The sequence below is a fragment of the Bufo gargarizans genome, chromosome 2, assembly GCF_014858855.1.
Source record: "Bufo gargarizans isolate SCDJY-AF-19 chromosome 2, ASM1485885v1, whole genome shotgun sequence".
NCBI lineage: Eukaryota > Metazoa > Chordata > Amphibia > Anura > Bufonidae > Bufo > Bufo gargarizans.
Window position 1 is genome coordinate 212,481,342 of NC_058081.1, and position 1,095,291 is coordinate 213,576,632.

A 1,095,291-nucleotide genomic window follows, 5' to 3' on the forward strand; every position below is an offset into this window, starting at 1 on the left:
ACTATCGTGAAGGGGGCACATCTGGCATAACTATTGTGAAGGGGGCACATCTGGGCATGACTAATTTTTTTTAATTTTTTTTGTTAAACCATGAGATAATCCAGAAATTCGGAGCCTGGTGCTCTTGTCCAACACAGCACTGCCTTACAATATGGAATACCGAGGCAGAGGGTGTTCAGCGCAGCAGATTGTGCAGCCATTATATTTGTCCCCTAAGTACAAGAACTACCACTAGAAGCAGACAGGAGTGAATGCATGACTGGACTGCGGGAACTGGTTACCCCAGTATCGCCCTCAGCCCCCTACAGCCAGGCGGGAACGCGAGAACCAACAGCGGGGTGACCACAGCGTCCCTGTCGCCTAGCAACCACTGCGAACTGTCACTGGCCGCGGAGGACACGCCCCTCTGCACAGTAACTTCTCCTCTAATTAGTTCGCTTTCATCTTTTCGCCAATCACTGGAGCGGTTGTTGGAGGGCGGCCCGGCTGAGCGGCAGACAGGCGGCCGAGTCTCGGGTAGCTGTGCGCTTCTGTTTGAATAAAGAGCATCATGTCTGCGAGGAGGAATATCGGAGACCCGGAGGTGAGAGCGGAGAGGCGGCGTGCATGTCTGAGGGGGACACCCGCCGCTCCTCCGGGCACTTTGTGCTGGCATATGCAGGTTTCAGGGCAGATCCTTTACACCCATGGACGGCTTTTGTGTGATTTCACTGTAAAACTACAACTCCCACTATGTCCTTTGTGGGTATGGTAGTGGTCGTAGTTTGCACCATCTGGAAGCCAGAGGCTGGAGACCATGTAGGTTGTAATGATGGAGTGACTGTAATTAGGGTATGGGCACCTAGTTAGCAGATTTACAGGTATGTTGATGGTCATTGCGGGTACTTTTACTATTAGTGAAAAGGGCATGACAGATTCCCTTTAGGGGCTGTTTCACACGAGCGAGTCCATTGCGGGAATCCCGCTCCGGGAGTGAGCGCAATCCTCCATTCTGGACTTGCAGGAGCGGATGGCGTTATACTGATTTATAATGCTGTGTGCCTCTGGATGGCCTTACTTCTACAGAATCAGGCTACATTCACACGAACATTGTGCTTTGCGGGTCTGCAAAACATGGATACTGGCCCATGTGCGTTCCGTAGTTTGCGAACCGCACATGCCGCGGCTATCCTAGAAAATGCCTACTCTTGTCCGCAATTGCCGTGGGACCGCGGCACGGAGCAACGTGTGCTGTCCACATGTTTTGCGGCCTAATAGAAATGAACGGGTCCGCACCTGCTCCGCGAAATTGCGGAACGGATGCGGACTCATTCATACGGTAGTGTGAATGTAGCCTCATAGTGACATAAATCTGTCAGTATGATCCTGTAAAAATAAGGTCAAGCAGAGGCGCACAGCATTATAAATCGGTATAATGCCGTGAATTCCTGCAAGTCCAGAACAAAGGATCACGCTCACACACGGAGCACGATTCCCGCAATGGACTCACTTGTGTGAAACAGCCCTTAACGGGTCACTAAGATTTCAGAAAACTTTTGATATGTCTGTCTTATTGGGGTTGTCCAACTTCATATAGTTTTTTTTTTAAATAGCCTCCCACCCAGTAGGACCTGTCGATGGAGGCATACTTTCTTGCTTCCTGACACTCGGGTCCGCTGTCTTCACTGTGCCTCAGTCCTTGTATGGGAACTTCTGGCATGGGCAGGGTCATGTGCACCTCTGCAGGCAATGACTAACCAGAGCAGTGATCTGTCCCCAAGTGGCACCTCAATGCTGGGTCACATTCTGCTTGGGGACACGCACTTCTCCCACCAGGGATTGGCTACAGTGGCACATGGGACCCCATGCTGGAAGTGTACATACAGGGACTGAAGTGCTGTGAAGACAGTGGTGTAGACCCACAGATCCAGTACTGAGCGTTGTGAAGCTGGTAAGTATGCTTTCTTTGACAGGTCCCGCTGGGTGGGAGAAGGAAGGGTATGAAAAAATAATAATAATAATATTATTATTATTATTTATTAAACTGGACTACCACTTTAGGGCTCATGCACATGAACATATTTTTTGTCCGTGTCTGTTCAGTTTTATTTTTTGCTGCCCATATGCGGAATCATTCATTTCAGTGGGGCTGCATAAAAAACGGAAATTACTCCTTGTGCGTTCCGTATCTGTATGTCTGCAAGTCCGTTCCACCAGAAAAATGTCTCCCGGTTGAGGGCGGAGGTTTATCCCTCCCTCCAGGTTTAGGGTACGTTCACACTAGCGTTATTCTTTTCCGGTATTGAGTTCCGTCCTAGGGGCTCAATACCGGAAAAAAACTGATCAGTTTTATCCTAATGCATTCTGAATAGCGAGCAATCCGTTCAGGATTCATCAGTTCAGTCCCTCTTACGTTTTTTTGGACGGAGAAAATACCGCAGCATGCTACAGTTTTCTCTCCGGCCAAAAATACTGATCACTTGCCGGAATGCAAATGTATTAGTGCAGGATTCTGCATTAATTGTTCCGGCAAAACGGATCCGGCTTTTCGGTCTGCGCATGCCTTTAACGGATCCGTCTGACAAATGCCATCAGTTTGCGTCCGGATTGCCGGCGTTCTGCTGACGGAACTGCCTGCCGGAATCCTCTGCCGCAAGTGTGAAGGTACCCTTGGCTGCCCAGCTCCAGTGGTCTTAGTAGCATCTACGGCCATCTTACCCGGGAATACCCAGGTCCTAAACAGGATATATTTTATATCTTAGAAACTGGATTTATGGGGACGAGAGGAAAACATTGCCTTATCAGCAAGACAATGCAATTGGTGTGGAATAAGATCAAATCGATATTGGGTATATCCTATACCTTAAACTTCACTCCACTATGGCACAATATAAATCTTAGAGAATTCCAAGTAATGGAGGAAAGTAGTTTTTGGGAAAAGATTGGTATCGTGTTGGTTGATCATTGTTTCCTTGGGGCACATAAAAAGATGGAAGCAATAGGGAATAATATAGGGGACTCCCTTGGCAGGTTTAGACATTGTCAGCTTAAACATGCTTTTTTATGCACTAAGAACAAAAATGTATTTTGGGTTAAAGCGCATGATTTCACAGAATTTTGTTTATTAAGAATAAGTTTTCTATTGCACAGATATACAGAATAATTAGGGAAAATTTAAGAGTGAAGCAAAATGGAAACAAGAGCTAGGGATGAATAATACTATTATTTGGGAAATTATATATAAAAATGTTAAGGAATCCTCACTGTCCTGTAATCGTAGGTTAATTCAGTTTAATATACTTCATCTTTGCATCTGATCTGGTCCTGTCATTCAGTCTTTCTGGAGTAAGATATTTGAAGAACTTGGGAGAGGAACATCATACAATCCCACCTTGAATATTGTCTCTGCGGTGTTGGGTCTCCTTCCCCCATCTTTAGATTCTCAAACTCAAGGGGACCTACTATGGATGAAGGCCCTAATGTTAGCCAGAGTTATAATAGCTAGGAATTGGGGGGCGAATAGGCCCCCTGAGATAATAGAATGGGGTCATTTAACCAACAAGGTCAAAGAATATGAGAGACTTGCTATTCAAGGACTACGGCAGAAAAGTTTATGGGCAAAAACTTGGATGGATTGGGCATCATGGTGAGGTGTGTGTTTTATTGGCCTCTCCTCAGCATCCGAGACAGGTTGGGATTATTTTTTTCTCTTAGGTAGGGTAACCTGATTAGAGTTTTCCCTGGCTGAGATGTATTCTATTGTTTGTTTTTGTAATTGGAAAAATAAACTTTTAATAAAAATAAACTGGATTATCACTTTAGGGCTCATGCACACGAACGTATTTTTTGTACGTGTCTGTTCTGTTTTATTTTTTTTTGTTTGCTGCTCATATGTGGAACCTTTCACTTCAATAGGGCGGCATAAAAACGGAAATGACTGCAAGTCCGTTCCGCCAAAAAGTAGAACATGTCCTATTTTTGTCTATTTTGCTGCGGACGACCCCAAAAAAACGGATGTAACACGGACGTCACACAGATGTCATCTATATTTATTTATTTATTTATTTATTTATTCTTTCTTTCTTTCCCCCGGATCCGTATTTTGTGTGAATGTCCTGCCAGCCGACATATGCCTGAGACTGTGTAGCCTCTGGAGGGGCAGAGTGGGGGACATTATATACTTTACTGTATCTGCATGGTAAGATAGTCTCACCTCTTTATGGGGACAGGCATTGTCTAGGGAGGGCATTAGTCTTGCTAGGGAATTGCACATTACACTAAAGACAGCCATGCAGCTCTTATAGGTCACTGGAGATTAGGGGTTATTTTTAGATACTGTTTATGAAAAACCATTAATGGGGTTGTCCTGGATTTTGATATTAACGGCCTGTCCTCAGAATAGGGCCATCAATATCAGATTGGTTAGCATCCAGCACCTGAAATCCGCTGTTACCCTGTGAAGCTGGAAGGCTGGGCTCAGACCTGAGCGTTTTACAGCCCGTTCCTACGCGCTGTAAAACGCTCAACAGGCAAGAACCAATGATTCCCTATGGAAATGGTTCTCACCTGAGCGTTTTACAGCGCGTACGATCGCGCTGTAAAACGCCCGACGCCCCAAGAAGTACATGAGCTTCTTTGGGGCGTCTTGTCGCGCGTTCCCGCCCATAGATTTCAGCGGGAACGCGCGACAATGGGCATTCGCTTGTCTCTGTATGCGCGATTGCAAACGCCCGTACAATCGCGCATACAGAGCGCTCCATCGCGAGCGCTCAGGTCTGAACCCAGCGGAACTGCAGAGCTGTGTGCGTTGTGCAGTGGACTAGGGCTCAAACGATTACTCGATTGAATCGAGTAATTAGACACAAAAAAAAAATCATTGATGCAAATTATTTGCATCAAGGATTCGTTTGTGTCATGTGACCACGGAGCATGAGTGAAGTGCTCCTTGGTCACCCCCATCTGTAGGGGCTTATTCAGGGATATAAAAGGACCACACGTGGATATACAGTCAGTTTTTCTCGTGGTCCCATTTATTTGAATAATTAGATCTGGAGGGAAAATTGGAGCTGGATGGCGCTTGTTGAGATTTTGTCTTCATGGATCATTGGTCTGTGCAAGATATTGTACATGTGCACTGGTCCATTGACTTTAAGGCTGGGTTCACACCTGAGCGTTTTACAGCGCGTTCCTACGCTCAACAAGGAGAAACCATGAGCTTCTTTGGGGCGTCTTGTCGCGCGTTCCCGTACATAGACTTTTGGGAACGCGCGACAATGGGCGTTCGCTTGTCTCTGTATGCGCGATTGTAAACGCCGGTACAATCGCGCATACAGAGCGCTCCATCGCGAACGCTCAGGTGTGAACCCAGCCTTAGGGTGCCTGCACAACGATTTTGTGTGGGGAAAAAACACAGATTTAGTCCTCATGCACAGGAACGTATCTTATTTCCGTTCCGTTTTTTTTTTTGTTTTTTTTGCGGATAGGATATGTGCTGTCCGCATCCGTATGTCCATTCCGTAGCCCTGCAAAAAAAGATACAAAATGGACAAGGACATGTTCTGACATTGTTGCAATGAATCCGCAAAAAAAAACCAGATGTAATAGGATGCCAAACGGACGTCATCCATATTTTTTGCGGACCGCAAAACACATACGATTGCGTGAATGTATCCTAAGGCTTTATGCACACGACCGTATTTTGTTTCTGTGTCCGATACGTTTTTTTTTTTGCGGATAGGATGCGGACCCATTCATTTCAATGGATAGTGTGCTGTCCGCATCACTATGTCCGTTCCGTTGCGCCGCAAAAAAAATTGTGCATGTCCTATTTTTTTTCTAGTTTGCGGACAAGGATAGGTATTATTACAATGGATCCGCAAAAAAAACTAATACGCCCAAAAAAAAGGATGCCATACGGAACGTCATCCTTTTTTTTTGCGGATCTGCAATTTGCAGAACGCAAAACACATACAGTCGTGTGCATGTAGCCTAATACAGTACCAGCAGATAAATCTCATGTACACTTTGCTTTTTTTCTTCAGTGTGGCAATTGACCTATTGTGGGGGTTTTAAAATCTGCAGCATATTGTTTCTCTTTTGCGGATTTCACCCTTTTCAATGACATCTGCAGAAATCCCGCACCAAAATCCACATAAAGGCCTCATGCACACGACTGTTGTGTGCATCCGCATCCATTCCGTCATTTTTCACAGTTTAGCGGAGGTCCCATTCATTTCTATGGAGCTGTGAAACAAAACTGATAGTCCTCAGTTTTTTTGTCCGTGTCCGTGATCCATGATTCCAGTCCGTCAAAAAAAATATAACCTGTCCTATTCTTGTCAGTGGAAAACTGAGGACAGACCCATTCAAGTCAATGGGTCCGTCAAAAAAAACGGATGCACAATTGGTATGTCATCCGTGTCCGTTTATTTTTTTCTACAAGACCTTGGTGCAATAAAATTGACCTGTTATCTTCAGTACAGTTACAACGATACCACACTTGTATAATTTTTCTTGCATTTTAATACTGAAAAAAAAATGAAAACCTTTTGAGGGAAAAAAAAAATTTATAACCATATTCTGACCCCTATAACTTTTTTGTAGTTATGTGTACAGGGCTGTCTGAGGACTCATTTTTTGCACAACGATCTGCTCTTTTCAGTAATACCAATTTGAAGTGTGTGCGACTTTTTGATCACTTTTTCTAAAAAAAATTATTGGGTAGTTGAAGTCACAAAAAATGGCAAATTGGCTGTTTTTATATTTTTTTCCCGTTATGCCGTATGCCAATAATATTGTTATATTTTAATTGTATGGGCATTTTCGCACTCGGCGATACCCATGATGTTTTTAAAAAATTTTATTGGTTAAGTATTTTTAAATCGCCCCGATTTAAACTTTTAGGTTTAATTTTTTTTTTTTTTATATATGTAAAAACTTTTTTTTTTAAGTCACCTTGGGTGACAATAACTGGCAATCATTAGATTGCCCATTGTGTTCATTGATGGCTATATATAGTCATCATTGAACACTTCATTTGCACTATACCAATACAATGCTGCCACCTAGTGGCCTGTATTGGTATGTTCTTAAAATAAGCTCTGAAGCCTGCTTAACCCCTTAAGGACCGAGGACGTACCGGTACGCCCTATTTCCCGAGTCCTTAAGGACCGAGGACGTACCGGTACGTCCTGACTTAAAATCTGAATTCCGGCGCCGCGGGGGTTAATCGAAACGGGATTTCGGCTGAAATCATTCAGCCGGCATCCCGTAACAACGCAGGGGGGGGTCATTGGACCCCCCCGTATCGGCGATCGCAGAAAACCGCAGGTCAATTCAGACCTGCGGTTTTCTGCGTTTCCGGTCCATTCGGGTGTCCTGTGACCCGATGAACCGGAAAAAGACTGCGATCGGTGGCGTAATTTTACACCACCAATCGCAGTCCGAGGATTTGCAGAGGCGGAGCTGGCCCTGGTGCTGAACGCCGCTGTCCAGGGTGCTGATTGGTGCAGGGGAGAGAGGCGCGAGATTCAAACTTCCTGCGCTCCTCTCTCCCCTCCTCTTCCTGTCCAGCACCCTGACAGTGCAGCATCGTCCAGCACCAGCTCCTGTGTCCCCCTAAATCGGCATCCATCACCCTCCTGCACCCATCGCCACCCAGGTAGGTTAGGGTCAGTGAGGGAGAGGCACCTTTAGGCAGGGATAGAAGGGAAAAGTTAGAAAAAAAAAAAAAAAAAAAAGCACATTTATTCCAAACTTTTTTTTTTTCAACTTTCAGACCCCAGACCCCCCCTGCCACTTGCCCCCAGCCCCCCCCCCCCCCCACCCACCAACCCCCTTCCCCCACCACCAGACCCTTCCCCCACCACCACTTTTTTTTTTTTTCTGCGTGCGCTGACTGGCCGGCACTTTTTAGCGTCCGTCCACTGTTAGCGCATCGCCCGCCCCACCACCCCACCGACCGCTGATCAGCGTTGAACCGCTGATCAGCAAGTTTGAACTTTTTTTTTTTTTTCCTAACACTTGCCCATTTTTTTTGCCTGGACTTTTTAGTACGTGAACACCCGTGCCCCCACACACACGCACATAGAATAAAGGTTTACACGCACATACACACGCACACACACACACACACCCATGGCTCGCCGGGTGTTCTCGGCCGAGGAGGCATATGCCCAGATTGCCTCCGACTCTGAGAGCCCCAGTGAGGATGAGGATGACCCCACGTTCCTTTTGTCATCCGCATCCTCCTCATCATCATCGGATGACGATGAGCCACCAAGGCAGCGGAGACGCCGCCAGGCGGAGCCAGGGGCCACACATGCTAGGGATCCTGTGGCCCACCCTAGTACGAGCCGCCCTGGGGTTCGTACTGGTTTCCCGGCCCACCAAATAAGTTCACCGGAGCCCCCTGCCGATGAACTTAGCTGGTGTCCCCCAGTGGACTTTGAGCCTGAGATTCCGGATTTCGCTGGCAATCCTGGAATCCAGATTCCCACAGTGGGGTTTACTGAAATAGACTTTTTTAGTTTTTTTTTCAGTAACCCACTGGTGAATTTGATGGTGGAGCAGACGAATCTGTACGCCCAACAGTTCGTCGCTCAAAACCCAGGCTCAGTTTTGGCTAGACCCGGTGGCTGGACGCCGGTCAGTGCAGCCGAGATGAGGACATTTTGGGGCCTCGTGCTGCATATGGGTCTAGTCCAAAAACCCAGTGTCAGGCAATACTGGAGTGGGGACGTCCTGTACCAGACCCCACTGTACAGTATGGTCATGACACGTCACCGGTTTGAGGCCATCCGGAAATGTCTGCATTATTCCGATAATGCAGCATGTCCACCCCGAGGTGATCCTGCCTATGACCGGCTGTACAAGATACGGCCGGTCATCGATCACTTTGGGGCCACATTTCAGCAGGCCTACGTACCTGGAAGGGAGGTCGCGGTTGATGAGTCTCTCGTTGCGTTCAAGGGGAGACTCAGTTTCCGCCAATACATTCCCACAAAGCGGGCGAGGTATGGCGTGAAGCTATACAAAATTTGTGAGAGTACCTCAGGGTACACTTACAAATTTCGTGTGTACGAGGGGCAAGATTCCCGGATTCAACCACCAGAATGTCCCCCCACTCTGGGTGTTACCGGGAAACTCGTGTGGGACCTTATGTACCCACTGCTGGATAAGGGTTACCACTTGTACGTGGACAACTTTTATACCAGCATTCCCTTGTTCAGGTCCCTTGCCGCCAGATCCACGTTCGCTTGTGGGACCGTGCGGAAAAATCAACGCGGCCTCCCTGCCTACCCCCTCCAGGTACCTATCCCCAGGGGTGAGACCCGTGCACTTACCAGTGGAAACCTGTTGCTGGTCAGGTATAAGGACAAGAGGGATGTCCTTATGCTGTCCACAATCCACGGTAACGGCACCACCCCAGTCCCTGTGCGAGGTACCGCGGCAACGGTCCTCAAGCCCGATTGTATCGTCGACTACAATCGGTATATGGGAGGAGTTGATCTCTCTGATCAAGTCCTCACGCCATATAACGCCATGCGCAAAACCCGGGCATGGTACAAAAAAGTTGCGGTCTACATGGTGCAGGTTGCCATGTACAACTCTTTTGTACTATCCCGAAGCGCTGGCAGCACAGGGACATTCCTCCAATTCTATGAGGCAGTCCTCAAAGACCTGATCTTTTCGGACCGGGAAAGAGCAGGCCGGAGTACCTCGGGAACTGGAGGCGCCCGGATCGTCCCTGGCCAACACTTTCCAGGTGTGGTCCCCCATACTGGAAAGAAGGGACGAACCCAAAAAAAGTGCAGAGTGTGTCACAAGAGGGGGATACGGAAGGACACCACAACTCAATGTGACACGTGCCCCGATCATCCGGGCCTCTGCATTATCGATTGCTTCAGGGAGTATCACACTTCCATGGAGTACTAAATTTTTATAATCCCCAACAGTTCACTAGAGAACATAAAACACTATGGCTCTCAGACTTTGGAGACACGAAAACAATTTTTCTTTCCCCAAAAAATATTAGTTTTAGTGCAGGCATCCTCAAACTGCGGCCCTCCAGATGTTGTAAAACTATAACTCCCAGCATGCCCAGACAACCTACAGCCATCATCAGGGCATGGTGGGAATTGTAGTTTTACAACATCTGGAGGGCCGCAGTTTTAGGATGCCTGCTTAGTGTCTCCAAAGTCTGAGAGCCATACATATTGGGCATCGTCGCGTGCGTAAAAGTCGTCGCTATAAAAATAACTTTTTACCAAACGCCTCGGATGAACGGTGTTAAAAATATAAAATAAAAACGGTGCCAAAACACCTATTTTTGGGCAAAATTTAAATTTAAATCCATTTTGCCGATAATAAAGCAAGGGTTAACAGCCAAACAAAACTAAACATTTATTGCCCCAATTCTGTAGTTTGCAGAAACACCCCATATGTGGTCGTAAATGGCTATATAGCCGCACGGCAGGGCATGGAACGAAGGGAACTCCATACGGTTTCTGGAAGGCAGATTTTGATGGACAGTTTTTTTTTTTTACACCATGTCCCATTAGAAGCCCCCCCTGATGTAGCCTAGACTAGAAACTCCAAAAAAGTGACCCCATCTAAGAAACTACACCCCTCAAGGTATTCAAAAATTACTTTACAAACTATGTTAACCCTTTAGGTGTTCCACAAAACTAAATAGCGAATGTAGAAACAATTTTAGAATTAAATTTTTTTGTTACATTGCCTCAAAAAAGAGTAATATAGAGCAACCAAAAATCTAATTTACCCCAAAAATTGTCCCAAAACAACAACCACCTTATCCCGTAGTTTCCTAGATGGGGTCACTTTTATGGAGTTTCTACTCTAGGGGTGCATCAGGGGGCTTGAAAGGGTACATGGTGTAAATAAACCAGTCCAGCAAAATCTGCCTTCCAAAAACCGTATGGCGTTCCCCTTCTTCTATGTCCTTCCGTTTAGCCAAACAGTAGTTTACGACCACATTTGGGGTGTTTTTGCAAACTACAGAATCAGGGCAACCCATTTTGAGTTTTGTTTGGCAGTTAACCCTTGTTTTACTCCTGGAAAAAACTGATTATATTGGAAAATTTTCCAAAAAATAGAAATTTCTAAATTGTTTCTCCATCTGCCATTAACTCTTGTGGAACAGCTAAAGGGTTAACAAAGTTTGTAAACCCAGTTTTGAATACCTTGAGGGGTGTACTTTCTTAGATGGAGTCACTTTTTTGAAATTTCTATTCTAGGGGTGCAACAGGGGGCTTCAAATGGGACATGGTATAAACAAAACCAGTCCTGCAAAATCTGCCTTCCAAAACTCATATGGTGTTCCCCTCCTTCTATGTGCTACCGTTCGGCCAAACAGTAGTTTACGACCACATATGGGGTGTTTTTGCAAACTACAGAATCAGGGCAACCCATTTTGAGTGTTGTTTGGCAGTTAACCCTTGTTTTACTCCTGGAAAAAATTGATTATATTGGAAAATTTTCCAAAAAATTGAAATTTCTAAATTGTTTCTCCATCTGCCATTAACTCTTGTGGAACACCTAAAGGGTTAACAAAGTTTGTAAACCCAGTTTTGAATACCTTGAGGGGTGTACTTTCTTAGATGGAGTCACTTTTTTGAAATTTCTATTCTAGGGGTGCAACAGGGGGCTTCAAATGGGACATGGTATAAACAAAACCAGTCCTGCAAAATCTGCCTTCCAAAACCCATATGGTGTTCCCCTCCTTCTATGTGCTACCATTCGGCCAAACAGTAGTTTACGACCACATATGGGGTGTTTCTGCAAACTACAGAATCAGGGCAACCCATTTTGAGTGTTGTTTGGCAGTTAACCCTTGTTTTACTCCTGGAAAAAATTGATTATATTGGAAAATTTTCAAAAAAATAGAAATTTCAAAATTGTTTCTCCATCTGCCATCAACTCTTGTGGAAGACCTAAAGGGTTAATAAAGTTTGAAAAAACAGTTTTGAATACCTTGAGGGGTGTAGTTTCTAGAATGGGGTCATTTTTGGGAGGTTTCTATTATCTAAGCCTCACAATATGACTGCAAACCTGAACTGGTCCATAAAAAGTGGGATTTTGAAGATTTCTCAAAAATTTCAAAATTTGCTTCTAAACTTCTAAGCCTTGTAACATCCCCAAAAAATAAAATATCATTCCCAAAATGCTACAAACATGAAGTAGACATATGGGGAATGTAAAGTCATCACAATTTTTGGGGGTATTACTATGTATTACAGAAGTAGAGAAACTGAAACTTTGAAATTTGCTAATTTTTCAAAATTTTTGGTAAAAAATGTATTTTTTTATGCAAAAAAATTAACTTTTTTGACCCAATTTTAGCAGTGTCATGAAGTACAATATGTGACGAAAAAACAATCTCAGAACGGCCTGGGTAAGTCGAAGCGTTTTAAAGTTATGAGCACTTAAAGTGACACTGGTCAGGTTTGCAAAAAATGGCCTGGTCCTGAAGGTGAAAATGAGCCTGGTCCTTAAGGGGTTAAAGGGAACCTGTCACCTGGATTTTGGGAATAGAGCTGAGGACATGGGTTGCTAGATGGCCGCTAGCACATCTGCAATACCCAGTCCCCATAGCTCTGTGTGCTTTTATTGTGTAAAAAAAACAATTTGATACATATGCAAATTAACTTTAGATGAGTCCTGTCCCTGACTCATCTCACATACAGGACTCATCTCAAGTTAATTTGCATATGTATCAAATCGTTTTTTTTACACAATAAAAGCACACAGAGCTATGGGGACTGGGTATTGCAGATGTGCTAGCGGCCATCTAGCAACCCATGTCCTCAGCTCTATTTCCAAAATCCAGGTGACAGGTTCCCTTTAAGGGCTTCGGGCTATTTCATAGAAGTAACAGGTTCCCTGATCTCAGCCGGGGAACGCTGTTGCGTAAGCGTGCGACTTCCGCTTCCAGACTGATCAGATGCCGTGGTCACATTTAAAGGGATTAGAGAATGGTAGGGTATTGGTTGAGGCGAGTATCACTTCTTTAATGTTTTTAACCAACTCTGACCCCACTGCCACCAATTTGTATTCTGCTGGAAAACCTCTTTAAAGGCTATGTACACCTTTGGAGGAAATTTTTGTTTATGATTGTATTTTACTCATTTTTGGCTAAAAATCACTTTTTCAATTGGCCTTTATTAAAAATATTGAGCCGTTTTGTCACAACTGTTATTCTAGCTGTGTAACTGGTACTTTCACTTTGACAAGAGGTCATGAACACTTTTTTAAGCCACATGCTTATCAGTAAGATGAGAACTGAGCTATGAGTGTTTATAATGTCAGAGATGAGAGATAAGGAGCCTGTCATCTCCCCAACTGACGGAAAAGAGAGAAAATCCAAAAGGCTGCTAATGGAGCATCTCAGCTCTGTACAGAAAAAAGGGCTCAATAATTCTAATACAGACCAATTGAAAAAAAAATTTTAAGCTCAAAATGAGTACAATGCAATAATTAAAAGAAATGCCCCCAAAGGTGTACATAGTCTTTTAAATCTCCTTTACCCATATTACTCGGCAGTAACTGGTATTGACTTTTAAATAGTATAAAATGTACTTTCTGCATTGTAAGTTCATTGTAAATACTTTTATTTCAGATTCTGAAGAAAAGAATCCCTCAGAATCCAAAGTACCAGCATGTGAAGACAAGGCTTAATACAGGTCAGTATACTCTACTAATATGGGGTTTGGAATTTAGGGTTTTATGTAAGATGACACCTTTTGGTTATAAAGTCTAGATCGGTGGCTTTTTGCCTTTAAATAAAACATCAATCCCTTTAATTCCGCAGTATGTGGCTGCCCAGTAAGGCTCCATTCAGACGTCCGCAAATGGGTCCGCATCCGTTCCGCAATATCGGGAACGTGTGCGGACCCATTTATTCTCAATGGGGCAGAACAGGATACGGAGAGCACACTATGTGCTCTCCGCATCCGCGTTTCCGGAGCGCTGCCCCAAACTTCCGGGACGCGGCTCCACAAAAAATAGAACATGTTCTATGGGGGGGTGCCGGCCGGGTGTATTGCGGATCCGCGATTTGTGGATCCGCAATACACCACGGATGTGTGAATGGACCCTAAATGACTTGAAGCAGTAAAGCTGGCGATACGCTCGGCTAGCTACCACCCTACATCTTTACATAGACATGCACGTGAGACTGGGCAGTGTTCATGTGCCGAGAATGGAGTAAAGCTGGCCATACACCGGAGATGGCCAATCATCTAATGTGTATGAAGGTCTCCCGATTCTTTCCTGGCAGCATGTCCAGGGAAACAAGGATCAGGTATGTGGGATTTCAATGCCAGATCCTTTTGTTAGTGGGGAGAGTAGCTCCATTAATTTCTATGGAGTGACGGAGATATAGGACAGCACTCTGCTATCATATTGCAAGACTGACTGTCAAAAAGCAATGAACAGTCTTGGAGAGTAATTCTCAACACCAAGAGATGAGCCAGACAGGGCTGATGTGGGCAAAAATGTTAATGTCATGATTAAATGTAAAAAATAAATGAAAATTAAAATCAGACATCATATAGTACATGATAATCTATTGCTAACAAAGCTGGAACCTCACATGGGTCCAGAGATACAGTATCTCCCTTCATTGCTCCAGTTGCTGTGCCATTTCAAGCTGGCAGTTAAGGGGGTGTCCTTTCTGCTGCAGCTCTCTCCCTGTCACAGCTCTGGGGGTGTCCTTTTTCTGGTTAAGCTTACTCCCTCTAACTGTCGCACTGTCTGGCCAAAAGGCCTGACAGTGACTGAACGGAAGGCATACTGATGCAAACTGAACGGATTTCTATCCATCCAGAATGCAGGGGGATATGCCTGATCAGTTCTTTTCCGGCATAGAGCCCCTTTGACGGAACAGAATAACGCAAGTGTGAAAGTACATGCAGTGATTGGAGTTGCCTGCATTAGACGTCTTCTGCGTTGGACAACAAACAAGCGTTACTTAGGCATCGAGCAGGGGAAGAATTTTGGCTTTGTCTGAATTGACTGCTGATGACGTTCGGTTACTAGAGTGTTTCCCCAAACAGACCATTGAAGAGGATACGCCTGAGTGAAGAAGAAAGGCGCTCTTCTCTCCTTATCTCAGCTCGTCTTACAGTCCAGAGCCTTCACAGATCCCAAAACCCTTCAGCTCCATTTATGAAACACTTGTTCTCGTCTTCAATCTCTAGTCGTGACGTCACTGGGCCTGCGGTAAACAGTGAGAGGGCCGCGTGGCTGCCTTCTCAAACAGCTGATCGGCAGGGGTCCCGGGTGTCGGACCCCCTCCGATCAGATGCTGATGATTTATCCAGAGGATAGATCATCAGTTTAAACAAACTGCAGAACCCCTTTTAAGATGTGTTTAGGCAAGTGGCATTTATCATGTAGACAAAGTTAATACAAGGCACTTACTAATGTATTGTGATTGTCCATATTGGTTCCTTTGCTGACTAGATTCATTTTACCATCACATTATACACTGCTTGTTTCCATGGTTACGACCACCCTGTAATCCATCAGCGGTGGCTATGTTTACACACCATAGGAAAAAGAATCTGCCTCTCTGGTGACCAGGCCCATTGGAGTGCACTTAGGCTGGTGCATTAAATTTATTTTTTTATATATATTGTGCAAGCATGACCACCACTAATGGATTGCAGGGTGGTCGTAACCATGGAAACGAGCAGTGTATAATGTGATGTGTAAATGAATCCAGCCAGCAAAGGAAGCAATATGGATAATAACAATACATTAGTCAGTGTCTTGTATTAACTTTCTCTACATGATAAAAGCCACGTGCTGAGGTGACAAAACCCTTTAAGGATTTACATTGATCGGTAGGAGTTAGACCCACCTCATCAGCATATGCTGTAACTTTAGATGAGGGTTAAGAAAAATAGTGCATATTAAACTATACCTGCAGAATAAAGTTTTCTCCAACATGTAAATTGCCTGTATCATTAAAAAGGATATTATCATCTTGAAGAGCCTCGATCAGCATAAACAAGACATATCACCTGCTAGGGTTGATCATGAAGATTACAACGATCTATTTCTTTTCTCTGTAGCTGTCAGGTTTGCTGAGTTATGTGGACTTTTATCTTTATTCAGATTAGGCAGTTGGAGCACCAATGGGCGGACTGTAGTGCTTTGAGCACCGCTACAGCTGCGCCTCTAGTGCTCACTACACTCCCCTTTGATTGACAGTGCTAGACATCATGTCTAACACAGTCTTCTGGCGCCTGCGCTGTCGTGCACAAACTGTCATGCCCAAAGGTGTTGATGATGTAATTTCACCCGCAAGCATTCCTCCTCTGCCACTAAAGCCACGGGCGCCTCTATTTCCAGATGGAATTATGTCATGAGTGCCTGCGCACAGAATTTGTGTTGCTCAGCAAGCGGAAGCAGATGGAGAGCACAGGACTCAAGTTTGTGCACAACATCACAGGTGCCAGAAGACATCGCTAGATGTGATGTCTAGCACCGTCAATCGAAGGGGAAGGAGAGTTTAGTAAGCACTAGCGGCTTAGCTGTAGCAGTGCTTGAAGTGCTACAGCCCGCCCATTGGTGCTCCAACTTCCTACTTTGAATAAAGATAAAGAGAAAATAATTATATTGTTTTAATCAGCATGATCAACTCTACCAGGTGATATGCCTGGTTTAATAGGGGTGATCATGCTGACAGAGGCTCCTTTAAAGTATACCTGTACTTTGAAAAAAAGCGTTTGATATCTCATAGTAACATATCAAAGCTGTTGATCAGTGGGGGTCTGAAAGACCCCACGTCACTAGAACATGAAGGAAGGAACACTCATATCACTCTCCCTCACTGCAGGAGATGGGCTCAATAGAAAGTCTATGGGCCTGTCGCAATTCTGTTTCCTGCATGGAGGAGGGAGAGCACTCGGGGAGATCCCCTCTCTCCTCGTTCTAGCAATTGGTGGGGGACTCAGCACTTGGATACTCACCGATCAAGACCTTTGCTGTGCCGCTATGACATAATAAGTTACAAGGACACTTTAATCATTTATGGAACAGGATAGGTTATAAAAACCTACCTTAGACCATGGGTCAATAGCCTCCAGCACTCCAGCTTTTGTAAAACTACAACTCCCAGCATGCTCTATTGACTTCTGTGGGAGTTAAGAGAACAGCTAAGCAAGTGTGCATGCTGAGAGTTGTAGTTTTACAACAGCTGGAGTGCCGAAGGCTGCTGACCCCTGTCTTAGACCCTCATTAGCTGATTTGTTGCCTGCACATTTTCCATAGAGTGTAATGGAGCGATGACAGGTTACGTGCCTTTTCTCCCAATAGGTGAGGCTCTTCCTAGACCATTGATATGACGTCCATCCACATGGTCTATGTGCAGCTCAGTCCCATATAAATGAATGAACCTGGGCTGCAATACCAAGCACAGCTGCCATTCAATGTAATATTAATCTCCTAATTGCCTTTTATGGGGCAACTAAACTGTCTAAAACGGGCATGCTCAACCTGCGGCCCTCCAGCTGTTGTAAAACTACAACTCCCGCAATGCCCTGCTGTTGGCTGTTCAGGCATGCTGGGAGTTGTAGTTTTGCAACAGCTGGAGGGCCGCAGGTTGAGCAGGCCTGGTCTAGAAGATATGCTGCTCATAGCGACAAATCACAGTGCAGCTTTCATTTTACCAGAGCAGTGTATGAAATCAAAGCTGATCTCTGATTGGTTGCCATGTGCAACATGGACAGTTTTTCTTCTGTACAGTTTTAATAAATGAGGCCCATTAAGTGTTATATAGTGCGGTTTCTGCCTTCTATGTTTTAGGCTGGCATGTTTTAAGAAGGCAGAATTTTTCCATTAAGCTGAGAATGTGTCACAATGAGAAAATAGAAGTGACCTCATGGTGCTGTGACCTCATCGCTTGTGATAATCAGCTGCTTTACCAGGACAGCTTATTTTGAGGTGAAATTTAAAAGTGCCATGTCTCTCCTTCCAGGTAGCAGCATGACCAAGTATTTGGAACGGATTGAAGAGATTAAGAGAAGTAAGTAACAAGGAAAACAGTCATTTGTGTTACTAGTTGGAAGGAAGTGTCATTGCTTCCTAACAACGAGGTAGGTTGGCGTGCGGAGCGCAATATGCATTCTGGATATCCACTTGTTATAATGGAGACATTTTTAAGGCCTCATTTACACAAAACTGTCAAAAACGTCCTTGCTGCCCATAGCAACCAGAGCTATGCATCCATTTTGTATGCTGCTCAGGTAAAATGAAATGTGCTGTGATTGGTTGCCATAGAGAACAGGGACAGTTTTGACAAATGAGACCTATAATATGTATGTTTAGCTTGCTCCTTAGAGGGGTTGACCACTTTCTGGCTACTTTTGACCAATGTGCATGTAAGATGACTATATGACACTATGAATACAACCTTTTGTTTGCTAAGTGCTGTTTTAAAAATTTTTTTTTTTTTTTGATATTTCATAATTTCATAAGTCATGTCCCCTTTTTTGAGCAAATACTCTGTGCTGTCCACACAGGAGACCTGTCCATAAGATGGCTGCTGATGGAGGGTCATGTGACCAGGCAAAAATAACTTCAGACACATTACTCTGCCTTCTCCACTCTAATACACAGCATCTGCACATGCAATGTTGAGAGTTTAGTGCAGGTGTTACTGTATTACTGTATTTTAATGGAGGAGGATGACTAATGTGTCTGGTCACATGACCCTCCATCAGCGGCCATTTTATGGACAGGACCTCTGTGTGGACGTCACAAAAGACTTGGCCAACAAGGGGGCATACCTTATGAAATAGTGCAAAATGTCAACAAAGACTATGGAGGTCATTTATCAAACTGGTGTAAACTAGAACTGGCTTAGTTGCCGATGGCAACCAATCAGATTCCACCTTTTAATTTTGGACCGCTCCTTTTGGAAAATGAAAGGTGGAATCTGATTGGCTGCTATGGGCTACTAAGCCAGTTCTACTTCCCTGTATTAGTAAATTCCCTATTGTCCTCTTACATACACATTGGTCAACAGTACCCAGAAAGTGGCCAACCCCTTTAATATCTGATTAGTAGACCGTGAAACATAAGTGGGTGAGGTTCTGATTCGGGCATGGCACCTGATATCACCTCATTCACCATTATTTGATGAAATAAGTTTATAAAATTTGAGTTATGAAGCCATGACGTTTCATTAGCCCAATAAACCAGTACAATACTTGTGGAAGCCATCTCCACTTACCTGGCTGTATTCTTCTCACTGGAGCAGCCACACAAATGCGGTTTTGTTGGCGTCCAGAATTGAATTCCCTGCTGCTCATCAGATTTCTTTGGATTTTTATCCTGTGGTTGAGAAGAGTCTGGAGCACACACAGATCTTCTCTGTTCCATGTGCTGTATAATATACACCTTCTGGGGTGACTAGAATAGGCACTTTTGTACCCCCTGGTAAGGCTGCCTCCTATCTCTGTGAAATCGGAGCCATTGTACAGTAATCCTGTCTAATGAGAACAATTGAGAGAATATGATGGCTAAAAGTATACAAATCTGATAAAAGCCAGCACAATGGCGAGGACTGTCTCTGGGCATGGCATAATGAGGGAATGTGGGGCGAGATGGACCATTCCTGACAGCTTCACAGACCTGCAGAGTCAGCTTAGCATCCGGACCAGATCCTACACACCTGGATATTAAAAGCGGTCATCTATAATGTCACAAAGCTCTGATGAAGCTTCTGGTGCGACAGAACCAGGTAATAGTTCTCTCATCCAGTCTCTAACAAGCCTCTATACCATTACTATGCGGGTTACCTAGTATGTTATGTCTGTGTGTAGATTTGTCTCAAGGCTGGCCATAGAGAAGCTAGCATCTCACAAAATGGAAGAGCTATGTAGCTGGTATGTGTCTTTGTATATGTCCAGTTTATTGGATCAGTGTGCTGTTTAATGGTGAAACAGACTAAACATTTTGGTTGTAGATGTTGAATTCTACATCAAAATCCCATTCTTCACATTCTTATGACCACTTCCTACTTTTGACGTCGGCAGCACATCGCTAATGAAGAAAGTCACGTGTGGTGAGCTGGGTTGGTGGGTATATAAAGTGTAGCAAGCTGGCTTGGTGGGTATAGAAGGTGCGGTGAGCTGGCTTGGTGGGTATAGAAGGTGCGGTGAGCTGGCTTGGTGGGTATAGAAGGTGTTGATAGGTTGTCTGCACACATATCGCTTGTTGCTGTCATGGGTAAAAGGGGCGAGTTATCAGAGGTGCGAATAGGATGATTATTGTCTTCCGGTCCAAGAGTGGCAGTATTTCTGAAACTGTGCAGTTTGTGAACTGTTCACGTGCTGAAAGTGTATTGTGAGTGGACAAATGGCAGCATTGTGAATAAGCGTTGTGGAAACCACGGAGCACCATGTGCCATTGATGTGAGAGATGAACATTGGCTATGAAGGTGTATGAGGGCGGACTGACACACTACAGAGGAGCAGCTTACCACCAGAATGAACCAGAGAGAGGGCTACCAGTCTAAAACAGATCAGTGAACCCTACTACATATGGGGCTCCGAAGCAGACTATGGTCACTGCACCTCTGCTAACAAAGTTGCATCAGCAAAAAAAAGCTTTAATTTTCGTGGCAGTATCGGAATTGGATCTTCACTGACAAAGGGTTTTTTTTTTTTTTTTTTTGTTTTTTCTGCTTCATCAAACTAATGCATAAAATAAACTCCAGCTCCAAAAGTAATGCAATTGTAGTTTATTTGATAATTGCTGCGGCTGCAATAGTGGCGTTTTGGCCGTGTGGCCTACTTCAGTCTAATGCCTCTTACAGAAGAAAGGAAAAGGATGTGGTGAGTACAAGCGCTGTGGGAGAACAGCAGATCACACTGCATGGTAGGTAAAGTGCTCTTGTTCTCTGACAGCGCTTGTAGTTTTCTTTATTTTCATGACTATGAAAATTGTAGATTCACACTGAAGGCATCAAAACTATGAATTAACACATGTGGAATTATATACATAACAAAAAAGTGTGAAACAACTGAAAATATGTCATATTCTAGGTTCTTCAAAGTAGCCACCTTTTGCTTTGATTACTGCTTTGCACACTCTTGTCATTCTCTTGATGAGCTTCCAGAGGTAGTCATCTGAAATGGCTTTCACTTCACAGGTGTGCCCTGTCAGGTTTAATAAGTGGGATTTCTTGCCTTATAAATGGGGTTGGGACCATCAGTTGCATTGTGGAGAAGTCGGGTGGATACACAGCTGATAGTCCTACTGAATAGTTAGACTGTTAGCTGCTTTTTTCTTGCCATAATACAAAGTCTAAGTAAAGAAAAACGAGTGGCCATCATTACTTTAAGAAATGAAGGTCAGTCAGTCCGAAAAATTGGGAAAACTTTGAAAGTGTCCCTAAGTGCAGTCACAAAAACCATCAAGCGCTACAAAGAAACTGGCTCACATGCGGACCGCCCCAGGAAAGGAAGACCAAGAGTCACCTCTGCTGCGGAGGATAAGTTCATCCGAGTCACCAGCCTCAGAAATCGCAGGTTAACAGCAGCTCAGATTAGAGACCAGGTCAATGCCACACAGAGTTCTAGCAGCAGACACATCTCTAGAACAACTGTTAAGAGGAGACTGTGAATCAGGCCTTCATGGTAGAATATCTGCTAGGAAACCACTGCTAAGGACAGGCAACAAGCAGAAGAGACTTTTGTTTGGGCTAAAGAACACAAGGAATGGACATTAGACCAGTGGAAATCTGTGCTTTGGTCTGATGAGTCCAAATTTGAGATCTTTGGTTCTAACCACCGTGTCTTTGTGCGACGCAGAAAAGGTGAACGGATGGACTCTACATGCCTGGTTCCCACCGTGAAGCATGGAGGAGGAGGTGTGATGGTGTGGGGGTGCTTTGCTGGTGACACTGTTGGGGATTTATTCAAAATTGAAGGCATACTGAACCAGCATGGCTACCACAGCATCTTGCAGCAGCATGCTATTCCATCCGGTTTGCCTTTAGTTGGACCATCATTTATTTTTCAACAGGACAATGACCCCAAACACACCTCCAGGCTGTGTAAGGGCTATTTGACCATGAAGGAGAGTGATGGGGTGCTGCGCCAGATGACCTGGCCTCCACAGTCACCGGACCTGAACCCAATCGAGATGGTTTGGGGTGAGCTGCACCGCAGAGTGAAGGCAAAAGGGCCAACAAGTGCTAAGCATCTCTGGGAACTTCTTCAAGACTGTTGGAAGACCATTTCAGGTGACTACCTCTTGAAGCTCATCAAGAGAATGCCAAGAGTGTGCAAAGCAGTAATCAAAGCTAAAGGTGGCTACTTTGAAGAACCTAGAATATGACATATTTTCAGTTGTTTCACACTTTTTTGTTATGTATATAATTCCACATGTGTTAATTCATAGTTTTGATGCCTTCAGTGTGAATCAAAAATTTTCATAGTCCTAAAAATAAAGAAAACTCTTTGAATGATAAGGTGTGTCCACACTTTTGTTCTGTACTGTGTGTGTCTGCTTATCAGCTGTTCTGTGTAGCTCCATCTTTGGAAGTCAGTGCCAAAACTACAGAGCACCGTCAGAATTGTAGTTGACAGCGCTGGTCACTGCAGTGCTGCACCCACACACAGAACACCTGGACTGCGGAGGCACGGGGTGTCGAACCCCTGCCGATCAGCTAGTGATGGCCTATCCTTAGGACAACCCCTTTAATTTACAATACATCATCTTAACGAGGACCTTTCACGGGTTCTCACATTACAATATCAATACCTAGCACCGTAGGGCATTTTTACTAGATGTAATATCGTTATTTTTCTTTTCTGATCCCCCTCCTCCTTTGCGGCACTGTGTCCCCGTTCTGTTTTGACCACCTGTATGCCAGGGATGGCCAACCTGAGGCCCTCCAGCTGTTGTAAAACTACATCTCCAAACATGCCTTGCTGTAGACTGATAGGCTGTAGGCAGTGTGGGCATGCAGGGAGTTGTAGTTTTGCAACAGCTGGAGAGCCTTAGGTTGGCCATCCCTGCTGAATGCTAATCAATGGCATCAGTACAGGGAGGCAGCTTTTCTCAGGGGATGTCTCCTTTTCCCTGGCTGTGAGCTGTCTAATCGCAGCAGACCACGTCCCAGCCAGCGAGAAATGCTAAGCAGAAATATGTATGTATATATAGGGAAACATTCAGGATATCTTATATACTTGTTTACTTTATTTGCTGTTATTATTTATTCATATTTAAATCCCTGCTTTCTGTGCTTAGGAGTCCAGTGGGCAGTCCTATTCAGTTATTGTCCGCCTTCCCGGTATGACAGTACATACAGTGAGGAACAGGAGTATTTGAACACCCTGCGATTTTGCAAGTTCTCCCACTTAGAAATCATGGAGGGGTCTGACATTCACATTGTAGGTACATTCCCACTCTGAAAGACAGAATAAAAAAATTAAGGAAATCACATTGAATGATTTTTTAAAGAATTGTTTGGTCTTGCACTGCTGAACATAAGTATTTGAACACCTGAGAAACAGCAAAAAAAATTCTGTCTCTCAAAGGCCTGTTAGGCCCCTTTTCACACGGGCGAGTTTTCCGTGCGGGTGCAATGCGCGAGTTGAACGCATTGCACCCGCACTGAATCCGTACCCATTCACTTCTATGGGGCTGTGCACATGAGCAGTGATTTTTCACGCATCACTTGTGCGTTGCGTAAATATCGCAGCAAGCTCTATTTTGTGCGTTTTTTCACGCAACGCAGGCCCCATAGAAGTTAATGGGGCTGCGTGAAAATCGCAAGCAAGTGCGGATGCTAGGAGACAATCAGGATGGGGACCCGATCATTATTATTTTCCCTTATAACCATGTTATATGGTGATGGATCATGTGACGGACCATGTGATGAACATAGTGACGTCATCAAAAGGTCCTATTCCTCACAGATGAAGACAGAAGAGATGCCGGCTGCGGGAACAAGTGGATTAAGGAGAGTTAAAAAAAAAATTATATATTTTCTTTTTTATATATATATTTTTTTTAACCCCTCTAGCCCCATTTTACTTGGCATTCTGTATTCAGAATGCTATTATTTTCCCTTATAACCATGTTATAAGGGGAAATAATACAATCTACACAACCTTGAATCCAAACCTGAACTTCAGTGAAGAAGTTCGGTTCTGGGTACCACATTCAGTTTTTTTATCACGCAAGTGCAAAACGCATTGCACCTGCACGATAAAAACGGAACGCAATCACAGTCAAATTTACCTACTCGCGCAGGTTTGCCGCAACGCATCCGGACACGCTCGTGTGAAAGAGGCCTTACTGTGCCTTTTAAAAAGTCCACCTCTACTCCACTCATTAATCTAACTTAGTAGCACTTGTCTGAGCTCTTTAAAGGGCTTCTGTCACCCCCAAAAAGTCATTTTTCATTTTTGGGCTAATTAAAATCCTTCTAGTGCGATTTTTCAATATATAGTGCTCTTACCCTTTTCTGTTGTCTAGTTTGTTTAAAAACCGCACTTTTATAATATGTTAATTATCTGGCTACCAGCAAGTAGGGCGGTTACTTGCTGGTAGCCGCCGCATCCTCCTTTAAAAAAAAAACGCGCTCTCCTCCTCTGGCTGGCCCTGTCTGCGTTCTAAATCTCGCGCCTGTGCCGTACCGGTCTTCAGTGGGCGCAGGTGCACTGAGAGGAGGACCTCGCTCGGCCGCTCCTTCCTCAGTGTGCCTGCGCCGATGACGTCACATCTACACCCGGCGCAGGCGCACTGAGGAAGGAGCGGCCGAGCGAGCGCCCTCCTCTCAGTGCGCCTGCGCCGACTGAAGATCGGTACGGCGCAGGCGGGAGATTTAGAACGCAGACTGGACCAGCAGAGGAGGAGAGCGCTCGCTGGCCCTGTCAGTCAGACTCCAGCTACTACCATGGGCAAGACTAGAGAGCTGTCAAAAGACACCAGAGACAAAATTGTGGACCTCCACAAGGCTAGAAAGGGCTATGGGATTGGGGTTCCATGCAAGATCTCGCCTCGTGGGGTATCACTGATAAGAAAGGTGAGGAATCAGCCCAGAACTACAAGCAAGGAGCTGGTCAATGACATGAAGAGAGCTGGGACCACAGTTTCAAAGGTCACTGTCAGTAGAACACTACGCCGTCATGGTTTCAAATCATGCATTGCACAGAAGGTTCCTCTGCCCAAGTCATCACATGTCCAGGCTGTCTGAAGTTTGCCAATGACCATCTCAATGATCCAGAGGAGGCATGGGAGAAAGGCATGTGGTCAGATGAGACCAAAGTAGAACTTTTTGGTCTAAACTTCACTTGTCGTGTTTGGAGGAAAAAGGATGAGTTGCATCCTAAGAACACCATCCCTACTGTGAAGCATGGGGGTGGTAACATCATGCTTTGGGAGTGCTTTTCTGCGAAGGGGACAGGACGATTGCACTGTATTAAGGAGAGGATGAATGGGGCCATTTATTGTGAGATTTTGAGCACCAACCTCCTTCCCTCAGTCAGAGCATTGAAGATGGGTCGTGGCTGGGTCTTCCAACATGGCAACGACCCGAAGCACTCAGCCAGGATAACCAAGGAGTGGCTCCGTAAGAAGCGTATCAAGGTTCTGGAGTGGCCTAGCCAGTCTCCAGACCTAAATCCAATAGAACATCTTTGGAGGGAGCTGAAACTCCTTGTTGCTCAGCGACAGCCCCGAAACCTGACAGATCTAGAGGAGATCTGTGTGGAGGAGTGGGGCCAAAATCCCTGTTGCAGTGTGTGCAAACCTGGTCAAGAACTACAGGAAACATTTGACCTCTGTAACTGTAAACAAAGGCTTCTGTACCAAATATTAACACTGATTTTCTCAGGTGTTCAAATACTTATGTTCAGCAAGACAAATTCTTTAAAAATCATTCAATGTGATTTCCTGAATTATTTTAAAAAAATGCACCTACAATGTGAATTTCAGGCTCCTTCATGATTTCTAAGAGGGGTGTTCAAATACTTCTGTTCCTCACTGTACATAGATAAATGTATTGTGTCAATGTGTTATACAATACATTCCCCGCAGTGCTAGAAGTTCAGGACGGGAGCTGTCTTATACTCACTCTGCGAGTCCGGAGCGTGACACTCACTCGTGTGAAACCAGCTTAGGAGCTGACCAAACCAATCCTTCGGAACTTGTGCCCAAATGAAAAAAACTCACCTCTGTCCTCAGAATCGCCATTTTTGTGCCGCAGCCCTGATCCCGGCCTCTGAGCCACCGCTGTACAAGAAGTGGCTTGATCTTGTGACTGCTGTGGCCAGTCACTGGCCTCAGCAGTCACACTAGCTGGAACAGCATGTCACTGGAATTAATGTACCGTTCTACCATGTCACTGGCCTCAATGATCATATTACCAAGCCACTTCCACTCTGGCTGGGAACAGGGCCATGGTGTGGGACCTACAGAACTGCGGACAAGTGAAAGGTTTAATTTTTTATTTGGGCATAGGTTCCCGGTACTGAGTTGGTCTGCTCCTAGGCCATACAACGCCCTTTAAGTGACAGCTGCAGCCCACATGCCATTGACTGGCCCACATTTACTAATGTGAGTGCACCTAGACATTATCATAAATTGTGCCACAGTTCTGTGGAAAAGTAAACCAACCAATAAATAGTCAGAGAAAAGTGTCTCTCTGCACTAGATTTATCATCCAGCCATCTCATAAATCTGGTGTAGGTATAGTCTAGCCCAGGGATGGCCAACCTGCGGCTCTCCAGCTGTGGCAAAACTACAACTCCCAGCATGCCCAGACAACCTAGAGCTAACAGCCCACAGCAGGCCATGGTGGGAACTGTAGTTCTGTCTAGAACTGTCTAAGCTTACGCCATCTATAGGATTAGTAGATCTGCCCTATAGTGTTCCTTTGGACAACAGCTGTAGCTCAATAGGTAAAACTGGAAAAATTACGGTAAAAAAAAAAGCCTGTGTAGCCTTAGGGTACTTTCACACTAGCGTTAGTGTAATCCGGCAGGCAGTTCCATCGTCGGAGCTGCCTGCCGGATCCGCTAATCGGTGTCACAACTGACAGCATTTGTAGACGGATCCGGATCCGTCTCTCCGCTTGTCATGCGGATGGACGGATCCACCTTGCAGTCTTTTTCAGTTTTCCCGGTCTGCATGTGCAGACTGGAAGGACTGATCCGTCCTTCAGTTGTTTTGCAATGCCGGTACTAATGCAAGTCAATGGGAATTAATGCCGACGTTCAGGCGACTGATCAGGGATTTTGGACGGACCTAATACCGCCGCATGCTGCAGTATTATGTCCGGCCAAAATGCCTGACAGTGACTGAACGGAAGGCATACTGATGCAAACTGAACGGATTTCTATCCATTCAGAATGCAGGGGGATATGCCTGATCAGTTATTTTCTGGCATAGAGCCCTTTTGATGGAACAGAATAACGCTAGTGTGAAAGTACCCTTAGTCTAAATGTAGTGAGGCGTTATTTTTTATTTTTATTACTCATGCTGTTTTTGTTGCGGTCTTCAATCCACAGTCATTTATTTTAGTTCAGGCAGCCACAGATGCTCAGTACCAGTTCATTTTTAGAGTTGTTCATTTTAACTACAAAATTTTAATAAATAAGTATTTTTTGATCCTCAGATTACAGGTATAAAAAAGATGAACTTTTCAAACGGATTAAAGTTACTACCTTTGCACAACTGGTGAGTGCACAGTTTGTAGTGTTCAGGTTCTACATGTTTTGCTATGACTTTTGGGTAACATTAGGACAGGAATATATTATGTGGTTTGTTTTGTATGGTGAGACTTAGTTTTAGTTTGTGATGTATCAACAAGGACATAGCATGCATAAATCTATGCTATACAACAATAAGGCAAGGGCATCTGGGAGAAGATAACTTTATTGACATGTTTTTTTTTTATGTTTCGAAATAACTACATGCAAGGAATCATGATATGCCTCTCAAAATGAGGGCTGTAGTTGATACATTGTGGAAAATTATCATGAGGGAGATAGTTGAAGTTAGTTTTAGTAGAAATTTCGACTCCTGTTTTCCTACTCTACCCTTCTACTGGAGTGAGAGTGCCACTTTAAAAAATAAAAAATATCAGTGATAAATCTGGAGTGAAACTCATGAACATATCTAACCACAACCACTTTCACATCCATATTTCAAAACTGGAGTGAGTGGTGTGAAAAATGCAAAGTCACAAATTTTTTGCACAAGTGAGTCCAATAGTCACAAAAGCCCACTTTTGTTATTTTTTTTTTTTTTTTTTTTTGAAGCTAGAATTCTGGAGTTCAGACATGATAAATCAGGGCCGTTGTTTATGTGATGATTTTGGTATGTTGCTTTTAGATGTATTTTCAGATTGTTAGGCGGGGTTGGTTGGTTTACAATAAATGTTTAGTAGACCTCAATATATTGAAAGGCTAAAAGAACAAAGTAAAACGGGGTGTCTAGTCCATATTGTTTTTTAGAATTCTTATGTTGTATGAGGATGAGAGAATGACTCTATTCTATCATGGTCAGGTACTTCAAGTGGCATCTGTATCGGATGAGAGTGAGGCGGCTGACATTACCAGCGAGGAGCTGCTGAGACTGGAAGGTAATGAATATTTCAGCGGTTTAAGTATTAAATATCAGTCACCTGATTCTCTTAATAACATGCTGACAGATGTCAAGAATAGACTCGCAAACCATTGTCCCCTCCCTTTGTATTCTCTGCTTCCTAGGTGTTTTTTTGTTTTGTTTTTTTTTTACTAATTTCTTGCAGGAAATATTTATAAATGTCTGTTTCCCCTGATCTCTATATAGACCTATCCACAGTATAGGTTATCAGTATCAAAAAGGTGGAAAAGCCCTTTAAGGCTAGTTTCACATTAGCACTAGAGGAATACCTGACAGAGTGCATCATATCCAGCAAAGCTGCATACTGCCTGCAATGCCTGGAGTCCATTGACTATAATGGGGTGCGGTGTAGTTTTAGCATGGAGTCTGACAGTGCTCCGGCCCTTTCTGGCTAGGCTGGATACAATGAACTCCAGCAGGCTGTTCCTTTGCTGGAACGCTAGTGTGAAGCTAGCTTATAGAGGACCTTTCACCACTCCTGACATGCCTGTTTTTAATAGCTACTTGCATTCCCCATGTAATATTAATTCTGGAGCATCTATTCTTAAGGCTCTATGTTGTGCCATTCCTTTATTATTTGTACTAGAAGTTATGAATACATTTCCAGCAGTCTGCAGTAAGGGTACAGAGGGGTGGTAACCAGTTGGGGGTGTGTATCAGCACAGTCTGACTGGCAGCACTGATTGGATAGAGTCAGACTGTGCAGGTGCACACCCCCAACTGGTTACCACCCCTCTGTACCCTTACTGCAGACTGCTAGCAATTCATTCATAACTTCTAGTAGAAATAATAAAGGAATGGCACAACATAGAGCCATAAGAATAGATGCTCCAGAATTGTTATTACATGGGGGATGCATGAAGCTATTAAAACAGACATGTCAGGAGTGGTGACAGGTCCTCTTTAAGTTGTACAATTTATTTGGGAAGTGAAGCAAAAGTCATTTTTAGAAGGAATACTTGCAGGATGAATCTAAGTGTAGCCAATCGCAGCCAAAGGGGAACAGTATTTAGTTGAATGCTTCTAGGCTTCATTAAGTGACTGGCGTGTGTCTCTGGATCCAAACCTCACCTATCAAAACTTCTGAAATGTCAGAAATATAAAAATTTTTTATTTTTTTTGTAAATCATGCCATTAGAGCATTCAAACCTGCTATGTGGGACTGGCTTTAAGTATGCTTTAACGTGGGACCTGTGGCAGCTTGTCTTAAAAAATTAAGAATGAGATCCAATTCGGTGATCTGGTGGACTTTGTTGAGATAATTTTTTTTATTTAAGCGTTACAAGTTTTTATTTTTACTTTTTATATAGAGAGCAATTCTGTCATGTCAGAAGTGGATGCCGAGCTTATGACTGACCGGACTAATGGAAAAGGAAGTCCATACAATGTCCCTTTAAGTCCAATTCTATTAATTGACACTATAGGAGGAGGAGAATGTGTCAATTCTGCACGATCAACCCTTCAGAGGTAAGGAATGATTGTAGAGTTGTACATGTGCTCCATTTTCACGTTGCACTAATACATTAGGGAATTGCTTAAACAGGAATCGCTCATTAAGAAATAAACTTGAATTCATACACATTTTATACGACCTACTCTATCCATAGTCTCTTGTTCAGATTTTCTTGCTGAAGTCCAGCCATTTTTCCCTCTTAAAGCAAGTGTGTCACCAGGATATTCACTCTTCCCTTGTAGGTCTAGCTCAGCTGAATGCAATGATAACTTTCACTTAGCAATTCATTGCTTCATTGTGGGGAAAAAAAGTGCTTTTAATCCATATGAAATTGAGCGGTTAAGCGCACCAAGGGAGGGCCCAAGCCACTCGGTGCACCATTGCTCTTCCTGCTTTCTCTGCCATCCCTCCCTGTCCTTGATTGCAAGTGCTAGATGAGATGACCATACAGAAATCTGCCCCGTCAAACAAGGGAGGACCAAAGGTGCACAGAGTGGCTTTGGCCTGCCTGCCCACAACACATTGGGGGATTTATTAAAACCGGTGTAAAGGAAAACTGCCGTAGTTGCTTATATCAACCAATCTGATTGGTCCTTTCATTTTCAGAGCTCCTTTGGAAATTGAAAGGTGGAATCTGGTTGCTATGGGCAACTAAGCCAGTTTTCCTTTACACCAGCTTGATAAAGCTCCCCCGCTGTGTGTAGTTCACTAGTGAATTTCCTGGTGACATGCAGGTTTAAAAGCAATAACTGTATTTTGTTTGGTTATGTGTGAATTTTATTTTTTAGTGATATAGGGATCTATTTTGGTTATCCTTTAGCATTTGTGTGTATGTGTGTATGTATGTGTGTGTGTGTATATATATATATATATATATATATATATATATATATATATATATATATATATATATATATAATTTTTTTTTTTATCGCACAGTGCAGCTATAAAAAATAGTTATTTACATTGTGACCTCTTTCAGTTGCAGCTGCTTTTTTATAAGAGATATTTGGAGTGCAAGTGCCAGAGCAGCAATATGTGGCATGGGCTAGCATTGGTGTGTTTTTTCATATTTTCTTTTATTTTTTATTTTACAAATTTTGCCCCTTCATAATGTCATACAAGACCTTTTGGCTTTTTAATGATTTATTTATTTTTTATTGATGATTTTCCCTGTAATTGAGGCTAACATATGAGTCCCTGGAGAAACATCCTCTGGGGCCTTGCAGCATATCTGATCTGAATCTGCTAAGAAGTTCCGGTCCTGTAGTTACGGATCACCAAACAATCTTGTGATTTCTGGATCCAGGAGAGTAAGGCCACAGTCTGAACTATATATGTGGTACTTATTGAGTTCCATGTCTACAGCCGGTAGGAAGGCATGGACGATAATACACCATCTCTGCTTTCTCTCCGGGGAATCCAGCTGTCGCTGACAACTGGCTTTCCACCTATGCAGAGCCGCTTAATGTTTTAAGTTGGCTGGTAAACCACAAGTAGTTAATATTTGTTTAGGCTCACTTCATCTTTTTCATATTGGTTGTACATGCTTCTGAATAAGATAAGTTGCCAAATTTTAGGTACATTTTTTACAATTCTAGAAATACTTAAAGGGGTTTTCCGAGACTTTAATATTGATGACCTATAGGTCATCAGTATATGATTGATGGTGGTCCCACAACCCACAGCTCTACGGAGAGCGGTGCTGTCTTCTCTCAGCTTTTTTCTAGGCCAAGTGATGACCTGTTCATTGATCACATGGCCTAGGCACAGTTCAGGCCCATTGAAGTTAATGGGGCTGAGCTGTAATACCAAGCTCAGCTGCTATACAATGTAAGGCGCTAGGGTTGGTGAGCTGAGAGAAGGCTGCAGCGCTCACAGGAGTGCTGCAGCCTTCTCAAATAGCTGATCGGTTGGGTCCCAGCGGTGTCAGACTCCCACCGATCAGATACTGATGACCTATCCTGTGGATATGTTATCAGTATTAAAGTCTTGGAAAACCATTTTAAAGATTTATAGTGCTGGTAAAATGTAATTTTCAGCTTTATAATGTATTATGTGGCAGCTTAGTACTAATATGTAATCAATATCTTGTCCCTTTGGGTGTGTTCACATCACATTTTTGTCCCAGGTTTAACATATACATTGTAAAAAAGGGATGCAAAAACTTAGTACACTATGCTTTTTCTATCCTGCATCTTCAAGCAAAAGATTTTTTTATTTCTTTTATTTTTTATATATACAACGGAACCCTATGGTAACAGATGCCACTGTATGTTATAGGTCAGAAGTATCCATTTAACAAATCCTTTTACTAATTGGCCAGAATCTCCCTATATTGAGGCTCGTTAGAGTGTGTGTGATGTTTATAATGGTGTGGGAATAGCATGATTCTGAACTATATAACTACCAGCTATCTATCTGCCTTTTATTCTTTTTATGATGCTGTTTTACAGTGTTATTAGTGGAGTTGGAGAATTAGACTTGGATAATGATCCCAAGAAGACAAGTAAAGATCTTCTGCCTAGCCCAAGATCCCTGGATAAGCCTTACCAAGATTGCCCATTTCTTCTCCTCGATGTACGTGACAGAGATTGTTATGATCAGTGCCATATTATTGGAGGTCAGTATACAATTAAAAGGTCATTTAAAGGCTAGAGACTCCTTTGGAGCATACAGTGACGGGAACGAGCCTCCTTAGTATAAACCATGATGCTAGGGAGGCATTTCCCTAGTTCTCTTCTGGCCTCTGTTTATTTGCAATAAAAACAATCTGTGAGGTTTTCCTCATGAATATTTCTGGGTGTCCCAAAAAATAAATGCCCCTACTCTGCAAAGGGAGTGAATTAGAGTGCTGACTTGAGTGCAATGTCTGACTGCTAGGATACTCAGCAGCATGTTGTATGTGTAGGACTACAAGTCCCAGCTGTACAATGGCACTGCTGATACACACAGGATCCTCCCCCTACCTGTTCTTGTTCAATGCTCTGCAGAACTCCTCCAGTCTGTCAGCTCTGTCTACAGGATGAGGAGAGAAGATCCTGTGTCTCTTCACTGCCTGCAGCTCCTTAGCAAAGCCTCCAGCTGTGCTGCAGAAAGGGTTAAAGAGGACCTTTCATCGGTCCAAACATTGTGAAGTAAGTATCATGATCTGTACAGCGGCACCCAGGGATCTCACTGCACTTATTATTTTCCCTGGGTGCCGCTCCATTCTCCTGCTATGCCCTCCGGTATGTTCGTGCACTTGGTTATAGTAGACGGAGACTTAGCGGACTTGGTTATAGAAGGCGGAGACTGCCCTTGTTCTCCTGGGCATCTCCTTCTCCCAGGCTGTAGCGCTGGCCAGTCGCAGTGCAGAGCTCACAGCCTGGGAGTTTTTTTTTTGTCCCAGGCTGTGAGCTCTGCGCTGCAATTGGTCAGCGCTACAGCATAGGAGAAGGAGATGCCCAGAAGAACAAGGGCAGTCTCCTCCTACTATAACCAAGTGACCAAAGATACCGGAGGGCATAGCGGGCGAACGGAGCGGCGCCCAGGGATAATAGTAAGTGCAGTGAGATCCCTGGGCGCCGCTATATATATGTCATGATACTTAGTTCACAATGTTTGGACCGATGAAAGGTCCTCTTTAAAGTATCCCAAAGAATCCAGTGAGAGGGAGACACAGGGCAGACAGCTGGGCCAGTGCAGGGAGGCGTGGCCAGCACAGTGACGTCTCGTGCACAGACACAGACCTGCACTTCAGGATTGTGCACGAAATAGAAGCTGATATCACAGGTCATGGGACCCTCAGTGAGATCTTAAAAAGGAGCCACTGCAGATGAAGTAAGTGAATTGTAAATCCCTTACATCTGATTAGTTAGAAACATACAAATAACAAAAAATAACTTGGACAACTTTTTTAACCTACCTGGACAGTTTTGAAAGGGATCTAGCAGAAGGGGGTGATGTGTTGTAAAATGTGACAAATTTATTAATGATGTAGTCTAAAATATTACTCTCAAATCTCAAAGTAGAGGTAGTCTCCTATATTTGTACTCAAATAGTCCTTATATCTTGATGCTGCTTGTTCCACCATAAAGAATACAATATGCTGTGAATTATCTCCTGAAACTGTGATCTGCATTAATGTGTGCACTGTATAATGTGATCATTTTCTTTGCCCTTACAGCTAAAAGCTATCCCACTGCAATGCTTGCCAGGACAATGAATCCATTCACAACCGAAATCCTAAATTATGTATCCTTTTATATCACTGCATATTCTCAGAATTGTGTTTTAAAGTGATTGGCTCATCTCAGACATTGCATATCGCTAGGATATACCATCAATATTGGATAGGTGTGGGTCCCAACTCGATACCAGTCGATCCCACGCAAAAAAAATAAAAACACCAAAAAAAGCTGCGTTCCAGCCCATAATCGAACAGTCCTGTCCTATTTTTGGGCGGGACAAGGTGACAAAAAAAAAAAAGGCGAATCATGCAGTTTTTATTTTGTAGGAGATTATATATATATATATATATATATATATATATATAATTTTATTTTTTATATGTATTTTAAGTTTGGACTTTTCGGACGTGGCAATATGTAATATGTTTTATTTATTATTTATATATATATTATATGTAAAATTGGTAAAAGGGGATATTTATACTTAATATTTTGGTGGGAGGTTTTTTTTACATTTTTTATTTTACTTTTTTTTATTTAATAACTATTCCCCCCTTAGGGGCTAGAACCTGGGATCTTTTGTCCTATTCACCCTAATAGAGCTCTATTAGGGTGAATATGATCTCACACTATCCCTGCTGCCCTGTGCATAGTACACACAACAGCAGGGAGATTACCATGGCAGCCAGGGCTTCAGTAGCGTCCTAGCTGCCATGGTAAACGATCGGAGCCCCAGGATTACACTGCTGGGGCTCTGATCAGAAGCTGCCACTGCACCACCAATGAGGAGGAGGGGAGGGGACCCTGTGGCCACTGGCACCAATGATTTTAATACTGGGGAGGTTGGAAGGGGGGGAGGGCTCACTGCGCCACCAATGATAATTATCATTTAATACAAAATACAGGAAGCTGGGTGCAGAATCACATAGCCGTCGCCCAGCCTCTGACAGGAAGCTGCAATCGGCGGCAGTTGACCCCCTTTCCTCATTGGTGGCAGCGGAGGCACAGGGGGAGGGAGAGAGTGGCTCCTTCTCCCCTGTGCTGCTGAGGAAACATGGCACGCGCTGATAGCAGCACGCTCCATGCTCTGTGATACTAGACTGCACAGTAGCGCATCGTAGTATCGAAAAATGTCAAATTGAGGTCGATACCGGACAAAGCTATTGAATGGGTATCGAAAATTAGATACCCGAAACAACCCTAACATTAACTAGACTTTATGTTTTTTACTTAACAATTGCATTCAGAAAAATGCTCATGGCAAAATTATTATCCTTTATGATGAAGATGAGAGGATAACCAGCCAAGCTGCAACAACAATGTGTGAGAGAGGATTTGAAAATTTATTCATGCTTTCTGGAGGTAAATTCTGTTATTTAATTTTTTTTTTTTAAAACACCCCTGTAATTAGGTGCCAGTGTTCATAGATGCAACCAATTTTCTGATTCATATTCAGTATTAGAGTTCATGCAAATGGCCATGTCCTTATTTTGGTCTGCAAACAATGGATCCGACAAATACTTGTTACCTTCATTTTGCGCATTGCACTCCTAACAATAGAAAGAGCTATTCTTTTCCTGCAGTATGGACAATGTTCTGTAATTTATTGAACGGTTACACGAATCCTCAAGAAATACCAATGCATGGCCGCATAGAAATGATTGGGTCAGTGTGCTATCTGCAAAGATGCGGATAGCACATGGCTAAAAAATGGCCTAACTAAAACATGGCAGTCATGTGACACTTTTCACATCATATAATCCTTGGCATTCAGTAAGCAACAGTGTCTTGATTAGCACACTGGACACAATAGGAATAGAGGTGATAGTAATAGTGGTGGAATCATGATTTTTATTGTGGTTATTACAGTAACTACAACATTTTGTACTTACATGGCTGCCTGTCTCTAGGTGATGTTATCATGTTAGCTTACCAAGCACAGCTCTGTACATTGGATTGTGGCTGTGCTTGGTATCGCAGCTCAGCACATTGTATAGCGGCTGTGCTTGGTATCACAGCTCAGCCTCATTCACTTGCATGGGACTGAGCTGCACCTAGCCATGTGAACAATAAACATGGCATAGGCTATGCTGCGAGAAGGCTGTGGCACTTGCAGGAGCTACGCGGCCTTCTCAAACAGCTGATTGACGCGGGTCCCAGCTGTCAGCCAGCCACCGATCATATACTGAGGACCTATCCAGAGGATGGGTCATCAGTATAAAAAAAAAAAAAAACTGTTTATTGTGGGGCTACTGTATAAATATAATAAAGGTCTGCAGACCTAATTTTTTATTTATATGTATATTAGAAAATTATTCAACATCCTATTTTCTAAATAAATGTAATCATTGAAACTGGAATACCTCTTTAAGGTTGGTAGTGTTTTTTTTTTAATGCAGCACTTTAAAAATAACAGGAAAAACCTGTTACTAATGCAAAAAAAAAATTTTTTTTTCAAATGCTTGTTAAAAAAAAAAAAGAACACAACAAGACAATATTCTTGAAATTCATGGTATTATTTAACAAGACAAAATGCTGAAGAAGGGTGTGTGATGGAATCTTTAAAGGGATGCTCAACCTGCAGCTGCAATGGGAGTTGTAGTTTTACAGCAGCTGAAGGGCCGCAGGTTGAGCATCCCTGCTGTATGTCATAGATTCAAAGATGGCTTGACACAACTGGTTCTTGCACAGGTTTGAAAGTCATAGCTCAGAAATTTCCGGACGGCCTCACAACTGGCTCCTTCCCAGTCACCTGCCTGCCCCAACCAACCCAATCCAAATCTGCTCGGAAGCGAACCACCCCAAGAGAACCTTCCACGACTGCAGAGAACAAGTGTAGATTTTCTAGTGAAGACCTGGAAAAAATAGAGCAACACCTGGAGAAATTGCTCATGCCAACAGACACTGCCAGTGAGTAGTCCAGCTTACACTCTTCTAACAATGTGCTTTATTATACACCTTATAGAACACTAGTATAGCTATTATTCCAATAGAAAGTGCTGTATGTTCATGTCTTCTATAAAAATGATCTGTTAACTTGAGTTATCCAGATCAACTTGTTTTATGGCTGACAATACTGCTCTGTCTGTTTCTAATATCCACTTTTTCACTGAACATACAAGAAGTTGTGCTCCTTACTTGTTTTCTTCATTCTTCCTTACTGCCAACATGGGACTCTGGTCCTAAAATAACTGCTGCCGGGACCAGACTTGTCCATCAGTTGTTTGTTATGTTATGCGCAATGTTGGTCTCTGGAAGCCGCTGATGAATGGGTCTTCTCACATGCCCCTCCGTGAGCGTCCATTTTGGGACCAGAGTGCCATTCTGGCAGTAAGGATTATTAAAGTAAAAAAGGAAACAGGATATCGCTGTCAATTATCTAATAACAGTATTACTAAGTGACTTTATGTCAGGCATGGCCAACCTGCGGCTCTCCAGCTGTTGAAAAACTACAACTCCTACCATGCCCTGCTGTAGGCTGATAGCTGTAGACTGTCCGGGCATGATGGGAGTTGTAGTTTTGCAACAGCTGGAGAGCCTCAGGTTGGCCATCCCTGCTTTATGTGCTCTTTACTGTCATGTGGGGATGTAAAGATAAAGTAGATAATCCCTTTAAGGTGCCACGTAATCATTTCTGCAGGTGTCTTATGGAAATAGGTATGATTCAAGCAGCTGGTTAGTTCAGTGCTGTGCTAATGTGTGTTAAGATTTTTTTTTTTTGCCATTTGGCACATTCCAAAATATATATTGAAACCTCTCTGAAAGACCACTTCTTTGAGAAGACCACACCCTTATTTAACCCAGATTTCCAGTGACAGGTCTTCAGCTCCACCATATAATATGCATATTGGTTATCGTGATTGAGGAGGCCACCCCCATAAAAAGCCACTTCAATGGAGTTTTTGTCTTCTCAGATGTTTCACTCTGCTGACAGGTCTTCACTTTAGTGACCTGCTGTAAAAGGCCTAGAATTTAGTAAATACTGGTATTCCCCATGAAGTTAACAATTCTGGAGCATCTTTTGTTTCACTTCTGTGTGTTCTCATGAAATATTTAAATAATTTGATAACTGGGTGTTACCAGTTTGGGAGGTGCACATTTCAGAGATCCCAGAAAATATGATCCGGAAGTGTTTGCTTAGGGGGAATACTAGGATTCACTAAAACGGGCCTGACAGGTCGTCTTTAAATATGAATTTGTGATGTTAAATACTTTTGCGTTAAAAAGGACAAAGTATTATAGCAGTCCTACTTTTATTGGCTGCCTGCCTGCCTATCCGCCAGACAAAGAAGCCTCTGTTTTCTGACCGTTCGCAAACAGATAAAAATGTTTTGGGTTAGCCAACAAAGGTATCACTGCTATAATAATTTGTTTTTGAAGATTTTGCTATGTACCACGCTATTTTGGCTATATACATCATTAAATATGACATTTAATGGACTGCTCTGTTTGTTGCCTTTAGGCCGTCTCAGCAGATTATCCACTGGAAGATCGGATTCAAAAACAGCCAACTCAAGAAATAGCCAAGTCCCATCGTCTGCCAGTTCCATCAGTTCCCGATCGATCCGCAGCATCAGCCCGCACTCCAAACCATGGAAATAATTAGTATTCAGCCTCGCAATAAACAACTGTTTTCACTCTCCTCCACGTGTCTTCCCCAGTAGAGCAGTTCTTATTCATGCTCCAGCAGTATTGCTAGCTTGACAATGGTTGAAGGGGATACAAGACACCTAGAATGCTGTTTACAGGATATTCTAAATCAATGTATAGAAAGAACAATTTATTTATATATACCGTTAAAATATTATATATGTGTGTATAGTTGGTTGCTGTTTCTTTGTCGGTCATAGAACAGGTCCCTAAGGGCTCCTGAACTTCAGGTTTAGAGATTGCTTTTACCTGGTTCTTGTACATAACACTACACCATGTTCTCTTTTACTGTCTGACTTCACGTCTGTCCTTATAATCTGATCCAAAATGACAGGACACACTGCAAATATAATGAGCCCATTACACATATATTATGTTTTGAAGACTTTGTTTATTCGTGCAGTTTTGTTAACTGCTTGATCTGTAAAAAATATTTTTTTAAGAAGGTACATAGTATATGTGTGGGCATTGTTTCTTTTAGGCTTCTTTTCTAATCTTTCGTCTAATCCTTTTGAAATTGAGAGTTTTTGTGTTTTAAATTGTGTTATAATATGGTATTTGGGAGATCTCTCCAGGAATGTGTATAGGGTTGCATAGGAGAACTAATTTATACTTTGATAACATCTGCATTGCTGTCATAGACCTGGTACATTAATACACCATACCTGTGTGATCTTGGAATGTGAATGTGTTGTGCAGTTTGGAGAAAAAGATATCTGGCATTGTTCTGGAATCTAATAAAGAATTATGGGGGTCATTTATGAAGCTGAAATACACCTATATTAGGCGTATTTCAGGCGCAGGTTGTGGTTCGGTGAGTCGCAATCTGCAACTTCTCCCCGCTTATGTCAGGTCTAAAATAGGGGGTGGCATGGACAGGGAAGGGGGGGGGGCCGGCAGGAACATTTAGAAGAGGCGGTGGATCCGCCGAAGTTATGAGGAGGCCTGCGCCAGGTATAGGGCTTATTAAGACTGGTGTCTAAAACACTGCTCTTAATAAATGACCCCCTATATCTACCTACCTAGATAGGATGGATCGAGCTATAGATGGATACAACTCTTTATCAGACTCCTGTACAATGCCTGGTATTAAAAGAGCTGTCCGAGATAATCTAAAAATCTTGGACAACACTTACAATGTCTTTAAAATACAAAAAAACATATGCTGTTTGTTTACAAATGGCAGCAGTGACATGCCTATATACAGCATGTGATGACTGCTGCAAATCAGTGCCCTCTACGTTCTACAGCTGAGTACAGTTGACTGACTGGATTGGGCAGGTAACCGATGCAAAGATAGGCGCAGAAGTGGTGAGTATGTTATAGTTCTTGATTTCAAGACATTGTAGGAGTTATCCAAGAATTTTAATCTGCTCGGACAACCTTTTTTAAGGTTACTCTTTAAAAATGCAAATAACAAAACAAATTTTGTACAGATGCTGATGGTTTCTTGGTGGTAGTTTGGAAGTCAGCAGAACTGTGAATGTAGCTCTGAAAAACTAAGGATCAGCATACCACCATGTAAGGTAGATGTTCCAATTGTCAACATAACATTACCTTTCTTGTGAAAAGCTGGTCCTCTAATCCTGAAAAGCGCATATGTTTATGCTAATAATGTTTTCGGTTCCTCATGGGTGGAGCCACTGCATTTGGTGCATCATCGTTTTGTCAGTAACTCCGTCCAGGCCTCCCTCTCTTGTTTGACAGCCTCTGAGATTTCATCGCCGATGCCAATCATGCGGGCAGCCAGATCTGCTGAACAGATCACTGTGCACTGAAAACTTTTTCTGCACAATAAAAAAAAAAAAGCCTTTTTCTCTGGATTAAGAGCTGGATTTTCCCAAGAAACATATGGGTATGTTTCAGGGTACCTGCCCTGTATAGGGGGATGCTTACTTCAATATTGACTATGAAAGTGAGAGACCCTCTCTAATGTCTTCAAAGATGCTGGCATGGAACTAAAGTCTAATTTACACCAGTTTCCTAGCATAAATTGGAATAAATGTGCCAGCTTCTACCATCTGCTTTACCTCCATACATTTTTTGAAAAATGGTGAAGAGACCACAAAACGCCAAAAAAATTACTTTATCTTGCTCAAGCAGTGCATGCACCTACATCTTTTAACTTTTTGTCTCCAGTTTTCTGGCCTATAGGGGTTTGAACAAACCATTATCTGCACAAGATGATTACATTCCAACTATCCAGCTCTAGCCTTTTTCGCTCAACTGTATGATCCGTGAAGTGAGAGCCGCTGTCCAGAAGATTCTTCTGGTCTTTGTGCCTATGCTTGGGATATTCCCCTGACTTCTATTGCCATAAACCTCCTGAACCTTCTTCTTTGGCGGTATATAGAATGACAAGGACTTTGCCTGGAATTATGCATTAAATTGCTAACATTCATAAAACTATTATTCCAATTTATTTTTTTACCGTAAAGGATATGGCTGCAACTGGTGCTTTATAAACCAGATGAGTGTTATTGTGGGTTTCAGTGTAGGTGTATATATTGCTATAACAACTACTATTACACTTGCCAATTTAGCTCTGACTCCTGCATTTTATTACACTCCAACTCCTTCATAAATGGCAAATATAGTAATGACAGATTTACCGTAGTAAAATGGTGACATCTGACTGTTTCGCACCACCATGGAAGTAATCTGGCTACTTGGATAGAACTTAAACCATATTTATTGGGCTATACATTTCTAAATTCCTGTAAGTAAATATGCAATGGACTGTGCATTTAATAACTGGGAAACACTGTTATACACTGATTAATTGTAAGAAATCTATGAATTTGGTCTCAGAAAAAGTTATAAAAGCTACACTATATATGTATGTCCTGGAAATGCAGAGAATCCTGTGCAAATCTAAATGTGAATAAAGGAAACATGTAAAAAGTGTAGCTGTGGGTTTATTCAGTGCTTGTCATGAAAGGGTTTTCTGGGAAGAAAAAACTTTTCACAGGTTCCTGCAGTCTGCCTCCGCTATGCAAAGATTCATACTAACCTGCTCCCTGCAGCTCTGGTCCTGCGCACTGGATCCATTGCGTCTATATTCTGGTTCGTGGCTTGTTTACTTCCTCTCCAGCATGGGTAGCATCATCTACTCCTCTGCAGCCAATGACTGATGTCTACAGACACCTCGCCACTGAAACCAGTCATCGGCTGCAGCAGAGCAGATGGTCATGCCCAAGGCAGGGGAAGAATTAAACAAGCTGCAGACCAGAAGATGGAGACACGGGAGCCAGCACGCAGTACCAGAGCGGCAGCAGGCAGGTAAGTATGACTCTTTCTGTGGCGGAGACAAGCTGCAGGCTCCTGTGAAAAGTTACTTATTCCTAGACAACCCTATTGATGCTGTCTTCCTGGCCTGTTCTGAGATGACTGCAGCCATACCTAGTAGTAAACTTCCTCCTCTGGTCTTTAGAGGAGCAACTTACTCTGAGCATGTGCAGTACAGTTTCAGGCATTGTAACTAAGGGCTTTGGAGCAGCTTGAAGATCCCTAGTATAAGGGACAGGGCAGAACACAGGAGAGGTGAGAAGATCCCTAGTATAAGGGACAGGGCAGAACACAGGAGAGGTGAGAAGATCCCTAGTATAAGGGACAGGGTAGAACACAGGAGAGGTGGGAAGCTCCCTAGTATAAGGGACAGGGCAGAACACAGGAGAGGTGAGAAGATACCTAGTATAAGGGACAGGGCAGAACACAGAAAAGGTGAGAAGATACCTAGTATAAGGGACAGGGCAGAACACAGGAGAGGTAGGAAGATCCCTAGTATAAGGGACAGGGCAGAACACAGGAGAGGTGGGAAGATACCTAGTATAAGGGACAGGGCAGAACACAGGAGAGGTAGGAAGATCCCTAGTATAAGGGACAGGGCAGAACACAGAAGAGGTGAGAAGATACCTAGTATAAGGGTCGGGAGAACACAGGAGAGGTGAGAAGATGCCTAGTATAAGGCTGGGTTCAGACCTGAGCGTTTTACAGCGCGTACGATCGCACTGTAAAACACCCGACGCCCCAAGAAGTACATGAGCTTCTTTGGGCGTCTTGTCGCGCGTTCCCGTGCATAGACTTCCGGGAACGCGTGACAATGGGCGTTCGCTTGTCTCTGTGTATGCGAGGTTGCAAACGCCGGTACAATCGCGCATACAGAGCGCTCCATCCCGAATGCTCAGGTCTGAACCCAGCCTAAGGGACAAGAGGGGTGAGAAGATACCTAGTATAAGGGACGGGAGAACACAGGAGAGACGAGAAGATACTTAGTATAAGGGACAGGGCAGAACACAGGAGAGACGAGAAGATACTTAGTATAAGGGACAGGAGAGAACACAGAAGAGGTGAGAAGATACCTAGTATATGGAAGGGATCAGAGAGAACACAGGTGAGAAGATACCTAGTATAAGGGACGGGGGACAACACAGGAGAGGTGAGAGTATCCCTAGTATAAGGGACAGGAGGGGTGAAAATATACCCAGTATGAGTCCGGAGAGAACACAGAGGGGTGAGAAGATACCTAGTATAAGGGGAAAACACAGGAGAGGTGTGAACTGATGATCACTGATTCAGACATTCTAAGGCTACTTTCACACTTGCGTTCGGAGCGGATCCGTCTGGTGTCTGCACAGACGGATCCGCTCCTATAATGCAGACGATGGGATCCGTTCAGAAAGGATCCGTTTGCATTATATTTCAGAAAAAATTCTTAGTCAGATGGATCCGTCCAGACTTTGCATTGAAAGTCAATGGGGGACGGATCCGTTTGAAATTGAGCCATATTGTGTCAACTTCAAACGGATCCGTCCCCATTGACTTACATTGTAAGTCTGGACGGATCCGTTTGGCTCCGCACGGCCAGGTGGATACTCGAACACTGCAAGCAGCGTTTGGGTGTCCGCCTGCTGAGCGGAGCGGAGGCCAAACGGTGCCAGACTGAGGCATTCTGAGCGGATCCGCATCCACTCAGAATGCATTAGGGCAGTACGGATGCGTTCGGGGCCGCTTGTGAGAGCCTTTAAATGGAACTTACAAGCGGAGCCCCGAACGCTAGTGTGAAAGTAGCCTAAACCAGGGATGAACAACCTCCATCACTACAATCACCAGAATGCTTCAATTACTTCTATGGGAGTTACAAGAACAGCCAAGCAAGTGTGCAAGCTGGGAGTTGTAGTTTCACACCAGGTGGAGTGATGAAGGTTACTGACACCTGTTCTAAAGTTTTCTAAATTTATATGAAAGGTAATATATTAATATTTTTTAAGCTAGAGAAAGTATACTTTTACATACCCCACCCATAAGGTCACTCTTATGGTGGTCTTTAAATAAGATTTATGCCAATGTAGGTTAATCCTTTTTGGAATTTCTTTTTAGTACCTCATCAGTCATATGTGCGCCATGCTGCCTGGTGCCACAGGGATTGAGGCCAATTTAGGCTTTTATCACATTTGTGTTGGGCATTCTGTTCTTCTGTTTCATTATAAAAAAAATGCAAGCCTCAGATGGATCCCTCATATGGTGAACACTGCCTGACAGACCCCACTGACTTTAATCTGGTTCCCTGGGATTCCATCATTGTGTCTATCATTTTCATAGGTCAAAATAGAGCTGCATGCTACCCTAGAGTGTCCGGCAATTTTAACAGAATCTGCAACACCTCACAGGTGACACCTTACCAATGCCTTATGTATACAACTTCATTTTTCATCTGTGTGTATAACGTAAAGTCAATTTGAAAGATTTGAGAATGAATAAGCTTAGGCTACTTTCACATTAGCATTTTTTTATGGATCCATCATGGATCTGCAAAAAAGCTGCCGTTACAATTATACAACCGTATGCATCCGTCATGAACGGATCCGGTTGTATTATGTCTTCTATAGCCATGACGGATCAGTCATGAACTCCATTGAAATTCAAAAGAGAACGGATCCGTCATGAACACCATTGAAAGTCAATGGGGGATGGTTACGTTTTCTATTGTGTCAGAGAAAACTGATCCGTCCCCATTGACTTACATTGTGTGCCAGGACGGATCAGTCTTGCTCCACACCACATGGCGGACAGAAAAAAAAAATGCAGGCAGCGTTTTGGTGTCCGCCTCCAGAGCGGAATGGTGACTGAACGGAAGCAAACTGATGCATTCTGAGCGGATCCTTATCCATTCATAATGCATTAGGGCAAAACTGATCCGTTTTGGACCGCTTGTGAGAGCCCATGACGGATCTCAGAAACAATAAGCCAAAACGCTAGTGTGAAAGTAGCCTTACGCAAGCTACTTGAATAAATATATTTACTAAGTGATTAAATATATGATAACAAAGAAATCACATACAGAATAATAAAAAGTAAATAAACCTCACTAGCCTAAATGGGGTGGCGACGCTGTCAATCATGCTATAACCCATGGCTGTCTACCCTGTTAAAACACAACCTACATTCCAGGGTGTACATTCCTTCTGGGATTCGCGTCCCCACCTATCCCTTGGTTAAACTTGATGGAGTTATGTTTTTTTTCAACCGTATCAACTATGTAAGATAGGGTAAGTCATACTCTCATCCTACTTAGAATGGAGGGCATGGTGGAGTGTGCCAAGTGAATATGTGTCATAATGTTTTAACCTGTCATCCTCTCCTCCAGTGTGCAGCACGCATGTCTCTGAGATTACTCAGGAATGTGGTCTTATCAGCACAATGGGGGATGGGTACTATTGTTATGGAATATAATGGACACTTGCTTGTCACTTACAAAATGGTGTCTGTCCGAGAGACAACCCCCAGTATGCATTCTATGGCCTCGTTCACATCAGCGTTCAGCCTTTCCATTCTCCTGCTCCGTTATAGGAGCAGGAGAACGGAAAGGACGGATTGGGCACATAACTGAGGCGAGCGGAGCCTACGGACCCCATAGACTATAATGGGGTCCGTTAGGTTTACGCTCAGAAAATGATTTTGGAGCGGAGACATAAGTCCTGCATGCTTGACTTTTGTCTCCGCTCCAAAATAATTTTCTGAGCGTAAACCTAACGGACCCCGTTATAGTCTATGGGGTCCGTAGGCTCCGCTCGCCTTAGTTATGTGCCCAATCCGTCCTTTCTGTTCTCCTGCTCCTATAATGGAGCAGGAGAACGGAAAGGCTGAACGCTGATGTGAACTCAGCCTATGATTGAAACTATTTGCAGCAAAAACTTGAAACTGTCAGGAATGCCTCTGAGTCTATCATACATATGCCTTAACCACTTAAGGACCACAGGTTTATACCCCCCTAGTGACCAGGCCCTTTTTTACAAATCGGCACTCCACAACTTTAGCGGTTTATTGCTCGGTCATGCAACTTACCACCCAAATGAATTTTACCTCCTTTTCTTCTCACTAATAGAGCTTTCATTTGGTGGTATTTCATTGCTGCTGACATTTTTACTTTTTTTGTTATTAATCGAAATTTAACGATTTTTTTGCAAAAAAATGACATTTTTCACTTTCAGTTGTAAAATTTTGCAAAAAAAACAACATCCATATATCCATTTTTCACTAAATTTATTGTTCTACATGTCTTTGATAAAAAAAAATGTTTGGGTAAAAAAAAAAATGGTTTGGGTCAAAGTTATAGCGTTTACAAACTATGGTACAAAAATGTGAATTTCCGCTTTTTGAAGCAGCTCTGACTTTCTGAGCACCTGTCATGTTTCCTGAGGTTCTACAATGCCCAAACAGTAGAAAAACCCCACAAATGACCCCATTTCGGAAAGTAGACACCCTAAGGTACTCGCTGATGGGCATAGTGAGTTCATAGAACTTTTTATTTTTTGTCACAAGTTAGCAGAAAATGATGAATTTTTTTTAAAAAATTTTTTTTCTTACTATGTCTCATATTCCACTAACTTGCGAGAAAAAATAAAAAATTCTAGGAACTCGCCATGCCCCTCACGGAATACCTTGGGGTGTCTTATTTCCAAAATGGGGTCACTTGTGGGGTAGTTATACTGCCCTGGCAATTTAGGGGCCCAAATGTGTGAGAAGAACTTTGCAATCAAAAGCTGTAAAAAATGACCGGTGAAATCCGAAAGGTGCACTTTGGAATGTGGGTCCCTTTGCCCACCTAGGCTGCAAAAAAGTGTCACACATCTGGTATCGCCGTACTCAGGAGAAGTTGGGGAATGTGTTTTGGGGTGTCATTTTACATATACCCATGCTGGGTGAGAGAAATATCTTGGCAAAAGACAACTTTTCCCATTTTTCTATACAAAGTTGGCATTTGACCAAGATATTTCTCTCACCCAGCATGGGTATATGTAAAATGACACCCCAAAACACATTCCCCAACTTCTCCTGAGTACGGCGATACCAGATGTGTGACACTTTTTTGCAGCCAAGGTGGCCAAAGGGGCACATATTCCAAAGTGCATCTTTCGGATTTCACAGGCCATTTTTTACACATTTTGATTGCAAAGTTCTTCTCACACATTTGGGCCCCTAAATTGCCAGGGCAGTATAACTACGCCACAAGTGACCCCATTTTGGAAAGAAGACACCCCAAGGTATTCCGTGAGGGGCATGGCGAGTTCCTAGAATTTTTTATTTTTTGTCACAAGTTAGCGGAAAATGATGATTTTTTTTCTTTTTTTTTTTTCTTTCAAAGTCTCATATTCCACTAACTTGCGACAAAAAATAAAACATTCTAGGAACTCACCATGCCCCTCACGGAATACCTTGGGGTGTCTTCTTTCCAAAATGGGGTCACTTGTGGCGTAGTTATACTGCCCTGGCAATTTAGGGGCCCAAATGTGTGAGAAGTACTTTGCAATCAAAATGTGTAAAAAATGGCCTGCGAAATCCGAAAGGTGCACTTTGGAATATGTGCCCCTTTGCCCACCTTGGCTGCAAAAAAGTGTCACACATCTGGTATCACCGTACTCAGGAGAAGTTGGGGAATGTGTTTTGGGGTGTCATTTTACATATAACCATGCTGGGTGAGAGAAATATCTTGGCAAAATACAACTTTTCAATTTTTTTTATACAAAGTTGGCATTTGACCAAGATATTTCTCTCACCCAGCATGGGTATATGTAAAATGACACCCCAAAACACATTCCCCAACTTCCCCTGAGTACGGCGATACCACATGTGTGACACTTTTTTGCAGCCTAGATGCGCAAAGCGGCCCAAATTCCTTTTAGGAGGGCATTTTTAGACATTTGGATCCCAGACTTCTTCTGGCTCTTTAGGGCCCCTAAAAAGCCAGGGCAGTATAAATACCCCACATGTGACCCCACTTTGGAAAGAAGACACCCCAAGGTATTCAATGAGGGGCCTGGCGAGTTCATAGAAATTTTTTTTTGGGCATAATTTAGCAAACATTTTTTTTGTTTTGTTTTTTTCTCACAAAGTGTCACTTTCCGCTAACTTAGGACAAAAATTTAAATCTTTCATGGACTCAATATGCCCCTCAGCAAATACCTTGGGGTGTCTTCTTTCCAAAATGGGGTCAGTTGTGGGGTGTTTGTACTGCCCTGGCATTTGAGGGTCTCAGCAATCATTACATGTATGGCCAGCATTAGGAGTTTCTGCTACTCTCCTTATATTGAGCATACAGGTAATGAGATTTTTTTTTCCGTTCAGCCTCTGGGCTGAAAGAAAAAAATGAACGGCACAGATTTCTTCATTCGCATCGATCAATGTGGATGAAAAAATCTCTGCCCAAAAAAAAAAAGGAGGGGAAAGGCGTCTGCCAGGACATAGGAGCTCCGCCCTACATCCATACCCACTTAGCTCGTATGCCCTGGCAAACCAGATTTCTCCATTCGCATCAATCGATGTGGATGAATAAATCATTGCCGGGATTATTTTTTTTTTACATACAAAGTGTTTGCCAAAGCATAGGAACGCCGCCTCCTCCTCAGCTCGTATGCTTCGGCAAACGTATCTGTTACTGCAGAGTAGAAATCTCGTCTTGCAGCGCCGCATACACCGACTTGCGTGTAATCTGACAGCAGCGCAATGCTTCTGTCAGAATGCACATCAGTGCTGCAGCTGCTTGATCGCTTGGTCCACCTGGAAGGTAAAAAAACAAAAAAACAAAAAAGAAAAAACCAGGCCGCAACGCAATAATTTTATTAACATTAACTTTAGAGAACATTAACTTTTCTAAACTTTTGAAACAGAACAATAACTTTTTTGCTTACCGGTGATTTTTTTTTTTTTTTATTTTTTTTTTACCTTTATTGGACAAACCTCTCCTTCCCCATGGGACAATGTGCAAAGCGCAAATCGCCCAAACATGTGGCGAAGTGCATTATGCACTTTGTCCCAGGTGAAAGGAGAGGTTTGTGGCAGCTCTGTGTGAAAGGGCCCTAAGACCCCTGTGTGCCTGTCCTGTGTACGCAATCCCTATGCTAATAGTGTACCTGAGTGTGGAACTTGCGGAAACACTCCCCTATGCATAGGGCAGGCTGGTCAGGACAGTCAGGACAAAAAAAGGTGGTGTCACGCCTTATTCCACCCCTGCTACAGACACGACATCTTTTTCTTGTGGAACATTGAGTTGGGGTACCAGGATAGACAAACGGGAAGTGTCTGCCATGTAGCCGGCTCACTACATCAGGGCCTTGGGGCACGGACCCTCCTGGATACAGGATTTCCGAAATGATCTCTTCCTGGAATTTTAGGAAGGATCCTGTTCTCCCAGCCTTACTGTAGAGAACAAAACTATTGTACATCGCCAATTGGATCAAATAAACAGACACCTTCTTATACCAGCGTCTGGTTCTGCGGGAAACTAAATAGGGAGCCAACATCTGGTCATTGAAGTCCACCCCTCCTATGTGAAGGTTATAGTCGTGGACAGAGAGGGGTTTCACAATGACTCCAGTTGCCCGTTCAATTTGGACAGTCGTGTCTGCGTGAATGGTGGACAGAAGGTAAACGTCCCTCTTGTCCCTCCACTTCACCGCAAGCAGTTCTTGGTCACACAAGGCAGCCCTCTCCCCCCGTGCAAGTCGGGTACTAACGAGCCGTTGGGGGAAGCCCCGGCGACTAGGTCGCGTGGTACCACAGCATTGAATTCCGACTATATGTAAGTGCCGAAAGAGGGCCACGCTTGAGTAAAAATTGTCCACGTATAAGTGGTACCCCTTGTGGAATAAGGGTGACACCAAGTCCCAGACAATCTTGCCACTGCTCCCCAGGTAGTCAGGACATCCGACCGGCTCCAGTTTTAAGTCTTTTCCCTCATAGACCCTAAAACGATATGTATAGCCTGTGGCCCTTTCACAGAGCTTATACAGTTTGACCCCATACCGGGCGCGCTTGCTGGGGATGTACTGTTTTATGCCAAGGCGCCCGGTAAAATGTACTAGGGACTCGTCTATGCAGATGTTTTGATTAGGGGTATACGCATCTGCAAATCTGGATGACAAATGGTCTATGAGGGGCCGAATTTTGTGGAGCCGGTCATAAGCAGGGTGGCCTCTTGGATGACAGGTGCTATTGTCCGCGAAATGCATAAAGCACATGATGACCTCAAAACGTGCCCTAGACATTGCAGCAGAGAACATGGGCATGAAATGTATTGGGTCTTTAGACCAATATGACCGCAATACATTTTTTTTTGTTAGACCCATGCTGAGGATAAGGCCCGAAAAAATTTTAAACTCGGAAACAGTGACTGGTTTCCACCGGAAAGGCTGGGCATAGTAGCTTTCCGGATTGGCGGTAATAAACTGTGTGGCGTAGCGGTTGGTTTCAGCCACAACTAGGTCATAGAGATCCGCGGTGAAGAACAGCTCAAAAAACTGAAGGGCCGATCCTAAATGAGCCGTCTCCACGCGAACTCCAGACTGGGCGGTGAAAGGGGGCAATACGGGTGCGGCGGAATCAGGGGATTGCCAATTAGGATTTGCCAGCACCTCTGGGAGACTAAGGGTTCTACGGACCTGTGAACGCGGTGGCTGTGACGGGGGAGTTATTGCACGTGCCACCGTACCAGCTGGAACTGCCCTTCTGGTGCTCGCCACTTCACCAGGGACTACGGCAGTGCTGGTAGAAGGTCCACGCTGTGCTGCGCTGCTGGTGTATGCCGCACCATAAACAAGATCAGCGCTAGCACCACTCTGCTGCAAATGAGGATCATCATGCAGGGTAGGCAGAACTCTTACATGGGATCGGGTACGTCTGGCCGTAGCAGGGACCTCTACCTCGTCATCCTCACTAGCCGTTAGAGTGCCACTGCTGTCTACAGGTTCATATTCTGAACCACTGGATTCAGCGGATAAGGCGTCCCCATCGCTTTCATCCATCACGGTCAGAATCCTGTAGGCCTCTTCAGCGGAATACCCCTTGTTTGACATTTTGGGTTCACTAAATTTAGGGGGTATTCCTCTGAGACTACCCAGGAAAAAGAGCAAACCTGCTTAGTAAAAAGGAGTGCTTGCGAAGTAAAGCTGCGATCGCTAATAAAGATCCAAAAAGCTCAAAAGTGATCTTTTATAGCGGCGCAGCGATTTTACGGTTTTTGCAGTGATCAGAAAAAAAAAAATTCTGTCACTGCGGTGGGCGGACTGAACGCAAGTGTGCGCACAAGATCAGGCCTGATCGGGCGAACACTGCGTTTTTTGTAGAACCTAAGGTGACCCTAATGTACTGATATAGATCTGATTGCGATCAGTATTGATCACTTACAGATACTATATAGTACTAGTGCTGATTAGCGACAGCGATGACGCTAATCAGCGACTAATCGGTGACTGCGGTGCGGTGCGGAGGGCGCTAACTACCTAACAAGTAGCTAACTACCTGGCGGTGATAAGGGACCCTAACAGGGGGGGTGATCAATGACAGGGGGGTGGATAAGGGGGTGATCAGGGTGTCTAATATGGGTGATCAGGAGCTAAATAAGGGGTTAAATAAATGACAGGGTAATATCTAATGTGTAGTGTGGTGTTTGGTGCTACTTACTGAGCTGCCTGTATCCTCTGGTGGTCGATCCAAGCAAAAGGGACCACCAGAGGACCAGGCAGGAGTTATATCAGACGCTATTTTCAAAATAGCGTCTGACATAACCATTTCATTGGACGATTCAAAAATCTACAGCCTGCCAGCCAATGATCGCGGCCGGCAGGCTGCAGATGAACTTGTGAACTGCGCAATCCTGTGAACGCGCGCTCCTGTGAGCGCGCGTTCACAGGAAATCTCGGCTCACGCGAGATGACGCCAATCGGCGTTAGTGTGACCTGGGAGCGCCGCAGCATTGACGCCTTTCGGCGTTAGTGTGACGGGAGGAGGTTAAACTTATTTCCTGTTTACATTCCTTCTTGCTAAACGACCAATCATGTGATCCCACTCCTCCCACTAATATGGAGGGTATGTAATGTGAAGCCCCCACCTAATAAGTTAGAGTTATGCTTTGACCTTATCTAGTGTCAGTGTTATTTCTCTCGCCGTGCATGCACGTATCTATCTATCTAATTTGGAGCAGTGTATCAACCTACAGGTCCTTCTAAAAAAATTAACATATTGTGATAAAGTTCATTATTTTCTGTAATGTACTGGTAAACATTAGACTTTCATATATTTTAGATTCATTACACACAACTGAAGTAGTTCAAGCCTTTTATTGTTTTAATATTGATGATTTTGGCATACAGCTCATGAAAACCCAAATTTCCTATCTGACCAATAAAAGAAAAGTGTTTTTAATACAAAAAAAGTCAACCTTCAAATAATTATGTTCAGTTATGCACTCAATACTTGGTGGGGAATCCTTTTGCAGAAATGACTGCTTCAATGCGGCGTGGCATGGAGGCAATCAGCCTGTGGCACTGCTGAGGTGTTATGGAGGCCCAGGATGCTTCGATAGCGGCCTTAAGCTCATCCAGAGTGTTGGGTCTTGTGTCTCTCAACTTTCTGTTCCCAATATCCCACAGATTCTCTATGGGGTTCAGGTCAGGAGAGTTGGCAGGCCAATTGAGCACAGTAATACCATGGTCAGTAAACCATTTACCAGTGGTTTTGGCACTGTGAGCAGGTGCCAGGTCGTGCTGAAAAATGAAATCTTCATCTCCATAAAGCTTTTCAGCAGATGGAAGCATGAAGTGCTCCAAAATCTCCTGATAGCTAGCTGCATTCACCCTGCCCTTGATAAAACACAGTGGACCAACACCAACAGCTGACATGGCACCCCAGACCATCACTGACTGTGGGTACTTGACACTGGACTTCAGGCCTTTTGGCATTTCCCTCTCCCCAGTCTTCCTCCAGACTCTGGCACCTTGATTTCCGAATGACATGCAACAGTCCAGTGCTGCTTCTCTGTAGCCCAGGTCAGGCGCTTCTGCCGCTGTTTCTGGTTCAAAAGTGGCTTGACCTGGGGAATGCGGCACCTGTAGCCCATTTCCTGCACACGCCTGTACACGGTGGCTCTGGATGTTTCTACTCCAGACTCAGTCCACTGCTTCCGCAGGTCCCCCAAGGTCTGGAATCGGTCCTTCTCCACAATCTTCCTCAGGGTCCGGTCACCTCTTCTCGTTGTGCAGCGTTTTCTGCCACACTTTTTCCTTCCCACAGACTTCCCACTGAGGTGCCTTGATACAGCACTCTGGGAACAGCCTATTCGTTCAGAAATTTCTTTCTGTGTCTTACCCTCTTGCTTGAGGGTCTCAATGATGGCCTTCTGGACAGCAGTCAGGTCGGCAGTCTTACCCATGATTGCGGTTTTGAGTAATAAACCAGGATGGGAGTTTTTAAAAGCCTCAGGAATCTTTTGCAGGTGTTTAGAGTTAATTAGTTGATTCAGATGATTAGGTTAATAGCTCGTTTAGAGAACCTTTTCTTGATATGCTAATTTTTTTAGATAGGAATTTTGGGTTTTCATGAGCTGTATGCCAAAATCATCAATATTAAAACAATAAAAGGCTTGAACTACTTCAGTTGGTGTGTAATGAATCTAAAATATATGAAAGTCTAATGTTTATCAGTACATTACAGAAAATAATGAACTTTATCACAATATGCTAATTTTTTTAGAAGGACCTGTACCTGATTTTACACAACCGTATGAGGCCCATTCATTTCTATGGGTCTGCATCCATGCGGCCATGCTGCAAATGATAGAACATGATTTGTTCTTGTCGTTTTGAGGGCAAGAATAGACATTTTCACAATAGGCCTGCGAAAAGTGTAGGATGCACACGGATGGTATCCACACTTTGTGGACCGCAAAACGTATACAGCCGTGTGAACGTAGCCTGATACTAATAATTTAACTGGTTTTATCTGATGTATTTTGCAGACATGTTTTCCTTAGAGTGCAGTGGTTTCTTTATTGCTGGTACATATCCTTTTCTTTCAGTTTAACTGCTGTTCATTGTGTCCACATTTGTGTTTGTCAGTTAATAAAAATTGCTTTAATTTTACAGAATTCTGTATGTGACAAAATGTAGTTTATTCTGTAGATAGTTTGCTTGGTTGATTTTAGTTGTAGTTGATCCAAACTAAAGTTTTTTTCCACAAAGACTAAGTATCTCCTATCCATAATCTAGGTAATAAATATTAGATTGCTGGAGGCTTCACAACTGGGATCCCACTAATAACTAGTTCAGGGCTACAGCATGCCCCATTCCTCCTCCACTGGGGAAACACTGGACTTGTATGGCCTGCTCTCCCTTGCTAACCATACTCAAGTATCTCCTTATTGCTTATATTTGAATGGAGTATTGCAAATGGCAGTTGTATTATGCTGATGCCTTCATATAGCTGCAGGGTAGTTGATCTTCCTGTAATCTTATATGCTAGTTACATGCCATACTGACATGAGCGCTGAGACCCCCACATGACTGCTGAAATGAAGGAGCAAAAGTGCTCAGCTAAGCACTGTGCCCCTTCAGCTGTGTTCGGGTTCTTAGAAGTCATACACGGTGAACCCTACCTATCTGAATCTGGATAGTGCTGTGTTTATTTGCTTTGTAGGCATCAGGTCAGGGTCCGTTGGCAGGAGGAATGTAAATATGGGCAATTTGGGGCATCAAGAGGTTGTTGGCACATGGTAACACCTCTCCTTCCCTCACTTAAGCCCCTTTCACACAAGCAAGTTTTCCTGCACGGAGTCCAATGCGTGACGTGAACGCATAGCACCCGCACAGAATCCTGACCCATTCATTTCAATAGGTCTGTGTACATGAGCGTTTTTTTTTCACACATCAGTTCTGCGTTGTGCGAGAATCGCAGCATGTTCTATATTCTGCGGTTTTCACGCAGCCCTGGCCCCATAGAAGTGAATGGGGCTTCAGTGAAAAACGCATTGCATCCAGAAGCAAGTGCGGACGCAATGCATTTTTCACTGATGGTTGCTAAGAGATGTTGTTTATAAACATTCAGTTTTTTATCACACTCGTGAAAAACGCATCAAAATGCATTGCACTCGCACTAAAGAGAACTGAACAACTGAACGCAATCGCAGACAAAACTGACTGAACTTGCTTGCAAAATGGTGTGAGTTTCACTGAACGCATCCGGAGCCAATCCGTCAGACTCGTGTGAAAGAGGCCTTAGTATTGCAAAGGCTGAAATCCACTGTGGAAATCTGCAGCATAAATTGACATACAGTAGATTTAAAATCTGTACCGCATGTGAATTTAGGCCTCATGCACGCAACTGTATGTATTTTGTGGTCTGCAAAATACAGATACTGGCTGAGTGCTTTCCGAATTTTTTGCGGGCTCGTAGAAATGACTGGGTCCACGTCCAAACTGCAAAAAAGGCAGACAGAAAATATGGTTGGATGAATGAAAACTTAGACGAGCGAGTATTCTGCGAGGGTGCAATGCGTGATACGAACGCATTGTGCCAACACGGAATCCGGACCCATTCATTTCAATGGGGCTGTGTACATGTGCTTTGGTCTTCACGCATCACTCTTGCGTTGCGTGAAAATCGCAGCATGTTCTATATTCTGCTATTTTCGCGCAACGCTGGCCCCATAGGAGTGAATGGAGCTGTGTGAAAATCGCATTGCATCACATTCGCGCTTGTTTGTTTTTCATGCATGGTTGCTAAGAGATGATGTTTGTATACATTCAGTTTTTTTTATCACGCGCGTGCAAAATGCATTAAATCGAATTGCACACGCGCAATAAAAACTGAACATGATCGCAGGCAAAACTGAATGACTTTGCCTGCGAAATCGCGCACTTTTCTCTGAATGCATCCGCAATGCATCTGGACCTAATCCAGACACGCTCATCTGCAAGGGGCCTTACTCTACAGATTTTTTTATTTTATTTATTGTTTGCATTGTGTGAGATTCCTTAAAATCTCATTCACTTTCTTGCTACTGTATTGTATTTCCTGCACACAAATCTGCGGTGTATATACTATGTGTGAACATACCCTCAGTGCTGTGGTCTGAGCTGAGTAAAGCCTCATTCACATGTCAGTATCCATGCTCAAATCCGTAAGAAGGTGTTCATTGATGGATCCGTAAAGCTGTCCATGAAGGATCCGTGTGTCCGTTTTTTGCTGTCCGTTTGCCATCCGTGTTTCACTGACACTGAACAGCTGAAACATACATTTCATAGCATCTCTTCTTAATGATCCGTGAAACACGTGTGGCATCCGTGTTGTGTCTATACTTTTCACAGACCCATGGACTACAATGGGCGTGATGGATCCGTGAACAAGGACAAAATAGAGCATGCATCCGTGCTAAGAAAAACACTGATGTGTGAATACACACACTAAAATGAATGAGGACGTGTACTGTCCGCGGAGAACGCGTTCAGCACACGCCCGTGGATCACGTACTTGTGAATGAGGCTTAACTCATACGTGTCTCACTGTACACTGACCTGGAGACCATTGGATGTGATTGCTCCAGCAGTCACTAGGTCTGTAACCTACACAGACTTCACTGCGTACTAAAAGTCAGTGACTCGCGTCCGTTTGCTGTCCATATTCTAGGGGACAGCACATGGATCAGTTGAATACTTTATACTGCATGTTTTCAGATGTCCATTTTTTTCCACAGACCACTGGTCTGCAGGAAAGAGACGGCAGCATGCGTTACTTTGGTCCGGTATGCAGACAGAGTGTGCCCATTCTATTCAGCGGAAACCATGGATAGCGCACTGAGTGTGTAATATTTCACGGATCCATTGTATAAAAAAATAATGAAAATTTCGTATAAAAAAACATTTAGGGAGACACAAAAAAACACTGAAAATGCATGTCTGAGTTTGTGGACGGGGATGTGTGAATGGGGCCATACATGTCGTTCTTACGAGTGGTAGGGTCCTGTGGTTGAGGGGTTTTTCCATAAAATGTCACAATGCACTTTAGCAAGAAATGTGATTGTATTTTTGAAAGGAGAAGGAACGTAGAATGTATACAGGATTGCAGTGTTTGTAATTGGAGTAGTAGTGTGTACATCTGCTGACAATCACTTGTGGCTGTACTCAAACTATAGAGCAAATGAATAAAGGGCCATGTAAGGCTGCTTTCACATTAGCGTTTTATGCGGATCCGTCATGGATCTGCAAAAACGCTTCCGTTACAATAATACAACCGCATGCATCCGTCATGAACGGATCCGGTTGTATTATGTCTTCTATAGTCATGACAGATCTGTCGAGCCTGAAGAGGATGAGGCCGCCGGTCAGGATGGATTTGAAGCTGGAAAGCTGGGGGCTGCGGGTGGTCAGGAGCAGGAGTACGAAGACGCTGCTAAAGGACAGTAGCAAACCCTCGCCCCACATCATGGTGGCCACGCCGGGACTGAGCTGCTCTCACTCCCAGATCAGGCTGGATTAGACGAGCCGCGGGCCTGCGCTCCTCCCGTCCCAGGCTCTTCTGCTGCGCTCCTTTCCTATCACAACACCTCCCCTCTCCCCCGGTCTCCATTACCGGGCCCAGGAAAGCTGCCGGACTCTCACACAACACTCTACAGTCAGTGTGCCGGTTCCCGGGGGATAAGGGCCACATTACTCTAACTGGGGGTCGCTAATGGGGGCAATATTCTTAATGGGAGGCACTAATGGGGGCATTACTCTTACTGGGGGCATTACTCTTACTGGGGGCATTATTCTTACTGGGGGGCACTAATAGGGGGCCTTATTATTAATTCTGGGACACACTAATAGGGCCATTACTCATACTGGGGCACACTAATGGGGGCATTACTATTACTGGGGGCTTTAATATTCCTGGGGAGCCACAGTATGACAGCGACTTCACACCCCGTGTTAAGCTACGCCCGACAACCACACCCCCCTTTGGTGTGGCTTAACTTGCCCGGTATTTTTTGTTGGGAACAGTGGCAACCCTATTTACTGGTGCTGTACTATATACGGCAATCTGCGTTGAAAAAAACGCACGTATTCCACAACATGTGCAGGTGACCTTTGGCAAGGTGCATGCGTTTTTCCTAACTAGTTCAGATACAGCTTGTGTGAATATACGTGCAGCTTCGGTGTGCAATCCCATTAGGGACAATATATTTCGGCACGCATTGAGGTCATTTTTTTCATACTAGGCCACACCTCTAACTCTGCCCATAGAATAATTACTGACCCCCGTCACAACTTCGGTAGCCGGGGATCGGATAGGTGAGTATAAGTTCCTTTATTTTTTTACAGCATGTGGAGCCCTGGGACAATTTTTTCTTGCGTTTCAATATCCATTTAAATATTAGCACATAAATCATCAAATTATAGATATTTTAAGGTAGAAATTGCACAAAATAACGAAGTTCTGGTCTAATATACAGGTAGAAATCATACAGACACTTTAGTAAGGAGCAATTTAGTAATTTAATGCACATTTATGCATTAATTCCCCAGGTCAAAAAGAGGGACATTTAAAGGGGTTCTGCACTTTGTTTAAACTGATGATCTATCCTCTGGATAGACAGATCATCGGCGGGGGTCTGACACCCGGTAGTAGCGCCGAGGCCTTCTCACTGTTTAGCGCAGGCCCAGTGACGTCACGACTAGTATCACTGACCTGGGCGCATCCAGAGGATAGATCATCAGTTTAAACAAAGTGCAGAACCCCTTTAAAGGACAGAGGGACTTGGGTCAAAAAGAGGAACACTTGGGAGGTATGCATTATGCTAAGTTTTAATGCAGCATGCGCTTTAGTAACCTGCACCGGCAATAAAGAGAAAGATTGAGAGAGACTTATAATGTATATTTATTCCTGAGCCCCTGCTACAACTGACAGCTCCGTCCTCGCACATGCGGTGACAGCTGTGTCTCAGAAACCTGCCAGCACAAAACATGGCGCCTTCTTCCCTCTCGCTCACTTCCGCCCTTTGCTGTCACAGGCACGCGCACGAGACCTGTTTCCCCGGGGACGCGCCTGATTAGGTGCAGGCGACAGGATGGGAAGTTGAGCCCAGGTAAGGAGGGCAGTTGCCGGGCTGAAGTCACTGTTCCCTGACACAGGGCAGCTGTAGCTGAGCGGAGGGTGAAGGTGGCACGTAGAAGCGGGTGGATGGTGACCGGGCACTGCCAGTATGACAGTCACTGGGTCCATGACTGAGGGCAGAAGCGCTGCCACTGCTCCTCCTGGCACATGCTGAGGACGGGGCGCTTATTGGTTGGGGGATGTAGCTTCCATTGCCATGTGTCAGTATGAGGTGTGTGTTATAGTGTGCACTGTGCACATTGTGTCAGTACCTGCAGAGTGCAACGTCTTCATACAGGAGAGAAGACCACCCTGATACCCCCTTACCAGAGACATTGTGCCTCCAGAAAAATGACTGCCTCCATAAGAGAAGACCTCCCTCTTACCCCCCTTACCGCAGACAAAATGCCCCCAGAACAGTGGCTGCCCCCATAATAGAAGACAACTCCGATACCCCTTACCAGAGACAGACATAGTGCCTCCAGAACAGTGACTGCCTCCATAATAGAAGACAACTCCGATACCCCTTACCATAGACAGACATTGTTCGTCCAGAACAGTGACTGCCTCCATAAGAGAAGACAACCCTAATACCCCTTACCAGAGGCATAGTGCCTCCACAACAGTGACTGCCCCCATAAGAGAAGACAACCTGGATACCCCCTTACAAGAGACATAGTGCCTCCACAACAGTGACTGCCCCCACAAGAGAAGACAATCCTGATATCCCCTTACCAGAGACAGACATAGTGCCTCCACAACAGTGACTGCCCCCATAAGAGAAGACAATCCTGATATCCCCTTACCAGAGACAGACATAGTGCCTCCAGAACAGTGACTGCCCCCATAAGAGAAGACAATCCTGATATCCCCTTACCAGAGACAGACATAGTGCCTCCAGAACAGTGACTGCCCCCATAAGAGAAGACAACCCTGATACCCCCTGATATAATGGGAGGCTCAGCAGTCTCACCTTTTATTGAGAGTCTATGTTATGTTATAGTTGATGTTGGGTGTATAGAAGATCACTAGATTGATGTTTCCATTATATTTAATACTATGCAGTGTATGTAATAGTACAGAGCTTAAATGTCTGCATTGTGTTGGAGGTTATAGTGAGTGGAACTTACCTTTTACATGTGTGATTTGCTGACATGTAAGTAGTGAGCTCATAAATGTGAATGTCTTATCTGTGGTGTACAACTACTCTGACCAGCGTAAACTCTGCCCTGGATTATTGCAGATACCAAGCCTCTATATGGAGATCACACAACGTTCAGTAAGGACCTATGTACTCTCCTGACATGCCCCATTTAAAAGAAAAAATCTAGAGCATATTCTGTTAGGGCAGGTTCACACAGAGTTTTGGAGGAAGTTTTGAGGCAGATTTCAAAGTAATATAGTATGTAAGGCTAAAAAAGGACATCTGCTCATCCATTTCAGCCTGTTATCCTGCAAGTTGATCCAGAGGAAGGCCAAATAAAAACCTGTGAGGTAGAAGCCAATTTTCTTCATTTTAGAGGGAAAAAATTCCTTCCCGACACCAATCGGAATAACTCCCTGGATCAATGACCCAACTCTAGTAACTATAACCGGTAATATTATTACCCTCCAGGCCCCTCATTACTGTACAGCACTTTGATTTGGTACTGAGTGTGAGTGGTGAGTGGTGGTGCGGCATTCTTCTCCCTCAATCCCTACCTACCACGGCTGGTTAGTGCAATCACAGTGTCCTCTACAGTATAAATAATTAGGTGTCAAGTCCCTCTCTACTGACACGCATAACATATTTTTGGGACTAAAAGGGCTCATTCACACAACCGTGTTTGGCCGTGCCCGTGCTGTGGACTGCAAATTGCAATCCGCAATGCAGGGGCACTGGCCATGTGAATCCTGCATTGCTGTGCGGACCCATTGACTTGAATTGGTACACAATCCGCAATATACGCCAAAAGATAGGACATGTTCCACACTGTGCGGCATCTTGCAGATTGTGGAACCATTGAAGTGAGAGGATACTGTAGGTCGTCAGTATATAATCCTTGGAGAACACCTTTTAATCGACAAGAGCATTGCAATCATAGGCAGTACAAGTGGTCTAATACAAAATATACATTTGGTTGTACATCTTATTAGTAGAGGTTCAGTTGACAGATATTTTTGTATCTATTGGCGTGTATGAAATAAAATGAGAACTTATTTAAAAAGTAACTTGTCACCTGTTTTTTGCAGCTTGAAATACCGACAGGATCCCTGATTACAAAGAACCATGACCCACATTTAGGCTAGGTCTACACGACGACATGTGTCGCGCGACAGATAGGGCACAACTACACTGCAACATGTGTCATGCGACATTTTGTTGCACAAATGTCGCGTGACAATTTTTAGTCTGGGGTGTCGCACCATCATTATAAAAATTGTCGCGTGACATTCGTGCAACAAAATGTCGTCGTGTAGACCTAGCCTTAGTAATGTGAGTGCACCTAAATTTTGTCGGAAAGTGCACCAAAATGTGGTGCAGTTTGGCTTATCTAGGTTTACAGACAAGTTCTACAGTTTCTTTTTGCCTACTATGTGACGTTTGGAGCCCCTACATCGAGATCCCAGGGCTCTGATTTGATTTTTGATTCTGTGGCAGCCTGGAGCTTTGTTAAGGCTGCCAGGCCTGCCATAGCAGACTGCTTGTTAAGCTGTGTCTGCACCATAACTTAAAAGGAAACCTGTCAAAATCCCATAAGCTACAATAGTAATCGATTGAAGTCTATTACACTAGTTAGGGCCGTGCGAAAATCTTGATTATTTTCTATTTAAAGGCCATCTGTCAGGAGATTTGTACCTATGACACTGGCTGACCTGTTACATGTGCACTTGGCAGCTGAAGGCATCTATGTTGATCCCATGTTCATATGTGCCCGCATTGCTGAGAAAAATGTTTTACTATATGCAGATGAGCCTTTAGAAGCAATGGGGGCGTTGTCATTGCATCTAGAGGCTCTGGTGTCTCTGCAACTGCCACGACCTCTGCATGTTCATTGCCAGGGCCAGGCTTGACGTTTTCACTGCATGGACCTGTCAAAGTGGCGGGATAGGGTTAAAGGAACAAGAAATATAGTAATACAGGGGAGGGGGGGGGGGGCATTTATTAAACTGGTGTAAATTAGAACTGGCTTAGTTGCCCATAGCTACCAATCAGATTCCACCTTTCTTTTTTCACAGCTCCTTTAGAAAATTTAAGATGGAATCTAATTGGTTGCTATGGGCAACTAAGCCAGTTCTACTTTACTCCAGGTGGATAGACATCTGTCCATCCAGTTCAGTTTAGTCCCCTTTCACATGAGGGAGTTTTCCGCACGGGTGCGATGCATGACGTGAACGCATAGCACCCACACTGAATCCTTACCCATTCATTTCAATGGGTCTGTGTACTGTCGAATATCTTCTATATAAAAGAGAGGATCAAAAAAAATAAAAAAAATTATAAAAATCGCCTCTAAGTTCTTTTATCGAGTATCTTAATTTGATTTGTGCAAGCAGTGAAACAAAAGGACAATTGTCTATGCAAAACTATATTAGTAATTTATTATACACAATACAAACCAAGAATATCAAATCAATACAATTGTAAAGACAAACAATGACGTTGTAATATAATACCCAAAATATGCCACACGGTGGTGCTAACACACCACTATCTCACCAGCACAGTTCAACTTAAAGTTACTTATGACAAAATGCCAATGCTATACTTTTAACAAACAGACCAATGATTTATATACCAGGAGAAACGTAGGATCTTCTGTTTACCAAACAGGCTATAACAAAGCGCGGATTAATACAGGAAAAATAAATGTTATCCCTTGACTCTGTTTCCCTATGACAAATCATGATAAAATATCCAGCTCGGCAATCAGACTACGGAATATAACTTCCCAAGGGTTTAGTCCTCTTTTCAAATAATGCCAGATCCTCCATTAGCAATATGCATCTTTGCTAAGAGAATAATCAGCATTATGGAGGTGCCTAACACTATATATTCACACAGTATTGGGACTTTTGGCTATATATACCGAGATACATATCTTTTTAATATCACCAGCAATAAGCACAGTATCAGGGGCGTAACTAGAAGTGACTGGGCCCCACAGCAAATAAGGGCCCCCCTCAGCGCCCTTCGCACCTCCCTCCTCCTGTGTAAACCCCACTCCTTTGGCACAGTGTAGCGGTATACTGTACATTGTGGGGCACAGTGTAGCGGTATACTGTACATTGTGGGGCACAGTATAGAGGTATACTGTACATTGTGGGGCACAGTATAGAGGTATACTGTACATTGTGGGGCACAGTATAGCGGTATACTGTACATTGTGGGGCACAGTGTAGGCTATATGTGTATAACATAAACATATTTCACATGAAAACTTACAATTACTTGGCTTGACCCTTGGGGGTCTCGGACACCTCTTCCACACTTTGGCCGGGGGCTCGGTGGAGCTGATGTGTTTTATCCTAATGAGAAAGATTTCATAATAAGGATTTGGAGAAGGGGCAGAGGGATAGCAGAGCAGGGAGAGGCTGGTGCTGCTACTAGGGGGTCATACCATGGGGGAGTAATAAAGCCCACCATAATGCCCTCCCAGTATAAATAATTCTCCTTATAATGTGACAGTGCAAAAATACTCCCTTGTAATGCCCCCAGTTAAGCTAATGTCCCCATAGTGCCCCCATAATGTGCCAGTATAAAATACCCCTATATAGTGCCACCAGTAAATTCCCCCATAGTGCTCCTCTCCCCCCTTCCTGCTAGTGCCCCCCATAATGTACCAGTATAAAATGCCCCATATATAGTGCCCCAGTAGATGCCCCTCAGTGTCCGGCCTCTGATAGGCTGCCGGCCTAGTGTCCCCCATAATGCCCCCCAATAATGTGCCAGTAAGTGTCCCCATAGATGCCCCCCCATCATGTGCCAGTATAAGTGCCTCCCCCCCCCCACATGTCCCAGTATCATAGTGCCTTCTCCCCCCCCATGTGCTAGTATCAAGTGCCTCTCTCCTTCCCACCCCCCATGTGCCAGTATCATAGTGCCAAACCCCCCATGTGCCAGTATCAAGTGCCTCTCTCTTCCCCCCCCCCATGTCCCATTATCATAGTGCCATCTCCCCCCCAAAAAAGTGCCAGTATTAAGTGCCTCTCCCCCCCCCATGTGCCAGTATCATAGTGCCACCCCCCCCAAAAAAAGTGCCAGTATTAAGTGCCTCCCCCCCCCCACATGCCAGTATCAAGTGCCTCTCTCCTCCCCCCCATGTCCCAGTATCATAGTGCCATCTCCCCCCCCCCCACAAAAAAGTGCCAGTATCAAGTGCCTCTCCCCCTCCCCATGTGCCAGTATCAGGTGCCTCTCCCCCCCCATGTGCCAGTATCAGGTGCCAACCCCCCCTCCCCCCCCCCCCGGTGCCAGTATCAGGTGCCCCCCCATGTCCCAGTATCATAGTGCCATCTCCCCCCCCCACAAAAAAGTGCCAGTATCAAGTGCCTCTCTCCCCCCCCCCCCCCATGTGTCAGTATCAGGTGCCAACCCCTCTCCCCCCCATGTGCCAGTATCAGGTGCCTCCCCCCCCCATGTGCCAGTATCAGGTGCCAACCCCCCCCTCCCCCCCAGGAGCCAGTTTCAAGTGCCTCCCGCTCCCCCTTCCCCCCAGGTGCCAGTATCAGGTGCCAACCCCCCCTCCCCCCCAGGTGCCAGTATCAGGTGCCTTCCCCCCCCCACATGTCCCAGTATCATAGTGCCTTCTCCCCCCCCATGTGCTAGTATCAAGTGCCTCTCTCCTTCCCACCCCCCATGTGCCAGTATTATAGTGCCAAACCCCCCATGTGCCAGTATCAAGTGCCTCTCTCCTCCCCCCCATGTCCCAGTATCATAGTGCCATCTCCCCCCCCCCACAAAAAAGTGCCAGTATCAAGTGCCTCTCCCCCTCCCCATGTGCCAGTATCAGGTGCCTCTCCCCCCCCCATGTGCCAGTATCAGGTGCCAACCCCCCCTCCCCCCCCCGGTGCCAGTATCAGGTGCCCCCCCATGTCCCAGTATCATAGTGCCATCTCCCCCCCCCCACAAAAAAGTGCCAGTATCAAGTGCCTCTCTCCCCCCCCCCCCATGTGTCAGTATCAGGTGCCAACCCCTCTCCCCCCCATGTGCCAGTATCAGGTGCCTCCCCCCCCATGTGCCAGTATCAGGTGCCAACCCCCCCTCCCCCCCAGGAGCCAGTTTCAAGTGCCTCCCGCTCCCCCTTCCCCCAGGTGCCAGTATCAGGTGCCAACCCCCCCTCCCCCCCAGGTGCCAGTATCAGGTGCCAGTATCAGGTGCCTTCCCCCCCCCCCATGTCCCAGTATCATAGTGCCATCTCCCCCCCCCCACAAAAAAAGTGCCAGTATCAGTGCCAGTAAAAAATAAACACTTCTACTTACCTCCATGTCAGCGATGCGATGCAGCCTCTTCCTGTGTCCCGCCCTGTATGTCCTTATATGGAGTCAGTGCTTGTATTTCAGAAAAGTTTCTGCTGGGATTCGAACCCACGACATCCTGCTTCAGAGGCAAAGCAGCTAACCACAAGACCATACCAGCTGCCTTGCTGCTGACTGAGAAAATATGAGACTTCTACTGTTATAGCTGGCTAAGTGTACATCTATACACATGACAGCTGCTCATATATAGAGATATAGCAGAGCTGAGTGTGCTGGGACAGCTGTCATATACAGATATAGCAGTATCTCAGATATAGCAGATATATCTCTATATGACAGATGTCCCAGCACACTCAGCTCTGCTATATCTCTATATATGATAGCCGCCCCAGCAAACCCAGCTCTGCTACATCTATGCATATGACATCTATACACATGACAGCTGCCCAAACACACCCAGCACTGCTATATCTCTATATGACAGCTGTCCCAGCACACTCAGCTCTGCTATATCTCTATATATGATAGCTGCTCCAGCACACCCAGCTCTGCTACATCTATATATCTCTAAGTATTGCTATACAGTAGATAGATATATAGAGATATAGCAGAGCTGAGTGTGCTGGGGCAGCTGTCATGTGTATAGATGTAGCAGAGCTGGCTGTGTTTCGGCAGCTGTCATGTGTATAGATGTAGTAGAGCTGGGTTTGCTGGGGCAGCTGTCATATATAGATATAGTAGAGCTGAGTTTGCTGGTGCAGCTGTCATGTGTATAGATGTAGCAGAGCTGGGTGTGTTTGGGCAGCTGTCATGTGTATAGATGTAGTAGAGCTGGGTTTGCTGGGGCAGCTGTCATATATAGAGATATAGCAGAGCTGGGTTTGCTGGGGCAGCTGTCATATAGAGATATAGCAGTGCTGGGTGTGTTGGGGGCAGCTGTCATGTGTATAGATGTACACTTAGCCAGCTATAACAGTAGAAGTCTCATATTTTTTCAACCAGTTGTAATGCAGCCTTTATGGCTGTGTGGGTTAATGCTTTGCCTCTGATACAGGTTGTGGGTTCGAATCCCAGACACACCAGGAGACTTTAGCAGACAGTAAGATTAGATCACACTAGCGGCAGCTGCTGTGAAGGGGCCCTGAACACGATATTTAACTAACTTGAAAATAAACTGTCACACACGGCCCCCTTGGCAGCCCGGGCCCCGAAGCAGCTGCTTCCCCGGTAGTTATGCCACTGCACAGTATACGTTACCGGGTCAAAGATAGACAGCGTTTCAGATGGGACCAGTTCTCAAGAACTTTCCTAGTAGTCAAGTTTCTTTTGGTATATCTTTCTTGTGGTCAGTTTCCTTTGTGAGTTTTTCTTTTTGGTGTGAGACCCCCTGATGCTCTGCACTTGAGTAATTATTCCCCACCTTATCTAAGAATCATCTCCTTCTGGATTAGGGATTTCAATCAGGTTAACTGGGTGTATTCGTATGCTAATAACACAATGATGTCATATTAATCCTTGACATGGTATAAACAAATGGTAAAATTATATAATGTTGTCCATCTGCCTCCAGATGGCACTGTTGTAACATCAGAACTTAGATAACGTGGCTTTATTTTATATGACTACCTTTTAACCTTTCTCAATGTATATCAAAGAGGAGGGATACTTCTCTGACACTCTGGAGTAATCTTTCCAGACTTAGTGGTACCATTATGATTTCTCCAGACTCTTGAATTTATGGGTTTGATAAGAAATACAATGGGCCTTACATTTGCACCGTGGGTTTGTATATCTAACTGTCCAAGCTTATTGAGTAACGATGCCTGGAATAACATTAGCTTTTCTGAGAAACTTCCATTAGTAGAAAACCTTAGTGCTTTCTATACCTTCTAAGACTATATCCACCTAATGAGATACACACGGCATAAAGTATACCTTAATATTTGGTTATACTATATATCAATATTGTATATTATACATGAATTATTGATATGTTCATACTAAAAAGCTGAATAAATGCACACATGAATATATATAATACTTACAGTATGAATATATGAATAGACATCAAACATCAGATGTTTAAGGATATAAATTCTTATCTTGTCATGGCTTAGCCATGAAACAAACATTGTTCCCTTCAGACAGACATGTCTGGAGAAACCAGTATACTCCCTATAGATAAACCCATATCTTTTAGCAATAACTTTTAAAATACAATGTCCTTTACATTCACTATAACTCTTATATAAACTGAACCTGCCATGAACTCATCTTGGCCTCTTCAGCCACATAACAGAACTTTGGTTCAAGCTGATTTCACTCTTAAAGGCAATGAGCATTCATTTTGGCTATAATATCATCAGATAATACTGTACACTTATGAACATGCACTACAGTACATAAGCGTTTTTTTTCCACACATCAGTTCTATGTTCTTTGTTTTTCACACAGCCTTGGCCCCATAGAAGTGAATGGGGTTTCGGTGAAAAACGCATTGCATCCGGATGTAACCTGGATGCAGACCGGGGGCAATGCGATTTTCACTGAAGGTTGCTAGATGTTGTTTGTAAGTCTTCAGTTTTTTTTCATGCTCATAAAAAACGCATCAAAACTGATTGCACCCGGACAGAAAAAACTGAACAACTGAACGCAATCACAGTCAAAACTGACTGAATTTCTTGTGAAATGGTGCGAGTTTCCTGAATGCATCCTGAGCCTATCGGTATAGTTTGTGTGAAAGAGGCCTTATCCTGCAAATTAATCCAGAGGAAGGCAAAAAACAAAACAAAAAAAAAAACTATGAGTTAGGAGCAAATCCTTCCGGACTCCAATTGGGCAATCAGAATAACTCCCTGGATCAACGATCCCTCTCTAGTAGCTATAGCCTGTAATATTATTACGCTCCAGAAATACATCCAGGCCACTCTTGAATTCCTTTATTGTACTCACCATCACCACCTCCTCAGGCAGAGAGTTCCATAGTCTCACTGCTCTTACCGTAAAGAAACCTCTTCTATGTTTGTGTACAAACCTTCTTTCCTCCCGACGCAGAGGATGTCCCCTCGTCACAGTCACAGTCCTGGGGATAAATAGATGATGGGAGAGATCTCTGTACTGACCCCTGATATATTTATACATAGTTATTACATATCCCCTTAGTTGTCTTTTTTCTAAAGTTAATAACCCTAATGTTGATAATCTTTCAGGGTACTGTAGTTGCCCCATTCCAGTTATTACTTTAGTTGCCCTCCTCTGAACCCTCTCCAGCTCTGCTATGTCTGTCTTGTTCACAAGAGCCCAGAACTGTACACAGTGCTCCATGTGTGGTCTGACTAGCGATTTGTAATATAGCTGCCCTTACTACTTCTGCAGCATTTTCTGCATGGTCCTGACATAAACAGTTTTGGAGAAGTCTTGCAGAGAACAGAAGTGTTAATTTCTTAATGATCTGTTCCATTTTTTGCTGGTAAATGACTCTTCTTTTTTCTCATCTCTGTGTGCCCTCTCTGGCATGCTGTTCCGACATAGAATAGCGGTAATCGACAGGACAAAACTGATATGTACAGAGTTTTTTGTCCAGTGGATTCCCGGCATATTTGCCAGTCTACGCCAGGATCTCTGCTGGACCCTATTATAATCAATAGGGTTCGGTAGGCAGGCGGAAATAGCCGGAGTATGCCGGAGATGGTGAACTCTGGCAGGCTGTTCTGTGCCGGAACAGACTGCCAGAGAGGACAGATGGAGATGTGAAATAAGCCTTAGGATACTTTCACACCTGCACCATGTATTCTAGCTGTGCCGGATGCAGCCGCAATGCCCACCCACCCCAAAATGGGGTCCGGCAGAGATCTAGCTACATTTCCAGAAACATTTCTGAGAATCGGCTGGAGACAAACTGCATGCTGCAGTTTGTGTCCGGTTGACTCCCAGCAATCTCTGCTGGATCGAGCATCCGGATCTCTGTGCCACAGGGGTGAAAGTAGCCTTGAAGGGGTATTCTCATCTTAATGATCTCTGTTAATGATTTGACAGTGATAATTTTTCTAAATACATTTTATTACCTAATTCCCACCCTTTTTTTTTGAAAATAAGTCCCCTCTTACCTGATGTTGTCTTTGGTCTCCCCTGGTTACGGCCACCTCGCCTGTCTGATCCCGCCGGGCCGCGCATGCGCCATGATGACTGGCCAGTATAGTACAGAGCCGCGGCTGCGTGCGCGTTCAGGACATTGCACGGCCTGGCCAGGAGAAAATCTTCAGTCTCCTGTAGGGGTGCACCGAAATTTCGGCGGCCGGAAATTTCGGCCGAGAATGCACCTAATCTGTTTCTGCCGATATTTTTACATATCGGCCGGAAATAACGGGGAGGGACTGGGAGGAGGAGCTGGGGGCCGGTACGTTCACTGTGCTCCGGCCCCCAGCTCCAGTAGTTATAAAATGTTGTACAATTAATAAGCATTCTATTCATGAGGCCCCCTCTGCAGTATTACATTCAATACAGCCACATCCTACTCACAGGGCTGTGCTGGCCGGCCGGGCAGACGAGCGGCAGCGTCACGACTGACATCACATGCCTGCGCCGCCTCCTTCATTCAGAAAGTAGGCCGGGCACATGACGTCAGTTGTGACGCTGCCGCTCCTCTGCCCGGCCGGCCAGCATTAAGATGACAGCCCTGTGAGTATGATGTGGCTGTATTGAATGTAATACTGCAGAGGGGGCCTCATGAATAGAATCCTTATTAATTGTACAACATTTTATAACTACTGGAGCTGGGGGCCGGAGAACAGTGAATGCACCGGCCCCCAGCTCCTCCTCCCAGTCCCTCCCCGCTATTTTCTATTAATTGTACAATGGGGGGGGGGGGGGGGGGCTGTGGATGGCACTGTTATGGGGTGGAGGTCTGTGGATGGCACTGTTATGGGGTGGGTGGGGGTCTGTGGATGGCACTGTTATGGGGTGGGTGGGGGTCTGTGGATGGCACTGTTATGAGGTGGGGGGGTCTGTGGATAGCACTGTTATGGGGTGGGTGGGGGTCTGTGGATGGCACTGTTATGAGGTGGGGGGGTCTGTGGATGGCACTGTTATGGGGTGGGTGGGGGTCTGTGGATGGCACTGTTATGGGGTGGGTGGGGGTCTGTGGATGGCACTGTTATGGGGTGGGTGGGGGTCTGTGGATGGCACTGTTATGGGGTGGGTGGGGGTCTGTGGATGGCACTGTTATGGGGTGGGTGGGGGTCTGTGGATGGCACTTATGGGGTGGGTGGGGGTCTGTGGATGGCACTGTTATGGGGTGGGTGGGGGTCTGTGGATGGCACTGTTATGAGGTGGGGGGGTCTGTGGATGGCACTGTTATGGGGTGGGGGGTCTTTTAAAAGTATTTGGGCAAAAAGGCAGTTTCGGTTTCAGTTTCGGTCAAGGGGTATCCTGAATTTTCGGTTTCGGACCAGAATTTTCATTTCGGTGCACCCCTAGTCTCCTGCGCAAGCGTGGCCCGGCCGGGAGAAGAATCCAGGAAGTGAACGTCGCGCTCAAGGAAGGCAAGTATGAAAAGGGAAGATGAGAATACCCCTTTAATGGGCTGGGGCTTAACTAAGGCTTCTTTCACAGTGACAGTGTAGTTCTGGCAGGGAACAGCCTGCTGGAACTCTCTGGATCAGGTATTGCCAGATATTACCCCATTAACTATAATGGGATCTGAAAGAGATCCGGCCGCTACCCAGCAAATACACCAGGAATCGGCCAGACAAAAAATAAGTAGTCCTGTGAAAAAAATGTTTCATACATACAGCTACATAAAAACTTGTGACCACAAGAAAGCAAAGAAAAAAGAAAAGGAAAAAACGGTCCTCAAGGGGCTAAGGTGGTCAAGATTTAGCAGTTTTTTTCTGCCTATAATTTTTTTATTCTTTAGAAGACTCTTGTATGGATAAACAATGTCACTTCCAATCTCCAGGTTCTTCTTTTCCATATGGTAGAAATTTCTGAAAGATACAGTGATATGGATGGTCATTCATGTGCATATCCAGATGTGTATTTGTGTTTCAATATCTATCAATCTATCTATCTATATCTATCTCAACCTTAGAGCCTTTCAAGCAGTAGTAAATGTGAACAGATCAGATATATATATATATATATATATATATACACAAAGTGCATGTGCAGTTAATCATAAATCAATATACATGTTTAAATATTAAAAAACAAACATATATCTATCTATTGTATCTATTTATCGTATCTATCGGTATGTATATATAAGATCAGATACATATATATATATATATATACACACACACACACAAAGTGCATGTGCAGTTAATCATAAATCAATATAATTAAATATTAAAAAACAAACATCTATCTATCTATCTATCTATCTATCTATCTATCTATCTATCTATCGGTATGTGTATATATATTTGTGGTGTTGTGTGGCAGATTTCTGCACTTATGTCCTGAGCCAGCAGAAGCATTAAGAAGATTACATGTCTGTGGCAATAAAGCTTCTTAGGTGCAGTCTGCTTTCCCATATTTTCAGTAGTAAAGAAATTCTTTGTGTTTTAGATATCTTTTAGTAAGACAGTAATCCATTATATCACCGGCATATACACAGCTGGATATGCCTGCTCAATGACTTTCATTATGAGAAAAATGCTTTTTGTTGCTGTACTGTGTGCAGCTTTTGGATACTTCTGACCACTGATTTTAATAGTAGAATAATATGTCATTTAATGTATTCATGCCGGCATTTTTAGTATAGAAACCCTCCCCCAATTCAGTGTAAATACAGCCAAACCCCTAAAAAAACATTCTGGAATCCCCACATTTAGAGGGTGCACACAGATTTATTTTTTACTTTGCAGCAAATACACAAATCTCTGCAAACATACCTCAAACAATTGAAAGTCAATTAAAAGGGTTTGGGAAGCTTTTGGAGTAAGAAGATAGATACGTATGACACAACCGGAGATACATTTTTCGAAGAGACAAGTCACATGACTAGTTTTGAAAGTGGCAGATCCACAGTGCTTTAAAATGATGACTACTTTAGAAATGTTGTCTTTGAAAGGTTCACACGGATGAGAGGGCATTAGGAAGTCTGGGAAACCCTTCAATTAATAGCATAAGACCTTACAGGCTGTCCAGGCATGCTGGGAGTTGTAGTTTTGCAACAGCTGGAGGGCTGCAAGTTGGGTATCCCAGTTCTAGAACTCCAGAACTCTGGTGTTAATGGCATATTATTTAAAGGGGTTGTGGCAAGACAAGTGATGAGTATCTGATCGTTAGCGGTCCGACTACTGGGACGAGAATGGGGGTCCCATATCCCTGTATGAATGCATACATAGCCGGAGTGTAGCGCTTTGCTGTCTCTGGGAGTCCCATAGAGAATGAGTGAAGTGACAGCATAACAGCTCTACCTGCTGCTCCATTCATGTGTGATGGCCGTTCTTGTGATCGGTGGGTGTGCCAGCAGTTAGACCTTCACCTTTGAATAGGGGATACGTTTCTATCTTGGTACAAGCCCTTTAATTCATGAAGAATCAGAGCCTCAGTGGCACGTACATAAGATAAGTAGCCATCTTTTTGTCAATCTGCCAATAAAAGGCTCATGATAACTTGTTCTTCATTGAGATCAGGGGAAAGAATATTTAGGATGTGCAAATAAATTTTTCTTATCTATGTGTTGCAGGATGAAGGAATGGTGGATTCAGGTGGGGCTGATTACTGTGCCTCTGCTTGCTGTGTACCTGCACATTCCTCCACCTAACCTTTCCCCAGCATTGTTCACATGGAGGTCATTTGGCGCATTTTTCACATTCCAAGAACAGCATATCTTTTATAGAGGTTATTATTTTGATTCATTTTATTTCTGCTGAGCAAAATAAGTTAGATTATTAGGCAACAAAATAAGATAACTATATTATTATCATCATCATCACTTCAAGGACTCCTTGTTCTTTATGCTGAAGATATTTCTCAATTACATTGTATACAGAATACATGTGGAGTCAATCAGATGCCTCACTGATGGTATAGCATGATGGAGAAGTATCTGCCTGTATTTCTCAGCATTGAGGACACCATTTATCCTGACCAAAGTCCCGATTCCATGGGCTGAAATGTAGCCCCACACTTGCAAGGAACCTCCACCATGCTTCACTGTTGCCTACAGACTGAACTTGGTGGTGTGTGTGTGTGGTCCTTCTAAAAAAATTAGCATATTGTGATAAAGTTCATTATATTCTGTAATGTACTGATAAACATTAGACTTTCATATATTTTAGATTCATTACACACCAACTGAAGTAGTTCAAGCTTTTTATTGTTTTAATATTGATGATTTTGGCATACAGCTCATGAAAACCCAAAATTCCTATCTCAGAAAATTAGCATATCATGAAAAGGTTCTCTAAACGAGCTATTAACCTAATCATCTGAATCAACTAATTAACTCTAAACACCTGCAAAAGATTCCTGAGGCTTTTAAAAACTCCCAGCCTGGTTCATTACTCAAAACCGCAATCATGGGTAAGACTGCCGACCTGACTGCTGTCCAGAAGGCCATCATTGACACCCTCAAGCATAAGGGTAAGACACAGAAAGGAATTTCTGAACGAATAGGTTGTTCCCAGAGTGCTGTATCAAGGCACCTCAGTGGGAAGTCTGTGGGAAGGAAAAAGTGTGGCAGAAAACGCTGCACAACGAGAAGAGGTGACCGGACCCTGAGGAAGATTGTGGAGAAGGACCGATTCCAGACCCTTGGGGGACCTGCGGAAGCAGTGGACTGAGTCTGGAGTAGAAACATCCAGAGCCACCGTGTACAGGCGTGTGCAGGAAATGGGCTACAGGTGCCGCATTCCCCAGGTCAAGCCACTTTTGAACCAGAAACAGCGGCAGAAGCGCCTGACCTGGGCTACAGAGAAGCAGCACTGGACTGTTGCTCAGTGGTCCAAAGTACTTTTTTCGGATGAAAGCAAATTTTGCATGTCATTTGGAAATCAAGGTGCCAGAGTCTGGAGGAAGACTGGGGAGAGGGAAATGCCAAAATGCCTGAAGTCCAGTGTCAAGTACCCACAGTCAGTGATGGTCTGGGGTGCCATGTCAGCTGCTGGTGTTGGTCCACTGTGTTTTATCAAGGGCAGGGTCAATGCAGCTAGCTATCAGGAGATTTTGGAGCACTTCATGCTTCCATCTGCTGAAAAGCTTTATGGAGATGAAGATTTCATTTTTCAGCACGGCCTGGCACCTGCTCACAGTGCCAAAACCACTGGTAAATGGTTTACTGACCACTGTATTACTGTGCTATAATTGGCCTGCCAACTCTCCTGACCTGAACCCCATAGAGAATCTGTGGGATATTGGGAAGAGAAAGTTGAGAGACGCAAGACCCAACACTCTGGATGAGCTTAAGGCCACTATCGAAGCATCCTGGGCCTCCATAACACCTCAGCAGTGCCACAGGCTGATTGCCTCCATGCCACGCCGCATTGAAGCAGTCATTTCTGCAAAAGGATTCCCGACCAAGTATTGAGTGCATAACTGAACATAATTATTTGAAGGTTGACTTTTTTGTATTAAAAACACTTTTCTTTTATTGGTCGGATGAAATGTGCAAATTTTTTTTAGATAGGAAATTTGGGTTTTCATGAGCTGTATGCCAAAATCATCAATATTAAAACAATAAAAGGCTTGAACTACTTCAGTTGGTGTGTAATGAATCTAAAATATATGAAAGTCTAATGTTTATCAGTACATTACAGAAAATAATGAACTTTATCACAATATGCTATTTTTTTTTGAAGGACCTGTGTGTGTGTGTGTGTGTGTGTGTGTATGTGTATATATATATATATATATATATATATATATATATATATATCTCTATCTATATATATTAAAAATTATTCCTCAATATTGAAATTGCATTGGTTAGATCTACAGGTGATCAAATTTTCAAACACCTAGCTCCAATCTGTGGCATGTGGGAGGGGCATAAAAGCCAGATTGAAACCTCAACTTTGTAGTTATTGCCACTTGTTGCAAACTGAAATGGACAGAACCCTTGAACTGAGAGACCTTGGTTTATCACTCCGGCAGATCACTACCTGCCCAGGCCAGCACTATTCAACATTGTGTGTCCGAATGGTTGGGAAAACACATTGAACTTGAATGACAGCAAGAGGAGCACAGAGGTGAATCTCTGCATGGACAGATCGTCTAAATAGAAGAATGACGCATAATGATTCATTCTGTGCTGCAAGCGCAATTGGACGTCACATCCCAAGCCCACGGTGGCAAACAATGTCTACATAGACCATAGACCAACAATGTCTACATAGACCATCAGAAGGCATTTGTACGGTATAGGTCTACGAGCTAGATGACCAGCTACATGCGTTTCATTGACCTCATGACACCACTCTTAAAGGGTATTATGGTGCACAGCAAGACGGCAATGGAGGTCTATCCCACTTTTGTCTCAGACGCAATGATAGCTGGAGAATGGTCTGGGGACCACATAGGCATAATCATAAAGTGACCTGTCATAAGTCACAGGATTATGGTGTGTGGCGGCATAATGTACAGTAGCCGGTTCCCTCTAGTCTTCATTTCAGGTACACATTACATCGATTTGGTTGTGGAACCAGTGGTACGGCCCTTTTATAGTGTCCCAGGAGCTGTTTTTCAACAGGATGACGCCAGGCCTCATGTTGCTTGTGTTACTGTGAGCAGTCTGTGTGGCCTTAACATGCTGCCATGGCCTGCTGCGTCTCCAGATTTATCTCATTGAGCACATAAAGGTCATCATTGGTCGGCAATTACATAGAGAGCTTCCAGCAATGTATGTTAATCATTTCCATGCCCAAGTGCATTCAGCATGGCAGGACATTCCTCAGACAACCATTAATAACCTCATTGATAGCATGCCAAGGCAGGTAAGTGTGTATTTCTGAGCGTTGCATTCCTACTCGATACTACATAAGTCGAGATGTTTTGAATATATTGTTTCCATTTTTTGTTAATTTATTATTTGAAGATCATTAACATGTCTATCGATCCTGTGACTTCAACTTTTCCTTTTTAGTGTTGCAATTTCAGTGTTAAGGAGTAGATATAAATATATATAATCTTTTTTTTTTTTACATTTTAAGAATCTTGGGGAGCTGTGGGAAGCTCAGATGTGGTTATTATTTTACATGGATTCCCGACATCAAGCTACGACTGGTACAAGGTAAATCTAATGTCACATAAGTGTTTTATATAAAAGTGTACTGCACCAGATACAATGCAGTTTATACATAAATCACAGTTGTGAAATGTCTCACTAATATTGCCTAGTGGTGTACAAACGTGGGCCATATTCTTCTCTGAAAGTTGGCAGTTTACCATTGAATCCCGTTTGAGCAGCTCACAAGGAACTTGTGATTCTTCCTGATTCTTCCAATGTTCAGCTGTATCTGCCATTGAATCACCCTAAAAGTGTCCATACACATTAGAAAGAAGTTGATGGTTAATAGCAAATGAACAACCATCTGCTGAAATGATCAGTTCGCTCAAATGGCTATACACATTTTAGTCCATATTGGTTGTTACAGTTGTTCAAGCTGTGGTGATGCATTTGGGTGATGGACTAAAGATCTTTCAGAGAACGCTCCTTCAAAGAAAGATCTTTCAGAGAACGCTCCTTCAAAGAAAGATCTTTCAGAGAACGCTCCTTCAAAGAAAGATCTTTCAGAGAACGCTCCTTCAAAGAAAGATCTTTCTTTCATTTTTCTGTTCAGAAAATGGTGGTCTGTCATTGGTTAGCTAAAATGATTGTTACTTAGTTTATCGAGACTTTCAAGAAATATTTTTAAAACTGTTAGAAATACCCTAATAATATTTTTAGTAATTTACCATATTTATTGATTTTGTAGAACATCACTGCAGGATTCCCTGCTCCGATGTGCTATTGTCACGGCCATGGTCATGGTCGTGACTCTTGAACCGCATGCGGTTGTCAGCGGTTTGGTCTGTTGTCAATCACAGGTGAGGGCTTTGGTATTTGCCTCACCTGTGGTTGCCGCTGGCAACAGTATTTATGTGGCAGCATAGCAGCCTGAGCTGTTGCTAGGCAGCTTGCTGTAAGTGCATGCGGTTGCACTTGGCTTGTGTGTTTATGTATGCACTTTGTATGTCTGGTGTGCACAAGGTTTTATGTTGGGTGTGCACTGTGACATTTCCCTCACTGTAGCTGCCCGTGGCAACGTTTGGTTTATGTAGATGTGGTGGCAGTGTCTCGGCCTTCTGGCTGACTCCCAGGACATGGTTGCCACCCATGTCGTTGCCTGCGGTAACAGCTGCAGTGTGTTGTGCTTTTGGACACTTCCCCTTTAAGTGGTTTCACTTCCCAGGTTTATCTGTGAAGTTTATGTCTTGATGTTCAGTTGATGTTTTCCTTTGTCTCTGTTTTTTTGCAACTACGGATGTCCTGGTTACCTGTGTATTATGTGTGCTGTGTCCTCTAGTTGTTCTGTGGACATTAGTAGTGCATGCATGGGTTCCAGTCAGCGTGGCTGTGACAGGTACGTGTGGAACTAGTAGTTCGCCTGTCATATCTGTATGTTGTATGTGTTTCCCCATTCCTTGTAGCTTGGCCAGTGAGACCCCTGTTCCTCCGTGTTCAGAAGGAACAGGCCGTCTTATCTTGACTCCTAGTTCAGGGACCGGTCGGAGGGTGAGTTAGGGATCAGAGGTTCCTGAGCATGGGCCCTCCTACCTTCAAGCTTGGCCTATGCAGCTAGGAGTTAGGGTCAGGTTAGGGACGCTTTAGGAGGTGACCTGCTCCCTAATCCTGTCGTCCTGGCCGAGCAGCCTAACATCTTCTGGCATCGCACGGCTGAGGGTTTTCCCCATCCTCAGCCGTGACAGCTATACCAGGTTTAGCAGAGTCAGGTGAGGACAGGCAGGAGTTCACATCGCTGTTTCTGCCTGTTGTTGCTTTGCTTCGGTGTTGCCTGGCATGGCACATATCCTGCACAGATGTTCTAGGGCAGAGCTTCCAGAAAATTGTATAGGCAGAAGTAGCGATGTGTGTACCTGCAATTACAGTACTCAGTGCAGTGCATAATCTACACAGAATCCATAGACTACATACATGGTCAAACTTTGAGGTCCTCTTTTGCTTGTAAAACAGTAAAAATCAATAAATAAAGTATATAAAAAAAATTATCAAGGTGCGTCTAACAGTTTGAAATATTTATTGAAAGGAAATCTATCCTCACACATCTGGAAATATAACCCTTTGTGCAGATGAAAGAAACACACTTGATCCCATGTTGATATGTGGCCCCATTTGCACAATTTCTATAACAGCCCCCCTACTCAATTTGACTGACAGAGCCAGGCAGTGTAGAGATAATCATACCTGGCCTTGAAATCTCGTGGCTATGCAGTATAGGGCTGGAGATCACTGGGCAGGTGCGCAGTACAGATTCCATCTGCCTGGCCATGTACTGCATAGCCATGAGATTTCTGGGCCAGGCATGATTACATCTACACTGCCTGGTCCTGTCAGTCGGGGGGGACTGACTGGTACAGAAACTGACTGGAGCTTCAGGTGCAGTGGCCACACCCTAGGTATTCATCTGCATAACCTACAAAGGCACATATCAACATGCGCTCATCTGCACAGTCAAAGGGTTGATATGAACTATAGACTAATGGGTATTGCCAGCTTAAAAAGGTGTTATCCAATAGTACAGATACCCCCCACAATGCCGGTGCCCCTCCTATAGATAATAATTACATGCGTCCTTCCGGATCCCTGCATGGCCACCGCTACATCTCCCCGTCGCACGAATCAAAACATCCGGCGACGGGGGTGAGCAGCCAATAGCAGGCTGTGACAGTGATCAGCCCCCCATCGCCAGATGTTTTATCCATACAATGGGGAGATGCAGCGGTGGCCATGCAGGAGTCCGGAGGGATGCGGGTGCTGGGGGACTGGGTAAGTATCGTCTATAGGAGGGCCCTGGGCATTGTGGGGGATATTTTTACTATTGGATAACCTATTGGCACTGCCCCTTATATTTTCATAAATTACTTTTATTGTGTCATGGTCTTCATAGTTTTGTATTGTATCCAATTGCAGATCTGGGAAGGGCTAACACAAAGATTTCAAAGAGTGATTGCCCTGGACTTTATAGGCTTTGGTTTTAGTGACAAGCCAGTAAGTACAGCAGGTCATGTGTTGTATAGTATTCAGAGTCTATCTTTATCATTGTTTCCCGAAAATAACTATAAATTATTTTCTTCATGTTTTATCATCCCTTTAATTTTGCATTATAAGTATTTGTCGTTTGTGCATGCCTAGTTGACCATAGTTTTATCTTAATTTCTCTTTTTTACTCTTTCGCTGGACCTACATAGGGAAGCATACTTACATGCTCCCTGCAGCAGGGTTCAGCCCCTTTGGTCCACCGCTGCTCTGCTGTGTTCCCGCTCAGCAACTTCTAGTTTGACGAGGATCACGAGTGCCACTAGAGCCAATTATTGGCCAGTCATCGGCCGCAGTGGTACCTGTGATTTCCACCAAACCGGATGTTGACGAGCAAGACCAGAGTGGGGCTTCTGAAGGTAGATTCTCCAAATTATTATTATTTTTTTTGTTTATCTTAAACTCTATCAGTTGCATATAAAATATGGTATACATCAGGATTTTTTAATTAATTTTTTACAAATTTGAGGTTTGACTTGTTATAATAATATTAATTTTGCAGAGATTCCACCGCTATTCCATTTTTGAGCAGGCCAGTATCGTGGAAGCACTGATCAGTCACCTTGGCTTAACAGATCAAAAAGTGAACTTACTTTCTCATGATTATGGAGATACTGTCGCCCAGGAATTGCTTTATAGGTCAGTACTATACCCGCCATACCTGCATGTAGGTTTTATTTGTGTTTGTTATGGTGTTTTCAGATGCAGCGTTTTTCAGAAAAACACCCCAGTGTTTGTGGCAGTTTTCGAGCCAAAGCCAGCAGTGTATTCAAAAGGAATAGGGAAATAACAAGGAAGGACTTATATTTATCCTTCCTGCTGGATTTATTTCTGAATATGGGTCAAAAAACAGCTTCAAAAGCTACCACAAATAGCTTTGTGTGGTACCACCCTAAAAGTACAGCCACACATGGTGTAAATGCTGTGGATCTGCATGTGGCAAATCCGAAGCTTTTTACGGTATCAGCAATGTGAATAGGATTTTATGAAATATCCACATGGTGTAAAAAAAACAAAAAACACAGCATAAATTGAAATTTTAAATCCACAGCATGTCAATTTATGCTGCGGATTTCCACTGCTGATTTCAACCTTTGTAATTTATAGGGTGATATCCACACAAAATCCGTAACAAATCTGCAGCATAAATACTGCCCTGTATGGCTGTATCCTAAAGGTGGAAATAAAACCTAGCTTTTAGGGTATGCTTCATGCATGCCCCCAATGTTTTACCAAATACCACTCTCACACCAGTGGCTGTGGCTTAGTAGAAGATAGAAGGGGGTTGACCTCTGGAACAGTGCTGAACATAACTATTCCAGAGCTCCCCATCTTTCTTCTGCTAGGCTGCATCTTGTGTTGGTCACAACAGTTGTATCTTAGGAGGCATGTATGGCTCCAAAACTATTGCCAAAAACTGCATTTTCACCTTTAGAACTTGCCTATGTTGTTTTTCCTTAGGTATGAACACCAAAGACAAGGACATATTAACATCGGTAGTTTGTGTCTCTCCAATGGAGGTAAGACGATGTGTCCAGAAATTAGATTTGATGCACCTAGGCCAACTCTGGCAGGGAGATTTATTTTTGAGAAGCTGCTGTGTTATACTGCATTGTCTGTAGCTCTGTATATTAGGATGTTAGGGACTAGATGTATTTAGTAATAACTAGCAGTGCAGTATCAATTCATATTTCTAATTTCTCTTATGGGGAAATGATGGCTGCTTATCATTGTAAACTCTACTATATGTTTAAAACATTTTTCTTTTTTACATCTTTTTAAAATAATTTCTTATTATATTCCATAAAGTGCTAGGTGTATCCATTTATCCTTACAAGCGGAGTTCCTTAACATACAGGTTGACTATGTGGTTTACACTGAACAGTTAGGGTATATGATTCATGTGCACAGCCAACTTTACTTATATGACTGAGAATTACTATGTGGAATTTTAGTTCTGGTGGAACTGCAGTGACTTCTGTAAAACTTATATATACTTTATAAAGACATATCTCTTTCTGTGTGCACATTGTAGGTATTCCATGGCTTGCAAGAGGGCAGATTCTTTGCTAATATTTTCTTTTTAATTTGCAGGAATCTTCCCAGAGACACATCACCCCAGATTAATTCAGAAGGTTGGTTCTTGAATGGTTTCTAGCAAAATCATTGTTAGATATTCCACATGTGATGATCCTGAAGAAGAAAAGCATTTTTTTCATTAACACTACTGACGGACCTTAGAGTATACCCCAGTTTAAAAGGGTTTTCATCTGGATAAGTCATCAGTATGTGATCAGTGGGGTCAGACACCTGGGACACCTGGGCAGCGGCCTTCTCTCAGCTTGAACGTGCCATCACATGACCTTGGCAATCGGTCACAGTGCCATAGAAGTGAATGAGGCTGAGCTGCAACACCAAGCACAGCTGCTATCAAATGGACAGTGCTGCGTTTGGTTTGCTGAAAGAAGGCTGCGGAGCTACTGCGATCCCCAGTTCCTTCTTGCACAGCTGATCGGCGGGGGTCCCAGGTGTCACACCCCCACGATCGAAAACTGATGACCTATGCAGAGGATAGGTCATCAGTATAAGGGCTTGTTCACACGAAGCGGGCGCAGTGGAAAAGGAGAGAGGAGGAGAGTAAACGGGCGGGCAGAGGCACACGGAGGGCGGGGTTATGAGCCGTTGAGGAGGTGCTGCCTGGGGCTCGGACGATTGAGACGCCGCCCTGGGCACTTGAGAGGGCGCATTTACAGAATCTTAAAAGTTCATTTTTGGCTGAAAGAAAACTCCATTAGATACAACAAAGGTACAGTTTTTAAGTTCTTGGTGGCACATACAGGTCCTTCTAAAAAAAATTAGCATATTGTGATAAAGTTCATTATTTTCTGTAATGTACTGATAAACATTAGACTTTCATATATTTTAGATTCATTACACACCAACTGAAGTAGTTCAAGCCTTTTATTGTTTTAATATTGATGATTTTGGCATACAGCTCATGAAAACCCAAAATTCCTATCTCAAAAAATTAGCGTATCATGAAAAGGTTCTCTAAACAAGCTATTAACCTAATCATCTGAATCAACTAATTAACTCTAAACACCTGCAAAAGATTCCTGAGGCTTTTAAAAACTCCCAGCCTGGTTCATTACTCAAAACCGCAATCATGGGTAAGACTGCCAACCTGACTGCTGTCCAGAAGGCCATCATTGACGCCCTCAAGCAAGAGGGTAAGACACAGAAAGAAATTTCTGAACGAATAGGCTGTTCCCAGAGTGCTGTATCAAGGCACCTCAGTGGGAAGTCTGTGGGAAGGAAAAAGTGTGGCAGAAAACGCTGCACAATGAGAAGAGGTGACTGGACCCTGAGGAAGATTGTGGAGAAGGACCGATTCCAGACCTTGGGGGATCTGCGGAAGCAGTGGACTGAGTCTGGAGTAGAAACATCCAGAGCCACCGTGTACAGGCGTGTGCAGAAAATGGGCTACAGGTGCCGCATTCCCCAGGTCAAGCCACTTTTGAACCAGAAACAGCGGCAGAAGCGCCTGACCTGGGCTACAGAGAAGCAGTACTGGACTGTTGCATGTCATTTGGAAATCAAGGTGCCAGAGTCTGGAGGAAGACTGGGGAGAGGGAAATGCCAAAATGCCTGAAGTCCAGTGTCAAGTACCCACAGTCAGTGATGGTCTGGGGTGCCATGTCAGCTGCTGGTGTTGGTCCACTGTGTTTTATCAAGGGCAGGGTCAATGCAGCTAGCTATCAGGAGATTTTGGAGCACTTCATGCTTCCATCTGCTGAAAAGCTTTATGGAGATGAAGATTTCATTTTTCAGCACTTCCTGGCACCTGCTCACAGTGCCAAAACCACTGGTAAATGGTTTACTGACCATGGTATTACTGGGCTCAATTGGCCTGCCAACTCTCCTGACCTGAACCCCATAGAGAATCTGTGGGATATTGGGAAGAGAAAGTTGAGACACAAGACCCAACACTCTGGATGAGCTTAAGGCCGCTATCGAAGCATCCTGGGCCTCCATAACACCTCAGCAGTGCCACAGGCTGATTGCCTCCATGCCACGCCGCATTGAAGCAGTCATTTCTGCAAAAGGATTCCCGACCAAGTATTGAGTGCATAACTGAACATAATTATTTGAAGGTTGACTTTTTTGGTATTAAAAACACTTTTCTTTTATTGGTCAGATGAAATATGCTAATTTTTTTAGATAGGAAATTTGGGTTTTCATGAGCTGTATGCCCAAATCATCAATATTAAAACAATAAAAGGCTTGAACTACTTCAGTTGGTGTGTAATGAATCTAAAATATATGAAAGTCTAATGTTTATCAGTACATTACAGAAAATAATGAACTTTATCACAATATGCTAATTTTTTGAGAAGGACCTGTATAACGCTATTTGATCAGTCTAATATGCTCAAATGTGGTGACAGACTCCCTTTAAATAATGGCTGAAATCTACGGCATCTCGGAGCTGCAGTACATTTCAGTCTACCGCACAGACTGCCAGAAGAGGCATTTAATTTATCATGAGGCCTTCTCATAAATTAGAAGCCTGCCTTGGCAACGCAGGCCTTATCAAGGCTGGAGCAGCATACATCTGTCTTGATAAATCAGGGGCTATATGTTCTATAAGTAGAGGTACTGTACACTTTGTCATCCACAGCCAACCCCTCTCAGAACCTGTCACCACCAAGTGCACTGCACTCTGCAGGCAGCATTTGATAGAGCAGGTGGAGATTGATATATACATTTGTGGAAAAAGATTCAGCAAAACTTATATATATTGAAATGTCTGCTCTTTCAGAGTTCATTTGTACACTGGGGCCATCTTATTAATGACTGACAGCTATGTGTACACACTTAAGGGTATATTAGACACCCCGATCACGCAGGTGATTGTCAGGACGGAAATGTTCCCTCCCTACACAAAATGGGGAAGAGCGATAGCTATGCCATCGCTCGTCCCCATGCTGTACAGTGGTTTGCCGGCGGCAGATTGGAATTAGACAGCACGATCTGCCACCAGCAAATCCAGATCTTTCAACATGCTGAAAGATCTGGATTGCCTGATGAACAAGCATTTGCTTGTTCATTGTGCAATCGGTGGTAGTATTACACTGCAAGATGATCGCCAATGAGTGTTCACGGGCAGAAAATCTGCCCATCTAAGGCTACTTTCACACTAGCGTTTCTATTTTCCAGTATTGAGATCCGTCATAGGGTCTCAATACCGGAAAAGAAACGCTTCAGTTTTGTCCCAATTCATTGTCAATGGAGACAGAACGTAACTAAACAGAACGGAGTGCATCAGAATGCATTTCGTTACGTTTGGTTGCGTTCTCATACCGGAGAGCATGCTGCGGTTTTCTTTCCATCATGGGATGCGGAGAAAGACGGATTAATTTTCTCTGACACAATAGAAAACTGATCCGTCCCCCATTGACTTTCAATAGAGTTCATGACGGATCCGTCTTGGCTATGTTAAAGATAATACAACCGGATCCGTTCATAACGGATGCAGATGGTTGTATTACCAGTAACGGGAGCTTTTTGGCTGAATCCTGCCGGATCAAACGCTAGTGTGAAAGTAGCCTATTACACCCTTTGCACAGAGAATACCAACTGTCACTGATGACAGTCAAATGCACTGTCTTCACCTCAGAAAGAGCAGATTAAATTGTATAAAATTAAAAATTTTATTGACTCTTTTCCGACAAGACTACCATATACAGTTGCAAGAAAAAGTATGTGAACCCTTTAGAATTATATGGATTTCTGCACAAATTGGTCATACAATGTGATCTGATCTTAATCTAAGTCACAACAGTAGAGAATCACAGTCTGCTTAAACTAATAACACACAAATAATTAAATGTTACCATGTTTTTATAGAACAAACCATGCAAACATTCACAGTGCAGGTTAAAAAAGTATGTGAACCCTTGGATTTAATAACTGGTTGAACCTCCTTTGGCAACAATAACTTCAACCAAACGTTTCCTGTAGTTGCAGATCAGACGTGCACAACGGTCAGGAGTAATTCTTGACCATTCCTCTTTACAGAACTGTTTCAGTTCAGCAATAGTCTTGGGATGTCTGGTGTGAATCGCTTTCTTGAGGTCATGCAATAGGTTGAGGTCAGGTCGAGTTGAGGTCAGGACTCTGACTGGGCCACTCCAGAAGGCATATTTTCTTCTGTTTAAGCCATTCTGTTGTTGATTTACTTCTATGCTTTGGGTCGTTGTCCTGTTGCAACACTCATCTTCTGTTGAGCTTCAGCTGGTAGACAGATAGCCTTAAGTTGTCCTGCAAAATGTCTTGATAAACTTGGGAATTCATTTTTCATTCGATGATGGCAAGCTGTCCAGACCCTGATGCAGCAAAACAGCCCCAAACCATGATGCCCCCACCACCATACTTCACAGTTGGGATGAGATTTTGATGTTGGTGTGCTGTGCCTCTTTTTCTCCACACATAGTGTTGTGTGTTTCTTCCAAACAACTGAACTTTGGTTTCATCTGTCCACAGAATATTTTGGCAGTACTGATGTGAAACATCCAGGTGCTCTTGTGCAAACTGTAAACGTGCAGCAATGTTTTTTTTGGACAGCAGTGGCTTCCTCTGTGGTATCCTCCCATGAAATCCATTCTTGTTTAGTGTTTTACGTATCGTAGATTCGCTAACAGAGATGTTAGCATATGCCAGAAACTTTTGTAAGTCTTTAGCTGACACTCTAGGATTCTCCTTCACCTCATTGAGCAGTCTGCGCTGTGCTCTTGCAGTCATCTTTACAGGATGGCCACTCCTAAGGAGAGTAGCAGCAGTGCTGAACTTTCTCCATCTATAGACAATTTGTCTTACCGTGGATTGATGAACAGCAAGGCTTTTGGAGATACTTTTATAACCTATTCCAGCTTTATGCAAGTCAACAATTCTTAATCGTAGGTCTTCTGAGAGCTCTTTTGTGCGAGGCATCATTCACATCAGGCAATGCTTCTTGTGAAAAGCAAACCCAGAACTGGTGTGTGTTTTTTATAGGGCAGGGCAGCTGTAACCAACACCTCCAATCTCATCTCATTGATTGGACTCTAGTTGGCTGACACCTCAATCCAATTAGCTCTTAGAGATGTCATTAGTCTAGGGGTTCACATACTTTTTCCACCTGCACTGTGAATGTTTACATGGTGTGTCCAATAAAAACATGGTAACCTTTAATTCTTTGTGTGTTATTAGTTTAAGCAGACTGTGATTGTCTATTGTTGTGACTTAGATGAAGATCAGATCACATTTTATGACCAATTTATGCAGAAATCCATATCATTACAAAGGGTTCACATACTTTTTCTTGCAACTGTATATCAAGTGGCTCGTCTCCTTCTCCATAACATGCTGCCTGCAGATTCAACTGCATTTTGTGCTGACAGGTTATCTTTAGTAGGAGCCATGCAAATCAAAAACATCTATCTGAATTTAGGCCAACACTGTGATTATGCTTCTTGCTAAAGTCTGTATTTCAGTAGTAGAAGGGTTTGGAAACTTACAATGATTTAGGCGGGATCTAAAGATTTTTGAAGTAACATTCAGGTCACTCGGGCTGTTCAGTCTTAAATTATAGCAAATATTTCTTTCCCTACCAACAGCTGCTGAAAGATGGTGGGATTTTTTCACCAATACTAACTAGACTGATGAACTTTTACTTCTTTAGCAAAGGGTAAGTAAATTAAAGATTTATATAATAAAAAAATATATATATTCCAGCCTGGCCAAGCTGAATGGGTGTTGTGTTCACAGAAGTATAGTAATGAAGCATAAGATATGGAAATGAAATATCATCATATTGGTTTTATATTTACTCTGCATCTCCCTTTGGCTACATGCACACGACCGTATGTGTTTTGTGGCCCGCAGATTGCGGATCCAAAAAAAAATAAAAAATGGATGACATCCGTATGCCATTAGTTTTTTTTTCTTTTTTGCGGATCAATTGTAACAATGCCTAAAATGGACAAGAACAGGACATGTTATATATTTTTTTGCGGGGCTACAAAACGGACATATGGATGCGGATAGCACACGGTGTGCTGTCTGCATTTTTTGCAGACCCATTGAAATGAATGGGTCCACATCCTATCCGCAAAAAAAACCTGAACGGACACGGAAACAAAATACGTTCGTGTGCATGAGGCCTTTCTGGTTACTTCAGTGGTGCTGGTCATGGCTGCATTCTCTTCCTTCTCCCACACTTTGAAGGTCAAATTTTGTTATTGGGCAATACAGGGTGAAAAATGACATAGCCGTCCTCTGAGGAAACAAATATTAGAAGTGTGGTAAATTGCACATTTTTAATGTAATATATTTGTAGGGGCTCGTGCACACAAACTTATTTTTGGTCCGCATCCAATACGTGTTTTTTTGCCGGTCGGATGTGGATGCATTTACTTCAGTGGACCCGCAAAAGATGCAGACAACACACCTGTGTGCTATCTGTTTGTCCGTTCCTCAGCCACACAAAAAATAGAGGATGTCCCATTCTTGTCTGTTTTATGGACTAGGATAGGACAGTTTTATAGAGGGCAGGACGTTCCGTTCCACAAAATGCGGAATGCACACGTCTGGTATCTGTGTTTTGCAAAAACAGCAACAGCTATGTGCATGAGCCCTAAAACAAATCTATGACATAGAAATTTTAATCATCAGATTTATTGTGTTGCCTGACCACGATTTCCTGCTTTTGTATCGGCAGTATCGGTGAGGTATTTGGACCTTATACTCAGCCTTCAGACACTGAATACTGGGATATGTGGACTGCCCTCAGGATCAACGATGGCAATCTAGTAGTAGACAGGTAAAGCATAGTAAACTTACTTGACATTGCATTTGTTTTCTATTAGCCCTACACCAAAGCTGTGCATTTCACACACTTACACCAGTGCTGCTGGTTCTCCTGGAAAGTTCAGTAGGCCTCCCAGAAGAACAGGCTGTTCTGCAAAGCCAAGTGACTGCTTCTCAAAGCCAAGTCAAAGGTTGTGCATGTGAAAATTTAACAATTTAGCTTGTGAAGTTTAGTGTATTTAGGGGGGCATTTAACAATTTTCCGCTTAGTGTGCCACCCACAAGTTGTGCTTGAAAGAGATTTCTCAAAATAGGCAAGTATGGATTACATGTACCAGATCAAATGAAGTCATAGTTTCATTTAACATGTACTACATGGTCTTATTAGTTGTTTGATTTAAAGGGATATCCAAAGTATATATTTTTTTATAACCTCAATTTGGCGCTTAGTATTTTACAGTATATAAACCAGCGCAGAAAGTACAGAGAACGCTGGGTGGGAGCTTTGACCAATTCATCGGTTCCATGTGAGTATTCCTTCTTTGTTCTACGAACAGGGCAACTTTCTCTTGACAAAACAAACAAACCTAGATGCCATAATAACAGTAGAAGATAAGACGGTGAAGTATATTTAGAAATCTGTCAGAAAGCCTGATAATACAGCACTTGTTTCCTGTACCAAACTGGAATATCACAAGCTGCCGCAAGCCGGTCTGAAAACAAATGCGGTCACCGGGAGGAGGCAGTTCCGAGAACAGCCCAATTAAGGCTGCCGGTGGCTGTTCTCGGAACTGCCTGCTCTTGCTGACCACACTTGTTTTCAGACCGGCTCGCGCACAGGTAGGGGCTTACCTGTGCCTCGCCGGACTTGTGAAAAAAGATGGCAGCCCGCATATGTTCGCGGGTGAACAATGCGAACTGGCCATCACTGATCACGAGACCAGCATTATCAGAAAAGTGCAAAATTTACTCCACTTTTCTTCTTAGAAGTACCAGTTATATTATTGCTCTCCATGCACAGGGTCATCTTTATTGTAGCCTTTCATTTCTATATCGGCCATTTTTTTGCAGTCATAATATGGGCTTATTACAGCCACCATTTACAGCCCCCCCATGGTGCTACTGAACTACAAATGCATCTTATGGAAATCTGCAGCTGCCAAAATCAAATTTACCTGAATAGGGCTGTTCTGGATGAGGGTGGAGTTGGCCACGGCCATAGAGTAGCATTGTCTTGAGCTACTTGGGAGTCAGAAAAAAAACTACAGATTTCAATTTATCACACAATAATAATTTGTGGACCTGTTTCTCAAATGTAACATCATCAATCATTTACAAAATTGTTTACTTTACAATTTGCTTTCTGTATCCATAGTGCATTTAATTTATGGACCACTGGATCCAGTCAATCCCCATCCTGAATTCTTGGATCAATACAAGTGAGTCCAACTACTTTTTAATTATAAACCACATCATATACAGCTCCATTCTATAACATAGGTGAGCATCAGGGGTTCAGGGGTTAAGGGGTTGTGTCACTTCAGCAAATGGCATTAATCATGTAGACAAAGGTAATACAAGGCACTTACTAATGTACTGTGATTGTCCATATTGCTTCCTTTGCTGGCTGGATTAATTTTTCCATCACATTGTTGACTTTTCGTATCCAGGGGTTACGACCACCCTGCAATCCGGCAGCGGTGGCTGTGCTTGCACAATATAGGAAAAAGAGCCGGCCTATGCACACTGCCATTGTCCAGGCCACCAGAGAGGCCAGTGCTTTTTCCTATAGTGTGCAAGCACGACCACCGCTCTTGAATTGCAGGGTGGCCGAAACCATGGAAACTAGCAGTGCATAATGTGATGGAATAATTAATCCAGCCAGCAAAGGGAACAATATGGACAATCACAATACATTAGTTAGGCTACTTTCACACTACAGTTTTTTGCGGATCAGTCATGGATCTGCAAAAACGCTTCCGTTACAATACAACAATACAACCGCATGCATCAGTCATGAACGGATCCGGTTGTATTATGTCTTCTATAGCCATGACGGATCCGTCTTGAACACCATTGAAATTCAATGGGGGACGGATCCATTTTCTATTGTGTCAGAGAAAACTGATCCGTCCACATTGACTTACATTGTGTGCCAGGATGGATCTGTTTGGCTCCGCTTCGTCAGGCAGACAGAAAAACGCTGCAGGCAGGGTTTTGGTGTCCGCCTCCAAAGCAGAATGGAGACTGAACGGAGGCAAACTGATGCATTCTGAGCGGATCCTTTTTCTTTCAGAATGCATTAGGGCAAAACTGATCTGTTTTGGACCGCTTGACAGAGCCCATGACGGATCTCACAAACGGAAAGCCAAAACACGAGTGTGAAAGTAGCCTAAATGCCTTGTATTACCTTTCTCTACATGATAAATGCCATTTGCTGAAGTGACACAACTCCTTTAACACTACAGTACACACGGAAATTCTAGATTTGGAATTTACATCAGTATTACAAAGCCCCCAACTCGATAGCAAAATTCATAGGCTAAATAGTCTGACATGTTTTGTGTGGAAGCGTTAACTGGCTTGCATAGAAGCCTGATCTCAACACCCTCAAACTTCATTGGAGTGAACTGAAACGGTGAAAGACAGAGAACCCGACATTTTGTCAGGGTTTCCAACATCCTCTTCAGATATTTTTTTCTTTAAACTAAACGAAAAATCATTGATGATTTTACAGGCATACACCACATCCAAATGCCCCAGGTGATTTTTAATTTTTTTTTTTTAACTCCTCGACAACCCCTTTAATACAGTTCCCTTCATGAGACTTCTTAAAGAAGGTATATGATGTAAATTGTAGTGAAGGTAATATTCTTACTGGTATCTGTATTTGTGAGTTATAACCTCCCTTCTGATACTCAGCTGTGTCATGTGACTAAGGCCCCATGCACACGGCTGTGTTTCACAGCCGTGTGCGGGCCGTGGAACCGCGGCCTGGATCTCTCCTGAGAGCAGGAGCGCACGCAGATCATACCAGTGTATTACTGTATTGCGGCGGCGGCAGCAGGGAGCGCACGGCGTCATAGCAACCAGTGACGCCGTGCGCTCCTGCTCTCAGGAGGGATCCAGGCCGCGGTTCCACAGCCCGCACACGGCTGTGAAACACGGCCGTGTGCATGGGGCCTAACACTCTGCCTCTCCAACTGACAAAGGACAGGAAGTCAGTTACTTCTCTATTCATTCATATGAGATAGAGGCCTCATGCACACGACCGTATGTATTTAGCAGTCCGTAAAAAAATACGGACATCAGTGTGCATTCTGTATTTTGCGGAACGGAACAGCTGGCCCCTAATAGAACAGTCCTATCCTTGTCCGTAATGCAGACAATAATAGGAAATGTTCTATTTTTTGGGGGGGGAACGGAAGTATGGACATACGGAGTAGCACACGGAGTAGCTTCCGTTTTTTCTTTGCGGACCTATTGAAATTAAATGGTTCTGCATACGGTCCTTAAAAAAAAAAGGTACAGACAGGGAAAGAAAATAAGTCCATGTGCATGAGCCCTGAGAGTAAGGATCCCATAGGAATACACAGAGAAACTGGCTTCCTGTCTACACGTTAGATGTAGAGAGTCAGAATGTTGGTCACATTAAACAGTACAAATTAATTTATGAAGTTATTACCCGAACAAAGCAATAACTTCGGCTCATCTGAGCCAATACATTCTAATACTGTACGGAGTGCTCAACATTGCACAGAAGCCGGATCTCAACACCCTCAAACTCCATTGGAGTGAACTCGAAGGAGTTCTGCAGTTTTTTTAAACTGATGATCTATCCAGAGGATAGATAGTCAACATCTGATCGTCGGGGGTCCGACACCCGGGACCCCTGCTGATCAGCTGTTTGAGAAGGCAGCGGCGCTGGCAGTAGTGCAGCGGCCTTCTTGCTGTTGACCGCAGGCCCAGTGACTAGTATCAATGGCCTGGGCGGGGCTAATCTCCATTCAAGTGAACAGAGCTTAGCCCCGCCCAGGCCATTGATACTATTCGTGACGTCACTGGGCCTGTGGTAAAGGGCAAAACCAGCACCGCTGCCCTCTCAAACAGCTGATCGGCAGGGGTCCCGGGTGTCGGACCCCCACCATTCAGATGCTGATGATCTATCCAGAGGATAGATCATCAGTTTAAAAAAAACTGCAGAACCCCTTTAACTGAAAGTTTAGGATTATATAAGCTCTAAAAGCTTTTATTTTCCATGTAGGAAACTTATTCCCAAGTCAACCTTTACTGTACTGGATGATCACATCAGTCACTACCCTCAGCTGGAGGACCCCACTGGATTCCTGAATGCTTATCTAAACTTTATCAATTCATTTTGAGCCACAAAGAACAAGTTCATTTGGTGTCTATTTCATTCTGTGTGAATATGGAGCTCTGTTAAAGCAATAACAAGTTTAAGTAAAGTTTTCTACACAATGGGCTCCTGACTTGCTCTGGACTAAAACACCAGCAGTGACCCCAGCCAGACATGTCTCAGGGATAGTCTTTAACACTGTATGTACCTACAATATATTTTTAACTCACTAAGTGTTTTATGTTATCCCTGGCGTCAGTATTGGAGAAATTGCATGTTCCGAATCCAATCAGTATTTTAAAAGCCACTGTCATTTGTGATGATTACAGACAGTATAGCTGTTGGGAATGCCAGCACAGGGATTTATTTTAAGCACATTAAGCCATATAGTGATTGCACCAAAAGCACTACAGTGTTTTCACCATTGTGAAAACACTGTAGCGATTCTGATCTTGTTTTAAAGATTAGACTGACAGCATTCAAACAAGATGTCTATAGCAGATTCCAATCCGGAGATATAAGCGGCTAAAGCAGCCCTCCCCTGATGCTGCTGCCCGAGCTCTGCAGACAGCCAACACTCTATGCTGCAAGCATCATGGTTACCTAGGCAACCCTGGCGCACTTCAGCTCCAGCAAGCCCTCAAGTGCTGAGGGGCCCTCTGGCCAGTGCATAAACAGTGATTGCGGACTATAAGGCCCCTTTTACACGGGCGTCGCGTGTGACGGCCTGACAAGATGCGGGTGTGTTGCGGGAAAATGCGCAATTTTTCCGCGTCCGTGCAAAGCGTTGTAATGCGTTTTGCACGCATGTGAGAAAAATCGGCATGTTTGGTACCCAGACCCGAACCTGGACTTCTTCACAAAAGTTCGGGTTTGGGTTAGGTGTTTTGTAGATTTGATTATTTTCCCTTATAACATGGTGATAAGGGAAAATAATAGCATTCTTAATACAGAATGCTTACTAAAATGTCCATTGAGGGGTTAAAAATAATAAACAAATTTAACTCACCCCATCCACTTAATCGCGTAGCGGATCTCCTCTTCTTTCTACTTTCTTCAGGACCTGGCTAAAGGACCTTTGATGACGTCACTGCGCTCATCACATGGTCCATCACCATGGTGATGGACCATGTGATGAGCGCAGTGACGTCACCACAGGTCCTTTTCATCAAAAAAGAAAGAAGACATGCCAGGCTGAGCGTTCAAGTGGAGTAAGGTGAGTTTATTAATTGTTTTTTATTTTTTAACCCCTCCATCACTATTTTACTAAGCATTCCGTATTAAGAATGCTATTATTTTCCCTTATAACCATGTTATAAGGGAAAATAATAAAGATCGGGTCCCCCATCCCGATAGTCTCCTAGCAGCCATGCGTGAAAATCACACCGCACCTGCACTTGGTTGCGGATGCTTGCGATTTTCACGCAGCCCCAATAACTTCTATGGGGCCTGCATTGCGTGAAAAGCGCACAGTATAGAGCATGCTGCGATTTTCACGCAACGCACCAGTGATGCGTGAAAATCACTGCTCATGTGCACAGCCCCATTGGAGTAAATAGGTCCGGATTCAGTGCGAGTGCAATGCGTTCACCTCACGCATTGCACCCGCACGGAATTTTTCTTGCTAAAAAGGGAGTCTTAGAAAAAAAGAGAAATAGCTACTGTATTTTTCGGACTGTGCGTGACAGGGTTTTCTTATCACTCTATATTGACACAGTTATCTTTACATTTTGTAGCGTCAAGATTAAATAAATTTTGTGTGTTTGGACTACCGCATTCTGTGCCATATCATTGCTAGAGCATGTTATACTCTTGTCATGCAAGATGTTTAAGACCAGAATACAGTGGCGATCAAAATTAGAGAACAACACACAATTTCCGAAATGTCAAGGTCATAGTGTAGGCCTATGTGCATATATCCTAACATGAGTAAAAAAAAAAAGCAGTATTTCAATATTATTTCATAAATTGTATTTATTCTAAAGCACAGAATTAAAATTTAAATAAGATAATTGAAAAAGAACACTGATCAAATTTTGAGAACACTTTCAGATACCTGCAAGTTATTGGTGTTAATCTGGGAACTGGTGGCAATTTCCTTAATGATCTGACAAACCCTATTTAACTGGCAGCCTAACTTTCCAGTTTTCACTGATTTGGCCAAAATGGTGTGCCTTTACAAAGGGACTGAAACCCTCCGGCAGCAGGTTGTCCAGGTGAAGGCCAAAGGGGTGACCCTATCAGCCATAACAAGAGCAGTTGGTCGTTCCAAGTCTGTGATTTCTAGAATATTGCATCTTTATAACATCACAAACGCATTCAAGTTCCCCAAGAAGGTTGGTCGCCCTTGAAAGACAAATGCAAGAGAAGACCGGATAATGCAGAGAATCTCCATGGGTAATAGTTTCAACACAGCAGCTGGAATTGCTCGCCAGTTCAGCACTGAACAGGGTAAGGATCTGTCTCATCATACAGTGTCTCCACGTTTAGAAGCATTTGGACCGAAAGCCCACTCTGCAGTGACCAATCCTCTCATTAGCAGAAAGAATCAAAAGCTTAGACTCATCTTTGCTGAGGAGCATGTTGTGTGGACAGAGGAGAAGTGGTCCAGAGTTTATTTTAGTGATGAAAGCAAGTTTAATTTATTTGGGTCTGATGGGAAACATTATGTTCATCGACAAACTGGGGAAAGACTGAACCCAAAGTGTGTAAAGAAGTCTGTGAAAGGTGGAGGAGGAAGTGTCATGGTTTGGGGAATGTTTTCTGCAGCAGAAGTTGGACCTCTCATACATACAGCTACATGGCAGAGTGAATGCACGTGTGTATCAGAACCACCTTCAACAACACATGGTGCCAGATTTATCATTAGCTCAAGTCAGAATAATGGAGTGAAAAAGTAGCAAATTTTTGCGCAATTGCTTAAACTGCGCAAACATTTGCGACTTTTATTGGCTCTGCACTATGCTTGCCAGTTTTCTGAAAGTGGGCATGTTTTCTTATGTAAATGAATCTCTAGACAGATTTACTATTGCGACCATTAAAAAAGTCGCAATAAAAAAATGCGCAATTTCACTCCAGTGAGGACTATGCTTATCTTATGCGACTTTTTAATAGAACATGCAACGTTTTTGTAAAAACGTGCGACTTTAGTAAAGCTGCTTACTGATGGATAATCTGCTACCGTCAAACCACATTTATTACAGTTTTAAAGGGCCGATCATAAATCTGACTTGGCTAAAACTGACTTTAGCCATATGTGAAAGTGGAGTGAGCTGTCAGAGTAATAATAAATCTGGCCCATGGTTCCTTCCTTGCGTTCATCACTCAATCAGCCAGCAATTTTCATGCAGGACAATGCCCCCTGTCACACAGCAAAACGGGTAAAGCAGTTCTTTGAAACTGAAAGCATTGAAACAATGAAATGGCCAGCCCAGAGTCCTGATCTAAACCCAATAGAAAACCTCTGGGAAATCCTTGGTGACAAAGTTATGGTCAAGTCCAATCAATGATAATGGAGGCAGCATGTCCGGTGAAAAAAATCCCTTTAATGGGAACTGCTTACATGAACAAACGTGTAAAAAAGGTTGTTACGTTTTGGCTAACACATAGCACTTGATGGTTTGATAAAGGCTATCTAAAAGATCCTGTTTAAAAAGTATAAGACACAGCCACATACACGGATGTGGCCAATTATTCATTAACTTAATTGCTCATAGTATCTCAAATGTGTGCATATACATACGCATTGTCTGTACAATAGTGTTCACCCATACAGAGCATAAGATCTAGTCGAGCACATACCTCTATGGTGCACGCTTCCAGCTCGTCCCTCGGCAGCCAGAGTGCATGTCTGGGGAGGAGGGGCCATTCACTCATGTGTCCAACGCTCGCCACTTGGTCGCCGGTTGACATGCCCAAGTGATCACCAGTGACGCCGGGTCTCCTCCCAATCCCCACATCGTTGCCAGGGACGCTCAGGGAGCCGTCCGCCCTCGTCCCTGCCGCCTGTACCGATGTCCTATTCAAAAGCGCCAGCAGTCATAACAGAGGGGGGCCAGTTCCTCAGTCAGGTGGACCATGAGGCAGTGTTTACTAAATAAAACAGTGCATATAAAATTAGTGACAAAAACATTTATCAATTAAAAAACACTATACAGGTTACAGATTCATATTAACGTCACTAGGGTCATCTATATGTTCCCCACATAGAACTCCAGATTTATCCCAAAAGGTTGGAGTGCCCTCAATTCGAAGATCCACTTCAGCTCCTTTTTACGTAGGATCCGATCCCTGTCACCCCCACGTCTCATTTTACCAACTGAATCGATGATTCGGAACCGAAGCTGGTTGACAGTGTCCACGTTCCCAAAAATGTTTTGCCACAGGCTTATCCAGTTGGGCCCTTCAAATTTTGCTCTTATGGGAATTGATCCGTTCTCGGGCTTCCATCGTGGTCTCGCCTATGTAGATGAGACCACATGGGCACGAGATCTACATGTGAAAAATTCCTTGATTTTGTAAGTTTTACCACTAGGGATGGGCAAAGGTATCTCCCTTTACCATGTTGCCACAGTTGCAACAACCAAGGCAGGGATAGCATCCAAGCTTCCTTGGCCCCAGATACCTTTGTCCATCACCCAGGGCATCCCCAACCTCTGTCTTTACCAACTTATCACGTAGGTTGGCACCTCTTTTATACGCCATCATGGGGAAACTCCCAAACGCAACAATCGCAGGTAACCCTTTCTGTAGAATATGCCACTCCTTGCGTATGATGCGTGCTATGTCTCCACTGAGGGCCCCATAAGTGGATACAAAGGGGTGACTGTTGTAACCTTCACAAAAATTTGGTTAGAATCTTTCTCTGTGCTACAGTCATTGCTGTTCTCTAATTATGATCATCAGTTTTAAAAAATAAATAAAGGTTTTATGTTGATATACTTTGTTTATTTTGGAAAACACTGTTCTAATGGCATGTACCCCTTACAAAAAAATCCTTCAAACGATGATCAATGTACATTATTTCTGAAAAAATCAAGTGTTCATAAATTGTTCTGTAATTTTGATCGCCACTGTATATAGGTTCAGACTTACCACTGTGCCTCATGTGGAATCAGCTAAGGCCCCTTTCACTTGAGCGAGTTTTCCCACGCAGTGCAATGCATTCATTTCAATGGGTCTGTGTACATGAGTGTTTTCTTTTTCACGCATCAGTTCTGTGTTGCGTGAAAATCGCAGCATGTTCTATATTCAGCGTTTTTTCACGCAGCCATGGCCCTATAGAAGTGAATGGGGCTTCAGTGAAAAACGCATTGCAGTCCGGGTCTAATGCATTTTTCACTGATGGTTTCTAGGAGATTTTCTTTGTAAATATTCAGTTTTTTTGCACGTGCGTGAAAACGCATCAAAATGCATTGCACCCTCGCGGGAAAAACAAAGCAATTGCAGACAAAACCGACTGATCTTGCAAAATGGTGCGAGTTTCACTGAACGCATCCGGACCTAATCCGTCACACTCGTGTGAAAGAGGCTTAAGGGCTGCATTTCCATGTAGAGTTTTTTAGTTTTTTTTAGAGGCATTTCTTGAAGCCTAAGCTAGGAATAGATCAGAAATGGAGGAGATCAAAAAAAAACGCCCAATTTTTTTTTTTGCCACAAGGAAAAGATTGTTTTAACCCCATATTGTGCTACTCCTGAGAAAATCAGTTTTCCACTCCAAAAAGTAAAAGACAAATGGGATATCTAGGTTCCCTTAGCTGCCACAGTTGAGAGTTTTTTGGAGGAGGATTTGAGGCAGATTTTCCTGCATGTTTTTTAGCCACAGCCAGAAGTGGACTCAGCAGGAAGTGTCCTTCCTTTATATTTCCAATTTTTTTCAAATCCACTTCTTACTTTGGTTCAAAAACCTGCATTCATGTGTGCGAACCAACCCTAAAACTGTATCAGCAAAAGCAATGAATTGAGACATCTCTGGTGAAGATTACATGTAATACTGGCCTCCAACTTTAACCATGCAGAGTGTACTTATACTGAGATTTTGCACTTTACCCTAGTACAACTCACCTAAAGGGTTGTTTCACCTCTAACATTGGTGGCATACTGCTAGGCCAACTCTGGAACCCATACCCATCTCTAGAACAAAGCACCCAAAGTTCAGAAGTCCCATAGATAAGAATGGAAATTCAAGGCAGCTAGGCTATTTTTGGCGCTCTTGTTGACTTTGGGAGCTCCGTTTTAGAGATGGACTCGCACATAGGGCCCATGCACACAAACTTATTTTCTTTCCATATCCATTCGTTTTTTTTTGCGGACTGTATGCGGAACCATTCATTTCAATGGTTCCGTGTGCATTCCGTTTCCGTATTTCCATTCCGCAAAAAAATAGAACATGTCCTATCATTGTCTGCATTACGGACAAGGATAGGACTGTTCTATTAGGGGCCAGCTGTTAAGTTCTGGACCGCAAAATACAAATGGTCGTGTGCATGAGCCCTTATCTGACATTGGCGGCATATCATAGCAATATGCCACCAATGTTGGAAGTGAGACAACCCCTTTAAAAAGTTTGACTACACAATGAAGGGTGGTGAAAGTAAACACTTACAGTTGTTACCTAAGGCTACCTGCACATGTGGTGGACTACATGCGGATTTTTGTGTGGAAAATATGTGATTACACTTACCGGTAATCTTTTTTCCTTGAGCCTGCCCCCTTGGATAGTGTCCGCCCCCTCCTCAGGACAGGAAACCACAACCACTTCAAAAGGAGGGATCAACCCCCTACACGCCAGTACTATTCCAAGAACTAAGGAAACACAAACGTCTCATAACAATAACAACTTTTCCATACCTATACATTATTTTTTTTTTTATAAATATATATTTATTTTATTTCTCTTTTTTTTTTTATATATAGGGAAGGGAATTAAGCGGGTGCTGTCATAGGCTCAAAGAAAGTGTAATCGCATATTTCCCCCCTCGCCTATGACAGCACCCTTGGATCTATAAGCGAGATCAGATTAGGGAGAGACAACTGCCTGAGGGACCTTATGTCCAAATACTAGACCCTCATTAGAGGGTAACTGAAGCCTGTAATGCTTAAAAAATGTGTGAGGAGAAATCCAGGTGGCAGCTCTACAAATTTGCTCTATGGAGGCAGAGGCCCTTTCTGCCCAGGACGTGGAGAAGGCTGAAATCTCACTCACTCTCCTAGCTGATGTAATAGCTAGTAAAAAAGGCCAATTGTAGTGTTAAAACCTTTCTGGAGATTTCCTGAATGGTTTCAAAGGGATCTGACGTAAGGGCAGAAAGTACCAGGCTTAGATCCCATGGAGGAATATTAAACTTATGGACTGGAGCTAACTTTGAGACTGCCGTTATAATTTTTTTTTATCCAAGGGTGCTCAGCCAGCTTGAACTCAAAGAGCACTTAAGGCTGAAATTTGTACCTAATTAAAGTACTAGGCCTAAGCTTCCTCCTCCAACCTTCCTGTAGAAAATCTAACACTAGAGGTAAATCGGGCGCTTTCAGTACATTTATTGGTTTATTAGCAAAAATACAAAAGGCCCTCCAAACACATAAGTAGATCTTGGACGTAACTCTCTTACGACTTGCCAATAGAGTGTTTACTATACCAAATGTGGTGCCAATATTCAAAAAGGGTCCAAAAACAGAGCCTGGAAACTATAGGCCGGTAAGTTTAACATCTGTTGTGGGTAAACTGTTTGAAGGTTTTCTGAGGGATGCTATGTTAGAGCATCTTAACGGAAATAAGCAAATAACGCCATATCAGCATGGCTTCGTGAGGGATCGGTCATGTCAAACTAATTTAATCAGTTTCTATGAGGAGGTAAGTTCTAGACTTGACGGCGGCGAATCAATGGATGTCGTGTATCTGGACTTCTCCAAAGCATTTGACACTGTACCACATAAAAGGTTAGTATATAAAATGAGAATGCTCGGACTGGGAGAAAACGTCTGTAAGTGGGTAAGTAACTGGCTCAATGATAGAAAACAGAGGGTGGTTATTAACGGTACACACTCAGATTGGGTCACTGTCACTAGTGGAGTACCTCAGGGGTCAGTATTGGGCCCTATTCTCTTCAATATATTTATTAATGATCTTGTAGAAGGCTTGCATAGTAAAATATCAATTTTCGCAGATGACACTAAACTGTGTAAAGTAATTAACACTGAAGAGGACAGTATACTACTACAGAGGAATCTGGATAGATTGGAGGCTTGGGCAGATAAGGTTTAACACTGACAAATGTAAGGTTATGCACATGGGAAGGAATAATGCCACCAGTACATACTAAATGGTAAAACACTCGGTAACACTGACATGGAAAAGGATCTAGGAATTTTAATAAACAGCAAACTAAGCTGCAAAAAAACAGTGTCAGGCAGCTGCTGCCAAGGCCAATAAGATAATGGGTTGCATCAAAAGGGGCATAGATGCCCGTGATGAGAACATAGTCCTACCACTTTACAAATCATTAGTCAGACCACACATGGAGTACTGTGTACAGTTCTGGGCTCCTGTGAACAAAGCAGACATAGCAGAGCTGGAGAAGGTCCAGAGGAGGGCAACTAAAGTAATAACTGGAATGGGGCAACTACAGTACCCTGAAAGATTATCAAAATTAGGGCTATTCACTTTAGAAAAAAGACGACTGAGAGGAGATCTAATTAATATGTATAAATTTATCAGGGGACAGTACAGAGATCTATTCATTCTCAGGACTGTGACGAGGGGACATCCTCTGCGTCTGGAGGAAAGAAGGTTTGTACACAAACATAGAAGAGGATTCTTTCCGGTAAGAGCAGTGAGACTATGGAACTCTCTGCCTGAGGAGGTGGTGATGGTGAGTACAATAAAGAAATTCAAGAGGAGCCTGGATGTATTTCTGGAGCGTAATAATATCACAGGCTATAGCTACTAGAGAGGGGTCGTTGATCCAGGGAGTTATTCTGATGCCTGATTGGAGTCGGGAAGGAATTTTTTATTCCCCTAAAATGAGGAAAATTGGCTTCTACCTCACAGTTTTTTTTTTGCCTTCCTCTGGATCAACCTGCAGGATGACGGGCCGAACTGGATGGACAAATGTCTTTTTTCGGCCTTATGTACTATGTTACTACCTCCTCTGACAACCCTTTCTTCCTTAAAACCCGCCTTTCAAAAGCCAGGCAGTCAAATGAAGATTCTCTACCGCTGAGTGAAGGATGGGACCCTGAGCTAGAAGTCCCGGGAAGACTAGAAGAACCCAAGGGGAGGCAACTGACATTCTGCAGAGCCAGGAAAGCCAAACCCTCCTGGGCCAGAAGGGTGATGACTAGAGCAGTCTCCTCCCTTATCTTTTTCAGGACTCTTGGCAACAATTTTAATGGGGGAAAAGCATAAAGAAGTTCCTCTCTCCATGACTGAGCTAGAGCATCCACCGCTGCTGGATGCTCTTCTGGAAAAAGAGAGAACCACCTCTTTACCTTCCTGTTGTTCTTGGTGGCAAAGAGGTCTGTCACTGGAAGACCCCATAAGGCAACTATCCTGTTTAATATCTGCTGGTCCAAAGACCATTCTTCTTGACGCAGACTATGGCAGCTTAAGAAGTCTGTCGTCACATTGTCCCTTCCTCTCAGATGTACTGCAGAAATTGACAAAAGAGAATCTTTTGACTGAGGGACATTAGACTAGGGGATATGGTACCTCCCTGTCTGTTGATGTATGCCAGGCATGTCCAAACTGCGGCCCTCCAGCTGTTCCAAAACTACAACTCCCAGCATGCCTGGATAGCTTACAGCTATTAGGGCATGCTGGGAGTTGTAGTTTTGCAACAGCTGGAGGGCTGCAGTTTGGACATGCCTGATGTATGCCACTGCAGTCATGCTGTATGAATAAATCTTTACATTCCTGCCTCTTATTACTTGGAGACTCCTTCAAGGCTATCCAGATGGCATATAGCTCCCTGAAATTGTGAGATTGGGACTGAATTTCTGGATCCCAAGATCCCTGAAGAAGAAGGGATTCTATATGGGCCCCCCCATCTGTAAGGACTTGCATGAAATCTGTTCTTCCAGCTGTGTGAATGTCTGAGAGAGAAGAAGAAAGTCGTTTAGATATGGGATAACAACCAAATCCTCCCTCAAATAGGCCATCATTTCTGCTATAATCTTTGTGAATACTCTGGGGGCCTGGGACAACCTCAAGGGGAGCGCCCAAAATTGCACATGCAGGACCCTGTCCTCTAACTAAACCGCTACCCTTAGGTACTTTTGGCGACTGGCATGTATAGGGACATGGTAGTAGGCATCCCTGAGATCCAGGGACGCCATAAAACAATTTGGAAACAGATTTAAAATCACTGACTTGATCATTTCCAACGAAATCTCTCGTATACTAGAAATTGGTTCAGAAGTTTCAAATGTATTATTGTACGATAGGAGTTGTTCGGCTTCTTTACAAAAAAGAAGGTTGAATAAAATCCTTTTGCTCTTTCTTGCACTGTGACTTCCAACAGAACATTCCTTTCTAATAAGGAAGATACCTCTGAGACTATGGCTGCCGGTTTCTGAGGACTTGAGCAATAATCTGTTATAACAAATCTTTCTGGCGGCAATCTCTGAAAATGTATCCTGTAACCTTCCCTTAGGATGGATATTATCCATGCGCTGTTTGTTATTTTTTGCCACTGTTCTGCGAAGTGAGAAAGCTGACCGCCTACCGGGGTCCTGGCGTCATTGTGGCTGCTTTTTTGAGGCCACTGCTCCAGAAAAAAAAAGATATCCCTTAGACCTTCTGGTAGTACCTGAAGTCTGCCTAGACACCTCCTTTCTCCTATAACCACCCCTATTTGTCTGAGAACGGGTCTCTTAGGTTAGGAGGTTGTTGACTTGTGGAAGGGAACTCCTTTCTGTCTGAGGCCTTCTCAACACGCCCGCAGAGGTCCGCGCGTCCGGGAGGCATGCGAACCTTCCGAACCGAGAAGGGACCTGAGCGGGAGGAAGAGTCAGAGGCTCAGTCTCTGCAGCGGCTTCCACAGAAGTCTTACGCCGCCGGGTAAGCCCTCAACTCAAATTTCTCGTGGCTGATATATCCAACCTTGTCCCTTACGACAGGAAACAGAACTGGCGTGTAGGGGGTTGATTCCTCCTTTTGAAGTGGTTGTGGTTTCCTGTCCTGAGGAGGGGGCAGACACTATCCAAGGGTGGTGTCATAGGCGAGGGGGGAAAACTGCAATGTAATACAATCCCCGCAAAGTGAATGATGAGAGTGAATTGTTTGGTACATGCGGAAATTGACTTGACGTGCAGATTTTAAAATGTCAAATTGTTTGTAAGTCTACAATGGGGTTGTTGGCATAAACAGAAAAATCACATAAAATAAAATAGGATAAAAACTATGCCAAAACTGTGATAAATAAGTGCAGATTTGTGTGCGGTTTTGGTGCGAATTTCAAGCATACAAATATACCCTAAGCCAGCATGGTTAGTGCTCCTGGCCATCTTACTCCTGTCGATACCAATCCTGCAGGATTTTCTTTAACATGTCAGGGTACATCCACATGGGATTAACATGTGGAAGATAGTAGCTGCAAAGTGGATGAGATTCAAACAAACCTTATCCAAATTCTGCTTAACAAATCTGCAGCTTAAACTGACCTGTGGTGCAGATTTAAAATCCTCAGTGTGTCAATTTATGCTGTGTATTTCCATCTAGGATTTCACAATTTGCAATGCACGTAACACAGAAATGCAGCAGAAATTCTTCCCCATTGTATGAGATTCATATACAGCCAATAGTATATTATCGGTAAGGCCTCATGCACACAAACGTATTTTGTTTCAGTGTTTGTACCATTCTTTTATTTTTTTTGCAGATAGGATGCGGACCCATTCATTTCAATGGGTCCGAAGAAAATGCGGACAGCACATCGTGTTCCATCTGCATCCGTATGTCCGTTCCGTAGCCCCGCAAAAATAATAGAACATGTCCTATTCTCGTCCGTTTTAGGCATTGTTACAATGAATCTGCAAAAAACAAACAAAAAAAACCCCAAGAAAACGGAGGGCATACGGATTTCATCCGTTTTTTTGTGTAGACCACAAAACACATACGGTCGTGTGCATGTAGCCTTAGGATGTATTCCAGGCAGATCCAATAGAGAACACACATGACTGGTAACATTCACATTTATTCTGACAATAAAGCTGTAGGGTATTTATACAAGGCAAACCAAGGTCTTACATGTATGAAATAATTATTAACAATTTGTTATAGAACCTAATTACATATTTTAACTTTTTAAAATAATACATTTTTAAAACTCAAATTTTGTCAGGTCTCCAGGTGATTTCAGTTTTAAACCATGTCTATTTTTTATTTTTTTCAAGTAAACAGTGAAAAAGAGGCAGAACAGTATAAATGGCAAATGTTACCTAATTGCCATTTGGATTCCAGTTTCTACCATTTCTGCATCAACTGAAATATAGAGTTAAAGGGGCTGTGCAAGAATGTTTTTGGTTTTTATTGGCAAACCCCGCTACTAGGCTGGACTTGTAATGGAAAGATTACTTAGCTGCCGGCGTCAGATCCTTGCTTCTTTTTCTCCCTCCAGGCCTGCGATGCTCCACTGGGCTTCCTCGCTGTAAGCATCCGGTTTGACATCTCCACAGCCAAACATTGGCCGCGGCAAAGACCGGATCTCCTTGCGTCATGTGACCATTTGTAATGACATAAGGGGAGCCCAGCGGAGCATCACAGGCCTGGAGGAGAACGACTGGGCAGCCTGCACCTGGAAGCAGGCAAGTAATCCTACCTTTACAGGTCCGGCCAAGTAATTGTGTGTTTAAGGGGGGCTGGGGGCAGTGGTTGCCAAAAAAAAACAAAAAAAAAACATTCTTGCACAACCCCTTCAAGTAAATGTATGGGTCATGGTTGCAGTCATAATATGGTCACACGTGTATGATGCTCTTTGGTGATGAAGTGTCTAGAAACCTACTACGTCTTATTTATGAAAAGTAGAACTTAAAAGGGTCACTGAGATTACAAAAGACCTTTGATATGTTATAGAGACGTATTAACGCTCTTGATAGGTGGAGGTCACCCTCCAAATCACTAGAACCAGAAGCGCTCTCCCTCCTTGCTATTGCAGAAGGAGGTAGAGCGCTTAATAGAAGTCTGTCTCGATTCCCTCTGCAGTGAGGAGAGAATGATATGTGGGTGCCTCTTTCTAGGTCCTCGTGGGTGTCTCAGCACTCTCTCTGACATTCAAGTTGTTTGAAACCTCAGTGACCCTTTAAGGAAAAACACAATATCCAGCAATTATGGATAATTTTATTAATAAATGGGTCAACGAAACAGTATAAAGTCCAGCTATAGAATTAACCCTTATATATAGTAATTACTTAAATATTTTATTTTATTTCATATCTCAATACACATACTGAATGTCCATAGTAGGTACCAATACACATATGGCTAGGTAAGTTTAGTTTTGAGTGGGGACGGTATCCCTATATTAAACCCTAATCTAGACCCTATGCCCAGGGACGGCCCCTGATGGTGGGGACTCCCTGTCCTCGAGCCTAATACTAACACCTCCTATGTAGCCCTCGTTGTTAGGGAGCGCCTATATAGTAAAGGACCTACCTGGACAGCTACACAAAACAAACATTTAAATAAGTGCGCCATGTATACAGCCCTAGTGATAAATGACTATCAGAAGGTACACGCCGCACCGGACTAACTAGTTAAAAAACAAAACAAAAAACACCCTATTATAAGGATGTTTATGGTCACTCAGGTATATGGACCAAAACGATACACTTAGAACCCCAACGCGTTTCCCCCACGGTGTGGGATCATCAGGGGGCAAATGGAACTCTCAATTTAATTAGATAGTATTGTATAACAAATAGCTGCAAAAGTTAGGCAGCATGTAGCCGATGTGTCACACTGAGAGAGTGGAGGCCCAGATCATGAGGCCACTCTATTAGTGAAAGTTTCACATCCTCATCAGTGTGATGGTGTCTGATACCACAGTAGTTTGAACTGGACCCTTACGGTTTACACAGTGGTGTTATTAGGAAGGTTTGGAGGGAGCTTTAGGTGTATTCTATCACTTAACCACGGTCACTAAGTACCCGGATGTAGGTTTTCATTTCAGGTATTAAGATATCGCTCCTCCAGTAATACGCTAAATGTCAGCCAGGCACAGACTGTTATATGGGACCAGCGTCCACGTATGACATAGAGCTTGGATAGGTCCTTAATTATGTAGGTCTGAGCCCGCAGATATGGCTATTGGGACATTTAGGTGGTCAAGATGTCAGGTCCCCCCATGTCTTTCCTCCTGTCTGGACCCCAGGAGGAAAGACATGGGGGGACCTGACATCTTGACCACCTAAATGTCCCAATAGCCATATCTGCGGGCTCAGACCTACATAATTAAGGACCTATCCAAGCTCTATGTCATACGTGGACGCTGGTCCCATATAACAGTCTGTGCCTGGCTGACATTTAGCGTATTACTGGAGGAGCGATATCTTAATACCTGAAATGAAAACCTACATCCGGGTACTTAGTGACCGTGGTTAAGTGATAGAATACACCTAAAGCTCCCTCCAAACCTTCCTAATAACACCACTGTGTAAACCGTAAGGGTCCAGTTCAAACTACTGTGGTATCAGACACCATCACACTGATGAGGATGTGAAACTTTCACTAATAGAGTGGCCTCATGATCTGGGCCTCCACTCTCTCAGTGTGACACATCGGCTACATGCTGCCTAACTTTTGCAGCTATTTGTTATACAATACTATCTAATTAAATTGAGAGTTCCATTTGCCCCCTGATGATCCCACACCGTGGGGGAAACGCGTTGGGGTTCTAAGTGTATCGTTTTGGTCCATATACCTGAGTGACCATAAACATCCTTATAATAGGGTGTTTTTTGTTTTGTTTTTTAACTAGTTAGTCCGGTGCGGCGTGTACCTTCTGATAGTCATTTATCACTAGGGCTGTATACATGGCGCACTTATTTAAATGTTTGTTTTGTGTAGCTGTCCAGGTAGGTCCTTTACTATATAGGCGCTCCCTAACAACGAGGGCTACATAGGAGGTGTTAGTATTAGGCTCGAGGACAGGGAGTCCCCACCATCAGGGGCCGTCCCTGGGCATAGGGTCTAGATTAGGGTTTAATATAGGGATACCGTCCCCACTCAAAACTAAACTTACCTAGCCATATGTGTATTGGTACCTACTATGGACATTCAGTATGTGTATTGAGATATGAAATAAAATAAAATATTTAAGTAATTACTATATATAAGGGTTAATTCTATAGCTGGCCTTTAAGGAAAAAGGCGCTGTTGGCAGACAAATGATTCTTAATGGCTGCGTTTATTTTACCAGAATAATTGTGGTCAGAAATATCAATGTGTCCAGTGTAGTTTTTAAATAAAAGGTAAATATTTGCTAAAATGATAAAAGGTGGAAACAAAGTTACAATTTTTACTGTACTTTTATTGGAAATAACAGTAAAGACGTGACCACTTATATTTTTGAATATAAGCATAAAGGTACTGAGTCCACTTAGGAGGATAACATAAACAAATTCAAGTATAAAAGAGATCTGGTTCTTCAAAACAGAAAACTGGAATGGGCAAGGTGACAGCAGGACCCTGGATTTTTTGGGCCATTCTGCTGTTAATATAAGACTTAGGTGTGTTCATAGAGGAGACGGAACTGTAGAAATGTCAATAACCAGTGGATGTGATGTATACTCTACTTTCAAGGTTCAGCCAACAGAGGCCAGGATGACATCAGCTGGTGTCTCATCGGTGCTCCGAACGGTTACCTGCATGGTGACTCCATCAGCTAGTGCAAGTCTGGACCTAACCAAAACATCATGGCAGCCTCTATACACCCCTAAAGGTGGATGTGAAAAAAAAAAGCATTATAGTATGGAATTCTGCATTCATTGTAATATAATCATGATTATTGGTTTAGTGTGCATTTTCTGGGGACAAGGAACATGACATCAGAGAATAGTCATTAGCTTTACAGGACAGTTATCATAGGAAAAAAATAGATTACAGTTACCAGGATGTGTAGGAAAAACAGTCTTTCACCTAAACTGACCATTATAGAACACTAACGCCATGATCTGCATTATAGTCCCCATATTGGAATGCTACTTACCGTATAGCTGTCCGTCGCTTATCTTCGCTAAAAAACAACTTTTATTAAAATATGTTAATTAGGTTCTGAAGGTGCCCAGGGGCGGCGTTCAAGAGGCCGGTGCCAAGGCCCCTCGTCGCTTTTCATATGAAACCCCTCCCCTTTCACCCCTCTGGCCCGCCCTAGGTTCATCAGAAATCCAGCGCCAGCGCCGTTCACAAGATTCACCACGCCTGCACACTTCATTATGGGCAGAGGCACAAGAACGTTTAATGCGTATGTGCAGGCCCGTACATACCGACCTTGTGCCTCTGCCCATAATGAGGAATGAAGTGCTCAGGTGTGGCAAAGCTTGTGAATGGCGGTGGATTTCTGAAGAAAGGTCTAAGCCCATTCCCCGTCTAAGACTGGCGGTATACAGAAGTAGCCAAGGATTAAGTGGCAGTTTTGAAAAAACTCCGCCTGGGGAGGAAGCCAGGCAAGGGGAGTCACACTGCATTGCCAGCGCCATACCCCAGCAGAGGAGGGGTACACCAAATTCAGTGCTAGAAGAGTCCACCGCCTGACGAAACAGCTGTGCAGTAAGAACCCAAGTATGTAGTGGAACGCAATACCGCTCCCACAGTAGTAGCCAGCGCTTGCCCCGTCAGCACAAAACTGAGGAGGAGACCAGAGACTATCCGTGGAAGCCACGTACCATACTGCTCCAGTTAAGTAGAGCTAACTTAACAACTCTACCTGGAAGGGCGCTGAACAGGAGCAACTGCCAAGCTAGCGCCTGGGTAGGACCCCTACCTGAGGGGGATGTCCCACTGCAGCGACCACAAACTCTAGCATTAGCGAAAAACTGCACCTGTGGAGAACACGCTGTAGTAGCTAAACCAGAGTGCCAGCATAACCACTTTCCCAGAGAAGGAGGAGTGGTGGATAGAGAATACAGAGTCAGTGAAACACTCGACTCGCTGGAACGTACTCACCATATAAGTGCAGTGGTGTACGCACTATGTATTGATGCAGACAATATCATGACCGACTGGAACAATGGAGGCCCATGGAGGTGTGTGTGGGGGGGTCTCTAGGACACAAGTGATGCTAGGAAACCCCCTGAGAAGACAGAGGACGTTATAACCATGGCCAAAACCAGCACCAAAAGAACAGAAGGATACAATAAGGAATAGTCACCGTATCCACTGGCGGCACCCATATAGCACTAGAGTAAGAGTACCGGGCACCACCGAGTACCGACTGTTGCCACGCTCCCTTATGAAATAAGCGAAGGCACCTAGAGCCGTGGCACAGTTGAATTGCAGCATCTGAAGCGGTCTAGTTAATCCCCCTCTAGTGGATCACTTGTTAAAGAAGGGGGAATGCAAACAGGAAACACTGTGATGTGCAACACTCCGCCTATGGAAGGATAGCGCGACAGTTGGGACCGTATCCAATAGTGGTGCAATTACCCTACCTACGGAAGGTGGAATGCGTACGGCAAGTACTTAAGCCGGTGGTAGGTAAAATACTCCACCTATGAAGGGGGGTTAATGCCCACGGCGAGAACTAGTGCATACGGTGAGTCCTGTACCCCGTGGGAGTGCAATTTATAGCACCTAAGTAAGGGGGTAATGCATACTGCACACATTGTAACCAGTGAGAATGTCATCGTGCCACCTATGGAAGGGGCTAATGCATACGGCAGGTACTGAACCCAGTGGATATGCAATTCCGCCACCAACAGAAGGGGGAATGTACACGTCCGGCACTGAAAACAGTGTACTTAGTCCACCTATTGCAGGGAACAATGTATAAGGCAAGTACTGTATCCCAAAAGTACTGCTGGCCACCATAGACACAATCTTGGGAGATTGCTTCGGATTCATGTCAGGGTCTGAATTCAGCTGTCCTCCACGGGATTTGCGAAGGTGGAGCATTATCAACCAATTGGCCCCAGAGGGCGGATTGTGAACTATGAGAGGTCCTCCTTATCAGAGATGGGACACGGGCCCAGTGTGGTACCACACTGACAGGGTGGTTCTGCGGTAATGAGGGCTGGGGAGGGTGACCCGTATGGACACACATCTCTCTTTTTTTTTTTTTTTTTTAACTAAGATGCCTGCCTCAAGTGCACAAGAGGCAGGAAAGGGTTAAATTCCTCCACATGAGGAACATTGCACTAGGAGTAGATCTCTACCCCTCCCAGGATATGCCGGCCTAAGAGGTGGCTGGACAGGAAGGGTTAAAAGGTCATCTTGAGGACCGGGGAGGAGCTCAGCAGGTTTCTGGGGGAGGGGGAAAATAGGGCAGGAAGAATTCATGCCAGAGTGCGCACCCCCCCCCCCCTTACCAGGGGACGAAGTTGCGGCCCAGCAAGCCGCAAAGCGGCAATCCAAGGCCCCTGCGCACAGCCAATTAGGTGCATCGGCCGGACCACAGAGGGACCAGAGCAGCACGCGAAATGAGCCCGCCCGGCTTGTGGGGGAGGAGGCAGCGTGGCGGATCAACGCTGGCGTGCTCCCCCAGGAGAGCAGGTGACCACTGTTTCCCACCTGAAAAAGAAGGAGAATAAAAAACTAAAATAAAAAAATTTCAGGAGCTACCCTGCAAAGGTGAGGGAGGTCTTGCCTCCTATTGACACTAGAAAAAACTGAAGCTCTCTCCCCAGGCTGGAAGGGGTATAGCTGCCAGGGGGAGGAGCTAACAGCTTTTACTAGTGTCAACGCCTCCTAGAGGACATAGCTATACCCACGGTTCCTGTGTCCCCCAATTAATATGGGCGAGAAACCCCTTTAAGTCTTCCTCCCAAATATTGACCTGGATATCACAATAAAACCAATACAATTATTGAAAAAGGGTTATTCTGATATTAGACATTTATGGCATACCATATTCACAGGATATGCTATAAATATCTGATAGATGTGGGTCCCCCCCATCCCAAGGACAGGCATCTGCAGATAGGAAATTATGAAACACAATGTAAACTAGTGTATTTTTGTGCCATTTTTCTTTCACTTGCGGCTTTTTTGGGTCCATGCCATTTTTTTTTTCAACATGCAGCTTGATTTGCAGATGGTGTTTTTTCAGAGAAAAAAAAAAGTGACCAAAAACAATACTAAACAAGCGTGTAAAAAAAAAACCATTCATTTCATTGTGTTTTTGTACAAGTCCGAACAACTGCCATTAAAAAAATATATATATATATAAAAACTAAGAAGGGAAGCCTTAAACACTTAAGAGAACACTGCATTACTCAGTAATTGAGATATTAAATAAAAGGTCCCGGTTTATTCCTCCTCTGACATTGTCCTTGCACGCTTTCATAGACACAATGCTATAAAAGGGTATAAATATTTGTGTCAGTTTCCCCTTACTCCTAATCTACCTTAACTAAGGCCACATTCACACGACCATATCCATGTCCGTAAACCCAGCGACCACCTCTGCTGTATTGCGGCAGTGGCCGTAACCACTGAAAAAGAACAGGAAAGGAAAACAAAAGAGGGAGCTAATTTCAGTATTTACAAGCATTTGTTAAAGTTGTCTCACTTCAGCACATGGCATTTTATCATGTGGAGAAAGTTAATACAAGGCACTTACTAATGTATTCTGATTGTCCATATTGCTTCCTTTGCTGGCTTCATTGATTTTTCCATCACATTATACACTGCTCGTTTCCAGGGGTTATGACCACCCTGCAATCCAGCAGCAGTGGTCATGATTACACACTATTGGAAAAAGCACCAGCCTCTCTGGTGGCCGTAGCTATGGGAGTGCACATAGACCAGAGTTTTTTTTCCTATAGTGTGTAAGCATGGCTGCCGCTGTTGGATTGCAGGGTGGTCTGTAACCATGGAAACGAGAAGTGTATAATGCAATGGAAAAATGAATCCAGCCAGCAAAGAAAGCAATATGGAGAATCACAATACATTAGTAAGTGCCTTGTATTAACTTTCTCTACTTGATGAATGCCATTTGCTGAAGTGCGACAACCCCTTTAAGTTGTCTATTTCACAGTGATGCACAAGTTGAAAGGCGCCTGCCCTGATGGGAATAACAATTTAGGTAAGGACTAACTGGAAATGTACACAGTTTCTGCTCACCTGAGAGATAAAGCACATGAGAGTTCTTGTTCTCCGGCACCTTGTCAGATCGCTCACATGGCTGCATTCCCAGAAACTTGATGATGTTTGTAACAGCATCTGTGGCAGGGGTAATGTAAGAGAAAAATACATACCAAGTTATCAAATTTCTCAGACACTAATTCATTTCTGAGGCAGAGACAATTTTTTAAGGCTCCAGCCAATATTCAGAACATTCATATTGTCGAGGCGTAATGGTAAATTTAGAGCTTTACACTACAAAAGCAGTGACATCAGGTTTACATGTCATTAAAGCTTTATACATTATGGGTATCACAATCTACAAGGCTCCATTACTGTATGACCTGTTAGAGAATGTATTTACCTTCCAAGGTTTTAGTAGTACTGAGTGCGAAGGTCTCCTCTTTCTCATAGGCATCTCCAACCTCATCCCATGCAGCACCAAAATTTGGCTTTAACACCTTTTGAATGTGGTCTTCTATAGTAACCTCCAAGTCTTCAAGCTAGATAAAACACAAATCACTGAGATATTAACTTTTATAGTTTGCTTTTACAAAATATTTTTTGCTTTTACAACATTTCAAACTGTGGATTTGATGCAGTTTTTGCCCTGCTTAATACAAAATAGCGGAAAAATGCACTAAAAAGGAGATTTTTGTATAACTTACCAGTTAAATCTCTTTCTCGCTCTTCCTTGGGGGACACAGACCCTGGGTATAGCTCAGCTCCCTAGGAGGCGTGACACTAAGTAAAACTGTTAAGCCCCTCCTCCATCAGCTATACCCTCAGCCTGGAGATAGAGGCTACCAGTTGCGTGTCCAAGTAGTGAAAGGATAACAACCAATAACGGAAACAACCAGCCAGCAACCCAACGGGGCGCCAGACCATAACCCTGTAACCAAACACAGAAGGGTGGGTGCTGTGTCCCCCAAGGAAGAGCGAGAAAGAGATTTAACTGGTAAGTTATACAAAAATCTCCTTTTCTCGCCCATTTTCCTTGGGGGACACAGACCCTGGGACGTTCAAGAGCAGTCCAAGAAGGGAGGGACCACAAACCCAAGGCGGACCACCACCAGAGCATCAGGAAACCGCTGCCTGCAAAACCAGGCGGCCCAACGCAGCATCCGCTGATGCATGCGTATGCACCCTATAGAACTTTGTGAAAGTGTGCAGAGAGGACCAAGTGGCTGCTTTGCACAACTGTTCAGCCGAGGCCCGATGCCTCTGCGCCCAGGAAGCTCCGACGGCTCTGGTGGAATGAGCAGTGACGCCAAAAGGCGGAGGTCTGCCCTTGGCTCGATAAGCCTCAGACACCGCCAGTTTAATGAAACGGGCAATAGCCACCTTGGAGACCGCCAACCCTTTGCGCGAACCCTCCGGAACCACAAACAGGGAGTCCGTGCGCCGAAAGGACCCGGTGACCTCCAAGTAAATCCTCAACGCCCTGACCACATCCAGACGGTGCAGTTCCCGTTCTCTGGGGTGGGAAGGAGAGGGACAGAGCGACGGAAGGACGATGTCCTCATTGATGTGAAAGGCGGAGACCACCTTTGGCAGGAAAGTCGGGACAGGCCGAAGCACAACCTTATCCTGGTGGAAGATCAGGAAAGGTTCGGAGCAAGAAAGAGCCGCTAACTCCGACACCCGTCGGAGAGACGTGACGGCCACAAGAAAGATGACCTTGCAGGACAGAAGGCGAAGGGAGACCTCCCGTAAAGGCTCGAAGGGGGCTGATTGGAGCGCCGAGAGCACCACATTCAGGTCCCAGGAAGGAACTGGAGGGCGGTACGGCGGAACAGAGTGAGCCACCCCTTGTAAAAAGGTCTTAATTGGCCCTAGAGGGGCCAGGGGACGCTGGAGAAGAATAGACAGCGCCGAAATCTGACCCTTCAGAGAACTGAGGCACAGCCCCAGGTCCAGACCCGACTGGAGGAAGGACAGGATTGTGGGAAGAGAAAACCGGAGAGGTGGGATGCTCCGGGACTCACAGAACCCCAGATAGGACCTCCAAAACCGATAGTAGATCCTAGAGGATACGGGCTTACGAGCCCGGATCATGGTGCGGACTACGTCCGCGGAGAAACCCCGTCGCGTTAAGACGGCGGTCTCAATATCCACGCCGTCAAACGTAGCGAGCCTAAATGCTCGTGGAAGATCGGTCCCTGAGAGAGAAGGTCTTCCCTGGAGGGCAGTGGCCACGGTGCGTCTGCCAACAGCAACATTAGGTCGGCGTACCAAGACCGGCGGGGCCAATCCGGGGCGATTAGAATCGCGGGGACGCCCTCTGCCGCGATCCTCCGAAGAACCCGTGGCAGGAGGGGAAAAGGAGGAAAGACGTACAGAAGGGAGAATTCGCGCCACGGAAGGACGAGCGCGTCGGCGCCGTATGCCTTCGGGTCCCGTGCCCTGGCCAGGTATAGGGGGACCTTGTGGTTGAATTTGGAGGCCATGAGGTCCACGTCGGGGCGACCCCAGCGAAGACAAAGGGCTTCGAACACCTCTGGGTGCAGGGACCATTCTCCCGGGTCGATGGTGGACCGGCTGAGGAAATCCGCCGCCCAGTTGTCCACCCCCGGGATGTAAATCGCAGATAAGGCCGGCACGTGCGTCTCCGCCCAGAGGAGAATGAGGGTCACCTCTTGCATCGCTGCGAGTGCCTCCCTGATGGTTTATGTATGCCACAGCCGTGGCATTGTCCGATTGGATCCGAACAGGGTGGCCCCTCAGCAGATGGGTCCAGTGTCTGAGGGACAGAAGAATCGCCCTCAGTTCCAGAATATTGATTGGAAGTCTGGACTCCGATAGAGACCAAACGCCCTGGACGGACCGGGGAGGGAAAACCCCCCCCCACCCCCGTAAGCTGGCATCTGTGGTAATCACCAGCCAGTTCAGTGGAAGGAAGGACTTCCCCCTTAGAGGGATATGCAACCACCAGCCGAGGGAAGCTCGAGCCAGGGGAGGCAGAAGAAAGGTCCTGTCCAGACTCCTCAGTGATTTGTCCCAGGCCGACAGAATTGCCCTCTGAAAGGTGCGGGATCGGAATTGTGCGAACGGCACCGCTTCGAAACAGGCAACCATCTTTCCCAACAACCGCATGCTGGATCTGAGGGAAGGGCGGTGATGACGGAGGAGACTGCGAACCGACCCGCGAAGGGCCAGACGCTTGTCCGACGGAAGGCGGACCTCCGCCAACTCTGTATCCAGGAGCATCCCCAGGAAGATCAGCCGTCTGGAGGGGGTAAGGGAAGATTTGGGGTGGTTGATAATCCAACCGAACCGCGTCAGGGTCTCCAGAGTGAGTTCCACACTGCGGGATGTCTGAGAGAAGGAGGGTGCCTTGACCAGGATGTCGTTCAAGTATGGGAGAAGAAAAACACTTCTTGAACGTAGAAGGGCCAAGACAGGGGCCAGGACCTTGGTGAACACTCGAGGAGCAGTCGCCAGACCAAAAGGGAACAGCGACGAATTGGAAGTGATCGTCCCCCACCGCAAAGCGCAGGAAGCGGTGATGACATGGAGCAACCGGAACGTGGAGGTATGCATCCTGAATGTCGATTGAGGCCATGAAATCCCCTCTTTCCAGGGAGGCCACTGCGGACCTGAGAGACTCCATCCGGAATCTCTGCAGTCGGAGAAAACGGTTCAGGCGTTTTAGGTCCAAGATCGGACGCACTGAGCCTTCCTTCTTGGGAACCACAAAGAGGTTCGAGTAGAACCCCCTGAACCTTTCCGTCGGAGGCACGGGGGCGACGACACCCTTGTCCATTAGAGAGTGAATGGCCGCGAAGAAGGCGGCCACTCGTACGGGATCTCGCGGAGGACGGGATCGGAAGAAACGGTCTGGCGGAATGGACGCAAATTCGATTTTGTATCCGCAAGATACAATCTCGAGCGCCCATGCGTCTGAGATGTGGGCCCGCCATACGTTCCTGAATAGGAGAAGGCGGCCCCCCACCCGGGTGGGTGGGGGCGCACCTTCAGGCAGAGGGCTGCTGGCCTGTGGGAGCCCGTGCAGGCTGGGACTTGCGCCAGGTAGGTTGCGTCCGAAAAAAACGGCTTCTTGCGTCTATCCTGGGCTGGGCCAGAGGAAGAAGAACTGGCCGCGGGTCTAGACCCGGTGGGCTTGCGAAAGGACCGAAAACGGGACGAACCAGCGCGACCACGGGGGGCGCCCATTGGCCTGGACTGGGGGAGGTGAGTACTCTTCCCACCCGTGGCCTCTGATATAAGTTCGTCCAGACGGGTTCCGAACAGGCGGGAACCCGTGAATGGTAGGCCGGCCAAAGAGCGTTTGGAAGCGGCGTCCGCCGCCCAAACCTTCAGCCAGAGTTCCCTCCTGACAGAAACTGCCAGGGCAGAGGAACGGGCAATGAGGGCACCCGCATCAAGGGAGGCCTCACAGACGAATTTTCCGGCCTGAACAATTAGTTGGGCTAAGGAACGGAGGTCCTGAACAGGGACGTCCGACCCTAACTCCCGTTCCAGTTGCAAACCCCATTCAGAGACCGCTTTGCCAACCCAGGCGGAGGCAAAGACCGGTCTAAGGGCCGAACCAGAGGCAGTAAATATGGCCTTGGAGAGGGATTCCGTACGACGGTCCTCAACAGACTGGAGGGAAGATCCGTCCTGTACAGGAATAGTAGTGCTTTTGGACAGGCGAGCCACGGGAGGATCAACCTTAGGCGGGGATGTCCACGTGGTCACAGAATCCGCTGGAAAGGGATAACAAATGTCCAGCTTTTTGGGTGTAATAAAGCGGACGTTAGGCCGAGTCCAAGCCTTGGATACCACAGAAGAAAAATCAGCGTGTATGGGAAAAACCTTGGAGGCCTGTTTGGGGCGGAGAAAGGACACGCCGGCCTGTTCAGAGCTGGGGGGGTCATCGTGTAGCTGAAAGGTATCACGGATGCTAGTGACAAGATGCCCCACCGCGGACGCCAATTTGGACGGAAGCTCTGAGTCCATGTCCACGTCCGAATCCGCCAGTTCTCCCTCAGAAAGCGTATCCCTTTCAGAGGATAGACTTGACTGAGCTCGCACGCATGGCGGAGAGAGCGAAGCATCTGGAGAAGATGTGCGCTCAACCCTTGAACGTTTCTGAGTATGCCGGGCCCTGGAAGATTCGCTGGGAGGCAGGGAACCAGTGGGGGCGGCAGAAACGGTAGTCCCAGCGGGTGCGACAGGGATTGTGGCAGCCTGCGGGAGAGGCGGTCTATCCACGAGACGGCCCACTACGTGTGTAAGGCTTTCCACCGCCTGAGACAGAGACCTAGCCCAGTCAGGGGGTTCAGAGGCACCGGGGGGCGCAGCCCTGCAAGGCAATGGCCCTGCACCGGGGCCTGACATGCAAGGCAATGCGGCTCAGATTGCCCACGCGGAAAAAGTTCCTTACAGGCGGTACAGGCATGGTACCAGGGTTTGGGGGCACCTGTGGGATCTGACATGCTGAAGTGTGGTTGTACTCTAATATAGAGACCACAAAGGGTTATAGCAGCTATGACCAGGAGGGTTAGGAGAGGGTTAACTGTCCTACCAGTGCCTCAGAAGAACGTCAGGAGATGGCCCAGATCAGCAGCAGCAGAGAAGCAGTGAACAGCAGTGAGCAGCAGAGAGCGCCTACAGAAGCCGAGCGATGTACACAGGAGGTTAGAGTCCCCCGCCGTGTCCCAGCTTCCTGTCAGGAGTGAGGAAGCGCGGGAAACCTCAGCAGAAAGCGCGGGGAACAAGCTCCGCCCCCTCCAGCGCTTGAAATGTCTCCTGTGAAGGAGAACGTAGCTCCGCCCCCAAAATGACGCGCGGAAGCCCCGCCCCCTGCCGGGACCGCTAAGCCCCGCCCCCCGTTCTCGGCGGGAAGGGGGAGAGAGAGAAGAGAAAAATTGAGTCAGCCCCGAATGAGGGGGAGGGGGGGGGGGGGAGAAAGATAGCAGCGTGGGGGGGAAAAGCGTGGGGGTGCTGAGGATGCTGCTGTGCTGCATTGTCCTGCAGATGAGCGCTCAGAATGAGCGACCACGGGTGCCCCCCTTACCCAGAGGGGTAGATGCTGCAGATAGGGACGGGGTATGGGCTGGAATAGCCATCTCACCGTGCGACGTCTTCACCCTCAGTCCTTTCCAGCAGGGTCGCCCCTTCAGCCACTGGCACCGCAGTGGCAGGAAGCTGGAAGAGGGGCTTGGCGTGCGGGCGACCCCCTAGCTGGCGGGATGTAGGGGAGCCATTGCTGCCCAGATCCTCCTATTGCTTCTGTGGGGGAGGCAGCAGTGCAGATAAGTTGGCACTGGCGCAGCTCAACCCCGGGAGAGCAGAGAGGTCTAATGCGTCTCTGGTATCCCTAGGAAAAAATAAAATAACAAAATTAGAAGAAAAAGTAAAAATAACAAGGAGAAAACAGCCCTGCAGTAGCAGGGAGTGTCTTGCCTCCTTGGACACTAAGCTAAAACTGGTAGCCTCTATCTCCAGGCTGAGGGTATAGCTGATGGAGGAGGGGCTTAACAGTTTTACTTAGTGTCACGCCTCCTAGGGAGCTGAGCTATACCCAAGGTCTGTGTCCCCCAAGGAAAATGGGCGAGAAATGTGGATTTTTATCCAGAAAATCTGCTGCACATTACAATACCAGCCAAGTAGATTAGATTTTTAAACTCTCACCTACATGGTGCAGAGATTTCCTGTATTTAAATTGATTTGCATGGCAGTTTTTGAAATCCGCAGAATGTTAATAGTTTCTGCGGTTTTTAGTCCAGATTTCATGCTTTGCAGAGAAAATCCATGTAAACATCAGCAACAAAACCCACACGTAACACAAGCAGATTTCAGTGTGGATTTGGTGCAGCAAATCCACATAAACTACAATAACACGTGCATGTACCCTTAGGCTGCCGACACAATACCGTTTTATGGAATTTTATGGGTCTTTACTGTACCCCCGATCTTAGATGGAGTTTTTTTTTTAAGATGCTGTGAAAAATATGCAAATTTGTTAACTTTTTTTTTTTAAACAAAAGTGATGTGAGGGGGGCTGTTTAAATAAAGAAGCACCCAACTGCGATGCAGCGCTACAGCTGTCATCTTCTCAGGATGCACCGGCATACAGAACGTCACTACTGCAGCTAAACAATATCACCTGCTGCAGCTCGGTGGTGCTGGATTGAAGCATGTGCAGGAAATTATGGCAATTTTTATTATTTTATTTGGCTCACCAACACAAAATTAAAAACCGCTTTAGGTCCCCGTGTGGCATACAGGGGCTAGTTCACATACCACATATTCATCGCTGTAACCGTCATCATCAGGAACTCCTGTATGAGGATCACAGTCTTTGACAACAAACTTCATTGTGCAGTTAAATGTGCAAGACACTGAGGAAGGGAAACAAATCCATCAGATAAAACTGAAACAAATCTATACATCTAGCTGTACCATCACAAGTATCACAGTGGACATTACTGTAGCTTGCAGCAACTCTAGTGCCCTTTGCAAACTTTTAGGCCAGAGGCACATAGTGTTTTTTGAGAAAAAAATAAATAAACTATGCTGCTTTTTAAAGGGATTTCAGTGAATATGTCCATATACAGTGCTGTGTGGATATGCATGTGGATGCAGTTCATGAGATCTAAGCCATGGTAAATTTGTGCAGAGCATGCTTTTTTGTGCATACGTACCTGCTGAGGACTCATCCTCAGGGAGTCTGACCAGAGTGTAGCATATGCCAGGCTGATTGTAAGGGAGACTTGGTGCTGGGACATAACAGACCACTTCATATCCTTCTGAAGGCTCCACTTGAACAATAACCTTTTCTAAGAATTGATCATTCAGGGTATTGGTACAGTCAAACTGCCCAAGGAGAAAGGAAGAAACAACAGTATTTGCTTGGGGAATTTTAAAATATTTAAAGCCTCAAAATAAACTAGAGGGAAGAGCATACACACCTGAAATACAATATGATCTGTAAAGACATGCTTAATACAGCGCACAAAGTATTCCGTTTCTGCTTCTGTGAGTTGTAGGGGCTCAGAGGACTTAAAAAGTGGCCCCAGATTTTTGAATTCTGGAATGGCTGCCAGTTGTTCTGTAAAGAGAAATGGACATGAGGTGAATCAAATCTACTGTGGCAATCTAAGAAGATAACCAGAGGGTAACATTCATATTACTCACAGTAAGGGCTCCTTCACACTTGCGGCAGGACGGATCCGGCAGGCTGGTCTCCCTGTCGGATCCGTCCTTCCGCTGTTTCGCCGAGCCGCCGCTCTGTCCCCATTGACTATAATGGGGACAAGGGCTTAGCTCCGGCGCAGCACAGCGAAAGCCACCGGACTAAAAAGTCCTGTATGCCCGACTTTTTAGTCCGGCGGCTTTCGCCGTGCACCGCCGGAGCTCAGCCCCTGTCCCCATTATAGTCAATGGGGACAGAGTGGCGGTCCGGCGAAACAGCGGCAGGACGGATCCGACAGGGAGACCAGCCTGATGGATCCGTCCTGCCGCAAGTGTGAAGGAGCCCTAAACCATATACAAATCTCACTGGTTACTATACACAGACCTATTCAACCACATCAAAATCTGCCACGATCAAAATTAAAAATATTTTCTTACTATTACAATTTATGGCACATTGCAAGATATAAAATCACTTTTTGAAGTTGGTGGTGGTGGGGTGTCTGACTGCGAGGACCCCACTGATTCTCAAAAAGAAAGGGTAACAATGCTAGTTTTTCATTTAAAGGAAGTGAAGTTTCAATTTCATTCACAACAAGTGTCTAGGAGCGATCTTGGGATCTGTGGTGCTCTCCGAGGTTGAACCCCCTCTGATCTTAAAGGGTTTGTCCAGGATTTTGATATCAAATCACCTATCTTTAGGATAGGCCATCAATATTAGATGGATAGGGGTCCGACACCCCACACCTCAACCGATCTGCTGGTACTACACAACTCCATCCACTGTGCTACAGTTAGCAGCTGATCGGCGGGGGTACAGGGAGTTGGACCCCAGCCGATCTGATACTGATGGCCATGTCACAATTCTACACAACCCCTTTAATGTTATGGCATCTCTGATATCAAATAATATTATACAATGGAAATACCCTTTAAATTTGCTGAAATGATGGTGAAAATTTAATTCACTGCATGAAATTCACAAATTTTCTCATAAAGCAATATACTGTAGTATGTGTAAAGGGTGACATTGTGAATTCTACCGGATGGAATTTGGCCTCCAAGAATGGATAAACTGAGCAAACTGTACCCAAACTTCAGGGCCCGGATTGGATTCGTAGTTCTCCCACCAATGTCTTTTTAACTCTTAATTAAACTAAAACGATTAACTACACAAAGATTTAGCATACCTATTCCAAATACATAAACCAGAACTCATGTTTACCTTGATATATGTCTTGGCGAGCAGGTATGGTTTTACCAAGCTGCTTACCAGCCACTGAAGTGAGATCTAACAGGAAAGAAGGTGAACAGAAAATGAATGCAATAATACGATGGAACAGAAATCAAACAATAACCATTATGGAACTAGTGTCTCAATTAGAGCATCACACATTACACTGATCAATGCAATCCTCTTCTGTGGGCAGATTTATCTAGGCCTATCAACATTATAACGGTCATGCTGTTATCCTAATTCTACACCTACTATTAGCACAAGGATTACCCGTCAGATAACATCTTCCCCCTCATAGCAGCAGTAGACTGACAATGGGTTACCTGTCTATTAGAAAGGTTTAATTATGTGTGCTGACAGCTACAAAAAGAACATTATTTTGTATTTATTTTTCCATGGTATAGAAATGAAAAATAAAAAACTGCCAAAATTCTAAAAAATATAGGTATTTTCTATGATTATTGAGTTTCGGATGGAAATGCTCCATTAAGGCCCCATTCACGCGTCCGCAAAAGGGTCCGCACCTGTTCCGCAATTTTCATTAATTCTCTATGGGCCTGGACTTGAAGCGGAGAGCACATTATGTGCTCCGCTTTCGCATTTGCGGAGCGCGGCCCCGAACTTCCAGTCTGCAGCTCCGCAAAAGATAGAACATGTCCTATTCTTGTCCGCAGCTGCGGTCAAGAATAAGCATTTCTATAGGGGGTGCCGGCCGGGTGTGTTGCGGGTCCGCAACACACCACGGACGTGTGAATGGACCCTAAGCTTGTGGTAGGACATTAGTAATATCTATGTACTGTGGTCTAGAGACCCTCACTGCCACATACCTGCTTTTTGTTCCACCAGAGGAACTGTGGATAAAGGAACAGATTTCAAATCAAATGGTTTTTCTGATGGTTCTAGAGTGTACTGGTGTAAAGCCTTCTCCATTCCCAGAACAGACACAGTCAGTCCTGTAGAAATCCCAACAGACAAAAATGAGAAGAATGCAAAAGCAAAAAAAAAAAAAAGTAAACCAAGGCCTCAGATAAAAATTCAAGATGCTGTAAACTACAGGCCTGCACAGGGTCACTACATGACTAAAGATTTAGGATCTTCTAGAAGAATGCTGATCAACATGAGGTAGTGAAACTGTAAATGAGAACCTCCCCATAAACAGGAGAGGAGATAAGTATTGTTCATGGGCGTCTAAACACTGGGACCCCCCAACAATCACAAGAACAGGCTCCTGTGCCCACATATGGAGTGTGCATCTACTCCATTCCTGCTCTATGGGGCTGACAGAAATAGCTGAGCACTGTACTTGGCTATCTCCATCAGTATCGCACTTGTATGACCTGCCTCTCCATTCATAGAGAGGCATAGGACCACCGTTCCCAAGATTGATGGGGTGTCGGCGGTCGGACTGTAAACAATCAGATACTTGTAAAAAGGGAAAAAGTTTATAAACTTGGCACAACCACTTTAAGAAACCTGCTGATGGCAGTAAAAATAAATATCCAAGAAAAATACAAACCATTCAAAATATAGGCGGCATTGAGGTTTAACTGTTTCTGCTTCAGAACATTGAAGTAAAATGTTGCTCTGTCCCGGACTTCATCGTCACTGTCCATCATACACCTGGTATATAGGAACAGGAAGTTATAAGCTTCAACATGTACAAAGTTAATAAAAAAAAACTCGTGCCCTACAGCAGGAAACATAGAATGTGTCGGCAGATAAGACCCATTTGGCCCATCTAGTCTGCCCGATATACTGAATACTATGAATAGCCCCTGGCCCTATCTTATATGAAGGATGGCCTTATGCCTATCCCATGCATGCTTAAACTCCTCCACTGTATTTGCAGCTACCACTTCTGCAGGAAGGCTATTCCATGCATCCACTACTCACTCGGTAAAGTAATACTTCCTTATATTAGTTTTAAATTAGAGGGGCAAAGGTTTAAAAGTATGTCCTCTTGTGGCAGATTTTCTTCTTTTAAATATTCTCTCCTCTTTTACCTTGTTGATTCCCTTTATGTATTTAAAAGTTTCTATCATATCCCCTCTGTCTCTTCTTTCTTCCAAGCTATACATGTTAAGGTCCTTTAATCTTTCCTGGTAAGTTTTATCCTGCAATCCATGTACCAGTTTAGTAGCTCTTCTCTGAACTCTCTCCAAAGTATCAATATCCTTCTGGAGATATGGTCTCCAGTACTGCGCACAATACTCCAAATGAGGTCTCACTAGTGCTCTGTAGAGCGGCATGAGCTGTGTTGATACCTCCTGTTATAATACACTCATATTTGGTTGCCCTTATGTTCTAACAGTTCTAAATGCTGCAAAAACAAAAGTGATAGTAGGCAAGAAACAAGTAAAAATGGCTTCTTACCCCAGGAAAATATCTTTGAATTAAAAACAAAAAACTGAGCTGTGTGAACAAGGCATAAAGAAGGGAGCATCCATTCACTGCATATCATGATTCAGCACTAGTGGGAATGTGTTAGAAAACCTTTAACAACAAATTAATGCCTAACAGATGACCTTTCCACTGGATAGGTCATTAGTATCTAATCGGTGGGGGTCTGACACCCGGGAACCCCGCCGATCAGCTGTTTGAAAAGGCACTGGCACCCAGTGTAGCGCAGCAGCTCTCTCTAAGCTCACCAGGCACAGCGGCTATGCTTGGTATTGTAGCTCAGAGCCAGAGCCATTCACTTCAATGTGACCGATGAACGTGGCGTCACATCGCCTAGGGAAAGCCAGAGATGGTCATGGTGCTACTGTGGCCACTGGTGCCTTCTCAGTTTGACCTCCTCCAATCAGATACTGATGACCTCTGCAGTAGATAATACTACAAGAAAATTTAGACTAGCACATTCATATTCATAGTCACAGGTGCATATCCATCAAGCAAACATGGTTGATAAAAAAAAAAAAAAAAAAAAAAAAAAAAAATGGCTGCACAACATTTCACATACAAACAGTAGAGCTGAGAAATGGGGATCATTCTAAAGTGGTATTATACCTACTATAAATGTAAAAATGGAAGCTCTTAGTGCACATTTTTGATCAAACGTGTGTCGGGCCCATCTACCAGGTGTCAAGGTGGCTTCCGCAGACGGGTACCTAACACTAATATACTGCCTTATATACACACGTTTAATCAAAAATGTGCGCTAAGAGCTTCCATTTTTCCATTTATACTAGGTATAATACCACTTTAATTTAGAATCATCCCCATTTCTCAGCTCTATTGTTTGTATGTGTAAAGTTGTGCAGCCATTTTTTTTTTTTTAGCAACTCTCTAGAGGATAAGTCATCAGTTAAAATATCCCAGAAACACCCTTTTAGGATGCTCCTTACCTCTGTAGGAGAACCAAAACACTAGGAAGAAGATTTTCATTCTGGGCACCAAACTTTGCTAATGCACTAACAGCAGCTGTGAGGAAGAAATAAGTATGATTTAATAATATTTCTACACATTTATTGATCTATATATTCCTTGTGTAAATGATCAAATAACAATCTTTCGCCCAAGTTTGCACTGATGACAAGAGCAGGGCAAAGTCAGGATCCAATCCTGTCCTTGGCACTAAATATATGGCTCAGGCAGTGGCGTACCTCTAATATAGGCAGACCACGCAGCTGCTATGGGGCCCATGGGAGGAAGGGGCCCAGAGTGGATGGAAGGCCCTCTGCTGCTGCTCGAGTCCCTACCTGGGGCTCCAATGGGCCCTGCTTCCCTTACAAACTTCTCCTGCTCCCATGTGTGTCACCGCGCTGGCCCTGCCTGGCTCAGTGAAGGCTGACCACTGGACTGGACGCACGGCACAGCCAAAGATTGAGCGAGTAACACGCTGCATTAAGTAAAAAAAAAGTTAATGACCTGGTTGTTGGAGGGGGCAATAGTTTATTTTTGGGGGGGGGCACTTCTCTATGTAAGAATCAGTAGCAAGCAGAGTTCAAGGGGGGGGGGGGGGGGGGGGGGAGCCTCCTTCATCTCTACTAGGGGCCCTATGGGGGAATTATTAATATGAGGGGTATTATTATTCAGCACAATATGGAGGGCATTACTAATAAGAGGGCTGCTTTTGGGGTACTGTAGGGGGCACTATTAATATTCAGGGCAGTATAAGAGCACTATTATTATGGGGGAACTATCTTTATGGCAGTATAATTTGTATAGTATTTGGGGGCCTTGGGAAGCACAGAGTCCACAGTATTGGGGGTGGCAGCAGGATGACAATGTTGGGACACAAGAAAGGGAAGGATTATAGAAAAGTGAGGAACCCAAGATGTCTGTGTGCCGAATTCTGTAGAGACAGCAAGAACCTATATCTATCTATATCTCACATAAATTGTACTTTATATTTGTGCGGGGAGGGAGAGGCCCAATACGGAGTTTTGCTATGGGGTCCCATGATTTCAATGTACGCCCCGGGGCTCAAGCACAGGGCTTTCATATAGCCATGACTCATTTTCTTAGAGCCCCCTGGGTTATATCCTTTCGTCTCTTCTCAAACACGAGGAAATCTGAGCAAAGCAAATTTCACACAATAAAACAGGCAACCGATGCATTAGCAGTCTATTGCACTCTGCCCTTACCTGCTCTTACAGCCTCATTTTCCAGGACCACCCTGTTAAAAACAAAGCGGATATATTTGGAAGGGCTAGGTGTTCGAGGACCTTCTCTGCCCAATAAGTGCAATATCTTTGTGGCAAGGACAGTATGTTCACAGTCCTCAATGAACTCGCACAGATGAGCTAGCCCAGATTCTTTGCTATCTGGGTTCTCCTCTATAATGCTGATAATGCAGTCCACTATTGCCCGCTTGTATTCAAAACCACCCTGCAAAGAGATCAAAGCTTAAGTGATCACGCAGTCCATCCGCATGTGATTAAATAAAGGGTTTCTGTTAGACAGCACACTCATCGGTAACTGGTTTGTATAAATCGAGAAGCCGATGAATGAGCAGACTTTCATCAGGATGCAATCAGGGATGTGCTGCCGATAATGAATACAAAAGAATGGCGAGATGGGAGTCGTTCCTCCTGCATTCAGTGTGCATCGGCCTGTGTAATCAGGATGGTGCAAACATGTGCCATTGGTGCCCATGCATCATGCAGTATAATGCTGCTTGAGCTAAGATTTAGGCTAGCACCATTGGATACTGGTACACATATTTTAGCTGCAAGGGTCCTAGTAAATCAGTTTCTGATGAGATCATCCCCAATAGTCATTCCTTGCACTGCTTCTTAATACAGATTGTATTATCTCCATATCTGCGTAATATTTGTTAGAATGATATTATTTTGAGTGAAAACATTGGAAAGTAGGAATTCATAAAAGGCCATGTGAGTAATGTCTATACAATGAATATACAGTTACACAATGGAGTAGCATGTCATAGGTTATCCTCTTCAATTGCTCATTACAGCAAGAATCCCGGGGATGAAGTTACCGGTAATCTAGGAATATGCGGGTACTCACATCATCTCTAAGCATGTTTGACAAAAACGTCATCATCACTGTATGTTTCCGTGGATATTTCTGGCATAAGGCACTAATTGCTTGTACAACCACAACCTGTAAAGAAAAAAAAAGAGAGAGTGTGTACATTGGACTATAGTAAATAGATTCAGTGCACATGCCAATGTAAAGCAAAAATATATCTTTTTAATCTTTGAAGAGATATTTGTACAGAATTTCTATTGTCTCAGCAAAAAAATTGAAAAGAAGAGAGAGAATTCGTAATTTCAGGAATTGTTTCTCAGAAAGATGACGATGACGTTTCGGTCGCGGTGACCGTTTAAGTCTCATCACTAAGTGTAATTGAGGGAAAAGCTGCCAAGACCAGGGTCATCATCATCATCATTCTGAGAAACAATTCCTGAAAATTATGAATTAGCTCTCTTCAATTTTTTTGCAGAGACAATGGAAATTATGTATAGATATCTCTTCAAATATTACAAATATATATTTTTGATATACATTGGTATGTGCACTGAATCTATTTAATACTTGAACAGGGTTGAAGAACCCTTTCTAGTTCCACCGCACCCTACATATGGTGTGCTTTTCCAATATATCTCCAGTACATTGGACTGTATTGTCAGAATCATTGGTATTCGTTTAAATCTCTGCTCGTTCTGGGCTTAGGGGTCCAGTGGATGATGCTACTCACTGACTGGCGGCCTTCCTTGTGTGAGTGTGCATAGAGAAACAGCTGTCACTTAGGGCTGTATTACACTGGCTGAGGGCTGGCCAGATCATTGCTAACCAACGTTGTGTGCCCGTGGGCTTTCGATCCGTGCTTCCGTTCCGCATCTCCGTGATTGCGGACCCATCTAAGTGAATGGGTCCGCATCTGTGATGCGGAGTGCATATGGGCCGGTGCCCGTGTATTGCGGACCCGCTGTAAGCGGGCAGCAATACGGCCACGGGCACACAACGTTCGTGTGCAAGAGGCCTTGTTCTATTGTTTTGCGGTGCGGACAATGAATCTGTATGGGGACAAGAGATGGCAATTCCTCCCCATACTGTAGAGGAGATCACTACATTTAAATGCAGAGGACTCCTCCACTGATGAGCAGGTGCTTCCTTCCTGACAATCGTAATTCTCATTTGCTAGTCGAATACACCCCTTAGGAGGACCGCCCACTGGACTCCTAAGCACAGGCAGATAGGAAGAGCAGGGAAAATTAATTTATACTGAATCTGTTAACACTAAAACTACATTTCAGCCTGTTTGGTTCCACCTGCTCTATACCATGCCTTCAGACTGGACTACATTTTCAAGGTTCCCTTTAAGTATACAGACATAAATAATGTTGCTTTTTAATATTGTAGCATTTTTTTTTATTCTAAAACCTTTTCTAGAGTTTTCTGTCCTGTACTATCTGTATAGTCAGCAAAGTGCTTTATGGCATCTGAAATTAATGGAAGTCAACTGATATAGAGATGGCATAGACCAAGCATGTTCAACCTGCGGCCCTCCAGCCATTGTAAAATGACAACTGCCACGATGCCCTTCTGTAGGATAATAGCTATAGGCTGTCAGGGAATGATGAGAGTTGTAGTTTTGCAACAGCTGGAGGGCCGCAGGTTGAGCACGCCTGGCAGACTATTAGGCCACCTGCACACGGGGTGGATATTTCAGCTGCAAATACACAGCAGATTTCACCACAAATCCATGTCAAATGTACAGCAAAATCAGCATTATGACATCTTACAGTCCCAGAAAATAAAGGTAACAGTCACGCATAGTTTGCTTACTTTAAATTCATCAGAAATCTCAGACACAAAGGTGGAGATCTGTTTCATTAGCCTGTCAACGCTGCTCTCGCTGCCAGTTTTCAGCAGTGTGGTGATAGCGAGGGTTGCAATGCTGCGGTTGGAATCCGTAATGAGGTTTTCCAGGTCCAGGTTACATGCCGTGACTGCAGAAGGATGTTTCATTGCCACCTAAAGGAGAAATACAACATTAAGCACAGATACAATTCATCTGTGCCTATCATGGACGTGCTTACATACAAAAGGATCTTAAGTTTAGGTTCCAGCTCTTACAATATCTTTTTCATACTTAACAGTCTGCAGTTTTGGCGGCTCGGATGCGGACCCATTCGCTTCAATGAGGCCGCAAAAGATGTGGACAGCACTCCATGTGCTGTCCGCATCCGTTGCTCCGTTCCGTGGTCCGCAAAAAAAAAAAATATAACCGCTCCTATTCTTGCCTGCATTTTGCGGACAAGAATAGGCAGTTATATTAAAGGCAGTCCGTACTGTTCCGCAAATTGCGGAACGCACAGGGACGCCATCGGTGTTTTGCGGATCTGCGGTTTGCGGACAGCAAAATAAAACGGCCGTGTGCATGAGGCCTAAGGATGCATTCCCACTATCCTTCCGTGTTTTGTGGTCCACAAATTGCAGATCTGCAAAACATGGATACCAGCTGCGTGTATTCCAAATATAGTAAATGCCCATTTTTGTCCGCGATTGTGGACAAGAATAGGACATGCTCTATATTTTTGCAGGGCCGCGGAACGGAATAACAGAAAGGATGTGGACCGATTCATATGGTCGTGTGAATGGGCCCTAATAGTTATAATAATGGTTCTTTCATATGACATCAGCCAATCATAAAGTGTAACTGTCACTTTATTTTATTTATGTGTAGAAGTGATTAGAAGTTTTGTGTAATATAGTTTTTTATCAGGCGATTTCTGTTGATTTGTATTAAAGACAGGCTCTAAAGTTTTCCATTAGCAATGCTCTAAATGAGTTGCTAAGGAAAATCCATCTTCAATGTGTACAGTATGCACTAAAGTCAAATTTAAGGAAGGCTCCCGAGTCAGCCTCTAGTCTCCCTGCAGCCTATTTATTGTATATATACACAACTGTTCCATGTAGAGTTGTTGCGATACCAAATTTTTGATTCGGTTTCAATACCATGAAAAAGTATTGCGATACTCGATACCACGCGAAAAAAAATAAACCAAAAAAGCAACGTGCATTCCGCATTTTTAAAAATGGAGAATCGCGCATTTTTTATAAATTTTTTTCTATTCTGGCGTTCACCACCTAGATTTTTTTTTTATATTTTAATAGTTTGGACTTTTCTGACGTGGCGATATGTAATATGTTTATTATTTATATATTTTATATGTGAAATTGGGAATAGGGGGTGATTTATACTTCATATTTTGGTGTTTTTTTTTTTTTACTTTTTTTATTTAATAACTATTTCCCCCCTTAGGGGCTAGAACCTGGGATCTTTCATCCCTTGTCCTATTCAGCCTGATAGAGCTCTATCAGGGTGAATAGGACTTCACACTGTCCCTGCTGCTCTGTGCTTTGTGCACACAGCATCAGGGATGTTACCATGGCAACCAGGGCTTCAGTAGCGTCCTGGCTGCCATGGTAACCGATCGGAGCCCCAGGCTTACACAGCTGGGGCTCTGATCAGAAGCTGCCACTGCACCACCAATGAGGGGGAGGGGAGAGGTCCCTGTGGCCACTGCCACCAATGATTTTAATACTGGGGGGTTGAGAGGGGCCGGCGCACTGTGCCACCAATGATTTTAATGGGATGGGGGGTTGAGGGGCACACTGCACCACCAATGATAATCATCCCTTTATACAGGAGGCGGGTACTGGCAGATCAGCGGCAGTTAACCCCTTAGGTGCCGCACCTGAGGGGTTAACTGCCTCTGATCGCAGCTCCCTGTCAGGGGCAGGGTGCCGGCAATGCAATTCTGCTGCCGGCACCCGCCTCCTGTATTGTGTTAAAAGACCGACTATATGGGACTCCAGACTTTCACTATTAGGCCACACAGAGCGGCGCCCAGCGATGTCCCAGCACTCACCATTAGTCCTGGGCGCCGCTCCGTTCGCCCGCAGTGCCCCATTACTGTCTCCTCTCCTGCTCCACATGCTGCTGATTACTATCGGAGCGATGGGAGGAGACATCAGATTCACTAGTGGGCGTTCCTTCTCCCTGGCTGTAGCGCTGTCCAATCGCAGCGCAGGGAGAAGGAACGCCCATTAGTGAAGCTGATGTCTCCTCCCATCGCTCCGATAGTAATCAGCAGAATGTGTAGCAGGAGAGGAGACTGTAATGGGGCACTGCGGGCGAACGGAGCGGCGCCCAGGAATAATGGTGAGTGCTGAGAAATCGCTGGGCGCCGCTCTGTGTGTGAAATGGGAATAGTCCTATCATTGGTGGCGCAGTGCGCCCGCCCCTCCTCCGCCCCTCTCTTCTCACTGGTGGCAGCGGCAGCAGCACAGGGGGGGAGGGAGGAGGACAGCTTCCTTCTCCCCGTGCTGCTGAGAGAACATGAGTGCACCGATAGCAGCGCGCTCATGTTCAAAGATACTAGGCTGCGCAGAAGCGCAGCCCAGTATCGAAAAAACTGAAATCCCGGTATCGTATCGATACCGGGACAAAAGTATCGATTGGGTATCGAAATTTCGATACCCGCAACAACCCTAGTTCCATGTATCACTGTCTCTCCCTAATGATTATACTGACAGACTCTCCGCTAGTTCCATTGAATGTAAACTAACTAACTAGCCTCCAGGATGTACCAACGAAATAAAGAAGAGGCAGACTTTCAACAATCAGCACTGGAAGTCTAGAAGCCAGGGAGAAAGTGTACATAGGGACAGTTATATAAATGTAGGTAACAGGGAGACTAGAGGAAGGCTGATAACCCTGCTTCTGCATCAACATTTTCTTTAGCAATGCTCATTTAGAGAATTGCTCATCTAAAACTATAGAGCCCGTATTTTTTATTTTTAAATAAAAGTCAACCGAACCAGCAACTCATCACCAGATTGTGTATCTACTTTTTATATACAATCAGATGTAACTGAAGTCATTAACACATACGTATCAGCTACTGTTTTTTCAGTTGTGGATTATTAAAAAAAAGTTTAGATCCCAATATAGTTAAAGGCCAAGTAACTTTCTGGCAGTACATACGTGTACGATTATCTAGGCGCCATTTCAATCTAGAAATACTACAGATTCCAATAGTCTCACTATGAATATACTGAAATGGAAAGCCTACCTTGTTCAGAGTCCTTACTGCGGCATACCTTAAAGCAGGTTTTGGAGAGCTGCAGAATAGCTGCAGAACTGAAAGTAAAGTATGAGATCTGAGAATGTCACACACAAAAAAGAAAAAAACACACCACATATAACATACTACTTATATATATTTTCTCAATGACAAGTAAGAATTAGGAATGGGGCCAGAATTCGCAGCTATAATTACTGGATAAAAATGCTGGAGTTTTTTGTTGTTGCCTGAAACATCTCTGATCATGCAATCTTTTTAATTGCAGCCTCTTCTGTTCCATTACTAATGACTATGGTGCATTAACTCTGGGAACATCACTTGGGTAACAAGTGTGTGTGTCATGTCTATTGAACGCTAGGCCTTATAACACAGGATGGATATATACTTGTCAATGTGTAGTTAGTAACACATATTGAGAAGAAAGGACTAAAATTGAGATAAATAGTACCATAGTAATATTGGATTGACAAGAGGCTGTTTACGCTATATCAATGTGTGACAGTTGTGTTTTAAAGGGGTATTCCAGCTTTTTGATACTGATGACCTATATTTCTGTGGGGGAGGGGGCTTCAACACTGAGAACCTATACCACTAGAAAATTGTAGTGGCCGTGCTAGCATACTGCAGCTCAGCGCCAATTCACTTGAGATACCGGAGGATAGGTCAATATCAGAAAGCTGAAATACGCCTTTAAGGATGGAAAGATGGCGGGTGAACCTGGACATATCCCCATTTTCACCCAGGCAGCCCCTCTGAACCCGGTCAACACCTTTAAGACATCAGACAGCAAAATAGTTTATTCAACAAGAATTAGGAGGAATTGAGCACATACCCGAGACTGCTGGGGCCAACTCCCTTGCCGTGCAGTTGGGCAGGTGAATAATCGCTGAAGCTGCCTCATATACTACCATTTCATGTTTGTTTCTAAGGCAGCTCTCAATGAAGTCAAACAAAGGACTGGTATGCCTACAGAAAAAGAAAGTGTCTTCATTAATAAAGAAGCTAAACCCTCATTACCAAATCGATTTTTAATTTGTAGCTATACAATTCCCAAGGTGAAACATCTATCTATAGGGTATCAATCATTCAATCCATCGCAGGCACATGCAATACTTCCACAATGTTCCCATGTGCTTGTGCAGGTTTCCTCCCATGTTCCAAAAAACAACAATGAGTTAACTGGTTTCCTCTGCACCTGGCACTAGCGTGTTCACATGTAATCGAGAAGTTACACCGTCTGCCCCTCTGAGGACAGGGACTACTGTAAGCAGATATAGTCTGTGCACACTGGACTACATAAAGGACAAACATTTCATTATTCTTCTCACCCTTCATCCGACTCTTCCAGCAAACGGCTAGCAATTCGGATTAACATGCAGTATGCAAAAGGAGACTTCAGGCCGGATTTAGTAAACTTGTTAATCATTTTTGCAACAGAAAGACGGTCGTTCTTTCTCAGATAGTAGAGCAGTCCCAGCGCATGGTACTGTCAGAAACAAAGAAGAGTTGTCAACGAACAGTCGTATTAAAATAGTGAAGTAATATACACTGGAGTAATAATGCTCCATTCATATAAATAGAAATCAGTGGTTCAACCTTAAAGAGGTTGTCTGGGTTCAGCATTCAGCGTCAGTGATACCCGCCTCTAAAACCGCCCAGAACAGCGCTATACACCGCCCATTTGTGCCAGTGACATCACCAGGCTCCCTGCTAGGTGGAAGTTTCCACCTAGCATACTGATGTGAAGCCCGGTACGTCACCGGCTCACTACAAACAGGCCCTGCGCGATGCTCCACTCCTACATGGCAAAAGGAGCAAAGGGGAGCTTCTATCCGGGTTCAGCCCTGACCCCAACAACCTCTTTAAAGGCTATGTACACCTTTGGGGGCATTATTTTTATGATTGCATATTACTCATTTTGAGCAAAAATAAATACATTTTTCACCTGGTCTTTAATAAAACAGTTCAGCTGTTCTTGAGATACAAGGGTTAAAAATCAGTCTGTTTGCAAGCAATCTTTTTAGTTGAATCTGATGGCTCGTGTATAGCTCATCTCTCTGGTCTCCTGACCTCATAAACACTTATTTAAGCAATATTCTTATCAGTTTGAGAAGAACTGAGCCATTATTTAGCCCAAAATTAGTAGAATGCAATCATTTAAAACAAATGCCCTGAAGGTGCCCAGAGCCTTTAAAAAGACTGGTAGGCAGAAAAAAAGTACACCAACTAGAATACACTATACTAAAATATAATCACAAGTCGTACATTGCAAAAAATACTCAAGAAGGAAGAATACTGACACCAATTGGTGGATGGCCTGTACGTCAATGTCCGACCCTTGGGGTACATCCACACCGGACATAAACTGCAGCAGAAAAATCTGCATAATTCCACATGCAGTAAAATCCATAGCATATTTTTTACATGCTGTGGATCTCGTGCAATTTTTTTTTTTGGGCAGCACGCGGATGAAATTTCAGAAAAATCGCATCCACTTTACTGCTACTGTAAACACTGAGGATTTTCCATCCACAATTCCATAGTGAAAAATCAGGGTGTTATAAGCACTGTGTGAACATGCCTTTAATGGAACACTAATCCTCTGAGACCATACAAACAAACATGGTCATCCTTCCTGTGACTGCAGCAGCCATTCTCTGGTGTCAGCGTCCGTATGTGTATCAACAGCATATGACAGATGTTAGTAATTGGCTGCAGCAGTCATAGGAACAATGAAGTGTTTTAAGTTGGTGCAACTGTGGCTATACATTTCTTTTCAGCATTTTTTAGGCAGAAAATGAAACAGAAAAAAAACTGGATGATGAAATGGGGTCATCCAACTAGCTGGATCATAGCATGGAGAAACCGTGCCTTTTTGTGAGGCACATCATAAGTTGGAAATCGGAGCAATAAGGCCTGCTTTGGGTATAGAATGCCCGGGAATCAGCTGCATGCAGTGGTATTTGTCCGACCGTTCCTCTGCATATTTCCTGGATCGCAGTCAGATCACCGCCAGACACCATTATAAATAATGGGGCCGGATGGCAGTCCAGCAGTGTCCGGCAGAAACAGGCTCCCAGATCGGCAGACACAAGTGTGGAACAAAGCCTCAGGCCACATAGCACCCGCACTGAATCCTGACCCATTTATTTCAATGGGTCTGTGTACATGAACGTTTTTTTTCCATGCTTCATTTCTGCATTGCACGAGAATCGCAGCATGTTCTATATTCTGTGTTTTTCATGCAGCTCTGGCCTCATAGAAGTGAAAGGGGCTTCAGTGAAAAACGCATTACATCCGGATGAAATGCGCTTTCACTGAAGGTTGCTAGGAGATGTTGTTTTGTAAGTCTTCAGTTTTTTTCACGAGCGTGAAAAACGCATCAAAACTGATTGCACCCGCGTGGGAAAAACTGAACAACTGAACGCAATTGCAAACAAAACTGACTGAACTTGCTTGCGAAATGGTGCGATTTTCTCTGAATGCACCCTGAATGCATTCTGACACAATCCGTATTGTTCGTGTGAAAGAGGTCTAACCCGTTCTCTTGTTCTGTTCTGAAAACAATTTTGACAAGAATACCTGGACCATGATGTTGTCACTAGAAGCAGCCTCCTGAGCCTCATTAATCCAGCGTTTCACCACATCATAACTTATTTTCATCATGTGCTGATAAAAAGAAAAGTTACAGGTCAGGAACATTTTTCTTACACCACTGTTAGGACTCAAGTACATACAAACAAACACTGCTATTGCTGAGCAGGATCACTAAAGTGAACTGGTCAGCAGTACCGACCATGCTAAACTGCTGACAGCACTCGGTAGGCGCTGGGGAGAGCAGTTCACACATCCCATTTCTGGAGCTATTATCATCAGTAGTGAAAATATGATGTTTTACCAGATTCTGTACCCACAAGTGCAATGGAGGCGGAGCTTCTCTGTAAAGTGTTCTCTAATTACCAGCTTCACAGCCCCTCCCCTCTGAGTGACAACTGTAGCAGCTCAATGGTAAGAAGTTAGAACACTTCACACTGAAACTCCGCCTCCTGGGCAATTGCATGAGCAGAACCTGGCAGAATCAAAGTTCACATTCACACTACTCCTGATAATAAAAACTCCACAAACAGTATGTTTGTTCTCCTCTCCCCAGCACCAACCTTGTAGTAATAAATGAACATTTATATAATAAAAAATCATCATAAGAACCTCCAAGACTAATTGTAGAGAATGTGCACTGAGACACAAAGTCCATCTTCCTTCCTTTCCCCACTACCTGTTCTCTATACATCATAAGAAGCAGAAACAGTCATTTCACATGTCACATAGTGTCCATGTAGAACTTATGGATTTCTGCAGCAGCTCTGGGGCCAGAGGTCGGCGCTGGAACTACAGCTCTGTCTGCAGCTTAGTGGATGGGAGCAGAGCTGCAGTAACCAGCTCTGTCCACTACACAATGAATGGAGCTGTTTAGTTCTGGCACCTACTTCCTACTCTGGAACAGCTGATTGACGGGGCAGGGAGTCTGACCGCCGCTGATCAAATACTGATGACCTACGCCGAGAATAAGACATCCATACTAAAAGGACCGGAAACCCATTTAAATGTCTCTTATGTTTTAGACAAAGTGAAAAATAAATTCATTAAAAATATAAGGGAAGGCATATTTACATACCAAGGAAGACACCAATGCAGAACTGGAAACGCTGGGAACTTTATCCACAATCGCCTGTTTCATGTACCTTTCAATTGCTTGCAACATGGTGGCCTGTGAAAAGAAACAAGCCTTATTAGAGGTAATCTTATCGAAAACGCTAAGTCAGCATTCAGACATATGACCGTGTTAGCTCCCAACATTAAAAGCATGGACTTGCCCGACATGGCGATGTTAGGAGAAAACCATTCAGACAATAGGATCGTTACACACAGGGGCTCACATTTACTAAGGTGGTTGCATCTGTTTTCTGGTGATATTTGCGGCAAAATTCTGCCACAGATTGGATTTTTTTTCCAGATTGATTTATTGATGGTCTATCCTCAAGGTAGGTCATCAATGTCAAAACAGCAGGGGTCCGGCTCCAGGGATCCTCGCCAATCAGCCGTTTGAAGAGGCCGGAGCACTCAGTTGGCATTTAAAGGGACACTGACAGGCCAAATCAGCATATTTAGTTATATATATAACATTACAGGTCTTATAAAGTCTATTAAAAGCATCTAAGTATCCCCCCTGTCCATCTTATAAAATACCGAAAACTAAAGTTTTATAACCTGCTTGTCTCGTCACCAATCTGCCCAAGGGGCGGCGTTTAATCTCAAATTGCGCCCAGCCAGCCGCTCCCAACTGCCGTTCTGAAGCCCCGCCCAGCTCATCAATATTCACTTCACTGGGTGGCGGCTACAACTCTCCCCAGTCACGATCCTGCGAGATGTAAGTGAGCAACTCTCTGAAGCGCTGCTCTGAACAGTGCCCGGCGCATGCGCATGAAGTAGAGGCTGCAGCGGCTTCGAAGACGCAGGCTGGGTCTGTACGCAGGCGCGATGTAACCCCGGCCGGGCGCAAGCGCAGAAGATTAGACGAGGACGATGCCCAGAGGATTCAATTGGCCATGCGCAGGATCTTGACTGGGGAGAGTTGTAGCCGCCGCCCAGCGAAGTGAATATTGATGAGCTGGGTGGGGCTTCAGAACGGCAGTTGGGAGCGGCTGGCTGGGCGCAATTTGAGATTAAATGCCGCCCCTTGGGCAGATTGGTGACGAGACAAGCAGGTTATAAAACTTTAGTTTTCGGTATTTATAAGGTGGACAGGGGGGATACTTAGACGCTTTTAATAGACTTTAAAAGACCTGTAATGTTATATATATAACTAAATATGCTGATTTGGCCTGTCAGTGTCCCTTTAAGCCTCTTGCTAGACCAGAGACGTCACCGTACATCGGTCACGTGGCCTAAACACAGCTCAGTCCTATTCAGAGGCTGAACTGCAATAGCAAGCACAGCCACTATAAAATGTACAGTGCTGTGCTTGGTAGGTTGTGAAAAGACTGCAAAGCTCGCCAGTGCATAAGTGATCACAGTAGCCTATTCATACAGCTGATTGGCGGGAGTCCCAGGAGTCGGACCACCACCGATCTGATATTGATGACCTATCCTAAGGATAGACCATTGATATTAAATTCCTGGATAACCCCTTCAAGATTTATAAGGACATGTTCTATTTTCAATGGGGCCGGAACGGATGAGGACAGCACACTATGTGCTGTTCGGATCGGCACTTCTGGATCCGCAATTCTGTTCCCGGAAAAAAAACCAGAACATGTCCTATTCTTGTCCGCAATTGTCGGACCAGAAAAGGCATTTTCTGTGAGAGTGCCGGCGATGTGCGAACTGCGGAACGCACATTGCCGGGGTCCGTGTTTTGTGGATCCACAAAACACCTATGGATGTGTGAATGGAGCCTTAGAATGACTGTGTGCAACATACCCAATGCTTCTTTTTTTAAATAGCTGAAAATGGGCATAGTGGAGTCATAATTAGCTCTAAATTTATTGCCATGCACCAGTTTTTAGATGCAAGTTAATGGTCCAAAGTAACAGATATGACATATCTTGCAGACAGGCTACCTAGATCTGCACCAGATTTATCACAGGGGCTCAGCTGGATGATGGATGGGGTGCAGGGATAAGTTATTGTTTTCCCCTTTTTTCGGAAGCAGAATTATCATTATACTATAGTAAAACATAATATTATTTGTATATATGTTATGTATCTGAACAGCCATAACTTGGCAGTACTTACCCCTCTGTCTCCCCTGCAGTCTCTGCCTCTCAGGTCCTGACAGGATCCGCTCCTTGGTCTTCCTGTACAGCTGCATACTGTAAATGTAGACAGGAAGACTCTGGAACACATCCGATTGGGACCTGAACAGAAGAGCCTGCAGCCGAGACGGTGGCAACGGCAAATGGGTAAGTACTGAAGAAACGACCGCTCATTCACAGGTGAGAAGACTATGGGATTTTCTAAAAAAGATATAAAAAATAAAATAAAAAGCCTGGAGAACTCCCTTTAAAAATGTGTGTAGAAACAAAAGTCGTGAGTCAGCTGACTACTGAATGGACTAAATATGCTCCCCAATTTCTTCATTTCACCATGGAGTTCCTGGAGAACTAGGCCGACTTCTCTCTCGGCTACAGGCTCTATCGTAGGGACGGGCTGCACCTCAATGGGGAAGGGGCAGCTGTGCTGGGGAGAAAGATGGCTAGAAGGTTGGAGGAGTGTTGAAACTAGGGACTGGGGGAGATGGAAAATTACATTATAGGAGGGGAAGATAGTGCAGATAGAGACCGGGGGCAAGGTAGTGGGACTGGGGGAGGAATGGAAGGAGGGACTAGAACAGTTCAGAAGGAAAGGTGTAGGGTAAAAAATATACATAAACCTCTCAAATGTATGTATACTAATGCCAGAATCCTGACTAATAAAACTGGTGAACTGGAATTAGTGATGTGTGAGGAGAACTATGACATAGTGGGAATTACTGAGACATGGCTGGATGATAGCCATGACTGGGCAGTTAATGTACAGGGTTACAGCCTGTTTAGAAAGGATCGTCAAAACCGGAGAGGGGGAGGGGTCTGCCTTTATGTAAAGTCCGGTCTAAAGCCCACACTCCGTGAAGATATAAGTGAGGGACATGTACATGTGGAGTCACTGTGGGTAGAGATACATGGCGCTAAAAACAACAATAAGTTACTAATAGGAGTTTACTATAAACCACCTAATATACCAGAGTCCACAGAAAATCTACTACTAAATGAGATAGACAAGGCGGCAAATCATAATGAGGTGGTTATTATGGGGGACTTCAACTACCCAGATATAGACTGGGAAACTAAAACTTGTATATCTCATAAGGGAAACTTGGCAATAACCAAAGACAATTACCTCTCCCAACTGGTTCAGGACCCGACTAGAGGGATGGCCATACTGGACTTAGTATTAACCATTAGGCCCGACAGAACAACAGACAAGCAGGTTGGGGGACACCTGGGAAATAATGACCATAAAGTAATAACCTTCCAATTATCATTCAAAAGAGCGTTTCTACAGGGAGGAACAAAAATACCAAAACTTCAAAAAAGCTAAATTTAGCCAACTAAGAGAGGCCATAGGCCAAACTAACTGGGACAAAGTCCTCAAAAATAAAAATACAGCCACAAAATGGGATATCTTTAAAAACATCCTAAAATCTAATTGTGAGAGGTACATACCGTATGATAATAAAAGGTTAAGGAACAAAAAGAAACCAATGTGGATAAATAGAACTGTAAAGAAAGCAATAAATGACCAAAAGAAAGCATATAATTCACTGGAACAGGAGGGGAGCACGGAAGCACTGAAAAACTATAAAAGGAAAAAAATAGAACATGTAAAAAACAAATAAAAGCGGCCAAACTAGAGACCGAGAGATTAATTGCCAAAGAGAGTAAAACTAACCCTAAAATGTTCTTCAATTATATAAATGTTAAAAAGTATAAATCTGAAGGTGTCGGCCCTTTAAAGAGTAATGAGGGGGGAAGTCGCAGAGAGCGACGAGGAGAAAGCAAAGCTGTTAAATATTTTTTTCTCCAATGTATTCACTGAGGAAAATAAATTGTCAGATGACATGCAGAATGTAAAAATAAATTCCCCATTAAAAGTGTCCTGTCTGACCCAGGAAGAAGTACATCAGCGACTTAAAAAGATTAAAATAGACAAATCGCCAGGACCGGATGACATACACCCCCGTATCCTAAAGGAATTAAGTAATGTCATAGCCAGACCCTTATTTCTGATATTTGCAGATTCTATATTGACAGGGAGTGTCCCACAGGATTGGCGCATGGCAAATGTGGTGCCAATATTCAAAAAGGGGCCAAAAACAGAGCCTGGAAACTATAGGCCGGTAAGTTTAACATCTGTTGTGGGTAAACTGTTTGAAGGTTTTCTGAGAGATGCTATATTAGAGCATCTCAACGGAAATAAGCAAATAACGCCATATCAGCATGGCTTTGTGAGGGATCGGTCATGTCAGCCTAATTTAATCAGTTTCTATGAGGAGGTAAGTTCTAGACTTGACAGCGGCGAATCAATAGATGTCGTATATCTGGACTTCTCCAAAGCATTTGACACTGTACCACAAAAAAGGTTAGTATATAAAATGAGAATGCTCGGACTGGGAGAAAACATCTGTATGTGGGTAAGTAACTGTGTCAGTGATAGAAAACAGAGGGTGGTTATTAACGGTACACACTCAGATTGGGTCACTGTCACTAGTGGGGTACCTCAGGGGTCAGTATTGGGCCCTATTCTCTTCAATATATTTATTAATGATCTTGTAGAAGGCTTGCATAGTAAAGTATCAATTTTCGCAGATGACACTAAACTGTGTAAAGTAATTTACACTGATGAGTACAGTATACTACTACAGAGCGATCTGGATAGATTGGAGGCTTGGGCAGATAAGTGGCAGATGAGATTTAACACTGATAAATGTAGAGTTATGCACATGGGAAGGAAAAATGCAAGTCATCCGTACATACTAAATGGTAAAACACTCAGTAACACTGACATGGAAAAGGATCTAAGAATTTTAATAAACAGCAAACTAAGCTGCAAAAACCAGTGTCAGGCAGCTGCTGCCAAGGCCAACAAGATAATGGGTTGCATCAGAAGGGGCATAGATTCCCGTGATAAGAACAGTCCTACCACTTTACAAATCGCTAGTCAGACCACACATGGAGTACTGTGTACAGTTCTGGGCTCCTGTAAACAAGGCAGACATAGCAGAGCTGGAGAAGGTCCAGAGGAGGGCATCTAAAGTAATAACTGGAATGGGGAAACTACAGTACCCTGAAAGATTATCCAAATTAGGGTTATTCACTTTAGAAAAAAGACAACTGAGGGGAGATCTAATTAATATGTATAAATATATCAGGGGTCAGTACAGAGATCTATCCCATCAGCTATTTATCCCCAGGACTGTGACTGTGACGAGGGGACATCCTCTGCGTCTGGAGGAAAGAAGGTTTGTACACAAGCATAGAAGAGGATTCTTTACGGTAAGAGCAGTGAGACTATGGAACTCTCTGCCTGAGGAGGTGGTGATGGTGAGTACAATAAAGGAATTCAAGAGGGGCCTGGACGTATTTCTGGAGCTTAATAATATTACAGGCTATAGCTACTAGAGAGGGGTCGTTGATCCAGGGATTTATTCCGATTGCGTGATTGGAGTCGGGAAGGAATTTTTTATTCCCCTAAAGTGGAGAAAATTGGCTTCTACCTCACAGGGTTTTTTTTTTTTTTTTTTGCCTTCCTCTGGACCAACTTGCAGGATAACAGGCCGAACTGGATGGACAAATGTCTTTTTTCGGCCTTCTGTACTATGTTACTATGATTTCAGCTCACAGCGGTAGAGAAATGTGAACATACGTGAATGCTCCTCATTCTAAGAGTAAGAGTAAAATCCATCAGAAGGCCATAGGAGCAACCTTAGCCCTAAAGGCTACTTACGTCAGTAATCCGGCAGAGGGCTCGGATAGCAGGGCCTCGGTAGACATCTTCTTTCCCAGTCATATCCTTGGTCAGACTATTAAAATTGAATTATGTAAAGGTTAATCCAATAACTTCTACTATACATTTTATTGCGGTGTGTCTTATTCCTAGCTATGTCAAATACACATGACAAGTCTGATCTATTAGGAGAAAAATATAATAGTAGCTGAAATGTCAGTATGAAAAACCATTGCTGAACTGACCTAAGGAAATAAATCCATTCTGAAAGGGACAGTAACATCTGGTCTTAAAGGCTATGTACACCTTTGGAGTCAATTTTATTCTATGATTTCAGTTAACTTATTTTTGGCTAAAAATCGAATTTTCAATTGACCTTTATTAAAAATATTGAGCTGTTCAGTCACAAAGGGTTAACTGTTTTTCTAACTGTGTAAATAATGACCCTTATTTCTAAACTACTGAGAGGTCATAAGATCCTTAGTAAGATCAGTAAGATAAGGATTGAGCTATAATGAGTGTTTATAATGTCAGAGAGAAGAGATAAGGAGTCCGTCTGCTCCTCAGATGACGGAAAGGACAATAAAAAAAATCCACAGGCAGCTAGAATAGCATCTCAGCTCTGTATAGAAAAAATAATTCCATATTATTAATAAAGACAATTGAAAAAATTATTTTTAGCTCAAAAGAAGTATAATGCAATAACAATAAAAAAAATTGCCCCCAAAAGGTGTAGCCCTTGACAAATCTACAACTATCAGCTGATGGGCAAGGAGGCTTCTTAATTAATCCATCCCTATCATAATGATGGTAAGATTTTCATGTTTACCTGCTTGTGACAATAATGACATCTTCAGATATATTGGCCATTTCCTTAATAGTGAGGTAACACATTCTCCTCAGTGTTTGCTAAGAAAGGGGAGTGTTAAAGAAAAAAAAAAAAGAAACATAAAACAGCAGAAACAGAAAATATATGAACAAGTAAAATGCCCACCAAACTACACCAATGAGGACACCGTGAGGGAAATTTACTAAAGACAAGCATTTCAAATCCCAGTTTTCATAAAAAGCCAGCTGGCTTAAAATGCAACCAGTTTATTAATAGGCGCTGGCCTCCTCATAAAGGTGTCGAAACTGAATCCTATGCCCACAAGGTGCTGGTGTAGATTTCACTAGTAACCGATGCCAGCTTTCTGACATAACCTATAGTTAATGTGGCAAGCCGTGGTCTCTGCCCACTTCTGAAAGTCTTTTATATGTGCACAGCCTTCATACATGACGCCACATGTTCTGTAGGGGTCTGGGTGTTGCATCCACAATGTAGACAGTTAAACACATGTACAACGTAGCAGATTTACTAAAACTGGTGTTTCCTATGCCAGTCTTCGTAAAAAAATATAAATAAAATAAAAAGTGTGCTCCAGTAAGATGTGCCAAATGAATTAAAGGTTGGCGCATCTTCTGGTTTTCCAAACTGAAATATACACCAGATAAGAGCTTTTATAGATTTCAGTTATAGTTTCCGTAAATTATAGCAATTCCACCGGGCCGTGGGGACCTTCCCCCTCCCACTGAGCCCCATTCCTATTTGTTGCCACTTTTCAAAAGTTATCAGAAACTTTAATCAAACTAGGGATCGACCGATATTGATTTTTTTAGGGCAGATACCGATAATTTGTGAACTTTCAGGCCGATAGCCGATAATGTATACCGATATTCTGTGAATTTTTAGTTGAAAAAAATAAAATAAAAATTCCTACACAAATCTGCTGAAAATAAATATGTTTATTGTTAACGTGTAGTTTTCTTTTTCATTTATACTTAATATTTAGGCTTTTTTTTTTTACAAACTTTTAGCCCCCTTAGGGACTAGAACCTTTGTCCTATTCACCCTGATAGAGCTCTATCAGGGTGAATAGGACCTCACACTGTCCCTGCTGCTCTGTGCTTTGTGCACACAGCAGCATTGAGCTTACCATGGCAGCCAGGGCTTCAGTAACGTCATGGCTGCCATGGTGACCGATCGGAGCCCCAGGCTTACACTGCTGGCGCTCCGTTTGGAGGGAAGAAGGGACCCTGTGGCCACAGCCACCAATAATTAATACTGGGGAGGCTTGGGTGGGGGGGGCGCACCAATGTTTTTAATACGGGGGTGGGGGGGCGCACTGCACCACCAATGATTTATACTGGGAGGTTTGGGGGTGGGGGGCGCACTGCGCCACCAATGAAGATAAATCTCTCATTTATTCATATACAGGAGGCGGGAGCTGGCTGCAGAATCACATAGCCGGCTCCCGACCTCTAACTACCGCGGATCGCAGCTACCGCTCATAGAGGTCGGGAGCCGGCTATGTGATTCTGCAGCCAGCTCCCGCCTCCTGTATATAAATACAGTGGGATGCGAAAGTTTGGGCAACCTTGTTAATCGTCATGATTTTCCTGTATAAATCGTTGGTTGTTACGATAAAAAATGTCTTGTGAATATATCATATAGGAGACACACACAGTGATATTTGAGAAGTGAAATGAAGTTTATTGGATTTAGAGAAAGTGTGCTATAATTGTTTAAACAAAATTAGGCAGGTGCATAAATTTGGGCACCACAAAAAATAAATGAAATCAATATTTAGTAGATCCTCCTTTTGCAGAAATTACTGCCTCTAAACGCTTCCTGTAGGTTCCAATGAGAGTCTGGATTCTGGTTGAAGGTATTTTGGACCATTCCTCTTTACAAAACATCTTTAGTTCATTCAGGTTTGATGGCTTCCGAGCATGGACAGCTCTCTTTAAGTCACACCACAGATTTTCAATTATATTCAGGTCTGGGGACTGAGATGGCCATTCCAGAACGTTGTACTTGTTCCTCTGCATAAATGCCTTAGTGGATTTGGAGCAGTGTTTAGGGTCGTTGTCTTGTTGAAAGATCCAGCCCCGGCACAGCTTCAGCTTTGTCACTGATTCCTGGACATTGGTCTCCAGAATCTGCTGATACTGAGTGGAATCCATGCGTCCGTCAACTTTGACAAGATTCCCAGTCCCTGCACTGGCCACACAGCCCCACAGCATGATGGAACCACCACCATATTTTACTGTAGGTAGCAGGTGTTTTTCTTGGAATGCTGTGTTCTTTTTCCTCCATGCATAACACCCCTTGTTATGGCCAAATAACTAAATTTTAGTTCCATCAGTCCACAGCACCTTATTCCAAAATGAATCTGGCTTGTCCAAATGTGCTTTAGCCCACCTCAAGCGGCACTTTTTGTGCTGTGGGTGGAGAAAAGGCTTCCTCTACATCACTCTCGCATACAGCATCTCCTTGTGTAAAGTGCGCCGAATGGTTGAACGATGCACAGTGACTCCATCTGCAGCAAGATGATGTTGTAGGTCTTTGGTGCTGGTCTGTGGGTTGACCCTGACTGTTCTCACCATTCGTCGCTTCTGTCTATCCGAGATTTTTCTTGGTCTGCCACTTCGAGCCTTAACTTGAACTGAGCCTGTGGTCTTCCATTTCCTCAATATGTCCCTAACCGTGGAAACAGACTGCTGAAATCTCTGAGACAGCTTTCTGTATCCTTCCCCTAAACCATGATGGTGAACAATCTTTGTCTTCAGGTCATTTGAGAGTTGTTTTGAGACCCCCATGTTGCTACTCTTCAGAGAAAATTAAAAGAAAAGGGAAACTTACAATTGACCCCCTTAAATACTCTTTCTCATAATTGGATTCACCTGTGTATGTAGGTCAGGGGTCGCTGAGCTTACCAAGCCAATTTGAGTTCCAATAATTAGTTCTAAAGGTTGCCCAAATTTATGCACCTGCCTAATTTTGTTTAAACAATTATAGCACACTTTCTGTAAATCCAATAAACTTCATTTCACTTCTCAAATATCACTGTGTGTGTTTCCTATATGATATATTTAACTGACATTTTTTATCGTAACAACCAACGATTTATACAGGAAAATCATGACGATTAACAAGGTTGCCCAAACTTTCGCATCCCACTGTAAATGAGAGACTTATCTTCAATGGTGGCGCAGTGGCCATAGCCCCTCCCCTCCTCTTCCCATCTGTCTCTTTATTGGCGGCAGTGGCGGCAGTGGCAGCAGCCGCACAGGGGGGAGGGAGACACTGCTTCCTTCTCCCCTGTGCTGCTGAGGGAACACTGAGAGCGCTGACAGCAGCGCTATCTGTGTTCCCCATACGTTATCGGAATATTGGCAAAATAGATGCCGATACCGATGGCAAAATAGATGCCGATACCGATAAAGGTCAAAATCCTGAATATCGGTCGATAATATCGGTAAAACCGATAATCGGTCGATCCCTAAATCAAACACAGCATAAAACCACGTAAACAGCAGCAAATTACAGATAATGACACAAATGGACCCCCTGTTATATAACAATAATAATAATACAAAATATATTATAAATGACAGCTTAGCCCATACAGACTGCTGAAAAACAGTATCAATGAAAACTAAGCTGGTGTGTATAACTCGCAAGGAATAACAAAGAATAGCTATCCATCCATCCATACTACAAGTAATGTGGTATAGAGACCAAACAGATGGGCCCTCTCACCCAAACACGTGTTACGCCGTGGCTTCTTCCAAGAGGAATAACCAAAAGAGATTAAGGCCTCTTTCACATGGGCGTCATGTTTTTTGCCCGGATAAGATGCGGGTGCGTTGCGGGAAAACGCACGATTTTTCCACGCGAGTGAAAAACATTGTAATGCGTTTTGCACACGCGTAAGAAAAGAAAAAACATCGGCATGTTTGGTTCTAAGGGAAAATAATAGCATTCTTAATACAGAATGCATAGTAAAATAGGGCTGGAGGGGTTAAAAAAATAAATAAAATTTAACTCACCTTAATCCACTTGATCGCACAGCCGGCATCTCTTCTGTCTTCTTTGCTGTGCACAGGAATAGGACCTTTGATAACGTCACTGTGCTCATCACATGGTTCATCATTGGATCATGTGATGTGACATTACCACAGGTCCTTAGCCAGCAGCTCAACATTACAAAAGAAGACAGAGATCCGCAACTACGCGATCAAGTGGACTCGGTGAGTTAATTTTATTTTATTTTTAACCCCTCCATCACTATTTTACTTTGCATTCTGTATTCAAAATGCTATTATTTTCCCTTATAACCATGTTATAAGGGAAAATATTACAGATTGTGTCCCCAGCCCGATCGTCACCTAGCAACCATGCGTGAAAATCGCACCGCATCCGCACTTGCGTGCGATTTTCACGTGGCCCCATTCACTTCTATGGGGCCTGAAAAATGCAGAATATAGAGCTTGCTGCGATTTTTACGCAACGCACAAGTGATGCGTGAAAATCACAGCTCATGGGCACAGCCCCATAGAAATGAATGGGTCAGGATTCAGTGCAATGTGTTCATCTCACGCATTGCACCCGCGCTGAATACTTGCCCGTGTGAAAGGGGCCTAAATCAACAGAAACCGACTGCCTAGGTCTCCCAAAGAACGCTATTTCTATGCTCCAGGACAGGCAGGAAACTCCATGGCGATGACATCTCCCGGCGGTGTTGATATGATACAATTTTTTAGTAGTCTATATGTAATGTAATATGTGTATAGGTGTATGTATATGTCATTTATTATATATTTTGTTTTCTCCAAACATTTTTAAAAGTTTTCCATGTACAAACAAACAAAAAGAAAAGACACAGGGTGAGTGATTAGAAAGATACACCAGCAGCTCAACAGTTCCCCTATTGTCAGTAGGTACAGTACATGTGAACAGATCTAGGTCTCCAAACTGAGAGGCTTATAGGTCACTGAAATAAAACAGCAACGAATCAGAAAACAAAGTTAAGGAAAAATGCACAAAGATTCGTAGTCTCAGGATGTATAATAAGAGCTACCGGTCCATATGTTCCAATGTCTGCAAAAAAACATGGGTAAGCACGTCATTGGGCCACCAGTGTCTTTTCATAGGAGCATTGATTAAGTCAATCCTCTCAATAATATGGGGTTGATAGGGAGATTTCCAATGTCAAGCCAGCAGATGAAAAGCTATGATTGTTCTATAAGAAGAGGGTGTTTCTTTAATCTCTGGTAGGAGTAATGCCAGTTGGGGTGAAAGTGGAATCTGGGTTTTACTCATATTCTGGATAATTCCAGAAGTAGTCCACAGGGGTTGGATAGGAGGACATTCCCAGAGGATGTGAAGTAGAGTGCCCCCCTCCTTAACCACAAATCTTTCAACTGGCTTGAGAGCAAGAGGGAAATATATGGTGCAATTTAGTGGGGGTGCAATACCATCTAGAACAAGACTTAATGATGACCTCTTAGTTAGTACATCTAAGGGTCTTATACACAAACTGGAAGGTGGCTTTCTGCTGCTCCAAGGGTATAGGAGCATAGGTCCTCTTTCCATCTTGTCATAGAGAGGAGTATAACCTGGAATATTATAAAATGCTGAAATACCTCTGGTTCCGATTATTATCATATATTTTGCATTAACATTATTGTTGTAGTCTGTCACTTTTTAAGTGATTTTAGGGTATGTTTAATTCAATAATGTTTTTGATATCATACTGTTTGTACCATGGAGTACTTGTACAGGTGATCGATCTTTTGTATCATTGTTCTCTAGGTACTTCATCTGAATATTTATAGTCCAGCTTGCGGTTTGGTGATCACTTTTAAAACGCAGCAAGAAATTAGCAAATTACGGCATGGACCATAATCCGTCACTTTCTTTTTTCCGCCCTAACATGCTAATGTGAATGAGCCTTAGGCTCCATAGGCATATTCTATGAGTGCCGGCGATGTTTGCGGACGCACATTGCCGCTTTCCGTGTTTTGCGGATCCGCAAAACACGCACAGACGTGTGAATGGACCCTTACTTTGGACACAATGATAAAGATCTATATGGAAGTTACTAATAAACAGTTTCTGAAATCTACTAGATCAAACCTGGCAGTTCTGTGCAAACACATCCACAGAGGTTGGACACAATTTACTTCCACCCTTCATTGTATTATTTACCGCCGCTCAACCCAGAACTGATGTAGCTACTACAGAGCCGAGAATCACGCCATCACATCCCGGTGGACAACGAGTCCCAACGTTCACAGACTGTACTGGAGGGTAATAATAAACTTACATCATTGGACTGGAACAATCTGGTCATAGCAAAGAACGCTTCTGTGGCTTCCATTGTTCCAAAATGTTCACCCTAGGACAAAAAAAATACAAATAAAAAAATAAAATAAATTACACAGACCTTGAGTTATTTTATTTTTTTAAGAATTAGTATCCTCATAGAGAAGACTTAACTGGTTACACTAGGAAATGATGAATAGTCATGTACAGTCTGCGAGAGATCCAATAATTGATCAGAATAAGCAAGGAACCTTGCTAACCTTCTAACGGATCCACCCATGCTTAAAGAGGCTCTGTCACTCAGATCAAGTCTACCCTACCAGGCATATAGCCTGGTAGGGCCAACAATGGAGACAAAAAATATATATATCTTTAGTTCTCTTGTCAGCGGACCATTTAGGCAGAAAAAGCAACTTTAAAAAATGTGCTAATGAGGAATTCGAGCACTCGGAGGCAGAGGTAATGGACCATGTGATGTCACCACAGGTCCTGAAGAAAGAACAGGAGACCGGCAGCTACCCGATCAACTGGAGGAGGCGAGTACATTTTTTTTTTAAATTATTTTTTAACCCTCATTGGCACTTGCCACTGAGCCACCAATGTTTCTTATACTGGGGTGTTGGGGGGCGCACTGTGCCAATGTTTCTTATACAAATACAGGAGGCGGGTGCCGGAATCAAATAGCCGGCACCCGACCTTTGTGACAGGGAACTGCGATCAGCGGCAGTTAACCCCTCAGGTACCGCACCTGAAGGGTTAACTCAACTGCAGCGGATCGCAGCTCCCTGTCACAAAGGTCGGGTGCCGGCTATTTGATTCCGGCACCCGCCTCCTGTATTTGTATTACAGGTCAGTTATCTTCATTGGTGGCGCAGTGGCCACCGCTTCTCCCCTCCTCCCGTCTCTTCTTACTGGTGGAGGCGGCGGCAGCAGCACAGGGGGGAGGGAGAGACTCCTTCTCCATTGCACTGCTGAGAAGAACATCGGCGGTGGGGCAGAGAACTATCATCTCCTGTGCCCGCCGCTGTATTCAACGGCAGAGCGGCGGCGGGTCTAGTCGCAAATGGCGACAAGACTAAAAAGTCTTGTCGCCATTTGTAAATTCTAAGTCGCATTGGCGACCATTTTGGTCGCCATCTGGAGCCCTGCCTTAGTGACCAGCCTGTTTTGGGCCTTACTGACCAAGCATTTTTCTTTCTTTTATCATCGTCGCCTTCCAAGAGCCCTTCCAAGAGCTATAACTTGATTGATTTTTGCGGGCCGACTAGTATTTTTCATTGGTATCACTTTGGAGTAAATAGCGCTTTTTGATTGCTTGTTATTATGTTTTTTCGTGGCAACTAAGAATAAATGAGCAATTCTGTATTATTATTTTTTTAGAGCAATCACCCTAGGAAATAATTTATGTGATATTTATGTAGTCCAGGTCATTACGGATGAGGCAATACCAAACATATGGGGGATATTTATATTTTTTCACTGAAAAGCGTATTTTTAATGGGGGAAAAAAAAAAGCGTATTTATAACAGACAGTATTTTGATTGCCTTTAAAATGCAATGCATTATCCCTATAGTGCATTTCATTTTAATGGCAATGCCATTCTAACATTGACCAGCAGGCTGCGCCAGAGAGGCACAGCCTTCTGGAAATTACTGAAGGCTGGTCTGGGGCCTACATCAGACTCCTTGCCAGCCTATCAGCACCCCACGATCGCATCTGCGTGGTGCCGATGGGAGACAGAGGGAGGCCGTGCCCTCTGTCAGCACTTTACATGCTGCAGGCAATGGTGCCCGCCGCATTTAAAGTGATAAACAGCCCAGATCAGCACTTCTGCCGGTCCAGGCTGTTAGAGCAGGGCCGTGGCTCTCATGTGAGAGACGGGTCCCCGTGGGACCTGTGCAGCGCTTAGACTGGGCCGCCGTAACGTGTTTCTCTGTAGATTGTTTCTATGGATACAACATACTCTGATAGTGCTGCTTGCCCACTGAACCCCATGGACTATAAGGGGATGCCATGGGGATCCAAGGCATTTATGCTGGGTTTTGGCCAGACAAAAATAGCTACGAGCGGCAATTTTCGTCTGGCCGAATCCCATCCGATATGCCAGGGAGCAGCCGGATCACCGCTGTATCCCATTACAGTCAATGGGGTGTGGCAGGCAAGTGGCACTATCCAGCTATAATGGATCCGGAGAACTCCGGCAGGGTGTTCTGTGCCAGAATGTGAAAGTAACATATGTGAAAGTAGCCTCAGTCAGAACATTCACTACGACCAGAGAGAAAAGGGGGTGGATGAATCAATTAGAGCCTCACACATTACACTAAGTGTAATGCTATGTGGGCATCCTTATCTAACTTATCAAGATAACAATACTGTCATCCAAATTCCACTAATCTACTATTTTACAGATAATATCTTTCCCTCACAGCAACAGCAAACTAACAAGGGGTTCCCTATTTTATCTCTCTGTGCTGACTGCTACAGAAGGACATTATTTAGTATTACATTTTAAATGGAATAGGATTGCTGAAATGAAAATGAAAACAGCTAGAAATTATTTAAAAAAAAAAATATTCTATGAATGTTGAGTTAAAAACATACTGCCTTTCTGACTGAAGTGTCTCTTTTTACGACTCTTTAGCATACCTGGTTCAACAAGTACAAAATCTTGGTTAGAATGTGGAGGCATCGTCTTGGATTTATCGGTGTCTCATTGAATAATCGAGCCTGCAGACACAAATATGTTAATCCAACAGTTAGGAATTGAAAGTGAAAATACTAATTTTACTAGTGTCAACGCCTCCTAGAGGACATAGCTATACCCACGCTAAAGGACCCATCTGTGGGTGCACCTTAATGTCCATGCACTGCCTACAACCAGATCACTGTACGGAGCACCTCTATATATACATGCATGTGGTCTACAAGATTGAGGGATCACATTTGACCTATTTCCTCTCGAGTTGTTAACACTAGGGAGCGCTGCACGCATCTACGTACATGTTACTCCACGGAAAATGTTGCATTACAAGATGCCCACTGTGGGCAGGCATGAAAATTCTGTACACAGCAGCCATTTGCCGAGGCTTTCTGGTCTTGGTAAGGATGAAGAATCCTCAGTGAGGATGGGACAGGGATGGCCATGGGTGGACAAATGCTATTACACAGCAGTACAACTTTTATAAAAAAAAAAAAAGAAAAAAAAAAAAGAAAAAAAAAAAAGTTGATTCTTCTCTACCAGTGTGAAAGACACATGGCAGCGGTGGCACTACAATTCCAATACTTCATAAATTGGAAGAATATGAAAGGACTCACCTCCTGAAGAACAGCGCTCTTCTCTAAATGCTGGAAGGGATTGGAGCCACTTCCTGAAGACAAAAAACAAAACAGTAATAAATCTACACCCTGGAATAGTTGTGCCGATCTCCTGCATCTCGCTGTGGCTAGCTAGTCAGTGCACCAGGGATACAGAGCCCACATACAGTGTCGGAGCTCACCGCTGACAGTCTATAGATCTCAGCCAGACATAACAGAATATAATTATATAATATATACACACACATACAGTGGATATTAAAAGTCTACACACCCCTGTTAAAATGTCAGGTTTCTATGATGTAAAAATAAAATAAAAAATAAGACAAAGATAAATAATTTCAGAACTTCTTCCACCTTTAATGTGACCTATAAACTGTATCACTCAATTGAAAAACAAACTGAAATCTTTTAGGTAGAGGGAAGAAAAAAAAAATATAAAAATAAAATAATATGGTTGCATAAGTGTGCACACCCTTAAACTAATACTTTGTTGAAGCACCTTTTGATTTTATAACAGCACTCAGTATTTTTGGGTATGAGTCTATCAGCATGGCACATTTTGACTTGGCAAGATTTGCCCACTCTTCTTCACAAAAACGCTCCATCACCCCACAGATTTTCAATCGGATTCAGGTCTGGGCTCTGGCTGGGCCATTCCAAAACTTTAATCTTCTTCTGGTGAAGCCATTCCTTTGTTGATTTGGATGTATGCTTTGGGTCGTTGTCATGCTGAAAGATGAAGTTCCTCTTCATGTTCAGCTTTCTAGTAGAAGCCTGAAGGTTTTGTGCCAATATTGACTGGTATTTGGAACTATTCATAATTCCCTCATGCTTAACTAAGGCCCCAGTTCCAGCTGAAGAAAAACGGCCCCAAAGCATGATGCTGCCACCACCATGCTTCACTGTGGGTATGGTGTTCTTTTGGGTATGTGCAGTGTTGTTTTTGGGCCAAACATATCTTTTGGAATTATGGCCAAAAAGTTCAACCTTGGTTTCATTAGACCATAACACCTTTTCCCACATACTTTTGGGAGACTTAAGATGTGTTTTTGCAAAATGTAGCCTGGCTTGGATGTTTTTCTTTGTAAGAAAGGGCTTTCGTCTTGCCACTCTACCCCATAGCCCAGACATATGAAGAATACGGGAGATTGTTGTCACATGTACCACACAGCCAGTACTTGCAGATATTCCTGCAGCTCCTTTAATGTGGCTGTAGGCCTCTTGGTAGCCTCCCAGACCAGTTTTCTTCTCATCTTTTCATCAATTTTGGAGGGACGTCCAGTTCTTGGTAATATCACTGTGGTGACATATTTTCTCCACTTGATGATGACTGTCTTCACTGTGTTCCATGGTATATATAATGCCTTGGAAATTATTTTGTACTCTTCTCCTGACTGATACCTTTTAAGGCCGAATGCACACGGCCGTGAGCGGTCCGTGGAACCAAGGGCGGGATTCCTGCTGAGAGCAGGAGCGCACGGCGTCATTGGTTGCTATGACGCCGTGCGCTTCCTGCTGCCGTAGTACGGTAATACACTGGTATGATCTACACCAGTGCATTACTGTACTGCGGCGGCAGCAGGAGGCGCACGGCGTCATAGCAACCAATGACGCCGTGCGCTCCTGCTCTCAGCAGGAATCCCGCCCGTGGTTCCACGGACCGCTCACGGCCGTGTGTATTCGGCCTTACAATGAGATCCCTCTGATGCTTTGGAAGCTCTCTGTGGACCTTGGCTTTTGCTGTTGGATGCGACTAAGAACATTTCAGGAAAGACCAACTAGAGCAGCTGAACTTTATTTTGGGTTAATCAGAGGCACTTTAAATGATGGCAGGTGTATGCTGACTCCTATTTAACATGATTTTTAATGTGATTGCTTAATTCTGAACACAGCAACAGCCCCAGTTATAAGAGGGTGTGCACACTTATGCAACCACTTTATTTTAGTTTTTTAGTTTTCTTCCCTCCACCTAAAAGATTTCAGTTTGTTTTTCAATGGAGAGGTACAGTTTATAGGTCACATTAACCCCTTAAGGACACTGCCATATTTCACCTTAAAGGGCTTCTGTCACTCCACTAAACTGTTTTTTGTTTTTGTTTACTTATAATCCCTACACTGCGATTTATGCCTACATAATCTAATTAATCATTTTGGTCCAATAGATTTTGTTTAAAACGTGCTTTTAAAATATGCAAATTACCTTGCTACCAGCAAGTAGGGCGCAGGCACGAGATCTTGATAGCAGACAGGGCCAGCAGAGGACGATCCCGTTCCCTGGCCCTGTCAATCAGCATGCGGAGGGGGCGTCATTAGGATCGGAGGATGCGGCTGCTACCAGCAAGTAGCCGCCCTACTTGCTGGTAGCAAGGTAATTTGCATATTTTAAAAGCACGTTTTAAACAAAATCTACTGGACCAAAATGATTAATTAGATTATGTAGGCATAAATTGTACTTCATGACACTGGTAAAATAGAGTCCAAAAAATGCATTTTTATTTATAAAAAAAATTCCAAATTTACCAAATAATTTGCAAATTTGTAAGTTTCAATTTCTCCACTTCTATAATACATAGTAATACCTACAAAAATAGTTATTACTTTACATTCCCCATATGTCTACTTCATGTTTGGATCATTTTGGGAATGAAATTTTATTTTTTGGGGATGTTACAAGACTTAGGTTACTTTCACACTTGCGTTTGGAGTTCCGCTTGTGAGATCCGTTTGAAGGCTCTCACAAGCGGCCCCGAACTAATCCGTACATCTCCAATGCATTCTGAATGGATGCGGATCCCTTCAGAATGCATCAGTTTGCCTCCGTTCCGTCTCCATTCCGCTCTGGGGGCGGACACCAAAACGCTGCTTGCAGCGTTTTGGTGTCCGCCTGGCCGTGCGGAGCCAAACGGATCCGTCCTGACAATGCAAGTCAATGGGGACGGAACTCTTTGATGTTGACACAATATGGTGCAATTGTAAACGGATCCGTCCCCCATTGACTTTCAATGTAAAGTCAGGAGTCCCTATTAATATACCATCGGATCAAAGTTTTCTCCAATCCGATGGTATATTTTAACTTGAAGCGTCCCCACCACGCACTGGCCATTAATACTGGGGAGGGAGGGGGGTCTGGCCCCTGCTGCCTGGCAGCACCCGATCGGGGGACTTTGATCTGCACAATTAACCCCTCAGGGGTGGTGCCAGCCAGCAAGGGGCAGTTATGTACACAGTTCTTAGTATATTCTAACTTGAAGAGTCCCCATCACCATGGGAACGCCTCTGGGTTAGAATATACTGTCACGATCTTGAAAACTCAGATCTGAAAAAGCTGTTATGCAGATGGATACCATTGTTTGCATTATAGGTGCAGATCCGTCTGTGCAGATACCAGACGGATCCGCACCAAACGCAAGTGTGAAAGTAGCCTTAAAAGTTTAGAAGCAAATCTTGAAATTTTTCTGAAATTTTCAAAAACCCACTGTTTAAAAAGGACCAGTTCAGGTCTGAAGTCACTTTGTAAGACTTACAGAACAGAAACCACCGAAAAATGACCCCATTCTAGAAACTACACCCCTCAAGGTATTCAAAACTAATCTTACTAACTTTGTTAACCCTTTAGGAGCGCCACAAGAATTCATGGAAAATAGAGATACAATTTCAAAATGTCACTTTTTTTGCAGATTTTCCATTAAAAATTTCATTCCATTACAAAGCAAGGGTTACCGGCCAAACAAAACTTAAAGAGGACCTTTCACCTTGAAAAACATTGCAAACTAAGTATCATTACATATACAGCGGCGCCCAGGGATCTCACTGCACTTACTATTATCCCTGGGCGCCGCTCCGTTCGGCCGCTGTGCCCTCCGGTATCTTTGCTCACTTGGTTATAGTAGGAGGAGACTGCTCTTGTTCTCCTGGGTGTCTCCTTCTCTTAGGCTGTAGCGATGGCCAATCGCAGCGCAGAGCTCACAGCCTGGGAGAAAAAAAAACTCCCAGGCTGTGAGCTCTGTGCTGCGATTGGCCAGCACTACAGCATGGGAGAAGGAGACACCCAGGAGAACAAGAGCAGTCTCCTCCTACTATAACCAAGTCCCCTAAGTCTCCGCCTACTATAACAAAGTGAGCGAAGATACCGGAGGACATAACGGGAGAACGGAGCGGCGCCCGGGGATAATAGTAAGTGCAGTGAGATCCCTGGGCGCTGCTGTATATGTAATGATACTTAGTTTGCAATATTTTTCCAGGTTAAAGGTCCTCTTTAATATTCATGGCTCTGATTCTGTAGTTTACAAAAACACCCTATATGTGGTCGTAAACTGCTGTACGGGCACATGGCAGGGCGCAGAAGGAAAGGATTGCCATACGGTTTTTGGAAGGCAGATTTTGCTGGAAAAAGTGCCCCGCTCTACATCTGCTCCTGTGCCCCCGCTCCAGATGTACTCCTGTGCCCCGCTCTACATCTGCTCCTGTGCCCCGCTCCAGATGTTCTCTCGTGCCCCGCTCCAGATGTTCTCTCGTGCCCCGCTCTACATCTGCTCCTGTGCCCCGCTCTACATCTGCTCCTGTGCCCCGCTCTACATCTGCTCCTGTGCCCCGCTCCAGATGTTCTCTCCTGCCCCGCTCCAGATGTTCTCTCCTGCCCCGCTCTACATCTGCTCCTGTGCCCCGCTCTACATCTGCTCCTGTGCCCCGCTCTACATCTGCTCCTGTGCCCCGCTCTACATCTGCTCCTGTGCCCCGCTCTACATCTGCTCCTGTGCCCCGCTCTACATCTGCTTCTGTGCCCCGCTCTACATCTGCTCCTGTGCCCCGCTCTACATCTACTCCTGTGCCCTGCAGGTAATGTGAGAGGTACCATAGGGATCATCTATGTTAATACTACACTGTACAGAGAACCAGACACTTCCTGCAGGTTCCGGCTTCAGGAAAGTCCGCGGCTCTGAGGCCTGCACGGAGCGGCCGAGCACGTCTCCTTGTAGTAACCCGCAGACAAGCCTTACCCGACTCCTCGTCCTTCTTGTCAAATTTTTTAATCATTTCAGGGGCAGCGATCCTAGGTCCCGGTACCTGTGATCAGTTTCCCGCAAGGAACACTGTACTGAGCATGCGCCTGCCACTCACACGGAAACCACGCCCAGGATATGTGACCCCTGGAAGAACGTCTCCGAATTGGTGTAAACGGAGGAGTCATGTGTGCGCAAGCAGGTCCTGTGACGTTTCGCTGGCAATGCGGCTGCGCGATGGAAGTAGGCTCCTCCAGTAGTGTGAACTGGCAGGGACGGGAATTGGTGCCCGGGTTGTGGGACGTAGGCTTAACCCTTTATGGGAGGACTTGTTTGCACCTGTGATTTATTGAGTGTTTTTGTGTGATAAAAACACACGTCCAAATGTTAGCTGAAAGTCTGTGGAAAATATGAAAGTCAGGACTCAAAAGGTTTTTTTTAAATGATATTTTTGTTAATTACCTGGGTTTATGGGGTCTCTGGCTTTTTTCTTTTTTTTTTTGCCATTTTCGTTTTTTATGTGTGAAATTAAGCATTTTAGGCTAAATGCACCCGGCGGTGAGCGGTCCGTGGTATCCCGGCCTCGCCGCTGACAGCAGGAGCGCACGGCATCATTGGTTGCTATGACGTTGCTATAGATCATTACTGTATAGCAACCAATGACGCCGTGCACTCCTGCTGTGAGCAGGATGCGAGGCCGGGATACCACGGACCGCTCACCGCCGTGTGCATTCGGCCTTACACTGATGAGGGTGTGTGGCTTTGCGTGAAAGGGTGTGGTCAAGCCCTTATGTAGCAAAAACTGACGGAGCCTAACCCCTTTCCCTCCAACCCTACTGTTAAAGGGAACCTGTCATCAACTTTCTGCTGACCTCACTCAGGTCAGTATAAAATAGTGACAGAAATGTCACTGATGAGCTAAAAGTAAGTGGTTGCCGAGAACCAGCATCTTAATCATTGCAGCCCAGGCCTAGAAAAGAGTCAAATCTACCTGAGAAGAGTCCTGGTTATTCATAATCTCCTGCTCTCCTGCCCACCTGCTGATGACTGTCAGTTCTTTTCTAGAGAGAAAGGGAGAAAACTAGGTAGAAGACTGTCAGTCATCAGCAGGTGGACGGAAGATCAGGGATTCATGAATAACCAGGACTCTTCTCCGGTGGCCGTGACTCTTTTCCAGACCCAGTCTGCAATGATTGTGATGTTGGTTCTCGGCAACCACTTACTTTTAACTTATAAATGACAGACCGCAGAAATCAACTCACCTGTCTCTACTTTATTCTGCCGTTAGTATGGGCAGCATAAAGTTGATGACAGGTTCCCTTTAACCCGTAGAGGACCCGAGCCGTACATGTACGGCGCAGATGTCCGTGACATAAGGAACAGCGCAGTACTTGTACGGCGCGCTGATCGGGCAGGTGCAGGAGCTGCGCCCGCCCGATCAGCGGCAGGGGTCCGGCAGTCACTGATAGCCGGACCCCTGCTGCATGCGCTGGCATCGGTGAAATCACTGATGCCGGCGCATTAAACCTTGATGTGCCGCGGTCAGCACTGATCGCGGCACATGCAATGTCCGCACGGGAATCGACGCTGCCTGAATCTCACAGGCAGGAAGCTGTATGAGTAATACACACTGTATTACACATACAGCCAATGCATTCTAATACAGATTGGAATGCATTGTAAAGGGGATCAGACCCCCAAAAGTTGAAGTCCCAAAGTGGGCCCAAAAATTAAATGGAAAAAAAAAAGTTGAAAAAATAAAGTTTCCCGCCTAAACAATTAAAAGTTTCAAGTAAAAAATAAATAATTCACAGTGGTATTAATACATATTTGTGTAGGTATTATAAACTGTAATTCACAGGAAAATTAACCTACTTAAAACGTAACTTTTATATTAGATATTTACTAAAATAGGTCCTGGACTGCACATTACCAGCTTGAACACCAGCAAGAGCTATCTAGCTAACAGCCATTGAGCTGTATCTTTACCATCTTCATCCCCTGATGAATCTGCCAATATCACACTGACAGAGGAAACGCGGCGGGACTCTGAAATATCTGGAAATATGGAATATATGAACTGGGAGCTATAGGGCATGTTGTTTTTAGGGTCAGCCACCGATAAGTAGGGTCGCTCTCTAGGGGGTGATTCTTCCGCATTTAGGCGGTAGACCTCTCTGCTTTCAGGCAGGGCCTGATAGAATCTCTAGGGACATATCTCCCACTCCTATTCCCCTATTTTCATCGGAAAAGGGGAAAAAGATAACACCGCTAAAACATTTTTGGATACTTTTTACAGTGGACGATTCTACAATAAAGATCGTTTGGCTTCATCTATCAGAACCTAGAGCCACCACACCAGCCTGGAGTATTTGTGCATCAAGCCGTTAGTGGTTATAACAAAATTCAGTGCTTGAGTTACACCTACAGTACAGACCAAAAGTTTGGACACACCTTCTCATTCAAAGAGTTATCTTTATTTTCATGACTATGAAAATTGTAGATTCACACTGAAGGCATCAAAACTATGAATTAACACATGTGGAATTATATACATAACAAAAAAGTGTAAAACAACAGAAAATATGTCATATTCTAGGTTCTTCAAAGTAGCCACCTTTTGCTTTGATTACTGCTTTGCACACTCTTGGCATTCTCTTGATGAGCTTCAAGAGGTAGTCACCTGAAATGGTTTTCACTTCACAGGTGTGCCCTGTCAGGTTTAATAAGTGGGATTTCTTGCCTTATAAATGGGGTTGGGACTATCAGTTGCGTTGTGGAGAAGTCAGGTGGATACACAGCTGATAGTCCTACTGAATAGACTGTTAGAATTTGTATTATGGCAAGAAAAAAGCAGCTAAGTAAAGAAAAACGAGTGGCCATCATTACTTTAAGAAATGAAGGTCAGTCAGTCCGAAAAATTGGGAAAACTTTGAAAGTGTCCCCAAGTGCAGTCACAAAAACCATCAAGCGCTACAAAGAAACTGGCTCACATGCGGGCCGCCCCAGGAAAGGAAGACCAAGAGTCACCTCTGCTGCGGAGGATAAGTTCATCCGAGTCACCAGCCTGAGAAATTGCAGGTTAACAGCAGCTCAGATTAGAGACCAAGTCAATTCCACACAGAGTTCTAGCAGCAGACACATCTCTAGAACAACTGTTAAGAGGAGACTGTGTGAATCAGGCCTTCATGGTAGAATATCTGTTAGGAAGGAAACCACTGCTAAGGACAGGCAACAAGCAGAAGAGACTTGTTTGGGCTAAAGAATACAAAGAATGGACATTAGTCCAGTGGAAATCTGTGCTTTGGTCTGATGAGTCCAAATTTGAGATCTTTGGTTCCAACCACCGTGTCTTTGTGCAACGCAGAAAAGGTGAACGGATGGACTCTACATGCCTGGTTCCCACCGTGAAGCATGGAGGAGGAGGTGTGGGGGTGCTTTGCTGGTGACACTGTTGGGGATTTATTCCAAATTGAAGGCATACTGAACCAGCATGGCTACCACAGCATCTTGCAACGGCATGCTATTCCATCCGGTTTGCGTTTAGTTGGACCATCATTTATTTTTCAACAGGACAATGACCCCAAACACACCTCCAGGCTGTGTAAGGGCTATTTGACCATGAAGGAGAGTGATGGGGTGCTGCGCCAGATGACCTGGCCTCCAAAATCACCGGACCTGAACCCAATCGAGATAGTTTGGGGTGAGCTGGACCGCAGAGTGAAGGCAAAAGGGCCAACAAGTGTTAAGCATCTCTGGGAACTCCTTCAAGACTGTTGGAAGACCATTTCGGGTGACTACCTCTTGAAGCTCATCAAGAGAATGCCAAGAGTGTGCAAAGCAGTAATCAAAGCAAAAGGTGGCTACTTTGAAGAACCTAGAATATGACATATTTTCAGTTGTTTAACACTTTTTTGTTATGTATATGATTCCACATGTGTTAATTCATAGTTTTGATGCCTTCGGTGTGAATCTACAATTTTCATAGTCATGAAAAAAAAAGAAAACTCTTTGAATGAGAAGGTGTGTCCAAACTTCTGGTCTGTACTGTATATCAAACCCCTTATTCAGTATATTGTGGAAGCAGGTATATCGCACCCCTCAAAAAGTATTTTGTGGAAGTAGGTATATCAAACCCCTTAATCAGTATTTTGTGCAAGCAGTTATATCAATCCCCATAATCATTATTTTGTAGAAGCAGGTATAAAGAACCCCTTAATCAATATTTGGTGGAAGCAGGTATATCGCACCCCTTAATCTATATTTTGTGGAAGCAGGTATATCAAACCCCTTAATCAGTATTTTGTGGAAGCAGGTATATCACACCCCTCAATCTGTATTTTGTATAAGCAGGCATATAGAACCCCTTAATCAATATTTGTTGGAAGCAGGTATATCGCAACCCTCAATCAATATTTTGTGCAAGCAGGTGTATCACAGGCCTCAATCAATATTTGGTGGAAGCAGGTATATCGCACCCCTCAATCAGTATTTTGTGTAAGCAAGTATATCGCACCACTCAGTCAGTATTTTGTGGAAGCAGGTATGTAGAACCCCTTAATATTTGGTGGAAGCAGGTATATCGCACCCCTTAATCTGTATTTTGTGGAAGCAGGTATATTGCACCCCTCAATCAGTGTTTTTTGGAAGCAGATATATCACAGGCCTCAATCAGTATTTGGTGGAAGCAGGTATATAGAACTCCTTTATTAATATTTAGTGGAAGCAGGTATGTTGTGGAAGCAGGCATATCAAACGCCTTAATCAGTATTTTGCAGAAGCAGGTATATCGCAGGCCTCAATCAATATTTGGTGGAAGCAGGTATATCCGGGGCCTCAATCAATATTTGGTGGATGCAGGTATATCGCACCCCTCAATCAGTATTTTGTGGAAGCATTTATATAGAACCCCTTAATCAATATTTAGTGGAAGCAGGTTTATCGCATCCCTTAATCTGAATTTTGTGGAAGCAGGTTTATCGCAGGCCTCAATCAATATTTGGTGGAAGCAGGCATATCGCACCCCTCAATCAGTATTTTGTGGAAGCAGGTGTGTCGCAGGCCTCAATTAGTATTTGGTGGAAGCAGGTATATTGCAGCCCTCAATCATTATTTTGTGGAAGCAGGTATATCAAACCCGTTAATCAGTATTTTGTGGAGGCAGATTTATCGCAGGCCTCAATTAATATTTGGTGGAAGCAGGTATATCGCACCCCTCAATCTGTTTTTTGTGGAAGCAGGTATATCGCACCCCTCAATCAGTATTTGGTGGAAGCAGGTATATCGCACCCCTCAATCTGTATTTTGTGGAAACAGGTATTTCAAACCCCTTGATCATTATTTTGCGGAAGAAGGTATATCGCAGGCCTCAATCTGTATTTTGTAGAAGCAGCTATATCGCACCCCTCAATCAGTATTTTGTGGAAGCAGGTATCTCAAACCCCTTAATCAGTATTTTGTGGAATTGGGTATTTCAAACCCCTTAATCAGTATTTTGTGGAAGCAGGTATATCACACCCCTTAATGAGTAATTTGTGGAAGCAGGTATATAGGACCCCTTAATCAATATTTATGGAAGCAGGTATATCGCTCCCCTCAATCAGTATTTTGTGGAAGCAGGTATATCAAACGCCTTAATCAGTATTTTGCAGAAGCAGGTATATCGCAGGTCTCAATTAATATTTGGTGGATGCAGGTATATAGCACCCCTCAGTATTTTGTGGAAGCATTTATATAGAATCCCTTAATCAATATTTAGTGGAAGCAGGTTTATCGTATCCCTTAATCTGTATTTTGTGGAAGCAAGTTTATCGCAGGCCTCAATCAATATTTGGTGGAAGCAGGCATATCGCACCCCTCAATCAGTATTTTGTGGAAGCAGGTGTATCGCAGGCCTCAATCAGTATTTGGTGGAAGCAGGTATATCGCAGCCCTCAATCATTATATTGTGGAGGCAGATTTATCGCAGGCCTCAATCAATATTTGGTGGAAGCAGGTATATCGCACCCCTCAATCTGTATTTTGTGGAAGCAGGTATATCGCACCCCATAATAAGTATTTGGTGGAAGCAGGTATATCGCACCCCTCAATCTGTATTTTGTGGAAGCAGGTATTTCAAACTCCTTAATCAGTATTTTACGGAAGCAGGTATATCGCAGGCCTCAATCAGTATTTTGTGGAAGCAGGTATATTGCACCCCTCAATCTGTATTTTGTGGAAGCAGGTATATCACACCCCTCAATCAGTATTTTGTGGAAGCAGGTATTTCAAACCCCTTAATCAGAATTTTGTGGAATCAGGTATTTCAAACCCCTTAATCAGTATTTTGTGGAAGCAGGTATATCACACCCCTTAATGAGTATTTTGTGGAAACAGGTATATAGAACCCCTAATCAATATTTATGGAAGCAGGTATATTGTTCCCCTCAATCAGTATTTTGTGAAAGCAGGTATATCATACCCCTTAATCAGAATTTTGTGGAAGCAGGTATATTTCACCCCTCAATAATTTTTTGGGGGCAACAGGTATATCACACTCATTGCAAATAGTTGTTTCAATAGCACTTGTCCCTCTATATATCTGCGGTATCGCAGCAGAACCGCATACAACTGCTGCATAATACAAATGCACTATATACTTACTATGTTAGAAAGTATATTATAGGTATATCACACCCCTCAGTATTTTACACCTATTGACAGCACACCTATACCAGTCCTTAAAAGGAGTTTTGTGGCCCTATTAGCTAGCGTTTGGTGTCCCTAACAGTCTGTCCCTGCTCCACAAAGCAACTTCTCCCTACATTGGCAAAACACAGAAGGTAAAATGGCTTGTTATAGGGTGGGGGGGTGTCCATGTGCTGAAACATCTCAATTGGCTGTCCTGTCCCTTCTGATGGATGTGTCAAGTTTCAAAGTTCTGCGCAATGCAAAAGAATATGACGCATATGAACATCGCCATATGTTTGCATTTTCGGCGAACGCGTAGCAATTGCCGGGCGAACCGTTAGGCCATCCCTAACCTCAGGTACTTAGGCCCCTTTCACACGGGCGAGTATTCCGTGCGGGTGCAATGCGTGAGTTGAAAGCATTGCACCAGCACTGAATCCGGACCCATTCATTTCTATGGGTCTGTGCACATGAGCGGTGATTAAAGCATTGCACCAGCACTGAATCCGGACCCATTCATTTCTATGGGGCTGTGCACACGAGCAGTGATTTTCACGCATCACTTGTGCGTTGCGTGAAAATCGCAGCATGCTCCTCTTTGTGCGTTTTTCACGTGACGCAGGCCCCATAGAAATGAATGGGGTTGCGTGAAAATCGCAAGCATCCGCAAGCAAGTGCGGATGCGGTGCAATTTTCACGCACGGTTGCTAGGTGACGATCGAGATGGGGACCCGATCATTATTATTTTCCCTTATAACATGGTTATAAGGGAAAATAATAGCATTCTGAATACAGAATGCATAGTACAATAGCGCTGGAGGGGTTAAATTTTTTTTTTTTAACTCACCTTAATACACTTGCTCGCGCAGCCCGGCTACTCTTCTGTCTTCTTCTTTGCTGTGTGCAGGAAAAGGACCTGTGGTGATGTCACTCCGGTCATCACATGAACCATCACCATGGTAAAAGATCATGTGACGGACCATGTGATGACCGGAGTGACGTCACCACAGGGCCTTTTCCTGCACACAGCAAAGAAGAAGACAGAAGAGATGCCGGGCTGCGCGATCAAGTGGATTAAGGTGAGTTAAATTTTTTTTTATTTTTTTTTTACCCCTCCAGCGCTATTGTACTATGCATTCTGTATTCAGAATGCTATTATTTTCCCTTATAACCATGTTATAAGGGAAAATAATACAATCTACAGAACACCAATTCCAAGCTTTGCCGATTTTTCTCACGCGTGTGCAAAGCGCATTACAATGTTTTGCACTCTCGCGGAAAAATCGTGCATGTTCCCGCAACGCACCCGCACCTTTTCCCGCAACGCCCGTGTGAAAGAGGCCTAAGTCTCCTCTAACCCTATCGCGCATTTTTTTGGGGGCTAGCGGTCAGTCCAGCCTTCCTAAGGGAGTCCACTACAGCCTGCACTTTGGGTAGATGACTTTCTCAGTCGTTACTGTGGATGACAATATCGTCCAGGTAAGCCGACGCGTACCGACGATGTGGACGCAGCACAAAGTCCATGAGCCGTTGAAAAGTGGCTTAGGCGCCATGCAGACCAAAGAGTAACACCTTATATTGGTACAGCCCCTCTGGTGTGATGAAGGAAGTTTTCTCTTTGGCAGCCTTTGGCAGCCTCCGTCAAGGGTACCGCCAATACCGGGCTTGGCCTAACCTCTTAATAAGCTCATCCACCCGAGGCATGGGATATGCATCAAACCTAGAGATCTCATGTAGTTTTCGGAAATCGTTACAAAACCGGAGTGTCCCGTCCGGCTAGGGTATTAGCACTATAGGACTAGCCCACTCATTTTTAGACTCCTCAATGACGTCTAGCCTCAGCATCTTCTGCACTTCTTCTGAGATGGCTTGTCGCTGAGCCTCGGGTACCAGGTATTGTTTTAGCCGGACTTTCGCCTGAGGCTCAGTGATAATGTCCTGCCGAATTGTGGAAGTGCGTCCAGGGAGATCCGAAAACACATCCGTGTTACGGCTAATAAACTCTCTGGCCTCCTGAGCCTGCTTAGAGTAGAGGCTGTCAGCAATTCTTACTGTGGCAGCCGCTTCCTTTGCTTCAGACAAAGAGGCCGAAACTGCTTCCCCTAGAAAACCTGGACGTGGACTGTCTTCAGAACAGGTTTCCCTATCTTTCCATGGTTTGAGTAGATTCACATGGCACACCTGCTCCGGCTTTCGCCTCCCTGGCTGGTGTACATATAATTTACCTTTCCAATTTTTAAAAGTACCTCATAGGGCCCCTGCCACCTGGCCAGGAACTTACTGTCTACGATCGGCACCAGAATCAGAACCCGATCACCCGTGTTAAAGATCCGTACCTGAGCCTGTCGATTATAGATCTGACTCTGGGCTCGCTGAGCGGCCTCCATATGCTCCCTGACAAGAGGAAAAACGGTCCCTATCCGGTGTTGCATCTTGGTAACAAACACTTTTATGCGGAGTGGGTTACTGTTCCCACGCCTCTTTGGCCATGTCCAACAAACCACGAGGATGTCTGCCATATAGCAATTTGATGGGCGAGAAGTCCAGTAGAGGCCTGGGGTACCTCTCGAACAGTGAACATGAGATAGGGCAGAAGAAGGTCCCAGTCCTTCCTATCTTTAGACACCACCCTTTTTACCATGGTTTTTAGTGTTTTGTTAAACCTTTGAACCAGACCGTCCGTTTGCGGATGCGACACAGACATCCGTAACTGTTTGATATGCAGCTACTTACAGAGTTCCCTCATGACCTTGGACATAAAAGAGGTCCCCTGGTCAGTCAGGACCTCTTTAGGTAGCCCCACTTGGGAGAACATCTCCATTAGCTCCTTAGCTATAACTTTAGCCAATGTATATCGCAGTGGCACCGCCTCCGGGTGCCAAGTGGCTTAGTCTAGGATGACCAAGATGTGTTGGTGTCCTATAGCGGACTGCGGTACTGGGCCTACGAGGTCCATAGTGGTTCGCTCAAATGGTACCTTGATGATCGGGAGAGTTACCAAGGGACTGGAGGCTAGTTGCCTGGCAGGTCGGGCAAGACTTACAGAATTCGTACACCTCCCTAAACACACTGGGCCAGTAAAACCGTTGTAGTATCCGGTCCTGTGTTTTCTGCAGTCCAAGATTACCCCCGAGAACATGTTGGTGGGCTAACGCTAACACGAGTTTCAATAAGCCTTGGGCACCACAAACTGTTCAATGGGTTCACCTGATACAACATATCCTGATGAACCATAAAACGTGGAAATACCAACTTGTTGTGGTTCACCATCTACTATTAATACATTTTCCCAGGCTCGGGATAGGGTTGGGTCCCCGGAGACATTGAGGTCTGCCAGCTCAGGCATCGGCAGCAAGTCCTCCACGTCTCCTACCATTACACTCAGTGGGGTTGTCTCCCCCTCTTCCACTGACGTGGCGGTCACCCCTAGCGCTGGCCCTTCGGCCTCAGGTTCCCAGGTTCTGGCCTCCCCACGGAGCGAGGCCACTCTGCTGAAGTTATCCCTTTCTCATGGGTATCAGTCACCTTTGTAGCAGGCCACAGTGCCAGGAATCCCCCGATTATAAGTTCGTAGTGTAAATTTGTGGCAACTGCCACTTCGTGAGTCCACCTGCCAGCCCTCGTGGTTAGAGACACCCGGGCGGTGGGATAGTCTTTTAGCCCACTAGTCTCGGGGTAGCTTCTCCCTTGTGGCCACTTTCTTGTACATTGCCAGGCAGGTTTCGATGTCGTCTGTGGGTGTCATCTTAGGAATTGCCACACAGACTACCTTCTGGGCATCGTGGACACTCGGGGTTGCTCCTCTCTGCAAAGCCATCACGTGTTGTAGCAGCAACTGGTTGGTTGTCACCGCCAGTTCTTTGAGAAGATCTGGCAGACATTTTTCTCTACCTCTTGTATGATGTTCTTTGTTTTGGTTTCACTTTCTCATCTCCTTTCCTTCTGCCAGGTGTCACTTATTTTGACAAATCGTCTTTCTTTATAATCCCTCCCATACTGCCTCACTTTGCGGTTTATACTACTTCCTGGATGAGGTATTCACTGCTGGAGGCTGCTTCTACGGATAAGTATTTTACTTTATTGTGTTTCCTTGCTGTCTTGATGCTAGGTGACCCTGACTCCGTCTGTATTAAGTGCAGGGAGCTGGTGGTCGTATCCCCTCACTATTATAGGGTTTTCAGGTGTCACACAGTATTAGGTATGCGGGCATGCAATTGTCTACCATACAGACCCTTGCATGTGCATAGCAGTCAGGGAGAGCTCTTAGGGTTTTATAGAGCTCACCTATAAGCTCTTTAGTTTGGGATCAATCCAGTCGCTTGTTTATTTATATGTTCCAACTATCTGCTAACTTCATTCGTGACATTATAAACCGCCATACCCGTCTTAAGCATGGATCCGGTTTCAGCCTTGATTGACCGCATGCAAGGTCTTTCGCCGGAGATAGCAGATCTCTGTAAAACTGTGTCTCAGTTTCAGGTGACCGGTTCTGCAGGCGTTCCTGGAGTTTGTTCCGAGCCTAAGATCTCGCTCCCGGATACGTTCTCTGGGGGTAGTGAGAATTTTGTTCGCTTTAGAGAGGCTTGCAAACTCTATTTTCGCCTACTTCCCCATTCCTCTGGTGATGAGGAGCAGAGGGTGGGGATCATCATCTCGCTGCTCAGGGATAACGCTCAGTCTTGGGCCTTGTCGCTGCTGGTGGGGGCACGGCCCCTCCAATCGGTGGATGAATTTTTTGTAGCCCTGGGGCAGATATATGGTGACCCGGATCGTATTGCTCTGGCTGAATCTAAACTGCGTCTTTTATGCCAGGGTTAACAGTGCGCAGAGATATATTGTTCTGAATTTCAGAGATGGGCAGCTGATACTGATTGGAATGATAAAATCAAAAGGTAGTTAGACGCACAAGTTTGAGTGACCACCACACGGGGTTCCCACAGTCGAGTAGTATCACCCCACTACTCAAAATGGTATAAAAAGAATTATATAAAGAGACTGGGCACACCTCCAGATATTGGGCCACTGACTTTAATGATTTTCAAATAAAGATAACAATCATAAAATAAAACCTACAAATAGTATATCAATATTATAATAAATAAATACTGTGACGGTACAATCATAAATTAAAAAGCGCTAAAAGTAGAAATTAGCAGCAATCGTGTTGGTATAGAAAAGCGCAACAACTTGAGTAGTATCTAATATAGCAGAAACTGACAATCACTGACAATTGAACAGTTACTTTGAAACCAACAGTATCTTTCAAAAGTAACAGCACATTTTCGGAGCAGCCGACAACAGGATCTTATTTAAATATCAGTGTCTTTCAAAGGTAACAGCACATTTGCGGAACAGCCGACAGCAGGATAGCAGCTAGATGAACACGCTTATCACTGTTGTACAAGGTAGTGGCACTCCGTATCTAAAACAGGCAGCTTGTACTACCTGAATAGCGCACACAGTGAGACTTGTTCAGTGCGGAGTAGAGCTGAACATACAGCGGCGTCCCGCTGCATGTATGACTCAGCGATGTCTCGCTAAAAGTTACTGGGTAGCAAACTTGATTACACCGACCTCAAAGTCGGAACGGTCTTACCAACTTGGTGCGGCCCCAGCCGTCCTGCGGTATTCAAATGGACTTTGGCTCTCTATCCACCAGAGTTTCGTTCGCTGTCGTAGGTCTGCACACGTGGGTCCGCCGGTTTAGCTTCAGATCCGATGTAATAGTGCCCTCTACGCGAACCTTTAGTGGATGATAAGCAGCAGTCTTTGTCCTTTAAGTAGTGCACTACTTCTTTAAACGATGGGGGGTCTGACCAGACGCGTTTCGGGGCTGGAGTGTCCCCTTCTTCAGTGGTTATCAGATCTCCCCCCCCAGACGGCTCTTTTATATGGTGGAGAATTTGGAATTAAGACCCGGCATGGGTCATCAACCGAAACTACTCCCAATTTTGTATTTAACCCTTGTATGTGTCATCTTGCCTCTTGAGTTATATATACAACTTAGGCATAGTATTTCATTCTTTATTAAGTCCTCCTGTTCCTTCACTGTTCATGCATTTGTTCATTTATCTGGAACTTTATGCATATTTTTAAAAACCGCAGTTTAAGTTGCTGCGATACGTGTGTATGTTTTCTGCTCCTAATTGTCAGTTTTATTTTTGCAAGACAGTTTTAACACAGTGGCACAATTGCGCATTTTATGTAAGTAGCATAAACATACATTCAATTAAAAATTTAAAAATCTATATATCTATAAAAAACCTTATTTATTTATTTTGATAAAATAGAAGTTTACATCAGTGATCTAAACAACCAATAAAAATATCAATAAAAAACAATCAATGAAAAAAGGGAGGAATCAAGACACAGTGTGTAATAGTATCTAAAATTCCATAACTAATCGGAACAGGCACGTCCAGTTGTGGACATAAATGTTTTAAATATAGAGATATATGTGTATTGAATATTAGCATCACAAAATGACCCCCCATAATAAGTCTATACCATATGGGTCTTGTGCTAATTTAGCTATTGTTATAGTTCTTTAGCATGACTCGAAATCTGTACACTTATGGAAATAAAATAAGGACATAAAGGCATGGACCACGGATATTTCAAAATTTAATTTATAAAATAAGATAAATACCGTAATTTAAAAAAAATATCTTATAAAAAATGTTTTAATTTTTTTTTATAAAAAATGTTTTTATATAATGAAATCCAGTATTGTGTTGCAGGGCCCTCCATCGGGATTACGTGAGTGTCTTGAAGGCCCACTGCCGAGGGGGAAACCCGCCCACTGACCTCACAAGAAGCCAAATAGCTCGTACTCCGCATTAAGGCCTCCCGGAATCATAGTTTCCATTTTGAAAATTCTCCGTGTCTCCATCCTAGACATCTTACTGATGTGATTCCCTCCTTTCCAACTTCTAGGTACTTTATCTATAGCAGCAAATTTTAAAGCAGTTGGGTTGCTGTTGTGGGCAATTTTAAAATGTCTAGACAAAGAATGGGTTTCTACCCCTTTTTTAATATTTCCTACGTGTTCTGCAATCCGTTTTTTCAGGGTTCTTTTAGTCCGGCCTATGTACTGCAGTTTACACGGACACTCTATGATGTAAATCACATTGTCTGAATGACAAGTCAGAAACTCCTTTATATTATGTCTGAACCCGTTAGTTGTTGAGATTACCTCCTTAGTGTGTTTGCCAAAGGAGGTAATTTTGCAGTTGCAGCATTGTCCGCATCTGATAAAACCAATCAGATTAATCCATTTTTGTAAGGTTGGTTCTTTTGGTCTATCTTCCCTAACCGTTGGTGCTATTTTGTTACCCAGGTTTGGTGCCTTTGTAAAGACTATTAAAGGTTTTGGAGGAATAATTGTCCCCACCACCTTATCCTTTTTGATTATGTCCCAATGTTTGTATATTATATTTTTAACTTTCTTGTGTTCGCTGCTATATGGTAAGATTATTTTTAACTGATTCTCCTTTTTAGTTTTTTCTTTATCAAATTTTTCCTTCTCTACGAAAAATTCAACCCTTTCCATATCCCTCACCTTAATCAGTGCTGATTCTAAAATTTCTTCTGGATAATCCTTATTTAAAAATTGTTGTTTCATTTTTACTGCTTCAAGTTCAAACTGCTCCATTGTTGTGCAGTTGCGCTTTAGCCTACAGAATTGGCCCTGGGGGGTATTTAAAAGCCAACTTGGTAGATGGCAGCTATTAAATAAAATATAACTATTACGTGATGTTGGCTTTATGTATGTGCAGGTCTTTATTGTCCAGTTTTCGACGTAAATTTTCAAATCTAAAAATTCTAGGCTTTCTCTACTGTTGGTACCTGAGAATTTGAGATTAAAACTATTATCATTGATGGAATTTAAAAATGCGTCGAGTTTTTCGGGTCCTGATCTCCAAATAAAAAACACATCATCAATATATCTCTGCCAGAGCACCAGGTCCGTCCCCAGTTTGGGGGCCACTGTTTGGTCCTCCCACTCGGCCATAAATAGATTGGCATAATTGGGGGCGAACCTGGTGCCCATGGCAGTACCCCGAGTCTGTAAATAAAAAGTACGGTTAAAATAGAAATAATTATGCATTAAAATGAATTCAATTCCTTCAGTTAAAAATTCTATTTGTTCAAGTGTCAGTCTCTTTTCCTGTATTAATTGTTTTTTTAGCGGCTTCTTTTCCCTGTCCATGATCCATAATCGTGTACAGGGATTGGACATCTAATGTGCCCATTATCCAATGTTCCTCGAATTGTATATTTTCTATTCTTTTTATAATTTGTGTTGTATCTTTTACGAAGGTATTTTTTTAACTTTAACTTGAAGTAAGGAATCAATGTACTGGGAAAGGTTCACGGTTAGTGAGTCTATGCCCGAAACTATGGGGCGACCTGGTGGATTATTTTTATCTTTATGTATTTTGGGGATACAATAAAAAACTGGTATCCTTGGATATTTATTTAGGATGAAATTATATTCTTCATTATTTAAAATTCCAATATCTCTCCCCTTTGTACAAAATTTTTCCAAATATCCATAAAATTGATCAGTCGGGTCTTTGGTCAGTTTTTGGTATGTATTACTATCTGATAACTGACGTAAATACTCTGTATTATATTTTTCAACGTCCTGAATCACAATAGACCCGCCTTTATCCGCCGGGCGGATGACAATATTTTTTTCTTTTTGTAACATTTTGAGTGCCGTGATGTCACTGTGTGATAAATTATTACGTTTATATTTAGTATCTGTTTTAATCTTTTTAATATCTTTCATCACACATTCTCTAAAACTCGTCATTTCTTGGCTTAACTCATTCCGTGGATATTTTTTGGACTTGTTTTTGAGGGTGGTGTGTATAAAAACATCATTATGACTTGTAGAATTAATAACTTGATTTAGTGGGTTTTAAAAAAAATATTTTTTCAAGCATAATTTCCTTATGAATTTTTCAACTCCGATAAAAGCTTCAAATTTATTCAGGGGTTTTGTGGGGGCAAACTTAAGGCCTTTATTTAATAATTGATTTTGAGTATCTAATAGTGTAACGGAACTTAAATTTATAATGGCATCATTCGCAACCGCGGGTGCTATTATCTGTGATAGTGGTGTCTTTTTTCTAAGACCTCTTCTTGTCTTCCTCTCTCTGACTCGTGATATCTTATCCTGTGTTGGTAGTTGTGATTGTGATTGGGATAGTCGTTCTGTGAGTTGTCGTTGTGTCTGTGATAATCGTCTTGTTGGTTGTGTGTCCTTTTTATTACAGGTGTTCTGTGTCCCTGTTGTGCATTCTGTGTTTTGTTTCTCAAATTGTATTGGTGATCTATGTGAGTGTTTTTTTGTGCATTTTGGGTTCTCAATGTTGGTGATTTTTGTCTTGTTCGTGTTCGGTGGTGTGGTGGAGTCCCATCTAAAAAATGGTCCCTTTCTTCTAAGATCTCAAACCTATTTTGGGTAGGTATATTGAATGCACCATTTTTCATTGGGTCCCTGGCATTAATTTGGCCCTCCTTTCCAGTAGTTGTGGATGTTTCCCCACCTAGTGTGTATTCTACTTCAACTTCCCTATTGGAGACCTCTCTTTCATATGTGCCTCTTCTCCTATAGTTTAATTTTTTCACTTTTTTATCTATTATTTCCCGTTCTATTTTGTCTAAATTACTACAGACCTTACTTTGGATATTTTTGTATTCTTCATTCTTTGGGATTTTATCTATCATTACTTTCATATCTGAAATCTGTTTAGTGGTTTCCTCTAATATTTCCATACGCCTTTTTATTATCAGTTGTGTAATAGCAACTGATTGTTCATGCAGGAGGTTCTCCCATTCTTTCATGAACACCGTATTACAAAGGTCTTGTGCCGGAATTTTATTAATCATTAAACCTTTAGGAATTTTGTTGATTTCTATACACCTACTTAGTGTCTTGACTTCCCACCTCTGTTTTAATTGGCGAATTAGTAGTGTTTCCAGTTCATTAAAAACACCACTAATGCATAGATCTTCACCTATGGGGTCGGAGTTTGCATTTTCAAAAAAGGAAATTTTCAACTTTTTGTTTTTTAGTTTCAATGTGGTCCCAAATATCCATGGTGGGACCGCAAACCAACTGGGGTGAGAAAAGACAATAAAATCAAAAGGTAGTTAGACGCACAAGTTTGAGTGACCACCACACGGGGTGCCCACAGTCGAGTAGTATCACCCCACTACTCAAAATGGTATAAAAAGAATTATATAAAGAGACTGGGCACACCTCCAGATATTGTGCCACTGACTTTAATGATTTTCAAATAAAGATAACAATCATAAAATAAAACCTATAAATAGTATATCAATATTATAATAAATAAATACTGTGACGGTACAATCATAAATTAAAAAGCGCTAAAAGTAGAAATTAGCAGCAATCGTGTTGGTATAGAAAAGCGCAACAACTTGAGTAGTATCTAATATAGCAGAAACTGACAATCACTGACAATGGAACAGTTACTTTGAAACCAACAGTATCTTTCAAAAGATTAAAACAGATACTAAATATAAACGTAATAATTTATCACACAGTGAAATCACGGCACTCAAAACGTTACAAAAAGAAAAAAATATTGTCATCCGCCCGGCGGATAAAGGCGGGTCTATTGTGATTCAGGACGTTGAAAAATATATTACAGAGTGTTTACGTCAGTTATCAGATAGTAATACATACCAAAAACTGACCAAAGACCCGACCGATCAATTTTATGGAGATTTGGAAATTTTTTGTACAAAGGGGAGAGATATTGGAATTTTAAATAATGAAGAATATGATTTCATCCTAAATAAATATCCAAGGATACCAGTTTTTTATTGTATCCCTAAAATACATAAAGATAAAAATAATCCACCAGGTCGCCCCATAGTTTCGGGCATAGACTCACTAACCGTGAACCTTTCCCAGTACATTGATTCCTTACTTCAAGTTAAAGTTAAAAAAATACCTTCGTAAAAGATACAACACATATTATAAAATATACAATTCGAGGAACATTGGATAATGGGCACATTAGATGTCCAATCCCTGTACACGATTATGGATCATGGACAGGGAAAGGAATCCGTTAAAAAACAATACAGGAAAAGAGACTGACACTTGAACAAATATAATTTTTAACTGAAGGAATTGAATTCATTTTAATGCATAATTATTTCTATTTTAACGGTACTTTTTATTTACAGACTCGGGGTACTGCCATGGGCACCAGTTCGCCCCCAGTTATGCCAATCTATTTATGGCAGAGTGGGAGGACCAAACAGTGGCCCCCAAACTGGGGACGGACCTGGTGCTCTGGCAGAGATATATTGATGATGTGCTTTTTATTTGGCGATCAGGACCCGAAAAACTCGACGCATTTTTAAATTCCATCAATGATAATAGTTTTAATCTCAAATTCTCAGGTACCAACAGTAGAGAAAGCCTAGAATTTGTAGATTTGAAAATTTACGTCGAAAACGGGACAATAAAGACCTGCACATACATAAAGCCAACATCACGTAATAGTTATATTTTATTTAATAGCTGCCATCTACCAAGTTGGCTTTTAAATACCCCCCAGGGCCAATTCTGTAGGCTAAAGCGCAACTGCACAACAATGGAGCAGTTTGAACTTGAAGCAGTAAAAATGAAACAACAATTTTTAAATAAGGATTATCCAGAAGAAATTTTAGAATCAGCACTGATTAAGGTGAGGAATATGGAAAGGGTTGAATTTTTCGTAGAGAAGGAAAAAGTTGATAAAGAAAAAACTAAAAAGGAGAATCAGTTAAAAATAATCTTACCATATAGCAGCGAACACAAGAAAGTTAAAAATATAATCTACAAACATTGGGACATAATCAAAAAGGATAAGGTGGTGGGGACAATTATTCCTCCTAAACCTTTAATAGTCTTTACAAAGGCACCAAACCTGGGTAACAAAATAGCACCAACGGTTAGGGAAGATAGACCAAAAGAACCAACCTTACAAAAATGGATTAATCTGATTGGTTTTATCAGATGCGGACAATGCTGCAACTGCAAAATTACCTTTGGCAAACACACTAAGGAGGTAATCTCAACAACTAACGGGTTCAGACATAATATAAAGGAGTTTCTGACTTGTCATTCAGACAATGTGATTTACATCATAGAGTGTCCGTGTAAACTGCAGTACATAGGCCGGACTAAAAGAACCCTGAAAAAACGGATTGCAGAACACGTAGGAAATATTAAAAAAGGGGTAGAAACCCATTCTTTGTCTAGACATTTTAAAATTGCCAACAACAGCAACCCAACTGCTTTAAAATTTGCTGCTATAGATAAAGTACCTAGAAGTTGGAGAGGAGGGAATCACATCAGTAAGATGTCTAGGATGGAGACACGGAGAATTTTCGAAATGGAAACTATGATTCCGGGAGGCCTTAATGCGGAGTACCAGCTATTTGGCTTCTTGTGAGGTCAGTGGGGGCCTCCTGCCGGGGTGATCTCCGCCTAACGGTTTATTCGGTTTGGCGGGTTTCCCCCTCGGCAGTGGGCCTTCAAGACACTCACGTAATCTGGATGGAGGGCCCCACAACACAATACTGGATTTCATTATATAAAAATATTTTTTATAAAAAAAAATATTAAATTTTTTTTTTTATAAGATATTTTTTTTAAATTATTTATCTTATTTTATAAATTAAATTTTGAAATATCCGTGGTCCATGCCTTTATGTCCTTATTTTATTTCCATAAGTGTACAGATTTCGAGTCATGCTAAAGAACTATAACAATAGCTAAATTAGCACAAGACCCATAGGGTATAGACTTATTATGGGGGGTCATTTTGTGATGCTAATATTCAATACACATATATCTCTATATTTAAAACATTTATGTCCACAACTGGACGTGCCTGTTCCGATTAGTTATGGAATTTTAGATACTATTACACACTGTGTCTTGACTCCCCCCTTTTTTCATTGATTGTTTTTTATTGATATCTTTATTGGTTGTTTAGATCACTGATGTAAACTTTTATTTTATCAAAATAAATAAATAAGGTTTTTTATAGATATATAGATTTTTAAATTTTTAATTGAATGTATGTTTATGCTACTTACATAAAATGCGCAATTGTGCCACTGTGCTAAAACTGTCTTGCAAAAATAAAACTGACAATTAGGAGCAGAAAACATACACACGTATCGCAGCAACTTAAACTGCGGTTTTTAAAAATATGCATAAAGTTCCAGATAAATGAACAAATGCATGAACAGTGAAGGAACAGGAGGACTTAATAAAGAATGAAATACTATGCCTAAGTTGTATATATAACTCAAGAGGCAAGATGACACATACAAGGGTTAAATACAAAATTGGGAGTAGTTCCGGTTGAGGACCCATGCCGGGTCTTAATTCCAAATTCTCCACCATATAAAAGAGCCGTCTGGGGGGGGGGAGGTCTGATAACCACTGAAGAAGGGGACACTCCAGCCCCAAAACGCGTCTGGTCAGACCCCCCATCGTTTAAAGAAGTAGTGCACTACTTAAAGGACAAAGACTGCTGCTTATCATCCACTAAGGGTTCGCGTAGAGGGCACTATTACATCGGATCTGAAGCTAAACCGGCGGACCCACGTGTGCAGACCTACGACAGCGAACGAAACTCTGGTGGATAGAGAGCCAAAGTCCATTTGAATACCGCAGGACGGCTGGGGCCGCACCAAGCTGGTAAGACCGTTCCGACTTTGAGGTCGGTGTAATCAAGTTTGCTACCCAGTAACTTTTAGCGAGACATCGCTGAGTCATACATGCAGCGGGATGCCGCTGTATGTTCAGCTTTCCTGGAGGAGACACAGTATGGGTAATTGTCCTATTGTCCTGTCTTTGATGAATTTCCATATATGCATTTCTGTGAATAATCATGTTGAAGGGATAGGGACTATGTACACTGTATGTCTCCTCCAGTGATGTTGCTTTTTTTTATCTCCTGCACTGTTTCTCTTTTAATCATGTATGTTATTAAATTATAATGTTTTTTGTAATAAAGAATTAATGAATACCAGCGGTCTGGCATTTGTCTATGTAGGTTTTGTCTCATTGATAATTGCATGATTTTCCTATCCTGTGATGTAAAGTCATGATTTTATTAAAGACACGGAGGCGAGTATTGTTATCTCTTTCTTTACTTAAATTAATAGCAGCAAAGAAAAAAGTACAACTCAAACACGTTGCCAAGGCAACAGAACCCTCCCCATATGTCCTAGTATAAAAGGTCTGGACCCCAAACACTCCTCCTCTTTCTTTGATGGAGAGTCCACACTTGACACATAACATTCCAACTTGAAAGAAAAAAGTTCCAGCTGAAAAACCAAACTCTAAGACGAGATCCTCAGGAAACCGGACTTGCCAAGCTGGAGAACGAGAACGTAGATACTGCCGACATAAGTAAATAGCGCACGAGGTAGGCTCATCCTATAAAAAATAAATCATATAGAAATCATAAAACAAAGGGTAATTGACCTTGTAAGGGTTTGGACAAAACAAAACTAGCAAGATCTTTAGCAAAAGACTAAATTCACTACAGTAAGAGATATCTAAATAGCAAAAAACACGTACTAATACTGGCATCAAGAACAAGATAAAAGGGAGGGAAGGGGAGGGGCAATACTCGCCTCTGTGTCTTTAATAAAATCATGACTTTACGTCACAGGATAGGAAAATCATGCAATTTTATTACATGACATGGAGGCTCCTATTGCGAGTTTAAAGCTGAGAAACTACAGAAGAAAAAACATGAGAAGAAGGATGAAAATAGATCTCACGAAATGTCGAAACTTGGGACCAGTCTGCAAGTCGCATAATGTCCTCCAATCGTGCTCCGGCGACTGCCATGGAAGTTGCTGCAGCACCTCTTGTGGAATGTGGGTTGAAAACCGCGGTATCAATTCCCGCTTGGGCCATAATCCATTTAACCCATCGAGCCAAGGTGACGCTGGTAACAGGGTGAAAAGGACGGCGATAAGAGAGGAAAAGCTGAGGGCAAGAGGAAACACGTTGAGAAGAAGTGCGAGATTCATACTCTCTAAGACAAGCGACCGGACAGAGAGATGGAGAATCCGGAAAACACGGGTAAGACACCGACCGAATATTCGTCTTAGTGCGGCGCGTGATATTAACCCCTTAGGGACACAGCCTTTTTACACCTTAGGACCAGGCCATTTATTGAAAATCTGACCAGTGTCACTTTAAGTGCTGATAACTTTAAAACGCTTTGACTTATCCAGGCCATTCTGAGATTGTTTTTTCGTCACATATTGTACTTCATGACACTGGTAAAATAAAGTTAAAAAAAATATTTTTTTTTGCATAAAAAAAAGTCAAATTTACCAAAAATTGGGAAAAATTAGCAAATTTCAAAGTTTCAGTTTCTCTACTTCTGTAATACATAGTAATACCCCCAAAAATTGTGATGACTTAACATTCCCCATATGTCTACTTCATGTTTGAATTTTTTTGGGAATGATATTTTATTTTTTGGGGATGTTACAAGGCTTAGAAGTTTAGAAGCAAATCTTGAAATTTTTCAGAAATTTACAAAAACCCAATTTTTAGGGACCACTACAGCTCTGAAGTCACTTTGCGAGGCTTACATAATAGAAACCACCCAAAAATGACCCCATTCTATAAACTACACCCCTCAAGGTATTCAAAACTGATTTTACAAACTTTGTTAACCCTTTAGGTGTTGCACAAGAGTTATTGGCAAATGGGGATGAAATTTGAGAATTTCATTTTATTGCCTAATTTTCCATTTTAACCCATTTTTTCCACTAACAAAGCAAGGGTTAACAGCCAAACAAGACTGTATCTTTATTGCCCTGACTCTGCCGTTTACAGAAACACCCCATATGTGGCCGTAAACTACTGTACGGCCACACAGCGGGGCGTAGAGTGAAAGGTGCGCCGTATGGTTTTTGGAAGCCAGATTTTGCTGGACTGGTTTTTTGACACCATGTCCCATTTGAAGCCCCCTGATGCACCCCTAGAGTAGAAACTCCATAAAAGTGACCCCATCTAAGAAACTACACCCCTCAAGGTATTCAAAACTGATTTTACAAACTTTTTTAACCCTTTAGGTGTTGCACAAGAGTTATTGGCAAATGGGGATGAAATTTGAGAATTTCATTTTTTTGCCTAATTTTCCATTTTTACCCATTTTTTCCACTAACAAAGCAAGGGTTAACAGCCAAACAAGACTGTATCTTTATTGCGCTGACTCTGCCGTTTACAGAAACACGCCATATGTGGCCGTAAACTACTGTACGGCCACACAGCGGGGCGTAGAGTGAAAGGTGCGCCGTATGGTTTTTGGAAGCCAGATTTTGCTGGACTGGTTTTTTGACACCATGTCCCATTTGAAGCCCCCTGATGCACCCCTAGAGTAGAAACTCCATAAAAGTGACCCCATCTAAGAAACTACACCCCTCAAGGTATTCAAAACTGATTTTACAAACTTTTTTAACCCTTTAGGTGTTGCACAAGAGTTATTGGCAAATGGGGATGAAATTTGAGAATTTCATTTTTTTGCCTAATTTTCCATTTTTACCCATTTTTTCCACTAACAAAGCAAGGGTTAACAGCCAAACAAGACTGTATCTTTATTGCGCTGACTCTGCCGTTTACAGAAACACGCCATATGTGGCCGTAAACTACTGTACGGCCACACAGCGGGGCGTAGAGTCAAAGGTGCGCCGTTTGGTTTTTGGAAGGCATGTTTTGCTGGACAGTTTTTTTGACACCATGTCCCATTTGAAGCCCCCTGATGCACCCCTAGAGTAGAAACTCCATAAAAGTGACCCCATCTAAGAAACTACACCCCTCAAGGTATTCAAAACTGATTTTACAAACTTTGTTAACCCTTTAGGTGTTGCACAAGATTTAATAGAAAATAGAGATACAATTTCAAAATTTCACTTTTTTGGCAGATTTTCCATTTTAATATTTTTTTTCCAGTTACAAAGCAAGGGTTAACAGCCAAACAAAACTCATTATTTCTGGCCCTGATTCTGTAGTTTACAGAAACACCTCATATGTGGTCGTAAACCGCTGTACGGTCACACGGCAGGGCGCAGAAGGAAAGGAATGCCATACGGTTTTTGGAAGGCAGATTTTGCTGGACTGGTTTTTTTGACACCATGTCCCATTTGAAGCCCCCCTGATGCACCCCTAGAGTAGAAACTCCAAAAAAGTGACCCCATTTTAGAAACTACGGGATAGGGTGGCAGTTTTGTTGGTACAAGTTTAGGGTACATATGATTTTTGGTTGCTCTATATTACACTTTTTGTGCGGCAAGGTAACAAGAAATTGCTTTTTTGGCACCGTTTTTTTTTTTTTTTATTTACACCATTCATCTGACAGGTTAGATCATGTGGTAATTTTATAGAGCAGGTTGTCACGGACGCGGTGATACCCAATATGTATACAATTTTTTTTTATTTATGTACGTTTTACACAATAATTTCATTTTTAAAACAAAAAAAATGTTTTAGTGTCTCCATAGTCTAAGAGCCATAGTTTTTTAAATTTTTGGGCGATTATCTTAAGTAGGGTCTCATTTTTTGTGGGATGAGATGACGGTTTGATTGGCACTATTTTGGGGTGCACATGACTTTTTGATTGCTTGCTATTACACTTTTTGTGACGGAAGATGACAAAAAATGGCTTTTTTTACACCGTTTTTATTTTTATTTTTTTACGGTGGTCATCTGAGGGGTTAGGTCATGTGATATTTTTATAGAGCCGGTGAATACGGACGCGGCGATACCTAATATGTATACTTTTTTTTATTTATGTAAGTTTTACACAATGATTTCATTTTTGAAACAAAAGAAATCATGTTTTAGTGTTTCCATAGTGTAAGAGCCATAACTTTTTCAGTTTTTGGGCGATTATCTTGGGTAGGGTATGATTTTTGCGGGATGAGATAACGGTTTTATTGTTACAATTTTGGCATAGATGCGACTTTTTTGATCACTTTTATTACCTTTTTTGGGAAGTAAGGTGGGCAAAATTCCAATTTCATCATAGTTTTAAATTTTTTATTTTTATGGCGTTCACCGTTCGGGTAAAGTAACATTACCGTTTTATAGATCAGGTCGTTACGGACGCAGCGATACCAAACATGTGTAGGGAATTTAATTTTTTTCATTTTTAATCAGTGATAAATGTGTTTTTTGATTTTTACTTTATTTTTCACTTTTTTCACTTTTTTTTTTGACCCAGACCCACTTGGTTCTTGAAGATCCAGTGGGTCTGATGTCTGCATAATACAGTACAGTACAATATATAGTACTATACTGTATTTTACACTTTGTCTGAACAGATCTATGCCTTTCAGCACAGATCTGTTCAGCACCATGGACAGCAGGACGCCTGAGAAGGCGTCCTGTTGCCATGGGAACCTTCCCCGTCTGCTCAGTAGTGGCCAGAACTGCGCAGACGGGGAAGGGTAAGGACGGGGCTTGGGGGGGCTGCCTGGAAGCTCTCTCCCTCTCCATTCGGGGGACTGCAAAGGCACAGCAGCCCCCCGATGGGAGAGGGAGGGAGCTCCCTCTTACTGTTAACCTTTTCCATACAGCGGTCCGTACGGACCGCTGTATGGAAAGGGTTAAACGGCTGACATCGCATCACGATGTCAGCCGTTTATACCAGGGTGCCAGCAATGTGCTGGCACCCTGGTATACCCACTAGACGCCAACGATTACGCAATTGGAGGCGGGCGGGGGATCGCGATCCCGCCTACCGCACCGCCCGCCTCCCGCACCGCCCGCAACCCTCCCCCTGCACCTCCCACCGGGCAAAAATCACTAAGGGGTGCAGGGGGGGGGATACAGATGCACTTTAGGAATACTAAAGTTTCTGATCCCCGCAGTCAGGGACCGCGGGGATCAGAAACTGCAGAAATCGCAGCAAACCGCAGGTCTGAATTGACCTGCGGTTTGCCGCGATCGCCGACATGGGGGGGTCACGGGACCCCCCCGCGCATTTAGCCTAGGTGCCTGCTCAATGATTTGAGCAGGCACCGGGTTCCGATCACTGCCAGCCGCACGGCAGTGATCGAAAATGCACAGGGCGTACATGTACGCCCTGTGTCCTTAAGTACCAGGGCACAAGGGCGTACCTGTACGCCCTGTGTCCTTAAGGGGTTAAATACCACACCCTCCGGAGTAAAAGAACGAGAGTCGTAGTCCAAAGCTCTAACATCCGAGACTCTCTTACAAGAGACCAAACAAAATAACTAAATCAACTTAGCGGAAAGTTGACGCAAGGATAGATCTGAGTTGGGCGGCCAGGACCGAAGATACGTCCCAGGTGGACGAAAAACGGGGCCTAGGAAGGCGCGAAAGGCGGGGGCCCTTAAGAAGACGACATACTAAAGGGTGTTGACCCGCAGGAACTCCATTAAACCCTAGATGAGAAGCGGAAATAGCCAAACGATAAAGATTGATCGTACGATAAGCCCTGCCTATATCAAAAAGAGACGGGAGAATTTTCCAGAATCTCCGTCACAGGTGCTGAAAAGGGATCCATGTTCCTAACCACGCACCAGTCAGCCCAAGACTTCCAGACCGCACGATAGGAATGTCTGGTTCCGGGAGCCCATGCGTCTTCCAAAAGGCGTCTAGCCGAGTCCGAAATTGCAGAGATGTGCCAGAGCATCCAGAGACCCTGCAGGCCAGGAGTTGCAGAGATCCCTCTAGTATGAGAGGATGTTGAAGGCCTGAAGGATCTAATAAGAGTTCCGGAAACGTAGGAAGAAGCAAGGGGCACTGAATCAGGACTTCCAATAGCTGAGGAAACCAGGACTGAGAGGTCCAGAACGGGACAATCAGAACTAATTCGGCCCTCTGTTGGCGAATCTGAGCCAGGACACGGGGAATCAGGGTAAAAGGTGGGAAGGCATACATCAGATGTCCCGACCAATCCTGCAAAAGGGCGTCTACTGCTACCGCGTCTGGATCCGGACGCCAACTGTAGAAACTGAGAAGTTGAGTGTTCAAGCGGGACGCGAAGAGGTCCAAATAGAAGGGACCCCAGAGGGAGGATATAGAAGCAGGGGTCGAGTGGAGGGGGAACGCGTGGGAACGGCGTTCCTGCACTTTTTTCATGGCAGGAACGCCGTTCCCTTTCAGCCTCAAGCCAGGAGAACGCGGCTGAATCAGAATCAGATTCACAGGGGGAGACGGAGCGCACTGTGCAGGGCAGGCTAAGGGAGGAGGAGCGGCTTCAGTTGAGAGGAAGCTGACTGTGCGGTGCTGCTGCCTGCGACTCCTCTCATCGCGCCCCGCCCCCTACTGACATCATCTCCTTCACTTCTTCTGTCGGCCAGATACGCTGTTCAGTCACTTCGGGCAGAGCGTTCGCAGCTGAGATCATTTAGAATGTCTTTCTAAAAGTTTGTCCTGGGATTCGAACTCACGACCTCTACACATCAGAGGAAGGCATTTACCCTCACAGCCATGAAAGCTGTCTAGCTAGACAGCATCTAGCTAGACAGCTTTTATGGCTGTGAGGGTAAATGCCTTGCCTCTGATGTGTAGAGGTCATGAGATCGAATCCCGGGACAAACTTTTCTAAAAGTGTTTTTTTTTTTTTTACAAAAATTACAGCATGCTAGATTTTCTGTGCTTTTTTATTTTTTGGAGGGGGGGGGGGGGGGTTGCGGTGGATCTTGGGTGAGTTCCCACACTTTTTTTCCCAGGACTTGACCCCTGTATAGAAGCAAATACCGTCGTGTCTAGCCTCCAATCACTGGAGTCGGAAAGAAAACGTGAACTCCAGTCCGCGTTGGTGTTGTGTAGACCGGGTAAGTATTCCGCGACTACAGTGATGTCCCTGGAGAGGCAGAAGGTCCAAAATTCCCGAGCCAGACGGGACAGAGTCGAAGAATGTGTGCCTTCCATGGCGTTGACATAGCGAACTGCTGACACGTTGTCCATCCGTAGTTTGATGCAGGTCCCGGTCAATCCATTCGCAAAACTTGCGAATCGCAAAGGTGCCCACGAGAAGCTCCAGAGCATTGATGTGTAAGGTAGATTCCTCCGCAGACCAGCGTCCCCCAGTGGGCACTCCGTTGCAGTAGGCTCCCCATCCCAGAAAACTGGCATCCGAATCGACCGTAAAATCCGGACGTGAAGCGAAAATTGCCTTGCCGTTCCAGACCTCTAAATTGGAAATACACCAAGTCAGTTCGGTCCTGGTTGCCTTGTCCAGGGTGATCAAGTCCGAATAAGAGAGGCCTGTCTGAAGATGAGAGTTCTTGAGGCGTTGCATGGCGCGGTATTGAAGCGGGGCTGAAAAAAAACGCCTGGATAGAGGCCGAGAGGAGGCCTATGATACGGGCCAGCTGACGTAGTGAGACCTGAGGGAGGGAAATAGTCTGGCGAAGTTCCTTGCGGATATCCTGGACCTTGGAAGACGGCAGGCTGAGAGTCTCTGCAACAGAATTTATCGTGAAGCCCAAAAATTCCATCTCCTGACCCGGAGTCAAACAGGATTTATCCAGGTTGAGCAGGAACCCCAGACGGGACAAAAGGTCCATGGCCCAATCTGAATGCGTCAGAAGGGTAGCTTGGTCTTGGGCCATAAGAAGGATATCGTCTAGATAGATAATTAGACGGATCCCTCGACTGCGGAGACAAGATACCACAGGACGTAGCAACTTTGTAAAGGCCCAAGGAGCTGAGGAAAGCCCGAATGGAAGACAAGTAAATCGCCATGTCTCAGCGCCCCAACGGAACTGAAGGAGATCCCTTGAAGCTTTGGACACAGGGACTGTTAGATAGGCGTCCTTTAAATCTAACTTGACCATCCAATCGCCGTGAAGGAGCATGTCCCTTAAGAGGTGGATGCCCTGTGTGGTAACAACTGGGTTTTTCAACAGGACAACGCTACAGTACACAATGCCCGCAGGACAAGGGACTTCTTCCAGGAGAATAACATCACTCTTTTGGCCCATCCTGCTTGTTCCCCTGATCTAAATCCAATTGAGAACCTTTGGGGATGGATGGCAAGGGAAGTTTACAAAAATGGACAACAGTTCCAGACAGTAGATGGCCTTCGTGCGGCCGTCTTCACCACTTGGAGAAATGTTACCACTCACCTCATGGAAACGCTTGCATCAAGCATGTCGCAACAAATTTTTGAAGTGATAAAAAATAACGGCGGAGCTACTCATTACTGAGTTCATGTTTGGAAGTTGGATTAATCTTTTGGGGGGTTTAGTTTTTTTCTGAAGGTGTGGTCCTAAACTTTTGATCAGCTGAAAAACAGCCTGTTTCAGTTTATTCGTTGTTTTCATTAAATTGAATGCTCAAAAAATGTTTTGTCTCACTCCCATTTCTTCTTGTTGCATGTTAAAGCTTTACTTGGAACCTTGTTAAGATCCAGCCATGCAAAATATGATTTTTTGCCATTTTTCAAGTAGTCTTAAACTTTTGATCAGGACTGTATATGGAGGAATTTCAGGGCTTAAACACCCATAGGCAATGTCTGTGATTCATTGCAGTCTGTGGGACAAGCAATAAGATTATTGTATATTTGCGTCCCCTAAGGAGGACTTAAGTAAAAAAAAAGTTGTTTTTAAAATAAGATAAAAATCACCCCTCTTTCTCCATATTAAAAATAAACAATAAAAAAGATCATCAACGCATCCCAAAATACCCAAACTATTAAAATATAAAAGTATTTATCCCATACAGTGAATGCATTATGGAAAAAATCTAAATGGCCGTCCGACATTTTTTAGTCTCTTCATCTCCCCAAAAAGTGATCAAAAATTCATACACACTCCCAAATAAAAACTACAGATCGCACTGCAAAAATTGAGCCCCCACACAGCTCCATAGACATACATTTTAAAAATATATGAGGGTCAGAATATAGCAATACAAATAAAAAAATAAAAAACATTCCAGTTTTTTTATTTTTATATATTAACACGCAAGAAAGGCTATATGTGTGGTATCACAGTAATCATGCTGGCCCATAGTATTAGGGTAAATGGAAATTTTTCTGACAGGGAATGCCTTAAAACTTGAGGGTTTTTTCAATTCCACCCCATTTGGAAGTTTTTCCAGCTTCCTACTGCATTGTATGCATTGTTAAATGGTGCCATTCTAAAGTACAAGTTGTCCTGCAAAAAACAAGTCCTTACACTGCAATGAGAACAGAGAAATAAAAATGTTATGGCTTTGGGGAAGCAAGGAGTAAAAAAACAAAAACACAAAAATGGAAAATAGATCAGTCCTTACAGGGTTATTCCAGTTATAGAAAGTAATCCCCTATCCACAAGTCCTATCTCTGGGACCCCCACCGATCATGAGAATGGGGGCCCCACATCCTATATAGCCCCCCTGAAAAGGATGGAGCGGCTGGTTGGAAAAGCATTTCCTCTATTCATTTCTATGGAAGCACCAGAGATTTTTAAATAGAAATAAAAAATACTGTTTTACTACTTTTGATCTTTAATTTTGTCCTTAGGTCCATGTCACAAGAAATGTCATCCTAGATTACAGACTACATAGAGACCTAGGGGACATTTTCCTCTACTGTCATCAAATGCACTGCAATTATTAAGAGGCGCAGGCGTGCAGGTCTGTGTGCCAGAATTGAAATCCACACCTGAAAGACAACCTCGCACTGCCTACTCCTGCCTTGCTCAGTCCACTTTTTGGAAAAATGGAGAGTAGGGTGTAAATCTCCAAAAAGTTGCAAAATTTTGTTCAAGTGGGGCATGCACTAAACTTTGCAACTTTTTAACACCAGTATTCTGGCGTAGAGGGGTCGATAAATGCCCTACTAATGCTTACACAATTGTAACCTGCATATTAATGTCCCACAACAGCAGATTAATAGTTAACATAGCTGATTGAAGTGGTGTTACCAGACCGTTACCTAACAGAAGTCCACTAGGTGGCGCTCTTATTCCTTATTATTGTAAGTTTCTCTTTCCACTAGAGTCTTTGAATATGTTTTAGGAGCACTTTTGAACAAAAATGCTTTTAATTAGGTCAAAGTGGAATGTAATAACCTAATTCAATTAGGCTAATGATTATTTTTAGAGATGAGCGAATTTCATATTTTGAAATTCGTTCACGCTTTGTGTACTGGTAAAAGATGAATTCCTTTATGGATTCCGAAGATGAATTGCTTTATGGATTCCGTTATCACGGACAATAGCGCAATTCTATTATGAAATGCATAACGGAATGCCTTTAGAGGCATTCCGTTATTCATTCTGTCATAATAGAAGTCTATGGCCTGCATAACAGATCCGTCCCATTTCCGTTATGCAGGGGAATCCTCTCCTACATAAAGCGAATGGGACGGATCTGCTATGCAGCCCATAGACTTCTATTATGACAGAATGAATAACTGAATGCCTCTGAAGGCATTCCGTTATGCATTCCATCATAGAATTGCGTTATGGTCCGTGGTAACGGAATCCATAACGCATTTCACCTTTTACCAGTAAATAAATCGCAAATTAATTTCAGAACCGGAAATTCTAGATAAAGCCAAAAGTCATATTTAGTATATATGTGGTGAACAACTAAATAGTATTACATTGTTGTGACCTTTTTAAATACAAAATTGTGATGGATGATTTTTAGATATCATTTGCAGTCATCTTTATTTGACCTTGCTACATATTTTGCCTTCTTGCCCTTAAATGTAATTTAATTTGTGGTGTTAGTATCCATTTAGGGTGCCTTCACATTCAACAGATTTTGTTGCAGAAAATGTCTGGTTGGTATGTTGATTTCTGCAAGCCCCAGTCAGATGAATGTGTACAGGTAGCCTGAGGTTATGTATTTACAGTTTTTCCGTGCAGATTTCTCGGCGTTTCCACACCAAAATCCGCATGTGTTACTTCTAGATTTTGATGCGGTTTTGCCCTGATCTCACACTTTGCATTTCAATGAGTGAAATCCGCACAAAAAATCAACAGAAACCATTTACAAGCTGAAGATTTCAAAATCTGCACTGCAGTTCAATTTCCCCACAGAAAAGAATATGCAAGTGTATGTGATATTTGTCATAATCCACAACATGTACTGCTTACTTGGTAAGGGGGAGTTCACAGAAAAATAAAGAAAATAAAACGATCCTGTGCATCAGTTATGCACATTTGGCATCCGTTTCAGATATTTCCATCAGCGATCTGTTATTTCAGACGGAAAAAAGTACTGCATGCAGGACTTTTTTTGTCAAAAAAATAAAAAATAACTGATCACTGACGGAAATGGCTCAAATGAATGCCAAATGTGCATAACTTATTTTGCAGGATCATTTTTTTTCCCATTTTTCTGATGGATCATAAGAACGAAAAAACAACGGTGATATGCTGCCTATCTTTGTTCTTTCAATTTAATATGAATATACAGTACTAGATGCTCACAATTATTTCATAATTGTCAATGTCACCAACCTGCAGGTGTGAACCCACTTTGCCATGTGACCAACCTCCTCTAAGGTCGTTGTCTGGAGGGCCGCAGGTGTCAGGAATCATTATGCTATGTCTGTTTAGTCCTGATTGTCTTGCCCTCAAGTTCTCCCTCAGTTAAGCTGGTGGATTGTGTCTCAGCTGGGTGCCATCTTACTTTCTGTTTCACATTTAAACCTCTCAAGCCTGTTACTAATTGCTTGAGTATTGTGTTTCAGCTCCTGCTTGTGCCGTCCTCTTGCTTGGAACTTGCTCTCCGGTTTGTTACTCCTCCTTGCGGTTTACCCTGCTACCTCCTGTTGCCGACCCGGATTGCCTGACTACGTTCCTGTGCCGCCTGCCCTGACCCATTGCTCATCTGACCTCGGCTCTGCTTCATCCTTCAATCCTGCATCATTGCTACTGGTAACAGCTCCGCCTGCCTGGCTCTGCTTCTTCCTTTAATCCTGCATCGTTGCAACTGGTAACTGCTCCGCCGGCCTGGCTTTGCTTCATCCTTCTATTCTGCTATCTCCTGTTCAAGACTCCGGTGCTTCCTGTGTTCAGGCCTTGTCCCTGCCATTGGATTCCAGCATTGTATTCCACTAGTATCGTGACAGCAGGTTGAGCATGCCTGGTCTAAGTGAACCCCTCATTCATCGCAGTACCCTTGATGATGGGGATAGACTTTTCTTAGGGAAACACCAGATTGCTAACTCTTGAGGAAGATTGGCATATAAAGCAGCTGGTCCAGGCGAACCAGAGGTTACCAGAGCAAGGTACAAGAGGTATGGATGTAGTCAACAGGCTGAGTTGTAACCAGGAGCGACAGTGCAGGTCTGAGGATGAGGCAGCAGCATAGTCGTACAAGCCATGGGTCTGGACAGATGGCACAGATATGGCTCAGCAACTGGAGAGTTGAGACGTATCAGGCAAGGATCAGAGAGGAAGCAGAATCCAGAAGACAAGCATGGGTCATGAACTCAAGCACAGACAAATTCACCTTTGTAGGACACAAGGACCTTTGACACTCGGGCAACCGGGAAGACAGTGCTTGTCTGAACATGGAGCCCGGGACCGTGGCAGTGAGTAGGGGAACATCGGCAGTCAGCAACTGCCATTACAGTCACACTGAATTATTTATCTTTATCAAAGTTTAATATTAGACAAATGGAGCATAACACAGTTTAGTATTATTACTGCACTAAATGCATTAATGTATCTTCCATGGAAAGAGAATCATCTCGCTAGCGCCACCTTGCGGAAATGGCTCCCTATGAGTCAAAATCTGACTTTTTACAAAGCCTTGGTGAATGACAAGGGGAAATAGCCAGGCCAGATATCTATCTGTAGACAGCTTTTTCGGGGTGCTTGCTCCTCGTCAGTACGGAATAGGGGTGGCAAATCTACAGCATTTTAGTCACGTGTGGACATGCTCTAAGGGTACAACCACACAGCGCGGTAATGATGCAGTTAGGGAACGCATGCGGTTATCACATGTATAATTGTGTTTTTTTTCTGTCCGCGACTGTTTATGGACTGTTGTTTTAAATGTTTAGAATTTTCATGGTTCTTTAGAATTCTGATTAATTTCTAATAGTGACACATAGTAAAATATTTTAAGCATACTCAGCAAGTGGCTTCTCAACTGTCAAAAGCCTCAAGCAGCAGGACATGTTTTACGGGCGGTCAACTGCACGTAAATCAGGTGTAGTCTTCAAAACTTTGAAAGTGCCAAGTGTATCTCAGAAACCTATTTTCTCATTGACTTCTATTGGAAGATGAGATGGTGCCATTCCTAACCACTGCCTGTCACCTTATAAAGAAAGCCATTCAAAGTAGTCTTTACCACTAGACTTTGTGAGGCATGAGTTGAAGTCATTTTTTCTGAACGCTTTGTTGCCTTATTTTTTGTCAAATTTATAAAAAGTGCATCTTACAAAATAACACTTTTGTGTGAGATGTTACTCCGGTTTGTATGCCCCATTTTAGTGTCTTTTTGAGAGTTTTTTTTAATCTGGTATATAACTACTCACCTAGCTAACAATGTCCCCCTCCCCAACCACTTTTCAAAACTGTGAGAGTTTTTGTAAAATCTGAAGTTTGCGACTTTTTCTTTTTTACATCAGAAAACTGGCATACCGTGTTTTTTTCTCACCATTTAACCCATTCAGTACACAAAACTTTAGTCTTTGTAGCACATGACAGTGTGATGAGAGGCAGCAGATAAAATAAATATGTATGAACAATCCTTGGAATATATTCAACCACTTTTATTAGAATGAATGAAATTACTCCAGGCACACAAGTGGTTGCGCTATTTCACAGCAGATATGACAGCTTTATTGCAGCTGTCAGAATTACTCATCTGCCATTTGCGATGCTAAAGCTCCTCATAAAAGACAACAGGTGTTTACACAATTAAGCACCGATTTCTTGCCTCCAGCTCAATTCGTTCATTAAAATTCAGGCCCTCTATTAAGTCCACTGCTAAAGTTTAATTCACAAATCTGTCACCTTTGACAAAGGGGGGGAAGAGCAAATGTGGGGTTATTTTTGCTAGACAGGTGGTTAGGATAATTACACTGTCTTCCCTTGTGGTATTTCAACCCAAGTGACGACATCAAGATGTTCAGCATTTAGTCATTTATCCTCTTTTATTTGTATCACTGACATTTTACTCTGTTTTTATTTCACATTCACAAATTCTCATTTTACTTTAAGTTACAATATGTCATTACATTTTTTAATTCATTTTAGTAGTCCATCACTAAAATACCCTTTTATGTGGGTCGATAGGCATACAAACATTCATTCCCAGTCATTGCCCAGTGTAAACATGCCCTGCAGTCACAGAAGAAACAAGTGCTTGTTTATCATTGATATTGTCTTTTAGATATGTTTATCATTTCCTCCAGAACATCTGGGAGGCTCCCAGAAGAAGGGGGATCTCCTAGACTCCATGAGGAGTTATCAAACCTCCTGTGCATCTCATAAAGGGCTGGTTTCTCCTATAGTAACACCACATACTACAGCACTAAATACCATAGTGCCTCACAAAAGACCTCCACAGCAGTGGCAAATAAATGCCACATGGCAGCACAAAATACCTCCTCTGCAAGTGCCAATAACCACAGTACAGCACAAAGAACTTTACCAGTGGTGTCAAATAAGTACCACAGTGCAACACAAAACTCCTCCCCAGCTGCGCCACATATATCCAAAGGATAGGGTATAACTAACTGACCAGTGGGGGTCCAAATGCTAGGACCCCCACGGATTGCAAGGACAGGGGTCCCAGTCCCCTACCCTGATAAAGTGGATGGTAGTGCATGCACCCTGCTGCTCTATTCTATATAGGACTGCCAGAGATAACAGAGTACAGTGCTGAGCTATTTCCAGAAGTCTCCAAGAGAATTAATGGAGCACCAGGGCGCATGCTCAACCAGCTACTCCATCAGGACTAGCAAACGGGACCATCATTGTTAGATTCAGTGGGAATCCCAGTGTCGGACTCCCACCGATCAGTTAGTTATGCCCTGTATATAGGGCATAACTTTCAAACTCGGCACAACCTCTTGAGGGTCTGGGATTAAAGGGGGTAAACATTTTTTATATTATAAATAAATACACCTCAGCACTTCCAATAGGTGAAAATAGTGGGATCCTTTATTCACCCATGCAACATTTCGATCCACTTGCTGGGACCATTTTCATATATTATAGCCAAATGTATGGCCGTAGATCCCCCTCAGATTATGAATGTGTCAGGAAATGGCTATTGTTTATTCTGTTTTAATTAGGTTTTAATTCTGATGGTTCTTGAGTTTCAGTAAGGAGACACTTGTAATTTATTTTCTGAAGCAGAGTCAATGTTATTAACCCAAAGGTCCAGTGGGTTTATGCAGCAGTAGATAACTGTATATATTAATTATGTAAAAAGACTTGGAAATGTATGTACAGCATATATGCTTCTCTGGTCAATAGAGGCTTTACCCAAGTCACCAAAAGTTAAAAAAATAGCCTGCTTACTTAAAGAATCGTCATAATAACATTTATTGTGAATGGTATTGATTTTTCAATAAGTGTTAATTACTAGGCTTCAATAAATTGTGATCAACCAGATACCCCCATAGGTTTGGTGACCAGCTCTGTCTTGAACCCTTACCAATCTCAATTTTATACGAGTAGCGTTGAGCATGAATATTCGAATTGCGAATTTTAATCGCAAATATCGCCACTTTGAGAATTGCGAATAGTGTTAATCGCGAATATTCTAATCGTCATTTTATTGCGTATTTATTGTGAATTTATTGCGAATATCGGCACTTAGCAACATCCCTAGCAACCAATAGGAAAGTTGCTTACCCCTTAGTGTTGATCACGAATATTCTAATCATCAATTTTTATCATAAATATATTACATTGGCAATTTTCACAATTAATAAAATAATAACTGGAGATCACGAATTCTCGAATTTGCAAATTTATGGTGAATTTTCGGCCAAAAATTTGCGAAATATTGCGAATTAGAATATTGCCTATGCTGCTCATCACTACATATGAGCTCATGCTGAGAACTTCCCTTCAATCCTCTAGAAATTATCAATATGACAATAAAAATATTTCACCAAAATGTTGTGTTATTTGTGATTTGCCAGTTGATTATTCAGTGGCAATAGAATCAGCTGTATGGATTTTATAAATCGCTGGTGAAATGTAAGCTGGGCAATAGGGGCCAACTTTCTGCCCCTTAAATGGCTCCTCTACTGTGTCATCCCAGTTATTCACAGTATGTAGTACCACACTGTAATATCTCATACCGTTAATGTATATCATCTTTCATGCTGCATGTTAATAATGTTACGAAATATTCCTGTGCATGTTGTAATAGCTCTGCCAAGCGCAATGACATAATAATGCATTTAGAATAAGTTTTCACTTCTTGTATGAGTACTTCTATCATTTTTTACTCATGTGACAGCTAATAGAAGAATACAATATCGATCAAGATTGACAGTTGCTAAAACTGCTTCCAATTGTGTAAATAAAATTGCTGTTTTTTAGACATGCAAATATTCTAAATGCAAATAAATTCCCTACAGTTTTCTTCAATATCTGTCCATAAGCCACAACATTTTACTTATAGTTTGTAATATATAAATAAATCAAATATACAAAATGCTGAACATTTAGCACGCCAGCTCACAGAGGGAAGGAAACCACTAGAATAAGAATTTCACCTGGGTCTATTTCTGTATTTTCAGATTTTTTTCTACAAATAAAAGAAAAAGTGACTCATAATCTAGCAAATAACTCAGAAATGGACATTTGGACATAAAAAAAAAAAAAAAAGAGACGTGTAGTACTCCAGGTCTGGGGGGTACGACAATTGTTTTTCTTTAATAGCTGCATATTTTTTGATCATCACATTCTTATATATATATTTCAATGCAATGCTACGTAATGTGAGATGTACCATATCATTTCATTCAGCAGGGGAGGTAATGGTTGGCAATAGCTGATTGTAACAGGGCTTTCACCCTGTTCCACCCCTGCTGGTAGAGTAGGCTGGTCCAACTTCCTGCTAGGAAGGGGAAATCTAGGGCTAGTTTAGTGCAGTCTAGAGAAGGATGCAAAGCAGAGAGGAGATGTGAGAGGTCCTGTACTGATTGTGGAGGGTAGTTGGGAGGCAGCTCATAGAGCACCAACTCTGAGGAACCACTTCTGAGAATCAGGATCCAGATACCCTTCTCTCACCAGAGAGTTGGGAAGTAGCTCGTAGAGCACCGACTCTCAATCAGTGAAGGAAAGACTCAATTAAAGCCATGATATTCCAGATAATACAGTTAACATTGACATTACTCTTACAGACACTGCTGTGAGGTGAGGGACTACATCCGTCACCAGAATACCACCTGACCAGCAACATCTAAGTGCAGAACTGTAGCCATCCAACCTGCCACCATAACTCCTCAGCTGGTTCCAGAGAAGAATTGCACTAAAACCTGCTGCTGTATGTGTTTCAAGGGCTTTGCTACAGGTATATTTAACTCTGACTTTGTTACATTTACTCATTCTTCAGTGCTATAAATTTCACTGCAATGGAACCTAGGGAGCAACGGCCTTAGTCGGGACATCACTTTCACTATGTTTAGTGAATTGAATTGAAGCAAAATTTATTTGATCCAAATTTCAGAAAAGAGTCGATTCGCCATGAATCTGAATTTCCTCTGGCTTCATGGTAATGAATAATTTTTTCCCCCCTAAAATGGTGACTACATGTGTTACAAAGTAAAATTAAGAACCCCGGGAACAAGATATGATCCATAATGCCATCCAATTAGCAGATAGCCATCCCCTGTGATGTCACAGCCATATAAAAGTCTTATTCCAAGTTGGCCCCGCCATTTTACTATGAACTGAGAATAGGGTGAGATGTAGCAAGTGCTAGGGGCAGTGTTTTAGGATTATGGGAAGAGTTTTCAGACACAGCAGGAAGAGCATAAGGAGACTGCAGGGACAGTGCAAGTTCAGTGTAATCACCCTGTGCATCTTGTTCATCTGCTGCACCATTCATTCTTAATCTGTTCCGTTATACATAGACCTACTGTGTATCAGACTCATTGTCAGCAGACGGTCTAATATATAGGCATCTTAATGTACCTATTTCATGTGCTGAGCCATTAATAATTAGTCTGTTCTGTTATACAAGGCGGGTTTTAGGCCCTGGGCAAAATTGAAAGTGGATGCCAGTGTCACCCACAGATCCCCAATGACAGTGTCATCCACAGATCTCCCATAACAGTGTCATCCACAGATCTCCCATAACAGTGTCAACCACAGATCCCCTATAACGGTGTCATCCACAGATCCCCCATAACAGTGTCACCCACAGATGCCCGATAACAGTGTCACCCACAGATCCCCTATAACAGTGTCATCCACAGATCCCCCATAACAGTGTGTCACCCAGAGATCTCCCATAACAGTGTCATCCACAGATCTCTAGAACAGTGTCATCCACAGATCCCCATAACAGTTTGTTATCCACAGATCCCCCATAACAGTTTGTCATCCACAGATCTCCCATAACAGTGTGTCATCCACAGATCTCCCATAACAGTGTGTCATCCACAGATCTCCCATAACAGTGTGTCATCCACAGATCCCCCATAACAGTGTCATCCACAGATCTCTATAACAGTGTCATCCACAGATCCCCATAACAGTGTGTCATCCACAGATCCCCCATAACAGTGTCATCCACAGATCTCTATAACAGTGTCATCCACAGATCCCCCATAACAGTGTGTCATCCACAGATCCCTCATAACAGTGTCATCCACAGATCTCTATAACAATGCCATCCACAGATCCCCATAACAGTGTGTCATCCACAGATCCCCCATAACAGTGTATCATCCACAGATCTCCCATAACAGTGTGTCAGTCAGATATCTCCCATAACAGTGTGTCACCCACAGATCTTCCATAACAGTGTGTCATCCACAGATCCCCCATAACAGTGTGTCATCCACATATCCCCCAAAACAGTGTGTCATCCACAGATCCCCGTAACAGTGTGTGACACAGGGAGCACATATGGGGGACACAGGAGGCACAGGGAGCACACACAACTCAGGGAGCACACACAGGTAGCACAGAGGGCACAGGGAGTACATATAGGGAGTACATATAGGGAGTGCGCACAGGAGGCATAGGGGTCACAGGGAACCCACACTAGGGTTGCAGGGAGCGCACACAGGGATCGCAGGGCGTGCACAGGGGGCCCAGGGAGCGCACACAAGAGTCCCAGAGAGCACACACAGGGGTCTCAGGGAGCGCACACAGGGGTAGCGCACAGGGGGGTGGCACAGAATGCTCACAGAGAGGCACAGGGAGCTCACAGAGGGGGCACAGGGAGCGCACACACAGGGAGCTCACAGAGGGAACTCACAGATCAGTCACCATCAGTACTTGAGGGCAGTACAGGGCTGCTACAATGAGAGTGTGACCCCCAGTAGCCCTGCACCCCCACCTCCACAGACACTGCTGCATGCTTTTTACTGGATGGACTTACTAGCTGGAGAGGGAACAGGCCAGGTGCTATGATAGGCTGAGGTCAAAGCCTGGGGGTCGGATGCCAGCTCAGTTATCCTAGTCTGTTTTGGGCCTTGCAGCCTGGAGCAAGTGCAGGCAAAGGATAAGGGCGGGGATATGTTAGCTCTGCCCACACAGAACGTTCATTGCCTGTGGCAGCAGGATTCTAATGCTGTGCATTCACTGAGGTCTGGTGAGACTGGGAGACTGTGCGTGGTGGACAGCAGCGGACCGCTGCAGCATTTTAGAGTGCCAGTCAGGGAGGAGGGGGAAGTAAAAGGGTCAGCAGGCAACCTCCCTTGACGGCCGAACATCAGATAGAAAGGTGTGTACCCGGTGGAGCAGTGAATTGTGTTGTTATAGGTATACATGAGTTGTGGCAACAGAGTAGGCCAATCACCCCTTGTTTCAGGGGGTACTGCTCTCAGCATTTCAATGAGAGTTTGATTCATCTTTTCACAGAGTCCGTTACATTGCAGATGATAGGCGGTGGTCCGGACTTTCTGGCAATTATGCAGCAGGCACATATCTTGGAACAGCTGTGACTCAAACGCAGACCCTTGGTCGGTGAGGATCCTCTCTGGGCAGCCGTAGGGCAGGAGGAAATGCTTCCAGAACGCCTCTGCTGTCGTCTTAGCTGTCAGGTCTTTCACAGGCACTGCTACGACAAACTTAGTGACGTGAACAATAATGGTCATGGCATAAGTATACCCTGAGCGACTTGGCTCCAACTTCACATGATCAATTGCAAAAGGTTCTAAAGGAGTTTTACTCACGATAGGATGGAGAGGCGCCCTCTGGTCATGGCGTTCACTTCGCCCCACGGCACAGGCAGTGCATTCTCTGCACCATTTCTCAATGTCTTCTCTCATCCCAATCCAATAGAATCTCCTGCGAATGATGGCCTCAGTCTTCTGCACGCCGAAGTGTCCGGACTGGTTGTGATACATTTTTAACACCAGACTGGCATCTCGACGTGGTATGAGGATCTGATATATCCTATCACAGGACACTGGATCCAGGCTCCTTCTAAGCAACAGGCCTTTTTGAAGGAAGAGTTGGTGGCGATGTCTCCACAGTCTCATTAGTTCTGGGTCTGCACTCTTCCTGCGGACTCTCTCAGGAGTTCTCCCACTAGTAAGGAAGTCGAGCAGTTCACCGAGAACTCTACTTTCGGACTGGAGCTTAATCCACCTTTCTTGGTCGCCCCTGGACTCAGGAATATCTGATGAGGAAGGATCAGCAGCGGAGTGGTTTTCAGTGCAGATATTATCCTGCTGGGCAAATTTATTGTAAAACGCCGGCATTTCCACTTCTTCCCAGGCATCCTTTGGTTCCTCTGGGGCTTCTGTAGTGGGGAGTCGAGACAGGGCATCAGCATTGTCATTGGAGCGGCCTGCCCGGTATTTCACAGTGAAGTCATAGTTGGCAAGGCGGGAGGCCCATCTTTGCTCCAGAGCCCCTAACTTGGCGGTATTCAGATGCGCCAGGGGGTTATTGTCGGTGAAGTCAACAAACGGTGTGGCAGCGAGATAGTCTTTAAATTTTTCAGTCACAGCCCACACTAAGGCAAGGAACTCCAGCTTGAAGGAACTATAGTTCTGATCGTTCTTCTCAGCTCCCCTCAGGGATCTGCTGGCATAAGCAATCACCCTCTCTTTGTTGTCTTGCACTTGGGCCAACACAGCTCCCAGGCCTCTTTTACTGGCATCCGTGTAGAGGTGGAACGACTTCTGATAATCCGGTTAACCCAGGACAGGGGGTTCTGTCAGCTTCTTCTTTAAGAGCTGGAAAGCAATCTCCCGTTCTTCATTCCATTCAACAGGGATAGGAGTCTTTGGACTCTTCTTGGGATGCCCCCTTAGGAGTTCCTGGATTGGATCCGCAATTTGTTCAAAATGCGGGATGAAGCGTCTATAATATCCTGCAAAGCTAAGGAAACTTCTCACCTCTTTCACGGTGGTGGGAGTAGGCCAATTACGAACAGTGGCAAGTTTATCAGAATCAGGCTGGACTCCTTCGGCACTGACAACGTGCCCTAGGTACTTTACTGCTGGTTTCAGCAGGTGGCACTTGGACGGCTTCATTTTTAGGCCATATTTAGTAAGGACTTGAAACACTTGCGCTAGGTGTTTTAAATGGTCCTCATACGTCTTGGAATATATAATGACGTCATCCAGGTATAGTAGTACAGTCTCAATATTTCTATGGCCTAGACAACGTTCCAACAGCCGCTGGAACGTCCCTGGAGCGTTACACAGCCCGAACTGCATGTAATTAAATTCAAACAGGCCCATAGGTGTAGTGTAAGCGGTCTTCTAACGATCTTCTGGGGCCATAGGTACCTGCCAGTACCCGCTAGTTAAGTCCAGAGTGGAGAAGTAGGCTGATGACCCCAGGGCAGTCAATGACTCCTCAATGCATGGTAACGGATAAGCATCTTTGTGGGTGATTTGATTGATTTTTCTGTAATCCACGCAGAACCTTATGCTGCCATCTTTTTTTTCGGACAAGAACTAGGGGCGCAGCCCAGGGACTATGACTGTCCCGGATTATATTAGAGTCTTTCATCTCTTGTATCATCTATTTCACAGTATGATAGGTAGTAGGTGGTATGGGTCTGTGTCTCTCCTTGATGGGAGGATGAGAGCCCGTGGGTATGGTGTGTTTGATTACCCTGACCTCTCCGTAGTACCTGGAGTGCTTGCTGGAGGCCTTGTGGTGTTCTTTCACCAGATTCAGAACTCCCTCTATTTGCTCCTTCGGGGTGGATTTGTTCCCCACATGAAGTTCCTCCCACCAGGATGTTGTAGGGGCGCTCTCAGTGACGCTGCTGCTCTGTGCGGTCTGGAACGTGGCAGGCAGACGGATCACATCCTGGAAAGACACCTGGAAAAGCTGAGCAACGGGGCAGTGCTTAAAAAGAGTAACGGGGTGATCACCAAAATTAATCAAACGGACAGGCACTTTACCTTGAGACACGGTCACCAGACTCTTGGCTGTTCGTACGAAGGGATGATTCTCAATTTGGATAGGTTCCACTGGAACTTGATAGTCCTGGCCCTGGATCCCTAACACCGCACGGCACCACAGGATGATCTGGGAATCTGGAGGCAGAATTACCATCCGGTTATCCCGGATCCGGACAGTACAGATTTCTCCTTTTCCGTTGGCGAACCTTTGCTGAGCACACAGCACACTGATAGTCTTTTGAATGACTCTTCTGGAAGCAGGCGAGGCCGAAGATATAGTTTGGTTCAAAGCTTCAAGCACTTCGGAGTAACAATTTTTAAAGACATTAGTCCTTAGGATCACAGGATGTCCTCCTTTATCTCCTGCTTGTACCACAATCACACCTTGCTGTGGTAAGGTGGCTTCTCCCACCTGAAGAGTAGGTTTCCAGTACCCATGGACTTTCACTGGCTTACCGTTGCTGGCAATGATATCTAGCCAGGACTCTGGTGGCTGAGTGAGGAGACTTGAATCCCAGAATTTGTCAAAGGCAGGTCGTTGGATGGTGGTAACCTGAGACCCAGTATCCAGCAGGGCTTCAAAAGGTATCCCGTTGATACATATGTTAATTTTTGGACGAGATCCTACGTATTTAGGTATCCAGCTTGGATCCTTTGGACCTACTGTTCTACCTCCCGAGGGGCGGTCCTCTGCCTCGGGGGTTGCCCGTTTAACTGCCAGCACATTGATTCGGTATGTCCATATTTTTTACAATAGTGACAGACAGGCTGCTTACGATTTCTAGACCGGTAACTTGGTCGTCCATCAGGTTCCTTTGGGTATGCATCTCTATAGGCAGACGGGAGCCTTGGAGGAAAAGGGCCTTCATCTTCCAGTAACACCGGTCTCTCCCACTCCTCTATTTTCTTGCATACTTTCTCTAAGCTCAGAGTGAGATAGTTTACTTGCTCCATCAGTGCTGCCACTACATCTGTTACTGGAGACTGAGTGGCTTGACTGACTCCAGCCGGCCCTACATTGACAGTCTTTGGCGGGCAAGCCGGTGGTTCAGGGGAGGCTGCTGGCCCTGCGGCCGGGTCCTGGCCTAGGATACTGATGGCCAGCTCTTTAAAGTCCAAAAATGCACAATTGGGGTGTTGAACTGACAGCATCCTCAGCTGGCCCTTTAAATGTTCAGTACTTATACCCGCAATGAACTGCTCTCTAAGAGTCCTGTCCTGGTCCTCGGCTTCCTTGGGGTCCACCTGGACCACAACCCACAGGGTCTCTTGCAAGGACAGAGCAAAATCGCGGAGCGACTCCCCAGGCTGTTGCTTCCTGCTGAAAAATCGCATTTTAACTTCGGACACCGTTCTGGCCTCAAATGTGGTGCCGAGGCGATCAAAAATCTGCTCTAGGCTACTCTTTTCAGAACAGGGCCATGACATGACTTCCCTGCGGGTGGCCCCTTCTAACTGGGCCAGGAGGATCTCCATTTGTTGTTCAGCAGAGATTGGGTAGAGCCAGAATAAGGACAGGATCTGGTCTCTAAAGTCCTTTAATTTATGGGCTTCCCCGGAATATCGTGGGAACCAGGGGCCCCAAAATAATTTGGCATGGTCAGTGGCATCAGGCTTGATGCTGCCGCAGCAGCAGGTGCCCTATTATCATCTGCGGGCGCTTCAGTAGGCACGTCAGGGGCCACCTGCCCTGCTTCTTCAGGTGCGGACATAGTGTTGATAAATGGGTAATGGAGTGAGTATGGCCCTTTAAGAAACTGCTGACCAGACCGGAGCTAAGGTAGACAGATTTTTTTTTCCCCAGGTCAAGTCTCTTATTACTAGTAGGGGACCTTCTCCGATCTCTTGGTAAGGATCGGGACCTCTCCGGTACAGAAATATGACGGGGCCGGTGAATACGAAAGTTTGTACTTACTCCGGCGGTGCTCAATCTAAATCCCGCGAGATGCATGGTGACGTCAGACGGGAGTCCCACGCGTGGCGTCAGAAGGTAGGCACGGCCTCTTGGAGCTCCGGGATTGAAGGTAGGCAGTATCTTCTTTACAGACAGGGTGGCGTTTTTCCTCCTCACAGGCTGGGCGGTACTTTCCCTTTGTCTTTTTTCGCACCAAATGGATACAACGAGGCGCACTATTAATCCAGTCAGTTTAAGCAGCCATCTTTGAGCAGAAAACGCTGTCTATTCACTGACAGCAAGTGGTGACTATGACTAAATAAGCAGCAAACAGTCCATGCAATATACAGTTTTCACACCGCTAATTATGACTGTTCTTTGGCCTAGCAATTTTTCAATAAACAAGTAGGGCTTAGTCACTTTAAAGGTATATAACGGCACACAGTTTATAGTCCGCAATGGCGCAGGAATGATCGGATCCTGTTCGTGACGCCAATTTATGCAGCACGCCAGACCTGCAGGGTCGATTGGGCGATTGTGAGGTCACGGTTTAATGGGCAAGCGAGGGTTACTCACAGTTTGGTAGAAGAACCCTGGGCAGGCATGCGACAGTGAAGGAGAGGCTGGCACAGGAGTCCTCTGGGGCACACTCTGTATATAGGGACCAGGCCTGATGGTGGATGAGGTGCCCTGGATGTTGCAGGTGTTTAATGTGCCCGGGGCAAGGTCCCTTTAAGAATCGTGACGCCAGTGCCTGTAACAGTGGCACACCGATTTATAGTTGCAGTAATTGAGGAACACGGTTGTATGGTAAACCAAACTTTGCTTTACTGGAACAACAGTTCAACTTTGTACAGTTGGGTTTTCAGTTCCACATTGAAGTCATAACAATCAGCAGGCACTTTATAGATGGCAGGCAAAAGTCCTTTGCAAGATACTCAGAGGGTGACAATCAACACTTCCCAGACCAAGCTGCTCTACTCCTTAGTTATTCTGGCTGGCTATATTCCAAGGCCTGTATGCCCAAATGCTGGCTTTTATCCTTGGCAAATAATCTTCCTCCCATATTTATCCTTGCTCTATATTTATGACTCCTCTGCCTTTCAGCTTACTTGTCTTAGCTGGATACTGGCTCTGCTTTGCTTGTGGAAACTGCAGGTTTCTCCAAGGAGGAAAACTCTTCTCATGGGGTGACTCTTCTGAGCTAGCATAGACTCAGGAACTTCAGGCTGGCTAGACTACACTACTAGCCACCTGGACTGAACTGCCCTTCCCTGTCTGGGCCTAGCTATATATACTAAGGGCTTACTAGCTCCATCTAGTGTATAGGAGGCTAAACTACACCCTAACAGGCCTGATACCCAGATAACACAGGGAAATGAACATAATACATCACATTATTGCAATAGACATATTAACCCTTGTGTAGTGCCCATCTTTACCTAGTCGGACACTACATAAGCGGTGCACGGGTTCATAAAAGCAGCGGCAGGCAGTCAGCACGGAGTAGTGGGGGTAAAATGCCATATTTGGTAATGTGAGAATTTGTTATCAAGTCGCTGGAGGACGTTTGCGTGGAAGTATGCAGAATATGTGGGCAGCAAGTGAAGCACGGTTATGGTGCTAATGTTGGCACCACAGCCCTGCGTCAACACACTGAGCGTTACCATAAAGTGACCTGGGGAAACCGTGACACTAATGTAGTGGTAGAGCCTGCGCAGCAACTGCTGTATCTCCCAGCTGCCCACACGTCTTCTCCATCAGGCAGGGCTTCTCAACCTTAGCAGAAGGAAGCTGTCATTCTTTCCCTTCATCTACAGCTCCTGATGCTTCTATTGCTCATCACATGTCTGGAGTCTCTAATGAGCACATTTCTTCACCCACATACTGAAGAAACCACCCAGCAGCAGGGCATGAAGCAGAACCTGAACCAGCAGGTGGTGAGATACTTGGACTGCACCCTGTCACCCCAGATCCAAGATACCCTGCAATTCTGGGCAGCCAAACTCGAATTGTGGCCAAAACTGGCTTCTATTGCTCATCACATGTTTTGCCAGCAATAAATCACCAAGGCGATGGCAAAGAGACAAGAGTATATGTGCACTCATCCAACAATGCAGAAGCTTAGCGTGCACCTGGTCAGGTTGCTGGTACTACAGTCCCTCCCATATCGTGGAGGAAGACGATACAGATGACCCCAACAGACCGTGGCAGTATGCAGTGGAGATTGAGGCAGAGAGTACCTCCAAGTCCCTAGCGCAAATGGCCAGATGCATGCTGAATTGTTTGGATAGTGACAGCCGCATTATCACTATTTGGCAGAGGGATGACTAAGGACTCTCCACAATGTTAGAGGGATAAAAAAAAAAAACATCCTTTGTAGTCGGTTGGTCTCTGCCCATGCGCCCCATCACCCATCCTCACTAAGGTCTACCTGGGGGGAGCCTCTGATCTCACGATCCACTGCCATGACTGATGGAGAACTTAAGTCTGGAGTCTCCAATGAGCACATTTCTTCACCCACGTACTGAAGAAACCACAGCAGCAGGGCATGGAGAAGAACCTGAACTAGTAGGTGGTAGCATACTTGGACTGCACCCTGTCCCCCCAGATCCAAGATACCCTGGACTGCTGGGCAGTCAAACTTGAATTGTAGCTGTAACTGGCTTTTCCCTGGGCAAGCTTTCCTGCCCAGCCAGTAGTGCGGCATCAGAGCGTGTGTTTAGTGTGGCGGGGGGCATAGTTACCCCTAAGATAACTCCTCTTTCAACACAAAATGTTGTGAGACTAACCTTTAGAAAGCTGAATCAGGCCTGGATCAACCAGGATTTCCAGATACCGGTGCCTGATACATCAGACTAGATCATTCTGGCAGTAATGATCCCAGAACATTGTGACAAATTGCCTGTTACTTCTGCCCACGTGCCGCTGCCACTACTCTGATGCTATCACCCGCCTGATGCCACCTGCTGTGATCTGCCACCATCTTGTGTGTTACTGCTACTGCTGTTGCCATTCCTCCCCCACTTTGTTCTGGGGCCACTATTGTGACTCTTCATGCTGTTGCCACCCTTACCAGTCTGTTACAGGGCCACTAGTGTATCAGGATTTAAAGGGTTTCTACCACTTCGGTGTCACATATTTAGCTGTCAGACACTAGCAATCCGCTAGTGTCTGCTCTGCCCAACCATCCTAATATAATTACTTTTGGGGCAGCCGTTTTGCTAAAAAAAGAACTTTTATTAATATGCTAATGAGCCTCTAGGTGCTATGGGGGCGTCATTAGCACCTAGAGGCTCCGTCTACCTTCAGAAACTGCCGCCGCCGAGCGCGTCCCTCCAGCCCGCCCATCTCCTCCTGAATGCGATCCTCCTTGTGAGCGTATGTATTCTGCGCATGCGCAGTGAATGTCTGACCGCTTCCTTGCTCAGACATCTCCACTGCGCCTGCGCGATGACGCCATAGTGCTCCGAGGAACAGGCGCAGTGGAGATGTCTGAGCAGGGAAGCTGTCAGACATTCACTGCGCATGCGCCGAATACAGGCGCTCACAAGGAGGATCGCATTCAGGAGGAGATGGGCGGGCTGGAGGGACGCGCTGGGCGGCGGCAGTTTCTGAAGGTAGACGGAGCCTCTAGGTGCTAATGACGCCCCCATAGCACCTAGAGACTCATTAGCATATTAATAAAAGTTCTTTTTTTAGCAAAACGGCTGCCCCAAAAGCAATTATATTAGGATGGTTGGGCAGAGCAGACACTAGCGGATCGCTAGTGTCTGACAGCTAAATATGTGACACCGAAGTGGTAGAAACCCTTTAATAATGATTTGGAAGCCAAAAGCAGGAGTGGGTCCCAAACACATGAAAATATTCCCATCACGTTATCTCTATTTTGGACCAACTCCTGTTTTTGCCTTACCAATACTGATCAAATACTGATGCAAATACTGACCATGTGATAGAGGCCATTAAAGTCCTGCATGCAGGACTTCTTTTTCATCTGAATAAAGACAATTTCAGAGGCAAATTGCCAAAACTCATGCAAAATGAACACTGGGCCTCGATCACACGGTCAGTATTTTGCATCAAGATGTGATCACGATTTGGAAGCCAAAAGCATGAGTGGGTCCAAAACACAGAAGACATGCAAATATTTCTATCACATGCCATGTCTGTTTTGGATCCACTCTTGTTTTGCCTTGCCAATACTGATCAAATGTTGACCAAATACTGACAGTGTGAGGCTGGATGCTCTCCTTTTTTGGGCTGTTCTTCTGATCAATGAACAGTGATGTGAACACAGGCTTGCTGTTGACACCCTCCCCACTCCTATGGGACCACTACTTGAATGTTGGTCCACTGTATGGCTAATTCCACGCAGATAAATTAGACCTGATTCTATCATTGACCTTTAAGGCTGAGTTCACACTTTTGTTATTTGGTCAGTTATTTTCATAATTTACCGTGAGGTAAATTCAGGAGCCAAGTCTACTCTCGAATTAGGTATCATGAATAGATCTGCACCTGTTCTGTGGGTTTGACCTGCACCTGCTTTGGGCTGACAATAACTGTTCAAAATAAAGAATCATTTTTATTTTATTTTTTTACATAATGTCACCATATCTCCCCCAGCATTAACCCCTTCACGACTGCCATGCGGCTAAATACATGCTATCTGCACATACTCCATGCAGCTAGCACGTATATAAAAGTTATGGCAGCTCTTTAATCCAAGCGCTGCAAAACGCTTGGATTAAAGCTTCTGCCCCTGCACTGCTGCTGTCACGGACAGCATACAGACCAGTAATGCCGGCAAGGAACCAATCAGAGTGGTCCCTTGCCGGAGATCGATCCAATTGGTTAGTCTGTGCAGACAAACCAATCGGATCGCGGCAGTGTAAAAGTGCCTGTTTCAGGCTCTGATCTGCATTCTGCTCTGTGCTCCCGATCTGTGGGCCCCATCTGTGCCCCCTGCATCAATCTGTGCGCACCCCAAACCACTGCCTCCCTCTCTTCCCTGTGCGCCCCGCCTCCAAACTTTTTGCCGCCATGCGCTCTTGTGCACTTCTGTCCCGGCAGTGCCCCATTCGTGCCCCCTCCATGCTGGCCATACCCCCTCCTCTGCCCCATTTGTGCCCCCTTCTGTATGTGATGGTGGCGTCTCTGTTCCTGAGCCGCCGCCATGAGCAGTGAGTGTCGTCAGGATCCGTGGGACTTGATAAAAAAAGTGTGGAAAAAAAAGGAAAAATAATTAAAAATAAAAATGTAAATAAAAAATAAAATAAATTGCCTTTTTCTATATCTGCTCATTTATAAGAGATAAAAAAAATAAAAAAAATAAAATAAACTACACGTATTAGATATCACCGCATCTGCAACGACTGGCTCTATAAATATATCACATGATCCACCCCGTCCGATAAACACCGTATAAAAAATAAAATAAAAACAGTGCCAAAAAAGCAATTTTTGTCACCTTACATCACAAAAATTGCAAGACCAAGCGAACAAAAAGGCATATGCCCCCCAATAGTACCAATCAAACCGTCACCTCATCCTGCAAAAATGAGACCCTAACAATTTTACAATTGGTCAAAAAATAAAAAGCTATGGCTCTCAGACTTTGGAGACACTAAAACATCATTTTTTTTGTTTCAAAAATGCTAATATTGTGTAAAACTTAAATAAATAAGAAAAAGTATACATATTAGTTATTGCCACGTCCATAATGATCTGCTCTATAAAAATGTCACATGACCTAACCCCTCAGATGAATGCTGTAAAAATAAATAAATAAAAACTGTGCTAAAACAATCAATTTTTGTGTGATAATGAAAATAAAAAAAATTATATGTACCCAAAAATTTACCAATAAAAACTCTCAACTCTTCCTGCAAAAAATGAGCCCCTGCACAAGATGATCGGCAGAAAAGAAAAAAAAATGGCTTTCAGAAAATGGTTTATTATGTAAAACTGAAACAAACAAAGAAAGTAGACATATTTGATATCATTGCGTCCGTAACAACCTGCTCTATAAAATTAGCACATGATCTACTCTGTCAGATGAATCTTGTAAAAAAATAAAAACTGTGGCAAAACAGACATTTTTGGGTTACCTTGCTTCACAAAAAATTTAATATATAGCAATTAAAAATTATATGTACACCAAAATAGTACCAATAAAACTGGCACCTCATCCCCTAGTTTCTAAAATAGGGTAACTTTTTGGGAGTTTCTACTGTAAGGGTGCATCAGGGGGGCTTCAAAAGGGACATGGCATCTAAAAACCAGTCCAGCAAAATCTGCCTTCCAAAAACTATATTGTGCTCCTTCTGTGTCCTGCCGTGTGCCCTTATATCAATTTACGACCACATGTGGGGTGTGTCTGTAAACCGCAGAATCAGGGTAATAAATATTGAGTTTTGTTTGGCTGGTAACCCTTGATGTGTTAAAGAGAAAATATTATTAAAATGGAAAAGTAGTTAGTAATAGTTTGTAAAATCAGTTTTGAGTAATTTTAGGGGTGTAGTTTCTACAATTGGGTCATTTATGGGGGGTTTCCACTATGTAAGCCCCACAAAGTGACTTCATACCTGAACTGGTCCTTAAAAGTGGATTTTGAAAGTTTTCTTAAAAATTTTAAGAATTGCTTCTAAAATTCTAAGCCTTCTAACGTCCTAAAAAAATTAAATGACATTTACAAAATGATGCCAACATAAAGTAGACATATGTGGAATGTTAAGTAACATATATTTTATGAGGTATCACTGTTTTAAAAGCAGAGAAATTGATATTTAGAAAATTACATAAATAAAGGTGAAATATATGGACTCAAATTTATGACTATCATGAAGTACAATGTGTCACAAGAAAACTGTCTCAGAATGGCTTGGATAAGTAAAAGTGCTCCAATGTTATTACCACATAAAGTGACACTTGTCAGATTTGCAAAATTAGAGATGGTCACAGGGGCATCAATGAACCTTGGTCGTGAAAGGGTTAATAATGCCCCCATCAATGGCCATCAGTTATATTAATTCCTTAATTAGTGCCCCCAGTATTCTGCATCTATTAGTAGCCCCCTGTATTAATAATGCCCCATTAGTGGCCCCCAATAATATTAATGCCCCATAACTGCCTACCTAGTATAATTGTGCCTCAGTAAGTGGCCCCTAGTATTAATAATGCCCCCATTTGTGGCCTCCAGTAAAATGAATGCTCCTATTAGTGCCCCCCCCTAGTACAAACCGGATTCCAAAAAAGTTGGGACACTATACAAATCGTGAATAAAAACTGAATGCAATGATGTGGAGGTGCCAACTTCTAATATTTTATTCAGAATAGAACATAAATCACGTAACAAAAGTTTAAACTGAGAAAATGTACCATTTTAAGGGAAAAATATGTTGAATCAGAATTTCATGGTGTCAACAAATCCCCAAAAAGTTGGGACAAGGCCATTTTCACGACTGTGTGGCATCTCCCCTTCTTCTTACAACACCCAACAGACGTCTGGGGACCGAGGAGACCAGTTTCTCAAGTTTAGAAATAGGAAGGCTCTCCCATTCTTGTCTAATACAGGCCTCTAACTGTTCCATCGTCTTGGGCCTTCTTTGTTGCACCTTCCTCTTTATGATGCGCCAAATGTTCTCTATAGGTGAAAGATCTGGACTGCATACTGGCCATTTCAGTACCCGGATCCTTCTCCTACGCAGCCATGATGTTGTGATTGATGCAGAATGTGGTCTGGCATTATCTTGTTGAAAAATGCAGGGTCTTCCCTGAAAGAGATGACGTCTGGATGGGAGCATATGTTGTTCTAGAACCTGAATATATTTTTCTGCATTGATGGTGCCTTTCCAGACATGCAAGCTGCCCATGCCACACGCACTCATGCAACCCCATACCATCAGAGATGCAGGCTTCTGAACTGAGCGTTGATAACAACTTGGGTTGTCCTTGTCCTCTTTGGTCCGGATGACATGGCGTCCCAGATTTCCAAAAAGAACTTCGAATCGTGACTCGTCTGACCACAGAACAGTCTTCCATTTTGCCACACTATATTTTAAATGACCCCTGGCCCAGTGAAAACGCCTGAGCTTGTGGATCTTGCTTAGAAATGGCTTCTTCTTTGCACTGTAGAGTTTCAGCTGGCAACGGCGGATGGCACGGTGGATTGTGTTCACTGACAATGGTTTCTGGAAGTATTCCTGAGCCCATTCTGTGATTTCCTTCATAGTAGCATTCCTGTTTGTGGTGCAGTGTCATTTAAGGGACCGGAGATCACAGGCATCCAGTATGGTTTTACGGCCTTGACCCTTACGCACAGAGATTGTTCCAGATTCTCTGAATCTTCGGATGATGTTATGCACAGTTGATGATGATAGATGCAAAGTCTTTGCAATTTTTCGCTGGATAACACCTTTCTGATATTGTTCCACTATCTTTCTGCGCAACATTGTGGGAATTGGTGATCCTTTACCCAGCTTGGCTTCTGAGAGACACTGCCACTCTGAGAAGATCTTTTTATACCCAATCATGTTGCCAATTGACCTAATTAGTGTTAATTGGTCTTCCAGCTCTTCGTTATGCCCAAATTTACTTTTTCCAGCCTCTTATTGCTACTTGTCCCGACTTTTTGGGGATTTGTTGACACGGTGAAAATTTGAATTAAATGTATTTTTACTTTAAAATGATACATTTACTTGGATTAAACATTTGATCTGTCATCTACGTTCTATTACAAATAAAATATTGACATTTGCCATCTCCACATGATTGCATTCAGTTTTTATTCACAATTTGTTTAGTGTCCCAACTTTTTGGGAATCCGGTTTGTATTATTTGTCCTCCATTAGTGCCCCCATTATTAATAATGCCATGATTAGTGGCCACCAGTTATACTGATTCCCCCATTAGTGCCCCTCAGTATTATTCTGCCTCTAGTATTAATAATATCCCCACTAATGGCCCCCAGTAAAATGAATGCCCCCAATAGGGCCCTCTTATTATTAATAATGCCCTATTAGTGGCCCCCAGTATTAATAATTCCCCATTGGTGGCCCACAGTATCAATAAGGCCCCCATTAGTGGTCCTCACTTAGTCATTTTTAAAGAATGACCCCATTAGTGTCCCCTTAGTATTATTTGTCCTCCATTAGTGGCCCCAGTATTAATAAAGCCCACATTAGTTGCCCCAGTATTATTAATGCCCCCTTAACACAATGCTTGTGCCCAAAAAAAAAAATCCATTTGAACGCACCACGGGGAAGACTTGTTCCTCACTTGATGCACAGGACAGGACCTGCACTCCAGCGTGATGATGTTTCGCATGTCCTCCTGCTTCCAGTCAATGGGGACACTTACTCCTCACATCACAGAATGTATTAATAAAGTAGATGGAGTGCTACTGACTGACTGACGTGATGCTGCTAGTCTGCCCGCTTTTCTGACAGTGAATATTGCTACAAGTTAGTGATCAGTTTAACAAAGCAGTGCCACTTCTAGGGCTCGAATTGAACTGATTTGACATGTGATGGCCACTTTGACCAAGGCCCAGTTTGATGGAGGCATTAATGACAGTCTGCAACACACAGGTACATGAGATGAGACTAATGACTGTGATACACAAGGAAATGACACTGATACCAGCATAAGGTACCATATGTGTGTCATCCACAGATCCCGTCCCATAACAGTGCGTTATCCATAGATCATCCTATAACAATGTGCCATCCACAGACCTCCCACCAAAAGCACACCATTTAGTTCAAAATATTTTTTTCCTATTTTCCTCCTCTAAAACAAGGTCCATCTTATCATCAGGTGTGTCTTATAAAGCGAAAAAAGTACCTAATCTGCTACTCTGGGTTTCAGGGCAATACAGTATATGCATTGCCTGGGAGGGTATTCTTTCTCATTACAGAAAGCTCCTAGTATGCATAGTAAATGTGTGGAGTATTGTAGGCCAGGCAGCACCCTCCTGGGTCACTAGGAAAGATATTCAAATTACCTTTGCTAAACCTATCTGATGTCAGCAGATGTCACATTTGCTAATATTTATATATTTTTCCCTGAAACCCAGAGGAGCGTTGACTGATTTATAATACTCCTCACGCATACTCTGTGGTCTTCATAAGGAGAAATAGTACCCCAACCAAGGCCTCTCAGACAGCCAAGCAAGTTTTCTATGCTTGGCTCTACTAAAAGGTAGTTACCGTATCTAGAAATAAGTTGCTTACTGGTATGAGACACTCAGTATTCCTACCTTTTTAGAAAGGAGACTAACTTGCATTTGGGGATGAAAGCACAGCAATAGACAAAACATCTTCTTATGATTAAACAGCTTGAGGCTACCATCAGGGAAAAATCTTATCATGAATGTACTACACATACTAGGCACTCTCTGTAATGAGAGAGTACCTCTCAGGCAATGCATATCTATTGCCCAGAAACCCAGAGTAGCATACTAGTCTCTCTTTTTCTCTAATCACAAAAAAATTGGGTTAGTTAGAATTCAAACTTTTGGGGAAATTCAAGATTAATTCTGAACCGGTAGAAGCGACTCACTTTAATCGCTTATCATTAATGTGTATATACAGTATACATATACCTATATAATATACCGCATATAGAGCTCTCAAACTGCCAAAAGGTTTAGGTATCCTGAATACAGAAAAGGAAACTATGCTGATATTCTCTGCACTAGTTACATTTTAGCAAATTCTATATTTTTTCTGTGCATCTAGCATCAATTATATCATGTTGCAGCCATTTTTCCTTGTTAACAACCCAGAGCCTTTCCTTAGTTGTTGTGTATTTAAATAAACCCTTTATTTCTTCCATTCTCTGTTTTGGACAGGAAATGTGATGTGTGGTTTAAGGGCTTTTCAAAGGTCATCTTTTCTTTATAACAGTATTGTATATTTCTGGCAATTAAACCATTTCTAAACAAGAACAGTTTTGTGTTTCTGTGATTTTCTTTTTGTTCAGTAGATGGTTCCTTGCAAGTAATAAAGTAAATGATAGCCATGGAGAGGTAGGCATATCTCTGCTGCTATTTTAAATAATGCAGCGCTAAGCATTTACAGAAAAATATATAGAAATAAATTGTTTTTTAACAAGGAAAATGAATGCTGTGTGTTTTACAAGACATATTAGTGATCACTGATCGTATGTAATGGGGTTGACGCTTTGTAAAAATAATACAGTTGAATCCTGCAATGGGGCATGAGAGCGATGTCTCCCTGGCCCACCTTTTCCTCTAGTAGGCTTTAGTCCTAGTTCCTGTAGCCTATCAGAGGCCAGTGTCATCATTATTGCGCTGCTTGAGCCAGGCTACATAATGCTCGGGGCACAGACTAGAAGAGATCTTTGTCTTGCACTTGCTGGAAGGAAGGGGTTGGGTTAAGAAATTGGCATGGCGGGGGCGCTCCATTTCAGTTTTTGCCCCAGGCAGCATAAAGGCTAGGTGCCCCCAGGCCTGACATCTCTCACCACAGCACCTGGTTCATGGTCCCTGGCTGCCCATGGATTTCATCTGTAAGCAGTGGATGCTGGCAGTTGTTGCGTCCTAGTGCTAAAAGTATTCTGCGCCTTTGTAGATACATGTAGCCGAATCTCCTGTATCTAGGCATGTGCTGAATGGTTCCATTGCTGACGCAGAAGAGGATGTGGGACAAAAAAAAAACAACCAGGCTAATCAGTTGCACAGAAGGATATCAGAAGGGCATAACCTAGGTGCATGCTTCCAAAAGGGTGTAATCCAGAGGAGAAAGATAATCCAAAAGTTACTTTATTTAAAGTCTCAAATGCAACATATTTCTGGACTCCAGGGCCCCCTGTTCAAGAAACAGAGGACAAAGAGAGATCTGTACTTTACTGTTGGGAGTTTAGTGCAGCTGCACTGTGTATTTGTGCATCTGGTCACATAACCCCCAATCAGCAGCTATCTTCTGGACAGGACCTCTATGAGGGCAGCACAGAAGATTTGACCAACAAGGGGATATGGCTTATGAAATATAACAAAATCAAACATATTAGTAAGCGCCATATAGTCATGTTACATACAGATTGCTTACAAATAGCCAGAAAGTAGTCAGAAATGTTTGAGCCTATGGTACCTTCAAGAACCACATTTCTTTGCATTAATGGGGTTGTCCAAAATTGTACAAGTGATGGCCTATCCTCAGGACAGGCAATCACGATCTGATTAGTGGGGATCTGACACCCCCCTCCCCTACAGTTCAGCTGTTCTGCAGTAGCTCTGGAACTACATAACACTGTCTACTGTGTCGTGGTTACTGCAGCACTGCTCCCGTTAAAGTGAATGGGGGCAGTGATGCAGTAACCAGCTCCATCCACTGCACAGAAAGCAGAGCTATATAGTTCCAGTGCCAGTTTCCGGTCCCAGAGCTACTGCAGAACAGCTAATTGACAGGTGTACAGGGTGGTGGACCCCCTCCAATCAGATAGTGATGGAAACTTCTCTTTTATGGCAGACCATGCCCCTTTCTTGCTAAACCAGGCTCCTGGCATAGCAGCCCCCTTCAAACAGCTGATCGGCCGGGATGCCATAGTTCAGGGACGGCCAACCTGCGGCTCTCCAGGTGTTGCAAAACTACAACTCCCAGTATGCCCAGTCTGCCTACAGCTATTAGCCTACAGCAGGGCATGGTGGGAGTTGTAGTTTTACAACAGCTGGAGAGCCACAGGTTGGACAGCCCTGCCATAGTTGAACCACCACCAATATGATGGGCCAGGAATATGTTGATCCTGGAAAACCTCTCATCTCCTGGCCTGGGTAGGTCACTGCTACCTGTTCCAAGTCTAGGAATATCTTCAGCCCATTCACCATCTTTCAGATCATGCAGTGTTTAACTGCAACCTTTTTGAATACAGTAAGAACTGGGCAGCTTTTGGACCACATTGGTCCAACACACTCAGGTTATTTGAAAGGGTTTGCCACCTTAGATATACCATTTCCAAATTCATGTTGAACATTAACACAGGCAACTTGCTAATGAATGATTTTTAAAAGTTCAGCACCATTTTCATACCCTGGTTCACTTCTTCATTTCTTCTTCCCACCCGACACCATGCCACTTTGTCCATAAACTAATGTCTAAACTTTATCCATAAACTAATGTTACAAATAAGGCTCCATTGACAGCATATTTATAAACTTTGTCTAAAGAGTACATTTGGGTAGCAAAAAATCCCCACATATCCTGTGAAATAGCAAGCATAGAAACAGAAAGACCACTGATGGCACCGGTCGGTACGCACTCCAGCCCGGCTTAGTTTCCTGACCCTTGTACAATGCAGTGTGCGTGGTGCTCTGCCTTTTAGAAGACAATGGCTCAAACAATTGATTGTAGAGGTAAAAAGAATAGGCAGCACTCACCACTGGAATCAACAATCTTTTTTCATTGACATAATCGTCATACACAATAGGGCTGGCACGGTCTCACATCTCCCAAAATGCTAAGTAGCAACGGCCGTTTCGCGGAAACTGCAGTTACTGTCATCATGGCGCTGAGTCAGCGCCCTTTTTAAGCGTGATCACATGCAATTAACACCACTATCTGTGATGTTAAAACTCGATTAAAATCAGATACAATACATAACTTAAACAACCCACCAGCACTATTCAGCTATTAGATAAAGACACTGAGATCGTTCCTCTCATTAAGGCCCAGTGCACCAACGGCATCTGAGCGGATGACCCACCTTGCTTCCTTCTGAAGCAAAAGGCAGTGTCTATCACCTCCCTGTGTTAAAGGAGGGACAACATCAATGCCCGCAAAACTCAAATTTCAAATGTTTCCTCCATGCGCTGTACGTACATGTTCAATGAGGCGGAGACATCCTTTTCCAGTTCAAATGCTCCCTGAATCTGTCAAACATTGGTCTTATTGTTTTGCCTATGTAGAAGGCTATGCATCAACACATAACGATGTAAACAACATAAGCCATCTTGCAGGTAATGAACTGTGTTACTCTGTGATTACCGCTCCAAATGTGAGAAATATTTGTTGGTAGTTGTGACTACAGAAAGAACAGTCCCCACATCTATAGTTCCCTACCGGTCTTCTGCTGGTTAACCAATTAACCCTGCTCTCGATCAAGCAACTACTAACTAATGTGTCCTTGAGTGTGTGGCATCTCTTGAAGGCTACCAAAGGTCTCTTTGCTGCAACATCTTTTAAACAGTTGTTGTAGATGACCTGGCTAATCAGATCAGATACCGGACTGAACTTAAATGTGAACGTGAATCCATCTTCGCTACTGCTACTAGATCCCTTCCTTCTACCTCTCTGAAGAATCTGTTTCTGCTTGTATATTTGTGCTCTATGCATAGCTTTGTCCAACTCACTCACCCGGTAGCCCCTTCTAATTAATCTCTCTTTTAGCTCTCATGCTTGTCTTACGAACCCCTCATCAGTGTTGTTGATTCTTCTGAGCCTAATAAATTGCCCATAGAGCACTGATCGCTTCACACTATGTGGATGAAAGCTGTCATGGTGTAGAATGGAATTAGTCGCAGTGGGTTTACGAAAACCTCTAATAATTATGGTCTGAGTTCCAGACCACACCACGAATATAGCATCCACGTAGCGTATAAATAGCTGTATATATTTAAGGAAAGGGTTAGTGACAGAGAAAACAAACTTGTCCTCAAACCTATTTAGGTAGAAGTTAGCATAGGTGCACGATACTGGGGTCGCCATCGCCGTGACGTGCGGCTGCCTGGACCACTGCTGGCCAAATTTAAATGTATTGTTGGAGAGTATGAAACATAAAGCTTTCTTCACAAATTGACAGCACATGTCACTTTTGTCAGTGTTACTCATAATGTCCATGACCGCCTCTATGCCCAATTTATGGGGTCTACGAGTATACAAACTCTCTACATCAAGCGAGACCAGACTCCAGCCTCCTGCCACCCGAAGTCCTTCAGCGCCAGGAGGAAGTCGTTGGTTTCGCCAAGATGAGTGGGTGATTTTTTGAGTAAGGGTCTCAACAACCAATCCTGGTATTTGGACAATGACCCAATCCCTGCCACAATGGGACGTTCAGGGGGTTGGGTCAGTGACTTATCCTGTGAAATAACCATGCAGTTCTATAGGTCAAACATAGGCTGTGTACTTTTGCCACGTGTTTGGCGACTTATCAACTGGATACTGTTCCCTGATGGTACTGAAAATCATAGTCTACAGCAAAAAAAGCATGTACGGTATTAAATTTTTAGTATTTTTTTAGTTTCTCTGGCTTCTTTTTTAAAGAACTTTAAAAGACCAGTCACATAAATCTTGAACGTTTCAGAAATTACTTGTTTTAATTTAAAAAAAACATCACAATAGAAGATGCAAACTTTTTTTTAATAATTTTCAATTTGTGCATTAAAATTTTTATGTAAAGGAACAGAAACTATAAAGGAAATAGTAAAAAGAAGAAAAAAACATAGTCAAATCCATAGGACATCAATAAAGCCATAATACAGAAATTTCAGAGAGTTGGGAAGAGATAAAGATAGAGAAAATGTAACAAAATAGAACAAAATAATTTTATAAACGAATTATAAAAGAGGGCAAGGAGGGTGACATATCACCCCTTGGGCATAGACATGTAGGAAGTAAATGCAGCTTTGAAGGACTCATAATATAGCAGTGTACTGTACAAAGTTCCAAGGTTCGGCCGTGTGTGGGACAGGAGATTTCTTGACACAAGTCCTGTGCTAATTTATCTATCTCTCTTTGTGAGCCATGCACAGCCTAGCCAGCCTTACTTTCGCCTACCAATCTGGGCCATCAGTTGGGCATTTGCTGCAGCCTTTGCTCTCATGTTTTTAGCCTTTGCAATGTCGAACAGGATGTTCATTAGATTAGTAGGTACATCCAATGAAAGAGTGAATTTGGTCCGGCGGTCACTTTTTGCCTTGTTTTGATACACCTTGCCCTTCACCTGGGCCTGTGACAGATATCTATACCGCGCAGCTGGGAATGTCCTTTTCTCTTTCTCATCCTCTTCTTCCTCCTCTTCTTGAGACAATAGATTATCACTTGGTCCAAAGTCATAGCCCCTCTTGCTAAGAACCGTATTGTCTTCTAAACTTCTCCTTTTGGCTTCCTCAAGGACTTCTTTAAGACAGCTGAAAATCGACTCTGTTTTGTAAAAGTTATAGTGGAGACTTGACTGGGCCATGCACAGTATGAGCAGTAGCAGGAGTAGCCTAGTGTGTGGCATACTTCCACCATCCACCTATGGAAATGAAAATACTTATTTTTAATTCAGCAGGAATGTATTCATATGCATAATATATAATTTGCTTTTTTTCTTCTCTGCTGCAATGTCGATGGCGAGCAGGTGTAATTATAACTCTGCTGTCCCACTCACTTCAATGGGATGGCTCCATCCTATTCAGGTAAATGAGACGTACGAGTGATGTGTTCTCTTCAAACAGCTGATCGGCAGGGGTGCTGGCAGTCTGACCCCCACTGATCTAATAGGTCACCAATGTAAAATAGCGGACAACCCCTTTAAAGAGAACCTGTCAGCTCCACTGACATGTCTGTTATACTAATGCTTGTATTCTTCATAAAATAACAATTCGGGAGAATTTTTTCTGGAACTCAGTGTTGTGCTGTTTCTCTTTTTTTCCTATAAGAAACTTATAAATTGTCAGACTGTGTAGGGACACACCTAATGGTAACATCCAGTTGTCACATTACTTATAAATTTCTAGATAGAATAGCAGAGGAATAACGTTGAGTTAATGGGAAAAGATGCAGTGTTATTTCATGAGGAATGCACACATTAACAGTACAAAGCCTGGAGAGCTGACAAGTTCTCTTTAAGGCTGCAGAAAAATATTGAAAATATTCTATATCAGTTATATTTAGCCATTTCTAATTTGGGAAATTACCTAGCACTCTGAAAAGAGTTCAGACAATCAAATCGTTAACAGATGTCGCTGTCTATAAATTAACAAGTGCTTCACTCGTAACAGGAAATGTAAATGAACATTTATGAGAATATATCATTTGGAGGGCACTCGGTTATCTGGTGTTGCATAGAGTAGTCAGTTGCGTATTTACAAAAATATAGAAATATTTTTATTACCAAGAAAACATAAAAATGGATACAAAAACAAGAAAAAATAAAAAATTTGGATAAAAGGAAAATAAAACTAAAAAGCCTTTTAAAAGGAAAAGTACTGTAGATCCCCATATATCATAGTGAGCTGTGCATCAGCCTTATACAGTGGTGATTCGCAGCCTCACAGTCAGTATTACTGTGAGGGTGTAAATCTACATATATTCAATAAAACCTTAATAATGGGCAAGAGGATATAAAGAAGACAGTCCTGATAATGACATATAAATGCCGTTAGTAGACAGAGAATCGACCACTCTATTTGATTTTCCTCCAGCTTCAATATGGAAACAATAATATAGTCACAGAAATATATGTAGATATCAGTTGTCCGCAATTTTCAGACCCCAACTAAAGTACTGTTGTATTTGCAAATGCTGTATCAATATAATCCTTCTTTTGTTATTTGTTCAGCTGGTATGTAGATGACAAATATCCAGTCTAGCATTTATAGTACCATGTCCTGAATTTGCGGTCCCACTGATAGAAATGTTGATACTAAGGCCTCATGCACACGACAGTTGTTTTTCTCGGCCTCCGTTCCGGTTTTTTTTGCGAATAGGATGTGGACCCCAAAAAATGCTGATAGTTCATCCGTTTGTGTTCCGCGTCTGTTGTCCGTGTTTCCCTTCAGCAAAACAAATAGTGCATGTCCTACTTTTTTCACATTTGCGGACAAGGATAGGTATTTATTACAAGTGATCTGTGGAAAAAAATGGATCCTGCAAAAAACAACTGTTGTGTGCATGAGGCCTTAGAGGTAGTTCATATGTCTTCTATAATAATGACATAGTATCAGTTGTATATAGTTTGTACAAATTTGTAGCAGCTATTGTTAATACTGCATAAATTGCTTTATAATGTTATAAACATGCTGTCTACATTACCACTCTTTGTGTCAGCTAGCCCTCTCTGCGTCTGGGTTTGAATCACCGCTGAGATGTGCTGGCTTGGCTTGTACAGCGTCCCACGTGGCGTCCCACGTGTTCGAGAAGTTGTTGCTTGATTCGGCCACAAGGTAATGGTATGTACATGGCTTGACTTAAACCCCCTGTGCACAAAGTGTTAGCGCAAACTCAGTCGGTCCCTTTTATTGTGCTGTAGCAATCCCTTTTATTGGAGCAAATGTTGAATTGCGATATTGGAAGAAGCCACAATTGATATATGGTGTTCATCAATCCACTGATTCAAAGGCACCAGACGCGTTTCGGAGTCACAAACTCCTTCTTCAGTGGTGAGCAGTGGCCATTTGCTTGCTGCGATTTAAAGGGTGATTTCTTAATTGGAGATGTGTTAATGTGTGTAATTCCCTTCCACCTAAAAACATGGACTGGATTATGTCTATCGATGGGTCTCATGCTGATCCACCCAGCTTTTAACCACAGATCTACGGTTTCCTATACATATACAGTACAGACCAAAAGTTTGGACACACCTTCTCCTTCAAAGAGTTTTCTTTATTTTCATGACTATGAAAATTGTAGATGCACACTGAAGGCATCAAAACTATGAATTAACACATGTGGAATTATATACATAACAAAAAAGTGTGAAGCAACTGAAAATATGTCATATTCTAGGTTCTTCAAAGTAGCCACCTTTTGCTTTGATTACTGCTTTGCACACTCTTGGCATTCTCTTGATAAGCTTCAAGAGGTAATCATCTGAAATGGTTTTCACTTCACAGGTGTGCCCTGTCAGGTTTAATAAGTGGGATTTCTTGCCTTATAAATGGGGTTGGGACCATCATTTGCTTTGTGGAGACGTCAGGTGGATACACAGCTGATAGTCCTACTGAATAGACTGTTAGAATTTGTATTATGGCAAGAAAAAAGCAGCTAAGTAAAGAAAAACGAGTGGCCATCATTACCTAAAGAAATGAAGATCAGTCAGTCTGAAAAATTGGGAAAACTTTGAAAGTGTCCCCAAGTGCAGTCACAAAAACCATTAAGTGCTACAAAGAAACTGGCTCACATGGCTACGGACCGCCCCAGGAAAGGAAGACCAAGAGTCACCTCTGCTGCGGAGGATAAGTTCATCCGAGTCACCAGCCTCAGAAATCGCAGGTTAACAGCAGATCAGATTAGAGACCAGGGCAATGCCACACAGAGTTCTAGCAGCAGACACATCTCTAGAACAACTGTTCAGAGGAGACTGTGTGAATCAGGCCTTCATGGTAGAATATCTGCTAGGAAACCACTTCTAAGGACAGGCAACAAGCAGAAGAGACTTGTTTGGGCTAAAGAACACAAGGAATGGACATTAGACCAGTGGAAATATCTGTGCTTTGGTCTGATGAGTACAAATTTGAGATCTTTGGTTCCAACCACCGTGTCTTTGTGCGACGCAGAAAAGGTGAACGGATGGACTCTACACACTTGGTTCCCACCGTGAAGCATGGAGGAGGAGGTGTGATGGTGTGGGGGGGGGGGGGGATGCTTTGCTGGTGACACTGTTGGGGATTTATTCAAAATTTAAGGCATACTGAACCAGCATGGCTACCACAGCATCTCGCAGCAGCATGCTATTCCACCCGGTTTTCATTTAGTTGGACCATCATTTATTTTTCAACAGGACAATGACCCCAAACACACCTCCAGGCTGTGTAAGGGCTATTTGACCATGAAGGAGAGTGATGGGGTGCTGCGCCAGATGACCTGGCCTCCACAGTCACATGACCTGAACCCAATCGAGATGGTTTGGGGTGAGCTGGACCGCAGAGTGAAGGCCAAAGGGCCAACAAGTGCTAAGCATCTCTGGGAACTCCTTCGAGACTGTTGGAAGACCATTTCAGGTGACTACCTCTTGAAGCTCATCAAGAGAATGCCAAGAGTGTGCAAAGCAGTAATCAAAGCAAAAGGTGGCTACTTTGAAGATCCTAGAATATGACATATTTTTAGTTGCTTCACACTTTTTTGTTATGTATATAATTCCACATGTTTTAATTCATAGTTTTGATGCCTTCAGTGTGAATCTACAATTTCAGTCATGAAAATAAAGAAAACTCTTTGAATGAGAAGGTGTGTCCAAACTTTTGGTCTGTACTGTATATATATATATATATATATATATATGTATATATATATATATATATATATATATAAAACATAAATGAACTACCCCATAACGACATTTGGGGAAATCTCTAGTAAAAATAACATAGAAATAAGAGCATGCGTGCGTGAGCATGATGCGTTTTTGATGCGTTTTCCTGTATTCTGTCCAAACTGAAGCTAATTTGATACATCTAATTAGTTTGCACCAATTAAGTGCATATATATTGTGCTAAGGTGAACAGAAAAGCGTATGGTAGAGTCCTGGAAGGGTAGTATATCCCACACAGCTTCCTCAACTGGGTGAGGTAAATAAAATCCAGAAGGTTAAAATGGTCTCAGCAATGTGAAGGTTGCTGAGACAGTTTTCTTAAGTTTATGGGCTGGATTTTATTGGACTGGGAGAAGGTAGGATTGGTAGAGGGACCTCCCCAGTCCACCCCATTCCGGGACAGGTTTTCCCCTAGCCTGAGGGATCCCAGCTGAAGCCAGCTGGGATCATCAAGGGGAAATAAAGCACAGTCCAGGCTGTCAGTTTAGCAGAGTGAGGCCTGGAGAAATTCTGGGAAGCTGGCTGCCCTGCTGGCTAGAGAAGCCAAGTTCTCTGTGTGAACTGTGTTCAATAGGAGAGTTAGGAACTTCACTGTATTAGCCAGAGCCCATATGGGCAGGTGTTTATTTTGGTTTATGTTTTGTGGTGCTGGACCTTCAGATTACCCAGTGAATTATAACTGAGGTGCCTGTATTGCTGGAGTGTGATAAATAAAGCAACATTTGGACTTTAACCTGTGGTCTGCAAGAGAATCTGTCATCGCCGCCTAACCTGAGAGTGTAACCCCTTACAATATATAACCCATAAAATAGTTCTGAACATGCATATATCACATGATAGCATACAGCCAGGTCCATAAATATTGGGACATCGCACAATTCTAAAAATTTTGGCTCTATACACCACCACAATGGATTTGAAATAAAACAAACAACATGTGCTTTAACTGCAGACTGTCAGCTTTAATTTGAGCTATTTACATCCAAATCAGGTGAACGGTGTAGGAATTACAACAGTTAGCATATGTGCCTCCCACTTGTTGAGGGACCAAAAGTAATGGGACAGAATAATAATCATAAATCAAACTTTCACTTTTTAATACATGGTTGCAAATCCTTTGCAGTCAATTACAGCCTGAAGTCTGGAACGCATAGACATCACCAGACGCTGGGTTTCATACCTGGTGATGCTCTGCCAGGCCTCTACTGCAACTGTCTTCAGTTCCTGTTTGTTCTTGGCTCATTTTCCCTTGAGTTTTGTCTTCAGCAAGTGAAATGCAAGCTCAATCGGATTCAGGTCAGGTGATTGACTTGGCCATGGCATAACATTCCACTTCTTTCCCTTAAAAGACTGTTTAGTTGCTTTTGCAGTATGCTTTGGGTCATTGTCCATCTGCACTGTGAAGCGCCGTCCAATGAGTTTTGAAGCATTTGGCTGAATATGCGCAGATAATATTGCCCAAACGCTTCAGAATTCATCCTGCTGCTTTTGTCAGCAGTCACATCATCAATAAATACAAGAGAACCAGTTCCATTGGCAGCCATACATGCCCACGCCATGACACTACCACCACCATGCTTCACTGATGAGGTGGTATGCTTAGGATCATGAGCAGTTCCTTTCCTTCTCTATAGTCTTCTCTTCCCATCACTCTGGTACAAGTTGATCTTGGTCTCATCTGTCCATAGGATGTTGTTCCAGAACTGTGAAGGCTTTTTTAGATGTCGTTTGGCAAATTCTAATCTGGCCTTCCTGTTTTTGAAGCTCACCAATGGTTTACATCTTGTGGTGAACCATCTGCATTCACTCTGGTGAAGTCTTCTCTTGATTGTCAACTTTGACACACATACAACTACCTTCTGGAGAGTGTTCTTGATCTGGCCAACTGTTGTGAAGGGTGTTTTCTTCACCAGGGAAATAATTCTTTGGTCATCCACCACAGTTGTTTTCCGTGGTCTTCCGGGTCTTTTGCTATTGCTTTTAAAAAATGTTCCAAACAGTTGTTTTGGCCATGCCTAATGTTTTTGCTATCTCTCTGATTGGTTTGTTTTGTTTTTTCAGCCTAATGATGGCTTGCTTCACTGATAGTGACAGCTGTTTGGATCTCATCTTGAGAGTTGACAGCAACAGATTCCAAATGCAAATAGCACACTTGAAATGAACTCTGGACCTTTTAGCTGCTCATTGTAATTGGGATAATGAGGGGATAACACACACATGGCCATGGAACAGCTTAGAAGTGGGAGGCACATAAACAAACTGTTGTAATTCTTACATTGTTCACCTGATTTGAATTTGAATACCCTCAAATTAAAGCTGACAGTCTGCATTTAAAGCACATCTTGTTTGTTTCATTTCAAATCTATTGTGGTGACGTATAGAGCCAAAAATGTTAGGATTGTGTTGATGTCCCAATATTTATGGACCTGACTGTATGTGCCTGTTGAGAATTTTCTATTGTCTACCTAATACTATATATTTCATAATATGCATTATTATATTTTTTTTTATCATTTGTATTTTCACATTTGTTTGTATCTTTTTTATGGTTTTCTTTTCTGTTTTTCCTTTTTTATCTTTCTACCCTTTTCTTTTTCACTTCCTTTCTTTTTTGCTTTGTATTGTGGTCTATGTTAATTTTATTTTTCAGGTGTTGGGATCCTAATTGAGACAGTAGGAGGTTTCCGGGATGGGGGACTACCCAGGAGAGGAGATCAAAGTGCTGGTAAAACAGACGGACTTCGAGGTCCTGTCCCAGATTAGCACGCACCCCAGATCACAGGAAACCAAACAGCTCTATTTCAGCATTCAAGCCTGCAGGTATAATAGTATCAAATAAAAAAAATATTTTTGACTCCATTCTAGACATGTTTGCTATGTGGTTGCCACCTCTCCACTTTTTATTTTTTCAAAAGCTGCAAAAATGAGTTTAGTGGGATCTTTATTGTGGTAGGCCCTAAAATGTTTGGAGACAGAATGTTGTTCAAAGCCATTTTTGATATTTGTGATATGTTCTGCTATCCTTTTCTTTAGTGTTCATTTGGTTCTGCCTATATACAGGTCCTTCTAAAAAAAATAACATATTGTGATAAAGTTCATTATTTTCTGTAATGTACTGATAAACATTAGACTTTCATATATTTTAGATTCATTACACACCAACTGAAGTAGTTCAAGCCTTTTATTGTTTTAATATTGATGATTTTGGCATACAGCTCATGAAAACCCAAATTTCCTATCTAAAAAAATTAGCATATTTCATCCGACCAATAAAAGAAAAGTGTTTTTAATACAAAAAAAGTCAACCTTCAAATAATTATGTTTAGTTATGCACTCAATACTTGGTTGGGAATCCTTTTGCAGAAATGACTGCTTCAATGCGGCGTGGCATGGAGGCAATCAGCCTGTGGCACTGCTGAGGTGTTATGAAGGCCCAGGATGCTTCAATAGCGGCCTTAAGCTCATCCAGAGTGTTGGGTCTTGCGTCTCTCAACTTTCTCTTCCCAATATCCCACAGATTCTCTATGGGGTTCAGGTCAGGAGAGTTGGCAGGCCAATTGAGCACAGTAATACCATAGTCAGTAAACCATTTACCAGTGGTTTTGGCACTGTGAGCAGGTGCCAGGTCGTGCTGAAAAATGAAATCTTCATCTCCATAAAGCTTTTCAGCAGATGGAAGCATGAAGTGCTCCAAAATCTCCTGATAGCTAGCTGCATTGACCCTGCCCTTGATAAAACACAGTGGACCAACACCAGCAGCTGACATGGCACCCCAGACCATCACTGACTGTGGGTACTTGACACTGGACTTCAGGCATTTTGGCATTTCCCTCTCCCCAGTCTTCCTCCAGACTCTGGCACCTTGATTTCCGAATGACATGCAAATCCGAAAAAAGTACTTTGGACCACTGAGCAACAGTCCAGTGCTGCTTCTCTGTAGCCCAGGTCAGGCGCTTCTGCCGCTGTTTCTAGTTCAAAAGTGGCTTGACCTGGGGAATGCGACACCTGTAGCCCATTTCCTGCACACGCCTGTAGGCTCTGTCCACTGCTTCCGCACGTCCCCCAAGGTCTGGAATCGGTCCTTCTCCACAATCTTCCTCAGGGTCCGGTCACCTCTTCTCGTTGTGCAGCATTTTCTGCCACACTTTTTCCTTCCCACAGACTTCCCACTGAGGTGCCTTGATACAGCACTCTGGGAACAGCCTATTCGTTCAGAAATTTCTTTCTGTGTCTTACCCTCTTGCTTGAGGGTGTCAATGATGGCCTTCTGGACAGCAGTCAGGTCGGCAGTCTTACCCATGATTGCGGTTTTGAGTAATGAACCAGGCTGGGAGTTTTTAAAAGCCTCAGGAATCTTTTGCAGGTGTTTAGAGTTAATTAGTTGATTCAGATGATTACGTTAATAGCTCGTTTAGAGAACCTTTTCATGATATGCAAATTTTTTTTGATAGGAATTTTGGGTTTTCATGAGCTGTATGCCAAAATCATCAATATTAAAACAATAAAAGGCTTGAACTACTTCAGTTGGTGTGTAATGAATCTAAAATATATGAAAGTCTAATGTTTATCAGTACATTACAGAAAATAATGAACTTTATCACAATATGCTAATTTTTTGAGAAGGACCTGTATATATATTATTATTTTTTTACGGTGTTTACCATATGGGATAATTTATGTAATATTTATGTAGTCCAGGTCGTTACGGACGCGGCAATACCAAATATATGGGGGATATTTTCTTTTTGCTATTTATTTCATTGAAAAGCGTATTTTCAATGGAAAAAAAGCATATTTTTTTATTTTATGGAATTTTTATTTATTTAATAAATGTGAATTTTTTTTCTATTTTTTTTTACTACTTAAAAGTCCCACAAGGGGACTATAATATACAGTATTTTGATAGATTTTTGAATGTAATGCATTATCTCTATAATGCATTACATTTCAGAAGCAATGCTATTCAAAGATTGACCAGCAGGCTGCGCCAGAGAGACACAGCCTGCTGGAGACAACTAAAGACAGGCTCGGGGCCCTGATCGGAAGCGAGGTAAGCTTACCAACACATCAGCACCCCGCGATCTTATTTTCGGGGTGCTGATGGGAGACAGAGGGAGTCTGCTCCCTCTGTCACCACTTTACATGCAGCGGGCGCCATTGCGCCCGGCATGTAAAGGGTTAAACAGCCCGGATCGGCACTTCTGCCGGTCCAGGCTGTTAGAGCAGGGCCCCGGCTCTCATGTGAGAGCCTGGTCCGCGCTCCCCGCTGCACGGGGGAGCCGTGTAGCAGTTAGACTGGGCCGCTGTAAAAACACGGTGGCCCAGCCTAAGGCCCCTTAGTGACCGACGTAAAAGCACGTATGTGTGGTCACTAAGGGGTTAAGCGGAAGGTCATTAGGACAAAATCTAATTGGTTATCCCTAAAAGGCAGATGGAATAATTGCAGAATTACCATTTTTTTCTAAAAAAAATATTGAAATATGTTCAACACATAACACTTACCATTTTGAGATTAAGGATAACCTTAGTTGTGACTCTACTGATGTAATATATCTACTACAATGCCGATGCTGAAAACAACATATAGGTAGTACCAAACAAACGCTAAAGAAAAGGATAGGGGAACATATCACAAATATCAAAAATGGCTTTGAACAACATTCTGTCTCCAAACATTTTAGGGCCTACCACAATAAAGATCCCACTCAACTCATTTTTGCAGCTTTTGAAAAATTTTAAAGACAATGGAGAGGTGGCAACCACATAGCAAACATGTCTAGAATGAAGTCAAAAATATTTTTTTTCATTTGATACTATAATACCTGCAGGCTTGGATGCTGAAATAGAGCTGTTTGGTTTCCTGTGATCTGGGATGGGTGCTAATCTATGACAGGACATCGAAGTTCATCTGTTTCACCAGCACTTTGATCTCCCCTCCTGGGTAGTCACCCCTCCCCGAAACCTCCTATTGTCTCGATTAGGATCCCCCACACTTGAAAAATAAAATTAACATAGACCACAATACAAATCAAAAAAGAAAGAAAGTGAGAAAGAAAAGGTTAGAAAGATAAAAATGAAAAGAAAAATGAAAAGAAAAATATGATATATCAATTGTGACTTCTACCAAAATCGCAATTGAACAAGCAAGGGATCGCTACAGCACAATAGAAGGGACCGACTGAGTTTGCGCTAACACTCTGTGCACAGGGGGTTCAAGTCGAGCCGTGTACAAACCATTACCTTTTGACCGAATCAAGCAACAACTTCCCGAACACGTGGGACACCACGTGGGACGCTGTACAAGCCAATCCAGCACATCTCAGCGGTGATTCGAAACCATCCGCATTCCGGACGCAGAGACGGCTAGCTGACACAAAGAGTAGTAATGTAGACAGCATGTTTATAACAATATAAAGCAATTTATGCGGTATTAACAATAGCTGCTACAATTATGTACAAACTATATACAACTGATACTATGTCATTATTATAGAAGACATATAAACTACTTCTAAATATCAACTTTTCTATCAGTGGGACTACAAATTCAGGACATAGTACTATAAATGCTAGACTGGATGTTTGTCATCTACATACCAGCTGTACAAATAAGAAAAGAAGGATTATATTTATACAGCATTTGCAAATACTAACAGTACTTCAGTTGGGGTTTGAAAATTGCGGACAACTGATATCTACATATATTTCTGTGACTATATTATTGTTTCCATATTGAAGCTGGAAAAAAAATCAAATAGAGTGATCTGTTCTCTGTCTACTAACGGCATTTATATGTCATTATCAGGACTGTCTTCTTTATATCCTCTTGCCCATTATTAAGGTTTTATTGAATATATGTAGATTTACACCCTCACAGTAATACTGACTGTGAGGCTGCGAATCACCACTGTATAAGGCTGATGCACAGCTCACTATGATATATGGGGATCTACTTTTCCTTTTAAAAGGTTTTTAAGTTTTATTTTATTTTAATGCAAATTTCTTTTTCTTATTTTTGCATCCATTTTTATGTTTTCTTGGTAATAAAAATATATCTATATTTTTTTACAAATACGCATCTGACTACTCTATGCAACACCAGATAACCGAGTGCCCTCCAACCTCTATGTTCTCATTTCTTTGTTAATTTGACAGTGGGTGTGTCGTTGAGAGTGCACCTATACCATAATTCTAGGTTGGTAGAGCCACTGTAACCTAGTTAGAATTGTCCTATAAATTAACATTTATGCATTAAATGAATTGTACAGATTTAGATCCATTGCATTAATGTAATAGCTTCCATTTTTAGAATGCTTTGATTTCCTTAGACAATGATATTATACTGTAAAGCCTATTATCAGAGGGCAATAGTGATATTTATCTGTATCTGTCCATATAAGTGAAGCCTTGTTATACCTTGTCTTTGCAGGTTTACAGTATTTTATTCAGATAGTTGCTACATGTGTAAACCAGCCTAGTAAAAGACCATACTAGCCATGCCTCAGTATCTGATCGGTGGGGTATGTCTGTTTGAGAAGGCATCGGTGCTTGCAGTAGTGTCATGGCCTTCTCTGAGCTTTCCCTAGGCCAGTGACAACATGTTCATCGGTCACATGGCCTCGGTGAATAGGGCTGAGCGCGATACCAAGCACAGCCACTATACAATGTACAGCGTGGTGCTCGGTGAGCACAGAGAAGGTTGCACCTCTTACAGCGCCAGTGCCTTCTCAAACAACTGAATGGTGTCCTTGGGTGTTGGACCCTCACTAGTCAGATACTGATGATCTATCCTGGTGTTCAAAATGAGTGCCATATATTTGAAGCACCTGTTCCACTTTTTCCAACATAAAAGTCAGATAAAGTGGGTGAGGCCAAAGGCAACTTTTTTAAATTAAAGTTTGTAATAATTTAAATTTCTTCCACTTGATAATTTTTTTTTAAACTTTGGCAGAAATCTGGGGTGTTGCACATGTTCTGCATTGCCTGGAAGTGATTGATGCATCTATACTGGGATACTAGGTGCAGGGAAGCCATGCTAAGTTTTGCTTTGGGGCCTTATGAGATCTGTGTACTCCCTTGCTTCAGCGTAAAGGAGAACAAGGAGTCTTGGAAGTGATATTTGAATTGGAAAAAACCCTGTAACTTTTTTTTTATTGTAGATTTTGAATTTATGTCTGAAGTAAGGTGATATGCATTTTAACCCCTTAGTAACATCAATTTTAGTCATTTTTCCTCCTATGTGTTCTAGTCGTCATAACTTTTTTTTTTTTCTTCAATTAAGCTGTATGAGACATTGAGCTTTGTGGGACGAGTTGTAGTTTATTTTAGGAACCTATTTGCGGTATATATAGTGTATTAAATAACTTTTATTATTGTATTTCTAGGAGGAAAGATAAAAATAGCAATTTTACCATTTTGTAGGATTTATTTTTACAGCGTTCAATTTGTGGTATAAGTAACATGATAATTATATATAATATCTTTATATATTTTTTCCTTTCCTCCAGCATGTCGTGAGCTCCCCCTCTGCTCCCCTTTCCTTCTCTAGGCTGAAGGAGAGGGATGCTTTAACGCATCATATCTTGGAAAGGGCCTGGTCTAGTTTGAAAGCTCAAAGTCTAAGTTGCCATGGCCGTACCCTTACAGATATTCAATTAGGGTCTCAGCGCTCCAAGTTAATAAAGTGAATATTGCCTAAAGCACATGTCATATGTTATAGTCACCTTTTCATTCATGAGGTGTTCATGTTTTTCAAAATAAAAACTTTAGTAAAATTAAAAAAATAAATAAATAGGACAACTCCTTTAATAATAATATAATGTTACTGCACCCTTTTTGTTATGTAAAGACATGGTGTAGAATTTCACATAAAAAAAAACATTCTCTAGTTCAAAGTGTTCCAGGCCCAGCGCTGCGTTCCAGTCTCCAGCTGTTTCCTGTTTCCAGTGGACAATGGAGGCTTAGCAGTTCCATTCCTGACACATAATCACTGAGGCCATAGGTTGTTCTCCAGCGGTGATGTGCATGTTGACAGGACATTACACTTCCAGTCGAGCAGGAGACAGGAGCTTGGCGATGGACCTGAAACACTTTGAACAGGTGTTTTTTTTATTTTTATTTTATGCCATGCCCTGCTTTATGGAAATTACTTTCTACTCTAAGACAATTCCTTTAAAGTATACTGCTTTAAAATACAGTAAAGTATGAAGTCTATTGCGGATAATAAATTGTTTCAATGAGCATGTTCCATTACAAGATTTATGTGTAAGTTAGAATTTGAAATAAAGCAGAACTGTGTAAATTCAGAATAGTCTTGCCATACGTGCCTTGGCATTGTATGTGATTGCAAGGTGACTTAGCATTTCAATTCTTAGTCTTCAGTATGATGTGGCAAAGATGCAGAGAACACTTCATTCATTCATTAAGCTCTAAACACAATACAAAACTACAGGAATTTTTATAAAGGCTAGCACACATTGTAGCTGAAAACAGAAAAATGAAAGATGAATATTTCAACTTGTGAATTATAGACTTCTGAAGCATGACTTCTTAACTTGCCCTCTCTCTTCTCAGTCCCTATAATGTCTTCCTCCAGTATCATCCATACCCCACAGGATTATCCTAACTAGTATATTGAAATTAGGAATAATCGACACCAAGGTGTCATTAGACTTGATTTGCTGAAATCATATTGGACACATACCCTAGCAAACACTCTATGAAACAACAATATTACGACTCAAGCATTTTACCAAGAGACTAGAGAATTATATTTTAAAATATTGCACGATGTGATAATCTCTCATTCAGTCCATATACCATATACCATATACCACAGCATCTAAGTCATTGTTTTCTGGGAGTGCTGTGCTCCTGGGTACTGAATGGCAACCCTGCACTGAGATTGCGAGGTCCAGTTGATTTGGCTATGCCAGATACAGCGAACTGTGCCAAAACAGCCTGCTGGATTTCATTAATACTGATGTGAATGTAGCCTTAGTCTTAAAATAGATACATATCCATCAAGTTGAAATTTCTTACAACTAACTAATCTAAATCAATACCCTAGGCCAGGAGTCTCAAACATATGGCTTGCAGGCTGCATGCAGCCCCTTAGGCCCCTTTCACACGGGCGAGTTTTCCACGCGGGTGCAATGTGTGAGGTGAACGCATTGCACCTGCACTGAATCCGGACCCATTCACTTCAATGGGGCTGTGTACATGATCAGTGAATTTCACGCATCACTTGTGCGTTGTGTGAAAATCCCAGCATGCTCTATATTGTTTTCCACGCAACGCAGGCCCCATAGAAGTGAAAGGGGCTGCGTGAAAATCGCAAGCATCCGCAAGCAAGTGCAGATGCGGTGCGATTTTCACGCATGGTTGCTAAGATGACAGTCTACTCACTGTATTATTTTCCCTTATAACAAAAGGAAAATAATAGCATTCTTTAATACAGAATGCTTAGTAGAAGGTCAATTGAGGGTTAAAAAATAAAAAAAATTAACTCACCTCCTCCTTTTGATTGCGTTGTTGCCGATCTCTTCTTACTTCTTTACTCATGAGCTGCCGGCTAAAGGACCTGTGGTGACATCACATCACATGATCCAATCACATGGTCCATCACAGTGATGATGGACCATGTGATGAGATCGGTGACGTCACCACAGGTCCTTTGACAGGACCTGAAGAAAGAACAGGAGACCGGAGGAGGAGGTGAGTTCAATTGGAGGAGATGAGTTAATTTTTATTTTATTTTTTAACCCTCAATTGACCTTGTACTAAGCATTCTGTATTAAAGAATGCTATTATTTTCCCTTATAACCATATTATAAGGGAAAATAATTACATCTACACAACACCGAACGCAAACCTGAACTTCAGTGAAGAAGTTCGGGTCTGGGTACCACATTTAGTTTTTTATCATGCGCGTGCAAAACGCATTGCACCCGCGTGATAAAAACTGAACAACGGAACGCAATCGCAGTCAAAACTGACTGCAATTGCATACCTACTCGCGCAGGTTTGCCGCAATGCACCCGGGACGCATCCGGACCTAATCCGGACACGCTCGTCTGCAAGGGGCCTTAAGGAAGCAGTTATCTTAGGTCCATGAGAGATCCCTGAATGCACAGCTTCTATTGGGTCCTGTTAACTAATGAGTGCTTCCATTGTGGGTAGTCACCACTAGCGATGCTCTGGCATTACTCACCTCTGTGCTTAAGAGCCAGAGTGAGGTGAGTATTAAATATTTTTTTTGTCTGCTCTGATGGTTTAGGGGTCATCAGCGGTGTGATTTGGGGTCTGATCTGGGGTCATTGTAAATTTGGCTTCTGATTTGTGGTCTGATATTGGGGTCTATATACATTTGGAGTCTGGTCTGGGGTCCATGTAAAATTGGCCTCTGTATAAATTTGGGGTCTGAAGTGAGGTCTGTATAACTTTGGGCTCTGATCTGGGGCCTGGGTGAATTTGGGGAAACAGATGATCCCATTGACAAAGCCTCTGGATGTCCCAAAGCGAATCCCATGTAACAACTGATGTTCTGACAATAAAAACATATTGAACTAAGTAAATGCCAGGATCATCTGTTTTCTAAAAAGACTGGGAACTCATCCCTTCCACGTGCACTGCCACAAGCCTGAGTGCCAGCCAGGTCTCATACCTGTGTAAATTTGGGGGCTGATTTGGGGTTTAATTTGGGGTCTGTATGAATTTGGGGGCTGATGTGCAGTACATTAATTTTGGGGTCTGGTTGTAGATCTGTATTAATTCGGGGTCTGTCTCGAGGTCTGTATGAATTTTAAGGTCAGTTCTGGAGGTCTGTATTAATTCTAGGTTCTGGCCTGGGAGTCTGTATTAATTTTGGGGTCTCATCTGGGGTCTGCATTAAGAAGGGGTTGTCCAACCATGTAAAATTTATTTTTGAAAACTGATTAGAGTGCTACAAAAAAGTTGTGATACCTCTCTTATCCCACTGTTCTCACCACTAGGGGAGCGCTTAGCCTCATTCCTGAGTGTTGCTGCCTGTGTGGGCTATAAGTACTGCACTTCACTGCTGTGTATACAGCTATATTATATCCTATTCTAAATTAATGTGGCCCTTCAATTTTTTTTCTATTTGTGGAAACTTTTTCTATATGCGGCACATATATCCGGCTGACTTTGAGACCCTGCCCTAGACAATAGTAGGCAGAATTTCCACATAGGGAAAATATTCCTTCTTGACCCCCCCAAAGACAACCGATATATAATTTATACACCTTATTAATTATAACTCTCAATATCATTAGTCATGAGACAAACAGCTAGAGCTTGTTTAACTGCTGTAATTGTATTTGCCATAACTACCTATTGGAATAGGACATCCTAAAAAGTGGGAACTTTCAGTGTAGAATCCTGGGGGGAACTTATTAAGGGCTCATGTACACGACCGTATGTATTTTGTGGTCTGCAAACCATGGGTCCGCCAAAAAAGTGTGACATCTGTGTTAAATCAGTTTTTTGGCTGATCCATTGTAACAATGACTGTCCTTGTCCGCAAAACGGACAAGAATAGGACATGTTCTATTTTTTTGCAGAACGGTCTTGCGGACAAGGAGTCATTTAGTTTTTTTTGCAGCTCCGTTGAAATTAATAGTTCCGCATGCGGACTGAAAAAAAGAAAAACCAGACAGACATGGACAAAAATAAGTTCGTGTGCATGAGCCCTAAGACTGATGTTTCCTACACTAGTCTTAGTAGTATGCTGGAGTAAGTTGTGGCAAATTTATGAAGAGGTGCAGGTCTCCTTATAAATTTGGTCCATCTTTGGACTGTCCGTGCACCAGAATTTCAAATCTATGCCTATAATTTATGGCAGCTTTCTGGCATAAAATAACTCCATGGGATGCACTAGCTGCACCCATTATTCTAAGCTCCACTGAATTAAAAAGTGGTGTCGACAATGGGAAAAAAGTGCGCACAAAAAGTGGCTTGTGCAAAAATTGGAACTGCCCCCCTCATCATTCTAGCAAGCCTTTTGCTGATGATTGAACCACTTTTCTTCCACATTTAAATAATGGCCCCTGGACACATTATGATGGAGTAAGCTTTCAAATTGGATTACAAGCTATTATAAGGGAGGTTGTTGTGTGCCAGTTCACATGCTTTATGTTTTTAATATAAAATTCTACCTTCAGACATGAATGTAAACGCCTCTCAGGCATATCCCCTACAAATCCCTGCAATGCCTCCTTTAATGACAAATTTAAAATGCACCATAATTAGACTCCAATGAAACAGGTATGCCCTATTGATAAATCCAATCCAGTATGGCACCTGAGTTGATTTACTGTGTAGATATATGTGAGCAGATCATGGTCAGGTTGCCTCTAAATATCACAGTCACATTTAACATAACGTCCGTTATTGTACAGAGTTCATATTCCTCAATCTCTCACTGTGTTGGTATCATCCTATTCACTATTTGACGGGAAGTCACATTGTATTTAATACAACATACAACTAAATATGTGCATTAATACGTGTCATAAAGAAATTCTACTATCAAATAACATCCATAGGCTTAGACTAAGTTTGCAGTTGTCAAAGGGAAATCAGCATATACTGTATGTTTTTTTACTATGTGGTGTCCATAGACAGGTCATCAATATCTCATTGTGGTGGGGGTTGGGGGGTTCCGATTCCCTGCTGATCAGCTGTTTGAAGAGGCCACACAGGCAAGTGCTGCAACGTCCTCACAGCATACTAGCACAGAGCGTGTATTATATAACAACTTTGCTTGGGATTAAGCAGCACATAAGACATATGATTGTTTAACGAGGCATCAGATCCCAACTCATGAGATATTGATGACCTATACCGATTGAGCAAATGCTCAAATTATTGCATTGTACTCATTTTCAGTTAATTTTTTTTTTCAATTGATCTTTATTAAAAATATGAAGCCTTTTTTCTGTACATAGTTGAGATGCTCTAGAAGCACCCTCTGGATTTTCTCTCCTTTCCGTCAGTTGGGGAGATGACAGACTCCTTATCTCTGCTTTCTGGCATTATAAACACTCATTATAGCTCAGTTATTATGTTATTATGTTACTATTGTGGCTTAAATAAGTGTTTATGACCTCTTAGTAGTTTAGAGATAAGGTTTATTAGATGACCACCACAGAGTGAAAGTATAATTCACACAGCTAGAAAAACCTTTGTGACACAATGGCTAAATATTTTTAATTTGTGACAGAATGGCTAAATATTTGTAATAAAGGCCAATTGAAAAAAATATTTTTTGCCAAAAATGAGCAAAATGCAATCATAAACAAAAATTAAGGCATAAAAGGTGTGCCTTAAACCCTAACAAACCTTCTAGTATGTTCAGGGTTCTCAAACAAGCCATATATTTATCACCTTGCTAACAACTAAATACCATTATGTACTAATGAGCAGTTCCATGATTTTCACCTTTTTCACCTCACCTTTCTTCATTAGTGTGTAATTCCTTTAGATAGAATCATACTAATATATAAATAGCAAGCCATGTTATCAAAGACTCACATCTTCTCTGCTGCAGCAGTCACATGGTGTAACTACTTCAACCAATCAGCGGCAGGCAGAAGCAGACAAAAATACTGCTAAGGGCTCATGCACATGACTATTTTGCAGTGCGCAAATTACAGATCTGCAATACATGGATACTGTCTGTGTTTATTCTGCATTTTGTGGAACGGAATGGCCGGTCCTATCCTTTTCCGTAATGTGGTCTTTTGAGACCCCAATGAAATTAAAATGTCCGCATCCGGCCTGACAATAATGCGGATCGGATGTGGACCAAAAAAATGTTGTGTGTATGAGCCCTATCTGTAACTGCCGTGTCACAGATTCTCAGTCTGCCTCTCATCTCCCTAATAAATGTGCTGTTTTACATGTGAAAATTGTTTAGTGGAGCGGATTTATCAAAGCTGTCTAAGCTAAAAAAAGCTGTTTACTTCCCATAGCAACCAACACAGCACAGTTCTATTTTACCAGAGCGGTTAAGTCTACTTTCACACTGGGGTTTTGGCTTTCTGTTTGTGAGATCAGTTTCAATGGATCAATGGATTCAGTCTCCATTCCGCTTTGGTGTCCAGCTGACGAGACTGAGCCAGACGTTCTGACACACAATGTAAGTCAATGGGGATGGATCCGTTTTCTCTGACTCAATCAGGCACAATAGAAAACGGTCCGTCCTCCGTTGACTTTTAATGGTGTTCAAGCCGGAACAGTCTTGGCTATGTTAAAGATAATACAAATGGATCCGTTCAGAATGGATGCATGCAGTTGTATTATCTGAACGGACCCATCCATGATGGATCTGCACAAAACACGAGTGTGAAAGTAGCCTTAGAAATGAAAGCCAAACTCTGATAAGTTGCTATGTTTTTTTAGACAGAAGTCCACTACGCAGTACTCCTCTTCCTCATCTAATCCTCCACTGCAGGAAGAGACATATTGAATAGTGTAGTCTGCCAGCATGGATGTGACGCGGGTTACTTTTCTCCAGTAAAAGGGTATTGAGTAGTGGATGCTTCCAGTAGATGTGAAGAGAAGGTTGCCTATCTCAGGGTCAGTGTGTGGATACAGTCAGTATAATAGAAATGTGGGGAGAAAAAAAATATAAAACCATAAAAAAATATATAAAAACTATGAAGCTACAGTTGAAAGTCCAACTTCTCGTGTCTTGGGATGTATATCATCCGGCAAATGCTTTCTAATACATGTTGCCTTTTATTGTTTCATGTGAAATAAAAAAAGAAATGACCAACATGAGTTTTCCAGAGCCCATTGTATTCTTTGCACAATGGGCATAGAGGGGGCAGATTAGTGACAAACAGGGGACAATTATGAAATACAGGAGACAGAATGGGAGCATACCCAGGGGACAATGATGGCATACTCAGGTGTGGTGATTTTTTTTTTAGTTTTCTGAAGCCCCTTGTTTTTTTTTCTCACAATAGACTTTATTGCTTGTTGTATATATTTATCACATTACGAAGTGTGATACGAAAACAGACTGGATTGTAAATTGTGCAGAATTAAAAAAAAATGCCATAAAGACAGACAGAAAATTCTCTAATAACATTGCTGATTATTTATACTATATGTAGTCTAAAAGAAGTGCTTGTGAGACAGTGTTTTTCTTTTTCTTTTACAGAATGACTTCTTGTGACTGACTTCTTGCCTTTTTCCAACATAGTCGCACATGTCAGCACAAATGTCATGGTTTTCAATTTAGAAAACTAGCATAGCTATTGTAACATTGTGTATGGGAAAGTACAGTACTGGAGGGGGTGTATATATGTAGGTTGTGCTTGGACTAGATTTCTTTAGAATGGTGGATAGGTTGGTAGGGAGACCTGCCATTCCACCTCACTCCAGTACTACATTTTTTTCCCCTCAAGTAATCCGAGGTGTAGATACTGGGTTCATTACTGGGAAACTGAATATGAGAACAAAATGCTCATCCTGTGCCAGAGAGCATGGGAACCTAGATGCCCTGCTGTCTAGTTGAACCTGATCTCCTGTTATACAGTGCTGGTGCTGAGCATAGGTGAGGAAAACCTTGTTTAGTTAGCGGCCAGTGGGGCAAGGTCTTTATTTTGCTATTTTTGTGTTCATTTTGATGTGGATCCATACAAGTGACAGTTTAACTTGTGTTGGAGGAAAAATAAGTTATTTTGGACTTTTTAACATATTATCTTCAGTCTGTCATTGCTGACCTAAACACATGTACAGACCACTACTCTATATTAATAAGTCTGCCACATTGGATCTACAGTATGGCTCTCTAAAGTTCTACTGGCAGAGTCATGAAGAAACCCACAAATCTCTGCTTCTTGCAAGCCCTATTACACTGCTGGTGAGCAGAGGGAGTGATATGAGACCAAATAAAATGACCTTGCCATGTTGAACGTGCTATGTTATCATTGGCCAACATATCATAAAACAGGAGGAGCTGAGCAGATGAATGGTTTTCTATTTTATTCCATTTGTATTTTATTCATTGAAACCCCTAACTCTAGATAAGAAATTCTGTTGCTGGTGTCATCCAGTGAATCACTGAGTAGGACCTAGATAGCAGGATTTTACATGAATAAAATACTGAGGGGGACATTTACTAATATATTTACGCCACTTTCCTGGTGGAAATAGGTCACCAATGTTTGCACGCCATTTGTGCAGTAAATTTTTTGACTTTTTGCCACTTTTCCAAATTGGTGATAGTAGGAGGCGTGGGCAGATAAGCAGGCGGGTCAGTTGGCCTGACTCACTTACCATTTTCCACACTTTTTTTGGTGTGGAAAATGACATAAATCGATGCCAGCAAGAGGTCTGGTGTAGAGTTAAGCCTGTCACACAGCCTACTGGACAAAGTGTCTAACTTATGTAGAGGCCTGCAGCTCTTCAACATGGAAAACGGCAGTCTTAATGAATGTCCCCCTGAATCTTGACCCCCAAAACTATATATCAGTTTGATTAGCTTCTCCAACATGCTGCTAGCAGATCAGACCCCATGTTCAACATGGCAGGGTTCCTCTTTTTTTTGTTTGTTTTTTGTTAAGGGAACCTGTCACCTGTACTAAGCTGTCCTTACTGAGGGCATGGTGTAGTGACAGACCTGTTGAATTCGGCAGTCGGTCACTTCTGAGCTGGCAGTGAGTTCTGCTATGCTGAACCCCTACGAGGGAGATGAGTCCAATGAGGCTCGCTGCTCCCACCCTGTCCCGCCTCTGGACTATGACTGACAGGGTTCTTTCTGTTCTGCATAGGAAGGAAACCTGTCTGTCATAGTCTGGAGGAGGGGGGGGGGGCAGCATAGTATAGGTGACAGGTTCACTTTAAGTACAATTAGCAGACTATAGACTTGTAAAGTGTAAATGTGTAACTACTATAGTAATCAGCAATTAGGCTTTAATGATACATGTCAGATAAATAGTGACTCTGTTTATGCAGTTACGGCACATTTCCACTCAGTAATTATAATGTTTTCTAAGAAAAACTTCTCTATATAGAAAACTAGACTTTAAAGACAACATGCCAGCCCCCTAAAGATGGTTGAGCGTCTCAGCTCTGCGTTATGTTCCTAACTATGGATAATCTAATTGCGAAATTCATCTCACCCAACTTTCGGGCAAGCTTTCTAAATCCTTTTCTAAATCACACTTTGATGGCAGTTTTTCTTGAATTCAACACTTTTCTTTGAAAAGACCGAAAACATTTCATGCATTGCTGTGATAATGATGCCATTCCCTCGGCAGACATGAAAGGGTTCACTGAAAGTGATGAAAACTGTAAGCAGCTATCTATTCTTATAATTTACAGAGATATTTGTCTAGGCTCTCTATAGTTGTTAATGGATATTTCAGTAGTAATTGAGGATGGGCAGAGACGATGCAATGAATCTGACACTAAGAGGGAGAATGCCTTCTAATAGCCAGGACTGCACATTACTACTACTAATACTACACACTTTAGTATGAAATGTTACTACATCTATCTATCTATCTATCTATCAATCATATATCTATCTATATCATATCTATCTATCAATCATATATCTATCTATCTATTGCCTATCTAATGCAAATTCAAATCAGCTATATTGGCAGAACTAAATACATATTACCATTACCAAAGCAAGTAGGAAAATTGGGTATAGATGGTATATCTATCTATTATCTATCTATCTATCTATCTATCTATCTTAGCTATCTCACATTTATCATCAAATCAAATCAAATAATCTTTATTGGCAGGATTAAATACATTTTAGCATTGCCAAAGCAAGTGGGAAATAATTGGGTAGGGTTCGGGAATGGGGTCACGTCCAGGGTGGGAGTATTGGGTAAGTTTGGGGGATGGGGACACATCCAGGGTGGTGTGTCCATGGTATATCAGGCTCCTCTCAGTCTATGGCAGGCAGTAATATATCGTGCTGCTATAGCCGCTGTGTTCGCCTCTTCCCCCAGCAGTATCGAGAGTCTCTCTTCCTCCTCCATGGAGGTGAAGTCTGGCAGAGATCAGACAGTCTCCTGAAGTAGATATCTACCTATCTATCTAATATCTATATCATATTTATATCTATCTATCTATCTATCTATCTATCTATCTATCTATCTATCTATCTATCTCCTAACTATCTATCTATCTCCTATCTATCTATCTCATATCTATCTATCTATCTATCTATCTATCTATCTATCTATCTATCTATCTCCTATCTATCTAATGCAAATTCAAATCAGCTATATTGGCAGAACTAAATACATATTACCATTGGCAAATCAAGTAGGAAAAATGGGTATAGATGGTATATCTATATATCTATTATCTATCTATCTATCTATCTATCTATCTATCTATCTATCTGTCTATCTATCTGTCTATAACATTCATCATATCTTCACATCCCTGTTTTGATCATTCTTTTATTTGCTAGTTTCATTCATAATTACATTTTTATCTTAGGGTACTTTCACACTTGCATTTTTCTTTTCCGACATAGAGTTCCGTCACAGGGGCTCTATACCGGAAAATAACTTATCAGTTTTATCCTAATGCATTCTGAATGGAGAGAAATCCGTTCAGGATGCATCAGGATGTCTTCAGTTTAGTCTTTTTGACTTTTCAGGATGGAGATAATACCGCTGCGGTTTTATCTCAGTCCAAAATTCCGGAACACTTGCCGGAAAGCCGGATCCAGCATTAATTCACATTGAAATGTATCAGTGCCGGATCCTGCATTATAAATACCGCAATGACATCTCCGTCCTTATGGTCTGCGCATGCGCAGACCTTTAAAAATGTGAAAAAAATAGAAACTGATCCATTTGTCCGTATGACAAGCGGACAGACGGATCCATTATTGCAATGCATTTGTGAGACGGATCAGCATCCGGATCCGTCTACAAATGCTGTCCGTTTGCATGCAGATTGCCCGATCTGGCAGGCAGTTCCGGCGACAGAACTGCTTGCCGGATTACTCTGCCGCAAGTGTGAAAGTACCCTTAGATATCTGGCATTAATATCACTGCAACATGCTTTTCAACATGGGGTATATATATCTATGATATATAATGTTAAATGTAAAGTTCTAATGCTCTGACAGGACTCCATCATGTCTGGATTATTAGCATATATAATTAGACAATCTCTGAAATTGCAGATGGTTAATACAGTGGGCCCTCAAGTTACAATATTAATTGGCTCCAGGATGACCACTGTATGTTGAAACCATTGCAACTTAAGTATTTGGTTCCAAAGCCCCAAAATGTCATTCAAGATAAGAGAAAATGAAGATTTAAGAAGAATAAGCAGATAACTAAGACTGATAAAACAAGTCCTTACATATAACAGTCAGGAACAGCTGATAACTAGCAACTAATACCGTTATTTTACCAGAGAAGTGACCTTGATTGGTTGGATCTGAGTCTGAGGCTTTGTATGTTGAGTCTAGTTTCACCTTACGATGGGTCAGAAAAGACCATTGTATGTTAAAAACATTGTATCCTGAGGGATCACTGTATTGTAGTTGTAGCAGAAGAAAGTGCCAGAAACTTAAGTTGCTCTAATTTCTTGTAACTCCTTGCTTCTGCAGAGAGGATTGTGGTGTTCCTTTTAGAGTATAACTCTCCTCAGTTTTTTTAAATGTAGCTGTCTGTATTCATTACTATGTATTATCTGCAGTAATTTACACTGTACACTGTATAAAACTAATTTCTCTTTAATATAGAGATACATGGATAGATCATAGACAGAGACAATTGATATTAGATATATAGGAGATAGATAGATATGAGATACAGTAGATAGATATGAGATAGATAGATAGATAGATAGATAGATAGATATATAAATATGAGATAGATAGATAAGAGATAGATATGAGATATATAGATAGATATGAGCTAGATATCTAGATAGCTATGAGATAGATATAGATATGAGATAGATAGATATATGATAGATAGATAGATATGAGATAGATATATGATAGATAAATATATGATAGATATGAGATAGATAGATATGAGATAGATAGATAGATAGATAGATAAGAGATAGATAGGATATAGATAGATAGGAGATAGATAGATAGATAGGAGATAGATAGATAGGATATAGATAGATATGAGATAGATAGGATATAGATCGATATGAGATAGATAGATATGTGATAGATAGATAGATATAAGATAGATAGATAGGATATAGATAGATAGATAGATAGATATGAGATAGATAGATATGATATAGATAGATATGTGATAGATAGATATGAGATAGATATGAGATAGATAGATATGATATAGATATGTGATAGATATGTGATAGATAGATATGAGATAGATATGAGATAGATAGATATGATATAGATATGTGATAGATATGTGATAGATAGATATGTGATAGATAGATAGGCTATAGATAGATATGAGATAGATAGAATATAACTGTGTAGTTAACTTTTGTCAAATGACTTAAGTATAACTTGCCTCTTTTTTTGTCCTCTGCACACTTTCTTAACTTGTTCATGCCCATTAAAAATCCTAAGCAAATACCTAAGGAGGTAGCTCCAGTCTTAGAGATGCTTGGCACTTTATCACCCCCTGCATCACTATGAGGTTATTAAAAACATGATCCCACTTTTAATGGAGGGAACAAGTCATGTGAAAAACCACAACAGGTCTCTGAGAGAGGAATGCAGTCTCTGGAGAGTAGCACGATCCCCCCATCCCTAGATAGGACTTATAGTTAAGTGTCAGTAACTGTGTACTTACCTGCATGTGGCAGTGCCGATGAGTGACGCTCCCTTCTCTCTGACTCTCAGGATAAAGAAATCATCAGGAAGCTTGCCTCTGACTTGAAAGTCTGCTCCCCCTCTCTCACATTCCCCCTCCTCACTCTTATGGAAGGGGCTCTGATATCTTCTCTATGGAAACGCTCCCCTCTTCCGTGTAGAAAGCAATAGAGTGATCACAGTGTCTCCTCAGAATTTGTAGACAAAGACAAGTTGTTAGAGTGGAAGATGTGATAGCCTCAGACATCCATTCAGGTACAGTAGCTGTAGCATGTGCCACAGAGGACATAGCACATGGGACATCTGTAGGAAGAGCCCTGATCTAAGCAAATCTGCACCTTCAAGGTTTCTCCTTAGTGTTTGGCTTAATGGAAATGTTATGTTCAATACCATACAAAAGTGCCAAAATAAATAGCATTTTACTAATTTGCAGTAATATTGTGGAGGAGGATATTGCAGTTAAACTAGAAACAGCGGCTTATAAGTGGCAGATATTTTATATATATATATAGAGAGAGAGAGATAGAGATATAGAACTCCATGAGTACTTTATTTGGAATTTCATTAGCTAATATATTAATAGCTCAATTTATAGATAAAAATTAAATGAGCAATAATAAAAAATATATTATGTTCATACGTTTCTTATAATAATCCAGCTTCTGCTCTTACATGTCACTGATAGCTTAGCCTTATTAACCCTTTACGTTTGAGCCACTTTACAGTACAATACAGTATTTTATTAGAGAAGAAGCAGAAGAAGCAACAATTTCTAAATAATTGCAACAGCTGGTAAATTGAAAATGTCTTCCTTAGCGCTTCAGTATTATTATAGAAATAACCCCCATAACACTAATAATAATCATACACAACTTTCAGTTTAAAGGGAATCTGTCACCCTGATTTTAGACTATTATTTCCAGTAATATATGAGTAGTACTGAAGATAAGGAGTGCAGATCTCTATTTTTTATTTTCCTACTGTCTCTCATTCCCCCGTGTCAGCGTTTAAAGCTGTGCTGACAGTGGGTTAGTAGAAAAATAAAAAATAGTAATCTGGACTCCTTATCTGTAGTACTACTCATGTATTACTGTAGGTAATGGTCCAAAATTGTGGTGGCAGATTCCTTTTAATGGTTTGTTACAGACAGGGTTAAAGTAGTTTTTCACCCTTGGGGACCATTTCTGTAGACCCCCCATCAAGGCTGGTCCCACAGTGGGAATCATCCTTATCTGGTCCCCTACTGTGCACCAGCTTCATAGCTTCGCCTTGGGTGCCACAGGTGTTGGGTCTTCCTGTGCCACCATCTGATTTGATGTTGGTTATATGACATGTCACCCATGTGTCAGGTCACTGGGTTGCCGTGGGCCTGACACACTGGATGTTCTGCACAAAAGGTCCACTGGGGTGAACAACCCCTTTAAGGTCCTTTTACACAGCACCTTATTGGGCCAGTTATTGGGAATGGGCAAGTTACTGGCTGCAGCAGTGACATGTCAGCCATGCGTCGGGTCCCCATGGGCCTGGACACGCTGGGGGTTCTGCAGAAAAGGTCCCCTGAGGTGAACTGCCCCTTTAAGGTCCCTTTACACAGGATATTATTGGACCAGTTATTGGAAATTAACACTCATTCCCAATAATCGTCTCATGTAAAGGTGCCCCTTATCACTCAATAAACAAGCATATGAGCTTGTTCATGGGTAAACACATTGTTGATGATGACGCCAAAATCATCATTTCTGGCCAGCAGATTGTCCTATGTAAACAAAGATCTGTTGCCCAGAGACAATGAATCTGTATGGCAAGGGATCTCTTGTCCCCATACAGTGAAGGTGATTGCTGCAGGTGAATGCCGCTCTCACCTCCTCTGATGAGAAAGTTCATTCTTGATAATTGCCTGCTCAGTAGACCCCTGTAAATGAGCCTTATCAGCCTAGGCCAATGTTTTTCAATCAGGGTTTCCAGAAATCTTGGGATTCCTTTAGTTTACTTCATGTCTCTGTTGTCACGGCTAAGGATAGGGAAAACCCTCAGCTGTGCCATGCCAGAAGATGTAATTGGCTGCTCAGCCAGGGTGACAGAATTAGGGAGCAGGTCACCTCCTATCGCGTCCCTAACCTGACCCTGACTCCTAACCATATGAGCCAACCCTGATGGGAGGGCTCATACACCAGAACCTAATAGTCCCTGCTAGCCCTCAGGGTGGCCCTGAACTAGGAGCAGGGTAAGACGACCTGTTCCTCCTAGGCACGGAGGAACAGGAGTCTCACTGGCCAAGCTGCAAGGAAAAGGGGTACAAAAACAGACCTATGGATATGGCAGGTGAACTGCACTAGTTCCACCTACCTGCTGAGGGTTTTCCCTATCCTCAGCCTTGCTGACTGGATCCCTATGCTGACACACTGATGTCCACACCATACTTAAATGGACACAGCCAACACACATACACACACAGGAACCCAGATCCATAGCAGCATTAACAAAAGGAATACATCAACTGAACATATAAACATCTATGACCACAAGGGTGGCCCTCACTGGCAGATGGTATAAAGTAGGAGGACGACTCCAGCAGACCATGGCTGAAGTACCTCTCTGAATAATGCTCTCAGCAGAGGCTATATAGGCCCAAGTAGCCACACTCACACAGACACACCCAGTGTTCACACACACAGAAGGGAATTAACCCTTCTCACACCAGGGAAGGGAAGACAGCCACTTAAAGGAGAAAGTGCACACATAACTAAAACCCTGTGCACACCAGACATACAATAGACACACCTAACAAAGATAGGTTGCCAGGTGCAACCGCATGCACATTGCAGCAAGCTGCCAACCACCAGCTCAGGCTGCTAAACGGCGAAATAACTACATGTTGCCAGCGGCAACCACAAGTGAGGCAACATACTAGCGGCCCTCACCTGTGGTTGAACAACCAAACCAGACCGCAGGCAACAGCATGCGGATACAGGAGTTACGACCATGACCATGGTCGTGACATCTGTATGGTAGTAGTATTTGTGTCAACGGTGTCTCCTACCTGGGTACGGCTGGACTCCTGGATACTGGCTCACTTGCAATAAATTGAGTGTAGTGCTAGTAGGAGTAATAGAGGGATTTTGCAGCAGAAATAGAGATCCAGACCTTTGGTAAAGTTCAAACTTGTCTTTACTGATTGTAACTTTCATCCAAGCAAGATGCAGCTTTAGTCTTAGGTCCCAGCAGGTATTGGCAATGGTTGGCAGGGATTTATCTACTGCTCTATCAACCTGGAGCTTGCAGGAAAGGACGTCTGCTTTGTAGCTCTATACTGTGGCAGGAATTTGGCTTCTGCACTTTCTATCTCCTGCTGTATAGGGACTGACTAGCTGAGGAGGAATATGGCTTCTCCTAGGTCTCTGAACTTTACTCACAGTTATCTTCTCAGGGTACGCTTTCTTCCTGGAACTGAAGTTGTTTGCTTGCTTGATCCAGCCCAGGCTGCAGGGCTCAGGCTAGGGATTTGATCAATGTCTCAGCCGAGACAAGATTCTGGTTTGGTTCCCTATATCTGGGAGCTCCTAACATGCACACCCTACCCCTAGCAGGGGGTGGGCTACACTACCTCTAACTTCCTTCTCTCCTCATGCTGCAGGATATTGGCACAGTCCACTCTGCTCACAGAGGGGGGAGCTAAGCTGGAATGAACTATTCCAGCTTAGATGTACTAAACTGAACCTAAGTCCTTACTAACACATTGCTGCCACCTGCTGGTGAACATGGAAATGACAGCAATATTTAGATTTAACAAGGTTTTATGCACATTTGTGAGGATATAATGTAAAATCATATTAGATGACCAAGTTAAAGCTCTTAGGAGATTGTAGCGAGGTAGAAGAGTTTAGTAATACAACTCTGGGGTGTTACACATGCACCATTCCGAGTTGTGTTAGCAGGCTGAGCTGTTGACGTATCAGATTTCTAGGCTTAGTCAAGGGAAGCAGAGACAGCAGAGACAATTGAAGGGAATATGACAGTTGGAAGCAGCCAGGGGCGGGCTGGGAACTTAAAGTGGCCCTGGAAAAAAATACTAAAAGTGGCCATATTTTGTTCAAGTTCAAATTGATGAAAGGCAGGGCCAGCAATACCATATTGTGGCACATTATACCACCCCAACACAGCCAAATACTACAGTCCATCACAAAATATTGCCAGCAGCACAAAATACATCCTCAAAAACTTCCACTGGCCGGTCATGAGGCGTGCCCAGGCGGCCATCTGGGCATTGGCCCACCAGGAAATTTCCCTGTAAGATCTATGGCCAATCCTCCCCTGGAAGCAGCAGAGAAGATAGAATGGCTGATACCCTGCAATATCCTACATATTGTGGCCCTGACCAGAAAGCACTGATCCACATGCTTCTCCACATCTTGTCAACATAAGTTGTTATCAGAGACTGTGGCCAGTGTGCTGAGTGCCCTCGAGAGATGTTTTTTTATGACAGGGCTATGTGCCCTCTCTCTGAAACCATTAAGCCGATTACCCTCATAGAAAAACTGTTCAGTTGCTCTTATTAACACCAAACTTATTTCAACATCTGTTACATAATTGTACCCAATTGTGAGTGTAACCACTGAGCACTGTGCCTCTTGCTGCAGTAAAGTCAAGTTGCAAGTTTAACTAAAATGTTTGTCTAATTGCTGCACTATACTCAGGTGAAGCTCTAGAATAGAGTGAAGGGGCACACATAGATCTGACCCTCCTACAATTGTCATAGTCATCAGGATGAGTCTCTGTGGGGCAACCCGTGAACATGAGTGCACCTTCTGTCCCCTTGATGGTGTTCTCAAAAATCATTAAAAAAAATATGCTCTGGGCTTTCTGTACTAAGTGGGCTTGTGAATAAGTGGCGTTTAAGACAAGGCGCAAGATACAGAACTATCAGGTCAGCATTTGGGTTAATGTAGGAAGAAGCGGTATAGGGAAAAGTGCCAGGGAGGCTAGTCTTGAGCTGGAATGCCCTAGTAAATATGCCTGTCTGGATGATATTAGGGATGAAAGCCCAGGGCCAGCAACACTGCAGCAGGAAGTGTCTCCTAGCAACCAGGAGAATGATGAATGACCACTGCAGGAAGGATGGGAAAAAGAGTGCAGCAAAGGTCAGACAGATGCTGGTGGTAGGGGACTCTATTATTAGACGGACAGACAGGGTCATCTGTCGCTGAGACCATGAATGCTAAACAATGTGTTGTCTTCCAGGTGCTCGGGTTCGGCATATTGCGCATCGGATTGACAGATAGCTGGGTGGGGCTGGGGAAGACCCGGCGGTCATTGTACACATTGGCACCAATGACAAAGTCCGGGGGAGATGGAAGGTCATGAAAAATGATTTTAGGGACTAGGAGAGAAACTCAAGTCCAGGACCTCCAAGGTAGTGTTTTCAAAAATACTACCAGTGCCACGGGCGTCACCAGATAGACAATGGGAGTTTAGGGAGTTAAATAAGTGGCAGGAAGGAAGGGATGGTGCAGGAAGGAAGGGTTTGGGTTTATGGAGAACTAGGCCGACTTCTCTGTCGGTTACAGGCTCTACAGTAGGGACAGGCTGCACCATAATGGGGAGGGTGCAACTGCCCTGGAAGAAAAAATGGTTAGACAGCTGGAGGAGCTTTTCACCTTGGATCTGGGGGAAGGGTGGGGGGTCATACTAATAAGGGGGTAGATAGTGTTGATAGAGAGTGGGATATAGGCGGGGACAGTGGTGATTTAGTGGGGGCCGGGGTTAGTGAGGTAAGTAGGGAGAAGACTGGGCAGAACTATACATCAATGAAAAATAGAGCTGCTGATAACAAGAACCTGTTACATACAAATATCAACCAAGGTAACACAAAAATCCCAGATATTCACTTTACAGGTAATAGTAATTTAAAATGTATTTTCACAAATGACAGAAGTCTAGCGAGAAAAATGGGGGAGCTGGAGCCTATGGTACTAGAAGAGCACATAGATGTAGTTGGTGTGGCTGAGACATGGTTGGACTCTTCGCATGACTGGGCTGTAAATATTGAGGGTTTTGCACTATTTAGAAAAGACAGCGTCAATAGAAAAGGTGGAAGCATGTGCCTGTATGTGATTAGTGATCTGAAGACAAGTGTGAAAGAGGCAATTGTGGGTGAGGATGGTGAGGATGTGAAAACCTTATGGGTGGAAGTTCAAAGAGATATAAACACTGATAAAATAATACTTGGTGTAATCTATAGACCCCCCCTAACATCACAGAGGAGATAGAAACGCAATGGTATAACCAAATAGAGCGCGCTGCACAGGCTGGAACAGTGGTCATAATGGGAGATTTTAACTTCCCAGACATTGACTGGTGTCATGATTCTGCCTCAACAGCAAAGGGGACTATCACTTTATGGGCCAGTTTGTAGAAGCTCCCACTAGGGGCAATGCTCTGTTGGATCTGGTAATTTCTAATGATGCAGAGCTTGTTGGAAATGTTACTTTTCGAGAAACACTAGGTAATAGTGACCACAATATAATTATATTCCCCTAAACTATAAGAAGCAAACTCTGTCAGGCAGAGCAAAGACACTGCATCTTAAAAAGGCTAATTTCCCTGGGTTAAGGGCAGCATTTTCAGGGCATAGACTGGGAGCAGCTACTGTAATAATACAGAGGATAAACAGGAGAGCTTCAAATCCACATTGAGTAATTGCACCAAATTTTTTATTCCTTTAGGTAACAAGTATAAATGGTTAAAATTAAACCCCCCATGGCTTACAGATACTGTAAAAAAAGCAGTAAATGACAAAAAAGGGCATTTAAAAAATACAAATCTGAGGGGTCAGCTGTAGCATTTGAAGATTACAAAGGGCTCAATAAAATCTGTAAAAAGGAGATAAATTAGCAAAAAAACAAAACGAACAACAGATGGCAAAAGAGAGCAAACCAAATCCCCCATAATTCTTTAAATATATAAATGCTAAAAGAAAGAAACAAGGTCCAAGCATGTAGGTGTCACCACCAGACATCTGACATGCTCTGACAGATGCCTTTTCAGAACCTCCTCCTTGAGCTTCCTTTTGTTTTGCTTTCATTTTCTCATCTCGTTAGCCTCTCTCAGCTGTCATGTAGTTGCACTGATTGCATCCCTTTAAATTTCTTCCCAGACTGCTGTTTATATTCCTTCCTGGAGTGTGTGCATACTGATCCTACTTCTGAGTCTTCTACAGATAAGTTTTGTTTATTCATTAGTGTTTTTCTGTTTGCTGGATCCCAGGTATCAAGTGTAGGGAGCCGGTGGCCGTGTCCCCTCACTATTATAGGGTGTTCAGGTGTTATACAGTCGAGGTACGAGGATATGCGATCATCTACCATTGGGATTTTTGCATAGGCTGAGCAGTCAGGGAGAGAGCCAGGTCTGATGCAGGGCTCTCCCTTTTGTTCCTTAGTTTTGGATCCAGTGAGTCGGATATTCATTTTGTGTCTTCTAGTTTCCTGTACACCTTCCGTGACATTATAAACCGCCAAAACCGTCTCAAGCATGGATCCGGTTTCACTTTTGACTGAACGCATGCAGGGTCTTTCATTGGAGGTAGCAGATCTCCGTAAGACTCTTTCTCAGTTTCAGGTGACCGGTTCAGCTTGCGTTCATGAAGTTTGTTCTGAGCCTAAGATCTCGCTCCCGGATCCGTTCTCCATGGGTAGTGAGAATTTTAATTGTTTTAGAGAGGCTTACAAACTCCATTTTCGACTACTTCCCTATTCCTCTGGTGATGAGGAACGGAGGGTGGGGATCATCATCTCGCTGCTCAGGGATAACGCTCAGTCCTGGGCCTTCTCGCTGCCGGTGGGGGCACGGCCCCTCCGTTCAGTGGATGAGTTCTTTTTAGCCCTGGGTCAGATATATGATGATCTGGATCGTATTGCTCTGGCTGAGTCTAGACTACGTCTTTTATGTCAGGGTAAACAATCCGCAGAGATATACTGCTCAGAATTTCGGAGATGGGCAGCTGATACTGGTTGGAATGATGCTGCACTCCGAAGTCAATTTTGCCATGGTCTTTCAGAGGGATTGAAAGATGCATTTGCCTTTCATGAGAGACCTACCTTCTTGGACTCTGCCATGTCTCGTGCCGTTCGTATTGACAGGCGTCTTAGAGAGAGAGGATAGATCACTCCTTCCTGTCATACTCAGTCCCAGGACAGTGCGGTGGTCTCATTCAGTGCACAGGGGTCTCAGTCGCTCTCAATCCCTTCTGAGCAGGAGCCCATGCAGCTCGGTTTGATTGCCTCTGACAGTGGAAGATTCAGTCCTCATAGGAAGGTCTGTTTCTGTTGTGGGGGTATAAATCATTTGGCAAATGTTTGTCCCTCTAGGAGATTCAGACAGTCTTTTGAGAGTAATAAAGAGACTAAAAGAAAAAAATCCTTTAAAAATGTTCCATCTGTTACCATTGGCAAGGTTGATGCGGAAATTAAAGGTTTTCTGTTTGCTTGTAATTCCCGTTTTGTCCTACCTGCCAGGGTGGCGCTAGAGAGCAAGAACATTTTTTGTAAGATTTTTGTAGATAGTGGAGCAGCTGTCAATCTTATTGATAATCAATTTGCTATAACTCATGGTTTCCAGGTATGCACTTTGGGAAAGGATATACCTGTTTTTGCTATTGATTCCGCTCCACTTTCTCAGAAATCGTTAAAGGGCATAGTTCACAATATCCGTTTGATTGTGAGTGATGCTCATGTTGAGGATGTGTCATGTTTCGTCCTTAGCGGGTTGCCTACTCCTCTTGTGTTGGGGCTACCCTGGCTCACTAAACATAACCCCACCATTGATTGGCAAGCGAGGCAAATAAATGGTTGGAGTGACTTTTGCAGAGAGAATTGTCTCACGACATCTGTTTCTGAGGTTTCTACTAAGACTGTACCATCTTTTCTCTCAGAATTTTCGGATGTTTTCTCTGAGAGTGGTGTTCAGGACTTGCCCCCGCACAGGGAGTACGATTGCCCTATTAATCTCACCCCAGGCGTCAAGCTGCCTAAATCTCATTTATACAATCCCTCTCAACCTGAAAGGGTCGCTATGCGTGCTTATATCTCTGAGAGTCTGAGAAAGGGACACATACGACCCTCAAAGTCACCTGTTGCCACTGGTTTTTTCTTTGTTAAGAAAAAAGATGGTTCTTTAAGACCATGTCTGGATTTCAGGGAGCTGAACAGTATCACAATTAGTGACCCTTATCCGCTTTCTCTGATCCCGGACCTGTTTAACCAGATTGTTGGGGCTAAAGTTTTTTCCAAGTTGGATTTAAGAGGGGCATACAACCTGGTCAGGGTCAGAGAAGGAGACGAATGGAAGACGGCCTTCAATACTCCTGAGGGCCATTTTGAGAATTTGGTTATGCCTTTTGGTTTGATGAATGCTCCAGCCGTCTTTCAGCATTTTGTGAACAGCATTTTTTATCATTTAATGGGGAAATTTGTATTAGTGTATCTAGATGACATTTTGATTTTTTCTCCTGATTTCAAAACTCATAAGGAACACTTACGTCAGGTCTTGCTCATCCTGCGGGAGAATAAATTGTATGCTAAACTGGAAAAATGTGTGTTTGCGGTTCCAGAAATTCAATTTCTGGGGTTTCTTCTCTCCGCTTCTGGTTTTCGCATGGACCCCGAGAAGGTCCGCGCTGTGCTTGAGTGGGAGCTTCCTGAGAATCAGAAGGCTCTGATGCGTTTTTTGGGCTTTGCCAATTATTACAGGAAGTTTATTTAGAATTATTCCTCTGTTGTTAAACCACTCACTGATATGACTAGAAAGGGGGTAGATTTTTCCTCCTGGTCGGTAGAGGCGCGTAAGGCCTTTTCTAATATCAAGGAGAGTTTTGCTTCTGCTCCCATCTTGGTACAACCTGATATTTCTCTACCCTTCATAGTTGAGGTTGATGCTTCTGAGGTGGGTGTGGGTGCGGTCTTGTCTCAGGGTTCCTCTCCTGCCAAATGGCGACCGTGTGTCTTTTTCTCGAAGAAACTCTCCTCCGCAGAGAGAAATGACGATGTGGGAGATAGGGAGTTGTTGGCCATCAAGTTGGCTTTTGAGGAATGGCGCCATTGGCTAGAGGGAGCCAGACACCCTATTACCATGTTTACTGACCATAAGAATCTGGCCTACTTGGAGTCAGCCAAGCGTCTAAACCCGAGACAGGCCCGATGGTCTTTGTTCTTTTCCAGGTTTAATTTTGTTGTCACGTTCCGCCCTGGGTTTAAGAATGTGAAGGCGGATGCCCTGTCACGTTGTTTTCCGGGAGGTGGGAATTTTGAAGACCCGGGTCCCATTTTGGCTGAAGGTGTGGTGGTCTCTGCTCTTTATCCTGAATTGGAGGCAGAGGTTCAGGTAGCCGAGTCAGAGGCTCCTGATCTTTGTCCTCCTGAGAGGTTGTTTGTGCCTATCGCTTTAAGACACAAGATTTTTAAGGAACACCACGATACTGTCCTTGCTGGGCACCCGGGGGCAAGAGCCACAGTGGATCTCATCGCTCAGAGATTCTGGTGGCCGGCGCTTCATAAGTCGGTTGAGGGTTTTGTGGCAGCCTGCGAGACCTGCGCTCGTGCCAAAGTTCCTCATTCACGGCCATCAGATCCTCTCCTTCCCTTACCCATTCCTTCCCGTCCTTGGACACATCTGTCCATGGACTTAATTACGGACCTGCCTCATTCCTCGGGGAAGACTGTGATTCTGGTGGTGGTGGACCGTTTTAGCAAAATGGTGCATTTCATCCCTTTTCTTGGCTTGCACAATGCTAAGACGCTGGCGCAGGCATTTATTGATCACATTGTCAAATTGCATGGTATTCCTTCAGACATAGACTCTGATAGGGGCACGCAGTTTGTTTCCAGATTCTGGAAGGCTTTCTGTTCTTGCTTGGGGGTTCGGTTGTCATTCTCTTCTGCTTTCCACCCGCAGTCGAATGGCCAGACAGAGCGCGTCAATCAGAAACTGGAGACATATCTGCGCTGTTTTGTGGCGGAGAATCAGGAGGATTGGTGTTCTTTTTTGTCCCTTGCTGAGTTTGCTTTAAATAACCTTCGTCAGGAGTCCTCTGATAAGTCACCATTTTTTGGTGCATATGGGTTTCATCCGCAGTTTGGGACATTCTCTGGAGAGGGGTCTTCTGGTTTACCTGATGAGGACAGATTCTCCTCGTCATTGTCATCTATTTGGCAAAAGATTCAGGATAATCTAAAGCGCATGAGTGAGAGATATAAGCGTGTGGCGGATAAGAGACGTGTGCCTGGTCCGGACCTGAATGTTGGTGATCTGGTGTGGTTGTCTACTAAGAATATCAAATTGAAGGTTCCCTCCTGGAAGTTGGGTCCTAAGTTTATTGGGCCTTACAAAATCTTGTCCGTCATCAATCCTGTTGCCTACCGTCTTGATCTTCCTCAGACTTGGAAGATCCATAATGTTTTTCATAAGTCCTTATTAAAACCTTATGTCCAACCCATTGTACCCTCGTCTTTGCCTCCTCCTCCGATTGTGGTTGATGGTAATCTTGAATTTCAGGTCTCTAGGATTGTGGATTCTTGTGTTGTCCGCGGTTCTCTCCAGTACCTCGTTCATTGGGAGGGTTATGGTCCTGAGGAGAGGATGTGGGTCCCAGTGACGGACATTAAGGCCACTCGTCTCATCAGGGCTTTCCAAAGGTCCCATCCTGAGAAGGTGGGCTCTGAGTGTCCGGAGTCCACTCGTAGAAGGAGGGGTACTGTCACCACCAGACATCTGAGAAGCTCTGACAGATGCCTTTCAGAACCTCCTCCTTGAGCTTCCTTTTGTTTTGCTTTCATTTTCTCATCTCGTTAGCCTCTCTCAGCTGTCATGTAGTTGCACTGATTGCATCCCTTTAAATTCCTTGCCAGACTGCTTCACTTTGTGGTTTATATTCCTTCCTGGAGTGTGTGCATGCTGATCCTACTTCTGAGTCTTCTACAGATAAGTTTTGTTCGTTCATTTGTGTTTTTCTGTTTGCTGGATCCCAGGTGACCCTGACTCCCTCCGTATCAAGTGTAGGGAGCCGGTGGCCATGTCCCCTCACTATTATAGGGTGTTCAGGTGTTATACAGTCGAGGTACGAGGATATGCGATCATCTACCATTGGGATTTTCGCATAGACTGAGCAGTCAGGGAGAGAGCCAGGTCTGATGCAGGGCTCTCCCTTTTGTTCCTTAGTTTTGGATCCAGTGAGTCGGATATTCATTTTGTGTCTTCTAGTTTCCTGTACACCTTCCGTGACAGTAGGTCCCCTAAATAATGATAAGGGGGGGGTCACCGAAGATAAGGAAAAGGCAGAGTTACAATTTTTTTTTTTTTAGCTCTGTATATACAAAAGAAGAGAAAAGAGCTGACAGAGGTGTTGCGGCTGTTAGTACATCCAGTAATATACTCACTTGGCTAACTGTAGATATGGTCCAAGATAAGTTAAATAAGGTGAATGTGAACAAGGCTCTGGGTCCAGATGGTTTATACCCAAGAGTGCTTAAAGAGCTCAGTTCAGTCATTGCTGTGCCCCTGTTTATAATTTTCAAAGATTCTCTAGGTACTGTTAACAGTGCCAAGTGATTGGCACAAGGCAAATGTGGTGCCCATATTCATAAAAGGATCTAGGTCCTCCACAGGAAATTATAGACTAGTTAGTTTAACTTCTGTTGTGGAAAAAATGTTTGAAAGACTCTTAAGGGACGATATACAGGAGTATTGTAAAAAATTATGTTACAGCAGCATCTCCAACAATCTCCTTTATTGTAGTATTTCAAAGCATATGTGCAAACAGATAATGCAATGTTTCGGCTGTCCTCAGCCTTTGTCAAGCATACAATGTACAACCATTGATTCCACATATAAATAGTAAAACACTTATACCGCCCCCCAACAATCCACTCCAATCAGCAGTGTTTGGGCAGATACCCATCCCCCAAACACAGACATCCCATTAGGTAGAAATCCCAATGCTTGTTTTGCATAGTAGATGATTGCACCTGAGTTCTTACCTCCAAGGCGTAATCATGTCACAACATTCCAGCTGCATGTTGGCATCCATCAAGCGCTAATGTGCATGTCTGACTGCAAAGCGTCCTGTGTGTACATGGCAACATCTTGTGCACGTCTAGCATCGTGGGAATCAGCGGGATCTCGTTCGCACTCACATGTTCATACCTCCGCATCACCAGACGTCCCTGTAGTCTCATATACGTGGGCGAGACCACGATGGAGATCAGGGAACGGATCAATAAACACAAGAGTACAATTAGGAAGAAGATGCTGGACAAACCAGTGGCGAGGCATTTCATTGAGCGTGGACACTCTATCAATCAACTTCAATTCCGAGTAATAGATGCAATGGGGACACTTACAAGAGGGGGTGATAATTAGTGTTGAGCGCGAATATTCAAATATCGAATTTTTTCGCGAATATCGGCACTTTGCTAGTTCGCAAATATTTCGAATATAGTGATATAAATTTGATATTTCGAATATTCATTTTTTTTTGTTTTTATTGTTGTATTTTTTTCTTTTCCACTTCCCTAAAGTTGTTCTTACCTGTCCTTTGGATTCCTGGCTTCCTGGCTGCTCCAGTCAGTGCCCGTTGCCGCTTCTGCCGACTTCCGTGCTCATGGAGCGTCCCCATCACCATGGGAACGTCTCCATATACTAGAATGTACTGTCGGATTTGAGAATCACGTTGAAATCGCGATTCGATTATTTCAAGTTATAATAATCGAATTTTGATTTTAACTTAGCACTGCTATATTCCATATTCGTTAATTCTAGCTTAATATGGAATATAGCAGTGCTAAGTTAAAATCAAAATTCGATTATTATAACTTGAATTAATCGAATTGCGATTTCAACTTGGACCTGGTTTACTATGGTTGGCTTGGTAGAATTAGCGAATATGACGAATGTATTCGTCATATTCCACAAAACGAATATAACGAATGTATTCGTCATATTCCACAAAACGAAGATAACAAAGTATTCTACATCTTCGTTTTAGCTCCATATTCATCAACTTTGCTAATTCTAGCAATCATATAGGAAAGTTTACTATAGAGACAGCTAAGTTTAATTCGCTATGTGATTATATTACTTAGCTTTTTTTATATAAATAGAATAATGATAATAATTATCAGGTATTATAATTATTATATTTATAAAAAAGAAAAGCAGTCATATAATCGCATAGCGAATTAAACTTAGCTGTCTCTATAGTAAACTTTCCTATATGATTGCTAGAATTAGCGAAGTTGACGAATAGGTAGCTAAAACGAAGATGCAGAATACTTAGTTATCTTCGTTTTGTGGAGTATAACGAATATATTCGTCATATTCGCTAATTCTACCAAGCCAACCATAGTAAATCAGGTCCAAGTTGAAATCGCAATGCGATTAATATAACTCGAAGTAATCGCATGGCGATTTCAACATCCGTCTCCCATTGACATTCAGTCCCCTATTAATATACCATCAGATCGGAGTTTTCTCCAATCCGATGGTATATTTTAACTTGAAGCGTCCCCATCACCATGGGAACGCCTCTATGTTAGAATATACCATCGGATTTGAGTTACATCGTGAAACTCAGATCCAACAGTATATTCTAACACGGAGGCGTTCCCATGGTGATGGGGACGCTTCAAGTTAGAATATACTGAGAACTGTGTACATGACTGCCCCCTGCTGCCTGCAGGGGCTTCCAGGTAGCAGGGGGCTGACCCCCCCTCCCCCCCTGTATTTAACTCATTGGTGGCCAGTGCGGTCCCCCCTTACTCCCTCCCCAGTATTAAATGTGACCAGTGCAGCCCTCCTCCCTCTATATTCATTGGTGGCATTGCGGATTCCCAGTATTAAATTAGACCAGTGCGGCCTCCCCTCTCCCCCCCTAATTAAAATCATCCCCCCCATCATTGGTGGCAGCGGAGAGTTCCGATCGGAGTCCCAGTTTAATCGCTGGGGCTCCGATCGGTTACCATGGCAGCCAAGACGCTATTGCAGTCTTGGCTGCCATGGTTACTTAGCAATAAATAGAAGCATTATACTTACCTGCGAGCTGCGATGTCTGTGACCGGCCGGGAGCTCCTCCTACTGGTAAGTGAAAGGTCTGTGCGGCGCATTGCCTATAGCACAGACCTGTCACTTACCAGTAGGAGGAGCTCTCGGCCGGTCACAGACATCGCAGCTCGCAGGTAAATATAATGCTTCTATTTATTGCTAAGTAACCATGGCAGCCAAGACTGCAATAGCGTCTTGGCTGCCATGGTAACCGATCGGAGCCCGAGCGATTAAACTGGGACTCTGATCGGAACTCTCTGCTGCCACCAATGATGGGGGGGGGGGGGATTATTTTAATTAGGCGGGGGGGGGGGGGAAGAGGGGAGGCCGCACTGGTCTAATTTAATACTGGGAATCCGCAATGGCCACCAATGAATATAGAGGGAGGGGGGCTGCACTGGTCACATTTAATACTGGGGAGGGGGGGCCGCACTGGCCACCAATTAATATAGAGGGAGGGGGGCCGCACTGGTCACATTTAATACTGGGGAGGGAGGGAGGGGGGCCGCACTAGCCGCCAATGAGTTAAATACAGGGGGGGGGGGGTTCTGCACGGGGGGCAGTCATGTACACAGTTCTCAGTATATTCTAACTTGAAGCGTCCCCATCACCATGGGAACGCCTCTGTGTTAGAATATACTGTCGGATCTGAGTTTCACGATGTAACTCAAATCCGATGGTATATTCTAACATAGAGGCGTTCCCATGGTGATGGGGACGCTTCAAGTTAAAATATACAATCGGATTGGAGAAAACTCTGATCTGATGGTATATTAATAGGGGACTGAAAGTCAATGGGAGACGGATGTTGAAATCGCCATGCGATTACTTCGAGTTATATTAATCGCATTGCGATTTCAACTTGGACCTGGTTTACTATGGTTGGCTTGGTAGAATTAGCGAATATGATGAATATATTCATTATATTCCACAAAACGAAGATAACGAAGTATTCTGCATCTTTGCTAATTCTAGCAATCATATAGGAAAGTTTACTATAGAGACTATAGTTTAATAATAGTTTAATTCGCTATGCGATTATATGACTGCTTTAAAAAAATAAAAATAATAGAATAATTATAATACCTGATAATTATTATAATTATTCTATTTATTAAAAAAAAGCAAAGTAATATAATCGCATAGCGAATTAAACTTAGCTGTCTCTATAGTAAACTTTGCTATATGATTGCTAGAATTAGCGAAGTTGATGAATAGGTGGCTAAAACGAAGATGCAGAATACTTCGTTATCTTCGTTTTGTGGAATATGACGAATACATTCGTTATATTCGTTTGGTGGAATATGACGAATACATTCGTCATATTCGCTAATTCTACCAAGCCAACCATAGTAAACCAGGTCCAAGTTGAAATCGCAATTCGATTACTTCAAGTTATAATAATCGAATTTCGATTTTAACTTAGCACTGCTATATTCCATATTAGGCTAGAATTAACGAATATGGAATATAGCAGTGCTAAGTTAAAATCAAAATTTGATTATTATAACTTGAATTAATCGCATTGCTATTTCAATAGGAGAGTAGCCATTAAGTTAAAATCGCAATACGCGATTATTTAAATCGCATATTAATCGCGATAACAAGAATAATGACGAATATTCGATTTAGACGAATATAAAACGAATATTCTATCTAATATTCGCGAATTTCGTCGAAATCGAATATGGCACCTGCCGCTCATCACTAGTGATAAGGACAAAATATTGAGGAAAAAAGAACTTAAATGGATATATACTCTGAGATCAATGAAGCCTTATGGACTCAATTTGGAGTTCAATGTTGCAGGGATCGATTAGAGTACTCCCCTTTATACACAGGTATAGATTTTACACGATTTTGTATGTACTGTACATGCAACAAATGATTTTAATGTGCATCACTGTAATTGCCCCCTGAGATTTACATTGTGCTGGTTTTTACTTATTGTACTCTATGACATTTTTGTGTCCATGGTGGCTGATCACACCATAGTGTACCACAAGGGTCGCTCCAGCTGCTATTATCATATGGATTGTGCATTCCTTGATGCGGAGGTATAAACATGTGAGTGCGAACGAGATCCCGCTGATTCCCGCGATGTTTGACGTGCGTGCGATGTTGCCAAGTACACACAGGACGCTTTGCAGTCAGACATGCACATTAGCTCTTGATGGACTCCAACATGCAGCTGGAATGTATTGTGACATGATTACTCCTTGGAGGTAAGAACTCAGTTGCGATCATCTACTATGAAAAACAAGCATTGGGATTTCTGCCCAATGGGATGTCTGTGTTTGGGTGATGGGTATCTGCCCACACACTGCTGATTGGAGTGGATTGTTGGGGGCGGTATAAGTGTATTTATATGTGGAATCAATGGTTGTACATTGTATGCTTGACAAAAGCTTAGGACAGCCGAAATGTTGCATTATCTGTTTGCACATATGCTTAGAAATACTGCAATAAAGGAGATCGTTAGAGATGCTGCTGTAACATCATTTTTTAAAAATTTTCTGTGTCCACGTGGGATCCGTGGTATTGGATACAGCTGCTGCATTCCACATACAAGCTCTGGGATACCGTTGTGTGCTGCTTCTATTCACCTTGATTTACTATATACAGGAGTATGTGATAATATCATAAGTGATAACCAACATGGGTTTACCAAAGGCAGAAGTTGTCAGACTAACCTGATTTGTTTTTATGAGGAGGTGAGTAGTAGCCTGGACAGAGGGGTGGCTGTGGATGTAGTGTTTCTGGATTTTGCAAAGACTTTTGATACTGTCCCTCATAGACGTTTAATAGGTAAAGTAAGGTCTATCGGCTTGGAAAGTATAGTTTGTAATTGGATTTAAAACTGGCTGAAGGACCATGTCTAGAGAGTTGAGGTCAATGATTCATATTCAGAATGGTCCCGGGTTTATAAGTGGTGTACCCCAAGGTTCAGTGCTGGGTCCTCTGTTATTTAACTTATTTATTAATGATATCGAGGACCCGATTAATAGCACCATTTCTATTTTTGCAGATGACACCAAGCTATGTAGTACTGTACAGTCTAAGGAAGATGTCCATAAACTACAAGCTGACTTGAACACTGAGTGATTGGGCATCAACTTGGCAAATAAGGTTCGATGTGGATAAATGTAAAGTTATGCATCTTGGTAGTAATAATCTCCGTGCTTCATATGTTCTAGATGATGTCACATTGGGAGAGTCACTTATAGAAAAGGATTTGGGTGTCCTTGTAGATGGTAGATTAAATAAAAGCATATAAATTCAATCAGCTGCTTCTAAGGCTACCAGGATATTGTCATGCATTGAACGAGGCATGTACTCGCGGGGGAGGGATGTAATATTACCACTTTACAAAGCATTGGTGCGGCCTCATCTGGAATATGCAGTTCTGGGCACCAGTCCAAAGAAAGGACGTATTGCAGCTGGAAAAGGTTAAACTGATAAGGGGCATGGAGGGTCTTAGTTATGAAGAAAGATTAAAATAATTGAATTTATTTAGTCTTGAGAAGAGATGTCTAAGGGGGGACATGATTAACCTATAAATATATATAAATGGGCCGTACAAAAAATATTGTGAAAAGCTATTCCATATAAAATGCCCTCAACAGACAAGGGGGCACTGCCTCCGAATGGAGAAGAAAAATTTCAGTCTCCAGAAGCGTCAAAGCTTCTTTACAGTAAGAACTGTGAATCTTTGTGATAGACTTCCTCAGGACGTGGTCACAGCAGGAACAGTGGACAGTTTTAAAAAGGGTTTATATTAATTCTTAAAAGTAAACAACATTAATGCTTATGAAAACGTGTAGAAATCTTAATCTCACTTTCTTCTGGGATTCGTGTCTTCACCTTTCCCTTGGTTGAACTTGATGGACTTATGTCTTTTTTCAACCGTATCAACTATGTAACTATATGTAACTATGAAGGAACTTGCGAAGGAGATTGCCAAGCTGAGAGGCGCCAGTGTAATTAGTAAAGGCCACGCTCGAGGCTCCAGAAATAATATAGCCAAGCCTCACTAGTGCCTGAGGTATGACCAACAATCATTAATTTCTAACGATAATTTGTTTTCCCTTAGTCCTAACAGCAGCACAGATGGGGTTAACTACCCCCCGTGGACTGGTAGGACCAGCAGAATTTCAATGAGCCCAAGAACCAATAACAAAGCTTTGCACCCCTACAAAAGGAGGGAACACCCCCCCAGCCCACTGTGTCTATAGCAAGAATAACTTACTAGGGTGGGAAATTTGTGTGCTGCTGTTAGGACTAAGGGAAAACAAATTATCGTTAGAAATTTACGATTCCCTTACGTCCTACCAGCAGCACAGATGGGGAGATAGCAAGAAGAACCCCTAGGGAGGGCCCTCATGCCTGGCAGAGCTAAGAATAGCCTGCCCAAAGGCCGAAAACTCCGCTACCCTGGCGTCTAGTCTGTAGTGGGAGATGAAAGTGGATTCAGAGCTCCAGGAGGCAGCTTTACAAATCATCTCCAGAGGAAGGAGACTTCTTTCAGCAAAGGAATAAGAGATGGCCCTTGTGGAATGGGCCTTCACAAACTCTGGAGTATCCAAAGCCTGTGAAACAAAAGATTCTCTAATGACCTCCTTAATCTAGCGACTAATCGACGCCTTGGACGCCTTGCGGCCTTTGGACTTACCGGCAAACAGGATGAAGAGATTCTCATCTATCCTAAACTCCTTGGATCTATCTGATCCACCTGATTTATGTTCTGAAATGAAGGGACCTTAGGCCTGAAATATGGAAGGAATCTCAGGAGAACCCGGTCTTGAAGAAAGATGGTATAGGGTTCTGAGGCCGAGAAGGCTTGAAGCTCTGATATTCTCTTGGCCGAGGTTACCACCAGTACAAATACCGACTTCAGAGTCACGAACTTTAAATCCACCTCCTCCAGAGGCTCAAAGGGGGGAGATGCTAAACCCCTGAGCACGACTCATAAGTCCCACTGAGGGATGGGCCTCAGTACTGTAGGCTTCAATCTTTCGGCTCCTTTAAGGAAGCGTTTGATGAGTGGGTCCCAAGAATAGGGTCTGTTGAGACAGGCCGAGATGGCAGAAATCTGGACCCTTAGAGCAAGGCCTCTGTCTAGGCCGTCCTGTAGGAATTGAAGTATCGTAGAGAGGGGCGGATCTGCAGATGCCACCTGGTTTGAAGCACACCATGACGAGAAGATTCGCATGATTCTGGAGTAAGCCTTCTTAGTAGATTCTGCTCTTGAATGTGACAACGTTCTCAGGACTGACTCTGAAAGCCCTTCTATTCTGGGAAGGGACTGATCAACCTCCAGGCTGTCAGGTTGAACCTGTGCAGATCTGGGCAGAGGTAAGTGTCCCATGACACCAGGGTCTGCCGTGGGGGGAGCCTCCAATAATGTCCCCGACTCATCTGAATGAGCTGGGTAAACCAGGATCTCTTGGGCCAAAACTGTATGATGGCTATTACCGAGCCCTGATCCTGATGAATTTTCATCAATACCCTCGGTATCATGGAAAAGGGAGGGAAGATGTAAGCCAGCCTGAACCTCCACGGTATCGACAGAGCATCTATCGCCAGGGGGTTGTAAAGGGAGCAGAACCTCTCCACCTTGGCATTGAACCTCATTGCCATGAGATCAACCTCTGGCAAACCCCACCTGAGGATTATCTGCCTGAATATCTCCGGATGCAGGGACCATTCCATTGTCGGCAGACCGCGACTCAGACGATCTGCGATTATATTGCAGGAACCACAGATGTGGATAGCTGACAGGTGGGAAAGGTTCAACTCTGCCCACCGAAGAATTACCCTGATCTCTGAAAGGAGGGGTAGAGATCTTGTGCCTCCCTGCTTGTTGATGTACAGGACTGCAGTCATGTTGTCTGACTGTACTCTCACTGCTAAGCCCCGGATTCGCGGGGCAAAGGGCAGGAGGGCAAGCCGGATGGCTCGAATCTTGCGGAGATTGGAGGAAAGTAGCCGCTCCTGAGGAGACCAAGTCCCTTGGACAGGGGAACCGTCTAGGTGAGCGCCCCAGCCTACTTGGGACGCATCCGTAGTCAATATGACCCAGGATGGCTGGGTTATAGACTTCTCCCCCGGGAGATGTAGCCACCATCTCAGGGAGGTTCGAGTCTGACAAGACAAGGAACACAGGGAATTTAGCCCGGCGGGGCTGCCATCCCATTTGGCAAGGACCTCCGATTGTAAAGGGCGGAGGTGCCACAAAGCCCCAGGGACTGCCTCCGCAGCCGCTGACATGAGCCCCAACATCTTCATGAGAGTCCTGATGGAAACTCGACGAGGAACAGATAGGAACCTTGCCAGGTCCAGAATCCGAGTTCTTCTTTCTGGAGTCAACTGGAGGGACATCCCAATGGAGTCTACTATGAAGCCAAGATAGGTTACTGAAGTCGACGGGCTCACGTTCGACTTCTGTCAGTTGAGGATCCACCCTAGGCGGAGCAGAAAATAGATAGCCACATGAAGATGGTGGGTAAGAACTGGAACCGAGGAGGCTTTTAGGAGCCAATCGTGCAGGTAAGGAATTATGGTCAGCCCTTGAAGCCTCAGAGCTGCCACCACCGAAAACACCACCTTGGTGAAGGTGATAGGAGCAGAGGAAATCCCAAAGGTGCCTGAGGACCCCCGAGACCTGGACCGCGATCCTGAGATACCTCTGGGAAGCAGGATGGATGGGGATGTGAAGATAGGCATCCTTGAGGTCCAGGGTAGCCATCATGTCTCCAGGATTGAGAACGTAGATCACTGACCTGATAGTTTCCATGCAAAACTTTGCCTTCCTTATAAATCGATTGAAAAATCTCAAATCGATAATCATCCGGAGGTCTCCGGATTTCTTGGGAACTAGAAAAACCGGAGAATAGATCCCTAAGCCCCGCTCTCCTGCCGGAACCTCCTTCAGAGCGCCCTTGAGGATATAGTCCTGAATATAGGCCTCCAGAATCGCCTGCCTGGCGGGCGGTAGGCGCTGGTTGATGAATATAATTAGGACCTGACCTGGGTAAGGTAATTTTACTAGTTTATTTACAAATGCCTATCCAGGCAATAGAACCTGTCTTGACCCAGGTATAAATTAATACTTCACTTTTATTTGACTACAAGTAAAACCTAACTTCTGTTTAAGTTCAATTAAAGAGTGCACTTCGCACACACCTAGCATTTAGGTTTTACTTGTATTCAAATAAAAGTGAAGTATTAATTTATACCTGGGTCAAGACAGGTTCTATTGCCTGGATAGGCATTTGTAAATACGCTGGTTGATGACAAATCTGTCCAGAGGAGGCAACTTGAGGTTTATTAAGTAGCCCTCGGAAATGACCTCTAGGACCCAAGGGTCCGGAATCTCCTGAGCCCAGACATCCTTGAACTGGGCGAGACGCCCCCCGACAGGCACAAGGGTATAAGGAATGGGAAAATCTTCCGGAAGGATGGCAGGAGTAGCGGGGGTTAACCAAGAGCCTGCGAGAGGCCCATAGTCAGGAGGGCTTAGCCTCCTTAGCTCCTCTGCGAGGGCGCTTTAAAATTTTTTGTTGCGCCCCCCAGTCTCTACGCAATCTATTTTGCGCTTTTGTCTGCCCCGTCCCCGAAAGGGCCGCTGGGGAAGACTTCTCCCCTTCTTATCGGAGAGATCCTCCATAATCTTGTCCAATTGTGAGCCGAACAAGCGGTCAGGTTCAAAGGGGAGAACGCACAATTTATATTTCGATGCGTTATCCGCGACCCATGGTTTGAGCCATAAGGGCCTGCGGGCTGCAGAGACCAGGGCCATGGACTTAGCTGCCAATTTTAGCTGTAACTGTGCCGTGTCGGGGACACCCTCTGGCCCACATCCGTCTGGATTTGATTCAGGCGGGAACAGAGGAAGGAAGAAACTTCCGTAGCCATGATAGCGGTCGAAGCAGAGGCTGCAGCGGCCGAGTAGCCTCTTCTTAGCAATTTCTGAGTTTTCTCTGGTGGAAAAAAGCATGATGTTAACTCCTCTTCATCAAGAAATTGTGGCGGGTCTTTCCACAGGCGCGGAGGTATCCATGGGAGCTTGAGTAGCGGCAGGAAGCCTCTTGTCCAGCAGGTTAACCACGCCCTTGATGGAATTATCCACATATCCCTTGACACACTGGTACATTTTCTGCATGGTGGGTTCCGTGGCCGACTGGGATCTACGGAAAGCCTCACACCTCGACAAAGGACAATTGTCATCCAGCAGCGTACTGCAGTCAAAGCAGGCCAGATGCTTCCTCTTTGAGACCGATTTACGGGTCTCCGGGTCCTTAGGTGAAGCCATCACTGCAAAGAAAAAGGAATTAATAATTCTGACAATTTGACAACCATCAGGAGAAAAAGGCATAGCAGAGGCCCACCGAAGTAGCGCAGCAGAAAAAAATGCAATGCGAATAATAGAATAAGCACCAGGTACTTATGGGCTCTGGGAGCTAGCTTAGAAAGCGTGTGCTGCCAGAGGACGATTGAGAGAGAAAAGGAGCTTTAAATAGGTGGAGCTCCACCCCCAAGGGCGGAGCTCCCACCCCTAGGAGGATCTAAACTAGATCCCAACAGAATAAGCCTATTAAAATTTGAAAAATAGGCTAAACTACTCCCTCTCCCCTAGCGCAGCCAGAATACAGCCAGTGCCTCAAAAAAATCAGGCCGAAAAAAAGGAATATACTTGGCCAAAGCAGAAAACCGGAAGTGACGTCAGCCCGAACCGGAAGTGACGTCTGGAAGGGTCCCATCGGAGATGCGGCACCGGACGGAGAAGAGGGGAGGTAAGAAAGGAGAAGAAAGGAGAAGCCCCGAAACTAAGTAAAGGGGGGCTAAGAGAAAAAAAATACAAAAGTAGGCGGAAAGAAACCGCCAAACACAAAAAAACACTTCCCCCCCAAAGATTGAGGGGAACCGCTAGTCCACCTGTAGTTAACCCTATCTGTGCTGCTGGTAGGACTAAGGGAATAATATTTTGCCAGGGAATGATAGGCTCCAAGGAGCCACAATTAATGTAAGGCTCCTATCACATGAAAGAAAAATGTGAGGGTCGTTAGCAGGAGCCCTTATTAAAGACTCTGTGGGCTTTTAACCACGCTCACTAGGCACTGTTTACTAGAACAGACCACTCAGCAGGAATGCTTGAATGTCACCCGTGCATTAGAACAAGAGCAAGCTGAACGTGGCCATGATGGTGTAAAAAAGGTTGAGGTCCTTTAATCTATCTTTCAGCAATCCAGTTAAACCAACTTTTTGGCTATACTTTAGCCTTTTTCAAGCACACATACAACAATGGTGCACGAGTTTAAATACCAATGTGATGTGATGTCATAATCGTGACACAGGAAGTTCATCTCTAAGCACAAAGTGAAAATCTGCTATCTGATATGCATAACAATACTCTGCATGTACCATATATACATACATACATTTATAACATAATGAATATTAGTATAACTCTAGATTGTACTACGCATGTCTGTTAAACCCAATGGTGTTCATTCCCTAGAGTGGGAGATTCAGTATAGCGCTAATTGCACATGCACCATAGCTCAGGGCGGAAGCTTATGGTCTACATCTCATGTACCTTGTATTTTGCATGCCTAGGAATGTTACTTCCGCATGCCTTGCCACAGTGTTGACCGTGCATGCCCTGCACACTTCATACTCCGCGTGCCCAGGGATATTACCTCCTTTTGTCTAGAAATAGGTGCAAGAAGGACCCAGTAAGACAAACCAGGAGAATATAAAGGACTAAATAAAGTGTATCAATAGCCAGAGATCCAAAGGGGGGACATTGTCATGCCTAGTTGAGAGACAAACTCATTTATATTATGTACATGGTAATAACTAATGCTAATATATTTTGGAGATATCACGCAGGTTTAAGCATATATAATCATGTCTTATTAGTCGCTATACCGCAACCATCTCATACTCTGACACAATAACATGACAGGATATATCTCAAAACTCTGGGTATGTGTATCAGGTATTGTTATCTTACCACTCCTATTTCTATGAGTGTGAGAGTGAAAAAGTCAAATGACACAATTTCGTACTAAGGCACCTAGTGTAAAAATACTAATCAATATCAGACATATACATCTAGAGGAACAGAGCCAGAGAGAAGTCAATATTCATGCCCTTGGGGTGTAATACATCAAGCTCATCAATCCCTTTAAAGAGGACCTTTCACCTGTAAAAACAATGTGGACTAAGTATGCTGACATGGAGAGCTGCACCCAGGGATCTCACTGCACTTACTATTATCCCTGGGCGCGGCTCCGTTCTCCCGTTATGCCCTCCGGTATCTTCCCTCTGTAAGTTATAGTAGGCGGTGTCTGCCCTTGTCCTGTGGGCGTCTCCTTCTAATAGGCTGCAGCGCTGGCCAATCGCATCGCAGAGATCACAGCCTGGGAGAAAAAAAACTCCCAGGCTGTGAGCTGTGCGCTGCGATTGGCCAACGCTGCAGCCTAGGAGAAGGAGACGCCCACAGGACAAGGGCAGACACCGCCTACTACAACTTACAGAGGGAAGATGCCGGAGGGCATAACTGGAGAACGGAGCGGTGCCCGGGGATATTAGTAAGTGCAGTGAGATCCCCGGGCGCCGCTCTCCATGTCAGCATACTTAGTTCACATTGTTTTTACAGGTGAAAGGTCTTCTTTAAGTTCCTTTTGCTTAAGTGGTTTTTCGCTGTCACCTCGTCGCCTAAGTGGAGGGTGATGATCAATTATCCTGAACCACAATTGGCTCACTTGATGTTGGAGGCCAAATAAATGTTTTGGTACTGGTAATTCTAGAGCTTTGGTGCACATCTTCGACTTGTGCTGTCGAAGTCTCTCCAACATATGTACAGTAGTCCACAGGGACACTGAATAGTGTACACAACAAAACTAGTCTGACATGTATAGCATGCTTTAATTCAGTAGGTTTTCCCTGTTCTAAGATGTGTGAAAGTGTTACCCTCTGGATTGAATTGTAGTGACAACAGTTTGGACACGGAAAATTACCCTTATTGCAGAAAAAAAACGGGTTGCATAGTTCTGGTCGCTGAACCAATGTCTGATTTTACCAATTCATCACGTAGGTTATTGGGTTGTTTATATACCATGGGGGTGTCTGTAAATCAACAACTGGTGGGGTACCTCTTCTCACAATATCCCAGTTCTTTCTAAGTATATTACCAACTTCTTTACCCACATTGCTGTAAGAAGTGACAAATTGTATCCTGGTTATAGTCCTATCATGGTCGGTCCATCCTCAATGGGTCATTCCTTAATTCAGCAGTTGCCCATTGTATACATCTGTCAAGAATTTTAGCAGTAAAACTTTTCTGCTTAAACTTCCTTGACATCTCATATAATCTTGTGTTGCCGATATCTCTGTCACTCACTATTCTTTTCATCCTCATGAACTGTGACTTAGATAATGACTCCACCATAGACCTTGGATGAAAACTCCAAAAATGTAGCAAACTATTAGAATAAGACATATACAGTCCATTTTTAATACAAAATTGCATTACAAAATGATTATACTTTATTTCCCCAACACACCAGCTCCCCCACCTACTCTTGCAATGCGTCTCCAATTCATCTATCACTCAACAAAACACAAGAGAGGGGAAAATAAACAGCTAAAATGGGAAAAAGAAAAAGAAGAAAGGTGAAGTCAAACAGAAATCAAACATAGAAACGAGGGGAGGAGGTCTAACAGCTCCAAGCCTCCCATTTCCTTTCTCCATTTCTCTTGAGCATTTCTTTGCTTATAAAGAATATTTTCATAGCTTTTTACCTTATTAACTAAATTTATCCATGTGTACAGCTCTGGAACATATCGTGAAAACCATACCCAAGTAATCAGGAGTCTAGCCAAAAACAATATTCTACCTAAAAAAATCTTCCTTGTAATTATGGGTAGTTAACTTAGACAATTCACTCAGTATCCAATATTCTACCATAAAAAACATCTGCAATCTCAATTTATGAATAAGAGAATTATTAATGGAACTCCAGTATTCTTTTAGTTTTAGGCAAGACCAAAGCATATGCAGATAATCTTCATCAGGTTGATCACACAGTGGACACTTAGAACTATCTCTTAACCCACATTTATTAAGCCATAAGGGCGTAACATATAATCTATGCAAAGTATAGAATTGTACCAAAATGTGATTAAAGTTGTGAGATATAGAACTTAAATTCACAAAAATGTTTCCCCTTCTTTCTAATTGAATACCTGGGCACTTAACTCTCCAGGCCCTTTGTCCTGGTGATTGTATTATAATAAATAGTGCCTTAAGTAGTAGTTTATAAATATGTGCAATCTTAGCTCTCCGTTCTAAATTCACTATTAAATAATTTACAAAAGTAGAAGTGTCTATCTCAAAAAGTGATTTATCCTTTACACTAGAAAGTGCCGATCACAACTGAAAGTATCTAAACCACGAAAAATTATCTGTCTCCCTTTGTGCTAACTCCAAAAACAATATTATCTTGCTATTCTTCACCACCCGTGTAACATATAAAATACATTTTTTTTGCCAAAACTGATCTGCGGCAATTCCATCTAAAGCCTGTAGATGAGAATTATACCAAAGAGGGGTGCATTGGAGCGATCCTTTTATCTTAAACCATGATCTAATTGTGTCCCAAGAGTTGGATAACAACTTTCTAGCCTCTTTGTACTCCTGTTCCACATTATTCAATTGCCCAGATTCTAATAAGGTAAATATATTGTTATACGGGGATCTCCTCACCAAAGTCATACATAATGCTCTTTTCTCCCATTCACGATATAACCATAACTGCCCAGCTATTAAATAGCCCCTGAGGTAGGGGAGATTCAAAACCCCCTTGCTCCAGCAGCCTATATGAATATTTCAATTTAATCCTTACCCGCTTTTTTCCCCACAACAAATCATTAATCAATCTCTCCATAAGTTTAAGAAACTTATCCTCTATCCATTCCTAAAGATTCCTGAATTCCTAAGGATATAGAGGAATTGGGGTAGGATCAATTCACCATCTTAACCAGGGATACTCTGTCAGCTCTAGATAAAGGAAGTCGCAGCCAGACCCCAATTTTTAACCTGATAAGGTTAAGCTGTAAAAAAAATCTTCAATCCTGGGGGATATAAGCATACCCAGGTATTGAAAAGAATCAGAGACATTCAACTTACTCAGGAGTCCCTCACTAGAAGGTACAAAGGTATCCACTGGCATAAGAGTTTTTGACCAATTTATACCTAGTCCTGAGACCTTGCCAAAGGAGTTAACTATTCGGAGGAATCTTGGAAAAGTTGTATTAGTATGATCTTTAAAAAATAAAACTTAATCCGCATATAAAGAAATGCGATCCTCTATCCCTAAAGCTCCAAACCCTTTAATTTTAGTCTCCTGCCTAACCGCCAAGGCTAAGGCCTCAATATAGATATCAAATAACAGTGGGGATAATGGGCAACATTGGCATTGGAATATGTCATATTCCAGGTTCTTCAAAGTAGCCACCTTTTGCTTTGATTACTGCTTTGCACACTCTTGGCATTTCTCTTGATGAGCTTCAAGAGGTAGTCACCTGAAATGGTTTTCACTTCACAGGTGTGCCCTGTCAGGTTTAATAAGTGGGATTTCTTGCCTTATAAATGGGGTTGGGACCATCAGTTGCGTTGTGGAGAAGTCAGGTGGATACACAGCTGATAGCCCTACTGAATAGACTGTTAGAATTTGTATTATGGCAAGAAAAAAGCAGCTAAGTAAAGAAAAGTGAGTGGCCAGCATTACTTTTAGAAATGAAGGTCAGTCAGTCCGAAAAATTGGGAAAACTTTGAAAGTGTCCCCAAGTGCAGTCAAAAAAACCATCAAGTGCTACAAAGAAACTGGCTCACATGCGGACCGCCCCAGGAAAGGAAGACCAAGAGTCACCTCTGCTGCAGAGGATAAGTTCATCCGAGTCACCAGCCTCAGAAATCGCAGGTTAACAGCAGCTCAGATTAGAGACCAGGTCAATGCCACACAGAGTTCTAGCAGCAGACACATCTCTAGAACAACTGTTAAGAGGAGACTGTGTGAATCAGGCCTTCATGGTAGAATATCTGCTAGGAAACCTGCTAAGGACAGGCAACAAGCAGAGGAGACTTGTTTTGGCTAAAGAACACAAGGAATGGACATTAGACCAGTGGAAATCTGTGCTTTGGTCTGATAAGTCCAAATTTGAGATCTTTGGTTCCAACCACCGTGTCTTTGTGCTACGCAGAAAAGGTGAACGGATAGACTCTACATGCCTGGTTCCCACCGTGAAGCATGGAGGAGGAGGTGTGATGGTGCTTTGCTGGTGACACTGTTGGGGATTTATTCAAAATTGAAGGCATACTGAACCAGCATGGCTACCACAGCATCTTGCAGCGGCATGCTATTCCATCCGGTTTGCATTTAGTTGGACCATCATTTATATTTCAACAGGACAATGACCCCAAACACACCTCCAGTCTGTGTAAGGGCTATTTGACCATGAAGGAGAGTGATGGGGTGCTGCGCCAGATGACCTGGCCTCCACAGTCACCGGACCTGAACCCAATCGAGATGGTTTGGGGTGAGCTGGACTGCAGAGTGAAGGCAAAAGGGCCAACAAGTGCTAAGCATCTCTGGGAACTACTTCAAGACTGTTGGAAGACCATTTCAGGTGACTACCTCTTGAAGCTCATCAAGAGAATGCCAAGAGTGTGCAAAGCAGTAATCAAAGCAAAAGGTGGCTACTTTGAAGAACCTAGAATGACATATTTTCAGTTGTTTCATACTTTTTTGTTATGTATATAATTCCACATGTGTTAATTCATAGTTTTGATGCCTTCAGTGTGAATCTACAATTTTCGTAGTCATGAAAATAAAGAAAACTATTTGAATGAGAAGGTGTGTCCAAACTTTTGGTCTGTACTATAGGTCTGAAAAGAGGTTCAGAAAAGCTCTCTTTATAAGATCCAGATTATTAACTATTTTACCCTCTGGTAAATGGATGTTGCCTGTTTTTTATTATCCCGATTAGAAATCACTCTCGAGAGGAGTTTGCCCGTATGCCCTGATTCAGTAAAATATTTTTTGCCCCTGAAGCATAGCCTCTATTGAGCCTTCTCCAGCAGAAAGTCAGAATAAGCTTGGGTAGCCTTCTGCATATTTCTTCTATTTTCCTCTGTCTTATTCCTGAAAAAGGAGTGTGTAAGCTGATGTCACTGCTTCTTTTAAGGTCTTCTCATTGATACCTTATCATTTCCTTAGATTAGTAATATTACTGGCAAAAATCCCCCTCATGAATGCCTTAAACGCATCTCAGACTACCTGTGGTTTAGTCGAGTTGTAATTAGTATCCCAAAAACGCACAATCTCCTGTTGTATTAATTTGTGATTCTCCATTACTGACAACCAATGGGGGCTTAGTCTAAATGTGGGTTTGCCATATCGTCATCGTGGGCCATACAGAGCTCGAGAGACAGAGGTACATGGTCCGAAAGAGACCTTGCCTCATATTTCATCCATTTTACATACCTCATATATTTTTGATTTATTAAGGCAAGATCTATCCTCAACATAAATTTTCCAGATTTACTTATGCAGGAGTAATCTCTTCTCCCATGTCCTAGCCATCCCCAAACATCCCCAAAACCAAATTCCTGATATATGGCCATTTCCCCGCCCATGGAGATCCTGTCTGTAGTAGAATTAATGACGCAGTTAAAATCCCCAATAACTAATGAGGGGCATTCAGGCCATTGTTCCATAAAAATTAACAAGGAATTAAGCACATTTAGGGAAAAAGGGGGTGGGATATAAATAAAAGATAGAATACATAGTTTCCCAGCAAGTTTACAATACAAAAAAACAAATCCCCCCTGCTTATCAACAGAGGATGCCTCACAGACAAAGTCATTCACAGTATGAATAAAAACTGTCAATCCTCTGGAGTAGCTAGTAAAGGTGTCTGTGCAGCCGCATTGCAACCCTCCCCAAAAATCAGATTCACCCCCCCAATCCACTTGATCCGCCACATTATGCAACAGATCTCTTAACTAAGACCATCCCTCCCCCTCTCACTACCACATAACCCCAACAAGTACTACCAATCAAGAAAAGGAAACTAAAAGTCAATTCATGGCAAGGTCCGGAGTATTAAAGAAGTGAGTTCCATCATTAAAAATCATCCGAAATTTTGCTAGATAGACAAATTAATACTTGATATACTCTTACTGTAAAAAAAATTTAATCACAGTAAAAGTACGTATCTTTTCTTGAGTCTCCTTGGAAAAAATCATGAAAAAAAGCCAGTTTATTCCCGTTATCTAGAATAGGAGAACACTACCTTGCCCTCCTCAACAACATAGCTCTGTCCTGCGAGACTAATATCTTCACCAGGAGTGTCCGTGGCTGCCTTCCATTGGTTTACCTTTGGGGACCCGGTGTGCCCTTTCAACTAGAAACAAGGGAGAGTAATGTTCTTTTCCAAACTTCTCCAGAATCAACATTTGTATCATTTGAGCAGGATTTTTTTTCTTCAGCACCCTCGGGTAACCCCAGTATTCTCACGTTACATCTTCTTGACCTGTCCTCTAAGTCTACAACTTTTTTTCTAAGCATGTTAAGATCCGCCTTTATGGTAGAGATTTCAGTTTTTGATGTTTTAAATTCATTCTGTAAGGCGCTCACTGACTTTTCTACAGCATTAACTCTGTCCTGAATCTTTTATACATCATCCCTTATCAGGGCTACATCAGACTGGATTGAACCTAGCCGCGTTGACATGTCATATTAGTTTCCCATTTTTTTTTAACTGCCAGCAATATTTTTTTTAGAGGGGAAGATTCAACATTGGATAATTCTCCTTCCTCCATTCTCTCCATCCCATCAGCTTGGGTGAATTCATTTAATGTTTTTTCCACCGTAGTTGCAGAATTGTTATTTCTTTTAAAGTTAGTATTCTGCAGCCCTTTTTGTCCTGCTCTCATGATAATCTTTGGGGAATTCAAAAACGGATACATTTTCACCGATTCCACAGGTCTCTGGGCTGTCTTTGCCCCAGAAAAGTCAGCTAAGCGCTTATTTTGCTTAGGGCCCATTTTTTTAAAAATTCCCCTTCCCCTCTTCCCCTTCTTCTCCTTTCTTTTTCTTTTTTTTCTTTCTTCTCTTATTTATTTCTGCCTTTCTTGCTTTATATTTGCTTTTTTTCCCTTCCTTCTCTCCTGCCTCCCCCCCCCCCTTTTCTTAACTTTCGGTTTTTCCTTCTTTCCTATTTCAGCTGCTTATATATTAATCGGTTATACAAAATGCCATCAGCACACAAAACCACAAAAAACAAATCCAAAAAGGAAAAGTCTCACCAAAATCCTTATAGACGATCAGGGAGATGCAGCAGCTCAGGGAGGAGATGCCGGCAGAGGAATCCTGGTGGAGGTAAAGCAGGGTTAGAGAAACCACAGCCGGAACACCTGTAGTAATATAATATATAAGATCCTGGAGATATTTTTGAGCAGGGGGTGGGAGGTCAAGGAATCCTTTGAGCAGAGGGTGAGAGGAACAAGGTAGGGAAGAATCCTCAGAGTCTAAGTTTGATTGAGATCCAGTGAGTCAGATCAGGAGGAAACTTCTTACCAGGAGGGCAGCGAGGAGTAGGGAAAACTCCTGGGCTCACTGAGCAAGCAGGTGGCCTCCGTAGTGGGGTCAGCTCAAGCAACCACTAAAACGAAACAGCAGCTATATCTGGACTTTGGGAGCGGCTTCTAGCATCGGGCAGGACAGGGGAACAGAGACGCGGTGAGGCATGGCAGGAAGAGAGGAGGAGGGCGTGATGCACCTTGCCCACGTCATCACGTCCCGACAGTCAGTCTCTTTCACAAAAAATAGTAAGTTTAGAACCTGTTTTACGTATCATCACATCGATAATCTATAATTCTGACACTGAGTGAGTCATGGTAAACTGTAACTCATTGTCAAATCCATTACATCTGTTGAGGAAAGTCATCAGGGTATCCTCCGTCCCTGTCCACATAGCAAAAATGTTATCACTATAACACCATCAGCACATGATATGTCTCCAATGTTGCGATCCATGAACAAAATCCTGATCAACAAAGTTCATGGAAATGTTAGCTGCATACATCATGGTCCCATGGAATTGTTTGTAGAACAAACATGGAAGATCAATCCTAACAATTATAATTGGAAATTAAAGCATACCATTCTATATTCTTTTGGATTTGGGGGATACTATCTCTCCTTGGGGAGAGAGTGCCTTAATTGTCGTGAGGAGGCTTATAGGCTGTACATGCTCCTCTGGAATTCTGGGAAGAAAGGGATGCAAATGAGCTCTTAACAAGCTCTGTCTCTAATGCCACCAGACGTCAATGTTCAACCCTTTAAATAGACCTTGAGACATGACTTGGATATTAAATAAATTAAGGCGCTCTCGCCCCAAGGAGAGATAGTACCCCACAAATCCTGACTTAGGCCTCTCATGAGGGGCAATCACCCCTGCTGTCTGCAGATGAGACACTGGCTTATTTAATATCCGAGTCATGTCGCTTCTCGGCCTGTGGTAACATTTGATCTGTGTTCATTTGATCTGTGTTCTGCAGACTTTGTATAGTTCTTTCTATGTACTGTTGGTTACATGGATATTCAGATAATTAGAAACAAAAGTTTAAAACTATATATGAATACGACAAGCGATTATAAGAAACTTTGTAATACATCTCAGAGAAAAATGTGTTTCTTCTCTTATCAGACTTCTCTCTCCCCTTCACTAACTTTCAATGCACTATTTAAATATCTTTAGTGAAGACTGAAGGATCAGGTTACATAGAAGTCTACGAAGAGGGGAAAAGGAGGCAGGCAGGGGACTTTGGCAGATAGCCAGAGGAAAAATCTACTGGATTTACATCTAAGGCTACTTTCACACTGGCATTTTGGCTTTCCGTTTGTGAGATCCGTCTAGGGCTCTCACAAGCAGTCCAAAACTAATCAGTTTTGCCCTAATGCATTCTGAATGGAAAAGGATCCACTCAAAATGCTTCAGTTTGCCTCCGTTCTGTCTCCATTCTGCTTTGGAGGCGGACACCAAAACGCTCCTCATTGTCACGTAAATCCTGTGCCTGCGAGTCCTTCACTCACTGCACCTGCGCCGAATAATAAACAGGGCAGCGCGGGATTTACGGGATACTGAGGAGAACTCGAAAGTCAATCAACTGGACCTGGGGGTGCCATAGGGTGCGTACACCGAACCTCTAGGTGCTGAAGCAATGCACTAATAGCACCTAGAGGCTCATTAGCATATTTTAAAAGTCTTTATTTTAAGAGAATGGCAGCAGACAGGGAGTTATAAAGCATACTGTTATGTACTGCTGACATTAGCACATCGCTAATGTCAGTCAGCTACATAACGTTATTTCTCATGACAGAAACCCTTTAATCTGCAGCATTTTCGACATGATCCTGAAGCAATCTTGCAGAAAACCTGTTCAATTGGTGGTTAGATTAGAGGACTTGTGTTTAGTAAAGGGGTTGTGGATTAACAATATTTTTGTCCTACTGCAGACAGGACACAGCATGGAGGTTTCTGCTGTAGTCAATTGTCTTACAGCAAGACACATGATAGTGAAAAGGAGAGGAGCATATTTGAGATCGATGGACACACAGGTAACAATTCTTTATATAGTTCTCAGTTTAAATAGCAACAAAATAGGACCAAGAAAATGGAAGAGATCAAGAGAAGAAGTGCTACACTATTCTTTTTTTTATTGTAAGTTTTTTGTGAGACATTGTACTTTATGTTAGTGGTAAATATTGGTCAACATATTTCCTTTTTTGCAGATTTGTTTTTAATTAGCAGTATTCCAAATTTTTATTTCTCTGCTTTTAATAGATATATAGGTAGAAAGTCATACCTCACTTTCACTTGGGAAGTGACCACTGAACTCCACCCTCACCCCTGTCCCTGCCTACTTGCCTTGCAAGTCTTATCTACAAGGGACAACTGGTCGACAAACCCTTAGCTAGGATAGTGCAGGGAAGACAAACAACACATGTAACAGGAAAGTCAAACAAGCCAAGAGAGCAGAAAGGTACCAGAGGAGCAGGCAGAGAATAGTCAGGACAAGCCGAAGTCAAAACCAGGAGGGAACGCCAAAACCAAAGGATGAGACGGACGGGAAATCAGAATCCAAGCAGGAACAACAAACCAGGTGATTATATCACAGGAAGGACCTCAATAACAGGCAATCTGTGGCCAGCAGATTGCCTGTTTAAATAGGGTGCTAGTGGAGTCATGTGACGTGGCCAGCGTCACATGACTCCTGAGCTCCAATACAGCCGAGTGCCGAGTGATCAGCTCGGCGCTCAGCCCCAGAGTGGTTACCATGGGGACGGGCGATGCCGTGTGCCCTGATGACGTGAGCGCACCTTGAACATCCCCGCCTCCTAGAACCACGCACATAGAGTATCGTGACAGTACCCCTCCCTCCACGCGGGGCCACTGGACCTAAGGCCCCAGGCGACAGCTTCTCGGGATGTTCCAAATTACATTTCTTGAGAAGTCTAGTGGCATGAACATCCTTAGCAGGTACCCAGGACATTTCCTCCAGTCTATAGCCTTTCCAGTGCACCAGGAACTCTCCTAACATCCAATATTTTGGAAACCAAAAATTCCTTAGAATTGTTAACCAGTATCGGCAGCGGAGCAGACTGTGAAGGAACAACAGGATGTACATTTTTTTCAGCAGAGATTTCTGGAAGACGTCATAGATGTGGAAAGATTCAGGTAACTTCAATCTAAAAGACACTGGATTAATTACCTCCGTAATCTCGTACGGACCTATAAAACGAGGTGTAAACTTTTTGGAGGCCACCTTAAAAGGTACATTCTTAGAAGATAGTCACAACTGATCCCCAACCTGAAAATCCATCTCCTTGAAACGTTTCTTATTAGCTTAGATTTTTGGGCTATTTTGAGCTTTTTCTAGGTTCGACTGAACCCGAGCCCAAACTGTGCACAGTTATGACGAGACCTTATCCGCCTCAGGGTTAGACGAGGAGACGGATGACCCAGAATGAAAACGAGGATGGAAACCGTAATTACAAAAGAATGGGGAGACACCAGCAGAGGAATTAACATTGTTGTTAATTGCAAATTCTGCCAAAGGAAGGTATTTAACCCACAACTGTTGATCACCAGAAACATATGACCTGAGAAATAGTTCCACAGACTAATTAAATCGCTCCGTCCGCCCGTTACTCTCAGGATGATAGGCAGACGAGAAGGACAATGAGATTTGGCACCTCTGACAGAAGGCTCTCCAAAATCTCGACACAAACTGGACACCCCTATCAGACACAATGTTCTCGGGTACACCGTGCAAACGTATAATTTATTCAACAAATACAGAGGCCAGAGTCTTAGCATTCGTAAGTTTAGCAAGGGGAACAAAATGTACCATCTTACTGAACAATTTCTTACTGTGGAACAATTTTTCAGGTCATATGTCTCTGGTGAGCAACAGTTGTGGGTTAAATACCTTCCTTTGGCAGAATTAGCTATTAACACCCATGTTAATTCCTCCCCTGGTGTCTCCCCATTTTTTTGCAACTACGGTTTCCATCCCCGTTTTCATTCTGGGTCATCTGTCTCCTCGTCTAACCCTGAGGCGGATAAGGTCTCATCATAACTGTGCACAGTTTGGGCCGGGTTCAGTCGAACCTAGAGAAGGCTCAAAATAATAAAAAAATCGAAGCTAAGAGACGTTCTGGGGGGATGGATTTTCAGGTTGGGGATCAGGTGTGACTGTCCTCTAAGAATGTGCCTATTAAGGTGGCCTCCAAAAAGTTCACACCTCGTTTTATAGGTCCATACGAGATTATGGAGGTAATCAATCCAGTGTTGTTTAGATTAACGTTACCTGATTCATTCCACATCCATGATGTCTTCCATAAATCTCTGCTGAAAAGACATGTTACTCCTGTTGTTCCTTTACAGCCCACTCTGCCGCCAGTACTGGTTAATAATTCTGATCAATTTGTGGTTTCAAAAATGTTGGATGTTAGGAGAGTCCACAACTCCTTACAGTATCTGGTACACTGGAAAGGTTATGGACTGGAGGAAAGGTCCTGGGTACCAGCTAAGGATGTTCACGCCACTAGGCTTGTCAAAAAATTTCATATGGAACATCCTGAGAAGCTGTCACCTGGGGCCTTGGGTGCGGTGACCCCGTGTAAAAGTGGGGGAGGGGTACTGTCACGATGTGATGTTCTGGGAAGCGGGGACGGACGGGGAGCACTCGCGTCAACTCACCCGGCATTGCCCGTTCCCATGACAACCGCAATAGGGCTGCATCAGAACTCAGGAGTCATGTGACGCTGGCCACGTCACATGACTCCACCAGCGCTCTTGAGGTCCTTCCTGCATTATACTCACCTGGTTTGTTTGTTGCTGCTTGGCTTCCAATTTCCCGTCCGTCTCACCCTCTGGTCTTGGCGTGCTCTCCTGGTTTGACTTCGGCTTGTCCTGACGATTCTCTGCTTGCTCCTCCGGTACCTTTTCTGCTCTCTTGGTTTTGACGCGGCTTGTTTGACCTTTCTGTTTATGTGTTGTTTGTCTTCCCTGCACTATCCTAGCTAAGGGTTTGTCGACCAGTTGTCCCTTGTCGCTAGGACTTGCGAGGCAAGTAGGCAGGGACAGGGGTGAGGGTGGAGTTCAGTGGTCACTACCCCACCCCATGTGTGTGTGACAGTTATAAGGCTTTTAAGAACGATGGCCTTAACCAGTCCATAATTGCTAATACCTTGCTAGGATCCATTTTGAAGGCGTGAGAAGTGAGAACATACCCGAGATACAAAATTTCTTGTACCCCAAAAACACATTTCTCCTGGCCGCCAATTGATTCTTCCTCCAACACTTGTTTAACATGAGACACATGACTCTCAAAATCAGGGGGAAAAATCAAAACATCATTATGGTAGACAATTACAAATTTACCCAAGAATTCTCTAAAAATATCATTCATAGTTTTGAGTCCAAAAGGCATTTCAAGATATTCGAAGTGTCCAGCTGGAGTATTGAAAGCTTTCTTCCACTCGTCTCCCTCCTTAATTCAAATCAAGTTATATGCCCCCTTCAGATCAATTTTAGAGAACCAGGAAGCCCCCATTACCTGATTAAACAAATCAAGAATCAATGGAAAGGAAGTATTGATTCTTGATCGTAATCTTATTTAACTCCCGGAAGTCGATGCAAGGTCTGAGGCCTCCATCTTTCTTTTTGACAAAGAAAAATCCCGCCCCCATAGGAGATACAGAAGGCCTAATGTGTCCCTTGCTGAGACTTTCTTCAACATAATCTTTCATGGCCTTATGTTCAGGTCTGGAAACAGTATAGATACGTCCCTTGGGAAACCTGGCCCCCTCTACCAATTCAATGGCGCAATCATAAGATCTATGGGGCGGTAGCAACTCGGGGTTCGAGGAGGAGAATACATCCATATATTCCTTTAAGAGTAAAGGCAATAAATAGGAATCTGCTGAGACCCCCGCTTGCACTACAGACAAGCGCGAGTCGCATTCAACCCCCATTTCACCAATTCCCCCTTGGTCCAGTCAATAATGGGGTTATACAACTGGAGCCAAGGCATTCCCAGTACTACCTCTACTGGTAAGTTTTATAGAACCAACAGGGAGCATATTTCAGAGTGACACTCTCCCACAGTCAAGGATATCTCAAGGGTAGAATACTTCACAGTACCACCCACCAGGGGGGTGGAATCAATAGCCATGATGTGGATGGGAGTGGGTAGTGTCAAAATCGGAATCCCCAACTCTAATGCAAATCTCTAATCAATAAAGTTGGCAGCAGAACGTGAGTCAATGAACGCACTACCAGAACACTTGGTAATACCCATGAAGACAGTAATAGGTACTAGTAGCTTACTCTTGACCATATTAGGAAATACCTGGTTCTTAAGCTCCCCCGTCCTGGTAGATTTACCAGAAGAAGGTTTCTTGGAGCATTTGTTTATCCAATGGTCTGACTCGCCACAATAGAAACAAGCCCTTTGTCGGCGACGCTGATCTCTACGAGTCATTCCGACCAGCATGGGTTCCTCAGAAGAGAAATCGGCTCTGCTCACAGGACAGACTTCTGACTGGAGCACCTCCTGGGATAAAAGCAAATGGTCCTGCCATCTCTCCCTAACACGTCTGTCAAGTTGAACAGCAAGTGTCATCTTCTCTGTGGACTAGATTCAAAGAGTAGGGATTATTATTTCTCTGCTGAAAGGTGATGCTGAGTCCTGGGCCTTTTCTCTACTGATCGGTGGATGAATTTTTAAGAGCCCCGAGCCTTATTTATGATTACCCAGATCGGGTTTCTCTGGCCGAATCTAAGCTGCGTAGTTTGAGTCAGGGAGAACGTTCTGCAGAGTCATATTGCTCTGAATTTAGGAGATGGGCGACTGATTAGGAGTAGAATGACCCAGCACTCCGTAGTCAATTCTGTCAAGGGCTGTCTGAGAGATTAAAAGACGCCCCGGCATTCCACGAAAACCCTGAATCTTTGGAGGCGGCTCTGTCCCTGGCCATACAGATTGATAGACGCCTGAGAGAGGTGCAAGGTTCCCCTCACTCAGAATGCGCTACCATATGGGGAAACAGCCTCTTCTGTCCCATGAGGTTCAGAGACACTCAAGCTCGTGTCTGGTGATGAGCCTATGCAATTGGGACAGGTCTCTTCATGCCCTGGTAATAGGAACTTCAGGGTTCAGAAAAGACTTTGTTTCTTCTGTGGTAAAGAAGGACATTTTATTAACGTATGTCCTTATATTAAACCTCAAGGTAAAATAGAAAAAAAGGTTGTAACTAATGGGTCTAGTTCTCTTACTCTTTGCATTGTGGGTGGGGAGTCGGAGAAGGTATTTTTGTCTTTTACCGGTAGTACCCGATTTCTCCTGCCTGACATGGTGGCGCTAGACTCCAAAAATATTGAATTGGAAGTATTTGTTGAGAGTGGGGTAGGAGTTAACCTTGTGGACTACCAGTTCATTCAGAGTCCTGGGTTTAAAACAAGTGCATTAAACAAGGGGATATCTGTGTTTGCTATTGATTCCTCCCCTCTCTCGCAAAAGTGTCTGACTCATATGGTGCATGATATTCATTTGAGGGTGGGTGATTCCCATGTTGAGTCCATTTCTTGTTTTGTACTGAAGGGTTTGCCTGCCCCTCTAGTGCTAGGTTTACAATGGTTGACCAGACATAATCCTACCATAGATTGTCAAGCAAGACAGATCAGTAATTGGAGTGATTTCTGTATAGACAACTATCTCATCGCGTCACTTACTGTGGTATCCACTAAGGTGTTACCCCTGTTTCTTTCAGATTTTTTTCTGATGTATTCTGAGGGTGGAGATCAAGAGTTACCTCCTCACGAGAGTATGATTGTCCGGTCAACCTTTTTCCCGGAGCTAAATTGCCAAATTCTCGGTTGTATAATCTTTCCCAACCCGTAAGAGTGGCTATGCGAGAGTATATTACCGAGAGTTTGGCAAACGGACATATTAGACCATCTAAGTCACCGGTGGCAGCCGGCTTCTTTTTTGTTATAAAAAAGATGGGACCCTTAGACCATGTTTAGACTTCCGAGAGCTAATGTCATTGATGGTGTAACAGAAAACAAGAACTTACAAATAAGGATCTGACTGGCTTGATCCAAAACTAAGGAACAAAAGGATGACCCCTATTAAAGCCCTGAAGCTCTCCCTATCTTCCCAGCCCATGCAAAGATCTCAGTGATAGAAGGTTGCATGTCCACGTACCTAGACTGAATGACACCTGAAAACCTTATAATAGTGAGGGGACACGACCACCAGCTCCCTCCACTTAATACGGAGGGAGTCAGGGTCACCTAGAACCAAGCCAACAAGAAAACAACAAATACAGAAATAGACTTAACTGAAAAGCCCAGCTGTAGCAACTTCTAGCAGAGAACACAATCCAGGATGTAATATAAACCGCAAGGTGAGGCAGTATGGGGAGGAGATATATAGGGAGGCAATCATTGCTAATAGATGACAGCTGGGAGAGGGAGGAGAGATGTCAAAATGAAAGCAAAACGAAAGAAGATCATGCAAGAGGTACTGAAGAATGTCTATCAGAACTTCTCAAAGATCTTGTGGTGACAGCTAAATTGTATCACTGTCCATGATGTTTATCCCCTTCCCTTGATCCCGGATTTATTTGATCAGATTGTCGGAGCCAAGGTGTTTTCCAAGTTGGATTTAAGAGGGGCTTATAATAAGAATCAGGGAAGGGGACGAATGGAAGACGGCCTTTAATACCTCTGAGGGCCAATTCGAGAACTTGGTCATGCCCCTTGCGTTGGCCAATTCCCCGGCAGCCTTTCAGCACTTTATCAAGAAATTTTTCATCATTTGGTGGTGAGGTTTGTTGGTATTTACCTCGATGACATACTAATTTACTTGCCCGATATTAAAACTCATCAGGATATTTAAGACAAGTATTACTGATCCTCCGGGAGAATAAGTTATATGCTAAGTTAGAAAAATGTGTATTGGATGTTCAGGAGCTGCAGTTCCTGGGTTACCTGCTTTCTTCCTCAGTTTTTCGGATGGATCCCGAAAAGGTCCATGCAGTATAGGACTGGGATCGACCTGAAAATCAGAAAGCGCTGATACTACAGAAAATGTATCCTGAATTATTCTACTGTTGTCATGCCTTTGACCGATATGACCAAGAAAGGTGTTGATTTCTCAGTCTGGCCTCAAGAGGCATTACATGCTTTTTCAGAAATAAAGAAATGTTTTGCTTCTGCTCCCATTCTGGTGCAACCTGATGTGTCTCAGCCTTCCATTGTGGAAGTAGATGCATCAGAAGTGGGAGTCGGAGCAGTTTTGTCACAGGGTCCTTCTCCTTTTCAAAAAAACTCTCTTCTACTGAAAGAAATTATTATGTTAGTAATAGAGAGTTGCTGGCCATTAAATTGGCCTTTGAAGAATGGCGTCTTTGGTTAGAAGGAGCGATTCATCCCTTTACGCTAATTACTGATCATAAGAATCTGGCTTACCTGCAATCGCGAAGCGTCTGAACCCAAGGCAGGCCAGATGGTCATTGTTTTTTACCAGATTTAATTTTGTGGTCACTTATCACCCTAGGATCAAAAAAGTCAAGGCAGATGCTTTGTCACGCAGCTTTCCTGGGGGGGGGGGGGGGATTCGGAGGACCTGCTCTGATTTTGGCTGATGTGGTTTCTGCCCTTTATCCTGAACTTGAGGCAGAGGTGTTGGATACCCCTGGGAGCAGATCCACTGTGGATCAGATTTCTCGAAGATTCTAGTGGCCAGGTTTGCGTAAAGGTGTGGAGGGTTATGTGGCAACCTGTGAGACCTGTGCACGTACCAAGGTGACTCATACTTGGCCTTTAGGATCTCTTCTTCCTTTGTCCATCCCATCCTGTCCCTGGACGCATTTGTCCATGGACTTCATCACTGATTTGCCTAGTTCCTCTGAGAAGACGGTGATTTTGGTGGTGGTGGACCGCTTCAGTAAGATGGCGCACTTTATACCATTATCAGGTTTGCCCAATGCCAAAACTCTCGCTTAATTGTTTATTGATAACATCGTGAAATTACACGGCATTCCGTCTGATGTGGTGTCTGATAGGGGGACACAAATTGTTTCCAGGTTCTGGAGGGCATTCTGTACTCATCTGGGAGTTCAGTTGTCCTTCTCTTCGGCTTTCCACCCTCAGTCGAAACGGACAAACTGAGCGCACTAACCAGAATCTGGAAACTTATTTGAGGTGTTTTGTCTCTGAGAATCAGGAAGAGTAGTCTTCATTTTTGGCTGAGTTTGCCTTTAATAACTGTAGACAGGAGTCCACTGATAATTCACAATTTTATGGTGCATATGGGTTTCACCCTTAGTTTGGTACCTTTTCTGGGACTGAGTCCTCTGGTATACCTGAAGATTAAAGATTCTCTTCCTCATTGTCATCTATCTGGCGGAAGATTCAAATCAATTTGAAAAAATGGGCAAAATATATAAACGTATGGCTGACAAGAGACGTATGACTGGTCCGTACCGGTGTGTGGGTGATTTGGTGTGGTTGTCCACTAAGAACATTAAGTTGAAGATACCCTCTTGGAAGTTGGGCCCAAGATTTATTGGTCCTTACAAGATCTCTGCCATTATTAATCCAGTTGCGTTTCGTCTCGAACTTCCGCAGGCTTGGAAGATCCATAATATGCTTCACAGGTCTTTGTTGAAAAACTATGTGGAACCTGCTGAACCAATCTCCCTTACCACCTCCTCCTGTCTTGGTAGATGGTAATCTGGAGTTTCAGATCTCCAGAATAATTAACTTGCGTATTCTTTGTGGTTCCCTTCAGTACCTCGTACACTGGAAGGGTTACGGCCCAGAAGAAAGAATGTGGTTCCGGCGACTGATGTCACTGCTACTCGCCTTCTGAAGGCTTTTCACAGGGCGCACCTGGATAAGATTGGTCCTGGGTGCCCGGAGGTCACCCGTAGAAGGGGAGGGGGTACTGTCACTGCCTGCCCTGTGAGAGTTCTGAGAAGATTGGATAGACTTGCAGCATGTGAGTCTATCTAACAGGTCTTTCTGTGTTTCCTTTCTGTTTGTTGTTGTGGGCAGGATCCCACCTCTCCACAGGCTCTGCTCGTTAGCTGTTTTAGAGGCTCTATTTAAGTCCGCCTCTTACTGCTGACTTTGCGGTTGATATTTTCCTTCTGGAGTTCTATACTGGTTGTGGATCCTCTACTTCCCTCTTGTCTCAAGCTATGTCCTCCTGTTTTCTCCTAGTCTGTTTTCCCTGTTGCCGTTTGTTTACTTGGTGTTCCTCTTATCCCCACTTGCCGTGACAGAAACAAAACTTTTCATTTTTACAGCCAAGGGGTGTAGTTTCCAAATTGGGGTCACTTTTTAAGGGTTTCCACTGTAGAGGTACGTCAGGGTCTCTTCAAATACAAAATGGTGCCTAAAAACTATTCTAGCAAAATCTGCCTCCAAAGTCCATATGGCGCTCCTTTCCTTCTGTTCACTGCCATGTGCCTATAGAGCAGTTTACCGCCACATATGAAGTATTTCTGTAAACTGCTGAATCAGAGTAATGCATATTTAGGTTTATTTTGCTGTTAACCTGTGTTGCAAGAAAAAACTGATTAACATAAAAAATCTACCAAAAAAGGGAAATTTTAAAATTTCACTTCCATTTTCTTTAATTCTTGTGGAACACCTCAAGGGTAACTAGGTTTGTAACATCAGTTTTTAATCATTTGAGGGGTGTACTTTATGGGTAGTTTCCATTACATAAGCCCCCTCAAAATCACTTTATAGCTGAATTGGTGCTTAAAAAAATGGTTTGGGAAATTTTGTTGAAAATTAAAAAAATTGCTTCTAAACTTCTAACGCCTTCTAACGTTCTAAAAAATTAAATGACATTTACAAAATGATGCCAACTTAAAGCAGACATATGGGGAATGTTGATTGATAACCATTTTTTGAGGTATTACTATCTGTCTTCAAAGTAGAGAAATTAAAATTTCAAAAATTGAGAATTTTTCAAAAATTTGGGCAAATTTTGGATTCTTTTATAAATTAAAGTGAAATATATCAACTCAAATTTACCACTGTCATGAAGTACAATGTGTTATGAGAAACTGTCTCAGAATGGCTTGAATAAGTAAAAGCGTTGGATAAGTAAAAAAGTTATTACCACATCAAGTGACACATGTCAGATTTGCAAAAATCAGCTTGAAATTTAAGGTAAGAAGGGGCCAGGTACTGAAAGGGTTAAACATATAATCTTCATAAAATAAATATATTAAAGGCGTTATCCCATGAGTAATGAAAAAAATGAAAATCAGAGATCATATAGTACATGACAATTTGTAACAAAGAACCAGCTCTGTTCCTCACATGGGTCCAGAGATCTCCCAATTCATTGCTCTGCTAGATTTATATGAAACTGGCAGCTCAAGGGGCATGTCTTTTCTGCTGCAGCTAAGGGGGCGTGTCTCAGCTCTCCCTATCACAGCTCAGGAGGCAGGTGAAGGATGAAACTGAGCATGTGCGGCCATCTCAGTGAGACGGACAAAGAAATAAAACAAAGAACAAGCAGTATGTGGCGCTATACGGAAACTGTAGAATATTCTTGGTGGAACACCTATAATCAATAAATTGCATCTAACCTTCAAGATTTGGCAGCGGAATAGGACTGGGTGTTGTCCATCTTTGAGATTTCTATACAAGGCTATAAAACTGGAGCAGATGATCGTTTGTGTATGCATTATGTGGCTGCAATGGCTCTGATAACCCAGAGGTAAAGAGCTTCTAAATTGCAGTTGTATCTTAAAAGGCTTATGGACAAATGTTGGGGCTCCATGCTCTATTAAAGGGGTTCTCCAGGAATTAAGAAAATTAAAATACTTAAATATTACTTTAGTATAAATATATTCCCAAATACATTTCATTAGTTATAATGGCTCATTTTGTCTAGGGAGCAATCATTAGGAGAATTAAAATGGCTGCTGTCCTATCAGTACACACAATAGCTGTCCTAATCACACAGCAGGACAAGTTACTTTGCAACACTGAAGTACAGAAAAGCTTTAAAACCAGCTTAAGTGGAGAGAAAAAAGCTAAAGCGCTCATTGTGGAGTATACCAGCGTCAAGAGGAGGTGCATGCAAATTCAGACTGTGGTAATAAGCTGTAATAAAGACATATTGACTCCAAAACAGATTTGTCCTGGAGATGAAATACTTCAGTAGACTGGGCAAACTTTAGACACAGGTTGGGGATCTGCTAAGGCCCACATCCCTCAGAGAACATTCCGTAACCGCTTGTGACCAAAGAACTCAGTGACAGAAAGTGTGAGAGGTCAAAAGGGAGCAGGAGAAGTGTTGCACCCATATTTCTGGATGTTTGTATTTGAGCTAGAGACCAAAGTGCAGACCAAATTGCTTTAGAGAAAAAACATGGACTGTTAACTACCTTTGCAGCTGTGGGAACTATAACTTCTGCAAAATTTGAACATCTGTCACTGCTGTATTTGAACTTTATCTGTGAGTAAAGAACCAATCATCAGTTAAACCTGCCTCATCATTGCCTCACACCTCAGGAAACCCAGCCTTGCACCTCAGAATTCAAGGGTACCCCACCTAACACTAGGCAGGAGAGCTTCAAAGCCAGGGAGTGCCCCAAATGGAAAGAAGTAACTACTACCTTCATTATTGCTTCAACCACTCCTATACTCTCATCTCTTCTGGGCTGGCTACATCTCTCCCGCTTCAATGAGCACTGAACAGCAACGCCACAAAAAGAGAGCTTTCATGTTGCTTCCCATTGTGATGATATCTGATTGTGGTGGCTGGATCACTACAGTGGGCTTCTATGGGATCAACTCTGTATTAGAGGACTGGGTATGTGTTACGGCTCATGCACACGACCGTATGAATTTTGCGGCCTGCAATAAACGGATCAGCAAAAAATACAGATTACGTCCGTGTGCATTCCATATTTTGCGGAACAGAACAGCTGGCCCCTAAAAGAACAGTACTATCATTGTCCATAATGCGGACAATAATAGGACATGTTCTATTTTTTTGCGGAATGGAAATACAGACATACGGAATCAGAGTACCCACGAAGTAACTTCCGTTTTTTTTTGCAGACCCATTGAAATGAATGGTTCCATATAAGGTCCGCAAAAAAAACGGAGCGGACACGGAAAGAATATACATTCGTGTGCATGAGCCCTTTGGAGCATGATCAATGCAGACATAAATCCCTGTTAAAAATGTTATAATACTTTTGACCATGTTTTGACCAACAAAAAGATGAAAAAGTATAAAATATTAAATAGTTGAAGTATGAAATGAGAAAAAAAAAATCAGTTGTTACACAGTGGTCTTGGATTTGTAGTGTGGACCTCCTCTTTACAGCTCCTGGCTACTGCAAGGAGGGGCACCAGAATAATTTAGCATTTTACCGCTTTGCTGCATTTTAAGATATACCAGTTAAAGTCATTATTAAAAGGGTTTTCTAGCCCCAGGGATTATATTCAAGCAACTGACAGCTAGTGTAAAATAACAAAAGGAGAAATACTCACCTTACCAATCCCCCACCACTCCTGTGCTGCTTCCCTGGTTCTTCTCAGGTCTCTGTTCACCAGGGTACAGCGATATTGTATTGCCACATGTGACCACTAGCCCTTTTGAATCTAGAGGAAAAAATCTGCAGACTGTCTTGCAGCTGATTGGGAAAAGCAGCTTTATAAAAAAAACTGACAAAGCGAGTGTGGGAAATGGCAAGTGTGTTCTGATATAAAGTGTGTTCTGTCTTAAGTGTGTGACTTGAGATAAAGAGACTTTAGATTCAGAGACTCTAGGAGGGAACTGCATTTATTCACTTCATCTTCTTTATTGCATTGTATAGTTTACCTTGTTTTTAGTTTCAGGTGTAATCCCCATTTGCAACTATGTGTTCCATGATTGACAATGCAGTCCAGTGCACTTCTTTTCCTATGTATGCAGTCCTTGATCAGCCATTTGAGGGTGCATATTGCTGTGCAAAATGTTAGCAAATTGGATGTAGCCCAGGTCCTGAATCTAAATGAGAAAATTGCAACATTGAGTTGCCTTGATACCATGGAAAGGAGTTTACTGCTCACTAAGGAGGCACTTGATAGGGTAGATTTGGGGAGGATGTTAGTATAGAGGTGAAGGGAAATTAGGTAGATAGCTGGGTAATAGTAGGTGGGGAAGAGAGAAGAGTGCCAGGGAAGTGGCCCAGATCAGACACACCCCAACAAGTTTGCCAAGTTGGCAGATAAGGGGAATGTTAGTTGAAGGGTAGCACTGCTGCAGTAAGATACTTCCTCTGCCAATAAGGAAATGTAATCTCCAGTAACGAGGGGACTAGGAATGCAGGGCAGGTCATACAGGTGCTGGTAGTGGAGGTGTCACGGCTGTTTAAGGGTAACCAGAGCATACACAGTAAGAAGAGCTACTGACCGGACCCAAACTAGGGAAGAGAAAGGGTGACCCCTGTCAGACCCTCAACACTCTCCCTATGCTGCTAAAGCACATGCCCGGATCCAAATGGTGGAACGAGGCATGCCCGCGTACCTTAGACTGATGAGCCCTGTAACCCCTACAATAGTGGAAGGGGCACGGCCACCGATGCCCTGCTCAGAATATGGAGGGAACCGTGGCCACCTTAGATCCAGTCAGGAAATCACCAGGTACACAACAAAGTCTGCACACTTAGCTGATGGAGCTGTAGCCGCAGAGAAGACGGATCCAAGGGCCGCTGGCAATATCCGGAGTGCTTACAGCAGCAGAACACAGGTCCAGAGAACTAGTAGCTTAAGAAGTGAAGATACTCAAGGCAGAGCTACAACTGAAAAGAGAAGTATAATCCACGCCCTGCAATAGGAGGAGGGGTGATTTAAAGGTAGGGAAATCAAACGCAGGAGGAATAGCTGAGAGTAAAGACCTCATCACAGGGGCGGAGAGACAGAACAGTGAGAACACCTCCAAACTCTAAGTGGCATCATCACAGGGGTGGAGACACTGAGCTGTGAGAACGTCTCAAAGCTCTGGTAGTGACAGTACCCCCCCCTCTATGGGTGGACTCCGGACACCCAGGACCCACCTTCCCAGGATGAGCCCTATGAAATGCCCTGATAAGGCGAGTGGCTTTAATGTCCGACATCGGAACCCACATCCTCTCCTCAGGACCATAACCCTTCCAATGAACGAGGTACTGAAGAGAACCGCGGACAATGCGAGAGTCCACAATTCTGGAAACCTCAAACTCCAGATTGCCATCAATCAAAATCGGAGGAGGAGGCAAAGAGGAGGGTACCGTGGGCTGGACATATGGTTTTAAGAGAGATCTGTGAAATACATTATGTATCTTCCAAACCCGTGGAAGATCAAGGCGGAAGGCAACAGGATTGATGACTGACAAAATTTTATAAGGCCCAATAAACTTGGGACCCAATTTCCAGGAGGGAACCTTCAGTTTAATATTTCTTGTAGACAACCACACCAGATCACCCACATTCAGGTCCGGACCAGGCACACGTCTCTTATCAGCCACACGCTTATACTTCTCACTCATCTTTCTGAGATTACTCTGAATCTTTTGCCAAATGGTAGACAAAGACGAGGAAAATCTCTCCTCCTCAGGTAAACCAGAAAGAGCCCCTCCCGAGAATGTCCCAAACTGCGGATGGAACCCATATGCACCAAAAAATGGTGACTTATCAGAAGATTCCTGACGACGGTTGTTCAAAGCAAACTCAGCAAGAGGGAGAAATGAACACCAATCCTCCTGGTTCTCTGCCACAAAACAGCGCAAATATGTCTCCAGATTCTGATTGAGGCGCTCAGTCTGACCATTCGACTGCGGGTGAAAAGCCGAAGAGAAGGACAGCCGAACCCCCAGGCGAGAACAGAAAGCCTTCCAGAACCTGGACACAAACTGCGTGCCTCTATCGGAAACAATCTCAGAGGGAATGCCGTGCAATTTAACAATATGATCGACAAAAGCTTGCGCCAACGTTTTAGCATTGGGTAAACCAGGGAAAGGAACGAAATGAGCCATCTTGCTAAAACGGTCCACGACCACCAGGATCACCGACTTCCCCGAGGAACGAGGAAGATCCGTGATAAAGTCCATGGACAGGTGTGTCCAAGGACGGGAAGGTATGGGTAACGGGAGAAGGGAACCTGAAGGTCGTGAACGAGGGACCTTAGCGCGAGCGCACGTCTCACAAGCCGCCACAAAACCCTCCACAGACTTACGAAGAGCCGGCCACCAAAATCTCCGAGCAATGAGATCTACCGTGGCTCTACTCCCGGGGTGACCAGCACAGCATGGACCTTCTCCGGATCCATGCGAAAACCAGAAGCAGAGAGGAGAAAACCCAGAAATTGAATCTCCGATACCATAAAAAGACATTTCTCCAGCTTGGCATACAGTTTATTTTCCCGCAGTGTCTGCAGGACCTGAAAAAGATGATCCTGATGGGTCTGAACATCAGGGGAAAAAATCAAAATATCATCAAGATACACCAATACAAATTTCCCCATTAAATGATAGAAAATACTATTAACAAAATGCTGAAAGACGGCCGGAGCATTCATCAGGCCGAAAGGCATAACGAGATTCTCGAAATGCCGTTAGGGGTATTAAAGGCCGTTTTCCATTCATCCCCCTCTCTGACCCTGACCAGGTTGTACGCGCCTCTCAGATCCAATTTGGAAAACACCTTGGCCCCAACAATTTGGTTGAAGAGGTCCGGGATCAGAGGAAGGGGATAGGGATCGCGAATCGTGATACGGTTTAGCTCCCTAAAATCTAAGCAAGGTCTCAGAGAGCCATCTTTTTTTTTAACAAAAAAAAAACCCGCGGCAACAGGCGACTTTGAGGGACGAATATGCCCCTTCTCGAGACTCTCGGAGATATATGTTCGCATTGCGAGTCTTTCTGGTTGTGAGAGATTGTAGAGGCGTGCCTTTGGCAGCTTGGCACCGGGAATGAGGTTAATGGGACAGTCAAACTCCCGGTGAGGAGGTAGCTCCTGAACACCGCTCTCGGAAAACACATCCGAGAAATCAGAGAGAAATGATGGCAGAGTTTTAGTAGACACCTCTGCAAGAGTGGCTGTGAGACAATTCTCTCTACAAAAGTCACTCCACTCATTTATTTGCCTTCCTTGCCAATCAATAGTGGGGTTATGTCTAGTGAGCCAGGGTAGCCCCAAAACTAGAGGAGAAGGCAATCCGTTAAGGACAAAACAAGATATCTCCTCCACATGCATGAGTGTCACCTACAGCTAGCCGGATATTGTGAACAATGCCTTTCAGAGATCTCTGCGAGAGTGGGGCAGAGTCAATAGCAAAAACAGGTATATCCTTTTCTAATGTACAAACCTGAAAACCATGCAAGGCTACAAATTGAGTGTCAATAAGATTGACGGCCGCTCCACTATCGACAAAAATCTCACAAGGAATGACTTTGCTCTCTAGCGCCACCCTGGCAGACAGGAGAAAACGGGAACTGCAGGTCAGAGGAAAAGCATCCATTCCCACATCAACTTTGCCCAAAGTAGCAGATGAAGCAGAACTTGATGATCTACCTCTTGAGGTTTTTCTCTTATTATCGCTCTTAGTACAGTTCAGGAATCTCCTAGACGGACAAACATTTGCCAAATGACCTATGCCCCCACAACAAAAACACACCATATTCTGAGGACTAAATCCTCTTTTATCAGGGGCAAGTCGGCCTAGCTGCATGGGCTCCTCCTCAGAGGGGAGCGAGACAGGATGAGACCCCTGCATAATGAATGAGTCCGCACCATTGCCCCTAGACTGACAATGGCTGGACGGAGAGGTCTTGTTTCTTTCCCTTAGACGCCTGTCAAGGCGTACCGCTAATGACATGGAAGACTCTAAGGACGTTGGTCTCTCATGGAAAGCAAAGGCATCTTTCAAACCCTCTGAGAGACCATGACAGAACTGACTTCGGAGTGCAGCATCATTCCAGCCTGAATCAGCTGCCCATCTCCGAAATTCAGAACAATAAAGCTCCGCAGACAGTTTGTTCTGGCATAGAACACGTAAGTTCGATTCTGCCAGAGCAACACGATCCGGGTCATCATATATCTGCCCCAGGGCCACAAAAAATCTTTCCACGGATCGAAGGGAAGGATCCCCTGATGGCAGCGAAAAAGCCCAAGTCTGAGCATTACCCCTGAGCAGGGAGATGACAATCCTCACCCTCTGTTCCTCATTACCAGAGGAGTGGGGACACAAACAAAAATGGAGTTTACATGCCTCTCTGAAGCGAACAAAATTCTCACTGCCCCCGGAGAACGTCTCCGGAAGTGAGACCTTTGGCTCGCAACAGACTCCATGAGCCGGAGCAGAGCCCAATGTTTGTAGCTGAGTCACAGATTGACGGAGATCCGCTACTTCCAAAGAAAGACCCTGCATGCGGTCAACCAAGCCAGAAAGCGGATCCATGTCAACAAGGACGGTTTTGGTGGATTATAATGTCATGGCTGTTTAAGGGTAACCAGAGCATACACAGTAAGAAGAGCTACTGACCGGACCCAAACTAGGGAAGAGAAAGGGTGACCCCTGTCAGACCCTCAACACTCTCCCTATGCTGCTAAAGCACATGCCCAGATCCAAATGGTGGAACGAGGCATGCCCGCGTACCTTAGACTGATGAGCCCTGTAACCCCTACAATAGTGGAAGGGGCACGGCCACCGATGCCCTGCTCAGAATATGGAGGGAACCGTGGCCACCTTAGATCCAGTCAGGAAATCACCAGGTACACAACAAAGTCTGCACACTTAGCTGATGGAGCTGTAGCCGCAGAGAAGACGGATCCAAGGGCCGCTGGCAATATCCGGAGTGCTTACAGCAGCAGAACACAGGTCCAGAGAACTAGTAGCTTAAGAAGTGAAGATACTCAAGGCAGAGCTACAACTGAAAAGAGAAGTATAATCCACGCCCTGCAATAGGAGGAGGGGTGATTTAAAGGCAGGGAAATCAAACGCAGGAGGAACAGCTGAGAGTAAAGACCTCATCACAGGGGCGGAGAGACAGAACAGTGAGAACACCTCCAAACTCTAAGTGACATCATCACAGGGGTGGAGACACAGAGCTGTGAGAACGTCTCAAAGCTCTGGTAGTGACAGGAGGATTCAGTCATTAGGGGTGCAGATAAGGTGATATTGAACAGTGTGTTGTCTTCCTGCCACAGAATTTTGACGAATTGGCGATTGAGTTGATAGATTACTAGGAGAGGCTGGGGATGACCCTACAGTCATGGTGCACATTGGCCCAATGAGAATGTTAAAAGTAGGTTGGAGGGTTGTATTGTAAGGGAATTTTTAAGTACTGATTGGTTCTTTCCCCTTTAATTCTGTTCTCTTTAATTCTGTCTCTTTTATATTACCTTTAATATTTTGTATAATAATGTTTTTCTTGTAATGTAGTGGGTTAGTTAGTATCCATCCCCCATTGTGCTGATAAGACCGCACTCCTGATTGTTTATTTACTTTGTATTATTCTGTATGTGTATTTATATTTAATAACACATAGTAAATATATTTATTCACTTAGCCTGTGTAAACTTACTCATTCTCAAATCTTTTGAATTCACGTTACAATGGTCTTTCAAAATTTTAGGGATTTAGGTAAAAAAAACTCAGGTCACAGACCTCAAATGTACTATTTTCTGAAATACTATATGTACCACAAGCCACACCAGAAAAGCATCTGGAGTTTTTGGAGGTAAACAAGTGGCTCAAGAATTGGTGCAGAAAGGAGGGGTTTGGGTTCCTGGAGACCTAGGCTGACTTCTGTGTTAGAAACAGGCGCTCTGATAGGATGGCTGCACCTCAATGGAGAAGGGGCAGACATCTATCTTCAAGATGCAGTGGATGCCTCATTAATGTAGCAGACTCTTCGGTATGAATAGATTATGGAAAATATCTCTTCATTGACCTTTCATATATTTATTCATAGTTATTAGATTGCCACGTGATCAACTAAATAGTGTCAAGTGTGCTTTTTTGGTACTGCAATCTACTCTCTCTCCAGGAGCAAATATACCGTTGGTGCAAACTGTGCAGATGCACAGGGCCTAGTAAGAAAGGGGCTCACAGTCACCTTAAATAAGCTTATTACTGTGTATTAGATTGTATGCAGGGCCATCTTTAATATTGACTGGACCCTGGGCAAAAATTTACTTGGGCCCCCTGGATCCCGCCGTCCCACACCTTAGTAGGCAATCACGCCCTCCACCACAACACACACACACAAAAATCCACACCCCTGGTAGAGTCCAGTGAATGACTGTAAATACTTCCAGTTCCGAAGACTCCAGCGGCTCAGGATCAGTGCTTTGGGCAGCTGGGCTCAGGCTGGAAGTGGGCACCGCTCTGCAGGAAGGAGACCAGGGCTCGGCTCACCCTAGTGTTACAGTGCACCCCAGCACCCCACAGTATGCAGTATAGCACCCTATAGTATACAGCACCACACAGTATGCAGTATAGCACCCCACACTATATAGTAGAGCAGTATAGCAGCCCACAGCATACAGCACCCCACAGTATACAACACCTCACAGTATACAGTAGAGCAGTATAGCACCTCACCATATACAGCACCCCATACTATACACGATACAGCACCCCACACTATACAGCCCCCCACACTATACAGTACAGCAGTATAGCACTCCACACTATACAGCACCCACAGTATACAGCCCCCCACAGTATACAGTACAGCATTATAGCACTCCACACTATACAGCACCCACAGTATACAGTATACAGCTGCCCACACTATACAGGCCCCCCACACTATACAGTATACATCCCCCCACACTATACAGGCCCCCCACACTATACAGGCCCCCCACACTATACAGTATACAGCCCCCCACACTATACAGCCCCCTCACTATACAGGCCCCCACACTATACAGGCCCCCACACACTATACAGTATACAGCCCCCACACTATACAGCCCCCCCACACTATACAGCACCCACAGTATACACTATACAGCCCCCCAACACTATACAGGCCCCCCACACTATACAGGCCCCCCCACACAGTATACAGGCCCCCCACACAGTATACAGCCCCTACACAGTATACAGCCCCCACACAGTATACAGGCCCCCCACACAGTATACAGCCCCCCACACAGTATACAGGCCCCCACACAGTATACAGCACCCCACACAGTATACAGGCCCCCACACAGTATACAGGCCCCCCGCAGTATACAGCCCCCCACACATTATACAGACCCCCACAGTATACAGGCCCCCACACAGTATACAGCCCCCACACAGTATATAGGCCCCCCACACTATACAGGCCCCCCCACAGTATACAGTCCCACACAGTATACAGGCCCCCCACAGTATACAACCCCCCACAGTATACAGGCCCCCACACTATACAGCCCCCCACAGTATACAGGCCCCCCACAGTATACAGCCCCCCACAGTATACAGCCCCGCAAAGTATACAGACCCCCACAGTATACAGCCCCCCACAGTATACAGCCCCCCACAGTATACAGCACCACACTATACAGTAGTTTACAGTATATTAGCATAACAGCCCCTGTCACCTTTTTCTGATGTAATCTTCACAAAAAAAGCTCCACAGTTAAGGCAAACTTCTCCTGCAACACTCCTGGTAGGACCTGTGATGACCTCATAGCCATGTGACCAGTAATATTGCTAGGTTACTAGTCATATGGTGATGATGTCATCTAAGGTCCTAGATCACATTCACAGCTCTAACAGTACGATGCCTGGCCTCAGTGTTGGCAGGCATGGCAGCACCCCCTGTGTAGCTGACAGCTTGACACCCGGGGCAGTGGCTAGCAGGGCTCAAGAGGCTGCTGCCTTGGGCCCCCTAGGAGCAACTGGGCCCAGGGCAGCTGCCCCTTTTGCCCCTTGGTAAAGACCGCCCTGATTGTATGTAAATGTCTGAAATTCATAGCTAACGGTTACTTATGGATTGGTAGAGAGACATAAGGGAGTGTTTAAGGGGCCTATATACTCCTCCTGCATGGGGGCCCCTTGTCTGTTTGTGCGCCCCTCTGTCTTTCCCTCAAAAGTGTTTTCAGATTTTATGTAAATCTAGCTTGATCACTGTAAAAGGAAAAGCTCTGTAACTTTGTAATAGATTAACAGGCCTGATTTCCAAAAACTGCCTAATAGGAAAACTGGCCTTGGTGCCCATATCGACCAAGCATACCTTTCATTTTCCTAAAGTTGTTTAAAGGAAATGTGTCACCAAAAATGTGATCTGCCAGTTAACACCAGGTAGTAACACATCCTATTTTCTAATCTGTTTTTATTTTCTGATTGCAGATTTATTTGTTCTGTTTAAGAACATGATTATGGGGGCGGCCATCTTGCCTAAGCTGTTCCTAACCCCATTTACACAGCAGTAAGAAAATTGCTTTACGGCAGCCACATTGGCCATAGACACAATGGTCAGGAGGGTCCCCACTGACTTCTATGGCAGAGTTTTCTAGGCATACTCTGTGACCTGTGCAGAGGTCATTGTACAAGGAAAGAATATATAAGCTTTAACAGTCACCTATTGTGAATGGTGGATCCTGTCTTATCTATACACAGAGATGATATAATTACAGGCAGGATTAGAATCACAGATAAGGAGATAACTATAGTAAAGTGATCTGTACAGACCAACAAGTGGCGCCTATTATTAGACTTAGTGGCTTAATAATATCTGGTTTTAATTGGCTTAGTGGCCAGTGTGAAAACTACAGATTTTATGGTTTTTGTTTAAATATAGATATTGACATGGAAATTTAAAAATAACATCATAAAAAATTATTTAAAAATATGTCAAACATAGAAACGTGATGGGTCATTTTCTTATGACACATTCCTTTTAAAGAGGGATTTGCATCTCAGTGATTCAGAATACCTGTCTTATGTGGCACCCAGAGGTGGCTGGGGTTAATGGAAACAGATAAGCAGCAGTGCTATGGTGTTTTCTGCAATTCCTAATGAAATGAATGAGAGTTAAAGGGAACATGTCACATTGAACTTGGTGTATGAGCCGCAGGCAGCATATTCTGGGCTTTGAAGACAAGGAGACGGTCCTATCAGTGATTGACATCATCCCCTCTATGACTGTGTATACAGAGGTAGCTGTCATTCACTGAACATCTCATAGACTTCAAAGTCCAGAATGAGAAGGAATTTTAATGTATACAATACAAATCATACTGAGTCTTTTCCCATAAAACTACATATCAATCTGCTCAGCTCCTCCTGTTTTATAACATGTGGTCTGCAGCTCAGACTCCAGGTGCAATGTGACAGGTTCCCTTTAAGGAAACAGCATAGCAAAGCCCACTTGGCTGTTTCTGCAACCATTTCTGACTGACGCATATGATGAATATTCTGACCTCAGTTATGAATAGCTGAGATGTGAATATACCCCTTTAAAACAATTCTGATTGGTTGAGATGGGAAACGACGACAGTTTTTTTCTATTTAGAAACTTACGATAAATGTGTCTGAATCATCACCATTTTTAAGATCTCTGTTTGCAGTGAGTGAAAAGGAAGATTCTTATTTTTACCCAATGCCTAGCCTATGTATTGATAAGGCTGATTTTTCCCCTGTACTCTCTACCTCTTTTTTAAATCCTGAGTGACGAGGAAATACAGGAGCAGGGCACATGAATAGAGCAGATCAATAAACTAGTTATACTTATCAGTATGCTGTATTGCTTTGTATTATTTTTTTATTCTTCCAAAACTTTCTAAATAATTAGGGCAACATATTTAGCTGGTGGAGCCACTATAATATTTTCAAATGATCCTGCTTTAAAATATTGTTAGCTCCTACTTGTTTCCATCTTCAGATTTCACAGCTCTAGCAGGGACATTTTAGCAAAATGTAATCACATCCGTCTGTCCGTCAGTTAGATGCATTTCTGGTTAGTTACTATATTGATTTCTTATACTTTTTTTGCTTCTGAGAATTACAGTTGTATGGTTTTGATGCCAATGTCATATGTAGTCATTTCAGTATCTTATCTGAACACCTACCGGAAGAGATTAATAGTATGTCTTATAATATTCCATATGTAGAGTAGATTTCCTGCGTACAGGAGCAGTCATGAAACCTCGAGCTGCCCTCTTATACACCCACTCACTGCTTCTTAGTTTTATAGTTACAAAGTTAATTGTAGATGGTGAAAAACAAGACAATTTTGCTGAAAAAAAAAAAAAACAGATGGAGATTTAAAATACACCATACTCTGTATTTGATTCCTGATAATATCCTTTGGCCATAGCTAGGCTTCCTACACTTGGCACAATCATTTAATCTGCTGCCCTGCTTCTGTATCTAAGTGCTGTGGCTAAGCTAGAGTGGTTAATGGGCACCCAGCGAGGCACACCAGCACATCCTATCTAGCTAGGTCCAGGGTCAGAAAAAAGGTATTACATCTGTCCATGCGTTGTGCTTGGTATTGCAGCTCAACTCCTTTCATGTGAACTGTAATATCCAACATAACCCACAGACTGATATGATACTTTTTCTGGATAAATAATTTATATCCATTTCTGATCCACAACCACTGTAATATTGACTAACATTATCATCTTCACAAATCTGAATGCTCTCATATTGCTGCTACTTGTAGTCGTTATTTGCTTTTAGATAGATAATGGATAGATAGATAGATAGATATGAGACAGATAGAGCAGATAGATAGATGATGAGCTCTATTCATTGTGGGAATAGGACTAGGTGAGTATTGTGTTTTATATTTATTAACACTAAGGGGCTTCACTATTGTAAAGGGAACATGAGGGGGCAGCAGTACTGTAGGGGGACATAGCTATTGTGGGGAAACAAAGAGGAAAGGTGGCACTAACGGGGCATTCAACTGTCGCTGTTGTCCCTCCTTGAGACAGGTGGGAGGTATAGAAGCTAAAACCAGGTGCGGATAGTAAAGGGAGAGATAATATATAGCAGATTCTACTTCTCTTTTTTTGAATCCACACCATGTTTTAGCTCTAAAACTGCATCTGAAAACCTGATCCAATCCTGATTGTGTACAAACAGCCTTATTTTAATTCCTCTTTAGTCTAATAATTTCGGTTAGCAACATAAATGATGACAATACTAGGAAACTATGTTGTCACAGTCACTAGAAGCTTTTAGAACGTGAATTAAGCTCCACTGAACTGACAATTACCCTTTATTGTACTTATGTTAGCTATCTTATCTTACTTTATGTGATATTGGTGATGTTTTCCGGTCTGAACCTAGTGGATGACTGCCAAAATAATTAAGAGCTCAGGGTAGATGGCCAATCTACCTGATATACTTCAATTCCTGACATCTGAACACACACATTTCATATCAATGTATATCCTGTAAATGTAAAACGTATTCCACATCACCTTCAATTCCACATTACTTTCAGAATAATGCTCTGTCAGATTTCCCACTATGCAAATGATCATTGTGAAATACATATACACAATTCATAAGAAGCTCTTTAGGCTGGGGCCAGGGGTAGACAGGGAACTTAAAGGCCCCTTTCACACGAGCGAGTTTTCTAGGTGGGTGCAATGCGTGAAGTGAACGTATAGCACCCGCACTGAATCCTGACCCATTTATTTCAGTGGGTCTGTGTACATGAGCGTTTTTTCATGCATCATTTCTGCGTTGCGTTAGAATCGCAGCATGTTCTATATTCTAAGGCCTCTTTCACACGGGCGTCAGTTTTTTTGCCCGGATAAGAGGCGGGTGCGTTGCGGGAAAATGCACGATTTTTCAGCGCGAGTTCAAAACATTGTCATGCGTTGCACTCGCGTGAGAAAAATCACGCATGTTTGGTACCCAAACCCGAACTTCTTCACAGAAGTTCAGGCTTGGGATTGATGTTCTGAAGATTGTATTATTTTCCCTTATAACATGGTTATAAGGGAAAATAATAGCATTCTGAATACAGAATGCATAGTAAAACAGCGCTAGAGGGGTTAAAAAAAAATAAAAAATACTTTAACTCACCTTAGTCCACTTGATCGCGAAGCCCGGCATCTCCTTGTGTCTCCTCTGCTGAACAGGACCTGGGGTGAGCATTAAATAGAGGTTAAGGACCTTTGATGACGTCACTCCGGTCATCACATGGTACGTCACATGATCTTTTACCATGGTGATTCACCATGGTAAAAGACCATGTGATGACCGGAGTGACGTCATCAAAGGTCCTTAACCTCTATTTAATGCTCACCCCAGGTCCAGTTCAGCAGAGGAGACACAAGGAGATGCCGGGCTTCGCGATCAAGTGGACTAAGGTGAGTTAAAGTATTTTTATTTTTTTTAACCCCTCTAGCGCTGTTTTACTATGCATTCTGTATTCAGAATGCTATTATTTTCCCTTAAAACCATGTTATAAGGGAAAATAATAATGATCGGGTCTCCATCCCGATCGTCTCCTAGCAACCGTGCATGAAAATCGCACCGCATCCGTACTTGTTTGCGGATGCTATGCAATTTTCACACTTCCCATTCACTTCTATGGGGCCTGCGTCGCGTGAAAATCGGACAATATAGAGCATGTTGCGATTTTCACTCAACGCACAAGTGATGCGTGAAAATCACCACTCATGTGCACAGCCCCATAGAAATGAATGGGTCAGGATTCAGTGCGGGTGCAATACGTTCACCGCACGCATCGCACCCGCACGGAAATCTCGCCCGTGTGAAAGGGGCCTAAGTTTTTCACGCAGCCCTGGTCCCATAGAAGTGAATGGGGCTTCAGTGAAAAATGCATTGCATGTGGGAAAAGTCTTATGCACACGCATGTGTCCATTTACGGCAAACTGTGGATCCACAAAATTAAATTTTTTGTGTGGGTTCATTGACGTTAAAGGGTCCGTGGTTGGCATTCTGTGGGTATAGTCTTTTTGTGGAAGACATAAGGATGTGGAAGGCACACGGATGATCTATGTGCTTTCAACATCCGTGTGTCCGTTCCGTGAAAAGGGAAAACATATCCTATACTTGTCTGCAAAATACATATGCAACATTGACGATATCCATATTTTGAAGATAATGGATATGGTCTGCAAAACGGATCCATGGGGTCTTATCCTATTTATACTGCTGTCCTACCACTAGCATTCAGGGTTGTTAGTATCATTTTACTGATACCTTCTAAGGCGCCGTTGAAATTAGCATAAATAGAGACTGTGCCGTTCTTGCTGTAAAAATACTGAAACTTCTATTGAAAAACATAAAATGCAAATGTGAACAGAGCCTTATTCATTTTTATAACATAGCTTTTAATTGTTTATATCAGATCTTACAGTAATATCACGACATGCATTTATGGCATATCCACCTCTGGGACATCTACCCATTAGTGGCATGGAGTTCTCCTGACATAAACTGAGGAAAACCGAAATGGTTGGTGGTGACAACATAGAGCAGAAGATGAAGTGGAGCATTGGCCAAGTCTATAGAAACTGCTTAGAAAAGAATGCAGCTCCTAACCTCATCGCCCAACATATGCAACTGCTATAGGTCACTTACAATTGCCTAACAAGGGGCAAGGATTAACTAATCTTCCCACTTCTGACACTAGACATATATGGAATAACCTGCCACATATCCGTTCTTCCACCCCCAATGTCTACCCTCACCACCGTTCCAAATGCTAGACACTGTGGGAAATCTGAGTGACAAATAGCTCCATGAAGACAATACATAGTAAATCATGTGTCCACTTTTTTAGAATTTGTTTTGATAGCAACACAAATAATGCTAATTAATAAAAAGCAACCAGAGTGTAAAGAAAGCTGTCTGGTCAGTGGGCACTGAATTCCTCAGAAGAGTAAGTGGAAGTCTTCTGAGAATACTTTGCTCTCTAAATACCATCACATTTCTGACGGCGTCATGCCTTTCAGATTGTATTTTAATTGCTTCTTTTCTTCTTCCCTAGTAATTAATGCACAATGTATTATTTTTAACCCACACAACACCAAAGCTTTTTTTTTCTTCTGAGAGCTTGAGGCATTGAATTTATACACAGTATGTAAGAAGCTGTCATATAAGTATATTAAGCTGTAATATACAGTGGGATGCGAAAGTTTGGGTAACCTTGTTAATCGTCATGATTTTCCTGTATAAATCGTTGGTTGTTACGATAAAAAATGTCAGTTAAATATATCATATAGGAGACACACACAGTGATATTTGAGAAGTGAAATGATGTTTATTAGATTTACAGAAAGCGTGCTATAATTGTTTAAACAAAATTAGGCAGGTGCATAAATGTGGGCACTGTTGTCATTTTATTGATTCCAAAACCTTTAGAACTAATTATTGGAACTCAAATTGGCTTGGTAAGCTCAGTGACCCCTGACCTACATACACAGGTGAATCCAATTATGAGAAAGAGTATTTAAGGGGGTCAATTGTAAGTTTCCCTCCTCTTTTAATTTTCTCTGAAGAGAAGCAACATGGGGGTCTCAAAACAACTCTCAAATAACCTGAAGACAAAGATTGTTCACCATCATGGTTTAGGGGAAGGATACAGAAAGCTGTCTCAGAGATTTCAGCTGTCTGTTTCCACAGTTAGGAACATATTGAGGAAATGGAAGACCACAGGCTCAGTTCAAGTTAAGGCTCGACGTGGCAGACCAAGAAAAATCTCGCATAGACAGAAGCGACGAATGGTGAGAACAGTCAGGGTCAACCCACAGACCAGCACCAAAGACCTACAACATCATCTTGCTGCAGATGGAGTCACTGTGCATCGTTCAACCATTCGGCGCACTTTACACAAGGAGATGCTGTATGTGTTGATGAGTGATGCAGAGGAAGCCTTTTCTCCGCCCACAGCACAAAAAGAGCCGCTTAAGGTGGGCTAAAGCACATTTGGACAAGCCAGCTTCATTTTGGAATAAGGTGCTGTGGACTGATGAAACTAAAATTGAGTTATTTGGCCATATTAAGGGGCGTTATGCATGGAGGAAAAAGAACACAGCATTCCAAGAAAAACACCTGCTACCTACAGTAAAATATGGTGGTGGTTCCATCATGCTGTGGGGCTGTGTAGCCAGTGCAGGGACTGGGAATCTTGTCAAAGTTGAGGGACGCATGGATTCCACTCAGTATCAGCAGATTCTGCAGACCAATGTCCAGGAATCAGTGACAAAGCTGAAGCTGCTCCGGGGCTGGATCTTTCAACAAGACAACGACCCTAAACACTGCTCAAAATCCACTAAAGCATTTATGCAGAGGAACAAGTACAACGTTCTGGAATGGCCATCTCAGTCCCCAGACCTGAATATAATTGAAAATCTGTGGTGTGACTTAAAGAGAGCTGTCCATGCTCGGAAGCCATCAAACCTGAAGGAACTAAAGATGTTTTGTAAAGAGGAATGGTCCAAAATACCTTCAACTAGAATCCAGACTCTCATTGGAACCTACAGGAAGCGTTTAGAGGCTGTAATTTCTGCAAAAGGAGGATCTACTAAATATTGATTTAATGTATTTTTTGTGGTGCTCAAATTTATGCACCTGCCTAATTTTATTTAAACAATTATAGCACACTTTCTGTAAATCCAATAAACTTCATTTCACTTCTCAAATATCACTGTGTGTGTCTCCTATATGATATATTTTTCTATTTTCTATATATATTTAACTGACATTTTTTATCGTAACAACCAACGATTTATACAGGAAAAGTATGACGATTAACAAGGTTGGACAAACTTTCGCATCCCACTGTATATACTCTTGAAATTCAAAATTAAAAAAATATATCACTACGGAATTTTGCTCTGCTTACGCACTTTGATTTTGGACTTCAGGAGGTGGTTAATTTAATTTCCACATTTCAAAATATCTTTTTTATTGAACCATCGACACAGCCATTGGAGGGCTTGTTTTTTTGTGGGACGAGTTGTATTTTTGAATGGCACCATTTTGGAGCGCATCAAATGTACTGTATAGCTTTTATGAATTTTTCCAGGTGACATTGTTTTTTGGGTTTTATTTTTATGGTATTTACCATGGAGTGACAAAACTCCTTTATTCTGTGGGTCAGTATGCTTACAGCAATACCAAGCTTATGTAGTGCCCTATATATTTTGATAATGCTGCACAACAAAAACATGATGTTTGAGATGTTTGTTTTTGTGTCACTGCATTTAAAGGCCCATAACTTTTTTATTTTTCACACACCTTTTTCATAAAATTGTATTGAATTTCTTAGGTGGTGGAATTAACAAAAAACTGCTATTCTGGCAGCTTTTAAGCTTTTTACAATATTCACCTTAATATATATCCTTAATATATATATATATATATATATATATATATATATACACACATAATTCAATATTTAGGATGGGGAAGGGGGCAATGGGTGACAGAGGGAGCTTGGTTCACCTTTTAAAGCAGATCTGATACTTTAATTTACTGTCTCATTTAAGAGGAACCTGTAATGCTGAACATGGGATCTGATAGGATCTGTGGGCAGCAGGGAATAGAGAAACAGCAGATGAGTGGATTAAAATATTGGGGGGGGGGGGGTTTATCAAGACTGGCACTTGACCTGTCTTGATATCCCTAAAGAGACGTATGCCTCATCATAACTTAGACGCATCCTACTGTAGTATCTGCGCCTAACCAGAAATCTACAACAACTAAGAGCCTTCATCTAAGCCAGAAAACTCTGCCGCTGTGTCTGGCCACGCTCCCTTCAACACCCTTGCCACTCCCCCTTTTAGAAAAGTGGTGAGGATGGCGAAAAATGGTAGATATGACAATTTTTTACAAAATTCACAGTTAAAAAGTGGCACCTGCGATTTTTTTTAACGCCACTTTTCAGACACACAGTGAATTATACATTTCCCCCATTGTTTTTTTGGGAAAGAATTCAGAATAATTTTTATTTCAATGGTCTAAATCATTGCTCTTCCTATGTTGAAGAGTCTAGTAGGTGGTCTTAATCAGTGATTGACTGACAGCCATCTCTGTATGTGCGTGCATAGAGACAGCTGTCAATCACTGATTAGGACTGCCCAGTAGACTCTTAAACATAGGAAGATCAGGTATTATATGAATTAAATACAAGTTATACTGAATCTCTTCAGACAAAACTATATATTAGTCTTTTCAGCTTCTCCTGCTCTATAACATGCTGTCCATAGATAGCACTGTATGAAAGGTTTCCTTTAGCATAGTATGAGGACAGGCCTGCTCTCCTGTTAGCCCAAACTGCACAAGAAATATGGTCAAGAAACACAATAAAGTCTTGTGCATTCATGAAAGAAAGGGTCTCTCCCTACCCCTTCCTGCTTCCCTCTTACCTGTGACTAACAGTACAGTATCTGTATCTAATTCTTTCTTTACTCTCTATTAGCCTAAGATCATTTTTATGATCTATTTGGACCAATAGTAGAGTGGACTATTAAATAGGGCTGAATTTAAACTAAGAAATCAATGCTAATACGTTTAATAAAATAGCTGTACTCTGCAACTACTGAGCACTTGGCTATCATATGCTGGTAGCACTAGTAATAGAACAAATATTTGCTACAGTTTTATTTCTTTTTAATGATATTTTTTTTTATTTCCCAGTATGCATTTGTTCTAATCTGCAGACAAGAAGATCTTAAAATGCCAAGCAACAAATAATAAAGCAAGTTGTACTCTGTAACCCTGCCAGGGAAAAGAAAAATCCTGTCTATTCATTTCATCTTTATATCAACTGCACTTTCTGCATCTCTAAATGCAGATAATGAAATTATAAATTCATGTACAGATCTTAAAATGTTCTTGCCCCCTAGCTTCAGATGCGACAGAGAATTAATTTGGTAATTCATTTCAAATCATATAATATATAAAGAGAAGCTATAACAATTCCTCCATTGTTTTTTTAAATTAATTTTTGTATTAATTTTCTCTTATTTTTAAACCCAGCCTTAATGTTATGGCTGATTGGTATACTCATTCACATCAGTGTCATTAGCTGCTAAACGTGCCCATACACAGGAAGTTCATATTGGCCAAAGCCACTGAATTCAGGTGGAAGATGGAAGAATGATCACACATGTTGGATTTCAATATAATCTTTGCCCTTGGAGGAGGTAAGTTAGTGCCAGAGTCTGACAGCGTCTCCCTCTCCTCATTAAAAATGACCAAACTATGTACATCTTTATGAGGGAACTGGTAGGAATAGTTGTCATCTATTTAGCTGGGAATAGTTTACAGCCTTGTTAAGTGTTCTTAACACATTAGGACCAATCTCAGACTTGAACAAGACCCCACTGCTCCAAGCTGTTTTCTCCTGTGCATTTAATCACTCAATTTATATTATTTATATTTTTTCAACGATAATTAACTCTTTAATTTGAGAATGCCTGTAGTCCACCAGACCAGGAGCCAATGCTTGTCTTATGTGTTGGTAGTTTTATTATAATGAAAAGGCATACGTTTATTTGGTTAACAGGGTTTTATCATCATAAAGCATAAATACTTCAAAAGCATAAGAGATATTTTTTGCTCAGATTATAAATTATATTAGACTACAGTAAGCAATGTGCTATGTATAGTATGAGAATCCGAGATCAGACTTTGGCATCTTCTTGTAAGTCTTTACTGACATCTTGTGGCCTTTAACCTTAAAAGAATATACAGATCTATAGAATCATGCTTAGGCATTCTACAAGCAACATTCCATTTTACCTGCCTGATATGTGACTTTACGTGTTTATGAAACTCAAAAATGTATTAAAAGGGTGGTAACTGAGTAATTAGTTATACTCTAATAAAAAGACCCCTAACCTTATCCTGGTGAACCCCAATATAATATTAATTTATGTGCAGATACTATAGGTGTCTTTCTCACATCTGGTGATTGCCATATGGAAATCCTTTCTAGTTAAAGGGGTTCTCCAGGATTTAAGAAAATGAAAATACTTAAATATGACTTTATTATAAGTATTTACCCAAATAGTAAATAGAGATTTACAGAGGCTCCACTGTCAACAATTCACGGATAGGTGCAGGGGCGTAGCGTGGGGGGGGGGGGCGGGGGGGCGTTGCTGTCCGCTGGGCTGGCACAAGTTAACCGGAGCCTGACGCTGTGTTTTTTTTTTCTTCACACAGCGTCCGGCTGCAGAGCAGAGTGAGGAGGGGAGAGGGGGCGGGGCATGCACGGCAGTTCCTGATAGGCTCCGCCCACCTTCCAGGCGGGAAAGGCAGTGCAGAGCCAGTAGCCGGAGCATGAATGAAGATGCAGAAGTCCAGACTCCAGGCCAGGCAGAGAGTAATTCAAGCAACCCAGAGTGAGTGACAGTCTGAGTCAGTGACTGTCCCTGAGTGCAGAGTCCCACCCTGTGTAATTAGGTGAGAGGAGGGGAGAGGCGGCCATTATATTAATAACAAAGAGGGGGACATTATATTAATAATAAATAGGGGGCCAATACATTAGTATTAATATAATGGCCACCTCTTTATTATTAATATAATAAATGGCCCCCTCTTTATTATTAATGTACTGGCCCCTCTTTATTATTAATGTACTGGCCCCTCTTTATTATTAATATAATGGCCCCCTCTTTATTATTAATATAATGGCCCCCTCTTTAATAACAAAGAGGGGGCCATTATATTAATAACAAAGAGGGGGCCATTATATTAATAACAAAGAGGGGGCCATTATATTAATAATAAAGAGCAGGCTATTATATTAATAATAAATAGGGGGCTATTATATTAATAATAAAGAGGGGGCTATTATATTAAAGGGGTTATCCCATCTTAGACAATGGGGGCATATCGCAAGGATATGCCCCCATTGTCTGATAGGTGCGGGTCCCACCGCTGGAACCCGCACCTACAAGGAGAACGGAGCAGAGAAAGTGGAGGAGGGCGCACTGCGCATGCGTAGCCGCCCTCCGTTAATTTCTATGGAGCCGCCGAAAAAAGCAGAGCGCTGGCTCGGCTATTTCCGTCGGCCCCATAGAAATGAATGGGAGCGTTGGCCATGCATGTGCGGTGCGCTCCCATTCACTTCAATGGGAGAGGCGGGGAGCTGTGCCTGGTGGTGGTCGGACCCTGGGAAACCCGGGGTCCTCCAGCCACAACTCTCCCCGGCTCCGTTCTCGTTGTAGGTGCGGGTCCCAGAGGTGGGACCCGCGCCTATCAGACAATGGGGGCATATCCTTGCAATATGCCCCCATTGTCTAAGATGGGATAACCCCTTTAATAACAAAGAGGGGGCTATTATATTAATAATAAAGAGGGGGCTATTGTATTAATAACAAAGAGGGGGCTATTATATTAATAATAAAGAGGGGGCTATTATATTAATAACAAAGAGGGGGCCATTATATTAATAATAAAGAGGGGGCTATTTTTGGCTTGCCCCGGGTGCTGGCAACCCACGCTACGCCACTGGATAGGTGCTCTCTCCAGATGGCAGCACCTACTGCCAAAGTAGTAGATAAACAAGTGGATATGTGAGGTGGAGGGCACTCAAATGTCTAGGTACACATATGGATGAATAAGTTGTATATAATAATAATTTATTTATTAGAGATAAAAATATAGATATGTATACCACAAGGGGTATATGCGGGTGGTTCCAGATAGGTGGCGTCAGGGTATTCTAATAAAATGTACCACAATACGCAATGTTCTCATAAGGAATAAAATGCGATATTATAGTATATGATAATAGATACTAGTACAGGTGATCAGTCTGTCTAGTATATCTCTAAAATATACGTCACAGTGCACAATATGTGGTCCTATATGCACAACTGGCAATGACGTGGGTATCCGGATGTCCAATAAAATAATCAATAAAACCTGATTATGTCAGATGTTATTGAAATCTCTTGCTATGTCCAAATGAATAGAGTCAGCTGTATATGGAGGCTGGAACAGTCTTACCCCGTTTGTGGTGTCTCCCAAGTAGTGGCTATCGGCGGTGTATGCTGGAGGGGCTGAAGGCAGGACGAGTGATGCATTTTACATGGGACTGTTTGCAAGAAGGGCTGGAAGGCAGGGGTGTGATGTATCTTACATGGGACTGTATGCTAGAGGGGCTGAAGGCAGACGGCAAAGAGAGGTGATATTATTTACATAGGACTGTATGTTGGAGGGGCTGAAGGCGGGGAGTGATGTATTTTAAAGGGAACCTGTCACTGGGATTTGATGTATATAGACAGCTATGGCAGCTAGCACATCTGCAATACTCAGTCCCCATAACTCTGTGTGCTTTTATTGTGGGGGAAAAAAAACGATTTGATCCATATGCAAATTACCCTGAGATGTGTCCTGTACGTGAGCTGAGCCCAGTGTGAAGGAACCCAGCACCGCCCCCCATTCTCAGAATCTCCTCCTTGCTCACGGCCATCAGACAGCCAGAGCGCCGTAATCTCGCGATGCGCGAGTTAGCGCATACGCAGTGTCCTCATAGTGTTCCTTCCCTGTGCTGGCATCAGCCTCAGGGAAGGAACAGCGCATGCGCTAGCTTGCGCATCGCGAGATTACGGTGCTGTCTGACGTTGGGGAGCAAGGAGGAGATTCTGAGGAAGCGGGGCGGTGCTGCGCTCCTTCACGCTGGACTCATCTTAAGTACAGGACACATCTCAGGGTAATTTGCATATGGATCAAATCTTTTTTTTTCCACAATAAAAGCACACAGAGCTATGGGGACTGAGTATTGCGGCTGTGCTAGCGGCCATCTAGCAACCCATGTCCTCAGCTCTATACATCAAATCCCGGTGACAGGTTCCCTTTAAATGAGACTGTATGCTGGAGGGGCTGGAGGCAGGGAAGTGATGTGTCTTGCATGGGGCTGTAATCTGCAGGGGCTGAAGGCAGGAGAGTGATGTATGTTACATGGGACTGTATGCTGAAGGGGCTGAAGGCAGAAGAGTGATGTATCTTACATGGGACTGTATGCTGGAGGGGCTGAAGGCATGAAAGTGATGTGTCTTACATGGGACTGTATGCTGGAGGGGCTGAAGGCAGGGGGAAGGTTGTATCTTACATGGGACTGTATGCTGGAGGGCCTGAAGGGGGGCATAATTATTACTATAATACTACAGAGGTGGCCATTATAATATTAATAATAATAATACAAAGGAGGAAATAATAATTATTATGCAGAGGGAGCTAGTATATATTATAATTATACAGAGGTCATTATAGTTATGGGCACTATCTGAGGATAATGGTAAAGTGAGAAATCCCAAAAAATTTCTGTGAAACTCTACAGAGACGAGACACGACTGAAAGAAGTTATCATGATGGTCCTATCTCCGAATGAAGACGTTAAGGAAAGTCTACATCACAGGAGATGTCACTGGATGGATGAGGTATGGTGCTGTATTCTCCTGTATATTTCATAGCAATGTAGGTTGTGTCCATCCAGATAACTTTTTTGGGAGGGTGGACATAGAATTTGTCCCACACTGCCTCAGCCCGGCCCCAGACTTCAGGTCACACTGTGTATGTTCTGATTTCTGTGGCCTCTCACCCATCTACTACATTATCTGTACTCTGAGAGTTATCACTGTGTCATCTGTAGTGTTACATAGGACTGCAGGTGACATCTACTACATTATCTGTACTCAGAGAGTTATCACCTTGTTATCTGTGGTGTTACGTAGGACTGCAGGTGACATCTACTGCATTATTTGTAAAAAGGGGCGTGGTCACAGGTTGGGGGGGCAATACTTGGCTTGCCCCGGGGGCTGGCAACCCACGCTACACCACTGGTTGCAACTCTCTGACTTGTACTCAGCAGTACAATTACAATACGTAGCCCTCACAGAGCATGAGGCCAGACAAACTCGGAAGCTTTCAATTCCAAATAAATTTAATAGAAACAGGGAAAATATGTTATTTTTAGCTGTTTATTTGTTCCTTCTCTGTACTTAAAAATAGGTTTATTTTTCACAATATTTTTGTATATTTCTGGAAATCTATTAGAAAACAGGATTTCATATCTGACCAACTTGTACGTAGCCACTTTCAGCGTCCCACACGGGGACTAAATAGAGGCATTAGGCTGAAAGGTACACATCCCTGTGGCCAATGCAATGTTTGCCCATTCATGTTGGGGAAGGACAACTTTATGAATGGAAGCTATATGTGGGGCAGACCTCACAGGAATTGCGGAAACGGATCCAGCAGCATATGTCTAATATCAGCTTGGCCGCTCGTGATCGGGCCGATGAGGAGAAAATTCTTACTTCTGTGGCTACACATTTTTTGGATCACCATGCGACTCACATGCGACTATAAATAAATATTTGAATAATAATAATAATAATAACAAAATAATATGAAAAATATAAAAATATATAAAAAATGATACAGGGAATGGATAATTACTCTAAAAAATCTTTAATCAAAAAATATATAAAAAATAACATAGAAAATGTATAAAATATAAAAAGCAAAAAATATAAATAGAAAATAAATAATAAAATACTTTGATATAAATATCTGAATGAGAAATTAGGAATACAAATGGGTAAATTTAAATACCACAAATTAGGTATGGGTAGGTTTGGGGCAAATAGAAATAAAAATGAGGCTCTTGTGTCTATTCACACATTTTTGGGTGCTGAATCATGCAGCTGAATTAACACGTCAAGTCCTTTTTGACAGGCGGTTAATTCTGCACATGAAATAATTATAGATATTTAATATGGGTCCTATTCAGGGCTTCGATGGTGCCACTTTTTGCACTAATTAATATAATAAAAATCAAAAAAAATGTTTCATCATGAATTTAGTAGGTATATTTTATGGCACTATTCACATAGATCACTAATATTATTTTTATTTATCAGTTTATTTCACTATTGTGCTCCATTTTCACCTCTGCCCCCTCTTTGACTTATCTTTATTATTTTTTGTCTTTGATTTCTGTATATTGTCTGTTTTTCCCTGTTATTGATTCTGTGATCTTCTGTCTATCCAAATTTTTGTCTACAAATATTGCGTTACTCTGTGCATATTTCTTTTCTTTTTCTTTTTCTGTCGCTCTGTGCGTATCCGCAGCATCCCTCGCCGGGACACACTCTGTGGCTCATGCACGTTATGGCACTTCCGGCTGCTGACACGCAGTGGGTGCCTTACGAGCCTGCGCGTGCTGCTATATCCGTTCCTTGGAACGCAGCACGTGCCGGCTCGCGTAGGCGCATGCGCGGACGGCGTATCCGGACGCCGTTCGCTTTCTCTATCTGTTACATGTGTGTACTCTGTGAGTTCATCTCTCACTCCTCTCTGCTCCTCTATGCTAATGAGGTGGTCACCGCCCCCTCTTTTCATCTGGGGATCAGGACGCAGGTAAAAAGTATTATCACTCGATTATTTAGTATATATATATTTGACTATGGGCTACCAAGGATTAGGCACTCCTGAGGAAGCCAGCAAGTCTGGCGATACGCGTTGTTTTTTTTTTCTGACCACCACACACGCCCCCCCATCTTGCCATTTTTATGATAAGTATTTGAGCCTTATTTATTGTTGATGGATTACATGCACTTTACAATGTTATATGCTTATGGATGTGGGGGTCTGTCTATGAGTTTGTGGTGAGTCAGATGGGCATGTGCCGATACATGGTTCACATGGCCTTGATTTGTTGTATACAACGATTTTAATCTATTTTGTGTTGTGTCTTTTCATATCTGGTATAGGATTTCATATCTGATATAGGGATCAACCTCTGCACATTTTGCAGGAGTGCAGCAGGCACTCCTGTATTCTCTTCCAACATAGGAACAGAATAATGGAATTGCTGTGTCCAGCATAGTTGGACACCACTGGGGCCCGCCAGATCCCAGTCACTTTACCTGGTTCATTTCTGGCATGAATGTCATCATTCCGCCAAATAAAATAAAAAACACTGCATGCATATGGCCTCAGTCCCACCCCCAACATCTAATTTTTTCGTGAGTGTTGCCTTTTCCAGTAATATATTGTAATTCTGATATCTGATTTTCAGCTAATCTAGTATAATAAAGGGGTTGTCTCACTTCAGTAAATGGCATCTATCATGTAGAGAAAGTTAAAGGGTTTCTGTCATGGGAAAAATCATTATGCAGCTTACTGACATGTGCCAATGTCAGCAGTACATAACAGTATGTTTGTTAACTCCATGCCTGCCGCCGTTCTCTTAAAAAACTGACTTTTATAATATGCTAATGAAGACTCTAGGTGCTATGAGGGCGTTACTGCAGCACCTAGAGGCTCAGTCTACTCGCCTTTTGGCACGCCCACATCCACTTGATTGACGTCCTTCTTCCCCGCATCGTCCTCATAATCCCGCGCCTGCGCCGTCCTGTTCAGTATTCGGCTCAGGCCTACGCCGATTACATCACACGCCTCCCCGGCAGGCCTGCCTGGCAGCAGCCGAGCGTCCTTCACTTACTGCGCCTGCGCAGAATACTAAACGGGACGCGCAGGTGCGGGATTATGAGGACGATGCAGAGAAGAAGGACGTCAATCAAGTGGATGTGGGCGTGCCAAAAGGCGAGTAGACCGAGCCTCTAGGTGCTGCAGCAACGCCCTCATAGCACCTAGTGGTTTCATTAGCATATTATAAAAGTCAGTTTTTTAGAGAACGGCGGCAGGCAGGGAGTTAATAAACATACTGTTATGTACTGCTGACATTGGCACATCGCTAATCTCAGTCAGCTACATAACGATTTTTCCCAGGACAGAAACCTTTTAATACAAGCGACTTACTGAAGTGAGACAACCCCTTTAAATATAAATGTGGTCTATTAAACTAGATTTCCTATAGTGGGAAAGTACGACCACCACTGATGGATTGCAGGGTGGTCTGTAACCATGGAAACGAGCAGTGTATAATGTGATGGCAATATGAATCCAGCCAGCAAAGGAGACAATATGGACAATCAAAATACATTAGTAAGTGGCTTGTATTAACTTTCTCTACATGATCAATGTCACTTACTGAAGTAAGACAACCCCTTTAACTTTCAAGAGCTCTATGCAATACTGTATGTCGCTATAAAGTGCACTGATCACAATATAGCAGCACATAAAAGGAGTTACCCAGCTTTGTAAACCTGACTGCTTATCCTTAGGATAGTCCATCAATATCAGTGCAGTGTAAAGAAACAGAGGTGAGATTAGGAATACACGGTCACCATCCGTGACCACTGCCATAAAACCTTAAATCTACTACCTATCTTCCTCCACCACTTTGGTTGATATATCCAATGCTGATAGGTGTTCACCAGAGCCCACCGCAAGACCAGTTGGACTTGGTAGCTAGGGACCCAGGTTATGTCTGCAGAGTAAGGTGGCAAAAAACAGATGGAAGCTCACAGGTAGCAGACCTATCAGATGCCAAGGGGTAGCAGAGGAGTAAGACAAGCCAGAGTCTGAGCCAGGAGAGCATACAAGGGTTTAAACAAGAAACCAACACTGGAGTCAAAGCCAGGAGAAACAGTTAAAACCGAATCAACAGACAAGGGGTTAATCCAGAATCCAGCTGAGGCCAATGCACAGTAATGTCCAACAGAAATCCAGGACTGTTCTAACCCGCCCAGCTCCTCTTGATTAGGCTAGGTCTACACAACGACATTTGTCGCGCGACAGATAGGGCGCAACAGTTGTCGCGCGACATTTTGTTGCACTAATGTCGCGCGACAATTTTTATAATGGCAGTCTATGGTGTCGCACTGCCATTCAAGATGGATTTTTCTGCGACTGTCGCGTCGCAGTCGCAACATGTCGCATGTTGCAGTGCGACACCATAGACTGCCATTATAAAAATTGTCGCGCGACATTGGTGCAACAAAATGTCGCGCGACAAATGTCGTCGTGTAGACCTAGCCTTAATGCCACGGTCCACCGCATCGTTGACGAAATCCCGCGCCTGCGCCGTTCACTTCTGTCTTCGGCGCATGCGCAGTGAGTGAAGGCCGCTCTCCTGATGGCGGCTTCCTCACTGTGACGTAGTCAGCGCAGGTGCAGTGAGGAATCCAGCACCAGGAGCGCATCATTCACTCACTGTGCCTGCTCCGAAGCCAGAAGAAAACGGCGCAGGCGCGGGATTTCATCAACGATGCGGTGGACCATGGCATCATTTAAGAGGAGCTGGGCGGGCAGAACAGGGGACCTGGGCGGGATAAAGCGTGAGTGGACGGAGCCTCTAGGTGCTGAATCTACGCCCACATAGCACCTAGAGGTCCATTAGCATATTATAAAAGTGGTTATTTTACAAAAACGGCTGCAGGGACAAATGTTAGAAACATACGGTTATGTAGTGCTGACTTTAGCGCATTGCTAATGTCAGTCAGCTACATAACAGTATTTCTGGTGGTAGAAGCCCTTTAAGAGTATCCCACATTAATGAATAAGCAGACACGTTAGTATCTGTTAGAGTGGATAATAGACTTCCTGGCAGATGGGGGGGAAACTGGGGAGTTAATTTGGGACTAAGGGTGTGCCTTAGGGTCTGGGAGCCAAATGCTGCGTAGTAATGGAGGGTCTATTTCTACATACACAGTAACATAGTATATAAGGCCGAAAAAAACATTTGTCCTGCAAGTTGATCCAGAGGAAGGCAAAAAAAAACTGTGAGGTAGAAGCCAATTTTCCTCACTTAAGGGGGAAAATAAATTCCTTCCCGACTCCAATCAGGCAATCAGATAACTCCCTGGATCAACGGCCCCCCTCTACTAGCTATAGCCTGGAATATTATTACACTCCAAAAATACATCCAGGCCCCGCTTGAACTCTTTTAGTGAACTCACCATCACCACCTCCTCAGGCAGAGAGTTCCATAGTCTCACTGCTCTTACCATAAAGAATCCTCTTCTATGTTTGTGTACAAACCTTCTTTCCTCAAGGCGCAGAGGATGTCCCCTTGTCACAGTCCTGGGATAAATAGATGATGGGAGAGATCTCTGTACTGACCCCTGATATATTTATACATAGTGATTAAATCTCCCCTCAGTCATCTTTTTTGTAAAGTGAATAACCCTAATTTTGATAATCTTTCAGGGAACTGTAATTCCCTCATTCCCGTAATTACTTTAGTTGCCCTCCTCTGAACCCTCTCCAGCTCTGCTATGTCTGCCTTGTTCACAGGAGCCCTGTGCACAGTACTCCATGTGTGGTCTGACCAGTGATTTGTAAAGTGGTAGGACTATGCTCTCATCACGGGCATCTATGATCTTTTGATGTAACCCATTATCTTATTGGCCTTGGCAGCAGCTGCCTGACACTGGTTTCTACAGCTTAGTTTGCTGTTCACAAAAATTCTTAGGTCCTTTTCCATGTCAGTGTTACCCAGTGTTTTACCATTTAGTATGTACTGGTGACTTGCATTATTCCTACCCATGTGCATAACCTTACATTTGTTAGTGTTAAACCTCATCTGCCACTTCTCTGCCCAAGCCTCCAATCTATCCAGATCCATCTGTAGCAGTATACTGTCCTCTTCCGTGTCATTCACTTTACACAGTTTAGTGTCATCTGCAAAAATTTATATTTTACTGTGCAAGCCTTCTACAAGATTATTAATAAATATATTGAAGCGGATAGGGCCTAATACTGACCCCTGAGGTACTCCACTAGTGACAGTGACCCAATCTGAGTGTGTACCATTAATAACCACCCTCTGTTTTCTATTACTGATATACGATATCCATTAAATTCGCAGCTGTCAAGTCTAGAACTTACCTCCTCATAGAAACTGATTAAATTAGTTTGACATGACCGATCCCTCACGAAGCCATGCTGATATGGAGTTATTTGCTTATTTTAATTGAGGTGCTCCAAGTAAGCATCTCTTAGAAAACCTTCAACAGTTTACCCACGACAGATGTTAAACTTAGCGGCCTATAGTTTCTGGGCTCTGTTTTGGACCCTTTTTGAATATTGGCACCACATTTGCTATGCGCCAATCCTGTGGAGCACTCCCTGTCAGTATAGAGTCCTTAAATATCAGAAATAAAGTTATGGCTATGACATTACTTAATTCTCTTAGGATATAGGGAGGGGGGGGGGGCATCCGGTCCTGGCAATTTGTCTATTTTAATCTTTTTAAGATGCCGCTGTACTACTTCCTGGGTCAGACACTTTTAATGGGAAATTTACTTTTACATTCTGCATTTCATCTGACAGTTTATTTCTTCAGTGAATACAGTGAAGAAAAAAATATTTAATAGCTTTGCTTTCTCCTCATCGCTCTCTGCAATTCCCCCCTCATCACTCTGTAAAGGGCCGACACATTCGGATTTATACTTTTTACCATTTATATAATTTTAGGGTTAGTTTTGCTCTCTTAGGAAATTCAGTTTCCTGTTTGGCCGCTTTTATTAGTTTTTTACATATTCTATTTTTTTATTTATAGTTTTTCAGTGCTTGTGCACTATCCTCCTGTTTTAGTGATTTAAATGTTTTATTTTTGTCATTTATTGCCGTCTTTACAGTTCTATTTATTCACACTGGTTTCTTCTTGTTCCTTAATCTTTTATTCCCATAAGGTATGTATGTAAAAGGTGTGCTTTTTTGAAGTTTGGTATTTTTGTTCCTCCTTAAAGAAACACTCGTTTAAAGGATAATTGAAAGGTTATTACTTTATGGTCACTATTTCCCAGGTGTCCCCCAACCTGCACGTCTGTTGTTCTGTCAGGTCTATTGGTTAATACTAATTCTAGTATGGCCGTCCCTCTAGTCGGGTCCTGAACCAGTTGGGAAAGGTAATTGTCTTTGATTATTGCCAAGAAACAGTTTCCTTTATGAGATTTACAGGTTTCAGTTTCCTAGTCTATATCTGAGTAGTTGAAGTCCCCCATAATAACGACCTAATTATGATTTGCCGCCCCATCTATCTTGTTTAGTAGCAGATTTTCTGTGGTATATTAGGTGGTTTATAGTAAACTCCTATTAATAATTTATTATTGTTTTTGTCTCCATGTATTTCTACCCACAGTGTCTCCACATGTAGTAGTGTTTGCAGGTCGGCACTGCAGCTGATATCGCGGTGCACGTGTCTATGGGATGGCGTTCCCAAGAAAATACTGAAGAAAAGACCGACACTCGCTGTAGATGATTATTCTTCTCTAAAAGAATAATCATCTACAGTGAGTGACGGTCTTTTCTTCAGTGACTCCACTTGTTCATGTCCCTCACTTATATCTTCTCGGACTGTGGGCTTTAGACAGGACTTTACATAAAGGCAGACCCCTCCCCCTCTCTGGTTTTGGTGATCCTTTCTAAACAGACTGTAACCCTGTATATTAACTGCCCAGTGATAGCTATCATCCAGCCATGTCTCAGTAATTCCCACTATGTCGTAGTCCTCCTCACACATCACTAATTCCAGTTCACCTGTTTTATTAGTCAGGCTTCTGGCATTAGTATACATACATTTAAGAGGTTTATGTGTATTTTTTACCCTACACCTTTCCTTCTGAACTGTTCTAGTCCCTGCATCCATTCCTCCCCAGTCCCATTACCTTGCCCCCGGTCTCTATCTGCACTATCTTCCCCTCCTATAACGTAATTACCCTCCTCCCCAGTTCCTAGTTTAAACACTCCTCCAACCTTCTAGCCATCTTCTCCCCCAACACAGCTGCCCCTTCCCAATTGAGGTGCAGCCCAACCCTACGATAGAGTCTGTAGCTGAGAGAGAAGTCGGCCCAGTTCTCCAGGAACCCAAACCCCTCCTTCCTACACCAGTTCTTGAGCCACTTGTTTACCTCCCTTATCTCCCACTGCCTTTCTTGCGTGGCTCGTAGTACAGGCAGTATTTTGGAAAGTACTATCTTTAAGGTCCTTGCCCTAAGCTTTTGACCTAAATCCCTAAAATCTTTTTTAAGGACTCTCCACCTACCTCTAACTGTCATTGGTTCCGATATGGACCATGACTGCTGGATCTTCTCCAGTAATCTGTCAACCCGATCCGCGATGTGTCGAACTCGAGTGCCAGGAAGACAACGCATAGTTCAACGATCCTGGTCTTTCTGACAGATTTGCCCTATCTGTACCCCTAATAATTGAGTCTCCCACTACCAGCACCCATATTGATGAATAAGCAGTTAGAATGGATAATAATTGTATAATGAAGATATGGCACTCAATATCTGGAGGACTGCTCAAAACAAATTACTTTATTGATGCAATTATCATAAAAAAATTAAAATGTCATACAAATTATGTAAATTGTACAGAAATTAAATAGCAAGGGATAAAACGTCACGATTGACGGTAAGGTAAAAATCACTCGAGGTATTTAGTTACTCAAAATTTCAGCACCTCTATATCTTCTATAGATGTATTACACCAAAATCATAATATTTTTGAAAAAAACGCATATGCAGTAATGGTGCGGTTTGCATGCGATTTTTATTTTCGGATGCGTTTTTTTTCCAAAAAAGCTGTTGAAACTTCACCCTTAACCTGTTGGATGAGGGGTTTGGTGTTAATTACTTTCTTTATGTCGTTATTCACAACACCATAAATTTATCAAATTCACATATGTCAGACAGCATATAAGTGCATTCTAAATTGTCGATTAATACACCACAGAAAGATAGGTTGTCGATAGTTTTGCACTATAATGTAGTTTTATCGACAACTTATTCGATAGTCACCAATTCTTCGATAAATGCAATCGTCAATTCTTATTGCTATATACAATTGTGGACTCTTCAATTTAATTGTAGGCTCTTTTTTCGAAAGTCACAAATAATCGTTATATCACAGTTCTTTGAACTAATCGAGGAGGAATCTGGACCCCACATTACCACCATTCTGGCGTACGCAAGGACATTTGCAATTTTGACCTCCTTAAATAACCTCTCAAGTGATTGAATCGTCCTGTACAAAGAACTTATGCTTGCAGACTTCCTGGAGTGATACAGCTCCACTTCCAACTTAAATCGAAACTAAGGAGAAGTCGAGCACGAGGGACGCTGAAAAAACTGCGACTGAACAAGCCGCATCCAGAGGTCGGAGGTAAGGGAATAAGACAGCTCGAAAATAGGTGGGACGCCACCTAGAGCTAACAACTCCCGAATTTTGCAATTCGATTAGTTCAAAGAACTGTGATATAACGATTATTATTACTGCACATGCGTTTTTTTTCAAAAATATTAAGATTTTGGTGTAATACATCTATAGAAGATATAGAGGTGCTGAAATTTTGAGTAACTAAATACCTCGAGTGATTTTTACCTTACCGTCATTCGTGACGTTTTATCCTTTGTTATTTAATTTCTGTACAATTTACGTAATTTGTATGACATTTTAATTTTTTTATGATAATTGCATCAATAAAGCAATTTGTTTTGAGCAGTCCTCCAGATATTGAATGCCATATCTTCATTATACAATTATTTTACCCCTCTGGTGTTTTGGAGTTAACACTTAGATAGTGAGCACCTTTCCTTCCTACGGATTGGTAGAGCCACCCCATTCTGTGAACTTAGAGTGGATAATAGACTTCCTGACAGATGGGGGAAAACTGGGTAGTTAATGTGGGTCTAAAGGTGTGCCAGGATGTACAAGTGTTTTTTAAATACCTTAGGGTCTGGGAGCCACATGCTACGTAGTAATGGAGGGTCTATCTCTGATCCTGGTTTCCACCTCTGAGTCGCATAGATTGGCAAGTGTCAACCATATTTGTGGTTAAATAGCTTCATAGTAACAATGAATCTCAGATAACCCTGTGCCTTCAAGTTCCCATGGTTTCACTAATAAGCTTTGAGCTAAGCGGGGTTTTCAACCATGCCATAAAAACTGAGATATAGAATTTTAAGCAGGATATATATTTTCATAAAGTTTTTTTCTGCCCAAGAGATTCAGGTATTTTATGATTTGACAAACTGCCTTATTTCAGATAAAAAAAAGTTGGTTGTTAACTCTAAAGAGATATCCAACATCTTTAGGCAGTTGCATGCCTAAGTATTTGATAAAAGTTTTGGCCAATGAAAATGGTGATACCTTTTTCAGCTCTAAGCAGTTCTGTCTGTGACAGGGTTATATTCAGTAACTATTTAGGCTCACCTTAAGATTGGAGACCCCTCTAAAATGTCTAAATGTGAAATGTGGGCTTCCTTCAGGTTTGCTGAATCTAGGCCCAAACTGTGCACAGTTTGAGTTAGTCTCCACCTCAAGATTTTCAGTAACAGAAGCTAGAAAATGTACCAAAATGAGGAAGGATCCCATAATTACAAAAAAGATGAAATATAAAGAGACACATGATGGCAATTATTAATATCAAATTCATCTATTGGCAAATAAGACCTATTCAGATTGACAATCAGCAATGTGTCAGCAATGTAAGATATTGTTAATTGGTTTTATTAAACCACTCAAGTAGCTGGCACGTTGGGGTGGCATATAGGTGGGGCTGGCTAAGGTAGGGGTAGTCCCTCAGAGAGGTAAGGCAGGCTTCGTAGCCTACAGTCACTTTGGCACAACCTGACCTTCTTCGAACTCCAGCTGAGGTCCAAATCCCCTACCCTGCTTAATGACTACACTCTAGGATCGAGATGTTAATCTGTGTTGTTATGGGAAACCCCTGTTATAAATCCCATTCAGACGATGGAAGTGATTTTCAGTTGCAGAAATTTCTGTAATTGAAAGTATTTAACTAAACTACCTTTCTTTTATGTTGCCTAATTGTGTGGATATGACTGAAAATGAAATTGCCCCCAACTCAGAAAGGACATAGACCCATGATTTTTCCTCCTTTTAATTAGAACTACATGAGAATATTTTAACTGAAGTCATTAGTTACCGGTATTTAAGTGATTGCCAAGGGCAATATGTCAAGCTATTCTGAAGAAAGCCTTAAACCAGCAGAATGCTCTTTGGTAGCCATAATCAAACGGCCATCAACAAGTCAAGAGTGTGTAAATCTTAAAGGAATTATTTTCTTTGTTTCTTTCATCAACAACTTCTGCGGATGTAGCATCTCTCTTAGATTACGTGCCGAGGTATAGTAGTGTGACCCTGAGGTCGACAATTAATCTGCTTATTGTGGCTAAATGGAAAAGATAATTCTTGATATAGCAAACATGATATGAAATTTGAAGATGCAGTGTGAATTTGGGGTCTATGAAAGCAGGGGCGTTGCTAGGTTAAAACATCACAGGTCATGTGATCAGTTTTAAATGCAGTAGCTGAAAAAGAGCTGCGATGATGTCACCGTCATGTGACCAGTGCAGGAAAGGACGGCTCAGCAGTGAAGAGAAGTCCTGGGAAGAAGCTGTGGTGAGGTTTGCTACATGAGGAGAGGTAAGTGAAGGGGTAGATTACTTAATGTGAGAGGCAGAGCAATGTTGGGAGTTGTCATTATTTAACTGGGACTGTATGTTAGGGCTGAAGGGAGGGAAGTTATTTACATGGGGGCGTGGGGTGGAGTGATGTTATTTACATGGAACTGAAAGTTGAGGGAGTGATGTTATTTACAGGGGAATGCATGTTGTAGGTGGCTGGGGGATGGTGAAGTTATTTATAAGGCACTATATGTTAAATGTGGCTGTGGGAGGGAGTGATATTATTTACATGGTACTGAATGTTGAGAGGTAATGTGATTTATATAGGACTGCATGTTGGAGTTGGCTAGGGAGGGGGTGATTTTATTTACATGGAACTGTATGTTGAAATTGACTGGGGGAGTAAGTAATGTTATTTACATGGGACTGAATATTGAGGGGGTGATGTTATTTACATAGGACAGTATGTTGAAGGCGGCTGGGGAGGGGGTTATGTTTTTTACATGAGACTGTATGTTGAAGGCGGTTGGGGAGGGAGTAATGTTATTTACTTGCGACTGTATATTGAGGGGGCAGGAGAGATGGTGTGATGTTATTTACATGGGACTGTATTTTAGAGGGGGCTGTAGATAGAAAGGGATGTTATTTACATGGGACTGTATATTGGAGGGGGCTGGATAGATGGTGTGATGGTATTTACATGGCACTATGGCGGAGAAGGGAAATAATGTTATTTACATAGGGCTGTATGGTGGAGGGGCTGAGGAATTATAATTTTTGAGGACAGTAAATGGAGGAATATAACTACAGGGGGCACTGCAGGGGGCATTATAAATACTGGGAGGGCTTCAGGGTGAGCATTATAACAGTAGGGGGAGATATAAATACTGGGGGCACTGTGGGGGCATTTTAAATCCAGGAGACATTAGGCGTTCTTATTACTACTGGGGGCTCTATACGAGGGACTTATAGATCTACATTATTTCTACTAAGAGCACTGTGGGGGTCATTACTACTGAGGGGTCAGTAGATAGCTTTATTACCACTGGGGGAACAATAGGGGGGCCTTATTTCTACTAGGGGCTCTGTTAGGGCATTATTAATACTGGAAGGCTCTTCAACTAATGGAGGCACTCTTGGGGAGCATTATCACAGTTGGGGGCACTGTAGGGGGCAGTATTACTAATGAGGGCATTCTAGAATGGAATTACTATTGGTGGGACTATAAGGAGCACTATTACTATGGGGGGCACTCATTTTTCTTCAGGATAGTATTTGAGGGTATATAAAAATGAGGAAGCTTATATGTATGTGTGTCACACTCTGTAGAGACGAAGCGCGGCTGAGAGAAGTTGTCCAGACGGAATGGAGAAGATGATGACAGAGAAGATCTACATCAGAGGAGACATCACCTGGGAGGAACTGGATGTGAGAGGTACATGCTGCTGTAGCGGGCTTAGGGGTCGGTTGGTCGACTTAGACAATTGGGCCATATGCATTGGGCCCCGGACCTTTTGAGACCCTAGCAACACCCCTGTATGAAAGTAAAGGGCCATTAACATGCATGAAAGCTTATGCTATTGGCGGGTAGTGTGGACATGAAATTAGTCATATACATCATATTATAGATCAAAAGAGAGGATATACTCCTGCTGGTGAACTAACCCTGGACTAGAAGAATACAAGTAAGAAAGGTAATTAAACCTAATAATAGTTAAATGACTACAGTTCTATAGCTAGCATACTAAAAATAGTAAACCAAGCTATTGATCTAGAAAAACAATGTAAATAACAGTAAAATGGAGAATTCATTTATTCTAATAATATAACTTGTTTGTCGAATTCCATTTCAATTATTTCTGCACAAAAATTAAACCAAATTTGGAAGCTCAGAGGTTTAAAGCTTTAAAACAGGCTTCTGTCAGCAGATTTGTACCTATGACACTGGCTGACCTGTTACATGTGCACTTGACAGCTGAAGACATCTGTGTTGGTCCCGTGTTCACGTGTGTTCACATTGTTGAGAAAAATTATGTTTTACTATATGCAAATGAGCCTCTAGGAGCAATGGGGGCGTTGCCATTACACCAAGAGGCTCTGCTCTCTCTGCACCTGCCACACCCTCTTCACTTTGACAGGGCCAGGTGTGATGATGGCTACACTGCCTGGCCCTGTCAAGCAAAGAGAGAGCAGAGCCTCTAGATATAAGAGCAACGCCCTCCGTTGTTCCAAGAGGCTCATTTGCATATAGTAAAACATCATTTTTCTCAGCAATGCGGACACATATTAACATAGAACCAACACAGATGTCTTCGGCTGCCAAGCACACATGGAACAGGTCAGCCAGTTTCATAAGTACAATCTGCTGCCCTTTAAGAATGTATCTATAAAAATTTGCAACAATATTAGACTTGTGAGAATTATTTGTGAGTGGTCTTGGTTTGGGTTTTAATTTCATCTTCATGAAGGGAATGTGTCACCAAGAAATTCACTTTTGAGATCTGTTCACATGGTTCAATGCTGCATGGCATCTGTTGTTGCTTTGATGCTGTTCTTAGGGTTAGTCTGATCTAGTGCCAAGTGCAGTGGCGCACCTACAGGGGGGATTTAACACTATACAACTTGCGGGACTCCGCACTTAAGTAATCCGGTCTGAGATCCATTCCACCCTCAATTACAGGTCCTTCATTTATTGCTCTCAATTCATTTGAAACATAGTTACCCTGCTACTGGTAGTTACAAACTACCACCAACTCTGTTTACATTGTAACTAAACATTGAAAACACTTTGCTACTGAGTCTCCTTATAGACTATTGAATTGAATTAACCGCCTCCGGACCACCTAACGCAGGATCGCGTTCCGGAAGCGGCAGCTCTGCGCGCAGTCACGCATATATGCGTCATCTCGCGAGACACGAGATTTCCTGTGAACGCGCGCACACAGGCGCGCGCGTTCACAGGATCGGAAGGTAAGCGAGTGGATCTCCAGCCTGCCAGCGGCAATCGTTCTCTGGCAGGCTGTAGATGCAATTTTTTTAACCCCTAACAGGTATATTAGACGCTGTTTTGATAACAGCGTCTAATATACCTGCTACCTGGTCCTCTGGTGGTCCCTTTTGCTTGGATCGACCACCAGAGGACACAGGCAGCTCAGTAATAAGTAGCACCAAACACCACTACACTACAACCCCCCCCTGTCACTTATTAACCCCTGATCACCCCGTATAGACTCCCTGATCACCCCCCTGTCATTGATCACCCCCCTGTAAGGCTCCATTCAGACGTCCGTATGTGTTTTGCGGATCCGATCCATGTATCCGTGGATCCGTAAAAAACATACGGACGTCTGAATGGAGCCTTACAGGGGGGTAATCAATGACAGGGGGGGTGATCAGGGAGTCTATATGGGTGATCACCCCCCTGTCATTGATTACCCCCCTGTAAGGCTCCATTCAGACGTCCGTATGTTTTTTACGGATCCACGGATACATGGATCGGATCCGCAAAACACATACGGACGTCTGAATGGAGCCTTACAGGGGGGTGATCAATGACAGGGGGGTTATCACCCCATATAGACTCCCTGATCACCCCCCTGTCATTGATTACCCCCCTGTAAGGCTCCAATCAGACGTCCGTATGTTTTTTACGGATCCACAGACACATGGATCGGATCCTCAAAACACATACGGACGTCTGAATGGAGCCTTACAGGGGGGTGATCAATGACAAGGGGGTGATCACCCCATATAGACTCCCTGATCACCCCCCTGTCATTGATCACCCCCCTGTAAGGCTCTATTCAGACATTTTTTTAGCCCAAGTTAGCGGAAATTGTTTTTTTCTTTTTTTCTTTTTTTTCTTACAAAGTCTCATATTCCACTAACTTGTGTCAAAAAATAAAATCTCACATGAACTCACCATACACCTCACGGAATCCAAATGCGTAAATTTTTTTAGACATTTATATTCCAGACTTCTTCTCACGCTTTAGGGCCCCTAAAATGCCAGGGCAGTATAAATACCCCACATGTGACCCCATTTCGGAAAGAAGACACCCCAAGGTATTCCGTGAGGGGCATATTGAGTCCATGAAAGATTGAAATTTTTGTCCCAAGTTAGCGGAAAGGGAGACTTTGTGAGAAAATACAAAAAAAAATCAATTTCCGCTAACTTGTGCCCAAAAAAAAAAAATTTCTATGAACTCGCCATGCCCCTCATTGAATACCTTGGGGTGTCTTCTTTACAAAATGGGGTCACATGTGGGGTATTTATACTGCCCTGTCATTTTAGGGGCCCGAAAGCGTGAGAAGAAGTCTGGGATCCAAATGTCTAAAAATGCCCTCATAAAAGGAATTTGGGCCCCTTTGCCCACCTAGGCTGCAAAAAAGTGTCACACATGTGGTGTCGCCGTACTCAGGAGAAGTTGGGCAATGTGTTATGGGGTGTCATTTTACATATACCCATGCTGGGTGAGATAAATATCTTGGTCAAATGCCAACTTTGTATAAAAAATGGGAAAAGTTGTCTTTTGCCGAGATATTTCTCTCACCCAGCATGGGTATATGTAAAAAGACACCCCAAAACACATTGCCCAACTTCTCCTGAGTACAGCGATACCAGATGTGTGACACTTTTTTGAAGCCTAGGTAGGCAAAGGGGCCCAAATTCCAAAGAGCACCTTTAGGATTTCACAGGGCATTTTTTACACATTTTGATTTCAAACTACTTACCACACATTAGGGCCCCTAGAATGCCAGGGCAGTATAACTACCCGACAAGTGACCCCATTTTGGAAAGAAGACACCCCAAGGTATTCCGTGAGGGGCATGGCGAGTTCCTAGAATTTTTTATTTTTTGTCACAAGTTAGCGGAAAATTATGATTTTTAAAATTTTGTTTCTTACAAAGTCTCATATTCCACTAACTTGTGCCAAAAAAAAAAAAATTCTAGGAACTCTCCATGCCCCTCACGGAATACCTTGGGGTGTCTTCTTTCCAAAATGGGGTCACTTGTGGGGTAGTTATGCTGCCCTGGCAATTTAGGGGCCCTAATGTGTGCGAAGTAGTTTGAAATCAAAATCTGTAAAAAATGGCCGGTGAAATCCTAAAGGTGCTCTTTGGAATGTGGGCCCCTTTGCCCACCTAGGTTGCAAAAAAGTGTCACACATCTGGTATCGCCGTACTCAGGAGAAGTTGGGCAATGTGTTTTGGGGTGTCATTTTACATATGCTCATGCTGGGTGAGATAAATATCTTGGTTAAATGCCAACTTTGTATAAAAAAATGGGAAAAGTTGTCTTTTGCCAAGATATTTCTCTCACCCAGCATGGGTATATGTAAAATGACACCCCAAAACACATTCCCCAACTTCTCCTGAGTACGGTGATACCAGATGTGTGACACTTTTTTGCAGCCTAGGTGGGCAAAGGGGCTCACATTCCAAAGAGCACCTTTCGGATTTCACAGGCCATTTATTACAGATTTTGATTTCAAACTACTTCGCACGCATTTGGGCCCCTAAAATGGGGTCATTTGTGGGGTTTTTCTACTGTCTGGGCATTGTATAACCTCAGGAAACATGACAGGTGCTCAGAAAGTCAGAGCTGCTTCAAAAAGCGGAAATTCACATTTTTGTACCATAGTTTGTAAACGCTATAACTTTTACCCAAACCATTTTTTTTTACCCAAACATTTTTTTTTATCAAAGACATGTAGAACAATAAATTTAGCGAAAAGTTTATATATGGATGTCGGGTTTTTTTTTGCAAGATTTTACAACTGAAAGTGAAAAATGTCATTTTTTTGCCAAAAAATCTTTAAATTTCGATTAATAACAAAAAAAAAAAAAAATGTCAGCAGCAATGAAATACTACCAAATGAAAGCTCTATTAGTGAGAAGAAAAGGAGGTAAAATTCATTTGGGTGGTAAGTTGCATGACCGAGCAATAAACGGTGAAAGTAGTGTAGTGCAGAAGTGTAAAAAGTGGCCTGGTCATTAAGGGTGTTTCAGCTAGGGGGGTTGAAGTGGTTATTAAAGCACCCTCCCTGCAATTGGAATATTCAGCGAATAATACTTGCTGTTTGTCATTTGCTACTTTTATTGCATCCATTTGTATCAGCTTCTATACCTATAAGTTTTAAGATTACCTGTTTTTAATTATATTAAATACATGCTCCTTATGTAAGTGCTGCCTGCTACTCTATTTTTCAATACTGTGGGATACGTTACAGACTTCCGTCATAGGCATACGTCTCCTGACGTATACCTCTGATAGAAGGCTCATAACCCACCCTTATGATGCTGCTACAATTGCAAAGGCCCCTCCCCCCCAGACTCCTTTGCAGCTGAATCGGTATGTGGCCAGTTGAGTCCCTAAGAATTAGCTTGGTTTGTGTTGTTACTGATCCTGTAATGAAATGCATGAGTGATAAAGCACATCTTTAGACATTTTGATTAGGAATCAATTCAATTTATATTTGATACAACTGTGCAGAGATAAGCATGTATGTAAGAAATGTAAGAACCACATGAGGTCAGGGGAGTAACTACCATAGCGGCTGACCATGCGACTGCTATGGGGCCCAGGGTGAGAGAGGACCCAGTCTTAGTTGGGATTATCTCCACTTCTACTGGAGTTAAAAACTTGGTCAGGACTTCTAAAGAAACAACTTTTAGCAAATGAGGCAGGGTCATTGAAAAGGGTTTAGGCAGAAATCCTTCTGTCCTGTGTGGAGGGCCTGGTGTGATCCTTGCTATGGGGCCCTTACTTCTCTATGTATGCCACTGCATGAGGTACTGCAGTATATCGCTGTGAATGAGGTACTGCAGAGGATTCTAAGAAGTCACATAACATTGTGAGAGATTCTAGGTAACTAATTACATGCTGCTGCTTTAAAACATAACTTTTACTCAAAGAAGAAATACAAAAGCAGAAGCATAAACTTTTACTATCTTTGCGTTTTCAGTTATAAATCCACTTTGCATTATTGTCTCCTTTAGTTATGCATTTCCATTTGTAACATTACTTCTCTGTAAAAATATAATTTACATCAATATTACTATTGTAATAAACAACAAGGTTCACATAAATTTCTCAATTATTTTTTTATTGTGTGTTAAACTGTACTTGACAATACTTAATATGCTTATACAGGACCTTATCATACCACCCAGTGAGCGTGCCTTATGCAGAATGCTGTGATGCTTAAGAAATTTTGGGATTCTTTTGATTACAAATCCCTTCCCACACACAGAGCTTGAAATGATTGGGTTTAGTCAGGATGAAGTCTTCAGATGCATGAAAAATGCATCATCTGCTAATACGTGTGTCGTGTGATGTACGATCAACCAGTAACATTATCACCTCCCCAGGGATGGTTCTGAAAGACAAAAAGATAAGTTACACATTACATTACTACTCAAGTAGCCTGTTTAACTCTTGACATCCAGGTTGGTAAATTACTGTTAGAATGGCTTGATCCCATCATATTCTACTACATTAATTTGCACAATTTAGGATATATGTTGCATAACTATATACATCTCTCATTTAATATGCAGAACCGTGTGTGTCAGTGTATGAGCTTAGATACATATGTTGAATACATATTTAACAGGGAACGTTTGAATCTATTTCATGGAATATTCTTATCAATGTAGTCTGAAGTGCAGATGGTCTGTACACGGGATTATACTGTCATGACACGTGGTGTAATCAGTGCTGACGTGGTTCAGAAGATGACGTATATATATCTGCTGCCTTGCTAGTGATTAAAGTGCGATGGTCTTATGGTTTTAAAAATTGGAATAACATTAAAGACAGTATTCATATTCCTGCTCTGCTATTTTTACATCCAACATTTTTTTTCGTGCAAGATAAAATAGAAAGGCAGGAAGTACAGCAAATGGAACCAGAAGCTAAGAAGGGACTAAAAAAGACCTGTCAGCTATGCCGCAAATCTACCATGTCTGAATGTGATCTGATGGTTCATCCTATTATCAATCTACATTATTTTAATACTATATGTATATTAATTTTTGTGTATGACATAATAAAAAAGTTCAGATGTAAATGTTATTAGACTGTGTTTAATTGTATAGTATTATATATTAAAAAGCAAAGAAGGTATTAACAGAATTACAAGTTTACAACTTACAGTACATTAATTATAGCTAGAGATGAGCAAATTTTAAAAAAACATTTGCTTCAGTCCGAATTAATTCGCGACGAATCGCATAAAAAAATGGCTATTTCCAGCCTTTATATGGGTGTAGAATACTGTGCCTTGCAGTAACACGCATAGGGAGTCTGCTGGGGTAGTTAAATAATACTGTCAGTCAGTATAACATGCAGATAACAGGCGACACTATTAGAATAACTGCACACTTATTTGGGCAGTCACAGGGCCAAAACCGTCCAAATAACTCAAGTATTAACTCAGCCCTTCAGGTCGATGTTAGTGTAAAGAAGAAGCGCACTCCTTTTGCATTGTCTCCAGCTGATTCCATATAGATGTCTACAGAACCTGTTCTATTAAACGCTTATACAAGTAGAGCCCCCCAACAGAGTGGAAAGGGTGTCAGCAGTAAGTTTGTGTTGACGTCACTGATTATTTTTCCCTTCCTCTGATCCGTCAGAACAATAACCCACAAAAAACGGATCCTGTGTGGAGCATCCGCCTTCACTCGGTCAGCATTTGCTCAATAATCCATCAGTATTGCTAAAGCACAAAATAATAATGTAATATTGTAAAATCCAGTGTCTCCATGATAAATCTGCAGAGTGAGGGCCCTGTGTGGCTTCTACACAATTTCAAAGTAATCCTTCAGCGGGGCGAATAGATGCTCCATGACCTTCCAAGCAGCTGCTGTCGGGAGCAGCGGTTCATTTCTGAGACGTCCGTATAGTGAAGGGGGAATACGAAGACCCTCTCTATCTCCGCGCACCACAGGATGCCCTCCTTTTCATTTCCATGATGACTGGGAACCTGTGATGTTTTCACCAGACGAAGAGACCCGGCCTGGTTGGTTGGTTTGAATCTTGACTAACTTTGCAACTCTTCCGGGCTTCAAGCTATCTTGAAGTTTTGTCTTCTCATTTTCTGTAGCTACTGGAGGCCTGTTCATGCCAGGCAGGTTTCCCCCAGAAGTATCTTGGTCGATGAGCAGCCAATACCGGACTTGCAGCAATCTTGACAGAATTTACAGGTGGAGAGGAATTGTTTGTTGCTTTCTCCATCGCAACACCATGTTGTTGAATAAACAGAAGACTGGCCAATTCTCTCCTGTCTTAGGCTACATGTAATTTTTATGAGTAAATTCATTAAATATTTAATTTTAAATTGAACCAAAACTTGATTAAAATTATAAGAAAATATACTTAAATTCGCCAAAACTGACCAAAGAACTCAAGTATGAACTCAAGATCCATGTTCATGTCAAGAAGAAGCGCGCTTCTTTTACACCCTCGTCAGCTGATTCCACATAGATGTCTACAGAACCTATTCTATTAAATGCTTATACAAGTAGAACCCCCTGACAGAGTGGAGAGGGTGTCAGCAGTAAGTTTGTGTTGACGTCACTGATTGATTTGCCCTTCCTCTGATCTGTCAGAACAATAACCTACCAAAAACTGATCCTGTCTGTGGAGCATACGCCTTTACTCAGTCAGCATTTGCTTAATAATCCATCAGTATTGCAAATGCCCCCAAAAAAACAGGAGTGGATCTAAAACAGAGGTGACACGTGAATGGAATATTTGCATGTCTTCTGTGTTTTGTACCCACTCCTGCTTTTGGCTACCAAATCATAAGCCAATTCCGATGGGACCATACAGTCCTTACAGCTGCTACACAGACAGGATCCATTGTACGTCTCATTTTTTATTCCTTCTGACAGATCAGAAGAAAGGTCAAATAAATTATATAAATCATGATGTCAGCCAGTCTGAAAGGCAAAATATTGGCCCAGTCATGAAGTGGGGAGGAGTGGGGGGGGGAACAGCATGAGAAGTCCACAGAGTGGACCTATGACATAGTGGTGAGGTGAAAGCAGCATGAAGAGACCACAGAGTGGCCCAATGATAGGGTCTGGAGTTGGCAGCAGAGTGAATAGACCACCCAGTAGCACAATTACCGAGTCTGGAGGTGGCAGAAGTATAAGTAGGCCACAGAGTGGCACAATGACCGAGTCTGGAGGTGGCAGCAGCATGAGTAGGCCACAGAGTGGCACAATGACAGAGTCTGGAGGTGGCAGCAGCATGAGTAGGCCACAGAGTGGCAAGGTGACATAGTTTGGAGGTGGCGGCAGCATCAGGAGGCCAAAGAGTGGCAAGGTGACATAGTGTGGATATGGCAGCAGCATCCATAGACCACAGAGTGGCAAGGTGACAAAGTTTGGAGATCAGGAGACCAAAAAGTGACCCGGTAACAGAGTGGGGCGGTGGGTGGCAATACCAGTACCCGCTGACGAAGGTGGGTGAAATAAGGAGCACTTGGGATCAGATGTGTGGCATCAGGCGGGTTGCAGCATCAAAGTAGTATCTGAGGCAGGTAGTCAGAAGAAACCGGTCTCTTGTATCAAAGTGTTGATGTGGCACCATGGATTATCTAGTCTGATGCATCAGGAATTGGTGGTTGGCAATCCTGGCTGATCCACGCCAGATTCATCTTGACAAAGGTCAGTCTCTCAACATTTTGGGTGGACAGGCGAGTTCTCCTTGGGGTAACTATGGCCCCCGCCGCACTAAACACCCGCTCTGATGCCACACTACTGGCCGGGCAGGACAGCTTTTCCAGGGTAAACTCGGCCAGTTGTGGCCACAAATCCAGTTTAGCTACCCAGAAGTCTAGCGGATCTTCAATGTGGGGTGGCAGGGTGCTGTCCAAGTATGCCACCACCTGCTGGTTCAAGATCTGCTCTACGTCTAGCTGCTGCTGCTGCTGGTGAGTAGTTTGTTCACCATGTGGGTCAAGAAAGCTACTCATCAGTGACTGTAGACTCAGGCTGCTGCTAATGGAGCTGGTACTGATCCTGCCACCCCACCCCCCAAGCAGCCATGGCAGTGGAACATAGGTGCAGAGGGCCCCCCCGGTGAAACCTGCGAGAGGATGGACGATGGCGCAGATAGGCAGCGGCCAACTGACTACATAGGATGTCTCTGTAGTAGGAGGTATTGTGGACCAGAGAAGTCCGTAGCTTCAGGTGTGACGTCACAAACTAGGTTTCCAGGACAACAAGTAAACATTGCTTCCAGGAGCGTGTGTGAGCTACCGGCCGGAGCTACGCGCGTGCCATGAGGTAAGCAGAAGACAGCGCCAGGAGAGACACTGAAGATCCGAAAGAGAATAATCATAAGAGAAGTATCGCGACAAGCGGGGAAAGAATTCAGCTGCATGAACAGATCCATCCTCAAGTGCGCTGACCAGTAAGTGCCTGCTGGCTTTGTTTTATACATGCTCTGAGATTTATTATTTTGGACTCTACTTATTAAAATTTAAGGACACATTGAAATGCGGTTGTCACCACTTTGTATGATCTTATTGGCCAGTATATATTTCCAGCTCTCATTGGGCACGCTAATATCTTTCATACACTGCGGTGTTACAAGTTGCTACTTAGTCAGCACGGGTTCTATTTTTTCTTTATGTCTCTGTAGTAGTTTAGTTTTTCCTCCCTCTCGGTCGGTGTAAAAAAGGCCTCCATTCTGGACCGGTAGCGAGGGTCCAACAAGGTGGAGAGCCAGAAGTCATCCCTCTGCCGAATGGTGACAATTCGGCTGCCACTATGCAAGCAAGTGAGCATGCATCGTGCCATTTGTGCAAGTGACTCGGAGGGACTCCCTGCCTTCATCTCCACTGCATACTGGCACGGTGTGTCCAGGTCCTCTGTCTTGTCTTACTCATTGCCCTGTAGCTCCTCTGGCTGCTCCTGCTACTCCTGTCCTGAGTAGAAAAACCACCCATTTGGCTACACAATGCCTGTGCTCCAATGTCCTCCTCCCCCTCCTCCTCTTCCAGTTCATCCCCACTGGGCTCATGTGTTAATGAGATCGAGGCGCCACGTCTCCTGTCCCCTGACCAGCCATTGTTACCAGCATCTGTTCCAGGACATGAAGCAGTGTGATGACGTTGTTCATTCCGTAGTCATGGCGACTGACAAATAATGTGGCCTCCTCAAAGGGCCTGAGCAAACAGCAGGTGTCACGCATGAGCTGCCACTGGCTGACATTGAAGTTATACAGTGGAGTACTCCTATCGCTTGAATCATCAAGAAATTATTGATGGCTTTTCTCTGTTCATATAGTCAGTCCAACATATGGAGGGTGGAATTCCAACGGGCGGAATCGCATATCACCCACTCAAGGAGGGTGTGTACGAATGGCTGAAGTGCGTGCAAAGTTTCCTGGCCATTTTTAGGATGTCTTGCAGATGGGTGGAAAAGTTCACGAACCGCTTGACAGCCAGATTGAACACGTGTGCCATGCAGGGGGAATGACTCAGCCCTCCTTGATGCAGCACCGACAGCAGGTTCTTCCCGTTGTCGGTCAGCATGGTTCCAATTTTCAGTTGTCGCGGAAAAAGCCAGGATTACATTTCTTAATGCATCACACGAAGAAGTTCCTCCCTTGTGTGACACCGCCGATCCCTGCACATGTGGTATGCTGGAGGGGCACTAGTCCCTGCAGTGGAGGCTGAGGACATGGTGGAGGATGAGGAGGCAGAGGCGGACATTGTCACAGGACCAACGGCGTAACAACGTGGAGCCGGAAGCGGCGTGACCTGGCCAAGTTGCTGGTGTGGCTGTGCAGGAACCAAATTCACACAGTGGGCCGTAAAGGACATGTATTGTCCCTGACCGTAGTTGCAGCTCAACACATCGGCGCTGCCGTGCACTTTGGCAGACACCAACAGGCTAAAGGACTGGCACACCTTCTGTTCTACATGTGGGTGCAGGGCTGGTACTGCCTTTTTTGCAAATAAATTACGACTTGGGATTTTCCACCTCGGCTCGGCACAAGTCATCAGTTCTCTGAAAGGTGCAGAGTCCCCCACTTGAAAAGGGAGGGACTGTAGCACCAGCAACTTGGACAGGAGCACGTTCAACTTCTGCGCCGTTGGATGTGTGCACGCATACTGCTGTCTCTCGGCAATCGCTTCGGTGATTGATTGCTGACGGAATGAGAAGCAGAAGATGGGATTGACAGACAGCTCCCTTCGGCTGAGGTGGTGGAGCCTTGACTGGGTGAAACTGGGTACGTGCCACTGGGTGATGTAGCGGTAGCTGCAGCAGGCTGGACCACCACATCAGAGCCACGGTTCTCCCAGGCCACTTTACGGTGACGCTGCATATGTTGACGCAGGGCCGTGGTGCCAATATTTGCAGTCTGCTTCACCTTCTGCCCACATATTCTGCAAATGGCCATGTTGACCTCCTCTGGCGGCTTTACAAAAAACTGCCACACTGCCGAGTACCTGATTTTCCGTCAACACTACTCACTGGCTGACTGCTACCACGGCTGCCTCCGTGAACCCCTGCACCACTCCTTTCCAGGCAGGTAGGCTCCTGCAAAGTGGGTGTATTCTTCCCTGTGCCCGTTTGGCTCCCGACCCCCCACTGCTAACTCCTGGCCACGCTAGCGACTTGCTGGCTCTGCCGCTGGCTCACGGGCAAGCTGCCATCCTCTTCTCCTGATGATTACGAAAGCCCCTTCTTCACCCGGCTCCCAAGTGCGATCGGCTTCCTCATCATCAGGTAGTGTCCGCACATCACTGATGTCCTCCTCAACAGTCTCTGGGTCAGGAGCCTGACCGCTTGCAACACAAGCTCCCACGCCAATCTCCTCATCACTACTTGCCCGCCTAGCGGAGGAAGCGGCGGATGTCTCCTCCAGATCTTGGCTGGGCAGTAGCTGCTGACTGTCGCTCTTCCTTACTGAAAAGTGGAGCTGGGTCTACAGCATATAATACTTCTCACGGTAAGGGAACTGAAAAGGACAGAGGCAGGTTGAGGACAGGTGAGGGCCCAGGGCCTGTTCCTAGGCCATGCCAATTAAGGGTTGTGTCTGACGAACCCACCGACTGTTCGCTGGGGGTGTCTGATGTCACTTGGGATGACGTGGATGACCAAGTCAACCAATCAAGAAGCGCTGGGTTGCTGGTCAAGACACGACCGCTAGATGACATGGGGAGCACAGGCCTCTCGCTGCGACTACTGCTGCCACGCCCCCTTACTCTGCTGCGACCTCTGCTTGTGCCAGAAACATTAAGGCCTCTGCCACTCCTCTGTGCATGGCCTGGCACTTCTCTGCCTGACATGGTTGTAGCTGAACTAAACAAATACCAGCAAATGTTAACTGAGTATATAGTTCTCGTATTATACTGAAATAGGCCACAAAAATATTTCTGCGCAAATAACACGAAATGTGCAGCGTGTATTTTTCTCTCTTTCTCTAGAAATATGACAAGAAACGCTTACAGTGCAAATAACACCAAATGTGAACAGCGTCTATTTTTCTCGTATTGTACTGAACTGGCAATAAATGTTTTTAGAGAAAATAACACCAAATGTGAACAGCGTCTATTTTTCTTGCATTGTACTGAACTGACAATAAATGTTTTTACCGCAAATAACACGCTTTTAGCGCAAATGTTCTCGTATTGTACTGAACTAACAATAAAAGTTTTTAGAGCAAATAACACCAAATGTGAACAGCGTCTATTTTTCTCCCAACTACTTGGACACACAAGGTTGAATAGTGCTGACATCTCAGCCTAGGCGCGCAGCAATCTCCCAAAGTGATAAACCAAAATGTCCCTCAGTTGAAGGATTCTCTCCCTCTCAGTTTGCATGAAATGGCGATATAACTGGCACTTTGAGAAACAGGAGACATCACATTGGAGCTAGGTGCTTGAGAATTTCCTGGATTTGCGTAGCCTTACGGCTTGTCCATCTTGGCATTGAAATTTCAGTGTTGAGGAGTGTATTAGTGACAGTTACCATGGAGGTGCAAACAAATCAAAAGAGATATTTTAATTATGACCTATTGCAAATGTGCCTCTTTTTGCATTTTAGATTTGGGACCATAAATTAAATTTGGCTTCAAATGGGAACATAGCCTTTAATAATATAAATTTCACGAACACTTATATACTGTAGTTGTTCTGCAATCTTTTACTATAGCAATTTTAAGTTATTTTTTTTTCAGGAGATTCCAACGGTTCTAACCTGCTTTTGTTTTACATCTCCATTCACACTTCTCTTTACTATTAAAGCGATTATGGTTTCCTCCACAACCACCATAAACAAATGGACGGCACTCATCAACTTTCAAGTTATAGTACCAAAGCAAGATATATTTTGAACAAAATCCTTCATCCATAGGTTCTAAACAAGGACCTGGAATAAGAGAAAACTTTGGTTAGGAGTTACTTGTTTACTTGAAATAATTGTCTAAAAGTGCTCTTTATTTTAAGACATAGCCTACTTTTGAAACAAATACCCAAAATGCAATAAAAGCAAAGATGTATGATAGCATATATAATGGCAGTGTTCACATATAACCCTTATGTACATATATTTTTGTCATTATAATAGCTTGACTGAGGATGTTACCCCATTTCCTAAAATGTTTTCCTTTAAATGATCTAATCAATATACTTTGGTTCTGGACATCTCGGAACTCACCATGCCAGGCTAATCAAACTGACTAATTGAATTAAATTATGAGGATAGAAGAAATTATGACATTTGCAAGAAACACAGAGGATGCTTTTTATAAAATTTAGATGCCATGCTCCAATTTCCAGGAATAATTAGTATAAGGCCTCGTTCACACTTCAGTGTTTGGTCAGTGATTTCCATCAGTGATTTGTGAGCCAAAACCAGAAGAGAAGCCTCCACAGACATAACGTATAAGGGAAAGATCTGCTCCTGTTCTGTGTTTAGAGCCGGACCTGGTTTTGGCTCACGAATCACTGATGGAAATCACTGACCGAACACTGATGTGTGAATGAGGCATAACATGTGTAGATAAGTACTGCCATCATTCACTGTTCTTGAATGGGCCACCTGCTTGTGTTTTCTAGGGTCTTTGCTTTTGGCCTTTACTAGTTCTCCCATAGTCTGTCTATTTGTGTTAGCCTTTTGTTATGAAAAACTAAAATTTCTCAGTGCCATATATGTAAGAAATGCTAGTATGTACATAATTGAAAATTGGTCATGAATTGTGCAAAAATGTTGAAACATGCATTTTCATCTATGGCCATGTGTAGGATAAAATTGTAATAAAATTTTATCCATCGTGCAAATGACCATGAAAGTGATTGTACTTTCTAAAAGTAGTTAAGAAATTATTTCTCTGGTCATGATACTGTAGTATAGAATGTTAGGTGAACAGGTGAGTGCAATTATGTTTCCACCTTCTTCCAATATTATTGTTGTTTGATTTTATTATTTTACTGTCGTTTTTTAAATCCCACTCACTATCAGTCACTGCTTATTTTCTGCTGCACTGTCACCCAGCAGCTAAATCAGGATGCTGTTACCTAGCACCTCCCACAAGTATGGAAAGTTTTCTAAATCAGTCATCTACTTCCTCTGCATCCTGCCAACAATGAAGTTATGCCCCGTTAGACTTAAAAACACCTAATTGAGATAAAGGGAATGAATATATCTCGCAATAATGTTTAATGAATTATTGTGTTGCATTACTGTATTATTAAAGGTCTGTCAATAAAAGATTACCTTCAGACATTATTCCAGAATGACGCTTCCTTCTCAGCTTTTTATTACTTCCCTCTGTAGATAAATAGACTGTTATCAGAAGAGATCAGTAAATTAAAGGTCCATTTTATACTGGTCACTTCAAGCTGCTGATATGTACAGTATACATAATAACTTAGGATGGTGGAGTTTTAAAGGGAACCTGTCACATTGAACATGGTGTCTGAGCTGAAGAAAGCATGTTATAGAGCAGGAGAAGCTGAGCAGATTGATATATAGTTTGTCAGGAAAAGATTCAGTAAAACTTTGAAGTGGGCTTTGAAGTCAAGGAGACATTCCAATCAGTGACTGATAACCTTCCCTCTATGACTGTGTATACATAGATAGCTGTCAATCACTGATAGGTCTGCCTCCCTGACTTCAAAACCCAGAATGAGCTTGCAGTTGCAAGAAAAAGTATGTGAACCCTTTGGAATGATATGGATTTCTGCACAAATTGGTCATAAAATGTGATCTGATCTTCATCTAAGTCAAAACAATAGACAATCACAGTCTGCTTAAACTAATAACACACAAAGAATTAAATGTTACCATGTTTTTATTGAACACACCATGTAAACATTCACAGTGCAGGTGGAAAAAGTATGTGAACCCCTAGACTAATGACATCTCCAAGAGCTAATTGGAGTGAGGTGTCAGCCAACTGGAGTCCAATCAATGAGATGAGATTGGAGGTGTTGGTTACAGCTGCCCTACCCTATAAAAAACACACACCAGTTCTGGGTTTGATTTTCACAAGAAGCATTGCCTGATGTGAATGATGCCCCGCACAAAAGAGCTCTCAGAAGAGCTACGATTAAGAATTGTTGACTTGCATAAAGCTGTAAAGGGTTATAAAAGTATCTCCAAAAGCCTTGCTGTTCATCAGTCCACGGTAAGACAAATTGTCTATAAATGGAAAAAGTTCAGCACTGCTGCTACTCTCCCTAGGAGTGGCTGTCCTGTAAAGATGACTGCAAGAGCACAGTGCAGACTGCTCAATGAAGTGAAGAAGAATCCTAGAGTGTCAGCTAAAGACTTACAAAAGTCTCTGGCATATGCTAACATCCCTGTTAGCGAATCTACGATACACAAACCACTAAACAAGAATCGATTTCATGGGAGGATACCACAGAGGAAGCCACTGCTGTAAAAAAAAAAAAAAACATTGCTGCACGTTTACAGTTTGCACAAGAGCACCTGGATGTTCCACAGCAGTACTGGTAAAATATTCTGAGGACAGATGAAACCAAAGTTGAGTTGTTTGGAAGAAACACACAACACTATGTGTGGAGAAAAAGAGGCACAGCACACCAACATCAAAACCTCATCCCAACTGTGAAGTATGGTGGTGGGGGCATCATGGTTTGGGGCTACTTTTCTGCGTCAGGGCCTGGACGGATTGCTATCATCGAAGGAAAAATTCAGGAGAACTTATCTGTCCACCAGCTGAAGCTCAACAGAGGATGGGTGTTGCAACAGGACAACGATCCGAAACATAGAAGTAAATCAACAACAGAATGGCTTAAACAGAAGAAAATATGCCTTCTGGAGTGGCCCAGTCAGAGTCCTGACCTCAACCGGATTGAGATGCTGTGGCATGACCTCAAGAAAGTGATTCACAGCAGACACCCCAAGAATATTGCTGAACTGAAACAGTTCTGTAAAGAGGAATGGTCAAGAATTACTCCTGACCGTTGTGCACGTCTGATCTGCAACTACAGGAAACGTTTGGTTGAAGTTATTGCTGCCAAAGGTGGTTCAACCAGTTATTAAATCCAAGGGTTCACATACTTTTTCCACCTGCACAGTGAATGTTTACATGGTGTGTTCAATGAACACATGGTAACATTAAATTATTTGTGTGTTATTAGTTTAAGCAGACTGTGATTGTCTATTGTTGTGACTTAGATGAAGATCAGATCACATTTTATGACCAATTTGTGCAGAAATCCATATCATTCCAAAGGGTTCACATACTTTTTCTTGCAACTGTAGATATAAAAGGATGAAACACAAGTTTTATGGAATCTTTTCCCACATAACTATACCTATAAATCAGATCGACTCCTCCTACTCTATAGCATCTTAACTTAGCATTTTCATAGTGACAGGTTCCATTTAATGTGTCCTATTGCCAGGATTGAACTGTGTCTGTTTTTGTCCTTTTTTCCTGTGTTATTCTGGTTCTTGTTGCTTTCCAGGGAACAAATAACCTTTGCCCCACCGGGTACCTGAGCCAGGCTGATGGGGAAATATATCTGCATACACCATGTCTAATGCAATGGGTCATTACGTCCAGTTGTCACATGACTGCACAGAGGTGTAGGGTAGTGTTGATCATGTGGGCAGGGTTATCGGATTATACAAGGGGTTACCATTGCTACCAATGAAATACCTCTGTGCAAGGCTGTTAGTGGGCGGAGAGGAGTCTTCTCGCATAATTGAGACAGCGGTTGGAAAGGGAATCTTCTTGCATAAAGTTGGGTTGTTGCAGGAGAAGTTACTGAGCTAAAGGATTGTGTAGTAAGTATAGCAGGAAAGACTGGAAGCACCAAGTGAGGAAACTACCATAGAGAATCTTAGAGGCAGGTGGAGAAATAAGCCTCTCCACAGACAGCAAGAGAGAGCTATGTGATAGACCAATGGCTTGAGGGCACCTTAGACCTAGGAAAGGCTACAGAAAATCTTATAGAGGAGTTACCCCCTGAATAAAGGGGACATTGACTGTGAAATGCTATTGGTAAGAGCCACCCTTTCAAGTTCCTCAGATCTGAAAAGACTGTGTGAAACCTTGTTTGAGGCTATACCACTGCACTGGCATACTTCAGTAAAGATCATATTTGTTATTTACTGCATTTTACCTCTTCAGTCTTTTGCCTGGCTTACAGTGGCAGTTATAAGAATACCTATAAGGTTTGAATGAGTCAAATATTCTGATAGAAAAAATACTTACCAACACTGCAGTTGGTAAATTCAGAACTTGTAAGCCCTGCTCAGGGAATGCCCAAGCCCAATTGGAACATCCACTTATGGGAAGTGTTCATATAGGCTCCACCCATTTCCAGCATAGGAACGCCCACATTTTCCAGGACAGTCTCTAAATTAGAGACAGTCACTGCTAAATCAGCACTGCTACCAACTATGTAAGTAAAGTTAGTTATTAACCAGAGAAAGCATTATAGTTAGTCCAACGGTTGGTAGACATGCCATATAAATGCCAAGGATTATGTGTGGTGCAATTAAAACAAGCAATATTTATTAGCATTGTGTGTGAAAAAGATTCCGAAAAATTCTAAATGTGTTAATAGGCAGCACTACTACCTTCTTGTTTCTGTGGAGATGTGGTGCTTGGAGATTGTGTGGTATTAAGGGTTTCATTCCATTGGGTAGCTTCTATTTCATTTTCAGTCACACTACCCTCAGGGGACTCGATCACCTCTTCACCAACGTTTTCATTGTCTTCATATCCTTCATCTAGGTTTGAGGACTTCATTATTAGACGGAATTCCTTGCCTGAGACATATACATTTTCATTATATACTGTACATTTACAGATACATGATGCTTTGAAACAAAGAAACAGGTAGACTAAGAAAAATAGTTGAAGATGGAAAATATCATACATATGCATGCAAGCTTTCACATATGTGTGTAGCAAAGTAAAATGAGTGGGAAGAAAAGCATTGTTAAAATAAGCAGGGAATTTGTAAATGATAGTAATATGACAGCAACTGAATGTTAACCTAATCATTTGTTTTTAAACATCATGTATACCTTAACAGAAACATATTAGTTCATATTAGGCTGTAGATATATATATATATATATATATATATATATCTATATATATATATATATATATATATATATATGTAGTGACACAGTGAGGGATTTTGTCTGGGAAGGCAGGTATTTTCCTCCCAACATGTGCAGCTGGGCTGTTTTCCAGGTGAGTTTAAGTGCTGGGCCGGGTTTTGGCAGCACCTTGCTGTCCTGAAATAGGCAGCTGGGCTTAGCAGCTGAGGCTCTGTGTTGGGATCTGAGGTTTTGCGCCGAATTGGAGGGCTGAGACCCATGTGCAGGGGGAAAAAAGGCCTCCTAAAGTCTGCTGTGGACTACTGGAGGCAGAACTGCCAATAAGGTGACTTTTGCAATATGAACTTTCCATTGTGTGTGAATTAACACCAAAAACTGCAAAGTGACGTGTTTTTTTGTGCAACTGCCGCAAGTGTGAATAAACACTGAAGTTTGAGTTAAGAACTTGTATTTTGCCTCTGTACTGCATCCGCTTACCCTATCTACCAGAGCGAAACCCCACAATTGGTGGAGGATGCAAGGAAGCGCAGTGAGGCTGGCGTGAAGGCCAACATATATATACACTCACCTAAAGAATTATTAGGAACACCATACTATTATGGTGTTGGACCCCCTTTTGCCTTCAGAACTGCCTTAATTCTACGTGGCATTGATTTAACAAGGTGCTGATAGCATTCTTTAGAAATGTTGGCCCATATTGATAGGATAGCATCTTGCAGTTGATGGAGATTTGAGGGATGCACATCCAGGGCACGAAGCTCCCGTTCCACCACATCCCAAAGATGCTCTATTGGGTTGAGATCTGTTGACTGTGGGGGCCATTTTAGTACAGTGAACTCATTGTCATGTTCAAGAAACCAATTTGAAATGATTTGAGCTTTGTGACATGGTGCATTATCCTGCTGGAAGTAGCCATCAGAGGATGGGTACATGGTGGTCATGAAGGGATGAACATGGTCAGAAACAATGCTCAGGTAGCCCGTGGCATTTAAACGATGGCCAATTGGCACTAAGGGGCCTAAAGTGTGCCCAGAAAACATCCCCCACACCATTACACCACCACCACCAGCCTGCACAGTGGTAACAAGGCATGATGGATACATGTTCTCATTCTGTTTACGACAAATATGGACTCTACCATTTAAATGTCTCAACAGAAATCGAGACTCATCAGACCAGGCAACATTTTTTCAGTCTTCAACAGTACAATTTTGGTGAGCTTGTGCAAATTGTAGCCTCTTTTTCCTATTTGTAGTGGAGATGAGTGGTACCCGGTGGGTCTTCTGCTGTTGTAGCCCACCTTTCTTTCCCATTCTGACATTCAGTTTGGAGTTCAGGAGATTGTCTTGACCAGGACCGCAACCCTACATGCATTGAAGCAACTGCCATGTGATTGGTTGACTAGATAATCACATTAATGAGAAATAGAACAGGTGTTCCTAATAATTCTTTAGGTGAGTGTATAATTTTTTTCTGGGCACAGTTGTATGTCTTACATCAAACCAGCGAGATCACAACCCATGTCCCTTGACAAAATGGGAGCTGTCGTGAAAGCCTTCATGGAGGCTAACCTGCAGCAGCGGGAGGCTAATAAACAGCAGCAAGAAACAAACCAGCTGCTGCTGCAACATGTGATAGCTTTACAGGTGGCAGGAGCATCTCAGAGTGTTCACGATTCCCGGAAAGTGGTCCGTGCAGCAATCCCCAAGATGACCCCCTCGGATGACGTCAAAACCTATCTGGCGGTGTTCGAAAAGGTGGCCGTGAGGGAGAATCTACCCCAAGATCAATGGGCTAAGGTCGTCGCTCCATTTCTAGCATCCGGACCCCAGCAGGTGAATTTCGACTTACCGGACGATCAATCGGCTGATTACCCGACAGTAAAGGGTGAGATTCTGGCAAGATTGTGGGTGAATGTGTTGGTCCGGGCCCAGCGGGTGCATCAGTGGGAGTTTAACTCGGCTGAACCCGCGAGACATCAGTATTATGATCTATTACACCTGTTGCAAAAATGGCTGCAGCCTGTCATGCTAAGTTCCACTGCTATGCTGGACCGACTGTTGGCTGATGTATTCTGGAGGGCTTTGCCATACCCTCTCCAGCACTGGATTGGCCAGGTATCTCCTAGTAATGCCCTTGAGATGGTGAACCTGGTGGAATGCTATGAGGCTACAAGGAATCTACAGGGGAGTTCTTTTTGAGGGGGGCAGTCAAAGCCTGGAAATCTCCACCCCAGGCCCGGTGACTTTGCCAAAAAACCCGCCCGGGATGTACCCCCTACGGACCCGGGTCTGATAGTCTGCTGGTGGTCACATAAGGGCTGACTGTCTCTGTCGGGGTGAGCCACTAACTATGGCTACCGCCACTCATTATATGTCAGGAAGCTGTGTGCCTCCGGTACCCCAGAGACTATAGACAACAACCACTTGAGCCAGGTGGAAGTAGGAAACTACTTTTGCCACCAATCTACACTATGAACGCATAATAGGGAGAGACTTCCCGGGCTTCCCGATACTGTGGCCTGTTACGAGAATTATCGATACCCATGAGACAGGGGTAACCATAGCAGAGTGGCCCTGCTCAGGGGAGAGACCAGAACCCTGGGAACCCAAGACCGAAGGGCCAGCGGTAGGGGTGACCGCCACTTCGGTGGAAGACGGGGGGGAAACCCTGCTAAGTGTGATGGTGGGAGATGCGGACGACTTGCTGCCGGGTCCTGAATTGACAGGCCTCAATGTTTCTGGGGACCCGCCCAACGTCGGGACCCAACCCTATCCAAAGCCTGAGAAAATGTGTTAATAGTAGATGGTGAGCCACAACAACCTGGGGCAGAGTCAGTGTTTCTCCATTTTGTGGTTAATCAGGATATGTTGTATCGGGTAAACCATCTATGGGGTGAGCCTATTGAACAGTTTGTTGGTCCCCAAGGTTTATCCCAAACTTGTGTTAGATCTAGCCCACCAACACGTTCTCAGGGGTCACCTGGGGCTGCAGAAAACTCAGGATCGTATTTTATAGCGGTTTTACTGGCCCAGCATATTCAGAGAGGTGGAAGAGTTTTGTAAATCTTGCCCTGCCTGCCAGATAGCTAGCCCCCAGCCACATTTGCGTAGTCCTCTAGTACCTCTCCCGATTATCAAGGTACCATTTGACTGAATGGCTATGGCTCTCATAGGCCCAGTACCAAAGTCCACCAGAGGGCATCAACACATCTTAGTCATCCTAGACTACACCACTCGGTACCCAGAGGCGGTGCCACTCTGACATACCTAGGCTAAACTCATAGCTAAGGAGTTAATGGAGATGTTTTCCCGAGTAGGACTACCTAAAGATGTTCTCACCGACCAGGGGACCCCTTTTATGTCCAAGGTGATGAGGGAACTCTGTAAGTTGCTGCACATAAAACAACTACGGACGTCCGTTTACCATCCGCAAATGGACGGTCTGGTAGAAAGGTTTAACAAAACATAAAAAAATATGTTGAAAAGGGTAGTGTCTTAATATGGGACGGACTGGGACCTCCTTCTGCCCTATCTCATGTTCGCAGTGCAAGAGGTACCCCAGGCCTCTACTGGGTTCTAACCCTTCGAACTGGTATATGGCAGACACCCTCGCGGTCTCCTGGATGTGGCCAAATAGGCATGGGACCAACAACCCACTCCACATAAAAGATAGAGGCAGTGTTGCCTCTTGTTAGGGAACATATGGAGGCAGCTCAGCGAGCCCAGAGTCGGGTTTATAATCAATAATCGTCAGGCTCGGGTCCGGATCTTTAATCCGGGTGATCGGGTTTTGGTTCTGGTGCCGACCGTGGACAGTAATTTCCTGGCTAGGTGGCAGGGGCCCTACAAGATACTCGAGAAAATTGGAAATGTAAACTTCAAGGTACTCCAGCAGGGCGGTGAAAGCCGGAGCAGGTTTACCATGTGAATTTACTCAAACCGTGGAAAGATAGGGAAACCTGTACAGAAGACAACCCACAACCGGGTTTTCTAGGAGAAGAGGTTCCGGCCCCTCTGTCTGATGCAAGAGAAGCGGCTGCCACAGTAAAAATTGCTCACAGCCTCTCCTCTAAACAGACTCGGAGGAGGTGCAGCTAATGTTGCAGCTAGACGTCACTGAGGAGTCAAAAAGTGAGTGGGCCAGTCCTATAGTATTGATACCCAAGCCGGACAGGACGTTGCGGTTTTGTAATGACTTTCGTAAACTTTGCGATATTTCTAAGTTTGATGCGTATCCCATCCCATGGATGAGCCCCTATGGACCAGCACGGTACTTTTCTGTTTTGGCCCTCACAAAAGGGTACTGGCAGGTGCCCTTAATGGAGGCTGCCGAAGAGAAAACTGCCTTCGTCACACCTGAGGGGCTGCATGGCTCCCCCGCCACTTTTCAGTGACTTATGGTCATTGTGCTTCGTCCACATCGTCGGTATGCTTCGGCTTACCTGGACGATATTGTCATCCACAGTACCGACTGGGAAACTCACTTACCCAAAGTGCAGACTGTAGTTGACTCTCTTCGAAATGCTGGACTAAGCACTAACCCGAAAAAATGTGGGATAGGGTTAGAGGAGACTAAGTATCTGGGGTCATTGGGCGTGGAGTCATCAAACCCCAAGTAAACAAAATTGTCACTACTATGCTGATGGTCGTGACTCTTAGACTTCGCATGCAGTTGCCAGCGGTCAGTTGGTTGTTCACCGCAGCTGAGGACTGTAAGTTGTTAGCCTCACGTGCGGTTGCCGCTGGCAACATGGTGTTGTTGGCACTGTAGCAGCCTGAGCTTGTTGCTGGGCTGCTCACTGTCTATGCATGCGGTTGCCTATGGCAACTTGTGTTATATGTGTGCACTTTCCCTGTTTGGTGTGCACAGGGTTTATTTGTGTGTGCACTTTCCCTTTAAGTGGCTTCACTACCCTGTCTGGGTGTTGGAAGGGTTAATTCCCTTTCCAGTGTGTGTCTGTGTGGGTGTGGCTACTTGGGCTATTTAGCCTCAGTTGAGACCTGAAGCTGAGGGGTACTCCAGCCTTGTGGTAAGCTGGAGTCCTCCTCCTGGTCATACACCATCTATCCAGTGAGGGCCACCCTTGTGGTCATAAGTTTATGTATGATGCTATGAAGATGTTTCTATGGCCTCTTTGTGTTTATTGCAGCTATGGTTTCCTGTGTTCCTGTGTGATGTATAGTGTGTGCTGTGTCCGTTTGTGTTGTTGTGGACAGCAGCACTTGTACATGGGTTCCAGGCTGTGTGTCTGTGGCAGGTAGGTGTGGTACTTGTTTCACTTACCTGCCATTGCCATATGCTGTATATGTTCCCATTTCCTTGCAGCTTGGCCAGTGAGACTCCTGTTCGTCCGTATCTAGGAGGAACAGGTCGTCTTACCCTGCTCCTAGTCCAGGGCTACCCTGAGGGCTAGTAGGGACCCTAGGTTACGGAGTATGAGCCCTCCTACCATCAGGGTTGGCCCATACAGCTAGGAGTCAGGGTCAGAGTTAGGGATGTGATAGGAGGTGACCTGCTTCCTGATTCCTGTCCTGGCCTAGCAGTGACCATTATGTTCTGTCATCGCATGGCTGAGGGTTTTCCCCATCCTCAGCCGTGACAAAAAAAGAGGCGAAAAGAAATTGGCCCCGACCTGTCATTACTAGGCAAGTAAAGTCATTCCTGGTAATAGTGGGCTATTGCATAAAGTTTTTTCCCCACTTCGCTATGGTGGCCGCGCCATTGACAGGGCTTTTGAAGGGACACACGTCAGTGATGGCTCGCTGGGATGATTGGGCGGAAGAGGCTTTCTCTGCTTTGAAGTCAGCCCTGTGTGGGATCCCGGTTTTGGTGACGCCCGACTTCAAAAGGGACTTTATAGTACAAACAGATGCCTCCGAAGTAGGCCTTGGTGCTGTACTGTCTCAGGAAGTCAACTGGGAGCTCACCCCAGACGAGACCAGTTATAGTATAGTGGAGAGAGAGTGCCTGGCCATCAAGTGGGCACTCGAGTCTCTCTGCTATTATTTGTTGGGGAGAAAGTTCTACCTGGTGACTGACCACTTCCCTCTCAAATGAGCCAGGACAAGGACAGAAATCCCTGGGTCACCTGATGGTTTCTGTTATTGCAAAACTTTAAGTTTTCGATGAAACACAGGGCAGGCCGGTTACAGGGAAACGCGAATGCCCTGTCCCGGGTACACTGTCTGGCACGTGTTTACCCCCTCAGGGTTGAACAAGGGGGGGGTGGTATGTGACATGGAGAGAGGTTTTGTCTGGGACGGCAGGTATTTTCCTCCCAGCATGTGCGGATGAGTTGGTTTCCAGCCAGGTGAGGCCAAATACCGGACCAGAGTTTAAGTGCCGGGCCGGGTTTTGGCAGCACCTGGCTGTCCTTAAATAGGCAGCTGGGCTCAGCAGCTGAGTCTCTGTGTTGGGATCTGAGGTTTTGTGCCAGACTGGAGGGCTGAGACCCATGTGCCGGGGGAACAGGCCCCCTAAAGCCTGCTGTGGACTACTGGAGGCAGAACTGCCAACAAGGTGACTTGTGCAATATGAACTTTCCATTGTGTGTGATTTAACACCAAATACTGCAAAGTTACATGTTGTTCTGTGCAAATTGAACTTTCCATTTGTGTGTGAATTAACACCTGAAAAGTGACGTGTTGTTTTGTGCAATTGCCTCAAGTGTGAATAAACACTGAAGTGTGAGTTAAGAACGTTGCCTCTGTACTGCGTCCGCTTACCCTATCTACCAGAGTGAAACGCCACAATATATATATATATATCAATTATGTACAAGGGCACTGTCCCCGTGGCTCCATGTTAGAGTTGTAGACATTGTGTGTGTGTCCATCTATGGTACTGCTCTATGTCACCACATTTGGAGAAATTCTTCCCTAGATACAAAATCCCAAAACACGGTAGAGTACAGTATGGCCCCATAGACACATGGGGGTGCGTGGAAACTGTAAATATCTGTTATGTGATAGTGTGGCAGTAAAACCCTCAATAGCTAACTGGCATTTGATGTTTTTATATATGAGAATAAAACTTTTTTCATTGTGATTCTTGTTTTGTTGTAAATTACCGTTCATTCATAATATGATGTCTGGTAATATGCAGATAACTTAGTAAATATTCACTGTTGATACTCAAGTAAATGAACCTCATTTTAACACTGATTAGGGCAGAGAGATAAGTATACCTTTCCTTGGGAACTGTAGAGGACAACCTTTATTTCCAAAGGCTAAATTATCATTTAAAATCTCATTCCATGTACATACGTAGATGTCCATACATAATATAGGTAGTTTGGCTCATATTCCTGACTCAAATATAAAAGTTGTGAAACCTGCTTTTACATACCTGCTACTAAGTTAATATTTCTCCATTCACATATAATACAGTATATTAAATACCAGTTTAATGTGTCGGTGGTACCAGTTATACTTCTAAAAGTACTGCTCACAAGCTCATTCTTCTAGTTTGCCACTGATGCATATGAATGTTATTAACTTTTTATACACATATGCTGGATAAACTTTATAATTAGGAAATATGTCTGCAAGTCTGACCAAGTAGGCTTTGGTTGTCACCTTGGTGACTCATAGTTGCATAGTAGCTGTAGACACAAAACTGCAGGATACTTTTAATACAGTCTAAGGCCTCATGCTCACGACCGTTGTTTGGGTCTGCATGCAGACCCATTCACTTCAATGGGGCCGCAAAAGATGCGGACAGCACTCTGTGTGCTGTCCGCATCCGTTGCTCTGTTCCGTGGCCACGCAAAAAAATAGAACATGTCCTATTCTTGTCCATTTTGCAGACAAGAATAGGCATTTCTACAATGGGCTTCCGTTTTTTGCGGACCTACGGTTTGCGGACCGCAAAAAACGGAATGGTCGTGTGCATGAGGCCTAGGTTGAAAACATTTTTAAGTTTAGATGACAAAAAATACCTGCAAAGGTGGACATAGCCTTTAAAAGGTTTGTCTGGGATGCTAAAAATTTCATTTAATTGTGTAAATCTTGTCTAGTCACCTACAGAGCATAATAGTGTACCCGTCAATTTTTCCTAAGCCCACTTCAATTTCGATGCTTCCGCTGTGCTCCATTGTTAGAACCCAAACTTTTGGGTTGTGGGCGTAGATGAGCAGCAGCCACAACTCTTTCCATTGTGATGAGCACTGAGCTAGATCAGCCAGTACTATTAACGACTAGTGTTGGGCGAGCATGCTCGGCTGAACACCATTTTGACTCGAGCATCGTGATGCTCTGCACATCGCGGTGTTCGGCCGAACACCGCGTGTGCTTGAACGCGAGTCTCCTCTCTGCACGTTTGTTGGCTGCTACGTAGCCAATAAACGTGCGGGGAAGTACTGGCACTCACTGTAATGCCGTAGCCATGTTAGTTACTGGCATTACAGTGATTGGCTGACCGGAACGCGTCATCGGGTGCAATATAGCACCCGATGACATGTGGTTCGGCTCAGTCTCGGTCCACTGGGCTACTGTGTGGTCTCCTCATGCTGCTGCCACCTCACCACTCTGTGGTATCCCCATGCTGCTGCCACCTCAACACTATGTCACTTGGCCACTCTGTGGTCTCCTCATGCTGCTACCACCTAACCACTCTGTGGTCTCCTCATGCTGCTGCCACATCACCACTCTGTGGTCTCCTCATGCTGCTGCCACCTCAACACTATGCCACTGGGCCACTCTGTGGTCTCCTTTTGCTGCTGCCACCCCACCACTCTGTGGTTTCCTCATGCTGCTGTCACCTCAACACTATGTCACTGGGCCACTCTGTGGTCTCCTCATGGTGCTGCCACCTCAACACTATTTCACTGGGCCACTGTGTGGTCTCCTCATGCTGCTGCCACATCACCACTGTAGGGTCACCATGATACTGCTTTCACCTCAACACTATGTCACTGGGCCACTCTGTGGTCTCCTCATGCTGCTGTCACCTCAACACTATGTCATTGGGCCACTCTGTGGTCTCCTCCTGCTGCTGCTACCTCAACACTTTGTCACTAGGCCACTCTGTGGTCTCCTCATGCTGCTGCCACCTCACCACTCTGGGGTCTCCATGATGCTGCTGTGACCTCAACACTATGTCACTGGGCCACTCTGTGGTCTCCTCATGCTGCTTCCACATCACCACTCTGTGGTCTCCTCATGCTTCTGCCACCTCCCCACTTTGCCACTGGGCCTCTCTGTGGTCTCCTCATGCTGCTGCCACCTCACCACTCTTTTATTGGGCCACTACTGTTTTTTTTTGGCTTTAACAATACTGATAGATTACTGACAAAATGCTGACTGAGTGAAGGTGGATGCTCAACAGATAGGATCCTTTTTTTGGGGTTATTGTTTTGACGGATCAGAGGAAGGGTAAAATAATCAGTGACGTCCACACAAACTTACTGCTGACACCCTCTCTACTCTTTTGGAGGCTCTACTTGTATAAGCATTTAATAGAATAGGTTCTGTAGACATCTATGTGGAATCAGCTGACAACAGTGTAAAAGGAGTGCACTCTTTCACGCTATAGTAGTATCTTGGGCCTCTGCACGGTTCTTTATACCTGGCACTAACATTGACCTGTAAGGCTGAGTTCACACTTGAGTTATTTGGTCAGTAACTGCCCAAATAAGTGAAGTGTGCAGAGATTCTAAGAGTGACGCCTGTCATCTGCGTGTCATACTCACAGTATTGTTTCACTACCACAGCAGACTCCCTATGCGTGTTACTGCAAGGCACAGTGTTTTACACCACTATACTGGCTCTCTACAGCCAGAAAATATTTTTTTTAACGCGATTCCCTATGAATAAATTCTGATATTTTCGGAAAATTTTGCAAACCTACCGAATTTTTTGAAATTTGCTCATCTCTAGATGTCATGTTCATCGGTCACATGGTCTAGGCACAGCTCAGCCCCATTGAAGTAAATGGGGCTGAGTTGCAATACCAAGCACAGCTGCTATACAATATATGGCACTGTGTTTGGCAAGCAGAGAGAAGTCTGCGGCGCTACAGCGAACGCTGGTGCTTTTTAAAACAGCTAATCGGAGGGGGCCCCGGGTGTAGAACCCCCACGAATCAGATACAGTAAAAACACTTGGAAAACTCTTTTAAGAATTCTGTTTCATACAAGCAGAAAAATATAAGTCAATGCAGTGAAAAATCTGTCACTGTATGGAAAACAAAAGGCATGTGAAGGACCCTATTGACTCCTAATAGGGCACTACAGTGTGGCCTAATATTGTGGCTGAATATTGGGAACAAACATTCCTAGGAACACTCGTTCCCGATAATCTGCCCATCTAAAGGTGCTGCAGTTCACCCAATGAACGCGCAAAACACTTGTTTATTGGGTGAAATGATCGGAGGTGTGGACACATCCGTGTGGTCGTGTGGTCTAAACAGCATTCTGCTGCCCAGGAACAATGATTCTGTATGGGAATGAGCGATAGGAGCAGCGATCGCTCCTTTCCATACTGTGGAGGTGATTCAGTGCTTCACCTCCACTTAACGAGCAGCTGATTGTCGGGAAAGAACACTTCCTTCCTGACAATCTGCTGCTCATCAGTCTAAATGCGCTTGTAGCTAAGGAACCGATCTATTAGCGCCTCTAGCTAAGGAACCTACCTATTACTAACATAGTACCTTTGACACTACTTTACTAAACTCTATACTCCTAGAGGCATTTCCTCTTTAAAGAGGACCTGTCACCACTCCTGACATGTCTGTTTTAATAGCTTCATGCATTCCCCACGTACTAACAATTCTGGAGCATCTATTCTTATGTCTGTATGTTGTCCCATTCCTCTATTATTTCTACTAGAAGGTATGAATAATTGCTAGCTGTCTGCAGTAAGGGTACAGAGGGGTGGTAAGCAGTTGAGGGTGTGTACCTGCATAGTCTGAAAATGGCAGCACTGATTGGATAGAATCAGACTGTTCAGGTACACACCCCTAACTGGTTACCTCCCTCTGTACACTTACTGCAGACTGCTCACTGTTCATTCATAACTTCTAGTAGAAATAATAAAGGAATGGCAGAACATACAGACATACGAATAGATGCTCCAGAATTGTTATTACATGGGAAATGCATGAGGCTATTAAAACAGACATGTCAGGCGAGGTGAAAGGTCCTTTTTAAAATGGTAAAACATGCAGAAGCTAATGTGACATTTAAATAGTGGTATTGTCATATTGTGTATCAGAAAAAGTACAGTTCATAGATTACAGTCATGATTCTATTTTCAGTATTATACAATAGCTATGGATGTCTGAATATGAACAATTATTAGAGTATTCTAACAAAAGATAACTGATCGAATCAAGAATAAACTAATTTATTTACCTTTGCTATTTCAGCTAATAGACATAATTAAATAATCTCCTGTGTAGAGAAGAGCAGCAAACAGTGGCGTCATCTTCAACATCCACTCCCGGTACCCTTAATGATCATCTGTAAATTGGTTTCTAGGTGGCATATTAGTCAGTAGAGATCGGATACGTTATGAGATGATTAGAAACTAATGTATCATTCTACTTCACTTTTTAAGAAAAATGCTGTAGAAAGTCAGAGTAAGGCTATATACCTGAAATTGGTCATAGTATTATAATGCTTAATGGAAGCAGCTCCTGAGGTATCCATGGAGATAGCTACATTTAATGCATCTTCTCAAAAAACAATCCGTAACAGTTTGATGGCTGTAGTTATAGCCACTTCAGACATGAGCAAGGAGACAAAAAGAGATGCCCTTAAGTATTGGTGACTGAACACAGTATACCAATATGCATGATAAAAGTATATCAAATGCATGATAAAAGAAAAAAAAGATCATTTCCTTATTAACCTATTTTAGAAAATACAAAAGCAGGCTCCTCTTTATACCTACAATATAGGGGTATTCAGGCCAGACATATTTATCGCCTATCCACAGGATAGATGATAAATTCTAGATCAGTAGAGGACCAACTACTGGGACCCCCACTGGTGCATGCAGAACAGGGCACCCAGTCCTCTGTCCCCTCTAGCCACAAGCCTGCAGTGGAGAACTGTTTGAATAAAGTGGCAGTTGAGCATGTGTCCTTCACCTCCATTTAAATGGGTTCTCCGGGATTTTCATATCGATGGCCTATCCTCAGGATAGGTTATCAATAGGGATGAGCGAATTGACTTCGGATGAAACATCCGAAGTCGATTTGCATATAATTTCACTTCAGTGTCCTCAAATTGTTGGCTCGCTCCGTACAGTATTGAAACGAAATTTTATGCGAAGTCGATTCGCTCATCCCTAGTCATTAATATGAAATCAGCTGGGGTCCACACACACGCCAATAAACAGTTTGAGGACACTGTAGCTTCCTTGTGGTTTACCAAACACAGCGCCATCCAGTCAATAATGGTTGTGCTTGGTATTGCAGTCCATGCTTAAATTCTGCTCCATTCATACCACTACTTGCCACAGTCTTGTGGTTGGGGAAATGGGGGACCTGATCCTCTGTTCTAGTGATCCGTGGGTGTCCAGTGAGTAAGTGATAAATCCTGGCTAGAATAGCTATTTCTCTCCTTTTTGGACATCCAATATTTGTGCTTTGGTTGAGATAATGAGACTACCCCCTGATTAATGTGTATCACCTTGTAATACACACAAGGGTCAGATAGGCCTATTCCCCCATTTTTCTCCGATATAAATATTTTAAGATAATTACCATATACATTTTGAAGAGTTCTTTCACAGTGTTATAAAATGGGATGGTGGAAAGTGGATAGGTAGTGTTTGGAAAAGGTAAATGACTCTCCCTTGCACATATGAGTTTTATCTTTTTACTGGATACCTAACCACCTCCTTCGCCATGCTGTAAAATCCCTAGTTAGATATCTCCTGCCAGTGGCCAGATTATTAGCTGCATCCTAGAAATTTTCAACAATAAATAGTCAGATCTGTAGACTGGAGAAATTGGGATCACAGGAGAACAGGAACTATACAAAATTCCTCAAAATGTAGCCACCATAGACTACATTTAGAGTGTTTCTTACAACAACCTTCTTTATAGACTGCCAAGTAGAGAAATCTTGATCTATACCTACAGCAACACAACACGCTATATCCAGAACTTTTTAATTGCAAAAATAGCATGGGGCTATGTATTGTAAATGAGGTTTGTATTGTCCCCAATCCTGTTTCCATATCTTTCATTGTTCTTCGAACTTTATTAAGTCAAATATACCTTAACCCCTTCAGACTTAACCCCTGCATACATAGTGGTTGCCAGATGTATAATACAGCCAGCGCCCGGCTGCAATGATCAGGATCAGTGGTGATGCGAACCCACAACCTCAGATGCTGTGGTCAATAACGATCATCTGTGGAGGTAGGCAGAGGGAGGGGCTCCCTCTGTCTTCCGATCAGAGCCCCCGCAGTAAAATTGCAGGGCTTCGATCGGTTACCATGAGAGCCTGGTGCTTACTGAAGGTTCCCAGGCCTGTCATGGTAAACTGCCTGTAAAGCCGTGCACGAGGCATGGCTCAGCATGCAGAGCGTCAGAATCCCAACCTTTTGTATGCTGTAAGCCACACTCAACTTTTAGTGATGGTCAGGAGCAACTGCTATTCAAAAATAGATGAGAGAAATTTTAATGTGGAGAAACAAAATCATGAAATTTCAAACATTTGCTGTGAAAGTTTAGAGTGAACTTTTACACTAGTATTAAACCATCCATAACTTAGGACCCCCATGTAGAGCCATACAGCAGGGGGTTGTGAGCTACATAGTTCTCTATTATCGTCTATGGGACAAAAGATCCCAGGTTGTAGCCTCCTAAGGTGGCTAAACGTTATGTACAAAATAAAATAAAGTTTAGAAACTTTAAAAAACATGCAAATATTAAAATTTTTAATCATCCATGTCATACTTTTTGATATAAAAATAAACAAACAATAAAAAAAAAATATATAAGAGGATGCAGCCACAGCATGGCAAACATGCTGGAACAGCCTGCCGGACAAGCCTAACGCAAGTGTGAAAGATGCCTAACACATGCTCCTTTGGCCTCTTGCACACGACCGTATGCCCTCCGAGACATACGGTCCGTGAGCGGGCCATATGTCCCGGAGCGGCATTGATCGTGCGCACGGGAGTACACAGCATCATAGATTACAATGATGCTGTGCACAACGGGCCACCCGCAGGGCTATTGTCCCGCACTCATATGATCTAACGAGTGCAGGACAATAGCCCCGTGGGCAGCCCAACGTGCACAGCATCATTGTAATCTATGATGTTGTGTGCTCCCCTGCACACAATTAATGCCGCTCCGGGACATATGGCCCGCTCACGAACTGTATGTCTCAGAGGGCATACGGTCGTGTGGACCAATCTATCACAGAAGCTGAGCTCATCACCATTACTGGGCACTCCTGAATCTTCTGAATCAATAAAGAAGAGCTAAGAGGACCTCCATTGTCTCCAGATACCTTTTTTCCTATTTTGTTTGCCACTAAGTATATATTTGGTTATCTCACTTTAGCAAATGGCATTTATCATGTAGAGAAAGTTAATACAAGGCACTTACTAATGTATTGTGAATATCCATATTGCTTCCTTTATGGCTAGATTCATTTTTCCATGACATTATACACTGCTCATTTCCATGGGTCATGGCCACTGCTGCAGCGCAGATACGAGGTGGCTGGGATTGGAGATGTCGCACATGTGTGTCTGTGTGTTGTACCACGGTCCGGGTCACCAGAGAGGCCGGCACTTTTTCCTATATTGTGCAAGCACGGCCCTTGCTCCTGGATTGCAGGGTGGTCGTGACCAAGGAAATGGTCAGTATATAATATGATGAAAAAATGAATCCAGCAAAGGAAGCAATATAGATAATAACAGATCATTAGTAAGTGCCTTGTATTAACTTTCTCTACATGATAAATGCCATTTGCTGAAGTGAGACAACCCCTTTAACAGGAATTGGTAAGTAACAGGTCAACAGTGTTTAGAACCAGGCATTCCTGGCATGGAAATCAAACATTACGTACAAAAAGGGTCTAGAGCTGTTGAGCTTCATGGAAGTGTTCTTCCTCTGCTACATTGTGTCATAATGATGTTACTGCTATTCTTTCTAGAGAACACCCTTTTAGTGATAACTTCATTGAAGCTATATGGAATTTCCCTTAAAAGGGCTGGGCATTTTCCTACTTAATGGGGCTTCTTTTATTTAACTTAGCTACAGAGGTGTAACTAATGGCACATGGGCCTAAGTGCAAAAGACAAAAACACAGAAATATAGTGGCAAATCTGGGGGAGCTGCTCAACCCCTAACACTGTAGCGTGTTTTTCATTGGGGGAGCAGTCCCACCGCATGTGGACCGCAGCAAACGACTATCCCCAGCAAAAAATATTTTGCATACGGTGGAGGATGTCGGCGCGGTCCACATGCACCACAAAGGCATCCTACACAAAACGGAGCATTGTGCGGATGAAAATATAATCATAAATCACAGAAGAAATGCACCAAACGGATATGCCACTGACTATACTGGCTAGTCATAAATGCAGATATTAAAAGCTGAGACTTTTGCCAATATATTCCTGTCAGGAAGATATCGGAGCCCACATGCACCACGTCACGGCTCTCAGCATGGCAAGGGGTCCTACCACTACGCTACCTATGGTGTGAACAAGGTCTGAAGGTGATGTAATCCAGCTCACAGCCAAGCTTCCACACAACCGCCTAGCAGGACAACTAATGCAATGTGAACAAAGCCAGACTGTAAGCCACACCCATATCAGACCATGTGATGGAGGCTACCAGGTGCAAAGGAGAGTGTTTGAATGCCAGGTGAAGGCACATACACTACATATAAAACAAGACAAAAACACAGAAATATAGTGGCAAATCTGGGGGAGCTGCTCAACCCCTAACACTGTAGCATGTTTTTCATTGGGGGAGCAGTCCCACCGCATGTGGACCGCAGCAAACGACTATCCCCAGCAAATCCCCAGGAATATATTGGCAAAAGTCTCAGCTTTTAATATCTGCATTTATGACTAGCCAGTATAGTCAGTGGCATATCCGTTTGGTGCATTTCTTCTGTGATCTAAGTGCAAAAGATCAGATTGTCGCTCCCCCTGCTGATAAAAACACATCTAAAACGCTTCCAAAACTGCTAGCATTTTTTTCTGCTTCCCCATTTACTTCAATACAAAATCAACCAACGATCCACTTCCAAGATATAACATGCCACTTCAGAAGAGGATCTTAATTTAGCGGCAGAAAGAGATACTACCATGTGTACATGGGCACGTTTTTTCCATTCAAGTCAATGAAAAGCTATTGTTGGTGTTTTCATTGCGGATTTCACAGTGGAAAACAACAGTTTTCTGCGACAGAATGTGCAGCGGATTTTAATCCTGTGAACATAACCTTAGAGTGTAAACTCTTGCGCTGGGTCCTTTTTCTCTTTGGTCTTTGTAAGTTTAGCAAAAAGAATGTGGTACGTGTTCACTTCCCTGATTTGTGCTGAGAAGGCTGTCAACAATAGTGGAAAGCACTTTGTGCTAGAATTCAAATGGTTTCAATGTAGAAAACAAATGGAAATCTATTTCTGCTGCAACTCACCACACTTTCCAATCAGTTCCCTTTTGACAAGGTCTTTCACATCTTCTTCCTGCAAAAACATTAGAACAAAAATGAAAGACAATTGAAAAACATTACCTTAAAGAGGCTATCTGACTTATTAAATGTTCACACTGTCGGATCCGTCCTGCCGCTATTTAGCTGTGCTGCCGGACTGCCGCTCCGTCCCCATTGACTATAATGGGGACGAGGGCGGAGCTCCGATGCAGCATGGCAGTGCACGGCGAAAGGCCGCCATACTAAAAGTACTGCATGTCTGACTTTTTAGTCCAGCGGCCTCTCGCCGTGCACTGCCGCGCTGTGCCGGAGCTCCGCCCCCGTCCTCATTATAGTCAATAGCTAAGCCTAGTAGCCTAAGTCCAGTGACTGGCTGCAGCAGTCACTTGGAATATACAGGCACATTATCCCTGCAACCTCCAGACAGCACTGCAGCTAACCACTAGCCTCAGAGGTATACAGCAATAACAGCATGAGATTGTTAAGTCCATTGAGTGTGTGCAGTCACATATATACAGGCACATCATTGCTGCAGCAAAAACATGCAAACATTGGCAGGGAGGATCAAAGTGATAGCACTGGAAGCGGTGGAGGATGAATAGGTGAGTATACATTTTTTATTCATTTATGAGAATTGTTGGCTCGGGGGAGATTTTCTACTGCACGAGACAACCCCTGTAATGAACCCTATGTTAGGCTAGGTTCACATATGCTCTCAAATTCAGGCACAGGAACAGAATACTAGAATCTCTGCATATGCTGGACACCCCTGGTGCCCGATGGATCCCATTCACTATAATGTGGGTATGTCAGGTTTCCAACATGAATACGGCCATTCTGCTGAGCAAAATAAAGAGAATGCAGTGGTAGTTTGGCCTTTTTTTTTTTTTTCTGGAATCTACAATGGAGGCTTATGCCAGAACCTCCATCGTAGACATGAACCTAGTGTTATTCTGGAAATTCCACTAAACAAACATTCGATAACCAATAGAAATACAGGTGAAACTAAAAAAATTAGAATATCGTGCAAAGTTAATTTATTTCAGTAATGCAACATAAAAGGTGAAACTAATATACAGGGAGTGCAGAATTATTAGGCAAATGAGTATTTTGACCACATCATCCTCTTTATGCATGTTGTCTTACTCCAAGCTGTATAGGCTCGAAAGCCTACTACCAATTAAGCATATTAGGTGATGTGCATCTCTGTAATGAGAAGGGGTGTGGTCTAATGACATCAACACCCTATATCAGGTGTGCATAATTATTAGGCAACTTCCTTTCCTTTGGCAAAATGGGTCAAAAGAAGGACTTGACAGGCTCAGAAAAGTAAAAAATTGTGAGATATCTTGCAGAGGGATGCAGCACTCTTAAAATTGCAAAGCTTCTGAAGCGTGATCATCGAACAATCAAGCGTTTCATTCAAAATAGTCAACAGGGTCGCAAGAAGCGTGTGGAAAAACCAAGGCTGCAAAATAACTGCCCATGAACTGAGAAAAGTCAAGCGTGCAGCTGCCAAGATGCCACTTGCCACCAGTTTGGCCATATTTCAGAGCTGCAACATCACTGGAGTGCCCAAAAGCACAAGGTGTGCAATACTCAGAGACATGGCCAAGGTAAGAAAGGCTGAAAGACGACCACCACTGAACAAGACACACAAGCTGAAACGTCAAGACTGGGCCAAGAAATATCTCAAGACTGATTTTTCTAAGGTTTTATGGACTGATGAAATGAGAGTGAGTCTTGATGGGCCAGATGGATGGGCCCGTGGCTGGATTGGTAAAGGGCAGAGAGCTCCAGTCCGACTCAGACGCCAGCAAGGTGGAGGTGGAGTACTGGTTTGGGCTGGTATCATCAAAGATGAGCTTGTGGGGCCTTTTCGGGTTGAGGATGGAGTCAAGCTCAACTCCCAGTCCTACTGCCAGTTTCTGGAAGACACCTTCTTCAAGCAGTGGTACAGGAAGAAGTCTGCATCCTTCATGCAGGACAATGCTCCATCACACGCGTCCAAGTACTCCACAGCGTGGCTGGCAAGAAAGGGTATAAAAGAAGAAAAACTAATGACATGGCCTCCTTGTTCACCTGATCTGAACCCCATTGAGAACCTGTGGTCCATCATCAAATGTGAGATTTACAAGGAGGGAAAACAGTACACCTCTCTGAACAGTGTCTGGGAGGCTGTGGTTGCTGCTGCATGCAATGTTGATGGTGAACAGATCAAAACACTGACAGAATCCATGGATGGCAGGCTTTTGAGTGTCCTTGCAAAGAAAGGTGGCTATATTGGTCACTGATTTGTTTTTGTTTTGTTTTTGAATGTCAGAAATGTATATTTGTGAATGTTGAGATGTTATATTGGTTTCACTGGTAAAAATAAATAATTGAAATGGGTATATATTTGTTTTTTGTTAAGTTGCCTAATAATTATGCACAGTAATAGTCACCTGCACACACAGATATCCCCCTAAAATAGCTAAAACTAAAAACTACTTCCAAAAGTATTCAGCTTTGATATTAATGAGTTTTTTGGGTTCATTGAGAACATGGTTGTTGTTCAATAATAAAATTAATCCTCAAAAATACAACTTGCCTAATAATTCTGCACTCCCTGTATAAGATACACTCCTTACATGTAAAGCGAGATATTTCAAGCCTTTATTGGTTATAATTTGGATGATTATGGCTTACAGCTTATGAAACCCCAAATTCACAATCTCAGGTATCCTTTGCTCAGCGGGTATCGATTAATTAGCTGACTAGAGTGTGACACTTTGAGCCTAGAATATTGAACCTTTTCACAAAATTCTAATTTGAAGTTGCATTAAAGCAATTCCTTTTAAGTTGCATTAATGAAACAAATGAACTTTTGCATGATATTCAAATTTTTTGTGTTTCACCTGTAACATAATTTACTCTCTCTGACATCACCGTGTAGGGTACACATTGCCAATGAATGTTGAAGTGAACAATGCAATAATAAAGCATAGGCTGATAAAAGTACATTAGGAAGTTGGATATGTTATAAGTAATTGATCGTAATAGTGTAAAGAAATAGTGACACATTGTCAATGCTGTAATATGTTAAGTGTTGGTATGAAGAAGTAGCTAAGTGATCATTTATTTACACTTTACATTTATCTAAATTTACAAATCTTTGTGGATATCTAGGCTTTAAGCTGAAATATTTCACATATTTCTCAGTACCGTCTGAATTCATGCACTAAAGATATTCAGAAGCCTGAAACACAGCATATGACCAAGGGAAAGATATCATCATTCAATGCTTAAGCCTTTGTAATAATTCTTAGCACTCTACTCATGTTAAATGTATATCAATTTCTGTGATTTTCACACATATAACTCAATAACATTATTGAAAATACATGCATTCATTGACAAAAATTAATAAACCAACAAGGGGTTGTTGGAATCTAATGAAACTTTATATATGTGAATGTAATGATGATATGTGTAAGTGATTACAATATTAGAGAGAAAGGATCCATTTACTGGGAAAACTGTACAATTGAAATTGGGCTCTAGTACCTGTTGGGCTGTTTTTGGCCTGGATATAAAATGAGATATAGTTGGGCATGGAAGCATACAGGTTCCATATGATATCCTGCGGCACATTTTCCAACAGTTGTTGCAGCTGGTTGTGTAGATCCTGCCCACTCGTAGGTTGCAGAAGCTGGAGTCCCATCTGGTCTCAAAAATGTGATTGGTGATAAATCTGGTGGCTGAGCAGGCCAAGGAGGTGTTGCACTCTGGTGGAGACCTTCCTGCTGTGTGTAGGTGAGCATTATCCTGCTTAAAAAATGACAGTTGGAAGACCTGCCATGTGAGGCAACAAATGTGGTGGCAGGATGTCCTACACTTATCGCGGAGCTCTTAGTTTCCCTCGTATAACTACTAGGGGTGACCGACTGTTGTATGTGACGGCTCGCTAGATGATTGCATTGAGTCTCTTCACAGCAAAGGCAGAATTGAAGCGTTCACCACAAGGCCTCAATACTCAAACAAATCCATCACCGGATCCCAAACAGAACCTTTGATATGATTCCAGTCTGTAGCAGTCCAGGTTTCTTGTTTATGACACCACTGCAAACAAAGGAAACAGTGGCTGGCTGTCAATAGCAGGACATGGGCACCATGACACCAAATTTCCTTCTGCTGAGCTGTCATGTCCTGCTCAGGTTATGTGCGGAGGTCTGCCAGGTTAGCAGCATGTGTGTAGTTTTTTGTGTGTAGTCTTTTTACACCAAGTTTCCTTCTGCTAAGCTGTCATGCCCTGCTCAGATTATGTGCAGAGGTCTGCCAGGTTAGCAGCATGTGTGTAGTTTTTTGTTTGTTTTGGGTTTGGAGTTGAGCTGTATCCTCCTCCCTTCAGGTTCCCAGTGTCCTGTGCGGGATAAAGCTTCTATCTTACTCTGTGGATTTGCTGTTTCTGCTCTGCTACAAGATAAGTTGGTTTTGGTTTCCTTTTTGTGTTCTGTCTAGGCTGTTAGAGAGACACCTGCCTCCTTCAGGTCCTGAGGAAGCAGGCTGCCTCTTTCCCCCTTTCCACCATCTTAGGGACTTTAGGGTATGTTCAGACTTAGGCACGGGGGCACGTTGATTCCCACCTTTAGGGTCTGAACATGGGCACAGAAGTCCAGGGAGAGCTGGTAGGGAATTGTCAGGAGGTGACCTTTATCCCCAGCTTCTGGCCTAGACGCTTGTTTTGAGGTTTTCTGTGTGTTTATTGTATCTTGTATCCTACCCAGCGTGACATTATAACCCGCCATACCTAGACTGCCATTTCTCATCTGCTTTGAGATGGAGTCAATTGATGCGTTAGTTGATCGCATGCAGGGATTATCCCTAGAGGTTGCTGATCTGTGTAATTCTGTCGCACGGTGTCAGAATGCTCTGGCATCAGGTGCTATAGGATGAAGTCAAATTTATGGGGAGCCTAGAGTTACTCTCCCTGATAGATAAGGGGGTGTGGATGACTTTATCCGCTTTAGAGAGTCATGCAAGCTGTATTTTCAGCTGCACCATCTTCATCTGGTGATGAGAGTCAGAGAGTAGGGATAATCATATCCCTGCTTAAAGAGGACACGCAGTCCTGGGCCTTTTCTCTGCCGACTGGTTCTCTGGCCCTCCGGTCGGTGGATGAATTTTTTAAAGCCTTGGGATTAATTTATGATGACCCAGATCGGGTCTCGATGGCGGAATCTAAATTGCGTAATTTATTACAAGGAGAACATACTGCAGAGGCATACTGCGTTGAGTTTAGGAGATGGGCTATGGAGTCTGAGTGGAATGTCAGGGGTTGTCTGAGAGATTGAAAGATGCCCTCGCTTTTCAGGAGTATCCGGATACGTTGGAGAATGCTATGTCTTTAGCAGTACTGTTAGATAGACACATTAGAGAGAGGTGTAAGGTTCCTTCCGCGCGAAGGATCCCTTCTGTGAGTGGTTTCGTCTCACAGGTTCCCCAGGGTAATATGACATGTAATTCTGGGGTAGGGGAGGAACCCATGAAGCTGGGTCAGGTGTCTTTCCGTTCTGGTAATAGGAACTTTAGGAGGTTGCATAAGCTATGTTATCACTGTGGAGAAAGTGGTCATTTTGTTTATGCTTGTCCTTTTGTTAAACCGCATGTTGATGATAAAGAACCACAAAGAGGTTTACATAAAGAAAAAAAAAACATCCCTGACTCTTGGTAGTGTGAATGGGGTGTTGGAGCAAGCAGGTATTCAATCTCTCTGCAATACTTGTTTTCTCCTTACAGCTATGGTGGCGCTAGACTCAGGAACATTTAATTTTGACGTATTAATTGACTGTGGTGCTGGGGTAAACCTTATTGATTTTCTTTTTCTTCAAAATCTGGGCTTAAGTACTTGCACTTTAGAAATAGAGATTCCGGTGTTCGCAATTGATTCTTCCCCTCTTTCTCAAAAGAGTCTCACTCATATTGCTCATGGTATTCAGTTAAGGGTGGGTGATTCACATGTTGAGATCATTTCTTGTTTTGTCATGAAGGATTTGCCCGCTCCTATGGTCTTAGGTTTACTGTGTTTGATAAAACATAACTCTAATATAGATTGGCAGGCAAGGCAGATCATTGGTTGGAGTGAATTTTGCTCATACAATTGTCTTAGTGCATCTATCTCAGGGGTGTCTACTACGGTTCTACCTCAGTATCTCTCAGATTTTGCGGATGTCTTTTTGGAGGGTGGGGCTCAGGAGTTGCCTCCTCATCGTGAATATGATTGTCTGGTTAATCTCATCACAGGGCTAAGTTGCTAAAGTCTCGGCTATACAATCTTTCTCAACCCAATAGAGATGTCATGCGGAAGTATATTGCCGAGAGTTTGGCAAAGGGTCATATTAGACCATCTAAGTCTCCGGTCGCAGTTGTTTTTTTCTTTGTAAAGAAAAAGAATAGATCGCTTAGACTTTGTTTTGGATTTCCGGGAATTATACCTCATTACGGTCCGTGATCCGTAGCCCCTTCCTTTGATTTCTGACCTTTTTGATCAAATTGTTGGAGCCAAGGTGTTCTCCGAGTTAGATTTAGGAGGGCCTACAATCTGATCAGAATCAAGGAGGGGAATGAGTGGAAAACGGCCTTCAACACGCACGAAGTTCATTTCGAGAATCTGGTTATGCCTTTTGGGTTAACTAACACGCCAGCGGTGTTTCATCGATTTGTCAATGACATTTTCCATCATTTTGTGGGAAGGTTCATTGTAATTTACTTGGATGACATACTAATTTACTCTCCTGATCTAATTTACTCTCCTGATCATGTGAGACAGGTTTTGTCGATCCTTCGGGAGAATAAATTATATGCTAAATTGGATAAATCTGTGTTTTCTGTTCAGGAGCTTCCGTTTCTGGGATATCTGCTTTCTGACTGGTTTTCGTATGGACCCCAAAAAGGTCCGGGCGGTTCTGGAATGGGGCCGACCGGAGAATCAGAAAGCTTTGATGCGGTTTTTGGGGTTTACCAATTATTATAGAAAATGTATCTTGAACTACTCTACCATTGTAAAACCTTTGACCGATATGACTAGGAAAGGCGTCGACTTCTCTGTCTGGTCGGATGAGGCATTGCCGGCCATTTCGGCTATTAAGGAGTGTTTTGCGTCTGCTCCCATTCTGATGCAGCCCGATGTGTCTCAGCCATTCGTGGTGGAGGTGGATGCATCAGAGGTGGGGGTTGGAGCAGTGTTGTCGCAGGGTTCATCTCCGGGCAAATGGCGTCCGTGTGCTTTTTTTCCAAGAAGCTCTCGGTCGCCGAGAGGAATTATGATGTAGGAGATAGGGAATTGCTGACCATCAAATTGGCCTTTGAGGAATGGCGTCACTGGTTGGAGGGGGTGTCTCATCCTGTTAAGGTATATACTGATCATAAGAATTTGGCTTACCTGCAATCTGCCAAGCGTCTGAATCCTAGACAGGCTAAACGGTCACTGTTCTTTACTAGGCTAAATTTTGTGGTTACTTTTCGCCCGGGGGTTAAAAACTTCAAAGGCAGATGCATTGTCTAGTAGTTTTCCTGGGGGAAGTGATTCAGAGGATCCTGCTCCAATTTTGGCTGATGGGGTGGTGGTCTCCGTTCTGTACCTTGAATTGGAGATAGAGGTGTTGGGAGCCCAGGAGGGGTTCCTGATTCTTGTTCCCCGGGGAGGTTGTTTGTTCCTGCTGGACTGCGAAACAAGGTATTCAAGGAACATCACGATACTGTCCTTGCTGGAGATCCTGGTGGCAAGTCCACCTTTGATTTTATTTCCTGGAGGTTCTGGTGGCCCGGTTTACGTAAGAGTGTTGAGGATTACGTAGCAGCTTGTGAGACCTGTGCACGGTCAAAGGTTGCTCACACTTGACCTTCTGGTTCATTTTTTCTTTGTCTATTCCATCTCGTCCTTGGACGCACTTGTCTATGGACTTTATTACTGATCTGCCGAGTTCCTCCGGGAAAACAGTGATTTTGGTGGTTGTGGACCGTTTTAGTAAAATGGCTCACTTTGTATCGTCTGCCCAATGCTAAGACCCTTGCTCAGGTTTTGTCACTGCGGGGAGTGGGGGAAACCCCCCACCGTACAATATCAGTCGCTGCTACGCAGGATAGCAGAGAACAAGGCTCAGGTCACCTCCTAATGCAACCCTGAAGATCTCCCTAAACTCCTAATGCATGAGCCACCTCAGAAGGTAAGGGGGCTCATGCTCACCAACCTAGAACCCTAGGTGTCCCTGAAATGCCCTAAGCCTGAAGACAGGGCAGAGACCACCCATTCATCCTACACAACAGATGCATGGTGTCTCCAGAAGCCCAGCAGCTGGCCACCAACTAGACAGGGTTCACAGCCGAATGACAGGTAAGTAACAAAAGGCAAAAGACTACTTAGGTTACCAGAACTTACCTGCCGCCGACGAGATGGACCGGAAATGCACTGTCTAGATGTTTGCCTAAACCCCTCCGGGAAAGCAACCCCCTTTTGGAGGAAACACACCACAACACAATAACCTCCAAACAAGGCCCACACCGTAACAACATACACTAGGTGGGAGAGGGAAAACAGAAACACGCCAGAGGGAGCACACAGACAGAGCAAGGGAAAGAATATAACAAATAAGGGTGGCTCACACAGACTAAAACATACAGTCAGGGAGCAGAGCTCCTACACAGACTGACAAGCAAAATCTAACTGACCTCAGGTTCCCCCACCCCAACATATAAGGAGACCTGAGGTCACACCCACCACACCTAGCAAACACACCTTAACCCTGTGCACACCAGGATTGAAAGGGACACACAAGTTAAAGGGAAAGTGTCAAAACATGCAAAAACAACATGTTGCCACCAGCAACAAGCATGCACGGCAAAAGTGTCATGGTCCACAACACCGGACCATGACATAGCTGTGACAGGTTTTTAGTGATAGTATCGTGCAATTACATGACATTCCCTTGGATGTGGCTTCTGATAGGGGCACGCAGTTTGTTTCCAGGTTTTGGAGGGCGTTCTGCTCTCGTCTTGGTATTCAACTTTCATTCTCTTCGGCTTTTCATCCACAGTCGAATGGGCAGACAGAGCGTACTAACCAAAACCTGTAGACCTACTTGAGGTGTTTTGTGGCTGAGAACCAGGAGGACTGGTCCTCATTCTTATCCCTAGCAGAGTTTGCTTTGAATAACCGTAGGCAGGAGTCCACGGGTAAGTCGCCATTTTTTGGCGCATGTGGTTTTCATTCTCAGTTTGGTACCTTTTCTGGGACTAGTTCCTCTCGGATGCCAGAGGAGGAGAGATTTTCTTCTGCCTTGTCTTCTATCTGGCGGGGGATCCAAGTGAATTTGGAGAAGATGGGTGAGAGGTATAAGCGAATGGCTGACAGGAGACGTATGACTGGTCCAGTCCTGTGTGTGAGTGATCTGGTGTGGTTATCTACTAAAAATATTAAACAGAGAGTACCATCTTGGAAACTGGGTCCATGATTTATTGGACCTTACAAAATATCTGCGGTTGTCAATCCAGTGGCGTTTCGTCTGGATCTTCCGCAGATCTGGAGGATCCATGATGTGTTCAACAGGTCTGTACTGAAGAAATATGTGAAACCGGTGGAACCATCGCCATTGCCTCCTCCCCCTGTTCTGGTTGATGGCAATTTAGAGTTCGAGATCTCTAGGGTTCTCGACTCACGTGTTCTTCGGGGTTCCCTTCAGTACCTGGTACACTGGAGGGCATACGACCACGAGGAGAGGATGTGGGTTCCGGCTGTGGATGTTAGTGCCAGCCAACTGGTGAGGGCCTTTCACAGGGTCCACCTGGATAAAGTTGGGCCGGGGTGTCCAGAGGTCACCCGTACAAGGGGGGGTACTGTCATTGCAGCGTCCTACTACGTGTGTGTGGGCACTGCTTAAAAGTACTTTTTGATCTTAACAATTGCATTGTACAGTATGGTATAACTTTGCATTTATGTATCTGCAAAATCCCTGTTAACAGGCCTATTAGGTGTAATTTATACATCCCGCCACTAGATGGTGATAAAGTTCAGGTCCTATATATACCCAGGTCAGGCCTAGTGAGACAGATTAGGCAGATTAAGAGTGGAGTTCAGTTGAGACCAGAGGTCAGTGTGGAGATCAGTTAGTAGATTGACACTGAGAAAGTGAAAAGGTGCAGATCCAGCACTTCAGCTGTAAAGAGAAGTTTTAGTCCAGAAAGGGACAAGAGAGAAGGACAAATTCAAATTCATCCAAAGGATAAAAGCCGTATACCAGGCATAAAGGACCTTTGAGATAATCAGGTGAAGGATACCCTAGCATCCGGCAACCTCACCAAAAATTCCACTGACATTGAAGTAACCCACTGCTCCAAAACCACAAAACCTAAAAAGCCTAAAAACAGTGGATTTGCTGAATTAACTCTGTACCATCTAGAGACTGCATATTTGTACTGCTGCAACCAAAAGACATCTAAAGTAAAAGTTGTGAGTTGCATCTTACCACTGTCTCCCTCATCATTACTACTTATGGTTGCACCACCATTAACGGTACTGGCGTCACGACAAAAACCATCAAGGGACTCAGCCGCAACAAGCACCCCTAACATCAAGGGCACCTCAACCACCATCTTGGCTGATGCTTCCTACCACAGAGTGTGCCCCGGAGGATTTTGTGCTGTCCACCTCAACACTGTGCTGCCAGCCCAGGGAGGCTATCTGCTACACAAATTGATGAACTGTGTGTTATATAATTTGGCCCCTCATCGGTCCACCGTGCACCTCACGTGTTGCCCCTGCTACTGGCTGGTTGCATCATGCCCTGCTCAGGTTATGTGCGGAGGTCTGCCAAGTTAGCAGCACGTGTGTAGTTTTTTGTTTGTTTTGGCTTTGGAGTTGACCTGTATCCGCCTCCCTTCAGGTGCACTGGGTGGGGTCGTTTATGTGAGTTTAAATTACGCCCCTTCCCAGTGTCTTGTGCGGGTTATAGCTTCTATCTTGCTCCGAGGAAAGGTAGATTTTCTGTTTCTGCTCTGCTACAAGATAAGTTGGTTTTGGTTTCCTTTTTGTGTTCTGTAAATGTGGAAAATTATTATATCACTTACAGAAAGTCCAGGGTCTCCTTTTTCACCCTTAAAACCCTCAGTTCCATCTTCTCCCTGAAAGTAAATTTTAGAAAATGTAAATATACCATTAAAATATAAAGATTAATTTTCAAACAGAAGGAATCACCACCCGTCCAGTTACCACTTAGTAAACCTACTGTCTTACCTCTCCTATAAGAATGAAAAGGGAAAGCCAAGTAGTGAAAACTCACTGGCATTTTAGGGAATTTACCTGTGGACTATAGACCTAAGTGCTATGCATCTTTTGACCTCTTGGTTACCATTTATCTCACTTTCTATCATCCTGTCTGTCAAAACTGGGTTCATGGGTGCAGAGCCTCACAAATACAGAGAAATCTATCCTCAAAACATTAGCATTAAGAATCCTACAACTCCATTCAGGGTGCCCCCACACTACTGCACAACACAGCACCTCACAGTGCAGTCATCTCTAATTCCATTATAACATGACCAACCACAAAGCTACCAGTACCAGCCATTAATCCAGCTATAGAACCAGTATATAGTACCAGACACAGAGCTCCTATATAGTGCCAGCTTGGAACAGCAAGCCACATAGGGTGGAGTGCCAGAAAAATGAGGCAACATACAATTACAGCCCAAAAATCTGAAGTGCCACTTCCTGCCAAAGAGCCTTTATTTCTACACTGACAGCTACTGTCATAGGACTCACTCTCAGTCCCACTATTCAGACCAAAATAAAAATTTTCATTGTATTTCATTATATCTGTGTTATCAACAAAACTTGTTTTTCTATTTTATTTTATTTCAGGATAGAACAGCAATTTCTTTACCTTTTTGGAAGAACAAGTTGACGGAAATGGCCTTTTTTACCCCTACATGTCATAAATTGGTATGAAGGTGGTCTGAATGAATACATAATAGGCCAATGGTTTGTGTGAAGGTTCAGTAATTATACATTTACTCAGTTCATGTCCAGCTTTATCCTTTGTCTAATAGAATGTAGTACTGTAATGTTTTATGTTAAGTGGCAGAATTTTCTCATTTTCGTGAACATGTGACAAGTGCCCTTGTGTCCACAGGAACTAAATCAGAATGAGGATCTCCTAAATGTGGCCCCTATAGTTTAGCATGATAGCTACTGGTTAGACAATTATAACCTATTTTAAAAAAAAATGTAAGGCAACTGCACACTTCCTGCTAATGGGGCCCACAAGCTGTTTATTTTCTGTCCCTCATCCCAGTTGTGTTCAAAGTAAAGGAGGGAACCACAGCATGACTACTATGGTCCTGTAGCACTAAAACTGAGCAAAGTTTGTAATACACTTGCTACTGTATACTATTTCTGTCATTGAGACAGCATCTCAGGTGTATCTAATGGGTGGACAAGGTTTAATTTACATAGGCACATCTATACAGCAAGCTAGACTTATATGTGAACTGCAAGCCCATAGTATATCTGCACTGACATGTAAATGAACATCTTCTCCTAACTTTATAGCAGTGTTCCCAAAGACGGAGGAAAGAACTGGTAGTGTAGGTGTATTACAAACATTTAGATAAGGGCACATGTCTGAATACTTTCTATCCATCAGGGGGCAAAGCAGCTAGTCTCAGAAAATGAATCACAATTTAGGATGGATAATTCTTCATGTATTTACAGTAAGCACTGCCAATACAGGGTGAGACTTATTGCAAACATTGTATAAAAATGTATAGATCACTTCCACATTCCTCACCATTTCACCCTTTATTCCTGGTATTCCTGGATCCACTTGTGGACATGGCAAAGATTTTCCTCTTTTTCCTTTCTCACCCTTGTTAAGAAACAAAGAGAAGCTAGTGCAGGTGCCAATGTATGGATTCTTGTGATCGCTCTAATAGTCAAACATAGCTCATCACAGTTTGTACCTGCCTTATGCCTCACTCACAATGATTTTGGTCAGTGATTTCAATCAGTGATTGTGAGACAAATCCAGGATCGGAACCTCCATAGACATCTGGTATAAGGGAAAGATCTGCCCCTGTTCTGGGTTTAGAGCCACTCCTGGTTTTGGCTCAAAATCACTGATGGGAATAACTGGCTGAACACCAACTGTGTGAATGAGGCATAAGTAAAATGCCTAGTGTTGTGTAGAACAGAATGGGGGAGATTTATCAAACTGGTGTAAAGTAGAACTGGCTGAGTTGCCCATAGCAACCAATCAGATTCCACCTTTCATTTTCCAAAGGAGCTCTAAAAGAATCTGATTGGTTGTATGGGCAACTTAGCCACTTCCACTTTACACCAGTTTAATAAATCTCCCCCAATATTACCAGTTACAGATAGCTTAAAACCAGTTTCTAGATGCAGTCATAAATTATGGTATATGCAAGGTGGTGTACCGTATATGGGCAATTGTTAGCTGGTTAGTTACTTTTTAGTAATGTAACTTTAAGTCACAGTTTCAATATTTTCAACATAGCTGCATTATTTTTTTAAGAGAACTGGAGCAGCACTGCAGCTAGCAGCTCTGTCCAATACACAATAGATGGAGCAGTGTACTTTTGGCGCTGACTTGCTGCGCTGGAAGCACAAGAAAACAGCTGATTGGTGGTGGGGGGGGGGGTCGAGCCCACCGCTGATCAGATATTGATGGCCTATCCTGAGGACAGGCCTTTAATATCAAAATCCTGGACAACCCCTTAAGATGTCTATAAACATTCAGTAGCCATTGGCTATTGCATTTGTTCATTAGTTTCCTAAAATCATGCAAACTTAGATTGGTTAAGCGTGTATTCTTGTTTCAATCGAAAATGGGGATTAGCAAAGAGTCAGGCAAGTTCAAATCCAACCTGTCCAACCTTTTTGTCCCTTGATTAGAGATGTAAGGAAAATGTCAAACTGTGCCCCAACACATGGGATTTTCAGGAGATCATGTTAAAAATAATTGGTGAGTTAATAAAAATCTAAAGAATTTACACTGCAACTCTGATCAGTTTGATTGAATTGAATAAGTACAACCCTACCATAATGTCAGTACATAGCAAGCTGATTTATTGTACGTAAAAGATAACATTTTTAAAGGACCTACTTTAATAAAATATCCCAACAATTTGTTCCTAGACTATTCATCTCCTTTCAACACATTAATATAACAGGTCAGTCATTCTGCTGCTCCTCTTTACAAGCATGATGCGTACCTGTAAGAATACTGGCTGAGGCAGTAGCCTCTCCCCTCTGACTTATATTCAGTAGGACACAAACAAACCCCATTCCCTTGTATTTCTACGAGACTGTTGCAGGAAAATGGAGAAAAAACTTCAGACTGATAAACAGTGTGGGCAACTTTCTCACCTTTTACTTTTATAAATACTTTTTAGGTTTAGTGTCATTACTGGAAAAAAAAGATATCTGCAAAACTTGATTACATAATCTATTATTTGCACTTAATAAAGTTCTAAGTAATTATTTCCATCATCATTTAAAGGAAGAAACTAGCAATAGCTCTGCTTGTATATAGATAATCAACGGTTACAGTCTCTTTCGTGATTAAATTGAAATAATACAGTGAACGATTAATTAACTTTTTTTTTGCCCCACTATTTTAATTTCAAATGATGATTTTATTTTAGATTACATTTGAGATTTAGCTGGGGTTTAGGAAATTAGGCTTTGTATATTTAAAGAGTTTGTCTCACAATAAATATTCTCCACTTTTCAAACCAGCACATGGATCTGAATACTTTTGTAATTGCATGTAATTAAAAAATTAGCATAGTCTCTGTGTTATTCAATAAAATGTATCTGTATAACACCACCTGCTGCTTGTTCTTTGTCTTATTTCTTTGTCCGGCTCACTGAGATGGCTGCACATGCTCAGTTTTATCCTTCACCTGCCTCCTGAGCTGTGATAGGGAGAGCTGAGACACGCCCCCTTGGCTGCAGCAGAAAAGACACTCCCCTTGAGCTGCTAGCTTGATATCAATCTAGCAGAGCAATGAATGGGGAGATCTCTGGATCCATGTGAGGTACAGAACTGGTTCTGTTAGAAAGAGGTTGTCATGTAATATATGATGTCTGATTTTCATTTTTTACATTAGTCATGGGATAATCCCTTTAAACGTTTATTTATAATTAATCAAATTAATTAATTTGGTAGTAGGAGGTTTTACATTTATGACAATAATTTGTATAACTTTGGGAAATGAACCTTTTTCAGGCGTTTTTGTGATGTTTAGTGAGTCAGATGTCAGTGAATAAAAAAATAATTTTCTTTCATTTACTTTGTTTTATGTACTCTGTAAGTTTAGATGCTGATATCCTTTTTACATTCTTCATGTTCTAGGTCGATTAAAACAAAAGCACACAAATGCATCTGTAGTGCTGCAGCTTGTATTGCATTTTTGGTGAATTTGCTGTTGCATTTTTGGGAGCATTTTAGAAATACAATATTAAATCCTGGTTGTAGTATACTCTACCCACCTCCTTAGTATGAACTTGGATAGCAACTAGAAAATGTATAAATGTATCTGGGTAAAAAAAAAAAAAAAAAGTCCTTAGGCTATTGGAATTATGTTACCTTTAATCCTGAATTTCCTTTTGGTCCTGTAGGTCCTTGTGGCCCAGGAGCCCCATTCTGTCCCGGGTGTCCAATTGGTCCCCTGAATCCACTTAAGCCCAGAGATCCTTTAATACCCTATAAAATAATGTCATATATAAAATAGGTATGCTATTTGATATTTAATTCCTCAGTTTAAGCTTAAAGGTATACCTATCCTATCAAGACATTATAATCAGTAAGGGTCGGACCTCTGGGACCCCCACCAATTCAATAAATGAAGGTCCGCAGCACTGTTTAATACGATATCCAATTCTAACTTTTCCCAGCAATTTGGCACTTCTGTCAACCAGGCTAAACGGAAAAGTTCAGCTTGTCTCATTTACTTGAATAGGGGTACACTATGGCTCTCTTCATTGCGAGTTGCCGGAGTGTCCCTGTGCAGGGGAAAACAGTGAGGAGGACACAGAAGTACACCGATTCTGTGGTCTCTTCATTGTCATGATTGGTAGGGATCCCAGAGGCATATCTTAGCAGTAGGCCTTTACTTTATAAGATCAGAATGAAAAGGGTTGTAGTATAGAATTAGAAAAACATGTCTGCTTTCTTCCAGAAACAGCATCACATCTGTCTGTTTGTTGTGTCTGGTATTGCAGCTCAGCTCCATTGAAGTGGGTGGAGCTGATTAGCAATGTTACACAAAACCTATGAACAGGTCTGGCATTATTTTTTGGAAGAAAGAATACCATATTTTTGTAACTCTTTGCTCAAAACACTTTAATCACTTGAAGCAAATTAAAAAACAAAACACAAATGGTAAATCAAAAAGTTCTTTGGTAAAGTCCATTAAAGGGGACCTATCACAAAGATAATGCAGAACCCAGTGGCGTGCCTAGGGTATTTGGCACCCAGGGAGGGTACTTTCTCTGGCACCCCCCCTCCCCCTGCCGAAACCATAAGAAACTTAATTTTTACATTTAAATATACTGAAATATTTATTTTGTTTGAAATAAAAAAATTATCACTAGTAAACAGAAAATTTCAGGTAAATGAAAATTTAAAGGAAATCTGTCAACATGAAAATACAATGTAAGCTTGGTATTACACATTTTGTGAAGGAAGGCGAAGAAAAAATGGCTATTTTTGTACAGCTTTTATAATTTTGTTTACAGGTTCACCTGACGGGATGGATCATGTTATATTTTTTATAGAGCGGGCTGGAGTTTTCACTGATGCCGGTGCACCCTGCCCTGATAGCAGGGGCTCAGCTGACAGTGACACCAGCTCCTGCACGTGCCCAATCAGTCCGCCATACCTGTACAGCACTGGGACTCAAGTCACGTCCTGCACCGCCGTACAGGTACGGCACTGGTATCCTACAGGTTAATAAGGCTGGTCCTTTCCCATCCATATTTGGGCCCCTTGTAAATGTCTGCCCTGGCACTGGCTGGCAGCAGCCTTGTGACTCCTCAATGCCCCTTCCTCCATTGAAAATTAAAGGCAGCAAGGCCTTTTTAACTGAAAAAAACCTCTCTAGTCTGTCTAGTCTGCTTCCTCTTGCCTGCACACTGTTCTGCTACAGTGCCACTGTGACTGTCTGCACCACTCCTAACTGCCACACACCACAGTGCCACTGTGACTGTCTGCACCACTCCTAACTACCACACACCACAATGCCATTGTGACTGTCTGCACCACTCCTAACTGCCACACAGCACAGTGCCACTGTGACTGCACCACTCCTAGCTGCCACACACCACAGTGCCACTGTGACTGTCTGCACCACTCTTAACTGCCACATGCCACATTGCCATTGTAACTGTCTGCACCACTCCTAACTGCCACACACCACAGTGCCACTGTGACTGCACCACTCCTAGCTGCCACACACCACAGTGCCACTGTGACTGTCTGCACCACTCCTAACTGCCACATGCCACATTGCCATTGTAACTGTCTGCACCACTCCTAACTGCCACACACCATAGTGCCACTGTGACTGTCTGCACCACTCCTAACTGCCACACACCACAGTGCCACTTTGACTGTCTGCACCACTCCTAACTACCACATGCCACAGTGCCATTGTGACTGCACCACTCCTAACTGCCACATGCCACAGTGCCATTGTGACTGTCTGCACCACTCCTGCCACACACCACAGTGCTTTTTGCAGGCTCATCTCAGCGGCAGTGTATCTGCAGACACACACTGTGACACACACAACACTGGTGAGGTGGTCACTTCACTAGAAGGCACAAGCCACACATCACAGCCGTTTTCTTGCTCAGGAGCACAAGAGCAAGTGGCTACAAGGAAGATGGGAGGTTTTCGGCCGAGGGCGAGCATACAAGTAAGATAGGCTCGAGCGCGCACCAGGGGCGGATTAAGTATATCATAGGCCGGGGGCTGTTTACCCATCTTGGGCCTCTTCTGTCAATTTGCCCCAACTGTCCCCTCTTTCGCGTTAGGCCCCATGTTTATTTTTTTCTGGCAAATATTAAAGAAAACTATGCCACGTATATAGTGTCGTTGCCCATTACCCCTAAGAATTCCAGGGATCTGGCAAACATTTTGGGGGCAACGTATGAAGCGATTTTAGATTACGGCTATCATCATTGCTGACCCTAAACCATATAATCAATGCGATTAATCAATGAAAAGGAAGCAATGGAGGGACGAGTGGTGACAGTGCACAGAACCACATTCCTGGTGCAGGAGTGAACACAGATACGATAGCTCGCCAGTTTTTAGTGGTCAGAGGACTTAGAGTGGAATTATTATTACAGATTATAGGATAAATATAAATTGGGGGTTATCAGCCGTAGGGTGGCCAGTTTTTATTTAGGAGAACCTAATACCCTTAATTTATCTAGGTCAGATTTGTTGAATTGACGTCTATTGTATAACACCCCCAGCCAGTGTAGTGTACAACTCCACAGTATACAGTCTAATACCCCGCAGTACACAGTGTAATACCCCACAGTATACAGTATATACCACCGCCCAATATACAGTACCCCATAGTACGCAGTAGAGCACCCTATAGTATACAGCACCCCACAGTATGCAGTATAGCAGCCTATATTATACAGTACCCCACAGTATGCAATATATAGTATAGCACCCCATAGTATGCAATATAGCACCCTATAGTATACAGTACCCCACAGTATGCAGTAAAGCACCCTATAGTATACAGTACCCCACAGTATGCAATGTATAGTATAGCACCCCACAGTATACAGCACCCAACAGTATACAAAGCCTCACAGTATATAGTACCCCATAGTATGCAATACATAGTACAGTCATGGCCAAAAGTTTTGAGAATTACATAAATATTGAAAATTGGAAAAGTTGCTGCTTAAGTTTTTATAATAGCAATTTGCAAAAACTCCAGAATGTTATGAAGAGTGATCAGATGAATTGCATAGTCCTTCTTTGCCATGAAAATTAACTTAATCCCCAAAAAAACTTTCCACTGCATTTCATTGCTGTCATTAAAGGACCTGCTGAGATCATTTCAGTAATCGTCTTGTTAACTCAGGTGAGAATGTTGACGAGCATAAGGCTGGAGATCATTATGTCAGGCTGATTGGGTTAAAATGGCTGACTTGACCTGTTAAAAGGAGGGTGATGCTTGAAATCATTGTTTTCCATTGTTAACCATGGTGACCTGCAAAAAACCGTGTGCAGCCATCATTGCGTTGCATAAAAATGGCTTCACAGGCAAGGATATTGTGGCTACTAAGATTGAACCTCAATCAACAATTTATAGGATCATCAAGAACTTCAAGGAAAGAGGTTCAATTCTTGTTAAGAAGGCTTCAGGGCGTCCAAGAAAGTCCAGCAAGCGCCAGGATCGTCTCCTAAAGAGGATTCAGCTGCAGGATCGGAGTGCCACCAGTGCAGAGCTTGCTCAGGAATGGCAGCAGGCAGGTGTGAGCGCATCTGCACGCACAGTGAGGCGAAGACTTTTGGAAAATGGCCTGATGTCAAGAAGGGCAGCAAAGAAGCCACTTCTCTCCAAAAAAAACCCATCAGGGACAGATTGATCTTCTGCAGAAAATATGGTGAATGGACTGCTGAGGACTGGGGCAAAGTCATATTCTCCAATGAATCTTCTTTCCGATTGTTTGGGGCATCAGGAAAAAGGCATGTCCAGAGAAGAAAAGGTGAGCGCTACCATCAGTCCTGTGTCATGCCAACAGTAAAGCATCCTGAGACCATTCATGTGTGGGGTTGCTTCTCATCCAAGAGAGTGGGCTCACTCACAATTTTGCGCAAAAACACAGCAATGAATAAAGAATGGTACCAAAACACCCTCCAACAGCTACTTCTTCCAACAATCCAACAACAGTTTGGTGAAGAACAATGCATTTTCCAGCACGATGGAGCACCGTGCCATAAGGCAAAAGTGATAATTAAGTGGCTCGGGGACCAAAATGTTGACATTTTGGGTCCATGGCCTGGAAACTGCCCAGATCTTAATCCCATTGAGAACTTGTGGTCAATCCTCAAGATGCGGGTGGACAAACAAAAACCCACTAATTCTGACAAACTCCAAGAAGTGATTATGAAAGAATGGGTTGCTATCAGTCAGGAATTGGCCCAGAAGTTGATTGAGAGCATGCCCAGTCGAATTGCAGAGGTCCTGAAAAAGAAGGGCCAACACTGCAAATACTGACTCTTTGCATAAATGTCATGTAATTGTCGATAAAAGGCTTTGAAACGTATGAAGTGCGTGTAATTATATTTCACTACATCACAGAAACAACTGAAACAAAGATCTAAAAGCAGTTTAGCAGCAAACTTTGTGAAAACTAATATTTCTGTCATTCTCAAAACTTTTGGCCACGACTGTATATCACCCCACAGTATGCAGTATAGCATCCTATAGCATACATTATAGCACCCCACAGTATACAGTACATCACAGTATACAGCACCCCACAGTATACAGCACACTACAGTATGCAGTATCCCACAGTATACAGTAAAGCAGTATAGCAATCTGCAATATACAGCACTCCACAGTATACAGCAGAGCAGTACAGCACTCCACACTATACAGTAGCTTACAGTATAACAGCCCCTGCCACATTTCCTGATGTAATCTTCACAAAAAAGCTCCACAATTATGGCAAACTTCTCCTGCAGCAACACTCCTGATAGAGAGAAAGGACCTTTGATTATCTCATAGCCATGTGACCAGTAATATTGATATGTTACTGGTCACATGGTGATGATATCCTCAAAGGTCCTCTCTCCTAAGGGAATCACAGCTCTTCTTCCTTGCAGAGACATTGGGCTGGGCGCTGCTGCTCAGGCAGCACCCCCCTGTATAGCTGATAGCCTGACACCCGGGCGGACCGCCCCGCCCTAGGCACCCCACTGGCTGAACCTCTACCGATGCCTGACTGTTGGGCTTTTCATGTCATGATCTTGTTCCTGTGCGCTGTGACACGTTTGCCATGCATGCTGTTGCCAGGGACAACGTTTTGTTTGTGCTGCATTTGTGTGCACTTCCCCTTATATCTTAGTTCCTTCCTTGTCTTGTCCTGGAGGGGTTAACTTCCTGGCTGGGTGTGGCCACTTGGTGTATATTGCCTGCGGCTTGCAGGCTGGAGTTAATTGTCCTCCAGCTTTTGTTGGTGCTGGAGCTTTGCTAATGTCTGGCTTATTCCATCTGCCCAGTGCTTGAGGGTCACCTTGTGGAACATCAAGGTCTTCAGCAATGTCTCTCCTATGTTATGCCGGTGTGTCTCCTTCCCTTCACTACCCTACGTTATGTGTGGTGTCGTTTGTATGGGTAGGTGTTATGTCTGGTTGTTGTTACATGTCTGGTGGTGTTAGTTGTCCTGCATGTTTGCTAGACATTCTCCTGACTATCTGTGTGTACTATGGAAGGGGGTGTCAGGGCTCCCCAGAGGGGGAACTACTAGTTTGTATGCAGTTCTGCCTGGTGCCGCCATGTGTCCTGTTTGCATGGGGGTCCTGGCAGTAACTGGTGCGCTGGATACCTGGGTGTGGTTGTCTGTACTGTGTCCTGTATGGTGTGTGGGCACCAGTACTAATGCACAGGTTCCAGTTGTGGTGGCTGCGGCAGGTAAATGTGTTGTTCGGTGTGCTTACCTACTGATCCAGTTGCTGTATACGGTCTCCACTGTTTCCTTGCAGCTAGGCCAGTGGAGACTCCTGGTTATCTGTGTCTGGGATGAACAGGTCGTCTCAGCCCTTTCTCTATTTGATGGATTATCAGGGCAACTCAGGGTACCTAGGTTCTTGGGTATGAGCTGTCCTACCACCCAGGTCCGCTCATATGGGTAGGAGTTAGGGTGAGGGTTAGGGAAGCAATAGGAGGTGACCTGCTCCCTTATCACATCCTCAAGCCTAGTTGCTTTACTACCGAGTCCGCATTGTATGGTGGGGAGTTTCCCTCACTTTTGTTGGTGCTGGAGCTTTGCTAATGTCTGGCTTATTCCATCTGCCTAGTGCTTGAGGGCCACCTTGTGGAACATCAAGGTCTTTAGCAATGTCTCTCCTATGTTATGCCGGTGTGTCTCCTTGCCTTCACTACCCTACGTTATGTGTGGTGTCGTTTGTATGGGTAGGTGTTATGTCTGGTTGTTGTTACATGTCTGGTGGTGTTAGTAGTTCTGCATGTTTGCTAGACATTCCCCTGACTATCTGTGTGTACTATGGAAGGGGGTGTCAGGGCTCCCCAGAGGGGGAACTACTAGTTTGTATGCAGTTCTGCCTGGTGCCGCCATGTGTCCTGTTTGCATGGGGGTCCTGGCAGTAACTGGTGCGCTGGATACCTGGGTATGGTTGTCTGTATTGTGTCCTGTATGGTGTGTGGGCACCAGTACTCATGCGCGGGTTCCAGTTGTGGTGGCTGCGGAAGGTAAATGTGTTGTTCGGTGTGCTTACCTGCTGATCCAGTTGCTGTATACGGTCTCCACTGTTTCCTTGCAGCTAGGCCAGTGGAGACTCCTGGTTATCTGTGTCTGGGATGAACAGGTCGTCTCAGCCCTTTCTCTATTTGAGGGATTATCAGGGCAACTCAGGGTACCTAGGTTCTTGGGTATGAGCTGTCCTACCACCCAGGTCCGCTCATATGGGTAGGAGTTAGGGTGAGGGTTAGGGAAGCAATAGGAGGTGACCTGCTCCCTTATCACATCCTCAAGCCTAGTTGCTTTACTACCGAGTCCGCATTGTATGGTGGGGAGTTTCCCCCACTCCCCACCGTGACAGCAGATGCCTCATTTTACCTAAAACCAAATTTAATCACAGCTCATGCCATATGCAAATTAGTTGTTTGAAGTCAAGTAGGTTGAGATGTTATAAAGTCAAGTCAAGCTTGACACACTTAATAGGGTTCTCCGGGAAAATGAATGAAAATGAATGAAAATACTGAAAAAACATGCTATTATAAATAAACTCTTAAATGCCTTTAATTATTTATAATAACTTGTTTAGTCTAGGGGACAATCTGAGATGGAGTTAAAATTGTGGCTCTCAGATTTATGAGCATAAATGCAAGACAGCCTGTGTGAAAATGCAGAGCACAGAGCCCTATGTAAACTCTGCTCTCTGCCTGCATCAGCACTGTGAAGCTGTACAGGTCCTTCTCAAAAAATTAGCATATTGTGATAAAGTTCATTATTTTCTGTAATGTACTGATAAACATTAGACTTTCATATATTTTAGATTCATTACACACCAACTGAAGTAGTTCAAGCCTTTTATTGTTTTAATATTGATGATTTTGGCATACAGCTCATGAAAACCCCAAATTCCTATCTCTAAAAATTAGCATATCATGAAAAGGTTCTCTAAACGAGCTATTAACCTAATCATCTGAATCAACTAATTAACTCTAAACACCTGCAAAAGATTCCTGAGGCTTTTAAAAATTCCCAGCCTGGTTCATTACTCAAAACCGCAATCATGGGTAAGACTGCCGACCTGACTGCTGTCCAGAAGGCCATCATTGACACCCTCAAGCAAGAGGGTAAGACACAGAAAGAAATTTCTGAAGGAATAGGACTGTTCCCAGAGTGCTGTATCAAGGCACCTCAGTGGGAAGTCTGTAGGAAGTAAAAAGTGTGGCAGAAAACGCTGCACAACGAGAAGAGGTGACCAGACCCTGAGGAAGATTGTGGAGAAGGACCGATTCCAGACCTTGGGGGACCTGCGGAAGCAGTGGACTGAGTCTGGAGTAGAAACATCCAGAGCCACCGTGTACAGGCATGTGCAGGAAATGGGCTACAGGTGCCGCATTCCCCAGGTCAAGCCACTTTTGAACCAGAAACAGCGGCAGAAGCGCCTGACCTGGGCTACAGAGAAGCAGCACTGGACTGTTGCATGTCATTCGGAAATCAAGGTGCCAGAGTCTGGAGGAAGACTGGGGAGAGGGAAATGCCAAAATGCCTGAAGTCCAGTGTCAAGTACCCACAGTCAGTGATGGTCTAGGGTGCCATGTCAGCTGCTGGTGTTGGTCCACTGTGTTTTATCAAGGGCAGGGTCAATGCAGCTAGCTATCAGGAGATTTTGGAGCACTTCATGCTTCCATCTGCTGAAAAGCTTTATGGAGATGAAGATTTCATTTTTCAGCACGACCTGGCACCTGCTCACAGTGCCAAAACCACTGGTAAATGGTTTACTGACCATGGTATTACTGTGCTCAATTGGCCTGCCAACTCTCCTGACCTGAACCCCATAGAGAATCTGTGGGATATTGGGAAGAGAAAGTTGAGAGACGCAAGACCCAACACTCTGGATGAGCTTAAGGCCGCTATCGAAGCATCCTGGGCCTCCATAACACCTCAGCAGTGCCACAGGTTGATTGCCTCCATGCCACGCCGCATTGAAGCAGTCATTTCTGCAAAAGGATTCCCGACCAAGTATTGAGTGCATAACTGAACATAATTATTTGAAGGTTGACTTTTTTTGTATTAAAAACACTTTTCTTTTATTGGTCGGATAAAATATGCTAATTTTTTTAGATAGGAAATTTGGGTTTTCTTGAGCTGTATGCCAAAATCATCAATATTAAAACAATAAAAGGCTTGAACTACTTCAGTTGGTGTGTAATGAATCTAAAATATATGAAAGTCTAATGTTTATCAGTACATTACAGAAAATAATGAACTTTATCACAATATGCTAATTTTTTGAGAAGGACCTGTATATTATGTGCAGATGACAGCTGAGAAACCTATATATAGCCCAAAATCAAAATCCTGGACCCACACCTGACCATGTCAAGAGAATCAATCAAAGATAATGGGTCACTCAATATACAAAAACACATGTAGAACCAAAGTAATCACAAAATTCCATAATTTTTATTGTAAATCACATAAGGACATGATTGACACAAGCCACAACACATTTCAAAAAATAAAAACCAAGAGGACCAATGGTGGGCTGTTGGTGTGTACTGAAAAAGTGCAATATTAGTGGTTGGCCACTAGTAAAAAAAGTTGGTGTAACCAAACAAATGCAGCTCAATAATACATATCAAAGTTCAGCTTTAAATGCATGAAAAAAAGACACATTACCATGTGGGTGATGTAACACACCACATCATAAGAGCAGCAAAATATCATGAGCACATAACAAATACTGACCAACCTAATGTGTGCTGTGTTCAAGTTAGGTTGGTCAATATTTGTTATTAGTGATGAGCGGGAGGTGCCATATTAGATTTCAACGAAATTCACGCTAGAATATTAGTCTCATATTCGTCGAAATCTAATATTCGTCATTATTCCAGTTATCGCGATTAATATGCGATTGAAATAATCGCTTATTGCAATTTTAACTTAAGGCAACTTTCCTATTGGTTTTATACCTACAATTAGCGAAGATGAGGAATATGACGAATGTATTCGTCATATTCCTCAAAACAACCAAGATAACAAAATATTCTCCATCTTCATTTTAGCTCCATATTCGTCAACTTCGCTAATTCTAGCAATCAAATAGTAAAGTTGACTATAGAGACAGCTGTGTTTAATTCGCTATGCGATTATATTACTTTGCTTTTTTTAAATAAATAGAATAATTATAATAATTATCAAGTATTATAATTATTCTATTTATTAAAAAAAAGAAAGTACTATAATCGCATAGCTAATTAAACACAGCTGTCTCTATAGTCAACTTTCCTATTTGATTGCTAGAATTAGCGAAGTTGACGAATATGGAGCTAAAACGAAGATAGATAATATTTTGTTATCTTCGTTTTGAGGAATATGACGAATTGATTCGTCATATTCCTCATCTTCGCTAATCCTACCAAGCCAACCATAGTAAAAGTTGAAATCGCAATGCGATTACTTCAAGTTATATTAATCTCATTGCGATTTCAACTTAGAGCTGTGTTTCTAATGGGTCAGCTTGCTAGAATTAACAAAGTTAACGAATATGGAATATAGCAGTGCTAAGTTGAAATCGCAATGCGATTAATATAACTTGAAGTAATCGCATTACGGATTCAACTTAGCCCTTCTATATTACATATTCGTATAACTTCGTTAATTCTAGCAAGCTGACCCATTAGAAACACAGCTCTAAGTTGAAATTGCAATGCGATTACTTCAAATTATATTAATCGCATAGCGATTTCAACGGCAGAAGTCGGCAGAAGCGGCAACAGGCACTGACTGGAGTCCTCAGAACAGGTAAGAACTACTTTTGAGAAGTGGGAAAGAAAAAAAATATAACAATAAAAAAATCCAAATATTCGAAATAATGAATTTATAGCGCTATATTCGAAATATTCGCGAATTAGCAAAGTGCCGATATTCGTAAAAAAAAATTGCTATTCGTATATTCGCGCTCAACACTATTTGTTATTTGCTCATGATATTTTGCTGTTCTTATGCCTTAGTCACTTTATGCGGTGTGTTACATCACCCACATGGTAATGTGTCTTTTTAATGCATTTGAAGATGAACTTTGATATTATGTATTATTAAGCTGCATTTGTTTGGTTACACCAACTTTTTTTTTACTAGTGGCCAACCACTAATATTGCACTTGCACTTTTTCAGTACACACCGACAGCCCACCATCGGTCCTCTTGGTTTTTAATGTTTTAAATGTGTTGTGGCTTGTGTCAATTATATGTTGTGGCTTGTGTTAATCATATCTTTATGTTATTTACAATAAAAAATATGGAATTTTGTGATTACTTTGGTTCTACATGTGTTTTTGTATATTGAGTGACCCATTATCTTTGATTGGTTCAGATGAGACAAGTGTCCATGTCTCTGTGCTTTGGGAAGGATTTTACCTCATCCGGTACTCCTACTCTAAAATGGTTTCCAATGATACTCCTCCCCCCACAGCAGTGCATCTGGTCCTCATTCCTACCCTTCAATCTGCAATTAGGGGATAAGGTGCACTCCTTTCCGAAGCACAGGAACACAGCGGAACAGTTATCTCAGCTGTCATCTGCACATGATATACCACTTCACAGTGCTGAGACTGGCAAACTTTACATACAGCTCTGTGCTCAGCTTTCTCACACAGGCCGTCCTGCAGTGTCACAAGGAGGACGGATTTTATGCTTATACATCTGAAAACTGCCATTTTAACTCCTTCACTGACTATCCCCTAGACTAAACGAGCTATTATAAATAATTAAAGAAATTTACAGTTTATTAATCATAACATGTTTTTTCAATATTTTCATTTTTATCTTTCCTGGCCCGGAGAACCCCTTTAAATTCCACCCTATCCATCTTCATTATGTGGACACCATATATAATGTTTGGACAGATGCCTGTCGATATAGTAATCGTTTATAAGAGAATGGCAATATACCCATAAATGGAGTCTATTAATATGCAAGTTAAGCCTTTGGTGCAATGGAGGCATAAACACTGCTCTTGTTGCACCCAAGCTCAGCTCCTTTCAGTGGCCAGCCCCTCTCTGGCTGCTTTGCCACTGTCTTGTCATGTCAATCAAAGCATTGCACCAAAGGCCTAATTTACATATTAAGAAGAAGTACAAAGAAAAACAGTGTTTTAATCAGGTGAACCACAGCTATGTGTCTATTAAAAAAAAATGAATTAGAGGTCACTGGTGACAGACTTTAAATCAATTAGAGACTTAATGGGAGGCAATGACCAACACCTCTATTTTAAGGTTGCTCGGCATTGGCTTTGTGCCACAGGTTCTACAAACAAAAAACTCTTACGTTTTCTTTCTTTCATGATATCCTGTTATTGCTGTTATTGACATGCCTAGGAATAACTAATTAACAGATGTAACCTATGTGCTGCCAATCATAGTCATCAAGTTACTTCATGTACCAATAGGGAAACCAAGAAATATGTTTGCAAGTTATGGATGAAAATAGATAAAAAATAACTGTGTAGCAGGTGTCCATTGTCATGGTGTTGTAGCTAGCAACAACAATATATTATTTACCTAGTTTTCATTTTGTTAGATAATATATATTTTAAATACAGAGAATATTCTCACCTTATCTCCTTTATCTCCAACATCTCCGGGAGGTCCATCAATTCCCCTCTCTCCTTCATCCCCCTACAAACAAGGAGGAAAAACTTAATTTCCTTTCTGCAGTGGCTACTTGTTTTAAGTGATGCACAGCCGAGATGTGATTAAAAATCCATGGGGAGAATTTATCATCCCTTCTAAAATCCTGGGTTTGCATCTTTTTAAACCCCTTGCATCTAAATCTAGGTGAAAGCAGTGTTTGCCCAACCTCCTCACCAAAAAGAGAGCATGGCGAAGGAAGACTGTGGGCGATGCCATTTGCACTGATACATGTATGATCACTTATGCCAGGTTTTCTATGAGCTGGCGTAGATTTCATTTTAGACACACAAACTGTTAAGAACTTGGGGGGTCATTTACTATCAGATATACGCAGTTTTCTGGTGTATATTTATCGTAGATTGTGGCGCAAAGGTATTTTGTGCCACAATCTGCCACTTTTTCCCAGCTCACGCAGGTCTGAAAAAGGGTGCATGGTGTGGGGGGAGATTAGCCGGGAGGCCTGTCTAATATATCATTTTCTACGCCTTTTTTAGGCATGGAAAATGAGCTCAATGTAAGACAGCAAGGAAGCTGGCTTACATTTGGAGCGGTGGTGGATGCGCCAAAGGTATGGTAGAGACCAGCAACTCCTCATAACTTCAGCGGATCCACCGCCAGCGCAGGGGTTATTAGGATGGCGTCTAAAATGCTAGTCTTAATAAATGACCCCCTGAATTCTTTTAGGTGTATCCAAACTTTGACTGTTACTGTCTATTAGCAAAAAATAATATGCATATACACTGAACAAAAATATAAACGCAACACTTTCGGTTTTGCTCCCATTTTGCATGAGCTGAACTCAAAAATCCGAAACATTTTCTACATACACAAATATTGTTCACAAATCTATCTAAATCTGTGTTAGTAAGCACTTCTCCTTTGCCGAGATAATCCATCCCACCAACAGGTGTGGCATATCAAGATGCTGATTAGACAGCATGAATATTGCACAGGGGTGCCTTAGACTGCCCACAATCAAAGCCCACTCTGAAATGTGCACAGTTTTGCCTTACTGGGGGGGAGGGTGAGAAAACCAGTCAGTATCTGGTGTGGCCACCATTTGCCTCACGCAATGCAAAACATCTCCGTTGCATAGAGTTGATCAGGTTGTTGATTGTGGCCTGTGGAATGTTGGTCCACTCCTCTTCAATAGCTGTACGGAGTTGAGGAATATTGGCAGGAACTGGGACACGCTGTAGTATACGCCGATCCAGAGCATCCCAAGCATGCTCAATGGGTGACATGTCCAGTGAGTATGCTGGCCATGCGAGAACTATGATGTTTTCAGCTTCCAGGAATTGTGTACAGATCCTTGCAATATGGGGCCATGCATTATCATGCTGCAACATGAGGTGATGGTCGTGGATGAATGGCACAACAATGGGCCTCAGGATTTCGTCACGGTATCTCTGTGCATTCAAAATGCCATCAATAAAATGCACGTGTTCGTTGTCCATAACATACGCCTGCCCATACCATAACCCCACCACCCCCATGGGCCACTCGATCCACAACATTGACATCAACAAACCGCTCACCCACATGACGCGACACATGCTGTCTGCCATCTGCCCTTAACAGTGAAAACCAGGACTCATCCATGAACAAAACGCCTCTCCAACTTACCAGAAGCTATCGAATGTGAGCATTTGCCCACTCAAGTCGGTTACGTCGACAAACTGCAGTCAGGTCCAGACCCCGATGAGGACGACGAGCATGCAGATGAGCTACCCTGAGACGGTTTCTGACAGTTTGTGAAGAACCTTCTTTGGAAATGCAAACTGATTGTTGCTGCAGCTGTCCGGGTGGCTGGTCTCAGACGATCATGGAGTTGAACATGTTGGATGTGGAGGTCCTGGGCTGGTGTGGTTACACGTGGTCTGCGGTTGTGAGACCGGTTTGAATGTACTGCCAAATTCTCTAAAAACACCTTTGGAATACGGCTTATGGTATAGAAATGAACATTCATTGCACGGGCAGCAGCTCTGGTAGACATTCCTGCAGTCAGCATGCCAATCGCATGCTCCCTCAAACACTGCGACATCTGTGGCATTGTGCTGTGTGATCAAACTGCACATTTCAGAGTGGACTTTTATTGTGGGAAGTCTAAGGCACACCTGTGCAATATTCATGCTGTCTAATCACCACCTTGATATGCCACACCTGTGAAGTGGGATGGATTATCTCGGCAAAGAAGTGCTCCCTAACACACATTTAGACAGATTTGTGAATATTTGAGAGTAATGGGTCTTTTGTGTATGTAGAAAATGTTTCAGATCTTTGAGTTCAGTTCATGCAAAATGGGAGCAAAACCGAGAGTGTTGAGTTTACATTTTTGTTCAGTGTACATACAGCATATACCGTATATCAATAGAGATGGCCTTGCGGTTCGTCCGGCGGTCGTTTCGCGGCAAACTTTGCTTGTTCGTAATTCGCCGAACATGCGAACATATGGCAATATTCGCACGTGTCATATTTTTTTGCATAGCTCCGAACTTCGACCCATGACACATCCATCAGGTAGGACAGGACAGCAAATTGAGTTTCAGCACATGGACACACCCCCTACCCTATAAATTAACCCGAACTGGCCGCCATTTTACATTCTGTTTTTTTGCCAGAGTAGGGAGGGATTGCTGTGTGGAGCAAGGACAGACTGTTAGGGACACCAAACGCTAGCGAATAGGGCCACAAAAGTCCTTTTAAGGACTGGTAAAGGTGTGCTATCGATCGGCGTGACATACTGAGGGGTGTGATATACTTCTAATATACTTCTAATATACTTCCTCTGCATCACTCTCGCATACAGCATCTCCTTGTGTAAAGTGCGCCGTAAAGTGCGCCGAATGGTTGAACGATGCACAGTGACTCCATCTGCAGCAAGATGATGTTGTAGGTCTTTGGTGCTGGTCTATATATATATTCTTGGTCTATATATATGTTCCTAACTGTGGAAACAGACAGCTGAAATCTCTGAGACAGCTTTCTGTATACTTCCCCTAAACCATGATGGTGAACGATCTTTGTCTTCAGGTCAGTTGAGAGTTGTTTTGAGACCCCCATGTTGCTACTCTTCAGAGAAAATTAAAAGGAGGGAAACTTACAATTGACCCCCTTAAATACTCTTTCTCATAATTGGATTCACCTGTGTATGTAGGTCGGGGTCACTGAGCTTACCAAGCCAATTTGAGTTCCAATAATTAGTTGTAAAGGTTTTGGAATCAATAAAATGACAACAGTGCCCAAATTTATGCACCTGCCTAATTTTGTTTAAACAATTATAGCACACTTTCTGTAAATCCAATAAACTTAATTTCACTTCTCAAATATCACTGTGTGTGTCTGCTATATGATATATTTAACTGACATTTTTTAACATAACAACCAACGATTTATACACGAAATTCATGACGATTAACAAGGTTGCCCAAACTTTTGCATCCCACTGTATATTATAGTGCATTTGTATTGTGCAGCAGTTGTGTGCGGTTCTGCTGCCATATTGCAGCTAGATAGAGAGACAAACGCTATAGGAATAACTAATTGCAACTGGGTGATATACCTGTTGCCTTCCCCCCAAAAAAACTGATTGAGGGGTGTGATGTACCTATAATATACCTTCTAACATAGAAACGATATTATAGTGCATTTGTATTGTGCAGCAGTTGTGTGCGGTTCTGCTGAGATACCGCAGCTAGATAGAGGGAGAAACGCTATTGGAACAACTGATGTGATATACCTGTTGCCCCCAAAAAACTGATTAAGGGGTGCAATATACCTGCTTCCACAAAATACTGATTAATGGGTGTTATACATCGGCTTCCCCAAAATACTGATTGAGACCTGCGATACACCAGCTTCCATCAAATATTGATTAAGGGGTTTGATATACTGGCTTCTAGCAAATACTCATTAAGGGGTTCTATATACCTGTTCCCACAAAATACTGATAGAGGGGATAGATATACCGGCTTCCACCAAATATTGATTGAGGCCTGCAATACACCAGCTTCCTCCAAATATTGATTAAGGGGTTTGATATACCAACTTCCAGCAAATACTCAATAAGGGGTTCTATATACCTGTTTCCACAAAATACTGATAGAGGGGATTGATATACTGGCTTCCACCAAATATTGATTGAGGCCTGCGATACGCCGGCTTCCACCAAATATTGATTAAGGGTTTTAATATACCTGCTTCCAGCAAGGAAGAGGAGGTAGCAACCCAGTGGTCTGATGACAGTACCCAGATCAGCCCAAGGACGGAGGTCCCCGATGTTGCTGCCTACTCCGAGATCTCTACTGTCAGTGGTGGTGGTGACAATGATGACGTGTTGATGGATGTCACATGGGTGTCCACAAAAGAGGAAGAGGAGGGAAGTAGAGAGGGAGAGACAGAGCAGCAGATAGGGGGTAGAAGGAGGAGAAGCAGGCAGAACTCGCAGTGCACAGGAGGGAAAAAGCAGACTGCAAATGTATCTGGAGAGAGCCATTCACCATGCACGGTCACATCTGATGCTCCCAAGACGCCGGCACATGGCTCCGCAGTGTGGGCTTTTTTTTACGTGTCAGTTGCTGATAAAAGTGTTGCCATCTGCAGCCTGTGCTGTCAACGCATAAGTCGCGGTAAGCCCAACACTCACCTATGGACGACCACCTTAAGAAGGCACCTGGCTTCCCATCACTGAGCCCAGTGTGAGCAACACCATCAGATCCCACAAAGCCACACTCCCAGCGCTCCACGTCCTGCCTCTTCTCCTTCTCCTCTATTCCCATTTGTCCTCCACTCCACCTCCCACCGTGCCATTGTCGCGTTCATCTGGCAAAAGGCAGTCTTCCATGGCCCAAATGTTTAAACGTAAAAAGTTGATGATGCCGGTTAACCCTCTTGCCCAACGGCTGACCACTGGCTTGTCAGAACTGCTAGCTTGCCAACTACTGCCATACTGCCATATAAACTGGTAGACTCAGAGGCCTTTAGAAAATGTGTGGCCATTGGCACACCGCAATGGAAGGTCCCCGGAAGGATTTTTTTCTCCAGAAGGGCATTCCAGAACTATATGGCCACATTCAGAGGCAAGTGGATGTATCTCTGGCACACAGTGTCGGTGCCAAGATACATCTGACCACAGACACGTGATCTAGCAAACAGGGGCAGAAAAGGTACATAACTTTTTACGGCTGTCAAGCGTGCAACCCGTGGCACCAATGTGGATTTGGTCTTACCGCCACGGATTGCATGCAGACCTGCCTCTTCTTCTCCTCCTCCTACTCCATCCTCCGTCTCCTCCTTGGCTGGCTTCTCCTTTTCCACTTCTACCTCCTCTTCCGCTGCACCCCCTCCCCCCCCAAGCACCACAGAACCTATTCGACGTGCCACTTGGTAAAGTGGTGTTTGACAACGGTGCCAATCTGCTGAGCATGCTGAAACAGGACAAAATTACACACTTGCCAAGCATGGCACGCGTACGGAACTTAGTCGTGCAGCGATTCGTTGCCAAATACCCCAGGGTCCAGGACATCTTGTGGCAGGCCAGAAGATCTTACATGGCCATGGCTTGCCTTGCTGACATTCAGCGACGTCTGATTTGTGACAGCCCGACATGCTGGAACTCCACCTTTGTATATTCTTGATAGGCTGCTCCAGCAAAAAACGTGCCGTTAACGACTACCTGTATGAATTCTGCAACAGGACAGGTTCTGGGGAGCTTAGCTTCTTTTCACCGCGACAGTGGCTGCTCATGCGCGACGCATGCAGACTTGTACGCCCATTTGATGAGATCACCAAACTGGTCAGTCGCAGCCAGGGCGCCATCAGTGACATCGTGCCTTACAACTTTTTTCTGAAGCGTGCATTGCGTCGTGTCATTGATCAAGCCATCGCGGTGCAGGAGCTGGAAGTTGAGGAAGTCTCATTCTCCTGGGCGATGAGCAGGAGCCAGGCCGCTCCACCGCTTCCAATTTAGTGCAAATGGGGGCCTTCATACTCCAGTCTTTGAAGAGGGACCCCCATATAAAAAGCATAAAGGGCAAGGACCAGTACTGGGTGGACACGTACTTAGACCCCCAACACAAAATGGCGGACATTTTACCAGCATCACAGAGGGCTGTCAGAATGCAGCATCTCCAGGCCTTGCTGTGAAAGATGCTGCATTCTGCTGTTGCGGCCGCTGGCAGAGGAATTTCCACCCACAGAGAAACTGTTGCGGGTACCAATCCTACCATGCATGCAAGAAGAGAACGGTTTGAAAATGTGTTGGTCACTTTGGATATGAGATCATTCTTACAACCAACCCATTGACAGCTCCAGATCAAGCCTCAGGGAACGCCTAGATCGGCAGGGTTAACGGCCTATGTGGACACTCTGAGAAGCGAGGAACCCCTGGACTACTGGCTGTGCAGGCCTGACCTGTGGCCAGAGCTGGCACAATTTGCCATTGAACTCTTATCTTGCGCCTTGTCGAGTATCCTGTCCGAAAGGATGTTCAGCGCAGCAGAGGGGATTGTGACCGATAAGCGCACTCGCCTAGCTCACGACAGTGTGAACTACTTCACATTTCTAAAAATGAATGAGGCATGGATCTCGGAGGAATTCAACACCTGTGACAGCCACGTTTAATTGAATTTCATCATGCCAGCCCACACAAGTCCGCCACCACTCAGATCAAAGAATGGTCCCTGTCTTATGTAAATACAACGGCATAAAGGACCTTTTCTGTCCAGTGAATGCCTAGTGTTTGGGGCCTTTACTCCACTGGCCGGCAGTAAAATTGGTGTCCAGTGACCGTCTAATATACCTCCAGCCACATAATCACTTGATCTTTTCTGTACGGTGAATGACTAATTGTTGGGGCCTAGGAGGAATTCAACACCTGTGACGACCACGTGTTATCGAATTTCACCTATTATCATTTGGGGTATATTCAAGAGGGGGGATTTCATTAGCCATGTTTTTAATCCAATTTTATATTTTTAGTTCTTTTAAACATATGTATTTGACATGCATTTGTACTGGCCTACAGTAAAATTGTTATTCAACGACCGTCTAATATACCTCCAGCCACATAATCACTTTCTATAGGGGGAATGCATAATTTTTGGGGCCTGCAATCTAACTGGCCAACAGTAAAATTGTTATATGGTGACCGCCTAATGTACCGGTACCTCCAGCCATATATTCATTTGATGTTTTCTGTCCAGTGAATGCCTAATGTTTGGGGCCACTTGTTCTTTTCTGTACGGTGAATGCCTAATGTTTGGGCCCTGCACTCCACTGGACAGAAAATGAAAAACAAAAAAATTAGTGGCAATTCTGGAGGAGCTGCTCAGCCCATGACACTGTAGCGTGTCTTTAGTTAGGGGAGCAGCCCGACCGCATGTGGACCGCAGTAATCGACTAACCCCAGCAAAATATGCATACAATGGAGGATATCGACGCGGTCCACATGCACCACAAGAGCAAACTACACAGAATGTAGCAATCATAGAGAACACACAGAGAGAATGCCCCAAACAGATATAACACTGACTATGCTGGCAAGACATAAGTAAAGGTATTAAAAGCTGAGACTTTTGCCAATATGTTCCAGTCATGGAGATATCGGAGCCCACATGCACCACGTCACGGTTTCTCAGCATGGCAAGAGGTCCTAACCACTGCTCTGACTATGGTGTGAACACGGTCTGGGGATGATATAATTCAGCTCACAGCCAAGCTCCCCACAATTGCCCAGCATAAATGCTGTGGTTGTACAATGTGGATGAAGCCAGGCCGTGAGCCACACCCACACCAGACCATGTGAGGGAGGTTACCAGGTGCAAAAAAGTGCTAGAGTGCCAAATAAAGGCAAACACACTCAAATCTAACAAGACAGAAAATGAAAAACAAAAAAATTAGTGGCAATTCTGGAGGAGCTGCTCAGCCCATGACACTGTAGCGTGTCTTTAGTTAGGGGAGCAGCCCGACCGCATGTGGACCGCAGTAATCGACTAACCCCAGCAAAATATGCATACAATGGAGGATATCGACGCGGTCCACATGCACCACAAGAGCAAACTACACAGAATGTAGCAATCATAGAGAACACACAGAGAGAATGCCCCAAACAGATATAACACTGACTATGCTGGCAAGACATAAGTAAAGGTATTAAAAGCTGAGACTTTTGCCAATATGTTCCAGTCATGGAGATATCGGAGCCCACATGCACCACGTCACGGTTTCTCAGCATGGCAAGAGGTCCTAACCACTGCTCTGACTATGGTGTGAACACGGTCTGGGGATGATATAATTCAGCTCACAGCCAAGCTCCCCACAATTGCCCAGCATAAATGCTGTGGTTGTACAATGTGGATGAAGCCAGGCCGTGAGCCACACCCACACCAGACCATGTGAGGGAGGTTACCAGGTGCAAAAAAGTGCTAGAGTGCCAAATAAAGGCAAACACACTCAAATCTAACAAGACAGAAAATGAAAAACAAAAAAATTAGTGGCAATTCTGGAGGAGCTGCTCAGCCCATGACACTGTAGCGTGTCTTTAGTTAGGGGAGCAGCCCGACCGCATGTGGACCGCAGTAATCGACTAACCCCAGCAAAATATGCATACAATGGAGGATATCGACGCGGTCCACATGCACCACAAGAGCAAACTACACAGAATGTAGCAATCATAGAGAACACACAGAGAGAATGCACCAAACAGATATAACACTGACTATGCTGGCAAGACATAAGTAAAGGTATTAAAAGCTGAGACTTTTGCCAATATGTTCCAGTCATGGAGATATCGGAGCCCACATGCACCACGTCACGGTTTCTCAGCATGGCAAGAGGTCCTAACCATGCTGAGAAACCGTGACGTGGTGCATGTGGGCTCCGATATCTCCATGACTGGAACATATTGGCAAAAGTCTCAGCTTTTAATACCTTTACTTATGTCTTGCCAGCATAGTCAGTGTTATATCTGTTTGGTGCATTCTCTCTGTGTGTTCTCTATGATTGCTACATTCTGTGTAGTTTGCTCTTGTGGTGCATGTGGATTGCGTCGATATCCTCCATTGTATGCATATTTTACTGGGGTTAGTCGATTACTGCGGTCCACATGCGGTCGGGCTGCTCCCCTAACTAAAGACACGCTACAGTGTCATGGGCTGAGCAGCTCCTCCAGAATTGCCACTAATTTTTTTGTTTTTCATTTTCTGTCTTGTTAGATTTGAGTGTGTTTGCCTTTATTTGGCACTCTAGCACTTTTTTGCACCTGGTAACCTCCCTCACATGGTCTGGTGTGGGTGTGGCTCACGGCCTGGCTTCATCCACATTGTACAACCACAGCATTTATGCTGGGCAATTGTGGGGAGCTTGGCTGTGAGCTGAATTATATCATCCCCAGACCGTGTTCACACCATAGTCAGAGCAGTGGTTAGGACCTCTTGCCATGCTGAGAAACCGTGACGTGGTGCATGTGGGCTCCGATATCTCCATGACTGGAACATATTGGCAAAAGTCTCAGCTTTTAATACCTTTACTTATGTCTTGCCAGCATAGTCAGTGTTATATCTGTTTGGTGCATTCTCTCTGTGTGTTCCCTGCACTCCACTGGCCTGCAGTAAAATTGTTATCCAATGACTGTTTAATATACCTTCAGCCACATAATCACTTGATCTTTTCTGTCTGTTGAATGCCTAATGTATGGGGCCTGTACTCCACTGGCCTGCAGTAAAATTGATATTCAATGACCGTCTAATATACCTCCAGCCACATAATCACTTGATCTTTTCTGTCAGGTGAATGCCTAATGTTTGGGGCCATTACAATGACTGTCTAATATACATCCAGCCACATAATCACTTGATCTTTTCTGTCCGGTGAATGCCTAATGTTTGGGGCCTGTACTTCAGTGGCCTGCAGTAAAATTGATATCCAATGACCGTCTAATTAGGGGCTTTATCATCATCGGGAGAAAAGGATGGCAGCTTGCCCGTGAGGCAGCAGCGGAACCAGCAAGTCGCTAGCGTGGCTGCAGGGTGGCAGCAGTGGGAGCTTGTAGCTAAACGTGCCCGGGGTAGACTACCCGCTTCACAGTAGTGGTGCACAGGTTAACAGAAGCAGTGGCGGTAGCAGTCAGTCAGTGCTGAGTGTTGGGGGTAAAATCATCTACTCGGCGGTGTGGCAGTTTTTTGTTAAGCCGCCAAAGGAGATGAACCTGGCCATATGTAGAATCTGTGGGCAGAAGTTGCGTCAACATATGCAGCATCACCATAAAGTAGCCTGGGAGAACCGTGGTTCCGATGTGATGGTCGCAGCAACCGCTGCATCACCCAGTGGCACGCACCCGGTTTCAGGCAGTCAAGGCTCTACAACCTCAGCTGAAGGGAGCTGTCTGTCCTTCCCATCATCTGCTGGTCCTGATGCTCCTGCTCCTCCTCCTCCTACTTCTCGTCAGTCATTCCGTCAGCAGTCGATCACTGAAGCAATTGCCATCTTTCTTTGCAAAAAAGGCAGTACCAGCCCTGTACACACATGTAAAACAGAAGGTGGGCCAGTCCTTGAGCCTGTCGGTGTCTGCCAAAGTGCACGGCAGCGCCGACGTGTGGAGCTGTAACTACGGTCAGGGACAATACATGTCCTTTACAGCCCACTGTGTGAATGTGGTTCCTGCACAGCCACACCAGCAACTTGGCCAGGTGACGCCGTTTCCGCCTCCATGTTGTCATGCCGTTGGTCCTGCGACAATGTCCGCCTTTGCCTCCTCATCCTGCACCGTGTCCTCAGCCTCCACTTCAGGGACAATTCACAGTGCCCCTCCAGCATACTACATGTGCAGGGCACGGCGGTGTCACACTGTTCTGCATCTTGTTTGCCTGGGTGAACGGAGTCACACAGGGGAGGAACTTCTCTGTTTCTTTCATCAAGGAATCGAATCCTGGCTTTCTCTGCGACAACTCAAAATCTGAACCATGGTGGCCGACAACGGGAAGAACATGATGTCGGCGCTGCATCAAGGAGGGCTGAGCCATAAGCCCTGCATGGCACACATGTTCAATCTGGTTATCAGGCGGTTCCTGAAGTCTTCTCCCCCATCTGCAAGACATCCTAAAAATGGCCAGGAAACTTTCCATGCACTTCAGTCACTCGTACACCGCAAAGCACACCCTCCTTGAGCTGCAGTAGCAGAACGGCATCCCCCAACATAGGCTCATATGCAACATTTCCACCCATTGGAATTCCACCCTCCATATGTTGGACCGACTATACGAACAGAGAAAGGCCATAAACAATTTCTTGATGATCCAAGAGGACAGGGGTAGTAATGGACGGACATCGGCCTGGACGATTCGCAAATGCGAACACGATCAAATGTTCGCGAACTGCATGTTCGTGGTGTGCCCCATTCACTTTAATGGCAGGCAAACCTGAAAAACCATCAGGTCATTATTGCAGCCATCAAATACTTACAAAAAGTGCACAAATCGTCCAACAACATGGACAGTGGCATACCAGAGGGGGGTCAATGGCAAAAATTCCCACAAAAAATATGAATTTTAAGCAGGGGCCATTTTTTTGAGTCTTAAAGGGAAACTGTCAAAAATGTGGCCTGCTGGAGCCTAGAAAGAGTTTATTTTAGGCCCCACGGGACAGGCCCCAAATATTAGGCATTCAGCGGACAGAAAACATCAAGTGATTATGTGGCTGGAGGTATAGTAGACGGTCATTGGATATCAATTTTACTGCAGGCCAGTACAAATAAATGTCAAATACATATGTTTAAAATAACTAAAAATATAAAATTTTATTTAAAACATGGCTAACGAAATCCCCCCTCTTGAATAAACCCCAAATGATAATAGGTGAAATTCGATAACATGTGATCGTCACAGTTCCTGAATTCCTCCGAGGCCCCAACAATTAGGCATTCACCGTACAGAAAAGATCAAGTGATTATGTGGCTGGAGGTATTTTAGACAGTTAATGGATATCAATTTTTCTGCAGGCCAGTGGACTACAGGCCCCAAAAATTATTCATTCACCGTACAAACAAGAACAATTGATAATGTGTCTGGAGGTACATTAGGCTGTCACCGTATTTTACTGTTGGCCAGTTCGATTACAGACCCCAAAAAAACGGAATTAGACTTACCGGTAATTCAGTTTCCATGAATCCACCATGACGACACACATGAGAGATTGACCCCTGATCTCTGTAAGGGCAGGAACAGAGACATTTTAAATTGACCCCTCCCACCACCATACACCAGTGAATTCCAGATTACAGTGCTCCGACCCACTATAAGTGTAACATGATTTTTTATTTTTTTTGTATATTCTCATACCTATATATATAATTTTTATTTATTTATTTTTTTGGTATTGCCTCATACCTCTATATATATAAATATTATATATATATAAATATTTTTTTTTTGGGGTGGGTTAGTGTGCCATCATGGTGGATTCATGGTCACTGAATTACCGGTCTAATTCCGGTTTTCCATTTAACCACCATGACGGCACACATGAGAGACTTACCAGATTACTAACATTAAGAAGGGGGCTATGGCTTGTAAAACTTTACGCCTGAATGAAAGATCCGAGGATCTGGATAAGTCCAATCTAAAGTGTCTTACAAAAGTATTCATACTAGACCAGGTGGCGGCTCTGCATATTTGTTCCAGAGAAGCCCCTGCTCTTTCTGCATATGATGAAGAAATTGCCCTGGTAGATTGGGCTTTAATTCCTACGGGGCAACTAATACCCTAAATTTTGTAACAATCTGAAATTGTCAGTTTGATCCATCTAGCGATGGTTGCTTTTGATACTGCTTTGCCTTTATTTTTCCCTTGAAACTGGACAAGTAAATTATCCACTTGGCGTAAATCCTTGGTGTTCTCTAGGTATTAGAGGACAGTTCTTCTGACGTCTAGGGAGTGGAATTTCTCCTCCCCAGGATTTTTGGGGTTTGTACAGAAGGACGGTAATGCTATTTCTTGGTCTCTATGGAAATCGGTTACTACTTTGGGTAAAAACCCTGGATCTAGTCTGAGGGTTATCCTGTCTTTTTGTATAGTAAGGTATGGTTCCCGAATTGAAAGGGCCTGGATTTCGCTTAATCTCTTGGCTGATGATATCAGGAAAGCTGTTTTCTGTGAAAGGTTCTTTAAAGAGCTGTCCTCTAATGGTTAAAATGGAGCCCCTGTAAGTCCTTTAAGAACCGTATTTAAGTCCCAGGAAGGCATCCGGGGTCTGATTGAAGGTCTTAGTCTAGATGCAGATCTAATAAATCTCCTGATCCATCTATGACTGGCCAGTTCAATGTCAAAGAAGGCACTTAGGGCTGAAATCTGAACCTTCAGGGTAGATGGTCTGAGGTCCAGCTCTAGAGCCATTTGAAGAAAGTCTAGGATCTTCTGGATATTGGGCTCTGAATGGTTAGGTGTGTCCACTCCACTCCAGGTACAGAATTTTTTCCATATTTTGAGGTAAATAGAAGAGGTTACTTTCTTTCTACTTGCCATGGAAGTAGATATTACCTTCTCAGAAAGGCCTTTGCGTCCTAGGATGTCGGATTCAGGATCCACGCTGTTAGCTCGAAGAGCTTCGGATGTGGATGTGAGATCGGGCCCTGGACTGAGTGGAAGAATTAATGGTTCCTGTGGAAATAGTTTCATTAGTATGGAGAACCAACTTCTCTTGGGCCAGAACGGGGTTATTAAGATTAGTTTTGCCGACTCTTGCATGACTTTCTGTAGAACCCTGGGTATTAGCTGGAATGGGGGAAAAGCATAAACGAGGTCCCAATTCCAGTTTTGGGAAAACACATCTATTGCCCACGGATTATCCCTTGGGTTCAGGGAGCAAAAAATGGGACTTTCGCGTTTAGTTTGGATGCAAATAGGTCTATAGATGGAAGACCCCACTTTTCTACCAACAGGTTGAATATCTCGATGTTTAAGGACCATTCTCCCTGATCTATGGCGGTCCTGCTCAGGAAATCTGCTATTCAATTCTATTCAATACTCTTTTTAGGTGAATGGCAGAGACAGATTTTACTTTCTTCTCTGCCCAGGAGAATATTTTTGCAGATCGATTCTGTAGTTTTACTGATCTTGTACCACCCTGATGTTTTTAGGTAGGATGATGTGTCACATTGTCTGAAAAGATCTTTATGTGATTGTTTTCTATTTCTGCCGAGGCTGCCTTCAGGGTCTCCCATACTGCTCTTAGTTCCCGATAGTTTGAGGATCGCATTGCTATTTCCGTAGTCCAGATTCCCTGATAGAAGTTTGTGTTGACCTTTGCTCCCCATTCCATGCCGCTTGCGTCGTTGTGGATAATAATTGCTTGTATTTTCTGCGATTCTACAACTTTCCTTAGATTTTTTTAATCCAACCACCAGAGTGTGGAGCTTTTTACATGACCTGGGATCCGAATCTTTTGGTCTAGTGATGTTTGGTGCTTGTCCCACCTCTTCAGAAGCCAAGCCTGGAGGGTTATGTAGTGGATCTGACACCATGGAACTGCAACAATACATGCTGTCATCTGCCCTTAGAGACTCATTGTCTCCCTGATGGAATAAAGTCTGCTTATTAAAAAAAACTCTGAAAGTCTTTTGTATAGTTCCTATTCTTTCTACTGGAAGGAAGGAAGTTTATTTTGTGGAATCTAAAAGAACTCCCAGAAATTGTACCATTGTTTTTGGTGATAGACAAGACTTGTCTAAGTTTATTATCCATCCTAGATTTTTTAAAAGATCGCAAAACCTGTCTCGATCAATTTTTATCTGCTGTTCCGAGTCTAATATGAATAAGGAAGTCGTCTAAGTAGGGTACGATTGTAAGACCCTGAGTTTTCAAAAAGTTCTAAGATTAACTTGGTGAATACCCTGGGGGCACATGATATCCCAAAGGGGAGGGCGACAAATTGAAAATGGGCTAGGTTCCCTGAATTAACTTTAACTATGCCAGATGATGAGAGATTTTGAATCTTTCTGGAGGAGGGGGGGGGGGAGGGGGACTCTATCCTGTCCTTTATTATATTTAAAACCCAAGGATTTGAAGTTACGGATTTCCACTGAGGGTAGAAGTTCTTTAGTCTTCCCCCTATCCTGATGTCATTGTTTTTGTTTTGGGGATTAAGAAGATATCCTCTACCCCGTTCCCCTTTTTGCATAGCTCCAGCGGCCAGTTTTGCCTTTTCCCAGAAAGGATTTTCCTTGATTAAATTGGGGACGAAAGGGCAATTTCCTTTTTGTCGGCTTTTCTTTAGGGAAACCTTTTTTCTTATCGGTAGCCTTTTCTAAGATTGTGTCCAGGACGGGACCAAATACATACTCCCCAGAAAAGGCTATCGAGCATAACTTCATTTTGGATGCTATATCTCCCCTCGAGGATTTCATCCAAAGGGCTCTTCTGGCGGCATTGGATAAAGCCGCGGTTTTTAGCTGAAAACCGGATAGTTTCTGCTGAGGCATCTGCTAGGAAGTCTGTAGCTGATTTCAACAAGGGAATTAAATCTAATATCTGTTTCCGAGAAGTTTTATTAATTAGATGTTTCTCTAGTTCATTCAACCAGAGATACATCGACCTAGCCACTGAGGTTGCCGTCATATTCGTCTTAAGGCAATACATTGCCGCTTCCCAAGACTTCTCAAAAGGCTATCCGCTTTGATGTCAATTCTAGGTATTTCATCAAATACTTTAGATTCAGTGGGGTCGAATAATATCCTAATCTTAAATTCTTTAGAAATGCCAAATTTCTTTTCAGGGAATGCCCACTCATCCATAATCATTTCTTTAATGTTTTTGTTTATGGGAAACACTCTAAAGCGTTTAGTTTTCAATCCCCCAAACATTTTCCCCTGAACTGAGGGAGGTTTGTGGACATCTTCCACTCCCATAGTATCTCTAACCACCTTTAAAAGATGTGTGCACTCACAGGTTATAGCGTTGGAGCGTCATGCTCTTTTGGCTGCTGTAGCTCTGGGTCCGACATGTTGTGCCTGTGTCGGAGAGGTACGGAGCTTTAAGGCCACACCGTGAGATAGAGTCACTTCCGGGTATACTCTTTGACCCGGTAGTGACGTCAGACGCCCGCACACGTGCGATCTCCTGCATACCGGCCAGCTGATCTCACAAAGAGATAGGAGGCCCGTGGCAGCCGCAGGGCAGGCTCCTGATAAACAGGGAGAGTGACCCTGCCGTCTCCCTGTCAGCTTTGGCATGCGCCTCCGGAGAGCAGGGGATGTACCTGGAACGAGATCCTGCAGGGGAAGCGCCGAGCTCCCGATGTAGCTCCCAGGTACTGCAAAATAAAAAAGGGGTAGATATAACACTTTACCTCCCTGACTGGCAGAGAGGACTTTCTCCGTCCTGGCCACTGTAGGGGCAGGAACACACTGGTGTATGGTGGTGGGAGGGGTCAATTTAACCTTTCTCTGTTCCTGCCCCTACAGAGGTCAGGGGTCAATCTCTCATGTGTGCCATCATGGTGGTGAAATGGAAATTATGAATTCACCGTACATAAAAGATCAAGTGATTATGTGGCTGGAGGAATATTAGACGGTCAATGGATATCAATTTTACTACAGGCCAGTAGACTACAGGCCCCAAAAATTATTAATTAACCATACAGACAAGAACAATTGATAATGTGGCTGGAGGAACATTAGGCAGTCACCGTATAACAATTTTACTGTTGGCCAGTTAGATTACAGGCCCCAAAAATTATGCATTCACCGTACATAAAACATCAAGTGATTATGTGGCTGGAGGTATACTAGACGGTCACTGGATACCAATTTTACTGAAGGCCAGTACAAGTAGATGTAAAAATATGTTTAAAATAATAAAAAATATAAAATTGTATTAAAAACATGGCTAACGAAAAAAAAACACAAATGATAATAGTTGAAATTCGATAACACATGGTCATCACAGGTGTTGAATTCCTGCGAGGTCCCAAACATTAGGCATTCACCAGACAGAAAAGGACTCTTATGCCGCTATATTTACATAAGACAGGGACCGTTGTTTGTTTTGGGTGGTGGTGGATATGTGTGGGCTGGCATGAGGAAATTCAATTAAACGTGGTTGTCACAGGTGTTGAATTCCATGCCTCATTCATGGCAAATTGTGCCAGCTCTGGCCACAGGTCAAGCCTGCACACCCAGTAGTCAGGAACCTCCCAATATAGTCGGACACCTGTCACTCTAGGTGTACCCTGAGGCTGGATCCGGAAGACGGCTGTCAATGGGTTGGGTGCAAGAATGATCTCATATCCGAAGTGACCAACATATCTTCAAACCGCCCTCTTCATGCATGCGCTGTAGAATTGGTACTCGCAACAGTTTCTCTGTGCGTGGAAATTCCTCTGCCAGCGCCCGCAACAGCAGAATGCAGCATCTCTCCAAGCAAGGCCTGGAAATACTGCATTCTGACAGCCCTCTGTAATGCTGGTAACATGTCCGCCATTTTGTGTTTGTACCGGGGGTCTAAGTACGTTGCCACCCAGTACTAGTGCTTGCCCTTTATGCTTTTTATACAGGGGTCCCTCTTCAAACACTGGATCATGAGGCCCCCATCTGCACAAAATTGGAAGTGGTGGAGTGGCCTATCTCCTGCTAATCGACCAGGAGAATGTCGTCCTCGGTCTCCTCCCCCCATCCACGGACTACACCAGGGACCCCTAAAAAGTTTAAAGCCTGCTCTTCTTGCTTCTCCTCCTCCTCCTCCACCCAGGCACCATCCTCCTCTGACTCCTCTTCAGACTCCTGCTGACTTGTCTCAGATAGAGTAGCCCCCCTGGGAATTCATTCAGCATTGCGACTTCCTCATCTTCCTGCTCCTCGACGCAATGCACACTCCAGAAAGAAGGCGTAAGGTACGTTGTCACTGATGGCGCCCTGGCTGCAACTGACTAGTTTGGTGATCTCATCAAATGGCTGCAGAAGTCTGCATGCGCCGCGCATAAGCCGCCACTTACGCAGTGAAAAAAAATACAAGCTCCCCAGAACCTGTGCTGCCGCAGAGTTCGTACAGGTAGTTGTCAAAGGCACATTTTTGCAGGAGCAGTCTATTAAGCATATAGAAGGTGGAGTTTCAACGCATCGGGCAGTCACAAATCAGACCTCTGATGGGCAAATGGTGTTGCCGTTGAACATCAGCAAGGCGAGCCATGGCCGTGTAAGATCTTCTGGACCCCGGGATATTTAGCAACGAATTGCAACATGACTAAGTTCAGGACGTGTTCCATGCAGGACACGTGTCATTTTTCCCCGTTTTAGCGCGCTTAGCAGATTGGCAACATTGTCGCACACCACTTTAACTATCTGTCAAATTGAGCAGGGTTAGCCACTGATCGGCCTGAGACCGCAGAGCTGAAAGCAGTGCAGGACCGGTGTGGCTCTTGGCTTCCGGGCACAACAGCCGCAGCACAGCATGGCAACGTTCTGGGGAGCTTGGGGGGTTCAGCGGAAGAGGCGGTAGCAGTGAACAAGGAGGAGTCAGCCGAGGAGGAGACGGAGGATGGAGTAGGAGGAGAAGAAGAGGCAGGCCTGCATGCAATCCGTGGCGGTAACACCAAATCCACACAGGTGCCATTGGTTGCATGCTTGACAGCCGTCAGAAGGTTTTCACAGTGGGCAGTAAAAATGATGTACCTTCCCTGCCCGTTTTTGCTAAACCATGTGTCTGTGGTCAGATGTATCTTGGCACCGACACTGTGTGCCAGAGATAAATTCAATTGCCACTGAACATGGCCATATAGCTCTAGGATGCCCTTCTGGGAGAAATATTTCCTTCCAGGGACCTACATTTGCGGTGTGCCGATGGCCACAAATCTTTTAAAGGCCTCCGAGTCCACCAGTTTATATGGCAGTAGTTGGCGGGCTAGCAGTTCCGACAAGCCGGCAGTCAACCGTTGGGCAAGAGGGTTATCTGGTGTCATCAACTTTTACATTCGAACATTTGGGCCACAGAAGCCGGACTTTTTCCAGATGAACGCGACGACTTCACGGTGGAAGGTGGAGTGGAGGACAAATTGGAGGAGAGAGGAGAAAAGAAGGAGAAGAAGCAGGACATGGATCGCTGGGAGTGTGGCTTTGTGGGTGCTGACGGTGTTGCCCCCACTGGGCTCAGTGATATGAGGCCAGGTGCCTTCTTAATGCAGTCATCCCTAGGTGAGTTTTGGGCTTACTGCCACTTATGCGTTGGCAGCACAAGCTTCAGATGTCAACACTTTTGTCAGCACCTGAGACGTTAAAAAAAAAAACACACTGCAGAGCCATGTGCCGGCATCCTGGGAGTGCTAAAGGTGACCGTGCATGGTGGATGGCTCGATCCAGATACATTTGCAGTCTGCTTTTTGCCTCCTGTGCACTGCGAGTTCTGCCTGCTTCTCCTCCGTCTCTTCCCTATCTGCTGCTCCGTCTCTCACTCTGAACTCTCCTCCTCTTCCTCTTTTGTGGGCACCCACCTGACATCCATCGACACGTCATCATCGTCACCTTCACCACCACTGACATTAGAGATCTCGGAATAGGCAGCAACAGCGGGGACCACCCTCCTTGGGCAGATCTGGATGTGCCACACCAACACTTTGACAAAAGAGACCGGTTTATTCTGGCTACCTGCCTCAGCTACTATTCTAATGCTGCCACCCCCCTGATGCCAAGTGCTCCTTCTTTCACCCACCATCTTCAGCTGGTACTCGTATTGCCATTCACCTCCCAACTCTGTCACCGGGTCACTCTGTGGTCTTCTGATGCTGCTGCCACCTCCTCACTCTGTCACCGGGTCACTCTGTGGTCTCCTGATGCTGCTGCCACCTCCACACTATCTAACCTTGCCACTCTGTGGTGTCCTGATGCTGCTGCCACCTCCACACTATGTCACCTTGCCACTCTGTGGTGTCCTGATGCTGCTGCCACCTCCACACTATGTCACCTTGCTACTCTGTGGTCTCCCGATGCTGCTGCTACCACCTCCACACTGTCATTGTGCCACTCTGTGACCTCCTCCTGATGCCGCCACCACCACACTATCGTTGTGCCACTCTGTGGCCTCCTCCTGATGCAGTCGCCACCTTCAGACTCTGTCATTGGGCCACTCTGTGGTCTCCTCATGCTGCTTCCGCCTCACCACCATGTCATAGGGCCACTCTGTGGACTTCTCATGCTGTTCCCACCCTCCCAAATAATGACTGGGACACTATTTTGCCTTTCGGCCTGGCTGACATCATCATTTATTTGAGCCTTTTGATCTGTCAGAAGTAAAGAAAAATTATACGAACAGATCCTGTCTGTGTAGCAGCTGTAAGGCCTGTATGGTCCCATCAGAATTGGCTTGTGATTTGGTAGCCAAAAGAAGGAGTGGGTATAAAACGCAGAAGACATGCAAATGTTCCATTCACGTGTTATCTCTGTTTTGGATCTGCTCTTGTTTTTTTGGCATTAGCAAAACTGATGGATTACTGACCAAATGCTGACCGAGTGAAGGCGGATGCTCTACAGACAGGATCAGTTTTTTGGCAGTTATTGTTTTGATGGATCAGAGGAAGGGCAAAATAATCAGTGACATCAACATAAACTTACTGCTGACATCCTCTCTACTCTTTCGGGGGCTCTACTTGAATAAGCAGTTTAATAGAACAGGCTCTGTAGACATCTCTGTAAAATAGAAGTCTACAATAGATGTTGTTAAGGAAGGGTTGAGATGTATGCATATATATCCATGCATGCCTGCAAACACGTGCGGGCCTGTATGGTATATATGCATACATTAACCACCGCATCATGGGATGATGTGCGCAGATGTGCCCAACATCTGCGCACGTCTGCCCATGGTGATCCCCAGGGGCTCATAGTGGCCCCTGTGGGATATATGTGCTGTGCCCCCTTATAATGTAGGGGCTTGTGCCTCCTTATAATGTAGGGGCTTGTGCCTCCTTATAATGTAGGGGCTCGTGCCCCCTTATATTATCATGTGTGCCCCCTTTTAGATATATATCCCCATGTTCCTAATATTAATGTATACATGTGTATGGATGTGCCCCAAGCATCCATACGCATGTATATTATATATATTCCCCTCCTCCTACACCTGAAACCAGGTGCATCGGTGTGAATGTGCCCCAAGCATTCGCAGCGATGCAATCTGGCTAATTGCATCAGAATGACCAGACAAGGGTCCGGTCATCCTGATGGATACAAAGAGCTCAGATTCAACAGAATCTGAGCCCTTTGTTGTAATTATCTTCAGCGCCGCTGGAGATAATTACGCATGATAGAAGAAGGGGAGAAGCCTCCCCTCCTCCTATTATGCGCATTCCGACAGTGCGATTACTATCGCACTGTCCGGAATGCTAGGTGCTGCAGGCGGGAGATCTAAGGCGTCTCCCGCCTGTCTGCAGTGTGTCCCGATGTGCTGGCCGGCGCAGTGACGTCATATCACTGCGCCGGCCCACGGCGGGAGTGCGGGACGCCGGGGATAAATATCCGGTGGCCGCGGCACTCAGAAGGTTAGGGTCTGGGCCCCCACATGGAGGAGAGCGCGTCCTGCGCTCAGAGCAGAGCGCCCGACCGGACCCCCAACTGCTAGGAGAGCGCATCCTGTGCTCAGGACGAGACCCCTAAGAGAGCGCGATCGGCGCCCAAGGCTGGACCCCCCCACTGACCTGGAGACTGGAGAGCGCACCCTGCGCTCAGGCCGTGACCGGACCCCCCCCCTCCTGAAGGACCCGGACCGGCCCCTCTGAAGAAGAGGGCGCTCAGGAGCGACCCCCCTGGCTGGACAGTATCACCCCCTTATTCCAGTCCCTACTATAACCCCTGATCCCCTATCCCACCAACGATTCCTCTCCCTACTGAACCCTGATAACCCCTATACCCCTGGTATCCTAATCCCCTGGATACACCTCTGATAATAAACCAATAACCCCTGGTTTCCCTGCTGTGTCCCTGATCCCTGAACCCTTGATATCCCTGACCCCCTACCATTTAACCCCCCTGGTTAACCCCTGCATCCCCTGGTTCTGTAGAACACGCCTCTGCTCTGCAAACAACCCTTTTTAACCCTGTATTCCATGGCCTGCAGGTATTAACCCCTGCAGAGCCATTGTTGTGTTTAACCCTCTTGTAACCCCGTAGGGACAGTGAGTAGACAGACGGGTGGGTTATTGTTAATATTACTTGTATGTGTGAATTGTCTAGTTAGTTTATGGGTGGAATTGGGAACGTGTAGTGTAGTTTAGGATTGTATATTTAGTGCTGTATTGTTAGTATATTGCGTGCGTAGTGTAAGTAATAAATACCGTTATGTTTGTACCCTTTTGTGTAGTGTGTACTTGTTAGCGGTAGTGAGTAAGGCACATGCAGTTAGCATAGTGATTAGTGTAAAGCATAGCGAAAGTATTGTGTTATTATTATATAAAGGCATAAATAGGCGGAGTCTTCACTAGACGGCTCCTCCTATTTAGGAATATTAATTATCGATATTCGCATAATATTGGTGATTAATACTCCCCCTTTACAGATGTCTATGTAAAGGAGTGTGCTTCTTCTTGGCGCTAACATTGACCTGTAAGGCTGAGTTCATAGTTGGGTTATTTGGTCAGTTTTGGCCACGTGACTGCCCAAATACAGTACAGACCAAAAGTTTGGACACACCTTCTCATTCAAAGAGTTTTCTTTATTTTCATGACTATGAAAATTGTAGATTCACACTGAAGGCATCAAAACTATGAATTAACACATGTGGAATTATATACATAGCAAAAAAGTGTGAAACAACTGAAAATATGTCATATTCTAGGTTCTTCAAAGTAGCCACCTTTTGCTTTGATTACTGCTTTGCACACTCTTGGCATTCTCTTGATGAGCTTCAAGAGGTAGTCACCTGAAATGGTTTTCACTTCACAGGTGTGCCCTGTCAGGTTTAATAAGTGGGATTTCAGCCTTATAAATGGGGTTAGGACCATCAGTTGCGTTGTGGAGAAGTCAGGTGGATACACAGCTGATAGTTCTACTGAATAGACTGTTCGAATTTGTATTATGGCAAGAAAAAAGCAGCTAAGTAAAGAAAAACGAGTGGCCATCATTACTTTAAGAAATGAAGGTCAGTCAGTCCAAAAAATTGGGAAAACTTTAAAAGTGTCCCCAAGTGCAGTCACAAAAACCATCAAGCACTACAAAGAAACTGGCTCACATGCGGACCTCCCCAGGAAAGGAAGACCAAGAGTCACCTCTTCTGCAGAGGATAAGTTCATCCGAGTCCCCAGCCTCAGAAATCGCAGGTTAACAGCAGCTCAGATTAGAGACCAGGTCAATGCAACACAGAGTTCTAGCAGCAGACACATCTCTAGAACAACTGTTAAGAGGAGACTGTGTGAATAAGGCCTTCATGGTAGAATATCTGCTAGGAAACCACTGCTAAGGACAGGCAACAAGCAGAAGAGACTTGTTTGGGCTAAAGAACACAAGGAATGGACATTAGACCAGTGGAAATCTGTGCTTTGGTCTGATGAGTCCAAATTTGAGATCTTTGGTTCCAACCACCGTGTCTTTGTGCGATGCAGAAAAGGTGAACAGATGGACTCTACATGCCTGGTTCCCACCGTGAAGCATGGGGGAGGAGGTGTGATGGCGTGGGGGTGCTTTGCTGGTGACACTATTGGGGATTTATTCAAAATTGAAGGCATACTGAACCAGCATGGCTACCACAGCATCTTGCAGCGGCATGCTATTCCATCCGGTTTGCGTTTAGTTGGACCATCATTTATTTTTCAACAGGACAATGACCCCAAACACACCTCCAGGCTGTGTAAGGGCTATTTGACCATGAAGGAGAGTGATGGGGTGCTGCGCCAGATGACCTGGCCTCCACAGTCACCGGACCTGAGCCCAATCGAGATGGTTTGGGGTGAGCTGGACCACAGAGTGAAGGCAAAAGGGCCAACAAGGGCTAAGCATCTCTGGGAACCCCTTCAAGACTGTTGGAAGACCATTTCAGGTGACTACCTCTTGAAGCTCATCAAGAGAATGCCAAGAGTGTGCAAAGCAGTAATCAAAGCATAAGGTGGCTACTTTGAAGAACCTAGAATATGACATATTTTCAGTTGTTTCACACTTTTTTACTATGTATATAATTCCACATGTGTTAATTCATAGTTTTGATGCCTTCAGTGTGAATCTGCTATTTTCATAGTCATGAAAATAAAGAAAACTCTTTGAATGAGAAGGTGTGTCCAAACTTTTGGTCTGTACTGTAAGAGAAGTGTGCAGTGATTCTAAGAGCGACGCCTGTCATCTGCATGTCATACTGACTGACAGTATTATTTCACTACCACGGCAGACTCCTTGTGCGTGTTACTGCAAGGCACAGTGTTCTATGCCACTATATAGGCTCTCTACAGCCAGGAAATAGCAGGTTTTTTTTACATGATTCGCCGCAAATAAATTTGGATCGACCCAATATTTTTTTTCAATTAGGCGAACCGGCCAAATCGAATTTTTGAAAAATTTGCTAATTTCTAATATTCATATATGTGAAAGCATATGGAAGATGCATTTGATAAATTCCTTGTCACCTTCCAGGTAGGTTATTATAGTTACTGTATATTGTAGTATATGTGCATTAGTTTAGTCTGTTTTAGTAGAATGTTTCTTGAATGTAGTTTTATTTTTTAGGTACAAGAAAAAAAGTAAAGAAATAGGCATTGAAACATTCGGGCAATATGAAAACCACCTACATGACATAGATCTAAATTATTTTTACTTGATGATGAGCATGTGTTTATAGTACATACTGTATATGCCATGCTTTTGAAACTTTCCCCCTTCTCTCACTTTTCAGAAGTGATGAGAAAAGGGGGCATGGCAAAGGAGGGTGGGGTCAGGGCAGCAGGCCCAGCACCTTTATCTGCATTTACCCTAGTTTTCTGGTGTAAATTCAGAATAAAATCTATGGCAGCTAGGAGGCTGCCTTTGATTTTAGTCTATCCCACGACCAGGAGGACGCCCCCAATCTATGACAGGCCTGTGCCTCTGCATGAATTTGGAACATTCTCCAGCTGTGAATGGAGAATGAAGCCCGACGATGAAAACCCCAGTCTTGATGGTCTTGATAAATGTGCCCCTATGTGTTTCCTTCCCTTGGCAGGCAATCTGACTGGCTGCATAGATATATTTAGCCTAATATAGATATATTTGTTAATATTTATTGTACAGTAATTAGATGTCCAAAGATGAATGTAGTTAGACTAATCACAGACAGATTGAAAGAGTTACTAACCTTCGCTCCTGCAGTTCCTGGAGAGCCTGCTAGTCCAGGGCTTCCTTGTGCTCCAGTTTCACCCTGGTGTATAGATATTCTTGAGTCAGAATGCACATGAACGTATTTTCTTTCTGTGTCTGTTCCGGTTTTTTTGCGGACCATATGCATAACCATTCATTTCAATGGGTCAGCAAAAAACCTGAAGTTACTCCATGAGAATTCCGTTTCTGTACGTCCACATGTCCATTTCGCATGTCCGCATTACAGACAAGGATAGGACTGTTCTATTATGGGCCAGTTGTTCCATTCAACAGAATACGGAATGCACACGGATGTCATATGTATTTTTTGTGGATCTGTGTTTTGCAGACCGCAAAATATATACAGTTGTGTGCATGAGCCCTCATGGGAATATAGGCAAACTGATAGCTGGCATATAAAAGACTAAGGCCCCTTTCACACGGGCGAGTATTCCGCGCGGATGCGATGCGTGAGTTGAACGCATTGCACCCGCACTGAATCAGGACCCATTCATTTCTATGGGGCTGTTCACATGAGCTGTGATTTTCACGCATCGCTTGTGCGTTGAGTGAAAATCGCAGCAAGCTCTATTTTGTGCATTTTCACGCAATGCAGGCCCATAGAAGTGAATAGGGCTGCGTGAAAATCGCAAGTATCCGTAAGCAAGTGCGGGTGCGGTGCGATTTTCACGCACGGTTGCTAGGAGACGATCTGGATGGAGATCCAATCATTATTATTTTCTCTTATAACATGGTTATAAGGGAAAATAATAGCATTCTGAATACAGAATGCATAATACAATAGAGCTGGAGGGGTTAAAAAAAATAAATAATAATTAAACTCACCTTAATCCACTTGATCGCGCAGCCCGGCTTCTCTTCTGTCTTCTTTTTTGCTGTGTGCAGGAAAAGGACCTGTGGTGATGTCACTCCGGTCATCACATGGTCCGTCACATGATCTTTTACCATGGTGATGGATCATGTGATGGCCCATGTGATGACCGGAGTAACGTCACCACAGGTCCTTTTCCTGCACACAGCTAAAAAGATGACAGAAGAGAAGCCGGGCTGCGAGATCAAGTGGATTAAGATGAGTTTAATTTTTTATTTTATTTTTTTAACCCCTCCAGCGCTATTGTACTATGCATTCTGTATTCAGAATGCTATTATTTTACCTTATAACCATGTTATAAGGGGAAATGATACAATCTACAGAACACCGATCCCAAGCATGAAGTTCGGGTTTGGGAACCAAACATGCTGATTTTTCTCACGCGAGTGCAAATTGTATTAAAATGTTTTGCACTCGTGCGGAAAAATCGCGCATGTTCCTGCAACGCACCCGCATCTTTTCCCGCAACACCCGTGTGAAAGAGGCCTAAGCAATACAAAATGTTTAGCTGACATGGTGTAAATAATTGTTTAGGAACTGACATGTTAATTTAAGGCAGGAATTCTTTAGATTATGAAATACAATTAATTTCCCTTGAAAAGTCAAGTGTAATGATTGTCTAAATTTAGAAGACTAAAATGTAAAAGAAATCATGAAGTTTATAGCAGAAAAAAAACATATCTTTGAGATGTATCTTGAATGTGCTGGTGTGTGACTTTAATTGGAACTGTTACAGTCACGCACCAATAATTCTCAGTTTTCTGCTAAATGCTTTTATTTGAAACATTCCCTCATTTCTTCATGTATGCAGACGTAAATCTGAAGTTTGGTTCATTTTTTCTTGACCTCCGCCTGGTTGTAGAAAGCCTGTCAGAATGTTCCTGCTAATCCCATAGCACTTTCTTTTTTGGAAACTTATTTTTGTATCCTGTAGACATCAAGGTATCAGCACTAGCACATAATATAACCATCACATGTGCAAAGTATTTGAGTGTGTGAGCTGAGCCACAAACTAGCACAATGATACGTATGTCTTAAAGGGGTTTCAACATGCATGGGGCTACATTGCCATTACCTAAAGAGTGGCAGTCTGAATCCCTCTGTCAAGTACATTGGAAAATCAGTGAAGAGAACATTGTGATAAACCACAATTGAATTCCTGGCATGTTCAGGGTCCTAGAGTTTAAATGGTTGTCTTACTTCAGAAAATAGCATTTATTATGTAGAGAAAGTCAATACAAGCCCTAATTGTCCATATTGCTTCCTTTGCTGGCTGGATTCCTTTTTCCATCACATTATACACTGCTCATTTCCATGGTTACAGCCACCCTGCAATCCATCAGTGGTGGTTGTGCTTGCACACTATAGGAATAAATGCTATTTGCTGAAGTGAGACAATTCTTTAAAATGAGTATTATATGTGTATGTTGCTCCTACTCTAAACTCTTGTCATGATAACAGGCTGAACTGGATGGAGAAATGTCTTTTTTTGGCCTTATAAACTATGTTACTATGTTACTATGATTTGCAGTCCCATTTTCTACAAATACATTTTGCATACATTCTCTGCAAGAAAAAAACCATTGCACATCTGTTATAGCCATCCCAAATACGACATACTTACTTTACCACCTATTATCCCAGGTTCTCCTGTTTTGCCTGGAAACCCTAACATTCCCTGTAAAAAATAATATATAGATATAGTTGGATGACCGTGACCACCATTGAACATTATTTTGTCTTGTTTTTTTTTCAGAATATTTCCAAAGTTCAATGCAGATTATCTCCAAATTATAGTGAAATATAACTATATACTGATAGATAAAGCTCATTATTTCTGCTACAGAGCTCCAAATCTTATGCATACCACTTAAAGGGAGTCTGTAACCAGCACAATGCCTTGTAGGGCTAGGTCATGATACTTTTCACTTAGTGATCTGTTGCTTAATTCTGAAGGAAAGGTACTTTTATTCCATATGCAAATGAGCAGTTAAGTGCACAGAGGGCAGACCCAAGCTGCTTGGTGCACCCTTGCTCCTGTTTTGACAGCCACTTCCTTTCCTTCTTGATTGCCTTTAACAGCCACTCCCTCTCTATCTTGATTGACAGGGCCAGGTTCCTGTATAGTCTGGTCCTGGAAATCCAAAAGGAGAGGGAGGGGCACGCAGAGGAAACAGGAAGTGCAAGGATGCACAGTGGTTTGGGGCGGCCTTCAGTGGAATTAATTGCTCATTTGCATATAGATTAAAAGTGATTTTTTTTCAGAATGAAGCCACAGATCTGTAAATGAAAGGTACTATTATTGCATTTAGTTGATGATATTGGAGCTCATTTAAACATATAGCAAGAATTCCCTCTAGGTCAGTGTTTCTCATCTCCAGTCCTCAGGGGACCAATTGCCGGTCATGATTTCAGAATATCCCACAGAATGAATACCTGTGGTAAGTCCTGATGCATGGACACTAATTATATTACCTGCTCAATACTAAGGAAATCCGGATGGTGGGCCCTGAGGATGGGAGTTGAGGAACACTGAGATAGGTGGTCAGATTCCTTTGGTTATACTTTATAACTTTATTTGTAGTTTAAGACGTATTATGATTTGTCCCTTTACAATTGCACCTTTTTACACATTATTGGGCAGACTAGATGGGCCAAATGGTTCTTATCTGCCGACACATTCTATGTTTCTATGTTACCTACAGTTTCCTGCCATTAGATTTCCCTAGAACGTCACATAAAAAGAATGCTCCAAAAAAGTAGCAGAACAAAACACGGAACATCAGAACATGAAGATCCTGTCACATCTTTATTACACCTCACATATAAAAATAGATTCTTCATGTAAGAATACACTCTGTGCTTCTGTTCATGAAAATACATCATTTACTCTACAAACATTTCCTCTGAAGCGTTCACACTTCTTCTGCGGAGCATCATTAGGCACTTTAGCATCACTCACTCGTGTATAATAACTCTGTTAGGTCAAATAAGCTCAGCAGTGTTCATTTGAGGAGGTGTACTAAGCGTAGGAATGAATGATTCTCTACAAATTATGGCGCTAACCGCTAGCATATGGTTTCATACATTTGAGGTGGGGGGGAGGGATTTTCTTTAAGAAAAAATAGGCATTACTCACCTCGCCAATTACGGGTGCCATTCCAAAGCTGTTCCGGCCCCTGCTGCTGTCCACTTACTGACTCGACACACATAAAATGCCCACTCCGCCATTCACTGGCTGAGGCAGGTGACCGCAGGTCTCTGCTATGATTGGCTTGGCAACAATCTACAATTTCATACCTGTTGAGCCAGGAGCAGGGACGGCAACAGCAACAGGAGCAGCGGGTGATTTATGAGGAATGTTTTATTTTTTATTTTTTTTCCTATTCTGCCCCTGCCAAAAAAAATCTCCCTCAGGAAAGCCCCTTTAAATAATGTGATGCCTCGTACAGACATTCCAACATTAAGAACAAATAGTTGCATAGTTAGTGGTTTAAAAAAAGTCCATTCACTAAATTTAACCTTTCATAATAAAAAAAACTTCAACAAAAACACCAGTCATTGACCAATTTTCCAGTGAAAAAATCTTTTCTCATCCCTACTGACAATCAAATAGATCCCTGGATCAACATTCTCAAGGACCATTTCTTCAATATTCATGATGTCTGCTTAAATAGATTATCATCTATGTATGTATTTCCTAGCCTTCCTTCTATCCCCCAACCTTATGGTAAAAGCAAAACATTAATTTACGGAGCCCCTGTATTACAGTAATGTTTCCTTCCTCCTTAGATAATGAACACTATATCTCAGTCTCCACCAATTACTTTCAGAGAGTTAGGGCCTTTCTGCAGGGGCCAATGATCGGGGCAATTATAAATGAATGTTTTTGGGAACGCTTGCTCCTGATAACGTTGTAGATGTGCTGACATTTGGTGCTAACTATATGAAACCGTATGGGAATGAATGATCACTGATTAGATGACTGCTGCAAGTATTGATGGAGAATGAATATTCCTAATCAGTGCTCATTCTGTCCCTAAAGACCTCTTTACATGGCACAATGTAGCAAGCGATTGTCGGGAAGGAAGCATTCCTTCCTGACAAGCACTTGGTTGTCAGTGGAGGAGACTGGTGCGTTTACATGTGGCGTATGGGGAGTATGGGGAGGAGTGATTGCTAATGTCATCACTCGTCCCCATACAGAATCGCATACAGCATACAGAAGTGCTGTTTAGACGGCACCGTCTCCTTCTGGCAAACATCGATTTAGGCGTCTGCATGAATGTTCCTATTACCTGATGCACAAGTCCGATTATCGCTAACGAGCATCAGACAGTGTAAAGGCGCTTTAAGACTCCGAAACAAAGTTTTGCCAGCAGCAGATTGTTAGCAGTGGATAAGAGGCTGAATTAGATAAACGTACCGTATTTCTTTTTTCAGCCATACAAACTGTTACTATATTTAAGTTATTCATCATACTGAGGATGGAGAACATCTGCCGCTGCATCGTCCCCTGCAGTGCAGGAGAATTTTTTTTTAGCATTTTAATTATTTTGGTTTGGGAGTAAGTCCTATTGCTAGAAGTGTTCTTTATATGTATGTAGTCAATTACTAAATATAATAAATTATAATGCATTTCATGTAAACATATAATGTATCAATACTGCATTTTTTTTACTGTCACAGAAGATACCTTGTCTCCTTTTTTCCCAATGTCTCCTGGCAATCCAGAATTGCCATTTTCACCCTGTATCATAAAGAAAATATACAACATATAGAACATACACATTAGTTTCTTTTCACCTGTCTTCCACCCAGGTAATACATATTTGTACTGCGTGTACGAGTATAACAATCGTTATCTTGACATTTACTTAACACATTAAATAAACAATAACTTTTGATTAAAGGGTTTATCCACAACCCCTATAATGTCACCCCAAATGCCCGGGCCACTCACACAGATTGTAATTACCATCCAGCCAATAGCAGGCCACAACGGGAACAAGCCTCCCTAGCGTCACCCCTGATGCTAGGGAGGCCCATTTCTATTGCGGTCTGCTATTGGCTGTCTGCCCCAAACAACCCCCCGCTCCCCACCGTCAGATATTTTGTTCCATGCGATGGGGAGATGCAGTGGCGGTGGTGCTGGCATCAGAAGCGACAGGGGTGCCAGGTGATAATATTAATGTCAATTAAAATGATCAATAAAAAGTAGAGATGAGCAATTCATCATGAATTTCACAAAGATTCCTCTTACAAATGAATCCAAAGTTTTGGTGATATGCTTTGGCCAAATCATGCAAAACTGTACTTTAAATTTTACACTAATGAGAAAAACCTGAGAGAGGCCCAAGACGGAAGGTCACATGACCCTGGAAGGAACCCTGGCTAGCGGGCTTGCCCACAATACTTTGCAGCAGTGTTGCCAACCATTATTTTAATTTTTTCTGGGCAAAACATCCCAAAATTACAGAAAACTAACATTTTTTCCAGACAAATTGGAAAACCAAAATGAATGATAAATATTATAAGTGATACATGTCTATAACTCAATATACTGAGAAGAACTGATTACCAGCATTTACTGTGAGCTGGAAAATGATAATAATAACCAAAATAATGTAGTCAAGTACCTCCAGCCTCAAAAAAAATAATGGAAAGGCCACAGGAAAAAAGACACAGGAAAAAAGTCACTTATTTTTACGAACTGTCCAGAAGTTTCTGGACGGTTGGCAACCCTGCTTTGCAGGCAACCTGACAGTCAATCAGGAGGCAGGATATTGGCTGGTCTATTAGGCTGTGTACTAGCTGTGAAGCACAGACGCCATTGTAAGCTCAGCCAGTGATATGAGGCAAACACTAATTAGAGACACAAGCCAGCCATTTTAGGATCTTGAGAGGACAGTGTAGGGATTAGGCCTCTTTCACTCTTGCGTTGTCCGGATCCGGCGTGTACTCCACTTGCCGGAATTACACGCCGGATCCGGAAAAACGCAAGTGTACTGAAAGCATTTGAAGACGGATCCGTCTTCAAAATGCTTTCAGTGTTACTATGGCACCCAGGACGCTATTAAAGTCCTGGTTGCCATAGTAGTAGTGGGGAGCGGGGGAGCGGTATACTTACAGTCCGTGCGGCTCCCGGGGCGCTCCAGAGTGACGTCAGGGCGCCCCATGCGCATGGATGACGTGTCCATGCGATCACGTGATCCATGCGCTTGGGGCGCCCTGACGTCACTCTGGAGCGCCCCGGGAGCCGCACGGATGGTAAGTATACTGCTCCCCGCTCCCCACTACACTTTACCATGGCTGCCAGGACTTTAGCGTCCCGGCAGCCATGGTAACCATTGAGAAAAAGCTAAACGTCGCATCCGGCAATGCGCCGAAACGACGTTTAGCTTAAGGCCGGATCCGGATCAATGCCTTTCAATGGGCATTCATTCCGGATCCGGCCTTGCGGCAAGTGTTCCGGATTTTTGGCCGGAGCAAAAAGCGCAGCATGCTGCGCTATTTGCTGCGGCCAAAAAACGTTCCGTTCCGGAACGGAAGACATCCTGATGCATCCTGAAGGACGGACTGTCCATTCAGAATGCATTAGGAAAATCCTGATCAGTATTCTTCCGGCATAGAGCCCCGACGACGGAACTCTATGCCGGAAGACTATAACGCAGGTGTGAAAGGGCCCTTATAAAGAAGATATGTTTAGTTAGATCGAGTTACTAGGTAGAAAGTCACATTGTATCAATAGGGAGAGTATAGGGGCAGTGTACTGTGTGTCTTAAAAAGAGTGCAGCTGCTGGAGCTGTTTGTGTCATGAACTTCATGCACAAAGACCCCGCAGAAAGATCTTTTTTTTTCTCAGCCAGCCTCTTTTCCCGAAAACCTAAAGTTTCTAAAGTTCATAAGTTTTTTTTCATATATATATATATATATATATATATATTCCATGCACACTGCAAGGTACAAATGCCAAGTTTATGTTTTATTGAACGTGAAACAAAAAGAAGCCAAAGTGCAACATAAGTGAAAGGTGTATATTAATTGCTTTATCAGCGGTCAATGGCCCCAACATATAGTACACTATATAATTTTTGCAAAATGACACATCAATTCCGACGTTCCAGTCCCTCGCGGACCTTTCTCATAAAGTCGCTGTAGGTAAATAGCAAATAAGGTAAGTACAAACATAATAGTTTACTTGTTAGCATTTTTTCTAGATTTGCTATTTTTATTTTGTCCACTCTATATTTCATGCACCTAAATCTGTACTGGTCATTTTATGTTTATAATCCTCTTATCTACTATTTACCTACAGCGATATTATAAGAATGGTTCGTGAGGGACTGAAAAGTCAGAATTAATGTGTCGCCTTCAAAAAAGTTATTACAAAAAGTTAGAGATATTTGGCTTGTGGGGGAAATTTCAGGATGAACCTAAAACTTAATGTTACCCTCTCTAAGTTTACTTTTGAGTGCACATGTCAAACTGTTCAATGTTTCGGTACTTTTTGCACAATTTGCTGTTTTCTAACAAGGAGTTTAACAGCAAAGTTCACAACAGGTATTTGATCCATGAATCACCCAATACATTTCCTAGTTCAATTAGAATTGGTATCTAAACAGTCCCCCCCATCATGCTGTTCACATTTTGACAACATGAGACCAAGACGACACTTAATAATTGATCAATAGTACCCTTTGCCAGGCTTCAAGCAGGATGTTCTCAGACACTGAGCTTAGAGTGTCACCAGCAGGTTGCAACAGAGATATAGAGAGACTGGAAGAGTCACAAAAACGCATAGAAGTGGACATCCTTTGGTCACATCCCACACTGATGACAGCTTAATTGTGAACAATGCCCGCTTCATTGTGAACCGAGTGATGAATGCCACACAACTCCAGGCATATTTAAGGGAGGTGAGAGGCACCCAAGTGTCATGTCAGACCATTCAAAACCATTTACATCAGCATTGTCTGTGTTATAGATGACCTGCAAGGGTACCTGACCACACCACCAGGCACGGGCGTCCTCATCTTGCATGGGCCAGGGAGCATCTATGCTGGACTAGTGGGCCTTAGGGCTGTTCACTAATGAAAGTAGATTCACTCTGAAATGATAGCTGCCAACGATGGAGACTTTAAGGAGAGCGCTATGCATCAGCCACTTTTGTCACCAGACAAGCCTTTGGTGGTGGTGGTGTTACATTGTGGGCAGGTGTGTCTATTAAATACAGAACTGTCATACACTTTGTGAATTGTACAGTGACAAGCCCATACTATTTAAATAACAACATTGATCCAGTCATTGTGCCTCTGCATGAACAACACAGGCATAATTTCATCTTCATGAACGACAATACGCCAGCTCATGGAGGTCACATCATTAGGGAACGCCTGCTGGAGACCTCAAATGGAGTGGCCTGCACTTTCTCTATACCTGAATCTCATTGAAAACCTATGGGATCAGCTGCGTCGCCATGTAAAGGCTGGTAACTCTGTACCCCAGAACCTGAACGACCTGAGGGCCACCCTTCAAGACGAATGGGATGCCATGCCTCAGCAGACAATAATTCGAATTGTGAACAGCATGAGACATCGTTGGGAAACTGCAATTTTTTGATGTATTTATTGATGATGTGACTGCTAACAAAAGCAGCAGGATGAATTCTGAAGTGTTTCGGGCAATATTATCTGGTCATATTCAGCCAAATGCTTCAGAACTCACTGGACGGCGCTTCACAGTGCAGTGGACATTGACCCAAAGCATACTGCAAAAGCAACCAGTTTTTTAAGGGAAAGAAGTGGAATGTTATCAAATGCCCAAGTCAATCAGCTGAGCTGAATCCGATTGAGCATGCATTTCACTTGCTGAAGACAAAACTGAAGGGAAAATGCCCCAAGAACAAGCAGGAACTGAAGACAGTTGCAGTAGAGGCCCGGCAGAGCATCACCAGGAATGAAACCCAACGCCTGGTGATGTCTATGCTGTTCCAGACTTCAGGCTGTAATTGAATGCAAAGGATTTGCAACCAAGTATTAAAAATGGAAAGTTTGATTTATGATTATTGTTCTGTCCCATTACTTTTGGTTCCTTAACAAGTGGGAGGCACATATGCAAACTGTTGCAATTCCTACACCGTTCACCTGATTTGGATGTAAATACCCTCAAATTAAAGCTGACAGTCTGCAGTTAGAGCACATCTTGTATGTTTCATTTAAAATCCATTGTAGTGGTGTATAGAGACAAAAATGTTACTCTTGTGTCAATGTCCCACTATTTATGGAGCTGACTGTATCCTCTATTCACAGCATAGGAGCTAAGTGTCTGAATGGTGAGTATCCCACTGCTAGAGTCACTGCTGATCAGGCAAATTGGGGCCCTGTATAAAACTCCATTTAGCTCTATGGAATTGGTGAAAATAGGCGAGTGCTTGTTTTTGGCTAACACTGGTAGTCCCATAGATTTTAATGAAGGGACAACGCACATACGTTACCACCGCTACATTCAAATAGGAGAACACAGAGTCCCGTTCTCATGTTCAGTGGAATTCCCTATCTCCAGACACATCCGTTATTCTGTGAATAATGGCTAATTCTTTGTTATGAGACAGCCTATTTTATGTCCAAATGGGCAGTATACTCCTGATGGACAATTTATCTAGATGTAAATGGTATTTTATTAATAGAAAGTTTCCTGGTCAAAATGATTTAGTGTCAACAGGACACATACTGTATATCTATATAGTATACAAGTCTGTATGGAATAATTTATACCAGAACACTTCAGCAACTGGTTTTCACATACTGTTTTCCTTCCATTTTATTCTAAAAGTTAAATCGTAATAGAAATTTCCCAACAAACAGTCCTACATAACTTATTTGAGATCTGCAAAAATGTTTACTGTAAAGCACAGATGATGTGTAATAAGCAAGCAAGATGACAGAACATATCAGATCTGGAAAAGAAACATCTAGAGAGATAATTAGCTGGATAAGTGAACCAAAAATCTTAAATGTAGAACTCCCTGGATGTTCATGTAGCATCTTGTCAACATTAACCCATACATTTGGATAAAACAGAAATTAACCCATAAGGTTTATAATACATCCATATCTGCCTTACGTAACAATACATATTGAAGGAAACAGTCAGCATATAACCTAATCTTTATATTCTAATATAGCATATGTACATACATTGTTTACTGCATTCTTAAAAGTGAGAAAATCCACCTATAGTCCTATACCATAAATATTAAGAGGGTTGTGCAGCCAGTACATATTGATGACCTATCCTCAGTTTAGGTAATCAATATCTGATCAGTGGGGGGTTCGGCTCCCGACACACCTGTCAATCAGCTGTTTGAAGAGGGGGTAGGGCGTGTTGCAGCACAACTTCCTCTTCAAGATTACACTGTGCGTCATGTCACTTTCTCACTTGCAGCCGCAGCACAGTGTAATCTTGAAGAGGAAGTGGTGCTCTTCAAACAGCTTATCGGCGGAGGTGGAGTTGGACCCCACCGATGAGATATTGATGATATATACTTACTGATAAGTCATCAACATGTACTGGCTGCACAAACCTTTACATATAGTAATAAATCAAAAGTTACTGTAGATTTTTTTTTTACATTTATGGCATATCCACAACTGGTACCTACACCTATTTCCGACCCTGTCAAGGCAGCTAATGGCGCAGTCAGGCTGAAATTGCATTGAGAGGTCTATAGGTACATTGAAGAAACTATAACAGCAATCATAGAGTAAAGTCCAAATATAGCTGTGTTAATTAATATGTGTCCATGTGACGTTTCAGTCCTTTCAGGGATTGGCTGCAGCGGTATAAGGGATGTCATTATTGTGGCTAAACAGTACCTCACTGCTGCAGCCAGGCTGAAGGGGCTGAGCAGCGGCGCTGGATTTGGGGGAAAAGGGGGTTGTTGGGTTAAGAAAGTGTAACTTTTTTTTCGATTATTGTAACAATGTCCCTGCAGTTGTCTCACAAAAATAGAATTCAACTGGGTAACCGTCTTTTAAGGAGTTTTCCGAGATTTTGATATTGATGACCTATATTCAGCTGTTTAAGAAGGCATCAGTGCTCCATTCACATCAGTGTGGCTGAGTGCGATACCAAGCACAGCTGCAATACAATGTACGACGCTGTGCTTGGTAAGCAGTGAGAAGGCTGCAGCTCTCACAGGAGCGCCATTGCCTTATCAAACAGCTGATCGGCGGGGGTCCCAGATGTGGGACGCTGACTGATCAGATACTGATAAACTATCCTGAGGATGGGTCATCAGTATCAAAATCTCGGACAACCCCTTTAAGTTCTAGTGTTTGTACTGAGCTCCTTGTGAAAGGAAATATTAATTATTAATATTTTGGGTTAACATCAATAATTAATATTCATAAATAGGCGGGAATCGTCTATTGGTGACTCCGCCTATTTATAATACTATCAATACTAACTACCTGTTGCTTTACCTTTTTGTGAACTTCAAGTGACAGATTATTACAGCGACAAACAGACTATAAACTGTATTATAACAATAAAGGAATTTATTACACAAATACAAGTCTACAGTCTATTATTATTGCTATATCTATATATATTTATATCAAAGATTATATAAATATATTGTAGGAAAGCGCAAGGGGCCGTCATTGACGGAAGATATGTGTCACCAAGCAGGGGCGTAACTAGAAGTGACTGGGCCCCACAGCAAATATTTGTAAGGGCCCCCCTCAGCGCGCTTCGCACCTCCCTCCTCCTGTGTAAACCCCACTCCTTTGGCACAGTGTAGCGGTATACTGTATATTGTGTGGCACAGTATAGAGGTATACTGTATATTGTGTGGCACAGTGTAGCGGTATACTGTATATTGTGTGGCACAGTGTAGAGGTATACTGTATATTGTGGGGCACAGTGTAGCGGTATACTGTATATTGTGTGGCACAGTATAGAGGTATACTGTATATTGTGTGGCACAGTGTAGCGGTATACTGTATATTGTGTGGCACAGTGTAGAGGTATACTGTATATTGTGGGGCACAGTGTAGCGGTATACTGTATATTGTGTGGCACAGTATAGAGGTATACTGTATATTGTGTGGCACAGTGTAGCGGTATACTGTATATTGTGTGGCACAGTGTAGAGGTATATTGTGAGGCACAGTGTAGCGGTATACTGTATATTGTGTGGCACAGTGTTGAGGTATATTGTGAGGCACAGTGTAGCGGTATACTGTATATTGTGTGGCACAGTGTAGCGGTATATTGTGAGGCACAGTGTAGAGGTATACTGTATATTGTGTGGCACAGTGTAGCGGTATACTGTATATTGTGGGGCACAGTGTAGAGGTATACTGTATATTGTGTGGCACAGTAGCAGTATACTGTATATTGTGAGGCACAGTGTAGAGGTATACTGTATATTGTGGGGCACAGTGTAGCAGTATACTGTACATTGTGGGGCACAGTATAGAGGTATACTGTACATTGTGGGGCACAGTATAGAGGTATACTGTACATTGTGGGGCACAGTGTAGCGGTATACTGTATATTGTGGGGCACAGTGTAGGCTATATGTGCATAACATAAACATACTCCACATGAACACTTACAGTTACTTGGCTCGGCCCTTGGGGATCTCGGACGCCACTTCCACACTTTGGCCGGGGGCTCGGCGGAGCTGATGTTGTGTTTTATCCTAATGAGAAAGATTTTATAATAAGGATTTGGAGAAGGGGCAGAGGGATAGCAAAGCAGGGAGAGGCCGGTGCTGCTACTAGGGGGTCATACCATGGGGCAGTAATAAAACCCACCATAATGCCCCCCCCCCCCAGTAGTAATAATTCTCCTTATAATGTGACAGTGCAAAAAATACACCCTTGTAATGCCCCCAGTTGAGCTAATGTCCCCATAGTGCCCCCATAATGTGCCAGTATAAAATACCCCTATATAGTGCCCCCAGTAAATTCCCCCATAGTGCTCCTCTCCCCCCTTCCTGCTAGTGCCCCCCAAAATGTACCAGTATAAAATGCCCCATATATAGTGCCCCAGTAGATGCCCCTCAGGGTCCGGCCTCTGATAGGCTGCCGGCCTAGTGTCCCCCATAATGCCCCCCAATAATGTGCCAGTATCAAGTGCCTCTCCCCCCCCCACATGTCCCAGTATCATAGTGCCATCTCCCCCCATGTGCCAGTATCAAGTGCCTCTCTCCTTCCCACCCCCCATGTGCCAGTATCAAGTGCCTCTCTCTTCCCCCCATGTGCCAGTATCATAGTGCCATCTCCCCCGCAAAAAAGTGCCAGTATTAAGTGCCTCTCCCCCCATGTGCCAGTATCATAGTGCCAACCCCCCCCCTCACATGCCAGTATCAAGTGCCTCTCTCCTCCCCCCCATGTCCCAGTATCATAGTGCCATCTCCCCCCCCCCCCACTAAAAAGTGCCAATATCAAGTGCCTCTCTCCCTCCCCCCTCCCCATGTGCCAGTATCAAGTGCCAACCCCCCCTCTCCCCTCCAGGTGCCAGTATCAGGTGCCCAGTATCATAGTGCCATCTTCCCCCCCACCACCACCACAAAAAAAGTGCCAGTATCAAGTGCCTCTCTCCCTCCCCCCCCCCATGCCAGTATCAGGTGCCTCTCTCCCCCCCCCCCCATGCCAGTATCAGGTGCCAACCCCACTCCCCCCCATGTTCCAGTATCAGGTGCCTTCCGCTCCCCCATGGCAGTAACAGTCGGGTATTAAAAAAAAAATAATAAACACTTCTACTTACCTCCATGTCAGCGATGCGATGCAGCCTCTTCCTGTGTCCCGCCTTGTATGTCCTTATATGGACTCAGTGCTTGTATTTCAGAAAAGAGTCTGCTGGGATTCGAACCCACGACCTTCTGCTTCAGAGGCAGAGCAGCTAACCACTAGACCATAGGAGCTGCCTTGATGCTGACTGAAAAAATATGAGACTTCTACTGTTATAGCTGGCTAAGTGTACATCTATACACATGGCAGCTGCTCATATATAGAGATGTAGCAGAGCTGAATGTGCTGAGACAGCTGTCATATACAGATATAGCAGTATCTCAGATATATCTCTATATGACAGCTGTTCCAGCACACTCAGCTCTGCTTTATCTCTATATATATGATAGCTGTCATGTGTATAGATGTAGCAGAGCTGGGTGTGTTTAGGCATCTGTCATGTGTATAGATGTAGTAGAGCTGGGTTTGCTGGGGCAACTGTCATATATAGAGATATAGCAGAGCTGAGCGTGCTGGGACAGCTGTCATATAGATATATAGCAGTGCTGGTGTGTTGGGGGCAGCTGTCATGTGTATAGATGTAGCAGAGCTGGCTGTGTTTCGGCAGCTGTCATGTGTATAGATGTAGTAGAGCTGGGTGTGTTTGGGCATCTGTCATGTATAGATGTAGTAGAGCTGGGTTTGCTGGTGCAGCTGTCATATATAGAGATATAGCAGAGCTGAGTGTGCTGGTGCAGCTGTCATGTGTATAGATGTAGCAGAGCTGGGTGTGTTTAGGCATCTGTCATGTGTATAGATGTAGTAGAGCTGGGTTTGCTGGGGCAGCTGTCATATATAGAGATATAGCAGAGCTGAGTGTGCTGGGACAGCTGTCATATAGATATATAGCAGTGCTGGTGTGTTGGGGGCAGCTGTCATGTGTATAGATGTAGCAGAGCTGGCTGTGTTTCGGCAGCTGTCATGTGTATAGATGTAGTAGAGCTGGGTTTGCTGGGGCAGCTGTCATATATAGAGATATAGCAGAGCTGAGTGTGCTGGGACAGCTGTCATATAGATATATAGCAGTGCTGGTGTGTTGGGGGCAGCTGTCATGTGTATAGATGTAGCAGAGCTGGCTGTGTTTCGGCAGCTGTCATGTGTATAGATGTAGTAGAGCTGGGTTTGCTGGGGCAGCTGTCATATATAGAGATATAGCAGAGCTGAGTGTGCAGGGACAGCTGTCATATAGAGATATAGCAGTGCCTGGTGTGTTGGGGGCAGCTGTCATGTGTATAGATGTAGCAGAGCTGGCTGTGTTTTGGCAGCTGTCATGTGTATAGATGTAGTAGAGCTGGGTTTGCTGGGGCAGCTGTCATATATAGAGATATAGCAGAGCTGAGTGTGCAGGGACAGCTGTCATATACAGATATAGCAGTGCTAGGTGTGTTTGGGCAGCTGTCATGTGTATAGATGTATTTATTTTTTTTTTTTTACAGTCAGTTGTAATGCAGCCTTTATGGCTGTGAGGGTAAATGCTTTGCCACTGATTCACTAATAGATTGGAGGTTGTGGGTTCGAATCCCAGACCAGGAGACTTTAGCAGACAGTAAAATTAGATCACACTAGCGGCTGCTGTGAAGGGGCCCTGAACACGATATTTTAACTAACTTGAAAATAAACTGTCACACACGCTGCCGGGGCGCCGGGCCCCCTTGGCAGCCCGGGCCCCGAAGCAGCTGCTTCCCCTGCTTCCCCGGTAGTTACGCCACTGTCACCAAGGTTCCTGGCCTCAGTGAGGTAAGAGACGGTAATTTTAAATGTCAGTGGCAGCTAGTGCTAACTGACACTATTTATTATTTAGTGTGGCTGTAAAGCCAATCCGGGCCGGCTCTTACTGGGAGCAGCCAAAGTGCAGGGTGGGTGGCTGTTCCCCACGTTCCAGGCCGGGTTTTTAGTTTGGGATAAAAACCCAACCAGCAGTCTCAGCACGTGGACTTCTGCTTCACCACTTCAAGGACTTATGTGCTGCAGCCTGGTGTGAACAAGCACCAGATGCAAGGTGACTGTTTTTCCTTGAAACTGCTTCAGGCTGTGTAAGGGCTATTTGACCACGAAGGAGAGTGATGGGGTGCTGCGCCAGATGACCTGGCCTCCACAGTCACCGGACCTGAACCCAATCGAGATGGTTTGGGGTGAGCTGGACCGCAGAGTGAAGGCATCTCTGGGAACTCCTTCAAGACTGTTGGAAGACCATTTCAGGTGACTACCTCTTGAAGCTCATCAAGAGAATGCCAAGAGTGTGCAAAGCAGTAATCAAAGCAAAAGGTGGCTACTTTGAAGAACCTAGAATATGACATATTTTCAGTTGTTTGACACTTTTTTGTTATGTATATAATTCCACATGTGTTAATTCATAGTTTTGATGCCTTCAGTGTGAATCTACAATTTTCATAGTCATGAAAATAAAGAAAACTCTTTGAATGAGAAGATGTGTCCAAACTTTTGGTCTGTACTGTATATATATATATATATATATATATATATATATATATATATCAACAATAGATATATAAATATCTTATATATATATATATATATATATATATATATATACATATATACACGCCTAGGAATGCCAATATGTTCCCTGTATGATGTGTAAAAATGTAATATATTCATTTTACCGGTTCTCCTTTTTGTCCCTGTAGACCTCTGTCTCCTTTGGATCCTTTAAGTCCATTCCTCCCATTAAGTCCTGCTGTACCCTAAAAATAGAAAAAAAAAAAGGAGTGATTAAGTCCAATATAGCATGTGGGCTATAGGATTAAAAACAATGTGTGACTGTATACAGGATGGATTTTTATGCCGTAATCCCTATATAAAGCTTGTATTAGACCTAGCGATAGTCGGGCAGATCATAGCTAACAAGTATTAGTAGGAGTGCTTGTTAGCGATGATCTGCCTGTGTAAAAGTGCAGATTACCTGATGAATGAGCAAACACTTGTCCATCAGACAATTGCAATTTTTAAGCAGGCTAAAAAAATAATTTGCCGGTGGCAGATTGTGCCATCTAATCGCGGTCTGCTGCCTGCAAATAATGAATCTGTATGGGGACGAGCAATGGCCTAAGTGAGTACTCTATCCTATACTGTGGAGTTCACTGCATGTAACAGCAGCGGTCTCCTCCACTGAACGTTTTGTTCTGACAATCGTCTACCTCATCTGCTCATGTAATCTCAATTTTTTTTAAAAAGTGGTATTAGATCCATTATAATCAATAAAATACCTAAAAATATACAGGGAGTGCAGAATTATTAGGCAAGTTGTATTTTTGAGGATTCATTTTATTATTGAACAACAACCATGTTCTCAATGAACCTAAAAAACTCATTAATATCAAAGCTGAATATTTTTGGAAGTAGTTTTTAGTTTGTTTTTAGTTTTAGCTATTTTAGGGGGATATCTGTGTGTGCAGGTGACTATTACTGTACATAATTATTAGGCAACTTAACAAAAAACAAATATATACCCATTTCAATTATTTATTTTTACCAGTGAAACCAATATAACATCTCAACATTCACAAATATACATTTCTGACATTCAAAAACAAAACAAAAACAAATCAGTGGCCAATATAACCACCTTTCTTTGCAAGGACACTCAAAAGCCTGCCATCCATGGATTCTGTCAGTGTTTTGATCTGTTCACCATCAACATTGCGTGCAGCAGCAACCACAGCCTCCCAGACACTGTTCAGAGAGGTGTACTGTTTTCCCTCCTTGTAAATCTCACATTTGATGATGGACCACAGGTTCTCAATGGGGTTCAGATCAGGTGAACAAGGAGGCCATGTCATTAGATTTTCTTCTTTTATACCCTTTCTTGCCAGCCACGTTGTGGAGTACTTGGACGCCTGTGATGGAGCATTGTCATGCATGAAAATCATGTTTTTCTTACCTTGCAGACTTCTTCCTGTACCACTGCTTGAAGAAGGTGTCTTCCAGAAACTGGCAGTAGGACTGGGAGTTGAGCTTGACTCCATCCTCAACCCAAAAAGGCCCCACAAGCTCATCTTTGATGATACCAGCCCAAACCAGTACTCCACCTCCACCTTGCTGGCGTCTGAGTCGGACTGGAGCTCTCTGCCCTTTACCAATCCAGCCATCTGGCCCATCAAGACTCACTCTCATTTCATCAGTCCATAAAACCTTAGAAAAATCAGTCTTGAGATATTTCTTGGCCCAGTCTTGACGTTTTAGCTTGTGTGTCTTGTTCAGTGGTGGTCGTCTTTCAGCCTTTCTTACCTTGGCCATGTCTCTGAGTATTGCACACCTTGTGCTTTTGGGCACTCCAGTGATGTTGCAGCTCTGAAATATGGCCAAACTGGTGGCAAGTGGCATCTTGGCAGCTGCACGCTTGACTTTTCTCAGTTCATGGGCAGTTAGTTTGCACCTTGGTTTTTCCACACGCTTCTTGCGACCCTGTTGACTATTTTGAATGAAACGCTTGATTGTTCGATGATCACGCTTCAGAAGCTTTGCAATTTTAAGAGTGCTGCATCCCTCTGCAAGATATCTCACTATTTTTGACTTTTCTGAGCCTGTCAAGTCCTTCTTTTGACCCATTTTGCCAAAGGAAAGGAAGTTGCCTAATAATTATGCACACCTGATATAGGGTGTTGATGTCATTAGACCACACCCCTTCTCATTACAGAGATGCACATCACCTAATATGCTTAATTGGTAATAGGCTTTCGAGCCTATACAGCTTGGAGTAAGACAACATGCATAAAGAGGATGATGTGGTCAAAATACTCATTTGCCTAATAATTCTGCACGTAGTGTAGATCTTTTGATACATTTTTGATAAGATGATTGAACATTCCATACACCAGTCAATACATAGTCTACTAGTGTACTATGAGCATTAAGAGGTGAATGTCTTGTAGTAATCTTGGTGCAACTCTGGGGTCTGCTCATCAGAAATGGAAATTTACACCAGCAAGGTACATTCCAGGTATACACCAGCTTTCTTAAATCTAATCAAATTTTAATCTGTTGGGCTGCATTGGCCCCATCCTCTCCTGGTGAATGTCCAACTGGCATAAATGAGGAAAAAGTCACAAATATTTTTACAAATTGGGTTTGTGAAAACATTTCAATCTTTCAATCAGTCATACACCAGAAAACCTACATAGAAGCCTTCACAAATTCACCCTGTATATTTATGTGAAAAGTACGGTATGTGTCAGTATGCTTTCAGTAAGACAGTATAAGTTAAATCCACGGCACTCCAAAAGTTGATGCAAGATAAATAGTCTCATTTAATTCTTAATAAACAGAATGCTGTTTGGTATACATCCAGTGCAAATTCATTTACATATAGTATTTATGCCATATCAGATGGATCACATCCAGCACACGCCTATACTCTCTCTGCCTTCAGACCCCGCTGAAGAAGGTCGCACAGACCGAAACGTTCGGGATATTTTTCTATCTGATATCTGGAGTGCCGTGAATTTAACTTATACTGTCTAAACCACTCTCACAGGCACCCACACTGGATCCAAGGTGTGCAGAGTACATAATTATTCAATTATCTGCTTTCAGTAAGAGTCCATTCACACATTTCGATAGTGAATGCTTGTCATAACCATAAACATTAAAAAAAGGATATGACAAGCAGTCACTATCGAAACATTATAAAGAAGTACACAATAGCAATCCATGGGACATAAAATGTATGGGGCTAGAAAAGGTAAATCAACATTGGAGAGGAGGTGACTTCATTCAGAAAATGTCTAGAGTGGAATCCAGACAGATATATGACTTTGTATCCCTACTACCATTTGGATTGAATTCTGATATGGAGTTGTTTGGGTTTTTATAAGGTCTAGGTCCCATCCCCGATGGCGAGTCGCATGTCTGGCCGTTTATCGGCACTGGGACTCGCCTTCTGGTTTGGGACCTCCCGGCGAATTCCACAATCCAAAGGATTCTACACAAGTTTATGTATTGAGGGGACTGAGTGCAACTCTTCTGATCTTATACTGTTAAGACCCATATGTATTTTAAATTTATCTTAATGCAGGATTTTAATGATATACCGATCTTATGATATATCAAATATCGGATCAAGTTTTTATGACATACAGTTATATATCGCAGTGCGAATGATCGAATACACGAAAAAACGCATTCATACAAAAAAACCTCAACAAAATCGCATTAAAGTTGAAAATCAGAATCCAATTCTGGATCGTACCACCATAGTTTATGGAGGAGCTTAAAAGTTAAAAAGAAGGAGGTTTGGAGTGCCGGATATGACCACTGAGGAAGGGATGTGGAATCATCTCGAAACACGTCTGGTATATTGGACACTTTGATAAATACCTCCACTGGAATAAACTCTATATGCATGGCCATGCAAACTCATAAGTTCGTATGATCCGAATATTGGTTACATCCGAAAACTGAATCGATTTACTACCAAAGCGATTGCGCTTACCAAACAAAAGTCTCACTCATTACATCACAATACCTGGTGCGGTCGTCAGAGAACACGAGGAGTGAGGCGTGGGAGCGTTGTGGCGTCTCCAGCTCACCACCTGGGCTACCACACTAACAGTATTTCCTAATAAGACCGACAGGAGGTAAGAGTGATCTCTCCTAAATATCTGAGACTAGTTGGAATATACAAAGGAAATTGCTGTGCCGATGATATAGATCTTTCATGTAAGCGCACCACTAAACAAGACGATACAGACTATCCGCATATTATACCAGTGTTACATTCGATTATTAATTACACTGGATGCACTGTGATATTGATTACTTGGATGATACACCTATTAGGACGATTTATTACAAGCGGTCATATCCAATAGATACAGAAGGATACAAAAGCATCTCAGCATTTATCAATGTGCAGCTAATCATCAGGTGCCCTATATTTTGACACAACCATATTTTTGAAGTGTTATATTTATTTGAAGTGTTATATTCACAATATGCTATTATTTTTTGGATACTAATGACCAAGGGGTCACACACCTCACACAGAATTTTTTGCTGGACACTTGTTAAAACAATCCTAAAGGGACTATTTTAATAATTCATTGCACCTTTATGCACTATTTTATGTCACCAGTTGCGGATCACTATTGATGGCACTTTGATAATTGTATGCTGCTATTGAAATATCCAACTAATTATTGCTGCTAATGCTATTAATTCACACTGTGGTTTCTTGTATACTTGCCGTTATTTTCAGGGTCGGCCGACCAATTGCAAGGAATTTTATGTGTTATTGAATTTTATATGTGTGTCATGCCCGGCTCTGACTATGTGCGGAGGTCGGCCAGAATAGCAGCACGTGTTTAGTGTTTGTTTTGGAGTCGTGCTGGATCTGCCTCCCATCAGGTGCACTGGGTGGGGTTATTAGTTTAAATGGCTCTCAATTCCAGTGCTCTGAGTGGGTTATAGAAATCAGTCTGGCCTAGGAAGCAAGCAAGCAAGGAAGGAAGGAAGGTTTTCTGTCCCAGCTCTGATAAGTTAAGTGTGGTTTCTGTTCTTGTTGTTTGCTGTTTTAGTTGTGTTGGTATCTTCTCTCCCATCCAGGTTCTGTGCGAGCAGGCTGCTCCTATTTCCCCTTTTCACCATCTCAGGGAATTTAGGGTGTATTAGCCCAGGCACGAGGACACAGCATTCCTACCACCAAGGTCTGCCTGTGGGCTGAGCAGTGCAGAGAGAGAGGTCAGGGATTAGCTAGGAGGTGACCCTTCCCCTGCTTCTCGCTCAGAGCCTGGTTGGTGGTTTTTCTGTGTGTCTGAGTGTTTGTCCGCCATGACAATGTGCTATTGAATTTTTAATGTGCTATTGGATTTTACAATTGAGATTTTATATCTATAACAAATAAAATGTATTTAAATGATGCCATAGTGCGAGTGCTCGCTTACACCGTTTCATTTACCTACTTTATTGATTGAGACAGGGTGTCCTCAATTCAAGTCAGTAGCACCTCACCATCAACAACCAGAAGTGAGCAACCCCATTTAACTTATTATTACCATATTTAAAAAAAACTAAACTAAATCCTGCAATTTGGGTACTAAGCCTAATAATAAGCATCATTTCTTGTACTGTACAGATCACTTTACTGCAGTTATCTGCTTGTCATTAAAGACAGGATTGGAATAACGCATATCACCATCATATCAGGATAACACAGCATCCACCAAAAACAATAAGTAATTCTCAAAAGCTTATCTATTCCTTGCTTGTAAAGTGACCTCTGTACAGGTCACAGAGCATGCCTAGAAAACTCTCCCATAGAAGTCAATGAGTTTCCCCCCTGACCATTGTGTCTATGGTCCATGGGAGTAAATCTCTAAATGAATTCTAAATGCTGTTAAGAACATATCAGGCAAGATGGCCGCCCCATAATCATGTTCAGGAAATAGAATAAAAAGATCTGTGATCAGAAAATAAAAAACTGATTAGAAACAAGGATTTGTGTTACTATCTGGTTTTAACTGGCAGATAAAAATCAGTTGACACATTTCCTTGCAAATTAAATTTGCTAATATTTTCCTTTACTGGTTGTACTAGCTTAAGGTGATTTCATGTAATTAATTCCATTTAAACTCTGCTTCGAAGTTACAATTAGCCTTTGGAAACAGCAGTTCAGCTTCACACCACAGTCAGACCTGTCACCCAACAAATTTGCTCTGTTGAACTTTAACCTAAACTCCCACAGTACATTGTAACAGAATTCTATAAATAGGTTTGAATTGAGAAGGAAACATCATAAAATAGCATAACATAACTAAAGAAAAATGTTCACAATTCTTTTTATACTTTGTTCATTTTTTTTATTGCTGTATTGTCATTCCATAGAAACAAACAAAGGAGATGACATCCCCAAAGGGATGCAAAGCTATGAAAGGTATATCACAATTAATAAGTACCTGTAAACTAAAGTACACACCTGCCTGTTGTTGACGCCTAATATGTGGACATACTGTATGCATGTAACCCCTCCTCACTTGATCATTTTCATTTTTGCAGAGCTGTAGCAGATGGTGAAGATTATTATCCGACTCCAATAGGTCATAGTGAAGTCCTTGAAGAAGGGGAATTATGACTGCATAAGAAATGTCACCTCACATAGTAAGTGCTCATTTGCGCAAACAGCAGAAAAATGTAAGGGAATGTATTTTTGGGATTAATATACTGGATTTTTAAAGATTACTTTTTTTTTTACTTTTCCATCTCAATATCTATATTTAAAAAACTAAAATAAAAATTTCAGCAGTTTTTGCACTGGCCACTAAGCCAAATAGAAGGCACCACTTGTCCGTCTGAACAGATCACTTTACTGCAGTTATCTGCTTATCTGTTATTCTAATCCTGCCTGTAATGATATCACCTCTGTGTATAGATGAGACAGGTTCCACCATTCACAATAGGTGATTGTCAGAGCTTATCTATTCTTCCCTTGTACAATGAGCTCTGTACAGATCACAGAGCATGCCAAGAAAACTCTCCAATAGAAGTTAAAAGGGTCAGCTCCAGAGCATTATGTCTCTGGCCCATGGGCTGCCATAAAGCATTTTTCTTTATGCTTTCTAAATGCTGTTAAGAACAGCTCAGGCAAGATGGCGGTCCCCATAATAATGTTCGGGAAATAAAATAAAAAGTAATGTACAATCAGATAATAAAAACAGATTTGAAAAAAAGGAATTGTGTCACTATCTGGTTTTAACTGGCAGATAACATTTTTGGTGACACATTTCCTTTAAGTGACCACTGGCATAGCTATAGGGGTCATAGCGGTCGCCCTTGCTACTGGGCCCCTAAGCCAGGGGGGCCCAAAGGGCTCCCCTTGGCAGTGGTGCTGTATATTTAAATGTATAAGATGCAGTGCATCTCCTCTCCTCCTCCTGCTCGCCCTTCCCGGGGCCTGACCTGCTGTGTCCTGGCTGCCTGCAGCATCAGGACGTACAGAGCGCACTGTGACATAACGCTGCAGGCAGTCAGCTGACTGCAGCATGGGCCCTGAGAAGAGAACAGGGAGACTGCCAGACATGGAGAGTGGCAGCGGAGAAGGAAAGGTCAGTTAATTTATTTTATTTTAAAGTCTGATCTGAGGTCTGATATGGGGGATCTGAGAGGTCTAATGGGGTCTGGATATTTGATTGGGGGTTTGGAGGTCTAATGGGGGTCTAGAGGCCTAATGGGGGTCTGGAGGTCTAGTGGGGGTCTGATTTGGGGCTGGAGGTCTAATGGGGGTCTGATTGGGGGTTTGGAGGTCTAATGGGGGTCCGATTGGGGGTCTGGAAGTCTAATAGGAGTCTGATTGGGGGCCGAGAGGTCTATTGGGGGTCAGATATGGTGGTTTGGAAGTCTAGTGGGGGTTTGGTGGTCTAATAGGGGTCTGATTGGCGGTCTGGGGGTCTAATGGTGGTCTGATTGGCGGTCTGGAAGTCTAATGTTTTTAATAAAAAAAATATTTTTAGTTCTTTTAAACATATGTATTTGACATGTATTTGTACTGGCCTGCAGTAAAATTGATATCCAATGACCGTCTAATATATCTCCAGCCACATAATCACTTGTTCTTTTCTGTACATTAAATAAATAATTTTTGGGGCTTGTAGTCCACTGGCTTGAAGTAAAATTGTTATTCAATGACCGTCTAATATACCTCCAGCCACATAATCACTTGATGTTTTCTGTTCAGTAAATGCCTAATGTTTGGGGCCTAAAATAAAAATTTTCTAAGCTCCAGCAGGCCACATTTTTTGACAGTTTCCCTTTTAAGATGCATAAAAATGGCTGATTAAAATACATATTTTTTTGTGGAAATTTTTGCCATTGATTCCCCTCTGGTATGTCACTGTCCATGTTGTGGGACGATTTGTGCACTTCTTCTAAGTATTTGGTTGCTGCATTAATGACCTGAAGTTTTTACAGGTTCGCCTGCCATTAAAGTGAAAGGGGCCCCCGCAAACTTGCGGTTTGCGAACATTTGATCGCGTTTGCAATTCGTTCTGGCCGATGTTCGTCCATCAGTAGTCAGTACACTTCTTTGTAATTGGATTTTGGACTTTCTTACTAACAGAGTTCAGTCAGTCAAGCTAGGTAATTTTTCAGCACTTATTATGCTTAATACTAGTGTTCTTCAAGGTTGTATACTGTGTTCTTTTTTTGTACTCTCTGTATATCTATGACTGTGCTGCTGCTAGGAAACACAGTTCTTAAGTTTGCACATGATACTATGGTGATTGGTTTAATCAGGGGAAATGATGAAAAGGCATACAGAGAGGAGGTTCAGAATAGTAACATAGTTTATAAGGCTGATAAAAGACATCTGTCCATCCAGTTCGGCCTGTTATGCCGCAAGTTGATCCAGAAGAAGGTAAAAAAAAAATGTGAGTTAGAAACAAATTTCCTCACTTTAGGGGAAAAAAATTCCTTTCCGACTATATCAACAACCCATCTCTAGTAACTAGCCTGTAATATTATTACACTCCAGAAATACATTCAGGCTCCTTTTGAACTCTTTCAGTGAATTCTCCATCACCACCCCCTCAGGCAGAGAGTTCCATAGTCTCACTGCTCTTACCAAAAAGAATCCTCTTATATGTTTGTGTACGAACCTTCTTTCCTCCAGACGCAGAGGATGTCCCCTCGTCACAGTCCTGGGTATAAATAGATGATGGGAGAGATCTCTGTACTGACCCCTGATATATTTATACATAGTTATTAGGTCTCCCCTAAGTTGTCTTTTTTCTAAAGTGAATAACCCTAATTTTGATCATCTTTCAGGGTACTGTAGTTGCCCCATTCCAGTTATTACTTTAGTTGCCCTCCTCTGTACCCTCTCCAGCTCTGCTATGTCTGCCTTGTTTACAGGAGCCCAGAACTGTACACAGTACTCCATGTGTGTTCTGACTAGTGATTTGTAAAGTGGTAGGACTATGTTCTTATCATGGGCATCTATGCCCCTTTTGATGCAGCCCATTATCTTATTGGCCTAGGCAGCAGCTGCCTGACACTGGTTTTTACAGCTTAGTTTGCTGTCCACTAAAATTCCTAGGTCCTTTTCCATGTCAGTGTTACCCAGTGTTTTACCATTTAGTACAGGCATGTCCAAAGTGCGGCCCTCCAGCTGTTGCAAAACTACAACTCCCAGCATGCCTGGATAGCTTACAGCTATTAGGGCATGCTGGGAGTTGTAGTTTTGCAACAGCTGGAGGGCCACAGTTTGGACATGCCTGATTTAGTATATACTGATGACCTGCATTATTCCTTCCCATGTGCATAACCTCACATTTGTCAGTGTTAAACCTCATCTGCCACTTCTCTGCCCAAGCCTCCAATCTATCTAGATCCCTCTGTAGCAGTATACTGTCCTCTTCAGTGTTAATTACTTTACAAAGTTTAGTGTCATCTGCAAAAATTTATATTATACTGTGCAAGCCTTCTACAAGACCATTAAAAAAATATATTGAAGAGAATAGGGCCCAATACGGACCCTGTGGTACCCCACTAGTGACAGTGACCCAATCTGAGTGTGTACCGTTAATAACCACCCTCTGTTTTCTATCACTGAGCCAGTTACTTACCCACATACAGACATTTTCCCCCAGTCGAAGCATTCTCATTTTATATACTAACCTTTTATATGGGACAGTATCAAATGCTTTGGAGAAGTCCAGATATACAACATCCATTGATTCGCTGCAGTCAAGTCTAGGGTACTTTCACACTAGCGTTAATATTTTCCGGTATTGAGATCCGTCATAGGATCTCGATACTTAAAAAAAAACACTTCAGTTTTGTCCCCATTCATTGTCAATGGGGACGAAATGTAACTGAACAGAACAGAATGCTCCAAAATGCATTCTGTTCCGTTTGGTTGCATTCTCATTTATTTCGTCATGGGATGCGGAGCAAGATGAATCCGTCATGACCCATAATGCAAGTCAATGGGAACGATCCTTTTTCTCTGACACAATAGAAAACGGATTGCACCCCTTTGACTTTCAATGGAGTTCATGACAGATCCGTTATGGCTATGTTAAACCGGATCCGTTCATAACAGATGCAGGTGGTTGTATTATCAGTAACGGAAGCGTTAGAAACTGATTAAATTAGTTTGACATGACCGATCCCTCATGAAGCCATGCTGATAGAGTGATATATGCTTATTTTCATTGAGGTCCTCCAAGATAGCATCTCTTAGAAAACCTTCAAACAGTTTACCCGCAACAGATGTTAAACTTACCGGCTTCAAGTTTCCAGGCTCTGTTTTTGGACCCTTTTTTAATATTGGCACAACATCCTGTGGAACACTCTCTGTCAATATAGAGTCCTTAAATAATAAAAATAAGGGTCTGGCTATGACATTACTTAATTCTCTTAGGATACGAGGGTGTATGCCATCTGGTCCTGGCAATTTGTCTATTTTAATCTTTTTAAATAAAGATGGGGAATTTACTTTTACATTCTGCATTTTTATCTGACAGTTTATTTTCCTCAAAAATATTCAATACCTTTGCTTTCTCTTCATCTCTCTCTGCAACTATCCCATCATTACCCTATAAAGGGCCAACACCTTCAGATTTATACTTTTACCATTTATATAATTTAAGAACATTTTAGGATTAGTTTTACTCTCTTCGGCAATGAATCTCTCTGTCTCTAGTTTGGATGCTTTGTCTTATACATATTCTATATTTTTCCTTATAGTTTTTTAATGCTTCCTCGCTAGCCTCCTGTTTTAGTGATTTAAAAGCTTTCTTTTTGTCATTTATTGCTTTCTTTACAATTCTATTTATCCACATTGTTTTTTTTCTTGTTCCTTACCCTTTTATTCCCATAACAGGGCTCCAGATGGCGACCAAAATGGTCGCCAATGCGACTTAGAATTTACAAATTGCGACAAGACTTTTTAGTCTTGTCGCCATTTGCTACTAGACCTGCCGCTGCAGCTCTGCAGTTGAATACAGCGGCGGGGCACAGGAAATGATAGTTCTCTGCCCCGCCGCCGATGTTCTTTTCAGCAGCGCAGTGGAGGAGTCTCTCCCTCCCCCTTGTGCTGCTGCCACCGCCGCCAGTAAGAAGAGAGACGGGAGGAGAAAGGGAGGGTCTGTGGCCACTGCGCCACCAATGAAGATTACTGACCTGTTAATACAAATACAGGAGGCGAGTGCCGGAATCAAATAGCCGGCACCCGACCTCTATGAAAGGGAGCTGCGATCAGCGGCAGTTAACCTTTCAAGTGCGGTACCTGAAGGGTTAGAAAGAACAGGAGACCGGCAGCTACGCGATCAATTGGAGGAGGTGAGTTAATTTTTATTTTTTTTAACCCTCAATTGACCTTCTACTATGCATTCTGTATTAAAGAATGCTATTATTTTCCCTTATAACCATGTTATAAGGGAAAATAATACAGTGAATAGACTTTCATCCTAGCAACCATGCATGAAAATCGCACCGCATCCGCACTTTCTTGTGGATGCTTGCGATTTTCACGCAGCCCCATTAACTTCTATGGGGCCTGCGTTGCGTGAAAAACGCACAACATAGAGCATGCTGCGATTTTCACACAACGCACAAGTGATGCATGAAAATTACCGCTCATGTGCACAACCCCATAGAAGTGAATCGGTCCGTATTCAGTGCGGGTGCATAGCGTTCACCTCACGCATTGCACCCGCACAGAAATCTCGCCCATGTGAAAGGGGCCTAAGGGTGAATAGGACAAGGGTTCCAGCCCCTAAGGGGGCTAATAGTAAGTAAATAAAAAAAAAACACAAACACTAAGGCCCCTTTCACACTCGTGTGAACAACAACAACTGAACGCAATCGCAGACAAAAACTGACTGAACTTGCTTGCAAAATGGCGCGAGTTTCACTGAACGCACACTGAATGCATCCGGACCTAATCCGTCACGCTCGTGTGAAAGGGGCCTAAGGATACTTTCACACTTGCGGCAGTGTGATCTGGCAAACAGCTCCGTCGTCGGAACTGCCTGCCGGCTCCGCCGATCTGGAAGCATTTGTGAGACGCATCCGGATGCGGATCCATCTCACAAAATGCATTGAAAGGACGGATCCGTCTCTCCACTTGTCATGCGGACAGGCGGATCCGTCTTGTATCTTTTTACACATTTTTACCGGTCTGCGCATTCCGGTATTTTGAATGCCGGATCTGGCACTAATACATTCATATGGGGAAAAATGCCGGCACTCGGGCAAGTCTTCAGTTTTTTTCACCGGAGACAAAACCGTAGCATGCTGCGGTTTTCTCTTTTGCCTGATCAGTCAAAATGACTGAACTGAAGACATCCTGATGCATCCTGAACGGATTACTCTCCATTCAGAATGCATGGGGATATGCCTGATCAGTTATTTTCCGGTATACAGCCCCTGTGATGAAACTCTGTGCTGGAAATGAAAAATGCTAGAGTTAAAGTACTCTAAAATATTAAGTTTAAATCCCCCCTTTACCAATTTTACATATAAAATATATAAACAATAAATAAACATATTACATAGCGCTGCGTCCGAAAAGTCCAAACTATAAATTATAAAAAAATATCTCCTATGCGGTAAGCACCATAACAGACATAAATAAATAAAAACCATGCGATTCGCCATTTTTTTGTCACCTTGTCACCCCAGAAAAATAGGATAGGACTGTTTTATTATGGGCCGAACTTTCATAAAATGCTAAATGCACGCTCCTTTTTTTTTTTTGCGTGGTATTGAGTATCGCAATACTTTTTTATGGTGATGAAAGTGAATCAAAATTTGGGTATTAAAACAACCCTATGCCGATCTGATCGGCGTAGCATTGTCACGATACCCAAATTTTGATTCGGTTTCGATTTGGCGACTAAAAATTTAATTTGGCTCCTAAATTTTTCAGTTCAGGAGCCAATGGCTACTAGGTATTTTTTGTTTGTCTGGAGCACTGCATAAGGTATCTACCTCTCACAATTAGATTTTAGGATGGCTTTTAACAATACCCCATTTTGTGGCTGTGTTTTTAGTTGGCTACATTTAGTTTTTTTTAAAACTTGGTATTTTTGTTCCTCCCTGAAGAAACACATTTTTTTTCATGTCAATTGGAAGGTTATTATTTTATGGTCACTATTTCCCAGGTGTCCCCCAACCTGCACATCTGTTGTTCTGTCAGGTCTATTGGTTAATACTAAGTCCAGTATAGCCATGCCTCTAGTCGGGTCCTGAACCTTTCTAAACAGACTGCAACCCTGTACATTAACTTCCCAGTCATAGCTATCATCCAGCCATATCTCAGTTATTACCACTATGTCATAGTCCTCCTAACACATCACTAATTCCAGTTTACCAGTTTTATTAGTCAGGCTTCTGGCATGAGTGTACATACAATTACCTTTCCTTATGAACTGTTCTAGTCCCTCCTTCCATTCCTCCCCCAGTTCCATTACCTTGCCCCAGGTCTCTATCTGCACTATCTTCCACTCCTATAATGTAATTTCTATGCCACAGTACCTAGTTTGAACAATCCTCCAACCTTCTAGCCATCTTCCCCACCAAAACATCTGTACCTTCCCCAACGATAAAGCCTGTACCCGACAGAGAAGTTGGCCCAGTTCTCCAGGAACCCAAACCCCTCCTTTTTACACCAGTTCTTGAGCCACTTGTTAATCTCCCCGATCTCCCACTGTCTTTCTGGTGTGGCTCGTGTTACAGGTAGTATTTTGGAAAATACTGCCTTCGAGGTCCTTGCCCTAAGCTTGTGACCTAAATCTCTAAAATAATTTTTAAGGACGCTCCACCTACTTTTACATTTTTCATTAGTTCCAATATGGACCATGACTGCTGGATATTCGGCAGCCCCTCTCAGTAAACTGTCAACCCGATCCACATTGTGTTGAACTTGAGCACCAGGAAGAAAACACACAGTTTGACGATCCCGGTCTTTGCGATAGATCACCCTATCTGTACACCTAATAATTTAGTCTCCCACTACCAGCAGCTGTCTGGCCTGCCCTGCTCTCCTGGTCCCCTGCTTACTGGAGCCAACATTCCCCTGACTGGCAGTAAAAGTGTCCGGCTGCCGCAGTGCTCTCCCTGAACTGACATTTCCCTCATCTGCCAACCTTGCAAACTTGTTGGGGTGTGTTAGATCAGGGCCAGCCTCCCTGGCACTCTTCCCTCTACCCCACTTTCTAACTGTTACCCAGCTAGCTACCTCACTTTCCTGATCCTCCATGCTACCCCCCCCCCTCTGTGAGCAGCAAACTCTTTTCCAAATTGTCAACGCTTGTCAGTGTTGAAACTTCCTCATTTAGATACAGGATGTGCCATTCCAAAAGAGCAATTTGCTTACATTTTGAACAAAGATATGCATCCTCAAATGGCTGTTCCAAGACTGCATACATTAGACAAGATGTGCACTGGACTGCGCTGTCCAAAAAGGAATTCATACTAATGGGGATTACGCAAAAAAAAAGAGAAATAAATACAATACAATACAGTGCAGTGATAAGGAACTGATTTAGTGTAGTCCCCTCCTACAGTCCCTGAATCTGAAGTCACTTAATCTTAAGTCCCACACTTAATACAAACACACACTTGAAATCAAACATGCAAACGCTCACAAACTCGTGTTTTGTCTGCTTGTATAGGTGCTGCTCCTAAACAACTTCACACCAGTTTTTTTTTCTTCTGGATTCAAAGGCATTTGTCATGGTTAAATATTGAGTATCGGCATTTGAAATACAGACATTTGAAATACAGCCATTTTGTGCAAAGATATATTTACTTCAGGCCTACAGAGATTCAGGCCCTCTGAGATACCACCTCTACATACAGGGGTTTGAATTAGGCATTTGAAATACAGCCATTTGAAATACAGCCATTTTGTGCTAAGAAATCTTTAATTGAGGCCTAGTCTGGTTCAGGCCGTGTGAGATACACCCTTTACATACTGTCGTTCTTTTCTACTATTAATTAAACACCCATTTAGGGCAAGATCCTAAATTAAAATATGAGGAGAGCGTCAAATAAGGGACGTGGCCCAGGTCGTGGTGCTGTTGGTGGAGCTCCTGTTGCAGGGAGAGGACGTGGTTGATCTGTGCCAGCTACACGCACAAGTGAAAACCCCTCCTCAGGTGCGAGTAGGCGACAAAACCTGCAGCGGTATTTGGTCGGGCCTAATGCTGCTCTACGAATGGTGAGGCCTGAACAAGTACAGGCGATAGTAGATTGGGTTGCTGACAGTGGATCCAGTTCCTTCACATTGTCTCCTACCCAGTCTCCTGCTGAAAGACCACAGTTGGCACCTGCAGCCGATGTCCATCAGTCTTTCACCTCACCCCCTTGCAAATTAGCCAAGCAGTCTGAACCCCAAGTCATGCAGCAGTCTCTTCTGCTTTTTGATGACTCTGTTAGCAGGGTTTCCCAGGGCCATCCACCTAGCCCTGCCCCAGAAGTAGAAGTGATTGAGTGCACCAATGCCCAACCACTTATTTTTCAAGATGAGTACATGGAAAGACCATCGTAGCACGTCTCGGATGATGACGAGACACAGGTGCCAACTGCTGGGGCTTTCGAAAGTGTGCAGACCAAGTCAGGGGTGAAGACTGGGTGGAAGATGATGTGGAGGATGATGAGGTCCTCGACCCCACATGGAATCAAGGTCATGCGAGTGACCGATGTAGTTCACAGGAAGAGGCGGTGGTCGCACAGAGCCACCAGCACAGCAGAAGAGGGAGCAGGGTGCAAAAGCGAAGCAGCCGTCCTATAGACATTACGCCTGCTACTGCCCACTGCAGTAAGGGACCGAGCACACCAAAGCCAGCTCCAAGGAGTTCCCTGGCGTGGCAGTTCTTCAGACAATGTGCTGACGACAAGACACGAGTGGTTTGCACGCTGTGAAATCAGAGCCTGAAGCGAGGCATAAACATTCTCAACCTGAGCACAACCTGCGTGACCAGGCATTTAAGTGCAAAGCACGAGCTGCAGTGGAGTAGACACCTCAAAAACCAAGAAAGGTCTCTGGATCCTCCTGCTTCCTCTTCTGCTGCAGTCGCGGCCTCTTCATCTACCTCTGGAGTGACAGTGCCACATGGCACCCCACAAACAGAGGATCTGCCAGCAACACCAACACCTGGGTCACCAAGCATGGTTTACCAAGGGGCAAAAGGGGCAGCTTCCCCGGGCCCAGTTGCTCCTGGGGGCCCTCTTGAGCCCTGCTAGCCACTGCCCCGGGTGTCAGGCTGTCAGCTACACAGGGGGTGCTGCCATGCCATGCCTGCCGGCACTGAGTCCAGGCTGAGATGACATCATCACCATGTGACCAGTAACCTAGCAATAATACTGGTCACATGGCTATGAGGTCATCACAGGTCCTACCAGGAGTGTTGCAGGAGAAGTTTGCCTTAACTGTGGAGCTTTTTTTATGAAGATGACATCAGAAAAAGGTGACAAGGACTGTTATGCTAATATACTGTAAACTACTGTATAGTGGGGTGCTGTATACTGTGTGGGGGCCTGTATACTGTGGGGGGCCTGTATACTGTGTGGGGGGCATGTATTCTGTATGGGGGGCCTGTATACTGTGGGGGGTCCTGTGAAGTGTGTGGGGGGCTGTATACTGTGTGGGGGCTGTATACTGTGTGGGGGGCTGTATACTGTGTGGGGGGCAATATACTGTTGGGGCTTGTATACTGTGGGGGCCTGTATAGTGTGGGGGGCCTGTATAGTGTGGGGGGCTGTATACTGTGTGGGGGGCCTGTATACTGTGTGGGGGCCTGTATACTGTGTGGGGGGCTGTGTGAGGCTGTATAGTGTGGGGGGGCCTGTATAGTGTGGGGGTCTGTATACTGTGGGTACTGTATATTGTGGAGTGCTATACTGCTGTACTGTATACTGTGGGGGTCTGTATACTGTGGGTGCTGTATAGTGTGGAGTGCTATACTGCTGTACTGTATAGTGTGGGGGGGCTGTATAGTGTGGGGTGCTGTATCGTGTATAGTTTGGGGTGCTGTATACTGGTGAGGTGCTATACTGCTCTACTGTATACTGTGAGGTGTTGTATACTATCGGGTGATGTATACTGTGGGCTGCTATACTGCTCTACTATATACTGTGGGGTACTGTATAGTGTGGTGCTATACTGCATACTGTGTGGTGCTGTATACTATAGGGTGCTATACTGCATACTGTGTGGTGCTGTATACTATAGGGTGCTATACAGCATATTGTGGGGGGCTGGGGTGCACTGTAACACTAGGGTGAGCCGAGCCCTGGTCTCCTTCCTGCAGAGCGGTGCCCACTTCCAGCCTGAGCCCAGAGCACTGATCCTGAGCCGCTGGAGTCTTCAGAACTGGAAGTATTTACAGTCATTCACTGGACTCTACCAGGTGTGTGGATTTTTTGTGTGTGTGTTGTGGTGGATGGCGTGATTGCCTGCTAAGGTGTGGGAAGGCGGGATCTAGAGGGGCCAAGTAAATTTTTGCCCAGGGTCCAATCAATATTAAAGACGGCCCTGCCCACAGTACGTCGTGCGTCGTTCATTAAAATGAACCAGGCTTGGATCCCACAAGACTTGTCTGTACCTTGTGCAGAATATATACCAACATACATTCTTGTACTCAAGTCAAGTGCAATGATTCTTTTTTTATTTATTTTTATTTGTCCCAATATTTTGGGGGCTACCTACACCAATAAAAAAATAAAAAAACTTTGTTGACTACCTTCTCCTCCTTCATTGCTGCCTCCACCTACAACACAACATTCACCGCCTCCTCAACCTCCAACTCCATATCCACCTACTTCTCTGAGTTGCAGGTTAATAATTAGTAATTTTTTGTTATTTTTATTTTATTTTAAGTTATTTCCTTATCCACATTTGTTTTCAGAGCAGTAGCCGTGCTCTTAAGCACATTTTACTGCCTTTACATCCCTCTAGCCTTTTCAAGGACTATTTTAGAGCCATTTTAATGCAATAAAGTGCCAATTTTTGTGCCCTAAATTGAAAAAAAGCATATTTTCATTTGTCGGGTGATATTTTGCCATTTTTGGCATATACAAACCCCTGCTGTGCCTGGGTGACACGGGCCTAAATCTCTCAAAATCCTCTGTTCTATTGCTGGGTGACAAGAACCCACTTTTGCCATGAATGAACCCCTGCTGTGCCTGGGTGACAGGGGCCTAAATCTCTCAAAATCCTCTGTTCTATTGCTGGGTGACAAGAACCCACTTTTGCTGTGAATGAACCCCTGCTGTGCCTGGGTGACAGGGGCCTAAATCTCTCAAAATCCTCTGTTCTATTGCTGGGTGACATGTAGCTAGTTTTGCCGTGAATGAACCCATGCTGTGCCTGGGTGACAGGGGCCTAAATCTCTCAAAATCCTCTGTTCTATTGCTGGGCGATAAGAACCCACTTTTGCCGTGAATGAACCCCTGCTGTGCCTGGGTGACAGGGGCCTAAATCTCTCAAAATCCTCTGTTCTATTGCTGGGTGACAAGAACCCACTTTTGCTGTGAATGAACCCCTGCTGTGCCTGGGTGACAGGGGCCTAAATCTCTCAAAATCCTCTGTTCTATTGCTGGGTGACAAGAACCCACTTTTGCCGTGAATGAACCCCTGCTGTGCCTGGGTGACAGGGGCATAAATCTCTCAAAATCCTATGTTCTATTGCTGGGTGACAAGAACCCACTTTTGCTGTGAATGAACCCCTGCTGTGCCTGGATGACAGGGGCCTAAATCTCTCAAAATCCTCTGTTCTATTGCTGGGTGACAAGAACCCACTTTTGCTGTGAATGAACCCCTGCTGTGCCTGGGTGACAGGGGCCTAAATCTCTCAAAATCCTCTGTTCTATTGCTGGGTGACAAGAACCCCCTTTTGCCATGAATGAACCCCTGCTGTGCCTGGGTGACAGGGGCCAAAATTTCTCAAAATCCTCTGTTCTATTGCTGGGTGACAAGAACCCCCTTTTGCCGTGAATGAACCCCTGCTGTGTCTGGGTGACAGGGGCCTAAATCTCTCAAAATCCTCTGTTCTATTGCTGGGTGACAAGAACCCACTTTTGCTGTGAATGAACCCCTGCTGTGCCTGGGTGACAGGGGCCAAAATCTCTCAAAATCCTCTGTTCTATTGCTGGGTGACAAGAACCCCCTTTTGCCGTGAATGAACCCCTGCTGTGTCTGGGTGACAGGGGCCTAAATCTCTCAAAATCCTCTGTTCTATTGCTGGGTGACAAGAACCCCCTTTTGCCATGAATGAACCCCTGTTGTGCCTGGGTGACAGGGGACTAAATCTCTCAAAATCCTCTGTTCTATTGCTGGGTGACAAGAACCCACTTTTGCTGTGAATGAACCCCTGCTGTGCCTGGGTGACAGGGACCTAAATCTGTCAAAATCCTCTGTTCTATTGCTGGGTGACAAGAACCCACTTTTGCTGTGAATGAACCCCTGCTGTGCCTGGGTGGCATGGGCCTCGTTCTCTCAAAATCCTCTGTTCTATTGCTGGGTGACATGAACCCACTTTTGCCATGAATGAACCCCTGCTGTGCCTGGGTGACATGGGCCTAAATATCTCAAAATCCTCTGTTCTATTGCTGGGTGACATGAACCCCCTTTTGCCGTGAAAGAACCCCTGCTGTGCCTGGGTGACATGGGCCTAAATCTCTCAAAATCCTCTGTTCTATTGCTGGGTGACATGAACCCCCTTTTGCCGTGAATGAACCCCTGCTGTGCCTGGGTGACAGGGGCCTAAATCTCTCAAAATCCTCTGTTCTATTGCTGGGTGACATGTAGCTAGTTTTGCCGTGAATGAACCCATGCTGTGCCTGGGTGACAGGGGCCTAAATCTCTCAAAATCCTCTGTTCTATTGCTGGGCGATAAGAACCCACTTTTGCCGTGAATGAACCCCTGCTGTGCCTGGGTGACAGGGGCCTAAATCTCTCAAAATCCTCTGTTCTATTGCTGGGTGACAAGAACCCACTTTTGCTGTGAATGAACCCCTGCTGTGCCTGGGTGACAGGGGCCTAAATCTCTCAAAATCCTCTGTTCTATTGCTGGGTGACAAGAACCCACTTTTGCCGTGAATGAACCCCTGCTGTGCCTGGGTGACAGGGGCATAAATCTCTCAAAATCCTATGTTCTATTGCTGGGTGACAAGAACCCACTTTTGCTGTGAATGAACCCCTGCTGTGCCTGGATGACAGGGGCCTAAATCTCTCAAAATCCTCTGTTCTATTGCTGGGTGACAAGAACCCACTTTTGCTGTGAATGAACCCCTGCTGTGCCTGGGTGACAGGGGCCTAAATCTCTCAAAATCCTCTGTTCTATTGCTGGGTGACAAGAACCCCCTTTTGCCATGAATGAACCCCTGCTGTGCCTGGGTGACAGGGGCCAAAATTTCTCAAAATCCTCTGTTCTATTGCTGGGTGACAAGAACCCCCTTTTGCCGTGAATGAACCCCTGCTGTGTCTGGGTGACAGGGGCCTAAATCTCTCAAAATCCTCTGTTCTATTGCTGGGTGACAAGAACCCACTTTTGCTGTGAATGAACCCCTGCTGTGCCTGGGTGACAGGGGCCAAAATCTCTCAAAATCCTCTGTTCTATTGCTGGGTGACAAGAACCCCCTTTTGCCGTGAATGAACCCCTGCTGTGTCTGGGTGACAGGGGACTAAATCTCTCAAAATCCTCTGTTCTATTGCTGGGTGACAAGAACCCCCTTTTGCCATGAATGAACCCCTGTTGTGCCTGGGTGACAGGGGACTAAATCTCTCAAAATCCTCTGTTCTATTGCTGGGTGACAAGAACCCACTTTTGCTGTGAATGAACCCCTGCTGTGCCTGGGTGACAGGGACCTAAATCTGTCAAAATCCTCTGTTCTATTGCTGGGTGACAAGAACCCACTTTTGCTGTGAATGAACCCCTGCTGTGCCTGGGTGGCATGGGCCTCGTTCTCTCAAAATCCTCTGTTCTATTGCTGGGTGACATGAACCCACTTTTGCCATGAATGAACCCCTGCTGTGCCTGGGTGACATGGGCCTAAATATCTCAAAATCCTCTGTTCTATTGCTGGGTGACATGAACCCCCTTTTGCCGTGAAAGAACCCCTGCTGTGCCTGGGTGACATGGGCCTAAATCTCTCAAAATCCTCTGTTCTATTGCTGGGTGACATGAACCCCCTTTTGCCGTGAAAGAACCCCTGCTGTGTCTGGGTGACATGGGCCTAAATCTATCAAAATCCTCTGTTCTATTGCTAGGTGACATGAACCCCCTTTTGCCGTGAATGAACCCCTGCTCTGCATTGCTGACAGCCAACTAAATTTAGTGAAAACATCTGTTACTGATCGGAAGATGCGTGACTAAAAGCGCCCGCTGCTGATGGCATTCCCACCTGACAGAGGGGGCACAGTGGAAGCACAAGGTGAAGGCAAAGGAGGAGGAAGAGGTCGCCAACGCAGCTGGGGCACCACCAGCACCTGAAAAGCAGGTTTAGCATGGCCAAAATGTGGAAAAGCTTTGTCAGCCTTGGAGGTGCTGACCTGCCCTGCAGCCAGTGTATAGTGTGAACGTGTGTTTGGCACGGCAGAGAGCATTATCACAGGCCACAGCCAATGTGGACAAGCTTACGTTTATTAAAATGAACCAGGCATGGATCCCACAGGACTTGTCCGCACCTTGTGCAGAATAGACATTTATACCAGCCTCAACCATCCATTCTTGTACTCAAGTGCACTTATCCTTTGTTTTATTTTGTTACATGTCCCAATATTTTGGGGGATATCCCAATTTAAAAATAAAAAATAACAAAAAATCTGTGTTGGCTACCTATTCCTCCTTCACTTCCGCGTTCACCTACACCGCCACATCCATCCATCCACCACCTCCATCCTACTTCTAGATCCAGATTGTAATTTTTTAATTATTCTGTATTTTATGTTATTTTAAGTCATTTCCCTATCCACATTTGTTTGCATTACAGTTGCCATGCTCTTAAGCACATTTTGATGCATTTTGCAGCCCTTTCAAGGACTATTTTAGAGCAATTTTAGTGCCCAAAAGTTTAGGTCGAACCCGAACATCCAGGTGTCCGCTCAACTCTATCTGCTACCAATGTTTCCCTCTTTACGCACTGAAGCTGGCACGTTCCCTGAGTTTTTCCAGCAACATGGTGCACCACCACATTATGGGTGTCAAGTCCGAGCATTCCTAGATGAACAGTTTCCTGGAAAGTGGATTTGTCGTCGTGGGCCAGTTGAATGGCCCCCAAGGTCTCCTGATCTGACCCCCTTAGACTTTTATCTTTGGGGTCATCTGAAGGCAATTGTCTATGCTGTGAAGATACAAGCTGTGCAGCACCTGAAACTACGGATACTGGAAGCCTATGCTAGCATTTCTCCTGCTGTGTTTCTATCAGTGTGTGAAGAGTGGGAGAAGAGGGTTGCATTGACAATCCAACACAATGGGCAGCACATTGAACACATTTTATAAGTGGTCAGAAACTTGTAAATAACTCATGAAAGAATAAAGTTACGTTAAAACCAAGCACACCATTGTTTTTCTTGTGAAATTCCCAATAAGTTTGATGTGTCACATGACCCTCTTCCTATTGAAAAAACAAAAGGTGGATTCAAAATGTCCGACTTCAAAATGGTCACCACCCACCATGGTCACCACCCATCTTGAAAAGTTTCCCCCCTCACATATACTAATGTGCCACAAACAGGAAGTTAATATCACCAACCATTCCCATTTTATTAAGGTGTATCCATATAAATGGCCCACCCTGTAGATAATGTGAAAGGAGACATAGGATGAAGGCTGAAGCCAGGTATACAATAATTCAGAAGGGGTAGCTGTTGCATTTGAGCAGTTTGATGACAGCAGTGAAGGATAATTTTTCTTTAGAAATCATTTACCATTTCAAGTGATCTTTTAATAAGCGCTTTCTTTCTTGAATTACCTAATTGTAGTTTTTCCTTCAGCCTCACTCTACTAGGTGTAGATTTAACTAATCAACGTTCCAGACTTTAAAATGAATTTTTAGTTTCAATACATATTAGCAAATGTGTTCATACATTAACAAAGCCATAACAGAGTCTTTTATATCAATGTATATGTTTAAAATAACGAACCGTAGCTCTGACAGTAATCTGAAAGTTAACTTGAGAAAACTTGTTTTTCCTTTTCTGTGGCCGTACAATGTGTAATGGAAGTAACTTAGCATATTATGACAAAATGCCTATTACATCAATATGGGGGAGATGGTTCATGATTCAGTGAGATGATGAATAAGAGGCACTTCTTGGAGTTGCTTTAAATGAATTCTCAGAGGACCAAGAATATGTGATTATACAAAGAGATGAAAAAAAATTTCCATATTGATAATCCATTACCACTTTGTGAGCACCTTCTAACTGAATTGCTGCGTTATTTACAAAAAATATCTTCGCTAAGAAACTGTTCAAATCTAAAAGCATTTAGAAAATCAAGACTTCACCTCCCACTAGACCTAGAAATCAACAAATGGATTATGGTACATTTTTAACCCCATGTCAGCCAAAAGGTATACCAAAAAGCGAATATCCTGTATAAAAAAAAAATCTAACCAACAAGTCTTCCTCTAGATATGAGTAATTCTTTATGATGTTTGATATAACATTCTAAAAAAACTCTGAAAGTGAAATTATTTTTACTTAAGACTCAAGGTAATGTTGCTAAAGAATCCCTATTTCTTTAATACTTCAAAATGACCCCTGATCTTTTTGTTGAGAAGTACTGCAACTTCTGATTAATAATTGTGTTGAGAGAATGGGTGACGTATATTGAAAGAATAAAATCAACTGTACTCATAAATATGATTTTTTTTTCCTGTATGGCATAACAATATGTAGATAAGCTATGTTAGTCTATAGTACATCTTTCCCGGCAAGACTAAAAGAGAATGTATCATCAGAAAATATAGGGGCACATTTATTAAGACTGGCAGTGATTACCGAAGTTATGAAGAGGCGCCGGCCTCTACATAACTTTGGCTGATCCTCCTCCGATTCTAAATGTAAGACAGCTTTCGAGCTGTCTTACATTTAGACAATTTTCTATACCTAAAACAGGCGTAAAAAATGGTAAATGAGACGAGCCTGCTGGCCCATCCCCTTCCCCAAAACACCCACTTTTTTTTAGACTTGACACTAACCATTGCACAGCAATCTGCACCTGAAATACACTTAATTCAGGCATATTTCAGCTTGATATTGTTCAGACCTAATTTTGTTAAACATATGTTTTAAGAATTTTTCTTAGTTTTCTTTGTCAATATACCGTACATATTTAAAAAAAAAAATCCTGGATGTTTGCAGTTTTAACTCTGACCACTAAGCCTTATAGCATACTGACACTTTATGTTCTGTAGAGATCTTTTTTAACAGTCATCTCTTTATCATCACAGGTAGAATTACAGTGGAAGATATTACCTATATGACAGGAGCTTAGTATTCACAATAGGTGATGGACACAGCTTACGTTTATCATCACAGGTAGAATTACAGTGGAAGATATTACCTATATGACAGGAGCTAGTATTCACAATAGGTGATGGACACAGCTTACGTTTATCATCACAGGTAGAATTACAGTGGAAGATATTACCTATATGACAGGAGCTAGTATTCACAATAGGTGATGGACACAGCTTACGTTTATCATCACAGGTAGAATTACAGTGGAAGATATTACCTATATGACAGGAGCTAGTATTCACAATAGGTGATGGTCACAGCTCACTTACTCCCTCTCCCAGCACAGGTCACAGGGAATGTATAGAAAATTCTCTCATAGAAGGCTGCTGTAAAGCATATTTCTGAATGGCACTGATCAGGCGGCAGAGAGTCAGAATTGGGGAATTGGGCATAAGTTGGTACAGTGGCAGAATAAAGCATCTTTGCAGGATATCACGAGCTAGTAAAACCTGTTGCTCAGGCAAATGGTAGGACAAACAGCACAGAATATATAGCAGAGCTGATTAGCACATTAGTCAAGCAGCCGCACACAGAGCAAAAGGGGAATTAACTTTTGCAGTACTGCAGGGTGAGGTGAGGTTTAATGATTATTATTAGAGATGAGCAAACTTTGGGAAAATTCGATTTGGCTGCTTTGCCAAATTTTACAAAAAATTACTTTGTCACAAAGTGCATTTTTTTGTAAGTAGCAGGTACAATGACAGGGAGCTTCGATAGCACCGCCCCCCATCATTGTACCCCTCAGATGCCGCATTCATACATGATTGCGGCATCTGAGAGCAATATAGTTTAAAGTTAACAGAAAAAAAATCATACTTACCACCTCCATTTGCTCGCGATCGGCTGGCCGCTGTCATCTTGCTTGAAGATCTTATGAAATCTCACGTGGCCCAAGATGAAGTTGTCACTCTGGCTAGCATCAACATTGCGGCGGCCGTCCCGTCACGAGCAAATGGAGGAGGTAAGTATGATTTTTATTTTTATTTTTACACTATTTCAGGTTAAATCTATTTGCTACCATGAAGCACAAGGATATTTGGCTTTGCGACGCAGCTCTAATTATTATCCCTAATACACACACAGAAAACCTAAGACTGGGACTGCGGTCGAAGGGCTGGAACTGTGGCAGACAAACGGGAGTGGAGCAGCGCCTGTCCCCGTCCAAAATAACAGAACAGCAGCAGCCATGAACTGCCACTGCAACATTTAGGTTACATTCTATTCAGCACACTAAAGCATACACAACACATTTCTACACTCTTATTGTTGAGCATTTCATCAAGATCTCATGTCAGTCAGTGATTGAAAGCAATACGTACGTAACAGTGGTAATCACCGCCGCTGATGTCATGTGTCAGCAAAGCCTTAGGCAGTAAGATTTATTTATTTGGAAACACAAACGTATCGACTGATAATCAGTGACATGATCATTACTAAATTCAAACTTAAAAATTTACTTAAGCATATAGTAGATATAATGCTTTACAGTTCCCACCTTAATCAAAACAGAAAAATACATATGACACTCATAGGTTTATTGAACTTAATGGCCCAAGATTTTCTAGATGCCTTTACTGCTCCTTTCCTTGAATGTGGATGCTGTTCACAGGTGCAACTGTTCCATATGTATCCTGCCAGTTACTTCTGGGAGTTAAATTTGGGGCATTTCTCGGTATGACAGTTCACCTTGGCCACAGTCCCATACACACGTGCCGGCTCCTTGTAGTTGTTAATTTGGACCATTTCTCAGCATGGCATTTCACTGGTGCCACTGTTCTGTGTGCAAGCTTTGTTAACAACAACAGTAACAGTATCAGTAACAGCTTCTGTTTCTGTTGTTCAGTTTGCCTGTCCAGTCCTTGTTAGTCTGTAGATCTGTGAGTGTTGTTGTGTCTGTTGTGTCTGACTTAATTCTTCCAGAGTTCCTTCTATATTCTGCATTAAGTGTGTGCTCGTTTGGTCTTAGTTTTGTTCAGTTCATGTTGTAGTTGTCTAGTCTGGTGTTTCAGCTCTGTTTCTAGTCTCCCTGTTTTTGTTTTCTATCTGGATGCCAGTGACCTGCATTTTAGCATTAGTGCCTGTTCAGACTGTGCCTGTGGTTGGTGATTGCACCAGAGTTCCTGATTTGGGTCAGTTGCCAAGTACACTGGAGACATCCAAGGAGGTAGCGGTCCAGTTACTCTCCTGCAGCGTAGTCCACATCACTTTACAAGGGTTAAGGGTGAAAACCAGGGGAGTGCTGGAATAAAACCCTCAGGGTTTGGCTCAATGTCAGACTGGTTACTTGGAATAGTGGTTCCATTACCAATGAACCATAAAAGGCGTATGACGCAATGTAGGATCCTTAAAGTGAACTCTACTACTTAAGTTTGCTTTGTGGGTCAAAAATGGCTTTTTACATCCACACCATGAATGATGGTATACACTTCTTCTGGTTTTATGCCAAGTCCTTATCTTTTAACATGGGATGTCCCCTGTACCCATTATTTTTTCACCACTAATGGAACCTCTCACCAAATCTATAAAAGCAACCCCTGATATCACAGGATTAAAGGTAGGTAAAGTACCAAAAAGATGGACTTTTTGCTGATATGATTATCACAATCCTATACCCTATATATTCCCTACCAGTAGTTACTGCAATTCTTCAAATGTAGCAATATTTCGTATTATAAAATTGGCATAACAAACTCCCAAAATTTCACTTTAGGACTACCAGAAAAATTTGTCAACTTAGTCTCATGGCATTTCATAGGTAGGCAAGATAACCACAGTAAAGATGATTCCTTTTTTTTTTTTACTACGGATTCTTTATTATTTTTAGATATATGCCCATTTGGATTCCTATATACATTAATAAATGACAATCTTTTATTTCCTTATTTCTCTGGAAAATAACTTATCAAAGTCAAAGTGGACATTGTATATCAACTAATGTCAAAGTGGGCCAGGCCTGCAATGCATCCTACAATATTACAGAGCTTCAATTCATTGGTCAAGCCAAAGTATTATGAAGAGGTGAACCCAAATTAAGCAACCATGTTGATAAGTGTTTTTAAGTTGTCAGGAGTTCAGAGACATGGGCTACACATCCAGCTGTCATAGCAGCTTCCTGATTGATTCTCTGTAAAACAGATAGCAAGATAGTCTGCAGATGCAAAGAAAGTGTAGGCTGTAGAACAGAAACTGTTGAAAATATTTAATAAAGACAATTTGAAAAAATGATTTTAGCCCAAATTCTGCTAAAATAATGTCTTTATGGTATTTATTTATCTTAAGACATGATACAACTTATCTAAAACCAATAGGTTCTAATTTCTGTCCTGTTGTCCCCACATGTATAGTGGCGATCTCCCTTTGTCCTGAGAGATAATTGAATTACTCCTCGGTTGTTTCTGGGGCAGAGAGGAGGAAACCAGGATGCATTGTGGGGATGTATTGTGTCTATGTGTCCTGAATTGTTGTTTATATGTCCTGTGTCACAGTCTTCCATCTGGTCCCCCTAGGGGAGTGTCCACCAGATGGGGACCTGCATAAATACGGGCGGGTAGTAAATAGAGATTCTGATTCTTACCCTCAATTCGTGCTTTGACTCGTTTTGTAGAGCATCACTAATCACTAGCCCTTGTAAGAGCTCTCTGGATTTCATCTTCACTTACAGGAGCATGGATGACTGCTAAAAGGAACCATATCAGTGCTCTCTAGAATTCGGGGACAAGGACATCTAAGCGGTCCAATCCTCAGCCAGCCTGAGGCAACCGTAACAGAAATAACTACTAATAAATTGGAACAAGACCCTCATCTTCAATTTTCAACCATTGCTTTTTAATTCAAGACCAAATGAGAAATATCTAGAAAATCTATCTAGATGATACATGACCGAGCTGTGCACCCAAGTAGCTAGATTCTTATCTAATCTACTCTAAGCTACTCAAAAAAATCTATAGACATAAGTGTATTGTTGTCTGAACCCATGGAGAATGGCAGGTACAGCTGATAATCTACCCTGAAAGATGACAGGTGAGAGACAGATTGGGTAAAGCGAATCCTTTTGTTCTCCTCGGACAGTGATGGCTAACCTTGGCACTCCAGCTGTGGTGAAACTACGACTCCCAGCATGCTCCATTTATTTCTATAGAGTTCTGAGAGCAGCCAAGCAAGGGGGGCATCTTGGGAGTTGTAGTTTTACCACAGCTGGCATGCCAAGGTTAGCCATCACTGTCCTAGGAGATAAGCCTTCTCCAGAAATGTCTGGCAGCAGCATTCTCTTCTCTCTCCATTGAATACACATACATGTCATGCTGAATCAAAAGTGTGTGTGAATGGGGAATTCAGGAAGGAGTCAGGAGAGACAGCTGTCGGCTGAATGACCGTTTGTCTGACAGCTATTAAATGTTTATGGCCAGCTTAGGCTCGGTTCACATCTACGCTGTGAACTCCGGCACTCTGTTACGGTAAAGGAACAGACTGCCAGACTTCACCATATCTTGCATAACCAGGCAGCACTGGATCCCCATTCACTGTAATGGAATCTGGCGGTAATTCATCTGCTTTCCGGCAAATATGACCAATTTCTCCTAAACAAAAAATATTGCGCGTAGCATTTTTTGTCCGGCTGAAAGTCGGCATGTATGCCAGATACAGTGACCGTATTACCGTGCCGAAGTTCAAAGCACAGATTTGAACCCAGCCTAAAGGGTACTTTTGGACAGGCAGATCATTATTTCATTAGCAAAAGGCAAAGGACAATTTAGCTAGTCATTTGCATTCAAAAAGTGTTCAATTTTGTGAAACAATCAATAAATGTTTATCGTTGTGTGCTCGTTATTGCAATGGTTGCTTCTCCACCCTAGAGCATCTACACTGCTAACAACTATCAGTTTTCTAATTAAACAAGGGTATATGGTAGCGACTAATAATAATCTTGCAGGTAAAAAGATTTGTTCAGTCCACAGAAGACGAGTGATATATCTATTGTTGTTCGATCACTGAATGCTATTACGGTACATGTGGTGATAATTTCTTAAATTTGAATGACTGAATGAAAATTAAATTGATAGTCCCTCAACTGTCGCTATGTCATTATTATTAATGGATATTGGCAAATACCTAATCCAACATACAATACAGTAGTTATTACTCAGGAAGTAATTGTGCTTAGTTCTAACAACTAGTAGTTTTCTAATTAGACAAGCGGATATGGCAGTAACTAATGCTAAACTTTCAGTTACAAAATGTGTCCAATCCACAGAGGATGAGTGATATACCTGTATTTCTCTGCATCACTGCACACTATTACATGTGACGATAATTTAAAAAATTTGAATGATTGCATGAAAATTACATTTATAATTAGAGATGAGAGAATTTATGAAAAGTTCAATTCGGCTGAAGTGCATTTTTTTGCAAGTAGTAGGTGCAATGACAGGGCGCTGCGATAATGCCCCCCCATCATTGTACCCCTCAGATGCCGCATTTATACATGATAGCGGCATCCAAGTTTTTTTTATCAAACTTTTTTATCAAACATTTGCTCGCAACGGGCCGGCCGCGGCCATCTTGCTTGAAGATCTGGAGTGAAATCTTGCCCGGCGCGAGATTACATCAACACAACGTCACCACGCATGGGATTTAGGCCAAGATCTTCTATCAAGACGAAGGCTGGCGGCCCATCGCGCGCAAATGCAGGAGGTAAGTAAGAATTTTTTTGTTTTTTACACAGTTTCCAGTTAAATGTATTCACTAACACGAAACACGAGGAAATTCGGCTTCGAGGCGAATCAAATTTATCCTGACATTTGGATCGAATTGCACGTGGGATTGGATTCGCTCGTCTCGATTTATAATCATTCCATCTAATAGACGCTCACTTCTCTCTATGGTATTATTAACATATACTGGCAATTACTCCATCCATCATGGAGTAGTTAGAACTCATGCAGCAATGTCTGCTTCCTCAAAAAATAAACTTTATAAAATGTAATAAGCAATGGGATCATTGGTAACATAGCATACACTGCACTGCAAACATGTCTCATGGAAATTCACATATAAACTAACATTTCCAGAACAAGCAAAACCAGCACCTATTAGTAATGCTTATGATTAGAGATGGTCTTGCGGTTCACCCGGCAGCGAACTTTGCTCGTTTGCGATTCGCCGAACATGCGAACATATGGCGATATTCGCACGCGCCATATTTTTTCCATAGACCCGTACTTTTACCCATGATACTTCCATCAAGTGGGACAGGACAGCCAATTGAGACACCCCCAACCCTATAACAGAACCCGATCTGGCAGCCATTTTACATTATGTGTTTTGCCAGTGTACGGAGAGGCTGCATTTTGAAGCAGGGACACCAAAACGCTAGCTAATAGGGCCACAAAAGTCCTTTTAAGGACTGGTATAGGTGTGCTATTTATAGGTGTGATATAGAGGGGTGTGATATACTTATAATATACTTTCTAACATAGATAAATATATTTATTTTAAGCAGCAGTTGTGTGCGGTTCTGCTGCGAAACTGCAGCTAGATAGAGGGACTAACGCAATTGGAGTAACTAATTGCAACGGGTGTGATATACCTGTTGCCACAAAAAAAAAACTGCTTGAGTGCTGCGATATACCTGCTTCTGCAAAATACTGATTGAGGGATGCTATATACCTGTTTCCGCCAAACACTGATTAAGGGGTGCTATATACCAGTTTCCGCCAAATACTGATTGAGGGGTGCTATTACTATATACCTTCTTCCACCAAATAGTGATTAAGGGCTGTGATACACCTGCTTCCACAAAATACTGATTGAGGGGTGCCATATACCTGTTTCGCCAAATACTTTTTTGAGGGGTGCTATATACCTGTTTTTGCCAAATACTGATTGAGGGGTGCCATATACCTTCTTCCACCAAATACTGATTGAGGGCTGCAATACACCTGCTTCCACAAAATATTGATTGAGGGGTGCTATATACCTGTTTCCTCCAAAGACTGATTGAGGGGTGCTATATACCCTTTTCCGCCAAATACTGATTCAGGAGTGCCATATACCTTTTTCCACAAAATACTGATTGAGGGGTGCTATTGCTATATACCTTCTTCCACAAAATACTGATTGAGGGCTGTGAAACTCCTACTTCCACAAAATACTCATTGAGGGGTGCCATATACCTGTTTCCGCCAAATACTGATAGAGGGGTGCTATATAGCTATTTCAGACAAATACTGATTGAGGTCTGCCATATACCTTCTTACACTAAATACTTATTGAGGGGTGCTATTGCTAGATACCTTCTTCCGCAAAATCCTGATTGAGGGGTGATATATACCTGTTTCTGCCAAATACTGATTAAAAGGTGCTATATAATAGTTTCAACGTAATACTGATTGAGGGGTGATATATACCCTCTTACACAAAACTCAGTTTCAGCCAAATACTGATAGAGGGGTGCTATATACCAATTTCTGCCAAATAATGATTGAGGCGTGCTATATACCTTCTTCCACAAAATACTGATTGAGGTGTGCTATTTCTATAAACCTTCTTCCATCAAATACTGATTGTGGGCTGCAATACACCTGCTTTTACAAAATACTGATTGAGGGGTGCCATATACCTGTTTCCACCAAAAACTGATTCAGGGGTGCTATATGCCTTCTTCCAAAAAATAATGATTGAGGGGTGCTATTTCTATATACCTTCTTCCAACAAATAGTGATTGAGGGCTGTGATACACCTGCTTCCACAAAATACTGATTGAGGGGTGCCATATACCTGTTTCCGTCAAATACTGATTGAGGGGTGCTATATACCTGTTTCCGCCAAATACTGATTGAGGGTGATATATACCTTCTTACACAAAATACTGATTAAGGGGTGCTATTGCTATATAAATCCTTCCACCAAATTGTGATTTAGGGCTGCGATACACCTGCTTCTACAAAATACTGATGCCAGGAGTGCTATATACCTGTTTCCTCCAAATACTGATTGAGGGGTGCTATATACCTGTTTCTGCCAAATACTGATTGAGGGGTGCCATATACCTTTTTCCACAAAATACTGATTGAGGGGTGCTATTGCTATATACCTTCTTCCACAAAATACTGATTGAGGGTTGCTATATAATAGTTTCTGCCAAATACTGATTGAGGGGTGATATATACCTTATTCCACAAAATCCTGATTGAGGGGTGATATATATACATGTTTCTGCCAAATACTGATTAAGGGGTGCTATATAATAGTTTCCGCCAAATACTGATTGAGGATGATATATACCTTCTTACACAAAATACTGATTGAGGGGTGCTATTGCTATATAAACCCTTCCACCAAATTGTGATTTAGGGCTGCAATACACCTGCTTCTACAAAATACTGATTGAGGGGTGCCATATACCTGTTTCCGCCAAATACTAATAAAGTAATGCTATACAACTGTTTCCGCCAAAAACTGATTAACCCCTTAAGGACACAGCCTTTTTACACCTTAGGACCAGGCCATTTTTTGCAAATCTGACCAGTGTCACTTTAAGTGCTGATAACTTTAAAACGCTTTGACTTATCCAGGCCGTTCTGAGATTGTTTTTTCGTCACATATTGTACTTCATGACACTGGTGAAATGAAGTAAAAAAAAAAATTTTTCTTGCACCAAAAAATACCTAATTTAACAAATTTTTTGAAAAATTAGCAAATTTCAAAGTTTCAGTTTCTCTACTTCTGTAATACATAGTAATACCCCCAAAAATTGTGATGACTTTACATTCCCCATATGTCTACTTTATGTTTGAATTGTTTTGGGAATGATATTTTATTTTTTGGGGATGTTATAAGGCTTAGAAGTTTAGAAGCAAATCTTGAAATTTTTCAGCAATTTACAAAAACTACATTTTTAGGGACCAGTTCAGGTCTGAAGTCACTTTGCGAGGCTTACATAATAGAAACCACCCAAAAATGACCCCCATCTAAGAAACTACACCCCTCAAGGTATTCAAAACTGATTTTACATACGTTGTTAACCCTTTAGGTGTTGCACAAGAGTTATTGGCAAATGGGGATGAAATTTGAGAATTTCTTTTTTTTGTCCAATTTTTTATTTTAACCCATTTTTTCCACTAACAAAGTAAGGGTTAACAGCCAAACAAGACTGTATCTTTATTGCCCTGACTCTGCCGTTTACAGAAACACCCAATATGTGGCCGTAAACTACTGTACGGCCACACAGCGGGGCGTAGAGGGAAAGGTGCGCCGTTTGGTTTTTGGAGGGCTGATTTTTATGGACTGGTTTATTTACACCATGTCCCATTTGAAGACCCCTGATGCACCCCTAGAGTAGAAACTCCCTAAAAGTGACCCCATCTAAGAAACTACACCCCTCAAGGTATTCAAAACTGATTTTACATACGTCGTTAACCCTTTAGGTGTTGCACAAGAGTTATTGGCAAATGGGGATAAAATTAGCAAATTTCATTTTTTGTCTAATTTTCCATTTTAACCCATTTTTTCCACTAACAAATCAAGGGTTAACAGCCAAACAAGACTGTATCTTTATTGCCCTGACTCTGCCGTTTACAGAAACACCCAATATGTGGCCGTAAACTACTGTACGGCCACACATCGGGGCGTAGAGGGAAAGGTGCGCCGTTTGGTTTTTGGAGGGCTGATTTTTATGGACTGGTTTATTTACACCATGTCCCATTTGATAACCCCTGATGCACCCCTAGAGTAGAAACTCCCTAAAAGTGACCCCATCTAAGAAACTACACCCCTCAAGGTATTCAAAACAGATTTTACATACGTCGTTAACCCTTTAGGTGTTGCGCAAGAGTTATTGGCAAATGGGGATGAAATTTGCAAATTTCATTTTTTTGTCTAATTTTCCATTTTAACCCATTTTTTCCACTAACAAATCAAGAGTTAACAGCCAAACAAGACTGTATCTTTATTGCCCTGACTCTGCCGTTTACAGAAACACCCAATATGTGGCCGTAAACCCTTGTTTTGTTACCGGAAAAAACGGATTGAAATGGAAAAGTGCCAAAAATAGCGGTTTTGGCACCGTTTTTTTTTTTAACTGTGTTAATCTGGGGGGTTAGGTAATGGGATATTTTTATAGAGGAGATTCTTACGGACGCGGCAATACCTAATAAGTCTACTTTTTTTTTACAATTATTTAGGTTTTTGACTATATTATCTTTTTTGATACAAATGTTTTTTTTGGGTATCTCTAAAGTCTAAGGGTCATTTTTTTTTTATCCAATTATCTCATGTGGGGACTCATTTTTTGCGGGATGAGCGGACGGTTTTATTGGCACTATTTTGGGGGCTATATGACTTTTTTATCGCTTGCTATTAAACTTTTTTTAATGTAAGGTGACAAAAAAATTATTTTTTTGCACCTATTTTTATTTATTTTTTTGACCGTGTTAATCTGGGGGGTTGGGTCATGGGGTATTTTTATAGAGGAGATTCTTACGGACGCGGCAATACCTGATAAGTCAACTTTTTTTACAATTATTTTGGTTTTAGACTATATTATCTTTTTAGATTCAAATTTTTTGGGGGGTATCTCTAAAGTCTAAGGGTCATTTTTGTAAAAAAAATTTATCCAATTATCTCATGTGGGGGCTCATTTTTTGTGGGATGAGCGGACGGCTTTATTGGCACTTTTTGGGGGGCTATATGACTTTTTGATCGCTTGCTATTAAACTTTTTATTATGTAAGGTGACAAAAAAAAACTTTTTTTGCACCTTTTTTTTTTTTTTTTTTCCTTGACCGTGTTAATCTGGGGGGTTAGGTCATGGGGTAGTTTTATAGAGGAGATTATTACCGACGCGGCGATACCTAATATGTCTACTTTTAATAAATTATTTTAGTTTTTTTTGGGTGTCTCAAGTCTGAGAACCAGTTTTTTTTTATCCGATGTCAGTGCTAAATTGGGATATAAATTTAGTACTCCATGGAAGTGTGTTACTCCCTGAAGCAACCGTCAATGCAGAGGCCCGGATGATCGGGGCAAGTGTCGCACTGAGTAGTCGTGTCCTTCCGTATCCCCCTCCTGCGACACACTCTGCACTTTTTTTGGGTTCGTCCCTTCTTTCCAGTATGGGGGACCACACCTGGAAAGTGTTGGCCAGGGACGATCCGGGCACCTACAGTTCCCGAGGTACTCCGGCCTGCTCTTTCCCGGTCCGAAAAGATCAGGGCCTTGAGGACTGCCTCATAGAACTGGAGGAATGTCCCTGTGCTGCCAGCGCTTCGGGATAGTACAAAAGAGTTGTACATGGCAACCTGCACCAAGTAGACCGCAACTTTTTTGTACCATGCCCGGGTTTTGCGCATGGCGTTATATGGCTTGAGGACTTGATCAGAGAGATCAACTCCTCCCATATACCGATTGTAAGCGACGATACAATCGGGCTTGAGGACCGTTGCCGCGGTTCCTCGCACAGGGACAGGGGTGATGCTGTTACCATGAATTGTGGACAGCATAAGGACATCCCTCTTGTCCTTATACCTGACCAGCAACAGGTTTCCAGTGGTAAGGGCACGGGGCAAGTGGCAGCACCCCTGGGGGGTCTAGGGTCACACAGCTGTGCTGTGGACCCCAGACACCCTAACTTAGGGTGATGCAATCAAAGTTCAGAAACTAACTTTCCCTTTTTTTCCCTGCCTAAACCAAACTTTCCCTAGCTGTCCCTATGTACCTGATGGGGTCCTGGGGGGCACAGATCGGGTGCAGGCAGCGGTGCAGCAGACACGTGCAGGCAGCTCCTCTCTCCTCCGGCTCCGGAACACAAAAGGAGGAAGAGAGGAGCGCCTGCCTCTTTTGAATCTGCCGCCGGACAGGATCGCTGGATGGTGATTGGTGGGGTGAAATCACACCACCATCACCATCCTGTTCCGGGTTATTGGGACTTCAGAGACCCGAATAACCCGGAAACGCAGAAAACCGCAGGTCTGAATTGACCTGCGGTTTTTTGCGATCGCATACATGGGGGGGGTCACCGGACCCCCCGGCGCATTTGTTCCAAGTGCCTGCTCAATGATTTGAGCAGGCACGGGGTTCCGATCACCGCCGGCCGTGCGGCGGTGATCGAAAATGCACAGGGCGTACATGTACGCCCTGTGTCCTTAAGTACCAGGGCACAAGGGCGTACCTGTACGCCCTATGTCCTTAAGAGGTTAAGGGGGGCCATATAGCTTCTTCCACCAAATACTGATTGAGGGCTGCAATACACCTGCTTCCACAAAATACTGATTGAGGTGTGCCATATACCTGTTTTCACCAAATACTGATTGAGGGGTGCTATATACCAGTTTCTGCCAAATACTGATTGAGGGGTGCTATATACCTTCTTCCAAAAAATACTGATTAAGGGATGCTATTTCTATATACCTTCTTCCAACAAATAGTGATTGAGGGCTGTGATACACCTGCTTCCACAAAATACTGATTGAGTGGTGCCATATACCAGTTTCCGACAAATACTGATTGAGGGTGATATATACCTTCTTAAACAAAATACTGATTGAGGGGTGCTTTTGCTATATAAATCCTTCCACCAAATTGTGATTTAGGGCTGCGATACACCTGCTTCTACAAAAAACTGATTGAGGGGTGCCATATACCTGTTTCCGCCAAATACTAATAAAGGGATGCAATATAACTGTTTCCGCCAAATACTGATTGAGGGGTGCCATATACCTTCTTCCACCAAACACTGATTGAGGGCTGCAATACACCTGCTTCCACAAAATATTGATTGAGGGGTGCTATATACCTGTTTCCTCCAAATACTGATTCAGGGGTGCTATATACCTGTTTCTGCCAAATACTGATTGAGGGGTGCTATTGCTATATACCTTCTTCCACAAAATACTGATTGAGGGCTTCAATACACCTGCTTCCACAAAATACTGATTGAGGGCTGCCATATACCTGTTTCCGCCAAATATTGATTGAGGGTTGCTATATAGCTATATCCTGATTGAGGGGTGATATCAGCTGCAGGTGCCAACTCTGATCTTTCAGCAGGAGACTGGGTAGGAGACAATGTGAAGGAACTGGAGGCACTGTCAGCAACCCAATTTACTATTGCCTGTACTTGTTCTGGCCTCACCATTCGTAGAGCCGCATTAGGCCTGACCAAATAACGCTGAAGGTTCTGTCGCCTACTCACACCTGAGGAAGGTGTTTCACTTGTGCGTGTAGCTGGCACAGATCGACCACGTCCTCTCTCTGCAACAGGAGCTCCACCAGCAGTACCACGACCAGGGCCACATCCCTTATTGGACGCTCTCCTCATTCTCCGCAAATTAAGGATCTTGCCCAAAAAATTTTTTATAAGAAAATATAACAGCAGTATCTAACGCATGTATTTCACACTGACAGATGCAGCAAAGGCCGCAAATTTTGTATTTTTTTAAACCAAGAATATTATTGCAATAATTCAAGCTTGTTTTTCACATTAACAAATGCAGCATAGGCCCCAGATGTAGGGTATTGCCAAAAATGTGTTGTTTTTTTAAACCCAGAATATTATTGCAGTATTTTAAGCTTGTATTTCACACTGACAGATGCAGCAAAGGCTGCAAATTTAGTATTTGGCCCAAAATGAGTGTTTTTTAAACCCAGAAAATTATTGACATATTGCAAGCTTGTATTTCACACTGACAAATGCTGCAAAGGCACCAGATGTAGGGTATTACCGAAAATTGGTGTTTTTGTTTAACCCAGAATATTATTGCTGTATTTCAAGCTTATAAACTGGATAAAATAATGAAGAAAATAAAGGTAAATAAAATGTCAACATTTTATTTACCTTTATTTTCTTCATTATTTTATCCATTTTATTGCATATATATTTCATGTGTATCGGCAGCCATATGCCGAGATAGGGACTTTTTAATTAAAATAAAAACCTTAGTGACACACTTGAGCTCTACGTGACTCCATCTAGCAGAGTGCCCATCCATCTTTTGCATATCTCCTCTATTTCTCATTTGGTGTGTTGGGTGTAACACCGGCTTGGAGCACCTATAAATCGCCAGGGAGAAGGTGAGCCGCCCTATATCTCCTTTTTTCTAGTATTTCTAGCTTGTATGTCACACTAACAAATGCAGCATAGGCCCCAGATGTAGGATATTGCCAAAAATGTGTGTTTTTTTTTTTTACTCTGAAAATTATTGAAGTATTGCAAGCTTGTATTTCACACTGACAAATGCTGCAAAGGTACCAGATGCAGAATATTGCCAAAAATGGGTGTTTTTTTAAACCCAGAAAATTATTGAAGTATTTTAAGCTTGTCTTTCACACTGACAAATGCTGCAAAGGCACCAGATGTAGGGTATTGCCAAAAATTAGTGTTTTTTAAACCCAGAATATTATTGCAGTATTTATAGCTTGTCTTTCACACTGACAAATGCTGCAAAGGCACCAGATGTAGGGTTCTAGTCTAAATTCTCTTGTAGTATATATTGAGGGTAGCGCCTCTTTTAGACTGAACACGCCCGTCTACCCTGAATATTGTAGGCTGTATATTTAGTGTTAGGGACCCATCTGCGGAAGCCACCTTGACGCCTGGTAGATGGGCCCGATACACGTTTGATCAAATATGTGCGCTAATAAGAGCTTCCATTAACTCATTTATAGTCGGTATTGTACCACTTTTATTTAGAATGACCCCCATTTCTTATCTCCATTGTTTGTATGTATAATGGTGTGCAGCCATTTTATTTTTTATAATCATGCTTGCTTCATGGATATGCACCAGTGATTCTGAAGGTTCTAGTCTAAATTATCTTGTAGTATATATTGAGGGTAGTGCCTCTTTTAGACTGAACACGCTCATCTACCTGGGACCTCTGAGCAGAGTACGTATGTAGCTGGTTCCTACACTGCCCTTAATATTGTAGGATTAGGTAAGTCCAAAGAGAGGCAGTATATTTAGTGTTAGGGACCCATCTGCGGAAGCCACCTTGACGCCTGTTAGATGGGCTCGACACACGTTTGATCAAATATGTGCGCTAAGAGCTTCCATTTACTCATTTATAGTCTGTATTGTACCACTTTTATTTAGAATGACCCCCATTTCTTAGCTCTATTGTTTGTATGTATAATTGTGTGCAGCCATTTTTTTTTTTTTTATAATCATGCTTGCTTCATGGATATACACCTGTGATTCTGAAGGTTCTAGTCTCAATTCTCTTGTAGTATATATTAAGGGTACCTCCCCATGACTGGGCCACTATTTTGCCTTTTGGCCTGGCTGACATCATTTATTTGACTCTTCTGATCCGCCAGAAGGAAGGAAAAATTAGAGGCACAATGGTGTAGCAGCTGTGAGGCCTATATGGTCCCCATCAGAATTGGCTTGTGATTTGGTAGCCAAAAGCAGGAGTGGGTCCAATACACAGAAGACATGCAAATACTCCATTCATGTGTCATCTCTGTTTTGGATCCACTCCTGTTTTTTTGGGCATTATCAATACTGATGGATTACTGACCTAATGCTGACCGAGTGAAGGCGGATGCACAATGGACAGGATCCATTTTTTTCGGGGTTATTGTTCTGACGGATCAGGAGAAGGTCAAAATAATCAGCAACGTCAACACAAACTTACTGCTGACACCCTTTCCACTCTGTCGGAAAGGGTGTCAATTACTAGTAGACCCCAAATTTTTCACTTTATAAGACGCACTTTTTTCCCTCCAAAGTAAAGGGAAAAAGTTAGTGCGTCCTATAAGCGAAAGGTGACCATGTCCTGGTGCGCTGCGGCAGCTCAAGAGCTCTCATTAGAGGCCCCTGAGTTGCCATGAAACTGTAGGAGGGCGGGTGGGCACACTGGACTTAGTGCGGGCGGACATGTACTGGATGGGCGGTGCAGGCGGGAGTGAGTTAGGGTAGGCTGGCAGCACTTAGCTTTCAGTGAAACCTCCAGCCCGCTCATACATCGCGGCACTAAGAAGAACCTTGCAGCTTCACTGAATGCTAAGTGATGCCGGCAGCCTACGCTTTCATTTCATGGCTGGCGGCTTCTGTGTATGCGCTGTAGTGCCGCCAGCCCACAAGTCCTTCCACTCACCGCAGTAGGATCCCCTTCTCTGTGCTGCCTTCTGTGCTGATGGTGAGCGCGTCCTGTTCTCCCTGCCTCCACCAATCAGCTCCGTACATTTCTTGCGCCATATGACCTCCCTCCTGTCCTGGTACAGTAGATTGCTGCCTAAGTCCCATGGTGAGGACAGCTCAGGGGCAATATACGGTACCCTAATGACTATAACTACACTCAACCATAGGAATCCACCCATGTACTGCAGTATATGGGTGGATTCCTATGGATGTGGGGGGTTATGGTCATATTTAAAATAAACAATGTTCTGTAATTGGCATGTGTCTATATTAAATATGACTATAACCCCCCTCATCCATAGGAATCTACCCATGTACTGCAGTATATGGGTAGATTCCTATGGATGAGGGGGGTTATAATCACAACAGTGTCATCCACAGATCCCCCATAACAGTGCCATCCACAGAACCCCCATAACAATGTCATCCACACATCCCCATAATAGTGTCATCCACATATTCTCCCATAACAGTATTATCCACAGATCCCCCATAATAGTGTCATCCACAGATCCCCCAACAGCATACAGGGAATCCCCCCAATAACGAGACAAGGCTCCAGTGTTGAGGGTCAAGCAGTCATCTGATGTGCTGGCACACCCAGCCTGGTTTTTATTACAGTTTTGCAAATACAGAACAGATACAACACATCCCCACAATGCATCATGGTTTCCTCCTCTCTGTCCCAGAGACAACCGAAGGCAATCCAATTATCTCTCAGGACAAAGGGAGATCACCAATACACATGTGGAGACAACAGGACAGACATCACCATTTAACCGCCTCCGGACCGCCTAACGCAGATGTGCGGTCCGGAGGCGGCAGCGCTGCGCACAACGACGCATATACGCGTCATCTCGCGAGACCCGAGATGGCGCGCTATGCGGCCCGCGCATGCGCAGTTCGGGCTGGCATTTCGTAGAGGACCATTTCGTCATCAGCTTGCCAGCCAATGATCGCGGTTGGCAAGCTGATGATTTTAAAAAAATCCAATCAGAGAGCCAGATAACAGATCATATTTGTAAATATGATCTGTTATATGGCTGCCTGCTCCTCTGCTGGTTCTTTTCGTCGGTTGGATCCAGCAGAGGAGCAGGCTACACAGTGAGTACACCAAACAGCACACTTTAGCCCCAGATCACCCCCCTGAACCCCAATTAACCCTTTGATCACCCCTTTGTCAATCACTAGTGAAAGGAAAAAAGTGATCAGTGTAAACTGTCACTTTTTTTTTCCACTGGTATTGACCGTTAGGTTTTAGGTATAGTTTAGGCCCCTTGGTTAGGTAGTTAGCGATCAGTTAGCGCCCCCAGCCCACCGCACCGCAGTCCGTTATTCGCTGATTAGCGTATCGCTAATCAGCATTTGTACTTTTATAGTATCTGGAAGTGATCAAAACTGATCACGGTCAGATCTATAATTGTATTAGTGTCACTTTAGTTCGCCCTCCACCCAAAACGCAGTGTTTGCCCGATCAGGCCTGATCGGTCGCCCACACGTGCATTCACCCACGCCCGCCCCACCGCAGTGACAAAAAAAATTTTTTTTTTGATCACTGCACAATCAGTTTACACACACTGCGGCGATAAAAAAATCAGTTTTGATATTTTTTATCAACCGCAGCGGCCTCCGGTACTTCGCTAGCCTCCCCTTTGTAAGACAGACTTGCTTTTTTTTTCTTGGGTAGTCTCAGGGAATACCCCTAAATTTAGTTGCCCAAAATGTCAAACAGGGGGTATTCCTCTGAAGAGGCCTACAGGCTTCTGACCCAGTCGGATGAGGAGTGGGAACCCTCATCTGATGAATCCAGCGGGTCAGAATACGAACCTGTAGAAAGCAGTGGCTCTCTGACCCAAAGTTCGGACGAGGAGGCTGAGGTCCCTGATAGCACCAGGTGTACCCGGCCCCGTGTCGCTAGACCACAGGTTGCGCAGGATCCGCTTCAAGAGCAGCAGAGTGGGGCTGGTGCTGTCGGATTACGTGGTGAGGCATACACCAGCAGCCCAGCCCTCCCTGGACCTAGTACCAGCACTGCCGTACAACCTGGTGAAGTAGTGAGCACCAGAAGGGCAGTTGAAGCTGGTACGGTGGCACGTGTAGTAGTGACCCCATCGCAGCCACCGTAGAGCCCCTAGAATCCCTGAGGTGCTGGCAAACCCTGATTGGCAGTCCCCAACTTCAGCCGCACCTGTAGTTTTCCCTTTCACTGCCCAGTCTGGAGTTCGGGTTGAGACAGCTCAGATTGGTTCGGCCCTGGGATTTTTTGAGCTGTTCTTGACTGCGGAGCTCTTAGACATAGTTGTGGCCGAAACAAACAGGTATGCCACACAATTTATCACCGCTAACCCGGGAAGCTTTTATGCCCAGCCTTTCCGGTGGAAACCAGTCCAAGTTTCCGAAATTAAAACTTTTCTGGGCCTCCTCCTCAACATGGGCCTGACAAAAAAGCATGAATTGCGGTCATATTGGTCCACGAACCCAATTCATTACATGCCCATGTTCTCTGCTGCTATGTCCAGGGCACGTTTTGAGGCCATCCTGCGTTTCCTGCACTTTAGTGACAACACCGCCTCCCGTCCCAGAGGCCACCCTGCTTTTGACCGGCTCCACAAAATTCGGCCCCTCATAGACCATTTCAACCAGAAATTTGCAGATTTGTATACCCCAGAGCAAAACATCTGCGTAGACGAGTCCCTGATACATTTTACCGGGCGCCTTGGCTTCAAACAATACATCACAAGCAAGCGCGCCCGGTATGGGGTCAAATTGTATAAGCTCTGTGAAAGGGCCACAGGCTATACCCACAAATTTCGGATCTATGAGGGAAAAGATCAGACCCTGGAGCCGGTCGGTTGCCCTGACTACCTGGGGAGCAGTGGGAAGACAGTTTGGGACTTGGTGTCACCCTTATTCGGCAAGGGGTACCATCTTTATGTGGACAATTTTTACACAAGTGTGGCCCTCTTTAGGCATTTGTTTCTAGAACGGATTGGCGCCTGTGGTACCGCGCGAACTAGTCGCGCGGGCTTCCCCCAACGGCTCGTTACCACCCGTCTTGCAAGGGGGCAGAGGGCCGCACTGTGTAACGAAGAACTGCTCGCGGTGAAATGGAGAGACAAGCGTGACGTTTACATGCTCTCCTCCATTCACGCAGACACGACAATACAAATTGAGAGAGCAACCCGTGTCATTGAAAAGCCCCTCTCAGTCCACGACTATAATTTGCTCATGGGAGGGGTGGACTTCAATGACCAGATGTTGTCTCCGTATTTAGTTTCCCGCAGAACCAGACGCTGGTATAAGAAGGTGTCTGTATATTTAATTCAATTGGCTCTGTATAATAGTTTTGTTCTCTACAGTAAGGCTGGGAGAACTGGATCCTTCCTCAAATTTCAGGAAGAGATCATCGAGAACCTCCTGTACCCAGGAGGTTCCGTGGCCCCATCCACCAGTGTAGTTAGCCGTCTACACGAGCGACATTTCCCCAATGTCGTTCCTGGTACCTCAACCCAACCGTCACCCCGAAAAAGATGTCGTGTCTGTAGCAGGAGTGGAATAAGGCGTGACACCCGCTATTTCTGTCCTGACTGTCCTGACCACCCTGCCCTATGCTTTGGAGAGTGTTTCCGGAAGTACCACTCACAGGTACACTATTAGCATAGGGATCATCTCACCAGGACAGGCACACAGGGCTATTAGGGCCCATTCACTCACACAGCTGCTGCAAACGTCTCCTTTCACATGGGACAAAGTGCATAACGCACTTCGCCACATCTTTGAGCGATTTGCGCTTTGCACATTGACCCATGGGGAAGGAGAGGTTTGTTCTATAAAGGTAAAAAAAAAAAAACACCAGTAAGCAAAAAGGTTAATGTTCAGTTATAAAAGTTAAAGTTTTTATATATTCTGTTCCAAAGTTAATAAAATTATTGAATAAAAATATAGGTTGGCTCACAGTATTTTTGCATAAATGTTTTAATAACACATTAAATCAAATATTAAAAATAGACTTGCTTTGTGACATCATATCAGCATACATACATACAAAATGTGTACAAATAGGCTATTATGTGCGGAGCTCACGCACAGACCTAAATGCTTGGAGTACTCCTAGAAATGAGACCAGATAGCTACGGTGGGGCTGCGAGAAATAATCACTTGAATTAGACCGTTTAAATGTCCAGGGCATAAATATCTCTTTGCCAGATGATTGAAACAAAGGTTGCAAAGTTTCTTTGCTAGTTGCCACAGAAAGGTTCTCCGTTCAAATGTCCTGTAACAAATCACTTTTTGGCAGTATTCCACTTACTGTTTCTTTATGTAGTGGAACTTCAGACTCGCTCTCTCGGCGTCTCACTGCCTCAGCGTCCCACGTGTCCAGCAAGTTGATCGATCGCTGGTTGATGACGTAGATGTCTGGAGCCGTCAAACCCACGGACACTGCTTAGGCTTAGATGGTAATTGCCTAAACCTGTCAGGTCAGCGGCAGTGGATGCAACAAGATTTTACCTTCTGTTTTCGGTCATAATAAATATACTGTCCCAGGTTTTGATCCTCTTTAGGGATAGATGTTGAACCTTTCCAACGGTCAGGGACGTCTTCAAATCTTTATAAGAATATAGCGATGTTTGGAATAGAAGAAAGTCCTCTTCTCGCTTTTTTAAATAAAAACCGCACCAGTAGCCTTGGTCTCTATACACACTAGACGCGTTTCGGAAACAAGTTCCTTCCTCAGTAGGTAATCACAGAATGCTGAATGTAGGTACAAAGCATGACTTTAAATATCCTTTTGGGTTCAATATAAAATGCGGATTGGATTGTGAATTAGCCTGATTGCTCAGCCATAATTAATACCTTCACAATGTGCACAGGGATTATTCACAAATTAATAACAATATATATCTTGTTGTCACATTGTATGTATACATAGTCACAGATATACTAAAAATGTACTAAATGAATTATAACATATGTTAAATTGACTCTATTTTAGTATTTAGAGTGTTATATTGCCAAACGGATTCAATAGAAAATCTGGACTGGACTGGAAGTTGAACTATTACACAGTCACCGCTTACACCATATGACACATAAATAATCAACACCAACATATCATAATACAAAATTGTATACAACAACAAAAAAAATAAAGAAAAATATGAAAAATATATAAATAAAAATATAAAATATACACCAATAAAAATAAAATTATTTAATATTGCATCATGTCACATATTCAGATTGTAGAATTGGGGAGAGAGGGGAAGGAACGCAGGCGGAGTCAATGCACTGAAAACCAGCCAGGCATTGACTCCCCATGAGTACCCGCCCATCTCTCCTACAGGAACCCAAAGATTTCAATCTCCGAGTTGAGACCCTGAGGCATCAAGGACCCAAATTCAAAAATTTTCTTGGATTCTTGTCTTGACATTTTAGCCACAAAGTCTCCACCCCTCCAATCTGGTTTTACCGATTGGATAGCTGTATATCTCATATTACTCGGATCGCCTGCATGAAATAATTTAAAATGTTTAGACAGAGGATGCATTTCGGACTGTTTTTTAATATTATTAATATGTTCAGATATTCTGGTTTTAAAAACCCTTTTTGTACGGCCAATGTACTGTTTTGGGCATGGGCACTGAATAACATAAATTACTGACTTACTGTTACATGACAAAATTTCCTTGATTTCCCATTTGAAATTGTTGGACGTTGACATTATCTGTTTAGTGTTTCTATCAAAGTGTGTCTGTCTACAATTTTGACAACAGCCACACCTGAAGAAACCTTTTAGATTGGCCCATGGGGTTATCAATGATTTTGTCTGATGTTTCCTTATAGTAGGAGCCACTTGAAGTCCCAAATTGGGGGCCCGAGTGTAAACTATCGGTGGATGTGCCGGAAGTATGGGGCCTAAAATCTTATCATCTTTCAATAGATGCCAGTGACTATGGACAATACTACTCACCATCTTATGATCTTTATTAAATGGAAGAATTATTTTAGCTGTAGTGTCTTGCTCTTGTATACTAGTCATTACTTCTTTGGGTTTAAAAAATAGGGCTCTATCCAATTGTCTTACCCTTTGAATTGAATTCTCCAGTAATTTATTAGGGTACTCTTTTATTAAAAATTGTGTTTTCATATTTCGAGCTTCTGCCTCAAATTGTTCCTCTGCCGTACAATTTCGTCTTAAACGCCTAAATTGGCTAAAGGGAACATTTAAAAGCCATCTTGGAAGATGGCAGCTTGTATTAAGAATGAAGCTGTTTTTGGCCACATCTTTTTGATATGTACTACACATGAACGTTTCATTTTTCTTTTCAATATGTAAATCCAGAAAATCCACTGTAAATGGATCAATATTAGCTATAAATTTCAGGTTTAATTCGTTGGTATTGATGTTATCTATAAATTCCAACAGTGATTTAGAGGATCCTTTCCAGACTACCAAGATGTCATCAATATAGCGCCGCCATAGGACCAGGTCCGCTCCAAGCTTTGGGATAATGATGTCTTGTTCCCAAGCTGCCATAAATAAATTGGCATAGCTCGGAGCGAACCTGGTACCCATGGCGGTGCCGGTAGTCTGTAGATAATAATTGGACCCAAACTGAAAATAATTGTGGTTTAACACAAAATTGATCCCATCCAATATAAACTGGAGTTGCTCAGTTGCAAGGTTCCCTTTTTGTGACAGAATTTTCGATACTGCCTGTATACCCTGACTGTGATTGATGCTTGTATACAAAGAACTGACGTCCAATGTGGCAAGCATCCAATCAGGGTGACAGTACATATTCTCCAACAATGTGACTACTGTGGAGGTATCCCCAAGATACGAAGGTGTGTCTCTGACATAGGGTTGCAAAAACCTATCTAAATATTGAGATAGGTTTGATGTTAAAGACCCTATGCCAGAGACAATTGGCCTTCCAGGAGGGTTTGCCGGATCCTTATGTATCTTGGGGATACAATAGAAAATGGGCAGTCTTTTCTGTGTGCCCAAAATGAAATTGCACTCTGTATCGTTAAGAATTCCTGTTTCTTTAGCTTTATTGCACAATAATAGTAATTTCTTACAATATGACATCAAGGGATCCTCTTGCAACTGAACATAAGTTGTATTATCAGACAACTGTCTCAGACACTCCTCTTTATATTTAAGAGTGTCCAGGATCACAATAGCCCCCCCCTTGTCGGCTGGGCGTATTGTGATCTCTAGATCTTCCTGCAATTGCTTAATTGCCTGAATTTCCTGTTGGGAAAGATTTATATTCCCCTTTTGTTTGGGATTCAATTTTCTTATATCTGCCTCAACAGCTCCCCTAAATGTAACCAATTCTTTACTTAATTCTTGTTTGGGATACATCCTAGATTTAAGTTTCACATCAACATGTTGATATTTGGTTGTCACTATTTCAGATTGATATATATTGTTTTTCATGAAATATTTTTTACAGCATAATTTTTTAATATATTTTTCAATTCCAATGTATGCATCAAATTTATTGAGTTTGGCACTAGGGGCAAATTTTAACCCTTTTGACAATAACAGTTTCTGTGAAGGGGTAAGTTCCTTTGTGCTCAGATTTATTATATTGTCTCCTGAGATTTCACTATCTTTTGTTGTGGACCTTCGTTTAGTTCTACTTCTACGTGTTCTCTTTTGCGTGTGTTTATATTCAATTGTGTGAAAGGATTGTGTATCTGTGCTTGTGCTGTAAATATTTTTGGCCGCATGTTCAGTGGTGGATCTATTTTGTATGTTGCTAATGTCGGTTCTTTGAGTGATTCTAATGGTGGGTGCGGTTCCTTGGATAGGGAAAATGACCAAGGAATCTTGGACTGAGGTGTCTGTTTCTCTATGGTGTTGCTGTGATGTTGTGATTGTGAATGAGTCCCTTTTTGTTGCTGTCTCAATTGTTGGTAATTTTGTTTGGGTTTGTATTTTTGGTGTTCTCTTTTTTTCAGTCTCGGGCTTTTTTCTAAAAAAGACGACGTATTAGAATCTCCTTTTGGCATTTTGCCTATATCTATTTTATTATTGTTGCTTGAGAAGTTGGAATAATTTTTGGAGCCAGTTGTAGCTGGAATTGGAGCATCCCTCTCCCCTGATGCACCAACACCAATCTTTGAAACAGAGATTTTCTGAATATTACTCTGCTTTCTTGATGTAATTGAAATTTTTTTAATTTTTTTCTCAATGATCTCTTGCTCCATTTTGTCCAATTTCGCAAACAACTCTTTTTGGAGTCTATAGTATTCATCATCCTTCCTAAAAGTATCCATAATTGCCTTTTTTTCTTTTATTAGTTGCTCAAATTCTATTATTAATTCCTCTCTTCTCTGTATTACTAATTGTACTAATGCAGTAGATTGGATTTTGAAAAAACATTCCCATTGGGAGTCAAATTTTTCCCCACATAAGTCTGTCGCAGGAGATTTAAACAATGTCAACCCTTGTGGGGTGATTCCCACTTTCAAATATTGGGTTAATGATCTGACCTCCCATTGGTGTCTTAATTTGCGCATGAGTAACTTTTCTAGTGTCCTAAGAATATCATACATGTTTGGTTGGGATATCCCTGTAGTTTTAGGTACATTTCCCAAACCTTCCATAAATACAAATTTTTCAATAGCTTCTTCTTTTAACGCCATATATTGCCAGATATCCATTTTATAAAAAACTCACAGTAATTATTACACTCAAATATAAAAGGTGTATAACGATATTAAAATTTTTAGAAAGGGCTCAACCAGCAAGCAACCCAAACAAAATTACCAACAATTGAGACAGCAACAAAAAGGGACTCATTCACAATCACAACATCACAGCAACACCATAGAGAAACAGACACCTCAGTCCAAGATTCCTTGGTCATTTTCCCTATCCAAGGAACCGCACCCACCATTAGAATCACTCAAAGAACCGACATTAGCAACATACAAAATAGATCCACCACTGAACATGCGGCCAAAAATATTTACAGCACAAGCACAGATACACAATCCTTTCACACAATTGAATATAAACACACGCAAAAGAGAACACGTAGAAGTAGAACTAAACGAAGGTCCACAACAAAAGATAGTGAAATCTCAGGAGACAATATAATAAATCTGAGCACAAAGGAACTTACCCCTTCACAGAAACTGTTATTGTCAAAAGGGTTAAAATTTGCCCCTAGTGCCAAACTCAATAAATTTGATGCATACATTGGAATTGAAAAATATATTAAAAAATTATGCTGTAAAAAATATTTCATGAAAAACAATATATATCAATCTGAAATAGTGACAACCAAATATCAACATGTTGATGTGAAACTTAAATCTAGGATGTATCCCAAACAAGAATTAAGTAAAGAATTGGTTACATTTAGGGGAGCTGTTGAGGCAGATATAAGAAAATTGAATCCCAAACAAAAGGGGAATATAAATCTTTCCCAACAGGAAATTCAGGCAATTAAGCAATTGCAGGAAGATCTAGAGATCACAATACGCCCAGCCGACAAGGGGGGGGGGGCTATTGTGATCCTGGACACTCTTAAATATAAAGAGGAGTGTCTGAGACAGTTGTCTGATAATACAACTTATGTTCAGTTGCAAGAGGATCCCTTGATGTCATATTGTAAGAAATTACTATTATTGTGCAATAAAGCTAAAGAAACAGGAATTCTTAACGATACAGAGTGCAATTTCATTTTGGGCACACAGAAAAGACTGCCCATTTTCTATTGTATCCCCAAGATACATAAGGATCCGGCAAACCCTCCTGGAAGGCCAATTGTCTCTGGCATAGGGTCTTTAACATCAAACCTATCTCAATATTTAGATAGGTTTTTGCAACCCTATGTCAGAGACACACCTTCGTATCTTGGGGATACCTCCACAGTAGTCACATTGTTGGAGAATATGTACTGTCACCCTGATTGGATGCTTGCCACATTGGACGTCAGTTCTTTGTATACAAGCATCAATCACAGTCAGGGTATACAGGCAGTATCGAAAATTCTGTCACAAAAAGGGAACCTTGCAACTGAGCAACTCCAGTTTATATTGGATGGGATCAATTTTGTGTTAAACCACAATTATTTTCAGTTTGGGTCCAATTATTATCTACAGACTACCGGCACCGCCATGGGTACCAGGTTCGCTCCGAGCTATGCCAATTTATTTATGGCAGCTTGGGAACAAGACATCATTATCCCAAAGCTTGGAGCGGACCTGGTCCTATGGCGGCGCTATATTGATGACATCTTGGTAGTCTGGAAAGGATCCTCTAAATCACTGTTGGAATTTATAGATAACATCAATACCAACGAATTAAACCTGAAATTTATAGCTAATATTGATCCATTTACAGTGGATTTTCTGGATTTACATATTGAAAAGAAAAATGAAACGTTCATGTGTAGTACATATCAAAAAGATGTGGCCAAAAACAGCTTCATTCTTAATACAAGCTGCCATCTTCCAAGATGGCTTTTAAATGTTCCCTTTAGCCAATTTAGGCGTTTAAGACGAAATTGTACGGCAGAGGAACAATTTGAGGCAGAAGCTCGAAATATGAAAACACAATTTTTAATAAAAGAGTACCCTAATAAATTACTGGAGAATTCAATTCAAAGGGTAAGACAATTGGATAGAGCCCTATTTTTTAAACCCAAAGAAGTAATGACTAGTATACAAGAGCAAGACACTACAGCTAAAATAATTCTTCCATTTAATAAAGATCATAAGATGGTGAGTAGTATTGTCCATAGTCACTGGCATCTATTGAAAGATGATAAGATTTTAGGCCCCATACTTCCGGCACATCCACCGATAGTTTACACTCGGGCCCCCAATTTGGGACTTCAAGTGGCTCCTACTATAAGGAAACATCAGACAAAATCATTGATAACCCCATGGGCCAATCTAAAAGGTTTCTTCAGGTGTGGCTGTTGTCAAAATTGTAGACAGACACACTTTGATAGAAACACTAAACAGATAATGTCAACGTCCAACAATTTCAAATGGGAAATCAAGGAAATTTTGTCATGTAACAGTAAGTCAGTAATTTATGTTATTCAGTGCCCATGCCCAAAACAGTACATTGGCCGTACAAAAAGGGTTTTTAAAACCAGAATATCTGAACATATTAATAATATTAAAAAACAGTCCGAAATGCATCCTCTGTCTAAACATTTTAAATTATTTCATGCAGGCGATCCGAGTAATATGAGATATACAGCTATCCAATCGGTAAAACCAGATTGGAGGGGTGGAGACTTTGTGGCTAAAATGTCAAGACAAGAATCCAAGAAAATTTTTGAATTTGGGTCCTTGATGCCTCAGGGTCTCAACTCGGAGATTGAAATCTTTGGGTTCCTGTAGGAGAGATGGGCGGGTACTCATGGGGAGTCAATGCCTGGCTGGTTTTCAGTGCATTGACTCCGCCTGCGTTCCTTCCCCTCTCTCCCCAATTCTACAATCTGAATATGTGACATGATGCAATATTAAATAATTTTATTTTTATTGGTGTATATTTTATATTTTTATTTATATATTTTTCATATTTTTCTTTTTTTTTTTGTTGTTGTATACAATTTTGTATTATGATATGTTGGTGTTGATGATTTATGTGTCATATGGTGTAAGCGGTGACTGTGTACTAGTTCAACTTCCAGTCCAGTCCAGATTTTCTATTGAATCCGTTTGGCAATATAACACTCTAAATACTAAAATAGAGTCAATTTAACATATGTTATAATTCATTTAGTACATTTTTAGTATATCTGTGACTATGTATACATACAATGTGACAACAAGATATATATTGTTATTAATTTGTGAATAATCCCTGTGCACATTGTGAAGGTATTAATTATGGCTGAGCAATCAGGCTAATTCACAATCCAATCCGCATTTTATATTGAACCCAAAAGGATATTTAAATTCATGCTTTGTACCTACATTCAGCATTCTGTGATTACCTACTGAGGAAGGAACTTGTTTCCGAAACGCGTCTAGTGTGTATAGAGACCAAGGCTACTGGTGCGGTTTTTATTTAAAAAAGCGAGAAGAGGACTTTCTTCTATTCCAAACATCGCTATATTCTTATAAAGATTTGAAGACGTCCCTGACCGTTGGAAAGGTTCAACATCTATCCCTAAAGAGGATCAAAACCTGGGACAGTATATTTATTATGACCGAAAACAGAAGGTAAAATCTTGTTGCATCCACTGCCGCTGACCTGACAGGTTTAGGCAATTACCATCTAAGCCTAAGCAGTGTCCGTGGGTTTGACGGCTCCAGACATCTACGTCATCAACCAGCGATCGATCAACTTGCTGGACACGTGGGACGCTGAGGCAGTGAGACGCCGAGAGAGCGAGTCTGAAGTTCCACTACATAAAGAAACAGTAAGTGGAATACTGCCAAAAAGTGATTTGTTACAGGACATTTGAACGGAGAACCTTTCTGTGGCAACTAGCAAAGAAACTTTGCAACCTTTGTTTCAATCATCTGGCAAAGAGATATTTATGCCCTGGACATTTAAACGGTCTAATTCAAGTGATTATTTCTCGCAGCCCCACCGTAGCTATCTGGTCTCATTTCTAGGAGTACTCCAAGCATTTAGGTCTGTGCGTGAGCTCCGCACATAATAGCCTATTTGTACACATTTTGTATGTATGTATGCTGATATGATGTCACAAAGCAAGTCTATTTTTAATATTTGATTTAATGTGTTATTAAAACATTTATGCAAAAATACTGTGAGCCAACCTATATTTTTATTGATTTATTTCTTCTTTTCAGTTGGTAACTGAAAGGCTGTGCTCCAGTAGCTTGCTGGTTGAGCCCTTTCTAAAAACCTTTGTTAATTGTTCCACTTTAATAAAATGATAGCGTTGCGGCCTGGTTTTTTTTTTTTTTTTTTTTTTTTTTTTACCTTCCAGGTGGACCAACCGATCGATTAGCTGCAGCACTGATGTGCATTCTGACAGAAGCATTGCGCTGCTGTCAGATTACACGCAAGTCGGTGTATGCGGCGCTGCAAGACGAGATTTCTACTCTGCAGTAACAGATACGTTTGCCAAGGCATACGAGCTGAGGAGGAGGCGGCGTTCCTATGCTTTGGCAAACACTTTGTATATATATAAAAAAAAAAAAAATCCCGGCAATGATTTATTCATCCACATCAATTGATGTGAATGGAGAAATCTGGTTTGCCAGGGCATACGAGCTAAGTGGGTATGGATGTAGGGCGGAGCTCCTATGTCCTGGCAGACGCCTTTCCCCTCCATTTTTTTTTTTGGGCAGAGATTTTTTCATCCACATTGATCAATGCGAATGAAGAAATCTGTGCCGTTCTTTTTTTTCTTTCAGCCCAGAGGCTGAACGGAAAAAAAAAATCTCATTACCTGTATGCTCAATATAAGGAGAATAGCAGAAACTCCTAATGCTGGCCATACATGTAATGATTGCGGAGACCCTCAAATGCCAGGGCAGTACAAACACCCCACAACTGACCCCATTTTGGAAAGAAGACACCCAAGGTATTTGCTGAGGGGCATATTGAGTCCATGAAAGATTTAAATTTTTGTCCTAAGTTAGCAGAAAGTGAGACTTTGTGAGAAAAAAAAAATAATAATCAATTTCCGCTAACTTATGCGAAAAAAAAAATTCTATGAACTTGCCAGGCCCCTCATTGGATACCTTGGGGTGTCTTCTTTCCAAAGTGGGGTCACATGTGGGGTATTTATACTGCCCTGGCTTTTTAGGGGCCCGAAAGCGTGAGAAGAAGTCTGGGATCCAAATGTCTAAAAATGCCCTCCTAAAAGGAATTTGGGCACCTTTGCGCATCTAGGCTGCAAAAAAGTGTCACACATCTGATATCGCCGTACTCAGGAGAAGTTGGGGAATGTGTTTTGGGGTGTCATTTTACATATACCCATGCTGGGTGAGAAAAATATCTTGGTCAAATGCCAACTTTGTATAAAAAAAATGGGAAAAGTTGTCTTTTACCAAGATATTTCTCTCACCCAGCATGGGTATATGTAAAATGACACCCCAAAACACATTCCCCAACTTCTCCTGAGTACGGCGATACCAGATGTGTGACACTTTTTTTCTGCCAAGGTGGGCAAAGGGGCACATATTCCAAAGTGCACCTTTCGGATTTCACCGGTCATTTTTTACAGATTTTGATTGCAAAGTACTTCTCACACATATGGGCCCCTAAATTGCCAGGGCAGTATAACTACGCCACAAGTGACCCCATTTTGGAAAGAAGACACCCCAAGGTATTCCGTGAGGGGCATGGCGAGTTCCTATAATTTTTTATTTTTTGTCGCAAGTTAGTGGAATATGAGACATTGTAAGGAAAAAAGAGAAAAAAAAAATCATCATTTTCCGCTAACTTGTGACAAAAAAAAATAATTCTAGGAACTCGCCGTGCCCCTCACGGAATACCTTGGGGTGTCTTCTTTCCAAAATGGGGTCACTTGTGGCGTAGTTATTATGCCCTGGCAATTTAGGGTCCCAAATGTGTGAGAAGTACCTTGCAATCAAAATGTGTAAAAAATGGCCTGCAAAATCCGAAAGGTGCACTTTGGAATATGTGCCCCTTTGCCCACCTTGGCAGCAAAAAAGTGTGACACATCTGGTATCGCCGTACTCAGGAGAAGTTGGGGAATGTGTTTTGGGGTGTCATTTTACATATACCCATGCTGGGTGAGAAAAATATATTGGTCAAATGCCAACTTTGTATAAAAAAAATGGGAAAAGTTGTCTTTTGCCAAGATATTTCTCTCACCCAGCATGGGTATATGTAAAATGACACCCCAAAACACATTCCCCAACTTCTCCTGAGTACGGTGATATCAGATGTGTCACACTTTTTTGCAGCCAAGGTGGGCAAAGGGGCACATATTCCAAAGTGCACCTTTCGGATTTCACCGGTCATTTTTTACACATTTTGATTGCAAAGTACTTCTCACACATATGGGCCCCTAAATTGCCAGGGCAGTATAACTACGCCACAAATGACCCCATTTTGGAAAGAAGACACCCCAAGGTATTCTGCGAAGGGCATGGTGAGTTCCTAGAATTTTTTATTTTTTGTCGCAAGTTAGTGGAATATGAGACTTTGTAAGAAAAAATAAAATAAAAAATCATCATCATTTTCCGCTAACTTGTGACAAAAAATAAAAAGTTCTATGAACTCACTATGCCCATCAGCGAATACCTTAGGGTGTCTACTTTCCGAAATGGGGTCATTTGTGGGGTTTTTCTACTGTTTGGGCATTGTAGAACCTCAGGAATCATGACAGGTGCTCAGAAAGTCAGAGCTGCTTCAAAAAGCGGAAATTCACATTTTTGTACCATAGTGTGTAAACGCTATAACTTTTACCCAAACCATTTTTTTTTTGTCCAAACATTTTTTTTTTATCAAAGACATGTAGAACAATAAATTTGGCGAAAATTTATATATGGATGTCGTTTTTTTTGCAAAATTTTACAGCTGAAAGTGAAAAATGTCATTTTTTTGCAAAAAAATCGTTACATTTTGATTAATAACAAAAAAAGTAAAAATGTCAGCAGCAATAAAATACCACCAAATGAAAGCTCTATTAGTGAGAAGAAAAGGAGGTAAAATTCATTTAGGTGGTAAGTTGCATGACCGAGCAATAAACAGTGAAAGTAGTGTAGTGCCGAAGTGTAAAAAGTGCTCTGGTCATGAAGGGGGTTTCAGCTAGCGGGGTTGAAGTGGTTAAACACACAATGGCACACCCCCACAGCAAACACAGACATTTAACATATCCCCAAATAGCTCAAGTCTGAGTGCATATCATTAGGTGAATGGCACTCAGAATACACGAATACAACAATATTAGCTATCTGGGTGCCCTCACATAACATACAATTTAACCGAACGCATAATAACATAAAATACAATTCCACAGACAGATTTAAGCTGTGCGGCCGGTCTGTTTTCTCCTTTAAAGTTACTATGGGCCATAATCCTGAGGCAAGAGGCTTTTAAACAGCCCTCTCCAAAACCCAGTGGCGAGGTTGGTTTCGCCACAACATTGTCATCCACAGATCCCTCATTACAATGTCATCCACAGATTGAGACTGTTTTCTAGGCACATATTGTACTTTGTGACAGTGGTAAATTAGAGTCAACTATTTCATTGTTATTTATAAAAAATACCAAGTTTACCAAAAATAGTTTATAGAAAAGACACATCTATAAATTATAAAGTGGGAAAGAACATAAAAAACATAAAAACATGTAAAATAATTGTAAATATATCCTCTTGAGAGGAAATATTGATAGCTTATTTCAGATACTTATATGGAATCACTATAATACATTGATATTCACAAGATAGATTTCAACAGATGTTTCTTGTTTCAATAGGGATATATATATATATATATATATATATATATATATATATATATACACACACACACTATCTTCATTCTTGGGGTGTGTAGACTACGGGTAGTAACCTCCTACCGAGTGGGGGTAAGAGTGCTGGTAAACAGCCGGACTCCTATTCCCGGTCGGCCAGAGGCGTCCACTCCACTGGACTATAGAAAGCCAAACAATTCAAAATCTGCATTGAGCCCTTCTGGTATAAGTGTATTGAATTCAAATATACATTTTGATTCTGTGTGTGACAACCTTGTGATGTGGTCCCCCCCAATGTGTTTCTACTTTTACAAGTGCTGCAAAAAATAAAACTGAAGGGTCTTGATTGTGATGTAACTTGAAGTGCTTGGAAAGAGAATGTTTCTCGTAACCATTCTTTATATTATTTATATGTTCTGATATCCGTTTTTTCAGTGTTCTTTTTGTCCTGCCAATATACGTTTTTTTGCAAGGACATTGTATAATGTAAATAATATTCGTGCTACTACAGGTGAAAAATTCCCTTGTTCTGGAATTGTTGTAGAGTGTATTCTTTCAGTCTTCTTTTCAAAGGTCGTTATTTTGCAGTTGCAACACTTGTTACATCTATAGAATCCTTTTAATTTATGCAATCCACTAATTGTAATTTGTTTTTTATTAGATGGCTTAATAGATGGGGCAACCTTTAGACCTAACTTTGGAGCCCTAGTATAAATTATATGTGGGTTCTTGGTGATGGATGGGCCTATCAGCTTATCTTTTTGGATATGGTGCCAATGTTCTTTGATGATCCGCTCAATTTTCTTATATTGTGTGTTAAATGGTAAAATAATGTATGGTGTTTCATCTTTTTGTGGTGTGTCTTTGTTTCTGATACCTTCATTAAAAAAAGAATTTCTATCGAGCCTCCTTACTTTTGTAAGGGATGTTTCATCTTGGTTGGGGGATATTCTTTTGCAATAAATTGCTCTTTCAGTGCTCCTGCCTCACATTCAAACATATCCTTAGTCGTACAGTTACGTTTTAAGCTCTTAAATTGACTTTCTGGGATGTTGTCCAGCCATTTGGGTAGATGACAACTGGAATGTAGAATAAAACAGTTTCTTGCTGATTGTTTTTGAAATGTACAGCAGGTTAATTTGTTGTCTACTACCTTGATATGTAAATCTAGAAATTCTATCTGGAATTTATTCATCTCTGCTGAAAAATGTAAATTGATGTGGTTGACATTAATCTCTTCAAGGAATATTTGGAGTTCAGTCTCTCCTGTTTGCCATATAAAGATAATGCCATCAATGTATCTTTTCCATAGCACCAGGTCCCTCCCCAGCCTGAGTTGTTAATGCAGATCTTCCCACTGAGACATAAACAGATTTGCATAACTGGGGGCGAACCTGGTGCCATGGCCGTGCCTCTGGTTTGGAGGAAACACTCTGAAAACAGAAGTAATTGTGTGTCAGAATAAATCCCACACCCTCAGCTAGATATTCAATTTGTTCTGTCTGAAAATCATAGTTTTTTTTCCAGTTGATATCATTGCGTCTATGCCATGTTTATGGTCTATGATTGTGTATAGAGATTGTACATCCAAAGTCCCCAGAATCCAGTTGGGATTATATTCCAAGCTCTCAATGATTTTTATGACCCGCGTACTGTCTTTTATATAGGTTTAGTGTTTTTCACAACAGGTTGCAATATTCTGTCTATATATTGCGATAAGTTTGAGGTTAGGGACCCAATTCCCGAAATTATTGGGTGCCCTGGTGGATTTTCCAATCTTTTGCGTACTTTGGGTAGGCAGTAAAAAACTGGGCTTCTAGTTCTAGTAGAATCTTATTTTCTACACCCTTTTGACAATAACTTTTCAATGCTTGGTTGTATTCTCTAGCATGGTCTTTGGTTAGTTTCTTATATGTCTCCTGATCTGACAAGAGTATATAACATTCTTGTTCATATTTCTCATTATCTAAAATGACAATGGCAACACCCTTATCTGCGGGTAGGATGACAATGTCGTTTTAGGTTTGTAACTGTTTTATGGCTTGGACTAGAGAGGTTATTTCTATTAGTCTTATAGTTTAAGCGTCTTATGTCTGACTCCACGCATTACCTGGCTTATGGATTTTGGATTTTGCGGACCTGAATTGGAAGACATTAATTTTAGGTGGCATGTCGCATTAAAAAAATTCCTGAAGTCCCCAGAAATGAAAAACCCCAAGAAGTGACCACATTTTGGAAAGAGCATCCCCGTACGAACATTTTAATGGTGGAAAGGGTACAAACAGGTGTCTCACAGAAGGCAGAAACACTTGTCAAAGGATTTTAAAGCACACATTTGTGTGTGTGAAAAATTATTAGCAGACAACAATTTTTCACTTTCACAAGGGGTTAAAGAAGAAAATTCCCCCCAGTATGTGCTCCCCATTTTCTACCTCTTCAGGAAACACCCATATGTGCTTGTAGCCTGCTGTATGGATGCACAGAAGGGAAACAGCAAAATATGGATTTTGCTGGCAGGCCTGAATTGGCAGACGTGGATTTTAGGTGCCATGTCACATTTAAAAGATTTCTGAGGTCCCCAGAAATTAAAAACCCCTGTACGAACATTTTAAGTGGTCTCACATGTCTCTTCAGAAGGCAGAAACACTTTTTAAAGGATTTGAAAGCACATTTGTGAAATTGAAAAATTACTAGTAGACCCCAATTTTTTCACTTTCATAAGGAGTTAAAGAAGAAAATGCCTCCCAGTATGTGTTCCCCATTTTCTCCCCATTCAGAAAAAAACATATATGTGCTTGTAGCCTGCTGTATGGATGCACAGAAGGGAAACAGCAAAATATAGATTTTGCTGGCAGGCCTGAATTGGCAGACGTGGATTTTAGGTGCCATGTCACAATGAAAACATTTCTGAGGTCCCCAGAAATTAAAAACCCCAAGAAGTGACCCCATTTTGAAAAGAGCACCCCCATATGAACATTTTAAGTGGTGGAAAGGGTACTTCTGACATAACAGGACATAAATGAATATGTAGAGGTTGGTGAAAAGTGGATCTGTAAGCTATGCGGACTAAATCAGAGATATAAGGTGGTACAACTACAGGGTACATCATAGATTAAATTAATACTCCATGGATGAGTGGTAGATTCTAAAACACTCTTGCATGCACAGGCCAGGTTTTTTAGGGCAGGTGTCGCAGTGGTAAATTGTGTCTTTACATATCCCCCTTTTGTAACACACCCTGTATCTTTTTTGGGTCCTTCCCTTTCTTGCTGTCTGGGGGACTTGACCTGGAAAATTTTGCCCTGGTACAACACGGGCACCGTGACTTCCAGAAGTAATGGGACCCTCCCCGACCTGGCTTTGAAAAATTAGGGCCTTGATAACCACTTCTTGGAACTGAAGGAAAGTTCCTGTGTGGCCTGCAGATTGAAATAGCATGTACGCATTGCACATTGCCATCTGTACAATGTGTATGGCCAGCTTTTTGTACCACACTTTCGTTTTTCGTGTGGCACTATAGGTCTTCAGAAGTTGATCTGAAAAATCCACCCCTCCCATGTGCCTGTTGTAGTCCGAGATACAAACTGGTTTGGGGGTAGTGGTTGTGGTACCCCGTACAGGAGCAGGGGAGCTGGTGTTAGTGTAAATGGTCGTCAGTACAAGGACGTCCCTCTTGTCCTTGTACTTAACCACCAGCATGTTCTCATGGCAGAGAGCCCTACTTTCACCCATTCTCAGTGGTTGCCCTTCCAGGTATCTAGTGAGGCCTCTCTGATTTTTGCGCACTGTGCCGCAAGCCACAGTACCTCTGGCAGTTAGGGACATGAATAGGGGTATGCTGGTATAATAGTTATCCACATAGAGGTGGCAACCCTTAACAATCTTCCCACTAACTCCTAGGATGGCGGGGCATTCTGGGGGTTCTATCCGGGAATCTTTCCTTTCATAAATGCAGAACTTGTGGGTGTACCCAGAGCTACTCTCACAAATTTTGTATATCTTTATGCCATACCCTGCTCGTTTGCTAGGCAGCTACTGGTGGAATCTAATCCTCCCACAGACATTTGGTTGTGCACCTCAGCAAACCTGGTGTTAAAGTGGTCAATGACAGGCCTAACCTTGCAAAGATGGTCAAATGTCGGGTCGATTTGGAGTGGGCACTGTGCATTGTCGTTGTAGTGTAGGAATTTCCAAATTGACTCAAATAGTTTCTGGGTCATGGTCTTACTGTAAACTGGAGTCTGGTTGAAAATGTCTGAACTCCAATATTGTCTAAAGTTTGACTTCTTTACAACGCCCATATGCAGCATGAGTCACCAAAACTTCATAATCTCTGCTGCACTTACTGGCGTCCAACCTAGAGGACTAGCGTATGGCGATGTACTGTAGGGTTCTGATCAATAAATTGTTGGTCATATAAATTGGTTTGGGCCACTATTTACAAAATCTTCAGAGAAGAAATGTTGAAAACATCTAGTTCAGTGAAGCCTGCACAGTCTATCTGTAGCTGCCCATAAAATCCAGAATTTGGGGCTGATAATAGTCAGGGGGTGGGGTCCATAAGGATTAACTCTGGGGGGCTGCCTCCGCTGCTACCATGGGGTGCCTTTTAGAGGGTCCCTCATCAGCTGATGATGATGAGGGGATAGAGGAGTAGAGGAAAGTGGCATCCTCTTCTACCTCACTGGCAGACTCAGTATCGAAGGCAAGCACGGCGTATGCCTCTTCAGCTGAGTATACTCGTTGGGATGGACATGCCATTTGTATGTTGTGTTTTCAAACATGGAGGGGCTTGTAATAAACTTGAAATTAAATTTAGAAGCAAAAAAAGGAGAAAAAAAAAGTTTTTTCTGTAAAAAAAAAAGTTTTTTCTGCCAAAAAGAACTTGCAGTGCAAACTGAGCAGTCACGATCAGTAATGGACACTACTGATCGGTGTTCAGTGGTTGTAAAATGCACGTATGCAGATTGTGCGGTCATGCAAATTTCTAAACTGACACGAACTGAATATACACTCACCTAAAGAATTATTAGGAACACCTGTTCTATTTCTCATTAATGCGATTATCTAGTCAACCAATCACATGGCAGTTGCTTCAATGCATGTAGGGTTGTGGTCCTGGTCAAGACAATCTCCTGAATTCCAAACTGAATGTAAGAATGGGAAAGAAAGGTTATTTAAGCAATTTTGAGCGTGGCATGGTTGTTGGTGCCAGACGGGCTGGTCTGAGTATTTCACAATCTGCTCAGTTACTGGGATTTTCACGCACAACAATTCTAGGGTTTACAAAGAATGGTGTGAAAAGGGAAAAACATCCAGTATGCGGCAGTTCTGTGGGTGAAAATGCCTTGTTGATGCTAGAGGTTAGAGGAGAATGGGCCGACTGCCAACACGCACAACCTTGAGGCAGATGGGCTACAACAGCAGAAGACCCCACCGGGTGCCACTCATCTCCACTACAAATTGGAAAAAGAGGCTACAATTTGCATGAGCTCACCAAAATTGAACTGTTGAAGACTGGAAAAATGTTGCCTGGTCTGATGAGTCTCGATTTCTGTTGAGACATTCAAATGGTAGAGTCCGAATTTGGCGTAAACAGAATGAGAACATGTATCCATCATGCCTTGTTACCACTGTGCAGGCTGGTGGAGTGGTGTAATGGTGTGGGGAATGTTTTCTGGGCATACTTTAGGCCCCTTAGTGCCAATTGGCCATTGTTTAAATGCCACAGGCTACCTGAGCATTGTTTCTGACTATGTCCATCCCTTCATGACCACCATGTACCCATCCTCTGATGGCTACTTCCAGCAGGATAATGCACCATGTCACAAAGCTCGAATCATTTCAAATTGGTTTCTTGAACATGACAATGAGTTCACTGTACTAAAATGGCCCCCACAGTCACCAGATCTCAACCCAATAGAGCATCTTTGGGATGTGGTGGAACGGGAGCTTTGTGCCCTGGATGTGCATCCCTCAAATCTCCATCAACTGCAAGATGCTATCCTATCAATATGGGCCAACATTTCTAAAGAATGCTATCAGCACCTTGTTGAATCAATGCCACGTAGAATTAAGGCAGTTCTGAAGGCAAAAGGGGGTCCAACACCGTATTAGTATGGTGTTCCTAAAAATTCTTTAGGTGAGTGTATATATATATATATATATATATATAAATATTTGGGCAAAGTAAACAGAATTGTATGTGGAGGCAGGTATTTTCCTCCCAGTGTGTGCTGCTGGACTAATTAGCAGTCAGGTAAGGTCAAACACCGGACTGGATCGCAGGTGCCGGTTCGGGTTTTTGTTAACACTTAGCTGCCTTTAAAAGACAATTGGTGGAGGATGTGGGCAATCGCAGTGAGGCTGGAGTAAAGCCGAAATATTTTTGTTGCTTTTTTTTCGGGCTCCGTTGTATGTCCTGGATTAAGCCTGCTAAGTTGCAACCAGCATCACGGGACAAGATGGAGGAGATGATGAAGAAGCTGGTGCAGGCCAACCTAAGACAACAACAGGCCATGGAGCAGCAGCAGGAGACTAATAGACAACTGCTAGAGGTTAATCAGCAACAGCAAGAAACGAACCAGCGGCTGCTGCAACAAGTGATGGCCTTAGAGAAGACAGGAGCATCTCAGGGAGTCCACAATGCCCAGAAAGCGGTCCGCACGGTGATCCCCAAGATTGCACCAACGGATGACGTTGAAACCTACCTGGCGGTGTTTGAGAAGGTGGCCGTGAGGGAGAGTCTTCCCCAAGACCAGTGGGCTGAGGTCATCGCTCCGTTCCTGGCTCTGGTCACTGCAGAACTTTGAGTTCACGGTGGAGCACAGGGCAGGACGGTTGCAGAGAAACACAGAGACACTGTCCCAGGTGCACTGTTTATGCATGTGTTCACCCCCTCAAGGTTGAACAAAGGGGGTATGTGACACAGTAAAGGGAATTGTATGGGGAGGCAGGTATTTTCCTCCTAGTGTGTGCTGCTGGACTGATTAGCAGTCCGGAAGGTCAAACACGGGACTGGATCGCAGGTGCTGGTCTGGGTTTTTGTTAACACCTAGCTGCCTTTAAAAGACAGCTGGGTTCATGCAGAGGGGATCTCTGTATTTGGATCTGAGGCTTGTGCCGGGGAGGAGGGCTGAGACCCATGTGAGGGAAAACAGGCTGACTAACGCCTGCTGTTGGCAAAACAGGCCGCATGGTGTGAACTGACACCAATACTGCAAGGTGACTTTTTGCTTAAAAGTGTTTTTTTGTTCTGTGAACTTTCTAACGTGTGAATAAACACTGAACTTTTGGTTTACAAACTGGTTGGTGCCTCTATACTGCGTCAGCATATCCTGTTTACCAGAGCGAATCCCCACAATATTTTTACATATATAAGCAAACAAATATCAATTTCCGCTAACTTGTGCCAAAAAAAAGAATTTCTATGAATTTGCCATGCCCCTCCTTGAATACCTTGGGGTGTCTTCTTTCCAAAATGGGGTCACATGTGGGGTTTTTATACTGCCCTGGCATTTTAGGAGCCCTAAAGCGTGAGAAGAAGTCTGGAATCCAAATGTCAAAAAATGCCCTCCTAAAAGGAATTTGGGCCCCTTTGCGCATCTAGGCTGCAAAAAAGTGTCACACATGTGGTATCGCCGTACTCAGGAGAAGTTGGGGAATGTGTTTTGGGGTGTCATTTTACATATACCCAAAACACGATAAATATCTTGGTCAAATGCCAACTTTGTATAAAAAAAATGGGAAAAGTTGTCTTTTGCCGAGATATTTCTCTCACCCAGCATGGGTATATGTGAAATGACACCCCAAAACACATTCCCCAACTTCTCCTGAGTACGGTGATACCACATGTGTGACACTTTTTTGCAGCCTAGGTGGCCAAATGGGCCCACATTCCAAAGAGCACCTTTCGGATTTCACAGGGCATTTTTTACAGATTTTGATTTCAAACTACTTCTCACGCATCTGGGCCCCTAAAATGCCGGGGCAGTATAACTACCCCACAAGTGACCCCATTTTGGAAAGAAGACACCCCAAGGTATTCCGTGGGGGGCATGGCGAGTTCCTAGAATTTTTTTTTTTGTCACAAGTCCGGCAACGTCCCGTCCGGCTTGGGTATCAATGCTATAGGACTGGACCACTCACTTTTTGACTCCTCAATGACGTCTAGCTGCAACATTAGCTGCACCTCTCCCGATATGGCTTGTCGCCGAGCCTCGGGTACCCGGTATGGTTTTAATCTGACTTTTGCCTGAGGCTCAGTGACAATGTCATGCTGAATTATGGAAGTGCATCCAGGAAGGTCCGAGAACACATTCGTGTTCCGACTAATGAACTCCCTGGCCTCCTGAGTCTGTTTAGAGGAGCGTCTGTCAGCAATTATCACTGTGGTAGCCGCCTCTCTTGCATCAGACAGAGGGGCCGGTACCTCTTCTCCTAGAAAACCCGGCCGAGGGCTGTCTTCGGCGCAAGTTTCCCTTTCTTTCCACGGTTTGAGTAAATTCACATGGTAAACCTGCACTGGATTTCAATGGCCTGGCTGGTGTACCTTGTAGTTTACATCTCCAAATTTCTCGAGTACCTTGTAGGGCCCCTGCCATCTAGCCAGGAACTTACTGTCCATAGTTGGCACCAGAACCAAAACCCGATCACCCTGGTTAAAGATCTGGACCCAGGCCTGCCATTTAAATACCCGACTCTGGTCTTGCTGAGCTGCCTCCATATGCTGCCTAACAAAAGGCAACACTGTCTCTATCCGATCTTGCATCTGGGTAAAGTACTCAATTACACTGTTATGTGGAGTGGGTTGTTGTTCCCATGCCTCTTTGGCCACGTACAAGAGATTGTGAGGGTGTCTGCCATATAGCAGTTCAAAGGGCGAGAACCCAGTAGAGGCCTGGGGTACCTCTCGCACTGAGAACATGAGATAGGGCAGAAGGAGGTCCCAGTCCTTCCCATCTTTAGCCAGCACATTTTTCAACATATTTTTCAATGTTTGGTTAAACCTTTCTATCAGACCGTTTGCGCATGGTAAACGGATGTCCGTAGCCGTTTTATGTGCAGAAACTTACAGAGTTCCCTCATCACCTTGGACGTAAAAGGGGTCCCTTGGTCGGTCAGAACCTCTTTAGGTAATCGTACTCGGGAAAACATCTCCATTAATTCCTTAGCTATGAGTTTGGCCAAGGTATGTCGCAGTGGCACCGCATCCGTGTTCCGAGTGACGTATTCTAGAATGACTAAGATGTGTTGATGCCCTCTGGCAGACTTCAGTACTGGGCCTATGAGGTCAATAGCTATTCGCTCAAACAGTACTTTGATAATCGGGAGAGGTACTAGGGGACTACGGAAATGTGGCTGGGGCTAGTTATCTGGCAGGTTGGGCAAGACTTACAGTGAAACCGCTGTAGAATACGATCTTGAGTTTTCTGCAGCCCCAGGTGACCCCCGAGAACGTGTTGGTGGGCTAGATCTAAGACAAGCTTGTGATAAGCCTTGGGAACCATCAACTGTTCAATAGGCTTACCCAATAGTTGGTTTACCCTATACAACATATCCTGATGAACCACAAAACGGGGAAACACTGACTCTGCCCCAGGTTGTTGTGGTTCACCATCTACTATTAACACATTTTCCCAGGCGCGAGATATGGTTGAGTCCCGACGTTGGGCGGTACTAAAATTATCTCCGGAGACATTGAGGTCTGCCAATTCAGGACCCAGCGACAAGTCCTCCACATCTCCCACATCACACTTAGCAGGGTTGTCTGCCCCCCTTCCACCGAAGTGGCGGTCACCCCTACCGCTGGCCCTTCGGTCTCAGGTTCCCAGGGTTCTGGTCTCCCCTCTGAGCCGGGCCACTCTGCTAGGGTTACCCCTTTCTCATGGGGTTTATTCACTCTCATCGCAGGCCACAGTGCTGGGAAGCACAGAAAGTCTCTCCCTATTCTAAGTTCATAATGTAGATTTGTGGCGACAAGACATCAGCCAGCAAGTTAAAGCTTGGGCGGAAATGGGTCTTCCAAATGGACAATGACCCGAAGCATACTACCAAACTGGTTACAAAGTGGCTTAAGGATAACAAAGTCAATGTTTTGGAGTGGCCATCACTAAGCCCTGATCTCAATCCTATTGAAAATGTATGGGCAAAGCTAAAAAGGCAGGTGCGAGCAAGGCGACCAACAAACATGGCTCAGTTACACCAGTTTTGTCAGGAGGAATGGGCCCAAATTTCGACCAACTATTGTGAGAAGCTTGTGGAAGGATATTCAAAACGTTTGACCCAAGTCATACAGTTTAAGAGCAATGGTACCAAATATTAATGAAATGTATGTAAACTTTTGACTTTGCAGAAAGTAATAGAAATGCCTTAAAGGATAACTATAACACTTAGACCCTAATTTAAATTTTCATATATGTAGTTACTAATAACATGATATTCCAGAATCAGTTACTATTAGACTGACTTACACCATATTTAATAAGATTCAGCCCTTAGCAACCAGTCCGCATAAAACTGCAATTTCACTATTCAGTTAAGCTGGCCGCCACTGCCCTCACCCTGAGGCTAATCCCGCCTGCCCTCACTAGCCAGTAACAATAGCCCCCAAAAGTGTCAGTAACCACAGCCCTCCCCTAAAGGGTTAATCTCCTGCAGCACAAAGGGGTCTTCTTACCACATGTTGCTTTCATTTATACACTGAGCAGATGGCAGATCTCCCTTCCCTGGTCTGCGCTGCTTCGACCCTGCATTGTCCCAGTCTGCTGAGTGAGGGAGCATCTGCCAAGAGCAGGGACAGGGAGAAGTGCACACAGCCCAGGCACTGTTATCAGCTGCTGGGGAGGACCTGGCTTTAATCATTTACTTACAGTCCCTAGCTATCAGTAATCTGACCTTGCACGCAGCGTGCTTCTGCGTCCTCCGTCCTTCAACAGATAGACGGACCATGCCTAGCAACCCTATTTTAAGCACAGGCAAAAATAGGCAGTACATGGAACAAAACTGTGGAATTAAGGGGTAATTGAATACACAGTGAAAAGTTGAAATAGGGCCACCAAGGAGATATTAATCACCACAATCCAATACTCAAAAAAATATATATATGACAGTTATACTTTAAAACATTCTCTCTCACTCTCATTATTCGGGCATTTGGCAAATAATAATAATTATAGTAATCCTAATTGACCAAAAACAGGAAATGCTTATTCTGATTTCATGTCAGATATTGAGAAAAACATGCATATGTGTCTTTTTATATACTGTATGTAAACTTCTGGTTTCAACTGTACCAGTGATCTTCCATAAGCAGGTAGAGGTGCTACACAGGGATCAAGCACCAGGGAAGCCCTGTGTCTCCCCTGTCCCCCAGATGGATGAAGCACATATATCAATACCTGTCATCAGTGAGCAGCACAAACCTGTTTCCTACCTAACCCTACACTATTCGCAGTGCCACCCAAACTCAACTTCTCACACCTTTGAGAGCTACTGCAGATACCAAGGTGACTGCAGACGAAACAAACCACACTTTCTCTGACTATAGTACTGATAGAAATAGCGTGTTGACAGTGTGAGGCCCTGTCAATCAACAGGCATGTGGGTGCTTCTTTACCTGTTGGGACAGCCCCTCACAGGTGAAGTAAAAAATATATTTGTACCGTGTTAGCCAGTAAATCGAGGATAAAAAAAAAAAAGACTTTGAATCGCTAGTCTTGTCAGTTAGCCATTAACCACTGAGGAATTTCAGGCTTTTTTTAACTTCACAGGTGAAGAATTCTTGCTAATCAGATAAATTGGCTCATCTCTAACATATATTAAAGAAGTAAAAATATATAAAGGGACATAAAGTAAAAGGAAAAAATTCATGCAAGTCTAGGATTAACTAATCCTATAGATCAGCGGTCTCCAACCACCGGGTCGCAGATCATCTGGTACTGGTCTGCGGAGTGTGCTGGTGTTAAATGACGGGGACAGGAACTGGTGGCTCCTGTGCCCCATCGTTTAGCCTCATAGACTGAAGGCTGCCAAGCTTAAAGCCTATGAGGCAGTGCTAAGGTGCAAGATGCTCACGATGTTGATATCATCGCGACCTCCTGTGCCGGGTCAGAGGCATCATGATGACAACGTCATCATGCCGACAGAGACCCTGTTCCAGGATTACCAACCTGTACTGTAATGCAGTGATGGAGGTGAGTATTTTTTTTCCTTTGTGAACACTGCTGAGGCACCAAGGAGGAGGCACTATACTGTATGTGTGTGTGTATATATATATATATATATATATATATACAGACGTGGACAAAATTGTTGGTACCCTTTGGTCAATGAAAGAAAAAGTCACAATGGTCACAGAAATAACTTTAATCTGACAAAAGTAATAATAAATTAAAATTCTATAAATGTTAACCAATGAAAGTCAGACATTGTTTTTCAACCATGCTTCAACAGAATTATGTAAAAAAATAAACTCATGAAACAGGCATGGACAAAAATGATGGTACCCCTAACTTAATATTTTGTTGCGCAACCTTTTGAGGCAATCACTGCAATCAAACGCTTCCTGTAACTGTCAATGAGACATCTGCACCTCTCAGCAGGTATTTTGGCACACTCCTCATGAGCAAACTGCTCCAGTTGTGTCCGGTTTGAAGGGTGCCTTTTCCAGACTGCATGTTTCAGCTCCTTCCAAAGATGCTCAATAGGATTGAGGTCAGGGCTCATAGAAGGCCACTTTAGAATAGTCCAATTTTTTCCTCTTAGCCATTCTTGGGTGTTTTTAGCGGTGTGTTTTGGGTCATTGTCCTGTTGCAAGACCCATGACCTGCGACTGAGACCAAGCTTTCTGACACTGGCTAGTACATTTCTCTCTAGAATTCCTTGATAGTCTTGAGATTTCATTGTACCCTGCACAGATTCAAGACACCCTGTGCCAGACGCAGCAAAGCAGCCCCAGAACATAACAGAGCCTCCTCCATGTTTCACAGTAGGGACAGTGTTCTTTTCTTGATATGCTTCATTTTTTCGTCTGTGAACATACAGCTGATGTGCCTTGGCAAAAACTTCGATTTTTGTCTCATCTGTCCACAGGACATTCTCCCAGAAGCTTTGTGGCTTGTCAACATGTAGTTTGGCATATTCCAGTCTTGCTTTTTATGATTCGTTTTCAACAATGGTGTCCTCCTTGGTCGTCTCCCATGTAGTCCACTTTGGCTCAAACAACGACGGATGGTGCGATCTGACACTGATGTTCCTTGAGCATGAAGTTCACCTTGAATCTCTTTAGAAGTCTTTCTAGGCTCTTTTGTTACCATTCGGATTATCCGTCTCTTAGATTTGTCATCAATTTTCCTCCTGCGGCCACGTCCAGGGAGGTTGGCTACAGTCCCATGGATCTTAAACTTATGAATAATATGTGCAACTGTACTCACAGGAACATCTAGTTGCTTGGAGATGGTCTTATAGCCTTTACCTTTAACATGCTTGTCTATAATTTTCTTTCTGATCTCTTGAGACAGCTCTTTCCTTTGCTTCCTCTGGTCCATGTCGAGTGTGGTACACACCATATCACCAAACAACACAGTGATTACCTGGAGCCATATATATAGGCCCAATGGCTGATTACAAGGTTGTAGACACCTGTGATGCTAATTAGTGGACACACCTTGAATTAACATGTCCCTTTGGTCACATTATGTTCTGTGTTTTCTAGGGGTACCATCATTTTTGTCCATGCCTGTTTCATGAGTTTATTTTTTTACATAATTCTGTTGAAGCATGGTTGAAAAACAATGTCTGACTTTCATTGGTTAACATTTATAGAATTTTAATTTATTATTACTTTTGTCAGATTAAAGTTATTTCTGTGACCATTGTGACTTTTTCTTTCATTGACCAAAGGGTACCAACAATTTTGTCCACGTCTGTATATATTTATTAAGAGGCACCACTGGGGGGCACTATATATAAAGAGGCACTACTGGGGTCACTATATATAAAGAAGCACTATATATAAAGAGGCATTACTGGGGGGCACTATATATAAAGAGGCACTACTGGGAGGAGCATTATATATAAAGAGGCCCTACTGGGGGGTACTATATATAAAGAGGCACTACTGGTGGGAGAATTATATATAAAGAGGCACTATATATAAAGGGACACTACTGGGGGACACTATATATAAAGGGGCACTACTGGGGAGCACTACTGGGGGGCACTATATATAAAGAGGCACTACTAGGGGGAGGACTATAATATACCATCGGATCTGAGTTTTCACGATCTGATCTGAGTTTTCACAATCTTACTGAGATCGTGAAAACTCACAATGGTATATTCTAACCCCCAGGCGTTCCCATGGTGACGGGGACGCTTGTCGGGGAAGAGTATGCCGAAGTGGAACAACTGTACAGATTGAAGAAGAAAAAAGACGAATATATTCAATATAGTGATATATATTTGTTTTTTAGAATATTTGTCATTGACGAATATTCTAAAAAATAAATACGGTATTTAGCCCTATATTCGATATAGTGCTATATATTTGTTTTTTAGAATATTCGTAATTTTTTTTCCATCTGAAGTCATGATTCCTCCCTGCTTAAGTTGCTCGACAAGCAACTTAAGGAGGGAGGAATCATAACTTTGGAGGGAAAAAGATTACGAATATCGAATATAGTGCTATATATTTCTTTTTGACCCATGCCTGTATTGATCGCGTAATATTTGCATATTACGCGATCATTACATTGCCGATTTTTCAAGTAAAAAAATGTAGAGTATAACGAATATTCGAATTTGCAAATATTCAACGAATATTCGATAAAATTCTAATATGACCCCTGCCGCTCATCACTAGTGAGCATCACATGACCACAGTAGAATTAATGAAGGCTCCTACTGAATTACGAAAGCAGAGGTCTTGAACATCCCGTGAAACTGATACAGAAATTATATAGGAAAAAATATAATGGACAACTTTTATTTGCTGAAAAAATGTATTAATTTTTTATTTTTTTAACATGTTACTGTTACAAGTCCTACCATACCTGCAAACTTTACTAAGCCTGAACAGGGTAAAAACTGTTCCTACTTGTATCTATTGAATTATGTAGAAACAAACCATCATAAGTACTTACTGCATTTCCAGGAAGCCCGGGTTCACCAGGTTTACCCTACCATGAGAAAAGAGAAATATGTTGTAACAGTAGCTACAAAATCTTCCTGTAGGAATACAATTATTCAGCCAGCCCATAATTCAGTTATTCTAAAATACATTCCATCAAAATAACTGTCAAACTATTATTCGCTATAGAGTGAGGACCTAAAAGCACAATTTTAAAGATTATTCAAAATTATTATTGAAAATGCATGGTGATTTTGAATCTTAGCTCCTGGAGGAATGGCTGCATAGGATTGAAGCTTGCACTCCTGCTCCTGTAAGAGGGAATTTGGGGTAATGAATGTACGTTAGGAAATTGCTTTGAAAGCAATTTCCTAATAATTGGTTAAGACTACAGCTCCATAGTGAATTCACATTTGTAATATATAACCAAAAATTTTGTTTGACCTTCAACATGGCAGTAGGATACATACACTGTAATTTTGAAATATGGTTTGTAATAATTGGATATTGTTTTATGATAATCCAAATATTCCAACAAAATTGTATTAATTTGGGGTAGAAATATATTTTAAAAACATAAAATGTCTGATTAGTGTTATGATTATTCTATATTCTACACACCTTCTGTCCCACAGGTCCCCTTGCACCAAATAGTCCCATAGATCCTTTAGAGCCAGCATCACCCTTAATACCCTGTGAAGAATCAAAGACTCTGTTAATAACAATCCTATTGTCTTATTCTAAAATGAATGATAAACATATTTTGGGAATGAAACTTTTAAATATAATGCATCTATTTTCATATAAACTATATACATGTTAATTGTACTAAGATTTAACAAGATTAAGAGAGATGGGTCATCAGCCTATGCATTGATTGTGACTGCAATGTTTGGAGTCAGCAAATATATTTGCCTTGTGCCTTATGGTGATGGTGATGGTGGTGGTGGTGGTGGTGATGGTGGTGGTGGTGGTGGTGGTGGTGGGGGTGGGGGGGGTGGTGGTGGTGGTGGTGGGGTGGGGGGGTGGTGGTGGTGGTGAGGCATGGGGGGGGGGTTGCCTTCGTCTGGATCAACATGCCAGAAACATAGGATAAATTAGGTGGATTGATGTCTTTTTTTAGCCTATGGTTATGGTGTTACATATATCTAAACTGTTCAAACAACATTCTCAACAAAGTGGCTGAATGAAGTGCTCATGTAGGCTTGCTTATACCTGTTTGGCCTGATTTAGACAGCCATATTTTTTATCCATGTGCTACTTGTGAATAACAGACTGCACACAGACAGCACTGGGACCCATAAAAGTCAATGATGCAATTAAAACATCAGTTTTTCCACATGGACCCCTGGAGAAACTCAGGACATAAAATAAGTTGGCCCCTGTCTCAAATAACATGGACCTTAAAACTACTGGAGAAAATTGTCTCCACCGGCTGCCCGGTCTGTCCTACACAGACCTATGGACATCACTATGAACAAATTCAAAACGAAAAAAATCTACAGCACTCTGTAAAAACGTCACTTCCTTATTGGAGAATCCTTAAAAATATCCTATACAACAATTAAAAACCAGACCTATGTATTTTGGACATAGTGTGACTTGTCCTTTATCATGATTTTGAATTTGTTAATTGTGGACACACCTGTTTCCGATGCAGGACATCTCCTAGCACCTGTTATTTGGACATCTAACAGAGACAAGGCAGTGAACATACAGTATACAGTAATCAGTTTTCTTCTGTGTATCTTACTACACTGAGCAAAAATATAAATGCAACACTTTCGGTTTTGCTCCCATTTTGCATGAGCTGAACTCAAAGATCTAAAACATTTTCTACATAGACAAAAGACCCATTATTCACAAATCTGTCTAAATCTGTGTTAGTGAACACTTCTCCTTTGCCGAGATAATCCATCCCACCTCACAGGTGTGGCATATCAAGGTGCTGATTAGACAGCATGAATATTGCACAGGTGTGTCATAGACTGCCAACAATAAAATGCCACTCTGAAATGTGCACAGGGGGGGGGGGGGGGTTCAGAAAGCCAGTCAGTATCTGGTGTGGCCACCATTTGCCTCACGCAGTGCAACACATCTCCATCGCATAGAGTTGATCAGGTTGTTGATTGTGGCCTGTGGAATGTTGGTCCACTCCTCTTCAATAGCTGCGGGAAGTTGCAGAATATTGGCAGGAACTGGAACACGCTGTTGTATACGCCAATCCAGAGCATCCCAAACATGCTCAATGGGTGACATGTCCCGTGAGTATGCTGGCCATGCAAGAACTGGGATGTTTTCAGCTTCCAGGAATTGTGTATAGAAACTTGCAATATGGGTCCGTGCATTATCATGCTGCAACATGAGGTGATGGTCGTGGATGAGTGGCACAACAATGGGCCTCAGGATCTCATCACGGTATCTCTGTGCATTCAAAAGGCCATAAATAAAATGCACCTGTGTTCGTTGTCCATAACATACGCCTGCCCATACCATAATCCCACCGCCACCATGGGCCACTTGATCCACAACGTTGACTTCAGCAAACCGCTCACCCAAACAACGCCACACACGTTGTCTGCCATCTGCCCTGAACAGTGAAAACCGGGACTCATCCATGAACAGAATGCCTCTCCAACGTGCCAGATGCCATCGAATGTGAGCATTTGCCCACTTAAGTCAGTTAAGACAATGAACTGAAGTCAGGTCCAGACCTCTAAGAACGATGAACATGCAGATTAACTTCCCTGAGACGGTGTCTGCAACTGTCCGGGTGGCTGGTCTCAGACAATCATGGAGGTGAACATGCTGGATGTGGAGGTCCTGGACTGGTGTGGATACACGTGGTCTGCGGTTGTGAGGCCGGTTGGATGTACTGCCAAATTCTCTGAAACGCCTTTGAAGACGGCTTATGGTAGAGAAATGAACATTCATTGCACGGGCAACAACTCTGGTAGACGTTCCTGCAGTCAGCATGCCAATTGCACGCTCCCTCAAACGTTGCGACATCTGTGGCATTGTGCTGTGTGATCAAACTGTCTAAGGCACACCTGTGCAATATTCATGCTGTCTAATTAGAACTTTAATATGTCACACCTGTGAGATGGATTATCTCGGCAAAGGAGAAGTGCTCACTAACACAGATTTAGGCTACTTTCACACTTGCGTTCGGAGCGGATCCGTCTGGTGTCTGCACAGACGGATCCGCTCCTATATTGCAAATGATGGGATCCGTTCAGAACGGATCCATCTGCATTATCTTTCAGAAAAAATTCTAAGTCTGAAAGTTAGTCAGACAGATCCGTCCAGACTTTGCATTGAAAGTCAATGGGGGACGGATCCGTTTGAAATTGCACCATATTGTGTCAACTTCAAACGGATCCGTCCCCATTGACTTACATTGTAAGTCTGGATGGATCCATTTGGCTCCGCACGGCCAGGCGGACACTCGAATGCTGCAAGCTGCGTTCGGGTGTCCGCCTGCTGAGCGGAACGGAGGTCAAACGGTGCCAGACTGAGGTATTCTGAGCGGATCCGCATCCACTCAGAATGCATTGGGGCCGTACGGATCCGTTCGGGGCCGCTTGTGAGAGCCTTCGAACGGAACTCACAAGCGGAACCCCCAACGCAAGTGTGAAAGTAGCCTTAGACAGATTTGTGAACAATATTTGAGAGTAGTGGGTCTTTTGTGTATGTTTCAAATTGAGTTCAGCTCATGCAAAATGGGAGTAAAACTGAAAGTGTTGTGTTTATATTTTTGCTCAGTGTATATGGACCTCACTGCATGTTAAAAAATAGTCCGTGTATTAAGACCGCAACATTTTTAATATGACCATCTGAATCCAACCTAAGGGTGCATATCATACTATCAGTAAACTGTTTAGGCTTATCAGACATAGGTTAGGAAAGTAATATGACAATGTAGTGTGGAACAGATAAAATTCATGGAAATAGGGTACATATGTCGTACTTTCTCTCCTGGTGGTCCATCTTCTCCTTTTTCGCCTTTATCTCCATCAAAACCTGGATATCCTCTAATACCCTACAAAACAGAAGTATGCATTTAAGACTTTATTCTTTTTATATATTATAAATATTGTAAAAACGGATAATACAAAAATTATTTGTACATTTAAAAGCTAAGTCCACGCTTACAATTTTTTTTTTCTTCTGCCCTAATGTATCTACAATGAAAAATGAAGCAACTTTGTCTTGATAGTAAATTTCCTACTATTTTGTGTCCTCCGCAAACCTATGTAATTCCTTGTTAATAGACTACAAACAAGCTCTGTGTTGTCTGATTCTCTTGTCATAAAACCCAGATGCACCCTGATTTTGGCAGGACCAGGGAACTATCTTATGTGTATGGGGGTCTCCTAACTATAACCCGAAATATGATGTCAGGGGGAGAGAAGTATCAGATATTTTGATTTTCAAGGTTTGGTACTTTTGTTCTAACAGGAGATAATCAGCCATCAGAAGCACCAGACAGTTTTTTTATTGAACTTCACCGCGTACTTGCATGCTCGGCTGAAGCTGGCTGGCTGACAGCTACTGAAGGTATGTTACCACCTATACACCCTTCCATCTGTCCTCTACTTCTTACAGTTGTTTAGCAAGAAGTAAGCTACAATTTAACAGACTATAATTGCAGCTTTACAAGTATGCAGTTTGTAGTTTGCATTATCATGGACTCACATTAGTCTGTATTGAAGATATGCATATGCAGAAAATTATACTGAACATTTCAAGATAGTTGGATTGCTTCATTTTTCATTGTGGATGCATAGGAGCAATTTTAGGCTATTCCAACTTTAGGCAATTTTTTATATTTGGCAACAGAAATCCACTCACCTGCTCCCTGGCACTCTGTTCCAGTGCAGGGGCTCCTCTCAGTGATGCTTCTAGTCCCAAGCCTGTACAGATCCAGATGGGGTCATAAATGCCACTGTCCAGATGTGTATAGGCCTGGAACCAGAAGCTTTGCTGAGAGAAGAACTGCTCTCGGACCAAGTGGTGGGGAGCTGGTGAGTGGATTTCTTTGTTTAGCTACAACACTGTAAAAGTAAAAAAGTGAAAAGTTGCCTAAGGCTGAAATACAATGTCATAAAGATAGAAAAAAAAATGCACCAGTACCACAAAAGTCTTTTACAAAATTCAAACTTCATCCATAAAGTGCAATTGACAATTCCATAACATAAAATCTGTCTTTAGAAGTCGACGATTCACAATCTTCATTCATTTGGTATAAATAACTTGAATCTAGGAGACTAGGATACAGAGGGCAGGGCTCTAGATAGCGACCAAAATTGTCACCAATGCGACTTAGAATTGCAAAATGGCGACAAAACTTTGTAGTCTTGTCGCCATTTGCGCCTAGACCCTCCGCTGCTCTGCCTCTTTCACACACGAGTTGAACTGACATGGGACGCGCTGCTGTCAGTGTGTGCCATGTTCTCCTCAAGAGCACAGGGGAGAAGGAGGCAGTCTCTTCTCCTGTGCTGCTGCTGCCGCTGTCACCAATGGACTGATAGCAGCGAGGAGGGGAGGGGCTGTGGTCACTGCGCCTCCAATGAATATTGTTTATGCCTGAATACAAACGCAGGCGACGAGTGCCGGCCATATCCCATACCCAGCACCCAGCCTCTTTGACTGCGCCCTGCGATCTGCTACAATTAACCTCTCAGGTGCGGCACCTGAGGGGTTAATTGTGGCGGATTGCAGCGCACAGTCATAGAGGCCAGGTTTGGGATATGGCCGGCACCAGCAGCCTGGCTTTGTATTCAGGCATAAACTATATTCATTGGTGGCACAGTGCGCCCCCACCCAACCCCAGTATTATAAAGTATAATTATTGGTGGCACAGTGCACCCCCAACCCCCCCAGTATTATAACTATTATAATCATTGGTGGCAGTGGCTACATTCTGATTGGAGCCCCAGCAGTGTAATCGAGGGGCTCGGATCAGTTACCCTAACCTTCCCTGCTGCTGTGTGTACTATGCACAGGGCAGCAGGGAGCGTGTGAGATCCTATTCACCCTAATAGAGCTCTATCATGGTAAATAGAACAAGGGGTGAAAAGATCCCAGGTTCTAGCCCCTAAGGGGGCTAATAGTTATTAAATAAAAAGCAAAAAAAATATAAAAAAATACAAAAAGTTTAAATTGCCAATTTTGCATATAAAATATATAAACAATCAAAAAATAAACATATTACATATAGCCACGCCTGAAAAGTGTGAACTATTAAAATATTTAAAAATATCTCCTATGCGTCGAACACAGTAACAGAAAAAAAAAGAAAAACTTACCCTGACACAAATTTGGATCGGAATGTTCTATTATGGTCCAGATGTTCCAACAAAATGCAGAATGCAAGCGGCTTTTTTGGCGTTTTTTTTTTTTGCATGGTATATCACAATACTTTTTTATAGTATCGAAATCTAATGAAAATTTTGGTATCGTGACAACCCTAGGTAAGATGTTTTTTTCAGTCTGGAGCACTGGAGGGGAATTCAGCACTCCGTGCGCCCATTTCAGGGACAATGCCCCTTTGTCAAGCATATATATACCATTCCAGACGACGCTTAAATATCCACTTATTAATCATTTAATAATCTAAACCTACCTATACACAAAACATATTAAAATTGTTAAATAAATAACCGTTTAACTATGTCACAGATTATAGCTGTACCTACAAAAAGATGCTAGAATTACAGCATTCTGTTGTGGTACCGTTTGTTGTATCAGTGACTATTATGGTACCGATATGTTTTTTCTATCTTTATTACATTGTGCACAGTACCACTTAGGAAGGCCTGAGGCTACTTTCAAACTGCCTGCCTGCCAGACCCTATTGACTATAATAGAATGTGTTCAGGATTCGGCTGCTCCACTGTATATCAGCTGGCAGTTGGCTGGACAAAAATTGCTCTGAATGGTCTTTGTCCAGCCAAATCCTGCCAAATATACTAAGGAGCAGCAGGATCCCCGCTGGGTGTGCAGGCTTAACCTGTGGCCAGAGCTGGCACAATTTGCCATGGAACTCTTGGTTTGCCCCTCGTCGAGTGTCCTGTCCGTTCAGTGCAGCAAGGGGGATCGTGACTGATAAGCACACTTGCCTAGCTCACGACAGTGTGGACTACCTCAATTTTTTTTTTTTATGAATGAGGCATGGATCTCTGAGGAATTCAACACCTGTGATGACCACATGTATTTGAATTTCCTCATGCCAGCCCACACATATACGCCACCTCCCAGAACAAAGAATGGTCCTTGCCTTATGTATATACAGCGGCATAAAAGGCCTTTTATGTCAGGTGAATGCCTAATTTTTGGGGCCTGTACTGGCCGACAGTTACATATTTATCCTGTGATTGCCTAATGTACCTCCAGCCATAGAATCCAAAGTTCTTTGCTGTCAGGTGAATGCCTATTGCCTAATTTTTGGGGCATGTACTGGCCGACAGTTACATATTTATCCTGTGACCGCCTAATGTACCTCCAGCCACAGAATCCAAAGTTCTTTCATGTCAGGTGAATGCCTATTGACTAATTTTTGGGGCCTGTACTGGCCGACAGTTACATTTTTTATCTCTAGCCACAGAATCACACCCCTGTCTCACTCCTCTGCCACTAATTATGGTGGCGTATGAACCGCATTCACCATAAGGACCTTCAAATGTCACAGGGTCATGTGACTGTGCCCCCCACCCGTACTGTGCCCCTCACCCCGTACTGTGCCACCTTATACCTTGCATTGTGCCCTCTTACCACACCCTGTGCAGTGCGCCTAGTCATTCCCTGTGCCCTCTTATACCCCTTTATCCGGTCACGGTATGGCGGTGTTATCCGGTCACTGTACAGAGGTGTTATCCGGTCAATGTATGGCGCTGGTATCCAATAACTGGATGCATCCCTTTCCCTGCCCATGCCATCCTTTTTTAGACCTGGCATGAGCAGGAAAAATATGCAGATTGCGGTGCTAAGGACCTTTGCGCCACAATCTGTCAGAAACACGCCTTACATAGACGTATTTCTTTATAATAAATGACTACCTAATTGTATTATTCGGGGGTAAGGCTAATATCTTTATATTATATAGATTCTAGTGTATTATACTGTGCCCTGTATATCCCAGTAGAAAATGACCCTTGGGAAACAGTCCTCATCCCTGACCACCAGGACCAGGTAGCGCTCTGTCAGTACATGGCGGCCTCCCCTCTCCGCCACGCTGCTCTGCTGTGTACTGGTGCTTATTCTGACACTAGGGCTGGGTTCACAACCTATTTTTGCCATCCATTTAATGCATACCAAAAATGTATGTGTTAACAGATGACTCAAAATGATGCCGTGCAGTGGCGTCCGTTCACCATACAGTTCCATGGTAGAATATTTTTATAGTATGCATTTTTTTAATGGACTCACTGTCCAAGTTGTGGGATTATTTATGCACTCATAGTTTGTATTTGGTGGCTGCAAATATGACCTGATGGTTTTTCAGGTTCGTCTGCTATTAACGTCAATGGGCGTGATGTGAAAGTGCGGTTCACGAACATTTGATTGCGAACGTGCATTCGCGTTCACAAACTGTCCCGGCCGATGTTCGTCAATCACTACTCTTTAATTCTTTTTCTGCAATGTATTTCTCTAACAATGTAATGTAACAAATATAAATGAATAAAACTCCAGACCATCACAGCAAAATAAAGTGAAAATTGCCCTACCCTGCTGTACAGGTTATTTGTTATCAGATTTTAATATAGAGAGTGACTACTAAAGACTGAGAGACAAAGACTCTCCAACGGTAACCCAGGAGGGTTGCTAGGTAACCTAAAATTGGACATTAGCTTACTGACAGTGTGTGAAAGAACTTATAGTCTAAACATATTAAGCAAAGAGTTTTAAAAAAAACATTGCCATATTATAAAGTTGATCAATGTAGATTTTAAAGTGTTATGTACTCCAAAATGATACCAATGAAAAATGTCCCGCAAAAGCAAGCCTTCACAAAGCTCCATAGAAAGAAAAATAAAATTATGGCATGCGGTGATATGGCACGCGTTATTTTTTATTTATTTTTTCATTTTGTTTTATTATGCAAAAGTAGTAAAATGTATGGGGATCACTTTCATCTTTGCTCTGCCCCCCCCCCCCCCTCTTTATACCCCACTTTTACAGTGAGTAATTTAAAGCAAACCAAATTATTTACCGATTCTCCTTTGCTTCCTTTGTATCCTGGAGTTCCAAATAAAACCATTGGGTCCCCCTGTATGAGAGGAAAAAAGACATTAAGTATTAAGTAAGACTAATACCAATCTTTGTATTACTTAAATAAAAGATTGGTGGGTGGGATATTGGCTTTTTTCCTTCCCTTTTATTTGTATTGATGTTTTCTGGAATTTGTTAAATGTATTCATTTGAAAAAAAAAGTAAGACTAATACAAAGATGATTCCTCCCCCATTTAACTTTTGATTGCTCTGTCCAACTAAAAAAGAACACAGTGTATATGATATATTGAACTGTTACTATTGTGCTGTTATACCACTGATCTTGTGTTCATGACTGTATTACCCACAGTCACCTTGGTACTTTAGATCCATAGGATTCCCTTATGTTAGGGAGCTGGGGCAGTCTACTCAGTATACATTTCCATATAACTCATAAGTCTACTGCGCAGCAGACCCATATACCATTGGTGACTCCACAAATTGGCACTAGCCCAAGAGTACTATACTCTGAGACAAATAGATTATACGTCAAAACCCCACTTATAGTTTTGTGTTTAGATGGGCCAAAACCATAGAAAATTTGGTGGCCCGACTGTCCAACTAAAAGTAGTTCAGAACAACAATCAATATCTGTCACTAAAAGAATTTGCTGTACTTTACACTTAAGGTCTGTTGAAAATATAAGGACATGTAGAGATTTTATTATACAGTATATGATACACAAGAGGTTATTTAAGCCATCGGATGTCCTTGTATAATAGTTTTGTCACTGTACCTCCCGTGTCAGTGGCTAGAAGATCTGAGAGATTTGCTGCACGTGGGGTTACCTGACAGTCTCTTAATTCTCAGTATTGTTGTTTGGTAATGACCACACCTCTTGTCAGGAGCAGCTTGTGCCGATTACTGCATTCCCTATTTAGTTTGATCTCACACCTCATACCATGCGGTTGATATTCTCTGCTTGGATTTGGAAGAGTTGACCTTTCCTGTGTTCCTGCTCATCAATTTTCTTTAAGATAAGTTGTACTGCTCTTTGTATTTTGTTGTTCCCTTGTGCTTGTTGTTACTAGGCCTCAGGGAGACGCTGGTTCATTCACCTGGGAAGGAACCAGTTGTCTCTTTCCCTGTCACTACCTTTAGGGCATTTCAGGGCTCCTAAGGTTTAGGTTATGGCAGTCACCTTAATGTTCCCTTGTCTAAGCATATTTTGAGTGACATGGACAAATTGTGGAGGGCATGGATGTGTGTGGTCTTGAGAAAATTGCAGTAGGATATAGGAAAGGAGATATTAAGATGTCCATAGTAATGAAATATTACTTTCATATTTGAAGGCAACAGAAAATTGCATTAGGCTTGTCAGTAAAAGCAAAAAAAGGAAGAGACCACTGTGGTACTCAGCAGAAGTAGCCAAAATCATTAAAAACAAAAAGATAGCATTTAGTAGATATATAAAAAAAAACGAGGATGACAGGGAAATTTACAAGATTAGGCAGAGAGGGGCCAAGCAAGTTATAAGAGCTTCTAAAGCACAGGCAGAAGAGAAATTAGCTCAGTCAGTGAAATAAGGTGATAAGACATTCTTCAGATACATACATGAAAAAAGGAAATTAAAACAAGTAATTACCAATTAAAAACAAAAGAAGGAAGGTATATGGAAGAAGATAAAGAACTAGCTGACTGCCTCAATGAATACTACTGTTCAGTTTTTACAAAGGAACATGAAGGAAAAGGACCTCAGTTAGGAAAGAAGACTAATTAATCTTTTGATGCATGTGTCTTTACAGAGGAAGCGGTCAGCTGTCTAAAATTAATACAAATAAGTGACGGGCCTGATGGGATACACCCAAACCTATTAAAAGAGCTTAGCAGTGTACTAGCAAAACTATTAACAGATTTATTTAACCAATCATTGGTAACAGGAGTCGTCCCAGAAGATTGGAAATTAGCAAATGTGCCCATTCACATTCACATTCGGGCAACTATAGGCCAGTAAGCTGGACATTAATAGTGAGGAAATTACTGGAAACCATACTTAAGGAGAGGATTGTGGAACATCTAAAATCCCTTGGATTGAAAGATGAAAAACAGCATGGGATTTCTTCAGGGAGATCATGTCAAACTAATCTTATTGATTTTTTTGATTGGATGACTAAAATAATAGATCAATAAAAAGAAAAATTCAGGTGGCACTACACCAAAAAAGTCGCTATCATGAGCATATAAATCGGTATGCAGCTTTCGGTGGTGCCTGCTATAATACACTGTCAACAGAATCCAATCCACAAAGAGATGAAAGTAGCAAAATTAGCGGCACTCACCAGTTGCAGTTGTCTTTATTTCTTTATTGCTTTGCAAAAACATCCAGACATCATAGGGCTGAGGCGGACAAGCCTTTGCAGAAACAACAGGCCGCATTAGCGGCAAGGGGTAGCAACGGCCTTTTCGCACAACCGTGCTTCTTCCAGCTACCTGTGTGACAGGTGTGCTAGCCTTTTTAAAGGGACGTGTGATTAACCCTAAGAGGCATGGCAAAAAATATACCAAGACACCACCTGTGTGCGTGTTAAAAGCAAATCACAGCAATCAGATTACATTATAGGAATTATTGAAAAATTAGTACCAGCATATCCCAAAAAGCCTTCTTGGTATTTTTTGCCAAAGGTGCATAAGTCACCGACTCGACCCCCCAGCCGCCCTATTGTGGCGGGGATCAGGTCGGTGACAGAACCTTTGTCGAAATACCTTGATTGACTATTGAGACCGGCCCTGAAAAAGTCAGTTACTTATCTAAAGGACAACAAGGATTTTCTCCTAGCACTGGAGGATTTCCAGTGGCAGAGTGATTGGAACCTGGTGTCATTAGATTAAGTAAGTCTATATACCCGCCTCCCCCAGCATGCGGGAGTGGAGGCGATCGTGGATATGCTAAATTTGACTGATAAGGATGAGATCTATGTCCAATTTGTGGAGGAGGCGCTACTTTTTGTATTGGGTAACAATACTTTCAGGTTCGGACAGCAATGGTATCGATAGGTACACGGCACGGCGATGGGGACACCAGTCTTGTGTACCTTCGCTAACATATACCTTAATAATCTTGAGAGTAGATATGTATTCAGTATAAAAAATCCCTTTTTGATATGCATACAGACGTTTCTGCACTACGTGGATGGTGTCTTCATGGTGTGGAAGGGAACACGGGCCCAATGTGAGGAGTTCGTTTCCTATTTAAATTGCAAAAATGACATGAACATGCGCTTCACCTTGAGTTTTTGAGGTGAGCTGTTAGACTTTCTTGATATTCGTGTCATTATACGTGATGTGAAATAGTTACAGAGGGTTTTCGAAAAACTACTGCCTCTAATTCCCTTCTACACCATGGGAGTTTTCATCCACATAGTGTAAAAGAGGCCATACCATATGGACAATTTACACGGTTAAGACATATCAACAAGAGGAGGGAAGGCTATTTAAGACAGGCCACTGAATTAAAAAAATAGGTTAGTGAAGAGGGGCTATCCTTTGAGAATTCTGGTTGAAGCATTTGTTAGGGCGGATGGAAACACACAATATGAATTATTGCATCAAAGTAAGAAAACAGAGAAAGAGGATCGCTTTGTTTTTGTGTTTAAATATAGCCCTATGGCTGATCAAATCCCAAAAATCATCCATGATAATTGGGATCTATTAAAGAATGAAAGTAGGCTGGATAAATTTACTGATAAAAAACCTCTCTTTGCTTTCTGAAAAACTCACACTCTGAAGAATCAGCTAGTCATTAGCCGCATGAAGTGTGAACAGAACCCAGATCAATGGTTGGCTCGGTAAAAAACCTGCAGGCAATCATCGCTGCGGTACTTGCTCCTTCTGTGGATATATCCTCCGGGACAAGATCCTATGCATAGGAGGTATATCCCACAGAATGAGACATTTCTGCACGTGTAGGACCACATTTGTAGTCTATGTAGTGAAGTGTAAATGCGGAGCATTTTATATGGGCAAGACAATTAGGCCGATGTTAGAAAGATTCCGGGAACACCTTAATTCCATAAGAATGAAAAAAGGCTGCCTCCGCCTTATAAATCATGTATGGCAAGAGCATGGGGGGGATAAAAAATGTTTGGGTTTTGCGGGAATTGAAGTGGTTCAAGTAATGACACAGGGGGGGTGATAGACATCGCCTCCTGCTAGAAAAAGAAGCGCGATGGATCATCCGTACGGATGCAATGGGTCCCTTAGGCCTGAATGACCGCAACGATCTTAGTGCATTTGTTTGAGGTAAAAACTCTGTTTCTATAATGTAATCTGATTGCTGTGATTTGCTTTTGACACAGGTGGTGTCTTGGTATATTTTTTGCCATGCCTCTTAGGGTTAATCATACGGCCCTTTAAAAAGGCTAGCACACCTGTCTGCGTCATACAAGTAGCTGGAAGAAGCACAGTTGTGCTAAACGGCTGTTGCTACCCCTTGCCGCTAATGCGGCTTTTGTTTCTGTGAAGGCTTGTCCGCCTCAGCCCTATGATGTCTGGATGTTTTTGCAAAGCAATAAAGAAATAAAGACAACTGGTGAGTGCCGCTGATTTTGCTACTTTCATCTCTTTGTGGATTGGATTCTAAAATAATAGATGGCGGAGGTGCAGTAGACACCGCTTATCTAGACTTTAGTAAGGCTTTTGATACTGTCCCACATAGAAGGCTTATCAATAAATTGCAGTCTTTGTGCTTGGACTCCCATATTGTTGAATGGATTAGGCATTGGCTGAGGGACAGACAACAGAGGGTTGTAGTCAATGGAGTATATTCAGACCATGGTCTTGTTACCAGTGGGGTACCTCAGGAATCTGTTCTGGGACCCATATTGTTTAATATCTTTATCTGCGAAATTGCAGAGGGCCTTGATGATAAGGTGTGTATTTTTGCTGATGACACAAAGATTTGTAGCAGGGTTGATGTTCCTGGAGGGATACACCAAATGGAAAAGGACTTAGGAAAACTAGAGGAATGGTCAAAAATCTGGCAACTAAAATTTAATGTTGATAAGAGCAGAATATAAAATCAGTGATACAGTCCTAACCTCAGTATCTGAGGAAAGGGATTCAGGGGTCATTATTTCAGAAGACTTAAAGGTAGCCAGACAATGTCATAGAGCAGCAGGAAATGCTAGCAGAATGCTTGGGTGTATAGGGAGAGGCATTACCAGTAGAAAGCGGGAGGTGCTCATGCCTCTCTGCAGAGCACTAGTGAGACCTCATCTGGAGTATTGTGCGCAGTACTGGAGACCATATCTCCAGAAGGATATTGATACTTTGAAGAGAGTTCAGAGAAGAGCTACTCAACTAGTACATGGATTGCAGGATAAAACTTACCAGGAAAGATTAAAGGACCTTAACATGCATAGCTTGGAAGAAAGACGAGACAGAGGGGATATGATAGAAACTTTTAAAAACATAAAGGGAATCAACAAGGTAAAGGAGGAGAGAATATTTAAAAGAAGAAAAACTGCTACAAGAGGACATAGTTTTAAATTAGAGGGGCAAAGGTTTAAAAGTAATATCAGGAAGTAATACTTTACTGAGAGATTAGTGGATGCATGGAATAGCCTTCCTGCAGAAGTGGCAGCTGCAAATACAGTGGAGGAGTTTAAGCATGCATGGGATAGGCATAAGCCATCATTCATATCAGATAGGGCCAGGGACTATTCATAGTATTCAGTATATTGGGCAGACTAGATGGGCCAAATGGTTCTCTACACATTCTATGTTTCTATATTTATAAGATTCATATTTATTTAGTCATAGGGGTTTTTCCATGAAAAATATTCTACAGTTTTCAAACCAGCACCTGGATCCGAATACTTTTGGAATTGCATGTAATTAAAAATTTTGTATAGCTACTGAGTTATCCTATAAAATGTTTCTGTACAGTGCCACTTAATTTCTTATTTCTTTGACCAGCTTATTAGGAAGGCTGCACATGCTCAGTTTCATCTTTCACCTGCCTCCTGAGCTGTGATAGGGAGAGCTGAGACACTCCCCCTTAGCTGCAGCAGAAAAGACACTCCTCTTGAGCTGCCAGCTTGATATAAATCCAGCAGAGCAATGAACGGGGAAATATCTGGATCCATGTGAGGTACAGGGCTGGTTCTAGGTTTGTTAGAAAGAGATTGCCATGTACTTTTAATTTCTATTATTCATGGTATAACCCCTTTAATTTTGATGCTTTTGTGGTAAAAATTCTGGTCATAAGGAAAAAGATAGAACTGATTTATTGTGTCGGATGGTGGATGGATTGGATAACAAATCAAGTGGCATAGTGGGTATTTTTTTACATACTAGATAGGCTAGAAGTGATCAGATACAGTCAGGTCCATAAATATTGGGACATGGACACAATTCTAACATTTTGGCTCTATACACCACCACAATGGATTTGAAATGAAACGAGCAAGATGTGGTTTAACTGCAGACTGTCAGCTTTAATCTGAGGGTATTTTCATCTAAATCAGGCTCAACAATGTGTAGGGATTACAACAGTTTGCATATGTGCCTCCCACTTGTTAAGGGACCAAAAGTAGTGGGACAGAATAATAATCATAAATCAAACTTTCACTGTTTAATACTTGGTTGCATATCCTTTGCAGTCAATTACAGACTGAAGTCTGGAACGCATAGACATCGCCAGACGCTGGGTTTCATCCCTGGTGATGCTCTGCCAGGCCTCTACTGCAACTGTCTTCAGTTCCTGCTTGTTTTTGTGGCATTTTCCCTTCAGTTTTGTCTTCAGCAAGTGAAATGCATGCTCAATCGGATTCAGCTCAGGTGATTGACTTGGGCATTTGATAACATTCCACTTCTTTCCCTTAAAAACCTATTTGGTTGCTTTTGCAGTATGCTTTGGGTCATTGTCCATCTGCACTGTGAATGAGTTCCGAAGCATTTGGCTGTATATGAGCAGATAATATTGACCGAAACACTTCAGAATTCCTCCTGCTGCTTTTGTCAGCAGTCACATCATCAATAAATACAAGAGAACCAGTTCCATTGGCAGCCATACATGCCCAGGCCATGACACTACCACCACCATGCTTCACTGATGAGGTGGTATGCTTAGGATCATGAGCAGTTCCTTTTCTTCTTCATACTCTTCTGTTTCCATCACTCTGGTACAAGTTGATCTTGGTCTCATCTGTCCATAGGATGTTGTTCCAGAATTGTGAAGGCTTTTTTTGAGGCTCACCAATGGTTTACATCTTGTGGTGAACACTCTGTATTCACTCTGGTAAAGTCTTCTCTTGATTGTTGACTTTGACCCACATACACCTACCTCCTGGAGAGTGTTATTGATCTGGCCAACTGTTGTGAAGGGTGTTTTCTTCACCAGGGAAATAATTCTTTGGTCATCCACCACAGTTGTTTTCTGTGGTCTTCCTGGTCTTTTGGTGTTGCGGAGCTCACCGCTGCGTTCCTTCTTTTTAAGAATGTTCCAAATAGTTGTTTAGGCCACGCCTAATGTTTTTGCTATCTCTCTGATGTTTTTTTTTTTTTCAGCCTAATGATGGCTTGCTTCACTGATAGTGACAGCTCTTTGGATCTCCTCTTGAGAGTTGACAGCAACAGATTCCAAATGCAAATAGCACACTTGAAGTGAACTCTGGACCTTTTAGCTGCTCATTGTAATTGGGATAATGAGGGAATAACACACACCTGGCAATGGAACAGCTGAGAAGCCGATTGTCCCATTACTTTTGGTCACTGTTGTAATTGGAAGGCACATATGCAAGCTGTTGTAATTCCGACACCGTTCACCTGATTTGGATGCAAATACCCTCAAATTAAAGCTGACGGTCTGCAGATAAAGCACATCTTGTCCGTTTCATTTCAAATCCATTGTTGTGGTGTATAGAGCCAAACATGTTAGAATCGTGTCGGTGTCCCAATATTTATGGACCTGACTGTATCTTCTAATATATAGAAATTTGAAAGGTGCCGGCTTATGTAACATATGCTAGATTATGCAATGGATGCTGTTTTCTGTAAACTAAATAAAGTGCATATTGGCAAGATTTTTGGCTGGAAGATAACACAAAATAAAGGCGGATGAACCAAATCCCCTTGTTCCTCTGAAAGCTATTTAATGTATGACTGTTGGAGGGTTGCCATTTACCTGAGGAAGAAAACCACAGTTTCTGAAAGAGGACCTTTCAGGGGTCCGGACATTATGATATAACTAGTGTATTCTGTGGGGCATACTTAGGCCTCATGCACACGACCGTTGTGTGCATCTGTGGCCGTTGTGCCATTTTCCGTTTTTTTTCGCGGACCCATTGACTTTCAATGGGTCCGTGGAAAAATCAGAAAATGCACCGTTTTGCAGCCGAGACCGTGATCCGTGTATCCTGTCCGTCAAAAAAATATGACCTGTCCTATTTTTTTGACGGACAACGGTTCACGGACCCATTCAAGTCAATGGGTCCGTGAAAGAACACGGATGCACACAAGATTGGCATCCGTGTCCGTAGGTTGCTTTCATACAGACGGATCCGAAGATCCGTCTGCATAAAAGCTTTTTCAGATCTAAGTTTTCACTTCGTGAAAACTCATATCCGACAGTATATTCTAACACAGAGGCGTTCCCATGGTGATGGGGACGCTTCTAGTTAGAATACACTACAAACTGTGTACAAGACTGCCCCCTGCTGCCTGGCAGCACCCAATCTCTTACAGGGGACCGTGATCAGCACATTTAACCCCTTCAGGTGCGGCACCTACTGGTAAGTGACAGCAATGCGCCGCACAGACCTGTCACTTACCAGTAGGAGGAGCTCCCGGCCGGACACAGACATCGCAGCTCCCAGGTAAGTATGAATCTTTTACTATTGTACTATTGCTAAGTAACCATGGCAACCAGGGCTGCAGTAGCGTCCTGGTTGCCATGGTTACCGATCAGAGCCCCAGCGATTAAACTGGGACTCCGATCGGAACTCCGCTGCCACCAATGATGGGGGGGAGATGGGGGGCGCACACTGTGCCACCAACGAATAATTATTACAATACAGGGAGAAAGGGGGGGCGATGGGGGGTGCACACTGTGCCACCAACAAATAATTATTACAATACAGGGAGGAAGGGGGGGCCGATGGGGGGCGCACACTGTGCCACCAACGAATAATTATTACAATACAGGGAGGAAGGGGGGGGCCGATGGGGGGGGCACACTGTGCCACCAACGAATAACTATTACAATACAGGGAGGAAGGGGGGGCCGATGGGGGGCGCACACTGTGCCACCAACGAATAATTATTACAATACAGGGAGGAAGGGGGGGGCGGGGGGGGGGGGGGGCGCACACTGTGCCACCAACAAATTATTACAATAAAGGGAGGGAGGGGGGGGCCGCACTGGCCACCAATGATATTCAAACTGGGGAGGGGGGGTCTGCCCCCTGCTGCCTGGCAGCCCTGATCTCTTACAGGGGGCAGTCATGTACACAGTTTGTAGTATATTCTAACTAGAAGCGTCCCCATCACCATGGGAACGCCTCTGTGTTAGAATATACTGTCGGAAATGAGTTTTCACGATGTAACTCATATCCGACAGTATATTCTAACATAGAGGCGTTCCCATGGTGATGGGGACGCTTCAAGTTAAAATATACCATCGGATTGGAGAAAACTCTGATCCGATGGTATAAAAGGGACTCCAGACTTTACATTGAAAGTCAATGGGGACTGATCCGTTTGAAATGGCACCATATTGTGTCAACGTCAAACTGATCCGTCCCCATTGACTTGCATTGTAATTCAGGACGGATCCGTTTGGCTCCGCACGGCCAGGCGGACACCAAAACGACTTTTTTTTTTATGTCCGTGGATCCTCCAAAAATCAGGGAAGACCCACGGACGAAAAAACGGTCACGGATCACGGACCTACGGACCCTGTTTCTGCGGACTGTGAAAAAATACTGTCGTGTGCATGAGGCCTTATGCTGTGAGCTGTCCAATCGCAGAGGAGAGCATCACAGCCAGGGAGAAGGTGTGCTTTTTTTTCTTCCTGGCTGTGATGAACTCCACTGCGATTGGACAGCTCACAGCCATGGAGAAGGAGACGCCCATTGAGAAACACGGCCATCTCCTCCTCCCTGTACGGATGGTATGAATTTACATAGCAGGCAGGAAACCAGAGGGAGGGGGCACAGCGGGTGAACAGAGCTGCGTATACAGAAAATAGTAAGCGCTGTAATATGCCATAAGTATGCCCCACAGAATCCACTAATTATATTATATTATATTATATTGTTCAGACCCGTGAAAGGTCCTCTTGAAATGTGCTGGAAGTTTGGCTGGCACCCATACAGGACTCATGACTGCTGGTTTCAGAGGACTGGTGGAAGCAACAGGCATCTCTACAGGCACTGCTACAACTGTGTGTTATATAATCTTTTTTGAACAATGCATTCTACTGTCAACCACATAAATTAAAGGGGTTCTCCAGCAATGATTTGAAATGGTCACCAGCAACCTGTCCTAGAATATGAGTAGGACTGGTTGCCTCCACCTGTAGAGCTTTCTATGGGGTTAATGGGGGGCCTCACTACACTGCTCTATAATAGATGGTAATGATCCTACAAATGATATGTTATCATGGTTGAGCAGCATGACAGGAAAACTTAGTCCTCATTTCGGCTTCCTTTTGATTAGCATCTTTTGAAGATAAGGCTGGTTTCACATGAGCGAGTGTCTTGCTCCGGACTCGCAGCGCAGCTCCCGTCCTGAACTTCCAGCACTGCCATAGCATTATATTTATTTATGATGCCATATAACCCTTAGAGGTCTGGAATGTATTGAATAACACTGACATAATGCTGTCAATGTTATCCAATACATTCCAGAACTGTAAGGGTTACATAGCATCATAAATCAATATAATGCTATGCGACCAAGGCAGTGCTGGGAGTTCAGGACGGGAGCTGCGTTACGAGTCCGGAGTGTGCACTCGATTGTGTGAAACCAGCCTAAAACGAATACTGGACATAATTTGGCAACCAGGACAAGTAGATATTATTCCTTACTACATGTTTGATATTCATATAGTGCTAGTGGAGTACAATCTATTTGGATCAGAGTATAGTATAGTGCCACTCTGTGGTGTCAGTAATGATAAGGGGGTTTGTTGCACAGTAGGCTTATGAGTTACTGAGTTACTGTATATATGTATGTTTTTACCTGTACTTTTTGGTATGTACCGTACTTCTGCTTCTGCACCCCCGACGGAGGTGTGAGATGCAGATAGTGGCTATGTAACGCTCTATAGTTCAGTATATGTTTTGTTCCATTTCATACTTTACCTTTTCTCCTTTGAAACCAGACAATCCTCTGCCCCCCTAAATAAAGACAAATTGTTGGTTTATACTTTAATTGCCATTGCATAGCCAAGTCTTTTCACTTCTGTTTTTATGTAAACAGTCTGAATCTGACTTTTAAATGTAGAAGATGGAATCACCACAATACATGCAGAGGTTATCTTATTCTTCTTTCTAATTCTAATACTACCAGGAAATTACTTTTAGCACATTGCAGGCCCTTATTTCCAGTGGACAGTAATGTTGATGCTACAGCCTACAAAGACATTTTAGAAGATTGCACGCTTCCAACTGCCTCCATACCGCCATCACCAACTTCACCCGCACCTACTGTGTCCTTCTCCCATACCATGTAGATTGTAAGACCTCACGGGCAGGGTCCTCTCTCCTTCTGTACCAGTTTGTAACTCGTCTTGTTCATGCTTATTGCAATTGTCTGTATTATGTATGTATACCTCTTATCATATGTACAGCGCTATGGAATGAATGAAATTCCATAAAGACATGCATTGACCAGTTTTGTGTGCCCAACCTCACCGTATACCTGGGCTGAACTGGAATTTATAATGAGGGGAATATTTGAAGTTAGTTTTGCTTGAGGCTGTATTGGAGTACTTTATGCTCACTTCTCAAATGTCACAGGTTGTCTGATAAATTAGTCTCACCCTTAGGCCTCATGCACATGGCCGTTGTTTAGGTCCACATCCGAGCCGCCGTTTTGGTGAACCCATTCATTTCAATGTAGCCGCAAAAGATGCGGACAGCACTCCGTGTGCTGTCCGCATCCGTGGCTCCCTTCTGCGGCCCCGCAAAAAAAATATAACATGTCCAATTCTTGTCCGCGATTTGCGGACAAGAATAGGCATTTATATTGCCGGAGCCCGTTCCGTTCCGCAAATTGCGGAAGGCAACACGGACGCCTTCCCTTTTTTGCAAATCCGCGGTTTGCGGACCGCAAAAAACGGCACGGTCGTGTGCATGAGGCCTTATGACTTAGGGCTCATGCACAGAAATATATTTTTTGTCCGCATCTGATCCGCATTTTTTGCAGATTGGATGCAGACCCATTTACTTCACACCGTGTACATGAGCTATAAAGCCTCATTTACACATCAGTTATTTGGTCAGTGATTTCCATCAGTGACTGTGAGCCAAAACCAGGACTGGAGCCTCCATAGACATAAGGTATAAGGGAAAGATCTGCAGTTTGCATGAGCCCTAAGTCATTAAACCTAACACTTTTGGATGGAAAAACTACTCCAGTTTTCCTACTCCACCATCCTACTAGAGTGAGATTACAACTTTTTTTGCAACTTTTTAAAAACTCTCAATCAATGATATATCTTGAACGAAACGCATTTACATAGCTAACCAAAACTGGAGTGAGTAGTATAATCATGCAAAAAGTAGCAAAAGTCCAATTTTGTTACTTTTTTAAGCCTGCATTAAATGCCTCATAAATAGAGTTGAGCGAACACCTGGATGTTCGGGTTCGAGAAGTTCGGCCGAACATCCCGGAAATGTTCGGGTTCGGGATCCGAACCCGATCCGAACTTCGTCCCGAACCCGAACCCCATTGAAGTCAATGGGGACCCGAACTTTTCGGCACTAAAAAGGCTGTAAAACAGCCCAGGAAAGAGCTAGAGGGCTGCAAAAGGCAGCAACATGTAGGTAAATCCCCTGCAAACAAATGTGGATAGGGAAATGAATTAAAATAAAAATTAAATAAATAAAAATTAACCAAAATCAATTGGAGAGAGGTTCCATAGCAGAGAATCTGGCTTCCCGTCACCCACCACTGGAACAGTCCATTCTCAGATATTTAGGCCCCGGCACCCAGGCAGAGGAGAGAGGTCCCGTAACAGAGAATCTGTCTTCATGTCAGCAGAGAATTAGTCTGCATGTCATAGCAGAGAATGAGGCTTCACGTCAGCCACCACTGCAACAGTCCATTGGCATATATTTAGGCCCAGCACACACACAGGCAGAGGAGAGAGGTCCCGTAACAGAGAATCTGGCTTCATGTCAGCAGAGAATCAGTCTGCATGTCATAGCAGAGAATCAGGCTTCACGTCAGCCACCACTGCAACAGTCCATTGTCATAAATTTAGGCCCAGCACCCAGGCAGAGGAGAGAGGTCCCGTAACAGACAATCTGGCTTCATGTCAGCAGAGAATTAGTCTGCATGTCATAGCAGAGAATCAGGCTTCATGTCAGCCACCACTGCAACAGTCCATTGGCATATATTTAGGCCTAGCACACAGGCAGAGGAGAGGTTCATTCAACTTTGGGTAGCATCGCAATATAATGGTAAAATGAAAATAAAAATAGGATTGAATGAGGAAGTGCCCTGGAGTCCAATAATATATGGTTATGGGGAGGTAGTTAATGTCTAATCTGGACAAGGGACGGACAGGTCCTGTGGGATCCATGCCTGGTTCATTTTTATGAACGTCAGCTTGTCCACATTGGCTGTAGACAGGCGGCTGCGTTTGTCTGTAATGACGCCCCCTGCCGTGCTGAATACACGTTCAGACAAAACGCTGGCTGCCGGGCAGGCCAGCACCTCCAAGGCATAAAAGGCTAGCTCTGGCCACGTGGACAATTTAGAGACCCAGAAGTTGAATGGGGCCGAACCATCAGTCAGTACGTGGAGGGGTGTGCACACGTACTGTTCCACCATGTTAGTGAAATGTTGCCTCCTGCTAACACGTTGCGTATCAGGTGGTGGTGCAGTTAGCTGTGGCGTGTTGACAAAAGTTTTCCACATCTCTGCCATGCTAACCCTGCCCTCAGAGGAGCTGGCCGTGACACAGCTGCCTTGGCGACCTCTTGCTCCTCCTCTGCCTTGGCCTTGGGCTTCCACTTGTTCCCCTGTGACATTTGGGAATGCTCTCAGTAGCGCGTCTACCAACGTGCGCTTGTACTCGCGCATCTTCCTATCACGCTCCAGTGCAGGAAGTAAGGTGGGCACATTGTCTTTGTAGCGTGGATCCAGCAGGGTGGCAACCCAGTAGTCCGCACAGGTTAAAATGTGGGCAACTCTGCTGTCGTTGCGCAGGCACTGCAGCATGTAGTCGCTCATGTGTGCCAGGCTGCCCAGGGGTAAGGACAAGCTGTCCTCTGTGGGAGGCGTATCGTCATCGTCCTGCCTTTCCCCCCAGCCACGCACCAGTGATGGACCCGAGCTGCGTTGGGTGCCACCCCGCTGTGACCATGCTTCATCCTCATCCTCCTCCACCTCCTCCTCATCCTCGTCCTCCTCGTCCTCCAGTAGTGGGCCCTGGCTGGCCACATTTGTACCTGGCCTCTGCTGTTGCAAAAAACCTCCCTCTGAGTCACTTCGAAGAGACTGGCCTGAAAGTGCTAAAAATGACCCCTCTTCCTCATCCTCCTCCTCCTCCTCCTGGGCCACCTCCTGTTCCATCATCGCCCTAAGTGTTTTCTCAAGGAGACATAGAAGTGGTATTGTAACGCTGATAACGGTGTCATCGCCACTGGCCATGTTGGTGGAGTACTCGAAACAGCGCAACAGGGCACACAGGTCTCGCATGGAGGCCCAGTCATTGGTGGTGAAGTGGTGCTGTTCTGTAGTGCGACTGACCCGTGCGTGCTGCAGCTGAAACTCCACTATGGCCTGCTGCTGCTCGCACAGTCTGTCCAGCATGTGCAAGGTGGAGTTCCACCTGGTGGGCACGTCGCATATGAGGCGGTGAGCGGGAAGGCCGAAGTTACGCTGTAGCGCAGACAGGCGAGCAGCGGCAGGATGTGAACGCCGGAAGCGCGAACAGACGGCCCGCACTTTATGCAGCAGCTCTGACATGTCGGGGTAGTTGTGAATGAACTTCTGCACCACCAAATTCAGCACATGCGCCAAGCAAGGGATGTGCGTCAAATTGGCTAGTCCCAGAGCTGCAACGAGATTTCGCCCATTATCACACACCACCAGGCCGGGCTTGAGGCTCACCGGCAGCAACCACTCGTCGGTCTGTTGTTCAATACCCCGCCACAACTCCTGTGCGGTGTGGGGCCTGTCCCCCAAACATATGAGTTTCAGAATGGCCTGCTGACGTTTACCCCGGGCTGTGCTGAAGTTGGTGGTGAAGGTGTGTGGCTGACTGGATGAGCAGGTGGAAGAAGAGGAGGAGGAAGCCGAGAAGGAGGAGGTGGCAACAGGAGGCAAAGAATGTTGCCCTGCGATCCTTGGCGGCGGCAGGACGTGCGCCAAACAGCTCTCCGCCTGGGGCCCAGCTGCCACTACATTTACCCAGTGTGCAGTTAGGGAGATATAGCGTCCCTGGCCGTGCTTACTGGTCCACGTATCTGTGGTTAGGTGGACCTTGCTACAGATGGCGTTGCGCAGTGCACACTTGATTTTATCGGATACTTGGTTGTGCAGGGAAGGCACGGCTCTCTTGGAGAAGTAGTGCCGGCTGGGAACAACATACTGTGGGACAGCAAGCGACATGAGCTGTTTGAAGCTGTCTGTGTCCACCAGCCTAAATGACAGCATTTCATAGGCCAGTAGTTTAGAAATGCTGGCATTCAGGGCCAGGGATCGAGGGTGGCTAGGTGGGAATTTACGCTTTCTATCAAATGTTTGTGAGATGGAGAGCTGAACGCTGGCGTGTGACATGGTTGAGACGCTTGGTGACGGAGGTGGTGGTGGTGGTGTTGGTGGTACATCCCCTGTTTGCTGGGCGGCAGGTGCCAACGTTCCTCCAGAGGCGGAGGAAGAGGCCGAGGCGGCAGCAGCAGAATAGGCCGAGGCGGCAGCAGCAGAAGAGGTAGCAGGGGGAGCCTGAGTGACTTCCTTGGTTTTAAGGTGTTTACTCCACTGCAGTTCATGCTTTGCATGCAGGTGCCTGGTCATGCAGGTTGTGCTCAGGTTCAGAACGTTAATGCCTCGCTTCAGGCTCTGATGGCACAGCGTGCAAACCACTCGGGTCTTGTCGTCAGCACATTGTTTGAAGAAGTGCCATGCCAGGGAACTCCTTGAAGCTGCCTTTGGGGTGCTCGGTCCCAGATGGCGGCGGTCAGTAGCAGGCGGAGTCTCTTGGCGGCGGGTGTTCTGCTTTTGCCCACTGCTCCCTCTTTTGCTACGCTGTTGGCTCGGTCTCACCACTGCCTCTTCCTCCAAACTGTGAAAGTCAGTGGCACGACCTTCATTCCATGTGGGGTCTAGGACCTCATCGTCCCCTGCATCGTCTTCCACCCAGTCTTGATCCCTGACCTCCTGTTCAGTCTGCACACTGCAGAAAGACGCAGCAGTTGGCACCTGTGTTTCGTCATCATCAGAGACATGCTGAGGTGGTATTCCCATGTCCTCATCATCAGGAAACATAAGTGGTTGTGCGTCAGTGCATTCTATGTCTTTCACCGCTGGGGAAGGGCTAGGTGGATGCCCTTGGGAAACCCTGCCAGCGGAGTCTTCAAACAGCATAAGAGACTGCTGCATAACTTGAGGCTGAGACAGTTTCCCTGGTATGCATGGGGGTGATGTGACAGACTGATGGGGTTGGTTTTCAGGCGCCATCTGTGCGCTTTCTGCAGAAGACTGGGTGGGAGATAATGTGAACGTGCTGGATCCACTGTCGGCCACCCAATTGACTAATGCCTGTACCTGCTCAGGCCTTACCATCCTTAGAACGGCATTGGGCCCCACCATATATCGCTGTAAATTCTGGCGGCTACTGGGACCTGAGGTAGTTGGTACACTAGGACGTGTGGATGTGGCAGAACGGCCACGTCCTCTCCCAGCACCAGAGGGTCCACTAACACCACCACGACCATGTCCACGTCCGCGTCCCTTACTAGATGTTTTTCTCATTGTTATGGTTCACCACAACAACAAATATATTATTTGGCCCAATGTATTGTATTCAAATTCAGCGGGATATAAATTTGAGGCCTAGTATTTAGGCGCTGGGTGACCGGTATGGATTTAGTGACAGAATTAGACTTGGAAATGCACAGAAGCGTGTGTGTGAAGTTATTCTGAATGACCCAATGTGCACCTTGAATATTATATACCCTTTTTGGGATAGATTTCAAATAGCTCTGATATAGCAGGAACCACTAAATTATGAAATTGCTAAATTGGGAATTGTACTTCAACCCAGAACAAAAAATGTGCTTTGACGGGCACTAAATAACTTTCCCAGCTACAACAGGACAGCGGTAACGAGAGATTTAGAGGGATTTAAATTTGAGGCCTAGTATTTAGGCGCTGGGTCACCGGTATGGATTTAGTGACAGAATTAGACTTGGAAATGCACAGAAGCGTGTGTGTGAAGTTATTCTGAATGACCCTATGTGCACCTTCAATATTATATACCCTTTTAGGGATAGATTTCAAATAGCTCTGATATAGCAGAAACCACTAAATTATGAAATTGCTAAATTGGGAATTGTACTTCAACCCAGAACAAAAAATGTGCTTTGACGGGCACTAAATAACTTTCCCAGCTACAACAGGACAGCGGTAACGAGAGATTTAGAGGGATTTAAATTTGAGGCCTAGTATTTAGGCGCTGGGTCACCGGTATGGATTTAGTGACAGAATTAGACTTGGAAATGCACAGAAGCGTGTGTGTGAAGTTATTCTGAATGACCCAATGTGCACCTTCAATATTATATACCCTTTTAGGGATAGATTTCAAATAGCTCTGATATAGCAGAAACCACTAAATTATGAAATTGCTAAATTGGGAATTGTACTTCAACCCAGAACAAAAAATGTGCTTTGACGGACACTAAATATCTTGCCCAGCAACAACAGTACAGCGGTAACGAGAGATTTAGAGGGATTTAAATTTGAGGCCTAGTATTTAGGCGCTGGGTGACAGGTATGGGTTTAGTGACAGAATTAGACTTGGAAATACACAGTAGCGGGTGTGTGTGAAGTTATTCTGAATGACCCAATGTGCACCTTCAATATTATATACCCTTTTTGGGATAGATTTCAAATAGCTCTGATATAGCAGGAACCACTAAATTATGAAATTGCTAAATTGGGAATTGTACTTCAACCCAGAACAAAAAATGTGCTTTGACGGACACTAAATATCTTGCCCAGCAACAACAGTACAGCGGTGGGTAACGAGAGATTTAGAGGGATTTAAATTTGAGGCCTAGTATTTAGGCGCTGGGTCACCGGTATGGATTTAGTGACAGAATTAGACTTGGAAATGCACAGAAGCGTGTGTGTGAAGTTATTCTGAATGACCCTATGTGCACCTTCAATATTATATACCCTTTTAGGGATAGATTTCAAATAGCTCTGATATAGCAGAAACCACTAAATTATGAAATTGCTAAATTGGGAATTGTACTTCAACCCAGAACAAAAAATGTGCTTTGACGGACACTAAATATCTTGCCCAGCAACAACAGTACAGCGGTGGGTAACGAGAGATTTAGAGGGATTTAAATTTGAGGCCTAGTATTTAGGCGCTGGGTCACCGGTATGGATTTAGTGACAGAATTAGACTTGGAAATGCACAGAAGCGTGTGTGTGAAGTTATTCTGAATGACCCAATGTGCACCTTCAATATTATATACCCTTTTAGGGATAGATTTCAAATAGCTCTGATATAGCAGAAACCACTAAATTATGAAATTGCTAAATTGGGAATTGTACTTCAACCCAGAACAAAAAATGTGCTTTGACGGACACTAAATATCTTGCCCAGCAACAACAGTACAGCGGTAACGAGAGATTTAGAGGGATTTAAATTTGAGGCCTAGTATTTAGGCGCTGGGTGACAGGTATGGGTTTAGTGACAGAATTAGACTTGGAAATACACAGTAGCGGGTGTGTGTGAAGTTATTCTGAATGACCCAATGTGCACCTTCAATATTATATACCCTTTTTGGGATAGATTTCAAATAGCTCTGATATAGCAGGAACCACTAAATTATGAAATTGCTAAATTGGGAATTGTACTTCAACCCAGAACAAAAAATGTGCTTTGACGGACACTAAATATCTTGCCCAGCAACAACAGTACAGCGGTGGGTAACGAGAGATTTAGAGGGATTTAAATTTGAGGCCTAGTATTTAGGCGCTGGGTCACCGGTATGGATTTAGTGACAGAATTAGACTTGGAAATGCACAGAAGCGTGTGTGTGAAGTTATTCTGAATGACCCTATGTGCACCTTCAATATTATATACCCTTTTAGGGATAGATTTCAAATAGCTCTGATATAGCAGAAACCACTAAATTATGAAATTGCTAAATTGGGAATTGTACTTCAACCCAGAACAAAAATGTGCTTTGACGGACACTAAATATCTTGCCCAGCAACAACAGTACAGCGGTGGGTAACGAGAGATTTAGAGGGATTTAAATTTGAGGCCTAGTATTTAGGCGCTGGGTCACCGGTATGGATTTAGTGACAGAATTAGACTTGGAAATGCACAGAAGCGTGTGTGTGAAGTTATTCTGAATGACCCAATGTGCACCTTCAATATTATATACCCTTTTAGGGATAGATTTCAAATAGCTCTGATATAGCAGAAACCACTAAATTATGAAATTGCTAAATTGGGAATTGTACTTCAACCCAGAACAAAAAATGTGCTTTGACGGACACTAAATATCTTGCCCAGCAACAACAGTACAGCGGTAACGAGAGATTTAGAGGGATTTAAATTTGAGGCCTAGTATTTAGGCGCTGGGTGACAGGTATGGGTTTAGTGACAGAATTAGACTTGGAAATACACAGTAGCGGGTGTGTGTGAAGTTATTCTGAATGACCCAATGTGCACCTTCAATATTATATACCCTTTTAGGGATAGATTCCAAATAGCTCTGATATAGCAGGAACCACTAAATTATGAAATTGCTAAATTGGGAATTGTACTTCAACCCAGAACAAAAAATGTGCTTTGACGGACACTAAATATCTTGCCCAGCAACAACAGTACAGCGGTAACGAGAGATTTAGAGGGATTTAAATTTGAGGCCTAGTATTTAGGCGCTGGGTGACAGGTATGGGTTTAGTGACAGAATTAGACTTGGAAATACACAGTAGCGGGTGTGTGTGAAGTTATTCTGAATGACCCAATGTGCACCTTCAATATTATATACCCTTTTTGGGATAGATTTCAAATAGCTCTGATATAGCAGGAACCACTAAATTATGAAATTGCTAAATTGGGAATTGTATTTCAACCCAGAACAAGAAATGTGCTTGAACGGACACTAAATAACTCGCCCAGCTACAGCACTAGGGACAGATTTAGCTGGATATAAATTTGAGGCCTAGTATTTAGGCGCTGGGTGACCGGTATGGATTTAGTGACAGAATTAGACTGGGATATGGCCAAAAAATAAACAGACTATTGCTGGTTAAATGCACTTGGTGTGACAGCTTCACCCTGATGTAGGCTTTAGCCAAAAAACAACCACACCATTGAGGGTTAAATGCACTTGGTGACAGGCGCAGCTTGCCCCTGATTTTGTATATGGCCAAAAAATGAACAGACTATTGCTGGTTAAATGCACTTGGTGTGACAGCTTCACCCTGATGTAGGCTTTAGCCAAAAAACAACCACACCATTGAGGGTTAAATGCACTTGGTGACAGGCGCAGCTTGCCCCTGATTTTGTATATGGCCAAAAAATGAACAGACTATTGCTGGTTAAATGCACTTGGTGTCACAGCTTCACCCTGATGTAGGCTTTAGCCAAAAAACAACCACACCATTGAGGGTTAAATGCACTTGGTGACAGGCGCAGCTTGCCCCTGATTTTGTATATGGCCAAAAAATGAACAGACTATTGCTGGTTAAATGCACTTGGTGTGACAGCTTCACCCTGATGTAGGCTTTAGCCAAAAAACAACCACACCATTGAGGGTTAAATGCACTTGGTCGCAGCTTGTGCTGGCGCACCACAAGACACAAAATGGCCGCCGATCACCCCAGAAAAATGAGACTGACAAACGGTCTGTGCAGCCTAAAAACAGTGAGCAATTGAGGATCAGCAGCTCAATGATCCACAGCTGCAGATCGATCAGTTAATCAAGTCCTTTGGAGGAGTTAATCTGCCTAATCTCGCCCTACTGTCGCAGCCGCAACCTCTCCCTACGCTAATCAGAGCAGAGTGACGGGCGGCGCTATGTGACTCCAGCTTAAATAGAGGCTGGGTCACATGGTGCTCTGGCCAATCACAGCCATGCCAATAGTAGGCATGGCTGTGATGGCCTCTTGGGGCAAGTAGTATGACGCTTGTTGATTGGCTGCTTTGCAGCCTTTCAAAAAGCGCCAAGAAAGCGTCACAAAAGCGCCAAGAAAGCGACGAACACCGAACCCGAACCCGGACTTTTACGAAAATGTCCGGGTTCGGGTCCGTGTCACGGACACCCCAAAATTCGGTACGAACCCGAACTATACAGTTCGAGTTCGCTCATCCCTACTCATAAACTGTGCCGTTGTTTGTGAACAAGTGTCAGACCTGACAAATATGAATTTTTTTGCGGAATGGGCACAAATTCCCACAGGCACAAACATTTCACAACATCTTTGCAGAAGAGGCTGTTATAGCTGCAAAAGGGAGTCTAACTCCATATGAACTGGTTCAGTTCAGCATATTTTGGGTCTTCGGGCGCAGACACAATTTAAACTGTTATAAAGTTTAACCAGATATAAAATTTTATTTGTTGGGCTATCAAGATGATTTTTGCAGATTTTTTCAGTGAACACAGGTATATTTAAAAAAAAAAAAATTCTAAGTATAGGGGGTCATTTATTAAACAGAAATACGCTTATTTTAGACATATATCTGGCGCATATTGTGGCGCAAAGGTTCTTTGTGCTGCAATCTGCAACTTTTCACCGCTCCCGCCAGGTCTAAAAAAGTAGGCGTGATCTCATTCACCATTTTCTACACCTGTTTTAGCCATAGAAAATGATCTAAATGTAAGACAGCAAGGGAGTTGTCTTACATTTAGAAGCGGCAGTGGATCTGCCAAAGTTATGTCGCAGATTTTGTCTCAAAGGTGTTTTGTGGCAAATTCTGCAACTTTTCCCAGCTAGCCTGTCTCATTTACCATTTGCTACACCAGTTTATGGCATGGAAAACAGTCTAAAACTATTCCAGCAAGGTAGTTGGCGGAAGCCATGTCACATGGCAGGCGGAACCAAGTGCCAGTCATGTTGGGGCCTACACCTCTACATAACTTTGGCGCATCCGCCACCAGCGCAGAGGTATTAAGACCGCCGTATAAATCAGCAATCTTAATAAATTCCCCGCCTACATGTCTATTTAAGGATATTGGAGTTAGCCCCAAGTGTTATGACATGATTGCTGGGGAGGTCTTTTGGGGGCATTTTATGTGCATTTGTTTAATTTTTTGCTTTATTGTCTGTCCACAACAGAAATCACTGTGGTTTCTGCTGCGGCTGTCCATTTGGAATGCCACAGACCTGCTTGGTGGCTTAACCCCACTGAATGCATCTAAACTGTAAACGGACACCTGTCGCCACATCCCTTCTTGACACAGTCACAGCTTTAAACTGCCAGCAGGGAAAAGCTGCCTTGTTCCAGTCACTGTTAGGACTTAGCCTGATATCAGGAGTGCTTTTGGGCTGCTGGGCCTCGCTGTCTGTGGTTGCTGTGTTGCAACCGTGGTGGTCTCCATGTGTAGACACCTACTCATAAGAGGCCATCCTGACATGGTGAGTGGGTCTATACATTTTGACTGAAACATATGGTAAGAGCCTCAATGGAGATGTTTATAAATTGTGCTTAGAAGCAATAGATCAATGCGTAGCATGTGGATGTGCGATCCATGCACACCTGCTACTGGTATATAAATATATACAGTACAGACCAAAAGTTTGGACACACCTTCTCATTCAAAGAGTCTTCTTTATTTTCATGACTATGAAAATTGTAGATTCACACTGAAGGCATCAAAACTATGAATTAACACATGTGGAATTATATACATAACAAAAAAGTGTGAAACAACTGAAAATATGTCATATTCTAAGTTATTCAAAGTAGCCACCTTTTGCTTTGATTACTGCTTTGCACACTCTTGGAATTCTCTTGATGAGCTTCAAGAGGTAGTCACCTGAAATGGTTTTCACTTCACAGGTGTGCCCTGTCAGGTTTAACAAGTGGGATTTCTTGCCTTATAAATGGGGTTGGGACCATCAGTTGCGTTGTGGAGAAGTCAGGTGGATACACAGCTGATAGTCCTACAGAATAGACTGTTAGAATTTGTATTATGGCAAGAAAAAAGCAGCTAAGTAAAGAAAAACGAGTGGCCATCATTACTTTAAGAAATGAAGGTCAGTCAGTCCGAAAAATTGGGAAAACTTTGAAAGTGTCCCCAAGTGCAGTCACAAAAGCCATCAAGCGCTACAAAGAAACTGGCTCACATGTGGACCGCCCCAGGAAAGGAAGACCAAGAGTCACCTCTGCTGTGGAGGATAAGTTCATCCGAGTCACCAGCCTCAGAAATCGCAGGTTAACAGCAGCTCAGATTAGAGACCAGGTCAATGCCACACAGAGTTCTAGCAGCAGACACATCTCTAGAACAACTGTTAAGAGGAGACTGTGTGAATCAGGCCTTCATGGTAGAATATCTGCTAGGAAACCACTGCTAAGGACAGGCAACAAGCAGAAGAGACTTGTTTGAGCTAAAGAACACAAGGAATGGACATTAGACCAATGGAAATCTGTGCTTTGGTCTGATGAGTCTAAATTTGAGATCTTTGGTTCCAACCACCGTGTCTTTGTGCGACGCAGAAAAGGTGAACGGATGGACTCTACATGCCTGGTTCCCACCGTGAAGCATGGAGGAGAAGGTGTGATGGTGTGGGGGTGCTTTGCTGGTGACACTGTTGGGGATTTATTCAAAATTGAAGGCATACTGAACCAGCATGGCTACCACAGCATCTTGCAGCGGCATGCTATTCCATCCAGTTTGCGTTTAGTTGGACCATCATTTATTTTTCAACAGAACAATGACCCCAAACACACCTTCAGGCTGTGTAAGGGCTATTTGACCATGAAGGAGAGTGATGGGGCTGCGCCAGATGACCTGGCCTCCACAGTCACCGGACCTGAACCCAATCGAGATGGTTTGGGGTGAGCTGGACCGCAGAGTGAAGGCAAAAGGGCCAACAAGTGCTAAGCATCTCTGCGAACTCCTTCAAGACTGTTGGAAGACCATTTCAGGTGACTACCTCTTGAAGCTCACCAAGAGAATGCCAAGAGTGTGCAAAGCAGTAATCATAGCAAAAGGTTGCTACTTTGAAGAACCTAGAATATGACATATTTTCAGTTGTTTCACACTTTTTTGTTATCTATATAATTCCACATGTGTTAATTCATAGTTTTGATGCCTTCAGTGTGAATCTACAATTTTCATAGTCATGAAAATAAAGTAAACTCTTTGACTGAGAAGGTGTGTCCAAACTTTTGGTCTGTACTGTATATATATATATACACAGTACAGACCAAGAGTTTGGACACACCTTCTCATTCAAAGAGTTTTCTTTATTTTCATGACTATGCAAATTGTGGATTCACACTGAAGGCATCAAAACTATGAATTAACACATGTGGAATTATATACACAACAAAAAAGTGTGAAACAACTGAAAATATGTCATATTCTAGGTTCTTCAAAGTAGCCACCTTTTGCTTTGATTACTGCTTTGCACACTCTTGGCATTCTCTTGATGAGCTTCAAGAGGCAGTCACCTAAAATGGTTTTCACTTCACAGGTGTGCCCTGTCAGGTTTAATAAGTGGGATTTCTTGCCTTAGAAATGGGGTTGGGACCATCAGTTGCGTTGTGGAGAAGTCAGATGGATACACAGCTGATAGTCCTACTGAATAGACTGTTAGAATTTGTATTATGGCAAGAAAAAAGCAGCTAAGTAAAGAAAAACGAGTGGCCATCATTACTTTAAGAAATGAAGGTCAGTCAGTCCGAAAAATTGGGAAAACTTTGAAAGTGTCCCCAAGTGCAGTCACAAAAACCATCAAGTGCTACAAAGAAACTGGCTCACATGCGGACCGCCCCAGGAAAGGAAGACCAAGAGTCACCTCTGCTGCGGAGGATAAGTTCATCCGAGTCACCAGCCTCAGAAATCGCAGGTTAACAGCAGCTCAGATTAGAGACCCGGTCAATGTCACACAGAGTTCTAGCAGCAGACACATCTCTAGAACAACTGTTAAGAGGAGACTGTGTGAATCAGGCCTTCGTGGTAGAATATCTGCTAGGAAACCACTGCTAAGGACAGGCAACAAGCAGAAGAGACTTGTTTGGTCTAAAGAACACAAGGAATGGACATTCGACCAGTGGAAATCTGTGCTTTGGTCTGATGAGTCCAAATTTGAGATCTTTGGTTCCAACCACCGTGTCTTTGTGAGACACAGAAAAGATGAACGGGTTCACTCTACATGCCTGGTTCCCACCGTGAAGCATGGAGGAGGAGGAGGTGTGATGGTGTGGGGGTGCTTTGCTGGTGACACTGTTGGGGATTTATTCAAAATTGAAGGCATACTGAACCAGCATGGCTACCACAGCATCTTGCAGCGGCATGTTATTCCATCCGGTTTGTGTTTAGTTGGACCATCATTTATTTTTTAACAGGACAATGACCCCAAACACACCTCCAGGCTGTGTAAGGGCTATTTGACCATGAAGGAGAGTGATGGGGTGCTGCGCCAGGTGACCTGGCCTCCACAGTCACCGGACCTGAACCCAATCGAGATGGTTTGGGGTGAGCTGGACCGCAGAGTGAAGGCAAAAGGGCCAACAAGTGCTAAGCATCTCTGGGAACTCCTTCAAGACTGTTGGAAGACCATTTCAGGTGACTACCTCTTGAAGCTCATCAAGAGAATGCCAAGAGTGTGCAAAGCAGTAATCAAAGCAAAAGGTGGCTACTTTGAAGAACCAAGAATATGACATATTTTCAGTTGCTTCACACTTTTTTGTTATGTATATAATTCCACATGTGTTAATTCATATTTTTGATGCCTTCAGTGTGTATCTACAATTTTCATAGTCATGAAAATAAAGAAAACTCTTTGAATGAGAAGGTGTGTCCAAACTTTTGGTCTGTACTGTATATATATCCAAAAAATGGCAGGTCAGCACTCCTCACTTCAAGTGATGCAAATGATTCAGGTGCCAGCGTTTTCCCCTGGGTCCTGGGGTCCAAACACAATCCAAGTGACTTGGCTTGATAATGGCTCTGTGAGAGAGCTGAAACGTTGCCTGTATCAACATGTGTTGAATACATTTCTAAGTTTTTCACTTTTTATCTAAGGAGTGCTGCGTTACATTTATTTGGATTATATATATATATATATATATATATATATATATACATACACACACACACAATGCACAGTTTCTTAGGACCTGGTCCACCCCATGTATATATGGCAGACAGGCAGACAAGACGTTAACTCCCATGGTAAGATTTTTCTATGCAAATTTCTGAGAGCGTCTAATAGACTTGCACAGAAAAGGAAAAGTCCTGTCCACTCAATTGGGGTCAGTGCAGAGCGATATTTCATTAATAAGAGAAGATCTAGTAAAGATTCGGGATCGAGTCCATAGCATGGAAAAATCTGTTGACTCTCTGCAAACTGACATGGGCATATTAAAATCTAAAACTTTGCTTCTTGCTTCAGAAAATCAAGCACTTCAAAACAAGATAGAGGACTTAGAAAATAGATCAAGGTGCAACAACGTTCGTATAATTGGTTTCCCAGAAGGAGTTGAAGGCCGTCATCTAGAGGAACAACTTAAAGATGTGCTTATGAACAGCTTTGGCAGCGATAACTTTTCCTCTATGTTTCAAATAGAAAGAGCCCACCGAATTCCGGGAGGGAAACCCATCCCAGGGAGACCCCCGCGTGCAGTCTTAATTAAATTATTACTGTCCGCGGATAGAGATAGTATCTTGAGGAGAGCAAGAGAATGTACACCTATTGAATATCAGGGTACAAAACTGCTCTTCTTTCCCGATTTTGCGCGGTAGACTCAGGAAAGAAGAAGACATTTTATAGAGATAAAGAAACGCTTGGCGGCTAAGGAGATTAAATACTCCTTACAATACCCAGCGAAATTAAGAGTAATTCACAACGGGTCTTCCCTTTTTTTTGAGTTACCACAACAGGCATCAGACTGGATGGATCAAACGGGCATCTGAAATTGCGCTTCACTATGATTGGAGGGATAGGAGGGGGGGCCAGGCTGGGGGAGAACGGCCGGAGGTTAGAGGTTCGCTGACTAGTTCGGGCGGATCAAGAGAGGGGGGGGGGGGGGGAACCCACCTTGCAGGAATGTTTTTTTTTTTTTTTTGCTTCTCTCTTTCTCTTTTGTGAGTGATGTCCACTAGAATTGTAGCTTGGAACGTCAGAGGACTTGGGGAAAGAGTTAAAAGGCAAGCGATTATGGACGCATTAAAAAGATATCTTCCAGCAATTATCTGTATAGTAGAAACTCACCTAACTAAGGAAACCTTGTTCCGCCTGACAACGGGATGGCAGTCCCAATCGTATCATTCTACCTTTAGTGGCTCTTCCCGGGGTATTTCGGTTCTTATTCATAACTCCATAGATTTCACCCTTATAAAATCCCATATAGATGCCCAGGGCAGATTTATTTTTTTGCATGGCAAGCTTAATGGTGATAGTTATATCCTAGCCTTTTCTATATACCTCCGCCATTTTCAATGTACCCACTGCTTCAGTTAATGCTCTTTTTTGAAAAGAGACCAGAATGCCACTTAATCTTGATAGGGGATTTCAATGCGGTCATTGATCCTAATAAAGACAGATTTTCACTTGATGTGGAAAAGGGGAGGTACCCTTGCAACTCCCCGCTGCCTCAATTCTGTTCTGAGGTGGGAGTGGTGGATATATGGTAACATCTTGGTGGAGGAAAGAGAGTATACTCCTGTGTCAGTAGGGGGGGCACAGCAATGTCTAGGATCGATCTAGCATTTACTAATGAGAGCAATCTGAGTAATATCTGTAAGATGCGATACGGAGTAAGAACAGTTTCGGACCATTCACCCCTACTGGTTGAGGTTCGCAGCGGGAAGAATAAGGATACTAGGGGGCTAGGATTTAAGCTAAATCCATACTGGCTCACTATTCTGGACAATCCGCAGACGATTAAACTACTGATATCCTCCTTTTGGGAGGTTAACCTTCCCTCTGCTAATATCAATACAGTATGGGATGCCTTGAAAGCATATTTGAGGGGGGTCTTTATAAGTGAGATTGCCGCAGTAAAGAGAACATTTAGGAAGAAAGAGGAGGAACTGGGTAAGATCGCTGCACTTACAGCTGAGCGATATGCTAGCCATCCCACTGAGCACAATAGGCAAGAGATGCAGAAGGCTAGTTGCTCCTTGGAGAAATATGTAACAGAGAAAGCAAATCATAGGGTATTCTTCAAGGGGCTCAATTATTTCATCGAGTCTGGACGTCCGGGCAAGCTTCTAGCTAGAATAATTTCGCAACAAGATAAGAAAAAACAATCTATTATCTCAATTCGTAATGTAGAGGGCAAAACCATAACAGATCCAGTAGGTACTGGTCCAAAAGAATCTGGCGCGCAAACTTAAAATTGTTGTTCCTCTGTCTCCTAGGATATGGGTCCTGGGAGACTTATCTGAGGTTAATCATCAACCCATAAAAAGTCACTTGTTGATCAAGGTGATGTTCTTGGCGAAGCTTCTGATTTCTAGATCCTGGTTTAGCTCTTCTGCCCCAGATTGTAAGAACTGGCTGGGTTTGGTGGAGAAAGTGAAAAGCTATGAGAAGATCCTGTACAAACAAAGAGGATCCTACTTAAAGTGGAATAGTCTATGGAAAGATTGGGATACGGCTAATTAATTAGGATCCCCTATTTATTTATTTTTTCTTCTTTTCCCTGCAAAGGGGGGGGGGGCGGGTTGGTGGGGAGAGACGGGGAAAATGCTATCTGTCCGGCTTTTCAGCATTTATTCTATAGATGTAGAATGTGAAGGTTTAAATGTAGACACTAATATGTATACTCGTATGAAATTATTGTCAACCACGTTCACAGATTAGAATTGGCGGACTTATGGATTTTATAATGTTAATTATGCAATACGTATTTAAGTTCTTGTATCACAACAAATAAAATTTAATAAAAGAAAAAAAGGAAAAGTCCTGTCCACACAGATGCTGTGTATACAGTTGTGTTCAAAATTATTCAACCCCCAATGCTGTAAAGGGTTTTAGGGAATTTAGTGTACATTTGTAATTGTGTTCAGAATGAAATCTTACAAGGACTTTTTAAAGAGCCAAATGAAACTAAAATGACATCAATTGTTTTTGTAATACAGTAAATGTTTTTTTGTGATTTCTTCATTGACACAATTATTCAACCCCTTAACCACTTAAGGACCACAGGTTTATACCCCCCTAGTGACCAGGCCCTTTTTTACAAATCGGCACTCCACAACTTTAGCGGTTTATTGCACGGTCATGCAACTTACCACCCAAATGAATTTTACCTCCTTTTCTTCTCACTAATGGAGCTTTCATTTGGTGGTATTTCATTGCTGCTGACATTTTTACTTTTTTTGTTATTAATCGAAATTTAACGATTTTTTTGCAAAAAAATGACATTTTTCACTTTCAGCTGTAAAATTTTGCAAAAAAAACGACATCCATATATACATTTTTCGCCAAATTTATTGTTCTACATGTCTTTGATAAAAAAAAAATGTTTGGGCAAAAAAAAAAATGGTTTGGGTAAAAGTTATAGCATTTGCAAACTATGGTACAAAAATGTGAATTTCCGCTTTTTGAAACAGCTCTGACTTTCTGAGCACCTGTCATGTTTCCTGAGGTTCTACAATGCCCAAACAGTAGAAAAACCCCACAAATGACCCCATTTCGGAAAGTAGACACCCTAAGGTATTCGCTGATGGGCATAGTGAGTTCATAGAACTTTTTATTTTTTGTCACAAGTTAGCGGAAAATGATGATGATTTTTATTTTTATTTTTTTTCTTACAAAGTCTCATATTCCACTAACTTGCGACAAAAAATAAAAAATTCTAAAAACTTGCCATGCCCCTCACGGAATACCTTGGGGTGTCTTCTTTCCAAAATGGGGTCACTTGTGGGGTAGTTATACTGCCCTGGCAATTTAGGGGCCCAAATGTGTGAGAAGAACTTTGCAATCAAAATGTGTAAAAAATGACCGGTGAAATCCAAAAGGTGCACTTTGGAATATGTGCCCCTTTGCCCACCTTGGCTGCAAAAAAGTGTCACACATCTGGTATCGCCGTACTCAGGAGAAGTTGGGGAATGTGTTTTGGGGTGTCATTTTACATATACCCATGCTGGGTGAGAGAAATATCTTGGTCAAATGCCAACTTTGTATAAAAAAATGGGAAAAGTTGTCTTTTGCCAAGATATTTCTCTCACCCAGCATGGGTATATGTAAAATGACACCCCAAAACACATTCCCCAACTTCTCCTGAGTACGGCGATACCAGATGTGTGACACTTTTTTGCAGCCAAGGTGGGCAAAGGGGCACATATTCCAAAGTGCACCTTTCAGATTTTGCAGGCCATTTTTTACACATTTTGATTGCAAGGTACTTCTCACACATTTGGGCCCCTAAATTGCCAGGGCAGTATAACTACCCCACAAGTGACCCCATTTTGGAAAGAAGACACCCCAAGGTATTCCGTGAGGGGCATGGCGAGTTCCTAGAATTTTTTATTTTTTGTCGCAAGTTAGTGGAATATGAGACTTTGTAAGGAAAAAAGAAAAAAAAAGAAAAATCATCATTTTCCGCTAACTTGTGACAAAAAATAAAAAATTCTAGGAACTCGCCGTGCCCCTCACGGAATACCTTGGGGTGTCTTCTTTCCAAAATGGGGTCACTTGTGGCGTAGTTATACTGCCCTGGCAATTTAGGGGCCCAAATGTGTAAGAAGTACCTTGCAATCAAAATCTGTAAAAAATGGCCGGTGAAATCCGAAAGGTGCACTTTGCAATATGTGCCCCTTTGCCCACCTTGGCAGCAAAAAAGTGTCACACATCTGGTATCGCCGTACTCAGGAGAAGTTGGGGAATGTGTTTTGGGGTGTCATTTTACATATACCCATGCTGGGTGAGAGAAATATCTTGGCAAAAGACAACTTTTCCCATTTTTTTATACAAAGTTGGCATTTGACCAAGATATTTTTCTCACCCAGCATGGGTATATGTAAAATGACACCCCAAAACACATTGCCCAACTTCTCCTGAGTACGGCGATACCACATGTGTGACACTTTTTTGCAGCCTAGATGCGCAAAGGTGCCCAAATTCCTTTTAGGAGGGCATTTTTAGACATTTGGATCCCAGACTTCTTCTCACACTTTCGGGCCCCTAAAAAGCCAGGGCAGTATAAATACCCCACATGTGACCCCACTTTGGAAAGAAGACACCCCAAGGTATTCAATGAGGGGCCTGGCGAGTTCCTAGAATTTTTTTTTTTTTTGCATAAGTTAGCGGATATTGATTTTTTTTTGTTTTTTTCCTCACAAAGTCTCACTTTCCGCTAACTTAGGACAAAAATTTCAATCTTTCATGGACTCAATATGCCCCTCACGGAATACCTTGGGGTGTCTTCTTTCCGAAATGGGGTCACATGTGGGGTATTTATACTGCCCTGGCTTTTTAGGGGCCCTAAAGCGTGAGAAGAAGTCTGGAATATAAATGTCTAAAAATGTTTACGCATTTGGATTCCGTGAGGGGTATGGTGCGTCCATGTGAGATTTTATTTTTTGACACAAGTTAGTGGAATATGAGACTTTGTAAGAAAAAACAAAAACAAACAAAAAATTTCCGCTAACTTGTGCCAAAAAAAATGTCTGAATGGAGCCTTACCAGGGGGGGGTGATCAATGACAGGGGGGTGATCAATGACAGGGGGGTGATCAATGACAGGGGGGTGATCACCCATATAGACTCCCTGATCACCCCCCTGTCACTGATCACCCCCCCTGTAAGGCTCCATTCAGACATCCGCATGATTTTTTACGGATCCATGGATACATGTATCGGATCCACAGAACGCATGCGGACGTCTGAATGGAGCCTTACAGGGGGGTTATCAATGACAGGGGGTGATCAGGGTAATCAGGGTGATCACCCCCCTGTCACTGATCACCCCCCCTGTAAAGCTCCATTCAGACATCCGCATGATTTTTTACGGATCCATGGATACATGGATCGGATCCACAGAACGCATGCGGACGTCTGAATGGAGCCTTACAGGGGGGTTATCAATGACAGGGGGTGATCAGGGTAATCAGGGTGATCACCCCCCTGTCACTGATCACCCCCCCTGTAAGGCTCCATTCAGACATCCGCATGATTTTTTACGGATCCATGGATACATGGATCGGATCCACAAAACGCATGCGGACGTCTGAATGGAGCCTTACAGGGGGGTTATCAATGACAGGGGGTGATCAGGGTAATCAGGGTGATCACCCCCCTGTCACTGATCACCCCCCCTGTAAAGCTCCATTCAGACATCCGCATGATTTTTTACGGATCCATGGATACATGTATCGGATCCACAGAACGCATGCGGACGTCTGAATGGAGCCTTACAGGGGGGTTATCAATGACAGGGGGTGATCAGGGTAATCAGGGTGATCACCCCCCTGTCACTGATCACCCCCCCTGTAAGGCTCCATTCAGACATCCGCATGATTTTTTACGGATCCATGGATACATGGATCGGATCCACAAAACGCATGCGGACGTCTGAATGGAGCCTTACAGGGGGGTTATCAATGACAGGGGGTGATCAGGGTAATCAGGGTGATCACCCCCCTGTCACTGATCACCCCCCCTGTAAGGCTCCATTCAGACATCCGCATGTGTTTTGTGGATCCGATCCATGTATCCATGGATCCGTAAAAAATCATGCGGATGTCTGAATGGAGCCTTACAGGGGGGGTGATCAATGACAGGGGGTGATCAGGGAGTGTATATGGGTGATCACCCGCCTGTCATTGATCACCCCCCTGTCATTGATCACCCCCCTGTAAGGCTCCATTCAGACATCCGCATGATTTTTTACGGATCCATGGATCGGATGCACAAAACGCATGCTGACGTCTGAATGGAGCCTTACAGGGGGGTTATCAATGACAGGGGGTGATCAGGGTAATCACCCCCCTGTCACTGATCACCCCCCCTGTAAGGCTCCATTCAGACATCCGCATGATTTTTTACGGATCCATGGATCGGATCCACAAAACGCATGCGGACGTCTGAATGGAGCCTTACAGGGGGGTTATCAATGACAGGGGGTGATCAGGGTAATCAGGGTGATCACCCCCCTGTCACTGATCACCCCCCCTGTAAGGCTCCATTCAGACATCCGCATGATTTTTTACGGATCCATGGATACATGGATCGGATCCACAAAACGCATGCTGACGTCTGAATGGAGCCTTACAGGGGGGTTATCAATGACAGGGGGTGATCAGGGTAATCACCCCCCTGTCACTGATCACCCCCCCTGTAAGGCTCCATTCAGACATCCGCATGATTTTTTACGGATCCATGGATCGGATCCACAAAACGCATGCGGACGTCTGAATGGAGCCTTACAGGGGGGTTATCAATGACAGGGGGGTGATCAGGGAGTGTATATGGGTGATCACCCGCCTGTCATTGATCACCCCCTGTAAGGCTCCATTCAGACGTCCGCATGTGTTTTGCGGATCCGATCCATGTATCCATGGATCCGTAAAAATCATGCGGACGTCTGAATGGAGCCTTACAGGGAAGTGATCAATGACAGGGGGTGATCAGGGAGTGTATATGGGTGATCACCCGCCTGTCATTGATCACCCCCCTGTAAGGCTCCATTCAGACGTCCGTATGCTTTTTGCGGATCCGATCCATGTATCCGTGGATCCGTAAAAATCATACGGACGTCTGAACGGAGCCTGACAGGGGGGGTGATCAATGACAGGGCGGTGATCAATGACAGGGGGGTGATCAGGGAGTTTATATGGGGTGATCAGGGGTTTATAAGGGGTTAATAAGTGACGGGGGGGGGGGGGGTGTAGTGTAGTGTTTGGTGCGACTGTACTGACCTACCTGAGTCCTCTGGTGGTCGATCCTAACAAAAGGGACCACCAGAGGACCAGGTAGGAGGTATATTAGACGCTGTTATGAAAACAGCGTCTAATATACCTGTTAGGGGTTAAAAAATTCGGATCTCCAGCCTGCCAGCGAGCGATCGCCGCTGGCAGGCTGGAGATCCACTCGCTTACCTTCCGTTCCTGTGAGCGCGCGCGCCTGTGTGCGCGCGTTCACAGGAAATCTCGGCTCACGCGAGATGACGCCAATCGGCGTTAGTGTGACCTGGCAGCGCCGCAGCATTGACGCCTTTCGGCGTTAGTGTGACGGCAGAAGGTTAAAGACTACCACTTTTAAGAACAGAGGTTTATTCAAGTGTTTTCAATCAGGTATTGAAAACACCTGTGGATGTCAAGGATCAGCAATCAAGCATAATAAGCACCAATTAGGCAGATTTAAAAGGACTGTGATACTCAGCTCCTTCTAGACATTTACTGGTGTGTTTACAAACATGGTGAAGTCAAGAGAATGGTCCAGGAAGACAAGAGAAGAAGTGATTTCTCTTCACAGGAAGGGCAATGGCTATAAGAAGATTGCAAAGATGCTAAACATACCAAGAGACACCATAGGAAGCATCATTCGCAAATTCAAGGCAAAGGGCACTTTTGAAACGCTACCTGGTCATGGCAGAAAGAAGATGCTGACTTTGACTGCTGTGCGCTACCAGAAGCGCAAAGTGGAGAAAAGTCCCCGTGTGACTGCTGAGGAACTGAAAAAAGATTTGTCAGATGTGGGTACTGAAGTTTCAGCTCAGACAATAAGGCGCACACTGCGTAATGAAGGCCTCCATGCCAGAACTCCCAGGCGCACCCCCTTGCTGTCTCCAAAGAATAAGAAGAGTCGACTGCAGTATGCCAAAATTCATGTGGACAAACCACAAAGGTTTTGGGATAGTGTTCTGTGGACTGATGAAACAAAATTAGAACTGTTTGGGCCCATGGATCAACGCTATGTTTGGAGGAGGAAGAACAAGGCCTATGAAGAAAAGAACACCTTACCTACTGTGAAGCATGACGGAGGGTCAATCATGCTTTGGGGCTGTTTTGCTTCTACAGGTACAGGGAAGCTTCAGCGTGTGCATGGTACCATGAATTCTCTTCAGTACCAGGAGATATTGGATGAAAATGTGATGCAGTCCGTCACAAACCTGAGGCTTGGGAGACGTTGGACCTTTCAACAGGACAATGATCCCAAGCATACCTTCAAGTCCACTAGAGCATAGTTGCAGATTAAAGGCTGGAACATTTTGAAGTGACCATCGCAGTCACCAGACTTCAATCCGATTGAGAACCTCTGTTGGGACTTAAAGAAAGCAGTTGCAGCGCGCAAGCCTAAGAATGTGACTGAACTGGAGGCTTTTGCCCATGAAGAATGGACGAAGATACCGTAGATCGCTGCAAGACACTTGTGTCAAGCTATGCTTCACGTTTAAAAGCTGTTATAACTGGAAAAGGATGTTGTACTAAGTACTAAGATTGAATGTCACTTGTAGGTTGAATAAAACTGATAATGATGTGAGCACAGAAAATACATTTGAGGTTATTTATTATAAATGTTATGTTATATTTGTCTGACTTACAAGTGCCTCTTTGATTTAATTGTAAACAAGATGACTGAAATGATCAAAATCAATGTCAAACTGGCCAAAACACTCAATTTCAGTGGGGGTTGAATAATTTTGAACACAAGTGTATATTGGCTGGTTTAGTGTTCCTGTGAGCCAACGTATGTGCTTTTATGCATTTAACAGTTTTAGCTGTGCTAATATAATTGCAGAAATGTTAAAAATATATATTTGTCTTTCTTTCAGACACACAGCCACACCTGCTCATGGGTTCTCTCTGGTATAGCAACTAAGGGTACTTTCACACTTGCAGCAGGACGGATCCGGCAGGTTGGTCTCCCTGTCGGATCCGTCCTTCCGCTGTTTCGCCATATCGCCGGACCACCGCTCCGTCACCATTGACTATAATGGGATGGGGGCGGAGCTCCGGCGCAGCACGGCGGTGCACGGCGAAAGCTGCCGGACTAAAAAGTCCTGCATGTCTGACTTTTTAGTCCGGCGGCTTTCGCCGTGCTGCGCCGGAGCTCTGCCCCCGTCCCATTTTAGTCAATGGGGACGGAGCAGCGGTCCGGCGAAACAGCGGAAGGACGGATCCAACAGGGAGACCAGCCTGCCGGATCCCTCCTGCCGCAAGTGTGAAAGTACCCTTAGCTAATCTGAAGTGAATAGGACTGAGCTGCAATACCACATCAACCTGTAGACAGGTGAGGCCTTTGTTTAGAAAGAAAAGCAGTCATGCTTTCTTAACCTTAAAGGGGTTCTGCAATTTGTTTAAACTGATGATCTATCCTCTGGATAGAGCATCAGCTTCTGATCGGCGGGGGTCCGACACCCGGGACCCCCGCCGATCAGCTGTTTGAGAAGGCAGCGGCGCTCCAGCACTGTTTACTGCAGGCCCAGTGACGTCACGACTAGTATCAACTGGCCTGGGCGCGGCTAAGCTTCGTTCACTTGAATGGAGCTTAGCCACGCCCAGGCAAGTGATACTAGTCGTGACGTTACTGGGCCAGCGGTAAACAGTGAGAAGGCCGCGGCGCTGCTGGAGCGCCGGTGCCTTCTCAAAAAGCTTTTTGTTCCCTGTACTGCCTACTTTTACCTGTGCTTAAAATAGGGTTGCTAGGCAGGTCTGTCCTCTGTTGAGGGACAGAGGACGCAGCGTGCAGGCTCACATTACCGACAGCCAGGGACTGCAAGTAAATGATTAAATCCAGGTCCTCCCTAGCAGCTGATAACAGTGCCTGGGTTGTGTGCACTTCTCCCTGTTCCTGCCCTTGGCAGATGCTCCCTTACTCAGCAGAGCTGGAGAATGCAGAGTCGAACCTGCGCAGACCAGGGAAGGGAGATCTGCCATCTGCTCAGTGTATACATGAAAGCAACAGGTGGTAAGAAGATCCCTTTGTGCTGCAGGAGATTAACCCTTTAGGAGGGAGGGCTCTGGTTACTGACACTTTTGGGGGGCTATTGTTACTGGCTTGTGAGGGCAGGCGGGATTAGCCTCAGGGTGAGGGCAGTGGCGGCCATCTTAACTGAATAGTGAAATTGCAGTTTTATGCAGACTAGGTTGCTAAGGGCTGAATCTTATTAAATATGGGGTAAGTCAGTCTAATAGTAACTGAATCTGGAATATCATGTTATTAGTAACTACATATATGAAAATTGAAATTAGGGTCTAAATGTGACAGTTATCCTTTAACCATAAATTAAAGAATGAGCTAATACAGTTACCATTAGGATAACAGAGTAATGATTTCTGAAAATGGGGCTATGTGAATAATAAAAGATACATTAGTAATTGCAAGCAGCTATAGTCATTTGCAACCTTAGTGGCATTGTGGAATATACTAGGATAGACTCTTTTACTGAGTGCTACAGTACCCTGCCAAGTATGAACTCTATGATCTTACTTCAAACTTGTTGCTAGAAGGTGCTTTGACTTTGTTCCTCAGTTTAAACAGTGAATGTGATTAGCTCACTGAAGCTACAATTTTTATCTTCATGAACATGACACCCATAAAATTGTACAGGATCATACTGTACCTTTGAGTGCCTCTGGTTTTACAGAGTTTTTTTCTTGCAGGGGGTCCAACATACGACGTATTATGGGGGCATTGCTTCAAGGATACAGTACAACTATATGGACCTATAGTACAGTTAATGCACTTCTCTCTCTCATCTCTCATAAGGGGAAGAGAAAGTATAAAGGACAGATACAACTTCTCTTTTTTTATCTTTACTTCTGGTTTTGGCTTCCAAAACTGCATCAGGAAACCTGACCGTGTAGCCCTACCCTGAGTGATATCGAGGTCTAAATGTTTACCATGTAATTTAGAGCCATAAATGACATACAGGATAGATAGAGGATTTGTGGATTTTACAGTTACAAAAATGTTTGAATTATATTTTGCAAATTTTCTTTTAGTCTTATGTGGTCTTTTTCCTGTTCATCTTCTATTTGGTAATTGTAGTCGTGTAAACCAGAAACTTTAAAGTAATGAGATGATTCTTAATCCTTGTGAAACTTTAAACACGTACAAGAAGTGATGGAAAATCTGTGCTGAGCCAAACAAGAAGAAAGGTAAGTTCAATGGCTTAATAGGGATTTCCATAAATAAAATAGGAATATCTTGTTGCAGAATTAAAAGGATAAATGATAGTAAACACATATAGGTCAATTTACAAGACTGACGTGAGTTCTTCAGTGAAAACAAGGGTCTTCGTTTCATTAGGATGGGCTTACAGTATGATAATTCTGGTCTGTCTTCTGTGTCTTTTCTTCATTGGTCTTCTAGTGTTCTGCATTAATTTCCCATAGTTATCAATAGCTGCTTCTCATCTCTGTCTTTAGATGGGCCCTGTTAACTGCTGGGCCTCATGGCACCTGCAATCAGTACTCTGGTAGATACAGCCATGATTTCAGGTGTATTCAGAGTGAGTTATGGCTAATGGTTCCTGCAGCAGAGGTCTGTGTCCCAGTGACAGATTAGTCAGATTTGTGATTTATTTTAAAAACCAAATGGATGCTTCCAGGAACACATGTGAGTTTATATCCCATGACAGTAAAGGGGTTCTCTGTGAATTTAGAAAATGAAAATAGGTAAATATTACTTCATTATAAATATATTCCCAAGTACCTTTCATTAGTTATAATGGCTAGTTTTGTCTAGGCAGCAATCATCAGGAGAAATAAAATGGCCACTGTCCTATTAGTGCACACAAAGCCTGTCCTAATCACACAGGAGGACAAGTTCCTTTATAACACTGAGCTAAAGAACTGCCTCATCCTCCTCTCTACTTGTCAGGGATTATGATTACAGCTAAGATCTTTAGCTGAATCTTTAGGAATGGAGTTCATGAGGAGACATGAAGTACAGAGAGGACGGGCAGGACAGACTGTGGGAATGTGGGGCTGTAGTAATGAAGACTGCATACAAGGGCTGCTGCTCATTAGCCACATCTGCTTATGAACTCCATGCCTACAGAGATTCAGCTGATGACCATATTAAACTGTATAATCCCTGACAAGCAATGCAGAGAGGAGGATGAGGCAGCTCCTTAGCTCAGTGAAGTAACTTGTCCTTCTGTGTTATTAGGACAGGTTATATGAGTACTAATAGGACAGAGGCCATTTTGTTTTTCCTAATGATTGCTCCCCAGACCAAACGAGCAATTATAACTAATGTAAGGTATTTGGGAATATATTTATAATGAAGTAATATTTAAATATTTTCATTTTCTTAATTCCCGGAGAACCCCTTTGACTATTTTATATTCAGGGTATAGCATTCAAGTTCATGCTCTATAAGACAGATACATTAGGCTCATTTATATAATAAAATTATCTTCATGATCAAAGGAACAACAGGATCTTTATTTAGAATTAAAGAGGTTTTCTGAGAGTTTGATAGGATAGGCCATCATTATTAGAGGTGAGGGTCCAATGCCTAACCTTCCCCCCAATCAGTTGGCAGGTACAGCACCATACCTTTTGTAGCAGCTATGCCTAATACTAAAGGCTGGTCCTATTCACTTGAATGGGACAGATCTGCAGCACCAAGCACACCTACTACGCAATGTATGGCTTGGAGCCTAGTAAATAATAAAGGGGACATGGCTCTTGCTGGAGGGGTTGGCTAATTTCTGGCTACTGGTGACCAATGTGTTTGTAAGATGACTATATGGCACATACTAACCTTTATTCAAATTCTGTGTCATTTTCTAAATTACATAAGGTATGCCTCCTTGTTGGCCAAGTCCTTTGTGTTGTCCACACACCGGTCCTGTCCATAAGATGGCCACTGATGGAGGGTCATGTGACCAGGCATATCACCTACATGTGATGACCCCTCCATTCAAATACATTGTACTTGCCATGTATAGTATCACTATTGGAAGTGTAATGTAAATACAGTGTGTTAGAATGGAGGAGGCTGAGTGAAATGTCTGGTCACATGACCCCCCCCCCCCCCCCCAAATCAGGGTCCATCTTATGGACAGGACCTCCATGTGGACAACACAGAAGATCTGCCTAACAAGGAGGCATGGCATTTTGAAATATAGAAAATGTCACAGAATATCAACAAAGGCTACATTAGCAAGTACCATATAGTCATCTTACATACACAGGTCAGCAGTAATCCAAACATGACCACCCCTTTAATCTAAATATAGCCTGGACCTAGTTTCACTCTGGAATGGGCTGCACAATAGTAATAGTTAAGTCTCACTGCTACCGAAAAGGAAAGGGGGCCTTCTCTAGTGGAATTCCTGCTTTTTTACTTTTTCTATTTTCTATATAGCTTGCTATGCTGTTTCCTCAGCTCCCATGCACTGCAATGGGAGGTGCTAAAACAGTGAGCCCTAGCCTGCTCCACTGTTTCCTGGCCACCTGATACCTGGGGCTTAGACTCATCTCACCTTAGTAACAGTGAGATGAAACAACCCCTTTAATAGTTGCTGGCTGAACGCTCACAACTATTTTTCTTGACTCCCCCTCACACATTCTTGTCTCAGAGGGGCAGGTATGTGTGAATGGGGAGAAATGAGAAACCTGTTGCAAGATACCTCTGACAACTTCTCGAGTAACAAATATTGGACATTCAAATTCAAAGTGCTTGAGCCTTCTCTCCTCAATAGCTCCCTATACGTGTTAGACTGACACCTAGACCAGCCAAAAATGGCGAGTTTGGCCAACAGTAGTATGGTATGCATGTATAGTATGCATGTTGGTCTTTTGACTGCCGTTTTGTCCTTCATAGCAGTTGATTTAATTTTTGTCTTTAGGACAGTCTATAGTTGCGCCAAATTTATTAAGGGGTGTGCACCTCTTACATTCACTGCTATTTCTATGGAATGATAATGAGAAACATTTGTAATGCGCTGTTCTCACATAAGAGACTCAAAGTGCAGGGGTGGTTATGTATCTGCGGCAAGTCCTAGGGGAGTCAGTGACTGCCATGTAGGCACCCAGACGCAAGATGCATCACATATCTGGATGAAGTGATTCAAAATGGACAAATATATCTGTATACACAATAAAAAAAAAAAATCAACTAGGTTCCCATGTTGAAGTCATGCAAGGACATTTTCCTACTGCTCCCATACTAGGTATTTTCAGGAGATCTGCATGTGTCAAGAGAATCACCAGCATGACCCAAGCCTGATGCATGCAATACTGGAACAAGAAAACGTTATTTATGGTGGTATTAATATCTATTTGCAGCACTCTGAATTGGGCAGGAACATATACATTTTTCTATTTTAGTACTAAATTAGCAATATGACATTAATGCCATATTTGCATTTCTTTTAACTTATTGGTATAATGGACTATAATTGTAGGTACCCATATTCCATTATTCTGTATTACTTGTAGCCAAGTATTATTATAGCTTTGATTAAACAGTGTCATTTTTACCATCACTATTATTTGTTATTTAACTCGGAATCTAATAAAAATATGACATGTTTAGTCGTAAAAGTAACCCCTAGCTGTCCAGGGAGACCCAATATTCTGGAATTCTTTCTGAGCTCACTCAGGGAGATTTATTAAATCCGGTGCTAAGGAAAATTGGCTTAATTGCTTATCGCAACCAATCAGATTCCACCTTTCATTTTCCAAAGGAGCTCTGAAAAAATGAAAGGTGGACTCTAATTGCAATGGGCAACTAAGAGCTTGTTTACATCACCATTATGCATTCCGTTATTATTTTCTGTTATAACATGGTTAGAATCCATAAGATGGAAATCAAAATGGAAGCTTTTAAAGAGGACCTTTCATCTGGCAAAAAATTGTGAACTAAGTATCATGATATATACAGGGGCACCCAGGGATCTCACTGCACTTACTATTATCCCTGGGTGCCGCTCCGTTCGCCCGCTGTGCCCTCTGGTATCTTTGCTCACTTGGTTATAGTAGGAGGAGTCTGTCCTTGTTCTCCTGGGTGTCTCCTTCACCTAGGCTGTAGCGATGGCCAATCGCAGCGCAGAGCTCACAGCCTGGGAGAAAAAAAAACTCCCAGGCTGTGAGCTCTGTGCTGCGATTGGCCAGCGCTACAGCCTGGGAGAAGGAGACGCCCAGGAGAACAAGAGCAGTCTCCTCCTACTATAACCAAGTCCCCAAAGTCTCTGCCTACTATAACCAAGTGACCGAACATACCGGAGGGCATAGCAGGACAACAGAGTGGCGCCAGGGGATAATAGTAAGTGCAGTGAGATCCCTGGGCGCCGCTGTACATATCATAATACTTATTATTTTTTTGCCAGATAAAAGGTCCTCTTTAACCACTTAAGGACCACAGGTTTATACCCCCCTAGTGACCAGGCCCTTTTTTACAAATCGGCACTCCACAACTTTAGCGGTTTATTGCTCGGTCATGCAACTTACCACCCAAATGAATTTTACCTCCTTTTCTTCTCACTAATAGAGCTTTCATTTGGTGGTATTTTATTGCTGCTGACATTTTTACTTTTTTTGTTATTAATCAAAATGTAACGATTTTTTTGCAAAAAAATGACATTTTTCACTTTCAGCTGTAAAATTTTGCAAAAAAACGACATCCATATATAAATTTTTCGCTACATTTATTGTTCTACATGTCTTTGATAAAAAAAAAATGTTTGGGCAAAAAAAAAATGGTTTGGGTAAAAGTTATAGCATTTACAAACTATGGTACAAAAATGTGAATTTCCGCTTTTTGAAGCCGCTCTGACTTTCTGAGCACCGGTCATGTTTCCTGAGGTTCTACAAGGCCCAGACAGTACAAACACCCCACAAATGACCCCATTTCGGAAAGTAGACACCCTAAGGTATTCGCTGATGGGCATAGTGAGTTCATAGAACTTTTTATTTTTTGTCACAAGTTAGCGGAAAATGATGATTTTTATTTTAATTTTTTTTTTTCTTACAAAGTCTCATATTCCACTAACTTGCGACAAAAAATAAAAAATTCTAGGAACTCGCCATGCCCCTCACGGAATACCTTGGGGTGTCTTCTTTCCAAAATGGGGTCACTTGTGGGGTAGTTATACTGCCCTGGCAATTAATGGGCCCAAATGTGTGAGAAGTACCTTGCAATCAAAATGTGTAAAAAATGGCCTGCGAAATCCGAAAGGTGCACTTTGGAATATGTGCCCCTTTGCCCACCTTGGCTGCAAAAAAGTGTCACACATCTGGTATCGCCGTACTCAGGAGAAGTTGGGGAATGTGTTTTGGGGTGTCATTTTACATATACCCATGCTGGGTGAGAGAAATATCTTGGCAAAAGACAACTTTTCCCATTTTTTTATACAAAGTTGGCATTTGACCAAGATATTTCTCTCACCCAGCATGGGTATATGTAAAATGACACCCCAAAACACATTCCCCAACTTCTCCTGAGTACGGCGATACCAGATGTGTGACACTTTTTTGCAGCCAAGGTGGGCAAAGGGGCACATATTCCAAAGTGCACCTTTCGGATTTCGCAGGCCATTTTTTACACATTTTGATTGCAAAGTTCTTCTCACACATTTGGGCCCCTAAATTGCCAGGGCAGTATAACTACGCCACAAGTGACCCCATTTTGGAAAGAAGACACCCCAAGGTATTCCGTGAGGGGCATAGCGAGTTCCTAGAATTTTTTATTTTTTGTCGCAAGTTAGTGGAATATGAGACTTTGTAAGGAAAAAAGAAAAAAAAAGAAAAATCATCATTTTCCGCTAACTTGTGACAAAAAATAAAAAATTCTAGGAACTCGCCATGCCCCTCACGGAATACCTTGGGGTGTCTTCTTTCCAAAATGGGGTCACTTGTGGCGTAGTTATACTGCCCTGGCAATTTAGGGGCCCAAATGTGTGAGAAGAACTTTGCAATCAAAATGTGTAAAAAATGGCCTGCGAAATCCGAAAGGTGCTCTTTGGAATGTGTGCCCCTTTGCCCCCCTTGGCTGCAAAAAAGTGTCACACATCTGGTATCGCCGTACTCAGGAGAAGTTGGGGAATGTGTTTTGGGGTGTCATTTTACATATACCCATGCTGGGTGAGAGAAATATCTTGGCAAAAGACAACTTTTCCCATTTTTTTATACAATGTTGGCATTTGACCAAGATATTTCTCTCACCCAGCATGGGTATATGTAAAATGACACCCCAAAACACATTCCCCAGCTTCTCCTGAGTACGGCGATACCAGATGTGTGACACTTTTTTGCAGCCTAGATGCGCAAAGGTGCCCAAATTCCTTTTAGGAGGGCATTTTTAGACATTTGGATCCCAGACTTCTTCTCACACTTTCGGGCCCCTAAAAAGCCAGGGCAGTATAAATACCCCACATGTGACCCCACTTTGGAAAGAAGACACCCCAAGGTATTCAATGAGGGGCCTGGCGAGTTCATAGAATTTTTTTTTTTTGCATAAGTTAGCGGAAATTGATTTTTTTTTTTTTGTTTTTTTCTCACAAAGTCTCACTTTCCGCTAACTTAGGACAAAAATTTCAATTTTTCATGGACTCAATATGCCCCTCAGCAAATACCTTGGGGTGTCTTCTTTCCGAAATGGGGTCACATGTGGGGTATTTATACTGCCCTGGCTTTTTAGGGGCCCTAAAGCGTGAGAAGAAGTCTGGAATATAAATGTCTAAATGGAGCCTTACAGGGGGGGGTGATCAATGACAGGGGGGTGATCACCCATATAGATTCCCTGATCACCTGTCTGTCATTGATCACCCCCCTGTAAGGCTCCATTCAGACGTCCGCATGTGTTTTGCAAAACACATGCGGACGTCTGAATGGAGCCTTACAGGGGGGTGATCAATGACAGAGAGGTGATCACCCATATACACTCCCTGTCATTGATCACCCCCCTGTAAGGCTCCATTCAGACGTCCGCATGTGTTTTGCAAAACACATGCGGACCGCATGTTTTGCAAAACACATGCGGACGTCTGAATGGAGCCTTACAGGGGGGTGATCAATGACAGGGGGTGATCAGGGAGTGTATATGGGTGATCACCTCTCTGTCATTGATCACCCCCCTGTAAGGCTCCATTCAGACGTCCGCATGTGTTTTGCAAAACACATGCGGACCGCATGTGTTTTGGATCGGATCCGCAAAACACATGCGGACGTCTGAATGGAGCCTTACAGGGGGGTGATCAATGACAGAGAGGTGATCACCCATATACACTCCCTGTCATTGATCACCCCCCTGTAAGGCTCCATTCAGACGTCCGCATGTGTTTTGCAAAACATGCGGTCCGCATGTGTTTTGCAAAACACATGCGGTCCGCATGTGTTTTGCAAAACACATGCGGACGTCTGAATGGAGCCTTACAGGGGGGTGATCAATGACAGGGAGTGTATATGGGTGATCACCTCTCTGTCATTGATCACCCCCCTGTAAGGCTCCATTCAGACGTCCGCATGTGTTTTGCGGATCCGATCCAAAACACATGCGGTCCGCATGTGTTTTGCAAAACACATGCGGACGTCTGAATGGAGCCTTACAGGGGGGTGATCAATGACAGGGGGTGATCAGGGAGTGTATATGGGTGATCACCTCTCTGTCATTGATCACCCCCCTGTAAGGCTCCATTCAGACGTCCGCATGTGTTTTGCAAAACACATGCGGACCGCATGTGTTTTGGATCGGATCCGCAAAACACATGCGGACGTCTGAATGGAGCCTTACAGGGGGGTGATCAATGACAGAGAGGTGATCACCCATATACACTCCCTGTCATTGATCACCCCCCTGTAAGGCTCCATTCAGACGTCCGCATGTGTTGCAAAACACATGCGGACGTCTGAATGGAGCCTTACAGGGGGGTGATCAATGACAGGGGGTGATCAGGGAGTGTATATGGGTGATCACCTCTCTGTCATTGATCACCCCCCTGTAAGGCTCCATTCAGACGTCCGCATGTGTTTTGCAAAACACATGCGGACCGCATGTGTTTTGGATCGGATCCGCAAAACACATGCGGACGTCTGAATGGAGCCTTACAGGGGGGTGATCAATGACAGAGAGGTGATCACCCATATACACTCCCTGTCATTGATCACCCCCCTGTAAGGCTCCATTCAGACGTCCGCATGTGTTTTGCAAAACATGCGGTCCGCATGTGTTTTGCAAAACACATGCGGTCCGCATGTGTTTTGCAAAACACATGCGGACGTCTGAATGGAGCCTTACAGGGGGGTGATCAATGACAGGGAGTGTATATGGGTGATCACCTCTCTGTCATTGATCACCCCCCTGTAAGGCTCCATTCAGACGTCCGCATGTGTTTTGCGGATCCGATCCAAAACACATGCGGTCCGCATGTGTTTTGCAAAACACATGCGGACGTCTGAATGGAGCCTTACAGGGGGGTGATCAATGACAGAGAGGTGATCACCCATATACACTCCCTGATCACCCCCTGTCATTGATCACCCCCCTGTAAGGCTCCATTCAGACGTCCGCATGTGTTTTGCAACACATGCGGACGTCTGAATGGAGCCTTACAGGGGGGTGATCAATGACAGGGAGTGTATATGGGTGATCACCTCTCTGTCATTGATCACCCCCCTGTAAGGCTCCATTCAGACGTCCGCATGTGTTTTGCGGATCCGATCCAAAACACATGCGGTCCGCATGTGTTTTGCAAAACACATGCGGACGTCTGAATGGAGCCTTACAGGGGGGTGATCAATGACAGAGAGGTGATCACCCATATACACTCCCTGTCATTGATCACCCCCCTGTAAGGCTCCATTCAGACATCCGCATGTGTTTTGCGGATCCGATCCAAAACACATGCGGTCCGCATGTGTTTTGCAAAACACATGCGGACGTCTGAATGGAGCCTTACAGGGGGGTGATCAATGACAGGGAGTGTATATGGGTGATCACCTCTCTGTCATTGATCACGCCCCTGTAAGGCTCCATTCAGAGGTCCGCATGTGTTTTGCGGATCCGATCCATGTATGAGTGTAACCGTAAAAATCATGCGGACGTCTGAATGGAGCCTTACAGGGGGGTGATCAATGACAGGGGGGTGATCAATGACAGGGAAGTGATCAGGAAGTCTATATGCGTGATCACCACCCTGTCATTGATCACCCCCCTGTAAGGCTCCATTCAGACGTCCGTATGTGTTTTGCGGATCCGATCCATGGATGCTGGATCCGTAAAAATCATACGGACGTCTGAATGGAGCCTTATAGGGGGGTGATCAATGACAGGGGGGTGATCAATGACGGGAGGGGTGATCAGGGAGTGTATATGAAGTGATCAGGGGTTCATAAGGGGTTAATAACTGACAGGGGGGGGTGTAGTGTAGTGTAGTGTTGTTTGGTGGTACTTTACACATCTACCTGTGTCCTCTGGTGGTCGATCCAAACAAAAGGGACCACCAGAGGACCAGGTAGCAGGTATATTAGACGCTGTTATCAAAACAGCGTCTAATATACCTGTTAGGGGTTAAAAAAATCACATCTCCAGCCTGCCAGCGAGCGATCGCCGCTGGCAGGCTGGAGATCCACTCGCTTACCTTCCGTTCCTGTGAGCGCGCGCGCCTGTGTGCGCGCGTTCACAGGAAATCTCGGCTCACGCGAGATGACGCCAATCGGCGTTAGCGTAGCCTGGGAGAGCCGCCGCGATGACGCCTTTCGGCGTTACAGTTGCGGCAAGCGGTTAAGAGGCTGTCCACAGAACTTTTTTTTCCGTCCAGCATAACGGAGACCAGACGGATTCGTTAGGCTTTCCCATAGGCTTCTATTATGATGGATCAAAATGGAATGCCTCTTAAACTTTTTTGATTTCAGTCTTATGAATTCCGTTATTTTCCGTTATAACAGAAAGCCATAATGGCATGCATAATGGTGATGTGAACAAGCTCTAAGCCAGTTTTTCTTTACACCAATTTTGATAAATCTACCCCAATGAGTTCTACTGAGAGTGAAAATATACTTACTCTTTCACCTTTCACACCTGGAAGTCCTTTTGGGCCCTGTAAAAAAAATAAAAATAAAAAAAAATTATATATATTTATATATATATATATATATTCACCAAATGAAGAGGCAGCACTTCCAGTCATGGGTGATAGGGTGACGACCCCAAAAACTTTATTCCCAGCTATTCCCAGCTATATATATACAGGTCCTTCAAAAAAAATTAGCATATTGTGATAAAATTAATTATTTTCTGTAATGTACTGATAAACATTAGCCTTTCATATATTTTAGATTCATTACACACCAACTGAAGTAGTTCAAGCCTTTTATTGTTTTAATATTGAGGATTTTGGCATACAGCTCATGAAAACCCAAAATTCCTATCTCAAAAAATTAGCATATCACGAAAAGGTTCTCTAAACGAGCTATTAACCTAATCATCTGAATCAACTAATTAACTCTAAACACCTGCAAAATATTCCTGAGGCTTTTAAAAACTCCCAGCCTGGTTCATTACTCAAAACCGCAATCATGGGTAAGACTGCCGACCTGACTGCTGTCCAGAAGGCCATCATTGACACCCTCAAGCAAGAGGGTAAGACACAGAAAGAAATTTCTGAACGAATAGGCTGTTCCCAGAGTGCTGTATCAAGGCACCTCAGTGGGAAGTCTGTGGGAAGGAAAAAGTGTAGCAGAAAACGCTGCACAACGAGAAGAGGTGACCGGACCCTGAGGAAGATTGTGGAGAAGGACCGATTCCAGACCTTGGGGGACCTGCGGAAGCAGTGGACTGAGTCTGGAGTAGAAACATCCAGAGCCACCATGTACAGGCGTGTGCAGGAAATGGGCTACAGATGCCGCATTCCCCAGGTCAAGCCACTTTTGAACCAGAAACAGCGGCAGAAGCGCCTGACCTGGGCTACAGAGAAGCTGCACTGGACTGTTGCATGTCATTCGGAAATCAAGGTGCCAGAATCTGGAGGAAGACTGAGGAGAGGGAAATGCCAAAATGCCTGAAGTCCAGTGTCAAGTACCCACAGTCAGTGATGGTCTAGGGTGCCATGTCAGCTGCTGGTGTTGGTCCACTGTGTTTTATCAAGGGCAGGGTCAATGCAGCTAGCTATCAGGAGATTTTGGAGCACTTCATGCTTCCATCTGCTGAAAAGCTTTATGGAGATGAAGATTTCATTTTTCAGCACAACCTGGCACCTGCTCACAGTGCCAAAACCACTGGTAAATGGTTTACTGACCATGGTATTACTGTGCTCAATTGGCCTGCCAACTCTCCTGACCTGAACCCCATAGAGAATCTGTGGGATATTGGGAAGAGAAAGTTGAGAGACGCAAGACCCAACACTCTGGATGAGCTTAAGGCCGCTATCGAAGCATCCTGGGCCTCCATAACACCTCAGCAGTGCCACAGGCTGATTGCCTCCATGCCACGCCGCATTGAAGCAGTCATTTCTGCAAAAGGATTCCCGACCAAGTATTGAGTGCATAACTGAACATAATTATTTGAAGGTTGACTTTTTTTGTATTAAAAACACTTTTCTTTTATTGGTCGGATGAAATATGCTAATTTTTAGATAGGAAATTTGGGTTTTCATGAGCTGTATGCCAAAATCATCAATATTAAAACAATAAAAGGCTTGAACTACTTCAGTTGGTGTGTAATGAATCTAAAATATATGAAAGTCTAATGTTTATCAGTACATTACAGAAAATAATGAACTTTATCACAATATGCAAATTTTTTGAGAAGGACCTGTATATATATATATATATATATATATATAATAAAGAAATCGGACTGCACTCCAGAAAAGATGTTCCGTGAAAAGGATTTATTCACCCATGAGGTGGCACAAGCGACGTTTCGGCTCACATATGAGCCTTTCTCAAGCGTTATATTTTTCAAATATATATATATATATACATACAGGTGAAACTCGAAAAATTTGAATATCGTGCAAAGTTAATTTATTTCAGTAATGCAACTTAAAAATGTAATATATGAGATAGACTCATTACATGCAAAGTGAGAAATTTTAAGCCTTTATTTGTTATACGGTAATTTGGATGAGTATGGCACACAGCTTATGAAACCCCAAAGTCTTAATTTTGAGGTACCCTTTGCTCAGGGGGTATGGATTAATTAGCTGACTAGAGTGTGACACTTTGAGCCTAGAATATTGAACCTTTTCACAAAACTCTAATTTTAAGCTGCATTAATGCAATTCCTTTTAATTTGCATTACTGAAATAAATGGACTTTTTCACAATATTCAAATTTTTCGAGTTTCATCTGTATATTTTATACATGGCACTCACAAGGTCAATATACTACCATGCATATCCAAATTATCAGCATTTTCAGGAATTTGTACATTTTGCCATTTGGCTTTGGCAATTAGAGCAAAATGAAGGTTTGCATTGTTAACATATGTATTTAGTATTTGCAATAGGAAATCATTTCATTGGTCAATCTCAGCGGTTACTTATAGATATAGTTAGGTCTCCTTCAAACATAATTTTTTTAGGATCTTTTTTCTTTTAAATGCCATGAATTTCAATACATTTTCATTGAGCTTTTTACAAGCATTTCTGGTGTTTTTTTTGTTTTTGTTTTTTCAATTACAGTTTTTTCAAATCTAGTCCTCGGGTCCCACCTGCAGGTCATGTTTTCAGGATTTCCTTATTATTGAGCAGGTGATATAATTAGTGTCAATGCATCAGGACCTACCACACGTATTCATTATGTGGGATATTCTTAAATCAGACCCTGATGACTGGTGTTGAGGAACATTGGAGAAGACCATGGGAAAAAGACAGAAAAAATGCATCTACCAAAACAACACAAAACACAAAATGCTTATTTGGTAGTGCATTTTATATTTTACTATAGACTACCTAACAGTTTTGCCCGAGTCCAGCTCGGGCAGTGGGAAAAGTAGCTAACTGGAGGAGAAAAGGCTGCTTTAGGATGCTGCTATCTCCTGAATGGTAGCAGCTAGAAACATGCAACTGGTCTTGCTTTCATACAAGAATGACAGCTAAAGTCCAAGCAACAGGGGAGAAATCACTGTTAGAAATCGAGTCGGGAATAATCGTAGGTAAAATCTGCTTTTATTTTCACTTTCAGATGCATTTACAGCATCCTGATTTCTATCAGTGATATCTTCCCCTGTACTGAACATATTGCTGGCATTCAGGAGATAGCAGCATCTAAAGCAGCCCTTCGCCCTCCAGTTAGCTACTTTTCCCACTGCTGGAGCTGGACGGGCAAAACAGTTGGGTAGTTAACATCAGAATTGTGGTGCATCTTAGACCATGCCCTCTTTCATGCAAATCTCCACACCCCCTTTCCCTCTCCTTTTGAAGCAATTCAGAAAATCCAAGTTGTGCCAATTTACACCAATTTTTAGACAGATTTTAAGCACAGACACATTAGTAAATCTGTTCCTGTGTATGAATCTACCCTTAAATAGATTGTCTGTTTTAGATCATAGAGTGGTGGTCATATAGAACCCTCACATAACAGCCAGACTAAAGATGATAAAAGAGTGTCTCACATGGCATCTCCAAGCATTACATGGACAGCCCATTCACTTATAGGGGTTGTGCAGGGGTTTTATATTGATGACCTATCCTCGGGATAGGTTATTAATATTAGATCGGTGGGGGTCCGACACCTGGCACCCCCACCAATCAGCTGTTTGAAGAAGAGGCAGCGCTTCCTTTTCATTACACTAGACATCGTCTTGCATGCAGCAGCAGAGTAGTGTAATTACAAGTACTTGTTCCATTCAAGTAAATGGAGCAAGTACTTGTAATTACGTGTACACTTTCTTCCAAGACGATAGGCAGTGTAATGAAGAGGACGCAGCACTCGCATGGAGCTCTGCCTCCTCTTCAAACAGCTGATTGCTGGGGGCCCCAGGTGTCAGACCCCGCTGATTAGATATTGATGATCTATCCTGAAGATAGATCATTACTATAAACTTCCCACACAACCCCTTTAAATGGGTTCTGTGTAGTGCTTTATTTCTACAGGGAATTGAACACTTGGTGCTGGGTTCTTCCAGAGATTTCCGTTCACTACTCATATGCTCATATATTACATTGTGATCTACCTACTATTAGGGAAGGCTTCTGTGGTTACCGTATAAAGTGATAGCAGATGTGAATTCTTCACTGAGAAGAATAGCACTAAGATGTGTACATCTGATGTCTGTGTCGTTCTGTACTTGGATCCTTATACATGTTGTAAGCATCCAGTACTACTGTGCTTAATATTTTTTTACCTTTTTAGGGTTTTGCCACACTGTTCACAAGGCATTGTCTGTTGGATGAATTTAGTGTGGATTCTGTGCCAAAAAGCCACTCGGTGGCTGTGTAGAAACTTCCTTCGCGGTTTATGGTCATGACCCATTCAAGAAAGGACATGTCCTTTCTTGATGCAGTCATGGCTATTAACTGCGTCCTCATGAACAGCGGTGAGCTGTTATAGGGGATTTCTGCACAGCTGCCTAGTGCCTTCTTGGTAAGGAATTCCCACCAAATTCAGCCATGTGAACTGCCCATTATTATAGATTTACCTGTAACTTTTATCCCTTTTTTTGTATCATTCTTTGCGTCAGATAACACTTATGTTTTTCAAAGTAAGATTCAATGTTGCTTTTTTAATTGAAGCCCCATCTTTATAGCACGAACCTGGTGTTTTTATGTGACTGCAATAGTCATACAAGGAAATAATGTAAACTTGCTGGCAGATGTCTTTCACGCAGCGTGTGATACCAGGGTTATACCATCATTAATTCATATTAGTGTTCAGTGTGCTCAAAGCTGGAAAAGCTCAGGTGTCAAAGGGTTGATAAGATGACAAATATCTAAACATGAATTGGACAAAAAGAGTTTCTGTGAAGCACGAAATAAGTTGTTATGGAAACTGCAAACATTCAGAGAGTGGAATGGACAAGACGGATCTGTAATTGTGACACCTTATTCTAACGAGGATGGGGATTAATAAAAATATCTGCAAATTATATTAAGGTTCTCAGTCACGGTCTGGAAATATGCAGTGTGGGCTAAGCTAAAACAATCCATTTGTGGCCTCATGCTGACTTGCCATGTGCTGACCCGAATGCTAGAAATTAGTGCTATATTATATAGAATGACGCAATGAAATGAAAGCTATGTAAAGTGAGTGTCCTTTACTCACTTACCAATCTACACTGGGCATGTCTTCTAGCATCTACGAAAGGAGCTTATGAGCCATGGACTACATACTCCTATAGCTCTATATACTCTACCACTACATTACTTGACATCATTGTACTAAATTTACATGTAAAATACAGTGATAGTCAGAGTGGACTGTTTATTTTACTTTCACTGTCTAGATATACCTTATAGTGTTATAGTGTATTATGTTTTTTTTTTCCTCCTCGTTTTGTATTATCTTTAATAGCATAAATACTATAGTGCAAAAAGATGTGTCTAAGAATGTGTGGAAAAAAAAATTGGCATCTATTCCATCCACGTGATGTTGACTCTGGTTATAAGACTTAACTGTAAGCCTAGGATCAATTTTTTACTGAAACAAATAGAAAAAAGAATGTTACGCACGTGTTACACACCCAAAATCCATGCTGTTCCAGTCTCAGGCCATTCTGCCCCCATTCAAAAAGGATTTAAGACATTATAGGTTATGGCTACACAGAGTTTTTAGACAAAGTTTTGAGGCAGATCTGCCTGCAGGATTGTGGATTCGAAAAGAATTGGAAATATAAAGGAAGGATTTATTCTTCTCTTTCATGGTAGATCCACTTATGACATTGGCTGAATATCCTGCAGGCAGATTTGCCTCAAAACCTCGTTCAAAAAACTCTATGTGGCCGTACCCATAGGAGGACATAAATGGATGCACATCTTTTCAATCAGACATTTTCACAGTCCATATAATACCTGCATTTTTACTTATATAACACTGACATATTCTGGAGCATTGTACACACATTATCATCACTTGTTGTCGGCAATGGGGCTCACAATCTAAGTTCCCTATCAGTATGTCTTTGGAGTGTGGGAGGAAACCGGAGTACTCGGAGGAAACCCACACAAACACGGGGAGAACATACAAACTCCATGCAGATGTTGTCTTTGGTCCGATGCAAACCTAGGACCCCAGCTCTGCAAGGCACCAGTGCTAACCACTGAGCCACCATGCTGCTGAATGTGATCATGCATTTCATTGAGGGCATAAACAGACTCAGTATACTTCTTTAAATGCTGTGTAAGATCCATATTGTTTTAGTGTTGTTATCTACTGAATTAAATTCTGAGTCTTTATCAGAATTTTCCCCATATTGCAGATGCTAATATACAGGTCCTTCTAAAAAAATTAGCATATTGTGATAAAGTTCATTATTTTCTGTAATGTACTGATAAACATTAGACTTTCATATATTTTATATTCATTCCACACAACTGAAGTAGTTCAAGCCTTTTATTGTTTTAATATTGATGATTTTGGCATACAGCTCATGAAAACCCCAAATTCCTATCTAAAAAAATTAGCATATCATGAAAAGGTTCTCTAAACGAGCTATTAACCTAATCATCTGAATCAACTAATTAACTCTAAACACCTGCAAAAGATTCCTGAGGCTTTTAAAAACTCCCAGCCTGGTTCATTACTCAAAACCGCAATCATGGGTAAGACTGCCGACCTGACTGCTGTCCAGAAGGCCATCATTGACACCCTCAAGCAAGAGGGCAAGACACAAAGAAATTTCTGAACGAATAGGCTGTTCCCAGAGTGCTGTATCAAGGCACCTCAGTGGGAAGTCTGTGGGAAGGAAAAAGTGTGGCAGAAAACGCTGCACAACGAGAAGAGGTGACCGGACCCTGAGGAAGATTGTGGAGAAGGACCGATTCCAGACCTTGGGGGACCTGCGGAAGCAGTGGACTAAGTCTGGAGTAGAAACATCCAGAGCCACCGTGTACAGGTGTGTGCAGGAAATGGGCTACAGGTGCCGCATTCCCCAGGTCAAGCCACTTTTGAACCAGAAACAGCGGCAGAAGCGCCTGACCTGGGCTACAGAGAAGTAGCACTGGACTGTTGCTCAGTGGTCCAAAGTACTTTTTTCGGATGAAAGCAAATTTTGCATGTCATTCGGAAATCAAGGTGCCAGAGTCTGGAGGAAGACTGGGGAGAGGGAAATGCCAAAATGCCTGAAGTCCAGTGTCAAGTACCCACAGTCAGTGATGGTCTGGGGTGCCATGTCAGCTGCTGGTGTTGGTCCACTGTGTTTTATCAAGGGCAGGGTCAATGCAGCTAGCTATCAGGAGATTTTGGAGCACTTCATGCTTCCATCTGCTGAAAAGCTTTATGGAGATGAAGATTTCATTTTTCAGCACGACCTGGCACCTGCTCACAGTGCCAAAACCACTGGTAAATGGTTTACTGACCATGGTATTACTGTGCTCAATTGGCCTGCCAACTCTCCTGACCTGAACCCCATAGAGAATCTGTGGGATATTGGGAAGAGAAAGTTGAGAGACGCAAGACCTAACACTCTGGATGAGCTTAAGGCCTCTTTCACACGACCGTTTTTTTTTTCCGTTTTGCGGGCCGTTTTTTGCGGTCCGTATACGGTCCGTATACGGAACCATTCATTTCAATGGTTCCGCAAAAAAAACGGAATGTACTCCGTGTGCATTCCGTTTCCGTATTTCCGTTTTTTCCGTTCCGTTTAAAGATAGAACATGTCCTATATTTGGCCGCAAATCACGTTCCGTGGCTCCATTAAAGTCTATGGGTCCGCAAAAAAACGGAATGCATACGGAAATGCATCCGTATGTCTTCCGTATCCGTTCCGTTTTTTGCGGAACCATCTATTGAAAATGTTATGCCCAGCCCAATTTTTAATATGAAATTACTGTATACTGTATTTGCCATACGGAAAAACGGAACGGAACAACGGAACGGAAACGGAACCACAACGGAAGCAAAAAACGGAACAACGGATCCGTGAAAAACGGACCGCAAAACACTGAAATGGACATACTGTCGTGTGAAAGAGGCCTAAGGCCGCTATCGAAGCATCCTGGGCCTCCATAACACCTCAGCAGTGCCACAGGCTGATTGCCTCCATGCCACGCCGCATTGAAGCAGTCATTTCTGAAAAAGGATTCCCGACCAAGTATTGAGTGCATAACTGAACATAATTATTTGAAGGTTGACTTTTTTTTGTATTAAAAACACTTTTCTTTTATTGGTCGGATGAAATATGCTAATATTTAGAGATAGGAATTTTGGGTTTTCATGAGCTGTATGCCAAAATCATCAATATTAAAACAATAAAAGGCTTGTGTAATGAATCTAAAATATATGAAAGTCTAATGTTTATCAGTACATTCCAGAAAATAATGAACTTTATCACAATATGCTAATTTTTTTAGAAGGACCTGTAGATCATTATAAGAGATGGCAAGATACCTTATTACAGTTGTGTTTTTCAGGCTCAATTGATTTCTTTTGGAAGAATACAATCTACGTCACATGGAGCATGTAGCATATAAAAAAAATAGGGAATGTGTATAGAAATCTTCATCAAGAAATAGACACTTGTATAGCTCCATATTTTGGATCCACTCCATAAGTATAGAATACTGAGGTAAAATACACAGGAAACTATGAAGACACAATGGCAGAATGCTTGCAATTTATACTGATGTATTATTATTTATTATCTATTTTTCAATCTGTTATTCTACTGAATTCAATGGGGGAAAAATGGATCGAAGAACTTCCCTCAACTAAGTCTTTTTCCCCCCAGACATTACATTTAATGGGATGCAATGCCATATTTCACATCAATTTTTCATGGTGACCCAGACAGAAGGGGTGCAAGCTGATGCAGTTTTAATACAAGTTTAATCTCAAAGAATGTAATGGGATCTGTCTACAAATGAAGGACAGGCGATGTTTGGTAGGATGCTTCCTTTCTGTATGTAACATTTTTTCTGCTTCTCCACATTTAGACAAGTGCATTTAGACAAGTATCTACTGTAAATGGAGACTTTAGAAAACCCTCTGACAGTATTTATATCTTAAGAACTGTGAATGAATGAGAACAGTTCTTTTTTCATTTTTCTCCATTTAAACCAGGTTGTGTCTCATAGCATGCCATACATAAATGACTTAAACATCTTCCATCTAAGGCCGAGTTCACACGAACGTGTGTGACCCGTGCCCCTGCTGCGGCCCGCAAATTGCGGGCCGTAATGCATGATCGCCGGCCGTGGGTCAGCCACATCGGATCGCGGACCCATTCACTTTAATGGGTCCGCGATCTGCCCGTTCCGCAAAAAGATAGGACCTGTTCTATCTTTTTTGCGGAACGGAAGTACGGGACGCAACCCCACGGAAGCACTCCGTAGTGCTTCCGAGGAGTCCTGTTCCGTGCGGCCGTTCCGCAAAAAAGATAGAACAGGTCCTATCTTTTTGCGGAACGGGCGGATCGCGGACCCATTAAAGTGAATGGGTCCGCGATCCGATGTGGCTGACCCACGGCCAGCGATCGTGCATTACGGCCCGCAATTTGCGGGCCGCAGCAGGGGCACGGGTCACACACGTTCCGTTGAAGTGAATAGGTCCGCATCCGTGATGTGGAATGCACACGGAACTGTGGCCATGTATTGCGGCCCGTAATTTGCGGGCTGCAATACGGCCACGGATCACACACGTTCGTGTGAGCTCGGCCTAAGATTGTTACTGCATAATAATATAAATTACCATTATTCCAGCCGGCCCGGATATTCCTGGAATTCCATTTTCTCCCTGCCAACAAAAATGAAGAGATTAAGCATCTGTGGACTTCATAGTTTTTGGTACTTCATACAGTAGGTTGAACAACATTTTGTTCCTTAAAAACTGGGGCATACAGTTGCAAGAAAAAGTATGTGAACCCTTTGGAACGATATGGATTTCTGCACAAATTGGTCATAAAATGTGATCTGATCTTTATCTAAGTCACAACAATAGACAATCACAATCTGCTTAAACTAATAAGTATGAAAAAGTATGTGAACCCTTGGATTTGATAACTAGTTGAACCTCCTTTAGCAGCAATAACGTCAACCAAACTTTTCCTGTAGTTGCAGATCAGACGTGCACAACGGTCAGGTGTAATTCTTGACCATTCCTCTTTACAGAACTGTTTCAGTTCAGCAATATTCTTAGGATGTCTGGTGTGAATCGCTTTCTTGAGGTCATGCCACAGCATCTCAATCGGGTTGAGGTCTGGACTCTGACTGGGTCACTCCAGAAGGCATATTTTCTTCTGTTTAAGCCATTCTGTTGTTGATTTACTTCTATGCTTTGGGTCATTGTCCTGTTGCAACACCCATCTTCTGTTGAGCTTCAGCTGGTTGACAGATGGCCTTAAGTTCTCCTGGAAAATGTGTTGATAAACTTGGGAATTCATTTTTCCTTTGATGATAGCAATCCATCCAGGCCATGAAGCAGCAAAGCAGCACCAAACCATTATACCCCCACCATCATACTTCACAGTTTGGATGAGGTTTTGATGTTGGTGTGCTGTGCCTCTTTTTCTCCACACATAGTGTTGTGTGTTTCTTCCAAACAACTCAACTTTGGTTTCATCTGTCCACAGAATATTTTGCCAGTACTGCTGTGGAACATCCAAGTGCTCTTGTGCAAACTGTAAACATGCAGCAATGTTTTTTTGGACAGCAGTGGCTTCCTCTGTGGTATCCTCCCATGAAATCCATTTTTGGTTAGTGTTTTACGTATCGTAGATTCGCTAACAGGGATGTTAGCATATGCCAGAGACTTTTGTAAGTCTTTAGCTGATACTCTAGGATTCTTCTTCACCTCATTGAGCAGTCTGTGCTGTGCTCTTGCAGTCATCTTTACAGGACAGCCACTCCTAGGGAGAGTAGCAGCAGTGCTGAACTTTCTCCATTTAAAGACAATTTGTCTTACTGTGGACTGATTAACAGCAAGGCTTTTGGAGACACTTTTATAACCCTTTCCAGCTTTATGCAAGTCAACAATTCTTAATCGCAGGTCTTCTAAGAGCTCTTTTGTGCGATGCATCATTCACATCAGGCAATGCTTCTTGTGAAAAGCAAACCCAGAACTGGTGTGTGTTTTTATAGGGCAGGGCAGCTGTAACCAACACCTCCAATCTCATCTCATTGATTGGACTCCAGTTGGATGACACCTCACTCCAATTAGCTCTTGGAGATGTCATTAGTCTAGGAGTTCACATACTTTTTTGTGTGAATGTTTACATGGTGTGGTCAATAAAAACATGGTAACATTTAATTCTTTGTGTGTTATTAGTTTAAGCAGACTGTGATTGTCTATTGTTGTGACTTAGATGAAGATCAGATCACATTTTATGACCAATTTGTGCAGAAATCCATATCATTCCAAAGGGTTCACATACTTTTTCTTGCAACTGTATTTACTCCTGGTGTAGGACCTAGCAATACACACTAGTATGTATTAACAGCATAGCATACCCTACCAGGTCAGAACAAAGGGTAACTGGAATAGGCAGCTGGCACAAAACAAGGATTTAGAAAATTATTGAGAGAGCTGTCAGCTAAACCATTGTCCTGGCAGCTATCAGAGGGATGGACCTACCATATATGCACAGTGGCCCAGTAGGTGAGGACACCACTGCCACCAATTAAGTAGACCATAGACTTTGGGCTGTTTGCAAAACTTGCTCCCCCCTTTCCCATTGCTCCCCTGCCACACGGTGAACACTACTATTCTGTACTTTTCTAATGCACATTTTTACACAGATCTGCAACAGAATCCATAACTGGATAATCTGTAGCAAATCCACATGATTGGTATATGGATTTTGACAAGTTTGCTGAGGATTTGGTGTGGATTTTACCACTTGCATTACAAAGGATGAAATCTGCAGAGCAGATCCGCAGCATTAGGCTACCTAATCATGTTGCGGATTCCTGTGCAGAAAAACTCAGCGTAAGGGTGCATTCACACAACCGTAAGTGTTTTGCGGTCTGCAAATTGCGGATCCGCAAAACCCGGATACCAGCCATGTGTGTTCCGCATTTTGCGGACCGCACATGGCCGGCGCTATATAGAGAATGCCCATTCTTGTCAGCAAGCTCGGACAAGAATAGGACATGCTCCATATTTTTTGTGGGGCCGCGGAACGGAAAACGGATGCGGACAGCTGTACGCATCTTTTGCGGCCCCATTGAAATGATTGCATCCGCACCTGTTCCGCAAAATTGCGGAACGGATGTGGATCCATTTATACGGTCATGTGAATGCACCCTAATACAGTACCAGCATAGTGTATTAGACAAATTTCAGGTACAATTAGCTTTTTTTCTTCCATGTGGAAATTGACCTACTGTGCAGATTCTGAAAACAACAGGATGTTAATTGCTTGTGCAATTTATGTGTGCGGATTTCATCCTTTCCAATGCAAGGGTTTGGTGATTTGGTGCAGAAACATACAGAAAACTGCTTGGAAATCTGTGCAGATTCTCTGTTAATTATTGTGCACCCATATACAGGTACCCTTGGGTCATGCTTATCTAGCGAATTTTCCATACACATTTTTGAAACCAAAACCCACATGGAATCTTCCCAACATAATTTTCAATGGGAAATCCATGCTGTAGGGAATCATTTATTCCCTCATGCATTCATTGATAATATACATTGCATGAACAAAACCAACATGTTTATTCTTTGTACGGATTCTGTGTCAAAATTCCTATTGAAATCAATGGGAAGCCTAAAAGCCACATCAAAATCTGCCTCCAAGTCTACACCAAAACTACTTTGCACAGAAATCCACATGATTCCCAGACCACCAAACCAGAAGTACAGACCCAGAGGTACCTTACTAAATACAGGCCTGAAACCCCCTAAGTGCAGACCACTTAAATAAATTCAGACCGCAGACCACACACACTTAGCTAGCAGCTCCTCCTCTGCCTCCTTGCTGCTCTCCTATAGCTTCAGGACCTCCAGTGAGGTTATGTGATCATCTGAAGGTCCTTCTGATGTCTTGCAGAAAGATGACAAAGCAGTTATATTACAATTTTTACCACAATTTGCAGCAAAAGCCATGATAAAACCACAATGTACTGTATGTCTTGGAGCCATGGATCATTGCCTAAACCAGTTTTGCTGTGTTTTTTCCACAATGCACACCAAAATTTGTTATAAAACAGCAGTTTGCATATAGTGTTTGGGCAGCTTTGTTGACTGTGGGCCAACTGGGAGCCTCTTGCCCCAGGTGGCTGCCCAAACTGTCCATAATATAATCTGCTTTTGTCCACTACCACCTAAAAGTAGGTTACTACTGTGTATTATATTGCATGTAGGGACTAAGCTAATGTGTTTCATGGCTCACAGTTATTGGTGGATTGTTAGCGGGACATAAGGGGTGCATATTTATGAGATATATGAGCCAAGGTCCTATAGAGTGCCTTCACACGTTGCATATTTTGTGGCAGGAAATTCAGCGACTGAAAATCAGTTCCATTCACCTGAATGGGGCATGCAGAAATCCATGTGCTTGCTGTCCCATTCAGATAAATGGAACTGATTTTTTGTCGCAGAATTTTCTGACAAAATCTGCCGCGTGTGAAGGCACCCATATACTGCCTTGCACAAAGACCCTCTACTGTTCGTGTCAGTGCCTGAGCTATCATTTATAATTTATTTACAGGCTGTAGTTGCAAAACTGATACAATGAGACAGCATACTGTTTAAATCGTACTGAAAACTGCCATCACCAAAGTGTTTTTCTACATCCTGAGAGTTTTATTATATAACCTACTTTGCCATCATTAATGGCACATTTATTGATTAGTACAGCATGGCCAGTTTACTTGAATCAATCTCTGGTTTATAAATCTTTAGAGAAAGACTTATACCTGTAATTATACTGAACATTCACCATATTTTAAATTCTTTCCTTGTACAAGATGCATATCTGGCTCCATCTAGTGGTAAAACACATGTTGCTGGCAAACGGTAACTAGAGAAACTTTCAGATTACATTTTGCAATGTTTTATAAGAAATACAAATGTTCTGGTTGCTTTCACACAGACACATCCAAAGGATCTACTTGCAATAGAATCTGACGGGTAAAAGTGAGAGCAGCAGTCATTTCCCTAAGCCTTCAGTTTTATACCTCCATCATGTACAAATTGGTTATAAACTATACTCTGACTTACTCTTAGCCCAGGAAACCCACGTAGACCTCTAGGACCAGGCTCCCCAACAATTCCTTCACCCTGTAAAAAAAAGCACACACATACAGTTAAGTATACTTAAACACTTCATATCTTCAGTTGTTTGACCCTGCCATCAATCGGAGAAAGCTCTTTAATGAAAATTGTCTTTGATACAGGGCTTCATGACTACATTTATTATAAAATAGGCCTTGTAAACATGTTTGTGACATGTGAAAAAGACCAAATGTCTCTCCAAAAAAGAGTGCATTTTTCTTAAAATCAGTCCTTTCCATTTTTGCTTTTTCATTTTTCACTCCCTGCCTTCCCAGAGCCATAACATTTTTATTTTTCCATTCACATAGACATATGACGGCTTGTTTTATGTGGGACAAGTTGTACTTTCTTTTTGCACCATTTAATATGGCATACAATGTAGAAAAATCTAAATGTGGTGGATCCACAAAGTGCGGATCGCAAAACAGGCTACGGTCGCGTGCATGAGCCCTTACTGGGGTTGTGCAGACTTACTCACTAACAACTGATTAGATGTATCGTTTGTAAGTAAAGTTCAGGTACAAAGACTTTTTAACATTATAATATATAAATGGACCTACTGACCTTCTCACCCTTGATGCCAGGGGCTCCTTGTTTTCCCTGAAAATGAGAAATATATTAGAGTTTTTAGGACACTCATCAAGCCTTACTAATTAAACTGCTTGAATGACTTTTCATAAGATACTCCATCCAGGATTACTCAGACATAAGAAAAATGCAGCATCTTGTCAGTTTGTGACATGTTAGCTTATCAGTAGCGTACGGTCATTCTTAGGTTGCATTCTCAATGGGCTGCTTTCACTTAATCAACTACATGTTATATATGCAAATTCACGTATCACGTTTCACATTACATTAGTGAGCTCTTCAGTTTTAAGCCAGCCTTCTGGCCACAGTCGAGCTCTAGCTCAGACATTTTTATAGTGCTTTTTTCTGACTGATTTCAATGGGGAAAACCAAAATATGGAAAACTGAATGCAGAACTACAGAACATACTGTATGTTTAATAGGATAGGACACAATTCAAGAAAACATCTGTTAGCAATGTGCCTTGAAAAAAAGCCCTTTTTTTTCATAGCAGTGTGAACAAGGCGTCATTTCTCTGTAAACACTGTTACTTCATTCCTATCACTAGCATTCAACCGTGATAATTATTCAATTCAATTAGCTTCTAATGAGTTATATAAAACAGAGACAGATTCAAAACACAGAAATTTATAGTCATAATTCACCAAACTCTCTTCAAAGGGATCTGATTAATTTCTTAATCTGTTACAAGAAGCGTGTGGCAAAATAACACAATTCTCAAGATTGGCTAATGTGACAGACAAATGTCATCCTTAGGCTAGTTTCACACTAGCGGCAGGGAACTCGACATGTCGTAGTTTTATTCCGGCCGCCTCTCGGCATGTTTGCCGTGCTGACGCTGGAACTCCTGACCGCCCCCATTATAGTCAATGGGGCCTGAGCGGTAGTCCGGGGGCACGCATGCACTAGCGGCAGCACGGATCCGACAGGCTGTTCACCCGCTAAAACAGCCTGCCGGAGTTCCTTGCCGCTAGTGTGAAAGTACCCTTACCCCTCCATATTTATTTATATAAACAGATAGTAATTTATATGATTCGCTCACTTCCTGCCTCCGGAACTGCTGTTGCAGCATATTCCTGGAGTTTCCCTTTAACCATTAATAGTTATTTTTATGAACAAGAAAAAAAATAAATGTGGCACTCATCATTCATTCCTCAAACCATAGCTTTTATTCTGTGCCAGTAAAAATTGCAGTGGTACACCGGAAGAGCAGGTACAAAAAAGACAACAGCCGAGGTAGAGCAAGACTGATTCCATTTAAAATGGCTGCTGCATGACTTGATAAAGGGGTCTGCGTACCCCGAAACGCGTCGTCTTTGCTAATCAAAAAATAAAAAATACTTCGTATCCTCAACTGGGTTGTGAATTGCTCCTTGTGTCCATCCGCTCACTGCATGAACCCAGTGCAGACGAGCCCCCTCCCCATACACCACAATTCGCACCAAAGTGGCGGCTTGGCTCCCGCCCATGGTCAACTTGGACGTCAATCGGCTGCACCAACCCACATCACCCCACGATTTTACCTCCACCAGAACTGTACTACCAAAAGTACAATCTAACCAAGGTGAGTAGCAACCACTCACCCTGGCTAGGAACAAACAACAACAGTTCTTGTCAACCACCACCTATGAGCGCCTTCTCCCCTTTTCTTTTTGGCCATTTAATCAAACAGCTGATTGGCAGGGGTGCCAACATAAAAATGTGATTTAAACAATAGGTCAATTTCTTAACAAATTTCTTTTTATTTGAGAAAGGCACAAAGTAATGTGAAAGGACATACATCTCGTGTACCAGACGCAGCTGGGTAGATGTTTAATCAGCAAACACAATATATCTCAGTTGGTAGCTTACATAACTTAGATCACCAGTAACCTGTGCATACAAATATATGGTGGGAAAAGAACGACAAGACAAGGGGAAGATGGAACAGGGGAAGGGAAGGATGGGGTAAGTTAGATGTCAATCTTATATCTTGCATCCAATCATATCAAAGCCTAGAACTTGCGATATTGCTTCCAGGGGGACCATATTTTAAGTGGGCCAGCTCTTCAAACTGGTATAATTGGTCAATTTTCTCGGTCCACATCACAGACGAAGGGGCCGAATCATTCTTCCAGAGGAGAGGGACCAGCAGTCGGGCTGCTGTTATAAGCATGGTTGGTAGATTAGACTTTGAAGGAGTAAGCGTGCTATTAGGGCACCAAAGTAGCAGAAGCTTTGCATCTAGACTAACCTGGGTATTACATATCTTATTTATAGCTGTCACCACTTCTACCCAAAAAGGCTTGATTTTCTTGTAACTCCACCAAATATGAGATAAAGAACCGGGCCCTCCTCCACACCTCCAGCAACTGTCTGGGATAGCGGGATTAAGCTTATGGAGGAATTCTGGTGTTTTGTACCATCTTGTAAATAATTTATAAGAGTTAGCTTGGATCCTAATGCAACGGTTGAATCCGTGCGAGTGTGTGAGGATAAACGCTTTTTCAGGTTCCGATAGAGTCATGGATAATTCCTTTTCCCAGGCTGCTAGGAACCACAGATCTGGAGGTGCGGAGGAGAGTAGCTCCCTGTAAAATGTGGAGAGAGGTTTCTTTGGGGCGAAGGGCAGTAGAGAGTTTCCCTTCTATCCAAGAGGGATCTGTTGTAGGCCTAGGGAGCGCTTTTAAGAGCGCCAAATCTTTTTTAAAAGCCATGACCGCTAGGAAAGAGGCCTCCTGAACTCTCGGGATTGCGTGTACCTTACTCCAATCCAAAGCACCCGACTCAGACATGATGTCTTGTAGTTTAAGGCTAGAAAGCATTGCCCAGATTCCTGATGCCCCAGAGGTGGTAGGATGAATATATGCCTGCAACAAGTGCAATGGAAGGCTCAAACTAGGAAACTTGAGGGTCGAGGATCTATATAATTTGGACCATTCTATTAACAAACCCTTCCATAAGGGCGATGTAAACTTATTATTGGCCGTGCATTTGCGTAAGCCCCAAAGAACCAGCTTGTCTTTATATGTGAGCATATCACACTCCAGTCGGGAGACAAGGCCAGGAGGGCGCCAGGAAAGGAGGCTCAAAGCTCTATTTAGCATTGACGCTCTGTAATAAAGGTAAATGTCGGGTAGGCCGAAGCCTCCCAACCTTCTCTCCCGAGTGAGAGTGGCATACGCCAGTCTAGGGGAGCTGCCTGACCACACGAAAGTTGAGAAGACTCTGCGGACCTCCACAAAGAAGGAATGGGGTAGCCAGATAGGGAGTGTTTGGATGAAATAAAGTAGTCTGGGGACGATAAAAGCTTTGATATAATTCTTCCGTCCAATCCATGAAATAAACGGAAGTTTTAGGGAATGTAGGTGAGATTTAATGGATTTTAGTAAGGGGACTTGGTTCAGGTCAAAAAGCTCCTCTGGTTTTGCTGAGATATTAGTACCCAGAAATGGGATTGACTTAGGGGCCCACGAAAAAGCAGTGGAGCCTTTGAGCGTTTCAACGGTAGAGGGTGGGCAGGAGATATTCAGGGCCTGTGACTTAGTGTAGTTAATCTTAAAGTTTGAGACCGTTCCATACTCTTCAAAAAGGGCCTGAAGTCTGGGGAAAGAGGTTAGGGGGTTGGACGTTATGACCAAAAGATCATCTGCAAAAGCAGCCGTCAGATGGGTTTGTGACCCTAAGATAATTCCTTCAATGTCCGGATCCTGCCTGACCTTGGCCAGCAGGGTCTCCATGACAATAACAAAGAGGGCAGGTGAGAGTTGGCAGCCCTGTCGCGTCCCATTGATAATGGGAAAAACTGGGGAGAGTGTTCCATTAATCCGTATTCTGGCAGAGGGAAGCGAATAGAGTGAGAAGATGGATTGGATGAACTGGTCCGGAAGGCCAAACTTCGACAATGCTCGAGACATAAATTGCCAACTGATCCTGTCGAAGGCCTTCTCTGCGTCTGTACTGAGAAGGGCTAGAGGTATCGAATGCTGTCGGGCATGTGTGATCAATTGTATGACACGGACCGTATTCTCACTTCCCTGTCTGCCAGAGACGAATCCCACCTGCTCCTCGTTGATAATGCCAGGGAGAACCACCTGAATCCGTTGAGCCAAAATCTTGGCCCACCACTTCACATCTGTGTTCAGAAGCGAAATAGGGCGGTAACTCCCGCAGTTTAGGGGATCTTTATTTTCCTTGTGAATAACCGTGATGTGGGCTGAAAGCGATTGGGGAGGAAGGGAGTCCCCTTGGAGTAAGTAGTTACATAGGGTGTTAAACTGGGGGATTAGAATATGCTTAAAGGTTTTGTAGTAAGAGATGGTGCAACTGTCGGGGCCTGGGCTTTTCCCTGAGGGTATAGAGGAGAGGACCTTACTAATTTCAGTGTCTGTGATAGGAGATAAGAGCTGGGCTGACTGGGCCGGGGTAATGGTAGGTAGCTGGAGGGAGGAAATAAATTTATCCGTTGCTTCCCCTAGTTGTGCTGGTGACAATTTATTTGGTGTATCAAGGTTATAAAGGTCCCTATAGAAGGCACAGAAGGACTTCGCAATGTCTGGAGTGCTTTTATGCAATACGCCTTTGTCATCTTTGACTGCAGCAATAAAGGAATCAGTTTTCTGCTTCTTAACTAGAGCGGACATCAACCTATTTCCTTTGTCCCCGTGGGCATATGAACGAAATTTGGCTCTCAGTAACAGCTTGGCTGATGTGACATTCAACAGGTTTTTGAGCTTAGTGCGGGTTTCTGAGAGCTCTAAGGCGCAGCTAAGAGCCTGGGAGGTTTTATGCGATAACTTCAGTGCCTGAATCTGGGAGAGAAGCGTCGACACAGCTTGATTCCGTTGTTTTTTAATATGGGCATGTGATGAATACCACCCCTCGTGTCCGCTGACGTCAACCACGTCGAGCTCACGAGACCTGGTATGATCACGGGGTTTACCAAAACGTGAAGTTACGCCCTCCAGAGGAGCACGTAAGGTCAGGCTGGTATAGTTTACACACACACCTCCTGTCCACGCGGACACAGAGAGGCAACAAGCTGAGAGAGCCTTTTCACTGCCGCAGTGAAAACAGCACGCCCTCAGCTCGGGTAACTGCCACCAGTTTCTCGTTTGATATAAGCCCGGTCCGCTAACAGGATTATATAGGGTCAGAAACCAACCCGCGGTAGCTTATAACTAGGCCAAAACACGGACGTGGGGATTCGTGATCGAGATACAAGATAGCACAAGATTAAATTATATATTTAATCGCTATAAGAGCACACTAGATATAACACACTATACACAGACAATATATATACAGTGGTCTGAGGTTACAGATTACAGGGTATATGGTTACAATAGGATTAAGCAGTGTGAAAGTAAGTTACCAAGTATGATGAAAGTTCCTTGGCGATGTCCTGAGCTGGAGGCCACACGAGGGGCTGTGATCTCCTGCTATTTCCTGGGTCCCTCTAAACACCTGTGTAGGATGTGACCCCCCTTCAGAGAAAAGACGCCGCCTACTTGCTGGCACCAGGCTTTTAACCTGTAGCTGGCCCATCCCCTCCCTGCCTCAGGGAGGGGTCAACTCCCCCTCTTCTGGGCTGACGGTGAATGACCCACAAAACCCTTTAGGGGTCATAGCTCCAGACCAGAGGGTCACAGGGAGATGGTTCTGGGACTAATGGACCTGCCTGGGTTCCGGCTACAAGTAGAGCCCAAACCTGGTACCGGTAGGTGGCTTCTATGGGGAGATATGGGTATCTCCCTACCCCGACTGGGTACGAGTAAACAAAGACCATGGGACCGTACCTCGTGGCCACCGTGACACAAATATGTATCCGGTTTGCGCCTGCGATGGCCAGGTGATTCATAATTCCTTATGAGAGGTAGGTGCCAATATGTCTAGGAAATCTCATTGATCCAGGCAAAAGCACATACCCACAGCAGGGTTTTTTCCTGCAGATTCAGGTGGCTCCCAACTGCTGCACAGAGGTGTGAACTTCTCCTTGAAGCTTGGACCCCCTGAGGGGTGTCTTCCTGGCCAACTGACACTCAATTGGCTGGGGGGGGGGTGGAAACTTATTTTGCATGTACTCTGAGTCATGCCAAGAGGTGCATCAAATTGCAATCAGGGCTGGGGGGCTTTGAAGCAGGGAAATCCCTACCTCTGCTGCCTGTCAGCAAATGGGGGGTGTGAGGACATGGCTGACAGTAAATATTAATCCATATTCCTCACAGGGCACCTAAGGCTATTAGTTCTCCTCTCAGGAACGCTTTGTTGATTTCCCAGATAATGGAAGGGGAGGGCGCGTCAGGGCCTGAAGCATTAGATGCAAAGTCAGTTATGATAGAAGACAGTTTAGCAGCATGGGAAGGGACTGAAATAATGGTCTCATTGATACGCCAATTCCATTCCCCCTTTGGGAGGTCCTGCAGAGAGATACTCAAGAATACAGGGGCATGGTCAGACAGGGTGATGTCCCCTATGTGGGATCCGATAGCCCTATTAGCAAAGGATTTAAATAGGAATAGATAGTCTAGTCTATGATAAGACAATTTAGCAGCTGAGTAAAAGGAAAAGTCCTTACCGGTGGGGTTTGTGGTACGCCAAATATCTAAAACTCCCAACCTCTGTAAGGCAAGTTTAAGACGTCGTAAGCGAACATGTGTAATGGCAGATTTCCCATTTGAAGAATCCAATGCAGGTTCAAGGGTAGCATTAAAGTCACCTCCTAAGATAACCATTCCCTCCTTGAAGGAGGACAATAAGCCAAGGGTCTGAACGAGCCAAGCAACCTGCCCTCTGTTGGGACCATATACAGTTGCCAGGGTAACAGGAGTGTCAGCGATAGTGCCCTTAACAAACAGATAACGACCCTCAGGGTCTGCAGAGACGGCAGAATGCTTGAAGGGGAGCTGCTTGTGGATCGCTATGCTGACACCCATGCTAGCCGAACTATAAGTGCTGTGGAACCATTGGGAAAACCTTTTGGGAGGCAATTTAGGGATCTTACCCTCACGGAAGTGTGTTTCCTGGAAGAATGCTATAGACACTTTATCCCTCTGTAAAAGGGCTAGGATTTGGGACCGCTTGCAAGGCTCGTTCATTCCCCGGGCATTAAAGGATGATATCACAATAGACGACATTCTGGAATAGAAAGCAGACAATCAGCATCTGAAAATGCAATATATGACATCTGATTGTGAAGGAGGGGGAGGGAAGACACACGGGGGAAGGAGGGGGGGTGAACAGGTAAGGTATTTAACCATAGTGCAAATACATCATGCAAAGGAAGCTCTACTGAGCACCTGACTGTAGGACGACCCTTTCTCATCACGGCTACCAGCCGGGGTCTGTCAGGTGGGGGGTCCCGCAGAGCTATAGACGGCCATTGACTGGCCATCAAACAAAGAAAAGGGATGACCCGTGGGTAACGCCGGGTTAACCCCTGCAAATTAGAAAAGGAGCAGGGAGTAGGCAAGGTCCAGAACTTCAAGTGAACCAGAAGAAAGTCTGGAAACGGATGAACCTCAGCTGAACGCTGGAACATTATTCTCCACAACAGGTGGACGGGACTGGCCTGGAATCAGCCCTGATATCTTCAGGGAACAGGGAGGCTTCAGATCTTCTGACCATAAGGCCCTAAGTCCCAGGTAATTCAGTTGGAGCTAGAAACAAAACGAGGAATTTCTTTAGCAATTCCTATGCTCAGGTTGGAGGACGGTCAGACTTCTCTGCCCTAGCTTTGGGCGACTTTTTGGTGTAGACAGGGCGCCATTCAGCCGCCTGGGGTGGCGGGAGGAGTGGATCTTCCATGTCTGCGGGCATCCATGAGGGAATCTCGATCAGGGATAACCCCAGCTGGGCCCAGCTAGCTTTTAGATCCCTCGGTGAGCGGATGGAGATCTGACACCCGTTTTTTAGGACCACGATCCCAAACGGATATAACCACCGAAAAGGGGTAGCTGCTGCTTTAAGGGCATCCAGGAGCGGCCTAAGGATGCACCGTTTAGCTAATGTGGACGGGGCCAGGTCCTGAAAGAACATGACCGGCGTACCTTCATACTGCAGCTGCTCCTTCTCTCTGCCGGCTCTCATGAGTGCTGCGGTGTCGAGGTAACTGAGGAGGCCGCAGATTATATCTCGTGGAGGGTCGGTGTTCTTGGGTTTAGGCCTAAGCGCTCGGTGGATCCTTTCAATAACAATCCGATCCGCTCTTTCAGGCCCCAAAAGATCTGCAAATATCTCGTGCGCCACTTTGTCAAGCACTTCACTAGCGAACGATTCTGGGAGCCCGCGAATCCTCAGATTCCTCCTGCGGCTGCGGTTCTCCTGGTCCTCAATCCTCAGGAGCGCTTCGTTAAGCAGGTCAGTATGGGAGCTGATCGCATTATATGCTTTCTCTTCTCTCTGGAGAGCCGCCTCCTGCGTGCTCTCCAGGTCCGACACCCGGTGTCCAATGTTCCGGAGGTCTTCTTTAATTTCAGACAAGTCCCTCTTAATAGGGGCTAATGCCGAATTCAGCACCTCTAGGAGTGCCGCTTTGGTGAATGAGCCCTTCTGTTTCCTCGATTTGCAAGTCGAGGCATCTGAGACACTGCCGCCATCTGTGTCTTCCTCCATGTCGGATGTTAGGCCCGGAGCAGGCGCCATCTTAGGGTTCTCAGCCGACCGAAGTTTCGGCTGTTTTTTCAAGAATTGATCCATGTCAGGTTGTCTGGATCGAACAGGAGTCGAATCCGCCTGATCCTTAGATCGTTCCTTGCCCACTTTGCCCATCAGAGCGGTGCTGTATGCAGATTATAGGGGTTAAATCGCCGGCAAGGTTGAGGAGCTCAGCAACACACAGCCATTCAGCTAGGCAGCCAGGCTCCGCCCCACAATAGGTCAATTTCTAATGACACATTTCTTTTAACACATAATGCTGTACAGTGATCCCTCAAGATACAATGGCCTCAGGATACAATATTGTCAACATACGAGGTCTTTTCTGACCCATCGTAAGTTGAAACTAGACTCAACATGCAAAGTCTGAGACTCAGATCCAACCAATCAAGGTCACTTCTCTGGTAAAATAACTGTATTAGTTGCTAGTTATCAGCTATTCCTGACTGTTATATGTAAAGACTTGATTTATCTGTCTTAGTTATCTGCTTATTTGTCTTAAATCTTCATTTTCTCTTATCTTCGATGACATTTTGGGGCTTTGGAACCTGTTACTAAACTTACAATGGTTTCAACATACAATGGTCATTCTGGAACCAATTAATATTGTAATTTGAGGGACCACTGTACATGTATGGCATTATGCGCAGGGAATTGTATGAAGCAGGCTGCTGCACTGAGCCTGTTCCATACGTGTCGGCTGTGTAATACAGCAGGCACCTGGCCACAATGGCCAGGATTGGAGATGGTGCTCTGATCGGCTACATACGTATAACTAATAAAAAGGGGGTCAGAATATGGACATGAAAAGAAAAAAATATGTTATTTCAATTTTTATTAATTTTTTTAAATGTGGTAATTGCCATAATCGTACTGAACTGACGAATAAAGAGCACAAGTAAGTTTTAGCGCATAGTGAATGCCGTAAAAACAAAACCCAGAAAACTGTGGTGGAATAGAATTTTGCTTTCCAATTGTACAACATTTCACTTTTTTTTTTTTGCTTCCCACTACATCCTATGCAATATTATATGGTGCTACTAGAAAGCACATGTCCTTAAAAAAAACAAGTCCCATACGTCTATGTGAGCAGAAAAATAAAAAAAAGTTCTGGCTCCAATAAGGCAGGGAGTAAAAAACAAAAGGGGTTAAAATCATACATTAACTCTTAAGTTAATATTAGAGACAGATTACAGTTCAAACACACTGTAGGGCTCTTAGCACACCATTTTGTTTTTTACCTCTTTTCCAATAGGTCCTGGGACTCCTGGTGGTCCAGCGTTGCCATTCTTGCCCCTTTTTCCGCGTTCTCCCTGTAAAAAGTTCATATTTTAATGACCACTATTCCTAAAGACCCATAATATGTTGGCAGTGGACTTTGTGGCTGTACAACAGATTTGGAAGAAAAGGAAATATGTTAAGATTGCTGAGAATGATGGAAGAACATAATAATGTTACATGACCTGTTACATGGAGTCTATACAGCTGTATAGGTGATGCTATCATCAGCCAGCCTTTTGGCTGTCCTGCCAACAATATCTCAAGAAGCTGCAGACACTCATTCTCACTGGTGTCTTATTATGTTGCATCTGATACTGTAAGTTGGTGTGGTAAGATGCTTTTACTAGGGGGTACAATAGTAGGAAATGCCATATTCTTGCATATAGTAATTAGAGATGAGCGAATCGAAGTTAATGAAGTGGAATTTGATCCGAATTTCAGGAAAATTTCACCGAATCCGAATTTCCTCACGCTTCGTGGTAACAAACCGCATTTTTTCCTAAAATGACTGCTGCACGTGTGAGGACATGGAGCAATAAACTCTGGGAACGCAGGATCACCCATAATGCCATGCATGCAGCCAATCAGCAGCCAGCCAGCCCTGTGATGTCACAGCCCTATAAATAGCCTCAGCCATCTTGGATTCTGCCATTTTCCAGTGTACTTAGTGCAGGGAGAGACGTCAGCAGGCGCTAGGGACAGTGCTAGGAAAGACTTCATTATGCTAAAAAAAGATTTACAAGTTCAGGGAAAGATTATTCAAGGTTTAAGGAAAGGATAGGGAGGAATCATTCCACAGCATTTATGTAGAACAGGGTTCAGTAAGGGAGGTTACAGCCTGGGTAAGGGCTCTTTCACACCTGCGTTCTTTTCTTCCGGCATAGAGTTCCGTCGTCGGGGCTCTATGCCGGAAGAATACTGATCAGTTTTATCCTAATGCATTCTGAATGGAGTGAAATCCGTTCAGGATGTCTTCCGTTCCGGAACGGAACATTTTTTGGCCGGAGAAAATACCGCAGCATGCTGCGCTTTTTGCTCCGGCCAAAAATCCTGAAGACTTGCCGCAAGGCCGGATCCGGAATTAATGCCCATTGAAAGGCATTGATCCGGATCCGGCCTTAAGCTAAACGTTGTTTCGGCGCATTGCCGGATCCGACGTTTAGCTTTTTCTCAATGGTTACCATGGCTGCCGGGAAGCAGCCATGGTAAAGTGTAACGGGGAGCAGCATACTTACCGTCCGCGCGGCTCCCGGGGCGCTCCAGAGTGACGTCAGGGCGCCCCACGCACATGGATGACGTGATCGCATGGCACGTCATCCATGCGCATGGGGCGCTCTGACGTCACTCTGGAGCGCCCCGGGAGCCGCGCTGACTGTAAGTATACCGCTCCCCCGCTCCCCGCTCCTACTATGGCTACCAGGACTTTAATAGCGTCCTGGGTGCCATAGTAACACTGAAAGCATTTTGAAGATGGATCCGTCTTCAAATGCTTTCAGTACACTTGCGTTTTGTTTTTTTTACACCTGCCTCAGCTACTATTCTGATACTGCCACCCGCCTGATGCCACACATCTGATGCCAACTGCTCCTTCTTTCACCCACCATCTTCAGCTGGTACTTATATTACCACCCACCTCCCCACTCTGTCACCGGGTCACTCTGTGGTCTCCTGATGTTGCTGCTACCACCCCACTAGGTCACCTTGCCACTCTGTGGTATCCTGATTCTGCTGTCATCTCCACACTATGTCACCTTGCCACTCTATGGTCTCCTGATGCTGCTGCTGCCACCTCCACACTGTCATTGTGCCACTCTGTGGTTTCCTCATGCTGCTTTCACCTCACCAGTCACCACTATGTTATAGGGCCACTCTGTGGACTTATCATGCAGTTCCCACCCTCCCCACTTCATGACTGGGCCACTATTTTGTCTTTCGGCCTGGCTGACATAACCCTTCTTCTGATCTGTCAGAAGGAAGGAAAAATAAGACGCACAACAGATCCTGTCTGTGTAGCAGCTGTAAGGCCTGCATGGTCCCATCAGAATTGGCTTGTGATTTGGTAGCCAAAAGCAGGAGTGGGTACAAAACACAGAAGACATGCAAATATTCCATTCACATGTCATCTCTGTTTTGGATCCACTCCTGTTTTATTGGGCATTAGCAATACTAATGGTTTACTGACCAAATGCTGGCCGAGTGAAGGTGTCAACACAAACTTACTGCTGACACCCTCTCCACTCTGTTGGGGGGCTCTACTTGTTTAAGCTTTTAATAGAACAGGTTCTGTAGACATCTATGTGGAATCAGCTGACAATGGTGTAAAAGGAGTGCGCTTCTTCTTGGTGCTAACATCGACCTGTAAGGCTGAGTTCATACTTGAGTTATTTGATCAGTTTTGGCCCTGTGACTGCCCAAATAAGTGAAGGTTGCAGTGATTTTAAGAGCGACGTCTGTCATCTGCATGTCATACAGACTCACAGTATTATTTTACTACCACAGCAGACTCTCACCACTATAAAGGTTCTCTTCAGCCAGGAAATAGCCGTTTTATTACTCTATTCGTCTCGAATAAATTGGGATCAAACCGAATTTTTTCGAAAAATTTGGAGAACCGGCCGAATCAAAAAAATCACTCATCTCTAATCTCAAAAGCTGCCATGGTATCTTTCTGTACTACCATTCTCCCATATTTTCTAATCTATTACCTGTCCACAGCATGTATTAAATAAGTTGCATTCATACTTTTCACCAGAAGATTCTTTGTGAGCAGCTTTTACACTACTGAATGTGCCAGATTTACTACTCAAACTGAGACAGAATTCTGGTGTACATGATATGTGCCACATTTACTGCTGATAAGGGCATGGCTTAGGGTAAAAGGGTATGGCTTAGTGAAAAGGGACATGAATATTCTCTCAAACTAAGCCAAGTAATAAGTGGTGTAAAGTTAGGGTGTACACACATGTGTTTCCGCCAGAAAATCCATCAACATCAAGATTTTCCACATGTTATCCTATGGGGCTGAAAATTGTCTATGCCTGCTGTGGCGAAACCAACCTCGCCAGTGGCGCTGGAGAAGCCTGGATGCCAGCCTCTTGCCCCAGGATTATGGGCCCTCTCATCAGCCCATGCTAAACTTAAACCCCATGGCGATTTGACTGTGTTTGTGGCATCTGAGCGCTGTTCGGATATATTGAGCGCTCAGATCCAAGCCATCTGGGGATAAGTTGAATGTGGGGGTTCTGTTCAGTTTGATAGGAGTTATGTATTTTTGTGTAGTTTTGCTGTTGTGAATAGAGGTATTTTCTGTACCTAGTTGGCTTACCACACCCCGTTAAGCCAATTATCTCACACAGCCTTAGGGCTGTTTCACACGAGCGGATGCCGTGCGTGACATCTGCTGCGTGATCGACAGCCATGACCCGATGCGGACAGCAGAAGCACGGAGCATTAACATGATTGATAATGCTCCGTGCCTCTCTGTGATCTCTTTACTACGAAATCACAGCGAGATAAAGTTGTCACTGTGATTTCGTAGTAAAGATATCACAGAGAGGCACGGAGCATTATCAATCATGTTAATGCTCCGTGCTTCTGCTGTCCGCATCGGGTCTTGGCTGTCATTCACACAGCGGATGTCACGCACGGCATCCGCTCGTGTGAAACAGCCCTAACTCTGTAAAAACTGGTTTTGGGCAGAAAAGCCATGCTTCCTTTGGTCACATAGATATGTTAAATGTCTATGTTTTATGCAATAGCTGCACAGTTAAATATTTTTATGTCTTTTTATTGTCTTTTGCTACCATGTAGCTAATGAAGTTTTGCCTCTGCCCTTGGAGATAAATTTGATTACTTCCCAATTGTCTCCAGGACAGAAGACATTGTGTAAAACTGTGTATTCTCCTGCCTGTGATAATTACATTAACCCATTCTGTAGGGTATCACAGGCAGAGGGGAGGATTTTGTGTGGGAGTGTCTGAGTGTATTGTATGTGTTTACTGGTTGTTTTACAAAACCCTGTGGGTGGTACTAATGTGTATATAAGAACAATAAACCCACAGCTCTGGCTGTCCACTGCTTGACCCTCAACACAGAGCCTCATCTCGTTCTTGGGGGGATTCACTGTATGCTGTTCGAGACTGATTGCTAGGAGTGTAAGCCGCTTGGGTGCGTTTCCTATTCATCTGCTAGCAGCTATTCGTGAGGTTCCGTTCGGGAGTTTGGAGTGCTATGCTGTATGCCGTTCAGGAGTTTGGTGTTCTGCAAGTATCTGTGCCTCTAACTCTGGAAGGGGAAGATCCCCTAAACGGCTTTAACCCCTTTTATGCCCGGGTTGCCGTTACACCTGCGGTGTGTTCTGCTGCAGAACTTACAGCATTTGTAGAATAAATAATGTTGTGTTACGGATTCCTTGTATGAGAAGCTGCCCATTCAAATCAATGGGAAATTTATTCTGCATTGGAAAACACTATGTCAAAATCTGTGTGGAAAAAACGGAGTGGCTTTTGGCGTAGAAAATGGCTTAAATCTACCCCAGCAAGGGAGCTGATGTAGATTTAAGTCTGTTGCACAGCCTGCTGGAGGAAGCGCCAAAATTATGTAGAGCCCTGAGCCTCCACATAACTTTGGTGCTTACTCGAGCACTACAGAGACACTTAAGACTGGCGTGGAAAATGCTGGTTGTAATAAATGACCCGCATTGCATCTAAACAATAGACAAGATTAGTAAATCTCCAACGGTGTATGTATTGTTGTATGGCCTATTAATGGCGAGTTGGCTGCCAAATCATCAACATATTAGATTTGCTTATAGCCATTGTTTTTACTGGTTATTCTGTAATAAGATATTTTAATAACAGAAATAACAAACGTGGTAATTAATATTTAAAGACCATCTGTCAGAATGACCCACCCTAGTAAACTATGGCAATACACAGACTGGACTCTTGCTGGAGCATGCATGAGATTTCAGGGCCAGGCATCCGAACAGTGTGGGAAGGAGAGTGGTGACAGGGAGAGAAAGAAGCGAAGTTGCAGTTCGACCTCTGATTTCTGCATCAGAGATGACATTACAACCCTACCAGGCAGTATGCATGGTTTACTATGGTTGATTATGCTGACAGATGCTTCTTAAGGAGGGAAATGAAATACTTACCGATGGGCCAGGAGGACCGGGCAGTCCTATTTCTCCTCTTTCACCCACGGATCCTGAAATACCTGGGTTTCCTAGGATGCCTTGGATTCCTTGTACTCCTGGGAGTCCCTGCTCCCCTGGCTCACCCTAAGGTAGATAATACATTGTATTTATTTGCAAGAACCAAAAAATACTAGAGGTAAATAAAGGCTACAGTAAGGATACAGCCACAAATGTGAGTTTTTTTTATACAGCTTTTCAAGCCAAACCCAAAAGTGGATTGAAAAAGAGGTGAAGTAGTGTCTGTCCTTAAAGGGGTTGTCCCACAAAAAATATTCTACAGTTTTCAAACCAGCACCTGGATCTAAATAAACACTTTTGTAATTACATGTAATTATAAATTTTGTATAGCCACTGAGGTGTTCAATAAAATATATATGTATAGCACTACCTACTCCTTGTTCTTTTTCCTTTGTCCTGCTCAATAAGATGGCTGCACTACAGCAGAAAAGATACTCTCCTTGAGCTGCCAGTGTTATGCAAGCAAGTGTGGACCCACTGCGCCACTGACTGGCTATACTCTAGAGGGGCATGACTAAGCAACTACCTGGTCTTCACTAGAGCCTCTAATGATGAGGATAGGCTTGGGCCATTTGTGTTGTTGCCAGGTGCCACTCCAGAGCAGTCACCGAGTCAGTGGCAGCTGACCAGGGGGTCAAGGATATCAGTGCAAGCACGGAGGGGAAGTACATGGTCAGGAAGTCCAAAGCCAAGCAGGCATCCAGCAAAGTCCATAAACGAAGTCCATGGTCAGAGGCAGACGGCAAACAAGCAAAATCCAATAAATCCAAAAGCAGGGTCCAATATACAGAAAAGCAGAACTCCAAAAACACCTTCACACACAGAACTAGACAAGCTAGTGACCATGAGTTGCTCAGGCTTCTTCCTGGGGTAGGAAGAGCCTTTAAATACTTCCTGTTATCCAGCCATAGGCTGGGCAGATAGAGGGCGTGTACAGATACAAGATTTAAGGTACCTACGGCCCATGCTTCTCAGCACGGCACATGGCAGCAGGAGGGAAAAAGGGAGCCCGGCGCCCATGCCCGTGGGTAGGGGCAGCGGCACAGATCGCTGGGCTAACAGACAGCTTAATATAAATCTATCAGAGCAATGAATGAGGATATTTCTGGATCCATGTGAGGTACAGGGCTGGTTTTAGCTTTGTTAGAAAGATATTGTGAGGTACTATATGATGTCTGATTTTGAGTTTTTCATATTACTCATGGGATAACTTCTTTAAAAGTGCATCAAATAACCTGCACGTGACCTCTTTCATAGTGCTGAGAGGGGTTTAGTTTAATTTGCTATTCTTTCCCCACAAAACCCTATCTCCCAGTTGTAGAGTGAATCTATTAACAGGCAGGCCCTTCAGGGTGTTCCAGGTCTCATAATATTCCTTGGCTTGTCATATTGATTTAAGTAAATTCAGCCATTTTATTTATAACCTATTGTTATTGATAGGTTTGGGCTGTGGGTCCCTATCAGGTATTCCTGTGAGTCTGTGTCTCCAGATGCACCATTGTTGTCCTGCATCTGGCCTACGACCCTTTATGGATCTAGTGAAGGATGACATATTAAGACCAAGAAACCATGAACAAATAAAAATCTTTTATAGAAGTGCCCTCAAACATTACAAAAGCCTTTGTGTCGCAGAGGCACGACCAGTGCACACCATTTCTTTGGTATACAATCTTTTGAGAGATGCTGCTTACAAGGATTATGTGCCGTCCTATATTGCCAAGTGGAAAGGAGGGAGACATAGTGGCCTTGTGAAGGGATGTGTCCCAGGATCTTCCAGCTTCTTCATAAGTCCTCAATTTCTATCTATTTCTCACTGGTATTGGCATCCATTGCTACTAAAAAAGACATTCCCTTCTGTTGATCCTACGTGATGTAGGTGTGGTCATAATCTGGGAACTATGAGCTTGTTTGGTCATCCAAACCTTCTGGAAAAAGGTGATTCTTTTATATAATACTGTTTATTCCATTTACATGGCTCAATAACCGGCTTTAAGAGAGACCTATTGAGATATTTGTTATAGGCTGCAAAGCAGGCTATTCCCAGACACTGGAAATCCTCAATTCCTTAAAGGAGCTTGGGAATTTATTGACTGACTTCATATTATCATGCATATAAAACAACTTTTGGCGCACTCAGATGACCTGAATGATATGCATGCACTTGTATTTAAGAGATTCTAGGGTCATCTGGGTGTTCACAGGAGCTAGGATGTCTTTTAGATGTGTGTATGCAGGGGTGTAGGTTTGAGCATGGAGACTCATCTCTTTTACCTCCTCCCTGTTTTCTGACTAAGTGTTTATGCTTTGTCCTTGTGGTTATGTTGTTCCTTTCTATTTCCACATACATGGAGAGATCGTTGCTGTTCGTGACACATTATTAGTGACTTATGTAAGCAGCAATATTTACATTTTTCAGACTATAAGATGCACCTGACTATAAGACACACCTCAGGTTTAGACAACAGAAAATTTTAATTTTTTTTTTTCTATTTATGAAACTTTTCCTGATGGTTCAATGAAGTGGAGGGGTTGAGGTCACCAACTTTGATGTCTAGCATAGAGGGGTTAATCGTTTTGGTTAGCACCTGTTAACTTTAGTGTGTGACCACTAAAACATCTGCTGACCCTTGAAACAAACAACTATGGTGCATGTAATCACCTCAATAAATGTACCTTTCCATGAAAAAGACTCTCCTGCTTTGCTCTCTAGTGTTCTGCCATGCTTGTTCTTTTAGAATATTTTCCTGATCCTTAATCATGACATTATATAAATACACATACACAGGTCTGCAATACACACACATACAGCCTGCTACATACACAGATGACAAACACAGCCCTGCCACATACATACCTGACATATACAGTGGGATGTGAAAGTTTGGGCAACCTTGTTAATCGTCCTGATTTTCCTGTATAAATCGTTGGTAGTTACGATAAAAAATGTCTGTTAAATATATCATATAGGAGACACACACAGTAATATTTGAGAAGTGAAATGAAGTTTATTGGATTTACAGAAAGTGTGCTATAATTGTTTAAACAAAATTAGGCAGGTGCATAAAAAAGAAATGAAATCAATATTTAGTAGATCCTCCTTTTGCAGAAATTACAGCCTCTAAACGCTTCCTGTAGGTTCCAATGAGAGTCTGGATTCTGGTTGAAGGTATTTTGGACCATTCCTCTTTACAAAATATCTTTAGTTCATTCAGGTTTGATGGCTTCCGAGCATGGACAGCTCTCTTTAAGTCACACCACAGATTTTCAATTATATTCAGGTCTGGGGACTGAGATGGCCATTCCAGAACGTTGTACTTGTTCCTCTGCATAAATGCCTTAGTGGATTTTGAGCAGTGTTTAGGGTCGTTGTCTTGTTGAAAGATCCAGACCCGGTGCAGCTTCAGCTTTGTCACTGATTCCTGGACATTGGTCTCCAGAATCTGCTGATACTGAGTGGAATCCATGCGTCCCTCAACTTTGACAAGATTCCCAGTCCCTGCACTGGCCACACAGCCCCACAGCATGATGGAACCACCACCATATTTTACTGTAGGTAGCAGGTGTTTTTCTTGGAATGCTGTGTTCTTTTTCCTCCATGCATAACGCCCCTTGTTATGGCCAAATAACTCAATTTTAGTTTCATCAGTCCACGGCACCTTATTCCAAAATGAAGCTGGTTTGTCCAAATGTGCTTTAGTCCACCTCAAGTGGCACTTTTTGTGCTGTGGGCAGAGAAAAGGCTTCCTCTGCATTAGGGTCCATTCACACGTCCGTTTTTTCTTTCCTGATCTGTTCCGTTTTTTGCGGAACAGATCAGGACCAGATCTGGACCCATTCATTTTCAATGGGTCCTGGAAAAAATCGGACAGCACAATGTGCTGTGCCGTATGTCATCCGTTTTATGCGGAATCTGTTCCTGGAAACACATAAAAAAAAAAATTATTTATTTTTTTCAATTTTTTTTCAAAGAAATCCAAACAACTTTATTTGATTATTGAAATTTGGATGACATACGGATGACATACGGAAACATTTTCAGGAACAACGGATCCGCAAAAAACGGACCGAAAATCGGGATATAGGAAAATACTGACGTGTGAATGTAGCCTTACTCTCGCATACAGCATCTCCTTGTGTAAAGTGCGCCGAATGGTTGAACCATGCACAGTGACTCCATCTGCAGCAATATGATGTTGTAGGTCTTTGGTGCTGGTCTGTGGGTTGACCCTGACTGTTCTCACCATTCGTCGCTTCTGTCTATCCGAGATTTTTCTTGGTCTGCCACTTCGAGCCTTAACTTGAACTGAGCCTGTGGTCTTCCATTTCCTCAATATGTTCCTAACTGTGGAAACAGACTGCTGAAATCTCTGAGACAGCTTTCTGTATCCTTCCCCTAAACCATGATGGTGAATAATCTTTGTCTTCAGGTCATTTGAGAGTTGTTTTGAGACCCCCAAGTTGCTACTCTTCAGAGAAAATTAAGAGGAGGGAAACTTACAATTGACTCCTTAAATGCTCTTTCTCATAATTGGATTCACCTGTGTATGTAGGTCAGGGGTCACTGAGCTTACCAAGCAAATTTGAGTTCCAATAATTAGTTCTAAAGGTTTTGGAATCAATAAAATGACAACAGTGCCCAAATTTATGCACCTGCCTGATTTTGTTTAAACAATTATAGCACACTTTCTGTAAATCCAATAAACTTAATTTCACTTCTCAAATATCACTGTGTGTGTCTCCTATATGATATATTTAACTGACATTTTTTATCGTAACAACCAACGATTTATACAGGAAAATCATGACGATTAACAAGGTTGCCCAAACTTTCGCATCCCACTGTATATACACACACACACACATACATTCCTGCAACATATACAGGGAGTGCAGAATTATGAGGCAAATGAGTATTTTGACCACATCATCCTCTTTATGCATGTTGTCTTACTCCAAGCTGTATAGGCTCGAAAGCCTACTACCAATTAAGCATATTAGGTGATGTGCATCTCTGTAATGAGAAGGGGTGTGGTCTAATGACATCAACACCCTATATCAGGTGTGCATAATTATTAGGCAACTTTCCTTTCCTTTGGCAAAATGGGTCAAAAGAAGGACTTGACAGGCTCAGAAAAGTCAAAAATAGTGAGATATCTTGCAGAGGGATGCAGCACTCTTAAAATTGCAAAGCTTCTGAAGCGTGATCATCGAACAATCAAGCGTTTCATTCAAAATAGTCAACAGGGTTGCAAGAAGCGTGTAGAAAAACCAAGGCGCAAACTAACTGCCCATGAACTGAGAAAAGTCAAGCGTGCAGCTGCCAAGATGCCACTTGCCACCAGTTTGGCCATATTTCAGAGCTGCAACATCACTGGAGTGCCCAAAAGCACAAGGTGTGCAATACTCAGAGACATGGCCAAGGTAAGAAAGGCTGAAAGACGACCACCACTGAACAAGACACACAAGCTGAAACGTCAAGACTGGGCCAAGAAATATCTCAAGACTGATTTTTCTAAGGTTTTATGGACTGATGAAATGAGAGTGAGTCTTGATGGGCCAGATGGATGGGCCCGTGGCTGGATTGGTAAAGGGCAAAGAGCTCCAGTCCGACTCAGACGCCAGCAAGGTGGAGGTGGAGTACTGGTTTGGGCTGGTATCATCAAAGATGAGCTTGTGGGGCCTTTTCGGGTTGAGGATGGAGTCAAGCTCAACTCCCAGTCCTACTGCCAGTTTCTGGAAGACACCTTCTTCAAGCAGTGGTACAGGAAGAAGTCTGCATCCTTCAAGAAAAACATGATTTTCTTGCAGGACAATGCTCCATCACACGCGTCCAAGTACTCCACAGCGTGGCTGGCAAGAAAGGGTATAAAAGAAGAAAATCTAATGACATGGCCTCCTTGTTCACCTGATCTGAACCCCATTGAGAACCTGTGGTCCATCATCAAATGTGAGATTTACAAGGAGGGAAAACAGTACACCTCTCTGAACAGTGTCTGGGAGGCTGTGGTTGCTGCTGCATGCAATGTTGATGGTGAACAGATCAAAACACTGACAGAATCCATGGATGGCAGGCTTTTGAGTGTCCTTGCAAAGAAAGGTGGCTATATTGGTCACTGATTTGTTTTTGTTTTGTTTTTGAATGTCAGAAATGTATATTTGTGAATGTTGAGATGTTATATTGGTTTCACTGGTAAAAATAAATAATTGAAATGGGTATATGTTTTTTGTTAAGTTGCCTAATAATTATGCACAGTAATAGTCACCTGCACACACAGATATCCCCCTAAAATAGCTAAAACTAAAAACAAACTAAAAACTACTTCCAAAAATATTCAGCTTTGATATTAATGAGTTTTTTGGGTGCATTGAGAACATGGTTGTTGTTCAATAATAAAATTAATCCTCAAAAATACAACTTGCCTAATAATTCTGCACTCCCTGTACAGCTAACAAGCACTGCCCAGCTACATATATAGCTATTATACCAGAGACGTGGCCTTGATTGGTTGGATCTGAGTCTGAGGATTTGTATGTTGAGTCTAGTTTCAACTTACAATGGGTCAGAAAAGACCACTGTATGTTGAAAATATTGTATCCTGAGGCCATTATATCCTGATTGATCATTGTATGAAACTCTCTCTCTCACTTACACACTTATTTTTTTATAAAAAATCATATCAACGCAGTATTCTTCTTCCATGTCTGTCCCCTTCTACTCAGGACATCATCAAATGTCCTTTTGATGAAGTTATTCAGAGCTTTTACTTCCTTTCACTGCAGCTGGGGGACCTCCAGGATGGAGATGGCCAGGGCCGGACTGGCCTGCCGGGATACCGGGAAATTGCCTGGTAGGCCGGCAGGTCTGAGTGCCGCAAGGCCGCAGCCCTGGTGACAAGTGGGGGCGGCCAGCAGCAGGGCAGAGCAGGAGATGAGCGCTTCCATTGTGGAAGCGCTCATCTCCATAGTCATCTGTATTGCCATCCTCAGGACGGCGATACAGATGCCTGTGCGCTGCGGCAGGGGAGGGAGAGGTGTGTCCCCTCCTGTTCCTCTGATAAGCTGCCGGCCTAGTGCTGGCAGCCTATCAGAGGCCGGTGCAGGCGGCGTGATGACGTCATTGCGCCGCCTGAGCCATATAGCAAGGGACACAGGCCGTAAGAGGACGTAAGAGGAGGGACACAGGCATCGCTGGAGGTAAGTATTAGTGTTTTCTTTTTTTTTTTATATAGGTACAATACTGGGCTGGCACATGATGCTGGGCTACTGGCACATATGGGGGGCAGCTACTGGCACATGATGCTGGGCTACTGGCACATAAAGGGGGGCGGCTACTGGCACATAAGGGGGGTGGCTGGGCTACTGGCACATAAGGGGGGACGGCTGGGCTACTGGCACATAAGGGGGGGCGGCTGGGCTACTGGCACATAAGGGGGGACGGCTTGGCTACTGGCACATAAGGGAGTACGGCTGGGCTACTGGCACATAAGGGGGATGGCTGGGCTACTGGCACATAAGGGGGGGGCGGCTACTGGCACATAAGGGGGGCGGCTACTGGCACATAAGGGGGGCTGCTACTGGCACATAAGGGGGGCTGCTACTGGCACATAAGGGGGCGGCTACTGGCACATAAGGGGGGCGGCTACTGGCACATAAGGGGGGCGGCTACTGGCACATAAGGGGGCGGCTACTGGCACATAAGGGGGGGCTCTGGCACATGATATGGGGGCTCTGGCTACTGGCACATGATTGGGGGCATATCTTACTGGCAGATTATTGGGGGCACTATAGGGGCATCTACTGAGGCTAAAAAGAAGGGGTATTTTATATGGGGGCTCTGTATAGGGGCATTTTATACTGGGAAACATTATGGTGGGTACTATGGGAAAGGGGGGGAGGAGCACTATGGGGGTCATCTATGGGGGCACTGAGAAGGGGTATTTTATATTGGCACATTATGGGAACTTTAGCTCAACTGGGGGCATTACAAATTTTGCACATTATAAGGAGAATTATTACTAGTGGGGGGGCATTATGGTGGGCTTTATTACTCCCCCATGGTATAACCCCCTAGTAGCAGCACCAGCCTCTCCCTGCTCTGCTATCCCTCTGCCCCTTCTCCAAATCCTTATTATGAAATCTTTGTCATTAGGATAAAGCACAACATCAGCTCCGCCAAGCCCCCGGCCAAAGTGTTGAAGTGGCGTCCGAGATCCCAAGGGCCAAGCCAAGTAATTGTAAGTTTTTATGGGGGTTCTACAAAAGAGCTATCGTTGGGCAAAGTTCATATTCGTGTTTACACACGCATTTTAAAATGAATGCTTTCTCCTATTATAAACAAATAAATAATGACGCAACGCTGTGGGGCTGGTATGCAACTTTTTCCAGGGCTGGTTTTTATCCCCAGTCCGGCCCTGGAGATGGCTGTGTCTCTAACATTCCTCTCTATGTGCTAAACCTCCTCTCCTACCTGCACTGATCTCATTGATTAGGAAATGTACTGTATGAGCACTCTGCTGGATCATTAAGGAACCAGTCAGGGGTTCTTGACCACTCTGACTGCAAACTATAAGATGCAGGCACTTTTTAGCAATATTTTTTCCTTGCTAAAAATTGCGTCTTTTTGTGCAAAAATATGGTATTATTTGTAAATGTATTATTGTCTCTTGGTTATTGTGATCCTTCTTGGTATTAACTTTTTCATTGTTGTACTTACATATTTTATACATTCAATAAAACTAAGACTTGATTTACCAAATATATATATATATACACATACACACACACATATAGCCGTAATTGAGAGTCATTGTGTAATTTGATTCAACAAAACATGCTGATATTTATAACTGCACTGCATATATACATTTCTTAGTACATTTCACAATAAGGTGATACTTGATTTACCTGTACTTTTCCCTGTACAATAAGTCACTAACGAAGGTGTGATATTTGCCATCACAGCTTATTTTCTGTTATCTGTATATTACCACATTATAACAGAATTGCTTAAAAGTTGTGATGTTTCATTTAACAGAATAATCTTTCATATATCAGTAACTTGCTATTTTGGCATTAAAACTGAAAATCACAGCTACTAGTGGACGTAAAAAGGGTGTCCGGCCTAGTTAAAAAATACTTGTTACAAGCTCACTCACCTTTCCAGGCATTCTCCTTTACAGCAACGTGGCTCCAAGTGGACCCTGCATTGCTGCAAAGAAGGGAGTCTGAAAATGAGAGTGAGGGTTTTAATACTTTTTAACATACTGCTACCAGCCATACCTTTTTTTTATTATGCTGGACAACCCCTTTAACATCCCACTGGTTGTTACTCTAAGCGAGTTCTTGTGCAGCTTTACCTTAGTACCGGGAGGTCCAGCCTGACCCACTGGGCCTCTATGACCAACTCCTGGCTCTCCCTAAAATTCAAAATACATTGGGAATTAGAGCCATTAACTTACATAGAAATTGCCTCTTAATACTAGAATGAGAAAATATTTATTCTTTATTAGTAATAGTAATTACAATCAATCATTGCAGCTTGTTCCGTTTAATCATACTGCTCACTATAATTAGATCTTTTAGGTGTTCTGGGCAAAACGTTATTTATAATGTATTTAATTACAATGGGATAATGAATTAAAAGTAGGTAAGATGTTAAGTTAGGATTGGATATTACTGGAAATTACTGTTCAGCACCAGTGATACTATATAACCGGGGCAGATGTATTAATAGTTAGCTAAACATGGTTTTTGGTAATATATATCTGTGTCATATTTTTTTATTTTTAATGACTCATGATAACAGCCTCCTATTCTCCAAATGTTGTTATACATTAAAGAGAGTCTGTCAGCAACGTTACACGTCTTAAACTGCCCACACCCCTATGTGGCACAGATTTACCGAAAACAGAAGATAGTACCTTTCTTTGGCTTTCCTGAGCCTGTAAAGCTCCAAAAATAAACTTTGAAGTAACATACAAATGAGCATCCCAAATGCCCATGGGACATGCTGAAAGTGCCCAGGTCCCGTGGAGTTACTTGTGGATAACTCCTCCCCTGTTTAGCTTTCATCTAGCCCTGTATCCTCCTGACGTCACTCTCTTCAGCATCTTAAATCCTGCACCTGCGCAAATCACTGCCGGACTCAGGCATGTGCTCTACACTACTCTCCAGATGGATGATCCCCATGGCTCCAGTCCTACTCTTGCTGCTGGCTGCTCGATGCTAACTGCTCTTACTCCGACTCTTCCGTTTTTGCCGATTTCGTGCCAGTAAACGGTGCATGGGCAAGAGAGTGACGTCAGGAGGATACAGTGTGCTGAAAGTAAAACAATAGAGGAGTTATCCATGAGTAATACTGGGGGGGGGGGGGGGGGGGCTGGGAACATTGAGCATAGACACTGTCCAAGGGCACTTGCAACCTGCATTTGCATATACTTCAAAGTTCCTTTTTGGAACTTTACAGACTCCAAAAAAAAATAATATATGAAATGTGTTGTCAGAAAATGACCTATTATTTAGATCAAATTTATATAACATATTTTTAAAGAATGTTTGGTGGTTATTTTTAATTTTCCATGTCACTATCTATATAAAAAAAACAACCAAAAAATACTACAGTTTTCGCACTGGCCACTAAGTCTAATAATAGGTACCATTTCTTGGTCTATAGAGATCATTTTACTGCAGTCATCTGCTTATCATTATAGACAGGATTACATTGACAGATATCACTTATATGTAGATAACATAGGATCAATCATTCACATTAGCTTATCTACTCCCTCCTGACCTCTGCACAGGTCACAGAGGATACCTAGAAAACATCACAGCTTATTTTCGATTATCTGTATATTACCACATTATAACAGAATTGCTTAAAAGTTGTGATGTTTCATTTTACAGAATAATCTTTCATATATCAGTAACTTGCTATTTTGGCATTAAAACTGAAAATCACAGCTACTAGTGGACATAAAAAGGGTGTCCGGCCACATGTGGTTTTTATGGTGTTTTTTTTTTACTAAAAGCCAGGAAAAAAACACTAAAAGTTTCAGCATTATGCACTTTTCAAAAAATACCAGAAACCCCAAAACACCACCTTATTAACAAAAATGCCAGTCACAGAAAATGTTTATATGTCCTGCATTTCTTACTTCTTCCAGAACTTTAGCTAATACCTCGAACTGGGTTTAGACAACAAAAATGGTCAAAAAGCTCAGGTGCAAGAAAAACTAAAAACTAAACAACAAAAAAGTATACAAAATGCTATTAAAATCTATATGTGAAGTGAACCCACCCTTAGACACATGCCTTCATCTCAACATTTTTCAGAACTGTTCAGGGAAGTGTATTATGTGTTTGAACACATTATGAAGTGGTGCATAGCATGTACTCTACCCTTCTGTTGCCAGAATTCTTGAATATTTTTCTTACTACATCTCCCTATACCATGCAGTTTTACACTTACAACACATTGCCAAATCCAACCCCATGCTCCTAAGACCATCTTACAATGACATATAAAATAATGTGAAAACAAAATTCAAATATTTATTACCTTTTGTCCATTTTCACCAACATCTCCTTTTTCTCCCTAAAAATTGAAGTGTTTAAGACCTGGTTACACAAAAAGCCAGTTTTACAGCATTACTGCTATCAAGACAATTAATTTCGGAACACTCCAGTCAGAAATGAAAAATCACCCATCACTTGGTTTTATGCCTTTCCAACTTCTACATTGTTCAGGCTTTTTGCTTCCTTTTATTTTTGGTTACTATATATTTTCCACATTGTAGCATCAAGTGGCTCCATGACACCAAGGTCAATTAGCGAGTCTGCTGTATAGTAATTACCCCTCAGTACATACAGTTGTGTTCAAAATAATAGCAGTCAGACATCACTAACCTGATCAATCACTGTTTATAATTTACTAGCAGGGGTAGTAGAGTAAAAGAAATCCAACAGACCCAACAGTCATGACATGCATGCTGCTGATTCTGTTTAATTGAATCACTAATCGAAAGGAGCATTTTCTAAATAATAGCAGTGTGGAGTTCAATGAGTGAGGTCATTCATTCTTTGAAAAACAGGTGCCAATTATTGCCCTTATTTAAGGAAGGAAGGCAGCAAATGTTGTACATGCTGGTTACAGTGCATTTCTCTCTGAAATTCTGAGGAAAATGGGTCGTTCCAGACATTGTTCAGAAGAACAGAGTACCTTGATTAAAAAGTTGATTGGAGAGGGGAAATTATATAAAGAAGTAAAGAAAATTATAGACTGCTCAGCTAAAATTATTGCAAATGCTTTAAAATGGCAACCAAAACCTGAAAGAGGTAGAAGAAAGCGAAAAACTACCATTAAAATGGATAGAAGAATGGCCAAAATGGCAAGGACTCAGCCAACAATCAGCTCCAGGAAGATCAAAAGTCTAAAGTTATCTGTGAGTACTGTTACAATTAGGAGACGCCTATGTGAAGCCAAGCTATCTGCAAGAAGACCCTGCAAAGTCCCACTGTTGAAAAAAAGACATGTGCTGAAGAGGTTACAATTTGCCAAAGAGCACAATGACTGGCCTAAAGAGACATATTGTGGACTGATAAAAGTAAGATTGTTCTTTTTGGGTCTAGTTGCCGAAGACAGTTTGTCAGACAACCCCCAAACACTGAATTCAAGCCACAGTACCCTGTGGAGACAGTGAAGCATGGTGGCGCAAGCATCATGATATGGAATGTTTCTCATACTACTGTGTTGGGCCTATCTATCGCATACCAGGAATCATGGATCAGTTTGAATACATCAGAATACTTGAAGAGGTCATGATGCCTTATGCTGAAGAGGAAATGCCCTTGAAATGGGTGTTCCAACAAGACAATGACCTCAAACACACCAGTAAATGTGCATCATCTTGGTTCCAGACCAACAAGATTGACGTTATGGAGTGGCCAGGCAAATCCCCGGATTGTAATCCAATAGAAAACTTGTGGGGTGACAAAAAAATGCAAAAATGCAGCAAAACCAAGAAATAGAGAAGAACTGTGGAATGCAGTCCAATCATCCTGGGCTGGAATACCTGTTCACAGGTACCAGAAGTTGGTTGACTCCATGCAACACAAATGTACAGCAGTTCTCAGAAATTGTGGTTATACAACTAAATATTAGTTAAGTGACTCAAAGGAAAGCAAAATCTTCAAACATTTTTCAGTTTACATAGTGAATGTTTGAGTTTGTAATTAAGAAGAATACAAACACCGCAATTTTTTTTAACAGTCTAATATTCAATTTTCTACAATTTCTTTAGAGGAACAACACAAATTTGATATATTTTTCTTCATGTTTTGATTTGGAATAGGATGTGTAGCGTTCCCAATGCATTTGTGTGTATGGAAATAAAAGCTATTAGAAAGATTTTGAGCTTTATTCACTTTTTTTCAACACGCTGCTATTATTTTGAACACAACTGTACATGTCAGTGGGTGGTGCACATAGCTAAGCGCCTCAGAAGAGAAAATGTGAAACGAGTGTGAATGATGTGTCATGGAACCTGAGAAACATAAACCTGAGGTCATTTTACATCCTCACTTTCTCCCAGTCTCATCGTCACCGGTGTCCTGTTAGTATCCTGCAGGGGAGAAGTCATCATTGTAGCCTTATGTGATAATATCTGGGTATAGTTCTTACACTGAAGTTGCTCAGGAAAGCACTTCTCTGAAGTTATGGCAGCATAGGCTTCAGCTACGGCCTAGTAGGGGACAGCAGGGAATCTCTGGAATGGCTCCATTCAATAAACTTTGAATAAACTTTAGGAGCATGTATAGAGCCATGACTTGGCCAAAGTATACATTTTTTGTTTTTACCTGATGTGATCCTTTAAGATTTTTTTCTTTAAGAGAATCAAAAAGTACAACAGTACATTAGGAATATTTACTTTTAAGCCCCCCCTGGTGCCCCTTCCCATTTGAAATTCAGCATGATAGCTGTCGAATAGGCAACCCTTCATTCATTCTTAACTATAAACCTTTCATTTCATCATACAAAGTATTGTTGTAAAAGGAACATCCAACTGGCTGTAAAAATAAATTTAAAGGAATAGCATAGTTACGGTAGTTAAGTTTTTATTTTAGTCCATAAATGATGCACCACCCTCATTGGTGCCTGCTTTTTCTACTTTCCTTCCATGTTTGGTTTCATATGGTAAATATGGCTTACTCAGCTGTTTTATGTGGATCATGTTCAATGTTAGAGAATGAACATCTAGTTTTTTTTAGCACTACATCTGATACTATGTGGTCATTATAAGACCCATTGGGACTCATTTATCAGAACTAATACTGTAGTAGGTTGCTCATTGCAGCCAATCAGAGCTCAGATTTAAAAAAAACTTTCAATGCAATTGTGACTTTTCACAATTAGCATTTTATGCCACCCTCACCAATTGTACGAGAAGGGCGCAGGGCCATCAGCCCCGACTCATTCATCATTATTTATGCCAGAAACTGGCGTAAACAATGACTGAAATTTAAAGCAGCTTTGTGCTGCTGTAAATTTCAATTTGGCGTACGGACTAACAGAGGAGGCATGTAATTTATGATGAGGCCTATGCTTTTTCATAAATGACATGCCTCCTCCGGCAGTGCAGGCCCCATCAAGACTTGTACAGCATACACGGTCTTGATGAATCAGAGCCTATGAGTTTTCCTTTATTAGCAGTGAAGCCAAACCGAATAAATGTCCTCTGCTTATGAAAGGCAATGAAAAGTTCAGCCACTTCATAGACTTAGTATAATATACAGTATATTTTTTTTATAATGAACTGTCAGGCAGTTAAATCTCATGTTACAAGACATGAAAAATATAAAGTCAAACAGCCATGGATGTCTAAGTCATGGGTGTCTACACTCGTTTTCATTCATGACGCCCAAATTCTTTTATACATGTAGTGCCCTGCTATTACCAACATAGAGCAACACTAAAAGACATGCATACACACTACTGCCCACAAACCAGAAAACAAAAACAAAAAAGAACTCTTCCTATTTTATGTTAACACTACTATTTCATATATAGCAGCACCTCAAACATTATGGCCATAAATGCATAGATAATTAAAGGAGAAGATAAAAATCAAGATTCATTTTTAGAAGCAGCAATGTAGCATTAGTGCATTGCTTCTAAATATTGGAAAATAGCATAGATTATACATTTATAGATCTTTGCCTTCATTGCCTTTGATTTACTACAGTCTTAGTAAACACTACACAATGATTTACTAAGAGGAGAAATTGTAAAAAGTTACCTTCTGACCAGGAACACCAGGATCTCCATGTTCTCCTGGTTCGCCCTGGTTGACAAATATAAAATATGTCAAAATAATCTCTTATTACAGATGTTTAAATGGATGCAGTGCACCTATTTTTTCACATGAACTTCCAGAGATTGTTACATGTATATGTGTGTTTGAGGAATAAACATTATCAAGGCATGACTTGTAGAATTGTCCCCATATCTAGGCTCCATCTCTAAATGTCAGTTTTCTCTCAGCTCAGTTACGGAATGAGCGGAGACTACATGCTATGATGTCTCCCATACACAGCAAGCACAGAGAAAAAGAGATTCTTCTCCCTATCTGTCTGTAGTAGTGCAGCATAGAGGGCATTAAACAGCTGTACTGAGCAGTGCAGTGTGAACTTAGACCTGGGGTGAGATACAGCACTTACTAGAAGCATAATCATCTATGTGTCAGGCACCAAAGCCTGCACCTCAATGTTACTTCTGCCCCTAATATGGCTTTGCAGCTTCTGCTACATACTACATATTTGTGTTAACAAATAATATAAATTCATATAACCTAAGACAGTGATGGCAAACCTTTTAGAGACCGGGTGCCCAAACTGCAGCCGAAACCTACTTATTTATTATAAAGTGCCAACACAGTAATTTAACCTGAATAATAATATAGCATATCTTCCATGTACTTCATTTATTTAGCTATAATAGCCTGCCTCCATTCTATGCGCTGCCTGTGCCGTTCATTGTGCACCCTGTGCTGATGAAGAAAAGTCTAAGGCATATTGGTACACCATATACTTTTTACAGGGTGCGGGTGCCCACAGAGAGGGCTATGAGTGCCACCTCTGGCACTCGTGCCATAGGTTCGCCACCACTGACCTAAGACTTTAGTACAATTTTTAAATTGGTTTTAAATAAACAGAGAAGGAATATAGAGAATTAAAATAGTACCTTCTGTGCTCTGTCTCTCTTTGGTCCTGAAAGTCTCTTTCCTTCCTATTATGGTAAATAAATGGTGTAAACAATTACATTTAGACACAAATTATATACTGATTTATGTATGTTTATGCATTTTTAAATATATGTTTGCAATTATTTATGTACACTGTTAGTTTAAACGCTTGGGGTCCTCAACAACTTTGATCCTTTCACCAAGAAACTGTAGTGTCTTCTGCAGGCACACTGTTACAGAGCAGGAGGAGCTGAGCAGATTGATACTTTTATGAGAAAAAAATCTGTTTAACGTAAGCGCTCTGAATGCAAACAGCCACAATATATGGGCACTGGCTGTGTGCACTCCATGCTGCGTATGCGGACCCGTTGATTTGAATGGGTTTGCGATCCGCAAAATACAGCAAAAGATATCTTTTGGGGAGCGGAGGCATAGATTGGAAGCTCACGGAAACACTACGAAGCGCTTCGATTGGCTTTCGAGTCGATGCTTCCACACACAAAAGATAGGATATGTCTTATCTTTTGCCATATTTTGCATATCGTGGACCCATTGAAGTCAATAAGGGATTCACACGGCCGGTGCCCGTGCATTGCGGACCGCTATTTGTGGTCTGTAACATGGGCAAGAAGCCCTCCGCTGTTTCAAACAGCAAAGACCCGCGGCTAATGACCGCAACCGGCAATAATGCTGATCGCGGTCATTAAAGCCTTTAGATACTGTGATCAACCTCACTGTTCTGGGATTCTTACCGGCATCCTCTGCAGCCAATGAGGATGCCGTCATTGATTTCAATACACTGTGTCTCTCTGAAGAAACCCAGAGTATTAAAGCTGCAATTATTATTTTGCCCAGCAGGTGGCAGGCCAACATAAGAAATTAGCAAGTCTCCCCTCATCATGGGTCTAAAAGGTTCAGAATAAAAAAAAAAGGGTTTTGTAGGCTCAAGTACAAGCTTCAAAACCATTAAAAAGTAAAAAAATAAAAATAAAAATTTAAATGACCCCCCTTTCCATAGAATAAAAAATTAAATGCAGAAATAACAAAAAATATAAATATCATGGGTATCACCGTGTCAGAAAACTCCCCTACTACTAAAATATAAAAATATTGCAAAAAAGGGTCAAAGTGGCCAATTTAACATTTTTCCATCGCTTTTCTTACCCAAACAAATGTAATAAAATGTAATAAAAAAAGTCAAAAACACTCCAAAATGGTATCAATAAAAACTACAGATTGTCCTGCAAAAAATGAGCCCCCCATACAGCTCAGTAAATAAGTATACTTTTTTTTTTTTTTTTTTTTTTAAGTTTAATTTTTTTTACACTATTTATAAATAAACTATACATATCTGGTATCATTGTAATATAACGATAGTAGTATATAAAATAATCAGACCCAGAGAATGAATGGAACAGGTCAGTTTTGCTGCAAAGGGAATGCTGTGGGAACAAAACCTGTAAAACGGTGGAAGAATTGAATTTTTTTCCAATTTCACCCCACTTGGAATCCCCCCCCCCCCCCCTGCTTCTTACTACATTGTATGCCATATTAAATGGTGGCATTAGAAAGTACAACTTGTTCCGCAAAAAATAAATAAGCCCTCATACAGCTATGTGAACCAAAAAAAAAAGTTATGGCTCTGGGAAGATAAGGAAGAAAAATGAAAACGCAAAAATGAAAAAAACCTCTGATATCCTAAGGGTTAAATGTCAGAGCAGCTAAATCTGCAGGCTGGAAATGCATTGGGAGGAACTTTTGAGCCCTGTGAATGCTGCTGTACTATACAGCTGAGTTCACAGGGAAGACGGCGCAAAAGTGGTAAAACATAATAAATATGTTACTTAGTTTTACCTATATTGGTCCAGTCCACAGAAGGTAACATGTTATTTATGGCATTCAGTAAAAATGCCTAAATTTTAAAATGTAAAAAAAAAAACAATGGCAGAATTACCGTAGGTATATTTTTAGCGATTCTACCCAAGATAAAGTTAATCAATAAGTAACATGTGCCCCAAAAGGATGTAACAGAAAAATATAGCTCATCCCATAAAAAAAACAAGCCCTCATATAGCTACATCAATAGAAACGTAAAAACTTTATTACTCTCTGATTGCGGCAATTTAAAAACAAAAGGAAGGTAAACTGTCCAATAATGAAGTGGTTCAAAGGGCATTATTAATACTATCACAGGTCCTAGCAAGTCATGTTTGGGAGATCAGCTTTATTGTACATTGCTTCTTTTTTTTATAAGGAGAATGAAAGTAAAACAGTCTGATTAGTGTGCGTGGAATAGAACGTCCTGCACCCTACAGAACAGTCCTATCCTTGTCTGTAAAATGGACAAGAATAGGACATGTTCTGGTTTTTTTTGCGGGGCCGCAGTACAGACATAAGGATGCGGACAGCACACACTGTGCTGTCTGCATCTTTTGCAGCCCCACTGAAGCGAACGGCTCCGCATCCAACCCTCAAAAAATGCAGATTGGATGTGGAAAAAAAAACATGGTCATGTGCATGAGCCCTCCAACTGTTATCCATAGAAACACCTGAAACATTTTATAAAGCAGGTTAAAAATGAGAGTATGTATTTGTATACTAAAAGTGTGTACATTTCTCAAAATTGCTGTCTCATTGCCTTACCTTGTATTGTTTTGCATTTCAAGGCAGAAAACATAGAGTTTTACCAACCTTTTCTTTTTTGGAAGGCAATGGCAACTGGCTGTCTTCTTCTGCATGTTCACTCTAATGGAAGTATTAAACACTCATTATTGTTTATTTCACTGAGAACATTTACCGTACTTACGCTTTAGTCAGAATATTAAATACCTTTTTCCTGCTCCATCCCTGGGGACCAGAGTACGACTTTCGAAACATAAGAGGAAATGTTATCGCAAGTGCAGTATTGTATATCAATATTTTTACATTTGCTATATATGTGACATTTTTAGTTAGCTTTTAACTTTGTGAAATAATCATGCATAATAAATGTGAACTTTTCTAGTAACAATTAAATCAGTAAAAGATTGAGTATCTTACAGTTCTGTCTTGCTCTTCAGGTACCATTCTTTTGGTGCGACTTTTCCCGAGTGCTTCTGTTCTGTTACCATTCTGCTTCAAAATAATTATTTTTAACTATAAAATTGATCTAAGAAAGGGACTCTTATTGCTAAATTATATTATATCCATGTGCTATATAAACACATAGTTAATATATCAAATACCTAAACACAAACAACATAATTAGCATTTGTATGTGTATCATCATCTGAATACAAAAATGTATAGCCTTTTTATGATTTCTGTGATAGTGTCAGTATGCCTTGCTGCAAAACTCATCTTTCAGAAGAGAGCAATGATTGATTTATATTAAGTACATCTTTTTATAACTTTAGAATTTATAACAAAAATGATAATAATACACAACATAAAAACTAGCATTCTAATGTAGTATTGCAAAATCAATATAGTTGATTCTCATTATGTTCTATGAGAGTCCAGGAGTCAGTTACCAAAACTACTTACCACAATAGAAAATAATAGCATCTGCACTACTTCATACGTAAAAGTGGCTTAAAAGCATTGACTAGGCTATTTTCAGAAGTCTCATGATGGTGTATGAAAGAATGACTTTAATTGCTCAGCCTGCTCCTCATTCACTGCTTTGGGATGAAATTATCTGAGCATGCTCACTTGCCTATTTTTAAAAGTCCCATAGCAGTGAATGGAGCACATGCCACACGTGTTGTGTGATCTCCGCTCACTTCATGGCCCTGTACTTGAGATAGCAGCAGGTTCCGGAGGTGGAACTCACACCTATCCTACATTTATGACATATCCTACTAATATCTCTTTCAAAATATACAAAGAAAAAAGTGGTTGCTTCATTGATGCAGTGAGCAAATCATTTCTTTGGTACAAACAATGCCTGTTTTCTTTATTATCTGCTTTTCATCTATGGCATAACACTACTTACAACTTCTCACAGAGAACGCTGACATTTCCACAACTCCACATCATGAGCAACATTTTGAGGGGCACATTCCTTTACTCATGAACAAGGGTGTGTGACCCCCGAAACGTTGCATGTGATGTGAAGTTGTGGAAAACCCAATGTAATCCTTTAGAAGTGGTAAGAAATGTTATGCCATAAGATATCCCCTGTATCAACTTGCAGGATAACAGGCTGAACTGGATGGGCAGATGTATTTTCTAGCCTTATAAACTATGTTACTATGTTATATGAAGATAATTAATATTAAAAGCACTGTTTGTACCAAAGGATTGTGAGTAGTGATTATTTGGCCACTGTATCGATAAAGTGATCACAATGGAGCTTAGTGGAGCTCTGAAGCAGGTCAGGCTATTGATGTGTGGTAAGGTTATTGCTTATGGATATCCAATTAATATACCTGTCACAGCGGACGTACACTTTGTACAAAAGATAACACACCAACCAGGCTCTGGACGAGTGACAGGGGAAGGGTCACCTCCTAGCTTATCCCTGACCTCTTTCCCTGCACTGCTCAGCCCACAGCAGACCTTGAAGGTAGGTGTGCTAGTGTCCTCCAGCCTGGGCTGACAAAACCCTGAACTCCCTAAGATGGTGAAGTGGGGAGATAGGAGCAGTCTGCTTGCACAGAACCTGGATGGAATAGAAGACACAAACAACCGAACTAGAAATGACACTTATCTCTGAGAGCAGGAACTGACAGCCAACCTTCCCTCCAAGCTTCCCAGACAAGAATGAACAGTATAATCCGCTCAGGGCACTAGGCAGTGTGCTATTTAAACTAAGGACCCCACCCAGTGCACCTGATGAGAGGCGGATCCAGCACGGCTCCAAAGCAACCACTAAACTTGTGCTGCAATCCTGGCCGACCTCCGTACAACGTCAGAGTGGGGCATGACAATACCATAAATATCACAGATAAGACAATCCCTTTAAGGGCTTCTGGATACCAGTTCCTTGTGTTGTTGTTTTTTTTGTAACAGTGGTGATCAACACACTAATTGTAAAAACGTTTTTAAAAATTTACAGGTGAGTATATCAGAAGAGAAGACAAATATATACATCTTAGTAAAAAGATCAATAGCACAAAAACTCTGCAGGCCTGTGGATATTTAAATATTTTATTAAATACTTATAATTATATATATTATCATGGAAATATTATATTTATTAAAGGCCAGTGCACACTTTAACAGCTGGTAAGTGGATTTTCTTAAGATTATGGCTGGCGATAGGTAATCTGCTGATCATTCAGTTTCCTGTGATTTCCCATATCAGATCACTTATTTACACAAAAAGAGCAATTCTTATAATTATTCTATATGTAATCAGCCGATATTTAAGTGTGCGTTAACAAAAAGAAATGAAAACTAAAAGCTAAAAATTGAGGGGGAAATTTCTCTTTCCCCTTGGCGAGAGTGGAGTGAGGCCATTGCGAGGAAACTGAAAACTGGGGTAAATAATGACTGAAGCACCTCCTAGCTGCCTTATATTTCATTCCAGTGCACGAAGAGTTGGAGCAGGCAGGTCAATTATGACTATGTCTGCACCTAGTGATAAATGACATGCCTCCTCCAGCAGCGCAGGCCTTATCAAGACTAATAAAGTACATGCTGGACTTGATAAATCAGGGTCTTTAATTTTGATCTTGTGGGAACGACTGTACCAAGTATCTTCTGCTTAGAATATGATGTCAGTTATTTTTCCAGAAAAAGAAGCTTGTAATAAGAAGTCTAAGAGCAGATCAATGAGACTCACATTATTTCACTGGAGACTTTCCTAGATGTTTGTTTGGAACAGTCTTGTAAAAATTTGTCTGGAGTGTCCTACACTATATACTGTATCTCTTAGAAAAATAATTGATGGTTTTAAAATATGGAGATACACATGAACTTCTTTCTTCTGCTTCTGCCACTATTCACAAGTTAATGAGCTTTTGTTAGCAATAATGAGTTCAACTGTAAAATCTTTATGAGATCTCATTTTATGAAGGTTAATCCATTACTTTATATGCTTCAGTACAATCAGTTTTATGGGGGATGACACACTCGGTAATTGATTTCCCATCTGGTAAGAAGCACAGAAGTTTCTGCAGCCTCGATGTCAGTATACGTGCACCATCTGTAATATACCATTGTTGTCTGATCTTATGGTCGAGTTTAGAAGGTAAACAACTTCAAAATACACAATAATCCCAGATGATTGAAATCACCAACCTGACACTCACATTGCATTAGAATCCCCAAATGTCTTAACATTTACCATTCTGCAAAGGATATGAAGTCCTTGGGAAACAGTTAGACTTTTATATATTAGTGTCTGCTCCTATTTAACATTATTGGTTGCAATAATACAGTGCTTTAATTTCATTGTCTCCATGCTGCGCACACATTCATGTTATCTGTCTGAGTTATGCCAGAGTTTAGAAAGTGCTGCTAACTGGGCAAGTTATAGCCCACAACTCCTATTCATAGGTTATCAGGAACTTAAAAGGACAAATCTATCAGAAAGGGCTCTTTTTTATACTCAGCATTCATAGAAAACTGTTTTTTTATTTTTTATTCTTGGATGTTTTTATTTAATTTTGACAGTACTATGCCATAAACTTTTTACTGTTTAGTAATAGATATACACACAGTGATCATTGTTTGCCATGTGTCTGATTTAATCATTGTTGAATTACAACCGAATAGTCATTGGTATACACTATAGAGACTGGTGTTTATACCCATTGTTGCAGTTGCTGGTACTTCTGACCACACATTACATCTATAGTTGACCATTCAATGTTTATGGAGACTCCATTTGAATGCAAAGGAAATAACAAGGACCGATCCAGAATGTCACCAATATAAATGACACCTTGTTATGAAGTTGTTTCTTAGGCTGCTTTCACACTAGCGTTCGCTGGTCCGTTCGTGAGCTCCGTTTGAAGGGGCTCACGAGCGGACCCGAACGCAGCCGTCCAGCCCTGATGCAGTCTGAATGGAGCGGATCCGCTCAGACTGCATCAGTCTGGCGGCGTTCAGCCTCCGCTCCGCTCGCCTCCGCACGGACAGGCGGACAGCTGAACGCTGCTTGCAGCGTTCGGGTGTCCGCCTGGCCGTGCGGAGGCGTGCGGATCCGTGCGGATCAGTCCAGACTTACAATGTAAGTCAATGGGGACGGATCCGTTTGAAGATGTCACCCTGTGGCTCAATCTTCAGGCGGATCCGTCCCCCATTGACTTTACATTGAAAGTCTGGACGGATCCGTCCGAGGCTATTTTCACACTTAGCTTTTTTTAGCTAATATAATGCAGACGGATCCGTTCTGAACGGAGCCTCCGTCTGCATTATTATGAGCGGATCCGTTCAGAACGGATCCGCCCGAACGCTAGTGTGAAAGTAGCCTTATATTGTATCTTATATCTACTGTATGTGATGTGTACAGCATGTTTTTACAGAAAACACTATGGGCTTTAGTTGTGAGATATTCTCTTTTGTTTCATTATAATGGTGCCCCTGGTGTTTAATCTATATAGCTACAGTATGTGTATGCCCACTTACTGCAACTGCCTTCAGCCATATCTATTGTTAGGAGCTGTGCCAGTTAGGCAAGGGCTACACTGCAACTTTTTGTAGTGCGACTGATTGCCTGTAGATAACTTCAGCAGTTCCACCGCCAGAGTAGGGGCTGTATTAAATGACCCCCTTAATATTTAAAATTCACCAGTTTTGTTTAAAAAAAACTGGTATACATGCTTTGAACCATATTTAACTGTTCTAGACACATTCTTGTACTTTTTGTGACTTGCTGGTTTGACCTCATGGATATGACTTAGATGTGACATAGTTTACTTAAATTATGTGATTTTTTTTTTAGATACTAAAGCCTATATTAGATGGAGTGAATATCGTACCAAATGTAATTAATGCTAACGAAATTGAATGAGCTTCACAAGATGAGCATAAGCGATTAAACGACGAGCGAGGCATTTCTTGCCAATCGTGATCTTTCATCCTGCTAAAAAATTATCGTTCCTCGGTCACAGATCCGTTCGTATAATATGGAGTCGTCTACTCGCTGTCACGACTATGGTCATGGTTGTGACTCTTAGAGCCGCATGCAGTTGCCAGTGGCCAGGTTTGGTTGTTTACCGCAGGTGAGGGCTGTTAGTTGGTAGCCTCACGTGCGGTTGCCGCTGGCAACATGGTGTTGTTGGCAGTGTAGCAGCCTGAGCTTGTTGCGGCTCGCTGTCAATGCATGAGGTTGCCTCTGGCAATGTGTGTTTGTATCTACACTACACTACGTTTAGACAGTATTAGTAAATCTGTCCCATTATTTTTAAATATAAATACTTTTGATTTATTATTATTATTCATTATTATAGCACCATTCATTCCATAGAACTGTACATATGAAAAGGGGTATACATACATAATACAGCCAATTGCACTAAGCATAAACAAGATGAGTTACAAACTGGTACAGAAGGAGAGAGGGCCCTGCCCGTGAGGGCTTACAATCTGCATGGTATGGGAGAAGGACACAGTAGGTGTGGGTGAAGTTGGTCATGGCGGTATTGAGGCATCAGGGTTACTGGTTGTAGGCTTGTCTGAAGAGGTGGGTTTTTAGGTTTCTTTTGAAGGATTCCACTGTCGGTGAGAGTCTGATGTGTTTGGGTAGAGAGTTCCAGAGAATAGGGAATGCACAGGAGAAATCTTGGAGGCGATTGTGGGAAGAGGTGATAAGAGGAGAGGAGAGAAAGGGGTCTTGTGAGGATTTAAAGCTATGGTCTAGATATAAAGATATAACTAGTATCTTGATAAATTTTGGATTTTCATGAAGATTCAACTATTGCTATGGTATCTTCAATCCCGCACAAGGCAGTATTAAAGCTCAGTACAGCCTTCAAGTTAGATAGAGCAATAGTAGGGCACCCAGAAATGTCCTACTGTACCTCCACATGCCTCCAATAAAAAAAAGAAATGGTGGCATTCCCCATCGGACGTTATATAATACACACAGTACAACATCACAAGAGACTCTGTTTTGTCATGCAGCCTATGCATTTAAAAAAATAATGTATCATTGGACATGAAACTTATTTTGACTTTTATAATCATATTTTATTAGTTACTAGAACAGTATTATTTTTAAAAGGGTTGAACTTCTGAAGTAACTACAGGTTACCTTTGACAATTATTCCAATTGGGTACACAGCCTTATCTACTTGGTCAGTATTCAGTAATGTTCCAAATGGCAATAATTAATTCTAGATAATAATGCTTCTTTACCCTTTGTATTTCATGAGTTTTGAACCACTGCATTGGCCTATTCTCACACCAGAGAACACAATGAAGCTTGCTGCAAGTCATTTTGAAAATAATTTTTATGAACACTCCAATGTGCAAAATACTGTGCTAACATGAATTTGAAGTAAGTGGAACTTTGTCCATAGACTGTGGTCTGTTTGAATCACCCAGTTCTATCTTCATGAATATGATAAACGTTTCAAGTCACTGCTCAAGGACTGAGCTCAGAAGTAAGTGAGGAATGTAAGTAGGTATTAAATACAACTTTGTTTTCATGCTCAAATCCAGAATCCAATTATTGAAGCTTATTCACACCATTTTAAATAAGCTCACCAAAACTTTTTTGAAAACACACAAATAATGTAACATGGTAGTTTATTAGTAGAAATACATACAATACAAGCAGCAATGCATGAAATGCTATGACAGGAAAGCTCCCCCTCAGGCACACAGGACCATATCTTTAAATCTTCAAAGGATGTGCAATATCCATATATAGAGTTTGACAACAAAACAATTTATAAATAATTGTGCAATGTAGTAAAGAAGACAAATACAGACCAGGAACCTGGAGGCAACACCAACCCCGATACGCGTTTCGCCTAGCTTGCTCTTTTACGGCCCTAAGAGGAAGGTAGGCGAAATGCGCGTCGGGTTGGTGTTCCCTCCAGGATCCTGGTCTGTATTTGTCTTCTTTACTACATTGCACAATTATTTATAACTTTTGTATTGTCTCACCCAGCTGGTCTAACTTACTATGGTCTACTCAGGGTTATTCCCTGTAGGGACCTCTTTGTATGTTATTATCTATTGGCTTTGTTGTTATTGAGCTGTGTATTATTGATTGTAGACTCTGGATGTATACCTATAACCTGAAGCTAGTTATAGACATTTGTTTTCAAACTCTATATATGGATATTGCACATCCTTTGAATATTTAAAGATATGGTCCTGTGTACCTACCTGAGGAGGAGCTTTCCTGTCATAGCATTTCATGCATTGCTGCCATTTTATTAATTATGATATTTGATATGTATTGTATGTATTTCTACTAATAAACTATCATGTTACATTATATGTGTGTTTTCAAAAAGTTTTGGTGAGCTTTTTCAAAATGTCACACATATATAGCTATTTGTGGTTTGCTAATATTGGATGTACCATTTCAAATAAATAAAATGGATAGACTTGGTCAATAGCTTAGCCTTAGATGCAACATCTTCTCTTCTGCCATGGATCTTTGAATCCAAAGACAAACATCAAATAACAGTCCCACTGTGTTTGCAGAAGTGCGCCAAATGATTTGCATCAAGTAGATGACTGCCAGTAGTATCCTAGATCACACAAGCCTAGCATCAGTCTCAAGGCTTTACAGTTTGTAGAAAGGCCGTGGGCTGTTCATGTGAAGGGAAATAGTTCCTTCTTGTGTTTTAGGCAGCTGAGTAGTTTTAAGATTGGTCCTGTGTGATTTAAACAAAGATTTCATGTTAAAAAGCTTGGCGCATCCGTGTCTGGTGCAGTTGTTTAATAGCGATTGCTTGCAGCAAGAACAAGCATTAAGGCTCTGTTAGATTTGGCACTGAGCGATTGCTGCCTGGTACACTGTACGAAAGTGTTCTGAAGACGAATCGATTAGTTAGGTTGGACAAGATCCATGGCTTGTAAACATTGAACATCAGAATATGAAAAAGATAATCTCCAAAGTAGTAACAGGTAGTCTGGTTTAGAAAGCCCAGTTTTCTTAACAAGAGCCCAAATTAGCTAGGGAGAATAACAGCTACAAAGAGCGAATCTGTCACTGCATATCTGTGTATTACATGGACTGCCCATTGATTTCAATATGCATATGTCATTGGTCGCTAGGTAATATATGGAGCGGGCTCACTAGCTAAGCCTGCTCCAAACTTGACACGGCACAGTGGCCTGGATCTGAGATAACTGCTACCCCAGTAGTTTTATCCCTCAGATGCCCCGGTCAAATGTGACTCTGGCATCTAAGCAAATAGACGAAGGGAGTGTGCTCCCTCTGTTCTCCAACTGACACCCCTGCCAATCCCAAGCTGCCAAACAGTTGCTATGGTCTATGGCAAGGTGTAATAGTATGTCAGTAAAATTGCTATTCACAACAATACGGAAGTATTCATCTCCTAAGGGGACGAACAAAAAAATAAATATTGGCTGAATACAGTTTTTAAGAATATGAAAAAAGAACAAAAAAAAATAAAGAAATAAAAACCTTTTTCTTATTTCTCATATAAAGAAAATAACACATAAACAGAATTGGCATCACCCTGTCTGAAAAGGACTGAAATATTAAAATTTCATAATAGTTATTATTACATTCAGTAACAACAGTAAGATAAAAAAAATCTCCAGTGTCAGAATTGTTCTTATTTCATCTCTCCCCCAAAAAATTAATTAAAAACTGTCACAAAGTCTTATGTGCATTGAACTACTGCTCGTCCCACAAAAAAAACAAGCTAGCTCTGGTTGTAGAAAAATTAAGTTATGAGCGTCAGAATATGGTGACATAAAGCATTTTTAAGTTTTTCACTTTTTATAAGTAGTAAAACATAACAAAAACTATATAAATTTGGCAGCACTGTAATCATATTGATCACCCGAATAAAGTGAACAGGTCATTTTTATCACACTGCAAGCAACTTAAAAGCAAAAAACAATTGCAGAGTTTCGTTATTTTTCTATTTCCACCCCACAAATAATTATTTTAAAGCTTCCTAATACATTATATAAACTAATAAATGATTCCATTAAAACTCATCCCCCAGAAACAAGCTCTCATATATGGATGCAAAAATAAAAAGTTATGACACTTTGAAGGTGGGGAGGGAAAAATGTAAAGGTTTTTGCTTGCTCTTTAAGAATTTTATTATCTTAAGAAGAAATTCAAATGGGGCTTTTCTCAGCTTTCACATACATATTATATCTATCATTTCAGCGCCATCACTGATGTTTCTGTTCTCTTAATTTGAGGTGGAAAAGTGGTTTTGTTCAGTAGTGAAAAAAATAGAGATCCAGTTGCCTCTTCTGTCCCAATGCTAGCATTGAGGCTTCAGATAATACACAGTAGATGCTTCTTTTTCTTCCTGTATCCCCAAGCTCACATTAAGATTCATTTCTTCAAGAGAAGAAAAAACACCAAGGCGTTCCACCATCTGCATCTGTAGAACATTTCCACCATGCGCATGCATGTGTTCATTATGGAACAGCCAAAGCAGGTTTCTTGTTAATAAGCACATTTAAGCTTTGAGAGCACACAGCCAATTATGCCGAGAATGATACACACGTAAAGCAAAGTATTACCCTCATGACAAAGTGCAAACTAACAAGATGTGTACAATTGCAAGTCAGCAAGAATATGTAACACAATGCTTAGCAACAATGGATGATCTGGAGGATATATAAAAACAATCCAACATACAAAAAATAATGTTAACAAACTTCATTCTCTTCCTGATGTAGAATATATAGCTCAAACATATATAGTTGCTTATGCTTTAATAAGTTGTATTTTACAGAGGTGCCATGTGAAATTCTGTACTCTGTGTTTGTAACATCTAGTATATAAGGGTGTACATAAAATAGGGACAGCCATGATGTAATGCGGCTCATTCATGGGTGGTGAGAATCTGCACAGGAAAGTAGACTCCACAAGTGCTGCAATGTTAGCAAACAAAGAAATGCAAAACGTGCACAATTTATGATAATAGGTCCGGTTATTTATTATACTCTCTTTTATAGTGCTGATATATTTCACAGCGCATTAAATACATTATCATCACAGTTGCACTAATATCTCATAGTGGTTAAGAAGGTGGTGGTGTGAAGCAAAACCTGAAAGAGGCCTACTTTTTCATCTTTGCAATGGAGCCCTCTGGCCTGAGTGTACTCCACTGTTAGTATTCCCATCAATCAGGCTACATATTCTGTGAGTGCAACAGTATTGCTTTAAAGGGGTTTTACAATATTTTTTAACTGTTTACCTATCCTCTGGATAGATAATCAGTATATGATCGATGGGGGTATGACACCCAGGGGTCCCCCGCCAATCAGCTGTTTGAGAAGGCACTGGCGCTCAAGGTAGGGCCGCAGCTTTCTCCCTGCTCACCATGCACCTGGCCGTACATTGCATAGTGGCTGTGCTTGGTATCCGAGCTCAGCCCCATTCACTTCAACAGGGATGAACTGCACTTAGGCCAGGTGACCGATGAACATGACGCCACATGGCATAAGCAAAGCTGCAAGAAGGCTATGGAGCTACTACAAGATCCAGTGTCTTCTCAAACAGATGACCATCAGAGCCCTAGGGGTCCAACCATCACCGATCAGATACTTATGACCTATCCAGAGTATAGATCATTAGATAAAAAATCTCAGAAAACTCCTTTAAGTATGTATAACTATTATTTTGTTATAGACCTGCTTTCTTAGTCCACAACAGGGCTACTTAGTTGATTATGCTCTTCGTTGTTATATCCATGCCACATAATAAGATTTATAGTTTATAAATTGCTGTATCATTACCGTACCTCATACAGGGACGTTTCTGTATTATTTTCAGCGGCTCCCTCCTGCACGTAAAAACAAAGATTGTGAAATACATTTATTTTCCCTTTTTCTTTATTTTGTTTCTTAATACATTTCTCACTACAGAGATGTTTTTAATCTCCTAATGCACAATCCACAGAATTATTTTTGACATTTTGATTTGTTTTATAGTATTACATTACTAAACTGGCGATGTGATGTCATATATGCTATACAGTGTAGGACTATTTTTGTTGTAACAGTAAGAACAGAACATACAGAAAAGATTTTAGATAATCTAGCGATGTAAAAAAAAAAAAAAAAAAGTGTTACAAATACTGTGAGGCATTCCTTTTTTTAAAAGATTCCAGAAGATCTTGTCCTGGTTGGAATATGCCCAGCTGACTTTCTTAAAGTAAAGTTTCCATCTGGGATCCCTAAAATACAGAGGACTGATTTTTAAATGTTTTCTTCCCCTCCCACACATGTTATCTCCACACTAAATCTTCTCCTGAATAAACCTGAGACACCAATTCACTCTTTCACCACTGCTTGGGTAAGAGAGTTGGGATTGAATCTGTTGGACTCAGAGTGGAAGAAGGTCTTTACTGTGGCTCACAAATTGCCCGTGGTACAGTAGAAAAATGATAAGATCTTATCAAGGTGGTCCTGAATCTTCACAAACATGTTTTTGTCTGCTATCAGACTTATGCTGGAGATGTGGCACGGAAGTTGGCACAATGATCCATATTTGGTGGGGATATACTGTTCTACAACCATTTTGGCAAGCAATCTTTATATTTATTATCAATTCTCAGGTGTTAAACTCTTCTCAACCCCCTCAGTAAGCACTCCTGTCGATTCTTCCCTACAGTAGATCTGTCAATATGGGGAAGAAGAGGCTCATGTGGCATTTCTATGGTTAGTGTTGTTCTCCAAATGATGTCGCACCACCTTCCTCATCCCTTTCCGCCATTCCCTGTTCCAGAATTGTAATTTTCAGCATGATTTGGCAGTCACAAGCTTATATCTTATCCAAATGTTATATTATTTTGCATGATTAATTATTTTGCTGCCTTTAACTGTAGTGCCATTATGTCTCATGCTATGTACACATTCTTCTTGTCTTTTTGTCTTAAAATTAATAAAAACAAGACTGACAATTTTTTTTATTCCTCTATGTTTCCAGGACCGTTTCCATAGGAAATTCCATTCTGCATAACCATGTATAAAAACATTAAAGAAGTTGTCCAGCTTGTTGTACTCTTTGTAACTTTCAACCCATCTGTTGTAGCTGTTAAAAAAAAAAATCATACTCGCCTGTTCCCCACCACTCTATTCAGGCTCCCTTGGTCTTCTGATCCCAGTCCTGTTAACTTCTTGACAAATAGGGTCCACCACCACATATGCACCTTCACAGCCAGTGACTGGCCTCAGTGGCACCGTCACGCTTCAGTGTGGGAGGGAAATACTACACCGAGCATAGGAGGAAGCAGAGGGGAAACAGGGAATCAGGCCTGAGAACTACTGACTACCAGTATGAACAGACCCCAAAGGTGGGTGAGTTCATAAGCAGGAATACCTAGAGTCCTTTCAAGCCCTAAAGGACCCTAGTACTAATGGCAGGGACAAGACTACCTGATCCTCCAAAAGGAAGGACGAACAGGAGTCTCCTTCAGGCCTAATAGAAACAACAGGGAAATACAACACACAGAACCCAAACAAAATACAAAAGGGTAAGGAAAGACTTAACTTCTTCAAAGGAGCAATGAAAGCACCAGGAACTCAGTCGATATCCAACCACAATCTATCCAAAGGTCCAAACAGAAGCTATAAAACGCACAGCATTGTGGGAGAAGCAACTATAAATAGGGAAGGTTAAATGACCCTAATAGCCACACCTTGGGAAAGAAGGTGTGGCAAGCACCAGAAACAACACAGACATCATTTGATCCAAATGGTAAACATCTCAGATCAAACCACATGTTTCCAGTCTCACCGATCTCCTGCCACCTGCCATGGGAACGTCCATGACAGTACCCCCCTTCTACGGATGACCTCCGGACACCCAGGACCAACCTTATCCGGGTGAGACCTGTGAAAAGCTTTCACCAAATGACTGGCATTCATGTCAGATGCCTGTATCCACATCCTCCTCTCCTCTGGTCCATAACCCTTCCAGTGAACAAGATACTGAAGAGATCTACAGAGAATTCAAGAGTCAATTATCTTGGCGATCTGAAATTTTTAAACTACCGTCCACCATGACAGGAGCGGGTGGCAAGTAAGTGACAGCTCCAAAGGTTCAACATATCTCTTCAACAAAGATTTATGAAACACATTATGAATTTTCAGGGCCTGAGGAAGTTCAAGACGAAAAGCTACAGGATTAATAATGGCAGTGATCTTATATGGAGCAATAAATCTTGGACCCAACTTCCAAGAAGGTACCTTCAACTTAATGTTTCTTGTGAACAGCCACACAGAACCACCCACTCTTAGGTCCAGACCTTTCATACGTTTCCTGTCAGCCACACGTTTATACTTGTTGCCCATATTCATCAAGTTATCTTGAATTTTCCGCCATATAGATGTCAATGATAATGAAAAACGTTCCTCCTCAGGGATACCAGAAGTATCTGAACCAGAAAATGTGCCAATATAAAACCCATATGCGCCAAAAAACGGCGACTTCTGATTGGATTCCTGTCAACGATTATTTATGGCAAACTCTGCCAAAGACAAAAACGAAGACCACTCCTCCTGGTTCTCAAGTCTCTAGACTCTGATTAGTGCACTCCATCTGTCTGTTCGACTGAGGATGAAAAGCCTAGGAAAAGGACAGTTGTACCCCCAGTGGAGTACAGAATGCTTTCCAGAATATGGAAACAAACTGAGTCCCTCGATCCGAGCCTACATCAGAGGGAATGCCATGGAGTTTCACAATGTTGTCAACAAACACTTGTGCAAGTGTTTTAGCATTAGTTAGGCCCGGCAATGCTATAAAGTGCACCATTTTACTAAAGCGATCAACTACCACCAGAATAACTGTCTTTCCTGTCTGGACGGGATGGGCAACGGAAGTAGAGATCCGGAAGGCCGAGTATGTGTCACCTTAGGTTCAGTCATTTAGCCGACTCCAGTTAAGCCAGGTTTTGGGGATCTGTGAACACTGTGATCGGATTAATCACCACTTCTAACCAATGACGCCATTCTTCAAAAGACAACTTAATGGCCAGCAACTCTATGTTACCCACATCTTAATTTCTCTCTGTGGAAGAGAGTTTTTTTTTTTTGAGAAAAAGGCACATGGACGCCATTTACCAGGTGACGAGCCCTTCAATAAAACTGCTCCTACCCCCACCTCGGACGCGTCCACTTCCACAATGAAAGGTTATGATACATCCGGCTGCACTAATATAGGGGCAGAAGAGAAGCACTCCTTAATCGCAGAAAAGGCTCGCAACGCCGAATCAGACCACACTGTCAGTTAAGGGTTTTACTATTGTCAAATAGTTTTGAATACATTTTTGGTAATAGTTGGTGAACCCCAAAAACCGCATAAGTGCCTTCAGATTTTCGGGTCAATCCCAGTCCAATACAGCATGGACTTTCTCTGGATACATTCGAAAACTTGAAGATGACAGCAGGTAGCCCAAAAATTGCACCTTGTGTACAGCAAAAACACACTTTTCTAATTTTGCGTACAATTTATTATCTCTTAGGATCTGCAACACCTGTCTAACGTGATCCTGATGAATCTCCACATCTGGAGAATAAATTAGTATGTCATCCAAATACACAACAACAAATCTTCCCACCAGGTGATGAAAAATGTCATTCACAAAATGCTGGAAAACCGCAGGAGCATTGGTCAACCCAAAAGGCATGACCAGGTTCTCAAAGTGCCCCTCAGGAGTATTAAAAGCCATCTTCCATTCATCCCCTTCCTTTATCCTAACCAGATAATATGCCCCCCTTAAGTCCAACTTGCAGAACACCTTGGCACCAACAATCTGGTTAAACAAATCGGGAATCAAAGGAAGAGGGTAAGGATCACGGACAGTAATTTGCGGAAATCCAGACATGGGCGAAGATCTCCGCCCTTTTTTTTTAAGCAAAAAAGAACCCTGCTGCCAGTGGAGATCTGGAAGGTCTTATGTGTCCTTTAGCCAAACTCTTGGCAATATACTCTCTGATGGCCAGTCTTTCAGGTCCAAAAAGGTTACACAATCTAGATTTTGGCAATTTAGCTCCGGGAATAAGGTTGATAGGACAATCATATTCCCAATGCGGAGGTAAATCCTGGCATCCACCCTCCGAAAATACATCGGCGAAACCAAATATAAAAGAGGGTAATGTCTTAGTAGTTAAAACAGAAAAAAGATGTATTCAGACAATTGTCAATGCAATTGTCAATGCAATAATCCAGAATCTGTCTTGCTTGCCAATCGATGGTTGAATTGTGCTTGCTTAACCACGGTAAACCCAGAACCCCCGGAGCAGGGAGACCCTCCAACACGAAACACAAGATAAATTCTTGATGAAAGTCACCCACTCCTAATCTGATATCATGCACCACTTGAAATAAACACTTCTGAGTTAGAGGTGCAGAATCAATAGCAAAAACGAAAATGTTTTTTCTAATGCACTCGGTGACAACCCGTGCATACGGACAAACTGAACATCAATCAGGTTCAACCCAGCCCCGCTGTCGAACACCTCAATCCCCACAGTTTTTGACTCTATCGCCACCTCAGCAGTCAGGTGAAATCGAGTACTATCAGCAAAAGACAAATGCAAATTTTCTGACTCTCCTCTCACCCTTCCAAGAGTCAGAAGGGAATTAAATCTCCATCTTTTTTCTTTTTGCCGTTGAATTTATGGACATACTCTGATAAAATGTGCCTTCTGTCCGCTGAAAAAACACACTTCCTTCCTATTAGGCCTCATGCACACGACCGTTTTTTTTTTAAGGTCCGCAAAAAACGGGGTCTGTAGGTCCGTGATCCGTGACCGTTTTTTCGTCCGTGGGTCCTCCTTGATTTTTGGAGGATCCACGGACATGATCCACGGACATGAATTGGTGTCCGCCTGGCTGTGCGGAGCCAAGCGGATCCGTCCTGAATTACAATGCAAGTCAATGGGGACGGATCCGTTTGACGTTGACACAATATGGTGCAATTACAAACGGATCCGTCCCCATTGACTTTCAATGTAAAGTCAGGAGTCCCTTTTATACCATCGGATCTGAGTTTTCTCCAATCCGATGGTATATTTTAACTTGAAGCGTCCCCATCACCATGGGAACGTCTCTATGTTAGAATATACCATCGGATTTGAGTTACATCGTGAAAACTCATATCCGACAGTATATTCTAACACAGAGGCGTTTCCATGGTGATGGGGACGCTTCTAGTTAGAATATACTACAAACTGTGTACATGACTGCCCCCTGCTGCCTGGCAGCACTCAATCTCTTACAGGGGGCTGTGATCTGCACAATTAACCCCTCAGGTGCCGCACCAGAAGGGGTTAATTGTGCGTATCATATCCCCCTGTAAGAGATCAGGGGCTGCCAGGCAGCAGGGGGCAGACCCCCCTCCCTCCCCAGTTTGAATATCATTGGTGGCCAGTGCGGCCCCCCTCCCTCTATTGTATTATCATTGGTGGCCAGTGTGCGGCCCCCCCTCCCTCCCTCTATTGTATTTATATCATTGGTGGCACAGTGTGCGGACCCCCCACCCCCCTCCCGCTATTGTATTTATATAATTGGTGGCACAGTGTGTGGCCCCCCCTCCCTCCCTCTATTGTATTTATATCATTGGTGGCACAGTGTGTGGCCCCCCCGGCCTCCCTCTATTGTATTTATATCATTGGTGGCATAGTGTGCGGCCCCCCCTCGGCCCCCTCCCCTTCCTCGATTGTATTTTTATCATTGGTGGCACAGTGTGCGGCCCCCCCCGCCCCCCCTCCCTCTATTGTATTTATATCATTGGTGGCACAGTGTGCGGCCTCCCCTCCCCGATCATTGGTGGCAGCGGAGAGTTCCGATCGGAGTCCCAGTTTAATCTCTGGGGCTCCGATCGGTAACCATGGCAACCAGGACACTACTGCAGTCCTGGTTGCCATTGTTACTTAGCAATATTAGAAGCATCATACTTACCTGCTGGCTGCTGCGCTGTCTGTGACCGGCCGGGAGCTCCTCCTACTGGTAAGTGACAGGTCTGTTTGGCGTATTGCTTAATGATCTGTCACTTACCAGTAGGAGGAGCTCCCGGCCGGTCACAGCCAGCGCAACAGCCAGCAGGTAAGTATGATGCTTCTAATATTGCTAAGTAACCATGGCAACCAGGACTGCCGTAGCGTCCTGGTTGCCATGGTTACCGATCGGAGCCCCAGCGATTAAACTGGGACTCCGATCGGAACTCTCCGCTGCCACCAATGATCGGGGACGGGGGGAGGCCGCACACTGTGCCACCAATGATATAAATACAATAGAGGGAGGGAGGGGGGGCCGCACACTGTGCCACCAATGATATAAATACAATAGAGGGAGGGAGGGGGGCGGGGGGGGCGCACACTGTGCCACCAATGATATAAATACAATAGAGGGAGGGAGGGGGCCGCACACTGTGTCACCAATGATATAAATACAATAGAGGGAGGGGGGGGGCCCATGGCACCTGAGTTAATTGTACGGATCACAGCCCCCTGTAAGAGATCGGGTGCTGCCAGGCAGCAGGGGGCAGTCATGTAAGCAGTTCGTAGTATATTCTAACTAGAAGCGTCCCCATCACTATGGGAACGCCTCTGTGTTAGAATATACTGTCTGAAAAAGCTTTTATGCAGACGGATCTTGGGATCCGTCTGTATGAAAGTAACCTACGGCCACGGATCACTGACACGGATGCCAATATTGTGTGCATCCGTGTTTTTTCACTGACCCATTGACTTGAATGGGTCCGTTAACAGTTGTCCGTCAAAAAAATAGGACAGGTCATATTTTGGGGACGGACAGGATACACGGATCACGGAGGCGGATGACAAACGGTGCATTTTCCGAGTTTTCAACTGACCCATTGAAAGTCAATGGATCCGCAGAAAATCACGGAAAACGAAACAACGGCCACGGGTGCACACAACGGTCGTGTGCATGAGGCCTTACCAGTATGCCTAAAAGCGGATCCAGGAATAGCTCCCCCTAATTGCATGGGTTCGTCCACAGACATAAACCCAGGATTAGCTTCACCCAAAGTGTCAGAGGAGGACTATACATCATTTGATAGTACATCCTGAGAGTGGGGGCCCCTAGATCTCATACAGGAGTCTATCAATTTGCCTAGCAAGAGACATAGCATCCTCCAGAGACACTGGGGTTTCATGAAAGGCCAAAGCGTCCTTCAGCCTCTCTGATAACCCTTGATAAAACTGGCTACGGAGGGCAGGATCATTCCACTCCTTATCCGTAGCCCACCTCCTAAACAGAGCAATAAATCTCAGTGGAATGATCACCCTGACGAAGGATCAACAAAGCTTCTACTGACCGGAGAGACTGAGATCCGATCAGAGAGAAAAAGCCCATGACTGCACATCCCACTTAAGCAAGGAAATAACCACACCAACTCGCTGTTTCTCATCCGCAGATCAGTATGGATGTAGCCTAAAATACAGTTTGCACGCCTCTCTAAACAAAATTAAATTATCACGTCCCCCAGAAAATCTGTCCGGGAGGGCAATTTTAGGCTCCAGATAGGCCTGGTCTCCACCATTACCACCAGGACCAACAGCCTGTAATCTCTGCTTCTGCGAGATGGTGGTGCAGAGGTAAGCTACGTCCCAAGATAGCCCTTGCAATGGACCTGCCACTGCAGCAATAGGATACATAGCTGCATGCAAATAAACAAAAAATGATGGTTTTGGCCGTTTATATGTACATTTTTTATTTCAAAGGTATTTCAAGGATATATATGTCACGCTTCGGTGTGGGAGGGAAACCTCTTTCGGTTATGCTCCGGCTCCCCTGTATGGCGATCAGAGGAGCCGGAGCTTGTAAGCAGCAGCCCCTGTCTTTGTGAATGACAGGAGGCTGCTGCATAGTATTTCCTTGCCTGTAATAGGGCTCCATAGAAAACAAGTAAAATCATCATAGATTCCAATGCAAGTGCATTGGAGTCTATGATAATAGCAATCTAATGATTGCATGTTATAGTTCCCTATGGGAACTATAAAAAAGTAGAAAAAAAAGTAGAAAGAAAATAAAAAACATTTCAAATCACCCTCCTTTTCCCAAAATATAAACAAAAAAATAAAAAAAACACACATCATGGGTGTCGCGATGTGCGAAAACACCCATAGTATAAAAATATAAAAATATATTCCCCATACGGCAAACAGCAACATGGAAAAGAGCGTCCAAATGGCTGATTCACCATTTTTGGTAGCTTCATTTTCTACAAAAAAATTAAATAAAAAGTTATCAGGAACTTGTACACACCCCAGAATGGTATCAATGAAAAGTTCAGATCGCCCCACAAATAATGAGCCCCAATACAGCTTCGTACACATAATTACAAAAAAGTTATAGGGTCAAAATATGGCAACAAAAAAATAAAACTGATTTTTTTCCCCCACTTTTTTATCACTATCAAAACGCAATAAAAACTATACATATAAGGTATCTCCGGATTTGTACTGTAAATAAAAAAACTGTAAAACTGTGGTGAGATTGCTTTTGTTTTGCAATTTCACCCCATTTGGAATTTTTTTCCTGCTTTCCACTACATCATATGCAATACTAAATGGCAGTGTTGGAAAGTACAACTTGTCCTGCAACAAAAAAAAAAACTCATATGTCTATGTGAACAGAAAAATAAAAAATGATTGCTCTGTGAAGGCAGGGAACGCAAAACGAAAACACAAAAATAAATAAATAAACCCTCCGGGCCTTAAAGGGTTAAAAGACGTTGCTATGGCTTATCTGTCTCTAGCTAAGAAGACAGAAGACGGAGGGGCGGTCCTTCACACTGCATGCCTGCATTAGGCTTCAGAGTGAGGAGGCGTGTCTCTCAGTAATCCAATCTGATTGGCTGGAAGGGAGCTGCTGGCTACAGCAAGTGTGTATGGGAAGTGAGGGAAGGCAGTCTTGAGTAGGTCCTCATATTGTAAATGTTTACACAGCCGTAACTAAGGGAAAAACTCAAGGTATGTGAAGAAACTAAAGATTGCTTCATGCATAATGCTGCTGAGGGATTCTGTCAGTATCAATCCAATTTACATTCCAGATGTGTCCTGTTTCCTACAAATCTCATCTTTACAGCTGCTGCGAAGCCAAAGAAATAATCGTTTTTATTTTATGTTAGGCAGGCCAGGCAGTGAAAACATATTCACACCGAGCCCTGAAGTCTCATGACAGCGCGTTTGGCGCACACGGTGTACCTCATGGAGACCTCTGATTATTCCATCCTTGTACAGCGTGTGCACCATGCTCTATCAAAATTTCTTGGACAGGCGTGTCTATGTCAGTCTTAGTGGCGGAGGGGTGGGCAAGGCATAGGAGACAAGGGGCGGAGCCTCTGGGTGCAATGGCATAATTAGCATCAAATCAAAATGCTTATTTCTCTGGATTGGCAGCAGCTATGAAGAGGACTTTATAAATAATAAAAAAGCCTCAAAAGGTACGTTGCCTAGTGGCGTCGCAGGTCCCAATGGTGAAGTGGGTATAGTTCACACAGACAGATGCGTTTCTTTTTGCTGGACCGCGCTGCCTCATGGTCACAGAAAATCCACATTCGCAGCCAGTCAAATAATCACGGATATGAGGAAGCAAACAGGTCAATCGAAGCCTTTTCTCCTCTCCCTTCCAAGCTTCTATGGAACACCAAAAATTGCAGCCAATAGTGAAGTACCATCATGCAAATCGGAGTAAAAATGGTTTTATTATACTCACAATGTACAAGTATAAATGAGCAGTATACAATGGATCAATGACCCTTGCAAGACGATACTTCACTATTGGCTGCAATTTTTGGTGTTCCATAGAAGCTTGGAAGGGAGAGGAGAAAAAGCTATGAAGATGAGACCAAGGGACATACAAAGTAGTGACCAATGCGCATCTGGAATGTAAGTCGGATTGATATTGATCTCATGACAGATTCCCTTTAAGCCTTAAGAGAGGATCAGTTACCAGATTTCACAAAACAAGCTTCATGCATTATTAGATAGATAAGACTGGTGTACTTACCTTGAATATTCATGCCAGGGTGCTGAATAATGACTATACAGTATATCCTTTTTTTTAAAAAATTTCCCTCCTAAACTTATGTGTCTAGCTGGACTCTAAAAATGTTCATTCAACTATCAGGCCTATGAGATCTATTTAAAGGGGTTGTCCGGATTCAGAGCTGAACCCGAACATACTGTATCCCTGTTTTCACCCGGGCAGCCTCTCTGATATGAGCATCAGAGCATTGCATGCTCCAATGTTCTCCTTTGCACTGCGCAGAATTGTGCAGTGCAAAAGCTTTTTTTGGAAATCCTGTGACGTATGGGTAAAGCTAGGCAGAGGCTTCCACCTAGCAGTGAGCCCGGTGACATCACCAGCACTAATAGGCAGGCTTTAGCCCTGTCCTATTCTGTAAAATGGCTAGGGCAGCGCTAAAGCCTACCCATCAGTGCTGGTGACATCACTGGCAACACTGCTAGGCGCATGGCCAGGGAACATCAGAACATGGGGGCTGCCTGGGTCAAAATGGAGATATGTTCGGGTTACCTCTGAACCATGACAACCCCTTTAATAATATATGCACTTTGTATTGTAAAAACTGGTGACAGACCCTAAAAAAAAAGCCATTCTTACCATGCCTGTTGTTGTAGAGCTTACATTTTCTCCAATTACCAAGCTTTCCTGTGTACTTGCTAGTCTGGTGTCCTTCTTGAGATCCTGCTCGGAATACTCTGCCCATAATGTATAGTTTACACTCACTTCTTGTTCATCAATAAATTCTGTGGATATATCTACAGCATGATTACTTTTCTTTTTGTCTTTCTTGCCTTTTCTTGTTGCCTAACAAAAAAATCAACAAACATTATGAAATACTTTATTATTTCTTATACTATCTTCAAAAGGCTTTCAGTTTACATGTAAGAAATTAAATCTAAAAGGTTTGTCCGGAAACTAGAAATTAATGACTAGAGATAAATGATTCAATTCTACTTTATTTGAATTCCTTAAGCATTTCCCAAGATATTAATACTTTTGTGATTTGCCCCACACAAATCGCTCAAAATGGTGGACACAATTTTACAGATCAGAGAAGAAGGCATCTGGCCCAAAAAAGAATACTTTTTGGACTATTTTTAATTTTAAAAAAATCAGACAGTGCAGCGTGTTTTTAAACAGGCTGTTTGTTACCACCAGCTACCATGGGTTTACCCATATATGTAGCTGCCACTTTGAGATTACTAATGCCATCTTGCATTAAAGAGCTTGAAAGGGATTAGATGCAGTCCTAGGAGACCTTAGAGTGTCATATGCAACTTTTCAGGGCAAATGGGGCACTAACTGCTGATTCTATGAATCAGGTCCAAAACTAAATTTGTAAAATTTGTTCATCTTTACTAATGACCTAGTGTTAAGATAGGTCCTCAATATCAGATCAGTAAGGGTCTGTCACACAGCACCCCAATGATCACCAGTTTAGCATCTGCCAATCCTAGAAACAACACAGCGGATGGTGCCAGAAGCAGACAGCTCTGTCCACTTTGCCGTGCAGGGTTACTGCAGCTCAACTCCCATTCACCTGATAGGTGTCTGACCTGACCCCCCACTGGTCTGTATTTAAAACAGGACCAAATGATTGAGAATCCTTAAATAAGGCCGGGCAATTTTATTCAAATTTTAGAACTGGCACGTTCCTTGGAATTGCAATTTACTGTGTGGAACACTAGGGTTTAGAACTGTAGAGAGTAGTTTTAGGATGCCATTTGGGCCCTGGTAATTGCATATCTGTGGAAGGATACAAAGCTATATATACTTTTACCTTTAGGGGAACTTTTGTCTCAGTCTCTATTATTGTACTTTGGTCAGGAGAAATCCCATGGGTAATATCTTCCTCTGTTAAATTTAACACCGTTGCAGTAGATGTTGCCGTGATGGTGGGTTGCACAATGTTCTTCTTTATTTCACCATCATTTCCATTACTCTCCTCAGACAACGTATTTCTCAGTCTTGTGTCGGTTATTGCTTTTTCCAGGCGGCTTTTTGTCTTACTCTCTTTTCGAGATTCCTAAAAATATAACATATATAACCAGTAAGAAATAAATACATAGTAAATACAATTCTAACACACAGAGTAGGACTAGAGTACCTAGGGCCCATCAGAAAAATTTATTTTGGGAGCCCACCATATGGATACATTCAAATATAATAAATAAGCTAACAAGTTTTTTATATGAACATAGTCTGTTTGAGGTGCTGTACATTCAATATATGTATGAAGTGCAGTAAGTCTACTGTGTTATGTGCCACTTGTGCAGGGGGTGGGAGACTAGGGGCCCACTTTGTTCAGGGGCCCACCGGGGGATTACCCTGTACCCCTGTGGACCAGTCCGGGACTGATTACACAACATATTGCACAGCGCTATACAGAAACATTTATCCTTCACATCAATGCTAGTCTCAGGCACACAAACTAGAGGAGGCATGGCCAGCCTGCGGCTATCCAGCTGTTGCAAAACTACAACTCCCACCATTCCCTGCTGTAGGCTGGTAGCTGTAGTCCTGCCTGGGCATGCTGGTAGTTGTAGTTTTGGAACAGCTGGAGAGCCTCAGGTTGGCTATCCCTGAACTAGAGTTTACCCTCACCATTGAAATGCATTGTAGTAAATATCAGTGGCCAGTAATATCATAATCATGTAGCAAAAAATGTGTGGCATTGATCATAATATTTCCAATCAACATTTAAAACTTAAAGGGGTTATGCCTCACTTTAATGTTATATTAATATAATTCAGCATGAAACTACCAGTATTTACATTTATAATGAACTTTTTAAATTTAAATTTGGGTACAAAAATGCTCGTTGTAAGATAATCTCTTTACTTCATTATAATGGCTCCCCGTAATTTGTATAGTAATGCGCATGTCCACCTACTGAGGTGGTCGCACACGGAAAGGCTCCATCTTTCAACTGCTACCAGCCATATCTACTGTGACAGTTGGAAAGAGCTGCAACAGAAAGGATATGGCCCCTTAGAAAGAACATGCCTCTTAAGCTGCCAGCCTAAAGAAAATCTAGCAGAGCAATGAATCAGGAGCTCTTTGGATCCATGTGAGGTACAGGGTTGGTTATAGCTTTATTTGAAACAGATTGTCATTTACTATATGATTAGAGATAAGCAAATTAAAAAAAAAAAAATAGATTCGGCCGGTTTGCCAAATTTCCCCAAAAGATTCGATCCAAATTGCGGAGAATCGCATTAAAAATGGGCCCAAAACTGACCAAATAACTCAAGCATGAACTCAGCCTTACAAGTGGATGTTAGCGCCAGGTATGAAGAACCATGCAGTGGTCCAAGATCCTACTATAGCGTGAAAGAACACACTCCTTTTACACCGTTGTCAGCTGATTCCACATAGATATTGAAGACAGAACCTGTTTTATTAAACGCTTATACAAGTAGTGCTCCCCTGACAGAGAGTAGAGGCCAACCAGGCCAAAAAGACAAGATAGTGACCAAGTCATGGGAGTGGGGAGGGTGGGAGAACAGCTTGAGAAGTCCACAGAGTGACCCAATGACAAAGTGTTGAGGTAGCAGCAGCAAGAGGAGACCACAGAGGGTCCCAGTGACATAGTGGGGAGGAGGCAGCAGCAGCAACATGAGGAGACCACAGAGTGGCCCATTTACATAGCGTTGAGGTGACAGAGTGTTGAGTTAGCAGCAGCAAGAGGAGACCATAGACTGGCAAGGTGACATACTGTTGGAGTGGCAGCAGCAACAGCTTGAGGAGGCCACAGAGTGACCCAGTGACATAGTGTTAATTTAGCAGCAGCATGAGTAGGCCACAGAGTGGCAAGCTGACATAGTGTAGAGGTGGCAGCAGCATGAGGAAGCAACAAAATGGCCCAGTGACATAGTGTTGAGTTAGCAGCAGCATGAGGAGGCCACAGACTGGCAAGGTGACATAGTGTAAAGGTGGCAGCAGCAGCATGAGGAGGCCACAGACTGGTAAGGTGACATAGTGTGGAGGTCGCAGCAGCAGCATGAGAAGGCCACAGAGTGGCAAGGTGACATAGTGTGGTGGTGGCAGCAGCAGCATGAGGAGGCCAAAATGACAGAGTGTGGAGGTGGTAGCTGCATGAGGACACCACAGAGCATCCCAGAGACAGGGTTGTGAGTTGTCAGCAGCATGAGGAGAGCACAGAGTGGCAAGGTGACATAGTGTGGAGGTGGCAGCAGCATGAAGAGGCCACATAGTGACCCAGTGACATAGTCTTGATTTAGCAGCAGCATGAGGAGACCACAGAGTGGCAAGGTGACATGGTGTGGAGGTGGAAGCAGCAGCAGCATGAGGAGGCCACAGACTGGCAAGGTGACATAGTGTGGAGATGGCTGCATCAGCAGCATGAGGAGGGCCCAGTGTGGCCCAGTGACATAGTGTTGATTTAGCAGCCGCATGAGTAAACCACTCAGTGGCAAGGTGACATGGTGTGGAAGTAGAAGCAGTATGAGGAGGCCAGAGAGTGGCAAGGTGACTGTCATGGTCTTACCTCCTTGCTGTCCTCCTTCGTTTGACATGTGCTGGCGGCCATCTTGGTTTCTGGGTTTCTTGTAGCCTCCCACCCTGCGGCTCCTGGGAGGAGCTGGATGCCTAGCTCATATATATAGGAGGTCTGTGGCTTCAGTTCCTTGCTTGGTCCCCCTGTGCTCACATGCTTCTAAGACTGCTGCTGCTTCTGGTTCCTGATCCTGGCTTCGTCTGACTACCCTGCTGATTCCTGATCCTGGCTTCGTCTGACTACCCTGCTGATTCCTGATCCTGGCTTCGTCTGACTACCCTTCTGGGCATTTACTTCCTTTAAGGAGAGCCTGCGGAGGCCTTCTAACAGATTGGCGCCTACGTTTGCTGTCCCACCCGTGCCTCCCTCTCCTCCCACGCCTCCTGGGGATGACTTGTCTGGGGGTGAACCCATGCAGCTGGGGTTTGCTCGCCTGTCCGAGGGGGAGAGGGTACTCCGGAGACGCGAGGGCCGATGCATGTACTGTGGTCTCGGTGGGCATTTTCGGTTGGCATGCCCGAACCGTCCGGGAAACGCTCGCACCTGAGATCCTGTCGGGGGCAGATCTTGGGTGGAGTCTCCTCGTCCCCGGTTTCCCGTGTTGACAAACCACTGATTACTGTTGTCCTCTCCTGGGTCGGGGGCTCGGTGACGACCCAGGCGTTGGTGGACTCTGGTGCTGGTGGTTTGTTCATTGATAGTGTGTTCGCTGCCGCCAATTCCATTCCTCTGCAGCCTCGAGGTTCCCCACTGGCTCTTGAGGCGATAGACGGCAGACTCCTTCTGCCGCCACACGTGACTCATGAGACCCTTCCAGTGGGGATGGCCATTGGTGCCGTTCACAGAGAGTCGGTCTGTCTCCAGGTTATTTCGTCTCCACACTACTCGGTGGTCTTGGGGTACCCCTGGCTCCAGAAGCATAATCCGACTTTCGATTGGAAATCGGCCGAGATCCTCTCGTGGTCACCGCAGTGTGGGGCTAGTTGCATCCATGGGCCTGTCAAGTTGCTGTGTACTTCCTCTGACTCTCTGTTGCCTCCTGAATACGAGGAGTACCGGGATGTATTCGATAAGGTGCGTGCGGTTGCCCTACCTCCGCACCGCCCATACGATTGTGCCATAGAGTTACAATCTGGTGCCGTTCCGCCTCGTGGCAAAGTCTATCCACTGTCGGTAGCGGAGAATGAGGCCATGGAGGAGTACGTGAGGGAGGCGCTTTCACGCGGACACATTCGCAAATCCTCGTCCCCGGCAGGGGCTGGATTTTTCTTTGTGAAAAAGAAGGGCGGTGAGTTGAGGCCTTGCATCGATTACAGGGGTCTCAATCGCATCACGATCAAGAACGCTTACCCGATACCCTTGATTTCCGAGCTGTTCGATCGTCTCAAAGGGGCCACAGTCTTTACCAAACTCGACCTGAGGGCGGCATATAACCTGGTAAGGATCAAGGCGGGCGATGAGTGGAAGACCGCGTTTAACACCAGGACCGGTCATTATGAATCCTTGGTTATGCCCTTTGGGTTGTGCAATGCGCCCGCAGTCTTCCAGGAATTCATCAACGATGTTTTCCGTGACCTGTTGCAGCAGTGTGTGGTGGTCTATTTGGATGACATCTTGGTATATTCTGAATCCATGGAGGCCCACATTCTGGATGTCAGACGAGTGTTGCAACGGTTACGAGAGAACAAGCTGTTCGGTAAGCTTGAGAAATGCGAATTTCACCGATCCCAGGTAACCTTCTTAGGTTACATCATTTCCGCTGAGGGGTTCTCCATGGATCCTGAGAAGGTTTCGGCTGTCTTACAGTGGCCCCAGCCCAGTGGTCTTCGTGCCCTGCAGCGCTTTTTGGGCTTCGCCAATTATTATCGGAAGTTCATCAGGGACTTTTCCAGGCTAGCCAAGCCTCTCACGGATCTGACCAAGAAGGGCAGTAATCCCCAGGTCTGGCCGCCCGAGGCCATCCGAGCTTTTGAGGCTCTAAAGTCCGCCTTTGTGTCGGCTCCGATTCTGTCGCATCCCAACCCTGGGTTGCCGTTTGTCCTCGAGGTGGACGCGTCTGAGACGGGAGTAGGCGCCCTCCTGTCTCAGCGTAGAACACCAGAGGGTCCTCTGCTTCCTTGTGGGTTTTACTCTTCCGCGGAGTGCAACTACCAGATTGGTGACAGGGAGTTATTGGCCATCGTGCAGGCCCTTAAAGAATGGAGGCACTTGCTCAAGGGCTCGGTGGTTCCGGTTCTCATCCTGACGGACCACAAGAATCTGACCTACCTCTCTGAGGCCAAGAGATTGACACCACGTCAGGCCAGATGGGCCTGCTTACGTGGTCTCCTACCTACCCGGTTCCAAGAACATCAGAGCGGATGCCTCATCACGGCAGTACTCCGAGCTGTCCGGGGAGGAGTCGATTCCGACTTCGGTCATACCTCCGAAAGAGATCCTGGCCGCCATTCGCACCAGCCTGACCTCTCCCCTGGGTGAGCAGATTTTGGCGGCTCAATCTGGTGCTCCCTCTGGGAGACCCAACGGCAGGTGTTTTGTGCCTGAGGAGTTGCGCACTCGGTTGTTGCGAACCTACCATAACTCCAAGGCCGCGGGGCATCCTGGAAAGAATCAGCTGTCCTGGGCTGTTTCACGTCTGTTCTGGTGGCCTTCTCTACGTTCCGACATCGCCGCATATGTAGCGGCATGCTCCGTTTGTGCCCAGAGTAAGTCCCCTCGGCACCTTCCGTTGGGCCTTTTGCAAACCATAGCCACCGGGGAGCGTCCATGGTCACACCTGGGGATGGATTTCATTGTGGACCTCCCTGCATCCCGAGGCCATACGGTCATTCTCATGATAGTGGATCGGTTTTCCAAAATGTGCCACTGTGTTCCTCTTAAGAAGTTACCCTCTGCACAAGAGTTGGCCTCGATTTTTGCCAGGGAGGTCTTCCGGTTGCACGGTTTGCCCAAGGAGATTGTGTCGGATCGGGGGAGTCAGTTTGTGTCCAGGTTCTGGCGCGCCTTTTGATCCCAGTTGGGGATTCATCTCTCTTTCTCCTCGGCCTACCACCCTCAGTCCAATGGGGCCGCAGAACGATCCAATCAGGCCTTGGAGCAATTCCTTCGTTGCTATGTCTCCGATCACCAAGACAATTGGGTTGACCTCCTGCCTTGGGCTGAGTTTGCCAGGAACACGGCGGTGAACTCTTCCTCTGGGACGTCTCCCTTCATGGCCAATTATGGGTTCCAACCTGCCGTGTTACCGGAGGTATTCTCTCCCCAGGATATTCCGGCTGTGGAGGATCACCTTTCCGTCCTACGTGCTTCTTGGGTACAGATCCAGAGGTCCCTTGAGATCTCTGCGCAGCGCCAGAGACTCCAGGCTGATCGCAGACGAGCGCCCGCTCCTTCCTACCAGGTCGGAGACCGCGTATGGTTGTCCACCCGCAACCTCAACCTTCGAGTGCCCACTCCCAAGCTGGCGCCTCGCTTTGTTGGTCCCTTCCGAGTGCTTCGCAGGGTAAACCCGGTAGCCTATGCCCTTGCGCTTCCTCCTGGCATGCGGATCTCCAACATGTTTCATGTCTCCCTGTTGAAGCCACTGGTGTGTAATCGTTTCACTTCCTCGATTCCTCGGCCTCGTCCGGTCCAAGTGGGCAATCGTGAGGAGTATGAGGTGAGCAATATCCTGGACTCACGCCTGGTCCGCGGCCGGGTGCAGTTTTTGGTCCATTGGCGTGGTTATGGTCCAGAGGAGCGTTCCTGGGTTCCCTCCGCAGATGTCCATGCTCCTGCCTTGCTCCGAGCCTTCCACGCACGCTTCCCTCAGAAACCGTTCCTTACTCCGCGGAGGAGGGGCCCTTGAGGGGGAGGTACTGTCATGGTCTTACCTCCTTGCTGTCCTCCTTCGTTTGACATGTGCTGGCGGCCATCTTGGTTTCTGGGTTTCTTGTAGCCTCCCACCCTGCGGCTCCTCCTTCCCACTGGGAGGAGCTGGATGCCTAGCTCATATATATAGGAGGTCTGTGGCTTCAGTTCCTTGCTTGGTCCCCCTGTGCTCACATGCTTCTAAGACTGCTGCTGCTTCTGGTTCCTGATCCTGGCTTCGTCTGACTACCCTGCTGATTCCTGATCCTGGCTTCGTCTGACTACCCTGCTGATTCCTGATCCTGGCTTCGTCTGACTACCCTTCTGGTTCCTGATCCCTGGTTTCGCAAGACCCTGCTTCGGTTTAGCCATCCGTTTGGACTTTTGCCTTACAGCTTTATTTTCAATAAAGCCTTCTTATTTCCACTCATCTCTTGTTGTACGTCTGGTTCATGGTTCCATGACAGTGACATAGTGTGGAGGTAGCAGCAGCAGTAACATGAAGAGACCACAGAGTGGCACAATGACAGAGTGTGAAGGTGGCAGCAGCATCATGAGAAGACCTGAGTGGTGAGGTGGCAGCAGCATCAGGAGACCACAGAGTGACCCGGTGACAGAGTGTTGAGGTGGGTGGCAATAACAGTACCTGCTGACAATGGTGGGTGTAAGAAGAAGCACTTGGTATCAGATGTGTGGCGTCAGGTGAGTGGCAGCATCAGAATACTAGCTAATAAGGTAGCCAGAAGAAACTGGTGTCTCTTGTCAAGGTTTGGGTGAGGTAGCATGGATGATCTAATCTGATGCATCAGGCATTGGTGGGTGGAAATCCTGGCTGATTCACGCCTGATTTATCTTGACAATGGTCAGTCTCTCCACATTTTGGGTGGACAGGCGAGTTTGCCTTGGGGTAACTATGGCCCCCGCTGCACTAAACACCCACTCTGATGACACACTACTGGCTGGGCAAGACAGCTTTTCCAGGACAAACTCAGCTAGTTGCGGCCACAAATCCAGTTTGGCTGCCCAGTAGTCCAGCGGATCTTCAATTTGGAGTGGCAGGGTGCTGTCCAAGTATGCCACCACCTGCTGGTTCAGGTTCTGCTCCAGGTCTAGCTGCTGCTGGTGAGTAGTTAAGACAGCTGCTCATCAGCAACTCTAGACTCAGGGGAGGGAGTACTCCTGTACGTTTGGATCATCAAGAAATTATGGCCTTTATCTGTTCGTTGAGTCCGTCCAACATATGGAGGGTGGAATTCCAACGGGTGGAAATGTCGCATATCCGCCTACGTTGGGGGAGGGTGTGCTTGAAGGTGTATGAGTGGCTGAAGTACATGCAAAGTTTCCTTTTTTAGGATGTCTTGCAGATAGGTGGAAGACTTCAGGAACCGCTTGACAACCAGATTGAACACATGCGCCATGCAGGGCGCATGGTTCAGCCCTCCTTGACACAGCGCCGACAGCAGGTTCTTCCTGTTGTCGGTCACCATGGTTCCGATTTTGAGTTGTTGCGGAGAAAGCCAGGATTCAATTTCTTGATGAAGGACATGGAGCAGTTCATTCCCTGTGTGACTCCGTTTGCCCAGGTAAACGAGGTGTAGAACAGCATGACACCGCCATGCCCTGCACATGTGGTATGCTGGAGGAGCACTGCGAATTGTCCCTGCAGTGGAGGCTGAGGACATGGTGGAGGATGAGGATGCAGAGGCGGACATTGTGGCAGAACCAACGAACGTGGAGGCGGAAGCGGCATCACCTGGCCAAGTTCCTGGTTTGGCTGGGTAGAAACGACCTTTACCCAGTGGGCCGTAAAGGAGATATATTGTCCTTGACTGTAGTTACAGCTTCACACGTAGGCGCTGCAGTGCACTTTGGCAGACACCGACAGGCTCAAGGACTGGCCCACCTTCTGTTCTACATATTTGTGCAGGGCTGGTACTGCCCTTTTGGCAAAGAAATGAATGCTTAGGACTCTTCACCTCGGCTCGGCAAAAGCCATCAGTTCTCTGAAAGGTGCAGAGTCCACCACTTGGAAAGGGAGGGACTGCAGCACCAGCAACCTGGCCAGGAGCAAGTTCAGCTTCTGTGCCGTTGGATGAGTACACGCATACTGTTGTCTCTTGGCGATCGCTTCTGTGATCGATTGCTGATGCAATGACTGGCGAGGAGTAGGAGGGCAAGGAGTAGGAGCATCAGGACCGGTAAATGATAGGAAGGACAGACAGCTCCTTTCGGCTGAGGTGGTGGAGCCTTCACTGCCTGAAATTTGGTGCGTACCACTGGGTAATGCATCGGTTGCTGTGGCAGGCTGGACCACCACATTGGAGCCATGATTCTCCCAGGCCACTTTATGGTAACACTGCATATGTTGATGCAGGGCCATGGTGCCAACATTGGCACCTTGGCCACGCTTCACCTTCTGCCCACAGATTTGGCAAATGGCCATGTTTAACACAAAACTGCTACATAGCCGAATAGGTGATTTTACCCCCAACACTCCGCACTGACTGCTACCGCCGCTGCCTACGTGAACCCCTGTACCACTACTTTCCAGGCAGGTATGCTCCTGCAAAGCGGGTGTTCTACCCGGGCATGTTTGGTTCCCGACCTCCCACTGCTGCCACACTGCTGACTCCCGGCCACGCTACCGACTTGCTGGCTCTGCCACTGCCTCTTGCGCAAACTGCCATCCTCTTCTCCCGATGATGATGAAGGCCCTAATTGACCCGGCTCCCAATTACAATCGGCTACATCATTGAGTACTGTCTGCACGTCACTGATGTCGTCCTCAACGGTATATGAGCCAGGAGCCTGACCACTCACAACACCAGCTTCCACGCCACTCTCCTCATCACTACTTGCCCGCCTACCGGAGGAAGCGGCGGATGTCTCCTCCACATCTTGGCTGAGCAGTAGCTGCTGACTGTCCTCTAGTAGCTCGTCCTTGCTGTATAGTGGAGCTGACCCCACAGCATATAATACTTGTATAGTTGAGGGAACAGAAAATGACAGAGGAAGGTTGAGGCCAGGTGAGGGCACAGGGCCTGCTCCTGGGCCATGCCAACTAAGGGTTGTGTATGAGTAACCCACCGATTGTGGGCTGGGGCTGTCTGATGTCACTTGGGATGAATTGGATGAGCGAGTCAACCATTCAAGAACCGCTTGGTTGCTGATCAAGACACGACCACTAGCTGACACTGGGAGCTCAGGCCTCTGGAAGTGACCCCTGCTGCTATGCCCCCTTGCCTGCGCCAGAGACATTTATGCCTCTAATACTTTTCTTTTCCACAAATACATGCCAAAAAAAGGCTTTAGAACATATAACTGCACTACTGAATGGCAAATAATGTATTTTTTTGGCACTAATACATGCCAAGAAAGACTTTAGAACATATAGCGGCACTACCGAATGGCAAATAATGGCACACTGATAGGTCCCTTTCACACGAGCGAGTTTTCCACGCGGGTGCAATGTGTGACGTGAACGCATAGCACCCGCACTGAATCCTGACCCATTCATTTCAATGGGTCTGTATACATTGTTTTTCACGCATCAGTTCTGCGTTGCGTGAAAATCGCAGCATGTTCTATATTCTGCATTTTTCACGCAGACCTGGCCCAAAAGAAGTGAATAGGGCTGCGTGAAAAATGCATTGCATCCGCAAGCAAGTGCGGGTGCGATGCGTTTTTCACTGATGGTTGCTAAGAGATGTTGTTTGTAAACCTTCTGTTTTTTATCACGCGCGTGAAAAACGCATCAAAACGCATTGCACTCTCGAGGAAAAAACTGAACAACTAAACGCAATTGCAGACAAAACTGACTGAAATTGCTTGCAAAATAGTGCGAGTTTCACTAAACACGCCCTGAACGCATCCTGAGCCAATCCGTCACGCCTATGTGAACCCAGCCATACATGCCAAAAAGGGCGGTAATTTTCTCACGTCACCACACAACGGCTAATAAGCCCTTTTTTCCCACTAATAGATGCCCAAAAAAAGGCTTTAGAACATATAACTGCACCGCTGAACGGCAAATAATACTTTTTTTGCCACTAATAGATGCCAAAATAGGTTTTAGAACATATAACTGCACCGCTGAACAGCAAATAATATATTTTTTTGCCACTAATACACCCCAAAAAGGGCTGCAATTTTCTCACTTCAAAACACAACGGCAAATAAGCCCTGTTTTTACCCCACTTATGCACACCAAAAAAGGCTTGATAACTTTTATTTTGCTAAATAGAAGTTCAGGGAAAGAGCATTAGAAGTGTAGGGATGCAGAACAGGGTCCAATACGGGAGTGTACAGCCTGGGTAATAGGAGCAATCCTATTACACCTTGCTGCACAGACTGGGGATCCAAATTGCCATTATACTGCTGCTTTCAGATTTGCAATATATGATACCTCTGTAATTCCAAGCGTTCTCTTTATTGGGATGCAAATGCTGTGTGATATAGCAATTAACAGGGTTTATTACAAGGGAATATTTCTATGTCTTATTAGCCCTTGTGTGAAGCAGTTATATGTTCTAAAGTCTTTCCTAGCACTTTCCCTAGCGCCTGCTGACGTCTCGCCCTGCACTAAGTACACTGGAAAATGGCTAAATGCAAGATGGCTGAGGCTATTTGTAGGGCTGTGCTATCACAGGGCTGCTGGCTGCTGATTGGCTGCATGCATGGCATTGTGGGTGACCCCTCGTTCCCAGAGTTCCTTGCTCCATGTCCTAACACGTGCACCAGCCACTTTAGGAAAATTTGTACGTTACCACGAAGTGTGAGGAAATTCGGATTCTTTGCCAATCAAATTTTTCCTAAAATTTGGATCGAATTCCACTTCGTCAACTTCGATTCGCTCATCTCTATATTTTAATTTTCAGTCAAGACATAACCCCTTTAATTCTATACAATTTTATAGCAGTAGCGAACAGTAGATTTATAGCAGTAGTAAATATAGAAACCTTTCCAACTTTTGTGTCTGTAACTTCCGTATTAGGGTACCTTCACACTTGCGGCAGAGGATTCCGGCAGGCAGATCCGGCAATCTGGACGCAAACTGATACATTTGTGATACGGCTGTCATCCGGAAAAACGTATCCGGTATTTATCTTTTTCACAGATTTAATGGTCTGCGCATGGGCAGACGGAAAGAACAGATCTATTTTGCCGGAACACTTGGGGCCAGATGTGGCACTAATACATTTCATTTGAAATTAATGCCGGATCCGGCATTCCGGCAAGTGTTCAGGATTTTTGGCCGGAGAGAAAAATACAGCATGCTGCGGTATTTTCTCCGGCCAAAAAACGTAAGAGGGACTGAACTGATGCATCCTGATGTATACCGAATGGAATGCTCTGCATTGAGAATGCATTAGGATAAAACTGATCCGTTTTTTTCCGGTATTGAGCCCCTAGGACGGAACGCAATACTGGAAAACAAAAACGCTAGTGTGAAAGTACCCTTAGAGTTTTAAAGTAAAATTTTCTAACAAAAGTAAGCTTCATAAAATATAATTTAAAGAACAAAAAAGTTTACCTTGTCCTGTTTCCTACTAGGTTGCCCAGATTGTGCAGCAGTTTGGGTTACAATGAGTAGCCTACGCCCATCTACAGTAGTAGGTATCTGAGTAGGTAATGGTAATGGGTTGCTTTCTTCTATATTAAACTGAAGACCATGCTCTTCTCTGTTTTCTTCCTGCTCCTCTGTGACCACATTTGTTATAACACTAATAGGCTGGGAATCAGTTTTTTTCTTCTTCTTTTGCTTTTTGCCATCATTTGCTTCCTAAATACAAATTGAGTAAAATGCAATCTAATAATAATGTGAACATAGCAGAAGCTTAAGAGATTGGTTCAAGTAATACAGAGCATCAGGACATACAGTTGTGCTCATTAGTTTACATACCACAGGGAGAATTTGAAACATGTTTACCATCGTTGGAAAATATAAGTGATCGTACAAACATAGTTGGTTAATTGAAGAATATTGGTCAGGTAATGCTATCTATCATCACAGAATTATGTATAATAATTATAACTAAAATCACACCCATTTACCTGGTGTAGCATTTACATACTCTTAAAGAGACTCTGTCACCAGGATCAACTCTATTATGGTCCATTCACACGTCCGTAATTTGGGTCCACATTTGTTCCGCAATTTGCAGACCTATTCACTCTCAATGGGGCTGGAACGGATGCGAATCCGCATTTACGGGATTCGCATCCTCATTACGGGATTAAAATTTTACAACACTCTCTCCAGTTTTGAAAGTGGATAGGAGAGTGGGTGTGGCTAACTGTTTGGGCTTTGCATCTTTTTGGGTTTATTAGCAAAACAATTGTGCGACATTTTAAAATTTTACAACACTCTCTCCAGTTTTGAAAGGTGGATAGGAGAGTGGGTGTGGCTAACTTTTTGAATTGATTTAAAGGGGTTGGTGAATTTATGTTATGTCTATCTAACATGTATGTAACAAGCAAGACAATAGATGACGTATCAATCAATATATATTAAAACTCAGTGGCCACTTAATCATTGTGCGACATTTGATAACTTTAAGCCAAATTATAGCAGCACTGACTCCTGAAAAACGGACTTTAAAAAGTTCTCCTAGTGATAAATCTTCCCCAATGTGCTTTACAGAGAGGCGCAGACTGGGAACTTAACCCCTTCCTGACTGCAGTCCGTCTATATACGTGCTATTTGCACATGCCCCGTGCAGATAGCACGTGTATAGACGTCAGGCAGCTCTTTAATACAAACGCTCAAAACGCTTGGATTAAAGCTTCTGCCCCTGCACTGCTGCTGCCACGGACAGCATACAGACCAGTAATGCCGGCAAGGAACCAGAGTAGTCTCTTGCCTGCAATCGATCCGATTGGTTAGTCTGTGCAGACTAACCAATCGGATCGCGGCAGTGAAAAAACCCAGGCTCTGATCTGCGCTCTGCAGATCAGAGCCTGAAATCAGGTAGTGTCCTTGTGCCCCGCGATCTGTGCCCCCTCCTGTGCGCCTCCAACCCCCCCTGTCCCCACCTGCCCCTGATCCAGTTCCCCCTGCCCCCACCTGCCCCTGATCCAGTTCCCCCTGCCCCCATCCATATTCATGCAACCTGCCCCTGATGTGGTCCGCCCCATCCTTGCCCCCATAAATTCATCGTACCCCCATTTGCTCCTGCCCCTCAATGCTGGCTGTACCTTCCCCCTCCCCCCTTTCCAGCGCTTCCCCCTGCCCTCTGCCCCCGATGCGGTGCGGTCCCCCTGCTGTGTTTGATAGCGGCGGCTCCATTCCTGAGCCGCCGCCATCAGCAGCGAGTGTCAGCTCTATGTTGACACTCTGCTGTAAGCCCTTAGATGCCGCGGCAGCGGCATCCATGGGGTTAATAGAGGGAGGGGGGTCCCTCTCTCAACCATCGGGGCTGCCGCGCTGCGATGGCAGCGCCCGATGGATGCTTTGCAAAGCGTCCGGTGTTGCCACCACAGGACATCTGATAGCATTATACTTTGCAATGCAAGAGCATTGCAAAGTATAGTACAGCCATCAGCCCCACTGGATCTTCAAGATCCAAGAGGGACTTGATAAAAAAATAAGTGAAAATAATAAAAGTAAAAAAAAAATAAAGAAAAAAGTTAATTTTAAAAAATTTCCTATAAATTTTTGTCACCTTACATCACAAAAAGTGATTACAACACCAAGCGATCAAAAGGGTGTATATCAAACAAAATGGTACCAATAAAACCGTCACCTCATCCCGCAAAAAATGAGACCCTACATAAGAAAATCACTCAAAAAATATAAAAACTATAGTTCTTAGAACATTGAGACACCAAAACATATTTTTTTTTATTTCAAATATGCTATTGCATATTCCGCCAAAAATGATACCCTATGTAAGACAATCGCCCCCAAAAAAAAAAAAAAAAAAAAAGCTATGGCTCAGACTATGGAGACACTAAAAAAACATAATTTTTTGGTTCATAAATGCTATTATTGTGTAAAACCTAAATAAATAAGAAAAAGTATACATATTAGGTATTGCCACGTCCGTAAAAATCCTGCACAAGACGATCAGCAGAAAAATAAAAACCATATGGCGTTCAGAAAATGGGCACACAAAAACATAATTTATTTTTCAAAAATGCTTTATTATGTAAAACTGAAACAAACAAACAAAGAAAGTAGACATATTTGATATCATTGCGTCCGTAACAACTTGCTCTATAAAAATAGCACATGATCTACCCTGTCAGATGAATCTTGTAAAAAAAAAAAAAAACACGGTTCCAAAACAGCCATTTTTCGGTTACCTTGCCTCACAAAAAACGTAATATAGAGCAATTAAAAATCATATGTACCCCAAAATAGTACCAATAAAACTGGCACCTTATCTCCTAATTTCCAAAATAGGGTCACACTTTTTGGGAGTTACTGCTGTATGGGTCAGGGGGGTTTTAAATGGGACATGGCAAAGTCCAGCAAAATCTGCCTTCCAAAAACCATACGGCGCTCCTTTTCTTCTGCACCCTGCAGTGCGCCCTTACATCAGTTTATGACCACATTTGGGGTGTTTCTGTAAACCGCGGAATCAGGGTAATAAATATTAAGTTTTGTTTGGCTGTTAACCCTCAATGTGTTAAAGAAAAAAAATTCATAAAATGGAAAATATGCCTAAAAAGTGAAATTTAGAAATGTCATATCTATTTTCCTTTAATTCTTGTGGAACACCTAAAAGGTTAACGAGGTTTGTAAAATCAGTTTTGAGTAACTTGAGGGGTGTAGTTTCTAGAATGGGGTCATTTATGGGGGGTTTCCACTTTGTAAACCCCACAAAGTGACTTCAGACCTGAACTGGTCCTTAAAAAGAATTGCTTCTAAACTTCTAAGCCTTCTAACATCCTAAAAAAAAAAAATGACATTTCCAAAATGATGCCAACATAAAGTAGAGGAAGGTTAAGTAATAAATATTTTTATTAGGTATGACTTTCGGTTTTAGAAGCAGAGAAATAGAAATTTAGAAAATTTAGAATTTTTCTAAATTTTTGGTAAATCTGGGATTCTTTCATAAATAAAGGTGAAATATTTTGACTCAAATTTATGAAATACAATGTGTTCCAAAGCTATTACCACATAAAGTGACGCATGTAAGATTTGTATATTTTGACCTGGACACTGGGGCATCAATGACCCTTGGTCATGAAAAGGTTAAAGTAGCCCTAGGAAAAAAAAAAAAAAAAAGAAAAGTGACCCCATGTTGTAGGTGGGTCAAAATTGAGAGAAGACATGGCCAATATAAGACATCAGCCCATGGGTAAGTTTCCCTGTAAAGTCTATGGCTAGTCCTGTTTAAAGATTCTGGCCATGGCCAATATAAGACATCAGCCCACGGGTAAGTTTCCCTGTAAAGTCTATGGCTAGTCCTGTTTAAAGATTCTGGCCATGGCCAATATAAGACATCAGCCCACGGGTAAGTTTCCCTGTAAAGTCTATGGCTAGTCCTGTTTAAAGATTTTGGCCATGGCCAATATAAGACATCAGCCCACGGGTACGTTTCCCTGTAAAGTCTATGGCTAGTCCTGTTTAAAGATTCTGGCTGGGGTAATTTCTATTTTCTCCAGAGTGGCATATGGTTGTTTTCAGTATAAATCAGGTAAATATTAACCATATAGTTATAATTCAAACTATTAAACAGTATTAAAAAAAAAAGCTATGGTCTTGAAAGAAGTAGTCACTGTATTTCAATACCTAACCAGAAGATGTGCTTTGTTACTTTAAGCTTTACCTGTGTTTGTATATCAGTACCACCGACTGTTAAGGTGTCTTCTGGAATTGTTCTCAAATTTAAATCCTCATCTTCTGTTTCATTAGAAATTTCATGTATTGCAGCACCCTGCAATGTAAAATAAATGTTATGACAAACTTGAGACCTGTGAAGCCATAGGCTTTGCTGTTACAGAGGATACATTGGATTCATACACCTTCCCAACATCTGGTGTACATGACTGCACAGCAGACAATCTCCGCAGACAAATCATGGATATTTAACTCCATAATTGTGACCACGATATTGAGGGTTAATGCAGCGTCCGATGCCCAAACTATTAAAATAAAAGAGTAATTACTCCCTATGATAAACAACATCAGAAAAAAATAAAAATGGCCGAACTGCAATTTTTGGTCACTTCACTTCTCGAAAAAATGAACAAAATTAAAAACTACAGATTGCTGTGCAAAAAGAGCGCTTAAACAGCTCTGGAGACACAAATATAAAATGTGCAGTGCAGAGAAACATTTTTTATTAAAATTTTTCATTTTTTTCTCAACCATTAAAGAGGCCTGTGGCTTGCAATCACAGAAAGCGTCATGGAACAATATTTCAGGTATTTCATATTTTAGTTTTCTTTGTCAACATTGCGCAATAAACTACTGGGATGCTATAAGGGCCAGAGGCTTTACAACTACTGGGGTGCTTTAGGGAAAATGTTTTTTTCTAATACTAGGAGGGGAAGGGGCCAAGGGCTTTACAACTACTGGGGCAGTATAGGAGCCAGGGGCTTCACAACTAATGGAGTGCTAGAGGGGTCAGGAGCTTTACAACTACTAGGGCGCTATAGGGGTTAGGTGCTTTACAACTACTAGGGTGCTAAAGGGGTCAGGAGCTTTACAACTACTAGGGCACTATAGGGGTTAGGTGCTTTACAACTACTAGGGTGCTATAGGGGTCAGGGTTCTACAACTAAAGGGGCGCTATAGGGGTCAGGGACTTTGCAACTACTGGGGAGTTATAGGGGTAAGGGACTTAACAACTACTGGGGTGCTATAGGGGTCATGGGCTTTATGACTACTGAGGCACTACAAGGGCCAGAGTAATTTTAACTACTGGGGGAACTATAGGGGCATTTAACTACTAGGGTCACTATAGTGGTATTTAACTACTGGGGACACTACAGGGGGAAGTTTAACCCTTTCACCCCCAGAGTTTTTTTGTTTTTTTCCCTGTTTTTGTTTTGCGCTCCCTGCCTTCCCAGAGCCATAACTTTTGTATTTGTCTGTTCACATAGCCATATGAGGGCTTGTTTTTTGCGGGACTAGTTGTACTTTCTAAATCCACCATTTAATATTGCATATGATGTAGTCGGAAGCAGGAAATGTTTTTTCCAAATGGGGTCAAATTGCAACAAAAAAAAGCAATTCCAACACAGTTTTACGGGTTTTTTATTTACGACGTTCGATATGCGATAAAACTGACCAGTTTCTTTTATTCTACAGGTCAGTACAAATCCGGCGATACCTTATATGTATAGTTTTTCTTGCGTTTTGATAGTGATAAAAAATTTAAAAGTGGGAAAAAAATCTGTTTTATTTTTTTGTCGCCGTATTTTGACCCATATAACTTTTTTGTAATTATGTGTACGGAGCTTTATGGGGGTTCATTTTTTTGGGGGTGATCTGAACATTTCGTTGATACCATTTTGGGGTGTTTATGATTTGATCACTTTTTATAAACTTTTTTTTTTTGTAGAAAACCAAGCGTTTTTGCATATCATGACACCCATGATGTGTACTTTTAATTTTTATGTTTTTTTTAAACTTTTTTTCCCCAACTTTTTTATAGTTCCCATAGGGAACTATAACAATCAATCAATCATCTGATTGCTATTATTATAGACTCCAATGTATTGGAATCTATGATGATTTTACTACTTTCCTATGGAGCCCTCTTCAAGGCAAGGGCTCCATAGGAAATACTATGCAGCAGTTTCCTGTCATTCATAAAGACAGGGGCTGCTGCACACAAGCTCCGGCTCCTCAGATTGCCACATGGGCGAGCCGGAGCATAACCGAAAGCGCACGCTTTCGGTTTTCGGCGCGCTCAGATGCCGTGGTCAGGATTGACCACGTCATCTGAGGGGTTAAATTTTCAAGATCGGAATTACTGTTGGTTGCGGACATGAGCTGCAGGTGTCTGCTATAAGAAGCAGACGGCCACTCGCGACTATGAGGCCGACAGAACACACGATCGGGTGCCATGTTGAAAGACCGGACGGATGACTTACATGTACGTAATCGGGCATGAAGGGGTTAACTACCGTGAGCACTATTGGAGCATTTTAAATATTTGGGGGCACTACAGGGGCAATTACACTAACTAGGATATTATAGGGGGCATTATAACTACAGGGGGCATTATAACTGCTAGGGCACTATAGAAGGCATTATAACTACCAGGGGGAATTATAAAGGGCTCTATAGGGGCGGCTTATTAATACTAGGTACACTACAGAGTGGAGTTTATTGCTACTGGGGAAACTACAGGATGCCTATAAAGAGGCCTTATTACTACTGGGTACACTATGGAGGGCACTACTATAAATGGGCACTTTTAGGGAGCATTATCATTATTGTGGGAATTGTAGGGGGTATTTATTAATAATGAGGGCACTCTGGGAGTGAATTATTGCTATTGGTGGTACTTTTATATTATTATGGGCATACTATATGTATGGCACTATTATCTCTGCAGTATAGTATTATGGGGCATTGGGAGCACAGTGAACACAGTACAAGTTATCAGCAGGATAACAGTGTTGGGATACCAGTATGGGCAAAAGGCCCAGAACTTTTGAAACTCTACCAACATCCCTGGTAGAAGGAACCCTGAATCTGACTATCATATTGGCATTCCTGTGTCAGTAAGGATTTCAGAAGAGAAAGATATAGGGTTTCTGATACCATATAGCTTCAAAATGAGTGCACAGTGTGGGCAGGCAGCTGGGAAAGCAAGCCAGATGCATGGCCGTATAGCCAGAGGTAAAACCAGTAGGAAGAGAGTGATTACGATCCTCCTGTATAGAGGCAAGTAAGACCACATCTGGACACCTCAACTACAAAAAAAGAAATGATAAAATGAACCACAAAGGTGGGCTACAAAAATGGTGGAGCGGCTGGAGACTAAAACATATCAGGAGAGACTTAAAAGAGGTATTCCGGTTGGTTGAAGTTATCTCCTATCCTGTGGATAACTATTAGATCGGTGGGGGTTCTACCTCTAGGACCCTGACTAATCATGAGACCCCATACCCCCTTTTGCTAACATCAATCTTCTATAATGCTACATAACTTCATATCACTGTAATCGCAAAAATCTGCAGAATAAAGGCAATTGCATTTTCCAGCCAATCCTAATACATCATATAGAAAGAAAAAGAAAAAAAAATGGCTTTTGGAATTCAGAGAGTAAAAAATGCTAATGAAAAAATTAAAATTGAAGAGCTGGTTAATAATTTCCCAGTTCAGACTGTTAGAACTTCTTCTTTTCATTCTGTTTTATTTCTGGTGGTTATTTTGTCCCTGTTATACATGGTCCTATCACATTTACATTAATTTCATGCTCTTTCATATTCACTGTTATTTATCATAGTGATTGTATACAGTATTTTTCAACAGTGGTTTACTATGTTTTTCCATAGGCATCTTTAGACATTTTGACTTACATAGTATTTTATCTTTTTCATAACTTTGGTGCATGGGCCTGTGTTATAGATTTATCTAACTTACAATATTGTTTTCTGTATGTTTTAAAATCTGCTTCTTCTTTGCAGTCCGATCCTTCTTAGAGCTTGAGAAATGCTGAAAAAAATCTTCAACTCCATTTTGTATGAGATGGTCAGTTAGTTCCTTCAGGAGATTCAACTAAAACAGAATAATATATTGATGGAATGAAAATAAAATAAAAGTAAATGATATAAAGGACAACATGTACAACTATTACCAACTAGCTACAGTAATTACCATTATGTTACATCTACTATACTATAATTGCAAAGTCAAGGTCATTCATGGAAGGGAATGTATCTTCAGAAAATTACATATTATTTAAACATTGTTTTTAGGGGACACATGTTTTTTTAAATGTTTGCTTTTCCATGCCATTGTCTATATACAATTATTATTTTTTTTTTATATCGCAGTTTTCATTCTGGCCTCTAGAATATTCAAAATAAAATAACATCTTTTTATGGTTTTAAGGCACATTTACATCGGTCATGAGAGTGGGCAATGATCGGCAACAAACATTGCTATGAACGTTTATTCCTGATCATTGCTAACTAATTAGCTACATTTACTGTACATTCAGCAATGATTGGGAGCTGTATAGTGCTAAATGATCATAACTTTTTTTTTAATACAAAAAAACTAAATAAAATACAAAAATAAACCGACAATATTAGTATTATTATTACATCCCAATATAGCCCCCTACCTCCCACGTCTGAGTGAAAGAGAAAAGAGAGATGGAGAAGCAAACAACATTGTCTCTAGACAGGGCTGTTGAACCAGAGTTTCCATATTTCATACAGTTTCCTACTTTTATTCCTAATTCTAAATAGGCTCAATACAGTTCATGCACTTAAGCACTGCATTTTCCATTCCAGATTTGATGGGACCATGAAGATAACAGATTTTAGTAATATTTATTGCATGCAAAAAACAATTTAGAAAGGCACAAAATATACGAAATATTTATAGGAGCACTAGACAGATCCTCGAAAATACAAATAATTGGGTCCAGAGGAACCCTGATCACACAATAGAAAATATTAATTCATCTACTTTGTTCCAGAATCAAAACAACTTTACACATCCCATCAAATAAATCCAATCTGCTTCTGCACCCAGACACTTCGAGCAAACAGCAGAATCCCTTTCTTGATCCTAAAAAGAACTTAGGCCGAATAATAAAGTCGGTGAATTATCATAACATCAGTTATTTTATGGTGGCAAGGAACCATATTTTACTTCCGATACATCCCAACTTGAAAGAGCAGAATCATTTTTTCAAATAAAACCTTTCCCCAAGGAAAATACTTGCACTGCCAAACTATCGTTTTTCCCATACTGATTCATTGTTTGCCAGTTGCACATTCCTGTTTATGTGATGTGCTGGCAAACAGTGATTTTATGTGCTGCATAAAAGATGTCATCATCTGACAAAAAAAAAATCAAACATTTTTGCATCATTGCAAAGGATGATCGGTGGCATGTTTACACATGGCAGGTATTGGGAAAGAGAATTCTAATTCCCAATAATTATGAGGAAGGCTGTCTAGCAATAATGAGGCTGTGACTGGTAGGGGTCTCTGACTAGTAAGGTAGGAATTTTTCAAAGCAGCAAGCCAGTTTTCTGGCATACAAAAATCAAAATTTTTTCTGTAAATTATACTTTTGCTAAAGTTAGTTAGTTAAAGTTAGCAAGGTTTCATGAGACTCTTTCAATAAAGGGGAGAGGCTTAGCAGAAGGGACAGTCAAAACATGTATCGTAATTTACACCAGAAAAACAGGCGTGGATTATAGTTGCAATCTAGTTTCCATTTGGGGCATACGCCCAAGATATGACAAAATTATTGAGAGGCATGTAATAAATTTGGCCTATATTACTCCAACAGGCTTTAGTCTAAGTCTTAGGCTAGGTCTACACGACGACATTTGTCGCGCAACATTTTGTTGTACCAATGTCGCACGACAATTTTTATAATGGCAGTCTATGGTGTTGCACTGCAACATGCAACATGTTGCGACTGCGACGCAACAGTCGAAGAAAATCCATTTGAGATGGATTTTTCTGCGACTGTCGCGTCGCAGTCGCAGCATGTCGCATGTTGCAGTGCGACACCATAGACTGCCATTATAAAAATTGACGCGCGACATTGGTGCAACAAAATGTCGCGCGACAAATGTTGTCGTGTAGACCTAGCCTAAGTAAATCTGACCCACAGAGTCTCCAGTTCCTGCAACTTGGACTGTGTCCAGTGCTCACATAACACTACCTTTCCTGAAGTAAGGTTTTATCTGCTGCACATCATGACACAAAAGTGGTCTATTGTGGGTCAAATGAAAAACATACAGTTTGTTCAAAGGGCTGTCCAGCCTTTAGTAAGTGATGGCCTATCATCACTAGCTGATCAGTGGGGGTCCGACACCTGCACCCGATGATCAGCTGTTGACTTCAATGGGAGAAGTTTTTAGTAGCGAGCTCCCTCCACTACAATGTTGGCGGTGCTATGTAGCTCTGGCTCCAACTCCTACACCAAAAAGCTGATTTTGGGGATAGGCCATTAGGCTAGTGGGGATGGGCTATTACCTACTAAAGGCAGGACAACCCCTTTAAACAGACAATTCTTCGCACACACAAAATGTATCGTAAATGTTTGTAGCAGAACAGTGGATATCCAGCATGTTGGTGCATACCTCTGGTGATTTTGTAGAAATGAAAATAAACATTTTGCTTATAGATATTAAAGCATGCAGGACTGTAAAGTTTTTAAAGGGGTTGCCTCATGGTTTCTAATTGGGATTTCAGAAGTTGGACCTAGCAGATTAGCTAACTGAACCAGCTTTAGTTTACCAATGGATGGTTCCCAGAGGAAGCCATTTTCTAAACAAAACATCTGATCACGCTGCTTACCTTAATACCATATGATTCTAACAACAACTCCAAATCCTAATGAAAAAGGTAAGGCAAAGTTTAAAAAGTTTAACAAAGAAACAATTGCAGAAAGCGATTCATTAATAATCTGAAATCTTCTAACTGATTAATGAAATATTGTAAAATCTCACAAATTTCTTACTGTACAGGGTGGGCCATTTATATGGATACACCTTAATAAAATGGGAATGGTTGGTGATATTAACTTCCTGTTTGTGGCACATTAGTATATGTGAGGGGGGAAACTTTTCAAGATGGGTGGTGACCATGGTGGCCATTTTGAAGTCGGACATTTTGAATCCAACTTTTGTTTTTTCAATAGGAAGAGGGTCATGTGACACATCAAGCTTATTGGGAATTTCACAAGAAAAACAATGGTGTGCTCGGTTTTAATGTAACTTTATTTTAACATAACTTTACTATTACAGCATATGCTGTGAAGATACAAGCTGTGCAGCACCTGAAACTACGGATACTGGAAGCCTGTGCTAGAATTTCTCCTGCAGTGTTGCTATCAGTGTGTGAAGACATTTCAACACAATGGGCAGCACATTGAACACATTTTATAAGTGGTCATAAACTTGTAAATAACTCATGAAAGAATAAAGTTATGTTAAAACCAAGCACACCATTGTTTTTCTTGTGAAATTCCCAATAAGTTTGATGTGTCACATGACCCTCTTCCTATTGAAAAAACAAAAGTTGGATTCAAAATGTCCGACTTCAAAATGGCCGCCATGGTCACCACCCATCTTGAAAAGTTTCCCCCCTCACATATACTAATGTGCCACAAACAGGAAGTTAATATCACCAACCATTCCCATTTTATTAAGGTGTATCCATATAAATGGCCCACCCTGTATAACATTTTAGTATATCAACCGTTTGTATTCACAAACATTCAGTATGTGTCCATCTAGTCAAGCAATTTCTCTAGCTTTTTTTTATAGCCAAAGGATGACACAAAAATTCTATAACTGTAGATTAGTCAGTAATAGGTGGCACAAGACTGTTGAGACTGCTTTTTATTTCCCATACAGGGTTCCAAACAGGGGCGTCGTTAGGTCAAAACATTCGGGGCTGGAGCCCCGGATGTTTTGTCCAGTGCCCCGAATGTTTATGCTGGTGGAATTTTAATTTTTTTAAGGCTATTCCTAACCATCTGAGCAATCCCACAGTCATCCCCCAACCCCCCTTGTACTTGTTTCGCTACTTGCAGGCTGCGAGGGCATGAGTTCAGAACTTCAGACACCTTGTTCGCAATTCTGTCCTGTGGAGTGTGATCCCGCGAGACCCGCCACAGGAGAATTGCGGACCGAAGTGATGGAAGTTCTGAACTCATGCCCGCACAGCCTGCAAGTAGCGAAACAAGTACAAGGGGGGTTTATGGGTTCCAACTTCTGTGATTAGTTTATAGGTGGGGGGTTTGCTTAATTTTAAATTAGACTGACCATAGGTTAGGATGATCTGTGGGGTTGCCCAGGCGGCTAGGCCTTTCACCGTAGTAATTAACCCCTTTCAGCAGCCCCCCATTCACTGAAGGGGGACTGCTGAAAGGGGTTAATAACTACTGTGAAGGAGCCAACCCCCCCTCCCCATGGCAATGAGGGCATGACTTCATTGGGTGGGGGCGTGGCTTTGCGCGGGCTCGTCCCCTGGATGTTTTCAGACCCTAGCAACGTCCCTGGTTCCAAAAATAAAGTGCAAGCATATGTCAACTTATCAACTTAATACATAGTTAAATGGAGTCTGTCCTCAATACACTACAGTCTGTATGCAGCAGGAGAAGCTGAGCCGACTAATACAGTTTTGAGGGCTCATGATTCAGTATAACTTGTATTCCCTTCATTTAATTCTCTGCTGTTATGTGAGCGGGTTAACAGCTTAGGCTACTTTCACACTCGCGTTTGGTGCGGATCCATCATGGATCTGCACAGACGGATCCGTTCAGATAATACAACCGTCTGCATCCGTTCTGAACGGATCCGTTTGTATTATCTTTAATATAGCCAAGACGGATCCGTCTTGAACACCATTGAAAGACCATGGAGGACGGATCCGTTTTCTATTGTGCCAGATTGTATCAGTGAAAACGGATCCGTCCCCATTGACTTACATTGTGTGCCAGGACTGATCCTTTTTCTATTGTGCCAGATTGTGGCTCAGTTTGCCTCAGTTTTGCCAGACGGACTCCAAAGCGGAATGGAGACTGAACGGAGGCAAACTGATGCATTCAGAGCGGATCCTTTTCCATTCAGAATGCTTTAGAACAAAACTGATCCGTTGTGGACCGCTTGTGAGAGCCCTGAACGGATCTCACAAAAGGAAAGCCAAAACGTGAGTGTGAAAGTAGACTAACTCTACATGTCTAAACACACTGATAAGGACCGCCCGCATGATTCCTAAACACAGAAAGAGCTGAGGTTTAACTGAATAAATGACAAGTGTACTGAATTGTTATATATAGCAAATTTTCAATATATCAGTCTGCTCAGCTATTCCTGTTCTGCAAACTGTTGTCTGCAGGTTACATTGCATTTTCATGCTCACAGGTTTCCTTTAATGTAATTGATGTAAGACTTATCTTCTTACCTTCATTTCTACATTTTTCCTTGGATAACCCTTAATACAAAAAGAGAAAATGAAACGCATGTATATTAAACAAGCTAAATAATATGTACAAATCAGATTTTTGGACTGAGAAATAGGATATGTATTTAATTATGTCTCTATGTTAAGAACACAGTCCTATCTCTTTAACTGAGATCAGACTGCCTTTTAACAAAGACAAACAAAAATGACCCAGGGTATCCCCAAGGCGGGTAAGAGACAGTGCCCACCCTGAATAGCCACAGGGGATACACCTAAAGTGTAACTCGGTAAAAGCTCCCGAGTGAAATAGCAGAAACAAATGAAAAGAGAGCTCATATTACCAAAAATATATAAATTTTATTACAATAAGTTAAAAATAACAGAAAAAGGAAAAGGATAAATTAGTACATAAGATGCCGTGAAACAAGGTGATGGGAGCGGAGAAGAAACAGCACCACCCTGGGAGGAAGGAGCACACGGTTGAAACAAATGGAAAGATGTAATATACATGATATCTGACATGGGAGTAAGCGATCTTGGGTACAGTGCCCAGCCCATGCACAAAGTAAATGGAGAAATAGAACCATACAGTATCAGGTAAAGCACGGTCAGCTCATGCACCCCCACTAGATACAAACATGTAAGGATGGAAATGTGTATCATACAGGGCAAAGTGCCGGTGGACAACAATTGACCACACAATCAGCGGGGGGCAATGGGAGACCAGAGCTTACCTGAAAAAACCGTGTGCAAACAAACCCAGGGTAGCGCTGATTGTGTGGTCAATTGTTGTCCACCGGCACTTTGCCCTGTATGATACACATTTCCATCCTTACATGTTTGTATCTAGTGGGGGTGCATGAGCTGACCGTGCTTTACCTGATACTGTATGGTTCTATTTCTCCATTTACTTTGTGCATGGGCTGGGCACTGTACCCAAGATCGCTTACTCCCATGTCAGATATCATGTATATTACATCTTTCCATTTGTTTCAACCGTGTGCTCCTTCCTCCCAGGGTGGTGCTGTTTCTTCTCCGCTCCCATCACCTTGTTTCACGGCATCTTATGTACTAATTTATCCTTTTCCTTTTTCTGTTATTTTTAACTTATTGTAATAAAATTTATATATTTTTGGTAATATGAGCTCTCTTTTCATTTGTTTCTGCCTTTTAACAAAGTAACTTAGTTCCACAAAGGTTGACATAACAATATGAGCTGCAAACAACAATCCTGAGTAAAGCACGCCTGGAATAAATGTTAAAGGGAATCTGTTACCACATACCTGGTAATGAATCCTTCTACATGCCAGATGCACATTGGTCAGAAGATTCTAATGGTCTTTGTTTTATGTCCATTGGTGGCCCCATTGTAGAGAAAATGGGCTTTTTACTGTATGCTAATTGGCCCCTGGGTGTAATGAGAGCGGTGCCGTTGCACCTCACTGCACCTGAGGCTTCGCTCATCATCACTGGTGGCCATGTCTTCAATATTTTGACCGACAGGTCCAGGTAGTAGAGATGTACCCAAGCCTGGACCTGAAGTCTTGCAGGAGCATTTTCGTTGCACAAGCTGTACAGGGATAAAGAACGCTGTGCGCTCAATCCTTGACCAGCGTACATCGGCATGTAACAAGGATTCATCACCAGGCATGTGTTAACAGATTCCCTTTAAAGGGATTCTCTAAAATTAGCACATATGGAAATGGATTGCAATAAATAAGCATTACTTACTTCTCAAAATGGCTGCTGCTCCTGTGCTGCTGTTTTGGGCCTACCCCCTAGTCCTTTCTTTACAAGGCTGCAGTTCTGATGTCACATCAAGTGACTGTTGCAGCCAAACACTGATACACTGTTGACACCAGTGATTGGTTGCAGATCATATGTTGTTGATTAGTGTTGATCACGAATATTCGAATTTCAAATTTTTATCGCGAACATAGGTAATTAGAAAATTCGCAAATATTTAGAATATAGTGATATATATTCGGAATTTCGAATATTCAAGTTTTTTTATAGCAAATTTTCATAATGCGAATTTTCGTAATGCAAATTTTGATCGCAAATTTTTTAATTGCCAAGTAAAAACATGATTCCTCCCTGCTTCTTGCTTGTGGGACAATGACTCATTGGCCCACAAGCAAGAAGCAGGGATGAATCATGACTTTAAATGGGAAAAATGATGAATATTCTAAAAAATACTAACATATAGCACTATATTGAATATATTCGTTTTTTAGAATATTCGTAATATTCTAAAACAAGAATTTATAGCAAATATTCGAAAAAAACGAATATAGAGCAATTTCGCTAATATAGTGCTATAATCTTCTTTGTCTAATAGTTGTAATTTTTTTCTCATCTGAAGTTCAGATTGGAAAAAAATGACAAGTATTAAGGCTGATTTCAGCCTGTATTTGTGGGCAGGACGTAGCTCCCTATATATGCCTGTCAAGGTCTCCCCTCAGGTGGTGTGTCTCACTTACGTCCGTAGGAGGAGTCACATCTAGCCGTCTAGCAAGCTGTTTGTTTCTCTCTCTCGTCCAGAGTGAATTGCTGCACGGTGCTACATTCCGGTGAGAAGTCTTTCTCCTCAAAGTAAGTTTATGGAGCGTGATACTCCCGTACGTCCTCCAGCAGTGCTTCCCTAAAATCACCTTGCGGTCCAAGGCGGAACGCATGTACTTCCGCCCGCCTCCTGTACGCGCTCAGCCGGCAGCAGCGCTTCCCCAAGTCGTCTTGCGGTCCAGGGTGGAACGCACCTACTTCCGCCCGCCTCCGGCACGCGCACAGCCGGCAGCAGCGCTTCCCCAAGTCGTCTTGCGGTCCAAGGTGGAACGCACTTACTTCCGCCTGCCCCATTCAGCCTCCCCAGGCGGAGCACAGACCGTTCCCACACACTCACCCGCCGGAGCCGCACCGGAGTCCTCCTTCCCCAGCGTGAGGTACCGCAGTATGACTGCAGTGGGTGGCTCTGGACTCATGGCGTTCCTCAGGGTCGGTCTGTGGCCCCCATGGTGACACTGCCAGGCACTCAGAAGATGGGTCACATCCACATGCGGCGAGGTTCTGGCATGTTGCCGTTCCAAACTGGTCACTCACTCAGATATTCTCAGGCATGTCAGTTCGTCTTTTCAGATGAATGAGGTCTGAGAAGAGTTTGTCCCAGCAAGTCCAGCCCTGTGCCCCCACTCCCTGCAGTTCCCCAGCACACCCCGCATGTCACTCTGGTTCCATCTTCATGTCGTATGTCTCCTGGATCGTCCAGGCTCAGTGCCAACGTTGCATGTCACCTGGATCGTCCAGGCCCTGGTCATGTTGTATGTTACCTGGATCGTCCAGGCCTAGTCTAATGTTGTATGTTACCTGGATCGTCCAGGCCCTGGTCTCATGTTGTATGTTACCTGGATCGTCCAGGCCAGTCCAATGTTGTATGTTACCTGGATCGTCCAGGCCAGTCCAATGTTGTATGTTACCTGGATCGTCCAGGCCAGTCCAATGTTGTATGTTACCTGGATCGTCCAGGCCCTGGTCTCATGTTGTATGTTACCTGGATCGTCCAGGCCCAGTCCAATGTTGTATGTTACCTGGATCGTCCAGGCCCTGGTCTCATGTTGTATGTTACCTGGATCGTCCAGGCCCTGGTCTCATGTTGTATGTTACCTGGATCGTCCAGGCCCTGGTCTCATGTTGTATGTTACCTGGATCGTCCAGGCCCTGGTCTCATGTTGTATGTTACCTGGATCGTCCAGGCCCTGGTCTCATGTTGTATGTTACCTGGATCGTCCAGGCCCTGGTCTCATGTTGTATGTTACCTGGATCGTCCAGGCCCTGGTCTCATGTTGTATGTTACCTGGATCATCCAGGCCCTGGTCTCATGTTGTATGTTACCTGGATCGTCCAGGCCCTGGTCTCATGTTGTATGTTACCTGGATCGTCCAGGCCCTGGTCTCATGTTGTATGTTACCTGGATCGTCCAGGCCCTGGTCTCATGTTGTATGTTACCTGGATCGTCCAGGCCTAGTCCAATGTTTTTTGTCACCTGGTTCGTCCAGGCCACGCTTCACGTCATAGGTCACCTGGATCGTCCAGGCCATGGTCCAGTGTCGCGCGTTTCCTGGACCTTCCAGGCACGTTCCTGTAGGGTCACCTGGATCGTCCAGGACATGTCTCGCATGCGTACCTCCTGGATCATCCAGGTCCAGTGTCGATGTTGTATGTCACCTGGATCGTCCAGGCCAAGTTCAATGTGGTATATCACCCGGATCATCTGGGCTGATTCAATCTAGTGTGCCACTGGGTTCGCCATACCCTGTCCTAGTCTGCATAGGCTCGGCTTCATGAGCCTTACGGACGTTCAAGGGTCTCACGGTTCCCATCCTTTCTCACGGCTACGTCATTCAGTCTACTTAAATTTTCCCTCAGATTCCTAGAAGTGTTTCCAGCTGCTATAATTTCCAAGTAGAAAGTAGGCTAAAGTTCCGCAAGGTAAGATATTCGATACAAGAGTTATATCACTGGTAGGTTCTGTTCTTGCTTATTTCAGTCCACATATACCTTGTCTAGCTCTTATTTTTGGTTTTTCTGTCCGCGGCAATCCAGATCAAGTCATTCGTCAAAAGTCGGTTCAGCTTAAGGCGGGTCCAAGATGTCACAGGTGTCCGATATAGAAGACAACGTCTCTTCCTTAGGCTCTGCAGTCTCAGGTCGGGTCACCAACAGATCCCTCCGGAGCTGGACCATCCCAAAGTTAATTGCTGAGCTGAATAGGAAAGGGATCCGGTATCCTGCATCTGCCAGAAAAGCAGAACTTTTCAGAATTTTGATGTCTGAGGCTGGGCCCTCTGGGGAACAAACTTCCCTGTCATCAATTCAGCTCTCACTGTCTCAGCTCCAATCCTCCATCAGTGGTTTGGTCAGTTCGGTCTCGGACATCCAGTCCAGAGTCGACGTTCTGGAAGTCCAGCCCTCAACATCCGGTCAAAGTCAGGCTACCACATCATCCCTGGCCATCCCACAGTCTCTCCCAGGTATTCACATACCTACCCCCCAAATTGCCCCGTCCCACTTTCTGCCAGAGAATCTAAAAAAGGACATTGTGGCAGGGAAAGATATAAATCTAGCCTCCATTCTCATTGCATCCCACGATGTTCCAGAAAGTCGCGTGATTAACTGTGGGGACGTGTCCATAGTCATGAAAGCTAAAGATGCACGTCTCAACAGGAAGCTGACCATTCCGGAATTCGTGCTAGCTTTCAGCGTATATAGAGATGTGGTCTGTTCAGCCCAGCCAGACAGAAGGGAGGAACTGGACAGATATCTTTACCAGGTCACCGACCTGGGTCAGAAATATGGTGGATCGGCATTTTACGATTACCACCGGTCCTTCTCCGCTAAAGCTGCAGCAGCACTTTCCCAGTTCCAGTTTGTCACCAATTGGGCGGAGATGGACACCGAGCTATTTTGCCGGCACTTTGCAGGTCTCAGGGCCCCCACCTGCTCGAACTGCCAATCCATATTTCATTTAACAGATTGGTGCCCGAACTCTAGCCCTGGCACGCCGCAAGAAGCGTGGCCCGGTCCCTCCGGTGCTCAGGGTAATCCCAGTTCAGTGGACAAACTAGGCCGGTCCATAATCTACCTCGGCAAAAGCCAATTATGCAATAACTTTAACTTGGGAAGTTGTGCCTTCAATGCGTGTCGGGCCCTGCACATCTGTTCATTGTGTTTCAGAGCTCACCCACGCTCCTTGTGCCCTAGGAAAGCCTCAAAGCAGTTATGACTAACCGACATCAATGTCGAACTGCTGTCAAGTCTCCTCAAAAACCATCCTGACCGAGTCTTCACTGAATCCTTAATAGCTGGGTTCCACGAAGGGTTTCACACAGGGTTAGTCGCTCTTCCTCAAGCCAACTGGGAGGGTTCCAATTTACTGTCGGCCAGTCATGACCCAGAAGCAGTCGAGACATTGATACAAGCAGAGGTCAATAAAGGTTTCTTGCTGGGCCCCTTTTCTGATGTTCCCTTTCAGCACTGGCGCATCAGTCCTATCGGCATTGTGTCTAAACAGTCATCGAATAAAAAACGTATGATCTACGATTTGTCTGCTCCACATGCTTCGCCCACCCCCAGCCTGAATTCACTGATTCCATCAGAGGAGTACTCAATGAGATACTCTTCTATCGATCAGGCAGTCCAACTCATCTTGCTCTCAGGCAAGGGTTCTTGGCTCACCAAGGCAGATATAGCTGACGCCTTCAAGCTGCTGCCCATCCAGCCACAGCTTTGGGGTTTTTATGGCATCAGATGGTCCAATAAATTTTATTTTGCAAATCGTCTCACTTTCGGTTGCAAAAGCAGTCCATGGCTCTTTGACCAGTTAGCACAGGCCCTCCACTGGATATTGGTTCACCACGGCGGTTTGCCAATGGTCATCCACTATCTGGACGACTTCTTGATAATTGAGAAGCGGCATCCTCACCCGACCGGTTTAAACACTTTGACGGAGTTCTTTAATCAGTTACAGGTCCCGTTAGCTCAAAAAAAGACAGAAGGGCCAGCCACACAGGTCACCTTCCTAGGTATCATCTTGGACACGGTCCGTATGGAAGCCAGGCTTCCTCCAGAGAAATTAAGTAAAATCCGCATAGCCATGGACAGAGCAGTACTAGGAAACTCCATCACCAAAACAGAACTTCAGTCTCTTCTGGGAATGCTCAATTTTGCGACCAGGGTCATACCCAGGGGCGTATCTATCGCGAGGCAAACAAGGCATTTGCCTAGGGCGGCACTTGCCAATGGGGCGGCAAAATGCCTTGTTTGCCCCTTGTCCCATCAGACGCCTCCGGTATATTCAGAAGATCCGATGGTATATTCTAACCCCCAGGCGTTCCCATGGTGACGGGGACGCTTGCCTGGGGGTTATAATATACCATCGGATCTGAGTTTTCACGCTCTCAGTGAGAGCGTGAAAACACAAATCCGATGGTATATTCTAACCCCCAGGCGTTCCCATGGTGACAGGGACGCTTGCCTGGGGGTTAGAATATACAGGGCCACGCCGCTCACAGGAAAACATTTAAAAACGAATCAGTAACCTAAACTTTATTCATTAGTGATGTCTTTACTGTATACCTTACTCTGTCTTTCAGCTCCGGTAACAGCAGGCAGTGCGGGCGGGCGGCGCTCACTCACTGACGTCACGCGCCTGCGCCGCCTAGTGGGAGGAGCAGGCGCGTGACGTCAGTGAGTGAGCGCCGCCCGCCCGCACTGCCTGCTGTTACCGAAGCTGAAAGACAGAGTAAGGTATACAGTAAAGACATCACTAATGAATAAAGTTTAGGTTACTGATTTGTTTTTAAATGTTTTCCTGTGAGCGTCGGGGGGAGGAAGCTGTGGATGGCACCGTTTAAGGGAGGGGGGGGGGGAATCTGTGGATGGCACCGTTTAGGGGAGGGGGGGGGAATCTGTGGATGGCACCGTTTAGGGGAGGGGGGGGGAATCTGTGGATGGCACCGTTTAGGGGAGGGGGGGGGAATCTGTGGATGGCACCGTTTAGGGGAGGGGGGGGGTCTGTGGATGGCACCGTTTAGGGGAGGGGGGGGTCTGTGGATGGCACCGTTTAGGGGAGGGGGGGGTCTGTGGATGGCACCGTTTAGGGGAGGGGGGGGGTCTGTGGATGGCACCGTTTAGGGGAGGGGGGGGTCTGTGGATGGCACCGTTTAGGGGAGGGGGGGGTCTGTGGATGGCACCGTTTAGGGGAGGGGGGGGATCTGTGGATGCACTGTTTAGGGGAGGGGGATCCGTGGATGGCACTGTTTAGGGGAGGGGGATCCGTGGATGGCACTGTTTAGGGGAGGGGGATCCGTGGATGGCACTGTTTAGGGGAGGGGGATCCGTGGATGGCACTGTTTAGGGGAGGGGGATCCGTGGATGGCACTGTTTAGGGGAGGGGGATCCGTGGATGGCACTGTTTAGGGGAGGGGGATCCGTGGATGGCACTGTTTAGGGGAGGGGGATCCGTGGATGGCACTGTTTAGGGGAGGGGGATCCGTGGATGGCACTATTTAGGGGGGATCTGTGGATGGCACATAGGAAGGGGTGGGGTTTAGAGAGAAAGGGGTTTGGCCTTGACAGGAAGGGGTGGGTCAAATTTATATTAGGGGGGTGCCCGAATTTAGTCTCGCCTAGGGCAGCACAAAACCAAGATACACCACTGGTCATACCGCAGGGTAAATCGTTTATGTCAAGGTTGCTGCAGCTTCTTCCTGAAGCTCAGGATCAGGACAGCACAATTTCTTTAGACAGTCATGCCAGGGCAGATCTGCACATGTGGAAGTCATTCTTGTCAAACTGGAACGGTATTTCTTTATTTATTCCTCCCCGAACCTCACTCTCCCCCATCATTTTTTCAGATGCAGCGGGGTCAGTCGGGTTTGCTGCTATTTCTGGCAACCATTGGATGGCGGGCAAATGGCCCCCAGAATTAAGCTCCGACATAGATGCTTTAAAATCATCCCCCCTCATAGAGCTTTATCCCATAGTAGCAGCCGCTCAAGTCTGGGGAAAACAGTGGGCCAATTCCTCTGTCCTTTTTGTCACGGATAGCCAGGCATTAGTTGACATCCTCGACAAACAAAGGGCTAAGTCCCCAAAAATCATGACACTGCTACGCAGACTAGTATGGCTGTCCCTTTCTTTTAATTTCCGTTTTGCAGGGGAACACATTCAGGGACATAAAAATGTAGCAGCAGATGCATTGTCTAGATTACATTTTTCGGGTTTTTTCCAGGAGATGCCCGACGCGGATCCCACGGGAGCCTCAATTCCGCCACACAACACTCTAGTGATGGACTAGAGTCTCTCATCTCGACAGCAAAACATTTCATAAGCCAATCCTTAGCCCCAAACACGGCCAGGATTTACAGAACCGGGTTGAAAGCATTCAGTAGGTTTAGACTCCTTTACCCTCAGGGCGACCGGGACGAAACATCGTACCTGCTGGCGTTCATAGCTTTCTGTCAATCCCAACTCAAACTCTCTCACAGTTCCATCAAAATATACCTAGCAGGCCTCCAACACCACTTCATGCTTAGTAATCCGGATCGTTCTTCCATTTTCTCAAACCAGGCCATCAAGGCAGCCCTTAGGGGAATTCAGAAAACCGCCAAACAAACTCCCTCCCGCAGACAACCGGTGTCCACCAAGCTGTTCAGGGATCTGTCTTCCGCGCTAGACGGCTCCCCTTTTGGGCCCTTGACCAGCACGGTATTACAAGCAGCCATGTTTTTAAGTTTTTACGGCTTTCTCCGTCCAGGAGAATTCACCGGCAGCACCCCGGGGCACGGCTGTCTTCGCAAAGACCAGCTGTCGTGGCATAATGACCATTTCATACTCAGCCTACCACTGACCAAAACAAGCCAAACAGGGCCACCCACGGAGATTAAATATTTCCCTACCCAAAACAACTGGTGCCCGGTCCGGATTCTTAACAAATTATTATCCCTGTTACAGTCTGCTCCTCCCAACAGTCCTCTCCTACCCTTCAAAGATAAACCCCTCTCTTCACATCAATTAACGTCCCATATCCGTTCGCTAACGGCAGGCCTTGGGTACGACCCAGGCGTCATCTCGGGTCACTCATTCCGCATCGGAGCGGCTTCGTCAGCTTCAAAACACCAAGTCCCTGCTCATGTCATCCGTTCCATGGGACGCTGGAGATCTTCTTGTTTCAACAGATACATCCCGAATCCACATAGGGAAATATCCCAGGCTTTTCAATCGTTGGCGTTATAGGTCATGCGGGGCGGTATCACACAATAAACCGGTTTGCACGACACAGTGTACTTGTCTCTTTTGCCCTCTCCAGGCCTACCCACGCCCGTGGCTCCCGGCACAACTCAGCCATAGTTTAGGTTTGGCATGCCTTACCCACGTCCAAGACGCTTCCAGCCCTGCCCATAAGTATTAAGGCTGATTTCAGCCTGTATTTGTGGGCAGGGCGTAGCTCCCTATATATGCCTGTCAAGGTCTCCCCTCAGGTGGTGTGTCTCACTTACCCCTCCCTCCCACCCCTCTTCTCACACACCCCAATAGGGTACGCCCTCTCCAGGCCTACCCACGCCCGTGGCTCCCGGCACAACTCAGCCATAGTTTAGGTTTGGCATGCCTTACCCACGTCCAAGACGCTTCCAGCCCTGCCCATAACTATAAAAAAAAAGATTATAGCACTATATTAGCTAAATTGCTGTACATTTGTTTTTTTTCGAATATTGACTAATACAGCCAATATACAGCTACATATTCTTGTTTTAAAATATTACGAATATTCAAAAAACGAATATATTCGATATAGTGCTATGACTCATTGGCCCACTAGCAAGAAGCAGGGAGGAATCATGTTTTTGCTCGGCAGTTGAAAAATGAGCAATAAAAATTCGCATTTTCTAGTAAAAAAATCGTACAATATAACGAATATTCGAATTTGTGAATATTTAACTAATATTCTACAAAATATTTGCGAAATATCGCGAATTTGAATATGACTACTGCCGCTCATCACTATTGTTAATATGATGCTACCACTTAAACCCAGTAAAGAAAGATCAGTTGGTAGGACCAGTATTGTGTCACTGGACCAGAGGGCAATTCAACTGGTAAGCTGTGCTTATTTTGTTATTTTACACCATCCCCTGCCTGTGTCCCAATTTTTGCTAATCTCAAACAATCCCTTTAAGACCAAACAGTGCTATGTATTCTAATATTACATTATTTTTTGTTACAACTGTTTAAAATATGACAAACAAAATCATAACGAATGTTTGATTACCTGTGGTCCAGGTGGCCCAGGAGGCCCCATTGGTCCCATATCACCACGATCACCCTTTATCCCTATAGCACTCGATTTTCCACTCTGTGGAAATATACAGTATGAGGTTAATATTATTTCTTTGGCAAATATACTGCACAAAATAACATAACATCTGTACTTAAATGGGTAGTCCCATCTGGATGTTTATAGCATATTTATACCACCTTTTGGGCCCACTCGTGGGCAGATTTGGCAGTTATGTCATTGTACCACTATGCTCTGCCCCATTATACTCACAGCTCTCAGCCTGCTAAGCCCCACTCTCAGCTCGGCAGTGCAGCTTGGGCACTTCTGCTACTGCTCTACAGCTGGGAAGCACTTGTCTCCCACCTTGGGCCACTGTGCTGATGAACTAGCTGTCAAGTTGGTATGTCTGCCCCTTTAGTCAGATATTTCAGTCAACCGATTGTTGCTACATATATGTACATATACCCCGCATCCCCTGACGAAGCCGCAACAGCGGCGAAACATGTCGGGAGGGGTGTAGAGAATGCGATCCTGTTTTTAGGCAGTTTGTATTGAGAGGACATTTAGTGTAGTGATACCGAGATGTTAGGGAAACATAGCGTGGTCTAGTGAGGTAGTGACACGTGTGATAAGCAACCTCTAGTGGCAGACATCCTGCATAGCAGGGAGAGGAACGCCAAAGAACTGAATGAATGCAGGAATACGGCTACATTGACCCTTATGACAGAAATAGGGGCAACATTGTAGCTTATCCGTTCAGTAGAAGCATTGTTACCAACTAGGCAAACAGGGGATACACTGGAACATTTACAGTTCAACAACAATTATGTCAGGGAGGCCTGAAATAAAGGCTCTCTGCAGGGCACCCGAATAATAAATAAATAATTAAAAAATAAAATCAAGCCCACAGCACAAGTGATAAAATAAATTCCAAGTGCATCTCAAGGTTTGTTTGCTGCACACAAACAGCCTCTACGCTATGATTAAATAGACATCATTCTATCTAGCTACATAATACAGACATAGTAATAAAAGGTTGCAAAAAATTAGGCAACCTGGTCTATCCAACCGTACCTCATACCTCTTTACAACTGAGAGTTTTAAATTTCCTTGTTCTTTTTTCAATTTATGTTGTGAGTCCTTACCATTGATAATAAAAGTTATATTTTAACTGCTAATAGGGACCCCTAAAGGGATTTTTTTGGTCTCAGTGACCAAGTAAGTATTTTTAACAGGCAGGGGTGCACCACCAATGAGGCCAGGTGAGGCGATCACCTCAGGCAGCACCAGGTAGGAGCAAGAGGGGGGCAGCGGAAGGGCCATGAGCAATGAGTGCTTTCATTGTGGCAAAGGGGTTAGGTTAAGAAATTTTGGGGGGTGCCATTTCAATTTTTGCCTCAGGCAGCAGAAGGGCTAGCACATCTGGGACGTCATTGGTCAGAAATCGGCATAGGATGGAGCAGTGGCTAACCAATCAAAAATATCCATTTGAAAAATCCTACAGAAATTCACGGGGTTATTAACAGAAAGATTTTGCATTGTTCCCTAAAAACCATGGGGCAAAATAATATAGAGAAAAAAAACTATGCAAAGATAGCTTTATCAGATGTACATTTTTGGTGCTTTCTTACTATAAACTTACTATAGCATATCTTTCATAGCATTGGCTTATTACACAGTAGCATGCTGCAAAAACGATCCATTGTGAAACAGATCTATCATGTCAGTGAGAACAGTCATGTACATTGTTAGTGATTCATTTTACATTAAATACTCACATCTCCAGGCACTCCTTTCTCTCCAGGCTCTCCCTGCAAATGGCAAAATCCTTGTGTAAATGTTAAACAAATGCACTTCGATGAATATGGCATAAACAGAAAATGCTCATTCATTTTCATGTCAGTATTCATGAATTATTACATATGATTAGTGCTCCCACTCTCTCTCTCTCTTCACTTTTAAAACAGCATCAATTCTTCTAACTACACTTACACAAAGTTTTTGAAGGAACCCAGCAGGGAGGATGTTTCAGATATCTTGGAGGACTAACCAGAGATCTTCTGTGATGTAGGTTTGCTGTAATCCTTCCATCTCTTCATGTAATCCCAGACAGACTTGATGTTGAGATCAGGGCTCTGTGGGGGCCATATCATATCTTCCAGGACTCTTTGCTCTTCTTTAGGCCTCTTGCACACAAACGTATTTTCATTCCGTTTCCATTACGGGGTTTTTTTTCGGCCGTATATGGAACCATTAATTTCAATGGGTCCGCAAAAAAAAACGGAAGGTACTCCGTGTGCATTCCGTTTCCATATTTCCTTTCCACAAAAAAATAGAACATGTCCTATTATTGTCCGCATTACAGACAAGGATAGTATGGTTCTATTAGGGGACAGCTGTTCCGTTCCGCAAAATACGGAATGCACACAGATGTATTTTTTGCGGATCTGTTTTTTGTGGTCGTGTGTAAGAGGCCTTACACTGAAGATAGTTCCTATGACACTGGCTGTATGTTTGGGGCTGCTGTCCTGCTCCATAATAAATTTGGAGCCAATGAGAAGCCTTCATGATGGCTAAATATGTACCTGTATTTCTCAGCACAAAATAGTGCAACATTGAGGGCCATAGATGCAGTAGTCTGCCAAGAAAACCTAAAGCCTAAGGGAGATAATGAAAAAAATGGGCTTTGGCCCAAGATTTATTGCGATGGTCCAGTTACTCTACAATTCCCCAGTTGCCAGGATTAGGATCAATGATTCAATGACAGAGAGCTTTACTTTGGGAAGAGGCACTCGCCAAGGTTGTCCCCTTTCCCCCCTTTTGTTCAACATTTATATTGAACCTCTAGCGGTTATGATAAGACAGGATCCGGAGGTGGCCGGTTTTGGCATAATGGGGAAGCATGACCGAGTATCTCTCTATGCAGATGATATTCTGTTTTTTATTCATCAAACAGATATTACTCTCCCTCGTATAATGGACCTGGTTAATCACTTCTCCGATTTATCCGGACTTGAGATCAACTGGGATAAGACCGTCCTCCTCCCTATAGACGAATTGCGAGGCGAATTTAATAACCGATTAATGATCTCTGATTCAATAAAGTACCTGGGGATAACAGTTTCTGCTAAACCTCAGGAATATTTACAACTTAATTTGATTCCCTTGTTGACTAAGCTAAGAGCGAAAATTAAGATATGGCAAAAAATTCTGCTAGCAAGAGCCGACAGAATCTCACTGATAAAAATGGTAGTGCTTCCCCAGGTTCTTTATGTCCTACGCAACTCGCCTATATGGATTCCAGACAAGTATTTTAGACTGATAGAGCGTATACTCAATGATTTACTATGGGGGAGGAAGTGCGTGAGATTGAAGGCACTTTATTTTTCTATGCCCAATAGTCAGGGAGGTCTTAACCTCCCTTACTTTAGGGGCTATTTTGTGGCCTCCCAACTATGCCTTTTTAATGACTGGCAAAATAGTCCCTTCTGCAGTAAAGTGGTGAAGGATGCAGGTTTTTCCGATTTTTTCACCGTACTGGAATCAGATTATTTATTAAACACACTGAGCGGATACACGTTTTTCTGCAGAATGGCTATGAAGACTTGGTCTCTCATAAGGAGATGGTGTGGAGTCAAGGCTTCGCTTATTTGCACTCCATTATGGCATAACCCAAAACTTCTTAATCTAAATGACTCAAGCTGCCGCCAGTATTGGAGGACCAAAAATGTGCAGTACTTACACCAAGAAGTCAGTGGTGGACAAATTTTGTCCCTGATGGAACTAAGGGCAAATTTAGGTGAGGTGGCTTGGTTTGCATATTTTCAATTGAGGTTAGCACTCTCTAGCACCTTGAATAGTAATTCTTTTATTATAGATACTCCTGCATTTTTACAGGATTTAATTCGTAAAAAAATTGTCACGAGAATTAAATTATCGCACTGTTATAGACATTTAATGCATAACTTCTTTTCTGGTGTTCTCTCTCCAGGACAGAGAGCCTGGTCCTCTCTTCTTTTAGAGGGGGGCTCTCCAAACTGGGAGAATGTAGGGGAAAGTTTAAAATTGGTTTCACATAACTTTAACCACATCGTGGTACAATTTAATATTTTGCACAAAATTTATGTGACACCTGTATGGTTATATAGAAGAGGATTCCGGGCCTCCTCTGACTGTCCACGCTGTGGCGGTCCCGAGGCAGATCATTTACATCTGTTTTGGGACTGCCCAATGGTGAGTAGGTACTGGAGCTTGGTCCAAAAGAATTTGGCGCGCAAACTTAAAATTGTTGTTCCCCTGTCCCCCAGGATCTGGGTCCTGGGAGACTTATCTGAGGTTAACCATCAACCTATAAAAAGTCATTTGTTGATTAAGGTGATGTTCTTGGCTAGGCTCCTGATTTCAAGATCGTGGTTCTGCTCTTCCGCCCCAGACTGTAATAATTGGCTGAGTCTGGTGGAAAAAGTGAAAAGCTATGAGAGGATCCTACATAGACAAAGAGGATCTTATTCAAAATGGAATAGCTTATGGAAAGACTGGGACATGGCTAATTAATTCGGACTTTTTTTTCCCTTTTTTTTTTTTCTTTTTTGTGTTGTTTCCTGCAAGGTGGGGGATGGGTGGGAGGGATGAGTTGGGGAAAATTTAATTTGTCCGGTGTTTCCTTATGTACTTTATTGATGATGTGAAGGTATATCCGAGCACGGGTGGGTCTCCAGGATGGTGGAGGGGGGACTTCCCGGCATTAAATGATGTTGGGAGCTCTCAGCTATTTAAAATACCGAGCGATATGTGGGTGGGGGGTCGCGGCTTGGAGTCCGGGGGTCCCCGGGTGCTGGGCACGGCTCGGGGTACGGCTCTTCCCGTTGGATACGGAGTTCGAGCGCAGGCAGGGATGGATCATACGTGACGAGCACGCTATTGTGTGCCCTTTTAAGGAGACAGAGCTGATTTCAGGCTCTGTTCTCTGTCTATATTTCCTTTTCCAGCTACCAGTATCTGACATTCGATTTGAGTTCCCTGCTGCATGAAATATCTATGTGAATGTACGTAAGGTATGGCGAACTATGGCTCTGATATGATTAATTATATGGGGATGAGGCTATTGTGAAATATGTGAGTGGGTTTTAGACCACTGTGTTGAGACTGCTGGACCCCCTTTTCTTGGTTTTTGTTCTATTAAAGGCTTGCGATTAAAGATCGCTGCAAGCTCGCCTACAGGTAGTATGGGAATATCAAGCGATTGGTCATACTGGTGCCAACCTTTTGGCTTGTATTTTTCTGTGTCTGGGTGAGGGCGTGCGCGAGTGGCGCTCACTGCTTGGTGGATGTCTGGACGTCGGACCTCTATCCCTATAGCCACATAGAACTTGGGCTGAGAGTTCATTTATTTCATTAAGCCATGGATGCTGGATGGTCCTGGTACCCTCCCCTCTAGGAGACCTCCCTTTGTTTTTTGTTTTTCCTTTTTAATGTTAACACTGCTAGGGATATTTGTATGAAATTATTGTTAATTATGCTCACAGACTGGAAATGGTGGACTCATGGAATATGTAATAAGGATTTAAAATTTTGTATTGAAATAATAAAATATTGAAACAAAAAAAAAAAAAAAAGAAAACCTAAAGCCACAGATGAAAAACACATCGTGCTTACTTTTCTTCAAAATCAGAAGATATCCAGCAGTGCCATCATAAGTTACAGACACCAGTGGGACCCAGATTCACCCATCTATTGTTTGGAGAAGTCTGGTCAGAAGTAATCTTCATGGATGAATTGCAACCAAAAAGTAATATCTTGGAAACCATGGAAACAAGGCCTAGCAATTCAACTTTCAATTAAAAATGGTGCTCTGAACAGATGAGTCAAAATGTTAAATATTTGGCTGTAACAAAAGTCAGTTTGTTTGTTGAGGGTGTGGAAAGCGGTACGATATATCAAGGGGAGAAAAACAGAACTGGATCGCACATCCACAATGCTATGCTTAGATCTAATTAAACTCGCTTCTCAGCGCAATATTCAGTGTACAATCCCCTATACTGCATGCTGTACAAGAGGCATTAGTGTACATTTTGATCAAAAGGCATAAGCCCGCTCACCGCACTGTGCTGAGCCTATTTGTCAGAGTAGGTCCCACTCTAAGAGGCAACCTTGACGCGGTGAGCGGGCTTATGCCTTTTGATCAAAATGTACACTAATGCCTCTTGTACAGCATGCAGTGTAGGGGGCTGTACACTTAATATTACCCTGATAAGTGAGTTTAATTAGATCTAAGCATAGCATTTTGGATGTGCAATTCAGTTCTGTTTTTTCCCCTTGATATATGGAAAGCGGTACAATAATGAGTGTCTGCAGGCAACAGTGAAACAGGGTGGAGGTTCCTTGCAAGCTTCGTACTGCATTTCAGCAAATGGAATTGGGGATTTGGTCAGGATTAATGGAGTCTGCAATGCAGAGAAATACAGGCAGATACTTATCCATCATGCAATACCATTGGGGATGCATCTGATTGGCTCCAAATTTATTTTGCAGCAGGACAACAACCTCAATCATACAACCAATGTCATTAAGAACTATGGGGGTCATATATGCCACAAAGGTGAACACAAAGAATCTGGCGCTAGGTCTAAAAAAGTGGGCATGGGGAGCAGTAAAGGGGACGGTTGGTTTAGGAGTAGAAAATGGTCTAAATGTAAGACAAAAAGGAAGCTGTCTTATATTTAGAATGAGATCTGGATGTGCTGAAGTTATGAAGAGGCCTGCGCTTTTACATAACTTTGACGATCCACCGCCAGCTGTAGGGGTTATTAATACCGGCATCTAAAACGCCAGTCTTAATAAATGTGCCCCTATATCTTTAGCCTAAAGAAGAACAAGGAGTCTCAGCAGTGATGATATGGCCACTAGAGCTCCGATCAACATAATAGAGTTTGTATGGAATTACATGATGCTACAAAAGGATTTGAGCAAGCCTACATCCACTGTTCACTGTGTGCAAGTGTACCTAGAAGAACTGATTCTGTTTTGAAGGCAAAGGGTGGTCACATGAAATATTGATTTGATTTAGATTAATTTGTATATCCATGTTACATCTTATTAATTGATTAAAAAGAACTATTCACATGTCTTTTTTGAAAGCATTCTTACTTTGCATCATTTTTCCACACCTGCCTAAAACATTGCATATTCACCTGCATATATCAATGTTTAAAAGTTGTCTATGTGCACACCTTGTTTTTTCAACAGCTAACTGTGAAGTGAGAGGTTTGATTGTGTATTGCATAGAAGTCCACGGGGAAGCAAAAAAAATGTCACTCAAAAACTCTTCTGAAACACTTGTACACAAATCATCTAAAATCACCATAAAATTATAAAACCATCACCAAAAATGACCTATTTTTAGCTACTAATTCTGCTACTTATTATTCTGCGGTGGATTTTGTCATGTAAACATTAGCTTCAGTGCGTTTTAACCTTGAATCCGTGAATATGGTGTTTTTTTCAGTGATGCGTTCTAATTTTTATGTTTATCATTTTGCAGGATGCAGCCTGATCTAATAGTATGGGCATGACTACTAAGCTACTGGACGGAACGGTGCACTACATGTAACTGTGCAACTGGCACCCTATAGAAGCCTTATCTGTGTGTCTTCAGAATATTTATGGGGTTAGTTATTAAGAATGGTGTTTTAGATGCCAGTCTTAATACCCCTTGCGCTAGCGCATGAAACACCTAGAGTCGCAGGCCTCTACATAAATTAGGCACACCCACAGCCGGCATACATCTCCACCAGCTCCCTTGCTGGCACAGATTTGGATCATTTTCTACGCCTAAAGCAGGCATAGAAAATGATAAATGAGATGGGTCGGCCACCGCACTCCCTTCCCCACCTGAGTCGCTGATTTGTCTGCAAATCCCCTTTGCGAACGAATCTGTGACATATATGCCAAAAATTGACACATATCTAATAAGAAATGACCCCCTTAATGTCCTCCCACCTCATGGACGATAGGTGTGTGAGTGGATGTTCATCAGTACTTTGCACATTACCAGTCTCCATCACTAACTCATATTGTGGCCTGGCTGTGAACTGGTGTTTTAACCATGTACCAGTGAGTGAGGCCTTTTTGCAGTGTCCCAAATGTTACAAAACTCTACCATCACACGTGGTGTGGTTTGTAATCCATGAGACCCAGCGTAACATTAAAATGAAGACATTATGTACAACCTTTTTTCCAGTTGTTCCTTGGATTCCATCTTTGCCATCCATTCCATTTTTCCCAGGTGAGCCAGGACTTCCCTTTTAAAACAAGCCAGGTATAAAATCCAATGGATAAAGATATGACATATACAGCAGAAATGAGAACACCTCCTCTAAATATAAGGGTAGGTTTCTAAATTACTACCACCATTACTAGTTACGGACAATTTTCTTGAAATTCGATTCAGGCAAATTGGTCCAATTTATTTGGGTCAGAATAAATTTGCCCCAAATCTTAAATGATCCAATTGCCCCGAAAACATGTGGATGATATTCAGGGGTCTTCTCAATGCATGCAACTCATTTCTAGCTCTTCAATACCAATACAGCATTAGTCATTTTAAAGTGACAATGACACTTATGGCTGTGGGGCAGCACGTGGCTGCTGTCGGTAACAAATAGCCTTGATTAAAAAAAAAAAAAATCGGAAAGTAATTTTTGGGCAGTACATGTCTGTTGGTGTGTATACACAGAGAGCCTGTGGGCTCATGTGATCCTCCTTCAGGTCTTCTGATCTCAAATACACAGTAGAATGCCCTGTTATTGCCCACACAAAAGTAATCATGTCCCCTTACTTCCCCCACACAATAGTTATGCCCCCTTGCTGCCACAACACAGTAATCATTATTGTCCATATGAAGTGAAGAGTAAATGGATGTATATTTTTTCTCTACTACCATCATCGTATGCTTATGATTGGAGACTGTAGCTTTACGTAGTACAGAATATGGTGCAAGCTTTGGGGGCATTTGTTTGATTTAGATGTTAACTGATCTTACCATAATATGCTGCTGGGAAAAGCATAGCAGTGAACCTATAATATCCTGCAAAGATGTTACAATAAAACATGAGTTATTGCTGCAGGAACCCTACATAGTCATAAATAGAGATGAGCGAATTTTTCAAAAGTTTGATTCGACTGATTTGCCGAACTTTACAAAAAACATTTCTTTGTGACGAATTACTTCGTCACGAAGCGCGTTTTTTTGTAAGTAGTACAAGGAGTTGCGATAGCGCCGCCCCCGTCATTGTACCCCTCAGATGCCGCGTTCATACATTATCGCAGCATCTGAGTGTAAAACTAACATCATTTTTTTTTAAAATCAAACTTACTGCCTCCATTTGCTCCTGACGGGTCGGCCACCGCCATCTTGCTTGAAGATCTGGAGCAAAATCTCGCTCTTCACGAGATTACATCATCACGCCGGTCGACATGTTAATGTCATACGTCACCACACGCAGAATTTCTGACGAGATCTTCAATCAAGATGGCGACTGGCGGCCCATCGTGAGCAAATGGAGGAGGTTAGTATGATTTTTTTTGTTTTTGACACTATTTCAGGTTAAATCGATTCACTTACATGAAGCACGAGGAAATTCGGATCAAATTCCGCTTTGTGGGATTCGATTTTCTCATCTCTCGTCATAAATATCCATTATAAAATAATATTAACATAAAAGTTTTTCCAGCAGAATAAACTGTAGCGTCGATAACAGGCATAGAACAGCAGCAGTCGGCCATAACAATTTTGCCCCAAAAGTCTCTCCTACCACCTTACAATTTCACAACATGGTCTTTTATCACCCTAGTATGAAAATCGACTTTCCTTGTTTAGTACTGACATGCATTGGTAACTGATAAATCAGAGTTGCTGGAAATAGGTACCCCTGAAAAATGTTTTTTTTTTTTTAGTTTTCTTTTGTAAAGAGAAATTTCTGAATTTATTTCAGAGGTGGTGTACTCATTTATGCTTTGCACTTATGAAATGCTCTGTACTTCATTATTACCGTTTCTCCTTTCTCTCCTTTTTCTGGAGCGGATTCTAACTGTAAGTACAAACCAGTATTAGAACACAAAGCAAAGTGATTATGATACAGAGTATGTACTGTGAGACCATATTAGGAAAAGTCATTAGGGGATATCTATTTACCCTACAATTCCATTATACACTATGTGTCTTAGCATCCAGGGAATATTTGGACAGTACGGGAAAGCTCAGATTTTCACAGATTGCCTTTTTTGAAAAAGCTGGAAAAGGACCCGGAGTCAGATTTGGAAAAGTAGCATGCGTACCCCAACCCCCACTCCATTTCGGTTTTACAGATCAAGTTGTTAAAGTTTATTAGCAGCTCCTGTAGCATTTGTATAAAACAAAGTACATTACCATAGTTTGATTTCTGTGTGTCCGGACCTTGAGGCACATCTCTGCTCTCATAGAACAAGTGAGTAATTGACTGGGTAGATTGACATTGCTGTGACTCCAGTGCCATTAAATAGGGCCTGTCACGTTTGTCTGTTTTAGTAACTACTTTTATTCCCACTGCTGGAGTTCTCTGGATCTGACATAGCCAGAAAGTGTAGCCTGCCCACCGGACTCATTGTAGCCTGCCCACCGGACCCATTGACAATAATGGGAACTGGCAGATATCCAGGCAGTCCCCAGGAAAAAAAAGTTGCTGCACACAATATTTTTTTTTCCGGTCTATCCCAACATATATTCTAGCAAGTGCCCAGATCTCCACCATTTCCCATTATAGTCAATGGGGTCCGGCTATGCCAAATTCAGAGAACTACAGCAGGCTGTTCTCTGCCGAAACAGCCTGCTGGATGTCTCCTAACACTGGTGTGAAGGCAACCTTACCAATTGGGGGGAGTGCCCCCTGCACAGGATAACACTGGCAGCAGTGTAACACTGTTCACACTGTAACACTCAGTTGAACCTTATTAAAATAAATAATAATAATCACTGCAGACATCAATTCATTCAGAAACCTCTAGTAGGAATAATAGAGAAAAGGTACAATAGAGATAGATAAGAAATTATTGTATACACTTATTTCATGGGGAACATGAGAAGTTACTATAACAAACATGCCATGGTGTAGTTAAGACTGTTTATGTATAGTTGGTGTGTATCTGTTGTGTCACTGTCTCTATTTTAAGCCCATTGTGCCTATGTCAGTTGATGCCAATCTTCCCCAGTATATGGTATAATTCTTTATATTTGTTGTTCTAGAAGTAACAACCAGAACATGTCACTTGTGTCATAGTAATACATGGTAAGTTTGCGGGCTTACCAAGTATGCTGCACTGATTCATTTATCATGTGAAATGCAATCAGGTCAAAACTTGATATTTTCTGCTTGCCATATTGCCTCCTTTCTTCATGTTAGAAAATGGGACACATTGCTGAAATGTGGTGAGCAGTACATTATTCTGAAAAATCTGCCCCATATTTCACAACATGGCAAGAATACAGTACAGCTGCTGGTCAACAGATAGCTGTGTCTGGCATAGTTCACCACTACTATTCTTTTTAGAAAATCAGTCACATTGTATGGGAATAGAGGACTGTGCCCCATTTGTATGATCAATGTGTTACAGGACATTGTTAGCTCTTATGGCCAGGGACTTTTCTCCATTTGTCTCATTGAGTGTTCATTTGTTCAGTATATCTATTATGTTACTTGTGTAATTGTGTGCGTTATCTCTCAGTTATAAAGTGCTCTGGAGTTAAAATGCATAAAATACTACGATTATTATTATTACTGAATTGATCATTCCACCCCATCAGTGTATGTTTATCTAATGAACATTAAAATAAGGAAGCCCTTCAGTGCAACTCACCAAAGCATTGCCTGGAGGTCCTGGACGCCCCTCTGGACCCTTAAATGTGAAACATCTAGTTACTCATGCTCTGTATGTAACATGTATCATATTGCTTCAAAGGCAGATGTCAGACAACCCATTCTGCTGGCAATGGTGGTCTTTATGTTGTTACTTACTTGGAAAGGTAGCCAATTTAAAGGGGTTCTCTAAGAATTATTTTAAATGGCTGCAAGCAACCTGTCCTAGAATGTGAGCAAAACTAGTTGCCTCCACTTGCAGAGCTGCCAGGGGTGTGAGGTGGAGAGGCCTCACTATACACTACACTGCTCTACAACATATGGTAATGATGCGATCCTGCCTATGATATGTCATCATGGCTGAGCAGCCTGACAGGTAAACTCCTATGCAAAAGCCAGAGCGTAGTGTGTACGGAGGCCCCATCTACTACTTCAAAATATAATTCAAGATTTGTTAGTAAAATAATTGCCAGATCGTCAGCCATTTACAGCTTTTTACAGCCATCATAAAACTCTCTTTCTTGTCCGCGATTGTGGACAAGAATAGGACATGCTCTATCTTTTCCGCAGAGCCGCAGAACTGAACCATGGATGTGGACACAATGTGCTGTCCGCATCTTTTGCAGTCCCATTGAAATGAATGGGTCCGCACCCATTCCGCAAAATTGCAGAATGGGTGCGGAACCGTTCATACGGCCGTCTGAAAGGGCCCTAATACATCTGGGAGGACAGGAATAAAGATTATCATTATTTGATGCTTACTTTTGGGCCTGGTGGTCCAGAGTCTCCTTTTTCTCCTTTCAAGCCTGAATTCCCTGGAGAGCCTACCTCTCCATTGTCTCCCTAAAAAACAGATAAAAGTGCATTGAAAAATATAAATGCAGTTATACTGTATTTATACTGTTAATGATCAAGGCATGAATAACCACATAATGTGATACGATTTAGGAACCTTACCTTTTCTCCTTTGACAAGTAAACTGTTATCCACTGTTGTAACCTGAAAATAACAATATTGGTGTAATGTCAAAAATGTATTTTCAGATTAACACAGCTTTCCATAGCATTTAAACATATGAAATACTCACTGCACTTCCAGGTGGTCCTGGCTGCCCCTGTGGGAAATCAATCACCTCTTAATATTATCGAAGATCATTGTACACCACTACTCCAAGCTACAACCTCAAACAGTTTGGAGATATTTATTAGGAAAACTAAGCACTTACATAATACTACCTCTGACAAGGAAGCAGCACAAAAATATGGGCATCTGTATTACCCTAATTAGGAGGCGTTATTGTAAAATAATGTATTTATTGACTTACAAGTTCACCTTTGTTTCCTTTCTTGCCATCAATACCCTATTAAAAATAAGAAAAAGAAAAACTTTTTTATGATTCGTCCCTTTTTGAACAATATGTAAATGCTTACAGAGAACAGGCTTCAACGAATTGGAATCGTAAAGAAGCACTCCCACAAATATTTTTATTCTCTGGCCTGTTAGACATGTACGGTGTATGATTTATATTTTAGTGAAGGTCATTTTCTTACCAGTGACTTTATTTTTGAGTTTTCACCTTCATTCTGATCTTCAGCTTCTCCAAATAACACAGCATCGTATGTGTGGACAGGAAGTCAGTTTCTCTATGTATTCCTATTGGAGCCTCGATTTCAGTCTCATAGGCATGAATAGAGAAACTGACTTCCTGTCCTGTGTCAGTTAGATAGTCAGAGTGTTGGTCACATGACACAGGTGAGGATCAGAAGGGAGGTTATAACTCACAAAAACATTGGTAAGAAGACTGCCTTCACTACACCTTACTTTATGTATCTTTCTAATAAGCCAGAGATTAATGATTTTTGTGGGAGTGCTTCTCTAATAAAGGATTATAGAGTACCCGTGTGTAGTTTGAAGCCAATATACATTTATTATAATTCATCAGTTTTCAGAATTATGATTAATATAATCATCCTTACATCTTTTCCAGGTGATCCAGTCTCTCCTTTTTTTCCAGAATCTCCAATACGGCCAGGAAGTCCTGTACTGCCCTAGATAAATATATAAGAATACAATTATTGTATTATTGTATTGACCAGCCGTCATCTCTTGTAAAAAGTGTAGAGTGCTATACACTAAACTGAAACAAATTACTTTATTCATGGTAAATGAAAACAATAAAATGTAAATGTAAACAGTAAAAGGATCTGTAAGAACACAAAGAAATATTATATATTGGATGATACACAACTGCCCTATAACCTACCTGTTGGCAAAATATATTTCATTCTATTCTATTTATATAGATAAAAAGGAGAATCAGCTTACCCTCTGTCCTTTCTCTCCTAGTTCACCTTTTATCCCGGCATCTCCCTAGATAATAATATATCCGCAAAAGACTTATATTGTTTTACTTTATTTCTGTATTCATCTTCCTCAGTAGATACTAAAACTACTAGTCAAAACTTTATCTGCTCTGCTATGGATGGCAACAATATTGGCTATTATATGTTTCTCTGTGACAGGGAGGGGTTAAACTATTAGAAGAAAATACACAACTCATGATACAGTCCTGATCAAAAGTTTAAGACCACTTGAAAAATGGCAAAAAATCATATTTAGCATGGCTAGATCTTAGCAAGGTACCAAGTAGAGCTTTGACGTGCAACAAGAAGAAATGGGAGTGAGACAAAACATTTTTTGAGCAATCAATTTAATGAAAACAACGAATAAACTGAAACAGGCTGCTTTACAGCTGATCAAAAGTTTAGGACCACACCTCCCCAAAAAAACTAAACCCCCTCAAAAGAGAAATCCAGTTTCGGCATGCTTCACCAACTATACATGCTTCAAGTGGTGAAGACGGCCGCACGAAGGCCATCTACTGTCTGGAACTGTTGTCCATTTTTGTAAACTTCCCTTGCCATCCATCCCCAAAGGTTCTCAATTGGATTTAGATCAGGGGAACACGCAGGATGGGCCAAAATAGTGATGTTATTCTCCTGGAAGAAGTCTCTTGTCCTGCGGGCATTGTGTACTGTAGCGTTGTCCTGTTGAAAAACTCAGTCGTTACCACACAGACGAGGGCCCTCAGTCATGAGGAATGCTCTCTGCAACATCTGGACATAGCCAGCGGCCGTTTAACGCCCCTGCACTTCCTGAAGCTCCATTGTTCCACTGAAGGAAAAAGCACCCCAGACCATTATAGCGCCCCCTCCACTGTGGCGCGTAGAAAACCTCTCAGGTGGGATCTGCTTGTCATGCCAGTAACGTTGGAAACCATCAGGACCATCAAGGTTACATTTTTTCTCATCATAGAGTAAAACTTTCTTTCACCTTTGAATGTCCCATGTTTGGTGCTCTCTTGCAAAGTCCAAAAGAGCAGTTCTGTGGCGTTCAAGGAGACGAGGTCTTTGAAGACGTTTTTGTTTTTGAAGCCCTGCAGTCTCAGATACCATCTGATGGTTATGGGGCTGCAGTTAGCACCAGTAAGGGCCTGTCACGGCCATGGCCATGACCGTGACTCCTCAACCGCATGCGGTTGCCTGCGGTTGCCTGCGGTTTGTTTTTGGTGTTCAATCACAGGTGAGGGCGCTGGTGTGTGGCCTCACTTGTGGTTGCCGCGGGCAACCTGTTGTATGAGTTGGTTTCTGCAGAGCAGCCTGAGCGGTGCTGGGCAGCTTGCTGCATGGCATGCGGTTGCACCTAGCAACCTTTCTGTTAGGTGTGTGTGTATGTGTACACTTGGTTTTATGTGTGGTGTGCACTGACACCTTTCCTGCACTGTGGTTGCCCGTGGCAACGTTTGGTTGTGTGTACATGTGGTGGCAGTGTCCCGGCCTTCGGGCTGTCTCCCAGGACACTGTTGCCACCCATGTCGTTGCCAGCGGCAACAGCCACAGTGTGTTCTAGTGTTGGACACTCTCCCTTTTAGTTGGTGTTTCCCTTCCCTGGTGCTGGAAGGGTTAACTCCCTTCCCAGTGTGTGTGTGAGTCACTGGGTGTGTCGGACTGTGGGGTGTGGTTACTAGGGCTATAAAGTCTCAGTCCAGATCAGTTCTCTGGTGGGGTACTCTAACGCTGACCCTGTCTCCTGTCTGTATGAGCCGACCTTGGTGGTAGGAGGGCTCATACGCTGGAACCTAATAGTCCCTGCCAGCCCTCAGTATGGCCCTGAACCAAGGAGTGGGTTACTCCTCCTAGGCACGGAGGAGCCGGAGTCTCACTGGCCAAGCAGCATGAAGATGGGGAACATAAACAGGACTACGGACATGACAGGTGAACCAAAACAGTTCCACACAAACCTGCCACAGCCTTGCTGACTGGAACCCGTGCTCTGAAAACGCTGTCCACACAGTCAAAGGTAAACAGCACACACATGAAGACACACAGGGACCAGGACATCCATAGCTGCACAAAAAACCAAAGACACAGGACATCAACAAAACATCAAGGTAATGGGTTTATGACCGGAAGGGTGGCCCTTACTAGAAGGACGGTTACAGGGTAACAGGAGGACGACTCCAGCAACATGCCTGGAGTACCCCACCAGAGAACTGATCTGGACTGAGACTTTATAGCCCTAGTAACCACACCCCACAGTCAGACACACCCAGTGACTCACACACACACTGGGAAGGGAGTTAACCCTTCCAGCACCAGGGAAGGGAAACACCAACTAAAAGGGAGAGTGTCCAACACTAGAACACACTGTGGCTGTTGCCACTGGCAACGACATGGGTGGCAACTGTGTCCTGGGAGACAGCCCGAAGGCCGGGACACTGCCACCACATGTACACACAACCAAACGTTGCCACGGGCAACCACAGTGCAGGAAAGGTGTTAGTGCACACCACACATAAAACCAAGTGTACACATACACACACACCTAACAGAAAGGTTGCTAGGTGCAACCGCATGCCATGCAGCAAGCTGCCCAGCACCGCTCAGGCTGCTCTGCAGAAACCAACTCATACAACAGGTTGCCCGCGGCAACCACAAGTGAGGCCACACACCAGCGGCCCTCACCTGTGATTGAACACCAAAAACAAACCGCAGGCAACCGCATGCGGTTGAGGAGTCACGGTCATGGCCATGGCCGTGACAGGGCCTTAATTTGGGTTGAGGATCATCCAGTGTTTTTGACGGACAGCCAATTGGATCCTCCGGCTCAGTGCTGATGAAATTTTTTGGGGTCTTCCACTTGACTTTTTTGTTCCATAACCCTCAGGATCATTTAAGAATTTAAAAAATTCAAAATGACTGTCTTACTGCGTCCCACCTCAGCAGCGATGGCGCGCTGTTAGAGACCCTGCTTATGCAGTTTAATAACCCGACCACGTTCAAAAAGGGAGAGTTTTTTTGCCTTTGCCATCACAACATGTGGTCACCTGACAGAAAATGTCAATAAATCCACGTCTTTGCACAGATTTGGCCTTTTAAAGGCATGTGGTCCTAAACTTTTGATCAGCTGAAAAACAGCCTGTTTCAGTTTATTTGTTGTTTTCATTAAATTGAATGCTCAAAAAATGTTTTGTCTCACTCCCATTTCTTCTTGTTGCATGTTGAAGCTCTACTTGGAACCTTGTTAAGATCCAGCCATGCTAAATATGATTTTTTGACTTTTTCAAGTAGTCTTAAACTTTTGATCAGGACTGTAACAGTGTTAGTAATTATGACCTCCAACAGAAAACCCACTACTAAGTGATTTGTCACATATTAACTAAAATCAACAGTTTATAATCAGATATGGTAGATATAAATTGGCTGTAGCTGGCCCTACATATAAATGAGTAAATTAAATCACATGTTACCTTCATACCAGGTTCTCCTTTTAAACCTTGTTCACCCTGAAAAATAAAAATAAATAATGATTATCATTTGTGTAAAATGTATTTTCATTGTAACACAAGGGCTATGGCTTTATTAGTCCAACAACAATGTGTAGAAATGAGATTTATATGTAATGGTAATACTAGTTATTTAGGCTTGCAAATCACATTCTTGATTGAATTGTTAGTAGAAAGAAAAACTAATCCTATAATACACAGTTCTCATTTCTAGAAATCTGAATACTTCGAACAATGTCCATACCATGCTGTTTTTGGACCACAATTAAAGTAAACATTCTATTTTGGAACTAAGTTGATGTTTGTTTTTTTTTTTTTTTGCTATATTCATTTTTTATGTTTATCAGGCTTATACTATCTTTTCAGAATTTTGACAAAAAATTCAAAGCAAGAAGTAGAAAGTTTGTAATATATTTGTAGGATATATACCGTATTTTTCGCCCTATAAGACGCACTCCCCCCCCCCCCCCCCAGTGCGTCTTATGGGGCAAATGCTGCTGATTTTGCCGTATTTTCAATGATACACCCGCCGCGATGCCGCGCGGCTGGTGTATCAGCTGTGAGGGATGAGGGGCTGGGGGCCAGCATCTGCATTTATAATGACAGCGGGGTCCGTGCAGTGACTGTATTCTACTACACAGGCCCCGCTCACTGTATAATCGTATCTGTATTCTGTAATAGTTAATTGTGTATATACCGGTAATCGCATAATCAGCACTACTTACAACTACAAGCGCTCGGTAGGTAGCAGAGAGGAGGGAGGAGACAGGCCAAGAGGACGGGCGAGCGGCGCGTCACTCACTACGTCACGCGCCTGCGCCGCCCACTTTATGAATGAAGCAGGCGGCGTGGGCGCATAACGTAGTGACTCCCGCTGCCAGCGCCGTCCTCCCGGCCTGCCTCCTTCCTACTCTCTGCTACCTACCGAGCGCTTGTAGTTGTAAGTAGCGCTGATTATGCGATTACCGGTATATACACAATTAACTATTACAGAATACAGATACGATTATACAGTGAGCGGGGCCCGTGTAGTAGAATATAGTCACTGCACGGGCCCCGCTGTCATTATAAAAGCAGATGCGACCCCCACCCCTTGTATTGAGGGTCATTCACTACAGGGACACTGTTATGGAGGGGATCTGTGGATGACACATAGCATAAGATGCTATATATGTGTCATCCACAGATCCCCCCCCCCATAACAGTGTCATACACAGATCCCCATACCAGTGCCATCCAGAGACCCCAATAAGAGCCACCCACAGATCCCCCATAAGTGTCACCCACAGATCCCCCATAAGTGTCACCCACAGATCCCCCATAAGTGTCACCCACAGATCCCCCATAACAGTGCGTCACCCACAGATCCCCCATAACAGTTCGCCATCCACAGATCCCCCATAACAGTGCGCCATCCACAGACCACAATTAGTTCAAAACCCACACCCAAAAGCACACCTATTGGTTCAAAATATTTTTTTTCTTATTTTTCTCCTCAAAAACCTAGGTGCATCTTATGAGCCAGTGCATCTTATAGGGTGAAAAATACGGTATATTTACCGTTCTGAAGTTGCATGGATTAGTCCCCCAACAACCTGATCATGTGATGCCCCTGTACTAAAAGTCCAACTTTCATTATCATCATGCCCTTTACTAGGTTTCTGGCCTGGGCAATGGATAGGACATCACTTCTGCTGTTAAAGGGTTAAAACTACTCCTCTCCCATGAGCATTCACACACCCCTGAATCCACCTCATCTGCTCATGTGCCAGGGAGAGGAGCAGTTCTTGCCTGGTCCACAGTGAAAGTGACATCCTGTCCATAGCCCAAGCTGGAAAGCTGCTAACAGGATATAGGACATGATGTCGGTGCAACGGTAAGTATATTACCAACTTTCTCCTACAACTGGGTTCTGTGGAATTAAGGTGGCTTTGTAGGACCTGCTGGGTCCCAGGAAACCCCTTTAATATATCAAATATAGTATATTACACTGTATCTTATTCCTAACTGCATAGTAATAGTATCTAATATTATGATCCAAGGCAATTTGAGCTTTAAGATGATTTTACAATTATATGTAAATTAGGAACTACTTTAAACTTGTAGACATACATGAGAAAGTCACCTAAAAAGATGGGAAAGATAGCTGCACAGGCACCCGGTAAGTAGAAGAGGCCCAATGCCAGCTTAAAAAACTGCTTTTTGTTATCTATTAGGTTGCATGTTAACCACCTCCGGACCGCCTAACGCACATGTGCGTTCCGGAGGTGGCAGCGCTGCGCACAGTCACGCATATACGCGTCATCTCGCGAGACGCGAGATGACGCGACTATGCGCGCGCGCATGCGCAGTTCGCGCCGGCATTTCGCACAGAAGTATTTCGTCAGCAACCTGCCAGCCAATGATCGCGGCTGGCAGGTTGCTGATTTTTAAAAAATCCAATCAAAGTGCCAGATAGCAGATCATATTAGTAAATATGATCTGTTATATGGCTGCCTGCTCCTCTGCTGGTTCTTTTGGTCGGTTGGATCCAGCAGAGGAGCAGGCTTCACAGTGAGTACACCAAACACTACACTATAGCCCCTGATCACCCCCCTGAACCCCAATTAACCCTTTGATCACCCCTTTGATCACCCCTGTCAATCACAAGTGAAAAGAAAAAAGTGATCAGTGCAAACTGTCCCTTTTTTCTTTCACTGGTATTGACCGTTAGGTTTTAGGTATAGTTTAGGTCCCTTGGTTAGGTAGTTAGCGATCAGTTAGCGCCCAGCCCACCGCACCGCAGACCGTTATTCGCTGATTAGCGTATCGCTAATCAGCATTTGTACTTTTATAGTATCTGGAAGTGATCAAAACTGATCACGGTCAGATCTATAATTGTATTAGTGTCACTTTAGTTCGCCCTCCACCCAAAACGCAGTGTTTGCCCGATCAGGCCTGATCGATCGCCCACACGTGCGTTCGCCCACACCCGCCCCACCGCAGTGACAAAAAAAAAAAATTTTTTTGATCACTGCACATTCACTTTACACGCACTGCGGCGATAAAAAAATCAGTTTTGATATTTTTTATCAACCGCAGCGGCCTCCGGTACTTCGCTAGCCTCCCCTTTGTAAGACAGGCTTGCTTTTTTTTTCTTGGGTAGTCTCAGGGAATACCCCTAAATTTAGTTGCCCACATGTCTAACAGGGGGTATTCCTCTGAAGAGGCCTACAGGCTTCTGACCCAGTCGGATGAGGAGTGGGAACCCTCATCTGATGAATCCAGCGGGTCAGAATACGAACCTGTAGAAAGCAGTGGCTCTCTGACCCAAAGTTCGGACGAGGAGGCTGAGGTCCCTGATAGCACCAGGCGTACCCGGCCCCGTGTCGCTAGACCGCAGGTTGCGCAGGATCCGCTTCAAGAGCAGCAGAGTGGGGCTGGTGCTGTCGGATTACGTGGTGAGGCATACACCAGCAGCCCAGCCCTTCCTGGACCTAGTACCAGCACTGCCGTACAACCTGGTGAAGTAGCGAGCACCAGAAGGGCAGTTGAAGCTGGTACGGTGGCACGTGCAGTAGTGACCCCGTCGCAGCCACCGCAAAGACGTGCCCGTAGAGCCCCTAGAATCCCAGAGGTGCTGCCAAACCCTGATTGGCAGTCCCCAACTTCAGCCGCACCTGTAGTTTTCCCTTTCACTGCCCAGTCTGGAGTTCGGGTTGAGACGGCTCAGATCGGTTCGGCCCTGGGATTTTTTGAGCTGTTCTTGACTGCGGAGCTTTTAGACATAGTTGTGGCCGAAACAAACAGGTATGCCACACAATTTATCACCGCTAACCCGGGAAGCTTTTATGCCCAGCCTTTCCGGTGGAAACCAGTCCAAGTTTCCGAACTTAAAACTTTTCTGGGCCTCCTCCTCAACATGGGCCTGACAAAAAAGCATGAATTGCGGTCATATTGGTCCACGAACCCGATTCATCACATGCCCATGTTCTCTGCTGCCATGTCCAGGGCACGTTTTGAGGCCATCCTGCGGTTCCTGCACTTTAGTGACAACACCGCCTCCCGTCCCAGGGGCCACCCTGCTTTTGACCGGCTCCACAAAATTCGGCCCCTCATAGACCATTTCAACCAGAAATTTGCAGATATTTATACCCCAGAGCAAAACATCTGCATAGACGAGTCCCTGATACATTTTACCGGGCGCCTTGGCTTCAAACAATACATCCCAAGCAAGCGCGCCCGGTATGGGGTCAAATTGTATAAGCTCTGTGAAAGGGCCACAGGCTATACCCACAAATTTCGGGTCTATGAGGGAAAAGATCAGACCCTGGAGCCGGTCGGTTGCCCTGACTACCTGGGGAGCAGTGGGAAGACAGTTTGGGACTTGGTGTCACCCTTATTCGGCAAGGGGTACCATCTTTATGTGGACAATTTTTACACAAGTGTGGCCCTCTTTAGGCATTTGTTTCTAGAACGGATTGGCGCCTGTGGTACCGCGCGAACTAGTTTTCCCCAACGGCTCGTTACCACCCGTCTTGCAAGGGGGGAGAGGGCCGCACTGTGTAACGAAGAACTGCTCGCGGTGAAATGGAGAGACAAGCGTGACGTTTACATGCTCTCCTCCATTCACACAGACACGACAATACAAATTGAGCGAGCAACCCGTGTCATTGAAAAGCCCCTCTCAGTCCACGACTATAACCTCCACATGGGAGGGGTCGACTTCAATGACCAGATGTTGTCTCCGTATTTAGTTTCCCGCAGAACCAGACGCTGGTATAAGAAGGTGTCTGTATATTTAATTCAATTGGCTCTGTATAATAGTTTTGTTCTCTACAGTAAGGCTGGGAGAACTGGATCCTTCCTCAAATTTCAGGAAGAGATCATCGCGAACCTCCTGTACCCAGGAGGTTCCGTGGCCCCATCCACCAGTGTAGTTAGCCGTCTACACGAGCGACATTTCCCCAATGTCGTTCCTGGTACCTCAACCCAACAGTCACCCCGAAAAAGATGTCGTGTCTGTAGCAGGAGTGGAATAAGGCGTGACACCCGCTATTTCTGTCCTGACTGTCCGGACCACCCTGCCCTATGCTTTGGAGAGTGTTTCCGGAAGTACCACTCACAGGTACACTATTAGCATAGGGATCATCTCACCAGGATAGGCACACAGGGCTATTAGGGCCCATTCACTCACAGCTGCTGCAAACGTCTCCTTTCACATGGGACAAAGTGCATAACGCACTTCGCCACATCTTTGGGCGATTTGCGCTTTGCACATTGACCCATGGGGAAGGAGAGGTTTGTTCTATAAAGGTAAAAAAAAAAAAAAAAAAAACACACCAGTAAGCAAACACGTTAATGTTCAGTTAAAAAAGTTAAAGTTACATGTTCTGTTGCAAAGTTAATAAAATTATTGCGTTGCGGCCTGGTTTTTTCTTTTTATATTTTTTTTATTTTTTTACCTTCCAGGTGGACCAACCGATTGACTAGCTGCAGCACCGATGTGCATTCTGACAGAAGCATTGCGTTGCTGTCAGATTACACACAAGTCGGTGTATGCGGCGCTGCAAGACGGGATTTTCTCCTCTGCAGTGACAGATACGTTTGCCGAGGCATACGAGCTGAGGAGGAGGCGGCGTTCCTATGCTTTGGCAAACACTTTGTATATATAAAAAAAAAAAAAAAAATCCCGGCAATGATTTATTCATCCACATCGATTGATGTGAATGGAGAAATCTGGTTTGCCAGGGCATACGAGCTAAGTGGGTATGGATGTAGGGCGGAGCTCCTATGTCCTGGCAGACGCCTTTCCCCTCCATTTTTTTTTTTTGGCAGAGATTTTTTCATCCACATTGATCGATGCGAATGAAGAAATCTGTGCCGTTCATTTTTTTCTTTCAGCCCAGAGGCTGAACGGAAAAAAAAATCTCATTACCTGTATGCTCAATATAAGGAGAATAGCAGAAACTCCTAATGCTGGCCATACATGTAATGATTGCGGAGACCCTCAAATGCCAGGGCAGTACAAACACCCCACAACTGACCCCATTTTGGAAAGAAGACACCCCAAGGTATTTGCTGAGGGGCATATTGAGTCCATGAAAGATTTAAATTTTTGTCCTAAGTTAGCGGAAAGTGAGACTTTGTGAGAAAAAAAAAAAATAATCAATTTCCGCTAACTTATGCAAAAAAAATAAAAAATTCTATGAACTTGCCAGGCCCCTCATTGGATACCTTGGGGTGTCTTCTTTCCAAAGTGGGGTCACATGTGGGGTATTTATACTGCCCTGGCTTTTTAGGGGCCCTAAAGCGTGAGAAGAAGTCTGGGATCCAAATGTCTAAAAATGCCCTCCTAAAAGGAATTTGGGCCCCTTTGCGCATCTAGGCTGCAAAAAAGTGTCACACATCTGGTATCGCCGTACTCAGGAGAAGTTGGGAAATGTGTTTCGGGGTGTCATTTTACATATACCCATGCTGGGTGAGAAAAATATCTTGGTCAAATGCCAACTTTGTATAAAAAAATGGGAAAAGTTGTCTTTTGCCAAGATATTTCTCTCACCCAGCATGGGTATATGTAAAATGACACCCCAAAACACATTCCCCAACTTCTCCTGAGTACGGCGATACCAGATGTGTCACACTTTTTTGCTGCCAAGGTGGGCAAAGGGGCACGTATTCCAAAGTGCACCTTTCGGATTTCACCGGTCATTTTTTACACATTTTGATTGCAAAGTTCTTCTCACACATTTGGGCCCCTAAATTGCCAGGGCAGTATAACTACCCCACAAGTGACGCCATTTTGGAAAGAAGACACCCCAAGGTATTCCGTGAGGGGCATGGCGAGTTCCTAGAATTTTTTATTTTTTGTCGCAAGTTAGTGGAATATGAGACTTTGTAAGAAAAAAAAAAAAAAAAAAATCATCATCATTTTCCGCTAACTTGTGACAAAAAATAAAAAGTTCTATGAACTCACTATGCCCATCAGCGAATACCTTAGGGTGTCTACTTTCCGAAATGGGGTCATTTGTGGGGGTTTTCTACTGTTTGGGCATTGTAGAACCTCAGGAATCATGACAGGTGCTCAGAAAGTCAGAGCTGTTTCAAAAAGCGGAAATTCACATTTTTGTACCATAGTTTGTAAATGCTATAACTTTTACCCAAACCATTTTTTTTTTTGCCCAAACATTTTTTTTTATCAAAGACATGTAGAACAATAAATTTGGCAAAAAATTTATATATGGATGTCGTTTTTTTTGCAAAATTTTACAGCTGAAAGTGAAAAATGTCATTTTTTTGCAAAAAAATCGTTACATTTTGATTAATAACAAAAAAAGTAAAAATGCCAGCAGCAATGAAATACCACCAAATGAAAGCTCCATTAGTGAGAAGAAAAGGAGGTAAAATTCATTTGTATGGTAAGTTGCATGACCGAGCGATAAACGGTGAAAGTAGTGTAGTGCCGAAGTGTAAAAAGTGCTCTGGTCATGAAGGGGGTTTCACCTAGCGGGGCTGAAGTGGTTAATTACTGCAGAAATATATATATATTTATAATTGATTAATTACGTATATAAATATATATAGGCTGAACATGTGTTCTTGCTTATGTACTTGATACATTTTTATGATTATATAATTTATAAAAGCACAAATTGAACTAGATGGTGTCGTTTCTGAAGAAACAACAGGATGTTGGCTTGAAAACACTAGAGATATAATCAAAGTCTGTTTAACCAGTTTTTTTTAAATTTGAATCCAAGTCACCCAATGACTGACTGACTGTCAAATTTGAGGACCCTGCCATTAACAGTCTAGACTGTAATTTAAATTGTCCCATATAAAACGAATGGCTGAAATGTGATTGGCCTCTGGCTTTAAAATTGTGAGAATGACAGTATTTGAAAGTTTTACTTTGAAGTCAATAGGTGAAATATGATTGGCTGTTTTAGGGTCCACCCACTTTCCCTAAATTTTGACCGCAGTCACCCAGTGAGTATTTGTGCTAAGTTTGGGACACTTGGAATTTGAACTGTGATAATAACAGCAGTTTATCTTTTTTTTCATTAAGGTCAATGGCTGAAATCTGATTGTCTGTTGTTACCCCATCCCTTTTTTTCCTAATTGTGAACCTCAGTCACCCAGTGACTTACACTTTAAGGTTTGGGAATTATGGCATTTTTTTGATTGATGAAATTTGATTGGTTGTTGGTGGCCCAACCACTTTTTCTAACCTTGAAATGGAAACACCCAATGACCACATTTGTGATATTTAAGGTCCATGACATCAATAATGTGAGAATGGCATCATTTTTAATTTTTCCCATTTTAATCAAATAAATCTGATTGGTTGTTTGAAGTTCTGCCCACTTTTCTGAATGTTAATCCCAGTCCTCCAGTGACCAACTGTGCCAAGTTTGAGGACCCTGCCATTAACAGTCTAAGAGCAGCGGCAGTTTTAAATTTTCCCATTTAAACAAATGGTTGATATTTGATTGGCCATTGTAGACTCCGCACACTTTTTATTAATTTTAACCCCAGTCACACAGTGACCCACGTTGCCAAGTTTGGGTATTCTGGCTTAAATACTGTGTGAATGAAAGCTTTTAAAATTTTCTCATTGAAGTAAAAAATCTGATTGGTTGTTTGTAGATCCGCCCACTTTTTAGAGCTCCCTAAATGTGACAGAAATTTTCAGGTTGACCCCATGACTAAGTGACCCAAGTTTGGTGAGTTTAACTTCAAAGCTGTTCGAGTGGCAAAAGTTTAAAATTTTCCAATGAAAGTCTATGGCATAAAGTGGGGTCTTCAGGGGGACGCCCCACGGGCACGGAGGGTGGGATCGGTTAACAAAGCCCACGCAACCTATTCGGGAATGTGCCGAACAAGTGTGCAAAGTTTGGAAATTGTAATTCTACAACTGTGGGAGGAGTAGCGTATAGTAAATAGCTAAATTTTCATTAGACGTTGATAGCTCCCACCACTTTTGGGTTCCCCACTCCAAATTCACCTTTTTATTCGGGTTGACACCAACAATGTGAGTCGGAGCGATTTGGAAATTTTCCCTTTTAAAGTCAATGGCGAAAAAGGGGTCTTCGGTGGTCCGCCCCAGGGGCCCGGAGGGTGGGACTGCTTATTAAAGCACAAGCAACTTACTTCGTTATAGGTCGAAGAAGTGTGCAAGTTTGGCGTATGCACCCCCAAAAAAATTGAAGAACAATATGTTGGCCTTTCAAGCCAACATAATTAAGTACTATTGAAATTTTAGATGTTTAAGCATTTAAAACTTTATGAGGACTCTACTGTTTCTACTTACATCTTTACCTCTTATTCCAGGCAAAGTCAAAGAAGTTCCAGGTTCACCTTTTTGTCCTTTGTCACCTCCTTCTCCCTACACAAGAAAATCAGTAAAGTCAGTCTAATCTACTCAGAGTTTGAGGACTTTACTAATGGACACTAATGAAAAAAGTGAAATCCACAATATCATTCTGACATGGTGCAATCCCAGTAATAATTAGAGCGTATTAGAGTGTGCTAGATTAAAACAAAAGCACCGTACATCATAGCCTTGAAAAAATAAGAAAATCAGACTAAATATAGGCAGAAGATGAGGAAGCAGTACTTCCAAAACGTATCGATGAATATACAACATGTCTGGCAAGCAGACCAGTTCCTTCTTCGGGCTTCAACTAGTTTTCCTTCTGCAGATGGTGTAAAAGTTTGATAATTTCTCTCTATCTTGTAGACTGTTTAACTTGTTTTACTCCTCGGGGGCAGGATCCTCTCTCCTTCTGTGCCAATCTGTACCAGCAGTCTATTTTGCAATGATATTTATAAAAAAAATCCAGTTTGAAATATTTATTGGGTGGCACTGGGGTTAGTTGGGGTTAGTACTGATTTTAAAGTTTGACAGTGACACGTTGTGGTCATTTGTAAATTCCTTAGTTGCTATGTATGCTTCCTCTTATATTGACTGGACCACCCTACCTGTAAGAGGTATTTAAGCTTCCAGTAAGGCCCACCCCTCATACAAGAATACAACACTAACATGGTGTCAGCATTTTGCATAAAGTTCCAGGATAGAATTAAAAAAAAATATATTAATAGGCACTACTATGTTTTACACACTTTCACTGAAAAAGGGTTGATTAGTGGCAAAAGATTGTTTTTAAAAAGTAATAAATTAATATCTGGGAAGAAAAATAGTGCTCTGGTGGCTCAAAACATAACATCAATTATCAAAGCATTTACAATGACCTAACACTCGCTATACTGTATATAACCAATTAAATTATTCAAGTTACTTACTTTTGGACCAGGCTTCCCAGATAACCCAATGTTACCCTTAAAAATAAAATCATAATCAGCATATGGAAATTATTTTCATCACCCAAATTCCAAAACTGCACAGGGTATGGGCACCCTTTTGACTACTTTTTTATGCTTCACATAACCAGTAGTAGAATGTGTATTGCTAATGAATATTTAAAATGTAATTGTATTTCTTTTGAACCCCATTATATATGCTTTTTTAATTTTTTTTAACCACCTCCCATCTCGCTAACGCCAAAGGCGTGATTGCTGCGGCGCTGCCAGGTCACACTAACGCCAATAGGCGTAATCTCGCGTGAGACGAGATTTCCTGTGAACGCGCGCACACAGGCGCGGGAGGTGAGGGAGTGGATCTGCAGCCTGCCAGCTGCGATCATTCGCTGGCAGGCTGTAGATGCGATTTCTTTAACCCCTAACAGGTATATTAGACGCTGATTTGATAACAGCATCTAATATACCTGCTACCTGGTCCTCTGGTGGTCCCTTTTGCTTGGATTGACCACCAGAGGACACAGGCAGCTCAGTAATAAGTAGCACCAAACACCACTACACTTCACTACACCCCCCCCCCCCCCGTCACTTATTAACCTCTGATCACCCCATATAGACTCCCTTATCCCCCCCCCGTCATTGATCACCCCCCTGTAAGGCTCCATTCAGACGTCTGTATGTTTTTTTACGGATCCACGGATACATGGATCGGATCCGCAAATACGGACGTCTGAATGGAGCCTTACAGGGGGGTGATCACCCCATATAGACTCCCTGATCACCCCCCTTTCATTGATCACCCCCCTGTCATTGATCACCCCCCTGTAAGGCTCCATTCAGACGGCCATATGTTTTTTACGTATCCACGGATACATGGATCGGATCCGCAAACACATACCCCATATACACTCCCTGATCACCCCCCTGTCATTGATCACCCCCCTGTAAGGCTCCATTCAGAGGTCCTTATGTGTTTTGCGGATCCATGGATCAGATCCGCAAAACACATACGGACATCTGAATGGAGCCTTACAGGGGGGTGATCAATGACAGGTGGGTGATCATCCCATATAGACTCCCTGATCACCCCCCCTGTCATTGATCACCCCCCTGTAAGGCTCCATTCAGACGTCCATATGTTTTTTACGTATCCACGGATACATGGATCGGATCCACAAAACACATACGGACGTCTGAATGGAGCCTTACAGGGGGTGGATCAATGTATGTGTTTATCCTTGCATTTTGGAAGTTCCTGAGGAGTCTAGGCAGAAAAATTCAAGAAAAAAAAACCATACCAGAAACTTCCCTAACCCCAATGCTACAATGAAAAACAAAATCCAAAATGCTATTTATGTATACTTTACACAATTTTACTAAAGGCATTAAAGTAACATCTGGCTGCACTGGTAAATACTGCTTGTGAAATTGGCCTTAAAGGGGCTATCCATTCAAAAAAATAAAAAATGTGAACATCTGGTCGGCACTTGGGCTTGTGGTGGTGCACGTGGAAGGGATACGTTGCCGGTCTTTGTAGAAAACAGATGATCACAATCAATATGATTTTATTATCACAGCATCAGCTGTTACATAGGATGTGTTTCAGCGTCCAGAGCCTTTGTGAACTATATATGTATGGCATACTGGAGAAAGCGAGTGCCGGGATCATCTGTTTTCCCCCAAAAAATAAAAAGAGCAGCCAAGCCTATAAAAGGAAACCACTACTCATCTCTTGTATTCCCATCAATCCAATGCAGATACTCTGGGTTTCCTTCCAGTATGTTTTCACAAAGCAACCAGCATGTGACTACTGCAGCTAATCAGTGGCCTCAGTGGTCAAGTGTCATACTACTGCCACCAGCACTTAGCAATGGCAGCCACTACGCGTGCAACAGCACAGACCACTGATTGGCTGCACATGATGGTCGCTTTTATACACAGACTCGGGTGACCACTGAAGTGTCAACACTGTGTTGGCGGGAGATAGAACAGGTGACAAGTAGATAGATCTGTGACTTGACACCATATTTTGTAAAGATAACTTAACATAACTAAAGCGTGTATTCTCACATGCTGGATTACATGTTCACAGCACATACTGAAACAGAAAGACAACTTTACTCACTCGTTCCCCAGGGTCTCCCTTTAATCCCGGCTGACCAGGGATTCCATATCCTGCTTCTCCCTAAAATAAAAGCAGTTAATTTAAATTTTCATGTGTTTAGCATAAACGGTACTTAGTAGTCATGAATTTGTATCAGATTGTTACTATGAGACCTTTTCTGTAAGAATTGCAAACACTCCTTTATTGACTAGAATGGATAAGTGTGATAAACCTTTACACCATGTTGAGTCTGGAATGGTGCTGTTTAAAAAAAATCCAAATGTGTCATTGAATGGAGTGGGTCTGCGGCATCTATTGTAAATAACTGCGGTAGAAACCAGAGCAGTTTCTGCTGTGGTATACGTGGTGGAATTTCACGGCGTCAAAAGCTGCTGTGTGATCAGACCCTATGTGTACATTTCAACACAATTAGCGACTACAAAAATGTGTTTATTTTAAACGAATACATAAAGAAATTCAGGTTCAAATTAAGGCACTCTTTCTTGAGTTCACTATGAGCCTTAGGCCTCTTTCACATGGGCGTCTTATTTTTGGCCCGGATAAGAGGCGGGTGCGTTGCTCACTCACTCACTCATGACGTCACTCCGGTCATCACATGGTACGTCACATGATCTTTTACCATGGTGATTCACCATGGTAAAAGACCATGTGATGACCGGAGTGACGTCATCAAAGGTCCTTTACCTGTATTTAATGCTCACCACAGGTCCTATTCAACAAAGGAGACACAAGGAGATGCCGGGCTTCGCGAGACCAAGTGGACTAAGGTGAGTTAAATTTTTTTATTTATTTTTTTTTAACCCCTCCAGCGCTGTTTTACTATGCATTCTGTATACAGAATGCTATTATTTTTCCTTATAACCATGTTATAAGGGAAAATAATAATGATCCGGTCTCCATCCCGATCATCTCCTAGCAACCGTGCGTGAAAATCGCATCGCATCCGCACTTGCTTGCGGATGCTATGCGATTTTCACACACCCCATAAACTTCTATGGGGCCTGCGTTGCGTGAACATCGGACAATATAGAGCATGCTGCAATTTTCACTCAACGCATAAGTGATGCGTGAAAATCACCGCTCATGTGCACAGCCCCATAGAAATGAATGGGTCCGGATTCAGTGCGGGTGCAATGCGTTCAACTCACACATCGCATCCGCACGGAATACTCGCCTGTGTGAAAGGGGCCTTAGGGTACTTTCACACTTGCGCTGTTTGATTCCTGCAGGCAGTTCCGTCGCCGGATCTGGCAATCTGTATGCAAGCGGATACCATTTGTAGACGGATACGGATACGTCTCACAAATGCATTGCAATACCGGATCCAGTTGTCATCTTGAAAAACAGATCCGGTATTTCTTTTTCACATTTTTTAAGGTCTGCGCATGCGCAGACCGCAAGACCGGATCTTTTTTTCTGGAACACTTGGGGACGGATTTGGCATTAATGCATTTCAATGGAAAATAATCCGGCATTCCAGCAAGTGTTTCGGAAATTTGGACGGAGAAAATACTGCAGCATGCTGCTGTATTTTCTCCGTCCAAAAACCATACAATGACTGAACTGAAGACATCCTGGTGCATACTGAACGAATTGCTCTCCATTCAGAAGTCATTAGGATAAAACTTTCATTTTTTTCCAGTATTGAGCCCCTAGGACGAAAAGTTTAACGCAAGTGTGAAAGTACCCTTACAGCTGAATGACATCTGATCCACTAAATCATTGTTTTTCAAATTTTATTTTTTTTTTCCTATTATCAATGTCCCATTTGCACTTAAAGTTGCTTGTACCTTAACTCCTTTGGCTCCTTGGTCTCCTATGAATCCTTTAGGGCCTGGTGGACCAATGGGTCCAGTGTCACCCTAACATATAAAGTAAAAATGTTTATTTATTAGACTTATAAACCCATAACAAAAATGCTATTGGCTCTGCACCAAAACTGCATTATACTGTATTGTTTATACGTACCCTGGAACCTTTCTTACCAGTTGGTCCAACTACCTGCAGAATACAACATTTACATAATTAATGAGGGGGGAAAACTATTGATGTGCTTTATTTTTGTACTTATTTCAGATGGCAACAATTTCATGGTCACTAAAATCCATAGGTTACCATTAGCATCAATTTATCATTCAGTGCGGCCAAAAAAAGCAGTGCAATTTAACTTAACAGTAGACTCATTTTTTTAACACAATTAGGGATGAGCGAATTTTATATTTTGAAGTTCGTGTGCGGGTTCGTGTTGTGGTATTTACTGAATTGCGTTATGGATTCCGTTACCACGGACCATAACGCAATTTCATGATGCAATGCATAACGGAATGCCTTTAGAGTCATTCTGTTATTCATTGCTTAATAATAGAAGTCTATAGCCTGCATAATGGATGCGTCCAGTTTCTGTTATGAAGGAGAGGACTCCAACATAACGCAAACCCGAAAGATCCATTATGCAGGACATAGACAGAATGATGACAGAATGAATATTATGACAGAATGAATAACGGAATGACTCTAAAGGCATTCCGTTATGCATTCCATCATGTAATTGCGTTATGGTCCGTGGTAACGGAATCCATAACGCAATTCAGTAAATACCACAACACAAACCCGCACACAAACTTCAAAATATGAAATTCGCTCATCCCTAAACACAATCAAACTTTTCATGAAACAGTAAATACATTAAAATTCATATTACATTTTAAGTGTAAAACTGCAATTCTATTTATTCTATTATAACCATTTACTAGCATCTGAGCTTAGAAATACAGATGGGTCCATGCTAACCGAATCTTGAATTTGTTTAAGTATTCAAGTTTCTCATAAAAAAAAAATAAAATTCAACACAGTATCGCAATATGCGAGCCAAACAGGCTGAAATTCACAACACAACCACTTTGTGGCCGCATTTATACAAAAATAGGGTCAACATCTCATCACATCATCTTGCAAAATTAAAATCTTTGGACATGTCTAGCAAAGAAAAAAAAAAATGAGTTTATTCTAGGACATATACAGTCTTTATGTAAATGATTAGACAGGATACAATTTTAGGGTTAAGTTTAAAATTTCTAAGTAATTAAAAATGTTGTAACTGTTAAATATTGTAATTTTTGTGTTAAACTTTGTTGATTTTATAAAAAAAAAAGTTGCAGTATTGTAGGTTACCCCCATTGCTGGAGCGCCTGGAAAACCTTGGATCCCCTACAGAAAAACAAAACAAAAATAATGGATTATACAATTAGTTTCCAATTTCTATTAAAATGTTAACTAGGAGTCAAGCAATACATTTTTGTTTTATTTAGATGCAAGTAGGTATTTTTTCGAACTTCCTAGAGCTTGAATAATGAGCTTTAAAGGGGTTCTCAGGCTCTCCTATATTGATGACCTATCCTCAGGATAGATCATCAATATTAGATCTGTGGGGGTCCGACGCCCAGCACCCCTCCTGATCAGCTGTATGAGGAGACAAGCATGCATTGTGCAAGTGCTGTCTCCCTTCTCTCTTCCTGCTCTGCTGCTGCTTTTCCATAGACATAGCAGCAGCAGGAAGAACGACGGGAGATGGCACATGCACACTGCACTCGCCGTCTCCTCATAGAGCTGGTCAGTGGGGGCTGCCGGGCATTGGACCCCTGCCGATATGATATTGATGAACTAATCTGAGCATAGGTCATAAATAAAGGAGAGCTCGGAGAACTCCTTTATTGTATGGCTCAAGAGAAATAACGCAGGCTATACACATTAGATAAAAGTCAGCCTTCTGATTTCAGCAGGATCAATCGATTATCAGCTACTGAAGAAGCAGGCTTGTTGAATTCCAACACCTTTGTTTTCATAAAATATAAGTCTGTTAGGAGCGGGGCTCCCCTGGCAGTATTATGCTGACTTTTGTGGTGTAACTTTTATTCAGTTCACAACAGAGGCATAATAAACGTGATGGTTGCAGAACACTCTGAGGCTCTGTATGCTAGCTGTTTACAGAATACACGTGGTGACACAACAACCTTCTTTGGTGGTCCTCCACTGGACCAAAAACCAAGAGGTTCTCCAAGTGGACCACCACAATCATCTTATGCCCAAGGTTACCATTTGCATTTACCCATTCCTGGAGTACTGCTGTGGTTTCTGGAAGGTGACACCTTCCCACAACCTGCCCCACTTAGTCATATTTAACATCACACCAGCCACCTTTTATGGATCTCCATTGGGCATCATAGTTGTTATGGTCTTTCACAGACTGCCTGATGCACCACCGCTGCAAGCTTGCTGCCTGCGTGTAAGGAGTACTTGGAGTAGCAGGAGATCAATCCCAAACACCATTTTATTAACACAGTTTAAGACAAAGTCCTTGTTTGATGAGGGATACTGTCTCTATATAAAGCATGTGTGACAACTGATACAACAGCAATAATGGCAACAATGTCAGTAGCAACAACAGCAGTAACTTTACACTGGTTAACTTTCACATGCTGTTGAGCATACTACACTTGAGCTTCACTTGCACATAGGAGAAGGGGTACTCTCAGATTACCTCCAAGATTCCTGTGAGTTTAACGCTGTCCTTCTACATTTCCTCCATCCACTTCCACTATGGACTGGAGCATGGAGACCCCAGACTGGGCCTCAGATCAGCCAATCTCTGGGCTGGTATCTACACATCCCTCACTGATCCAACAATGGCTCCTAAAAAGTGACACTCTCTCTCTCTTTTTGTGACAGCACTGATGTCTTTCTTCACAACACCACTGCAGTACTTTAGATTTCTAGGCCTTCTTTATCTGACAGTCTCACAGTGTCTACCCAAGAACCTCACTATGCAGCTTCACTCAGGCTTTCAGTCATTCACTTCACTTTGTGGCTGTTCTCGGGGAAACCCTGTAAGAAAGCTTCACTGGCACCTCATGTGGTCTCACTGAACACACACAAAACCCAAACACTGCATTCTAACAGTTCTCATGGCTGCTCCTGACTAGTATCACAGGCAATGCTCAGTGCTAATGTCGGTCTCTGCGTGGGCCTGCACTGTTACTAGCAGGGTCTGGTTGTGCTGCTGAGTACAACAACTCGCCAGCCATTTACACTTTAAAGTTATCTAAAGTGCACAAAACAAAAGTGGATGCAATGTACATAACACATGGCAGCAACATTTATCTCAAAGTGACATACACATATATATTTTTTTTACATAAGGGAGGATATAAGGTTTGGCACCTTCTTACACGCTACTAACTATTCATGATCATGGAATTATTATTACCTGGTCTCCCTTTAGTCCTGTAGGCCCTGGAAGCCCCTGGTAAAAAAAATAATAATAATAAAGACTCAAATAATGAAAAGTACAAACATGATGCAATAACCCTAAGAACTCATGCTTGCAGTCTTATTATTGCTCAGTTTTCTATGGAGCTGTAATAGGGCTGCCATAGAAGTCAATGTGGTCTCTTGCGTACTACCTGTGTGTGACTCTGATTTTATACGTATTAATCCAACAACAAACAAATACAGGTAGGTTTACAAGTACAGGTAGAATGAGACTAGAGCAGTTATGGCGAACCTTTTACAGACCGAGTGCCCAAACTGCAACCCAAAACACACTTATTTATCTCAAAGTGCCAACATGCACTTTAACCTGAATGCCAATATAGTATATCTTCCATGTACTTTATCATGTAGCTGTAATAGCCTGCCTACATTCGGTGCGCTGCCTGTGCTGTTCATAGTGAGCCCTGCGCTGATGAATGGCAGGAAAAGTCTAAGGCATACCAGGGAGCGGGTGCCTACAGAGCGGGCTCTGAGTGCCACCTCTGGCACCCGTGCCATAGGTTCGCCACCACTGGACTAGAGGATATAGGATAGAAATACTGTAATAATGCGATGAAAAAAAATATTTGCTTAAAGGGGTGTGCCATTAAAAAAATCTACATTCTTCAAGCCAGCACATAATCGGATCTAAATACTTTTGGAAATGCACATAATTCAAAATTTGATATAGCCAATGAGCTATTCAATAAAACCTATCTGTATAGTGCCTCCTTCAATAGATCAGACAACTCAAGTGCGTGCGTGTCAATATCCCCCCTTGGCCTCCATCCAATATTTCGTCTCACAAGCACATATTTCACATGGTGGACCTAGCTACGGTACTTAGTTGCTGTGTGCCATGTGCGCTGAATCCTGGATGTAGCCCAAGTTTGCACACTGGACTTGATGTAATGTATGGACATTTTTGAATGTCCAAAAATGTCATGAAATATGTGCTTGTGAGATAAAATATTGGATTTATGCACAAAACTTTTTACAAAGGATTGAAGATAAGAATTATGCGGTTTCTGTGTCCTTGGACTGTATCTGTATAAGCGCCACCTGCTGTTTGTTCCGCTCCTTATTTCTTGTCCACCCCACTGAAATGGTCGCACATGCTCAGTATAAATCTTCAACTGTTATATGCTGTGACAGTTACAGGGAAAAAGCTACAACAGAAAGGTCACGACCCCTGAGAAATGATACGCCCCCTGAGCTGTCAGTCTGAAACAAATCTAGAAGAATAATTGGAGAATGGGGAGATCTCAGGTTCCTCGTGAGGTACAGGGCTGGCCCTAGCTTTGTTAGAGACTGTCATGTACTCTATGATGTCTGATTTTCATTTTTTACATTAGTCACAACATAACCCCTTTAGGACAAAAACATCATTGCATGCTAAAAAAAATATATACACATATAATAGACCTATTAATTTGCAGCTCCTTCAGTTATTATTCACTTACAGATCTTCCAGAAGGTCCAATGGGCCCAATATCACCACGCTCTCCCTGTAAGAAAATATAACTTTGTTATTACAATTAAGTACTTGTTATTATTGGCTATTATTTCATATTCCAAAACAGAATGAGATTGGCACTAGCACACAAACATTGTCACATTAGTGTATATATATATATATATATATATATATATACATACATACACACACTCACCTCTTAATCACTGACTTCAGGGGTTATAATCAGTCCATAATTCAATTGGTATATACGTTCAAGCACCTAGCCATGTACTCTGCCTTTACAAACATTTGTAAAAGAATGGGTTGTTCTAAAGAGCTCACTGAATTTCAAAGTTTGTGAATTGTCTTCTTCTCTAGAGATTCCATGATCAGCTATAAGTGGTATTATTATTATTTGTGAGCATCATTAATTCCTGGAGCTGTACATCCAAGCAAGTCCTTACATTCTACAAGTACTGTAAACTGTTTTTAGGAACCACAGCAACTCAGCCACAAAGTGACAGACCCTGCAGGGGCATAGCTATAGGGGGTGCAGGGTTAACAGTTGCTAACGGGCCCAGGAGCCTGAGGGGGCCCAAAGACCCTTGTGGTGCATAAGACGACACCGGTATTATAGAAAGTGCATGTTGGTCAAGTTACACCTCTGGTTGGAGAGAATGGGTTAGGTCAAGAATTTAACAATGGGGGTTTGTCTTTTTAATTTCTGCCTTAGGCATCATGAAGGCCATGTGCCTCCCTGCCCCTGGCCGCAAAGCACTGAGAGAAGGGTGGCCCAAGTTGAACTCTTGCACCAGGGTCCATGAACCTTTAGCTACACCTCTGAGACCATGCAAAGTTACAGAGCGGGGTCACCGAGTACTGAGGAGCATAATACATAAAAGTTACCAGTGCTCTGCTGACTCACTTGAGAGTTCCAAAACTCTGATGGCATTAACATCAGCATAAAAACTGTGATTGGGAGCTTCTTGGCATATGTTTCCATGGCTGAGCAGCTGCATGCAAGCTATACATCACCAAGCACAATGCCAAGTGTCAGATGGAGTGGTGTAAAGTACTGTAGAGCAGTGAAAAAGTGTTCTGTGGCATGAATCATTTTCTCTATCCGGCTGTCTGGTGGATATGTCTGGGTTTGGCCAGGAGAATACTACCTGCCTTACTGCACTGTCAACTGTAAAGTTTAGTGGAGGAAGGATAATGCTGTAGGGTTGTTTTTCAGGAGTTTTTTTTCTAGGCCCTTAAGTTTCAGTAAAGGCAAATCTTAAATGGGTTGTGCCATAAACTACTTTCTACCTTTGATGAGATGTGTCCTGACATCAGCAGGACATGTCACACTAACCACGCTACTTATTCTTACCAATGACGATTGTGCGTCCTACAATACAAGGCTTCAATGCAGAACATAACCTACAGCAACTGAATATCAAAACAGATTTGCCATTGGGTGCAATGGTAGGCTAATAACTACCAGGCAGTTTTGATAAATGTTGGTATTTGGGGAAAGTGATATAACAATATCTGTTGGGTGGGATACATTTATATCAGTGGCACAACCCTTTTAACGCTTCAGCATACAAAGACATTTTGGACAGTTGTATGCTTCTAACATTGTGGGAACGGTTTGGGTAAAGTCCTTTTTTGTTCCCGAATGACTTTGACTCAGCGCACAATGCAAAAGGCATGGTTTGGTGCATTTGGTCTGGAACAACTTGACTGGCCCACACCGAGTCCTGACCTCAACCCCATTGGACACCTTTGGGATGAACTAGAATGGAAATCGTGAGCCAGGCCCTCTCGCCCAACATTGTGTCTGATGTCAAAAATGTTCTTCTAGATGGACAAAAAATCCCACATACCCCAAAATTTTGCATTGTGCACACCAATGAGTGCAATTTCAGCCTAATAATGAGGATTTTCTACTTACCTTTTCACCTTTTTCTCCATCTTGACCTTTCTTACCCTAGATAAAATGAAAATAATCTGTTATGTAAATGCCACTTTGTAACGGTTTCTTCTACCAATACAAGCCTGTTTATAGTAGCTGTGCCTTGTTTTCATTTTTTTCTTACCCTTAAACCAGCTGCTCCTTCAATTCCTTGAAAGCCCCGCTCACCCTAAAAAGTAAACAAAAAAATAAATCAATATATTTATTTTTATGGATACATTTCTAAAAAATATATATAGGATCCTGTGAAAAATACAATTTTCATGCAAAAACCTGAAACAGTTCAGTCAGAATATAAAGTATAAAGCACAGAAAAACAAGAAACACCACACATGGAAGCCGCACCTCTAAAAAAAAGTATAATTTATTAAGGACACACAAAGTCATAGACATCTAAAATCAATTGTATACAATTAACAAACCCATGTGTGGACTATGGATCTGTCCACCACACAAACCTAATACCATCGCAAATAATTCATAGACACTGCCAGAGTAATAACATTATGCAAATAAGGCAACAAAAAGTACCAATACTCATCTAATATCAGGGGCACGCAGGTAGGCATGATGTGTAGGTAAGGCAATATCTCCATGTGTATCGCCAGTAAGCCCCAGAGCTTCCTCAGAGAACATGGACCCCTGAGAAAGCCAGATCTTACTGGCAATACGCATGGGAACATTGCCTTACCTACACTTCATGCCTACCTGCCTGCGCTGATATTAGATGAGTATTGTTAATACCGCGGCCTGCACTCTTTCTAATAGATCAGGTGTGCCCCATTGTTATTTCTTTCAATTGTAGTTCAGTCACAATATGTTAGGAAAATATTTTTGGGGCCATTAAAAGTCTTTTCCAAGTTAAGAAGAAAATAGCTGAAATGATGGATGGTGTTTAGCAAAAAAAAAAAAAAAAAAAAAGACGTTTTATATATATTTCTAACTACATTTGCTCCAGTGCTGCCACTGAAATCCTCCAAATGACTACAGCCTTGACGTCATCTTTTTGGCTGTAGTGGAAAAGTGCCTATGTACTGTAGTGTATGTGGCTGCTGCAGACTGCTCAGACCAGTAATTGGCTGCAGCGGTCACATGCAGTATATGAACATGACTTCTTTTCATATTTTAACACCATTCTTGCCTATCCACATTTTTTAAACTTGGACAACTTCTTTGAAGCACAATCAGATCTAGAAAGCTGAATGAAAGTCGAATGCTAACTGATACCATTTAATGCAACGATTGTCCAATTAGTTGAGAACAGTTACATAGAAAAGCTAGTATAACTTAATATATTATATTGGTTCTTTTGTCTGGCTCTGGCTTTAAAAAAGAGGACTAACACTTAAAATGCACAGCAGACAGCCTCACAATAATTGACACAATCTGTTTTTAAATATATAAGCATACCTTTAGTCCAGGAGGTCCTGCAGGACCCATAGATCCCTGTTAACAAAAAAACACATAAGTTACTATAATTTAACATATTTCATATAATTCTGTCAAAAAAATCTATTGTGGAGTGAAAAAGAGAGAAGTGATGCCCCCTAAGGTTAGATGTTGAGGTTTGCAGTGTCTGACCCATTGCCCATGAGGAAACGTGTTCTCTGTTTTAAAATGCATGCTGAAGTTGCCTTATGTATTATCTCTCTATGACCCATAAACATGAAAGATAGAAGGAGTAGTAAAATTCAGGAAGAAAGGGGACAACTTTTATATAGTAAGTTGCCTTTAAAATGATGGAGTATGAGATGGACTGACTTTCCCTCAAATTACAAGACAAAAAGTAACATTCATTAGTACTGAAGTCTCTGTAAATTGGATGCACATCAGAGCTAACTTGTATTTTTTAATTACATTTCCACACAAACCACTGTTTATTTGTCTACACTTTGTGTTTATTACTATTGTTACGTAAAACTGCTCCCTGGCTATGTCTATATTTTCTGTTACTGTATCTGATTAATCACAAAATATCCTACTTTAACGATAGACTAGGGTGGCCAGAGGTCCAGTTTTGGGCTAGACAGTCCGGTTTTCAGATTCCCTGTCCTCTGTCCGGCGCAGGGCTTGGACAAGGCACAAGGATGTCCTTTTGAACAGCTCACTCTCAGACAGCAGCACTGTGCTGTCTGAGCGTGAGCTGCAGGGAGAAAGTCACCCTCTCACCCCCTGGAGCTGGCACAAAGTTGATTTTGCCTTAAATTTTTTAATCCCTGTCGGCTGTGGAGTGGGAGGGGGCATGGCTTAGCTGAGCTTGGGGGCAGAGTTTTTAAGTCTGTCTTTTGAGGGTGGTCTGAGTGGCCACCCTACTATAGACCTCCTATAGTTGTGGGTCCTTTTGAAAGAACATAATAGCCAATAAACGTTCCAAAATATTAGAGCAGCTCTCTAACGTCTTTTTACTAAATCTCTGTTCGCTTACCCCCACAAAACAGTCACAGATATGCTAAGACTAAGAGCACTACCAGCACTATTTTTCCAATCATAACAAGACTGCATGTAGCACTACCCTACCTATTTAAATGATGAAAACCATGTCAGAACACAAAGTTGTGCACTGTAAGTCAATAGATCCACTAGGTGTCAGTGGTCTCTGGCAATACTTTGTGGTTTCCATAGAACAGAATGGTCTGCCCCAGATCATTAAATGGCTTTTCCATGATTTTATTTTAAATCCCCCACCCAACAGCCTGATCTGTGAAAGGAACTACACTTACCTGCTCCCTGCTGCTCGGTCAAGGCAGGGTTACCTTCGCTGCACTTCTGCTTCCTGCACATATGGGGTGACATGCAACGCAGCTGCCAATGACTGGCCTCAGTAGGGATGTGTCGACAACTGGTATGTCACTGCTGGATCATGTGCCACTTGGGGGACACTTCCCCACTGAGGCCGATCATTGACTGCAGTGGCGCACATGACCCCATCCATGCAGGAAGTTTACATGCGGAGGCTTGAAGTGCAATAAAGACAGTCCAGGAGTCATTTAGCCAGAAGGAAGAAGCAGGGAAAGTATAGTTCCCTTAAAAGGTCACGCTGGGTGGGATTTAAGAAAAAAAAATTGTGGAGAGCTCCTTTAAGACATGAGCCATAAATTTTACTCTTAAATGTATAACCAATCATTAGTTATAGATGATTAAATACTATATATCACAGTCAGTTTATTATATTAGAAAAAAATCAATGTAGAACTTTTTGTGGACAGGTAAATCATAAACATCTAAACATAAAAAAACTACTCACCTTTTCTCCTAACATTCCCTTTAAGCCAGGTATTCCGGGGAAACCAATTCCTGCATCTCCCTGAAAAAAAAAATCAGATGAAGTATATTTTTTCCATAGTTATATGTTAAAAATGTAATATTCTTCATATTTCAAATCTCTTATAAAAAAACAAAACTGAAAATAGAGTATTAGTGCTTATTCTCAGATATAGTTTTTGGTGCCATGCTTACTAACGTAATGTAGAGAAATCCAATCTTTTTTTTTTGCCTCAGAGTATAGTTTTTTGTTTTTGTTTTGTTTTTTTCGCAGTGTTAAGGACTGCTCATGTCAAGGGATTTCTAATATTTTGACAGCAGAAAAATCATGACCTGGAAGCACTATACTTGCTACTGAAACCATGGTGACTCCATTAAAGTCAGAGGTGTCATCAGATTTCACCAACGCATACAAAGATTTAATTGCTTATGCAACTGATCTTGCTCTGTTAATAACATTCCATCAGGGCCGGCCTTAGGTGTTCAGGTGCCCTGTGCGAGCTAACCTTGTGGCGCCCCCCCCCCCCCCCAAAAATAAAAATGCTTGTTGCTGGCATCATGGCATAGGCTGGCTGACTATCCAACCAAGTAGTTACCAGCCCTCACACCCCAAAGGCCGGTGTAATGTTATACTTCCCTAGTTCGTGAGATTTCCCTACCCTCGTCACTTCCGGTCGCACCGGACATGACGTGAGGAGGTGTGCAGCATCGCGCAGGCGCACAACGACAGGTTAGGGAAATTTCACAGCAGCGCATGCGCCAGGAGCCTCGCCGGCGGTTAGGGTAGGGAAAAACTATGGGCCAATGCGCAGTGATCGGATGGATGTTTTCAGCTGAACACCGGCCGACACTGCGCATGCACCGGGAGCCTCACCAGCGGTTAGGGAAGGGAAAAATTTACGTACGGGCCAGTGCTTTTTCCCTACCCTAACCGCTGGTGAGGCCCCCAGCGCATGTCGGCCGGTGTCCAGCTGAGAAAATTAGTTTCCAATGTAGTATTAATAACTAAACAATTAAATAATAAACATATTGCATTGTCTACTTACCACCAGGACAATAAGATGATCTGGACTCTGGCTGCAGTCTGGCTCTGGGGACTCCATTGTCACTCTCATTATTTCCCCCCCCCCCCCCCGCCATCACTCTCATTATTCTCCCCCCCATCACTCTCATTATTCTCCCCCCCATCACTCTCATTATTCTCCCCCCCATCACTCTCATTATTCTCCCCCCCATCACTCTCATTATTCTCCCCCCCATCACTCTCATTATTCTCCCCCCATCACTCTCATTATTCTCCCCCCCATCACTCTCATTATTCCCCCCCCCATCACTCTCATTATTCCCCCCCCCCATCACTCTCATTATTCTCCCCCCCATCACTCTCATTATTTCCCCCCCGCCATCACTCTCATTATTTCCCCCATCACTCTCATTATTCTCCCCCCCATCACTCTCATTATTCTCTCTCCCCCATCACTCTCATTATTCTCTCCCCCCCATCACTCTCATTATTCTCTCCCCCCATCACTCTCATTATTCTCTCCCCCCATCACTCTCATTATTCTCTCCCCCCATCACTCTCATTATTCTCTCCCCCATCACTCTCATTATTCTCTCCCCCATCACTCTCATTATTCTCTCCCCCCCATCACTCTCATTATTCTCTCCCCCCCATCACTCTCATTATTCTCCCCCCCCCATCACTCTCATTATTCTCCCCCCCCTCACTCTCATTATTCTCCCCCCCCCCATCACTCTCATTATTTCTCCCCCCCATCACTCTCATTATTTCTCCCCCCCCCATCACTCTCATTATTTCTCCCCCCCCATCACTCTCATTATTTCCCCCCCCCCATCACTCTCATTATTTCTCCCCCCCCCATCACTCTCATTATTTCTCCCCCCCCCCATCACTCTCATTATTTCTCCCCCCCCCATCACTCTCATTATTTCTCCCCCCCCCATCACTCTCATTATTTCTCCCCCCCCCCCATCACTCTCATTATTTCTCTCCCCCCCCCATCACTCTCATTATTTCCTCCCCCCTCCCACTCTCTTTTCCACCTCTAGTGTAGCGTGGCCGAGCTCTGTTCGATCCGCAGTACAGGAGCATTTGTTTCCTGTACCCGGCCGGACTGACAGGAAGTGCACACTAAGTGAGCACTTCCTGTCAGTCCGGCCGGGTACAGGAAACAAAAGCTCCTGTACCGCGGATCGAACAGAGCTCGGCCACGCTACACTAACAGCACACAGCAGGCGCAGGCAGGCGCTCAGCCTCAGCCGGCGCAGAATGAGGGGCGCCGCCAGCTGCCCGCCGCCCGCAGTTTTTTTTTTTTAAACCGCAACGTGCGCCCCCTGCTGAATACAGGGGAGGGGGAGATGGAGGGGGCGGGGGCCCGCCCGCCCCGTGGGAAAACATAAGTGCCGCCTCGCCTGCCCATATTACATTGCGGGCTGTCGGCCGCCCGGCGCCCCTGTTGCTATGGCGCCCTGTGCGGCCGCACAGCCCGCACACCCCAAAGGCCGGCCCTGCATTCCATTATTTCATATGCAGACTTTACCTTTTCTCCTTTTATCCCTTGAAGTCCTGGGAGACCATCAAGACCTATTGGACCTGGCAACCCAGCTCTCCCCTGTATTCAAAATATTAAAGCAGAAAACTTGTTAAGAAAAGAATGCTACATTTGCTAAGAGAGAGAGCAAAACCATCTAACTTTTCTCTGTTTATATAGTCCTGGTTCCTGTCCACATGAGAAGTGGAAAATGTCACATGACTGTGATGGAGTTCAGGAAAACGGGGCATTACAGATGAACAATCACTATGAGTAAGTGATAGTATGTGATGTTTTCTGTCAATTGAAGCTGAAAATTGCAAAACTGGAATACCCCTTCAAAAAGGTATCATGTAGAGAAAGTTAATACAAGGCACTTTCTAATGTATTGTGGTTGTCCATATTTCCTACTTTGCTTGCTGGATTCATTTTTCCATCACATTATACACTGCTAGTGTCCATGGTTACAACCACCCTCCAATACAGCAGCAGTGGCTGTTCTTGCACACTATAGTAAAAGGCCGGGACCGCGGGATTGCAGGACAGTTGCAACCCCTAGAAATGAGTTGTGTATAATGTGATGAAAAATGAATCCAGCCAGCAGAGGAGGCAATATGCACAATCACAGTACATTAGTAAGTGCCTTGTATTAACTTTCTCTACATGATACCTTTTTGAAGGGGCATTCCAGTTTTCACAATACATCAGTAAGTGATTTGTATAAACTTTTTCTACATGGTAAATGCTAATTGCTGAAGTGAGACAACGCCTTTAATTATCAGTCACCCCGTAGTAACTAAACTGTCAATAACAGGTCTCCAGACAATAATTAAAATGGTCACAAATTTGACCCAAAGATATAATTTGATTCCAAAATGTTTAGATGTAGGAGCCAAAGACACCCAAGTGATTTTATTAGCAAGCAACCCATGCAGCTCCCAGTAGAAGGACCATGGGTGCTTACCAGTATACATACTATGTTATTTTTGAGTCCATGAATATGCACTAAGCTCCCAATGTCCCCCTATGGGTGGCTGTAGATAGCTGTAATGTACAGGGAGTGCAGAATTATTAGGTAAATGAGTATTTTGACCACATCATCCTCTTAATGCTTAGTCTTACTCCAAGCTGTATAGGCTCGAAAGCCTACTACCAATTAAGCATATTAGGTGATGTGCATCTCTGTAATGAGAAGGGTTGTGGTCTAATGACATCAACACCCTATATCAGGTGTGCATAATTATTAGGCAACTTCCTTTCCTTTGGCAAAATGGGTCAAAAGAAGGACTTGACAGGCTCAGAAAAGTCAAAAATAATGAGAAATCTTGCAGAGGGATGCAGCACTCTTAAAATGGCAAAGCTTCTGAAGCGTGATCATCGAACAATCAAGCGTTTCATTCAAAATAGTCAACAGGGTCGCAAGAAGCGTGTGGAAAAACCAAGGCGCAAAATAACTGCCCATGAACTGAGAAAAGTCAAGCGTGCAGCTGCCAAGATGCCACTTGCCACCAGTTTGGCCATATTTCAGAGCTGCAACATCACTGGAGTGCCCAAAAGCACAAGGTGTGCAATACTCAGAGACATGGCCAAGGTAAGAAAGGCTGAAAGACGACCACCACTGAACAAGACACACAAGCTGAAACGTCAAGACTGGGCCAAGAAATATCTCAAGACTGATTTTTCTAAGGTTTTATGGACTGATGAAATGAGAGTGAGTCTTGATGGGCCAGATGGATGGGCCCGTGGCTGGATTGGTAAAGGGCAGAGAGCTCCAGTCCGACTCAGACGCCAGCAAGGTGGAGGTGGAGTACTGGTTTGGGCTGGTATCATCAAAGATGAGCTTGTGGGGCATTTTCGGGTTGAGGATGGAGTCAAGCTCAACTCCCAGTCCTACTGCCAGTTTCTGGAAGACACCTTCTTCAAGCAGTGGTACAGGAAGAAGTCTGCATCCTTCAAGAAAAACATGATTTTCATGCAGGACAATGCTCCATCACACGCGTCCAAGTACTCCACAGCGTGGCTGGCAAGAAAGGGTATAAAAGAAGAAAATCTAATGACATGGCCTCCTTGTTCACCTGATCTGAACCCCATTGAGAACCTGTGGTCCATCATCAAATGTGAGATTTACAAGGAGGGAAAACAGTACACCTCTCTGAACAGTGTCTGGGAGGCTGTGGTTGCTGCTGCACGCAATGTTGATGGTGAACAGATGAAAACACTGACAGAATCCATGGATGGCAGGCTTTTGATTGTCCTTGCAAAGAAAGGTGGCTATATTGGTCACTGATTTGTTTTTGTTTTGTTTTTGAATGTCAGAAATGTATATTTGTGAATGTTGAGATGTTATATTGGTTTCACTGGTAAAAATAAATAATTGAAATGGGTATATATTTGTTTTTTGTTATGTTGCCTAATAATTATGCACAGTAATAGTCACCTGCACACACAGATATCCCCCTAAAATAGCTAAAACTAAAAACAAACTAAAAACTATTTCCAAAAATATTCAGCTTTGATATTAATGAGTTTTTTGGGTTCATTGAGAACATGGTTGTTGTTCAATAATAAAATTAATCCTCAAAAATACAACTTGCCTAATAATTCTGCACTCCCTGTAGAGAACATAAAAACTGTGGTCGGTCCACAGTCTATACATTGCTGCTGCTAAGCCCACAGTCTAATGTAAAGACTTTCTATATTTTGCCTCTAATAATTTTGATTTACAATTTGGCTACCAAAAATATAAACTGGCTCCTATATTTTTAGACTTAGGAGCCTAACATACCCAAATATTTCTTTAAAGGCTGGAGTCCTAAATAAGTTAGTGGGTAAACATAAATATATAACAAATATGGCAAAAGTGACACAAGTATATAACATGTCAGAAGATGGATAATGCCAAACTTACAGCTTCTCCCGCTTCTCCTTTATCTCCTTTTAATCCAGGTTTTCCACGGGGACCCTATACAGATTTGGTTTACTATATTAGTATTTCAAAAGACATTTAGTTTTTAAGTCAGATTTAAAGTTTAACTACCATTCTATTTTTTGTTTTAGAATGTGTAGGGGAAGTGATACTAACCATTTTTGTAATATACTTTAACCCCTTCAGGACCGCAATCTGTATATATACGTGATAGCTGCACATACCCCGTGCAGCTACCACGTATATAAACGTCAAACAAGCTCTTTAATCCAAGCGCTTTGATTAAAGCTTCTGCCCCTGCACTGTATGCTGTCACGGACAGCATACAGTGCAGTAATGCCGGCAAGGGACCAATCAGAGTGGCCCCTTGCCGGCAATCGATCCGATTGGTTAGTCTGTGCAGACTAACCAATCGGATCGCGGCAGTGTTAAAATGCCGGTTTCAGGCTCTGATCTGCGCTCTGCAGATCAGAGCCTGAAAGCCGATAGTGTTCCTCATGCACCCCCCCCCCCGATCTGTGCCGCTCTAAGACCATGATGCCCCACTGTGCCTCGCCGATCTGTGCCCTCATCTCCTTCCTGCCATGCGATCCGCCCCCTCCCCGCCCCCTGCATTAATTTTCTAGCCGCCCCTCCGCCCCTCCTGTAGTTTGTACCCCCCGACTTATCCCCCCTCCCTTCCAGCGCTGCCCCCGATTCCCCATTCTGTGTGTGATGGCGGCGGCTCCATTCCTGAGCCGCCGCCATCAGCAGAGTGTCAGCTCTATGCTGACACTCTCCTGTAACCCCATAGATGCCGCGGTTGCGGCATCCATGAGGTTAACAGAGGGAGGGAGCTCCCTCTCTCCACCATCGGGGCTGCAGCGCTGTGATTGCAGCACCCGATGGTTGCCATGGCAACCGGACGCTTTGCAAAAGCGTCCAGTTGCCATGGCAAAGGTGTCCAGTGCTGCCACCTACAGGCAATCTGGAAGTATTATACTTTTCAAGATCCAAGAGGGAACTGATAAAAAAAAAGTGAAAATAATAAAAGTAAAAATAAATCAATAAATAAAAAAATGTAAATAAAAAAAGACATTGCCTTTTCCTATAAAAAAATTAAAAAATAAAATAAAATACACATATTAGGTGTCACCGCGTCCGTAACGACCGTCTCTATAAACATATATCACATGATGGACCCCGTCCGATAAACACCATAAAAATAAAATTAAAAAAACAGTGCCAAAAAAGCTATTTTTGTCACCTTACATCACAAAAAGTGCAACAGCAAGCGATCAAAAAGGCTTATGTACCCCAAAATAGTACCAATCAAACCGTCACCTCGTCCCGCAAAAAATGATTCCCTATTTAAGACAATCGCCCAAAAAATAAAAAAGATATGGCTCTCAGACTATAGAGACACTAAAACATAATTTTTTGGGTTTCAGAAATGCTATTATTGTGTAAAACTTAAATAAATAAGAAAACGTATACATATTAGGTATTGCCACGTCCGTAACGATCTTCTCTATAAAACTATCACATGACCTAACTCCTCAGATGAACGCTGTAAAAATAAATAAATGAAAACTGTTCCAAAACAGCCAATTTTTGGGTCACCTTGCCCCATAAAGTGTAATAATGAATGATCAAAAAATCCTATGTACCCAAAAATGGTACCAATAAAAACCTCAACACTTTCTGCAAAAAACGAGCTCCTGCACAAGACAATCGGCAGAAAAACAAAAAACATATGGCGTTCAGAAAACCAATCCAGCACAATCTACCTTCCAAAAACCGTATGGCATTCCTTTCCTTCTGCTCCCTGCCGTGTGCCCGTACAGCAGGTTACGACCACATGTGGGGTGTTTCTGTAAACCGCGGAATCAGGGTAATAAATATTGAGTTTTGTTTGGCTGTTAACCCTCAATGTGTTAAAGAAAAAAAATATATAAAATGGAAAATCTGCCAAAAAAGTGAAATTTTTAAATTTCATCTCCATTTTCCTTTAATTCTTGTGGAACGCCTAAAGGGTTAACAAAGTTTGTAAAATCAGTTTTGAGTAACTTGAGGGGTGCAGTTTCTATATTGGTGTCATTTATGGGGGTTTCCACTATGTAAGCCCCACAAAGGGACTTCAGACCTGAACTGGTCCTTTAAAAGTGGGTTTTGGAAATTTTCTTTAAAATTGTAAGAATTGCTTCTAAACTTCTAAGCCTTCTAACGTCCTAAAAAAATTAAATGACATTTCCAAAATGATGCCAACATAAAGTAGACATATGGGGAATGTTAAGTAATAAATATTTTATTAGGTATCGCTTTCTGTTTTAGAAGCAGAGAAATTGAAATTTGGAAAATTGTGATTTTTTCAATTTTTTTTGTAAATTTGGGATCTTTTCATAAATAAAGGTGAAATATATTGACTCAAATATATGACTATCATGAAGTACAATGTGTCACGAGAAAACAATCTTAGAATGGCTTGGATAAGTAAAAGTGTTCCAAAGCTATTACCACATAAAGCGACACATGTCAGATTTGTAAATTTTGACCTGGACACTGGGGCATCAATGACCCTTGGTCATGAAAGGGTTAATTACTGAAATCATGCATTTCTATTAGAAAAATAGCTGAAAAGTGGCCCATTTTGAGCCTTAGTAACTCTACTCTGTCTTCTTAGTAACACAGTCAGTGTTGAGCAAGTCTCCACTGTGTTGTGAACAGAAAACACATTTCAGTAATTAAAGTATATAACAAAAATGGTCAGTATCACTGCCCCTACACATTACAGAAGTAAAAATAGAATGGTAGTTACACTTTAACAAGTGAAATAAACTCTTTGGATTTTGCACAGTATGGTATTTCTAGTGTCACAAGTAGGGATGAGCGAACTTCATATTTTGAAGTTCGTGTTCGGGTTGGGGTATATGCTGAATTGCATTATGGATTCCTTTACCACGGACCATAATGCAATTCCATTAGGGAATGCATAACGGAATGCCTTTAGAGGCATTCCATTATTCATTATGTCATAATAGAAGTCTATTGCCTGCATAACAGATCCGTCCGGTTTCCGTTATGTTGGAATCCTCTCCTGCACAACAGAAACCGGATGGATCCGTTAGCAGGCCATAGACTTCTATTATGACAGAATGAATAACAGAATGCCTCTAAAGGCATTCTGTTATGCATTCCGTCATGGAATTGCGTTATGGTCCGTGGTAACGGAATCCATAACACAATTCAGCATATACCCCAACCTGGACACGAACTCGAACTTCAAAATATGAAGTTCACTCATCCCTAATCCCAAGAAAGTGATGGCAAGCATAACTGGTCTCCTTCATACAAATAAATAGTTAAAGTTAGAGAAGGCAAACAACTAAAAACCTTTAATCAACATTTAGCATAAGACTCAGAAAGGCACATACAGTATTAGTGGTAAGACTACAGTTAAAGGGGTTGGACACTATCTGGTTATTGTTGACCAACATGTACAGTATATAAGATGATTATATGACACTTACTAATATATCCTTTGTTGAAATTCTGCACCATTTTCTATATTTCATAGCGTACACAAAGTCTTTCGTACTGTTCACACAGAGGTCTTGTGATGGAGGGTCATGTGACCAGGCAAATTACCTCCATGTGATGTCTCCTCCATTAAGATACACTGCACCTTCCATGTGCACTGTTTGGAGTTCAGTGCAGGTGCAATGTATTTGAATGGAGGAGACATCATGTGGAGTTGATATACTGGTCACATGACCCTCCACTAGCCTCCATGTTATGGACAGGACCTCTGTGTGGACAATACAAAAGACTCTGTGTACCTTATGTAATATAGAAAATGGTGCAGAATTTCAACAAAGCCTATATTAGTAAGTGTCATATAATAATTTTATATACACATTGGTCAACAGTAACCAGAAAGTGGCCAACCCCTTTAACTGCAGCATGTACAAATGTAGAGTGGCCCACATTTTATTTTAAAGAGGACCACTCCTGACATGTCTGTTTAAGTGAACAACAGTTTTGCACATGAAATTCTGAGGCATCTATTCTTAGGATTTTATGCTGTAAAATTCCTCTGTTATTTCTGTTACAAGTTTATCAATACAGGGATAACTCAGCGTTACCATTTGTGTGTCCCTGCACAGTGTGACACTATTCAATCAGTGCTGTCAGTGTCATACTGTGCTGGGACACACCCCAAAACTGGTAACACCCAGATGGACCTTAATTGCAAATATTAAACATCTAGAAGAAATAATAGAGTAATGATTCAACATGATATCATTACAACAGATTCTAATAATGTTGTACTTTGCACCAGTGGGTTTGGAAAGTGAAGTTGGAGAGTATTGCTTATCATTCATTAAAAGATTAATGCCACTTAATAAATGTCTGGGAATGAAATAGATGTCTGCCTGTTTGTTTATTTATTTTTTCATATCTGCTATAAACGGCCCTCTATATGCTCCTAAAATGTACCTTTTTTAGGATCTCCATTTGATTTTTACTATCTCAAGTTTAATTGTACCCAAAGTTCTTGGCAAATTTCTACTTTGATAACAACAGGGAAAAAAAATCACAAAAAATTCCCAGATGTGCAATAAACAAAAAAAAAACCACCAAAACATGGCATAAAGATAATAATTAATGTGTGCCAACGTGTACAATTAAGTGAAATATTCACCTCTAACCTTTCTTTAAGCCAAAAATATGCTCACCTGGGTCCCTGTTTCACCCGGTTCACCCTATAATAAGAGTATGAAAAAAAACAAATAGTGACTTAGAAATTAATATAACTTCAGCATCATATTTGAGTTACTATTTTAGATTGATGCTTTGTACAAGAGCCACATAAAGTGATTAAGAGTTTTTTTTTTTTTTTTTTTTCTGGTTGTCCAATAAGGCCCCTTTCAGATGAGCAAGTTTCCCACTCAGGACTCGCAGCATGAGTATGCGCCAGCCCCCGTCCTGACCTCCCAGCACTGATGGGGGTCGCATAGCATTATATTGATTTATGATGCCATGTAACCCTCAGAGCTCTGGAATGTATAGGCCAACACTGACATAATGAAACTCGCTCATGTGAAACCAGCCTAGTAGTCAATAGTTCATAATCAGTCAGATTAGCCATGAAGAGAAAGCGACTGTTGGTATTTATTTTCACTGAAATTAGATTTATGACTTACTCTTCCTGGGCAGGTGTTCTATAGGAGATCTGACCCCTACCCCACCAGGGGACGTCAGCCACACTCAAACCTGCTTCTTGTTACATATCATTATATAAATGATAGAATGGTGACAAGGCTTATATACAGTGATACAGAATAAAAAAAACTGGATACAAACTTTGCAATGCACACAAAAAATGGTGTAATTTCAAACACAGCCCAATTTAAACATACACATTCTAAAAATGTGATGTTGCTCAGCAGCACATAGTAATTGTTTTTCATGTCAGATTTAGTATGTTAATAAAGAAGATATTTAACATACCTTGATGGAAATTCCTGGGGGTCCTTGTGGCCCAGGAAATCCTGGAACACCAGGAGGACCTGGAAGTCCAGGGGAACCCGGATGACCCTTTGAGCCCTGTAGATATAATGAGTAAAAGTACAAAATCAAGTAAACCATACATTGTCCAAAACCTGATACCTGATAATTTTTATTCTATGCCCACACAGATAAATAAGGACAATGCAGGAAAAACAACATAAACTTATGCAACTGCTATATAGCACAGTAGAGTGCAACTTATACTTACAGGGTATCCAGGAATGCCACCAAGCCCAGCCAATCCATCGACTCCTCCCAACACATAGCCAGGCTCCCCCTACACCAAGAGATCATGTTTTACAAATTTAAAAAAAGACTGATTTATGATTGCAAAAACTACTACATAAATGAAGTTTAGCAGTAATATATGCAATAACTGAAAAATGAAAAGAAAATTACATAAAAGAAAAACATGTACAGTAGACATAAACAAAGGCTGGAATGAAAAAGGAGTCAAGCTAAAACCATATTTATTTTCCGAGATACAGCAGCAACAAAGAAAAATCGATGTAAGCAAAAAGGCATCATTAACAAACCTTGTCTGAAGCTCTAAAGGGGTTGTGCAAAAGTGGGTTGGGCGGAGGGGGGGCTTTGCTCTAAAACCCTACTTAGCCATACCTGTAAAGGGAAGCTTACTTACTTGGTTCCTGGCACATGCTCCCGATCCTTTTCCTCACGGCCTGCAATGCTCCGCTAGGTTCCCTCACTGAAAACACCTGGGTTTAAGCCACCTGCAGCCAATGACTGGCCGTGGTGGTAACCGGTTCACCTTATGTCATGACAAATGGTTCCCCCCATTCCTGCACAACCCCTTTAATGTTTGATTTAGTAATTTATTAATATTTTTACAAGAACACAGGTAGAAATCCTTCTTCATAATCTAAAACATGAGTCTTTTTTCACCAAACGATTAAACTATGAGCCTACCCTTTTAAATGTTTTAACTTATCCATAGCTCATCTAATTTTATTTTAAAAAATTTTGGGTTCCTATAGCAGTTTTAGAAATTAAGTCTTTGGTAGTTCCTGAAAGAGCTGAGCTTGCAGTCAAAAATGTCTGGGATGGGAATAGCCAATTATACTAATTGCAGGATAAAGCAGCAAAACTTACTCTGTCCCCTTTTGGTCCAGGAGGTCCCGAGTAACCTTGAGTTCCCTAAGATTAATAAAATGTAGCATGATACATTTAATATTTATAATTAAGAAAACAATAAGCATATTTTAACCCTTTCCTGACCACCCCAGGTAAATTTAAGCCAGCGGTCAGGCATTTAAAAAACGGCACTTACTGGTATGTGTAGCAGGCACCAAAACTGCACCCGGCACTAATGTCCAAGACTGACAATAATGCCAGTCGCAGACTTTTAATCCTTTAGATGCAGTGGCCAAATGTGACCACGGCTTCGGGATGCCCTAAAACCCAGAAGCGTGCGCTTCTTGGTGTGCTCCAGATACCCCCTTCGAGGATCAGGGTAGCAGGAGAGTGTATGCAGCATCCCCTGTCCTCCTGTGTGACAGGAGGTTGCTGCTTATTAGTTTCTATGGAGCCCCTGTGGCAGGGCTTTATGGGAACTTAGTAAAATTCTCATTGACTCCAATGCATTAACATAGGAGTCTATGAGACAAGAAATCTTCCCTGTGGGAACTATATAAAGTGTAAAAAAAAATGTGTTTTTTTTTTAAATAAAAATTTTAAATCTAAAAATGTAAGTCCTCCTCCCTTTCCCCAAAATGTTAATACAAATATGTAAACAATACAAAAAATCATGGGTATCGTCGCATGTGAAAGCGCCAATACTAATAAAATACACGTACAGAGTCGCTCTGTTCTGAGTTACAGAGGGAGTATTGGATGGGGGAACACCTCTATGATAGCCATATGCCATAATAACACATATGCATAGGGGTGGTCTTCATTAGACAACCCTTTTGAATAAGATTGCGTTAGAAATTTGTCCCCACTCCATGAACACATAACAGACTGGATCCAATGTCATGCTGATTGAACATGTGTAATGTTTCATTTTATGTTTTCTTAATATTGCCATAATATTTACCTAGCTTTGATTCATAAGAGTACTTTTTTGTATATCATTGTATGCAATTTAGTAAGTCTCCATTATTTTATGTCTATTTTAATGCCAACTTTAGTCATTGTAAGACATTTTGTTTGGCAGACATTACAAAGAAGGGTTTTGTTTTTTCAGAAACCGCACCACTATTGCCCATCGGCTGTGTTTGGTACTGTAGCTCAGTTCCTTTTGCTTCAATTGTGATTTTTTTGTTTTCTGAAAAATTATTACATCAAAGCAGTTAATATAAACTTACAGTATCTCCTTGGAAACCTTTATGACCCTAAAAAAGGAAAACAAATGTTTACAATATAAGGTTAATATTCAATCTTCTAATATATTGTTCACCTTTTATTTATATACAGTATGTACTGGTAGATGTATAGAAGATAGATAGATAGATAGAGATACTGATCCACAGCTCTGTAGTATACAAGTAAAAAAGTTGTAGCACTCCTTATAGATTCCAAATTTCTAATCAAAAGTAGTGATTTATTATTCAATGAACAAATATAAGTGAAAACAGGACGCTAAAACAAAGTAATAAATATTTTATTAATGTATTTTGTTGTAATACAGGGGTATATACTCAACTACTGCAGAAGCAGCAAAATAAATCTAACTCCAATTGTGGGTCCACACCTGAACCAATTGGCAGGCGGTAAAAGGCCACCATATGGCGAGGGATGGATCCAACAACTAAAACCCACCAACACTGGAGGGGCTAAGTTAGCACCGGTGCCAGATGTAGATACCGGGTAACTGGTACTATCAGGTAGATACCTAGTGTGGAATTCACAGATATCTTTCCTAACAGTGAATGTCAGCGCGCATACATTCACTGCACTAACATAGTACAGGTGCAGGATATGGATCGGGCAAAGACAATTAGCTCCACTAGGTGTAACTAGGGCTGTGATCGCCCTCCCCTATCCTCGATGATACAGGCTCTACGCGTTTCCATGCATCAAAAGTGCATTTCATCAGGAGCAAACATGCACCAAAGGTGGTGCAGGCCACCACCTCACAGTTGTATATTTAACCGAAGTGGTAAACGTGCACCAACAATGATATAGCCCAAAACCTCTGACGTGGGTGTGAAGCAGAGGCCGTGAACATAAACACCATAGGCAGTGCAGCCCAAATGTCTCTCGGCTGTATATTTAACCGAGGCTGTAGGCATCCACTGACAATGATGTATTCAGAGCCCCAGTTACACCTAGTGGAGCTAATTGTCTTTGCCCGATCCATATCCTGCACCTGTACTATGTTAGTGCAGTGAATGTATGCGCGCTGACATTCACTGTTAGGAAAGATATCTGTGAATTCCACACTAGGTATCTACCTGATAGTACCAGTTACCCGGTATCTACATCTGGCACCGGTGCTAACTTAGCCCCTCCAGTGTTGGTGGGTTTTAGTTGTTGGATCCATCCCTCGCCATATGGTGGCCTTTTACCGCCTGCCAATTGGTTCAGGTGTGGACCCACAATTGGAGTTAGATTTATTTTGCTGCTTCTGCAGTAGTTGAGTATATACCCCTGTATTACAACAAAATACATTAATAAAATATTTATTATTTTGTTTTAGCGTCCTGTTTTCACTTATATTTGCTTACTAGTGCATAAGGACGCATACCCTATTCACCTTTTCTAGTTTTTGTAGTTGTTTATTATTCAATGCACAAACTGCAATGTTTCAGTCGTATCACAGGCTTGAGAAGGTTCCTGTTATAGGACTGAAACATCGCTGTTTGTACACAGAAGAATAAACCAATGGGATAAATCCATTGGGATTCTTGTTACACTATATATATATATATATATATAATATGTATGTGTGAGTGATGGCATATCGCTAGGAATTAGCGAGCTCAGGACACAAGTAGCTGTGTTGCAGACCCATGAACAGTGGGTGGACAAAAGCAACACTGTGCAGGAAAAAAAGCCAAGAAGTCAGAATGCTATGGCATATTGCAAGAATAACAAAAGGATTTATATCCTGACTTCAACCACTGCCCATTTGCCCTTTTTGTATTTTCATAAAAGCACACAAAAACAATTGCATACATAGATTGGAATTATTATGTATTCACCATCAAACCTGGTGGACCTGGAGGTCCTGTTCTACCAGGACGTCCTGGAAGGCCGGGAACCCCGTCTTGGCCAGGTAGACCCTAGAAGAATTAATATTTAGTGGTGGATTCTTTTAGAAAAGCACATAATATAAGAAAATATAATAAACTAATTATATTTTCAGAAATCATTTTTAAATCTTCTTAAAATTAGTACATATGAGAAAGTAATGAGTTGTAAAGTGCATGTCTTGAACACAATAGTTTTATTGAGTATGCCATTTTTGTATCAATATGTTTATTCATTTTGAATGGTGTGTGTGTATTTTACATTTAAAAACATCTTTCAATTTAGGTTTAATTAAAAATGTTGCTTTGTTTGGCTTCTACGTCTTCCATTTGGACATAAATCAGGTCATGAAAACAGGAGCAGAAAAAAACATCTGCACATCGCCATGACTCCCTTGTGAAAGTAGTTATATTTCAGTCTGGATATACTGTATCAAATGATATCCATTATAGAATAAACAGGTTTCTAATATGTTTTGAACATATTCACTTAGCAATGTCAATCTCACATTACCCGTTCTCCTTTCTCTCCTTTTGAGTTCATGTTGAAGAGGTCCAGGCCCCCAGTCTGTAGACCTGTGAAAATCTTTAGAAAAAAATTAATATATCAAATACATAAAGGTAAAGGCACAATGTAGTATATATTTATGGTAAAACGGTAATCATACATGTCTATACATAAAAGTCTAAATTAAAGTCAGTAGAGGATAAATTGAGCACACTTTACACAGTTATTTTACATTTTATGCAAATGTGAGACCCCAAATGGTGAATACAATGGATTCTTCTTTAATATTGAAATATCGAAATACATTGAGGGCTTATTCACTCGGCCGTTGTTCAGCTGTTCTGTGCATAGGGGGCCCCAATGCACGGACACCATCCGTGCAGCTGCCGCAACGGATCCAGTGCATTGGGGGCCGCAATACAGGCATGTGCATGAGCCACAATGCAGTATTTAAAGATATAATACCATTATCAACATACATTCTGTCCTGGAGGTCCTTTTTCACCCTGTAGGAAAAAAATAAGCATAAAATTCTATTGTGAAATGCACATTTGGATCTATAGACTTCGGAAGAGAGTATTCTCACACACAGAAAATTCGTTTTAGAAATTCCATACATTCCAAAACGTACCTGTTCCCCCTTTTGACCCTGCAGAATAAAAATATATGTATGAATTAAATTATATCTTTTAAAATCTAAATGACACAACAAAGACATGGTTGCTATTAAGTTGCTTATTCCAGCGTAAGACATTAAACTAAATCACTTTGAAAACATATACCCCAAATAAAATGTGGTGCCAGCTGGTTGCCAACTTTTCAGCACTCCTTCCAGCATTCTGAAACATACACTAAATTAGCACCTTTTTTCACTAAAAATACACAGTATGATGCAGCATACATAAGAACTGTCTATTATGTGTATGGCCTGCTCTGCAAAAACAATACGAATGTACTTGTAGATGAGCAGTAAATTACTTTTGAACATGTTGATGTACATGGTCCCACTGGCTGCTTGGGAGGTTTCTCTTCATTTTCCGTCTCTGTCTTGATAGACTACAAAAAAAGCGAATATTTGAAGTCATCTTGATATGTGATAGGGATTCATTTACATTCAGAAATACGTCTATATTGGGTGTATTTCTGGCGCAAATTGCATCGCAAAGGTTACTTTTACTGCAATCTTTTAGTTATCAGTGTCTCCTCCTGAAGAAGCAATACCGCGAAACGCGCGTTGAGGGGAAGTTCGCCATTTTACACCTTCACCTTGGTATGTTACTGACAAAAAGAGTTTTGTCATATTATATTATAGTTTACCACATTTATAGGAATCATGTTTTAATGAGGTGAAGTGTGCAATAATTCTGGGTATGGTCTGGAGGCGGCTTGTAATGGTCCAACATATGTGTAACCTACCCAGCATATTGAGTGGATATACTAAATTACTGTTTATACATGAAATAGATGTGAGCAATTATAGGTCTTTGGCATCCTTATTGGCACTATGTAGTTATGAATGGTGATTGTATTATGGCACTACTTTATAGATTACCTACAGTTATTATGAATTAAATTGTATTCTAATAATATTCAATAAAATTTTAATTATTTTAAAAGGAATTGAATATTAGTCATTTTTTGTGGATTTCACTGCCATCTGCGACTTTTCCCCACTCATGCCAGGTCTAAAAAACTGGGCGTGGGCAGGGAAGGGGACAGGCAGACAGGCCCATCTGATTAATTATTTTCTATGCCTGTTGTAGGCTTAAAAAATGGTCTAAATGTAAGCCAGCAAGGAAGCTGGCTTACATTTAGGCTGGCGCTTGGATACTCCGGAGTTATGTAGAGGACGGCGACTCTACATAACTTCAGCTGATCCACCGTCAGTTCAGAGGCTTATTAAGACGCTAGTCTTAATAAATGACCCATTCAATTCTTTATAAAAGCAGATATTCTGACATGATTTTAGGTAATAGTAGTCTTAATTAATGGGAAACTGTCACCAATAAACTGTAGTACAATCGGCAGACAGCATGTTATAGAGCAGGAGGAGCTGAGCAGATTGATATAGCGTTTTATTGGAAAGATACAGTAAAACTTAATAATTTATATATTTAAGTATGTTTTTTTTTTTTACTTCAGTTGTACACGGAGCCATCCTATCAGTGATTAATAGCATTCTCTGTGTGTGTATACAGAGATAGCTGTCAGTCACTGGGGAGGTGTTATCAGTGATTGATGGCGGTCTATGTGCGTGTATAGAGATAGCTGTCTGTCAGGCCTCATGCACACAAACGTATTTTCTTTCTGTGTCCATTCCGTTTTTTTTGTGGACCGTAAGCGGAACCATTCAACCAGGGTCGCAAAAAAAAACTGAAGTTACTCTGTGTGTATGTCCGTATTTCCATTCCGCTAAAAATAGAACATGTCCTGTTATTGTCCGCATTACGGACAAGGATAGTACTGTTCTATTAGGGGCCAGCTGCTCCGTTCTGCAAGATACGGAATGCACACGGATGTCATCCGTAAAATACATACAGTCGTATGCAGGAAGTGTGTATACAGAGATAGCTGTCAGTCACTGATAGTTCTACACGCAGGAGGTGTTATCAATGATTGATGGTGTTCTATGTGTAAGTGTGTATACATAGATAGCTGTCAGCCACTGATAGCTGTACATGGGGGAGGTCTTATCAGTAATTGATAGCATTCTTTGTGTAACTGTGTATGCAGAGATAGCTGTCAGTCACGGATAGCTGTACACAGGGGAGGTCTTATCAGTAATTGATAGCATTCTTTGTGTAACTGTGTATGCAGAGTTAGCTGTCAGACACTGATAGCTGTACATGGGGAGGTCTTATGAGTGATTGATAGTATTCTCTGTGTAAGTGTGTATACAGAGATAGCTGTCAGTCACTGATAGTTGTACAGAGGGAGGTGTTATCAGTGATAGCATTCTCTGTGTAAGTGTGTATACAGAGATAGCTGTCAGTCACTGATAGTTGTACAGAGGGAGGTGTTATCAGTGATAGCATTCTCTGTGTAAGTGTGTATACAGAGATAGCTGTCAGTCACTGATAGCTGTACACAGGGGAGAGTGTTATCAGTGATTGATAGCATTCTCTGTGTAAGTGTGTATACATAGATAGCTCTCAGTCACTGATAGCTGTACACGAGGGAGGTGAAATCACTGATTGATTGTATTCTCTGTGTAAGTGTGTATACAGAGATAGCTGACAGTCACTGATATAGATGTAGCTGAGCTAATATTTACTCTGTTATCTCGTGACAAAAGCCATTGAAATCCTTTGAAAAGGTCAGTTAACATTTTCTTGCCATTGTTTACTTCACGCGTTAACCATCAAGTTTAGCTCGGCTACATCTGTAGCTGTACATGGGGGAGGTGTTCTCAGTGAATGATAGCATTCTCTGTGTAAGTGTGTATAGATATTCACTGACAGGAGTTGTTATCAGAGATTGATAGTATTCTCTGTGTAAGTGTGTACACAGAGATAGCTGTCAGTCACTGGTAGTTGTACACGGGGAAGTGTTATGTGTTTGATAACATTCCCTGTATAAGTTTGTATAGAGAGATAGCTGTCAGCCACTGATAGCTGTACACAGGGGAGATGTTATCAGTGATTGATAGTATTCTTTATGTAAATGTGTATACAGAGATAGCTGTCAGTCACTGATAGCTGTATAGGGGGAGGTGTTATCAGTGATTAATAGTATTCTCTATGTAAGTGTGTATACATGGATAGCAGTCAGTCACTGATAGCTGTTCATGGGGAGGTGTTATCAGTCATTAATAGTATTCTCTGTGTAAGTGTGCATACATAGCTGTCAGTCACTGATAGCTGTACACTGGGGAGATGTTATCAGTGATTGATGGCATTCTCTGTATAAGTGTGTATACAGAGATAGCTGTACACGGGGAGGTGTTTATCAGAGATTAATTGTATTCTCTTTGTAAGTGTGTATACAGAGATAGCTGTCAGTCACTGATAGCTGTATAGGGGGAGGTGTTATCAGTGATTGATAGCTTTCTATGTGTATGTGTGTATACAGAGATAGATGTCAGTCACTAATAGCTGTACACAGAGGAGGTGTTATCAGTGATTGATGGCATTCTCTGTGTAAGTGTGTATACAGAGTTTGTAGTTATTCGCTGATAGTTGTAAATGGAGGAGGTGTTATCATTGAGTGATAGTATTCTATGTGTCAGTGCATATACAGAGATAGCTGTCCCTGATATCTGTATATGGAGATAGTCTTAAGTATAGAAAGAGCAGAGTAATAAATGTATAAATTATAAAGTTTTCCACAAAACTATATATCAATCTGCTCAGCTTATCCTGCTTTATGACATGGTGCCTGCAGATTGCATTGCATTATGTGGTGACAGGTTCTCTTTAAGTACACTGTCAGAGTGAAAACTTATTACTACTGATGACTCATGGCACCCCGAGTTATCAGCTGTCTGAAGAGGCTGTAGCGCTCTTCCTAGGCCAGTGAAATCACGATAATTGGTCACATAGCCTTTTTTCAGGTTAGTCTCATTCAAGTGAATAGGCCTAGGCTGCAATACCAAGTAAAGCCACTACAATTTATAGCATTGTGCTTGGCATACCGTGAGGAGTCTACAGTGCTCATCTAAGCTCTACGTCCCTTTCAAACAGCTGATTGGCAGGCTTGCTGGGACTCGGACCCCCACTGATCTGATACTGATGATCTATACTGCCAATATGTCAACTATATTATACTACCCGGAAAACCCCTTTAATCTAAACAGAAGGAATTTCAAATTAATCAGTCACAATTATATCCATCTCTGGAACAGATGAAAAGCAATATTGCTTAAGGCTACATGCACACGACCGTATGTGTTTTGCGGATCCACGGAAAAAAAAGGGATGACATCCTTATGCCATCCATTTTTTTTTTTTTTTGCGGATCCATTGTAACAATGCCTAAAACGGACAAGAATAGGACATGTTCTTTTTTTTTTTGCGGGGCTACAGAACAAACATACTGATGCGGACAGCACACAGTGTGCTGTCCGCATTTTTTGCGGAACTATTGAAATGAATTTTGCATCCTATCCACACAAAAAAAACGGAATGGACACGGAAACAAAATACATTCGTGTGCATGAGGCCTAAGGATACTAGATTTCACTGTTGAGCTGTCAGTTTTGGTAGTGTATTGAATGCATAAATTATGCCATACTATGGTGGTAAAGTTGCATATTTTGCATATTATTTTAATTTAAACTTTTGCATAATTCTTCTTCAACCTCTCTCAAATATAATGGAAATGTTATGGATGTGGAAAACATGGCAGGTGACCACATGTGGATTAGTTTCATTGAATGGGGTTAATCCGTGGTCGGATCTGCAGCATTCAAATTTCAAATCAGCTGCTGAAATCCAAGGGTATCTGCCAAGGATTTCGCGGCATGTCAGATTTTTCCAATTCCAATGTGTATTTTTCGCCATGTTGAAACACCCTAATCAGGACAGTATCTCACACTAGGGCCTTACCTCTGCAGGCTGCATTTTTACTGGCTTTTCACTTTCAGCACATATCGCCTCTATAAGCTCATGTACAATTGTTGGAAAGTCGTCAAAGGAGCTGACAAAAAAGATGTCCTCTAAATTACGGTTCATCATTACAGCCCGCAGCTCATCCATATCTGCAGCTCCTACTCCAACAGCAATCATTCTGATTCCTATGGGAAGGAATAAGAAGCGCTCTATTATCTCAATAGATCTCACTGAACCCTAATAGTGTGTTTGAACATTGTTATTATAAACTAGTGAACAACCATTTTAATTACACACAGATCTTCCAATGGCATCATAAGAAAGCTGATTAACCAAGCTGAAAATGTAGTGAAAGTCTAATCATCTCAAGAGATGCAAACGTGTAATAGCACTTTAAACAGCAAGAAGAAGAATGTGCAATTTAAAAAAAAGAAATAAATGGTAAGATGCATAATTTCACAAATGGTGTGGGTATAATTACGTGATGAAATAGAAAAGTACACTTAATGCACCTATTTGCATACTGTAAAGAAAAATATTTTAAAACATTTCACACTTTTAGATGTACGCTATGGATTAATGTCATCCTCAAGATTGCAGTACTTCTCTTTTAGATAGCTAGAAAATAAATGATATTTGTGTCACAATTGTGTGTATGTAAAGTACATGCTTTTTATTGTTCCATGAGAAATGTGACTCAAATCTTCTGTATTACGCCTTTTTCATTTCACACAGCTCATATTGCAAGATGTCCATCAATGTATTTCCCTAATATTTCCATAATAAGTACACTAACAATAATGCATTATGTGAAATATTGTAACAGCGAAGATGAAATAATAGATAAGAAAGAACATCATTATCAGTTATTATCAATCCTGTTTGGAAAACCCATTTTCATTTACCCAAATAGGGAATTCTAACTTAATATATGGGGATCGTCTGTTCATAATCCTCACGCCTCGGCCAGATTGGAGAGAGGTAAAAATAAACATCACTCCTGTCCAGCATTTCAAAGACATCCCATTTATTTGAATAGGCACAATGTAATGCTTAAAGGGGTTGTCAAGCTTTTTGGCCTTTTTAGGCAGTGTGTTGTACATCTTGAAAACTGATACTCACCTGTTCCCTGCCACCCTGTTCCAGCTCTCTTGATACCATTAACAGTCCCCATTTTGTAAACTTCTGGATGATGGGGTCATGTATGCCACTGCAGCCAATAATAGGCCTCAGTGGTAGTATATCTCCAAGTTGCATGTCACCCAGCAGTGACATGACATTTGGGGACATGTCACCACTGAGACCAGTCATAGGCTGCAGAAGCATATGTGACCTTGTCGATCCAGAAGTTTTCAGTATAAGGACCAGAAGACCACTGAAGGGAGCTAGGTTGCCGGAACAGAGCACCAGGGTTCAGGTGAATATGAGTTTCTTAAAAGGTACCACATGTTGCATGTTTACATTCAGGTTTCGCCACAGATTACAGCTGATCACTGGGAGTCCCCGGCAAAGGGAGCTTTCTAACAAGTAGGGATTGCCGAAACAGACAACTCCTACACATCTATACAAATTGAATGTATATTAATAAAATAAATTTGGAACTTGAAGACTTGGCAACGATGGATTTAAGTTATCATGTCAAATAATTCATTTAGATCACCATGTAAAATAAAAATTACATTACCTAAGGCATGGGCCACTCTTGAAGGCTGCATCACATTATCCTGTGATCGTCCATCAGTCACCAACACCATCACATGAGGAGATGAAGGCCTCATTCCTTGAGATACTTGAAACATCTCCTTTAGAACGTGTCCAATGCCTCGACCTTAACAACATTTATAGACTATTTATATATTATTGTATTATGCATATTATATATATATATATATATATATATAATATAGATATTTATAGGTAAATACATTATTTATAAATGCTTATGAGGTAACTGTGATTTAAAAAAATTCTGTACCGAACAATTCAGGTTTACCCCTCCACAGTAACAAGTACTAAACTGTGCAGTATTACCACATCAATTACTGCAAAACCACAGCCATAAAGTCTCTAAAGAGTCCTAAAACTTAAATTGTAATTACTGTTAAAAAAATGCTATTCCATTAAAAGCAAGATGGAGATTTTGCAGTCAATGAATCTACAGGGAGGAATAAATAAATGTATAAAGTAAGAGTTATTTTCTATGTATCACATATTGTTGGTGTTTATGGTGCCTTAGTAATTCAGACCGATGTGCTTTAATCTTATTCAACTCATTAAGATGGTGCTCGTCTTATCATGTAAATGGTTCCCATTGTCCCAACTCCATCCTGCACATTGTCCTAACTTATGCTACACATTTGCTGTGATAGGAGTAAAGAGAGGATGATATTACAAATCTCTTATACTAGCTTCACTTCACGATGATTATACTGACATTATTCTATTCAGGGTTGTCCAAACCCTACCTACGGTATATTTTATCCATACAAACTCCTTAAAGAACATCTGTCAGCATAATCAACCCTATTAAGGCTACTTTCACACTAGCGTTTTAGTTTTCCAGTATTGAGATCCATCATAGGGTCTCAATACCGAGAAAAAAAAACGCTTCAGTTTTGTCCCGATTCATTGCATTCCGTTCTATTTAGTTGCGTTCCCATACCGGAGAGCAAACCGCAACATATTGTAGTTTGCTTTTGGTCCTGGGATGCGGAGCAAGACGGATCCGGCATGACCAACAATGTAAGTCAATGGGGATCTGTTTTCTCTGCCACAATAGAAAACAGATCCGTCCTCCATTGACTTTCAATGGGGTTCATGACGGATCCATCTTGGCCATGTTAAAGATAATACAACCGGATCTATTCATAACAGATGCAGATATTGTATTATCAGTAACGAAAGCATTTTTGCTGAACCTTGCCGGATCCAGTAAAAATACTAGTGTGAAAGTAGCCTAAACCAGACATACTGCCTGGTAAGGTTTATCGTGGTGAGTGTAATGACCTCTCTCTTGCTGTAATTAGATGTTCCGCTGCAGAGAAATTCATGCTTTTATAAATATGCTAATGAGGTACTTGCAGGGGCTGCGCTACCCCCTCAAAGCACTGCTTCACCTCTTCCTCTCCTCTCCCCTGTTGCTACTCCCTCTACCACAATGATTGACAAGGCCAAGAATCCCCACTGATCTGATGCCTGGCTAACCTGCCCTGAGATCTGAACTGCGCATGCGCTGATTTTACTTCATTTTTATTTTATTTTTAAGACAGAGAAAGGGGGATGATTTGAATTTTTATATTTTTTTCATATTTTTAAAAACTTTCTTTTACACTTATTTACACTTTTTCTTACTTACTTTAAGTCCTACTAGGGGACTTGAACATGTGATCACTTGATTACTTCTCCTATAGACTGAAATTATTTAACACTGCAACCTATGGTATATTCACTATGTTCCTATAAAGCCTTTCCACAGGCAAGACTCTAATGGAACTTGTCACAGGTCTCTGAGCCTTCAGCGAGGGTTAATGATTAAGAGGCATCTCCAAGTACTTTAGTCCATTTAGTATACATATATACCTGGCTTCTTCCATGTCTAAGAAGTTTAGCAAACTCATTATACCATTCATTATTGTTGTATTGATTGATTATACTGTTCATTCTTTTTCTTCATTCTTTTTATTATTTCACATTCAAATTCCCTGATTCAAAAAAAAGAGGGTAAAATACCCAAACTGGTTTAATTTTATATTTTTTTCAGATATTATGCCAGAATATGAGGCATAGTAACATCTTTTTAATGTTGATAAAATAATAAAATTAAAGTTTTAGGACAATGGTTAAAGAGGCTCTGACCAGTATCAACCGTATTAAACCAGGCATATAGCCTGTAGGGTTGATGACGAGTAAAATGATACTTGACTTTTACCAAATTTTTACTTTTATGTAAATAATCTATTGGAGCACCAAGAGGTGGGTTTATGTGGTTTGAGCAGTGCTCCAACAACGCCCCTGGTGCACAATACAGACTCCTCCAATTCTTCAAAGACACCCCCTTAGATTGACAGCGCTAGACGCTGAGTTCTCGCATTTGCATGCTTGTTTGCTAACATAGCGTGCATACCATGTCTTCTGCAGTTTGCCAAGCAGCAAAGAAAATTAGTGTGCATGCGCCGTTGACATCACTACACCCAGATGAGGAGGCATCATTGGCTTCAGCAAGAGCATGCGCACTAATCATCTTCGCTGCTCAGCAAGTAGCAGAACACGTGATTCGCATGCTGTGCCGTGCTATCGAAGAAGTGTACAGGCCTGAGAACTCAGTATCTAGTGATGTCAAGCAGTAACAGATCAGGAAGCAGGGACAGGCTGCAGCTGTTCTCGATTTTCCCTACACTTAGCAGCTGCAGCCAGCTTATACCACCTTAAATTCACTGTGCTCCGTTAATCACTGCCTCCCCCCCAACTTCACATGCTGCAACTGACTTCCCTCCTCACTACTGAGTCAAAACGGAGGGTGAGGGAAGAATGTCTGCAGCAATGGTGGATTATAATAGAGGTGTTCGCAGAAGCAGGGCACAGAAGCGTATAGTTTCCTGTCCCGCCGCCGATCACCGCCATAGGCTTCAGGCCTAGTAGTAAAAGCCCGTCGTAGGTTAATGACGTAATGACGTTATCGCACATCTGTGTCGAGGCCCAGGGCTTTGATGTACGCGTGCCTTACTTACCATCCAGGACACAGGTAAGTATTAGCGTTTATTTATTTTTATTTTTTATGTGTGCCAACTTTGGGGGACAGAGGAGGACAAATTACTGCAGGGACAGTAGGTGCAAATGATTACGTGGGGGCAAATTACTTAATGGGGCAGTGTGGGGAAAATTACTATATGGGGCCAGTGTGGGGAAAATTACTATATGGTATCAGTGTGGGGGAAATTACTATATGGGGGCAGTGTGGGGAAAATTACTGTATGGGGGCAGTGTGGGGAAAATTACTATATGGGGGCAGTGTGGGGGAAATTACTATATGGGAGTAGTGTGGGGGCAGATTACTATATGGGGGCAGTGTGGGGGAAATTACTATATGGGAGTAGTGTGGGGGAAATTACTATATGGGGGCAGTGTGGGGAAAATTACTATATGGTATCAGTGTGGGGGAAATTACTATATGGGGGCAGTGTGGGGAAAATTACTATATGGGGGCAGTGTGGGGAAAATTACTATATGGGGGCAGTGTGGGGGAAATTACTATATGGGAGTAGTGTGGGGGCAGATTACTATATGGGGGCAGTGTGGGGGAAATTACTATATGGGAGTAGTGTGGGGGAAATTACTATATGGGAGTAGTGTGGGGGAAATTACTATATGGGAGTAGTGTGGGGGAAATTACTATATGGTATCAGTGTGGGGGAAATTACTATATGGGGGCAGTGTGGGGAAAATTACTATATGGGGGTAGTGTGGGGGAAATTACTATATGGTAGCAGTGTGGGAAAATTGATATATGGTGGAAGTGTGGGGAAAATTACTATATGGTAGCAGTGTGGGGGAAATTACTATATGGGGCAGTGTGGGGGAAATTACTATATGGGGGCAGTGTGGGGGAAATTACTATATGGGGGCAGTGTGGGGGAAATTACTATATGGGGGCAGTGTGGGGGAAATTACTATATGGGGGCAGTGTGGGGAAATTACTATATGGGGTATAAAGGGTATAAAAGGGCACAGTATAGGGAATGACTAGGGGCACTGTACAGGGTATGGTAAGAGGGAACAATGCAGGGTATTAGGGGGCACAGTACGGGTGGGGGGGCACAGTCACGTGACCCTGTGATGTTAAAAGGTCCTTATGGTGCATGCGGTTTAGACACCACCATAATGAGAGGCAGATGAGTGAGACAGGGGCCCTGGGTGGACAAGAGGGGTGGACACAGCAAATAGGTGAAAAGGGCTCTGAGGGGGATTCATATAAGAAGTAGTGGCAGGAGGTCTGTGCAGGGCAGCAATAGGAGGGTGGAACAGGAGCTCTGGCTACATGAGGGAGGATAGGTGACAGCAAGGGCTCCATGAGAATGAGATACGACAGGATATGTGGGGCAGGGGCAGGTGTCATGGAGGCAAACTGCTGAATAAGGCAGTAAAACAACTAAATAGCATGAAGCTGCTGGTCTACTACAGCATCCAGCAGCAGCTTGAAGAATCCCCTGACCCCATCCCCCACCTTTCCTGTCCCACAGAGAATAGACAGTCACAGTGCAGACTCACTCACAGACTGTCTTCACACTTCTGCTCCAGCTGCTGGGGTCTCTCTCCTCCTCAGGCAGCACGTCCTGTGTAGAGGGGGCGTGTCTGAAGCTGGTAGGGCAACATGTCTTCTCTGCTGGAGTGAAGAGGGGGCGTGTCTGAAGTTCCGCAGCACAGAAGCTTGTAAGGAGGACAGTAGCAGCCAGCCTCATGTGATTATCAGAGGGCCCATCAGAGGATGCTCCCTTGCTCCAGTCTGAAGCTGCGTAAGTGAATGGACTGCAGCTCCCTGCACTCCAGCAATGAGCGCTTCCATCTGAATTGATGGAAGCGCTTATAGAAGCACAGTGGGCTCTGGAACTTGCCCGGGTATGCCGGCTGCTGACAAAGGCCCTGACTGCAGGTAACATCTATGACATCTGTACTCAGAGAGTTTTGAGATGGTGGTGATCCAACTCCTGGCACCCCCACCAATTATCTTTTTGAGGAGACCACGATGTTCCAGTGAACACTGCAGCCTCTTTGCTCTTTACCAAGCACAGCACTGTCCATTGTATAGTGGCTGTGATTGGTATTGCAGCTCAGCCCCAATCACTCAGATAGGATTGAGCTGCACCTAGGCCATGTGAACGATGAATATGATGTCAAATGGCCTAGGAAGAGACTGTGACACTCACGAAGAACCGCAGCCTCTTCATACAAAATACAAAATTAAACTAAAATGGAGGGAAGGGCCCGAGAAACAGCAAGACTCTCAAAGACATGTTACTGTGCCTTTAAAAAGTCCACCTCTACTCCACTCATTAATCTAACTTAGTAGCACCTGTCTGAGTTCTTTAAGACACCTGTCCACCCCAAAGTCAGTCAGGCGCCAACTATTATCATGGGCAAGACCAAAGAGCTGTCGAAAGACACCAGAGACAAAATTGTGGACCTCCACAAAGCAGGAAAGTGCTACGGGGCAATTGCCAAGCAGCTTGGTTAAAAAATAGATCAACTGTTGGAGCAATTGTTAGAAAATGGAAGAGGCTAAAGTCTACGTCAGTCTCCCTCGGACTGGGGCTCCATGCAGGATCTCACCTCGTGGGGTATCACTGATGATAAGAAAGGTGAGGAATCAGCCCAGAACTACAAGGGAGGAGCTAGTGAATGACATGAAGAGCGCTGGGACCACAGTTTCAAAGGTCAGTAGAACACTATGCTGTTATGGTTTAAAATCATGCATTGCACGGAAGGTTCCCCTGCTCAAGTCATCACATGTTCAGGCCCGTCTGAAGTTTGCCAATGACCATCTGGATGATCCAGAGAAGGCATGGGAGAAAGTGATGTGGTCAGAGGAGACCAAAGTTTGGAGGAAAATGAAGGATGAGTTGCATCCCAAGAAAACCATCCCTACTGTGAAGCATGGGGGTGGTAACATCATGCTTTGGGGGTGCTTTTCTGCGAAGGGGACAGGACGACTGCACTGTATTAAGGAGAGGATAAATGGGGCCATTTATTGTGAGATTTTGAGCAACAACCTCCTTCCCTCAGTCAGAGCATTGAAGATGGGTTGTGGCTAGGACTTCCAACATGACAATGACCGGAAGCACAGCAGCCAGGATAACCAAGGAGTGGCTCCGTAAGAAGCATATCAAGGTTCTGGAGTGGCCTAACCAGTCTCCAGACCTAAATCCAATAGAATATCTTTGAATGGAGCTGAAACTCGGTGTTGCTCAGCGACAGCCCCGAAACCTGACAGATCTAGAGGAGATCTATGTGGAGGAGTGGGACAAAATCCCTGTTGCAGTGTGTGCAAACCTGGTCAAGAACTACAGGAAATGTTTGACCTCTGTAACTGCAAACAAAGGCTTCTGCACCAAATATTAGCGCTGATTTTATCAGGTGTTCAAATACTCACTGTTCAGCAGTGCAAGACAAATAAGTTCTTTAAAAACCATACAAGGTGATTTCCAGATTTTTTTTAATTTTTTTATTCTGTCTCTCAGAGTGGGAATGTACCTACAATGTGAATTTCAGATCCCTCTATGATTTCTAAGTGGGAGGACTTGCAAAATCGCAGGGTGTTCAAATACTTCTGTTCCTCACTGTATATACACTGAACAAAAATATAAACGCAACACTTTCGGTTTTGCTCTCATTTTGTATGAGCTGAACTCAAACATCTGAAACATTTTTTACATACACAAAAGACCCATTATTTTTAAATATTGTTCACAAATCTGTCTAAATCTGTGTTAGTGAGCACTTCTCCTTTGCCGAGATAATCCATCCCACCTCATAGGTGTGGCATATCAAGGTGCTGATTAGACAGCATGAATATTGCACAGGTGTGCCTTAGACTGCCCACAATAAAAGGCCCCTGTGGAATGTTGGTCCACTCTTCTTCAATAGCTGTGCGAAGTTGCAGAATATTGGCAGGAACTGGAACATGCTGTTGTATACGCCGATGCAGAGCATCCCAAACATGCTCAATGGGTGACATGTCTGGTGAGTATGCTGGCCATGCAAGAACTGGGATGTTTTCAGCTTCCAGGAATTGTGTACAGATTCTTGCAATGTGGGGCCGTGCATTATCATGCTGCAACATGAGGTGATGGTCGTGGATGAATGGCACAACAATGGGCCTCAGGATCTCGTCACGGTATCTCTGCGCATTCAAAATGCCATCAATAAAATGCACCTGTGTTCATTGTCTATAACATACGCCTGCCCATACCATAACCCCACCACCACCATGTGCCACTCAATCCACAACTTTGACGTCAGCAAACCGTTCACCCACACGACGCCACACATGTTGTCTGCCATCTGCCCTAAACAGTGAAAACCGGGACTCATCTGTGAACAGAACGCCTCTCCAACGTGCCAGACGCCATCGAAAGTCGGTTACAACGACGAACTTTAGTAAGGTCCAGACCCTGATGAGGACGACGAGCATGCAGATAAGCTTCCCTGAGATGGTTTCTGACAGTTTGTGCAGAAATTCTTTGGTAATGCAATTCTTTGGTAATTCTTTGCTGCAGCTGTCCGGGTGGCTGGTCTGAGACGATCATGGAGGTGAGCATGCTGGATGTGGAGGTCCTGTGCTGGTGTGGTTACACGTGGTCTGCGGTTGTGAGGCCGGTTGGATCTACTGCCAAATTCTCTTAAACGCCTTTGGAGACAGCTTATGGTAGAGAAATTAACATTCATTGCACGGGCAACAACTCTGGTAGACATTTCTGCAGTCAGAATGCCAATTGCACGCTCCCTCAAACGTTGCAACATCTATGGCATTGTGCTGTGTGATCAAACTGCACATTTCAGAGTGGACTTTTATTGTGGGCAGTCTAAGACACACCTCTGCAATATTCATGCTGTCTAATCAGTCCCTTCATATGCCATATGTGAGGTTGGATGGATTATCTCGGCAAAGGAGAAGTGTTCACTAACACAGATTTAGACAGATTTGTGAACAATATTTGAGAGCAATGGGTCTTTTGTGTATGTAGAAAATGTCTTTGAGTTCAGCTCATGAAAAATGGGAGCAAACCCAAAAGTGTTGCGTTTATATTTTTGTTTAGTGTATATATCTCTGTGTGTATGTATATATACATGTGTGCATGTGTCTATATATAATGTGTGTGTGTGTGTGTGTGTGTCTCTCTCTCTCTCTATAGATATGTATATACAGTCATGTGAAAAAATTAGGACACCCTTTGAAAGCATGTGGTTTTTTGTAACATTTTTAATAAAAGGTTATTTCATCTCCGTTTCAACAATACAGAGAGATTAAAGTAATCCGACTAAACAAAGAAAACTGAAGAAAAGTCTTTTCAAGATCTTCTGTAAATGTCATTCTACAAAAATGCCTATTCTAACTGAGGAAAAAGATAGGACACCCTTGCCCCTAATAGCGAGTGTTACCTCCTTTGGCTGAGATAACTGCAGTGAGACGGTTCTTGTAGCCATCTACCAGTCTTCGACATCGGTCTGAGGAAATTTTACCCCACTCCTCAATGCAGAACTTTTTCAGCTGTGAGATGTTTGAGGGGTTTCTTGCACGTACAGCCCTTTTCAAGTCACCCCACAGCATCTCAATGGGATTCAAATCTGGACTTTGACTTGGCCATTCCAGGACTCTCCATTTCTTCTTTTTCAGCCAATCTTTGGTTGATTTACTAGTATGTTTTGGGTCATTGTCATGTTGCATGGTCCAGTTCCGCTTCAGCTTTAATTTTCTAACTGATGGTCTCACATGTTCTTCAAGCACCTTCTGATACACAGTAGAATTCATCGTGGATTCTATGATGGTGAGCTGACCAGGTCCTGCTGCAGCAAAGCAGCCCCAAACCATGACACTTCCACCTCCATGCTTCACAGTTGGTATGAGGTTCTTTTCTTGGAATGCTGTGTTTGGTTTACGCCAAACATGTCCTCTGCTGTTGTGTCCAAATAATTCAATTTTGGACTCATCTGTCCAAAGAACATTATTCCAGAAGTCCTGGTCTTTGTCAACTTTATCTCTGGCAAATGTCAGTCTGGCCTCGATGTTTCTCTTGGAAAGCAAAGGTTTCCTCCTTGCACACCTCCCATGCAAGTTAAACTTGTACAGTCTCTTTCTGATTGTAGAGGCATGTACTTCTACATCAACAGTAGCCAGAGCCTGCTGTAGTTCTCGAGATGACACTTTAGGGTTTTTGGAGACCTCTTTTAGCATCTTGCGGTCTGCTCTTGGGGTGAACTTGCTGGGGCGACCAGTCCTGGGCATGTTGGCAGTTGTTTTGAAAGCCGTCCACTTGTAGACTATCTTCCGGACAGTGGAATGGCTGATTTCAAAATCTTTTGAGATCTTTTTAAATCCCTTCCCAGACTCATAGGCTGCTACAATCTTTTTTCTGAAGTCCTCTGACAGCTCTTTTGCTCTCACCATGGTGCTCACTCTCACTTCAACAGTCAGGAGCACACCAAACTAAATGTCTGAGGTTTAAATAGGGCAAGCCTCATTCAACATGCAGAGTAACGATCTACTAATTATGTGCACCTGGTGTGATATACCTTTGTGAGATCTGAGCCAATTTAAGAGGGAATACATGTGAGGGTGTCCTATCTTTTTCCTCAGTTAGAATAGGCATTTTTGTAGAATGACATTTACAGAAGATCTTGAAAAGACTTTTCTTCAGTTTTCTTTGTTTAGTTGGATTACTTTAATCTCTCTGTATTGTTGAAACGGAGATGAAATAACCTTTTATTAAAAATGTTACAAAAAACCACATGCTTTCAAAGGGTGTCCTAATTTTTTCACATGACTGTATATGTATAGAGAGAGAGACATATATATATATATATTTTTTTTAATGTATACATCATAATGTATTGTTTCTTTTTGTACAGTAAGTGGTTGTCCCGCCATAAGAACGTATCCCCTATCCACAGGATAGGGGAAGGTATCTGATCAGTTGGGGTCCGATTGCTAGAAAGGAACTGTGATCTCATTCTGATTTCCTGTAGTCAGATCCCCACCAATCAGATACTTATCCTCTATCTTGTGGATTAGGAATTAGATCTTAGGTCTTGTTTACATTTCCATTTTTCACAGCATGCATGCTATAATACAGGAGGCCTATTCCTTCCTCTACCAGCCTCCTGTACTATAGCATGCAGTACATAGCAGCCTGCCCCCTCTGCTCCGCTGCTGCGCTGTGTGCTAGTGCTTACATTGGCACACTTACATATGCACACAAGCGGTACCAATAGCGAAAAATAGCCACGAGTGGGGTTTTCATGGGAAGAAGGAGTAGCAAAGAAATGTGTGTTTGGCGGTCAGTTCTAGCTACGCCCCTGGTTATACTGCATCAGCAAGGTCTCTCCCAGGCAAAGATTTCAAAGCAGACTGGAGTTTCAAGATGTGCAGTTCATCTTCAGCATAAAGAAGAACAAGGAGTGCTGGAGGTGATGATATGGCCCCCACGGAGCCCTGATGTCAGCATTGTAGAGTCTGTCTTCGAATACATGAAAAAACAAAAGAATTTGAGCAAGCCTACATCTACAGATCTGTGGGTAGTTCTTCAAGATATCTGGAACAGCCTCCCTGTTGAGTTTCTTCAAAAACTATGTGCAAGTGTACCTAGAAGAATTGATGCTGCTTTGATGGCACATCAAATATTGATTTGATTCAGATTTCTCTTTTGTTTATTCACTTTGCATTTTGTTTACTGACAAATAATAAACACTATTAACACTATTGGGAAACAAACTGTTAAAAATTATATATGTATAGTTAAAACAGATTTTTATGTTTTTTCTAACACATCTATTTTTAAAAGCATTCTTATATGCAGCATTTTTCCCACACCTGCCTAAATTGTTTGTAAAGTACTGTAATTGTTGTGAGACACATCATTGACAAGCATGAAAGTGAATCAAAAGTAAGGTTTCTAAGAGTGGTTAAAAAAATAAAAAAAATTGTTGCAGTATAATACAATGCTACTTCTACTGAAAGCTTGTACACTGTACTTTTTTTTTTTTATTACAAATGATTTAACTACTATATCAAAAGACCTCAGAACACAGACAACACAGGATTCAGGTCATGCAGAGTGAAACTTGTGAAAAAATGCTCAGGGGGTTGACTGGCATCAATGTTGGATACAAATGCCCAAACGTTATTCTGTAACAAAAGATTAGCAAATTTTTTTTCCACAGCAGTAACTACCTGTATTGGTGTTGCCTCCAAAATATTGCATGTTTCTAATGGCCTTCAAAACAGAATTCCTCTCCTTGTGTTGGTTCAAGTGAAACTCTGTTCTCGGTTCTTCACTGTATTGAACAATAGCAATCTAATATACAATAGGTATTACTTGTCAGCACTGTGAATTAGAGAACAATTCCTATATCCATGGATACATTCATATGTATATATATATATATATATATATATATATACTGTACTATATATATAATATATATATATATATATAATACCGCAAATAGTGCAGCAGCACAGTCAGATGTTGTGCACTGGGTGCAAGATTCCTCAGAGAGGCTGGCTTTTCCTCCAACATATATATTCACCGAATGAAGAGGCAGCACTTCCAGTTATTGGTGATAGGGTGACGACCCCAAACTGGGAATAAAGTTTGTGGTCGTCACCCTATCACCAATAACTGGAAGTGCTGCCTCTTCATTCGGTGAATATATATATATATATATATATATATATAGAGTCAGGTCCATTACTATTGGGACATCGACACAATTGTAACATGTTTGGCTCTATACACCACCACAATGGATTTGAAATGAAATGAACAAGATGTGCTTTAACTGCAGACTGTCAGCTTTAATTTGAGGGTATTCACATTCAAATCAGGTGAACGGTGTAGGAATTACAACAGTTTGCATATGTGCCTCCCACTTGTTAAGGGGGCCAAAAGTAATAGGACAATTGGCTTCTTGGTCCAGAGTTTATTTCAAGTGTGCTATTTGCATTTGGAATATGGTGCTGTCAACTCTCAAGATGAGATCCAAAGAGCTGTCACTATCAGTGAAGCAAGCCATCATTAGGCTGAAAAAACAAAACAAACCCATCAGAGAGATAGCAAAAACATTATTCTTAAAAAAGGAACGCACTGGTGAGCTCAGCAACACCAAAAGACCTGGAAGACCACGGAAAACAACTGTGGTAGATGACCGAAGAATTATTTCACTGGTGAAGAAAACACCCTTCACAACAGTTGGCCAGATCAAGAACACGCTCCAGGAGGTAGGTGTATGTGTGTCAAAGTCAACAATCAAGAGAAGACTTCACCAGAGTGAATACAGAGGGTTCACCACAAGATGTAAACCATTGGTGAGCCTAAAAAACAGGAAGGCCAGATTAGAGTTTGCCAAACGACATCTAAAGAAGTTACATCTTCACAGTTCTGGAAAACATCCTATGGACAGATGAGACCAAGATCAACTTGTACCAGAGTGATGGGAAGAGAAGAGTATGGAGAAGGAAAGGAACTGCTCATGATCCTAAGCATACCACCTCATCAGTGAAGCATGGTGGTGGTAGTATCATGGCATGGGCATGTATGGCTGCCAATGGAACTGGGTTTCTTGTATTTATTGATGATGTGACTGCTGACAAAAGCAGCAGGATGAATTCTGAAGTGTTTCGGGCAATATTATCTGCTCATATTCAGCCAAATGCTTCAGAACTCATTGGACGGCGCTTCACAGTGCAGATGGACAATGACCCAAAGCATACTGCAAAAGCAACCAAAGAGTTTTTTAAGGGAAAGAAGTGGAATGTTATGCAATGGCCAAGTCAATCACCTGCTGTCAAGGAACCATGAACCAGACGTACAACAAGAGATAAGTGGAAATAAGGAGGCTTTATTGGAAATCAAGCTGTAAGGCAAAAGTCCAAATGGATGGCTAAACCGAAGCAGGGTCTTGCGAAGCCAGAGGTCAGGAACCAGAAGGGTAGTCAGACGAAGCCTGGATCAGGAACCAGCAGGGTAGTCAGACGAAGCCAGGATCAGGAACCAGCAGGGTAGTCAGACAAAGCCAGGATCAGGAACCAGCAGGGTAGTCAGACGAAGCCAGGATCAGGAACCAGAAGCAGCAGCAGTCTTAGAAGCATGTGAACACAGGAGGACCAAGCAAGGAACTGAAGCCACAGACCTCCTATATATATGAGCTAGGCATCCAGCTCCTCCCAGTGGGAAGGAGAAGCCGCAGAAACCAAGATAGCCGCCAGCTCATGTCAAACGAAGGAGAACAGCAAGAAGGTAAGACCATGACAGTACCTCCCCCTCAAGGGCCCCTCCTCCGCGGAGTAAAGAACGGTTTCTGAGGGAAGCGTGCATGGAAGGCTCGGAGCAAGGCAGGAGCATGGACATCTGCGGAGGGAACCCAGGAACGCTCCTCTGGACCATAACCACGCCAATGGACCAAAAACTGCACCCGACCGCGGACCAGGCGTGAGTCCAGGATATTGCTCACCTCATACTCCTCACGATTGCCCACTTGGACCGGACGAGGCCGAGGAACCGAGGAAGTGAAACGATTACACACCAGTGGCTTCAACAGGGAGACATGAAACACGTTGGAGATCCGCATGCCAGGAGGAAGCGCAAGGGCATAGGCTACCGGGTTTACCCTGCGAAGCACTCGGAAGGGACCAACAAAGCGAGGCGCCAGCTTGGGAGTGGGCACTCGAAGGTTGAGGTTGCGGGTGGACAACCATACACGGTCTCCGACCTGGTAGGAAGGAGCGGGCGCTCGTCTGCGATCAGCCTGGAGTCTCTGGCGCTGCGCAGAGACCTCAAGGGACCTCTGGATCTGTACCCAAGAAGCACGTAGGACGGAAAGGTGATCCTCCACAGCCGGAATATCCTGGGGAGAGAATACCTCCGGTAACACGGCAGGTTGGAACCCATAATTGGCCATGAAGGGAGACGTCCCAGAGGAAGAGTTCACCGCCGTGTTCCTGGCAAACTCAGCCCAAGGCAGGAGGTCAACCCAATTGTCTTGGTGATCGGAGACATAGCAACGAAGGAATTGCTCCAAGGCCTGATTGGATCGTTCTGCGGCCCCATTGGACTGAGGGTGGTAGGCCGAGGAGAAAGAGAGATGAATCCCCAACTGGGAGCAAAAGGCGCGCCAGAACCTGGACACAAACTGACTCCCCCGATCCGACACAATCTCCTTGGGCAAACCGTGCAACCGGAAGACCTCCCTGGCAAAAATCGAGGCCAACTCTTGTGCAGAGGGTAACTTCTTGAGAGGAACACAGTGGCACATTTTGGAAAACCGATCCACAATCATGAGAATGACCGTATGGCCTCGGGATGCAGGGAGGTCCACAATGAAATCCATCCCCAGGTGTGACCATGGACGCTCCCCGGTGGCTATGGGTTGCAAAAGGCCCAACGGAAGGTGCCGAGGGGACTTACTCTGGGCACAAACGGAGCATGCCGCTACATATGCGGCGATGTCGGAACGTAGAGAAGGCCACCAGAACAGACGTGAAACAGCCCAGGACAGCTGATTCTTTCCAGGATGCCCCGTGGCCTTGGAGTTATGGTAGGTTCGCAACAACCGAGTGCGCAACTCCTCAGGCACAAAACATCTGCCGTTGGGTCTCCCAGAGGGAGCACCAGATTGAGCCGCCAAAATCTGCACACCCAGGGGAGAGGTCAGGCTGGTGCGAATAGCGGCCAGGATCTGATTCGGAGGTATGACCGAAGTCGGAATCGACTCCTCCCCGGACAGCTCGGAGTACTGCCGTGATAAGGCATCCGCTCTGATGTTCTTGGAACCGGGTAGGTAGGAGACCACGTAATTAAAACGTGACAAGAACAGAGCCCATCTGGCCTGACGTGGTGTCAATCTCTTGGCCTCAGAGAGGTAGGTCAGATTCTTGTGGTCCGTCAGGATGAGAACCGGAACCACCGAGCCCTCGAGCAAGTGCCTCCATTCTTTAAGGGCCTGCACGATGGCCAATAACTCCCTGTCACCAATCTGATAGTTGCACTCCGCGGAAGACAGTTTCCGGGAGTAAAACCCACAAGGAAGCAGAGGACCCTCTGGTGTTCTACGCTGAGACAGGAGGGCGCCTACTCCCGTCTCAGACGCGTCCACCTCGAGGACAAAAGGCAACCCAGGGTTGGGATGCGACAGAATCGGAGCCGACACAAAGGCGGACTTTAGAGCCTCAAAAGCTCGGATGGCCTCGAGCGGCCAGACCTGGGGATTACTGCCCTTCCTGGTCAGATCCGTGAGAGGCTTGGCTAGCATGGAAAAGTCCCTGATGAACTTCCGATAATAATTGGCGAAACCCAAAAAGCGCTGCAGGGCACGAAGACCACTGGGCTGGGGCCACTGTAAGACAGCCGAAACCTTCTCAGGATCCATAGAGAACCCCTCAGTGGAAATGATGTAACCTAAGAAGGTTACCTGGGATCGGTGAAATTCGCATTTCTCAAGCTTACCGAACAGCTTGTTCTCTCGTAACCGTTGCAACACTCGTCTGACATCCAGAATGTGAGCCTCCATGGATTCAGAATATACCAAGATGTCATCCAAATAGACCACCACACACTGCTGCAACAGGTCACGGAAAACATCGTTGATGAATTCCTGGAAGACTGCGGGCGCATTGCACAACCCAAAGGGCATAACCAAGGATTCATAATGACCGGTCCTGGTGTTAAACGCGGTCTTCCACTCATCGCCCGCCTTGATCCTTACCAGGTTATATGCCGCCCTCAGGTCGAGTTTGGTAAAGACCGTGGCCCCTTTGAGGCGATCGAACAGCTCGGAAATCAAGGGTATCGGGTAAGCGTTCTTGATCGTGATGCGATTGAGACCCCTGTAATCGATGCAAGGCCTCAACTCACCGCCCTTCTTTTTCACAAAGAAAAATCCAGCCCCTGCCGGGGACGAGGATTTGCGAATGTGTCCGCGTGAAAGCGCCTCCCTCACGTACTCCTCCATGGCCTCATTCTCCGCTACCGACAGTGGATAGACTTTGCCACGAGGAGGAACGGCACCAGATTGTAACTCTATGGCACAATCGTATGGGCGGTGCGGAGGTAGGGCAACCGCACGCACCTTATCGAATACATCCCGGTACTCCTCGTATTCAGGAGGCAACAGAGAGTCCGAGGAAGTACACAGCAACTTGACAGGCCCATGGATGCAACTAGCCCCACACTGCGGTGACCACGAGAGGATCTCGGCCGATCTCCAATCGAAAGTCGGATTATGCTTCTGGAGCCAGGGGTACCCCAAGACCACCGAGTAGTGTGGAGACGAAATAACCTGGAGACAGACCGACTCTCTGTGAACGGCACCAATGGCCATCCCCACTGGAAGAGTCTCCTGAGTCACGTGTGGCGGCAGAAGGGGTCTGCCGTCTATCGCCTCAAGAGCCAGTGGGGAACCTCGAGGCTGCAGAGGAATGGAATTGGCGGCAGCGAACACACTATCAATGAACAAACCACCAGCACCAGAGTCCACCAACGCCTGGGTCGTCACCGAGCCCCCGACCCAGGAGAGGACAACAGTAATCAGTGGTTTGTCAACACGGGAAACCGGGGACGAGGAGACTCCACCCAAGATCTGCCCCCGACAGGATCTCAGGTGCGAGCGTTTCCCGGACGGTTCGGGCATGCCAACCGAAAATGCCCACCGAGACCACAGTACATGCATCGGCCCTCGTGTCTCCGGAGTACCCTCTCCCCCTCGGACAGGCGAGCAAACCCCAGCTGCATGGGTTCACCCCCAGACAAGTCATCCCCAGGAGGCGTGGGAGGAGAGGGAGGCACGGGTGGGACAGCAAACGTAGGCGCCAATCTGTTAGAAGACCTCCGCAGGCTCTCCTTAAAGGAAGGTCTCTCCCTGAGTCTGGTGTCAATCAAAATCAGGAAAGAAATAAGGGACTCGAGCTCCACTGGTAGGTCCTTAGCTGCAACCTCATCCTTCAAGGCATCCGAGAGACCATGAGAGAAAGCAGCGACCAGAGCCTCATTATTCCAGCCCACCTCTGCTGCCAGGGTACGAAACTCAATGGCGTATTTAGCTACGGATTGTGAACCCTGTCTGATGGACATAAGGAGCTTCGCAGCAGAGGCAGCACGAGCCGGCACATCGAATACCTTCCGAAGAGAAGCAACAAAACCGGAAAACTCGGCAACCACCGGATTGTTGTTCTCCCATAAAGGGCTGGCCCAGGCCAATGCCTTGTCCGAGAGCAGTGAGATCAAGAAGCCCACCTTTGATCTCTCAGTAGGAAAGGCATGTGGCAGCAACTCGAAATAAATGCCCACCTGGTTAAGGAAACCTCGGCACTGAGTTGGCTCTCCCCCAAAGCGCTGTGGAAGGGGGGCAGAACCGGTCATACCCCGAAACACCGCAGGCGCAGCAACAGGTGTCGGGGTAGACTCTGGCGCAACAACCGGAGCGGCAGTAGGAGCGGGCCCAGGAGCGACAACCGACCCATCGGCAATGGAAGCTAAATGAGCCGTGCGTTCAAGCAGGGTTTGCAACGCCACGGCGAACCGACCCAACAGGTGATCCTGCTGATCAAGTCTGGCAACCAGCGTAGGTAGCGAGGATGGCCCTGTACCGTCAGAATTCGTGGCTTGGTCCTAATGTCAAGGAACCATGAACCAGACGTACAACAAGAGATAAGTGGAAATAAGGAGGCTTTATTGGAAATCAAGCTGTAAGGCAAAAGTCCAAACGGATGGCTAAACCGAAGCAGGGTCTTGCGAAGCCAGAGGTCAGGAACCAGAAGGGTAGTCAGACGAAGCCTGGATCAGGAACCAGCAGGGTAGTCAGACGAAGCCAGGATCAGGAACCAGCAGGGTAGTCAGACTGAAGCCAGGATCAGGAACCAGCAGGGTAGTCAGACGAAGCCAGGATCAGGAACCAGAAGCAGCAGCAGTCTTAGAAGCATGTGAACACAGGAGGACCAAGCAAGGAACTGAAGCCACAGACCTCCTATATATATGAGCTAGGCATCCAGCTCCTCCCAGTGGGAAGGAGAAGCCGCAGAAACCAAGATGGCCGCCAGCACATGTCAAACGAAGGAGAACAGCAAGAAGGTAAGACCATGACACCTGCCCTGAATCCGATTGAGCATGCATTTCACTTGCTGAAGACAAAACTGAAGGGAAAATGCCCCAAGAACAAGCAGGAACTGAGGACAGTTGCAGTAGAGGCCTGGCAGAGCATCACCAGGGATGAAACCCAGCATCTGGTGATGTCTATGCGTTCCAGACTTCAGGCTGTAATTGACTGCAAAGGAATTGCAACCAAGTATTAAAAAGTAAAAGTTTGATTTATGATTATTATTCTGTCCCATTACTTTTGGTCCCTTAACAAGTGGGAGGCACATATGCAAACTTTTGTAATTCCTACACCATTTTTAATGTAAATACCCTCAAATTAAAGCTGAAGATCTGCAGTTAAAGCACATCTTGTTTGTTTCATTTCAAATCCATTGTGGTGGTGTATAGAGCCAAAAATGTTAGAATTGCGTTGATGTCCCAATTTTTATGGACCTGACTGTACCTGCTGAATATAAAAGGGTTGTCCAAGATTAGGAGAAAATGGAGCACAAGCAGGAGATGTTGCAAGATATTAAAACAGGCATTACTTTTCTGGTAAATGGCCCACTTCTCCAGCACCACCATTCCAGACCTTCCTTCCAGTCTTTGCTTACAGGGCTGCAGTGCTGGCGGCACGTCACTAACATGTGACCGATGCAGCCAATTTCTGGCCTCCACAATGTATTTTTGAGGACAGTGATTGGCTGCACCAATCAAGTGTTGTTGGAGTGATAAGTGCTGCAGACAAAGACCAGCAGGGAGGACTGGAGTAGCAGTTCTGGAACGGCAGGCAATTGAACAGGAAAGAAATACTTCTATATTTGTTATTTATACCATCCCTTCTATGGCCCACATTTTTGCTAATTTTAGATAAATCCTTTAATAAACAATACTACAAGATTATAATTAGATATATAATTGTGCCATACAGAAAAAGTACAAAAAAGAATGGAGCAGTATTTTTTAGACATGTACATATGGAACATATGTCCACGTTAACCCCTGGGGATTAAGGTATTATTACTTTTATTTTTCATTAGAAACCAAGATAAATAAAAAAATACAGTTCTGCATTAGCTTCATATTTTGTCTATACTGTGTCAGCCCTAGAAAGTTCTTGGCCTTTACACATAGTAGGACAATCATAATGGGGCATAATGTAAAGCAGTGGTCGGCAAACTAAAGCACTTCAGCTGATGTGAAACTACAACTCCAAGCAGTGTTCTCAGTACTCCCATAAAAATAAAACATTCATGTTGAGAGTTGTAGTTCACAACAGCTGGGGTGCCAAAAGTTGCTGACAACTGCTGTACAGTATACTGCACCCTTTTTATGTAAGGATTCTTATGCTCATTAATGTGGCTCTGTTATTTTTTAACCTGTAAAAAATGGCAAAAAAAAGCACAATCATTTTTTGGCACATGAGGTTTTTGCTGCAGTTTTTGTCATTTTACTGACATTTTCTGCACACAGTGTGTCTTAACACTGGAGTTTTCTTCATGGTATTTTTCCCCTATAGAAAAAGTGCTGACAAAAAGCTTGAAAAAAAACGCCAAGAGCTATGAGAATACTGCATCTTTTAAAAGAAGCAACAAAGACAAAAAATGCCAAGTACATAACAAAAACAACAGTACAAAATATGCATTTATGTGTCTTGAATTAGACAAAACTGAAAAGAATAGTATTAGGGCTCTTTCACACCTGCGTTCTTTTCTTCCGGCATAGAGTTCCGTCGTCGAGGCTCTATGCCAGAAGAATCCTGATCAGTTTTATCCTAATGCATTCAGAATGGAGAGAAATCGATTCAGGATGCATCAGGATGTCTTCAGTTCAGGACCGGAACGTTTTTTGGCCGGAGAAAATACCGCAGCATGCTGCGCTTTTTGCTCCGGCCAAAAATCCTGAAGACTTGCCGCAAGGCCGGATCCGGAATGAATGCCCATTGAAAGGCATTGATCCGGATCCGGCCTTAAGCTAAACGTCGTTTCGGCACATTGCCGGATCCGACGTTTAGCTTTTTCTGAATGGTTACCATGGCTGCCGGGACGCTAAAGTTCCTAGCAGCCATGGTAAAGTGTAGTGGGGAGCAGCATACTTACCGTCCGTGCGGCTCCCAGGGCGCTCCAGAGTGACGTCAGGGCGCCCCACGCGCATGGATGACGTGATCGCATGGCACGTCATCCATGCGCATGGGGTGCTCTGACGTCATTCTGGAGCTCCCCGGGAGCCGCACGGACAGTAAATATACCGCTCCCCCGCTCCTCACTACTACTATGGCAACCAGGACTTTAATAGCGTACTGGCTGCCATAGTAACTCTGAAAGCATTTTGAAGACGGATCCGTCTTCAAATGCTTTCAGTTCACTTGTGTTTTTCCGGATCCGGCATGTAATTCCGGCAAGTGGAGTACACGCCAGATCCGGACAACACAAGTGTGAAAGAGGCCTTAGTTGTTAAAAATATAAACAAGATAATTACAACTGTAAGAAAGCCATATAAGATTACATCTTAAAAAAAAATGTTCTCTTATGTTTCTTTAAACCAGGTATTGAAACTCATTCCATAAACTATTTCTTGTGAGAACCTTTAAGGTACAGTTACTTCATAAATACATATTTTGTAATCTAGAGAAAGGCTTCAAATGTATAAAACTGTTCAATAGCATTGATAAGAGCACAAAGCTATAGCATTGATCCTACCTGTGCCCCTTGGGGTCCAATTTTGGGAAAATATGATACTATTCTATAGAGAAAATCTTTGACCTTGTTAAAATTACCAGGCCCAATGCTGGAAGACTCATCCACAAGCAATACTATATCAGCCTTTTAACTTTGCACAGACTGAGGAGGAAGAAAGGAAATAAATTATTATAGTAATTAGGCTCTGAATGCAAATGTAGCCAATGTTATAACAAAAGCATTTAAAATTAATTTTGCTTTTTTAACGGTAGTCGTGTCACATTTCATAATTGCTGAGTACAAAACAAAAATTAAATCTGAATATGTTATGCTTAGGAAAAAATAACTAATGTATTTTAATTAATAGGGTACCTACCGTCCCCTAATATTAAATAATTGCTTATTAAAGGGGTTATCTATTTCTCATATCATTAATAAATAAATACATAAATACATGTTAAAAATACATATTATTTTAGAGCATTTACTTCTGTAAAAATCCACCAAAAATATGCTTGTTATCTATAGGTCAGAAGATCAAATTCATGAATTCCATTGAACTACAATGGATATTCAATATAAAAAGAATGAATGCAGAAAATATTCAAACCAGTTTGCTTAGAAAGTTGCTTTGGAAATTCTTTTTGAAAATCTGAGTGGTGCCAATGGGCTTTAGGTTATCTATGGTTTTGGGAACCAATTAAGGTACCAGTTTACTGATGCTGACTGGCATGTCTCTAAAATATGTCAAACCATACATTTTGGTAGGTTAGGTCAGTCTAGGTGTTTAGAAAATCAGGGCACTAGAAAATTATGTTCACAAACATTTAATTTTGAAAATAAGTATTTACTGGGCTCAGAAACAGACGCTGAAGTTCCTCTGGCAGCAGAACTGGTAGATCTGGAAATTTGTGGTAATGTTAGTGGAGGACGTTCAACTGGTGTTGACGTGGTTGTCTTTTCAATAGATGTCGTTATCCTAGGTCCATGAACAGTGGGGATGGGAATGGCTGGTCTTTTCACTGGTCCATCTGTAGGAAAAATATTGTACATAAAGCAAAAAAAATGTAATACACCGTTAAAGTTCTATAAAATGTTCACAAAAATAATATTTTTGTAACAGTATTCTTCCTTGTAGTCTAAGGGGTGAAAAGCCTGTTTTGATTATGCCTTGATTAGAGAGTTACATTACAAGAGAGAGCTTGGATACACTTGACCTGTGTGGGAAGGAAATTACCAGGACTGGTTTTCAGCATCTACATTTAAACAAGAAAGGTTCCATTCACAAGAGAGAGATCTTGAAAACTATGCACAGGTCTGCGACTAAAAAGCTGTTTGATTATTTTCATCTAATTTCCATGTATTTTGGTTTGCTGATAACAAATAAAATATTGGAAAAACTCCTAGACGTCATGATTTACCACAAAATGCAAAATTGTATTCAAATTTATAAAAAAAATTTAATTTTTGGTATTTTTTTATATTATGGGTTTTTAACCAAATTTAAAGTCCAAATTAATATTAATTAATTCACATAAGTGCATTTAAGATATAAAATGCCCCAAAAAACCTTAAAGGGGTTGTCCGAGTTATGTAAAAAAAAGTATAGCACTGTAAATCTGATGGTCAGCAATATATACATAAGTGCTGCTCTGAGTGACATGTCTGACTACTGAGATACTCAGCAGCATGCTGTATGTGTAAGGCCTCATGCACACGACCGTTTTTGCGGCTCGGGTGCGGACCCATTCACTTCAATGGGGCCGCAAAAGATGCGGACAGCACTCCGTGTGCTGTCCGCATCCGTTGCTCCGTTCCGAGGTCCCGCAAAAACAAATATAGCATGTCCTATTCTTGTCTGTTTTGCAGACAAGAATAGGCATGTCTACAATGGGCCGTCCGTTCCGCAAATTGCGGAAGGCACACGGGCAGCTTCTGTTTTTTGCGGACCGCAAAAAACGGCACGGTCGTGTGCATGTAGCCTAAGCCTCAGCCCTGAGTCTGTGCTTCTAATGGTAGAAGGGGTTAATATTTCCTTAAGAATTCAGTGGGAGGGAGACACAGGGCAGATAGCAACAGCTCCGGTCAGTGCAGGGGTGTGGCCAGCACTGTGAGCTGCTCTCTCCTGCAGTCCACACTTGTGCACGAATCCTCATCAGGTTCTTGGTTCTAGGCTGTTCACACTTTTTCATCGAAGTTCATGTTAGCTTGTCACTCTTTAACCGTTATGTTATGGGTCCACAAAAGTGTATTAATTTGCCAGACAGTTTCTGTTTCATCTGTGGTGAATATACAGTGTTGAAGCAACAGCAGAATATACAGACTTTGTGAAAAAAGTATACTTCGCATACTTTGGACTAAAAATTGGAGATCAAGATAAAGTTTGGGCGCCTCATAAAGTGTACAAACGGTGTGTTGAGGACCTCCGAAACTGGTTCAAGGGTAAGAAAAAATCTTTCCGTTATGGGATTCCTATGGTATGGCGAGAGCAAAAGAACCATAGTGACGACTGTTACTTTTGTTAATGCGATGTGAAAGGGTTTAATTCCAAATGAAAGCATTCCATTTCATACCCCAATCTTCACTCAGCAATTCGTCCCATCCCCCATGGCACAGATATACCAGTACCCAAGCCCCCTGCTACCTTGGAAGAGACACCTAGCTCCAATGAAGGTGAAGTCATACCTGAACCAGATGACGAATCAAGTTCTGACTTTGAAGATTATACAAGACCAACATTTTTTTCTCACTACAAAAAGATTGCTGGACGAATGCTGAAAGCATTTCAAACTTTAGGTTGCCTGATGAGTTTGAAAGTGCATTTCCTCCAGTCCCACCTTGACTACTTTCCTGGAAATGTGGGTGCTGTGAGTGAGGAAGAAGGTGAACGATTCCACCAAGACATTAAAGAGATGGAAAGGAGATACCAGGGAAAATAGAGCATTACAATGATGGCAGACTACTGTTGGATGCTTCAGAAAGACTTTCCAGATGCTACTCACAAGCGTAAATGCACCAAACGAGCCTCACAGGGAAGAAGAATCGAGTTTAGTGTGTAGGTGAGCTCGTTTCAGTTCAGAAAAGGATTTTCATGAAAAAATTGTAATAAAACTTTCATTTTATAAGTTTATTTCCATTTATTTTGAGGTATTGCCTTATTTAACATAGTTACCTAAATTGTCAAGAAACGTGATGTCCTATGACAAAATCAAGGTCATTTTTGGATTCAGCGCACCAAAAAACATAAAGATTACGTGGAAAAACCAAAACAGCTCTTGAAAAAGAATTTGGGCCAGACCTTAATTGATGCAGAAAGTAAATTAGAAAGCTGCATAAAGTATACAGTCAATAACTGTATTTATATAAAATCATCCAACTTTAAATTACTTATACAACTATAAATTCTTACATATAGCTTGAGTTATAGTTTTCTCTGGTCCTTCCATTTCTCCAAACAATGGTTTTATTGCAAAAACATAGGTTTTTCCATAGTGTAATCCAGTGAGCCTGAATGATCTGTACGATGCTGCCAGTTGTTCCATGGAGGCATCAGACTCTGTAAAGATAATGCATTATGTTTTTTCTTTTGATAGCTTTGCCTATATCTGAAGATAACATATCAGTATAGTTCTATATTTTAAGGTAATGAAAATAATGTTCACTTTTTAAAAGATTTTTTCCCATTACAACTATTTATCCTCTATCTTCATTATTATTCCATTATACTTTTTTTGTGTTTAGGATTAACTCCTGATTTTAGCTTAAAAAACAGAAATTGTACTGTGGACACTATGGGGGGGCATTTTCCGGTCTCAAGTCCCTCTGCGCTGCTGGATTAAGTGGCAAAGTAATATAGAGGTGCAGACCTATACATAAGTTTTGCGCTTCATCCAGCAGGCAGTGTGATAGACTTAACTCTCTTGCTGGCATAGATGTAAAGTGCAAAAAAAGGGATGCTCACTAATTTCCCCAAATGCCAGTGCACAGCCTGCTACTACCGTACAGCAATTTCCAAATGTTATAACAAAATAAAATGTGGCTGTCTCACAATGCACTTAGTCAGACATTTATTACAAACTCATATCCCATCACTTTTAATACAATTGATGCAATCTATACACAATAAAAATAAAATAAAATCAATATACAGTCTCTGTCCCTTTAAATGACACTGTTAGGGGTAGTGCTGGAGGTGTGGGAGAGAAAGGAGAAGTGCATAATGCAAGTACGGCAGTCAGGATGGATACAAACCAGAGGGATTTTTTTACATGTTAAAACGGGTCAGGAGAGTCCAAGTTGGAAAAAAAACCATAAGGGAAATGTACATGAGGTAAGTAAATACAGGAGCATAGCTGTTAAAACCACTTCAGAGTTCTATGATACTTTTTTATTCACAAAGCAAGTCCTACCATTTCAGCTTTGGACCACACATTTTTACACCCAGCCTACAAAGAACAGTATGTAGGTATTAGTAGTTCACAACAGTATTGCTATGAATGCAGTTATGATTATTCCTTACCTGAAGTTAACCTCCATGTTAAAAGATATGAGGATGCCCCGTTGACTCCAGACCAACTCAGTAACACACTCTCCCCTGTTGTTTCTTTTACTTCAAGTGAGTCCACTCTTGGTAAGTCTACTACATAAAATAAATATTAAATTCAGTTAGATACATTTAAAAGAAAAGGGAAAAGTGGATTAGGGCTGAATCGCATGACCCTGCTTGGTCCAGACCAACCACAGCTCCCCTGACCCAAACTGACTAATCATCATGTAAGTATAGTACAGTAGACCCGAGATCAGATAGGAACTATATGTCATGGTCCCTCCCAAGACAGGGGTGAGAAGATCTGAGAGACTGGCGGCACTTGAGGGTATCTGACAGTCTCTCTGTTTTCACCTTACAGTGTTGTTGTTTGGTAATGACCACACCTCTTGTCAGGTGTAGCTCATTACTGAGGCTCTATTTAGTTCTGACTCACACTGCTTACCATGCGGTTGATATTTTCTGCTGGAGTTGGTTGAACTGGAGTGTTGCTCCTTTGGATCTCCTGCTCCTCTATTCTTCTCTAAGCTGAATGCATTTTGTTTTGCATTTTGTTGTTCGCTTGTGTTTGTTGTTTTCTAGGCCTCAGTGAGATGCTGGTTCCTTCATCTGGGAAGGAACCAGTAGTCTCATTCCCTGCCACCACTCCTAGGGATTTCCAGGGTCACAAGGGCTAAGGGTCCGATGTATGAGTATTTCCACCTTCAGGGTCTACTCATATGTGCAGAAGTCAGGGAGATGTCTAGGGATTCCTAGGAGGTCACCATCCCTCTCCCTTAGATTTGAGGCCTAGACTCCGGTCTATTTTCTTCTGTGTGTTATCTGGTTCTTTCTCCTCCCCATTACTTGTGAAACTATCATAAAACACTATGGGGGTTATGTATTATTATATATACTGAAATTTTTGTTGTATATCTGTTGCAGACTCGGTCACAAAGGGGATTTGCAGTTGAATCTGCGACTTTTCCCCACTCACGCCAGGTCTAAAAAATGGTGTGGGAGGGGAAAGGGGGCGGGCTGGCAAGCCCATCTCATTTATCATTTTCTTCGCCTGTTTTAACCCCTTAAGGACACAGGACGTACCGGTACGCCCTATTACCCGAGTCCTTAAGGACACAGGACGTACCGGTACGTCCTAACTTAAAATCGGGATTCCGGCGCCACGGGGTTAATCACAACGGGATGCCGGCTGAAATCATTCAGCCAGCATCCCGTAACAACGCAGGGGGGGTCATTTGACCCCGCCGTATCGGCGATCGCAGAAAACCGCAGGTCATTTCAGACCTGCGGTTTTCTGCGTTTCCGGTCCATTCGGGTGTTCTGTGACCCGATGAACTGGAAAAAGACTGCGATCGGTGGCGTGATTACACACCACCAATTGCAGTACGAAGATTTGAAGAGGCGGTGCTGGCCCTGGTGCTGAACGCCGCTGTCCAGGGTGCTGATTGGTTCAGGGGAGAGAGGCGCGAGATTCAAACTTCCTGCGCTCCATTCTTCCCTCCTCTTCCTGTTCTGCACGAGCACCCGGCAGCATCGTCCAGCACCAGCTCCTGCGTCTCCCTAATCGGCATCCATCACCCTCCTGCACCCATCGCCACCCAGGTAGGTTAGGGTCAGTGAGGGAGAGGCACCGTTAGGCAGGGAAAGAAGGGAAAAGTTAGTTAGGAAAAAAAAAAAGAAAAAGTACTTTTATTCAAAACTTTCTTTGATCCATCTATCAGACCCCAGACTCCCCCCCCCCCCCTGCCACTTGCCCCCCCCCCCACCACCACCACCAGCCCCCCCAGTTCTATGAGGCAGTCCTCAAGGACCTGATCTTTTCGGACCGGGAAAGAGCAGGCCGGAGTACCTCGGGAACTGGAGGCGCCCGGATCGTCCCTGGCCAACACTTTCCAGGTGTGGTCCCACATACTGGAAAGAAGGGACGAACCCCAAAAAAGTGCAGAGTGTGTCACAAGAGGGGGATACAAAAGGACACCACTACTCAATGTGACACGTGCCCCGATCATCCGGGCCTCTGCGTTATCGATTGCTTCAGGGAGTATCACACTTCCACGGAGTACTAAATTTTTATAATCCCCAACAGTCCACTAGAGAACATAAAACACTATGGCTCTCAGACTTTGGAGACACGGAAACAATTTTTCTTTCCCCAAAAAATATTAGTTTTAGTGCAGGCATCCTCAAACTGCGGCCCTCCAGATGTTGTAAAACTATAACTCTCAGCATGCCCAGACAACCTACAGCCATCAGCAGGGCATGGTGGGAATTGTAGTTTTACAACATCTGGAGGGCCGCAGTTTTAGGATGCCTGCTTAGTGTCTCCAAAGTCTGAGAGCCATACATATTGGGCATCGTCGCGTGCGTAAAAGTCGTCGCTATAAAAATAACTTTTGACCAAACGCCTCGGATGAACGGTGTTAAAAATATTAAATTAAAAAACGGTGCCAAAACACCCATTTTGGGCAACATTTCAATTTGAATCCATTTTGCCGGTAATAAAGCAAGGGTTAACAGCCAAACAAAACTAAATATTTATTGCCCCGATTCTGTAGTTTGCAGAAACACCCCATATGTGGTCATAAATGGCTATATAGCCGCACGGCAGGGCATAGAACGAAGGGAACTCCATACGGTTTCTGGAAGGCAGATTTTGATGGACAGTTTTTTTTTTTTACACCATGTCCCATTAGAAGCCCCCCCTGATGTAGCCTAGACTAGAAACTCCAAAAAAGTGACCCCATCTAAGAAACTACACCCCTCAAGGTATTCAAAAGTTACTTTACAAACTATGTTAACCCTTTAGGTGTTCCACAAAACTAAATAGCGAATGTAGAAACAATTTTAGAATTTAATTTTTTTGTTACATTGCCTCAAAAAAGAGCAATATAGAGCAACCAAAAATCAAATTTACCCCTAAAATTGTCCCAAAACAACAACCACCTTATCCCGTAGTTTCCTAGATGGGGTCACTTTTATGGAGTTTCTACTCTAGGGGTGCATCAGGGGGGCTTGAAAGGGTACATGGTGTAAATAAACCAGTCCAGCAAAATCTGCCTTCCAAAAACCATATGACGTTCCCCTTCTTCTATGTCCTACTGTTTAGCCAAATAGTAGTTTACGACCACATATGGGGTGTTTTTGCAAACTACAGAATCAGGGCAACCCATTTTGAGTTTTGTTTGGCAGTTAACCCTTGTTTTACTCCTGGAAAAAATTGATTATATTGGAAAATAAAAAAAAATAGAAATTTTGAAATTGTTTCTCCATCTGCCATTAACTCTTGTGGAACACCTAAAGGGTTAACAAAGTTTGTAAACCCAGTTTTGAATACCTTGAGGGGTGTACTTTCTTAGATGGAGTCACTTTTTTGAAATTTCTATTCTAGGGGTACAACAGGGGGCTTCAAATTGGACATGGTATAAACAAAACCAGTCCTGCAAAATCTGCCTTCCAAAACCCATATGGTGTTCCCCTCCTTCTATGTGCTCCTGTTCGGCCAAACAGTAGTTTACGGCCACATATGGGGTGTTTCTGCAAACTACAGAATCAGGGCAACCCATTCTGAGTGTTGTTTGGCAGTTAACCCTTGTTTTACTCCTGGAAAAAATTGATTATATTGGAAAATTTTCAAAAAAATAGAAATTTCGAAATTGTTTCTCAATCTGCCATTAACTCTTGTGGAAGACCTAAAGGGTTAATAAAGTTTGAAAATACTGTTTTGAATACCTTGAGGGGTGTAGTTTCTAGAATGGGGTCATTTTTGGGAGGTTTCTATTATCTAAGCCTCACAATATGACTTCAAACCTGAACTGGTCCATAAAAAGTGGGATTTTGAAGATTTCTGAAAAATTTCAAAATTTGCTTCTAAACTTCTAAGCCTTGCAACATCCCCAAAAAATAAAATATCATTCCCAAAATGCTACAAACATGAAGTAGACATATGGGGAATGTAAAGTCATCACAATTTTTGGGGGTATTACTATGTATTACAGAATTAGAGAAACTGAAACTTTGAAATTTGCTAATTTTTCAAAAATTTTGGTAAAAATTGTATTTTTTATGCCAAAAAATTAACTTTTTTGACCCAATTTTAGCAGTTTCATGAAGTACAATATGTGACGAAAAAACTATCTCAGATCGGCCTGGGTAAGTCAAAGCATTTTAAAGTTATGAGCACTTAAAGTGACACTGGTCAGATTTGCAAAAAATGGCCTGGTCCTTAAGGTGAAATAGGGCCGTGTCCTTAACGCATCTAAAACACGTGTCTTAATAAATTACCCCATATGATGCAGTCAGCTCGGGTCAGGGGTGCAGCAATTGATCCAGGAGACAAGGCTAACACATGAACCATATTTCCCGGACCCAGCACGGTTGTGTGAATCAGCCCTTACTCTTGAAATTGTTAAAACATATACAAGGTATATGCGCAGACCTTTAAAAATGTGAAAAAAAATAGAAACGGATCCGCATTCGGTTCCGTCTACAATTCCTGTCTGCTTATATACAGATTGACAGAACTGCCTGCCGGAATCCTCTAACGCAAGTGTGAAAGTAGCCTAACATGGTCCGAAAACTATAGACCCTTTTACTTTTAGTTTATTAAAAGGTAACCTTTATTACATTTGTTTAATAAATTAGCTACTGTAAGTGCTTAAACGTTATCAATTTTTTCCGTTCAAGATGATTAGAAAGTGATCTTAAAAGATCTACAGATTGTGTAACTTGCAATATCCCCAATGACACCAAAATAATTGGTAAAACAGGCAGATACAGCCAGCAGTGTTTTTTTTTATTTTATTTTATTTTATTATTATTATGATATCAATCCCAAATGTAACTTGCACTACGGTAGATCAATTGTAGGAAAAACAGTGTCACTGTACTTAAGGGGTTATTCCATGATTAAAGGGTTGCCTCATCTGAGACATTTGTGGCAAATTATTAAGCTGCATTTACATGAGTCAATAATCGTCCAGATTATTGGGAACAACAGTTCCTGAGAACGTCCGTTCCCAACAATCTACGCTTGTTCATCGGGTGATCCTGTCGTTCATGCAGGCACCACCAATCATGGCTTCTGGACAGCAGATCGTGTTGTCTAAACATTAATCTGCTGCTCAGAAATCATGAATTTGTATGAGGGCAAGGGATCACAATAGCGATCCCTCATCCTCATACAGTGGAGGAGATCTCTTCAAGTAAATGCACAGTCTCCTTCACTGAATGAGCAGCCGACTGTTGGGAAGGAACTCTTCCTTCCAGACAATCGGCTGCAGAATCGTCCCGTCTAAATCCAACTTTAGGATATGCCACCAATGTCAGGTGAATCTATTTTCAGAATGGGACCCCTGAAGTGAGCAGAGAGCAGCTGCGCATGAATATCCACTCTCCATTATTTTCTATGGGCTGCCAAAAATAGCCATGTGCTTTCTCGGCTCTCTCCGGCATTCCTATATAACCAAATAGAGCAGTGCTGCTTCACTTTCGAGTAGGCAGCTGATAGGGGAGTGCCTTTTTGCTGCAGGTCTCTCCCTGTGGTTATCACAGCTTCTTAAGGATCTGGTTGGTGGCAGTTGGAGGATGGAACTGAGCATGTTACTGACGTGGACAGAGAGCTAAAGAAAATAACAAACAGCAGGTGGCACTATGCAAATACAATATATTTATATTGAATAATTCAGTGGCTATACTACATTTGTAATTGCATGCAGTTAAAAAATTATTCTGAAGCAGGTGCTGGTTTGAAAAATGTATTATGACATCAATCCCAAATGTAAGGCTACTTTCACACTAGCAGTTTTTGCAGATCCATCATGGATCTGCAAAAACGTTTCTGTTACAATAATACAACCGCATGCATCCGTCATGAACGGATCATGTTGTATTATGTCTTATATAGCCATGACGGATCCGTTTACTATTGTGTCTATTGAGAAAACGGATCTGTCCCCATTGACTTATATTGTGTGTCAGGATAGATCTGTCTTGCTCCACATCACATCACGGACAGAAAATCACTGATTGCAGTGTTATTCTGTTCGCGTGGGGATGCAACCAAATGGAACGGAATGTATTTTGGTGCATTCCGTTTCTTTTAGTTCAGTTTTGTCCCCATTGACAATGAATGGGGACACAACTGAAGCGTTTTCTTCCGCTATTGAGATCCTATGACAGATCTCAGTAGCGGAACTGAAAACGCTAGTGTGAAAGTAACCTAACTTGTACTTCCAACTGAAGTGGAAGAAGATTGAACTTGAGCTGTTCTGTTAGTATCCAAATATTTCTGTATATAATTTCAGGGTACTCGCATTGTCTATGCCACTATAACAATATTCACTTTATCATTTGTCTGACACCAATTGGTGTCAATTTTAAAGGGCTTCTGTCACCCCATTAAACCGTTTTTTTTTTTTTTCTTTACTAATAATCCCTACACTGCGATCTCATCATACATAAGCTAATTAATGATTTTCGTTCAGTAGAATTTGTTAAAAATCGATTTTTGAAATATGTAAATTACCTTGCTACCAGCAAGTAGGGCGGCTACTTGCTGGTAGCAGCCGCATCCTCCGATGGTAATGACGCCCCCTCGGCTTGTTGATTGACAGATCCCGTCCGCTGGTCCTTTCTCTGCTGGCCCTGCCTGTTTTGATTCAATATCTGGCGCCTGCGCCGCGGCCGTACCTCTCTTCAATCTGCGCAGGCGCACTGAGAGGCGGCCACTCGCTTGGCCGCTCGCTCCTCAATGCGCCTGCGCCGGGTGTAGATGTGACATCATCGGCGCAGGCGCATTGAGGATGGAGCGGCCGAGCGAGTGGCTGCCTCTCAGTGCGCCTGCGCAGATTGAAGAGAGGTACGGCCGCGGCGCAGGCGCCAGATATTGAATCAAAACAGGCAGGGCCAGCAGAGAAAGGACCAGCGGACGGGATCTGTCAATCAACAAGCAGAGGGGGCGTCATTACCATCGGAGGATGCGGCTGCTACCAGCAAGTAGCCGCCCTACTTGCTGGTAGCAAGGTAATTTACATATTTCAAAAATCGATTTTTAACAAATTCTACTGAACGAAAATCATTAATTAGCTTATGTATGATGAGATCGCAGTGTAGGGATTATTAGTAAAGAAAAAAAAAAAAACGGTTTAATGGGGTGACAGAAGCCCTTTAAAGCTGTCTTTGCTTTGTGAGGTCGTGCGAAAATAGTGCATAGCTATATTTGGAGCATGTGCAATGTGGTGTACACCTATTTCTGTAAACCAGGGGTTGCGAGTAGAGGTGTGACTTTTCTGTAACTTTTACAAATGTCACAAATTGTAAATCTGTCTTCAGTTCTAAACTCAAAACTTCTCCAAAGGCCAGATAGAAAAAGTAGCGAATTTAAGTGTGTAGAAGTTGCAGAATTTTGACCCAAAAATACTAATAACAGCCAAAAAACAGACATACTTAGGGTGAGAGTTCACATCACCGTTTAGTTTTCGGTTCTTCTGATCCATCAGAAGAAGAGAGACAGGGAAAAAAAAACAGGATCCAGTAAAACAGATCCTGTTGCATCAGTTATGCATAGGATTGCAACAAATCAGATTTTTTACAGGATCCAGTAAAAAACGGATCCTGTTGCATCAGTTGTCATCCGTTTGAACCATTTCCGTCTAATTTTTTTTAGACGGAAACAAAAGTACTGCATGCAGGACTTTTTTTCCCCCTCTAAAAAACGGATCTCAGACGGAAATGGCTCAAACGGATGACAACTGATGCAACAGAATCATAATTTTTTTTTTTTTACAGTATCCAGTTTTTTTTACTCTCTCTTCTTCTGATGGATCAGAAGAACGGAAAGCTAAACGGTGATGTGAACTCAGCCTTAGGGCTCATGCACACGACCGTATGCCCTCCGAGACTACTGTCCTGCACTCATATGATCATATGAGTGCAGGACAATAGTCCCGTGGGCATCCCTGCGGGTAACCTATGATGCTGTGCGCTTGTGTGCGCTCGATGTATGCCGCTCCGGGACATATGGCCTGCTCACCGACCGTATATCTTGGAGGGCATGCGGTCGTGTGCATGAGCCTTTAAGAATGATAAATATCGCCCATAGTGGGTTTTTTTTTAATTTAATTAAAGGATTGTAAGGATCCAGATCACTAGCAATGGCTTCAGGGATCCATTACTACTTTTGCTAAAACATTTTAAAGTAGGTACAGCATTAGATGGCATGACCTCATAAACTGCATGATGTGTCTGTGTATGTACTTCATGTGGTTATACAGATTGCTCTGTAATTGTTACTGATAAGGAAACACATCTTGAATACTCACACGTTTTTGCTGTAAGAAGAACAGGACTTCCTTCTCGGTTTCCAACAATAGATGATACATAAATATTGTAAGTAGTGCTCTCTTTCAAGTCAGGTATTGAAAAAAATGAAGAGTCTGTGCTAACAATCTTTGAGTTTCTAGCACCACCTAGAGATAATAGATAATACATATTGTTTTTCCAGATTTCCTCAATTGCTACCAAATATCAGTTACGTGTTCCAAATAAACAGGGGGGATGGTTTTTCTGAATTATAAAATGAGGTCCTAATAAAACAAGTGGCCATCTCTGATCCCCACTGAAAGTCAATAATAATACTATAACTGTATCTTATCTTAAAGCATTTAAAAATACTGGAACTACTTTTACACTTTATTGTTAGATATTTAGTTTTTAGTATATTTTGTATTTATTGCATGTTTTAGCTGTAATATACTGTATATACATCCTTTTTTCACATGTATACCTAGCTATAATGTTAACGGTTCGTATTACTTTTCAAACTGTATCACGGTATACAATGCATAATTTACATTTTTACTTTTACTGTACAAAATAAAACTATATACTGCTTCGAAAAGAGAATTTTTTATGGGAGCCACAACAGATATGACAAATGATACATGTATTTCCCATAATGACTTATAATATATAATAGGCCCATAAAGATTCCATTTTTAACTGAACAAAGTGGTTCCGTAGGTTATTCTGTCTGTCAAAGAACAACATAAATCAGAGAGAAAAGAACTAATGATTAATGTAAAACATGTATAGGGAGATATTAAACTTTGGGAATAATTTAGCTATTATAAAAAGACCCAAATAAGTTGTATATTGATTAAAATAATTTAATACAATACAGTGAATAATTTATTATAAATTTGTCATAAAAAAAAATCACTCCTTTAGCCCCAAATGCAGTTATATTACTAGAAATACCTTTTTCTGGGAGGAGATTCGTTACTTTTACTGTAAACTGTTAAAATTTTACAAAATCAATAAAAACATTATGATTGAAAAAACAAATTATTTTTATTGCAGTATTTACGTACTTATAGAAACTATAGTGTAAATTAATAAATGTGTGCTAAAAAGCTTTAATTGATTATATATAATATTATTATTACTATTGTTATTGTTATTAGTAGTCTACTAATAACAATAATATATTATTATTATTAATATAATATACAAGTAATAATAATAATAAGACCTTACCATCAAATGGCACCCATGAAATTTTGTAGTGTGTTATTCCAGGTGTTTTCTTCCAAGATAGTTTGAGGTTATTGACTCCAGTATCAATAATCTGCAAGCCTTTAACAGGAAGGAGCTGAACAGGATTGGAGTCTGCAAAAATAAATGAACAACGAAAAGTTAGGAAGACTGAAGCCATGATCTGATTTAGACTTGGTCATTCGTTCAAGTGGTTGTGAAGCAGTTTGCAGGAAAAATGGGGTTTCCTTTAGAGCTGCTATTGTCATGAACAAAGACAGGGTAGACTTACCTCATTTGGTTACGAGTACAACATCCTTAATCAATGGGGTGTAGTTCAGGCCATAAAGAATAGAGATTCCAGTAGGAAGAACAGTGCCATGGTATGTAAGGGGTTATTCCATGATTAAAGGGGTTGCATAATCTGAGACATTGGTAGCATTGGTGATGCCACGAATGCCATATAGGTGTGGGTTTTCGAGGTGGAAACAATACCTTTCTTACTTTGATGGCATATCCTAGCAATATGCTATCAAAGTCCCAGATGACACAACTCCGTTAATGTAAAGAGTAAGCAGCTGAGGAAATATGTCCCTTCTCAAAGTGAGTGCATTTTTGCTGCAGTTCTCTCCCTGTAATTGTCACTAATTCATTTGAAGGATGGAACTAAGCAGGTTACTGAGGTGGGCAGAGAAATAACGGAAGGAGCAGTTGGTGCAATACAGAAATAATATATTGAATAACTCAGTGGCTATACTAGGTTTTTAATTACATGCCATTAAAAAAATATTCAAATGCATGTGCAGCCTTAAAATTGTTTGAATATTTTTCATTGGAGAACGTCTTTACTATAGACGTTTCTTTAGGAAATTGGGCCTAAAGGTAGGACAGAAATATGCAGGACCTCTGATTTGGGTGTATTCAGGACCCTTGGATTGGGTTCAGCTGTCACTGAATGGAGGCTACTCCCCTACAGTGAGGTCCAGATTCCTGTACAGTGGTAAAATGCTTAAAAAGTGGTGCCACTTAGAAAACCCCCTAAGTAATAGACCTGTCAAATCCATTCTGTTATCATAGTGGGTCCACACACTCTGTATTACAGTAATTTATACATTGGACTATGGGTTCATGTAAAAAAAAAAACTTTAGAGCATGTCCTATTCTGATCTGAGTAACAAATCTGAAAAGCCTTTAATATGGAGCAGTCCGTGATCTCCTTGGACTGCACCCATGGCACCCGGAGCTGCCAGCATGAAATTAATCTGTATACTTTTGGCCATGCCTTAAAGCTCGGAACCTGGACATCGGAGCGATTTTCTTGAGATCCGGTGATGTAACAGACTCCCCATGGAAGCCTCCACCTAGCAGTGCAGAAATATAAACAAACAGCTCTTGCCCTGCATAATTCAGCACAGGGCAAGGGGGATAATTGGAGCATAAAAAGCTCTAATGCTCCACTCATTCATGGTGAACCTGAATAACCCCTTTAAGCCATAAACTATAAAATAAGCTTTTTTGTATACCTGAGACTTACCTGTGCTTTGAACCAGAGTGGCTGGTGGACCTTCAGTGTTGCTGTAAACTGCCTGAACATTCATAATGTACCGGTTGTTTGGCTGTAAATTTGTAATATGGTATGACCGGATATTTGCAGCCAGGTACTGACTTTTAGGTGTGTCTGTAATGATAAGAACAAGGTGTCTTTTATGAATACATTTGTGTCCTTTATACAGGTCATTGGTTACATCGTACATTGTGAAATGTAAGAATAAATATTATAGTAACCTGAAGTTGCAGGGCTCCAGGACACTTTATATTCAGTAGCTCCAATGGTGGAACTCCAGGCCAGAGAAATGGAAGTGCTGGTGTATCCAGTTACCTTGAAGTTAGACACATATCCAAGAGGTGCTATGCAATACCAAAAATTGAATGCAGTTAATACCAAGCAAGGTGCACTGTGCCCTACTTGTAGTTATATTTCTAGCAGCATGTTACTTTGATACCATAAAACCAATGTACCAGTTACAATAAAATCTATGGGGGGACTTTATCAAGCTGTGCACTCAAGAATTCTTTCTTTAAAAAGTCACACAATAGGGCTTTAGCAACTTTTTGAGGTGACTTGCAAAACACTTTTGCAACTTTTTGCATTTTTACACCACTCACTCAAGTTTTAAAAAGTACAGTAGGATTAAAAGTGGGGATGGTTAGCTATGGTAATGACTTTCACTCCCCATTTATAACTGGGACTTTTTTTTAAAAGTCACAAAGAAAGTCCTACTCCAGTAGGGGGATGGTGCAGAAAAATAGAGCAGTCTTTCTGGACAAAAAGAGTCAGGTTTAAAGATGAGACAAATTTAAGAAGTAATGTCTGTTGTTTGATAAATTTGGCAAAAAGTACATCAATGCACGCTCAAGGAAAATTGACTTCAAATATTACTCTCATGATAAATTTCTCCCTGTGTTTAGATTAATAAATGCTCAGGCAGAGGGGTTTCTGGGAGCAGTATATTGATGATCTTTCTTCTAGATCAGGTATGCTCAACCTGTGGCCCTCCAGCTGTTGCAAAACTACAACTCCCAGCATGACCTAATAGATGTAGGCTGTTCAAACATGCTGGGAGTTGTAGTTTTGTAACAGCTGCAGGACCACAGGTTGGGCATCCCTATTCTAGATAGGTCATCAATATCTGGGGGTTCAACTCCCAGGACCCAGGCCTATTTTGTGTTTTGTTTACATAGCCTTTGTGCAGCTCAATCCAAGTGAATGGTTGCAATACCAAGCATAGCTGCAATACAATGTACAGCACTGAGCTTGGTGTACTGTGAAGATGCTGCAGCACTCACCAGTAATTTTCTCACTTCACCAGACAACGGCAAATACTTTTTTGTGCCACTAATACACGCCACAAAGGGCATTAGAACATATAACTGCACCGTTGAATGGCAAATAATATATTTTATTTTTTTACACTACTACACGCCAAAAAAGGCTTTAGAACATATAACTGCACTGCTAAATGGCAAATAGGCCTTTATTTTTTTCCACTTAAACACACCTCAAAAGGCTTTAGAACATATAACTGCACCGTTGAATGGCAAATAATATATATTTTTTTGCCACTAATCAGGGGTGTTGCTGGGGTCTAAAAAGATCCAGGGCCCAAGCCCCAATGCATATGGCCCAAATCTTTAAGTCGACCAATCGTCGCCCCCCCCCCCCAACCCCCGCAGACACTAGCACTGAAGACTTCAACTTCTCTCAGCCGCCTCGTCTCTGCAGAGTGTGACACACGGACATCTTAGCTTCCTCACTTTTCTGTACCCCTGAATACTATCCTGAAGAAAAATGAGTGCCATACAGAAAATTTTCCCCATAGTAATAGTGCTCCTCATAGTCCCACCAATAGTAATTTCCTTCTAGAATGCCCTCATTAGTAATACTGCCCCCTACAGGTCCCCCAACAGTGATAGTGCTCGCCAAGAGTGCCCCCATTCATAATAGAAGAGCCCTCCAATATTAATAATGCCCTTACAGAGCCCCAAGTAGAAAAAAAGGCCCCCCTATTGTTCCCCCAGTTGTAATAAAGCTCTTTACAGACCCCTCAGTAGTATTAAAGCACCTCATAGTGCTCTTGGTAGAAATAATGCGTATCCCTCCAATAGAGCCCCCAGTAGTAATAAGAACGCCTAATGTCCACTGATTCTCTTATCTCTAATCATTACCATCATTAACCGCCTTCACGACTGCAATCTGTATATATACGTGATAGCTGCACATACCCCGTGCAGCTACCACGTATATATACGTTCTGGCAGCTCTTTAATCCAAGCGCTGCAAAGCGCTTGGATTAAAGCTTCTGCCCCTGCCCTGTATGCTGTCACGGACAGCATACAGTGCAGTAATGCCGGCAAGGGACCAATCAGAGTGGCCCCTTGCCGGCAATCGATCCAATTGGTTAGTCTGTGCAGACTAACCAATCGGATCGCGGCAGTGAAAAAAATGCCGGTTTCAGGCTCTGATCTGCGCTCTGCAGATCAGAGCCTGAAATCGGTAATGTGTCCTGAAGCCCCCACCCCCCCCCCCCGATCTGTGCCCCCTTGAAGCCCCCGATCTGTGCCCCGTTCTTGTCCTGCCCCCGATGCGGTCCGCCCCCTCCTGCCCCGACCTGTGCCCCCTTCTTGTCCATCATCTTCTCCTGCCACTTCCTCCCGATGCGGTCTGCCCCTTCCTGCAGCCCCTTCCTGTAAGTAGTGAAATGCTGCCCCCCTCTCCCCAGTTTCCAGCGATTCCCCCTGTCCCCTGCCCCCGATGCGGTCCCCCTTCTGTGTGTGAGCAGCGTGTGTCAGCTCTATGCTGACACTGCTGTAACCCCATAGATGCCGCAGTAGCGGCATCCATAGGGTTAATAGAGGGAGGGGGCTCCCTCTCTCTCAACCATCAGGGCTGCTGCGATCGCTTTGCAAAGGCGTCCGGTTGCCATGGTATAGGCGTCCAGTGCTGCCACCTACAGGCATCTCATTGTACTATACTTTGCAATGGAAGAGCATTGCAAAGTATAGTACAACCATCAGCCCCACTGGATCTTCAAGATCCAAGAGGGAACTGATTAAAAAAAATGTGAAAATAATAAAAGTAAAAATAAATAAATAAAAATGTAAAAAATAAATTTCCTTTTCCTATAAAAAAAACAAACAAAAAAAAAACATACATATTAGGTGTCACCGCGTCCGTAACGACCATCTCTATAAATATATCACATCATCAACCCCGTCCAATAAACACCATAAAAAATAAAAACGGTGTAAAAAAATAAGCCATTTTTGTCACCTTACATCACAAAAAGTGCAACACCAAGCGATCAAAAAAGGCGTATATACCCCAAAATAGTACCAATCAAACCGTTACCTCATCCCGCAAAAAATTAGCCCATATTTAAGACAATCGCCCAAAAAATAAAAAAAGCTATGGCTCTCAGACTATGGAGACACTAAAACATCATTTTTTTTGTTTCAAAGAGCCCCTGCACAAGACGATCGGTAGAAAAATAAAAAACATATGGCGTTCAGAAAACCAATCCAGCAAAATCTGCCTTCCAAAAACCATACGGTGTTCCTTTCCTTCCTGCGCCATGCCGTGCGCCCCTACATCAGTTTACAACCACATGTGGGGTGTTTCTGTAAACCGCAGAATCAGAGTAATAAATATTGAGTTTTGTTTGGCTGTTAACCCTTAATGTGTTAAAGAAAAAAAATGTCATAAAATAGAAAATCTGCTAAATAAGTGAAATTTAGAAATTTTATTCTTGTGGAACACCTAAAGGGTTAATAACGTTTGTAAAATTGGTTGTAAGTAACTTGAGGGGTGTAGTTTCTACAATGGGGTCATTTATGGGGGTATACACTATGTAGGCCCCACAAAGTGACTTCAGACCTGAACTAGTCCTTAAAAAGTGGGTTTTGGAAATTTTCTTAAAAATTTTAAGAATTGCTTCTAAACTTCTAAGCCTTGTAATGTCCTAAAAAAAAAAAAAATAACATTTCCAAAATGATGCCAACATAAAGTAGACATGTGGGGAATGTTATGTAATAAATATTTTATGAGGTATCACTTTCTGTTTTAGAAGCAGAGAAATAGAAATTTAGAAAATTGCAAATTTTTTCAATTTTTTGGTAAATTTGGGATTTTTTCAGAAATAAAGGTGATATATATTGACTCAAATTTATGACTGTCATGAAGTACAATGTGTCACGAGAAAACATTCTCAGAATGGCTTGGATAAGTAAAAGTGTTCCAAAGCTATTACCACTTAAAGTGACGCATGTCAGATTTGTAAATTTTGACCTGGACACTGGGGCATCAATGACCTTTGATCATGAAAGGGTTAAGCAGTATGGAAATATAAAAAGTCTTATTTCTGCATCATGTCTTCTGCTCATAATGGAGCCAATGACAGCTATGGCAGAACTTTTCCAAACAGATCTTAAATACTGAATTAATTGGATTTGTCAGGTTTCCACTGAGGTTCTGGTATTTTTATAACAAGAATATCACAGTAGATACCTCTTGTAGTCAGAAGCTCAGGAACATAATATTCTTGGGATATTGTCCAAATGTAAAGTACAATGACAAACCTGACTAGACAAATTGTAAGTTGCTATAAAATAATTCTTTACTACTTACAGGTTCGGACAGTTGTTGAGATTCCAGGTCCCACCGTAGAGCCAAAGAGTACATATAAAGAGATCACATATTCGGTGTTGTGTACCAGGTTTTTTAGCTCAAAGGAAGAAAGCGTGCTATTCAGTGCAAGTTGTCTTGGACGATCTTGGCCAATAAATTCTTTGTTGCGAAAGGAAAAGTAGAAAATGTTTTAATTTACATATGAATGAAAAAAGGGAGTCTACAGTTGTTAGTAAATAAAGCTTAATTACTCCTTAGTTATATGGAATTTAAGGGGGCATTTATTATGAAATATACACCACTTTTTTAGCGTATTAATGCCACAGATTTTGTCTCAATGTTTTCTTGTAGCAAAATATGTGACTTTTTGCAGCTCGCGCCACTTTTCCTGAGTGCTCAGGAAATGGGGTGTGACATGGGCAAAGAAGAGGATGTGCCGGCAGGCCCGTCTCATTTATCATTTTCCAAGCCATAACACTGGCACAATCACCAGCAGCACAGGACTAAGACCGAACTCTAAATCATACATGTTCAATCAAATTACACAATGGATGAAAGATCCTTCTGGGAATGTTCCTCAATGAGAGAGCTTAGGTAGAGATGAGCGAACCACTTGAAATTCGTTTTGGCTAAGTTCTCAAAATTTTTCAAAGAGTTTGGATCAGAATCGATTTGGACCAAACCAAAGCGGCTCCAATTGCCCTGAAAATTGGTGTACAACACCCTTTAGTGTGCTTTAAGAAAACATATCTATTTTCATTCATTTTTTATGAATTTTTTATTTTTCCCTGTGTGGAGATAATATTATGTTATCACTCACTGATGTTTTTGTCCGCTACCCTGCGTATTTTATACGGTTTTTAAAACTTAAACAACTTAAAAATAATTAAATACATTAAGATGCCCTGATACAGAGTTTGAACTAGTATTTAAGGTGTTTCGATTGTAAAACACGTGTTGTACAGTTTTACACTTATTCCAACCCCCCCCCCCCCCCCAAAAAAGTATTTCTGTTAAAATGGGGCCTCCGTTCCTCTCTTCTTACTGCCTGGCTGACAGCTTTCCCTGCTTGTCCCTATTCTAGACACGCAATTCTTCTTCTCTGTAATTCTAGCCTTTTTCTTCACTGTCCCTGGCAGTAGAATACAAGCTTTATTGTGACTCATGACTGCCCCTGACTCCCTAAGATCATTTGTGGCATTTCTGGCAGACACTGTAAGACCCAACCATCCCCATTTACAGCCCAACACAGAATGACATTCTGCTCGTTCTGCTAGGGCACCTCTCTGCCTGCTGCAGCACTGATTGGCTCATTCAGGCTGTCTGTCATCCTGGGAGCCAATCAGAGCAAGTCCTTTCCCCCACTTCCTCTCAGGGTCATGTGAGACCCCTTCTTCTTCCTCCCTAGTGCTTTTTCCCACCAACATGGCGTGGATAAGTAATATGGTGCTATGTGCCATTTTACAGAATTTGTCTCAAACTAACCTAAAAAAGTTTGGGTTCATCTTCTGGCCAAAATGTTGCAAAATTCATAACAAACATCTGTAATCTGAAGTCTATCAGATGAAAATAATAAACTCGCCAACTTAATTTCAAACCATAATGGCCTCTCGTTGGATGACTAAAACAATTGTGAAATTTTAACCAATGGATGTTCGCTTTGGTTAAAACTGTCCATTCTGATCAACTTTAGACTGTATGGCCACCTTTATTTTCTGCTTCTAAATGTTCATAAAATTCAAAGGGGTTTTCCAGTCTCCTGATATTGATGACCTGTCCTAAAGATAGTTAGAGTCTAATACCCGCACCCCCACTGGTCAGTGGTTCCCTGAAGCCTCCAGCATAGGAAGTAGCATTTTGAATATAACAGGAAACACAGCTCCATTCAAAGTTTATTGACCATTAGAGGTTACTGCTAGTGATGGACGAACATCTGCCGGGACTGTTCGCGAACGCGATCAAATGTTCTCGAACCGCAAATTTGCGGCGGGTCCCATTCATTTTAATGGCAGGCGAACCTGAAAAACCTTCAGCTCACATTTGCAGCCAAGAAATAATTACTAGAAGTGCACAAATAGTCCCACAACATGGACAGTGACATACCACATGTATTATTCGAATTTGCAATCTCCATTCATTTTTTTTCAATGCGAAATATCGGCAATATAATTTTTGCGTACGCGCATGTGCAAATGCACTATACAGTACCCAAATGCACTATAAAGAAAGTATATTGGTATATAACGCCCCACTTCAATCAGTTTTTTTGTGGGATGACTGGTATATCACACCAGTAGAAATTATTTGTTCCAATAACGCTTGTCCCTCTATATGCCTGCATTATCACAGCAGAACCGCACACAACTGCCGCACAAAACAAATGCACGATAATATACTTTCTAACATAGAAAGTATATTATAACATTGTACAAGGAAGGCAATCCATTATAATATACATAAAGATAAAACGTAACCATTAATAATGTTACTTTGAAGGTCCATACACACCTCCGTAAGTGTTTTGCGGATCCGCAAAACACGGACACCGGCAATGTGCATTCCGCAATTTGCGGACCGCACATCACTGGCACTATAATAGAAAATGCCTAATCTTGTCTGCAATTACGGACAAGAATAGGACATGTTCAATGTTCAAAGCACGGATGCAGAAGTGCAGATCTGCAAATGCGGATGCGGACAGCAAATTCCGGCCCCATTGAAAATTAATAGGTCTGCACCCGTTCTGCAAAATTGCAGAACGGATGCGGACCCATTTTGCGGACTTGTGAATTGAAAAGATATCCCTCAAAATGAAAATAAATTAAATTATTAAAGTTAAGCAAAAAGCATAGATGTGGTAGGCAATAACAAGTGCTCAGCGGCACTAAATCAGGTGCTCGGCGGCACCAAATCAGAAAACATATGTCCTACCACAATCCGGGGGGTTCCAGTGCACATAGATGAATCCAGGAAAGAAAGCAAAAAAACATCCATCCCTGGGCTAGATGATGATGCGGTATTGAAGGACCGGGTGGGCAAAGAACTGTCCCTGATATTGCCCTACAGGGGGGTGCTATTCTGGCCCTGATAGCCTAACCACAGACCACCCTCCCTGATCAGAGCGACCCCGTCCGGAACCTTACCCTATATAAAAATGGCCCTAGTAAGCCCCTGGCCCATAGGCCCCTGACTTCCAGGTGATCACTATATAGATCTATGTGTTTTTGCCTCATTATAAAAGCATATTATAAGTATATTGCACCCCTCTGTGTATCACACCTATTGATAGCACACCAATACCAGTCCTTAAAAGGACTTTTGTGGCCCTATTAGCTAGCGTTTGGTGTCCCTAACAGCCTGTCCCTGCTCCACACAGCAACCTCTCTCTACACTGGCAAAGCACTGAATGTAAAATGGTGGCCAGATCAGGTTTATTTATAAGGTAGGGGGTACGTCCATGTGCTGAAATGTCTCAATTGGCTGTCCTGTACCACCTGATGGATGTGTCATGGGTCAAAGTTCTTTATAATGTAAAAGAATATGGTGGGCGGCGAACACACAAAGTTCGCCGGGAAAAGACCGCTGGGCGAACCGCAAGGCCATCTGTAGTTACTGCATCTCAGCTCAAATTAAATTGAATGGGAGATGAGTTGCAGTAAGCTTGCACAGCTAATAAACACTCAGGATAGGTCATTAATGTCAGGAGCCTGTAAAAAAAACTGTATTCCAATGCACCACTAACTGTGGCAGTGTATTAAATCACAGGCAGCGCTACTGTAGTCAAACTCTGTTTGTGAAAAGCTTACTGAATCACTAGGATGTATTTTTACTACTTAAAGCTCACTCTTAAATATCTGTCACAGGCGTTCCCGTGACAGGTGGCAGGAGATTGGTGTGACTGGCAACACGTAATTTGATCTGACATGTTTTCTGTTTGGATCAAAAGACGTTCTGTGTTTCTGGTGCTTGCCACACCTTCTTTCCCCAGGTGTGGCTATTATGGTTATTTAACCTTCTCTATTTATTGTTGTTTCTCCCACTATGCTATGTGGTTTAAATCTTCTGTTAGAGTTGTGGATAGCTGGTGTGTGGATCTCGGCTGAGTTCCAGGTGCTGCCATAGCCACTTGAAGTTAAGTGTTTTCTTTCCCTTTTGTATTTTGTCTGGGTTATTTTGTGTGTAGCATTTCCCTGTCATTTGTATTGAGGCCTGAGGGAGACTCATGTGGAACAGGTTGTCTCAGTCCTGACATTAGTACCAGGGTCCTATAGGGTGAGTTAGGACATTAGGTATTTCTGTGTATGAACTCACCTACCTCTGGGGTCTAATCATACTGGTAGTTAGTCAGGACTTTGATTAGGGTTTTACTAGGAGGTGTCCATCTCCTTTCCCTAGTTTCCAGGCCTTACTCCCTCACCTCTTTCCCTCCTATGTTAGGTGTGGTGTTTCCCTCCCACACCCGAACGTGACAATATCCCCCTGACATGTTTAATTGCATCTAAAGTACCCTCAAAGGTGATAGCTAGGGTGCCAAGAGTCAGATCCCTGCCGATCTGATTTTGATGATCTACCCTAAGGATAGGTCCACAGTATCTGAAGCCCAAGAAAATCCCTTTAAGATGCAGCAGATTTCACTGCAAAAATTTCTGCGGCTGAAAATCGTTTCTATTCATTGAATGGGTCATGCACCATAAAACCTTATTCCTACACTGGAAATGTGTTGCATCAAGATTTTGAAGCCAAAATTAGGAGTGGTTGCAAAGAAGATAAGTATACATTTTCATTATATTCCCCATGTTTAGGATCCACTCTTAATTTTGGCTTTTAATTACTGATGCATAAGCAATACATGTAAAGCCTTTGATACATTTTATATATCTATGTGTATTTTCAGTACTAACCTGTACTTATATACAAATCATTTTAAGACTTACCTGGAGTTGGGCCCCATGCCAGTCGATATCCTGTAGCACCCTGTACTGCATTCCATGATATCACAGCTGTATTGATAGTCACTGCACTCACTTTCAGACTCTGTACATAGCTTGAAGCCACTACAAATATTATGGTCATGAAAAGAATGTATGCAATTAGTAAAATACACTCAAAAGAGGATTCATAGTTTACTATAGACTACAGTATATTAAGCCTCATACCATAAACTGTTCATTAATACTTGAAGTAAATGTATACTCACAGGTTGTAGCTTTAGCGGTAACCACAGGGCCCTCTGTGTCTACAAAGATCGGATTGATAGTTACTGTACACTCAGTGTCAGGATGCAGTCCCTGAATCAGGTACTGAGAGTAACTATCTGCCAGGTTGACATTTTGATTAAATCCCTCTGCATGATAAAAATATATTAGTATATAATTTGTGTTTTAACTTCTGTATGAAATCTTTAAGCTCATCAGTAAGAGATAGACAAATTCAGTAGCCTAATAAATAACACAAGACATAACCATAGGAACAATAAGTTCAAAATCCTAACCTCTATAATTAGCAAGATGCCACTGTATTTTTTAAAGTTTTTAGCCTAGTGTTTCCCAACCAGAGTTCCCGGGTCAAGTGTTCCCCAGAAACAGCAAAATCTGTCAGTTTTAGGCCACATGCACACGACTGTGGTGTGTTTTGCAGTCCGCAAATCGAGGATCCGCAAAACATGGATGGCGTCCGTGCGCGGTCCGCAATTTGCGAAATGGCACGGACAGCCTTTACATATAACTGCATATTCTTGTCCGCAAAGCGCGGACAAGAATAGGACATGTTATATTTTTTTAGCGGGGCCACAGAACGGAGCAACGGATGCGGACAGCACACGGAGTGCTGTCTGCATCTTTTGCGGCACTATTTAAGTGAATGGGTCCGCATCCGAGCAGCCAAAACGACGCCTCGGATGCGGACCAAAACAATGGCCGTGCGCGTGAGGCCTTAGAGTAAGCATAGCAAACTGCTTTTCAGCTGTTCAAAAAGGCTTGATAAAGAAGTCAGCACACCTCAGACAGAATACAGTACCGCATGTTTCCCCAGTAATAAGGTTGGAAATAGCTGAAACACATTGTTTTTGGCATTTTTTCCCGTCTTTTGAGGCTTTTTTTAATTTTCCACATGTGCTTTTTTGCAGAACAATTACCAACTCCTGATGTTAGCTGAATGTCTATAAGAAGTTTGTAATGCAGGACACACAAACTTTTTGGTAGTGGTGTTTTTTTTCCCCATTTGTGTACTTTTTTTTCTAGGTAATTTTTTTATGCAAAATGTTCAAGCAATGGTCTCTTTGTATTCAAAAGTGTGAAAAGAAAATATGTGTGTAAAGGAGTCCTATCAACTCCTTTAAAATAGGGTACTATTCATAATGCCTCAAGAATGCAACCCCTCTAAGTTGGAAAAACAGGACCAAGTGGCTCCATTTAGTAATTTAGTATGTAAGGTGCCAAAGATGAGTTCATATGGTACCACTAGGCTAATTTACATAAAGAACTGCTTTTTTGAGGGGAGGGCACTCAGCAGGTACAGGTCCACCAACTGGCTTTTCTTTCTTAGAGCTACAATTGTATGGGCCCTTTTTTACATAGGCAGAGGTTCGGACAGTTATCAATAATGAGCATGTGTATCAATGCTCCTTGCCAATAATTGGCCCATGTAAAGATGGAGCCAATCACCTAACAAAGGAGCAAACAATCAAATATATTTCATGTGCTAGATAAAATCAATGTTTGACTGCATCCCCCTATGTAAACAGGGATGTGCTGTCAACAAACAATTAATATGAATGGGGAAGAAGAAGAACGATCGTAGTAGTGGTCATTCATCTCCTTGTAGGACTGCTGCATACAAATGCAGCTGTACTCCAATTTAATGATAAGAAAGGTTTGTCTGAACATCACTTGTCTTTTGGAAAAAGAAAGTATTTGGTTAAAATGCATCCTGTGTATACATTGTGGACCATTCCCCTCCAATTTGGGCTATTAGTGGATTCTTTTGAAATATGCAGGATTCAACAATTAATAAGTTAAGCAGCATTGTGATATTCCTGGGCTTTGGCAAATGGCTACATACTGTGTACCTTACAGCATTATCCCAAATTAAGGAATCTGTTACCTATTTATTAAGCAGTTGAAATACAATAACCAATACTAGAATGTGATCCTACCTGCAGATGACCAAGTAAGTCGATAGCCTGTGGCTCCCTGAACCGGAGTCCAGTGTGCTCGAATAGTTCCTGTTGTGATATTCTGTAGTGTCAAATTTTTGACAGAAAGCAACTTCACTAAAAAAAAAAAAAAAAAAAAGTTAAATAAACCATAAGCACAGTGTGAACAGCTGCTTAATGAATCTAGAAACGCACTGCAGTAAAGTAGACCACTTTAATGGATTTTTACGCTAAAGTTCACTATTGCACTGTAAAAACAAGTCTGTCTTCATAGTCAACATATTAGGATGAGGTGTGAATACTATAAAAAACAATCATAAAAGCTATACAGCTGACTTACATGTACGGCCCACTGCTGACACCGGTTGGCTAGGTCCTTCAGGATAAACGGCGTAGATGCTAACAGTGTATTCTTTATCCTCCTCTAAGTTATCAATAATGTGTGATGAGACGTCTCCATTTAAAATGTGTTCATATGTAAATCCAGGTCTGTTAGCTAAGAAAGCAGAAAATTTTATTTCCATAGAGGAAAAGTAGTAATCTTCATCTTCATCAGGTTTACATATATCCATGCTACCCACAAGAACAGTTCTCATAAAGCGAGTATCACTGGTGCAAAGTGATTTTGCTCCCCTATCACTGTCATAGACTTTCTATAGATTATAGTATTTTGCTGGCTGATTTACTGTTATCTGTTGACAGACAGGTTTGCATTCTTTTTCAGCAACCACTCTCCAATACAGATAAAGGGTTTTTCCCAGAATGACAGCTTACCACCTTTCTGATCGGTGGGACTGGCCATAGACCATACAGGGAAAATCCCCTGTGGGCTGATGCCCAGGAGGCCAATTGAGCCATCGTCACAGCTGGTTACACAAGGATCTGATGCTATCAGCATTAATGTAAGAGCATCAGGTAGTCATGCTCCTGGCCAATGTTCGCAGGTGCCCTTCTGAACTCAACTGTATCACTGTCCTCAGCACTGTGGTGAGGATGGCAGTATATTGTGCTGCACTATGGTAGTTGCTTCTGCTGAGGCAGTATTTTGTGCTGTGCTACAGAATCGCGGCCCTGCCTACTTCTGTTGTCCCTGCCTACTTGTGTTGCCTTGCCTTCTGTCAGTTTGGTTACGCCAACAACATGGGCCACTTTTAGATTATTTTTTTCAGGGCCTCTTTAAATTCTAGTCCACCCTTGGCGAGACCCGACAGTAGCACCTTTACTGTTCACAAGAAACAAGAAGAAGGGACTGTGTTCCCCATCTGAATGGAGAGGAGATCACACATGTATATCCCCTTTAAACACCATGGAACAAATAGATAACTGAGCACTGTACTTGGCTATATTTGGCCCTCACATAGCATTCAGAGCGGCAGTGTGCATGCAGACCACCACTCCATTCATACAGGAGACACTGGATCCACCTTCTCAAGGTCGGTGGGGGTCCCAGTGATAAAGCACTTATCATTTTCATTCTGGGAATGCTCCTTTATTTCCCTTGTAAAGTAACTACTATAAAACAATAAAACTGATGGGACCCAGAGCAAAACCCAGTAGCCCTTGAAACTGGCCGGGTGAAGTGAGTGAAGAACACAGATTGTTTTTATAAAAGGCTTTTATACAAGTTTTAATTGTGCGAGTATAACAATAAATGGAGATTTAAAAGTGTAAGTGGATCCCACTCAGGGTGTTTGTTCCTTTGCCTCCTGATTGCTCATTCAGATATTTCCTGGAACACTGTAAGTGTGAACACAGGTCTGAAGATGCTGCGCACAGATAGTACATTCGAAGACATTTTGCTCTGAGTCCAATCAATTTTATTGTTTCAGAAGGTCCACAATCACAAGAGACTATTGGGACTTGTTTTGAGTGTAATTTTTTAATTCGATTTTTACAGTCTGTGAAAGTAACTTTTATGTGATATTACTTACATCTTGGAATATAAATTTTGTAACCATCAAGTTTTCCCAAAGGAAGAGTCCAGGCCACCTTTAAGCCAAAAAGTCTCTCTTCTATTATACGGAAATTAGTTACTGGAGGCACCGGAGCTTTTAATGACAAGAAGAAATGAATCTTATATAAACATCTTCACAAATCTGAGAACAACTTTTGTAATCAAGATTAGTGGTTTAATTATTAAAATGAACTCAACTAAAAGTAAATTGCATTTTGGTGGAATATATAAAAAAATTATAAAATATTTCAGAACATGCATAAAATGCAGAAAATAATTTTCTTATTATTAAAAACACAAAGTAAAAGCAAAATGGAAGAGAAGAGTAGAGAAAAACTATTAACAACATTTTTAATAGATCCAGCGCCTTGGAATTTAAAATACAAAGTAACTTTTATTTACATGAATTAAAAACTCCATGGTGTCCTCGGGAGCACACGTTTCGTGCAGATTACACTTCATCAAGCCCTAGTGAGGACATTCTCCAGGAGAAATTTAAAAAACAAACTGACCAATGGAGTGGAAAGTAAACTCGATGTATCACCGCCCCTCTCCTGCAGTTGTCCGCATGGCTGGCTCATTAGACAAAATATATTTGGTTTTATATTTTTTATTCATGCCATTACAAATATAGGCTTCAAATATAATCATTATACAATGTATGTTTATATTTTGCCTGACACACAATTATTGTGTGTCTTTATAGCGTGTTTTTAACTTAGGAGAGCTTCATTGGGCTTTTACATCTATGCCCTTAAAGGGTTTCTACCACATCGTTTTGACAAATTTAGCTGTCAGACACTAGCGATCCGCTAGTGTCTGCTCTACCAAACAATGCTATTATGGGCGTCCTTCCAGCACGCCCATCTCCTCTGGAATGCGATCCTACCTCTGAGTCAGCGGACGAATTCTCGTGCCTGCGCCGTGCGCGTCTGTCTTCGGCGCAGTAAATGTCTCACCGCTGCCTGCACAGACATCTCGGTCATCGGCGCAGGCGCAGTGAATGTCTCACCGCTTCCTGCACAGACATCTCCACTGCGCCTGCGCCGATGACCGAGATGTCTGTGCAGGCAGCGGTCAGACATTTACTGCGCCTGCGCTGAAGACAGATGCACCGAAGACAGAGGTAGGATCACATTCCAGAGGAGATGGGCGTGCTGGAGGGACGCGCTGGGCGGCATTTTGTGAAGGTAGACCGAGCCTCTAGGTGCTGAAAAGACGCCCCCATAGCACTTACAGGCTCATTAGCATATCAATAAAAGTAAGTTTTTTATGGAAACGGCTGCACAAAAAGCTATTATAATAGCATTGTTTGGTAGAGCAGACACTAGCGGATCGTTAGTGTCTGACAGCTAAATTTGTCAAAACGATGTGGTAGAAACCGTTTAAAGAGAGTCTTTCACCTAAAATGACCATTATACACCACAAACATCATGATATCCATTACATTCCCCATATTATAATCTTACCTTTCATATTGCTGTCCGTTGCCTATTCTCTCTTAAAAACGCTTTTAATCCATATGCTAATTAGGTTCTGAAGGTGCCCAGGGGCGGTGTTTATGCGGCCGGTGCCCAGGCTCCACGGCGCTGTTCAAATCAAACCCCTCCCCTTTCACCCCTCTGGCCCGCCCTCGGTTCTTGAGATACCATCCTCCAGTCAATGACAGATCCGGCGCCTGCGCCTGCGCACTCCATTACCCACTAGGGCAGAGGCAGCAGAGCGTTTAATGCGCATGCGCCGGCCCGTACATCCCGATATTTTGGCAGTTTACTTCCGCCGGCTAGATCGGGCCGGCGCATGCGGATTAAACGCTCTGCTGCCTCTGCCCTAGTGGGTAATGGAGTGCGCAGGCGCAGGTGCCGGATCTGTCATTGACTGGAGGATGGTATCTCAAGAACCGAGGGCGGGCCAGAGGGGTGAAAGGGGAGGGGTTTGATTTGAACAGCGCCGTGGAGCCTGGGCACCGGCCGCATAAACACCGCCCCTGGGCACCTTCAGAACCTAATTAGCATATGGATTAAAAGCGTTTTTAAGAGAGAATAGGCGACGGACAGCAATATGAAAGGTAAGATTATAATATGGGGAATGTAATGGATATCATGATGTTTGTGGTGTATAATGGTCATTTTAGGTGAAAGACTCCCTTCAAAGGGAGTCTGTCACCAAAATATGACGTTATACACCACTTACATGGCTCTCTAGCACACCTATCCATGATTCTAATGGTACCTTTGCAATTTTCTTCTGACTTTCACCAGCAGGAAAAAACGACGTTTAATCCATATGTAAACGAGGGCTCGCAAGTGCCCGGGGGTGGCATTCGGTATGTAAGTGGCCAGGCTGCTCTGCCTTCCTGTTACATAACTCCTCCCCAGCCTCTTCCTTGGCCCGGCATGTAGGGATGCCGTGCCCACAATGGGCATCACAGTGTGCATGCCCGGGCCAGCGGTGCACTGCGCACACGTGGGATATCGGCCGGTCCTGTGGATGAAGCAAGGGACTTGCAGGGCGGGCCAAGGAAGAGGCTCGTTTTTCCTGCTGGTGAAACCATTAGAATCATGGATAGGTGTGCCAGAGAGCCATGTAAGTGGTGTATAACGTCATATTTTGGTGACAAACTCTATTTAAATCAGCCACGACCTACTCATATGCTGTGGCTCCCATCTTGGCACATGTTCACACACAGATATGCATTGATCCCAAACAGCCCCACTGTATGCATATGTTATGGTCTTTAGCTTAGTATGTGTTCACACACAGAACTGTGGGCGAACTCAAACGGTGGTACTACATGTACCAACCTTAAGCAGTGGATAATTATAGGTTTTTTTTTTGTAATACTTTGCCTAATCTGGTTATTACTACTATCTTTATTGCTTATGCCAGTGGATGTACATCAAATATGATCAGTACTCATTTTTAAATACTTGCACTTGCACACTAACATGAGAAGTTTTCCCCACCTGAGATTTTGTCTAATGATCCAGCCATGCGGACAGCTGCAGGAGAGGGGCGGTGATACATCGAGTTTACTTTCCACTCCATTGCTCAGTTTGTTTTTTAAATTTCTCCTGGAGAATGTCCTCACTAGGGCTTGATGAAGCGCGATCTGCGTGAAACGCGTCCTCTGAGGTCACCATGGAGTTTTTTTATTCATGTAAATAAAAGTTACGTTTTATTTTAAGTTCCAAGGCACTGGATCTATTGAAAATGTGTTACTAAAGTCTCTCATGACCCCAGATCCGGGGGATTCATCCGTGCTGCCTCTTTCTTCATATTATGGGAGTGTCTGGATTACAGAAATTTAGGGTGAGCTGTGCAAAAAATGTTGTTGTTTTACTGTTTTTTCTTGCTATTAATAAAACAGTTTGTTTATGATAGACCATAATAGCCATTATAGTAATTCATTGTTTTAGGTCTGCTCGCCTTCATGGATGATGATCTAGTGAGCAGTAATGGTTGCTTATACACTGTGAGGGAGTGACAGGCCTCATACATGATCAGAGGTGAAGCTAGAAGTGACTGGCCCCCACAGCAAATCTTTGTATGGGTCACCCCCCAACGCGTGCTTCGCAACTCCCCCCTCCTGTGTAAACCCCGCTCCTTTGGCTAGTCACAATTTAGACCAGACCAGGCTGCCACGCCATCCTTTTCCTATATAATATATACAGTACAGACCAAAAAATAAAGTAAAATGCAATCTTTAAAAAAATTCCCCAGAAAGTGTACATAGCCGTTAACTCGGTATTGACGTAGAGTGACAAACAACTGATAAAGCTGCAAGATGTACAGTACAGACCAAAAGTTTGGACACACCTTCTCAGTCAAAGAGTTTTCTTTATTTTCATGACTATGACAATTGTAGATTCACACTGAAGTCATCAAAACTATGAATTAACACATGTAGAATTATATACATAACAAAAAAGTGTGAAACAACTGAAAATATGTCATATCCTAGGTTCTTCAAAGTAGCCACCTTTTGCTTTGATTACTGCTTTGCACACTCTTGGCATTCTCTTGATGAGCTTCAAGAGGTAGCAAGAAAAGACCGGCACTCACTGTTTCTTGAAGAAAGAAAATCTTTATTGTCACATTAGATCGTGACGCGTTTCGACTCTCGTCTGGAGCCTTTCTCAAACGTGAAGGATTACATCCTTCACGTTTGAGAAAGGCTCCAGATGAGAGTCGAAACGCGTCACGATCTAATGTGACAATAAAGATTTTCTTTCTTCAAGAAACAGTGAGTGCCGGTCTTTTCTTGCTATTATCCTGGGATCGTTATCTCGGACGCGAGCACCACGCAATTTATTACGGAGTGCCGGCTGATCATTATTTGTGAGCTTCAAGAGGTAGTCACCTGAAATGGTCTTCCAACAGTCTTGAAGGAGTTCTCAGAGATGCTTAGCACTTGTTGGCACTTTTGTCTTCACTCTGCGGTCCAGCTCACCCCAAACCATCTCGATTGGGTTCAGGTCCAGTGACTGTGGAGGCCAGGTCATCTGGCGCAGCACTCCATCACTCTCCTTCATGGTCAAATAGCCCTTACACAGCCTGGAGGTGTGTTTGGGGTCATTGTCCTGTTGAAAAATAAATGATGGTCCAACTAAACGCAAACCGGATGGAATAGCATGCCGCTGCAAGATGCTGTGGTAGCCATGATGGTTCAGTATGCCTTCAATTTTGAATAAATCCCCAACAGTGTCACCAGCAAAGCACCCCCACACCATCACACCTCCTCCTCCATGCTTCACGGTGGGAACCATGCATGTAGAGTCCATCCGTTCACCTTTTCTGCGTCGCACAAAGACACGGTGGTTGGAAGTTTGGACTCTTCAGACCAAAGCACAGATTTCCACCTGTCTAATGTCCATTCCTTGTGTTCTTTACCCCAAACAAGTCTCTTCTGCTTGTTGCCTGTCCTTAGCAGTGGTTTCCTAGCAGATATTCTACCATGAAGGCCTGATTCACACAGTCTCCTCTTAACAGTTGTTCTAGAGATGTGTCTGCTGCTTGAACTCTGTGTGGCATTGACCTGGTCTCTAATCTGAGCTGCTGTTAACCTGCGATTTCTGAGACTGGTGACTCGGATGAACTTATCCTCCGCAGCAGAGGTGACTCTTGGTCTTCCTTTCCTGGGGTGGTCCGCATGTGAGCCAGTTTCTTTGTATGTCCATGTGAGCCAGGGTTTTTGTGACTGCACTTGGGGACACTTTCAAAGTTTTCCCAATTTTTCGGACTGACTGACCTTCATTTCTTAAAGTAATGATGGCCACTCGTTTTTCTTTACTTAGCTGCTTTTTTCTTGCCAAAATACAAATTCTAACAGTCTATTCAGTAGGACTATCATCTGTGTATCCACCTGACTTCTCCACAACGCAACTGATGGTCCCAACCCCATTTATAAGGCAAGAAATCCAACTTATTAAACCTGACAGGGCACACCTGTGAAGTGAAAACCATTTCAGGTGACTACCCCTTGAAGCTTATCAAGAGAATGCCAAGAGTGTGCAAAGCAGTAATCAAAGCAGAAGGTGGCTACTTTAAAGAACCTAGAATGTGACATATTTTCAGTTGTTTCATAATTTTTTGATAAGTATATAATTCCAAATGTGTTAATTCATAGTTTTGATGCCTTCTGTGTGAATCTACAATTTTCATAGTCATGAAAATAAAGAAAACTCTTTGAATGAGAAGGTCTGTACTGTATATACTCACACGCTGTCTGTCATGTAGTCTCATTGTATAATACTGTTGTGGGGGCCCTATCAAAGTCTTAACCCTCCTCCCATGCAACCCCCACACTCCTGTGACTAGTCAAGATTCTCCCCCCCCCCCCCCCACACACACACACACATATGCCAGGGGCTGCACTGAAAGGGCCAGGGTGGCGCATACAGGGGCGCAAACAAAGGCCAGGGGGGACACAGGCCAGGGGCGCAGACAAGGCCCAGGGACGGGGCACCGATAAGGACCAGGGCCCAGGGGCGCAGACAGGGGCCAGGGAGGCGCAGATAAGGGTCAGGGGCAGTGCTGAAAGTGCCAGGGATGCACAGATAGGGGCTGCGTTCACAAGGGCAAGGGCGGCACACAGGCAGCGTGGGAGCTAATAGGAGGAAGAACTTTCACTGGGTGCATTTCATAGCACACTGCATCCATAAAGTGGGTGGATTTTTAAAAACATATGAAGCCATTGATGTTTGCAGATTGTTTCCCTCTGTGCACAATGGCAGGCGGCGGGTAATGAAATGTCCCTGCAGCGGTACCTGTACCCGTCCTCATCACATCCGTTATCTGCGGAGCTCAATCTGATTGCAGCCTTCCTGACAATATCCTCCCAGAGGATGCGTGTTGGGGCTTGTGGTTCTCCGCTGCAGCTTCCCCGCCTGTTTGTATCTGAGCGCAGGGATCACTTAAAGGGTTAACAACATGCCCGTCACTGTGCAGGAACTCCTTCCCTTAACCCTTTAAGCGCTGTCTGCGCTCAAACAGGCGGGGAAGCTGCAGCGGAGAACCACAAGCCCCAGCAAGCAGCCCCTGGGCGGATATTGGCAGGAAGGCTGCGATCAGATCGAGCTCGGCAGATAACGGATGTGATGAGGACGGGTACAGGTACCGCTGCAGGGACATTTCATTACCCGCCGCCTGCCATTGTGCACAGAGGGATACAATCTGCAGGCATCAATGGCTTCATATTTTTTTGAAATCCACCCACTTTATGGACGTAGTGTGCTATGAAATGCACCCAGTGAAAGTTCTCCTTCCTCCCAGTTCATACATTCCATCCCACTGATTGCAGAGCCGCAGCCAGAGCAGATGTTGTTCTTCAGCCGTAGATCCCAGGCGCCCTCTAGCGTACACGCGGCCACATTACAAGCCTTTTATTCATTCTCATTCTGGAGATCAGGTCATTTTTTTCCTCTGTTCCTCCCGGGGCTTATGTAAATGCATTAATCGGTTCAGGTGAGCGATGACAGCTGCCCATATAGCGTATCATTTCCCATCCTGCTCACTTTCAGCAGCAGCAAAGCTGTCATGTGTCCTCTCTCTAGTACTGCTCCGGGCCCATCCTGAGCTCGGGCCCCGAAGCAGCTGCTTCCCTGGTAGCTACGCCACTGTGCATGATAGAGGTGTAGAGGAGGTGGATATTTCAGTCCACACCCCTATTCCACCACAGGTGAGGCCAGCTGGCTGTAATCATTGAGGGATAAACCAACCATCAGTGTAGGAGTCCAGGGGAGAGGAAGTGACCCTAGAAAGGGGGAAGCCTGCAGAGGGTCTGTGTGGTCCCAGCCAGGAGGGCTGAGGGGCCACGAGGCTGTGTGAATCCGGATCTCTCCCCTGTGTGGGACTTTGCCTGATGAGCTGACCTGCTGAGTGTTGGGACCTGATACCCTGTTTGTGAACTGCGCTCTATAGGTAAGATAGAGACGACACCTGTATTAGTTAGGCCCCTTTCACACGGGCGAGTTTTCCGCATGGGTGCAATGCGTGAGGTGAACACATTGCACTCGCACTGAATCCGGACCCATTCATTTCTATGGGGCTGTGCACATTAGCGATGATTTTCACGCACCACTTGTGCGTTGTGTGAAAATTGCAGCATGCTCTATATTGTGCGTTTTTCACAGCCCCAAAGAAGTGAATGGGGCTGCGTGAAAATCGCAAGCAAGTGCGGATGCGGTGCGATTTTCACGCATGGTTGCTAGGTGACGATCGGGATGGGGACTCGATCTTTATTATTTTCCCTTATAACATGGTTATAAGGGAAAATAATAGCATTATTAATACAGAATGCAAAGTAAATGAGGGATGGAGGGGTAGAAAAAAAACTAAAAAAATGTAACTCCCCTCATCCACTTGTTTGAGCAGCCCGGCTTGTCTTCTTTCTTCTTCTTTGAGGACCTGGGAGAAAAGGACCTTTGGTGATGTCACTGCGCTCATCACGTGGTCCATTAAATGGTCCATCACCATGGTGATGGACCATGTGATGAGCGCAGTGACATCATCAAAGGTCCTTTAGCGAAGTCCTGGAGAAAGAAGAGGAGATCCGCTACGCGACCAAGTGGATGGGGTGAGTTCAATTTGTTTATTATTTTTAACCCCTCAATGGACATTTTACTAAGCATTTTGTAATAAGAATGCTATTATTTTCCCTAAAATAATAAAAACTACAGAACACCTAACCCAAACCCGAACTTCTGTTAAGAAGAAATCCGGGTTCGGGTCTGGGTACCAAACATGGCGATTTTTCTCATGCACGTGCAAAACGGATTAAAACGCTTTGCACTCGTGGGGAAAAATTGCGCATTTTCCTGCAACGCACCTGCATCTTTTCCCGCACGTCACTTGCAACGCCCGTGTAAAAGGGGCCTTAGAGCCCAGAGGGGCAGGTGTTTATTTTGGTTTATGTTTGTGTTTGTGCTGGTGCTGAAGTGCCAGAATAAAGCACAATTTGGACTTACACCCAGTTGTCTGAGAAGAAATCTGTCATCGCCGCCCTGCTTGAGAGAGCGATCCCTTACAACACCTAAGGCCCCTTTCACACAAGCGAGTTTTCTGCGCGGGTGCAATGCGTGACATGAACGAATAGCACCCGCACTGAAAATTGACCTATTAATTTCAATTGGTCTGTGTACATTTTTCATGCATCAGTTCTGCGTTGAAATCGCAGCATGTTCTATATTCTGCATTTTTCCTGCAGCCCTGGCCCCATAGAAGTGAATGGGGCTTCAGTGAAAAACGCATTACATCAGGAAGCAAGTGCGAATGCAATGCGTTTTTCACTGATGATTGCTAGGAGATGTTTTTGTAAACCTTCAGTTTTTTATCACGAGCGTGAAAAACGCATCAAAATGCATTGCATTTGCGTGGAAAAAACTGAACGCAATCGCAGACAAAACTGCCTGAACTTGCTTGCAAAATGGTGCGAGTTTCCCGGAATGCATCCGGACCTAATTCGTCAAACTCGTGTGAAAGAGGCCTAAAAGGTCCTAAGTCTACAGTTTTACAATTAATACTCTGGGAATCTTATCATGATGTCACATGGCCAGTTAAAAGGGACATGACAGGGACACATCTGTAGGTAGGCACAGCTAGTGAAAGATCACTGAAGAGACGGTACTTTTCAACTGTTCTTTGCAGGCACAAAAATTAATTCAGACACTTTTTATATGACTTCCCTTATAACAAATCCTGAAATATTACAGTTTTCACAGTGCCCACTAGACCATAGACCAAACACATTTTCCGTCTTTGGAAGGTCATATTTTAGTTTTACTGTGTAGACTTGGTTAGTGTCAGCAGTCATATTATCATTAGAGGTCATGGGTTATTATACTGCTGAAAGCCTGGATAAGGCAGGACAGCAACACTAGACACTGTACAGCAGGGATGCTCAACCGGCGGCCCTCCAGCTGTTGCAAAACTGCAACTCCCAGCATGCCCGAACAGCCTACAGCAGAGAATGATGGGATTTGTAGTTTTACAACAGCTGGAGGGACAAAGGTTGAGCATCCCTGCTGTACAGTATATGCAGATAAAGCGCTGCCTCTCGCTGGGTGAGGTGATGTACTACATCTACCATATCATTACATGGACACAGTAATAGTCTATTGACGTTGATTTATCACAGCTGAAACAAAGCTTACACACCCTGATGCATTTACATCTAATTAAAGAACGGAACTGAAAATTAAAAACTGGAGATTTTTTCTTCTTTAATGTCTATAATGGTAGAAGAGTTTTCTAGGACTTTAATTACTAGGACTTTAATTACCGATCCTTAGAATAAGACAGCAATATCAAATCATGGGGTTCAACGCCCGACACCTCCACTGATCATTTTACTAAAGAAGCCAAGGTGCTGCCTTCTTGTTGTTGTTTACCAGACACATCGACATACATTTTGAAGTGGATGTTCCTGGTTTTGCAACTGAGACTCCTTTGCTTGAAGTAGGGAGCTGGAGTAACATGGTGCTGTAGGCTGCGACAACCATCACATGGCTAAAGATCGCTATGTAGCAGTGCAGCCATTGAACTGTATGGGGTCACAGCACGACTCAGACAATGCAGCAATCACAAAAAATTCAGTGTTTCCCAACCAGTGTGCCTCCAGCTGTTGCAAAACTACAACTCCCAGCATGCCCGGACAGCATTTGGCTGTGCGGGAATGCTGGGAGTTGTAGTTTTGTAACAGCTGGAGGCACACTGGTTGGGAAACACTGATCTAGGCATCTTGCGAGTTGTGCTATGACCCCATTAGGCTGTAGCCCTAGTCTAATGCCTCATTCACACGTCTGTGTTTTGGTCACAGATTTCCATCAGAGATTGTGAACCAAAACCAGGTGCGTCTCTAAACCTAGAACAGGTGCAGATCTTTCCCTTATACCTTATGGCCCCATGCACACGGCCGTGTTTCACGGCCGTGTGCGGGCCGTGGAACCGCGGCCTGGATCCCTCCTGAGAGCAGGAGCGCACGGCGTCACTGGTTGCTATGACGCCGTGCGCTCCCTGCTGCCGTCACAGTACAGTAATACACTGGTATAGATCATATCAGTGTATTACTGTATTGCGGCGGCAGCAGGGAGCGCACGGCGTCATAGCAACCAGTGACGCCGTGCGCTCCTGCTCTCAGGAGGGATCCAGGCCGCGGTTCCACGGCCCGCACACGGCCGTGAAACACGGCCGTGTGCATGGGGCCTATGTCTGTGGAGGCTCCAGTCCTGGTTTTGGCTCACAATCACTGACCAAAACACTGACGTGTGAACGAGTCTTAAGGGCTGTTTCACACGAGCGGATGCCGTGCGTGACATCCGCTCCGTGAAAGAGTGCCAAGACCCGATGCGGACAGCAGAAGCACGGAGCATTAACATGACTGATAATGCTCCGTGCCTCTCTGTGATCTCTTTACTTCGAAATCACAGTGACCACTTTATCTCACTGATTTCTTGTAAAGAGATCACAGAGAGGCACAGAGCATTATCAGTCATGTTAATGCTCCGTGCTTCTGCTGTCCGCATCGGGTCTTGGCTGTCATTCACGGAGCGGATGTCACGCACGGCATCCGCTCGTGTGTAACAGCCCTGAGACTATTAGGGCTGTTTCACATGAGTGAATCGGGAATCGCGCTCCGTGTGTAAGTGTGATCCTCTGCTCTGGACTTGCAGACTTATAATGCTATGTGTCTCTGCTTGACCTTATTTCTACAGAATCATACTGACAGATTTATGTCACTATGATTCTGTGGAAAAAAGGCCATGCAGAGACACACAGCATTATAAATCATGATAATGCTGTGCGCCCCTGCAAGTCCAGAGCAGAGGATCACACTCACACATGGAGCGCAATTCCCGCAATGGACTCGCTCGTGTGAAAAAAGAAATAAGTTGAGGGTTAGTATTTCTTATAGTAGGCGCACCACATATTTATACCAGACACTTACTTGTCTTCCCTCTAACTGTTGTCGAATCTCCAATGACATTTGGATATGTGGCCAGTACAGTGAATAAATATTCAGTAGATGGCTTCAGATCGGTTATAAACACTGTGTGCTTGTTACTGTCCAGAGTAATCTAATAAAAAACAGTAAGAGAAACATTTCATCACATCATCATAAGTGCAAACAATAACATAGACATCTACAATATTAGAAGTTGTCATGAAATCTTGCTGCTCCTGAGTACAAGGCGCTGTACTAAGATAATCCCATGGATAGCCCAACATAAGGCTAGTTATCAAACCTTTTCACTAAGCATCATGGGGTGCATCATTTGAGGTAGTTTTAGGCCTCATGCACACGAAGGTTGTTGTGGTCCGCACCCGAGCCACATTTTTTGCGGCTCGGGTGCTGACCCATTCACTTCAATGGGGCCACAAAAGATGCAGACAGAACTCCATGTGCTGTCTCCATCCATTGCTCCGTTCCGTGGCCCCCCAAAAAATATAGCATGTCCTATTCTTGTCCGTTTTGCGGACAAGAATAGGCATTTCTACAATGGGCCGCCTGTTCCGTTCCGCAAATTGCGGAAGGCACACGGGCAGCTTACGTTTTTTCCGGATCCCCGGTTACGGACCGCAAAAAAACTGAACAGTCGTGTGCATGAGGCCTTAGGGTCATTTTTAAGTCTGTCTTTGCTTTGTGTGTCTGTTGCAAATTTATAAAATGGCGCACCATTATAATATATTTGGCATGAGTACAATGTGGTTTACATTTAGATGTGTAGAGGGGTTTGCCTGGTGTGGAAATGCAACTTTTGTGCGACTTTTGCATAAGTCGCACATATTAAATGGGCCAAAATCCAAGTCTAAAGTCACTAAATATAGATCCCTTTCAAAATTTTTGAGGATAACCAAACAAATCAGAATTTGACCAAGAGTCGTAAATCGACATCACAATTGACATGACTTGTGACATTTAAAAGCCACAAAACTGACGTATCTCATTTGAAAAATGACCCCCAAAGTGTCTACATACTGCACATATTAGCATTCAAGACTTTGTCAAAACATACCAACATTTCACTAAATTGTGGGAAATTTAAGCCACCCCTGTTGCGTGCCTTCAACATCATGATGCCGTCGTTATCTTGGGCATATTATATGCTTCTAACTTTGGTTTTATCTTTTCTGTATCCAGTTGTCAATTAATGCTCATCTTTTAAATGAATGATTAAAGGTTAACATTTTTCATAGGAACCATTCATTTCAATGGTTCCGCAAAAAAAACGGAATGTGTTCCGTATGCCTTCCGTTTCCGTTTTTCCGTTTTTCCGTTCCGTTGAAAGATAGAGCTTGTCCTATATTTGGCCGTAAATCACGGGTCGTGGCTCCATTCAAGTCAATGGATCCGCAAAAAAAACGGAACACATACGGAAATGCATCCGTATATCTTCCGTTTCCGTTCCGTTTTTTCTGAACCATCTATTGAAAATGTTATGGCCAGCCCAATTTTTCCTATGTAATTACTGTAAACTGTACATGGCATACGGAAAAACGGAACGGAACAACGGAACGGAAACGGAAACACAACGGAACTCAAAAACGGAACAACGGATCCGTGAAAAACGGACCGCAAAAAACTAAAAAAGCCATACGTTCGTGTGAACTAGGCCTTAGGCTGTCTTCACGTCACCGTTTTGTTTTCTGTTCTTCTGATCTGTCAGAAGAACAGGAAACAATAGGAAAAAAAATGGATCCTGTCTTTTAAGAATCCGTTATGCTCAGTTATGCACATTTTGCATCCGTTCTAGCTATTTCTATCTAAGATCCGTTATTTTAGACAGAAAAAAATACTTCATGTTGGACTTATTTCCCCATCCTAAAATAACTGATCTCAGACAGAAATGACTAAAACAGATACAAAATGTGCATAATTGAGCATAACGGATGCGTAAAATACAGGATCTATTTTTTGTTGCTTTCTGTTCTTATGATCAGTAGAATTGAAAAATAAAATGGTGATGTGAACCCGGCCTTATCTTGATAAGGATTAGGTCCATGCACAACACCACCAAGTCCATTTTTCTGTCCATTTTCAATCCGAAAAAAACGGACAATCTTTGTCTTTTTTTTCCCCCAGTTGCATCCATTTTGCATCCCTTTTATGTTAGTTTCTTTTCTTTTCTGTTTTTTTTCCATCTGTTTTCATCTTTTTTTTTTTTTTTTTACCGTCCATAAAAAAAACCAGAAGGAATCTCTTTTGTCACACTTTTGTACCAACCTACTGAAGGAAAATGGCATGATTGCACAGGCACCATTTTCTATTGCTCCTGCCATGATACATATTTGCCTATCTCATTATCCCAACACTCAGGCCTTTATTTAACTAAAGGTCCTCATAGGGACCACCCATGCAGGGATACACAATCACTCATTGTGGTGTAGGTACCAGGTTCAGGAAGGATACATGAAGGTAGGCTTGCAGCAATTAAACTTTTGTTATTCTGGCAGACTTCGGGCACAATAACAAGACAGCAGGAACAGATCTGCTAACAGTGCAACAATGTCTTGTGAACATGACACACGTGTAACTTCAGCAGGATTTACAGAGGCCTCTTAATTACATTGCCTCAATCAGTCTCTCACGGGGTTGCCTTTCTCCACCTTCAGCTACTATTAACTGCTCTCGGGCAGGCATGGGAATCAGCTGGTTCCCTCCGGTTCTCCAGATCCAGTTGTTAAAATTAAAGCTGGATCAGAGAACCGTGTTTCCGGCTGTGTCCTTATCCGGTGTTTTGGCAGCAGGAAGGCTTCCATTGTGGAAGCGCTCATCTCCCTACATTCATCTGTTTCGCCGTCCTCAGGACAGGGATACAGATGAACGCTGCACCAGGGCAAGGGGTAAGGGGACTCCATTTCCTGCTCCTCTGATAGGCAGCAGGCCTAGTGCCTGCAGGCACATCAGAGGTCGGCGCAAAGGGGACAATGACATCATTGCGTCTGCCTGAGCCAGGCTTCGTACTAAGCAGGACACAGGTCGGAAGAGACCTGCATCATATTGCTGCTCTTGGCCCAAGCTCCAATTAGCGGTAGGTGCCCCAACTTCAGGTCTTTCAAGGACAGACAGCAGGTGCAACACTTCAGCCTTGAAATGTCACCCAACTGGCAGGAATAGTCAGACCCTTCTTTAAATACTAGTCCCAGCTCACATGGTTTATGCAAATTCATGACATATTAGCGACCCCCTCCCCCTCCACACTGGAAACTAGAATTGGCAAGCACTCCACTGCTGTAAATTAAGGCAACTCAGGTCATACTGCCCCGAGTCATATTGCACGGGAGTGCATAATACCCCAGAACTACCCTCATCACGTCTTAGAGGGCCTTCACAGCTCCAACCCCCTATCCCAGAGCTGCAGGGTACTGCCAGCTCCTCCCAGAAACCTGCTGCAGTGATGCCACCACCTCAAGACATTGCAATAACGTGTCACATCCTATTTACAATAACGTCTCTTGTTAAAGTGGAAATACTTTCCACCAAACTTATATTTCATCCGCTCTTAGAAAATTTTCAAATATTTGTCCACGTAAATAAACTAGTCGATTCTCATAACATCAAGCAGAGAATAACTTTTTTTTTTCTTCCTAATTTTAAGACTTACCTGTCTTTGATCATTTGTATTAAGGCGGCCAGAAGATGTCAGAGAATTCAAAATGACTTGGTAGCCTGTTACATCACCTGTGGCTGGGCTCCATGTAACACGCATTGAATTATAATCCTGTTCGCTTACTATCAAATCTCGTGGGCCAATCATTTTTGCACCTGGGAGAAGCAAAGAATAGTTCTATAAAATATACAAGGACTTATGTCTCATAGTACAATATGCACAATTTAATGCACTGCTCCTAAATCCACATGTGAATAGGTTTCCTGCACCAGCTCTGAGCTGCTGTAGATTTCATACTGGCACACAGGCTCTGGGTCATATATGACATGCCTCCACTAGTAGCACAGGCTCGTCAAGACTGGCGTAGCACACACTGGTCTTGATAAATCAGGTTCTATGTGGGCAATGTTTGGCTATATGCAGGTATATAACTCAAGGTAAACAGGGAGTCCACCCCTCCTTACTGCCTTTTAGAATATTTTTTGCTGTCTCAAACTATTAGTGCTCAGAGTCTGGATGGACTGTTTACTGGAACTTTATAATAATGATAAATGCTTATAACTCTCACTCTATCTATATACAGTATCTATCTATCTCATAACTGTATATCTAACAGTGCTTCTGCTGAATATAGATATGGTATGTAGTGGTTTGAGGGAGAGGGGCCCACGTTGTGTAAACAGCTCAGGTCCTTTAGTCCACTTAATCTACCACTGAGAGTATCACAAAAATACTTTTATATGTCATTAAACTGGCTGTTTCTGTTGCTGGAAAGAAAGAAAGAAATTTCGCTGAGAGGGATGGCAAAATAAGTTGATATTATTATTGTGTAAAAATTAGGCTATAATTGAACTCACTTTCTACGAACTGTTTGATTGGCCTTGGAGGCTCTGAGGCAGTGAAGCAGACTTTTCTTGAAATCCGAGGTAGCATCTCAAAGAGAGACCAATAGTCCTTAACAATAATGACATGTTCTTCACTGGGGTAAGATGCAATTTTCATTAACTCCCTTTGGTCAGCATCCTTTATACCTAATGAAAACACAGACACCGATATTAAACATATATATACTCCTTCAATATGGACTCATTGGTCTGTCAATTTCATAACTACCGAATCCAGAGACTCAAAAGAACATTTCAGCAACTATTGGGAACCATGAGTGGCAGAAGTATTGTTGCACAGTAAATCCACTTCACATACCTATAGCAAATAATGTTACTCCTTTATCCTGCAATCGTTGGGCTTTCTCTTCTACCACATCTCCAGATTTACCATCAGTGAGTAGTAAAACAATCTGCAGGAAAGTAGATGTTTAGCAATAAAAGAAAACAATAGGTGTTTGAACTCAATGTTATCTTGTTTGAACGTGACCAGTGTCTAACAGGTCAGTAAAGTTATGTCCCACACTGTCCAATAACTTCCTGACCTTAGGCTGAAGCTAGGAAGGGATCCAGCTAAACCCATAAAATTAACGACCTGTTGCCTCTAGCAGGATATCAGTGATCATGGCTTTCCTCTCTTAAGACCCTGTAGTGAATTCTTTGTCATTTCATTTTATGTAAATTTCCACATAATGTAGAAGTTTGATTACGGTATTCTGATCCTAAAGACACATATGGGAATTGTAGGGAAACAGCCAAGTAGGCCATGCTACACAGTTTCCATAATTCCCACAGAAGTGAATTGAAGCTCCAGGAACTGCATAGTGCAGTGAGCTCAGTTCAGAATAACCCTTTAATATCACTAATTTGCTCTATGGCTACCACTATCTTATTACAAAATGTAATCAGTTTAGGACAACTCTGTTCAAGTGTTTAGAGTTCAAGTGAGACACATATTCATTATGAAGCTCAAGATGAGCTGTATAAATCTGTCTCCAGCAACATCCCACCAAGATATTATATTTTAGTACAAACCGGATTCCAAAAAAGTTGGGACACTATACAAATCGTGAATAAAAACTGAATGCAATGATGTGGAGGTGCCAACTTCTAATATTTTATTCAGAATAGAACATAAATCACGGAACAAAAGTTTAAACTGAGAAAATTTACAATTTTAAGGGACAAATATGTTGAATCAGAATTTCATGATGTCAACAAATCCCCAAAAAGTTGGGACAAGGCCATTTTCACCACTGTGTGGCATCTCCCCTTCTTCTTACAACACTCAACAGACGTCTGGGGACCGAGGAGACCAGTTTCTAAAGTTTAGAAATAGGAATGCTCTCCCATTCTTGTCTAATACAGGCCTCTAACTGTTCAATCGTCTTGGGCCTTCTTTGTTGCACCTTCCTCTTTATGATGCACCAAATGTTCTCTATAGGTGAAAGATCTGGACTGCAGACTGGCCATTTCAGTACCCGGATCCTTCTCCTACGCAGCCATGATGTTGTGATTGATGCAGAATGTGGTCTGGCATTATCTTGTTGAAAAATGCAGAGTCTTCCCTGAAAGAGATGACGTCTGGATGGGAGCATATGTTGTTCTAGAACCTGAATATATTTTTCTGCATTGATGGTGCCTTTCCAGACATGCAAGCTGCCCATGCCACACGCACTCATGCAACCCCATACCATCAGAGATGCAGGCTTCTGAACTGAGCGTTGATAACAACTTGGGTTGTCCTTGTCCTCTTTGGTCCGGATGACATGGCGTCCCAGATTTCCAAAAAGAACTTCGAATCGTGACTCGTCTGACCACAGAACAGTCTTCCATTTTGCCACACTCCATTTTAAATGATCCCTGGCCCAGTGAAAACACCTGAGCTTGTGGATCTTGCTTAGAAATGGCTTCTTCTTTGCACTGTAGAGTTTCAGCTGGCAACGGCGGATGGCACGGTGGATTGTGTTCACTAACAATGGTTTCTGGAAGTATTCCTGAGCCCATTCTGTGATTTCCTTTACAGTAGCATTCCTGTTTGTGGTGCAGTGTCGTTTAAGGGCCCGGAGATCACGGGCATCCAGTATGGTTTTACGGCCTTGACCCTTACGCACAGAGATTGTTCCAGATTCTCTAAATCTTCGGATGATGTTATGCACAGTTGATGATGATAGATGCAAAGTCTTTGCAATTTTTCGCTGGGTAACATCTTTCTGATATTGCTCCACTATCTTTCTGCGCAACATTGTGGGAACTGGTGATCCTCTACCCATCTTGGCTTCTGAGAGACACTGCCACTCTGAGAAGCACTTTTTATACCCAATCATGTTGCCAATTGACCTAATTAGTGTTAATTGGTCTTCCAGCTCTTCGTTATGCTCAAATTTACTTTTTCCAGCCTCTGATTGCTACTTGTCCCAACTTTTTGGGGATTTGTTGACACCGTGAAAATTTGAATCAACTTATTTTTCCTTTAAAATTATACATTTACTCGGATTAAACGTTTGATCTGTCATCTACGTTCTATTACAAATAAAATATTGACATTTGCCATCTCCACATCATTGCATTCAGTTTTTATTCGCAATTTGTTTAGTGTCCCAACTTTTTGGGAATCCGGTTTGTAGTTTTTAAGTTCAGTTTTAAGATCTTTGTGAACATGTTTGTGTTTTACAGTTTTTCAACATATATATATCATAAAGTATATCTACAGTCAGGTCCATAAATATTGGGACATCGACACAATTCTAACATTTGAAATGAAACTAACAAGATGTACTTTAACTGCAGACTGTCGGCTTTAATTTGAGAGTATTTACATCCAAATCAGGTGAACAGTGTAGGAATTACAACAGTTTGCATATGTGCCTCCCACTTGTTAAGGGACCAAAAGTAATGGGACAATTGGCTTCTCAGCTGTTCCATGGCCAGGTGTGTGTTATTCTCTCATTATCCCAATTACAATGAGCAGATAAAGGTCCAGAGTTCATTTCAAATGTGCTATTTGCATTTGGAATCTGTTGCTGTCAACTCTCAAGATGAGATCCAAAGAGCTGTCACTATCAGTGAAGCAAGCCATCATTAGGCTGAAAAAAACAAAACAAACCCATCAGAGAGATAGCAAAAACATTAGGCGTGGCCAAAACAACTGTTTGGAACATTCTTAAAAAGAAGGAACGCACCAGAAAGCTCAGCAACACCAAAAGAGCCGGAGGACCACGGAAAACTACTGAATTCTTTCCCTGGTGAAGAAAACACCCTTCACAACAGTTGGCCAGATCAAGAACACTCTCCAGGAGGTAGGTGTATGTGTGTCAAATTCAACAATCAAGAGAAGACTTCACCAGAGTGAATATATAGGGTTCACCACAAGATGTAAACCATTGGTGAGCCTCAAAAACAAGAAGGCCATATTAGAGTTTGCCAAACGACATGTAAAAAAGCCTTTACAAGTCTGGAACAACATCCTATGGACAGATGAGACCAAGATCAACTTGTACCAGAGTGATGAGAAGAGAAGAGTATGGAGAAGGAAAGGAACTGCTCATGATTCTAAGCATACCACCTCATCAGTGAAGCATGGTGGTGGTAGTGTCATGGCGTGGGCATGTATGGCTGCCAATGGAACTGGTTCTCTTGTATTTATTGATGATGTGACTGCTGACAAAAGCAGCAGGATGAATTCTGAAGTGTTTCGATCAATATTATCTGCTCATATTCAGCCAAATGCTTCGGAACTCATTAAACGGCACTTCACAAAGCATACTGCAAAAGCAACCAAAGAGTTTTTTAAGGGAAAGAAGTGGAATATTGTACAATGGCCAAGTCAATCACCTGACCTGAATCCGATTGAGCATGCATTTTACTTGCTGAAGACAAAACTGGAGGTAAAATGCCCCAAGAACAAGCAGGAACTAAAGACAGTTGCAGTAGAGGCCTGGCAGAGCATCACCAGGGATGAGACCCAGCGTCTGGTCATGTCTATGCGTTCCAGACTTTAGGCTGTAATTGAAAGCAAAGGATTTACAACCAAGTATTAAAAAGTGAAAGTTTGATTTAAGATTATTATTATGTCCCATTACTTTTGGTCCCATAACAAGTGGGAGGCACATATGCAAACTGTTGTAATTCCTACACCGTTCACTTGATTTGGATGTAAATACCCTCAAATTAAAGCTCACAGTCTGCAGTTAAAGCACATCTTGTTCGTTTCATTTCAAATCCATTGTGATAGTGTATAGAGCCAAAAATGTTAGAATTGTGTCTATGTCCCAATATTTATGGACCTGACTGTATATATGTAAATCAGCCTGTTAAGGAGCCCAAGGGGCTGCACTAAACGTTCTGGAGCCCAGCCACGCCCCCTGTACAGGAGCCCAGCACCGCTCAGAGATATGGGACAGGTATATTGCGGACATGCTAGCGGCGATCTAGCCATGCATGTCCACATCTCTATAGGGTAAAAAGACGTGACAGAATCCCTTTAAGGCAGTGCTGGAAAATAATGGTGGCCACACTAAATATTGACACTTTGGGTACAGTTTGGCCATTTTCACTTAGGGGTGTACTCACTTTTGTTGCCAGCGGTTTAGACATTAATGACTGTGTGTTGAGTTACGCTGGGTTCACACCTGAGCGTTTTACAGCGCGTTCCTACGCGCTGTAAAACGCACAACAGGCAAGAACCAATGATTCCCTATGGGAATGGTTCTCACCTGGGCGTTTTACAGCGCGTACGATCGCGCTGTAAAACGCCCGACGCTCAAACAAGTGCTTGAGCTTTTTTTTGGGCGTTTGTCGCGCGTTCCCGCACATAGAAATTCGGGAACGCGCGACAATGTGTGAACGCCAATCTCTGTATGCGCGATTGTAAACGCCCGTACAATCGCGCATACAGAGCGCTCGTTTCCGAACGCTCAGGTCTGAACCCAGCGTTATTTTGAGGGCACTCCAACTTTACACTGTTATGTAGACTGACTACTTTACATTGTATCAAAGTGTCAAATCTTAAGTGTTGTCCCATGAAAAGATAGAATAAAATATTTACAAAAATGTGAGACATGTACTCACTTTTGTAGAATATTGTGTGTGAATGTATATTTTAAACGTTTTGTAGAATCTTAGCTTTTTTCCCCCTCTGGTATCAGCACTCCTCCCCATTCGGCCCAGGTGTTTTTAATTAGTAGGAGTCTGTATAAGGCCTCCTGCACACGAACGTATGTGTTCTGTTCGTGCGGCCTCCAGGACAGATTCATACCTATTCAACTTGAATGGGTCTGTGATCCGCCCGTTCTGCAAAAAGATAGAGCAAGTTCTATCTTTTTGCGGAACGGAAGTACGGAACGGAACCCCACAGAAGCACACCGTAGTGCTTCCGTAGGGCTCCGTTCCTGTAGCTGGTAGCTGCAAATACAGTGAAGGAGTTTAAGCATGCATGGGATAGGCATAAGGCCATCCTTCATATAAGATAGGGCCAGGGGCTATTCATAGTATTTAGTATATTGGGCAGACTAGATGGGCCAAATGGTTCTTATCTGCCGACACATTCTATGTTTCTATGTTCCGTGCTTCCATTCCACACCGTTCCGCATTTATGGATTTGTGGACCCATTCAAGTGAAGAGGTCTGCATCCGTGATGCGGAATGCAAACGGAACGGTGTCCGTTTATTGCATATCCGCATATGCGGTCTGCAATACGGAAACGGAACACCTACGTTCGTGTGCAGGAGGCCTAAGATTGTAGAAATTCCTACCTCCTCTCAGTTGGAGTTGTGATAAGGTGAGTTTCACACCTGTTCAAATGGTGCACTGCTCCGTGGCGGCCATTGTTGCTTTGGTGCTGTGCTGGTGGGTTGGTCGGGCCCAGTGCCAGGGTGGCTTTGCCAGACGGGGGGCGCTGTTTGACTGCTGGGTCCCGCTGCCTGCTGTTGCAGTGCTGCGGTGCCGGTGGTCGCCACGCAGCGCTGCACCAAATTTAAAGTAGGCTCCCATTCAAAGAGTCAGCCTTGTCGCGGTGAGTGGGCCTATGCTTTTTGATCAAATTGTATACTAATGCCTCATGTACAGCATGCAACATAGGGGTAGGTATATGATATATTGTGCTGAGAAGCGATGTTAATTATGCTAAGAAGCAGTTATTAGATAAAAGCATAGTATTGAGGATGTGCGATCCAGTTTCACTCTTATATTTTACACGAATATATATATATATATATATATATATATATATTCCTAGCATATGTTGATCCCTTACTACATATATCCAGATAATACTGGATATTCGAGTACTGTTGTCTCTTCTTACCTTTGGTACATCTTCTCTGGAAATGGATGGGTTAAATACTCGATCTGCCAAAAAGGCAAGGGCTTCGCCGGTTTTTGTGTCTCCCCCTTTGTATGCAACGCTTTGGAGTGCCAACAATACTTCTTGAATAGTTTCATAATCTGACAATTCAATGCTCATCCTACAATTATACGAATAGATATAATAATACAAAACATTACAATTAATATTAGCATACAGGATGTCATGTTATTTCTACAAACTATCTTTTAGAGAGCTAAAGTACACAATTACATTGCTAGATTTTATTTGAAAAAAGTTTATCATATTTTGCAGATATTTTCTATAAGAGTTTTTGACCATAAGAGTAGCACCTTGCATGCATAGTGACTGTCATGAGGGCATCCATACACAGTGTCTTCCCCTTGTGTACCCATGTACGGCCTCATGCACACGACTGTCTCGTTTTTGCGGCCCGGATGTGGACCCATTCACTTCAATGGGGCCGCAAAAGATGTGGACAGCACTCCGTGTGCTGTCCACATCCGTTGCTCCGTTCCGTGGCCCCGCAAAAAAATTTGAACATGTCCTATTCTTGTCCGTTTTTTGGACAAGAATAGGCATTTCTACAATGGGCCGCCCATTCCGTTCCGCTAATTGCGGAAGGCACACGGGCGGCTTCCGTTTTTTTGAAGACAGCAAAAAACGGAACGGGCGTGTGCATGAGGCCTAAATAGGAGGCACAAAAAAGGACTAAGGAAGTAGCATTCATAATATGACAGGAAAAGGGAGGGGGTAAGAGGTAGAGAGGTGATAAATGTGTATACATAGATACAGGTGAGTAACAAAGTACTTAAAGGAAACCTGTCACCTGGATTTCGGGTATAGAGCTGAAGACATGGGTTGCTTTTATTGTGTAAAAAACTGATTTGATACATATACAAATTAACCTGAGATGAGTCCTGTCCCTGAGATGTGTCCTGTACGTGAGATGAGTCAGGCACAGGACTCATCTCAGGTTAATTTGCATATGCATCAAATCGTTTTTTTACACAATAAAAGCACACAGAGCTATGGGGACTGGATACTGCGGATGTGCTAGCGGCCATCTAGCAACCCATGTCCTCAGCTCTATACACAAAATCCCGGTAACAGGTTCCCTTTAAATACAGTTCTCCACAGAAGACTTCTCCATTTGCAGTACATACAGTATGTAATTGCTGCTCTCACACGCTGAGTAAGAGAAAGAACATTCATAAGCACATGTATGTATAGACTATAGGTACAGCCTTCTGATCAACTTCCCCAGTCCAGCATTATGTTTTCCTTCAGAAAGTGTAGTACACTTACATAAGGAGAGCAGTTCACATCATATTAGACTTGGAATTGAACATTTCAGATTTATGCTGACACACATTCACAAAAACAGGAAAATATTGCAACCAACATTGCACCATTCACCCCTGGATATAACATAAAATAGAAGAATAGACATGAATGATGGAAACAATTGATGGCACTAAGAATGTGGAAAAAAAAATTCCCATCCCTTGTCCTATTTCTAATAGAAATGGATGGGTTGTATCATCTGGGACATGTGTAAGGCCGATTCATTGGCCTGTATTTGTGGGAGGGGCATGGCTGCCTACTTCAACGGCCGGCACCCTCCCGTAAATCGTACGACGTGCAGAGTTTCGCAGGAAGCGTGCGCTCGTACCTGGCATTTTTTCTCCAGCAGGCAGGTAAGTGGAGTCCGGTCGGCTGGCCTCTAGGTGAGTGGGGGCCACGCTCAGGACCGCATCGCTTCTTTCCTCCAGGCTGGGGGCGGACCGTAATTCACCGGGGGGGGGGGGGGGCGAGCCGCGGCGGTGACTGCGCTCCCCTCCTCCCCCGTCGGCCCCCCCCTCCCTCTATAGCAGTAACAACATTGGTGGCCAGTGTGCGGCCTCCCATTCCCCCCCCCCCCCCCCGATCATTGGTGGCAGCGTAGTTCCGATCGGAGTCCCAGTTTAATCGCTGGGGCTCCGATCGGTAACCATGGCAACCAGGAAGCTACTGCAGCCCTGGTTGCCATGGTTACTTAGCAATAGTACAATAGTAGAAGATTTATACTTACCTGCTTGCTGCTGCAATGTCTGTGACCGGCCGGGAGCTCCTCCTACTGGTAAGTGACAGTTCATTTAGCAATGCGCCGCACAGACCTGTCACTTACCAGTAGGTGGAGCTCCCGGCCGGACACGAACATCGCAGCAGCAAGCAGGTAACTATGAATCTTCTACTATTGTACTATTGCTAAGTAACCATGGCAACCAGGACTGCAGTAGCGTCCTGGTTGCCATGGTTACCGATCGGAGCCCCAGCGATTAAACTGGGACTCCGATCGGAACTCCGCTGCCACCAATGATCAGGGGGGGAGGGGGGGGGGAGATGGGAGGCCGCACACTGGCCACCAATGTTGTTACTGCTATAGAGGGAGGGGGGCCGATGGGGGGCGCACACTGTGCCACCAACGATTTATTACAATAGAGGGAGGGAGGGGGGGGCGATGGGGGGCGCACACTGTGCCACCAACGATTTATTACAATAGAGGGAGGAAGGGGGGGCCCGATGGGGGGCGCACACTGTGCCACCAACGATTTATTACAATAGAGGGAGGGAGGGGGGGCGATGGGGGGTGCACACTGTGCCACCAACGATTTATTACAATAGAGGGAGGAAGGGGAGGGCCCGATGGGGGGCGCACACTGTGCCACCAACGATTTATTACAATAGAGGGAGGGAGGGGGGGCCGATGGGGGGCGCACACTGTGCCACCAATGATTTATTACAATAGAGGGAGGAAGGGGGGGCCCGATGGGGGGCGCACACTGGCCACCAAGCTATTATTACAATAGAGGGAGGGAGGGGGGGGCCGCACTGGCCACCAATGATATTCAAACTGGGGAGGGGGGGGCTGCCTGGCAGCCCTGATCTCTTACAGGGGGATATGATAGTACAATTAACCCCATTAGGTGCCGCACCTGAAGGGGTTAATTGTGCTGATCACGGCCCCCTGTAAGAGATCGGGTGCTGCCAGGCAGCAGGGGGAAGTCATGTACACAGTTTGTAGTGTATTCTAACTAGAAGCGTCCCCATCACCATGGGAACGCCTCTGTGTTAGAATATACTGTCGGATATGAGTTTTCACGAAGTGAAAACTTAGATCTGAAAAAGCTTTTATGCAGACGGATCTTCGGAAAAAAAACGGAAAACGGCACAACGGCCACGGATGCACACAACGGTCATGTGCATGAGGCCTTAGGCTGAGGGGCACAGGATTAGGATACGATTGGCCAGGAATGTGTCTGAGTGTGGAAGGGTGCATTAGCAATGTCCCTCTAACTGCCGTAAAGTCTTTATAAGCTTTAAATAGCAAATACTTTACTGACCGACTCCAATGCTCAGCTATGCAGATTCTGGACTTTCTAGTTCTTTCTTTTGCTCTCTTTCTAGGGCAGGGATTAGCAACCTCTAACACTCCAGCTGTTCTGAAACTACATTTCCCAGAATTCTTCATTTCTATGGGAGTTACAAGAACAGCTAAACAAGTGTGCATGCTGGGAGTTGTAGTTCTCCCACAGCTGGAGTGCCAAAGGTTGCTGACCCCTGCTCTAGAGTACGGTAAAGTAAAGGCATTCTTGCTGCAAAGCTCAGATGAGTGAGCACATGTAGCTCCTCTTACTTCTTTAGCTAACACTAGAGTGAGTTAGTGGACCTATGTTCACCTCCTACACCTCCTACACCTCCTACCTTCCTATAAGGGCAGCGGCAGGATTTTATTCCAAGACACGGAGGCTCCTATTGCTTTAACTTCCTTTACTGACAACCACAGCAGCAAAGAAAAAAAAAAATGGCACACATTAACATATTGCCATGGCAACTGTCCCTCCCCACACAGCAGACCCTATAAATGTCCACCAGTCCTCATAACTTCCTCTTTCTTTGCTGCTGCCACAAGCTAAGTATACTCTGTTCTTGCAGCATCTATGTGCAGTATTATAGTTCGTTTTTATGCTTATTTTTCTTCCACTAGCCTTGCTGTTGTGTGGGGGGATATGTATTTAGATTAAGGATATCCTATATAGGTTTTTTCTTTTAGGTTTATCCGCCGTTTTTTCTCTCCACATCTTCCCTGTGCCCTTCCCGCTCCTGTCTCCCTTCTGGGGGCGGGTTCGGGGGTCATAGGGGTTGGAGTTCTTTGTCCTTTTTTCTTCCCCTGTGCGGCTTCCCGGTTTTTTCCTCGTCTCCCCCCCCCCCCCTTTTTTCTTCCGGGCGGGGGCCCGGTGCCCGCTCGGTATCACCACTTACCGCCTGTCTCTTCTCCGGCGGTAGTTCTGGTGCTGGGCCGCGATCTCGCGAGACTTCGGCCTCCGGAGTTCTCGGCGGCCATTTTCTTGTAGTCTCCACTTCGGCTTCTGCCCATTTCTTCCCTCTGGTGCGGCGCTTCTTCCCGGCGGTTGCCACGCCCACTTCCGCCCTGCGTGCGTTTCCGGTCCTTCGCTATTCCGTGCGCACACTAGCTGGGTGACTACCCCCTGTGTGTCTCCGGTTCTGTAGCTTGGCGGATTTCTTCTTTCCCTTGCGCTGACCTGCCCCCTTGTATACTTATATCTACATCTGGTTGTCTGGCTGGCCATTACCTTGGGCACATATAGATATTCGCTCTGCAGCATCATGTCTCATACTGGGCTCCCCTCACAGGTAGTTGAGACAGGGAGGGACGCACTGATGTCTTCTCCTGCACCTGCTGCTGCTGGCGCCGCGTTCACTGCGGAAGCCTTTCAGCGGTCCGTCTCTGAAGCCATCATGGCTGCTATGGGGTCTGTTACCACTACCCTCACCAGGTCCATTTCTGATGCCCTTTCAGCACGCCCTGGTGTCTCTAATGACACAATACAAGCTGAATTACCTGTACCTCACACCTCCAGAACCACTGTGATTGGTGAGTCCAATGCCACCCAGGAGAGCGCGTTATCGCGCAAAAGAGCCTCATCCCGCCGGGCAGAACGGGCGCGGAATTGGAAGTGTGCCAGAACGCACCCTGAGCGAGAGATCGACTCTGAGGTCGACTCTGATGAGGAGGTGAGACTTGAGGACATGGTTTTCCCTGAGGACGAGCTGTCCGATTCTGCCCCAGCCGACCTTGTTTCGGCTCCCGCCCCGACGCCTCCGGGCGCTTCGTCCTCTGACGGTATACAGGGGCCTTCGGGCGTCCTAACAGACCCCCTTGGAGAACCTCTTTGATCCTGACAGTCTCCACCACCCGAGATCTGCCGAATGGCTTCCCATGGATCATGTGGCACAATACCTGGAGGCCCGGGTGCGTTGCCCTCTGTCTAAAGAGGCTCGCAACAAGATGAGAGCGGAATGCCCTAGACCTATTGTGGCGAATAAGGTTTGTGAGACCCCGTCGGTGGATCCTAAAATGGTCCAATTCCTATCAAAATCAGGGTGGAACCCCAGAAGGGGCCTGGAATCGGCCTTAAAAGCGTGCCAGGACAAACTCCTGGACGTTTTCGGCCCACTAGCCAAGATCTTTGAGATGGCTGAGGTCGCCAGGGAATCCAACACATCTGTGGATCCGGAGGATCTCCGTGGGTGGATACAAAGGGCCATCTGTATACCAGGCAACGTGAATTGTTCCCTGTCTATTGAACGCCGTAAGGCTATTTTATTTAAGATCGAGCCAAAATTAGTGAACTTGTCCCTCACTGAGGCCGGAAGTGCTGCTCAGGGTCTCCTATTCGGAGATTCTTTTATTAAGGACATGGGGAGATTCGTTGGAGCCTTTACGGCTCTTGATAAGGCCCAATCTTCTATGAGGAAGGTGTTCCAGGGCCGTTTTTCCTCAAGGGCCGGCAACTTCAGGGGCCGTTCTGCCGGCCGCTCCTCCTTCCATGCCCGGGGCTCGGGCAGAGGCTCCTTCGGTCAGCGACCCTTTAATCAACGACCCTCCTTCCAGGATACAAGGCCTTCACAGAGTTTCTTTCCATCCCGAGGTGCTCCCAGCCGAAGACCGTTCAGAGGAAGTTCCGGGTTCCGTCGTCCCCTTGGTAAGTGTTCCTCATCTTCGTTCTTTTCCAGTTTGTGTAGGGGGCAGACTCCGACTTTTTTCTCATGCTTGGGAATCAATCACGTCGGACGGCTGGGTGTTAGCCACTATCCAGGGTTTCCAGATAGAACTGGTTCAGTCCCCCTATCATCTCCCTGCTCCCCCGCCTATTCCAGCTTCCGGGGCTGCGTCACTAGCCATAGACAAGGAACTCACAGAACTCTTCCTCAAGAGCGCAATCGAATTGGTTCCACACCCTTCGGTGGGTCTGCTCAGCAGTATTTTCCTGGTTCGGAAGAAAGGGGGGCAGATGCGCCCCGTCATAAACCTCAAGCCTCTGAACAGATTTGTTCGTTACAGGCACTTCAAAATGGAGGGTATCCACCTGCTCAGAGATCTCCTTCTTCAGGGGGATTGGATGGTGAAGTTAGATCTGAAGGATGCCTATCTCACTGTCCCGGTGGCGACGCCTTCCAGGGATCTCCTCCGCTTCCTATGGAAGGATCAGGTTTGGCGTTTCACCTGTCTCCCCTTCGGTCTGTCCTCGGCCCCCTGGTGTTTCACCAAGGTCATGCGCCCGGTGGTAGCTTGGCTCCGCAGTCGCGGGATCAGGTTGATCATCTACCTGGACGACCTCCTTCTCATGGCTCAGGACCCCGCTGTGCTCCGCTCGCAGTTACAGGTAACTATGAACCTCCTATCCCATTTAGGTTTCCTCATCAACTACGAGAAGTCTTCCCTGGACCCCTCAGGGTTATGGAGTTCCTCGGCTTCTCGGTGGATTCTGTCTCTGAGACTCTCAGCCTCCCTCTGGCGAAACTACGGTCCATACGCAAGGAGCTACGCAAGACGCTAGCGGCGCCTCGGATTACACTTCGCCACCTGGCGCGGATTATAGGACTCCTCTCCTCTTCCATTCAAGCGGTGTTTCCAGCTGCTCCTCCATTACCGGGCTCTGCAGCGTTTGAAGCACGCTCACCTTCAGTCCGGGGCTTCGTACGCGGATACGATCTCGCTGGATTCCGAGACTCGGGACGAGTTGCGTTGGTGGATATCGAACCTTCAGGCGTGGAATGGGAAGGCGATTTGCGGGCCTCGTCCGGATTTCACCATCGACTCCGACGCCAGCCTGCTCGGGTGGGGGGCCCACTGCGGCGGAGTTTCCACTGGAGGTCCCTGGTCTCAGGAGGAGGCCTCACTCCATATCAACGCCCTGGAACTCCTGGCCGGCTCTTTTGCCATCCGCAGTTTTGCCAAGAACAGTGCCAGTGCCTGCATTCGCCTACGCATGGACAACGTGTCGGCTGTCCGGTATGTCAACTCCATGGGAGGTACCCATTCGAGCATGCTGTCCCACTTGGCCAAGGAGTTTTGGTCCTTCTGTCTCAGCCAGCAGGTTACAGTGGTGGCGGAGTATCTCCCGGGTCTGCAGAACGTCCTGGCGGACTGGAACTCTCGGTATCTCAGGGATGGCAGCGACTGGAAGTTAGATGGTCTGGTGTTCTCACACATCTCCTCCCTCTGGGGCCCGTTCTGTATCGACCTGTTTGCCTCTCGATTGAACACTCAGTTGCCGCGCTTCTTCAGTTGGCGCCCGGATCCAGACGCGGAGGCTGTGGACGCATTCCTGCAGGATTGGCGCGGATCTCTGCTTTACGCATTTCCACCATTTGCGATGCTTCCACGGGTCCTGTCTCAGGTGCGTTGGCAACAAGCGGAGTTGGTGTTGATTGTCCCGTTTTGGACCTCTCAGTCGTGGTTCCCTCACCTGCTGGACCTGCTCATCCTGCCACCGTTGCTCCTACCGGATCTTCCAGAGCTTCTCTTAGGCGCCGGAGGCGCGCAACACCCGCTCCTGCTGGAGGGATCTCTCCGTCTGTTAGCGTGCAGAATATCAGGCGTTTCGGACAAGACGAGGAGCTTTCGGACGCGGCTAGAAGACTCTTGGAGCAGTCGTGGGCTCCTGGCACCAGAAGAGCCTATAGAGCGGCCTGGGGATCATGGACTAGTTGGTGCGTCGCACGGAGTGTGGATCCCCTTTCAGCCTCTGTCTCTGTCGTTTTAGAGTTTTTGACTTCTTTATTTGAGGCGGGTAAGGCGTACCGTACCATCAACCTCTTTCGGTCCGCAATTTCCTCCTTCCATCAGGGTTTTGAGGGTCGTCCTGCGGGGCAACACCCTCTGGTATGTCGTCTCCTTAAAGGTTCGCGTATGTCGCGGCCCCCTCGGCCGCGTTTTTCTTCCACTTGGGATGTTTCCTTGGTCTTAGATTTTTTCACGGCTTGGCCGTCTAACTCCCTTCTTTCTCTGCGCCAGCTCTCTGCCAAGCTGGTTACCCTTTTTTGTTTGGTATCTTGCAAACGGGTTTCCGATGTCAGGGCATTGGATTTCGATGCCAGGTCCTTTTCCCCGGAAGGGGTCACCTTCAATATTTCGCGCCGGACCAAGACGCATATTCGCTCGGTCTCTTATCCCAGTTTTCCGGCCATCCCAAACCTTTGCCCGGTTGCTTGTCTCCAGGAGTATGAGGCTCGTACCTCTTTGCATAGGTCGACGGACAGTCCTCAGTTGTTTCTCTCTTATCGGCGCCCTTTTGCTCCGGTTGCGACGCCCACGCTGGCTCGTTGGGTTAAATGGTGTATGTCCTTGGCAGGCGTGGATACCTCAGTGTTCACGGCTCATTCGTCTAGGAGTGCAGCTTCCACCTCTATGTTGGTGTCTGGAGCTCGCTTGGAGGACATTATGAGGATTGCCGACTGGTCTCGTGTTTCAACTTTTAAGGAATTTTACTTTCGTCCTTCTCGTCATGCTTTTTCCTCTGTTGTCATGCAGCTTTGAACTTGCAATAGGAGCCTCCGTGTCTTGGAATAAAATTGTTGGATTTTACTAGTCTATGACGTAAAGTCATGATTTTATGAAAGACACGGAGGCGAGTATTGCCCTCCCTTTATGTTTTCCCTCCCTTGGGCTTTGTTTATTTATTATGTACAGTGTCATTTCGAATGATTCATGTTACTGTCTTTGATTGCCTAACATATTTGCAGGTGTTCGGATGCGGATGGAACATTTCCTTTTATGCATTTTTTATTCTCTTGCAGGTTGAATAGGATGGCGATTTGCATCCAGGTGTACTTACGGGGTACCTTCTGCCTGTTCCAGTTCGGCAGTTCCGTGTTCGCAGGAGGACTCCTTGTTTCCATCTGTTCCGTGAATGGAGTTGATCGCTGTCCCTCCGGCTTTCCAGTTCTGCGGGTTTGCGGTTCCTGAGGTCCGTTTCAGAAGTATCCAGTATCGGTTCCGGTAGAGGTGGCATTCGCCAAGAAAGAGGAAGTTATGAGGACTGGTGGACATTTATAGGGTCTGCTGTGTGGGGAGGGACAGTTGCCATGGCAATATGTTAATGTGTGCCATTTTTTTTTTTCTTTGCTGCTGTGGTTGTCAGTAAAGGAAGTTAAAGCAATACTCGCCTCCGTGTCTTTCATAAAATCATGACTTTACGTCATAGACTAGTAAAATCCAACAATTGTTAACCCTGACTGATCCATACAGAGTTATACTGGGTTATACAAAACATGTCAGAACATTATGCAACAAGAAACAAATTGCAGTACCCTATTCTGGGATACTGCACACTGAAGTGAATTGACAATCGGCAAACTGTGTGTTACCTTGGGGAATCTCCATAAACCGCAACTCCAAATCGCATTCCTTCCTTCCCAAGTGCCTCTGTATTCTGAAATGAGCTAATCATACTTCTAATAAAGTCTTTAATAATCTGAAAGTTGTCTTCTCCCACGCTCCAAGACTCATCTACAAGGAATACAATGTCGGCGGCCTCTGCAGACCTGCAGTCTATGAAATATCAAAACACAAGTGTAAAATGCTTAATGGGGAAATTACATTATAATGAAAGCATTGCTGCTCCCCTGTATTGTTATTTAGATACTGCAGTGTTGATATGGTTCAATATTTTTTTATTACAACATGGACATACATATACACTTACTTGTATCTAGTGCTCTTTTTAAAGTATACTGTCAAGTGTCATTTGGAACCTCTATCAGATGTCCAAACAAACATCATTTAGACCCTTTCCATGTAAAGAGGACCTTCCACTTCTACATGTCTGCTTTAGTAGCTACTTAAATTTCCTATCTAATAACAGTTTTGGAGCATCTATTATAATGACTCTAGGTTGTGTCATTTTTATATTATTCCTATGAATGAATTAGCAGCAGTCTGCAATAAAAGGTTCAGTTGGTGGTTACCAGTTGGGAGTGTGTCCCTGCATATCTGCATCTGGCAGCAATGATTGGATAGTAGCAGACTGTGCAGGGATACACCCACAACTTCTAACACCCAGATTTACTTTTATTGCAGACTGCTGGCACTCCGTTCATAAACATCTAGTAGAAATAATGGAAGAATGGCACATCATAAGAATGGGTGCTTCAGAATTGTTATTACATGGTGAGTGCAAGTACAGTAGTAACTAAAACAGACATGTCTGTAGAGGTCTCACATGTCCTCTTTAATTGACAATACAGGACCTACTGTCCAAGGTGGATTAAAGTCTACAGATAACTTCTCTATTATTGTTTTTTTATACACATTTTGGGCTAAAAAACATTTTTGTAATAGGTTTTTCTGAAAAATAAATGTTGCTTTGTTTGGTTCTGCAGGTTTTATGTTTTACAGTACATAATAGCTGCAGAAAGGTGGTCTGTGATAAACCCATCAGACTGTCTAACGGCTTACTCTGCAGCCTCTTTGTGACCTCTCTTGAATAATCTTCTATGCTGATTTAAGCCAAAATCTACTTTCGAATTTGTGCATAAATCATCTTAAAAGATGAGAGAGAGGTGCTGGAGAGTGAGCCATCGGACAACCAGTCTGATGGGTTTATCAGTGAATGGTATTCTGCAGCTACTATGTAATGTGAGACATAGAACCTGAAGATGTGTTACGGCAATAGTTGTGGAACCACTGTGCCAGCCAATCGGTTTGCCTTTGGTCTAGACCTAAGGGCCCCCTAGTGTTCACCCACTAACCTCTATACAGGAATGTGGACTTCACTTTCTATTCACAGGTACATCAGTGGTACCAGCACCTACACTACTTTTAAGTTACTAAACACCACATGACCTACATCACAACAGGGGTGTTCCCCTTTAAACAATCATAAAAAGTGATTTTTCTGGAGGTCTACTTCAAAGGTTCTGGTTAATGAGGAGGTTCTTAATGATTTAGATTCCAAGCTTCAATTTTATATTAAAACTAATCATGTTGGGGATGCCCCTTTCCCTATTAGATGGGAGGCAAAGAAGGCCTACATTCAAGTGGAATGTATTGCTTTTTGCTTAAAAATAAAGGAAACAAGAAATAAAATGTTAGTCCCAGTGCCTCTTCAAATCTCTGTTGTTGAGCTTGAACAAAAGAACGTCAGCTTTGGTGTACCAGGCTGAACTTTTAGAGCTCTGGAACCAGCTAAATAATATCATTAATTCCCACATAGCCAAAAACTTTTTATGTGCAAAACATAAGATATTTGCCTATGTATTGTACTAAGATTGCCTGTTTTTTTTCCCCACCGGCAATTACAATATTATTGCTGGTAATTTTATCAGTTTCAATGGTTACTCCGTCTGCCGCATTAAAGCTGCTGACTGAGGAAGTAGAAGGAACAGAGCACAGCATGTGCGGCATCCCAGCTGCTTAGAATTGCGTGCTCTAACTCCATATATGGCTTGGGAGTCCCTGTTGTCCCTATGTCGATATATGGAATCAGTGCTATGACCATAAAACATTTATGACAGAAAATAAATTTGAAATTACAAAAAAATTGCAATTACGAAAAAATATATAAAATGATACGTCTGATATATATAAATACATAATACATGGAAACTACTACTGAGTTTTTTTTTAGCCATAATATATCTGCAGCAGTTTAATATTGAGCTCTATAGCTCAGTGATTAAGACTATTGCCTTTAATGTACATGGTTGTGAGTTCAAATCCTGGCAGAAAAACTTCAGAAATAGAGGCTAAATAAAAGTTAAATACACAGGGTGTTTCCAACAGTGAAAAGTTTTTATTGAAAAAAAAGGAGCAAAACTTAAAATATGATCAAATGACACTTTTTTAACCTGTGTAACCTTGGCCAGTATTTTTTGTTGGGAAAGGTGGCAGTCAGCACTCAAAAAATCAGGACGTTCTGTGAGGTGCACAAACCTGGTGCACTAGGGTAGAAGCTAGAATGGATTTGTTAGAAGGATGCTTGCAACGTCACTGGTCAAATGCTCCTTAATGTTCACATGACCAAATGTGTATAGGACAGAGCTTCTTTCTACACGGACTGCTGGAGCTAGTGGAGGTACTTTGGGAGAGAGGGGGTTCTCTATGCCTGCAAGCGGCCATGTAAGGGAAGGTCTAGTGGTTGCAGTGCAATCCTGGGGTACATTCTGTATGATGACCCGCTCCATTGCTGTAGCCTGTTGTGAGGGAGGAGAACTCATTCCTGTGAGGGGAGGGGGCATGTGGCATATTCTGGGGGCAATGAGGTTGCAGAACTGTCTGTGGGGGCTTTATGGAGTGTATATCTGTGAAAGGGGTGCATTTGGCGTATTCTAGGGGCCATGAGGGTGCAGATCTGTGTGGGGGCTTTATCGGTTGTAAATCTGTGAGGGAGGGCCAGAATCAACGGAATGTGACTGTGTTGTTGGTGCGTTATTACAAGACTTGGGGCCCCACTTTTGATTTTTCCAAGGGCCACAATTTTTCTAAAACTGGCCCTGATCACACATGCACTCATCTTCTAAAATCTTTTAACTTACCTTCTAGCTGAGCCATCACCGTCCATTCAGTCAAAAGAAATGTGAGGGTTAAAATCCTTAACTGTAATGATATCATCATAAGCTCCAATTATCTAATTGATCTTGGCTTTTATTCTCCTTATATTACAAGTCCTGAAAGAAAATAGTACATTATAGATGGCATGTAACTTGCTATTTACAGTGATTGCAATAAGTAGACCTCTGGTTATACACACAATACATACACAAGCTAATATACAACATAATTACATCTTATGCCTTATGCCTAATATACCTTCACTAAAATAATTACTCCTTCAATCAAAATAGATCAGTAATGAAGGTTCCATTGATCTATAGTTTGTCTAGAGAGCAACTGTACCAAAATTGCGTCTTCAAGCCTGATCGTGATATATTTGATTTACACTGGTCTCCCATTCTCTTTCTTTGAAAGTGAATAAGACAGAGGATAAACAGCCAGACAGCCCCAATAATCGTGATAGTGACAGTGTCCTCTTATGACTGTACTAGCCAAAGTGCCTCCATAACATTCACGTCCGCGGTGGCCACAAAATAATGATAGCAATAATAATGTTCCCACAACAGTGCATATATAGCCATGATGGCACAGGTGGTTCTCATATTCTGGGTTGCATCTGGCCAATGCATCTAAATAGAAGAAGTGGAACAACACTCACTATTTACTCAAAACAAATCATGTCACTATGTACACTATGCCACATATATATGGTCAACAGAGGCATATCCAAGATGAAGTCCTATTATAAAGCCATTCCTCTAAGGGACGTTTACCCTCCTGATTGGTTCCATAATAGCATGTGACTAGACCACAATACTCTGCATAGTGAATACAGTGACATGCTAGTTTGAAAAAGGCTGTTTAGCTCAATAGTGAGCGCTGTTCCACTTCTTCTACCATAACAGGTAATGATATTGGGTATTGATAACAGGAAACAGGTTCTCCTAAAACACTAAAAACTCCATTATGAACTCAAGCATTCAATTTTCTAAAAGGGGATAAGTTCAACATGGCATACAAAATATTTAATAATTGCCATACATCAAATTCCAAATTTCTAAAAAGTCCAAATGATCCTCCATATTAACTTAAAGTCTATTTGCACCTTTGGGGGATTCTTTCTTACAATTGCATTGTAATAGTTTTGAGCTAAATTCATTTTTTTCAATTGGTTTTTATTAAACATTTTGAGCTCTTTTCTCTGTGCAGCCTTGAGATTCTCTAATAACAGGCTCAGAATTTTTACATTGTTCTGTCAGGCAGCTCAGCTGATGGCCCCTTATCTCTGACCTCCTAAACTCTCATCATAGCTCAATTCTTATCTTATTCATAAGAATGTGGCTTAAATACGAGACTATGACCTTTTAGTAATTTAGAGATAAGGTTTATTAGATGACCAGCACAAAGTGAAACTATAATTCACACAGCTAGACAAACAGTTAAGCCTTTGTGACAGAACGGCTGATTATTTTTAATAAAAACCAAGTGAAGAAAAGATTTTTTGCTCAAAATGAGTAAATGCAATCTTAAAAATGCCCCAGAAAGTGTACATAGCCTTTAACTCTGTATTGACGTAGAGTGACAAACAACTGATAAAGCTGCAAGATGTACTGTATATGTTGATTGAGGTTGATTAGACAGCTCCGAAGTTAAACACAATCATAATGATATTCACTCACCTATAAAAAATAGTCACCATAGCTGTCAAAACCTTTCTAGATACAATATTACTAACAGAAAGGCAAAGCATGCACTTTCTAAGAAAATATATATTCCCTGCCTTATTTGAATTTCAAGGGGCCATTCATCTGGAAATTTGTTGGCATATCAATAGAATATGCCATAAATCTCTGGGACCCCTCCTTTGGCAAGAATGGGGCTATGCTGTAAATGGAGGACATTGTTTACTTGAGAGGCCACCTCTCCATTCAATACTTCCATCCATCACGCTTTATTGCCTACTGTAGGGAAGATAATGTGAGAGGAATGTGTTATCTGCTAGCATAATAGTAGATTGTAGAAATAGGATGATAATGTGACAGCTTTATTGTTCGATAGTAGAATACATGGAGTGACATATCGAGAAAACCATCCACCAGTGGTTGTTTTATTTTTTTTAATTTTTTTATAGGTCAATAATGCAAAGCTGGATAACCCTTTAATGTTTAAAGGGGTTATCCTGTGAAATACATTTATCACAGATTCACAGGACAGGTGATGAATGACTGATCACTGGGAGTCTGCTGCTAGTTCTATAATAATGTGACATAATGTGAATTAACTGAACAATCGATGGAAAACATTCAAACTTATCGGCTCAATGACTAAGTGCTGCTTTTAGCAACAAACTCATTTACAATAGCCAATACAGCCTTGAGCAAGGTGATTATGAAAGCTTTCAGTAGACACAGATGATGCTCCTCACCTGGAAATGACCACCAGATCCTCGTTGACTAACTTTTAAAACAAGCAATCATTCATTTGTTAGTGGTTTGAAAGGTCATGCCATGTTCAGGGGACTTTAGTCATATGGTTGGATGATACAGTACATCTTCAAAGAAGAGTGCTGTATGGCTATTGCATAGCTCCTCAGGGCACTGTTAAAATGTTATGCAGACTATTACCTAGTCAGGATTGTTAGGCCTCATGCACACGACCGTTGTGTGCATCCGTGGCCGTTGTTCCGTTTTCCGTGATTTTCTGCGGACCCATTGACTTTCAATGGGTCCGTTGAAAACTCGGAAAATGCACCATTGTTTATCAGTGGCCGTGATTCGTGTTTCCCGTCCGTCAAAAAAATATGACCTGTCCAATTTTTTTGACGGACAATGGTTCACGGACCCATTCAAGTCAATGGGTCCGTGAAAGAACACGGATGCACACAAGATTGGCATCCGCGTCCGTGATCCGTGGCCGTAGGTTACTTTCATACAGATGGATCCGAAGATCCGTCTGCATAAAAGCTTTTTCAGAGCTGAGTTTTCACTTTGTGAAAACTCAGATCCGACAGTATATTCTAACACAGAGGCATTCCCATAGTGATGGTGATGCTTCTAGTTAGAATATACTAAGAACTGTGTACATGACTGCCCCCTGCTGCCTGGCAGCACCCGATCTCTTACAGGGGGCTGTGATCTGTACAATTAACCCCTCAGGTGCCACACCTGAGGGGTTAATTGTGCATATCATAGCCCCCTATAAGAGATCAGGGGCTGTCAGGCAGCAGGGGGCAGACCCCCCCTCCCTCCCCAGTTTTAATTTCATTGGTGGCCAGTGCGGCCCCCCCCCGGTCCCCCCCTCCCTCCATTCCTCTCTTGTATTAGTTTCATTGGTGGCCAGTGTGCAGCCTCCTCCCCCCCCCCCCCCCGATCATTGGTGGCAGCGGAGAGTTCCGATCGGAGTCCCAGTTTAATTGCTGGGGCTCCAATCGGTAACCATGGCAACCAGGACGCTACTGCAGTCCTGGTTGCCATGGTTACTTAGAAATATTAGAAGCATCATACTTACCTGCTGCGCTGTCTGTGACCGACCGGGCGCTCCTCCTACTGGTAAGTGACAGATCATTAAGCAATGCGCCGCACAGACCTGTCACTTACCAGTAGGAGGAGCTCCCGGCCGGTCACAGAGAGCGCAGCAGGTAAGTATGATGCTTCTAATATTGCTAAGTAACCATGGCAACCAGGACTGCAGTAGCGTCCTGGTTGCCATGGTTACCGATCGGAGCCCCAGCGATTAAACTGGGACTCCGATCGGAACTCTCCTCTGCCACCAATGATCGGGGGGGAGAGAGGGGAGGCCGCACACTGGCCACCAATGAAAATAATACAATAGAGGGAGGGAGGGGGGCCGGGGGTGGGGCGCACACTGGCCACCAATGAAACTAATACAATAGAGGGAGGGAGGGGGGGCCGGGGGGGGTGCACACTGGCCACCAATGAAACTAATACAATAGAGGGAGGTCGGGGGGGGCCGCACACTGGCCACCAATGAAACTAATACAATGGAGGGGGGGAGGGGAGGAGGCCGGGGGGGGGGGGACGCACACTGGCCACTAATGAAGTTAATACAATAGAGGGAGGGAGGGGGGCCTGGGGGGGCCACGCAGGCCACCAATGAAATTAAAACTGGGGAGGGAGGGGGGTCTGCCCCCTGCTGCCTGGCAGCCCCTGATCTCTTACAGGGGACTATGATATGCATAATTAACCCCCCTCAGGTGCGGTACCTGAGGGGTTAATTGTGCTGATCACAGCCCCCTGTAAGAGATCGGGTGCTGCCAGGCAGCAGGGGGCATTCATGTACACAGTTCTTAGTATATTCTAACTTGAAGTGTCCTCATCACTATGGGAACGCCTCTGTGTTAGAATATACTGTCGGATCTGAGTTTCACAATCTAACTCATATCCAACAGTATATTTTAACATAGATAGAGGTGTTCCCATGGTGATGGGGACGCTTCAAGTTAAAATATACCATCGGATTGGAGAAAACTCTGATCCAATGGTATAATAGGGACTCCTGACTTTACATTGAAAGTCAATGGGGGACGGATCCGTTTGCTATTGCACCATATTGTGTCAACATCAAACGGATCCGTCCCCATTGACTTGCATTGTAAGTCAGGACGGATCCGTTTGGGTCCGCGCGGCCAGACGGACACAAACAATTTTTTCTTCATGTCCGTGGATCCTCCAAAAATCAAGGAAGACCCACGGAAGAAAAAACGGACACGGATAACGGACCTACAGACCCTGTTTTTGCGGACCTTAAAAAAAAAGGTTGTGTGCATGAGGCCTTATCTGAATGATTTTTCCTTTCTCTTACACAATCTCTTGCGACATAAAAAAACACCAATAACACTTCAGTCAAGCTATGGTCAATCTGAGAAGAGTAGAATATATTAAAATAAATGAACTATATTGGTGAGTACTTACATGGAATACTAACTGTGGAAACAGTGGGTAAATGGGAAAAGGCTATTTTATGCACTAATTTCATACTTCTCATTTTAGCAGATCAAAAAGAAAAGGCTCCTTTAAATGATGGGATTTTTTATTTTATTTTAAACAGGTAGAAATGGCATGTATTCCAAACACAAGACAGAATTGGGGTCAAATAATAGCATTAGCCAAAATAAAATAAAAATCCCATTATAATCAATGAGATGTAAACAAATACTTTTCTGTAAGCACAAATGTAAACAGGGAACAAAGCCTTATCTTGTATTTATTTTTGATACAATATCAGATAAAAAATATTATATCTGGAGCCTGTAAAGGAAACTAGGGGTAGATATCCTGTGCTTACTATCAAAGCAAAACTGAATATCACACAAGACTTAAGGCATCACCTCTGTGGTAAACCTGTCTTTTTAATCTCCCTAATGGTGTCGGAGTTGTGAGAAGTGATGTCCCTGTTCTTTTTCATCCTGTTAAAAATATAGATTTTGCTCATTTAAGGGTGTTCTGCTTTCTTTAAGTAATGCCATGTCATTTGGCTACTGACCTCCACAGCTCTTCATTGTACTTTAGCTTAGATCATAGTAAATGCAAAGAACATTTCTTAACTGTCCCAAAAATCGAATGTCCACATGGATATATTTTTCTACTTCAAAGTGCCATCTAGATCCATGATATACAGTGAGGAACAGAAGTATTTGAACACCCTGCAATTTTGCAAGTTCTCTCATTGTAGGTGCATTCCCACTCTGATAGACAGAATTTAAAAAAAAAATAAAAAAAATAAGGAAATCACAGTGTATGATTTTTAAAGAAAAGATTTGTCTTGCACTGCTGAACATAAGTATTTGAACACCTGATAAAGTCAGTGTTAATATTTGGTACAGAAGCATTTGTTTGCAATTACAGAGGTCAAATGTTTCCTGTAGTTCTTGACCAGGTTTGCACACCCTTTAACAGGGATTTTGTCCCTCTCCTCCTCACAGATCTCCTCTAGATCTGTCAGGTTTTGGGGCTGTCGCTGAGTCACACAGAGTTTCAGCTCCCTCCAAAGATGTTCTATTGGATTTAGGTCTGGAAACTGGCTAGGCCACTCCAGAACCTTGATATGCTTCTTACGGAGCCACTCCTTGGTTATTCTGGCCTGTGTGCTTCGGATTGTTGTCATGTTGGAAGACCCAGCCATGACCCATCTTCAATGCCCTGACTGAAGGAGGTTGTTGCTCAAAATCTCACAATAAATGGCCCCATTCATACTCCCCTTAATACAGTGCAGTCGTCCTGTTCCTTTCACAGAAAAGCACCCCCAAAGCATGATGTTACCACCCCCATGCTTCACAGTAGGGATGGTGTTCTTGGGATGCAACTCATCCTTCTTTTTCCTCCAAACACGACAAGTGAAGTTTAGACCAAAAAGTTCTACTTTGGTCTCATCTGACCACATTACTTTCTCCCATGCCTCCTCTGGATCATCCAGATGGTCATTGACAAACTTCAGACAGGCCTGGACATGTGATGACTTGAGCAGGGGAAGCTTCCGTACAATGCATGATTTGAAACCATGACGGTGTAGTGTTCTACCGACAGTGACCTTTGAAACTGTGTTCCCAGCTCTCTTCATGTCATTGACCAGCTCCTCGCTTGTAGTTCTGGGCTGATTCCTCACCTTTCTTATCATCAATGATACTGTCACCACCAGACATCTGAGAAGCTCTGACAGACGTCCTTCAGAACCTCCTCCTTGAGGTTCCTTTTGTTTTGCTTTCATTTTCTCATCTCGTTAGCCTCTCTCAGCTGTCATGTAGTTGCACTGATTGCATCCCTTTAAATCCCTTCCCATACTGCATCACTTTGCGGTTTATATTCCTTCCTGGAGGGTGTCCATGCTAATCCTACTACTGAGTCTTCTACAGATAAGTTTTGTTCATTCATTTGTGTTTTCCTGTTTGCTGGATCCCAGGTGACCCTGATTCCCTCCGTATCAAGTGTAGGGAGCCGGTGGTCATGTCCCCTCACTATTATAGGGTGTTCAGGTGTTATACAGTCGAGGTACGAGGATATGTGATCATCTACCATTGAGATTTTTGATAGGCTGAGCAGTTAGGGAGAGAGCCAGGTCTGTTGCAGGGCTCTCCCTTTTGTTCCTTAGTTTTTGATCCAGTCAGTCGGATCTTCATTTTGTGTCTTCTTGTTTTCTGTACACCTTCCGTGACATTATAAACCGCCAAAACCGTCTTAAGCATGAATCCGGTTTCAACCTTGATTGACCTCATGCAGGGTCTTTCACTGGAGGTAGAAGATCTCCGGAAAACTGTCTCTCAGTTTGAGGTGACCGTTTCTGCTTGCGTTCATGGAATTTGTTCTGAGCCTAAAATCTCGCTTCCGGATACGTTCTCCGGGGGTAGTGAGAAATTTGTTTGTTTTAGAGAGGCTTGCAAACTCCATTTTCGCCTACTTCCCCATTCCTCTGGTCATGAGGAGCGGTGGGTGGGGATCATCATATCGCTGCTTAGAGATAACGCTTAGTCCTGGGCCCTTTCGCTGCCGGTTGGGGCACGCCCCTCCGTTCAGTGGATGATTTTTTTTTTTAGCCCTGGGTCAGATATATGATGATCCGGATCGTATTGCTTTGGCTGAGTCTAGACTACGTCTTTTATGCCAGGGTAAACAGTCCGCAGAGATATACTGTTCAGAATTTCGGAGATGGCAGCTGATACTGGTTGGAATGATGCTGCACTCCGAAGTCAATTTTGCCATGGTCTTTCAGAGGGATTGAAAGATGCATTTGCCTTTCATGAGAGACCTACCTCCTTGGACTCTGCCATGTCTCGGGCCGTTTGTATTGACAGGCGTCTTAGAGAGAGAGGAGAGATCACTCCTTCCTGTCATACTCAGTCCAAGGACAGTGCAGCGGTCTCATTCAGTGCACAGGGGTCTCAGTCGCTCTCAATCCCTTCTGAGCTGGACCCCATGCAGCTGGGTTTGATTGCCTCTGACAATAGAAGATTCAGCCCTCATGGGAAGGTTTGTTTCTGTTGTGGGGGTATAAATCATTTGGCAAATGTTTGTCCATCTAGGAGATTCAGGCAGTTTTTTGAGAGTAATAAAGTAACAAAAATAAAAAAAATCCTCTAAAAACGTTCCATCTGTTACTATTGGCAAGGTTGATGCGGAAATTGAAGGTTTTCCGTTTGCTTGTAGTTCCCGTTTTGTCCTACCTGCCAGGGTGGGGCTAGAGAGCAAGAACATTTTTTGTGAGATTTTTGTAGATAGTGGAGCAGCTGTCAATCTCATTGATAGTCAATTTGCTATAACTCATGGTTTCCAGGTATGCACTTTGGGAAAGGTTATACCTGTTTTTGCTATTGATTCCGTTCCACTTTCTCAGAAATCGTTAAAGGGCATAGTTCACAATATCGGTTTGATTGTGAGTGATACTCATGTTGAGGATGTGTAATGTTTCGTCCTAAGCGGGTTGCCTACTCCTCTAGTGTTGGGGCTACCCAGGCTCACTAAACATAACCCCACCATTGATTGGCAAGCGAGGCAAATAAATGGTTGGAGTGACTTTTGCAGAGAGAATTGCCCCACAACATCTGTTTCTGAGGTTTCTACTAAGACTGTACCATCTTTTCTCTCTGAATTTCAGATGTGTTCTCTGAGAGTGGTGTTCAGGACTTGCCCCCGCACAGGGAGTACGATTGCCCTATTAATCTCACCCCAGGCGCCAAGCTGCCTAAATCTCATTTATACAATCTCTCCCAACCTGAAAGGGTCGCTATGCGTGCTTATATCTCTGAGAGTCTGAGAAAGGGACACATACGACCCTCGAAATCACCTGTTGCCGCTGGTTTTTTCTTTGTTAAGAAAAAAGATGGTTCTTTAAGACCATGTCTGGATTTCAGGGAGCTGAACAGTATCACAATTCAAGACCCTTATCCGCTTCCTCTGATCCCGAACCTGTTTAACCAGATTGTTGGGGCTAAAGATTTTTCCAAGTTGGATCTAAGAGGGGCACACAACCTGGTCAGGGTCAGAGAAGGAGACGAATGGAAGACGGCCTTCAATACCCCTAAGGGCCATTTTGAGAATTTGGTTATGCCTTTTGGTTTGATGAATGCTCCAGCCGTTTTTCAGCATTTTGTGAACAGCATTTTTTATCATTTAATGGGGAAATTTGTATTAGTGTATCTAGATGACATTTAGATTTTTTTCTCCTGATTTCAAAACTCATAAGGAACACTTACGTCAGGTCTTGCTCATCCTGCGGGAGAATAAATTGTATGCTAAACTGGAAAAATGTGTGTTTGCGGTTCCAGAAATTTAATTTCTGGGGTTTCTTCTCTCCGCTTCTGGTTTTCGCATGGACCCCGAGAAGGTCCGCGCTGTGCGTGAGTGGGAGCTTCCTGAGAATCAGAAGGCGCTGATGCGTTTTTTTGGTTTTGCCAATTATTACAGGAAGTTTATTTTGAATTATTCCTCTGTTGTTAAACCACTAACTGATATGACTAGAGAGGGGGTAGATTTTTCCTCCTGGTCGGTAGAGGCGCGTAAGGCCTTTTCTAATATCAAGGAGAGTTTTGCTTCCGTTCCCATCTTGGTACAACCTGATATTTCTCTAACCTTCATAGTTGAGGTTGATGCTTCTGAGGTGGGTGTGGGTGCGGTCTTGTCTCAGGGTCCCTCTCCTGCCAAATGGCGACCGTGTGCCTTTTTCTCGAAGAAACTCTCCTCCGCAGAGAGAAATTACGATGTGGGAGATAGGCCTCATGCACACGACAGTTTTTTTTCACGGTCCGCAAAAACGGGGTCCGTGGGTCCGTGATCCGTGACCGTTTTTTCGTCCGTGGGTCTTCCTGGATTTTTGGAGGATCCACGGACATGAAAAAAAAGTCGTTTTGGTGTCCGCCTGGCCGTGCGGAGCCAAACGGATCCGTCCTGAATTACAATGCAAGTCAATGGGGACGGATCCGTTTGATGTTGACACAATATGGTGCCATTTCAAACGGATCCGTCCCCATTGACTTTCAATGTAAAGTCTGGAGTTCTTTTATACCATCGGATTGGAGTTTTCTCCAATCCGATGGTATATTTTAACTTGAAGCGTCCCCATCACCATGGGAACGCCTCTATGTTAGAATATACTGTCGGATATGAGCTACTTCGTGAACCTCAGATCCGACAGTATATTCTAACACAGAGGCGTTCCCATGGTGATGGGGACGCTTCAGGTTAGAATACACTACAAACTTTGTACAAGACTGCCCCCTGCTGCCTGGCAGCACCCGATCTCTTACAGGGGGATATGATAGCACAATTAACCCCTTCAGGTGCGGCACCTAAAGGGGTTAATTCTACTATCATATTCCCCTGTAAGAGATCAGGGCTGCCAGGCAGCAGGGGGCCCACCATCGCCCCCCCCTCCCTCCCTCTATTGTAATAAATCGTTGGTGGCACAGTGTGCGCCCACCATCGCCCCCCCCTCCCTCCCTCTATTGTAATAAATCGTTGGTGGCACAGTGTGCGCCCACCATCGCCCCCCCTCCCTCCCTCTATTGTATTAAATTGTTGGTGGCACAGTGTGCCAACAACCGTCGCCCACCCCCCCCCTCCCTCTATAGCAGTAACATTGGTGGCAGTGTGCGGTCTCCCATTCCCCCCCCCCCCATCATTGGTGGCAGCGGAGTTCCGATCGGAGTCCCAGTTTAATCGCTGGGGCTCCGATCGGTAACCATGGCAACCAGGACGCTACTGCAGCCCTGGTTGCCATGGTTACTTAGCAATAGTACAATTGTAGAAGATTCATACTTACCTGCTTGCTGCTGCGATGTCTGTGTCCAGACGGGAGCTCCTCCTACTGGTAAGTGAAAGGTCTGTGCGGCGCATTGCTGTCACTTACCAGTAGGAGGAGCTCCCGGCCGTTCACAGACATCGCAGCAGCAAGCAGGTAAGTATGAATCTTCTACTGTTGTACTATTGCTAAGTAACCATGGCAACCAGGGCTGCAGTAGCTTCCTGGTTGCCATGGTTACCGATCGGAGCCCCAGCGATTAAACTGGGACTCCGATCGGAACTCCGCTGCCACCAATGATGGGGGGGGAATGGGAGACCGCACACTGCCACCAATGTTACTGCTATAGAGGGAGGGGGGGGGCGATGGTGGTTGGCACACTGTGCCACCAACGATTTAATACAATAGAGGGAGGGAGGGGGGGCGATGGTGGGGGCACACTGTGCCACCAACGATTTATTACAATAGAGGGAGGGAGGGGAGGCGATGGTGGGCGCACACTGTGCCACCAACGATATTCAAACTGGGGAGGGGGGGGGAGGCTCTGCCCCCTGCTGCCTGGCAGCCCTGATCTCTTACAGGGGAATATGATAGTACAATTAACCCCTTTAGGTGCCGCACCTGAAGGGGTTAATTGTGCTATCATATCCCCCTGTAAGAGATCGGGTGCTGCCAGGCAGCAGGGGGCAGTCTTGTACAAAGTTTGCAGTGTATTCTAACTAGAAGCGTCCCCATCACCATGGGAACGCTTCTGTGTTAGAATATACTGTCGGAAATGAGTTTTCACTAAGTGAAAACTTAGATTAGAAAAAGCTTTTATGCAGACGGATCTTCGGATCCGTCTGCATGAAAGTAACCTACGGTCACGGATAACGGACACGGATGCCAATCTTGTGTGCATCCGTGTTCTTTCACGGACCCATTGACTTGAATGGGTCCGTGAACCGTTGTCCGTCAAAAAAATAGGACAGGTCCTATTTTTTTGACGGACAGGATACACGGATCACGGCCTCGGCTGCAAAACGGTGCATTTTCCGATTTTTCCACGGACCCATTGAAAGTCAATGGGTCCGCGAAAAAAAATGGAAAACGGCACAACGGCCACGGATGCACACAACGGTCGTGTGCATGAGGCCATAGGGAGTTGTTGGCCATCAAGTTGGCTTTTGAGGAATGGCGCCATTGGCTAGAGGGAGTCAGACACCCTATTACCGTTTACTGACCATAAAAATCTGGCCTACTTGGAGTCAGCCAAGCGTCTGAACCCGAGACAGGCCAGATGGTCTTTGTTCTTTTCAAGGTTTAATTTTGTTGTCACGTTCAGCCCTGGGGTTAAGAATGTGAAGGCGGATGCCCTGTCACGTTCTTTTCCGGGAGGTGGGAATTTTGAAGACCCGGGTCCCATTTTGGCTGAAGGTGTGGTGGTCTCTGCTCTTAATCTTGAATTGGAGGCAGAGGTTCAGGTAGCCCAGTCAGAGGCTCCTGATCTTTGTCCTCCTGGGAGGTTGTTTGTGCCTCTCGCTTTAAGACTTTTAAGGAACACCACGATACTGTCCTTGCTGGGCACCCGGGGGCAAGAGCCACAGTGGATCTCATCGCTCGGAGATTCTGGTGGCCGGCGCATCGTAAGTCGGTTGAGGGTTTTGTGGCAGCCTGTGAGACCTGCGCTCGTGCCAAAGTCCCTCATTCACGGCCATCAGGTCCTCTCCTTCCGTTACCTATTCCTTCCCGTCCTTGGACACATCTGTCCATGGACTTCATTACGGACCTGCCTCGTTCCTCGGGGAAGACTGTGATTCTGGTGGTGGTGGACCGTTTTAGCAAAATGGTGCATTTCATTCCTTTTCCTGGCTTGCCCAATGCTAAGACGCTGGCGCAGGCATTTATTGATCACATTGTCAAATTGCATGGTATCCCTTCAGACATAGTCTCTGATAGGGGCACACAGTTAGTTTGTTTCCAGATTCTGGAAGGCTTTCTGTTCTCGCTTGGGGGTTCGGTTGTCATTCTCTTCTGCTTTCCACCCGCAGTCGAATGGTCAGACAGAGCGCGTCAATCAGAATCTGGAGACATATCTGCGCTGTTTTGTGGCGGAGAATCAGGAGGATTGGTGTTCTTTTTTGTCCCTGAGTTTGCTTTAAATAACCGTCGTCAGGAGTCCTCTGATAAGTCACCATTTTTTGGTGCATATGGGTTTCATCCGCAGTTTGGGACATTCTCTGGAGAGGGGTCTTCTGGTTTACCTGAAGAGGACAGATTCTCCTCGTCTTTGTCATCTATTTGGCAAAAGATTCAGGATAATCTAAAGAGCATGAGTGAGAGATATAAGCGTGTGGCGGATAAGAGACGTGTGCCTGGTCCGGACCTGAATGTTGGTGATCTGGTGTGGTTGTCTACTAAGAATATCAAATTGAAGGTTCCCTCCTGGAAGTTGGGTCCTAAGTTTATTGGTCCTTACAAAATCTTGTCCGTCATCAATCCTGTTGCCTACCGTCTTGATCTTCCTCAGACTTGGAAGATCCATAATGTTTTTCATAAGTCCTTATTAAAACCTTATGTCCAACCCATTGTACCCTCGTCTTTGCCTCCTCCTCCGATTGTGGTTGATGGTAATCTTGAATTTCAGGTCTCTAGGATTGTGGATTCTCGTGTTGTCCGCGGTTCTCTCCAGTACCTCGTTCATTGGGAGGGTTATGGTCCTGAGGAGAGGATGTGGGTCCCAGTGACGGACATTAAGGCCACTCGTCTCATCAGGGCTTTCCATAGGTCCCATCCTGAGAAGGTGGGCTCTGAGTGTCCGGAGTCCAGTCGTAGAAGGAGGGGTACTGTCACCACCAGACATCTGAGAAGCTCTGACAGACGTCCTTCAGAACCTCCTCCTTGAGGTTCCTTTTGTTTTGCTTTCATTTTCTCATCTCGTTAGCCTCTCTCAGCTGTCATGTAGTTGCACTGATTGCATCCCTTTAAATCCCTTCCCATACTGCATCACTTTGCGGTTTATATTCCTTCCTGGATGGTGTGCATGCTGATCCTACTACTGAGTCTTCTACAGATAAGTTTTGTTCATTCATTTGTGTTTTCCTGTTTGCTGGATCCCAGGTGACCCTGACTCCCTCCGTATCAAGTGTAGGGAGCCGGTGGTTGTGTCCCCTCACTATTATATGGTGTTCAGGTGTTATACAGTCGAGGTACGAGGATATGCGATCATCTACCATTGAGATTTTTGCATAGGCTGAGCAGTTAGGGAGAGAGCCAGGTCTGTTGCAGGGCTCTCCCTTTTGTTCCTTAGTTTTGGATCCAGTCATTTGGATCTTCATTTTGTGTCTTCTTGTTTTCTGTACACCTTCCGTGTCAGATACCCCACGGGGTGAGATCTTGCATGGAGCTCCAACAGTTGATCTATTTTCACCAAGCTGCTTGGCAATTGCCCACGTAGCCCTTTCCAGCCTTGTGGAGGTCCACAATTTTGTCTCTGGTGTCTTTTGACAGCTTTTTGGTCTTGCCCATGGTAGTAGTTGGCGTCTGACTGACTGTGAAGTAGACAGGTGTCTTTAGATCCAATAGTTTTTTATTAGGTTTTTACACATGAATACAGCAAAAGTAGCGGGCACAGCCGCTTTCATTGCAAAATCAACAGGAACACCAGTATCGCATAGGTAGACTGCTCATATCAAAGCAAGGCATACTATTCACAATATAGCTAGAATCCAGGGCATCCCTTAGGATGCAAACAACCTGGCATTCTCCCATACAAGTGTTTGCGGCCACTGATGTGTGACCTAGGTAACACTCTGACAATAATTAAACACCTTGGCCTAGAAAATATAACTCTTACCATATCTCTAGTAAGCGTACTCTATGGCACCCTGGTGTAAATAGCTTCCGGTGTAATTTTAAAGGAAAATCATAAACACAAACCAAGAAGTAAAAGAAAAGGAAAACAAAACACAGAAGGACGAAAAGAAAGGTCAACTAAAACAACAGCAGTGAGATCAATAAGCTATTGTGTACGGTATATCACTTATATGTCTTGTGCATGACACATCTCTGTAAACTTCCAGTCAAAGCTGCGTATCTCCAATTGTAGGGTTACATAGTAAATGTACTAAATGTACTAATAGACCATAAGTGCCAAATTGCATCGAAATATTTCGTTGAGAAAATAGAAGGGGTTAACGCTCTTTCATATTTCCAGGTAGTATTTATAGCTGATATTGTCTCCTCCACTGCAGGAGCCACCGTATCCTTCCAATGTCTGGCGATGACCAATTTGGCCAAAACTAGGATCTTGCATGCCAGTATTCTACTGCTTGGAGGCAGTTTTTCTAGATCCAAATATAGTAGTGCAATATAAGCCTTATTAGGAATTGTCACTCCCACAGTGGAAGACAGGATACGAAATATCTCCTCCCAATATTTCCGAATAACAGGACAGTCCCATAAAGTGTGTAGTAATGTGCCCTTTTGGCCACATTGTCTCCAACACAACTGTGATGTTGTAGGGTAAATTTTGTGTAACCTGTCAGGTGTCATATACCAATGTATAGACAGGTGTCTTTAAAGAGCTCAGACAGGTGCTACTAAGTTAGATTAATGAGTGGAGTAGAGGTGGACTTTTTGAAGGCACAGTAACAGGTCTGTGAGAGACAGAATTCTTGCAGTGCAAGACAAATAAATTCTTTAAAAATCATACAATGTGATTTCCTGATTTTTATGATTTCCAGATTTTGTCTCTCAGAGTGGGAATGTACCTACAATGTGAACTTCGGACCCCTCCATGATTTCTAAGTGGGAGAACTTGCTAAATCGCAGGGTGTTTAAATACTTCTGTTCCTCACTGTATATGGATTAAGGAAAAGCGGTAGAACATAAATAAAATAGACAGTGACTGCAAACTTTGTACAATGCTTTGGAATGTGTTGGCACTAAATAAAGAATGTAAAATAAAGATATAAATAAAGCAGGTTAATGAGAATTTACAGAAAATGTGTATTACTTATTAGTATAGTTTGTTCACACTATACACACTATAATTAATATATTGGGCTGACGCAAGTGAAGGCAGGGTTTTGGAGATACAGGCTGCAATAGCATGCACCACCAATATTATATGTAAGTCTATTTTGAATTTTTTAGTTTTATTAATAGCACAGAATTTTTTTTTTATTACAGGTGAAACTCGAAAAATTAGAATATCGTACAAAAGTCCATTTATTTCAGTAATGCAAATCAAAAGGAATCACATTAATGCAGCTTAAAATTAGAATTTTGTGAAAAGGTTCAATATTCTAGGCTCAAAGTGTCACACTCTAGTCAGCTAATTTATCCAAATCCCATGAGCAAAGGGTACCTCCAAATTGTGACTTTGGGGTTTCATAAGCTATAAGCCATAATCATCCAAATTAAACCAAATAAAGGCTTGAAATATCTTGCGTTACATGTAAGGAGTCTATCTCATATATTGGTTTCATCTTTTAAGTTGCATTACTGAAATAAATTTACTTTGCACTATATTCAAATTTTTTCGAGTTTCACCTGTATGTCCCCTTTCCATATCGGTTGTTTTGATATATGGGATGTATGGAATATGATAGTTACGGGTGGGACTAGAAAATGTGTTGTGGCATGCAGTTGCTTATTTATTTTTATTTTGGATTTATTTACACCTGTGCCCCCCATTTAAAAGACCTTCAGGAGACATTTAACATTACTTTTATTTTATTTTTATTGCTGATTTCTCATGACATAGTAGCCCCAGTTACAAGGGGAACACAGCCCCAAAAAGGTTGTACAGGGGTGTACTGTAAAACATCTCTGCAGTGTTGACCTGGCTCTGTAAAGCAACAAAGAAAGCAATATATACACACAAAAATAGATCTGTGTGAATTTGTGCCATTTTCTTGAAAAGTTTAAAAGTCCATTGGAGAACAAATGAGTTTTTTCTATGTCTCTTCACCCTGCTTTACTGAAGCACCCTTTCCAATAGAGGAAGTACTCTGCTTATACAGGTGAAACTCGAAAAATTTGAATATCATGCAAAGTTCATTTAGTTCAGAAATGCAACTTAAAAGGTGAAACTAACATATGAGAAAGACTCATTACATGCAAAGCGAGATATTTCAAGCCTTTATTTGTTATAATTTGGATGATTATGGCTTACCGCTTATGAAACCCCAAAGTCTCAATTTTGAGGTACCCTTTGCTCAGGGGGTATGGATTAATTAGCTGACTAGAGTGTGACACTGTGAGCCTAGAATATTGAACCTTTTCACAAAATTCGAATTTTAAGCTCCATTAATGCAATTCCTTGTAATTTGCATTACTGAAATAAATGCACATTTGCACTATATTAAAATTTTTCGCGTTTCACCTGTAGTATGTGAAATAGGTGATAAACCTGCCTTAATACATTCTATTTCAGTGTCAGGCCACTTTCACATGGTAGTATATTGGTCAATATTTTATAAGTGTTTGTAAACCAGAACCAGGAGTAGAACCTACATAGAGAAAAACTATATTTTCACTTTGTCCACGTTCTTGACCCAGTCCTGGTTTCAGCTCACAAATACTGCAAATAGTAAGCAAAATAATGCTGTGTGAATGTGGCCTTGCTTATGTATGTATGGCCTTGTTCAGACAGGGGGTTTTGATAACATCGTCTAATATACCTGCTACCTGGTCCTCTGGTGGTCCCTTTTGCTTTGATCGACCACCAGAGGACACAGGCAGCTCTGTAAAGTAGCACCAAACACCACTACACTACACCCCCCTATCACTTATTAACCGCTTATTAACCCCTGTTCACCCCATATAGACTCCCTGATCACCCCCCTGTCATTGATCACCCCCTGTCATTGATCACCCCCCTGTAAGGCTCCATTCAGACGTCCGTATGTGTTTTGCGGATCCGTGGATTCGCAAAACACGGACACTGCGGATCCGCAAAACACGGACACCGGCAATGTGGTTTCCGCATTTTGCGGATCCGCACATTGCCAGAACTATATAGAAAATGCCTTTTCTTATCCGCAATTGCGGACAAGAATAGGACATGTTCTATAGGCTCTGCAAAAAAACGCAGTGTTCGCCTGATCAGGTCTGATCTTGTGTGCACACTTGCATTCAGTCCGCCCCACCGCAGTGACAGAATATTTTTTTTCTGATCACTGCAAAAACATCGTAAAATCGCTGCGGCGCTATAAAAAGATCACTTTTGAGGGGCATGGTGAGTTCATAGAAGATTTTTAATTTATTTTGGGCACAAGTTAGCGGAAATTGATTTATTTATTTTTTTCTTACAAAGTCTCATATTCCACTAACATGTGACAAAAAATAAAATCTCACATGAACTCACCATACCCCTCACGGAATCCAAATGCGTAAATTTTTTTAGACATTTATATTCCAGACTTCTTCTCACGCTTTAGGGCCCCTAAAATGCTAGGGCAGTATAAATACCCCACATGTGACCCCATTTTGGAAAGAAGACACCCCAAGGTATTCGCTGAGGGGCATATTGAGTCCATGAAAGATTTAACTTTTGTCACAAGTTAGCGGAAAGGGAGACTTTGTGAGAAAAAAAAAATTATAAATAAATTTCCGCTAACTTGTGCCAAAAAAAAAAAAAAAACTTCTATGAACTCGCCATGCCCCTCACGGAATACCTTGGGGTGTCTTCTTTCCAAAATAGGGTCAAATGTAGGGTATTTATACTGCCCTGTCATTTTAGGGGCCCTAAAGCGTGAGAAGAAGTCTGTAATCCAAATGTCTAAAAATGCCCTTCTAAAAGGAATTTGGGCCCCTTTGCGCACCTAGGCTGCAAAAAAGTGTCACACATGTGGTATCGCCGTACTCAGGAGAAGTAGAGAAATGTGTTTTGGGGTGTCTTTTTACATATACCCATGCTAAATATCTCTGTCAAATGACAACTTTGTATAAAAAAATGGGAAAAGTTGTCTTTTAGAGAGATATTTCTCTCACCCAGCATGGGTATATGTAAAAAGACACCCCAAAACACATTGCCCTACTTCTCCTGAGTACGGCGATACCACATGTGCGACACTTATTTGCAGCCTAGGTGCGAAAAGGGGCCCAAATGCTAAAGAGCACCTTTAGGATTTCACAGGGCATTTTTTACACATTTGGATTTCAAACTACTTCTCACGCATTAGGGCCCCTAAAATGCCAGGGCAGTATAAATACCCCACAAGTGACCCCATTTTGGAAAGAAGACACCCCAAGGTATTTCGTGATGGGCATAGTGAATTCATGGAAGTTTTTATTTTTTGTCACAAGTTAGTGGAATATGAGACTTTGTAAGAAAAAAAATCATCATTTTCCACTAACTTGTGACAAAAAATAAAAACTTCTATGAACTCACTATGCCCATCAGCAAATACCTTAGGGTGTCTACTTTCCGAAATGGGGTCATTTGTGGGGGTTTTCTACGGTCTGGCCATTGTAGAACCTCAGGAAACATGACAGGTGCTCAGAAAGTCAGAGCTGCTTCAAAATGCGGAAATTCACATTTTTGTGCCATAGTTTGTAAACACTATAACTTTTACGCAAACCAATAAATATACACTTATTGCATTTTTTTTAATCAAAGACATGTAGAACAATAAATTTAGAGAAAAATGTATATAGAAATGTAGTTTTAAAAAAAAATTACAATCTGAAAGTGAAAAATGTCATTTTTTTTGCAAAAATTTTGGTAAATTTCGATTAATAACAAAAAAAGTAAAAATGTCAGCAGCAATGAAATACCACCAAATGAAAGCTCTATTAGTGAGAAGAAAAGGAGGTAACATTCATTTGGGTGGTAAGTTGTATGACCGAGCAATAAACCGTGAAAGTAGTGTAATGCAGAATTGTAAAAAGTGGTCTGGTCATTAAGGGTGTTTAAGCTAGGGGGGCTGAGGTGGTTAAAGAACAGGGATCCATCAAAATCTATCTACTCCATCTGGCTTAGAACTGTGCAGAATAGATTGATCCCACTGGAGTACAGCAATGTGGGGTTACCTAGTACATTTACCATTATATGGGTACGCAGTAGTTCACCCATGGGTCAGCACCAGAAATGGGATCTCATTCTGGATTTTACTTTGAGGATTCTTCTCCTCTATGTATGTTTCTGCAACAGGTTTATTCTACCATTATTTACTAACAAAACTGATGTTTTTTTCCTATGTTAAAACCCAAAACTAGAATTTTTTTGACATACTTATTTTATATACTTACATAGTACTAAGATATTCTGCAGTGCTCTACAGACATCATTACTTACTTATCAGTTTGTCTTTGGAGTGTGGGAGGACACCCATGAATACACAGGGAGAACATACAAACACCATGCAGATGTCCTTGGTCAGAATCAAACCTTGGACCTCAGTGCTGCAAGGCATTAGTGCTAACCACTGAGCCACCATACTGCCCTTTATAGATGAGAGACATCATGTGGTAGCACATATTACATTAGTTACATCATTCAGTGGAGATGAGATACCTTGTAATGACTGGGCCTAGAGATGAGCGAAATTTGAAAATTCGATTCGGAAGATTCACCGAATTTTACAAAAAAATATGCTTCGTAACGAATGACTTTGTCATGAGGTGCATTTCTTTGTAAGTAGTGGGTGCAATGACAGGGAACAGTGATTGCGCCGCTCCCCGTCATTGTACCCCTCAGATGTCGCGTTCATCACTGATCACAGCATCTGAAATTAATATTGAGGTCTAGAATAAAAAAAAATAAAAAATAAAATCATACTTACTTCATTCATTGGATCGCAAAGAGCCGGCCGCCAACATCTTGATTGAAGATCCAGCGCGAAATCTCGCGTAGCAAGTGATGATGTCATCATGTCACCCGGCCTGGTGATGTCATACATCACTGCGCACAAGATTTTGCATGGGACCTTCAATCAAGATGGCGGTGGCAGGCTCTTCACATCCAAAAAAAATCTATTTGTCACCACGAAGCATGGGGAAATTCGGCTTTGCAGCAAATTGAATTTTCTCTAAAATTCGGATGGAAGTCGGGCACTTCAATTTGCTCAACGCTAACTGGGCTTTATTGTCTTGATACAGTATGCATAAAAAAGAGGATATTCAAATTAAATGTTTTTTTTAGTGGTTAAAAGGGTTTTCCAGTTTAAACAGTGCTGTATTTCCTATTCTATTCAAGAGCCAGTTATGGCACCAGAGGCTGTAGGGAACAGATGATTGGTGGGTCGTGCGGTGTCAGACTCTCACTGATTGGATATCGTGACCTATCCTGAGAATAGGTCATTAGTATCAGTAGACTGAAAAACTCCTTTAACCTGTAAATGTTTTGAATGGAGGCTACTCTCATCACATGAACTATCTTGCCCTAAATCTGAGGAACAGGAAATACTTGGCCACATATAGATGTGGGCTTCTTGTGCCTAAGGCTCTGCCTTGAAGGGGTTTTCCAGTAAAAAATATTTTTTAACAAGTGCCCATAGCCCTTCCCCCTGAAACCAAAGATTCATACTTTTCTGTTCCACGCCACTCCAGTCCTCCTCTCTACTTCCACTCTTTCCATCTTCCAGTCCCCACACTTTTTACATCCGGCTAGGTATGGGCATGGTCACTTGCACCGCTGTAGCCAATGACTAGCTTCAGCAGTGATGTGGCCACAAACAGCGGGTCACAGCTGAAGCCAGTCATTGGCTGGAGTTGTGCATGTGACCATGCCCATAGCTAGCCGAATGTAAACAGTGCTAGAACTAAGATGGAGAGAGCGGAGGCAGTGCAGAGGACCGGAGCGGCATGGAAAAGAAAAGTATGAAAATATGGGCAGGCAGCGGGCACAAGCACACAACCATATGTGGCCAAGTGTTTACTGTTCCTATAGTTATAGTTCATGTGCTGGGAATTGGTGTTGTAACCTTAATTCCAAACTTATATGCAGGTTAAAATATATTGATAACCTATCCTTTAAATCGTTTGTTCTCAGACATTTTACAGGCACCTTTACTGTTTTGGTTTATAAAAGTCAAGCAAAAACCTTGTGTAAAGTCAAGTATATGTATAAAAACATAGAAAGTCAAGTAAAACCAGTCAAACGGTGGTTGTATCATCAATACATTTACTAGCACTATGAATTTTGACTTAACATTGACTTAAATTTGTGCAGTGTGTTGAGGGTCTGTCAGAATATGATGACAACGGCCCCTCTTCCGAACACATGTTAGCTTTCCCTCTAAAATAAAAATGATATTCTATAAATTTACACTTTATTTATCTTCTGTCACTCCTGTATCACAACTGCATGCTGCAGGCTTCATGGTAAACTGCCCTGTATTACCATAAAGGCCATGTGTACTAAGTGTTAGAGAAGAAATCAATGTGTGTTTTCTGGCCCGCAATCAGATTCAATTAACATGCTGCCATTATGAGCAACATAAAAGCATGCACTCGTGTCAAGAGGGTGTTTAATTTTCTGAGTAACAGTCTTGATTAATACCCCAGGGCATGACTATTTCGTACAGCATTATAAAATTATATTATTTTTTTGTAGTTAAAATATTTATTTATTCATTCATATAATCATATAACAGATTATATTAATTCCTTTTTTCCTTCATAACATATTCATTTTACATCCAATTTCTTTTTTCATAAATCTCCATCCCTCCCTATTTCCCTGATGCTTTGTCCTCTCCCAGGAAGGAAGGACAAGGGGAGAAAATAAATAAATAAATCAATAAAATCATATATCGCTCTTCTCCTACTCCCGCTCCCCCATCACGCCCCCATCACTCCCCCCAAATCATTTTATCCACTTCTGCCATAATCTAGCAAATCTGTATTTTTTCTAACTTGATAACAGATGGAATTCCTCCCGGATCAGCGAAGCTCTAGTCAAGTTTTCCCATTCCTTAACTGTAGATCCCACTCTATCTCCCCAGTGTGCAAAAATACATTTCCTTGCATAAAATATTAGTTTAGATATTACAAGCCGATCTTGAGGGGTATCTATTTTATCCATCAATCCCAGGACACATATCTCCAAACAGATGGGAATTTTAATCAGATCTTTTTTCTTAATTGTTTCTTTTACCGTCCCCCAGAACTTCTGTATTTTTATACATGTCCAAAGTATGTGAATATCATCAGCCCCTTCTTCTCCACATTTTTTGCGGCTAAATTTCTCATTTTTCTAACATTTCATCAGAATCTTGGGGGAATAATATAGGCGGTACAGTATATTAAATTGAGTGATTCTATAAGAAAAGTTTTTTTGATACCGTATTTTTTTTCCTGGATGGCTTTTTCCCAGAATTCTTCCTGTTTGCATATTTAACACTTTTTGCCATCTATGACTTAAAGTCGTAATGGCGCTTTTATATGTCTTCTGGTATAACAGCCATCCATATATTTTAGAAGTCAGTTTCTACCCACTAATAAATTAGTGATGTTTATCAAGGGTCTTGGCAGGGCGACAATTTGAGTTCCTTTTCCTATCTCAGCTCTCAAGGCCTGTTTCAGTTGTAGGCAAAAAAAACGCCAATTTTTATTTTCTATTTCATTTCCGTTATTAAAGTAACTATTTTTTTAAATATACTTTTGGGAATTATTACCGATGCATTCCAGAAAATATAATTCAAAGATGGTAATATGCTCATTTTCACCAGCGAAATACCCCCTGCCATCGAAATATTCGTGTTTTTTTTCAAAACTTCTATTTTCTTACGAATCTCCTTTATTTTAGGAAGTACATTCAACTGTACATAGTCACTAGAATTAGATGTTATCTGAATTCCTAAATACTTAACTGTATCTTGTTTCTCTTTAATTTCTAATAATCCTGGTACAAACCCGTTCAGAGGGTCAATCGGGATACAGGCTGATTTAGACCAGTTTATTTTCAGACCAGTAAGATCACTATACTCCTCAAAAAAAAATGAGGAGCAAGGCATGCGACCCCACAAACAACATAATATCGTCTGCATACAGAGCAATTTTTTCCTTATGGGACCCATACCTAAAACCCTCTATTTCTTTGTCTTGTCTAATCAGGTCGGCCAAAGGTTCCATGGCTATGGCCAATAACAAAGGAGACAGAGGGCAGCCCTGCCTCACTCCTCTCCCAATATAAAATTTATCTCAAAGTACTCCCTAATATCCTTCAAAACCTTACCGTGCATACCCATTATATTAATCCATCCTATATTTATATTCATCCCTCTATTTTTATTAGTCTTTATATTGATAATAATTGAATTGTGATCCGAAAACCCTCGTTGTCCATACTTAACCCATTCTATGTCCAGTGCTCCTTTACTATCAGTAAAAACTAAATCAGTTTGTGATAAACTCCTGTGGGGGAAAAAAAAGGTGAAAGCAGCATATTTAAAAATAATATTAGAAGATATGTGAAGCCAGCCTGAAAATCCACACCTGTCTGGAACAAAATCACCATGTGGATTTCTCTGTGGATGTGGATTTCTCTCTTGGACTAAAGAGACTGAAACCCGTCACTAACTTCCGCAACAAGTAGGTCATGTTTTTAAGTATTGTGCATTCTACAGCCAAGAATAAATAACACACAATGTAAACTTTGCTATGAATTAAATCTCTCTGAAAACCTTACAATTATAAAAAAAAAAAAAAAAGACATGTGAGCATAGCAATAATTTATATGGCTAGATATGACAAAGACCAGTCCTTCTGTCTATTAGGTCAAGAGATTGAAAGACCTTTAGTATAGATGTCAACATCAATACTTAGGTCTCATGCACACAACCGTTGTGTGTTTTACAGTAAGCAAATTGCGGATCTGCAAAACACTGATGGTGTCCGTGTGCGTTCCGCAATTTGCGGAACAGCACGGACAGCCATCGATATAACTGCCATTGATATAACTGCCTATTCTTGTCCGCAAAAAAGGACAAGAATAGGACAGGCAAAAAACTGCCGCTCGAATGCGGACCAAAACAATGGTCGTGTGCATGAGGCCTTAGAATAAGCCCACAATATCAAAAGGATGGGGTCTGAATCCCGGCACCCCAATCCACGGGATATCAGTGCCCCAGTCACTGCCATGTCTTCTTCATTGTTTAACAGACACAACACTGGCCATTTGTGAGCTATCCCTGGTATTGTAGCTCATTCCTAATATCAAACAGGCACAGTGATTACTAAATGTATGGCGCTGTGCCTAGTAGAGAGTGAAGGGAACGTAATGGAGTGCCAAGATCCCTTCAATTAGCTGATTAGGGGAACGCTTAAAGATGGACCCCCACTGTTCTATGGATAGGCCATCAATCGTATAGTCCTAGAAACTCCTTTTAAAGGATACATTCATGATATTCTTGCATTCGGGGCTGGTCTCTTTAACTTACATAAATACTTAAATGATTATTGGAATAAGAATCTTCCATATTATTCCATATCTATTGTATTCTGAAAATATAGACGGTTCTTTAAAGAAAAAACTGATTGAAAAAAAATGTATGCAAAGTAAATTAATTGAACAATTTATATATCTAAAATGGTATAACATGCAAAAAAAAAAAAGACCCTTCCTTTAGGATCCAGCACAAGCAGTGGTGTGCCTAAGGTGTTTGGCACTTGGGGTGGGTCTTTTCTCTGGCACCCCCCATACTTTAAAATGTTGCGCCCCCTCACAGTAGTAATGACCTCTTTGAACCCCTTCACAGTAGTTATGCCCTCAATGCACCCCTTCACAGTATTTATATCCACATCGTGCCTCCCTCAGAGTAGTTATGCCTACATTGTGCCCCCCCACAGTATTTATGCCCACACTGTGTGCCGCTCATAGTAGTTATGCTCACATTGTGCCCTCTCACAGTAATTATCCCTTCATTGTGCACCCTTCACAGTAGTTATGCACACATTGTGCCCACCTCAAAGTACTTAACCCTTCATTGTGCTACCTTCAAAGTAGTTATGCCCTCATTGCGCACCTTCACAGTAGTTATTTCCACATTGTGCCAGTTTCAAAGTAGTTATGTCCAGATTGTGCCCCCTTCACAGCAGTTATGCCCACATTTTTCCCCATTCACAGTAGTTATGCCCTCTCTGTGCCCCTTCACAGTAGTTATGCCCATATTATGCCCCACTCACAGTAGTTGTGCCCTCAATGTGCCCCCTCACAGGTGTTATTTCCTCTCTGTGCCCCCTCACAGTAAATATGCCCTCTATGTGCCCCCATAACAGTTGATATGCTCCTTCACAATCAAAGTTCCAATATATGTTGATCGCGCTGCCTATGAGTGTAGAATTCCAATCCCAGATTCTTATCCCAAATGCGCAGTTGTTTCACCTTGTAGTCAAACAATCGCTTTCCAGAGGCTGGTGCACTCACGTGCACCTGCACCCTAGAGAGAAGTTATAACACAAGAGTGAAGTTCCACCAGGTAATTCCGCTTAAAGCAGTTTTATTCTACTTACAAAAAGGACATAAAATTTCAGCCTTTAAAATCAGTATATTCTCATCAAGTCCACCCGACCTGGGTTTCGCCAGTCCAGCTTCGTCAGGGGCGATGGTATCCTCTCTCACAGGTATGGTATTTATTGGTCCTAGATCACATCTATGGACCGCCCATCTATACAAAAACCTTTACTTTTTTGTTTCTCTAGGATACTTATCAAAACTCCTAAACTCCACAAATGCTAGCGGTATTTTGACATGCAAATAACGTTCCTTCTCTGCTTCCAATAACCCTCCCCTTTCCATTCATAGAAAGGTCACATGGTTCCCTAGAGCCAATCACAACCCACTATATTCTGTTCATTCTTAGTAAACTTTAACAGGTATCCAATGACAGCGGCAAGCCCCCACTTACAACTCCTCCTCATTCCACCAGGCACGGCTTCAGATCAAACTCAGCAGGGTTTCAGGGTCCCTAATCTATATATCCATCCATTAACTTGCGGTTAATGTTGGCAACAGGATCCCCTCCTCGCCAATTCCTCTCCACCTTTTCCAGACCACTAAACTTCCAGCCCGCCGGGTTCTTCCCATGCATAAGCTTGAAGTGTAGTGGAACACTGTGATCCTCTTTGCCTTTCCTGATGTTCCCTATATGTTCCTGCAATCGGGTCTTCAGTTTACGTAGGGTTCTACCCACATACTGGAGCCCACAAGGGCACTCCAGCATGTAGATAACCCCCATCATCTCACACAACATTTCCCCTTTAATCTTATGTACCTGCCCTCCCTTCGATACAACTTCCTGCTGGTTCTTTCTCTTCTTGTCCTCTCTTGCGCGGTTTCTGCAGACACTGCAGAAACCGCACCAATTGAACTGGTCTCTACTTTGCTTTTTGTTTTTCACTAAGCAGCTATGTACTAGTGCATCTCGCAAGTTAGGTGCTCTTTTAAACAGGACTTGCGGCCGCTTGGGGATGACCTGTCCCAACACTGGGTAATTTTTTAAAATGAACCGGTTTTTCTGCAGAGTTCTTTAATGGTCCTACCTGCGTGTTGTATTGGGTGAGAAAGGTGAATTTGAAGTCCAGCATTTTATTCTCCTTATCTACTTCCTTATTTCTATTTGTATTTTTGTTAAGCCCCCTTTCCCATTCTTCCACTTCTTTCCTGATCTTCTCCAAGCCTCGGGGTTATATCCCTTCTCTTCAAACCTCTTCTGAATCACCCTGCTTTGTTCTCTGTAATCTCTGACCTCAGTGGAATTACGCCGAACACTATAAATTGCCCCTTAGGAATATCGATGTATCCATTCACATCTGTTGGTTTGAAGTATGTTTTTGTCTTCAGCCGACCTTCCTCCAAAAAAATGGTCAGGTCCAAGAAATTAATACAAATGGGGCTCTTTTCAATAGTAAACTTCAGGTTATATGTATTCTGGTTTAAACTGTCCATAAATTTTTCCAGGCCCCAACGTCACCTTCCCACATAATTAGACAATCGTCGATAAAGCGCTTCCACAATATCAACGTACCTCCCTCCTGGACTATTTAAAAGGGGGTCAATCGCTAACTTTTCCCAAGCAGCCAAGATTGGCGAAACTGCGGACGCACTCGCCGTCCCGGTCAGCTGGAGTTAGAACGCACCATCAAACCAAAAATAGTTCTTACTATGGCAAAAATCCAAACATTGTAAAATAAATTCTCTCTGCAACGGTAACATACATTCATCTTTCTCTAGATAAATCCGAATCACCTCCAATCCCAGATCTTTAGGAATGACTGTGTAGAGGGAGGATACATCAGCAGTCGCTAGCCACAAATCAGTATGTACTTCCCCAATCTCTTTAATGATGTTCAGGACCATACCCGTATCCTTAATGTAAGATGCCGTTTTACCCACATATCTTTTCAGAAAATAGTCTACATATTTAGCTTGTCACAATAGTTATGCCCTTTCTGTGACCTTTTCACAGTAGTAATGACCTCTCTGTGCCCCTTCACAGTATTAATTTTCTCTCTGTGTCCTCTTCACAGTACTCATGCCCTCTCTGTGCCCCTTCAGAGTAGTTATGCCCTCTCTGTGCCCCCTTTAGAATAGTTATGCCCTCACTGTGCCCCCACTCACAGTAGATATGCCCTCCCTGTGCCACCATAACAGTTGTTATGACCCTTCACAGTAGTAATGCCTTCTCTGTGCCCCTTCACAATAGTAATGTCCTCTCTGTGCCGTGCCCCCATAACAGTTATGCCTCTTCATAGTACTAATGCCATCTTTGTGCCCCCTTCACAGAAGTAATGCCCTCTGTTCCCCCTTCACAGTAGTAATGCCTTCTCTGTATCCGCTTCACAGTAGTAATACCCTCGCTGTGCCCCCTTCACAGTAAATATGCCCTCGCTGTGCCCCCTTCATAGTAGTAATTCCCTCTCTGTGCCACCTTCACAGTAGTAATGTCCTCTCTGTGCCCCCTCAGTATTAATAAAATAAAAAAAGTAACTACTCCCCTTGTCCCGTTCCTGGTAATCAGCTCCAGCTCTGCCCTGCAGACAGCCATGCACAGATTGTGCTGCAGCACTGTGTGGGAGGAGCACAGGCAGATTCCTGGGCTCCTGCAGGGCTGAGTGTGAAGCAGCTGGCCTGGAGGAGGGGAGAAGCGTGGGGAGCTGAGTGGTCAGTAAGTAAAAAGACCGCATCTCCTTGGTGGTCCAGCAATGAGCGCAAGGTGTGCGTGTCAGCTAAATGTAATGCTTTTTAGACCTAATTCTTTATGTGGCCTCAATGTGTCTAAAATCACCCTTTTTTAACGTAAATGAGTCCCTGGGTGCAATGAGGGTGGTGGCGATGCACCTGGAGGCTCTATTTCCTTCCTGTTTTTCCACACCCCCACCGCTAAAGACTGACAGGCTGGGCAGCCAAAACACATTCACGCCTGGCCCTGTCTCGCAGGTGCTTGTTCAGCGCATGTGCAGTAAGGGATGGAGACCACCAGCGTGAATATGTTTTCACTGCCTGGTCTGTCAGTCTTAGCAGTGGAGGCACATGCAAAGCAGGCAGGGATCGGAGTTTCTGGGTGCAAGAGCACCGCCCTCATTGTGCCTGGGGCTCATTTATATATTATTAAAAAAATCTATTTTAGCCACATTGAAGCCACATAAAGAATTAGGACTAAAGCTAGTTTCACACTAGCGGCAGGGGACTCAGCCAGGCTGTTCTGGCAGGTGAATAGCCTGTCGGATCCGTCCTGCCGCTAGTCCACGTGTGCCCCCGGACTGCGGCTCCTTCCCTTTTCACTATAATGGGGGCGGGGTTCACTATAATGGTGGCAGCACGGCTAGAGGCAGCCAGACTAGGACTAAAAGTACTGCATGCAGTACCCTAAAAGCATTACATGTCGCATGTCAACTAGATTAATGCTGAAAATCTGGTGCCAGATACCCTTTAATGCTTTGAGTTGTTGAAACCTCATTGCTCTCTAAGGCCTCATGCACACGAACATTGTTTTGGTCCGCATCCGAGCCGCATTTTTTGTTCTGTCCGTATCTGTTGTTCTGTTCCGTGGCCACCGCAAAAAAAATAGAACATGTCCTATTCTTGTTCGTTTTTCTGGACAAGAATAGACGTTTCTATTATGGGTGCCCATTCTGTTCCACAAATTGCCAAATGCACACAGACTGCATCCATGTTTTGCGGATCCGCAATTTGTGGACCGCAAAACACGGCATGGTCGTGTGCATGATGCCTTAAGCTGTTAAAGGGAGGGACTCACTTACATCTGCCCAACATACTAACAAGCCACAACATCCAGAAAACCACTAAGTGTGAACCCAGCCCAGTGTTTTCATTAAGAACCCAACACTCATTTCAGTCTATGTAAACTAGAAGTTAACAGGAGAGAAATATGGATTTTCTATAAACAGCATCTGTGTGCGGTTAAAGCACAAGATGTCTGGAGCGGTAATACACATTCTTTTTATATGGTATAGTAAAATGCCTCAGGCTAATGCCTTCAATGTGTAACTTCGTTCATTTTTACTAGGAGAGAATTAGTGTTTCTAAGAAACCACAATATTTTGGGACATATTAATGATCTGTCGTGCAGAGCTCCCAATTACACTTGATGCAGCATTGCACTATTATGTTTTATATGACCTCCCATAATTTCCACTACGTGACAGCTTTAGGATTAATTGTCATATTTAGTTTTATCAGTAAGGCTATATTCACCATTGTACTGATAGTGTAAATGCAGATGCTCCCTCTTAATGGCTAGACACATGGCGAAAGAGAGTCCTTGAAAAACCTTGATATGATGAGCCGACATATTCAACTGTATAAACAGAGTCATTCATCTGTCTGTAATCTCAGCCATACCACTTTTAACAGTATTGCTGAATATAAACTCCATATTGGGTGTGAATTTAGCCTAAGTGGAACTTACATGTCGGAAGTGCAAATATCTGATGCGGATTTGCGGCACAAATCTGTGGCTGACTTTTGGATTTCTGCCATAGATGTGCAGTTGTACAGTACGTGCCCTAGATCTGCCTGTAGATGCTAATAGGTCCAAGTCAATGGTGCTGATTACCATGTGGCGACTTGATACAGTTTGCACACGGACAATACTGCAAGTATTGACATGTTGCTGGTTTCTTTCACATAGTTTTAAATTCACCATTTAAATCAATTGGAAACCTTTTTTAAATGTGCTTGAAACAGATTTTAGTGCAGAAAATACACCAAATTCCAAGTAAAAAAAATGGTGTGAACAGCACAGGTTATAAAAAGCTGAAGAAAAATGCCATGCATTAAGGCCTTATGCACACGGTCGTGGCCGTATTGCCCGGCCGGATCCGCAATACACAGGCTCCGACCATGTGCACCCCACATCACGGATACGGACCCAGTCACTTGAATAGGTCTGCAATCCGGAGGGTCGTGGGGTTCCTGTCTGTGCCTCCGTACCACAAATAAATAGTGCATGCACTACTTTTTTGCAGTGCGGACTGTCAGATGCGGATTGCGGACCCCATTCAAGGGAATGGGTGCGTGTCCACATGCGGTGGCCCCACGGTCAGTACCCGTGCATTGTGGAGCGCAATTTTGCAGTCTGCAGCACAGGCCCGGCTGGCACACGTTCATGTGCATGAGGCCTAAAATGGATGAGATCGGCGGTGAAAACTCTCAAAATAAACTAACATGTTATGGATTTAATATCCACATAATCCATAATCCATACAAATTCTGCAAGGATTCTTTACACAGCAGGGGGATTTGGTTAAATCTCATCCATTTGCTGCTACTGTAAAACGTTTTGGTATTTACGTTCTCAAATCCATGATGGAAAATCCACAGTGTATACTCCCCATTTGGACACACCCTTAATAATAACTTCAAAGTCAATGAAAACTATCATTCATATACCCTCACCCCCAGAGTCGGATTATGGTTTGTGAAGGCCCATGGGCGAAGAATCAAGTGTGGCCCCTGCATAATTGTATTTATTCTTTTAAATAGGCATAGATAACTTTTATATAAAGGGGTTGTTAAACCCAGACATAACCCCTTCTTCACCCATTCAGCCTCTATGAATGGAGCATCAGAGTATTTCATGTGTCGATGCTCCCCCTTGCCCTGCTGTCCTGTTTACATTGACACACTGCCAGGCAGAGGTTTCCACTAATGGGCGGTCTTAATGCTGCGCTAGGCTGTTTTACAGGCAAACCTCCGCCTACCATGCCCATCAGAAGTCTGGTATGTATGTGCAGGGCAAGGGGGAGCATTGGAGCATGAAATACTAAGATGCTGCACTCATAGGGGCTGAATGGGTGAAGAAGGGGTTATGTCCAGGTTCAGCTCTGAACCTGGACAACCCCTTTAATCAACTTATTGTACCAACCAAAATGTCCTTCAAAGGCACACATATATGTAGCAGATGCATTATCTGTGCTGAGAAATTCAGCTCTGCTACATCTGCTTGATATACATATACCTTTGATGGACGTTCTGTTTGGAACTTGAATCTAATCTATCCCAAGTACCAAACAGAATGCCCATCAAAGGCACATGTATATGTAGTAGGGCTGACTTGGCACAACAGGTGATGCATTGTGATTTACAATGTGTCATCTGAGGTGACAAATTCAACATGTACTTCATATTAAAGGGGATGTTTGACCCAGGTTTGGAAATAACCACTTCTAGTAACGTGCCAATGTTAAAAAAAAAAGATATACTTACCCGTCGACAGCTTTGGTGGCAGTATGGAGAGGTGAGTGTATTTTTTTTGTTTATTTGGACACACATTAGTGCCCCCCATCGACTGGGAATGCTCAATGTCAACCTTTAATGCCCCCCTCCCCCAAAACTGGGAACGCTGAGTGACTACCTATAATGCCACCCCAATGAACTGGGAATGTTGAATGAAAACATATAGTTTCCTCTCAATGTTTGGGAAAGCTGAGTGACTACCTATAATGACCCCCATAGTCCCCTGCTGCTAACAGTCTCACACCAAATCACCACTGGAAGTTTTGCAGCTAGTCCTAGGGAGCAGGCCTGCCTGCCTGAAGGAGAGCTCAGGGGACAGGACTTGGCTTAGAACCTGTGGTCCATCAATACAGAAGGAAGCGCTCATTGCTGGATTGTCGGGAGCTGCGGTCCTGTCACTCAGCTCTCCGCGCTCAGTCTCTCTCACACTGAATGGTGAAGCAGGGAGACTTCTCCCTGCTCCACCATACAACCTGCAGACACAGATCGCTCTGCCGGTCTGTGTGGGAGGAGCCTGCAGCCCAGGAATCTGCCTGGGCTCCTCCCACACAGTGCTGCAGAGCGATCTGTGTCTGCAGGGGGAGAGCTAGATGTGAGATTCAGGAACAGGACCAGGTGAGTAGTTACTGTGTTATAGTTTTGTTTGTTTGTTCTTTAATACAGAGGGGGCACATAGTGCTTTACTACTGTGAAGGGGGCACAATAGGCATTTCTGCTATGGGGGAGTCACAAAGCTGATTGCTACAACAAAGGGGGCACAGAGGGTAATACTATTACAAAGGGGCACAGAGAGCATTATTACTACAAAGCAGCACAGAGGGCATTACTACTATGAAGAGGCACAATGGGCATTCCTACTGTGTAGGGGGCACAATGGGCATTACTACTTTGGAGGGGGCATAATGGGCATTACTACTATGAAGGGGGGACAATGTGCATTTCTACTGTGGAGGGGCACAATGGGCATTACTACTATGAATGGGACACAATGGACATTATTACTATGGAGGGGGCACAATGGGCATAACTGCTGTGAAGGAGCACAGAGGGCATTATTACTACAAGGGGACACATAGGGCATTACTACTGTGGAGGGGGCACAATGGGCATAATTACTGTGGAGGGGGCACAATGGGCATTACTACTATGAAGGGGGGACAATGTGCATTACTACTGTGGAGGGGCACAATGGCCATTACTACTATGAATGGGACACAATGGGCATTGTTACTATGAAGGAGGCACAATGGAAATTATTACTATGGAGGGGGCACAATGCGCATTACTACTGTGAAGGGCATTATTACTAGAAAGGGACACAGAGGGCATTACTTCTATTAAGCAGGCACAATGGGCATTACTACTGTGAAGGGAGCACAATGGGCATTACGACTATGAAGGGGGCACAATGGGCATTATTGCTATGAAGGGGGCACAGAAGGCATTACTACTATGAAAGTGGTACAATGGGTATTACTACTGTGAAGAGGCACAGAGAGCATTACTACTGTAAAGGGGGCACAGAGGGCATTACTCCTGTGAAGGGGTGGGAATAACTCTTATGGGGCACAGAGTGGGCATTATTACTATGGAGGGGCACAGAGGGCATTATTACTGTTATGGGGGCACAATGTGTGCATAACTACTGTGAAAGTTGCACAGTGAGGGCATAAATACTATGAGGGGGCAAAGTGTGGGCATAACTTTTTAAAGTATTGGGGGGGGGGGAGTCGCCAGAGAAAGGATCCGCCCCGGGTGCAAAACACCCTAGGCATGCCACTGATTACTATAGGTACAGTAACATAGGGTTCTAAAAACTGTCATTGGAGGTCTACAGCATACTGTATGTATCATAGATGAGACTGCAAGGAGAAATATCTTGCTGATACAGTAATGTATTAACTTACATATTTCAGTTGCATGTATAGCATCAACACATCAGTTCCTGTCTCCAGTGGGGCTCACAATCTAAATTCACACACAGACATATATATATATATACATTAGGTCCTATCTCACATCTCACAGGAAGTCAATCAACCCACCACAGTATATGGGAGAAAACTGGAGAACCAGGGGGAAACCCAAAAAGGCATGGGGAGAACATACAAACTCCACAGAACTTTTTAGGAAACAGATATATATATATATATATGATATTATTTGCACATGAAGGAATTATGAATGAAGTATTTCATACAACGTGATATATATAGATATATATATATATATATATATATAGAAATATATATATATATATAATGTAATTTGTAACAATGTCTTACCTGCACAATGCATGGCTCACGTTGAAAACAGATAACTGTCTTTATTTTCGCTAATGCAAATGAATAGCTGGTGTAAAGTTCCTACAATGAAAATCTGTGCCAGCTCCAAAATAAATCCAATATATTTGAGGTGTTCTCCAGGTGTTAGACTTGGCTGGACTGAAATGGGAAGAGTGACTGAGGAGAAGTCATGAGGAAAGAAGAGGAGGAGTTGAATCCCACCCCTCAACCATATTTCAGACAGCCCTGCCTAGAGTAAAGATGCATTGCTATGTGGACCACTACCTCATACTTACAAAGAATGTGAAAGAAAAAAATATCCCTTCTGGGGAAAATAACTTTGCAATTAGAAGGAATTTCTAAGCCAGGTATGACATTTAGATTGAGAAGTAATTCACCTACAGCAAAAACTAACATAAACGTTCTCAAGTCAAAGAACATACAGTAAACTATAAGGAACTGAAAAATTTAAAGGGAGCCTATCATCTCCAAAAAGTGTTTCAAAGTCAGTATACTCGTATGAAGCATAACCATAGATTTCTTGTCAAAATCTGGTCCTCTAATCCTAATGCAAAAGTGGTTTTCGGTGCACTGTGGGCAGGCCCACTCTGTTTAGTGCACCTGACTTCTGTGTCATTGCGGCCAACGCTGAAATATCAGGGACTGTCAATCAAGAGGAGGTGGCCCTGGGTGGCGTTATGGCAGATTAATGGTATACCAAATGGAGTGGCTCCGTCCCCGATGTACCAAAAACCTTATTTGTATAGAAATAAAAAGAAGGATTGCTCAGTATAAGAGGGCCCATTCTCTCCAGAAAGGTATGTTTTGTTTTTTTTGTTGTTTTTTTTTTGGGGGGGGGGGGGGGGGGCAATCCTACATGGTAGTTTGCTTAGACGGCTTTTTTTCAGGCCTAGCTCACCTGATTCTAACTCTGCCATTCTATGGCGATCTATGGCTCCTTTGCAGATAAAATCAGCTTTTTTAAAATATTCAAATGATACCTTTAGTGCAATAACAGCTGCACTTTTGCTCTCATTGCACAGAAGCTCTGTTCCATTCACTCCCCAACCCCTCCCTCGGACAGCTGATTGACAGGGCCAGTCAGTTGGTACATAATCCCGCCTGGTCTAAGGAGTGAGGGCAATGGATAACAGGGCAATAGATGTCAGCTCTTCTGCTCTCTACGATCACTTGGTATCCAGGAGTGTTCCTGTCTGATCAGTGACCTAAAGACAAGACGGGACATTAAATAACCCTATAATAGAGATCTCTCATGTTTCTCCCTCTCAGTAATTATGTATATTGCCCTAAAATGTATTGTTCTTCTGTTTGTTGTGTCCCCTCTGTTGCCCCTGTGTAAATGGCATACTGTCTTCTAATAGATAACGGTACCAACAGACTTCGTCAGTGTGGACTCATGCAGAGCCTAATGCTGAAGTGACACTGAGAGGAGGGCGCAGAAGAAGTACAAATGGCAGAGTTTGGAGCGAGAACAAGTACTTGCATAGGGACCTGCTGAATGTGTGTTAAGCAAGCAGGCCCAGAACAGCTGCTGCGAGATATGATGATGGTCAGCAGGCTATGAGACATACACAGTCTAAACAGTGCTGTGCACCAAGGTCCAAGTGCAGCTGCCATGAGACAAGTTCAAGCTCAGGATTTATACTCCTGCATTACATGTAAAGGCACGTACTGCACTGTCATTGCACTTGGTGGGGGGCTATTGTAGAATTAAGAGACTGTCTGTGACAGAAAGAAGCCTCTCAGAGACCTAAAACAGCAGGTGAGGTTGGTTTCAGAATAATTTTGAAGCAACCCGACTTAGTGGGACTGAGACCAGATTTGAGGAACCCCAACCTCAATGCAAGAACTGCTCAGGATTAAAAAAAAACTGTTCATCTGCTGTTCAACAGCATTTTGTCATCCTATAGGGTGAGATTTTACCTAGTGGTGCCCTACAGGAGGACGTTATAACTACTGGAGCATTATAGGGGGACATTTTAACTACAATGGGCACTACAGGAGGGCATTATAACTACTGGGGCACTACAGGAGGGCATTATAATTACTGGAGCTCTAACAGGGATATTATAACTACTGGAGCACTACCGGGGATATTATAACTACTGGAGCACTACAGGAGGTATCATAACTACTAGGGGCACTATAGGGGCATTTTAATTTACCGCAACACCAAATTTCTATGCACTTTGTGGTAACTAATCAATTTTTCCTAAAATTGTGGCTGAAAAAAAAATTATACTCACCTCATCTACTTGCCAGGTTTTCTTCTTCAATCAAGACGGCTCTCCACGATCAAATGGATGAGGTGAGTATAATTTTTTTTGTAACCCTGGTTTAACCCCCTGATCACCTAAATGTGAATCTCAGATGTCGCAATCAGCGGTGAACACATCATCTGAGGGGTTAAATTAATAGGGGCAATGTGATTCAGCCGGATCCATACAATGACAAGCAATTTGTAACAGATTGAATTTATTGACGAAGTTCGACAAAGCTGGAATACATTTTTTTTAAAATTTCACTAATCTCTAATTATAAATACAGAGACACTACAGGGGGCATTATAACTACTGGGGGCACTAAAGAGATACCATAAAACTACTGGGGGCTGTATAGGGGGCCTTGTTGCTACTGGAGCACTACAGGGGTCAAAGTGTATTAATAATGGGGGCACTACACAGGCCATATTTTTACTGGGTGCACCATGGTGGGCAGTATTATTGAGCACACTATGGAGGGCACTACTATTAACAGGGGCACTCTTGGGTAGCATTATAATTATTAGGGGCACTATTATTAATGAGGGCACTCTCCAGGATAATTATTACTATGTCTGTATGGCACTATAATTCGGACATTGTAGTGCAAAGTATTTGGGGTAGCAGCAAGATAACACAGGATGGGGAGGATAATGGAAAGTGAGAAACCAAAGATGTCTGTGGGGCAATCTCTGCAGAGATGAATAGTGACATGAAGAAGTTGTCATGGGCCGAATGGAGAAGATGGTTAAAAAGAATGTATACATCAGAGATGTCATGTTTGAAGCACTGGATGTAATACGTATGTAAAGCTGTATAGTCCTGTGGGTTTGGGAGTGCAAAATATAATGCCTATCCAGAAAGTAAAATACGTCTTTAGTGCTAGGGTGTGAGGGGAAGCGGTGGTTAGTTCTAGAATTTTGCATATATGCATTGGGGATTTTTTGAGACTCTAGTAAAGTCCTTGGTTTTAATTCAGCAGTAGAGTTGTCCCTGGTGGACGTTCCCTGACAATGTAAAAGTTCTTATAACTTATTACTTACATAACTTTTAACAAATGAATGCATTGGATTAAACATGTACATTACGTACATATAAAAGTGTAACCGCAAAAAGTTACACAACCTCATAATCATACAGCTCTCCAAGAAGTCGGGTTTATTGACTACCCAGTACTGATACACTAGAAGTTATTTTTGGACACACAATCATTTGTCAGATTGCATCCCTGTTTATGTACATTAGCTTCTCATTACTAGATAACTTCCTATACGTCACTGCATATCAGATAAATGAAACACACTCTTGTTGTTTAATACACTCCCCAACTGAAATACAGAATAAGGCCTCATGCACACGACAGTTTTTTTTCACGGTCCGCAAAAACGGGGTCAGTGGGTCCGTGATCCGTGACCGTTTTTTCGTCCGTGGGTCTTCCTTGATTTTTGGAGGATCCACGGACATGAAAAATGAAAAAAAAATCTAAGTCAAGTTTGCCATTGAAATGATAGGAAAAAACGGACACGGATCACGGACACGGATGACAATCTTGTGTGCATCCGTGATTTTGACGGACCCATTGACTTGAATGGGTCCGTGAACCGTTGGCCGTGAAAAAAATAGGACAGGTCATATTTTTTTCACGGCCAGGAAAAACGGATCACGGATGCGGCTGCCAAACGGTGCAGTTTCCGATTTTTCCACGGACCCATTGAAAGTCAATGGGTCCGCAAAAAAAAACGGAAAACGGCACAACGGCCACGGATGCACACAACGGTCGTGTGCATGAGGCCTTAGGATCTACATGTGCTAATGTTTCTAGTAAAGTAAAACCACATTTCAGCTAAAATAAAATAAAAATTCATGGCAAGGATGGGGTTAAAATAATAAAGCAAGTTAAACTTACCAGTTAAAACCCCTTCCACTCCAGCACCACCCTTCCAATCTTACATGCAGCTGCAGCTATGATGTCATCTTAACTGAAGTGACGGCATGCCCATATACTGCTTGTGACCACTGCAGCCAATTGCAGGACTCAGTGGTATACGGCACAAGACTGGTAAGGCCAGTGAATGGCTACATCTTTCAAATTTGGTATATGAGTATGTCACTGATGCAGCCATGTAAACAAAACCCAATTGGAACGACCAAAGCATCAGAGCTGGTACATAGAGGTTTTGAACCGGTAAAATATAACTTGTTTTCCTATTTTAACATCTTCTTATCAATTTAACAATTTATTTTAACTCGGACAACTTCTTTAAATATTTTCTATGCCAAAACTTCCTGAAATATCACACTTGTATATCATAATTTCATAGGAAGCCAATCAACCTGAACTAGTATGTTCTAGTTGTATGGTAGTGAACTTCAGTAAACCAGTTTAAAGGCAAACACAGGGATAACATAGAAATAATATTTAGCAGCATTTTCTGCCCACTTTGTAGTCCAGATTCCTTTTTTTGACATAGTTAAAAATGAAAAAGTATTCTTGTTAGTTGCTATGATCAATATTAAAGCTGCTGAATTATTTTAAACCTTCTGAATTATTTCATGGCAGTAATATATACTTTAGGCTAGGTTCACATCTTCCCTCGTATTTCTATTGCTCTGTTCCATTATGGGACATACACCGACACCCAACGGACCATATTGACTATAAAGGTGCACTCACACTCAAACAACTGAAAATCCGCTCCATTCATTTCAAAGAGGCAGCATGCACATGGATTTCTGCAAACCCCAATTAGGTGAATGAAACAGATTTTCACAAAATCTGGAGACTTTGTTTCCCCTACCCCACATTAAGGCCTCATGGACACAACCGTGGTTTGGGTCCACATCTGAGCCGCATTTTTTGCGGGTCCGTTGCAGACGCATTCACTTCAATGGGGTAGCAAAAGATTCGGACAGCACTCCGTGTGCTGTCCACATCTGCACTTCCGTTCCATGGCCCCGCCAAAAAAACAAAACATGTCCTATTCTTGTCCATTCAAAAGACAAGGATAGGACTGCTCTACTGAGGAACGGACGTTCTGTTCCACAAAATGCGGAAAACACACAACCGGCATCCGTGTTTTGCGGATCTGCAATTTGCAGACCACAAAACTGGTTGAGGCCTTATTCACACGTCAGTGTTTTGGTCAGCTATTTCCATCAGTGATTGTGAACCAAAACCAAAGCTGGAGCCTCCACAGACACAAGGTAAAGAGCTGGAGCCTCCACAGACATAGGCCTCATGCACACGACCGTTGTGTGCATCCGTGGCCGTTGTGCCGTTTTCCGTTTTTTTTCACGGACCCATTGACTTCCAATGGGTCCGTGAAAAAATCGGAAAATGCACAGTTTTGCAGCCGAGACCGTGATCCGTGTATCCTGTCCGTCAAAAAATATGACCTGTCCTATTTTTTTGACGGACAACGGTTCACGGACCCATTCAAGTCAATGGGTCCGTGAAAGAACACGGATGAACACAAGATTGGCATCCGTGTCCGTGATCCGTGGCCGTAGGTTACTTTCATACAGACGGATCCGAAGATCCGTCTGCATAAAAGCTTTTTCAGATCTAAGTTTTCACTTCGTGAAAACTCATATCCGACAGTATATTCTAACACAGAGGCGTTCCCATGGTGATGGGGACGCTTCTAGTTAGAATACACTACAAACTGTGTACAAGACTGCCCCCTGCTGCCTGGCAGCACCCGATCTCTTACAGGGGCCCGTGATCAGCACAATTAACCCCTTCAGGTGCGGCACCTGAAGGGGTTAATTATACTATCATATCCCCCTGTAAGAGCTCAGGGCAGACCCCCCCTCCCCAGTTTGAATATCATTGGTGGCCAGTGCGGCCCCCCCCCTCCCTGCCTCTATTGTAATAATTCGTTGGTGGCACAGTGTGCGCCCCCCGGCCCCCCCCTTCCTCCCTCTATTGTAATAATTTGTTGGTGGCACAGTGTGCGGCCTCTCCCGGCCCCCCCTCCCTCTATAGCATTAACAACATTGGTAGCCAGTGTGCGGCCTCCCATCTCCCCCCCCCCCCCCCCCGATCATTGGTGGCAGCGGAGTTCCGATCGGAGTCCCAGTTTAATCGTTGGGGCTCCGATCGGTAACCATGGCAACCAGGACGCTACTGCAGTCCTGGTTGCCATGGTTACTTAGCAATAGTACAATAGTAGAAGATTCATACTTACCTGGCTGCTGGCTGCTGCGATGTTCGTGTCCAGCCGGGAGATCCACCTACTGGTAAGTGACAGGTCTGTGTGGTGCATTGCTAAATGAACTGTCACTTACCAGTAGGAGGAGCTCCCGGCAGGACACAGACATCGCAGCTCGCAGGTAAGTATGAATCTTTTACTATTGTACTATTGCTACGTAACCATGGCAACCAGGGCTGCAGTAGCGTCCTGGTTGCCATGGTTACCGATCGGAGCCCCAGTGAGGCGTTCCCATGGTGATGGGGACGCTTCAAGTTAAAATATACCATCGGATTGGAGAAAACTCTGATCCGATGGTATAAAAGGGACTCCAGACTTTACATTGAAAGTCAATGGGGACGGATCCGTTTGAAATTGCACCATATTGTGTCAACGTCAAACGGATCCGTTCCCATTGACTTGCATTGTAATTCAGGACGGATCCGGAACTCCGCTGCCACCAATGATCGGGGGGGGGGGTGGCAGGCCGCACACTGGCCACCAATGTTGTTAATGCTATAGAGGGAGGGGGGCCGATGGTGGGCGCACACTGTGCCACCAATGAATTATTACAATAGAGGGAGGGAGGGGGGCCGCACTGGCCACCAATGATATTCAAACTGGGGAGGGGGGGGGGCTGCCCCCTGCTGCCTGGCAGCCCTGATCTCTTACAGGGGGATATGATAGTACAATTAACCCCTTCAGGGGGGCAGTGAGTCATGTACACAGTTTGTAGTATATTCTAACTAGAAGCGTCCCCATCACCATGGGAACGCCTCTGTGTTAGAATATACTGTCGGAAATTAGTTTTCATGATCTAACTCATATCCGACAGTATATTCTAACATAGAGGCGTTCCCATGGTGATGGGGACGCTTCAAGTTAAAATATACCATCGGATTGGAGAAAACTCTGATCCGATGGTATAAAAGGGACTCCAGACTTTACATTGAAAGTCAATGGGGACGGATCCGTTTGAAATTGCACCATATTGTGTCAACGTCAAACGGATCCGTTCCCATTGACTTGCATTGTAATTCAGGACGGATCCGTTTGACTCCGCACGGCCAGGCGGACACCAAAACGTGGATGTCCGTGGATCCTCCAAAAATCAAGGAAGACCCACGGATGAAAAAACGGTCACGGATCACGGACCTACGGACCCCGTTTTTGCGGACCGTGAAAAAATACTGTCGTGTGCATGAGGCCATAAGGGAAAGATCTGCACAAAAGATCTGTGTTTAGACACGCATCTGGTTTTGTCTCAAAATCACTGACCAAACACTGACTATAAGGCATAACTAGTATCTTCAATCTGTTTAATTTACGAAACTCACTCAAACAAATGGTAGTACTGAGCTTGACTAGTTAGTTACTATATATCTAAAAATAATATCAGCGATATAACGGAAACTAAATATTTTTTATTTTTATTCATTTGATACAAGCAATTTAACAGTTAATACAAACAGTACAAGTTGATGCACGTTGAGTGTTTCACTTTTTCAGAACTAAGGGCTCTTTCACACTTGCGTTCTTTTGTTCCGGCATAGAGTTCCGTCGTCGGGGCTCTATGCCGGAAGAATCCTGATCAGGATTATCCCCATGCATTCTGAATGGAGTGAAATCCGTTCAGAATGCATCAGGATGTCTTCAGTTCAGGACCGGAACGTTATTTGGCCGAGAAAATATCGCAGCATGCTGCGCTTTTTGCTCCGGCCAAAAATCCTGAACACTTTCCGCAAGGCCGGATCCGGAATTAATGCCCATTGAAAGGCATTAATCCGGATCCGGCCTTAGGCTAAACGTCGTTTCGGCGCATTACTGGATCCGTTTAGCTTTTTCTGAATGGTTACCATGGCTGCCGGGACGCTAAAGTCCTGTTTGCCATGGTAAAGTGTAGTGGGGAGCGGGGGAGCAGTATACTTACCGTCCGTGCGGCTCCCGGGGCGCTCCAGAATGACGTCAGAGTGCCCCACGTGCATGGATGACTTGATCGCATGGACTCTTGATCGCATAGGGTGCTCATTCTGGAGCACCCTGGGAGCCGCACGGGCGGTAAGTATACTGCTCCCCCGCTCCCCACTACTACTATGGAAACCAGGACTTTAATAGCGTCCTGGCTGCCATAGTAACACTGATCCGTCTTCAAATGCTTTCAGGTCACTTGCGTTTTTCCGGATCCGGCGTGTAATTCCGGCAAATGGAGTACACGACGGATCCGGACAACGCAAGTGTGAAAGAGCCCTAAGGCACAAGATGAAGCTTTAAACTTAGGAAGCAGATCTGGGAAAAGATGAGCCAGTTCGCTGAAATGTAATTTTCAGTACATCTGCACGGGACTGAGGGCCCTTTAAAATACTGGTTATCAGAGAGAAAACAAGAAAAGACAAAGGCCATAGCAGCATGTTTGGGACAAGAATAGGAATTAAAAATAGGTTCTATAATGTGGCAGACAAAAGAGATTGTGAGAACATCTTGGTCATTTATGGTATATCCACAGCGCATACCATAAATGTCTGATAGGTGCAGGTCCCACCTCTGGGACCTGTGCTTATCTCCAGAACAGGACCCTGTTAGACTTGGCTAGAAATGGAGAGCTTACCGCACATCAGTGGCTCTCTCCTTTCACTTTAATAGTGTCCCAGAAAATAGTCAAATCAGAGTGCTTGGCTATTTTTGGAAGTAGTACTGAAGTGAATGGAGAGAGCGTGCATGAGCATGGCCACTTCTCCATTCCTGGTTGGGTGAGAATGGGTCCTGTTCTGGAGAGAGGAGATGGTTCCAGAGTTTGTACCTATAAAACATTTTATGGTACTGTGGATATACTATAAATGTCCAAGATGAGACAACTGCTTAAATTGATTGCCTGGTCACATAAAAATGAATGTTATATGTATTAATAATTTACAACCAATATCTTTTTAGTGTATGTAACATCTGAAACAAAAAACTTTAAAGTGTATGAATCCAAGTTACTATGTGCTTGTCTAAAATCAAATCTGACCACGCCAGCCAAAAAGCCAAAGTTCTGTTACACAAGAGTTACTTTTATGGTTCTTAGGCCTCCTGCACACGAACGTTTTTTTACACGGTCCGCAAAAACGGGGTCCGTAGGTCCGTGATCCGTGCCCGTTTTTTCTTCCGTGGATCTTCCGTGATTTTTGGAGGATCCACGGACATGAAAAATGAAAAAAAAATCTAAGTCAAGTTTGCCATTGAAATGATAGGAAAAAACGGACACGGATCACGGACACGGATCACGGACACGGATGACAATCTTGTGTGCATCCGTGATTTTCACGGACCCATTGACTTGAATGGGCCCGTGAACCGTTAGCCGTGAAAAAAATAGGACAGGTCATATTTTTTTCACGGCCAGGAAACACGGCTCACGGATGCGGCTGCCAAACGGTGCAGTTTCCGATTTTTCCACGGACCCATTGAAAGTCAATGGGTCCGCAAAAAAAACGGAAAACGGCACAACGGCCACGGGTGCACACAACGGTCGTGTGCAGGAGGCCTTAGGCTGGTATTATTTACCTGCTGTATGGTCTTAATTATGATGTGAAGTTTTACTAATGAAATAGAATCCCAAGTGTCAATGGTGCACAATAGTTTGTGTAGCTTCCAGCCGCTATGGAAGGTCTACATTTGTGTGACTCTTAGGGCTCATGCACATAAACATATTTTTTTTCTGTGTCGGTTTTTTTGCAGACCGTATGTGGAACCATTCGATTCAATGGGGCTGCAAAAAAATGGAAATGACTCTGTGTGCATTCTGTGTCAGTTAAAAGAACATGTCCTATTATTGTCTGCACTATGAACAAGGATAGGACTGTTCTATTAGGGGCCAGTCGTTTAATTCCGCAAAATTAGGAATGTACATGGCCAGTATCTGTGTTTTTCAGATCCGTAATTTGTGGACTACAAAAAAGGCAACAGTCGTGTTTTATAATGTTGACCATTCTAAGACTATATAGGGTCTGTCTGGCCATTATATATTTTTTTTTAAAAGGCTCTGCATCATGTAAAATAATAAAGAAGTCATACTTTCCTCCTTGGTCGCCCAGATGCCCCCATCCCATTGCTTCACAGTCCTTCACCAGTTCCTGGTCATATGCAGGAAATGACCACTTAGCCAATCAATAACTGCAGTGGCGACTCACTTCAGCCAGTTATTAGCGGAGCAGCCATTTTGTGTGCGTCAAGAGGAATCGGGGAGTAGAGACTGACATGAAAAGTCAGAATGGTGGTGTAAGGAGAATCAGTGAGAAAAAAATGACTTCATTATTATTTTATATCATGCAGAGCCTTTTTTTTTTTTTTTTTTTTATGTTAAGCAGCCGGACAACCCTTTAAGGGAATTTGTATGGTGAATTGACAGTAAATAGGATATACTGCAAATGAATGAACATTCGCTTTGAATTATAACCATCTGACAAGTATAATGCCATAGAGTCCATGGAAGACACTAATATGTACAAGCTCCTAAATGGTCACTAATTATAGGCTAGTCACATGTATAGAACACCTGTTTCAGAAGGTTCAGATTATCACAGCACAATCATCAGAAACTCCCCCGAATTCCTCCTCTTGTAGTCTCATGGCAGATGATGTTTGAGGTGGGGCATATTTCTTCTACTGTAGAGGAATCATGAACTCTCTCTCGTAATCCCTGGCGGAGCTTGTGACAAAAGACTAGCTGCTGCTTTGATAATCTGCAATACAAAAATATTTTAAACACATTTCTGGATTTGATTTCTATTGATAGCACTCTTATAATCTGCATGATATTTGCCCCACAAATAGGATTAACACCATATTTCAATGCCCATAACAACCAACCAAATTTACCTTCTAAGCCAGGGATCAGCAACCTCTGGCACTCCAGCTGTTCTGAAACTACAACTCCCAGAATGCTTCATTCACTTCTGTGGGAGTTAGAAGAACAGCCAAGCATGTTTGCATGCTGGGAGCTGTGGTTTAACAGCAGCTGGAGTACCAAAGGTTGCTGATCCCTGTTCTAAGAAAAGCTCAGGTGGGCCAGTATAACGGCAGTAAGTATTTCCATGTGACCTACAGATGTGGCAAACTTTAACTTGACACTTAACATGTTAAATAAGCAGTTGCAGCAAACTTTAACCTGATTTTGTGCTCATTGTCAATTTAAAGTTTGCTGGATCTGTGTACTTAGTTTGCTGTGTCATGTTAACATAGCTTTCATGTAATACCACCACGATGGCCACAGGAGGGGAATATAGGGGCTGTTTATCTGGAAATAACAGTGAACCCCTTTTTTCTTGAAGGGGTTATCCAATATCTCAAACAGCCCCCATGTGTCGGGCCCCTCACACGGAATATACCTATCCCACACCACTGCTTCTCCCTGTACACGGATGAAAACATCTGGTGTCGGGGGGGGGGGGGGGGGGAGCAGCTAATGGCAGGTGGGTACGGGGACGAGCCTCACTAGCATCGCGGGTGACGCTATGGAGGCTCGTCCCCATCCTCGCCTGCCATTGGCTATGCAAAAAAAGATAGAGCAAAAAAGACTGCGGACAAGAATAGGCATTTCTATCATAGGGCTGGCGACATTCACACAGACTGTATCCGTGTTTTATGCATCCGCAATTTTCGGACAGCAAAACACATACAGTTGTGTGAATATAGCCTAAGACACCACGTTTAATTAATTAATTGCTGTTTTAAGGCCATTAAGGGGGATTTTAGTAACAAGCATTTAATCACCTATATTCTGGACTGGTGCTAAATGCTAGAAAGGTTGATCCCTAGAATGGAAGACACCAATCCCCCCTTCTCCCAGCTTCATGAGTATTCTAGTGATCTGTGGTGACCCTAGTGGTCAGACCCCCACTCATCAAGCAAAATGCTTTTGCCTTTAATACCCTTTTAATTGAGTTTGCATGTTCTTACAATGGTGACAGGAGTCTCTTCTGTATACTCTTATCCTTCTACACGAACGTATTTAGCGTTCCGTATACGGGCTGTTTTCTGCATTCTGCATACAGTCCGTATACGGAACCATTCATTTCAATGGGTCCGCAAAAGATGCGGACAGCACTCTGCGTGTTGTCCGCATCTGCTGCTCTGTCCCGTGGCCCCACAAAAATGATGAGTCTTGTCCTATTGTTGTCTGTTTTGCGGACAAGAATAGGTATTTCTATAATGGTACTCCTGTTCCATTCCGCAAATTGCGAAAGGCACACGGGCAGCATCCGTTTTTTGCAGATCTGCAATTTGGACCGCAAAAAATGGCATGGTCGTGTGAACAAGCCCTAAATCTGCAACTAAGTGGCCACACAAGGTGCTGATTTTTTATGTTAAATACTTATTTTGCGGTTTTTTTCCAGTCATGATTCAAAAACTGATTGGACAACTGATGCTTTAAATGGCATCAGTTTAAGGCTGGGTTTACTCTTTCAGGTTTCTTGATGTTTTTGCAGCCAAAACTAGAAGTGGATTCAAAAAGAGCAGTAGCCTATTCTATATGTGTCCTCAGTTTATCATCCACTACTGGCTTTGGTTTAAAAAAAACACATCAACAAACTGAAATGGGTAAACTGTGCCTTTTCAATCATTCATTCAGTCGTTTTTTTAGATTTTTTTTATTTTCGGTGCGGAGGCACGGACAGAAACACCACAGAAGCACTCCGTAGTGCTTCCGCGGGCTTCCAATCCGTGCTTCCGTTCCACACCGCATCTCCCGGATTGCAGACTCACTCAAGTGAATGGGTCCGCATCCATGATAAGGGGGGCACACGGCAGGTGCCCGTGTATTGCGGACCCGCTGTATGCGGACCACAATATGGCCATGGCAGGGCAATGGCCGTGTGCATGAGCCCTTACATGTACTTTCACACCGTACTTTTTTTAAAAGCTGGATGTCTTCTCCTTTGGAATGCTATATATATACAGTATACATATATATATATATATATATATATATATATACACAGTATATATATATATATATATATATATATATAAAAGAAGAAAAGGCCCTTCTATTAAGCTACACCCACTTTATTTAAAAATGCATTGAGCAATGGGAAATCTTAAAAAAATTGCAACTTTTTGCGCAAAATGCTGCTTGTGTAAAAATTAGCTACTTTTGTACACCAGAAAAGACTGGAGTACAGCATTACTAAATGTGCTCACATTCAGTAGGATTTATCGAAACTGGCACGCCTGCTACCATCCTATTTTTTGTTTACACTAAACTTTGAATCCCTTCTGCAAAGTTCTTCCCCGCCCTCACATGTTATCTCCTCTTCTTACAGTCTTCTCCTGAATAAGCCCGCTTCTCTGGTTCGCTCTTTCACCACTGCTGGGGAGAGAGAATTGGGACTGAGTTCGTCAGAGTCAGAGTGGCAGAAGGTCTCAGTGGATCTCTGAGGTAGACTACATCAACAGAATGGAGATGCTAATGATCGGAAGCACCCCAAAGCATATAAAACTGAATTACTTTGGCTCCCTTGGACAACATACAAAGATGGCCCCCTTACCAGGTTTGGGAGGGGGATGTAACCTGAGAGATTCCCAGTCATACGTGGCAGCATGCCTCATATTATTCTCTGGTTGATTTGCCTGTGCCCTTACCCCATTTCCCCACTCTTGGAAAAGTTGTGAACCCCCCCCCCCCCCCACCACCACCACCACCACCACCACCACCACCGCCACCTTTCCCTTCCTCTCTCTCCTTCTCCCTTTTCTTTGCTATTGACAGTCTTGAGCTTTATTTTATCCAACATTCAGGCATTTTGTATGTATGAGTGAGTCTTAAGCTACCTTTGACTGTAACGTCATCTTGGATCTTCTGTTGTACGCACAATTTTCTTATCTTATTGTGTTAATTTATTTTTATTTAAATTAAATAAAAAAAAGATCTGTTCACATGACAAATGACAAATTGGATGGAGCAATGCTGTATTTTTAAATCATGTAAAAATAGCAGGTCCTTAACAAGTGCATCTCAGAAAATGAACAGCATCTATGAAGGGATCTGTTCCTTTTATGTTTGTATTAAGTTAAATATTGTTTTATAAAATACAGGACAGAAGCCGTTTCTTGCGTTCAGTATACAGTCCGCAAAAAAACCCGGAATGTACTCCGTATGCATTCCATTTTCGTATTTCCGTTTCATTGAAAGATAGAACATGTCCTATTATTGCCCGCAAATCACATTCCGTGGCTCCATTCAAGTCAATGGGTCCGCAAAAAAAACGGAACACATACGGAAATGCATCCGTATGTCTTCCGTAACCGTTCCGTTTTTGTGGAACCATCTATTAAAAATGTTATGCCCAGCCCAATTTTTTAAATGTAATTACTGTATACTGTATATGCCATACAGAAAACGGTACGGAAAAACGGAACAGAAACGGAAACACAGCGAAAACAAAAAACGGAACAATGGATCCGTGAAAAACGGACCGGAAAACACTGAAAAAGCCATACGGTCGTGTGCAATAGGTCTACTAGTTACCAATTGCAGTCCATTATCATATGATCAATTACAAATACCTGTGACTAGGAAACCATGTACTGTATGTTGTGTGTACTGCAGCTATAATAAAGTGGAGAAATGATGAGAGAAATGCATGTATCTTTCTTCATGGTTTAGTTACTAGTCTCTATATACAAGGAAGATAAAAGGAAACTAAACTCAGTAATGTGTTTTACCATTGCCTGCACAGCACAATAAATTAGGAAATCTGTGAGTTTACTAAACATGTAGTATTGCACTGAGCCTATCTAATAACTGTGCAGTGCTTATTTCCCATGTACTGTGACATCACTGTTTGTTATTCCTGTTTTTGACATCATTTTGTGCATTATCCCTGCATAGTGATTACTGTGACCAAAATGACTGTGTCATCCATCCACTGACATCCCTTGCACTGTTGTTACTGTTATTTTACCTGGTTTATTACCCAGTGATGTTATATCTCAGATATCTCTGTGTGTATTATGCCAGCTGGGGGATATCATTGTGTACCTTTTCCATGATAACTGCATATACAGGGCGTACAATTGCAGAGGAACATGGAAAGTGAGTGGGTTCACTTGTTTCTTTGCTACCTAAAAGGATAGCAGAGCTATAAATCGCATGTAAAACTGGCAATCCCATAAAGCTTTAGCATCAGGGCACAATCAATATTCAAAGTGAGCAATTCCACAATTGCCATTGATTTCTTCTACAGATTTGTACACATAAGAATGATCTGCATTGACGCCAACAATCGATCCATCAGTATATCGCATCAGCGTGGCAGCTCCTGTTTACACCAGATGCCGCTGCACTGTGCAAGATCTGTCCCACGATGGACACTGCTGGAGCCCAATGGACCCAACTGACTTTCACTCAGAGGTTTGCTGTCTTGATGGGAAAAACACAGCTGCACGAAGTGCTATCTTCTCCTGTCAAACACAGTAGAATCTATGACAGAGGCTTCTGACAAAGCTTCAGATGTGAACACAGCCGTAGGCAATTCTATGAATGAAGATCAGAAACTGTGACGTGGCCTGAAAAACTTCCAACTTCACTCCAGTGTTATCATCCTAAAAACTAAAAGCGGATTTGCATTCTGCATTCTCTAGTTACAATCAGAAGTATAAGTAAGTTTTAATACATGAACATAGAAGTGCTTTACACTGAAGCTGTTATGGTATACATGCAGGCAGTATGGTATAAAGCAGCAGGAGCTCATGCTTTTTTCAATAACGATTCAGTATGGCTCAGGGTATGGCTGGTCACGTGACAGATGAAGTGGCCAGCATAGCAGTGTTACCACAGTGTAGCGGTGATCCCATATATATGACTGGGTTCACATTGCAAAGGGTAATCTAATGTTATGTTATATTGCTGTTGTGGCTTACTGAATTTTTATACCTAATGGTACAGTATAGACAAGCAAGGGCTCATCCATTTAAGTTGTTAGGAGGTGGACCTGGGTCCACCCCCTTCTTAGTTCAGTCAGAAGGGAGTGAACGTCTAGCTGAGTAAGCGAGAAGATCTCCTTGTACAAGTCCCTCAGAGCTAGGCCCAGGCTCAGGGAGCCTTCATCTCTGTGACATCTACAGCCAAGAAAACTACTTAATCAAAAGTGCTTCAGAAAGAAGAAGTCCAGAATCTGCAAGGCTGTGCATTGGAGCCAGACAGCAATGTGTTGTGCATGTTTATGGCAGAGAGAGACTTTGCTGTTCTGAGAGGGAACATTGCTAATGCACTTGGAAATGGTTTGAATCTGCTCCACTTTAACAAGAACCTCATTGCCAGCCGTAGGTTCTGCAGAGAGAATTTAGAATGACAAAGAGAAGGAGTACTATAACCTCCATCACTGCTGCTGTCCATATGTTGCTATTGGGGAACAACTGCACTGTTACTTTAAATTGCACCTTGTTACTGTTGGATGTACTACTACTCCTATTTTACACTTTAGTAAAGAGAGATTTATTGATACCAACTGGTTTAGTTGCTGACTTCATTACCATCTTACAGGGATCCCTGGCTTATATACAAGGGTTTCACTAAATGCGGAAGTTTGCGCTGCCGCACTTGTACATACGCAGTAAATACCAAAACTTTTCACTATGCGAATAATTCACACATATATCCAATCAAATCTTATATTAATTGTAATTCTATGGGGGTGGTATATATCATAAAATGTATAGCCTGTGACATGTTATATGTGGGATGTACCACTAGAAAATTTAAGGTCCGAATTCTGGAGCACCTCAACTACATAAAAAATCTGCATAGTGTGAACACATCCAATGCGGCTAAACATTTTATTAGTAAACACGAAAGCCAGGTGCGCAATTTCAAAGCCTTTGCAATTGAACAGGTGAAATTACCTAACAGAGGAGGAGATTTTAAACGTTTAGTGAGACTCAGAGAGGCTTTTTGGATTTTTAAGTTGAATACCAGACATCCAAATGGCCTCAATAAGAAAAATGAACTTAGGTATTTCTACTAACTCATGACTTTCCTGTTCTTTCACATTTCCTTTCATCATAGCTATGTATGCATGCATTTTTTTAATTCAATCAAGAGCAGTAATAGAGAAAAGGGATCCATGCCAGAATTAGCAACACAGCACTAATATATGTGGATCCATACAAATAAGTTGGCTATATATAACCAATATGGTGTTCTGATGCTATCCTGACAATTGACATTCTTTGACAATTTTAATATGTTCACTGTTTTTATTCAATGGTTATTTTTCAACACAAATTTTTGTAATAATCAGTGACTTTGTATAGATGCATGAATTTTCTATTGTGAAACATATGAGCAGTGCCTCACCTGGAAAACAAGAGGTTAAAGTGTTCCCTGCCTCCTACACTCCCCCACCCCTCAGGTGGAGGAGAAAAGCAATTACATTTTGGTACAGACTGGTATAAAGGTGCCAGAGGAGACACTGCTCATTGTTACGACTAAGAACTACTGTTCGAAACGCGTCAAGGTTGCTGCACTTGTGGGTGGATGTCCTGTTTATATGTCTACTGCCTGAATAAAAGACGAAGATTTTAGCTACCAAAATCGTGAGTGCTGGAATTTCATTGTGCTTTCATACCATCTTACAGCCAATGCATTTACAGTAAACTCCTGCCTTGCACCCTGCCAAAAAACGTAATATCAAGGGCACCGAAATCACCACCAGGCAAGACCAGGTTATGCACCAAGGGGAGAAAAGGGTGTGCCCTTCATTCAGGGCAAAAACTACCCCTCCCATCCTCCCCTCTCCTGGGTTGTCTGATGCAGGAGCACTGCTACATTCCTCTGACCTTAGATTATCTCCAACATGCCCGATCATTGTCTCCTTGACATCTGTCATCGGGGGGGGGGGGGGGGGGGGGGGGTACAGTTTGGAGGCCCACCATGTCCATTAAATGGTCAGCCAGTCTCACTAAAATCTTCTGGTTCAGCCAACATTCATCTAATGCCAACGGCCATCTTAAATGTACTATGTCAGGTTGACACACTTTTTCTCTGCATATTTAAAGGGATTATTCAGGATTAAAATATATTGATGGCCTATTCTCGGGATACTAGATTTTTACAGTATTTCTCAAACAAGTGAATAAAGCATTTCTTGAAAAACGTACAAATGCCTAAGGCCTGCTGGATAAGCAATGCATAATCATATATCATACTGCACTCCCTTTATTTCAGTAGGGCCTTAGGCTGCGTACACTTTTGGACCTGATAAGACAAGCCCTCTGTCTATACTTGTCATGTGTTATAGTCAGTTATCTTTAGACAAAAAGAGCTGCTTTGGTCGTTCTAATACTAAATGATATACTGATATCTTATTGCTATGCATGTTTGACTTTTATACGTCGAATGTATGTATATTAAGATATTTACTACAGACCATGCAGCCCATGCAGAAAATGTAGTGTTAAAAGTGCTACTGATTGCCTTGTTGTAAAGCAGCATAAGGATAGCAACTGTGGTTCAGTAGACATGAGCACCTTCAGCTACTGCCTGCTGTCTGTCAGTCAGAGCAGGGAACTCCATTCTATCAGCACATTTCTTACTGCTTCCCTTTCTCTTTTATGACTTTACAGATGTTAAGGTGACAGAAGGGTAAAAAAATGTGCAAGTTTTTTTTTTTTTACCTGCTGTAATATTTATAAATTATGTTTATTTTATAGGCCAATTACCACTATTCTCATGTATATGTATTTCCATAGTGCTACAGTCAGATATGCCATATATGTAGTGCTGTGTGTGCTAAAGAGTTTCATAGGATCAAATGCAGTTATCTGAGGTCACAACAAGTCTTCCCTGAAAGAATTTATTGGCGCCATGATACTGGCACATGGAGGGGGGGAGGAGAGAGGCACCTGATACTGGCACATTAGGGGGCTGGGGGAGAGGATGGCACTATGATATTAGCACATGGGGGGAGGCAAGAAATGGACATGAATCATGAGGGGCAAGAAATGCATATGAATCATGAGGGGCAGAAATGTGAAATGATGGGGGGGGCAAGAAATGGACATGAATCATGAGGGGCAGAAATGTGAAATGATGGGGGGGGGGCAAGAAATGGACATGAATCATGAGGGGCAGAAATGTGAAATGATGGGGGGGGCAAGAAATGGACATGAATCATGAGGGGCAGAAATGTGAAATGATGGGGGGGCGCAAGAAATGGACATAATTCATGAGGGGCAGAAATGTGAAATGATAGTGGGGGGCAAGAAATGGATAAAATCACGAGGGGCAGAAATGTGAAATGATGGGGGGGCAAGAAATGGACATGAATCATGAGGGGCATAAATGTGAAATGATGGGGGGGGGCAAAAAATGGACATGAATCATGAGGGGCAGAAATGTGAAATGATGGGGGGGGGCAAGAAATGGACATGAATCATGAGGGGCAGACATGTGAAATGATGGGGGGGGGGCAAGAAATGGACATGAATCATGAGGGGCAGAAATGTGAAATGATGGGGGGGGCAAGAAATGGACATGAATCATGAGGGGCAGAAATGTGAAATGATGGGGGGGGGGGGGGCAAGAAATGGACATGAATCATGGGGGCAGAAATGTGAAATGATGGGGGGGGGGGGGTGCCAAAATGTAGATTTGCTTGTGCTGACAAAAATCCTTGCACCGGCCCTGCCCCCTGCCCACCTCACAGTGACTGCAGGACTACTGTGTAGCAATTTGCGCACAGCACTCCACCAATCACCACTGAGAGTGTGGAGTCAGGGGGAGCACTTCCCCAGTGAATAAAGAGGATTCAGAACTATGAGACTGCTGTATTCTTGGGAAATACACTACATTGTTCACAAGCTTGAGAAAAAAAGGAAGGAGTCATAGATGATGGAGTTCCTTTTTGCAGACCAATGAGGTACAGAAGGTTGGAAACATTGCCATCAGTCATCAGTTAAATCAGTGATAAGGGAATGTCCAAATCCAAGGCCTCTCTAAAACAAGCAAGGAATTGGAGTCCATAGTTAGAACAAACCCCAGCCCTTCCTATACATCCATAAGAAATGGATCTGATCCACCAAAGTGTTGTTTTATTTTTAGAGCTCTGAAGCCCAGAATGAAAAATGTGTCTGCTCCTAACATCTGCCTTAAAAGTGGCACAAATCGGTGGATTTTGGCACAAGCAGAGTTTTTACACTTTTTCTGATTTTCTTGAAAGGAGATGGGGATTATTGGAAAGAGGAGATACTTCATTGTACAGGGGGCATGGAATAAGGTGTGCCCTTTTGTGCCCCAACTTTGGGGTAAAATTCTGTCTCAAGGTAAGCCAGCCAACAGTTGGTATAGAGCAGAGATGCTTAACCTGTGGCCCTCCAGCTGTGGCAAAACGACAACTTCCATTGTGACCTGCTGTAGGCTGTCCGGGCATGCTAGGAGTTGTAGTTTTGCAAACAGCTGGATGGCCACAGATTGGGCATTCCTGGTATAGAGCTAGACAAAAGTGTCTATCACTGCACCATGCATCCTGAGCCACTGTGATAAATCTGGTACAAATCTAGATAGCCTGTCTATGCTTAATCCATTTATAGGATTAGTAAATCTGGGACTGTATCTTGTTTACATTTAAAAGTAGTCCCATCTTGGACATTGGGGGTATATCGCTAGGATATGCCCCCAATGTCTTATAGGTGCAGGTCTCACCTCTGGGATCTGCACCTATACTTAGAACAGAGCCCACAAGGTACTGGAGGGTGCACCACACGGCAACCCTCCATTTATTCCTATGCGAGAGCTGAAAATAGCCGAGCACTGGCTTGGCTATTTCTATAAGCCCCATATAAACAAGTGGAGCAGTGGCCGCGATTGCGCTATGCACTTCCCATTCATTTCAATGAGACTTCTGAAAATAGAAAAATGCACTGCTTGGCTATTTTTGGCGCTCCTACTGAAATGAATGGAGGGCGACCGCACATGCGAGGTGCGCACTCTGGCACTTTGCCAGCTCTGTTCTAAGTCTAGGTGCGTGTCCTAGAGGTGGGACCTGCACTTATCAGACATCGCTATGCCCCCAATATCCAAGATGGAAATAACCCTTTAAGGGTTCATGCACATGACTGTATGTAATTTGCAGTCCGCAAAACACCGACCGTAAAAAAGAAGGATGAAATCCATGTGACATCCATGTTGCATCCGTTTTTTAAGCAGATCCAATGTAACAATGCCTGTCCTTGTTCGAAAAATGGACAAGAATAGGACTTTTTTTTTTTGCGGAACGGACATGCGGACATACGGACATGGAATGCACACGTCATTTCCATCTTTTTTTTTTTCCCAGACCCATTGAAATGAATGGTTCCGCATATGGACCTATAAACGGAATGGAAACAGAAGAAAAATACCTTCATGTTTGTGAGCCAGTATAAAAACTTTCCAGGCACACTGTTATTTTTTATAGTTCTCAAACAGCAATTTAAAAGGCTTGCCTGAGTTAAATAAAAATGTGAGGCCCCTGTAAATGTGCTAAATTAACAAAAGAGATACTTACCATTTCCCTCCCCTGGCACTTCCGTCGTGTGCTCCAGTTCTCTCCACTGATGACGTTATCTTCCTGTCTGCAGTGATGACATTCAATGCACAAAGGTGACCATTCAGCCGATCACTGGCCTCAGCAGTCTATGGGACATCACCAGTGATTGGCTGCAGCAGTAAACTGTGGGCATGGAAAGTCACTACTGCAGCCAGGAAAACAAACATTGACTGAGAGGATCGGAGCACAGAGGTGGAAGCAGCATGGGATAAGAGGGGTAAGAATGGCTTCTTCTTATTTAACTCAGACAACCACTTTATCTTTACTTTTTGCAGAAAATATTAACAATCCATTTCCATTATGTTTTTAAACATAAAATCGGTTACATTGTGAAAGCATACAACAGCATGAATGAAGCTTGCATAGGTCAGGTGCTTGCAATGACTGTGAGAAGTGTAATTCGCTGACATTCACCTTTGTGACCTAAACAATAAATTCTCCTACCCTGTAATAATCAGGGGTCAAGGGTCAGGTCAACAGATGTCCTCTTTTATTTGCATCAAACATTGCATTATATACATCATATGTACCAGAACTAAAATGTACATCTAATATTGTGTTTATTCAAGTCCCAAACCTCGTTGATTTATATGGAACAAGATCATGAATGGAATGTGGCAGCTGATATAATGTCAATCAGGACATTTCTCAGACAAAGCAATATGAATACTCAGATTTTATCAGTTTATGTCCAGACTAAAAACTTCACAGAAACACCACTTCACAATACATGGTAAATTATTGTGGATCACATATATAGCGCACGTGTGGTGTGATAAATGAATGTTGTATAGAAATAATAATAATGATATTGTGTGAATGTATGATTCAGAGCTACAGTCAGGTCCATAAATATTGGGACATCGACACAATTCTAACATTTTTGGCTCTATATACCACCACAAACCACAATGGATTTGAAATGAAACAAACAAGATGTGATTTAACTGCAGACTGTCAGCTTTAATTTGAGGGAATTTACATCCAAATCAGGTAAACGGTGTAGGAATTACAACAGTTTGCATATGTGCCTCCCACTTGTTACGGGGCCAAAAGTAATGGGACATAATAATAATCATAAATCAAACTTTCACTTTTTAATACTTGGTTGTAAATCCTTTGCAGTTAATTACAGCCTGAAGTCTGGAACGCATAGACATCACCAGGCGTTGGGTTTCATCCCTGGTGATGCTCTGCCAGGCCTCTACTGCAACTGTCTTCAGTTCCTGCTGGTTCTTGGGGCATTTTCCCTTCAGTTTTGTCTTCAGCAAGTGAAATGCATGCTCAATCGGATTCAGGTCAGGTGATTGACTTGGCCATTGCATAACATTCCACTTATTCCTCTTAAAAATCTCTTTGGTTGCTTTTGCAGTATGCTTTGGGTCATTGTCCATCTGCACTGTGAAGCGCCGTCCAATGAGTTCCGAAGCATTTGGCTGAATATGAGCAGATAATATTGCTGCTGCTTTTGTCAGAAGTCACATCATCAATAAATACAAGAGAACCAGTTCCATTGGTAGCCATACATGCCCACGCCATGACACTGCCACCACCATGCGTCACTGATGAGGTGGTATACTTAGGATCATGAGCAGTTCCTTTCCTTCTCCATACTCTTCTCTTCCCATCACTCTGGTACAAGTCGATCTTGGTCTCATCTGTCCATAGGATGTTGTTCCAGAACTGTGAAGGCTTTTTTTAGATGTCGTTTGGCAAACTCTAATCTGGCCTTCCTGTTTTTGAGGCTCACCAATGGTTTACATCTTGTGGCGAACCCTCTGCATTAACTCTGGTGAAGTCTTCTCTTGATTGTTGACTTTGACACACATACACCTACCTCCTGGACAGTGTTCTTGATCTGGCCAACTGTTGTGAAGGGTGTTTTCTTCACCAGGGAAAGAATTCTTTGGTCATCCACCACAGTAGTTTTCCATGGTCTTCCAGATCTTTTGATGTTGCAGAGCTCACCGGTGTGTTCCTTCTTTTTAAGAATGTTCCAAACAGTTGTTTTGTCCACGCCTAATGTTTTTGCTATCTCTCTGATGGGTTTATTTTGGGTTTTTTCAGCCTAATGATGGCTTGCTTCACTGATAGTGACAGCTCTTTGGATCTCATCTTGAGAGTTGACAGCAACAGATTCCACCTGCAAATAGCACACTTGAAATGAACTCTGGACCTTTTATCTGCTTATTGTAATTGGGATAATGAGGGAATAACACACACCTGGCCATGGAACAGCTGAGACGCCAATTGTCCCATTACTTTTGGTCCCTTAACAAGTGGAAGGCACATATGCAAACTGTTGTAATTCCTACACCGTTCACCTGATTTGGGTGTAAATACCCTCAAATTAAAGCTGACAGTCTGCAGTTAAAGCACATCTTGTTTCGCTTAATTTCAAATCCATTGTGGTGGTGTATAAAGCCGAAAATCTTAGAATTGTGTTGATGTCCCAATATTTATGGACCTGACTGTATATACGACGATTTACAGTGGTGCTTGAAATTTTGTGAACCCTTCAAAATTTTCTGTTTCTACATAAATTTTACCCAAAACTACATTAGATTTTCACAGTCCTAAAAGTAGATAAAGATAACCAAATCAAACAAATGTCAAAAATATTAAACTTTGAATATATATTTATTGAGGAAAATGAACCATATGTCACTCACATATGTGAGATTGAATAATTTTCCTCAATAAATAAAACAACCGAGTCTAATATTTTGACTCATTTTGGTTATCTGTATTTTCCTATAGGATTTGTGTGAAAATCAGATTTTAAAGGGAGTCTGTCACCTCCATATGGCCATATACAGTGCTTACATGGCTCTGTAGCACACCTATACAGGATTGTAACGGTACCTTTGTTCTTTTCTTTTTACTTGCACCAGCAGGAAAACCCATTCATTTCAAAGGGTCCGCAAATCTGGAGAGGCAGAACGGAAGCACGGAACTGAACAATACGGAAGCACTACGGAGTGCTTTCTGGGGTTCTGTGCCTCCATGCTCTATATTTTTGCTGGACGGAGGGATCGCAGACCCAGTCATGCACTACGTTTTGCTGTGCGGAGGCACGGCCAGAAACACCATGGAAGCACTGGGTAGTGCTTCCGTGGGGTTCCGATCCGTTCTTCTGCACCACATCTCTGGGTTTGCGGACCCATTCAAGTGAATGGGTCCGCATCCGTGATGCGGGGTGCACGCGGCCGGTGCCGTGTATTGCGGACCTGCAGTATGCGCCGTATAAAGAACCATGCAGAGGCCCAAGATCCTACTATAGCGTGAAAGAGCACACTCCTTTAACACTGTTGCTGATTCCACATAGATTTCTACAGAACCTGTTTTATTAAACGCTTAGAGCCCCCCAACAGTGGAGAGGGTGTCAGCAGTAAGTTTGTGTTGACGTCACTGATTATTTTGCCCTTCCTCGTCAGAACAATAACCCCCAAAAAACGGATCCTGTCTGTTGAGCATCAGCCTTCACTCAGTCAGCATTTGGTCAGTAATCCATCAGTATTGCTAAAGCCCCCCCCCCCTCCCCCCCAAAAAAAAAAACAGGAGTGGATCCAAAACAGAGATGACACGTGAATGGAATCTTTGCATGTCTTCTGTGTTTTGTACCCACTTTTTGGCTACCAAATCATAAGCCAAGTCTGATGCAAAATAGGGACCATGTCATACAGGCCTTACAGCTGCTACATAGACAGGATCGGTTGTGCGTCTCATTTTTCCTTCCTTCTGACAGATCAGAAGAAGGGTCAAGTAAATGATGATGTCAACCAGGCCAAAAAGGCAAAATAGTGGCTCAGTCATGGAGTGGGGAGGGTGGGAACCACATGAAAAGTCCACAGAGTGGCCCAGTGACAGAGGGGTGAGGTAGCAGCAGCATGAGGAGACCACAGAGTGGCCCAATGACAGAGTGCGGAGGTGGCAGCAGCATAAGGAGACCACAGAGTGGCCCAATGACATTGTGTTGAGGTAGCAGCAGCATGAGGAGACCACAGAGTGGCCCAGTGACATAGTGGTGACCTTGCAGCAGCATGAGGAGACCACAGAGTGGTGAGGTGGCAGCAGCATAAGGAGACCACAGAGTGGCCTAGTGACCACAGAATGGTTAATGGGACGTACGTATAATTCCTTTTAATACTCCACATAAATGGCTGTAGTACAATGTAACTTCACCGCTGAATGGCAATTAAGACATATACCGTATTTTTTGCTTTATAAGACACACTTCCTACCCCCCCAAAAGTGGGTGGGAAATGGCTGTGCGTCTTATAAAGCGAATACTAGTGAGCACTTCCATATGGAATTACTTTGGGTACCTTACTGCTGAACGGAAATTACGACATTTTTTTTTTTCCAGATTAATAAACTCCCCCCCTCAAAAAAAAATAACAATCACAATTCACCATAGAATGGCAATTAAGACACATTCTTTTTCCTATTAATACACCCCAAAAAAAGAAATATAGCAATCACAATTCACCGCAGAACGGCTAATGGGACGCACGTATATTTCCTATTAATACAGCACGTAAATGGATGTAGTACAATGTACCTTCAACGCTGAACGGCAATTAAGACATATTTATTTTTTCTGATTAATGAACTACCCCCGAAAAAAAAAAATACAAATCACAATTTGCAGCAGAACGGCAATTAAGACTAGTGAGCGCTTCCATATGGAATCCATTGGGAACATCACCGCTGAACGGCAATTAAGACATATATATTTTTTTCTGATTAATACCTGCCCCCCTTAAAAAATATAACATTCCCAATTCACCGCAGAATGGCAATTCAGATGCATTCTTTTACCTATTACTACACCCCAAAAAAAGAAATATAATAATCACAATTTACCGCAGAAAGGCTAATGGGATGATTGGCTGCATGCATGGCATTGTGGGCGATCCCTCGTTCCCAGAGTTCTTTGCTCCATGTCCTAACACGTGCAGCAGCCATTTTAGGAAAAAATGCGATTAGTTAAGATGAAAGCGTGAGGAAATTCGTATTTGGTTCAAATCAATTTTTTCCTGAAATTCGGATCGAATTTCCCTTCAACAACTTCAATTCGCTCATCTCTACTTACAACTTAGCACAACTTAACATACAATCCAATATGTGAAAGTAATTAGTCAACAAGTCAGTAATTGGTTCCAAGTCAGTAATTGGATTTTTTTTCTTTTGGCCACTTATGGTAAGTATTTGGTCAGTATTCTTCCTCAGTACTTGTAAGCCAAAACCTGAATTGGATCTAAAACACAGGAGATGCACAAATATTTCCGAAGGGTGTTTAGTGACACCATGGTTTAGTGACGCCAAGGTATATGTAATGATTAAAAATGATTAAAAAATTATTACTAATAAAAAACAATATTTCAGCAAATATTTTGCTAGATTTTGTGTAGCACAGTGGTGTCATTTGGCACAGCTAGGTTTAGCAAACCAAAATTCTAACCCTGTACACAACAGTACGATGTGCAGGTCTCCCACTAATCAATACCAAAATATCTCAAGAAGACCTGGACATTATTACAATAAAACGTAACTTTTACTTATTAAGAATAAAAATAGAGAAAATGCAAAAAGTGCTCAAATAATAAGGTGATATAGGGATATAAAATGTACATGATAATCTCATATACACCTGGATAACAAAGATTCCTGGATAATGAATGGAAAGATCTTACCAGACCCAGGAATACAAATTGCGGTTTATATCTGCCAGGAGCCCGTCCTTCAGTGTGGTAACGATGGAATTGAGGCAGCCGGAGCTCATGATACAGCTGGTCTTGTGGGGACAAGAACTAGCAAGCCCTGAACGCAATAACCCTGCCTAAGCAAGGGTAGGGGGCTAGTAGTCCCTGCCTAGCAAATACAGAGCACCCGCCCCGATAGAGGCCACCCCGTCAGGAACTTGTCCCTGCTTGGGGCCTAATCCCTAAAACTGTCCTTCACTAATGTCCCAACATGCCATGTTTCGTCCCAGGAAAGGGACTCATCAGGGGATTTATAAGTGAAGAATATAATCAAATAAGGGCAAAAAAAGCTAAATTAAATATGCCCAAATTGATTGGATTTCCACAGTTTTTAAGTTAGAGAACTAAAAGCCGATACCTAATTTAGGTGAGGAGTAATGGGAGCATTAGCTAAACCCCAAACCTTCTTACAAAAAACCTGAGGCACAGAGTGGACAGTGGTCCATGCTTAAGTGGGCATGTCCCCACCTAACCCTGGTCTCACCGCCGATAATAAAAAGGGAGGGTAAGTTACGTTCTATTGTAATAATGTCCAGGTTGAGACAGCTAGGTTTTAGAGAAAGTTTGAACACCTAGTCTGAAAAGGGGTGTGATTAACACATAAGGGGCACGGTCAAAGATGCAACATTTTGTGCTAAAATTGTGCTACAATTCTGATGTAAATTCTGTCTCAAAGTAAGCCAACCAATATTTGGAGTATCCCTGCACCAGATTTAGGCTAGAGCTATACGGCAACATGTGTCTCACGACAAAAAGGGTATAACTACATTGTGACATGTGTTGCGTAACATTTATTATAATGATCGTTTATGGTGTCGCACTGCGACATGCAACATAACATGCTGTGACTGCGATGCAACAGTCGCACAGAAATACATCTTGGATGGATTTTTCCGACTGTCTTTTCACAGCATGTCGCATGTTGCAATGCAACATTATAGACAATCATTATAATAAATGTTGCGCGACATTCATGATAAATGTCGTTGTGTAGCCCTAGTCTAAATGATCCAGCCTGGACCCCTGTCATAAATTTGGTGTAGGTTTAGACATCCTGTGTAAGTTTACACTATCTGAAGGATTAGTAAATCTGTCTCATAGTTTTTTATATTGTGCATTCCAAGAACCATAAGTTATTTATTTTCCCATCAAAGTAGTTGATGTAGTTTTTAATGTACCATTTTGAGTACATAGAAATTATTAACTTTTATTACTTTTAGAGGGAGGGTAATGGTAAAAAAAAAGTAACAATTGTGTTTCTTTTTTACTTTTTAACCGCGCACCTTAAATAACAAGCTATCTTTATTATACAATATAAGGCCTCATCCCTCATGCACACGACTGTTGTTGTGTCCCGTGTCAGTTGTTCCGTTTTCCGTGATTTTCTGCGGACCCATTGACTTTCAATGGGTCCGTGGAAAACTCGGCTAATGCACCGTTTGTCATCCGCGTCCGTGATCCGTGTTTCCAGTCCGTGAAAAAAATATAACTTGTCCTATTTTTTTTCACGGACAACGGTTCGCAGACCCATTCAAGTCAATGGGTCCGTGAAAAAACACGGAAGCACACAAGATTGTCATCCGCGTCCGTTTTTTTCCTATCATTTGCATGGCAAACTTGACTTTGATTTTTTTTTACTTTCCTTCATGTCTGGAGATCCTCCAAAAATATAAAGGAAGACGAACGGAAATAAAAACGGACACAGATCACGGAACAACGGAACAACTTTTTGCGGAACAGAACACAACAACTGTCGTGTGCATGAGGCCTAAGGGGAAGACCCATTTTTTTTGTCTAACTGCCAAGACTCCATGGACTTGATTGACCACCCACGGGGTTAAACAGCTGGGATTGATGTCATCTCCGATCTCTGCCATAACAGTGGTAGCCCAGCTTTCAGTCAGTGCATTGCTTCTGCTGCGATCACGTGAGCTCAGCACCTGTTCCCACACAATCACCAAGATGTAACTGTATGTCATGCAGTGCTATCCATGATGTACTGTTATGTCATGGTGACGTAGCCGTCTAAACCGGGCTCAGGGGGCAGGACACACTGATTATTTGTGGTTGTTTATCTGCATACCTGCAATACCAGCCCTACAGCCTTGCTACATCTATAAGTTTAGCACTGCTACATCTGTTTGGTCACTTCAGCTCTAGCAACAGTGCTGCTATACCAGTGGTGATTTATCTATATTCACTGCTATGCCAGTGCCTCCTATTCATGCCGCTATAAGATCTGCTGTATCAGATAAGCAGCTTAGTGGATCCTCCTCATCAGAAAAGAACACAATAACTGGCACAGGGGAAGGATGTGGATTTGGCATTCTGATTGCTGGAACATTAGGTCCCAGATTGGTCTGCTGTATGGGACCCCTGATTTGCTGGTCAATCAGACTCATTGAATAGGCCTTTTGAATGGCTGAACGGCTATACATTCTGTAAACAAGACAGTTGCCATTGGAGTTTAGGTGAAGGTTTCTGTGAGAAGCTGTGACACAGTGAGAGGTTTTGTCTGGGAAAACAGGTATTTTCCTCCCAGCATGTGCTGTTGGGCTGATTTACAGCCAGGTGAGGTAAAAAACCAGACCGGATTTTAAGTGCCGGTCCGCGTTTTGGCAGCACCTGGCTGTCCTTAAATAGGCAGCTGGGCTCAGAAGCCAGGTCTCAGTGTTGGGTGGGATCTGGGAGCCTTGTGCATGGATGAAGGCTTGCTACCTGTTTGGCGTGAAAACAGGTTGGTGTTGCTATGATCAAGGACTCTTTGAGGCAGAATTGCCCCATGGTGTGAATTACCACCAACACCGCAAGGTGACTTTATGTTTGATTATGACTGCCTGTTTTGTCACTTGCCTAAAGTATGACTAAAACACTGAACTGATTGATCCAAAGAACTTGTTGCCTCTATACTGCGTCCGCTAATCTTGTCTACCAGAGCGAGTCCCCACACAGCATAAAACCGAAGATGCAGCAGCAGTTTGTCCAGCAGAATGACGGAAACCGCAATGGAAGCACAGTATACCCCATTTTAGTCAAGGTTTCTATTTTTATTTTTTTTCCTATACCAGAAAAGGAAAAAAGAAAAGAAAAGCTCTGCACATCTGACCCTGCCTTGTAACATAGTTACTATTGTTAGGTATATGCCATGTCCATATGGGCACCAGGATGCCTCTAAACTACAGAAAAAGAAACCACACAGCCTGAAATAACACGTACACATGCTTCCATACTTTTTACAGGCGTAATTCACTACAATAAAGTTGACTTCTCTGACATTCTGTGAAAATACAGCTTAGTTCTTCTCTTACTTATGACATATATAAATTTCACAGGATGTCAATGCTTCTATTATGCACTGCATTTTCATCCATTTAAAGTGTCACTTTACTTGTGACCTCTTTTCCAATCTAACATCACGAGTAGCAGAGTCAGCTGTATACTGTAGTTGCTCAAGCAACTGTACAACACCTGTAAAATCCTAATAATTAGATCTAAAAGGGATTACAAGCCACATTTTAAAACTGGTAAGTGAATGAGATCCTGCCGAGGTGCATCCTCAATTTAACCTTTCATTTTGGATATACATACTGGGGTCATTGACTAAAGACCAACGTTTCACACTACAGACTTAGTGAAAACCCTGCTGACTGATGACCCCACCAATTTATTAAGAGGTGCACAAATTTCGTCACGTCTTCTGCTGTCCGTGCGCCAGGAGCTGGAGTCGATTTCTGGTGTAATGTGTGCAGGTTTTCTGGCATACGGTACATGCTGCTAAATGACATGCAGCAAAGCTCCAATCGGGGCGGACTGGGAACTTAAAGTGGCCCTGGAAAAAAAAACCTAAAAGTGGCCCAATGTTTTAGGGGGTCCACATTGACAGAAGGTAGGGAAACACAAGTAGGCAGAGTCAGAAATATCATATCGCAATATACTATCCCAGCAGAACGATATACCACAGTGCAGCACAATATATTTCCCCAAACCTGTCCCTCTGTGGTGGCCATCACTAACTGCCCTTTTCTGTCCTCCTTCTCCATTTATCTCTGATTAATATGGAGCAGGGGGCTTAGAAGGTGAGATGTGGCCACAGCAGTTGAATTCAGGCGGGCATGTGCAGTCACTGGCGTTAATTAACCCTGAGAGTTCATTATGTACCTGGCCAGCGGCAGAGAGGGAAACTTGGGTGGCACGATGGGGCATCTGCCCACCAGGAAATTTCCCTGTAAGGTCTACGGCCAATCTGCCTCTGGCTCCCGTCTATGACCTACCTTCTCCTACCCACACCCTGCCCACATTTTGGTAAAGTGGTGAAAGTGTTGGAAAAAGTTAAAAAGTCACAGTTTGTTTTGATTTTCCATTAATGCAATAGGGAAAATAAGTGTACATTACAATTACGTAACTACCCATTCCTAACATAGCACATAGCCACATACACGCTGCAACCCTAATGAGAAATGGAACTGATAAAACAAGCATGATGGAACACTCGACCAAAAAAACATACGTACACATGGTAAACACATGTTAAAAATGTACTGAAAATGCTTATCACACATTATAGACCATTAAATTGTTCCAGCTGGGCTATTGCTGGGTTATAAATGCTGGAACTGAAGTAGTATGTAAGTGCCATCTGCATCCTTGCAAACACAATTTAGAAAGTTAAATACCAAGTGGCACATTCACTAAGGTTTGTGTTCCATGTATTAGTGTTGAAAAGTTCATCAGAACAAGAAACGCCAAGGGGGAGATTTATCAAACTGGGGTAAAGTAGAACTGGCTCAGTTGCCCATAGCAACCAATTAGATTCCACCTTTCATTTATCACAGCTCCTTTGGAAAATGAAAGGTGGAATCTGATGGGCAAGTAAGCCAATTCTACTTTACACCCGTATGATAAATGACCCCACACTGGTCCCCACACAGGTCTCTTAATTACTTTGGCACTTCTGGCAGCTTTTTCTTCGTGCACCAGAAAATCAAATCTTTTCTATGACTTGGTATAGATTTGTACTATTATTGATGTGTAAATTGAATCTGTTAGTTCACTGGAGGCCACGGCCCTTATGCGAAGAAAACTTGAAAGTCACAAATTATAGCAAAAATATGCTTTGTACCATTATTTGCGACTTCTTTACTACATAAAAGTGGTGTAAAGCTAATGATAAATGTGCCCCATGGGTCTCCTACAACATAAACTATGACTAGTGGAGGATTATTTCTTCATATCTCCCTACTGTCCACCTTATGAGGAGATATTTCATCTTACGATTGAAAATCTCTCTTGTCCTTCCTTCAAATTACTTTTTGGGCTTTGCCATGTTACCCGCACGTGTAATGTATTAAATAGCTGGCTCTGAAATATATATTTAGTAGGTTACATGGTTTAGATTGCTAGAGAATTAGTGTAAAAAATTGCATTACACCACATTTATTGTGTCTTAGACACTTTTTTAATGGGGAGGAATGGCGTACAGGAAAAAGGATGTGGGCTTAATGTGATTACATGCACCCAAGATTTGGCACAAAATTTTGGTGCAAATTAAGCAGACCAAATGTGTAAAAATACACCAGATTTATCATCTGGGAAATTGTCCATCCTATATGGAAGAAAGATCTACCTAGCAAGTTCCTTGAGGTTTCCCACTGATTAAGGCCGAATGCACACGGCCGTGTTCCGCGGCCGAGTGCGGGCCGTGAAAACCCTGCCGGGATTCCTGCTGACTGCTGGAGCGCACGGCGTCATGGGTTGCTATGACGCCGTGCGCTTCATGCAGCCGCTGCTGGACAGTAATACACTAGTATAGTGTATTACTGTACAGGAGCGGCTGCATGAAGCGCACGGCGTCATAGCAACCCATGACGCCGTGCGCTCCAGCAGTCAGCAGGAATCCCGGCAGGGTTTTCACGGCCAGCTCTCGGCCGCAAACACGGCCGTGTGCATTCGGCCTAACACATATACTGAACATACCAAAGTCTACAAAAGACTGTTCCATAGTTCTGGAAAATTCCTAACATTTTTTAATAAGCTTCAGGCAAGAGAACTATGACTGGGCTACGGACTGTCCCTGATCTTTCACCTCATGTGGTAGTTTTATGGCATGCACACCTGCAACAAAATTGTTTTAATGTTATTCATTATAAATGGAGCCTCTTCACAGAAAATACTTGATATACACAGAGGAAGAGGGTTGTATTCTTAACTCGGTGCATCCTAATAGAGGGTGAAAAGAACAACACATGAGTAGAAGGCAAGGCCATCGAAGCAGGAACTTCAAACTGGTTAATATCATATAACCATCTGGCTGTTTAAATCTAATTGCTATGATCAGAACTCAGAAGTCACACTGATAATTTTTAATTTTCATAACCTTTATAACTGCAATAAATTATTAACTGACATTTCCTAAATATCAAATGGCCAGAAATTTAGTATAATCAACAAACTCCTTAAAATTATGTTACATACAAATTATAGGTGCATTTAGAGGGGTTGTCCCATCCTGGCCTTTCATGGCCAAGATGGGAATAGCAATGGTACTCCGGCCCCTTCTGTAACTCTGCCTCCACAAGCCAGTACTTGTACTTGGCTATCTCAGGCAGTCCCATGGAGTTGCATGGAGTAGCAGTGCATATGTATGGTTGCAGCTCCATTCAACAGGGCCCAGTGGTCGTACCCCTGTCAATCACACACCTATACCCTATCCTGTGGGTTGCTATGGCAGCCTCAGGCCCTCTGAAGGCTCTGAGGCCTGTCACAGCGAAGCTCCTTTAGAGACCTGCCTGTGTTAAATCATTGCAGTCTATAGGGGACACAATCAGGCGATCACATTTTAAAATCCCATAGTGGGACATAAAGTAAGTGAAAGTGTAGGTTTAAAAAAGGTCACCCCCCTTTCCCGATATTAAAAATAACAGAAAAGAATCTCAATGGCTGAGTCATGTTTTTTTTTTTCATGAAGTACAGATAGGATGGACAGGATAGACTGTGGTAATGTGGGGCTGTGATAATGGAGACTGCATACAAGTGCTGCTGCTCATCGGCCACATCTCTCCTCTCTATACTTCATGTCTCCTCATGAACTCCATTCCTACAGAGATTCAGCTAAAGATCTTCTATATTCAGGATCATAATCCCTGTGTCACGAGGGTATCGAGAACCACGCCTGACTCCGTTATACCCGGGGTCAGGAAGTCGCAGCGGTTGGCTGCACGCTCTATTTAAGATAGGGCTGTTTTCCTTATGGTAGCTTTCTGGGTTTGCTTTGCAAACCCTTTTGGCTCACTCAGGGATCCGTAGCTCCTTCTCCTCAGCTGTTCCTTGTCCAGCACTCCCAAACCTCCTTATATTCCTCTCTCACACTTCTCTGGTTGCCAGAGATAGAGCTTCCTGCCTGGACATCTATTCTGACCCACTGGAGCTGTGTTGCTGCGTCCTCTGATTGTTGTTTCAGAACGCTACCCTCCGGATCCCTGTTGGACCTTTGTGGACTGCTGTGGTCGCCCACCTGGGTGTATGTGTTTGTCTGTATTTGTCTGTCCTCTCCCTGGTGTTTCCCTCTTAGTGCAGTGGTGCGGACTAGCGATCCCACCGGCCCGTTCACTATCTAGGGCTCATTTCAGGGAAAGCCAGGGTTTAGGCACGTGATCGCCGCACGGGTGAGGAACCCGTCTAGGGACATCAGGGCAGTCAGGTGCCAGCCGCAAGGTGAGTTAGGGGTCACCACCTTTCCCTCTCCCTTGGGCAGGGCTTTCCCTGTGTTCCTCCCTGTGCGTGACGTCGGTCATTACACCCTGACAAGCAGAGAGGAGAATGAGGCAGCTCTTTAGCTCATTGTTGTGATGTAACTTGTCCTGCTGTGTGATTAGGACAGGTTTTGTGTGTACTAATAGGACGGCGGCCATTTTATTTCCCCTGATGATTGCTCCTCAGACAAAACAAGTCATTATAACTAATAAAAGTTATTTGGGAATATATTTATAATAAAGTAATATTTTAGTATTTTCATTTTCTTAATTCCCGGAGAACCCCTTTAAGTGTTTTCATAGGGAAGTTTCAGTGACAGTGCAGTGACAGTGCAGTGTCTCTGAGCTCTACAGGCAGTTCTTTCCACCCCATTGCTTGTTTTATTTCTCCAAAATGTATTGTTAGCTGTGATACCTTGCATAGACAGGAATATGTCTTCTCTAATCATGTTAAATCAACTGAATTTACCACAGTTGACCCCAATCAAAGTATAGAAAAATGTCAAAGATGATTAACAGAAATTAAAGGTCACTAGAGCAAAATTTCAAGTGTCACAGCAAAAGGTCTGAAAACTTATGTCCAAGTCAAATTTTAGTTTTTCCTTTTTAATAAATTTGCAAATATTGCTCAAAATCTGTTTTCACTTTCTCATTGTGCGCTATTGAGTCCAGATTTATTGGGGAAAACTTTATTTATTTATTGTTAACACGAGGCCGCAACTTAACAATATGTGAAAAAAAGTAAAAGGTTCTGAGCACAAATGCTATGGTAAGAATACCCCTTTAACCGCCTCCGGACCGCCTAACGCAGATGTGCGGTCCGGAGGCGGCAGCCCTGCGCAGAGTGACGCATATACGCGTCATCTCGCGAGGGCCGATATTTCCTGTGAACGCGCGCACACAGGCGCGCGCGCTCACAGGAACAGAAGGTAAGCTAGTGGATCTCCAGCCTGCCAGCGGCGATCGTTCGCTGGCAGGCTGGAGATGTGATTTTTTTTAACCCCTAACAGGTATATTAGACGCTGTTTTGATAACAGCGTCTAATATACCTTCTACCTGGTCCTCCGGTGGTCCTTTTTGTTTGGATCGACCACCAGAGGATACAGGGAGCTGTGTAAAGTACCACAAAACACTAAACTACACTACACCCCCCTCCCTGTAGCTTATTAACCCCTTATGAACCCCTGATCACCCATGATCACCCCATATAGACTCCCTGATCACCCCCCTGTCATTGATCACCCCCCTGTCATTGATCACCCCCCTGTCAGGCTCCGTTCAGACGTCCGTATGATTTTAACGGATCCACGGATACATGGATCGGATCCGCAAAACGCATACGGACATCTGAATGGAGCCTTACAGGGGGGTGATCAATGACAGGCGGTTGATCACCCATATAGATTCCCTGATCACCCCCTGTCATTGATCACCCCCCTGTAAGGCTCCATTCAGATGTCCGTATGATTTTTACGGATCCACGGATACATGGATCGGATCCGCAAAACACATACGGACGTTTGAATGGAGCCTTACAGGGGGGTGATCAATGACAGGCGGGTGATCACCCATATAGATTCCCTGATCACCCCCTGTCATTGATCACCCCCCTGTAAGGCTCCATTCAGATGTCCGTATGATTTTTACGGATCCACGGATACATGGATCGGATCCGCAAAACACATACGGACGTCTGAATGGAGCCTTACAGGGGGGTGATCAATGACAGGCGGGTGATCACCCATATAGATTCCCTGATCACCCCCTGTCATTGATCACCCCCCTGTCATTGATCACCTCCCTGTAAGGCTCCATTCTGACGTCCGTATGATTTTTACAGATCCACGGATGCATGGATCGGATCCGCAAAACACATACGGACGTCTGAATGGAGCCTTACAGGGGCATGATCAATGACAAGGGGGTGATCACGCATATAGACTTCCTGATCAGCCCCCTGTCATTGATCACCCCCCCCTGTCATTGATCACCCCCCTGTAAGGCTCCATTCAGACGTCCGTATGCGTTTTGCGGATCCGATCCATGTATCCGTGGATCCGTAAAAATCATACGGACGTCTGAATGGAGCCTTACAGGGGGGTGATCAATGACAGGGGGGTGATCAATGACAGGGTGGTGATCACCCCATATAGACTCCCTGATCTCCCCCCTGTCATTGATCACCCCCCTGTAAGGCTCCATTCAGACTTTTTTTTGGGCCCAAGTTAGCGGAAATTTTTTTATTTTATTTTTTCTTACTAAGTCTCATATTCCACTAACTTGTGTCAAAAAATAAAATCTCACATGAACTCACCATACCCCTCACGGAATCCAAATGCGTAAATTTTTTTAGACATTTATATTCATTTAATATACATTTATATGGGGTGTCTTCTTTCCAAAATGGGGTCACATGTGGGGTATTTATACTGTCCTCGCTTTTTAGGGGCCCGAAAGCGTGAGAAGAAGTCTGGGATCCAAATGTCTAAAAATGCCCTCCTAAAAGGAATTTGGGCCGCTTTGCGCATCTAGGCTGCAAAAAAGTGTCACACATCTGGTATCGCCGTACTCAGGAGAAGTTGGGCAATGTGTTTTGGGGTGTCATTTTACATATACCCATGCTGGGTGAGATAAATATCTTGGTCAAATGCCAACTTTGTATAAAAAAATGGGAAAAGTTGTCTTTTGCCAAGATATGTCTCTCACCCAGCATGGGTATATGTAAAATGACACCCCAAAACACATTCCCCAACTTCTCCCGAGTACGGCGATACCACATGTGTGACACTTTTTTGCCGCCTAGGTGGGCAAAGGGGCACACATTTCAAAGAGCCCCTTTAGGATTTCACAGGTCATTTTTTACACATTTTGATTTCAAACTACTTACCACACATTAGGGCCCCTTGAATGCCAGGGCAGTATAACTACCCCACAAGTGACCCCATTTTGGAAAGAAGACACCCCAAGGTATTCCGTGAGGGGCATGGCGAGTTCCTAGAATTTTTTATTTTCTGTCACAAGTTAGCGGAAAATGATGATTTTTTTTTTTTTCTTACAAAGTCTCATATTCCACTAACTTGTGACAAAAAATAAAAAATTCTAGGAACTCCCCATTCCCCTCACGGAATACCTTGGGGTGTCTTCTTTCCAAAATGGGGTCACTTGTGGCGTAGTTATACTGCCCTGGCAATTTAGGGGCCCAAATGTGTGAGAAGTACTTTGCAATCAAAATCTGTAAAAAATGGCCTGCAAAATCCGAAAGGTGCACTTTGGAATATGTGCCCCTTTGCCCACCTTGGCTGCAAAAAAGTGTCACACATCTGGTATCGCCGTACTCAGGAGAAGCTGGGGAATCTGTTTTGGGGTGTCATTTTACATATACCCATGCTGGGTGAGATAAATATCTTGGTCAAATGCCAACTTTGTATAAATAAAATTGAAAAGTTGTCTTTTGCCAAGATATTTCTCTCACCCAGCATGGGTATATGTAAAATGACACCCCAAAACACATTGCCCTACTTCTCCTGAGTACGGCGATACCAGATGTGTGACACTTTTTTGCAGCCAAGGTGGGCAAAGGGGCGCATATTCCAAAGAGCACCTTTCGGATTTCGCAGGCCATTTTTTACACATTTTGATTGCAAAGTACTTCTCACACATTTGGGCCCCTAAATTGCCAGGGCAGTATAACTACGCCACAAGTGACCCCATTTTGGAAAGAAGACACCCCAAGGTATTCCGTGAGGGGCATGGCGAGTTCCTCAAATTTTTTATTTTTTGTCGCAAGTTAGTGGAATATGAGACTTTGTAAGAAAAAAAAAGAAAAGAAAAAAATCATCATTTTCCGCTAACTTGTGACAAAAAATAAAAAGTTCTATGAACTCACTATGCCCATCAGCGAATACCTTAGGGTGTCTACTTTCTGAAATGGGGTCATTTGTGGGGTTTTTCTACTGTTTGGGCATTGTAGAACCTCAGGAAACATGACAGGTGCTCAGAAAGTCAGAGCTGCTTCAAAAAGCGGAAATTCACATTTTTGTACCATAGTTTGTAAACGCTATAACTTTTACTCAAACCATTTTTTTTTTTGCCCAAACATTTTTTTTTTATCAAAGACATGTAGAACAATAAATTTTGCGAAAAATTTATATATGGATGTCGGTTTTTTTGCAAAATTTTACAGCTGAAAGTGAAAAATGTCATTTTTTTGCAAAAAAATCGTTACATTTCGATTAATAACAAAAAAGTAAAAATGTCAGCAGCAATGAAATACCACCAAATGAAAGCTCTATTAGTGAGAAGAAAAGGAGGTAAATTTCATTTGGGTGGTAAGTTGCATGACTGAGCGATAAACGGTGAAAGTAGTGTAGTGCAGAAGTGTAAAAAGTGGCCTGGTCATTAAGGGGGTTTCAGCTAGCTGGGTTGAAGTGGTTAAACAAAGTAGTATGGCAGGGACCAGCAACCTCTGACATTCCAGCTGTTCTAAAACTACAACTCCAAGAATCCTCCTTTCACTTTTATGGTAGTTACAAGAATACCAGAGTAAGTGTGCATGGTGATAGTTGTGGTTTCACAGGAGCTGGAGAGCTGGAGGTTGCTTATCCCTGCTGTATGTTATGAGATGTTACCAAACGCCTGTGACTACGATACTTCCTATAGATATTTTTCATAATGTAAGAGTAGCCCCCTGACAGTGTTCCCTATAAGAATTTGTCTTGGCCTACTCTTTGATCTTCCATATGACTGTAGACAAATAAATTATGCTCTTTACAATAGTTACTTCCAGAAACCAATTTTTGTAAGGCTCAGATTGTTGGCAGTTAAATATTCTTCTGTTATACAATGCCTGTACAAAAAAAAGTCGCCACCTGGATTTAACTTAGCAAATAGTTATGAGCCTCCTATTGGATAATTACTGCATGGGCGATTATCTTTCAGCTGGCAACAAGTTATTTAACCCCAACTGGTGCAATGAGTTGCTTCTCATTTCTTAAACAACCATGTCGAAAGACACATCTCGTGGTCGCGGAAAAGATGTTAGTCTGTTTGAGAAGGGTCAAATCATTGCCATGCATCAAGCAGAGAAAACATCTAAGGAGATTGCAGAAACTACTAAAATTGGGTTAAGAACTGTCCAACGCATTATTAAAAACTAGAAGGATAGTGGGGACCCATCGTATTCAAGGAAGAAATGTGGCAGGAAAAAAATTCTTAATATAACAAGAAAGAGAGACAGGGACGGCACAGTCACACACACAGTCCAACTTGAATCAGCAGGGAACAGGCTGCTCAGAGACTCCACACTGACGGTGGTGCTCAGCTGCTGATAGCAGAGAGATTCTGATAATTGCAGTAGTGGAGAAATGAAAAATGCAGCGGCACTCACCAGTGTGATAAAAAATCAAGCGGGTACTTTATTCCAACAGGCAGGGTGCAGACAATTCTAGACACGCATGAGAAGAGCGACGGCCGTTTCGCGCTAGCAAGCGCTTCCTCAGGCTCTGCGTCAGTGCATGTGTCGCGGGTCACCCTTTTATAGCGGCACCAATGATCGTCAGTGCTAATTGACAAAGCAGCTGTGCCTTCACTAACTGCCTCCGGACCGCCTAACGCAGATGTGCGGTCCGGAGGCAGCAGCCCTGCGCAGAGTGACACATATACGCGTCATCTCGCGAGAGCCGAGATTTCCTGTGAACGCGCGCACACAGGCACGCGCGTTCACAGGAACTGAAGGTAAGCGAGTGGATCTCCAGCCTGCCAGCGGCGATCGTTCGCTGGCAGGCTGGAGATGCGATTTTTTTTAACCCCTAACAGGTATATTAGACGCTGTTTTGATAACAGCGTCTAATATACCTGCTACCTGGTCCTCTGGTGGTCCCTTTTGTTTGGATCGACCACCAGAGGACACAGGTAGCTGTGTAAAGTACCACAAAACACTACACTACACCCCCCCCCCCATCACTTATTAACCCCTTATGAACCCCTGATCACCCATGATCACCCCATATAGACTCCCTGATCACCCCCCTGTCATTGATCACCCCCCTGTCAGGCTCCGTTCAGACGTCCGTATGATTTTTACGGATCCACACGGATAGATGGATCAGATCCGCAAAACACATACGGACGTCTGAATGGAGCCTTACAGGGGGGTGATCAATGACAGGTGGGTGATCCCCCATATAGATTCCCTGATCACCCCCTGTCATTAATCACCCCCCTGTCATTGATCACCCCCTGTAAGGCTCCATTCAGACGTCCGTATGATTTTTACGGATCCACGGATACATGGATCGGATCCGCAAAACACAAATACGGACGTCTGAATGGAGCCTTACAGGGGGGTGATCAATGACAGGCGGGTGATCACCCATATAGATTCCCTGATCACCCCCTGTCATTGATCACCCCCCTGTAAGGCTCCATTCAGATGTCCGTATGATTTTTACGGATCCACGGATACATGGATCGGATCCGCAAAACGCATACGGACGTCTGAATGCAGCCTTACAGGGGGGTGATCAATGACAGGCGGGTGATCACCCATATAGATTCCCTGATCACCCCCTGTCATTGATCACCCCCCTGTAAGGCTCCATTCAGACGTCCGGATGCGTTTTGCGGATCCGATCCATGTATCCGTGGATCCGTAAAAATCATACAGACGTCTGAATGGAGCCTGACAGGGGGGTGATCAATGACAGGGGGGTGATCAATGACAGGGGGGTGATCACCCCAAGTTAGCGGAAATTTTTTTGTTTTTGTTTTTGTTTTTTCTTACTAAGTCTCATATTCCACTAACTTGTGTCAAAAAATAAAATCGCACATACCCCTCACGGAATCCAAATGCGTAACATTTTTTAGACATTTATATTCCAGACTTCTTCTCACGCTTTAGGGCCCTTAAAATGCCAGGGCAGTATAAATACCCCACATGTGACCCCATTTCGGAAAGAAGACACCCCAAGGTATTCCGTGAGGGGCATATTGAGTCCATGAAAGATTGAAATTTTTGTCCCAAGTTAGCGGAAAGGGAGACTTTGTGAGAAAAAAAAAAAAAAACTATTTCCGCTAACTTGTGCCCAAAAAAAAATTCTATGAACTCGCCATGCCCTTCATTAAATACCTTGGGGTGTCTTCTTTCCAAAATGGGGTCACATGTGGGGTATTTAAACAAAAACAAAAAAAATTCCGCTAACTTGGGGTGATCACCACCCTGTCATTGATCACCTAGGCTGCAAAAAAGTGTCACACATCTGGTATCGCCGTACTCAGGAGAAGTTGGGCAATGTGTTTTGGGGTGTCATTTTACATATACCCATGCTGGGTGAGATAAATATCTTGGTCAAATGCCAACTTTGTATAAAAAAAAATGGGAAAAGTTGTCTTTTGCCAAGATATTTCTCTCACCCAGCATGGGTATATGTAAAATGACACCCCAAAACACATTCCCCAACTTCTCCTGAGTACGGCGATACCACATGTGTGACACTTTTTTGCCGCCTAGGTGGGCAAAGGGGCACACATTCCAAAGAGCACCTTTAGGATTTCACAGGTCATTTTTTACACATTTCGATTTCAAACTACTTACCACACATTAGGGCCCCTAGAATGCCAGGGCAGTATAGCTACCCCACAAGTGACCCCATTTTGGAAAGAAGACACCCCAAGGTATTCCGTGAGGGGCATGGCGAGTTCCTAGAATTTTTTATTTTCTGTCACAAGTTAGCGGAAAATGATGATTTTTTTTTCATTTCTTTTCTTCTTACAAAGTCTCATATTCCACTAACTTGTGACAAAAAATAAAAAATTCTAGGAACTCCCCATGCCCCTCACGGAATACCTTGGGGTGTCTTCTTTCCAAAATGGGGTCACTTGCGGTGTAGTTATACTGCCCTGGCAATTTAGGGGCCCAAATGTGTGAGAAGTACTTTGCAATCAAAATGTGTAAAAAATGGCCTGAGAAATCCGAAAGGTGCACTTTGGAATATGTGCCCCTTTGCCCACCTTGGCTGCAAAAAAGTGTCACACATGTGGTATCGCCGTAATCAGGAGAAGTAGGGCAATGTGTTTTGGGGTGTCATTTTACATATACCCATGCTGGGTGAGATAAATATCTTGGTCAAATGCCAACTTTGTATAAAAAAAATTGGAAAAGTTGTCTTTTGCCAAGATATTTCTCTCACCCAGCATGGGTATATGTAAAATGACATCCCAAAACACATTCCCCAACTTCTCCTGAGTACGGCGATACCAGATGTGTGACACTTTTTTGCAGCCTAGGTGGGCAAAGGGACCCACATTCCAAAGTGCACCTTTCGGATTTCACCAGGCATTTTTTACAGATTTTGATTGAAAACTACTTCTCACACATATGGGCCCCTAAATTGCCAGGGCAGTATAACTACGCCACAAGTGACCCCATTTTGGAAAGAAGACACCCCAAGGTATTCCTTGAGGGGCATGGCGAGTTCCAAGAATTTTTTATTTTTTGTCGCAAGTTAGTGGAATATGAGACTTTGTAAGAAAAAAAAAAAAATCATCATTTTCCGCTAACTTGTGACAAAAAATAAAAAGTTCTATGAACTCACTATGCCCATCAGCGAATACCTTAGGGTGTCTACTTTCCGAAATGGGGTCATTTGTGGGGGTTTTCTACTGTCTGGGCATTGTAGAACCTCAGGAAACATGACAGGTGCTCAGAAAGTCAGAGCTGCTTCAAAAAGAGGAAATTCACATTTTTGTACCATAGTTGTACCCAAACCATTTTTTTTTTGCCCAAACATTTTTTTTTTATCAAAGACATGTAGAACAATAAATTTAGCGACAAATGTATATATGGATGTCGTTTTTTTTGCAAAATTTTACAGCTGAAAGTGAAAAATTTCATTTTTTTGCAAAAAAAATCATTAAATTTCAATTGATAACAAAAAAAGTAAAAATGTCAGCAGCAATGAAATACCACCAAATGAAAGCTCTATTAGTGAGAAGAAAAGGAGGTCAAATTCATTTGGGTGGTAAGTTGCATGACCGAGCAATAAACGGTAAAAGTAGTGTAGTGCAGAAGTGTAAAAAGTGGCCTGGTCATTAAGGGGGTTTCAGCTAGCGGGGTTGAAGTGGTTAAAGGTCAGTATAAATATATCAAAACAAGCAATCAAAAAACCAACAAATAACAGGCAATATAATATAGTGACACAAATAATCAGTGTTTGCAACAATGTATAATTACAGAAAGGAACTTAAATCGTTCCTGTCATTTAAACCCAGTTCACCCAGAGCCTGGGTGCGCAGGATCCACCTCGCTTCCCTCTGCAGGAGGAGACTGTGTCTGTCTCCCCCCTGCAGAGAGGTAGGCACAGTCTCAAGCCCCATGAAGGAAATACAATCAGTTCTGCCTCCATGTGTGTTCCTTACATGTTCTATGAACCCGGGGCAGCCTTTACCAGTTTTCACAGAATTAAAATGTTCTCTAACTCTCTCAAAGATCAGCTGACGATCATTGGTGCTGCTATAAAAGAGTGACGTGCAACACATGCGCTGACGCAGAGCCTGAGGAAGCGCTTGCTAGCGCGAAGCGGCCGTCGTTCTTCTCATGCGTGTCTAGAATTGTCTGCCCCCTGCCTGTTGGAATAAAGTACCCGCTTGATTTTCATCACACTGGTGAGTGCTGCTGCATTTTTCATTTCTCCACTACTGCAAAAAATCCTGAATGATTGTGATCGGAGATCACTTAAACGTTTGGTGAAATCAAATCGAAGAAAAACAACAGTAGAACTCAGGGCTATGTTTAATAGTGAAAGTAAGAGCATTTCCACACGCACAATGCGAAGGGAACTCAAGGGATTGGGACTGAACAGCTGTGTAGCCGTAAGAAAACCACTAATCTGTGAGGCAAACCAGAAAAAAAGGCTTCAATTTTTCAATTTGCTAGGGAGCATAAAGATTGTACTCTGGAGAAATGGAAGAAGGTCATGTGGTCTGATGAGTCAAGATTTACCCTGTTCCAGAGTGATGGGCACATCAGGGTAAGAAGAGAGGCAGATGAAGTAATGCACCCATCATGCCTAGTGCCTACTGTACAAGCCTGTGGGGGCAGTGCTATGATCTGGGGTTGGTGCAGTTGGTCAGGTCTAGGTTCAGCAACAGTATGTGCTCCAAGAATGAGTTCAGCTGACTACCTGGACATAACATACTGATTGACCAGGTTATTCCATCAATGGATTTTTTTTTGCACGGGCATATTCCAAGATGACAATGCCAGGATTCATCAAATTGTGAAAGAGTGGTTCAGGGAGCATGAGACATCATTTTCAGTCCAGACCTTAACCCCATTGAGAATCTTTCGGATGTGCTGGAAAAGGCTTTAAACAGCGGTCAGACTCTACCATCACCAATGCAAGATCTTGGTGAAAAATGAATGCAACACTGGATGGAAATAAATCTTGTGACTTGCAGAAGCTTATCGAAACAATGCTACAGCGAATGCAGGACAGGCAGTGTAAATTAACCACAGACAAGTTCAGTAAGCAAGTAAGACTCAATACAGGCCCTTTCACTTTCAAATTTTATGTTGCAGCCTTGTGGTAAAATAAAAAGTTAACATTTTTCCCAATCTCCCAAGGAAGCTGGCATGGACTTAGAAGCAGCGGTAGCTCTGCCAAAGTTATGTAGAGGCCAGCACCCGTACATAATGCCAGCGCACCGCCACCAGTCTTAATAAATGGCCTCCTTTAAGCCACCTTGCTGTCACTAAATTACCACAGCAGTGTTATTTTTATGATTCAACTTTCTAAAAACTAGAATTCTGAATATTCTGTACTTAAAAAGGCTTGTATGTTGCCAGGTAGAACATAACAACAGACCCTCTGAGCAGGCGATATTTCTATGACTGAAAATCAGTTCCATATATTGCATGTGGACGAGGTGGTTTCTGTAGCATGTGCATGGATTTCTGTAGGCCCCATTCTGATGACTGGAAGAGTCGCAGAAATGTATATGGCTAACCTGGTGCATGTGCTCCCTTACCCAGAGTACCACTACACTCATGTATGATATTGTTATTATATTTATACAAGTTCATATATTATCAATGATTTTAAGGGCACATTATAATGATACTTATTGTAAAATCCTACCTCCTCAGGGTTTGTCAGGTCTTTGAAAGATGCTTTTTCAGGCTTTCTCTTCCCATTTTCCCACTTCTCGCAGAACTTGGTAAATAAATACTGGTTAGTTGCCCTTTGAAATTTGTATGGATCTATACTGAGGAAATCTTCCTGTGGAATGGCATCAATATATCTACAATAAAAGCAAATTGTATTACAAATTACTTTATCTTTTGCTTGTCATCTGAGTTCATTCTATAAAGGTCGTCTGTTATTACTTTTGATCCTTCAAAACTGCTTACAGAACTAGGTAGGGTCATGACACGTTGGATAATCCTACCTTTATGTCAGCTCTTATTATAAGTAGGACTGGGGAAATTAAGCTTTATTTCACCAAGTGCCTCTCCCACAAGTGCCCAGGAGGTGGTCACTTGCTGTGAAATGCTTTCTTCAGTGAGTAACTACTGTATAACCCAACCAGGAGACAGCTTCAAACTAACTCTTACCATATTTTATATATATTTCACTATATCTAATTCACATAGCTCATTTGGGCAGCACAGTGGCTCAGTGTTTAGCAGCACCAACCAAGGACATCAACTGCATGTAGTTTGTATGTTCTCTGCATGCTTGTGTGGGTTTCCCTTGGGTACTTTGGCTTCCTCCCACACTCCAAAGACATACTGATAGGGAACTTGTGAACTCCGTTGGGGACAAAAGTGATATTACTGCCCGTAGAGTGCTGCAGAATATGCGCTATAAAAGTGACTAAAAATACATTTTAAAAAATTTGTTATCATGTTGAGTGCTTTTCTAGTTGTTTATTAAACCAAGAAGTAACATGCATAAGACTAGTAGATGTAGGGAGGCGAAAACTGTTACAGTTACTACTAAATCAGAAGGATTCATGCATGCACCCAAAAGTGAGATCAGTTAATTCTTAAGGTCCCAGTGTTTGCTTGTTGTACCATTAAGGTAAATTATGGAACAGTTATCTATATTTATTGTATAATTACTGTACATTTATTGTATTACTAATTTCACTAGATGTGCCATCACTTTCTCCTTGGTAGGGAACCGCTACGGAAACTGAGATTGAAGAGGATGCAGGAGTTTAAATACAAGCTTAGTATATCAGAATAAAAAATATTTAATCTAATTTCCTTAGATTCTAAAACAGAACAATGATATATGTTTTCTTAATGCTCAAGCCAAGACCAACAGTATAGTGTATTTACAGTATGTATGCAGGTACAGTAGGTGGCCAAAAGTTTCCAAAATGGTTTACTATGTCTGCAACTTCCTGTCTTTGCAGCATCTCTGGAGCATAAATTACTGTTCTTACAAATGATATAATACTGCCTAAAGGAACTGAAGCATTCACGAGCACCTGCTGCAATATATCTGGGCACTTTAGAAACATGGATGATTGATGGCTGGACCACCTGGACCAATTAGTCTGCCATTATTTATTTTTATTTTTCTATTAGCGTAGATATACCGTATGTTTATCCAAGGCCTGTTTAAATTAATTTACTGTTGATTTTCCAACCAGATCTGCTGGACCTTTGCTCCTCGCATCTACTACTTTTTCAGTAAAATAATATTTTCTGATATTGCTTCTGAATAATATTGTACGCAGATCCGTCTCCGTACAGTATTAAAATGCATGGGCTCCGATGAGCCGAAGTTAGTTATGAAGTCGCAAGTGACTTTGTTGAAGAATTTCGGTAATTGACTTCACTGGTACCTCAGTACCGAAGCCGAGTTCAGTTTCAAGTTTTAAAGTGGTTTTCAACTTACTTACAACAATAAAACAAATACACTTAAAAATATATATATATTAATTGGCCAAAAATAACAAACCAAGAAGCAGTTGTTGAAATCAAATGCAACTTTACGTTTGTGAATGTAATAATGACATATGTAAGTGAAGATGCCAACAGTGTCTGGATGGTGAACAACAAAACTGTGGGAGCTGCTTGATCAAACAATCCTCGTTACTGCTAGTCTGTCTGTGCTGCCCAGAGCCTGTTCTCTGTGTGTGTGTGCTCTAGCCAGTGGTGTACATAGAGAAGTAAGGGCCCCATAGCAAGGATCAAACCAGGCCCCCACACAGGGCAGAAGGATTTCTGCCTAAACCCTTTTCAATGACCGTTGGTCCATTGCTAGAAGTTGTTCCTTTAGAAGGTAGAGTCCTGACCAAGTTTTCACCTCCAGTAGAGGAGGAGATAATCCCAACTAAGACTGGGCCCTGGGCCCCATAGCAGTCATCTGATCTGTCGCTAGGGTAGTTACGCCCCTGGCTCTAGCGTAACCACTGCCCCCAACAACTCCTAACAGCTAGGTCAGAACAGCCTAGATGGCGGACAATTCATTGAAACAACTATATCAGTCCAACGATGAGCACCCTTTCAAAGTCTGTCTGGAAAATTGTCTTCAAGTGCATCTTAGAGGCATGTCTAGCAGTCAATGATCTGTCCCCAAGAGGTACACTACCCAAAAGTAAGCCTTTTTATAGGGCAGTGGGGAAGCAGTGTCTAATCAGACCGCACTTGTAATCATTTACGTATTTGCCTGAGACATAGCTGCATGCAGAGTTCTGCAGCAATCCAACATTTCTATCTGGTTGCATTATTTTGCTTGTCGATTAATATATGTTAACTTTCACAAAATGTTGTGACACATTTTATGACAACATTTATTTTACTTCAAACTTTGTATTTACCTGATACAGTTTTCTATCTCGACTTTCATTGTATCTTCAGATTCAATTAGCTCCTCTTGCAAATCCCTGCAATTGAAACAATGTACCACTTATATATAAAGCTAGATAAATCATAAGTGCAAGTGGGTTTGCTAAAATAATCAAATCATATAAACTAAAGGGGCAATAAAAACATTCAAAGGGCTTTTCACCAAAATAAACTTTTATCTCCTATTTGCAGGGTGATAAATAAACTTCCCCGATCACCAGTATGAGGCCCCAAGTATCTCAAATTATGGTTAATGCATGCAACCAAAGAGAAAAGATAATTTGTCTAATATTAAAAAAGCAGCATTCTCACGTTATCTTGGTGTGGAAATGATGGATACTACTTTCTACTGCATCTTGTTTACTCTTAAGTCTCTCCATTACAGTTTTCTTAACTGAATCCTTCAGTTTTTCTCTTGTGTAGCTTTCTCCATTTAGATTATTCAGCGATTGTCTAAGTATTGATTGATATGGTGGTAAACGTTCTATATCAGAAGAGTATTTTAGAACACAATTATCCAGGATGCGTACAGATGTGCGCTGATTAAATGACGTGGTGTAGCTTTTAGCTTGAGCCACAGGATTTCCCTGTTGCGAAACAAATAAAGGGTAATTTTCCAAAGAATGCATACTATGTTTCCTAAGTGGAAATAAAACCACAGCCACACACTAGTGCAATAAAATCTGAAGGAAATTTACTCTGCACTTTTCTTGACTAGACAGCACCTTACCAGGTGTATTGTAAAAAGATATAGCCCCGACACCCCGGGGGAGGAGATAAAAAAATAATAATATTGGAACTTGCTAATAGAGGAGGGCTTTGTGCTATCCATGGTTGGCATTACTAACTATTATAGAAGGAATATTGATGGGATTACCATAACTGTGTCCTGCTCTTGTGGGGATAGGGGAGGGGGAGGGAAGGGGCTACTTGTTAATGGGAGGTTTTATGGATCACTTTAAAAGTGTTTATATTGTAAGACTGTATGCTTGGATATTTCACTTGACTATGTATTCATAGGTTTTTTACTACATTTATTGTATGTATCTGACAATGAATATACTTTTTGTCTACACACATGATGTAATGATGTTAAAAAGATGAAAAACAATAATAAAGAACTATGTGATAAAAAAAAAAATATATAGCCTATAATGTATTTGGGTGAAAGATCAACTCCAAATGGATGCTGTTTTAGTCATTAGTACATTACCACAAACTTCATACCAGCTTTAAAATTCTGTGGTCACCAGATTCTTCTTCTTTGTATCCTTGATAAATGGCCTCCTAGATTGCGTCCAGGCATTCTCGTGAATTCCTCCGTGCTACCCAAAATAACTACACATGACCACAGATATTGGGGCAGATTTATTAATGGTTTTAGGCCACAAAAGTGACGTAATAAGCTACAAATTGTAGTGCCTGCCACATCTGTGCTATAATTTGTAACCTTTTGGAGGGGCTTTGGCTTCCTGCATCCTGGCATCATTTATGCCAGAAAATGGTGCAAATTATAGCTGATATGTATTCTCAGCTTATAGCTGGTGTATATTTCGGTTTCTGGCACACATACTGCCAAAAGATGCACCAAATATAATAAGAGATCTGAAGCGCTTAATAAATTTGCTTACTCAAAACAGACTTTTTACTAAGACTGGCGTATAAAATACTAGTCATAGTAAATCTGCTCCAATGTGTCTATTGTTGTATAGAGAGAAGGGTCACTGATTCAGGAAGTAACTAACAGCTTTAAAAAAAAAGGGAACCTTCAGAGAGAAGGACGTGCAGAAAGGTAGTTTTGCTAGTGGAATAAGGGTCCTTTAACACAGACCGATGATCTGACAGTTTATCAGGAACTGAGCAGACGCTCCTGATCACTGCCAGATCATCAATAAAGATGATGGCTGCTCTTACATGCAGCAATACAGTAATAGCTTATAGACCAGAATCTGCTGCACAGGAACATTGATTTATCATGCTGGCAGAACAATATGATCATCCGATAATCAAGTGTTTGCTCGTTCATCGGGTGATTGCCAACACCTTTTAAATTGGCAGATTATTGGGAATTAGCATTTATGCAAAGGTCCTTCGCAATAATCTGACAGATCATTGGTCCACGTAAAAGGATCCATAGGTATAAAGGGGTTTTACAGCTTTGTTTTTTACTTTTTTAACTTTCATTCCCAGCTTTCTGTATCTGTTTTAAAAATCATACTCACCTGCTCTCTACCACTCTGGGTCCCTGACAATCTTCAGCAGTCTTCCGCTTGGGGACATGTGACCACTGAGGCTAGTCATTGACTGCAGTTGCACATGTGACCCAGTCCATTTGAAAGTTTAGAAAAACCTACAACTAAACACTGAGGCTATACAGCTGTAATTAAAAAACAATTTTATTGACAAAATATAAAAAAAAATACTATATACACAAAGAGATGACAGGCGTAAAAATACTGAGTGCGGTACATAAATGGGAAATGTATATCATGAGTATGACCGAAATAAGGTAACAGGAGGGAATATTAAGAGACCACAAAATGGGCATCTATACATGTAAAGTGCCAAGTGCTATGCTGGTAATATGAAAAACAAGCCCTATTATATACCAAGGGCAATATCCCCAGCCTACAAATACAAAATGACATGCGATATACCAAGATTATGACATATATATGTACAGACAATATGTCCAGTGCTAAGTGCGGTACACAGCTGGAAAATATGTCCAAAAAAGGAGGTATAGGAAGGGAATAATAAAGAGTAACCACTGAACAGGTGTCCATAGTTTATGAAGTGCCAAGTGCTGTGCTGAATGTACAAAACAAGCCCTGTTGCATACCAGAGGCAATATACCAACCTACCTACAAACATAAAATATATCAAAATTGTGACATACCCATATAATGATGATATCTCCTCAGAGAGACCGCACACCCCGACGCGCATTTTGGTGGAACACCTTCATCTGGGGGCACGGCTCTTCCAGTAGGAGGGCTCTATTTAAATTAAAGCCCTTCCAAATAGAAGTTGTATTTGTAGGCAGGTTGGGAATATTGCCTTTGGTATATAATAGCGCTTGTTTTGCATATTACCAGCATAGCACTTGGCACTTTACATGTATAGATGCCCATTTTGTTGTCTCTTAATATTCCCTCCTCTTACCTCTTTTAGGTCACTCATGATATACTGTACATCTCCCATTTATGTACTGCACGTATTTTTACGTCTGTCATCTCTTTGTGTATATGGTATTTTATAATATATTCTCAATAAAATAGTTTTTTTTATTTACAGCTGTATAGCCTTAGTGTTTTGTAGGTTTTTCTAGTAATTATTGATGAGTTAGTTTTTGAGGGGTGACTTATTGCTCTCAACTGATTAATATTTTCTTTTGTTGTAACCTATTTTGGTTAACCCATTTGAAAGTTTACAGCAGGTCGACCAAAAGACTACTGAAGGGAGTGAGGGATCCCAAGGAGCTGTAGCAGTGGGGAACACGTGAGTATGATGTAGTGGGAAGCTGTAAAAAAAAAATCAAAATGGGGTGTAATTGGAAAAAAAACTGACTTGTGCTCTTCATTATGTATGATTACAGCGATGCCACACTTGTGTATATATATATATAGTTTTTCTTGTGTTTTGATACTGAAAAAAAAAACCTTTTGAAAACATTTTTTTTTTTTTTTCATCGACATATTTTAACCCCCATAACTTTTTTATAGTTATGTCTATGGAGACTATCTGTAGTTTTTAAAAATACCATTATGGGGTGTATATTACTTTTTGATCACTTTTAATTCTATTTTTTGGGGGAGGTAAAGTGATGAAAAAACTGTGAATCAGACATATTTTTTTTGTTACGCAATTCACTGTATGGAATACTTTTTTATGCTTTAATAGTACGGGCATTTTTGCAAGCAGCAATGCCAATAATGTTTATTTTGTTTATTGTTTATTTTTATTTGGGGGAAAATTGAGGAAAGGGGGGTGATTTGAATTTTAATATTTTTTTAAACTTTTTTTTTTTAGATCCTCAAGTGGACCCCAACATGGAATCATCAGATTTGTATAAAGTAATTGAATTTTCTCTGTTAACCTAAACAGAAATTGCTATATTACAATTTAGTGCTGCCACCCATCTTCCCCGCTCTCTGCCCAGGGAAGGTGTTTCTCCCTGGGAAGCATGCACTTCCAGGTTTTAGGCCTCTCATTTGATCATGGCATCTGAGGAGTTAAATATCTGTCATCGGCGTTACCACCGATCGCAGAAATTAGCCGCGGGTGTCTGCTGTGTGAAACAGCAGTCACCCGGTTGCCATGGCACTCGCTCTGCTCCAGAGTGGGCGCCATCATTAAAGATCCGACATCCACCGTGCATGTACGTCGGATGTCGGGAAGAGGTTAAGGTTCTTTCTGAGAATAAATAGACATCCTAAAGCTACCTCACATTGAAATATAAAACTTTGAAACTGGTCGCTACAGTCATATGACCTGAAATCAATAAGGATGTGATCATGATCTCAGAATCTCAACATAGGAGTAGAAATTCCAAGGTAAGAATATTACATATGAGGAAATTCACTTTCAAACCAGGCACAATGCTTTGTGGGGCTTGCTCAGCTGAATTTAACGATTTCACTTAGGTTCCGGGCAAAAAGAGCAGCTGACAGAGGAAGCAGGAAAATCAAAGGTGAACAAAGTGGCTTGGGTCTGTCCTAAATGCACTTACCTGCTCATTTGCATATGGATTCAAAGTACTTTTCTCCTGAATAAAGGAACAGATTGCTACGTGAAAGGTATTTTTACATTCAGGTGAGCTAGCCTTACAAGGCATTGTACCTGGGTTAATGGTGAATTTCCTGGTGACAGGCTCATTTTAGTAAACACTTACTCTCAATTTCAGTTCACTGAGATGTCGGAGTCCACACAATGCTTGTACTGTTTCTGTTAAGGAACTGATACTGTTATTGGAGGCATCAAGGATGTTGAGGGTTAAAGAGGAAGCAAGAGGAAGAAGGCTGGTGATCTTATTGTGATGAACATATAATTCGTAGAGTTTAGGAAGATTTTGAATTCCATCAAGAGAATGTAACTGTTAAGAGAACAAAAGCTACAGTAAATGTATGTAGCAGTACAGAAGTGATAAATGATAAATCAAACTCAAACTGCCTGAAGGTTTCATTGACTTTAGTCTGCCAAACACTTTGCTTACATAAGCAATGGATCGGTGATGCCAGTGAGAGATGCATACAAATCAATGGGGTTGGTTGTCCATTGTGGGAGACTTATGTTTTTGCAGGAATTAGGAAAAACAAATTCATCTTGGTCTTTGTAGATCTAAAAAGTTTTCAATAATCTATCATTTTAACCTGTTTTTGAACTTCAGCACAACCAGGGTTTTCCATTTTTTAACAGTGACACAACAGATTTGAGGTTCAACTATAACTGTGGAAAATGGAATTATCTCACCCACAACATCAAATGAAATACTGTTATGCAGCACAATCATTGCACCGCATGTAGATTTTGCCTTCCTCTCCATCCTTGACACTCCATTGTCAACATCACCATGGTTTACAAAGCAGTTAGAGAGCCCATATGTACAGCAAGATGTACAGATATATCATAACTAGTTAACATATCATAACTTGTAACGTATTGATTGAAATCTTTGCTCCTTCTATGCTTAGATGTCCAGTGAGCTGCCAGTCACTGACAAGAATACCCACCAGACTTTTAGGCCTCTTTCACACGAGCGTGATGGACCGGCTCCGGATGCGTTCAGGGTGCGTTCAGTAAAATTCGCAGCATTTTGCAAGCAAGTTCAGTCAGTTTTGTCTGCGATTGCGTTCAGTTCTTTTTTTTCTGCACGGGTGCAATGCATTTTGATGCGTATTTTTTATTTTTACATATTTTATTGAAATTTTCATAATATATCAGTCATTTCATAAATATACATTATGTGACTCTTGAGACATTACAAGTAAAAGTTATATGGCCTTTACATCATGCTATTTCAAACTCTTACAGTAAAAAAGATATAATGCATATCCAGTATGCACATTGTTTATAACTGTGCATTAATTAAGGTTTCCCTCCCTAACCCAACTTAGATGCTGATGTTGTCATAATAAAGGAAATTAGCATTCTCATTTTATTCATAACTTACTCAAAGGTATTACCGAGGAAATGAGGACGTTTGATAGAGATGAATATTATCTATAGGATTATATAATTACAGAATTCTGCCTATTCATATCAGATTTCTCCCTTCTTCCTCCTGACAGAACGCCTGTATACATGCCATCCATTTTGCATGATACGCTTTGGAGGAGGCATTTCTGCCATATTCCGTTTCCCATTTCTCTGCTAGTAAACATACTTTAGTATGGTCTATAACTTCCCCTATTTGCTTTGATGCATTTTTCACACGGAAGGTTTACAAACAACATCTGTTAGCAACCATCAGTGAAAAATGCATTGCATCCGCATTTGCTTGCGGATGCAATGTGTTTTTCACTGAAGCCCCACTTACTTCTATGGAGCCAGGGCTGCATGCAAAGAACGCAGAGTATAGACCGTGCTGCGTTTTTCACGCAACGCAGAACTGATGCGTGAAAAAAACCGCTCATGTACACAGACCCATTGAAATGAATGGGTCAGGATTCAGTGCAGGTGCTATGCGTTCATGTCACGGATTTAAAGAAAAAAAAAATATATAATATATATATATAGATATATACACATACAGTGAATATAAAAAGTCTACACACCCCTGTTAAAATGTCAGGTTTCTGTGCTGTAAAAAAATGAGACAAAGATACAGTAAATTATTTCAGAACTTTTTCCACCTTTAATGTGACCTATAAATTGTACCACTCAATTGAAAAAGAAACTGAAATCTTTTAGGTGGAGGGAAGAAAACAACAAAAAAATAATAATAATGTGGTTGCATAAGTTTGCACACCCTCTTATGGGGGGATGTAGCTGTGTTCAGAATTAAGCAATCACATTCAAAATCATGTTAAATAGGAGTCAGCATACACCTGCCATCATTTAAAGTGCCTCTGATTAACCCCAAATAAAGTTCAGCTGCTCTAGTTGGTCTTTCCCGAAATTTTCTTAGTCGCATCCCACAGCAAAAGCCATGGTCCACAGAGAGCTTCCAAAGCATAATAGGGATCTCGTTGTTAAAAGGTATCAGTCAGGAGAAGGGTACAAAAGGATTTCCAATGCATTAGATATACCATGGAACACAGTGAAGACAGTCATCATCAAGTGGAGAAACTATGGCACAACAGTGATATTACCAAGAACTGGACGTCCCTCTAAAATTGATGAAAAGATGAGAAGAAAACTGGTCTGGGAGGCTACCAAGAGGCCTACAGCAAAATTAAAGGAGCTGCAGGAATATCTGGCAAGTACTGGCTGTGTGGTACATGTGACAACAATCTCCTGTATTCTTCATATGTCAGGGCTGTGGGATAGAGTAACAAGACGAAAGCACTTTCTTATGAAGAAAAACATCCAAGCCAGGCTACATTTTGCAAAAACACATCTGAAGTCTCCCAAAACCATGTGGGAAAAGGTGTTCTGGTCTGATGAAACCAAGGTTGAACTTTTTGGCCACAATTCCAAAAGATATCTTTGGCGCAAAAACAACACTGCACATCACCAAAAGAACACCATACCACAGTGAAGCATGGTGGTGGCAGCATAATTCTTTGGGGTTGTTTTTTTTAGCTGGAACTGGGGCCTTAGTTAATCTAGAGGGAATTATGAACAGTTCCAAATACCAGTCAATATTGGCACAAAACCTTCAGGCATCTGCTAGAAAGCTGAACATGAAGAGGAACTTCATCTTTCAGCATGACAACGACCCAAAGCATACATCCAAATCAACAAAGGAAGGGTGTCACCAGAAGAAGATTAAAGTTTTGGAATGGCCCAGCAAGAGCCCAGACCTGAATCAGATTGAAATCTGTGGGGTGATCTGAAGAGGGCTGTGCACAGGAGATGCCCTCGCAATCTGACAGATTTGGAGTGTTTTTGCAAAGATCTTGCCAAGTCAAAATGTGCCATGCTGATAGACTCATACCCCAAAAGACTAAGTGCTGTAATAAAATCAAAAGGTGCTTCAACAAAGTATTAGTTTAAGGGTATGCACACTTATGCAACCATATTATTTTATTTTTATATTTTTTCTTCCCTCTACCAAAAAGATTTCAGTTTGTTTTTCAATTGAGTGGTACAGTTTATAGGTCACATTAAAGGTGAAATAAAAATTCTGAAATGATTTATCTTTGTCTCATCTGCTCAGTATCAATCTGCTCAGCTCCTGCTCTATAACAGGCTGCAGTCAGATCAAACATGTTTAACATGACAGGTTCCCTTTAAAAGTACAGAATACTTTATCTTTACATCACTGTCCAAAAGTGAAAAATATTTGCTTTTCAAAAGTACAGTTTTCCTACAATTGTAAACCATGCGATTTAGGGATAATAACTTTAATCTCAGTATCTGCCCTAACTTGCCAGTTACACTTTCAAAATATTTCTCATACTTTTGGAATGAATGAATGAAGTCTCTCCTTCTGTACAGGGACATTAAAGCTGATGATTATGCAGCACTATACCAAACACATGAACTAAAGGTGACAATACACATTAGTCTACAGTTGAAAATCTACAGTCGTTTTAGCCAACCGATGACAGACCATTATCTTTTCAAAAGAAGTCAGTCATGTAATTTTTTCGCCCGATAGTTGGACGAAAGATCTTTTATCGAAAGAAAGATTGTTTGTGAACAAAGTCCCACAAAGATAAAAACCTTGAAAAAATAGTTTTTCTTTTCATCACCATATTCTGACCCCTATAACTGTTTTGTAGTTATGTGTTCGGAGCTGTGTAATGGCTCAGCTTTTGCGGGGTGATCTGTACTTTTCATTGATACTATTTTGGGGTATGTATAACTTTTCTAGCGAGATTCTGGGGAGCTGATACACACACTGGGTTGTTGCACTCCCAGATGCCGTGGTCACATTTGACCATGGCATCTGAGGGGTTAAATGTCTGCGATCGGCATTACCGCCAAACAGCAGGCACCTAGTTGCTATTGTGCCCACTCCGCTCCAGACCAGGCCGACATGTGATGTAATAATACGTCACATATCAGGAAAAGGTTAAAGTAAATGAAACAGTCATAGTACCAGCCATATCTGGCAGAAAATAATAGATAATAGGGAACAAACTTCAAACTAATTTCTTCAACTACATGCATATCTAAAGTTCATTATGTAGAATTCATGCTACTTTCTAATACATACAACAAATTACATTTGAAGGAACACTAAACATACAAAATGCACAAATAAAAAATATACCAGCAATCCTTTCCTAAAGGCTCATGCACACGACCATGGTTATTGTTGGCGTTCGTTCTGCATTTGTAACAGGTCGGATGTGAACCCATTCACCTAAATGGGGCTGTCTGCATCCATATGTCCGTTCCATGGCACCCGCAAAAAAAAAAAACAGAACGTGTCCTATTTTTCTCCGTTTTACGGACAAGGATAGGACTGTTCTATAGAGGGCTGGAAGTTGCATTCTACAAAATGAGTTACGGTACGCACACAGCTGGTATCTGTGTTTTGCAGAACCCAAATTTGCGAACCACAAAAACACCAAACGGTAATGTACTAACATAATACATTACATAAAGTTGTTTTAATGAGCGAGTTTGGGTCAGAATAGCAGATCAGATCAGGAAATGCTTGTTTTTTGTGGGACAAGTATTTTTTATGGCAGCATTTAATCTACCATATCATGCATTGCAAAATCAGAAAGAAAAAAAATTTGGGGAGTGAAATTAGAAAAAAAAAAAAATTCTGTCACTGTTTTTCAAGTTTACTATTTTGACATGAAAACTTTATTCTGAGGGTCAATGCAATTATGGCGATAAAACATTTATATAGCTTTTAAAAAAATAAAATTCCTTTGAAATCCTTTGGATCGCCATAGTCTGACACACATCGCTTTGTTTTACGTTTTCCTTCTTTAGAGCAGTGAAGACCCCAGTGTGAGCTGTAGATTTTACTGAAACCATCTTGGGCGACAACTTTATGATCACTTTGAATTACATTTTTTCTGGTCTAGTAGGGGCATGTGACTTAAAAATGGTCATTGGGCAAATTAGATTTTTTTTTTCAGTTATGGCATTTACATACACGATAGATGGAAAACCTGGACCCCACACTGGTTCATCAGAAGCAGAGGTCTAGTGCTATAGATTTAGTTCTACGGTTTTTGCGTTTCTTTAACACATGCAACAGTGAATGCAGACAAGTGTGGTATTTGTGAACTTCTCATATTTAACAGTTTTTCACATCTTACAGTCTATAACCTGGCATATTTGGTGGGTGGAGACTGGATCTCTACCGGTTCCAATTATAGCGTATGAAGCCAGCGGGCATTGTGGTGACATCCGGCTAGGGTGGCCAGATGTCCGGCTTTAGGCTAGACAGTCCAGTTTCCTGGCACCCTGTCCTCTGTCCAGTGCCAGGCCTGGAAGGATGTTGGGGTGTCCTCCTTTTTAGTGGCTCCACTCTCAGATTGCGCTGTCTGAGCGTGAGCTGCTGACACAAACTGACAAACTAGGGCTTTCCTCAGCCCCAAGGGTGAGAGAAGCACTCAAGGCTCCGCACAGCTCACCTTCAGGTCTTCCAGTACACTTTTGCTTTCTTTTGCTGGTATCACTTAACAGAGTCAGGGCATGGTTTAGCGGGATTGCAGACAAGCGCATTTGCAATGCATATATATTTCGGATTTAATGTTCCGGCATCCGCTGCTAATGTTAATGAATGGAGCTATTCACAGGGGCTTATAATTTTCGTCAGTATTTGAAATCCGCAGCATTTCCGAGTTTTGTGAGGATTTGTTTCCAAATACAGTCTGTGCAGTGCATAAATAATGAAGGAAGGAAGAAATACCCATGTAAATCCTGATGAAATCCTGAAACAATCCTGATGACAATATTGATGGTATATCGTCAGTATCCTGAGTCAGAATACTGACGGATTTCAATACGCTCATCTGAAAGTGGCCTTAGGGAGAGTTAACATCAGCAGAACAGAAAACAAAGCAGATCCTATGCATGATTTATGCACATTTGGCATCCGTTGGAGCCATTTCCCTATGTTATTTCCGATGGAAAAAATTTCTGCATTCAATCCTTTTTTTCCGTTTAAAAAAACAGATCTCAGACGGAAATGGCTCCAACGGAGGTCAAATGTGCATAACTGATGAAAAGGATCTATTTGTTTTTTTAAAGGATATGTTTTTTTTCTTTATTTTTCTGTTCTTCTGATGGATTAGAAGAACAGAAAAAAAACTGTGATGTGAACTCTTCCTTATTGGGATGAAGCAAGTGGCCACCCTACATCTGACTATGCTGGTTCCAGAAATTTCCAGCAGGCTGTACTCTGCCGAAAACAGCATGCCGGAGAGCATGCCACATATGTGAAAGAGGCCTAAGTTTTCAGTTTTTTTTCCTATTGGTCACAGGTTATGACTATTGGTGTTGTTGGCTCCCAGCCCATACAACCCCTCTAAGGCCTCAACGCTCTTAGGCAATAATAAACCACTGCCAGCAAATTGTCTGTAAGATAAAGTAAAGCAATACTTGATGTAATTGTATATTATTTTAATGCAGTTAATGAAATGCATGTTTAAACAAATTCCTAGCCATCGGGAAAGGAAAACTATCCAGGATATACCAACAGCATTATCTCATAAGAGTAACATTTCAATGTCTTGTGTATTAAGTTAAGTTCACGAAATTAATGTACGGTATTTAACTTCTTATAATCACTATATTTTTCATCAAAATGTTATGTAGTAATAAGGATAGTGATCATAATGCATACAGGTTTAAATTTGGTTAATAGTACCATATTAATATTCATAAAATTGTACATTAAATACGTACAATTCTGGAGGATATTTTCTCAGCAATCTGTGTTGTCTTGTTCCTCTCCGTCTCTGTTCATCTGAATATTTACAGATAAATCGACAACTGGGTGTTACAGTTCCCCTTTTCAAAGGGGTTGGTCCTTACATTATCTGAAACTGGCAGCACTGATTGCACAGTACCAGAATGTGGAGTGACACATCCCCAACTGGTACCACCCACTGGTCAGTTTATTTACTATTTTCTAAGACTAATAACAATAGTAACGGTAGAATGCAAGTCAGGTTTTGTGATGTAACTTTTGAAGCCAAAGCCAGGGGTGTATTTAAAAAGAAATACAGATCATTAGGCCCCAGGTGCACAACTTTACATTTATCTATAGTAAACCTCATTTGCCATGTGGAGGCCCAAACAGTAAGTTTGTCCAAGTCAGCTTGTAACTTATTAACATCTTACATAGACTGGACTGTATTACAAAGTTAATTCACTGATAATGTATTGGTCACATGATATGTAATTATTTGTGGGTGTATATATATTGTTCACTATGTCCTGTTATTTTGCTTGAGATAGGCTCTAGTGCAGAGCCGAAACGTCGCCATTGCCACTGAGGTGAATAAAGAGTGTTCTTAATTTTTATCTCCTGGAGTGCTGCCCTTTTTTCTACATGTAATTGTGAGATTGGCTTTTCCCTGCGGGCTGTGCACCCACATTTAGCCTTTGGCTGTGCTGCCTTTTTTTCATTTATATATACACATATATATATATATATATACATATATATATATACACACAGTATACAGTACAGACCAAAAGTTTGGACACACCTTCTCATTCAAAGAGTTTTCTTTATTTTCATGACTATGAAAATTGTAGATTCACACTGAAGGCATCAAAACTACGAATTAACACATGTGGAATTATATACATAACAAAAAAGTGTGAAACAACTGAAAATATGTCATATTCTAGGTTCTTCAAAGAAGCCACCTTTTGCTTTGATTACTGCTTTGCACACTCTTGGCATTCTCTTGATGAGCTTCAAGAGGTAGTCACCTGAAATGGTTTTCACTTCACAGGTGTGCCCTGTCAGGTTTAATAAGTGGGGTTGGGACCATCAGTTGCGTTGTGGAGAAGTCAGGTGGATACACAGCTGATAGTCCTACTGAATAGACTGTTAGAATTTGTATTATGGCAAGAAAAAAGCTGCTAAATAAAGAAAAACGAGTGGCCATCATTACTTTAAGAAATGAAGGTCAGTCAGTCCGAAAAATTGGGAAAACTTTGAAAGTGTCCCCAAGTGCAATCACAAAAACCATAAAGCGCTACAAAGAAACTGGCTCACATGCAGACCGCCCCAGGAAAGGAAGACCAAGAGTCACCTCTGCTGCGGACTTCAGCCGAGTCACCAGCCTCAGAAATCGCAGGTTAACAGCAGCTCAGATTAGAGACCAGGTCAATGTCACACAGAGTTCTAGCAGAAGACACATCTCTAGAACAACTGTTAAGAGGAGACTGTGTGAATCAGGCCTTCATGGTAGAATATCTGCTAGGAAACCACTGCTAAGGACAGGCAACAAGCAGAAGAGACTTGTTTGGGCTAAATAACACAAGGAATGGACATTAGACCAGTGGAAATCTGTGCTTTGGTCTGATGAGTGCAAATTTGAGCTCTTTGGTTCCAACCACCGTGTCTTTGTGCGACGCAGAAAAGGTAAACGGATGGACTCTACATGCCTGGTTCCCACTGTGAAGCATGGAGGAGGAGGTGTGATGGTGTGGGAGTGCTTTGCTGGTGACACTGTTGGGGATTTATTCAAAATTGAAGGCATACTGAACCAGCATGGCTAACACAGCATCTTGCAGCGGCATGCTATTCCATCCGGTTTGCGTTTAGTTGGACCATCATTTATTTTTCAACAGGACAATGACCCCAAACACACCTCCAGGCTGTGTAAGGGCTATTTGACCATGAAGGAGAGTGATGGGGTGCTGCGCCAGATGACCTGGCCTCCACAGTCACCGGACCTGAACCCAATCGAGATGGTTTGGGGTGAGCTGGACTGCAGAGTGAAGGCAAAAGGGCCAACAAGTGCTAAGCATCTCTGGGAACTCCTTCAAGACTGTTGGAAGACCATTTCAGGTGACTACTGCTTGAAGCTCATCAAGAGAATGCCAAGAGTGTGCAAAGCAGTAATCAAAGCAAAAGGTGGCTACTTTGAAAAACCTAGAATATGACATATTTTCAGTTGTTTCACACTTTTTTGTAATGTATATAATTCCACATGTGTTCATTCATAGTTTTGATGCCTTCAGTGTGAATCTACAATTTTCATAGTCAGGAAAATAAAGAAAACTCTTTGAATGAGAAGGTGTGTCCAAACTTTTGGTCTGTACTGTATATATATATATATATATATATATATACACACACACTGCATATATAATAAACACATATACATATAATAAATGAAGTGGGTATAGATATATAGGGACACATTTATTAAGACCGGTGTTTTAGACGCCAACCGTAATAAAGCGTAATAAAGTTCTAAATGTAAGACAGCTTTCTTGCTATGCCTAAAACAGGCGTAAAAAATGGTGAATGAGACGGGCCTGCTAGTCTGTCCCCCTCCATGCCACGCCCACAGCAGCAATCTGCTCCTGAAATACACCTAATTTAGGCATATTTCAGCATAGTAAATGACCCATATAGTATATACAAGAGTGTACGAGGTGTAATTTATTCTACCTACGTCACATATCAGTACACTGAATATACTATATATCTGTACATATTGCATCTATAATACTGTGTAATATATGTAGTGTGTGTGTATATAGATAGATAGATATAGAGCAGTGTACTGAGATGAGACATATAAGGTATAATAGATGCAGTGTGTACAGAAATATGTGGTCAGTTATACATTATGGCCACTGTGTGTGAGGTACATGAGGTAGTGGTGATTGCAACTGTCTGCAGTATTATATATGAGTGAGTAATAAGGAAAAACAGGGCATGGGTGGAGGATCAATGCAGTGGATCAATGCAGAGCACTTTGTGCACTTCTAATCTTTGCTGTTAGGGGTTAAAGGATCGCTGATGATGTCATCACAGATCCTAGCAGATGCGCTGTTTTAACCTGGGAACTGCACTATTATCAGTGAAGTTCCCTTACAGGACCTGTGATGAAATAATCAAAGGTCCTTAAGCTTTCTCCACAGTATTGAACGCCTTTGCAAAGTCCAAAACACAATATCCACAGCTTCCCCCTGTCCAGGCTTTTACTCACCTCCTCATAAAAACAAATCAGGGTAGTTTGACAGCTTCTGTTCTTAGTAAAATCATGTTGGCTATCACTTATTATATCATTTAGGGTCCATTCACACATCCGTAGTGTATTGCGGATCCGCAAATTGCGAATCCGCAATACACCTGGCCAGCACCCCCATAGAACTGCCTAGGAGCATATGACCGCTCCTATTACTGCCCAACCGACATGTCCCTGCTACATGCCCGCACAGGGCTAAACAACTGTTCAAACTACTTGCCCGGCGCCCGGAACTGCATGTCCCGGGCGTCGGGCGATAGGAATTCCACACCCCTGAAAGTGGAGGTTTCCTGTGTAGAACGGCCGGTGCCGCTAGAGGGCAGACGTTCTCTGGCTTGTAGGCTGCCGCGCATGCGCTGAAGAGGCGGCTTTCTTGTGTCAAAAAAAAACAACACGAGAATAAAAGGTGAAGGCTGGCGGCCGGCGGCGGCTACGCGGGCCACATGACGAGTTCTGGCGGGCCGGATTCGGCCCGCGGGCCTTGTGTTTGACACCCGTGATGTAGAGGGAAGTGTATTAAATATTCCCTAGATTCAATTCCCTATCAACTCTTATCAACAGTTCATCCCCCATGTTTAGAGAGAAACTTGTGTTGATAGCCTGTAGGATAACAGCTGATTAGTATCTAGTCCTCTTTGCTGGCCACCTCAGGACAAAGAGATTTCAGACTCTCTGGCACCGTTTGTCAGGGGGCTTTCTAACCAGAGACATCATAAACCTTTTTTCCACACCTCTGCCCCATGGCTAAACTCCAGGCCCCTACTTCCAGCATTTTGGGACTAGGGGGGAGGACTCTTGGGACTTGAGGAAGGCACACTATGAGGTCACATGCCTGAGGAGGGGGGGAGGTGAGCTGGTTCTGAGGCTGATATAGGAGCCCCAAGCCAAAAACAAGGTCTCTTGGAACTGGACTACAAACAGACACACATGGGAGAGAGCAGCTCCATGACGTGCACCTGGAGAAGGCCTAGTAACCCTGAAAGGGCTAAGTATCTACCTGTCTAGCCCCTACTTACCCCTCACATACCCAATATATCCCCAACACTAGTAACCCCTTCCCCGCCACCAACACATCCCATTGCAATCAATAACCCTGCAGGCCCTGTCCTCACCAACTATCGCCTAACTCTGGCTGCTGAACTCCTGCAGCATGAACCTCAGCCCTGTACCCTTGAGGCGGCCCCAGTTACCCCTGTAGCTGCCCTGTAATCCTTCTCCCCATCACTGCTGCCTGCTTACCCCAGCAGCAGCTGAGTGTGTGTTAACCCTTTGCCTCCCATAGGCATAGCTTAGAGCCAGGTTGGATGGGCTGCTAGTGAATGTATGTGTGTGTGTGTACTGTATTAGATAGTTTTGTGGGTGGAATTTGGGAACTGTGTAGTGTAGTGAGTATTGTATTCATGGTGCTGTATTGTGTGTATTGTGCATTGTAGGTTGATAATAAATATATTGTATTTTTGTATTATACCTACTGTGTAACATGTTGTAATTAGCGGTAGCTAGCTCAGTTAGGCGCTCGCAGCTAGTTTACTGATTAGCGTAAGGCAAAGTGAAAGTAGTGTTATTAATATAAAGGTATAAATAGGCGGAGTCATCAATAGATGGCTCCTTCTATTTCTGAATATTAATTGATATTTTCATAAATATTGATGATTAATATTCCCCCTTTACACTATACATTGATAAGTAAGGGATTTATCATCATATACAGTAATTATGCAGATATTATGCAAACTTGGCAAGTCAACAACTTGTGAAGGCTTGATGACAGCCCCTCTGGAACCAAAAAATGAAAGCTTTATTGCCAAGCAGAATATTAGATGACACTAATATTACATCATTCTTAGCTTATCTTGCAATTTGAGAACATGTGCAATCTTAGAGATAGGGGTAGTAGTAGGGACATTATAGTGACTGTGTTGATTTGCTCTGGTAGTCAGGTTAGCGGACGCATTATAGAGACAAGGAACCAGGTTGCAAATCAAACTTCAGTGTTTTATTCACACTCAGCAAAACACACAGCTAAACAAACCAATGTTCACCTGGACTCCTAGGTGTCGGTTCACACCCGGCTAAATGCTCAGCCACAGAAAAGTTCACTGGCAGGCTACCAGGAGGACTCCACAGCTTCGCTGTCAGGTGGAGGTAAATCCACCCCACCTGATAGTGCTGACTGCTTTATAAGCCTGCCAAGACCCGGACTGGAACGTGGGGAGTAGTCACCCACCCAGCACTTTTGATTACTCCCAGTAAAAGACGTCCCGGATCAGACTGCAATCTGCAATAATGACACTTGAGAAAAACCGGCTCTTACCTCACTGAGGACAGGAACCTCAGTGACTCATACCGACCATCAATGACGGCCCCTTGTTCCTTCCTACAGGACATATTTAATTTGGTAGATTAAATCAATACAAAGAAAAGTCAGGGTTTGTCCTGGAGGCTGTCCTTGCCTGTCAGTCTTATTTGACAAAAACTTCCTCCTAGACTTGCAGTGATAGAACAGTCTGCCATAGCATTGCTTGATCCACTACATTCCAACTTGATGGGATTCCAGCTTGCATATGAATTATTTCAGCAAGCTCCAGGCCACCACAGTAGGGAGCATGTGTTGTTTTGAGGTCAGGCGGTGGCAGCTCATCAGAGACGTGTGTCACGTACTCAGGCCTTTTCATGACCAGAACTGTCAGTATGAACAATGAGGTATTAACCATGTCATCCCCGTGATATTTATATTAGAGCAAAAGCTCATGCTGATGCAAAAGGGAGGGAAGAAGAACAGCTTACACACCTTGCTGGCCACCCTGTAGCTGTTAGGGACCCATATGGGCAAAGTGTAATGGAGAAGGAAGTGGAGGAGGCACTACCACTCGAGGAGGCGCCAGTGGTGCAGGAGGACGAGGCTGATGATGATTATGACAATAACACTGCTTGCTTATCTACTGACAGGCGTCATTAGCATCAAGTAATCTGATGATTATTGGATAGCCATGTTTTAGACCCTTACTATCAAAGAAAAATAGGGCAATGTTTTCTTGTTGCAAAAAGAGAGTCCAAATTGCTGTACACTATGGGGGTCATTTATTATTAGATATACAATTTTGGGCGCATATCTGTTGCAGATTCAGTTGCAAAGGGGATTTGCAGCTGAATCTGCGACTTTTCCGCGCTTATGCCAAGTCTAAAAAAGGGGCATGGCATGGGTGGGCAAGTCCGGACCATCTCATTTATAATTTTCTACGCCTGTTTTAGGTTTAGAAAACTATCTGACTCTACGCCAGCTGTCTGCTTGCTTACCATGTTAGTTACTGTATGGCTGCTGTCGCTGCTGCCTCAGCTGCTACCACACTACTGCCACTACCATTATCCCTACACAGCTGTACACATAATTCTACTACCTTGACTGTTCCATGCTGTGCTGCTACTGTTGCTACCACATTCCACTATTAACCCTACACACCTTACTGTTTCCACATCCACACCGTACTGCTGCTGCTCTCAAATGAAAGGGGACCTTTTTCAGGCTTGTTCACAACAAGCCACTGTTTCTTCTGACATTAACACTTATATGTGTATAAACAGGTGTAGGCATTTGCCTTGTTCAGAACAAGTGACTGCTTCTTCCATCACTACCGTGTGTGTGTATATAAACAAAGGAAAGCATCTGCTCCCATTAAGGCAACATTTTTGGAAAACTTTTTGAGAACAAGGCACTGCCCCAATAAGGGACAATATTTGGAACTTATTTTAATTATAAAAAGCATAAGAAATGCAACAGTACAGTGTATTTTTTAAACAGGCGGTTTGTTAACAGCATCAACCATGTGTTTACCCATAGCTATATATATATATCAGTGCCAAGTTAAACAGCTTAAAAGCAGGGAGGGAGTAAAAATTCAAAGAAAACAGAAAAAAAAACAGAGAAAGGCAAAAGAGAAAACAATTGGAGTCCTATGGGACCCCTGAGTGTCATATACCAATTTCATGCCAGTTGGAGGACTTTTGATTCAGGAAGAATTGATTCGGTCTCAAATCTAATTATTGCATAAATAAAATATATTCGCCGAATGCGAATCAGAGATGAAACGAATTTCAAGAAATGTACTCATCTCTAATCTATAGTCCTTATCTCTGAACTCTTGACAACTCAAACACTCATTTCAGGTAAATTCTTATCAAACCGATAAGAATTTATCTATAATGAATGTTTATGAGCTGTTAGAATGGTACAGATAAGGGCTACAGATTGAGCTATCAGAACAGCTCATTACTGATGGATTCACTGTGAAGCAGAAAGCAGTCTGCAGATACACTGAATGTGAAAGCTGTAGAGGAAAAAATGTTGAAGATTTTAATGAACAATGATTTTTAAGCCAAAAATGAATAGAATGGTATGATTAAAAAAATTACCACAAAGATGTCTATAGCCTTTGCTATATGTCCTTAATCTTTAATGTCCCTTTTTTTAACTGCTTCTGGGATTCTAATAAAGATTTTTAAAAGTCCCATCAGAATTTTTCCTCCAATATATATGTATGTGAAAAAACTGAGAATTACCTTATTTGAGTTTAAATGCAACTGTGTGAGGTTGGCAAGTGATGGCAGCTCCTTGATACTTTGAATTTTGTTATGAGAAACATTCAAATAGACAAGTTGGGTACAAGATATAAATGGCTCAATTTCTGCAATCGCATTGTAACTTAGATCCAGAGCAAGTAGATTAGGCAGCATGGCAAGCCCAGGAAGTCTACAAAACAAAGACCACAGGTGATATATTGGCATTAAACATGTATTATTGCACAGTGAATGACAAATGCTTAAACAGTAAAGTGTACCATTTTGATTTATACTAACACAGGTATCAGGTTGTTTGAACAGTTTTATGTCTATGTTACAACAGACTGAAGTGTAAGAGCTATGCGGCCGAGCTTTAGGGCTTGTCCATGCATACTTTTCTTTCTTTTTAGTTTGCATTTTGCATTACGCAGTGCCCTAAACAATCACTATTAAGCTGTATTCACATATGCATTGTAGCTTCTATTTATAACAGAGGCAAATATGTTGAGCCTGTTCCACTGGGCAGGACTTACAATAAGCTATGACAAGCAGGCTACACTACTGTACTTACATGGGAAAAGGCACAGACATTTCAAATTTCCCATAACCCTGTACTTTATTATCAGATCATTCTTGCATGTACTGGTAAATATAAACAAACATAAATGGGTAAAGGCTACAAAAAGTGGAACTTAACCACTTCCAGACTGGGCCATTTACCCCCTTCCTGACCAGGCTTAATTATGCAAATCTGACTTCTGTCACTTTATGTGGTAATAGCTTTGGAACACTTGTATTTGTTTTCTCGTGACACATTATACTTCATGATAGTCATAAATCTGAGTCAATATATTTCACCTTTTTTTTCTGAAAAAAATCCCAAATTTACCAAAGATTTTGAAAAAAATTCAAAATTTCAATTTCTCTGCTTTTAAAACAGAAAGTTATACCTCATAAAATATTTATTACTTAACATTCCCCATATGTCTACTTTATGTTGGCATAATTTTGTAAATGTCCTTTTATTTTTTTAGGACATTAGAAGGCTTAGAATTTTAGAAGCAATTCTTACAATTTTTAAGAAAATTTCCAAAACCCACTTTTAAAGGACCAGTTCAGGTCTGAAGTCACTTTGTGGGGCTTACATAGTGGAAACCCCCCCATAAATGACCCCATTGTAGAAACTACACCCCTCAAGTTACTCAAAACTGATTTTACTAACTTTGTTAACCCTTTAGGTGTTCCACAAGAATTAAAGAAAAATGGAGATGACATTTCTAAATTTCACTTTTTTGGCAGATTTTCCATTTTAATCCATTTTTTCTTTAACACATCGAGGGTTAATAGCCAAACAAAACTCAATATTTATTACCCTGATTCTGCAGTTTACAGAAACACCCCAAATGTGGTCGTAAACTGATGCAAGGGCACACGCCAGAGCACAGAAGAAAAGGCATATGTTTTTTGGACGGTAGATTTTGCAGAACTGGTTTTTAGATGACATGTCCTATTTGAAGCCCCCCTTACAGTAGAAACTCCCCAAAAGTGACCCCGTTTTGGAAACTAGGGGATAAGGTGCCAGTTTTATTAGTACTATTTTGGGGTACATATGATTTTTAATTGCGCTATTTTACATTTTTAGTGAGGCAAGCTAACCCAAAAATTGCTGTTTTGGCACTGTTTTTATTTTTTACAACATTCATCTGTCAGGGTAGATCATGTGCTATTTTTATAGAGCAGGTTGTTATGGACGCAATGATATCAAATATGTCTACTTTATTAGTTTTTTGTTTCAGTTTTACTTAATAAAGCATTTTTGAAAAAAAAATTGGTTTTTATGTCTCCATTTTCTGAACGCCATATATTTTTTATTTTTCTGCCGATCGTCTTGTGCAGGGGCTCGTTTTTTGCAGGAAGAGTTAATGTTTTTATTTATACCATTTTTGGGAACATATCATTTTTTGATCATTCATTATTATACTTTATGGGGCAAGGTGACCAAAAAATGTATTGTTTTAGCACAGTTTTTACTTATTTATTTTTACAGCGTTCACCTGAGGGGTTAGGTCATGCAACATTTTTATAGAGCAGATTGTTACGGACGTGGCAATACCCAATATGTATACTTTTTCTTATTATTTTAAGTTTTACACAATAATAGCATTTTTGAAACCCAAAGAATTATGTTTTACTGTCTCCATAGTCTGAGAGCCATAGCTTTTTTATTTTTTGACCGATTGTCTTAGTTAGGGTCTCATTTTTTGCGGGATGAGGTGAAGGTTAAGTGGTACTTTTTTGGGGGCTTTATGCATTTTTGATCGCTTGGTGTTGCACTTTATGTGATGTTAGGTGACAAAAAATTGCTTTTTTGGCACTGTTTTTATTTTTTTACGGTGTTCACCTGAGGGGTTAGGTTATGTGATATTTTTATAGAGCAGGTTGTTATGGAAGCGGCAATACATAATATACCTACTTTTTATTTATTTTTTCCTTTAACACAATAATAGCAGTTTTGAAGCAAAAAAATGATGTTTTAATGTCTCCATGTTCTGAGAACTATAGTTTTTTATATTTTTTGAACGGTTTTCATTTTGTGGCTCATTATGACCACCAGGCCGGAACAGGAAGCGCATAGCGCTTCCTGTTCTGTATACACAGCGCTCGTTGAGCACTGTGTATAGAGCGATCTAGAAGACAGGGACACCTGGGGACTGACCCTGCCTTCTCTCTGGGGTGCCCTGCTGTCACTAAAACGTTAATTGGGTTGGCCACACTTACTCTCTGAGGTCTTTTAAGTCTTGGATAACACCTTTAACACAAAAGAATGTAAAAATATCTCTTCTACATTATAGATGATATTTTACATCATAGCCTTGTCCTCAGTATTTACCACAGTCCTATAAGTATCTCCTGCAGCTAATAGGAGGGTGGGTGTCCCCCTAAGCTATTCTGCCCTTAAACATGTGAGCATAGCATGCTAACAAACTGACCAGTATATGCCTTATAAAGAATTCAGAACAATTGGGCATTAATGTACAGAGCAATCATGTAATACAGGGAAAGTTCACACCTGTGAATGATATTACAGGAGGCGCTGAGTTCCAGGAGGTTGCGCAGGTGCTGAAAACTGTTAGCCTTCAATTCAATCAATTCATTGAGAGATATGTCCAGTTTAAGGATTCTAAAGATAAAAAAAAAATTATTTCCAAGGTAGGGTAGGTGTATTTCACTATAATTAGCACCGCTTCCTTGCACCACTAGGACTGTGAGTTGAAAGAGTGGCCCAATATAATATACAGTATATAATAATGATGAGAAAATTCCGGGAATTATTTAAAAATGCCACCAGAAACCTATCCTAGAAAGTGAGCAGGACTAGTTGCCTCCACTTTCAGAGCTGCCTAGGAAGGCTTGAGGGGACAGGGCCTCACTACACCTTACGCTCTGGAACTTGCATATACTACATATTGGTGAGCTTTCCTGTCAGGCTGCTCAGCCATGATGGCATATCGTAGGCAGTATTGCATCATTACCCTCTGTTGTAGGGCAGTGTAGTGAGTTCTCACCCCGTCACCCCAAGTAGGCAGCTCTGAAAGTGAAGGCAACCTGTCCTGCCCACATTCTAGGACAGGCTGCCGGTGGTCTAGTAGCAAGTACTTGGGTGGATTCAAGGCTAAATATTGAATGAAAAGAGTTCTGTGAACTGCAATTTCTGGTCCAATGGCTGCTCTCTCATTTCCTTATCACACCTGGATGGATGTTATTTGAAGCTGACTTGGTAATTATTGTAACATATAAAGAAATCCACAGCACTCCTCTACAATGAAGATAGAAGATGTGCGGCACAGGCAATCAAAATAGGTAGGCAAAACCCTCTGTCTGTAGCCATGAGGAGAAAACATATTGATTTGTGACTGACCTGCAATTTGTTTAAGGCCATGTGGCCTATTCCTAAGGCAGGAGGAAAATATTTACTGCAAAGCTGAGAAAACACAGAATTTTTATTTTAGATGGGGACATGAACACCTTGCATATTGTATTACCATTATTGCCTAGTCCATAACTGTTAAAGAGGTTGTCCGATTACAAACACATCCCCGCCCCAGTGGTTGGACCCCCCTGCAATCATGAAGCCCCAGTATGGCATGCTGCAGCTCCATTCAACTTTATGGGACAAGCAGAGATACACATGCTTAGATATCTCCTATGGAATTGAATGGAGCCACTCCTATCCTCTAGATAGGTAAACAGTATCTGATCGGTGGGGGTCAAGGTGCCATGACAGCCAATTATCACCCTGTAATTTTGTTGTGGGGACGGGGAATCAGGGTCAGAGGGAGATCCCTGCCTGTGATCAACACTTAGATGCCATATTCACTATAGAGTTGAATGGCGCCAAACTATGTGTCACCACTGCTTCATTGAAACAAGGGAAGAAAGGGTCTCTACTCTTGTAATTGGTGAGAGCCCCAGCAGTCAATCACTGAGAATATTGAAGGTTGACCAACTGATCTCATAAAGAGCAGAGATTTTAATAAATAAATTATACATTTTGCTGCATGTTTTCCCACTGAAGTATATATCAATCTGAAGAACCCCTTCTGCTATATAATGTGCTGCCTGCAAATTGCACTGTCCCTTGGGGACACAAAACTACTAAAGTTGTGCACATGGTCATGTCTATGCCCTGGCCGGAAGAAAACAAGCCAGCGGACTGGAAGATGGAGGAACGGGAGGCAGAACAATAGCGGCAAAGAGCAGGTAAATATAACTCTTGGAGGAGGCAATGCAGGCTAGGGTCTTCTCTTAATAGTATATAGAGACGCCAAGCTCTTTGCTCGTTCGCGATTCGCCGAACATGCGAACATATGGTGATATTCGCACGCACCATATTTTTTTTGCATAGCGTCGAACTTTAACCCATCACACATCCATCAGGTGGTACAGGACAGCCAATTGAGACATTTCAGCACATGGGCACACCCCCTACCCTATAAATAAACCTGATCTGGCAGCCATTTTACATTCTGTTTTATGCCAGTGTAGGGAGAGGTTGCTGTGTGGAGCAGGGACAGGTTGTTAGGGACACCAAACGTTAGCTAATAGGACCACAAAAGTCCTTTTAAGGTCTGGTATAGGTGTGCTATCAATAGGTGTGACATACTGAGGGGTGTGATATACTTATACTTTCTAACATAGAAAGTATATTATAGTGTATTTGTATTATGCAGCAGTTGTGTGCGGTTCTGCTGCGATACTGCAGCTAGATAGAGGGACAAACGCTATTGGAATAACTAATTGCAACTGGTGGGATATACCTGTTGCCCCAAAAAAAAATATAATGATTGTGATATACCTATAATATACCTTCTAACATAGAAAGTATATTATTGTGCAGCAGTTGTGTGCGGTTCTGCTGAGATACCACAGCTAAATAGAGGGACAAACGCTACTGTAATAACTAATTGCAACTGGTGTGATATACCTGTTGCCCCCAAAAAATCTGATTAAGGGGTGTGATATACCGACTTCCACAAAATACTGATTGAGGGGTATGATACACCGGCTTCCACAAAATATTGATTGAGGGGTGTGATACACCAGCTTACAAAAAATATTGATTGAGGAGTTTTATATACCGGCTTCCAGCAAATACTCATTAAGGGGTTCTATATACCTGTTTCCACAAAATACTGATAGAGGGGATTGATATACCGGCTTCCACCAAATATTGATTGAGGCCTGCGATACACCAGCTTCCACCAAATATTGATTAAGAGATTTTATTTACAGGCTTCCAGCAAATACTCATTAAAGGAGTTGTCCGGGTTCAGAGCTGAACCCGGACATACCTCTATTTTCACCCAGGCAGCCCCCCTGACTTGAGCATCGGGCAGGACAAAGGCATTTTCAGGAGTTTTGGTGATAAACCGGGCTCTCGATGGGGCTGCCAGGAAGCCCAGTGATGTCACCGGCACTGATGGGCGGGCTTTAGCGCTGCCCTAGCCAGTAAAACGGCTAGGGCAGCACTAAAGCACGCCCATCAGAGCTGATGACGTCAACGAACACACTGCCGGGTGGAAACCTCAGTCCGGCAGTGTGTTATTGTAAACAAAAAAAGAGCCCATTCCCTGCACGATCTAGCGCAGGGCAAGGGAGCACGTCGGAGCATGAGTTGCTCCGATGGTAACATCAGGGGGGTTGCCTGGGTGAAAATATGGGTATGTCCGGGTTCAGCTATATACTGGCTATATATTGATATACTGGCTTCCAGCAAATACTCATTAGGGGTTCTATATACCTGTCTGTGAAGGTTCTCATTTATCCAGGTCATGGTATATCTGTAAAGAATAAGTCAAGGCAACTGGACTTACTGTAGATTTCTTCAAAACGTTTCACTCGTTCTTCCAATGAGCTTTCTCAATTCTGAGTGACTGTACAAGAATTCTCTGGGAATAAATATGTAACTGAATCAACATCTGGTAATTATACCGAGCATGGGGTCGGAGGTCATTTTACCCAGCATGGGGTCAAAGGTGTTGATTCCATTATCCTAATTGGAGTCAGTAGGTGATAATGACCTCCCAGAAAAAGGTGTCAAGACAGCATTGTATGTGGCAGACAATAGATGTCTAACACCCCCCCCCCCCCCCCCACCTCTATTTAGGCTTGGCTTCTCCATTTTTACATAGATGGCCTCCCTCACACCTCGTTTGTACCAATCGGCCTCCTTATCCAAAACACGTACGTGACTGTCTTCAAAGGTGTGACCTGTTTCTTTTAGATGTAAGTACACGGCTGAATCTTGACCAGAGGTTTTGGCTCTTCTATGCTCAGTCATACGCTAATGCAGTTGTTGTTTTGTTTCGCCGATATACAGTTCTGAGCATTCCTCATTACACTGGACTGTGTACACAATGTTGTCCATCTTGTGTTTAGGCGTTAGGTCTTTTGGGTGAACCAGTTGTTGCCTCAGTGTAATGCTGGGTTTAAAGCAGACAGGGATGTAATGTTTATTAAAAATCCTTTTGAGTTTCTCAGACACCCCAGCTACATATGGGATAACCATATTCTTGCATCTGTCATGCTTCTCGCTCTCACTGGTAGTGCTCTTTCTTCTCCTTCCTTCTGTTTTTACAAAGGCCCAATCTGGATACCCACAAGTTTTAAGTGCCCCTCTGAGGTGTTTGAATTCCTTCGCCTTGGCCTCTGTGCTAGTGGGGATTTTCTCTGCCTGGTGGTGTAGAGTCTGGATGACACCCAGTTTGTGTTCTAGAGGATGGTGGGAATCAAATAGCAGGTACTGGTCTGTGTGTGTTGGTTTTCAATAGACCTCTATTCCCAGCTTCCCTCCCTCTTCCACTGTTAAAAGACAGTCCAGAAACGCCAGTTTGTTATTCTGCATATCTGATTTGTGACAGCCTGATGCGCTGTAACTCCACCTTGTATATGCTTGATAGGCTGTTCCAGCAGCAAAGTGCTGTTAACAACTACCTGTACTAACTCTGGAGCAGGACAGGTTCTGGGGAGCTTGGTTTCTTTTCACTGTGCCAGTGGCTGCTCATGCGCGATGCATGCAGACCTCTTTGGCCATTTGATGAGATCACCAAACTGGTAGGGCGCCATCAGTGACATTATGCCTTACACCTTCTTTCTGGAGCGTGTCATTGATCAAGCCGTCGAGGAGCAGGAGCTGAAAGATGAGGAAGTCGCAATGCTGAATGAATTCCCAGGGGGGCTACTCAATCTGAGACAAGTTAGCAGGATTCAGAAGAGGAGTCAGAGGAGGATAGTGCCTGGGGGGAGGAGGAGGAGCAAGAAGAGCAGGCTTTACATTTTTCAGGGATCCCTGGTGTTGTCCGTGGATGGGGGGAGGAGACCGAGGATGACATTCTCCTGGGAGATGAGCAGGAGCCAGGGCGCTCCACCGCTTCTAATTTAGTGCAAATGGGGGCTTTCATGCTCCAGTGTTTAAAGAGGGACCCCCGTAAAAAAAAAGCATAAAGGGCAAGGACTAGTACTGGGTGGAAACATACTTAGACCCCCGACACAAACACAAAATGGCAGACCTGTTACCAGCATCACAGAGGGCTTTCAGAATGCAGCATTTCCAGGCCTTGCTGCGAAAGATGCTGCATTCTGCTGTTGCGGGCTGGCAGAGGAATTTCCACCCACAGAGAAACTGTTGCGGGTACCAATCCTACTGAGCATGCAAGAAAAGGTTGGTTTGAAGATGTGTTGGTCACATCAGATATGAGATCATTCTTGCAGCCAACCCATCAACAGTCGCCCTCCGGATCCAGCCTCAGGGATTGCCTAGACCGACAGGTGTCCGACTACATCGGGTTAGGCTACTTTCACACTTGCGGCAGGACAGATCCGACAGGCTGTTCACCATGTCGGATCCGTCCTGCGGCTATTTCGCCGTGCCACCAGACCGCCGCTCCGTCCCCATTGACTATAATGGGGATGGGGCGGAGCTCCGGCGCAGCACGGCGGTGCACGGCGAAAGCCGCCGGACTAAAAAGCCTGACATGCAGTAATTTTAGTCTGGCTGCCTTTCGTCGTGCACAGCCGTGCTGCGCCAGAGCTCCGCCCCCATCGCCATTATTGCCAATGGGGACGGAGCGGCGGTACGGCGAAATAGCTGCAGGACGGATCCGACATGGTGAACAGCCTGTCGGATCTGTCCTGCCGCAAGTGTGAAAGTAGCCTTAACGGTCGATGTGTACGCTCTGAGAAGCAAGGAACCCCTGGACTACCGGGTGTGCAGGCTTGACCTGTGGCCAGAGCTGGCACAATTTGCCATGGAACTCTTGCTTGCCCCTCATCGAGTGTCGTGTCCGAAAGGACGTTCAGCGCAGCAGGGGATATTGTGACCAATAAGCGCACCCGCCTAGCTCACGACAGTGTGGATTACCTCACATTTCTAAAAATGAATGAGGCATGATCTTGGAAAAATTCACACCTGTGACGACCACGTTTAATTGAATTTCCTCATGCCAGCCCACACATATCCACCACCACCCAGAACAAAGAATGGTCCCTGTCTTATGTAAATACAGCAGCATAAAAAGCCTTTTCTGTCTGGTGAATGCCTAATGTTTGGGGCCTGTACTCCACTGGCCTGCAGTAAAATTTGGATCCAATGACCGTCTAATATACCTCCAGCCCCATAATCACTTGTTCTTTTCTGTACGGTGAATGCCTAATGTTTGGGCCCTGTATTCCTCTGGCTTGCATTAAAATTGTTATCCAATGACCATCCAATAAACCTCCAGCCACATAATCACTTGTTCTTTTCTGTACGGTGAATGCATAATTTTTGTGGCCTGTACTCCAGTGGTCTGCAGTAAAAGTGTTATCCAATAACCATCTAATATACCTCCAGCCACATAATCACTTGATCTTTTCTGTATGGTGAATGCATAATTTTTGGAGCCTGTAATCTAACTGGCTAAAAGTAAAATTGTTATACGGTGACCGCCTAATGTACCTCCAGCCACATAATCACTTGTTCTTTTCTGTACGGTGAATGCCTAATGTTTGGGGCCTGTACTACACTCGCCTGCAGTAAAATTGTTATCCAATGACCGTCTAATATACCTCCAGCCACATAATCACTTGTTCTTTTCTGTACGGTGAATGCCTAATGATTGGGCCCTGTACTCCACTGGTCTGCAGTAAAATTGATATCCATTGACTGTCCAATAAACCTCCAGCCACATAATCACTTGTTCTCCAGCAACATCTGTACGGTGAATGCCTAATTGTTGGGGCCTCGGAGGAATTCAACACCTGTGACGACCATGTGTTATCGAATTTCACCTATTATCATTTGGGGTTTATTCAAGAGGGGGGATTTCATTAGCCAAGTTTTTTAATCCAATTTGATATTTTTAGTTCTTTTAGTACTGGCCTACAGTAAAATTGATATCCAATGACCGTCTAATATACCTCCAGACATAATCACTTGATCTTTTATGTCAGATGAATGCCTAATTCTTAGGGCCTGTACTCCCTATTTGTGCACTTCTAGTAAGTATATGGTGGCTGCAAATATGACCTGAAGGTTTTTTAGGTTCGCCTGCCATTAAAGTGAATGGGGCCTGAAGATTTGATCGCGTTCACGAGTTCGCTAATCGCCTCAGCCGATGTTCATCCATCACTAATAATTCTCAATATGTACCGTTAATGAAGTTTTGATGAAAAGATACGTACCTACATATGTAACCACATCGAAGGATCCCTGTGCCTCCTCACATATGACCCAACTTATAAACCCTAAGAATATATCTACCTAATCATCAATATATACTATTTTGTACTATGTATCTGTGCCTTATACTCCATTATACATATCCATGTATGTGCCTGTTACTTGACTGTACAATTCGTGTATACTTCTAAGAATGGATAAAAAAAATAAAAATTTTACAAGTGTTTGAAATAGGTCAGAATTGACCTAATTATCACACTTTCACTTTGAGTTGCCTTGCATAAGAAAAATAAAAAAATACACTTTGATACCACCACATTCACTGAAGTTTTGATGCTGATACTAGTACAAACACTATGTATTTTAAAGGGGTTTTCCAAGAGTTTTTTTTACTGATGACCTATTTATGAATAGGCCATCAGTATCAGATTAGTAGGGGCTAAGGTGCCTTTGCAACCAATTAGCACCCTATAATTTTGTCTTGGGGAGAGGGCAATCAGGGACAGCGGGAGATCCCTGCCTCCAACCAACACTTAGATGCCATGATGCCATAATCACTATTGAGTTACCCCCGATAGCAGACACTGGACAAAGGTGTAACACAGCCATGAGCCTGTGAAATCTTTAAACTAATTATGTCCACTGTATATGTTGCCAAGCAGTTAACTAAAAGGAAATCAATATAAACTAGTCCTGGGGCCCATAAAAAAACAGTGTTATAAATAAAATTGTGGGGGGGAAAAAAGTGCCAAGAAGGTAAAATACATATTAAAATGCCAGTTTAAAATGTTCAAGGCAGTAATAATCCAAATTAAACCAATCTGCTGCAGTAAAAGAAATTCTAAGAAAAAATGAGGTTACCTCTCTGGAAAGTCTGTAACTGGAAACGCTTTACTGCAAACAAACAAAGAAAACCGTTTAAATGGTGCACTCTCTAACTTTGAATTATAAATGACTGATTTTGTAACGCTAAATTCAAAGATACAGAGCATACAATTCTCAAAGGAAATACAGTATGGTCTGTAATATGACAAGGATACATTACATATGTGCCTAAAACTCTCCTTTCAAAAGGTATAAAGTGGTAATTCCTGAAGAATAAAGAATGTGTATATATGCAATAGAGTTAAACCAGCTCCTCCAAACTATGTATAAAGAAAGTTCAGTGCACACTACTTTGGCTGCAATGCAAAAACAAACAAGGACTTGCAAACATTCAAAACATGAATAAATGTAAACTGCGTTACTGCTATACTTACTATATGAAAATTAGAAGCTTTTTTCCCATATTTTTTATCAAGAATATATCAGGCCCATCTACCAGCGACAAGATGGCTTCTATCAGACAGGATCTACACTAACAGTCTTGTCTCTCCTGGGCTTTTGGCCTACAAGTTTCAGGGCAATGTAGAATGCATCTATGGGCTACTGTTAAGAGATGCAGGCAGCAGGCTTCCGTTCCCCTGCGCTGCCGGCGTTCCGCTCGCTGCGTCCGGCTGTGCTTCCTAGTTCCCGGCGTCTCCATTGTCATGGTGACGGGGGATGCTGTACGCCCGGCCGCACTCCTCCTGTAGAAGTGGTCGGCGTTCCCCGTCACCATTATTCCCGCGTTACTACCTTGTTTGACCTCTTGGATTTGACCTCTGTCCATTTGAGTACTTCGGTTCTACTATTAAAAAAATGCGTTGATCTATTGAATTATAAATTTGCTTCTTATCCTTTATTTTATAATGTAATATTAAAAAACACAATACCCACCTGGAATTTGCAGATCCAAATTCAAAATCGAAAATAAGGTCTTTTATCCGTGACATTTTGATTGTAACGCAGTAATACTGACCGGGCGTTTTTACATTCCAGGTGACTGGAAGGACATCTAATACAGTAGCACGGTCCTCCACAAACTGACGTTTAATTGTGCAATCCATGGAATAAAATAACCCTAATTAAAGATGAATATGAAATGATGAAACACACAATGTCAATGAATACTGTATCTCTGCTTTAACCCACTCAGGGGTTTTCATCTTCAGGACAGCCTAATTTTGCAAATCTGATGTGTCAATTTATGTGGTAATTTGGGATGTTTTCACTTATCCAAGCAATTCTGAGAATGTTTTTTAATGACACATTGTATTTCATGTGAGTGATACATTTCAGTTGATATGTTTTACTTTTATTTATAAAAAAATCAAACATTTAGAGAAAGTCAAACATTTACAGAGAACATTTTTATAAATTTGCATTTCTCTTCTTTTAAAGAGGACCTTTTACCCCTCCTGACATGTCTGTTTTAATAGCTTCATGCATTCCCCATGTAATAACAATTCTGGAGCATCTATTCTTATGGCTCTATGTTGTGCCATGCCTTTATTATTCCTGCTAGAAGTTATGAATGAATTGCTAGCAGTCTGAAGTAAGGGTACAGATGGGTGGTAACCAGTTAGGGGTGTGTACCCGCACAGACTCACTCTATCCAGTCAGTGCTGCCACTGTCAGACTGTGCAGGGAAACAAAAATAGCTCTGGAACTTAAAGGGGTTGTCCGCTTTTTTTTTATATTAATGATCTATACTCAGGATAGGTTATCAATATCAGATCGGCAGGGGTCCAGCCGTTTGAAGAGACTGCAGTGCTCGTACTAGTGCTGCCTTCTCTTCACTGTTTACCTGCTCGCCGTTGCAAATGTAGCAGTGAGTAGTGTAATTACAAGCTGCCCCATTCACTTAAATAGGACTGTTCCTTCCTGTTCAAGTTAATAGGAAGGAGCAGTCCCATTGAAGTGAATGGGATGGCGGAGTTATAATTACACCTTGCGACTGCGGGCAGGTAAACAGTAAACAGAACACAGCACTTGTACGAGTGTTGCGTTCTCTTCAAACAGGTGATCTGTGGGTGTGTCGGGAGTCGGCACCCAGACGATCTGATATTGATGACCTATCCTGAGGAGAAGTCATCAATATAAAAAAAAGCAGACAACCCCTTTAAGGACTGTGGTATGCTGGTGTAATAGTTATCCACATAGAGGTGGTAACTCTAGTCCAGCAGACTATTTTTCTACTAACTCCTAAGATGCAGGGCCATACTGGGGGTTCAATCTGGGTATCCTTCCCTTCAAAAAGATAGAACCTGTGGGTATACCCAGAGGGACTCTTGCACATCTAATATGTTTTATGCCACACCTTGCCGACTGATGATGTGGATTTCTGTGCAATAAATCACTGGGCATATGTTAATTTGCCTTAAATGTTTTTCTCATCTGTAGATGATGATAGGGAGGAAGAGAAAAAGAGGAATGTGGTATCCTCTTCTTCCTAGCTGGCCGTATCTGTATCAAAGGTATGCTGACTCGGCTGAATCCAGTCTTTAGGATTATTAGGACATTTATATTTTTAAAGGGGTGTGTAAATGTGTATGATTCAACATGTGTAAACTATGTATTAATTTCATTTATTCACAGTGTTTTGTATATAGTGCTTTTACATATGAAAAGGCCATATCAAATAAAATAAAAAATTAAGGATAAAGAAAAAAATTAAATAAAAAAATTAAGATAAAAATATAGTAAAAAAAAAAAAAAAGTAGTCTTTGCTACAAAAAAAAAAAACCTGCGTGAAAAGGCAGTAGGACGTCCGTGCCTCTGTTCCGCATTGACCTTCCGGACTGTGGACCCATTAAAGTGAGTCTGCATCTATGATGCGGGGTGCACAAAGCTAGTGCCCGTTTATTGCGGACCCGCTGCTTGCGGGTCCTTAGTTCTGTAGGACTACATCAAGAACTCAGTGCATCTGCCCCTTCAGCCTCAGGGCTCATGCACACGAACGTATTTTCCTTCCATGTCCGTTCCGTTTTTCTTGCAGACCGCATACGGAACCATTAATTTCAATGGGTCCGCAAAAAAACTTAAGTTACTCCGTGTGCATTCCGTTTCCGTATGTCCATATTTCCGTTCCGCAAAAAAATACATGTCCTATCATTGTCCACATTACAGACAAGGATAGTACTTTTTTATTAGGGGCCAGCTGTTCCGTTCCGCAAAATACGGAATGCACACGGACGCCATCCGTGTTTTTTGCGGATGCGTTTTTTGCAGACTGCAAAATACATATGGTCGTGAGCATGAGCCCTCAGAATCAGAATGACCTGAGACAATATCACAGAAAAAGTCCATATCCACAGCACAGAAGAGCTCACAGCCTCTCCGCAAGCTGCCATTTATGTTCGGTACGGTGTGCAGAGAGGGTGTCAACTCCTCTGTGCTGTGGTTTGGGCCTTCTAGGACTGCTGCAGTGAGGTCAATATCACATTGATCATCGCCCGCAGCAGTTCCTGGATATATGATCCACTCTCCTAATTCTCAATGCCTATCCTGGGGGAGGGGAGTTCACTACTTTACAAGCTCCTCTTATGCTGCAATTAGTTGGTATGGCATAGAGGGGTTGCACCACCACCACTGTCTGGCAATCTGGGGAGCTATTTGTTTCCTGTGTACCAAGTTCCCTAAGTGCAGTTAATAGAAGTGAAAAAAAAAAGTACTGTATTGTTTGCCCTATAAGACGCACCTAGTTTTTAGAGGGTGAAAATAGGGAAAAATATAACACTGCTAACGCTAATGTGAAAGTAGCCTAATCTGTTGCTAACACAATGTTATTTTTTTGGGGGGGGGGGGGGAATTGCTGCTGACACACTTATTGGGGAAGGGACAGGGATATCCTGTGACACTTTAATAACGGAATAATTTTATTAGGGGGGATCACTTTATTAGGGGTACCTTATAGATGACACAGCTCTCAGGGCACAACAGGAGCAGGCACATGTGAAGACCGAGAGGCGGAGCAGGCATGTGTGATAGGGAAGCCTGCTCCACCCCTCCTCTGCCTGCTCACGTGCTCCTATCAACCTCTCACAGCGCATCTTCCGGCCGGCCGGTTCATACCACCCAGCACCTGCCGTGGCCAGCCAGTCCCTAACACGGAGCACCCACAGAAGCAGCTGGCCCCTGCCTCTCACCAACTGCAGCAGCGGCCTGTCCCTGCCTCCCCCACCATCTGCAGCGACGGTCCGCAGCTGTTTCCCTCACCATCGGCAGCGACGGCCGGTCCCTGCATCCCCCACCATTTACAGAGGCAGCCGGTCCCTGCCTCCCCCACCATCTGCAGCAGTGTCCGGCCACTTCCTCCCAGCACCCGCAGCTGCGGCCAGGTAGTATAAGATGTCGACGGCAAGCCGCAGAATTTATTTTCCCTGTATTCACCCCATAAGACGCATTAACAATTTCCCCCCATTTTGGGGGGAGTGCGTCTTATGGGGCGAAAAATATGGTAAAGCACTAGCTCATCCCAAAATGCCTCAATTATTAAAATGTAATCTAGTTATCTCGTACAGTGGATGCCAAAATCAAAATGGCCAATTCGCAGTTTTTTCATCACTTCACTATCTCCCCAATATTTGAATAAAAATGATCAAAAGCCATAAAATATTCCAAAATGGTATCATTGAAAACTACAGATCGCCCCGCAAAAAATTAGCCCTCACACAGCTCCATAGACATATTGTGAATATAAAATGTTATGGAAGTCAGAATATGGCGATGCAAATTTATAATCATTTTTTCACAGTTTTCATTTTTGTTTAGTATTAAAAGACAAGAAAAACTATACAAAATGTGGCATCACTGTAATTTTACTGACCTGTTGAATAAAGGAAACAGTTCAGTTTCACTGAACAGAAAACACAGTAAAAACTAAACACATAAAACTATGGTGGAATAGCACTTTTTTTTTTACTCCTTTTCCAGCTTCAAACTTCATCATATGCAATATCAAATGGTGCCATTAGAAAGTACGACTTGTACCACACACAAAAACAACCCCTTATGCGGCAATGTGAATAGAAAAATAAAAAAGTTATGGCTCTGAGAAAGCCAGGAGTAAAAAAAAAAAAAAAAAGAAACGCAAAAACAGAAAATATCTCTGCCCTTAAGGGGTTAAGCCTAACACTTTAGTCTAGAAATGCTACTACAGTTATTTAATTCCACCCTCCTATTGGAGTGACTGACTTTTTGGGTACTTAAAAAAAAAGTACTGATAAATCTGGAGTGAAACTAACTAACAGCAAACCATGCTTGCTTCCCCATCCATTTTTTCAAAACTAAAGTGTGTGGTGTAAAATGCAAAAAGGCACATATTTTTGCACAAATAGGTTCAATTAGTCTTCTAAGAAGAGTCAGTGGTTTACAATTACATGTTAGGGTGTGGACAAACTACACTTTTTGGAAAAGGTTTCTCAGGAGAACAGCAGCATTTTCATGAAAAGCATGGCAAAAATTGCTGTACGACAGCAATCTGAGACCACTGCAGGGAAAAAATATTTCCACACAGACAATCCAGTTTCATTCATTTTGCCATCCTCAGACATCTAGGCTCACCTGTCAATGGATTGTCACCAAGCTCAAAGTGCAGTGCTCTTAATGCTACAGTAAATCCAGAGTTATACAGTGTAGGGTTGCTAGGTTTCATGGTACAAGTAATGCAGGGAGGGGTTCTGCAATACCGTATATTACTAATCTGTTAAATATTGACTTAGAAATCTTCATAGGCTTAAGTGCTTAGTAAGAAAGAGAAATGTTTACTCAGAAAGTATTGGTCTTACCTCTCAGATTTACATGCTGGAAACTGTACACGTACGAGCTTCCTACACAGGGCATGTATCCACTCTGGTTGCTGTTGACATTACAACATGCTGATGATAATGTGCATGATATCTACAGTACAGACCAAAAGTTTGGACACACCTAATTCAAAGAGTTTTCTTTATTTTCATGACTATGAAAATTGTAGATTCACACTGAAGGCATCAAAACTATGAATTAACACATGTGGAATTATATACATAACAAAAAAGTGTGAAACAACTGAAAATATGTCATATTCTAGGTTCTTCAAAGTAGCCACCTTTTGCTTTGATTACTGCATTGCACACTCTTGGCATTCTCTTGATGAGCTTCAAGAGGTAGTCACCAGAAATAGTCTTCCAACAGTCTTGAAGGGGTTCACTCTGCGGTCTAGCTCACACCAAACCATCTCGATTGGGTTCAGGTCCGGTAACTGTGGAGGCCAGGTCATCTGGCGCAGCACCCCAGTCAAATAGCCCTTACACAGCCTGGAGGTATGTTTGGGGTCATTGTCCTGTTGAAAAATAAATGATGGTCCAACTAAACGCAAACCGGATGGAATAGCATGCCACTGCAAGATGCTGTGGTAGCCATGCTGGTTCAGTATGCCTTCAATTTTGAATAAATCCCCAACAGTGTCACCAGCAAAGCACCCCCACACCATCACACCTCCTCCTCCATGCTTCAAGGTGGGAACCAGGCATGTAGAGTCCATCCGTTCACCTTTTCTGTGTCGCACAAAGACACAGTGGTTGGAACCAAAGATCTCAAATTTGGACTCATCAGACCAAAGCACAGATTTCCACTGGTCTAATGTCTATTCCTTGTGTTCTTTAGCCCAAACAAGTCTCTTCTGCTTGTTGCCTGTCCTTAGCAGTGGTTTCCTAGCAGATATTCTACCATGAAGGCCTGATTCACACAGTCTCCTCTTAACAATTGTTCTAGAGATGTGTCTACTGCTAGAATTCTGTGTGGCATTGACCTGGTCTCTAATCTGAGCTGCTGTTAACCTGCGATTTCTGAGGCTGGTGACTCGGATGAACTTATCCTCCGCAGCAGAGGTGACTCTTGGCCTTCCTTTCCTGGGGCGGTCCGCATGTGAGCCAGTTTCTTAGTAGCGCTTGATGGTTTTTGTGACTGCAATTTTTCCCAATTTTTCGGACTGACTGACCTTCATTTCTTAAAGTAATGATGGCCACTCGTTTTTCTTTACTTAGCTGCTTTTTTCTTGCCATAATACAAATTTTAACAGTCTATTCAGTAGGACTATCAGCTGTGTATCCACCTGACTTCTCCACAACGCAACTGATGGTCAAAAACCCCATTTATAAGGGTTCCTTATAATCCTACTTATTAAACCTGACAGGGCACATCTGTGACGTGAAAACCATTTCAGGTGACTACCTCTTGAAGCTCATCAAGAGAATGCCAAGAGTGTGCAAAGCAGTAATCAAAGCAAAAGCTGGCTACTTTGAAGAACCTAGAAGGTGTGCTGTCAGACTGGATAGAGCTGGCACTATTGTATGTATTCCTCCACTCAATATCTTTAATAGACTCTATCAAAGCTGTTGAATCCCTTAAATATGAGGGTAGTGTGGTAACATATTTTTGTAGCAAAACATCTACATACTTTGAGAGATTACATATGAGGGAGGAAACACCTGAAATAATTGGTCGCCCCGGTGGAATCTTCGCATCCTTATGTATCTTGGGTAAGTGATAAAATAGTGCTGTAACTGGATCGGATACTGAGATGAATGCTTTCTCCTTTTTATCTAGTATATGGGATGCTGATTCAATAAGGTCTTTAAATTCTGAAATATGTGACTCAGTGGGGTCTGTGACTAGAGGTAGATAATATTCCGTATCAGATAAGATGCAAAATGCCTCCTTGGTGTAGGTCTCCCTATCCTGAATTACCACTCCCCCTCCCTTATCCGCGCTGCATGTATCTTACCCAAGATACATAAGGATGCGAAGAATCCGCATGTATCTTACCCAAGATACATAAGGATGCGAAGAATCCACCGGAGCGACCAATTATTTCAGGTGTTTCCTCCCTCACATGTAATCTCTCAAAGTATGTAGATGTTTTGCTACAAAAATATGTTACCACACTACCCTCATATTTAAGGGATTCAACAGCTTTGATAGAGTCTATTAAAGATATTGAGTGGAGGAATACATACAATTGGGTCACTTTGGACGTGACAGCTCTGTATTCTAATATTCCACATACCAAAGGAATTGAATGCATTAAGTGGTATTTAGATAATGATCCCCTATTACCGGCAGGACAAGCAGTTTTTTTTACAGGACTGCATTGGTTTTATACTAACACACAACGTATTCACCTTTGAGGACTCCCTTTATCTGCAGATGAAGGGATCTGCAATGGGGACGAAATTTGCGCCCAGTTTCGCAAATCTTTTTATGGGGCGTTTTCAGGATCAATACAGCTATGGTTCTAGATATTGGACTGACAATATTGTCTTCTATCGTAGATACATAGATGACTTGATCCTCATATGGAATGGTGATGATGCCTCAATTACCTCCTTTTTTGAAGAAATGAGGTCCACTAACTGGGGAATAAATCTGATAGGGACATCCAATCGTGTCAAGATTGAATACCTTGATCTAGAATTGGAAGCCAGCGGAAAAGCCATTATCACACACACCTTTTTTAAAAGGGTTGACTGTAATAGTTATTTGGACTAGCACCCACTACAAGAAATGGAAGGTGAATATTCAGTTTAGCCAGTTTAAAAGAGTCAGACATAACTATTCCCTTGACCAGGACTTCATTTGCCAAAGCAAAATCATTCGCGATAGGTTTTTGAAGAAGGGTTATCCCCCAAAGATCATTGAAGCTGCATACGAAAGAGCAAAGGGCCTATCCCAAAGTTTAAGTCTCACCAAGAGCAAAAAAACACATGATAACAATGAGCACTTCTGTATTAATTTTTTGACGACATATGGGAACAATCGTGACGCCATTAGAGATGTTTTGTCCAGACATTGGCACATATTAAAAAGGGATCCACATTTGAGGCAAATGCTACCTGATCAGCCCAGATTAACTTTCAGGAGGGCCCAAACCCTAAAGAATGTTTTGGCCCCCAGTAGACTTAGACGCATACCCTCACAACATGTGAAGCCGACTGTGAGCAATTTAGTCTCAAGACCTTTGGGGAGTTATAAATGTAATTTATCGAGGCGTTTGTGTTGTTTGACCATCAATACCACATCATCCTTTCGCAGTAAATCTACTGGGGATTCCTTTTCCATAAAAAAACATCTCAGTTGTGGCTCTCAGAATGTCATTTACCTGTTGGAATGCCCATGCGGCCTACAGTATGTAGGTCGCACCATCCAAACCCTACGTAATAGGCTTAACAAGCACAGATCTAATGTAAAAAAGAAATTTTTACAACATAGTATATCCCGCCATGCGACAGAACATCACGATGGGTGCTTTTCCGGGTTTAAGGTCACACCCATCGAACAGGTAAATGACAGCTGTCGTAATGCTATTCCGACCCTTTGTAAACGTGAAATGTATTGGATTTTTAAACTCGATTGCCTTAATCCAAACGGTCTGAATGAGGCTTTCAAAATACATTTTTAGGGTCACATGATTTTTGTACGGAGAATAGATTGAGTGTATTATTGTCACTAACACCATATATTATTTATCATAAATTTTTTAACCATCAATATTGTTACCATCAATATTTTCTTTTTATAGGTATTTATTACTATATATATATATATATATATATATATATATATATCATTTATACATTATATTCTCTTACTGTGTTAGCTTTTTATTAATCACCAAATCAAGTAAATAGATTATTTTATGTTAAGGAAGGACGGATTTGATACCTCCCACTCTGTGTTATGGTGAAGTCCTGCAGGATTGATGAATTTTTAATATACTTTATATTTATATCAAAGGTATTGCCTCTTGATTGCCTTTTTTGTATTTAATGAATTATTTACATTGAATCGATCATGTATACTATATGTATATGTATAACTATGTATCTTGAATCCCATTGTCTATGTATTTATTTATCCATCTATTTATTTTTTCTTGATCTACTTGATAATGATGTTACTATCTCTAGTTAAGTACGGCATCACAAGCTTTCCTCCGTAGCGCTGCCGATCGCATTATGAAGGCAGCAGGGCGCAGGATCCTTCAGTATGCCGAGCCTCCTCTCATGCCAGCATGTAAGCGTCGCGTTACCCAGCAACAAGCACTGCATCATAAGTCACATGATCGGAGCTGCGATCATGTGACCCTGTGTGACGCCGTTCCTCCTCCCCAGCAATGGGCTGCATCCAAAAGCGATGTTCCTTCCTGCTAATGTTTAAAAATACATTTATTGAGTAGCCTGTAAGCCCAAATGGGCTGTTTTTTATATGTGTATATCTTATTTCACCAGTTTGTGTACTGATCACTTTGATTCTAGTTTGGGGTTTCTTTGAGGTGACGCCCACATCCCCCTTTGAGGTGACGCCCACCTTCTTGCTATAGGGCCCTTACTTCTTTATGTACGCCACTGAGTTAACCCTTTGTGAAAGAACGGCAGCAATATTTTTACTGAGTTAAGGCCTCAAGAGACTACAGGAGATCTGGACAAGAGCAGAGGATGTCCAGAAAAACAATAAACATAAAGGCAGGTCAACCTGAAGTATATAAGATGTAGACCTAATATGAGGTTGAAGTACTTGGGAAGAAACCGATGCCAGTGGATCACCACATAGGAGATATGGTGAAGTAAGCTGTGGGTGTGCTGTCAGACTGGATAGAGCTGGCACTGTAAAAAAAAAAATAATAATTAGCAAGAGAGAAGAGAAAAATAGAGACAACCATGGAAACTGGTAATAGACAGCCTGCGGATAAGCAGTGCGGTCATAAACAGACACCTCTCTCTGTGGAATACAGTTGGGGAGGAGACCGACCAGAATGATATCTGGTAATGGAACATATGGTGTTACAGCACCATAGAAAAGGAAAACACAAACTCCACCCCCAGCCTAAAATAAATTGCCAAGAATAGTAACTCAGCAACAAGACCAGGTTTCACTGATCTATATCATGGAAGTATAGCATGGTAAGGAAGAAGAGCAGAGATGCTACATACCATAAACAAAAGGCAACATAATGAAGCCATTATCTAGACATTGCAGAAAACAAAGACACCCTGTGAGGAATATGAGAGCCATAGCATCACATTCAGTCATGCAGCTGATAGATGCACATCATAAGAGTGGAGCCATGACAAATATAGTGCCCAGGACAGTAGGAAAGCACTACCTGATGAGTGCCCAACACTGATCTCATCACCACATCATGACTGGTGCATGTAACAGAGTAGAAACAGGGCAAATGGACTGCAAAAAGAAGAGTAGCTGCCTAGTGCAAATCAGAGACTGCACGTTAGGCAGGAAACCATGCAGCGATTGTCACCATTAGTTCTCCAATGGAGAGCATATCCAAAGGCGAAAACACATCTGATACTGCAGGTAAAGAATACAGCTATAAACAGCATTACTCACTAAGGAGAATGGGAATGAGCAAGCTAGTGCACAAAGAGCCTTCTCAGATATCAAGAAAAAGAATATTACTCTGCCTATCGAAAATAGGACACTTGAGTGGCCCGGCAGACACAGTAAAAAATACCAAACGTATAGAAAAGTAGCTGCCCGATACTCATCACAACTGCGTAGTCTGGTGAGACCCAACAGCAAACAGGAAAATAAGCACCCTGTTGATACCCTGTCTACATGGGTAATGTAGAAGACTAGTGCCATCAGAAATAAGTGGCCTTTTCAGTTACAGCATCAAGTACTAGGGCAAATACTCCATCTGGTAAGGGGGTAATTAGGGAGCAGCTACAGCCTACAGTGCTAATGCAAATACTCCATCTGTTGAAAGGGGTAATGCAGTAGTAGCTACAGCCACCAATGTTAGCAGAAATACTACGCCTATTGAAGGACAATGATAGCACAAATGCTTGGCCTGTTGAAGGGGAAGTGCAGTTACATCTACAGCATCTACAGCGGAAATACTCCACCTAAGGGGGTAATACGGACACAGCGAAAGCACCCAGTGCTAGTGCAAATATTCTACTGCTATAGGGAAAATGCAGTTACAACTATAGTATTCACTGCTAAGGCAACTACTGTCCTTGTTGAAGGGGGTAACAAACTGCACCTTCAACACTGAGTGCTAACATAAATACTCCCCCTATTGAGGGGGGTAATGAGGTGTCCAGTGCTCATGGGAACAGAGGATTGTCAGCTACTGCATCAAGTGATGACACAATAACTCCTCATGCTGAAGGGAATAATGCAATGATCAGGTGTATAGAAGACAGAACCCAGCAAGGACACAGAGGGAGTAATGCGTTACGAGCTAGGGACTGGAAAGCCATGTAGTAATCTAGGAAGGGCCAGGATACGAGAGAGGGAAAGTGGGCTACCTGTCCAGAGACTTGGCACTACACTGGGCAGTGCTAAAGGGCTTGTAGTCTAGAAGGGTGCACAGCCGCACCCTCAATTAGATAGAAGGGGGACCAGGCAAATCAGGTCCAGTGTAACGGCATCAACCTTAGCAGTAGATGAAGCACCAAGAAGGAGGGTTGTAGAATACCCTCTCTAGGAAACAAGGAATACTTACTGGAGGTGGAAAATGGCCAGTAGGGGCTGAGAAGGCGCCCACAACCTATTACTATACCTTTATGTTACATCCCTATAACCAGGGCCAAATGCCTCATATTCATTTTGGGATTAGACACAGTTCTACTTTCCCCATAGGAGGAAGGTAACATGGGAGTCGCAGTAGAGAGAGAACAGAGAGTTAGGGGAGAACCAAGGAACTGGTTAGGGTCTAAGGACAGAGCTCAAGTTAACCGCTTCAGAGCTGTATAAAGCGGCAGGAGAAACTAATTTCTGTCCCCCTTTCAGGGGGAGAGGGAAAGGGAGTACAGCCCCTACGACGAAGGATCAGCTAAACACTCGTCGGGTCTGGCACCATCCTGGAGGAGACACAGCATGGGTAATTGACTTTGGCATTTACAACTTTGCACATGTGTCCTTTCCAGTGATGTCGCCATTTTCTCTGCATTGTTTTTAACTTTTTAAAATAATGTTGCTCAATAATGTTGCGTCTATAGTCTTTTTTTTTTTTTTTTTTTAAGACCATAATATACTTCATTACTCTCACTAAATGGATCTAGGAGGCTCCCTAGAAAATCAAGTGGTGCTCAGCCTGCTATAATCGCCTAGCAATAATAGAATATCACATACAAATGGCTGGCTCACAGTTAGATAGAAACTGTTTATTCACATCAAATTAAAAACATATAAAATATACCAAAAACTCATCAGTAGTTCACAGTCGCGGGCCAAAGTCTTTTTTACCTAGTTGCGGAGCTCACGCAAATAGAGTTATAGATAATTCATCAATGCGATATCAAAAATAAATATAAAAATTAATATAAAATATAAAGATATAAAATCCACTATCAGTGCATGTTTAATTACTCATTCACAGTTACAATAACTCCATTGTAGTTCTCCTCAATGGTATTTGTAATTTGAAGAATGCCAACAATAGTTCATATATTAGTACCTTAGTATATTAGAAAAATAAAAGAGAAGTCCCTAATAACACCATGGAAAACATTAAAAGGCTTCTATAGATGTGGACTATGCCGCATTATAAACTGACCAAATTCGATAAGGAAGACAACTACAGTTTTTTCAACTACCAATGGATTTAAATGGGAAATCAAAGAAATCTTATCCTGTAATAGTGAGGCTGTATTCTATCTATTAGACTGCCCATGTGCAAAACAATATATAGGTCATACATCGAGAAGTGGCAGCACATATAAATACAAACCGGATTCCCAAAAAGTTGGGACACTAAACAAATTGTGAATAAAAACGGAATGCAATGATGTGGAGATGGCAAATGTCAATATTTTATTTGTAATAGAACGTAGATGACAGATCAAACGTTTAATCCGAGTAAATGTATCATTTTAAAGGAAAAATACGTTGATTCAAATTTTCACGGTGTCAACAAATCCCCAAAAAGTTGGGACAAGTAGCAATAAGAGGCTGGAAAAAGTAAATTTGAGCATAACGAAGAGCTGGAAGACCAATTAACACTAATTAGGTCAATTGGCAACATGATTGGGTATAAAAAGAGCTTCTCAGAGTGGCAGTGTCTCTCAGAAGCCAAGATGGGTAGAGGATCACCAATTCCCACAATGTTGCGCAGAAAGATAGTAGAGCAATATCAGAAAGGTGTTACCCAGCGAAAAATTGCAAAGACTTTGCATCTATCATCATCAACTGTGCATAACATCATCCGAAGATTCAGAGAATCTGGAACAATCTCTGTGCGTAAGGGTCAAGGCCGTAAAACCAGCCTGGATGCCCGTGATCTCCGGGCCCTTAAACGACACTGCACCACAAACAGGAATGCTACTGTAAAGGAAATCACAGAATGGGCTCAGGAATACTTCCAGAAACCATTGTCAGTGAACACAATCCACCGTGCCATCCGCCGTTGCCAGCTGAAACTCTACAGTGCAAAGAAGAAGCCATTTCTAAGCAAGATCCACAAGCTCAGGCGTTTTCACTGGGCCAGGGATCATTTAAAATGGAGTGTGGCAAAATGGAAGACTGTTCTGTGGTCAGACGAGTCACGATTCGAAGTTCTTTTTGGAAATCTGTGACGCCATGTCATCCGGACCAAAGAGGACAAGGACAACCCAAGTTGTTATCAACGCTCAGTTCAGAAGCCTGCATCTCTGATGGTATGGGGTTGCATGAGTGCGTGTGGCATGGGCAGCTTGCATGTCTGGAAAGGCACCATCAATGCAGAAAAATATATTCAGGTTCTAGAACAACATATGCTCCCATCCAGACGTCATCTCTTTCAGGGAAGACCCTGCATTTTTCAACAAGATAATGCCAGACCACATTCTGCATCAATCACAACATCATGGCTGCGTAGGAGAAGGATCCGGGTACTGAAATGGCCAGTCTACAGTCCAGATCTTTCACCTATAGAGAACATTTGGTGCATCATAAAGAGGAAGGTGCAACAAAGAAGGCCCAAGACGATTGAACAGTTAGAGGCCTGTATTAGACAAGAATGGGAGAGCATTCCTATTTCTAAACTTGAGAAACTGGTCTCCTCGGTCCCCAGACGTCTGTTGAGTGTTGTAAGAAGAAGGGGAGATGCCACACAGTGGTGAAAATGGCCTTGTCCCAACTTTTTGGGGGGGATTTGTTGACACCATGAAATTCTGATTAAACATATTTTTCCCTTAAAATGGTACATTTCCTCAGTTTAAACTTTTGTTCCGTGATTTATGTTCTATTCTGAATAAAATATTAGATGTTAATTAAATGAATTCCCAGCCCAGACCTATGTTACAGATGACTATTCTTTCTCAGCATAGAATGCTAGCATTTAGTTTGTCCTCCTTGGCATTGTGTTAAAGGATTGTCTCACTTCAACAAATAGCATTTATCTTGTAGATAAAGTCAATACAAGACACTTACTAATGTACTGTGATTGTCCATATTGCCTCCTTTGCTGGCTTGATTCATGTTTCCATTACATTATACACGGCTCGTTTCCATGGTTACGACCACCTTACAATCCAGCAGTGGTGGCCATGATTACACACTATAGGAAAAAGCACTAGCCAATGCTCACTCTCGCAGTCCCAGCCACCAGATAGGCCAGTGCTTTTTCCTATAGCTGGCAAACATGGCCACCACTGCTGGATTGCAGGTTGGTTGTAACCATGGAAACAAGCAGTGTACAACGTGATAGAAGAATGAATCCAGCCAGCAAAGGAAGCAATATGGATAACAATACATTAGTAAGTGTCTTGTAGTAACTTTCTCTACATAATACTTGCCTCCTGCTGAAGTAAGACAACAGCTAGAGGCCCCATGCACACTGCCGTGTTTCACGGCCGTGTACGGGCCGTGGAACCGCGGCCTGGATCCCTCCTGAGAGCAGGAGCGCACGGCGTCACTGGTTGCTATGACGCCGTGCGCTCCCTGCTGCCGGCACAGTACAGTAGTACACTGGTATAGATCATACCAGTGTATTACTGTATTGCGGCGGCAGCAGGGAGTGCACGGCGTCATAGCAACCAGTGACGCCGTGCGCTCCTGCTCTCAGGAGGGATCCAGGCCGCGGTTCCACGGCCCGCACACGGCTGTGAAACACGGCAGTGTGCATGGGGCCTTAAAGGGACACTGACAGGGCCAATAAGCATATTGAGGTATATATATGGCAGTACAGGTCTTATAATGGGTATTACAATCATCTAGGTATCCCCCCTGTCCACATTATACATACAGTAAACTTAAGTTTTATAACCTGCTCCAACGGTCTTCAATCTGCCCAAGGGGCGGCGTTTCACCTCTCTTTCGCCCAGCCAGCCTCCCCCAACTGCCGCTTTGAAGCGCCGCCCAGCGAAGTGAATATTGATAAGCTGGGCGGCGCTTACTGTACCGGACTTCACAAGATCCGGCGCATGCGCCGGGCACTGTTAAGCGCAGCGCTTCAGAGCGGGGACCGCAGAAGCCGCCCAGCAAACTGAATATTCATGAGCTGGGCGGCGCTTCAAAGCGGCAGTTGGGGGAGGCTGGCTGGGTGCAAGAGAGGTGAAACGCCGCCCCTTGGGCAGATTGAAGACCGTTGGAGCAGGTTATAAAACTTAAGTTTACTGTATGTATAATGTGGACAGGGGGGATACTTAGATGATTGTAATACCCATTATAAGACCTGTACTGCCATATATATACCTCAATATGCTTATTGGCCCTGTCAGTGTCCCTTTAACACAAATCTGAATGCTCCAGACCAGCAAACTGCCAAAACTTCTGCATTTGAAGAGGTGGTCTCACTTTCTGATGATCAGTTAAAGGGGTGAACCCACCTAGCATACCCATGTGAAACCCGGTATGTCACTGGTAGTAAAGAAAAATAGCTTTGGGACAAGAAATGCTCTGATGATCCACTGAGACACGGTAAATGAGTGAAGGCGTGCTCATGTTCGGTTCAGCTCTGAATCAGGACAACCCCTTTAACCGGTGGCACTTCATTAGCAGCACCAAGCAGTAAGGGTATACATAATTTTGGCCTAGTTCTGGATAAATAATGAAATGGTGAAGTTTGTCATGAGCTGTTGTCCATCTGAGGGTTCTTTCACATTGGCGACAGGGGACTCCGGCAGGCTGTTTCGGCGGGTAAACAGCCTGTCGGATCCGTCCTGCCGCTAGTTCACGTGTGCCCTCGGACTGCGGCTCAGTCCCCATTGACTATAATTAGGAGTGGGGGCGGAGTTCTGGCAGCGGCACGGCAGTGCACGACGAGAGGCAGCCGGACTAAATGGGGACGGAGCGGCAGTCCGTGGGCACACGTGAACTAGCGGCAGGATGGATCTGGCAGGCTGTAAAACTAGCCTGAGGCAGCATGTACCTAATTTTAAGACCTTCTAAGGGTCCATTCGCACGTCCACAATTTCGTTCCGCATTTGTGGACCCATTCATTTCTATGGGGCAGCACAATGTGCTGCCCGGACACGGAATTGCAGACCCGCACTTCCGGGTCCGCAATTCCGTTCCCCCAAAAAATAGAACATGTCCTATTCTTGTCTGCAATTGCGGACAAGAACAGGCATATTCTATTAGTGTCGGCAATGTGCGGTCCGCAACATGCGGAACGCACATTGCCACTGTCCATGTTTTGCGGATCCGTGGAAAACACGTTGCGGACGTGAGAACGGACCCTTAGGCCTCTTTCACACGAGCGTGGCGTGTGAGGGCCCGATAAGATGCGGGTGCGTTGCGGTAAAATGTGCGATTTTTCCACGCCAGTGCAAAGCGTTTTAATGCATTTTGCACCCGCGTGAGAAAAATCTCTATGTTTGGTACCCAGACCCAAACCCGGACTTCATCACTGAAGTTCAGGTTTGGGTTAGGTGTTGTGTAGATTTTATTATTTTCCCTTATAACATGGTTATAAGGGAAAATAATAGCATTCTTAATACAGAATGCAAAGTAAATTAGGGCTGGAGGGGTTAAAAAAAAAAAAAAAAAGTTAACTTACCTGCTCCATAGCTGCCGGTCTCTGTTCTATCTTCAGGACCTGGCAAAAGACCTGTGGTGACGTCACTATGGTCCAATCACATGGTTCATCACCATGGTGAGGGACCATGTGATGTGACGTCACCACAGGTCCTTAGCCGGCAGCTCAACATTACAGAAGAAGACAGAGATCCGCAACTACGCGATCAAGTGGACTCAGTGAGTTAATTATTTTTTATTTTTAACCCCTCCATCACTATTTTACTTTGCATTCTGTATTCAGAATGCTATTATTTTCCCTTATAACCATGTTATAAGGAAAATAATACAGATCAGGTCCCCAGCCCGATCGTCATCTAGCAATTATGCGTGAAAATCGCACCGCATCCGCACTTGCTTGCGGATGCTTGCGATTTTCACGCGGCCCCATTCACGTCTATTAAAAAAAACAGAATATAGAGCATGCTGCGATTTTCACGCAAAGCACAAGTGATGTGTGAAAATCACAGCTGAAAGGGGCCTTAGGATCAGATTATTTTTTATGTCCTGATATAAAAAAACATAGAATTCAAAGGGGTTGTAGTTTGTTTTTCTAATGACTGACTCTTTTGTGACTAGATGCTGAAAAATAGCTCTTTGGCTTTTCTTTAAGAGCTTTCAACATGTGGGAGAAACATGTTTATTTTATATTACACACTGTTACTGATGCAGCAATACTAATTACACAAGCCTGACATGCATAATAGACCTGGGGGCATCGATAAACATATAGACAGAGTGCAGAGCCGCTCGCTCAGGTGTAGTTCTTGTAAAACAGCACACAGGCAGGAAAATGGTCACACAGCCCTGGGGTTCTTACATAGGGATTTCTGGTAACACAATTAGGGTCCATTCACACATCCGTATGAATGGGTTTGCATCCGTTCCGCACCCATTCATTTCAATGGGGCCGCAAAAGATGCGGACGGCACATGGTGTGCTGTCCGCATCCGCACTTCCGTTCCTCGGCCCCGCAAAAATAAAAAAATAATAGAGCTTGTCCTATTCTTGTCACTGTTTCTATCACAGGGCCAGCCATATCCGGTCTGCAAAATGTGGAACGCACATGGCCGTGTTTTGAAGTGTGCAACATGTGAATGGACCATTAAAGGGTCACTAACTTTTCAAACAACCTCTGATACGTCATAATAAGGGGAGAGAAGCGTTTATCTCCTCTTGTTCTAATCTAGAGCAGCGGTCAGCAACCTTCGGCACTCCGGATATCTGAAACTACAACTCCCAGCATGCTCCATTCACTTGTATAGGAGTTCTTAACACAGCTAAGCACGTTTGCATGCTGGGAGTTATAGTTTCACCACAGAGACAGTGCTGAAGGCTGCTGATCCCTGTTCTAGAGGTCGTTGGGTGTCTCAGCACTCAGACCCCCACCAATCTAAACTTTTGATATCGACATTTGCCTTTATGTCAATTTTTTTTTAAGTTAGCGATCCTTTATGGTAGGGGTCCCCCTGAGATTCTCTATTTCTACGCCACATACAGTGGTCTGCAGCTGTGTTACAGGATAAAGGTAGATGCACATCCAAGGAAGGGGAGATTTATCAAACTGGTGTAAAGTAGAACTGCTTAGTTAGCAACCAATCAGATTCCACCTTTTATTTTCCAAAGGAGCTGTGAAAAATGAAAGGTGGAATCTGATTGGTTGTTATGGGCAACTAAGACACTTCTACTTTACTCAGGTTTCACTAGAAATGTCCTGGAGAACCAGTCATACTGGCTTTAACTAAAACCCGGGGGGCGGGGGAATTTGGCCACCTTCCTCCACCGTGAGGGGGGACACTTATTTATGTACTACACCAGGCACAACTCAAAACGGACACAAATCATTTTAATTTGATCCATAAAAAGGCGCGCTCAAGTGACTGAATTTCACAATTCTCTATGGTACACCATTTTCCCTCGGCGATATGCCCAGTTTCACTAATACACTACTATATAGCATGGAAAGTATATGTACCCCAATGTGTGCGGCCCTCATATATGAAGCTGATGGGGCCCTTAGTCCCAGGCACCTGATACACTCACATCTAGTCACAACTCAACTATGGCACTGACCTTCCAAACAAGGCACCACACAGAAACCTGAAGAACTGGCTGTACCTTAGAATAGCCGTCCCTCGCCTCAGGGTTTTGAATGTCTTCTCACTCAGCCCTGCCCCCAATGTACCTCACAACCCATGTTCCCCACAAAAACGCCCCTAACCTATAAAAAAATACCACACAGTACCCCTAGATTTTAAAAAAAATGCCCCCCCAAACAGCAGCATTTCGGCCACTTTCCCCTTCGTCAGGCTCACATGGGCTCCTCACGTGACCTCAACCCCCGGGGATCCCATAGCCTCTCTAGTTTTAACCATAGCCCAGCTATCAGTCGACGTATTACACCGTGAGGCGCATGCGCGGTGCTTCTTGGGAATTGTATTTCCCTTTCTTCTATACGGAAGTGCGCCTTGGTAACAGAGAAACTACATCTCCCAGAAGGCAGCGCGCTGTTGGCAGACGTGTCGGATTGATTTCACCCGTTCATACAGTCTCAGCTGGGGGCCGGTCCGGTGTGTTCTGCGAGGACTGAGGGAGCCGGGTGTCATTCGGGTCACTTGCTACCATGCGCCCCGCTTTTGCCGTGGGTCTGGTGTTTTCTGGGTGCTGCAGTAACGTGGTGTTTTTAGAACTTTTGGCCAGGTGAGGAGCCCATTCATTAGCCGTGCTGTCACTGTGTATAACGGGACATGATGTGTAACCCTGTGTATAGTCCAGTGGCCTGTGGTGTGCAGAGTGAGGTACATGACTCAGTGTGATCCCAGTAATTCCATACTGGTGACTGTGGGATCGGGTCTCTGAGGAGAAATGCGCCAGTCATTGCTGCTCCCTATTGTCCTGCACTAATAGGACTGACATTAAAGGGCATCTGTCAGTAGATTTGTACCTATGACACTGTCTGACCTGTTAGATGTGGCTTGGCAGCTGAAGACATCTGTGTTGGTCCCATGTTCATATGTGCCCGCATTACTGAGAAAAGTTATGTTTTATTATATGCAGATGAGCCTTTATGAGCAATGGGGGCGTTGTCATTACACCTAGAGGCTCTGCTCTCTCTGCAACTGCCGAGCCCTCTCCACTTTGATTGACAGGGCCAGGTGGGATGGCATTTTCACTGCCTGCAAAGGCGCTTCAGTCGCAGAGAGAGCAGAGCCTCTAGGTGTAATGACAACGCCCCCGTTGCTCCTAGAGGCTAATTTGCATATAGTAAAACATCATGTTTCTCAGCAATGCAGGCACATATGTACATAGGACCAACACAGTCGTCTTCAGCTGCCCAGTGCACATGGAACAGGTCAGACAGTGTCATAGCTACAAATCTGCTGACGGGTTGGAATTCCTAATTCATTCTAGAGATCTGGCATTCTGCAGTGGAAGATGCCACCAGTCCCCAGTGAATTATCCAGCTTGCCCCAGTTCCCATAGAAGAATGCTCAGCCATACCTATAGTACAGTAGTAGATACTGGGAAGCAGCAAGTCGGCTGGGGGTTCAGGGTCAACTGGGAAAACCCCAACCTACGCTTTAGGCTATGTTCACATGCACTTTTTCTAAAGCACCTGTGAAGGCTCCTCTAAAGCAATTTTTTCCAGACAACAACCAAAAACGACCTGTTTTCAGCTACTCATCTGCTACCGATGGTTTTTCTGCTGTGGGTTTTGCTGTGTGACCATAGAGTAGAATAGCTGGCAAAGCCGGTATAAGTTCTTATCCACACAGGGCAGATTTCATTCAGCTTGTGATAAAGGACTCATGCACATGACCGTTCCGTTTTTTTTTTTTTAGGTCCGCATATTGCGGATCTGCAAAACACGGAAGCCGCCCGTGGGCCTTCCGCAATTTGCGGAATGAAACAGGCGGCCCATTGTAGAAATGCCTATTCTTGTCCGCAAAACTGACAAGAATAGGACAGGTTATATATATATTTTTTTTTGCGGGGCTACGTAACGGAGCAACGGATGCAGACAGCACACGGAGTGCTGTCCACATCTTTTGCGACCCCATTGAAGTGAATGGGTCCGCATCCAAGCCGCAAAAACTGCGCCTCGGATGCGGACCAGAACAACGGTCATGTGCATGAGGCCTTAGGCTGTGTTCACATCTCAACGGTGAGCTGTTGAATCCGGCAATGCTGGATCTGGTGAACACAAGTTCGGCCGACAACTCTTCCTCCCAACTCCATACACATGCTTGCTCAGTGCTTGGTATTGCAGCTCCAATGATTTGAATGGGTCGAAGATGCAACTAGACCACATGACCGATGTACAGTGATGTCACATGGCCTAGGAAGAGGCCGCAGCTCTCTAACAGCTTCTTCTAACGCCTGGGACCCCTGCCAATCTAATATTGATGACCTATCCAGAGAATAGGTCATCAATAGGGATTTCAATTTGCATAATACTTTGTTTGAATACTGTACGGAGCGAGCGCTCCATACAGTATTAGAATGTATTGGCTCCTATGAGCCGAAGTAATTACTTTGCGAAGTATCGCGAGACTTCACATAATAACTTCATAAATCAATTTCTACTGTAAAAAAACATTTCCTGACCTTGGGTTTCGATTCTAAGTGGTACCTTGGAACCAAACCCGAGTTCGGAAATGTTTTTTTTACAGTAGAAATTGATTTATGAAATTATAACTTTGGCTCATAGGAGACAATACTTTCTAATACTGTATGGAGAGCTCGCTCCGTACAGTATTCAAACAAAGTATTATGCAAATCGACTTCGGATGTTTCATCCGAAGTTGTGTTGATCATCCCTAATCATCAATATGAATTCCCGAATATCTTCCGTTATAGGATCTACACCCAGTTTTGGCTATAGTTTGCAATTGTGCCCAGTGCTGCAGTTCAGCCAATATAAGTGAATGGAGCGGAGGTGTCATACATGGAGGGAGCTGTGACATTCTAGTGCATGCCCCTGCCTCTTTATGCTACTTAGCTTGGGGGTCATTGGTAGCGATAGGTCTTCAATGTAAAATCAACTTTATACGCTGTCTCCTACACATGGGGTTATGTCTTTATACTGATCATTCCTCACTTTGCTCATTGCCCCTTTGCTGTTTGCTGGTTTATATTATTTTATTACACCGATTTTCACTGCCACAATGTGTTTATTTCTAGGAAGTTTCCAGGATGTGGAAATATAGTGACGTTTGCTCAGTTCTTGTTGATAGCCATAGAAGGATTCATCTTCCAGGCAAATTTTGGAAGGAAGCGGCCCCTGATTCCAATGAGGTATTACTTGTGTATATAAAGTATGTTCCTCACTTTTGTCATTCACTATGTAATTTTTTTTTTTTTTTTTTTTAGGTATTATGTCATCATGGTAACTATGTTTTTTACGGTCAGCGTGGTGAATAACTATGCACTCAATCTCAACATCTCAATGCCACTTCACATGATATTCAGATCGGTGAGTAGAAGAGGGTGCAGCTTTCTATTCCGGTCCCTGGAAAGGGGTTTATTACTATGTAAAATGTCATTAAGGGGGTATTCTCATCTTGTAAATTGATGGCATATCAATAGTATTTATTAGCTCTTTGTTTGATGTGGGTCTGTCCTAGTTTAGCGCTGCATCCCCTCCGAAGTTTTCCCTGTACAACAGCGCTTTCTGCCACCTGATTGGAGGCGCAGCACTAAAAAATCCTCTGTGATCCTTCATTCTCAGGAATTTTTGAAAATCAACATGAAAATGCACATAACAAAACACAGTAATTAATATTCCCATTTGGGCCCCTGATCAGTGACTTACAGGAGATATCTCCTCTGACTGGAGCCGTTCTCATTCCTTTTTTTTTCTCAGTCCTGCACAGATCACTCTTCTTTGTGCATAATTGAACACACATATTTAGTATTAGTACCTCCTTTTATGCCCTGACTTGGTTATCATCCCCATTTAGGCCCCAGTAGATATTATGCCCCCCCCCCCCCCCAGTAGTGTCTTTGTCACATGTAATGCCCCCCAGTAGCGGCCTCTTCACATATAATGCCCCCTAGTACTGGCCTTTTCACATAATGACTCACAATGGTGCCCGCTTTACATATAATGCTCCCCGGTAGTTACTCTTTACAAACAGTTGTGCCCGACAAGAACTGTAAATTGAGTACATTGTAGTGCTACAATTAATCATCAACCAATATAATGTGCAATGTATTATAACCTTCACATATGTATCATGAGTCATGGCTTATTATTCATCAGTCATTTATTTTCTAGGGATCATTGATCGCAAATATGATCTTAGGTATAATTATTCTCAAGAAGAGGTAAGTTCTGCTAAATCCATTACTACTTGGGTATGGTGTAGCCTAAAGGGGTTGTCTACCCTTGGATCTGATAACCACTATGCTACACACCTGTGCTTTTGACCATAAAAAAAGAAGACGACTCGCCTGTCCCTGCCACTGCTCCTTTCCCGTCTTCTTCCAGGAAGCAGCTGGGTCCTATAGCCAATCTCAGGCCTCAGTGGTCACATTGACTTGAATAGTACCTCACAGATGTGATATAATGTTCAAGCCGATGTGACCACTGAGGCCTGTAATTGGCTGCAGCAGTCATCGGAGCCAACCACTTCCTGGGTCCCATGAGTCTTCTTTTTTATGTTCAGGGGCACAGGTCTGCAGCATAGTGGTTTTTTGGGTCCAAGGTCGGACCACCCCTTTAAGAATGGTACAGTAAAAACATTATGCTGCCTTCGAAAACTGACATCCAAAGACTCTTCATCCATTAGTAACATTTTATTTTTTCACATTCAAGAGCATAAATGTAATTTGTGTGTGGTCATGGGCAGTTGCCTGGCATTCAATAGTTTGCCTTTCACCCTTTACTTTGGGCAATTGTTCTAATTTTGAAAGGGGGGGGGGGGGGTATTGTGTGGCCAATATTTGAAGCCAGTTCCTCTTGATTTTGCACTGGTATAATGTGCTGCTGTGCTGTGCCTCCTCTGCCCTCCAGGCTCTCCAGTGCTGCCAGCAACTAGTGAGGGAACCAGTAGCCAAAGGCTGCAGCATGGCAGCACTCTTTCTTCTTTAAAGTATTCTGTGCATCAGGATGAGGAGCAGCCAAGCGCTAGCTGAGAGAGAACCCGCCATGGTTGTGATATGCTTCACCAGAGGCGGATTAGTGAGAGCATAGAAGGTCATTTTACTAAAATTGTGTATACAAGGTCAATGGATTTGGGGAATAAATTAATTTGTAAGGGGTTGCCACATTCCAGATGCACTGCAGCCGAGGTACAGCTGGCATGGGGTGTTTCCTTTCTGCTGCAGCAGGTGGCAGTAGAGAACTGAGCATGTGCTTCCATCTCAGTGATCAGGACAGAAAAATTAGAAAAGGAGCAAACAGCAGGTGGTGCTATACAGAAAACCCGAGTTCTGGAAATGTTTTTTTACAGTATAAATCAATTTCTGAAGTTGTTATGCGAAGTCTCACGAGACTTCGCGAAGTAATAACTTCAGCTCATCGGAGCCAATACATTCTAATACTGTTCAGAGCACTCGCTTTGTCCAGTATTGAAACAAAGTTTTATGCGAATCGACTTTGGATGTTTCATCCGACGTTTATTCGCTCATCCCTAATTATAGTACTTGCCATATTTTGTATGACACTGTTTGATATACGTTTACAAATTTACTTTTTAGGTACAGTGCTTCCAAATACATGTCCATTGTTTTGGTGTCTTTGGGGATCTTCATTTGCACATTGATGTCTGCAAAACAAGTGGTAAACTTCATGTATCTATCTGTCTCTAGTTCTGTCTGTCCAATCTATCCTGTTGTGCATTTATCAAATCAAATATTTTCTTTCTGAAAATATTGCTGTATGTATTTACCAGGAATAAAGAACTAGCCTTGTGAGTGCAGTGTTAAAGGGAACCTGTCATGTTGAACATAGGATTTGAGCAGCAGGCAGCATATTATAGAGCAGGAGGAGCTGAGCAGATTAATGTATAGTTTGATTGAATTTAAATGTATAAAATAGAAGTTTTACTGAATCTCTTCCCATAAAACTATACATCAATTTGCTCCGCTCCTCCTGCTCTATAACGTGCTGCAGCTCAGACACCATGTTTAATGTGACAGGTTCTCTTTAAGCTTTGTTCACCTTGTTTTGTGCTCAGAAACCGCCTCTAATTACCCGTGGGAAGCCACAATACTGTCTGTACCACTGTGGATAATTTTTTCCAGGACCTGCAGATTAGCAAATTGAATGGGGGTAAAGCCAGAGGAGGATCTGCTGCATTCGTAACTCAGAACTCGTATGCTAAGAGGAATATTCTGACATGAGGCTTATATGGCATATTTTATGGAAATGTGCCTCTCATCACAATACAAAGGACAAAAAGGTCCTGGTGCACCCGGCTGCACAAAGCAGACCATGGCCACATAAAAAATCTGTGGGTGTGGCATGCCCTGTGTTGCCGTTGCCATACACACCGCAACCTGTTTGTCCTTAGCCTTAACACAGTTGACATTGATAGAGAAGGTCAACTGTACACTTTTGTCATAGGGAGTGTGTGTAAGAGTTATCCTGGGCTTACCTCCATTATACTTGAAGAGGGTGAACAGAACCTTCTGCTGTATTTTACTGCTAACCTAAGGTACTCCTTAAATCGGTTATCCAATCCTAAAAAAAAGCTGAGTATACTTACCCGGGTCCCCACTCCCTGTGCCGCTCTTGGTCCCCACCCCGCAGCTTCTTCCCGTGCACGGATGAAACATCCGGTGTCGGGTGGGAGGAAAACCGCTAATGGCAGGCGGAGATAGGATTGGATAACCCCTCTAATTGATATACTTCATTTTGCTCATGTTTTACCTTGTATTCCACGATTTACTTTTGTGGCTTATTCAGGAGCCTTGTATTTAGCACCAAAAGCAAGGCAGGAAAACTTCCAAAATAGAAAAGTGCTGAAAGGATCTGATTCCATTATTGGCAGCTTCTGTATATCGTGGTGTTTACAGAAATATGAATATGCCCTTTGGAAACATAGACCCATATAGGCGGTCCAAGTGGCCAGACCCTCAATAAAAAGGCAGATTTTTATTTATTATTTTTTTGCAATGTTTAGCTAATTCTCCATTTAGTGTGCTATAATTTCTTTCTTCTATTTTTAAGGCATCCCATTCAACATCAAGTGAGGAAGATGGTTTTGCAAACTTTCTCTGGTGGCTTTTAGGTGGGTCTTCTTTGTAGTCAGCCAATTTTTTTTTTTACTTGTTTTTATTGCATTTGTTCAATAAAACAATACAAACATCAGAACATATACACTGAGCGCATCGGAGACATTCAGTAACACGTCTTACATTGGTATGGTATCAAAGACAGTAGAAAGTTATAGCCTGAAATAAATTATCACAGTCCCATAAAAAAATCTAGTATCATTATAACTATCTCTCAGGACCTGGAATGTATGGCTGAGGACGCAGAATGCACAGAATGAACAGAGTGAGTTCATGAAGAGGAGAACCATGATCCCCATATCTTAGTAAACTGAGAAGCACACGCACTATTTACTCGAGCCTTCCACTGAGATAGAGAAGGGTATCTTTCTCCCACCCATCGAAGCACGACTGCATTACATGCTAGACAAAGGGTTTAACTTAGAAAAATCCTGGTACAGTGAGGATATAGAGCTTCATCCAGAATACCAGACGGACGGTTGAGTTGAGAGAGAGAGAGAGGAAGAATCAGAATCTCAGATAGGAACTTAGTAACTTCCTCCCAGAATGTTTTAAGATGGGGGCAATCCCGAGCTACTTGAGAAACCTTGACGCGGTGCTCGGGCTCAGACATGTCCTCCACAGTAGGATATGTTGGCTAATCTCTAAATTTTACATCAGTATGAGGGTTAGTAAAACCGCAGAGTGCACCTTTCTTTGTTATTATTATATTATTTTTATTGTTTATCACATCCACACATTTGCTGTCCTGTGTACGATGTTCATTGTGGTCCGCTGCGGGCATTCTCCATTGTATGCATTTTTGCTGGGGATTGCCATTAGCAGCAGACCACAAGTGCAGGATCTGCCCCCTGGGGTTGAGCACTTCCTACTTTTTAATACCATGCCAATTTGTAGTTTGTATATAAAATTTATCGGAGGTGCAAAAACTCCTAGTCTGAATGTGTCTTTATTTCCATCTACAGGCACCATTCTGGTGCACATGTGAGGCCCGAGCTATATCAGCCAGTCTTGGGTGGGGCTCAGAGCTCTCTCCCTCCTCCCATTATATGCATGGTCACATTCGAGAGGTAACTGGGAGATTGCCGTGAGTCAGGCCTTGTGCTCCTGTAATTCGACCACTGGCTCCTGGTATTGCCCATACGGCCCAGGTAGGTTTAGCGTTAGGTCCCGAGCTACTTGAGAAACCTTAGCGCGGTGCTCGGGCTCAGAAATGTCTTCCACAGTAGGATATGCTGGCTAATCTCTCAATTTTACATCAGTACGAGTGTTAGTAAGACCGCAGAGTGCACCTGTCTTTGTTATTGTTATATTGAAATATTCCAATCAGAGGGTATTGAGAAATAACTAGTGAGGTACCTGAACATTTTGGGGTTCATTTTTCAAACGGGTGCAAAGTAGAACTGGCTTAGAAAGCAGTTCAAGGTAAATAATAGAGAGTCTGAAAATTAGTCAAAAGAATGAAGAACATTGGTGTCTTAAGTATTGCTAAGGGTTCCAGCACCGGAAACAGGCACTTGAATTACAAAGCTCCATCCACTGTGTAGTGGCTGCTCCCATTCAAGTGAATAGGGCTCACTAATTAATGTTGCTCAGTACTGTTCTAGTGCTGCATCCTGTAGATGAATCTGGAGCGCACTGCACTGGGGAGAGTTACTGGAGCACTGCTCACACTGTGCGCTCATACTAATGTATCTCCTCCAGTGTCATTGTTAATATCTTGTCACTTCCTCCTAGCAGTAATCCCGGTGACGTCACCAGCACAAATGAGCGGTCTTTACCGCTGCCCATTAGTGTCAGTGATGTCACTGGGATCACTGCTAGGAAGAAGTCTCTACCTATCTCATACTGAGAAAAAGCCTGTAAACAAACAGCCCTTGCTCTACTCTATGCAGGGCAGGGAAAGAGGGAGCATCGGAGCTAGAAATGCTCCTATGCTCCACTCCTACATGGTAAATGAGTGAAGGGGAGCTTATGTCCAGGTTCGGCTCTGAACCCAGACAACCCGTTTAAGCCCTGGGCATTGCATATTTTGATTTATGTACTTTACACTGTATTTATTCGAAAAAAGTGTGACTATTATACTGTGTGTTTTCAATTAAGAACATCTCATGTATCTGGAAGTTGTCTCTGTTCTTCCTGACATTGTAAAATGGAATGGAATGAACCGAGAGTAGAATGAAGCAATAAAACTGTCAAAAATGGTTAAATGTCATATTAAACTCACTATTACATTTCTTCTTAGAGCAGAATTTCATTAGGGTTATCAGTTTAAAATGTGGCATAATCAAGATTTTAATAACTATGCTTCTGCTGTGCTCCATAGGTGTTGCTGCTCTGACCTTCGCTCTTTTACTGTCGGCCAGAATGGGGATATTCCAGGAAACACTCTATAAGGAATATGGGAAACATTCTAAAGAAGCCTTATTCTATAATGTAAGACTGTCTATAAGGAACATTTCATGTTAAGCTAATCACTGTCAAAAAGAAGATAATGTGCAGTTTGTACCATTATCCTCCCCAACTCTCATTAAAAAATTACACTACTCACCAAAAGTTAGGGATATTTGGCTTGTGGGTGAAATTTTAGGATGACCCTAAAATGCACTCTAACCTTTACAGGTGAATTTAATTGTGCATTAAAAAGTTTAGAGAAGGTCACATGTCCAACTGTTCAATGTTTCAGTACTTTTTGCTCAACTTGCTGTTCTCTAACAAGGAGCTTAACAGCAAAATTATATGTTATAAAATATGGTACAGTGACAAGACCATACTACTTCAATAACACCATTAATCCAGTTATTGTGCCTCTGCATGAACAACACAGGCCTTATTTAATCTTCACAGACGACAATACGTCATCCCATCTAGGACGCATCATTGGGGAATGGGTGCTGGAGACTGGGGTACCTCAAACGGAGTAGCCTGCACTTTTTCCAGACCTGAATTCCATTAAAAACTTATGGGATCAGCTAAGTCGCCGTTTGGAGGCTCGTAGCCTTGTACCCAAGAACCTCAATGATCTGAGGGACACCCTTCAAGAAGAGTGGGATGCCATGCCTCAGCAGACAATAAGTATACTTGTGAACAGCATGAGACATCGTTCTCAAGCTGTAATTGATGCTCAAGGCCACATGACAAGTTATTGATACACTGCCATTTTTTGTTCGGGTATACCCACCACTGGTGTGGGCTTTTGTTTCAATAAATAGTTTGAGATGAGAATCACCATTGCTGCTTCTACTTACATGTCCTACTTTCATGATATAATATCACTGTAGCGTGACCTTTTTATATTTTCCATAAATTTCACCCAAAAGCCAAATATCCCTAACTTTTTGTGACTAGTGTGTTCAAGGTTTACGTAGGAATTGAAGGGAGACAGTTCTCCTTGGTTGTGTCTAAAATAAATTCTGGATTTTGTAGTAATATAGGAACAATAACATTGAACAAGTTTAGGTCAGAAATTACAGCAAATTCAGAATACACCAGTGGAATCGCAACCAAATTGTGTATGTGTGAAGGTATGTGGTTATAACTAACAGCAAAATGTGTCCCTCTTTCTCCTCATGCTTCATGCTTGAGCACAAAGATGGTCTGCACAAATTTTTTTTATTTTTTTTGTACTGATGACCTATCCTAATAATATTTAGAAAGCACCAACATTTTCCTCAGTGGTGTACAAAAGGTTTCAGGTCGCATGATGTGATTATGGTAGGATATGGATAGGTCATAATAATGGAAACACACAGTGTATAATGTGATGGAAAAACGAATCAAGCCAGCAAAGGAGGCAATATGCACAATCTCAATACATTAGTAAGTGCCTTGTATTAACTTTCTCTACATGATAAATGCAATTTGTTGACGTGAGACAACCAAGATTTAGAGTTCAAGTAATAAACCTTTTTTTTTGTTGTTTCTCCCCGCAGCACGCATTACCACTGCCAGGATTCCTGCTTTTAGCCCCGGACATATATAATCATGCGGTGATGTTCTCACAGAGCGGTGAGTATTACAGAGTTCTGCCATGTTTCATGCCTGCAGACAGTGTATGTAGATACATGTCATTAATAATAGGAAAACCCTCCAGCACTGTAACTCACAAATAAAAAGCTTCTTAAAGGGAGTCTGTCACCTCCATATGGCCATATACAGTGCTTACATGGGTCTGTAGCACACCTATACAGGATTGTAATGGTACCTTTGTTATTTTCTTTACACTTCCAGAAGCTGGAAAAACGAACTTTGATTCGTATGCAAATTAGCACTCGCAAGTGCCCAGGGGCGGCGTTCACCATGTTGGAGCCCAGGCTGCTCTGCGTTTTTTCATTATTTTCCCGCCCCAGCCTCTGCCCGCCCTCCTATTCCCTTGCATCATCCTTCGGTCCAGCCAAGATTCCGGGCCTGTGCACTGCCTAGCGGTGCCGGAGCATGCTCACTGTGATGCCCATTGTGGGCACGGCATCGCTTTAACTACTGCGCATGCGCCGGCAAACACCACATTGCCACTGGTTTCACGCCTCTCTCCGGCCCATGCGCAGTAGGTAAAGTGATGCCGTGCCAACAATGGGCATTGCAGTGTGCATGCCCTGACGAGGCAGTACGCAGGTGCGGGATCTCGGCCGGACCGATGGATGATGCAAGGGAATAGGAGGGTGGGCAGAGGCTGGGGTGGCGAAACAATGAAAAAAGGCAGAGCAGCCTGGGCTCCAACACAGAGCCCAGGCTGCTCTGCCCAGTGCTAATTTGCATACGAATCAAAGTTCGTTTTTCCAGCTTCTGCAAGTGTAAAGAAAATAACAAAGGTACCATTACATTCATGTATAGGTGTGCAATGTAAGCACTGTATATGGCCATATGGAGGTGACAGACTCCCTTTAAAAGGAACCTGTCGCCGGGATTTTGGGTATAGAGCTTTTATTGTGTAAAAAAAACGATTTGATACATATGTAAATTAACATAAGAGTAATATCTGTGACCAGAGAAGAGTCATATTTTCAAGCTCTGACTCCTCTCAGGTTAATTTGCATATGTATCAAGTCTTCTTTTTTACACAATAAAAGCACACAGCGCTATGGGGACTGGGTATTGCGGATGTGCTAGCGGCCATCTAGCAACCCATGTCCTCAGCTCTATACCCCAAATCCAGGTGACGGGTTCCCTTTAAAGCAGAGTACCCTGGAAATATTCCTGGTGTAAACTTTATCCTGGTTAAATGCTATTAAAAACTTCCTTGGCTTGTAGCATAGGGAATACAATCGCCCACATTTGCTATTGTCGCTGCACCTGAACTCTGATGTAATTTTCATCAAAATGTTGAGCAACTTGGTGCATCTGAATTCAACATACTTGCATAACAATTAAACAAAGCATAATCCGCTACGCTTTGTCTGCCCAGTGAACCATGCTTAGCGGAAAAGGGATATGGCTTAAAATGCACCATTTTGCTCTAGAATTTTGCCACACAATTCTGTCACAAAAGTGTCTAGCTGTGCATCCTATTTATTATCCAGCCTGTGCTACTGTCTTTAGACTGCCTGTCGAGGTTTACACTGTCTACATTTTAGACAGGATTAAAGGAGTTGTCCACTTTTTACTATTAATGACCTATCCTCATGATAGGCCATTAATATGGGATCGGCGAGGTCTTACTCCCGACACCTCCACCGTTCAGCTGTTTGAAGAGAATGCAGTGTTCATGAGTGCTGCCTTCTCTGCTCTGTTTACCTGCTGGCCGCAGCAATTCTAGTGGCGAGCAGGGTAATTGCAAGTATGGCGTCCCCATTCACTATGGGACGGATCCGTCCTATTCATTTGACCAGACAGAGCCGTCCCATAGAAGTGAATGGGGACGCCATAATTGTAATTGCAATTGCTGTGGTGAGAGGGTAAACAGAGCACTGCCTTCTCTTCAAAAAGCTGATCGGTGGGTGTCTGACCCATGTAGATTTGATATTGATGAACTATCGTGGGGATAGGTCATCAATAGTAAAAAAGCAGACAGCCCCTTTATGTTTCAAAAGGTATTTATTGAGTTTTGCACAGAAAAAGAAAACACCATTACAATAATGATAGAAAAAACAAAATAAATTATCACTCGGAAATAAAACATCTCTTGGGTACAATGAAATAGGGCTACATATAGTTAGGGACTGGGAAATGGAGCAGGAAGTCAGACCTCCAGCTTTCGATTCACAAGAAGCGCATTCTTATAGGGAGACAACCTGACGTAAGTCCGAAGAATGTGATGAAGATAGCCAGGGTTCCCACACCTTTTCAAAAGCGGGAAATGAGTCTGTGCGGATGGCCGCCAATTTTTCAAACATCAATATTTTATTTATTCTGTCTAAGACAGCCTGGAAGGACAATGAGTCTGATCTCCATTTGAAAGCTATATGAATTCTAGCTGCAAGCAAAATAAATTCAGACAGCCCCTTTAAATATGGCCCAATATTTTGGAAGTAAATGAAGTTTCAGATGGTTTCTTAGTTTGATAGTGTGCATTATTGTTAAATATCCGTTTCTATTCAGAAAGCTTTATTTCTGTGTTGGCAAAATATTTATTTCTGTGCAGCAAATACATTTTTTCTTTACACTCCACAACTTTGCTGCACCAAACACGTATGTAGAATATGGCCAGTATCAGTATTTTTGGAACATGAGAGAAAATCCCAGCCAACAAGTGGCAATCATGCAAACACGAATCGCATATAGGAGAATCTCCTGTGGATATGCCATAAATGTCCGGATGGGAATAACCTTATAATGTTTCTTAAAGCAATGCATCTACAATACTATCCATTATTTTACATTGATTTAAACTGTGCAGCCAGTACATATTGATGACACATCCTCAGGATAGAGTAAAAAAAAAAAACAGATAGCAGCACTACATACCCTGCCATGGGGCAAACATCCAATTCTTTCGGTACCAGAATCAATGGTCCAAGTGTGGTGCTCGCTGGTTGGGGTCCAGGCCAAGGGTCCCTTGATGCAATAGTAGTTTAAAGAGATCCACAGCACTATTCAATTATCAAAATCCTGTTCTTTATTTGACAAGCAGCATTCAATTACAGCGATGTTTCGACTTAAACAAGTCTTTATCAAGCAATACAAAAGTGAACAATATCGTCCTTAAATAACCATAAGTGTAGTGTGATAGGTGCCTCCCCCAATCGGGGGTGTGCTTCCATAATTAATCTAAAATTAAAAACACCCTTGCTCAACACAAATCATGATCGTAATAAACTCATATCAGGTGGCCATCCGTGTGATCACACATCCTCATCCTAGGCCAAAGATCCACCATATGCGGTACGCTCCTGGTATGGCTGTGCCGACATCCTCACTCGGCGTCCCTCTGGTGTAACTGCGCATGCGCCAACCATCACATGACGATCCGGATCAGATGACCGGAACAGCTGACATCACGCGACCCGAATGTCATCACTAGAAGGCGGCTGCGTCTGCACCAGTTATCAAATCACGTGACTGAAGTGATTAACCACCTCGTGACCAAAACAGAGTTACCTGACCTGAATGGTGCATAATTGCGCATGCGCCAGTTATCGAGTCACATGATCTGAACTTTTTATAATAGGAATCAGTACGTGCGTGTGTAAAATATATCAGCTAATATTCAAAATAATAATCCTAGCTAGATTATTTTGAATATTAGCGCATATATATATATTATATTGATTCCTATTGGCGCTATACAGGTACATTGTATATAGGGATGAGTGAAGCGAGCTTCAGATCCTAGATCCAAAGTCGCTTCCCTCAAAACTTTGGTTTATTGCTGTACCAGTCGGAACCAAAGCAGAGTTTTAAAATGTTTTTTTTATTTTTTATTTCAGTTTAAAAATCAAATACCGAAGTTATTCACCAAAGAATAACTCACTTTGCTTCGTCAGAGGCCATACATTTTAATGCTGTACTGAGATGGATCTCCGTACAGCATTAAACCAAAGTTTTGAGCGAAGCGACTTCAGGTCTAGGATCTGAAGCTCGCTTCGCTCATCGCTATTTGTATTGACCAACTCAGTGGCTATGCTAAATTTTTAATTACAAGCAATTGGTTTGAAAACTAGAATATTTTTCGTGGGACTACCCTTTAAACCGTCCATGTGCTTGATATAAATAATGTGTCTGAATAGTAAGCATATACTTCATTTGAAACTGAACTGTCCATGTTCAATGCATTACAGAACCGTTCCAGCTGCCTGTACTGGGAATCCAGATGCCGATCATGTGGTTTTATCTTCTCATGAATGTGATCACTCAGTATCCTTTCGCTGATTCTCCAGCTGTTCTAGAGGTCACATCTGATATGACAGCAAGATCTGTTCTATAGCCGAATAATGCTCTTTCAAGGGGGTTGATGTGCCATGTATTCCGAAATGGGTATGACATGCGGATAGTGTACAAACTACAGTTAAAATGAATCGTTTCGGGTCAATTGCCCCTTCTCATATTATGGGAGTATGCTTCTTTTGTATGGAGGCTCTACTTGTGCATGTCCATGTTGTAACTCAGTTTGCCTTAACACATTTATCAAGATATGTATGTATCCGTGGAGTATTCATTCTCACTACAGAATGTCCTTCCCTTACTGTCACCCTAGTTGTCACCTTGCGGAAATTCCTAAGTCTCATTTTCTCCATTTTGTACTTCAACAACCCTTTTACCACTTGGCACTGGATGGGCACCTTTCTAGTTTTCATGGGTACATTGCTGTACACAGAAGTGTGGAACACCTTCCAGACTGCTCCTAGCAAGGACCAAAAGGAAGCCAAGAAGGACTAGACGTTCTACGTATTCTTTTAAAGCAAATGTTGCTGCCCTAAATTGAATGAGGGGCACAGAACTATTTATATTCCTTCTGTTGAACTTTGCAATTTAGAACATTTTTTATATTGTGAGAATGGTAAGACAGCAGGTAATCGGTTTTTAGTAGGTAAATGTCAGTGATGGGTTATATAACCTGTTCTTTTAGGGTACGGTCACATTTAACAGGTCCGCTGTGGATTTTCTGCATCGAATATGGCCATAAACTGCAATCATAAAACCTGCCCGAAATGGGCAAATCTGTTTACTCGGCAGGTTTTCTCTGCAGCATGTGTATGAGATTTGCTGAAATCTTTGCTTGTATGAGAGTAAAGCATTTATGCTACATGTGGCTGTACCCATATACTGTAGGCAGAAAGTGCAACCAAATGTTTACAGGATAGAAATAAAAATGTGAAGAAAAATGCCAAGTTACATAGAGACTCAGAGGTGGTGTCCTGTATTATAAAAAGCATGGTTGCTTTATTCCAAAAACAGCCCCACACCTGTCCATGGAAGTGAATGGGGCTGAGACTTAATACCACTCACAACCTGTGTACAGGTGTGGCACTGTTTTTGGAAGAAAGCCACCATGTTTTCTAGTCCCGGAGAACCCCTTTAAGATAGATGAATAGTCTCTTTAACTGTATCAAATGATACTGGTTTGTCACTTTGCATTTGTAGTTTTCCGTACAAGTGGATCTCGATGAGGGGTGCACACCATTGCAGTTTCCAAATGTCCTAGACCTGTGAGGCCAACCCCCGGCACTCCAGCTGTGGTAAAACTACAACTCCCACAATTGCTTGGCTGTTCTCAGAGCTCCATAGAATAAATAGAGCATGCTGTGAGTCGTAGTTTCACCACAGCTGGAGTGCCGGAGGTTAGCCATCACAGCACTAGATGTTTTCATGTTTGGTAATTCCTCACTAAACAGTCAGTATTGTATCTTCTACAACAGCAGACATAAGCTGGTGAAGTAGTGAAGGTTAGTAATAGCACAGATCTGTCCTGCTCCATGTAGGAAAAGGCATACTGTCTGGTGCTCATTTTGGTATTGTTACGTTACTTAGTGTTAGTCCTGCTATGTTTGTGTATGTACTAGAAGTCTTCTTTTATTTGAATACACTCCACATTGACCACACAAAAGAATGCAGGAGATGTGCTTTATCCTGGGATAAAGACGATGCAGTAGAACTGCATGCAGACTTGTGTAGGCCCACTGGTGACACATGGTCTTTAAGTGGACACATCAGTTAGATGGGCTATAAGGCTGGGACAGCAGGAATACATATATGGTTAGAGGTCCCCATTATTGTGGAGAGCCGGCTGAACGTCATCGTTCATCTGTATTAGCAGGGTCAGCAGAGGTTGACCATAGTGACCTTCAATAGAGATGTCAGGAAGTCCAGAAGAACATCTCCATCCCCATGATCACTACTTTCTCCAGATACTGTTAGAAAGAACATAGTGAATATTAGCAGGTTGTTTTAGATAATCTGGTATCAAGGATTATATGACAGAATTTACATAGAGATGAACGTGTACAGTCAGGAGCTGCTGGAAAGACAACACTTTTATGAACAGTCCTACCTAATTTTATATATAAGCTGCAGATACAGGGACCTTCAGTATTAAAGCATATGTGACGTACAAACAATATTCTTGATACACAATCAACAGAAGGTAACTGAGGAGGCATTAAAAGCATAAGATGTAAGCCACATTCTGCCTTTGTCTGACTTCCAGTACTATACTACAGTTAGTTTTACTTTTGCAATTGTGCCTTACTTTTAGATCCGTTATAGAAAGAGTTAAAACTATAGTAATAAAGTATGAATTCCCTCCAACTGAAATGCGACAGCTTATTTATACAGCATCCAGTAAGAAATGCAAATCTTTGTTTAGTCAATTTGCCTGTAAGTAGAAGGAGGAATCACATCAATAAAAGGGCTGACATTGGTTATTATGGAGGCTGCCCATAGAGGATCCCAATTATATTGCCAGCATTTCTGACAATCTAATGTTGGGAGATAAGCCCCTTTCAGACGGGTGTGTAAGTAGCTTGTCACCACATTGAAATAACCAGGCAAGCTTGGCCCATCCAAGAGTAGATGGCTGCACACACGTTTGCTCAACAGTTATGTCATTATTACAGTGTTGGCCTAGGTGCCCAAATTGTAATATACAGCAATCATCTGCAGTATCAGTCCTTCAGGCTGGGCTACACGGCAACATGTCACCGAAAAGTCATTTTTTTAAATAATAGTCTATGATGTCACAAGGCGACATGCTTCGACTGCGAAAAATCCACCCAAGTTGGATTGCGACACTATTGACCATCAGTATAAAAAATGGTGCTGGACTTTTCAGCAATAAGAAGTCACGCAATACAGCCCTGTAGCCCTAGCCTAAATCTGTAATGCTATGTATGTATGTATGTATATATATGTGTATGTGTGTGTTTTATCTTTACAAATCTTTTGCTATAGACTTTAAAGGGAATGTGCCGCCTATTATTTTTTGTCGCTCATATCATTGGGGGGACACAAAAGACCATGGGTATAGCTGTTGCCACTAGGAGGCGACACTAAGCAAAAAAAAATGAAAAAAGTGTTAGCTCCTCCTCTCAGCTATACCCCTCCAGCAGACACTCAGCTAATCAGTCTTAGGAGGTAGACCTCCCTGCTTTGCGGGTCTGCTGATTTTATTTTATTTTTTTCTATTCTCTTTTTTTCTTTCCTTTAGCTGGGCTGCTGGCAGTCTCCAAGCTGCCTGCATTCCCACCCAAGACACGGGAATCCAGGTGGTCCCCAAGCCCGCTGCTTGTTCCCGGTCTCCAGAAGGCAGGGAGGACCAGAGGTTCCTATCCCACCAGCTTTCGGGTCACCAGGTCCGGCCTCCGCTAAGTCCCCTCTGCTACCGGTGTAGCTACCCTCACCAAGGGGTAACACACCGAAGCTGGTGACCTGGCTGGAGCCAGGGGGCACAAAACGCCGGGTGAGTATTCTCTCGGTCCCCAGGACCCATTCCTCCACCCTCCCCCTCAGGTTTTCCCATGTGAATATCCCCCATGGAGGCCTGCTTACCTTCCCCTGAGGCCTCAGTTTTGGCAGGTGTCCCTCCCCCAGGGAAGGAGAGGGGTTGGGTTTGAGGGGAGGCTTCATGTCAGGCCAGGCTTATTCCCAGCGTTCCAGTCCATGTCTTCCGTCGTGGCCGCTAGTAATCATGGCCCCCCCCTTCTCTGTGGCCTACCCTAGCTCCCGGCCGGTTTATTGTACAGCTGGGGTATGTTGCAGGTTTGCTATCCCGCTCCCTCCCTGCATTCCCGCCCCAACCGGAAGTTCTTCCGGTCTGCCCCGTCTGTACTCAAGGCCCCGGCTCTGCAGCCTACTAGGCTGCATCTCCCAGCGTGTTTTAGGGACGGGATCTGTATTGTCAGAGCATGAAAACTTTGTGCCCATGCCTTTGGCCCACCAGCTGCCAAATAGCTCCGCCCCTGCCTTCTGCTTAGCTTCTTCCTTGCCTCAGTACTACTGTGCTGAGGAACGTGCTTACTGGGCTATCTGCTTAGGCTTACAGCGCTGGTTAGAATTGAGCTATATATTTATGTATTAACCCTTGGAGCTATCTGATCCTTCTGAATCTAGTTCCCACACCATTCTGTAGGCACAATTTCTTTACCCTACCGCTGGATACATACGTCCTATAGCGTAGGCGGAATCCTGGCACTAACGCTGGATACTGCACTCCCTGTAGCTTACCCTCCTTCTATAGTCAGAGTAGTTACACTACCATTGAATTCCATGAGTCGTGTCACATTCCCTTCTCTCCTTAGGCGGAATATGGGAACTCACCACTGGACCCTGTACATTCTGTAGCATTACCCTTCTTCCGTAGGCATAGTAATTGCCCTTGCATTGGATACCGTACAGCCTGTAGCATTACCCTCCTTCCATAGGCGGAATAATTGCTCTTGCACTGGATACTGTACAGCCTGTAGCATTACCCTCCTTCCATAGGCGGAGTAAATGCCCTGGCATTGGATACCGTACAGCCAGTAGAATTACCCTCCTTCCATAGGTGGAGTAATTGCCCTTGCACTGGATACTGTACAGCCTGTAGCATTACCCTCCTTCCATAGGAGGAGTAATTGCACCTCCAATGGGTTCTGTATGGCCTGTAGCATTGCCCTCCTTCCTTAGGCGAAGTAATTGCACTTCCACTGGGTTCTGTCTTTCCATGGGCAGAATATTTATACCACCAATGGATACCGTAATTCCGGTAGCGTTACCCCTCCGCATGCAGAGTAATTACTCTCATACTGGATATCATCTGTCCTGTCAGCTTTTTCCCTTCTATTGGAGGATTAGTTGCACCACAGTTGCGTGCTAGAGATCCTATAGCATTACCTTCCTCCCATTGACGGAGTAGTTACACAACCAGTAGTGCTTGCACTACCAGTGGGCCCTGTACATTTTTTCAGTTTCCCTCTTTCCATCAGCGAAGTAATTCCAGTACCACTGGAAACTGTTACTCCTATTGCATTATCCGTCTTTCTTGGGTAGAGTAATTGCTTCAACACTGTCTACCGCAACTACTCTCATTTGTTCCTTGTTGCATGCCATCCCGTTCCATGGGTGGACTATTGGCTAGACACTGTACCTACAATCGCCTTATCCCCCGTCATAGGTGGTATTTTGGCACTACTTATAGATACTGTGACTGCTTCACTCTACCCTCTACCTCAGGTAGTTGTAGTTTTGATTGGTGTCTGACGCCTACGTGGCAGCCTCTCTAACAGGCCGTTGGTATTCCTCATACCTTTCCTCGTGCCTTAAGTCCCCGTGGGGGGCAATCTCATTTGGTTCGCCCGGCGTCCAATTTTCTTCCTTCTCAGGTGGAGTGTTGCGCTAGCACCAATTCTTCGTGGCTATTGCGGTTGTCCTCATTTTCAGGTGGAGTCTCCCCTCTGACCCTAGAGGCCATGGTTGTTGCTATCGCCTTTCCCCTGTGAGGCAGTCTGGTTCCAGGGCTAGTACTGCAGGAGCCCTTCCCAGGGTGAATTTTTGCGTTCATCCTTCAACTGCGGCTTACATGACGCATGGGCAGGAGACACTGCATTTATGGTTTTCTCCACATCCCCTTACTCCATTTGGAGTTTCGGCCCCGGCATTTTGGCAGTTTCTATACACCATTCCTCCTTCTAGGCATAGTGCGTTCTCGCTAGTTGTGATCGTGTCTACGTTTCCTTCTTTCACAGGGGGTACTTTGCTTATGTTCTGCCATGACACGCTGTGGTTGAGGGGTTTGCTTACTTCGGCTGGACATTAGTACGTTTTCTGTACCTGGTATAACCTACCCATTTCTATAGCGCTGGCTTAGTGCCTTGTTCCCTTTACATGTACTGCATTGCCTCTACAATCTAAAACGGTGATAACATCAGCGTTCCCTCTGTGTGGAGTTTGGGTATGCACTTATTCAGTTTGCATATGTGGGTTGTCTACTAAGCCACATCGGCTGCTTCTACTTCTCCCCTTCCGCAGGGCGAGTAGTTGCGCCCCCCACATACTGTTACTGCCTGCTCGGCCAGTGTTCATAGCCATTGGGTTCTCGTATGCTCCCTTTCTGCTGTAGGGTGCCTGCGTGAGAGGTGTTGGTTCTGTTACCAGTTTTTTTTTCTGGGGCCTTGTGGCGTTCGGGGTCCACACTCCCTTCCTGGCGCAGTATTTTTTCCTATCTCTGGCTTCTGTCTGCAGCTACCGATTTAGGTCTGCCAGTTCAGTATCCGACGGCTTCTCTCCTCTATTGTTCTGGAATTTAAGGCCCCCCTCCACATGCCTCTGCATACCACATTGGCATGTTCCTGGGGGAACATTCTTATGAAGAAACCCTCTTGGCCGTAGGTCTGAAGGGGACGTTTTTGATCCCGGAGGACACTCTTTCCCTTGTCGGGTTACTCCCCGATTTATTATTTTTTTTGTGGCAGTTTTGGGTCGATTCCACTGCCTTGTTCCCTTTGGGTTTCGTCACTCCTTCAATAATTTTGGCTTCTGGGCCATTATCATGCCTGACCTCAAGGTTCTCTAGCCCTGACTTGTTCTTCATGGTCCCGCAGGAGTGTTCTTCTCTTCTGGCAGTCCAGTATGGTGTGTGGGGCCTTTCCCTTCAGGCATTTCTACTTCTTCCCCCAGGGGGGGCAAGTTTTGTCACATCTGCAGTTCTTGGCCCTTGATATCCAGACGCCATTTTCAGTTCATCTTCTTCCAATCAGTATTCCACTGGTGTCACGGCGGGGAGTGGGGAAACCCCCCACCGTGCGGTGTCAAAGGGTAAAAGGGAATTAGCCTGCCCAAAAGGAGTAATAAGGGAGCAGCTCACCTCCTACAGCTTCCCTAATCCTCTCCCTGACTCCTCACCGTATGAGCGGACCCCGATGGTAGGACAACTCATACTCAGGATTCCTAGAGACCCTAAGTCGCCCTGGTAATCCCTCACCAAGGAGCAGGGAACAGACGACCTGTTCATCCAAGTAATGGAGGAACAGGAGTCTCTTTCTGAGGCCAGGCTGCAAGAAGAGGGGAACACATACAGCATAAGGAGATGGCAGGTAAGCGAAACCAATAACACACTTACCTGCCACAGACACACTGACTGGAACCCGTGCACTAGTTCTGCTGTCCACACCAACATTAAAGCACACGGCACACACCACAAACCACACAGGAACCCAGGACACCATATCACCACCAGACATGTAACACCAAACTAGACATACAAACACCCTGAACATAACCCACTCCATACAAATAGGGACAGGAAGGGAAGGAGACACTGCGGAGATCTTGATGACCACAAGGGTGGCCCTCACTGGACAGATGGTAAAGCCAGGAGCAGTGAACCACCAGCACACACCAAGCCTAAGGAACACTGAGCTACAGGCATCCAGCAGAAGCTAAATAGCCCAAGGCGACCACACCCACAAACGCATAAACCCAGTGTTCACAAAACACTAGGAAGGGAGTTAACCCTTCCAACACCAGACAGAGGAAGGAAGCCACTTAAAGGGGAAGTGCACGCACAAGCAAACTAAGCCACACGTTACCATCGGCAACAGCATGCGTGGCAACAATGTCACGGCAATCACCCAGAAGGCCAGGATACTGCCACCACATGCTCTCACAGCAACATGTTGCCGCGTGCAACCGCAAGTGTCACAGCGCACACTAAAGGCCGTGACAACTGGTTTCCTTTTTTCTTCTCACACCATACTATGGCTCTAGGGTGTTTTTTTTTTTCCTGGGGTTCTGACCCATGGGCATCACTCCTTAGCAGTCTTCTGGTTCCAGGCTATGTATTTCTCACCGATATCTTCCGCAATCGCTCCGTTGCTTCTGGTGACTGACTTGTCTTCATTCTTGTCCATCTTGTGGATATTCAGTGTGCTCTCCACTTCTTCTGAAGTCTCCTAAGCCAGCACTTATATTTCCTGGGCTGTTCTTTCTTTTGCCCAGCTGGAGCCTCTGTGTATTCAGCCGCTCTCTGGCTGGCCTTCCTGGTAAAGGTTTTCCTGTCCCTTTTCAGGGTTCCTGGGGTGTCTTTCCCCTGCATTTCTGGACGGGGCCCTATGACCGGCCTTGGATTCATTCTGTTCTTGTTCCCTCCCCATGGTACTGCTCTTTAATGTCCCATGGTCCTCTGTGTCCCCCAATGATACGAGTGAGAAAATAGGACCTGTAAAATCATTTTCTTGCTGAGTTCATTGGGGACACAGCTCCCACCCTGTATGTGTTCATTGCTGGTTCTCCTAGATGGGTCCTTCTGGTTCTTGATGATGACCCACCTCCTACGGTTTTCTTCCTTTTTATTGTTTTCTGTTGGCTTCTCCTGGCTGCTCCTACTGCTTTTGTGCAAACTGATTAGCTCAGTGTCTGCAGGAGGGCTATAGCTGAGAGGAGGAGCTAACACTTAGTGTCGCCTCCTAGTTGCAACAGCTATACCTATGGTCTTCTGTGTACCCCAATGAACTCAGCGAGAAAAGGATTTTACAGGTAAGCACAAAAATCCAAATTCTTTTTTTCTAACCTGTTTATATTTTCTGATTTTAGATTTCTTTTATTATTTTTCCTGAATGTGATTATGGGAGCTACCATCTTGTCTGAGCTGTTGTTAACAGCATTTAGAGAGATGCCTTACAGCAGCCACATGGGCCATAGACACAATGGAAAGGGTGGGACCCTTTATTGATTAGGCATGCTTTATGACCTGTGCAGAGGTCAGGAGGGAGTAGAAAGGCTGTGATATCACCTGTTGTCAATGGTGGATCATGCGTTATCTATATATTGGTATGAAAAAGTGATCGGTACAGACCAATAAATAGCTCCTATTGTTAGTCTTACTGACCAGTGTGGAAACTGCAGGGGAGAGCTTTTTTTTTTTTTTTTTTACTACATAAATGCATGTATTTTTTGCTGAAAAGCATTTTTGTAGTAGTGGAACTTTGGTTTGGTAATAAATCATAGAGGGATGGGATGGAGGCCAAGCTTTCAGATGAGCTCTAAGGGTGCATTCACATGACCATATGTTTTTTGCAGTACATTTTTTTTATTTTTTTTTATTTTGCAGACCCGTTGTAACAATGCCTATTCTTGGCCGCAAAACGGACTAGAATAGGACATGTACTATCTTTTGTGCGGGGCTGCGGAACAGACATACGTATGCGGACAGCACACTGTGAGCTGTCCTTATTTTTTTGCCACCCCGTTGAAATGGATGAGTCTGCATCCGATCTGCAAAAAATCTGATCGGATGCGGCACAAAGATACGGTTTTGTGAATGGGGCCTAAGACGGATTTTACTGTGAACATCATTCCGCAGCTGCTATGGTATGATGTACTGCTATGATACATGGAAAAGCTGCAGAAGCCAAACGATGCATCATTTGCATTTAAGTAAAAAAACAAACCTCTTTAAAGTAAGTTCTTCCAACAGAGGGAAATCCATAAATGTTAGAAAATATTCCCCTAGAGACAGAGCGGTGATATAATCAATGTGTAAATCTGCAGCTCTTTTTACAATTTATACTTTGTATTTTTTAAGTTGCCTTTTAAAATTGACATTTTACATGTTTCCTATTTATGGCGTGTGCTCAGGAATATTGCAGCCTTTGATCATGGTTTTTAGGAGTGCACTTCTTTTTTTTACGTGCATTTTAAGAGCATGAATTTGTGGGATGTTTGAGAAGCTGGCTGGTGTGAGGTGTTTATAACCTTGAGTGCGCTTGAGGTTGTTATATAACCTTGAACATTATGCAGGTATTGCACTATGCGGTTGTCTAGGATTTCTTGTAAATGTATTTTTTTTACTTATTTTATTTTAGTTAAAAAGCTGCCAGCTTTTTTTTTTTTTTGATTACATACATTTTTATGGCTGTTTTTGAGGTCTTTTTAGTGTTTAATAACTTTTTTTTTTTTTTTTTCGGAAAGTATGTACCTACCGTCTCTGATGTCACTCTCTTTGAAGACCAGTTTCCATGCTGCATAAAGTCTGTAGCTTTTTGTGCAACAAATCCACAATGTTGTATAGTAGCAGAAAAGTGGATGAGATTTTCAGATACCTCTGCATAAATTGACTTGAACTGTGGGCTTTCAATCTGCAGCATGCCAATTTGATGCAGGTTTAAGGGTAATGCCAAACGGTCTAGCCGGCCATGACCACCTCCGGGATCCAGCGACCTGTGATTTTGCAGTGTTCATGTGGCCCTTTGCTTGGCGTCCCCTGCCATGGTGTGGTTGGTCAGACCGTTTGACCTTTTCAACGCAAATGTTGAAAGCAGTATTGCTGCTGCAAAAACAAACCCATTTCGAGTGATTTTTGCAGTAAGACTTCAGTGTAAAAGTCAAATGGAATAAAAACACAAAGTCTCTGTATAAGAAATCGGTCCACTCAAGCGCTGCAGATCCCAAGACAATGTGGGTAAAAGTCTGTTCGATAAAGTGATAGGAGAAAGGATTGCGCTGCATGAGAGGATTTTTATTTTTATTTTTTATAAAGTTCCTATTGTTTTCTCTTTCTTACATTTGGAAAATCTTCAGTTAGATGGACCACATTCAATCATAGAAATTCAACAGATGCATGGAAACCTAAAATGCAGTGAAAAAAACACACTATGGTGTAGTATGTTCAGACACCAGTCGCATCAGATGTATGCGATATACTCACAAGGATCACTTGTAATGCGCATAGAAAGAGATCGGTGTGTCTTCAGTCAAGGAGCTCAGGTGGTGGGGCAGGCCAGGCCCAGAAGCCGTCAATTCTGAAGATCTTTGTCTGAACTAGGATCCTACCAAGAGAGCGTCACTGAGCTCCTTGACTGAAGACACACCGATCTCTTTCTATGCGCATTACAAGTGATCCTTGTGAGTATATCGCATACATCTGATGCGACTGGTGTCTGAACATACTACACCAGGCATGTCCAAACTGCGGCCCTCCAGCTGTTGCAAAACTACAACTCCCAGCATGCCCTAATAGCTGTAAGTTATCCAGGCATGCTGGGAGTTGTAGTTTTGCAACAGCTGGAGGGCCGCAGTTTGGACATGCCTGTACTACACCATAGTGCGTTTTTTTTCATTGCATTTTAGGTTTCCATGCATCTGTTGAATTTCTATGATTGAATGTGGTCCATCTAACTGAAGATTTTCCAAATGTAAGAAAGAGAAAATAGGAACTTTATAAAAACAAATAAAAAAAATCCTCTCATGCAGCGCAATCCTTTCTCCTATCACTTCAGTGTAAAAGTCGTGACGTGTCCTTTCTTCCACCGTTTAACCTCCTAACAGTCAAATTACAACTGGAAAAACCCTCCTTAAAATGTCACTTTTTTATTGTATATTTTTAATGTGTGTCTGAAGTAAATATTGTTGGAGCACAACTCAGGGGACACTGCATTTTTGATTTCAATCGTTTTTATTGAATTTTTTCAACAAAATCGCATCACAAATACCATCTGTTCCATTGTAAGTGATCAATAGTTTGCATAGATGGTCACAGATGGTGGTACAATGAGTGTAGTGTTATTTATACAAACACAAAAGATAACAAGTTAACACAAAGTGAGATGTTGCCTTAACAAAGTAATAATCTTAGCGGGTGTTCAGATAGTTCTACAATGATAGGTCATATGGTTGACTCGTGGTCTGGGGCATGGACAGTAGCCCCCATTGGTGGTTAAACTTATCCACTCTATGATCCTTGTATGCCATCACTTTTTCATAAGTACAATTATTGTAAACCCTGGCCAATATTTCGGCTTTAAAAGGGGTATTGGCAGTTTTCCAGTATTTAGTGATTGCTAATTTTGTTGCCAGTAACAGGTGAGCAACTGGGGTTCTGTTCCTAGTCAGAATGGCTTGGATACCCCTGGAAAAGAGAGCTACATGTACGGTTTTGTTAATAGTGATTCCACAGAATCTGGAAGCCACCTCAAATATGTCTGACCATATTTGCAACACCAGGGGGCATGTCCAGAGGATATGTAGTAAGGTGCCAATGTTTCCACACCCGTGCCAACAGAGATGTGACGTACCGGGATAGATTCTGCTCAGTCTATCAGGGGTATAGTACCATCTCAGGCATGTCTTAGGCTACTTTCACACTTGCGCCAGAGAGATCCGGCAAGCAGTTCCGTCGCCGGAACTGCCTACCGGATCAGGCAAAATGTATGCTAACTGATGGCATTAGTAAGACTGATCAGGATCCTGATCAGTCTTAAAAATGCCTGATCAGTCGAAAAAATGCATTGAAATGCTGGATCCGTCTTTCCGGTGTCATCCGGGAAAACGGATCCGGCATTTATTTTTTTCAGTCTACGCATGCGCAGAACGGAAGGACAGATCCGGCATTCCGGTATTCTGAATGCCGGATCCGGCACTAATACATTCCTATGGGAAAAAATGCCGGATCCGGCATTCAGGCAAGTCTTCATTTTTTTTTTCGCCGGAGATAAAACCGTAGCATGCTGCAGTTTTCTCTTTTGCCTGATCAGTCAAAACGACTGAACTGAAGACATCCTGATGCAAACTGAACGGATTGCTCTCCATTCAGAATGCATGGGGATAAAACTGATCAGTTCTTTTCCGGTATAGAGCCCCTGTGACGGAACTCTATGCCGGAAAAGAAAAACGCAAGTGTGAAAGTACCCTTAATAGTAGCTTTGTATAGAGAGGTGCTGCGGAATGTTATGGAAATGAACTTAAATGTTGCCAGCCAATCTGCCTCTGATGTACTCTCCTGTAGTTCTCTACCCTATGCCAGGAGTGGGGTAGTTTTGGAAAAAGTGGATTTCGCGCCTAAGGCTTGGTATAATGGTCTGAGGTCCCCTTTACGATCAGACCGCACTGAAAAGGACCATAATTCAAAGATTTCTTTGTGCGATTACATGGTGAGGTGATTTAGATTGCAAAAGGTGCCGAATCTGCAGGTACTTAAAGAAATCTCTGGGCACTTTGAATTCTGCTTGGAGTTCACTAAAGGATTTCAAAACATCTTTATTGTAGAGCTGGCTCAGAGTTTTGATGCCTAAGGAGCACCAGGAGGATAGATCAATGTCAGGTATATGTAATTCAACCAGCTGTAATGGAGATACTTCTAGCAAAGAGAAGGGTTGATGGATGCATCTCTGGTGGAACAGACGCCAGTGATAAACTGAGGTCTGTAGCACAGTTGGTAAGGGTAGTACTTTGAGCTGGGAGACACAGTTTTGAGATGTCTAGTAGGAGCTAGTGCAGATTCAATTTTTACCCAGGGAGTATGAACGTTTGACGTCCACCATTTCCTCAGCACCTGAGTCTGGTAATCCCGTAGATCTGGAAAACCAAGTCCACCTTTGGATTTATCTTTTATGAGAGTACCTGTGGCGATCCAGGGCTTACTCCTTGACCACACAAAGTTGTTGATTAGGCCCTGTGCTTTCCTGAAAAAATGATTGGGAACTATAATGGGGACCATTCTAAAAATAAATAAAAGCTTTGGCAAAATTAACATTTGAAAGGTCTCAATGCGGCCTACCCAGGAGATTTCATATTTGCTGTATGAGGCAATGTCTTGTTTAATAACCTCTAATAGGGGGAGATAGTTTAGGCGGAATAAACTGGAAAAAGTCGGTGGTATAGAAACTCCTAGGTATTTTATACTATCCTGTCTCCAATCAAAAGGAAAGTCACGCTTTAGGGATTCTAGTAGGCTGTCTGGTATATTCAGAGGGAGGATTTGAGATTTGGACTCATTGACCTTGTAATATGACAGGCGACCGTATTCTTTAATGAGGGAGAGTGCTGCTGGAAGGGCAATTCGAGGAGACGAAAGTGTCAGACGCACATCATCTGCATACATATACAGTGTTGAACTTTCCCAATTTGGATGCCAGAAATGTCCGAGTTAAGTCTAATGGCCTGGGCCAGGGGTTCTATTGCTAGGATAAAGATCAAGGATGAGAGAGGGCACCCTTGTCAAGTGCCATTTTTTTTTAAAGGGAATGACGGTGACAGAGCTCTGTTAATGAACACTCTTGCTAAAGGTTTAGAGTAAAGGGCTCGTATTGCCTCAATAAAAGCCTCTCCCAAGCCCATTTTCCCCAACACAGAGAAGGCGAACGACCAGTTCAGTCGGTCGAACGCCTTCTCTGCATCCAGGGTCACCAATAATACTCCCACCCCCTTGCGGTTGACAACATCCACAAATTTCAAGGCCCGACGGGAGTTATCTATGATTTGCCTCCCCTTGACAAATCCAGTTTGGTCAGCAGTTATTAGGAGTGGTAGGATATTTGATAATCTAGTTGCTAGGATTTTGGCGTAGATTTTTAGATCCGTGTTTAGTAGGGAAATGGGTCTAAAATTTTGGGATCTATCTGGGAGTTTGCCGGGTTTTGGTAGAGCCACTATCGTCGCTGATAGCATCTCATCTGGGAAAGATCCATCTGTGAATGCCTTGTTAAATACTGGTAGTAAGTAAGGTAAAAGTTGGTCTTGGAACGATTTGTAGTATATATTGGAGAGACCATCAGGGCCAGGGGAGTTATGGAGATGGAGTAAGGATACAGCTTCAGCTATTTCTAGAGCAGGGATCAGCAACCTTCAGCACTCCAGCTGTTGTGAAACTACAACTCCCGGCATGCTCATTCCACTTCTGCGGGAGTTTATAGAGCATCAAAGCAAGTTTGCATGATGGGAGATGTAGTTTCACAACAACTGGAGTGCCGGAGGTTGCTGATCCCTGTTCTAGAGAACTGATAGGGTGAGATAATGCGTCCCTCTGCTGAGCGTTCAGGGCCGGGAGATTTAATTTCTCTAAGTAGGAGTTGATTTCAAGGGGCGATATTGGTAGTATCTCGGGGGAGTCCTGAAGGTTGTACAATACCGAATAATATTCAACAAACTGGTCTGCCATAGCTTTTGGGTCATAGATCTTATTACCGTTGACAGGAAGTGTCAAGTGAGGAACTCTGTCTTTTGCTGCTCTCGTTTTTAGGGGACAGGCCAGTAGTTTCCCAGCCTTGTTGTCTTGTGAGTAGTAACGGGCCTTGGTGACTCTTAAGTTTTTTTCATATGTGAAAAGAAGACATTCCCTAAGTTGTGTCCTTAGGACATGTATTTGGGCTGCTCTTTCTGGAGAAAAGGATGACTTATTTAGTGATTCTAGGGAAGTGAGTTGGAAAGTATGGTATGTATTTTCTGTTCTCTCAGTTTTTTTGACTGATGGCTCAGCTTTATAAATATGCCACGAATGTATTCCTTGTGGGCATTCCATAGGCAGTAAGGATTGGAGACTGAACCTTCATTCAGCTCAAAATAATCAATCAGTGCTCTGTCGATTTCTGCTTTATACCCTGGGTAGAGATAATGTAAGGGCTACAGCGCCAGAGGGTATCCCTTATATTTTATATGTTTCCTGTATAGACAGGGATATGGTGGCATGGTCAGACCACTTTATTGTCTCAGCAGTGGAATGTGTGGCCAGCTGGAGAAGTGATCGGCTAACTAAAAATTAAATCTATACGGGAGTAGGAATTATGCACATGTGAAAAGAAAGAATAATCTCGCTCAGAAGCATGATGTATTCTCCAGATGTCGTACAGCTCTTCACGCCTTAGAAGGGGGTTCATAGGTGGGGTATGATTTCCTATTTCTAGCTGTGGAATCCATCTCCGCATCTGGCACTAAATTGAAGTCACCACATACTATGAGGTGACCTTGTTGCATTTTTGCCGTTTTGGCTAGTACTTTATTGAGGAAATGTAGTTGCTTATTAGGAGCATAGACAGACAGCTACTATAGTATATGCTAATTGTTTATAATGCATGTTAAGATGAGAAATCTACCATTTTTGTCTAGGAATGTATTGCTGGATGAAAAGGCAAAAGAATTCCTAAAGGCCAGTAGAACTCCTCTCTGCTTTTTGCGATAGGGAGACTGTACGACATGTGGGAATAGAGGATGTCTGATCCTATGAGCATCCTTGCTGACTATGTGGGTCTCCTGTACACAAATAATATCAGCTTTAAGGTTTAGCGCTTTGGACCACATATAAGATCTCTTCTGATGACTATTTAGCCCCGTAGTATTTAAAGAGACTATTTTAAGAACCATGGGAATTGGTCAAGAGGCTAATGTTACCTGCTAGGACCTCTATGCCGCTAAAATGGGATCTGGCTGTGATTTCCTCCCCACCCTACCATGCATAACTATCTGAGACATTACTATAAAGGCAAATGTAGAACATTAAAGAACAAATAAAAGAAAAAACTAACAATAATTCAAACCGGAGTGAAATAGTCATCCACGGAGGTGTATAATCCAGTTTTAAGACTTTATGGGGAACAAGTCCTGTTTGATACCAAGCACTAGAAGTGTACTCCAGTGCACAAATTAAGGAAGGCAATGTCAATGCTTGGTACCCCTCTTGGCATTGACTGTGTGCCATTCGGAACTCAAGTGGCATGGGGGCGACAGGTGGAGTTCCTCCGTTGATGGTATAGGTAAGTTCCATGAGCCCAGCAGGTGTCGACCCTCCTCCACCGATGTGATACTGTGCTGCTTGCCATTATGGGTGAGCAGAAGCTTCATGGGGAACCCCCACTTGTAAGCAATACCGTGCTCTCTAAGAGTAGTTGCCTCTGTTGTAGTGTGGCGGCCGACAGGTCCACGTATAACTTTACTGACTGGAATGGAGTGGTCATCTCTGACAACTGACGGGCTGCCATCAGCACAGCTTCTTTGGTTTAGAAAAAATATATCCGAGCTAGAGTGTCTCTAGGAGTGGTCTCTGGCAAGTGCCGGGTTCTAGGGATCCGATGAGCCCTGTCAATGATCAAATCCTGGGCCGCACAGGAGGGCAGCAGCTTCTTCATAAGGGATTTTAGGTAGTCTGCAAGATCTGAGGGACCAACATCTTCAGGTATGCCCCGAAATTTTATATTGTTTCGCCTAGAGCAATCCTCTAGGTCATTCATTTTGGCTTTCATGCGGTCAATTTCTGCCTGCATGTCTTCTTGGTTTCCCCTCCCTAATAACCCTGCTGCAATCAGCATTTCTTTCAAGAGGTTCCCCAATGCAGGTTGATCAGAGGTGGGGAGCTTGTGTAATATGGCGGTAATAGGATGGGCGTCTGGGCCCTCAGAGCTCACCTCCACATCTGCAACTGACTGAAGTCTAGGCCTCTGCTTCTCCGGGCTCCTCGTGTCTGAACAAGATGGCGTCTGTGCCCTCGCACCGCCTGAGGAGGGAGATGAACTTGCGGAGCCGCCTGTTACTGAAGTCCGGTTGTCAGACCTAGGTGTTAGAGGTAAGCCCAAACTGCTTTTCATAGGATGTGATGGTTCACACTGCAGTGCCGGAGAGGGTCTGGAGTCCGTCTCGGTTGTGTGAGGCAAAGATGGAGGTGCCACTTGACTCGGCTGGGCAGCGTTGGCTTCTTTATTGAAGTAAAAGTCCAACTTGCCCTGTTTGGCATGCACCCTCTTGCCCCGAGGCATCTTATAGGGGTTATGGGCACTTTGGGGTGGATGGCAACAGATGGTATAGAGGGAATACTGTGCTTTTTCAGTCGCTTTAATTTAGCCTTAAAGGGGTTATCCAACCCCTATAATGCCCAGGACCCTTACACAGGTTGTACTTGCCTTGCTCCCTGGCACCCACATCGCTTCTGATACCCAATGAGCCTCGCCTCCATCGCAGCCTGCTATTGGCTGCCCCCCATCGCCAGATATTTTGATCTGCACAACAGGGAGATGCAGCAACAGCAGTGCTGGCATCAGACGTGACACGGGTGCCGGGGAGCAAGGCAAGTACAACCTGTGTGAGGGGCCCGGGCATTATAGGGATTGGATAATCCCTTTAACGACACTAACATTTTTCCCCCTATGTTCTGGCAGCCATAACTTTTTAATTTCTTTCTTCTAAACATTTTTCTTGATTTTTGCGGACAAAAAACTCACTTGTGTGAAAGAGCCCCAAGAGCTCTTTCACAGGAGTGAGTTTTCCATCTGGATATGATGTGTGTAGTGAACACATAACATTCGGGCTGAATCCTGACCTATTCATTTCAATGGGTCTGTGCACTTGAGCGCTGTTTTTCACTTATCTCTGTGTTCAGTAAAAGTCACAACACGTTCCATATTGTGCGTTTTTCACGCAGCACTGGCTCTATAGAAATGAATGGGAAAAATTGAGGAATCTGGATGTAATGCATTTTTCACTGGTTGCTAGGAGATGCTGAGTGTTATTCTTCAGTTTTTCTTCATGTGTGTGAGAAACGCATTCAATTCAGATACGGGAAAAACGCACACACTGAACGCAATTGCTGGCTTAGTTCCCCACAGCAACCAATCAGATTCCATCTTTCATTTTTCAGAGCTTCTTTGAAAAAGGAAACGTGGCATCTGATTGTTTTCTATGGGCAACTAAGCCAGTTTTCCTTAGCCCCGGTTTTGATCTCCCTTATGGTTGCTTTCCTCCAAAAACCGCCCCAGAACTCCATGAAGTGGAATAGTCTGAGCTGCAGTACCACACACAACCTGTGGGCTGTTGTGGCACCATTTAAGAAACCTGATTCTGTAGTTTACAAAAACACCCCATATGTGGTCAAAAACTGCTGTATGGCCACACGGCAGGGCACAGAAGGAAAGGAACGCCATATGGTTTTTAGAAGGCAGATTTTGATGGACTGGTTTTTTTGACATCATGTCCCATTTGAAGCCACCCTGATGCATCCCTAGAGTAGAAACTCCAAAAAAGTGACCCCATTTTAGGAACTACACCCCTCAAGGTATTAAAAAATGATTTTACAAACTTTGTTAACCCTTTAGGTGTTCCACAAGAATTTATTGAAAATAAACTTTTTGGGCAGATTTTCCATTTTAATCATTGTTTTCCGCTAACAAAGCCAGGATTAACAGCCAAACTAAACTGAATATTTATTGCCCTGATTCTGTAGTTTACAGAAACACCCCATATGTGGTCATAAACTGCTGTAAGGGCACACAGCAGGGCGCAGAAGGAAAGGAACGCCATATGGTTTTTGGAGGGCAGATTTCACTGGTATAATTTTAACTTGCCATGTCACATTTTGAAGACACCCCCCCCCCCCCCCCCCGAGTAGAAACTACAAAAAAGTGACCCCATTTTGGAAACTATGGGATAAGGTGGCAGTTTTGTTGGTACTATTTTGATACTTTTTTTTTTTTTTTTCACCTGAGGGGTTAAATCATGTGATATTTTTTATAGAAAAGGTTGTTATGGGCGTGGCGATACTGAATATGTATACTTTTTAAAATTTATTTAAGTTTTATACACTAATATTTTTGAAACAAAAATAAAATCATGTTTTAGTGTCACCATAGTCTGAGAGCTATAGTTTATTTTTTGGGCGATTCTCTTAGGTAGAATATCATTTTTGCAGGATGAGATGACTGTTTGTTTGGTACGCCTATGACTTTTTGATCGCTTGCTATTACACTTTTTGTGATGTAAGGTGACAAAAAAAAGGTCTTTTTACCCCCCCTTTTTTTTTGGGGGGGGGGGGGGGCGATTGTCCTATGTAGGGACAAATTTTTTGCACGATCAGGTGATGGTTAGATTGGTACTATTTTTTGGGGGGGGGGGGGCATATGCCTTTTTGATTGCTTGGTTTTGTACTTTTAGTGATGTAAGGTGACAAAAATGGCTTTTTTTTTAATTATTTTTTTATGGTGTCAATCGGATGGGATAGATCATGTAATATATTTATAGAGCCGGTCATTACGGACGTGGCGATACCTAATATATGTGTGTGGTTTTGTTTGTTTTTTCTACTTTTTTTTTATAATAGTTTAACTTGAAACTTTTTTTTTTTTTTTTTTTTACTTCTGTCCCACCCTGGGACTTCAACTTTTGGGGGTCTGATCCCCTCTGCAATGCATTACAATACACAGAGTAATACACTGGTTGCCTAGGAGACCGGGCCTGAGGCTGGATCTCCTCGGTACCTGTAGAAGGCAGGTCCCGAGGCCGTGCAAGGCATTGGGCAGCCTCTGCATGGCATCGGGCTGCCTTCTGACACCTCGAGTCCTCGCCACAGCAGCGCTGGAACTCTATGTGTTCCCTCACCCACTGCAAACCACTTTTATGTTGCGGTCAGCAGCATAGAAGGGGTTAATCTGCCGGCATCGGCTTTTACAGCGATGCCGGTGGATACAGCAGGGGCCCGGCTACCAGGGACTGCCGGGCCCCTGTAGTGATTGGGCGTGCACCGCTCTGGTGCCCGCTGTGCATGTATGGCGGAATGCATTCTGGCAATGCATCTCCTGCTGTACATGCATGGCGTTTTGCGTTAAGGGGTTAAAATCCAGAACAACCTCCTTTTTAAGCAGGGAAGACGTAGTAATAAATGGCAGCCTTTATGATGAATTTCATGAAATACCAGCTAACTCAAGCGGCACACCGTTCTGTCTCTTAAAAAAACATATGTGCAGGGATTGTGCTCTTGGTATCCAGCATTAGACCATGTTCACACTTGTATGGCAGATTCTGTTCATAACAGAGGCCACAATGCTCTGTGCATCTGTCATACATTGGATTCTAATGGCGCCCAGAAAACCCATTGAGATACAAGAGGATTCCCGTGAGGTGCCTGTTGTTCTAACTGGACTAATAGTATGGCATGAACTGGGATGTGTCTTGTGAAATATGAGATAATCTGCAACAGAGGTTCAAAGCCCTATGTGAACACAGCTTTAGCAGTAGTTTTATTTTTTACATTAAATAAACCAATATGTGTTATTTTTAATCACTCTTCTTGGCTCATAGGAAAACAAAAACCTTCTGCCTAGACTTGTATTGTCCAATTTAGCTTTAGGCCGGGGTTACAAGTGACTGAATAGCTAATAGCAAATGCAGAGTGTTGTACAGTACCAGCAAAGTGGACCCCAGCCTTAGACCTCTTGCACACGACCGTGTGTACCCGTGGCTGTATTGCGTCCCATATATGGCAGGTCAACAATACACGGGACACCGGCCGTGTGCATTCTACAACACGGATGCGGACCCATTCACTTCAATAGGTCCGCAAATCCGGAGGTGCAGTGTGGAATGGAAGCACTACGGAGTGCTTTTGTGGTGTTCCGTTCCACAAAAATATAGAACTTGTCCTTTTTGCGGAATGGATGGATCGTGGACCCCATTCAAGTGAATAGGGTCGCAATCCGCATGCAGGTGCCCGTGCATTGCGGACCGCAGCACACCCTTAGGCCTCTTTCATACGGTCAGTATTTTTGCATCAGTATTTGTAAGCCAAAACCAGGAATTGGTCCAGAATACGGAAGAGGCACAAATCTTTCCATTATACCTTTTCTCTGTAGGTTCCACTCCTTGTTTTGGCTTACAAATACTGACTGTGTGAAACAGGCCTTAGGCCTCTTGCACACGACCGTATATAATTTGCTGTATTTTGCGGTCCGGCAAAAATACGGATGACATCTGTGTGCATTCTGTTTTTTGCGAAACGGAACATCTGGCCCCCTAATAGAACAGTACTATCCTTGTCCGTTATGTTCTATCCGTTATGTCCGGACATGTTCTATCTATTTTTTTTTTTGTGGATCCATTGAAATGAATGGGTCCGTACACGGAACGCAAAAGGAAAAAATAAAAAAATGTTTGTGTGCAAAAGGCCTTAGTGTCTGAAGGACCCCAGACTATGGCCTATTTCACATAAGCATAATGCAGGTGTATATCTGAGCCCATATTAAAGGAGTATTCTGGTTATGTTATTCCCTATTTACCGATCACAAGGACCATGTACCCTGTGAAGTCCCCCAAAATGAACGGATAGGCCAATCGGGCATGTACACATCCACTCCATTGGTAGGACCCCACAGTCTAATAGTTATCCCATTATCCTGTGGCTACAAGATAACTTAACTGGAATACCCCTTTAAGGCTCCATTCACACGTCCGCAATGTGTTTTGCGGATACACGGAGCCGCAAAACATGGAAAGCGGCAATGTGCGTTCCGCATTTTGCGGACCGCACATTGCCGGCACTAATAGAATATGCCTGTTCTTGTCCGCAATTGCGGACAAGAATAGGACATGTTCTATTTTTTTGCGGAAACGGAAGCACGGATGCGGAAGTGCGGATCCGCAAATGTGGATGCGGACAGCACATTCCGGCCCCATTGAAAATGAATGGGTCTGCACCCGTTCTGCAAAATTGCGGAACGGATGCGGATCCATTTTGCGGACGTGTGAATGGACCCTAAGGCTGCATACATGAGTCTGGTGACCTGAACTAACAGCAGTGGTCCTTACGATACTGTTAGTTTGGCTGATGAGACCCACAGTTGGGCTGGGACTTGCAGTCATAATATGTGGGCACAAATGTGCTCATATAATGCTTGTGTCAAACTGGCCTACAGGGGAGGGTGTCATCAGTTGGTTATGCTCACTTGGTTGCTGGATTAGGAGCAGCATGTTGTGACTGTTAGCACAGCACAATGTACATAAAGTAGTGAGCAAACAGAGCTGACATCCTAGAAATCAGCATAAAGGAACTGAGAGCACAGAGTCTATGGAAAGTCAACAATACACATGTACAGTAATCTCCATTTTGTAATTCTGAATACGTTCCTGGAATCTATTTCATTTCTTTGTAACAGCAGAAATAATATTTCCATTTAGTCAAATTTGCTTAATTATTGTAGCGTAGCAGTTAGTCCAAAGTGAACGCACTTTTCTTTTTCTCTCATAAAGAAGGCCTGTGCGCTTTACGGATGTTTCCTGCTCCATCCTCGCACTCTTTATGTAAATGACAATTCTGGACTAGCTTCTCTTAGAATTCTAGTTTGTGCTGTTCCTTCTGTTACTCATCCTGGATGTCACCATTCCTTATGTTCGATAGAGACAGACCACGCCACGGTTACTGAGCCTGCAGGCAGGTAGGTACCTGCAGGTAGCTAGCTTTATAATAAATGGGAAGCAGGAGAGTTATCAGTGTATCACTAATAGTCTGGTGTGAATACAGTGAGAATATGAGGTCACATTTACTAAGACCAGTCTTAAGCCCTATAGCAGGCGGTGGATCGCCGGTTATTTAGAGGTGCCTGTCCCCTTCCCCGCCACCAGGCATGAGCGGAGAAGTCGCAGATTCTGCCGCACTATGGCTTGCTACAGAATCTGCACCAGATATACGCCACAAAAGTGGCATGTATCTGGTCATAAATAACCCACATGGTGTTCTGAATGAGCACCATATTGATGAAGAACCTGGTCCAATTTTTCTAACATAGAAATCACATAAAGTGGGTGCTGCCAAAGGTGACTTTTTTTTTATTACAATTTTTCATCAGAAATGAGCACTTTTGCATTCTGCTTTGCCTGTGAATGATTGATGCACGTGTACTGGCAAACTGGGTGAAGCAGGGGACCCTATGAGATCTATCCAGTAGAAATGGCAATGCACAGTTGTCAATGTATAACGGAGGAACGGAACAACGCAGAGTTCTTTTTATTTTATGGCTAAAGCAAATATTTACTAAAACAACCCTGGCAGAAGAGCGGAGAGGTCCTCTTTACCAGGACTGCATCATATTGTTCTGATCTGTGCTACATGTACAGTAAATTGAATCTAAACAGTAGATATATTATAAATTGATCTGCAAAAAACAATATAATCCTTACAAACAAGAATCTTAGGGTACTTTCACACTAGCGTTTTTCTTTTCCGGTGTTGAGTTCTGTCACAGGTTTTCCGGAACTCAACACCGGAAAAAAACTGATCAGTTTTATCCTAATGCATTCTAAATGGAGAGCATTCCGTTCAGTATACATCAGTTCAGTCCCTCTTACGTTTTTTGGCCGGAGAAAATACCGCAGCATGCTGCAGTTTTCTCTCCGGCCAAAAATCCTGAACACAAAAAAATAAATGAATACCAGATCCGTTTTTCCAGATGACACCGGAGAGACGGATTCGGTATTGCAATGCATTTGTCAGACGGATCCGGAACTGTCTGACAAATGCCATCCGTTTGTCAGCATTGCTGGATCTGGCAGGCAGATCCGGCGACGGAACTGCCTGCCGGAATCCTCTGCCGCAAGTGTGAAAGTACCCTTAGCAATACATATAAAAAAAAATCATAAATAATAAAACTGCTGAAAGTCGTGTACATTGCTATAATGTTATCTGAAAGAAAGTTCTAAGTTGTTGACTTCTTGCGTCTTGAAGGAATAGGAGGTAAAATCGGCTTAGTATTGGAGCCTGAACGGCTTGTATAGATCCGGGGTGAGGAGGAAGATGATGATTTGGACTTGGAAGCACTGACATCCGAGTGACTTGAAGATGGAAGGCGTGGAGTCTCTGGAGTATTTCCTGCATATTTCAGGTCACCTGTCAAGTATACAGAAGTTAGGAATCCGGGAATATGATGTCCTTCGTTCTGATGACTTCTGTCATTTCATTTATTTCATAGTGGAATCAATACAACCAAAATGGACTAATAAACTGGTGGAATTTAATTTGCCCTAGGCATGTGGGACATGATGATCTACAGCAGGGATCAGCAACTTTCAACACTACAGCTGTTCTGAAACTACAACTCCCACAATCCTCCTTCTGTGGGAGTTACAAGAACAGCTGAGTAAGTTTGCATGCTGGGAGTTATAGTTTCACAGCAGCTGGAGTGCTGAAGGTTGCTGATCCCCTGGTCTACAATGATCTCCATCCTGTGGTTCTCTAACTGTTGCAAAATTCCCCTTCTGCCCTTCTAGCTGCTGGCTGTCAGGGCATAAAGGGAGTTGTAGTTTTGCAACAGATGGAGAGTCATAGGTTGAGGAATGGTCTCATAAGACTGGATTCACATGTGGGATCATTTTACTTCACGGTCAAATCTACCAGAAGATCTGCAAGTCTTATATGCGGATTTGGTTATGGCTTTCACTCCTTGCTTTGCACCCTAACACTACTTAAAGGGAATCTGTCACCTGCTTTTACCATTTTAAGCTGGCACCATCGCTATGTTGACTAAAGTACCGTACCTTATTTCCAGGAGTCGTTTTTTTTACTTTATTTCGTTTTGTAGTTTTGATATAAAAGCGATTTTTTCACTCTCCGGTGCCCAGTGACGCCCCCCTGCAGTGCCCAAGAACGCCTCCTGGTCATCAAATACCCTCCCACAGCCCGGCAAACAGTTCTGCCCCCTCCCCACGTCATAGTTTACCTTATAGAAATGCTCGCGCTGTACCGCCTGCGGCCTGTGCGATCATCAACCTCCTGAGGGCAACAGCCTCAAAAGTCTCACTGGGCATGCGCCGAGCCCAGTGATGTGACCTGAGCGCTGTTGCCCTCAGGACGTTGATGATCGCGCAGGCCCAAGCGGTACTGCGCCTGCGCGAGTTTTCTGGCCGCAGACAGGAAGACAGGGCATTTCTATAAAGTAGACTATGACATGGGGAGGGGGCGGAACTGTTTTCCAGGCTGTGGGAGGTTATTTGATGATCAGGAGGCGTTCTTGGGCACTGCAGGGGGGCGTCACTGGGCACCGGAGAAGGAAAAAAACACCCCTCTGGGCACCTTGAACCCTAATTAGCATAACATAAAAATCGCTTTTATATCAAAACTACAAAACGAAATAAAGTAAAAAGACGACTCCTGGAAATAAGGTACTTTAGTCAACATAGCGATGGTGCCAGCTTAAAATGGTAAAAGCAGGTGACAGAGTCCCTTTAACAGCTTGTCCTCGTCCCAGCTTTTGAAACAAGTTAATGACCACACAGGGTCCGGGGCATTAGACTCACCCTACTGTACACTCACTTCTGTAACTAAAAATCTGTTCTGTTCATCTTAGGCTACTTTCACACTTGCGGCAGTGTGATCCGGCGGGCAGTTCTGTCGTCGGAACTGGCCGCCGGATCCGCCGATCTGCTGCTGACTGAAAGCATTTGTGAGACGATCCGGATGCGGATCCGTCTCACAAATGCATTGCAAGGACGGATCCGTCTCTCCGCTTGTCATGCGGACCGACGGATCCGTCTTGTACATTTTTCTCATTTTTACCGATCTGCGCATGCGCATGCCGGAACGACGGATCCGGCATTCCGGTATTCTGAATGCCGGATCCGGCGCTAATACATTCCTATGGGAAAAAATGCCGGCTCCGGCGTTCAGGCATGTCTTCAGTTTTTTTCGCCGGAGAGAAAACCGTAGCATGCTCTGGTTTTCTCTTTTGCCTGATCAGTCAAAACGACTGAACTGAAGACATCCTGACGCAAACTGAACGGATTACTCTCCATTCAGAATGCATGGGGATGAAACTGATCAGTTCTTTTCCGGTATACAGCCCCTGTGACGGAACTCTATGCCGGAAAAGAAAAACGCTAGTGTGAAAGTACCCTTAATAGGGTTGTTTTGGAGACAAGAAAATAGATTTCTGCAAGCTCCATTCAGGTGAATGGGACAGTCACAGAAACCTTAGTAACAAATCCGCAGTGTATGAGCATACTCTAAGGCCAGACACACACGAGCGAACGTTGAATGCGAGGAACTTGCAGAATGTGTCAGTGAAAGGTCCCGTTCTGGCCTCCGTTTCTCTGACAGGATCACACAGCATTAGGCGACATTCACATCACCGTATATGTTTTGTGGTCCGCAAAACACAGATACCAGCCGTGTGAATGTAGCCGGCCCTATGACAGAAATGCCTATTGTCTACGACATGCTCTATCTTTTTTGCGGGGCCGCGGATGGGAACTACAGATGCGGACAACACACAGTGTGAATATGGTCGTGTGAATGCACCCCCCCTTATACTGATTTATAATGTGTAACCCTGAGAGTTCTACAATCTATTGTATTACACGGACAGCATGATATCGGTCTAAGGCCTCTTGCACACAAACGTGCGGAGGCCGGGACAGATCGAGACCCATTCAAGTTAAATGGGTCCGTGATCCATCCGCACTGCAACTGCAATTTTTTTTTAACTAAAGTTCGATTATTTTGCGGTGTGAATGCATGGACAGAAACACCACGGAAGCACTCGGTAGTGCTTCCGTGGGGTTACAATCTGTGCTTCCGTTCCGCATCTCCGTGAATGCGGGTGCCCGTGTATTGCGGACCCGCCGTATACGTGAGGCCTAATTCAGTAGATTCCAGGTTTACACAGCATTATAAATCAGTATAATGCTCTGCGAACCTGTCAGAGGAGTGGAGGCCAGAACGGGACCTCTCACTGACAAATGCTTGTGTGTGTCTGGCCTAAAGGTTCTGCTTAGAGATAAGCACAGAGGCTCTGTTGCTGCCAGCGAAGCAGCGCTGCTACCTGGAAGTTCTTCTCCTTTGAATAAAGAAGGAATCAGATAGAACAATAAATAAAAATGTTAGGGCCGTTATACCAGCCTTTGAACAAAAATGTTACGCTTATGTTCAGACCGTATTTTCATGCCAGGGATTTTTATATGTTTTCTGCACTGGAGTCCAAGCCAGAATAAGCCTAACACAACTGTCCATCGATGTAAATGTGAATCCACAAAGAATGAGCATGTTCACTTGAGGCACGGTTTCTACAAGGAAACGGTGTCGGCTGTCTGCATACAGAATAGACCCATTCAACAGGGCTAAATCCACAGTTTGCATACCAGAAATACACATCAGATTTTCTGGTGTGTATTTTGACCGTGTGAGCATGGCCTAAAAGTGTGCAGTCACTGAGGACCAACATAATCTGCTTGTCAGCAGGTTGAAGCCAAAATGGAACTTAAACAGAAATGTGTTAACACGTGTTATACTTGTAAAAGCATCTATCACTTTACACAAGTTTTTCTACTCTGTGCATCTGTGTTCTTCTGCTTAAGGCCGCATGCACACGACAGTATTTTTTCACGGTCCGCAAAACGGGGTTCCGTTGTTCCGTTTTTGTTTCTGTGTGTCTTCCTTGATTTTTGGAAGATCACCAGACATGAAGGAAAGTGAAAAAAAATCTCAAGTCAAGTTTGCCTTGCAAATGATAGAAAAAAAACGGATGTGGATGACAATCTTGTGTGCCTCCGTGTTTTTTCACGGACCCATTGACTTGAATGGGTCCGCGAACTGTTGTCCGTGAAAAAAATAGGACAGGTCATATTTTTTTGACGGACTGGAAACACGGACGCGGGTGACAAACGGTGCATTATCCGAGTTTTCAACTGACCCATTGAAAGTCAATGGGTCTGCAGAAAATCACGGAAAACGGAACAACGGACACGGAACACAACAACGGTCGTGTGCATGAGGCCTAAAACAGGATATAAAATAAGTGTATGATGGCACACTCACATCTGGTGTTGCACGAAGCAATATATATATAAACTGATTGTAAAAGGGCAAAAAAAAATATTTGATTTCCAAAATAATTAGACGTCATAAAAATAGATATACTTAAAATAAGCAATACGAATGTGAAGGCTTCCTTTGGTTATATACAGTAAATATCAATGCACTTGATGTTGGTGCTAAGTAACCGGAATGTAGGCTGAGTACACAGGGGTATAGTGTGCACTGAGTGTACAAGAGGTATTAGTTCAGCGCTGTATATATAGGAGCGTCAATTACTGACTACACAGGGTATAGAGTACAATGATGTACAAGAGGTATTGGTTCAGTGCTGTATATATAGGAGCGTCAATTACTGACTACACAGGGTATAGAGTACAATGATGTACAAGAGGTATTAGTTCAGCGCTGTATATATAGGAGCGTCAATTACTGACTACACAGGGTATAGAGTACAATGATGTACAAGAGGTATTGGTTCAGTGCTGTATATATAGGAGCGTCAATTACTGACTACACAGGGTATAGAGTACAATGATGTACAAGAGGTATTGGTTCAGCGCTGTATATATAGGAGCGTCAATTACTGACTACACAGGGTATAGAGTACAATGATGTACAAGAGGTATTAGTTCAGCGCTGTATATATAGGAGCGTCAATTACTGACTACACAGGGTATAGAGTACAATGATGTACAAGAGGTATTGGTTCAGTGCTGTATATATAGGAGCGTCAATTACTGACTACACAGGGTATAGAGTACAATGATGTACAAGAGGTATTGGTTCAGTGCTGTATATATAGGAGCGTCAATTACTGACTACACAGGGTATAGAGTACAATGATGTACAAGAGGTATTGGTTCAGTGCTGTATATATAGGAGCGTCAATTACTGACTACACAGGGTATAGAGTACAATGATGTACAAGAGGTATTGGTTCAGCGCTGTATATATAGGAGCGTCAATTACTGACTACACAGGGTATAGAGTACAATGATGTACAAGAGGTATTAGTTCAGCGCTGTATATATAGGAGCGTCAATTACTGACTACACAGGGTATAGAGTACAATGATGTACAAGAGGTATTGGTTCAGTGCTGTATATATAGGAGCGTCAATTACTGACTACACAGGGTATAGAGTACAATGATGTACAAGAGGTATTGGTTCAGTGCTGTATATATAGGAGCGTCAATTACTGACTACACAGGGTATAGAGTACAATGATGTACAAGAGGTATTAGTTCAGTGCTGTATATATAGGAGCGTCAATTACTGACTACACAGGGTATAGAGTACAATGATGTACAAGAGGTATTAGTTCAGCGCTGTATATATAGGAGCGTCAATTACTGACTACACAGGGTATAGAGTACAATGATGTACAAGAGGTATTGGTTCAGTGCTGTATATATAGGAGCGTCAATTACTGACTACACAGGGTATAGAGTACAATGATGTACAAGAGGTATTGGTTCAGTGCTGTATATATAGGAGCGTCAATTACTGACTACACAGGGTATAGAGTACAATGATGTACAAGAGGTATTAGTTCAGTGCTGTATATAGGAGCGTCAATTACTGACTACACAGGGTATAGAGTACAATGATGTACAAGAGGTATTGGTTCAGTGCTGTATATATAGGAGCGTCAATTACTGACTACACAGGGTATAGAGTACAATGATGTACAAGAGGTATTGGTTCAGTGCTGTATATATAGGAGCGTCAATTACTGACTACACAGGGTATAGAGTACAATGATGTACAAGAGGTATTAGTTCAGTGCTGTATATATAGGAGCGTCAATTACTGACTACACAGGGTATAGAGTACAATGATGTACAAGAGGTATTAGTTCAGCGCTGTATATATAGGAGCGTCAATTACTGACTACACAGGGTATAGAGTACAATGATGTACAAGAGGTATTGGTTCAGTACTGTATAACATCAAGTAGGTATCACTGCGCCCAATGCTGAATACATGTAAGTGCCAGATATCTACTCAATAAAGTGCTGCATACACAAAAATCGAGTGTAAGCTGAATACAAGCTGATTACACCAGAGTTAAATGCAAGTGATATGCAAACTGAATACATGAGCTGAATACATACAAGTCAAGTGTATGCTGGATACAAGCTAATTGCACCAGAGTTGAATGCAATTATATGCAAACTGAGTACATGAGCTGAATACATAAAAGTCGAGTGCACGCTGTGTACACAAAGGTTGAGGTTTCAATATTTGTTCTGGTATACTTCATTCTAAATAAACCAAAGTTGGTCACATGCAAACTGGGTGCAGTCTACCAAATTGAAGACTGTTGCAACACAACAGACATTATCTACATGTTAGGATGCCCGTGTAGAAAAGAATACATAGGCAGAACCAAGAGACCAATGTAAAAGAGGATAGCTGAACACATTGAGAATATCAAGAATGGATATGAACAGCATTCAGTATCAAAACACTACAAGACATATCACAATAGTGATCCTACATCACTGATATTCACAACCCTTGAGAAGATCAATAAACCATGGAGAATAGGGAACCACATAGAAAATATGTCATGGGGACGGGAAATATAGGTTCGGCTGTTCTACCAGCACCTCTATCTCCTCTCCCCGTGAGGTCCCTCCTCCCATACACATCACTTCTTATCAAGTATTTCTATAATCAATATTCATTACAGATCTCTGAGTCCATATAACAAAGAGTCTGGCACTTATAATACCTCTTGTACTCTATACCCCTGTGTAGTCAGTAATTTCAGTGACGTTGCGAGGGGGGTGCGGCGGGTGCGGGCTCCACCAGGTGACATCAGTCTGATGGGGTGAGTGCATAGCCGTGATTCCCCTTTAACGCTGTGAATACTAATCAGCGGTGAGTGACGTCACCCGCCGAACCCAACACCGCTAGTTGGCGATCTGTCTGCTTAGCCCCCCCACATCAGCGATCTGTCTGCTTAGCCCCCCCCCCCCCCCCACATCAGCGGTCTGTTTATAGTATCCAAACCTCCCTCCCCCCGTTACTGCTTGGGTTGGTCGGCAGGCTCAGTGAAGGACGTGAAGGGACGTCAGCGGTGCTGCGGCGGAGCTTGATGGACGTCCCCTACGTGACTCGTCCACACAGGTCAGAACATGATGACCACACAAAGAAGAGGTCACCAGAAGAAATTGAACAGCATTTGGTGTCGCGGTCAGCCAGCCAGCGAAAGTGGTGTGCACCTGCTGCCAGGGGGGAAAGGGGGTGCTGGGGCTCTAAGCTTTGGGGGGGGGGGGGGGTCTGCTGAGCTAACAGATGCCCCCCTACGGCAGTAGCACCCCCATAGCTCCCATATATGGCACAAAGATTATTGCTTGGGAGGGGTGACACGATTTGCTACCGCAACAGGTGACACCAGCCCTAGCAACACCACTGAGTAATTGAAGCTCCTAAACATACAGCACTGAACTAATACCTCTTGTACACTCAGTGCACACTATACCCCTGTGTACTCAGTTTACATTCTGGTTAATTAGCACCAACATTAAGATCATTGATATATGAAACAGCCTTTAGTATGTTGCCTTTTTACGGTGCTTCGCGGATTTCGGTTGTGAAGTGGGTACAAGTACGTTTTTCAGGTGAACCGCGCTGCTCCAGAGCATACAGAAAACCCTCCTTTCCGAATCAAGCAAATTTCGAATTCTCTGCTTTGAAAACAGAAAGTGATACCTCATAAAATATTTATTACTTAACATTACCCATATGTCTAATTTTTGTTAGCATCATCTTGGAAATGTAATTTTATTTTTTAGGAAGGTTAGAAGGCTTAGAAGTTTAGGAGCAATTCTTAAAATTTTTAAGAAAATTGCCAAAACCCACTTTTTAAGGATCAGTTCAGGTCTGAAGTCACTTTGTGGGGCCTACATAGTGGATACCCCCTTAAATGACCCCATTGTAGAAACTACACCCCTTAAGTTACTTAAAACCGATTTTACAAACTTTGTTAACTCTTTATGCGTTCCACAAGAATTAAAGGAAAATGGAGATCAAATTTTAAAAATTTCACTTTTTTGGCAGATTTTCCATTTTAATTTTTTCTTTAACACATCGATGGTTAACAGCCAAACAAAACTCAATATTTATTACCCAGATTCTGCGGTTTACAGAAACACCCCAGATGTGGTCATAAACTGCTGTATGGACACAAGGCAGGGCACAGAAGAAAAGGAGCGCCACATGTTTTTCAGATGCCATGTTCCATTTGAAGCCCCCCCTGACGCACCCTTACAGTAGAAACTCCCAAGAAGTGACCCCATTTTGGAAACTAGAGGATAAGGTGCCAGTTTTATTGGTAGTATTTTTAGGTACATATGATTTTTGGATCATTCATTATAACACTTTATGCGGCAAGGTGACCAAAAAATTGTTTGTTTTAGCACAGTTTTTATTTATTTATTTTTACAGCATTCACCTCAGGGGTTCGGACAAATGACATTTTTATAGAGCAGATTGTTACGGACGTGGCGTTACCTAATATGCATACATTTTCTTATTTATTTAAGTTTTACACAATAATAGCATTTTTGAAACAAAAAAATTATGTTTTAATGTGTCCATGTTCTGAGAGCTATAGTTTTTTATATTTATTTTTTGAGATTTTCTTATGTAGGGGCTCATTTTTTGCGGGATGAGGTGATGGTTTTACTGGTACAATTTTGTGGGACATACACCTTTTTGATCACTTGATGTTGCACTTTTTGTGATGTAAGGTGACAAAAATAGCATTTTTTTGACAGTTTTTTTTTTTCTTTTTATTTACCGTGTTCACCTGAGGGGTTAGGTCATGTGATATTTTTATAGAGCTGGTTGTTACGGAAGCGGCGGTACCTAATATGTATACTTTATTTTTTTTTATTTCACTTTGACACAATAATAGCATTTTTGAAACCAAAAAAATGATGTTTTAGTGTCTCCATGTTCTGAGAGCTATAGTTTTTTTTATTTTTTGAGAGATTTTCTTATGTAGGGACTCATTTTTTGCGGGATTAAGTGACGGTTTTATTGGTACCATTTTGTGGGACATACGCCTTTTTGATCACTTGGTGTTGCACTTTTTGTGATGTAAGGTGACAAAAATTGCTTTTTTTGACACAGTTTTTTTATTTTTATGGTGTCTATCGGACTGGGTTGATCATGTGATATATCTATAGAGCCGACCGTCACGGACGCGGCAATACCAAATATGTCTATTTTATTTTATTTTTTCTATTTTTAACATTTATTTTTTATTCTTCACATGGGGAATTTTTTTTTTTACATGTGAAACCTTTTTTTATTAACACTTTATTTATTTATTTGTCCCCCATAAGGTCATACAAGACCTCTGGGGGACATTTACTTCACCTTTTTTTTTTTTCACTGTTGATTTCTCCTGTAACTGGGGCTGACATAGTAGTCCTTGTTACAGGAGAAATGCACCCCCCAGAGAGAGGCTGTACAGCGCAATACAGCGCTGTACAGCCTCAGTGCAGGGCTGATCGAGGTCTGTGAGAGACTTCACACAGCTCCTGCACTCTCCAGTCCCGGGCCGGAACAGGAAGCGCATAGCGTTTCCTGCTCTGCATACACAGCGCTAGGTGAGCGCTGTGTATGCAGCGATCCAGAAGGCAGGGACACCTGGACACTGTCCCTGCCTTCTCTCTGGGTTGCCCTGCGGTCACCGACAGCGGGCAACCCGATCAGGCGCTGCACGATTAGCATGCAGCTGCGATGTCTGAATGGACGTTTTAAAACGTGTATTCAGACATAGAGATCCACCTCCCGGACGTTTATATTCAATGGGCGGACGGGAGGTGGTTAACCACTTTGCGGCTTTTGGGTGTGCTGATGATAAAGCACCTCTATCCATAATACTAAATTGGTAAGCCACTGGACAGCTAATTTTCTCATATTTACTAAAACATGATATGTTATGGATTTTGTGAAGCCCAGCAAATCTTGCAGTTTTTGCATTGACCACTAAGCCTAATAATAGGTGCAACTTCTTGGTCTGTACAGATCACTTTACTGCAGTTACCTGCCTAGGTGTGTCATTCTAATCCAGCCTGTAATGATACCAGCTCTGTATAGATAAGACAGGATCCACCATTCACAATAGGTGATCGTCAGAGCTTATCTCATCTTCCCTTGTACAATGACCTCTGCACAGATCACAGAGCATGGCTAGAAAACTCTCCCATGGAAGTCAATGAGGTCTTCTTCAGACCACTGTGCCTATGGGCCATCTGGCTGCCGTAAAGCAGTTTTCTTAATGCTTTCTAAATGCTGTTAAGAACAGCTCAGGTAAGATGGCAGTTCCCATAATCATGTTCAGGAAATGGAATAAATAAATCTACAATCAGAAAATAAAAACTGATTTGAAAAAAAGGATGTATGTTACTATCTGGTGACACATTTCCTTTAAACATCGGTCAGTAGCTATGATGAATGCTGACATTATTGGTGGTATACTTGCCTTAGCATTTAAAAGTAAGACTTAACCAACCTGACAAAGTGTCTTGATCTCGTCCAATACCAGACAAATCCAATGGTTCCATGTTATTTTCTTGAGGAGAATGAATATTAATGATAGGAGTTGACTGAGAGGATGATCTTCTTGCAGAGAAGGCACCAGCAGAGGACAGCAAGGACAGCCCAGAGCTGGGTCTTGAATCTTTGGAACTAAAATTGACTACATTTAAAATACGATTTATACAATTACACATAACAATGAAAAAACAAACAACACTGGATGGAAAGTTATCAGTAGTATCACCTTCGGCACAATCTACAAAACACAAACATTCTATCTCATTCTATTCTAGTCCATGGAAAAAGTAAAATTATAAATCTGACTGGTTGCACTTTTACAGTTCTCAACACTTAAATTGCAAGACCAAGAAGGACAAGCCATAAGATTATGCAAGTCAAGCAAGTAGCAGGTGTCACTAAGATCTACAAATGATCAAATTTTCAAGCACCTAGCTCCAATCTGTGGCATGTGGGAGAGGCAAAATGAGGCCACATCCTAGGCCTAGGACAGCAAACAACGTATACAAAAACCATCAGAAAGTGTTTGCACAACAGTGGGCTTCCTAACGCCAGCTACAGGTGCTCCACTGACCTCACACCACCACTCTCAAAGGCTATCATGGTGCACAGAAAGACGGCAAAGGAAGCCTGTCCACTTCAGCAATGAGTCCAGCTTTTGTTCTCTTATGCAATTATAGTCAAAGATTGGTCTGGAGACCATGTTGGCAACTTCATGAACAGGCCTTCACAAAGGAATGTCACACCGATCCTACTCCTTGGGTTATGGTGTGGGGTGACATAATGTATAGGAGTCTGACCCCTGTAGTCTTCATTTCAGGTAAACTAAAGGCTCGGCGTTACATTAATTTGGTAGTGAAATCAGTGGTAAGGCCATTTCTCCAAAGTATCCCAGGAGCCATTTTTCAACAAGACTGTGGCAGGCTGCACGTTGCTCGTACTATTATGAGCACCTTGTGTGGCCTGCAGTGTCTCCAATCAAGCATATCTGGGACAGCCTTGGTCTGCAATGGCAAAGAGAGCTTTCAAAAGCGCCTCTTTATGATTTGCGTGCCAAAGTGCATGCAGCGTTGGCATAACATTCCTCAGACAACCATTAATAACCTCATTGATAGCATGCCAAGGCAGGTAAGTGTGTGTATTTCTACACGGGGCGTTCCTACTCGATAATTCTATGACTTTTCTTTCTTGGTGTTGCAAAATTTCAATGTTGAGTAGTGTATATATGGTCTCAAGTTTTTAGTGTTTTAAAACACAGCACTAAGTTTTTAATCCCCTTCCTTTCCCGAATAAATGGACAAAACGCAGCTATAGCGGAGGTGCATTTGTCATCTGTTTATTATGTGCACCATAAAGATATACTTGTGTGGGAGTTCCCTATGTAACAGCTCTTACTTCTGCTCACCGTACTCTAGCCTGTGTCTCCTCCCTCTCTCACAATGACATGACTGAGCAAGCTGTGATTTCTGCAGGAAATCATAGTACATACAGTACAGACCAAAAGTTTGGACACACCTTCTCATTCAAAGAGTTTTCTTTATTTCCATGACTATGAAAATTGTAGATTCACACTGAAGGCATCAAAACTATGAATTAACACATGTGGAATTATATACATAACAAAAAAGTGCGAAACAACTGAAAATATGTCATATTCTAGGTTCTTCAAAGTAGCCACCTTTTGCTTTGATTACTGCTTTGCACACTCTTGGCATTCTCTTGATGAGCTTCAAGAGGTAGTCACCTGAAATGGTTTTCATTACACAGATGTGCCCCTTCAGGTTTAATAAGTGGGATTTCTTGCCTTATAAATGGGGTTGGGCCCATCAGTTGCATTGTGGAGAAGTCAGGTGGATACACAGCTGATAGTCCTACTGAATAGACTGTTAGAATTTGTATTATGGCAAGAAAAAAGCAGCTTAGTAAAGAAAAACAAGTGGCCATCATTACTTTAAGAAATTAAGGTCAGTCAGTCCGAAGAATTGGGAAAACTTTGAAAGTGTCCCTGAGTGCAGTCACAAAAACCATCAAGCACTACAAAGAAACTGGCTCACATGCGGACCGCCCCAGGAAAGGAAGACCAAGAGTCAGCTCTGCTGCGGAGGATAAGTTCCTCCGAGTCACCAGCCTCAGAAATCGCAGGTTAACAGCAGCTCAGATTAGAGACCAGGTCAATGCCACACAGAGTTCTAGCAGCAGACACATCTCTAGAACAACTGTTAAGAGGAGACTGTGTGAATCAGGTCTTCATGGTAGAATATCTGCTAGGAAACCACTGCTAAGGACAGGCAACAAGCAGAAGAGACTTGTTTGGGCTAAAGAACACAAGGAATGGACATTAGACCAGTGGAAATCTGTGCTTTGGTCTGATTTGACATCCAAATTTGACATCTTTGGTTACAACCACCGTGTCCTTGTGCGACGCAGAAAAGGTGAACGGATGGACTCTACATGCCTGGTTCCCACCGTGAAGCATAGAGGAGGAGGTGTGATGGTGTGGGGGTACATTTCTGGTGACACTGTTGGGGATTTATTCAAAACTGAAGGCATACTGAACCAGCATGACTACCACAGCATCTTGCAGCGGCATGCTATTCCATCCGGTTTGCGTTTAGTTGGACCATCATTTATTTTTTAACAGGACAATGACCCCAAACACACCTCCAGGCTGTGTAAGGGCTATTTGACCATGAAGGAGAGTGATGGGGTTCTGCGCCAGATGACCTGGCCTCCACAGTCACTGGACCTGAACCGGTGATGGTTTGGGGTGAGCTGGACCGCAGAGTGAAGGCAAAAGGGCCAACAAGTGCTAAGCATCTCTGGGAACTCCTTCAAGACTGTTGGAAGACCATTTCAGGTGACTACCTCTTGAAGCTCATCAAGAGAATGCCAAGAGTGTGCAAAGCAGTAATCAAAGCAAAAGGTGGCTACTTTGAAGAACCTAGAATATGACATATTTTCAGTAGTTTCACACTTTTTTGTTATGTATATAATTCCACATGTGTTAATTCATAGTTTTGATGCCTTCAGTGTGAATCTACAATTTTCATAGTCATGAAAATAAAGAAAACTCTTTGAATGAGAAGGTGTGTCCAAACTTTTGGTCTGTACTGTATATCTTTATTTTAGATCATGGGTGCACAACCTGCGGCCATCGATACCATTTTGTGTAGCCCCAACCATCTGGTAACAGACATGTATGTCTTTGCTCACATGTATTTTTCATGTATTCTCCCATATGTAACCAGACATTTATGACGTATACTGTATGTACAATACGCCATAAATACAGTATTTCAGTTGGTAACACCCCTCTAAGTTTTATTTTCGGCCCATAGGATTGGTTCAGTCTGACAATGTGGTCCCCCATCAGAAAAGGTTGTGCACCCCTTTTTTAGATGCACTGCAACAAAGGTGGCAAAGGTGTGTATACCCTTTAATATTTGAGAACATACCCTATTTATCTGCAGCCCTATGGGAATTCACTAATGACACTAGGTTGATAATGTCTTGACTGTTTGATACCGGTAAATATGAAGTGAGCCTCATGACAGTTTGTGGTACACTGATAAATCTGCCACATTGTACTACAGACGTGGACAAAATTGTTGGTACCCTTTGGTCAATGAAAGAAAAAGTCACAATGGTCACAGAAATAACTTTAATCTGACAAAAGTAATAATAAATTAAAATTCTATAAATGTTAACCAATGAAAGTCAGACATTGTTTTTCAACCATGCTTCAACAGAATTATGTAAAAAAATAAACTCATGAAACAGGCATGGACAAAAATGATGGTACCCCTAACTTAATATTTTGTTGCGCAACCTTTTGAGGCAATCACTGCAATCAAACGCTTCCTGTAACTGTCAATGAGACATCTGCACCTCTCAGCAGGTATTTTGGCCCACTCCTCATGAGCAAACTGCTCCAGTTGTGTCCGGTTTGAAGGGTGCCTTTTCCAGACTGCATGTTTCAGCTCCTTCCAAAGATGCTCAATAGGATTGAGGTCAGGGCTCATAGAAGGCCACTTTAGAATAGTCCAATTTTTTCCTCTTAGCCATTCTTGGGTGTTTTTAGCGGTGTGTTTTGGGTCATTGTCCTGTTGCAAGACCCATGACCTGCGACTGAGACCAAGCTTTCTGACACTGGCTAGTACATTTCTCTCTAGAATTCCTTGATAGTCTTGAGATTTCATTGTACCCTGCACAGATTCAAGACACCCTGTGCCAGACGCAGCAAAGCAGCCCCAGAACATAACAGAGCCTCCTCCATGTTTCACAGTAGGGACAGTGTTCTTTTCTTGATATGCTTCATTTTTTCGTCTGTGAACATACAGCTGATGTGCCTTGGCAAAAACTTCGATTTTTGTCTCATCTGTCCACAGGACATTCTCCCAGAAGCTTTGTGGCTTGTCAACATGTAGTTTGGCATATTCCAGTCTTGCTTTTTTATGATTCGTTTTCAACAATGGTGTCCTCCTTGGTCGTCTCCCATGTAGTCCACTTTGGCTCAAACAACGACGGATGGTGCGATCTGACACTGATGTTCCTTGAGCATGAAGTTCACCTTGAATCTCTTTAGAAGTCTTTCTAGGCTCTTTTGTTACCATTCGGATTATCCGTCTCTTAGATTTGTCATCAATTTTCCTCCTGCGGCCACGTCCAGGGAGGTTGGCTACAGTCCCATGGATCTTAAACTTATGAATAATATGTGCAACTGTACTCACAGGAACATCTAGTTGCTTGGAGATGGTCTTATAGCCTTTACCTTTAACATGCTTGTCTATAATTTTCTTTCTGATCTCTTGAGACAGCTCTTTCCTTTGCTTCCTCTGGTCCATGTCGAGTGTGGTACACACCATATCACCAAACAACACAGTGATTACCTGGAGCCATATATATAGGCCCAATGGCTGATTACAAGGTTGTAGACACCTGTGATGCTAATTAGTGGACACACCTTGAATTAACATGTCCCTTTGGTCACATTATGTTCTGTGTTTTCTAGGGGTACCATCATTTTTGTCCATGCCTGTTTCATGAGTTTATTTTTTTACATAATTCTGTTGAAGCATGGTTGAAAAACAATGTCTGACTTTCATTGGTTAACATTTATAGAATTTTAATTTATTATTACTTTTGTCAGATTAAAGTTATTTCTGTGACCATTGTGACTTTTTCTTTCATTGACCAAAGGGTACCAACAATTTTGTCCACGTCTGTATAAGGCTACATTCACACGTCAGTATTTTTCTATATCCCGAATTTCGGTCCGTTTTTTGCAGATCCGTTGTTCCTGAAAATGTTTCCGTATGTCATCCGTTTTTTGCAGATCCGCAAAAAACTGAAACATGTATAAATTTCAATAAGCAAATAAAGTTGTTTGGATTTCTTTGAAAAAAAATAGAAAAAAAAATAAGTTTCTGTTTGCAGGATTTAATTTCCAGGAACGGAATCCGCATAAAACGGATGACATACATAATGACATACGAATGTCTTCTGTTTTTTGCGGATCCATTGACTTTGTATTGTACCAGGATCCGATTTTTGTGGAAAAGAATAGGACATGTTTTATATTTTTTCGGACATGCGGAACAGAACAACGGAAACGGACAGCACACATTGTGCTGTCCGATTTTTTTCAGGACCCATTGAAAATGAATGGGTCCAGATCTGGTCCAGATCTGTTCCGCAAAAAACGGAACAGATCAGGAAAGAAAAAACGGACGTGTGAATGGACCCTTATGATGACTTTTGCCATATCATTTTAGGCTACTTTCACACTAGCGTTCGGGCGGATCCGTTCTGAACGGATCCGCTCATAATAATGCAGACGGAGGCTCCGTTCAGAACGGATCCGTCTGCATTATTTTTAGCATAGAACAGCTAAGTGTGAAAATAGCCTCGTACGGATCCGTCCAGACTTTCAATGTAAAGTCAATGGGGGACGGATCCGCTTGAAGATTGAGCCACATTGTGGCATCTTCAAACGGATCCGTCCCCATTGACTTACATTGAAAGTCTGGACGGATCCGCACGGATCCGCACGCCTCCGAACGGCCAGGCGGACACCCGAACGCTGCAAGCAGCGTTCAGCTGTCCGCCTGTCCGTGCGGAGGCGAGCGGAGCGGAGGCTGAACGCCGCCAGACTGATGCAGTCTGAGCGGATCCGCCTCCATTCAGACTGCATCAGGGCTGGACGGCTGCGTTCGGGTCCGCTCGTGAGCTCCTTCAAACGGAGCTCACGAGCGGACCAGCGAACGCTAGTGTGAAAGCAGCCTTACCTGCAGCAATGAGGTCTCTACAATTGTTACCTGGTTTCAGGACTAGCTGGTGGGAAGCTACGTTCTGCTGTGACATTACTTCCACTTGGCTGCATAGATGAACATGATGTAGGGTCTAGAAGACGTCTGTGGGTCCCCAAGGTTGCTGGAGCAGTTACAGGACCTCTGTAAAGGGAGAAAAAATATTGATAATTGTCAGATCAGCAGGAGACATTTCATACTACATCAGTAAATGAAGGTGCATTCTCGTGTAATGGTATGGAAGAAAACGAGGCATAATGGCCAGTGACCAGTTTATAGATCTAACTAGACCTAGCTCAGTCTTGATTGGGACAACTATTAGACCCCTTTCACACGAGCAAGTTTTCCGCGCGGGTGCAATGCGTGACATGAACGCATTGCGCCCACACTCAATCCGGACCCATTCTTTTCAGTGGGTCTGTGCACATGAGCGTTGTTTTTCACGCATCACTTGTGCGTTGCGTGAAAATCGCACCATGTTCTATATCCTGCATTATTCACACAGCCCTGGCCCCATATAAGTGAATGGGGCTCCAATGAAAAACGCATTGCATCTGCAAGCAAGTGCGGATGCAATGTGTTTTTCACTGATGGTTGCTAAGAGATGTTGTTTGTAAACCTTCAGTTTTTTATCACGCGCATAAAAAACGCATCAAAACACATTGCACCCGTGCGGAAAAAACTGAACAACTGAACGCAACCGCAGACAAAACTGACTGAACTTGCTTGAAAAATGGTGCGAGTTTCACTGAATGCATCCTGAACGCATCCAGGCCTAATCCGTCACGCTCGTGTGAAAGTGGCCTTACAGTTTAAAGTGTACCTAAACCTTCAAACCGTTTTCTTTAAAACTATTACAAATCCAAAGATGGGGCCCGTCTATAGAACTTTTCAGTGCAGTACATGCGGTATGCTGTGTACGGATTCTGTGTTCTACAACAGATGAGCACAGGACTGGCAGGAGCACACATCGCTGCTCTTGCATGTGCCCACTTGGCGCAGCTAAATCCTGGCAGAGCATATCAGTAAAGGAGACACCGCATGGATGGGCTGTACAGAGCTTTAAGCAGAGCGGAGGAGGGCGCAGGCTGGAGCCGCTATCTGTGCTCCTGCCAGTCCTGTGCTCACTGAAACTTCTGTACACCGCATACATAGCTTTCGTATGGCTTCTGTTTGGGCTTTAGTGAAAAGGGACAGGGCTAGAACTTCGGGGGCCTCTTTTGATAGGAACACACTAAAATCTATTAAGAAAATATAAATAAATAAATTATTTTTAGAGGGTTTGTAATAGTTTTAAAGAAAATAGTTTAAAGGTTTAGGTACCCTTTAAAGGTGTCGTGCAAACCCCCCCTCCTGGGCAGACCTGCGAAGGAAAGCCTACTTACCTGCTTCCTAGTGCTGTCTCCCGGCTCCTTCGCTCGGGTCCCTGTATGCTAGCTTCCTGTTTGATGTCGCTGCTGCCAATCGCTAGCCACAGCAGTGACCTGCTCCCCCTATGTCATATGACCAATTGTCATGACACAAGGTCAGCAGGTCACCTTTGGGGCCAGTGATTGGCTGTAGCGACATCAAACAGAAAAGAGTACATTCATAGGGCCCAGCGGAGCAGCCAAGGCCGGGGAGCATAGGGTCCGGGAGCCAGGCGAGTATGCTTTTCTTCACATGTCTGCGCAGGAGATGGGGTTAGCGAAACACCCCCTTCCCCCCAAAGGTGCAAAGCCCCTTTAAGGGCTGTTTAACCTGGTAAATAGGACTGCATGTGCAATAGTAACTAAACAATGGTGGTCAAAACTTTCTGCTGTAGTTTTTTTTTGTGATTTAAAAAAATATATAAAAGCTTGTGAGATTAAACATGTACTCTGTGTGTAATAAAACTGGTCTTAAAGGGGTTGTCCATGCCTTTTATATCGATGGCCTATCCCCAAATCAGCTGTTTCTTCATAGAGCTACGCAGCTCCGTCCATTGTGTGAAATGCCACATAAAACTGTGTGAAGCCAGCCTAAGTCTCACCTCTGAAACAGCTGGGTGTATGTCCCTGACGTCTTCCCCGCCAAAGCCTGCCGTGCTGCTTGCTGTCGTCTTTGTACCGAAGCCTCTTCCTGATAGGGAGTTACAATTAGGGCTCATGCACACAAACACGTGCCGCCTGTGCATTGGTGACCGTAAATTGTGGTCCCGAATGCATGGGCACCTTCCATGTTACCTGCGCTGACGGATGCAGACCCATTCAACTTGAATAGGTCCACGATCCTTCGGCACCGCAAAAAAATTGAGCATGTTCTTTTTTTTTGGGTAGTGCGGAAGCACGGAGAGGAACCCCATGGAAGCACTCCGTAGTGCTTCTGTGGCTTTCCGCTCTGTGCCTCCGCATCTTCTGGATTGCGGACCCATTCAAGTGAATAGGTCCGCGTCCGTGATACGATGCGCACACAGCAGGTGCCCATTTATTGCGGACTCGCTGTTTGCGGGCCGCAGTACAGGCACGGCTGTCATGTGTATGTATGCATGAGGCCTTAAGAAACACATAAGAACAGCTATATGACAACAGGGAAGAAACAAGTGTTACCCATATGTTGCCATGCAGTAAAGTTTACATACCGTATACAGGGGCATACTGCAGATTTGAAAATCCATAGCATGGTCTCAGATCTGCCGTGACTGTTTTCTTCCTTTTATAGTAAATATAAATGCACGCACTGCAGAGCTCAAATAATCTGAAGAACTGGCCTGGATGTAAATGGCACCATTCAACTCTCAGGAAAGTCACCCCACTGATCCTTTAACTGCCTATGAACTTTCTGGCTGTTTGGCACCAAATTCCCCCCCCCCCCCTTTTTTTTTAAACAAAATAAATAATAACTACTGGTATATTCTTCAGGTCTGAGCCCTTTCTATTGAGGGAGGGAGTTTGAAATCCACTGCTTCAATATGTTTCCCTTTGCTACCACACAAACATGCATAGAGGTATCTCCCAGGGAGAGAGAACCATCTTGCTAGCGCCACCTTCTAAAAGTGGCTCCCTTTGAATCAAAGTCTGACTTTTAAACAAGCCTTGGGACATGACAAAGAAAAATAGCCAAGCCAAATATCCATACGTAGACAGATGTTTCAGGGTGTTTGCCCCTAATCAGCACGGAGTAAGATTCTGCCTCAGTGAGATGCCTGGATCCAGCTTAGACAGGGTGCTGGCTCATCTTAAAGACTTTTTAGCATTTTTCCATGGTATGGGACTTTTCGGCAATGCTTTGACTCAGAGAGCCAATTCCAGAAAGTGGAGCTAGCGAGATGGTTCTCTCTCCTTGCATATTGTTTCCTCGAGGAGCATCGCCAATAGTCTCCACACACAGCTAGTCTCTTTAAAGAGATCAAGCACCCTGCCTAAGCCACACACAAGACATCGCACCCAGCCAGCCAGAATCCTACTCCGTACTGACGAGGGGCAAGCACCTCAAAACAACTGTCAATGGATGGATATTTGGCTTGGCTATTTTTCCTTGTCATGTCCCAAGGCTTGTTTAAAAGTCAGACTTTGACTTGTAGGGAGCCAATTCCAGAAGGTGGCACTAGCGAGATGTTTCCCTCTTCCTGGGAGATACCTCTTTGCATACTTTTTCCAATGGAGCATTGCCAATAAGTCTCCATACACAGCTGGTCTCTTTAAAATTGCTGCTCAATCCAGGAGTGGAGGCTACACAGAGATACGGTATAATGGAAGATTTGCACTTGGTTTTGGCTTACAATCACTGACAGACATTAGTAATGTCTCAGGATAGGTCATCAGTATCTGATTGGAGGGGGTCTGACACCCAGGACCCCTGCTGATCAGCTGTTTGAGGAGGCATCTGCATTCCTGTGAGATATGGTATAATGGGAAGATTTGCACCTGGTTTTGGCTCACAATCACTGACAGGCATTACTAACTTGAACTGGGACTTAAAGGGGTTTTCCAAGACTTTACAACTGATGACCTATCTTGGAGATAGGTCATCAGCAGGGCCGCACCGCTAATTAGGCCAGGTGAGGTGATCGCCTCGGGCAGCGGGGCCCTGGTGACAAGTGTGGGGGGGGGGGGGGGCAGCAGGGCAGCAGGGAGATGGCCGCTTCCATTGTGGAAGCGCTCATCTCCATAGTCATCTGTATTGCTATCCTCAGGACAGCGATACAGATGGATGCTGCGGGGCAAGGGAAAGGCGTCTCCCCTTCCTGTTTATTTTTTTTTTATATGTTACAATACAGGAGAGGAGTGCTATGGGCGCACTGTGGGGGCACTTGTTACTGGCACATGATTGGGGGGGCATCTATGGGGGGGCACTTCTTACTGGAACATGATTGGGGGGTATATAAGGGGGGCACTTCTTACTGGCACATTATTGGGGGGCATCTATGGGGGCACTTCTTACTGGCACATTACTGGGGGCATCTAAGGGGGCACTTCTTACTGGCATATTATTGGGGGGCACTTTTTACTAGCACATTATTGGGTGGCACTATGGGGGCATCTGCTGAGGCCACAAAGAAGGGGTATTTTATATAGGGAGCACTATGGGGGAATGGGGGAGAGGAACACTATTGGGGCATCTACTGTGGCCACAAAGAAGGGGTATTTTATATGGGGGGCTGTGTACAGGGACATTTTATACTGGGACACATTATGGGGTGTACTATGGGGAAGGGGAAAAGGAGTTGTATGGTGTCATCTACGATGGGCACTAAGGGGTATTTTATACTTGCAAATTATGGGGGACACTGAGGGCATCTACTGGGGCACCATATAGGGGCATTTTACACTGTACGTTATGGGGGGGCACTAGGAGGAAGGGGGGAGAGGAGCACTATGGGGGCATTTACTGGGGGCACTATATAGGGGTATTTTATACTGGCACATTAGCTCAACTGGGGGTATTTTTGCACTGGCACACATTATGAGGGGGCATTTTTTGCACTGTCACATTATAAGGAGAATTATTACTACTAGGGGGCATTATGGTGGGCTTTATTACTACTGGGGGTCTATGGGGAACATGATTACTAGTATGGGCACTATGGGAGCCTTATTACTTCTGGGGCACAGAGGGGACATGTTGGGGGGCCTGTAGGAGCACTATTACTACCATGTGTGCTCTAGCAGAGAACTATTCCTATTGGTGGGACTTTTGGGAGCACTATTACTGTGGGGGCACCTTGGCAGAGTATCAGCTTACCACAATTGTTTTTGGGGGACGTTATGTTTACACTATTAGTGTCAGGGGAACTATTTGCTGGGCGCAGTTATTTTAGGGCACTGTGTGCCAATAATTATTGAAGGGCACTATCTGCATGGTACTAGTATCATCAGTTTTTTTTTAATCTGTTTCTGCAGTAAGATATTGGGGAGCACAGTGGGCACAGTATTGGGGTGGTAGGATGATTTGTCCAGAACATGGGAGGATGATGGAAAAGTAGTAAACTAAGATTTTTTTGGTCAAACTGCAGAGACAAGAAATGGCTGAAAAATAATGGTCTGGTCTGAAGGTCTGAAAGGAGAAGATGAGGAAAGAGAACATCTACATCAAAGAGACGTCACTGGATGTAAGAGGTACGGGGCGCTGTATTTCCCTGTATGTTCTGTAGTGATATACATAATGTCAGGAAGGAAGGGGTTGCCTCAGGTAGCATAAAAGCTAGGTGCACCCCTGATCATCAGTATGTGATAGGTGGGGGTCTGACACCCGGGAGCCCCGCTATCAGCTGTTTGAGAAGGCACCGGCGGTCCTGTGAACAGCTTTTCCTAGTCCAGTGACAACGCGTTCAATGGTCACGTGGCCCAAGAGAAGCTCAGCTCCATAGAAGTGAATGAAGCTGAGCACCATACCAAGCACAACCACTATACAATGTACGGTGCTGTGCTTGGTAAGCTGCGAGAAGGCGGCAGCGCTCACAGGATTGCCGATGCCTTCTCAATCAGCTGATCAGCAGGGGTCCCGGGTGTCAGACCCCCACTGATCAGTTACTGATGACCTATCTTGGAAAACCCTTTTAAGCTGAATCTCACTCCATTTTCCCCAATATTACATCTGCTCATTCTGCCTTAGACCTTTCCACATTCTTTCCTTTACTTGGATCATATAGAGATCGGAATTCAAATATTTTTTCCACTTGGCCATGCAGATTTGAATTATATTTGTGATACTGAGATCTTAGCTCTCTTAACCCCCTGATACCAACCTACGAGCTGCTCGCCCAATCAGGGGGAGTCATGTAAAACCCCACTAACATATATTGTACCAGACTTTCTTGCAAATTGTTACTTTCTTGTGAACTATGTTAGAAAATAAAGACCGCCATCACTACAACCACCGAATGGTTTTCATGAACTTCCCACAAAACACCGACGTGCTTACAGCAGGAGTCTTCTGTGGCGATACTTTTACAAAGATTTTAGCAGAATAGTTTCTTGCAGCAGAATCCTGAAATTCATTGTTTTGTGAAGATTTATATGGTCCTTTTGGTGAGGATCCGGCGATTGGCTTTCCGTGGTCTAAATTTAGAAAAAAAAAAAGCCACAATATAAAAGAATCAACATCGACAGCTTATGCAGAATAAGGGTCCACATTCACACGTCCGTGAATGTGTCTGCACCCGTTCCGCAATTCTGCAGAATGGGTGCGGACCCATTTATTCTCAATGGGGCAGGAATGGATGCGGACAGCACACAGTGTGCTGTACACATCCGCATTTCTGGAGCAAGCCCCCGATCTTCCGGTCCGCGGCTCCGGAAAAATATAGAACATGCCTTATTCTTGTCCGCAATTGCGGACAAGAATAGGCAGTTCTATGGGGGTGCCGGCCGGGTGTATTGCAGATCCGCAATACACTACGGACGTGTGAATGGATACTAAAGATAGTATTTTCCTCACTTTCTTTCTTTTCTGATGTATTATATGGTTTTAGAAGAAACTCAGATAATGCTGGAAATGCAGGTAAGTTGAACCTTAAAGGGCTTTTCTGGGCCTACTGTGCTTTTTTAACAGACAGGAGCAATAAAAGGTAAAATAAATACATTACAGAAGGACAGTTACCAATCAAAGAGAAAAAAGCAGCAGCATTCACTAAAAACTATATATTCCTTTAAAACAATACAAGCGGTCTAGGATGGGCGTTACGTACCAGTCAACGGCCGGTTCACACTCTTTGTGCTTCGTCAAGACTTTATAACTGATGACCTATCCACAAATCAGGTTGTCTCCTAGTATGTGAATACCATCCTAGACCACTTGTACAGTTTAAAGCAGGCATGCCCAACCTGCGGCCCTCCAAATGTTGCAAAACTACAACTCCCAGCATGCCCGGACAGCCTACAGCAGGGCATGGTGGTGGTGGTAGTTGTAGTTTTACAACAGCTGAAGGGCATGCGTTTGAGCATCCCTGGTTTAAACTGGCCAGAGTGGATTTTGGCTGCTGCTTTTTTCTATTTGATTAATGATATCCGAGGACTGTTTGGCCTCACTGGTCTGGTGGGCCCCCTCCAGTGTATTGTTTGTTGCTGCGCACATGGCAGTGCCGACTAGTGTATCTTTCTGAATGTTCTCCACAACATTACAGTCACCTTCATAAACAATTATTTTAAAGAATGTTCATGCAAACCAGAAAACTCCTTCTCTGTCTGTCACATCTGATGCTTTTTTTTTCTCCATGGAAACCCCCTTTAAAGTAGATTAGTTTTTTTAAATTTACATTCACAAAACAAGCAAATAATTTTTGTCAATGGTCAAGCCGACCATTGACAAAAATTATTTGCTTGTTTTGTGAATGTAAATTTTAAAAAACTAATCTACTTTAAAGGGGGTTTCCATGGAGAAAAAAAATGCATCAGATGTGACAGACAGAGAAGGGGGCTGGATTAGCTAATGAAGCGAGCCAGACCCCTTCTAGCACGTTACTGACCTGTGGGAGGGGTGAGAAATCCAGCCATCTGTTCATCTTTTAGGATGAAAATATATTAGTAAGTTTTATTAATTTAGATCAGATTTTTTTTTGTGTCGCTACACTACCCATTTAACTGCTAGCAGATAGTCCCACAAGTTACAGCTGATTGCTGGGGGTCTCAGCTGGGGGACACTTTGTGATCTGACTAATGTAAAAGGGACCCTTGTAACAAGTAGGGGTTGTCCAAAGGAGAAGATGCCTTTAAAGAAACTTACCAGTTCCCGACTTAGTTCTGCTAGAACTCTCACTAGACAGTGCTGGCTCCAGTAGACCAAGGTATTCTTTAACCAACAATCTTAACTTGCTGTAGGCTTCATCTAAGTCATCTGCACAAAGAGAATAAAGCCTTCTAAAACAGAGCATTCACTAAAATACAAAAATAATATCTATTTTTTTTTTTTTTTTTGTATGAAGCACGTCATGGTCATTTGCCAACATACAGGCCTTATTAAGGGTAATAGATCACTTACAATGATTCTATTCTATATTTTCTGTACATTATTGTACATGGTTGCTGCTACCTCTGTTAACAGCATTCAGAGATACAGCAGCCACATGGACTTGGATAAAACCTCTAGTCTGGAGAGGACTCATTGACTTTTACTGGAGAATGTTCTAGACATACTCCGTGATCCTATAATGATTTTACACTTCGCTGTAATCCTGCACGTGATAATAATGGGATGACTGCTGAACATTGATCTCTTCAGTCTAAGAAGGGTCAGCTTATTGTGAAGTTCAGTGGTCAGTATGAAACCAAGATTTTTAGGATTTTTTTATTATACAGATTGAAAATACATTGAAAATTAGAAAAACATTACCATAAAAATATCATGGTTATTAACACGGTCTAACTTTTCAGTCCTGTTGAACCAATTTTTTGTGGATCCATTTTTTTTTTTGTATACTGCAAGTCTAAGATAACATGATGGATGGAGCTGGTTACTGCTGGTTGCAGCACTACAGTAACCAGCTCTGTCTACTCTATAATGGATAAAGCTGTGTAGTTCTGTCACCGGAGCTACTCCTCAACAGCTGATCTGATGACCTATGCTGATTGTAGGCTATCAATATTAAAATACTGGACAACCCCTTTAAATACAATGAGCATGAGATTTCTCATTACCAGTGTTAATAATGGCATCAAAGAAGCCAGGGTGATCCTGGTGTATCTTCATGTACATATCCACTCTGGAAACGGCAACATCTATCTCAGGTCTAGTGAACAAGCCCTTTCGCCTCAGCCAACCTTCATACTTCTCCTTGTTCATTGGAAGGAGCAATATGCAGCGGGGTTCAAAATAAGAATTTTTCAAGCTCCGTACGCCCTAAAACATGAACATATATCAATAATACAGTGTTATGCTTTAAAGCTAACATATATTATAGTTACTCATACATCTTCTCAGAACTGGTGGGACCTGTAGGTGTTGTGGAGGGGTGTGTGGGTAAGAATATAATTGCAGCAATATATAAACTATTCATAGTCTGTGGAAAACTGTGATTACCACTATCCAAATTTTTTAAAAAGTTTGATTTGATATGCTCCATTTGCTATGAAAGGGGGTATACTATCCCTGGTCTCCTAAGACTTATATTCTTTTCTGGAAAGACTCTAGGATGAGAGAGAGAGACTCAAACTGTTCAGTCACTGCTTTTTCATAAGATTTTTTTTGTCTACTGCTATGCTTGTGTCCCCACATACTGCTTCTCTGAAAGAGACATGCAAACTAGTCTCCTTTCCAAGATGAAAGGAATACTGAGTGTCTCATACCAGGAACCCAGCTCATTCCGAGTAACTACCCTTTAACGGAGCTGGGCAAAGAATACTTGCTTGGCTGACTGAGAGGCCTTGGTTGGGGTACTATTTTTCCTTATGGAGGGCGCAGAGTATGCATGAGTATTGTAAGCCAGTCAACGCTCCTCTGGGTGTCTGGGAAAAACAGATGCAAATTAGCACATCTTAAATCTACTGGCATCAGACATGCTTAGGAAGGCTAATTTGAATATGTCCCAGAAACCCAGAGGGTCGTTGCCTGGCCTATACTCCGCACAACTACTACACATACTAGGCACTCTCTGTAAGGGATCAAGCACACGGCTGTAATCGCGGATCCGTAAACCACAGATCCTTGCTATGTGCATGCAGCCATTAATTTTTTTTTTTACTTCTGTAGAAATGTCCTATCCTTGTCCACAAAATATAGAAGAATAGGACGTGTTCTATTTTGGGGCAGAATGGACGTACGCATGCACACTCTCCTAGTCTTGAGGGTGCAAAGATGGGTCCGGAACCAGTCTTAACAATATAATAGAGATTTTGCACTCAGATTCTTTCACTAAGAGATGCTGTCTAAAACTGCACCTACATACCTGGAATTCTTCATGAACTGTTTTCTTGTTAAAATTTCACTTCAGATGAAGGATGAGCGATTTGATTGTACAGGTTTGGAATTCATTCTGAATTTCCGATGTGTAATTCGTTCTGAATTTTAAAATGTGTTTTGGGTCAATGAGAGAGAGGGAGGTAGACTTTTCTAAGTTTCTAATATAGTAGAGATTCTGCACTCCAAGGTATAGTATGCAATCACACGTGAGTTATCCAACAATATCCCAGTAGTGATGTATAAACCTCATCGGCAACAAGCCTTCTTCACATATCTGGATGACGCACTGGATGGGGATATGATAAGGTGTGGTTTGAAAGTTTGAACTGGAGGCTCCGGCAAGTAGCATTATGCTAGTAGAGCATATCCCCATCCAGTGCGGCATCCAGGTATCTGAAGAAGGCTTGTTGCCGATAAGGTTTATACATCACTAGAGCATAGGGATATTGTTGGATAAATCACGTGTGATTGCATACTATACCTTGGAGTGCAGAATCTCTATTATATTAGAAGCTCAGAATAGTCTACCTCCTTTCCCTCTCCCTCTTTTACCCAAAACAAATTTTAAAAATTTGGTTTGAATCCAATCTTTTTGGGACATTCAGGACGAATTCCAAACCGGTACAATGGAATCGCTCATCCTTCATCTAAAGTGAAATTTAAACAAGATTCATGAAGAATTCCAGGTAAGTAGGTGCAGTTTTAGACAGCATCTCTTAGTGACATATTTACCATTGTAATAAAATATGATACAAAAAACTGAAGTTGGTGCTGTAGTTGGACGTACTGTACCTCTATTTCCAGGTGCGTGCAGCAGGCAAGACCTTCTCTTGCAACTGATTCCACAGCCTCTCTGCTCAGACCATAGTAGTGTCCACTGTATTTCATAGTCAGGAGAAACTCACCCTAAAATGCCCAGATAACAGATGATGCCACAAAAATCAGAGTATTGGAGTCTAACATATAGTCCACAGCACACTCCAAACATTTGTATCCTGTACAGGAAATAACACATAGCCCAGGAATCTCAAAAAGACACTGGAGGAGATTTATCAAACTGGTGTAAAGTAGAACTGGCTTAGTTGCCCATAGCAACCAATCAGAGTCCACCTTTCATTTTTCAGAACTCCTTTGGAAAATGAAAGGTGAAATCTGATTGGTTGCTGTGGGCAACTAAGCCAGTTCTACTTTACAGTTTGATAAATCTCCCCTACTGTTGCCAGAAATAGAAGTTGGAAAAGACTTTGGTTGTTGGCTGGCATATGCAACATTTGGAAGCATGTTCTTCCTTTTCTCTCCCCCATTTATGGTGGGTATATATATATCTGCTAGCATTGTATATTTGTCTCCTTTGCACCTGCTCCTGAGGAAGGGGAATATTGGTCCCCGAAACGCGTTCAGCCCTGCTTGTTACAATAAAGTGATTGATCTGAAGCCTTTGAAGTGTGCTGCCATCCATCACTGACATCCTACATGCAATCCTGGCCAGGGGGGTTCTACATCACAGGTGTTATGTGCTTATTCTGATGACTACCCCCAGCGAATTGAGTGCACATATGTTTGGTATTAATTCAAAAAATCTAATCTAAGTATTAATCTTTGATGAGCATTGATCTATTATTATTAGTTCTTGGTGGTCTCTTTGGTTCACATACTACCTCCTCACCACCACTCTTATTTGTCAACCAAGTACTGATGTCACCACTCATATATGAGTCGCAAAAATCCACGGCACTCCTTAAAAGTGAAAAATTGGCTTTTTATTCACACATGTCATACAGCAACGTTTCGGTTCTCTCTCAGAACCTTTTTTCAAGCCAAGTCTTGGACTTGGCTTGAGAAAGGTTCCGAGAGAGAACCGAAACGTTGCTGTATGATATGTGTGAATAAATAGCCCAGTTTTCACTTTTAAGGAGTAACAGGAAAAAAAAAAATGTAGAACAGGAAAAAAAAAAAATGTAGCAGCACAACGGAAAATAGGGGTACATACCGTTCCTTATTGTGGTGGTGCCTGCCGTGTCCAAAGTCAGTCTCAGACTCCCCCAACTTTAGATGCACTTGTAAAGAAACCGCAGCACTCTCCAGTCTTGATTCTCTCAAAGATTTATTCACTAACACTTAGCTGTTGCTGAGTGTTGGTGAATAAATCTTTGAGAGAATCAAGACTTTTAAGGTATCAGCGGTGTTGGAGAGGAGGACATTTTGTCTCATCATTGGTATTCTCTTTCTAAAGCAGCAATATTGTTTGGGTTTGCTTATTGACTATTGTAACTTGCATATACCCCCCCACTTTGCTCTTAGGGGATGTTGCACTTGGTGTTGCTCATGTTTTTACATCTCTATGTGACTATGGAATTTCCTACAGATCAATAAAGAATATGAAGGGGATTCACCCATGGGTATCAGAATGACTGCTCAAGCAGATATAAATATGAGGCAATCTTGTATATTTGAGTCTACACACATCGAGAGACTGTGATTGCGGGGAGAAGTGGTTTTTGCACAGGAGGCTGATTACTGACTTTTTGTATTACTGTATTAGAGCTTATAATAATAGTTGACATTTTCTTACAGAACAAGTCATTTCCTCAAATATCTCTGGCGTGACAAAATGGTAATCAAACCGCTTTTCCTCTCCAAAGTACGGATTTCGAGTTGTATGACAGGGCCTGAAATGTAAAGAAATGATCCCATAAATCTGTGGCAAAATAACGTAATAATTTTTTTTTTATATATACCGTATATAAATATCAATCAGTTTATTCATAACTGCCTACTTAAAGAGGTTGTGTCATAAGTATATTATACATTTTTTAAACCAGCACCTGGATCTGAATACTTTTGTAATTGAATGTAATTAAAACTGTAGTATAGCCAGTGAGTTATGCAAAAAATGTATCTGTATAGCGCCACCTGCTGTTTGTTCTTTTCCTTATTTTTTGTCCGTCTCACTGAGCTGGTCGAACACGCTCAGTTAAAATCTTCAATTGCCACCAGCTATCTGTTCTGTTAGCTGTGGCAGTTACAGAGAGAGCTGCAGCAGAAAGGACATGCCCCTAAACTGCAAGGCTGAAGACAATCTGAAAGAGATTGCCATGCACTAGATGACGTCTGATTTTCATTTTTTACATCAATTATGCCATAATCCCTTTAAGACATGGATGTCAAACTCATGGCCCTCCAGATGTTGCAAAACTACAACTCCCATCATTCCCTGATAGCTGTAGTATGCCCAGGCATGATGGGAGTTGTAGTTTTGCAACAGCTGGAGGGCCACTAGTTTGACATCCCTGCTTTAAGAAATCTACATAATGGTATTTTCAGCCACTTGCAGTTGCTCGGAAGATGTCTTACATTTAAAATTGGCGAAATACCCGCTGAAGCTATGTAGAGAGCGGCGCCTCTTCCTAACTCCGGCGCATGCACCACCAGCTATAGGACTTTGTTAAGACCGGCGTCTAAAACGCTGATGGAACTTCCAAAAACAGATGCAAAATGAGCATAGCAGAAGCTCAAAATGACACTTTTTTTTTCTGTTCTTGTGATGGAAAAAAAGAATGGAAAAAGAAACATGATGTGAACCTACTCTAAGGGCTCATGCAGACGACTGTAAGGGATGTATTGCGGACCGTAAACGGCGAGTCTGCAACACACGAGCGTTGGCCGTGTGCACTCCATGGTGCGGATGTGGACCCATCGACTTTTGCGGTGTGGAGGCATGGATCGAAAGCCCATGGAAGCACAACAAAGCGATTCTGTGGGATTTCGGGTCCGTGCCTCCGCACTGCAGAAGATAAGACATGTCCTATCTATTGTTGTATTTTCATGTCACTGGGTCCACGGCCACAGCACGGAGTGCCCTTACACTAAGAGCTGCACACAATACAGTTGTCAACACTGGAGAAGCACAGATTGAAAGCAATTGATTCTCACTGATTTCAATAGGAGAAGGCCTCATGCACACGACCGTTGTGTGTTTTGCAGTACGCAAATTGCGTATCCGCAAAACACGGATGGTGTCCGTGTGCGTTCCACTATTTGTGGAACGGCGCAAACAGCCATTGATATAACTACCTATTCTTGTCCACAAAACGGATAAGAATAGGACAGGTTATATTTTTTTTGCGGACCACGGAACGGAGCAACGGATGCGGACAGCACACGGAGTGCTGTCTGCATCTTTTGCGGCCCCATTGAAGTGAATGTGTGCGCATCCAAGCCGCCAAAACTGCGGCTCGGATGCGGACCAAAACAACGGCCGTGTGCATGAGGCCGAAGCATTAAGTTTTTATGTTTTTCCAGCCTCTTGCATGGAGTGTCAGCTCGGCATCTTAAGATGGGTCCTTCAAAGCCAGAAAACCTCCTCAATTTGTACAGTTTTGAACACACAGGAGAACTTCAGAAGTCCCGCAGCACTTAAATATTCTTGGATGGTAAATGATATGCCAGCTTCTATGAATTCACTGTGTATGATGCCTATGCTGACTTCTACATCAGTTAGGCCTCATGCTCACGACCATTGCTTTGGTCCGCATCCGAGCCTGGATGCGGACCCATTCACTGCAATAGGGCCGTAAAAGATGCGGACAGCACTCTGTGTGCTGTCTGGATCCGTTGCTCTGTTCCGTGGTCTGCAAAAAAAATATAACCTTTCATAACCTTTCCTATTCTTGTCCGTTTTGCGGATAAGAATTGGCAGTTATATCAATGGCTGTCTGTGCCGTTCGGCGAATTGCGTAACGCACACGGACGCCATCCGTGTTTTGCAGATCCGCAATTTGCGGACCGCAAAACACACAATAGTCGTGTGCATGAGGCCATACAGGCTTGTTCCCACACTACGGTGTGCTAAATTACAGCATCGTTGCACGCTTTTAAGTAAAAACTGATGAATTCTGTAAGACATAAAAACTGTAATAACCGGAAGCAGGTGTCGTTTACAGCCTCAGATCAATGTGCTTTCTATTTGCTTTCAGTCGTATGCGGTAGACTGGTCTAAATGAGAAAAAGGTGGCACATAAGGACCTCATCATATTTCAAAGTAGCATGTTCTTTAGTGATCCTAAAAATGAAGCATCCTAACGTACAGTGCTCATAACTGAGAAGGTAAATCAGTCAGTCTTCCATCTTCAAGTGTGGGTTTGGTAACCTTCTATTGCTTCTGTTAACCCCTTAGTGGCCAACCTGTTTTGGCCCTTACTGACCAAGCGTTTTTCTTCCTTTTCTTAATCGTTGCCATCCAAGAGCTATCCTTTTTTCTATGTAGCTGTATGAGGGCTTGTTTTTTGAGTAGTTGTAGTTTTTAATGGCGCCATTTTAGGGTACACATAACTTTCTGATTAACTTTTATTAACTCTTTCTGGGAGGCAGATGGGGAAAAAGCAATACTGCCACTTCATTTTTTTTGGGGGGCATAAATAACATAATATCTTTATGCTCTGGGTCAGAACAATTACAGCGATACCAAATACATTTATTTTTTTTTTTTTACGTTTTACTACTTTTGTGCAAAAAAACACCCTTTTTTTAAAAGAAGAAAATCTTTTTGCATCGCCGCATCCCAAGACCCATAACTTTTTTTTCTATGGAGTTGTGTGAGGACTTGATTTCTACGAGACAACTTGTAGTTTTCATTGCTATTATTTTGGGGTAAATAACACTTTTTAATCGCTTGGTATTAGGTTTTTCCAGTGGCGACTAAGAATAAATAGCAATAGCAATTCTGGCATTCTTTACAGCATTCACCATAGGGGATAATTTACATTATATTTCTGTAGTGCGGGTCGTTACAGACGCAGCAATACCAAACATGTGGGGGCGATTTTATTTTTATTTGTCAATGGGGAAAAAATTTTTTTTTTTTTATTTAATAACATTTTTATCAGTCCCACAAGGGGACTATAACAGACAATCTTTTGTTTGATTCTAAAATACAATACACTATCCCTATAGCGCATTGCATTTTAATTTCAGTGCTATACTGGCATTGACCCCTCTGACGCTGCCTGCTGGGGAACATTCAAGGCAGGCTTGGGGTCTACATTAGGTCCCAACCAGCCTATACACAAATGCGATTGCGGGGTGCCGATGGGAGACAGAGGGAGTCCGCTCCCTCTGTCACGGCTTACATGTGGCGGGCGCCATTGCCTGCTGTATGTAAGGGGTTAAACAGCCCAGATTGGAATTCCTGCTGGTCCATGCTGTTAGCTCTCACATGAGAGCCGCGCTCCTGCTCTGAGCCCCTGCTCTCCACTGCACAGGGACCCATGCAGGACTTAGGCCCCTTTCACACGGGCGAGTTTTCCGTGCGGGTGCGATGCGTGCGGTGAACGCATTGCACCCGCACTGAATCCTGACCCATTCATTTCTATGGGGCTGTGCACACGAGCGGTGATTTTCACGCATCACTTATGCGTTGCGTGAAAATCGCAGCATGCTCCTCTTTGTGCGTTTTTCACGTAATGCAGGCCCTATAGAAATGAATGGGGTTGCGTGAAAATCGCATGCATCCGCAAGCAAGTGCGGATGCGGTGCGATTTTCACGCATGGGTTCTAGGTGACAGTCTATTCACTGTATTATTTTCCCTTATAACATGGTTATAAGGGAAAATAATAGCATTCTGAATACAGAATGCTTAGTATAATAGTGCTGGAAGGGTTAAAAATAATAAAAAAGTTAACTCACCTTCTCCTCCTGTTCGCGTAGAGGCCGGTCTGTTCTTTAGCTGTGGCTGAAGGACCTTTGATGACGTCAGATCACATGCTCCATCACCATGGTGATGGACCATGTGATTGGAGCATGTGATCTGACGTCACCTCAGGTCATTCAGTCCACAGCTAAAGAACAGACCGGGATCTACGCTAACAAGAGGAGAAGGTGAGTTAACTTTTTTTATTATTTTTAACCCTTCCAGCACTATTATACTATGCATTCTGTAGTCAGAATGCTATTATTTTCCCTTATAACCATGTTATCAGGGAAAATAATACAATCTTCAGAACATCAATCCCAAGCCCGAACTTCTGTGAAGAAGTTCGGGTCTGGGTACCAAACATGCGTGATTAGACTGGGCTGCCGTGAAAAGGCAGTGGCCCAGCCTAAGGCCCCTTAGTAATGGCATAAAAAGGTGTATGGGTAGTGTCTGAGGGGTTAAAATACTATGGGGGAGATTTATCATTCACTGTGCACCTGAAAAGTGACATTAAAAAGTCGCAGGTGCGACTTTTTAACAGTGACTTTTTGAAAAAATTGTCACATCTGCCATTTTTCTGAAAGGCGGCATTGCCAGCCGCTGCAACAAATTTATCCTCATGTACGTAATGAAGCCAGAAATCTTTCTAAGAATACCAGATCCAGCCCTGTACCCCACATGGATGCAGAGATCTGCCCACTCATTGCTCCAATAGATTTCAAGCTGGCAGCACGGTGGGTGTGTCCTTTCTCAGGGGGCATGTCCTTTCTACTGCAGCTGGTTGCAGTTGAATGATGAACATGTGCTTCCATCTCAGTGAGCAGGACAAAGAATAAAATAAAAAAAACAGCGAACAGTAGGTGGCGCTATACATGTAGATTTCACTGAATAACGCAGTTGCTATACTAAATTTTTACCATTACACGCAATTACAAAAGTATTCAGATCAGGTGATGGTTTGAAAAATGTAGAATATTTTTCATGGGACAACCTCTTGAATTTTACTGTTTCCTTACATTGTGGTAATTATACAGTAGTGATATATCAGTATAATAAAAGTATGTGATGTCAGATCCTGGCAGTGAGATGAGATCCTCTATTATGCAACTTGTTCTCTCTTACATATGGCATCTGAAGGAAAAGTTACATTTGAATTGTGGCAAAGATGAGTTATTCACACGTAAAGTGATAGAGGAGATCCATGGCACAGAGGGAATGTGTGAGAAGCAAGCATTTCCAAATGAGGGGCACTGCAGCAGGCAAAGGGGGCAGACTATGTTTAGCTCTATAATTCTCCCCTTATTTGCTGCTCACCCTAATTTGAGAAGAATCAGCACTTGTTATTCCCTAAGTTAGCCTCTGTGACATATATAAAAGCAAGGGCCTAGTAGATTTTATATATATATATATATATATATATATTATATACACACACACTACTCACAAAAAGTTAGGGATATTTGGCTTGTGGGTAAAACTTCTGGATGAACCTAAAATGCACTCTAACATTTACCGGTGAACTTAATGTGACCGTCTCTAAACTTTTAAATGCACATGTCCAACCATTTAGTGTTTTAGTACTTTTTGCACAACTTGCTGTTCTCTAACAAGGAGCTTAACAGCAAAATTCACAACAGGTGTTTAAACCATGAATTGCCCAATAAATTTCCTGGTTCAATTAGAATTGGTATTTGAACAGTCCTCCTCATCATGCTGTTCACAATTAGACATCATGAGACCAAGACGACACCTAACAATTGATCAATAGTACCTCGCCATTGCGAGGCTTCAAACAGGATGTTCTCAGACGGAAGTGACCACTGAGCTTAGAGTGTCATCAGCAGGTTGTATGAGAGATACAGAGACTGGAAGAGTCACAGAAAGGCATAGAAGTGGTCGTCCTTTGGCCACATCCCACACTGATGACCGCTTCATTGATGAATGCCACACAACTCTAGGTACATTTAAGTGAAGTAAGAGGCACTCAAGTGTGACGTCAGACCATTGGAAACCATTTACATCAATGTGGTCTGCGTGCTAGAAGACCTCCAAGGATACCTGACCACAGGGCTCATCGTCTTGCGTGGGCCAGGGAGCATATGCGCTGGACGAGGGACCAGTGGGCTTCAGTGCTGTTCACTGATGAAAGTCGATTCACGCTGAAATGATAGCTGCCAATGATGTTGGAGATATCAAGGAGAGTGCTATGCATCAGTCACTGTTGTCACCAGACAAGCCTTTGGTGGTGGTGTTACAGAGTGGGCCGGTGTGTCTAGTCAATACAGAACGCCCTACACTTTGTGAATGGTACTGTGACAAGCCCATACTACTTGAATAACATCAGTAATCCAGTCATTGTGCCTCTGCATGAACAACACAGGCCTTATTTCATCTTCATGGACGACAATGTGCCAGCTCATCGAGGTCGCCTCATTAGGGAACAGCAGCTGGAGACTGGGGGGACCTAAAATGGAGTGGCCTGCACTTTCTCCAGACCTGAATCCCATTGAAAACCTATGGGATCAGCTGAGTCGCCGCGTAGAGACTGGTAACTCTGTACCCCAGAACCTCAATGGTCTGAGGGCCACCCTTCAAGAAGAGTGGGATGCCATGCCTCAGCAGACAATAAGTCGACTTGTGGACAGCAGGAGACGTTGTTGTCAAACTGTAATTGATGGGGTATACCCACCACTGGTGTGGGCTTTTGTTTTAATAATTTGTTTGAGATGAGGAAATCACCATTGCTGCTTCTACTTGCCCTACTTTCATGATATAATATCACTGGAGCGTGAACTTTTTATGTTTTTACAAGACATTAAGCCCGTTACAATAACGGGCGCTAGAACATTAGTGCATAAACATTAGAAGGAACAGTCTATATTAAATGGTATTGGCACTGACTGGTGGCTGAGACTGCTGGCACTGTGACTGGTGGCACTGACTGATGGCTGAGACTGCTGGCACTGTGACTGGTGGCTTACACTGCTGGCAGCGGCTGCTGTCTGTGGCTGAGAGTGCTGGGACTGTGCGGCTGTGTGATGCACGAACAGGAATGGCGGCGCTCCAACGTGGAGAGCACACCATAACCTGTGAGCGGCGGCGGTGATTGGCCGGCGTGCGGAGCGCCATGTTATGATTGGTCGGTGCACCGTGCGCGCTGGTGTGGACGGTGCGGTTGCGTGTGAAGCGGTGGTGATTGGGTGGCGCGCTGGTGTGGGCGGTGCAGGCAGCATGTGGAGTGCCGTGTGTTGACTGGACGGCGCCCCGTGCAGTTGAATTATTGGCACGCACACACGGACACATAGCCCTGAGCACGCACACAGGGCTTTTATTATAGTAGATATATATCCTCTATAATAAAATCCCTGTGTGTGTGCGTGCGAGTCCGTGCATGTGTAGTGAAGTGTGCATGCTCCGCTGTGCCTCTTCCGTCCCCGGGATCCGGGCCCTGCAACCGCTGCCTGCCACAGCGTATCCTTTACAGGACACCGCCCACACCTGCGCACCGGGCAGAGACTGCTGCACCTGCTGCAGCATCGCATCCTGGAGTTCAAAGAAGTCCCAAAGAGCCTGGGAGGACAAAGCTGGGAGCACTAGGGACCTCTGATTCTGGACCCCGGGTATCTGTCAGCACAGGGGGCACATGTTAGTCCCTGCAGTGACCGCATCCTCCTCGCTCCCATTTCGCCCTAGCCCCGCCCACGAAAGTCAGGAAATGGCCGCACAGTAGTAAGTGAGGGAAGCTATCACAGGCAGGGAGCATTACACACATATTACACTCCAACCCCCATCATTGTATACATATGACACAGGGATTAGAGTGTAGCGTCGGATATGAGGTTCAGCATTTGCTTGTCAGTGCGCGGTGCGGGGGGCGTGTGCAGCGCTGTGTGCCGATAGGTCCCCACTCCACGCATGCAAATATACCTAACTTTTTGTGAGTAATGTGTGTGTGTGTGTGTGTTTATATATACACACACACACACACAGAAGTAGTCCACGGCACTCCTGTAGATGAGAGAAACGTCACTGCTGTGACGTGTGAATAAAGACAAAAAAATTTGCACTATCTACAGGAGTGCCGTGAATTTCTTCTCTGTATACATACACATACCCGTGATCAACATCATTGATCATCATCATTTCTCAACTATATATATATATATATATATATATATATATATATATATATATACACACAGTACAGATCAAAAGTTTGGACACACTTTCTCATTCAAAAGAGTTTTCTTTATTTTCATGACTATGAAAATTGTAGATTCACACTGAAGGCATCAAAACTATGAATTAACACATGTGGAATTATATACATAACAAACAAGTGTGAAACAACTGAAAATATGTCATATTCTAGGTTCTTCAAAGTAGCCACCTTTTGCTTTGATTACTGCTTTGCACACTCTTGATGAGCTTCAATAAGTAGTCACCTGAAATGGTCTTCCAACAGTCTTGAAGGAGTTCCCAGAGATGCTTAGCACTTGTTGGCCCTTTTGCCTTCACTCTGCGGTCCAGCTCACCCCAAACCATCTTGATTGGGTTCAGGTCCGGTGACTGTGGAGGCCAGGTCATCTGGCGCAGCACCCCATCACTCTCCTTCATGGTCAAATAGCCCTTACACAGCCTGGAGGTGTGTTTGGGGTCATTGTCCTGTTGAAAAATAAATGATGGTCCAACTAAACGCAAAACGGAACTGGTTTTTGTGACTGGGAAAACTTTGAAAGTGTCCCCAAGTGCAGTCACAAAAACCATCAAGCGCTACAAAGAAACTGGCTCACATGCAGTCCGCCCCAGGAAAGGAAGACCAAGAGTCAGCTCTGCTGCGGAGGATAAGTTCATCCGAGTCACCAGCCTCAGGAATCGCAGGTTAACAGCAGCTCAGATTAGAGACCAGGTCAATGCCACACAGAGTTCTAGCAGCAGACACATCTCTAGAACAACTGTTAAGAGGAGACTGTGTGAATCAGGCCTTCATGGTAGAATATCTGCTAGGAAAGCACTGCTAAGGACAGGCAACGAGCAGAAGAGACTTGTTTGGGCTAAAGAACACAAGGAATGGACATTAGACCAGTGGAAATCTGTGCTTTGGTCTGATGAGTCCAAATTTGAGATCTTTGGTTCCAACCACCGTGTCTTTGTGCGACGCAGAAAAGGTGAAGGGATGGACTTTACATGCCTGGTTCCCACCGTGAAGCATGGAGGAGGAGGTGTGATGGTGTAGGGGTGCTTTATTAAAAATTGAAGGCATACTGAACCAGCATGGCTACCACAGCATCTTGCAGCGGCATGCTATTCCATCCGGTTTGCGTTTAGTTAGACCATCATTTATTTTTCAACAGGACAATGACCCCAAACACACCTCCAGGCTGTGTAAGGGCTATTTGACCATGAAGGAGAGTGATGGGGTGCTGTGCCAGATGACCTGGCCTCCACAGTCACCGGACCTGAACCCAATCAAGATGGTTTGGGGTGAGCTGGACCGCAGAGTGAAGGCAAACGAGCTAACAAGTGCTAAGCATCTCTGGGAACTCCTTCAAGACTGTTGGAAGACCATTTCAGGTGACTACCTCTTGAAGCTCATCAAGAGAATGCCAAGAGTGTGCAAAGCAGTAATCAAAGCAAAAGGTGGCTACTTTGAAGAACCTAGAATATGACATATTTTCAGTTGTTTCACACTTTTTTGTTATGTATATAATTCCACATGTTTTAATTCATAGTTTTGATGCCTTCAGTGTGAATCTACAATTTTCATAGTCATGAAAATAAAGAAAACTCTTTGAATGAGAAGGTGTGTCCAAACTTTTGGTCTGTATTGTATATATATACATACCATATATAGATCAGTAAAGGAGGCCTTGCCATGAAAAGTCAGTGTAGCAAGCAGGGGATGGAATCAGAACACATAATATATTTTATATTGTGAGGATATTGCACAGAAGGTTATGTTTTTTCATTCCATGCTTTCTGTGTACCAGTACCACACCTAACATCTGACTTTCCAGATCATAGATACATCTTCTAGCGAGCTGATGGATGTCATTCTTCAATGCGAACAAATGAAAGACTGCTGGACTGGAATATCCCTTTTATATTAATTATTACAAATGGCCATAACTAATCCACCACAGATTCTATTTCTTGTATGAATGGATATTCCATACATTCATGCTACAGACCAGCTCCTTTGCTCTTAAATCTATGTTTGACATTTCTCCTGCATGGTCACATCTGTGCGGATATGGTCATTGGAAAAATCAGTGTGTTGCATTAATGATAAAAAACTGTATCCCTCGTTATCTACTTGTATTAATCAATATGTACATGTGAAAGGGTTAGCCTAAATCATACTTTTTTTTCACGAAATGTGTGTTTATATGGAACATTTCCAAAGATGCATCTAAACTTATTAGCAACTTTTACATGTAAAATAAATACAGTTTCTGCCTTTCACATTTACTTGAATTACTACACTGCCACCTAGTGGTCAGTGTTAAGAGTGCAGATTTACTTAACAGTGAAATTTGCCAGCATCTGCTTTGAACATCCGTTTCTAGCAGTTTTCAGAATACAGAAAGAGATATGGATGTTTATACTGAGGGCATACACTTTAAGGGCCCTGACACACATTAACACAGCAATTTTTACCGCTACGCATGTGACGCATTAAGGAATATGTCACCACTAAAGCCAGTCATTGGCTGCATCGGCCACAAGACGTCTGTCAAACAGGAAGTTTACCATTGGTGACCAGAGCCTTGGGAGACCCAATGGGCCAGAAACCAGCTGCGGCATTCAGGTATGTATGCTTCCCTCCACAGGTCCAGCAGTGTGGGGGAGTCTGACCAAAATACCCCCAAAGATGGATAACCCCTTTAAATTCTTATTCCTTGGATTCAGTTATATTTAACAAAACTGAACCTACAATACATGACCGTTATCTTACTGGCCAGTCCTGTATTGCTGACAAACAAGAGCATCTACACAAACTTGGTGGCTACAATATTTATATTTTATTAAAGGGGCCTCTAGATACTGATGATCGATCTCCACCCTGCAGATGGCGGTGCCAGAAACCTAAGTTCCCATTCCCTCAGGGTAGGTCATCAATATCAGGAGACCAGAAAACCCTTTTAACATATTTTGTAAAATGTAATTAGTTAATCAATGTAACAGACTCTCTGGTCAGAAACATTTTTGTTTCCGTTTTCTTTATGTATTTTATCCCACATGGCAAAACTAAGACATCTAGTGATGCTCAATCCTTAAAGGGCTATTCCTTTTTATTTGTTACGTTATAATAGGAAATTATACAATTTTCAACTATACATGTATTTAACACTTTTCTTGCTTACCTTTCTTATATCAAGTTGTTGAGCCTATCTGGCATAGCCCATGAATCAGTCAGTCCTGAGTAATGCATCCATGGCCTAACTGAAACATGGCATCAGTCATGTGACATCCCACTGACATTCAAGAAGCAGTGTTACATGACTTATATACAGGGCACTTCCTTGGATAACTACATAGGACTAATGGTGGGATCCATTGCGGCTACTACAAAAACTACTTCACTGTATGTGTGTTTCCAGGTAATATGTAAAATGGCTGCCTGTCTCTAGGTGATGTCATGTTGTTAAAAAGTTAACAGTAAAAAAAAACAAAAAAAAACACATACGGGGGGGGGGGGGAGGCAGGGAGAATAATGACAGATATGCTTCTATAACAGAGACACTGACAGGCTGTAATACTGCATATGTTCTGCTTCTCAATAAACTGACATTCACCTGTTAAATACCTGGACAGTTACCTGAATGCCAGAGGTCACATGACAGGCTTGAGGGTCACATGACTGACGCCATCTTTAGTCCTATTCAGATCTCCTGCGAATACATTTTACAGGACTAAAATGGTCCGGACCATTTTATTTATCATTAGAGAGAGCCTATTCTGCGGATCCAGTAAAGGTTTTAGAGCAAAATTTTTAATACATGTATATTACAAAATTGTTTAACTGCCTATTCTCTAAACAAATACATGTAATCATTAACCCCTTCCCGACCAGCGCTGCAATAGTACGGCGCAGCGGGACGTGACTTGCCGCCCAGCGTCGTACTATTACGGCGGGCTGATCAGACGGCCGCAGTCTGATCAGCGGCAGGGGTCCGGCAGTGACTGATAGCCGGACCCCTGCTGTATGCGCCGGCATCGGTGAAAACATATGTGACAGTGACATGTCAGATTTGAAAAAAAATGGCCTGGGCAGGAAGGTGAAAACTGGCCCGGGGTTGAAAGGGTTAAAACTGGAATACCTCTTTAAATCTGGGATTAGGACTTCAAAGAAACCTTCATGACAAGAACTTGCTTCATTTTACACTAGGTAGTTAAGTACTCAAATATTGCCTACCTAATGCAAAGCACATTGGACATTGTGAAAGATGAATGTCTCACCCGTAGCGGAAGAACTCCTTGAAGTCCCTGCACATTCTGTGAGCCAGTTCCCTCTTCCCACAAGACTGGGGCCCCGTCAGAACTAGCATAGGATAGGGGGTGTCGAGATTGGGCAATGTACTGTAAAAAGAAATGAGAAAGGCTGGTCTTTGTGATTTGTAGACCTGGTACACATTTTCTCACGACATACCTTGTACTTTATGTGCCTTATGGGTTTCATTTTAGTAGCACTGTTACAGAAAAATAATACCTTCAATCTGGGGGGGGGGGGGGGGGGGGGGTCGCTGGTACGGTGGCAGGCAGATACGAGGGAGGAGGTATAGGGTCTCGCAACAATGAGGACACCTTTGTGGATGAGCAACCAGTGCAGTGACCGGCATCATGTAAAAGTGTTGGTGTGGCGGATGAACAGAAAGAGGAGCTTGGCTGAGGAAACGCAAGAAGTTCCGTTTTTGAAAGATGCAGTTTCAGAAAGAGAGAGGACACAATGTTATAGACAATCAGCAGTGTACTATAGTGGTGCAGGGGTGATGTCAGGGGTAGACTTACATTATTGGGTGTCATCGGCATAGAGATGGTATGGAAAGTCCATCTGTGCGGCCTGTGTAAAGAGAGGACCTAGGACTAAACCCTGAGAGAACCCCAGCAGGAAGAGAAGAAGAAGAGCCAGCAAATGATGCTCCAAAGAGTGTCCAGAGAGGTGAGAGGAAAAAAAATGCAGGGCAGTAGACTAAAGCATGGCGAGTATGGTTGATGGTGTAGTGTCAAACACTGTAGAGCAGGCATGCTCAACCTGCGGCCCTCCAGCTGTTGCAAAACCACAACTTCCATCATTGCCTGACAGCCTACAGCTATCATCCTACAGAAGGGCATGGTGGGAGTTGTAGTTTTACAACAGCTGGAGGGCCGCAGGTTGAGCATCTCTGCTGTAGACAGATCCAGAGTAGTCACTGTTCAATTAAGCTCTAAGGAGATCATTTGTGTAGATTGTGACATCCGGGACTGTAAAGGGCTGAGAAGAAAGCAGTGGGACAGCTGATGAGGTGGACTAGGCGTTTCAGCAGTTTGGAGATTAAGCGACACAGTGGCACCAAACATAGGGGGAGATTTATCAAGACCGGCCTTTCCTATGCCAGTCTTCATCTCCTGAGCACTGGAGTGAGATGTGCCTAATATATCATGAAGCACATGCCTCTTTATAAAGTAAGCCCAGGGTAGGGGCTGGCATAGACTTGGGCTATAATTTATGCCAGTTCCATGTTAAGCCTAATCCCCTTTTCTCACGACTTTTGAAATTTTTTGAGAAGCACAAAGTGTTGCAAACTATTGCTCAATATAGCAGGTGCCACAATTAGCTAATTTTTATAATGCTACTTTTGTGGCATAAAGGCCTTAAGGCGGCTCTGTCACCCGGCTCTATCGTTGCAGAGAAAAATTTACTTTTACAATTATGCAAATGAACTTTGAGTACCATCATCTGTTTATCCCCAGGACTGTGACAAGGGGACATCCTCTGTATCTGGAGGAAAGAAGGTTTGTACACAAACATAGAAGAGGATTCTTTACGGTAAGAGCAGTGAGACTATGGAACTCTCTGCCTGAGGAGGTGGTGATGGTGAGTACAATAAAGGAATTTAAGAGGGGCCTGGCTGTATTTCTGGAGTGTAATAATATTACAGGCTATAGCTACTAGAGAGGGGTCGTTGATCCAGGGAGTTATTCTGATTGCCTGATTGGAGTAGGGTATACAATTTTCCCCCTTAAGTGGGGAAAATTGGCCTCTACCTCACAGTTTTTTTTTTGCCTTCCTCTGGATCAACTTGCAGGATGACAGGCCGAACTGGAAGGACAAATGTATTTTTTCGGCCTTATGTACTATGTTACTATGTTACCAGGAGACAGGCTTATGCCGTTCAAGCACCGCCCCTCTGCTTTTCATCATGTCCCCCTGCCTTTAGATTGACAGCACTGGACCGCACTTATGTCCAGAACAGTGTGTTCGGATGAAGCCGAAGATGTTGTGCGCACATGCCGTGTGCTCCGGGTGCTCGAGTACCGTTGTTCATTTGCATAATTTTACGACAGACAGGTATAATTTTTAATCAGAGTCATCAACCCTACCAGTCTATACGCCAAGTAGGGTAGGGTTGATCCAGGTGACAGAGCCGCTTTAATAAATTTCCCACATCGAGTCCAAAACTGATGTGAACAAAGCCCTACAATATACAAGCTCCCATCTGTAGAGAAAAAGAGGAAATGTAGCATTCCTCTCACACCTCTTTTTGGAGTACAAACACTGCAAATCCACTGGAATTGTGACTTGAACTGTACATGTTGCATATAATCAGAATATAAACAGCTACTTTGGTATGCATTTTAATAGAAAATCTAGGATAATCAAGTAGACAGTACCTGTCAAAGACCTTCTGTGGCTGGATAATGCTGTACATGATATTGGCCATATGATCTCGGGCAGCAATGACCTCTGGAGGAGGATCATACTTATTCACTGCTGCCACCTAAGTATTGTCCAGAAAATAAACAGCACAAATATTAGCTTCAGTGGATGACCACGTGGGCCCGCACGTACGTTATAAATTAGGGTAGGATAATGCTGCATTATGAGATTGTTCATTTTAGGAATAGATTATAAATCCACAGACTGCACCGTGTCCCATCAGTTTCTCTAGAGCAAAGCAAACCATTCACTATTTACACATGTATCACACAATTTACACTTCAGTGTGTGGTCAGTGATTTTCAGCAGTGATTTGGGAGCCAAAACCACACAACAGGTGCAGATCTTTCCCTTATAGCTTATTTCTGTGTAGGCTTCACAAATCACTGATGGAAATGACTGCTCAAATCACCGAAGTGCGAATGAGGCCTAATTCTGAAATAGTCTTGGTTATCATAAAGGTGGTGTCCAACAGTGGGCCCAAATACTAGGCCGATATCATTGTAGTGTCAGATCTATGGTCTCCAGAATGAACCGAGCACGGGGGTAAAAGCGGAGTGAGAACTGACAAAGCAGACAGTAAGAGCTGTATTATACTGCATTACAGCCCTCAGTATGGTGATAGGGCAGTATTTTATGCTGCACTGTGGTATTTGCTTCTGCTGAGGAAGTATTTTATGCTGCACTGTGGTAGTTCTGCTGAGGCAGTATTTTGTGCTGCACTGTGGTATTTGCTATTGCTGGGGCAGTATTTTGTGCTGCACTGTAATATTTGATTCTGCTGGAGCAGTATTTTGTGCTGCACTGTGGTATTTGCTTCTGCTGAGGAAGTATTTTATGCTGCACTGTGGTAGTTCTGCTGAGGCAGTATTTTGTGCTGCACTGTGGTATTTGCTATTGCTGGGGCAGTATTTTGTGCTGCACTGTAATATTTGATTCTGCTGGAGCAGTATTTTGTGCTGCACTGTGGTATTTGATTCGGCTGAGGAAGTATTTTATGCTGCACTGTGGTATTTGATTCGGCTGAGGAAGTATTTTGTGCTGCACTGTGGTATTTGATTCTGCTGAGGCAGTATTTTGTGCTGCACTGTGGTATTTGGTTCTGCTGGAGCAGTATTTTGTGCTGCACTGTGGTATTTGATTCGGCTGAGGAAGTATTTTATGCTGCACTGTGGTATTTGGTTCTGCTGAGGCAGTATTTTGTGCTGCACTGTGGCATTTGCTATTGCTGGGGCAGTATTTTGTGCTGCACTGTAATATTTAATTCTGCTGGGGCAGTATTTTGTGCTGCACTGTAATATTTGATTCTGCTGGGGCAGTATTTTATGCTGCACTGTGGTATTTGGTTCAGCTGAGGCAGTATTTTATGCTGCACTGTGGTATTTGGTTCAGCTGAGGCAGTATTTTATGCTGCACTGTGTTATCTGGTTTTGCTGGGGCGGTATTTTATGCTGCACTACGGTACTGCTGGCCCCACCTACTTCTGCTGGCCCCACCTACTTCTGATGGCCCCACCCCTACTTCTGCTGGCCCCACCCCTACTTCTGATAGCCCCACCTACTAGTGTTGCCCTGACTACAGCTTGGGGCCACTTTTAGTTAAGTTCCCGCTGATTGCCGAGGCCGATGCAAACTGAATGTGAGAGGAACGGTTACTACTGCAGATTTTCACTCACCGCTGACAAATGATCATTTGCTCGTTCGCAGGCTGATTATACAAACCAATTATCGGGAACAAGCATTCCTTTGAACACTTATTCCTGATAATTGGCCCAAACATTGCGTGGTCTAATAGGGCCCAAAGGGGGGCGGAAGCTTTGTGTGGCATTTCTTTCAGCCAAAGCCAGAAATGGATCCATCAGGAAGGAGAAGTATATATCTCGTTCCCTTCCAATCCATTTCTGACTTCAGCTCAAAAAACTGCATCAGAATATGTGACAAAAGCCTGGTTGAGAGCTGCCGAGGAGCGGATGTGCTGAGATGTCATTCCTCTGGGATCAGCTACACTTTCCTCACGGCATCACCAATGTAATTACTAGGCAACACTGATTGGGAAGATGTTTATTAATTGGGGGAAAGCAGGTGCTGAGATAAATACCTTCTCCTCAACTCTGATCTTCTTCTGATCCAGTTCAGTTAATCTCGGCAGCATAAACAGCACTGACAGCCAATATTCCGCTTGTTCCTAAGAAACAACAAACTTAATGGAAATTCTATGTATTGTCGAACCAGCCGCACAATGCACGTATACCACCTAATGGAGAGGCAACAAAATGCGTTGGACATTACCAGCAAACTAACTGATATTACTGATTTCGGAACATTTCCTGCAAGTGATAGCAATGTGCAACAACGTGAAGGCCATAAACATATCCTTGGCTTTGTATCTGTGGTGCATCACATATCCTGCATCAAGGGGTTGTCCAGGAATCTACTATTGATGGTCTATCCTCAAAATAAGCCATTAGAATGGCAGAGGTGTGACCGTGCTCAGCAATAGCTCCGCCATCCATTGTGTAGTGGACCGAGCTTCTTAATGTAGTACTGCTACCATTCACTTCAATAGGGACAGCGCTGCAATTACCAGCTCCCTCCATCACACCGTTACGAAACCGACTTCCACAACGCTTCAAGGTTGCGGCTCATTGGCGGGAGTGAGGGGTGTCGGGCTCCCACCAATCCGATATGGATGGCCTATCCTGAGGACAAATTCCTAGACTACCCCTTTAAAGAATATCAAACCTAAACCTGTCCTAAAAACACATCACAAAACTTTAGATGAAAAAGTTCAAAAAGCATAATAGAGTAACAATTGCACGTGTAATGTGGATCATAGAATAAAGTAAAAATAATACCCACAGGTACTCTCCAGTATATCCAGTGCACTTTTTTGGCATAGGTGAGCTGCGTGGCCTTGAGATCACTAAACTATGCGCGAGAACACAGGAGCTGGGATGCAGAGAAAGGCACTGAGAGATTGCAGGACTTAGCAATGGCTCAGGTTAGATGCTAAATTCCGTCCAACTTTTGATACTTTTGTCCACAGGGACGTGCTGCCAATCATCGGGCATCTTTTATTTTGATGATGCCAATCCACCAACGAACAAGTCATTGCTCGTTTATTGGCTGATTGAGACGATTATCAGGGAACGAGCGTTCATATTCCAGCTAATTGGGCTGAAACTGTGCGGTTATTCGATATATAAAAATTCTAGTCCTTACAATCAGCATGGCATGGCTACCATCAGACTGGTGGATGTCTGAATATCAGCTGAACCTTATGATCCTGTCGACATACTTTCAGCATTGAGTTGCCCCATATTATTAGCAGATAAGATGTTTGCATTAATGAGTAGGTATACAGGCTGGATAAGTGTCCCTATATCCCTATGTTTAGCCTGCGTTACTTAGGACACAGGGGTACGTGGGTATATACTGTAACTTAGTACTTACACAATAAATATTTTACTAACATAAGTGCCTAACAAATGCAATCACCAAATCTTCTTCTACTGTATGTACACACGGGACAGATATGCTGCCATATGGGCAATATGTCCCGGAGCGGCATTGATCGTGTGCAGGGGAACGCACAGCGCAGATTACAATGATGCTGTGCACGTTGGGCCACCCGCAGGGGTATTGTCCTGCACTCACAAGATCATATGAGTGCGGGACAATAGCACCGCGGGTGGCCCGATGTGCACAGCAGCATTGTAATCTATGATGCTGTGCGCTCCCCTGCACACGATCAATGCCGCCCCGGGACATATGGTCCGCTCACGGACCGCATGTCTCTGAGGGCATACGGTTGTGTGCAAGAGCCCCAAGACTGATCTGATCAACTTCTTTATACTTGCTGACAATGTCTGCAGCTAGGTAAAGTCCAGATACAATATAACAAAGAAATGTGGCATTATAAAGGGAAAATAACCTTCGAATGACACCCCCTACCTGCACTGGATTTTTTAGGAGATTTAGCACATGTAGCAATGGCAGGTCTTCAATGAAAGCAATTTCGCTTATCTGACAAATCTGTTAAAGAAAAAACATTGTAAGAAAGATCACAAACAACCAAGACTAAGAAACATAAATATAGTCATAGATGTCAGTGGTTCTATGATCAAGATCACCACCCTGTAACCACAGGCGTTCTCCACCTATGCATATACTACTGCATAGACGATGCATTAATTTGCCTCTAAGAACAAGGCAGACTGGGCCTGACTTTAAAGGGGTTCTCCGGGAATAAAAGCTTTTTCTGTCCTGCCCACAGCTCCATGAATAGAAGATTCATACTTACCTGCTCCCTGCCGTGCTGGCTCCTGTATGTCCATGTTCCGGTGGGCAGGGCCGGTGCTTCCATAGAGGCAAGGGGTGCAATTGCCCCCGCGCCCGAGTCCTTAGGGGCCCCCCCGCGCCGGCCCGCAACTACCTATAGGCAAGACAGTCAGTGTCACACGGAGATGAGCACTTCTATTGTGGAAGCGCTCATCTCCAGTCATCTGTATCGCCGTCCTCAGGACAGCGATACAGATGGCTGTGCAGCACGGCAGGGGAGGGAGAGGTGTCTCCCTTCCCCTTCCTCTGATAGGCTGCCGGCCTAGTGCCCACAGCCTATCAGAGGCCGGCGCAGGCGGCTCGATGACGTCATCGCGCCGCCTGAGTCCTGAGCCGTACAGCGCGGGACACAGGCCGGAAGAGGCCTGCATCGCATCGCTGCCAAGGAGGTAAGTATAAGTGTGTTTTTTTTTTTTTTGGTGTACAATATTAGTGGCTACTGGCACATGATTGGGGAGCTCTGGCTACTGGCACATGATATAGGGGGGGCTCTGGCTACTGGCACATGATATAGGGGGGGCTCTGGCTACTGGCACATGATATAGGGGGGCCTCTGGCTACTGGCACATGATATAGGGGGGGCTCTGGCACATGATATAGGGGGGGCTCTGGCACATGATATAGGGGGGGCTCTGGCACATGATATAGGGGGGGCTCTGGCACATGATATAGGGGGGGCTCTGGCACATGATATAGGGGGGGCTCTGGCACATGATATAGGGGGGGCTCTGGCACCTGATATAGGGGGGGCTCTGGCACATGATATAGGGGGGGCTCTGGCTACTGGCACATGATATAGGGGGGGCTCTGGCTACTGGCACATGATATAGGGGGGGCTCTGGCTACTGGCACATGATATAGGGGGGGCTCTGGCTACTGGCACATGATATAGGGGGGGGCTCTGGCTACTGGCACATGATATAGGGGGGGCTCTGGCTACTGGCACATGATATAGGGGGGGCTCTGGCTACTGGCACATGATATAGGGGGGGCTCTGGCTACTGGCACATGATATAGGGGGGGCTCTGGCTACTGGCACATGATATAGGGGGGGCTCTGGCTACTGGCACATGATATAGGGGGGCTCTGGCTACTGGCACATGATATAGGGAGGGCTCTGGCGACTGGCACATGATATAGGGGGGGGCTCTGGCGACTGGCACATGATATAGGGGGGGGCTCTGGCGACTGGCACATGATATAGGGGGGGCTCTGGCGACTGGCACATGATATAGGGGGGGCTCTGGCGACTGGCACATGATATAGGGGGGGCTCTGGCGACTGGCACATGATATAGGGGGGGCTCTGGCGACTGGCACATGATATAGGGGGGGCTCTGGCGACTGGCACATGATATGGGGGGGGCTCTGGCGACTGGCACATGATATAGGGGGGGTTCTGGCGACTGGCACATTAAATAGGGGGGACTCTGGCGACTGGCACATGATATAGGGGGGGCTCTGGCGACTGGCACATGATATAGGGGGGGCTCTGGCGACTGGCACATGATATAGGGGGGGCTCTGGCGACTGGCACATGATATAGGGGGGGCTCTGGCGACTGGCACATGATATAGGGGGGGCTCTGGCGACTGGCACATGATATAGGGGGGGCTCTGGCGACTGGCACATGATATAGGGGGGGCTCTGGCGACTGGCACATGATATAGGGGGGGCTCTGGCGACTGGCACATGATATAGGGGGGGCTCTGGCGACTGGCACATGATATAGGGGGGGCTCTGGCGACTGGCACATGATATAGGGGGGGCTCTGGCGACTGGCACATGATATAGGGGGGGCTCTGGCGACTGGCACATGATATGGGGGGGCTCTGGCGACTGGCACATGATATAGGGGGGGCTCTGGCGACTGGCACATTAAATAGGGGGGACTCTGGCGACTGGCACATGATATAGGGGGGGCTCTGGCGACTGGCACATGATATAGGGGGGGCTCTGGCGACTGGCACATGATATAGGGGGGGCTCTGGCGACTGGCACATGATATGGGGGGGCTCTGGCGACTGGCACATGATATAGGGGGGGCTCTGGCGACTGGCACATTAAATAGGGGGGACTCTGGCGACTAGCACATGATATAGGGGGGGCTCTGGCGACTGGCACATGATATAGGGGGGGCTCTGGCGACTGGCACATGATATAGGGGGGGCTCTGGCGACTGGCACATGATATAGGGGGGGCTCTGGCTACTGGCACATGATATAGGGGGGGCTCTGGCGACTGGCACATGATATAGGGGGGGCTCTGGCGACTGGCGCATGATATAGGGGGGGCTCTGGCGACTGGCACATGATATGGGGGGGCTCTGGCTACTGGCACATGATGGGGGGCTCAGGCTACTGGCACATGATATAGGGGGGGCTCTGGCTATTGGCACATGATATAGGGGGGCTCTGGCTACTGGCACATGATATAGGGGGGGCTCTGGCGACTGGCACATGATATAGGGGGGGCTCTGGCGACTGGCACATGATATGGGGGGGCTCTGGCGACTGGCACATGATATGGGTGGCTCTGGCGACTGGCACATGATATGGGGGGGCTCTGGCTACTGGCACATGATATAGGGGGGGCTCTGGCTACTGGCAAATGATATAGGGGGGGCTCTGGCTACTGGCACATGATGGGGGTGGTCCTCTGGCTACTGGCACATGATATGGGGGGGGGCTCTTGTTACTGACACATGGTGGGGGGCTCCTATTACTGGCACATGATTGGGGGCATCTATGAGGGCACATTTTGCCGGCACATTATTGGGAGACATCTATGGGGGCACTTATTACTGGCACATTATTGGGGGAACTTATTACTGGCACATTATTGGTGGACACTATAGGGACATCTACTGAGGCCACAAAGAACGGTTATTTTATATGGGGGCTTTGTATAGAGGCATTTATTACTGGGACACATTATGGTGGGTACTATGGGGAAGGGGGGAGAGGACTACTATGGGGTCATCTACGGGGGCACTGAGAAGGGGTATTTTATACTGGTACATTATGGGGGGCACTAGGAGGGAGGGGGGAGAGGAGCACTCTAGGGACATTTACTGAGGTCACTATATAGGGGTATTTTATACTGGTACATTATGGGGGCACTATGGGGACATTAGCTCGACTAGGGGCATTACAAGGGGGTATTTTTTGCACTGTCACATTATAAGGGGAATTATTTCTACTGGGGGGGGACATTATGGTGGGCTTTATTACTCCCCCCATGGTATGACCCCCTAGTAGCAGCACCAGCCTCTCCCTGCTCTGCTATCCCTCTGCCCCTTCTCCAAATCCTTATTATGAAATCTTTCTCATTAGGATTAAACACATCAGCTCTGCTGAGCCCCCAGCCAAGTGTGGAAGTGGCGTCCGAGATCCCCAAGGGTCAAGCCAAGTAACTGTAAGTTTTCATATGAAATATGTCTTGCACCCCTGGATGTAAACTGTTCGGGGATCAGAACATGGACATGTGAGAGCCAGGGCGGAGGACCAGAACGACGGGGACCAGGTAAGTTCTTCTTTTTACGGAGGTAGGCTGCAGGCAGTACAGAAACAGGTTTTATTCCCAAAGATACCATTTAATGAGAAAAAAACTGATCTACAAGGAATTTTGAATTTTGGGATAAAATGCAAAATACACAAGGAGACACAATGAAGGTATGGGAACAAATGATCGCACTATTGATCATTCTTCCCCCGATTCGCATAAAACGTTGTTCTAATACTGTACGGAGCAGGATCTCCATACAGTATTAAAAGGTATTGGCTCAGATCAGCAGAAGTTATTGCTTTGCGAAGTCTCGCGAGACTTTGCAAAGCAATAACTTCGGCTCATCTGAGCCAATACATTCTAATACTGTATGGAGATCCTGCTCCGTAGAGTATTAGAACAACGTTTTATGCGAATTTGATTCGCTCATCCCTAATCCCCATACAGAGCGCATGATAACAGCATGTAAATGCAACTGAATGCGATGATCTGAAATGAGCGGTTCATTTTCAATCATTGTCCTGTGTATCAGCACATGTAACCAGTGGAGTAGCGTGGGGTGGGCGCAAAATTTTAAGGGGCGCTAGGCAAAGTGAGGCGATTGCCCCAGGCGGCGCGGCCCTGCTCACAAGTGGAAGGCGGCAGCAGGGCACAGGGAGATGAGCGTTTCCATTGTGGAAGCGCTCATCCCTATAGTCATCTGTATCGCCGTCCTCACAACAGCAATACAGATGGATGAGCTGTGGGGCAGGGGACAGGCGTCTCCCTTCCCCGTTCCTCTGATAGGCTGGCGCGATGACAGCCTGCCAGCCTGAGCCGCACAGCGCGGGACACAGGCTGGAAGAGGCCTGCATCGTATCACTGCTATGGAGGGAAGTGTTTATTTTTTTTATATGGTACAATACCGGCTACTGGCACATGATTGTGTGGCCATCTATGGGGGGCACTTGTTACTGGCATGTGATTGGGGGCCATCAATGGGAGGCACTTCTCACTGGCACATGATTGGGGGCATCTATGGGGGCACTTACTGGCACATTATTGGTGGGCATCTATGGGGGCACATCTTACTGGCACATTATTGGGGGGCACTTACTGGCACATTATTGGGGGTACTTTTTACTGGCACATTATTGGGTGGAACTATGGGGGCACTTCTTACTGGCACATTATTAGGAGCACTATGGGGGCATCTACTGAGGCCACAAAGGAGTATTTTACATGAGGGGCTCTGTATAGGGGCATTTTATACTGGGACACATTATGGTGGGTACTATGGAAAAGGGGGGAGAGGAGTACTATGGGGTCATCTACGGGGGCACTAAGAAGGGGTATTTTATACTGGTACATTATGGGGGGCACTAGGAGGAAGGGGGAGAGGAGAACTATGGGGGCATTTACTGGGGGCACTATATAGGGGTATTTTATACTGGCACATTATGGGGGCACTATGGGGACATTAGCTCAACTGCTGGCATTAAAAGGGGGTATTTTTTCCAGTGTCACATTATAAGGAGAATTATTACTACTGGGGAGCATTATGGTGGGCTTTATTACTACTGGGGGTCTATGGGGAACATGATTACTAGTATCGGCACTATGGGAGCATTATTACAGTGGGGACATGGTGGGGGTCCTGTAGGAGCACTATTACTACCATGTGTGCTCTAGCAGAGAATTATTCCTATTAATGGGACTTTTGGGAGCACTATTGCTGTGGGGGCCCCTTGGCAGAGTATCAGCTTACCACAATTACTTTTGGGGGACGTTATGTTTACACTATTAGTGTCAGGGGCACTATTTGCTGGGCGCAGTTATTTTAGGGCACTGTGTTCCAATAATTATTGAAGGGCACTATCTGTATGGTACTACTATTATCAGGGGGTTTATCTGTTTCTGCAGTATAGTATTGGGGAGCACAGTGGCACAGTATTAGGGGCAATAGGATGATTTGTCCAGAAGATGGGAGGATGATGGAAAAGTAGTAAACTAAGATTTTTTTTTTTGTCAAACTGCAGTGAGGAGAAATGGCTGAAAAATGGTGCTCTGGTCTGAAGGGAGAAGATGAGGAAAGAGAACATCTACATCAAAGAGACGTCACTGGATGTAAGAGGTACGGGGCGCTGTATTACCCTGTATGTTCTGTAGTGATAGGTGGACATAGAATTTGTCCCATACTGCCTCAGCCCGTCCCCAGACTTCAGGTCACACTGTGCGTGTTCTAAATTCTGGGGGCTCAAACCCATCTACTACATTATCTGTACTCAGAGAGTTATCACTGTGTCATCTGTAGTGTTACATAGGACTGCAAGTGACATCTACTACATTATCTGTACTCAGAGAGTTATCACTGTGTCATCTGTAGTGTTACATAGGACTGCAAGTGACATCTACTACATTATCTGTACTCAGAGAGTTATCACTGTGTCATCTGTAGTGTTACATAGGACTGCAAGTGACATCTACTACATTATCTGTACTCAGAGAGTTATCACTGTGTCATCTGTAGTGTTACATAGGACTGTAGGTGACATCTACTACATTATCTGTAAAAAAAAAAAAAGGGGGCGTGGCCACAGGTTGGGGTGGGGGGTGGCGCATGTAACTAGGACACTAGCCCGCTTGGTTATCGGATCCCTGCACTTTGCTACAGTAATGGATCTGCTGTGTATTTGCATCGCAAGGCGCTTCTTCTGACATGGAAATACGGTACGGACAAGATGCTGACAAATGTACTGGGACTTTTTATTCCAAGGTAAATAGTAGCGTCCAATACCTCATTATCCTGAAGGTTGAGAGTCTGCAGAAATTCCAGCCCCTCCAGCCCTTCCAGACTGCCGATCTGGTTACAGGAGAGGTCCAGCGTTTGTAATGAGGTGAGGTTTTCCAAGCCAGTGATGTTCTTAATTTGATTTGAAGCCTTGAACATAAAGGTTGTGTCAGAATGATAAAAAAAGAAAGTTTAATAATTTTTTTAACAAGATACTTGCACCAATCTCAACACTGTCATAGAGTGAAGGATTATTTCTTTCACTCGCTTATACAGTCTCATAGACTCTTCCAAATAATATTCCTTAGAAGGTAATCCAATATTTCCCCCTTGTCTGCCGGCTTCTCTATAAGGTTGGTTGGGCACATAACCATTTGAATGCCTGTCTCTCGCCCACTGGTAAATTACATACTGAGGGGGGTGTCCTATTTCAGAGGGGGTGTCCTGTCTGCTGCAGCAAGTGGCAGCTGAAGGATGGAAGTGAGCAAGTGCTTCCATCTCAGTGAGCAGGACAAAGAAATTAGAAAAAGAGAAAACAGCAGGGGGCGCTATACAAATAGATTTAATTGAATAACTCATTAGCTATAATATATTTTTAATTAAATGCAATTACAAAAGGTATTTAGATGCAGGTACTGGTTTGAAAACTGTAGAATATTACTCGTGAGACAACCCCTTTAAATGTTGAGGGTACACCTCGTAAAAATCTCTCTGTTTCATTGATAGGCAATAGCATATGGTTATCTGGCACACCCATGAGTGCGCACAATAGTTCCTTATCCGCATGCAAAAAATCTGTACAAACACTAAGGAGCACATTTATTAAGAGTGGCGTTTTAGACACTGGTCTTAATAAGCCCCAAATCTGGCGGTGGGTCTGCCAGAGTTATGAAGAGGCGCTGGCGTCTCCATAACTTTGGCGCATCCACCGCTGCTTCTAAATGTAAGACAGCTTCCTAGCTGTCTTATATTTAGAGCATTTTCTACCTCTAAAACAGGTGTAAAAAAAGAGTAAAAGACCTTCCCCGCCCACTTTTTTTAGACCTGGAGTGGGCACTGGTGCCTTTTACAAGGAAAAAAAAATGTGTGTGAAGGATACCTAAAAGGTATAAAATAACCACATATTAGGACGAGCAATCCTGAAATTTACAGTAAGCATATTAATTCGTACAAAGTATACCCGTGACTTTGCATTACATATGTTAAAGAGGTTTTCCCATCTTAGACAATGGGGCATGTCGCTAGGATATGCCCCCATTGTCTGATAGGTGCGAGTCCCACCTCTGGGACCCGCACCTATAAGGAGAACGGAGCCGGGGAGAATTGTGGCTGGATGACCCTGGGTTTCCTGTGGTCTGTCCACCACCAGGCGCAGCTCTCCGCCTCTCCCATTGAAGTGAATGGGAGCGCACCGTGCATTCACGGCCACTGCTCCCATTCATTTCTATGGGGCTGACAGAAATAGCTGAGCCAGTACTCGGCTATTTTCGGCAGCTCCATAGAAATGAATGGAGGGCGGGTGCGCACTCCTCAACTTTCTCCGCTCCGTTCTCCTTGTAGGTGCAGGTCCCAGAGGTGGGACCCACACCTATCAGACAATGGGAGCATATCCTAGCGATATGCCCCCATTGTCTAAGATAGGATAACCCCTTTAATGTGAAACATTTCATTTGGACTTCGATTCTCTAGAAATAAATAAAAAATTACACTGTTGATATCTGTCTGCTCAGATATTATATCCCCACTATAAGCCAGAGAAGAATGTCCATACAAAGAGGGTCTCTTTGGGCTCCTCATGTTTCATATTACTGTAAACATTTGGGTTTATAATACGTCTACTTTTGTACGCTTTTTTCACAAAAGAATGATTAAAAATAAATAAATTAATTAAAAAAAAAAAAAAAAAAAAAAAAAAAAAACAATATAAATAAAAATATTGAAAAAGCAAAGAGCGTCTTCTGCTCTCTTGGACTCAACAAATAATACATTTACATGGACGTCCGTTAATTTGAATGGGCACCATGCAACACTGGGAAAATGTCCAGTCACTGATGGTCTCCCTGGCAATAACAGCTGCTCCACAGGATAAGTATTGTAACCCGCTATTATGGTCAACCAACATGACAAGTAGCACCCCTTCAATTTCTAGTCAACTTAGGTGCTCAGCCCATTCACCTCTCCTGATGATCCTCAGCAGCTTCTTCCTGTCAATCCATGTATAGACTGCCAATCACTAATTGTACAATTCTAGTTCCTTAAACGAACTCCAAACCTGGATCCTCCTTTAGCCTGGCAACGGAAATAATGCATGATGGTTTCCAGCTCTACTCCAGCTGGCACACCCACTACCTTTGCTCCATCAATCCCAATAGACTGTTAGCTTCTGTTTCTATTACTAATAACTTGTTAATCCAGCTATCGCCATGCCCCGATGTGTTATACGCGCCATCATATTATACATCAGCTATCATCTGCATTCTGCGTACCAGGCTCAGTGTTCTGATGGGCAAGTCACCAAACCCGCTCATGGTATAGATATTATTGTGAGCCAAGTTGACGTGTTTCATACTGGTGCATTTTTCCAAGCCTATGATTTCTTGTATGTTATTATCTGACAAGAAAAGAAGTTAAGGGAATAACACTTATAGGTACAGGTAGTAAGAATTTGAAAGCTAGGAGAATGTCTTGATAGAATTTATAGCCATACGTTTTGCATTAAAGGGGTTATCCGACCCCTAAAATCACCCGGGCCGCTCACACACACAATGTACTTACCCCGTTCCCCTGCTGTATCTCCCTGTCACCTGGATGAAAACATCCGCCAGCCAATAGCAGGCTAGGGAGGCTCGTCCCTGTCGAGGCTCCCCCCCCCCCCCCGATGCTTGATGGGAGATGCAGCAGCGGCCGTGCAGGCGTCAGAAGCAATGCATGTGCTGGGGAGCGAGGTAAGTACATTGTGTGTGAGGGGCACGGGCATATGGAGGGGCATTTCAGCGGTTGGATAACCCCTTTAAGTCCCCCTAATAGAGGATGATTTTCTAACACATGGAGATTTTTATATAGAAATAAACTAAATACAATAACTAAATAAATAAGTCGTCTAAGGTGTGAATTCCGGGGGGCTGTAGACAATGTCACAAATTAGCCGGACACAAAGTGCAGCATGTAGCAGTTTGTGTCCGGCAGATTCTCTGCACTGCCTACATCACCGCTGGACCACATTATGGAGCCAGCGAGCATTCTGTCGTCCTCCAGCAGTGCCGGATCCAGCAAATTCCGGCACGCTGTTATTTGCCAGAACAGCCTGCCAGAATTCACACAACGGGTGTGAAACTAGCCTAATGTGCCGAGTGATATGACACAGTTCTATGTGCCTAAGGCCTCATGCACACGGACGTTTTTTTTCACGGTCCGCAAAACGGGGTTCCGTTGGTCCGTGATCCGTGACCGTTTTTCCGTCCGTGGGTCTTCCTTGATTTTTGGAGGATCCACGGACATGAAAAAAAAGTCATTTTGGTGTCCGCCTGGCCGTGCGGAGCCAAACGGATCCGTCCTGAATTACAATGCAAGTCAATGGGGACGGATCCGTTTGATGTTGACACAATATGGTGCCATTTCAAACGGATCCGTCCCCATTGACTTTCAATGTAAAGTCTGGAGTTCTGTTATACCATCGGATTGGAGTTTTCTCCAATCCGATGGTATATTTTAACTTGTAGCGTCCCCATCACCATGGGAACGCCTCTATGTTAGAATATACTGTCGGATATGAGCTACATCGTGAAACTCATTTCCGACAGTATATTCTAACACAGAGGCGTTCCCATGGTGATGGAGACGCTTCAGGTTAGAATATACAAAAAAACTGTGTACATGACTGTCCCCTGCTGCCTGGCAGGTGCTGCCAGGCAGCAGGGGGCAGACCCCCCCCCCCCCTGTTTTTAACTCATTGGTGGCCAGTGGGCCCCCCCTCCCCTGTTGTTAACTCGTTGGTGGCCAGTGTGCGCACCCCCCTCCCTCCCTCCCTCTATTGTTTTAATACATTGGGGCCAGTGTGCGCGCCCCCCCAACCCCCCCTCCCTCCCTCTATTGTTTTAATACATTGGGGCCAGTGTGCGCGCGCCCCCCCAACCCCCCCTCCCTCCCTCTATTGTTTTAATACATTGGGGCCAGTGTGCGCGCGCCTCCCCCAACCCCCCCCCCCCCCTCCCTCCCTCTATTGTAATCATCATCGGTGGCAGCGGAGTGGAAGATTTTCATACTTACCTGGCTGCTGGCTGCTGCGATCTCTGTGTCCGGCCGGGAGCTCCTCCTACTGGTAAGTGACAGGTCTGTGCGGCGCATTGCTGTCACTTACCAGTAGGAGGAGCTCCCGGCCGGACGCAGACATCGCAGCAGCCAGCAGCCAGGTAAGTATGAAAATCTTCCACTCCGCTGCCACCGATGATGATTACAATAGAGGGAGGGAGGGGGGGGGGGGGGGGTTGGGGGGGCGCGCGCACACTGGCCCCAATGTATTAAAACAATAGAGGGAGGGAGGGAGGGCGCGCGCACACTGGCCCCAATGTATTCAAACAATAGAGGGAGGGAGGGAGGGGGTGCGCACACTGGCCACCAACGAGTTAACAACAGGGGGAGGGGGCCGCACAATGATATTCAAACTGGGGAGGGGGGGGGGGGTCTGCCCCCTGCTGCCTGGCAGCCCTGATCTCTTACAGGGGGATATGATGGGGTTAATTGTACTATCATATCCCCCTGTAAGAGATCGGGTGCTGCCAGGCAGCAGGGGGCAGTCTTGTACAAAGTTTGCAGTGTATTCTAACTAGAAGCGTCCCCATCACCATGGGAACGCTTCTGTGTTAGAATATACTGTCGGAAATGAGTTTTCACGAAGTGAAAACTTAGATCAGAAAAAGCTTTTATGCAGACGGATCTTCGGATCCGTCTGTATAAAAAGCAACCTACGGCCACGGATCACGGACACGGATGCCAATCTTGTGTGCATCCGTGTTCTTTCACGGACCCATTGACTTGAATGGGCCCGTGAACCGTTGGCCGTGAAAAAAATAGGACAGGTCATATTTTTTTCACGGCCAGGAAACACGGCTCACGGATGCGGCTGCCAAACGGTGCATTTTCCGATTTTTCCACGGACCCATTGAAAGTCAATGGGTCCGTGAAAAAAAACGGAAAACGGCACAACGGCCACGGATGCACACAACGGTCGTGTGCATGAGGCCTTATAGAGCCTCAAAAAATGTAGGAAAACACTAAAAGCGGCAGGGGAGAAAAGTGGTATGACTTTTAAAATTATTTTATTACATTTTCTGCTGCTACCTGAGTAATAATTTAAAGGGGTTATGCAAATGAAATTACAGTACATGATCTCTTTCTTACAAGGCTAGAGCCAGCCCCATACATCCCCAAACATTGCTCCAATTGCCACGTTAGATTTATTTTAAAATGTCAGCTCAGGAGGTGTGTCCTTTCTCATGGGACGTGTCCTTTCTCATGGGACGTGTCCTTTCTCATGGGACGTGTCCTTTCCCAGAGGGCATGTCTTTCATGCTGTAGCTCTTTCCCTGTAACTGCCACAGCTTCTAACAGCAGATACAGCTAAAGATTTAAACTGAGCATGTGTGACCACCTCAATGAGGTGGACAGAGAAAGAAGGAAAAGAAAAAAAACAGCAGGTGGCACTATACAGATAGATTTCAGTGAACTCGGTGGCTATACTAAATTTTCTAATTACATGCAAATAAAAATTATTCAGAACCAGGTGCTGGTTGGAAAAATGTGAAACATTTTTTGTGGGACAATCCCTTTAACTCACACAACCCCTTTAAAATTTTAGTATGCTACATTTGTTTACTTAGGGAATAATATTACACCTCAATTATATTATCTGAGCTGTGAGTGGTAATATCACAAATTATATAGAGAATGGTAAGTATCAAGGTGATATTTTATATTTCTCCAGCCGTACGAAGTCAGATAAATTCAGTGTAGTTACAAAAAGGATACTATTTAGTATCAGCGTTGTCAGAGATCTGTGTGCTGATAAATCCTTCATACTGGTTATATTATTGAACGACAAATCCACTACCTGAAAATAAAAGGTGAAAATAAATTATGCCTTGGTACATAGCAAGTCAAACACAGAAATCGCTCACCATCTTCCCACATGTATGTAGATAGTTGCGCCCCAATCAATGAACACAGGAAGCGATTGCTGGCTTCCAGTCGTCAAGCCACCATAGAAGAGAAAAAAGGTTTGCCTGCGCTACTTGGATAAAATTCCTTATTTATTTAACGTGTACCTGAGTTTTCAAAAAAATAAGTTTGCATAACTGCTGTGCTTCATTGTAGAATCATAACAGTAAAGCAGGAGGTCTTTTTAAAGTTTCCCTAATGTCTTATTCCCTGTTTCATTTGCACAGCTAGATGCATTTCTCTCACAAGCAGGGGATGTCACCCTTCTATGAAATCTGCCAGTACGGTACTGCTGTGACCTCACTTCTCACTATGTGTTTTTTTTTTCTAGGGAGCTCAGAAAGCTGACAAGAAGGGAGAGATTGGACTTACAGACACACTGAAGCTTCTCTGTTCTTCTGAATCTGTGTAGAAGCAGTTCTTCTATCAGGCTCAGGAGCTCAGCTAGCTCTGACATGCCCCCATTTCCTGTGAACTGTCTTCTGCATCTCCGTTACTAGGGACGGATCTTGCCTGACAACAGGCAGTGTACTGCAAATTAGGTGGAAGACCCCTAGTCGTCATGATGACTTCATAGCTTTTTTTTTTTTTTTTCAGGTGGATGCAGGCAGATTTTTTTAATGAAGTGATTTACAAATCGTGCTAGTTACACCACTCTATATTGAATGAAATTGTGTGAAAGTACAGTGACTCTTTAAATTCCATTAAAATCACAAAAATCACAATGTCCAAGATGGATGGTGCGATTTTTGGGATTTTAATGGAATTTAAATTAATAAGGAAGTTTTATTTAAGCAGTGCGGAGAAACCTTTTTCCTATTATTATTTTACATACTGTATATACACCATATACAAAAAGAAATGCCTTGTACAATTTGCCTGTATGATGACTATATATGTACAGAATCTATCTTAATCAGCGGCACTGTTACCTTTTACCTGCACTGCGTCGTGCTTACCATCAGATTCTTGGGGGGGTTGAAGTCGAAGAACGTGCTCAGCCTATTCTTTGAAGCATTTAGCTCAGTCAAGTATGGCATGTAACTGACACAAGACAAATCTAGAGACAAATGGAAGCACCCATATGAATTCATATTTTCTATATATATATATATATATATGTCATTGTTCTTTCTTTTTGGATGCATGTAAGAGGTGGCTGGTACGTCTTTTCTACCACTGCGGATGCACTGAGGGAGAGTCAGAATAACTAGTATAAAGGACGAGTGGAGGAGAGCCTCCTCGAAACAAAGCCGGAAATGAGAGGTGTAATAGAAGTGGTCATCACTAGAGTGCTGTATACCACCGTCTGACAGGTCACAGCCTGAGACACTGTACCAGCTCCTCAAGTAACTGCACCCCATCGGTTTCAGAGAAAGCTATTCTAAGCCTAGGTTTACACGTTCAGCTTTTCTATAAGGATACATATAAAGAGGCTGAGTCTTCACTCCTGTCTTTGGCTTCAAAAACTGCAAGAAAAACATGAATGTGTAAACCCAGCCTAAGGCCTCATGCACACGACCGTATTTTGTTTCCGTGTCCGTTCCGTTTTTTTTGCAGATATGATGCGGACCCATTCATTTCAATAGGTCCGCAAACAATGCGGACAGCAGATCGTGTGCCTCAGTATGTTCGCTCCGTTGCTCCGCAAAAAAAATTGTGCATGTCCTATTTTTTTCTAGTTTGCGGACAAGGATAGGCATTATTACAATGGATCCGCAAAAAAAAAAAAAAAAAACGGATCTGCAAAAAAAAAACGGATGCCATACGGAACGTCATCCGTTTTTTTTTTTGCGGATCCGCAATTTGCGGACAAGGATAGGCATTTATTACAAGGGATCTGTGGGAAAAAAAACGGATCCTCAAAAAAAAAACAGTTGCCTCATCCGTTTTTTTTTTAGCGGACGCAAAAAACAACTGTCGTGTGCATAAGGCTCTAATTTTGAAGTTAACAGTCATTAAAGTTCATTACAAGCAGAAATTTAGGACAGACCCCTGTACATATCCTGATAGCTTGAGTCTACTAGGGTGTAAAGCAGTGGAGCAGAAAACTCATTTCCACATAGTCTCCTCCCTGCTGTCCCCCCCGTCAGATGACTTCACATTCACTTCTCTGTTTTCTGTCCCCTACAGTGGTCCAAGATACATACCAGTAATGTCATTGCAGGACACATCCAACTTCTGTAGGTGGATGTAACTACTGAGAATCTGGATATTGTGTAATTTACTATCCTGGGGATAAGAATAGAATGATAAAAAACAAGATGGAAGTGACATGAGACAATGCAGGACAGCTATAATTCCATTATACTTATGTATACTATATGGAAAAAAGGATTTGGACACATCTCTTAATCACTGATTTTCAGTCAGTCCCATTACCACAGGTGTATAAAATCCAGCCCCTAGCCGTGCAGTCTGCCTTTACACACATACTTGAAAGAATGGGTCATTTTAAAGAACTCATGGAATTCCGTCGTGGTATTGTAGGACGCCAACGCTGCAACGAGTCAGCTCATGAATTTACTTCCCTCCTAGATATTCCAGCAAGAACAGTGCAGCACAATATATTGCCCCAAAAGCAGCCCCTCTGTGGTGGCCATCAATAGACGCCGTTTTCTTTCCTCCTCCTCCAGTTCTCTCTGATTAAGATATGGTGCAGGGGCTTAGGAGGCGAGACGCGGGCCACAGCAGTTGAATTCAGGATAGCGGTCGCTGGCTGGGTACATAAGTATCCGATTCTCACAGTGTTAATTACCGCTGAGAGCTCAATATGTACCAGGCCAGTGGCAGAGAAGAAGGACTTGGGCGGCGCTCTGGGCATCAGCCCACCAGGAACTTTCTCTGTAAGGTCTATGGCCAATCCGTCCCTGCTGCCTCTTCTGACATAAAATAATATAGGTTAGAGGAGGCTTCATATTCTTTGTAGTGCTGAAAGTGGAAGATAACTGGTGTGCCCTAGACATCTGCTGACAAATCAGCTTTGGACTGTATGTTAAGGCGCCTGCACATGGTGCAGCCCATGTGCAGTAACCTCATGGGGATGACTGCTAAGACATGGCAAGTGCAGGTGCAGCTCTGCAATTTGGGGTAATACGCATTTATCATGGCTGGTTTTAAAGCCAAAACCAGTGGTAATCTGACCAAAAGCCTGAATGGAACGTTAAAGCAAAAACTATTTTTTATTTTATTTAATCAATAAATCCTATAAAACCATAGGGTATATAACCCAGATGAAATCTCAAAATCAGGAGTGTGAGGTATATGGATATTAACCCACACCACTCTATATCGTGATAATGTATTAGAAGGTAGGGATGCTGAACGCTTGAGATACTTTTTTTTATACCATTTTGCATTTATGGATTCATTTCATTATTTTTACGCCACGTCACATTTATTATCTCAGGTCATTACGTCTGCAGTGGTGATCTCAGGTCATTACGTCTGCAGTGGTGATCTCAGGTCATTACGTCTGCAGTGGTGATCTCAGGTCATTACGTCTGCAGTGGTGATCTCAGGTCATTACGTCTGCAGTGGTGATCACAGGTCATTACGTCTGCAGTGGTGTCCTACATATATATTTGACTCGTTTTTTCATGAAATTTGGTGTTGGAGGAGTACTAAACTTTAAATTGAATGTCATTTTTTTCCAAGTCCACTAACGGACATGAAGCTAGGAACATTTGATAACATACATATAATCCAAGCCATATAGGGTAATAACAACAGGCTACCTATGTGGTCACACCTCTGGTGTAGACCAGTACATCATGGCGATCGGGGGGGGGTACGTCATGGTGCGTTCCATTCTTTACAGCATTTGGCGGTGACATTCTCTGCTGTCTTGCCAATTTGTGCAATAAAAGGAGCAGAGAATCTTTTCAGGCTTTAGGATACTGTTTGTCTAGTTGTGGGATTTGTGCGGAACATTAGAATTCCTCACTTGGCCTCTGGTGAGAAGGAACATTCCCTGGATGGAGATATCGGAGGCTTTGAAAGCACATTTCGGATAAAACATTCTCCTCTATTTCCAATATAACAATAACAGCAGGAGCTTATTATGTCCCATGATCCCTCATGTATTTTTCTACTAAGCACAGCGTAAGTCAGCAGAGGACACTATCTTGGAGCATGATGTGACAAGATCACGCTGAAAGCCACATTCTAGCTGCATTAAACAGTCCACATCTTCCGAGGGCTGATTGGATATTATTACTTATTTTTGACAGTCTGCTGCATTGAGATCCCAGCAGCAGAGCTCAACTGCTTTTCAAGCGTCCATAGTTGGACCCTGGAGAAGTAGATGATCTTTTTGTTCCTTTAATTTTGAAATTGTTAATGTACATTTCATACATTTAGAAAGCAGCTGTACCTTTAGCGTGCCTTGACAAAAAGAAACACACTCTTGAAGGCCTTCATAACTGAGGGCAGGAATAACTGGTGACTTACGTGAACTGACCCTGCCGTTTTGCTAAAATCTGTACTGAACAGCTACAGGGCAAGCACGCAAATGAAGTGGTCGTTCAGTAAAAAAAAAAAAAAAAAGTTAGATATGTTATAGAGACAGATCCAAAGGTTTGAACGGTGAGGGTCTGAACGATGAGTCCCACACCAATTGCTAGAACGAGGAGAGAGAAGCACACACATAATGTGCTCTCTCTCCTCACTGCAGAAGACAGAATTGAGACGGGCTCTTCGACTTCTATTGAGCCCGTCTCCTGTAGCGAGAAGGAAGAGCGCGATATAACAGCGTTTTCTCTCCTCGTTTTTAGTGATCGTGAGGGTCTCAGCGCTCAGACCTTCATCATTCAAAACTCTTCATATGTCTCTATGACATATTCAAAGTTTTACAAAATGTTAGTGACCCTTTAAATACAGAGCATGTGCCATGGAGTCATTATATTTATGAGCCGCCGGCTCTCCTCACCCACCTGCTGCTGGTTAGAGTAGGACGATAACTGTCAATCAGCTGTGAGGGGGGAGGGGGGGGAGAGCAAGGGGCTCATGAATATTAGGACTCCCTGGCGCACACTGTGTATTGAACAGTACAGTCTATTTAACAGGCTTTACCCACAAGCAGCATTTCTCACCTATCACTAGACAATGCCATAAATAACCGATGGGAGAAGGTCCCACCTTTCGGTGCCCCATCAGGATTCTACTGACCTCCATGGTGATGATGTGACTGGTTACTGCATAAGAAGTAAGAAGTTCTCTCCATCAATCTCTATGGATGTTATGGAAACAATCAGGTTGGCTGGCTGTTTTTGTAACTCCAGAAGACCATTGACTTGGCTCGAGAAAGCCACCACAGCTCAACATGAGCACCATTTCTCCATCCTCTCGATGCCTGCAGCAAGGTAGGCCTTGGGAGCCACATTCTCACAGACTTTTATGGCATACTGTAACATTTACACAGCGGATACTTACCGATAGGTTCAAATGTAGATAAACTTGCTCACTTCCAAGAGCTGAACGACCAAACACAGAGAGTCCTTCAGAAATCATTTCCTCCTTCAGCACACCATCAAATTGTTCCTAAAAGGTGAGAATTTACATCTGTTCACACATTTGCTGATAAAGAGTTAATATATCTCTATGTGTAATAGCAACAATTACAACAATATGCTGCTATGGACACATTTGATAAGATTTTTTTCATACTTTAGTGGTTACCTTGAGGTGAAAAAAAAGTTTCACTAAATTCCAGTCCGTAATCTTTATTCCTTCATGTTCAGATCCCCAGATATTAAGAAGCTCCTAGTTTTGAACTTTTCTCATGTCGTCACGTCCCTCCCAGTAATACACGTGTGAGTTATGTGCATTCTGGAGGGTGCATTGTGTTTGCTGTCCTAGTATGTACACTAGAGATGGCCTTGTGCATTCGCGATTTGGCGAACATTTGGCCATGTCCGACGGCGCCATATTCTTTTGCATTGCGCAGAACTTTGACCCATGACACATCCATCAGGTACAAGGAAAACGAATACGTCCCACGGCGCAAAATACCGTCAACCAGTCACCAGGATACCGTCAACCAGTCACCTTTTGTACCTGATAAAGGGGAGTGATTCCCCGAAACGCGTTGTATCGCTGCAATAAAAGATTCCTTTCCTGATCCTGGTGACTGGTTGATGGTATTTTGCGCCGTGGGACGTATTTGTTTTCCTTGTGCCAATTATCTTCTTGGGGACTCCAGGCATCTCCACTAAGAAGATCCTCTGTGATCCCGTGGCTGCAGACCATCATATCCAGGCTTTTATTAACGTGTCAGCTGCTGACAATAGTGCTGACAGTACAGGCTGCAGATGGCAACGCATAAGTCGCGGTAAGCCCAACACTCACCTAGGGACGACCGCCTTAAGAAAGCACCTGGCCTCCCATCACCGAACCCAGCGGGAGCAACGCCGTCAGAACCCACAAAGCCACACTCCCAGCGCTCCACGTCCTGCCTCTTCTCCTTCTCCTCTCATTTGTCCTCCACTCCACCTTCCACCATGCCGTCGTCGAGTGTAAAAAGTTGACGCCGGATAACCCTCTTGCCCAACGGCTGACCGCTGGCTTGTTGGAACTGCTAGTTCTCCAACTACTGCCATATAAACTGGTAGACTCGGAGGCCTTTAGAAAATGTGTGGCCATTGACAGACCGCAATGGAAGGTCCCCGGAAGGAAATATTTCTCCCAGAAGGGCGACCCAGAGCTATATGGCCACGTTCAGCGACAAGTGAATATATCTCTGGCACACAGTGTCGGTGCCAAGATACATCTGACCACAGACACGTGGTCTAGCAAACACAGGCAGGGAAGGTACATAACTTTTACTGCCCACTGGGTGAACCTTCTGAGGGCTGTCAAGCATGCAACTCGTGGCTCCCGTGTGAATTTGGTGTTGCCGCCAAGGATTGAAGGCAGGCCTGCCTCTTCTCCTCCTCCTACTCCATCCCCCGTCTCCTCCTCGGCTGACTCCTCCTTTTCCACTGCTACCGCCTCTTCCGCTGCGTCCCCCAAGCTCCCCAGATCCTATTTGACGTCCCAGGTCAGACGTTGCCATGCTGTGCTGCGGCTGTTGTGCCTGGAAGCCAAGAGCCACACCGGTCCTGCACTGCTTTCAGCTCTGCGGTTCACAGGCTGATCAGTGGCTAACCCCGCTCAATTTGACAGTTGGTAAAGTGGTGTGCGACAACGGTGCCAATCTGCTGAGCGCGCTGAAACAGGGCAAAATGACACACGTGCCGTGCATGGCACACGTCCTGAACTTAGTCGTGCAGCGATTCGTTGCCAAATACCCCGGGGTCCAGGACATCTTGCAGCAGGCCAGGAAAATCTCTGGCCATTTTAGAAGATCTTACACGGCCATGGCTCGCCTTGCTGATGTTCAGTGGTGACACCGCTGCCTGAAAAACGTCTGGTTTGTGACTGCCCGACGTGCTGCAACTCCACCTTGTATATGCTCGATAGGCTGCTCCAGCAGCAACGTGCCGTTAACGACTACCTGTACGAACTCTGCAGCCGGACAGGTTCGGGGGAGCTTGGTTTCTTTTCACTGCACCAGAGGCTGCTCATGAGCGACGCATGCAGACTTCTGCGGCCATTTGATGAGATCACCAAACTGGTCAGTCGCAACCAGAGCGCCATCAGTGACATTGTGCCTTACACCTTCTTTCTGGAGCGTGCATTGCGTTGTTTCATTGATCAAGCCATCGAGGAGCAGGAAGATGAGAAAGTCGTAATGCTGAATGAATTCCCAGTGGGGGCTACTCCATCTGAGACAAGTCAGCAGGAGTCAGAGGAGGATGGTGCATGGGGAGAGGAGGAGGAGTAGCAAGAAGAGCAGGCTTTAAACTTTTTGGGGATCCCTGGTGTTGTCCGTGGCTGGGGGGAGAAGACCGAGGACGACATTCTCCTGGGCGATAAGCAGAAGCCAGGGCGCTCCACCGCTTCCAATTTAGTACAAATGGGGGCCTTCATGCTCCAGTGTTTGAAGAGGGACCCCCATATAAAAAGCATAAAGGGCAAGGACCAGTACTGGGTGGCAACGTACTTAGACCCCCAGTACAAACACAGAATGGCAGACATGTTACCAGCATCACAAATCGCTGGCAGAATGCAGCATTTCCAGGCCTTGCTGTGAGAGATGCTGCATTCTGCTGTTGCGGGCGCTGGCAGAGGAATTTTCACCCACTTGCCTCTCTTCAAGTGTCCTGTCCGAAAGCATGTTCAGCACAGCAGGGGGGATCGTGACCGATAAGCACACTCGCCTAGCTCACGACAGTGTAGACTACCTCACATTTCTAAAAATGAATGAAGTATGGATCTCGGAGGAATTCAACACCTGTGACGACCACGTGTAATTGAATTTCCCCATGCCAGCCCACACATATTCGCCACCACCCAGAACAAAGAATGGTCCTTGTCTTATGAATATACAGCGGCATAAAAGGCCTTTTCTGTCAGGTAAATGCCCAATTTTGGTGGCCTCTACTCCAGTGGCCTACAGCAACATTTTTATCCAGTGACTGCCTACTGTACCTCCAGCCACATCATCACAAGTTCTTTTCTGTGAGGTGAATGCCTAATGTTTGGGGCCCATACTCCCGTGGCCTAAAATAAAAATTTTCTAGGCTCCAGCAGGGCACATTTTTAAGAGTTTCCCTTTAAGACGCATAAAAATGTCCCCTGATTAAAATACATATTTTTTGTGGGATTTTTTGCCAATGATCCCCCTTTGGTATGTCACTGTCCATGTTGTGGGACTATTTGTGCACTTCTTGTAAGTATTTGTCAAAATGTAGCTTCGCTTGTGTTGGCAAAAATCCTTGCACCGGCCCTGAGTGAAGGCGTTACACAGACTCTACAACAGCAAAGTGGTAGGATATATTTAATAATGGCTATTTAGAAAGTGGGCGTCAAAATGTAGCTTCGCTTGTGTTGGCAAAAATCCTTGCACCGGCCCTGAGTGAAGGCGTTACACAGACTCTACAACAGCAAAGTGGTAGGATATATTTAATAATGGCTATTTAGAAAGTGGGCGTCAAAATGTAGCTTCGCTTGTGTTGGCAAAAATCCTTGCACCGGCCCTGAGTGAAGGCGTTACACAGACTCTACAACAGCAAAGTGGTAGGATATATTTAATAATGGCTATTTAGAAAGTTGCTTAACTGCATTTAGGAAGCAAATAAACAATACAAAATACAAAGGTGTCTATATCCTTTCCTACAATATTTCTATTTTCTAAGTGTCATTTTAGCTAATGGTGGAGGTCATCCTTTAATGCTATCTTCTTATTCAGAAGATTAATTCCGATTACCATTTACCCAGGAACCCCATGAAGAGGGTTTCTAGTTTTATGTACTCAGTCTAAAGCATGTATAGCATTCCCCTGACAAGGCCTGCATTAACCATTTACAGTCCTTACAGAGCCATATTACTGCTGTGTGGTGCCATAGCACCAGACACTACTCCAACCATCTCTGCACTGACCAATGTTGGTGGTCACAGTGGATCCAGAGATCAGCTATAGATATGGTCTATACATATATAGCTGGAGTCTTACTGGCTTTCCTTTCTATATAAATAAGGCTTTTTCTGTAAAAAAAAATGCTTTAAAACTGACATATAGCTTATATGGATATTTTTACCTATCCAGAGGATAGGTCATCAGTTAAAGGGGTACTCCGAGCTTTTACTCCTGAGGACCTATCCTCAGGATAGGTCATCGATATCAGATCGGTGGGAGTCTTACAACCTGCACCCCTGCCGATCAGCTCTATGAGGAGGACACTTGGGAGGCATGGCTTAAATACCCCGAATTCACCAATTGCAGTGCTGTATTTATGCACGGCTGGATATGTCCTTATGGCTATGTTCAGACATGGTGAAAATCTGCAGTATTTTACTGAATCTGAGCCACATAATCTGCACAGGACTTGACCCGTGGTCGTGGTGCGAATTTTCAAGCAGCAGGACAGTTCATGCTGTGGATTTTGTTTGTGAATCTCATTGGCGGTATTTACGGTGTGAATTACGGTATGTAGATTTTTGTTGCTGGGAAATGCGGTCAGATATGCTGCATACCTGCCAGGTGTGCACACGCCCTATAGGCTTTCCCACCCCTGATCTCAGGACACATCATTAGGGAGATTAGTCGGTCTGGCCATCCTCAACTGCATTCCTGCTTATAGGGTCACTGACATGAGTGCTAGCTCTGCAGTCTACAGCAGTGCCCTCCCTGCTGGGAGTTGTAGTTAGCCAACTGTACAGGGATCACAGCTGGCTGGTAATACAATAGCTTGCTCTGATTCGTCTCCAGGCAGCACAGAGAGCGTCTTACCTCCATCTTGTCCTCCTCCTGCTCGCTGCTGTCACTGTCAGACTCCCTGGGGTCCCCACAGTAGTCAGGACTGGGAGTCCCCCAGCTGCTCCGCGCACTCTCCATGTCAGGCGCTCTTATGTGGGAGAACTCTTCCTGGAACGCAGGACTAAGCACCGCCACCGCCATGTCCCTCACCCACACTGCGGCTCAGCCTTTACTTCACCGTGCTGCCCTGGTGCCGGCCGCCATGTTGTGTACACACCGGTTACTAGGCGACCAGGACCCGGGCAGTGTCCGAGGAGCGATGCATGTCGGGAGCATGGCGGAGGTGCGACTGAACAGACGTGCGTCATTTCTGCGGTTCTTTGGTTTCTTTTTACACAATGGACAGCTTGTAAAAGTTTCTGTTAGAAGCTGCAAAGCAACAGAAATGAGGCTTTTTATTACCTCAGTTACATGGCTTCCCCAGTGAACCTAAGGTTTATATATATATATATATATATATATATATATATATCATAGGCATCGCTACAGGGGGGTCAATTGCCCCCCCCCCCTCCCCCCCCAGATCGCTACAGGGGGGTCAATTGCCCCCCCCTCCCCCCCAGATCGCTACAGGGGGGTCAATTGCCCCCCCCCCCTCCCCCCCAGATCGCTACAGGGGGGTCAATTGCCCCCCCCCTCCCCCCCAGATTCCCCTTTAAAACGCTGGCTGCCACCGCTAGTACATGATAGGGGCGGTCAGTTTTGCCAAACTGAAAATAATGCCCATGCTGCCCACCCGCTTCACTATGGGCTCCTCGGCAGTCGGCAGCCAAGTTAATTTTTCCCCGACCACCTCGGCTGAGCCTGCTATTGGCTGGGAGGGAGAGGGCAGCACTGCCATTGGCTGCCTGTGTATTTCAGCCAAGCAGGGCCTGCAGAGGCAAAAAGGAATGCGGCTTGGGGATTTAACATCAGGAAACATCGTTGCGCACCCCTCCCCCTGCCACCACCCCTCGAGGAAGAAGGCACAAAGACAGAGCACATTAGAAATTTAAGTACCTTTTCTATCTGTGATGCACCCCTGACCAGCGCCCCCTGTGTTACATGCACCCCTGACCAGCGCCCCCTGCCTTACATGTACCCCCGACCAGCACCCCCTGCCTTACATGCACCCCTGACCGCCACACTCCGCATTACACGCACCCCTGACCGCCACACTCCGCATTACACGCACCCCTGACCGCCACACTCTGCATTACATGCACCCCTGACCGCCACACTCTGCATTACACGCACCCCTGACCGCCACACTCTGCATTACACGCACCCCTGACCAGCGCACCCTGAGTTACACGCACCCCTGACCGCCACACTCTGCATTACACGCACCCCTGACCGCCACACTCTGCATTGCACGCACCCCTGACCGCCACACTCTGCATTGCACGCACCCCTGACCGCCACACTCTGCATTACACGCACCCCTGACCGCCACACTCTGCATTACACGCACCCCTGACCGCCACACTCTGCATTACACGCACCCCTGACCGCCACACTCTGCATTACACGCACCCCTGACCAGCACACCCTGAGTTACACACACCCCTGACCGCCACACTCTGCATTACACGCACACCTGACCGCCACACTCTGCATTACACGCACCCCTGACCGCCACACTCTGCATTACACGCACCCCTGACCGCCACACTCTGCATTACACGCACCCCTGACCGCCACACTCTGCATTACACGCACCCCTGACCGCCACACTCTGCATTACACGCACCCCTGACCGCCACACTCTGCATTACACGCAACCCTGACCGCCACACTCTGCATTACACGCACCCCTGACCGCCACACTCTGCATTACACGCACCCCTGACCGCCACACTCCGCATTACACGCATCCCTGACCGCCACACTCTGCATTACACGCACCTCTGACCGCCACACTCTGCATTACACGCACCCCTGACCGCCACACTCTGCATTACACGCACCCCTGACCGCCACACTCCGCATTACACGAATCCCTGACCGCCACACTCTGCATTACACGCACCCCTGACCGCCACACTCCGCATTACACGCACCCCTGACCGCCACACTCCGCATTACACGCACCCCTGACCGCCACACTCTGCATTACGAGCAGAATAAATACTATTAGTTGCACACACCAACAACACCTACAGGGTTATTTCACAAAAGGGTGAAGAGTTTGGAAAAGTCAGGAGAAGTGAACAATGTAGGACAACATGGCTGATTTGATAAAAATTCTCCAATTCAACTCACTTTCCTATTTAGTTATGTTGTCCTAGACTGTTCCCTTCTCCAAACTCGTCACCCTTTTGTGAATAAGCCTGTGAGCGTCTGTTCATTGGTCTTCTTTAGTGACATGTTCCCATATGGGATTATTTACACAGCCCTGGTGTTTGCTGAAACTGCTTTAAACTATAAAGAAAGGTTTTCAAGAGTGTTTCTCTCTTTCTCAGGTCTGAAGCAATACCGAGGAAGAAAGAAGAAAAGACAAGCTTTCAAGAGTTTTCAAGTATTAGGTTAGTACAATAAAAAGGTATCCCTGCATACTGCAATACTCTTGTATTTTGTAATCTTATTTTTATATACTTATTTTGTTTTTTTCAGTAGTATGATTAAGTGGTGAAAATTATTAGTGCCCCCATTTTTGACTGTGATATCTTATGTGCGCCCCCCCCCATATATTGTTCCTAGAGTCGCCACTGTATATACAGTGCTGCCCATAATTATTCATACCCCTGGCAAATTTTGACTTAAAGTTACTTTTATTCAACTAGCAAGTAATTTTTTGATGGGAAATGACATAGGTGTCTCCCAAAAGATAATAAGACGATGTACAAGAGGCATTATTGTGGAAAAAAAAAGCTTTTATTTACATTTCAGCAAAAAATACAAGATGTTCCGCACTGTGGAAAATCTCAGAGGACGTGGTCGGAAGCCAAAAGTGACCCCTGTGCTGGCCAGGATAATAGAGAGGTGAAAAAGAATCCAAGGATCACCACCAAGGCCATCCTGGTGAATCTGGGCTCTGCTGGTGGCAATGTCTCAAGGCAGACAATCCAACGGACACTGCACAATGCAGACAAAGGAGGACGCCACTTCTCCAGATAAGGCACACAAAAGCTCGCTTGGCCTTTGCAAAAGCTCATCTGGACAAAGAAGAGGACTTCTGGTCTTCTGTGTTATGGTCAGATGAAACAAAAATTGAATTGTTTGGTCACAATGATGTTTCCTTCATTTGGCATAAAAAAGGAGAAGCCTTCAACCCAAAGAACACCATCCCCACTGTCAAACATGGTGGTGGGAACCTAATGCTTTGGGTTTGTTTTTCAGCCAATGGACCAGGGAACCTAATCACAGTAAACAGCACCATAAAAGAAGAGCAATACATGAGGATTCTCAACGACAACATCAGGCAGTCTGCAGAGAAACTTGGCCTTGGGCACCAGTGGACATTTCAGCATGACAATAACCCAAAACACACAGCAAAAGTGGTGAAGAAATGGTTAGCGGACAACATTAACATTTTGGAGTGGCCCAGCCAGAGTCCAGAATCTGTGGAGGGCGCTAAAGACCAGGGTAATGGCAAGAAGACCCTCCAACCTGAAAGATTTGGAGCTCATTGCTAAAGATGAATGGGCAAAAATACCTGTGGAGACATTCAAAAAGCTGGTCTACAATTATAGGAAGCGTTTGATTACTGTAATAGCCAATAAAGGCTTTTCTATTGATTATTGAGAAGGGTATGAATAATTTTGGACTGGACACTTTTTGCTCAAATGTAAATAAAAGCTGAGAAATGTTTTTTTTTTCCACAATAATGCCTCTTGTACATCGTCTTATTATCTTTTGGGAGACACCTATGTCATTTCCCATCAAAAAATTACTTGCTGGTTGAATAAAAGTAACTAAGTCAAAATTTGCCTGGGGTATGAATAATTATGGGCAGCACTGTGTGTATGTGTATATATATATATATATATATATATATATATATATTATCTATCTAGACACAGGATATAGGTGTATACAATATATACAGGATTTAGGAGATATATACAGTCATGGCTGTAAATGTTAGCACCCCTGACATTTTTCAAGAAAATTTAGTATTTCTCACAGAAAAGCATTGCAGTAACACATGTTTTGCTATACACATGTTTATTCCCCTTGTGTGTATTGGAACAAAACCAAAAAAGGGAGGAAAAAAAGCAAATTGGACATAATGTCACACCAAACTCCAAAAATGGGTTGGCACTAGAGATGAGCGAACTTCTGTTTTAAGTTCGGCGTCTAAAGTTCGGGGGCGGGTTAGCGGAGAATCCCGATCTGGAACCGGATATGGATTCCGACTTCCGTTGTGGTCCGTGGTAGCGGAATCAATAATGGCCGATTATTGATTCCGCTACCACGGACCACAACGGAAGTCGGAATCCATATCCGGTTCCAGATCGGGATTCTCCGCTAACCCGCCCCCGAACTTTAGACGCCGAACTTAAAACAGAAGTTCGCTCATCTCTAGTTGGCACCCTTTCAAAATTGTGGATAAATAAGATTGTTTCAAGCATGTGATGCTCCTTTAAACTCACACGCGGCAAGTAACAGGTGTGGGCAATATAAAAATCACACATGAAAACAGATAAAAAGGAGAGAAGTTCACTTAGGCCACTTTCACATGGGCGAGAATTCCTCGCGGGTGCAATGCGTGAGATGAACGCATTGCACCCGCACTGAATCCGGACCCATTCACTTCAATAGGGCTGTGTACATGAGCGGTGATTTTCACGCATCACTTGTGTGTTGCGTGAAAATCGCAGCAAGCTCTATATTGTGCATTTTTCACGCAACGCAGGCCCCATAGAAGGTAATGGGGCTGTGTGAAAATCGCAAGCAAGTGCGGATGCGGTGCGATTTTCACGCATGGTTGCTAGGAGACGATCGGAATGGGGACCCGATCTTTATTATTTTTTCTTATAACATGGTTAATAGGGAAAATAATAGCATTCTTAATACAGAATGCTTAGTAAAATGTCGATTGAGGGGTTAAAAATAATAAATTTAACTCACCCCATCCACTTGGTCGCGTAGCGGATCTCCTCTTCTTTCTACTTTCTTCAGGACCTGGCTAAAGGACCTTTGATGATGTCACTGCGCTCATCACATGGTCCATCACCATGGTGATGGACCATGTGATGAGCGCAGTGACGGGCGACGCCCGTGTGAAAGAGGCCTTAGTCTTTGCATTGTGTGTCTGTGTACGCCACACTAAGCATGGACAACAGAAAGAGGAAAATAGAACTGTCTGAAGACTTGAGAACTAAAATTGTGGAAAAATATCAACAATCTCAAGGTTACAAGTCCATCTCCAGAGATCTAGATTTGCCTTTGTCCACAGTGCGCAACATTATCAAGGAGTTTGCAACCCATGGCACTGTAGCTAATCTCCCCGGGGCGTGGACAGAAGAGAAAAATTGATGAAAGGTGTCAACGCAGGATAGTCGAGGTGGTGGATAAGCAGCCCCAAACAAGTTCCAAAGATATTCAAGCTGTCCTGCAGGCTCAGGGAGCATCAGTGTCAGCGCGAACTATCCGTCGACATTTAAATGAAATAAAATGCTATGGCAGGAGACCCAGGAGGACCCCACTGCTGACACAGACATAAAAAAGCAAGACTACATTTTGCAAAAATGAACTTGAGTAAGCCAAAATACTTCTGGGAAAACGTTCTGTGGACAGATGAGACCAAGATAGAGCTTTGGTAAAGCACATCATTCTACTGTTTACCAAAAACAGAATGAGGCCTATAAAGAAAAGAACACAGTACCTACAGTGAAATATGGTGGAGGTTCATTGATGTTTTGGGGTTACTTTGCTGCCTCTGGCACTGGGTGCCTTGAATGTGTGCAAGGCATCATGAAATCTGAGGATTACCAACGGATTTTGGGTTGCACTGTAGAGCCCAGTGTCAGAAAGCTAGGTTTGCGTCCTAGATCTTGGGTCCAGCAGGACAATGACCCCAAATATACGTAAAAAAGCACCCAGAAATGGATGGCAACAAAGTGCTGGAGAGTTCTGAAGTGGCAAGCAATGAGTCCAGATCTAAATCCCATTGAACACCTGTGGAGAGATCTTAAAATTGATGCGAAAAGGCGTCCCTCCAATAAGGAGGAGGAGTTTAAGCATGCATGGGATAGGCATAAGGCCATCCTTCATATAAGATAGGGCCAGGGGCTATCCATAGTATTCAGTATATTGGGCAGACTAGATGGGCCAAATGGTTCTTATCTGCCGACACATTCTATGTTTCTAAGAGAAACCTGGAGCAGTTTGCTGAGGAAGAGTGGTCCAAGATTCCGGGTTGAGAGGTGTCAGAAGCTTATTGATGGTTATAGGAAGCAACTGATTTCAGTTATTTTTTCCAAAGGGTGTGCAACCAAATATTAAGTTAAGGGTGCAAATAATTTTGTCCAGCCCATATTTGGAGTTTGGTGTGACAATATCTCCAATTAGCTTTTTTTCCTCCCTTTTTTTAATTTTGTTCCAATACACACAAAGAGAATAAACATGTGTATAGCAAAACATGTGTTACTGCAATACTTTTCTTTGAGAAATACTTCATTTTCTTGAAAAATTTCAGGGGGGACGAACATTTACGGCCATGACTGTGTATGTGTGTGTGTGTATATATATATATATATATATATATATATATATATTTGCAAGAAAAAGTATGTGAACCCTTTGGAATGATATGGATTTCTGCACAAGTTAGTCATAAAATGCGATCTGATCTTCATCTAAGTCACAACAATAGACAATCACAGTCTGCTTAAACTAATAACACACAAAGAATTAAATGTTACCATGTTTTTATTGACCACACCATGTAAACATTCACAGTGCAGGTGTACGGCATACATATTAGGACATCGTCAGACATCATCCACAACTCCATCCTCCGTCAGGCAAAACTCCCTCCTACCTCAGACTTTAGACAAAACTCCGTCCTCCCTCATCCAAAACTCCATCAGACCTCAGACAAAACTCCGTCCTCCCTCATCCAAAACTCCGTCCTCCATCAGACATCAGCCAAAACTCCGTCCTCCCTAACCCAAAACTCCATCAGCCCTCAGACATCAGACAAAACTCCGTCCTCCGTCAGGCAAAACTCCATCAGACCTCAGACATCAGACAAAACTCCGTCCTCCGTCAGGCAAAACTCCATCAGACATCAGACAAAACTCCGTCCTCCGTCAGGCAAAACTCCATCAGACAAAACTCCGTCCTCCATCAGGCAAAACTCCATCAGACCTCAGACATCAGACAAAACTCCGTCCTCCGTCAGGCAAAACTCCATCAGACCTCAGACATCAGACAAAACTCCGTCCTCCGTCAGGCAAAACTCCATCAGACAAAACTCCGTCCTCCATCAGGCAAAACTCCATCAGACCTCAGACATCAGACAAAACTCTGTCCTCCATCAGGCAAAACTCCATCAGTCCTCAGACATCAGACAAAACTCTGTCCACCATCAGGCAAAACTCCATCAGCCCTCAGACATCAGACAAAACTCCGTCCTCCGTCAGGCAAAACTCCATCAGACCTCAGACATCAGACAAAACTCCGTCCTCCGTCAGGCAAAACTCCATCAGACATCAGACAAAACTCCGTCCTCCCTCACCCAAAACTCCATCAGACCTCAGACATCAGCTAAAACTCTGTCCTCCCTCAGACATCAGCCAAAACTCCGTCCTCATTAACTCAAAATACGCCCTTCTACACACACTCTTCACCTGACGGAGCTGCTAGCTGCTGGAGAGGCAAAGGACCTGTGATGACGCCATGACCATGTGACGAGTCACGTGTGTGGGAGGGGTCAGATGTGCACAGCAGCTGGTAGAGTGTACAGAACAGTAGCCATCAAATAGAGCTCTGTACTAGAGATGTGTGTGTAACCTGCATGTAGCAGAGCTGTGTACTGTGTTACAGAGATGTATGTGTAACCTGCAGGTAGCAGATCTGTATGTGTAACCTGCATGTAGCAGAGCTGTGTACTGTGTAGCAGATCTGTATGTGTAACCTGCATGTAGCAGAGCTGTGTACTGTGTAGCAGAGCTGTATGTGTAACCGGCATGTAGCAGAGCTGTGTACTGTGTAGCAGGGCTGTATGTGTAACCTGCATGTAGCAGAGCTGTGTACTGTGTTACAGAGATGTATGTGTAACCTGCAGGTAGCAGAGCTGTGTACTGTGTAGCAGATCTGTATGTGTAACCTGCAGGTAGCAGATCTGTGTACTGTGTAGCAGTGCTGTATGTGTAACCTGCATGTAGCAGAGCTGTGTACTGTGTAGCAGAGCTGTATGTGTAACCTGCATGTAGCAGAGCTGTGTACTGTGTAGCAGAGCTGTATGTGTAACCTGCATGTAGCAGAGCTGTGTACTGTGTTACAGAGCTGTATGTGTAACCTGCATGTAGCAGAGCTGTGTACTGTGTAGCAGTGCTGTATGTGTAACCTGCATGTAGCAGAGCTGTGTACTGTGTAGCAAAGCTGTATATGTAACCTGCATGTAGCAGAGCTGTGTACTGTGTAGCATAGCTGTATGTGTAACCTGCATGTAGCAGAGCTGTGTACTGTGTAGCAGAGCTGTATGTGTAACCTGCATGTAGCAGAGCTGTGTACTGTGTAGCAGAGCTGTATGTGTAACCTGCATGTAGCAGAGCTGTGTACTGTGTAGCAGGGCTGTATGTGTAACCTGCATGTAGCAGTGCTGTGTACTGTGTAGCAGAGCTGTATGTGTAACCTGCATGTAGCAGAGCTGTGTACTGTGTAGCAGAGCTGTATGTGTAACCTGCATGTAGCAGAGCTGTGTACTGTGTAGCAGAGCTGTATGTGTAACCGGCATGTAGCAGAGCTGTGTACTGTGTAGCAGGGCTGTATGTGTAACCTGCATGTAGCAGAGCTGTGTACTGTGTTACAGAGATGTATGTGTAACCTGCAGGTAGCAGAGCTGTGTACTGTGTAGCAGATCTGTATGTGTAACCTGCAGGTAGCAGATCTGTGTACTGTGTAGCAGTGCTGTATGTGTAACCTGCATGTAGCAGAGCTGTGTACTGTGTAGCAGAGCTGTATGTGTAACCTGCATGTAGCAGAGCTGTGTACTGTGTAGCAGAGCTGTATGTGTAACCTGCATGTAGCAGAGCTGTGTACTGTGTTACAGAGCTGTATGTGTAACCTGCATGTAGCAGAGCTGTGTACTGTGTAGCAGTGCTGTATGTGTAACCTGCATGTAGCAGAGCTGTGTACTGTGTAGCAAAGCTGTATATGTAACCTGCATGTAGCAGAGCTGTGTACTGTGTAGCATAGCTGTATGTGTAACCTGCATGTAGCAGAGCTGTGTACTGTGTAGCAGAGCTGTATGTGTAACCTGCATGTAGCAGAGCTGTGTACTGTGTAGCAGAGCTGTATGTGTAACCTGCATGTAGCAGAGCTGTGTACTGTGTAGCAGGGCTGTATGTGTAACCTGCATGTAGCAGAGCTGTGTACTGTGTACAAGAGCTGTATGTGTAACCTGCATGTAGCAGTGCTGTGTACTGTGTAGCAGAGCTGTATGTGTAACTTGAATGTAGCAGAGCTGTGTACTGTGTAGCAGAGCTGTATGTGTAATCTGTTGTATCAGAGTTGTGTGCTGTGTAGCGGTGCTGTATGTGTAACCTGCATGTAGCAGGCTGTGTACTGTGTTACAGGGATGTATGTGCAACCTGCATGTAGCAGTGCTGTGTACTGTGTTACAGAGATGTGTGTGTAACCGCATGTAGCAGAGCTTTTTACTGTGTAACAGAGATGTGTGTGTAACCTGGGAACTATAAAAAAGTGTAAAATAAAACATAAAATTCAGATCACCCCCCTTTTCCCAAAATGAAAATAAAAGAACTAAAAATATACATATCATGGGTGTCGCAATGTGTAAAAACACCCATTGTGTAAAAATATATTCCCCATACGGCAAACGGCAAAACAGAAAAAAAAAAGTCCAAATGTCCGATTCGCCGTTTTTGGTCGCTTCATTTGCTACAAAAATGTAAATAAAAAGTGATCAAAAAGTCTTAAACACCCCAGAATGGTATCAGTGAAAAGTTCAGATTGCCCCGCAAAAAATGAGCCCCCACCCAGCTCTGTACACATAATTCCCAAAAAGTTATAGAGCTCAAAATATGACGACAAAAAAAAAAAAAATCTGATTCTGTAAATCTCCTGTCACTCCAAGTTACTCAGAATTGGTAACCCTAATTAATAAATACATGCAACATGAATGCATATATGCCACTTCACACAGATCACAAGTGTTAGGCCTCTTGCACATGAACGTTGTTGGTCCATTCCGTGCATTGGGGACAGCAATTTGCAGTCCCCAATGCACGGGCAACGTGCGTGCAGCGGCCGGGACAGATCCAGACCCATTCAACTTGAATGGGTCCGTGAATATGTTCTACTTTTTTGCTGTGCGGAGGCATGGCCAGAAACACCACGGAAGCACTCTGTAGTGCTTCTGTGGGGATCCGATCCGTGTTTCTGTTCCGTTCAAGTGAATTGGTCGACATCACGGATGCGGGATGCACACGGCTGGTGCCCTGTGTATTGCGGAACCGCCGTATGTGGTCCACAATACAACCACAGGCACACAGCGGCCATGTGCAAGAGGCCTTACAAAGATGGGATTTAAGGTGCACATCCTCTTGTGCTTCCCATATTCCACAGATTTATATCACACAGCTACTTACAGTTGTGCTGATAAGTTTACATACCCTTGCAGAATTTATGATTTCTTAAAGGGGTATTCTCATCTTCCCTTTTCATACTTACCTTCCTTGAGCGTGACGTTCACTTCCTGTATTCTTCTCCCGGCCGGGCCGCGCTTGCGCAGAAGACTGAAGATTCTCTCCCGGCCGGGCCGTGCAATGTCCTGAACGCACACGGCGCCGCGCATGTGCCATGGTGACTTATTCCTGGCCTGTATAGTACAGAGTCGGCGTGCGCATTCGCGGCTCTGTACTATACTGGCCAGGAAGAAGTCATTGCGGCGGCATGCGCGTTCAGGACATTGCGCGGCCCAGCGGGAGAGAATTTTCCGTCTTCTGCGCAAGCGTGGCTCGGCTGGATTCGACAGGAGAGGTGGCCGTGACCAGGGGAGACCAAAGACAACATCAGGTAAGAGGGGACTTATTTTCTAAAAAAGGATGGGAATTGGGTAATAAAATGTATTTAGAAAAATTATCACTGTCAAATCATTAACAGATGTAACAGTGATCATTAAGATGAGGATACCCCTTTAACCATTGTTCAAAGAATATGAATGATAACACGGACACTTTGCTCTCGCTCATGGTTAGTGGTCGGCTGAAGCCATTTATGTCAAACAACAGTGTTTACTCTTTATAAATCATAATCACAACACAAACTCCCCAAATGACCCTGATCAGAAGCTTACACACCCCAGTTATTAATACCATGTATTGCCCCCTTTAACATCAATGACAGCTTGAAGTCTTTTGTGGTAGTTGTGGATGAGGCTCTTTATTTTCTCAGATGGTAAAACTGCCCATTCTTCCTGTTGAAAAAAAAAAGAAATTCCACCACAGTTTTACGTGATTTTTATTTACGACATTCGATGTGCGATAAAACTGACTGGTTACTTTTATTCTACAGGTCAGATTGAATCCGGCAATACCTTATATGTATAGTTTTTCTTGCGTTTTAATAGTGATAAAAAAATAAAAATATCCGATTTTTTTTGTCGCCATATTTTGAGCCCTATAACTTTTTTGTAATTATGTGTACGGAGCTGGGTGGGGGCTCATTTTTTGCGGGGCAATCTAAACTTTTTACTGATACCATTCTGGGGTGTTTAAGACTTTTTGATCACTTTTTATTTACATTTTTGTAGCAAATGAAGTGACCAAAAACGGTGAATCGGACATTTGGACTCTTTTTTTTTTCTGTTTTGCTGTTTGCCGTATGGGGAATATATTTTTATACAATGGGCGTTTTTACACATTGTGAAACCCATGATGTGTCTTTTATTTTAATTTTGGGAAAAGGGGGGTGATCTGAATATTTATGTTTTTTTTTTTTTACACTTTTTTTTATAGTTCCCAGGTTACACACACATCTCTGTAACACAGTACACAGCTCTGCTACATGCAGTTAGACAAACTGCTCTATATACACAATACACAGCTCTGCTACCTGCAGGTTGCACATACATCCCTGTAACACAGCATACAGCTCTGCTACACAGTACACAGCTCTGCTACATTCAGGTTACACATACAGCTCTGCTACACAGTACACAGCACTGCTACATGCAGGTTACACACACATCTCTGTAACACAGTACACAGCTCTGCTACATGCTGTTACACACACTGCTCTATATACACAGTACACAGCTCTGCTACATGCAGGTTACACACACATTTCTGTAACACAGTACACATCTCTGCTACACAGTACACAGCACTGCTACCTGCAGGTTACACATACAGCTCTGCTACACAGTACACAGCATTGCTACACAGTACACAGCTCTGCTACATGCAGGTTACACATACAGATCTACTACACAGTACACAGCTCTGCTACATGCAGGTTACACATACAGCTCTGCTACACAGTACACAACTCTGATGGAGTTTTGTCTGATGGAGGACGGAGTTTTGTCTGAGGTCTGATGGAGTTTTGCCTGACGGAGGACGGAGTTTTGTCTGATATCTGAGGTCTGATGGAGTTTTGCCTGACGGAGGACGGAGTTTTGTCTGATGTCTGAGGGCTGATGGAGTTTTGGGTTAGGGAGGATGGAGTTTTGGCTGATGTCTGATGGAGGACGGAGTTTTGGATGAGGGAGGACGGAGTTTTGTCTAAAGTCTGAGGTAGGAGGGAGTTTTGCCTGACGGAGGATGGAGTTGTGGATGATGTCCTAATATGTATGCCGTACAGGTGGAAAAAGTATGTAAACCCTTAGACTAATGACATCTCCAAGAGCTAATTGGAGTGAGGGGTCAGCCAACTGGAGTCCAATCAATGAGATGAGATTGGAGGTGTTGGTTACAGCTGCCCTGCCCTATAAAAAACACACACCAGTTCTGGGTTTGCTTTTCACAAGAAGCATTGCCTGATGTGAATGATGCCTCGCACAAAAGAGCTCTCAGAAGAGCTACGATTAAGAATTGTTGACTTGCATAAAGCTGAAAAGGGTTATAAAAGATCACACAAGGTTATGAAGATCAGATCACATTTTATGACCAATTTGTGCAGAAATCCATATCATTCCAAAGGGTTCACATACTTTTTCTTGCAACTGTATATACATACACACACATATATAGGACATATACACTACTCACAAAACGTTAGGAATATCTGGCTTATGGGTGAAATTTCAGGATGAACCTAAAATGCACACTAACCTTTACAGGTGAGCTTTATGTGACCTTCTCTAAACTTTTGAATGCACATGCACAACCGTTCAGTGTTTCAGTACTTTTAACACAACTTGCTGTTCTCTAAGGCTACTTTGACACTAGCGTTTTAGTTTTCCATTAGTGAGATCCGTCATAGGGGCTCAATCCCGGAAAAATAACGCTTCAGTTTTGTCCCCATTCATTGTCAATGGAGACAAAACTGAACTGAGCAGAACGGAATGCTCCAAAATGTTCAGTTTAGTTGCGTTCCCAGACCGGAGAGGAAACCTCAACATGTAGTTTGCTTTCCGTCCTGGGATGCGGAGCAAGACGGATCCGGCATGACTCCCAATGCAAGTCAGTTGGGATGGATCCGTTTTCTCTGACACAATAGAAAACAAATCCGTCCCCCATTGGCTTTCAATGGAGTTCATGATGGATCCGTCTTGGCAATATTAAAGATAATACAACCAGATCCGTTCATAACGGATGCAGATGGTTGTATTATCAGTAACATAAGTGCTTTTGCTGAACCCTGCCGGATTCAATACAATAAATATCCACACTTAGTGGAGGAAAAATTGCACAGAATTCAGGGAATGTGGTGGACTTTCAAATCCTTGCCATGTTTATAGTGCAGTGGACATGTTGCACATTTTCACCACAGACCTTATCCTTTGCAGTGTGAAATCTGCTGCAAATCTACATGTCACACCATGTCTGGCTTCGACCATGCAGAGCCATAGTTTGAGGATTTTTTTTTATTAAGAATTATAAACTGGACCTTGAAACTTTTATTATTTACACACTGTCTTTGTCACTGGAATTGTCAATGGATTCTGTGCCAAAAAGCCACATACGGATGCACTTTGTTTATATTGGGATGCCGCACTGCCGTTCATATGGCCGCGGTTTATAGCCAAGACCGTGCCAAGATTGGTCATTGGAAACAATGGCAGGCGGACTCCGTGCAGCCAGCTGCAATTTGCAGGTGTGGAATCTGCACCAAAATGATGGCATGTGAACAAGAAAATTTGTGTTTGCAGATGGTTATGGAACTCATTGGTGATTTCTTATATTCTTAACCTTTACAGTATAGTTATATGTGATTACCGGAGATGAGCGAAGTTTTCAAAAATTAAATTCGGCAACTTTGCCGAAGTTCGCCAAGAAATTAGATTCATTACGAATTCATTTGTCACAAATGGCTATAAATCAGGTATACTCAGGCCACTCTGACTTAGGGTACGGCCACACGGAGCGGCCGCGCTGCAGTGAAGAACCACACGGCCAATTAGCCTGCAGCTGCCTTTCATGTAATAATAAAGACCGCACTGTATAGTCCTTCTTCATTGTTAATGGCAGCGCTGCACCTTTAAACAGGGGCTGTTGCTGGTATGGGGTTTGGCTGGTTAGGTGGGGGCACAATATACATACAGTATTATTGCTGTTCTGGCCTGCAATCTCCTGCAGGTTGTTTGAAGGTAAACACAGAATATTAATCAGCTCTGGCATACCCAGTTCTCCAACCCCAGCGCTCTGCTGCCCTACAGATGGGAGCCCTTCTTCTGCCATCTGCTTTTCTTCCTTTTCCACATTATCTAATATCAATGAGAATATTTCATCAGGAACATCCAGCTCCTCCTCTCTCTTCATCTTGCTGATAATGGCAGGGCACATAATAGACTCTGCGACCCCAAATTTCCTCCTGCTAAGCGCCTGACAGGCAATTTGTTGAAATGGCCATCCTGCTTCTCTCAGTCCAATGATGTGCCCCCTCTCAGAGTCTGTAAACTGAGCAATACGGCAGCGGCAAAGCACTTTCTAAGTCCTCTTGTGGCAAGACTCAGTGTCTAATCAGACCACACACGTAATCATTTCCATATCTGCCTAACTGCATGCCGAGTATTGCTGTAATCCAACATTTTTATGTGAGCGTGTATAAACATCCTAGAATCTAGCGGTTTGTGTTTTAGGGCTGTATATTTAGTATGTATTTTGTGGTCCTCAAAAAACGGATCCGCAAAAAATATGGATGATGACCGTGTGCATTCTGTATTTTGCAGAACAGAACAGCTGGCCCCTAATAGAACAGTACTATCCTTGTCCGTAATGCAGACAATAATAGGACATGTTCTATTTTTTTGCGGAATGTAAATATGGACAGGAAACTGAATGCACATGGAGTCACTTCCGTTTTCTTGTGGACCCATTGAAATGAATGGTTCCATATACGGTCCACAAAAAAAAAACGGAATGGAAACGGGAAGAAAATGCGTTGGTATGCATGAGCCCTAAGCCTCCAGGGAATGTTTAGTTTGGAAATCTCTGAATGTCCAAAACTGGCTCATGCACATGAACGTATTTTCTTTCTGTGTCTCCAGTGCTTAGTAGGAAGTCAACTGGCATATGCTGCATATAGGATTCAGGATAGACTGCCCAGGAAGCATATACTGTATGTTCACCATGATGTTCACAGGATAATGACAATGGTCCACATTTACCAAGAGATATTTTAGGCTGGTCTCAGTAAAGCCTGTATTACACCAGGCAATTGTCTGGCCAATCATCTGATAATTAGGCAGAGTAATACTGCTGACGATTTCCCGATGAACGAGGAAACGCTTGTTTGTCGGTCAATCAGGATCTTTCAGCATGTTAAAAATCTTTATTTGTCTAATCGCGATCTGCTGGCAAACAACTAGACATCATGTAGACGAGCAATAGCATGATCATCACTCCTCCCCCTGCTGTGGAGGAGATCACTGCATGTAATAGCAGCAGTCTCCTCCTGACAAGCAGGCAATTGCCAGGAAGGAACGCATCCTTCCCGACAGTCGCCTGCAGAATCGGGCTGTCTAATAGAGCCTTAAAGGGATTGTCCAGGTTCAGAGCTGAACCTGGACAGCCCTCCATTTTCACCCCGGCAGCCCCTCTGACATGAGCATCGGAGCAGTTCATGCTCCGATGCTCTCCTTTGCCCTGCGCTAAATTGCACAGGGCAAAGGCATTTTTCTGAGTTCCGGTGACGTACCGGGGCTCTCTATGGGTCTGACAGGAACCCCGGTGACGTCACCGGCACTGATGGGCGGGATTTGGCTCTGCCCTAGCCAGTAAAACGGCTAGGGCAGAGCTAAAGCCCGCCCCTCAGAGCCGGTGACGTCACCGAACACACTGCTGGGCGGAAGTTACCGCCCGGCAGTGTGTTATTGAAAACACAAGAGCCTGTGCCCTGCGCGATGTAGCGCAGGGCACTGGAGCGCATCGGAGCATGAGATGCTCCGATGCTAGGCTCAGGGGGGCTGCCGGGATGAAAATAAGGGTATGTCCGGGTTCAGCTCTGAACCTGGACAACCCCTTTAAACTAGGTAAAGTAGTATGCTTTATGCAGAGTATATTAAAAGACTTAATACATTTGCAGCGTTCTGAACTTTTGGACAGTCAGAAAGTATAATTAATACAATGAGTCCTTTTAAACCAACATGGAGCAGTCATTCACAATAGAACAGCTCCCCCTCCTATACACTCTGCTCACATTGCATTTTATACATGAAAATGTCCCTGAAATGCAATTGTGCCTGATGTGATGTTGGGTGTGAAGAGATACATAACCGCACACTGGGCGAGACAGTTCAGAGGTAACCATATGACACCCAGCCAGTATCATACACGAGTTCCAATTAGAAGGACCCATGCACCACACTAGCTGGGTGATGGTTATGGATGCATGGGCAGCTGTGCCGCCCAACGTCCAGTTGCGTCTCTCCACTTCAGATGTGAGATTAGGAGGGAGACTAACAATGGAGAAGAAAATTTAAAGAAAATTAAACTTACCCCATTAAATGAGCACTGGGATGTGGTTGACCTCTCCCAGTCATTCAGCAAGACATCTTACCCTTAAAACAGGATTAATAAATGGGGTTATTCTGCGATGATACTGCAGTCATCTACATCTAAATGATGCACTTAGATTATCATAAATCAATCCAAAAATAATTTCTGTGTTTGTTGCTGTCTCGTGATTTATGTTTCAGGCCAGCTAATTATAAGTTTTTCCTGTTTGGGATCAATGTAAAGATATGCTGGTATTAATTAGAATTTAGCCGCAGAAACTCCTTGACAGTGATTAATGCTGGTGGCTGCAGAGCCTTACATATATGTAGCTTTATGCAATACTAATTGGCTGGTTCAGTCACAGTGCATGCACAGCAAGGCGTTCAGTTAGATACGTTCTGCTTCCCCTGGGAAAAGACTTGCTATTTTTTGAAATGTGCTTACTTGCGCTGAGCATAATCTCTAACTATGGTAAAGCGGTCCAGTTATCAGGGTGAAACTGGAAAGTTATAGTCCACGGATGGGAAAAGAGTTTTTACAACATCAGGACGTTCTCTACTGTTATATATTATATTGTATATTCTCGTAGCCATGAAGAGCTTCCCTGAGATTAGACCTTACTTCTTATCGTGTGATTAAATCACACAGGATTTTAAGGGGGTAAGGTTTTTGCTGCCACTTTTCTGTACTTTTGCTTTTTTGGTGGGTTTTTGGCAGTAAAAATGCCAGCTCCAACACAAGTGGTTTTTTGCTACTGGTGTTTTAGTTCTTTTGGTGGCTATTTTCTTTTTCTCTTTCTACCACCTTTTAAAAAACGCAGCACGCTGGAGCTTTTGGCTTTTTTACCTAACTTGAAGAAAGCACTAATGGGTAAGAAATGTTTGAACTATCGGCCTATAGCCCTCCTTATCTCTGATCTAAAAATACTCACTAAAACCCTCGCTAATCAACTCTCGTACTGGCTCCCCCAATTAGTACATATGGTCCAAGTGGGTTTTGTATGGGTCGCCAAGGTGGAGACAATACCAGGACAGCTATAGACTTGATAGATGTTATTAATAAGCATAAACCTCAAGCCTCACCTTATCGGACCTACATGTCACTTTTCTGAACCTCTTTCAGTTACTAGAAGTATATGGTAGATTATCGGGGTATAAAGTAAATACAACAAAAACTGAGGCCCTACCACATAACCTCTCCCCTGACAGGTTAGCCATACTACAAACCAACTTTCACTTTAGATGGGGTATTAAGACCCTATGCTATCTAGGAGTACAACTCACCCCAACGTAGTCTTTGTACACCCAAAACTTACCAGCCCTCTTCCAAGAATTTAAAACCCTTATGACTGAATGGATGTCCTTACCTTTATCCCTTTTCGGCCATAGAAAAACTATGGATGGCACCTATACATCCCAACTCTCTTCTATGGTCATCTGTACCGCCCACACTACTACCGCAATTACTGGGACCAATGTCCTTCACATATAACATTTGGTGGGTATGTAGACAATTCCCACTGGTTTCTGATAAGTCTTCTATCTTTTTATTTAACCCATTGTTCCCGACGGGTATGCACGCTTCATTTTTTAGGCCTTGGTTCTCTAATAAGATATTTCACTTTGCAGGCATGGTAGATTACAGAACCCTGTGACTATTGCCATTTAATACTCTCAAATGCTCATTCCAGCTGCCGGATTCTTCCAGGTACCAATACCTACAAATAAAACATCTGCTTGCTAGTTTATTTTAACTCCCCACAAGTATCTACTACAACATTGTTCGAGAAATTCTACCAAGGGACTATGTTATTCTCTCTTCCCCCTTCTCTTCCGCTTCTACTAGACACTTGTATATGACTAAGTGGGAAATGATCTTGGATCGTAATATTTCACTCGAAGAATGATTTGAGAACTGAAGAACTGATTTTGAGAAGAGCTGCCTTGACTTCTACTTGCACCTCCCATAGGGAGAACTCATAAAATATTGATGTTCTGGTATCACACCCCACAATTGTTAAGGCACCCCAACCCCAATGTTTCAGATAGGTGTTGGAGGTGTGGAACGGGTATAGGGTCTCATATACACATTTTTTGTGAATGCCCCTTGATACACCCTTTCTGGAAAATGAGCCAAGATATCCTCTTCCAATTTCTAGGCATTAGGTTCTCTCTGGACCCTTTCTTCTACTATTTGAATATGCCTCCCATACCTCTGAGAAAACATTTCCTGCTATTAACATTGCATATAGGTAGCCAGGCGCCTTGTTGCCAGTTTTTGGAAGAGGACAGATCTGCCCACACAACTAGATCTCATGGCTAACATTATAGACATTAGAAGAATGGAACATCTTACGGCCACCATGAAACATCAGGTTGACCGGTTTGATAGCATTTGGCAAATATGGGATGGGTATTCCTGTACACACCTCTAGACATTATATTGTTCCCCTCCCTGGCTACCTATCCCTCACATGTCCTGTCCTGTTTAATCTTTTTTTTTTTTTGTATGTGTCCTTATCCCCCTTTTTTTTTAATTCTTTATTAGAGATGAGCGAACTTCTGTTTTAAGTTCGGCGTCTAAAGTTCGGGGGCGGGTTAGCGGAGAATCCCGATCTGGAACCGGATATGGATTCCGACTTCCGTTGTGGTCCGTGGTAGCGGAATCAATAATCGGCCATTATTGATTCCGCTACCACGGACCACAACGGAAGTCGGAATCCATATCCGGTTCCAGATCGGGATTCTCCGCTAACCCGCCCCCGAACTTTAGACGCCGAACTTAAAACAGAAGTTCGCTCATCTCTATTCTTTATATGTTCTATATTACTCATATACCAGTTATAATCTCACGGCATTATGCCTTTACGAGATCAATCTACCTCTGTTAAGTAATCATAACTTTCATGTAGGCTACTGATCCATTATTGTGTGTTGGTGAACAAATCTGATATCGCATTTTGTTCTACATTATGTTTCTAGAGATTCCTGTACGACTTTGAATGTGTTCTGCAGACACCATCATCTTTGTCTATTTGCTCAATGTTCCTAACTAAAATGTCATTGTTTATCTTATTATTTTATATACAAAAAATGACAACACTATTGTATTGTATTTAGTAAACAATACTGTACTTTAATAAAAACACAATAAAAAAAACTGCTTGAAAAAAAACACCATGAAAAACTGCTATAAACTAAGTTGCCCCCCCCCCCCCAAAAAAAAGGTTATTTTGTGAGATTTTAACAGCTTCACAAAAGAATAAAACAGTGCTTGCGCAAATTTACGTGTCTAGGGATCAAAAGTGTGTTTGCACTTACATCAAGTCACTCGGTGCTGGTGAACAAGCGATTGGTAATACATAAACCCAGATTTACTAAATCTAAAGATGGCATAATCTCAGATAGGCTGTCCAGACCTGCGCCATATCACAGAGGCTCAGGTTGGATGATGCATTTGGGATAGACACTTTGGGGATCACTTATTAAGACTGGTGTTTTAGACGCCAGTCTTAATAAATCCTGCACTGGCGGTGGATCCACCGAAGTTATGTAGAGGTGCCGGCCTCTACATAACATTAGCAGATCCACCGCCGCTTCTAAATGTAAAACAGCTTCCTTGCTGTCTTACATTTTGACTATTTTCTACGCCTAAAACAGGAGTAGAAAATGATAAATGAGACAGGCATTTTTATTTATACTCCAGATGCATATAAGCCTATGTACACTCACCTAAAGAATTATTAGGAACACCATATTATTTGGACCCCCTTTTGCCTTCAGAACTGCCTTAATTCTACGTGGCATTGATTTAACAAGGTGCTGATAGCATTCTTTAGAAATGTTGGCCCATATTGATAGGATAGCATCTTGCAGTTGATGGAGATTTGAGGGATGCACATCCAGGGCACGAAGCTCCCGTTCCACCACATCCCAAAGATGCTCTATTGGGTTGAGATCTGGTGACTGTGGGGGCCATTTTAGTACAGTGAACTCATTGTCATGTTCAAGAAACCAATTTGAAATGATTCGACCTTTGTGACATGGTGCATTATCCTGCTGGAAGTAGCCATCAGAGGATGGGTACATGGTGGTCATGAAGGGATGGACATGGTCAGAAACAATGCTCAGGTAGCCCGTGGCATTTAAACAATGGCCAATTGGCACTAAGGGGCCTAAAGTGTGCCCAGGAAACATCCCCCACACCATTACACCACCACCACCAGCCTGCACAGTGGTAACAAGGCATGATGGATACATGTTCTCATTCTGTTTACGCCAAATTCGGTCTCTACCATTTGAATGTCTCAACAGAAATCGAGACTCATCAGACCAGGCAACATTTTTCCAGTCTTCAACAGTCCAATTTTGGTGAGTTCGTGCAAATTGTAGCCTCTTTTTCCTATTTGTAGTGGAGATGAGTGGTACCCGGTGGGGTCTTCTGCTGTTGTAGCCCATCCGCCTCAAGGTTGTGCGTGTTGTGGCTTCACAAATGCTTTGCTGCATACCTCGGTTGTAACGAGTGGTTATTTCAGTCAACGTTGCTCTTCTATCAGCTTGAATCAGTCGGCCCATTCTCCTCTGACCTCTAGC

General features: G+C 43.2%; 8 protein-coding genes across 8 annotated transcripts; 3 read left to right on the forward strand and 5 right to left on the reverse strand.

Annotated features, from left to right (window-relative positions):
• Positions 1-469: 469 nt before the first annotated feature.
• Positions 470-41,802, forward strand: CEP41 (centrosomal protein 41). The gene is made up of 11 exons (XM_044276730.1): positions 470-583; positions 13,619-13,682; positions 17,987-18,034; positions 27,647-27,708; positions 28,540-28,615; positions 29,949-30,105; positions 32,548-32,714; positions 34,260-34,327; positions 35,511-35,625; positions 36,955-37,173; positions 38,726-41,802. Exons 1-11 carry the CDS (start codon positions 551-553, stop codon positions 38,863-38,865), a joined length of 1,149 nt encoding a protein of 382 aa, XP_044132665.1. The 5' UTR covers positions 470-550; the 3' UTR covers positions 38,866-41,802.
• A 17,437-nt stretch (positions 41,803-59,239) lies between these two features.
• On the forward strand, positions 59,240-93,550 carry MEST. Its single transcript, XM_044276731.1, has 12 exons — positions 59,240-59,305; positions 73,469-73,623; positions 76,932-77,011; positions 79,913-79,990; positions 80,541-80,677; positions 81,500-81,558; positions 82,133-82,173; positions 87,697-87,767; positions 88,800-88,901; positions 89,339-89,415; positions 90,264-90,327; positions 93,153-93,550. Exons 2-12 carry the CDS (start codon positions 73,470-73,472, stop codon positions 93,268-93,270), a joined length of 981 nt encoding a protein of 326 aa, XP_044132666.1. The 5' UTR covers positions 59,240-59,305; position 73,469; the 3' UTR covers positions 93,271-93,550.
• A 15,198-nt stretch (positions 93,551-108,748) lies between these two features.
• On the reverse strand, positions 108,749-159,615 carry COPG2 (COPI coat complex subunit gamma 2). The gene is made up of 24 exons (XM_044279992.1): positions 159,482-159,615; positions 154,482-154,534; positions 153,813-153,893; positions 151,167-151,238; positions 144,842-144,921; positions 144,013-144,088; positions 138,143-138,235; positions 137,053-137,139; positions 134,799-134,956; positions 134,303-134,436; positions 133,459-133,526; positions 130,163-130,351; positions 128,378-128,473; positions 127,492-127,735; positions 126,250-126,325; positions 124,419-124,522; positions 123,730-123,855; positions 122,891-122,956; positions 121,443-121,582; positions 121,176-121,347; positions 120,775-120,872; positions 113,885-114,023; positions 113,521-113,619; positions 108,749-109,174 (listed from the first exon to the last, which is right to left on the reverse strand). The coding sequence occupies exons 1-24, from the start codon at positions 159,516-159,518 to the stop codon at positions 109,044-109,046; spliced, it is 2,619 nt and encodes an 872-aa protein (XP_044135927.1). The 5' UTR covers positions 159,519-159,615; the 3' UTR covers positions 108,749-109,043.
• A 60,493-nt stretch (positions 159,616-220,108) lies between these two features.
• On the reverse strand, positions 220,109-246,781 carry UCN3 (urocortin 3). The gene is made up of 2 exons (XM_044276732.1): positions 246,706-246,781; positions 220,109-220,891 (listed from the first exon to the last, which is right to left on the reverse strand). The coding sequence occupies exons 1-2, from the start codon at positions 246,709-246,711 to the stop codon at positions 220,415-220,417; spliced, it is 483 nt and encodes a 160-aa protein (XP_044132667.1). The 5' UTR covers positions 246,712-246,781; the 3' UTR covers positions 220,109-220,414.
• Positions 246,782-269,829: 23,048 nt separating this feature from the next.
• LOC122925784 (collagen alpha-1(VII) chain-like) lies at positions 269,830-826,430 on the reverse strand. The gene is given in 99 exon segments (XM_044277135.1): positions 269,830-270,128; positions 288,453-288,519; positions 327,556-327,683; positions 344,001-344,171; positions 345,519-345,572; positions 348,861-349,052; positions 365,982-366,030; positions 377,097-377,150; positions 378,818-378,895; positions 381,641-381,757; positions 394,127-394,189; positions 419,488-419,550; positions 422,006-422,059; positions 425,078-425,131; positions 436,811-436,891; positions 509,374-509,409; positions 509,982-510,053; positions 513,331-513,402; positions 518,575-518,631; positions 529,940-529,975; positions 567,144-567,179; positions 576,928-576,972; positions 581,404-581,463; positions 582,022-582,057; positions 591,921-591,992; positions 597,116-597,241; positions 606,532-606,591; positions 608,736-608,771; positions 612,472-612,516; positions 613,416-613,460; positions 616,108-616,161; positions 638,132-638,338; positions 639,315-639,560; positions 651,436-651,684; positions 655,682-655,789; positions 659,458-659,592; positions 662,367-662,402; positions 664,980-665,009; positions 675,805-675,888; positions 677,592-677,624; positions 684,042-684,113; positions 685,863-685,901; positions 687,703-687,741; positions 688,464-688,544; positions 688,659-688,700; positions 688,789-688,815; positions 689,026-689,061; positions 689,678-689,749; positions 690,027-690,071; positions 693,511-693,546; positions 702,839-702,913; positions 703,831-703,866; positions 705,971-706,030; positions 707,761-707,832; positions 707,939-707,971; positions 709,142-709,177; positions 711,234-711,269; positions 712,741-712,785; positions 714,679-714,714; positions 714,824-714,868; positions 716,110-716,145; positions 717,944-718,003; positions 720,525-720,596; positions 723,424-723,477; positions 728,160-728,186; positions 728,935-729,030; positions 729,203-729,271; positions 730,105-730,149; positions 731,322-731,348; positions 733,161-733,241; positions 733,723-733,794; positions 734,196-734,222; positions 734,348-734,365; positions 734,695-734,772; positions 739,263-739,450; positions 740,950-741,093; positions 752,206-752,329; positions 761,803-761,928; positions 761,930-761,943; positions 762,633-762,812; positions 765,191-765,337; positions 766,301-766,420; positions 774,646-774,792; positions 775,862-775,993; positions 777,393-777,534; positions 777,633-777,766; positions 782,043-782,201; positions 786,977-787,096; positions 787,240-787,386; positions 789,196-789,312; positions 789,536-789,691; positions 791,127-791,243; positions 802,596-802,725; positions 806,254-806,414; positions 807,117-807,290; positions 807,463-807,556; positions 813,449-813,608; positions 823,187-823,370; positions 826,355-826,430. Coding segments are annotated over 99 exon segments (8,658 nt in total).
• A 45,453-nt stretch (positions 826,431-871,883) lies between these two features.
• Positions 871,884-947,114, reverse strand: LOC122925785 (protein phosphatase 1 regulatory inhibitor subunit PPP1R7 homolog). Its single transcript, XM_044277137.1, has 10 exons — positions 947,024-947,114; positions 942,356-942,539; positions 941,459-941,491; positions 933,449-933,559; positions 930,379-930,568; positions 915,411-915,611; positions 910,829-911,103; positions 910,489-910,554; positions 907,791-907,953; positions 871,884-872,291 (listed from the first exon to the last, which is right to left on the reverse strand). The coding sequence occupies exons 1-10, from the start codon at positions 947,112-947,114 to the stop codon at positions 872,226-872,228; spliced, it is 1,380 nt and encodes a 459-aa protein (XP_044133072.1). The 3' UTR covers positions 871,884-872,225.
• Positions 947,115-961,959: 14,845 nt separating this feature from the next.
• Positions 961,960-979,399, forward strand: SLC35B4 (solute carrier family 35 member B4). Its single transcript, XM_044276733.1, has 10 exons — positions 961,960-962,161; positions 964,646-964,759; positions 964,835-964,937; positions 965,742-965,791; positions 967,166-967,247; positions 968,640-968,700; positions 971,031-971,140; positions 972,637-972,712; positions 976,918-976,993; positions 977,269-979,399. Exons 1-10 carry the CDS (start codon positions 962,085-962,087, stop codon positions 977,513-977,515), a joined length of 996 nt encoding a protein of 331 aa, XP_044132668.1. The 5' UTR covers positions 961,960-962,084; the 3' UTR covers positions 977,516-979,399.
• Positions 979,400-1,001,096: 21,697 nt separating this feature from the next.
• LRGUK (leucine rich repeats and guanylate kinase domain containing) lies at positions 1,001,097-1,073,636 on the reverse strand. Its single transcript, XM_044276734.1, has 20 exons — positions 1,073,394-1,073,636; positions 1,068,494-1,068,601; positions 1,065,211-1,065,292; positions 1,064,020-1,064,120; positions 1,062,872-1,062,953; positions 1,059,334-1,059,458; positions 1,056,854-1,056,997; positions 1,050,185-1,050,265; positions 1,048,329-1,048,415; positions 1,046,186-1,046,292; positions 1,043,774-1,043,893; positions 1,031,191-1,031,287; positions 1,029,411-1,029,524; positions 1,027,358-1,027,559; positions 1,026,447-1,026,557; positions 1,024,647-1,024,783; positions 1,020,277-1,020,365; positions 1,018,275-1,018,409; positions 1,011,914-1,012,089; positions 1,001,097-1,001,453 (listed from the first exon to the last, which is right to left on the reverse strand). Exons 1-20 carry the CDS (start codon positions 1,073,559-1,073,561, stop codon positions 1,001,263-1,001,265), a joined length of 2,457 nt encoding a protein of 818 aa, XP_044132669.1. The 5' UTR covers positions 1,073,562-1,073,636; the 3' UTR covers positions 1,001,097-1,001,262.
• Positions 1,073,637-1,095,291: the final 21,655 nt, after the last annotated feature.

What these genes read in the sequence shown, in the direction of transcription:
- CEP41 (XM_044276730.1), top strand. Translation starts at nt 551, where the DNA reads ATGTCTGCGAGGAGGAATATCGGAGACCCGGAG. An exon ending in GATTGAAGAGATTAAGAGAA is followed by an intron (nt 18,035 to 27,646) that starts GTAAGTAACAAG and finishes TTTGATCCTCAG; the next exon opens with ATTACAGGTATAAAAAAGAT. An exon ending in TTACTACCTTTGCACAACTG is followed by an intron (nt 27,709 to 28,539) that starts GTGAGTGCACAG and finishes TATCATGGTCAG; the next exon opens with GTACTTCAAGTGGCATCTGT.
- MEST (XM_044276731.1), top strand. Translation starts at nt 73,470, where the DNA reads ATGAAGGAATGGTGGATTCAGGTGGGGCTGATTACTGTGCCTCTGCTT. An exon ending in CAAGCTACGACTGGTACAAG is followed by an intron (nt 77,012 to 79,912) that starts GTAAATCTAATG and finishes ATCCAATTGCAG; the next exon opens with ATCTGGGAAGGGCTAACACA. An exon ending in ACCCCAGATTAATTCAGAAG is followed by an intron (nt 82,174 to 87,696) that starts GTTGGTTCTTGA and finishes CCCTACCAACAG; the next exon opens with CTGCTGAAAGATGGTGGGAT.
- COPG2 (XM_044279992.1), bottom strand. Translation starts at nt 159,518, where the DNA reads ATGATTAAAAAATTTGACAAGAAGGACGAGGAGTCGG. An exon ending in GTTGGCCCCAGCAGTCTCGG is followed by an intron (nt 133,527 to 134,302) that starts GTATGTGCTCAA and finishes CTTTACTTTCAG; the next exon opens with TTCTGCAGCTATTCTGCAGC. An exon ending in TCTGGTGGAACAAAAAGCAG is followed by an intron (nt 122,957 to 123,729) that starts GTATGTGGCAGT and finishes CTTTCCTGTTAG; the next exon opens with ATCTCACTTCAGTGGCTGGT.
- LOC122925785 (XM_044277137.1), bottom strand. Translation starts at nt 947,114, where the DNA reads ATGAAACCTAGCAACCCTACACTGTATAACTCTGGATTTACTGTAGCA. An exon ending in GTTACAGACTTTCCAGAGAG is followed by an intron (nt 933,560 to 941,458) that starts GTAACCTCATTT and finishes TTTTATCTTTAG; the next exon opens with AATCCTTAAACTGGACATAT. An exon ending in TGCATTTAAACTCAAATAAG is followed by an intron (nt 915,612 to 930,378) that starts GTAATTCTCAGT and finishes TTCTCTTAACAG; the next exon opens with TTACATTCTCTTGATGGAAT.
- SLC35B4 (XM_044276733.1), top strand. Translation starts at nt 962,085, where the DNA reads ATGCGCCCCGCTTTTGCCGTGGGTCTGGTGTTTTCTGGGTGCTGCAGT. An exon ending in CGGCCCCTGATTCCAATGAG is followed by an intron (nt 964,760 to 964,834) that starts GTATTACTTGTG and finishes TTTTTTTTTTAG; the next exon opens with GTATTATGTCATCATGGTAA. An exon ending in AAGAAGCCTTATTCTATAAT is followed by an intron (nt 971,141 to 972,636) that starts GTAAGACTGTCT and finishes TTCTCCCCGCAG; the next exon opens with CACGCATTACCACTGCCAGG.
- LRGUK (XM_044276734.1), bottom strand. Translation starts at nt 1,073,561, where the DNA reads ATGGCGGTGGCGGTGCTTAGTCCTGCGTTCCAGGAAGAGTTCTCCCAC. An exon ending in GTCCTGCAATGACATTACTG is followed by an intron (nt 1,064,121 to 1,065,210) that starts GTATGTATCTTG and finishes ATTTGTCTCTAG; the next exon opens with ATTTGTCTTGTGTCAGTTAC. An exon ending in AAGGAGTTCTTCCGCTACGG is followed by an intron (nt 1,031,288 to 1,043,773) that starts GTGAGACATTCA and finishes TTTACATTTCAG; the next exon opens with GCCCTGTCATACAACTCGAA.